Source organism: Homo sapiens, chromosome 20, assembly GCF_000001405.40.
Source record: "Homo sapiens chromosome 20, GRCh38.p14 Primary Assembly".
Taxonomy (NCBI): domain Eukaryota; kingdom Metazoa; phylum Chordata; class Mammalia; order Primates; family Hominidae; genus Homo; species Homo sapiens.
In genome coordinates, this window is record NC_000020.11 from 61,201,493 (window position 1) to 62,299,694 (window position 1,098,202).

Sequence of the window (1,098,202 nt, forward strand, 5' to 3'; positions counted from 1 at the left end):
TTTGGAAACTAATAATGTACTTGTCCGTAAAATGTGGATAAAATGGAATTATCTGAGAATTAAAATTCTTTTGAACTGAATGACAATAAAAATACAGCATATCAAAATGTATGGGATGCAGCTAAAGCAGTGCTCAGAGGACAATCTATACTACTAGAGGCTTATATTAGAAAAAAAAATTTAAATCAATAACCTAAGCTTTCACCATTAGAGAAGGAATTTCCTCACTCAGGACCCTCTGCGGATGTCGCCTCCATCCTCATCAGGACCCTCCATGGTGTCACCTCCATCCTCACTCAGGACACTCCATGGTGTCACCTCCATCCTTACTCAGGACCCTCCATGGTGTCACCGCCATCCTCACTCAGGACCCTCCATGAGTGCCACCTCCATCCTCACCAGGATCCCCTGTAAGTGTCACCTCCATCCTCACCAGGACCCTCCATGAGTGTCACCTCCATCCTCAGGACCCTCCATGAGTGTCACCTCCATCCTCACTCAGGACCCTCCATGGTGTCACCGCCATCCTCACTCAGGACCCTCCATGAGTGCCACCTCCATCCTCACCAGGATCCCCTGTAAGTGTCACCTCCATCCTCACCAGGACCCTCCATGAGTGTCACCTCCATCCTCAGGACCCTCCATGAGTGTCACCTCCATCCTCACTCAGGACCCTCCATGGTGTCACCTCCATCCTCACTCAGGACCCTCCATGGTGTCACCTCCATCCTCACTCAGGACCCTCCATGGGTGTCACCTCCATCCTCACTCAGGACCCTCCATGGTGTCACCTCCATCCTCACTCAGGACCCTCCATGGTGTCACCTCCATCCTCACTCAGGACCCTCCATGGTGTCACCTCCATCCTCACTCAGGACCCTCCGTGAGTGCCAGCTCTGTCTACCCTCGGGACCCTCCATGAGTGTCTCCTCTATCTACCCTCAGGACCCTCTGTGAATGTCCTCGCCATCCATACTCCCCCCTCTTAGACCCAGACTGTTTCAGGGTTGGACACTGAGCTGTGGCCCCTGAGCCTAGCTCTTCTCCGAGCTTCTCTTGGGCACCTCTCTCTCAGACTAGGCTCAGCTCCAACACCAGTTCCCAGAGCCCTTCCTGTTCACTGTCTGGTGTCTCACACTCACACCTGCTCACATGCACACTGACTCACTCACACTCAAACTCACATCCACAGTTATAGAGTTCACTGCTTTCCTCACATCCTTCTGCAGTCAGGTGGCCACAGTCACCTTCTCCCACACAGCCTCACACACTCATGCTCCCAGACACGTTCACAGATATACACAAACTCATTGACACACTGGCAAACTCAATACTGTGCACACCTGCTCTCAGGCACACACTCACACACTCATCCACACAGAGACACTCACTCCTGTGCAGGTGCACACATGACACGCCCCCCCACCCCTCCCTTCCGGCACCCCATGTTCCCTGTCTCAGGGCTCACACTTCATAAGCACTCATGGAAGTTGCTACTGCAGGGTGGATGCCAAGACAGGGAGCCTGCACGAACAGGTTCACAGCATTTGTTGTTTATGTGGCTGTTGCTTGTCCTTCACTGAGGTCCAGCATTTAGAGGGCAGGGACTCTGTCTCTGGGGCATCTCTTTATTCCAGGACACAGCAAGTACCTGCCACATCTAGGAACTCAGTAAATATTTCTTGTTTAATAAGAGAGGGAGGAAGCACAGGCTATAGGATACAAAAAAAAAGAAGAGGATGGCAAAGAAGGACGGGTGCTGAGGAAGACAGAGAGATGGACCGTGTTGAGCCTGCGAGGTCTTGGCGGGAGCTGTCCTGGGCGTGGTTGTTCTCTGATACAGTCTAATTTCGATGTGGCCTCGGTGTGGCATACTATGGGACCACAGCTTCCCCATCAGGCTGCCTTACTGAGGTGGAACTCCACAACCTTGATTTAATAGACAGAAGCTGCATCTGCTCCCCACAAGTTACTAGCCCACACGGGCACTGCTCAGAGTTAAGAATGTGTTTCCATGGTGACCTTCTGGTAATTAACTTTTTGGAAGGTGTCCAAGACAGACCAGCCTCCTCCAGAATTCAGCACCACCTGGGGTCCTTCCCGCCCAGGGCTACTCTTTCTGGAAAATCAGCTTGCATGTCCTGGCCGTGGGAAGGGTCACCTGATTTCCTTTATGCCTTTTGAGGGGCTCACTCTTCCTTAGACCAAGGTTGTGTACTTCCTTCTTTTACCTTGTTTATGCAGCAGGACCCCGGATCCAACCTGTCTTCTGTGAGCTTTATCAATAGACTAGGGTTTGTTGTAACAAACTGGGAAGAAACCCAAAGAAAGGGGTGGGATGGGCTAGTTTCTAGCCACTTTCATGATTAGAAAGTGTGGCTTGGAAAAGGACAGACAATTCCTTTCTGGCATGCTGTGAACAGGAAAGTGAGAGCGTGGTAGAGTACTGCAGACGTATTTCTTACCATATCATATGTTCTTAGATGGGTGTTTTTGGCCAACATTTTGAATGTCTTTGTTTAGCTTCTTTATGCTTGAGGCAAAACACTTAACTAGAGAGTGATAGGGGCATTGTTGAAACAATGATGATAAATTATAAATAGGCATAATTATCCTGTGGCCTGAAAAGAGACCTGCACACAATTAATATTGAAATTTGGCAAGTGCATGATTGGAAGAAAGATGTGATTTCTTAAGTAAGGAAATTTTAGGAATGCACCCTTATGTAGCACTGTATATAATGTCTTCTGGAGGGAAAATGAAATCCCATTGCTGATCAACGGCATGGGTGCAGGGTTTGGAAAACACCCACGGATCCAAATCAACTGCTGCTTTCTCCCCTTTCTACACGCAGTTCCAGCATGATGCTGAAAATGATTCAAAGATTCAGATGGGAATATGTGTACTCGAGGAAACAGTCCTGTTTGCAGCGAAGAGACTGGCAAGCTGTTCAGAGTTCTATGCACCATGAGCTAAGCAGATCCAGTTCCCCGGAAGATCTGGTACAGACTGTTTTTATCTGGAGAGAAACCTAGGCTGAAACCTAGCGTGCTGAGCAAGTTTACTAGCATAAAGGGAGCAGCGGACAAAATTTGAAGATACTGGCTCAGGGTGAGCAAATGCGAGCTCTGTGCACTTGGAGAGAGGCGCTCTGCACAGCCCAAGGGTGTGGAAGTTAACTCTCTGGTCTTGGAGTTAGACTGTCTTGCTCCATCCCTCAAGTCTGCCAATGACTTGTTTTGAACCTTCACCAGTTTCACAGCCTTTCAGAGCCCTGTCTCCATGTTCCTGTAGCACTGATCTCCACCTCCTAGGGTTGAAGATGACCTGAGATCAGCAAACTGCCTAGCATGTAGTTGGCGCTCAATCCACAGCAGCTCAGACCCCCTATAGCAGCCTTTGGTGCCTAGCTTCTCAGATCCCCATCCAGCAGCTAGGCCCTCAAGGAATGACACAAAAATGAAGTGAATGCTTCACCTTCCGTCAACATGGCATGCATGCAGTGGGATTTAACTTCCCATTATTGAATTAAAAAGAAATGGCCCAGCAGTTCCAACTCCCTGGGATCCTGTTCCTGAATCCCAGTCCAACTGCGACTCAGGTACCCAAGAAAAAGACTTTCAGCATTTGAACTTGGACTTAAAAGCCTTTAAGAAAATTAGTGTTCCTGAATCTGCTGTTTCATCAGGAGGATGAGGGGGGATCATGAGGATCACCCCAGCATGGCAGCTCTGAATCCTCCCACCACATGGTCAGGGCATGTGGATCACAGGATGAGCTACGGCTGCCACGGCTGCAGCGTAGAGCTCAGCCCAGGTGTGTCCTGCCCTCCCCTGGTCCTCTCCCCGCTTTAGAAGTTATTCCAAAAGGCAACTTCCTCCTCCCACCCCCATTAAAAGCAGCTGTTTTATTTCTGATTGACTCTTTTTTGAGCAAATTCTTCAGAATCAAGTCACTTGAAGGGTAATTGTTTCTGAAAAATATCTTGTTTTTGCATCTGTGCAGCTGTGGTTATTCAATCACTGGAACACCATCTATTGAGTGGCATATTTATCGCTGACTTTTTCCCCTCCTTTTATTCTGGTTAGACATGGTTTGGTTCCCTTAGTTTGGGGATGGGTTGTGTTCTTTAGGTTTGCGAGTTATTTTTTGCTGTATTGTATTCCTAATATAAGGTATAAGAAATTTCTATTGTAAAAACTAAATAATTTTAAAACTAAACATCTCACTGAAAACATCTTAAAAATTTGACATGAGTCCATTAACTGATAAGATCTGTGTTTTAAGGAAAAATGGGTCATCTCGGATGTCCAAAGAGCAACTTTAGAAACGCTGGAACCACGGGTCAATCAGTTATAGGAAACCCTCTTTAGGGAATAGTTGTCATACTCATGTACCTATTTAATTCATAACCAGAAACATCCGGGAGGCATTCATTGTCCTCTTGAGGCTGTCTAGGAACAGAGGTTCCATGATCTCACCTGAGTCATGATGGCCTTGGGGCATCCCTCTTGAGTCTTCTCACTTCTAAAGCATCCTTGTAGGAAAACAGCACCCTCTGAAGGACAGTGTCCCCGCCCCCCCCCCCCCCCCAGCCCCAGGAAGCCAGGGCACTTGTCCTAGCACAATCAGGGGCCTAGCATCAGAAGTGGGGCTTGGGAATGGAGCGGGAAGTGGGTAGCGGGGAGGCCCAGGTGTGAAAGCATCGTCCACCTCACCGAGTGCCCTTTGACTCCAGACCACCGGCGTGGAGGGGTTATTTTAGAGACAACACACCACTAGCTCCCCAGTCACGGCCCCATCTTCGAGAACATGCCCCGCCCAACCCCATCAGGGCCACCACATGGCACTGAGCCCTCACTCCCCACTGTGAGGATCGGGGCCAGCAGGTAGAAAGGAGCAGTCTGTGGGTAAGAGCTGGCACTTGGGAGGTCATCAACGCAGGCAGAGCGAGAAACAGCAGAAGAACAGGAAGGAAGGAGGGGAGTCTGGGAGCCGGAGGAAATGGCCCCTTTTCCCGACCTCTAGCTCCTGCTCAGAGTCTGGTCCAGCTCCACATGGCTCGCACAGCCCTCGTCCTACTGCACTGTAACTGCTTAGCTATGTGTCTGCCTCTAAATTATAAGCTTCACGAAGTCCAGCATCTGTGTCTGTCTTGTTCATGCTTATGCCCAGAACATAGCTCCAGGGCTGGCACAAAGTGACTTTGCGTCAAGTGGTTTTCTACAACAGAGGAAGGAGGAGAGAGCTTTCAGTTAAGAGGGAAACAGGCCAGGTGGTCGGCAAGGCTGTTGGGGGGCAGGCAAGCCCAAAACTGGGGCTTAGCCTGGGAAGGTTCTTGGCTTTGCCCAGGAAAGAATTCAAGAGCAAGCTGGTGGTAGAAGAAAACAGCCTCACTGAGGCCCAGCGTTACAGCTCTGTGATTGCCCCTGCAGAGCAGGGCCATGTCCTAGGCAGTGTGTGCACAGCCGCAGCTTTATACCCACTTAAAATGACATGCAAAGTAAGGAAAAGGTTATTCAGAATTTCCTAGAAAAAGAGGTGGTAACTTCCAGGTCATTGCCATGGAAAGGGGTGGCAACTTCTGGGTGTTGCCATGGCAATGGTAAACTGACATGGCACTGGTTAGCAGTCTTATGGAAAGGTGCTTTCACCTCTCCCCTGTTTCAGCCACTCTTCAATCTGCTCCAGAGTTTGAGCCCCACTTCCTACCTCAAGGGGACCCCAGGGTGGTGGTCACAGCGTATGTAAGAATTATAATCACAATTACAGTTAAACATTCAGGTAAGCATATTAGAAGGCAAAAATATTTCCTTTTTCAACATTAGGATACAGTTTGTTTGAAAGGTCTAGTAATGCAATGGTTACATCGCAAACTCATGCTTTAAATACTAAGTACCTTCCCCATCTCTGTCTGTAAAGGAGCCACAAAGATTCCCACGAGACAGCCTGGTACATCTTCCAGTCCTCTAGGTTTTTATCTTAAATATTAGTCTATAATAACATGAGTCAGAGCTCCTCAGGGAGAAATTGATTTGATGTCCCAGGAAGAGGAAAGTGGAGATGGTTCTGGTACATCTTATTGCCAGAAAGCAGTAATTATTTCCAAATTTTTTGGGAATCATATCAAAAGAACAAAAAAGCTAGCCCAAGAGGCTCCCAGTGGACATATTATGCCAATGTAACCATCATCAAGAGAGTGATAATTATGGGTAATTAGGACTAGTCACTTTGTTTAAAACCACAGGTCTATAATGCTACTCAAAATGGGAAAAGTTATTATAAAGTTTGCAAAGCCATCTGTGAAAGGTTGATGAGGAATTGGAGATGTGTTGGTGCCAGATTATAACTCCACAGATTACTTGCGGGTCAGTAGGAGAAAATATAGTTATAAAGCAGAGGAATCTGACTGCGCTTACCACAACCCGGTGACAAAACAACATCCCTCATGGTGAAGCAGCTGGACGTGTGTGTCAGGATGTGACACACGTGATGTACAAAGATGGTATCATCATCAAAGTAGACACCAAAACGTGTTTACCTGAACCAAGTGAGGGCCCCGGACCTAACATCCAGCCTGCAGAAAATACTGGGTGTAGAAGGGCTGGCTGTCACGAGACCTGATCAGACTCAGGCAGAACATGGTGCCTCCTACAGGATGGCAGCTCAGCTCTTCATCCAATCACAGTCATGGCAGCAACTGGCGGGGCAGGGCCCGTCTAAGAGAAATGAGACGTAATCTGTAGAGAAGCCAGCTAGACACAGGGGAAATGGTAAGGCAGCTGCAGCAAAATGTCAACACTTGTCCTTATTTCCTCATCTACAAAATGGGGGTGGCATCAACAGCACTCATCTTAGAAGATTATAAAGATTAAACGTAAAATGTTTAGAACATTGTACATTATCAACTAAAGGTTCCAAAAGCTGTTAGGCGGTGCTGGTGAGTGTTCTTTCCATGCATGAAATCCTCTCAGACATTAAAAAATCTAGACTCAGACCAGTGAATACTGTTTGGAGACAATGCCCCCACCCCCAACCCACTGCAAAGAAAAAAAAAAAAGATGAGGATGAGGATGGTGTATTGAAAGCACAACAGAGAGAATGGCAGCCCTCTTTCTACAAATCCAGTAAACAGAATCTTTCCAGGAGTACATATGGTGAAAAGTCAGGTATAATTGCATTTCATACTTGGTAAATTGTTATTTATATGAGAAAATGCAAAAGTGAGTTTCTGTATCAGTTAACTATTGCTGTGTAACAAACCACTCCAACATAAGTGGCTCAAGGCAATAATCAGTTATGATCACTCACAAGACTTGGGTTTCCTGGCAGGCTCTAGGCTGGTCTGGGCTGGATTTGCTGCAGTCTGTGGGGACGGCTGCTCTAGGAGGGCTTCGCCTGGACTGGTCTCCTCCACGTTGTCTCTCATCACCCAGCAAGCCTGGAACTGGTACATCATCATTCCTTCCACCCCCCCCCTTTTTTTTTTCCAGACAGAGTCTCACTCTGTCGCCTAGGCTGGAGTGCAGTGGCATGATCTTGGTTCACTGCAACCTCCACTTCCCGGGATTCAAGCAATTCTCGTGCCTCAGCCTCCCAAGAAGCTGGGATTACAGGCATGCGCCACCACGCCCGGCTAATTTTTGTATTTTTAATAGAGATGGCGTTTTGTCATGTTGGCCAGGCTGGTCTTGAACTCCTGACCTCAGATGATCTACCCATCTCAGCCTCCCAAAGTGTTGGGATTATAGACGTGAGCCACTATGCCCGACCCCTTCCTCCACTTCTGTTAGTCACAGAGCAACCCAGATTCAAGGGAAAAGGAAACAAACTCTATCTCTAGATGGGTTGGGCTCTAGAGTCATTTTGAAAAGGGCACCAATAAAAGTGCAGGGGAGGATTGGGGCAGCTGCAGTCAATCAACCACAGACCATCTGGGCCGCACTGACATAACCAGACATGCAGATGAAGAGGACTTTCTTGTAATGCACAAAGGTATTTTCATAGCTGGGCTTTTCTCTGTGTATCTTTGGAAGAGTACCTACAAGGCAGCTGGTAAAATGGACCTATTCCTTAGTGGTAGCATGAAAACATAGTAACTAACAAAGACTAACAATCATTCAGAGGGCAGGCCATGTTCTGCCTTGATGGCTACACATGGTCTCATTTCATCTTCATTGCCATCTCCTCCACATCCATTCCATTCTCTTCATGTGAAGTCGAGGAAGTTTAAGCACCAAGAATTTTAATATTTTGTCCGAGGTCAGTTAGTTGATGAGTGGTGGCACTAGGCCTACAACTCCCCCTATTAATGCCTGGGCCCACGAACTTAGCAATATATGTACACGCTACAGCCTCCCTGAGTGGAAAGCTTACAGGTCACAGGTCCCAAACACCAGAGAACCAATGATAATCTTTGATGAACTTTTCAGCAGACACAAACTGAATAAAATAAAACAATGTAGGAATTATTTTTAAGTGCTAATTCTATCTACCTATTGATGTACTTTATTTATATATTTACTTACTTATTTATAATTTTATCCTGAAATTGTGTCCTTCCTACTTTGGGGGTGCTGAAATAAGCTTTTCCTTAGGCAGTAGTGGGAAAAGGAGAATGCGGTTGCATGTTTGCTGCCATTACTGTTGTGGGTTATTGTTGGTTTGAGTCCTGGTGTTTGTAATGTTCTCACCTGGAAAAAAAAATAAAATGTTAGTAACATTTACAACCTCTATGAGATATTTGACATGTGCCTTACCACCCGTCTGATCATACTCCTTTCCCAGAGCTCTGGGTTTCTGGAAGCATCATGCGGCGGCCAGGCACCTGACCCCACCTGAGGCTCCAGCAGAGGAGCAGTGAGTGAAACTGGCTAAACCCATCTGTGAGCTCCAGCACCCTGGCAATAGAATTCGGGTCAGATGTTGAGCCAGTTCACATCAAATTAACCTGAGGGTGTTCCAGGAAGACAGGGGCAGAGAGGAAATTGTCCCCAGGAGATGCAGCCATCATGGGATCCTGAGGGCAGATGGCTTTGCAATGAAGCTGACCCTCGAAAGCAGAGTAGAGATAGAAACAAAATGAGCCCTCAGTGTCACTATAGAGGCCCCTCACACCAGCCATTAACTCAGGATCCTCAGGTATATGAGCCAATATATTCCACTGATTGTTTAAACCAGAGTGAACTTGGTTTTCAGTCTGCAAAGAGTAACCAAGGAGTCAAATACGCAATTTGGGACCCCCTGGGAAAGTTCATCCTCCCTTCTTCCTGGTCACTGAGGAAAATATGACCCTGTGTCTCCTGTCATTCTGATAAGAACACATCTAATTTAATCGAAGCTAAGCAATCCGGGCCTTTAAAAATAATTTTATTGTTTCACTGCTACCTTCTTCTCCTTAGTCACCTCTACCTAGATAGAGTGGGAACCAAAGTTGGGGGTGCAGCCATTTTGGCACATGGTGGAATTGTACTGTTTGCCACTGAGACTTCCTTTTATTTTGACTGCAGGCGGACCGCCCATCTTATGCAATTCTTCAGGGACACGTCTCGGATCTCAGCCCGTAAGTTATAAAAGCATGCAGTTCCAATGGGATCTCAACCTCTAAGTTATGAAAGCATATGCAGTTCCAACCCCCATTGACTCCAGTTCCCAAGATGTTGCTTCAGTTCTTGGATCTCAAAATCACTGGCAAAAAGTGACGCCTCATCTGGAATGGAGCTGATCTGCAGGGCTGGTGGTAGCTGTAATGATCCTGCTCACATCTGTGGCGAGGTCCACTGGACTTCCATGGGAATCATTAGTGGAAATCATGGCATTGCATACCTCAGTAACAAGAGGCTTTATCTGCTAAAGAGGAGTCAGAGACGGCTGCCCTCCTGTTATTTCATCTGCCTCCGAAGATATGTCCAGGTGTGTAATGACAAATTTGTTGCAACAGGACAGGCGAGCCGGCACTCAAATTTGCCTGCATCGGTTACTTCACATACCTTTTCTCCTTGTCTTGGAGCACCCTGTTCAGTGTTCCTCAAAAGCTGAGTTTTTGATAAAGATTTCTTTCTACAACCTCCACAGTATTCCAGGGACTGAGACATACATGTCAAATATTTTAAGTCGTTTACAAAAGTATTGAGATTTCCTAATGCTAAATGAGCAGACTGAGGCTGTGAATGGCAAAATTACCCATTGCATGCAGCAATTCAGAGGCTGTCTGTCACGCATACGAGACACCATGGAGGGGAGGACTGGCTGATTTAGCTACTCAATAGATACATCCAAAAATACCACTTAGAATTTAGTATTTATTTTCCTTGGAAAAGAATAACGGCACTGTTTCCTGCAGGGAAATTTACTATGCCTTTATTCTGTTTAACCAATAATACCTTATGGGCTCTTGAAAATTATATTCACTTAAAGATCAGGCAGTCATTTTCATTTGTCCTGACAGAAAAGCATAGATTGCAACTGGGTCTACAGCACCCAGGTTCAGTCAGCGTTTTGCTGGAATAACAGTGGCCACAACCAAACTCATTGTCACTCAAAACCACCTTTCTCTTGGCTGGTGCTGATATTTTGCTTGGGATGATCTTTTACATGGGAAGCCAGCCCCAGCCAGTCTTTACTCTTGCCTGAGGCCAAGGCCTCTTCTCCATGTCTGTAGTCACGCCTCTCTCTTGCATGTGTGCCCTCTCTAGACCTCCATGGCAAGTGGACTAAGGGTGACCTTTAGAGCAGGCGTTAGGGATTTCTGCTCTAAAAGGAGACCCATGGCCCATGGTGACACATAGAATGCTTAGTAAAATGGCATTCCTCTACCACAGGGGAAAAAAAACCCAGGCCTTGGAGGAACATGGGCTATGACTATGGCCTCTTTTGTTTCTGTAATGCACATACACTTAGTAATTTCCTGATATAATTTTTCAGGTTTCAAAACATCCATGAGCTCCAGCCCTCTTCATCTCTTGCTGGAGAGCTCATTCTCTCATTCTCTGGAACACAGAGCTATGCTGCTCGTAGGCACTCAGGAAACACTTGCTGAATGGATTTAAAGTGGATAATACAGGGAGAATTATCTTGTAAACTGAGCCTGCTGGTTTCAATCGCCATCACATACATACACAAAATGACAGACATTGAAGCATGTTTGAGGAAGGATCTCTACTCGGTGCAGACCTTTGAAAACAGCCTGGTGCTTGGGTGCCACCCCAGACCAAAGAAGCTGGAACGCCTGGGACTGACCTCCAGGCATGGGTGCTTTTCAGAAACACCCTGGGTGGTTTCGCAAGCAATCAGGGTCACACAGGTGGTCCCAGCGTTAATTTTGGTGCAACAAGTATGAGTGTTAAATAACAATGCATCTTATTCAATACTTTGACCACTCAAGGAGAAGACCTCAATTCACCATCAGTGAGTCTTCCATCTCTTTACCTCTTGTTCATGTGCCTTTTAATATATAGACCACAAGCTCAGAGCCTGGGCAGATAATGGCATCTTTTTCAAATTTCATAATGTTTTTTCTGGGCTGGGGATGGTGGCACATGCCTGTAATCCCAGCACTTTTGGGAGGCTGAGACAGGCAGATCATCTGAGGTCAGGAGTTCAAGACCAGCCTGGCCAACATGGTGAAACGCTGTCTCCACTAAAAATACAAAAATTAGCTGGGTGTCCTGCCTGTAATGCCAGCTACTCAGGCGGCTGAGGCAAGAGAATTGCTTAAACTTGGGAGGCAGAGGTTGCAGTGAGCCAAGATCACACCACTGCACTCCAGCCTGGGCGACAGAGCTAGACTCCTTCTCAAAAAAAAAAAAAATGGCTGTAGAGAATACATGCAGTTGCTATTGAGAAGCCGATTACTGCTGCCTAATTGTCTGAGAGTTTAAGCAACCTGCCTTTTCTCTCTAGGTGCTTGAGGATGGTCTCTTATCTTTAGTTTTCTGCATTTCGCTAAAATGCAGTTTAGTGCATTTTTACTAAATGCATTTTCTGCATTTTCACTAAAATATGTCTAAATGCATGTTTGTTTCTTTGTTTTCTCGTTTAGGATTAATTGCACTTCCTGAATCTGTGAATTGGTGTCTTCCATCAGTTCTGAAAAATTCTAGCCACTGTATCTTCACATATTGTCCCTACTACCTGCTCCCCCAATTCTGGAACTCTCAGTGGATACATTGTATTTTTTCAGTCCATGCCTCATGTCAGTGTTCTTCTCACATTTTTTTTTCATTTTTTCATCTTTCTGGGCTGCGTTTTGGATGATATTCTCAGATACATATTTCAGTAAACTAATTCTCTTTTATCTGTGTGTAATCTGCTATTAAACCCATCTGTTGAGTTTTCATTCTCATCCTTATCTTTGTGGGGTTTTTCTTACACTTGTAATTGGCTCTTTTTGTAATTTGCTTGATAGTTTCATATTCTCTTGCACTTTTCTCATATTTTCAGTCCTTTATTTATTTAAACCAACTAAACATACCTATTTTATATTTTGCACCTGATAATGCTAATATCAAACATTTCACATAGTTATTAAACCATCTGTTGTTTTCTATAGCTCTTGTTCACGGTGCCTAGTTTTGCTACGAGTTTATAATTTTTGCATGAGTTTGTATTTATTTGGAGCTTCATCTATGGGAATTCCCTGCCATCTGTATTGAAGGTGAAATTATCTCCTTTTGCTTCTGCAGGTTCCCCAGGACATTATCAGCCAGGACTACTTTAAACTAAATTCTCAGTTTGCAGTTTTACAGACTTGGTGGTAATGTAAATTCAGTCCATAAAGCTGATTTCTCAGGCTATAAATTTTCGGGGTAGATTTTCCCTCTCGAATCTTCCTCAAGGTTTGAGACAGACAGTTGGTCATCCAGTCCCCTGAGGGGTGGATTTATTTCCACTTCACCTTACAGTAAGGTTGTAGCCCTTTGGGGACCCAGTTTTACTTGGGAAGAGCTCCTGTTAGACTCACCACCTTGGACAGATGCTGAGCTTTTTCCTGTCTCTCCCCTGAGCCCCTGGAGGCTCAAGACTGAAGCTCAAATGTCCTCGGTTGTCAAATGCCCTCAAGGTAGAGCCAGCCTTCCTGTGCTTGTCACCTCCTTGGGTTCCCAGTAATAATCAGTTGCTGGCTTCCAAGTGCAGCTTACTTTCTTGCTGGCACATCCTGCATTTTAATGTGTGTGTGTGTGTGTGTGTGTGTGTGTGTTTAACCTAGCATTTTTAGATGCTTTTGGTGGGGGGAGTTTTTACATCTGGCCCATCATTCCGCCAGGAGGCATTCTTTTTAATAGCTGCATAAAATTCCACATTATAAATGGCCCACTTTTAAAATCATTGATGGACGGATAGTCAGTTTGTTTCTGGACTCTTTTATTTGTTTTTGACACAAAAAAGAACCATAAGCATGCATCTGTATGAGAATGTGCCCTCATTTCCATAGGATCAGTTCAAATATCAGGATGGTTATGTAGTGATATAGATTCACACAGATTCACAAACACATCCAGAGTATTTGACATTGGGTACATGTGCCTCTTCTTTTCACACAACTTGTTAGTTTGAAAAATTTCAGACCTACACATTAGTTCCCAGGCAAGTATAATGAGCATACACCAAGACACACACACACGTACACACAGAGATTCATCCATATGGTTTTATGGTATATTCTGTTTTATTGAACCGTGTGAATGGTGCAGCCGTCAGGACACTTCATTACTAAATATATCAACAGGTATGTCCCAAGAACAAAGACAGCTACAACACTGTTATCACACACAGAAGGCACAACAGTTATATAAGTTTATGATCTAAAATAGATTGGAATAAAATACAATCAAATTTCTCCAATTGCCCCAGTAACACCTGTTACAACCATTTTATTTTTTATTCTAGAAAACCTTTAGGAGCAATTAAAGATGACGAATTGCCTTTAGTTGCAAGATTCCCTTAATCCCCTGTAATCTGGCACAGTTCTCCTGACTTTATTTTTATTTTTTGTCTTTCTTGGCATGGATCTTGTGATGAGTCCAGGGCAGTTATTTTGTAGACAATTCCTCAAGTGTGTTTCTCTGATCTCTTCCTGGTGATGTGGTTCAGGATAATCATTCTTGGTTTGAATTCTGCGCAGGGTGTGTCCCTTCCCAGTGCACCCCTTAGAGGATGCATGAAGCTACCTTGTCCCATTATTCATTATGTTAAGTTTGATCATTCAGTGAAGGGGGTTTCTGGCATTTTCTCTTTTATTAAGTGATATTTTGCCTTAGTAATTAATAATAAGTTATGGCGCTAGACTTTGAGGCGGCATGGAGAGCCTCTTCAACGTCATTTTCCACCCAATGATTTCAACATCCATTGAAGATTTTTGCCTGAATCAGTAATTATTATGGTGGCTGTAAAGCAGTGATTTACAATGTCTTTTATTCCTCTACATTTATTTGTTGGTGTTTCTTCTGTAAAAAGGAGCTTTCCCATGTAACCTAAGTTTTTCAAATGTTTGTGTGTTTGTTTATCTGAGTGCGGACTCATGGATTTCTTTCTCTTTTTTTCTTATTTGATAACATATAACCTATTCCAATAGCTTTTATTTTGATGCTAAAATTGCTCTAAGCCCTGGCCAGTGGGAGCCCCGTTGAGCTGGCTCTGGTGTCCTTTTGTTCTGTCTCTACAACTTTAGACACTTCTTTATCTTTGTCATATCAAGATGTTCCCATTTCTTTGTGTTCTGTCCTGTTCCAGCCCTTGCACGCATGGGGTCCTGTTGGAGCCCTGACTCCTTTTGGTGGGGAATGGTTTGTGGACCCCAGCATCTTGCCCCTTTGTGGAACTCTCTCCTCCTGGACTTCTATGGCTGGGCTCTCCCCGTCTCCACCCTGCACTTGTCTGGTGAGATTCTACTGGCCTCTTAGATAGTGGTCCTTGCCATGGTCCTTCCCTGGTGCCTCTACGATCCTCTTCCAGCCTCTGTCTCCTTGGAGGACTTCACCCCTGCAGTGGTTTCCGGAATTATTGATACACTGTCAACTCCCAGGCGGCTCTGTCCCATTCTAGACCATCTCCTGACTTCCTGCTGTTCACAACTCCCTACTCCACCATCACCTCAAAGCCCTGCAGACATTTCAAACTCCTTCGCTTCACTTCCAACTAAAGGCCTCACAACCCACCCCGTCTCCCACACTTAAACACATCACATCTTTCTCTGCTACCGAGTATCTCTAGTCACCAAATTCTGCCAAATCTGCCCCAGAAATGTCTTGTGTGCCATGTTACCCTCTCTAACCCCACCATTGCTATGGAAATACCAACTCTCACTTAGATGACTGTCTCTCATTCCAAAATCCTTGCCACTGGCCTGATCTGGTTTGCCAGAATTTCCTCCTCAGAAATGAATGAGATGGGATGTGGGGCATGGGTCCCTCAGACACTCTCCACGTCCTCCCTGGGAGCACCCTGACATTCGTAGCCACACACTTTCACCTGGTCATCTGGCTATGTCCTTTCTAAAGGGATACAAGCAAAAGGAATCACATGGGACTTCGAGGAAAGCTGAAAGACTCAACCGAATAGACTTTGTGTTGTCCTTCCTTCTTCCAGCCTAGGCTGTGACTCCAGCAGTCCCCCCGGACCATGCGCTGATCCTGAAGATGGCAGCCATGTGCTGGAGGCAAGGGCAAAAAAAGGAGCTGGAACCTCAGACGACACCTTGGAACTGCTATTTTCTGCCATGTCCTGGATGCTTCTTCTTCCTGGGGGATATCAACATTAATCTTATTTAAGCCACTGCTTTGGGGTGGGGGAAGGGTATGCCTCTTATCAGCAGCCACCCCTAACCCCAGCTGACAGAGCACAGCGTAGCAGTGGGGTGCATCACCTTGGCAACCAGCCACTAACTGCGTTAGAATTAGTGCCTGGCCTTCATCAAGTCACTTAACTGCTTAGAGGTTAATTTATTTCTTCTCTTCTCCACCACACGTCTCTTCCCACTCTCATTCAGTGGCTGGTTTCTATCCATGCTTCAATATCCAAGTTAAATGTCACCTTGACAGAAGACAGGCTTCTGGGCCATGTTCTGCATCTGGGTCTGGACATGGTTACATGTATGTATGCACTTTGGAAAGTCACATCTTTAATGCTTATAAATTTTGATAGCTATCTGTCCACATATAGAGGACAATAGCTGCAGGTATAGGTGTAGGTACAGGTGTGGGTGCAGAGACAGGTACAGATGCAGATGGGATGTAGCTGTAGCTGCAGGTATAGGTGTAGGTAGAGATGCAGGTGTAGGTGTAGGTACAGGTGTGGGTGCAATACAGGCAAAGACATAGGTTCAGGTGTAGATGCAGATGTAGATATAGGTGCAGATGCAGGTGCAGATGTAGATGCAGGTGTAGGTGCATGTACAGGTGCAGGTACAGGGGTAGGTACAGGAATAGGTGCAAATGTAGATGTAGATGTAAATGTAGATGGAGGTGTAGGTACAGGTACAGGTTTAGTTGCAGGTGCAGATGCAGATGTAGATGTAGATGCAGGTGTAAATACAGGTGCAGGTGTAGGTGTAGATGCAGGTGCAGGTGTAGGTACAAGTGTAGTTATAGGTGTAGGTGTAGGTGCAAGTATAGGTGTAGATGTAGAGGCAAGTGCAGGTGTAGATATAAGTGTAGCTATAGGTGTACATGTGGCGTAGATGCAGGTGCAGGTGTAGGTGCAGATGCAGGTGCAGGTGTAGGTGCAGGTGCAGGTGTAGGTGCAGGTGTAGGTGCAGGTGCAGGTGTAGGTGCAGGTGCAGGTGTAGATGCAGGTGCAGGTGTAGGTGCAGGTGTAGGTGCAGGTGTAGGTGCAGGTGTAGATGCAGGTGTAGGTGCAGGTGTAGGTGCAGGTGTAGATGTAGATGTAGAGGCAAGTGCATGTGTAGGTATAAGTGTAGCTATAGGTGTACATGTGGCGTAGATGTAGGTGCAGGTGTAGATGTAGATGTAGGTGCAGGTGTAGATGTAGATGCAGGTGCAGGTGTAGATGTAGATGTAGGTGCAGGTCTAGGTACAAGTGTATGCACAGGTGTAGATGCAGGTACAGGAGTAGACGTAGGTGCGGGTATAGATGTTGGTACAGGTGTAGGTACAAGCGTACACACAGGTGTAGATGCAGGTGTAGGTACAGGTACAGGTGTAGATTCAGGTGTAGATGTAGGTGTAGGTGCAGGGACAGGTGTAGATTCAGGTGTAGATGTAGGTGTAGGTGCAGGGACAGGTGGAGACGCAGCTGTAGATGTAGATTTAGATGCAGGTGTAGGTGCAGGTACAGATGTAGGTGTGCAGTTTCAGGTACAGGTGCAGGTGTGGATGCAGATACAGTCATAGCTTAGGGAAACCATCCCTAACCATCTCAGGCAGAATCAGCACTTTGTTCATATCTCTGAGGTTTGACATCTTCCTTACATACCTGTAGCTCCCGGGTCTTAGTGAGTGGCAGGTGAGCTCCACACCTCTAGGGCCAGCCACATTGGGGCACACACAAAACACCCAATAAATGTCCATAAACACATGAAGGAGCTGGAATTCTTTATGTGCTTGTGTGTACTTTGGGCCTTTAATCATTTCCATGTGCCTAATTCCAGTTGCATGAAATCACACTTCCTTTATTGAGTCTCAAATGATTTTCTTCACATTGTACAAAAATTCCTCCCAAACTTGGGAATTGGGATTTGGAAAACAATCTCTTCTCCCTTCCTTCATTGCCTTCATGGCTGAATATATTTAATTAGCATCCTCTTGACCTTTCCATACCTTTCCATGTGGAAAATGACTCATCTTTGGGCCTGTCTTATGTGGAAGCCTATCTCTCTGCTCAGGCTGAGTGTCAGAGGGACAGCTTTGTGGGTTCCCTGAGCCAGGCTGGCCAGCTTCACAGCCAGGCTTCCAGTGCAGAGAACACCACCCTCCCTGGCACTTAGAGAAGAAAGAAGACAGAGGAACAATGTGCATTAGAGTCAAACGTGCTTGTCTTATGTCACTATCAAGGTAGGGTTCCCAGGATTAACAGAAAAGAAAAAAAGACATCCAGTTAAATTTGAAGATCAGATAAACAAATAATTTCTTGGTATATGTAGGTTTCATGCAAGAAACAATTTTTTTTTTTGAGACGGAGTCTTGCTCTGTTGCCCAGGCTGGAGTGCAGTGGCACAATCTTGGCTCACTGCAACCTCCACCTCCCTGGTTCAAGCAATTCTCTTGTCTCACCCTCTGGAGTAGCTGGGACTACAGGTGCCTGCCACCACACCTGGCTAAATTTTGTATTTTTAGTAGAGATGGGGTTTCAGCTTGTTGGTCAGGCTGATCTCGAACTCCTGACCTCAGGTGATCCACCCGCCTCAGCCTCCCAAAGTGCTGGGATTATAGGCATGAGCCACAATGCCTGGCCAAGAAACAATTTTTAAATGTAAGTGTGCCTCCACATATATGCAGAACATACTTACACTAACAAATTTGACTGTTTAGCTGAAATTGTAATATAATTTGGTGCTCTGCATTTATTGAACAACTCAAGATCATAGTGCATTTCGCCTAAGCCGTGTCACTGCACACAGTGACAAAACACAGTCCTGCCATCCTACTTATTCCTCACAAAAGTCCAGTGAGATGGGCAGAGCAGATGCCATTAGCTTCATCAAAATGAAGATATTTAACAAAACTCATAAGACTACAAGTGTCAAAACTTTTACCGAAAGGCAGGCTTCCTGGCTTTAATTTGACCATCTCCACACCTTTACCAGTGACACGGGTGACCTTCCTGCAGTAAAAGGTGACTCACCTGCTTCCTGTTGCTCATTACTCAAGTGCCATTTTTCCACTGGGAAGCTCCTGGCCCCACCCTGCATCCACGTGGTCAGGTTGATCTCAGACCCAGGTAGATCTCTGTCACCTACCGGCAAAAGGGTTTGGAGCATCCACTTCCATATCAAAATGTCAATCTTTAGAAATCTGCCCTGGGCAGAAATCTGACAAATATTTTTTAAGCACTTGCTATGTTCTAGGGACTGTAACAAGCACAGAGGAACTGGCAGTGAGCCTGCCCTCTGCCTTCGTGGAGCTCATCTTGGTGGTCAGGCAACTTTTTAACATGCTACGGCCAGGCTGTCTGCTCAGATTAAGAGGACATTGGAGTGACTGTCCTCTGGTCTAGTCACTCCCCTCCCAAATATCCAAATCCCAAAGAGCCAGTTCTGCAGGCGACATCACTACTTCCCATCTGAGAGTGGGTCCACCGCAGGCCATGTGGGCTGTCAGAGACAGCCCTGTGTACTTCCCTGTGTGCCAGTTATCCCTGAGTCGTCTTCCAGCACTGCCCCCAGATCTGTCCCTTCTCCCACAGCCACCGAAGGAATAAATCTTGCTTAAAACGCGTACATCCCAGCGCTAAGACCCTGGCAGGCGATGCACCCTACCTACTCCCAAGATTTACATCCTGAGTGTGAAAGTCAATAAAAACTAATTAAATGTTTACCTCATTTCCTTGGTAATGACCCTTACATGCCACTAATTGTCAAACTGAATCTATATGCAGGCGTTCCCTCTATTGGGGTCAGGGCTAATTTCTGCATACACAAAGAAACATCACCGCGGTTATTTACACCTGCGGCCGGTATGTTCTGTGCAGATGCTCGTGAGCTCATTTCCATAGGAGGAGGAGTTGGTGCCGAGATTTCAGCGCAATGAGCAGGGAATTAGGTATGCAACAACCATGAACAATAATGAGAGCCATGCACCTAATTCCCCGGCATCATCTTAAAAATTTGTTGTATTAAATAATGCTGTAATGTTATGTTAAGTAATGCAATGTTAAGTAACATTGACTTCAGCCTCATTAAATAATCTCCTTAACTATCATACTGGAAAACTAGTATCATTAGACAAATGCTATTTGTCATCAGCCATGATGTAATTGTTGCAGAAGATTCCATGCTAAGGAAAGAATTAATAAACAAAGCACCACAAATAGAGTGCCCTCCTCAAGGAGCACAAAAAGAAAAGTGAGAGGATCTGAAAGATACCTTAGGAGAGAGAGAACTCATAGCCTCCTCTGTTCCTTAAACCCAGAAACAGCCAGATAGAGCACCAAGGGGAAGACACCCATAACCCCCCACTTTAGCTCTGTCTCCTTTTGAGCCTGGCTGAAAGGCGAGCTCTGGGACAGGCATCATCTTGATGTGTTGCTGGAACAAGGAGGCAGCACGCAAACAGGACTCAGTAGGTTCACTTGCCAGCCTTTCTCCCTAATCAAAGGAGACTATGGAAAAACAACATGAGATAGCTTGAGAACTCCACCTTTCCCATGTGAAACCCACAATCAGTAAAGGGAAACACAGGGATATGTGCTTGCCTGTTATGACCTTATTCTCAGAGGTGATCATCAGAATCATGGGCATGCAAAGATGTCCACATTCTACTCTCCCAAACCAGTGAATAGATGAGATTCCATGATGAACGGGAATGAAGGCTACTATTCAGCTGACCTTACAGTAGGGAGATCACAGTGCCCTATCTGGGCAGGTCCAGTGTCATCCCAGGCTCCTTAAATGGGGAAGAGGAAGGCAGGAGGCTCACAGAGAAAGAACTGTGTCCCTGGGAGCAGAGTCTGAGAGATAGGATGTGGGACTCAGCCCACCATGGCTGGCTGTGAAGATGCAGGAAGGGGTCTCCAACCAAGGAATGCAGGTGGCTTCTAGCAGCTGGGAAGGGCAGGAAAGCAGACCCTCACTTAGGGCCTCCAGAAAGGAATGCAGCCCTTCGGATGCCTTGATTTCAGCCCAGTGAGACCGTGTCAGACTCCTGGACTCCAAAATGAGAATAAATACATGTTTTTCAAGCCACTACGTGTGCGGTAATTGGTTAAAGCAGCAGTAGAAAGCGAATGCATCTGTGATTCAGGAAATTCTCGGGCACTGCACAGCTGCGCAGAGTCAACACCACCCAGGTAGGCTCCCACCACCCACAAGCCAGCACTTCTAATGACCTGGCTGTGAAACTCGGCCGCTTCAACATAAATTTTATCAGCATCGGAGAAGAGAGAGGTTCGGCAGAGAGAAAGGGGTGAGCAGACACGTGGCTGCCCTCCATCAGAGCTCAGCATAGGGAGGGTGGGGCCAGCTCTCTGCGTGCCGAGTGAGCGGCTCCCCAAGCCGCTCTCCCAGAAGAGCACCTTCTCCTCAGCCAGCCTTTCTTTTGAGCAATTATTTGCTTGATTTTAGAGCTGAGAAAATGCATCTTTGGATGGTTTAATACATATCCAGGGCCCTATTGAGTAAGAGAGCTCCAGGGCAGGATTGGAACCCAGCTGAGTTTTGGCTCCCAAGGCCAAGTACAGGGCTCCATGATTTTAATGCATTTCCGTCAGCTAGAGGTAATAAAAAGATCAGTCTTGTTTGGGAAATGTCTATTAGGTTGGTGCAAAAGTAATTGCGGTTTTTGCAATGAACTTTAATGGCAAACCACAATTACTTTTGCACCAGCCTAATACTTTCAACTTGAGGCTTGCTTCTTGTCTTGTCTCTGCTAAGAGGTCTTACCAAAAGGGATCTTGAAGCTATATCCAAAATCAGTCTCTGGAGACGGATAAACACGACAGCCCTCTATGGCTTTGCCAGGCTCATGGTTGCGAGGGCTGAGAGTGATGTAATCCTGAGGGCCTCTTGTTATTAATCCCACCTCTCATGTGTACACAGAAATGCAGCCCACTGAGTGCCCAGTGGTGTATGGCTATCAGCTCACTGAGAGCCGTTGGCCACGTCTCGTGTGTGTATACACAGGAGTGTACACCAGAACAAAAAGGCGATAGTAGTATTTACATATGAGAAACTCTGCCTGCATTGGCAACGGCCCATTTTATGCTGAGTAGAAGTCAAAAGGGCATGATGTGGAGGGCAGCTGTAGATGCGCAACAGAACTTTCCGTGGTGCTGGGAAGGTTCTAGATCTGCGCTTTCCAACACAGGAGCCGCCAGAAACACAAGGCAACAGAGCACTTCTGTGACTCTTGGGACTGAGGAACTGAATATGTTAATTCCGTTAATTCACTTAATTTAAACTTAAATGCCCACACATGGCTAGTGGCTCTCATAGTTGACAGCATAGAATTGAAGAGATGTGTTCGAACTTATAATTGTGTATAAATCTCATTTTCCTCATTTAAAAATGTCCTTCAATCTGGAATATGGTCTGGGTGCTCTGACACATCTGGAGAGATTTGTGGGTGCTAAAGTGAAGCCGAAAAATGTGAGTCCAGAGTTAAAAATAGACACTCCAATGGCTAGTGGGCTTGGAATGGTCAGCTTTGCAGACAGGCTCATCCCAACCTCCAGGATCTAGAAATATAATCCTTGCGTGAAAAGCCATGCTCACTCATCCATCATCCTGTCATTGCTTCAAAAGACCTTTAGTCTGGATGTCTTGTATCTATTTCTTTGGTTACTGTACCTGTACCTGTCCATTTGCATTTCACATCATACCTCAACTGGAATCCATGCCCTGAGGTAGCCCACATTTCATTTGATTGCACTTGTGGAACCAATTCAAGTGTTCATTACAGCTATCAATTAAAAATGTAGTTCATCATAAAAAACATCCTTGAACTTTTTGGAGTTCAGAGAACCACAGTAGACAGGTGCCTGGTGGAGTGGGGACAGACTCCTGGGCTTTGCTACCCAACTCTCCCTCACCAGGGTAACCTGTTCTCATGTCTCACTCTCAGAATCCAGTGGAAGAAGAGCCACAGAACCACTGTCATCCTGGCATGATAAAGACCACTCGAGACACACATTTTTCAACTTCACTTTAGCACTCACAAATATCTCCAGATGCGTCAAAGCACCCAGGCCATAATCCAGATTGAATGACATTTTTAAACGAGGAAAACGAGATTTATAGATTGACTTGCCAGTTTCCGCGTCTTGTTCCTCATACTAAGCACCGTATATTTGACACGCGTTATTTAGGATGCTGTCTGATTGGGCTTCCCAGGGAAATGACAGCCTGTGATTCTCTGCCCCAGCTACAGGATCCCTGAAATTAGCCATCCTTACACCATGGAACTGAAGAGGAGAAGATTGTCTTTTCTCCTTCAGAGCCCATATTCTATTCCACACACTGGCTATGAAGTTATTTTATTGATCACAAGGGATCGGAGGTCCTGTTGAAATGTTATCTCTCAAAGCGAGACCCTGAACGAGTGGTGTAGGCAGCTCTTAAATATTTGTTCAGCCTGTGGCTGTGCTTTAAGCCGGTTAAAGGGCGCAGGATAAACACAGCAGACCTGGTGCACAGGCTTCCAGAGATTTCAGGAGACGAACAGGGGCTGCTACGCAGGGAAGGGAGGCTGCACTCTATGAATTATTGGCGTGAATATGTCAATATTTATCACTCCCAAGGAATGACAAAGAAACCAAAACCAACCAGGGCTTTCCTGAACCACACACAATCACGTGTATACAGGTTCCCAATGAGTGTTCCTTGAGAACCCCGTCTAATCTGTCAGGGCTCTTTGTTTACAATTCAAGAGACCCTGATTCCAATTACATTAAGGGAAAAAAGAATTTCTATGGAACAGTGGTCTAAACCCTGACTATTCCTTAGAATCACCTGCAAAACTTTGTTCAAATGCCAGTGCCCAGAGAACACTATGATTTGGTTAAAAAAAAACATTTCTGGGCATTGAGCTTTGAGAATCAGTATTTTTTAAGCTTCCCAAGGAATTTTAATTTGCAAAGGGGTTGGGCATCACTTACCAGAAGTTCTGGAAAGTTCTGGGTTGGGGGAAGACTGGAGAATCAGACTTAGGCACAGAAGCCCTCAAAAGCCCCAGGGAGGGTTCCATAGCCAGGGCCCCCCACAGGGATGAATGAGAGTCTGAGGGCAGAGCTCCAAGGGACAAGGTGATTGTGCCCAAACAAGGCCAGGCCCTCCGGCTGCCAGGCTGGAGGAAGGAAGCTGCTGCCCTCATCCCTCGGGCCCCTGAATGGGAAGCAGGCGTCAGAGCTACCTCCCTCTTGCAGCTCTGCACAGCACAGGCAAGATGAGTTCCCCACAGCTAAAGGGAAAAATGGGTGCTTGGACCTCCAAAATGTTCCCTGCAGCCATTTTGTCTGGATGTCATCAGATGCGTGATGGGATAGAAAAATGCATATTAGTCCAAAGTCTGTGGGCTCATCAATCCATGAACGGATAAAAAAACTGTGGTATATATATATACATATGCCGTGGAATACTACTCAGCCATAAAAAGGAACAAAATAATGATATTTGCAGGAACCTGGATGGAATTGGAGACTTTTATTCTAAGTGAAGTAACTCAGGAATGAAATGGCGAACATCATATGTTCTCACTCACAAGTGGGAGCTAAGCTATGAGGACACAAAGGCAGAAGAGAGAATGATACATTGGACTTTAGGGTGTCGGAGGAGAGGGAGGGAGGGGGTGAGAGATAAAAGACTACACACTGGGTAGAGTGTACACTGCTCGGGTGATGGACGCACCAAAATCTCAGAAATCAGCACTGAAGAACTTATTCATGTAACCAAACACCACCTGCTCCTCTAAAAACTATTGAAATTTTTTTAAAAAGTAAATTTAATTACCAGTGCTACAATAAAATTTAAAAAGTCTGCAGGCTAGAAACAAATTGTATAAGGTCTTTGAACCCAAGAATGGATATAGGATATGTTTTTGTTTTTCAAAGTATTTTTAAAATAACCTCAAAGCCTCCCATGCCATTGTGTTTTCTTATTTATCATTTTAATGATTTTAGAGAATACAATTCTGTAGCATTGGATACATCACGATGCTGTATCTATCCAGTTTTGGGACTTGGTCATCATCCCAAAAGGAAACCCTGAACCCAATAAGCAGTCACTCCCCTCCCTCAACCCCCAGCCCCTGGTAGCCAGTAGCCTGCTTTCTGTCTCTGTGGGTTTGCCTACCCGAGCAGTTCATTGAAATGGAGTCATAAATCTGTGGCCTTTGTGTCTGGCATCTCTCACTTAGCATGCTTTCGGGGTGCGTGATGCTGTAGCGGGCATCAGTGCTGCACGTCTCGTTATGGATGAACAGAATGTGCTATGGCCATACCGGGAATATACCCCACTCATTGTTTCTTAAGAGGAGCATCTTGCAGAAGCTGTGCACCATGACGCTCATTTTTACAAAGCCGGAGACAGGAAACACAACCAAGCACATTTGAGTGACTGTGTCCAGAGGCAGTATGCTCTGTCCTCCTGTCTCCATAGCCCCACCTGTTACTAAAAGTTCCCTTGCGGTCACTGGCGTGACCTGGGCCATGTGCTCCCAGAACAGGGGAGGCCACAGCGCTACCTGACCTCGTCATGTAGACTGGGTGTGGACAAGGCCTTGTTTCTCACAGGAAACCTCCTGGTGCCAAGAGAAGGGGCTGTGGACACGAAGGAGGCACAGATGCGAGATGCCCGAAGTAAATAAATGTGCTCCAGCTCCCGCTGAGGCTCTGAGACAGGTGGGCCGTCAGGACCTTTGTCTATGACTAGTGGCCTGGCTTGAGATCGGGGTAACCGTGATAATAGTGATTATAACACACACTTGCACGTCGCTCTCCAGTGCTCTTCAAAGCTGTCCATGAACCCACTCAATCCTCCTTCCCCTAAAGAGTGGGGATGCAAATTCCATTCCCACAGGCAGGGCCATGCTTAGCAAAGGGTTTCCTTGTAAACAAATGCCCCTCAAGCCAGGTGTTGAGGCTTTTCAAGGGGGCGGTCATGAAACTGATGCGCCCAATCTATCCCTCCTTCCCCCACATCAACATTTCACACAGTTCCTCGTTTCAGCTTCAAAGGCAAACCTTGGGTCTTAGATAAATTGGGGTTTATTTTCCCATCACTGTCTGTCCCCTCTGCCCATCACTCAGAGGCGCGTGCTGTTCACCACTCAGAACATGCTTAGGATCCACGCATCAATTTCAGTTTAAAAATCTATCTCGCACATACGCAGAGCAAATTAAATCAGATCAAGCAGAAATTGCCTTAAAGGGAGTTAATACTCTGACTAAATTCCTGCGTAAGGAGGCCCCACTAACCAGCTCTGCCACATTTAACCTAGTATCCGGGTCAGATTCCTGAACAAGACAGGGCTCCCTTGGGTATCTTTTTGAGAACTGGCCCTAGGAAATCTCATTCACCTTACAGCTCTGGATTCCAATTTATGGCAAGGGTTTGCTGCCTACCAGAACAATGGAGTAATAGCAAACGATTTTAAATGGGTGGATGGGTTTAGGATATTGTCTATTCAAAATGTGAAAAATGCATACAGTGTTTTGGGAGCGTTTAAAATGGAGGCAACTATTTTCATAGCTAGAAATTGGAAAATACTCAAAAGCCAATGGGAGGATGTAGAGAGGCAAATTGTGAAAATAAAATGGATATAAAATTGCCACTGGAAATAACAGTTACAAGGCTTGGGCAGAGCCCACATAAAAACCACAAGAGGGGTCCCTGTGGCCAGCAGAATAATGCCTCCCGCCAAAAAAAGTCACACCCTAATGTCCAAAACCTGTGAAATATGGTACCTCACGTGGCAAAAGGAACTTTGCAGATGTGATTAAGGAACTTGAGTGAGTGATTACTAAAGATGGAGGAAGGGGCCATGACCCAAGAAATGCAGCGGCCTCTAGAAACTGGATGGATTCTCCCTGGAGCCTTCAGCCCAGCAAGATCCATTGTAGTCTTCCGACCTCCAGAACCTGGAGTTGGTAACTTCGTATCATTTGCAGTAATTTGTCACAGCTGCAATAGGAAACTTACACAGCTCTGGAGTCCACTGGCCCTGTTCAGATCACCCACATGCACCCCGGCACCGCAAAGCCTCTCCTGCAATGTCAAGGTCATTAGCATACCTACTCCACAGGACCATTTTACACATTAAGTGAGATGGTGCCTGGAGAGGCACCTGGCCCATCATGCAATGTGTGTAAGTCATCATTAGAGCCAAAAAAGGAAGTGCTATGGACCAGAAGATGCAAAATGTTGAATTTGTAATGATAGCAAGGATATAAATCACGATCGTGTAAATAGCAGGCTTATCACAGAGCTGGATTTTTTGTAGCAGTTACAGATTTGCAAGTTAGAGCTACTTCACTTGAACGTGGAGCTAATGGTATTAGGATGCTCTTTTTCGTTTTGTTCATTCATCCATCCATTCATACAGCAAGCATTTGAGAACCCCTGATGCCGGGCTCCGGGCTCTGGGCTCCGGGCTCTGGGCTCTGGGCTCTGGGCTCTGGGCGGGACCCTGGGAAGCCGCATGCCTCCATGCTCTCGCTGCGTAGAACCAGAGCTCTGCTGATTGAATATACATGAACTATAAAGAGGCCCCAGATGAGGAGATCATTTTGGGCCCTGCAATCTCAGGTGAGTCCTTTGCAGTCTCTGGACGATGCTGGAAATTGTGGCGTTGTTCTATAATGCAAAAGGGAAAGAGGTTTTATTCCCACAAGTCTGAGCTTTTTGAGATGGGAACTTTCTATTTTGTTCTTACTTCCCAGAGATAAAACCAAAGCCTTTTTATTTATGCTGCACAAGCTCAATACTTTATTTGCCCTTCACCATTTTTTTGCAAGTAAATTTCTTTCTCCCCGCAGTTTTCCCGCAACCGGTTGGTCTGTGATTCTCGCAGTGTCTCTTTTCCCTTGGGAATGTGTTCTTCCTTCCTCCTTGTTAGCCAGGCCTGGGGAAGGACGGGACGCATCACTGCTGATGCCCCTTCTGAAACCCCCTGCAGGCGCGGCTGCACCTCAAGCCCGGCGGGGCGAGGACGCTGAGCTGCAGACAGCGCCACCTAGCGTCCGAGAGCCACGGCGCACCGGCTGTGCGCATCTCTGGGCGAGACTGGAATGGAAAAAAATAGGTCTTTGTAAATCACCACCTCATTTTGTTCCTAGAGCTCTGTGTGTATCTGAAAGCTATGTTGGAATTTGCAGGCAGTAGCAAACTATGAATTGAAGAGAATTAATAAATGCATGCCTGTCTATTGATATGTTCAACAGAACCCTAAGAAATTACCATTTAGACATCAAAAAATGGATCAACCTAATATTTGTATAGGAGAACTAGAGAAACAAAGGATATATATATATATATATATATATATATATATATATATATATATATATATATATATATATATATATATATTCCCATTCCAGGGAAATTCTGATAATGTGGGAGGTTTTCGTTGTTGTCGCTTGTTTGTTTTGTTTTGATTTTTTGAGACGGAGTCTTATTCTGTAGCCCGGGCTGGAGTGCAGTGGCGTGATCTTGGCTCACTGCAACCTCCGCCTCCCAGATTCAAGTGATTGTCCTGTCTCAGCCTCCCGAGTAGCTGGGATTACAGATGCCCACCACATCTGGCTAATTTTTGTATTTTTAGTAGAGACAGGGTTTCACCATGTTGGCCAGGCTGGTCTTGAACTCCTGACTTCAAGTGATCCGTCTGCCTCTGCCTCCCAAAGTGCTGGGATTACAGACGTGAGCCACCGCATCCAGCCTGATAATGTGTTTAAGAATAAGTAACAGAGTTAAGCAATCTGGCTCCTGAACTTCATAATAAAGCCATTAATTTATTTATTTTTAACATGTTTGTTGTTTTTCATAAATGTCGGACTCCTACTCCCTGTGGCTGCCTCACCTCTGCTTCTCCTTCACTGGCCAGGTGCAGGCAGGAGGGAGAAGGACACTCCACGCCCCACGTGGCCCATTGGTTCCCAAGCCATCTGCCGACCTCAATTCTGGACTCTCTGAAGGAAGACCTTGATTGGCTACTCCTGCCCAATGGGGAGCGTGCCTCCAGGTCACATGTCCATGCTAGGTCAATCAGCTGAGGCCAGGAAGGGCTGTTGCTCACCTGCTTTTCTCCCCTCCCTCCCTGCCACCAGCCCAGCCCAGGTTGCTGCACTCCCCATTGCCTTTGCGTGGGTTGCTCTGCGGCCTCTCCTCTCAGTGCTGTCTCCTTCCGGAAGCCTTTCCAGATCCCGCCACGGAATGTGGGATGTCCCCCCAACCACACAGTCTCTGCCAGGAATTCTGTCTTCTGTCTTAACGGTGTTTGCCCTGCAAGCCAGGCCCCTCTGGCCTGCTATGTCCCTGTGCTCCGGGTGTCTAGGCCCACCCACAGTGTTGATAATGAAGATAACTGCTGCAGACAGGGCACTTGTCCTTGTCCCATGCCTGGAGAGCAGCACAGATTTGAACAGACACTTCCCCAGAGAAGATATACAGATGGCAAATATGCACATGCAAAGGCGTTCAGCGCTGTCAGCCACCAGGGAAATGCAAATTAAAGCCACTGGTGAGACATGTCACATGCCTATTAGAATAAATGGGAAATTTAAAAAAAAAACAGCTAAAACAAAACAATAAACTGGCAAAACCAAGTGCCGAGGAGGATTTGGAGCAACCGGAACTCTCCTGCATTACTGGTGGGAATGCAAAATACAGCAGCCACTATGGAAAACAGTCCAGTCTGGGAGCTTCCTATGAAGTGAAGCCTACAGAGTTGCCACATGACCCCACAACCCTACTCTTAGGTGTTTATCTAACAGAAACAAAATATATGTCTATACAATAGACATGTGTTGATAACAGACCTTAGTCCTACTTGTAATCACCAAATACTGGCAACAATCCAAGTGTCCCTTAGCAAGGAAAACAACAACAACAAACTACTGAAGCATTTAACAACTCTCAGAACTGCACACTAAAAGGGTAAATTTTACTGACTGTAAGTGATATTTTCATTTTTAAAACGCCTTTTAGGGCTTTTTCTGTATCGGCAAATTCCACGATGCCTGTCTGCCCCAACTGGTAAAACAGCAGCAAATTTCTAGAATGTTCTTCTTCCTCTCCCAACCCTGCTCCCATTCCCCATGCTGTGAAGGAGTCTCCATGCCTAGGGTTAGGCTGACCAAATGATGGCTCCCCTGCTTCTGAGCAAGGTGTATCCAAGGTCAAGTCCACAGGCCTGTTTGGAATCTCCACCAGGCCCAGCCTCCACACACTTGGCACCTGCCGAGCAAAGGGCATGTTGAGTGTCCACTCTGAGCTCAGCACGGCACCGGGGGCCTGGGGCTAGGCTGGCAGGAGGATTCCCTAGACAGAGAAGGCAAACTGCATCAAAGTTCCAGCAACAGACCTCCTGCCTAGTAAAACCACAACAGTGCACAAATAAACATTGCTATACACTCTTGAGAACTTGCTGCCAGCCAGGCAGGGGATAAGCACTGTGGGGAGCCCGTCATCCAATGTTCACCACAGCCATTATTGTCCCCATTATGTGGGACAGAAAACTGACACGGGGTTCTCAGTTACTGCTGGAGGGTGACCTACTGACATTCGGGCCTGGGCCTTGCACTGCCAGAGTGAGTGCGTGAGCCCCCAGGAACACTGACAAACCTGCTATGGACTTAATGTATACCCCTGAAATTCATGTGCTTACACCCTAACCCCCAGCATGACGGTATTCAGAGATGGGGGCTTGGGAAGGAAATCAAGGTTAGATGAGGTCATGAGGGTGGCTCTGTGACCTTAAAAGAAGAGAAAAAGAGATATCTGTCCGTGCACACCTATTGAGAAAGGCCATGTGAGGACGCAGCAAGAAGGCTGCTGTCTGCAAGCCAGGAAGAGAGCCCTCACCTGGAACCATGCTGGCTGGAACCTCAGTCTTGGATTTTTCAGCCTCCAGAACTCTGAGAAATAAGCTTCTGACTTGCATGTATCAAACTCTACTCCTCACCAGCTGCCTGCAAAAGACTTATTATCATTTCTTTTCAAAATGGAGTGAGGCCACCTTACCCTTGCACACTTGGCACCTGCCATGTCTCCCTTGGTCCCCGCTCTGGTTCTTAGTCTCACACTGTGGTGGGCTTCATTGAGACACTGAGATTCACTTTCATCCCAAGTGCCCTGCTGGCTTCTGACATCTCCCTTGCTTACTCCAAAAGCCTTCCAGGTGTGTTCAGAGGACGGTGTGTGGCCCCAAGGCAACTCTTCCACCAAGAAAGGCTAATCTTCAGGAGATCTCTTCAAGGGAGGCTGGGCCTGGGGGGCAGGCAGCAAACCCAAGCTGAACCAGGTTAACAAAGGTTGACCCAGGCCAACTCAAACTACTCCATGTCAGCCCAGGCCCAACCCAAGCTAAACCAGGTCAACAGGGGTCAACCCAGACCAACTTAAGCTAAACTAGGTCAACAGAAGTCAACCTAAGCCAAAGCAGGTCAACACAAGTCAACCCTGGATAACACAGGCCAATCGAGGCCAAACCATGTCTATCCACCTTGGCTGGGCTTCAGCAGCATTCACCTCGACTAGGTGAATGGGGTAGCTGCATCTCACAGACCTGAGGAAGCAAGAGGTGCAGCCCAGGGCCTTTGAATGCTCTTGAAATGCATGCTTCTCCCAATTAAACACTGCCCATTAAAGGGTCTAATGGGGATCAGCGTCCAGGAGTTGCCAAAAAGGCCCTGCCAGGCTCACCCCAACAGCCCACGCGCATACCAACAGCCCAGGCACACCCCAACAGCCCAGGCACATCCCAACAGCCCAGGCTCACCCCAACAGCCCAGGAATACCCCAACAGCCCAGACACAACCCAACATCCCAGACACACCCCAACAGCCCAGGCTCACTCCAACAGCCCAGGCTCACCCCAACAGTCCAGGCTCACCCCAACAGCCCAGGAACACTCCAACAGTCCAGACACAACCCAACATCCCAGACACACCCCAACAGCACAGGCTCACCCCAACAGCCCAGGCTCACTCCAACAGCTGGATCATTTGCCAGCACATTGTGCTGCTGGATCATTACACTGCCAGCGACTTGACATCACTTTCAAAGCACTGCTTAATTTCAATAATTATAAAGCTTCCTGGCCTCTGAAAAATAAGTGTGAAGCCTCTCCACATGCAGGCAGAGCCAGGGTGGGGAGCAGTGTCAGAGCTTGGCCTCGCCCTCCTGCACGGCTTCCGTTCTCCCTAATTTGCGTTTGCCCAGAGCGACAGGAAATCCAGAGGCTGCAGATGCGTTACTAACTTGCAACCCCCGTCAATCATGATGAGGTTTTACATTATTGGATATGAGTTTGGGGTGAATTATTCAGGTTTCATATTTTGATGAATGGGGAAAAATGCAACACAGAACCCTGTGCATGTGTGAGTGTGTGCATGAGTATGTGAGTGTGTGTGCATAAGTGTGTGCATGTGAGTGTGCACGTGTATGTGCATGAATGTGTGTGTGACTGTATTGCGCATGTGTGTGACTGTGTCTGCATGAGTGTGTGTGAGTGTGCGCATGAGTGTGAGTGTGTGTCTGCATGAGTGTGTGAGTCTGTGAGTGTGTGCATGAGTGTGTGAGTGTGCGCATGAGTGTGTGTGTGCGTGCATTTCAGGGAAACAAATGTCACCATTAGCAATCCCCACTAATACCGTCCTGTGAAGAATTTTCTGCAAATCTCTTGTGCATAGCGCGCAAAGGGGTGGGTGCTCCCCGTGAGAGATGTAGCCCATTTTTCTGAGAGACATTTGCCTTTCCTTAAACAGCAGTAACAGCATTATGGTACCCGCTGCTCTAGTTGTGGAACGACTATTTTACAAAGTTTTCAGGGAAAATCTGTGTGCTCTCATGTATTGTACAAACAAGGGTGTGGCATTCATTCTGTCATGGAAAAATACCTACTATTGCACTGTCTGGGAAACAGGTTTTTCAATAATAAACAAGACCTCACGGCCCCCCAAATCTCATGGTGCTTCCCGGTTGCTATGGACCAACATCGGAGCACCCTTTCTAACTGCCTGATGGAAACGTAAGCAGTGGCTTTGTGGTTATTTTCAGGCGAGAGCTGAGTATCACCAGACTGCTCCATTATCACCTCTGATAAATTGGGAGACTCGCCTGGTGACACTGCGTCTCCACTGTCCCTTCCATCTGTAAATAAGGGGTGGCCTCCTTGCTCCATGACAGCTGACCTTGGCAAGAAGACTGGGCATCTCAGGCCTTCAAAAACACTGTCATGGAGGGATGTGATTTTGTTTCACAACCTTTCCTTCCTCCCAGATTTATGTATTCGCTAATCACCTGTTCAAGACACTTGCCTTTTCTACCTATTTAGATAGCCTGAGCCTGTGCCTGGGTCAATTGGCTACGCACGGCAGTTGGGGAGAAACGGGCTGCACTTGAAAGCTGATCTCTGGTCTCCAAGCTTAGTTGGCTTTAATGGTGTTATTACTACACCTCCTCCACCTCATATTATTAATTTCATTTATAGCAGAACCAATAACTCATCCATTCAAGGCAGTTTGTCATGCATACCTGTAAATAGATTGAAAGTTTGCTGAAGCATGCCGGGTAAACACGACTGCAGCGTCTGCTTGTCTCCTGGAATCGCGCCAAGTTCTTTAGATTCGGGCGATATTTTTTAGAATGCATATGAATTTATGCTACAAAGGCAACCTCGCCACCTCAGCCCCCGCCGCCGTCACCCCTGAAATTCCATTTAGTTTCAATTTTACTGCTCCAGCCCGGCTCTGTTTGAGCTGCACCCTGTGAAGGTGAAATGTCACCGCCATCATTTTTGTATTGATTTAGAAGAGTCGCCTCGGTGTGCACCGGCTCCTGCGGGTTTCTGTTCAGTGACCTGAGCTGAAAGTACTTCGCTCTGTGCAAGGTGAGCACAGGGAGCTAAGACTACCCCGGAGGAGGAGCCCACGGCAGCAGGGGAAGGGGCCTGCGGGACACAGGGAGGAACGGTGAGCTCCCACCCACGCTGCTACCCCAGGGGGTCTGGAGTCACCAGGAAGCGTTCTTGGTGCAGCCACTGTGAATAATTAAAGGGGTTCTGCATATCTGGAGCAGAACCTATGCTTAGAACAGAAAATTCCTTTTTATTTTAAGACTCCATCTAAAGGAAAGTAAAATGGATGCCTAGGAGTACTACAGATATATGTTCCTTTTGACACCAGCTCTATTGCCCAAAGTCACAAATGCCATAATGCAAACTCAGGAGTTCCCTGGGCTATTAGGGAGGGACTCCAGACCTTGGGCTGAGAGCCACAGATCAGTGTCACTGTCTCATGGATGCAGTGGTTTTGGCCTTCCCAGCCTCCGCCACCGCCGCCTTCTGGTAACAGACCCTCAACTTTCAGTGGGAGATTTCACCCTCGTCAGTGAGATTTGAGTAGACTGACTCCACTCTGACCTCCAGTTGTGGTCCTGTGGCTGAGACCTGGCCAATCAGAGCATCCAGTCATCCTGGCATAGTGACAGGCTCACAGAGAGCTACAGAGAGAGCTACCAGGTTAGTCCAGGGTAGCTACCAGGCTCAGAGAGAGCTACCAGGTTAGTCCAATGATGTCTTTTTGCCAAAATAATTAAATATGCTCAGCTCCCTGCTGCTGGGGTTGCTGAGAAGGTAGGGTATAAACTTAGAGCCACTGGTGGCATTCTTGCTACTAGAAGGAGAAAGCTTCATTCAAAATGAAGCTACTGTGAGCAAATAGAAAAGGAGACAAAGCCCACAGGTCAGGAGAAATCGATTGAGCACCTCGATCCAGCCATGCCTGAATTCAGCCACATCTGTCTCGGCTTTTGAGTTACCTAAGCCAACATATATACTTTTTTAAAAATCATAAGCTAGTGTGAGTTGGGATTCACTCTTTTCTGGCTGAAACAAAGATCCTGTTGATACAAAGGAGAGCCCAAATACCAAGATCAGGCGCCTCGCCCATCCTCCTGACACTTGTCAAGCTTTCCTTACGACCACAAAAGTCCGATTCTAAATTCCGGGTAGATTTTGGATTCCTCCAAGTGCTGTCCTTTGTAAAATCAATCTCTCAAGGTATTAGAGTGCAAAGTGATCCGATTATTTGGAGGAAATGTACCTTTTTTTTTTTTGAGACAGAGTCTCCCTCTGTAATCTAGGCTGGAGTGCAGTAACGCAATCTTGGCTCACCGCAGCCTCTGCCTCCTGGGTTCAAGTGATTCTCCTGCCTCAACCTCTTGAGTAGCTCAGATTACATTCATGTACCACCATGCCTGGCTAATTTTTGTATTTTTATTAGATATGGGGTTTTGCCATGTTGGCCAGGCTGGCCTTAAACTCCTGGCCTCAAGTGATCTGCCCACCTCAGCCTCCCAAAGTGCTGGGATTACAGGCATGAGCCACCATGCCCGCCAAAATGTACCATTTTAAAATAAAAAGGGAACGGCTTTTCCTCCAGGAGTTTTCTTTGCACCTGGTGTCACTATTCCTCCAGCGTTTCCAGCCTCCCCCTCCACCCTCTTCTTCCTGCTTTGGAGGCAGCTGGCTCTTCCTCCAGCCCACAGATGCATCTTTACTCCCAGCTCTCCAGCTCATGCCCTTGGATTCAGAGAAGAGGTGGATAGCCAAGCCCTTTGCCCCGGGGCTGCCACTGTCTCCCCTCTATCAGTGGCCTTAGATAATGTGTGTGAATACACATGACTCAAGCTGAACTATTAATTTTACTTTATTTTGCATACCAGAGTCAATGGCATTTTGAACACAACAGGGAAAATCTATGTAAATGAATATGCACCATTGTGTAAAATGGCTATGCAAATACATGCCCCTGGAGGTGGCTATGCTGCCATTGAATTTTCCAACATAGGGGGCCTGTGTCCTGACTTTGGTTTAGACCTCAGAAAAACAGAAAATCAGAAAATACTTGGGTTTCTGATTGCAGCAAAGATGCTGACTGGGTTAGTGGCCCCTTGCTTCCCTTTGAATGGAAGCTTTTCTTGCTTCCAGAAGATGCTGGGAGGTAAAAAGTTCGATTTCAGTTGTATGGTTTGAAAACAAGAACTGGATTTTGATTCTACGTAAATGTGGCTAAAACCTTCTGTGTGCCCTCTGCCCAAATGCGCTACTTGGAGTGACTTCCCTCTGCTAATTTTGGACTTGATTTATTCTTCCTTTTCTAGTTCCTTGAGGTCTAACATTGGGTTGTTGATTTGAGAGTTTCTTCTTTTTTAATGTAGGCATTCATCACTATAAACCTCCCTCTTAGCATTGCTTTTGCGTACTCCATAAGTATGTTGTGTTGGGTTTTCGTTTGTCTCAGGATATTTTCTAATATATCCCCCTTTGGAGTTGTCCTTTGGCCCATTGGCTATTCCAGGGTGGGAGGTTTAATGTCCACATCTCTGTGAGTTTCCCAGTATTCCTTTCACTGTTGATTTCTAGTTTCATTCCATAGTGATTGGAAAAAATACTTGGTGTGATCTCAGTCTTCTTCAATTAGTTAAGACTTGTTTGGTGACATCATCTGTCACCTGTCCTGGAGAATGCTCCCTATGTGCTTGAGGGAGGACGTATCTGCAGCCCCATGTTCCCTGCAGTAACATCCACAATAGCCACCATATGGCAGGAGCCTAGTCCATCGATGGATGAATAAAGAAAGTGCACTCTATTCATACACTGGAACACTATTCAGCCTGTAAGAAGAAGGAAGTCCTGCCGTATGCAACAACGTGGATGAACCTGGATGAACCTGGAGAACATTACAATCATGAAAGAAGGCAGTCACCACAGGACAAATACCACATGATTCCAGTTATAGGAGGTTCCCAGGGAAGGCAAATTCACACAGACAAAAACTAGCATGGTGGTTTCCAGGGGCTTGGGAAGGGAAAAATGTGAGCTGCCGGTCAGCGGTACGATGTTCTGGTTACATGGCATGACTAAGATCAAGGATCTGTTGCACAACATTGTATCTACACCAAACAGTGTGTATCGTTGTGTCTACGCCAAACAGTGCTGTATCGTTGTGTCTATGCCAAACAGTGTGTATCTTTGTGTCTACGCCAAACAGTGTGTATCGTTGTGTCTACGCCAAACAGTGTGTATTGTTGTGTCTACACCAAACAGTGTGTATTGTTGTGTCTACACCAAAGAGTGCTGTATCGTTGTGTCTACACCAAACAGTGCTGTATCGTTGTGTCTACACTAAACAGTGCTGTATCGTTGTGTCTACACTAAACAGTGCTGTATCGTTGTGTCTATGCTAAACAATGCTGTCTTGTACACTGAAAAGTTTAAGAGTGTAAGCCTCCTGTTAAGTGTACTTACCACTAAATAGAAAAAAGTAAATAAACAAATAAATTTGCATTTAGTTTTTAAAAGATTATTTTAGAAGTAGGGAGAGAGAAAAGGTGGAGAAGCCAACAAGAGTGAGTTACTGAGCTGGTCCCTGATTGAGAATCTGGGGCTGGGGCAGGGGCCGGTCTCTCAGAACCGGAGAAACACACTCAGAAAAAGGCCTTTCCCTGTTCATTTTGAATAGCACAGTTCTTCCGTCCCATCGAATCACTCTGATAACCTGAGAGATTGGTTTTACAAAGGACAGGAGCCTGGGAGGGCACATCCGTCAACTCCAGCCGCTGCTGATTGCCCCCAGGGGATTACCAGTATGCCTCCCCACACACACACACACACACACACACACTCTCTCTCTCTCTCTCTCTCTCTCAGCTCAGCCTGCACACATCTGAGGAGCCCCTGAAGCCAGAAGACATGGCCAGGACTGAGAGTGGCAGACAGTAGCTTGGGTGGGAGCAGCCCCCCACAGCAGCCCCTGACATCAGCATTGGACCTAGGCAATGCATCATGGGACACCAATGTATCCACTGTGACATGGAGAAGCCCTCCTTGACCATCCATTCATGGGACACCAGTGTGTCCACTGTGACACAGAGACGCCCTCTTTGACCATCCATTCATGGGACACCAGTGTGTCCACTGTGACACGGAGACACCCTCCTTGACCATCCATTCACGGGACACCAGTGTGTCCACTGTGACATGGAGACGCCCTCTTTGACCATCCATTCATGGGGCACCAGTGTGTCCACTGTGACACGGAGACGCCCTCTTTGACCATCCATTCATGGGACACCAGTGTGTCCACTGTGACATGGAGACACCCTCCTTGACCATCCATTCATGGGACACCAGTGTGTCCACTGTGACACGGAGAAGCCCTCCTTGACCATCCATTCTGAACTGGCCTCTGCATTTTCCCTACCCTTTGGGGACACTGGGGATATGACTTGGCTGGGGGACACTTCAAGAAAGAGCCAGCCTTGGGGCCACCACATTCACTGGTCTGGAATTGAACACTGTGGATCTGGGATTGCCTTTAGCAAACCACCCATCCTACATTTCATTTGCAAGATGAGCTTAGAGAGGAGAACAAATTGGGCAGAACCTGCTGCCTCCTGCTCCTGGGATAAGTTGCCCCCACCAAGTAAAGTTTGGAAAGTCTATTCCTTCCTCGGCTGTATGTTCTTGCTCATTCTGTCCTTGCTTTGTGGGTTTTCCATGTGTAATGAGGTAGGGAGAGCAAGCTCCGTGGATGCTGCCCCTCCAATGCAGCTGCCACACAATGGTGGCCCTGGGGCCAGCGTCGTGATGTCAGCCTCCAATTGTCAGGGGAAGCAGAGAACTTTAGAATTACAGAAGCTTCATCCCTGGCTTGGTTCCTACATTGATTCTCTTAGAGCCAATTAATGTCCCATTTTCCCCAATATATCTTTCTCTTAGGGCACTATGTCTAATGCTGGGAGCAATAAGAGGCAACGTTCTCTGCTTTCCTTTGCTTGATTACTACACACTCAACTCACACACAGCCCACCTCCTGAGCAACTCTACAGGCTCATTTGAGGCAGCTCAGTCTTTAAGAAAACAACAGGGCAGATTCCCAAGGAAAGACATGTAACCCATATTTTAGCCTCTTGAAAGGCATCGTTTCACCCCTTTTAAAAAAATCCTTCCCCTTCCCTCCTCTTCCCCTTCCCCATCCTTCTGTGGTTGAAAACCTGAAATACATGATTTCTGTCTTGTTTCTCTCCCGCAAACAAGAGTGAGAGCAGAGTAACGCATTCCATATGTGAAGGGCAGGCGTGGAGAGGGTGTGCAAGCAGCGTCAGCACCTCCCGGGAATGGGCTACTTCCTTCCAGCTGTGTGAGTGAAGAAAAACCTCATTACGGACATGGTTGGTATTTCTAGGGTCTGAGCTCTGTGTCTGAGGCTGAATCAACTAGAGGTTGAGCCGATTGGCTGTCCTCTGTGGGCACAGGGAAGCATGGGGACCTCCAGCCACCCCATAGCCTCAAACAGCTGCCCAGGGCAGCCTCTGAGCTCCCCGGCATCAACGGCATGGTGGAAGCGAGAGTGGGCTTTCTTCCCATGTCTCACCCACCAGTGGTTAATTGGAAGTGAGAGTGGGCTTTCTTCAACCACCAGTGGTTAAGTGAGCAGGCTTTGGATACAAGGGTATGGATCTGAGTCAACTGTGCCTCTTAAGTAGAACAGTGTTAAAGCTGGTTATCTACTGTGGTGCAGTGAATCATCCCATAACCTAGTAGCTTAAAACAATCATCTTGGATTGTATCTCACAATTTTATGGGTCAGGAATTCAGACAGGGCTCAGCCAGACGGTTCATCTGTTCCAGGTGATGTGAATGGGGCTCATTTGGTGGCACTCAGCCAAGGAATGGTCTGGCCTAGAGGCTCTGGAGAACTTCAGGCTCATGCCTGGTACCTTGGCAAGTACAGCTGGAGGTGACCTACACGTGGCCTCTGCAGCACAGTGGTCTCAGGGTCCTTAGACCGCTTATACAGCAGCTCAGGGGCCCAGACAAAATGGCCCAAGAGGCCCCAGTGTGAGCTGCATAGCTTCTCGTGATCTAGTCTTGAAGATCTAGCAGTTTGATTGCATTGTATCCAGTGAACAAGCTGCTAAGGCTCGTCCAGATTTCATGAAGGGGACTCCATCCTCCTGTATCACTGATATGAACCGCAAAGAACACCAGCACCTTCAGTCTACCACAGCAGAGCTGCTTCCTCTCCGTTAAGTCTCATTTCTCCCTCAGAGAGTGGGAGCAAGAATGAAATGAGAGACTGTGCTTAAAGTACTCAGTCTGCAGCCTTTGAATAGGGTAGGAAGATGGCCCTTCTTTTCGTTGGTGCAGGAAGATTGGAAATTTCCTGGGTATGGAGCTTCTCAGAAACCTCAGACCAAGAGTCCAAGACCAAGAGTCCAAGTCACCCACCTAGGACCTGACTCTTCCTCCAGCTGTGAGAGAGAGCTCCCATACTTTCATGATATTCCTCCAAACAATGAATTTCAAGTGCAATAAATTGGATCTTTCATAGAGAAGACAATGGCACACTCACTAAAGATCATTATCTCTTAAAAGCAATGACTGTTGGTTGAGAATGTGCCTTTCCCAGCAATAGTTTATAAATGAAAGGCAAATCATAATAGTCTTTGAGTTTCCCCAAAGAGGGAGACTATTTATAAATGCAGAGTGCTTCAGACTTGCCAATTCCCCATGCTTAAGTTCCTAAGTGGGAGAGAGCAGGGCAATGTTGTTAATTGACGTCTAAAATATTGTACTGTGAGAGGTGCTCACAGGACTCCATGGGACACCATGCATGCTACCTGCAGGCTGCAGGGGACAGCACAGTGATGAGGGTGAGGCAGGATAGGATAGCTCCTAAATTGTGGCTTAGCCTGGGAGGGTTCTTGGCTTAGCCTAGGAAATAATTTAAGGGTGAGCTGGTGGTGTTAGACAGCAGCTTTTATTGAAGTGGCCATGCACAGCAGCAGCAGAAGGACCCCTCCTTGTGAGGTAGGGCTCCCCCATAGGCAGTGCGCCCAGAGCAGCAGCTCAGAGATGGTGCTACCCTCATATTTATACCCGCTTTTAAGTTACATGCAAATTAAGGGGCAGATTATGCAGACATTTCTAGAAATAGGGTGGTAACTTCCAGGTGGTCAGGTCATTGCTATGGAAAGGGAGGGTAATACCTGGGTGTTGCCATGGTGATTGTAAACTGATGTGGCACACTGGTGGGCGTGTCTTATGGAAAGCTGTTTCCACCCCATCCCTGTTTTAGCTAGTCCTCAGTTTGGTCCAGTGTCTGAGCCCAGCCCCTGGAATTGAGTCCCACCTCCTACCTCAAGGGGACAGGAGAGGAGTTGCACAGTCACTCAGCCCGACCCCCAAGCTCACAGTCAAAGCTGGGGCAGAGTAACCAAATCCTTCTGGCCAGGCAGGAGGCAGAGGCTCGCTGTTGAAATGATAGGTGGGGCTGGCCATGTAGGGAAGGCAAGAAGCCATTAGCTTATCTGAAATTCATTTAGGGGGAAGGTGGACAAGGAAGTACCTCAGTCTCCACTATTCAAAACCCAGGGAGCTTGAAAGCAAGTGGTACATCCTGAACCTGGTGAATGGGTATGTCCTTAAACTGGTGAATGGGTATGTCCTTAAACTGGTGAATGGAGACGTCCTTAAACTGGTGAATGGTGACATCCTTAAACTGGTGAATGGGTACGTCCTTAAACTGGTGAATGGGTACGTCCTTAAACTGGTGAATGGGTACGTCCTTAAACTGGTGAATGGGGACGTCCTTAAACTGGTGAATGGGGACGTCCTTAAACTGGTGAATGGGGACGTCCTTAAACTGGTGAATGGGGACGTCCTTAAACTGGTGAATGGGGACGTCCTTAAACTGGTGAATGGGGACGTCCTTAAACTGGTGAATGGGGACGTCCTTAAACTGGTGAATGGGGACGTCCTTAAACTGGTGAATGGGGACGTCCTTAAACTGGTGAATGGGGACGTCCTTAAACTGGTGAATGGGGCCGTCCTTAAACTGGTGAATGGGGCCGTCCTTAAACTGGTGAATGGGGACGTCCTTAAACTGGTGAATGGGGACGTCCTTAAACTGGTGAATGGGGACGTCCTTAAACTGGTGAATGGGTACGTCCTTAAACTGGTGAATGGGTACGTCCTTAAACTGGTGAATGGGTAAAAAAATCGTGGGGCATCCATGCAGTGGGATATTATTCAGTGATAAAAATGAGCTGTTGCACCAGAAAAAGACACAGAGGAAACTCAAAATGCACGTTGCTAAGTGAAAGAAGCCAGTCTGAAAAGGCTTCATGCTGTGTGATTCCAATTCCGTGACATTCTGAAAAAGGCAAAGCTATGGAGACAGTGAAGAGTGCTTGCCAGAGGTTTGGGGGAGAAAGAAATGAATAAGTGAAGCACAGAGTATTCTGTTTTATTTTATTTTTTTAGAGACAGGGTCTTGCTCTGTTGCCCACGCTAGAGTGCAGTGGCATAATACTAGGTCATTGCAGCCTTGACCTCCCAGGTCAAGTGATCTTACTGCCTCAGCCTCCCAAGTAGCTGAACTACAGGTGTGTGCCACCACACCTGTCTAATTCTTAAATTTTTTTTAGAAATGAAGTCTCACTACATTGTCCAGGCTGGAGGATGTTTAAGGCAGTGAAGCTATTCTGTATTATATTGTATTACTGGATAAATTTCACAAAACCCATACAATCCTATGACACAAAAAGTGAGCCCCAGTGTGAAGTGTGGACCTCGGTGAATGATAGTGTATCAATACCGGTTTGTCGATTGTAGCAAATGCAAGATGTTAACAAGAAAGTTGTACGCCTGTGTCTGGAGGGGAAATGGTGTCTGTGAATGCTCCATACATCCTGCTAAATTTTTCTGTAAACCTAAAACTGCTCTGAAATATAAAGTCCATTAATATTTTTAGAGTGGTAGTGGAGAGGATGCAGGGCATGTACTATTCATAGTCTTCTATGAACAGCAGACTGCAGACTTTGTGGAGTTTGGAGGAAAGCAAAGGAGGCCCAGCCTGAAGCAGCTGCTTCCACCTGGAACAGCAGATGGATAATCCACTGTGGCCCCTAGAACCCTGAACGCTGGGGTTCTGGGAAAAGGATGGCCCTGTTTCTAATCTCAGAACCGACAGTGTTTGTGTTTTCACACCTATAAATTGAGGCTGATATTGCAAGTCCCACTCCGGCAGCGGGAGGATGAGCTGAGATGTTAGGTGTGAACGTGTGAGGTACCCCCAGGATTAGTGCCTCCCTGAGCCAGTCCACCTGGCATCTTTGTTCCAGGCCTAACTTCCCCGCTGGACTGTGAGGTCTGAGGGCCAGCAACCGTGTCTCTTGTATCCCCAGCTGCCTCTGTGAAACGTAGCACAGCCCCTGTGCATAGTTGGAGCCCTGAATTAATCAGTGAATTTAGAGGATTCAACAGGGATGGGACAAGAGACTTTGAATCCTTCATATAGGACTAGGCTGAGCTCAGTTCCTCTGAGCCTGACATCTGTGCTGTTCTCACTTATCCATGCACATGAACCCAAGTATGCTACACAAAGGCACTGATTGCCGCTGGACCAAAGGGGCCTTCCTCATCCTTGATTGACGGAGCTGCGCCTCTCTGGTCCTGGGAGAACCCCATGTCATCTCTGGAGAACATCCACGGTCCTTCTTAATCAGCCATCCAGTTTTCTCTCTTCTTTTTCCTTCGTCATAGAATTCTCCAGAAGAAACCAGTCTTGAGACAGCAAAAGTGTTGCCTGAATGTCAGAGATGCTTTTCATTCTCACACAATGTGTCCAAGCCACACAGCTGAAGGCTGTGTGCAGATCTCGGCCTTCTGCTAGGGTCCCTCACGCAGCCCCTTGAACCTCTTCCTTCTGCAGCTGTTGGGGGCAGAGAAGGGAACTTGCATCCTCCCAATCCATCCTCTGATGCCCTAACCCCCAACACCACTAATTCGTCTGCACTCACGGCCTCTTCTGCGTGCAGCTGGCCATCTGGACCTAGTCCATTGGGATGAATCTTGTTCCTGGGATTAGTTTCCCTATGTGGCTTGAGCGCTGAGTTGCCTGTTGAGTTACCCAGATGATCATGTCAGTATCACCCCACCTTCTTCCTTAGGGTCTCCTTTCTGCCTCCCATGTGGTGTCTGATCACTTGGAGGCCCCTCCTGGCTGTCCTGAGACTCCCATTGTCACGAGCCCTTCCCCAGGAAGAGGACTTCCAGCCTCCTCTGCGCCCCTGCCTCACTTCCCCCATCACATCAGGCATTCATGTGCCAACCCAAGGTGGCCCCTTACTGGAAAACTATCAAAACTGAAGTCTCAGGAAGGTGTTGGAGCGGAAACATTTGGAAGTGACTGTGTGCCTTCCCCAGAAGATTAAATACTGATGTGCATTCTGAGTCACCTGGGGATATGTCAAGAATAGTGTCACTCAGGCCCTGATGATATTTGCTGAACCTGATCTACAGAGCCGGGCAGGGGTCCATGCAATCAAATTTTTAAGGCGCTTGTCAGGCAGTCCCACTGTCAGTTAGTTCCCCTTCTCCCAGGAAGTGGCTCTCCAGTGGGGCATGTGTGTCTGAGAAGGCGGCATCTTCCCCTGGCCTCTCCAGTTTCTTCTCCATTAGAGTTCCAACCACAGAGCCAGAAAGTGGAGCACCTAGGCTTGCTGGAGGTTTGCTTCCTGAGGACAGATGCTCGGCAGGGAGCCCCCATGTGCTACCTGAGCAGAAGGCAGTGGCCTGGGCACTTCCATCCCACTCGCCGGGGATCCCAGCCACCTCTCACAGCCTAGGACTTGTGTTCTGCAGAAAGTGATCAGCTGTAATCCCAAAATTTGATAAGAAAACCCGGTGAAAGTTAACTTGAAAGGAGCCACCCAGCCCCTCTGTAGGTGAGAGCGGTTTCACCCAGGCCCTCATTACCCAGCAGACAGCCTCACACTCCAGGTGGATATGTTAGCACCGAAGACCTACTCTCCACCTTCTTCCCCTCTCCTTGGTCTCTGGTATTTTATGGCCACTGTCCTATGACTCCTACTCCCAGCATGTCCCTTGTTTTCTGCCTCCCTTTAAATCCAATGTTATCTATTTTACTGTTTAATTTGATTTCCTCTCCTAGGACGTTAGTTTTTATCATCTTCCTTGCACTCCCCCGACCCTTGCCTCTGGAATCCCAGGCAGATGGTGCGTTCACCGGGACCCACTCTTGCAAGCCCTGCCCTGTTCCTTTTCATTCCTACTTCCTTGTGGGGCAGCGGCTTGGGCAGGTGCAGCATCACGGGACCACTCCCCACTCCTGCAAGGCCAAGTCCTGGGAAACTCCTCTCCTCTCCCAGCTTTTGCAATCCTGTATTCGGGTTTCTCTATTTGGGTATTTGCTGAGCCCTGCAGGCCAGATGCTGTCCCAGGTGCTAGGGACAGAACAGAACATTGTGTAGGTAGGAGTGCCCCTGCCCTTTGGAAATATTCAAGAAGCTCAGAACCAGAGCAAGAGGGGTGAGCAGCTGTCACTACCTAGCAGCCTTGCCGGGGGTCCCGCAGGCCTCTCTGAGCAGAAGCCTGTGTGCCGAGCAGCCATCAGCCATCAGGGCATCTGGGGCCGAATGTTCCAAATGGCAAGTTCAGAGACCCAGATGCAGGAACCAGCTAGGGAGAAACAAGAGGCCATTGGTTGGGAGTGGAGTGCAGTGCCGGGACACCGGACTGAGGACTCGGGCAGAGGCCAGAGGGTTTAGGACCTGTGGGCTGTTATTGAGTGTCTACAGGAGGGCCCCTGAGGGCTTTAAGCCAGGACTGGGATGTCACAGTCTTGATTCAGTCTTCAGTGGGTCCCTCTGGGGCCTGGTTTGCAGAGAGAACCCAGTGAGGAGGAGACCGGCAGAGATCCAGGTGAGCAATGATGGATCTCCAGTTTTCAGCTAGAGGGAAGTGGATGCACTTGGGATATGCTTTGGGATAAGAATCAACCACAAAAGGAAAAAAAGATAAAAATTAAAGTAAAAGAAAAACATTCAGTTCTCTGCCCCACCTTAATGGTACCAGGATACGGGGCAGGTGAATGCATTAAGTCCCAGATGTGAAGCGCACAGTCCATCCCACGCCGGGGAGGCGGGCGGGGTGGGGGGGGGGTCCCAGGGAACAGGTGCAGAGGACGGGGCCAGGCTGAGGGAACTGGGGCCCACGTCCCCCGTGGGACATGGGAGTGTAACAAGGTGCACTGTGTCTCACACTGACACTATTAGTCCACCCATGTCAGCGGCTCCCGCTCCAGCAGAGGTTACCCTGACCTCCTTTCTCCTCTGTCAAGCTGCTTCTATAAACCAGCCAGAGACAAGGCAGACATGATGCGAGGTGGAGCCAGGGCCCTGTCGTTGGCCTCCCTGTGACACGTGTGTCTCTGCTCCCACCTCTGGTGTTCCCCCCTTTTTAACAGCAGACAAGAAACAAACAAGCAAAGCAACAACATGGAACAAACAAAAGCCCTGGGATCTCAAAACGGCCCCTCCCCATCTTCTGTTGCCAGGACGCATCTCCCTTCTCCAGCAGATCCGATACCTTTGATTGTTGCATGGTTTGACTGTTTTGTTTTGAATTTTTTTCCCCTTGTGAATTGCATCTCCTGCTCCATGGAAATTTCCAAAGATTCAAAGACCCCCAAGTCCCAGGGGAGTGAGAGAAGCAGCCTCACCTGGTTCTTCCTCAGAACCCAGAGTGCATGGTGTGCTTCTTTGGAGCACAGTCATGACTAAGGCTGTAAGTCTGAACTCAGCCAGCCCTGGGTTCCAGGTCAAGCTCCTCCCCTCTTTTCATGCCTCAGTGTCTTCATCTGTATAATGGGGGAGTGCAGGAAGTACCCCAGGGTACAGTGCAGCCAGTGGGGGTCATCGTTGGTATCATTGCTTTATGGGTCCACCCCCTGGGGGCTCCTAGAGGGTTAGAGCCTGGGCCACATGTGGAGAGGGGAACACCCTGTTCCCCCACCCTCAAGGCTCTCGGAGTGGCCAGAGGGCGGACACACAGAAAGGAGCTCCACCACACTGTGAGGAGAGAGGTGTCCACCAAGCCCTGCAGCAGCTAAAGCCAACACAGTGCTCCGAGAGAAAGGAGCTCCGGAGGGAGCAGCAGAGGCACAGGCACAGAGCCTGGATGGGGGCGTGTGCTTCTGGATGGACTAGAGGGTCAGGATTCTGCTGGTGGCGAGTGGGCCAGGCTGAGCATGAGACTGGAAAAGGAAAGAAGACAGCCCTAGGTTGGAAGGGGACATTTGCATCTTTCCCCCTGGGATTTCTGCTTCCAAGGGATGCACCTCACAGCCATGCCCCCAGGTCCTAAGTCACGCTGCCTGGAGTAGAATCTCAGCCCACCCCGTGCCGGCGGGTGACCCAGGCCAGGCTGCTCACATACCCAAGTCTGTCCTGTCTGTGGACCATGGGCATCACCACCTCCGTCCTATGTGAGGATCGCATGGGATCATGACTGAAAACCTTCGACACAGTACCTGCCACACAGTACATAGGGATCCCTGTTCATGGAGAAAGATAGATTTTGAAAAACCTACAACAATAACTCTATTCCTTTCTTTATTCCCAGTGTAGCTTCACCTCAGCGGGTGAGCGTTATTGGAATGGAAGGCAGGGAGCGATCTGTACTGGTCTCTCTGCTGCCTGCTCGCCCCTCTCAATCTCTCCTTTGCTTTTTGCTTTAAGATCGCTCTTCTCTATTGCATGCAGGGAGTTTTCTTGAGCTGGGTAGCAGGCTGATTCCATTCATTTCTACAGTGCCTTGAATATCTTCAATCGCCCACAAAGACAATGTTTTATTCTACGAACACACCTTTTGCCAACATCTCACTGCTTTCTGTACAAAACAGCCTTTTTGTCGAACATTGAAGTGTCTACAATAATAACTATCAATAGGGAAGGAAACAAATTAACATCCAACGAATATAGGGAAATGTGGCCCTGATACAAGCACTTGGTTTTTGCTTCTAAAGAGGAACCCCTTCCCAGACTCACCTCATCGAGAGGGAGACAGAGAAGTCTATCAAGCTTAGCAAACATCTGTAGTCCAATTACTGTCAACAGTTTACAGGTGTTGAGAGCAAACAGTCACTTATACACTACCTCCCAAATGCATTCTCTTAATCTCTCTTAGAAACAAACGCACACATTTTTCTAGGGCTCTTTATCCAAAGTGCAGAGAGACTAGCTCCTCCTCCAGGCCAGCTGTGGTCTTCCCTGCACTGGGTGGACCAAAGGCAGGCCACAGTCCCACTGGCCAATGTGCCAAACACTGTGCCAGGGTTTCTCCAGCTACCCCAGGCAGAGGCCCAGGCTCCACCCCTGGAGGTCCAGGTTCTGGAAATCCAGGGTGGGGCATAGGAGAGAGCATTTTTCTGATGCTTCCAGCTGCTGCTCTGTTACGTGGGACATACTGTCTGTGGGACAGGCCGTGATTCTCAAATGCTAGTGGCATGAGCATGGACTGGAGAGATTGTTACAAGGTCAGCTTCCAGGCCCCACTTGCAAAAGCTCCAAGTCCATGGATTTCAGGTGGAGCCTAGGAACTGGCATTTTTCATGAGTTTCTCTGTGATTTTGTTGCAGATGATTGCAGACCAGAGGTGGGCGTGGCGGGGAATCCCATCAGCATTCAGAATCAATGTAGCAGGTCTGGGGTAAGGCCTGAGTTTCTGCATTTTTAACAAGCTCCTGGGGGATCTTGATGCTGCTGGTCTGGGGACCACACTCAGAGTGACAGGCTGAAGACCATTCTTTGGAGGCACTGCTTTGTATTTTAGGTCATATTTTTCTTTTCTGTCTCAGCAATCTTTGCTGCTGCATTCAGAGTAAGTCTGATAAACCAATGCTCTCTACTGGACTCCTGTCAGTTACTGCAGTGTTTCTGAAACTATGTATTTCGGAAAATGCGAGTTCCCGTAAGACATTACAGCTGTGTAAGAAGGTTTCTTTGAACAAAGTTGGGGCCATGCTGCGTGTGCCAGGGTCCCAGCTCTGGGTGAGAATGCTGGCACTGCAGCTTTCCCCGTGCCTGCCCTCTGCACCCTCCTCTGCCTGACTGTATAGTGGAGTTAGAAGGACTCCAAGAGCAACTTTACATAAAGCTCCTACACATGTCCCTGGCACATAGCTAGCACCTTGTAAGGACAGGCTATTGTCAAACTCTACCCTTTCTGGAAATCACGCTGCAGTAGACTCAAGATTCATTCAGTAGTAGAGGGAGATGTGCTTAACACAGTGTTTGGAGTTCAGGACCCACCTGCTCCTGGACCCCAGTCTCCCTGCCACACACTCATACCTTTTCTTTTTCAAATTGGCGCGCTCCTCAGCGCTTCAACAGTTTCGCAGAGCACGTTGGAGCAAATGCGGGGGTCTGTGATGCCTCTCCAAAGAAATAACTCGCATAATGCTCAGGCCTCCTGCAGACAAAGGTGTATCCCCAGCGACAGATATTTTAAGAAAATAGACCAGGGACACAAGACAAGAGAGCTGTCTTGGTGTCTAAAGCAGTCTTGGACAGCTTCTGATGTCGCTCGAGCAGTGGTGAAGCACCTTGAATAAGGAGGAAAGCAGAGGGGGCGTCTTCCCAAAGGACGGGCACATGGCCGAGGAATGGAATTCTCTGTCCATGAGGATTTTGGATGGATCTGTTCATGAAACCTCACTGGCTACGCAGGACCTTCGAGTGAGTCTAAACCTCCAGCCATGTCAACTGGTAACCTCTCCTTCTTCGGCTAGGTGGGGAGTGGGACAAGGCCATAACTGATAGGAGTCCAGGCTGGGGCAGATTTTGTGTCTCCTGACTAGTTCCATAGTTAAGTTGCAAAACCGAATCTCGCCTTGTGCTCTCGGATGTAGTGCTTACTCTGGTCCTCTGGGGTTATCTAAAATCTGGTTTCCTTAAGCGTAAGGCAGAGCTCTAACCGGGAGACCACCCTGCCCCCAAGGGTGGGGGTTCTGGGAGGGAGAGAGGGAAGCGGCTGCTCTGTAGCTTTCTCTACTGGCTTGCCCAAGTGGACTCTGATCTTGGAGCTCAACAGTGTCACTCAATCTTCCACCCTCTCCTTTGCAACCTATTTCTTAAACCAGAACTAATGTATTCTGGACACAGAGTCCCTGAAACCCCAGACAAAGAAAATTCGATGTATCTGAACAAACAAAACCGCGTTTCTTTAAATCTCCAAGCCAAAAGGAAAAGTGCAGAAACATTTACTCACTGTCCGACCTGTACATATATTTTACCTGATAACCCTTAAAGAAGTGCCCCCCAGTTCAGCCATCACCCATGCAGGGCAAAGGGAGCTGGAGCTGGCCCAGCCTGTCGGCGCAGACACTCCTGACAGCTCCTGTCTGGGCACTTCTTTCTTTCTTGGAGCTTCTAATTTCTTTCTTGGCTTCTGAGGCCTAACAGGGTGTTTTGATGCACACACAGGAATTACTACCGTCCCCAATCCTAGGGTACATCCCTAGCCCAGGCCAGGGCTTTGAGTTTTCCTAGGAGCGGGAGGGTCTGCAAAGCCCCACAGGCTGAAATCTCAGCGTGGCCCTCTGCTCATCTGCTCCAGGTGGAAACTCTCACCCCTGAGCTGCCCGACCTGGGTTCAAGCCCGGGTCAGGGGAGTTAGCAAGGAGACACCTGAAAAATAAAAGGACAGAATGGAAGTGCACACTCCCACCGCGGGCCCGGGCGGGAAGTCGGACTAAGACCGCGGCGGGACCGCCCCATCCAGAAAGGGTGCCCCGGGTGTGGGGGCGGAAACCCCAGCGCTGTCTTCAGTCTCCACACCCGCGCCTTTTTCCCCTGGAAAACGAGCGTCCTTGGCCTCTTCGGCCGCAACCGGGCGGCTCCAGACGTCCAGGAGGGCAGAGGCTGGGCTGGTGCGGCGCGGGGGGCGCGGGCGCGGGCTCTGCGCCTTTAAGGCCCGCGTCGGCAGAGCGAGCGCAGGGGCCGGGCGGCGGGGCGGGGCCTCGGCGGGGCGGCCGCGGCTTCACCTGCAGCTCCGAGCGCGCGGAACAGAGGCGCGGGCGGCTGCGAGGCCGGCGGACGCACCGGCCCGAGGGAACGCGCCGCCGGCCGGACTTGGCCTGGCTCCCGGAGCCGGGGCGGCGAGCGCGGCGGGCGCAGCGGGGCTGGAGGCTCCGGGCAGGCGCGGGGGAGCGGCGGCGGCGGCGGCGATCGGAGCGGCGGCGGTGGTCTCGGCGGCGGCGGCGGCGGCGGCGGCAGGGAGCGGGCTCCCGGTGCCGGGCACCGGGCGGGCGGCGGGGAAGATGACCGCGGGCGCCGGCGTGCTCCTTCTGCTGCTCTCGCTCTCCGGCGCGCTCCGGGTAAGTTGCCGCCTCCCGCCCCCGCCGTTCGGAAGCCCCGGGCAGCGGGAGGTCGTCCCCGGATCCCGCGGGGCGCTCACACACCCGGCGGGGCTCTCCCGGGCTCCCCCGCCGCGCTCCCCGCTGCATCCAGCCCGGCGCCCGCGCTCGGCGAAGCTGCCTGCGGTCGGCAGGAGCGGGAAGCCGCCTGGGCAGCGGGGAGCGGCGGAGCAGGGTGGGAGTGGGGCTCGGTGGAGGACCCGGGGAGCTCCGCCTGCACCGGACCCGCCGAGCCTCCCTCGAACGCCCAAAGCCCGTAGCCGCTACCCGGAGCTCGGCTTGCCTGCATGGGGCAGGCTTCCACTGGCGGAGCCGGCGCGCCCTCCATCGCCCGGGAGCCGCGCGCCGCGGGAGTTGCCGAGCCCAGCCCCGGCCGTGGCTGAAGGCGTGGGGCGCCCGGCGGCTGCGGGCCAGGGATCCGCGAGTGCGGGGCGCCTGCCCGACCTCTCCTGCCCAAGGCCTGGGGGTCCGTCTAGCGGCGCCGCTCAGTTCTGTGGGTGCCGGCAGGACCCGCGCTGCGGGTGGGCGGCGGGGTAGGACTGCGGGGCACTCTCACCCCCGAGCCCTCGGCGGGGCTGGAGCCTGCGTGTCCGGCGGGGCCCCGGGGGCTGGGAGCTGGGCCGGGCTTGGGCCGGGAAGCCGGACGCCGGGCGGGCGCGGCGCGGGAGGGCGCCCCGGGAGGGCGAGCGGGTCTCCCGCTGCCTCTGCAGAGCCCCGCGGGCCGGATTGCCAGCTTTGCTCTGCGCCTGGCGAGGTGCGCGGCCCGCGGGGGCAGAGAGCGCGGCGGCTCCGGGGGCGCCCCTGGGCGGAGGCGGAGGGGCGGCGGGAGTTGCAGGAACCCCCTCTCGTGGCCGATCGGCCTCGCTGCCTTCTCCCGGGCAGCGCTGTTGTAACCTCGGAAATAAACAAGTGCCAGCGGCGGGAGGCCCGCTCCGAGGCCGCGGGGCGCTGGGGGACGCGCTGGGCACACGCTTCGGGCGGGCGGAAACTTTCCTGGGCGAGTTGAGCCTCCCACCGGGCTGCGGGTGCGATTTGGAGCTTCGTGGCCGATGAAGAAAGCCGCGGTTTAGAGCTTTTCGTAAGGAATGACCCTGCGTCCCGCTCTCCTCCCTCGGTGCTGGGGGTAGAGGGGCGCCCTCCGCGGTGCCGGCGTCGGGAAGCCTGGAGCTCCGGGCTGGGGGCGGCCTCCGGAGTCGAAGCATGGGCGGGCGACGGCAGCGCGCGGAGCTGGAGGAGGCGGCGGGCGGGAGGCGCCACTGCCCGGTGCGGGCTGCACCCGAGGCTTCCTGCGCTCGCCGGGGAGCCAAGCACCGCTGTGCTCCTGCTCCTTCAGCGGGGCTGGCTTCCCGCTTGCACACACTGCCTCTCCCTCCACCACCTCCTCCTGCCTGTCACGCCCCCTCCCAGAAGCTTGGTCGGAGGGCCCTGTCGTCCACCCCATCCTTCCCTGGCCCTGTGCCATGGGCTCTAGACTTCCCCACTGAGCAGGAAAGGCGAGCGAGCTCCGGAGGACAGGAGGAGACCCCCTTTCCGGTCAGTTAGGGGAGCCGTCTCCCTGCCTGGGCTGGAGATGGGGGCTCCGAGGGTGAAAATGCGGGCTGAAGACTAGAAGGTGGAAGCGCCCCCACTGCCTCCTCACCCCAGCCACCGGCAGCCTCCCGCAGAGCTGCCTTCTTCGACCGGCTCCGGACCTAGTCCTAGAGAATCTTCTTCCTTTCTCTCCTCTTTCTCCTCCCTCCCGGTGACCTGGAGAGGAGACAAGAAGCTGCCTCCTCCGCCTTACCAAGAGCGCAGAGCGGTGGGCCTAAAGCGCGAATGGTCTGAGCAGAGCCGCCCACACTTTGGCCTCCCTGCCCTTAGTGGCTTCGGGAGCAGCGGCTGAAGTCTTCTGTCTCTGCCTTTTGGTCATTTCTCAGGCGTCTCCTCTGCCAATAAGGCCCTGGCCGGCCTGGCTTCCCCAACAGTCCGTCCTTCACTCCCTGCCTGCTGTGTGTGGGGCTGGGGAAGGATGCTCCTGGTCTGTAGCCTGGAGAGTGCTCCCTAAAGTCCCCAGAGAGCAGAGGAGCAGACGGGGTATCGCGTCTGGGTGGAGACGGTGGCCTGCCAGCCTTTCTCTCTTAGCCAGAGACCTTTTACACAGCAGGCCCTGGATGAATGTTGGTTGGATTAAATTTCTGTGAACTTATTGTTTTACACTCTCCCCTTTGTGTTCTCAGGCCCATAATGAGGATCTTACAACTAGAGAGACCTGCAAGGCTGGGTTCTCTGAAGATGATTACACGGCATTAATCTCCCAAAATATTCTAGAAGGGGAAAAGCTACTTCAAGGTAAGGCGGGGTGTGGAGGGGTGGGAGTGAATTGCTGCCATGCTTTTCCTTGGGGAAACATGTAGATGGGAGAGGCAAGGCTTGCCTCATCTTTGTGCTCTCTGTGAAATGATGGTGGTGAAGTCCACGAGGTGCAAATTGGTTGACCTGAAAGGCGTTTTGCATAACAGGTGAATGATTCAGAACCCCGGTCATTTTTGAGTGAAGTGAATCATTTCCTGGGCAGCAAACTGTAATTCGGATGTAACATCACCCAAATAGTGTGCAGAGAGAGACCTTCTTACCAAGTATTTTTATGCATGAAGTTCTGGATACTTAAATTATCCCTGCTTTGAAATGTATGATAAAGCAGACGATGTTGTTGGAAATGCGGTAAATAAGCCCACAGACGGTCTGTTCACAAATGTGGCATTCATTTTCATTACTGCCCCACTGACAACACGAAAACACACATGCAGGAGGGAACTACCAATTAGCTTTATCGTAATTGCAGGATTATATCCACACTTGTGATGGGAAAGTCAGAGACAGCTTCAAAACTCAGATGACAGTAGATCATCCTGCTTATTGGTCTGTTTCCCTTTCAAGACAAACTAATTAGACTTTATATTTGCATAGGAGGGGACATAAATCAGTTCTGTGCCATGAGCACCTTGGCTGTGAGCCTTTCCTCTCTGCATCAGTTTCCTGGAAGTGGCAGCCTTTGAATTGATTTCAAAGCGATAGAGGAAGAGGACTTTTGATAAAGTATCGAAGCTAAATTTCCACATTCAGGACTGTTGACTGCCCTACCGGTTTTGTGTCCCAGGGAATGTAAACTTTTCCCTCCAGAACTGACAGCGGTTCCTGTGTATGTGTGTGTGTGCATGCATGTGCGTGAACTCGCTCACGCTTATAGTGAAGTGATTTTTCAGATCCTCGCCCTTCAAGACAGAACTTGTTGACGTGCCTTGTTGATTCCTGGTTATGTGGATAGGATTTTTATTTTGCACCGAATCCAAGTTTTCTGACTTAGTTTTTTTATCTAAACTGTGATACTACTGACTCATTAATCATCAAAAAAATAAAAAATCTCTAGGCAGTCGGCCTAGGAGCAGAATAGATGTGCAATCTAACAGGGCATACATAGTAAAGAGCTTTCAAGAGCTACTCTGTTAATTGCACTGTGTATGTCACTTTGGAGTTAGAACGGGTAGGCCATTTTCAGGATCGTTTGGTTTACTGAGAATCTCAGTGGACTCCCAGAGAAGGCCTGAGGGGATCCTTCACTCTCAGTGCGTTGGACGGTCTCTTATAACTCGTGGGGCACTGACTGCAGTCTGCTGTGTGCATGTCCTGCTGTGCTGAAACTGGCATCCTTAAGTTCTCTGATTATGTGGCCAAATATGATAAGACCTTGGAGTATCCATTTTACTCAGGCACTTCAGAAAAATGCCTCTCTTTTTATTAATAAATACTGCTTACTACAGAAGAGAATGACAAATTCTCATGCTTTCTACAACGCAGCGTGAGATTTCAAACAAGGATCTCTTCCCTTTCATGGTGTGTTGTGTGGGGATATCTGCTCCAGTGGTCCAGGCCAAACCGTGCTGTGCTCTTGATCAGTGTGGTGGGAAAGCCTAGATCACTGGCCGGATGTCGGCCTGGCCCCTGTGCCCAGGTGGTGTTCGCCTCGTGGGGGGCCAAGAGTCACATGCCCCTGGGTGAATCTGGACCAGCTCAGACATTGTGTGGACTCATTTTCCAAGTGCCCGTTGACTTACGTGTGCAGCCCAGCCCAGGGCTGGTTCAGGGAAGCATTGCAGAGAATCTCCCAAGCACCTGAGCATGCTGGGTCCTCTCTGACCCTCCTCTAGGGGCTGTAGTCGCATTGCTTCTCCTGCGCCTGTGTGGGTCCCCTTCTCACTGTTTTCTTCCACTCGTTCTTCTGAAGGTGTAGAGTCTCAGGAAGAAAGAGATGTTTTATATCTTACAAATAATTTTGCACATATGGAGGCAAGAGCTAAGGCTGACAGGCACTGAAACGAGGGCACAGTGACATTTCTCTCTGTACGCAGAGTACTTTGAAACTACAAGACCACAGTGAGGAGGCCTGTGTGAAGAGGAAACAGGAAGTGTGGTGTTTCTGTTATTCTGGTAGGAATCAAGTTAAACAGATAATGACTACTTATAATTGAGTTATTCCAGCGGAGAGAGCTTAACCTTAATTTGACGAGTGAAGCTTCACAGAGTGGCCATGTTCCTCTGAGTAGGCCATGAGCTATCAGCGACTGCTCCGTGGCTCCTTCTCTTTGCCTGAGTCAGCTCACAGCAGCCCCAAACATACAGATTCCAGCAGGAGCGATTTGTTACACGGTAATTAACTTGTTTATGATAAATGGATGGAAGAAATGTCGTGGCATTTTGTTTTATGTCTAAATGAAAAGCATTTGCATTCTAAAAATTTCATGCTAATTAGGCTGGAAATAGTTTTCCCCAATAGGGTAGCAAATACTATGTATTACGAACCTTCCGAGAAGCGGAGCCGCGAAGTATGGAAATGCGGGACTTCGCTGCTGATCGGAGCCTTCCGAGACGCCGCTCCTGTGTCCCCTGCCTGCGCTTTTTCTGGAGAGCATTTGAATGCAATTGCATATACTCTTATGCTGTACTTTTGTTTTTAGGATAATTCACTTATGGCCCTGATCACTGATGCATGGCCGTATCTAAAATAGGACGGTGAAGCCGTTTGCCTTAGGCTAAAATGCAGTGTTCTCTAAACCGTAGTTTAGTCTGGGGTGATGGCTAAGCTGGTATCTTTTTCTCTGCTTTGTTAATAATTAATGGCCAGCCCGCCCGGAAGCTGCAGCCTGGTACGGTGACCTGCATTGCTCTCCCGCGTGGTGGGCGGAGTCTAGGCACACCCAGACCCGATTCATAACTCGTAGAGGCGGGAGAGTCCTAGGTGGCATAGTGGGAACCGAGGGCTCCCGGGTCGTATCTCCCCTCTATCCTGCAACGAAGCGGGAACAGGTGAGTGGAAACGCTGTTCACTGGGGATGGGGCGGAGCCTGGCATCCTCAGATTAACATGGGTACACTATGGGCCACAGAGTATAGAAAGAGGAGCTTGGCTGGGTGCGGTGGCTCACGCCTGTAATCCCAGCACTTTGGGAGGCCGAGGCGGGTGGATCACGAGGTCAGGAGATGGAGACCATCCTGGCTAACATGGTGAAACCCCGTCTCTACTAAAAATACAAAAAAATTAGCCGGGCGCGGTGGCGGGAGCCTGTAGTCCCAGCTACGTGAGAGGCTGAGGCAGGAGAATGGCATGAAACCAGGAGGCGGAGCTTGCAGTGAGTCGAGATCGCGCCACTGCACTCCAGCCTGGGCAAAAGAACGAGACTCCGTCTCAAAAAAAAAAAAAAAAGAAAAAAAAAAAAGAAAGAGGAGCATGTTTCTAATGACTTAACGTGACGTCCTCAGCAAAGCCTTGCCTCTCCCCGTTTCTCAGTTAGTTTAGGACCATCTTGTGTACCCTCGTACCACCCTCTGCCTCCTTACTGGAGAACTTACATTATCTGGCCAATCATCTCTCTTACTTAAACTCTCTGGTTTCTGAGGGTAAGAGCTCTGTCATTCTTATTTCTATTTATATCATTTCAGGATGTTCTTGGCCAACAGAATAAAACCCAATTCACATAATCTTAAATAAATGGGAGTAAATTTTTCTTACATAACCGTGAGTGCAGACATAGGTGGTCACATGCTGGAACAGCAGACAAGGGACACGGTCATGTGCCTGCCTAATCCTCTTCTTCCATTCTGCCATCTTTAGTGTGTCATTTAGTGCCTCGTCACTGCAAACTGGCTGCTGTGGTTCCAGTCGTTGCTTCTGAGTTCAGAGCAGAAGAAGGTGCAGATAGTAGCACCATCTGCATTTCTTCCCTGTACCAGGAAGACAAACACTTTCTCAGAATCCCTGCAGAAGTTTTCATTGACTAGGTCACAGGCCACTCTTAGCTAAACTGATGGGGGTGGAGCACTGGGAATGCAGAGAATTGCATTGTCATGTGTGTCTTAGATCCATTATAATCCATCACATGGTAGGTGTCCAAATTGCTCGTCTCAGAACAGAATTGGGGCTTTGTTTTAGGAAGGAAGAAGGAGGGATGGATGCTGAGTAGACCTTCCCCAGTGCCCAGTGCTGTACCCGAAGCAGAGTTGACAGACAGTGAATTGCTGAATGAGTGAATGACTCATTTGCATACAAAGGCATTCAGACAGAGGCATGGTTGAAGAGAGATCAGATGCAGTGTCTGGAATCCATATCTAAGAATCTGCCATTTCTGCCACACTGCATGGCCAGAAGTACTATTATCTTGTCTTTACAAGTAGGTTGAAGATAGGCTCTTTGCCCATGCAGTTTGGTTTGAACCACCTCTGCATAGATAGGCAACTCTTCCAGGGCAGACACATGCTAGATACACAGGCAAGAATGTCATCCCATCTCCCTGCATAGCCGATGTCCAGCACCGGCCTAATGCATGGTGGCTGTGAAGTCAGTATTAGTCAAATAAAGTAATGAATGAGCCGGAAAATACTGACACTGTTCGTGTTTCCGAGTCGCTTTGGTTAACTCACAGCAGACAGGGAGCTGCTATGAATATTCCCATAAGTGGCACTAATGATAAGCCAACCACATATGCCTGGAATTATTAGACACTGGAAGTTGCCTGTCCAGTATTGATTCTCTCTCTCTCTCTCCCTTGCCAACAAACCTCATCTGTGCTAGTCCATTGGCTGACAATGTGCCCTGTTTAATACACCTCTAGACTCATTTACACCAATGTGGCAATGTGGCTTCTTTCTGGTCACCGGTATCTAATTAGGTTAGTCTATTAGGTTAGGCTTTGGGGAAAGCTGTTTTTATTCTTGATAACAAGGAACAAACTGAGCTGGCCATGCCTTCCACCCTTTGCTCTTACTTCTTCCTCCTACCTGGAACTCAGATGTGATGGCTGAGGGAAAGCAGCCATTTTGTGAGTTTGAGGATGGTGGAACACAAATTGGGTCCCAGAAGGCATCCTCAAACAATGGCAGAGCCCTGGACTCATTGTCTCCTGAGTGGTGAGAAAAATAAGGTCAAAACACCACGCTTGGTTTTGTTGTCACATGCAGCCTCGTGCATTCCCTGACTTAGGAAAACTGCACACTAGCAAAGTCAAACTCTGTCCTGAGCCTAGGTTTTCAGGCTCCCTCTACCCTCCAGTGTTCCTTGGACCTTGGCCACTTGCTCTTGCTTTAAAGGCCCTCCTCTGCTCCTTTTGTGAATTGATGTCTGCACCTAGCACACTGGATTGCAGAGAGCATGTCATGAATACTTGGTAACTGTTTGTTGAATAAATGAACAGTCACTACTCCACGCTGTCTTATGCCCAGGAGATGAAAGAACCCTTAGATATATTAAGCCGGGACTATCTGAACCCCCACCAGAGAATGTAAACTCTTTGCTGGATCTCATAGTGATGCTTCTCCAGGAAGTCAGGAGTTATGTATTGGGGGTTTTGCCTCTGGTCACAATATCTACTGGTTCTAGGGAACCTTGGTCTCTGTAGCGAAGCAGAATTATGTGAAGGCTGGGTGGGACTCAGACCCCACTGGTGGCTTGGGTGAGCTCAAAGCCCAGACTTTCTTGCTGTCAAAGTCAGAGGACTACTTCTTTCTGAGCACCCAGACCCCCACTGCCTCCATGGGTGGTCACTTCAGGGATCCCCAAAAATGGGCACGCAGAGCCCATGAGGGAGACCGTGGGATCTCTTTGGCCATCTCTGGGGGTGGTCCTTGCCTTTTCAAGGGGCCGTTATTGTTTGAGGTTTCCAGCAGCTTTTCCCTCTTATAGTTTTGTCTGGTCCCAGGGTTAAGAGGTTCAGAAAGGGAAGTATATATCCTGTCTTTAGAAAGTGGTTGCTATCAGATAAAAGGTAGGAGCGGCCCAGGAATAAAGCACAGAAAGCGCTGCATGGTGCATCATCTGCAGGCCAAATCCCACTCTGAGAGAGGGTCCTGGTAGCCCTGGTTAGAAATAAAGCGAGGCAGAACACTGCCGCCCCGGGCTCTGCACAGCCACTTGCCCCTGTGTGCAGCTGCTTCTCACAGCTCTGCCTTCCATCGCAAGAGGGAGCTGTGGTCAGTGGCCCTGCTGCTACCCAGGAGGAATCTAGGCTCAAGGAGGTGGCCACACCTGCCCCAGATTCCTAAGTCAGTGGTTCCTTAGTCAGTGATTCCTAAGTCAGTGATTCCTAAGTCAGTGGATCAGGATTCCCACCCTGCAAGATTCCTAACCGCTGCTTCTCTATGCTCACTGCCACTAAGCAGACCCCCTTCATTGTAGAAGGCAGTGCATGCACCAGCTACAGAAATGAGGATGTGTGAACTCACTGACGCTGTGACTTAAAGATTCAGGTTTTGCGTTTGAGAAATATGTGTTTTAATGAGTCTTCAGATGAGGGAGCATGAGGCTTTGCAGAATTATAATATAATAACATTATGTTCTGTCCAGTCCTTGGTATACGATATCTCATTTAACTTTCACAAAAGCCCTTCCAGGGAGGTAAAATTGTTCTCATTTTATGGATCAGTAACTGATGATCGGTGAGTTCTGGAGATTGGCCTAAGGGTAGGAGATTTGCTCTGTTTTCCCTCTTTGTGCAGTCCTAGGCACTTAGCTCATTCCTATCTCCAAATTAATGTTAAAGAAGATGGTTTTAGAGCACCACTGTCACGTGCAGACAGGATCGGACCCAGATGTTCAGGGCCACAGCCATAAGACCAGCAGTGACCAGGCACACAGGTATGTGCAGTAAACAGAGGCCCTCAGTGTGTCAGAAAGTGCTTGGTTGCAGTTGCTCATGTATAAGGCTCAACTGAAGTGGGTCTAAACTCTCGACACCGGGGGTTTGCAAAACCAGCCCTGGGATTAGAAGAGCCCGCGGCTTCTGTGATGCCAGTGGGAGCTTTCAATTCTGAGCATGCAGCGAGCAGTCCCAGAGCCGAGCTCTCTCTCGGATTTTAGACTCTGCCAGCGCTGGGGAAGCCGGGCAGAGAGGGAGCAGAGAGAAGAGTCCGGCTGGTCCTGGAAGCCCTGAGCACGTTCCATCTGAGCTGGGTTTATGCACGGATCCATTGTTGTCAACACTCACGTTGTGACATGGGGCACCAGGAACCTTAGTGAGGCCGGTTACAGATTGAGAGAAAGTGCCACGACTGTGCAGCTGGCCAGCCGGGGCGGGGCTCCCTGACGGCCTCTCTTGAGCTGATGCCGTGAGAGCTGGTCCTGAGGCTGCCGTGGCCTTTCTGCCCATGTCGGGGTCCTGGGTGTCTGCAGAGATCTCGTACTCTAAGCTGAGAGAGAGCAAGGTGCTTGGTATAACTTGAAACAGTCTGAAGATGTGGTGCTTTCCGAGGTTCACGTGGGTTCCCGTTTTCTGCCAAAACCCCTTGCGGCGAAGCCCCTTTGCACGCTTTTGCCTCCAGGGGTGGCCTTCCTGGGCGCAGGGTCACTTCCACTCTGGGACTGCGTGGCGACTGGGTTGGTGTAAGCTTCCAAGACCTGTGGCTTCTTTGTTTCAGAAATAATGATTTTTCTAATTCTACCCTGCAGTGTTAAAAAATCACAATGAAATTCATAACCAAGTTCAAAGGAAGTGTATTTGGTGTGTGCATCCCTGTATTGTGTGCTCCATGACACTAATTTCAAAATGTGGAAATTTTGTGACTTCTCTTATGTTGCAAATGGAGGTGGATAAAGGAAAGGGCTTTTTCCTCCTTACCTCCTTACCTCCCACCCTCCTTCCTCCTTCCCTCTCTCCTCCCTCCCTCCTTCCCTCCTTTCCTCTCTTCCCTCTCCCCTTCCCTCCCCTTCCCCTCCCTCCCTCCCTTCCTTCCACCCTCTCTCCCTTGCTCTCTCCCTCCCTCCCTTCCTCCTTTCCTTCCTTTCTTTTTTCTTTGAAAGCTGGGTTAAGTAGATGCCAGGACTAATCATGAACTGAGAGAGAGAGAGAGAGAGAGCAAGCAAGCATTCATCTTTTCAAAAAGTGTGCCTATTATTCTGACTTTTTGAAGAAGTAATTTCTCCTCCAAGTGAATTCCACTATAAAAAATACCATAAGCCGAATGAAGCTTCTTTCCGTCAAGGGCGGTAAAGTTCTCCCCGGTGTGTTCTTGTAAAACCTCATGGCATTTGCAGGCTCCTTCAGTCCCCAGAGTGGGACTGTGGTGTCTGGCAAGCTGGGCTGGTAAAATCCTTGGTTTTTCGTCAAAAGGCTCAGAATTTTGGTGCCTTTTTGCCCGGGCTCTGGGCTGCCCTCTCCTGGTGGCCTCCGGTATTGTCTCTGGCTGGTGTCTGCTTTCAGTTCTTAAACAAAAGAGAACAAACCAACCAAAAATCCCTATTTAATTATCTTTGACCCAGTATGTGCTCCCCGAGGCCATTTTCCTGGCAACCCCCACATCAGGGGCCAGGAAGGAGGGGAGGAGCTGTTGTTTGGGGGGACTTACCATGTGCCAATGTGTCTTCTCATTTAACGCTGTCAGGAGACCTGCAGCCTAAGGTAGTTAGAAGGCATGCCCCAGATCACTCGGTATGGGCAGGGGACTTTGTCTGTATGTTTTTATCTCCCACACTGCCTTTTCCAGGAGGAATTTACTTAGATTACAAATTGTATTATTTTCTTATTGCAGTATAAATCCCCACATATGTAGCAGCTTAAACAACACAAAGTTATTATCTTGTGGTTCTGAAGGTCAGAAGTCCAGCTCCAGTCCCTGTGCTGAAATCAAGGTGTCTGCAGGGTGGGTTCCTTCTGGAGGCTCCTGGGGAGAATCTGTCTCCTTGTGCCTCCCAGCTCCTCAGGGCTCCTGCACTCCTTGGCTCCTGGCCGCTTCCTCCGTCTTCAGAGCCAGCCGTGAAGCATCTCTGTGCCGTCCTCCAGGGTCATTGAGGGTCACTGGTCACATCCACCTCTCTCTACATCCTTCTCTTCCACTTGTAAGAATCCCTGTGATTACCTTGGGCCTCCCTGAGTAACCCAGGATAATCTCCCGTTGCAAGACTCTTAATTCAGTCACCTCTGCCAAGTCCCCACTACCACGTGAGATCCCAGGCTCACAGCCTCCGGAATTAGGATGGGGACATCTCTGGGGAGTCGTGATTCTGCTGACCACATGCGTGTCTGACGACAGAGCAATCCTAGCAGGTGTGTGTGGGAGTTTCCCACTGGCTTCCGCACACTAAGGACTTGCTATGCGTCCCACACTGTGCGGTGACCTTCATTCAACCCTGCAGAACCCAGTGGTTCCTTCATTCAGTCCTACACATACCTCAGTGGTTCCTTCATTCAATCTTACACATATCTCAGTGGCTCCTTCATTCAATCTTACACATATCTCAGTGGCTCCTTCATTCAGTCCTACACATACCTCAGTGGCTCCTTCATTCAGTCCTACACATACCCCAGTGGCTCCTTCATTCAGTCCTACACATACCCCAGTGGCTCCTTCATTCAGTCCTACACATACCTCAGTGGCTCCTTCATTCGGTCCTACACATACCCCAGTGGCTCCTTCATTCAATCTTATACATACCTCAGTGGTTCCTTCATTCAATCTTACACATACAGTGGCTCCTTCATTCAGTCCTACACATATCTCAGTGGTTCCTTCATTCAATCTTACACATACCTCAGTGGCTCCTTCATTCAATCTTACACATATCTCAGTGGCTCCTTCATTCAGTCCTACACATACCCCAGTGGCTCCTTCATTCAGTCCTACACATACCCCAGTGGCTCCTTCATTCAGTCCTAGACATACCCCAGTGGCTCCTTCATTCAGTCCTACACATACCCCAGTGGCTCCTTCATTCAGTCCTACACATACCCCAGTGGCTTCTTCATTCAGTCCTACACATACCCCAGTGGCTCCTTCATTCAGTCCTACACATACCTCAGTGGCTCCTTCATTCAGTCCTACACATACCCCAGTGGCTCCTTCATTCAGTCCTACACATACCTCAGTGGCTCCTTCATTCAGTCCTACACATACCCCAGTGGCTCCTTCATTCAGTCCTACACATACCCCAGTGGCTCCTTCATTCAATCTTACACATGTCTCAGTGGCTCCTTCATTCAATCTTACACATACAGTGGCTCCTTCATTCAGTCCTACACATAACTCAGTGGTTCCTTCATTCAATCTTACACATACCTCAGTGGCTCCTTCATTCAATCTTACTCATATCTCAGTGGCTCCTTCATTCAATCTTACACATACCCCAGTGGCTCCTTCATTCAGTCCTACACGTACCTCAGTGGTTCCTTCATTCAATCTTACACATACCCCAGTGGCTCCTTCATTCAGTCCTACACATATCTCAGTGGCTCCTTCATTCAATCTTACACATATCTCAGTGGTTCCTTCATTCAATCTTACACATATCTCATTGGCTCCTTCATTCAGTCCTACACGGACTTCAGTGGTTCCTTCATTCAATCTTACACAGACCTCAGTGGCTCCTTCATTCAGTCCTACACATATCTCAGTGGTTCCTTCATTCAATCTTACACGGACCTCAGTGGCTCCTTCACTCAATCTTACACGGACCTCAGTGGCTCCTTCATTCAGTCTTACATGGACCTTAGTGGTTCCTTCTTTCAGCCTTACATGGACCTCAATGGTTCCTTCATTCAGTCCTACACATACCTCGCAATCTTACACAGACCTCAGTGGTTCGGGGTGGCATCTCCACTTCACTGTTGAGGAAACTGAGGCATGGAGCCATTGAGTGACCTGGCATGAGCTGTGGGTCAGGGAGGTCTATCTGAAGGAATGCTCCAGCACTTAGCCACAGCCCACTGGTTCTCAGCCCGTCCTGCCTGGCTCCAGGAGCTCCTGCCACCTGCCTTATCCAGTGGCTATAATTAGGACTCAGAGGGGCAGTGTCCCTTGTGGGTCCTGAGGTGGGGATTTGCTGCTTTGGAACTCCACAGGGTGAACTGCCTGGGAAGCCCATAGCAGCTTCCGATCTGGGCCCTTCTAACTCTTCCTCGTTTGGATTCACTGTGCTTTCCTGCTGAGAGTATGTGGGGATTTAGGGAGGATTAAGGTAAGCCTTCCATGACAGATAAATATCCACAGGGCCCCAGAGTGCCGCCCGCACCTTGCTAACAGGAAGCTGATCCTTGAGAGTTTGGGTGCTTCCCAGCCCAGGAAAGATGGCCCTGGTACAGCCGCAGGTGTTGAGAGGTGTGCTTTCTCCTGGAATGGGTGCATTTTCCATATGGAGTATGATTTAATGAATTTCCAGCCCCAGAGTGTGGGTATTGGACACTCTGTCTCTCCCCAGGGGAGGACCTAGCTCTCTTTGTCTCTGGAGAAGGCAGAGGAGAAAGGCTTGCTTTCCAGGCCTCTTTTCAGGAGTGTGCCCTTGGGTTTCTGTGTCTGTATTGGAGAAATGTTGACATTTTTTGCTTTGCGTTTGTTCTGGCCACCCAAATGTGAGTTGAGATGCCATCTATATTGATGTGCCTAGAAAAGCAAGAAGGAAGGTTGGTGCATGAGTTTGCTAGGTATGAAGTCCCCGACTTCCGCTTCCAGGAAGGTCCAAGGAGAAACGCAGGCTGCAGCCCCCGATAGGGTGCAGAGAGATGCTGGTGGGGAGTCTGGAGAGGGATGAATTGGGTGAGGGCCCTTCCTTCTCTGGACCTCAGTTTCCCTGTGCAAAGCAGAGGGGTAAGATGTCCAACTGTGGTCCAGGAACTCCCTGCCTGGGGGGTGCTTGCTAAACTCGCCAGCCCCGTGGGTCCTATCCCAGACCTACTGGAGGGTGCCGACAGTGGCCCACAAAGGATCCATCCACGCAGAGCCTCCAAATGTAACATTATTTGGAGAAAGGGTCTTTGCAGATGTAATCAGTTTCAGAATCTCTAGATGAGATCATCCTGGATTACCTGGGTGGGCCGTAAATCCAAGGACAACTGTCTTGACAAGAGACAGAGAAGACACAGACTTGGAGGGGGAGGCCCCGTGAAGTCACAGGCAGAGATTGGAGCAATGCAACCACAAGTCCAGGAATGCCTAGAGTTCCTGGAAGGTGGGAAGGTCAAGGAAGGACACTCCCCTAGAATCTGCAGAGAGAGAGAGCAGCCCTGTTGACACTGGGATTTCAGACTTCTGGCTTCCAGAACTGCAGAAGAATACCTTTCTGTTATCTGAAGCCACCAAGTTTATGGTCATTTATTACAGCAGTCACAGGGAACGAATCCACCCACTGAACTGGGAATCCTGGGACTGTGACCTGGGACTCTGCTGTTTCTCTCCATCTCCCAGGGAATCCGATCTTTGCGAAAGCATCAGGGCTTCAGGCTTAGAGGATGTTTAGCCTCCGATTCCCCAGGGGCTGCATCCCTTGAGAGAAACCGTGTTACCTGGGAAGGTGTCTGCCGAATGTAACCAGCATCTCAAAGTGCAGCTCAGGTGGGCGGCTTGAAACAGTGCTGGGTGTTTCCATCCCACCAGAAAGGCAAATGAGGCACTTTAGTGTAGTAATGGGGTATTTTATATTGTAAAGCATGACATGGAACAATTTCATTGGAATTAAAATGTATATGGAACATTTGTTCTCCACCCATTATCTTCCTCTATCAAATGGAATCTTAACAAGGATTATAGCTCAGATAATATCACATAGATATACTGTAAATATTTTGTTAATCTAAAGGTCTGCGTTGGGGAATGGATCGTTCAACAGAGACAGAGAGGAGAGGCACACTCCCTCTGCTGATGAGATGTGGAGGGATGCAGAGAGGAGCTGGGCACTCTCTGGCGTTTTTAGAACATGCCTCTTCTCTGCCCAAAACCGCTTTACTGTGGAAATGCAAAAATATTTTATTTCTGGCTGCAGGAGTCTCCTGTCCTGTGTTTCCAGCAGCTGTGTGTCTGCAGCCTGGCTGAGGGTTCGCACACAGCTCAGGAAAGCGGCTGCTGAGTCTGGCTTCAGGGCAGATCCGTGTCCCTCTTGCAGCCTGTGTTGCAGCGGGCTGATTGCAGACGTGGGTCTGGGCCTGTACTTGACAGGGGAATGCTCTTTGTACCCCTAAGGGTCTTCTTCCGACATGTGTGGCTGTGGGACACACAGCCTGCCCTCCCATCTCTCTTTCTGTGTTGGGCAGCTGGAGAGCCAGTGCCTGGAATGGGAGCGGGCCTGGCTGGCCCAGGGGGTGGCATGTAGCTGGATGCCAGAGCATCTCGGGTCCACCCACCTCTCCAGCATGGATCCCGAGGAGGGGCTCCAGGCCGAGGAGAGGAGAAGGCACCTCTGGCTGCGCTTGACCTTGTCCTGCTCATGTCTCGGAGCATCTCAGCCAGAACCAGGAGGCAAAGCCAGGCAGTGGGAGCCGAGTGGGACCTGCACACGGGGAGGCCCAGGCCAACAGGTCAGTGGGCTGAATTGCTTTTTCCTGATGCCGGGTTGGCTTGCATCAGCGAGAACTTGAAAGAGGAAGATACCTTTTCTCCTGTCTTCTTGTTTTCTTCAGGGGGTGCTATGGTTTGAGTATTTGTCCCTTCCAAATCTCTTGTTGAAATGTGATCCCAGCTGTTGGAGGTGGGCCTGGTGAGTGTTCATGAGTGGTTTGGTGCTGCCCTTGTGGTAATGAGTGAGTTCCCACTCTGTTAGTTCCTGGGAGAGCTCATCCTTATAGAAAGAGCCTGGCACCTCCCTCTCATTGCTCTTGCTTCCATTCTTGCCATGTGATCTCAACACATGGGCTGCCCTTTGCCTTCTGCCATGAGTGGAAGCTTCCTGAGGCCTCCCCAGAAGCAGATGCCAGTGCCATACTTCCTGTACAGCCTGCAGAACCATGCGCCAAATAAACCTCTTTTCTGTGTCACTTACTCAGCCTCAGGTGTTCCTTTATAGCAACACCAATGGATTAAGACAATGGGATATTACCAAGGCTCTGGACGATTTGTGGGTGGGGACAGCCGCTGGTGTTTGACTCCTGCATCCTGCAAATGTGATGAGGAGTGTTGCGCAGACACCTTGGGTGAGCATCAGAACCCCATGGAAAGCCCTGTGGTGGTCCTGGGGCTCGGCCCCACTTGAGGGGTTAACAGCACCACTGTCTGTTGTTCTGGTCCACTGATGGAGCCCTCCCCATGCCGGGTGCTGCACCGTACCAGCTGGGTTCATCTGCATGACCACCCTAGGCAGGAGGCATGTTACTAACCCTCCTTTCACAGAGTTGGGGTGCTGACATAGGACAGTTTGGCACTGCCACTACCTTAGTGGCCCTGGAGGAGCCAGGATTGATGGGGGGCAGCCTTCAGAGCCCAACCCTCCACCCCATCCTCTGTATCACCTTGGAACCAGCCCCCCATGGAGACCTGGTATACCCCGTTGCCTGGAGAGTCCACATTTCTAATCCTTAGCCATCAGCTCTGTGACACTGGACCATTTTGTGGCCTGTGTGACCTTTCCTACCTCCATAGGAGGGAGATGCCAGGTCCATCTCATGAGGGCCTGGAAGACCCAGCAGGGTGATCCGTGTCCCTGTGTATGGAGGCACCAGGCTCTGGAAACACCAAGGCTTGCTGGCTTGCTCTTATTTATTAATTATTTATTAGTTATAATTATTTATTTAATTAATTATACTTATTTATTAATGTAAACACATCAGGCCCTGCTCCGCCAAGCAGACCCCAGTCCTGCCAGAGCTGCCCTCCTGCTCTCCTCCTCCTCTTCTGGTCCCTGTGAAGTGACCTGCCTGGCTGCTGATATTTGGGAAAGGTGAGTTGCTCTCCCAACCCCAGGCTCCAGAGGCTCCCGGCGGGGAGACTGTCAGATAGCAACTCCATGTTCCCGACGCATGACCGGACCTCCAGAGCCAGTGGTACTCATTTCCACATGGCCCCGGCTGTTGACGATGACCTTAAGCTCCCCTGACCAATCTCCTCCAGAATCTGGCCCCCAGATGTGGAGAGGGCCGGCCGACCTTTGCGGCAGTCATTTTTCCATCAGAAGGTGGCTTGATTTGATGGGTTTTATGGTTTTGTTTAGATACTTTCTCCCCTAATGGTCTTTACATTTCTTATGTGTGGCCCAAGATCTTTTGGCAAAAGGCAGGCTTTAAAAATTGAATAAATAAATTATGGAGAATGGCTTATTTAAAGCTCTGTTAGGCTGATGGGGGAGAGAGGCGGCAGTGAACGTAAGTTACCGGCTATCGTTATTTATTAATCAGGTGTTGGTATGATTGGATTACGCCGTATCCTATTTAATGCTTGGGCAGCGATGAACTGATGGGGTTTAGAAGTAAGTTGTTCTGAGGATAGGCCTTCTGCAGCCTGCAGCTTCTTCTCAGGTTATCTTATTCTTTTCCATCTTCCCTCAGATACAAAGAAGGGATTATATAACTTGTTTTATCTAGTTCTTATATTTTAAGATAAAAATGGAATACCAGTGCTGGGCCGAAGGCTATAAAATTGTGATCAAGAGTCCGTAAAATTATAGAACTTATGTTTTCTTGAGAAGAGAGAGGATTCACAATGACTTTTTCCTTAAAGGTGCTGGACACTTAAGGACTGACCCGCACAGACGTGTAAGATACTCTTCCATGTGGAGCAAAAAAAATAGAGTTATGTGCTTGAAAGGTTAATGGCTGGTAAACGTCAATTTTCTTCAATCCTGGCTAATAAAAATAGCTTATAAGACATAAAATGTCATGCTGCCAAAATTACAGGGGCCTTTGAAATCCATTTTGAAGTCTCGTATCCTTCGTAAATGGTAGTGGGGTGGGGGTAGTGTGAGCTTCAAGTGTTTTTTTGTCATGGTTGAGTGATGGCACCTTTGCGGGGAGGTCGAGGCAGCTCTGGAGTGGTGAGGATGTCTTCCTGTCTTCCTCTGGGGTGTTTTTGGGTTAAACGTTTACCATCCTCTGGATTCATAGTCTGGGAAACTTTCTGAGGCACATCTTTATTGCGGTCGATCTAGCCGCCCTGACACACTTGGACCCTACGGGGCAATGTTAAATACTATAAGCACAATATTCTCTAAAAATCTCATTTCTAAATATGATGGCAGTGACAGGCTTTTGGTAGAATCCCTGACATTAGAATGGGTCTGTCTTCACTTTTTGGGTTGGAATTTCAGCACGTCAAGATTTTGGAACTCTCCAGGGTTTTAAAGGGATGGACTGGGGGGCTGGGAGAATAAGGACTTCTTCCTATCGGCATCTCTACCCCCATGGCCCCATCTCATCTGCTTTACTTGGGATGCAAGTTTGAGGGGACAGCGCAAAGGTTCTGCGACGAGAGCAAATGTGGAGAGCCTGGCTTCCGAAATAATTGCTGATCGTGAGTTAATTTCCCAGTGCCCTTTGGGGCTGGCATCCTCTGCTGTATTAAATCCAGCCCATTGACAATGGCGCTCCTTCTTCCTAAGTGATAGAAGACAGCCCTCAGCATCCAGCCCTGCTGAGTCAGCACAGCAGAGAGGACAGCGGGCTGTCTTTGTCATTTCTTTGTGAGCAGAGGATTAAATTGCCCTGTGGGCTGGCACGGAGCCACAGGCCGTGGCTTTGCATCCTACAACGTGAGGCCCCGGCCTGGGGGTTCTCAGGTCTGTGCTCACATCCCAAACATCTCCCACGCTCTCCCCCGGCCTCTTCTTACAGCGGTGCGTGAAGCCACGTGAACTGAACATCAGAATTTGATTTTTCCACCCCACCAACCTGGAGGTTGTGCCTTACCCTGGGCAAGTGAGAGAAGGTGCCCCTCACGAGATGGTTCTGTCACAACGCCATGGTCCTGGTTTTGCCTTTTTGCAATGGAAAGATGAAAACGAGGTGTCGCTGAGCTCTCCCCTCAACGTGCCAAGATTCTGTTTTCGGGGATAGGCTGGGACTCCGGGCTGACCCACATGGGTTTGCACGTGCTATGTTTAAACAAGGCAGCTCGCTGATTGGGGGCAGGGTGGGCAGGGAGCCGTGTGCATGGAGGACGGCCAGAGAGAGCGGGGGACCGGGAGGCAAGGCGCTGCTCTTGTACTTGGTGGCTTCCTTCTTTCACTTAAAATTGTGTCATTAATGGCTTTTCCTCCTTTTACAAAAGAAGCCCCAAGAAGAGTTTTTTCATGCCAGGCCTCCTCCTCCTCCTCTTGGCAGCCCCGAGGCTGCAGCCTGCTGGCACTCAGGATTGTCAGAGACATGCCCCATTGTTGGATTCTAAAAGGAGGATTCTGGAAGGATATCAATCTCCGACTTGCACATAAAAAGTCCCCCAGTGGCTTTCTAAGGTTGTGGCTTCAAGGAGGCACTAATTAATCACTTCCTCCAGCCCCAGTGGAATGGAGGGGCTACTTCTGAGATAGGGAGGCTGCAGTCGCCCCCTGTCTATCTGCTCCTCTCTGCCAGGCAGAAAATTACATTATTTCCTCATTTTGAAAGGTGCTTGTTTTGTCAGGAAGACATCCCTTCCGTGCAGTTATCTAGGAATTGTCTTATTGCATTTCTCCCTTATCAGTTTTGAAATAATATTATTTCCTTCTTGCTTAAATGCCATATGGGTCAAAACTTTTGTTGCTGGAAAATGGCACCATCAATGAATGCATTGTTTGTTGCAGAAGTTCCTGGTCACCCTCAGAGGTGATAAATGCCCAGTTTAGGGGATACCATGGGCAGTTTGAGGGAGTACTATGCACAGTTTGGGGAAGTACCCTGGGCAGTTTGGAGGATTACTGTGTGCAGTTGTTTGGGGGAGTACTCTGTGCAGTTTGGGGGAGTACCATGCGTAGTTTGGGGGAGTACTGTGTGCAGTTTTGGGGAGTACCATGCACATTTTGGGGGAGTACTATGTGCAGTTTGGGGGAGCACCATACGCAGTTTGGGAGAGTACCATGCGCAGTTTGGGAGAGTACCGTGTGCAGTTTGGGGGAGTACCGTGTGCAGTTTGGGGGAGTACCGTGTGCAGTTTGGGGGAGTATTGGGGGAGTACCATGTGCAGTTTTGGGGAGTACCGTGTGCAGTTTGGGGGAGTATTGGGGGAGTACCATGTGCAGTTTGGGGGAGGACCACGTGCAGTTTGGGGGAGGACCATGTGCAGTTTGGGGGAGTATTGGGGGAGTACCACGTGCAGTTTGGGGGAGGACCATGTGCAGTTTTGGGGAGTACCGTGTGCAGTTTGGGGGAGTATTGGGGGAGTACCATGTGCAGTTTGGGGGAGCACCATGCGCAGTTTGGGAGAGTACCTTGTGCAGTTTGGGGGAGTACAGTGTGCAGTTTAGGGGAGTACCGTGTGCAGTTTGGGGGAGTATTGGGGAAGTACCATGTGCAGTTTGGGGGAATACCATGTGCAGTTTGGGAGAGTACCTTGTGCAGTTTGGGGGAGTACCGTGTGCAGTTTAGGGGAGTACCGTGTGCAGTTTGGGGGAGTATTGGGGGAGTACCATGTGCAGTTTGGGGGAGGACCATGTGCAGTTTGGGGGAGGACCATGTGCAGTTTGGGGGAGTATTGGGGGAGTACCACGTGCAGTTTGGGGGAGGACCATGTGCAGTTTAGGGGAGTACCGTGTGCAGTTTGGAGGAGTACCGTGTGCAGTTTGGGGGAATACCGAGTGCAGTTTGGGGAAGTACCATGGGCAGTTTGGGGGATTACTGCGTGCAGTTTTTTGGGGGAGTACTGTGTGCAGTTTGGGGCAGTACTGTGTGCAGTTTGGGGGAGTACCATGTGCAGTTTGGGTAAGTACCATGGGCATTTTGGGGAAGTACCATGGGCAGTTTGGGGGAGTACTGTGCACAGTTTGGAGGAGTACCATGTGCAGTTTGTGGTAGTACCATATGCAGTTTGGGGGAGTACTATGTGCAGTTTGGGGGAGTACCATGTGCAGTTTGGAGGAGTATTGTGTGCAGTTTGGGGGAGTACCAAGCACCCTTTAGGGGAGTACCATGTACAGTTTGGAGGAGTATTGTGTGCAGTTTGGGGGAGTACCATGTGCAGTTTTGGGGGGTACCATGCACAGTTTGGGAGAGCACCATGCACAGTTTGGGGGAGTACCGTGTGCAGTTTGGGGGAGTACCATGTGTAGTTTGGGGAAGTACTGGGGGAGTACTGTGTGCAGTTTTGGGGAGTACTGTGTGCAGTTTGGGGGAGTATTGGAGTACCATGCGTAGTTTGGGGAAGTACCATGTGCAGTTTGGGGGAGTACTGTGTGCAATTTGGGGAGTACCATGTGCAGTTTGGGGGAGCACCATGCACAGTTTGGGAGAGTACCATGTACAGTTTGGGGGAGTACCATGTGCAGTTTGGGGGAGTACCATATGCAGTTTGGGGGAGTACTATGTGCAGTTTGGGGGAGTACCATGGGCAGTTTGGGGGATTACTGCATGCAGTTGTTTGGGGGAGTACCGTGTGCAGTTTGGGGGGAGTACTGTGTGCAGTTTGGGGGAGTACCATGTGCAGTTTGGGGGAGTACTTTGTGCAGTTTGGGGGAAGACCATGTGCAGTTTAGGGGAGTACCGTGTGCAGTTTGGGGGAGTATTGGGGAAGTACCATGTGCAGTTTGGGGGAATACCATGTGCAACTTGGGGGAGTACCGTGCACAGCTTGGGGGAGTACTGTGTGCAGCTTGGGGGAGTACCGTGTGCAGTTTGGAGGAGTACGGTGTGCAGTTTGCAGGAGTACCGTGTGCGGTTTGGGGGAATACCGAGTGCAGTTTGGGGAAGTACCATGGGCAGTTTGGGGGAGTACTGTGTGCTGTTGTTTGGGGGAGTACTGTGTGCAGTTTGGGGCAGTACTGTGTGCAGTTTGGGGGAGTACTGTGTGCAGTTTGGGGGAGTACCATGTGCAGTTTGGGGAAGTACCATGGGCAGTTTGGGGGATTACTGCATGCGGTTGTTTGGGAGAGTACTGTGTGCAGTTTGGGGCAGTACTGTGTGCAGTTTGGGGGAGTACTGTGCACAGTTTGGAGGAGTACCATGTGCAGTTTGGGGTAGTACCATATGCAGTTTGGGGGAGTACTATGTGCAGTTTGGGGAAGCACCATGCGCAGTTAGGGAGAGCACCATGCACAGTTTGGGGGAGTACCGTGTGCAGTTTGGGGGAGTACCATGTGTAGTTTGGGGGAGTACTGGGGGAGTACTGTGTGCAGTTTTGGGGAGTACTGTGTGCAGTTTGGGGGAGTATTGGAGTACCATGCATAGTTTGGGGAAGTACCATGTGCAGTTTGGGGGAGTACTGTATGCAATTTGGGGGAGTACCGTGTGCAGTTTGGGGGAATACCGTGTGCAGTTTGGGGGAGCACCATGCGCAGTTGGGGGGAGCACCGTGCGCAGTTTGGGGGAGCACCGTGCGCAGTTTGGGAGAGTACCGTGCGCAGTTTGGGGGGAGTACCGTGAAGCAGTTTGGGGGAGTACTGTGTGCAGTTTGGGGAGTACCATGCACAGTTTGGGGGAGTATTGGGGGAGTACCGTGTGCAGTTTGGGGGAGTACCGTGCACAGTTTGGGGGAGTATCATGTGCAGTTTGGAGTACTGTGTGCAGTTTGGGGGAGTACCATGCACAGTTTGGGGGAGTACCCTGCGCAGTTTGGGGGAGTACCCTGCGCAGTTTGGGGGAGTACCATGCGCAGTTTGGGAGAGTACCATGCGCAGTTTGGGGGAGTACCATGCGCAGTTTGGGAGAGTACCATGCGCAGTTTGGGGGGAGTACCGTGTGCAGTTTGGGGGAGTACCGTGCGCAGTTTGGGGGCGTATCATGTGCAGTTTGGAGTACTGTGTGCAGTTCGGGACACCTGACTGTGCTTTTCTGAAGGATCCTGGATTCTGAGTATCACTGGGGGTGGAAGCAAACACTTATCTACTGATTTGCTAACATATTGCACTGTTAATCTCAACTTGCCTTCTCCCAGTGGAACTGCTCTTGGTGAGACTGTAGCTTCTCTCTAGGAAGTGATTTGATTTTTGATGTAAGGAAAAGGATTAGTGTGGCTGGATTTTGATAAGGCTGGCCGCCTGGCACATCAGCGACACTCTCATCCCATCAGTATCACTGACAGCGGGTTCGTTATGCAGGAGCACTGCAGAGCGGTGATACGGGACGTGCAGAGATAATTGTAGTTTTGCTATTTAAAAAATAAGTCTAGTGCTTTACAATGTTTAAGTGATAACCTGTTTAGAAAAACTCACAGTGCCTGTCTTTTGGCACAGAAAAACCTCTTCTAGCAGCTTGACTTGGATTTTATTAATCTATTTTTATTTTCCTGAGTATAAATTGAAGTCTCATTTCTGTTTGAACTCTTAAGCTAGAACTTAAGACCGGAAGTGCACATTTGCACTTTCAAACTCAACATATTTCCAGGGGTTTTATAGCAATGTTGGGCTTATGCCTTTGCTTTTCAGTGATCTCCAGCTTTGAGATTAGATGCACTTGGTTAGACTCAATGTAAGTAGCTTGCTCTATGGTGGGTGTTTTTTGATCAAGGTGCTAATCTTGGTGTTTACCTGGGGTTGTGAGAAGAGAGGATTAGGAGGCCGCACTTGAGCAGTGGCTAAATCCCATGCTATGTCGCTGCTGTCTTTCTGTCCCCACCAGGAGAATGACAGGGCCGTGCCTGGCATCCCTATGCCATTCTTGGGATGATGTTCTGTGACTCTCTCACTGGCTTTGCTGCTTCTCTTGTGGCCAAGTCAGCTGTTTTGATGGGATGGACATCCATGGAGGCCAAGAATGGTGGTCCTGGGCAGTGGAGATTCCATCACTGTGGCTCTAAGAACTCCACGGGGTCAGGGGCTGTTGGGCAGAGGGAGGCACAGGAGCCAGCAAGATGCTGCACTTTTCATGAATGGATCACATTGTTCATTGCTGTTATTGGGGTTTTACTTCCTAGACACCTGTGGGTTCCTGGATATCAAAGTAGTTGTAGTCATCTTTGTCCCATTCAGCAGGGGATCCTAGAGACTCTCAGGTTCTCTAAAAGCTTTGAAGGCTCTGCTCTATGCAGATTAAAGTCCAAGTGCACCATTCCAGGCCCTCCATGCAGTGGTCCCCAGGCCTCTGTCCCTTTTTCCCTGTCACACGCCCACCCCCTTCTAGGCACCAGCACTGGTCTGCCTGCTGAGCTTGCTAGAACTTGCTAGCCCTTCCCTCATGTGTTCCTTTGTTTTGGCTGCCACCTCTGACTGGCTTGCCATTTCCCCTGTGGGAATCTTCCAGGGCTTCTGAATTTAAGAGTTACTCCTCCACTGAGCCCTCTTTTGCGTCCTCTCCCTTCCCCTCTACCTGAGCTAAGTAAGATGAATTATTTCCACCTCTTTTGTCTCAGTTTTATTAAAGTGTATAATGATATAATGTTTTTGTACTCTCTTCTGCGTCTTCCTAAATTGTGGCCTTGTTGTGACTTTGTGTGTGCGTGTGTATGCATGTGTTAGATAGCAGCGAGAGAAGTGTGAGGGGTGTGTATGATGGAAATGGGGAGAGAGAAAACTACCTCAGTGCACTCACATGAAGCCTTCTTCCCAGGAGGGAATCTTCATAATGAAAAGGAGAGGAGCCTTCTCCCACCTCGTGGAGGGGGTGGCAGTGGTGGAAGGCTGGAACTGACAAGCAAGGAAATATGAAAGGATTATAATTGGAAAAAGATGGGCATAAAATGAAAAAGCCAAAGTATGTTTTATTTTGCACCTGTGTATTCGGGCTTGCTCGGTTTATTTATTAAGCCGTTATCAAAGTAAAGTAAGACAAGTGAGTCTTAGTCTAATGAAATTGCCCCTCTGTGGGCCATGTTGGCATCAGGTATCCAGAGCATAATTGGATAACAATGACAATTACTGTGTCGGGAGTTTCAGCACTGGACGGCCTCCGCTTTCCTGTGCTTTCTGTGCGGTGTAGCTCATGAGCGTTCTGATGGAGCAGGGGAGGGCCGGCTTTTCCAGCTCTGGTTCCGACTTGGAACTGCAGGGTGGGTGCCGATCGGGCCTAATGGGCCCTCACATCTCAGCCCCTGGCGTTGATCTCAGATTCAGAGCCTGCGTTATGGCCCAGGTGAAAAGCACGTCTGTTGCCATTTGATAAACTTTCACTCAGTGGCAGTTTGCCTGCTCCGGGCATCTGTGAGCCAGGCAATTGTCTGTCTTGGGGTCAGGGGGCCAAGGAGCCCCACCTGTGACTCCTGCTTCATTTTTTAAAGTATGGACTCATTGCTTCTCCTGCCAGCCATCCTTCCCTGAGTAACTCCATTGCCTGTATCATTTCACTGCTGAGAATTGGGCACCTCTGTAAAAATTATATTGACCTGCAGGAACTAAGATCTGCAAGTGCCTGTGTGCTTAAATGTGCAGGAATCAAACTGCTTGGCTGATAACCTTTTATTGATTCATCTCCTTTCACTGCTTTGATGAGCCTGAGGCCTCCTCAGATAAGGAATGGATGTGCTGGTGTTGTGGCCAGGCATGGAAGTTCTGACTCTAGATGTTAAAATGATGTGTTTGCAGACTGAGGACATGCACCTTTATCACGGTCCGTGGCGACCTCAGGCTGTGGCCCATCTGGCTGCATGGTGCAGCTGCCCCTTCTGCTCTGAGAGGCAGAGGCCCTCTTACGCCTGGTGCTCAGCCCTTGGGAAGTGGCTCAGCTTCCCTTTAGAGTCTCCCTGAAGTGTCTACAATAATTGTTCTGAGAATGTTCAAAATGCAAGGGAAATAGAGGCCATTTGGCAGGGACTTTGGGAGAGAAGGGGAGTGGTCCATGCAGGATCTTTTCTCCCCTCGAGAACAAGGAGCTGAGACTTTGCTGGCTCCCCCTCCCCAGTCTGTGGGAGCCCAGTGGATAGAGGAAGAGCAGCCTCACAGCAGTCAGGCCTGCCTGGGCTGGCCGTGCCACTTACCTGGGAGGAGTTGATTTGAGGGACTTCTCTTCATAGGTGGCAATGGCAAGTATTCTTACTGGGGAGATTCATGATTGACTTCTGGAGGCTTTGCCATAGCAGGGTTCATTATGAGCAGCTGAAAGTGGATGCATCTGCCAGGGGAGCTGGGACCAGCGTGCTGAGAGTGGAGGGGCTTTGTGGCTCCCTTCTCTCTTATTCTAAGATCCTCCCCACAGGCCTCTATTTTGAGGGATGAGAAGCCAAGTAGGCATGACTGACGTTCCTGAGAGCTGCCCCATTAAAGTCTCCGTCACAGCCTTTTATTAAGCATGTTATTAAATGAGCATCTGGGAACATTCTACGTGGTGGGCAGAGCCAGGCTCCAGAGGGACACGGCGAGGCACTCATGCTGTCTACCTGGCCATAACCCTGCCCCAGTGGGGCTTCCTGGACTCCCTCCCACCCACTTGGCTAGAACTCATTGGCCCTCCTTCCCTTTCTTTGGTTAGCACCTACCGAGCCTCCTCCCAGGCAGCAAGGAAACCTCGGCCTTTTCCCAGAGGGGCCTGGCAGCCCCTGCGTCTCTGGACCTCTGCTTTAGGGAACTGGCCCTGGGGTTTGTGTTACCCTCTTTCTCCAGCAAGAGGCTCAGCTCCTAGGGGTGGGGGCGGGGCCTTCCATTTCCCACAGTCACCCATGGGCGCTGGCTTCCTGAGTGGGGGAAGGCTCCTGCATCCTCTGTCTAGAGCAGGTCACCCTCAGTGTCCCCAGGGATGGGCCTCGACAGCAGGGAGCAGTGAAGCCAGGACTGGGGGTCTCCACGAAAGCGCAGAGGACATTGTTTCCCGGGAACGTAGACATGGCCCATCCTTCCAATTTCCGAGAAATGGGGCAGTCTGGACCTCGATGTGCAAGTTCCTTATTTTGTGACGTTCTGTGCACCAAGCACAGCACATCTGCAGGCTGAGCTGTGGGCGGCCAGGTGCTGCCTGCCGGCTGGGGCTGTTGTGAGTAACGGGGTGATTGCACAGATGCCAGGATTTCTGTGAGCCTGCCCTGCTTGAAGATACGGATACTCGGAGGGAAAGGGGACATCTTCACCAGGGCCTGTTGGTTGCAAGGAGATGGCCTTCTCAAGGCAGTGGAGACCCGGCCCAGTGTTAGCTGACTCCATCGGTGGGGTTGCCTGCAGCTGTGTGGGTGGGGCAGGCGGGAATGGCTGTGAAGTGCGGGGCCTCCCAGGTGGGACTGGGAACTCACCCACCCTGGGCTGTGAGTCTGCGTCTGCCAGCCTTGATTGGGTCTGCCAGGCTGGGTGGGGTGACCCTGGGCTGTGTGTGGGATGGGCTCTCTGAGCAGGATGGGAGGGTGAGAATTCAGGGCCAGGGTACACATAGGGTGATGGTGCGGGGAGTTGCATGGGAATGATGGCATATTTTCACCTGAGATGCCCAGGAAGGTGGAAAGAGAGGATGTGAACTGCCTTTTGTTCAAACATAGGCTGTTAGAGCCAGAAGCCACCCAAGCAGCCAATCCCTCTCTGGCGCCTCCCAAGGCGGGGGCGTGTGACGCGTGTGAGGACGCCAGGTGTAGGCCGCGGCACACACAGCCCCTGCCTTGGAAGACGGTGCCCTGGTAAGTTCTCTTCCAACATGGCGGTGGGGGCCGATGTCCCCACTCTCACGAATCTTCCTTTTTCCTGTGGAAGGCAGGCTCCAACTAGAAAGCCAGGGTTTCACGGCTGTGAAAAATACTGTGTTTATTTATAAGCACAAGGCTGGGGTAGTGATATAAAGTTCCCTTTCAGATACACGGACTTATGGGAAATAATGGAGCCAATTAAAATAAAAGCAGAGGCCCTGACATCTAGTGATGGGGATGTGGGGGCAGCACAGTTCCAGCACCCCTGGGCTAACGTGGCTTATGCAGCATCCCTGCGTGTGAAGCGCCGGCCACAGCGGCCTCCCTGGTGGGGGGTTTCGATGCTCTTGAGTCCCTAACAGCTCTCACCTCGCTACCCTCCCTGTTCCCCCGAGTGAAGGAGAGTAGGTGTCGGGGTCCAGGAACAGCTCACCCTGCCGCCCGCTGCCTGCTGCGTTCCTCTTTAGGGTGGCTTTGCTTTCTCTTTTTGTCTCCACTGCTGGCTTTCCATTTTCCAGGGTGACTAAATGTTTCCCATTTAAGTTATGAGTTATTAAAGGAAACTAGGAGGGACATAATGGTAGAAATGGCCTGCAGATGGGGCCTAACGCCTGGCTGGGGTCAGAGCTGGCACTGGAATTCGGGACAGCCCAGACGGAGAGGACCGTGCTTGGCTCTGTCATGGGCTTATGGCCTGGGAGGCTCCAGCGGGTTCTCACCAAGGGCCGTGGTCTCAATGTTGGAGTTCTCCCCAGATTCCTGTGTTGAAATCCTCACTGCCAAGCTGATGGTGTTAGCAGGTGGGGCTGTGGGGAGGTGAGTAGGTCACGAAGGTGCACCCCTCATGAGTGGGATGAATGCCCTTACAAAAGGGACCCCAGAGAGGCCTGCTTCTCCTTCCCCCATGTGTGGAGACACAGCAGGAAGGCACCATCCGTGAACCAGGAATTGGGCCCTCACCAGACACGGAACCTGCCGGCGCCTTGACCTTGGACTGCTAGCCTCCAGAGCCATGAGCAACCAGTGTCTGTTGTTTGTGGGCCGCCCAAGGGAAGGAGCTTTGTGACAGCAGCCAGAAAGACTGACACCAAGTGCTCCTGGTGGTCTGAGGTCCGTCCCAGCCCCGCCTCCCGGCAGCCATACATGGCCCAAGGGAGAAGTCAGGCAGTCACGTGCACTTGCTGCTGCCTCCAGGATGGCAGGATAAATCCTCAGTGTTGGGGGGCAAGGCTGACCACAAAGCAAACACCAAACCAAAGAGGGGCATTCCCGCCACCTCCTCCCCTGGAGGGGACGCACCCCATCCCTGTGCTTTCATCATGAGGGGTTATGACCATGTCTTGTCTGCCATCTGACATGATTGCAGACATGTTAGACACGAAAGAAAACACACTGGCTCTGCAGAGTTAGCAAGTCCTGGCCATGATTCTGAATCTATTTGAATGTTAGCTTGAAAATTCCAAACCGATGTGAAGGGAGTGGCCAGAGAACAGCAGCACACTGGGGGTTGGGCCAGTCAGCAGCCATGGTCACGTTGGAAGAAGGAAGAATGCACCTCGGAAGCACGCATGGCATATTGTGGTTTCTCCTAAAAAGAAATTCACGGCTGGGCATGGTGGCTCACGCCTGTAATCCCAGCACTTTGGGAGGCTGAGGTGGGTGGATCATTTGAGGTCAGGAGTTCGAGACCAGCCTGGCCAACATGGTGAAACCCCATCTCTACTAAAAATGTAAAAATTATCCAGGCGTGATGGTGTGCATCTGTAATCCCACCTACTTGGGAGGCTGAGGCAGGAGAATCATTTGAACCTGGAAGACGGAGGTTTCAGTGAGCCAAGATTGCGCCACTGCACTCCAGCCTGGGAGACAGCGTCAGACTCAGTCTCAAAAAAGAAAAAAGAAATTCACCTTTGGCTCTATCCCTCTTACTTTCATAAAACATTCTGTATTTTCAAAATGCCAAAAAAATTATTGTTAAAGACTTTAGAAAACAGAAAAGTACAAAGAATAAAAGGGTAACTTCATTTCCCTCCTCTGAACAAACCACTTTTAATCTTTGGCATGGTGTGTGTGCATGTGTGTGTGTGTGTGTGTGTGTGTATGTCTATCTGTACTTGTACCTGCACACACAACTGGATGAGCATGGTGTGTGTGTACACATGTAATGTGTTCATATGTACATATGTGGGTGCCTTGTGCACACGTGTGTGGCTGTGGGATGTTCAGATGTGCATGTGAGTTGGTGTGTGTGCATGCCCACAAGCATGCATGTAAATGTGATGTGCTGTGTATGCACACGGATAAGCATGTGTGAAGGAGTGCATGAGAGTGGTGCATGGCTGTGGTGTGCACGTGTGTGCGTGTGATGCATGTGCATTTGCACGCATGTGCTGTGGTGTGTGTGATGTACGTGCATTTGCACGCGTGTGCTGTGGCGTGTGTGATGTACGTGCATTTGCACGCGTGTGCTGTGGCGTGTGATGTACGTGCGTTTGCACGCGCGTGCTGTGGCGTGTGATGTACGTGCGTTTGCACGCGCGTGCTGTGGCGTGTGTGATGTACGTGCGTTTGCACGCGCGTGCTGTGGCGTGTGTGATGTACGTGCGTTTGCACGCGCGTGCTGTGGCGTGTGTGATGTACGTGCGTTTGCACGCGCGTGCTGTGGCGTGTGTGATGTACGTGCGTTTGCACGCGCGTGCTGTGGCGTGTGTGATGTACGTGCGTTTGCACGCGCGTGCTGTGGCGTGTGTGATGTACGTGCGTTTGCACGCGCGTGCTGTGGCGTGTGTGATGTACGTGCGTTTGCACGCGCGTGCTGTGGCGTGTGTGATGTACGTGCGTTTGCACGCGCGTGCTGTGGCGTGTGTGCGTTTGCACGCGCGTGCTGTGGCGTGTGTGATGTGTGTGCGTTTGCACGCGTGTGCTGTGGCGTGTGTGATGTGTGTGCGTTTGCACGCGTGTGCTGTGGTGTGTGTGATGTGTGTGCGTTTGCACGCGTGTGCTGTGGTGTGTGATGTAGGTGCATTTGCACGCGTGTGCTGTGGTGTGTGATGTAGGTGCATTTACACGCGTGTGCTGTGGTGTGTGATGTAGGTGCATTTGCACGTGTGTGCTGTGGTGTGTGTGATGTGTGTGCATTTGCACGTGTGTGCTGTGGTGTGTGTGTGGTGAGTGGATGGGAGGATATTTCCAGTGCTCTCCTCCTGGGACTGATGCCATGATGAAAATCTGTGTAAACCAGACAGCACATCTCTCATCATTTCTTTGTGATGGGTCATTAGAAGCAGGATTCTGAATTTCTGGTTCAGAAGCTCTGTTACGTGGCCCTGGATCCACACATCTAAACGATGTTTCAGAAAGGTGGTGCCAATTTATATTCCCAGCAAGGACACTGGCTGTACCATGTCCCCACTGCCACCCTGGCCCTAGTTCTGTCATGTGGGCATTCCTTTGGACGTGCTTCCCAAGTGGACAGGTGTGAGGTGGCCCCAATCAATCCCACATTTACTCAATTAGTGGAGAGGCTGAGCACTTAAAAATCTGCTTAGCTTTGGCCGGGCGCGGTGGCTCACACCTGTAATCCCAGCACTTTGGAGGACAAGGCGGGTGGATCACAAGGTCAGGAGATCGAGACCATCCTGGCTAACACGGTGAAAACCCATCTCTACTAAAAATACAAAAAAAAAAAAAAAACTGGCCTGGCATAGTGGTGGGTGCCTGTAGTCCCAGCTACTTGGGAGGCTGAGGCAGGAGAATGCTTGAACCCGGGAGGCATAGCTTGCAGTGAGCTGAGATTGCACCACTGCACTCCAGCCTGGGCAATAGAGCAAGACTCCGTCTCAAAAAAAAAATCTGCTTAGCTTTCCTCCTTTCTTTTTTTGTGCATCACGTTTGTGTTTGCGTTTTCTACTGAGGGTGGTGGGAATGGCCTTGTGCAAACACAGAGATTCACTGGGGCATCGGACATCTCTCTTCCACCTACAAACACAGCTTCTGGGTCTGTCCAGCCACATCACAGAGGTCACATCAGTCTCCGGGGCTGTTTGTGACTTGTTTCGTATAGTCCTGGTGCCTTCTTAGAGTTTGTCCCTAAGTGTTTAACATATGCCCAACACATACTTATAACATATGCCTAGCATGTGCTTAACATGTGCGCCGGACAGAGGTGCTGGTGATGTGGGTGGTTCAGGGAATCTGTTTTATCCAAGGATCATTAGTTATATTGATAAATAGGCAAAACCCATCCAAACTGGCTGAAGCCCCCAATGCAATGTTTTTGAAAGGGAATGGGGCTTTCTAGGGCCTGGAACCAAACAATAAAACTTTTTGTCAAAGGCCAGATAGTCATTATTTTAGGCTTGGCGGGCCAGATGTCGGGACCCACTCACCTCTGTGACGTAGGTGAAAAGCAGCCTTAGGAGATATGTACATGAATGGGTGGGGCTGTGTGCCAATAAAACTTTATTTACAACAGGCTGCAGCCAGATTGGGCCTTGAGCTGTGGTTTGTCCCTCCCTGCTCTGTAAGGACACAGCCCCTTGCTGCTGCTTCTCTACTTTATGCCCCCATTTTTGCTCTCTGCTCAGCCCAGCCTTTCCTGTTTTTTTTTTTTGTTTGTTTGTTTGTTTGTTTGTTTTCAGCACTTAGAGGAAAACGGCCCCTGGCCGACAGCCAAGGCTCTAACAGCCTCTTTGGCCCTCCTAGTGGCATTATAAAGTTTGGCGTTATTGGCACCATTTGACAGGTGGGAAAACAGACCAGAAAGCCCGTGTGACATCGTCAAGGTTACGAAGCCACGAAGCAGCAGAGCTGGGCATCGAACCCACAGCTGCCTGCTCTTGACACTGGCCATAGGAGTGTAGCATAGAGCAGGGGCAGGCATCGAACCCACAGCTGCCTGCTCTTGACACTGGCCATAGGAGTGTAGCATAGAGCAGGGGCAGGACGGGTCCGAGGCCGTGGCGCATGCCTGTGAGCCACAGCACCCAGGTATGGAGAAGAAGGAAAGAGGGGAAGCAAAACTCAGAAAACAGCTGAAAGGCCTGGCCTGTGCGGCCCCTCCGAGCCTGCCACGGAGCATTTTTTGCCGGGCAGATAATGATGGCACCATAATGATGACTATAATAATGAAAGATAAAGGAAATGAAACATTATTAACCATTGATGGATAGTGTATTCAGTTTTCAATTTAATGATCTGCAACTGCAAATCTATAGTCAAGAATGAACCAATTTCTCACTTCCTTTTTGCTCTGTTCATCCCAGATAAGGAAATGAAAGGATTACTCTGCAGACATGGAACCCAAATGTCAATGTTCTGCCTCATTAGAAGACCTGGCGCAGACGCCCCTGAAAGCCCACGTGGTTCTGGTGATGTTGCCCGGCTCACCTGGCCAGGGGGCTGGGGATGGCCGTGGGCACCCACACCAACCTCTGGCCTCAGCAGGCAGGAAAGGCGGCTCAGAGGCATCCCAGATCCGGACACCTGATCCCTCTCTGTGAGTGCCCTGGTGCTGGCTTCTTTTCCTTCCCCCTTCCTATGAATGTGCCCCAGATTCCATGTGTTAAGTATTGCGCTCTGGATGTGCCAGCCCATCCTAATGAGGAGCAAGGGATCAGAGGGAGATGGTGCTCAGATTGATGGTGAGTTGGCCAAGGTGAGCATTCATATCTCCTTCTCAATGCCCTTTTGCACTGAACACTGAGAGGGGATGCAACCCAGACTCCCAGATCTGGCCCCGCTTTCTTCCCGGCTTGATTAGCTGGACAGGAGGCAGTGCAGGGTGAGAGCCTTCTGTTCAAAGCCAGACCTAAGTCCAGAGGAGTGCGTGTGCTGGGACTGGGGTTAATGCTGACGAGCTGCCTCCCTGTGTCATATGGACTTGAGGACCCACTTGCTTTGCGAAGCTCACTTGTCCAGCTGTTTCACACATGTGACCCCATGGAACCTGCCAGACCCAGCCACCGCAGCTTCTGCGGAGGGCATGGATCAGGCATGTTCTTTCCATGCTACTTAGTGTGGAGGGGGCGTGTACGGGTTTCAGTTCAGAAGTCAAGAGTAACAGCTAATGCTTTTACTTCAGGAGTGAAATTACAAGCAAACCTCCTGCTCGGCAGCTTTGTGCAAGTAAACATATGACAGCGTAAAAGCTTTTTAACATCCCTGAGTATTGCTCTGGTTCACAAGACGTTGAAAACTGAAAATAAAACAATGAGAAGAGTTGTGTTTGTCAGCCCAGCTTGCAGGGAAGAATCCCGAATAGCTGACGAGTTCATTTTTACTTATTTATGGGCAAATTTCAAAGTTGCATCTGTTCCTATTCTGTGAGCACTCAGACATCCTCTGGGACTTTGTTTGTTTGTTTGTTTGTTGGTCTCTGTGTGACTGGCATTTGCCTGAAGTTTAATATCAAGTAGGCCAGATGGAAGAATGGGCAAGTTAACTCCAGAGAAGCCGATTGTCTTAAACATACTGGATGTCACCCTTCTCAATGGTGCTTCCTGGAGCATTTAATTTGTGGGACAGGTGTCTCAGTGGGACACGAATCCCCCAGCTGTGCAGAACAGTCAATGGCCACGGACTCCAGGTCCCCTCCGTGCCCTGCTCCTTGGCCCTGAAGCTGCAGGTCCTCTGTGAGCCTCAGTGTCTTCGTCTGAAAACCAGGATGAGACTCACAGCAGCCTTGTCATGTGGTGAAGTGAGGGGAGCTTGTGTGTTGGTGACTTTGTGGGGTGCCTGGCGGGCAGTCTACTCTCAGTGCACACTACATCTTCTTTAAAATAAGCACGAATAGGGGCACTCATGGCCAGCTTGGGCAACATCGAGAGACCTGGTCTCTACACTAATATAAAACATAGCTGGGTGTGGTGGTGCACACCTGTAATCCCAGCTTCTCAGGAGGCTGAGGTGGCAGGATCACTTCAGCCCAGGAGGTCAAGGCTGCAGTGAGCTGTGATTATGCCACTGCACCCCAGTCTGGGTGACAGAACGAGACCCTGTCTCAAGAAGAAGAAAAAAGAGTGCTTATGGGGTCCTGTGAGTGGCTGAGCCCTATTCATTTTCTACAGTGGGGTAGCATTCACAAGGGATGCCCCATTGACTTCTGTTCCCTCCCTGGGCACAGGGGTGGGGTGGGAGCCTGGAGTTTGGTGGACCGTCACGGGCATGCATCCCAGGCTGCCGAAGACCCTGCTTACCCCATGTGGCCCTGGGCCTCTTGCTGGGGTGGTGCACTCAGCATGGAGGCGGGGAGAGAGAGTCTGTGTCTGCATCCCTGCCTGCCAGCCACTCCCCCTAAGTGAGGCTTGTGCGTGAGTCCCGCACAGGAAGCATCCATTGTGGGAATAAGAGGCGTGCAGGGACCAGCCTCCTGGGGTTGCTGTGGAAGAGGAGCCTGAAGCCGGGAGGACAAGGCCAGTGTCCGGGTGGCACTGTGGCATTAAGCTGCTTCTGTTAGGAAATGGGTGGTTCCTTGCACCCCAGAGTGTGGTGGAAATCAGCACGAGGGCTATGTTATCTCAGTGAAATATGAGTTCCACAGCACGAAAGGAAACGACAGCCAACAGGATTTGGTAGAACAGTTATCAGCCTTGGAAAATTATATTTATCCAAATCTGCTTGGTGAAAGAAGGCTCTGGTCTGTTTTTATTCTCACGATTTTGTTTTTACCAAGTAGAACGCATTCCTCAGGAGAGGTCTTTGGGCACAGGATCCAGTTACATTTTCCCAGAAAAAAAAATCCCTTTTCATGGGATTGGCTGTATTTTCTGAGTGATCCACGAAAATGAGGATTTCTCAATCTTCTGGATAGGCCCCCAAAGTTGAACTATGTAACCTGTTAGAGCTGAAAACATCATGTTGTTCGCTCTTGGCAGACAACCTAATGCCCTTGACAGCCAGCGTTCAAAGCGGTGGCCATTGGTTGCTGGGTGACCCTTTGTCCGCACTTAGGCCAGTCTTATGGATGGCTGGGTCTGGAGAAAGCAGGTGGTCAGAGGCTTTGCTCATTCAGGGCATGGCCCACTCAGTGCTGCCAAGAGCCCCTGAGCATGGGCTGGGGGCTCTGAGCAGTTCCTGATGAATGAGCTCTGTGCAGCCAGGCCCTGATGCCCATGGTGGTCTCAGCAGGCAGGCCAGAGCTGCGGTTACCACGGGGCCAGGCAGCCCTCCTGCTGCAAGGAGAGGGAGCATTACCGTCAGAAGCACAACTTTGCTGGGCTGCCGCGGCCGGCTCCAGACCTCACAGCACATGAAGGTGCCAGCGATTCGAGCACGCCTGCCCGGCGCTGACGTTGCCGGCTGCTCCACAAAGCAGGGCGGCCAAACAATAAAAATATAAGCAGGTTTGGCTTTTATCTGTGTTGGGAGGTTCAAGGGTATTCCTTGTCTTCAGGCAACAATAAAATCATCATGTTCTGAGGCGGAAGTCATAGGCTTTCGCTCTTCTAAAGTAAACTGGGGCTTAAAAGGAAAGTGGCTTATAGAGATCCTATTAGGGAAGGAAAAAAAATGTTTTTAAGCTAGGAATTCCTTCTCTTTCTCAAGCAGTTGGAATGACAGAGCAGTTTATGAAGCACACTCTTCTTTAGAAGGCAGAAGTTGTTTCTTCCCTAAGGCCAAACGTACCATTTGCAGACACTCTGAGCAAGATTCTGGGGTGATGGGGAGGGCAGAGGAGAACGGGGTGCCCCACTGCACCCTGCCATTGCTTGGTGGGCCTTGTCCTGGCCTGAACAGTGGCATGTGCTGAGCGGCGTGCTCCCAGCTCCTGGCACTGTCAGCTGTCAGCACGCTCCCTCAGTCTATGGGTAGGGACACCAAAGCTCACAGGATGGAGTGACCAGCCCAGAGTCCCACATCTGAGCCAGGATCTGACCCAGGGTCATTTGGCCCCCAGGCTAAGTCTTCTAGCCCTGAAGCCCTCTCTTCTCTGGGGGAGGCTGTTTCTGAAACTCTCTGCCTGCTCGTGCCACCAGCGCATGCCAACAGTAAGGGGTACGGGGTGTCGCCAGCCTGCAGTGCTGTGGGAGAGAAACAATCTCTGTTCTGGTGCTGTGTGGGTGCCCAGGGGCATGAGTGCCTGGGGAGTGTGACCACAGGCCAGTGGCAGTCCCTGCCTTTGGATTAAAGAGCCCTTTGAGGCTTGCTTGGTGATGTCATGGAAAACAGCATATGACACCAAGATATCCCCATATCCAACGAGACTTGCTGGGTTTATCCCCGTATCCAACGAGACTTGCTGGGTTTATCCCCGTATCCAACGAGACTTGCTGGGTTTATCCCCGTATCCAACGAGACTTGCTGGGTTTATCCCCGTATCCAACGAGACTTGCTGGGTTTATCCCCGTATCCAACGAGACTTGCTGGGTTTATCCCCGTATCCAACGAGACTTGCTGGGTTTATCCCCGTATCCAACGAGACTTGCTGGGTTTATCCCCGTATCCAACGAGACTTGCTGGGTTTATCCCCGTATCCAACGAGACTTGCTGGGTTTATCCCCGTATCCAACGAGACTTGCTGGGTTTATCCCCGTATCCAACGAGACTTGCTGGGTTTATCCCCGTATCCAATGAGACTTGCTGGGTTTATCCCCGTATCCAATGAGACTTGCTGGGTTTATCCCCGTATCCAATGAGACTTGCTGGGTTTATCCCCGTATCCAATGAGACTTGCTGGGTTTATCCCCGTATCCAATGAGACTTGCTGGGTTTATCCCCGTATCCAATGAGACTTGCTGGGTTTATCCCCGTATCCAATGAGACTTGCTGGGTTTATCCCGATATCCAATGAGACTTGCTGGATTTATCCCCGTATCCAATGAGACTTGCTGGGTTTATCCCCGTATCCAATGAGACTTGCTGGGTTTATCCCGATATCCAATGAGACTTGCTGGATTTATCCCCGTATCCAATGAGACTTGCTGGGTTTATCCCCGTATCCAATGAGACTTGCTGGGTTTATCCCGATATCCAATGAGACTTGCTGGATTTATCCCCGTATCCAATGAGACTTGCTGGATTTATCCCCATATCCAATGAGACTTGCTGGGTTTAGCACCACAGATGCCAGTCACAGAGGAAATTGATGGCATGGCAGACAGCGTGACATGTTGACTACCTGCCCTGGTCCTTGCAGATGGCATGGGCACAAAGGGGATGTGGGGTGAAGAGTTGAAACGAGTGCCTTCTCCAGAAGATGGCACAGGTGTAAGATGAAGACAGCCCCAATTTCTGTGTCACTGGAGAGAAGAGGACCCAGCCACCCACAGTGGGCTGTGATGTGGGGGAGAAAGGACCTGCTACTCTTCCTAGCCTCTGAGGTTTAGGAATGGAACTGTTACAGAAAGGAGCCTTAATAACCCAAACCAATAAAAGTGGGCCATATTCCTGAAAAATCTAAGGGTCTGATGTTAGCTTCAGGCATGGCTGGATCCAGGAGTCCAAACACCGTTATCAAGAGCCTGTATCTTTCCATCTCTTGGCTTGGCCTTTTTTTGGCTCATTCTGGGGTTTGGTTTGTTCGTTTTTCTTGACTTTATTCTCTAGCTAGATCTTCCCTCGTGGGGCATCTGTGTGTCCCCCAACCCCTGTCTCACACTCAGCTCTGTCTTTTTGGCTTTCCTGCCTGCACCTTGGCAGTCCCTGCGAGTGAGAACCTCTCTTTTCCAGTCATCCTCCCCCAAGTCCTGTCTCTGAGTCTCACTGGCCTGACTCACACCTTGTAGTGAGTTGAATGGTGGCCTCCAAAAGATATGTGCACCCAGAAGCTGTGAGTGTCTTTATTTGGACAAAAGGGTCTTTGCAGTTGTGATTAAGTTAATGATCTGGAGACAGGATCACCCCGGCGGGTCCCATATCCGGTGACAAGGCACAGCCATGTGAAGACTTGTGGAAAGAACGAGAACTCAAGACAGTACCGTGGTGTGTGGGCCCTGGGCCTGCTCTTGTGGCAGGAGGTCACATCTTACAGGTACCCGTTAGCTGTGTGACCCCGGACAAGCTTCTCACCCTCTCTGGACTTCAGTCTCCTCCAGAGTAAGGGGGGATAATGGAGTGCCTCCTTCATGTAGGGTGAAATAGCTAAGAATGCAAGGTGCTGCAAAGACTGCCGGTCGGCAGGAGCTCCCTGAGAGCCTTTGTTCCTCCCTAAGGCAGTGTGCCACAAGGCCAAACATGCGGGCACCCGCGCCAGGCCACCAGGTTACCGGGGGTTTCCAGTCTGACCCTATCCCAGTGACTTATGGCCTCGGAGACTCGGTTTCCATTATCTTTTTTTTCCACTTTTCCTTTAGGTTCGGGGGTACATGTGAAGGTTTGTCACACAGGTTAACACGTGTCACAAGGGCTTATTATACATATCATTTCATCTCCCAGGACCTAAGCCCGATACCCAATAGTTGTCTTTCCTGCTCCTCTCCCTCCTCCCACCCTCCCTGCTCAAGTAGCCCCCCGTGTCTGGTGTTTCTTTCTTTGTGTTCATCAGTTCTTATCATTTAGCTCCCTCTTATAAGTGAGAACATGCGGTATTCGGTTTTCTGTTCCTGCGTAAGTTTGCTAAGGATGACGGCCTCCAGCTTCATCCATGTCCCTGCAAGCAGTATGGTGATTCCTCAAATAGCTCAAAGCAGAACTACCACTTGATCCAGCAATCCCACTACTGGATATATACCCAGAGGAATGTAAATCATTCTACCCTAAAGACACATGCACGCAAATATTCATGGCAGCACTGTTCACAAGAGCAAAGACATGGAATCAGCCGAAATGCCCATCAGTGACAGATTGGAGAAGAATATGTGGTAGATATACACCATGGAATATTAGGCAGCCAGTTTCCTTTTCTGTAAGTAAGGACTGAGATAGTCCCTGCCTCGTGGAGTTGATAAGGATGTGAAACGCATCCACCCCAGTCCTTTTTGAGTGGGCACTGCTCTTTTTATTAGTATGATTTTTCTTCCATTGCCATCCTCTGGTCTAGTCTAGTGGTTCTCAAAGGGGGCAAGTCCAGCCCCAGGGGCACTGGGCAACTACTGGAGACGTTTTTGGTTGTCACAGCTTGGGGAGGGGTGCTGTTGGCGTCCAGTGGATGGAGGCTGGAGCTGCCGCAGAAGGTGCTGGTGGGCACAAGACGGCCCCACCACAGAGGACGGCCCAGCCCCAGCTGCCAACAGCACTGAGCCTTGGAAGTGCGGCCAGGGCTGACCTGCAGACGCACAGCGCACTCACGCCCTTATGCGGAGATTTCTTCCTAACAGGTCTGCTTTGAGGTGCCAGAAACACGAGAAAATAGAGAAACTTGGGCAATGCTGTTTTTGTTTTTGTTTTTGTTTTTGTAGCAACCTCTGTTCAATGAAGGAGTTGAGTCCCAGGAAACTGGCCCCTGAGCAGCCTCTGGTATCAGCAGTCCAGATGCAGAGGTGCCTCTGTGCCCTAGGAGGGAGGAAGCCCCACAAGGCAGGCAGTGCCTGCCTGTTTCAGATGCTGTCAGCAGGCCTTTGAGTCTGTGTGCTGCCGGGGTCTGCGGCGACCTGCCTAGGGGCCTGGCTGTGGCTGGGTGTGGTCCCCACGCTCCCCGAGGCTCAGGGCTCCCCTGAGTGTAGCCACTTCCGCAGATCCCCTGCAGCTCCCATCAGGATGGTGGGGACCTAGGAGGGAGGGCTGGTTCCTTCAGAGAGACAGGGAGACTTTTGCTCCTTCTAGCTGTCCCCACATGAACGTAGTAGGACTTGGCCTGCGGGTTCTAGCTCTCCCCACATGCACGTAGTGGGACTTGGCCTGTGTGGATGCAGAGAGGAGGATGAGGGTGGATGAGAGTGGTCTCACAGCTCCTGGGACGGGTGGCAGGAGGACCCGTAGGACAGGGAGGTGCAGAGTGAGGGTTAGTGCACAGTTACCCCGGTATCTGGTCCCATGGGTTCACAGAGTCACGTGACTACAGCTCCGACCCCTGGCTGGAGAGGCCCCAGGTGCCCGGCAGGCGTGCGGGGACTTCTGGGGAAGGAAGGTCAGTCACTCAACCAACACTTGTTGAGCGCCAGGCCTGGACTGGTCCTGGGGACAACAGTGCCAAGAAAGTCAAGTCCCAGCCCTGAAATAGCCTTGCATGTGTCCCCATCAGCGGGACAGAGAGACACATTTTTAAAGCCTAGAGACCCTGGGTGTGACTTGTGTTAGAATCCTCTTTCTCCAAGCCTCGGTTTTCTCCTCTGCCAAATGAGCACAGCACCTCTTGGAGGGAGGTGAGGACCTCCTAAATTATGAGCCCTTCAGCCTGGAGGTGCTCTTGCTGAGGCCAAGAAAGAGCCATTGTTATTGAAGTGAGGGGAGAGGAAGGTGCCCAGAGTGCCTGCTTCTTCCTGGCCCCTCACCAGGGTGGCATCCTGGGGTGGGAGGTGGTTTTTTGAGAACTGTTCGGCAGTGCCGGGTTTTGCGGGTCCACTTTGTGGTCTGGACATGCCCGTAGGCACAGGGAAGCTGGTGAGGTGCTGGGGGGTCAGCATGGGGGTCTTTGTGGTCGTTTCCTTCTGTTTCACAGTGTGGAGACCCCGGGACAGGTGAAGGCCCCGGCAGGACAGGTGGTCAGTGTGGGTGGAGCGTCCGCAAGGATGCTGGCCTGGCTCTGACCTTCACAGAGAACCCACGTCCTCATGGGTGGTGGTGGCTTCAGTCAGACTGGCCGGGCCAGCCACCCCCGCACTCCCTGATCCTGCCGGCATCATGGGCTGACCTGGAGGCTGGGGGGTCTGCCCGTGACACCAGCCCTGGTTCCCTGAGCTGGGGTCTGCACCGGGGCCAGGGCTGCTGACCTGCTAGAGCCCAAGGCCAAAGGTCTTTGAGGTGGGTCTGGGGCAACGGGGGTGAAGTCTCATGACCTGCCATCACCCTGCCCTAAGCTCTGTGGTCTCGCCATCTGGGAGGGCAGCAGTCAAAGTGCACTGAGATCCCCCCGGGGCAGGGCCCCGACTCGGCCCATCCTACTCACAGCTCCCAGAGGAAACACAGCTGCTCTTCCCATCACCCTCCACCCTATGCCCCTTTAATGGACGGCTGAGTGGCCCGGAAAGGCTGCAGAACTGGCCCACGGTCACCATCTTCAGGGGACAACATGGTTCATTCCACTGTGGGACCCCACACATGCTGGACACTGCTCTTTCCCCAGGCCTTACACCTGGCCTGTGTCGCTACACGCAGGGCCCCTGTCGCCCACTCCAGCAGCCTGGAGCCTGTGAGATGTGGGCATTGATGTCCTCTGGGCCGCCCTGGGGAAAGCTGAGCCCCTGACAACAGAGCTGAAAGCTGGGACCCTTGTGTGTGAGGCCTGAGGACAGGCACCAGGCTGGACCAAAGCTCCCGATCTGGTCACGGCGCTCGGTGTGAGTTCACAGGGCAGTGATTCTAAACCTGGCTGGTGCATCGGGCACAGGGTCACCCACTGATCCCAAACCCCACCCGAGCTCCACCAGGCCCAGGCCTCTGCCCCAAAAACACGGCTGTGGAGCTGTTGAGGAAAAAGAAAGTGAGCCCGCGAGAATGTCCCCTTGGATGGAGTCTCTGTCTGGCCTTGCACCCTCAATATCCTGGTGGAAAACAGCCTTTGGGGATGACTTTGTCGAAGGCAGGGAGTGTCATGGGAGAATGTGGCGTAATTATAAACACATTTGCATGTATTGATTATTTGATGAATCAGGCTGTTGTACGGGAGGGGAAGAATACTTTGTTTTTAAAAATGCACTTAAAGCACTGTCCCTGTTTCCTGGAAAATTTTTTAATTTTGCTGAGGTTGGGACATGTTTACTGATGTTTTACATGTGATTTTTATGGATACCTTGAGTTAGAACACTGACCATGCGGTATTGAGGGAGTCTGGAGTCCAGCACCCGAAAGCACACTGGCGAAGGGTGTGACCTCAGGCTCACACCCCGCTCTGTTGTCTGCCAGGGGATTGCGACATTTGTCCCTGTCACCTGGCATGGCTGTGATGCTGAGATGCAGTTGTGGATGTACACACACTGCGACTGTTGCGGAGTGGAAGTAATCAGTAGCAATGGCCGCAAACTCCCTTTGGTATCTCTGATTTCAATACTTATCAGTATCGAATAACTCCAGGAAGTTGCAGACTTGCGAGTGGCCCTGGGCGTCATCCTGCGGTTCATATTTCTCGGTGAGGAAACAGAGGTTGTAGAATGTGGCCAGAAGCCTGGTCAGCAGAGTGGCCTGGGCAGAGGCTGAGCTGGATAAATGGCAGCTGGGGAAAAGCGGGGAAGGAGGCGGTGGCCAGGCAGACCCCTGTCCCTTACCAGCTCCTCGTGCCCACCAGCTGCTGCCCGGCCTGTGTCCACTCACTCACTCCCCAGGGCGGCCAGCAGGGTGTGTCCTGGGGTCCCCGGCCGGCCGGAAGCAGCTGCCTCCCTCTCTGGAAGGTGCTTTGAAGGGAGCTGACACCAGTGGACAGCTGTAGAGTGAGAAAGTGCCATGGGTATCGCGGAGGCCGTGGGAACACGTGGGAGGGTCTACCCCCGCTGCAGGAGGTGGTTTTCAGGAGGACGGAGAAGGGGTGGGGAGTAGTTAATGGCCGAGCCAGGACGGTGGGGCAAGGGGGAGTGGCCTGCGAGAAGGAGAGCGGCTTCTAGGCAGCAAGGTAGACCAGATGATCCACACCACATCAAGGGTTGGATGTGCTGGAACTTTAGAGTTGTCGAAATAAGTATGAGTGTGTGCGTGTGTGTGTGTGAGAGAGAGACCTTAGAGTTGTCAAAATAATGAGTGTGTGTATGTGTGTGTGCATGTGTGCGTGTGTGTGTGTGCGTGGGTGCGTGTGTGTGTGTGCGTGGGTGCGTGTGTGTGCATGCGTGCGTGTGTGTGTGTGTGTGAGAGAGAGATCGATCTACTACCTGCCTGACTCTTTTCTCAGCACTGCAGGCCACGGGCCATGCTTGCACAGAATACACACTTCAGGCAGGGCTGGGCCTGCCTGACCCTGGATCTCAAAGTTTTTTGACCATGATTCATAGAAAAAAAATGCTTTAAAATTATGGGCCAGGAAATACCCCCCAAACCCTCCCTCCCCACAGAAACGTCCCCACACACAAACAGAAATCAGTGTTTTGCAGAGCAGCATTTACCGCCTCGTAAATGTTATCGATACAATTAGAATAGGTACTTTTTTTCCATTCTGTTCGATTTCATTTTAAAATGTTCACCATGCCACACGAAACTGGTGTCCCAGGTTTGAGAAGCGTGTTCTGGAAGGCCAGACCCAGGCGTCTGGGGTGATATTCTGGAAAGAGCAGGCATGGCCGAAGGTCCCTGAACTGGGCGTTTCAGGCCACGGCAGCTGGAAGGGTGACGGACGGACGATGGGCAGGTGGCGTCAGGTGGAAGGAGGGACGGGGGTGGAGAATGGGTGGATGGGTAGGTGGGGGACGATGGATGCCTTTAAGTCTCTTCATAGTGGTTACTGTCAGCTGACTTCCTGGAGCTGCTGGCTCTGAGCGACAGAACTGGGAGCTGAATTAAGTGAGAGGGACCCCAGGACTCCAGGACTTCCACCTGAGCTTCAGAGGAGCAGTTCTGTCTTTACTTACCATGTATTAGGGGTTCCTAACAAGGATCCCTCTCTTAAAAAGTGTGGAGGCAAGGAGTGGTGGCTCATGCCTGTAATCCCAGCACTTTGGGAGGCCAAGGCAGGTGGATCAGCTGAGGTCAGGAGTTCGAGACCAGCCTGGCCAACGTGGCAAAACCCCGTCTCTACTAAAAATACAAAAATTGGCCACGCACGGTGGCATGTGCCTGTAATCCCAGCTACTCGGGAGGCTGAGGCAGGAGAATCGCTTGAACCCGGGAGGCGGAAGATGCAATGAGGAGCCGAGATCGCGCCATTGTACTCCAGCCTGGACGACAAGAGCGAAACTCCATCTCAAAAAACAGAAAAAAAAAGTGTGGAAAAGTCCTGGCCTTAGGGTGTGAAGAACACCCTATATTTGGTATAAAGTAATACCCTGGATGAAGGTTTTGCTCACCATGAACATATCTCAGAGGCGAATCCCCATGGTCCATCTGTGTCTTGGGGCCCCTGGGCGTGGCCCACTGACAGCCCAACTCCTGAGGGCTGGGCAGCAGCTGTTTTTCCAAAGCCGGGGCGGTGCCTGGCACACAGTGGGCCCTTCAGAAAGATTTGTCGATTGCACCAAGAAGCTCCTCTGTCCTGCCACCTAGAGCAGGCTGGATTCTGGAGGCCTTGCAGCGCACTTTCCTGCCCTCTCGCGTGTATGATAGAGACATTAGCGCGTGTCAGCCCCTTTACCGGGGCTTCCCATTGTCTTAGCGTGCTCCTTTCATCTAATGAGCAGGCGCCCTTGGCTGAACTTTTCAGGAATCCGTGGGGAACCAGAGTGAATATATTATGGCGCTGTGGAGCGAATGACAATCGGGCAGTGCTCGCCTGTGGCCGTGGAGGTATCTGCGCCACCGCAAAATGCCTCACCCTTCTTTTGGGTTTTGGGGTTTCAGGTCAGCTCTGGGGGCCCGTTATCCCGTGTCAAGGAGGCCCACGCAGGCACCCGAGGAAGGCTTTGGCTATCACGAGGTGGCCTTTGTGCAGGCGGGTTCAGCAACTTTGGCATTCATTGGGGCAGCCTGTTACTGGTGCTTGGAGTAAGTGAAGAGTGCGATTGGGCGCCAGAGCTGACCTGGCAGGGAGCCGGGTTTCCGGCCTGTGTCAGCGGCTGCCTAACCGTGGACACCAGCACGATGACTCAGTCCTGACCGCTATAAGCATCCCGGCCACCAGCTCTGCATCATCAGGGAGATCAATTAAATTGAGTGTGTGTAATTCTCGGGGATTAGACGGAAGTGCACAGGCTTCATTGATCCACTCTCCTAGACAATCAGCAGGCCCCTCCAAGGGCTGAGGACCCACCACTCAGCAGGAAGCCTGGCTCACTTCTCCCCCACACCCCTTCCTCCCGCACTTCCCCACGTTCCTCTCTCCTGGATTGGATTTCTGGAAGGTTCTGCTGGGCCACGTCCCGTCAGGTCCTCAGGAACACGGCATGCACAACCACACACCCCGTCTGCAGGGGCTGCAGGTACCCTGAGGCCCTGGGACTCTGTGTTTTTCTGTGGTTACCACTTTTCCTTTGAACAATAACATTTTTTTTCTGAGACACACTCTGAGACTTCTGGCACCCACCGTACCTTCTAATTCTACTATAATCATCACCCTTTTCTCTTGCCAAAAAAAAAAAAGAAAAAGAAAAATAAACTTAAAAGAACACAGACTGAAGAAAGTCATTTCCAAGTTAAGCTGCGAAGGGGTCTGAAATGTATCGCTGGTGAGAGTCTTTTTTTTTTTCATGGTAACCACAAAAGCAAGTGCACTAGTGTGTCTGTGTATGCGGTAAACAAAATGGTTTGCCAAACTCAGGAACTAAAAATGCTCTAAAAGAACAGAGTTCATTTCTGAAAACAGCCAATTTGGAACCCTGGCACCAGTATTTTGAGTCAGAAGATCACTGAGCATTATGGGTTGAATTGAATCTCCCAAAATGCCTTTTGCTGAATCCCAACTCCAGAACCTGTGCGCGTGATCATATCTGGAAAAAAAATGGGGGGTCTTTGTAGATGGAATCAAGTTAAGAGACAGTCAGAGTGGATCAGGGTGGGCCCTAAATCCAAAGACCCGTGCTCTTATAAGAAAAGAAGAGGAAACCGAATCCAGTGTTAGACAGAGGCCCCGGGGAGAACCTCGCTTATTCGTTCATCACGGAGCAGAGATGGGAGTGATACATCCGCAGACAGGAGCCCCGGGGACTGCCACAGCCCCAGATGGTGAGGGCTCCTCCCAATGGGTCCCAGAGGGAGCACGGCCCTGCAGACACTCTGATCTCCGTCAAACTCCTGGGCTCCAGAACAGACAGAATCCATTTCCATTGCTTTAAGCCTCCAGGTTTGTGATACTTTGTTATGGCAGCCACGGGAAACTGACACATTGAAAATGGCAATTTTGAAAAGCCCAGAAAGCAAATATGCTGGAAGAAAAATGTTGACTTAGATGTTTCTTGGTAACCTGACTTCTTAGTAACTCCCAGAAGTGACTTTTTTGAAAAGGAGGTTACTCCTGCTAGGGCTGAAAGTTCTCTGTTCCAAGCTTGCCTTGTGGATGGAGGAGCTGCTTCCTTGCAGAAACTCTGGGGTTAATATCAGGACCCTGGAACCCCATGCCTCACCCTTGAAAGGCCTCCCTGCAGGCCGGGCTGTCATCTCTCAAGCCTTTCACACTGCTCTGCTGTAAGGTCATAAAACCGTCATCCAGATGCAGATGAGGAGGACTAGCGCCAAAAAACACAGGCTATAAAAGTGTTAGGGCCCTAAACTATAAGCCATAAGTAACGCCATAGAAGCCGCCAGCACTTCCCCGGGGGCATGACGCTTACAGGAGGTGTGTGGGGTTAGAGCCTTTGCCAGTGTGTCCATTTGTAATGATGTGTAGAGGGGGGACCAGGTTTGGGGCTGGATCTCACAAGGGACATTACTGAAAATGGCTCTTTAGGGAATCGTGTGTATTTCTTCATCCAACAAACATGAAGAGACTCTTCTGCACGCTGACTGGCCATGCACTGGTGTAAAAACAGAGACGTCCAGCCTGCTTGGAGCTTACGGTGGCATGGGGAGGGCGGGTGGACAGCTAAAGCAGGTGGTGAGATCCCAGGGGAGAGGCAGGTGTGCCACAGCCAGGCAGTGGGGTCAGGTGCCAGGGATGCGTGGGTCTGAGGCCGGGGCAATCGGCGGGTAAAGGGATATTAAGGGAACACTTGAAAAATGAGCAGGAGAAGGGCCACATGAGGGGCAGCATGTTCTGGGAGAGGGAACAGTGCGTGTGGAGGCTCCGAGCCCTCAGCTGCTCCCGGGAACCTGGGAGTCTCGGCTGGGTGGGTTGCTGCTGGGCTCCGGCACAGGGCACTCTCTGCAGCCAGGCGGCCTCTGGGTGAAGAGGACAGTGCCAGCTCTCCCTGGGCACAGGGCTCCCCTGGCTGCGGCCACAGCCCTTGCTCATCCCCCGTCTGCCCTGCCGGGCTCTCTTCCTCGCTGCTGTCTTCGCTTCTTCGGCCTGGCCTGCACTGGCCCTTTGGACCCGTCTCCCGGGTCTGTGTCCCCTCTGTCCAGTGTTCCTCCTGCCCTGTTCTGCCCACACAGGACCCCTGGCCCCCACACCCAGCCTTCCTGCTGCCCTCTGGGTGGGATGTCCCCTTTCTCCAGGACACTCATGGGTCCCCTGTCAGGGGCGAGGCAGTCTCTTCTACTCCCAGGACAACTGTCTGTTTAGGTGGAAAAACATTGGCTTCCTGGCAGAGCCACCAGGAGGTAGGGACCCTGGGAAACAAACCCACCTCCTCCTCCTCACCCTTCCTTTTGGAGCAGTTCAAGCTGTACAAAGCCCGGAGCACCAGCCATGGGCGGCTGCTCCCTCCCCCGGCCCCTGCAGCTGGCAGCAGGGCCCTCCCACCTCCTCACATGAGCTGCTGGGCAGCCGTGGACTCACCCCACGGTTAATCCCATTAACTTCAAAGCTCACGACTCTTACCTCGCAGTGTGCCCGGGGCTGCGCCCAACTCCCCATTTGCAGTGTCTCTGTGAAGGTGCCAAAGCCCATGGCCCTCAGCCCGCTTCACAGATGGAAGGAGCGAGGCTCGGTTTAGCAAGGTGGTTGCCGTGGTCACTAGAAAGTGAAGGAGGAGAGCTGAGCCTGGCCTGTCTCCACAATGGATGCGGTAAATGCCTGAGGGCTGCTGTGTCAGGCAGGAACCAAGGGGATACAGTGCTGGGGCCTTTACATTTTGTCAGTGGTGCCAGCGGTGGTGCCCTGCCCATATGTTGGCCATTTGGGAAAACAGCAGCCATGTTTGAAAACACATTGCCCCTTTATTTAAATGGGCAGCTGCTGGTACTCACTGGCCTGGGCGTGTGCATTTTGCTGACATTTGGGGCAGACCCTTCTGTTGAATTCTCGATGCTTCGCGAGGCCTCTTGCCTTGGTCATATGACCTCCAGAGAGTTTTTGCTGCTTTTTAAGTCGTTTCAAGCGATTATTCTCCGGCCATAAAACTCAGCTTTAAAAATAGGTTTCATAAAGGCCCCGACTTTTCTTCTAATTAGTGTAAAGATTTATTGAATATACATCATATGCACAGATCATAATATTATTAAAATTACTATTAAGACTTTACACATCAAAATATTTCAGGCAGTGGGGAGACAGGAAGCCTGATGGTCCCTGAGAATCGAATCTGCATTGGCAAGATAAAGGACAATTGAGGGCGATTACAAAAGCCATGATTTAGAGTACAACATAAAACTCTGCTGAGAACTAATTCGTATTGCCAGCTGCTGCTAAGCTTCTTAATCTTTATCTAGTTCAATTAAAATCTGAATGTTTGGGATTTCATTAACAACCGGGGGTTTGGAAATTACATGCGCTTTTACGCCATACTTCCGTTGCTGACTGACAATATTGGAAGTTGCCCAAAACGTCTCCAGGTAGACTTATGTATAATTAAAACTTAAGTATTTAAAGGCTAATGCAAAGGTAAAAGCAGATTGTTTTAATTTGCAAGTCAGATCCGACTGACAAAGTAAGGAGACTCCACTACAAACGGTGCCCCTTTTGTGGGGAGAGAGAGCATTTAGTAGGCCGAGGTCTGGGCGGTGACCTGCAGCTCATGGTCGAGCCCTCACCACAGGGCCGGTTTCCGTGTGAGGGCCAGGGAGCTGCTTTGGGCATCTTCTTAGCCACTGGGGACCTTGTCACGTTCCTGTGTGTGCAGTCCGTATCCTCACTGTGGTGCAGATGTGTTTGCTGTCTGCCAATTCATTATGCGTTTTCAAGACTTTGCAAGCAGGTCTTTCTAAAATTAAACCAGCCAAAGTGATGAACAAGCTTAACGCCTAACTTCAGATGAACGGTGAAAAGCAAAAGCATCCAGGATGTTTCCTGTATGTGTTTCCTTGGCCTGGGTTGGGGGGGGTCTGTTGTCACAAACGTCATTCTTCACAGGAGAATGGGAGGGTCTGACTGAGGTTGGGGGTGGGGGCAGGGAATCGGCATTGTTGTCCCCTCCATCCCTCAAGTCATCCTGAGACTGGTTGGTGCCTCCCATGTCCTGCATGGCCCGGAGGGATGGCTGCAGCATTTGGGTCTGTGTGAGACACACCTGTTTCGGTTCCCTGAGCATGGGAGGTAGAACAGGGACCCCCAAAGATGCCCCAGTCCTAATCTCTCCACCTCTGAATGTCTCACCTTGCCCCGCAGAAGGGACTCTGCAGATGTGATGAAAGTGAAGGATGCCGAGATGGGAGGTTATCCTGGTTGGTGCCATAGAACCCCAAGGTCCCTTCCAAAAGGGAGGCCGGAGGGTCAAGGTTGGGAGGAGAAAATGTGAGGAGGGAAGCAGAGGTTGGAGTGATGTGAAAGAGGCCATGAGCCCATAACACAGGTGCCTCCAGAGGCTAGACAAGGAAGGATTCTCTCCTGGGGCCTCCCCAGCATGGCTGACACTTGGCTCTTGGCCCAGGGAAACCCATATCAGACTTCTAGCCTCCAGACCTGCAAGATATAAGTGTTCACATTAAGCCATGGGGTTTGTGGTGACGTTACGGCCACAGTAGGAAGCAGATACACCCTGAGACCCAAAGCATGTGGCTCCCCTTCCTATGCCTGTTCTCTCAGCTGTGAAACAAGAGTGGAGAGTGGTACCCAGGCGTTCTTGTGAGGATGGGCGAGATGGTGAATGTGTCACCAGCCTGGGTCAAGGAGGGCGATATTAGCCATGAGCTGCTGCTGGGGTGGCCTTCCTGCTGCTGGTCCAGGTGCCTGGCCTGGTGCTGGTCAAGGCCACGAGTCCTCTGCAAGAGCCAGGGCAGGGGTGGGGGACAGCAAGGGGCTCGAGGCACAGCCGTATCCACGCCCTGCCCCGTCTGGCCCTGCTCTTGCCATTTTTTTCCAGCTCCTCTGGCTGCCCCTCTTCCCCTTCTCTGCCTCATCCTCACCCTCCTGCTTCTCCTGGGTTCCCAGCAAGGCTGCAGCAGCAGGACAGGGATCCAGGTGGGCCCCCAACTGGTCATCTTGTGATTTGGGGGGTGTCTGCTCTCTCCGGTGCCAGCTCTCCTGAAGTCCTCTTCTCTCTGCCTTCTCACCTCCAGCGCCATTGCTTAATTTCCCTGTAGCTCTTTTCAGGGGAGCAGGGAGGAGGAGGTAGGAGCTGGGCTGAGATATGTGGAGCATCACTGTGCATCTGTGCCCACCCCCAGGCCCGGGACACGGAGGCACCAGTGGGAGGAGCCCACGGAAGTCCAGTGGGGCAAGCTGGAAAGCGAGCCTTCAGCAGCAGCCTGGATCCCAGGAGGTCCGATGGGCACGGTGCCATCCTGTTTTGTTTACTTAGGCAACACGTGCACCTCCTCTTAAATAATAGAGGCTACTTCGGAACGGAGTTGACCTGGGGCTGTTCTTCTGAAGGTTAACACGGCCGTAGGGATAGGCTCCTGCCAGTGGCTTCATTTCACACGTTTTTCTGGGTGGTGATGTCCCCAGTTCTATGGGACCCTCAAGGAACCCGTGTCCTGGGGCCTGGGAAGGAAAAGGCCAGGCATTCCTTTCCTCAGCTGCAGATCAGGAAACTGTCTTCACAGCCCCAGGCTTCTATGAAGACGAATCCTGGTTTTAGGTCTTTCTCTGCCCATCCTCCGAACGCAGTTCTCAGCAGTCAGCATTTTGGATTGAAGATAGTGGACGGCACCCCCCCAACCCCCCGTTCTTTGGTGTGGTCGTTATAGGAGTGACTTCCTAGGTAATCACTGAAGTGGCCAGTTTTTGTTATTTTACTTCATTCTGATACTGGTTTTCTGCGTCCTAGTTTTATTATTTCATATTACATTGTATTGCTTCATAATGGTCTGCGTGGTTGGCTTCTCTAAACGATGAGCCCCTGGAGGACAGGACGCCTTTGGTCGTGTTGTGTGTGTGTGAATGTGTGTGTATGTGCTGTGTTTGTTGTGTTGTATATGGTGCATATGCTGTGTGTTTTGTATGTTTTGAACTCTGAATTGTACTAGAGGGCCTGGCTGTGCCATAACAATATTAAGAGGCCTAGAGAAAAGGACAGCAGAAGGGGTGCTATTGGCAGGAGGTTTATAAAGTCCAGGAGCAACTAGAGACGATGTATTTCTAGACTATGTATGTACTAGAGCCTCTGTGTGTGCAGTGTGCTGTGTGTTTTGCATGCAGTGTGCATGTTGTGTGTGTGGGGTTGTGTGTGTGTGTGCAATGCATGTATTGTGTGTGGGGATGTGTGTACAGTGTGTCCTTTGTGTTGCGCATGCAGCACGTGTATTGTGTGTGTGTGTGTTCGGTGCGTGTGTTGTGTGTGGGATGTTTGTGCAGTATGTTGCGTGTGTTGTACATGCAGTGTATGTGTTGTATGTGTGTGTGTGCTTTGTGCATGTGCTGTGCGTGGGTGTGTGTACAGTGTGTTGCCTGTGTTGGGCATGCAGCATGTGTGTTGTATGTGTGTGTGTTCTGTGCGTGTGTTGTGTATGTGCAGTGTGTTGTGTGTGTTGTGTATGCACTGTGTGTGTGGTGTGTGCTCTGGGCCTGTATTGTGTGTGGGGAGTATTTTTCAGCGTCATCTCTGATGTTGAGCCTGACTGTCCGTAAGTGTGTGTTTCGGTGGATCTATAAACCTGCCTTTTTGTTTTGTGATTTTTGTTTTTCTTTGTCTGGGGGCAGAGGGGGAAGAAACCTTCCACCCAGCGTGGCTTTCGAGATGCAGGGCCAGTGCACCTGCCGTATCTTATGCAGCGACCTTACAGTCTTCAGGCATCTAGTGATCAGTGTGCTGTGAACCCCCTGGAAATCCTGCTGAATGCGGATTCCCACTCCCGGGGGAGGTGGGGCCTGAGAGTCTGCATTTCCAACACTTTTTCTCTATGGATGCTGCTGGTGTGGGGACCACACTTTTGCAGCAAGACTTTGAACAGCCTGAGGTCCTCACGACATTCCAAGTCCCTGGACCAATTCCTAAGTTATTAAAAATAAAACTCCCTTGATTCTTTTCAATTCTCTTGACCTCGGTTCACGAACCTCTCTCTTCCCCTTGGTCTCAGAGCTTCCCAGGGCTTTGGTGGCCATGAGTTTGTGCATTTCCAGATGTCATCCAGCTCACCGCTCACGTGCACCTAAGTGGCTGGGTTAACATCAAGATCGAAGGGAGCCACCTTGATCTGGAGCTTGTCATTTTCATGAAAGATGCTGCCACATCACAAATGGATTTGGCAAATGGCTCGCCAGGAGATCCGTGGGAGTTCAGAGATAACTGAAAATATGATCTATATCTGTATATTTGGCTTCTAGAGTGAAGATCGGCCCACGGATTGATCTGATAGGGGTGATAAATATATAGTCCCTAGTTGCTCTTGGACTTTGTAAGCCTTCTGCCAATAGCACCACTTCCGTTGACCTTTTGTCTAGGCCTTTTGATATTCTTATGGCACAGCCAGGCCCTCAAGTACAGTTCAGAGTTCAAGATGGGAGTAGGCTGTGGGTTTCAGATCCTGGCCATCACGCTCTTGAAAACTTTGAAGGCTTCTGTCCATCTCTTCTTCCTTGCTTAGGGTTTCATCTCATCTGTTGATTTTAAGTCTTCCAAAGGTTGCTGGAAAGCATGATTAGATAGATGATTGTGAATCTGGACTCAAGAAATTACCTCAGAATATTATACGTAAAACATTCTAGATTCCTTTAAAAATGCAGTTTACTCTGCAAGAAATGGCTGATTTGCTACTGAGTGATGCCGGTAAGTTTTCTTTTTTCTTTCTTTTTCTTTTTTTTTTAAACGGAGTCTCGCTCTGTCACCCAGGCTGGAGTACAGTGGCACGATCTCGGCTCACTGCAACCTCCGCCTCCCAGGTTCAAGCAATTCTCTGCCTCAGCCTCCTGAGTAGCTGGCATTACAGGTGCCTGCCTCTATGCCTGGCTAATTTTTTGTATTTTTAGTAGAGATGGGGTTTACCATCTTGGCCAGGCTGGTCTTACACTCCTGAACTTGTGATCCACCTGCCTCAGCCTCCCAAAGTGCTGGGATTACAGCGTGAGCCACCGCACCCAGCCGCCATTAAGTTTTTACAAACTTTTCATTGTCATATACACAAAAGCACACAAGTTGTGAGTGGCCAGATGGTGTATCATCTCAAACCAAACACACCCTTGGGGCCAGCACCGACCAGTCAAACACTGGGGCACGGTCCACTCTCCCTGGTCCTCACACCCTTCCACCTGGATCCACTGCAGACCTACAGCTCAGCGTTGCCTGATTTCGAACTTTGTGTCGACAGAGCCCCACTTCACCTGTACGCCTGGCTTCTTTCCTGAGCCGTGTTTGGGGAGCCATCTGTGTCCTGGCTGGGCGGGACTTCTCATTTCCTCCTTGGTGTGGCTATGTTGTAGGTGGGAGGGCTAGTTCAGGTTCTTAACTTTGCCATACAAAAGAATTTGAGAGCCAGTCCATAGTGAGAGTAAGCAAAGAAGTTTATTGGAAAGCAAAAGTCCACTCCGAGAGACAGAGCAGCGGCTCAGAGGGAGATAGCAGCTGCTGCCTTAGGAGGAATTCCTTTCATGGGAGCTGTATGTGAATATTCATGAAATACTGCTGAGGTCGGGGATGCAAAGGCGGATCTGCAGTTGGAGCTTGCACTCAGCACCTACATGCTCCAACACGCCTTGCATGTATCATTAGGCACTCAGCACCTGCATGCTCCAACACACATTGCATGTATCAGGCACTCAGAGCTTACATGCTCCAACACGCCTTGCATGTATCATTAGGCACTCAGCACCTACATGCTCCAAAACACATTGCATGTGTCATTAGGCACTCAGCACCTGCATGCTCCAACACACGTTGCATGTGTCAGGCACTCAGCACCTACATGCTCCAACACACGTTGCGCGTATCATTCGCATACTAGGTCTCTGCCTAGGGGTGTGTTTTTCACTATTAAAATGAGGAAAAGGTCACTATAACCTGAATCTTGAACCTAGCTGGGCAGGCTGGACCTCGAAGAAGTCCCTGCCCCATCCACCTGCCCCAGGCAGGAATCTGTAGCTACTGGCTTCTTGGGATTTGTATGCTGATTGGCTGGATATTGGGGAAACTACATCAGGAAGAGGGGCTTTTGTTTTCTTTCCTGGGTGGTCCTAGGTGTCCTGAGCCTGTAGCCTGCCTGTCTGCTGGTGTCCTGCAGGGCTGGACTGCTTCCCTTCCAAAAGAGTGAGGTGCTGGCATGGGAAGGTGTAAGGGATGTGGAGCCAGCCGGGCTCCACCCACGGGGACAAGTCAGTGTGGCCTGATCTCACATATCCTGCCTGGAAATGTGCCAGGCTTGATTTGTCCAGTGTACTCTTCACAGATATCTGGGTGTCACTAGTGGTGTCACCGTAGGAGCTGTCATATGTGGTGACTGCCCACTGAACAGCCACATGCCGAGTCCAGGCATGGAGAGCTTCTGAAACACGGCTCTCCCTGTGGAGGTGAGATGACCAGAATCACTGTAGAAGTACAAGGAACGTGTGAAACTGCCCAGTGTGTCAGGGCTGAACCTCACTGCCCAGGGGGCGGGGGCATGCAAATATTCCTTTCGTCTTTTTATGGCCCCACGTGAGCCTCTTGGTTTTGAATGTATGTAGCATACATTGACACATTTGTACCATGCCAGGGTGGTGTAATTTTCAAGGGTTCTGCAGATGAGTTCTTTAATATTAAATACTATGTGAGTGCACATACTTAACCAAAGCTGTCACAAAGCTGCCATGAGCCGCAGCGCTGAGCAGTGGACTTAGTTTCATGCTGATTGAATTAGTGGGATCCGATGTCTTTTGTGGGGAGGAGAAGGCAGGGCGAGGTGAAGTCGGTGACACCCTCCTTCTCATTGCACTGTGCAGGAAAGCTGTGCCGACAATTAATCTCTGTCCACCTGCAAACTCTGGCAAAAGTCAGACAATGCCAGCAGTCTGTGGGATTTTTCTGCTGAAATGGCTGCTGCTTTTCTGCCTTGGCATAATTTCCTGTGCCTGGGAGTGATGGGAAATGAGGAGCACCGGGGCTTACTGTTTGGCACCATCCAGACAAAATGCTTAGTGTGTTTCCTTGTCTGATGTGGTTTTCATTTGCTAATGTGAACCTATTCAGTCACCTTCCCAAGGCCTTCTGTCAAAACTGAATTTGATGATTGCAGGCGGAGGAGAGGCTGAGCAGGAAGATTTCTGGAGGTTAGACTTTGCTGTCAGAAACCTGTTGCAGCTACTTCAATGCCCCTCTTCCTGTACATCTGAATTTACTTAAGCCCTGATCAAAGGGCTGGGCTATGGGAAGCAGAGCTCGTAGCCTGTGGTTTGCAGGAGAATTGATTCCTGCCTGGATCTGATGGGAAGTCCAGCAGAGGTGCTCTGAGGCCTCCCACTTCCTGACAGACCTCAGTTGGAGCAGGACTGACTGCATGTTTTCGGGCCCAGAACACAGTGAAAATTTGGAGCCCCTTGTTAAAAAATTACTGAATTTCAATATGGCAACGGCAGAGCATGGAGCCAAGCACAGGGCGCTTCTGAGCGCGAGGCTGGCCCTGTGCAGCTCGGCTGGTGCCCAGGAGATCCTCTCATCTCTCTGGAGCTGGGTCCTGAGGCCAGCTGGCTGAGTGCTGGGGTCCTGGGGCTAGGGGGCTGTCCCTGTAGGGGTGCAGCAGGAGCTTGTGTGCAGGCTGTGGCACTGAGACATGGATGGGGGCGCCTCACTGTGATGACCTTGCAGGTGTGCATAGAGGTGTTCAGCTGTCTTCCTCGAGTTTCCAGAACCATGCAGGTGTGCATAGAGGTGTTCAGCTGTCTTCCTTGAGTTTCCAGAACCATGCAGGTATGCATAGAGGTGCTCAGCTGTCTTCCTCGAGTTTCCAGATGCCCTGGGGGCCCCCTCCTCCTCTAGATGTTCATTTGAGGCATTTTACTTAGCAGTGGATATGGGGTTGAGAACACAGTGATCTGGAAGCAAGGCAAAAAAAGGAGGGAAAAACTTAGGAAGAGAAATGGTTTATAGACAAAACTTTGAAAAGTTTCCCCAAGTGGTCAGTACCTTTTTGTGTTCCTATTTCAGGGAAATGCATGAACTTAATTATTCTATTTAGTGGGGATTTGAACAGTATAAAGACTAATTTGTAGATTCCCTTGTCCTTTAATTCCACAAAAGCTTCATGAACATATAGCAAGTGCCAGGCCCTGTCTAAGTGGTGAACTAAGCAATGTTTCAGAAAGAGTTAGGACAGTTTCGTCCTATTGAATGCATTACTTGGGAGCCTTAGGGATTTGAAAAATCTATTAAAGAGAAGAAGGACATGGAGCAGAAGTGTGGCAGGGGCTGGCCAGGTGTGGCAGAAGCTAGGGTGGCCTCTCCATTGCTCTCTCTGCTCCCCTGTCCCCTGCAAGATGAATTTGTTTGCAGGACAGCTCTCCTGCGGCTTACAGAAATGGGTGGCCTTGTAAAATTCCAAAGTTCGTGCCAGTTGGATGGCTTAGGTCACCTGCCCCCCTCCAAAGCCCATGGGAATGTGGGCTGCAAGATGGTGCCACCTGGAACCAGCCCAGAGCCAGCTGGGGTGGGTAGGCTGAGTGTCTTCAGCCCACTGTCTGGTTGGGGGTCTTTGCTAGAGTGGGTGATGGGGGTTCGTCTTGCACAAGCCAGGACGGGAGGGCAAGGCTCCATGTCCTACTCAGCTCATGCTGCCATACTAAGTACCACAAACCAGGTGGCTTCAACCAGTGGTCCCCAACGTTTTTGGCACCAGGGACCAGTTTCGTGGAGGATAACTATTTTATGGACCTGGGTTGGGTGGGGGTTGGTGTCTGGTTGAAACTGTTCCACCTCAGATCATCAGGCATTAATTAGATTCTCATAAGGAGCGTGCACCTTGGATCCCTCCCATGCGCGGTTCACAGTAGGGTTTGCACTCCTGTGAGGATCTAATGCTGCTGATCTGAGAGGAGGCGGAGCTCAGGCGGCCATGCTGGCTCTCCAGCTGCCCCCTTCCTGCTGTCCAGCCTGGTTCCTAACAGGCCATGCACTGCCATGGGTCTGCAGCCCCGGGGTTGGGTACCCGCAGCTTAAACAACAGGAGGTCGTTTCCTCACTGTTCTGGGGGCTGGAAGTCTGGGATGGAGGTGTTGGCAGGGTTGGGTTTTCCTGGGGCCTGGCTCTGTGGCCTGCAGATCCTGTCTCCTTTTTGTATCTTCCCATGATTTTCCTTCTGCGTGTCTGCGTCCTAGCTCCCTCTTCCCACAGGGACACCAGTCACCTCAGATTGGAGCCCACCCTAAGGACCTCATTTTGCCTTAATCACCACTTCCAAGGCCCTGGCTCCAAATACAGCCACGTTCTGTGGTACTGGGGGGTAGGGCTTCAAAATAGGAATTTGACGGGGACACAGGTCAGCCCTAACGCTTCCCAAGGTGTCCCCACCCCACTCCACTGCACAGTGGAGGCGGGTGGTGTCCTGGTCCTCCTCGTTTCCATCAGATCCATACAGTGAAGCGAACCTCCGGTGACTCAGGCTCAGATGTTCTGGGTGAGATGGGTAGTTAGTTGAATTCCAAGTGGATCAAACGTTTAAAATTAGCTCATTAAACACACACCCACACCCACACACACCCACACCAGCAATGTGTGTTTATCTGAACTTTGAATAGGCATGGAGAAGTTCTTGTTGAACAGAAAAAAAAGTAATGAAATCAGAAAGGAAAAGATGGATCTGACTCAATAAATATTTTAGAAATAAATTTTATTAAAAAGGTTTCACATTAAAAGGCAAACATATTGGGAAAATAATTTCTACAAATAATGAGGAAGAACTTCTCACCTTTCCATATAAAGATGTAATATAGACTGGTGAGAACAATGCAAATTAGGACAGTGCCCAAAGTACAAAACAGCAAAATTACAGAACAGCAGATTCAGATATTTAGTAAACATAGACAAAACATGTTACACCTCACTAGTAACCAAGGGAAAGTCTAGAAAACTGTCTTACCACTTTGGTGTTACCAATTAAGCAAAGTTTGTGTTTGTGTTAATTTTCTTTTAATTGGTTTACTCAAAACTGGCCAAGACCTATGGGTTGGATGTATATGCTGCATCAAGAAATGTTAAACTGAAATTGAAAAAAAAATTGACGAACTATCTCAAGGGCCAGAGAAATGGTTTTGCGGTTTTACTCAGTGATTCAAGTTCTTGTCAAGCCTGAAAAAACAAAACATCTGAAAGTGGGTGGGAGTGTGTGGGACGCGCCAGGGCGGGGCGGCCAGTGCATGGCACAGCACCCTGGCTTCCTGCGGAGCCGGCTGCATCCACACCTGTTCCTCCTGTGCCCGAGCCTGTGAGGTCATTGTGCGTGCACATGTGTACTGTATGTGTTTACATGCCTGCATGTGTGTAATGTGTGCATGTGTTGTGCATATATGTGTTTGCATGGGTGTTGTGTGTGAGACTGCATGTATTTGTGATGTGCACATGTGTGGTGTGTATATGTATGTGCATGTGTGTGATGTGTGGTGTGTGCATGTGGGTGGTGTGTGTGTGGTGTGTGCATGTGTGTGTTGTGTATGCGTGTGGGATGTTTGTGATGTGTGCATTTTGTGATGTGTGCATATGTGCGGTGTGTGTGTGGTGTGTGCATGTGTGTGGTGTGTGTGTATATGTGTGTAATGTGTCCATTTTGTGATGTATGCATATGTCAGTGTGTGTATGGTGTGTGCATGTGTGTGGTGTGTGTGTATATGTGTGCGATGTGTACATTTTGTGATGTATGCATATGTGTGGCATGATGTGAGTGGTGTGGTGTGTGCATGTGTGTGTGCATGTGTGAGTGTGTGCGCCCATTCTGCTTGGTGATCATGGGCCCTGCCTGGGAGGCAGAGTGAGGAGCCGCCAGCCCCCGGGTGCACAGGTGGACCTTCCAGCTGGTCCGTATTGGGGACCCCTTGCCCCTGCAGTCCCCACCATCAGGACTGCACCCCCTTCTTTGCTGAGGCCCAGCTGGGAGTGACTTTCTCGCTAGAGCCTGGCCCTCCTCGTGAGACCCTACTGTGGTCATCTCTGATGGCTTGGCCAGCGTTCTCCTTCCTCTTTGCACACGTCACTCCTTCCAGCTACTCCATGTCCGAGGATGTGAGTGGTTATTAATTTTGTGCAGCGTATGATGACCCCTTCCAGAACAGAGCTCGAGCTCTGCCCCCTAGAGCTTGTGGGACGGGACACCAAAGTGCCTGCAGTCCCTCCTCTCCAGCCTGCATTTCCCACCCATCCTCGGCTTGCTCTTGCCTGCCCAGTGCAGAGAAGCGAGCTTGCCTGGGATTGCAGGGGTGCTCGGCAGGTCCTCTCCCTCGATCCAAGCTTTCCTACCCCCTCACTGCCTCCAGGGCCTGGGGGTCTCACTCCTGTGGGGTTGCGGTGAGCCCTTCCCTATCCCTGCCCCAGGGTGGCCCCCAGTGCCTTCCAAAGACCGATTCTAATACTGCAGGGAGGAAATGCATAGAACAGGCTGGCTCTGCTCCAACGTGACTGTGCTATGCGGGCTCATCGAGGCCTGGTCGTGTTTGAAATCTCATTTATTTCACCACTCTCAATCGTGCACTACGTGGGGCCTGGCTTAGCCCGAGTGTCTGATGAGGGATTTGCGGAGTGGTTCAGCATGCTTCACTGTGAGTCTCCAGCCACCAGCAAAGGGAAGAGCCCGGAGACCCAGAAGCAGCAGGGAGGGTTCTGGAGCTGGCACCTGCAGCCGGGTGGGGAAGTAGGTGCGAGCACTCCCCGGGAAGCCTACACAGCTCCCTTCATCTTTTAAAATGAAGGGCATCTTTCGCTCTCATTTTTTAGTTCACCATTGAGTCGCCCTTGGCACGCTTTGTTTTTCATCTAAACAAACCCTGTCGGGAAGCCACCAGGCACCAGGCGTGTCTCACAGTGCATGGACCACTGCGTGAGAGCAGCGTGGATTTCACGATCAGACGGTTGCTTGCAGCCTGCATGAGATGAATGAGCGCTGTCTGCCCTGGGAACATCACAGGGGTGGTCACAGTGCAGTGTTTTGGGGTCACTTTTGGTTTTATGAAGGTATAATTGACAAATAAAAAATGTATATATTTATGGTATACAACATGATGATTTTTTACATTTTTGTTATCATTTTTTGTTTAAGACATGGTCTCGCTCTGTCACCCAGGCTGGAGTGCAGTGGTGCAATCATAGCCCACTACAGCCTCAAACTCATGGCCTCTAGTGATCCTCCCACCTCAGCCTCCTGAGTAGCTAGGACTACAGGTGCACACCACCATGCCCAGCTAATTTTTGTTTTTTGTAGAGATGGGGTCCCATCATGTTGCCCAGGCTGCTTTCAAACTCCTGAGCTCAAGTGATCTGTGCACCTTGGCCTCCCAAAGTGCTGGGATTACAGGCGTGAGCCACAGCACCCAGCTAACAATGTGTTGATTTTATATACGTATGATTCTCCAGATCAAGTCAGTTCACATCTCCATCACTTCACCTTGTTACCTTTTGTGGTGAGAGGTGAGAACATTTATGGTCCGTTCCTTTTACAGATTTCAAATTAACCATACAGTGTTGCTACCCCTGGTCTCTGAGCTGTACCTTAGATCCCCAGAAATCACCCATCTTAGAACTGAAACTTTGTCCCCTTTGACCAACAGCTCCCCTCTCCCCACTCCCAGCCCCAGGCAACCATTGTTCTATTCTCTGCTTCTATGAGTTTGACGTTTTTAGATTCCACGTAGAAGTGAGATCGTGCAGTATCTGTCTTTCTGGGCCTGGCTTGTTTTATTTAGTATCGTGTCCTCCAGTTTCATCCATGTTGTTGAAATGCCAGGATTTCCTTTCTTATGGTGGATTACTAGTCCCTTGTGTGTACGTGTGTAGACCACAATTCATTTGTCTGTTCGCCCACCAGTGGACACTGAGGTGGATTCCATATCTCAGCTGTTGAGAAGAATGTGCTGCAATGAACTTGGGACTGCAGGGATCTTTTTGAGATCCTGACTTCATTTCCTCTGGATAGATGCCCAGAGGTGGGACCACTGGATCGTATGGTAGTTCTACCTTTAATGTTCTGAGGAACCTCCATGCTATCTTCCATAACGCTCATCCCAATTTATCTTCCCAGCAACAGCGGAGGAGGAGGAGGAGGCTTCCCTTTTCTCCACGTCCTCACCGAGGCTTGTTATCCTCGTCGTTTTGACAGTAGCCGTCCTAACAAGTGTGCGATGACAGCGCATTGTGGTTTGAATTTGCATTTCCCTGGTGATTCGTGATATTGAGCACTTTTTCATAAACCTGTTGGCCATTTGTATATCTGTGTTGAGAAATGTCTGTTCAGGTCCTCTGCTAATTTTTTTATTACATTGTTTTCTTGCTATTGATTTGTTTGCATTCCTTATGTATTTTGGCTATCAACACCTTTATTTTAAACATGACTCAGCCCAGATGGGTCTAAACACGAAAGCCTCCACTCACAGCTGGAAGCTCCATGCCAGACTCCTCCTCCTTGGGCTCAGGTGCATAGGGGCTCAAGGGGGACCGGCCTCATCCTGAAGCTCATCTCATTTCTGGGGCTGCAGTGATTGAATGGGTTGGGTGGGGCTTGTGATCTGGATGGGGTCAGTGAGATGCTCATGGCTTTCTGGATTTCTGGGAAAGAAACGTTTCCTCCTCTGGGCATGAGGCAGGAAGATGCCAGACCGATGCCTGGTATCCAAAAGGAGAGAAACTGGGGGACATTGAGCTTCCAGTGAGTGTGGAGCTCAGAGCAAAGAGAAAGCTAGCCCTGGGGACAGGTGGGTGCCCTGATAAAAAAGACCAGAAGCCAGCCAGCCTCAGACAGATTTTCAGCTGTGAAAGCCCATCAGCCCGGCTTCGGTGTAGCCAGGTTTCTGTCTCCAGCTGCAGAAAGAAAAAGGACGTGAGAATTGAATGATGCCAAGAAACTCGCAGAACCAGGCAGGAGGATGTCGGGGAGAAACGAGGAGTGTGCTGGACCTGTTCGTCATGAGGCTCCCTCTCTGTCTCGTGACAAATTGACAAATAAAAGTTGTATATATTTATGGTATACAACATGATGATTTTTTACGTTTTCATTATCATTTTTTGTTTAAGACATGGTCTTGCTCTGTCACCCATGCTGGAGTGCAGTGGTGCGATCATAGCTCACTACAGCCTCAAACTCATGGTCTCAAGCAATCTTTCCACATAAGCCTCCTGAGTAGCTAGGACTACAGGTGTACACCACCATGTCCAGCTAATTTTTTGTTTTTTGTATTTTTTGTAGAGATGGGGTCCCACCATGTTGCCCAGGCTACTTTCAAACTCCTGAGCTCAAGTGATCTGCCCCTGGGTGGAGGACTTCCAAGGGAACAGGCGATTTCCACAGGGCCCTGGAAGCTGGGTTTCTGATGCAGGCACTGAGGGGCTCTCCAGGGGGAGGAAGGATTTGGCAGCTTCCCTTTGAAGACAGGACTCAGTTTTCCTAATTCACGTCCTCCTCTTCCTCCTGGGTGCTGTTGGCAAGTTCCTTTGGGTTAGGATGGGGCAGGTTTCAGGGCAGTCTATGAAACAAGAAATGGAAGTTTACTTCCCAAACAGAAGGGCAATTTTGGATAGACTTCTTGACAGATCTGCATTTTTCAAAATCCAATCCATCGGAAGAAGTTAGGACAAGGAAAATCTAATTTTCTGGAACATCGGAGATGGAAAAGGCACTGCGGCCCGCAGATAGAGACCGCCGCGCTGACCTAAGTCGATAAGTTGAAGGCTCTAACAAGTTTGAAAAAGTCCACTTGGCCCCCTAAATCAAGTTCAGGCGGCAGAACAAATGTGTTGTTCCAACAGAGACGGAACAAACCTTTGGCTGGGAGGAAGAATAAAGTCATCAGCTCCCTCTTATCAGGTTTCTGTCTCTCTCCCTTCCCATCTGCCATCTGCTGCATCCTCGAAGCAGGGATCGCTTTGCTTGTTAAAGGGAAAGTGGTTGCTTTTCAGCGCAATTAATTTAGTAGGCCACAAATGTTGCTGACTGATGGGTGGAAGGTTTGATCAAACAGATTGGTTAATTGGTAGTGAAGAAATGCTGGCCATGTGAAAAAGGATGAAAGTGAAGTTGGACTTTGCTGTCGTTAGAGCCGCCGCCTCTGCTTTTCGGGTGAGGGGAGTTTCTCTTTCTGAGTCATCGTTGCCCAGAGCTGGGGCCTGGCCACCCTTTTTGTTTTAGCCATTTGTACAGCATGATAGTCACAGCCGAGAAGCAGGGCTGGGTGGGGAGGCGCCTGGACGTGGGTCCTCCAGCCTCCCTCAGGTGCGTGCAGCCTCTGTACCTGAACGTCTGGCAGCAGCCTTTAAAGACGTGCCTTGCAGTGGAGTGATAAGTCTTGCACGTAACCTGCTATTTCTTTTTTTTTTTTTAGTTTATTTATATACTTATTATTTTTATTACTATTTAGAAATCTGAATACCATGTTCAAATATATTTCCTGGCCAGGTGCGGTGGCTCATGCCTGTGATCCCGGCACTTTGGGAGGCCGAGGTGGGTGGATCACGAGGTGAGGAGATCAAGACCATCCTGGCTAACACGGTGAAACCCCGTCTCTACTAAAAATACAACAAATTAGCCAGCTGTGGTGGCGAGCGCCCGCAGTCCTGGCAGTGACTTGATCTTGGCTCACTGCAAGCTCCGCCTCCCGGTTTCACGCCATTCTCCTGCCTCAGCCTCCCGAATAACCTGCTATTTCTAACATGGGATAAATTAAGGCGCCTTTGCCACTGAGTCTCCAGGTGCCTGCACTGTAAATTCTATCAAATCTGTTTGCATTGAAGTGTTTATTAGCAGCCCCCACCCTCGTGACCTGATTGGATGGGGAGGTCTGTGGCCCATTGCATCTCCCAGCTCACGTGCCTGCCAAAGCCTGCATTCACCATTGCTCCAGACCAGGTTTCCTGACGCCACAGGCATGGGGGGCTGGATGAGTCTGTGGTGGGGCGTCCTGTGCACTGTATGGTGTTGAGCAGACTCCCAGGCTGGCACCCACTGGAGGCTGGTAGCACCCCTCCCCTAGGTGCCACAACCAAAAATGCCTCTAGATGTTGCCCAGTGTCCCCTGGGAGCAGGGACCCCCTTTCCACCATGCCCGAGACCCCCACGGTTCTAGACAAAGGGCACTTCTGGGAAGCGTTTTTTCCGTGTGAATTTGTGGGTGTCCAGCCAGCCAGCAAGGGTGAATTTGCACGAGTTTCCTCAAGGGACATGTCAGAGTGGGGTAAAAGTAGAGTTAATGCCCCATGGCATTTAGGGAAAAACAGAATGATCCAGCCATTGCAACTGTGAAGTGTTGTGCACACTTATTGGAGGAAAACGCCAACTGTGTTTGTTCTTAGCAAACCTAAATGGGTAGAGGTTAAGAGACCCAGAGAGACTAAAGGGCTGGAGGGTGGTTTCCTGCTCTCCGTCCCGGCTGGAGGGACACTTTTCACCTGAAACCTGGAGGTGGGACCCATGCGCCCCCACCCTGTGCTGTTGTGGTGGCAGGATGTGTGAAAGGGGAACTCACCATCCTAATAGATGTTAAACTGCCCGGCTCCTGTTTAGACAGCAGTTTGCTTTGCGTTGACGACTCTCCCGTATGTTCCTCTCCATCTGGAGTGAAGTTTCCCAACAGCCCCGGCTTTGCAGAAGACACCAGCCTGGGATTCACAGTGCTCAGCTGACCAGCAGTGAGTGCCAGCGGATGCAGCCTTGGGTTTTGTTTGATCCTGTCCAAGATTTACTGCTTTGAATGATTCAAAAACCTAAGCGTGTGACAATGATTTGAACTGACGTTCTTTTTTTTTCTCCTTTACCCCTTGCCTCATCTCTTAGGATTAACTGGGACTCTCCTAAGAAAACCTTATCCATTTGGTTTTATTATTAGATCATGAATCGGGTAGGGATTGCTGGAGGCTATGATGTGGGCATGCGCTCTAGAAGGGCACCATGGTCCAGAAGGCCTGGTTCGTGCCCAGGAGGAGCCTGGAATCAGTGATACTCAGTCAGAATACATGCTCAATGCATAGCCACTGATGAGGAAATTAGAAGCTCAGTGAGGTCAAGAAGCGTGTTGAGCTCTTTGGCTTTATGTTATTAATTACTACCACTTGTTTGGCACAGAGAGAGTAATCCCTGGATATGCACTGATTGAGTTGAAGTGGTGACTTGCCCCTTTTCCCATGTAATGTTTCTTTTCATTCGTTTATTCACAAATGCCCAGTCACCCTCTCTGTGCCTGCCACTGCACAGATGCCGGTGGTAGAGAGCTGGGCAGAGACCCCTCCTTGCCCGCAATGATGCTGCCATCGGCCTGAGCCATGGTGGGGCACCACACACTGATATGGAGATGCTGCACACCATGCATGTCACATGATGCCGTGATAAACAGATGACTTAGTTTCCACGATCTTAACAGGTGACAGCACTGAGCGCTTGCCCTGTAGCTGCCAAAGACGCTCACCTCATGGTCCTTAGCTCAGCCCTCTCTGTAGTATTACAATAAGCATAATAATATAACATATAAAAATATAACATATAACATGTTATAATAAATATTATAATATATAATAATACAATAAGCAGGTGCATTATTATCCCCATTTTACAGGTGGGGAAACTGAGGCTCAGGAAGGTGACGTGTGTAGGGCCAAAAGGACACACTGGGATTGCTAACATTTCCCAGGTCAGAGAATTCATCGATTAAAAATTCCCTGTTATGCTCCACCGGGAAGCAGGGCTAGATCGCACTGTTAAGAGTGCATCACATGTGCAGCCTCATTCATCCGTCCACCTTGTGGGCTCATCAAGGCTTCCGTATCTTGGCTTTGCTGAATAATGCTGCAATGAGCACGGGCATGCGGAGGTCTCTTTGAGATCTGATTTCAGTTCTTTTGGATAAATACCCAGAAGTGGGATTGCTGGATCATATGGTAGGTGGTTGCCTGGGGCTGGGGCAGGGGAAATGGGAAGTCACTATTCAAGGGATATAAAGTTTCAATTATACAAGATGAATAAGTTCTGGCTGGGCACAGTGGCGCATGCCTGTAATCCCAGCACTTTGGGAGGTGGAGGTGGATGGATCACTTGAGCCCAGGAGTTCAAGACCACCCTGGCCAAAACATGGTAAAACACCATCTCAATTAAAAAAAAAAAAAACAAAATTAACCAGGCGTGGTGTCAGGCACCTGTAGTCCTTAGCTACTCAGGAGGTTGAGGCGGGAGAATCACTTGAACCTGGGAGGCGAAGGATGCAGTAAGCCGAGATTATGCCACTGCACTCCAGCCTGGGTGACAGAGTAAGACTCCATCTAAAAAAAAAAAAAAATGGTGAATAGATTCTGAAGATCCACTGCAGAACATCCAGCCAATGGTATTTTGTTGAGCACTTGAAATTTGTTGAGGATAGATCTCATGTTAAATGTTCTTCCCACAATAATTTTTGCAAAATTGCTCGTATTTTTGCAGCATCTCCCAGGTGGGACTGTTCCCTCTCTGCATTTATTTGGGCCTCGGTGTTGCTGATGTTGCAGGGCCTATGGATTTCCAGAAGAGCCTGAGGGTCTCTTCCCAAGGCGTCTTATGCATGCTGACTGTGTCTTCTCCCTGCGTTCCTTGTTTCAGTTTTTGTCACGATTGTTCATTTGCTCATTCAACCAGCATCTTTGAGCATCTGCCGTGGGTCAGACCCAGTGCTAGGCACAGGGTGTCATTTTTCTAGTCCCTGGGGGCTCACAGCCTGGTGGGCAAGAGGAGCACCAACCACAAAACCATGCAGGTGTGGGTGAGACTGGAGTGTCGGTGGGGTTGGGTTGGCCTCCACAGGGAGCGGTGACCTGGTGGTCTCAGCCACTACCATGAAATGTTTTACTTCAGCCAGAGGGTCTCAACTGGGACAGTTCTGCCCCCAGAGAGCACTTGGCAATATCTGGAGACATTGATGTTTGTGAGTGGGGGATGGGGGTGCTATTTGCATCTGGGAGGTGGGAGCAGGGGTGCTGCCAAGTGCCCTACCCAGGGCTGCCTCCCAGCAGAGAACCCTTCAGCCCCAGGTGTCAGCACTGCTGAGGTCGAGGAAGCCTGGCTTTAGTGAGACCTGAAGATGAACAGGAGCCAAGCAGATGAAGAGGCAGGAAAGGGGCCTGGGCAAAGGGAGCAGCGTGCGCAGAGGTCCTGTGCTGGGAGGGAGTGTGGGGACACGGCCAGGTGGCTGGAGGGGTGGGCAGGGCTGTGGCGTGAAGACAGTATGTGGGCAGGGCGGGGTGCACAGGCTCCAGGCCTAGGCGGGAGCCAGGGGAGCTCCTCTTCCTGCCCCTGCTGTGGGGAAGTGTCCCAGGTCTCTCCTCCAGGCTGGCTCTGTCCAGCTGCTCTAGCCTTTTAAACCCCCGGGTCCTTCCCCAGGGTCCCCTGACACCGTGGGTCCTCGGTGGGGTGGCATTGACCTACCTAGTCCCGCCTGTGGTCAGCCACACCGCACATTTCCACCTCGAGAGCGCATGCGAGAGAGAGGAAGAGAGAGAAGGCTCTGTGGGTCTCATTAGTCGTTGATTGAGGTCAGAGAGCTCTGGCGTTTATTTAACTCTGCAAATTAGAACAGTTAATTTCCTGGGAAATGAATAGAGTCTTCTCATTGATCTAGGGAAGAGCGGGTTTCACCTTAGGAGGGCAGAGGGAGGAGGCGAGGCAGGTTCTGCTAATTCCAGAGGCGGGGTTACTCTTAACAAAAAACGGCTTGATTATCTTTGCTTTTTTGCTGGAAATTTTTTTTTAATTTTTGATGTCTTAAAAAATATAGCCTTGGAATGCTAATGTTGTTAAGTTTTCCTTAAAACATTTCACATTGTGTGTGTGTGTGAGAGAGAATATAAGGATTTTTTTCCACGGGTCAGTGTGTTTGGAAGACACCACGTGGCCTCATCTCCCTTGGGTACTTGGGTACCTGATGTATGTGCTGACACCTTCCATGTAGACGTGCGGTGAGCGGAGGACTTCCGGCTTCGTCAAATTCAGCCGTTGCCACTATTTGATGGCAGAGCCGCCTCCCTGGAGTAGCCTGCAGAATTGGTGCTTCTCAGCACAGGCCTGGGAGATGCTGCGTGCCACGCATGTCACATGATGCCGTGATCAACAGATGACTTAGTTTCCATGATGTTAACAGGTGACAGCACTGAGCCCTTGTCCAATAGCTGCCAAAGACGCTCACCTCATGTTCCTTAGCTCAGTCCTCTCTGCAGTCTTACAATAAGCATAACAATATAACATATAAGAATAATATATTGTAGCATATATTATAATAATAAATATTATATAATAATATAACAAGGAGCTGCATTATTATCCCCATTTTACAGGTGGGGAAACTGAGGCTCAGGAAGGTGACATTGAACATGAAACCCCATGCTTGAGGTTACGTGGTTGGTCAGAGGTCCCCCCAGGATACGAACCCCAGGATTCGGGTCCAGCAGTTCTTCCGGGTCCTTGTACTTGCTTCGGGGATGGTTATTTATTCATTCAGTGCAATGGGGTTGGTGCCGTCTGTGTGCTTTGCACTCTGCTGGCCTGTGGTTGGGAGCTAACGTTCCTCATTTGACTAACTACCCCCCATCCCCTCCAACTCCCCACATACACAGGAGAGGGGAGGCTGCTAATTCTGCACCTGAGGCTTCGCCTGGCTCTGTGGGTGCACCAGGCTCAGTCTCTCCCGCAGCAGCTGGGAGGTGCCGGCATCAGGATCCGCAGCCCACACCTGCAGCTGAACTGAGCGGAGACCTGGCTCCTGCAGTATCTGAGCCGCCTCCCCTTTCCTTCCCAGACTGGCATGAAGGGAGAAAGAAGTCAAGATTCTCTGTCTCCCTTTACAGCCCAGGATGAGTCCCTTCCTTGGTGCCTGAATCCCCTCCTGGGTCCTGGTGTGTGCAGTGGCTGTCACTGCAGCATTCGGGATCCTGGGGTGTGCTGAGGCAGCAGGAAGCTGTGCCCAGAGCAGCTTTTGTCCCAGAGCCCTTTCCAGGCAAGGCTGTTTGCCAGCCACACAATATGTTCACTTCATCCAACGCTGAGACGCAGCCACCGAGGGGTAGCATCCTGGAAGGAACAGATAGATGGCAGGGAGCGGAACACTCACAACTGGAGAGGAAAGTGACAGACTGGGGTGGGGGCCCCTGGTTCAGTTCCCAGTGGACTTGTGCAGAGGCCTTTGATCGCAGCAGTGCATTTCTTCAAGAGTGTATTGGATGCTCTTCACACAACAGGCTCTATCCCTGGTGTCCCCTTTTATGTCCCAGGCTGTCAGGAGGTCTTGTTATCTTTTACAGATAGGAACACTGAGCTCTAGAACATTCAAGGATCCTCCCTGTCATTTCACAGGTGCAGAGTTGAGACTTCCAGCCAGCATCCAAGGGCCTGAGCTTATCTGCCCAGGACGCACTGCCGGATATACCCCTCGCCTCTCCAAATTTGAGTATTAGGAATGACGGTGGCAAGAGGATAGCAAGGAGGCATGAGGATTCCCTTGCGGCACGGGGTCTTCTGAGAGTCAGCTGGCTTTCCCTAGGGGAGTGTGCACCTAGAGGACTTCTCTTCGTTAGGAGTGATTGCCACTAGCTGCAGGGCAGCCCAGTGTCCCGAGTGGGTGGCAGGTCAGCCCCTGTCCCCTCGTCTTGGCCTCTGCATGAACTCATCACACATTTGTTCATCAGCCTGCCAGGAGGGGATGTTTGGGAAAGTCTTCATCGAGTGAGTGCTTCACCTCCACCAGGCATTCATGGCTCACGTGCAGCCTGATTGGAAAGTTCTATTCAGTTGGCTGAATCCATGCACAGGAAGAAACAATACACCAAACACAAAATAATGTGTGATGCCTATAATTCTTTGGCCACCTGACGTCGGAGCCAGTGACATTCAGCTTCTGCCACCATTCTGTCATGTTACGCGGGCCTGCAACCCCTCCCCACCCCTGCTCCCTGACGGTGATAATTTACCAAGACTGGCGTCTTCGTGGGTGTTTTAGTCACCAGTTCGGCAATCAGAGCACATTCTGGATGCTTGGGTTTCTAGGTTGGGGCCACAGGGACTGTGGCTATGCAGGAACACTGAAGGGGGCTCTCCCTGGAGAGGAGGGGCCTCTCATCTTGCCGTCACCTTTAGTACATGCAAAATGGGTTTGTTTTAGCTCTTGAGAGCATTTCAAAGAGGCTTGTTGCAATTAATGCCTCCCTGTTGGGGAAATTGAGATTGTATGATCCTAAGAGTGGAAGGACGGAGATGATAATTGTGACTTACCCAGAGACAAGGCCTTTGAACCTGAAGTTACGGGAAAATATTAGCTCTGGTGCCAGCACATTTGAGGGGAGATCGCAAAGATGGTTTCCAACAAGATAGAACTTGACACAGCAGTTATGCCATTTACTTTTGTATAAAAATCCAATTGTCTGTCCTTACTGGCTGCCAAGGGTGTGGGAGTGTGTGCGATACTGAGTAGGGACCCAGATCGTCCAAATGTGGTCCTGGCCTTTGGGTATGAAGTGTGTGCCTGGCTGTGGAGACAGATTTGCAGAGGGCCAGGGATGCTGGGCCTGAGCAGGGGCTTCTGTATGTGGTACAGTCCAGGAAGCCCTCCTGGAGGAATTTGAATATTAAATTGAAACTGATTGCATTAGTGTCCTGGGGCTGCCACAACAAATTTTCCCAAACTGGGGGGGCTTAAAACAACAGATCTCTTTTTCTCTTTCAGTTCTGGGGGCCAGAACTCTGATGTCAAAGTGTCAGAGAGCCATGCTCCCTCCGGTAGTTCTAGGGGAGGACCCTTCCTGACTTTGGCCAGCTCCTGGTGGCTGCTGGCAGACCTTGGCTGTGGGCTCAGATGCTCCAGTATCTGCCTGGCTCATCACGTGGCCTCTTCCTGGTGTGTCTGAGTCTCTTCTGTGTCCACATTTCCCTCTTCTTGTAAGGACAGCAGTCATGGGGTTAGGACTCACCTTAGTCTGGTATGAACTCATCTAATTTGTACCCAATAAGGGCACCTTCTGAGTTTCCAGAGGAATGTGACTTTTGCAAGCATGCTGCTCAACCCAGTACACCAATCCACAATGAATATGAAAGAGGAGCAGTGGAGGAGATTCTAGCGCCCAGGAAGAGTTGCCCTAAGTCATCTTCAAGGCACTTCGGCTGTGTGTCCATCTGCACACCTCCCCATTTATAGAGGGTGTGGCAGGCACTTGACCCAGGAGAGCTTTGGGACATGGAACTCGCTGGGAGGCCATCAAATAAGGAGATGCAAGAACAATTTCCGAGACCACATCGAGCCTGTTTCTTAAGCTTGCAGGAAGCACTCACAGCCATGCCTGCAGGGGTCCTGGCTCCTACCCCTTGCAGCTGGGGGATGCTGGGCGAGTCCCGTAACCTGCCAGTGCCTCATGTCCAGAGCCACCAGAGGCCCTTTCCCCATGGGGCTATGTGGATGTGAGACAAGATGGAACACATCATGTACATCTCACGGTGCCTGACGCACAGCCAGCCATCTGGAAAGAGTGGACGGCATTTTTGCAACATCCTTCGGTGGGTCATAAGTAAGTGGTCACTGGAAAAAAAAAAAAAAGTCTTGGCTTTTAAAGTCTTTCATGTAGAAAATCTCTTGAAGAGGTTCAGAGGAAGCTGGCATCCCTGAATTTTGTTTCACGTGGCCGTAAGGCAAATCCAAAGGTATCTTTCTCTTTCTGGAGTGAAGTTGCTATTTTAAATTCTGTTAATGTCCCCTTACCTGTAGATAGTAGGGCCTTGAAATTTCTCATTTTTTTTTCTGATAAAGGGCAAAAAGAGAAGTAAAGACTGCATTTCTTGAGAGATGTCAGAACGGGAGGGGTGTGTTTTGGGGAAGAGAGGAAATTCAGGCAGTAAGTGGCCTTTTCATCAGGTGGGGGTCTGTGGGGCAGGGGGTTAGATGTGCAGGGGACAGCATTTGAGTTCTTGGAGAGATTATGAAGCCAGGAGCACTGGCCCAGGGTGGTGCGACTTGGGGGGGCCACAGCAAAGCGGGCCCCGACAGGAAGGGTTGAAAATGCCACTCAATGTGCAAGAGTGTTTATAGGTTTAATTTTAAAAAAAGAAAAAAAAGCAGCGCTGTCTGTAAAGAGTTCCATGGCCATCAGCTTTGGAGGGCTGCCTCCAACAAAGCTAACAGGCTTTACTAGAAAATTTCTTGAAAACCCAACACCATGTGTGCTTCTTGCCACGGGTGCCGACGCAAGTGGGTTGCCTCTTTTCCCACCAGAGCCCGTCTGGTTGGCCTGGTCAGTGCCGTGCCATTCCCAGCTTCTCGCTCTCCCTGATGGTGGCGGTACCGGTTCAAACCCATCAGGAAGTGAGGAGCTGCCTGTCCTAATATACCCGTGATAGTAGTGGGAGTGGAACTCACTGTAACTACATTTTCCCTTCTGTTTGTTTTCAGACACTAACTTTAAGGGACAAATAGAGTGGAGGATGGAGTAAGGTGGCAGGTCCAAGTTTTTCTCATGGAATCTTGGCTCAGGCAGGGATGGATATGCCACCGTTTGCATACTTCTCCACCGCACTGCCTTGTTTTAGGAAGGGCTTAGCCCAAAGTTTAGCTCATACTAGGTTTTGTGAACATATTCAACAAATAAAGGATTGAGTGACCTGTTTGAAACCTGTTGGTTTGCTGATTAAAAAATAAGCATAAGAGGAAAATTGCTGAGAAAAAAATGTTATTTTATGAAATACACAACACTCTTTCCAATATGTTGTGTGGCTTCAGAATCTTCTGGAAATCCTCCGATAGTCTAGCCAGAGGAGGATATGACATTTTAGTCAATCAATGGTGCAAGCATCACCCTGAATCTGTCACAGCATATGAAGTAGATAACCAGTTAAAAAATATTCAGTAAAAGAAAATCAAACTAGCCTTAAAATTACACTGTATGGAATTCCATTCTTCCTTGATCCAGAAGGCACACAGGTATTCTGGAAGACACTGGGGGTCATGGGAGAGCCTATGTGGCTGCATGTGGGGTTTGCAAATGTGCTGACTGAGTGTCGGGTGGTGAAATTCCACAGGACACAGCCTCTCCCACACCAGGTCACATCAATTGGTATCAAAAATGAGGTTTTTTTTTCATTTCCTTGGAGGAAAAATGTATTTGATTTTAGGTGGATAGAAGGCACTGGTAAATGCAAGATGTGTTACTTCTTACGACTTCTCATCTCAGTAATCCTCAGACTCAGCAAGAGCCAGCTGTGAGGTGTAGTAAGATACATGAAATAACTATTTTCAGTACTGCCTTCCTATATGTCATCTACAAACAACCTGCTTGTCAGGTGCATTTTTACTGGCTAGAAGTTTCAAGATTTACCTCCACCAGGCAAGATTACCCCTTACTCTTCATCCTGGTCTCTCTGAGCCATTCTGCAGCAAAGGAGAGGGAAGAGGTAGCCCTGGGATCCTGTGAGCATTGTGTGAAGTGGTCTACTGGAAGCAAATGATGGCTTTGAAATCTCATCTTTTATCTAAAAAAATGTATCCACCCAGAAGCCATAAAAGAAAAGGCAGATATGTGTGGCTATATAAAAATTGAAGTTCTTCACTGTCAAAACACACAATTTCATTTTTATAGAAATAAATAGAAACCTGAGCAAAACTTTTTAAATATATTTGACAATTTTCCTTGATAAATAAAGAGCTCTTTGAAATCAATAAGATAAACACCCACAACTCAATTTGGTGGAGGTTGGGGATGTTGAAGAAAGAGAGGCTAAATTCTGTGAACCAGTGGAGAATGGACTTTAGGTGATTGAGAAACAGTTTTAAAAGATACTCACATTTACTACATGCAGAATAAAACTCTGATCTCCTGTTTGACCAGTCAGATTGGCAAAGATTAGAAAGTTCTGATCTCCTGTTTGACCTGTCAGATTGGCGAAGATTAGAAAGTGGGTGCTCAGGGCTGGGAGGCTGTAGGGAAATCGATTCTCGTGCAGGGAGTTGGTGGAGTACAAATTGCACATTTTGGATGGTCCTTTGACAGCATCCACCAAGATGTAACATGGACACACCCTTTGACCCAATAATTCCACTTCTGGGAATTTATTCTATAGATGTACCCACAGGTGTGCAGGGGTCTTCACTGCAGGGCTATTTATAATAGGAAACTGAAGATTACACACATCTCTAGCAGCTGAGGACTGTCTCACCTCACTCCAGAGCATCCACAGAACAGGACACCAGACGGCTTGCGTAAAGGATCAGGTGTAGTTTTATGAATGGCCATGGAAATTTGGTCAATAACGGATCTTAACGTGAACAAAGCAAATTCACAGGACAATACTGATGCTTTTGTGGGAGATGGACTGTATGTTTGATGATATTTGTGCTTATATGTGTTTGTACAACATTTTTAGAAAGATATTTGTTAAATGTACAGTTTAGCTAGGGAGCAGGTTAGAGGATGCAGGGGGACAAAGAGGTCTTTATTTATGTGAATTAGATAGAGTGGACTCAAATTACTCTCTAATAAAATTGCTATTTTTTAAAATTTTTTTGAGATGAAGTCTCGCTCTGTCACCCAGGCTGGAGTGCAGTGGTGCAATCTCGGCTCACTGCAACCTCCACCTCCTGGGTTCAAGCGATTCTCCTGCCTCAGCCTCCCGAGTAGCTAGGACTGCAGGTGCATGCCACCATGCCTGGCTAATTTTTTGTATTTTTAGTAGAGATGGGGTTTCACTGTGTTAGCCAGGATGGTCTCAATCTCCTGACCTTGTGATCCACCCGCCTTGACCTCCCAAAGTGCTGGGATTACAGGCGTGAGCCACCGCGCCCGGCCCAAAATTGCTGTTTTTAAAAATAGTTTTGCCAGGTGCAGTGGCTCACACCTGTAATCTCATCACTTTGGGAGGCCAACACAAGAGGATTGCTTGAGCCCAGGAGTTCAAGACCAGTCTGGGCAACATGGCCAAACCCCATCTTTACTAAAAATAAAAAAAGACTAGCTGGGCATGGTGTCATGTACCTGTGTTCCCAGCTACTTGGGAGGCTGAGGCAGGAGGATTGCTTGAACCCAGGAGGTTGAGGCTGCAGTGAGCCCTCATTGTGCCACCGCACTCCAGCCTGAAGTGACAGAGGGAGACTGTCTCAAAAATAAATAAATTAGTTAATTAAATAAATAAAAAATAGTTTGCTCAAGGAGGACCTTGGCCTTTCCTATTAGCTCTGAATGATGAAAACTCCCATTGTACAGATGCTCCTTAATTTACAGCCCAATAAACCCATTGCAAGTTGAAAAGATAGCTAGTTGAAAATGCACTTAATACACCTCACATGCTGAGCATCATGGCTTAGCCTAGCCTCCCTTAACCGTGCTCGGAACACTTGCAGGATCATCAAACACAAAGCCGATTTGATAGTAACATGTTGAGTGTCTTGTGCAATTTATTGAACGCTGCACTGAAAGTGGGAAACAGACGGCTGTGTGGGTGCCGAGGATGGTTTGTACTGAACGTGTATCATTTTTGTACCATCATAAAGTCAAAAAATTGTAGTTCAGCTGTCATTTAAGTTGGAGACTGTCTGTACTTGACAGTTGATATGAAATATTCACATACGTTCTGCACTGGAATCCACTCTGCTCCAGTGTTTAAGCCCAGTGTGCTGCGGTGGATTGCAGCATGCGTGGAGGGCACCCAGGTCCTCATGGTTCCCTCGTGGGTCTGGGACGCGGGTCGAGGTGGCTTTAAGCCCAGTGTGCTGCAGTGGATTGCAGCGTGCGTGGAGGGCACCCAGGTCCTCATGGTCCCCCGTGGGTCTGGGATGTGGGTTGAGGTGGCTGTGAGTGGCTCTTCTGCCCTTGGCTTCTGTATTTTATAATAAGAGAGGGCTCTTGCTCTCTCTCTCTCTCTCCTGCTTTGTACTTTCAATCAATCTCTTTCCAGCATAGTTCCCCCTAAAACATCAGAAAGCTGAGTGAGCCTGTGCTCTCCTCTCAGAGCTTAGCCACTTGGATTCCGCAGACCCTGGATTGTCACTTTAAAAAAAAAATTAATTTAATGTAATTTTAAGTTCCAGGATACATGTGTAGGACATGCAAGTTTGTTACATAGGCAAGCATGTGCCGTGGTGGTTTGCTGCACCTATCACCCATCCCCTAGGTATTATGCCCTACGTGCATTAGCTATTTATCCTGATGTTCTCCCTCCCCCCCACCCCATCCCCCGACAGGCCCCAGTGTATGTTGTTCCCCTCCCTGTGAGTCATTATTCAGCACTCACTTATAAGTGAGTACATGCAGTGTTTGGTTTTCTGTTCCTGTGTTAGTTTTCTGAGGATAATGGCTTCTGGCTCCATCCATGTCCCTGCAAAGGACATGATCTTGTTCCTTTTTATGGCTGCATAGTATTCCATGGTGTATATGTACCACATTTTCTTTATCCAGTCTATCATTGATGGGCATTTCTGTTGATTCCATGTCTTTGCTATTGTGAATAGGGCTGCAATGAACATACGCGTGCATGTATCTTTATAATAGAATGATTTATATTCCTTTGGGTATATACCATTTAATGGGATTGCTGGGTCAAATGGTTCTAGATCTTTCTGGTTCTAGATCTTTGAGGAATCTGGTTCTAGATCTTTGAGGAATCATCACACTGTCTTCCACAATGGTTGGACTAATTTACACGCCCACCAACAGTGTAAAAGTGTACCTGATTCTCCACAGCCTCACCAGCATCCACTGTTGTTTGACTCTAATAATCGCCATTCTGACTGGCATGAGATGGTATCTCATTGTGGTTTTGATTTGCATTTCTCTAATGATCAGTGATGTTGAGCTTAGGTTGTCCCTTGTGATGGTTTGATTGTCACCAGAGCAGCCTGTGCTTTGGTTGAATAAGATTCAAGTCGTTGTAGGCAGTTGCCTTCAAGAAAAGTATCCGCATGTCCTGACGGGGAACGCCTGCCTTCTGGGCAGTGCACCTGGTGCCTGCGGCTGGCTGGGCACCGACATGCTACAGCAGGATGGCCCTCATTCCCACGAACGGGGTCAGAACACGGCTGCCACCTTGGGAATTCGCTTTTCTCACGTGAGATTAAGTACTGAAAGTGACTTTCGTATAAGAGCATTATCAAAGTTGCACGGCTCTTTGCAAAATTCTCTCATCCCTTCCAATCGCTGCCTGGTTTCCTGCTCTGTGGTTGGGCTGTACTTGCTTAGAATATTCCCAAATGATAAAGATTGAGTTGTTTCCAGTTTCCTATCATAAAATCCTCCTCCCCTGAGTTCCCCTGCACACCTGGGAGAGGGTCTGTGAAACAAGTTCCTAGAAGTGGAATTTCTGGGTCAGTTATAAGGTGGCCATTTTGGTGGATGTCATCGAATGATCATTCGAGATTCTGCAATTTCACTCCCACTAACACCTGTGCGAGGGTGCATTTCCACAGCCACCCCACGTGTGGGAGGATCTCTGCCAGGGCTGCAGCAGGGAAGGCTGTCTTGGGGCTCGGCGTCTCTGTCCCCATCTCCTTCCATGCCCAGTGCCCAGGAGCCTGCCATGGCCACAGCTGCACCATCTCCATAGCCACCCTCTAAAGCTCCCACCCTGGGATGAGGCCCTCCCTCAGCCTGTTCTCACTGCCCTCTGGTCCCCTGAGTCCTCCCCATGGTGGTCAGGAGGAGACTGTGAAAAGCATGAGTCCGACCATGTCACTGCCCTGTTCATGCTTGCTTAGCCTCTGTGTCCAGTCCCTTCGCCGGCACCCAGAGCCAACTCCCACTGGCTGGCCTGGCCATCTCCTCACTGTGTCTGTGCATCAGCCACACTGTCCTTTCTGTTCCTCACACTTGTCCAGCATGTCCCCCACCAGAGCTGTCCTCTGATCTGCCCACAGCTGACATACAGGTCTCAGCTCAAACCCCACCTCCTGCCTGACCACCTGCCCCAGGCCCACCTCCTGCCCCGGCCACCTGCCCCAGGCCCACCTCCTGCCCCAGACCCACCTCCCGCCCCAGCCACCTGCCCCAGGCTCACCTCCTGCCCCGGCCACCTGCCCCAGAGCCACCTCCTGCCCCGACCACCTGACAGAAATGAGATGCGAGGCACTGTCCCCAGGTCCCCTGTGTTAGTTACAGCACTCAGCCTGCCTGCAGCAGTCTTGAGCAGTTCTCATCTGCTGGCTTTCTGTCTCTTCCCCTGGACCGCAAGCCCTTGCCGCCGTCCTTGGTGCTGAACGGTGCCTGGCACACAGTAGGCGTGTAAAAAGCGTGTGTTGAGGGCATGAGTAAACTCTTCCAAGGGAGGTCGCCTGTGCGCCCCACAGGGAAGGGAGCTGTGCCTCTGCCCCCTTCTCTGCCATGGTTCTTCAGTGCCCAGAGCAGGGCCAGGCACAGGTGGGCTCTGGAAAGGTATCTCTGAGTGGACAGAGGCTGGCTCCTGGCTGAGAACACAGACACTCGACAGCGATGCCCGGCTTCCCAGAGAAGAGGAGGGTCCTTCTCAGTCACACCCCCTCTGCCAGCCTGCCCGTGGCCCTCACTCCTCCAGGAGACAGGCTTTGGACGTCCATCAGGAAGGAGCTAGCAAATGTCAGTCTCTCATCAGGGTGGGCGGAGCGGTGACGGGTTTCCTTCTGGGTGTCAAGGTCTCTGTGGCTATGGATTCAGAGCTGGCCAAGCCAGGCTGTTTCCCTAGAGAGTCCGGGAAACCCATGATGCTGGCCCACTGCACAGCGTCCCCAGCCTCAGGGCTGCTGCCTCCCATGCCCTCAACAGTGCAAGGATTCGTGTGATCCCAGAAGGCCCACAGGAGGACCTCTCTCAGAAGAGGGCTTAGGTCTCCTTCTGGTTTCTGATCTACGGTAGGGGGATTCTTGGTGCATCCCCTTGGCTGCCACTGCCGCCTCTGTGCCTTTCCTGCCCCACCCTGGGCAGCAGGCACTAGGGCCAGGTGCAGTCAGTTACCTCCAGTTAACTTCACCCTGCAGTGGGGGTAATTGAAGGTTCTGCGAAGGCCCTTGGCTAGTTTAGAGACTTCTGGCTGGCTGCCCTCCTCCCTGGGGGTGTGAGCATTTTTGTTTCTTCTCTTTGCTCTCCTGCTTTGGGTCTTGCAGGAAGTTATTCGCTTCCTGGTGGGTGTTACTGTCCCTGCCCCGGCTGTGGCGCCAGTCCTTCCTCTGGCCTCACCCTGTGTTTTCTGATGGTCCAGGCTATTTCGGGAGAAGGCTGTGGTCACAGTGCTCATCACCCTGGCTTTCTGCTCAGCCCCTGCGGAGGCTGACGCGCCCTTGCCCTCACAGGCCCCGAGAGCCTCTTACAGCATTATCCTAAAACAAAGCTTCAGCCTTTCTTCCCCACCGCTGGGCAAAGTCTTTATTTTTGGACCAAACTAAACACTTATTTGTTTGTAAAGGGTGGCGCTTTTTGGCTTCTAAGAAACTTACCTGGGGTTGGTGGCAGACTTCCTTGGCCTTTTGAGAGCAGGGAACTATTTTTAGAGGCATTGTGGCAACTCTAATAAAGAAAAGAAACAAAGGTAGGTGTGACAACTGCTTGTAATCACACACACGTATACACGTGCAGACACGCATGCACACATATGCACAGGCACATGCACACACACATGTACACACACACACACACACACACATGCACACACACCTGCATGGGGGAGCTGGCAAGTTTCTCTTTTTCTGGACATTTGGCAAAATCTGAGTCATAGAAACCTCAATTCAGACATTGCAGGGGTGCGGGTTGTCAATGTGGCTCCTGAAGCTCTGGCTTAATGAGACCCCAACAGGCATTCTTTCACTACAAAGGTCACCAGATAATCCAGCCAAGGGGGACCCAGCACAGAGCTCTCACCTGGTTCCAGGAGGGGTGACTGCAGTGGCAGGTGCAGCCCTAAGAAGTGCAGTTGTACAGGGAGCTACCCTGTAGTTGGTGTGTGTGGCTGACCCTCTCCTCCCAGAGCCACCTGCAAGGACAGTCAGAGCCCTTACCCCGGGCCACACGTGGCCCACAGAGCTGCCTTCCCTTTACCAAAGGCTGCACAGGCCTCTGCGGTATCCCTGGGTTGCGCTTTCAGGCGAAGAGCATCGTGATGTGGTTTACTGCCCTTGTATCAGAGTGGCTCAAAATTAACCCCTGGGCTGTCTGGGAGACCTGCTTTGGAAACACACTCCACATGGCTCTGGTGCCACCGTTAGCACATGGCACATCTGTGTCCTGCCAGGGCCTGGCAATGGCTGCATACAGGCTGCAGACCAGGGGCACCATGAGGTGACTGGGTGGGAGGGGGCCTCCTGGTCGGTGAGGGCGGGAGAGACAATGGGTAGGTAAGTCTTGACTCTTCACAGGCTGAGAAGGGTAGCCCCTGTCCATCCTGGGAGGTGTCCCCTCTTCTCCAGCTTTGGAGGGTGTCCTGGCCTGTGCAGCTCTGGTCACCCCAAGAGGGCCTGGAATTGGAGCCACTGACCACAGTAAGCCTCTGGGCCACCCCCTCTGAGGGCCTCCCTGAGCCATTCTGTAACCCCCCAAGTCTGCTTCCTATTGCAACTCTTGAAACAGTGTCTCTGTCATTATAAAACCTCATCTGACCTGAAATGAGGCTCATGGAGTACTTCCTATTTTTGTGGTGTCTCACATAATCACAGGTAAGTCTCACAGACCTGTGAGCTGGTTTTCCTTGTTTTCCAGGTGAGGATCAGGCTCAGAGAGGTTAAACCGTCACTGAGGTCACACAGCAGTGGGTGGTGCAGTGCGTCTGGTCTCTTCTAGTCTGTTGGGGCTGCTATAACAAACCGCCTGAGACCGGCTAATGGATAAACAAACAGCAGAAATCAATGCTTACAGCTCTGGAGGCCGGGGGGGCTGGGATCAAGGCACCAGCAGTTCGGCATCTGTTCGGCCTCTTTCTCTGCTTCCCTGACCGTGCCTGTTGCTGCATCTTCAAGCCTCTGATAAGTGCACTAATCCCATTATTAGGGCAGAGGACCCAACCCCTCCCAAAGGTCCCGCCTCTTTGTGCCACCACGCTGGGGCTGGGTTTCAACATATGGATTTGGGGGTGGGGGACATGAGCACCCACACCTCTGCAGGGCCTCCGTCTGTAGCCCTCGCCTCCTGGGGTGGAAGCTCATGTCCTTTGCTCAGTCTGTGAGGGTCATTGGCATTCAGCTTTTGGAACCTCAGGCTTCCTCCTGTGCACGATGGTGCTGGATGTGCTGAGAAACTCCACTTTGCCTCCTTCATTTGCTTATGAGTTTTCTGCAGGAAACCTTGAGACCTTCCTTTTCCCAGGCTGCTGAGCCCCAGGCTCCAGCCTGTCCTCCAAAGACTTCTCAGTAAGAGGCATTCTGCCTCTTAATAAGCATGATGACAGCGATGATGCGGCTGAGGAGCCAATGAGATACAAGACATCCAGCGAGTCTCTCTAACGTGGTTTCGTGTTGTTCAGCATGAGCCACTTTACAGAGTTGGCAAGAGGAGGTCTCGCGGCCATTGACAAATGTCAATATATTGATATTGATGCCTTCCTTCTTGGCCCAGCCGATCTGGGATGAATGTGCAGGGGCCAAGCCAGCAGTCGTCCCTGTGTTCAACATAACAGGTAAAGCTGCCGTGTATTTGGTCCAACGGAGATCGAAGGTCATTATATTCATGTTGTTCAAAAACTTAGGAATAAGCCACAGGTAAAGTATTTAAAGATTACAGGCAAAGGGATGTGACATTTAAAATATTCAGTTGCACTGTGTGTGATGCACAGATGTGATTATTGGCACCATGAATAAGTCGCATCTGGCTTGGGTTCCTGCTAGCCAGTTACTCAGTGGGGCCTTCCAGGGCAAGGTGGTCTCACCACTGAGAGGGAGCCCCAGTGGGACCCTAATTGCACCAGCAGTTGTTCCTAATAAGAGAACTAACACATTTCTCTGAATCTCCATGACTCATTCAGATTTCCGTCAAGAAAATTCAAACTGAGGTGGGATCAATAAGTCGTGCAAATTGTCAGAAAACTCCCTCCATGGAGGGCATCTGAGTTCACCTTTAGAGAAGGAGAGCATAATGCGCCCCACCTGAACACTTCCCTGGCTCGGGTGCCGAAGGCTCAGGGTGTGGTTCATAGGCAGCTATTTGTGTAAAGGGGCTAGCATCTGCATCCTGTCTTGGCTATTGAAGTTGTTTAAAGGGTGACTTTGGTAAGAGCTGGTTCTACCCACTGATGACTGTTTCTGCTTCTCTGATCCAATCAGAATCATCCAGGTTGACGCAAGGATCTTTTGGTACCTTGCCCTTATTTATGTGGTTTTTTAATGATGAAAGTAGAAACGCGGCCCACATCATGATCACCTCTTAAACAACTGGCCAGTGTGAGAGAATCTCAAGGTTTTTTGTCATTATCCAGCTTGTTTTCGATACTGTGGGGGAGAAGGTGCAGATATGATCACCAGGAGATGCATTCTCATCAGCTCTCCCGCCTGGGAACTTTCCCCTTCTTAGAGTGCCTTCTCTCCATTCCTGCCTGTTTAAATCCTACAGGGCCCAAACAGACCCACTTGGCTGCTATGAGACCATGGGTGAATCACAGTTCACTCAATAAGCCTTTTTTTTCTTATCTATACAGTGGGGATATTTTGAAGGTTAAATGAGTGATGTGTATAAAATATGCACTGTGACTAACACATAGAAGTGCCTTTTCCTCTTCTTCCTCCTCGACCATCAACATTATCATTAAACATGAGTGTTTCACTGATTCTTCCCTGATTCCTCCTCCACCACAACCACCACCACCACCACGACCATGCTTTCCCTGTGGTGACCTGTTTTCTCATGGCACCTGTTCCTCAGCACAATACCTATTCCTTCTTCAAGCCCCTTTTTGTCTCCTACCTGGAAGGCATTTTTGTGGGCCTCCTTCAGCCTCCCTTGATCAATGCCAAGCCTGTGTGCAGAGCAGGTCCTTGCTAAGTATTTGGTGGAAGGAAGCCAGGGCCTTCTATAGCCAGCCTGTAGGATGAAACTTCTTTTTGACCCAAAAATGGGGGAGATTGTCAATGTAGATTCTCACTTCAGAGGGTCGATTGCCCAATTCATTGAGAATCAGTTGAAGGTAAGAGTCCCTGAGTCCTGGCTCCTGTTTGTCTGACCTGCTTTCCCTGCTGGACTTTACAAGGAAGGACTGAGACGTGTTCCTTCCTATCTCTCTTCTCTTGAAACAATACCTGCCCAGTAGAAGCACATCCCAGTCTCTCTCAGGGGAAAGCAATGACTGGGGAGTGAAGACAGGTGGTCTGGGTGGGTGGGCAGATTCTGGCTATCAGGCAGAGGTCTGTAACCTTGGAATGACATGCCTCTTCTCTGTGTCATAGCTCCCTCTCACTGTGAGGTTCACAGCAAGGGCTGGAGACAGGCCTGGGTTGGAATCCTGACTCAACTGTTCTTAGCTGTGATGTTCCTGAACAAGCTGCTTTCCCTCTCTGAGTGACTGATCCTTCGCCATAAAGTGGGGATGCTCTAGGCAGCCACATCCCATGGATACCTGAGAACTTAGTGAGTTATCATCTTCCATGTGGCTGGCAGAGTGCATTGTTAGGCAATGGTGGTGGTGAAGATGATGGTGATGGTGATGGTGGTGATATGATAATAACACTAATGGTGATGATAATGATGGTGATAATAATGATGGTGATGATAATGATGGTGATGATAACAATGGTGATGATGATGATGGAGATCATAATGATAATGATAATAAAACTGATGGAGATCACGCTACTGCTGCTGCTGATGATGCTGATAACAATGGATGATGAGGAGAAGAAAGAGGGTGATGATGATAATGTTGACAATGACAATGATAAAAACGGATGATGATGAAAGGGAAGATGAGGGAAAGCATGGTCGTGGTGGTGGTGATGGTGTATAGATACTTCCTGGGTCTAATCCTCAGGTTTCTTCAGTATTTCCTTAAAGAGTTTTGCATGTGTCCATTTCCAAAGCCTCTCCCTGTGAGTGCATCAACCTCATATTTTCACACCATGCTGAATTGTCATCCCTGCTTGGGAAGCTTGACATTCCATTCCATGACCTTCATAATCTGTAAGATTTCTATTTCTTTGAGCTGTGGTTTCTCCTTTAGTATGTGTGCTTTATTCTACTTTCTAAACCTGTGCCCGCACCAATCATTTGCCCTGCTGTGAAGATAGAAATGGAGCTTCCTTCTTTCCTCTGGTAATTCTGAGATGTGTGAGTTTCTGCCCTGGGGTTTTTAGTTTTCTCAAACTGCAGGGGGTTAATTAGTTTGGTTATTTCACAATAGCATTTACAGTTTTCTTATTAACTGGGAAGATATCCAAGGACTCCTACTCTTCATTGGGGTCTTTTGCAATGTTTTAGTCACAAGGATGGGTGGTAGGACTTGCAGAGAATCCAGTAATAAGGAGAGATCAGAGTCATTGAAATCACCTCTAGCTATCCTCAAAAAGTCACGGGGCTCAGTTTGTCTTTTTGGTTTGACCAAGGAAAGAAATATTAGACAATGCATAGCTTCATTGTTCAACTATTCATTTTCTACAGATTTTGCTTAAAAACACTTAAAAAGCACAAGTTATCAAGGTACTTTAACTTGGGAGATTGGGAAAAAATTGAAGAGAAAAAAAAATCAGGGTATCAGGATCTTAAAGCCAGCAGAGGTTTTTCCTGCACCTAAAAATCTCAAAAGGGAACATTCTTTCTTGGCAACAATTGAGTAGTTGTACATAAGATTTGACCAGGAATGGAAGTGGAAGAGCCAAAGACGTTGTTTTCTCACCGTGAAGACTCGTTCTCCAGAAGAATGGGAATCGGCGAATGAGGCCCCGTCTGGACTTGGGGACTTGTCTCTTGCTGCTTCTCCTGCCTAGATATTTGCTCCCTCCCCAATCTGCCTGGTCCTCTGACCTGGATTTAACTTTAATTTGTTCATGGAGTCTTCCCTGACCCTCCAGACTAAGTTGCTCCCTGACTGACCATTACTGTTTATTTGTAATAATAATACCAAGCACTTGCCCAATGCAGAGATTTAAATTAGAATTAAAAAGAGACTTTTTAATTATACTTAATAGTTCCCCAGAAAGTGTTTATTTTTAAAAATGTTGAACTATCCTCAGGGCGAAGATAATATTGTAAGGCTGAGAATCTTAGAGAAAGTTCCATCATTCATTTTATGTGTGTGTTTCTGCTGTTTCTGAAGCAAACACCTAGAGATGCTCTTGAACATGCCTCCAAAGAGATTACCTGGGAAATTTATTGCAGTATTCTTCATCATGGCAAAAACAAACAAAAAGAAACCAAAATGTCCAATGATAGGAGAATAAATATGTAAATTGTGATATATTCAAGCACTACAATTCTGTAGTAAGCCACACATACACACGCACACACCCCCCATATATTCATGTTCTCATGGATGAATCTCTAACATATTAGTATGTAAAAATTGCAGAATTATTTTGACAAAATGGTATTGTTTATATGATGTTTAAAAACATCCCCAAACACTATATTTTATTTTTGTGTTCATATGGAATGAAAGCATGAACATGAACAGAGAGGACACATAGACCAATTTCCAAATCATGGTTCCCACTGTGGAGGAAGGGACTGGGATGGAAGACAATGAGCAAACAGGTCTTCCACTGATGGTGATGATGATGATGGTATAATGGTGATACTTCGACTAGAATGTGTGACACTTCCTGGAGATCTGAAGCAAAGATGATGAATGTTCTCACCTGCTAAATTTAGGTGGAGTGTGTGTGCGCCTTGCACATGTGCGTGCATGTGTGTGTGTGATCATTTTTGGGACATTCCTGTGTGTTTGAAATATTTCATAGTTAAATAAACAGTGTTGGTCTTGTGATGGGCTTGATGAAGAGATCGTACATACTTTTTTTTACATCAGACTCTCTCATAATAGATGGAATTATTGAGTCCAGATAAAAATCAGGGTCATGCAGAAAGCTGTGAGAGTGATTAAGGGACTTTGTGGTAGGTTATGAATGAAATTGTGACGTGGGCTTCCTGCCTGCTCTTTGCCTTTCTCCAGACCTGTGCCATGGACACCTAGATATTTCCTCATGCTCAGTTCCCTGCAGGCATCGCTGGGGATTGGAAGTCTTAGAGGGATCCATTATCTGATGGAGAATTTGAGAGGACTCTTCCACGTGCTGGATCAGAGCAACTATTCAGTGTGCCCTATAGAGCAACTGACTTAGAATGTTCGAAGGGAACAGTCCTCTGAATTAGTCCCACCTCTAAAGAGTTATTTAAATGCTATCTCATTACCTCTGAGTTCCTTTTATGAATAAAAAGGGTATTACTGAGTTTAAGATGATGAGTTAATTAATGAAGTATAATTCCCAGAAAGCCTCTTTGACATAATTTTAAAACCCAGATAGGTATAATCCCATCATTTAAAACTTTGAATGGGAGACTGGAAAATAATATTCTGATTGAAGGATATAGTAACCCCAACAAGGGGACTGGAGTGAAGGGAAGGGGAGCTAGCAAGGGAGAGAAAATCAGGCATTGGGAGAACCAACAGGTGACGAGGAATGAGACTCAACCTGACCCTGAGTCACAGTGTACAGTGGAGGGCACCAGGGAGATGGTGTTAGGTGAACATATGGATGAGTTGCCAACAGCCAGAGCCTCTGACAGGGAGCCAGCTGCCAGCCTGCCGCTGTCCAGCACATAATGCAGCCTCCATCGTGGGTGAATAAACCAAGTCCGGTGTCCATCTGTCGGAGATATTTTGCTAAAGGGGCTTTTCCATGAGGTGGCAACTTGGACTTTCCAAATAGGATTCTGTCATGATTTGTGTAAAGTTAAGCATCATGACATAATTGCTGGACCAAGGACTTAGAGTGGGCCATAAAACAAGTGTTTGTTTCTTTTATTTATATGTTTCTTTTTTTTTTTTCAAGACAGTGTCTTGCTGTGTTGCCCAGGCTGGAGTCCAGTGGCATGATCACGGCTCACTGCAGCCTCCATCTTCTGGGCTCAAGCAATCCTCCTGCTTAAGCCTCCTAAATAGCTGGGACCACAGGCACACACCTCCACGCTCAACTGATTTTTTATTTTAGAGACGAGGTCTCACTTTGTTGCCCAGGCTGAGATAGTTTCTTAGCCCACTGGGTTGATACTTGATTCTGTTTACCTATAAAATCCTGAATATTGGGGTGCAAATAAGTAAATCTAAGTTTTTGCCCAGTAAGGGCTACATTAGCCACACCTTCATGAGCACAGTTTCAAAATGTGAACTAGGTGTTGGCTTAAATCTGCCAAGCAACAGAAAGCAACATCCCCATTGGGCAGATGCAGCAGGTAGCAGCAGCCTTGCCGTCCGCTACACGAGGCCGCTTGGGATGAAACCCTTCCTCACCTCCTTCCCTGGAGAGACAGTCACGATCCTGGCCTTCACCGTAAGCTTGCCCTTCTCGCTCAGTGAGATAAAGTGCAAGCATGAGATAAACACATTTCAAGATGTGAGTGCTGTTGCAGTGTGTTCTGTGAATTTTCCCACTATTTTTAAGGAAGAAATCATTTTGGTTGAAGGCATCACTCTTGGTTGTGATCAGACAGAAGGGGAATAAGTGCTTAGCACAAAATGGGGCACAGAGCTTGACCTGCAGAAATGGTTGTCATTGTCATTACTTTCATTAAACTTTGGCTTCAGCTATGTAAACTCAGGAGAGAAATAAATGACTCCAGTGACAGGGAAAGCAATTTTATGGCCTAATATTGGCCAAATCTGGGAATTGTGAAGTAGCCAAAAAAGTAGCATTACCTTTGTTTGACCAAACTGTCAGGGCAAGATTACTTGGTTTCATATACTTTTTTTTCTTTTTTTTTTTTTTTAGATGAAATGGTGTTGAGAAAGGAGTTTGAGATCATGATTTTTAGCAGCCTTGAAAACTGGTAAATGAGAAGATTGGAGAATAACATTATTCCAAAGCAGAAGCTCCTTCTTCTCAGATGATAAACACCTTTGTTGATTAATTGCCATGTGCTATTAATAGGCCGCTGAGTAATTGGAAGTGATTGGCAGAAGGTCTCATGAGCCCATCTGTTTGTTGCATTTTTATGACCATTTTCAGCACAGGGCATCTTCAGAGTGCAATGGAGAAGCTTGGAGAGTGACAGGCCAGAGACCAAGTGGGCGGGACTTGGAGACGCCCATCCTGCCTTGAGAGGACCCAGGACAGTCATTTCCTAGGGGTTTGCGTCTCCTTTTCTTGCCCCCAGTATCAGTGGAGCATGGAATGCGGAGGAAGCTGGTTGTTTAATCTGGGATTCTGGAACTCACAAAACTCTTTAGAAATGCTTAGGCCATAGTGGGTGAGGCTGTTGGCAGCAGTGGCACTGAGGCAGAGCTATGGATGACTGCCAGCCGTGCATGTAGGGTCTGGGGAAGGGGAGGCTTTCGTCTCCTGGGACAGCAATGATTGAAAAGATGAGGCTGTATGACTTAGACCAGCGGTCCTCCACCTTTTTGGCACCACGGACCCGTTTCATGGAAGACAGTTTTTCCACAGATCAGGGGTAGGGAATGGTCTGGGGATGATTCAAGCGCTTTACATTTATTGTGTACTTTATTTCTCTTATTATTGCATTGTGATATATAAAGAAAGAATTACACAACTCACCATGACGTACAGTCAGTGGGAGCCCTGAGCTTGTTTTCCTGCAACCAAACAGTCCCATCTGGAGGTGATGGGAGACAGTGACAGATCATCAGGCATTAGATTCTCATAAGGAGTGTGCAACCTAGATCCCTCACATGCACAGTTCACAATAGGGTTTGAGCTCCTATGAGAATCTAATGCTGCCACTGATCTGATGGGAGGTGGAGCTCAGGCGAGAATGTGAGCCAGGGGGAGCAGCTGTAAATACAGAGGACGCTTCGTGCACTCACCTGCTGCTCACCTGCGATGCAGCCCTGTTCCCAACAGGCCACAGACCAGGACCAGTCCAGTCCCGGGGGTTGGGGACCCCGACTCAGACCATTCATTCTGCCCTGGCTGGGAAGGATGGGCTGCAGTATCCTGGGCGGGGAGATCCACACAGACCCTCTTCTCTGGAGATTTCCTTGACTTGGAAGTGATTCTCTGTTAATCATGGAGACCGTGAGAGCCCAGGGGGCAGCAGATTAAATTTGTGAATAAAAAAATGCTCTGTTTTAAAGTTCTGTGCGGCGATTATAGCCAGACATAAAGGTGGCATCTCAAATGAACATTAGCCTCTTTTAAAACAAAAACAAAAAGTAACATGAGCAACTGAAGCCTCTTGAATATGAATGGATTTGAAATCGCCCACCTACGGCCCAATGCTCTCAAATAGACTTTTCCCCTGACCCTCACAGATGACCTCACTGGTTATGAAGGGACACACTGATGAGTTCTTAGGCTCTGGATGCCTCATGGTGTCATTTCAAAGCTGCTGCTCAGGGTGGAGGATGCTCATTCGTGCTGTGGCTGGTGACACGCACATTTGCTGATCCCCCTTTTGGAATATGTTCTGTTTCTGAAGAGTTTTTGCACTTAGCATGCGTAATGTGGATAAGTAGATGAATGTCTGTTCTAGGCTGGAAAATAAGACTCAAAATGATTGTGACTTAAGGTAAAAGAAACTTCAGGTTAGCAGTCCTTGCCAAAAAATGATTTTCATTCAGATTATATCAAGGGATTGGCTGGGAGCCAGGAACATGAAAAGAACAATATTTAACTAGAATTCTTGAATAGTTATGTGAGAAAATGTGTGTGTGCATGGGTGTCTGCTGTGTATCAGTGTTGGAGCCCAGGCGGCTCTCAAGCAACGTTTGTGATGTGTTTAAGAAACACATCAGTTTTGTATATTTGTTTTTTAAGATCCTGCTGCAGCAGTATAAAACTCTCAGTGGTTCCAGCGGCAGTCAGCATAGGCAAGTTGTGCTTGCGGTAACAAATGACCCCAGGGTCTCAGTGGCTTCCAAAAAGGCTCATCCTGCTGTGGTTTGCATCATGTCTCCAGTAGTCTGCAGTCCTGGCTGAAGATGTTAGGTGCTCTTCTAGTACCATGTGACTTTGCTTTAGAGCACTTTTCCCGGCTCATATTAGAAACAGATTAGCATGATTTTAGGCTCGAAGCCCCAAGAGGGTATGGGCCATTGTGTCAACCTCATGTGCCTGTCACAGCAAAGACAGTTGGTCACATCGGTTGAAAGAATGGGGCCCACTTAGGCTAGACACTACAGGGGCCAAGATTAAAAAAAAAATAAACACTGAATAACTCCCTGAGAAACTGACTTCACTTGGATTTAAAGGATTGTACCTACGTGAAGAATGAAGAGGGGTGCTCCAGGAAGAGGAACAAGTTTGAGCAAAGACATAGGAGCGTGGTGAAGCTCAGAGTGCACTGAGGACTTCCAGGAAGTTCCACGTGAGCGGTCACTGTGGGGCCGAGGGAAGCACTAATGAGGACTGGGGAGGAGACGGGTTAGGGCTGGCCTCGAAGGGCGAGTGGAATGGTCCATGGGGCCTGCGGGGGTTGATACTGATGCTTTGTTTTTTGTGTGTATTCTTACACCCTTTGATGGGTTCAGCTGTAAGGCTTTGCTTCCACTGGGGTCACACAAGGGGGCTGTACATGGACTGGGCCCTCAGTTTGCATGTTCATTTGGGAATTACTGCAGGACTGGAATGACTTGGCTGGTCTGTCAGGCTTTTCTGTTTATTTGTAATTATTCTTCTGTCCACAATCAAGAAAGGATTTGAAGTAATTTTCAAAAATACAGATATAAATTATGGTTGTTAACATGGTGAGTTCGAGAGAAGCAACTTATTGAAGTTGTGTCTGTTCTTTTTTCATGAATGGCCTCATGTATTTTTGTTTTCTATATTTGCCATTGTTCTCAGTGATGAGATAGCCAGGGGCCAAACCGCCTCTTCACTAAGAGGTAAGCCATTGTGTTTCCCTGTTGCTCATTAATTTAGAGAGTTTCATACATGCTGCCAGTTCCTAGATTGATTTTTCTTTGTGATTTTTGACTAAATCCTTGTTTCCCAGTGTCTTGTGTTCAACTTTAATATTTTACTTTTTGTGTGATGTCTGTAATACTAACACAAGCTCATAGACAATGGCTCAAAATAAGGCTTTCCTAAGATTAAAATTGATCATATGAAGCCACCAAGCAAGGGTCGGAATCAGCAGAATTATAGAACACTTCCTCGGCTTTGCGTCCTTTGAAACAAAGTCAGGTTCTGCGCCGGCTATTGACCCGCAGACTCGAGTCTAGGATGCACCTGAGTGCCCAACTGTGCTGTGTTCTGAGTGAGATCTCTCAGGTAAAAGGTCAAGTCCAAGGTAGAGCTACTTATGCGCAGGTAATAGTGGGGGCAGAAGTGATTTTTATCTCGTTTGGATTCCTAGCTGTCTCTTTCGATGGACGATCAAATTCTACCAAGAGTCAACACATGCTCCTAATGAGAAACCTAATGGGTTCCATGTGTGCATTTCGGGCCAGGCCCAGTGCGCCTCCCTCACTGCTGGCATGTTTGCAGTTACCTTCATCTGTAAAAGTCATATTTCCACCCCAGGGAAATCGAGAGTGACAACACGCCATGTTCTTCTCTACTTTCTCACCTGGAATAGTTTTAAAACCTCAGACAACACCACCCCGCGATGATGAGCATAGTGAAACTCAAGCCCTCTGGTTTTTAAAAGCAGTGTTCGTTCTTGTAATTAATTCGCCATGTTTCATTGGGAATATAATGTTTCATTGAACATTCCGTATTTCATTTTTACTCAGCTTAATGTAGTATGGGGTAAAAGAAGTCCGTGAGGACAAGGTAACCATGCCTTTATGGAATACCCAGGGTGGAAAATCTGTAATAACAACGTAAGGAGCCCTACCTGGGACACTCCTCACGATGCCTTCATCTTATTAGACAAGGAAATGTTGATTCACTGCCTGTCAGGTTTACTTTCCCCTCTGGCAACGAGGAGGGGAACAGGGGAAGAGAGAGTTTGTGGTCACCCCTGCACTGAGATCCTGAATGGACAGCAAGGAAGCGGCTGCCAGGAGTGAGTGGTGTTGGGGCTTCATCCTCGGGGAGGGCTCTTTGTGCTTCCAGGTTACAAACTAGAGAGGTGGACAACCCCTGCCACTGGCAGGAAAGACATGGGCAAGAGGAGAGGCGCTCTCCAAGGTATGCATTCCTTAGGGTGCCCTGTCAGCTCTGCGTCTTCTATTCGATCAATGTTTGCTGAGCACCTGCTGTGGACCTGGTATTTTGTAAGCATTCTGGCAGCACGTTCTCCCTTCCTCATGCGGGTGGCACTCCCCTGGGAGAGGCAGAACACACAGGGAAGTACACAGTGAGCAGAATAAATGCTCACGCGGGACAAATTAACCCACGCGGGATAAATGCTGCAGGGAAACCAGCATCATGGGCTGGAGGCTGAGGGGTGATGTGCAGTCAGGACAGTCTCTCTCAGGGTGAGGTGGTCATTCCATTCTGTCAGGCCCTGGGGCTGAGTGTGTCTGGAAGAGGGAACAGCAGAGGCAGGGGACTGAGACCAGGATAGTCAGGAGGTCCTAGAGGAACCACAAGACGGCCCCAGGGGCCATGAGTAGAATCAGTGCATGGTTGGTGTGGTCGGAGGGAGGCAGGGATCAGCCAGGCCAGCCATGGGAGCCCCAGCAAGGAGCTTGGGCTGCATTCCCACGGCCATGAGGAGGCTTTGGAGGGTCTGAGCAGGAACGTGCTGTTGGATTTGAGGTTTAAATTAACCCCTCTGCTGACCGGGCATGGTGGCTCACGCCTGTAATCCCAGCACTTTGGGAGGCTGAGGCAGGCGGATCACCTGAGGCCAGGAGTTCAACACTAGCCTGGCCAACATGGCGAAACCCCATCTCTACTAAAAATACAAAAATTAGCTGGGCGTGGTGGCACGTGCCTGTAGTCCCAGCTACTCAGTAGGCTGAGGCAGGAGAATCACTTGAACCCAGGAAGCGGAGGTTTCAGTGAGCTGAGATCACACCACTGCACTCCAGCCTGGGTGACAGAGCGAGACTCTGTCAAAAAAAAAAAAAAAATTAACCCCTCTGCTGTGGCATGAGAATGGATTCCGGGGGCCAGGGTGCAGCAGGAAGCCAGGCTCTGCGCTATGCAGGTGAGAGGCGACGGTGAGTGGGCCAGGGTGGGAATTAGATCATATTGACTCCACGTACGGGTGCCCCCCATCTGTCCCTCATCCCCATCCCACATTCCCAGGCAGTTCTGCTTGCTCCCCTGCAGATTGGCACACATGTCTCATAAACCATCTCTCCCATTGTCTAATAACATGGTTTCATGGCTGTCTCCTCCATTAGCCCAAGGGTTCTTCAAGGTCAGTACCACGTTTTACTAACTTCATCTGTAGAACCCAGTGTAGGGCCCGAACTCCCAGCAGGAACCTACATTACCCCTGACTCATGGACTGCGGTTCTCAGAACCTGACCTCTGTGGGAGACCAAAGTCATAGCCTCGTGCCCCACATGGCCGTGAGGCCCTGCCCGCATTCAGAAGACAGGTGACAGCCCGTGCCGCTGCCTGGCTAAATGCTTGCTCCACACATTTTACTAGTGGCGGCTGAGTCTGCGTGATGGCCAACGTGGTTTTAGAAATATACACCTAGATTAGATGAGGCTTCTGTCTTAGATGATTCCAAATGTTCTTACTTGGATTTTGCTTAAAGGAAAAACAAAACTATCTACACATTTCCCCCTCTTCATACTTTACCAAAAAGAAAGAGAAAAAATGTAAGAGGATATTGACTCCCACGATGCTTCCTGCGGTGACTAAATATAAATATGTATGACAGATCGCAGAAGGAATCATTAATGGCAGCTGTCAGTGCTATTTAAAATGAATTAGACCTTTCCAGTTTCCCTCTAGTGTGAGCGCTGAGAGACACATAAGGCTGTTCTGATTCATCGTGGACCTGGAAGTCCATTGTTCAGCTTAGTCGGGAGATGTATATGCTTATCAGGCAAAATAAGCTGGCGGGGGCTGGTGTTTGCGAAGCGCCAACTCGCCTTCTTTGTCTCATAACATTTGGCGGGGTGTGCTTTCCTGGTTCGGCACGGGACATTGGTCTCTTCAACTTCAGCTGATTTGAATTGGGACCCACAAACCAGGTGGGAAGCATGGCGTTTGAACCGTGCCTGGAATATCAGATGAGTCCTGTGTCTGCAAAGTCTGATAGTCAGAGGGAATAACAAGTCCTTAAAATGAGGAACAGCCCTTTCCATGGTTAAAGGGAAGAGTGGAAACCCACGTGTGTATTATCGGGGAAGACTTTCTTCTGGGAACAGGTGTGCCTGTAACATGGTGACTTCCCACTGGTCTGTTTCGCCCCATAATGGTAAGCATTCCTACATTTGGAGAGAGTAGGTATATTAGTCTGTTCTTACACTGCTAATAAAGACATACCTGAGACTGGGTCATTTATAAAGGAAAGAGGTTTAATGGACTCGCAGTTCCACATGGCTTGGAAGGTCTTACATTCATGGTGGAAGGCAAAGGAGGAGCTAAGGCACATCTTACATGGTGGCAGGCAAAAGAGCATGTGCAGGGGACTCCCCTTTATCAAATCATCAGATCCCATGAGACTTATTCGCTATCACGAGAACAGCACGGGAAAGACCCACCCCCATGATTCAATTACCTCCCACGGGGTCCCTCCCATGACACATGGGAATTATGGGAGCTACAATTCAAGATGAGATTTGGCTGGGGACATAGCCAGACCATATCAATAGGAGACAAGGGAACTGTTGCCAGCGGTTCCCTCCACCAAGACCTAGAGAGACTGAATGCTGCCCACTTTTTCTCATCTTAAAGCTGAGCTTCCAGTGAGAGCTTCACTTCTGTTCTCTTTAATTTTCTTTCACTTCCGGTGTTTAAATAACCCAGGATCAGTTTATGTATCATGATATCTTCTTTCAATAATCTGGCTGAATCTCTCCAAATGGCTGGGAGTTTATGGCCCTGGGCAGGTGGACGAGTGGGCAGAAGTGAGAACAGGACTTCAGGAAGTATAAAAGCTCTTGTCACTTCCAAAGGGCCTCTTTCTTCCTGGCTTTGAAATAAACCCTCTGATGGCCGCCAGTAACTGTTTCTCTCTCAAGTATGGAAGAGAAAGCCATTTGGATTTTTGGATGTAATTGACACAGGGTCTCTAAAAGTTCTTGTTTGTTTTTCGTTTGTTTTGGGACTACATTTGAAAGAAGAGGCATAGAGACCCGCAGCCCCTCCTGTCCTGGCTGCCCAGGGCTTCTGGGAATAACAGTGGTGGTGGGAGGGCCACATTGTGCCGCAATTGTTCCTTTATGTAGTTAGCTTCCTGTTTTATTTTATGCTGTGCGGCCCCAGCATCCAGGGTTTTGTGCTTGGAAGATCACACGTATGTCATGGGACAGAGTTCCTGTCTATATGGAACATGGGCCACTTCTCAGGAACCGGCCTGCAGCCCCGATGGACAGGCTGGGTCATCAGGAACAGACAGCGGGGACCCTGCAGGGCCACATATGCTCTACCTGCCCCAACCCAAGGCTGCTCCGTAGCCGTGGAGTTGGTGGTTCTGGGGAGAAAGGTGGCTGCAACCTGGGATTCAGCCCCAGCTCCGCAGCCGGGTGTGGCAGCTCCTGTGCTGGGTAGGATTCAGCACATCTGGGCTGAAGTTTTCATCTTGAGCACCAGCTAATGTTTGATGTGAATTGAATCATAGGGAGAAAATGCCCACTTGAGGCGTGAGCCAGTTAATTTACAAAGTCAGTGAGGGAAAATCCTGCAGGTGCCCGGGAAGGGTGAGCGCAGAGCCAGGATCCAGACGAGGCCGGGAGCTGGGGTGCTGGCTGATGTCCCCGTTGCTGGATGCTGCTGGATGTGTATGGACCTGGGGTATGGCACAGCAGGCCTCATCGGGAGGTCTGTGGAGTGAAAGCTGGGGCTCCCCACAGCTCCCTTCCATGCCCCGTGAGGCACGCCCTTGTGTTATAAAGAATCACACAGTCCCTCGTGGAGACGGCTCTCAGGGGCAGTCTTGCTGATCCTTCTGCAAATAAGACCCCTCTGAGGCCAACCATGTACGTGGAAAGGAGCATGTGCTCCTAAGTTTTCCAGGAGGGGAAAGGACCAAGTTCATGTGGGACCCAGCTCAGAGCACAGCTCACCCCCGGGGCAGGGCAGCTCATGCTACCATTCGAGCGAGTGGTGGCCTCAGTGCCAGACTCAGCCCAGCGCCAGGAACCCAGGAATCCCTCTCCTCCTGCCCCTGCCCACTGGGACAGTCATGTCAGGAAGGAACTGGACACATGTGGGCGAGGAGGCAGCCGCCCTCCAGTGCCACAAGGCCAGCGGAATACCTCTGACCTTGCCTCTCCCACCCAGCGTCAGGCAGACACCTCCCCCTCCCCCAGTGCTGCAGAGGCCAGCGGAACACCTCTGACCTTGCCTCTCCCACCCAGCGTCAGGCAGACACCTCCCCCTCCCCCAGTGCTGCAGAGGCCAGCGGAACACCTCTGACCTTGCTTCTCCCACCCAGCGTCAGGCAGACACCTCCCCCTCCCCCAGTGCTGCAGAGGCCAGCGGGACACCTCTGACCTTGCCTCTCCCACCCAGCGTCAGGCAGACACCTCCCCCTCCCCCAGTGCTGCAGAGGCCAGCGGAACACCTCTGACCTTGCCTCTCCCACCCAGCGTCAGGCAGACACCTCCCCCTCCCCCAGTGCTGCAGAGGCCAGCGGAACACCTCTGACCTTGCCTCTCCCACCCAGCGTCAGGCAGACACCTCCCCCTCCCCCAGTGCTGCAGAGGCCAGCGGAACACCTCTGACCTTGCCTCTCCCACCCAGGGTCAGGCAGGCCCCCCACAGTGCTGCAGAGGCCAGCGGGACACCTCTGACCTTGCCTTTCCCACCCAGAGTCAGGCAGATCCCTGCCCTCTCCCAGTGCCATGATGCCAGCAGGACACCTCTGACCTTGCCTCTCCCACCCAGCATCAGGCAGAGGCCCCCCCCCAGTGCTAACTGCGCCCTCAAGTGGCCTGGGGAGAAAAGTTGTGTTGTGAGCGGAAAATTGCCACTCTTATGGGAAAGATGATGCTGTGTTGGAAACTCAAGCTTCACTTGGAATTATGATTCCATGAGCATGTCGCATGCTGCCTTTTTTTTATTTTCTAGGAATAATTTTGAAAGGAAATATTGTACACATTGAAGAGTGACTCAATACAGAGACCATCGCTCTAGGCTGAGCCGGTCTGAAGCAGGAACCAGGCATGTGCTGCATCCTGAACGCCAACAAACCTGTGTTCACGGTGGTGCTGGGGTGGCAGCTGTGGTGGGGGCAATGCCTTGGGTGTCACAGCCGCCCTCCCTCCATCCCCGGGCAGCCCGTGCTCAAGGCCTGCTGTCCTCCGTGCTTTCAGATGCTGGGAAGGTCAGGTGATGGCCATTTGCAGGGCTCTGCCTCCCTGGATCAACCAACCACAGATCAGAAATATTCGGAGGAAGAATTGTGCCTGTACTGAACATGGACAGATTTTTTCTTGTCATTCTTCCCTACACAATACAATCTAACAACTGTGTACATAGCATTTACATTGTATTCCATAATATAAGTGATCCAGAGGTGATTTCAAGTCTATGCGAGGGGGTGCCTGGATTCTACGCACACACTGTGCTATTTCGTATCAGGGACTTGGGCGTCTACAGATTTTGGCATGCACGGTGGTAGGTCTTGGAACCAGTCTCCCACTGATACCAAGGGACAGCTGTATACTTTGGCATAAATGACATTTACTAGACATATAGTTCTGCAACTTACTTTTGTTGTAATTTTTATTTTTTGAGGCTACACAGCAGGTATGTATGTGTATGGGGGGGACGTGAGATGTTTTGATACAGGCGTAGAATGCACCGTAATCATATCAGGGCAATGGGATGCTGTCCCCTCAAGCATTTATCCTTTGTGTAACAAACTAATCCAGTTACACTCCTTTAGTTATTTTTATTTTTATTTATCTTTTTTTTTTTTGAGACAGTCTCACTCTGTCGCCCATGCTGGAGTGCAGTGGCGCAATCTCGGCTCACTGCAACCTCCGCCTCCCAGGTTCAAGCGATTCTGCAGCCTAAGCCTCGCGAGTAGCTGGGACTATGGGCAGGCGCCACCATACCAGGCTAATTTTTGTATTTTTAGTAGAGACGGGGTTTCACCATGTTGGCCAGGCTGGTCTCGAACTCCTGGCCTCAGGTGATCCACCCACCTCGGCCTCCCAAAGTGCTGGGATTACGGGTGTGAGCCACCGCACCCGGCCTCCTTTAGTTATTTTTAAGTGTGCAATTAGATTATTATTGAGTACAGTCACCCTGTTGTGCTAACAAATCCTAGCTCTTCTTCATTCTTTCTAACTTTTTCTGTGCTCACTCACCGTCTGCACTCTGCCCTCACTACCCTTCCCAGCCTCTGGCCACCTTTCTTCTCCTATCTCCATGAGTTCATTTCATTTTTAGCTTCTGTAAATAAGTGACAATGTGCAAAGTTTGTCTTTCTGTCCTGCAACTTACTTTTAAAATTTAATATATATTGAAATACATGCCGTGTCGGAACAAAGAGTTTTACCTCGTTTAAAAAAAATCCCCGATTAAAATTTATTTAGTCATTTTTGGTGACGTTCGTTTGTTGCCAGCATTGTCCCTCATGAGAGCCAGTGTTTTTCCACAATGCAGTGAGCACGTCTGAAAATGTGGCAAACGTCTTTACATTGCTTTAGAAAGGACTGCACTGGCCCCCGTGCCTGCCAGCGGGGTGTGAGCCGCCTGTGGGGCAGCCTCTCCGGTGCGCGGGACGTCCAGCCCTTTTCGTTTCTGACCTGGTGGAAAGAAAACAAAGCTTTGTATTTTGTTTTGATTTCTATCGCCTGGTTCTGCTGGGGTAGGCCGTTTCGTGTTTGAGCCTGTTTGTATATTTCTCCTTGGATGGAGATGTTCTCTAGGGGGCCTGGCTGTTTCTTGTTGGTTTGCAGGCGTTGTTTTCCTAGCCTGCCATTCACTCCCCCCGGTCACCTGCACTGCATTTTCTTCCTGGCCGTCTGCCGCTTGCTGGTTTTCTGCTCTTCGGAGTTCTTCATCCGGCAGTGCAGCCAGGAGCCCATCACCCCGTGCACCTGTGAGACGCTGCGGACAAGGAGTGTGTCAATGTCCCATCCTTGCGGCGCACAGGAGGTTCCAGGACCCAGGAAGCCTCAACATTCTCTCTGCCTGTGTGGCATGCCGGACCAAGGGGCCCCTGGGGCTGAGCTCAGGCTCTGGGGACCCCACGGGCCCCATCTCCTCCCCTCCCCTCTCTTAGCTCCGCAGGTTTCTGACCCGCCACAGGGGCTCTCGCCTGCCCGACTCTGTCCTGCTTCTTCTGCTCCAGCCACAGGCTTCGCTTCTGGTGTTGGCTCTGCTGTGTCTCAGGTTTCCACCTGTGGAAAGCATATACATGATGAATGTGCTACTTCCTCCCCTGGAGGCAAAGCTTAGTTGGTGGGAGGGGTCTCAAGGTTGTGAATGGGGATCTGGGGGTGCAGAGGTGCCAGGGTCTCTGGAACCATGGGGCAGCCGCGTGTCCCTGAAGCAGCCTGTATCTGGACTAATATTTCCTCTTCCATTAAAATTAATTTAGCAATCTCCAGCGATGTGCCAAGCCTTCGCGCATTGCATAATGCCTGCGACTTTGGCCTGTAAATTTATTTCACCACCGTTATCTAACTCTTTACCTTGTAAGCTGCCTTAATACACTGAGCCTTGCAGAATATAATCTTCACAGAAAACCGAATATATTCCACAGCACTGAGAGTGGACATCTCTCAGACTGGTCACTTCTTGTGCATCCTGGCTTTCAATTCAGGTTAATTCCACTTCCTCCTCTTCCTCCTCCTCCTCATCCTCCTCCTCTTCCCCCTCCTCCTCTTCTTCCTCCTCTTCCCCCTCCTCCTCCCCCTCCTCCTCCCCTCCTCCTCCTCCCCTGCTTCCCCTTTTCCTCTGGAAGGTGATGTGAGTGCAGTACGATGATTCACCCCAGTTCACCTTCCACTGGGTGGGAACAGCGCTTCATGCCAGAGCCTGGAATGTGCCCCGTTAGAAACATCCGCAAATGAAAATTGCTTTTTAGCTTGGTTGGTTTAATGAAATTTATCTTTGAGCATAATGGAGAATGATGATTTTTCACCCCAGCAGCCCTGCTTTGTGCTGAAAGGACTTATCTTCTGTGTCAGTGTTGCAGGACTCTGTTTTCCTGCTTGTAGGTGTGAGGAATCGATAATTTACAGGGATGGGGATTATTCTGAAGATTCTATGGCAGTGGTTTTCAACGAGGGGTGATTTTGCCCTCAAGGGACATTCGAGAACGTCTAGGGATGTTGGGTGGTGCTGGCATCGTGTAGGTGGAGGCCAGGGTGCCGCCGACCGTCCTACAGTGCTTAGGACGCCCCCCACCCCCCAGAGGCCCAAATGTCCCAGCGCCGAGGTCGGGCCTGGCTGCTCTAAGGAGCGGAAATGTCTCCCGGCAGCACGTGAGTGGGAGAGGGCGGTTTTCCAGACAGTCCTCCTGGATCCCCCAAGACCCTGGAGTCAAATCATTCTCCTTTGAATTCCAAGACTTACCTCTTCCTGGCAACGTGACCTCTCTGAACCACGGTTTCCTGACAAGGGCTCTCGAGATGGCCATCCCCACTTTGCTGGGTCCTTATGAAAATGGATCCACTGATGCACATTGACAGCTTAGCACAATCCAGGTGGTGGCTGTTGCTGCTGCTGTTGCCGTTGCTGTTGAAATAAATCAAAGATGATAATTGAGGGGAGAGAGAAGAGACTTCCAGGCTTTCCCTTGCCCCACATCTGAGGGGCTGTCCTGACCCCTCCCTGTGGCTCAGCCCCGCTGCACCTGCTGGGTTCCCTGTATGGCCTGGCAGTGTGGAGCCCACATTGCTTGCCGTGGCTGACCGGGGCCTGCCCACCACATTGCTCGGCCAAGGTTTAGCCCTGGCCTTCACAGGACCTCGTTGGCTTATCGTCCCGGGGATGACCAGCCCAGTTTTGATCCTACACTCCTAGTCACACTGTCATGTTGCTGGAACCTGCCAGGGGTGCAGGAGCGGCTGGAGAGCATCTGTGAGGGGAGAGCAGGGCACAGGGAGCCTCTCTCTGGCTGCCGACGCAGCTTACTCCGCACCTAAGAGCATCCTCTTAATTAGGCATCACCGGCCACATTTGGAATGGCGCATTAACATTTTATGGGCCATTTTCCCATAAAGAAAAGCAAAGCCGATGTAATTCTTGCTGGCTTTGGGGTTTTGGCTTCACACTCAGCACATCAGACAAAACCACTGTGGGAATAAAATTCCTCAAATGTGGCTGCAGTCATTGAGTAGGGAGAAAAACGCACCGTTAAGTCCTTTAGCAAAGACCCCTAAATCCTTTCATTTCCAGGCAATAAACACTGAACAAACCTGCCCTGGAGAATTGAAGTCCTTGAAAAAAGCTCTGAGTCAAGGGGGTGACCAAGAAAGCAAAACATTCAGAAAGGCTGGAGCAGGAACCGGACTCTCATTCCGCCTCTGCTGGCACAAAACTGTGGACTTAGAGGAAAATGAGCACGTGGCCAGTCATCCATGGGGATTTAAATGTCCTTGGTTCTTAGCAGTGACCTCGGCAGGACTGAAGGGGAAGGTGATTGGGGGTGAAGGTACAGGTCTTCCTCTCGTGGAAATTTCTGGATCCAAGACAAACGTGAAAGATGAAGCAAAAGACCACGTGCCTCATAAATGAAAACCAAAGTCCATCCCAAGCTCCCGCACAGTCCTTGCCAAGGGACGGTTATCTCATTGAACACAAGCTCAGCCTGGTTTTCTGGTCTGAGAGAAAAAAACAGAGGCAGCTTAAGACATACTCTCTGAGAACACTGAGGAGCAGTAGCTGGTAGTTAAGACAAAGGGAGAAACCATGTAGACATGCACACCTGTGTGTGTGTGTGCACTGTGCACCTGTCTGCCGCCTGTCTGTGCGTGGATCTCTGTCTCTGCTCATACATGCACCTGCACACACATGCGTACCACACATGCGCACTACAGTCAGAAGGCCTGAGAAGCCTTTCAGGCCACCAGGCTATGCTCTATGCTTGAAAAATTTCCTGCCTTCTCCACAGCCTGTTAGGGCATGAGTGTTTATGGAATAGGAAGGTGGTGGATTGTTCTGGAAATGATCAAGTTGTCAAGAGAGCATGTTATGGGGTTTCGGATGCATAAAGTTTATCATGCACTTGGTTAAAGTTTCTTTCCAGAAGTCAAATTTTCTTTTTAGTATTTTCAGCAAATTGTCTTTCTTCATCTGGGCATCCCGTGGAGGTAGGATGATGAGGCAGAGCAGCAGCGTTTCTGGAGCATTCACTGGGCATCAGGCAATGTGCCAGTGCTTTTCTATGAAGTGCCTCATCTGGAATGACCACTGTTCCTATTGAATGGACGAGGGATTATCTTGGAAGAGGGTTGAGTCCCTTGCCCAAGAAACTGCATCTGGAAGGCACCGCAGCTGGACTGTAACCTGCTCTGTGTCATCGCAGCACCACATCCTCCTGCCAAGCAGCAGGCCATTCCCCGGCGGAGAACTGCTGTTTCCCAGAGTGTCCAGGTAAACAAGGGTTTAGGCATTACCCAGCCCAGCTCAGCCAGCAGCCCTGAGAGTCTTTACACCCAGTTGTTGATGAGTGAAGCCAAGCGGAGAAACACCATGCCTCTTGCTTGCTTTTATCTCCTCACCATTAATTGTCTGACTACATTTTCTTCAAGAGGCAACAAAGAGTAAAAGCCGTGCAGTTGCTTTTCTGTTTAGCTGGTTGTAAATATTCAGCCAGAATTTGACTGACAGTGCAATATTATGCTCCCCAAAGCTTGCACCGTATGTGAATATTTTAATTAGGATTGTAACAAGCTATTGAGAAAGTTTGAGCTAAATTGGTTCAGCTGTTTTTGCATTAGTGAAGCATGAAAAGAAATTTTTTTCATCTATTAGAAAATATTCTGTTTTTAAAAAATTAAGCCAAAGCAATGGAACATCAGCCAGTTTTGGATACTTAGTTAAAAAGTCAGCAGATTGGATCTAGGTGGGGATTATCTGGACAGATTTGAAAGATGTGAAATAAAGTTCAAAGATGTTATTCACGTTTAGCCTCTTTCTCTCGGCAGCTGTTTGGAAGGAAGAGATGGATCTCAAAGGCAGCCCATGTGCTAAGAGACGAGGGAATCTGTAGTGGGCCTGAACTCCGTGGGGTGTTCCAGGGTTAGGGTCAACCATGCTGGTGACCTTCTCCCCCTCACTGAGATGCGGGGTGCCAGGTTAACATGTGCCCCCAACCTCCGCCCAGGCTAGAAGCATGGCCATGCCGCCATCTTGGGAATACACTGCTAGGAAGTTCCTTCCTGTGTTGAGCTGAAACCTGCCTCCTGATTTCGTCCTCCCACACCTTGGCCCTCGCTTCTTCTCTATAATTTGTTAGTTATCCAGTTTTGCTTTGTTTCAGCCTCGCCTTGGACATCGTGTGCCCCTCCCAGCATTGTCTGAGACATCCGGTAGGCAGGGCAGAGGAGGACCGGCTGGTCCACACCCACTGCTCACCCTGCCGTGTTGCAGCCACACACACTGTTGGGAAATGCTCACCCTGCCATGTTGCCGCCACACACACTGTTGGGAAACCTCTGGGTTTCCCCGATTCCTGGAACCTGCCCTTCATCTCTGTGAGGTCTCACGTGAGCTCTTCACTCTGATGGTGATGAACTCTTTATGTTTCTCTTCTTACCAATTCTTCCTGGTTCCATATCCCCATTCCTACAGGGACCAGACAGCCCCCAGGGGGAACCTGGCCACCAGGCAGCCCATGACCTGCTGTCAGGGATGGACAAGTGGTCATTGCATCTCAGTGTAGGTCCAGTGTTGCTAGAGCTTCACCTCTTCCACAAGAAACCAGAAATCTGGAATTAAATGCAAAATCCCCTATTTTCAAATAGTGGCAGCTAATCCAAGGGTTGTAAAAACACAGTGCCGGCCTCACAAAGCAGACCCGTGTGCCAGCCAGGACCACATGCCTGCAAGTGATCTCTGGCCTTGACTCTATGATCCCCAAGGGCAGGAACAACGATTCTTTGCTTTTTATTTTTTTTCCCCAGTCACCCCTACAACACCGACATAATTATCTCTTGGTAGTTGTTCCTAAGTGTATTTGGCAGGGCGTGGCGGGGAGAACGATGGCGTTTTTGTGTGTCATGTTCAAGATTTATGACAATTGCACTTGGTCTTTGGATGTGCAGTAGTGCGCTCCTTCCCTGTCGCTCTGGGAAGACATGTTAGGACTCATAACTGTGGGTTGTGCTCATTTTCTTCTGCCTGGATATGGGTACTTTGAGAGATTCCTGTGAGCAAACCCCCGGGACGTGCTTCCTGCACAGAAACCTCGAAACCCCTCCTTTGAGCTGTTGGTTTAGGATGAGGAGTGTGCTGTCTGCCTTCCTCTCCCTCAGCCGACCCACTGTGTGCTGAGTGGGGTCATGGTCCTGCCTCCTTATTTCCCGAGGCACCAAGCCTTGTGCCCTGCACACAGCACCCACATCAGTCAGGCTATGCCCGCAGGCCTGACACTGACCTCCACGAGGGGCTCAGGGTCCGGCATGGCCATTTCTTTGCCATATCCCCAATGCCTAGTAGAGGGCCTGGGGCAGAGCGAACATTTCATAAATATTGGTTGAATGAAAGCTGAATAAACTATAAGCTTCCCATCACCTCCCTCCTAATTATTTTTGATGTCTAAATGAGGACAATTTAAATATCAGCATTATTCTGCTAATTAGTAAAACCTAAAATCCAGTCCCTTGTAAAGAGATATCCCCGTATTTTACACAGAGAGGGTCAAATGCACGGCCCTTCCCTGGTTTTCTATTGCAAACCTCACATTTGTCTTGCGAACACATTTGCCTGTTTTTGAAGGCTGGGTGCTGGAAGCTTCAGGCAACAGTGATCCCGGCCAGGGTCTCAGACAGTAATTCCCACCCAGGGAACAGTCGCTTTAATGCGGGGGGGAAGGAGAGGAGACCTGCATGAGCCACGGAAACCGTTCCCTCTACAGGGAGCCGTCATGCGGCATGCTCACCGTCAGTTTCAGCCCAGGGTGACGGGGGGGTTTACTCCGTGATTCACCGGCTTTTGGGTTCCAGAGCACCTCAGATAGAACAGGGGTCTCTAATCACAGTGTGCCACAGCATTCACGTCCTTATGCTTGTCAGAGGGTCAGGTTGGGAAGCCGGAATGTGGAGAGAGCCAGGCAGAGTTTCCCAGAATCAGCCAGCAAAGACACATGCCCGCATTTCACTCCCTGGCAGCCTGAGTTCGTTAACTCATGGGAAGTTTCGGTGTCAGTGACTTCTCATCTTGGCTTTCTTTTAATAAATAAACAATGAACTCACACATCACCACAGAAAGCCCCTCTTAAACCTGGCGAGGTATTTATTCTGTGTCGTTGGCTCACTTCCCTAGGAGTTTGGGGGTGGGGGGTGGACTACGAGGTCACTCATTTGTCAGCTACGCCGACCCCGAATTCTGTGGCCATGCGCCTGTGTGCGTGCTCTCCACCTTCCCTGTCCCGGGAGAACCTATGGTGAGAGGCCACAGAGGACTGGGCACCAGGCTCCCCTGGGAGCACCGCTGTGAAGCTCCCGACTTCCCCAGCACGCAGGCCGCCTGGACAGGAGGAGGTTCCTTCCCACCACCTCCACGCGGCAGGTTTGAAGGGCGTAGGAGTCTGGGCTGAGTCTTTGCTGTGTCCCACAAAGTGATACATGAAGCAGGTGCTCCGTGTCCCGGCCTGGCAACCCCTCGGTGCTTGTCTTTGGGGACAAGGACTTAGCATCACTCTCTTCTCTCCCACATCCTCCCTTTTTCAGCTTTAGCAAGAAAGGCAGAGAGGAAGGGAGAAAACCTAAAGGCTGCATTCTGCACAAACTGCTCCCATCCAAGTCTACAGTGTGCCCTGATGAAAGCCAGGCTGTGGGGGAGAGAAAAGAGAGAGACAGAGGCTTCACCCCAGCGAGATGGCAGTTTAAAGAGAGAGGCCTCAGAAAGAAAGTGTTTATTGAGTGATCAGCCATAATAAACTCAGATAAGGCAACAGATGAAACAAATCTTCCTGGAAGGAAAGTGATCAGAGAACAGGACTTTCTGGAAGGAATAGCAGATCATAACCAGAAGCTGAAATCTGGAGCTCTTGGTGAGATCCTGGTTCCAAAAAGAAGCAAACTGCCACACCCAGTTTTCACTTCTCATTGAACCAGAATTTAACCAGAATCACTAAAATCCAGGGGAGGCTGCCTGTGAGACAGAGTCTGCATGTTCTCGGCATCTTGGGGAAGGGAGATTTGCCACATCAGCTCGCAGGTTTGTCGGGCAGAGCCAGAGAAACTGAACTATGTCCTGGGTGTGCAGATCTGTGCTGGGCACAGCCAGAAGCTGTCAGACAATGAAAAAGTGTGTTCCTTACCCTTGAGGATCTTTCCAGGGTATGAAGGATACCAGGTGAGACGTGGGAGAGACCCAAGAAGTAGAAGAGGTGCCTATTGGGGCTGGTGTGTGCCCTCGGAGCAGGGCAGAAGAACATTGGAGAGAGCCGCGGTCAGGATCCCGGGTTTGTGTCTCAGGTATGAGCCTCTGCTTCCATCAGCCATGCATTCCTGGACAGTTGGCATCTGCTGGTAGTAGCTGTGAGCCAGATGGAGGACGCTGTCCAGTGCTGCAGAGATGAGACCCTCCCGCCTAGGAGCAGGGGGCCATGGGAGTCCTGCTCTCAGTACACTGTGAAGAGCAAAGTAACGGAGACACACTCAGAATGTCACCACCCAGTCCAGCCTGGGGACATGTGGCAATGGAGGGAAGTCAGAAGGGCCCCAGATGTTCCTTACGGTTCCACTCTGAACCTGATATTGGAGGCCATGGGTCATGGGGGTTTCTGAACTTCACACAAAATGGAAAAGAAAACTGTAAAGAATCTGTCAAAAGCAGTCAGATGATCAGAGGCATACGAACTCAATTCTAGAAAGGAGGCTTTGGTAACTAAGGGCTGTATACTTGTGAACCGATAGTTTTAACCCCATCCATCAAACAAAAAGAAGACGGACTGGTTATTCCCATTTCCACGGAGAGGCAAACAAAAGGAACAGCATGAAAATGTAGCAGGAGGAGGGTGGGTGGGAGGCCTGAGAGAACGCAGAGAATCACAGTTTCCAAAAAGGGGATGCCCTTCAAGTTCTGTTATTAGGAGAGGAGACAGGAGACTCAGGGAAAAGCAGGCAAGAGACGAGGCTGGCGTCATAGAGTTGGGAAGGGAGCGACGTGGAGACGACTTGGCTGGGGAGCCTGGGGTGACTCTCAGGCTGAGACTGAGAGGGAAGGAGCCCTGAGGGTTGCCCTTTCTGGCAACATGGAGCTCAGGGCCCTCCCGTTGCTCTGGAGACCCTGCTAGGGTTTCTGGGATGGGCCCTCCTTTGCCAAGAGACTTGCACGCATGGATCTTATGTGGGTGGGAGTGGGGGAGGATGAGGAGGTATTATTTCTTAGCTTTCATGATCACATGTGTCAAAAAAGAGAAGGGAGAACTTGTAGAAATGGGCAGATGAGAGAAGCACTTGGCAAGTTGATGAGTATTTGTAAATCACTCCCAGGTGTGATTTTCCAGGGGATGGGGAGGGGGATACAGCTGCAGTGATCAAAACAGACAACCAGACACTTTCCTTGGACCTCTTTCTTCTAATCTGCAGAGCATCTGTCTACTGGCTTTGGTTCCGAAAAGGAAGATGCTCCCATTTTAACTTTGGTTTCCGACAGTCGTGCGTGGAGGAGCCCGGCCTGACTCCTTCCTTGAACAGACATCCGCTGAGCAGCAGGTGACGGACCCAACCCAAGCTCAGGGTCTAAGAAGGGAGAGCTGGAGCCCGAGTCAGGAAAGCGGTGCAGGCATGAAGCCAGGGCAATGAGGCTTTCATCAGTCTGTGCTCGGGCATAGGGAGGAGGTGCCGTGGTGCGGAACCCGGGGTGCCTGCCCGCAAGAAGAGGCCAGCCCAGCACATAGCTTTCTCTCATGCCCAAGTACTGTTCCAGACCCAGGGGATCAGCTTCCTCTCATGCCCCAGGTACTGTTCCAGGCCCAGGGGATCCTGTGCACAGCAAGTAAGCCAGGCATCTGCCATCCCGGAGCCCACACTCTCCGAGAGGGGACCAGCAAGTGTCTTGCCCAGTTGGAGCAGCTCGGAGAGCAGTGGGTGCTGGTGAAGAAGATGCAGAGGGCTGCGCGTCCCTTAGCCAGCATGGTCGGTGAAGACCTTTGTGAATAGGAGACATTTGGGCTGAGACCTGAGAAGCAAGAAAGAGCCAGGAAGGCAATGATGAGGAAGAAGAAAGGTCCAGGTGGGGGCACAGCAAGTGCAAAGCCTGGCAGGGGGGGATGTGCTTGCTGCATTTGGCTGTGTGGGCCTTGGGGAGGGGTTTGGGGTTTTGGGGTGATGGAAGCCACAGAGTATTCAGCAGGGAAGGGGAGAGCGGAGACGTGGCCTAGGACAGCGTAGTGGAGAGCGGAGACGTGGCCTAGGACAGCATAGGGCAGGGCAGAGATGTGGCCTAGGACAGCGTAGGGGAGAGCAGAGACGTGGCCTAGGACAGTGTAGTGGAGAGTGGAGACGTGGCCTAGGACAGCGTAGGGGAGAGCAGAGACATGGCCTAGGACAGTGTAGTGGAGAGCGGAGACGTGGCCTAGGACAGCGTAGGGGAGAGCGGAGACATGGCCTAGGACAGCGTAGTGGAGAGCAGAGACGTGGCCTAGGACAGTGTAGTGGAAGTGAAGGGAAGTGGTGAGATTCAGCGGGTCAGGATGGGGGAGCAAAGGGGACTTGAGGTGAAGACACATCACAGTCCTGATGACCTCCGGGGCCATCAGTGCCCCTGGCTGGATGGGGTGGGGGGCACTCCCCGAGACAGGGGCACCTGAGACAGCATTAGGGAAGGAAGGAGGTGGCGAGAGGATCATGCGTTCTGTGTTGGGCCAGAGGAGATCAAATAACTGCCAAGTACAAGGGTCCAGCAACGTGCATCATTGGTCCAACTGGGTCTGAGTCCAAAGATGCCATTCCTAACTTTTCAAGAATGTGAACAGGTGGCTTTTTACAAAGCTCCGTGCCACCTGTGTCCTGTGCCCTTGTGCCGTGTCACATGTGAACTGTGTGTCCTGGAGAGTTGAAAAGTGGCTCTGGACTCTGGGGTTCCCATTTGTGAGGACAGTGAGTTTCTTCCAGCTCTGACATCTCCTCATTCTGGTGAGCTGAACCTGCTGCATCCGTGCCTTAGAATTGTGTCTGGGTTCCAGGACAGCTGCCGGCAGGTTTGGAGGCTGAGCACTGGACCGAGGACCTGATGCACATGTGTGAGCTGGCCATTTTCTCATCCTCCCATCCGTTTGTTCTTTAACTTATTCATTCATTTATCCATTTGCTCAACAAATATTTGCTCAACAAATATTGTTGAGCATCTATTATCTGCCAAGTACTGTGCAGGGTTTGGGGGATATAACGGCCAGGAAAACAGATAGATTCCTTGTCCTTATGGAGCGCCAGTCTTTTGAGAGGCATAAAAGAATCTAAATATCTCTCTCTCTCTCTCTCACATACACACACACACAAACACACACACACACCTATGACAAATGTTATAAAGAAGTCCTACACACACACACCTATGACAAATGTTATAAAGAAGTCCTGGACTCAACAGAAGTGTTAAATAAGGGGGATCTGGCCAAGTCAGGCTTCCTGAGGCAGCAAGAGTTAGGCTGATGCCAGGGATGAAGGGCAGGTGTCAAGGAGGAGTTAGTGTTCCTGACGGGGGCCACAGTGCATTCACACAGGCCAGAAGGTGAGAAAGTTGCCCCTTCGAGGAGAGAATCAACGTGGCCAGAGCTCAGAGGTAGTCAAGAAAGGTCAAATCAGGGAGTGAAAGCTACCAGGTCAGTGTTTCTCTAGGCAAGTGAATTGGAAGAAGTAGATATAGAAATCGTTACAGATGGTGCCTGACTTAGAATGATTCAACTTAAATTTTCAACTTCATGATGATGTGAAAGTGGTAACAGTAGAACCCGTACTATGATATTTGGTGAGAGAGGTGTATTAAAGGCATTTTCAGCTTGGGATATTTTCAGTGTATGATGGGATTGTTAGGACACAGTCCCCTCATAAGTTGAGGAGCATCTGAACTTCTAAATTGCTTGTGGCCAGCATTTCCATGTGTCGTTTAGACACTCACCATGCATTAACCCATAGACCAATATGCCATCTGAAGCAAGGACAGGAAAAGGCCTGGCACCTTGTCCAGCAGATCCCCGATTCCAGCTGTGCTCTCTCTACCCCAGCTCAGGCTCATCCAGTAGGAGCTGAGGATTTAGGAGGGTTTTCTGATCCAGTGGCCAGGCACCTTGGGAAGTGACGTCTCCCAGGGAACCCACATGGAAGCTGGTAGAGACACAAGCCGTGGGGGTGGAGCCATTGGGAGGACTCTTAGATCAACTTGCCCTGGTCTAGGCAACACCGCAGGGCTATCCCTGGGGGCTCCTCACACCCCGAGATCAGGCCCATGAATGTTCACAGCACTGCATGAGCTCAGGGCTCCCCATGGCCTTGGACTTGCTACCTGGAGGGCTCCTCTGTAGCTGCTTCTGCAGATGGAGATCAGCTGCCTCCACAGGGCTCAGCCTGGGCTTGTCTCTGTTCCGCATCAGGAGGGGGGTTCCAAGTGGGACCTTGAGGTCCACCTAGCCAGGTCACAGCTCACCCTCTCCTTGGCTCTCAGACTTCTACAGACATCCTGGTGCACATGCTGTCCATAAACATGTGCATAAACATGCACAAAGTTGTGCTTTTTTAAACCCCAGGGTGGAGATTCTGACCTCTGTCTTGCTTCTAGTGGATGAACATTAAAAGTAGTGAAATAGATCTGGTTTCAAACCCAAGCGATGATGAGGCTGCCTCAGCAGAAGACGATGAGAATTTAGAAGAGTTGCAAGATCCCTTGTGGCTTTCACAGTGCGGCCCCCGACGAGCAGTGGTGACAGCACCTGTTGGAAATGCAGACCCTCAGGCCCTCTTGCAGAGTGGGGACAGCAGGAACTCGGGTGGGGAGCAGCAGCTTTGTTTTAAGGAGCCCCCAGGGGATCCCAATGCCTGTTGAGGTTTAAGAACCACTGCCCTAGACCACATGTACCAAACTTGGCCCATGATGGATTCCAAGATATGGAATGGATCTCCTTTGAAACAAACTTTTGTCCTCTAGCCATTTACCTGTAGATTTGGAGTCTATAATGCACCTCAGTGCCCAACTCTACTGTGTGCTTGGTAAGATCATAGCAAGAGTCCAAGGTAGGTCATCATGGGGGCAGAAATGGTTTCCATGTTGTTTTGGTTCCTAGCTGTCTTTTTTGGTGAATAATCAAATTCTACCAAGAGTCAACATTTTGCTCCTAATGAGAAACCTAAGTAAGTACAAAGATGTCTTCTTCGTGGGGCTTGGCTTCTCTTTGTGTTTGCAGATGTCTGTTAGGAGCATTCAAGAACATGGGCGTGGCTGGTCCATCACGGGAGGGACGGGGTGGAAACCTGAGTGGCTCATAGTCAACAAGGGTCAGACGGGTGATGAGTGCTGGGGTATGAGGAGCAAAGGGGACAGGAGGCGGCACTCACTATCTCCAGAGGACCCAGAAAGGCTTCTGGTTGGAGCTGGGGGGTAATGAGGGTGTGGAGCTGACTCCTGAGGGTGGGCTCAGTGTGGGGGTCGAGAATGACTGTGAGCCAGGATGCAGCTGGCGAGGGAAGCTGGGTCTGAACCTGCCAGGGCCTGGTGCATTGGTGAGAGATGAGCTACTCATTGACGCAGCAGAGTCCAGCACAGCAGAGAGAGGCTCAGAACATTAGTGGGGCTGCAATGGGGCGTGCCTGCATTCCCTTTGGAGAGACAGTAACCAAGCTCACTGGGGCATGGCCTTTGAGAACGCTCAGATCAACAATCAATAGGATTTGCAGATAGTGTCCCCACCTTGCTCCTGAGATCCAAGGCAAACTCCACACAGGTGAGCAAGATTGGATTCCACACAGGCTGGGAGTGTTGAGAATGCCCTTTCTAAAGAGGATGCATGTATGAGCTGGGAGATAATTTAATGATAGTAAATTACCCAAATGCGGAATTAGACAGGCATGCAGCACCAGAGCCCAAGTTTTGGGGATGTGATAATGGTTTTCAGGCAGCTCATGGCTTCCCCAGTGGTGGCCGGCCAGCCGCAGTCAGAAGGAGGGTAAGTGTCCTGTGGGAAGAGGTTGTCTCCACTGAAGCACAGTTCTGCTGGAGAAAGGCTGGAGTCTTTGCAGTCCTCCAGGGCTGAAGACTCAACCCTAAAGAGATGTTCCTGAGTCTCACTTTGAATTCATTCCTAGCAGTTCTCTGCAGTCCTGGGAGGTCATTCTAAGACGAGATTTCTGTCTTGGCTTAGAGTCTGGTCAAGGTAGACCCTGTGACTATTTGGGAGATGAACCCAAGAAACATAAGGCGGGAGGCTGGGGAGGTGCCAAGACCAGCTCGGTCGGGGAGACCCTAACCCAGCGGTGCTAGAGGAATTAAAGACACACACACAGAAATATAGAGGTGTGAAGTGGGAAATCAGGGGTCTCACAGCCTTCAGAGCTGACAGCCCCGAACAGAGATTTACCCACGTATTTATTAACAGCAAGCCAGTCATTAGCATTGTTTCTATAGGTACTAAATTAACTAAAAGTACCCCTTATGGGAAACGAAGGGATTGGCCGAATTAAAGGAATATTGGGCTAGTTAACTGCAGCAGGAGCATGTCCTTAAGGCACAGATCGCTCATGCAATTGTTTGTGGCTTAAGAATGCCTTCAAGTGGTTTTCCGCCCTGGGTGGGCCAGGTGTTCCTTGCCCTCATTCTGGTAAACCCACAACCTTCCAGCATGGGCGTTATGGCTGTCATGAACATGTCTCAGTGCTGCAGAGATTTTGTTTATGGCCAGTTTGGGGGCCAGTTTATGGCCAGATTTTGGGGGGCTTGTTCCCAACAGGAAGAAAAACGGTAAAGGAAGAAAACCATAAAAACAGCATATTAACGGGGTCATAGCCCTGGACAACTGGAGCTTGGGCCCTTTGCGGACCCTCCAGACACCACACAGAACACATTGCAGGCAACGAGACAGCGGGGCCCATCGACCCCACCCACCCCATTGCTGACAGAGAGCCATGCCGGGACTACTCACTCGGGCAGATCCAGTCCACCCAAGCCCTGACTGAGCAAATGTGCAGGTCCTCAGGGAGGAGGGCGTGTGCCAAAGCAGCCACCAGAGCCGTCACTTCCCCCAGGCCAGGGTGGGACAGGGCTCCAGAGTGCCTCCGGGGGCTCCCTGAGATCACATTTCCTAACACACCTGAGAGTGTCTTCAGTTAAATGCTCGCTCTGTGCTAAACACATTCTGGAGCTGAAGCACAGCTGTAAACAAGGCTGACACAAGAGACAGTCAGTAAATAAGTGGACGAATGAGTAAACAGCAGAGCTCCTGCTAATTATAAGTGAAGCCAATTAAAAAAAAACAATGGAGAAAGTAAGAAAGTGCTCAAATAGTGGTGGGAATGTGATAAAAGAAAACCACAGAAGCCAGCTTGAAGGGGCTCCCACTGACCCAACCTTGAGCAGCTTGAAGGGGCTCCCACTGACCCAACCTTGAGCAGCTTGAAGGGGCTTCCACTGACCCAACCTTGAGCATCAGAAACAATGACAGTTATAGATCATAACCTCCAGAATAAACAGGAGCCCCGAGTCCACACTGAAGTAAATAGAGGAGAAAGGAGGAACAGCACTTTCTTGCGGCAAAATGTCAGCTAATCAATGAGAAGGGAATCATGGAATGAGAAAATCACCATTTGACAAGCATCATAACAATAATTGATTCAGGTCAGAAGCCTCCGTAGATGCTGAAACTACTGAGTGGAAGTTTGAGGACAAGTACAGGATGTATATTGTACATTGCCTGGAAATGCCTTTCTCCAGGATCTTTTTTTTTTTTTTTTTTTTTGAGATGGAATCTTGCTCTGTCGCCCAGGCTGGAGTGCAGTGGCATGCTCTTGGCTCACTGCAACCTCTGCCTCCTGGGTTCAAGCAATTCTCCTTCCTCAGCCTCCTGAGTAGCTGGGATTACAGGTGCCCACCACCACACCAGGCTAACTTTTGTATTTTTAGTAGAGATGGGGTTTCACCATGTTGGTCAGGCTGGTCTCAAAGTCCTGACCTCATGATCCGCCCGCCTCGGCCTCCCAAAGTGCTGGGATTACAGGCGTGAGCCGCTGCGCCCGGCCTCTCCAGACTCTTAATGATTACAACGGGAAAAAATAAATAGTAACTTCCCACTGGAGAAATGGCACGTACCTCCTTGCTGTGCTCTGAGTGTTTTATGTTCCTGTGTTGAAATCCTTACCCCCAAGGTGGGACATTTGGGAAGTGATCCATGAGAGTGGAGCCTCAGGAATGGGATCGGTGCACTTAGAAAAGAGGTTCCAGAGAGAACCTGCACCCCATCCGCCAGGTGAGGACACAGCAGAAAGGCACCGTCTGTGAACCAGGAAGAAGCCTGCACCAGACACTGAATCTGCAGGCACCTTGATCTTGGACTTCCCAGCCTCCAAAGCAATGAACAATAAATTGCTGTTGTTTATAAGTCACCCAAGGAATGGTAATTTTTTTTTTTTTGAGACAGAGTCTTACTGTGTCACCCAGGCTCACTGCAACCTCCACCTCCTGGGTTCAAGTGATTCTCCTGCCTTAGCCTCCCAAGTAGCTGGGATTACAGGCATGTGCCACCATGCCAGGCTAATTTTTGTATTTTTAGTAGAGATGGTGTTTCACCATGTTGCCCAGGCTGGTCTTGAACTCCTGGCCTCAAGTGATCTGCCTGCCTTGGCCTCCCAAAGTGCTGGGATTACAGGCGTGAGCCACTGCAGCCGGCTAGGATGGTATTTTGTTGTAGCAACCCAAAGGTACTAAAACACCCCTTAACGAAGTAATCAAAATTAATATCACTGGTAATTGAACAAATCAGTATCACTGATTGTTGACACAATCCACTGAGAAGGACGCAGCATCATTTTTGTGATATATCCCTGAAAATCCCGAATCTAATCATGAGAAAACATCAGAGAAACCCAAAGTGAGCAACATTCTGTAGTTCGTAGCCTACTATCGTCAAAAATGCCATTTTCATGAAATGTATAGACCGATTAAATCCAGATTAAAGAAAACTCCTGTCAAAACAGCAGTTGAACCCCTGGCCCAGGATAGTCTTTTGTTAAAAGACATTGTTAGGCTGGGCGCAGTGGTGCACGCCTGTAATCCCAGCACTTTGGGAGGCTGAGGCGGGCAGATCATGAGTTCAGGAGTTCGGGACCAGCCTGGCCAACATAGTGAAACCCCCTCTCTACTAAAAATACAAAAATTAGCCAGGTGTGGTGGCATGCACCTGTAGTCCCAGCTACTCAGGAGGCTGAGGTGGGAGAATTGCTTGAACCCGGGTGGTGGAGGTTGCAGTGAGCCAAGACCATAACATTGCCCTCCAGCCTGGGTGACAGAGTGAGACTCTGTCTCAAAAAAAAAAAAAAAAAAAAAAAAAAGAATGACATCGTTGGGGCAATAAGCAGAATCTGGGTTGGGTCTGTAGATTAGAAGATGGCATTGCATCTTGCTATGTGTACTGTGCATACGTAAGAAGATGCCCATGTTTTTAGAAGAGGCACATGGAAGGATGTATTAGAGATGAACCCAGTGGGGTTCTCAAAATCTACATGAAGGAATTACAGGAATTATTTGTCCTCTTCATGCAACTTTCTGTAAATCTAAAATTCTATTAAAATAAAAGTTAAAACCAACCAAAAAAAAAAAAGCAATGTCAAATGGAAAGGGACAGGGCTCGGGGGCACTTCAGACAGGGGATCACAGAAGACCCCTGCAGAGGCGCCATTTGAGTCACGAAAGAGGAGAAGGTGCCTGGCCACACAAAGATCAGAGGGAACAGAGTGAAGCGCCCCCAGTGGGGAGGACTTTCCAGAGTCCTGGGGACACAAAGGCTGGCATCCTGGGGACAGCAGAGGTAGGCAGCATGGCCCATAGGGCCTTGTAGACCCCGGGATAGGAGCGGGGTTTTATTCTGGTGTTCCAGGACCTGGTGGGAAGGTTTCTGAGCCATGCAGGGCCCCAGCCTGGCCTGCCAGGGCTGCATCCTGTGTCTACTGCTGGTCAGAGAACTGACTGGGGTTGGGGGAAGGGAGGCCCTGCTTTTAGCCAGGTGGCAGCTGATGGAGGCCTTCCCCGAGGGTGGGTGGCCCTGGGAAGTTGTGCGTAGGGAGGAGCCAGGTCAAGGAGGGCCCTGTTCTTTCACACTGAGCTCCTGGCTGGCCCTGGGGGTGGCTGTTGCCTGTGAAGGTAGAGTGCTGGGCTGGACCTCTGCATGCCTTCAAGGAGCTCCCGGCTCTGGGATCCATGCAGAGGAGAGTGGTACAGGTGATGCACGGGAGAGGAGCCAGGTGGTCCCTGGGCATGCAGGGGGCTTTGCAACCCCGACCACGGCCTCCTCCCTCAGTCTGTGGCCTCCTCCCTCTCCCCAGTGCCGCTGAGTGAGTGGTGGTCATTATTCCCACCAAGTCCAGGGGTTTCCTCCTCTATAGACAGGGAGTATCAGTTGCTTCTAAGGATTAAACTGGAAAAGGATTCAAGCCAGCACTGCCAGGAAGGGCTTTTGACATGCCTGCATTAAGGGAAGACATATCATTCCAGTGAGCATTTAAATACTGATTACATCTTTTGCTTTGTAAATAACTCAATGGTAAATTTTTACAATATTGTTTTTACAGAGACTGTAATGAGGAGGCAATTTTTCTCCCCTGTCACTTGGATATTAAGCTTTTTAATGAGAGTACACAAATGACTATATAAAACTTGGGATGGTGAGAGCTGAGTTGGGACTTAATGCGAAATTAAAGTTGTGCAGGCTCCAGCTCACTGATGAACGAGCCTTCTGTCATTGTGAGGAGCGGAATGGTGCCGGCTCTTTGTCCTTTCTCCCTCCCTTTCCCCCGCGCCGTTTGTCCTCCCGAGGAGCCTCAGCGCTCTGGGCAGGGGTCGCTTGGAGAGGCTTCCTGGGAACGGGGCGGGAGCGCGCAGCCTGGGGGATTTTTTATTTGGGAGCATGCCTACTTTTTAATTGGCCTTGGTGTTAATGAATGGATTCGTTCTGTTTGGAGCGAGCAGGCTGGGCACTGGAGCGTGTAATCTGATTGCAGCCGGGAGCTCGGAGCCCTGCAGAAGGCTCTAGAGTGGCAGGGACTGGTTTGGCCCTGGACTGTGCAGTGCTGGCGGTGATGGGGCCAGAAGGGTGGGAAGTGGGGAGAGGTGGGCACCTGCAGGATGGAGGCCATCAGGGCCATTTGCCCTCTTGCAGCGTCCCCCAGGCAGACCCCCTTCGGGCTCTGAGGCCGGGGTTGGATGAAGGGGACCCTTCCTGGGGCAGCCCTTGGTGTCCAGTGGACATTGAATACCTCAATACACACGACTTGTCCCCGCAGGTAAGAAGTGTCAGACGCTGCGGACGTGTTTTCACCCTGCCAGCTCTCAGTGCCATCGGGAAAAGCCTTCAACCAGCCGTCGTATAGGTGGACTGTCTGGTTATTCCCCAGACAGCTCGTTTTTCTTCCTGTGGCTTCTCAGCCTTTCAGCTCATTCTGCATTTGAACAATCCCTTCCCCAAGACCACCGGGCAGGCCTCTGCTGCGGGCCCCGAGCCCCTACCAAGGCCTGTGTGTGTTACCAGCTTCGTGGCTGGGTCCCGGCATCTGGAGGACAGAGGCCATGGGGCTCCCGTGGAGACCTCATCACGCACAGAGCAGCCCTGGGCTGGGCCGCATGGAAGGCGAAGGCTCGAGTCCAGAACGGGCAAGAGTGTGCTGGTGCACATCTTGAAGGCAGATTTTGAATCTGAAATCTTTTCCTGCGGTGATGTAAACCCCCACCCTCACCATCCGTCCCTCGCCCCTGGCCAAGTGTTTGTGACTGTCATTTGGGCTCCTTGTACCAAGCCCAGTCTTGTGGAGATGACCCAGAGTAATGTTTAATGAGGTCACGGGCAGGCCGCTTGTGTTTGTAAACACGTGCACATTCCAGGCTTACAGGGCTCTGAATTTGCTTCTGTGTTTGGATTCCATACTTTTGCTCCACATTTGTCACCCAGGTCTCTCCCTCCTGGGATAGAGAGAAGCCGTTCTCTGCCGGGTGTTTTGGCCCCTAAGTGAAGCGTGTGACCTGTGTGGATGCCCCATCTACCCCTGAAAGCCAAACTCCATGTCTTCCTGATGGCCCAGCCGTTGTCTGTGGCTTGGCTCCTGTGGGGAAGTCACACAGAGGTGACCTGGCCCATGGGTCTGTCCCATGCAGGCACAGAGGCAGCCGCAATGGGACCAGGCACCCAGCCCTCCTGCCCAGTGTTTACATCAGAAGGAAACAGCGTGCTCACGTGTCTACCCGCACACGCTTCGCCTCCTTCTCCGTGCAGCACCGCCCTGCTGAGCAGCTGTACTGTGGACTCTTCTGCCTGCAGGTCCCCATGGCTCTATTTGCAGACCCACCTCAGGGGCCTGACACAGACTAAGCAGCACAGATTCATATTTCAGTAAAGGGTGACATCCAGGAAAAGCTGGAGCCCTGCCGGACCTCTGGATTGCTCCTGGGTCACCCCAAAGCTGTGGTGGACTTGGGTGGCTGCAAAGATCTTGGTCCCCCTGGCATGGCTCCAGTTCTCGGTTACCCTGACGTCCCCTGAGATCCAGACCTGGAGCCAACCCTCCCCCAACCCCCACCCACGTGCCAGCCGGGTCTCAGTTTTGCCACAGATGAGGAGCAAAGCCTCCCAGGTTTCTGCCCACATAGGAGGGATGGCCGACTCCTAGTAGCAGGACACACTTACCAAGCTAGACTATTTCTTTCCACACCTACAGGGAAGGCTAAAAAGCATCCTGGAGGTTTCCGGGAATGAGATTCAAAGGGCGGAGGCCTCAGCAGCAGGCGTGGACACGCAACCCCAGCCCCGTGCCCTCCGCGTCCTTGCATGCATTTCACACGATACTTCAGATTTTTTTTTCATTTAGATGTTAACGCTTTTATAAAAAGTACTTTTCATAAAAATCCTGATTCCTGGCTAATTTTCTAGACAGTTGGAGGATTTGGCTTCCAGAGCCCACATTGCTGCAATGCCCCATGGCTGGCTTAGGGCAGCAGCTGTCCCTTAACTGGGCACGTCCTCTGTGTGGCCGACACTCCCGCCCCCGTCTCAACACCCAGGTGTGTGTCCTGCCGGCCCCGTAGCCTGGAACAACACCCTGTGTCCTGTGCCCTGGGCCGTCAGCACTAGGCAGCTCCTCTCGGTGAGGGCTGAGGGCATTGGGGCCCAGCATAGGCCCCAGCTCAGGGGAGAGCCAGGGATCCCGAGCAGGAGGGCTTGCACCCGTTGAATGAAATGGGCTATGCCCTTTAGCCACTTGTTCTGCATTGTTGGAAGCTGATTCAAAGACCCTTTTATTGTTCTAAAAACAGCAATGATATTCTTTGTTCTTTGAAGATAATGTGCTGGATGTTCTCCCATTACATTTCTCATAATGAATGTCGTCCTGGGGCTCGCAGGACCATTTGGACTTAATGGAGAAAAAGCAGCAGACAAAGCTGTAGCAATTCCTTGCTGCATCCACCCTCCCAGCAAAACGGGATTAGAACCTGGGGAATATGCGTTCCGATGACCAGACTTACACCTGAATTGCCAGGTGACCTTGGGCTGATTGTGTGGGATATTTGGGGCTGTTTTGTCCACTGAGGAATCACAATAATGTGCCTTCCCCTCTGGGTGCCATGCGGGTTGGCTGTTGAATGGGTTGGAAAGTGATTTGAACACATCGAGGGCAACATAAATGCTAAGTGTGATTTCTAAAATGCACAGCAGCTTGAAGAAGTAGACATATGTGGGTGACTGTATAAACTCTGAGGACTCAGTCACATTAAACATATGGATACACCTGTTCTCTTCAGAAAGTGATGGGGATGGGGCAGGTGTGGAACTCGTGGGGCAGTGGTGTTCTCTAGAGGTGGGGTGTGGCTGGCAGTGCGCACGGCGGGTGTGGAGGGTTTAGCGATACAGAGCCCGCGGGGCTCCTGCGTGATGGTGACAGAGCATGGACCCCAAGTTTTTAAACATCTATCAAGCACTGTCACAGAGCTGGCACTGAGCTTGGGGCTTGTAGGTTGGCAGTAGCACCTATAGGTTGGCACTAGCTCCCTGAGGAGCTCGCTGTCTGAAAGGGGAGAAGCATGTGGAAAAGTTGAGTTCTGTGCAGCGTGACGTGGAGGAGATGCGTGAAGCTGGACCAGGGGCCGTCCCCATGCACAGGACTCAGGGAAGGCTTCGCAGAGAAGGTGATGACTGGAGGAAAGGTGCAGTTTGAGGGTGACTAGGGCACCCCATCTTGGCAGCGTGACATGTCGTGGCATCCCCTGGGAGTTACCTGGGAGTCCTGAGAGGGTCTGGGAGGGGCAACTCTGCTTGCAGACTGCCCGATCTCGGGTCCTGGTGCTCCACTCACTTTCCCTGTGGCCTCGGGCAAGTTATTTAAGGTACCTGGACAACAGTTTCCTCAGCTGTGAGATGGGATGACGGTAGTACCGATCTCACACAGTTGTCACAGGTGTAAACCAAAAATAAAGTTCTAAGCACCCCCCAACCATCTGAACGGACTCTCTCCTAGGCCAGGGCTCTCTAGAATTTAACCTGAAAGATCGGTTTGGGCCTTGAGTGGAGTTCGGACATGCCTCCAGGGCTCTCTAGAATTTAACCTGAAAGATCAGTTCAGGCCATGATGGGAAGTGGGGGTCCGACATGCCTCATGATACCTCTCTGGCATTAACATCAACACAGTCCTCAAGTCTGATAAGAAACAGTTGCGACCTATTTCTTGGGAAGCGTGCCGCCTGGAGGCTGCATCTGCATTATACAGCTTCGGTCTCCACGACCTCCTATTGCAACCCAGACATTCCTTTCTATTGATAACTCTTCCAACCAATTGCCAGTTAGAAAATGTTTAAATCTACCTATAACCCGGAAGCACTTGAATCCTTCAAGTCATGCCACATTTCTGGACCAAACTAATGTCTTTCTTCAAGGTATTTGATTGTAGCCTCATGTCTCCCTAAAACCTATAAAACCAAGCTGCACCCCAACCACATGTTTGGGCACATGTTCTCATGATCTCCTGAGGGCTGTGTCACAGGCCAGGGTCACTCATATTTGGCTCAGAAATCTCTTCAGATATTTTACAGAGTTTGACTCTTTTTGTCAACATAGGAGTGATGCTTAGAAAAGTTCATGGTACCTACTAAGTGCTTGGTAATGTTGGGTGATGGTAGCAGTGCTGATGGAGGTGATGGTGGTGACAGTGGGGAGGTGGTGATGAATGTGGTGGCCATGCTGATTGTGATGGTTGGATTGTGGTGATCATGGTGATCATGGTGGAGGTGTTGGTGATGGTGCTGGTGGTGGTCTTGGTGGTGGTAGTCATAGCACTGGTAGTGATGGTGTGGTTTATTGATGGCAGTGTGATTGTCTTGGTGGTGGTGATGATGGTGTGGTTTGTTGATGGTAGTGTGATGGTCTTGGTGGTGGTGATGATGGTGGCGCTGGTGGTGGTCATAGCACTGGTGGTGGTCATAGCACTGGTGGTGATGGTATGGTTTGTTGATGGTAGTGTGATGATCTTGGTGGTGGTGATGGTGTGGTTTGTTGATGGTAGTGTGATGGTCTTGGTGGTGGTGATGGTGTAGTTTGTTGATGGTAGTGTGATGGTCTTGGTGGTGGTGATGATGGTGGTGCTGGTGGTGGTCATAGCACTGGTGGTGATGCTATGGTTTGTTGATGGTAGTGTGATGGTCTTGGTGGTGGTGATGGTGTGGTTTGTTGATGGTAGTGTGATGCTCTTGGTGCTGGTGGTGGTGATGGTGTGGTTTGTTGATGGTAGTGTGATGGTCTTGGTGCTGGTGATGATGGTGGTGCTGGTGGTGGTCATAGCACTGGTGGTGATGGTATGGTTTGTTGATGGTAGTGTGATGGTCTTGGTGGTGGTGATACTGTGGTTTGTGGATGGTAGTGTGATGGTCTTGGTGGTGATGGTGTGGTTTGTTGATGGTAGTGTGATGGTCTTGGTGCTGGTGGTGATGGTGGAGTGGTGGTGGTGATGAAGGTGGTACTGGTGGCAAATGTGCTCAAGATGGTGATGGTGTTGCTGATGTTGGTGATTGTGTGGGTGTGGTGGTGGTGCCAATGCCAGTGGTGGCATTTTTGCATTGATAGTGGTAGTAGTGGTGGTGATGTGCTTTGAAAGGAGCATAGGACCCCTGAGACCGGCCACAAAAGTGCCTGGAATTCTGCTGTGTGGGATGTGAGTGTTGTTGGGAAAGATCCCAGGGGAAGGAGGGCAAGAGGAGCCGGAGCCATCTTCTTGGAGAAAGCCAGGCTCTGGCCAGGCCTGGGAAGGGAGACAGCAAGACAGTTTCCTCAAGTTAGAGAAATGGAAATGGCACAGAAGTGGGGCAGGGGAACCTGCAGCAGGGACTGAGAGGGACATGGTGAGGAGGCTGAGGTGGAGGCGTGGGCTTGGGACATTCTGATGCTGGAAGGGCTCTTACTCCAGGCGGAGTTCAGGTCACCCATGGGGAAAGGCTAGTCTGGGGCCATGATGCATCTTACTGAGCATTCTCCCCCATGGCATATGGTTGGAGTGGTTCCCTCCTGTGGATCCTTCTGTGTGGCTGCTCCCGTTTTTCCCATCTGTCTCAGCACAGACCCCCAGGCAAGCCCTGGAAGGTGGGTGCTCACATTCCCATGCTACAGGTGAGGGACAAAGTTCAGAGACACAGGTGAATGGCCGGTGGCCAAGATCATTGGCACCGGGAGGCACTACCTACACCACCTCTCCTCTCTAGCACTTCCCTGTGGCAAATGCCCTGATCTGACAGCCTTCCTAGGTGGTTCTGACACTGATGGGCACAGTTCCTGAGTCAAAAGCCTGCTTTGCAATTCTTTGGGGCCAACTCTTTCATCCCAACCAGTGAGCGCTAGTTAGGCAAGCTGGAAAGCTGTAGGATGATCAAAATATGAACGTGCACCCACCACCAACACGTGAGGGCGGCTGCTGTCCTTCAAGTCTGCGTTGCCAAGGTAACTGGGGATTTGGAAGGGACAGCCAAGTGACATATTCTGCAAGCAGGGCTCGGCAATTATTGAAGAGTTGGCGGCTCAATCTAAAACGGAGGAGCCTTGAAGTTTGCAGAAGTGGAATAGAGGCATGGGGGGCTCTGGTGAGGGGCAGTGGCCGTGTTGCACTTTGTCACAGCATCATTTAGGTGACACAGCCCGGGACTCCTGGGCCCTGACGAATCCAAAGGGTCCCCATTCCATGTCTAAGTGCCCATCGGACGGTTGAGTTGTGTGGTCCAGGGCTCTGCCGGCCCCGCCTCCTGGTTGCCCCATTTCCTTCATCCTCTCTCCACCTCCCTGGTGCCTTTCCTGAGTGTAAAACCCTCCAGCACCAAGACATCCCCATGTGCACTTGTATAAAGAGGAGGCTGTGGTTACGGTGACCTTCAAATGTCCTTGTTAAATGAAACAAAACCATTGCATGGTGCTTTTCTGTAGTCAACGAGTCGCTTTAGCTTTCAAACAACTGTAGTGTCTTTAACTTTATCTGAAGAACGTGAACCAGATCCCCAGAAAGAACATCCCTTTCAAAACCAGAAGTCTTAGGCTGTTAATGTGCCATAACCACTGGCTCCAAGCAATTCTTCAGTGCTGTGTAAAGGGTACATTCCATCTGTTCCCCATCTGGACTCCTTAGGTCGGTCCACTGGCCTGTGCCTTGTCCTTAGAAGGCTGGAGGCCTGTCCTCTGTAGCAGAAGGGAGATCAATGCAGCCCTGCCAATTAGCGGGGAATTAGCTCACACATCCCTTCATGTGCCGTGATGTTGACTCACGTGATCTGGATAAATGACTTAGGAAAAATGGTTCTAAAGATTTCACTGGGAGGCTGGGTGTGGTGGCTCACACCTGTAATTCCAACACTTTGAGAGGCCGAGGTGGGCGATCGCTTGAGCCCAGGACTTCAAGACCAGCCTAGACAACATGGCAAGACCCCCATCTCTCTAAAAAATACAAATATAAGCTGGGCATGGTGGTGCACGCCTGTAGTCCCAGCTACTCAGCAGGCTGAGGTGGGAGGGCTGCTTGAGCCCACGAGGTTGAGTCTGCAGTGAGCCATGATCATTGCCACTGCACGGCAGCCAGAGGGAGAAAGCAAAACTCTCTGTTAAAAGAAAAAAAAATTTATTGGGATATAGTTTTCTTCCCTTTAAAACTTTGAAATTATAGTGTGTGAGGTTCCTGGGGCTGCTGTGGTCACCAATTAGCACAAGGTGGGTGGCTTAGAACAACAGAAATGTGTTGTCTCACAGTTCTGGAAATCTGAAATCTAAAATCAAGGTGTGGGCAGGACCATGCTTGCTCCCTCCCTGGGTTTCTCCAGCTCCTGCTGGCTCCGGCTTTCCTTGGCTTGTGACCACATCACTCTAGTCTCTGTCTCTGTCTTCCCGCGGCCTTCTCCTCTCATCTGTGTGTCCCTCACTTTGTGTCTTTCATAGGAACACCTGTCATTGGGTTTAGGGCCCAATCAGATAATCCAGAATGATGTCTTTATCTCAAAATTACTAATCACATCTGCCTGTAAATACCATTTCTCCAAGTAAAATGACATCATAGGTTCTAGGGATTGACAAGGATGTATTTTGGCCATCAGACAACTCATTCCATGTAGAAGGATGCTTTAGCATAATTTTTAGAACTTTTTTTGGAAGTATTTCTAGATTCACAGGGAAATTGCAAAGATAGCCCAGAAAGGTCCCTTCACTTGATGTCCCAAAGGTAGCCTTCAATTAACTGTAGGATGATGTCATCACAACCAAGACATTGACATTAGTCCAGTCCACAGATGTTAAGCATCCATTTTTTACTGAGGGCTCAGCTGTAAGTCAGAGAGACCCTCCCTTCCTCGCTGTTTGACTTTAAGCAAGTTTGCAATCATTCTGAGCCCAAGGTTTCTGTTTTCCACCTATGCAAAAGGGAGCGTGAGAATGCCGGGTAGGGGGTTGGGAAAATTAAATGAGATTGTATGAATGAAACTGGGCACGTGGCCTGCCTGACAAGTGGTAAGTGTAATTCCTCTTAACAGACTAACACCAGGGTGTGAAAACATAATCCATTCCAAGATCTGCTCCTCGGAAGGGTCTGAGGATGAGATACAGAGGATGCACGTGGTTTTGGAGTGAGTGCCTTGGCTGTGGGGTGCTGGGTCTCAGTGAGGTCTTGGGAATGCTCTGCTCTCACGGTCACTAACAGGGCAGCAGTGGCATGGAGTCCCCTTAATTGACAGACAACCACGTAGAGTCATCCTGTACTTCTCGCTGTAAATACCAAGCAGGATGGAATAGTTAGAGCCGTGACTTTCACAGTTATTGAAGTTAATCCAACATCCGAATCTGTGTAGGGAAGTCCTGAAGGTCATTAAGAAAATTCAGAACCTCATCTTCCCAAGCCAGCGGCTGCAGGGAGGTGGCCTGTGGGGCTTTTGGTCTTTAAATCCTCTGCCTCACCCCTATTGTCCAGTATAACCATCACACTTTCTGAAATCCACAAATGGAGGGGAGGGAGGTTACTGAAATGCTTCATTTAAATGCACTGATTCGACAAAGAATTTTTCTAAGGAGCAGTAGAAAAATGGCCAGGACATTCTTTCCTGTTCCCACGGTTTAACCAACTCTACCCAAGGCTCCTGTGCTCAACTGTTCTTTGTTTCAATTCCCGCTGCAAGTTTTAGAGGTGAAGTGTCAACTCCAGGGATATTAAACAAAAATAAAAATGACTCAAAAATAGGTAGCATTGCTTAGAGCAGAGACAAATCATTCAAAGAAAATATCACACTATCACTGGCCTTTGTTTAAAGTGAAGAGTTAGGCAGATAAGGATTGTGTAGATAATTTTGTTGCAGACTTTTTTTACAAAGACTAATTTGACATTGTCCTGGGAAGCTGTCCCTTTGAATATTCAACAAAAGCAAGGATGCATAGGGAGAGATGGTGTTGAGCATATTATTTTGCATAATTTATGCTCAGTGACAGCCACTGCCTGCTTCACTTCATCAGACATTTAGGGGGAGACTGCTCGATGCTTCAAATCTCATTAAGCTATTTATTCATTGTAATGAATGATTTTAATGTACTGCATTAAGGTTATGCCACACTGAACTGTTAAAAAAATCCATCTTACTATACACATTTTAATGTTTGCAGCTAAATTAATACCTTTATGACTGCCTCAATGGTTGAATGGACACCATTTGCAGATGAATCACACTCTACACTCATCCCCGTTTTACCCAGTTCTGGGCCATGGCCTGATAGAGTTGTGATCATCTCTGTGTATCCATATCCGTGGACAGATAGATGAGTGATCGGGTTTGTGTGAACTCTGATAATTCACAGGCTTTCCCTTCCACGGCGCTCCCACCAACAACACCATCCTACAAACCCCCCTGCCCCCTCCCACCTGTTTTCACCCCTCCCTCGATCCATCAAGATGTCAGCAAGTTGCGATGATGAGAAGATAATATCTTTCGGGAGGATGAAAGGCAGTTCTAATAAAAAGCTGTCATTCACAAACTCAGACCCACTGTCACACGATATGCATTTTAAAGACCATATGAACTGTTAAATGGCTCAATATGGCAGCCCGCATGGTTGTTACAACTTGGAGATCTTTCATGATGCTGAAAGAGGGTGTGGGACTTATTGCAGCTTCGGCAAATGAAAGGTTTGAGGTTCTACAAAGAAATATGTCATCTGTGTTCTGTTGCATCCGAAGTATTTCTCCTGCCTCTGCTCAAGATGTCATCAGAAATACTCACCCTTAGCAGGGGAAGATGTGGGAAAATTTAGATGACATAAAAATACTGGAGTATCATCCTTTATAATCTAGCAAATATTTGAAAACTACAAGCTACGCAGCGTGACATAGTCCCTGTCTGAATTCGGCAGATGGAAATTCAGAGTGTTATTTTGCAAGGGAAGGTTATCTGGTCATAGGATGGCACATTTTAAATTTGGGAGAAGGAAGAGAGACCAGCTCCCCTAGCCTGTATGGAGTAGTGATCTCGAATGAGGCTCGGGGTGCCTGCGCTCCTTAATGCGTCTTCCAAAGAAGCTGTCAAGTGTCCTGCCTTGAAAGGTCACCAGGACGTTTGTGATTGACTCTTGATAGGAGTTGCTGCTTATTTCTGTAGATGATATCACCAGGGCCCAATCAGGGACTCAAGTTCTGAAATGTAAGGAAGAATAAGTTCTTTGGGAGAAAGTAAGTGCAGAAAATCATAGACAGCTGTTTTGGGCTTGTCTTAGCCTGTGCGGAAATAATTAGTTCATTGCACATAACCTAGCAGTTTACGATTAACAAAAACATCCACTTAGCAAGGAGATTTTTTTTCAGTTTTTGAAGAGGATAAATGAACCAAGGAAAGAACATGTGACCCTTTCCCCATCCCTGCGTGCCTTCTCCCTTCTCAGGATGCCTTGAAGCTCAACAAAAACTGTACACGCTATGATGGAACGCTGCTCTAAAGCCATAGGGCAGTCCGCAGAATGTCCCCCCTTGGAAGATTTGAGCCACCAGTTAACCCCCCCACCTAAGGAATATCAATTACTCACTTTCCCACCCCAATTTGGCCTTTGCATAATCTACTACCAGAGAAACACTTTGATCACATGACACCTTTCAGAAAACTATTTAAAAAGATAACTGTTGGCCAGGTGTAGTGGCTCACACCTGTAATCCTAGCACTTTGAGAAGCTGGGCGGGTGGATCACCTGAGCTCAGGAGTTCGAGGCCAGCCTGGCCAACATGGTGAAACCCCATCTCTACTAAAAATACAAAAGATTAGCCAGGCATGGTGGCAGGCACCTGTAATCCCAGCTACTTGGGAGGCTGAGGCAGGAGAATTGTTTGAACCTGGGAGGCAGAAGTTGCAGTGAGCTGAGACCATGCCACTGCACTCCAGCCTGGAAAACAAGAAAAAAACTCCATCTCAAAAATAAAAATAAAAATAATTAAAATAAAAAGATCACTGTTCTGAGCAGAAATGTTTAATGGAAAGGATACCTGATACCTGTGGCATCATGTTTCATTTAACTAGAGGCTTAAACGTAAAAATAAGAAATGAGAACTATAAACAAAGCTTACTTGATGCCTATTGACTGCCTGGCCGCCTAATGGAATGCTCAAATGCAGCAGCTCTAACTTATTATGGAAAGGTAGGTGGTGTGAGGTAGGGATCGTTTCTTCATCAGGATGAAGAGCAGAGCGAGAGAGCCTTATGCCAAGAGGAAAGGTGGGTGAAACACACATGGTGAACATGCACATGGAAGACCCTGGCATGGGGGACCCCTGGGAGTGGACCTCCCATGAGCAGGTGTTCCTGGTGTCTCTGCCATGGGCCCTCCTGAAAAGGCAGAGTAAGTGACACCTTCTATTGGCTTCCCAGGGCTGTTGTGACAAATTACTACAAACTAGGGGACTTAAAACCACAGGGACTTATCTTTTCACAGTTCTGGAGACCAGAAGTCTGAAATGCAGGTGCGAGCAGGGCCATGTTCCCCCTGAAGCTTCCGGGGAGGCCCCTGCCTCACGTCTTCCAGCCTTGGGCGGCCATGTCATTCCAGGCTTTGCCTCTGTCTTCATGTGGTTCTCCTCGGGTGCACCTCCATGGCCTTCTCCCTTCTTGAGAGGTCACCTATCATCAGAAATACTCAGTGCCAGGGAGTTAGAGCCCACCCTAAGTCCAGAATGATCTCATCCCAGGATCCTTAATGTCATTACATCTGCAAAGACCCATTTTTCCAAATAAGCTCACATTTCCAGGTAACTAGGGTTAGGATATAGACATGTTTTTTTGCAGAGGGGAGGACACAAGTCAATCGGTACACAGACAAAAAAAACCAATCACTGTGTATCATGGTGGGGGAGTGTATTAGTCACAGTTCTCTAGAGGGACAGAACTAATGGAATATATATAATTCATATATATATAATATATATATGAATATATATATGAATATATTATATATAGAATATATATGAATATATTATATATATGAATATATATGAATATATTATATATATGAATATATTTATGAATATATATGAATATATTTATATATGAATATATATGAATATATTATATATATGAATATATATGATTATATATGAATATATGTGATATATATGAATATATGATATATATGAATATATGTGATATATATGAATATATGTGATATATATGAATATATGTGATATATATGAATATATATGGATATATATGAATATATATGGATATATATGAATATATGATATATATGAATATATATGATATATATGATATATATCATATATGAATATATATTCATATATATGAAGATATATATGAATATATATGATATATATGAAATATATTATATATGATATATATGAATATGTATGAATATATATGAATATATATGAATATATATGATATATGATATATGATATATATGAATATATATGAATATATGATATATATGATATATATGAATATATGATATATATCATATATGAATATGTATGAATGTATATATTATATATGATATATATGAATGTATATGATATATGATATATATGAATGTATATGATATATGATATATAAATATATGATATATATGAAGATATATGCATATATATGAAGATATATATGCATATATATGAAGATATATATGCATATATATGAAGATATATATGCGTATATATGAAGATATATATGCGTATATATGAAGATATATATGCGTATATATGAAGATATATGAATATGTATGAGTTTATTAAGTATTAACTCACACAATCACGAGGTCCCACAATAGGCCATCTGCAGGCTGAGAAGCAAGGAGAGCCAGTTCGAGTTCCAAAACTGAAGCACCTGGAGTCTGATGTTTGAGAGCAGGAAGCATTCAGCACGGGAGAAAGATGAAGGCTGAGAGGCTAGGCCAGTCTCTCTCTTCACATTTTTCTGCCTGCTTATATTTTAGCTGTGCTGGCAGCTGATTAAATGGTGCCCACCCAGACTGAGGGTGGGTCTGCCTTTCCCAGCCCATTGACTCAAATGTTAATCTCCTTTGGTAACACCCTCACAGACATACCCAGGATCAGTACTTTGTATCCTTCAATCCAACTAGGTTGACACCCAGTATTAACCATCACAGGTGGGGATATTGGGAATCACACCAGGAGGAACCATGAGTGTAGAGACAGGGTCTCCCCACAGAGCATGGAACCCAGGTCAGCCCCAACTGAGACTAGCACCAATGGGGGTGCTAAAGATCTGGCCTCTTACTCAGGCCCTGGCAGGATAGAGAAGGCCGTGCTTCCACAGCGTGGTCTGGCATTTACTGTGCTGCTGTCCATCTGGAAGCTGGTGACCTGGATGTGTGGTTTGTCCTGCAAACCAGTCTTTTCTGAACATCTGCCCCAATGTCTCAGCACTTCTCATCCCACCCTCTGCGTCTTCTACCCTTTTCTTTCTAATCCCTTAGTCTCTCTCTACCACATTCTAAACAGTTTCTTCTGACTTGCCTTCCAATTCACCAATTCTCTCATCAGCAATGTCAGCTCAGCTACTAATCCTACCCATTAAGTTTTAAATTATAAATTCTCTATTTTTCACTTCTGGGGGTTCTCTTTCATTAATTTTCAGCTTCTTTTTTTATACTTTTCTGTTCTTTGAAGTTATTTTCTAGGTCATTAAACAAATCTCTTTAAACATAATAAGCATAGGTATTTCAGACTCTAAGTCTGATCCCTCTCAGTCCTGATGTTTGCAGTTCTGATTCTATTGTCTGAGGTTTCTACTTGTTCTAGCTCATAGTGTAATCATATCTAACTCTGAGCTACTCGTTTGCCATGGGATATCACTGGTGAGAATCTTCCTACGATGAGGATGTGTGTCTCCAGGGAGGTTTTGCATTAGCGATTGCCAAGCCCTAGGGGCGTTTTCAGTTTGGAACTGCTTTAAACTGAGTTTGAACTTGGGGTTCTACCGGCACCAACTAGGTGTGGTGAATGTGGCCTCCATCCTCTCCGAACAGTACTCCTACCCTCTGCTCCACTGAGCCACCTTCCCTAAAGCCTCTGGAAGTGGCAGGAGGAGGGACTAGGGTTTAACCTTATACGGAGGATGTGCACTTTGAAGTGGCAGCGTTCTGCGATCTGTCTCCTACAAGACCATCCACCTGGATGGGCCCCAGGCTTTGTCTTCTTTCCCCACAACCAACCCCTTCCCTTCCCTTCCAAGACCATGAGATGAACGCTCAGATCAGGAGGTTGGCAAATCCCCTGGACAAGAACAGCTGAATTCATTGTGCCACTGACGAAATCCCCGCCGCCCCCCGCCCCCTTGGATTGTGGTCTCAAGAATTCTTGAACGCTTCCTGTCTGTTCAGCTCATCTTAGCCTTAATGCAGCATGTCCAGCTGTCCCTGCCTGCGTTGGTTCAAATTTCTGCCCTACCATATTGCCAAACGCGTGACTAGCCTCCTCTGCAGGGACTGGTTCCTGCTCTCCTGCCTCCTCTCCCGTTATCTTCTGTTGCTGTCCACGCTGTATCCAGGCTGGCTGTAGCTTCTCCACACGCCAGGTTCCCAGGCTCAGGATCGTCACAGATGCCTTTTCCACCAACGGGAATCACCATCTTCTCTTCGTGGGAGAAGCCGTACTCCCCTCCTGCCCACCTTTAAACTTTAACGTAGGTGTCATTTACTCAAAGAGCCCCCGAGTGCCCAGGCCTCCTGTTCACCTTGATCTCTGCACTTGGCATTTGCTATGTAGATTGCAGCTGCGGTTCATGCATCATGTGGGTAAGGATTTAATGCCTGGCACCAGACTGGAGCTGAGCTGCAGGAGGTCAGGAGCCACAGTTGTCCTAGCGCCTGGGGACGCTCATGGATGTTTCTCCCGTGGCTCTGTGCTCAGCTATGCAGCTGTCGGCCAGGAGCAGACCCCCTACCTTGAAGCCTGAGCTGTCTGAGTAGTGACAAGGGTGTGTAGGGGTGAAGTTGACCCCTGTCTCATTGTTCGCCTTTCCTGGAAGAATAGACCACGTACCACTGCTGTTCGTTGTTGGGGAGGTCTTCAGCCCCTGTGGGTGCTGAGCCACAGTCGTGCTGTGCCTGGCCTCACAGCTCCTGGAAGGAACAAAACCTCTCGGTCTCCTCCAAAGGCATGGCCTCCCTGATGCTGACAGTGCTGCCCAGGATGACACCCACCCATCCATGACACCCTCCTCCAGACAGGAGACATTGGATAAGTGGATTCTCACCTCCCAGCCACCTCTCTCTCTAGGTCAACTTCTTACTCACCAGTGGTTCCACTCTGCCTTCCCCCAGCCTTCCCTGCGGAAGCCCTGGCATGCACTGAACCCGTACTGTAAGCTCTTTCCTTCTGGTGGAATGATGCGGGGGGCCTGGCCTTGAGGTCTTTGATGGGAAGATGGAGGCGGTTTGGCACCATGAGGTTAGAGAGGCTGGGTTACCTGGCTCTGCCCTTCCTAGAGAACTGCACATGGATTCTTTTATCTCTGAAATGTGTTATGTTCCCCTGGGGGTGACGGTGTCTTCTCATCGGATTGTTTCAGGGTTAAGCAGGAGAGTATTGCCAAGCACTCATCACTGTGCCTAGCACACCGTCAGGTAAACCATTGCTGTCCTCGATATTTTGTGCCTTCAGGAAACAGAGAGAGGTGACCCTGCAGGTTCCAAAGGTGCTTCCTGAGAGAGGTCAAAGTTGGACCTGAAGGGTGAGGCAGATGTTCCCCGGAGCCCGGGGGGAGGAGGCGTCAGGACCGGCCCCAAGACCACACTCCGGGTCAATACATGTAGATATGTAAGCTGCCCATGGGAGGAACTCCCGCGAGTTCTGTTACCAATTTTCCACGTCTCTGAGATGAGTTTACATTACTGGGTTGGATTCTTTTTATATTTTGCAATTTTGTTTAAAAATTATAAAAATAAAATATATTCACAATTAAAAGAAAGGAAAATCCTGCAGTTCAGGATGCTGGAAGGTAAAAGATACTCACCTCTTCTCTAACCCCCCTAATATGACACACACACACACAGACACACACACACAAACCCACACACAGATCCATATATACATGCAGACAGCCACACAAACACACAGAGGCACACATACAGCCACACAAACACAAACACACAGCCACACAAACATACACATACATATACACACAGCCACACAAACACACACAGAGGCACACATACAGCTGCACAAACACAAACACACAGCCACACAAACATACACATACATATACACAGCTACACAAACACACAGAGACACACAGCCACACAAACAGAGAAACACACAGCCACACAAATATATACATACATATACACACACAGCCACACAAATATACACAGAGGCACACATATAGCCACACAAACAGAAACACACAGCCACACAAACATACACACAGACACATACAGAGACATAGACACACGCACATTTGGCCACACAAACACACACAGACAAAAAGATACACACAGACACACAAACACATCCCGATGTCCTGTTTGAGTCTGTGCTCAGGTACGTAATTAATCATCACAGTGGCTCGTGGCTCAATCTTGTCATTGGTCCACGCAAGCCTCTATTTTATAAATGTGTTTTTAATCACTCCACGGTGAAGCTTTTCCGCAGTGAGAGCACCAGACAAGCCCGCACCGGCCCGTGGCCCTGCCCCTTCCTTCCCACTCCTTCCCGGCCCCACCCCCCTCTGGCCCCGCCCCAGGTCTCCACTGCCGCCCAGATCCACTGTCTCTGTTCCCTGCTTTGCTTTCTAATGCAGTTTCATCACATCTGTGTGTTTAGCTAAAAGGTATCTCTATTTTTGGTTTGGGTTGTTTAAATTGTAATAAATGGGTGTCTATAATTTGGGGGCACTTAACAGTTTTGCATTCAATGTTGATAAGATTTATAAAGCAAACATTTTGGCCACCATATGGTATACCACTGTTTGAACTCCACAGTTTACCATCCTGCAGGGTGGAGACGGCAGGGCTGGCTGTTTCTTTGCAGTTAGAATGTGCGTGGTCCACATTTCTGCAGGCTCACAGGCAAGGGCTGTGCAGCTGTCGGCCGGGAGCAGAGCCCTGCCTTGAAGCTTGAGCTGTCGGAGTGGTGGTGGGTGGGGGTAGGGGGGTGTGGGGTTGACCCCCGTCTCACTTTTCGCCTTTCCTGGAAGAGTAGACCACATACCACTGCCCTTCATCGGCTCCAAAGTGGGGTCCCAATTTCTGCCCCTACAGCCCCTACAGCTGCACTGTGCGGCGAGCCACTTCCTGTCCCAGAAGTGGTCTCATGTCATACTTGGAAGCCTGAGCCCTCGAAGGGGTGCAGGATGATACCGTGACCCTTCTCCGATTTGCATCTTCCTGATAGCACATTAGGTTTAACATCCCCTCATAGGCTCCACTGGCCGTGAGTGTTGCCTGTGACATGCCCATTCATACCTTCTGCCCATGCTTCTATTCTGTCGTTAGCGTTTTTAAAACAACTCGGGGGTACTCTGTATTGTGCTACAGCTTGATTTTTAAAGCTAGCACAGACAGCAGGGGGATGCTGGCTACATGTGTATGGTTTGTGTATACATGTGTATGCGTGCGCAAATACATGAGTTACATTTTTATCGTGTGCTTTTTTCATTTAACAACATCTCTTAGAGCTGTTTCATGAAAACAAAGTACATCTAAAACGTAACTTCAATTATGCCGTTGTGTGAGCATAATATACTATATTTAAGCCCTTATATTCTGTTTCGATTTTTTTACATTGTAAACTGCTTTGTGATAAACAGCCTTGAAGTCCAATCTTTTCACATTTGAATTTTTCTCTCCTTAGGAGATATTTTAAGTAAGAGAAGCATGGAGTCAAAGGACATATTTTAAAAGCTTCCTTTTATGTATGGCTAAACTGATCAAGGTTTTTTGCTGGTGTTTGTTTTTGTTTTCTGAGAATGCAAACGGCTAGAGGCTGTTCTGCCAGTGGGCTGAAGTCCGTCAGCCCACAGTCCCCAGGCCCAGCCATGGCTGTGCACCTGTGTGCACTCGGAGGGGCAGGGAGGGGTGGGGGTGCAGGCTCTGCCTCCTCTTGCTCTTGGGCGGCTCGTTCCTGGCTTTTCCGCCTTGACCATGTGGCGGCCTGTCTCAGATGTTCTTTATCTTATCACATGGCATGTCCATGTGCCGCTGGGCATTTCTGGCACTTCGCACAGCTCCTAAACATCTGTTTGTCCCTGTGGTTACACATATCGCCCCCTTGTAAAAGTGAGCATGTCTTTCTGGTCCACTACAGTATTTCTCATACCTAATTCCAATGCCTGGCACACAGTAGGTGCTTTAGATATTTGTTGATTGGATTTGACAAATCCAATGTATGATTTGATTTGTATGATTGAATTTGAATGTATGATTGGATTTGACAAAGGATAGAGAAAAGACTGGGAGAACGCCTCCCAGCGTCTTCATTGTTGTTCTATAGATCGACGCTTCTCAACTGGGCCAGGAACACACGGCGATGTCTGGAGGCATTTTTCGTTGTCACATCAGGGGGTGAGAACAATTGGCACCTGGTGGGTGGGGGCTGGGGGTGCTGCGGAACATCCTGCTGTGCAAAGGGCAGACCCCACAACAAAGGATCCTCCCCAAAGTGCCCATAGCACCATGTCTGGGAAACCCCGATTGACATCGTGCAGTCATAGGGTGCCCATAGTGCCGTGTCTGGGAAACCCCGATTGAGATCGTGCGGTCATAGGGTGCCCATAGCACCATGTCTAGGAAACCCCGATTGGGTTCGTGCGGTCATAGGGTGTCCATAGTGCCGTGTCTGGGAAACCCTAAATGAGATCATGCAGTCATAGGGTGCCCATAGCACCATGTCTGGGAGACCCCGATTGAGATCGTGCAGTCATAGGGTGCCCATAGTGCCACGTCTGGGAAACCCCAGTTGAGATCGTATGGTCATAGGGTGCCCATAGTGCCATGTCTAGGAAACCCCAATTGGGTTCATGCGGTCATAAGGTGCCCATAGTGCCGTGTCTGGGAAACCCCGATTGAGATCGTGCGGTCATAGGGTGCCCATAGCACCATGTCTAGGAAACCCCAATTGGGTTCGTGCGGTCATAGGGTGCCCATAGTGCCGTGTCTGGGAAACCCCGATTGAGATCGTGCAGTCATAGGGTGCCCATAGCACCATGTCTAGGAAACCCCGATTGGGTTCGTACAGTCATAGGTTGCCCATAGTGCCGTGTCTGGGAAACCCCGATTGAGATCGTGCGGTCATAGGGTGCCCATAGCACCATGTCTAGGAAACCCCGATTGGGTTCGTACAGTCATAGGGTGCCCATAGTGCCGTGTCTGGGAAACCCCAATTGAGATCGTACGGTCATAGGGTGCCCATAGCGCCATGTCTAGGAAACCCCGATTGGGTTCGTGCGGTCATAGGGTGCCCATAGTGCCGTGTCTGGGAAACCCCAATTGAGATCGTACGGTCATAGGGTGCCCATAGTGCCGTGTCTGGGAAACCCCGATTGAGATCGTGCGGTCATAGGGTGCCCATAGCACCGTGTCTGGGAGACCCCGATTGAGATCGTGCAGTCATAGGGTGCCCATAGTGCCGTGTCTGGGAAACCCTAAATGAGATCGTGCAGTCATAGGGTGCCCATAGTGCGGTGTCTGGGAGACCCCGATTGAGATCATGAGGTCATAGGGTGCCCATAGCACCATGTCTGGGAAACCCTGAATGAGATCATGCGGTCATAGGTAATTTTCTCCTTTTTCTTTGTATTGGCTTTCCAAATTCTCTGAAATAATTTTGTAGTTAAAAAATTACTTATTAAAGAGATATTCTTCACTAATACAAGCTGGGGAAGAGGAGGCAGTGCCGCAGTGGGGGGTAGCCTGACCACAGCACACTGCTCCTGTCTGCTTCTTTTTGTCCTGCATGGGGAATTTTGGGGTGCCAGGTTGAAGGTCTGCACGCAGCCTCAGGCCTCAGAGCACTTGGACATTTGTTCTAGAAAACACCCCCAAGATGTGCCCACTCTGTGGTTTGCCAAGTAAGTGAGCCCAGGAACGCAATAATTTACTCAAGTGGACAGAATTAGTGCCATTTAGGGAGAGGGGCTGAGTGCTGTATTGAGGGGCCTGGAAGCCGTCGGGGCTGGGCTGGGTCCGGACTTGCTAAACCTATCTGATCTGACACTTGCGTCAGGAGAAAGGTGGGGGGCAGCTGGTTTTTGTGGGTGACCTGCTAGCCAGGGCACTTCCTGCGGTAGATGAGAATGTCCACCACCTGCGCCCTCCGAACCGCTTTATTGGACTAAGGGACATCGCCAGGGCTAGACACATGCCCCACCACTCTGCACGTGTGGCGTAAGGGGCTCAGCAATTGTCTAAACAGAGGAGGCTCCTTCTTAGACAGCAAAGCTGTGTGTTTTGTATCTGTTGGTCTCATTTCCTGTGGGATGTTTCCTGGTTGCAGCATGTCTGTGCTTGGTTAGTAAGACAGTTGGTCCAAAGCTCTTCTTCTCTCCCGTGGGGAATGTGAGCAGAACGATCCTTAGGTAGAAAAGCGGAGAACCAGTGCTTCTGCTTCTTTTGCGTAGGTGGACAAGAAATAACAGTGGGAGGATATTGTCTGTCCCTAATTACCTGCCCTGCATCCAATTTGCTGGTGTCAGGCAGCTTTCCTGAGGCAAGCCCTTGGGTACACTGAGACGCTAGGAGGGACAGCAGCTCCGGGGCCTGCAGGGCTCTGGGATTTTTTTCTGCCAGGTACACTTCCCCCTGCCTGCATTGTGCAGAAAGGCAAAGATGAGCAATTGGGAGAAAGACAGCCCCAGTGACTCAGCATGGAGATATTATGGGATAGGGGAGAGCTGGCTACTTCTCAACCCTTCCCCCGCCTCGCTTGCCGTGGGTTTCAGCATCGCGGGGGCTGTGGAGAAAGGCCTAGAGAGCTTTGCAGGACCAAGTGGTGGTCGGGCAGCCCGTGCTGCAGGAGGTGAACCCGGGCATGTGACACGGTCACAGGGACTCCTCCAGTGGTTTAACGTGCAGTGTGAGTGGCCTTAACACGGGACCCGGACATGCTGCCTCTGGGCTGGGGAGGGACAGGAACCCGAGGCAGATCCTTCCACCAAACGAGTGTTTTGCTGTCAGGACGCAGCCTCCCTGGAAGCAGAGGCTCCCCTGCGATTCCGCTCGGAGTCCCACGCTGCTCAGTATGCATGATCACAGGGCGCCACCGGGATGGAACGCACGGCGCCCCGACGTGATTTTCCAGAGAACTGAGTTCCTTGAATATTAAAATTAACCTTTTTTAATAACAGAAATGATATAGTCCATTGAAGTAGGGCTGGATTTATCTTATGACAGTGCTTGTCATGGCCTTGAGTATTTATTGAGTAGTTTCAAAAGTTCATTAAACTCAAGAGATTAAATATTGCCCTGAGCAGTGCCCCATAAAGGGGAAATATGGTCCTATTACTTGGTAAAATGTTGTGCTATGTTGTTAATTCAACTCCCTTGGGTTCTCATCTTCTGATTCAAAAGACATTTTCCCGTGCTGTTAAATTTGAACCTTGGACTGTTTCTCACAGTATTCATCAGAAACTCGGTATTGCACATTTATTTCCTAGCGGGGTAGAAACACTGGCCCCCCACGGTGCTCTAGAAATGTCAGATGCATTCGTCTTCCATTAGCCCCTCCACCATCCCCTGTGTCACTGCACTAAGTAAAGCCAGTGGATTGACATAAAGTCTCCCGATCAGGGAAGGAGGTGCAGATACTCACCCCGATACCCACCAAGGGCAGCCGAGCCTCCTGCTTGAGCACATGCCTTGTCGCTCAGGGCTTGACGGGATAGAAAACGTGAGGACAGAGCAGCTGCGGGGCCCCTCGGTGATCAGGGCCGTTTATTTTCCTCCTAATTTCTTACTGAATTGATTCCCACTGAATCTCTGTAGAAATATCCTCTTTATTATCTCATCTGACCTGAGGGCCTTCATTTGGTTTATACAGAGCAGTCTTGGTGACATTGACAACACTGTTTAATCGGTCCTCGCGGGAGCTTCCCTGGGGGTGCAGGACCCAGTGTTCCCTCCAACAAGAGGCCATCTCACGGGCGAGCCCACACACCTGGAGAGAAACAGAAGGCCCAGCATCCGGTCTTCCAGTGGTGTGGGGGACAGCAGCCGGGGGGGGCCGGGGTCTTCCTTACCTCCTAGCTTGTGTATGGATCAACAACCACCAGCCCCTCTGATGTCGAGGACCCCCAGGGATTGGCAAAATTAAACCTGGATGCTTTGATCGCTGGCAGTAAGCGACACGCTGAACCACAACTTTCTTTCCAGAGTAATTCTGAATGACAGCCCAGAGTGGGGTCTTTATGGAGCAGGATCCTCACGTAGCCCACATTCGCCACAGCCACTTGGCTGAACCCTATTCTAGGTGTTGGCAAGGTAGGTGTTGAGTAACAGAGACCCAAAGCATAGTGGTTGCAGCGAGGATCATCGAAGTAGACCTGGCTGGGTGAGAGTCACTGCAGCCCCTCACGCCTCTGTTGTGTCAGGACAAGATATGTAGCTGGCAGGGTTCTCATGAGGATTACACGAGTCCTGGAGACCGTGCAGTGAACTCTTACACCCCAGGGCTCAGTGTGTGAGAGCTACTGCCACCTTCACCACCAAGACAGTTGCACCATGGGCTTCTCCTCTTCTGTAAAATGGGTCTGTAACGCCCCTGGAAAAGAGTGTGCACTTAATGTTACCATTAACATCATCATAATGACTGCCCCATATTCTATTATACCAATGTAATCTAATAACATTGCTCTATCTGCATAGATCACAGAAGACGTATAATACAAATACTTATATAAATCATTGCATTGTTATTATTCATCGAGAACTATGCTGTGTGTTTTGAAATGTGAGAGCAGGAAGGAGGCCACCCTCAGCTTTGGAGGATTTGTAGGTGATGTTGGTTCGTGTCTCAGGTTCAGCCAGTCATTCCTGGGGAACATTTTCCTCTCTAACCACAGCCCCAGCCCTTTGACCTCAGTCCCCACCGATCTCAGAGGTGCCCCTTCTCCTGGACATCTTCATTTCCACCCGGGAAGGCATCACTCCAGCATCTCCTGCCATCCAGGACTCTCCCGCCCCTGCCTGTCCCTCTCGGGCAGAACCCACCTCTCAGCCCCAGCGACCAGCGGCAGGTGAGCAGCAGCAGCAACCCAGTCCTGAGAACTGCTTCGTTTGTAAAGAAAGTCGGTTGTTCCCATCTTCCTGGAAAGATGTGTATTTCTTAAACTCTTTCCTGTTTCCACTTTGATAGAGACATAGAGATACAAAAGTGAGAATGTCCGTTTCTCTGGCAAGGACAGTAAGAAGTAGGTGACAGGTAGCACTTGTCCTTAGGCTGGGCCGAAGAGAGCACCAGGGCGGGGTGAGGACTGCGGCCAGGGGACAGCTGAGCACCATCTGAGCAGTCAGGGGGCAGATAAGTGCCATCTGAGCAGACAGGCAGCCTTTCCCAGTGGGTGTTGGAGCCAGAACTGCTGCCTCCTCTTCCAGCCTCTCAAAAGGAGCCAGCAAATCCATATTTTTAGGTGAAATTATTTAATTTTTAAATGTTGGAAACTTCGTACTTTCAAAAAAACATAAAACACTCTACGAGCCCAACAGAAGGCACCTGTCGTTTGGAAGCAGTCCATGGCCATGGGGCTGTGAGCCCTCACAACCCTGCCCCTGTCACCCCCACCCCGCCCAGCAGTGATTCTGAGGCCCCAAGGTCCATCCTGGAAAAGCGCTCCCTGAGCTGGGGCACCTGTCTGGACCCCCACCTGTGGCTCCTAGGCTGGAGGTTAGAGTCTCCTGGGAGAACTGGAAATGGTAACCTTGAAATTTGAAGCCACTCTCCTCCTGGGAGGACAGGACACTGGGCAGGACGGGCCTTGGGAAGTCCCAGGGGGGAGATGCACCTTCAGCCTCTCTTGCTCCTGCCTGTCCTAATCCTGAAATTTCACTTTGTCAAAAGAAAAAATGCTGAGGAACTCATCCAGAGAAAAATATTTTAGTCTTGTAACTCCAAAATATAGACATTTGTTATTTTATAAATTATATATGGGAACTCCTGTACTACTGTTATTTAGTAAAAACATTCAACATAAATTGACATGTTAAAGTTGCAAAAATAAATTTGTATTAATTATTAACAGCAGAAGAACCTTTTTGCTCATATATGACATATATACATGCATATATATGGCATTAATACGTACATGGCATTATTAATAACGTATATGATATACCATGACATAACATATGCATAGTATTATCAATAATGTTACTAGCCAGGCATGGTGGTTCACACATGTAATCCCAGCACTTTGGGAGGGTAAGGCAGGAGGATCTCTTGAGCACAGGACTTTGAGACCAGCCTGGGCAACATGGTGAGACCCCATCTCTACAAAAATCACAAGCATTAGTTGGGCATGGTGGTTCGTGCCTATAGGCCCAGCTACTCCAGGGGCTGAGGTGGGAGGATCACTTGAGCCCAGGAAGTCAAGACTGCAGTGAGCCAAGATGGCGTCACCGCATTCCAGCCCGGGAAACAGGGAGACTCTGTTTCAAATAAAAAATGTTGCTAGTATTCTAAACACTTAGGTTTTAAAGGGCTTGCTAGCTTTGCTATCGGGGTATTATCTGAAGGCACGAAAACTCTTAGGGGAGTGTCCTGCTTAATGATAGCCAGCATTGATCCATATTTCATAGTCTTATTAATTGGAGATGTTTGGGATGATTTCATCAATTTAATTAGATCTTCACTTGTCTTTACCCCTAATGTGGCTGACAGATAGCTTGGATTAGGACTGGATGTGGGGCCGCCAAATTTGTTTGAGTAAATAATACATAAGTTTTATTGGCGCTCAGGCCCATCCGTCGTGCCGTCTTTGACTCTTATGCTATGACAGCAGCAGCGTCGAGTAGTTGCTGCAGAGACCGTATAGCCCTGAAAGCCTAAAATATTATAGTTACCAGGTGGCCTTTTGCAGAAAAAGTGGTTATTCCCAAACTCAGGTCGGGGTGGAGGGTGAGGGCCACATCCTGGTACCATCCTGGCTACATCGGAATTTCCAGGGCCCTTGAAGACCGAGGTCGAGGCCCCTTCCTTGGAGACCTAGCAGGCAGGGAGCCTGGGACTGTGTATGGAACTGAGCCTCTGGGGCCATCATGGAGCTCGGCAAGAGGCTCAGGAGGATCTGGAAAGCACGTGGACTTCCCAGGATGCTGGCAGCGTCCGGTGTTTCTCAAATTGCGTTCTGCGCATAGACCACCTGGGGTGCTGCCCCCTCACAGCACAGGTTCCTGCCCTCACCTGGCCATGGAACTACTGAGTAACCTGTTTCCCTGAGCATCTCTGTGCCTAGGACTGGCCACGGGGAGCATCCTGAGACCAGCAGACCTGGCCCGGCTTCCTTGGCCTGGCAACTCCACTTGCTGTGCAGACTTCCTCCTCCTGTCTCCAGCGTCTCCACGTTTCTCGGCTCACAGTTCTGGGGCCCTGCGGAGGCCCCGAAGGGGTAGCTTCTTCCTCCGTTCAATCAGTCGCCATAGGCACAGTGACCCATCACTAGCCTAGGAGGGAGATGCCGGGGGCTGGAAGCCCTGGGGTGGGGAGGGATGCCCCAGGGCTCTAGTGGTTTTCATGATACACTTTTTAATACTACTTAAATCTTTCAACTATGTAAACAGTATCTTGATAAAAATACTGTTTTGTTTTTGAGACAGTCTCACTTTGTCACCCTGGCTGGAGTGCAGTGACATAATAACAGCTCACTGCAGCTTCGACTTCCCAGGCCCAAGCAATTCTCCCACCTCAGCCCCCGCAAGTAGCTGGGATTACAGGTGCGCCACCACACCCGGCTAATTTTTTGTATTTTTTGTAATACGGGGTTTTGCCGTGTTGCCCAGACTGGTCTCAAATTGCTGAGCTTGGGCAATCCACCCGCTTCAGCCTCCCAAAGTGCTGGGATTACAGGTGTGCACCACCGCAACTGGCCTTCATAAAAATATTTATTTAAATGAGGAAAAACCAGAAAGTCTTGAGAAGTGAGGCCTCTTCTGGGTGAAGTTTCTTGCGACGAATGGAGGAGGCAGGAAGGGCAGCTGCAGGAGGGGGTCCTGGTCTTTTTCCCCAATGGGGTGGTGGCCAGGTCCCGAATTCATGTTGTGAAACTTCACCCAACTGTGTTCACGACCTTCAGGCTTCCTTGCGCATATCACATGCTTCCTAAACGCATACTTAGAAAAATACAGGCTTTTGAGGGCTTTCCCAACGAGACCTAGAATCACCTTGATACGCCGTCGAGACCGAACTTGAAACCTGGGTCTTGTTACTGGAGGTAGCCCCATATCGCCCTTTGAATTAATACTTTTTGTAAATCCTGTCATTTTCTTCAGAATGGCATAATCACATTGCATTGTATTTTCCCCATTTCAATGGTAATAGATATAAATGTTTAAACTGCACTATAGTTTTTGTTAGAAAAAGAATTCCCTCCTGAGCAGGGTCCCCTGTCCTGTTTGTGACTGAGTTATCGGTGCAAGGTGGACATACATGCATACCTTAGGAAGTGGCCACTGAGTGAATGGACACATGGATTGGACAAATTAATAAGATTCCCATGTGCCCTGAAGTCTAGAACCATGGTACTGAAACTTTAGCATGAACGCTTGGCCGTATCGCAGCTGCTATTTTTTTTTAGCGCATCCAGTGTACAGAAGGGATATCACTGGTATTTTGGCCTGACCTGCCCGATGGAGCAGGACAAGGCTGACCGCATGCCGAGCTGCGTGCCTGGGAACCACATGGCAAGCTTCACCTGCGTGTCCTGAACCAGCCAGAAGTGTGAGCTTCTTTCCACCGATTCACTTGCTGTGTTCATTTGCAGACAGAGACTTGTATTCTCACGTTAGAATTGAATGAGCATTCAAGCGTATCAGTCTTGGTTATTTATCTTGGAATTGATAATGTACCTCCAAAGATTTCCGGCTTTAAATATTGACAGAGGCCTGATTCTGCATTATGGTAGATTTGCATTCTAGATTTCTTCAGCTTATGCACGGAAGGGACAATGTTCCTGAGAGCACTGTTAACAACACAAAAGGAAAACTATTTAATGTTTTTTGCGTCTATCACCTCTAAGGGTGGAGAGAGCAGGGTGGATGGACTCTGTGAGGCAGGGCTCCCCAGGGAAGCAGAATCATCGGATGTGTATACACAGAGGAGATTTCTTTTAAGGACTAGGCCCCAAGGGCATGGGGTCTGGCAAGTCTGAAATCTGCAGAGCAGGCTGATGGGTAGGAGGAGACCAGGGAGAGCGGGTGTGGCCCTTCGAGTCCCAGGGAGTCTCCCGGCGAAATTCCCTCCTCTTCTAGGGAGCCGAGTCTTTCTTAAAGCCTCAACTGATTGGACAAGGCGCACCCACACCATGGAGTTTCATCCACCTCACTCCATGTCTACGAACTGAATTGTTAATCCCATCTAAAAATATCTTCACCACCACATTCAGGCTGGGTACCTAGGTCTGGGTACTGTGGCCTAGCCAAATTCGTTAATTTTGACACATACACAATTATGTCTTGGAGGAAGATTGGCCTTGCGTCAGTCATTGTGTGTCCCCTTTCTCAGGCCAGCAGGTGTGACTGGTGTGCCCAGAGCAGGACTCTCACAGTCAGACCCCGGCCACAGCCCAGTCCTGTAGGCCCTGTTGCTCTCACATTTTCAGATTGTGCAGCCTCTGGCCATGGAGGTGTGATGCTGATGTAGGTTAAATGCTGATGTGGGTTAAATGTGGATGTGGGTTAAATGCTTTGTAAAGTGAACCCCAGGTCATTATTTATACTAAGTCCTTAAAGCCTAGGCCTACCACTCAGAACCTTAACAATTGTTTCAGGAGGAAAAACCCACTTTTTTTTTTTTTTTTTTTTTTTTGAGACGGAGTCTCACTCTGTCGCCCAGGCCGGACTGCGGACTGCAGTGGCGCAATCTCGGCTCACTGCAAGCTCCGCTTCCCGGGTTCACGCCATTCTCCTGCCTCAGCCTCCCGAGTAGCTGGGACTACAGGCGCCCGCCACCATGCCCGGCTAATTTTTTGTATTTTTAGTAGAGACGGGGTTTCACCTTGTTAGCCAGGATGGTCTCGATCTCCTGACCTCATGATCCACCCGCCTCAGCCTCCCAAAGTGCTGGGATTACAGGCGTGAGCCACCGCGCCCGGCCAAAACCCACTTTTTAAAAAGATTTTTTATTGGAAAATTTCAAACGTACCCAAAGGTAGAGAGCATAGTATCCCTGAGCCCCTGGCTCATCTCCCAGCTCCCTCTATGACCACCCCAGGCCTGGCTCAGCCTTTGCACCCCCTCTGCCCTCCCCAAAGCCTCACCTCCATCATGAGGTCCTATCCGGTTGGTCTATGGTGTGTGCCGGGCCTCGCTGCAGGACTTGGCAAATTGGCCACTCACGTCCACCTGCCCATCCATCACCCACGAAGCACTTGGCCTCTCCAGTTCCCTTTCAGTGTTTTTTCAACCTGCCTCTTTTTTAGTTCCTGCTCACATGTGTGATGCTGGGCTCAGGAGATCCTGAGGGGAGGAACTCAGAGCCTGCCCTGCAGGGGCTCGGGGACAATGGTGCCTTCCCCGGCAGGGTCTGAGGGGCTCAGCACAGGTTGCCCACTGCAAGCCCAGTGGTTCTCACGCACTCCTGCTCTAGGCAACCAACCCCCTGGACAGCTGCTTTGGTGACCAGTGGTAGGGGGAATAGCTGGATGGGCCCATTTTTACCAGGATCCCTCCTGTCATTTTTCAAACCAGTCCCCCTTACAGCTGGGCAGCACGTTTTGGGACAACTCTCCCACAAGTGGGCTGTGGCCTGGCCCTAACTGTAGAGAACAGCCATGCCCAGGCTGGCTTCAATCTGACTGTCACAGCTCTGATGGCAACACAGAGGCCCCCAGGTCTTCGGGGGGCTTCTCTGGAGGGAGTTAGTGCCTCCCAATCTGCAGAAACTCCTGGAGACCTGAATGTTTCGTCTGTCAAAAGATGATGCTCTACAATCAGAGCTTTCCTGTGATCAACAGGACCTCTCAGGAGTTATAGTTATTGGAAACTGAAGTATTCACTGGAAGGAAGGAAAGGAAGGAACCCTTTAGGGCTGATCTGAGGTGGAAAGTGATGCTGCACTGGGGGTAGCTTTGCTGCATCAGAGTTCAGGGAAGAGGACCCAGTCCTCCTTGCAGCCTAGATGATCCCCGGAAACCCTAGTTCTGCTTTGATAAGAGACATCCCCTAAATCTCAGGACTACTGTCAAAGGTTTATTTCTTGCTCATTCTGTATGTTCCCATGAATCTGTAGGGACTCTGCTCCATATGGTCACGCATGGATCCAGTCTCCACCGTCTCATCTCTGCACCATCGGGAACACATAGGCTCCTTAGTCACTGCTGTGGGATGAGCCCCCTGGGAGCAGTCCTGGCCTTGGGGGTGGGGATGCGAGAAGCTTCTCTGGGTCCCTTGGTGGGACAACAAGGGCTCCTGGCTGCAGCACCAGAGGGCTTCGGGGCCGGCCTGGCCCCACCTCCGCTGGTACCATCACCTCCTTGTTGTTCTGGCCTTTCTATTTCCACCGGCCCTGCCCCCTTCCAGAGCCTCATCCTTTCATCTGCACCTTGTGAGCTCCTAACTACTTTCTAAGTTGACGTCCCTTTGCCACTGTAGTCATTCTTTCTCTGTATTCTGCTTTCTTCAGATCTTCTTTCACAGTCGCCAGCATGCAGATGCAACCCTGTCATCTTCCACCCATTTCACACCTGGCCCTCCAGACAAGTCCAGAGCTCCTAGCACGGTCCCTAGACCCTGTTTCTGGGCCATGCAGGCCTCTCCAGCCTCATGCTCATCACTGGGCAGACGTACTGTCCTTGGCAGACTCTGAAGTGACAACCTTTAGGAGGCAGGGCCTACCCACTGTCACCCAGATAAACCTGAAGCCTCTTCCCATGCAACCTGTACTTTTCACTCCAAATTTCAAAAATGCAATTGTAAACCTGCTCCACCAATAAGTAGCCCATGGGTCTTTGAGAAGGAAGGATCTGTATCTTTTGGTTCTGTGCCTGGTACATTGCAGGCTTCAGTCCCTGTTGTGCGTTGAACTATGCAGAAATCATCCATGCCATTTTTTTGTCAGACAAAAAGAACAGGGTCAGAATCTCACGATTGCACCCCACCCTACCATGGGGCTGTCATGAATGTTGTGTGGCATCTTTTTTGTTTGAAATGAGAGAAACGTAACTCGTGCTCGTGCAGCCAAGAGGGGCATGGGCTTCTTCACATAACCTGAAGCGCAAGGACAGCCTGGCTTCAGGTGTGGCTGGATCCAGGTTTTCAAATGTCCGATCTCTTGAACACAGTTTCTTCATATGGTGGGCACTGTGACATATCATGACCTCTTAGACTGCCAGCCTCTTCTCATAACTGTGATAGGAATGTCACTCTGTCTGGTCTGGTTTAGGACAGAATTCTACACATCTGTAGATTCTTTGGCCAGGGAGTAAATACAATGACTAGGCCTGGGTTACGGACCCACAGCTGAGGCCCCAGTGTAAGTGAAGGGTCAGCCCTGCAGTCATCTGCTGGAACGGAGGCCCATGAAAGAAGGAGAAGGGAGCCCAGGGGACAGAGGCCACAGTCACCTGTGACAAAAGCTGCTAGGAAGAACTGACCAGCTGCACATGCATTTAATGATGGACTTCTATAACCATCTTGTTCACAGGTGTATCACGGAGGCCAGCAGTGGTTGCTCAGATGTTGTTTGTGGAGGCTGGAAACATCCCTGGGTAACATTTGTCCCAGTCACCTAGCTACACAGCACAGAATGGATTTTTATAATAATGGATATTTGCACAGAGCCGCTGTCTTAAAGCATATACAGCCATCTCTCAGTATCTGTGGAGGACTGGCTCCAGGACTTCCCCAGGATACCAAAATCCAAGGATGCTCAAGTCCTTGATGTAAAATGATGCAGTATTTGTGTGTTACCTATGCACATCCTCCCATGTACTTTAAATCACCTCTAGGTTACTTATAATACCAAATGCAATGTAAATGCTATGTAAATAGTTGTTATACTGTATTGTTTATGAAATATTGACAAGAAAAGTCTGTACATGTTCAGTACAGATGCAGTTTTGTTTGTTTGTTTGTTTTGAGGCAGAGTCTCACTCTGTCACCCAGGCTGGAGTGCAGTGGTACAATTTTGGCTCACTGCAGCCTCCTCCCGGGTTCAAGCAATTCTCATACCTCAGTTTCCCAAGTAGCTGGGACTACAGGTGCACACCACCATGCCCTGCTAATTTTTGATTTTTAGTAGAGATGGGGTTTCATCATGTTGGCCAGGCCGGTCTCAAACTCTTGACCTCAGGTGATCTGCCCACCTCAGCCTCCCAAAGGGCTGGGATTACAGGCATGAGCCACTGTGCCTGGCCCAGATGCAGTTTTTAAAACATATTTTCAATCAGCAGTCGGTTGAATCCATGGATATGGAACCCATGGATATGGAGGGCTGACTATCTACATAGCATCTTATCTGAAACAGGTGTTAGGCCAGTTTATAGATGAAGAAACAGAATGGTTAAGCCACTTGTCCTTTTGTCACTAGGATGGAGTTCATTGGAGAAAATCCATTTTTCCTTTCTTCCTTATTTACAGATCCACAAATTTACATAGGACAATAATCCACCCAACAAAAAGGCTGATTTCCCAGGCTCCCTTACAGCGAAGCATCACCCTGTCACTAAGTGCTGACCACTGTGATTAAGTGGAAACATTTTGTGGGACTTCCAGAAAGTTAATTTTGCAAATTTTGCAGGGGTCTCTCCTGCCCCCATTCTCCCTTTCTCCTTTTTCCTGCATGGAACACAGCTGTGATAGCTGGAGGTCCAGCAGCCACCTTGGACCATGAGGGGATCTTGAAGAGGCAAGCTACACATGTACACAGCAGAAGAGCAGGAGGCGGGTCTTGATCTTTGCCATCCTCTTTGCTACTATCATCCTCCTGCATTGCCAGATTTTGGGCTTCACTTACAGGAGCAAATACAGCCCTGTGGGTTTGAGGGTGTTTCCTTGTGTGCAGTTGAACCTGCAGTCCTTCATACTGAGTAACTTATTTTTTCTGGAGCTGCTGAGTTTGGGGGCAGCGGTGGTACTGAGTCCCAGTTGTTGCTTTGCTTCTCTTGGGTGGTCCTCATACCCTGAGGTCTACGGTCCCCTCTCTAGAGATCCGGATGTTCTGGAGAGTGGCCACTTTGTGGGCCCTGTCTCCCTGGTGTCGGTGCCATAACTCAAATCAAATCATCGTGGAAAACATGCAGGCTGGATTAAGAGACTAGGACGGGACTTTTTCCCTGACTTTGTTTCTGCCTGGACCTCAGGCATGCGGCATTATTCTCCAGAAGGCCGTGTGCTCATGCAGGGCTGTGCTCACCTCTTGTGTTCTTGGGTCTGTACTTCCCCTCAGGAACTCCGTGTGTATTCCTGATTTCGCACGGGACAATTTTTTTTGGCACAGATAGTAGACTTAAATTGTCTTTATCCCAAAACCCAAACTGAGAGGGGAAATCAACATCTTTAACATGGAATAGCTTGTCCCCTTTGTCTACATACAGGGAGAAAATGTCTGGCAGGACGCTGTGTTTCAGGAAAAAGTCTGCAAATTGCAGTGTGTGATCTCCAGCTCATGTAAATATCTCCACATGTTATTCTTAATTAATTATATTTTATTGAAGTAATTAGGTAACTGACAACCTCAGTTAAGTCCTAATGAAAGGACCATGTCTTTTCACATGCCGTTGATCAGAAAGTACAGCTTGGACTCCCAGGAGCTGGGCACTGGGCAAGGAGACACTGGGCAGGTGCAGCTGAGCTGGTGCAGCTGAGCTGCTACAGCCAGGCGGGTACAGGGGTCCTGGGCCAGGACTCCCACCACCACCTGTCCCAGGGCACATTTCTTCTCCTTGCTAAGGACAAGATGCTTCTGCAGCCCCCGCCCCCTTCCTCTGCTTGTTCCTGATTGTTTTAATTTCCAAAAACCATGATGAGGACAGCTGCTGAAATCTTAAACAATGCTGCTTCTCTGGAAAGTTGGGTTAATTTGTTTAATTTTCACACCTTTCACCCTCCTCCACAATGGTAGAGTGCTTTTGTGTCAAGGCATCAAATAAATTTCACGCTTCTTGCCTTTTCTGAAATATCCGGTGGCATTAAACGCACCCAGTGCACCTGGCTCCGGCCCGAGGCTTCGAGACTTAATTGTGGTTATGACGATCTGCAAGAGGAGGCCTGATTATTCCCGACGCCACTTGCATTGAGGCACAGAGACAACGTGGGCAGGGGATTTGGGAGAAAATTGCATTCTGTTTTCTTAAGGCCAAATTTCCCATTAATCTGAGCTGCTTCTTAAGGAAAATGTGAAACATCCCGAGGCTTCAGGGACTTGTGTGAGAATATTTAGGCTTTTTTTTTTTTTCTTTTTTTCCTAGGGAGAACATTATTAAGAAAAAGCTCAGGCTGGGCGTGGTGGCTCACGCCTGTAATCCCAGCACTTTAGGAGGCTGAGGCAGGTGAATCATAAGGTCAGGAGATCAAGAACATCCTGGCTAACACGGTGAAACCCCGTCTCTACTAAAAATACAAAAAATTAGCTGGGCATGGTGGCACGTGCCTGTAGTCCCAGCTATTCACGAGGCTGAGGCAGGAGAACCGCTTGAACCTGGGAGGCGGAGGTTGCAGTGAGCTGAGATCGCGCCCCCGCACTCCAGCCTGAGTACAGAGTAAGATTCAGTCTCAAAAAGAAAAAGCTCCCTTATTTCTACTGGGGTTATCAATAAGTGAATCTAAATGAGTCTTTGAGGCTGATTTTGTTTCGGGGTCCCAGGGAGTGGATGTGGAGAGGTCCTCCATCCCCTCCTTTCGACCCTGCCTCCCTCCCCGGGATGCGCTGCGTATCTGTGTCCCTCAGCAGAAGCCATGGTCATCTTTTTCTCCCACGCGCCGTTCTCGGGCAGTGATTCCGTAATCCCCCTCCTGTGAACTAGTGTGCCACTTCCATACTGATCACGCTAGTAGACATATATCCTTTATCAAACGTTCTGGAAATCACTCATCACCATGGTGCTGATGTTTTACAGTGCGGCCCTTTATGATTTTAGGGGCTGTGAGCCTCTCCCGTCCTGTAAAGTAAAGATAAAAACCAAAGAAACTGCTCCCAGAGTCAGTGTGGTACAACGACGCGCTGTCACCGCAGCCCCAATCCCTGGTGTTCTTACTATTAGACGAGTTGATATTCTCATGTCTGCCACAGAGGGGAAAATGAAATCTGAGGCTGAAGTAGAAATAGAACCCAAGGGTCTCAACTCCTGTTTTAGGTCTTTTTTATAGTAAATATTTAGACTAGGTCTGGCTATATATATTATAGCTATATCTATGTATCTATAATTTTTTTTTTTTTTGAGACAGAGTCTCACTCTGTCACCCAGGCTGGAGTGCAGTGGCGCAATTTCAGCTCACTGCAAGCTCCGCCTCCCTGGTTCACGCCATTCTCCCGAGTAGCTGGGACTACAGGCGCCCGCCATCACGCCCAGCTAATTTTTTGTATTTTTAGTAGAGACGGGGTTTCACCGTGTTAGCCAAGATGGTCTCGATCTCCTGACCTCATGATCCATCCGCCTCGGCCTCTCAAAGTGCTGGGATTACAGGCGTGAGCCACCGCGCCCGGCCTATAATTTCTATAATTGATGAACTTAATCACGTGAGTTCCTCTATAGATCATAACTGTCACTTGTCCCATAAACCCAGCCCCTTGGTGTGGATCAAAATCTTCCACGTCTTTATTGGGAGCAAAGACCTCGCACTTGGCTTGCAAGGTTACAATCTCTGTCGGGATTTTTCAGGATCCCGAAAGCCCAGGTAATGCCCGTCTGGTACACCAATACCTGGTTTCACCCCAGACCACCATCTGCTCTACCCGGACCACCATCTGCTCTACCCGGACCACCATCTGCTCTACCCGGACCACCATCTGCTCTGCCCGGACCAGCATCTGCTCTGCCTGGACCACCATCTGCTCTGCCCGGACCACCATCTGCTCTGCCTGGACCACCATCTGCCATCTGCTCTGCCCGGACCACTGTCTGCTCTGCCCAGACCACCATCTGCTCTGCCCGGACCACCATCTGCTCTCCCTGGACCACCATCTGCCATCTGCTCTGCCTGGACCACCATCTGCCATCTGCTCTGCCTGGACCACCATCTGCTCTGCCTGGACCACCATCTTCTCTGCCCGGACCACCATCTGCCATCTGCTCTGCCTGGACCACCATCTGCTCTGCCCAGACCACCATCTGCTCTGCCTGGACCACCATCTGCCATCTGTTCTGCCTGGACCACCATCTGCTCTGCCCGGACCACCATCTGCTCTCCCTGGACCACCATCTGCCATCTGCTCTGCCTGGACCACCATCTGCCATCTGCTCTGCCCGGACCACCATCTGCTCTGCCTGGACCACCATCTGCTCTGCCCAGACCACCGTGTGCTCTGCCCAGACCACCATCTGCTCTGCCCGGACCACCATCTTCTCTGCCTGGACCACCATCTGCCATCTGCTCTGCCCGGACCACCATCTGCTCTGCCCGGACCACCATCTGCTCTGCCTGGACCACCATCTGCCATCTGCTCTGCCTGGACCTCCGTCTGCTCTGCCTGGACCACCATCTGCTCTTCTTGGACCACCATCTGCTCTGCCCGGACCACCATCTGCTCTGCCTGGACCACCATCTGCTCTGCCCGGACCACCATCTGCTCTGCCTGGATACAGCGTCAAATAAGACAGATGTCTCTACTGTCCCCACCAAGCAAAGATGTACCACTTGCAAGGTTGCTGTGAGGTCCCTGTGAAGACTCAAGAGAGCCAACACAAAGCCTCCTGCAACAGTTAGCTGCCAAACCCAACTGCTGCTTCTAGAACAGTTTCCCATTGGTTCCGTATGTGGCTGGGTTCTTTCTCATTATGTTGACATCGACTGAAATGTCAGGTCCTTAGAGAAGCCGTGCCTGCCACCCCGGGTTCTGTCTCTTCCTTGAGCTTCTCAGCACCTGGCATCTAGCGGTTGATGCCACCTTCACCTGTTGTCACCGAACCCTGGGGACAGGTGTGGCTGACTCGCTCTCCACCGATTCCAAGCACTTGCAACTCTGGGATTTGTTCAGACAAATCATTGTGGGTGAATACGTGGCTCAGAAAGGCCTAAATGGCTACAACCACTTTAGAAAAGACTTCGGCAGGGTCTTATAAGTAAAGTGACACACAAACTTCCCTATGAAATTGCTCCAGAAATTATACTCAACTGGGTATTTTCCCCAGAGAAATGAATGAGTCTGTCCTGATAAAACATGTGAAGGAATGTGCAGATAAGCTGTATTCTAGTAGCCCCATACTGGACGCTGCCCAAGTGTGCATACCTAGAGGGACAGATGAGAGGACCGTGGTGCAGTCACAGGATGGAACACAGCACGGTGATGAGTAATGCACTGTGCACAGTGACATCAGTGACTGTCATGTCATTACATTACATGGAGCGAAGGAAGCCAGGCACAAGGGGAGACACACTGTGTGATGCTGTTTCCATGAAGTCCAGGAACAGGCAACGCTAATTGTCTTAGCTCCCTATTGCTGCCATAACAGAGGACGACAATCTCAGTGGCTTAAGCAACAGAAGAGAATTCTCTTACTGAAAGCCACCTGTCTAAAATGCAGCAGCAGGTCCTGCTTTTCCTGCAGGTTACAGGGGGAAGTCTGTTTCCTCATCTTTTCAGCTTTTAGGAGCTGCCTTGCCCCACTCCGACCTCTCCATCGTCAAGTGTCCTCTCACTAGGACTGTCCCCTGCCTCTCTCTTATAAGGGTCCCTGAGATTACACTTCATGCTCACCCAGGCAACCCAGGATCATCTCTGCATCTCGAACTCCTTAACTTCATCATACCTGCAAAGTCTGTAAAAGCTCTGGAGGTTAGGGCGTGGGCATCTCAGGGGAGCCATTGTCTTCCTGCCCCAGGAACAGATGGTGATGCGGTTTAACTTGGGGGGTGGTGTTGCCTGGGAATGGATGAGGGGAGTGTTCTGGGGGCTGGCCATGCTCTAGATCTGGACCTCAGACTTGGACACAGGCACATGCATGAGTAAAAGTTGACCAGACCGTAACCGTAGACTCAGTGCACATCACTGTGTGTTTGTTACACTTGGGCACAAATCTAAAACAGAAGAGAAGGGTAAAGCTACCCTCCTCCAGATGTTGCATTGCCTGTGTGTAGTGCCCCTGTGCTCAGAGGGTGAACAAAGCAATAACCAGGCCCTGTGTTAGTGAGCGTCATGGAGACAGTGTGGGGTGCGTGGAGGTGAGGCGTGGAGCAGCCAGCTGCCACCACCTGTGTTTTAGAGCCCCTTCCTGGTTCCATTTCATTTTGCATACAACACCATGGAATCACATGATGGAGAGTGAAGCAGCTTATTTTTTATATGGGGCCCATGACAGCATAGTGAGTGGGGCTTTTACAGATGTTTATGGAAGGGAAGTTCTTTGCGATCCTCAGTACCCCAGGCCCTCAGTGGTCTCCAGGATCCCAGCCAGATGGCCACGGGGTCACGGGCCCACTGGGACTGGGTCCTACACACACAGTTGTGGGCTTTTGGAGACACTGACTCTGCACAGGCTTCTCTGCTTTTCAATGTGGCGTTTAAGGTTCCGGAAACTGTGCAGTTTAGAAAACTGCTGGGCAGGTTTGTCAAAGGCAAAGCACCCTGGGCATTTTCAAGATGTTTCTGTCTTCAAAGACCCAGCTTGGGCTGGCACAGATGCCAAGGCTGCACCGGCCACTCCATCACGTGGTGGGGACAGCTCTCACATGGCTCGGCAGAGTGGCTGGGCGCCTCACCATGGGGAGCAGTGCTCCTGACCTTGAACCCTCCCCCACGTAGTGCCAGCATCAGAGCCATCAAATAAACCTCAAAGCAGCTGGGACTCAGAGAGAACTTCACTACATCCCTGGAACACTCTTTAAATAACTTCAGACTCAGCATCAAAAGGGGTTCCCTCCCTCCCCATAAGGCAATAAAATGTGTTCTTTTCAGATAAATATTTCAAGAACAGACCAACTCATCTGGATCAAATGTTACCTTTTTAAAGATGCAAATTGAAAATTAAGCATCCAACACAAGGATTCCCTGGAGCCACTGGGAAGGGCTGCATGCTCATCACACCCGGGGCCGCCTGGGCAGTCGGGACTCACCGTCGCCACCGCCCTGAGAGGTATCGCACTGTGTGCATTTCAGAATCATTTCAAAGAGGCAGTAAGGACCCCGATGCATGTCCTAAGCAGGCAGAGCCGCTGCGTGTGACACAGGTTGGTCGCAGAAATCAGTCTACAGAGATACCGGCAACTTTTCTTCTACACTGCACTTTCCTGCGGCCCTGGAATGCCATTTATTTTCTAATATTCCCAATTTGGACATTTTTAAAGAGAATCAATCAAAGCTACCAAAGAAATATGACAATAGGTAGCTAAGAATATTCAATGCTTCAGAAGCTCATCATCATAATTAACGGTTGGGGGGCTTATAGCAGCCCAGGCTTTGTGTTAAGAGATTGATCACCATCTTATTCCATCCTTGCCCAGGCCTCCTAGTCAGTGCAACTTCACCACTTCTCCCAGAGGAGAACTAGATAACTCAGAAAAGTGAAGTGGCCTGCCACAGGGTGTACAGTGCAGCTCAGTGCAGAGCGGGGATCTGAACCAACCAGTCTGAATCCTGACAACAGGCTGCTTGATCCCATGAGAATTGGCTCTTACACTGAGATGGGACAGGCTAGATGTATGGAGAAGCCTGGTGACATCTGAATGCCTTTCCTATATGTTATTAGGGAAAAGAAGAGTAACTTGTGTTCATCTATCCATCCATCCATCTACCCATCTGCCCACCCATCCATTCATCCACTCACACACGAATCCATCCATCCACTCACACATCCATCCTTCTGTTCACCTGTTCATTCCTCCCGTTAGTCTCTCCATTCTTCCATCTGTCCATCATCTTCCATTCCTCTCACTGGCCAATCTATCCATCCATTCATCCATCTGTCAATCATCCATCTACACATCCATCCATCTTCCATTCCTCCCACTGGTCCATCCATCCATCCATCCATCCATCCATCCTCTCACTTGTTAGTCCATTGACCTGTCCATCTGTTTATCCAGTCATCCATCCATTCATCCATCCATCATCTTCCATTCCTCTCACTGGTCCATCTATCCATCCATTCATCCATCTGTCAATCATCCATCTACACATCCCTCCATCTTCCATTCCTCCCACTGGTCCATCCATCCATCCATCCATCCATCCTCTCACTTGTTAGTCCATTGACCTGTCCATCTGTTTATCCAGTCATCCATCCATTCATCCATCCATCATCTTCCATTCCTCTCACTGGTCCATCTATCCATCCATTCATCCATCTGTCAGTCATCCACCCACACATTTGTCCTTCCATCCATCTTCCATTCCTCCCACTGGTCTGTCCATCCATCCATCCGTCCGTCCGTCCATCTATCCTCTCACCTGTTAGTTCACTGATCTCTCCATCTATTCATCCAGTCATCCATCCATTCATCCATCTGTCCATCATCCACCCACACATCCATCCATTCATCCATCTGTCCATCATCCACCCACACATCCATCCATTCATCCATCTTTCCATTATCCACCCACACAACCGTCCATTCATCCTCCTGTCCATCTTCCTACTTGTTAGCCCATCTATCATTTCATCTATTCTTCCAGTCATTCATCCGTCTTTCCTTCCATCCATCCATCCATCCATCCATCCATCCATCCATCCTTGCTAGATTCTAGGTATTCCATGACCAACAAGGCTAATGAGGTGCCTGCTTTCACGGGTCTAATGTTCTTACTGTTCATTCTTCACCACCCTGTACCACCATGGAAAAGGGGGAACTGTGTAGTTTCCTGACAAGGCCTTCATTACATCCCCACTGAGCATCCACCTCTGGGTTCATCTAGTATGACTCTGCTTTCAAAACTGCCTCAGTCACTCCCTCATGCAAGGAAAAGCCGCATTCATTGATGTAAAGACTGTGCCTAGATAATTGCCTTGGCAGAACCTCAAGCCAAACTCTCTCATCTTTTTTATTTTAGTTTTCAAATGGGCAGCCTTCCCACAGGGTCAAAACGGCCCAGCTTCAACCTGGGGGCTCAGCTGCTGGCTGGGCTGGGCACGTGGTGCTGTCTGCTTCAGGGATGCCACCAGCAGCAACATTCAAACATGGCCTGCCATATGCTCCATGTCTACGTTGAACAGCTCATTTTGTTCAGCTCTCTCTGATGCAGAGCAGGATTTGAGCTCAAAAAAATCAAAATGAAATGAGCAGTGCCTGCTGGGCCTGGATGGGAAGTAGTGTGGGAGGTTGGGGGTGTGTCTGGGCAGGGATATGTCAGCACTGTGGGCCGATCAGAGTGGGCAGCTGGCCGGCATGGGCACAGTGCACAGAAGCCTCCAGCCAGGCCCCGATCAGTGCCCACAGGCAGTGGGGCTGCCCTGTATCCACTCCTTAGCATGGCCCAACAGGGGACTGGGTGAGGCCAGAGAGACCAAGGCCTGATTTCAGCAGGGTGACTGTGGGCACTGGTCATGCAGAGCTGCTGCCTCATCCAGAAGGACACCCTGCCCTTGAGCCAGGATCAAGGCCGACTCTGGATGGGCAGAGCCAAGGAAGGAGGCCTCTTGGTCACTGATATGACCAACCCTCCTCTGCAGGCACCAGCCAGTTTCTGTTCTGTGGCTGCCCCTTGCCTGGTTCTTACCCAGATCATGGTGGGTAGAGCAGGGCCTCTGCCCTTCAGTCTAGTCTGTGCTAACAGACCAAAGTGAACTTCAGCAAACACTCTAGCAAGAAACTCTGGGTCCGTAGCATGAGCCCATGATGGCTGGAGCTGGCTCTCATTGACTCCCCAGAGCCGTCTGTGCAGTCCCTCCCTGACCATGGTGAGCAAGGGCATGTTGGTAGCTTGGAACTGGCCACGGTGGGAATATTTACATGATGGAAATTGGCAAATGCTATAGATCTGCCTCCTCCCCAGAGTGCCGGAGGTTACATTTATCAGCACCCCACTGGTTTGATGCCCTAAAGTCTGAATTCCTCAGCATAGCATTCAAGGTCCCTCCTGGTTTTCTTATCCAACTCACAATGGCTACAGAGAAACAGAGAGGTGGAGGAGGGATTTCTTGGCTCTTATAATTTAATTTCTAGGACATCCTGAGACATAGTTAGATCCTAGGGTGCTAACTGTGTGCTCAAGATGGGCCCAGCCCCACCTTCCAGCTCTGCCTTCTCCACGTGGTGGTCTCTGCCAGCTCCAGGTCGACTTTATTCGTGGAGTTCCCCAGAAGCTTTGGGACTGCATCTCTCCGGCCTCATGGACATCTTGTTTTTCCTTCGAACCAGTCCAATGAAATGGAATGTTCTAGATGGCCAGGCCTGGCTCATATGATCGCCCTTTAAGCAGGAGGGGCAGAGTCAGCCCCACTAAACCCCAGGGTCAAGCCCTGGGAACGGGAAGAGTGTTTCTCCAGGGAGACCCTGAGGGGCTGTTTCCAGAGGAAGGAGCCAGGCTGTGTTGATAGAACCCTGCCTAGGCTTTGCTTCTGTCCTCTGCCTCTGCGAAATAGTCCATCCCCCAAGCCACTCCTCCTTTCCATGTTCCAGGCTCTTGGTGTGGGGGGCCACCTCCCTGCAAACACCCTTCCCGGTCTTTGCATGGTTTTAAATCATCCTTCATGGCACCCAAGGCCCCCCTTCCCATCCCAGCCTCAGATCTGGAAGCTCCCCTCCCCATTCGCAGAGCTTCCCCGCCCCCCACCCCTGGCCCATGCTCCCTTTCCCTGCCTGGGTGGCCTCCTTGCCTTTCACCGCTGGCCTGGAAGTGCTTTCCAGCTGGTTGTGTTTCTCTTTGTACCTCCCACAGCTTCCAGCATGGCTTTTGGCTTTTGTCCTGGCAGTCAGGACCCTAGTGGAGGGGAGGGGTGTGTCACCAGCTTGCCCTGTTCCAAGGCTGCGTGAGTGGTTGTGGAGCCGGGCTTCTCCTCACCTTCCAAGTCAACCACTGCCTAGCTGGTGACCTGAGTCTGTAACAAGCCCCCCTGAGCCTCAGTCTCCTCATCTGTAAACTGGGGAGGTGGTGGGACTGCTGCACGGGATGGCATGCTGTGTGTCTTGTGCCTAACACACCCCCGCACAACTGCCACGCCCTGTGCGATGGCTGTTACCGCCATTATTGTGTGATTCCTGCCTGGCCATGGCCTGGCGCTGGCGGTTGGATGGGCCTTGCACATAGTAGATGCTCAGATATTCACCATGGAGTCCCCTCCTGCCAGAACTTCTCTCCCACTGGTTCTCAAGGACAGTCACTTACAAAAGCAATTTCTTGGTGGCCACAGATCTTCAGGGTCATCCCCTGTGGCCAGCTCTCATTCCCCAAGGGCAGCACTTAGTAGGGCCTTTTCAGCAGCCTCCCTATCTCCATCGTGACAAAGACCCACAGGCTGGGCAGCTTCAACATGGCTCATTTTCTTACCATTCTGGCAGCTGGAAGTCCAAGTCCACGGTGTCTGCAGGGCTGGTTTCTCCTGAGGCTTCTCTCCTTGGCTTGTGGATGCCATCTCCACCCTGTGACCTCCCAAGGTTGTGCCTCTGTGTGTGTCACTGTCCAAATTTCCTCTCCTTAAGAGGACATCAGTCCCACTACATTAGGAGCCACCCCAGTGACCCCATTTCACCTCCATTAGCTCCTTAAAGGCGCTACCGCAAATACAGTCACGTTCTGTGCTGCTGGGGGTTAAGACTCAGCATATGAATCTTGGGGAATGCAGGTTAGCCGGCTTGATGTCCCATGTAACGTGGGTTTCCCAGCGTGAATGACCCATCTCACTGGAGTGGGCAGGGCATGGCCCATGCCTGGCTCAGCCCTGATGCCTGCAGGAAGTGGGTGTCATTGGTAGAGGAATCAGAGGAATGGACTCCCCTGCATTTGGGCCACTGAGTCCTCTGCTGCTTTCACTGTGGTGTGAGGTGACTTGGAAAGGAGAGTGGAGTCAGGGAGAGCCCTGCGTGGAGGCCATTCTGAGACAGGCAGGCACCCCAGCCCTCTCCAGCTGGCTTGCTACAAATGCTTGCCGACCAGCTCCCGGCAAAGCTGACTCCTGGCATTATCACATGATTCAACTGTTCTCTGTGCGGCAATATTAATAATGCTCACTATTGTTGCAAGCACAGCAGGAAGCGGCCGTGTGATGGGGTGGTGGAGGGGGGCATTGCTATAAACAGGGGCTTGCTGGCAGAGAGCTCATCCTGTCCTTAGGGCAGAAATTAATGTCACCTCTCAGAATCAGAATTCCGATTAGAGCTGCACTCAGGAAGTCCCTCCAGATGGGAGAGGACATTGTCTGAAGTCCTTAGCAGAGCCGAGAGCTGTGTCCCTTGCAGAGCCAGCCTGCCTCCTCCCGTGGTGAGAGTGGCAGCTGGTCTGGACTCGTCCTCTTCAGTGAGATGCCTGTGAGTGCCCAGGAGGAGCTGCCCCATGCATGCAGTGGGGGTGTGCCTCTCCATGGACCGGAGGTCAGGAGGCTGATGGATGTCCTGCATCCCTCACGGTGACTCCAAAGATTCAACCAGCCGGAGGGAGGCTGGGCTTTTCCGCTAGCTGGAAATTTCAGAACCCTTGGCCCACATTCGTCAAACTGCCAGCTCAGAAGTGAGTGGTATTCAAATTCTTTTCAGTGGTGGTTCTCCAAGTGGGGTCCCCACACTAGTGGCATCGGCATTACTTTGGGAGACGTTGGGGACTCCCATTCTCTGCCCCCCTACCCCAGACCTGCCGAAGCAGGAGCTCGGGTTGAAGAACCTGCCTGTACCCCAGCCCTGTGCTGCCTTCCAGTGGAAACATGGTAGAGCCATGGAGGGATTTTAAATGTCTTAGTGGCCATGTTGAAAAAAAAGTGAAAAGAAACAGTAAAACTAATTCTTATTGTGGTGAATGTATTTACAAAATTTAACCATTTTAACCATTTTTTATGTGTACAGTCAGCGGCATTAGGTACATTCACAGAGTCATGGAAACCATGGCCACTGTCCATCTCCAGAATTTTTATATCTCTCCAACCTGAAACTCCATCCCCATTAAACACGCACTCCCAGCCGCACTCTCCCCCGCCCCTGGCCCCCACCATCCTATTGTTTATTTCTATGAATGTGACTGCCCTAGGGACCCCAAACAGGTAGAATCATACCGTATTTGTCCTTTTGCATCTAGCTGTTTTCACTTAGCATGATGTCCTTAAAGTTCACCCATGTTATAGCGAGTGTCAGAATCTCTTTTTTTTTTAGACTGAGTCTTACTCTGTCACCCAGGCCGAAGTGCAGTGGCACAATCTCAGCTCACTAAAACCTCTGTCTCCCAGGTTCAAGCAATTCTTGTGTCTTAGCCTCCCGAGTAGCTGGGATTACAGGTGTGCGCCACCATGCCTGGCTACTTGTCGTATTTTTAGTAGAGACGGGGTTTTGCCATTTTGCCCAGGTTGGACTCAAACTTCTGGCCTCAAATGATCCACCTGCCTTGGCCTCCTAAAGTGCTAGGATTACAGGCGTGAGCCACCATGCCTGGCCTCTCCTTCCTTTTTTTTTTTTTTTTTCCCCGAAACAGAGTCTTGCTCTGTCACCCAAGCTGGCACGATCTCAGCTCACTGCAACCTCTGCCCCCTGGGTTTAAGCAATTCTCCTGCCTCAGCCTTCCTAGTAGCTAGGATTACAGATGTGTGCTACCACACCTGGCTAATTTTTGTATCTTTAGTAGAGACAGGGTTTCACCATGTTGGCCAGGCTGGTCTCGAAGTCCTGACCTCATGATCCACCCACCTCGGCCTCCCAAAGTGCTGGGATTACAGGCGTGAGCCACCGGGCCCAGCTTCTCCTTCCTTTTTAAGGCTGCGTAACATTCCATCATAGGGTAGACCACATTCTGTTTATCCCCTCATTCACGAGTGAATGTTTGGCTCATTGTTTCTCACAGCTGCTGCGCAATTTACATTCCCACAGCAGTTCCCAAGGTTCCAGTTTCTCTGCATCTTCACCAATATTTGTTATTTTCTGTGTTTTGATAGTGACCATCCTAATGGGTGTGAAGTGGTATGCAATCAGTTTCGTGAACGAGTTTGTTTAACCTAGTATTGCTGGAACAGTATTATTTCAGTGTGTAAAAATACTCAGAGTATTAATCAGGTATTTTACATGGTTTTAAAATTTTTATTTTGGAGGAAGCTTTTGAAATCGGTGTGCATTAGACACTCACACCCCAGCTCTGCTCAGACCAGACCCATTGAAGGCACTTGGCACAGGCCCGCCCCTTGACGCCCTGTGGACAGCATGGCGCTGGGCGAGTCTCCCCGCAGCTCCAGAAAGGGACAGAGGACATAGCTTACCAAGTGTGATTTTAGGGCCTGCAGCTCTATTCATTTTAATGAAGGGTATCTTTTTGAGGGGGTGAAATCTTCGGACAGTTTTGTCCTGACTCACTGCCTTTGGGGAGAAGTGGATATCTGTGCTCAGACACAGAGGCTGCACATCTCGGGGGTTCTTCCAATTGCTGGTTTGAAATGACTTGGAGTGGTGGAGAGGCTGAGCTGGGGAGGTGTTTGGAAACACCAATTCAGAACACAGCAAGACTGGCGCAGCCTGGCATTACTGCTCAATAGAATAATATGTGGCCCGCAGAGCTGACTGTGGGTGCTTGGGATAAAACCCAGATTCTGTGGCCTATTTCCTTCTTCTTCAGAAAAGGACTCTGTTGGGGGCATGCAGTCCTGGTCTCCAAGAGACTCACTCTTTCTCTCTTGGTCGTGCTCTCTCTTCCCCCTCCCTCTCACTCTTTTCTCCCACTCTCCCCCTCCTCCCTCTCTGTCTTTCTCCATCTCCCTCTCCCTCCCTCTACCTCTCTTCTCTCTCCCCTCACCCCTAGCCCCTCTCTCTCCTCCCTCTCCCTGTTACCAGCAAACCTGCTGAGGTCACCTATTCCACCTTGAGCCAGCTGTGGGGTGTGGGGCCCGAGTGCCAGCTGTTTCCTCTAAAAATATCACCCACGTGAGCCAGCACCGTTGGGTCCGGAGTTGGGAGTTGGGAATCGGGCCATCGGAACATCTCCCCTTCTGGGTTGATTACTGTCAACAACTGTCATCCCTCCCTGGCCCTGTTTCTGGCTGGAATGCATTTCTGTATCGCTATCTAGCAGGGCTGTAAATTGGCAGCGTGGATTGGGGAGCAAATTTCTAGCCGCTTCCCTCTCAGAACATGCATTTCTCCTGACTTGTATTACTCATTTTACGGCTGGAGACAGGTGCACATGGCGGGAAGTGGGCACAGGAGCCTTGACCTGACAAGGTCCTCGAGGCCAGGCGAGGTCTCAGGAAGTCTGAGTTTGGAAGGCGCCGCCAGAGACTGCACTTCAGTGTACTGTGGTCCTGGGCCAAGGGGCCAGGCCAGGAGCAGCAGGGCCCTTCATGCTCAGAGGCCCACTTGGAAGAGATGGAGCCTCCCATCCCTTGAGTTTTCTGAGGGGTGCACATGTTCTGTTTTAGGGGGATGCTGCATTCGAGGCACAGAGAAGCCACCTGCTTCCTTAGACAGATCACAAGCAGAAGTCTCACCTGCCTTTGCTCTTTTGCTGTTAAATGGCAAATGCTGATTAAATGGCAAATGCTGATCAAGAAAGTAAAGGTGTCCATTGGCTTTGTGCTGGCCCTTTGGTCTCAAGAGACAGAGAAGACAGATGAAAGTGAAAGATGAGTTTGCAAGCTTCAGCCCAAACTTTTTTCTTTTTTTTCTTTTTTTTTTTTTTTCCCTGAGACAGAGTCTCGCTCTGTCCCCCAGGCTGGACTGCAGTGGCACCATCTCGGCTCACTGCAAGCTCCGCCTCCCGGGTTCACACCATTCTCCTGCCTCAGCCTCCTGAGTAGCTGGGACTACAGGCTCCCGCCACCACACCTGGCTAATTTTTTGTATTTTTTAGTAGAGACGGGATTTCACCATGTTAGCCAGGATGGTCTCGATCTCCTGACCTCATGATCTGCCCGCCTCAGCCTCCCAAAGTGCTGGGATTACAGGCTTGAGCCACCGCGCCTGGCCAAACTTTTTTGACTAAGTGAGGTTATTGTGTGAGCTGGTTTTCCTCCCCAAACCTCTGATTTCCTATCTATCAGATGGGCTGATAATGGCACTTGCTCTACAGCCCAGTGAAATCGCGTGTGGAGGAGTTAGTGTCCTGGAGGGTGCTGTTACAAAGCGCCGTCAGTTGGGCAACTTAAGACAACAGCAGTTTATTCTTTTAGGGGTCTGGAGGCCGGAAGCCTGAGATGGAGGTATGGACAGGGCTGGTTCCTTCAGGGGCTCCGAGGGAGGATTGCTTGAGCCCAGGATGTCCAGGCTGCAGTGAGCTGTGATTATATGGCAGCACCCCCACACCCCCGCATCCCTCTCCCGGCTTCTGGTGGCTGCCAGAGACAGCCCTTGATGTTCCTTGGCTTGTGGCCACATCACTCCAATCTCTGCCTTGGCCCTCATACCACTTTTTCTGTGTGTCTGTGACTTCTCTTGTCATTGGATTTAGGACCTACCCTCATCCAGGTTAGCCTCAGCAAAGACGTTTTTTCCAGATAAGATTGCACACACCGGGTCCAGGTGTACATATCTTTCTGGGGGCCACTGTTCAACCATGACAGTGGGTCAGTGTTTTGTCCATGGAGAAAGGCCTCGCAGGGTTTGGTGGGACTGCTGGTTATGGGGGTGGGGCTCACTGCAGACGTGTCCTGAGCCCGAGATCACTCGTTCCCCGCAGCAGGTGCAGCTGAGAGCAGAGGCGGCCGCTTTGCCCAGGGCGGTGCTTTTGGTTCTTGTCTCTGCTCATCAGTTTCTATCGTACCCCGACAAATACATCCCCTCCCATCACGGCTGTTTCTGGGGACTATAAGGATCTTTCTGCCACTGCTAATCCTTACAGCTTAGGCAAGTTCGTGGTGCCTCAGAGATGAAACCTGAGAGATGTAAAAACTCCCTTCCTTGGAAGTTCTAAAAGACACATTAGGATGAAAGAGGGATTTCAAACTCTACATCCTGGGGTAGCTTTCCAGTCGGCTGGTGCACAGAGCTAGGAGAGGGGATCGTTTGGCTTCCAGGCCAGCCACAGCGGAGTTTCCACCAGGAAGGTTCTGGCCCTGTCTGCCTCCCCAGCTCCCTCCCCACCCTCCCCTCTTCTGCAGTCCTAGTTGCCTCTCTCTTCCCCCAAAGCCAAGGCCACCCCGCTCCAGGCATGGCCCATGCTGTCCCTTCTGCTGAGTATACACCCCATTCCCTGTGTCTGGCCAATTCCATCTAACCCTCAGGCCTCAGCTTAAGCCTTCCACCCCGGAGAGGCCATCTGGACAGCCCCGTGGCTGGCACATCCCCCTGCTGTGTTCTCCTAAGTACACATGTGTGCTCCCTCACAGCCATCATCAGAATTGAAATTATACAAACATTGGCATCATTCAGTCGGTGATCATCCTGAGGGCAGCTTCATGAAAAGCACCCAGCACACAGTAGGTGTCTGTTGAATGCACTATTTGCAAAGCCTGTGCATTCTCATTGAATTCCAGCCACAGCCCTCTTAGTGGGAGTTGTACCAAGAGCATAGAGAGGTGAAGGGACCCCCTGATGATGCCAGGCCTGCGAAGGGGCACTAGGCACTCACCTGGAGAGTGACTGCAAATCTGGGCTCTTACAAGTGGTCTCCAGCCACTGTCCCTCAGGAGTGTGAGCAGCTGCAGGAATCCTCTGCCCCGAGAGCAAGCCTCCCTCTGCAGGCAGCTCCTCCTGCTGTGCGGGGAAACGCAGGGAGAGGGAGCGGGTCAGCACCGGGGCCTGGAAAGGGCTGAAAGAACTGGAGGAGGGACCACTCAGGGGTGCTCCTTGCTCTGGAAGGCATTGATCTTGCCACTAAAGGCCATGGAATGAAAGGGTGCAGGAAGGAAAGATGCCATCTCCAGCCAGAGGCTTCCAAGTGCAGTGCTCCCCTCCCCACAGGGTCCCCAGGGGTGGGAAGATCTCACCACAATTTCTATTGACTGTGACTTTGTCGCCACTGAAAACAAAATAAGCAGGCCCAGCCATTCTGGGAAACCATGTGGCAGTGTCCAGTAAAGCTGAGCGTGTGTATTTCCAGGGATCCAGCAACTCTCTTCCTCACAAGACCTAACAGAAACCCATGCCCAGGTGCAGCCAAAGCCGTGCTCTGGAAGGTTCATAGCAGCACTCCTCCTAACAGTCCAAAGTTGGGAGTGAGCCAGGTGCCCATGCACAGTGCACTAGTGAATAGGGTGTGGCATGTCCCACAGGGGAATAAGGTCAGGAGTGACCCAGGTGCCCATGCACAGAGCACTGGTGAACAGAGTGTGGCATGTCCCACGGGGGATGATAGGACAGGGGTGGCCCAGGTGTCCACGCACAGTGCACTGGTAAATGGAGTGTGGCATGTCCCACGGGGGACGATAGGACAGGGGTGACCCAGGTATCCACACACAGTGCACTGGCAAACAGAGTGTGGCATGTTCCATGGGGGATGATAGGACAGTGACGGCAAGGCCTGCCAGCCATGTGGATGGGTCTCAGACGTGCTGTGGAATATGAGTGGCAGCTTCCATATGTTACTCATTTCTATGGAGCTAAAGACAGGGAGGGGCAGCTGGTCCTTGCAATGGGAGCCCTTACAGCCCTTTTCCGTGGGGACCCTGGCTGGGAGGGGACACAAGGTAGGCTCCTGGGGCCGATGTCTTCCCCTTGGCTGGCTGGTGGCTGCATGGCAGCGTGCATTTGTAAGAGTCCCTCACTCAGAGTAGATTCTTTCCTCCATGTGCACAACACTTCAATTTCAGAAAAGCACTGAGGGGTCTTTATTCCATTCCATAACAGGAGGAGATGTCATAATCCTGGACAGAATGGAAGCTACCGAAAGGGACTCACGTGAAGTGCATAGACGTAATTTTGATCAAAAGAAGTTAGGCAGAAAAGGAAGCTTTCTGGATGCTTTCATTGATAGGAAATGCAAAACAGTCAAACTCATCTCCGCTATCCAAAGCCAGGGTGGAGGTTGCGTTTCAGGATGGAGGGTGTTTCATGGCTGAACGGAATCAAGGGGCCTTCTGGGGTGCAGCTTGCACAGAGCCCCCTTGTGAAAATCCATGTGCAGCTCTACACTTAAGATGTGCATGTTTTCTCTGGAGATGTTATACTTCAAAAAAAAAGGAGGAACTGTGCTTCCTTGACATTTATGACACAGGTGGATGTGAGTCTTCTCCCCCTGCCGGGGTTCTGGTGCCGGGATGTGAGGGGCAGGGCATGTGCAGAAAGCAGTGGCCCCCATCATTTGTCCAGCGCTGGCTGATGGAGGCCCACTGGGTGTGCACTAGGGTAAGTGGATTTATGAATAGTATCGAGTTCTAACTCAACCCATGCTCATGGACTAAACCAAGCAGCTTTAACACAGCCCTGCAAGGAAACCGCAGCCTGGAGACCTTCCTCACCACGCAAGCCTTGAGCAGTGTGGGGCTGACACACATTCCTCACAGGCCGCGGCTATCACCAGCCACAGTCAGAGGCTCAAAACCAAACAAAAACTTATGATCCGATCACATCTGGAAGATGTCAGCCCCAAACGTGTGAAGTTACCAAGATGACTTTTTGAACGTATATCTATGCATTCCACTGCATTGTCATTAAAGACAAATCTCACTGGGCACGGTGGCTCACGCCTGTAATCCCAGCACTTTGGGAGGCCGAGGTGGGTGGATCACCTGAGGTCGGGAGTTCATGACCCCTGACTAACATGGAGAAACCTAATCTCTACTAAAAATACAAAATTAGCCAGGCGTGGTAGTGCATGCCTGTAATCCCAGCTACTCGGGGGGCTGAAGCAGGAGAATCGCTTGAACCCGGGTGGCAGAGGTTGCAGTGAGCCGAGATCGTGCTATTGCACTCCAGCCTGGGCAATAAGAGCAAAACTCCGTCTCAAAAAAAAAAAAAAAAAAAAAAAAAAAAAAAAAAAAAAAAAAACCAAATCTCCCCAAGTGTCTTCTTTAAGTATTTATTTACCAGTGGAGGGTTCAGAGCAGCAGTAAATACATTTATAAACATATGAATATTTTTATACTAAGGGTGCATGCCAGAAATTCTCTTCTCTCCGTGGTGTACATGAGCACAGAGTTCAGAGCGCAACCATGCAGGAGAACTTACGGATCTGGCTCCGAATTCTAAATTAGGACAAGATGCAATTGCTGAGCACCTCAGCTGCAGAAGGGGCCTCATCTGGCCTCAGGAGGCTTCTGAGAGTTCCTGTTCTTGGCCACCTTGCACCTGCTTGCTCAGAGCTTCCTGGGCATGTGGGTGTGTCATGTGTCTTGGGAGAATCACCTGATTCCCCTTCCTGGGCTCAGCAGCCTCAGTGCTTCTCCTGCTGCTGGGAAGCCCCGCCCTCTTGTCAGGTGTCAGGTGTCAATCAGGATTCCATCTGGGAAAAAACCCATGCGATAAGGGATTTTTTATTGGGCTTAAAACCTTACACGGTGTGGGAGAAGCTGAGGAGGTAAGATTTGGAGAGGTCAGAAGGTCAGAGAAAAGTCGCAAACAGGATGGCTGAGTGGACGTGGTAGAGAAATGCCTGGATGCTGTGGCCCTGCTGCACGTGGTGTACCTCGGGGCAGGGCAGAGAGCTGGGGAGGGATGCTGGAAGCACAATGGGGGAAGCAAGGACCCCCAGACCCACGAGGATGGGACAGACCCAGCATCTGCCTTGCACACATCAGTGATGACCTGCAAGTGAAGCTGGCAGGAGGTGGAGGAGCTGTGGGCGGTACTGGTGAGCCCGCAGGGCAGGCAGGTGTCCTGAGCTGTTCCAGTGCCCCGGGTGTGCACTCACCTCACAGATGCAGAGGCCACTGCCTCATGTTTCTTTCTAAATATCATGTCCCCCTCATTGCCAACCCTGACCCAGACCTGTATGGGCAAGACATGTCTTTCATCCTAGCTGAATTGACACATTGCAAAACTATCCCAGAGTCCAAAACAGAGACTCAATATGGTAGAGACCCCTATCTCCATTTCTTTAGTTCTGGTGTGGTTGAATATTGCAAACGCACTCGGATGAACTTAGCATTGACTTTTGGATGGCGTTTTGAGAAATTGCATTTATAGCAGCAATGGCTTGGGATTTTTTTTGTTCATGACTGTATTGCGTCCCTTCTTTTACTTGGCAGGTACGTTCGTCATTTTTTTTTCATTTTGAGATCTACACACTTAAATCCTTTGATTTCTGCATCATTAATAACACTTCCTCAGGTCCTAATGAAAGGCGTCTTGCCTCTCTCAGCATCCGAGCAAGCAGTTCTAAGTGGATGGTCCCGTCGCAATCAGGCCAAGCTTCTTCAGTGGCTTCTAAAGCCTTTCCTCGCCTGGCCTCTGGCGGCATCCTCAGCCTCATACCTTGTCACTCCCTGTGCGCACACATGCAGGCTGTGCACATGCTCCTGTACACAGGCACATGCCCACACCTACAAATGAACACGTGTGCATGGGCATGTGCACACAGCACACATATATTCACACACACAGTATCCACACACTCTCATATCCACACACTCATATATACATACACATCCACACACAGCACACACGTATACACACGTATACACACATATACACACATAGCACACATGTATCCACACACAGCACACATGTATACACACATATCCACACATATGTATCCACACATAGCACACATGTATCCACACGCATCCACACACAGCACACATGTATATACACATATCCACATGTATCCACACACATATATCCACACACATCCACATACAACACACATGTATCCAAACACACTCATATCCACACACATCCACATACAACACACATGTATCCAAACACACTCATATCCACACACATATCCACAAACATGTATCCACACACATATCCACACACAGCACACATGTATCCACACACAGCACACCCTTATACACATGTATCCCCATACAGCACACATGTATATATGCATATCCACACATAGCACACACATACATGTGTCCACACACAGCACACACATATTCACAGACGCACAGGCCCTGTAGACCCTCCACTGCAGCCACTGATGTGGTCCTCCCATGGCCCTTGTCTCCTCCTGGGTCTCTATAGAGGCCACTCCTAGGCCAGGGATGTCCCCTGTCACCCACTCTTCCCCTGTTTTCACTCTGGCCAGCTCCAGCTCATCACCCTCCAGATTTCAGCTTCAGTCCCTCTCTTTTGACCGTGTCTCCCTGACTCCCATTGTTTAGGGAGAGTGTCATCCTGACACAGGCCTCAGTCATCCCTGTGCTGTGGGCATTTGCCCCGCCTGTTTCCCATCCAGTGCCCCCCACAGAGCAAGGCTTGGAATCCACTTCTGGCTGTGACAGCACAGTGCCCCACATGCTCTTGAAGATGGGAAAGGCATAAGCCTGTGCCGCGTGGTCCATCCGGAGCCAAATTTAAAAAACTGGACCCACCACGTGCAGCTTTGTGGGCCTCACGCAGAGGAGGAGCCTACAGCCTCCTAGCCGGTGCTGGCTCGTCCAGGAAAGGTTGCTGAGCCCCAGCTCTGTGCCAGGCATAGGTGGACCAGGAGCAGCAGGTCACTGCTCTGGTGAAGGATCCCCAAGACCGCCTGTGTGGCTCCGCGAGCGCCTTGAATCACAGCTCAGGACCGTGGGCCCCATGGTGCAGAGCTGCCTGCAGAGCTAGGTCCAGCCCGGCCCAGAGGCATGGCCAACCCTCACCCTGAGCAGGGCGGGCACCACAGAAGGCTCCGGGAACAGGAGCAGGGAGGGAGGCGGCCAGGACCGGAGAGCAGTGGCACCCTGAACCTGGAGCCACCCTCGACACTAGGACGTTCAGTGTGGAAGCGAGCCGGCCAAGGGAGAGCCAGGACAGAGGCAGCGGTGGAGGGGCGGGCCTTCAGGGTGGGACAGCTGGGACTGGCTCCTGTCTGAAAGGGGGGCTGGGGAGGTGAAGGAAACCCCATGTCTCCAGCCTGGACCCCTGAGCAGGACGTGGGCTCTGAGGTCGAGCCTAGGAGAAGGACAGTGGGCAGGGCAGACGCTGCTGTGATTATCCGTGAGATAAGGCACAGAGCACATCCCGCAGGAGGGGCAGAGCCCAGGGAAAACAGGGCGGCAGCGCACAGAAACCCGGGTGACGGCGCAGCCTGGACAGGACATTCTCGAGGGCCCTGCCCAGGGCAGGATGGCCAATTGCAGGACATTCTCAAAGGCCCCGCCCAGGGCAGAATGGCCAATTGCAGGACGTTCTCGAGGGCCCCGCCCAGGGCAGGATGGCCAATTGCAGGACATTCTCAAAGGCCCCGCCCAGGGCAGGATGGCCAATTGCAGTACATTCTCAAAGGCCCCGCCCAGGGCAGAATGGCCAATTGCAGGACGTTCTCGAGGGCCCCGCCCAGGGCAGGATGGCCAATTGCAGGAGGTGCTGATGTCCTCAGATCATCTGAAAACTGAGGCATGTGATCTTGTGTTTCTTAAGTCAGGGCAGTTCACATGCAACAAATAGTTACCAAGGCTGACCTCTCTGGTGAGACCACGGGGAGATTTGACTCCTTACTAACTCATTGCAGTTAAAAAATATATTAAGAGGTATTAATTTTATGAAAAAAGCAATAAAAGAAATAGAAGAGGCCAGAAGAGTATGTGATGTATTCAATGGGGGTTTCTAGTTGTTTTGTTTCTTTTTCATCTGAGAGTTAAAGGAATCATCTCATTTTTTGACGCAGCCAGGTGCTTTAATCTAGCTGATAAAAATTTTGCTTGGAAAAACACTCTGGCTTAATATATTAAGGATGGGAAATATAGGAAGATGCAGGTACCTATAATGAATAATGCTCACACCTGAAAAATGCCGTGTCTAACTCATAGGCACTGCATTCGGGTGGCTCCAGTACAGCAAGGACATCATGTGGGTGGAGGGTGTGTGGCAAGGGATAGGGGTGTCCTGTGTGGAGGGCTGTAGGTAGACTCTGGGTGACTTGCTCAGTTCTGAGCTTCAGCAACTGCAGAAGACGGTCTGCCTGTTTGCTAATCCCTTCCCCGTCACCTGCCTTTCCGCTGTATGTGTGAGTGACTCATAGCTCCCAATTATGATTGTCACGGAAATTCTGCATCAGAATATGGTTGTGCAGTGCAGGCTTGGCCATTCCCAATTTTTTGAGATTGCAGCATTGCCTTCTTATCAAAGTGACCTGAGCTGTTGACACCAGCGAAGGTGGAGGGAGGGCTTTGGCCCCGCAAATTCCTGCAGGGAATCGAGGCAGAAGCATGGATGCTTTCTTCATAGACCTTGTCTTGGGAGTAGGGTATATGCAGAAGTGTGTTCAGATGTCGAGGATTTCAAAATGAAGATGTTCTTCTAGATAAAAATCTTGGCTTATGGCCTATTGTGTTAAACCAGCTGTATAGTCCTGGGCTAATTGTTAGTAATTTTTTGTGATTGGGTACTGTGTTCCAGGCAAGTGATGTTTCTCTTTAGTAATGTTCATGTCACTCATTTATGACTGAAGTGAGAGTTGTATGTACAACAGCAGCTCCAAGACTAACTAGGGAGGAGAAAAATCAGGAAAGTAAATACATCACAGGCTGACATCTTTGGAACAAATAATTAAGACAACCTTGAACCCAGTTGCACAGCTTCCTGCCGCATTTGCAGAGACCGTTGAGCCCTTCCTCACGGTTCCACATTCCCAGCGTTGCAGAGAGGACCTGTGCCCTGTGTGTGCAGGGAGCTGACCCTGCTCTGACCTTTACTGTCTCTTTTGCACAGCCTGCCTGATTGGGAACCCCTGGCCCATTTCTCCGTGGGCCAAGGTGGAAGATGATGTGTCTCTTCTCCCAGCACAGGCACTGCCAAAGGCCAGAGGCATTAGCAATTTTTCTGCAGGGGTTTTTAGAGGCTGTGGCATGAAATCAGAACGTCGTCTTCCCTGATTCTGGATCTGTGTGCCATCCTGCATTCATCAAAACTGTTTCCCAACTGAGAGGCTTTTTTTTTCTTTTTTTGGACCACCTGGCAGCTCCAGCCTATCTAGCATCATCTTTCATCCCTGCACTGTCTACCTCCTGACATATTATTTTGCACATTTCCAAGCTGCTCCTTCCAGTTTCCTGAGCAGGATTCTCTACTTGGAACTTCTGGGGTGTGCAGCCTATACTCTGTCTTCTGCCTGGAATGCCAGCTCCAGACCCCCAATTTCGTGACAGGCAAATGTCTACCCACGCATTATTTGTCTCTGTGCAAGCAGTTGTCTCCCCACCCTTCCCTCACTGCAGGCAGGCAGTGCATACCTAGCTCCAAGGACCTCCAGTTACCATATGGTAGAGTGGCTGGTATCCAACCAAGTCACCGAGAATCAAATGCTGTATTAGATAGGACAGAGGCGGGGAGAGAAGGAGGAAGGCAGGAGAAAGAGAGGGAAAGACTTTGATAGCATCAGAAAACAACCAAACCAGCTGGAGAAGTCAAAATCCCAGAGAAAAGAGAACTACTGAGGAGTGAATGAAGATGGTGCATGGTATTCCCCCAGACCTTGCTCACTCCTAGGTCGCACCCTTTCCGAGTCATAGACAGAGACCCCCAGCAGGAAGCAGCTGCTGAAAAGTGGGGCCAGGTAGGAATTCCTTCTGCTTCTGGGATTCTTAACTTGGGACGGTGAGTTCATTCAAAGCCTATCTAAAGGCAAAAATCAGACACTACCAAGTGTCGACAGAAACATGCAGCACCTGGAATCCTGACATACAGCAGGTGGTGTGGGAACTAGTCTGTCTTTTGGGAGAATCATTGCTTCTAAAGCTGAATATATGCATATCCTATGCCCCAGAAATTCTACTCATGGATGTCTCCCTAACAGGGATACAGAGATTCTACTCGTGGATGTCTCCCTAACAGATGTGTGTGCACCAGAAGACAAACACAAGAATGTTTACGGCAACATCATTTGTTATGTCCCCAAGCCAGAAAGCATCTGGCTTAATGGGTGGTAGATTCATCAATTGGACAAGGAGTAGAATAGGAGAAAGACACTGTGGGCAATTCATACTCCTAGCATGGAATACTATGCAGTGTTCAATAAGAACAAACCACTGCCCTTTACCACGCGGACCACAGGTGTGCTGATGATAGGAGGCAGAGTGGAAGGTGCCGGGATGGGCGTCCAGGACTTCTGTGGTCCATGTGATGTTCTCTTCTCGATCTGGATGCTGGTAACATGGTGTGTTTGTCACTTTGAAAATCCATCTGGCCATGCATCATGATTTTATCATATGTATATGTATACTTTAATATAGATTTTAACTAAGTCGATGGGGAGAGAGAGATAGTGAGAGAGAGTGAGCGAGAGCAGGCGAGCTTTCCAGCTATGTTCCAGGGAAAATTGTGCACAGACTGAGAGCCATTTCTCCCATGTTCACAGTGCATATGTCTCCCTCTGCCCCTTCTATAGAGGTTAGTAATTGTATTGTATTAGTTTGCCTTAGTTATCTAACTATATTGTATTAGTCCAGAACCTACTTTCTAGACTATAGAAAGATGTTAACGAAGATGACGGTAACTTATGTTACCGTCATAAGTTACGATAGCTTACCTATGACGGTAAGCTTATATAATGACAGCTTATATTTAAATGCTCACTTTTCTCAGATACTGTTCTAAGTGCTCAGTAAAAATTAAGTCATTTTATCTTTATAACCAACCCTTGAGGTAGGGACCACCTTTATATCCATCTCACAGATCAGACACATTTGAAACTTCGAAAATTTATTCAACGTACCTAAATCCATGCAGCTGGTGAAAGGCAGAGGCAGCATCCCACATTCAGCAGGCAGCCTCCAGAGCCTACACATGCCCTGGCCATCAGGCTCTTTTTCCTAGCCTAGTGATTAGGTTCCAGTTTATAGCAAATCGTATGCCAGATACTATAGAGAGCGCAACACCCAGTGAGGTCTCTCATCTCTGTATCTCCAGTACAGGGCAGCAAATTAATGCCTGGTGTGTGTTGAATAAATGGATAGGTAGATGGGTGGGTGTGTGAGTGGATGGATGGATGGGTGGATGGATAGGTGGACAGATGGGTGGGTGGGTGGATAGATGGATGGATTGGTGGGTGGGTGGATGTGTGGGTGGATAGATGGGTGGGTATCTGGATGGATGGGTGGGTGGATGGATGGGTGGATAGATGGGTGGATGGATGGGTGGATAGATGGGTGGATGGGTGCATGAATAGATGGATGGATGGATAGGTGTGTGGATGGATGGATGGATGGATGGATGGATGGGTGGGTGGAAAGATGGATAGGTAGATGGTTGGGTGGATGGATGAGTGAATGGATAGATGGGTGGATGGGTGGGTAGGATTTTCAAAAAGCGCTACATCTGTAGCCTTCCTCTGGCTGGATCTGCAGGTAAGGAATTCCCTGAGAAAGGCGTCAAAATTTCAGGCATATTTGTGTGCCGAGCATGGCTTGGAGCCATGCTTCTCACCTGGAGATGCCCTTAAAACAGATTCCTTGGCCCAGCCGCAGAGATTCTGAGTCAGCAGATTTCCCATGGATCTGGACACCCTGAATTTCCAGCAAGCTCCCAGGGGATGCCCCTATACTTATCTGTGGACCACAACAGAGAGGCAAAGACATAAAGCTCTCCAGTGCCTTTGGTGCCATCTCTCTTGCAACAACAGTCAGTAATGTTTCCCTTAACCCTCTGTTAATTGGACTAAGCAGAGATAATGAAAGAATGATTTTTAGGGCATGCCTTCAGGGCCCTGCAGAGTGGGTGTGCGCTTGCAGAGAAGGGGGCGATATGTTTTTTCAGCAACCTCCCCCACACCTGAGTCTGCACTCAGCTTTGACGCCCGGCTCATCAGTGTGCCAGGCGGCCTTCTGCCTCCAGGCCATTTATAGTGCAGAAGCTTGTGAAGCCAAAACAGTTTGATGTGTAATTGCAGGAGGAAATGGGAAACCTGCTGAGCGTGGCAGGATATAGTGCCTTATCACCCTTTATGTGCAGCCACTGCTTGCTGGAATTGCCAGCAGATCCACACCATCGACAGAACGGTGACATTTTTCATGGGCCGCCGTGTTCTGAATCAACACTGCAATGGTGCGATTAGAGGAGGTAAAGGAAGGAAACAATCCCAGCCTCGCCGGTGACAGATCAGTCGCCAGTCCTGCTTCCCTCCTTATTACCTGCTGTCTTGTGTGATATGCAAAGCAGCTGCTCCACACGCATTACACCTTCACATTAACCGAAAATTGAATTTTATTTGGTAGCCTGCATATCATTTATAATACTCCTCCCATACACTTCAGCTCTCATTTGGCTAAAAGTGTATTCTTTACTTCCTACTGGCCAAGAAACAGAGAAAGGAGCCTGTGTGTCCATTGGTGCCTGCAGCCCCCAGGCTTCAGGGTTCCTGTGGAACAGGGTGTCATCGGCAAGAATTGAAAAGCATTTCCCTGTCTCCAAAATGCCCCAGACGCCTCCTTCCCGAGGGGCCACATGCTGCCATCAGCCTCGATCCAGAGACTGTGTTGCTGTGTGTTTCTTTGCTTGGCTGTAGCATGCTGGCTCTGTGTATGCAAAGAAACACAGCGCAGCACGCACAGATCCACCCAAGGAATTCCCACTCCAGGGGAAGCACGTGGGTAGAGGATCAGGTGGATTTTAACTTTAAAACTTATCATAATAGTTATCTTCTAAAAAGCAAACAAGACAAAACCCTGCCTCTCCCCACTATTTCAAATCTTAAATTACTATGCAAGGAAGTTTTATTTGTCAAATCTTGGCTACTGAAGTTCCAGCGTAGGAGAAAATCTTGCTTGGCCAAAATTACTCTCTTTTTTTTGTTGGTTTTTTTTTTTTTTTTTTGAGACAGGGTCTTGCTATGTTGCCCAGGCTGGAGTGTAGTTTTGCAATCATGGCTCACTGCAGCCTCGACCTCCCAGTTTCAAGTGATCCTCCCACCTCAGCCTCCTGAGTAGCTGGTACTACGAGTGCATGCCACCACGCCTGGGTAATTTTTGTATTTTTTGTAGAGACAGGGTTTCACCATGTTGCCCAGGCTGGTCTCAAACTCCTGGACTCAAGTGATCCACCTGCCTTGGTCTCCTAAAATGTTGGGACTATAGGAGTGAACAGCCATGCCTGGCCAAAGTTACTCTTTTTAATCAAGGTTTTAAGTGTACACTTTCATGAATTTTGACATATGAAAACATGAAACCACCACCATAATCAAGGTAGGGCATTTCCATTCCTCCCAAAAGTTCACTTTGCCCCTTGGACAGTCTCTCCTCCCCTCCCCCATCCCCTGGCAACCGGCTTATGGAACCCATCATTAAGACCAGCTGGCATCTTCTGCAGTTTTATGTAAATGGGGTAGTAGGGAATATACTTTTTTGTGCCGGCTTCTTGCACCGATACATGGATGTCAGCTTGATGACTTGAGCTCTGTCCGCGTCATTGTGCGTGTGTGCCCCTTCTAATGCCAAGCAGCACTCCAGTTATGGAGCACACATTCTCTGTATCCGTTCCCCTTCTGATGTGCACTCTGAGCTGTTTCTTTGTTTTTGTACTGTGAATAAAGCTGCTGTCCACATTCTTATATGAGTCCTTTATGGTTCCACCTACCTGGGGTAAATGCTATGAAGGGAGTAGCTAGGCTATATAGTAGAGAAGTGTTTAACTTTTTAAGAAGTTGCTCAGTAGCCTTCCAAAGTGGTTGAACCATTTTACATTCTCACAAACAGTGTGTGTGGCTCCAGTTCCTCCACATCCTAAGCCACACTCAGTGAGGTCAGTTCTTTAAATTATGGCCATTCTAGTGAGTGGGGCTTCATTCTAATCTCGCTGTAGTTTAATTTTCACTTCCCTGGATACTGACAATATTAGGCATATTTTCACGTTCTCCTTGATCATCTCATGCATCTTCTTTTGTGGAGTGTCTGTTTCCATCATTTAACCATTATTCAATTGTATATCTTCTTCTTGTTGGGTTGTAAACGTTTGTTTATATATTCTAGATATAATTTTTGCCAGATATACACAGCATATTGAAAGTGCATGTGTGTATGTATGTATATGTATGTGTGTGTATATATATATATTTCAATATACATATTTGCCATTCTGTAGTTTGTTTCTTGGGAGTGTTTTCAAAGAGCAAAAGTTATAACTTGGATAGAAACCAGCATATCAAGTTTTTCCTTTTGTGGTTCATACTTCCCATGTTCTATCTATAGGAAAACTTTTCCTACCTCAAAGTCACCTCATGTTTTCTCCTATGTTTTCTTCTGTACCCTTTCTAGTTCTACATTTAAATCCATGATTTTTTTTTTTTTTTTTTTTTTGGAGACAGAGTCTTGCTCTGTTGCCCAGGCTAGAGTGCAATGGTGTGATCTCGGATCACTGCAGCCTCTGCCTCCCGGGTTCCAGCAATTCTCCTGCCTCAGCCTCCCGGGTACCTGGGATTACAGGCACGTGCCACCACGCCTGGCTAATTTTTGTATTTTCAGTAGAGATGGGGTTTTACCATGTTGGCCAGGCTGGTCTCAAACTCCTGACCTCAGGTGATCCGCCTGCCTTGGCCTCCCAAAGTGCTAGGATTAAAGGCATGAGCCACAACACCCAGCCTATGATGGATTCTGAGTTAATTTATGTTTGATGTGCGTGAAGGGTCAATGTTCTTCTGTTTTTTAAATTTTTTCCGTATGGTTATCCAATTGTTGGTGCACCATTTGTTCAAAAGAGTTCCTTTCCCTGTGAAATTACCTCGGCGGTTTTGTCGGGTATCAATCAGCCGTCTGTGTGTGGCCCTGCCTCCTGTCACCCTGCTCTGACGCCTTCCTTCTGTCGACACCACCCTGTCTTGATTCCTGTGCGTTTCAAGTGAATCTTGAAATCTGGTAGCGTCAGCCATTCGACTTTACTCCTTCCAAAATTGCTTTGGCTCTTCTAGGTCATTTGCATTTTCCTATGAATTTTAGAATCCACTTGTCATGTAAAAAAAAAAAACCTGCTAGAATTTTGACTGGGATTGTCAAAATCACTCTCAAAAATCACTGAAGTTGACTCTGAAATGCAGCATGCAAGGGTTTGGGTGTGCAACTTGTACGTGAGTTCTAGTGCACAAAAGAAAGTGAGAGCCAGCAAGCCGGGCTAGAGGGGATAAAGGAGAGAGTGGTGGCGCATGTGCCCAGGCTCCCGTCGGTCCCTGAGAGCTTTCCTTTCCCTAGAGTGACCACAGGGTGGGTAGGAGGTTCCCTAGGATCCCTGGAGGGTGTGTCCCTTTATTAATAATGATAAAGGGTGTGATGTAGACTCCTTAACCTTACTACATGTGAAAAGAGTGTTTATTGCTGAAAGGATTAAATAAGATAAGACGCTGAGTAGTTGAGCTGCAAATGCTTGTGGATTGAAGTCTAAAGCCAGCTTACATAGACCCACCCACCTGCCCATTTCCTGCCGTGGCCTCCTGTGTCCCAGCCACCACCATCGTCCCATGGCGCATGGCTGACGTGCTGTCCTGCAAAGGGCCAGGCGTTACCCTCTAGCATGTACCACTCTCCACTGGCTTCGTTCTTGGGGCTCATGATACATATTATTTGGTTACTTCCACCTTGGAGTATCACAGGTCAAATCAGCCAGTAACTCGTGGAACTAACCCACGAGTGGTGTTTACCCCTGGATAATGGCCCAGTGGAGGGGCTGGCCTGCAGCTCACACCCACCATGGTTTTGCTGAATGGTGCTCGTTAGACTTTGCATAATCGAATTTAGCCCAGCTCTATGAAGGCTCTGCACAAGCTAGTCCCCTCTCTCCGCTATTTGATGGAATAATAGATCCATAGGAGAATTCATTTGCAACTCTAAGCCCCGAGTTAAAGACGTCTCAAGGGATGAACGTGGGTGATTTGTGGAACACTGCGATGCATTTATGAGATAGATTGCACGTTCACCGCGGCGCTCAAAGAAACCAGATCGGGTTGCATTAGAGGCGGTGCTGTAATCCGGCTGTCCTCTGGGAAAGAATGCAAGCTTCCAGTGTGCGAAGTATGAGGGGCTGCAGAGGAAATTGCTTTGGTGGCTCTGGTCCTGGGAGCAAGTACCTGCTTCTCGTTCATTTAAGCACATTAGCGAGCTTCATAAACACTTAAGTGGCTCACGAGATGCTTCACTTCCAGGCCTCGCCCCACCTCCTCCGCTGTCACACAGAGGCCACCAGAAACCACGGTCTTCTGGGTTTGACAGCCAGGCAGACAGGACCAGGCCAGGCTGCAGCTGCTAACCCCTGCGCTGGCAACTTCCAGACCCCCTGCACAATGTCACCGTCCAGTCATTCCTCCCTGGGCTGCCTGCCTTCATGGGGCCCCTGCAATTAAAAAAAACAACAACTTATTCTCACTCCTTTCTTTTAATATGTCTTATTAATAACTGTGTAAATTTGTTTACTTTTTAGGACTCCATCATGATGTAAAGTAGATAAAACAACCAATTTGTCTTTCTTTTTCTTGGTACATGGGTGTCCTGCAGCCTTCATTCCTTCCAACCCCCGCTTCACGTTCACGAGTATGAAGTTGAATTAACTCATGCTTTGCTGAAGCCGGATTGTGAGATTGTGTAGGCAGACGTGGCTTTTCTTCTGAGCCTGCAAAGCAGCAGAATTCATGACAATGGGTTCCGTAGTAACAGGGACTGACTGCGCCATGCTGTCTCTGTCCATCCTTACAGCGCTCAGGAGTTTGCATGCCATTACTGGGACCATTTTACAGAAAACAGAGGCTCCCAGGGGCAACGTAACCTGCCCCAGGACAGGCAGCCACAAGGCAGAGAAAGGAGGGTTGGACCTGCACCTGTGAAACCACAGCCCTGGGGCATGGCTTCTGAGACTCATAGCTGGGGCTGAAGATCCCTAGGGGGGCTCTGCTGGGCTCACTGCTCTCCAGAGTGGTCCAGCCCGGCTGCAGGGTGCTGCTTCCAGCTTGGTGCACTGCGGCCGGAGGAGGTGGAGGATGGAAAGTAAGATTCAAAGACAGGGAGTGCAAGGGGACAGTGATACTTGAGGACTCCGAGGAGGAAGTAGGAGAATCATCCGGAATGGCCAGCCTGGGCCGAGCCTGGGCCAACACCTGGGTTGAGCCCAGCCCACAGAGCGGCTCCCGGGTCCTTGCACCTGCAGGAGGCCAGAGCTGCTTTTACCTTCAAATGTTAGATGAGGTGCCAGCACCTGGACAGGAGACGTCCTGCAGTCAGCTCACAGACATGAGGGTGTCGACTCCCCAGTACCCTTCCTGGAGACGCAGAAGTCAGGGTTTTAAAGTGGGGGTAAAGACACCAGCTGCCTCATGTGGGTGTGGGGAGCATCCTGTTGGCCCATGTGCTGGGGAGGGGCTCCAGGACTCTGGCCACATGTGTTCTGTGACCTTCCAGGCCAGTGTGGCCTGGCCCTGCCCCACCTCCCCTCGCCTTCTCCAGTCTGGCCACACTTGCCTTCTCCCAGCCCCACCACAGGACCTTTGCACATGCTCTTCCTGCTGCCTGGAGTGCCCTTTCCTAACCTGGCTAGCCCTGCTCATGCTCCAGATCCCAGGTCAGCTGTCACTTCCCAGTGGAGCTGGCCCTGCCCTCCTCGACTAGGTCAGGACCTCCTAGTCTCGGCTTCAACCCCCACCTTGGGCTCACCTTGCTCCTCTCTTAAGCACCATCATGATCACTCTTGCACCTTCGCCCCCAACTGCATGGATTCCATTTCAACCCCACTGGCCAGACACCAACTGGGTATCCTGCAATTCACTTCTGACACTGTCTAGCAGAGGCAGCTCAGACCCCACAGGTTAAGGACAAAAGTCTCCAAAAGACTACCCCCACTTCAGATGCAAGCCACAAGTCCCGGGGGACCTTGGCTACAAATTCTGGAGTTCCCACAACATGCTCAGAATGGATAACTCACTGGAATGACTCACAGAACTCAGTTACCTCTAATTGTGCTTTCATTATAAAGGAAACAGAACGCATAGGGTGAGGTCTGGGAGGGGCAGAATTTCCATCCCTCTGTCATGGAGTCAGCAGGGGTCAGCAGGGGTCTCCTTCCAGCACATCCATCTGTCCACCAGCACAAAGCTCTGCTGAGCTTCAGTGTCCAGGATTTTTATTGTGTTTTGTTATGTAGATATGATTAATTAACACATTGGCCTCACGATTGAACTCAGTCTCCAACACCCCCCCACCCCCATCTGGAGGTCAGGCTAGCTCCAAGTCCCCAACTCTCTGGTCCTGTGCCTGGTCTTTCTGGCGACCAGCCTCCCCATCCTAAAACCACCCAGGGGCCAACAGTGAGTCACTTCATTAGCATAACAAAGACACTCCAATCTCTCAGGAAATTCCAAGGGTTTTTAGATGCTCCATACCAGGGCCCAAGGACAAAGGCCTCTTGTCTGCTCTGCCTGCAGCAAGCTCAGAAAGGCAAGGCCTGGCCTGTTTTGCCCCCTCCTGCGTCCTAGCACCCAGCGCAGGGCCTGGGACATGGTGGGAACTCACCAAATGCTGATATTTGAAGGAGGCAGTCAGTCAGCCTGAAGGTGGCAGGGCCTACAGAAGACTTGCAAGGAGACCGTAGAAAGGAAAATGCGTCTGTCTTTGAAGAGCAGCAGGAAGGGCTCAGAGGTGCCCTGCTGGGCCCCCGCCCCCCTTGTCTTGCCTTTCTCAACTGCTTTTCAACCAGAGAAATGACTCGTCTAGCAAGATCCTAGGCCCTTAGTAGAGAGCTGTTTATTTGCCTTGATGCACATTTCTTTTTCCTTTATGGTATATGTTATTTTCCTCTGGCAAGATCCCTGTTTTCTTTGGAACGGTGCTTAAAATGATAGCATTTAGCCGACGAAATAGCAGCCCATCTTCTGTCTCCCTGTGACGCAGCAAAAACGCGGTGACTAGCCAAAATGCCTCGCTTCCTTTTCGTTGGCACAGCAAGTCCTTGTGCCGAGCACTGATTGCTAAATAAGGTATCTGGGCTCCAGTCACTTCATCCTAAGAGCAGTTGTAATCAGAGTTTCAGCAGCACACACCGCCCTCTCAGGGAGGGAGATGCTGGCTGGGCCGTCTTTTACAAATGGATCGTCAGTGTGTTCGGGTAATAAGGAAACGAGAGGGTTTTTCTTTTCCTCCCAAGTGCCACTGTGCATGGCGGCTTCTCTCATGGAATCTGGGTCCATTGTACTCCACTTAAAAGGACTTAGGTCGCTGGGGACCCTTTCATGACTGCCCTGATGCAGACGGTCCCGTTTTGTTGACACACTCCACACGACGGTTAGGAAAATTCCATGGGGCCTCCAGATGTGCCCCTGGAAAACAGAAGACATTCTGATGATGCCAGAAAGACTGGTCCTTTTCCATCCATCCAGGAATCGGGAAACGTTTTCTACTAAGGGCCAGTAGGCTTTTCAGCTTCATGGGCCGGATGTCCATCAGAACCACTCAGCTCCACCACTTCAGCAGGAAGACAGCCGCGGACAGCACTTAATGACCCGTCCAGACTCCAACAACGTTTTATTTTCACAAACAGTGCATGCCAGGTTTGCCCAGTGGGCTATCGTCTGCCACCCTGAACCCTGCTACAATTCTGATTCAGGTGTCCCAAATTAGGCAAAATGCACCTTGCATTTCCCTGACTTATGGGTCAAATTTTTCCAGTGATGCCTTTAATTCAAGGACAAGTATCTTGAGAAAATGTATTGTTTTTTAAAAAAAATTATACTACCATAGAAATAAATAAACTCACCAGGATGAAAGCACAGCTTCCATGAAGAATTCACATTATATACTATGAAAATCTATACCCCGTGCAATTTGAGTGTGTTTTTTCTAAAGAAGCTGGGGAAATCTTTCTGTGAGTTTCAGTTTTATAGTGTGTGTTTTGTTCTCCTTGAGAGGACCTCGTAAATCAGTTGGACACGTTTTGCTATAAAAGAAATATTTTATGTGTGAAATGCTGTCTTCAAGACTTTTCTCTTTTATCAGGGGTTTGTAAAAGTAGAAAATGGCATGTGGGTATAATTGGTTGGCCATAGTCCTTAACTGTAGATGTCATATATCTCTGCTAATGCAAAATTTATTTGCATGTCAGAACTTTATTTGAGTGGATAAGGGCAGAAGGAAGCTGCTCTGAAAACATTTCATATGAAAAGGCATATTCTGTACTTCCAAAAAAAATATTGGTCAAAACTTTGCCATCCTGTGTTAGTAGGGTGCTAAAGTCCACTAACTACCCACAGAAAACATCCCAGCAGTGTCCAGAAAGAGAACCTTGGCAAAAGTAAATCCTGCCATGTTATTAAATCAATAAGATTCCCAAAATCAGTGGAAGGAAGCTCAATTCATTTTCAATGCCCCCAGACAAATAGTAAAAATTAGCTAAAAAAAAAAAACCAAAAACCTTAACTTACCTAAAAACATGAAGATCATAAAATTTCATTCTTATTTACACAATGAAAACACATTGGGTAAAGCTTTTCAACGCCTCTTTCATTTTTCCCCCCAAGCCTAGCATCTGCCTTCGGTGTTGACTCTTCTGACTGAATATATTTTTAACTTTTAAAAGACTTGTCTTTTAACTGAAAAATAGTTTGATTTTTTGTCAAAATGGTCAAAACAATCTTGGTGCTTGAAGTTGTGTTATTTGAAGATTCAGGCCTGTCTTAAAAGCGAGAGCCCAAGAAGGGTGTTGCGGTGTGCGTTTTGGTTGTGCTGCAGTGTGCGTTTCGGTTGTACTGCAGTGTGCATTTCGGTTGTACAGTGTGACAAAACAAACCCCTCAAAGCTCAGAGGCGTCAAACAGCTGCTCCGTGGCTCTGAGGGTTGGCTGGGCTCAGCTGGCCTGTCCGGACTTGGAGTTTCTCATGCACCTGCACTCAGTGGGGTTAAGGCTGGCATCATCCCAAGCCATGACCAGCCAGGGCATGCAAGATGGCACATGTATGTGGCTAGTAGTGGACGCTGGTCACCAGCTTGGAGATATGCTGGCAGCAAAGACTGGACATGGTTCAGCCTTCTGATGGCATAGGGACTAGGTTCTGAGAGCAGATGTCCCCACAGGGAGCATTCCAAGAGTCCTCTGTGGAAACCAGAAGGCTCCTGTGACCCAGCTGTGGAAGGCGGGAACATCTCTTCTGCAGGACTGTATGAGTCAGACAGTCACTGGCCAGTCCAGGTTCAAGGGCTGGGCATAAGCCCCTCCCTCTGATGGGCAGTCCAGCATGCAAATACAGAGGGGTAGGATTCGAGGCGCCTCTTTGGAGACCATCACCCTCAGCACTAGAGGGGACTAGCGGGGAGGGCTGCCCACATCCTAACTCTTTGTATCGCCCTAGTTACATGGTGATATTGGGGAAAAAAGGCATTCTTGTACAGACCACTCCTAAATTGAATTCCCACTCTAACATGCCTCACTGCTCATCACTGAGATCCATCTCTGCCTAATACACTCAGGTCATCACGGCTTGATCTTAGCTGATTGTTTTATATTGCAACTGTCCTATCCATAAAGCCTCAGTGCAATGGAGTTGGTTGCAAAGTGAAAGTGCAAGAAATGCAAACATGCAGGATTTCATGAAGATGCCTGCGCTATCTTCATCATGAAGATGAAACTGCTATCAAGAAAGTGCAGGAATTGCAGCCACAATTATTGAGAAAGGAGGTGGAGTTCAACCAGATAACCACTGAGGAGGCAGAGATCCAGTTAGCCCATGAGAGTAGAAGACACTTACTGAAGTGATGAATGATTCAGAGAACACCTTCAGGATATTAGTAACATTCTAGACTCGTTTTTGCAAAGATCACTCTTTGCAATGGGGCTCTGAAAGGCAAATGTAAAGGGAACACCCTGTTGAGCAGCCACAATGCTTGTTAGCCGCAACAAGTCAAGTAGGACGCAGTCACTGCTTGCATGTCTTTCACCCTAAAAGTTAGCATTTAGTTGCAGTTATAAGCAAAGTTTTATTAAATACAAAATAAAATACATCTATTTTTGCAAAATTTTAGTTTTGTTTTTTGGATATGAAGTGCTAAGCAAATACTCGGTTTGCACTCTTGACTATAAAATTTCAACCCTGGTTTTCAGTGGATTCCTGTTGAAGCCTTTCTGACAGTATGGATTGTCCTTCAGAACAAAGACCTCCTGAGATGTGAATCCGGGGAACCAGGGCTGCAATGCCTGCTTTCTTCTCGGCCCGTGGCGGGCGCCATGGAGGAAGCGCTATTGTTGGTGTCCTCAGCAGGTGTCCCGATGCCTCTGGTTGTCATGGCGCTTCTCTGAGACAGGCACAGCATGGGGAGAAGTTCTGGCAATCACATCAGGTGTCTAAATGCCACTGCCCTCGCGGTGGTAAGTTCTGGAAGTCTGTAGTTGTCGGGAAGAGCCCAGGTCAGCAAATCGGCAGGCAGATTGCTCAGAAAAGTGTCAAAACAGTCAGACTTTGGATCTGAGCCGGAAGTTTCTTTTGAGTTCAGATATCACTTCAAAAACATTTTCTGTGTCCAGCTTCAGTCTTGGGGTGAAAAAGACACATTTCTTTATCCATTTCAGAGCAGAGATGACTTCTTTGAGTTCCAAGCGTGTGCTATGTGGCGAGCTTTCCCACAGGTCACGCAGAATCTCAGACTTGAAACACAGCGTCCAACACCGGCCCTGCTGTCATCCATCCATGGCAGGAGCCAAACTGTCCATTCTCTTGGAAGAGTAACAAGAGAAAGGACTAAATTTCAGAATCAGGGGTTTCAGAAGGAAAGGAAGCGGAAGGAGCATCCAGGTCAGCCCCTTGGCTTCAGAAAGGACTTAGGCAGAGGGACTGGGCCAGGGCCTCACAGCTAGTTGGGGCAGAGCTGGGCAGGCTTCTGGGCTCTGCTCGCTCATCGATGACACTGGTTATACCCACTCCAGGTGGGAGAAAAGACCCCTTTCCCCACTGCCATTTAACCACTGTTTGATCCTGCTGTGTTCTGAATGTCTGTGTCCCTCCAGAATTCATCTGCTGAAACCTAACTCCAAGGCGATGGTGTTAGAAGGCAGGGCCTTTGGGTGGTTATGAGGTCATGAGGACTCTGCCCTCAGGAATGGGATTAGAGCCTTTATAAAAGGGACTCCAGAGAGCTGCCTGGCCCGTCTTCCATGTGAGCACACATAGAAAGTACCATTTAGGAGAAAACATGCCCTCAATAGACACCAAATCTGCTGACACCTTCATCTTGGGCTTTCCAAGCTCCAGAGCTGTGAGCAATAAATTTCCATGGCTCATAAATGACCCAGTCTAAGCTCTTCTGTGATGGCAGCCCTATCAGACTACGACAGGACCCTAACAACAAGAAGAGCCAGGTTGGGTTGTGCAGGTGGCACGGCACGTTCATCCAGGTTCTCTCCAACCCTTCTTTACTAACAGGACATAGCTTCAGAAAAACTTGAGCCCTGCTGAGGTGGAAACTCTTGCAGATTTCAAATCCAATCGTTTGTATCAGCATATTCTTCTGAAGGACAGTGATGAGCACGAATGTGACCCACACTTGAAGACCACCCAGACGCAAATGCCCCAGCAGCTTCCAGAGACAGTTATTACTGTTTTAAGTGCATCTATTTAGCATGATGGATTTGATCAGTCTTTGCTAAATTGAGCACATAAGCGAGGATGTATTTAAAGGAGTGTTAGTGCACTTTTTATAAATCCCAAACGCAGGGCAAGCTGGCTCATGCCACTGTTGAAAAGCAGTGTGTGTCCGAGGAAGGGCCGCATCACACCGGGTGTGGATGGAACCATGCCTCCCTGACGTGCAGACCCTCCGAATACTCCACTTGCAGAACCTGTTTTTAAACAAACATCATTATTATCAGGTCAGTGAAACATCCCCATATCGCTTATGCTCATCATCTGCTGTGCAAATATTTGTGGCTTTAAAAGAATAACAGATCGTGAGAACTCCAGTAAAATGATTGCAGAACTAACCACCCTTTTAAGTAGAAGTGACATTTCTAACAGGCCCACTCAGACGGTTCCAGCCTTCGCTTTGGGGTTCTACATTAAACTCCACTTAGGCTGCCTGCAGTGAGGGGCAGAAGGCTGCGTTACAGAGACTCAAAGGCAAAACGTGGGGTGCTTGCCTGCACCCAGTGGAGCCTCATCCACGATCAGTGACTTCCAGAGACAGGCAAGGGTGTCAGGAGGCTCCCGGGATGCACTGAAGCAGCTCCTTTTAGGAAACAAGCGGCAAAGAAGAATTTTAACCCTCTTTATGCTGATAAAAAAATACACACGTGTGGGAATGCATGTCTTGGGTTTGAGCACTGATCCTTTTTCTGCAGTCCCCCGGCCTTGGCACTGTTGGCCTCAGGGGCTGAATCACCCCATGGTGGGGGCTGCCTTGTGCATTGAAGGTTGTTTAACAGTGTCCCTGGCCGCCACCCTTTAGATGACCCCTAGGTGCACCCCTTCTTCCTTCCTCCACCCCCAGGTATGTGAATCACAATGTCTTTAGACGTTGCCAGTGTGTCTTGGAGACCAAAGCAACCCCTGATTGAGAACCGCTGCCTAGGAAGACACACTTTTCATTTGTTTGTTGTTTTTTAATGTAATCTATAGTTGAGAGACACCCTGCCCCACCTAGGTGTGAAGCACCTCGCTTTACCTGGAAGGCTGGGCATATTTAAATACCACTCCCCTGCACGCTTATTTGTCGCAGAGTGGTTAATGCTCTTTAATTGGTGCAGTAAATATTCCAGAGTCTTCCTTGTTATGCCGGAGTCATTTAGAAATCAGCCCTGAAATGTGGCTGCTATTTTAGGGATCATCACACATCATCTGCTGTTTGGTGTTAAACCCTGAGCCGCTGTTATTTAACACTGATTAATAAATGGCAGGTTGTCAGTACCGGCAGTGAAGACACTTCAAGGAGCCATTGTTCTTTTAAATTAAAACATTTAAACATTTAAATCCAGGGCTGGTTCTCATGGCTCGTTTTAATTATTCCTTTTGTCTTGGCATACCTTTCTTCTCCTGATCACACAGCTGTCACGCCAGCAGTACCTGGAGTCGGAACACGACAGCCCTTTCCCTATTAGCTGCCATTATTTTCGCAAGGAAAGCTGGAAGCTGCTGGAGCAGATGTTAATTTTGAGAGAAGACTGCTGGCTAAGTTATTAAAATGAGCGCATCCGAAGGCTGCGACTCATATGATTTATACGCGGGCAGGGCCTGCAGGACCGGGTCTTGCTTGGCTCTGTATGTGTGTGTGTGTGTGGATCTGTGTATGTGTGTCTCTCTGTGTGGTGTGTCTGTGTATCTGTCTGTCTCTGTGTGTGTGATTGTGTGTATCTCTCTATGTGTCTATATCTCTGTGTGTCTGTGTATGTGTCTGTGTGTGTGTATGTCTGTATCTCTGTGTGTGTGTCTTTGTGGATATCTGTGTGTGTGTCTGTGTGTGTATCTGTGTGTGTGATTGTGCGTATCTGTATATGTGTCTATATCTGTGTGTGTCTGTATCTATGTGTGTGTATCTTTGTGGATATCTCTGGTTGTCTGTGTGTGTGTCTGTGTGTGTATCTGTCTGTGTGATTCTGTGTGTGATTGTGTGTATCTCTATATGTGTCTCTGTATGTCTGTGTGTGTATGTCTGTATCTATGTGTGTGTGTCTTTGTGGATCTCTCTATGTGGGTGTCTGTGTATCTGTATATGGCTGTGTCTCTCTTTGTGTATTTTGTGTGTGTTCATGTGTATCTATGTGTGTGTGTGTATGTGTATGTATGTGTGGGTTTCTTTGTGTATGTATTTTTGTGTATCTGCACGTGTGTTTCTCTGTGTGTGTCTGTGTATATTTTTGTGTTTCTGCATGTGTGTGTCTATGTGTGTCTGTGTGTGTATTTGTGTGTATCTGTATATATGTGTATGTGTGTGTGGGTTTCTTTGTGTGTGTATTTGTGTGTATCTGCATGAGTGTTTCTCTGTGTGTGTCTGTGTATATTTGTGTGTTTCTGCGTGTGTTTTTGTGTATCCGTATGTATGTGTATCTTTGTGTGTCTTTGTGTACATCTGTGTCTGTGTGTATATCTGTGTGTATATGTATGTGTGTTTCTCTGTGTGTGTGTATATTTGTGTGTTTCTGCGTGTGTGTTTTTGTGTATCCGTATGTATATCTTTGTGTGTCTTTGTATACATCTGTGTCTGTGTGTATATTTGTGTGTATATGTATGTGTGTTTCTCTGTGTGTGTCTGTGTATATTTGTGTGTTTCTGCATGTGTGTGTTTTTGTGTATCCGTATGTATGTGTATCTTTGTGTGTCTTTGTGTACATCTGTGTCTGTGTGTATATTTGTGTGTATATGTATGTGTGTTTCTCTATGTGTGTCTGTGTATATTTGTGTGTCTGCGTGTGTGTGTCTGTGTGTGTCTGTATCTATTTGTGTGTATCTGTGTGTATATGTGTGTGGGTTTCTTTGCGTGTGTGTTTGTATGTATCTGCATGTGTGTTTCTCTGTGGCTGTGTGTATCTCTGTGTGCGTGCACGCATGTGTTGATGGAGCATTTTCCCTTCCCATCTTGGTGCTTGCTACGGGGAATTCTTGTCCCTAGTCTTTTTTCTCCACTCTTCCCCCACTCCCTATTGCAAGAATCCCAGCCTGACCCTGGCCACCTCTGGCCAGGGATTGTATTCGAAGACTGTCAGGAAGCTCTGGAATCAATGGAGCTGGGGGACCCCAGCTGAACAATATCCAGGAACCAAGAGGCCTGTGGAGAGCCAGGCAGGGCCCCGGCCATCCCCAGGCAGGACAGCATCAGTGCTCAGAGTCTGACTCCGAAGGAAAGGTCCACTTGGCCAAGCCGAAGGCATGAGTTGTTGCCCCAGGTCTCTCCTTCAAAGTGAGTGGCCATAGCACCCCATGCCAAGACCAGCCACAGTGAGGGCCCTCTGAGGCAGGCGGGGCATGGGAGTGCAGATGATAGGAAGGGTGGGAGTGACGAAGAGCTGGGCAAGACCAATGCCCCTCAAACCTCCCCTGGCTTCCCTCCGGCCCCTCCTCCCCCTCTCCCCTCCCTTCCTCTTCCTTCCTTCTTCCAACAGGTCAGCAGGAGGCAAAGGGACCAAGGCCATTCTACTTTTAGTTCTAGAGAAGCAATTTTCTCACCAACTTCAGAATACACCGGGTTTGTGTTATATTTCACAGTGCTCTCGATTTTTAAAAAAGGAAAAAGAAGTAAAGCCATGTTGCAGCATTAAAGGTAGAGACTTGCGAGACCTTTCCCAGGATGTGACGTGCTGGCTGGACGCCATGGTCCTTCGCCCTTTCCTGATTTGACATGGGGAGGGAGGGTTCCCAGCCCATCTGAGCTAGTCCTCCGCGCAGTCCTGAAGGAGGCCATCTGTGGGCCAGTGCCTGGCGTCCTTTCCTCCAGAACGCTGGCCCTGGAGCCTCCCATGCCCGCTGGTGGATAGCAGTTGGTTACAGTGTAGCACACATGGCAGTGAAACTGAAACCACAAGGAAACTGTGGGTGCGCAGTTGATTTAGAAGTGATGATTCCTAGGTCCACTTTAAGAAAGACCATGAAAAATGAAATCAGAGATCAAATGTGTGGGTCATACTTGGGAAGGGTGTGTTTTACTAAGATGACCTTGGAACCAGACTGGACTAGCAGTCACTAAGCAGTGTCAGCCAGAGATAATCATGTAAAATACATTTATTAGACCAAGGCCTACTGCTATTTTCTTATAAACTTATTTCTACAAGTTTGTCTCACTTTTATTTATATATCTAAAAATAAGTAGGGGTGCAAAAATGTACATAAATACTTGATTAATTATTTTGCTTACAAAATTACTTCTCCAATAAAAAGATTATACTTTGATCATACCCATAGTTTAAGTTAAAACAATTTTAAATAAGATCTAGCGTCATACTTTTAAACAAACAGTCTTATTCTATTGGCATCACTTGCACTGTTCCGTGTCATCAAACGTTCATAGCTGCATAAACATTCCATCTCATGGATTATCGTTCAGCTGATCCGCCTCATCTTAAAAAGTTGGGTTGCTTGCACTTTTCATGATAGAAGGTGGCTGTAAAGCGAATTCTTGTGCATGCGTTTTTCACACATCTCTGTTCATTTCCTTGGGGTTGACTCCCAGGACTGAAGAACTAGAATGGTTTTAAGGTTTCCGCATGTGTTGCTGGTCTGCCCGAAGAAAGCCCAGCCCGCTTATCCATTCATGAGTTTGTGTGTGTCTGAGCACCTGTCTCACCTTAACCCAGGGTATGTGTTGGGGTGGAGAGTGTGTACAATTATATATATACCTTAATAAATATATTCAGTTTGGCCAATTTGTTAGGGGAAAATTGTTATTTACACATTTTTATATGTCATTATTAGTGAAGCTGAATTTTTATTGCCAATTGTTTATTGGTCATTAGTTTTTTTCTTTGTAAATTAGTCATCTCTTTGGATTTTGTGTGTGTTTATTTTAACTTACGTTTTTCCCTCTGGAGTACATATCTTTTCCAGTATGATTTGGAGGAATTCTTTGTATACTGTTTATTTACTAACCTTTTTGCCTACCATACTCATTATAAATACTCTCTGTGATTTTGTCTTTTGGGTTTATTCATGGTGTTTTTTGTTTGTTTGCTTGTTTGTTTTTGAGACGGAGTCTCACTCTGTCACTCAGGCTGGTGTGCGGTGGTGCGATCTCAGCTCACTGCAACCTCCGCCTCCTGGGTTCAAGCAATTCTCCTGCCCCAGCCTCCCAAGTAGCTGGGATTACAGGCATGCGCCACCACGCCCAGCTGATTTTTTTTTTTTTTTTTTTTTTGTATTTTTAGTAGAGACAGGGTTTTGCTATGTAGGCCAAGCTGGGCTCAAACTCCTGACCTCAGGTGATCTGTCCACCTCGGCCTTCCAAAGTGCTGAAATTACAGGCATGAGCCAGTGTGCCCGACCTATTCATGGTGTTTTCGATATAAAGGCTTTCCTGGTATTTGGAAGTCATGCTTTTCAGTCTTGTCCCATTTCACTTTTTAATCATTCGGGGTCTCCTACTTTCCCCTTTCCCACTCAGATCCATTTTCTCTCCCCTGCTCATTCTACTTCCTTTTTTTTTTTTTTTTTTTTTAGCTTGAGATGGTGCATGGAAAATTTTAATACGATGCATGGGAAGGGAGGAGAAGAGGTAGGAGCAAGAGTAGAAAAGGAAAAATAAGACTTGGATGGCGAGGACGAGAATGTCACCTTTTGCCTGTATCTTCAAACTCTATTTTTATTTGCTTTTTAAAACATAATGATGTACAAGACTTTCATTTGGAAATTATATCTTCATTCCATAACCCTCTTTTTTACCTTCCTTTCATCATATTTTCCAACACTTTCCCCAGAATTCTCCCTCTTCCTTCATTTTCCTTCTTCTCTTACTTTCCCAACACTCTGAAGCATGAACTTACTTTTTGGAGGTCATGGGCTTTTCCCAAGATTCTGCCACCAGCATCCTGTTTGTCTTTCTTGTTCGTCCCTGGGGCTTTCTATGCTGATTTCCATACCTAATCAAGGTAGAAAAGAACCAAAAGGATCTTAAAAGTGGGTTGGCCCAGGCTTTGCTGGTTTGTTTCAGCCCAGCAGGTCTTTAGACTCCATGCTGGCTGGAAGCCAGTGCCCCAGGAGACATTTGCACTTAATTCCTTCTGTATCCCAGGAATCACGGACAGCTGGGCACCTTGTTTTTACATTCTGCTGACTGTGAAGAAGGTGCTTTTATAGTTTCCATAAGCGATGTTTATGAAACAAACCTGCACTCTTCCAGACCGGAAAGGTATTATGCGAACGTTTTATGAGCAGAATGTAGAAATTAATGGAGAAAAACTACTAGAAATTTGGGTCGTTTGATGTTGTTTGCTACTCGCACCCAACAGAGTACGGTTAATCATACATCACGGCACAGCCTCCTCCAATCTCCTTCATAATGTGTTTTTTTATTTCCATTTGTGTTGGGGGTTTTGTAAAATACACACATTGTGCTCTCTGGGAAGATAATGGGTGTCTCTGAAAGGACAAAGCGGACTCTGATTTAGTCGGCTCTGTGCTGTGATAGGAGCAAGAGGAGTTTTTTGTATTGCATTATCACCATTCTGGTGGTAGAAAATGACTTAAATAGACCTAGCCTCCGAAATCGTCACTGTGTTAAGCCTTGTTATGATGAACTTTTCCTCGCGTGCACGTGCAGTTCTGTATAATGAATATACAGATAGGCACCCGCGCATCTGAGGTTTTCTTTTTGATACTCTGAAAAGGCTATTCTTTCTTTTTTTAGGCCAAACTTCGAGGTTAGTGATGGGGAAATAGCAATAATAATAATAACAACAGCGTGAAAAATAAAATCGAAAAGCCCTGGCATATTTAAATTTTGATTAGAAGCCAGCTGCAGTGTCTGGATTCTACAGTAGGTCAAGTTAAGGGGCTGCTGGGTCCTGAATATTCAGACTTTTTCTCTACTTTTTAAAACCTGGATCCACATTAACTTCTGTCACTTCACACACAGCCTCTGGGGAAGCAGTTGGGGATGGGATGGCACCTGCCCACTGTGTGCAGTGCCAGGGGCTGGGTGAGGGTGTTCAGGCTTCATCTTTGCTGCTTCAAGGGGCACTGGTGCCAGCCACATTAGCGTTTTAACCCAAGCCAAGGCTGTCCTCAGAGGCCCACAGCATGGTGCATTTATCTCCACGGGGGGGCCGAGGGACCTTGAAACCAAGGTCAGTGTGGATGGCTAGGCCAGCTGCCATTGGACCCAAGGAAAGGGGAAATTAAAACCATTCATTTACATATTCCTGATTCTCATGTTTGCTCCCAAGCTCTGTGCAAAGGCTAGCCTCCACTCTTCCCGGCAGCTCCACTCCCTGAGTCACTCCGCTAATAAGGACTATCCAGCCTGCCTTCTAGTCTCTCTCCGTAGCCTGTGACGTGGGGATATTTTGTAATCAGACGTATAGTCCATCTTGCTTAAATGGTAATTTGTACAGTCTCCTAATAGTGTATGAAGAGAAGGAGGAAAAGAAAGAATTCCAACTTTTATTGCTTTGTAAAGATCATTTTAACAGTAGTGTATGTTGATGGTAGAGAATTAAAAAAAAAATGGATAAGACTTAAGAACTTGAAATCACCACTGCTAATATTTTGATCTACAAATACCTTTTCTAGCCTTTATCACTAACTCTACAGAAGTGAAATTATACCAAATACTTTTGGTTTTCTCCTCAATGTACCCGTATACTGAGGCTATTATTAGACTTAATTTTCTATACCATTTTTAAGAGCTGCATAGATTCTGTGGTATTTTGTGGTACTTCATATGGTAATTTCCATAACCAAGTTGGAAAATATGCTTTCTTTCAATTATCCTATCATCAGATGGGTAAAAGGCACTCACACACACTTTGCTTTTGCAAAACCAGCGAGAACTCTGTGTTCCCTTTTGGAGCAGGTGCCGTTTGCAGCACTGCTGGCCTCTGCCCCTGACTAATCTCAACCCTTATTCAGAATGGAAACTTGAGGGTATGTTAATTTCTACAGTGTTGACAATGATGTCATTACAATCAAAACTATCTTAGTGGATTCTTTTAAGTCTTCTTGAATGACCTTCTGTTCATGAATGTTTAACCCAAGTCTGGTTCAGGGCTGTCTCTGTATGACTCACCTTCCTGGGATAATCCTCCAGGACAGGGCCTTGGTGGGACCCCAGCCTTCAAACTTCTGGACAGTTGAGACTAAAGGGAAATGATGCTTCCAAGAGGGGCTCAACAGGACCCACAGATCCAGCCTTACACACATGCATTGGCCCAGCCATGCAGGGAAATAGAAACAGTTCTCCCAAACTGTTCTCCATGCCTTTTTAAGTCTGTTTTCACAGCAGTGGGGGCTGAGATGCTGTGTGATTTGCACCAAGCCTTAACCTCTAAAGATACAGTTTATTTCATCTGTGCTGGGTCTTCACTTGACAGAGGATTTATTAAGGAAGACTTCAGATGCGAACGGCTGCTTTGATATTGAAATATGCTTTCGGTTTTGCAAATACGTTTGAGGTTCTATCTATGTCTATTCCTATTAAAAGCTCAGTTCCCTCATCATTGTCCCAAACCGAGAAGGTGTCTGAGCTTGCTGTGATAAGACAAGGACTTCTCAGGGCCTGGATCCACAGCTCCAGGATTCATTCAGCAAACTGCTCGGTGGCCACTGTTGTCAGGACACTGGGTTAGGGCAGAGAGAACCCTGCTCTCCAATGGAGAGAGTCTGCTGCTGTGCTCCAAGAGTGGAGGTGGCTAGAGCGGGGTTTTCTCTGCTCTAACCCAGTGTCCTGACAACAGTGGCCACCCAGCAGTTTGCTGAATAAATCCTGGAGCTGTGGACCCAGGTCCTGAGGAGTCCCTGTGCTATCACAGAACACCAGATAGCCATGATGCATCTGACACAGTCCGTTTGTGAGGAAGTCCACAAACCTGGATCATAAGCCTCCATAGAGAGGGGCCTGGAGGCTCAAGAGAGCGGAGGGTGTTTTGTGGGAATAGATGCTCACCAGCTTTTCTGAGCTTTTTCCCTCCCTCTCACGCCCCCCCCCTTCCCTCCGTGTCATCCTGCCACCTGTGCATGTTTCTTCAATAGAGTCTTGAGTAACTCTATGATAGAGAGCTGTGCCTGGTGCTGCGGAAGCCTGATGGGCATGATACTTGGCACCTGGCTTCAAAAAGCGGCTGCATATAAGGAGGAAACGGCACGGACCACCATGGAGCATGTGCGTCTCAGCTGCGTCAGAGTGGTTCAGAGTGCTTGGCCTCACGCAGACCTGGCTATGAATCTCAGGTAGGATTGTTGCTTACTTGAAGCCACATCTTCAAAGCCTCAGTTTTGTAATCTGCAAAATGGGTATAATAATACCGTTATATATCTTAATCCTATTTCCAAGATACAGGCAAGCTAACAGGTTCAAATGAGAAAATGCTTCTGGGGCAAAGCCTGAAGTGGCAGCATTTCTTCCTCTTCTACCTTCCAAGTAGGTCCTTTGCTTACTGGGTAAAGGGAAGATCGCCGGAGCCCTGAGAGTCTATGTGGACATACCTAGGAGAGCTGGGGTCGCCAAGGAAAACTGTAGAAGGTGGGAGGGAGGAGGGCACTAAAGAGAGGAGAGGGGAAGGAGGAGGAGGGGGTAGGAGGCTGGGAGGAAGGCCTCCAGGGTGGACTCTGGACAGGGCAGGAGGGCTCCCTGGCCGTGGTGTGCCAGGGATCCCAGCATACAAGCTTCCATTTGTCTCCAAAAGCCTGATCTGCACAACATAAATGAGGAGGGATGTAGAGACTTCCCAGCTCTTCTCATGCCTAGGCACTTAGATGATTTAGGGAGAAACCACTGGAAAATTAATTATCCAGATAATTGCCTAACACTTAACTTCACTTTATAAAATGGAAACTTGATTGTGAGTCTTGACATCCACCCCTTCAGTGTCCTTCAGAAAACGGCTGTGGCCCCTTCCTGAGAACCTGGAGCATTCGCGCTTTTCCTTTCATTTGTGGATTGTGACGCTGGCTCAGCCTGTGCTTGGGCTCCACTGCAGAGTTGCGCGGCTGGTGGAGGCTTGTGCTCAGGTTGTAATAAAGCAATAGCCTTTCACCTTCCCAGGCCGGGCCCACAAACAGGCAGGTGGCAGACTTACATGTTGAGTTCCAGGTGTCTTTGGAATTAATCTCGTGTCAGAAAATTATATGAGATGATGCCTGATGCCTCTTGTCCATAATAGATCTTAGTCCCTCATTTAAGGATTTCCTTACACTGCTTGATAGAGAAGAAAAGCCAGCCTTAAGTAGCTTTATGTAGGGAGCTTGATTTCTGAAAAGATTGCTAATCCTAGTGGGAATTTATATAAAAGCGTTCAGACTCTGCAGAATAGCCACGTTTTCGATATTTATCAAATGCAGCTCTTCTTGTGTGAATAATGCATTCTGGGGCAGGCTTGGTAAATTGCTTTAGTTAATGAATTTCAAAGGTAGAGATGGTTGTTGAAGCATCTCATCTGGTGAGCTTGCTGTTTGAGTTTTGCTATTTATTCAGTTTTTAAATTTTTCCAATTGTTGAAGAGTTTTCCCACACCGTACAGAAGTAAGGCAGGGAAAGCAAGAGGTGTGTGATTTGGTTGATTCTTCACACTTCATCTTTGTGATGCATTTTTTTTTATGTGTAAAGGCCTTGCAGGCCTTGTGATTCAGACAGTAAAACCTTGAGAAAGTGGCCCCTGGCAGGTGGAGAAGATATGAAATAGGGGAGTGAGACAAAAACAGAAAACTGAGTGACACTTATTATGTTTCTCAGCTTTTCCACCATCCATTTACACCACAGCCCTGGGTTCTAACCAGTCTGCCTTCTTATAATAACACACTTAATAAAAAGCATAGCTGGTATTTAATCTTGTAACTTCTTAGAAGTTAAACTAGTGATGTGTCTTCTCCTAAGTTAGCAGTATAGAAAAAGCTTCTATTAAGAAGCAAATAAAGAAATGAAAATCAAACTTCCTGGGAAGTAATTATATGAGTTTATAATAAGCCATAAGACATTTGAAAGGAAGGGGAAAAAAGCCAATGAAAGAGTGTATTGAGGATATTAAGTAATTTTAATGTCACCATTTGATATCCAGGAACTTGAACAATTTATAGTTCTTGAAATTGTCAAATTGAAGCATTCATTTTTCTGTCATGGGAGCAGTGGCAGTGATGGGGGATTATATATCTCAGCATATAAGAAGAAGGAACTCGCATTGCACTTTGAAGATGCAAGTTCCTGTGGGGCGGCCCAGCAGAGACGTCAGGGCTGAGCTTGCTGGGTTCGCATGTGTGGAATCCCAGCCGGCTGTGAGGTCCTCCAGGAAGTGACGGGACCCCCCTGAGCTTCTTCCAGTGTCCTGTCTCTCATGGGAGGAGGATGCTATTACCACCCACTTCTTAGGTCCTCAGGAGTAAAGGATTCAGTGTGTGGAAAAGGCTCTGTGTGGAGCTGGGTCCAGGGTGCGCTCAACCCATAACAACCAGAGCCACAGAGAAAGATGGTGCCTTCTGGGCAGCTCACCTGCAGACAATCTGCAGGCTGTAGATTTGATTCTATGTATTTAAAAACCAAATACTTGGCCTATCTTTCTTTGCGGAATTATAAGATATAATCTGAAAGACCAAAAAGTGACCTGATATGGTTTGGCTGTGTTCCCACCCAAATCTCATCTTGAATTGTAGTTCCCATAATCCCCACATGTTGTGGGAGGGACCCAGTGGGAGGTAATTGAATCATGGGGGCAGTGACCCTCATGCTGTTCTCCTGATAGTGAGCGAGTTCTCACAAGATCTGAGGGTTTTATAAGGGGCTTTTCCCTCTTTTGCTCTGCACTTCTTCCTGCCGCCTTGTGAAGAAGGATAGGTTTGCTTCCCCTTCTGCCATGGTTGTAAGTTTCCTGAGGCCTCCCCAGCCCTGTGGAACTGTGAGTCAATTAAACCTCTTTCTTTTATAAATTACCCAGTTTCGGTAGTTCTTCATAGCAGTGTGAGAACAGACTAACACATGGCCATCCTGGTGACCTGTGTGCACTCTGATGAAATTCCGCAGCATGAGTCTGCCTGTGTGTTCACTGAGTTCCCTTCTCCCAGGCCCTGGGCCGGCTGCTGGGATACAGTGGTGACCAAAGTGGAGACAGTTCCTATCCTCACGGAGTTTATACTCAAGACGGGGAGTCAGCAAAGTAAACAGGCAGCCACAACCATGGGGTGAACTTTGTTATGGGGACATGCACCTGGGGGGAAGGTTGTGATGGGAGGGGCACCCGGGTCAAACACGGGCGGTTGTTAGTGAAGAGCCCGCAAGACAGAGTAGGAGTCAGGGGGAACAGGGAGGGAGGGGCATTTTTTTCTTTCTTTTTTGAGACGGAGTCTCACTCTGTCCCCCAGGCTGGAGTGCAGTGGCGCGATCTCGGCTCACTGCAAGCTCCGCCTCCCGGGTTCACGCCATTCTCCTGCCTCAGCCTCCGGAGTAGCTGGGACTACAGGCGCCTGCCACCATAGCCAGCTAATTTTTTGTATTTCTAGTAGAAACGGGGTTTCACCGTGTTTGCCAGGATGGTCTCGATCTCCTGACCTCGTGATCCGCCCACCTTGGACTCCCAAAGTGCTGAGATTACAGGCATGAGCCACCGCGCCCTGCTGGGAGGAGCATTTTAGGCAGGGGAGCAGTGTATATGGTAGCCTGCAGGTCAGAGGTCTGTGGCAAACGCAGGAGCCTGTACCTGGTGTTCGTTTTCCCCACTACGGGGGGCAGTGGTGCAGGAGTGGTTTGAAGGGTGGGTTCCGTGACCAGGGTAGGAAGCATGGATTTTATTGCAAGCAATTGAGAACCATTTAAGTGTTTTATTTTCTTTAACAGCTTTATTGAGATATAATTCACATACCATAAAATTCACCTTTTTAATATAATTCAGTGGTTTCTAGTTTATTCAGTTATGCAGCCATCACCACCAATTCAAGCACATTTTCATCACCCCAAAAAGTTCTATGTAATTTTTCATCTCACGTGTAGATTTGTGTAACCACCACAACCAACATCCCAGAGTGTTACATCTCCACAAGCATATACTTTGTAAAGACATCAATATCAAGTCCAACTTTGAGATACAGGAAGATGAGATGGAAAGCATATACACTGCTTGGTGATGTTCAATATGTAAGCACTCCAGAAGAAAGCACAGCCACAAGGTCTATGGCTTGTCCATGAAACCTCTGTGAGGGTGACAACTGCAAACACCCACAGCCCAGGGTGGGCTGGCAGTGCGAGTGCCTCAAATCAGTGTGCCTGTGGGTTGTGTGATTCTCTGAATTGGTGAAGAGCTCTAGGAAATTTCTGAGCTGCACAAAGGACAGCTTCCCTTCTGTGCATATGGCAATCGCACTCCTGAAAAATTCAGTGAAGGATTTTAATAAATCCCGCAAAAACCAGGTGATGTTTATATGTAAAACAAAATGAAGATCTGGACTCGGGTAATCATAAACTTCTAGGACTAGCCAGCGACTAGCCAGCCACATGTGGAGCTTCCCATGTGCCATGCAGGGTGCATTCACTGCCCCGGCCTGTGCCCATAAGAAGCTAATGGCATCCCTAGACATTGGAAAAACCCAAATGTACCTCTCACATTTCCAAACTGCCCCATGGGGTGGTGCCACCCCCATGAGAGCCACTGTGCTTGACTCTGAGATCCTCGAGGACGCTGTGTATGGTCCTTACATGTCATCTGCAGCATGGGACCAAGCAAGCATGAAGGAGCCAAACATGCATGCAGGTGTGGATAGATGGATATATGGGTGGATGGAGAATAGGATGGAGAGAATGAAGGATGGGTGGATGGATGGATAGATCTATGGATAGATGGAGAGAAGGAAGGATAGAAGGATGGATGGATGGATGGATAGATATATGGAGGGAGGGAGAGAAGGAAGGATAGAAGGGAAGAAAGGAAGGAAGGAAAGAGAGAGGGATGGAGAGAAGGAAGGAGGAATGGCTGGATGGTTGGATGGATAGATGGATGGAGAGTGGATGGATAGATAGGTAGGTGGGTGGACAGGAGGACTGATGGCTCTTAAATAACCTCTGTCTGCAAAACCCTCAGGAACCTGCTGCCCAGCATTTGTACTGAGTTCACCATCTCTACCCTTCAGGCACAATGGGCCTCTCCACTGCTAAATAGAATGTGTTGGCAACATGGCGGGTGAAATCTTAGGTTGGCTTTTGGAAGAACATTAAGTTGTTTAAGAATCTGAGGTTTTATTGTAGGCCAGTGGTTCTCTGCTACGGCTGATTTTGACCCCCCAGTGGGCATTTATAAATCCCTAGGGATATTTTTAGTTTTCACAAAGCAGGGGAGTGTGAACTGGCATCTAGTTGGTAGAGTCCACCCTGGGGATAAGCAGGGGTGCTGCTATACATCTCTCAATGCCAGGGCAGCTCCCACATCAATAAATAATTCACCCACGTGGTTGAAAGTGCTGGGGTCGGGAAACTCTGCTGAAGGTGAGGAGCTATATTATTTCTTAAAAGCCATTATAATGTGCATAACTGATCTTTGGAACACTGAGGACTGTAGAAAGATCTTGTGCACCTTCAGAAGACAACAGACACGGGAGAGGCAGCTCCAGAGAGGAGCTCCGTGAGGAAGCTTCCTGAGGTGTCTTTAGAGCAGAAAGTGTGTTCCGTATGTTGGATGTGTCATTAGTATGATTATATGTGCTTATGTGAAGACACAGCTGTTCTATAAATGCAGCAAAGCTTCTGAGAATAATAGGAGAACTTCTCCTGGGGGTGAGTAAGTTAACATGCTGGGAATGAGAAGCTTGGATTCACAATGGGGTAATAAATGGAAACTCGCTGCACAAAGAAGAATTGGTGTTTTAATTTGTCAGAAAATTACTGAGTGGCAAAAGGGGCTTTGTGCCAGACTTCTCCTTTCAGAGCGTGAATTTTCCTTAAAAGAGAGCAAACCTGTGTTTACAGCATCCACCTGAAACAGAGAAAATGATAAGGACAAAGGACCTCCGTGAGGTTCACAGACAAGCCACAGTGTTGCTATCACCACGGGGGCCCTTTTGGAGACAAGGAGCGGACAAGGTCATGGTGGTGGCTGCAGTCCTGCTCTTCCACTTACCTGGGATGTTACCAACATCCCCAGTCACTTTCTCTGCCCACCTCTACTGTCTCTGTCACTCTCTACCGTCTGTGGAGCAAAAGGGTGGCTTGTTGGATCCTCCTTCAGATAACTCTGTTAAAAAAGACACTAGGATAGAGAGAGCCAGAGATGTGAACAGGATATAGAGCCACCCTGAGAAATTCAACTCCCAAAGCAGGTGAAATTTGGTGGTGACTGTGATGTGAGTGACAGTGGCAGGGATGATGACAATGGTGGTGATAGTGATGGGGGACAGGTGACAGTGATTGGTGGTGGTGGCAAAGATGGTGATAGTAGTGATGATGGTGATGCTGATGGTCACCATGGTGATGGTACGATGGTCATGATCATGATGGTGCTGACAGTGCTGGCACTGGTGGTGGTGATGGTAAGATGGTCATGGTCATGATGATGACAGTGCTGACACTGGTGGTGGTGTTGGGATGGTGATGGTTATGATGGTGATGGCAGTGCTGACACTGGTGGTGGCGGTGGTGGTGGTAGTCTTATCATGGTGATGGCCATGATGTTGATGACAGTGCTGATGCTGGTGGTGGCGGTGATGGTTATGGTCATGATGGTGACAACAGTGTTGACACTGGTGGTGGTGGTGATGGTGATGGTATGACTGACACTAGTGGTGGTGATGGTCATGGTCATGACGGTGATGGCAGTGCTGACACTGTGGTGGTAATAGTGGTGATGGTATAGTCATGGTCATGATGATGACAGTGCTGACACTGGTGGTGGTGTTGGGATGGTGATGGTTATGATGTTGATGGCAGTGCTGACACTGGTGGTGGCAGCGGTGGTGGTGGTGGTGGTAGTCATATCATGGTGATGGTCATGATGTTGATGACAGTGCTGATGGTGGTGGTGGTGGTGATGGTTATGGTCATGATGTTGATGACAGTGCTGATGCTGGTGGTGGCGGTGATGGTTATGGTCATGATGTTGATGACAGTGCTGATGGTGGTGGCAGTGATGGTTATGGTCATGATGTTGATGACAGTGCTGATGCTGGTGGTGGTGGTGATGGTGATGGTATGACTGACACTAGTGGTGGTGATGGTCATGGTCATGAGGGTGAGGGCAGTGCTGACGCTGTGGTGGTCATGGTGGTGATGGTATGGTGATGGTCATGATGGTGATGACAGTGCTGACACTGGTGGTCATGGTGGTGATGGTCATGGTTGTGATGGTGATGGCAGTGCTGACACTGGTAGTGGTGGTGGTGCTGATGGTATGGTGATGGTCACGATGGTGATGACAGTGCTGACACTGGTGGTGGTGATGATAATGGAGGTGATGATAGTGATGATGGTGATAATGATTTGGATAGTCATAATGGTAATGGTAATGACTGGTGACAGTAGTGGTATTGGTGGTGGTGATGATGGTGATAATGGTAATGATAGTGATGGTGATAGTCATGATGGTGATGGGTGTAGTGGGGGTGATGAAGACGGTGATGTGGTAGCAGTGGTGACAATGGTGACAGTGGTGGTAGTGATGATGATGGTGGCAGTGATGGGACAGTAGTGGTGGTGGCAATGAGTGAAGCCCTGGCAGAGTCAGTGGAACGATCCCTCAGTCCTGCTCTACCTTTCAGTGAATTCACGCTCTGCCCCACACACCTCATGGCTCTCAGCTCCTCCTGCTTCTCTTGTTCTTCCTACATCTGAGCTTCTGCTATCCCCACTTTTTTTTTTTTTTTTCCTTCTGGAGCCTGGCAACCTTGGTCCAGCCTCTGAGCCCTGGCATTGTCTATTCTGTCTGGAGGCTTCTCATCCACACCTCCCCCTGGCTGTCTCCTTTTTTAGTCAGTTTGCAGCTCACACTGTGCCCTGGAGAGGCCCCAGTGGCCCCAGCATGGTCTCTGCCTTCATGGGCTGGTGTTGCCTGGTGGCTGCTTTAGCTTCTTTAGGGCTTGTGTGGCCATCCCCTTCTCCAGAAGGTTGGTCCTGTGGGAGTATCGCTTTATCCCAGTTTTTGGTCCATGCTGGTCAAACACAAAGTTGCCAGTGAGAACCCTGACTCAGAGCTTTGTGTTCACTTGTGGGGTTGGGTCAGTGTTTGGGTGGCTGTTGGATCCCAGCCAGGAATGGGCATGATGGAGCAATGGTGAGAGGACCCCAACCCCGGGGTTCCCACCTGATCACACTGCAGTTCTTCACTGGTCACGTATTGGTATTGTGTAGGGAGCCAGGGGTGCCTGCGCCCCCCAGGACTCCAGTGTTGGCCATTCACCAAGCTCTCGGAGGATTCCCACAGCAGCTGAGGCCAGGAACCAGTGCCTAGGATGGGGGACGCTCACAACCAGTGCAAGAGAAGTGGCCCAGGGAGGGATGGAGAGCGGGAGGGACATGGTGAGGACACCATAGATGCGGGCTGACAAGGCTGACCTGTGGTCCAGGGACCCTGTCTTCACCCTGTGAAGAACAACACAGTGATTTATGTTTTCATGTCTCTTCCTGTGGTTGTCCTTAAAGTACCAGGAGTTAGGCCGGGATCTGGGAGGCAGAAATGATTCCCCCAGGCTCACATGAGCGCTTCGCAGCCCGAGTTAAGGACTTCTCAGAAGGCAGCTCCTTGAACCCACACACCACCCCAGGGCAGGAAAAGGGAGACAGAGCCTGTGACCCACAGAAGGTCACACCACAGTACCTGATAAAGCTCCGCAAGCTGACCCCAGGGCCGCAGGTACCCCCACACCTGGGACCTCACACTCCAGGAACCAATGGCAGAGTGATGGGTTGCTGGGTGTCTCGAGGCCCAAGCAGAGGCTGACAGTGGGGCCTGGGACCATGCATTGTCAATCAGTGGATATTATCCCTTAGTAGAAATTCAATAAATATTTGTTAAATGAATGTGCAAGGTGTAAAACTCAAGGAGAAAGGCTGTTAACAGGGAGCGCTTTGCCCTCGGCTAGCACATAATAAACACTGAATAGCCAGGTGCCCACTGTCGGACTTTTCATTGGTGCCTCTGCTCCCTTCCTAAGGAAGGGAAACCTGCAATCAATATGAGCAGCTCATCCTGACAGCAGAATTTTGTAGCAGAAAAAGGCTGCTCTGTCTCTTTAAGGAATGCAGGTATGCCCAGGTGATCTGAGGGTGAGACCAGCTTCTCTCAGCTGGGCCCCAGAAACCTTGATGCCTGGCCTCATTGGAGAAACTGGGGAGGTTTGGATCCCAGTTTTGCCCAACCAAAGGTGGGCAGTAGGGGGCCCCAGAGCCCCCGGCCTCACCTGCCGCTGGAAGCAGCCTCATTTTACAAGGGTCCATGTTTGGGGATAAGGGCCTTGGGCCAGGAGGTGGTCTGCTGAGGCTGCAAAGGCCAGGCCGCCCTGTCCAGGTATGCACGGAGGCGTCCCTAAGTGGTGAGGTGGCACCCATAGGAGGAAACATGTTGAGTGGGTGTCCTAGGAACCCTTGAGGGGCTGCAGACCTGGCTGGCTGTTCTGCAGAGAAGGGGCTCATGGTGGGAAAGGGAGCCGTGTGTGTTGAACTTGGCTTCAGGGTGGCAGCAGGCCTCTCGAGAGCTGGGGGCTTGAGAAGGTCATCCATGGGTGTATCTGGCTCGATGCATGGCCCCAGCTGTTCTGTGATTGTTGCTGTGAATGATATTACTGTTATTCCCTGGTGGCTCTCTTGCCAGCACGGGCTCTCTGCTTTGGCTCCATCAGCCCCTGTTAGGGCAGACCCCTCTCCCTGGGCTGCCCTGTCGACAGTATCCTGCTCCCATCTAAGCCGCCTGTTTCCAGGGCCATTACCAGGGAGAATTTGCTGAAGACCAGGTTCCTAATACAGGACTTGGTTGCATTTGTAGAAACACTGATCTAAATTTGAACCTCTAAAATGAATGTTGGAACCTCCCCTTCCCCCAATTTTACACAAATTATTTTAAAGAGAATATTGATAATCTAGGAAGCCATTTTTTTTTAAAAAAAATGCAAAATCCCTAAGTCTGGAATTTCAGGTGCATCAGCAAGAAAGACAGCAAGGAAGACAGCCTTATGCGTTCCCTGCAATTAAAAAGGGTATTAAGAAAATCAAAGCTTCGCAGACACTGTCTCTTAATTGTCAGTTGTGCAGGGTTAATGAACTGCATTAGTTCACTGAAAAATAACATATTGACTGTCAGAACCTGCCACAGCAGCAGTGAGGAGCCTCTGTAGAATACCTTTGTAGGAAATTAAAAGTGACTCGGCTTCCGCTGGAAGGAAGAGACTGAGGGGGCCTGCTCAGAGGGTTCTTTCTGAATGAGTGGGTTCAAGCAAGGGTGATGTGACTTACTCCTGAGTCCAGGCACGGATGCCTGGGAAATGCAACGGGACCCACGTGGGAGTGGGAGGGGAGGTGGCCCGCAACGGGGGAGTGAGGGGCGATTACATTTTTCCTGAACTGTTACTCTCTGGAATTTGTGCCTGTCCTCCTGTGTTATTTCCACATTTGTGAGGTTGTTCACTTAACCTGTGCGCTGACCTGGAATTGTCCCCAACGGAGACGCATGATGTTTGCAGGGGAATCTCACTGAACAAGCACCGTGTCTCTTTACACTTGACTAGCAAGTGATGAGAGAGAGACATTATTCAGTGCTTTGCTGCCCAAAGCTCTGGAGTGCCGTGTGCATTCCCAGGGCCACATGAAGCCCAGTGGCAAAGTCCATGAAACATGAAGATGCCCATTAAAGATGGAGTTGACAAAAGGAGTCCCACTTTTAGTCCTCCCAGATCAGGTTCCAGCACAGCACTCGCGTGCACTTAAAATTACTACACGGCAGTAAGGCTTCTTGACAAGAAAGTTGTCAAGGGTGGATGGTAGCTGGATTAATGAATAAATCCAAAATTAACCCAGGACTGGAAGCACTGTGGCTTTGCAAACCTGGCAGATGGAATGCATGGTAAGAAGGGTATTTGAACCGCCATCTCCCAGCCTTGCCAAAATCTTGTTACAGGTTTGAATTTTCTGCGGAAGTTCTGCCTTTATTTCATTGGAGTTCTCTTGAAGATGAAGGATATCTTAAGATTTCAGTGGTACAAACCCAATGGGACTGGCCCTTCCCTATCTGGGGTGACCTGGTGCATTGCATCCTCCATGGGGAAGAATTAGTCAAAGTAGTTGTGGATCTTCAGAGGTGTGGAGGAGATTTGTTTATATGCAAACGATTTTTAATATGATTACAATTTATTCTCACCTGGTAAATCAAGGGGGTGTAGTAATCCTGAGGATTCCTGCATCATCTTCTGCCTGTACCAAAAATAACAAAATATCTTAAAAACTAAGTCATCCCATAGGCTTCCCACCACTCACTCAGCTTGTGCATTGCTCCTGAGCCTCCCTCAGCCCCCTTTGTGCTCCCAGCTGCTCCTCCCTCTCTGCCATGCCTGGGAGGACACTCAGCTCATTGGGGCTCCCCCCTCTCCCTCCTTCCCTAGGTTTCATCCTCCATCCTTGTCATTGGCCTGACTTTTTCACAATCCCAGGTCTGAATAGATCTCGTCTTTGCTGGAAATATTTTTGTTGCTCTGAGGAAGATTTACATCATCCTCAGTAAAATCCTGCCAGAAAGGAGGGAGGTGGACAGTCAGCAGCATGGGGTGGGCACCTCACCCGTCAGTCTTCAAAGGGGATGAAGCAGGAGGGTAAGGATCAGAGCAGGTGGTGAAATGGTTTGACTGTGTCCTCATCTAAATCTCACCTTGAATTGTAATAATTCCCCATGTGTCAAGGACAGAACCAGGTGGAAATAATTGAATAATGGGGGTGGTTTCCACCATACTGTTCTCATGGCAGTGAATAAGTCTCATGAGGTCTGACGGTTTTTTAAATGGGAGTCTCCCTGCACAAACTCTCTCTTGCCTGCTGCCATGTAAGATGTGCCTTTGCTCTTTCTTCGTCTTCCTCCGTGATTGTGAGGCCTCCCCAGTCACGTGGAACTGTGAGTCCATTAAACCTCTTCCCTTTATAAATTGCCCAGTTTCTGGTATGTCTTTATTAGCAGCATTAGAACAGAATAATACAGGTGGGCACCGGGGCAGGAGTAGGCAGGCAAAGCCCCAAAGTAACAGCAACAAAGGAAGAAAATCCAGGCAGATCTCTACAGAGGAAGAGTGCTCTCAACATCAAAAGACCAAAGTTCAACCAAGTGAGGTGAGGCCCCATGTACAAAACTGATGAGACTTTTCACACAAAGATGCCTAGGACTCTAACCCAGCCTCAGGAGTGGACTCAGAATCCTGGGAATCAGGATCTGTCCACACCATGCATGCTTCCACTGCACCATTGTGCAGGGCACTGTGGTTCCCCACCCAATCAGTCAGGAGTGAAGACAATGGCTTCAAATGTGCATAGGTGGGTCCTGGAGGAGAGGGCGGAGGGTCTCATGTTGAATCCCATCCTATGTAAGCCACAGCACCAGAGCTGTAAAAGAAAAACTGCACCAGGGCAGTCAAATGGTCCGGAAAGACTTTATTCAAGACTCTTGCAACAGGGGAGAGAGACTGAACTCAACTCCACTGAAACAAAAGGCGGGAGGGATATTCAGCACTGGGTGAGCTGGCAGAAAGGACAGGAGGATGCTAAGGAAGGTGGTTTGTGATTAGGCCATCAGGGGATCAGGGAGGTCAGGGGCAATGGTCAGGAAGAAACCTATCAAGTGTAGTCACACTGAGCAGAACATTGAGGCTGTCTTGGCCCCAGGGAAATGACAAAGGAAGGGTTTGAACTTATACCTCTCTTACAGTAGCTCCTGGCTAATGACCCTCTCCTCAGCAGTTCAGGTGCATAATAATGCAGTCACTGCCCATAAGCTTATGGTTCAGGTAGAATTAGTGGAGTTAGGGTTTTTCTTCTGTTAAACTTGTTGGTTTGCAATGTATCACTTTCTAGGAAACTTGGCACGTTGGGGCTCTGGCTGGTGTTGAGAAGAAGGTGCTGGGGGCTGGGCAAACCCTGCTGCTACAGATGCAGAGAGGGATACAAAAGGAAGGCCACAGTATTACCTTTAAAAGAAAAATCCCAATAAGTTTATTTCCAGGTACAGTTATTATGGATGTAATCCTATTAACCTGCATTTTGAATCCAGATTGAACATAAAGAGTGAGTGTTTGGAGTCTGTTCTAGGCTATGACTGGGTGGTAGGAGACAAGAAGTTAACGCTGCTACTACAATTCAGTTGAGAAATGACAGTCCAATGCCCGGCTATAGACCAGAATAGCTTCGTTTATCATTACCTCTGAGGGCCCTGCCTGCTGATGGGATGAGACATCATCTTGCTTTTGCACGCAGCACTTGGTCCCTGAGTAGTGACTAATACTAGAGAAGGTTAATTGATTTGGGCAATTTTGGACACAGATGTTCTCCCTGGATCCTTTGAGTTGAGGCTAGAGCAGCCAGTTGGACTGTGAGGTCTCTGGGATCCGGTCCTATTAACAGCCTGGTAACTAACATAGGTGTCTCTGCTGTTCTAGGACTGAGACACACTAGCAGAGCCCAGGTCCCCTCCTGAGCAAGAGTGGGCGCTCCTGCCAGCATCCACTGGGGGGTGGAGGGACAGGGCTCGCCATCCACTGTGGACTTGGAGCTGTTACCAAACTAATTTTCACTGAGAACAAAGAAGCCGGCTTCAAAACTGAGAGCCCAGTGAGAAGAATGGCTCTTTTTATCCAGGTCATGCATTTTACATTTTCCCTGTTTAATAAGCTAAAAGTCTGAAAATGCCAAATTTGGATCTTTTATTAAGTAGGCCCTAAAAGTGCACACAGGTCTACAAAAGTGTGTGCAGGTCTTATATGCCTTCACATTTAAAAGATGTGTTTGAACATCCCAGGTGACCGTCCACAGGGACTTTGATCTGGCATACAGAATGCTGGAAGGGCAAGGTATTGTGTATCTTTCTGTCCCTCTGGGAACAAGGAAGGGATCTGCCAGAGAACTTGCTGGAGAGATGGCATTTTGATTATATGAGAATAGCTAACCTGCTGCTTTCCAGTTTTTAGCATAGCATCCAGGAAGAATGGGATTTTTGTTGGAATTATGCATTTTAAAAAAAAGCTTTCCAGGGAGGTATGATAATGGGGGAGGAAGGAGTGGATATTGAACCTGGGATTTTTTTTTTTTAACTTCTCCAATTCTCCTCTCTTTTCACACACGTGAAATGTTTTCTAGCAAGTTTCTAGCATATGTATTTACCCGTGATAGTCAAGTTGTACTTTTATTATCTTAAAAAGATTGTTCTTGGTGTGGTGAGGCTCTGCAGGAGGGACAGTGCCTAGCACCTCTCTGTAAATTGTATGGATGTATTGATTTTATGTAGAGACGGCCAAATGCATCCGAAGGGAATTGCATCTTGGTGGACATATGTTTGAACTGTTGTCAGTAATGAAGGTAAATGGCTATATTTTAATTTTGAATCTTTATCTCCTGGTTTTTGTTGTTGTCAATCCTTGCCAATAATTTTGAACTTGATCTTCATTTGTGGGCAAGTTTCATGCTTGCAAAGGTTGCTTTCAATTTTGACCCTATGGAATTGTTAGAAATCATAAACCAGAAGAATCGATTCCTGAATCTTTTGTATTATTTTATAGGGTGTAAATAGGACTTTTTTTTCTTTTTTTTTTTTTGCAGGGTGGCAGGAGGATACAGTTTTACTTTCTAATGTTCTCTATAGGCCAGTTTCCAAATTACTCTGCCTGCCACGGGTTCACAAATCAAGAAACCATCTTGTTTAGAATGGCCAGGCAATGAGATTAAATTTCCTCTTGGACATTCTTTAATTTTGAGAATGCATCAACATTTAGCTCACCACGTGGATTGCATAGAATGTGTTCCTGTGCACCCAAGGAGATGTGGATTTCCATTTATTTCTCACTGTGGCTGCCCTTGTACCACAACAGCCAGCTGAAAATGGAAAGGTTTAGTCAGGAATTTACAAAGAACCAAGCAGAGTCTCTTTTTAGATATGCCCAAGCATCAGACTGTTTGATTCAAATGTTTTTTAAGCTTCTCTCCAGATGTTTGACAATATGTGAGCACAGCTGGTTTGTCTTCACCAAGATAGGCGGCTTTGCTGCAGTCCTGTTAGAGAATGTTTTCTCTTAACATGCTAAGAAGGAAAAAGGGCTGGACCCCCATTGTAATAAGATCGTGCATAGCAGGTGCATCATATGACTAAAAGAAGAAATACATAACACGTGACTCAGTACAATCCCAGAATTACCATCTGGGACTGACAAACTTGTTTCTCATGTAAGAGGTTGCAGCACCCTCATTTTGGTTCTGGTGCATTAAGAATTCATTCTTTCCTGGCTGGGCACGGTGGTTCATGCCTATAATCTTAGCACTTTGGAAGGCCATGGTGGGTGAATGACTTGAGGCCGGGAGTTCAAGATCAGCCTGGGCAACATGGCAAAACTCTGCCCCTACCTATACAAAAGTATTAAAAAAATAGCTGGGCATGGTGGCATGCATCTGTAGTTCCAGCTAATCAGGACGCTGAGGCGGGAGGATCACTTGAACCTGGGAGGCAGAGGTTGCATTGAGCCAAGAACGCACCACTGCACTCCAGCCTGGGTGACAAAGTGAGACGCTGCCTCAAATAAATAAATAACAAATAATCAGTCCTCTCCTTGCAAGTAAGACTGAGGGCGGGGGTGGGGGCAACCAAACTGTAATTCTTAATAGTTGCTAAAAGCATTGGTTCATCTAAAATTACTATCTTGGCCTCTTTCTGACCCACCAAAGCAGTGGTGTTCTCACTGGTTTTAATATTTGCCATTTTATGTGTGTTCACTGTGAGCCAGGATTTTTAATAAACCATTGCAAACATTATTTCAGTTAGTTCCTGTAAACTACTGATGAGGAAGTTTGAAATCATCTCTATTTCACAGATGAAGAAGCTGGCTTCAGAGTGGGAGTTTCCTCACATACAGTCACAGACCTCATTAGTACAGATTCTCAAAGCCATCACCTGCTTCCTTAAATCAAGCCTACATCAAATAAGTAAATAGCAATGAAGAAAGTCTTCCACATTTCAATTCACCACAATGACATTTGTTAATCACTTACTACATATCAGCGTTCCATTTGGGTTGGTTCTTTTTGAAATGTTCTGTAGAAGCATCTGATTCTCAGCACTCTGAATTATTTTGGGTACTCTGTGGTCGTTTCTCTGAAACATGTGTCTTGAGTATGATAAGTAATAGAATATTTTGGCAGTACAATAGGCATGGTGGCTTACACCTGTAATCCCAGCACTTTGGGAGGCCAAGGCCGAAGGATCTCCTTGAGGCCAGGGGTTTGAGAAATAATATGTCCCCTTCCATCCCTGCCTCCACTATTTATGCTACCATTAACAAATTCTACATAACATAATTACACATGCTGCTGCCCACAAAGAGCAGGAGACCTTCTTATTCATGAAGACTCTGTGGTTCTTAATCAGTGATGCTTTTTCCATATCCATCATCTTTATGGTTTATGTGGAGGTGGACAACTACAAAGTTAGAGGGGACATTCTTGAAGACCACCCTCACTGCTGACACCAATTTCAAGTTCACAGATTCCCCAAACCACCCTTGGATTCGATAATTCTCTAGGAGGACTCACAGAGCTCACTGAAAGCTGTTATACTCATGGTTACCATTTATTACAGGGAAAGGACCCCAGTTAGAATCCGCCGAGGGAAGAAGTGGCACAGGGTGGTGTCAGAAGGGCACCAAACATGGAGTTTCTGTTGTCTTCTCCCCATGGAATCAAGAAAGTGTTATTCTCCCAGCACAGGGTGTGGCAGTGTATGTGGAATGTTGCCAGTGAAGGAGGCTCACTAGAGCCTCCATGTCCAGAGTCTTTATTTGGGACTCCATCACCTAGGGGTGATTGATTGCCCATGTGGCTGACCCAAGTCTCAAATCTCCAGCCCTTCTGGGAGCCAACTGATTCTGTATGACCCAAACCTCCACCCCATATCACATTGTTACTATCCAGCTGGCCCAAGGTGCCCAGGGAAAGAAATACACTGCCATCAGGAATGACATTCCAAGGACTTAGAAATGGCCTCTCCCAGGGCCAAAGGCAAGAGCCAGACCTCTCTTTGGGTAAGGTTAAATTCTTTCTCTTTCTCTTTCTTTCTTTGGCTTTTTAACATTTTTTTATTTTTTATTTTTCTGGATACATAGAAGGTATATATATTTTTGGGATACATGAGATATTTTGATTTAGATATGCAGTGTGTAATAGTCACAGGTAAATAAGGTATCCATCACCTCAAGCATTTATCTTTTGTATTCCAAACAATCCAGTTACATTCTTTTAGTTATTTTAAAATACACAATTAAATTATTGTTGACTACAGTCACCCTGCTGTGCTATGAAATAGTAGGTCTTACTCATTCTAACTACTTTTTTGTACCCATTAACCATCCCCACTCCCCCCTGCCAGCCTGTACTGCCCTTCTCATCCATCCTTCTACTAGTAACCATTCTTCTACTCTCTATCTCCATGAGTTGAATTGTTTGAATGTTTAACTCCCAGAAATAAGTGAGAACATGCAATATTTATCTCTCTGTGCCTGGTTTATTTCACTTAACATAATGATCTCCAGTTCTATCCATCTTATTTCAGATGACAGGATCTCATTCTTTTTTATGGCTGAATAATACTCCATCGTGTATAGGTACCACATTTTCTTTGTCCACTCATCTGTTGATGGACATTTAGGTTGCTTCCAAATTTTGACTGTTGGGAATAGTGCTACAAGAAACATGGTAGCAAAGATGTCTCTTTGATTTCCTTTCTTTTGGGTATATACCTAGCAGTGGGATTGCTGCATCATGTGGTAGCCCTATTTTTAGTTTTTTTGAGGAACCCCCAAGCAGTTCTCCATAGTGGGTGTACTAATTTACATTCCCACCCACAGTGTATGAGGGTTCCCTTTCTCCACATCCTCACCAGCATTTGTTATTGCCTGTCTTTTGGACTTTTGGATAAAATCCATTTTAACTGGGATGAAATGATATCTCATTGTAGTTTAGATTTGCATTTCTGTGATGAGCAGTGATACTGAGCACATTTCCATATATCTGTTTGCCATTTGTACATCATCTTTTGAGAAATGTCTATTCAGACCTTTGCCCATTTAAAAAACCAGATTATTAGATTCTTTCCTATAGAGTTGTTTGAGCCCTTTATATATTCTGGTTACTAATCCCTTGTCAGGTGAGTAGTTTGCACATATTTTCTCCCATTCTGTGGGTTGTCTGTTCACTTTGTTGATTGTTTCCTTTGCTGTGTGGAAGCTTTTTAACTTGATGTAATCTTATTTGTCCATTTTTGCTTTAGTTGCCTGTGCTTGTGGGTGTTATTCAAGAAATCTTTGCCCAGTCCAGTGTCTTGGAAAGTTTCCCCAATGTTTTCTTTTAATAATTTCATGGTTTGAGGTCTTAGATTTAAGTCTTTAATCTATTTTGATTTGATTTCTGTATATGGCAAGAGATAGGGATCTGGTTCTATTCTTCTGCATATGGATATCCAGTTTTCCCAGCACCATTTATTGAAGAGACAGTCTTTTCCCCAGTTTACGTTCTTGGTGCCTTTGTCGAAAATGTGTTCACTGAAGGTATGTGGATTTGTTTCTGGGTTATCTCTTCTGTTCCATTGGCTTATGTGTCTGTTTTTATGCCAGTACCATGCTAATTTGGTTACTATAGCTTTGTAGTATGATTTGAAGTCAAGCAATGTAATTCTTCCAGTTTTGTTCTTTTTGCTCAGGAGAGCTTTGGCTATTCTGGGTCTTTTGTGGTTCTATATACATTTTAGGATTATTTTTTCTGTTTCTGTGAAGAATGTCATTGGTATTTTCATAGGGGTTGCATTGAATCCATAGATTGCTTTGGAAAGTATGGACACTTTAATGTATTTATTCTTCTAATCCAGAGACATGGAACATCTTTTCTTTTTTGTGGCCTCTTTTTTCATCAATGGCTTATAGTTGTTATTATAGATCTTTTACTTCTTTGGTGTTAATTCTTAGGTGTTTTATAACTATTGTAAATGGAATTACTTTCTAGATTTCTATTTCAGATTGTTCACTGTTGACATATAGAAATGCTACTAATTTTTGCATGTTGATTTTGTATCCTGCAACTTCACTGAATTTATTTATCTGTTGTAATCATTTTTTGTTGGAATCTTTAGGTTTTTCCAAGTATAAGATCATATCATCTGCAAACAAGTATAATTCAACTTCTTCCTTTTCAATTTGGTTGCTCTTTCTTTCTCTTGTCTAATTGCTGTAGCTAAGACTTCTAGTACTCTGTTGAATAAGAGTAGTGACAGTGGGATTCCTCATCATGTTCCAGATCTTGGAGGAAAGGCTTTCAGTTTTTTTTCTCATTCAGTATGACACTGGCAGTGAGTCTGTCATATATGGCTTTTACTATATTGAGGTATGTTTCTTATATACCAAGTGTTTATGAGCATTTTTCTTAATCATGAAGGGATGTTGGTTTTTATCAATTGCTTTTTCAGCATCAACTGAAATGATCATATGGTTTTTGTCCTTCATTCTGTTGATATATCAGATTGATTGATTCATGTATGTTGAACCATCTTCGCATCCCTGGGATAAATACCACTTGATCATGATGAATTATCTTTTTAATGTGCTGTTGAAATTGGTTTGCTAGTATTTTGTTGAGGATTTTTGCATTAATATTCATCAGGGATATTGGTTTGTAGGCTTTCTTTTTTTGATGTATCTTTGTCTGGGTGTGGTATTAGGGTAATACTGGCCTCACATAATGAGTTTGGAAGTATCCCCTCCTCCTCTATTTTTCAGAATCTTTTAAGTAGGATTGATATTAGTTCTTTAAATATTTGGTAAAATTCAGCAGTGAAGCCAGTGGGTCCTGGGCTTTTCTTTGCTGGCTTTTTAGTATGGCTTTGATCTTATTACTCATTATTGGTCTGTTAAGATTTTCTTCATGATTAAATATTGGTAGGTTGCATATGTCTAGGAATTTATACCTTTCCTCTATATTTTCCAACTTATTGTCATACAGTTGCTCATAGTAGCCACTAATGATCCTTTGCGTTTCTGTGTTATCAGTTGCAATGTCTCTTTTTTCATCTCTGATTGTATTTATTTGGGTCTTCTCTCTTTTTTTTCTCAATCTAGCTAAAGGTTTGTCAATTGTGTTTATCTTTTTTAAAACCCAGCTTTCATTTCATTGATTTTTTTTGTATTTTTTTTCAATTTTATTTATTTTTGTTCTGATTTTTATTATTTCTTCTACTAATTTTTGGTTTGGTTTGTTCTTGCTTTTCTAGCTCTTTAAGATGCATTGTTAGGTTGTTTAAAGTTTTTCTACTTTGTTGATATAGGTGCTTATAGCTATAAACTTCCCTCTTAGTACTACTTTTGCTGTGTTCCGTAGGTTTTGCCATGTTTTGTTTCCATTATAATGTTTCAAGAAATTTTTCAATTTCCTTCTTAATTTCTTCATTGCCCACTGGAGCATTATTCAGGAGCCTAGTGTTTAATTTCCATGTGTTTGTATAGTTTCCAAAATTCCTCTTTTATTGATTTCTAGTTTTCCATTGTGGTCAGATACTTGATATTATTTAAATTTTTTAAATGTTTTAAGATTTGTTTTTGTGACCTTGTTTTATCATCTGTCCTTGAGGATGATTTATGTTATGAAGAGAAGAATGTGTATTCTGCAGCCATTGGATGATACGTTCTGTAAATATCGATTAGGTCCATTTTGTCTGTACTGCAGATTAACTCTGACATTTCTGTGTTTACTTTCTGTCTGGAAGATCCATCCAATGCTGAAAGTGGGCTGTTGAAGTCTTCAGCTATTATTGTATTGAGGTCTCTCTCTCTCTTTACCTCTGATAATATTTGCTTTAGATATCTGGGTGATCCCTTGTTGGGCGCATATGTATTTATAATTGTTACAGCTGCTTGCTGAATTGACCGCTTTATCACCATGCAATGACCTCCTTTGTCTCTTCTTATACTTTTTGTCTTGAAATCTATTTTGTCTGATATAAGTGTAGCTACTCTTGCTCTTTTGGTTTCCATTGACATGGAATATCTTTTTCCATTCTGAATTATTGACAAGTAAAGACTTACTCCTGCCATTTTATTATGTGCTTTATGGTTGTTTTGTGGTCTCTTCTTTTCCTTCTTTAGTTGCTTTCTGTCTTCATTTTGGTGAAGGTGATTTCCTCTGATGATATGTTTCAATTTCTTGCTTTTCATTTTTTTTGTTCATCCATTGTATGTTTTTTGATTTGAGGCTACCATGAGGTTTTCAAATAATACCTTATAACCCACTATTTTAAACTGATGACAACTTAACACTGATTGTACAAACAAATTGTCTACCTCACAGCTTGACTGTCAGAATGAAGTTTGAATAACTGCATAGTTTTGATTTTTGCCACTTCTTGGGAGACATCATTATTAATTTAGTTTTTTGTGAGTTGTTCTGCTAACTACAACATTTGATTATTACTTTTTTCAGCAAATAATACTGCTGAATGTATGTAGAATTTTACACAGGCCTGCTTTTTAGTCAAATATGAATCATCTATTCTCATTTTGCTAAAAAAGAGGCTTAACCAACCCTCCACAAAATTAGATTATATGGTAAAACTTGTTTTTACCTAATGCTCTTTCAATTAAAAACTGTTATATGAAGTTGGTGGACTATACCCAACCGGGTGTGGGTAGGCTGTACTCTGGTGGGGCAGGGGAGGGGAGGGGATTGAGCCCTGATTCCTAGTCTTTGCCAATTGCCATGGTGTAATTTTGTGATCTATTTCAAGCTACCAACATTACATCATCGAATGTGGAGTTTGGGAAGAGATGAAAATAGCACATTGTAATATTTCTATCTCTCAGATATAATAGGTCAAAATAACCTCTTTAGCATAGATAAGAATAAGGTGGTAAAATAATTCTGAAGTGAGAAATTATGAGTATTCCTCACTTTTATCTTAATATGATGTATTAATTACAGTTTTCTACAGGTTAGTTTTTCTCTGTGGCTATGTTTAACAACAAGCAGGCAAATTTCTGGATCCTTAACAGCAGGCTCTGGTGAGTCTGCAGGAGCCTGCTGCAGCTCAGTTGGCTGTACCCCACCTAAGAAGCTGTGGCTAGAGAGCTTACGAGCCCCTCCAATGGAGAGCTGCATATCATCCTGTTTTATCTCAGCCAGCACATTGTTTTCTCCAATGCTGGGTCTTCCTTTCCAAAACAGCCTATTTAAGGAGCTCACATTTTAACCAATAGAACCATAATTTAACTCGTAAGCAGAAGGTTGAATTTCATTTAGGAGTTTGCTTATAGTTCTGGGTTCTGTGATCTTGTAATAAAATATGCTATGGAGAATAAAGTCCACCATGTCTGTATGATTTTGTTAAAGTGACTTTAATAAGTTGATGAGTGCGGAATGGCATGCACACATACACACACACAGACACGCAGACACACAGACACACAAAGACACACACACACTCAGACACTCACAGACGCACACAGACACTCAGACAGACACACAGAGACACTCAGACACTCACATACCCCTCCTCTTTTTACAGCCATGTCAAGATAGAAGGGTGATTTTGGTGATCAGCTGTGGATGAATAGCCAGGTATAAATCTTGTTTCCTTCCCTGTTTCACTGTATACTAATTAATATATGGTGCTTCTTACTTGATTCTACTGTAAGGAAAACACCGTGGGATTGTAGATGACTCTGGCTTACTGTAAAGATCCAGGCTGTTCTGCTGACAGCCACAGATGATGAGTTTAAACTTCTTCCACTCTCTGGATTTTAGAAAACATCCACTCGATGAGGTATTCTTTTGTCATGGAATAGGACTTTTTTTTTTTTTTTTTTTTTTTTTTGAGATGGAGTCTGACTCTGTTGCCCAGGCTGGAGTGCAGTGGCGCAATCTTGGCTCACTGCAACCCCCACCTCCCTGGTTCAAGCAATTTCCCTGCCTCAGCCTCCCGAGTAGCTGGGATTACAGGCGTGCACCACCACACCCAGCTAATTTTTTTTTTTTTTTTTTTGTATTTTTAGCAGAGATGGGGTTTCACCATGTTGGCCAGACTGGTCTAAAACTCCTGACCTCAGGCAATCCGCTCACCTCGGCCTCCCAAAGTGCTGGGATTACAGTCACGAGCCACTGCACCGGCCAGAATAGTACATTATTATTGCTGTTATTTGATACAAAAGAAATGTAGTACCTTCGGGGTAGTAAATATCATTGATTCATGTGGGCTTGAAGAGATGCTGTAATATTTTTTAGATTATTAAGAAGGCTCTACTTAAACAGGTGATTTTTTATAATCATTGTGCCATGGGTGACTTGAGTTAAGCAACCAGACCCTTTCTTTAAAATGTAATTACAATTGCTTTCAACATTCTTTTTTTTAAAAAAAAAATTCTTTTTTCTCCTTTTTCCATTTTTGATACTTCCAAGGGCATTTTTATATGTTCTATTAAGGAAATCCCTGCTGTGGCAGATGCTAGCAGCAAATACTCTAGAGCTGTCTGTTGTTTCTGCCTTGGATGAGATTTTATAGCATTATTGAGCATTTCAGAACATTATATCAGAAGTGCACGCTGCAGAGTTTGGTTGTAAACTTAAGGTTTCCATTGCCATTTTAGAAACCTGCTTCCTAACATAATTTACTTTCAGTATCTGAAAATATTAAAAGACCCAAAGCAAATAAAACAAGAGCAGTATCTATTCAGTTTTGATTTGTGATGCCTTTTGATTATGGCGATCCCACATAATTAATAATGTGCTTTATTTGAGAATCCTGCATTATATAAGCTAGCTATGAAAGTCACTGTACAAAAGGGGGCATGTGTTACACTTTTTTCCCCATAATTACTCTGAGCACTGTACCAAAAAGCACTAATAGAAATGTGGCGTCTGTTGACTTCATATCTGGAGAATAAAATCAGCCAAACCACAGGGGTGGAATTAAGAAGTGACCCCTTCTACCAACCCCAGCCCCCTCCAACTTAGTTTCCTTCAAATGCCCAGACATGAAATTCTGATCCAGCAAAAATGACAATGTCTAGAAATCTGACTGTTCTGAACTAGAATCCTCAGTGACCCTGCCTCCAGCCTCCTCCACCACTTTCTCCCCCATGGAATTTACCTCCCCCCCTCTCTCTCCCTCCTCTCCCTCCCCCTCTCTACCTCCCCTCCCTCCTCTCCCTCTCTCTCTCTCCCCCTGCCCGCCCCTCCCTCTCTCCCTGCCCCCCCTCCCTCTCTCTCTCTCTCCCCCTGCCCGCCCCTCCCTCTCTCCCTGCTCCTCCCTCCCTCTCTGTCTCTCTCCTTGCCCCTCCTCACTCACCCGCCTCCCCTCTCTCTCTTCCTCTCTCTCTCCACCTCTCTTCTCCCTACCCCACAACTGTGGACTCTGAGACATAGGATCTGAGCTTCATGGCTTAAGGTAAACCTTATTCCTGTCTTCATGGCAATCTAAAAATATTCATGTAATTGCTGGTTGATCACGAACTACAAATGAACACCACTTGTGAGATAAATTCAGTGTGTTTTTATACTAATTCTGAAAGAAAGCTTTCTTGCACAGTATGGTTTTGCATCTGCCCATGAGTGTTGCAGCCAAAGGCAGAATTCCAGCTAATGCCGGAATTAGCTTCAGGAATGTCACAAGTTCTAGGCCAGAGTGAGTCTCTAGAACACCAGAAGAGATCTGCACGTGGTCACCACTAGACCAGTCCTATTGGACGCACAGGAATAACAGTAGTGGTGACATAAGCCACGAGCTTAATGCAGGTTAATGAGGACACGCGGTGGTTCTCCTGTTGGAATACTAATCAGATTGAAAATCAACCACATCATTTTCACACTGATTCAAGTTTTAATTTTATTGGAGTTTCCTTGAGTTCTTACCCCACAAATATTTTGGTAATTTCAGTCCTGCGTTAAGCTCTGAACTAAGCCCCTGGAAAGTGAGGAGGCATGCGCCCTGGTTCCTGTCCTCGGTAGACGGAAGTCAAAGCCAACGTTTGCAGGACATTTCCTGCCTGCCAGACTCATCTAGAAGTGTGTGTGCCCGTGTGTGTGCACGTGTGTGTGTTCTGAACATGTGTGGTCTGAACATATGTATTTTTTCTAAACGTAGACACAACACATAACACACATTTATATCCATATGTATCAGTTTAATCCTCACAACAGTGCTATGGGGTAGGTTGTACCTCCACATTACAGCCCTGGAACCTGGGGCTGGAGAGTTGAAGGAAGGCCCCCGGTGAGACACAGGTGGAGAGTGGGAGCATCAGCCGCCACACCTGGCTTCAGAGCTGCTCGCCCCACCTTCAGTCCTTCTGTGTAGCTGAAGAGCTCTGCAATTAAGTGTTAGGCTGGGCGAGACCAGCCAGTGATTTTCACACTATTACCTTTATCGCTGTAAACTTTTCTCAAGCAAAACAGTGTTCCTGAATATGGTTGAAAGGACATGGCTGGGGACAGGATGTCTGTGCATGGATCCCAGGAATACTGACACAGGCTGCTCCATGGTCTGTCTGGGCCACTGAGGTGGGATGTGTCCAAGTCCAGTCAGGTGGACAGGATCACACCTGGTACTGTTATAGAAGAGTTGAGTGCAGGAATCTGGGTTTAGGTGTTAGAAGACCACAGAAGCCCCGGGAGAGACAGAGAGGCCAGCCAGAGGTGACAAAGGCAGACAGGGGCTTCTGTCAGCTCAAGGGAAAGAGCCAGGGGCCGGGGCTGCCTGCAGGGGCCAGGGAGGACGTGTGGACACTGCAGGGGATGCAGCCTGAGGCCAAGAGATGGGGAGAGATGCCTGGTCCCTGCCTCCCCACGCCTCTGCCTGCCAGCGGAATCCTGTGGGCAGGGAAGCCACGCAGTGTGCGTGGAGGGCCAGCTCCTTGCACCATGGTCCGGGGCAGGAGGGGTCCTATGGCCAATGGGCAAATGCAGTGCAAGGGGGCAGCAAGAAGCTCCAGCCAGATTTCATTACGATGGTGGAGACATGGTCCGGGCCCCATGGGGTTAGGCGTGGAAACGAGTGAGGAATTACGATGATGGTCAGGAACATAGCTGGGCCAAAGGCAGGTATTGTCAAGATGGCAGACCTGTGCCCGTGTACAGGGAGCAGAGGAACCAGCAGAAACGAAGTCTCATGATGGGTAGCTGCAGGGATGCATGCCAATCCAGGCCAGGACTGGAAGACAGAAGAGATGAGGGCTGTGCTTTCTGCGGAGCGTGGAAGAAGGTCCACATAGGTCCACATCCCGCCTTCCTTGAGCTCAGTCTGCTCCCAGCTGGCGCCTCTGCATCCTGCGGTTGACACACAGTGAACCTGCTTATCAAAGCCGTGGTCCTCCCACAGGAGCCCATTCCTGGGGCAGCTTTCTCTCCTTCCAGCCCATTGCTCATAAAAGAGATGGTGTGTCTTTTCCCTGAGGGAGAATGACCTCCTCTTGGAACAGCTCATGTGTCTTTCCCCGAGGGAGAATGACCTCCTCTTGGAACAGCTCATGATCCCGTTGCTGGGTGAATGCTTTAAAAGGTAGTGTTCTCAAGCAGAACCTTCTCATTCTGTAGAAGGTTTCATGAGCTGAGAAATCATCCCTCTCTCTCTCCGTCTTACACACAGACATAGAGCTTTTGTTGTGGAAAGTAAGACACCAACATAGTTTATGAGATGTAAATATAACTTCGGTAAGATGGGAGTCTGAAGCTGTCTAATCGCGTGAGGACTGACATTCCCTTCAGTCTACTGGCAGGGATCGGAGCTGCTCAGAGTCCAAAAATATGCCTCTAAATTGGGAACTGTGAAAACGCCACCCCACACAACAAAGACAGGACTCCCCTAAAGGGTTCCAGATGCTACCTGCCCTGCTGGCCCGTGAGCGTGGAGTGTGCAGCAGAGCGAGAAGGCAGGAAGAGGAGGTGCTAGGAGCTGTCATCTCTGCCAGAACGGACATGATCAGGAGTCCTGGGCAGCACCAGGAGGCCCGTCTCTAGCAGCAATGGGTGTGTATCCTCATAACTGGCTCCGAAGTAGCACCTGGCTAGGGGACAGTGGTTTACTTGTGGAGCAATGAGGTTTCTGCTGAGCGTGACGTAAGTTTGGACATAAAATAGATCTAGTTCAGATGTTTGACCAGTCAGGGCCAACTCTGCTTGTCTTCCAACAGAGAACACATGTGTGTCCAGTGTAGCACATCTGTGCATGTTACTATTGTCCACCATGGTGTGAACGTGCCCTCCATGTGTAGATTAACCTCTAGGGCATTTATGAGTGCCTGATGTGTGTTGGGCATCATGTCTTGATCTGGGGGAATATGTGTTGTGGTTCTACAGGTCTACCAAGGAGTCGAAGCCCGGCGTGTAGCAGACATAACAGCAAGAGATCACGGTGACGTGAAAAATGCAGAAGACCTAGAAACTATGTTTCATTCACCATTTTCTAGAGATGAAAGTTGAAAATCACCCTTTTGTAGTTAGCGTTTCTGGTGCTGGCCATTCGTTCGTGTGGGCACCTGCTTCTGTCTGGCTGTATCACCCTCTGCCTGGGGGCATCTTAAACATCCTGGCCATGCAGGTTTGCCTGCGAGCGATTCTAACAGCTTTTCTATGTCAGAGAAACTTTCTTTTGCCATTTTTGAAATTTTTTTTTTTTTTGGCTGGATCTTGAATTTTAGGCTGAAGGGGTGTGTGTTTGTATGTTTTCTTTCAGTGCTTTAAAAATATGGCCACGTGGTCTTCTGGCTTGCATCATTTCTGAGAGGAAATCTGTTGTGGCTCTTATCTTTGTTCCTCCGTATGCAATGTGTGTTCTCTCCTGGCTGCGTTTAAGATTTTCTCTTGATCACTGGTTTTTTGTTTTTTGTTTTTTTGTTTTATGCAAGGGTGTTTTTTTTTAAATACTTTAAGTTCTAGGGTACATGTGCACAACATGCAGGTTTGTTACATATGTATACATGTGCCATGTTGGTGTGCTGCACCCATTAACTCGTCACTTAACATTAGGTATATCTCCTAATGCTATCCCTCCCCCCTTCCCCCACCCCACAACAGGCCCCGGTGTGTGATATTCCCCTTCCTGTGTCCATGTGTTCTCATTGTTCAATTCCCACCTATGAGTGAGAACATGCGGTGTTTGGTTTTTTGTCCTTGCGATAGTTTGCTGCTATAAAGACACATGCACACGTATGTTTATTGTGGCACTATTCACAATAGCAAAGACTTGGAACCAACCCAAATGTCCAACAATGATAGACTGGATTAAGAAAATGTGGCACATATATACCATGGAATACTATGCAGCCATAAAAAAGCTGATCACTGGTTTTAAGCAACTTGATTCTAAGTGGGCTTGGTCTAGTTTTCTTCATGTTTTATTTGGTTCTTTGGGGTTTGCTGAGCTTCTTGGATCTTTGGATCTGTAGTTCTCATGAGACTGGGAAAATCGTGGTCATGATTCCATGGCTTTTGTCACTCTGCCCCCACCTCCTTTGGGAACCCTAATGACTGTGTAACAGGCTACTCAGGGTCGCCCCATAGCTCGCTGATTCTGGCCATTTCTGTTTTTGATAATTATGTTTTCTCCGGCTGTTTCATTTTAGATACTTTATCTTCAAGTTCATTTTCTTTTTCTTCTGCAGTGTCCCATCTGCTATGAATCACATTCTGTGTATTTTTCATTTCAGACCTTATAGTTTTCATCTATAGAAGTCTGATTCGGGACATCTTTTGTGTCTTGATCTGTCGATGTTTTCTTCTGCATTCTTCAACAAATACGGGATATAGGAATGGTAACTTTTTAATGTTCTTGGCTAATTCTGTCATCCTGATATATTTTATTGATTGCTTTTTATTCTCATGGGCCCTATTTTTTCCCCAACAGACTCCCAATCCATCTCTTCCACCCCAGGAGGACCCCAGGCTCCCCCTCTCGTGGTAGCCTGGAAACTCCCCAAGCGGAAGCCGGGGCAGCTGTGGCGCCCCCTGGCTGTGTCCTCTGCTTGGGCCACTGCCCTGTGCCACTGCCTCAGCACCATTGTCTGTCTATTTTGTTTGGGTTTCCCGTTGTTCCAAGGTGGGTGGTGGATACACAGTCCCTGCCACGCCATCTCTGGGAAGCCTCCTTTCCCTCTTCGTCCAGGTTTTATCAAAGTGCCCGATGAGACATGTTCCCTGAGGAACCCAGGCAGAACTGGACCCTGCAGGAGCCAGGCCCCTCCCTTCCCAGTGGCAGCGAATCCCCGTCCTGACCGGGGCCTGGTGGCTGGCTGCCTGCTAGGCTGACACAGGGGAAGGAGGTGTGGAGGTGTGGGGAGGGCGGGGCTGAGCCAGGGCAGGTGAGCATCTCCCCAAGAGCACTGTGTGGGCATCCGGGTTGTGCCCTGGTAAGGCGTTGGAACGGCTGAGGCCTGTGGCCTGATGTTGCATTATCATTCCACCAAAAGAGGTCACGAGACTAGAATTGTGATCCAGTTTCCACACCTGCTGGTTGTTTGAAGTTAAGAAGTTCATGCCCCATCTTTGAACTGCAGTTTGTTGGCTGTGCATTAGGTCTGCTCCTACATGCATTGCCCTCACATGGATTTGTGCGACCAAGATTATACAACTCGGATGCTACTGTTTATAAAGTGTGTCCACGTTGATGATTCTGCTTGGTAGTCAGATGACATCCATGAGAGGCGTTCTCAGTCAGCTTCATTTCTGTTCTATGGACTGAAGTGTACCCGGTTAAGAACTTTGCCAAAGCTGTCACTCTAGGCAGTGACCATCCTTGGTCTAGAACTCAAGTCTCCCAGTGACAAATCCTCTTTCCTTTTCTCTACACATCTTGTTCTCAACTGCAGTTTCACCCCCCAGGGAACACGTGGTAGGGTCTGGAGCCATATTATTGCCACAGCTGGGGCGTGGGGGAGGGAGATGCTTTTGGAATTGAGGGACGGAGGCCAGGGACGCTGGTGAACGTCCTGCAACACCCAGGACAACCCCCCAACAACACAATTTCCTGGTCCCACACATTGGGGAACAGAGTTGCAGCTGGGAACTCCTGGTCTGCACTTGTCTGAGAAAATACTTGGAAGGCCATGAAGGGCCATTGCAAATAAAATCTCAGCGTAGGGCATGATTGTGCCTTGCTGTTACAGCCCAGGCTTTATTTCTGTTGTCAAGTCTAAAGGGGAATGCATCTCTAAATCCCTTATGTCATCTGTGCAACCATATAGTTGAATTTACCATCATGTTCTTTCAGCCATTTCTTCCAGATACATACAGTAAACATTTCTTTAGAGGGTGTGCAAGCTTTGAGGAAGCAAAAAATGATATTTCACAGAGTGCAGGCTCCTTGCTAGAGCACAAGTTTGAGCTAAAAAATGCTGGCTGCAAGCACACACGGTATGGATACAAATGGGGGTTAAAAATGCAATAACAATTCAAAAGAATCGTAGTTTGTCTCTCATTCTGTTTGTGCCGTTATGTATATAAGAGAACATCTTTCCAGGAACCAAACTGCCTCAGCAAATGGTTTTCAAATACAGTAAAATGCTCATAAATTTTTACTTATAAAATATTCCCCCATAGCATATGTTTTTCAGTTCCATACATATCGATGACTTTTCCATACATATCGATGACTTTGTATGTCTCATCCATGGTGATTTTGTTTCTCTGTCCCTCCCACTCTCAAGGTTCAGCTAGCTGATCCCGTGCAAAAGGTCTGCAGCTTCATTTTTCAGCAAAATGGGCCCTGTTGCTATTGAGAACTGAGACCTTAGAATCCCGCTTTGCTCTGGGCCCATTGCTCTCACGTATTATTCAAGTTGCTGAAATTCTCTGCTTGCCACATTTTCTGCAAAGTGCAGATTAATGGAGGCACGGTTCTGTAGGGCCCGGAAGAAGCCAGAAGTTATCAGAGCTCTGGCCACGGAGGGATCCTGGCATGAATTCCTGCAAACATTGCTCAAGATGTTTGTACGTGTCTGCCCAGACTGCATTTCTTTTATTCATAAGGTAATTCTTATGAAAATAATTGGTCCATTTTAACCACACAGATCTTTCTGGCACACACTGCCAGCAATCAGAGTGGCTTCATTTAGTACATTCAGGTGCCAGGAAGGGTGAGGTCGCTGTTTTCTCTCTTGTGGCCCCACCCAAGTCCTGTTAAACTTGAGCGGAGGCCTGGACGCGCCTGTGCAGCAGGTTGGCCCTCTTTTACTGTGGGTGGAGCCTGAGACCTAGTTCTGTTCATGGTAGGTTTCCTGGCTGGGACTGGTTTTTTGCCCTTCCTCTCCTACCCCTGTTCTGCTGCACCGCTTCTGCTGACAGGGCTGGGTTTTACTCAGCTGACTCGCCCCATGTGGTTGGATGCTCCTGGAACAGTCATGTGACCAGAACCAGCCAATCACTGTGCTTCATCCACCTGGCCTAGCTGTCTGTAGAGATGGGCAATGAGCCGAGTTGTTGATGGAATGACACTAAGCAACAGCAGCCGCCGATGGAGCACCTGCCACATGCCAGGCCTGGTCCTCCACTGTATTCAGGTTAACTGAGTGAATCCGCACGTCCGCCCTGTGTGGTACCTCATGCCATCAGCATCCCCATTTTACAGATCAAGAAGCCGAGGCACAGGACTTAGCCAGGTTTGTGCAGCTGGAAGATGGTAGAGCCAGGATTTGATACCAATGGGTCAGCCCCCAGATCTGCTGCTCTTAACTACCAGGCTGTGCTAAGTCAGGATGGTCCGAAACCTTCAGCTCTGCTGCTGTGAAAACTTTTCAGAGGGAAGCTTTCTTCCCCCTGGAGCTGCTGAGCCCAGAGCTGTGGGAGTCCAGGTAGATAGGAACACTAGTGGTAGTGAAGTAAGACAAGATGAGTGATGAAAAGAGAGAGTGCTTGAGCTACCCTTGAGAGGAGAGAGAGTGGTTTAGCACCTGGATCCAGCTGGACCTGAAAGAGGAGAATCCCAGACATAACTCTCCCCCTTCAACGTTCAGCTGGGCCCAGTTTGATCTGTGTTTGTGGCTTTTCTACCAAACTTTCCTGTTCTAATAACCCAAGCTCAAAACCATGGGAGTCATCAGTGTCTCCCTTGAGTTCAGTCCTCATGTCGATTGCTTGAAGAGACGGTTATGGTTACAAGAATTCATCCCATGTCTGTGCACGCCCATTGAGCATGAAATTGACTCCTCCTCTTCTCAGGGATGGGCTTGGCCATGGACTTTCTTTGGCTGACGAGATGTTAGCAAACATACTGTGAGCTGAGGCCTGGATGCGCCCTTGCTTCGGGGTGGCCCTCTTTCACTGTGGTTGGAGCCTGAGACTGGGATGAGAAGGAACCTGGTGGAGAGGAGCACCAGCACCCGCCCCCCCCGCCCCGCCCCCGCTGCCCCCAACACACACACAAATAGCCTAAGACCTAGTGGATGCATGCCCTGGAGAAACCATGTGACTGACACCTTCCCAGGTGACCCCAGGCAAGACTTGCAGAAGAACCATGCAGCTGAGCTCCGTCGAAATTGCTGACCCACAGATTTATGAATTTTGGAGGGGGGTGGTTATGCAGCCAAAGCTAATGAAAAGCTTGTAGTGTAGTTTTATCTTACCACGTTTTCTTTCCCTTTCGCTCCTGTCCCATCTTTCTGATATACTCATCACCTCATGGCTGGCCACTTGCAGATGTGTCTCTCCTTTGGCCTTGTGCTCACTCCAGATGCTGCTCTTGGTATTTTCTCTTTGCTCTCCGCTGGGGACGCATCTTCCTAAAGCATAGCCTTCGTCAAGTCCTACTTAGTTGGCCAGGCTTCAGCAGACCCTACTCACCCCTGGGAAGCAGCATCACCTGCCTAGACCATACCTGAGGTCCCAACACCCACACTTACCACATAATATTTTCCCACCAGCACCTCCCCTCAGAACAAAAACTTGCCACCATGCCATGTACATTCCCACGTTTTATTCTTTTGCGCTTTCATCTCCTTCCTGAAATGCAAATATGCACTCTTGTCTTTTCTGAACTTCTGCCCACCGCAACCCCCACTTTCTCCCTAAAGCCTCTGCAGACAACTTTATTGGGCATTTTTACTCCTCCAGACTCTCATATCTGCAGTGCCCTCACTGGGCACGAGCTGCATCGCTGTTTCTCCAGCCTGCCCCACTCTTCATCAGGCCCGTTTATCTTCTGCTAATTTGCCACCTTGGATGCTGAGCAACCTTACTTGGCTTTGGTTTCCTTTATCACCACAACCACGTGAAGAGCAGCCCTGGAGCCAGTGCCAGCTTCACGCAGTCAGTCAGGAAGAACGTGGACCACGTTTGGGTGGCTCGCATTTGCTGGGCGTGCAAGGCCTCGTGGGCACCCTGGGGAGAAGGTACCTGTGTGCTCATCGGATCCCTAAGACCAGCCAGTGGGGAAAGAGCTATCATGACCCTTCACACCTGAACACAGAGGGGGCTCAGGGGGTGCGCCCAGCAGCCCAGCCAGGATTTGAACCCGCATCATCACAGTGTTGAGCCACCTTATCCAGGACCCCACAGCCCTCCTCAGGCTTAGCTACAATGACAGGGGCCAAACCCTGTTTCCATCTCATCTGTTTGCAAAGCAGATTCAATATGTTCAGAGGATAAAGGTGCCAGTGTTTTCTCCTGGGGCTAGGAAGAAAAGACTATTGGGATGTACCTGTGAATTTCATATGCAAGCATTAATATGGTCACCGGCTGCCTGGTAAGAAATAAGAATTTCATCCCTTTCCAACGGCAGCTTCATTTCGTGAAATGAATTGGCATGCTGTGCTTCATTTTGATGATTTTGGCAAAGGACTTGGGTTCTTCAAAATTGAAGTCAGCACCCCTGTTCCATTGCGAGATGTGTTTGGCAGCCGTGAGCTTCTAAAGATCTCCCCAATAGAGAATTGTATTCCATTAACTTTCTAATATAATTATAGGGTGACAGGGAGACCTGCCCAACTTTTTGTTATTCCACCCTCCAACGCTTGGCTGGATTTGGGGTGGCTATTGTGGATCACAGCACCACACTCTCTCCAAGAACATTCCCTATTGTGAAAGCATCCCTGCGGAGGAGGCTGCAGTTAGCACACCAGGGCCCTCCTTCCTCTGTGGATCCAAGCATGCACAGAGCCCATTCACTCTGCCAGGGTGGTGTTGGGTCCCGGAGATGCACAGCTGAAGAAGATCCAGCCCAGGCTCCTAAGGGCAACCCCAGCCAAGGAGAGAGCTCCACGGTGCTCTGCCAGACGAGGCCCAGGTGTGGGCCCAAGGATTGCAGGGTACTGGTGGGGAGGGTGGCTCATTGACCTCTTCTGCAGCCTCAGTGAAGCTGGTTCTCCATGGCGATGATGGAGGATTCTCCTGACTCTTGTGCAGAACAGGACCACTGCAGGGTGAATCAGCCCTGGCCAGGTACCACTGCCCATCTGGTGGGCCAGACAGCTGTCTGTGCTGCAGTGCCCAGGCACGGGCCCTGTTTCTCTCAGCACTTGCCCCATACGGGTTTCTGTCGACATCCAGCTCCTTGGAGCAGCACTGAATTGCTTCATTCACACGTCTACACTCCACGTTCCTCTGATCCTCCCTTGGTTGGAGAGACTCCCAACACACGCACCCACTAATTACACCACCCCCTTGAGTCGAGACCAACAATCTGATGAGTGCATCAGCTCCAAATTATTTTACTGGATTGGGGTGCCAGAATGCCAGGCTATGCCATCTAACGTGAGAGAAATGGGGAGCATTGGCCCGCATAGGTGAGCCATGCTTTCTTTAGACTTCCAGGATATCACGAGCCCAAAAAATTCATAAAACACACAAAAGAAACTCAGCTAAAGGCAAAATGTCCAATGCTGCTGCATTCCTTGTTTCATCCTTCCACACCGCCATGCTGTAAGCAAAATACAGCCCAGAAACCTGCACAGTTCTACAAACAGATCTGTGTGCACAGCAGCCCTGAAGCTCAGCATCAGGCTTAGGAGCTGGAGAGTGATGGGCCAGTGCCCAGCCTGTGGGTGGGGGCTGTGCATGACTGGTAGCATTCACACATGGACATCACAGTCCCAGGACAGGTCCTGTGTCCCCGTGGGGCCCTACCCTGTTCCTCTCGCAGTCCGGGAAGCATTGTCAGATCCAGGCTGCAGGAGGACAAGACTGGCTGTAGCTCTGAACGCTCATGGCTCAGCAAAGCCAGTGTCCGGCATGTGCTGGCCTTAGGATTTTAACCATCGTTGGAAATAAAACACTTGTGTGGTGCCACCTCAGTTAATAATCTGCTTTCTAAGATACAAATTTTAGGCCAGGTACGATGGCTCATGCCTGTAATCCCAGAGTTTTGGAAGCTGAGGTGGGAGGTTCGCTTGAGTCTAGGGGTTCGAGACTAGCCTGAACAACATAAGGAGACCTCACCTCTTAAAAAAAAAATTAAGTAGCCAGTTATGGTAGTATGTGCCTGTAGTCCTAGCCACTTAGGAGGCTGAAGCAGGAGTATCACTTGGGCCCAGGAGTTCAAGGTTCCAATGAACTATGATTGCATCACTGTACTCCATCCTGGGTGACAGAAAGAGCCTCTGTCTCTAAAAAATAATAAAATAATAATGAGATAAAAGTTCCAGTTCCCTGGATATGGTAGATGCTTGAAGGGAGGTACTGTTTTATTCTCGTGTGTACCCAGTGGTGCCTGGCAGAGGAAGGGCCCTGGAGTCACAGTCAAGGTCAGCTAGATTTTCTCCTATGTTATCTTCCAGGAGTTTTATAGGTTTGCATTTTACATTTAGGTCTGTGATCCATTGTGAGATAATTTTTGGGAAGGGTGTAAGGTCTAGGTCCAGTTTTATTTCTGTGTATGTGAATGTCCAGTTGTTTCAGCACCATTTGTGAAAAAGATAATGCTTTCTCCATTGAATTGCCTTTGTCTTTTGCCAAAGATCAGTTGACCGTAGTTATGTGAGTCTGTTCTGCGGGGGAAGGGGGCTTCGTGGGCTGGAAGAAGTGGGAGGCCTGAGAGTGAAGGATTCCTAAGGAAGTGAGGGGTGAGGAATGAAATTTGGGTCAGGATTATTGGCCTCGGCTCACCATGTGATTGTTAATGAATCATTCTCAGCACAACTTTTAATTTATTTATTGGTTCTCATAATGGAGCCTCCATTCATTCTAATAAGTACCATGAGCTTCAGCCTCTGAATACATGAGAGGAGAATTTTAGGGAAATGGCCACAGGGAGTTTGTGTCTCAACTTGCCCTTTAAACAACTGGAGTTGCAGTGATTTTCTGATTCTCTGCTATTTCCCCATTCCTCCCTGAACAAGCATCAGAAGGAAACTAAATGCAATCTGACAAGACAACCCTTCAGCAGGTTAATTTGTACTAGACCCTCAATTTTCCAGCTAGAAATCTAGCTTGAAACACTACTACTCAAACAACATCTATCAAAGCCCAACATCTGGGTCTCCCAGCTGCCAAGTTCACCCCGTGAGGACTTGTCAACACGCCAGTCTGCTTCGTAATTGAAGTACTATTCAAAGTGTCAAAGTCTTGTCCGTGGAAACAGTCTGCATATGCAGTTACAACTAAGTATGGGTTGGAAAAAATACAAACTGAGGTCAGCTCTTCCTAATAGGAGCATCTAAGCAATGTCTTAAGTCTTCAAGCCACGGTTGTCATGATATCTGTTTGTCACCCCCAGAGGCAAATGGAGGCAGTTCAATCGATGATTCTGTGGGAGGAGAAGGGCAGAATAACTTAGGCAAAGACAATCACTCAGTGCCATTTATTTGTCTTGTATGACGCCAATGATCATGGCCAGTCTTGACCTAGTGTTAGCAGCAGTGATCTAACATCGCCGAGGAAGGAATCTACTATTGCTGCATTTCCCACAGCTATTATTCTGCCCTCCAAAAGGCAAAGCACAGAGTAGGTATTGTTCTGACCTCCAAAGAGCAAAGCACAGGGCAGGGTGAGGTGACTGTGACCAGCGGCCACAACAGAGCTTCCTGCCTTTTTAACGGAACAGAACCGTTTTTAATTTTTTTAAAAGATCATTCCACAATAATTCATTTGTTCAGCGCCTCTGTAAACAAATGCTTGGAGTTCACACGGGTCCCCTGTGGAATGATCCTTCTAAGTAGCTTTGGCTCAAAGGCATCCCACGGTGGTGATTGCTTTAGGATTGTTTCCACTGGAGTGAATTATACTTGAGGTAGAATTTGTACTGGGCTGATTTGTCTTAAATTGCAGGATAAGTTCTAAAGTACAAGAAGTATGTACTCTATAAAAAATGTCGTGGGGCCTGACTGGTATCAAGAGGACTGAACATGGAGAGACAAAAGAGAGAGAGAGAAAAAAAATGGGGCTCTGCAGCTGCCAATATTTGATGCCCTTGTTATCAAGCCATAAGGCTGAAAATGCTTTTGATAATGTTTTTAGAACTAAGCATGCTCCTGTCGGCTGTTCTCTGTGTTCCTTGAGTAGTCTCTAAAAGATTGGAAGAATTTGTGGGTGCACCTAAAACAGTCACCATGGACCTTGCCATTCACAGTATGTCCTCAGATCAGCCCCATCAGTGTGGCCTGGAAGCTTTTTATTATGTTTAAAGATGCAAAGTCAGGAAGTCAGTATGTCTAGCCATCTTAAATCACTTTTTTTTTAAATTCATCCATCAGTTTGGAAAAATAATATATTCCATTACTTTACACTTCAATGCGTTACTGTGCAATGCACTCATTGATGACTCTGAAACACAAACAGGACTTCCCAGACCTCTGCTTGGAAGCTCCTGGGTATTAAGTCTGGGCAACCCCATCTCCTCCCAGCCTCACTAACACGAGTCGCCTCTTCTCAGGAGAACTGAGAAGAGAGCTTTGCATGTGACAGCTCCACCCTTTCCAAGGGGGTCTTCAATTGCTTGACAGCCATTATTCTGTTAAGCTCCTGTGCCTCTCCTGTTTGAGCAGATAGAACCAGGTTCAGACCCAGGCACAGCCCAGTGACTATTATTGAACAAATGTATTGGGTTGGTGCAAAAGTAATTGTGGTTTTTGCCATTACTTGGGTCAGCATTGTCAAATCTACACCTACTCTATGGCCCAGTAGTTTCTTTCCTGGATTTTATCCAAAAGAAATTAAAGAGATGCAAGAGAATGTTCAAACCTGCTTTTAATGGCCAAACCAAAATGACTTTTGCACCCACCTAATAGTCGTGATAAAGTGGCATTAAACTGGAAATCTAACTTGACTTGTCACTCCTCCTTCCCCAGGGGGCTGAGCCCCGATGCTAATGACCACAGTCGAGGATGAGTTGAACCCTCAGCCAGGGTTGATTCAGCCGATTGGCCAGTCCTGACGTTAATAACTTGCACAGACGCTTTGCACGCATTAAGCAATTTCATCTTCTCAGCAGTCCTAGGAAGATGTTGCTGCCACGATCCTCAATTCATAGGTTAAGATACTGATGCACAGCCATTAACTGACTTGCTTTTTGAACTCAGTTTGAGAGCCTCAGAGTCCACATCCTAAACCACTGTGCTGGCCTACCAGGGGCCTCCAAAAGTACTTCTACATCAGCATTATTTGGGGATGCTTCTGAAACATACAGCTCCTGGGCCCCTCTAAGGGAGAGTCTAAGTCAGCAGGTCATGGGCCCAAGGAGTTGTATTTTTTTTTAAATTTTTCAGATCATTGTGATGATGGGCCAAGTTTGGGGACTGCTGTTTTAGCTCACAAATTCCTGGTTGATGACCATCACATTGGTTCTTGGTTTTTGTTTCAAAAAAGAAAATCAAATGGACATCTAATCTGTGGCCCAACAATTTTTTTCCTATATTTTATCCAAAAGAAATGAAAGACATTCAAGAGAATGGTCAAAGCAGCTTTATTCACAATAGGTCAAAAACTGGAAACAGCCCAGGTGACCCACAACATACTGGGGTTCATCCATGTGGTGGAATTCTACCCACTGATGAGAAGGAGCAGCCTGCTAGGGTGTGCAGCCACATGGCTGAGCCTTGAAAACACACGAAGCGGAAGGGGCCTGGCTCAGCAGTGCAAGTCCACTTATAGGCACCTCTGGAAGAAGCCAAACTAATTGGTGGTTTAAAAATTGTCATGGTGGCCGGGCGCAGTGGCTCATGCCTGTAATGCCAGCACTTTGGGAGGCCGAGGCAGGTGGATCATGAGGTCAGGGGTTCGAGACCAGCCTGGCCAACGTGGTGAAACCCTGTCTCTACTAAAAATACAAAAATTAGCTGGGCATAGTGGTGGGTGCCTGTAATCCCAGCTACTCGGGAGGCTGAGGCAGGAGAATCATTTGAACCCGGGAGGCAGAGGTTGCAGTGAGCTGAGATCACGCCATTGCACTCCAGCCTGGGCAACAGGGTGAGACTCCATCTCAAAAAAAAAAAGTTACAGTGTTTGCCTCTGGCAGTGGTGGGAGTCGGAGTGACGGGGGGCACTCCTGGACTGAGCAGGCCCTGCTCACAGCACACGGCTGTCTAATTGTCATGTGATGAATCCAACTGCAAGGCTCTTAAAATACCTCCCAAATCCTTAAAGAAACGTAAAGTTACATTCAGGATAATCAAAGTGCTGATAAGGATGGTTGAGTGTACTTTAGTCATCTGATACAATTTGTGTAAGATTTATGTGGTCACACTCAGGGTGTGCTTGACTGATTGGAATTTCTCGCCCACACTGGATACCAAATGTAGGCTGCCTGAAATCCTTGGGAACAAAGTGCCTTATTCAAGAATAACAGAATTTTATCATTGACTCCATTGCAATACAACATTTGGCATATGGTATAGCCAACACCATGTTATATTATAGCAGGGTTTTGTTTTCTTTCTTATGTTGGGTTTTCTAATTAGAAGTGTGCGCATAGTGTGGATAAGCCCAAAGATAGCACACTGGTTTTCAGGAGAGTTTTCTCTGTGTTAAGTTGGGCCAAGGCAGCTTAGATTCAACATGCCCAGTTCCACACAGGTTACTTGGTTGGGCTGTAATCTTGGTTCTTAAGTTCATCACCTCCAGCCAAGGTGGACAGTACAGAGCTCTAGCCCCGAGCATTTGCAGGACAGGTGTTCTGAGCAGGCTGTGTATGACTCGTGATGCTGGTAACTTCACAACTAAGGGCTAGTGAAAAGGAAAAGATGGAACAAAGGAAGACAGCACAAAAGGGTGCCTACAACTGTGCACCATGGAGAGTTTACATAATGGAAAGAATATTAAAGATACAAACTGTGATTTAAAGATACGCAAAAATTGTGATGCAGTCTTGAAGAAAGTGAAATTTTAAGACAAGTCTGCCATTGTCTCTCTGTTGTTTTGGCCCCATGTACATATATTTCCTCTGTTTTCGTTGGTGGTATTGATGCTAGTTGTGTTGATGTTGATGCTGGTGGTATTGATGTTCTTGCTGCTGATGTCAGTAGTGTTGATGTTGCTGATGTTGGTGCCATTGCTCTTGATGTTGATGCTGATGTAATGGTGTTGATGTTGGTGGTGCCATTGTTGGTGGCGGTGGTGCTGATGCTGGTAGTGTTGATGTTGGTGGTATTGATGTTGATGGTATTGATGTTGGTGTTGTCAATATTATTGATGCTGGTGGTACTGATGTTGCTGATACTGTTAGTGGTGCTGATGTTGGTGGTGCTGATGTAAGTGGTGTCAGTATTGTTGATGTTGGTGGTGTTGATGTTGGTGGTGTCAATATTGTCGATGGTGGTGTTGATGTTGGTGGTATTGATGTTGCTGATGGTGGTGTCAATATTGTTGATGGTGTTGATGGTGGTGGTGTTGATGTTGGTGGTGTCGATATTGTTAATGTTGGTGGTGTCGATATTGCTGATGTTGTTGGTGTCGATATTGTTGATATTGGTGGTGTTGATATTGTTGATATTGGTGGTGTTGATATTGTTGATATTGGTGGTGTTGATGTTGCTGATGCTGATGGTGGTGTCAGTATTGTTGATGTTGGTGGTGTTGATGTTGGTGTTGATGTAGGTGGTGTTGATATTGTTGATGTTTGTGATGTTGATGTTGATGGTGGTGGTGTTGATGTAAGTGGTGTCAATATTGTTGATGTTAGTGGTGTTGATGGTGGTGGTATTGATGTTGCTGATGCTGATGTTGGTGGTGTCAATATTGTTGATGTTGGTGATGTTGATGTTCTTGATGCTGATGTTGGTGGTGTCATTGTTGATGTTGATGGCGGTACTGATGTTCCTGATGCTGATGATAGTGATGTTGGTGTTGGCTGGCCTCTCTGCAAGTTTGTTTTCCTGATGAAGACTCAGATAGATGGTGGCATGCTTTGTGTCAGGCGTGATTTGGACTGGCAATGCCGTGGTGAAAATATCAGATGAGATGTCTGCTTTCATGGAGCTCACAGTCTGGGGTGGGGGCCAGGCATATAATGAACAAGTCCATGTACAATGACAATATCAGGAAGCAAGAAGTGCCATGTACAGAATCAAAATATTAAATATTGAAAGATAGTATAGAACATTTGGGGAAGGGCTACTTTAAATAGTATTGTCAGAGAAGACCACTTTGGGGAGTCCACAGTTAAGCCAAAACCTGGATGGCAAGTTGAAGCAGCCATGAAAGATGAGGGATGAGCCAAGTTGGCAGTGGAGGTGGATGGAGAATCATTTTCAGCTTTGAGCTGTCGTGCCTGTCAGCCTGGGATGGTCAACCAGGGCTTGGGATTTGCCCATGGTAGAGAAGTAGGTGGAGCCCAGTAGGTTTGAATGAAGTACGTAAATTAGACTCTAATAAAGTCACTCAAACCCATTTAATTTTAGCTCAGGAATTTTCCTGGAAATTGACCAAAGTGGACTTTTCTATCTCTTGACTGTTTTCCAGGAGACGCAGAATACAGGCCTGTGTCAGTGCTGTAGCCCACACTCGCTGTGGGCCTTTCCGGAGTTCCATTGTCTGTGAAGTATGCTATGCCCTGCTTAGCCTAGAGATTTGTTTCCATCATATGTGAAGCGTGCTATGCCCTGCTTGGCCTAGAGATCTGTTTGGCTTCTCCTGGACAATGCCCACAAGTAACCTTTTAGTTCTCTGAGTTTTTTGCTTCTTACAGAGCAGTCTTCCCCTCTGCAGGTCATCACCTCTGTTGCCCCATAAAAATAAGTTGTTAGGAAACAAGCTGGAAAGTGGGTGCTGATGCGCTGCCTTAGGCAATGCCTCTACGGCTACAACCCGTGTGCCATTCCGGCTCTTCTCCTTCACAATGGCTGGTGGCTGCCAGTGAGATAAAATGGCAGCCTGTCGCTTTGTGCCTCCCTGCAGGAGACAGGTTCCCAGGGGGATATCCGCTGCACACAGGGTAGATTCCCACTCCATCTTGGGGCTAGTGGTCTTGTCTGGTTTAGTCTTCCTTCCTCTCCCCTCCTCTCATGCCTCCCTAGCCAGTCTTCTTGGATGGTAATGCAGGTCAGAGTCATGATAAACTTTCACTCCCAACCCTCTAGGGTGACCCCCTCCAGAAAGAGAGCAGACCCAGTGTGGATTCCGCTACAGGTGGCCCCCACCCCAGTCCTGGGAGAACAGTGGCCCGTACAAATTGCCATGGAGGCAGGTGGATGCCCCTCAGAGCCTGGCCCATGGTCCTCAGTGTCCCCCACAAACCTCCCCCTGAAGCAAGACCTGAACACTCTGGAGCGGACTCTCCAGGTCTGTGTTGTTGTGACAGCTCAGCAGCCACACTGCCAGACAAAGAGCAGGCTGGGGAGAAAATGGCCGTCTGACTGCTGCTCATCACACACAACTCCAGGAGCAGGTGGAGACAGGAGCGCTCAGTGGGGCCGAGCCGGGCTGGGTGTGAGCCCCTGCAAGTTCTGGAGGCTGGGTCCCAGGTTCTGACTTAAAATCACGGCTGCTGTTCATCCTCAAACTCGAGAGAAGTTTGGTGTCAAATGTTGCCTTCATCCTCCTTTCTCTAAACTCAATAAGGAGACCCCCACCTCTGCTCGTGCATACTGTGCAAATCGCTGAAATCTATCAACTTGAATAGACTTAGAAAATCATATGCTGCTATGAAAGAAACCCATAAATGAATCTTTATATTTGAAGTTTTTTCATTTAACAAATGCATTGTTATCCATTATCCTTTCAGTACTTAACAAACAACTCATAATGAAATACAGAAGGGCTCAATTGGAAGGCTTTTCTTTTTCTCTCCAAAATAGCTATTTCCTTGCAGGTAGTAATTTTGTTTCAAGAAGAGCGATGTTTAGCACCAGGCTTTTTAATAAAATATGTGTGAGAGAATAATTCTTCTAAAACATTCTGTATCTACAAAAATCTATATGTGAGAGAACTTGAATTATTCTCTAATAGATTTTATTACATAGCAGTTAAGAATTTCTCTAAGAGACATCTAGTCAAAGGCATCAATTTTGGATAACAAAGCATTGGAGAGAAAGGGACTTATTGAAAACTGGCGTTATTTGCTATTTTGTGAATTCTTTATCTGTTTCTCTAGCTATCATTTTCTCCTGGAAGGTGGAGCATCTGAGGCTGTGATTGAGTGTGGTAGCGCCTCGTGCATGCCTATTGTGATCAGCTGCAAATGACTGAGCTGACATTCATTCGCCCAACCTGCACTCTTTGGCGTGGGCCCTCCGCCAGATGCCATGCCCTGCACTGGGGAAACTGAGGCTGGAAGAGGACTATCCACAGGGAGCCACCTTGCATGGTGGGAGTAACAGGGGCTGAGTTCAAGGTTCAGGGGCCCATGGCAGGGGCAGGAGAACAAGGGCAGGGCCCCCAAACAGCTGTTTTAATAAATTAACATGATCCTGTAGGAGCCGATGCTATTTGTTGAGGTATGAGGACCAGAAGGCGGCGGTGGCCTCGTCCGTTTCATTCAGGACTTAATGTTGAGTCTGTGATGTGTCAGGCATGGTTCTGGACCTAGACCTTCAACCAGGAGAAACATGTCCCAGGCCCTGGAGCTCAGGCACCTGAGGGGGAGCCGAACACGACGTTCCCCTCGTTAACTACAGCACAGCCTACGAACCCCCAGGAGGAGCTGTGGGAGGGAGTCCAGCCACATGGAGCCTGGAACCCCTCCCCCCGCCGCCAGCCCCCCGCTTATCCTGAGAGGTCGCCCAAGGCTTCCTTGGTGGTAGCAGCTGTGCTGCAGGGCAGCCCGGGACTGCCCAGCAGGGGAGGAGGCAGGAAACAGATGAGGCTCTGAGGTGGGAATGGCCACTTAAGAAACTGAGACTGCAGCCTGGGCGACAGAGCAAGACCTTGTCTCAGAAAAAGAAAGAAAGAAGGTAAGAGAGTCCTGGGCAGGCCGGGCACTGTGGCTCATGCCTATAATCCCAGCACTTTGGGAGGCTGAGGCAGGTGGATCGCCTAAGGTCAGGAGTTCAAGACCACCCTGGCCAACATGGTGAAACCCCATCTCTACTAAAAATATAAAAATTAGCTGGGCATGGTTGCAAGCACTTGTAATCCCAGCTACTCGGGAGGCTGAGACAGGAGAATCATTTGAACTCAGGTGGTGGAGGTTGTGGTGAGCTGAGATAGTGCCACTGCACTCCAGCCTGGGCAACAGAGTGAGACTCCATCTCAAAAAAAAAAAAAAAAAAAAAGAGTCTAGTGCAGCAAGCCAGGGACACACAGCAGGAGAGAGGAAGGGAAGGTCCAGGTGCCGTGCCATGCAAGGGAAAGCTCCTCGAACATTTTTTTCTCTAGGTATTTCATTATGAAAATTTTCATACTTACAGAAAATCTGAGGGAATTGAACAACGGACATCTATATACCCACTGTCTAGATTTTATAATTGGCCAGCCACAGTGGCTCACTCTTGTAATCCCAGCACTTTGGGAGGCTGAGGCAGAAGGATCACTTAAGGCCAGGAGTTTGAGACCAGTCTGGGCAACACAGTGAGACCCTGTCTGTACAAAAAAAAATTAAAAATTAGCTGGGCATGGTGGTGTGTGCCTGTATTCCCAGGTATTCAGGATGCTGAGGCAGGAGGATCACTTGAACCAGGAGGAAGTTGAGGCTGCAGTGAGCCGATCACGCCACTGCACTCCAGCCTGGGCAACAGAGCAATACCCTGTCTCAAAAAAAAAAAAAATCTAAAATTCACATGTTCCTGTGTTTCCTTCATCCCATATCTATCCTCTGCCCATCCCTGTATCCATTTTACTTTTCAATGCGTTTCAAGATAAAAGTGCAGACGTCAGTATACTTCACACCTAAACACTTCTGTGTGTATCTCAGTAGTGTTCAATATTCATTTACATTAATGAAGCAACATTTCCTAGAGAAAAAGCCATCCATTTTAGGCACGCATTCCCTCAGCTTTGACAAATGCTTACATTTGGGTGACCAAGACTCCAATCAAGATGCAGAACATCATTCTAGAAAGTTCTCATATCCTTGTTCAGTCAGCCCCTCCTCTGGCCCTAGAGCAGCCACTGCTGTGATTTCTTCACTATGGTTTTGCCTGTGCTGTGTTCTTTGGATGTGCTGTAGGCTTGGTTTGATGTTGGCTCTGCTTCTTCCAATGAAAATACTGCATGCAGCTTGGGCTATGATGGGTGAAGCTGCTGAGAACATTCTTGTGCAAATCTTGTTGTGGGCAGGTGTTTTTTTTTGTTTGTTTTGGGGATTGATTTTTTTTTTTTTTTTTTGCTTTTTGTTTTTTCCTGGTGAAACATCTTGCCTTAAGTCTCTCTTATCCAATGTTAATATCAGCCGTGAATAAGCCTCTTACGTTCACCATTGGCATGGTATTTTTCATATTTTGACTCTCCACCTGTCTGTGTACTCACAGTGTGTGTCTTGTGAACAGCATGTCTTTGAACCTTGATTTTTTTCCCCATCCTTTCTGACAACCCTTGCCTTGTAACAGGATTCCTGATACTTTCTGGTATGTTACTGGTGGGGGTGGAGTCGGGTCTAACACTTGTATTTGTGTTTTTGTTTGCTCTGCTCTGTTTGTGATGTCTCTTTTCCTGCTTCTCTCCTTTCTTGTGTTAATTAATTTGTTTTAGAATTCTATGTTAATTTAGCTATAGGATTTTTAGCTCTACCTCTCTGCACTATGTTTCAGGGGTTGCTCTAGGGATTACAATATACATCACAGGCTACTGAAAGATTTGGGGTTTTTTGTTGTTGTTAAAAAAAGAAAAACGAAAAAATGCAAATCAAAACCACAATGAGATACCATCTCACACCAGTTAGAATGGCGATCATTAAAAAGTCAGGAAACAGCAGGTGCTGGAGAGGATGTGGAGAAATAGGAACACTTTTACACTGTTGGTGGGACTGTAAACTAGTTCAACCATTGTGGAAGACAGTGTGGCGATTCCTCAAGGATCTAGAACTAGAAATACCATTTGACCCAGCCATCCTATTACTGGGTATATACCCAAAGGACTGTAAATCATGCTGCTATAAAGACACATGCACACGTAGGTTTATTGCAGCACTATTCACAATAGCAAGGACTTGGAACCATCCCAAATGTCCATCAGTGATAGACTGGACTAAGAAAATATGGCACATATATACCATGGAATACTATTCAGCCATAAAAAAGGATGCGTTCATGTCCTTTGTAGGGACATGGATGAAGCTGGAAACCATCATTCTCAGCAAACTATTGCAAGGACAAAAAACCAAACACCGCATGTTCTCACTCATAGGTGGGAATTAAACAATGAGAACACATGGACACAGGAAGGGGAACATCACACACAGGGGCCTGTCATGGGGTGGGGGGAGGGGGGAGGGATAGCATTAGGAGATATACCTAATGTAAATGACGAGTTAATGGGTGCAGCACACCAACATGGCACATGTATACATATGTAACTAACCTGCACGTTGTGCTCATGTACCCTAGAACTTAAAGTATAATAATAAAAAAAAAAGGCCACAGCTTGTGAAGACCAGATCGGATGGGCAAATAAACACACAAGACTAGTGAGGTGTTCCCACCGGTTGGCCGGTTGATTTTCCAGTTAATTGAAAAAGGAGTTTCAGAATGTTCTAGCTCAGATGACCACAGTGTACACTGAAACTCTTCCTGCCATGGAACTGTATTGATAGTGTAATCGATAATGCTATACACACTCAGATCAGAGACAAACAGCTCCGACTTCCGGTGACACCTTTGAGAATTGTCTACTCACTGCTGAATTTTTAAAAATCCACTCTTAATATAAAAATAACATGGAATTTGAAGAGGAACCTCCAGGATCACATAGTGACCCTCCTTTCCTGTTACAATCTGCAGGTGAACCTCACAGGGCCACAGGAGGACCTCCCAAAAAACACACGTAGTTTAACCAGGATCTCCAGAATCTCTGTCCAGGGTGGTCTAATCTTTTGTCTTCCCTGGGCCACATTGGAAGAGGAATTGTCTTGGGTCACACATAAAATACACTAAAGATAGCTGATAAGCTAAAAGAAAATCGCAAAAAAAAATCTCATAACGTTTTAAGAAAGGTTACAAATTTGTGTTGGGTCACATTCGAAGCCGTCCTGGGCCGCAAGTGCTCTGAGGACCTCAGGTGGGATGAGTTTGCCCTAGCCCTTTACTCCAGCTGTCTTCTGTAAAGGACGAGGGAACCTAGCATTCAGCCCCAGCTTCTCTCCTCGGAATGAGTCTCCTTCCAGTAGAGGATAGAACCCCACGTGTCCTGAGCCTTGAGTAGGAGATGGGGGCGTATTGTGACTTGCCGGGAGCATGGCCTCCAGGCTGCATGGCGGGGGCAGGTTTCCATGCTTACGGTGGTCCTCACTGCTCATGGAAAGGAGCTTCGGACACCCAGGTCCCTCCTGAGCCTCCCTGCACTGTGGCTGTGGAGGTCAGGCTGCCTGTGGTTGTGTTTTCGTAGCTCCTGGAGCCCTGGTTGCGGAAGCCAGTAGGCACCTTTGCCCACTCATCCTCAGCGTCAGGCAGTCAGGAGCATCTGGGTTGGGGGCACAGCCCCGGACCTTCATGCTGCTCACTCTGGCCAGGTACTTTCATCCCCTATGCCTCAGTTTCGCCACCTAGAAGGATAGCAGTGCCTCTTGCTCTGCCCTGTTAAAGGTTATGCGGGACTGGGGTGCAGGTGTGCCTGGTTCAGAACAAGGATTCGATGAACGGCAGCTGTGACTTCATTCTCAGCGCCTCCTTTCTACCCTGCTTTAAAGAAGGCAAGTGTGAGTGTGCTAGGGGGGCTTAGGGTTGTTTGTGGGCCACTTCTTTATCTAACTGGGCCCTGATGCTTCAGACAGTGTCCCTGAGGTCACACAGGGAGGAGGGCTCCAAGCCAGAATTTAGACCTCAGCCTGCAGACACAGGACAGATCCCAGCCCACAAACGCAGGCCAGTGCCACCTGCCATCCCATGAGGGCAGGAACACGGGGGTGTCAACCTTGAGCTCCTCACCTCTGTGCTGAGCAGACACCAGGAACAGGGCTTATGAGCAAGGCTTTGGGGACGATGAGGAGACCCTGAATTCATCTGCACCTTGAGCCGGATACCTCTGAGTGCTCCTGCACTCCCCCAGCCTGTACCATGGAACCTTGTTTTCTCCCCTCCAGATGTGGGCATCGATTCTGTCTGTGGCAGGGGTGGTTGGAAGGGTCAGTGGCACCATTATGCAAAGCACCCAGGAGGCACGGGCGCAGCTTACATGTCCCTGAGTCATGCGCTAGGCCATGAGAACTATTATTATTAGTTTTATGACTCTTGTTGCTATGACAACAGCGCTGGGTGTGAGGGCTGTCACTTCCCTGTCGGAATCACTGTGGCATCCTCAGCCAGGAGGAGGAGGCCCAGCCGAATGGAGCAGGGCGTCCCCTGGCCTCGGGATGGTCCCGTGTGTCAGTAACATGTTCATACTACTGTTGTGTTTGTCAAATAATGGAAGTATCATCATAAGCTGCACTGGGAAATGGAAATTAAATTTTTCAGAGGATGCACGGTGCTGATAAAGGATGGGCACCAAGGCAGCCACGTGCACAATGATCACCAATTATAAAGCCATTGCTCACTCGCGTTCGGAATTGCAGCGTGAATTAAGATGCTTGTTTGGGAACAGAGTCCCCAGTAGTTGCTCATTACAATTCCACATCACGGGCGTGGAGAGGGAGAGAAACAAAATGCAGTGTCTTTCCACCTGGGTGGCTGCCTGTGCCGACTCTGGGTCCTGTCTCAGGCCCTGCAGCTCACTGCAAAGAGACTTGAGTAACCAGGTATATTTGTTGTGCTGGGAAAACACAGAAGGAAGGGAATGTCTGCATTCTGCAATGTGTGCTCTTTCCTCTCAAGACACAGAGAGGAAAAGACCTCTGAGAGGCACAGACACCTGCGTATCATAAGAAGGTAGGGCTGTGTGACTGATGGGAAGAGGAACTGTCTCTGCAGCATTAGGCAGAGGCATTTTCTGTGCATGTTAATATTTAGTCTTTATAAATCCTGTTTCCTTCATATCGTTGGCGTGTCAAGTACTTGACGTATAGCCTCACAGCCCATCCAGAATGAGCCTTGAGGTTGAACTGGCACTGGGACATCCAGCCCCCAGTGCAGGCATGCCCTCAGGCCCACGCAGCCGCTCTTGATGTGGAGGCAGGAAATGGAAACTCTTCAAATTCCTGAGCACTCAGCTCTCTTTGCAGCATTGTGCTAAGCATATCTCTCCTTGACATCGTGTCATTCCTGTGTCCACAGCAGGCAGGCCCTTGGGAATGGCTCTGGTGAAATGGGGAGGAGAGAACTTTCTTCTCCGACAGACGGTTCATGATTTCCAAGGTCTTCTCTGGTTAAGACCAGAAACATGTTTCTGTAGAGCCCAAAACAGGCCACATCCGCTCCTGCTCTGAGCTACAATAGACTCAGGCTGGGGGAGGTGGCGCTGCCATCCGCCATCTCCAGTCTCCTTATCTGATGTTTAGAGCTTCATAGTTTAAATGGCAATCATTCCTTGAAGCCTGCAGCCTGCGATAATACAGCTAATACATTATTGCCTCTGGCTTCCGTGCAGAACAGCGGTTAGAGACGGGTGGAAAGAGAGAGCATTGGGGTGACTGAGACAAATGGAGTGTGGCCTGCTTGGGAAATGCTGAAAAGTGTTGGTGTTTACCTGGCTACGTACTTGGCCACGGAGAGTCCAGGTGGGAAGAATTTATTAGGTGAGCGATGTAGCTGGAACGAGGCCTGGCTGAGATTCAGGAGACGGCTGCTGCCGTCTCTGCCCCCTCATCCTTGCTGAATCTCAGAACCTTTGGGCCTGCATCTCTGCGGCCCGGAGACGCTGACTCCAGTTGCCTAACAGAGCTGTGGTGAGACTCAAAGGCCACACAGAAGCAGCGTGTTCCGGAAAGCATGCCGTGCCCTGTGAACTAGAAGAGGGTACTGGAATACTAGCTATCTTCACAAGCACCACCCCGCCACTGCCTCCACCATTCGTTAGGGAGCCACTCATTATGGGACGGACCACCAGACGCGACTAATGAAACTTTTCTGTTCTCTCCTTTCTAGGTAAGTGATTCCGGTGCTAACGCTGGACACGTGTGTCCTTGTATATACCTGTTGCGCCTGCGAGAACATGTTCTCCACTCCCCCAGCTCCTCTGAGGAATGCCTGAGTGAGGACCCCGTGTAAAGTAAGATGAACCGAGTGGGCACGTTAGCCCAGGCCGTTACCCTTTAGTGGGCGCGTGAGGGCTGTGGGTCACAGTTTCCAAGACTGATGGCATTGCATGATCTTTCATGGTCAAACTTGTGCAAATGAAGAAGTGGAGTGGGGGACAGGGGTGGGATGAGATAGCTAAGCAGTGAGCCAGAAAAAAAGCAGTTGACGTGGACGATCTAACCTGAGAAACCATCATAGGAAATGATGACTCTCTGCTCCAATGCAGCATCTACAAGGCCCAAATGAGATAGAACACAGAGTTTCAATGTGAACTTCAAAACCTGCTCCTGCTGTAAGGTGCTTTTCCCATCTTAGCAGCCTGGTGGTCTACTTTGTCGTTTTTCCTGAGTGTAGCTTGGAAGCTTCCATCTCTAAATCTTTAACATTTTCTGGGAATTTGCTTTCTGTTTCCCAGGGTTGTCCTGGGACTGGCCTCTGATGAGGCAAAGGTTGTTCTCTTGGTGTAGCCACTGGTTCAAGAAGTGTTTTGGGTTAAAATGTTAAAAATACATAGCTAGAGATTATTTTTCCAGCTCATTGAAAGAGGAGTTACAGATGCAACATTGTCTGTGGTTGTGTGGTTAAGAAGTGTTCCCTTTGCTCCTGAGTCATATGTGGAAAATCTTCCCTCTAACCCTGATACTGCACAATTTGTCAGTGTTGGTGAGACTCATATTTAGCTGTGAGCTTCCTGGCGTCCAAAGGATAGAGGAAAATAAGAGCACTCAAAACAGTCGCCAACATCACGAAGGAGAAACTGCCGTTATTTTCTTTTTTGTTACTGGCAGAAATTACTCTTACCAGAACTAGCTTATTGCATAAGAATTACTCTGTACTGGGGCTCCTGAATTGGAGACATCAAATAATGTATTAAACCACATTCTTAACATTTCTGGAGAAGACACAGTGGAGGGTTCCTTGTGGTTGTTGGGGCAATTTATTTACTAAAACAGTGGGATCACACTGAAGTGTCGCTCACCGTGAGCATTTCTGCACGCCAAAGATGATTATGCCTAAATGAATATTCTTTTATTGGCTTGATGGAATCCCAGGGAGAACCTAGAATACCTAAAAAAAATAGACGCGTTGTAAATACTGTGCTGGGTACTCCTCCCAGCAAGACCTTGATGAGGACTGGGCAGGAGGCCCCTTGCCTGGGGTTGGGCTGCAAATGTCCTGGGGTGTTTGTGGATGGAACAACTGGCTCTAAGAAACGGGATATACGTGATCAGGGCGAGGTCTTTGGGGAGAGAAGAAGCTCAACGTGGGCCCACAGGAAATGTGTCCGTTCATAGTTGCAGGTGGAGCAACAGGTGAGTCAGGCAAGCATCCATTAGATCTTCAATCAGCTGCTCCACATTGCAAATATGAAGGATATGCTTTCAAAAAAGGACAAGGGAAAATAGGAAAAGGGGTCGTAAAAGTAAAGATAATCAGCCAGCATTACTGAAAGTGAAGAGAAAATTTCTTTTGAAAAAGCAACCCAGATGTTTGTCCGGCATGAGTGTGGTATTTGGGATCATGAATGCTGAAGAGTAAGTGTGTCCTGGATGTTGGCGTCGGGTCATCACTGACCCTAAATCTCCTCAAGTCTCACAGAAGGATGTAGGTCATATGTTAGAGGTAATATGTCATAAGGACATAGGTCATACTTTAACCTTGAATTCAGGGAATAACATTTGGCTTTAGGGTAATTGACTCCAACATAGAATGAGCCACATTCTCTATGCATTGGGATAATTCTTATTTATCATTAACTAAATTATTAATAACTAATGATATAAATTACATAATTACTGTTTATTAAACAATTTGTATTGAATGTTATTAACATGTCAAGCCTGTGGGTACAGTGGACACAATTTTCTTGTGAATTTCATCTGAGGATTGGCATCTGTTCCCACAGCGTGAAGGTGTTTTTGCTGTCTGAACTCTGCGTCTTTGGCTCACCCAAACAGGGAGAAGAACATGAGCCAGGTCGGCCAAGGAGGCCTTTGCTTATGGTCTGGTTTTCTATAGGGGCCAGAGATACGCCCCCATCCCACTCGCCATCCCTAGACCACAGCAGCCTTCCCCATGTCCTGTTGTTGGACCGAGGCACGCCTGTCTTGGGAACAAGGACCTCACTATTTGCAACTTTCTTGGAGGGCCTTCAGGATCTCAGAGCTCTGTGCCTCAGATCCCGCAGGTAGTACTGAAGACTGGAGCCTGTTCCAACGGGGCTGGCTCCGTGGCCGGCCACACACTGGGGCGCGAGCCTCTGCTGCCCTCTGTGTTGCCCATGTCTTCCTATGGCTGAGGCTGGCTTAGCCTGAAATTCAGGAGGTTCCTCTCTCAAGGAAGCCTATTAGATACTCAGATGTTCGGATTGTGGTTTTTTTCTCACTGTCTCCAGAGACACATCTACAGCTAAAATGATGCTTGGGATGGCTCCTTAAACATGACCTTAGATAGAGGTGGGGTGTTTGTGGTGACATCCTGGGCCTTCTCTTCCTTTAACTCAGGGGATCTCAACGGGGGGCAGGGGGTGGCTTTTGAAGCCCATAGAGGTTGTGACTGCCCAAGATCCCACCGTAGGCAATGGATCCGTTTCATCCTGACCGCATTCCTCCAGGCGCAGACACGTGTGGTGGCTGCTTTTCAGCAGAGCGGAGGATCCAGGCCCCAGCCCCTCGTTAAACATCCAGCCCCACCTGCATGTCAGGCACAATCTGGACGTTGCAGTGACAGCGTCTTTGCCACATGCAAATCTGACTAATGGCCTAAATTGGTACCAGAAGAACAATTACATGGACTCTTTCCTGATGGCTGTGCGTGGTGGCACTACCCTTGATCTCGGCACAGAGTTGGTCAGAAAGCACACGCTCCGCTTCCATACCCGTACACGCGTCCTCATCACCTTCACCGTTTCCTCTCCAAGGGCTTGATTTAGAAGAAGTGTCTGGTTTAATGGGGAAAATAAAAGATGAAACAGCAAAGTCAGGCCACTCAAAGCGCTGCAAATGTTGGGGAGGGGGCTTCTCTTTCGTTACACAGCTCAGTGTTCATTGTTTGCTCTTTAACATTTTGCTTAAGATGTAGGGCTGGAGGCTGTTTTCCTGGTGGAGATTATTTTAAAATCCGCATCTGCTTTCACTCATGTCTGGGAAGGGAGGTGGGTGACGCAAGCGAGGCTCATTGGGTGGATTTGGTTCATTGTGGGGTGTTTCACCGTTTACAGCAAAGTGATGGCTAAAAAGAGTTAAATGAAGACGAGAGCAGGAGAGAGCAGCACCGTCATCAGCCTGGCATTCTGCTACCAGCCTGTCTAGAGGGTGGAAAGGAACCCTGAACCCTCTGAATGCAGATTCAGTATGCTTCAGAGCGTTTCTAGGAGTTAGGCGTAGCTTCAGGACGGCCCGCTTTGGAATCCAATCAATGGGAGCATAGTGTTAAGTTCAGGAATGAAAGGTTCTGAGGGCGACTCTCTTTTGTCTTTGCAGCCTGTGATCTTAAGGAGACAAATTAGCACTGCAGATGGAGGAGGCGGCACTGGGCTTTGGGACTATGCAGGGGGCCCCAGTGTCAGTGTGGACCAGGGAAAAAGTACCCTTCCTAACGCTGGTGCCCCACTCAGCACTTGCTTAGGAAGGTCTGTGCCAGGGCCAAGGGACATGGTCATGGCCGTTTTTATTCTTTCCTGTAGAATCCATGATTGACCCTGTGCTTGGCATCCTGCCTGGCAAGCCACAGTCGCTCACTGCAAGTTGGCGGGAAAAAAGAATTGGCACATGAGAGTCTTCACTCCCAGGACGCTAATGTTCTCGTGTGTTTTTAGGGAAATTCAGTCCTCACGCTGCTTATGTTAAGATGAATGGGTTTATTGGTTGCCCCACAGTATATGAAGGTCCACGCAGTGTTTCCATTCTTCCCAATTAATAAAAGTGGAAAATCTCTATTGATGTGTTGAGAAAGGAACTCAGACATGCAGGAATCTGCCAGGTCCATTCGAAGTCTGGTGATGGTACGAAAACATGGTGGCTGAATTAGACAAATGCAGTTCACACTGGATGGGATTTGAGAGTCATTTGCTCCCCATAAGAATTCTGAATGTGGAGAACAAAACCAAAGTGACTTTATTATTTGCGTTAAATATTTACATAGAGGGGAGTAAACAGTGTGTGAGACACACTATGACAGAAATGAATCTTTCTCAAAATGACAAGTTAGGAAACGTATGCATTCGGTGGAGAGTAAAGACGCTCATGCATCTTCTTTGCATATGCGGTGCATGCAAAAAACAAAACTCTAGACAATTCTCTGTCCTCATTAAAATCCAGTTACAGTAATAGCTCAGCCTTAAACTCGAAACATTACGAATGCAATATAAATGTTTAAACAGTTTGGTTGCATAATTCTTCAGTTCACATTTCCTACCATTGGTGACCTGGTTCTCAATTGTAGCTGGCTTTCTGGGATCTATTTGGTAAAAGAAATTTGAAGAATACGCTACTGAATACATTACATCGTATCCACATTATTATTATTTTCTTTCTCCCTTAAGGATTAAGCTTCCATTTTGGCAGCTTTGCCTGTTGGGCAGAATTGTATCAGAGAATTAATTGTATCAAAGAATTAATTCAGTGGATATTTACATGGTACCTACTAGGTGCAGATCATGTTGCTGTATTTACTTATAGAGATGAGTCGGCCTGCAGGAGCTGGGGGAGGAAAAGGCTGAGCCAACTCTAGCGTAGGGTCGACCTGCACGTTATGAGAGCAACTCAAGAGAGGCTTTTTGGGGGTCTCGAGGGACCTGCTCTGTCTAACTCACTCTGGATGGGAACTGCTGGGAGAAAGGAGAGGCTGCAGGGTGGTGCTGGGTAGGGTTTAAACATTTGCGAAAGGAACCATGGACACTGTGGGTCGGGAGATTTTTGGAATACTCAGATTTGAGCAAGGAAACAGCAAGGTCCACCTATTCAGACATGAGGCTGTGGATGCCCCAGGCTGCTGGAAGAATTAAAATTACTCGAATCAGTGGCTCGTAACCATGGTGGCTTTCCAACAGTGCAGCTTCAGTGAAATATGCCCCGTTTTGAGACTTTTGAGTGTTTTGTTTTCCTAAATGAGTTTGCAACATGTGTGAGATTGTTTAGCAGAATGTAGTTTCTTGAGTCAGATGCAACAACTAAAAATAAATACAAATACACATATACACAACAGACATCTATAAATATATACATCTTCCCCAAAGGTAGTTTTTCTAAAAGCTAGAATAGCTTTTGGTACCACATCTAATTAGGAGATGGTAGAACAAGGCGCAGCCATCTTGATTATAATAACCGTCTTCAGATAACGTGGTGTTAAATTAGCTCACTCAACAGCTACTTTGTAAGTAGATTTGATTTATTTTTAGCTCTTATTGGAAGCCAGGAATCCAAATGGAGATGGAGGGTTTTCCGGGAGCACGGGAGATCGCTGGCCAGCAGCACGTGACCGGGCTGCTCTTCTGAGAAGTTTGCTGTACTTTGCAGGAGGAAATTTTAAGTAAAACCCACAGTACAGGTGGAGTTCACTGTGTCTCAGGCACCAGGTTTCACTTTAAGAAAAACAGACGATTTTTCTAGGAAAAAAAAGGGTACCTCCTACAAAATACCTGACCCGTACTCCTCAAACCATCAAGGTCACCAAAAATGAGGAAAATCTGAGCAACCGTCACAGCCAAGAGGTGTTTAAGGACACATGATGACTCCATGTCATGTGGGATCCTGGGACGGGAAAGAGGCATTGGGGAAAAACTGAGGCCATCTGAATGAACTCTGGACTTCATTAATAACAACATATTGGCACTTATTCTAACAAGTGTTCCATACTAAGGTAAGATGTAAACAGCAGAGGAAACAGGGCAGGATCGCTCTGTGTTATCTTTGCAACTTTTCTGTAAATCTAAAACTATTCTAAAATAAAAGGCTCGCTTTAAAATGTATAAACAAGATAATTTAAAACGCCCATGACCCCACCGCCGGGAAGACGTCGCTGTCAGGATGGGGTTGTATCCTGCTGTCTCTGTGCGCACTGTCGTGCAGAGTGAGACCATGCTGGGCATTCAAGTTTGCTGCGTGCATTTTCCCTTCATGTTGTACAAACATAAGCATGCTTCCCGTGTCCCTAAAAATGTGTTTGGTCAATCAGTCAGTGTGTAAATAAATGCCACTTCAGAGACATTGCCGCCTCCTAAGAGTGGAAGTAAATATGCAAATGATTCTATGTAGCAAAACACAGAAGGTCCCAGGCAGTATGTGTGCCCCCCACTGAGTTGGGTCTTAATGCTCACAGTGGGGGACAGGAGCCTGGAGAGGTCCCCACCGGGTGAGAAGCCAGTCCTCAGTGACCGGGGCCACTTCTCGTGTCTGTGCACACTTTCAGCCACACGGGTGCCCCCAGCCCCAACCCATTGGCTGGCTGAAGACTGTTGCGGTCGGCCCTGAGCTCACTAATGAGAAGCTGGTGACTGTGGCTGGGTCACTTGGGTTGGGAAGGCCCCCTCCTGAGCAGAGCAGGTGGACAGTGGCGGAGCCCACTGTGATGGGTGACAGACCAGGCTGTGGCAGGGTTTGTAATAGAGAACCAAGACAGGGGCATGTGTTCAGGAGGACCTGGTGGCAGGAGGGGGCATCCAAGTGGCTTCTAAGCAGCAGTGCTGAAGGCAGGGCTGGCCTCAGGACAGGCAGTGAAGCCCAGGCGCTGCCCCACCTGGAATGCCTGGCTCAGCCTGGGTGGCCACCGGGATTTGAGCAGTTTCTTCAGCTGCTCTTGAGCAGCACAGAAAGCTCTACTGGCAGATAGGGCTGGACAAAAATGATGCTAACTTCCCGCTTGGAGCCCAGAGGGCAAGGAGGGCTTGGGCTGGGTTGGCAAGTGGCTTAGGAATCAGGAAGCTGGGTTCCACCCCCTCCCCACTCTGCCTCCACAGCACCAGCTGCTGTGTTAACATCCTCAGGGCAGGAGCAGCTTCTCTCCCAGGCCTCGCCCAGTGGTACATGCTCGCAGCATGGACCTGGACCTGCCTGGGTTCTAAGCCGGTCTTTGGAGGAGGTGTGGGGTTCACTGTGCCTGGTTGGAGCAGCAAACCCTACACCCCTGCAGATGGTAGGGTGGACCCAGGCACAAAGGCCGTGGCATCCTGCAGCAGGAGAGCCAGCTGCCTGTCTGTGGTGGGTCCTCTGAGACGGCAGAGGACTTGGGGCATGAATGAAATCACCTTGTCAGGGTCTAAGCAGAATCCCCAGCTCTCAGAGCCCCACCGTCAGCCAGCGCCTAAACTATGCCTCCTGCCCTCAGAGGGACCCGCCCACGGAGGGACTCATCCTGCCCCAGGGAATATTAACACGGGAGAAGTGAGATCTGGACAAGGGCAACCATGATTTGGTGACTCCAGGAGGTGGGTGACTGTGAGCTGTGAGACAGGCATCAGTGCCACTTGCTTTGTCGAGGGTATCAAGCCAGGCTTCCTGGAGGAGGAGGAGGAGGCATTCGAGATGGGCCCTAAGGGAAGCCGAGCATGTGAATGTTGAGCGGGAGGAGGGTTCTTCCCAGCCACCTAGCAGCATGGCAAGAGGAGGGTACCAGGGTGGGGGACAGGACCGTCATGCCAAGGCCAGAGGTGCATGCACAGCCGGCCCACACTCCAGGGCTGAAGGCTAAGCCAGGCAGGCGGGAGAAGTCAGGGACAGGAGTGGCAGAGTCCACGGAAGGGGAACAACAGGCTGAATTTGCAAGATTTGGCTGAGGCTGCACCAGTCAGCAGACAGGGTCTGGGTGTCCAATATGACAGTCCAGAGGTCACTTGCCCCACCGAAGTCTCAGGAAAACAGTGGATTTCCACTGGCAGATGCTGGTGGCTGCAAGCTCTCTATGCAGCTGGCATCTCAGGATGTAATGGAGCAGAGCCTCATATTTTAGGGGTAAAAAAGGGAAAGAGAGAAAAGGGGTGGGGGGATTTTTCCATATGGCGAAGGTTCTCATTAAAATCAATTGTAAAGTTAGCTAATGGCTGGTTCATGTCATTTGGAGATGGCTGTAAATATCAGCTGCATCTATATTCAGCATTTGAAATGTTCTATTGAAAGTCTATGTAACTCTGTGAGTGTTTTCCAGTGGAGTGTTATTCATTTAAAGTTGTTTGAAAATCTGATCAGAAAGAGCTTCAACCCGGAAATTTAGTGATTTGCAATATGCCAGCATCTATGCGCTCAGCACTCCCGCTCGTGGAGCTCAGGAAAGGACACCCATGAGAATGTTACTTGGTGTGTGCTTTGTGTTTTGGGGGGGCCAGGAACGTGCATTCAGGGGAGTTTCTATTTGCCCAGGAGGATTGTGATGTAAGGCACAAGGCCCGACTCTGGAGATGTCTGGTGCATGGGAGTTTGTGTGGAAGCTGGAGTTGGCCAGCCCCTGCCTTAGCCTCTGTCAAAGAGCTGGAAGGATACGTTTACTATCGGAATGCCCGCATGCCTGCTGGGCTGATGGCATCCCATAAAGAAGAGAGATTCGTTCCACATAAAATGCAACCACTGTCTACTGCCCCAGGAATGGCCCACGGGTGTCGGGGGTGATGACCGACCTCAGGACTAGGTAGCTCCCATTACTGCTTGGTGGCTGACGACCCATAGTGGGATTACTTGGGGGATTGCGTTGCTGGGGAATTACTTGCTTGGGGGATTATGAGGCGGGAAGGTGTGCCCTCCATTATATAGAGGAGGCAGGTTGAAAATTGTATTAGGCTGTTCTTGCATTGCTATAAAGAAATACCTGAGACTGGGTAATTTATAAAAGAAAGAGGTTTAATTGGCTCAAGGTTCTGCAGACTTTGCAGGATGCCTGGTGCCAGCATCTGCTTAGCTTCTAGGGTGGCCTCAGGAAGCTGACAATGGTGGGGGAAGGTGAGGGGGTGGGGACAGACATGTCACAAAATGAAAGCAGGAGTGAGAGAGAGAGAGAAAGTTGGGGGCGGCTGTCTCACACTTTTTAATAACCAGATTCCCTGTGAACTCAGAGCAAGAGCCTAATCATCACCAAGGGGGATGGCCCATGCCATTCATGACAGATCCAGACACCTCCCCACAGGCCCCACCTCCAACACTGGGGATTCCATTTAACATGAGATTTGCTGGGGGCAAATATCCAAACTACATCATGAGTGAATTAGGTAGAATATACCAGCAGGGCGGGACCGTGTTATCCATGGAGTAGCAGGCCTTGCCTTTTGGAATGTGTGCGCGTTAGAATCACCTGGGGAGTGTCAGCCCCACTTCACACCACCAGAAATCCACATTTAGGGGCCAGTGGCCTGGAAGTCGTCTTACGTTTTCTGCATCCCCTCCTGCCCCTCTAACTCCACGGCTTGTGCCAGGAAGACCCTGCTCTGCACCCACTGCCACACAAACTCTTGTGTGTTTCACCATAATGCAGAATTCATTTTAAAAAAGTCCTTCCCCTAAAGCAAACTGCTGAGGCTAAACAGTAGACTCAGAGATGCCCTCTCTGCAGCTACTAAGAAAAAGATCCTCAAAGAAGCTTCTCTCTGCTTTGACCAGCAGCGGGTACTTCCCAACACTCACTTAAGTCTACTTATAGCATTTTACAAATATGCTCGTGAATCATAAAATATGTGTATGCATTAAGCGACTTTGTGGCCGTTTTCTAGATGGAGAAAGAAAGACGAGAGAGAAGATGTTCATGTTTGGCGAGTGTCTGGCAGAGGTTTAAGAGAGCTTGGAGCCTCTTAATCAGAAACAGAGCTAATCACTTTGCCTAAGATTAAGTCGTCCTGGGTGCCTTCCCATATCTTGGTCCTCAGCATTGATTTCCTGCTCTGAGGGCACTGATACACTAAATTGTGAAACTCATTTTTTTCCATGGGTATACTGTAGAATAAATATCTGGAAAATTCTTACATTCCTGATAAGATCCCTATAGAGAAAGAATCCCCTCTATCTGCCCCTGAGAACTGTGAAGCTCGCCTGCTGGGATCCTGAGATTTCACAGTAGGCCGAGAACACCCTCCATCCGCATTGATTTATTCTTGTTTCCTCGCCTGCAAGGACTGTAATCAAGCCCGTGTGTTTACTGGGATGTGGTTGAGCTTGCTGGCTCTTAAGGATGCTGAGTAGTAAACTGGGGCGAGGCTCCTGTCCTGCAGCTGGGTTCCTGGGCTGCCCGGTGGTTTGGTCCATGGATCCTGAACGCTCTCTAATCAAGGCTGTGTGGGCAGTCGCCTCACCAGGTCATCATCTCTCAAGGGTTAACCACGGCAGTGATTGGAGTGTGTATGTGAGTGTGGCCCTCAAAGAAAAGACCTCGAGAGTTCTTATAGCCAGGCCCGGGAAGGGGATTGTCCCGCATGGAAAACAGTGAGACCCGATCATTTCAATCGACCATACCTCTTCCAGGTCGCCCATTTCCACTTCATAATAAGCTTCATCTGGTCCAAGGCCTAGAAGAAAGGGAGGTTAAATGGCTGAGTCTATTAAAACATCTGTCGCCAAAGCCCCACTCACATCATGACCTAGTTCTACAAGTGCCAGCTTATAAAAGACCAAAAGTAGGTCATGGGAGGGAGATGAATGGGGCGAGGGGAAACATCATTTCATAAGTAGTCACTTAGAAATGTTCCAACACCGGCACCCAAAGAGTCACTGACATGCCAGGGCAGCGTTTCCAGGACTCACCGTCTCATTTCTCAGTGGTGCCTGGGGACCTACAGCAGGTGGCCCTTGGGGGCCGCCGCTGATGACAAGCACGCACATCCCAGGAGCACGTCCATTCCTGACTCTTCGAGGAAGCTCATGGCTGTGAGCACAGGAAGTGAAAATTCCTGAAAGAGGACCGACCTCTCAGTCTTCACAGGGACATGGATGGATTTGTGATTGAGCTTGTTCAGTTTGTGTGTTTGTTTGTTTTTTGGGCCAATTACAAATTCAGTCCATGAAAATCTGATTGTTAACAGTAGGATCAGAGCCCCCGTAGAGTTTTGTTTTTTTCCATTTTCAAAGCACATGTGCCCTCTAACTGCAAAGTGTATGAAGGAGGCCGTGCTGTCAATGAGCAGTGCCTCCCTGGAAACCTTGTGGGATTTTGTCCTACAGGTAGGCCGTCCATTCCTCCCTTTCCAGGCACACACAGCCAGCAGCTGCCATTGGCCCCTTCCATCTGGCCTGGAGCCCTGTCCTCCTGCAGGAGGTCTCAGGGTCTGGCCCTTCCTGCCCCAGGGACTTCCTGTTGCTATTGCTCAGGCCCACGGGCTGTGATGCCACAAGGCTGCTGGGCGCAGGGTGGAAAGGGAACATCCACGGTCTCTGCAAGCTGGCCAGCACGACTGCGGGGGCTAACTTCCTTCTGGAACGGACCCTCTGTTGACTTTACACAATGTTAACAAAGGGCCTGGGGCATCTGAGAACTTCTGTGCTCATCTCATGCCAACCTCACAGCAACCCCACAGGCCACATCCTTGCCATCCTCTCCAGGCTGCAGATGGAAACCAAGGCACAGAAGGCACCAGGCCGCCATGGCGCACGGCTGTGAAGGAGGAAGCCGGGCCCAGAATTCCGTGCTCCCTGGTGTTCTAGCAACAACATTGCTCTCTGGGGCTTTAACCCATGCCACCTTCCCTCTAAGCAGTCTCACCTCTGAAAATTGACCAGTTTTCTTTTCTCTGAAACACAATTTTAAAAAGCATCTGACAACCACAACCTGTGTCCCAAGGAAGCTGTAACCAGCTGCAGGTGAGAAGCGACCACCCCTTCCCTAGAGTGGAGGCCCCTCTGGCCACCCACTCACTGGACACCTGTCCCAGGCACCACGGGCCTGGCATCTGAGCCCCACAGCATCTTCCCTTGCTCCCTGTCACTGTTACTGAACCCATCTGGGGTCCACTTGCCCAGCACAATAGAGCCAAGCGTCCACACCAAAGTTTCACAGCGGGAGAAAGGAGGGCATTTATTTGCAGGGCGCCAAGCAGAGAGAATGGGCAACGCCCACTGGAGACCTGACCTCCTGGCTGGCTTACAAGCAAGAGTTTTTAAAGGCAGGGGCACGTCTCAGGAAGGCAGAAGCTACAGGCAAAATCATAAATCAATATGTGGCTTAAAAAGGACATCTTGAAGTGAGGGCTGACAGGTCATAGGTGGATCCAGCGATTCTCTGATTTGCAGTTGGTTAAGGATTTGTCTAAAAGCTTGAGGTCATCAGAAAGGAATGCTAAGGTCTGGCTGCTGGGTATGACTTTCTTCAGACCCCTCAGGAAGAATTTTGGAACAAAAAATGGGGGTCAGGGTTCAGGCCTCAGTCCGCCCCCCCCGCCCCCCCCCACCCCCACCCCCGATGTCTATGTGACAGTGGTTGGCATTTTCTGTCTGGTGGGGGTCCAGGTTTCTGAAAAACAGTTCAGGGATGTAGATCAAGATGTTATCTTGGGTTTCCATAGGGAACGAACATCTTGTGGTTCTAACTTCCTTGGGGGGCTCTTGTTTTAGGCTACTGTTCCCTTCTCGCTTTTATCATGTTACTCATTTACTTCTCAGGGCTCGCTGGGTGCCTGGAATTTCCCTTGAAGGCACTCAGGATTTTCCTTTATTTCCATGTTGCGGGGCCTAGCAGGCCCCTAAAAGGGGTCCCTGCCCTGTCTCATCACTGGCTTGTCAAAGGGCCATAGGCAAATACGCACTGGGGCTGAGGTTTGCTGGTAATAAGTACATGGACATGACCCTTGGCAATGCAGCTGAATTGAGACCAATAGATTTATTGTGCCTCTCAAAACACAGATTGAATGTGGGCCTCGATATTCATTGTCTCAAGAACAGCTCTGGAATTGTGGGCAGGAGGATTTAGAAGGTCATCACTGTAATGTTTTCTACAAAAGGCACCTGGGCGGCAGCCATGGGGTGGGGGGAAGGGCCCAGGACCTCCCTGGAGGCCCAGGGCACACCTGCCTGCACCATTGCCTGGCATTGGGGCGGGGGCGGGTGGCACGGCTGGGCCTCTGCCCTGCACCTGAAAACAAGACGCCAGCTCTTCTCGGTTTCCTGCCAAAGTGCCAGGCACAGAGCCTGTCATTCACGATCATGTAGCGAGTTCAGAGAGAAGAAAACTGGAATTTTTTGTTTAATGCAAAATGTCCTTGCTTTTGCATTTTGGCAAACAATTGAAAAGCTTTAACATCTGTGGGTGGCCCAGCACCGGCAGGCCCTGCTGCTGTCCATCACCATTTGAGCTCCCGGTTCTGGGGACTCCCCTGTGTGGTCACCCTCACGATGTGGCCTGGGAACCTGCGGTGAGCATACAGCAGGAACCTGCAGGTCCCAGATTGTCAGAAAGGACGCCGCAGTCCCCAAAAGCTGCATGTATGATAGGGGAGCACTGCTGGCTGCACCTGCAAAGCCAGTGAGGACCCTCCTGGGCTCATCAGCTTAGATCCTGGTTTTCCCTGGATGGGAAGGGGGACCCTCCTCATGGTGGCTGCAGAAGGATGGTGTGGGGCTTTTCTCTTTTCCCCTCTGTGCTACAAAAGCTGCCTGTTGGGAGTCGGTTGTCCCTCCCTCCCTTCCTTCCCTCCCAGGTGGCCTTCGTAAAGATGTAATTGACCTGTGGATTCCACCAGTTAGAGGTGTCACTCCACACAGAAGTCCCAGGCACAAATGTCCAGCACTTCCTGGATGAGATTCAGGGCTCCGGTGTAGTCTACCCCGCCTGGCCATTGCCTCTCTTTTAGCTACGACTGGGAAGGAAGGCTATGATGCCCAGTTACAAATAAAGGCAAAATAATCACGTCTGGCTTTTTTTGTTCTTGTCGGAAATCTACTCTCCTAGCTCGCTCTCTCTCACTCTGCTCTTGTTCTCTCGCTCTTTCTCATTTGCTCGCTCGCTCTCTGTTTCCCGCGTGGCTTGCCCAGTTCCCCTGGAGTCTATCCCCCCCATCCCGCAGTCTATCCTGCCATCCCTCACCCCTCCTGCCTGGTTTCCTGGCTGCTCCAGGGTAGAATGCAGAACTTCTCCAGCCCCATCTTCCCCTGGGCTCTGGAACGCCCCCCCAATACGATTCCACCGCAGGCAGGCAGCTCCCTCACCACAGGGGCTCGCCTCGTGCTCTGCGTTGCACTGGCAGAGGGGCAGCACAGGACTTAATTCTGCAGCCAGGCCCTTGGGCCGTGGGCCGGAGGGGACGCTGGCCACCTCTCTTACCCTAGAAGCTGCGGCAGGTGTCCGCCCTGGGGACTAAGCAAAACAGGGACAGAGCCACCGGCCCCACCCTAACAGGAGCAATCCATTCCTGTTCCTCTTCCTGCTCCTTCCTTACATCCCGTCTATTAATGCCATGGTCCCTGAGCAGTCATGGGACCAACATCTGTCACACACATACAGAGCCCCCGTCGGACGCTGCATGAGCTCATGTGCATCACCTCCGACTCCTCATCACCAGATGCCGCTGCGGCTTCCATTTTACAGACCGGGAGGCAGAGCCCCAGAGGTCAAGCCAGATGTCCATGTTGGGGAGTCTAACGGCAGGTTCTCACCGCCCTGGAAACTACATCTGCCTCAGACCTGCCCCCCTGAGTCACAGCATCACAGAAAACAGTTTACAAGGTCATCTGGCAGAAAGCTCAGTGGCTGAGCTATTTTAAAGCAAAGTATCAGACCCTCAGAGAGGCCGGATTGATTGTAATAGCACAGGGCTGCAGCACAGGCTCAGGGTGCAATGTCAAACCGCGGCCCTGCCCGAGAGCAGGCACTAAAAATAACCAGGCTCCGTTCCCAGGTCAGTGAGTGTCGGTTTGGCGATCACACTTGCTTTCTTCTTGGGAACCTGGGCTCGCTGTCCACACAGCCCCTGCTCCCCTACTCCCTGGCTCCTCGTCCTAGCAAGGAGCTCCAGGCACCCTCAGCCTGTCAACTTTTCAACTCCTCCAGCGAGTCCTGTGTTTGTAACATGGGGTGTTTTCAATGTATTGGGATGTCATGCACGCCCTGAAAAATGCAGGCATGATTAGTACCCAACCAGACAGCTCTGCACAGACTGCAGAGCCCAGTGTGGCCAGCACCCAGCTTGAGTCACACTCCATCTGCCCTTCCAGAAAGCTCCCTCAGGCCCCTTGTGGCCACGATCCCTTCACCAAAGGGTAACCAGATTCCTGTATTCCAACTTTCTAGATGTTGCCTGACTTTGAACTTCGGGTAAATGGAATCCCTTTTTGTTTTTAGAAATGAGATCTCACTCTGTTGCCCAGGCTGGAAGGCAGTGGCGCAGTCACAACCCACGGCAGCCGCCAACTCCTGGGCTCAAGCGATCCTCCCACCTCCTGTGGGGCTGTGTAGCTGGGGCCACAGGTGCACACCACCTTGTGCAGCTAATTTTTTTACTTTTTGTAGAGACAAGGTCTCGCCGTGTTTCCCAGGCTGGTCTCAAGTGCCTGGCCTCAAGCAATCCTCCCACCTTGGCCTCCCAAAGTGCTGGGATTGCAGGTATGAGCCACCATGCCTGGCCTATAGACTTTTGTGTCTGGCGGCTTTTAAGAGTCAGACTTGTTTATAGTCCCCCCAGTGGAGGATGAATTCAAGCACAATTCCTGCCTTCTTCACTCCTGACCTTGGAACTTGGCGGGTGGCTGAGCCCCTTGAGCTGCAAAGTGAGGAGAATGACGGCAGCGCCGCTGTAGGACCATGGAGGGAATGAACAAGGAGGGGTTGTCGGACGTGTTCAGGACAGGAACAGCACACTCAAGGTCACCATTCGTCTTATTCTTGTCAGCTATTATATGTCTGATTTTATGGTTTTCATCCTGAAATACGTGGTCAGTCCAGGGTTCATCGTTTTAGCTGAGTTACCTCTTATTTCATTTATTCTCAGTTCCGTCCCATGCAGGTGCCTCACAAAACCCATATACCCCTCAGGGTCCCTCCCCCAAATGCACAGACACAGCCAGACAGCTTCTGGGGCTGATTGCCCCTGGATGGGCCTCTCGTGTGGGGCTGGGGCAGGAGCTGCCTGCCTCCCCGTGCGGGGAGGATGCCTCAGCCCAGGTTACCTGATCCCTTTTCAGGCGCTATTTTCCCCATGCAGATAAGGCCCTCAGTTTTCTAAAGAATTTGCAAGAAATCATGACGCTACTGCAAGGGTTTAGTGCTCATTCTTCACTCACTGTGTCTGGGACACTAGGTGGGTGTTTATTCTGCCATCATCCCTTTATCGAACACCACCAGTTCCTAGGACGAGGAAGCCCGTGCCTCTCCACAGGCTGACTGCATGGTGGTGGTATAATTCCCACTATAAAGTGGAGGACTCCCAGGTGCAGAGATGGGCTCTTAACCACCTCTTCCCTATGCTAAGTCTGTTCCACCTAAAGGAAAGGTACGTTATCAGATAGGCTGGAATTTGGCCAAATTCTCTGTTATGATGAGGCTGTCCATCATCCATCTGTCATCCACTCATCATCCATCATCCGTCATCCACCCATCGTCCATCCATCCATCCTTCCATCATTGATTCATCATCCATCCATCCGTCCATCTATCATCCATCCATCTATCCATCATTCATCCATCATCCTTCTATTTGTCATCTATCCATCCATATATCATCCATCCATCATCATCCACTCATCCATCCATCCTTCATCCACCTAACCATTTATCCATCCATTCATCCTTCCATCTATCATCCTTTATTCATCCATCCTTCATCTACCTATCTGTTGTTCAATCATCCATCCGTTCATCCACCCATCATCCATTCATCCATCCATTCGTACATCCACCCATCATCCATCCTTTCATCCATCATTCATTCATCCATCCACCCATCATCCATCCATTAATCCATCATTCATCCATTCATCCACCCATCACCCATTCATCCATCATTCATTCATCAATCCACCCATCATCCATTCATCCATCATTCATTCATCTACCCACCTCATTCATCCATCATTCATTCATCTATCCATCCATTATTTATCCATCCATCCATCCTTCATCCATCCATTCATCCATGCATTCCCAGGATGCACACTCATGAAGCCCTGTCCACCACCCCAGATGGGCTTTCTGTAAGTCGCTGAGTATGACCATCACCCCTCCAGTGGCCAAAGCCTAGAAGCCAGGTGCTTTAATGGAAGTTTCCACCACAAATTTCTGGACCCTTGGCATCCCATTCACAGTCCGCAAGGAAGAAGGGCTTAAAAGCTTAATAACATTTGGGACCTTCATAGGATGATGTGTGCCTCTGTCTTTGAAAACTGACTTCAATCACTCTTTTAACACTTAATGACTTCTCAGAAAATTTGATGTCTCCATTCTAGACATGAAGCAGTCATTTCCCAGCACTGTGTTTCTAGCCTCTGGGCTTTGGTTTTATACCCATGGATTCCAGTCTAGAGGCAGCTGCAGCAGCTGCACATGCAGGTGCCGGCGGGAGGTCCTCTGATCATTCTGTGCAAAAGCCTTTTTGACCAAAGGAGCTACATTTGTTGTCCTTCCATCATGCTTAACTCCTTAAGCCTCACGGTACATTTTCTCCAAAGGCATTGTGATGTGACGGGTCTGTGTTCAGGCTCCCCAAGGAGGCTCCCTGGTGCCCCGACCCCGAGGAGGGCTCATAGCACTGGCCAGGCAGCGCTGCCTCTCGGGCTGCTGCGCCAGCATCGCAGGGCGATTACCCTGTGCTGCTCTCTAGATGGGTGTCTATTCTTTCGTTGTTCCTTAATCGAATGCCACTAGTTCCTGGGCGCAGGACGCCAGTGTGTCTTCACAGGCAGACTGCGTGGTGGTGGTATAATCCCCATTACCACGTGGAGGAAACTGAGGTGCAGAGATGGGCTCTTAACCTCCACTTCCTCAGGGCCCTGACCGCTGTCTAGAAGGGCCTCGTCATGCCCACCTGAGACATGACTGCCTCGCATTAGTGGTGCCCGCCGACTCTGCCCACCAACTGCTGGGCCACATGGGCCCTGTTCCCCGAAAGGCTCAGATCCATTGTATGAGATTCCCCAAGACCCTGCTGACACACAGACTTGCGTGTGTCAGTTTCTAGGCTATTGACTATCCATTGATCTGCCTGCGGGTTTCTACCAAGCATCTTCTTTGGGAATTATTCTGCCCAGTGCTGGTGAGTGGGCATCACCAGCAGAAATGCCCATGTCCATGGAGACACCAACTCAACCCATCTGATCTGTCTTCCAGTCTCCAAGGCGGGGTGATAGTAGTACCTGCATCTGAGATTGTTGCCAGGAGGCCGCCTGTGTGGGACTGTCTGCAGAGCCCAGCACAGGGTGACTGCCCAGTCCTGCTGGTGCTGGACCCTGAGAGGCAGTGCTGCCTAGGAACCCAGGCTCCAGAACCACACCCTTGGGTTGAAATGCCACATCCATCCCTTGATAGCTGTGTGACCTCAGGAAAGTCACTGAGCCTCTCTGTGCCTCAGTGTCCTCATCTGTGAGGTAGAGATAACCCCGATGCCTTCCTGGAGGGGTGGTGTGTGTGTCAAGGGAGCTGTCTGTCAGGCCAGCGCTTAGCACGGAGTGAAGCACCAGCTAAGCAAGTGAGGGCTCTGGCATTGCTGGTTGTCAGGCTGACCAGGCCCTGCCTATGGATCAGGCACCAGGCTTGGCATTTGGCGCATAGTTTCCTCTTTCATCCTCTGAGCAGCTCAGTGACGGTGATGCGGGTCTTTTCCTTCTTCTGAGCATCGGGAGGGAAGCGGTAAATCAGAGTGCACGCCAAGGCTTCCAGGCCCCGGATCCTGAAGACTTAACAACCCCCCGTACTGCTTATTAGAGGTCTTTAACCTGAAGGAGCTTCAGTCTTGTTGGGAAAGCAGGATTATAATCATCCCACTCTGGCAGGAAAATGAAGGGAATAATTCAGAGTTCAAACAGGCAACCGCACTTAGTGGGCGAAGGGAGCAAACCCAGGTCAGTGCAGCTCTGCGGGGGTGCAGCTCCAGGGGCCTTGAAGGGCGAGTAGAATTGAGGTTGTGGTGGGAACACAGGAGGGTCTCCCAGGCTGCAGGGGGGCCCGCACCCACCTCCTTATTAAGAACTAATTGTGGTCTGTTCTGATTTGAAGATGGCTAGTGTCTTTTGCGATCATCCCATCAGAAAGGACTTCTGCTTCCCTCTTTGCTTACCCTGACGCATTTGTGATGATGACTAATTTCCAGCACGTGTGGAGGGCTGCATATTTCTGCAAGTCCCGCTGCTTCTGAGCTCCTGCCAGATAGGCCCATTGGGAGCGGGTCTGTGCTCACAGCCTCCTCCAGCAGTGACAGGAACGGCCTCTGAGAGGAGGGGCAGCTAGACAGCAAAACCAGGCACCGTTTTCCAAAGCTCCATCAAATGCATCACTTGGGGAGTATATTTTAAGAGGAGGAGAGCGAGTTTGTAGGGATCGTAAGAAGATGGGAGGCAGCGTCAGCCCTGTCTCTCTTTTGCTGGAAGGTTTACAAGTTGAGCTCCAGCTCCGTGAACAAGCAGCAGTGAGAACCGTGGGACGGCACACCACAGGCTTCACTCACTCACTCTCCAGGGGGCCGCCAAGAAAACCAGTGGTGCCCCCACTTTACAGAGGAGAGGCTGATGTGCAGAAACCTGAATTCAACAAGGTCGAGGAGTCACTGGGATTTGAACCCAGGATCTCTGGTTCATGAGCCTGGCTGAAACTAGCCATCTTCAAATCAGAACAAACCACAATTAATTCATAATAAGAGGGGGGTGGGTGTGGGCCCCCCTGCAGCCTGGAAGAGCCTCTCAGGATCTCTGGTTCGTGAGCCCGGCCGTCTGTATCTCTCTGACCCAGGTTTGGTGATCGGCCCCCACTGTGTTGCCAACAGGCAGTGCAACGGCCGGCCTGTGCTGATTTTAGTCGCATTTCCTGTTGGAGGTCTGCAAGCATTGCGGGCCACCTTGCTGTGACTCATGGAGTTTATCTTCCTGCCACAAGTGAGCATAGATCTTGGTGTAACTGGTTGAAGGTCCGCTTATTAATTCCCATGCATTTGCCAAGAGAGCGCAGAATCGTTTGTATGTGGTGAGAGTGAAGCTGTGTCCCGTCTGTGGGAGCTCTCAGAGATTCGCAGGCCTTCTCCTGAATTCCCACCTGGCCTCCCTCGTGACAGTGGCGTGGGCTCCTGCTTCAGCTTGGCAGCTCCCTGCGTGTCCACCTCCGTCCTCTGAGGTCCTCAGGGGCCTCCAGCCAAGCCTCGCTGTGATACCCCCTCACCCCTAGCTTAGCCCCGGACCCAGTGGGCACGTGGAGAGGCCGGATCGGGAACCCCCCAAGCCAGTGGAGCGGGTGGGGAGGGATCCCAGACCCCAAGGGATGGGGCCAGATTTCCTCCCAAACCCCTCCAGCCACTGAAAACTGATGCATGAGGAATAGCCACTCGTGACCTCGGTAACCATGTGTGAGGTGCTGCGCCGTCCCTGACACCAAATGTCGCATCCATTAACGTTTAATTCAATCTTTTTCAATATCACATTACAATGTTTCCATCTTGGAATGGAATGGTTATGGTTAGCATAAATCTGCCACGTACACAGAGACTTCATTTATATTAGCTTTTATTTAACTTAGTAAAAGGTAATTTGTTTTTATTAATTGATTCATTTTCCCCCCAGCCAGGCAAGCAGCCCCACTCGGAACTGCACGCACGGCGCAGTCCGGGTGGGAGCCAGCGCTGCCCTTGTTCACCCGGCTGCGGGCTGTTGTCTTCCGCGGAAATGGCCGCGGGCTGTTGTCTTCCGCGGAAAGTTTAATTGACGGCCCGGTGCCGGTGTGGCCTTATTATCTGCTCCTCTCTCCCTTCGGTTTTTTATTTTTGAAGTTATCCTGGCCAGTTGATTAGTCTAACACTTACTACCGGGTGGGCCGGAGCCCTCTGCAGTGTTCTGCTGTACACAGAGTGCAGGGAAAGCACACAAAGCTGCCGACACGCAGGTGCATCTGGCAGTGCCCTGGCATCAGGATGTGGCCTGCAGACCAGTTGGTAGCTCCATCAGCCACCGGCCTCCAGGAGCAGAGGAAGGAGCAGGAGGGAGGGTGCCAGGGAAGGCAACCCACACCAGGTGACAGGCGGCATGCATCCTGCTGTCCAGAGCTGGCCAGCACTGTCCATTCACTGCCCATCCTCCATCCCTCTCCCTAGCCACAGAGGTGGGAAGGCGGCTCCATGCCAGAACGGTGCCTCAGTTTCCTCATTGCTGCTGGAGCTTTCTCACCATCAGGAGGCCTCATCTCAGGCCACGGCCTACTGATCCAGGCGACTCCGTCTTTGGGTGGAGCTGCGGCACTGCCAGCGGGCCCACGCTGGTCTCTGCTCGCCGGTCTCTGCTCTCTTGTCAGGTGACCATGCGTTTGCCACGTGTGATGATTGCGTGGCATGGCGTGCTCCTCGCACGCACAGACACACCCTTCCAGCATTCCAGCACAACACAGAGAAGGCATTTGCCTCCGTCATTCCCCGCCACGTGCTCTTCCAAAACCTTCCATGGAGGCCTCTTGTAAATCTTCCTCCCTCTGGCAGCCTCCTCTCAGCAGCCCAACTTTTTACTAAGGTTCATTCTATAAACACCAGGGCAGATTGCAGCTGTCGTGCAGGGCATGCAACAGAAAACAGGCCCGGGGCTTTCTCCCAGCTACTTTCCTGGGGGACGGATGGCCACAGTGGGGCCAGGAGGGCACCACACGCTTCCGCCGCCCATTTAGGGAAGAGACACCACCCGTCTGCGTCCCCGACCATCAGTGTGGATACCTTTGCATTCGTTATTCAGTAAATAGTGAGCTCCTTTCACTGCCGGGGAGACCCCTACCCTCTCCAGGTGGAGTTGTAATGCCAAGTTTTTCTTTACCAAAAAAGTCAAATTAAAAATGGCTAAACAGTTTCTAATGACTGTAGCTAAGAGCTATTTGATGGACAACACCCGCCACTTTGCTTGGATGGTGTTATATAAAGAAGCAAGATATCTGACGAATTCACCTATATCTACCCATTAAAAGACCCAGAAGCCACTTGTGAACTGTAGGGCTTCCCAAAAGCATGGCAGCCGTGACTCCATCTGTCTCTAAACATTTACCTGGGGAATGCTGTTTATTAAAGCTATGGGAGAAAACCCACACAACTAAACTAAAATCCCGAGCTTGCTGTGGTCCATTGGGCTGCTTTGGTTTATGCTGCTGGGGTTAGAGGAACATTGCTATGGAAAGGTCCTGTTTCTACCTGGAATGCTTCCCTACTGGAGACACAGTCACTCTCGAGTCATTTAAAAATACCCAAAGGAGGGCACGTGAAAACCCGGGGAAAGCTGGAGAAGACCTGGACCTGCAGAAAGCCTGGACACCTGCATTCGTGCGATTGTGTCGGCATCCTATTCCCGCATTCAACCGTGGGCTTGGGTCATGATGCATGTCGTCAGCAGAGGAAGCTGGGTGAGGAGTACTCGGGACTCTCTGCACTAATTTTGCAACTTCTATGAATATTACACTTTTTTTTTTTTTTAAGACAGAGTCTCACTCTGTCTCCCAGGCTGGAGTGCAGTGCTGCAATCTCAGCTCACTGCAGCCTCAACCTCCTGGTCTCAGGTGATCCTCCTACCTCAGTTCCCTGATTAACTGGGACTGCAGGCACATGCCACCAAGCCCAGCTAATTTCTGTATTTTTTGTACAGATGGGGTTTTCCCACGTTGCCCAGGCTGGTCTCGAACTCCTGAGCTCAAGTGCTGCCCACCTCGGCCTCCCAAAGTTCTGGGATTACAGGTGTGAGCTACCACACCTGACCAACTGTTTCAAAATTAAAATTTTTAAATGCATTTTTAAATTCCATTCTCATTCATTAGATAATACCATTGTAGACAGATTTATTGAACAAAGTTTCCATGCCCTTGAACAAAAGCCAGAATCTCATACACAGAAGTGACCACTCCTCACCCTGTCCACCTCCAACATCTTTCATTTAAAAAAACCTTCTTTCCACTGTGAACATAGACCTGTGTGGGACCCACCAGCTGGCTTCAATGCCAGCTTTTCATTGCCAAGTCAGAAATTATGCGGGGCGGGTCATCTTCTGAATGATCTCTCTGTTGTCATTAAGCTCAAATGGTGCCTTTGCCAGACCTTGCCAGGCATGATTCCCGGGTTTTATCCTAATGCCCATTTGCTCAGTCATCCCCCCTATAATTTAGCTCAGCTGGAAGGTTCTGGTGACTGGAGACCAGGCTGGAAGAGTGGAGGTTTGGACAGGGAATTGAGCTGCCTGTGGTTTTGGAAGAGCTTCCCTGGGAGATTTAGAGAAGCCCCAGGAGAAAGAGGGTCAGGAGGGGCTGGATTCTGCAGCACTTCCTTGGGTTTGCCCAGTGCTGCCCTGGACAGTCTCCATCACTCAGGGCCCCCCAACAGGCTGGGGAAGCGGGCTGTGCTCACCTCCTGCAGGCCCCTCCCAGGATACTGAGGATGCATGCGGTGAGCAGGGTCTGTAGGCTGCTCAGCCATGGCCGTGAACCCAGGAAGTGTTGCCTTCCCATCCAGGAGCCTCTCCAGCTAAGCCCCCTCCAGCTGCAGAAGCCGGGACTTGCTGAACTCTGAGAGAGCAGGAGGGGAAACGGATTGATCAGGTAGCTGCCGTGTGCTCGGCTCTGTGCTGCGGCTGTACCCGATCTCGTTTTCTCCTTACTTACTGTTATGTTCTTATTGATTAGCTGCTGTGACTGAGAAACTCAGAACTCCCAGGGATTCTGCAGGTTTCTTTCCGGTTCATGTCACAGACCCCTGCGGCTGCCCCTTGCCTATCCTCATTTCAGGGAGGAAGACTCTCTCTGTCTTAAGTCTCCCAGCTGCTGTGGCCGGGCCGGGCACCGTAAGTCCTGCTCATAGCCCAGAGAAAAGCGGAGCCACCGGGAAGGAAATGCCATCCCCACTGACCCTGTGGGGACAGCTCAGCGTTGGTGGTCAGCCAATCAGCTTGGCCACAAAGTTAGCCCTTTAGTTATCTCCATTTTACAGAAGAGGAAACAGAAGTTCCAAGAAACGAGTTATCTTGCCCAAGAACACATGGTCTCCCAAAACTCATGCAGTAATGACAACGTGGCTAGTACATGGGTGGGGACGTGGACACTGGCTGTTCCTTCCGAGTCTCTATGGGTCCCTCTGTCCCTCTCCTGCTGGTGCCCCTCCCCCTCCCCGGGTGGTTCTGTCCAGCATTTCAGAAGTCTGCCCAGGCAGAAGCAGGAGGATTCTTCTCTTCGTAGGGATAAACACGACCCGCCTGGCCTCTGTATGAGTCAGGATCCAAGGACTTAACTTTATGCAGAAGGAAACGAAGCCCTTTCTAAAACACGAGTCCCCCACCCAGCCTTCCTGACATCCTCGGTGGAGGCAGCCCGCCCAGGTGAGTGCCGGACCCCTCACAGGAGCAGGATGTCTCCTCCGACGATGGACTCATGTTTATATAAGTCTAAAAAAGACCACATCCCTGGCTTGTTTTTTTTTCTTTCTTTTTTTTTAATTTATTATTATACCTTAAGTTTTAGGGTACATGTGCACAATGTGCAGGTTAGTTACATATGTATACATGTGCCATGCTGGTGTGCTGCACCCACTAACTCGTCATCTAGCATTAGGTATATCTCCCAATGCTATCCCTCCCCCCTCCCCCCACCCCATCCCTGGCTTTTTAAAAAAAATATTATGGGGCAAGTGATTGATTTCATGATTGTTGGATATGAGTGATGGGGAGACTGGTTTCAGTTTCATGATTGCAGTTGTCATGTTTCCGAACTTCCTAAATAGAGCTTTATTTTTAAAGATCCTACAGTCTTACATCAAGTTAAAAAGGTTGCTGTCAAAATCAAATGGCATGTCAATTTTAATGAGCAACTGAAAAATTAACAAATGTAACGTTCTAATCTAATTATGTTCTTTCGGAAAGCTTTTTGAAAATTGATTCAAGTTTGATATGTCAAGCGTTCTACCGCCAAGGCAGCAGTGACAGTGTGTGGGAGCCCCGCACCGGGACCTTCCCGACGGGGCTCCATTGGCCTCCGTGGTGTCTCTCTAGCTTTGGGATTACTTGCTAACGCTGTAAAACTTTTCATGAACTACGCGCACATACAGAGAAAGTGAACAGATTGTCAGCCTACCCCTCTGCACTTTGACAAGAGAATCACAATCAGTAACCAGCGCCCAGGCGCCCCTGGCACCCTCCCTAACCTACTATCTCCCAATAAAGGTAAACACCAGTTTTTAAACATAAGAGCTTTTTTTTTTTTTGAGGCAGAGTCTCACTCTGTTGCCCAGGCTGGAGTGCAGTGGCAAATCTTGGCTCACTGCCATCTCCACTTCCCGGGTTCAAGCAATTTTCCTGCCTCAGCCTCCTGAGTAGCTGGGATTACAGGTGTGCGCCACCACGCCCAGCTGATTTTTGTATTTTTAGTAGAGACAGGGTTTCACCCTGATGGCTAGGCTGTCCTCAAACTCCTGACCTCAATTGATCTACCTGCCTCAGTCTCCCAGAGTGCTGGGATTACAGACATGAGCCACCGCGTCCGGCCACTATATTTTTTTAAGCATAGCATCTGTGCTTTTTAAGCAGGGATCCATGCAGTGAGGGAGGAGAACCTCTATCATCTGAAAGTCTGTTCTGTTCAATGCCCCATGTGGTTTGCAAAGCATGCGTGCTGTTTTATATGTTTCTTTTAAAAGATGGGGAGAGGGTCCTGTCCTGGTGTCCCCAGTGAGTGAGGGCCTTGTGGAGACGTCTCGTGGTTCTGGTTTCCTCCCCTTCCAGAGGCATCTCGGGTGGTGTCCTACTGCATGTGTGCCACGCCAACATGACAAGACGGTCTGTCAGGGCAGCAGCACTGGGCAGGAGAGCTCTGTTCCCAGAACCCGGGGCACCGGCGCTCACCCTTTCCGCATCTTGCTCTGGCTTTGGTTTTGAGAGTGGTGATGTCCCATTAGTGCCCCTGACACTTTGGACAATCTACGCAGCATTATTCCAGGGTATAGAGATAGTTAAAGCAGGCCCAGCTCCTTTTCTTAAAGGATTTACTGATTAGCTGGAAAACAGGTAACTTTAAAAAAGAAGAAAAAACAGGCTGGGTGTGGTGGCTCACGCCTGTAATCCCAGCACTTTGGGAGGCTGAGGTGGGAAGATCACTTGAGGCCAGGAGTTCAAGACCAGCTTGGCCAACATGGCGAAACCCCATTTCTACTAAAAATACAAAAAATTAGCTGGGAGTGGTGGTGTGTGCCTGTAATCCCAGCTACTCAGTAGGCTGAGGCAGGAGAATCACTTGAACCCAGGAGGCGGAGATTGCAGTGAGCCGAGATCATGCCATTGCACTCCAGCCCGGGTGAAAGAGCGAGACTCCCTTTCAAAGAAAGATGAGAGGAGGGGAAGGGAGGGGAGGGGGGTGGAGGGGGAGAGGAGGGGAAGGGAGGGGAGGGGGGTGGAGGGGGAGAGGGAGGGGGAGGGGGAGAAAATACAGGCTGGGCACAGTGGCTCACACCTGTAATCCCAGCACTTTGGGAAGTCAAGACGGGAGGATCACTTAAGCCCAGGTATCTGAGACCAGCCTGGCAACGTAGAAAGACCCCATCTCCACAAAAAAGAAAAGGAAAGAAGAGAAGAGAAAGAAGTTAGATGGAAGGAAATGCAAAGTCCCCAGAGAGGGGGAGAAGAGGAGACCAAAGCTGCGGGAATGGAGATGAACAACGATGATTTAGATAGGCTGGAAATTGCCCTAAGATGAAGCTGGAAGCATGGCGGGGTTGCATCCTGGGCAGTGCGGGGCCTGGCTGCTCTCCCGTGTCTGGCCGTCCTTGGAAGGGGAACTCGTGATGATCTTGATTTTTTTTTTTTTTTGTAACCAGTGCACCGCCCTTGTCCCTTATTATTACAGATTTCTTACGGTCCATAGATGACATTCACTGATGTGGGGAATTAGACATTTTAGAAAGGTTCCCAACAGAGGCCAAAGCAGGAAGGGTTTTCTGGTGAAATGTTCGGTTTTCAGTCAGCCTGGAGTATTTCGTTCCTAATAAAGATCTAATCACAGAGATTTTGGGTTTCAAATCCATAGGAAGGAATGACCATTTTCATGGTGAGACATTGATATTTCATTCCTGAGACCCAAAGCCACCTTTGTAACCTTTCAAGATCCTTTTTGATTGTGTAAACTTCAGAAGTCTGGAGATCTTAGATATCAGGAAGATAAATTTACATAGGTAAGCACCATAATTCTTGTTCCTCATATATTTTATATTGCATCATTTACATAGGCTTTAAATATCCAGTGAATTGTAATAAATGGGGAACTCATAATAAAACTGGTAATAAAATGGATTATTCAGGTGATGCTGTTTTATTACAGTCTCATTATGATTATATAATCCTTATTAAAATCTGGACCAAAGATGAATTTCTCACTGGAGGCGCTTCACAAGTACTTTAATAAATTCTATTTGTTGCACAATCCTGGGGTGAATGTTGGTTTTTATAATTTCATACAAATGTGTTGCAACATGCCATGGAATCTGACTATAGGAATCTGTGCAGTGAGGAAAGAGAATCTCTGTCATCTGCAGGTCTGTTCAATGCCTCGTGTGGTTTGGGAATTATGTCTGCTGTTTCATACGTTTCTGTTGAAACATGGGGAGAGGCCCTGTCCTGTGTTCATGGTGAGCGAGGGCCTTGAGGGAACGTCACATGCCTCTGTTTTCTTCCCTTCCTAGAGGTATCTTGGGTGGTGTCTTCAGAACTTCTCGTTCTTGCTCAAGGTTCTTTTATTGGAAGAGCTGTCTGATGGGTGGAACACACTCATCAGTGTAATTTTTCTTTTCTTTTCTTTTTTTTGAGATGGAGTCTCGCTATGTCACCCAGGCTAGAGTGCAGTGCCACAATCTTGACTCATTGTAACCTCTGCCTCGCAGATTCAAGCTATTCACCTGGCTCAGCCTCCCAAATAGCTGGGATTACAGGTGCCTGCCACCATGCTTGGCTAATTTATTTGTTTTTGTTTGTTTGTTTGTTTGTGTGTTTGTTTGTTTTGAGAGGGAGTCTTGCTCTGTTGCCCAGACTGGAGTGCAGTGGCATGATCTCAACTCACTACAACCTCCGCCTCCCAGGTTCAAGCGATTCTCCTGCCTCAGCCTCCTGAGTAGCTGGGATTATAGGGAACCACCCCACACCCGGCTAATTTTTGTATTTTAGTAGAGATGGGATTTCACCATGTTGGCCAGGCTGGTCTCGAACTCCTGACCTCAAGTGATCCGCCCCTTCGGCCTCCCAAAGCACTGGGATTATAGGTGTGAGCCACTGCGCCCGGCCAGCATTATGTTTGATCTTAGCTGTTATGGCTGTTGCCCCAGTGGCCCTTCCTTAGAATCCTACCCTGACACAGTCTGGGGCCTTTTGGTCTTGACTGAAGCTGTACATGGCAGAGCAGAGTCACGCTGAGTGACTCTGCCATCACTGTGGTGGAGGGATGCCGTGGCAAGGGGACCCTGCACGGCATGTACTGGGAAGTAGCCTCTTCCCCTGGCTCCCCCAGAAAGCTCTATCAGGCTGGATGAAAGCCAGAGCAAGCCAGGGAGGCAGTCGAAGGAGAGTCGCAGAGGCCCTCGGAAAATAGAGAGGCAATCAGAATGCTTTGGCTAGAAAGGGGCTGTGTCAGAAGTGTTTGATGCCATGAAGTAGATGGATCTGTTACCCTAAACCGTGGATGCTGGATCCAGGAGTGAGGGCTGGGGAGCAGGTGAGCGCACAACAGAACGAGTGAGGGCAGTCCTGCCCTCAGCCAGATCCAGCATTAGAGACAAGTATCTCCAGCCTCTTGCAGCCTTCTTCACTGTTTTATCCATAGCTGCAGCCACAGCGCTGTCCAGGGAGGAGGTGCTGAATACGTGTTGGAAAGAATCAGCTGCTCCGAGGCCCTGGCTGTCAGGACAACTAATATCTATGCCAATAGTTCATCTCTAGGCCCCCAGATGGGTGGGCCAAGGGAAAAGCAAGGCTCAACAGCCTTCAGGTTTTGGAAATTCGGTACACAGAGCTGCTGAGGGCTGCTGAGGGAAATTCGGTACACAGGCACCAGAGGGAGACCTTGGACCTGACCTGCTATATTTGAGCTCTCCAGCTGGGTGGCCTCCTCTTGCCTCACTTTTCTTATCTGTAAAATGGGTATAGCAGGCCAGGCATAGTGGCTCATGCCTGTAATTTCAGTACCTTGGGAGGCCGAGACAGGTGGATCACCTGAGGTCAGGAGTTCAAGACCAGCCTGGCCAATGTGGTGAAACCCCGTCTCTACTAAAAATACAAAAATTAGCCGGGCATGGTGGTGGGTGCCTGTAATCCCAGGTACTCAGGAGGCTGAGGCAGGGAAAATCACTTGAACCTGGGAGGCAGAGGTTGCAGTGAGCCAAGATCGTGCCATTGCACTCCAGCCTGGGCGACAGAGCAAGACTGCATCTCAAAAAAAAAAAAAAAAAAAAAAAGGGATTTAGCAAAAGGATTTACTTCCATTTGTTATAAGGTGGAATGAATTAATATGAAAGAGCCGAAATGTGTGGCACATGAGGATGTGTGTTGTAAAAAGCTTTGCTAAGTTAATTTAAATAAATATTTTCTGGATGGCATTCACGGACCATCCCTGGGGGTGGGCTGGAGGGCAGCGCCAAGTGCATGCGTGGACATGGATGCAGCACGGTGGAGCCCCAGCTGGCAGGGGCCACGGATTGGCTTTGAGATGAGGCCGGGATGAGTCATCAGCCTGACGCACAGGCCTGGAGCGAGTGCTCTCAGAATGCAGACTGGAAATTGGATGTGGAAACTCACTTCGACCAACACCGGTTGGGGAAGCACAATTTTAAAAGCAGGATTTAGATAAAATGCTTATTAGTAAAGTGAGGATTATCCAGGATTTTAAAGTTTGTTCTTATCTTCTGCGCTGCTCAAGTGAGGAAACGAGGTGGCTTCAGCCTGTGGTGGAGGATCCTCAGCTGTGGAAAGCGTCGGCCAGTCTCATAGAAGTGGCGCCTGTTGCCGGCCCTCAGGCTCTGCCACTGAGGAGGAGAGGCGGATAAAACACAGGTGTGAGCAAGACCCTAAGAAGCTGCTGCCCTCCGTGTCCTGACTGTGTGAGGACACACTGATGACACCATCCCCAATCGCCTGCAGGGCATGGACCCCACAAAAGGGGCCACCCAGGAGGCACCCAAGCCCTGAGCACCGTGAGTTTGCTGGGTTTTTCTCTCTGTCCCCTGCCTCCAGGCGGGACTGCACCTAAACTAAGTCATGTCCTGGTTTCTTTGTTCTTCTATGGTCTTCACACATGAAGGAGGTCCCATGTGTGGGACCCTGGCACCAGTTCAACACGAGGCGGCAAATGTAAAAATGGAGCCCCGTATGAAAATGAACCTCTTCGGTTTCAGAACTCAGAGACCCTGAAATCTGACCCCACTCCTTATGTCACCTGTGACTCATCTTTAAAAAGACCCGCATCTCACCACCGTTCAGTAACAACAAGTGCACACAACAGAAAACGATGAGTAAGTGGACAAGGGATATCAGTGCAAAACACACAAGCAATGCAAGCAGCGAGTCTGTGAAAATGCTCTCCTGCCCCAGAAATCAGTTAAAAGCAAACCAAAGCACCACGTTTCTAATCTGATCAGCCAATGTTTTAAGGTTTGATGTGAGGTGGAGCAGGCTCTGGGGAGACGGGTTCTCTGGCCGGGTTCTAGGGGAGATTGGGGAAGGTGTTTTGGCGGGATCAGTAGGTATGAAAGGCATGTGATGAGTTTTCTGTGTCCCGTAACCAGTTCCCACAAGCGTAGCAGCTGAAGCAACACTCCTCTGTCTTCTCAGAGTTTGGCAGGTCAGTGTGGCGTAGCTGGGCTCTCTGCTCAGGTCTCCCTGCGATGCAATCAAGGTACGGGCCGGGGCTGGGCTGTGGTTCTTATCTCAGGCTCAGTTTCACTCCCAGGCTCACTGGTTCCTTGGCCTGCTTTCCAAATGGCCTCTTCTGCAGGGAATGCCAGCTGGTGTGGGGCAGGGGGAGACAGCTTCAAGGTGAGGACCCTGAGAGGGACCCTGAGAGTGAAAGCCGAGGAGAAGGAAGCTTGGAGCAGGCACAGAGAAGAAGGGGACTTGGGTTGGGGGTGACTCAGGCCACTGAACTCAAGGTGGGAGCCAACCTCAAGGAGATGGAGGGATCCACAACAGCCAGTGCCACGGCCCAGACAAGGAGTGGCAGGGCGATGGGGGGCAGGCCTGGGCACGGCAGGCGGCTGGGCGAGCAGCACGGGGAAGGATCGGACACCCAGGACTGCCCGCCAACTCCGAGCCTGCAGGGGCCCCTGGTCAAGTGGGTGTGGCTGCAACCCGCTGATGTAAAGCTGCGTCGCCCAAGTCCTGCTGCAGAGGCAGCTAGAGCTGTGCTCGTCTCTCCATCCCTTGTCCTCCCTAGACAGGAAAGACCCGCGTGGCCTGAGAGGGCAGGGCATGCCTGAGGACCGGGGCTCAGCCTCCCTGGCGGGGCCCTGGCCGGGGCTGCTGGAGGTAGGAGCACTGTCCCTGCCTTCCTCTGCCCATGAGGGGCCCCTCTGGCTGCCTCACTCTGCAATTAGAGCTACTTCGGGTACAGGGGCCATTAGCACTGCCGCCTCCTGCTTCATGGTTGCACAGGTGCCCCATGAGACTAGATGGGCCCCCACTCTTCAAGGGGAATAGATGGGGTGAGGGCGTGGCCATGGGGAGCATGGGCTCTGCAGACCTCGCATATATGGAGCCTAATTACCCACAACCCTGGTGGGAAGGAGGGAGCCAGGCAAATGTGTTTAAAACCTCAATATGGGACCAAAGATGCTTCTAGAAAAGTAACCCCAACTCCCACAGAAGCATCTGACTCTGCAGCCTCCCCATCCGAACTGTAGTTGGGAGGTGCTTCTTGCCATTGCTTTTGCTTTCAGACAGGAATCCCCACCTCCTGTTTAGAGAGATAAATGGACTGAATGTTAACAGATTTGTTCCATTAACATATTCGGCAATAGGCAGGCATGAGATAGCATAACTCAATTTCTATCTTAAATCATTGTTTTAATCTCACACTTGAATATCATCATTTAATTTGTACATCCAGCTGGAAATATTGATTTTTGGAGGCATTTATTCTGTGCATTATGTAAAATTCTATTTGCACTCTGCTATGGAAATATTACTTTGTGGCTTAAAATATGATTGAGAGTGTTCCATTTTTTCTTGTCATGTCTCATGCAGATGGGACACTGTGGCTTCGCTTTGCATTGGGGAGGGTATCGGGGCAGGAACGACCACACGGGGCAGGAGGATGGTTTGCTAGAGGAGGCAAAGAAAAAACACTGTGCAATTTGCTGGTTTCCATGACTATGCAACTCGTAATATGCATTCCATATTTAATACACTTTTTTAAAGGTGGTAAAATAGCAAATCACAGGCTCACCGCCGTGATCGGAGGCTGAGAGCCTGGAAGAGCTCCCAGCCAGCTGTCTGCAGGCACCTGATGTGGGAGGGCACGGGACCGGGCCGGAGGCTGAGGCCTTGCGGTGTTGCTGTCCTCTCCTTCTGCAGGGATCAGATTCTAAGTGGTGGTTTTTTCTTTTCTTTCTTTCTTTTCTTTCTTTCTTTCTTTTTTTTTTTTTTTTTTTTTTGAGGTGTTTTCCTAAACTTGTGCCAGCTGTGTGGTCAACCCGACGGCCTCCCTTGCTGGGACGCTCCTTTGGAGCAGCCTCTGGTGGGACAGTGGCAGAGATGCCTGTTCATCCTCAACCCGACGGCCTCCCTTGCTGGGACGCTCCTTTGGAGCAGCCTCTGGTGGGACAGTGGCAGAGATGCCTGCTCATCCTCAACCCGATGGCCTCCCTTGCTGGGACGCTCCTTTGGAGCAGCCTCTGGTGGGACAGTGGCAGAGATGCCTGCTCATCCTGGATCCATTCAGAAGCCAGCCCTGCTCACTTAAAGGGACAATCAAATAGATGAATTCCCTCCTCCTGGTTAATACAAACCTTTGCAGACTCATGTGGAGGTTCTGTCCTTAAAACCAACCATTCCCTCCAAGGGGCATGGATGGGTGGCGCTGGTTGAGCCCTCACCATAGTTGATCTACTGAAACCTGTGACTGGGCTGGGCATTGCCATGACTGATTCCTATTTCACAGGCGAGGAAGCTGAGGCTCAGAAGTGCGACCTGATGACCTGTAACTTCAGTGGCAGATCCAGTAGTCTCGACTGGTTCCCAGCAGCCCTACAGTGGGGCAGGCTGAGTCAGGTGCAGAGGTGCCCTGGCCAAGGGGACAGCCCCGGGGCGGCCCTCAGGCTCAGCCTCGTGGGCACGGATCCCATCCCCAGGCCCACGGAACAAGGAAGGGCCTGGCTCTTGGAAAACCCAGGTCCATTTGTCGAGGCAGTTGCTGACAGAGAGGAAATAATGGTTGTAATGTCAAGCTTGGGGAAAAAATCAATTTGTAGTTTTCCCAGAAAGCCTTTTAAGTAGAATGTTTTTAGAAATAAATTACATATGGGAAAGTCAGAAGCAGTGACATAATTTGTGGGGCCTGGTGCAGGATGAAAACGCGGGGGCCTTCTTCAAAAAGCATTGGGACTTCCCGAGGGCAGCAGCAGAGCATTCACCTGGTGCGGGGCCCTTCTGAGAGGGGGCCCGGGCTGCATACCCCTGAGCCTCCATGGGGAGGGTATGGGGGCCCTTCAGTGCCGGTCCTTTGGGCGTTTGAATCCCCTGTACTCGCCCCTGAGCCGCCATGGGGAGAGTGTGGGGGCCCTTCAGTGCCGGTCCTTTGGGCATTCGAACCCCCTGTTCCCGCTCCTGCCCCTTTGCACTGTGCTCCTCTAGGTTAGACGCCCTTTGGGTTTCAAGGTGGCAAGCAATGTTGTGCCTAGCTGGGAATCTAGCCACATCCTGAAAGATTGGGGTGCTTACCTCCCTCAGTATTTCAACCCAGCAGACCCCACACTGCCTGCTTCCACTCTGCACTTCTTATGGCATTAGGAGTGCCCCCGGAGCCCCACCAGAGCCTGGAAGACCATGGGAATGGCCCAGTGAGTGGCCCAGGCTACCTGCAGGCACAGAACCCGGCCAGGCCAGCCAGGCCCAAACCAGCCGCAGGGAAGGGCTCTGCTCGGAGAAGCCTCACTGCCTCCCTCGTGTGTTCCACGGGTGCAACAAACACATCTCAGATCCAAAGCCGTGGCTCCCCTCCTGCCCCCCGAACCCAGAAGTCCCTAAGCACTTGGGAGGCTCTGCCAACAGGGCTGAGGGCACAGACATGGCTTAACTGGGAAGATGGATCCACTGGGTGGTGGTGGAAAGGAAGAGGCCGCACCCAAACAGAACAACCCATGGAAAGTTCCATCATGAGACAAATGATAATGTTCATGATTACTAAGGAGGGAAAGAGGAAGGGGAGGGAGTGGGGCAGGGAGGGAGGGGGAGGGAGAAAAGGCTCGTGGGCATTGATAACCCACGAAACTCAAGCCAGGCCCCTCACCCCTTCCGATGCTCCCCAGGCACCCCCATTGCGAGGCCACACTAATACGGTAGAGGAAAAACAGGACTCTATGATGCATTGTCTCACGAAATAAAAGAATAACTTTAATTAGCGTGTCTGACCGCAGCATTATTTTATGTGCATACATACGTCTAGGCCTACATACATACATATACACATACATGTCTAGAGACAGCTTCGGTTGCCCCGTCTGGGAGCAGTGCCCTGGCATCTGGTGGGTATAGTTTGGGGATGCCGCTACACACCCCACAGTGACGAGAGGAAGGAAGGAGGGCACAGCAGAGAGCTGGCCAGGCCCAGTGTGTTCAGCGCAGGGGCTGGCCCTCCCCTCCAGAGAAGAGGCCGGTGGGTCCCAGGAAGGCCCTAGCTGCAGGTACACCCTATGCTCCAGTGCCTGGGAGTGTCTGGCTCAAGACGGATGGGTGTGAATGAACGAATGACCAAGTGGACAAATGATGCTCTGAGCACCCCCAGAAACCACTTGGAGACTCAGTGTCCCCTCCCTGCAGGGCTGGTAGACAGGCGTTCACTGGGGATGCCAGGCGTCATGCCATTTCACCTGTTTAAAGGCTGAGGTCTACATCATTGCTTTTGACTGTTCACTTTCTTTCCCCCTGAGCTATCTGCTGCTGCCTTTGTCACATGGTACAATGTGTCAGTGGAATTGTTAAAATAATTTTTCTTAGGGCCCCTTAGAGGTCTAATATTTGAAATCCGACATTTTACTTATCCTTCATTGCTTGCAATTTTTCTCTCCTCAGTAGCCATTGTGTAGAGAAGCATCACACAGCACTAACCAGGTATCCCTGCCCTGAGAAGAGAGGGAGAGGCTGACTGACTGAGCACGTGGCCGGTGATGTGTCCCAGGTCATCAGGGAGGCCCAGGCCAGCTCGGGAGGGCAGGGAGCTGGGGACCGCAACCTCACAGCCAGGTGCCCTCATCAAGAGCTCTCTGCCTACCACTTTCTCCACGGTAAACATAAAAAGAAGACACAAACCTGGAAGGAAATCGCCCTACCCCGGTCTAGAACTCAAGGAGCCAGGAGTGATTTAGAAGCAGAAGCGGGCTTCGCGGACAGGCACGCACTGCCCTCCCCACTCACGAGGCGTTGTGAGGGGTGTTTTTTAAGCCATTCTCCTCCCTTTCTGTGCAGACTCAAAAGGCAGATGCCTTGTTGGGAGTTAACAAGCCGGGTCTTTCAAAGGAGAGCTTGAAAAGCCTCATTGAGTTGGAAGCCAAGGGGCTCTGGAGTTAGACTAGGAGAGAATGGTCCCCTTGAGTGACAGAAACATCACAGCGCCATGAAAGGGGCCGAGCGAGTCGGCTGCGTGGCCTGCTGTCTCCAGTTCCTCTCCGCAGTGTCTGCATCCCTGGGAACTACCACCGGGTCATGGTGGGGTCAGGCCAACCCGGCCACATTGCTATGAAGACCAAGTTCTCCCACTTGTTTGAGCAATAGTGAGCCCCTCCAAACCCCTAGGCTGCTTAATTATGTACAAAGCCAGGCCCCCGGCCTGTGAGGAGGTGCATTCACACAGGAGCTGTCCGAGAGGCCAAGTTCAAGTCCACCCAAAGCTGTATTTTCCAGGAAAGCCCACACACCCATTTGTCTGAGATATGTGGTGGGCACCCGTTTTCCATGGGCTTTCCTTTGAACCTCTTCTGGTTTGAGCAGCGTTTTCTAGGGCTGATCCAGCAGTGTCCTTTATCCCTCCAGCTGTGCCCGTCACTCTGGGAGAAGGACACCTGCCATCTCCCCTCCCCAGGGGCTGGTGCACCAGAGATTGGTAGGAGAGGAATCGCATCAAGTCAAGAGGTTTACTCACAGACAGATTTGTTCTGCTCTGATACACAAAGGACAGAACTAATATCCATGCCCCAACCCAGAGCCGGAAACCCAGGCCCCCACTCCTGACCTCATCCTTCCCTCCTCTCTCCTCCTACTCTGTGTACTTTCGCCTGGCCTTCCTGGAGCCAACACTTTAACATCCGCCTGTCCCTGCTGGTGCCTCCTGGGTGGATGCAGTGAGGACTCCTTCCCAGGATCTGGTACCTCCTGCCCCTCGTGCGTTCATGGGAGGCCATGTGGCTGGGCACAGCTCCCAGTCCTCCCTGTCCCCAGGAGGGTGGATGGGACACTTGCTCCCACTATTCCCACTGGGTGCGACTGTCCCCAGGCCTGGGTCACATCGTGATTTGGGGGCCACCCCCATCCAGATATGCCACTTCTCGTCTAATCAGCACATACTTGCTGGCTCCCTGCTGCAGGCCAGGCATGGGGCTGGGCGGAAATGCTAATGGGGTCAGGCTCTTAGGAGGCTCTGATGTTTGTGCAGGGGGTGGGGAGGTTGCCCCAGGGCACCGTGGCTTCCTGCCTGATGCCAGGTACAGGAGGTGGCTTGGGCCTGGGTTGTGGCCATCAAGAAACCTGCTTCGGTCTCTGCCGCTGGAGGCAGGGGAGGAGGACTAAAGGAGGATCCCAGGGTTTGGGATCCACAGCAGATCCGCAGCGGGTCAGGTGGAGGGGGAAGGGAACTTGAGATACTCCACACGCTCTGCTGCTGCCCACCGTGGCCGGTGCACCCACGGCCCTGGAGGAGTCCCCAGGAGTGCACAGCTGCCTCTGGCCTCCTGTTCTCAGCATCTTCTCCTCACCTTGCTTTGAAGCCTCTGGGTCTCACCCAGCCCCAGCTTACTTCTTGCATGGGCCGTGTCCACAGTGTAGGTGTATTAGTCAGTTGGGACCAACCAAGCACCACTCCTTGGGGGCTTAAACAACAGAGATTTATTTTCTTACAATTCAGGAGCTCGAAACCCAAGACTAAGGTGTGGGAAGAGCTGGCTTCTTCTGAGACCTCTCTCCTTGGCTTGTAGATGCCATCTTCTCCCTGTGTCCTCACGGAGTCGTCCCTGTGTGTGTGTCTGTGTCCTCACCTCCTCCTCTTATAAGGACGCCAGCCAGGTTGGATTAGGCCCCACCCTAATGGCCTGATTTTGCCTTAACCCCGTTTTAAAGGCCCAGCTCCAAATACAGCCATGTTCTGACGGGATTAGGACTCAGCCTAGGAATCCGAGTTGAAGTTGAGCTCAAGCTGTTCAGCAAGGCAGCCACAGAGCACAGTCTGCCCTGGGCAGTGGTCCGCCAAGCATTGGCTTGGGGCTCCTGGTGGTGTCCCCCCCAAGCCCTGCTGTCACAGGACGAGAGGGAGCAGAGCAGGGACACGCCAGCTCTTGACCTCCATGGCTTCTGCGCATATTCCCTTGGCCGGAGCTGAGCACATGACTATGCCTCTCCAGAGGGTCTTGCCGAGTGGATCTCTGTGCACACAGGATTTGAAAGAGAGTGTTTGGAGAACTGTGTGGACTCTGTGTGCTCACCACATTCCCTGTCCAATTCCCTCCCAGCTTCCCACCGTTCTCCTCCCCGATGCCCGCAGCGTTCAGAGCAGCCTCACCTGGGAGGCAATTCGATCCGATTGGTTGGTGGTCAGGTGTAGACCTGAGGGTGGAGGGGGAGCAATATGAAGAGGGCTGAATAGGGTGCATGCACCGTAGCTCTCCCAGGTCCTCCTGGAGCAGGGCCTGGCACCACATGGACACTCGACAAACCTGATGGGCGGACGAATGCACGGCAGCGTCGTCTTGATCCAATTTTAGAAACTGCCGTTAGGAAGACCTCATATCACAATGGAAGAATTTCCTTTATTGAAAGAAAAAAAAATTACCTATGAAATCCAGCCAAAAATGTATCCTTTGACATGGTTCTTGTGCTCTAGAAGTTGGAACAGTCTTGAAAACTGTTCATGACGGCACCGGAAGCCATGTTTGAAAGGGATGACCTCACATGATAGGAGGGAAGTGCCCAGATGTTGATATCTGATTCCTGGAAAATTAGCTCACCTGTCATCACTGAGACAAGGTGGTGCCTTCTGTCACATAACTTCAGGGGCTGGTCTTGGGGTTTAGGAGCAACTCATAAAATCCTACCTGGTGGGTTCCACGTGCCATACGAAATGCCGGCAGGAAGAACCTGGTGGCTGGTGATCTCCTGTCCCAGGGAAGATCTTATAAAGCCACATGAAGGAGTGGTGACGATTCAAAATAATGTCACTTTCAACAGATTTTTCTGTTTCTAAGATCTGACTTTAGGATGAAGTTTTCTAGAATCCAAGCAGTAAGACTGGATGCCAGTTTCTTCCATGCAGCTTCAAGGCCAGAGGCAATGTCAGGAATTTTTCCTCTTTCTGCAGCCTGACAGACCCTGTGGGGGAATTTGGTGCTTCCCAGTGATTAGGCGACCCTGAGACCCTCCAATAAGGCAGGAAGCAAACAAAAGGGCCATTTGGTTACAAACTCCCCCTGCGACCCCATAAGCTGTTCAAGCCCGTGCCATCCTTGAATTTCTTTCTGAAATGTTCCATCATAAATTGTCAGAGATGGAAGAGTGGGTGAGAGGAAAAATTTGACGATTCCCCATTGCTAACTAAAATAGCTTATTAGCTGCCATTTTACCCGTGTGCTCGGAGACTTCCAGAAGGGAGCTGTTCATGTCTCTTCTGCCCCTCTCCAGAAAATAATTAACCACCCCAGTCGTCATTGATTCCAGAACTATCTGCCCAGGTTATTAATAAAAATGTTGAATCCCGGCTCATGTGCTGCCCTCCCACTGGCATCAATCCACTGTGCACGTGCATTAACGTGCGGAGAACGCCAGGAGGAAATGAGAGGAGGAGAGGCCACATCTCCAAGCAAGGACGAAGCTCCTCCTGGGATTCACCACGACGGTTTTAGCCTGGTGGTCGGCACCCTCTGCTGATGTTTTATTTGTGTGTTTTCCATGTAGGGTGTGTTTCTGTTTTTATTAATAGCAAGCACACTGGCTAATTTTCTATCTTAAAAATATTGAATAGAGCTCTGAAAAGGACACATGCTGTAGCCAGCACTGGGGTGTCCACCATCTAGAATTAGCCGATGTCACTACTTTACCACGTGAGCTGCAGGTTTGTAAAAGGAATAAGACCGGTGTAGAAAAGGTCATGTTCCCGTGATCTCCTGCCTTCTCCAGAAGCATCCCGGTGGAAGGCAGCATCTCTTCGCCATGTGTTTGTGGCTTTGCTCTTTTGTGCATAGACAGAAATTATGCTAGAATTTTATGGCTTTTTCTTCTCACTTAATGCGTCTGTGAGCCTCTCCCCGTGGGTCCATGTTACTCTAGCTCATTTCAGCAACTCTCCAGCCAGTGAGTGTGCCAGGATCCCTCTCTCTCCTGAGGACTTGGGGTTGTGTGTGACCCTTGCTACTTTCTGGCCATATTCCCACCTCCTCCCTCCCTCAGGGCACCTGGCAGGATTGCTCTGTTTGCTGCTTGAAGCTGGATATGGCTGTGTGGCCTGGTTTGAGCAATGAAAGGTGAGTGGAAGTGGTGCCTGCCACCACATGCCGAACCATTTAACTGACCTTGAGCCTGCTCTGGGCCCTCTTTCTCATGTGAAAATCCAAAAATCAAAGCAGCCGGGAATGCTGAGCCCATACCCAGAGGGCAGCTGGTCCAGAGACCACATTCCACCTGCTCTAAAAATCAACTCATACTGGGTTAAGCTACTGAGATTTGGGGGCAGGTTGTTAATTCAGCAAAACCCACCCCATCCTGACTGATAGAGGCTGCTTCCGATTTTCTGTTGTTATAAACAGTGTGCAGTGCTGACCTTCACATGTGGCCAGGTTTCTAAAGTGGATTCCTGGACTTGCTGAGTCAAAGGGCACCTGCTTTTTCAACTTTCCTGGGGTTGCAATGTGTTCTCAGTCCCTCCCGCAGCCTCTGAGAGAGGGTTTCTCACATTATCTCTGGCATGTTCGTTTAGATCCTGCACACTTTCTGATCTGAGGAGTGAGGTTATTTCATCGCTTTAATCTGCAATGGGTACAACTCTTCACAGATGCAGTCTCAGTTATGAGGCTTTGAAATCCTAGGGTTTTCCATGATAATGAGAGCAACAAACTTTTTAATGAACAAATATCGTATTTTCCACTATATTGGGGAATTTTTTTAAGTTAGCATAAGAAAACAAAAGCCCCTAACAGCCAAGTAAACTTTTGGAAACACAAGGGAATATTTATAATCAGAACTCCTAGAAAGGGTCTCCTTTTCCTCTTAATAAATAGCTCTGGCCTTATTAGAAATCGGTATTAGGGTTCTCCAAAGGGACAGAACTAATAGGAGAGATGAATCTATGAAGGGGAGTTTATTAGGAGAATTGACCCTCAGGATCACAAGGTGAAGTCCCTCAATAGGCTGTGTGCACGCTAAGGAGCCTGGAAGCCAGTCCAAGTCCCCAGATCTCAAAAGTAGGGAAGCCGACAGTGCAGCCTTCAGTCTGTGGCCAAAGGCCTGAGCACCCCTGGCAAACCACTGGTGTAAGGCCAGGAGTCTAAAAGCGGAAGGACTTGGAGTCTGATGTTCCAGGGCAGGAAGCATCCGCTCGGGAGAAAGATGGAGACCAGAAGACTCAGCCAGTCCAGTCCTTCCACGTTCCTCTGCCTGCTTTATTCTAGCCACGCTGGCAGCTGATTAGATGGTGCCCAGCCACATTGACGCTGGGTCTGCCTCTTCCAGTCCACTGACTCAAATGTTAACCTTCTTTGGCAACGCCCTCACAGACACACCCAGGAGCAGTACTTTGCATCCTTCAATCTCATCAAGTTGACACTCCATATTAGCTGTCACAGGCCCTCTGCAATGTCTATACTTGTTATCTCTAGATGGGAGTTGGAACGGAGCAATGGAAATGCTGAAGTGTTTGACGTGACTCTGTAAACTATGGTTGAAGTTCCCGTGACTTAGAAAAGTGACAGTTTCTTTTGTTAGTAAAAGTTTGGTTGGCAGTACTTGGTTGAGTGATAAAAATGTCGCTAAATTCACTAATGTCACTTAACTCTGCTAATCTCACAACCTTAATAGGATTCATTTGTTACTTATGACATTGCCAAACCAAGCATTATCTTTCTATAGTCAGTTATACAATTAAAAAATAATAATAGCAACAAAGCTGATGGCGCCTTTATGATCTGTCCCTGCTGAGACAAGGGCTGAGGTTTCAGTCAGGGGGCTGGTGTGACCAGGTGACCCCCAGGAGGCTGCATAAAGACTCGTGAATGGCAGCTGTAAAGTGCTCTTCTCTTAAAGTAATCTCACAAGTGTAAATTGGCCTCCTGCAACGTTCATTTCTCTGAGATGGCGCCTTCCTTGCTTTCAGGCCACTGAGGCAAAGGTGGACCAAGGCTGTTGACCTGATGGAATGGAGCTGGCAGGTGGCCCTCCTCCCAGGACCCTGGACTCCCCTAGGATTCTAGAAACAGCTCAGATTCTGACTGGGGATTTTTCTGTCATCTGCAAAGATAGGCTCTCCACAGAGCTAAGAGGGTGTGGTGGTACAGCTTTCTCTCGTCACAGCTGAGGTCCCTGGAGGCTGCCCCACACCCCCGGCCCCACACCTGGCTCTTGGCACTAAGGTCCTTGGAGGCTGCCCCACGCCCCCTGGCCCCACACCTGCCTCTTGGCACTACACTGTGTGGTCCGGTCCCACGGCCATGTGGTCTCTTTAGATCTGCGGTTCTCTTTCAGAGATGATGCTGCCCCGTCTCCCCAGGGGACCTCGGCAATGCCAGAGACCACAGTTGTGTATGTATATGGCGGGGTACGGCTGACATCGAGCGGGTGGAGGCTGGGTACGGCTAAACACCCCACAGCCCAGGACAGCCTCGCAGCAGAAGCATCCAGCTCCATGTATCACTCGTGTCCAGGCCGAGAAACCCGACGTAGAAATCCAGCTTGCCCAGGAGAGAGGGGTGGGACTCCTGGTGTTCACTTCGTAGCTGTTCTGTGGTGGGAGCGCAGTGGGAGCCGCAGGGCATCGGGGTCTTCGAAGGAAAGCCCGTGGATTATGCATCCAGGAATTAAAGCAGTCCATGCAATGGCAGCCGCCAAGCAGAGACGGTGACGGGATCCCTGCGTTGACGGTGGCATGACCGTGTGTGATGGGATGTGCCGGGGGCAGACAGGGCCCACCAGACCCCACGCTGCTCTACTCCGCACCGGCCCCCCTGCCTGTACTTGACCACACTCCTGCCTTCTGCCACAGTTGCAGTTTGGGATAATTTTGGTGGAGAAAGTTGTAAAACCACCTGAATGAATTGGCTTGGTCCATGGACTGGAAGCCTGACTCCCCCGACAGCCCTCCCTGCCCCCGAGGAAGGAACCTTGTTCCTCGGTTATAAAACTTGAGCTTTTAATTGAGGGGAGGGGGGATGCACTAGGGGGTCTTGGAACTTGGTACATACAGGTGCTAGGTACAATCAAATGTATGTGATAAGTAATTAGATATCCAGGTAGACAAGTAGGGTGACTAGCAAATGACCCTTGAGCAGCCCTACTGGGGCCCCGAGTGGACAAACCACAGGCCCCTGTCCTTGGGCCCTCTCAGATGGCAGGAGCGCCCTCGCTTCTGTGGGTCTGACGCGGAGACAGTGTCTCCAGGGTGCTTTCTGAGACCAAAGTCGTTCAGCAAACAGAAGATCCCAGAAGGCAGCAAGCTCTGCCACGCAGCATCGGGACAACGTGGCTGTTTACTGCTCCCATGTGGGAGCAACCACAGCTTTTTAAAAAGACCGAGCAGTTTTCTGTGTTAAAAATTACCTTTAAAATGCTAAAGCTGTGGCCATGTCCAACATGCGTACATTTGGGAAGTGGCGGTAAATTCCATGCAACGTCAATTAACATTTCACAATTCTGCCGGCCGTGGGCTGGAACTTTGGCCAGCCTGTCGGAGTGAAGGATGCTTTTCCTTCAGGTCATGGCGATCAGTCTGTCACGGGAAGGACGCTGACCCCGGCGCTCCCCAGGCTGCACGGTGTCCCTCATTGCTGGCGTCTGGCGTTCAGTCACTGTCTGGGCACCCACATCTTCCCCACTCTGTCCCGTCCTCTTTCTTGGAAAAGCTACTGCTGACGTGGACTTTTTTTTCATGATCACCCTACAAATTCATTTCTCTTTTTGTCTTTCACTGTCCAGCACTGGAGCTGCTGGCAGAGCCGTCAAGAGAACCGGAGGCTTTGGCAACTGGTGCCGCTCATGCTTGGCGCCAGCGGGCAGGAGGCAGCTTTGTCCTGCACACCGAGACAGTGTGCTTGTGTATGTGAGTGTGTGGGGGTGGGGTGTGTGTGCATGTGTTTGGGGGGTATGTGGGATACGGTGCGTGTTCACATGTGTGTATGTGTGTGTGTGGAGGGGTATGTGTGCATGTGTGTAGAGGGTATGTGGGATACGGTATGTGTTCGTATGTGTGTGTGTGGAGGGGTGTGTGTGCATGTGTGGAGGGGGTATGTGGGATACGGTGTGTGTTCGTGTGTGTGTGTGTGTGTGTGGAGGGGTGTCTGTGCATGTGTGGAGGGGGTATGTGGGATACGGTGTGTGTTCGTGTGTGTGTGGAGGGCTGTCTGTGCATGTGTGGAGGGGGTTTGTTCACACGTGTGTGTGTGGAGGGGTGTGTGTGCATGTGTGTGGGGGTATGTGGGATACGGTATTTGTTCACATTCGTGAGGGTGTGTGCCTGTGTGTGGGGGTATGTGGGATACGGTATTCACATTCGTGCGTGTGTGTGGAGGGTGTGTGCATGTGTGTGGGGGTATGTGGGATACAGTATGTGTTCACATGTGTGTGGTGTGTGCGCTCGAGTGTGCATGAGTATGCATGTGTGCAGAGGTGTGTGTGTGAGGTGTGTATATGCGTGTGTGTGGTATGCATGTGGGTGTAGGGGTGAGGTATGTGTGCACACATGCATGTGCGTGTGTGTGTGTGCGTTAGATGCCCACACTTTGTGTTAGTGACATTCTAGGGACTCAGTGCTTCTAGGATCCAGTGACTCGCAACATTTTGTAAAGGCCTCGCCTCAAGCACTTCCTTAACTCAACTCCTCTGAAGTCCTTAATGTTTCTCAGGCAGTTTTGTGCCCAGAAATCAGGGCAGGGAGGGGGGTGTGTGTTTCCCTCTCTGCTACAATAGACAAGCAGATATGAAATGAGAGAACAGGGCTTGTGTGTGGTTTACATGCTGCCTGGAGATCCAGCTCTGAATGTGATGAAGCTGGCCTAGGTCTGAAAGGTTGAAACACAGAAGAGAAATTCACCAGGAGGACCCAGGGCAACTTTCCTTTCAGGATAGGAATCTGATTGGGAGTGTAGGCAGGAACGGGTTGGCTGGCTGGGCGCCGACGCGGTGCCACGGGATAATCCTTTAGTGAGCCACTGATTGGCTGGGGGGCTGCACGGGAGACAGGCAGGTAGTTTTGGAGGCAGGCATCTCTTCTTCCGTCTCCGTGCCCACGCTCCAGGACAGGTGGTGGCTCAGAAAGCAGACAGCAGTGATGGGCGGTGCCTCTTAGGATGCTGCTGGGTAAAGGTGACTTAGGAAACTGACAGATCGCTGCCTCCCTCCCTTCTATATCCTTTCCACGTTGATGGTGTCCTCACTTACCATAGTGGGCCATGTACTCCATCACTGAGTCCATCAAACTCCCCAAGACCCCCAAGTGCAAGTAGCTTTTACTGGATTCAGTCTCTCACATACTCAGCCCCAGAGCTCTTTTTTTTTTTTTTTTTTTTTTTTTGCCCCCTGAGACGGAGTCTCACTCTGTCTCCCAGGCTGGAGTGCAGTGGCTGGATCTCGGCTCACTGCAAGCTCCACCTCCCGGGTTCACACCATTCTCCTGCCTCAGCCTCCCGAGTAGCTGGGACTACAGGCACCTGCCACTGCGCCCGGCTAATTTTTTTTGTATTTTTAGTAGAGACGGGGTTTCACTACATTAGCCAGGATGGTCTCGATCTCCTGACCTTGTGATCCACCCACCTCAGCCTCCCAAAGTGCTGGGATTACAGGCATGAGCCACCGTGCCCAGCCCAGAGTACTTTCTGCTCTGGCCTGTGATTCTCCGTAGTGAGTCTCCTGCCACTGTTGACCCTGGGGTGGGGGTGGGGGTGGGGGGATACTGCCAAATACAAGCCTGGCCTCAATGCTTTCACACTCCTTGGCCAATGATGACACAAGGAACCTTTGAAGTCAGAATGTTCCCGAGCTCCTGCCCCTGCAGACAGCGCAGGAGCAGCCTTTTCCCACCTGAGGCTGCCTTTCTGGGAATGGCCCTGTTGCCACTTAGGTGTTCACTTGAGCATCTGAAATCGTTTCCCATGCATGGACATGTGTGCATGCCTGCACATACACGCACATATGTGTAAAGCGGCACCGCGTGGGGCTGGCAGAGCGACTGTATCCGTGTTCGCACATCTATGTCAAACAGTCTGCTGGCATAGAGTAAGCTTTAGATAACAGCGTGAAATAAATAAAAACAAAGTAACACATGCCCTTGGCCTTGAGGGGAGGGGGAGGCCTTTGCTTCCTGTGATTCCTCCTGGCTCTTTGCGGCAGCATCAAACCCTCAGGGCAGGGCTCCTAGTCTGTGTCTGAGCCCAGCCCTACCCCAGTGTCCCATGCTGGAGAGTGGGGCTGGAGGTCCAGTCAGGCCCAGTCCCCAGGGCCCCTTTAAAGTTAGAAAACAATATAAGAGGTTTCTGTGCATGGGTACGTAAGGGGAGAAATACCCAAAAACCTGTACAGTTCCGAGCAGACGGGTGGTTTCACTCTAAGACTCCAAGCAATTCAGAACTGGGCCAGAGGGGAGCTGAGAGGGCTCCAGGCTGAGGCTCGGGCAGGCAGGTGGAAGGAGGGAAAAGGGCCCAACTTGTCCACCTTCTGACTTGGAAGTAAGGAGCCAGGGTCACCCTGAGAAGAGAAGGTAAACAGAGTACAAAGAGGAGAAGGAGAGCAGCAGTGTGTTTGTTTCAGATGTTGAGATCAGTTCCCCGCCCCCCCATTACAGCCCTCGAATATTTTAAAATTTAATATGGAACTATCAAGCAGAATTCTTGGGGCAAGATTTTATTCAGATTTGTTGCATTTTAGTGGCTTAAAATGTCATTAAAAAATTAAAGCATGTTTATACAAACTTAAATTATCAGGGTGTAGCAACTAAATTGCCTCTAAAAGCACCCATTTTTAAGTAATTCAAAGAGAAGAGTGAGAAATTAGGAGTGTCTGATGGTGCAGCACAACCTTGGAAGGTTTTAAAGAACAGTTAACAGGTACACCGTGACCATTATTCTTCTAAAAAGAAATGTCACAAATGAGGAGTTGGAGACAGGAAGGATAGGAATATTAGAAGAATTGGCAGGTGATTGGAACATTATCATCAAAAACTAGTGAGAAAAGATGGCTCGTTCAGGGAATTGAATTAGGAAGATTACAGAGCTGATGCCTTCAGAGAGTGCAAGTCATGTATCTTGTTATATAAAACTACAAATGCCTTCGGGTCTCGGGGGGAGAGGCGGGTGGAAGCCGCCTTTGGGACGGAGGGAATGGGGCTCCACGGGGGCAGGCAGATGTTATCTAAGCAGTGTCATTCTGTGTCTTGCCACATCTCCACTTTGCAAACGTGTCTCATCTCAGAAGATGAACAGCAATGTCATTCCCTGCTTCTTGATGTTACAGTGAGAAGTCCTTTTCCTGCAGTCTTGAGAAACAGTCCTTCTGACCCCAAGGTTGAACCAATAGCAATTGGCGTGAAATACGCAGTGACAGTCGCTGGTTAAAGTGGTTGGAGTTTTATGGGCATAAACATGGGTAAGGAACGGGGTACCTCACTCCCTCCCATGTCACCCCTCTCATCATCCCAAACACCTGATGAGGAACAGCCTGGAGCCTACAAAGGCTCTTCAGACCCACACCATCCTGCTGGTGTCTGTTCAAGATCCACATACAAAGCAACAGTGCTAAACTGGGAGCGTCTTTTTAAAAATTACTAGAAGGCTTCAAAGGGAGGTTTAGGGGGCAGGATGCTAAGGGAGAGCTCTGGCCATGGTTTGCTTGCTTTGTGTACAAAGTTTTCAGTCCAGATGCTCCTCGTGTGTTCCGTGGATGTGTGTCCATGAGGGCTCGCAGCCTCTTTATCCCTCATCCATTTCGGGAAAGGACGTCAAGCACGTGCTGGGAGACTAAACAGCGAAGCCTCCGGGATGTTATGTGCACCGCTGGGGGCCAGGCAGTGTCAGAGATGCCGAGATTGCAGCATTAGACAGAGGTGCTGCCTTCATGGTTCTCAGAGTCCAGATACATGAGCGCTTAGCGCATGGGAAACATTCCCCAAATCACAAAGAGGATGCCAGGACTGAGGAATAGCCCAGGGCTGGGGCAACAGGTTTGCTTTGCAGAATGGGCGCTTCCTGTGCTTGTGGTCAGCTGCCACCCCCCTCAGTGAAGGTGCCAGCTGGTCCTGGAGTCCTGGCCACTCCTTGGAGAAGACCTTCCTCCCCACTGGCACCCATCCTCCCCGGGACTCACTGCAGCCCTGGCCTCCTTGTCCTGGCCTCCCTGGCCTCCCTGCCCCAACCTCCCTGGCCTCCCTAGCCTGCTTCCCTGGCCTCCCTGCCCCAGCTTCTCTGGCTTCCTTAGGTTGCCTCACTGGCCTCCCTAGCCTACCTCCATGGCCTCCCTGCCCCAACCTCACTGGCCTCCCTAGCCTGCTTCCCTGGCCTCCCTAGCCTGTTTCCCTGGCCTCCCTGCCCCAACTTCTCTGGCTTTCCTAGCTTGCCTCCCTGGCCTCCCTAGCCTACCTCCCTGGCCTCCCTGCCCCAACCTCACTGGCCTCCCTAGCCTGCTTCCCTGGCCTCCCTAGCCTGCTTCCCTGGCCTCCCTGCCCCAACTTCTCTGGCTTTCCTAGCTTGCCTCCCTGGCTGCTCTCAGCCACTGCCTCCTTTGCTTCCCCTCTCAGGCCATTGGGAAGCCTTCCTGACTCTCCGCTTGGCACCACAGGAAATCTCTTCCCTCTGCCAGCTTCCAGGGCTCCCTGTAACTGGTCCCACCCCATCTACCCACCCCTCCAGTATATCTGCGGGACCCTGCCCTTGTGTTCATCCTTCTCACGGGGATGACCTCTGTCCTCCTCCCTGATAGTTCATATCCTGCAGGACCCCTAGACCTTCCTCCCACACCCACCCAAGGCCCTTCTTGGATGCCACAACCTGCACCGGAGCCCTCCTCTTCTTTGGGCTCCTTGCAGTGCAGAGAGCCACATGGTGGTGTCTGTGCTCTTGTGTTGCCTTCTGGATTAGGACCTGGCCTCCTGGTGGAAGATGGAACAGCAATGCTCCCAGAGCCTGCAGTACCCAGGGGCAGGCAGGGCTGAGCAGGAGCGGAATCACTGGACAGGAGGCAGACACTTGGCCAGATGCGCACAGGCCAGTGCGCAGACAGAATCTCCTCTTGCAGCTGATGGGGAGAGTGGGAAGAGTGAATTCTGCAGTTGGTCAGTCAGACAGTTGGTTGAAATCCCAGCTCTGCCACCCACTAGTCTTGTGATTTAGGACAAACCATTTAATCTTTAAATTCAGTTTCCTCAAATACAAAATGCAGGTAACGGGCATTCCCTTCTCCTCGGGATCGATAAAGGTGTAATGAAAGAATGTCTATGAAGCACTTAGATTTGCACATGGCATGTCATGGGCACTCAATAATCAGTAGCTAATAAATATGTAGTTATTATTTTGTGCGTTTCAGTCCACAGCATATATAACAGCTGGATGATGTGCCGGATGTGTAAGCGATGCCTTGTCCTCACTGTCTTGTCTCCGCCTTGGTCACATCAACTTGGTCTTGTTCTTTTATCTGGTAAATTTTACTGGAGTATAAAGTCATACAGAAAATTTCACAAATCACTGGTGTACTGCTCACTGGATTTTCATAAAATGAGTTCAATGTGTAATCAGCACGCAGATAAAGGAACAGAACCTCCCCAGCATCCAAAGCCCCTCATCTCTCTCATTCAATTGCCCTCTTCCCATCCCAGGGGCAGCCACTCTCCTGGCCTCTCACAGCTCAGAGAACCTTTGCCATTGGGGAACTTCCTATGCAGGGAACCACGTGACTTCCCCCACCTAACCTTATGCTTGTGAGATTCATCCAGCTGGTGGGAGTGTGGTCCATTCATTCCCATCTGCACAATAGTGTCCTGTTGCAGATGAAAACACACTACTGTGAAGAATCTTCTAGACTCTGATTCCAAAATTTACTAGAAAGCTAGTGTGATCAAGACAGCATGGTACTCACATAAGGATAGACATATAGACCAATAGAAGTGAATTAAGAGTCTAGAAGTGAACCCATACTTCTATGGCCAGTTGATTTTTTGACAAAGGTGCCAAAACCATTCAATGGGGAAAAGACAGCCTTTTCAACAAATTGTGCTGGGACAGCTGGACAGCTACATGCAAAGAACGAAATTGGACCCCTACCTCACACCATATACAAAAGTTAACTCAAAATGGATCAAACACCAAAATGTAAGATCTAAAACTATAAAACTCTAAGAAGAAAACATAGGTGTAAGTCTTTGTGACCCTGGATTAGGCAGTGATTTCTTAGATATGACTCCTAAAGTGCAGGCAAGCAAAAAATAAATAAACAGTGGACTTCCTCACAATTAAAAATGTCTGTGTTTTAAAGGATACCATCAAAAAAGTGAAAAGGCCATAGCATGACAGAAAATATTTGTTAATTGTATATATAAGAGTCTAGTATCAAGAATATATAAAGAACTCTTACAACTTAATAAAAAACACAAATAACTCAATTTCAAATGAGCAAAAGTTTTGAATATTTTTTCCAAAGAAGACATACGAATGTCCAATAAACACATAAAATCTGTGTAACGTCATTAGTAAGTAGGAAAATGCAAATCAAAACAACAGTGAGAGGCCAAGCACAGTGGCTCAACACCTGTAATCCCAGCACTCTGGGAGTCCGAGGTGGGCGGATCACCTGAGGTCAGGAGTTCGAGACCAGCCTGGCCAACATAGTGAAACCCCATCTCTACTAAAAACACAAAAATTATCTGGGCGTGGTAGGACATACCTGTAATCCCAACTACTCAGGAGGCTGAGGCAGGAGAATCACATGAACATGGGAGGTGGAGGTTGCAGTGAGCCAAGATCATGCCACGGTACTCCAGCCTGTGTGACAGAGTGAGACTCCATCTCAAAAACAAAAAATGAAAGAAAAAAACAAAAACAAAAGAGTGAGATTACACACCCACTAGGATGGCTGTAATTAAAAAGACAATAACAAGTGTTGGCAAGGATGTGGAGACATTGGAACCCTCATGCATTACTGGTGGGAATGTAAAATGGTGCAGCCACTGTAAAGAAAAAAAAAAAACTTGTCACCTCCTCAAAAAGTTAAAAATAGAGTTAGCATTAGCATATGACCCAGAAATGTGACTCCTAGGGATCTGCCCAAAATAGTGTGTCCACACAATAATTTGTACATGGATGTTTATAGCAGTACCATTCATAGTAGTCAAACAGTGGAAACAACTCAAATGTCCATCACCTGAAAAGTAGATAACCAAAGGTGGCATCCAGACAGTGGAATATTCAGCCATATAAAGGAATGAAGTCCGTATGCAAGCTACAACATAGATAAGCATTGGAAACATTATGCCAAGTGAATGAAGACAGACACAAACCCATGTACTGTATGATTCCATTCATTCTAAATCCCCAGAATAGGCAAATCTGCAGAAACAGAAAGTATTTTATTGGTTTCCAGAGAATAAGGAGAAGGGGAAAATGGACAGAGACACTAATGGGTGCAGGGTTTCTTTTGGGGGCAATGAAAATGTACTGGGTTAAAAGTGAAGATGGTCGTGCAACCTTGTGACTCTACTAACATACATTGAATTATCCACCTAAATGCGTGGATTTACAGTATGCGAAGTGTATCTTAATTTCACAAAGATTAAAAACCAGCCTTTGAGGTGTTTCCATTTGGGGCTATTGCAGATAAAGACGTGTGAACATCCTTGTGCATGTCCTTGATGAGCATGTGTATGCATCTGTCTTGCAGGTCCGATTGTTGGGTCATAGGGAATGCCTGCACCCTGCTTTATAGATGTAGTGTGGTAGATTTCCAAATGGCAGCACAGATATCATCCCACCATCATTGCATGAGCATCTCAGTTGCTCCACAGTCTCACCAGCACTTGAGAGTATCTATCTTTTCCATTTTAATTATTCTAGAGGGAACTGTAACTTCTTCCAATTCTATCTCCCTATCCCCTGTCCCATGAGGTTCCCAAAGCTGTGTTGCTGCTGGACCTCGCTTGGTAGATATGTGCATCAAATATGGACAGCCGGGAGGCAAGTTCCCTCCAAAATGAGTCATGACTCCAGAACTGTGAGCTTCAAGGTGAGCCTCAGATGCAACTAATAATTTACAGCATTGTGGTAAGCTGTGCCTGCAGGGGCCAGGTCCCTGTCCTAGGAGCTGGTCAGTGATTTCCATCTGCTCTGAGGAGCACCCACGGTTCAGAGCAGGACTCCCCAGGGCAGGGGCAGGTTCTCCCCCACCCCATTGGCCAGGACAGCCTGGCCTGGCTCTACCTTCTGTTTCAGAAATCTTCTGTAGAGGGTTTCATTTGAAGACAGAGCTATGATATATTTGCACAGCACTAGGTCCATTTCTTTCTGTTGTTCTTAGGTGATTTTGTTAGGGTCAGAGCCCTGATTTCCATTTCCTTCTGGTTCACATTGCCCTTGGACTCCCAGCTCCCGTAGGTGAATCGGACTCTCAGCTGATGAAGCTAAATTGCTTCTGTGATGTGGTTGAGGCAGGGGGCAGTAGAGGAGGCACAGGCTCTGGTGGGCAAAGACCCAGAGCCACAGGGCTGCCCTTGAAACATTATGTCGCCACTGACCAGGACCCAAGAGTCCAAGCCCTATTTTCTCTTAAAGTTAATTGTTCAAAGTCACATGTACATCAGAGTGCAGTGAGTGCTGGGAGAGCCATAAGGAGCCTTTCCCCGTGGGGCTCAGCAGTCTGGAAAGGGCCCCAGCCATGGAACTGGGATTTGTTGCAGAAACCCAGCCAGGCTGACAACAGGTCACCCACAGACTCTCAAAGCGGCTGCCTGGGAGCCGCAACCAGTGCTGAGCCTGCAGTGGGTGGGTCAGCCGGCAGAGCAGGAGAAACACTGTGGATCTGTTGTGTGGGTGTTCCTGTGTGTACACACATGTACATGTACATGCATGAACATATATGTGCATATGTGCATGGTGTGAACATGTTTTCACACGTGCACATGTATGCACATGCGTGTGAGAGTATGTTCGCATCTGTGCATGTATGCGTGAGTTCGCATGTTTGTGTGTCTGAGTAAGCTCACGTTTTACATGTATGTGTGCAGACATGTACATGTGTGCTCGTGTGTGCATGCATTCTTGTGCATGTATTTAGGTGTGCAAGTGTGTTTACATGGCAAATATATGTGAAGGTGCCCTCCCAGTATTGCCCATGTGTGTGCACACCTGTGTGCATGTATGAGCATATGTGAGTGTATCTGTATATGATGTCTGCCCATGGGAGTGCTCTTCCAGTATGAGCCGTATGTGTGTGTGTGTGTATGTGAACATAGGCGTGTATACAGGGCACATGCATGGGGTTGCCCTTACAATACAAGTTGTAGCTGCTGCTTCATTTGCTTGTTTCTGAGAACCAGGCAGCCTCCTTGTGAGTGGTTTCTATGAGTGTGTGCAGAGGTCATTTTAAGAGTGAAGATGTATTTATCTTTAATTTTGGCGAGGATGCGGAGTGAAGCAGTAAGGGCAGTGGGGCCTGCTGGCATCAGCCTTGCTTTCTCACCTCACAGCTAAGTGTGGTGCAGGTAACTGGGTGGGACCCACCAGGGTAACCTTTCGCAGGATGTGCAGGACTGTCCTGCTACCTGGAGCAGGACCCTCTGAGGACAGGGTCTCATCCTCCCAGTGCCTCCCTCACTCTCCAGCCCGGTCCATTTGCCATGACGATCATGCCCCACACCTGGGGGAGAAGCAGTCCCTTTCTGTCTTTCTGGTTATGTTCACCTCTGCAGCCATTTGCACAGAGACTAAAACGGATTTGATGTGATGAATCACAAAATCACACCCTTTATTCGACAACTCCACATAAATAGCGATTCCATTTGGAATGAATTGGACCCATGTGGTGAGTTATGGGCTCATTAGAGTAGCAGAGCACATTCCTTTATCATATTAAGTTTATTTAAATCACACATAATGTTCATTTTTAGAAACAATTCATACCTACCTTTAAGGAGTCATCAGTATTGCTCCAGGAAACATGATACAATCCCGTTTCTGGCAGGATTCACACGGTTTCTAGTCGTGTGACAATGTGATTCCATTATGTCTTCCCTATGGGGACAGCCCATAAAGATTGATTCTACATTAAAAATGGTATTAAAGAAAGACAGCACATTGTGTATGTACCGCCCTGTGGCTCTGAGCACGAAGCCGCCCTCTCTCTGCTCCGGTGCACCCCATGGTGGGCTCGCCTTGGTGTACCCCCCATGTGGGAGACACAGATGTTCTCCTGCCTTTCTCGGTCAGAGCAGCCGTGACCACAGAAGTTTGCCAGGGATGCCTTGAACTTCAGCAACAAGAATGTGCATTTGTGCATTGGTGTTTTCAAAGCTTGGATCTGTTCTAGAAAATCTATCCACCCAGGGCCAGGATGATCTGGGCAAATGCAGGCTTTGTCCTCTTGTGAATTCCCACTGTATGTGTCACCAGAATTCAGAACATAGTGGAGAATCTCTCAGGCCTTTTATGATTCAGAAGAAAGAAATCATGGAGAGAGAGGCTCCGGGGGGCAGGGGTGGAGACGGGGATGACACAGTCCTCCAGGCAGAGGAACTGTGTTATAATCACCACTGGTATATCTGGGTGTTCTGCACACAGACTTTTGTTAAACAGCAGAAGGATCTTTTAAGAGAAACAATGAAAGTCCAAACAGAAGCTTGAGTGTTTTCTTAACTGTGCCACAATTGAGAACAAATGGAACAAGGGGGCCTCTTGGCCATCACACGGCGAAGACTCTGTGGTCCAAAATTCCCGTTTTCATAGCGTCCCACCTGACGACATGCAGTCTGCAACTTATGCATCAAAATCATGCTTTCTAGAGGCCACCCGTGTAAGCCCGCGTGCTTCTCCAGTGCCCCCAGTGGAGGTCCCCCAGTCTTGGTGCCCCCCACCTTGGTGCTCTGCCTTGAGGCAGGTGGCCAGTGGCTGTCCTCTGCACAGCTGCTGTCAGACAAGGAGGGTGAAAGGGAGCTGTGGTCGGCCCGTCCTCCGACCACAACTCCGGGGCAACAACACCGAGAACACGTGAGGCGCCGCCATCCTCACACCAGGGCTGATCCCCGCCTCAGTTTGGGGCCTGATGAATAGAAATGTCACTGGAGATGGATTTTCAATTTAATCGAAAGAAAAGCTTCTCTCTGGGGCTTTCCAAATGTGAGGTCATCCCTTGATGAGTTGGAGAGAATGCTTTTCAGTTTTAGCCTTCCTCTTGGGTGTGTGGGTGTTGGGTTCATGGGTGAGTGGGCATCCTGCAAGCCATAAGCTAATACTAAAAAGGTCGGGATTGATGCTGGAGTGGACACGTTCTGTGATCGAAGACAGGATCTTTCTCTAAAGGGCCAAGGAGTACGTATTTTAGGCATCATCACCATGCAGCCTGTGTCCCAATGACAACACACTGCCATTGTAGCACAAAAGCAGCTGTTGGCAACACCCAAGCAATGGAAGAGGCTGCCCTCCTGCAGGAATATTCGCACAACCCAGCGGCAGGTCCCCTGCAGCTGAGAGCCAGAGTTTGCCGACCGTTGGCTGATCCAAGGGACTCTTAGGTCTGTGTGACTTTCACTAAGACCACACAAGATCATGCAAAAGCCAATTCCATTCCATGGTTGCCGTCGAGTGGGAAGTAAATTTTATGCCCTCCAGGACCTTGGTCTGCTCACTGCAGACTTCTGGTATAGATTAATTGAGTTTCTTCTTGTGATAGCTGTTATTTGGATAGCTTAGAGGAATGAGAAGAGATAAAACTCATGAGTGAAAATGCCGCTCTTTTACATTCTTGCTCCAAATCGCATCTTTGTGTTAGTGGAATGGCCACACTTTTGGGATATGCTTCGATTTCGGCGGGAGAGGGAACCACGGAGCGCCTCTTGAGAAGGCTCGTTAAGGGCGTGAACGTGCAGCCACCTGCATTTTAATCACTCAAAGACAAACTCGGGCCATTCTGTGCTGGTGGAGCATCACTAATTCTAGTTATACGATAATGACGCGGCGCTGGATTTTAGGAATTAGGCCTCTGAGATCCATTAGCTGTGTGGTGCACCGTCGCTGAATGAATGGCTGTATTATTATCAAGGTAATTCAAAACAAATTTCAAGCTGTGACAATAAAATGGTTCTTGTAGTAGGTTGGGGTTTGTGCTGAAATTGCCAGTTGGAATGAGAACAGTTATGTTTTCAAGCTCGAGTTTTGGTGGACTCATTTTAGGCTGACTCACTTTCATTAAATTCTGAACAAATTTTTTATTAATGTGATCATATCAGACTTGGACAAACTGTGATTATTGGGTAATAATGAAGGGGTATGTCTTTCACCCCATTTAGCTGCTGGGTGGTTTTTGGTCTAAGATTACACTGTTCTTATCTATGTTCAAGATAGAGAATACTCAAGAATTCACACCAAGAACCCTGTCCCTGGGCAGAGTTGGTCCCAAATCTAGGACCATCCTTTCAAAATCCTCATGTTAGTGGCACCTGCCCCCCAAGTCCCATTTCCATCCCCCTTACTCATGCTTGATGCCATCAGTACCCATGGAGAAATTCTTTTCAGCGGCAAAAGTGTAGGTAACTTTGTAAATCCTTTATCTTATTTCTAATGCAAAGGGGATAGAAGAGGATTTTGTAGCTCTCTGGGGCTACCTGGCCATCCCTAGAGCCCACACTGGCCTGCGGCCTCTGGACCTGCCCCCATCTCACCAGTACTGCCTCACGCAGTGCAGGAGATGCTCAGGAAATGCGTATCAGGCAAAAGAATGAAGGTCGTGGTAGTGATCATGTTTTGAGAAACGCTGCAGGCTCCATCACAAGAGCACAAGAAAATGGTCCCAGGAGAGCTGCGAATAGCATCCCGTGCGTCCCGTCTTTGCCCACTACCCTCAACACATGTCAATACTCATTGTAGTAACAAGAAGTCATTGCCTGCATTTACCAAAATGTCCCTGCAACACACACAGCAGCCTCCTGAGAAGGTCTCACCTCCGGAGTGGCCAGCATGCCGTGGTCCCCGTGGCGAGCACCGTGGGGCCGCTGGATGGCTTTGCTGCCTGCCAGCTGGCCCCAGCCTTGCGATCCCTCACTGATGAATCACCAGCTGTGCTAAGTGGCTTTAAAGACTAAATTATTTTCTTCCTGTTAGGCAGACCTGAAAGAAACCTGACAGGGAAACAAAAGCACTGCTGGGCCGGGCGCAGTGGCTCACACCTGTAATCCCAACACTTTGGGAGGCTGAGGTGGGCGGAGCATGAGGTCAGGAGTTTGAGACCAGCCAGGCCAACGTGGTGAAATCCCATCTCTACTAAAAATACAAAAAATTAGCTGGGTGTGGTGGCTTATGCTTCTAATCTCAGCTACTCAGGAGGCTGAGGCAGGAGAATTGCCTGAGCCTGGGAAACGGAGGTTGCAGTAAGCCAAGATTGTGCCACTGCACTCCAGCCTGGGTGACAGAGTGAGACTCCATCTCAAAAAGAAGAAAAAAATTTTTAAAAAGTATTGCTGCTCGTTGGAATGCTGATGGCCATCACTGGGGCTGGACCGAAGGGGAGGACCTCCGGGAGCCACCTGCAAGAGACGGCGCGCTGTCGGGAGGAAGGCGGTTTCACTGGTCTGATCCAGCAGTTAAAGATCACCCAGTTAGAGTCTCCTTTCTTTTTAATTTTTTTTTCTTTTTTTTTTTTTTTTTTTGACACAGAGTCTCACTCTGTGTGTGGCCCAGGCTGGAGTGCAATGGTGTGATCTCGGCTCACTGCAGCCTCCCAGGTTCAAGAGATTCTCCTGCCTCAGCCTCCCGAGTAGCTGGGACTACAGGCGTGTGCTGCTTCACCTGATTAATTTTTGTATTTTTAGTAGAGACAGGGTCTCACCATGTTGACCAAGCTGATCTTAAACTCCTGACCTCAAGTGACCCACCCACCTCCGCCTCCCAAAGTGCTGGGATTATAGGTGTGAGCCACTGCACCCAGCCGGATTCTCCTTTCTCCCTGCATGTCCCAGCTGGCCATGCCGCTGGCTTCCCGGGGCTTCTTGCTTGCCAGTGCGGTGTGCACCAGCTGACCTGGCCTTCCTCGGAAGAGTGGAGGCCCTCGGCTGCATGCACTGCCAACCTCAGAGCACCACGTCTCAACCATGGACCCTCTGTCCATCGACATCCAACTTATTCTGCCATCAGGCATTAGGTAGCCCAAGTTCCCAGCAACGAGTGCATAGAGGAGATCGACCCTGCCACTCGAACTTCGGAGTCGCTTGTTTGCTCTGCTTATCTGGTCGGCGGAGACAAAGGAAGACCCCCTGTGGCAGACCCTGGGAACCAATGTCATCAGCATCCCAGACAGTGAATCCCCCCACCTGCGGGTGCTCCCCACTTTTATCAAGGCCCGGGTAGCAGATTTAAAGAGCACGTGACTTTTTAAATTGCTATTTTAGTTTCAGGGGGTACATGTGCAGGTTTGTTTATTGCCTGATGTCTACATGTAAAACCTCAAACTATGAAGATCCTAGAGCCAAACCTAGCAAATATTCTTCTGGGCATGTGACTCGCAACCATTGTTTGAGGAGTTTTGCATTGATTTAAGCTTATTTGAAACTTTATGGGTGTGTGTCACAGTTGTGGGGGAAGTTATCCTGAAGATGCTTCCAGATGCCAAAGCCACGTTTTTAGGAGCCACAGCTCAGACGGCCCTGGGCCAAGTCCTTGGCCAAGGTTCCCTAGCGGGTTACTTACCCCGCCCTGCACTCCAGCGCCTTCATGTGGAAGACAAAGGTCACAGCAGCCCCACCCGCGGGGCCCTGGCGAGGGCTGAGTGCCTGAGTCCACAGAGGCCTTGGAATGCTGCCCAGCAGGGCTTAGCTTCCAGGAACGTGAGCCATCCCCAGGTCCTGGTGACCACCTCGCCATGAAGGCAGTGCCCCAGAAGGAGCCCGGGTCTCAGCCTGGGGGCCCTCAGTCTGTCCATCCGGGGATAGTCCTGGCCTTCGCAGCGGGAGCTCTGGACCTCCATACTGGATCCCCCAGCCAGCGGACATGGAACCAGCCAACCTCTTACTCTCCCCAACCCGGATGAGAGGGACGGGCCGGGGTCACCGCTGTGACCAGCCGTTTATACCCAGATGAGCAGATGACCAGGCAGGGGATGCAGTTTTGTGATCTTGGTGATCAGGCCATTGATTATGCCCCGGGCCCAGGTCCCCACCCACAGGCAAAGCCTCTGAGGTGCCCGAGCACTCCAGGAATCATCCTGTCACCATGCTTTCCACATAGCTGTCCCCACCCCACCACCCCCAAGACCTGGGTGCACAGACTCAGGAATTCAGAATTATCTCTTTTCGCCATTGTGGTAAATATGGGGAATCCAGTATCACCTCTGTTCATGTCCTCTGCATCTGGTGACCACACAACCCACTCCTGTAGGATGGGAACTGAGCCAGAGGGCCTGCCAGATGTGCCACAGGGCTTGGCCCTGTGTTTTCACCACAGCCTTAAGGGGAAGCACAGGCGTCATCCCCGTTTTGCAGATGAAATGTGAAATGCTAGAGCACGAGCAGTGGGTGATTGCTCCCAGCCACATGGCGGGTGCAGGCCAAGCCAGGGCTGGAGGCCCTGGGCCGTCCCTCTTCCCGTCTCCTCCAAGTGGCCTGCGTGTGTCCAATGTACTTAGAAAAGGAATGATGCTTTAGGAGAATCTGGTAGAAAACACAATGGCAGGTGGGTTTCTGCCTTTGTCCCAGTGGGTTCCAGTAAAGGTAGACTGTGGCCCGTGAGCCCAATCTGGCCTGCTGCCTGTTTTTACAAATAAAGTTTTATTGGAACTCAGCCATGCCTGTTTGTTGGCATCCTATCCTGCTTTTGTGCTATGAAGGCAGAGTTGCAAGGGGCTAATTTAGCCACAAAATGAGCATGTTTACTATCTCGCCCTTTACAGAAAACATTTCTGACCCCTGCTTTAGGAACATGGACAAGAAGAGAAAAACAACCCACAAAGGTTTATAGCTCCTTTCCTGTGCTGAAGAGCTGGCCCTTCTCTGGGCCCCAGTGGCTGCATGCGCCATGTTTCTGGGCAGTGACCATATGATGGCAGTAATGCTGTGTCTGGAAATCCTGACCCCAGGGCTCCCAGAGAGAGAGAGGGACCTTCGTGTGGAGAGGTGGACCCCAGGGCTCCCGGAGAGAGAGAGGGGCCTTCGTGTGGAGAGGTGGACCCCAGGGCTCCCGGAGAGAGAGAGGGGCCTCCGTGTGGAGAGGTGGACCCCAGGGCTCCCGGAGAGAGGGACCTCCGTGTGGAGAGGTGGACCCCAGGGCTCCCGGAGAGAGAGAGGGACCTCCCTGTGGAGAGGTGGACCCCAGGGCTCCCAGAGAGAGAGAGGGACCTTCGTGTGGAGAGGTGGACCCCAGGGCTCCCGGAGAGAGAGGGACCTCCGTGTGGAGAGGTGGACCCCAGGGCTCCCGGAGAGAGAGAGGGACCTCTGTGTGGAGAGGTGGACCCCAGGGCTCCCGGAGAGAGAGAGGGACCTCCGTGTGGAGAGGTGGACCCCAGGGCTCCCGGAGAGAGAGGGGGACCTTCGTGTGGAGAGGTGGACCCCAGGACTCCCGGAGAGAGAGAGGGGCCTCCGTGTGCAGAGGTGGTTTGTCGCTTCTTTCATCTTCAGGACAGTCATTGCCTGGGAAACTGGGGGGATTGGTCCGAACCCACCTTGTACACCCCAGACTTGGTGCGTCCCTGCAGGATCTGAGCACAGAACGGCCTGCTTCAGCCCGGCTGCCAGGCCTGCAGAGCAGGGAGAGTCCCCATGGAATGCCACTGTTCAGACCACCTGTGGTTGAACAGAGCAATACAGGAGTCTGTTCCAGCTGCTCCCACCTTGCCATGGGAATGGTTCTCTGATTTATTATTTTAATTAAGGGCTTTTAAGCTTTAATTTAAAAAGTTAAATCGGCTCTCTTTATATGTAAATCGTGGTTCAGTGAGTTATCACACATTGCCAGATGCACACTGTCATCGGATGGAAGAGCACTGTCCTGTCCGGGACCCCAGTCCCTGAGTCTTCACGGCTCCTGAAGCAGCAACAGGACCCCCTGGGATCTCAGCCCAGGGATGCTGACTGAAGCCCTCCCAGGAGCACGGCTGGGTCCAGGGGCACCAGTGGCCCTGCACTGTGCTCACAGTCTTGTCCAGCGGCTCCCGGAGCAACCTCTCCTGACCTGTGAAGTCTACACGAGGGTCCGTGGGGAGCCCAGGCTCAGCACTGCCCAGCGGCAGCTCTGCTCTTAGCTCCAGAGTCCGGAACAACCTCTCTTGACCTGTGAATTCTACACAAGGGCCCACGGGGAGCCCAGGCTTGGCACTGCCCAGCGGCAGCTCTGCTCTTAGCTCTGGAGTCCCCTTGCCGGCTCCAGGAAAGCAATGTGAAAGTAGCCGTTTTCACAAAGCAGGCACTCACCATGTTAGCAATCAGCTTCCGTTTCTGCTCCTTGAAACGCCTTGGGAAGAAGGACCCTTGTAGGTGCAGAGTGCCAAGGGTGTGGAGAGCTGGCCGGCCCAGGAATCCAGCCCCAATGTCTCCCTCCTTCTCCCTCACTTGCTCCAGGTGCTTGGTGTCAGCCTTTAGAAAACATTGGTCCTAATTGTTCTCTTTCTTTTGGGCCGACACATTCACACTCAGCAGGGGTGTGCAGGGTGGTAGCTGCTGCTCCAGGGGCTGCCCCCTCACCAGCATTCCATGAAATAGTTCCTTCCACTACCCGTGGAGTCCAGCAACTGGGGCCAGGTCACTCTGCCAGGCAGCAGATTCTCCATGGGTCCTCGCTAGGCCACCCTGCTCCACATGCCTGCAAATGCAGCTCCCTTCCAGCTGAAGTGCCTGGCACCCCTCATTGGGAACACAGGGACAGCTCACCTTTGCTGAGCCCCCTCTGTGTGGCTCTGTGGAGCTGTGTCCTTTCGCCCCGTAATGGGCATAGGGTGCGTTATATTCTGACTGCTTGGTAGATATGAAGCTGAAACCCAGGCAGGTTCTGCACCTGTTGTATTAACAGGTGATGCGTGCAGTAGTGGGGCCTGGATTACAACCTGCCTTCTTGGCGGCAAAACTCTGCTTTCTTCCATTGGCCTCTCAACCTACCCAGAAATGAGACTAATTCTGCCCTCTCCTTCCCTCATTCACTTCTCTGTCCGTCCCTCAATGCACCTCCTCTCTGTCGTCACTGCCCTCAGTCTCCTGTGAGGACAGCGTTTGTGTTTCTCTCAGTCTCCCTCTCCTTTCTCTTATAAGGACATCAGTGGTTGGGTTTAGGGCCTACCCTAAATCCAGGACAACCTCATCCTAAGACTCTGAGTTACATCTGCAAAGACCTTTATTCACAATGAGTTCATATCTGAGGTTCCTGGTGGACGTGAATTTGGGAGGGGGCACTGTTCACCCCACTCTGGCCATTAAGCACAGTGTGTGTGGCTTTGTGTGTGATCTGGGTGGGATGTTTGTCGCTTCCTAATCTCATGCTGAGATGTGATCCCCAGTGTTGGAGGCAGGCCTGGTGGAGGGGATTGGATCTTGGGGGTAGATCCCTCATGAATGGTTTAGCGCCTTCCCCTCGGTGCTGAGTGAGTTCTCGCTCTGAGCTCACGGGAGAGCTGGTCGTTTAAAAGACTGTGGCACCTCCCCCTCCCTCGTGCTCTCACTCTCACCATGTGATGCCCTGGCTCCGCTTCACCCTCCACCATGATTGAAGCTTCCTGAGGCCCCACCAGGAGCAGATGCCAGCACCATGCATCCTGTACAGCCTGCAGAACCACAAGCCAAAATAAAACCTCTTTCTTTATAAATTACCCAGCCTCAGGTATTTATTTATAGTAATGCAAGAACGGAGTAACACATGTAGATAACCCCACCCTGCAATTCCAGTGGACACGAGCTGGGATCGGGAAGGAATAGAAGGTGGGTCTGAGAGTGGACATAGCCCTCCCTCAGGGATTCAAACAAGCAGCCCTTCCCATAGCAGGCGAGGTCCCCGGGGGAGATGCGGGAGCATAGGGAGTTGTAAATCCACAGCATTCACTCCACTTGGTTTTCGTACTGAGCCTCTGAAATGTGAACATGTTACCATTTGTTTTCATGAGGATTAAAAAATATCACAGGAAAGCAGCCACCTGGTAGACAGCGGGTACCCAACACACTGCTGCTGGATTTGTTTCTTTGCTGCCACTGGTGGTGCTCTTGGTGGTGGTGGTGGTGGTGGTGGTGCTCTTGGTGGTGCTCTTGGTGGTGCTGGTGCTCTTGGTGGTGCTGGTCCTCTTGGTGTTGGTAGTGGTCCTCTTGGTGATGGGGTGGTGGTGGTGGTGGTCCTCTTGGTGGTGGTCGCGGTGCTCTCGGTGGTAGGTGGTGGTGGTGGTGGTGGCGGTGCTCTTGGTGATGGTGGTGGTGGTCCTCTTGGTGATGGGGTGATGGTGGTGGCGGTGCTCTTGGTGGTGGCGGTGCTCTTGGTGATGGTGGTAGTGGTCCTCTTGGTGATGGGGTGATGGTGGTGGTGGTCCTCTTGGTGATGGGGTGATGGTGGTGGCGGTGCTCTTGCTATTGTTGTTGCTGTTCTCTGTGAGGCCTGATCAGACCATGTAACAACCCTAGAAAGGCTATGAGGAAGAGCTCAGCCACCTCCTTGGGGCTGTTTCAGGCATTTCTTCCCTGGCATCTAGGTGTCCCACTTGCACACCTGAGGCCCATGAGGTCCCATGCCATGCAGAGGTTAAGCTCCATGGGTGGTAGATAAATTACCCAAACAGGTGATCCAATGTCTGCATGCAGTTGCAGCTGGGGCCACAGACCCCTACCCAAAATGATTGCTCACCCCTGAGAACAGAGTAAGGCAGTGCCAAGATACACAATGCAGGGAAAGGCTCCAGCAGACCCTGGCAGAGGAGAAGCCTCCTTCCACGTAGGGAACAGCATCTGCCTGCAGAGGGCTGCTGCCAGGAGCCAGCCGAGGCTACATGCCTGCCTGGACGCTGTCATGAGGTTGCTGCCGGGGTTGCTCAGCTGCCTGGGGTGAGGGTGTCTGCATCCACCCCCTCTGTCCTCATGGGGTTCTCCAGCCCCATGTACACTGTTGCCTCCCACCTGATGGGAGGACCCTCGTCTTGTCCCCGTTGCCCATCAAGTGCCTGCCACCGACAGTGGCCCCAGCCCTTTCTCGGGTGCACAGTGCCACAGCCGGTGGGTCGCTGGTCCTCTGCTTCCCTGGTGCCTCGGGCTGAGTCTCCTGCTGGGGCATCACTGGGCTGCTCTCGTCCCCGACAGACTCACCCACTTCTTCCACCCCTGCATGGTCCCAGGGCTTCCTGCCCTTGCCGGGCCCATGTGGCTGACTCCTCCGCTGTCCTGCTGTTTCCCACCATGTCTGACCATGAGCCGCCTTTTTAAGGAAAGCAGATTGGACCAAGTGTTTCTCGCCTTTCCGTTGCTTTTGGTTCTTCCAAAGGTTTTGAAAGTGGTTGGAAAACATTCTTATTTTCTCAGGGACCATTTTCAGCTTCTCTACCAAGGATGAAGAGTTGGAGTAAAAATGAATTACAAACTGGCAGAGTCAGTATCCACCTATTTACCACGAGCCGGAGACTTTCAGTGGTTGCCAGCGTAGAACGCTCATTTTTATTAACCCTATTTCCTTCAAGTGTCTCCTTCCATGGAGATTGACAGGCCCCGCACATGGACATGGGGAGAGAGGAGGTCTCTGTGTCTGCAGCGCTCTGACATCCTGCAGGACGGGACAAGGTGGCCCCGAGGACCCGTCAGTGCCCACGGGGTGCCCATAAAACTTTAGCAGTGGTACATATTTACCCAAACTTCACTAAATCACTTTCTAATTTACCAGTCATTGCTTGAGAGGCCGGAAAGATTGGAAGCCCAAAGAACTGAGCAGGGCCGATTCTACCGGGAGAAAGGGTCACCGAGACACTCAACAGCTCGCTTATCGGTCACTCTCCGGGCTGCGCCTCCTCGGGGAGTTCTGGGTTTGCGCGGGAGGCTGCCGATGGCACGCGGCTCACAGATAATGCGGGAATGGACTGCGTGTCTTCCTCCCAGTGTCTTCAGCACACGGCTGTTGCCAGCGGCGGTGATGGGCTTGCCTGCCTCGGGGGAGCTGATGGGAGGAGGGGGAGCTTTGTGGACACTGAGGAGCTCTGTGAGGTGGAGAGCAGCTCTGTTCCAAACGCCCATATCCGTTAGCATGGGACTCAACCTGTCACCCTACATCCCACCAAGCTGCCATCCAAAAATCACTGTTTAGTGTATCTGTTAAAAGTAGCATGTTTCAAATTGCACAGAAAATTCCGAAAGCTGACAGCACGCAGCTGGGCACCTGTCTCCGAGCCCCCCAGGAAAGGCCTTTGTAAGCTCTTCTAGCTGGGGACGGCAGAAGTTACCTTAGTCTATTTAGGCTGCTACAACTGCAGACAGACTGGGTGGCTTAGAAATAACAGAAATGTACTTTTCACAGTTCTGGAGGCCAGAGTCCAAGGTCAGAGAACCAGCAGATTCAGTGTGGGGTGAGGTCCCGCTTCCTCATTCATAGCTGGTGCCTGCTCATTGTGTCCTGGCATGGCAAGGGGAGAGGGATCTCTCTGGGGCCTCTTTTATAATGTAATTAACCCCATTCAGGAGGGCTCCACCCTGGGCCCCTTCCAAAAGCCCCACCTCCTGACATCATCACCTTGGGGCTTAGGTTTCAACACACAAAATTCGAAATTTGGGGGCACAAACATTTAGCCATAGCATCAACAGACTGTTGCAGACCATGCCGGGTCCTCCCCTGGAAGGAGCAGGGCAGAGGGGAAATGAGCTGGAGGCATGTAGAAATAGGCCAGGTGTGGTGGCTCATGCCAGAATCCCAACACTCTGGGAGACTAAAACGGGAGGATTGTTCGAGGCTAGAAGTTCGAGACCAGCCTGGGCAACACGGCAAAACCCCGTATGTTAAAAAGTTAGCCAGGTGTGGTGACACACACCTGTGGTCTCAGCTGCTTGGGAGCCTGAGGAAGGAGGATCCCTTGAGCCCAGGAGTTCAAGGCTACAGTGAGCTATGATTGCACCACTGTACTCCAGCCTGGATGACAGAGTGAAACCCTATCTCTAATAAAAAGAAAAGAAAATATATTTAAAAATTTTAGGTAGTCATAGAGGAGATCAAAATAACAGAATTAATGCTTATTGTTAATTACTTTTTTATGGAAACCTAAGGAAAGAAAAGCAAAGGTCTAGAGGCAGCCGTGGCAGGGTCCCCTTTAAAACAGATGAACCCTTCTCATGAGAATATAGTGTTGCAGATACGGTGACAGGGTTCAGCTGTGTCCCCACCCAAATCTCACCTTGAATTTTAGTTCCCATAATCCCCACATGTGGTGGGAGGGAGCCGGTGAGAGGTAACTGAATTATGGGGGTGATTTCCCCATGCTCTTCTCATGATAGTAAGTTCTCACCAGATCTGATGGTTTTATAAGGGGCTTTTTCCCTTCGTTCCACACTCATTCTCCTTGCTGCCGCCATGTGAAGAAGGATGTGTTTGCTTTCCCTTCTGCCATGATTGTAAGTTTCCTGAGGCCTCCCCAGCCATGCTGAACTGTGAGTCAAACCTCTTTCCTTTATAAATTACCCAGTCTCAGGTAGGTATTAGCAGCGTGGGAACTGACTAGCGCATATAGCCAGACACGTGGATCTTTTTGATGATGTCTGGAGGATACTACAACAAATTTATGCATTCTTCCTGGTCTTCCCGCCTTCCTGCTATGCTCCAGTCTTGGCGCCTTGGCACTTGCTGTTCCTTCTGCCCAGAACATGCTTCCCCACCCAGCTCCATCCTGTGCCTCCTTTGGGTTTTGGCTCAGACACCGCCTTTTAATGGGGCTCTCCTGACTTCCAGCCTTAGGCTTGAGCTGTGCTCTTCCCTCCAAGATACTGGGTCTCCTGGCAGCCATGTTCCTTCCTGGGAGGCTGCAGCTCACGCACCTGCATTGCATGAGTGGATTTTCTTCACTGCTTTCTCCCCCAATGAGAGTGGAAGAGGTGACTTTTCTGCTCAGTCAAAGGTGCATCTTCAGTGCCTGGCACACAGTAGGTCCTCGCTCAAGACTCAACAGATGAAAGCCCAAACCTGAAATCTGAAATCAGTGACCCAGTTGAGGGACCACTGGACTGCATGGGTCATGGGGGCAGCAAGCCAGTTTGTGCTCTCTGGAGCCTCAGAGACCCTGGGGTTCAAATCCTGGCCGCGCCACTTGTCCTGCTGTGGGTGAGCAACTGGCCTTCCCCGAACCTTGGTTTTCTCATCTGAAAAATGGGCCTCATATTGCTCGCCTTCTGGGGTGGCCATGATGATTAACTGAGATGAGAGGCGTGGAGTTTCCAGAACACTGCACTGCACATAGTAAGTGCTCAATTAATGCTAGCTCTGATTTTCATCTCTTGTAATTCTCATTTTAACTCTTATTTGGAGATAATTGTAAACTTAGAGGAGTTGCAAGAATAAGACAAAGAAGTCTCTGATTTTCTTCACTGACTCATCACCTGTTATTTCCCATGGGTTCTATACACAATGTCTGCTCTAGTCTCTCTGTCTCCCCTTTCTCTCTCTCACATCTATCTCAGAATACACACAATATTTTCCCTGAATCATTTGAGAATTAGTTATGGATATCACACCTGTTGCCCCTAGATACTTCAGCATGTATTTCCTAAGAATGGGATATACTTTAACTACAATGCAATTACTAAATTCAGGAAATGTACCAATGATACGAGATTCATATCTAATCTAGATATTCCAGTTTTGCCAACTGCCCCCCAAATTTTTTTTTGAGGCGGCGACCTCCCGCTAATCAAGATGCCATCCCAGAGCAGTCATTGCATTTGCTGTCACGCCCTTTCATCTCTTTAGTCTGAAAGATTCCTGGGCCTTTCTTTGTCTTGCCTAACACTGCTGTTCCTGCAGAGCCCAGGCTAGTTGTTTTCTAGAATGCCTGCAGTTTAGGCGCGGCTGATGTTTCTTGATGACACTTTTATTATTTTCATCAGTGTTATCATTACAGAATTGAGGGCCTCATTCGAAAAGTACAAGGCCGGTTTTCTGGGTAAAACACTCCTCTCTTTAGCTGGCCGCTCACTGTCTCGGCACCGATTTTACATGGCCCATTGCTTGCTGGAGTGACATGAATGGTTACTATGGCGCCGTTACGCATGGGGAGTTCCAGGGAAAATGAGCTTCTTGCCTAAAACAAGTGCAGGAAAATATTGAGAACTATCTTGGGCCTGTCACTTGGGGAGCACTGTAGAAGGTTCTGGAGAAGGCATTGAGACTATAATTCTACTTTAATGAGCTGGGCTACCTAGATTCTATGGTACAGCAAGAGAAGCTGTTTGTATGCACCTGTATGTACGTGCCTTACTTAAAATTCAGAAAGAAAATCTTCAGGTGCCAGAATTACTTGTGAGGCTGGTGAAGAGTGAAAAGCCACTTCCCAGGCCAGACAGGAAAGAGTGCCCTGGTTGGGACCAGACGGGCCTGGCTGCAGACGTACACTTTGGGCTTCAGCAGCCCTGGTGCTGCCTTGAGCTTGACCCGAATTGCTTCTTCCCAGAGGCTGGGTCTCCCTCGCAGCCCCTGCTCTCAAGGATGGGAATGAGAAGGTCGATGACAAGGCACCTCTGCTTTACATCCAAGCGTTGACTTTTGTGGCTTCCTTTACCCCATTGCTCTGCCCTTTAAAGGGTCCTGGTGTGTTTGGGAATGGGACAGACAATTTTGTTTTTCACAATGGTATTGGGCTGTGGATCCAGAACTCAAGTTCCAGAGGAAAGCGATGCCAAAGTCAACAGGGATGCTTCACGGAGGCAGGGAAAATGCAGGAGGTAAGATCCTTGAGCCACGGCTTGTGATGATGCCACTGTAATAAATGCTAATTACCTTCTCTGCCGCGCCAGGGGGTTGCTGCTGTTTTCTTCCCCTTCCAAGTGTGTTGCGTTTGGATGTGTAGTGGCTGTTAAGAAGTTTGTCAGCTTCTCCTAAGAAAACGTCAGTATGGAGGCGCTTAAGTAGGTCTGTGTGGGTGCAGGGCTGCAGGGAGGCAGTACATTTTGTAGCTGGAAGATTCGCCGCCTGTGTGTGGGGATGCAGAGAGTGTGGTGGATACCTAGCTGTTACCTGGCTCATCTCCAAGGGGGCAAGGCCTGTGCAAGGTGGTGGGGTCCAACAGGGGTTTCTCCCCCACATCCTCGGCGTGGCTGTGTGAATAACCCGCCTGCAGGGTCCTTTCCTGTGTCCAGCCTCTTCCTCCAGGGACACCGGCTTTGAGGATGCATTGGTCTTTTGTTCTCTGTGGTGTTTCCCTTAGGAGTGGTCTGAAACAGAATTTGGACCCTGGTCCTTCCACAGCCTTTTGATGTCTGGGAGGACCCTGGCATCCTCAGGCACACTCAGGTGCGTGGCTGATGTTGGTGCAGAAGGACTCGCCATGAGCCGAAGGTAGACAGTGCTGGCCTTGACATCGGGTGAGCATCTCCTTGATGCCCAGAGGGTACCTGGGCTGTAGGTTTCCAGGCGCCATGGCAGGGAGTGACTGCAGGACCCAGCTCCGTGGGCCACGTGATCAGAGCACGGCAGGTGCCCCACTTTACAGGCAAACCCTGTCCCCAAAACCCACCTGTGAGGGACCAGTACAGGAACTGGCATGGGTCTTTCTGCAGCAACAGGGTCCTCACCGCCCCTGCATTCTATGCCAGCTCCCAGAAGCCTGGCAAGCCCCAGCTCCCACTGAAGGACCTTCTATAGGAGCTGAAAATGAAATAAGACTACATGGCTGTGGTGGACAGGAAGGACCTGCCTCTCCTCCTCCCTCTCCCCTCCCCTTCTCACTCTTTCCCTCCCCTTCCCACCCTTCCCCACCCCTTCCCGCCCCTCCCCTCCCTGCCCCCAGATCCTCAGGAACTCTCAGAATCATGCTGCGCCAGGCACCACACCATGCAATATCACCGAATCACATGTGGTGTCCCTACCTCGGCTCTGTGCAGTACATGCTCATGTTTTGTTCCCATGTTTCAGAGGAGGAAACTGAGGCACAGAGACTTCAGTTCCCCAGGGTCTCACAGACAAAAGGTCAGGAGCTGGGATTCAAACCCAGGGACCTCTGCCTTAGAGCCCAGGCCCTTCCCGCGTGAGTGAGACAGAAGCAGCCAGCCTGAGCCAGCCAGAGTTTTTATCCTGAGGGCTGCTGCCTCCAGAATGCAGGCTTCACTTACGAAGGAACTGGCAGCCGTGGGGATCTGGGGGGCCTCTCTTGGGCTTGGGGCCAGTCATATCAGCTCCGTGTTAAGTCCAATTTCACTTTAAAATGGATTTTCCTGTTTCCTTGAAGTGTGTGTGTCCCTTAGACTAATCATAGATAGATAATACATGATGTTATATGTGTTATATCTAAATATACAAATATTATTTAATTCATGGGAATGAAGGCTGAAGTTTCCCAAGTGACAGAGCAAAAGCTGGAGTGGGAGACGCAAGGGAAGGGACAGAGGATGTTTGCCTGGATTCAAAGAAGGGCTGGCCTGGGGTGCAGTCAGCACGTCTTGAAGGACTGAGGGAAACGGCCGGCTGGGGTGAGCCTCTGCCCTCTCTCCTGGAGGAGGGGGAACTGCAGGTCCTCCCAACTCCTGCCCTGCCATTCTTAGGAAGCATCCCCTCTCAGGACCCACATAGGCAATGGGCAGATCCACGCTGCATGGTGAGGACACCCAGTCCTGAACAAGGCCCCCAGGACAGCGCGTCTTTGTATGAAAGGCTCCATATTTCCACCATCTGGATCAGTTTGCGTCACACAAAAGAGGAGTCCTTCTCAGCTTAGCATTGAAGGCTGACCTCAGAGAAGACAGCTCCTAGAGGAATATGCAGCCCCAAGGGGTCAGTCTTATACAGATGATTCCTCTTTCAGAACACTATGGATGGATGGATGGATGGATGGATGGATGGATGGATGGATGGACAGACAGAGGGAGAGATGGATGGACAGACGGATGGATGATGGTCAGATGAATGGATGGATGGGTAGACAGATGGACATATGGGTGTACAGACATGGGTGGAAGGATGGATGGACGGATAGACGGACGGACGGATGGATGGATTGATGGATGGATGGATGGTTGGATGGATGGATGGATGGATGGATGGATGGATGGATGGATAGATGGTTGGATGGATGGTTGGACGGATGGATGGGGTGGCATGTGGGTTTCCCTTTGCAGGTCCTACCCCTGCACAGTCCTTTCTTCAGAGAGAGTGAGCTGATGGGGTGGGAGCGTCCTATTTCAGCTGAGTGTTAAAGCCCAGAGAATAGAACCCCACCCAGCAGGGAACTGAAGCAAAGGGAACACCAGCCTCTTCACGTCTGGGAAGGAGAGTCAAAGTCCAACGACTGCACAGTCCCTGGCCTGGTGGATGCCCATGGCTCTTATTGGCATTTGCCTTGAGATTTGCTCATTTCAGAAACACAAGTTGAGTATTTTGAGGTTTTTGTAGAAATGTCACCTGCTTTGGCATCTCCAGAAGCAGAAGGACTGTTGCTATAATTAGACCACCTGCCAGGGTGGCATCCGGAAGTGGGGCATGGAGAGCGCACCATCATGTCTGAGGGTCCTTGGGTCCCTGTTGGCATGTTTGGTGGAGGGGGTCGTGTCCCACAGTCCTGACCAGCGTGGGCACCCCAGGGCCATCCCAGGAGCCTCGGGGCCTCCTGGCTTGCAGCACAGTGGCCCTGATGTTCCGCTGAGCAGCATGAGCCTGAAGCCAGAGCTGACCCCCCATCCACACGGGGTTCCTGCCATTCCTAGCAAGAGGAAGGGGCAACAGCCGATGTGCTCTGGGCCCTCCCATGGCAGAAATCCCATCACATGGCAGCTACGGCTGTGTATATAAACTGCATATAAACACAATTTTGATAAACTCAAACACAGGACAGATGGAAGGGAAAGCTGTGTGCTGATAACATCTTGAGCCCTGCCAGGAGCTCCCCTCGCTCACCTCCCTGCAGCCCCTTCCTCCCTCCCTCAGGAGAAACAGTAGGCTCTGGCTTGTAGCTGCTGCAGCTCCTGAATCCAGCTGATGATCTGAGTGCCTGTGAGGGCCCCAGAAGCCCCACGGGCCTGCGAGTGGACCTTCTGGCCAGCGAGGACCCACAGCCCTGGGGTGGCTTCAAGAACCCATTCACCAGCTGGCCCCAGCTGGCCTCGTGGCCTGGGCCCCTCGCCTGGAGCTTGCTGGGCGTGGTGACCACAAAGGTGCCTTCCCTCCCCATCTCCACACCTTGCACACATATAGATTCAAAAGAGCAAGCAGCACCATGCTGTAGCCCAGCCAAGGCTAATATTCTTACTGGGGCCTGCTCTCACTGGCCCAGCCAGCAAATGCCTGTGTGCCTCACCATGCAAGGATGTGCTTGGTAGAGGCCCCGTGGGCCCCGTGTGCAACGTGAAATGAAGTGGACGTAGGCATCTCACTGCAGTGGGAGTCATGGAGCACCTCGAGGGGAGAGAAGGCACAGCCTTTAAATTGCTGCCAGAGACAGAGTTTACACAGTTCACACGTACAGATTCAACCTGACCCCCACCCCCCTTTCTCCTTCCTGCCTTCTCCCCATTTGTGAATGCCATTGCAAGCTTGTGGATCTTATTTAATTACAGAGAAAAAAAATGGTCTCAGTGTAAGTATAAAAATATTGCAGAGGACCCAATGTGAGAAATACTGCGTCCGGCCACTGAGAAGGTGCCACCTCCCCACAAAGCCCTTGTTCCAGGACAGGCTGCCTGGATGGAAGTGCTCCGGCCTCTCCACAGGTTGGGGGAGTCACATCTCTGCTTTAGGGGCTGGATCCTCAGCTCTTCTCTGTGGGCTCTGGACCCCTTATAAAGCTTTGGACCAAGTCCAGGGTTCTCATAGAAGTGCCAGCTGCCATATGCCTGAGCCATAGTGAGTTAAATGCCCACAAGCAGTGTTCCAGTGAGTGGAACTCCACCTTTGCTGGGAAGGATTCTCTCAGGACAGAGCAAAGATAAGCTAAAGCAGTTTGCACACCTGATGATAAACTCATGAAGAGTGCTGCCGTGTGAAGAAACACCACGCTGGGAAGGTGCGGCACAGGGTCTGAGCTCGGGGTTTTGTTAATGAGGTTCTAGCAGGTAGAGCTCTTTCATCTGCAGGTGACAACACTGAATTCAAAGCGGCCAACACAAAAAAGCTAAGTGCCAGAGAAATCCAGGGTCAGCTTCAGGAGCAGCTTGATCCAGAGGCTGAAGCCATTACCAGGGCCTAGTTTCTCTCTATTTCCACTACCTCTAGGTTGACTCTTCAGTCATGATGGCAGCAAGCTGGCAACGACAGGTCTAAGCCTGTGTGTTCCCAAGTTTAAGTTGAGGAGAAAGGAGAGAGGTTTTTCCTGGTATTGTTAACACTAATCCCAGGGTATATACTTACGGGTTACACACAGCTCCAGTTTTATGGCAGACACCATAAAACAAAGGTTCTTCCTGTCAGATTCAGTGACACATTTCACAAATATTTGTTGGGTAGTCTATAATGGTGGTAGAAAGACACAGACCTGTACTCGTGGAGTTTAAATCTCTTCGTGACAGTTATTAATAAAATCTTGGAATGAAGAAAAGGCAATGGAGAGAAGGGATCATGATTCTATAGAACAGGGCTTAGCAACCTGGCACACACGCCATATCTGGCCCTCTGCCTGTATTTGTAAATAAAGTTTTATTGGAACACAGCCACACCCATTCATTTACATATTGTCTGTAACTGCTTTCATTCTGTGACAGCAGAGTTGAGTAATTGTAGTAGTGACCTTACCCAACCTGAGAGATTTATTATCTGGCCCGTTACAGAACATGTTTGCCAACTCCTGCTGAGCAGCATATGATAAAAGAAATTGACCCAGATGGGAGGTAGGCACAGCTTCCCTGGGGACATGTGAGCCACCCAAGTCTCAGGAATAAATAGGATTCAACTCTGCCAGTAGGGGAGAGGCTGATGACATGGGATGGGGCTGGAAAGACAGGAAAGGTGGCTACCTCAAGGGCTTCGTCCTTGGGTTTTGGTCTAAGACATGGTCTAAGGATTGACTCTGAGTAGGAGGAAAAGGGAGGGAAGGAGAAGGGACAAGTGGAGGGGAAGATGAAAGAGGGGGTCCAGAGGGTGTGCTCCCCATTCGGAGGCACGCAGTGTGGGCTCCGAATCAAAGCTGCCAGAAAGAACTGGAGCACAGCTCCTGGTAGCGTGGCTTCTCAGTGTGGGCTTTATTTTGACTTTTATTTTTTGTGTGTGAACATAAAACAGTTCTTCCTGCAGCAAGACAGCGACGTGTCAGATTCATCCTTGCTGGGTCACCCACCAGCAGAGCCATTAACCCTCTCTGTCATGATGCTTCCCCAGCTGATCGTGTTTGCAGCTGGCAGGTCAGGGTTAGGAGAGAATAAAGGTTCCTTGTGCTGAGAAACCCACCCAGGCTAATACAGATTAACTGACCACCCTAACCCCTGGTCTTGGCTTCACTAGTTCCTACTTGACAAACCAAGCTGATTACCCATCTCACCAGGATCTAGGACAGCACCTGGCTTGGAGTAGGAGTAGGCTGGCAAAAATATGTCTGTACCACTGCATCCCCTCCCTGACCGGAGGCAGACATCACTAATCGATCCCACTCTCTTCTATCCCTCACGTGAGGCAGACATCACTTATCAACCCTGCTGTTCTCTCCTCTGGGCCAGATGGAGCCTTGTGAGTTATCTCAGCTCTGAGCTCTTAATGGCCACTGCTGCCACTCAGCACCCAGGAGAAGCGTGTTCACCCCTCTAATGCTGGGTGCTCAGAAATGTCAGGCGAATGAAGTAAGAGGGCCTGTATGAGTGCGTGGATTTCTCTGTGGCAAAATGTGTACCTCTCCACAGTTTGTTTGGAAGACTGAAAACACCAATCCACAGTTAGCCCCATTAATCCTTGGGACTCTAGGGTCTTGGGAGATTTCATTATTTTTAATGCCAGAGAAGAATGTCATTGCAAGAGCCATAAAGTGCAGTAGGAAATTAAAAAGCAACAAGGGAACCCCAGCTGATGGCTGTAGGAGTGCATGGAAACATTCACTTGTGTCACCACATAAATGTTTTGTGTGTTAAAGGATGCATGGATGTTTTGCATGTTGAAGGATAAGTAGATGTTTTGTGTGTTGAAAGACAAGTGGATGTTGTGTGTGTTGAAGGATGAGTGGATGTTTTGTGTGTTGAAGGATGAGTGTATGTGTGTGTACTGAAGGTTGAGTATATGTTTGTGTGTTGAAGGATGAGTGGATATGTATTGAAGGTTGAGTGTATGTGTATTGAAGGATGTGTGGATATTTGTGTATTGAAGGATGAGTGGATGTTTTGTGTGTTGAAGGATGAGTGGATGTTTTGTGTGTTGAAGGATGAGTGGATGTTTTGTGTGTTGAAGGATGAGTGGATGTTTGTATATTGAAGGATGAGTGGATATTTTGTGTGTTGAAGGATGAGTGGATGTTTCGCATGTTGAAAGATGATTGTATCTTTTGTGTATCGAACGATGCATAGATCTTTTGCATGTTGAAGGATGCATGGATGTTTTTCATGTTGAAGGGTCTGCATGGGGAAAAGACTCAATCATGGTCCATGAGAGCTGAGCTGAATCTCTGATTTTCTTGGGCACAACCATGGGCCTGGGTTCTCTGGGGTCCCAGGAAGGATGGGTGGGTTGGTGGGTGGGCTGTGTGGGGCTACACATTTGAAATGCAGCCTATGGTTCTATTGTGTTCCAGATGCTTGCATTGGAGGGAGAAGGTGCTTCTCCTTGGTTGATTAAATCTCTGGGTGGCGGCCCTGGGCAGCCCCAGGAAAACATGCTGATGCTCAATACCAAGACTATGTCTTGACATAATGAACATTTCTGATCCCTGGCTCCCTGCCTGTGGATCATCTAAGAAGCAAACTAGCCTGAGGCAAAGCTGTGCATAGGGAAAGCTTGTCTTCATTTCTCTCCTTAATGTCTCCTTCCCTCCTTCAAGCCCCACTCCTTCCCTGAGGCCCCCTGTCCCCACACAGCCTCCCCACCATGCAGGACTGCCAAGCTTGCCTGCCCAGCCAGGAAACCTCTGCCCCTCCTTGGCAAATCTCTCTGTGTCCCGACCCTCAGCTCTACTCAAGTTAAGGTGTCATTCCCCATATGTCCTCTCTGCCAGCTGTCACCTGGGAAGGGCCAGAGCAATTCCCAGGGGACCTGTTACCTGTATGATCCACCCCTGTTGGTGAAGAGAGAGGTCCTTTTACCCACCAAAGAGAATGGCTACTGAGAATGTGTTGGGCACCAGGGAGAGGCCAGGGCACTGGGGGGGAATGACACACTGCCATTGAGAGTTATGCAGACCCAGGTAATCTAAGGGTCTTTAATTTTTTGCTTTTGTCAGAAGATTCTCATACCATAGCATTCTGTGATTTCACTGGATGTAGCTGTTGACTTTCTCTACAAATTAGTGCAAAATAACTGGGGATTTTCTCACGTCCCACTGGTTGAACTCTGAGCAATGTGTGAAAATTATAGAACCATCATTTACAGTTCATCAAAGAAGAAAACATCTCTACAGCTCATGATTTTCCACATGTACCAGTAACCACAGGAAGATGGTTCCCTCTCAGTACTTGGAGCTACTCACAGAGCCGACTCAAGGGGTGGTCGGCCAGGATTCTCACCAAGGACCTGGCCACCTCTCCTCCATCTCATCTCAGCCTTGCACTTGCTGTGCATGGAAAGTCTGGGCTGTGAGTGACACCAAACAAAACCCCCAATCCAACTGATATGAGCTAACATCACTAAAAATATTGCTTCTCTCATCCGGTCCATTCTGCCTTACATCATGTTTTTAGTCTTTAGTTTCAGATCCATATACGTGGCCCAGGACAAGTCTAGATCCTCCGGTCAAGCAATAAGACAACAGACACCCTGCCCCATCCAAGGGAAGAGAGGGCTTCTTTCTCATCCATTCGGTCTTGTGGGAAGGAAAGGATGCTTTTCTTTCCAGTACCCCTGGGCTGGGATTGAGTTCCATCCCCGACCCTGACCGTGTGCTGAGGGATGAGCAGCCGTGATCATCCTCAGTCCTGCGGGGCCATGCATGGCACAGACAGGCGTCCTCCCACTCAAACCCCACACCTGAGGGTGGAGGATGGGGGCTTCCCAAAGGAAATCCAGGGTCCCAAATGGACAAGTAGGTACTCACACTCTCACAATTCTTCCAGGACTCCTCAAAACTCACTTTACCCCACTCGAGCAGGGGAGACTCTACTAGCAGCCAGCCAGGCAGTCGGGGAGTTGCCTCTAAATCTCCCTCGATGGAGATTTTTTTTTTTTTTTTTTTGAGACGGAGTCTCTCTCTGTTGCCCAGTCTGGAGTGCAGCGGCGTGATCTGGGCTCACTGCAACCTCCTCCTCCCGGGTTCAAGTGATTCTCTTGCCTCAACCTCCTGAGTAGCTGGGATTACAGGCAGGCATCACCATGCCTGGCTGAGTTTTGTATTTTTAGTAGAGGCAGGGTTTCGCCATGTTGGCCAGACTGGTCTCAAACTCCTGGCCTCAGATGATCCTCCTGCCTCAGCCTCCCAAAGTGCTGGGATTACAGGTGTGAGCCACTGCACCTGGCCCAGATGGAGATCTTAAAGTCTACCCTTTTAGCGATTCCAGCCCCAGGTTGTGTTCCCTGAAAACAGAGGCCACATCTGGCTTATCTCCCACAACCCCCACTCTGCCCCGATGCAGAGCACGGAGTAGGCACCCGATGAATACTTGTGGAGTTGGATTGAGCTACGAATCTCCATGCAAAACTAGATGACATTTGCCTCCCCACTGAAACTTCAGTAAAATTGAAGTGTAAGGCTGAGTACCAAGTATGAATGCAAACGTCCCTCTATATTATAGTTATTCAAAAGCTCCTAGAGCCAAAAATGTACTGCCTTTTTTTGTAAAATAAGATGGCTAATTAAATTGCATACACTTTCTGAATTTAAAAAAAAAAGCTGTAAAATAAACATCTGTGCACTTGAGGCGCATCCAGCACCTTCCCCGCCAGTCACATGTTTATCAGCTAGGAAGCAGCTGACTTTGCAGTAGGTAACGTGCCCTCATTGTTTACAGTGCAACCCAGGTGAAGGCCTGGACTTACGGACTCTTACACTGCTACAAAAAAAAAAAAGGAATCTGTATAAAGTCAAGGCAAACTTCTGCTTTTCTGGCCAGGCGCAGTGGCTCACACCTGTAATCCTAGCACTTTGGGAGGCCTAGACGGGTGAATCACCTGAGGTCATGAGTTCGAGACCAGCCTGGCTAACATGATGAAACCCCATCTCTACTAAAAATACAAAAATTAGCCAGGCGTGGTGGTGCATGCCTGCAATCCCAGCTACTAGGGAGGCTGAGGCAGGAGAATTGCTGGCCACCCGGGAGGTGGAGGCTGCAGTGAGCCAAGCTATTGTCACTCCACTCCAGTCTGGGTGACAGAGCAAGACTCCATCTCAAAAAATAAAATAAAATAAAACCTCTACTTTAAAAAAAAAATTGCATGTGTTTTTTGACACCTTCGTAAGTCTCTGGTTGATGCATGTAGACCTCTCACACCTTAACTAGCAGCGTGCATGGCCCTTCTCAGCTGCCTTGCTGTGCGCTGAAGGCAGCCCATTGGTTTTTCAGGTTGACGCTCTAGGGGGGGAAATTAGCCCCCTTATGACTCCTGCTGGCTGAAGCAGGGATCCGTGTTATGGAAGGCTCTGGCGTCTTTGTTTCCAGACCACCACTGGTGACAGGCGTTGGGCGCACGAAATGAGCCATTAGCAATGGGTGGCGCCTAATGGGGGCTTACAAAGTGGGCCGACCCCAGTCCCAACTGTGTTCACGTGGATGATGAAGCACTAGGACCATGACTCCTCCAGGAGTGGATGTGAGCCCGAGGCCTTGCAAGTCCCACACCCCAACAAACAGCAGGACCCGAGGACCTGAGGATAAGTCAGAGTCTGCTAAAGAGAGTCCGTCCTGAAGCATGGATTCCAGACCTCATGAGCATTAGGGCTTCTCCCAAATTAATGGACAAGGGCACTATCCAAAAGGAAACTGGAGCCAGGGTTCTGGCCTCTGTGTGCTGTAGGCAGGGGAGGGAGCAGGTAGGGTCTTCCTCCCAGGAGTCGCCTTGCTTCCCGCTGGCCTGGTCTGCAGAGGAGGCAGCAGGCTCACCCAGGCAGGGGACCAGTGGGATGTACTTGCCAGGGCCTGGCTCCAGGGATCCGTGCATGATGTCTCGCCATATGTATTAGTTTCCTGTGGCTGCTGTTACAGATGAGCACAAACCAGGTGGCTTCAAACAACAGCGGTTTGTTCTCTTGCAGTTCTAGGGGTCAGAAGTCCAGAATCAGCCTCACTGGGCTACAGCCAGAGGGTCAGGAGGGATGGCTCCTCCTGGAGGACCCTGGAGAATTCATTTCCTCACCTTTTCCAGCTTCTGGAGACGTGTTCCTGGGCTCCTGGCCCCTCCTCCATCTTCATGGCCAGTGAGGCGGCCTGCTCTGGTCCCTCTCTACTCCAACATCACCCCTCCTCCTGGGATGGTCCCTCCTCCACCCTCATGGTCAGTGAGGCAGCCTCTTCCGGTCTGTGTGCTCCGAAGTCACACCTCCTCCTCGGACCCGCCCTGCTTCCTCCCTCCTGTAAGGACCCGTGATGATGCCCTGTGCCTGGGCTGCCTCCGTGACCCAGGGTAATCTCCCATCCCAAGGCCCCGACTGCATCAGCTCTGCCAGGGTCTTTGGCTGTCTGAGCTGTGTTCCTAGGTCCTAGGGATCAGGACATGGACACCTTTAGGGACCGCTTTTCAGCCCCACACCATGCTTGTCTGGAATGCCTGGAGCCGCTACCGTGAGGTGGAATCGGGAATGTGGCAGCTCAGCCCTTTCTGCTGAGCTCCCGCCGTCTCCCCAGCCGGTAGACCTGAGCCACAGGCACCTCCTCGGCCCTGGCTGGCCTGCCTGAGGGTCCCAGCGTTCGGCATGGCTGAGCTTTGCCCTCAAGTCTCAGCCATCATGTGGGCGCCTCCTCAGGGCAGCCTGTGGGAAGAGGGTGCTCCCAGCCCTCCAGCCTGGCTGCGGGTGATCCACTCCCTGTTTTACTTTGCTCGTGGCCATCATTACCATTGGCGGCATGCTGCCCATGCCTTGTGTGTGCACGGAGACTTTCCTGTCCACCTGCCCCTCCCTGGTCATCCCAGGCCTGACCTCTGCAGCTTCTTCCTAATGCCGCCTCCCCACCTCCAATCACAGAGGCACACGCGGCTTTGCCCTTGATTTTTGAGATGTTTGCCTCCTTATCTGTTTCCATGAGCCAGGTGCCCTGCACGGATCCGCTCTCCTCCTTATTGTTCAAGCGCAGTGAAAAAGGCAGCGTGAGCCCTGGGGCTTTCCCAGGGCCATCCCCCTGCCTGGGGCCCTGTCCGCAAGTCCTTCTCAGAACCATCCCATGTGCCTGTCCCTGTGGCCCTGGGCTCCAGGCTAACTCTCTGGAATGTTCCAACCTGGTTTCTGGGCACCAGCAGTTCCCTTTGGCCTGTAGACTTCCCTCCCAGTGCTTCCGGGGAGAGTCTCCCCAGTTGCACCCAGTGCCCTGAGAGCTGCACCTAGAGCTTCTTCCGTCCCCTGCAGGGCCTGGTGCGGTGGAGCCCAGGCAGTGCTCCCTGCACCTGTCAGGAGCCTGTCTTCTGAGGCTGGGGACACAAGCCAGCCCTGCAGGCTCCACTTCTCCCCAGATGTCCTGTTGGTGCCCAGCACGCCTGCCCTTCGTTTCTTTAACAGTTTTATTAAGGTGTAATTTACATGCCCTACACTCCACTCATCTAAGCTGTGCAAATCAACGATGTCTACATTCAGAGTTGTGCAGCCACCACCCCAGTCCATTTTAGAATGTTTTCATCGCCTCACAAAGAAACTCCACACCCTTGGCTGTCCGCCTTCTGCGCCCCCATGGCCCCCGGCCCTAGGCAGCCACTAATCTACTTTCTGTCTCTGTCGACTTCCCTGTTCTGGGCACTGCGCATGAGAGAATTGTACAGTGTGTGGTCCTACTCTTGGTTTTCCAGATGTTCTTGGTGTTTGTGGTGGAGGTCAGAGGGGAGGTGAAGAGAAGAGGGTACCGTGCAACAGAAGGCTCTGCGGGGGGACAGAGGGCTCTGCGGAGGGACAGAGGGCTCTGCGGGGGGGACAGAGGGCTCTGCGGAGGGACAGAGGGCTCTGCGGGGGGACAGACGGTTCTGCGGGGGGACAGAGGGCTCTGAGGAGGGACAGAGGGCTCTGCGGGGGGACAGACGGTTCTGCGGGGGGACAGAGGGCTCTGTGGGGGGACAGAGGGCTGGACGCAAGAGGTGGCCAGGTGGCCAGATGGTGCTGGCCCCATGGTCATGTCTGGGTGCTTGCCTGTCCCTGTGCAGAGAGCAGTGAGGAGCATCAGATGTTTGAGGGGAGACGGGGGTTGTCACACACGCGTTCTGTGCAGACCATTCCCTGGGTCCCATGGAAGGCATCCAGGGGCAGGGGACAGAGGCAGCTGCGAGGTGGAGCTGAGCTGGCATCCAGTGGGAGCGGACAAGGCTGGGGTGAGGGGTTGTCCCTGGGAGCCCGTGCCCTAGAGGGACTACCCCACACATGGCTGGGTGCCTGGCCTGATCTCTCTCCACTTTCCTCGTTGACATCACATTGCCATCCTTCGTTCCCTCCTCGTTTAACATGTAGGGGTTATCAACTTTGATATCTTATTACTCAGTGTCTATGAGACTCCTCTCCTGCCTGCCCACATGTGTCTGCACCTGCACTGAAGTGTGGACAGCGTGTCGCTGGATGGACCAGCCCGTACAGCCACACACTCCTTCAAGATGACAGAGTGACTTTTAAAATATTCACTGGGGCAGGACACGGTGGCTCACACCTGTAATCCCAGCACTTGGGGAGGCTGAGGCGGGTGGATTGCTTGAGGCCAGGAGTTTGAGACCAGCCTGGCCAACATGGTGAAACCCTGTGTCTACAAAAAAATACAAAAATTAGCCGGGTGTGCTGTTGCATGCCTGTAGTCTCAGCTACTTAGGAGGCTGAGGCATGAGACTCACTTGAACTCAGGAAACAGAGGTTGCAGTGAACCAAGATCACGCCACTGCACTTCAGCCTGGATGAAAGAGCAAGACCCTGTCTTAAAAATATATGTGCGTCAGTAGAGAGGTTCCCTGCTAAACTCCTTCTAGTGGCTTTCCTACATCAAGTCTCTAAATGTTGCAGCCTCAGACAGCTCTTGCACGTGCCTTCCAGAGTCTGGAATGTTCGTCCTGGCTTCTGGGTACTGACAGACAGCATCGTCGACCCCTGCAGATCAATATTGAGAAGGTCTCCCTCAGAGAAGCCTCTCAGACAACCTCACAAACTAGAATCCCTGCCCTTTCTGCTCATCCCAGACCGCATGCATTTCCTTCCTAGCTCTTCTCGCCCTAACAGTTCTGCCTGTTTAACAATTGACCTGTGGCTGCTTTCTCCCACTAGAAAGCCCACTCCATGGAGTGGGAGAGCCCCTGTCACATCCGCTGCTGTCTCCAGTGGACAGCAGGGTACCTGGCCACAGCCTTGGAGGTATTGGGTGCTGGGGGCACCTCGGTTGAATAAATGCATGAATAGATTTTTGCTAAAACAATGATAAAATATAACACGAGCTCAGCAGATAACCCTGTGAGAATGTGTGCTTAGTGGGGGTGGGGCATGTGGATTAGAGAAAGCTACAGGATCAAGTTTAGGGGGAAAGATAACCCTAAGGGGAAGGAAGCAGGGACCCAGAGCCTGCAGGGGGCTGACAGCTGCGAGGCTAACGCACGGGGCGCGCTGCCTGGGCCAGCAGCTCTCCCGCACTGCACACTTGTCGTCTGCAGGTCACAGTGAGACCCAGTGAGATGAGCAGGTGTCTGAATGGAGCCTGCTCCTAGGAGCAGGGGCATTTCCCTGGAAAGCCATCGCCGATGTGAGGCCCCTCCTTCCACCGCCCCTGCAGGCCTGTGGGCAACCACTGCTGCCTCTGAGAGCTCGCCAGGCCTGGCTTCCCTCCGCTTCTCCACCTGCATGTGACAGATAAGGAAAACCAGGCTTGAGAGTGTGAGAATCTTGGCTCAGGGTGACCAACACGGTAAGTGGCAGAGCTGGATCCCAGCCACAGGTCTGCTCTGAAACGTTCCAATAAAACGATCCTGCTGAAAAGCACCATCAGCATGGATGGGTGCTGTGCAGAGCAGCAAGGCTCACTCCAGCCGAGGGGCTATTGGTCATTTCCAGCGTTTTCCTTTGACCTTGGGGAAGCCCTTCCCACCCTCAGTCTTTCTTGCCACACCATCCCTCTTACAATCTTCTCCTGTCCTTCAATTCTAAACCCACCAGCAAGATTGCTTTCATTTGTTAGGGTCCTGTTTTAGGGCAGGCCTATATTATTTGATGTACAGATATTTGTGTTTTATAAAATGCCTATTATTTTGTGCCATTTCTGTCTTAATTTTCAGTCTCCATATTTAGAGGAAGCTTTATCTTTCTGATTATTTGGTCAAATTCAATTTAATAGGAATTTATTGAGAATCTATTGTTGGATACTCCCGAACTTGGTGGAGCCATTTGAGTTGATGATGGTCATGACGGTGATGGTGATGATGATGGTGATGGTGATGGTGATTGTGATGGTGATGGTGATGGTGATGATTGTGGTCATGTGGAGGATGGTGGTGATGATGGTGATGTGGTGATGGGGAGGATGATGGTGATGAAGATGATGATGATGGTGATGGTGATTGTGATGGTGATGGTGATGATTGTGGTCATGCAGAGGATGGTGATGATGGTGATGGTGGTGATGGGGAGGATAATGGTGATGAAGATGATGGTGATGGTGATTATGATGGTGATGGTGCTGATTGTGGTGATGCGGAGGATGATGGTGATGGTGATGAGGTGGTGATGAGGAGGATGATGGTGATGGTGATGATGTGATGATGATGGTGATGATGATGATGGTGATGGTGATTGTGATGGTGATGGTGATGATGTGGTGATGAGGAGGATGATGGTGATGGTGGTGATGGGGAAGATGATGGTGATGAAGATGATGGTGATGGTGATGATTGTGGTGATAGGGAGGATGATGGTCATGACGGTGATTGTGGTGATGGGGAAATGATGATGATGTTTATAGTGATCATGGTGATGATCATGATGGTGATGATAATGATATTAATCATGATCATGGTCATGATGATGGCAATTATCATGGTGATGGTGGTGATGGTGATAGTGGGGATAGGGATGGCAGTGACAATAACAGTGACAACTGCACCTAACACTCTCCAGCACTGATGGGTTTCCCAGCACAGTTCCAAGCTCTTTATGTGCATTAACTTCATTTGATCCTCCATTTCCTTTCCCAGCTGACCCCATAACCAGCTAGGGCACCACATCTTCCACAGTTATTGTGTTTCTGTGGCCTCCAGCCAGGGAGTGCCTGAGGGGGTGTTAAGGTATGGGAGACCCTGGACGTGAGGTAACTCAAAGGCAGATGCCCTTACAGTAGCCCACCCAGGTCTTAGCACATTTTCTGAAGGAAAATTAAGCAGCATTTGATCCTTCATTTGATCCTTTTGTAGACAAAAAACTTGAGGCACAGGAAGTTGATCAGCGTGACTTTACCAGGGTTGCTCAGCCAGTGAGTGGCAGAGCTGGTATCTAAACCCAGGCCACCTGGGACTATAGATCACACTCTCAATCACCATCCTGTTTGCCCTTGGAAAAGTCACCAGGTTATGGAGAGACAAGAGACACACACAGAGAGAGACAGAGTGAGAGAGTAATTAAATAACAGTTCAAAAAATAATCCACTGAGGCACATTATTTAATTTATCATTCCATAAACATCCGAGTACCTACTGTGTACTAAGCCTGGGGATAAAATCATAGATAAGCAGCCATGCCTTCACAGAGCTTGGAAGCAGAAGGGAGAGGCTGCTCTCCCAGCAGCCCCTGGGGTGAGCCGTGCTGAGGAAGAAGATGTGGCTGGGAATATCTGCAGGTCAGAGGAGGGATGTCAGCAGAGGCTGGAAATGGTGGGCACTGCTTCTCAGCATCAGTACCATTGATCCAAGTGCTGAAGAAAGGCCGAGAATCCAAGAGAGCCCAGTGGGGAGGACAAGGAGGAAGCCTCCAGGCTCGGGGCAGGGGAGAGTGGGAAACCCACGGGGAAGGTGAGGAAGGCTGAGCGCTTGAAGGGGGGCCACTGAGTGACTGGACAGGGCCGGGCAGGTGGACACTGTCAAGGGGGATGCTCTTTCTTTCTCCACCTCTGCCGTCTGGTTTCTACCATCTTCCTCATTCCCAGAGCCCCTGGGACGCCTGCCCACACTAAGTGAGGGACAGCAGGGGCACAGCCTGCTGGATTTTAAAATTAGTTTCCAAATCAGTTTGACCAAGATAACATTGAATCTGAGGCCTGGGTCTTCCTGCAGAGCTCTTAGTCCTGGGTCATCCCGTCGGAAACTGCAGTCCTGCTTCCTGAGGCAGGGTTCCAGGCCGAGCGCGGGGAGGTTAGGGCCCAGGGACAAAATGATTCCATTTTGACTCCGCTCCTTCCCCAGCTGACCCCATAACCAGCTGGGGCACCACGTCTTCCACAGCGATTGTGTTTCTGTGGCCTCCAAAGGGACCCTGGCTGTAGGGTAACTCAAAGGCGGACGGCCTTACAGTCACCCACCGTGTTCTCAGCACCTTTTCTGAAGGAAAATTAAGCAGCAGAAAGCAGCCACTTTCACTATTATTTATTGTTTTTTTAATTGCACAAGCAACACATGAGTGACTTCTCATCACTGAAAACTCAAAGTGTACAGTTCAAGCGATAATCCCCCACTCCGCCCCCGCCCAGGCCCCACGTTAAATTGATTCTCACCTCGGAGTCAACCGGCGTTTTCTGCTTCATGTGTTTACTTTCCTGTGTGGCTAAAAATGTCTGTAAAAGTGTACAGATTTGTTTTCCGTGGCATTTTAAAAACATAAATGATGTCCTGGTGCAGCTGTGCAGAACTTGCTGTTCACACTGAATAATGTGCCTTCGAGGGCCTTCCGAGAAGCCAGCGTGCAGAGACTTAGCCAAGCGCTTAGCCTGCCACGACCCTTCTGGAAATGTTACCTGTTATTATTATTAATTGTAGCAAGCCAAAATTGGGAAAGAGGCTGAACTGGGATTTGTAGACTGGGGAAAACTCCAGATTTTTAAATTGGTTTCCAAGATGGTTAAACCAAGATAACACCAAATCTAAGAACTAGGAAGGCGTAGGTCTCGCAGCCTCCATCAGTCAAGTGATTTGCAACGCTGGTCCTGCTTCCAGAAGGTCTGGGCACAGCGGGAGAGAGGCACAAGGCCGATTATTTCTCTGTTCTGTTCAGCTCGTACCAAGGACCAGCTCTAGGCCCTTTGCAGGGAGAGAAAGAAAAAAAGAAAGATCGTGAATTCTGAGTGGAGTGACCAGTTCCAGACACGAGTAGCCGTGTTTTACACACTTGGCCAATGACTCATTCCCCGCTGAGGGGAAACGTAGTCATGCTGAGATCTGTGGAGCCCGTGGCCTTTGGCTTTCTCACCCCAGGGCCCTCCCCCTCCCGAGACCACACTAGCCCGCTGCTCACCATCCCCCTTTCTCCTCTGTCTCCAGTGCGTTTATCTTTCATTCATCATTCCTCGCAAACACCACCAGCCCAAGGTGGTTCTCAGCCATTTGGCCTCCGATTCCGTTCTGTCTTTCCCGAGAAAAGCCGACAAAACCTTGCACCTCATAAATTTTAACAGCTTTTCCAACTGATGTATTTCATGTCTGAATTGTTTTATCTGTCCTACTTTGATTGTAAGCCTCGAGGGCTGAGACCTCGTCCTGTTTCATCTTCTGTACCGCTCCGAGCGCACTGTTGGCATTCTGTTCGTAAAAACACACGCGGAGATAAATATATGCAAACATCGATAATTGTTTTAGTTGGAGCCGTTTGACGACAGATCAGAGCTGTGTGTGGACCCCTACATCTGAGGCTGGAGCGTGATTTCAGGCCACCTCTTAATCTGTTCCTTGGGTATTAGTAATTTGTAAAACATGATTTATTTGCTTAGAATTTTTCCTCATAACTTTAAATGTGTGCATAATAGTAAATCTCTGATCTCTGATTAACTTTTGCCAAATAGGCTTCCCAGAGTGATGAATGCTTGTGTGGTGACTCATAAACAAGACTCAAAGCATTTGTTTAAAAAACACGAGGCTTCCTTCTGTCTAAGCATGAAGAGATGTTAAAACGAAAAAGGTTCAACTTAGACTTAAGACAGACAGAAATTAATCAGGAGTGATTTCTTCTTGGTCTGAATTTTAAATTGTTTGTGAAAGGGTAATGATCGAGCTGGCTTTGTTTTACTCCACTTCACTTTGTTTCTAATGTGTAAATTTTCAGATGCTTTTCTGCTAGAAAATTCCTCTTGGTGAATATGATGTGCCTATCCTCACATAATTCCACAAGTGGCATGCAGAAAAACAGGGTGAGTCCCACAAGAACCATCCAAAGCTCTTGCCTTCACTCTGTGTTTGCTGAACACCCACTCTGTGCCAAGTAATGTGCTGGATGGCAAGGATTCATGGTTGACATTGAAAGACAAGGTTCATATGTATATATGTGCCATGCTGGTGTGCTGCACCCATTAACTCGTCATTTAGCATTAGGTATATCTCCTAATGTTATCCCTCCCCTCTCCCCCCATATTTAACTAACCTGCACATTGTGCACATGTACCCTAAAACTTAAAGTATAATAATAATTAAAAAAAAAAAAAAGAAAGACAAGGTTCAGCCCCAGGGAGCTCCCAGACATTGCGTGGACAAACAGAGAACAGATAATCAACAGGATTAACAGGAGCGATGGGAATGGTGCTCCTTGAGAGGGGGCGGCCAGGAGGCCAGGGTCGGGAAGCAGCCGTGCCCAGCTGGGAGAGGGAGTCTCAGGCAGGGTGAGCACACAGGCCCTGGGTGGGGAAGGACTCGGTGGGCTCCCCGGACAGAGGGGAGTTGAGCCTGTCCTTGTTATTTCAGGAGCAACAGGAAGCACAGGAGCTTAAACGATTGTGGTTCCTCTGGCTGCTGTAGGGAGATGGACGTGGAGGGATGGGTGGGGGGAGGAGGACAGAGAAGTCTCCTTCAAGGAGATCCCCAGAGACAGGAATGGATGGGGATGGGGCCAGTGGCCTAGAGTTGGCGACAAAGGAGGAGACACCTAGAATACAAGCCTGAGCTGAGTCCTCTGATGGGAGATTTAAATATACTTTTGCTCGTGATCACAGGGAGCTGCGATGGCCCAGTGGGTGGGGGCAGCCCTGGCGTTTCCTGCACCTGCAGCAGGAGGGTCAGGTTCAGGCGTCTACTCACACCCGAAGGAGGGCACTCTCTCCCGATCTGCGACAGTCAGCCCAGCACCCATGGCTGACTCTTTGACAAGAGTCTTTCTTCTTTATAGAAAATAGAAACACGTGTCTGCGTGCTGCAGTCCGGAACAGTGGAGCTGCTGAAATCAGCAGATCGTCCATGGCTAGGGAGGAGAGGGGGCTGGACAGGGCCTGGAACCTTCCCTCTGCCAGGCTCTGACCTCAGGCAGCCTCCCAGCCTGGGGACTTGGGTCGGGTTTGGGAGCCCACGTTTGGCTCAGTGGGCCCGAGTCAGAGACGGGACTGCAGTTATCACACCCTTCACCTTCGTGATGGTGTTGAGTCCAGTCGTCTGGATTTGGGGATATAATTTAAATACCTGACCTTTTAAAGTGGGCACTCTAAACAACCTACAGTGAGTGCCTGCCAAAGCCTTGTCTTCCCTAAATCTATGGGGGGGGGGGTCCCCGGGTCTCCAGGCTCCAGCTCCATGTGATGCTTCCTGACATGAGGGCAGTTGGTCTCCACCGCCAATGCTGAGCCATGAACAGCATCCAGATGGCACCCTCAGAGGCCCAGGGAGATGGCTACTTTATTCCCCAGTACAAGGGCTAGCCCTACTGATAAGTACCAGGGCTAGATCCACTGATAGGTACCAGGGCTGGATCCATTGATAAGTACCAGGGCTGGACCTACTAATAAGTACCAGGGCTGCACCCATTGATAAGTACAAGAGGCGGACCCACTGATAAGTACCAGGGCTGGATCTATTGATTGACAAGTACCGGGGCCAAACCTGTTGATAATTACCATATGAGACATCAAAACCCAGACATTTGAAAAGTAGTGATTAATTTGTTTTAAACTATCAGCAATAAGCCTATTCCATGTTAACATAAGTAATGTATTTTATGAAAACAAACTGTGTTTTCCAAAACAACACCAGCTGAGTGAGACATTGGCATTGTGCTACATTTTTGCAAATCTCTTCCGTGTCTGGTGTCACAGAAGCTGGCTGGGTTCTCTGGGGTCTGCTTCTGTTTCCACTCTGTTGTGATGCATTGTTTGGGTTGAAATAGATGAAAAAAAAATCAGCCTCACTCAGGTGTGTAGATGGGAAGGGAGGGTCATTTTAATCTCCTCAGATGATTGTGGATGTTATTCTTCGATGTTACTTCAAAAGTCAACAAGAGGCAGTTTCCTGTTTCTTAAACGTTAGTTGCAGCATGAAAGCTGAAGTCGTGTCATTGAACTTCTGCTCTGTTCTGCTAAACCCTATTGGTTTCTGTTGTTCTCTGAATGGATCTTTAACCCATGCATAATTTTGTAGCATCATGGATTCATCATATGCAATTGGTTTTCTGAATTACGCAGGTCTTCCATTATACGGCAGTTTAAAAAAATGACGTTTGTTAACATCACCACCAGCCTCATCAGAAAAGTCCTTCATTATTGGGAAGCCATTGAGCTTGCCATGGCAGACACAAACTTTCCAAAATTCTAAGTTTTGCTTGAAAGCTCTGTTTGTCCTTGCAGCAAATACCGCCAACTGTTTGCCTCAAAGCAACAGACTGACGCGTTCCTTTTCAATTAGCTATCTGCCTAACAGTCAAACATGACTACCTGCTGCTTGTCTGTCAATCCTTCTTTTAAGCAAAAACAGGTTTTCCACAAAGAAGTGGCTAGTTGAGCTAGCAACTCAAAACAGTGGTTCAGGTGCTTTCCCCCAGCCATTTACTTTGGTGTGAGTTTGTCTGTACTTCCCATTTTGTCACATGGAGTAATAAGAAATATATTTAAGAGTCAAGAAGTCAAGACTTGGTACAATTGATTTCACCACTTCTACTTCACTAAGAACATTCCCTAGTGGAATGATGTTTCTCCCATGGCCCCAGCATGGTGAGGCAGAGCAAGAGGAAAACTGGGCACTGCTCAGGGCCCTGCAGTGGTTCCACAGGGGCGCCCGTCATCCATGCAAAAGTAGCCACCGTGAAAATGGCCAATGGTATGGTTTTTTAAAATCAACTTGGTTGAAATACAATTCATATGCCTTAAAATTCAGACTTGGAAAGTACAATTTATGATGATTAGTACATTCAGAGTTGTGCAGCCACCACCACAATCTAATTTTAGAACATTTTCAAAATAAAGTGAACCCCACAAGAGAAACCCCATCCCTATTAAGCAGTCACTCCCCTTTCCCCCTCCACCCTGCTTTTCCTACAGGCCCGAGATAACAACCAGTATACTTTCTGTCTGTGGATTTGCCTTTTCGGGATACCCTATGTGAATGGAGTCACTCCCACGCAGTCTTCTGGGCCACCCAGCACACTGCCGTCATGGTTCATGTGTCCAGTGTCATTCGTACTCACTTTGTTTTTATTGCAGAATCACTTCATAGTGTGGTGAGGAAGGAAAAATAATGACCCCCCAGATGTCCACGTTGTGATCCCTGGAGCCTGTGAATATGGCATGTGATGTGGCAAAGGGACTTCGTGGGGGTGACGAAGTTTAGGACCTTGAAATGATCCCGGGTTACCTGGGTGGGCCCTAAGTGCACTCACAGGGTCCTTATAGGAGGGGGGCAGGAGGGTCAGGTCAGAGAAGAAGTGGCAGTGGAAACAGAGGTCAAGGTGACATGGAAGACAAGGAAATGATTCTACCCAGAAGCCTCCAGAGGGGCACTTTAGACTCTGACCTGCAGAACTGTACGGTAATGCTTGTGTGTCAGTTTAAACCTTGGAGACTAGGGTAATTTGTTACAGCAGCAAAAGTAAACTCACACACGCTCATGGGCTACACTTTGTCCGTCCTTGCCTGGGCTGATGCACACAGGGTGTCCTCCCACTTCCTGGCTGTTAGAAGTAAAGCTGCTGTGAACACTAGTGTGCATGCATTTGTGTGGACATGTGTTTTCATTTCTCTTGGTTATACCCCGGAACTGGAATGGTGGCTGGGTCATAGGATAACTCACACTGTTCAGCATTTTCAAGAACTACCAGCCTGCTTTCCAGCATGGCTGTGCCATTTTCCATTCACACCAGCAATGCATGAGGGCTGCAGTTGATCCACATCCTCACCAACACTTGCTATATTCCAGTTTCATGTTTTAGTTTATCCCAGGGGCGTGCAGCAGTGTCACATTGTGATTTAGTAGATTTTTCAGAATGAGAGTCACTCAGTTTGCTGTATATGCTTAGGACAATTTCTAGAGATGTTGAATGGTGGATTTTTTTAAGACTTTTCACCAGTTATGGTTGTTTCTCTGGGGACGAGGTCTGTGGAAGTCCTCATGCCTCCATTCTGGAAGTCTCTTGAAGCAACATCTGAATGTTATTGTAAAGATTCTTGGACATAGTAGAACCCCCTGGGGATGCCCGGGAGTCTGGGCCGTGCCTGGCATGCAGCTGTAACATTCGTTGAGGTGCGTGCTGCTCACCAAGGGTCCCCCCAGCAGAACCCAGCACCTCCCGGGCAGGGATTGGGGTTTTGTTTGCTGAAGTCTCCCCAGTACACAGTCGACATTCAGAACCTGGTGAACGCATGGATGAAATGCTGTGACGCATGAGGAAATACAGATTCAGAGGTGGGAGAGAGGGAGGAGGGAGGGGGAGCTGAGCTGGCGGGGAAGAGGGTAGGGGGAAGGGTTGGGGAAGGGTGTGGGAACTGACCTGAGAGGGGGAAGGGGGTCAGGGCAAAGAGGGAGGGGGAGGTGAGCTGGGGGGAAGAGGGTTGGGGAAAGAGGGGGGAAAGGGGGTGGGGGACTGACCTGAGCAGGGGAAAGGGGTCAGGGTGAAGAGGGAGGGGGGCTGAGCTGAGCAGGGGAAGAGGGTGGGGGGGAAGAGGGAAGGGGGGCTGAGCTGAGCAGGGAAGAAGGTTGGGGGCCACTTCCAGTGCTGGTGCCTGACGCCCAGAGACAGGCCAGACACTGTTGCCCTAGATGCGGAGGGAGGACAGTGTGCCGCTCATTGGGCAGCCCCCACCGGGCCCACCTGGGTCTGCCCTGGCTCCTGTCACTGCCAAGAGAGGAGAACAGAACTATCACATGTGTGTCCCCTCAACGTCAACAGCAGCCGGGGTTTCCAAAACGGCATGCTGTGCATGGAAGGACTGTACCTGGGAGGGTGAGTGGGGCAGCTCAGTGGGGCTCGAGGGTCCTTCCAACCCTAGACACCTGCTGCCGCCTTTTTCTAAATTGCTGAAGACGCCACAGCCCTGTGACTCTGCTTGTGTGCGTGCTTCTAGCAGGGAGAATAAATGTGCGTCTTTAAGAAAGGGCCTAGACTTCCAGGTTAGGCAGTGAAGACGCCGCCGTGTCTGCAGAGCGCTGGGTCCCCTCGGCCCCCACACAGATACCTGAGGAAATCAAGACATCTTCGCTGACCCACAGACACTGTTGGCTTTTTCAAGACAGACAAATAGAAGGATGACATCAATAGCTGATATTCAGGGCTTTACTTTCATTATCTCATGAAGTCCTCAGTGTGGCCATTTATTAGTTCTTCATTCATTCATTCATTCATTCGCTCACTGTTTATTGAGTATCCTCTTTACCCCAGCGCTGGCCATGCACTGAGGGTGCAGTGACCGTGGGCTCCATCCGGGCACCCTGGTGCTGTCATTAGCTCGTGTTGCACAGAGTGGTTGGTCACATGTCAGGTCACGCAGCCTGTGGGCAGAGAATCAGGACCTGTGCAGCGCCCCAGGACCTCCCACCCTTGGGTCCACCTGAGCACAAAACTGTAGGCCCTTAGGCATTCCTGAGTGAACCTCCCTCTGCTGCCAATGTCTGGGTATGTCCTACCCAGCCCTGCATGTGTGAGGAGCCAAGCCCTGCTGTGACCTGTGGGCGGGAAGGACGTGCATCTGGGCAGATGGGGCCTGCCCTACCTGAGTGTCAGGTCACAGCAGAGACGTGGCTGCTGCCCTGAGCAGATTCCCTTTGCATGGAGTGTGCCCGTCAGGGCTGCCTTCCTGACAGCCTAATGAGCTGCCTGTGTTGACTGCGGGATCCTTCCCCACCAAACGCTGTCCGAGAAGTCCATGGACGGAAGGACGGGCTGTGGCAACCCTGCGTCGTGTGGGAACACCCCGTGGGGCCCTCCCTTTTGTGTCCCCTGGAACAAACAATAAGAACTGCCCAGGAGTTAACGTTTTCTGTTACTTCTTTATTGTTTTTTTAGAAAATGTTTTTGTTGATTCTTCTGTAGTCATTTAGAGAACGTTAGCCATGGTTCCGAGGCACCACGTGCATGAAAGTAGCGAGGCTCGTTTCGATACTAGAGGCGGCCCGTCTGTCTAAGCAGCGTGGTGTGTTGTTGGTACACTGCAGAGCTGGGCCACTGGATGAATTTGTGGACTACATTTTGGGAGCACGTGGGTGGGAAAGATGAACTATCAGGGACCAGGCTCCAGTGCTGACCTGAGGCAGCCATGAGCACAGTGGGGGTGAATGATTCCCGCACGGCTTCCCATAAAACCCTGCCTCACATAACGTTTGTCCATAAAGTCAATCTCCCTGGGCTCAGGGCAAGGAGGGGCCACTCGCTCTCAGCTGCACATTGCCCCTTGGGCAGCTGGAATGTGCAAGCTTGTCATGGAGCATCCTTTGGGAACACACAGCTTCTCCATGACAGAGACAGTGCCGGGACCAACTGTCCTCAGAGCATGAGGCCAAGCTGGACCCAGCTGAGTTAAGGAGTGTCCAGGCATGGGAATGGCATTCAGTGCTGGGATAAAGTATTTTTGGTCTTTACCTGTAAAGTTTTCTTTCCTCTTTCCCCTAATGACTTCCCGCCCCCTGAAAATGAAGGAATGGAAGATGTAGCTATTGACAGGTGCACGCGCACTTCTGAAAGGCATCTTGGGTAGGAGAGGGTGGTGCACAATTGGTGGCTGCCCAGGGCATGGACTGGCTCACAGGGCCACAGGAGGGGTTACTATTAGGATTGCATCATCTGACCTACACACCCAACTCATCGTGTGCAGAAAGGAAGGGTGTCAGGAGAGGCCCCCTGCACACTGCTGGGTGCATGGGGAGGGCAATGGCTCTTATGCAGGTGGAAGCAGCAAGTCTCTGGGCCATGAGTGGTGCTCATCCTGGTCCCCAATGTCTGTAAGAAAAGAGGTGGTGGAAGATCAGGGGCAGTGATCACCCTGGCTGTAATAGAAACAGTGGCTAATGTTTACTGACGGGTTGTACCACATCTTGAACACCAGCTCTGGTCTGGGTTTGGGATACAGCTGTGAACACAACAGATGAGGTCCTGGAAATGCTCAGATTTCATAATAATAATGATGAATAACATCATGGATGGGGCTGATCACTCCTCCGTGGGGCTGCCCTGGACTCCTTTCCAGACTCCTTCCCACCCAGGCATCTGCATGTCTTCTTCTGAAGCTGTTTTGTGCCCTTGATCCTATTAGCAGCCTGGTGCAGCCTGTGACCCGCCCACCTTTACATAATAATGCCTCACATGCATAAAGTGAAACACATTGACTCACAGAAGCAAATAATCATATTGGCATGTAGTTATCAAAACATTAAAAACAAGTCTGTGAGGTAGGAGCATCTTTATTAACGCGATTAGTAACAAGAGCCTTCAGTGGGCCTGATAAATGTGGTGATTTCAAGGTGGTGCCAACTATAAACTAAATGTCAGATCATCTGCAACTGTGCTGGGAGATGAGCACTCACAGGAGGCTGCTGTTTTCCTGGCGTGGTGCCCACATTCATAACAGAAGGAAACATTAAGTAAGAGGGGAATAAAAGAGGTGAATTTGTTGGTCGTCCAAGTTCACAGAGCCCTGGGTTCCATCCCCCGATCTACAGACTGAGAACCCTTGGCCCAGAAGGTCTGTTCCCTCCACCCTGCACCCACCTCTTGCCTCTGTGCCCCCTGCGCTCCTTTTCCTTGGCATCTTTGCAAGCCCCGCTCACCTTGGGGTATACAAGGATTGTGCCTGTCCCCACATCGTCCTCACCACCCTCTGCCTGGATTTGTTTTCTGCCTCCTGGCCAGCCTGGCTGCACCTTCCACCTTCCCCAGTACAGATTCCCCAATACCCCAGCTGCCCATACCTTCTGGCAGATCCAGAGAGCCCTGTCCTGGGGCATCAGGGCGAACAGAGGGGCCGGTTACTTCATGCATCTGCACAGGATGGACCGGGCGAAGCAGGCAGGGCTCTGCTGAGGAGAGGGAGGGGCAGAGAGGCAGAGCGGCCCAAACAGGACAGGCAGGGCCTCCTTGGGTGGGTGGGAGGCAGGGGCAGCTTCAGCAGGGGTGCGCCTTCAGCGACTCTCACAGGAGAGGGGCAGGGTGGCCCATGAAGGAGCCACATCAACCTGAGGTCAAAAATGTTCATCCAAAGTGGACAAAACAATGAAAGAGCCAACCACAAACAAGACCAAGCCTCAGATGCAGCCGGGCGTGGAGTGAGCCTCAGAGGGCAGGGACGGAACCCACCAGAGACTGAAGGGCAGGGTGGACCAGCAGAGAACTCTTTCCTTTTTCCTATTTTCTCCAAGTTTTTGCTTTAAACACTTATTCATTTTGTAATTAGAATATGTTTTCCTAAAAAGCCCCTTTAGGGCTCCTGAATTGTCAGCAGGTTAAATCCCAAGCCCCTTCCCACCTCCGTCTCAGTGAACACATGCCAAGCTCTTGTCAATGGCCAGACACGCCGGGCACTGTGGGGGTGATGGTGACCCGCCGGGGACTTGCCTCTTGGGGGCATGCTGGATGGGAAGACCCCACTGCCCTCTGATCTGCTGAATTGCTGGGATGTTTTCCTTCTAGCACCTTCCAGGAATTGGCTGCTGGGACCTCTCCAAGCCCCTCCCACCCACCGGCCTGCCTGCTTCCCATGCCTGCCTCCAACACCAGCCCCTGCCACCCCTGCTCCCTACTGGGACCCCACCCCCCCGGCCACTGTCACCTCAGGGGCTGCTCCAGAGGTCATGCACCCCCCAAAACCCCCAGCCCAGGACCTCAGCAGAGCATGCTCCTCCCTCCTTCCGTACTATGGCTCCTGCTATCTGTGGCCTCAGCACTCGCCTTTCAGCCAGAGCCACACCCCCTCCTGAAACAAAAGGGACCTGAGTGGCCGAAACAGGGAGTGACGACCCCTGCGGTGCCGGCAGTAAGGTGTGGAGATACCCCTTTCCAGAATCGCGTGTGGGGAGGATGTGCAGAGGGAGCCCCCACCTCCCACCCGACCCTGGGACCAGTTTTCCTGTAGAACGGGGACTTTGCCGTCTGTGCCTTAGCCACAGGCCAGATCTCATCGTGTTTCTCACCCTCTTCTCCACGCGTCCCAGAGGCCAGGCTTGCTGACGCACCCGAGGGACTGGCTGCGGGGCACCCCACATGGCGGGGTCCTCCATGGAAGTGTGGTCGGAGTACCCGAGGCCCCTTCCCTACTGCAGGCACTGCCCGCCAAGCTTCCCTGGATGGCTCCTCCAGGGCTGACACTGCGCAGCCTGGGCGTCTCTGCGGTCAGTGAGGGTCGCCTTTTTTATGAGCATCTTGAGGTCCGTTGGGCTAACACGAGTCCCTCAGTGGTCATGGGAGAAGCCTCAGGTTCTGTCAGTGTTGCCTCTCCCTTTTGAATAAATTTGACGATGCTGACTTCTTGACACCACGTCCCTGGGAAGTTCCCACTCTCCTTTTCAGGGACCTCCAATCCGCCCCTGCAGGTTGGTGGATCTCCCACCATGGTGCTGCCCCTAGAGGTCGCTCTTGGAGAGCTGGCTTCGTTTCCATGTCCTGCTGATCACTCCCACCCCGCCCTGCCATGCCATTCACCATCTCTGCAGCCAAGGGCTGTGCCCTCTTTCACCCGGCTGAGCGGGCAGCTGTGCCGGGTGTCGGACTGGGGACCTCCTTCTGCTGGGGGACTCTGCAGACAAGAGGGGGCACGCTGGATGGATGTGCCTGAGGGACAGGCAAGTGTCAGGTGGCAGAGCCAGGCCTCGGCCCTGCCCTTTCTCACCCACAATGTGAATTCATCAGCACCCTGAGTGTGCACTCAGCAAGGGCTTTCCAAAGGCCGACCCTCCTGACCCCCCTGACCCCACTGTGGCTGGAGGTGTGGGGAGCAGCAAGGGGATACGTGGAAGACAGACCTAAGCCGGCCAGCCTCCCAGGCGGGGCAGCCCCCAGATCAGTGCAGGAACATTTCAGCAGCGCAGGCAGGCGGCATTTCCCTCCAAGACAATAGCCCTGTCCCAGTGAAAGACACAGAGTGGAGAAGCCTCTCGCGTGGTCTCTGCGTCTGGGCTCCTTCATCTGCCGAGGCCCCGCTCCTCCTCCTGACGCGGCTCTGCCTCTCCCACGCACTGGCGCTCTGGCTTTCTTCTTTCTCCCTCTGCCTTAATGATGCTGCCCCTTTCCTGTTCCTGGTTGAAGCTGAAGCCCGCTTCCCTTCGCCGCACACAACACAGGAGCAATCTTCTCAGCCGTGCACTCACAGCTTGGAAAATAAAGGGAGGAAGGAGTCCCAGCCACAGGGTAGAGGAACGGCCTCTCCACAGAGAAGCTGCTGCTGCTGAGCTGAAGTGACAGGTACCCCGTGCTAATGATGGGGAAAGTGTGAAGGGTTTATTATAATTTAAGAGCCTCTCTATTTGAACAGACTGTCTGACTCTCCGGGGATGGTTTTCAAAACCAGCTGGCTCCTCGGATGCTGCTGAGAATGAAATGGGGAAGCCGTGAGAAAGCAGCACAGGTCCCGCGCGAGGGCGTGGCGGTGAGGCCGCTGCTGCAGAACCGGAGGCCTGTGCATCTAATTTTAGTGAAGAATGTTATGGAGACAGAGGGTGTCGGGGTCAATGATCACCTGGATTCCGGGATTCCTTGCTTTCCCAGCTGTGAGCGTGCCGTATTTCCCAGGGTGGGGATGGCCCAGTGTCCTCTCTGCAGCTCATCTCCTGCGAGGCACAGGCATGTTGTGATTGAGGACACAGGCTTCGGTGCCTGGCAGGGTCCTTCGGGGTCCTGGCTCTGGGGCCTTGAGGGAGTCACTCTAGTGGCTGAGCCTGAGCCATCTCTGCAACGGGAGCCATAGTGGTGCTCAGGTGGCGGGACAGCGGTGAGAATCTAATTCAGAAATGAATGCCCGCAACTCACCCTGCGCAGTGCCTCAGCCCAGGAAGCACTCAGCCAGCCACTGCTGTCTTCACAACTATTGTCCCTCAGGGGATTCATTCCAGGCCCGCCCCCAGGGGTATTAAAATCCGAGGATCCTTAAGTCCCTTGTATAAGAAGGCATAGTATATGCAAGTAACCTACACACATCCTTTGTATACTTTAAATCAACTCTAGATTACTTATAATGCCTAATATAATCAAAGTGCTATGTAAATAGTTAGACTGTGTCTTTTATTATTACATTGTCACTTCATATTTTTTTAAATATTTCGGTCCTCAGTTGGTTGAATCTGCGGGTGCAGAACCCGCGGGTGTGGAAAGCCAGCTGTATCTTACCATGACCCTGTGGACTTGTTTCCAGTCCTGCCTGCTGTCTGGCGAGCTCCTACTCAGCCTTAGGCACCTTGCCTGAGTGCCCTTCCCTGAAACAGCTTCCCTTGTGTGTTAGTCTGTTCTCGTGTTGCTATAAAGACATACCTGAGGCTGAGTGATTTATACAGAAAAGAGGCTTAATTGACTCATGGTCCTGCTGTACAGGCATGGCACCGGCATCTGCTCAGCTTCTGGAGAGGCCTCAGGGAGCTTTTACTCATAATGGAAGGCAAAGCGGGAGCAGGCACCTCACATGGTGATAGGGGAGCACAGAGGGGGAAGGTGCCACATACTTTAAACAACCGGCTCTCATGAGAGCTTACTCACTGTGGTGAGGACAGCACCAAGCCACAAGGGATCCCCATGACCCAACACCTCCCCCCAGGCCCCACCTCCAACACTGGGGATCACAGTTCAACGGGAGATTTGGGTAGGACAAACATCTAACCTGTGTCCCCTGGCTTCCCTCCTCTGGTGCCCAGTGCCCCACACCCCTCACCTGTGCCCTCCCTGCAGATCTCCGGAGTCACCTGGGCAGCCTGCGGCCCAACACTGCGGTGCTCCTCGTCAGCCCCGGCCTAACCCTCGGCCCTGCTCTTCCCGGGGCCTGTTCAGATGCCCGCCCGCTGCCCACCATGCACCCTCTGCCCTCCTGTGTGTGTGCCCACCTCTCCCACAATGCTGCAGAGTCCAGGGGAGGGAAGGCAGAGACTGGGCCCTGTCTGGCCTTTCCCTGGTCTCAGTTGAGTTGCACCTGGCGGGGCGCATGCAGCCCATTCTTCACCACCCAGGTCTGTGCAGAGGAGATGGATGCATTCCCTTCTATGGGCGTTTGTTTAGGCCAAGCTCAGTCCACCAGTCCTGGTGCCCGTGGATGCCCACAGGGGCTGCACAGCTCCATTCCTCAGCATCCAGAAAGCAGTGTCGCGTTCAGTTGGAAACAGCTCTGTAGAAAAGTCAGCCATAAATATGAGAGACAGGAGCATACCAGGAGGGAGGAGAATGGCAGGACACCGTCTGCCCTGACGCATGCCCACAGTGCCGCCCAGAGCCAAGCTGCAGGACGCCAAGGTAGGGGCTGGCAAAGCGTTTGACTCCCAAGAATGCACCTTCTCCGGGGGTGGAGCTGCGCCGTGCCCTGCTGCCTGGCCCATACTGGGGGCTGCTGGCGATGCTTTCTGGTGAATGCAGCAGGTCCTCATCATGTGCTGGGCTCGGAGGGTGTCCAGCTGAGCCCTCCCAGGTTAGGGGATGCTGCCAGCACCCTCGCTGACACCCCAAAGCACACATTTTATCGCAAGGTTCTTGCTGCATTTCAGCGATGGGCTCACTACATCACGCAGGCAGACACCCGGTCCCCAGTAGGGTGGAAAATGAGAGGATGACCTTAAACTTCCAGAAGGAAACTTGCTCTGAAAATGACCAGGTCCTCAAAGGAAACTCACATGTCTTAACTTCCGGGACTCCACTGTCATGAACAGCTGGATGGACATCTTGGTGTAACAGGCCTTGCTTAGGAGGGAAACGAAGCAGCTGAAAAAGAAACAAATCAATAATAATAACAGTAAAAATAGCCATAACACAGCCTACACTTCTGAATTTTGCAAGCCTCATTCTTTGGGGATGTTTTGGTGAGCTGGAAGGAGGAGCAGAGGGAAGCTCATTCCAGCTCTTTGGGGAAAAACCCTGAAGCTGCAGCCCGTTCTCTGCGTCGCTTTCTGATGCTGGGTTTATACATTCACTTTATTAAAAAAAAAAAAAAAAAAAAAAAAAACTTGAGCACCTCCTGTCTCCCAGGTGCTGTGTGTGCCAGGCCAGCACCAACATCATGAAATGATTTCGGAATTGTGCCTGGCCTGGTGAGCGCACACAGAGGAGCTGCTTACTGGGGTACACGCCCGCAGGGCATTTACTTGATGAACGTGTTACGGTTTCGCTTCTCAGTGTGGTCTCCAGACCAGCGAATGGAGAGCCTTAGAGATGCAGCACCTGAGGCCCCCTCCCTGGACTCATTTTCACCAGCTCCTGCGTGATCTGCAGGCGTCTTAGAGAAGCTTTGGATTAAGCAACCATTTTGCACCTTATACCGTGCAAGGCACTAAGGATACACGTTGGGAGCGCCATGGCCCCTGCCCTCAGAAGCTCTCAGTCTAGTTCAAGAGGTGGCTAAACAGAAGCACAGTTTTTTATTCTCTGGGCACCCCTGTGAGCCGAGTCCAGCTCAGGGCACTGGGGTGTGGCCAGGGATGACACGGAGTCCGTGTCACAGAGTTCCCACTCTGGTTGGGAGACAGATAGGGAAGTCAAGTCCGTGGAGAGTGTTTGCAGGAATGGTGAGTGTCATGGAGAAAACAAAGCCAGGTGATGGGGTGGAGTCTCCAAGGTGGGGCAACCAGGGCCCCACACCACTCCGGATGGCCCCTGCAGAGACCCAGCTCCCTAGGGAAGCTGGCTGCAGACAGATCTGGACGAGGAGACTCTAGGAAAACAAATGCAGGCAGGCAGTTGGGCGGCTGTTTTGGGAGCCAGGAGAGGGTTCCTGCTGGAAGGGAGGCAGGGCCAGGCTGTGGAGGCCAGGTGTGCCCTACCAGGTGTGGGAGGGGAGACCCAAAGCACAGGGAGCAGAAGGGCCCATCCCGGGCCCTCACCTGCTAGGTCCCATTGTCCCCTTCACTCCATGCCCACCCCGTCTGCCCAGGGCAGGCTCTCAAGTGTGCAAAGTGCCAATGGAGCACAGAGAAGTGAGCAGCAAAGTGCCTGGGGTGCCAGTGGAGGCTTCCTGGAAGAGGTGACATTTGAGCTGGGTCAGGAAGCCTGCCTAGGTGTTCTCCAGGTAGAATAGGAAAGGGCTCAATGCCTGTGACCTTTTGAGTACTAAATGAGAAAATAGGGGAAAATAGGGGAATAGATAATGTGGGAAAAGCATCAGGGACATAGTAAGCCCTGGGAGTGTTCATATACACATGTGGGTATGCAGTACACACACATGCATGCACATAGGCACACACACATGTACATGAGCAGGGACATACGCTGATGCACACACACACGTGATTGATCCTTCTTTAAAACCCACAGGGAACTACCGCAATCCCCGTGGCCAGCTCCCTGCCGAGCCTCCCCTTACCCACATCCTAACAGAGAGCCTGGGTGTTGTTTAGATGCTGTTAACTCCCAGTCCAAAGTGCTGATGCCATTGTTTCCTTCCCGATTAGCTTTTGTGTCCAAAGCTAAGAATACAATATTTTTAGGCCCTGGAGGAAGAATCCTGAGTCAGTGACTGTCTCCGGAGTAACAGGCCCAAAAGCTTCAGTCGAGGCCGAGATGCAAACTTCATTATAGTATCTGCCCTGGCGGCAGCCGCAGCGCCTGTCTTTGCACCTAATGGGCCTTTTTGGACAGTGACGATGATCTCCGATGAGTTATTAATACTGTGATGCAGCTTGAATAATTGCAAGAAAAGCACAGGACTCCAAATGGGAACATACCTGGCAGTGGAAGAAATGCTTCCTTGGCCTCTCCTTTCAGCATATTCCCAGGCGAGAGGCCAGCCGAGATGAGATTTGCTTTTAGGGTATTTTCAGCATTTCAAGTCTTGTAGAAATCATCTCCCCACCTCGTGGGTAAGAAGGGAGGGAAGGGAAGTGAGGGGTGCCCTGGCTTGGGAGGTGTCTCGGTGTTTGATGTTTGTTCTTACTGACGCACTCCTTCCTGCACACATTTGAGAGCACACGTGCACATGCATCCCTCTAACACACAGACACGTGTAGATTTGTTTTTCCTGTCATTTCTTGGACAAGTCATTTGATAAATGGGCCGTTCTTCCATCCAGCAGCTTGCACTAATGGTCTAATTAGAAGCTCCTGGTGAATGTTGCTATGGGCGTCACTTCAGGAGAAATGGAAATAGGCCAGGGACCCTGGTATAATTTGAGGAAATGGCTACAGGAAGAGAGAGGCCTGGCCTGGAAGGACAGGTTCCTGCTGTCACCATCACCACCTCCCTGAATAGGGGCTGCGTCCAGGCTTGCTGGGGTCTGGGTGAAATGGTTCCATTATTTCAAGCTGGAAGTTTTGGTGCAGACAGTGTGGAAGGCTGGCCTCTCGTGGTGCCTGTTTTCAAGTCTCCATCAAATGCAATTCCACGCACTTGGGAAGACGTCACCCTTAAGATTAGGCAATGAGTGTGAGTTACTGTGATTGGAAGTAATGACCCCTGCCTGCCACTGGGCACAGGTAGGCAGCGAGGTATCTGCCACTGAGGAAATGTGGCTTTGGATGAATGCCCTCGGGGTGCAGGGGTGACGAAGGCCCCTCTGTGAAGCAAGGCCCAGGGCCCTGCTGCCTGTGGGGTGGGTCCTTGGTGGGGCCCACTCTGCCTCTCTCTCTCTGTGTGTCTCTCTCTGTCTCCCTATTTGTCTTTCTCTCCCTCTCTGTATCTCTGTCTCTCTGTCTCTACCTCTCTTTGTCTGTTTCTCTATGTATATCTGTCTCCCTCTCTCTCTTTCTCTGTCTCTGTCTCTCTATTTGTCTCTCCCTGTCTCTCTCCCCCCATGTCTCTCCCTTTCTGTCTCTCCCTTTCTGTCTCTCTCCTTCTGTCTCTGTCTCCCTGTTTCTCCCTCTCTCTGTCTCTGCCTCCCTGTCTCTCCCTCTGTCTCTGTTTCTGTCTCTCTCTCTGTCTCCCTGTCTCTCCCTCTCTCTGTCTCTATCTCTGTCTTTTTCTGGCTTGTTCTCATTCACTCTTTTCCTGCCTCTCCAACCCTGCTTTTCCTCTGTAACTCCTTTCCATGAAACAGTAAGCAGATTGCCGTGAGAAGCTGTGACCTGTGGTGCAGAATTCAGGTTTTGCACATGAGTGAAGGTCCTTGCAACATCTAGAATCTGGATCCTTGTACAGAGAGGGCAAAATTTTGTTCCCAGTAGCGGTCAAGGCTGTGGAGGAAAAAAAAAAAAAAAAAAACAGGAAACCAGGTAGAGAGTGATAAGCTGGTAAGTCAAGGACCTCAGCATGATTTGCCCCTGGGATGAGGAGGCCCTGGGTGGATGGACTCTGGAGCCAAACCTCTGGGCAATGCTGGGCAATGGCATCCCGCTGACTCTGAGGACACATGGGCCCAGGGTGCCTTGGAGCCAGGGCTGCCCGTGCAGGTGATGGGCATGGCAGAGTCCTGAGGCCGGGCTGAACGGCAAAGAGTGGTAGCCAGGGTTTGCAGGGCACCTCCCCCTGTGGCTCAATGTCCACGCAGCAGATGTGGATAGAAGGTGGCCAAGCAGACAGAGAATGGCAGAGAGACGGCCATTCCGATAAGCACCACCTCTGTGCCGGGCTCACTTCCAAGTGCTCTGCGTGCTGCCATTCCTTCCACAGCATGGGGGAGAGCTGCTGTGATCACCCATCCTACAGACGAGGGCACTGAGGCACAGAGAGGCTGAATGACTTCCCCAGAGTCACACAGCAGGTCAAGTGGGGGAGCTGGGATTTGAACCCAGACCCAGGCTGACTCCAGAGCTCACCTCTGTCGCAAAGCCTGACAGTCTCTCAGCTAAAATAGGGCCCACAAGTGCCCTGTCCTGTGAACACAGAGGTCCCTCTCCCTCTCCCAGTTCCTCTGCATATCTGAATGATTGCTGTTGGCAAAGGGGCCAGACCCCCAGGAAGTGGGCAGATTTGCTGCCTCCTGGTGTGGCCTCAGTGGCCTGTCCTGGGAAGTGCACCCCGCCGCTCCTCAGTTGTGTAGATTGGAGGCCTCCTTGGCTGCCATGGCTTGTGTCGTGCACACACCTGCTCAGGGCCAGTGACATTTTGGGGTCTAAATGTTGTAAGTGGAAACAAAGCAAATTTCTAATTTGCCTGAGGTTAAATGACTCTGTGTGGCCTTGCCTGAAGGTCCCTGGTGGGATGGATAGTGCGGGACACTGTCCCCTCCAGACCAGCTCCAGGCTACCGCCGGGATGTCCTGGTGAGCCCAGGGTGGCCAGAAATGATTTCTCCGACTGGCCTGCAGGAAACTGAGTCAAAGGTCTGCTGAGTAGCTTGGGACAGGGCTGAGGAGGGATAGAGCTGCTGGCCGGTCTGTGGTGGGTGACAGTGATGTGTCCATATCCTGCTCTGTTGACCTTTACAACCTTGTGGTAACACCATCACCGTTCTAACCTGCCTTTGCCACACAGACCTGAAACCCAGGCACCAACCTGAATATACAAGTTGGATGAAAAAACAAACACACCCCTCAATGTAGGACCAGACAGATTTTTAATCTGCGCACATATAAAGGTGGATTTTTCCCTAGCCCCAGGGTGCACTAACTGAGATGTTTTCCTTGCTAATATTTGTTTGCTTTTTTCCTTTCATAAAAGCACTAGGTAATACCATGACCTTCTGAAATGCAAATAGATTTTCTTTTTAATTCAGAAAGCCTTTTTATTCCACTTAAGATGAGAAGGTCCTGTTTGGAAAATACACTTGATGTCTCATACCCATTATTTATGATTTTCTCCTAAATTATTTTTCTTATAGACTTAAAAAAATGGAAAGCCCAACACATTAGTGCAGAAAGAGGGAACATGAGGCTGAAATGGTTGGCAGCTGCAAAACAGGCAACGATGTAATAAGATTAGAAAAAAAAGCATCTCTTTTTAAGGAGTTTTTCCGACACCTACGTGGACTCGCAATAGCATCTTAGAGGTCCCAGGTGAAGAGGAATCAGCATCATCAAGCCAGGGCCAAAGACCCACAACCTGCCAGGGCCAGTGTTGTCTTTACCTGGGCCAGGCTGCCCTCAGAGACTGGTTTAGCTCCTGCCCAAGTTGTTGCTGGATGATGCAAAGGTTGCCTTGGGAAGGTTTCTGCAGGAATAGGAAGCGGCTGTCCTTAGTAGCCAAAGACAGAAGGGAGGCTGGTTTGATGCTTTTGTTGTATGGACAGTTTGGAACCTGAGCCTGCCAGGCTTTGCCCGTGTCTCACAGTGCAGAGTCTCCCTACCCTCTCAACCCCAACACTTGGGTCTACACCTGAGGCTTCCTCCTCTCCTTTCCCTCATCCACATTCCTAGAACCCTGCCCTTGTTAGATTTCACACTCCACCAGTTTACAACTGAGCCTTTCCCCTCTCTGCATCTCCCCCTTCCATCATTCTCCCCTCGCCCCCAGACCCCAGGGTGTCTCCTGTGTTTCTGAGAAGATCCTGGGCTGCAGGACAAGGTAAAGCCACACCCGCTGCGGAGTTCTAGCCTAGATGTGTCTGCTTGTCATAACGCTTGATTAACCAGTCCAACCAGCATGCATAATTTGGCTGAGAGCAAATTTATTTCTAAGCCACGCAGGTTGGCAGGGAAATATCTTGATGTTATCTAGAAAGTGTTAATAAATTTACCAAATGGGTCCAGTCAAAGAGAAGTTGCAGCTATCATTCTGAGAACAAAGAGAAGAGTCTATGAAGAGACAGCCCACAAAGCATCCCTGTCCAAGTGGAACTGCTACGACCCCAGCACGTGTCCAGCAGCACCTGGCCCTGCAGCCTAGAGTCGTCAGGACCCTGGACAGTTCTCCAGGTCTCATGCGTGGTGATGGACGATTCTGCCCCACTGGGCGTTAAGGACTGCACTTGTTCTTCCTACTTGATCCTCTCAATTTTGCTTTATGGCATGGGAGTGCTCAACGCAGCCAAGAACGTGGTCCACCACAGCTCGCACTGCTCCCCTGGTTTTGTTCAGAAAGTTCTGCATGTTGGACGCTGTGCTCTCCTGGTCACTGGCCCACCACCTGCACTTCCTCATTGCTCTGTGGTTGGTGGTGGTGGTCAGCAGGCTGCAGGCGTCACTGCCACGGGTATCTGGAGGTATTTGCCAATGAAGCTGTCATGTGATCAGCCAAACGCGGGGTGGTGAGCACGACCTCCTAGATCACAGCAGATGTCCACCTTCCGTATGCAGAGCCATGCTGGCAGCTGGGGCCTTGGCCAACGCTGCTGCATTTGCTCTGTGGCACCTGCATCAAGACTGCCCTGTCGAGGCTAGGCTGTTGCAGCCTCACGTCTCCGGGAGGGCTGTTGGGGAAGCACAAGACCCTGAGCTCAGTGCCCAGCTCCTCCATCTTTTCCTGAATCACAAGCCAGTTTTCCTTCTCAGGTTTTGCGGCTACAGGGACCCCCTCAAGCATCATGTGTTTAGGGTATACGAATGTGGCATAACATTAGTGCAATCAAGCCATTATAGGAAGGACATCTCAGTATGTCTCTCTGAATCATCGTTGTAAAACCAAACACATGGACGTGTTCCCGTTGCTTGTGATGGAATCACTGGTGCGTGCTGATGTGATGGCCAGAAAATGACCACAGAGAAGACTTCATCTTTCCTGTTGCAGAATCCCCTCCAGTGTGTGCTCCACCGGGCAGCCTTTGCTTGGTGCTTTTCCTGTGATTTTGCGACAAGCACTGGCCTCGTGCAATGCAGCGGCCTCTGTCCAGGGCTGCCTAGATCTGCAGAAGGTTGTTTTTTTTCTTTCCAGTGTGTGTGTGTTTGTTTATAGAGTACTTTCGGCAGCTCCTTCCCAAGTTGAAACAAATTCCAAAAGAAGTGCATGGGGTGGCCCTCCCCTGAGGGAGGGACCTCTTGGAGAGAAGGTGGAGACCCAGCACACGACACGCAGCAAGTTCCACAGGGAAATTCCAGGAGATGTCACGTGCTCCTCATTCTCTGTCGGCTGAGCCTGAACCAGGCAGCAGGTGGCCACGCTTGGTCACCTCGTGTCTTCCCTAATCCAGTGGGTGTGCATGGCCTGTCTTTGCAGCAGCTCTGCACATGTGCGTCTCAGCATGCACTTGATTGCCATTTGAATGAGCTTGTCTGCGAATTCTCCACTCACATCCTTTGCCATTTAAAATTTGTTTTTCCTGTGTTTTTCTTCTATTTTTTTCTTTCCCATTAATATGTCAGTTGTACATATTTTGGGGATATGTGATGTTTTGTTACATGTATACAGTGTGCTGTGATCAAACCAGGATCATCGGGGTACCCATCACCTCAAACACTTATCTTTTCTTAGCTTTGGGAACATCATAATTCCTTCTGGCAATTTTGAAACATACAAAAAATGATGGTTAACTATAGTAACCCTACTGTACTATCAAACACTAGAACTTATTATTTTTGTCTCACTTGATGTTTGTACCCATGAACCGACCTCTCTTTATTCCTCTCAACCCCCCAGACACACTCCACTTTCCCAGGATCTGACATTCACCATTCTACCCTCTACCTCCATGAGGTCCATCATTTTAGCTCCCACCTGGGACTGAGAACGTGTGGTGTTTGTCTTTCAGTGATTGGCTTATTTTACATGAAATGACCTCCGGTTCCATCCATGTTGCTGCAAATGACAGAATTTCATTCTTTTTTATGGCTGAATACTATTCCACTGTGTACATGAACTACATTGTCTTTATCTATTTGTCCATTGATGGACACCAAAGTTGATTCCATCTCTTAGCTATTACAAATGCAGCTGCAAAAAAACTTGGGAGCGTAGCTATCTCTTCGAGACACCTGCTTTCCTTCCTTTAGGATGAGTGCCCAGCAGTGGGGTTGCTGGGTCATAGAGCAGTTCCATTCGTAGACTCTGAGGAGCCTCCGTGCTGTTCTGGAGGCGGTGGTCCTACCTCATGTTCCCTGCAGCAGCATATGAGGGCTCCCCTTTCCCTGCCTCCTTGCCGGCAGGATTTTTTCTGTTGGGTGAGGTCATATTTCCCCAAGTGTTCTTGATGCCTGTGGACATGTGATAGTGTCCGTGTTGAGGGATTAGGTGTCTATTTTAGTCTTTGCAGTCAGGTTTGCTTGTGCCTGTCCTTCAGATACGAATCCATTTCCTGAGCCTGTGACCCCTGCAGCCATCTCAGCACTAGAGGATACTGTAAGTCCAGGCTGGCCACAAGGCTATCAAGGGCTCCAGAGTGGACCTGCAGAAGACCCAGTAAGGGTGCTGGAGCTGTGTGGAAATGCTGGCCAGGGCTCAGAATCCAGAAGACCGTCTGGTGGCCCAGACGGCCATGCCTCCCAGCAGGTCTCTGCACAGGCACAATGGATCCCTGCCTAAAGCAAGAGGGGCTGCAGCTGAGACTGGGCCCCCTCAGGCTCTTCGGTGGGGTGGAGGCTGGAGAGCCTGGTCTCATTGGCTCAGAGGGTGCACGTCTCCCAGCAGGTTGGGATAGTCCCCAACTGCAGTGAGTGGGGCCGGAGCTTTCAGCCCCAGCCCCAGCCCCAGCCCCTTTCCTTCCTCTCCCTGGGGATCAGAGGGTGGGGCAAAAAGTTCCCATAATCTCTAGGTCTTTCTGGTGACCAGTCCCATCTGAGAATATACAGGGGTCCACCCTAAGTCACCTCATTAGCATAAACTCATAAGCATAGAGACGCTCCTAACACTTGTGAAATCCCAGGGCTCTGGGAGCTGAGCCGGGAACCTGGGCAAAGACCAAGTCAATCCCTGAGGATCTGCCATGGGATGAGGTTGGTGATCCCAGATTGCTGAGCCTGACAGGGAGGCTCAGACTCCCAGCCTGCGGGATGTGGGCAAGGCTCCCTCTGGCTTCCTGTGTGAGCACCTCTTTGCTGGGACCTCAGCTGAGTGGGGCTGGAGCTGCACCTCTGGGCCACATTTGGGTTCACTGCCAAGACTCATGTCAGAGGTCACAAGAGCTTTTCTGCCAACCCACTAGCATGAGCGATTCCTCCTGGACTTGGCAAATGTCTTGGTTGCACGCTCAGGCCAAACGAGGCTGTAGCCAAGCCGCTTGGGGGACAGGGCTGTTTCCAGGCTTGAACCGGGAAGCAAGCTCAGTGGGGTGGATCAGCCACCTGGGTGTGGATCTGAGCTCTCAAAAATGACTCTCCCACGTCTTGGGCTCCACCAGGGCTTCACGAACTCCTGCCTGAATCTGGAGGCTCCTGCAGAGAGACTTGTGACTGTGGATGGGCGAAAACTTCTTGTTGTGTGGGGGGATACGGGCGAGTCACCTTCTGTGTCACCATCCTGGTGACATCTTCAGCTCATGCATTTTTCTTGTGGTTTTGCAAAGGTTTCTTGGATATTACGCACATTGTTGATTTTGCCAGATAGCAAGTCTCCAATCTAGTACAATTATGGAATTTAAAAATTTTTTTTGAGTCATAAAAATGTGCATATTTTCAAGTACTTGCAATAATTTAATATACTCGTATAATTTGTAAAGATGAAATCAGTGTAATTGGGATATCCCATCACCTTAAATATTTATCATTTCTTTATGCTGGAAACATTCACATTATTCTCTTTTAGCTACTTCAAAATATACAATACATCATTATAACCTGTAGTTAACTACTGACCTGTCAAACACTAGGTCTTATTTCTTCTGTCAAACTGTATATTTGTAACCAATAATCAACCTCTCTTCCTGGTACTTTTGTCTATTTTTGAGGCCTGACGTATTTTGGGTGGACTTGCCTTTTTCTCATAATAGGATGCTGTGGGCATTCCTCCTTATCAGCAGCTGTGCCTCTCATCCCATGTTAATGAGGGTGCCATATGCATGCTGTGGTTGGACTCACACTTACCCAACCAAGGACAGCTGTCCACATGGTCACTTTTCCATCAAACCTGACTTTGCCGTGGGATTTGTTAAGACCATCCTTCCTGCTGAGGCCCAGAGTGGGGATGTAACCATGGCCAATTATGGACTTTCCCGAATGAAAAGCCCTTCATTCCGATGTTACAGCTTAGACTCGAGGGTCTAATTTAAGGACTCTCTACCTAGCTGCTGAGTTGAAAACAGCCTCCTAGTTTCTGCTAATGTGACGGTTTTGCATGCTGCATTTAGGCCTGTCACCCACAGGGCTTGGCTTTGGCATTTGGTGTGAGGTAGGGATTGCACACCTCTGCATTCTCCTCATTGGTCTCTTTGGTCTTTGGCCGTTTCTCTGCCTAATGTCTACTACAGGGAACTCAGCTCCTCAGGAGCATTCTTCCATCATCTCTGTGTTGTGTACAAAGCAGAAAACGACCATGAACAGCCAGCCACACCTCCAGGAGGGCCGATAAAGGTGTGAATTAGAGGTCCCTGCTTGCCCAGGGAGACAAGCTTGCAGTGTGAGGCTTCTCCTGCCCCTGCCGAGAGCGGTGTTTGCCTCGTCTCTTCATCTTTTCTCACCTCCACAAGTTTCCTCGGAAAAAACAGGGGCTTTTCTTCTTCTCCTGCCCCCTCTTGGTTTCACACTCTCTGTCCCCTTGACAGCCCCTAGTCTTTACCCAAGTGCTTCAGAAAACAAACACACTTTAAAGTCGTTTAAAGACCAGAGAGACACAGCTGCTGCCTTCCAGGCAGAGTGAGCTGGGAGGCTTCATTCTGAGTTTCTGAAGTAGCTCATCTCCAAGTGGTGCAGAAGTTCTTGCCAGATCTGGCCCAGGGCCGTGTGCGTAGGTCAGTCAGTGGAGGAACCCCAAGTGCCAGGTAACAATCTTCTCACCTCCTAATATCGCCCTAGACACATGCTTGTCTCTGTGTGGAGTATGCTTTTCTTCTATCACCTCCACAGTGGTGTTAGTCATTTATAAACTGTCCATCTGTGTGCAGAATCTAGGATGTGGTTCCAAAAACAAAATCTGGAAAAAAGGCTTCAAAAGAAAAAAAAAAAAAAAAGATCTAGTGAACTGGATACCTAAACCACTAGGGAAATAATTAATTTCAAGAAGGTAAAAGAAGCAGAGGGATGATGTGGGGAAGTCATTGGCTGTGTTCCCCTTCACTGCTTTCTACTTGAGCCCTTGAATTTGATTCTTGAGCTGGGCATGCAGTCCACAGCTCTTTGTGGAGCCATCGACTCTACAGACTTCTTGCTCTTTGGAGCTTGTTTCCAACATCCTGAAGCTCAAATTGGTGGGAGGGGGGGCTTTGGGGAGGAGCTCGTTTGTTTCCCCACAGTGGTTGCTGGCGCTTGATTTTTCCAAATGCAGCTTAAATGTTTGTATGTCTTGGGTTCCTTGTGATTGACAAACGTGACTAAGTCTCTGGTGCAGATGTTCGTCCTGCAGAGGCAGGTGGGTGTATGAGAGGAGAGGTGGCAGGGACGGACGTGTGGTGGAATGAGAAATTGACTTAGTCTTTGTCCAGGTTCCTGGCTCGGCTCCCAGAGCCTGGGATTTAGCAAGTGTTACGAGTGTCTCTATGCTTATGAGTTTATGCTAATGAAGTGACTTAGGGTGGACCCCTGTATATTCTCAGACAGGGCTGGTCACCAGAAAGACCTAGAGATTATGGGAACTTTTTGCCCCACCCTCTGACCCCAGGAAGAGAAAAGAAAGGGGCTGGGGCTGGAAGCTGAACCCTGTGAAAACCCCTGAACAGGAAGATACAGAGCTTTCAGGCTGTTGAGCAGGAGGGCGGGCACCTGGAGGGCAGGGAAGCTCCTGCGCCTCCCACACCTTTGCCCTCTCCATTTGTCTGTCCAGTAAACTTAAGCAAATTGTGTTCTGGGAGCCATTCTAGCAACAGACTGAGCCTGAGGAGGGTGTCCTGGGAACCGTCAGTCAGAAGCACAGGTGGCCGGTGCGTGGGACTGGCCTGCAGTGGGGGTTGTGTAGTGGGACCCAGCCCTTATCTGTGGAGTCTGCGCTGACGTGGGCAATTAGTGTCAGAATTGAATTGAATTCTGGACACCTAGTTTGGGTGTTGGAGAATTGGAGAATTGGTTGGTGTCAGAGAAAACACCCCAGAGAATGTAAGAAAAAAGCAAGGGAAAAAGAAAAGCCTCTTGTTTTTGTAGGTGGCCAGAGCTAAACCCATTTCTCAAAATTCAGTGAGGGGGTGACTCACTAATGGGGGCCCGCTCTTCAGGCTCCCTGAGGATGGGGATGAGGGTCACCTGCTCAGACCCAGGGGATGGGGCAGTGGGACAGCCTCCCAGCACCCACTTTCTCCCAGCACTGACTCCCAGCCCAGCCTCCCAGCACTGCGAGAGCTGCTTCAGCCCTGCTGTCCAGGTTTCATGTGAAAACAGTGAATCCCACCCACCCCAGAACACCAGAAACCAGGTGGACCCTGACTTCCAGTGGAAGAGGCCTCTGCTGGGAGGCCACTCTTCTGGCCAAGTTAGAGTTCTCTGCATTGGAAATGTGTTCATACATTTTGCTTTTTTTGTTGTTGTTTTTGTTTTTTTGGTTTTTTTTTTGAGACAGAGTCTCACTCTGTCACCCAGTCTGGAGTGCAGTGCATAATCTCAGCTCACTGCAGCCTCCACATCCTGGGTTCAAGCGATTCTCCTGTCTCAGCCTCCCGAGTATCTGGGATTATAGGTGTGCACCACCACGCCCAGCTAATTTTTGTATTTTTAGCAGAGATGTGGTTTCACGATGTTGGCCAGACTGGTCTTGAACTCCTGACCTCTGGTGATCCACCCACCTCGGCCTCCCAAAGTGCTGGGATGACAGGCATGAGCCCCCGTGCCTGGCCTATTTTGCATTTTTTAAGTGAGGAATGTCCCATAATGAAAACATAGATAATCACTGAAGCATCAGAGTGCCCACGTGCAGCTTATTTGCCAACTTTCAAGTTTCCAGCATTAATATTTTGTAAAGAAAAATAAATTAATGGATATTGGGGAGTTGGAAACTTCCTGCCTGTGACTCTGATGATTCAGGATTTGACATTTCCTTTAGTCTCTGCAGTGTCTTCAAGGAAAAGCATATATCTAGGCCCAGCTAGTTCTGTGGTTCCCAAGAGACATTGTCATTATCAATGTAGGGATGCGAGGGTTAGGAGAATTAATGATTTCTATGAAATCAGCATGTATAAAAGTGAGGGTAACTGAATCTTGCACTTCCGGATTTTGGGTGATGGTGAGGACAAAGGGAGCTGGGAATAGAACAGAATATCAGGTTGTGGAAGTTTCTCTGCCATTATCATCATTTTGGTCAAATGCCTTCGGTGGGGTCAGCCTCGCTGCTGGCTGGATTTTCAGCCCTGTCTCCTGTCTGAGAGGCCAAGAGAGCAGAGCGGGCCCCCGTGAAGGCCACGCGATGGCCACGGGATGAGGGACGTGGCTGCTGAGCCGCCTCGTGGCCACGGGCCCCCTGCGTCGTCCTGCCCTTGGGAACTCAGAGTGAGCCCTCCGCACAGAGAGCAGTGGGTGAGATCACAAAGCTCAATCAGAAGCTCAGGGGCACAGGCAGGGAGACTGCAGAGCTGGTGAACTTCCTCCCTGACACTGCACCAGCACTGCCGTCTCTGACCAGAAAGGCCGTGACAGGGGAGGTCCCATTTGCAGGTTCAGGCCCTGGGGATGCTGCCTCGCTGCCTTCCCTCGGGGAATCAGCCAGCCTCTGTGTGGGGCGGGTGGAGGTGCCCATCAGGGTTCTCATATCTGAAGCCCTTCCTGCAGCACCTTGGGGGACGTCAGTCTCTGGAGGACTCTGGAGACCCACTCCTGCATTGCCCACAGAGGAGGACAGTCCATAGCGCCTTCTTTCCACCACAGGAAACAGCAGCCCACCCTGTGGGAGTTGGGGAAGGCCCTTTTTTCCTCCACAGTAAGAGAGGATGCCAGGCAGGTTAGTGGGGTAAATAATAGAACTCTCTCCTGCTCCAGGGAGGGTCAGAGCTTACTGGTAGCATCTGAGCATTGATGAAGAGGGCAGGGCTGGACCTTACTTAGGGCAAAGCATAGCTCAGCCTCCCTGGAAGTTTTCTTTCAGCAAAGCTTGCTGTCATCATGGCCACCACAATGGGCTCTCTCCATTCTTGCTCTTCCTGGACCCCAAAAATGGTCATAGCCAGGTGGGTCCTTGCGTTTCTCTCCAAATGTTCTTGATTTCAGGGCTGACCTTCCCACTCTGCAGGGACGCAGGCCAGAAAACGCACCACTGCCCTGGCCTTGGCCCAGCACGTAGACCTGGTCAGGGTCCCCGCTGCACATCCAGGGGTTCTTCCTGGGTCCTGGGGCAGTGGGTCCATGGGGGGCTGCTGGGTGGAGGGGGGTGACTGGACCGGGTGCTGTGCGAAGGTGTCTCAGTGGAAAACAGAGGAACAAATAGCTCCTGAAATGTGCCTCTGAGCCTGCCCCTGTCACTATGGGACAGAAGAACACCCACAAGTGACTTGGAAGAACTGGCACTTGGTCCATTTCTCAAGAGTCATCCTGCAGAGGCTCATCGGCCTTGGCTCCCACCGCACCCACCACCGCCCTCTGTGCTGCTGCCTGCTTTGTTCTTTCAGAACATGCAGCCTGTCTGAACCCATACTTCCCACGCTGTGTCGTGTCTGCCTGTCTTTCCTCTTAGAAGCTAAGCCCCAGGAGGGCAGGGACTCCACTCTATCCGCAGATGTGTCCCCAGCACCTGGGGCCTGGTGTGGGGCAGTGCTCAGTGAGCAGTTAAGGCATGAATTGTCAACTGAAGACTCCCGAGGTCCCTGCGTTTGGAGAGGAGAGCTCTATTTCTCACAAAGCATTGTAGCTGCAGACAGCCATCCCACAGGCTGGGGAGTGAAGCCCCCATTGCAGGCTGAGAACGTCCCCCCATTCCCCGTTTTCAAGAAGTCATAGGAGGAGCATAAATACTTGCAAAAGGAGAAAATGCACAGGCACAGCTGAGCTTCGTGCCCCTTCGTGGGTCACAGGTTCGAAATCTGGGGGCGACAGCGTGGTCTGAGGGTGAAGTTTTCAGCCTCTGACGTGAAAAGGTGAAGCAGGGGGCATGAACGCCCTGAGCACAATCCTCCAAGAATCAGCTGGAACCGGTCCAGGGAGAGTGCTCAGGGTTTAGAGAGGGATACCTGTGAAACAGGTGCACTGTCACCCCAAAACTGCAAAGAGGGAGGAGAGGCCTGATAGGGTTTGGCTGTCTCCCCACCCAAATTTCATCTTGAATTGTAGCTCCCATAATTCCCACATGTTGAGGAGGGACCCGGTGGGAGGTAATTGAATCATGGAGGCGGTTTCTCCCATGCTGTTCTCATGGTAGTGAGTGAATGTCATGAGATCTGATGGTTTTGGAAGGGGTTTCCCCTTTTGCTTGGCTCTCATTCTCTTGCCTGCCGCCATGTAAGATGTGCCTTTCACCTTCTGCCACGATTGCGAGGCCTCCCCAGCCATGTGGAACTGTGAGTCCATTAAACCTCTTTTTCTTTATAAATTACCCAGTCTCGGGCAGGCCTTTATCAGCAGCCGTGAGAACAGACTAATACAGGGCCGGTGCTGGCCTCGGCTGGGTGGCTGAAGGCAACAAAGGCATGGGTGGCCCGGTTCTTGTTTTCCGGAGCCAGTTTCCGCTGCCTCCTCAGGAAAGCATCCTGGGTAAATGTTCGTGAGAAAGGGGTTCACTGAGGGGAGTCTGGCCTCCCATCCCATCCTGGCTGGGAGCGTTGTTTTTCAGGTTTCTCTGGGGTCCCCTTGGCTGAGATGGGGTCCGTTCAGCTGGCTGAGGGGATTTTATTTTTATTTCTCTGAATGAATCAACAAAGGACAAGCAAAAGAAGCAAGTGGGCCTCATGAGACTGGTTTGATGGTGGCACAGAGATGCCCGGGGGCAGGAGCGGGCCCTTCCACCTTGGTGTTGCTGCCTGGGAATGGGACCCCGGCCTGTGTGCTCAGCCCTTGGAACCCAGGATCCAGTCCCCCAAATCAATGACTGGAGGTGCATCCAGCACCCGGCATGGTCCTGGTTATGGAGCAATTCAGCGGTGCTGGGCAGATGGATCTCAGAGTTCGCTGTATCACGGGTACTCTGAGATTCAGAGCATCCCTGTGGAGGCCCCTATTGTTTCGGTTAACTGAGAATTCACTCGTGTGAGCAATGCAGATGTGTTGCTCTTTATTGCCTGAGGACTGAGGTTTCTATGGCAAGTGGTGAATTCAGAGAGGGGTAGAGACCAGGGGCCAACGGGGTGACTTTCCAGCCTTCTGTTCTTTCTGTGGCTCTGAAATTGGAGCCAAGAAGAGCGTGCAGGCTGGCTTACAACGCTGCACCCAGGGCCCGGGATGTGCCTCCCACAGATACCTCAACAATAGGAGATCTGAAGTTGGCAGCAGAGACCCCAGTTCACTGCCCTCTTCCTTTCCAGAGCAGCAAGTCTTGGCGTGGCCCCTGCCCAGTGATAGTGAATAAAGAAACAGGCCTGGCCCAGCTGCAGTTGCACACCTAGCCCTGCTATGTGCTTGGCAGGTCTCAGACATTGCCACCCTGCAGATACAGGTGATGCTTTGCTATTGAGGAGCAGATTGGGGCATGTCTGCTGGGTTCGGTCACCCTGACTGGACACTTGCTGGATGAAACTAGCCCCAGCCCCAGCCCCAGCTGCCATTCCCTCCCGCCTCTCTTCCACCTCCGCGTGCCCCCCACTCCTTCACCTCTGTGCTTCCTGCTATGTGATGTGGTCTCCTGGAGTTAGAAGGAGGATAACTATCAATCAAATGATTTCTGGAACTTGTGGGAAGCCCCAGTATCTATTTTTTAAAACGCAAATAATTTTTTTTCATTCCCTAAACTATACCTAAAAGCAAAATGATGATTAGAACTCTCTGAGTTTGGCACAGAGTGAGAGCTTCAGTAGATGTGAACCATCCACTGCTGGCCCCGGGCCACCCCTCACACCGAAGAAGAGTGAGCTTTGTTTCCAGGACAGAGCGATGTCTGCTCAAGTCTGGTTCAGGCTGTGTGAGGCTCTCCTGGTCTCCATTCTCAGAGAGCACAGGGTCCAGCATTCAATTTGGGGTGGTGACTATGTCAAGCCGTTGTGATCTGTATCCTCACGTGAGCGCTGTTGGACGGGGCTGAGTTTTCCACACAAAGAGGTTGCCGATGCCCGGGTGGGAGGGCACTCAGGAACCTACACAACAGGGAAGAGGGGCTGGCACTCACTTGTCAGAGTTTGCAGCAAGAGGGGAAGTTGCCGTAGGGCCTCTGATGATGGCAGCGCTGGGGCCTGACGGCCGAGCATCAGCGCCAGGCACATCCGAGCCAAGCACAGCTGCACCAGGGCCTCCATGACGCTTGTTCTGCTTCTGTTGGGACATCGGCAGAAGGGAGAACTACAGCTGGTAATGGGCCCAGCATTCAGGGGGAGCCAGGCAGGGATCACAGCTGCTTGCAAGGCCTGTCCTCCCTGGCTTCCTGAGTCAGCTCAGAGATGAAAGGCCCAGAGGGGTCAGGAAAGAAAGGGTGCACTGGGTACCACTTGGAAAGATGGTTTGGATGGATGGATGGATGGATGGGTGGGTGGGTGGATGGATGGATGGATGGACAGACAGGCAGGCTGGTAGGCAGACAGACAGACATAGATGGGTAGATAGATGATGGATGGGTGGGTAGATGGTTGATGGATGGATGATAGATGGTAGGTAGATAGGTAGGTAGATGGATGGATGGATAGATGGATGGATAGATAGATGATGATGATGGATGATAGATACATGATAGATACCTAGATAATGGATGGATAGATAGATGGATGATGGATGGATAGATAATAGATGCTTGATGGATGGATGATTGATAGATGATGGATGGATAGATAGATGGATGATGGATGGATGATAGATGATAGATTCGTACATACATACATACATACATGATAGATAGGCAGAGATACATGGAGAAATAAAGAGGTGGATAGAGAGACAAATCTTGCTATAGCAGGAAAAATAGTGGTGAAAATTGCTACTTACCAACATGCTCCATAATTTATTAACAAAGATATTTAAATTATTTTAATTTTAGTTCATTTAATTGAAACCAACATCTTTCCCTTTAGGCTCCTGGGAGAGCAATGTTTGTTTCTTTGTGTTTGTTTGTTTACTTGTTTGCAGAGGCTGGTCTCATATGTTGTAATACGAATCAGGTAGAAAATGGACACATTCTCCCTGGCCATGCCATCCCGGTTATCAAACAGGAATGTCAAGCCCATTTTCCCAGCGCCTCCACCACCCTGGTGAGTGCCCCCAGACTGCTGAGAGGCGCTTCTTCCACGCGGGAAGGTTCAGCTTTCCTGGGTCTCTGGTTCATCCCAAGTCAGGCTGTTTGCTCTCGATCATGTCTGCAGGTTTGTGGAGATTTATCTGTGTCCAAATAAGCGTTGGCATCTGTTTCTGTTTTCCAACCACACTGTTAATATTTGTTCTAGTGAAACATATCTTAAGATGGCGCCGTCAGTATTTCTTTAGTCAAAGGTGAGCATTGTGAACTGAGATTTCTGTAGAAAGCTGACCATCAGGCGGAGTGTGCATGTAAGAAAGTCTCCAATGGACCGCGGTTCCGGTCAGGGCCGGCTGCTAGTGTTGGCTATTTGCTTCTGTACTGCCCTGCTTCCTAGAACGCGCTGTCAAGATCTGTTTGACATTCTGTAACTCTTTCTCCAACAACAGCCTGTCTCCTCTGCTGACAGCGAACATGCCTCGGATGAAAGTTCATTAGTCTATTGAAACATTTCAGTTAATTGCAAAGCGAGAACCCAGAATTGTCAAGTTCATATTTCCATCTGTGCATGAGCATGGTAATAAAGAATTTTTTGGATAGGTTAATTTGCCTAAAATACCATGCAGTCAATCAGAGTAACAAAGTTGTTGCTGCCTGCCTCTGTCAGGCAGGGCTTTCATCACCGTCCTTCTCCGGGAGAACATCGCTGGCTCGTACGAATTGGCAGAAATACAGCACACACGAGCATCAGCTGCAGAGGGAAATATTATTCCAGAGCAAAGCACCCAACAGCTGGGCATTGCACTAGCAAGGCTAGTTTATAGTTCAAGGTCTTTTTTGTAAGTAAAAGATAGCCACTGAGACATAAGATGGCTTTAATATTTAATTCAGATTGTTGATACTATTTACATTTGTTAATTTTATATTTTACTTAATTTGCCACAGATGAAAACGCTCTTTGGAATGAAGTGTGTGTGCTTCTCTCTGAAGATCCCTAATATACATAGGTGTTTAATTTAAAAATAAAAACAGATGAAGTGCATAAACTATAATTATTAAAATAGGCTCCTGTCAAAGCTCTGTGTTCCCATCCATGTAGGAAGCATGCTCTGCAGGTCCCAGCAGCCGGTTGTTAATCTGTGCCGATCGCCTCACAGTTGCGTCTTGCCCTATCACGGCAGGCCTCCTATTAGGATCAATACTCAAGGGTTGGCTGCTCACTGAATGCCAGGGATATCATCCAGCAGCAGTACATGCCACAAAAGGAGAAGCTGGGTCTCGATGCTCCACGTCTGTAACTGCGAAACGCAGACTGCTCCTGTTGGCTGCATTTAAGGTGCCACCGCCTCCTCCCCACCCATGTGTTTATGGAGTAATGTGCTTATGGAAAGGACCTAGGTGGCCGCTGAGTTTTATGCACGGGGGCCACCTCCTTCCCTCAGAAAGGGGAGAGGCCCCTGCTATGTACTCCCTGGGGCAGGTAGTTTGCTGAGAGTTAAGAGGTGTCAGTCTGTCAGGCATACCCCGGGTGCAAGAAGTGAGACATTTCTTGGATGGCTGGTGTTTGAGAAGCTGATGTCAGGACATGATGGAGCTTGGCTGCAGCATCCGAGGACCAGACACTTGTGGCCCATGCCAAAGAGTCTGACAGGGAGACAGAGGGTCCTAAAGCTGCCCCAGCACAGTAGCCTCCTGCTGCACATGGCCCAGGCCCTTGCTACGGAAGACTCACCTAAAACTCTGCAAACAGAAAACGTCAGTGACAGGGACAGCATGCCACTGGAGTGGGGTTTCCTGACCTCAGCACTTGGGATTGGATAACTCTCTGTAGGGGCTGCCCTGTGCATTGTGGGGTACTTACCTGCATCCGTGGTCTCTGCCCAGTAGATGCCAGTAGCACCCACCCTGCCCAGTTGTGACAGCCAAGACCATCTCCAAACGTTGCCCCATCCCCTGGGGACAGAATTGCCCCCAGCTGAGAATCCCTGCATTTGAGTTAGAGGGGACCTGAATCAGGGGAGGTGGCTGCGGAGTTTAAGAGCCTCGCAGTCATGGGTGCTCACTGAGGGCCCAGGAGGCCTGGAGCCCTCACTCGGAAGCTGCTTGGGACAGTGGGATAGGCCTGTTACCAACATGGACCACAACCAGTCATTTAAGACAGTCAGGGAAACAAACGGGGAGGTGCCTTAGAGGCAAAGCTTCATTTAAAATAATGACATAAGACGTGTGGGTTGGAGATGGATGCAGAGAAGTGGAGTTTCCAGATGAGGATGTGGAGGTGGGAGTAGAAGGGCCTGGGTTCAAATCTCGACCCTGCCTATGCCAGCCGCTGGCTCACCCCACCTGCCACGCTGCACCCCACTCACCACACTGCGGCGCCTGCTTTTTCCTTGAGCATCTGGGACGTCTGTCATCAGCAGACAGCTGCTGGTTTCCGTGGCTGCCTTCCTAGGGGAGCATGGTGACAGCTTCCTGTCTGTTACCTTTCCCCACCCCATCACAAAGCCCCCTTTAAACTCCCGTTTAGAACAGTGATTGAAGGTGCTAATTTCACATTGTCTTCTTTATATAGATTACACCTTCCAAAGCCTTCAGAAATACCATTACAATGAAAACAATTTCAAGAGCAAATTGAATACCTAAAAAAGTATAATTAATCAAACCATATCAAGAGAGCCCGCAGGGTCATCAAGAGCTAGACCCAGCGGCCGTGTTGTCTTTCCTCTACATGAGCATCATTCGTGCAAAGTGCATCACAGCTGATTCTGAGGGAGGTTCTGACGTCACCACGCAGCCCTGGGGACCAGCCATCCCCAGGAGAAGGCTGGTTTTAGTGCATCACTGAGCGCAAAGTATTTTTGCAATCAGAAAATAAAAGGTACCCAGAATCTGAGCAGGAAAGACACGGTTCCTAGAGCGAGGAACACCCCAGAATCTGAGCAGGAAGGACACGGTTCCTAGAGCGAGGAACACCCCAGAATCTGAGCAGGAAGGACACGGTTCCTAGAGCGAGGAACACCCCAGAATCTGAGGAGGAAAGACACGGTTCCTAGAGCGAGGAACACCCCAGAATCTGAGCAGGAAAGACACGGTTCCTAGAGCGAGGAACAGTGCATCCACCATCAGATGCTGGTGTGCAAATCTGGTTCCAACGTTTTCTCGCTCCCTGTCTTTTGGCAAGTATCCTGTTCTCTCTGGAGCTGCATTTCCTCATCTGTGAAGTGAAGTGAGCACGGTTCACAGCTCAGAAGGCTGCTAGAAGGGTAAAACTCCATGACCCAAGCATCCGGTCAGTGTTCCCCAAAGCCGTCGTGCTAGGCCATGCTCACCTGGGGACCTCACCTCAGGAATCGGGAAGATACTAGCAGTCGCTAAGTGGCTTACTGAGAGAGGTCTAAATAAGTCCCACAATTTACTGTTCTTTCCCACAAGTCATCCTGAAAGCCATAGCAATGACTGTTGGACCCAAGGTATCCAATGACCAAGTCCCAGCATCGGGCAGACATGGAGTCAGGGCTTGTTGGTCACTGAATCCCTCTCTGGAATCACAGATGCACCCCAGGAGAGAGGCTTAGCTCACAGCAAGGAACCTGGCTTTCTCCCTTCCCCAGCTCCCCCTGATCCAGACAGGAGTGAGGATGTCTGAAGGGTTGTGTCCACCAAATGGCCTCCAAGGCCAGGCAGCCAGGAGACCAAGCCTCAGTGGCCAAACCTGGGATCTCTGGAATCGAGATCCTCAGCTTGATGACAGGGACAAAGAGAGGAAAAGACAAAGTCAACTTCGAGGGCAAAAAGACTTCAGAAGAACTGGACCAGGGGCCCAGGGAAAGCAGTGGTGAATTCTCTGTTGAGGAGAAAACAGAGCCAGGTTTACAAAGAGCTGCAGGGCATGTTTGCAGAAGGAAGAAGAGTCGGGGCATTCTGAGCTCTAGGGAGCCGACGCTGGCATGGGGGATAGTACAGACCCGCTCGGAGAGCCCCTCACCGCCTGCCAGGCGCCCCTTGATCCCAGAAACACCATCTGCAGAACCTGCAGCATAGGAGGCCAGGAAACAGATAGAGCAGTTGACTGGGGCCACAGAATAACTGGCAGGTGAGCTGAACCCAGTTAATTATAATCGCAGACACATTGTAAGGCCCAGAACCCAAGTTGAGCAAGAGGGGCTTTTGTTTCCGAGTCATGGGGCTAGGGAGATTCCTGGGCCTCTCGTGTTGCCCTTTGAGGCTGAAGTGTCTAATAGGACGTGTAAGAATCCCCACAAAACTCACCAGGGCGGGACGAGAGGGAAGCACCTCTCCCGAGCTGTGCATGGACTATCTGTGAGGTCTCCAGAGGCACCCGGACCCAGGCGTGATCCTAGTCTGCTCACTCGACCGCAGGGAGGGAGAGGCATTTTGACCAAGTTTGTTTCTCTGTGGATTTAATTAGTATATTCATTCAACATTCAAATATTTAAGGAGTTTTTTTTTCTTTCTCCATGACATCAGAAATCTCTGACATTTGCTGAACCAGCTTGGCATCTTTATTATGGATTTGGATGTGAGGCGTCCACAGTTTTGAGCAGTCTGCGTGATAGTTTGTTCCAAAGAGCGCATGTGGGAGTCGGAAGCATGACAAACACAGGGCTATATTAGGGTCAGGAATAACGATCATCTGCTTATCATGAGAACAAATATCAGCAGATCAATGAAAACAAATCTCAAAGCAGCGAAAACAACATGATTTTCAAGAGGAAAAAACAGGGTTTTTAAATTTTGTTTTTCAGGATTGCTTTTAGACTTGGTTGTATGAGCAGACACCGTTCAGATGCTTGCAGCCTCCACACTTCACAAAATTAATGTCGTAACAGACCCAAGAGTTACCATCATGGGTTCATCTTCTGAGCCCCGTGTTCACCTTCAGCACAGGGCAGTTATACCACATCATCTGTACTTACCAGATAAGGATGCCAAGGCTCAAGGAGACTGTGACCTACCAGGGTCTATAGCTGAGCTATCACTTGGCCCGAGTTTTCCATTCGCACATCATGTAACCTTGACTTCTCGTCCCACCTCGTAGGGTTGCTGTGAGGATCCAACAGGACCTGACCAGCTAGGAAGTGCTGCACCCACGTTAGCGCCCCTGCTGAGTGCTGGGCTGGCATGGGCCATTCACTGCACAGCAAGGCACACTTAGCCCCTGCAATATTTGAGCACTTACCGTGTGTCTGGCCGAGTCCTGGGTTCAGGGGTTGTAGCAGGGAACAGAAGAGACCGAGACCCTGCCCTTGGGAAGGGGACATTCTAGAGGTGGCAGTGGGAGAGTTGTTAACCAGAATTGAACTGTCGACTGGGTCAGGGAACGGCGGAGCAGGCCAAGGGGTGGGGGTCAGTTTTAAATGGGACGTCAGAGCAGAGGGAATCAGCTGGAGGCGACCTCTGCACCCTCCAAAGACGACCTGGAGCTGCAGAGGCCAGTTTCACTGGTCTCATTGCACTGTCACCTGCGTTTTCTGTCTGGCCTTGATGTGGGGGCATTACTTTGGGCTCATGAGCCAAGAATGTGTGTGTGTGTGCACGTGACTTGCAGAAGCAGAAGGAGAAGCACCCGTGTTCCCGAAGTCAGTGCGTTGTGGGGGGTGGGGGTGGCACAGAAGGGGTTGGAGAGGATGGACGGGTTCACTGCCTAACAGGGACAGGGCAGAAGCTCCTCTGTGAGCTGGCTGGCGCCCGGCCTTGCCAGTCCATTCTGCTGGGTCAGGCCTTTTTCCACGCCCGGGCTTAGCTAACGTGGGCAGCAGGTCTGCTTCTGCACCCAGCAGCAGGTGGTCCTGGAGCCGGAGACAGCTTGGTTGCTCGTGTTGAGTGAACAGGAAGGAATGTGTAACTTGTCACCTCCACCTATAGATTTTAGAATGATAGGAAGGCAGCCATTGTAACTCAGAGCCTCCTGAATTTTTTAAATTGCGCTCGAAGGGTCAGAAGCACTGAATTCAGGCCAGAGAATGAGCAACTCTAGAAAACATGTTTGTTTTCTGCCCTTGCCTCCTGGTTCTTTGAGAGCCACTGAAAATCAGGGCTTCAGAATCCTCTTCCGAATCCTGTAGGAGGGCGGACCCTACCCTGGCTCACACGGTGGCAAGAGGAGCCTCAGCTCCAATCACTGAACCAGACAAGCTTTAGGGGAAAAGAGTCAGAAGAAGCGTGTTTTGGAGGAGGGTGGGTGGGTGCTGAGAAAGGCCTATCAGCTCAGCGGCTTCTGGGGGCAGCAGGAGAGGGGCACACGCATGATAAATTCTGTCTAGACACAGGTTGGAGGACCCGTTCCAGGGGTGTGTCCTCTGGGGATCAGGCCAGTGGTTCAAGGTGAGCAAACCAGGGAACCGTCTGCTGGAAACCTGACTGTGCCAGAGTTCCACCCAGAACTTCCCAGGGTGTTGGTGGCACTTAGGTGCCAGCCTGCCTGCCGGCTTCAGGCCCGTGGGACAGCAGGGAACACTCAGGTCTCCCCCTTGGCACAGTGAATGCTCAAGACGTTCTCCGCTCATTGGCTGGGGTGGGGACCTCTGTGCTCTGTGGGGTGTTCCGCAGCCTCCCCACCTCCACCCCTGGGGATGCCAGGAGCACCCTGCCCCTAATGTGACAATCAAAAAGGTCACCAGACATCGCCAAGTGTCCCCTGCGGAGCAGATGTGCCCGCATGGAGAGCTCTTTGTGTCGACCATGACTGCTTTTTGTTTTTATAAATGGGGAAGCGGACGGGCAGAGAGGGCACCCCAGGAAGGTCCTTTGTGTGCCTGGTAGAGCTGAGGCCCCCTGGTTGGGACAGCAGTGCCTCCCGCCCCCCGACTCGACTTGAGGCCCAGGCACTTGGTGTCATGCAGGGGTGTCCAGACGGCCTGGTGCAGGATCCCTTTGATGTGGAGGAGGGTGGGTCCCTGCCCGCTAGGGTGGGGCAGGGTGGTTCTGTGAGAGGCGGCCACTTCTAGCCCTTCGTCCTTTCTCCCTTTTGTGTCGGTGTCCCCCAGCGAGGCCCAGGACTTGTTCTCACCCCTCCCTTCCCTGCAGGCCAGCCGCCTCCTGGGCCCCCTGGCCTTCCCCATGGCCTTTCAGGGGTCTGCGCCCTACCTCCTCACACAGCACAAAGCCAACGTGCCCCACCAGGAATTCCCACCTCACCCCTGTGGCCCAGCCATTCTCCCGTGTGGGGACGCGTGGACACAACCCTGAGGAGGCTGGGTTTCTTCTGGCATCGCCGCAGACATCCTCCTGCTGACCCAAGCCCCGAAGCCCGCAGCTTCCTGAGCTATTTGTGTCTCATTCACATGTGCGGTTTCCCCTTCCCAGGACCCCCGGCTGCTGCGTCGGCCTGAAAACACACACAGGTGCTGAGGTCTCGTAGAGATGGTGCCGCCTGCCGTGCCACGGTTTTCCTCACTGCCGCCCCCACCCCTCTGCACATGGAACCGGGCACCCCCACCCCTGTGCTCAGCCGGTCACTGCTCTGTCAAAGCGACTTCAGGGATCACCTGCCTGCAGCTGGCTTCCCCACTGCACTTTGGGTTTGCCAGCTCATTCATTCATTCATTCATTCATTCCTCTGCTTGCCCTTCTAAGCCTGGCTTTACAAACTCGTATTTTCTCCACATTCATTAAAGGCAGAGAGCATGAGGCCGAGCTCCTGCCCTGCCAGGAGGTCAGGTGCCCTTCCTGCTACAGGAGAACGCCGTCCACCAGGCAGCAGGGCCTCCAGCCCCACAGGCCGGGCATCTGGAGTTTCTCCAGGTCCTGTGGGGGATGGCCCGGGTGCACCCCGCCCAGCGGGTCTGTTGAATGCAGCTGCCAGGCTAGACTCACGCCCACTGACTTGGGATGTCACACAGAGACTTGCAGCCAAGAAGACAGAGCCTGCTCCCCAGCCCTGCCTCTGCATCCCAGGTCGTCTCTGGACACCAGCCACATCATGGGCACAGACAAGTGTGTGGGGACATGAGGAATGGATGATGGGCCCCTCTCCTTCCTGGCTTGCACATTCCTTTAGGGTAGGATGGTGTCTCACTTTCATATCTCATCACCATCCCTGGCCGTGCGCTGCATACAGTGGAGGCTTGATAAATGCTTAATGAGCGTGTGCCGGCAAGTGCCTCTCAGCCAAGGCATCTCGCAAGCTTCCCAGGCTCTCTCTGCGGGAGCCGCCTCTGATCTGCACAGGCAGGCAGGAGCTTGGCCACGCAGGTTCAGCTGCAGTCCCCAGAGCAGCTGCCACTTTGCATAGCTGCGCCGTGGAGAGCAGAGAGGGGCTGGGAGGAGGCACGTGCTTGTCTTGTGAAGCAGGTCAGAAATGGCCACTGGAAGGCCAGGCGGTGCAGGCCAGGGAGCCCCCTGTGGCTCTGTGCACCCAGCCCAGCCCCCCAGCCGGAGCCCTCCAGGAAGCCTCTGGCCAAAAGCTTTGACTCCAGCCAGAGTCCCTGGGAGCAGCCGGCAGGGAGAGCTGGAGACAGATGTTTTGAGAGCTCACTGATGCCAGAAATGAAATAAAAAAAAAAATAATTAAGAGCTTGGACTCCAAAGGTCTAGGGATTAAAATTCCCCAAGGCAAAAATGAGCTGTAATCAAAGGAATGGTGGGCTGTTATCTGTCCTCCACACTTGTCGCCCTGGCACGTGTGGTTGGCTTTAATTATTGATATTTCTTTTTAAGTTAAAGATGAATTTGAGACAGCTGCGAACTTGGACAGTTGATCTTCCAGTGACAGGGAAACCTGTTAGTAATGATCACTTAAGGCGGCCGCGGTTTTTCCAGCCTTAACAGAGGTGGCCAGAGCCATGGAGAAGAATCTAGGAGCCCCAGACAAGCTAGGCTGCCCTGTCCCTGCCAAAAACTGTCCCACGCGGCTCCCTGCCCCCATGGGAAGGTGCTCGGTGCCCAGCGTGTCCAGGTTCCGTCCTCCCTGCAGCCTGGAGCCTGAGTCCGATGCGGCGCCTTCCTTAGATGGTCTTCAGGCCTCTGCAAATGGAACCAGCTGAACAGGAGGCAGAGGGTGAGAGTCAGGGAGTCCCCTGTGACTCAGCGCAAGGAGTCAGGGAGACATGACCTGTGGCTCGGAGGACAGCTGACTGCCTTGTCCCAGCTTTCCACCTCTGCCCGGGCTCCGAGGCGGTGTGAGGCCTCTCACATTGCTCCCTGACACCCAGGGAGCCTGGCAGAGGCAGCATCAGCCCCAGAAGGTGCCGCCGCTTACAGCCATGAACACAGGATGCAGAGCAGTGCTCGGAGGCAAATCCACCCCAGTCCCTCTTGGACCTCAGCCACCATCCCCAGCCAGCCCAGTCAGGCGTCTGCCAGCTGCCAGTTATGCCTTGGTGTGTGTGCAGCGCATGTTGCATCCTCCTAACACTTCTGTACTGTGACCTCATGGCTGTACCTGATACACCTGGGAGTAGGACTTGGGCTTGAAGAGTCTGCCTGGGCGCCCGCTCACACCAGCCACTGGGGCCCCAGGATGCTCTTGACCACGGTCAGCAGGGAAGGGCGAAGTGTCAGAGATCCCCAGGACTCTGCTTGGCTCAGGGCTTGTGGTTTAGCTCAACATGGGACGCTCAGCGGGGCAGGTCAGGCAGGGCCTTGGTTTGGGGCTCACACCTGCTGGGAAGGGCACGGCCACACCTGCAGGCCCCTGGCTGTGGGATCCAGGCTCCCCGTTTTGCACTGCTCTTGCATGGGGCTTCAGCGCCTTCCTCCTCCTCTTGGGGAAGAAGTCACATTTGGTTGGAAGTTAGCTTATATTGTGATTTAAAATTCTCCCAGAGTCCAAGACACTCCAGGATCCCAAAGTTAGTGTTGGCAAGAACCAACTTATGGATTATAATTCTTGGTCATGTTCAGATCCTCCCTGATACCCATTTGAAACTGAAATGACTCTCTGGGTAGAAATAGGTAGAAAACAGGGTTCAGTTATTCATTCACCAAACCCGTCCAGAGCCCTTCAGTTGCTGGGGCTGGGGTAGAGCATGAACGGGGCCCTTGCTACATTTCTGTGCCCGTGGGAAGGTAGACGGGTGAAACCCACAGTTACTGACAAGGGAGACACAAGGTAAGAAGGAAGTGAGCAGGGATAGGAGGTGGGCGTGCCCCAGGAAATCCTGGAGGGCCTCTCTGAGGAGGTGACATTGACTGAGGAATGAGACAGGATCTAACGTGTGAGGACAGAGGAGAAGTCCAGAGGTTCCCAGTGGTCTGCAGTTCTGCCTGCTAAGCACCGCTGTGTCCAAGGTGTTCGAGCTGGGACTGGGGATGCACAGGGGAAGCATAAGACAGCGTGGCTCCCCTGGAGGCCCCTGACTCTCCCACCGTGATGGCTGCTAGGCGTTTCCGTCTGTGTCCACTGTGCATGTCACCATAGTGCTGGGGACGCAGAGCTGTCCCGTTTGGAAGAAAACTATGGACTGGAGCCAGGGCTTCAAGTTCGGTGGGGCTTGGTTGCTTTGTTTAAAAGTGGGGCCATGGCTGGGTGCAGTGGCTCACATCTGTAATCCCACTTTGGGAGACCGAGGAGGGCAGATCATCTGAGGTCAGGGATTCGAAACCAGCCTGGCCAACATGGCGAAAACCCCTCTCTACTAAAAATACAAAAATTAGCTAGGCTGGGTGTAGTGGCATGTGCCTATAATCCCAGCTACTCAGGAGGCTGAAGCAGGAGAATCGCTTAACCTCGGGGGCAGAGGTTGCAGTGAGCCGAGATCACGCCACTGCTCTCTAGCATGGGCAACAAAGCAAAACTCCATCTCTAAAAAAGAAAAAAAAGAGTGGGGCTCAGGAATCTGCATTCTCAGGTGCACCTCTGAGATTCTGACTCAGACTCCATGAACCACCCCTGAGGAGCACCCTCTTGGCTGGCTTCTGCCATTGTCTGCCACAGCAGCTTTTGTTCTACTGGGAAGTGGCTGAAGGTGTGGACAGCAGTGGGGGTGGCACGCGTCCTCCGGCCGGTAGTAAGTGAATGGGGCCCTCAGGAGGCGTGTCCTCCCTTGCAACTGCAGACCACAAGACGGCGCCTCCCCACCCAGCCGCTGCCATAAGGAGCCAGGTGTGGGTGGAGCCACGCAGGTTATTTCCATCTGACAGTGGGGCACCATCCAGTGCATCGTGAAGGCTGCGCAAGTGGCTGTCGGGATGATGCCAGGCTCTGCTGACACGTCAGATCATCCGGGATGCGCTGGCACACACGTGTAGCCTCCTGTGATGTGCACAGCACACCGGGGCAGGCTCTGAGTTTGCTTGCTTGAGTTTGGAGTCTCCACCAGTGCAACCTTCAGAAGAAATGCTCCTGGGGCGGAGAGTGAAGCGCAGGGCACATGCATTCAGTGCAGGCTGTGAAGGAGCATGTTGGGATGGGGCTTGTTTGCTTGAAAACAGAAATTCAGTTGGAGGCCTTGCCCTGCCTATCTGGAGTGTGGCTCCTGAGCTGTGCACTTATACAATACCCACTATATCACCCCCAACAATCGACCCTGTGCTTTTCAGCAAAACAGTGTCACCGATCCTTCCAACTCACCACCCACAGGTGCCAGGATAAGTGTGACCCTTGCCCCATTAAAGGATGGAAGCATCGTTAACGCCGGGCCTCCGGGAAATGACTTTCACACAGGGAACCTCAAGGCTGCTGGAGGCATACCAGCCCGGCTTCCCCCTCCCGGGCTGGGTGGTCTCTCCTTTGTAGAGGCAGCCCCCACTCTACCCTCCACCCACTCCACCCACTCGTCTGCTCACATCCATCCATTTCCCCACCTCTCTTTCCATCTCCCCACACACCCACCCTTCCTCCCCTCTCACTTCCCCCATGTACCTGACAAGCCACCAACCAGCCACTCACTCATTCATACTTTTACCCTTCACCCATCCATCCCTCTACTCACCCACTGACCCGTCTGCCTATCTGTACTCCCCTGTGCACCACCCGCTTCCTCTTCCTCTCCTCCTCTCCCCACCCTCCCACCCTCCCACCCACTCACTTCTCCATCCACTCACCCATCCACCTGTCCATCCATCAACTTACCTATTGGCTTTACGTTGTCTCTCTATCCATCTTCTTATCCTCCCATACAACCATATACCCACCCATCCATCTTCCCATCCATCTACCCATCCATTCCTCCATCTACCCTTCCATTCCTCCATCCATTTATCCATCCATCCATCTCTTCATTCACCCATCCATCTATCCATCTATCTGTTCATCTATCCATCCATCCATCCGTCCATTCACCCACCCATTCATGCATCCTCCCATCCATCCACCCATTCATCCACCCATCCATCCACCCATCCATCCTCCATCCATTCATCCATCCTTCCATCTCTTCATTCATTCATTCATCCATCCATCTATCCATCTATTTATTCATCTGTCCATCTACCCATCCACTCATGCATCCTCCCATCCATCCACTCATGCATCCAACTCTCCATTCATCTATCCATCTCTTCATTCATTCATCCATCCATCTATCCATGTATCTATTCATCTATTCATCCATCCATCCACCCACCCACTCATGCATCCAAACATCCATCCTCCCATCCATTCATCCATCTATCCATCAGTTTATTCACCCATTCATCCTATCCATCCACCCATGCATCTGTCTATCCTTCCACCTATCTGTCCATCTATCCATCAATGTATCCACCCATTCATCCCATCCACCCATCACCAAGTTCCAAAACATGTAAGACAGCCTAGATCTTCCCGGAGACCATCTATCATGGTGGTAAAAAGCATGGTTTCTGGCAGCAAGGGTGAGTTGTACAACCTTCCTGCACCCCAGTTTCTTCATCTGGGAAAGGAAGTGACAGGAGCACCTGCCTCTTGGGGTTTTGGGGAGAACTGACGAGACCGTCAATGTGATGCCCCTGCACAGAGCTCAGTCCAGGGCTGGTGCTCAGTGATGTAGCCTGCAGTTAATGTGCACTGAGTGCCATCTCCCCCCCAGCTGTCCATACTGTGCTCTTTAAACACAGAGACATCTAATTGCTCTCAGAAACACGAGGGCTTTCTGTTGTTTAATAGCAGGAGACTCTGATGGAAAATCCCAGTTCAGATTTTAAAACACCACCACCAATCCCAAATGAGTTTTCAAGGCGGGTTCTGCTTCTCTCTGCAAGTGAAACCTACGGCAAGTCAGTGTTTCAGACCCAGCTAAAGCCCGGTTTTTCCATCTCTAACAGGGAGGTGCTATTATTTACCTGATCCAACTCAGTGGGTTGTTTAGGATTAAACGAGTGACACATTTCATGAAAGGGCTCTGCAAACCGTAAAGCTCTGTAAGCAGCTCAGGGCATGGGCCACCCCCAGCCACACGGACAGGGAGAGCCTCTTCACCCTGTATACCCCTCCTTCCTGTGTGTGGACAGAAATGGGCTCATTTACGCACTGAACACACACGCAGCACCTTCCGAGCCCCCAGAAGGAATGGTGAAACAAAGGGAGGATGAGACAGTCCCGTGGAGCTCGGGGTAGGTGCCTAACACCACGACAGCTCAGGCAGAGAGCAGTCACCCCACACAGCACCCCACACCGGTGACCCTGACTTCCGCGAGTGTTCTCCACACCCATAGATCTGCAGCTTTAAAGCAACAATCCCAGAGGCTGCGGGGCAGGACCCCCACCTGGATCATTGGGGGCTGGAGCAGACTTTGCAGGAAGCATCTGTGGCCTCCTGTGCCCATCGCAGCAATGTGTGTGTGGCACCCAGCACTCCTGGGCCGCCCCAGCCCGTTGCTGGGAGCTTTTTTCCCACTGTGGTAAACTACACTTAACATAAGCGTTCGTTTTAACACTTTGAAGCGCAGAGCTCTGCGGCGTTAGTGTATTCACATAGCTGTGCGGACATCACCTCCTCCAGAATTCTTTTTCCTAAAATAAAATTCTGTCCCCATTAAACACAAACTTCCCACTTCCCCTCCTGCCAGGCCCTGGCAACCGCTGTTCCACTGTCCGTCTCTGTGATTTTGACTGCACTATGCTCACATAAATGGAACCTTATAATAATTGCCCTCTTGTGACCGGCTTATTTCACTTAGCATGATAATGTTCCGAAGCGTGTGTCGGAATTGCCTTCCTTTGTAAGTCTGAGTGGTTGCCATTCTATGTAGAGGCGGCACTTTGCTTTCGTGCCCGTCTGCCCGTGGACACTGGGTTGGTTGCAGCCACATTTTGGTGATGTGAACGGTGCTGCTGTGAGCGTGGGGTGCAGACCTCTCTTCGGGTCCTGCTTCCTGTTCCTTACGATGTCTGCTGAGAAGTTGAATTGCTGGACCCGGCAGTAACTCTAGGTTTAATTGTGTAAGGAACTCCAAGCTGTTTTCCACAGGGGCCTCACGGTTCCACATCCCCACCAGCGATGCACAAGGCGTCCCCTTTCTCCCAATCCTTGCCAACACTTGTGAATGTCTGTTTTTTTATAATAGCCATCCTAAGGATTGTGAAATGGTGCTGGGGCTTTTTGCAAATATAACCAACCCAGTCACCGCCCCTGGGAGAATGGTGACTTGGCTGCTGCGGGTGATGTGCCCTCACCCATCCTGTGCCCAAGAGGGGCTGGCAGAGGGAGGGCCTTTTGCCTGCGTTTTGAAGGCAGACCTTCAGGGTCTCAGCTGGCTCTTCTGTGTCCCCTCCATGTTCTGTTTGACTGCAGGCATCCCCATGGTCCCCTGAGAAGGACAGGGCACAAGGGAACGAGGGGCGGGCAGGGGCCCAGGGGCCGGGCAACAGAGGCTGGGCTATCACCACCAGAGAGGGCATCCCAGGGAAGCTGCTTGGGAATTCTGGGGGTTGGAGTAGGAGGAGGAGGATTCTCTGGGGGCTGACCAGTTTTGCACACACTTGCCACCCACTTCTGCCTGAGCGCTAGGGCTGCAAGCACGTCTTCCTGGTCCGCGCCTGCCCCCAGGATTTCCCCACTGTGCTCCCAGAGCCTGCCCGCCCATAGTTGGTCCTGCTAGACTCCAGAGCAGGGGGCAGGACACAGGCCTCGAAGCTTTGGAAAATGACTTAGTGGCAGTGGGGGCTTCCCGCAGTCTTCCAGGGAGGGGCAGAGAGCATTTTCCTGAGCCCCAGAAAGTGTGGCCGTGACAGCAGCAGGCCTGAGTCCTCTCCAGTACAAGGCAGGCAGGACGCCAGCGGCTGGGCCTGCTGATGAATGCGGGGGGCTCCACACGCGTGGGGGTCCACCGTGGGTCATTCTTCCGAGTTTTTTCCTCATCTCACTTCCAATACAGAAAGCTTGCCCCGCCCTTCCTTTGGCAACTGGGCTAATGGCCGTTGCTGAAATTTTTAGGCAGTTTACCTTCTGCGGATTCACTTCTCTTTAAACTTCAGACCATGAATCGCATAAGAAAAAGCACTCCCAGAGCCTCTCAATGGAATGTGGCAACAGCAGAGCCAGTGTGAAAAGGCAGAAAGTGGCTCCTATTTAATCTGGGAGAGTTTGGCTCCAATCATTAAAAATGAAAGAGAGAAAAGAAGTTTCTTTTTAAGAGAGAGACCTGCTAGGGCTCTTGTTCCATTAATAAGCCAAGTGATTTTTAAATGAGGATCTTTGCTTGAATAATTCGTTTTATCATTTACCAACTAAAATGGAACATCAATCCCTGTTCCCGTCGCAGGGCTGTCCCCGGCAGCCTTGCTGCCTTTTACTTGTCTCTGAGCCCAGCGAGCGTGGCCTTTTGTCTATCTTTGCGAGGCTCTGGCCTCTCTTCCACGGGGCTTTCAGCCCAGCTGTGGCCTAGGATGGAAGGCAGGAGACAAGGCTGCCCGTCCCACCTGCTCTTCTCCCAGCGCCTGGAGGCTCCAGAGTTCCACGCCCTCCCCTGGTGCCCCAGACTCCTGAGTCGCTCCGTCACTGTGAAGCACCAGGTGCCTGAACCCCAGAGGGAAGCCCAGGAAGCCTCCACAGGGGCGGTAGAATGCCAGGCTTTGCAGGAAGATTCTACCACCAGGCTGCATGGAGGGCAGCTAGCTGGGGGCCCACCCTCCCTGAGCTGCACCAGGGCCGGGCCACTCACCTCCCCTGATGGTCCCCTGCAAAGACTGCAGCAGCCTCTGCCAGTTCTGATCCACCCCTCGGCGTGCAGAGATCACCTGGACTCCAGTCCAGCAAAGGTTCCTGGGTCCATTCGGGGGCAGGCAGGGGAGCCTCAGTTTGGGGTTTTTGTTTGTTTTGCCTTCTTTGCTTTTTGCTTTTGTTTGTTTTTCTTCAAGTTCTGCTTTTTAACTTTTTATTTTGAAATATGTAATCATGATTCATGGAGAGTTGTAAGGATAGCACAGGGGTCCCAAGCACCCTCTCCCAGGAAAGGGGCACGAGGAAGCTAGTGAGGGGATGCGCGTGTGTGTCTGACTCTGCCGTTTATCACACGGGTGTATCTGTTTAACCGTTCTTAGGCTGCATAGCCGCTCCCACGACCAGAGAGACCTCCCCTACCCGCAGCCCTGAGGCTGAATCTGGGTGCTCAGTGCCCACCCTGGATCTCCTCTGAGGGTATCTGTGAAGCTGAACATCCCAGTGTGAACGTTGGAGGCGCCCTTAAGAACTGCCTTGGTTACCTGCTTTTACCTGAAGCTGCAGCTCTTTCTCACCCCTGTGTCTCAGCTCTTGGCAGTAACTCCAAGAAGCTGTCCTGTCACTGCCCTATGTCAGCTTTTCTGTGAATTTCACCTTCCTTTTTTTCTCTTTTATTTTTTATTTTTACTTCTACGTACTTTCTTCATGTCATGCTCCCATTCTCCCTTAACAAGCATCTAAACCATATAAAATATTAGCTTTGTTCTCTTCTAGCATAAAGCATCTGTGACATGGTAAGAAAAATGACATGAAAATATGGCCGGGTGTGGTGGCTCATGCCTGTAATCCCAGCACTTTGGGAGGCGGAGGCGGGCGGATCACCTGAGGTCAGGAGTTCGAGACCAGCTTGGCCAACATGGTGAAACCCCATCTCTACTAAAAATCCAAAAATTAGCCGGACATGGTGGTGGGTGCCTGAAAGCCCAGCTATTTGGGAGGCTGAGGCAGGAGAATCGCTGGAAGGAGCCCAGAACCAGGAGGCGGAGGCTGCAGTGAGCCGAGATCGTGCCACTGCACTCCAGCCTGGGCAACAAGAATAAAACTCCGTCTAAAAAAAAAATGAAGAGAGGAGAGGAGAAGAGTCGGGGAGTGAGATCACAGACATGAGGCTAATTAGGAAGTTGAAAGACAGCCAAAAATCTGAAAAAGAACAGCATCCACCATAGACGAGTGGAAGGGGGCACACATTGTTGAGGGAAGGCCCCACATATAAGGTGCTGATCTATGGATCGGCTGCCCCCTTCACACTTTCTTCCTGATCTCATGGCAGCCCTGAGTAAACACTTACCTCGATGAGTATTTCCTGCTCACCACATTGCTGAATGAATGAATCCTAAAGGAGAAATGAGATTTGTGTGGTGGCTTTCTAGGGAGAGTGTGTCCTGGCAAACGGGAACCCCTTGTGTTCTGTAGAATATCCTAATGGATTTGAATATGGCAAGGGTGTTAAAAGCATAGGAGAACTGCTGAGATATGAACAGAAGAGCAGGAAGTGTTTTGAACTCTCTGGGGGGACACTTTGGAAGGAAGTATAATGGATGGAGGAGAGCTGGGAGGGCAGCCGGGTGACATGGAGACCAACAATGGGAAGGGCCCTGGTAGTTCCCAGGGTATTGGCTGAAGAACCTGGTGAAATATAAAGATACCTGTCATTCAATTTGAGGCACAATGTGCACGTAAACCTTTCCTTTCTTCCTCTCTGCCCACATTGTGAGTTAAATCCTTTGAAAATGGGTTGGTTTCTGGTTTTACTTCGACATCTGGGTAGATGCAATGCAAAACAGAGGTGCTCTATGGGAGATGGATGGATGACGGATGGGTTATGGGACAGAAGCAAAGGTGACCCTGAAAACTGAAGCACCCTGAAAATTCCCCAAGATCTCAGTGAGACTTCAGATTCCGCACAGTGTAGGGTAGGGAATTGAAGCCAACTCAGGTTCCAGGGACCCACGGAGGCCAATAGTCACTCATGGCGTTGTGATAACGGAATGAATGACGCCATGTGGAGGGCAGCCAAGGCTGCCTAGTCATGTTCATCAAATGTCAGTCCCTGTTATTACTGCCGGTAGAATGAATGAACACGTGCATAAGTGAATGACAAGAGAAAGAAAGGGGCAGCACCAGCCTGTGTGCGGGATAAACGACGTCCCACAGTATCTGGCGACGGTTCTGAGGTCCGTGCAAGGTGGTGAATTGAAAATGTAGCACAGCAGGGATGTATCATGTAGGGCCTGCCCCTATTTCAGTGGTGGTAATCTGTGCAATTATAGTCTGTGCTGTTACATACCCACCATTCATACAGGGCTTTCCAGGGCATTCTCTGCATTGGTCCTCCTTTGGAGGCGGGGGGCAAGCATCAGACTGGCAGACACTGACTCCCTCTGCCAGCAGGGCGGCTCAGCATGGCAAGTGCCATTGAAATAATTGATTTCTTGCTTTGATTGTGTAAGATGGCTGCTCTGTCATTTCCTTGGTATGCTGGCTAATGTTCAATGCTTACAGTTCCTAACCTGAAATAAAATCATTTACGATATTAATTTCTCCACATAACCTCTTTAAGGACTTGATGAAAGCCTTGCCTAAGAGGTCATCTTGATGAGACCCGGAGTGCAACATTATTGTGGGGCAGAAGGGATACATCGCGTCAGTGCTTGCCTGCACACGGGCCCTGACTCTGCATGGTTTTAAAGAGAAAGAGGCTGTTTCCCTAACCTGGGTCTCCTCTGGCTATTTATATTCTTAACGCAGCGCAGAAGGCTCGAGCTTTGTGGGGACTCTTGGATCTGTGAACAGCGTCTTTATTTCTTGGTGGGCTTTAGGTCAGCTGGCCGATTATTTTATGTCCTTTTTATAGTGAGAATACCATTGTGAACAGAAAATTATCTGGCTATCTCACAATGAAAATGCCCATCTTTGTCATCTTGGAGCCGCTGTGTCAGATGCTGAACCCAAACCCAGCTCGGCTTCGTCATAATTGCCTTCTGTTCAGTTTTGAAGTAATTACTGTCTTATAGGAGTTCTGTTGTTTTATCTTAGTGGATAGTTCACTTGGGAGAGCTGATGGGAAAAAGAAAGCCATAGATTTGGCTTCCCCATGAAGCTCCACAGCTTCTGATGGTTAGTGGTATATTTTGATATAAAATCCCAGAGAAAATAGCAAGATCTCTCTAACTGGAGGAAGGCGTGCGCTCAAAGTCGTTGACTCTTCTTGGTCTTTGTGACATTATCAGCAGGGAAACCCAGGCCAGCCTTGCGGCCTGGTGAGACTGGAAGCCAGCTCAGAGAGCACGCACAGCAGCAACGTCACGTGCCTCGGCGGCCTGGCTCACGGCCGATGCAGTAGCCCACACCATCCAGGGTGCATGAGGGCCCCAGCTGCAGAGATGAATGTGCACGTGCATACATGCGAATCTGACTCAGAAGACAAGCATGCAAGTAGACACATTTTCCGAGTGTAGACCAACCACCCAGCCCTGTGCTGGCTTCCGGGGCCTATGAGGGGGCTGCTGCTGTTCAGGGGGATTGGAGGAGGGTTTAGAGAAGGGGAGGAGCTATTGTCATGTGAGTGGAATACTGCCACCATGATGAGACAGGTAAAAATAAATCTGTAGGTTGGAGTCCGGGTCACACCCCTCGAGGAGGAGAGGAGGGATGCTTCGAGACGGACTGGAGATGCATCTTTAAGAGTTGGCAGGAATTTGCTGGCAGAGAATTTATAGAGCAGCCTTGAATCCATACATGATTTTCCTACTGATGGAAAATTCTGCTTTCATCACCCAGCAAACTCAGCGGAGATTAATTAAACATGAGACACTGATTAATGTTTGAAGGGTAGCGGGAGTGTGGGCTACGCTGTTGGTCTGTCTTTGGGTGATTCTTGGTTCCGTTTCTGCTAATAACTCCTTAATACTGCGAGTTCCAGCTCTGAGATGGGGGAAGCGAGTGGTGCCGGGCAAGGCAGCTGGGCCTGCTGTGGGAACGCCCAGCCTGCATTCTGGAGGGTGGTAGCTGGTGGCTACGTTTGCTGCACGTGGCTGGGCAGGTGGGTGCCAGAGGCCCAGGTGGGTCCCTGGGACGTGCACCTCCATGTTTTCCCCAGCCCTGTGCTGCCCTCTCAGCTGCAGGCGCTGGGCAGGGTGGGGCACAGGAAGGCGGCAGGATGGAAGGGGACCCCGGAGAGGGAGAAGGCAGCCTGGCACAGGGTCTGGGGAGAGGAAAGCCTCGATGTAGCTATGTGCCAGTGATTTGGGGGAGTTTTCAGCCCTTTCCCCATTTCATGATTGATGTCTGCTCAGAGGCTTCTAGAAGGTTGGCCCTTTTCATCCGCTCAGCACAGAGGATCCAAGGGAGCTCAGCAGGGTGGGCCACCCCTCCAGCTCCCCACAGCCCACCCCTCCAGCTCCCCACAGCCCACCGGCCCCTTCTCTCAGTTGTTCCCACAAACCAGGCCTTCTCCTCCCAACCCCCTGCTACCCCAGAGCCCTCAAGGAATCATCAGACTTTGCCACCTCAGTTCATTCTGGCTCAGAATACATCCCTCACCTCAGCACCCTTGGTTTAGCAGATGTTTCCAGCTGCCTAGTGGGTGTCCAGAAAGCCCTGATCCCACCACACCTACAGCTTTGGGATCAGATGGGGCTGCCTGACCCACCAGGCACCACAGCACCCAGGACACCTACAGCTTTGGGATCAGATGGGGCTGCCTGACCCACCAGGCACCACAGCACCCAGGACACCTACAGCTTTGGGATCAGACGGGGCTGCCTGACCCACCAGGCTCCACAGCACCCAGGACACCTACAGCTTTGGGATCAGACGGGGCTGCCTGACCCACCAGGCACCACCAGGCACCACAGCACCCAGGACACCTACAGCTTTGGGATCAGATGGGGCTGCCTGACCCACCAGGCACCACAGCACCCAGGACACCTACAGCTTTGGGATCAGACGGGGCTGCCTGACCCACCAGGCTCCACAGCACCCAGGACACCTACAGCTTTGGGATCAGACGGGGCTGCCTGACCCACCAGGCACCACCAGGCACCACAGCACCCAGGACACCTACAGCTTTGGGATCAGATGGGGCTGCCTGACCCACCAGGCACCACAGCACCCAGGACCACGTGATATTTAGCAGCCTCTGAAATGTTTTCTTTTAAAATCAGAAAGAAAAAATGAGTATGGTCTAGCCCAGGTTGTAGTCATCTTTTTACCAATACGGTCATGAATGAAATATAATTCTTAATTTTATTGTTCTAGAGGAAGGGGCCACCAAGGCAAAAGTGCCTGAGGCCCACGGAAGTCCTAGGGCACCCTGGGGTTTGGAATGGGGAACCAGCAGGTGGATGGCAGAGGGGTGTGGAATGGGGAACCAGCAGGTGGGTGGCAGAGAGGTCTACACTACAGAAGGAAGTGCTTACCAGGCTGGGCAGCAGGTGTGGGCAGGACAGAAGGCTTAAGGGGGAGGGTTGTTGAAGGTGATCAAAGATGAGAACAGAGAGGTGGCCAGAGCCAGGTTGTATCTGCAGGCGAGAACTTGGGGTTTTACTTGGAGCACAACAGGATCTGGTGGGCAGTTTGAAGCACAGGCAGACACGAACCGCATGATCCTTAAGAATCCCCCAATGAAGGCAGAAATAAAAGTCCTCTTGCTTTTGTTTCCTATTGTGCTGTAACAAATTACCATAAGCTGATTGCCACACAGTCCTGTAGGTCAGAAGTCTTACAGGGCTATAATCCAGGTGTCTGCAGGGCTGGTTCCTTATTGAGGCTCCAGGGGAGAAACCACTTCCTTACCTTTCCATTTCTGGAGGCTGCCTGCATTCCTCAGCTCGTAGCTCCTTCCCCCATCTCTGAAGCCAGAAAATGTATCATTTAGACCTCTGCTTCCATCCTCGCATCTCCTACTCTGATTTTCCTGCCTCCTTCTTTCCCTTTTAAGGATCCTTGTGATTACTTTTAGGACTGACTTGGATGATACAAGATGATCCCCTCATCTCAAGATCCTTAACTCAGTCACATGTGCAAAGTCCTAGTTGCTATGTGTCTTAGTCCATTTTCAGTTGCTACAACTGAATAGCTGAGACTGGGAAATTTATAAAGAAAATGAATGTCTTTCTTTTAGTTCTGGAGGCTGTGAAGTCCAAGACCAGGCAGATGCATCTGGCCGGCTTCAGGTCAGGGCCATGCACTGTGTCATAACATGAGAGAAAGCATCACAGGGAGGGGGGGTGTAGAGAGAGCCAGACTGGCTTTTATAACAGGCCCACTTTCGTGGTAACGACCCCACCCCTGTGATAACCTATTAGTCTGTTAATCCACGAATGGCTCTGCCCTCATGACTCAGCTACCTCTTAAAGGCCCCACCTCTCAGTACCGTTACATTGGGAACTGAGTTTCAATATGAGTCCCAGAGGGGACAAACATTGAAACCATAGCACCGTGTAAGGTCACAAATTCACAGGTTCTGGGGATTAGGGCAAGGCCACTAGGGGGACCATTATTCTGCCCACCACACCTCTGGAGAGAGGGAAACGTGTGCACTAATGCCCTGAGTGTGTCAGGGGACCAAGAGGTGCATGTCCCATCTCTCCTTCACCCGTGTGTCCCATGTGTGTTGAAGAACACAGCATTTAGTGTAATCGGACCAGGCTTCCTCTTGAGACCTCAGGACTCCACCAGCTCAGAAACTGTTTTCTGTGGCTGTCATTGGCCACGGTGGCTCTTCTTTGATCAGCAATGCTGTACACAGCCAGCTGCTGCTACACCAGATCCTCACGGTTTTCTGTTCCATGTTCTTTAACTTTGGACCCGCCCTTTCCTTAATCCATCTGAGTTCCCCTCGTCATATGTGCTTTGGCACTGGGGCATCCCCAGTAGGCGGAGCCCCTGCTACATGAGTCCAGAAAAAAATAAATGATTCCAACACTAGTTAAAGAAGGCAAGGAAGACTTTCTGGGAGAATTTTGCTAGAAGGGAGTGGTAGAATTCAACTCTGAATACAGCAAAGACAGCTGAGGGTTGACAGCCAGTGAGCAGAGTGAGGGGTCAGGGGATGGAAAATTACAGACAGGAACAGGATTGGATAGCAAGGGTGGGGATTCTTGCTAAAGGCAGGCCAAGCAGTTAGATACCAAGGGTGGGGAATGAGGAACTTGATCCAATATCAGGAGTGTGGAGGAGAGTTTCAGTGAATGAGCTGAGCTTTGCCAAAACCAGGCTTGGCAGGCCAAGGTCAAGGCTCCGTCCAGAAGAGGGCCCAGAGGAGACTGAGTGAAGTTCTTTCAAAAAGGGAGGCCACGTCACAGGCGCGTTTTAATCATCGGAGCACTCCTGAGGGTGGAACAGGGTCAGCACCTCCTCACAGATGCACAGGGCTGCGCAGAGCCCTTCGAGGACGGGGAGCAGAGGCTCAAAGCCAAGGCCAGTGAACCCGCCTGGTGCCTTCGACAGCTCTACCATCCTGCCTTGGCCTCCCCCTGCACCCCTCAAGTCCTGGTCCCAGATACTTGCAATAAAGGAGCCACAGAGCCCCCGCTTTGAATGACGTGAGCGGGCTTTCCAGGAAGGGGAACTGCCAGGATGAGATGATTACCAGCCAGAGGAGAAGCACAAGGTCACGGAGCGGGCTCAGGAGGGGCGGTCTCCCCAGGCCCCACCCGCTGCCTCCACAACCAGGGCAAAGCCAGGGCCAGAGGGGCTTCTTCAACAACATCAACAATCCGTCTATGTGGTGGGGCTCTGCCCTACCGTTCCTGGCTTCGTGGAGTTCTGAAATACTTTGTGCATAGGAAGGGGCAGCCCACCGTCAGCCAGGAACAGCAGTCCACAAGCTGATGTGGAAACCCTCCTCCCCGGCCTGTCCAGCCTGCAGAAAACACATGCTGTGAGCTGGATCCAAAACAGAGAAGCATTTAGGGAGGAGTCGCTGAGTCGTGCGGCCTGAGGAAGGGACCCCGTCAGCCGACTCCAGACCAGCCTCTCAGCTTGGGCTGTGGGCGCCGGCTCTCTGTGTGCTCACATGGCGGGCGAGCTCCCGGGAGTCTCTTCTTACAAGGTCACTCATCACAAAGGCCCCACTCTATTGCCTCAGTTAACCTTCAATACTTCCTTGGAGGCCCCATCTCCAAATTCAAGCACACTCAAGTTAGTTACTAGGTTTTCAGATGCATTCTTTCCCTGTGTTGCCAACAGTTTCCATTGTTGTGTGCTTGTAACTCTTGATCCCATCTGCCTTTTGGAACAGTGGATAAGAGACAGCCAAGTCTAGAATTCCAGCTTTGCCCTGCATGGCTGTGCTATGTTACCTAGGGCCTGTTACTTAACCTCTCTGAGCAGCAAGTTCATAGTTAAAAAGTGATTGCCGGCCAGGTGCAGCTGCTCACACCTATAATCCCAGCCCTTTGGGAGGCTGAGGTGGGAGGATCACTTGAGCCCAGGAGTTTGAAACCAGCTGAGGCAACACAGTAAGACTTCATCTCTACAAAAATTTTTTTTAAAAGTTAACCAGGTATGGTGGCAACACACCTGTGGTCCCAGCTACTCAGGAGGCTGAGGCAGGAGGATAGCTTGAACCCAAAGTCAAGGATGCAGTGAGCTATGGTCACACCACTGTACTGCAGCCTGGGTGACAGAGTACGACCCTGTCTCAAAAAAAAAAAAAAAATTAACTGCTAACATTTCCTGGTGCTTCTGCAGTGCAGGGAACCATGCGGAGAGCTGCACACCCACTCTATTTCACCCCCCTTCAACCACCCAGAACCACAGGGTGCTGTGGTTATCACCTGCACACACTAAGGGGGAAACTGAGTCACAGAGTGGTGAGGTAGTTTGCCCAAGATCACACAGCCTGCTGTGTGATGGAGCCATGACTCAAACCCAGGTCTTCTGACCCCAGAGTTAGTCCTGCCCCCTCTTATAAGGTGGAGGGAAAGATAGCGCCTTCCTCCTGAGGGTGGTGGATAAGAGGGCAGACAGCCAGTCTGGATTCCAGCTCTGCAGTGCACATGTCTGAGACTCACAGGCAATATTGTGTGTACAGGGCCTGGCCCAGCCCCAGCATGCAGTGAGCTCAGGAGAAATATTCTAACAGTCTGTGTGGTCACTCACAGCCCAGGTCATGGTTTCCACCAGGCTTGGAATCATACCCCTTTCAGCTCAGAGGACCGAGCATGCAGTGTGATTCCCGCGGTGGGAAGTCAGCTCATTAAAGAACCCGGCACCTAGATCAGGGGCCTCTTCACGCTGCCTGGATGTCCGTTCAGGAACTCGGCTGAAATTTAAACCTCCTGACACTCTGGTCCCCAGGCCTTCACACACTGGGCCATCTTCCGTGAGTGTTTATTCAGCCCGCACCTGCTCAGCATCCCTGTTCAGAGCTCTGGTCAGGCATGTTCCTGCCACCTGACAGCCACCCTTCTGAAGGGACACACACAGAGGACCAGGGCACAGTGATCACCGGCTGTGGGCATGGGTGTCAGACACACCTGGGCTCACCCTGGCTCTGCCATCTTCTACCTGTGTGACCCTGGGCCAGCCGTTCACCCCCTCTGGGCCTCAGCTCATTGTCAAGTAGAGAGAACGGGGTTGCTGTGGGGGATCCCTGGGGGGACGAAGGTAAAGAGGGGCCGTGCCCTGGGGCTCTGAGCAGCTTCTGCTCTCACTCCTGCAGGCAGGTGAGGGCTACAGACACAGATCAGGCCTCGGCGCCCCGGCTGCTCGCCTGCCTCCCTGAGTCCCAGACACATCAGCCTCCAGTTCATTAAGGCCAAGAGCACTAAAAATTCTGCAGAAACACTTCAAGGAAGGGCTATGAATTAAATAACCACAGGAAAGCTTTTGCTAAGGAGTTAAGGCTAAATCCAGCCTTAAACATTTGATTAGAACATTTTCTGATTCCAGTGTACTGGAATACTGAACTTCCACGTTGGCTCAAAACTGCAAGTGTGGTTAAAACACACTGTCTGTGATTCGGGAAGACTGGGAAAGTGAAGGCTCCAGGGAGTGGGCTCTCGAGCGTTTGCCTAGTGAGTTCACTTCAGCCATTCTTGTTGTTCTTGACAATTATGCAAAATTGAGCACAGGATGCTTGGAGGGAGAGAGGGTGACACCCACCCAGCCTGTCCTCTCCATCCACACGAATGTTTAGGGAAGGAGATGCCTCATCCAGCCAGTATAGCGCCAGGCACGTGTTCCCAAGCAGGTTCCCTTGGGTTCCCAGCAGCTCAGCCTTGGGTAGGATCAGGGTCTCATGCCCCAGGTGATTGGATCCAGAGCCACCAAAGTCCCCTTGCAGACACCCTTCCTTGCGGGTGGTACCTGGCTGTCTGCCTGGAGGCATCTCCCTCACGCTTTGCCCTAGCGCAACTTGTCCTAGCAGAAGTCCAAAAACATGATTCACATAGAATTGTAAAAAGCCAAAGGGGTGATTTGCAGAAGTAAAATGAAATTGTCAAATGCCAGAAACACATGCTTTTATGTCTTTGTATCTCAAAGTGATAGTCAAAGCATCTAATAGGAAAAACACATCAGTATGCACACACATATTCTCTCTCCCTCTCCCTCTCCCTCTCCCTCTCCCTCTCCCTCTCCCTCCCTCCCCCTCTCCTCTCTCTCCTCACAAGGTGTCAAGGGGCTTTAGGTACATGGGTGGGGAAGATCTTCCCCACCAGGCTGATCCCCATCTGGGAGGCTACTGCTGGTTTTCCAAATGTGGAGAAGAGCCAGGCTGGTGTTCTGTGTCTGTGGGGTGCTTGCTCTGTAGGTACCACGGGGAGTTGATCACAGGCCCTGACCCATCTATTGCCTCTGAATGGGTGTTTGCTTAGGACAGTACAGCAATGTGTCAGACTCAGAGGGAGAACAGCCCCCAGGGGACAGTTAAACAGCAGCCATTATCAGAAGCACAAACCGAGACTGGCAGTCTCAGGCCACACTGGTCATGAGCACACCCCTGCAGGGGCTGCGGCCTGCCGAGTGAGTGGGGGATGGACACAGGTTGGCCGGCAGGAACCCTGACTGCTGGGTGCCAGGACAGAAGAGGAGACGCTTCCCAATTAGGGGCACGACTCACTGCAGGCAGGCGTGGGCTCCAGCCACCTCTGACTTCCCTTGCCTGCCATTGCCCTCAGAGGAGCGCAGGTGCAGAAGGCACCGGCCACACCACACCATCGATTGAGTATTGCAGGGAACAGAAAAGGAAGATGAAGACTTGTTCAAGATGCTAATTCATTGTCTGGGTCTTTCTGATGGAATGTGGGAATAGGAGGCAGTGAGAAGGTCAGGGCTTTCAGTAGGGAGGAAGAAGGGTCAGCCCGGGTTGGAGAGGCACCCGCAGCTGGTGATTATCAGAGCCTGCTTGTGCTTGCATTATGTATAAGGACTCACTCCTCTGTGCAGACAGGATTTCTCACTTAACCTCTGAGGGCCGGCAGTGTGATGTGGAGAAGGCACACAGACCTCAGGTCCAACCGAGCTGGAGGCACACCCGGGTCCGCAGCTCCTCACAGGGCCAGCTCTGCCGAGCCCCACTTTGTCGTCTAGACAGTATGGGGTGGGGATTTGGAAGTGAATGCTATGATGAGCTTGCTCTCGCCCATCCTTTTCCCATTTCCCATGTTGGAGAGTCTCTCATCATTCCTTTACCATCAGAACCACTGCAGGGGGTGAATGGCGAGAAGAGCTGCTGGCTGCAGGGCATAAAGGTAGCTTTTTGAGGCGCGCTCCCAGGGTTCATGTTGAGCCAAGTCAAACCACCACTCTGGGTCCCAGTATTTGCATGTGTTACGGGGATAGCAATGGCCACACCTCTCCCAGCTTGATAACGAAAACCAAGTGTGTTAACATGTAAAGTGCTTAGAACAGTGTCTGGCACTGCGATTGCTGACTACAGGTTTGCAGGAATCCTACTTTTATGGGAAGGAGTTTGTCCTGGAGTCTGTCCTGCAGGTGGCCCCACCTCGCAGGTGGCCATCGGGGGCCATCTGGTCAGCCCTGCTGCAGGGGACTTGCACCAACCTCCTCTCCTCCAAATTTAAGATTCTCAATTATGTTTTATCTATATTCGTTTATTTTCTAGTGATTTCATGGTTTTAGCTCTGCCTTCAGCATGAGCTGATAACAGTGATGGTCACATATCTGACTAATTCCAGCCCTGTTCAACCTCACCTGCACACGTGTGTCTGCCAGTGGGCTCTTCCCCCTTCTATGGCTGCCAGATTCCAACTACATCAAGGGCGAAGACCCCACAGGGCCCCCCGAGCACGCACGCTCACCTTTTGCATCACAGACCCATCCTGTGGCCAGAGCCCAGGGTCAAGAGGAGCACGTCTGGCAGAGAGTTCAAAGAGGCGTGCTGGGCTCCGCTGCCTGGGGCCGTGTAGGCCAGGTGTGTGGCATAGATCTTCCTCTAAACCCTTTGTACTTTCTCCCTCACTTCTTTTTAAACCACCTTCCCTTGCACACTACTCCACTGAATTCATTTTTGAAATTCTGGAAGTTGTACATCCAGGTCACCGCTTATCAGTTGTCATGAAACTCTCCTTCGAAAGTGAAAAACTGACATCTCTGCGGTGGAGACAGGGAATCAAGGAGCCCGGCACTGATGACAGGTGCATCGCTTCCTGCAGGAAGAGACTTGTAGGCTTGACTCCTGCCGGGAGCGCGCGTGGCTGAACGGGGGCTCGGTATCCACTTTGGAAGATTGGATATTTGGAAACCGCAGAGCAGCTTGCAGGAAGCGTTTGTGTTTGTGATTAGCTTGCAAGAAGAGCATGGCGGGCCGTGAGCAGGTCTGTGATCTCTTACTCCCAGGACAGTCCCTTGGCCCTGGACTCACTCGTTATTTCCTGGGCTGTGACACCTGAAAGAAGGAAGACTGAGGCAGGACCTTTTGTTAGCCTGTGTCTGACCTCCAGGACGCTGAGCTATGGCCCGGCTCCAGGCATTGTGGCCTGGGATCTGAGAGTGTGAAACTCACTGCAGAGGATGCCGGGCCTTCTGCCTGCGCCGGAGCCCTGAGTCTCCCCAGGTTGTGCCAGCAGCTCCACTCTCCTGGGCACATTTCCTAAATGGGCAGTCAGCGGCTATCCCAGTCTTACCTGCCTCTCCTTCTTGCCTCTTCCAGTGTATTCTCCTCCATGCCGCTGCCCGGCCCATCAATATTCTTATACCAAAAATTAGATCATGTGACTGCTTTGCTCCAAATCCATCAGCGGCTCTGTATCCCATTTGGAGTGAAATCAGAAGAATCTCTTCCACAGGGGCCCTCCCTGCTCTGGTCACCGCTGACCTCGTTTACTGTTCAAGATTCCAGCTGCGTGAAAACAGGGTCTGTGTTTTGTTCACCAGTGACTGCTTAGTGCTGTCTTGCACAGAGGCAGCAATCTGTATATACTTACTTGTGGAATAAATGCCATGTTTGTCTTCTCTAATGGGCTGTATGTTTCTATAAGTTCATATGCATAAGATATATATGTACTGCGTATCTGGAAGCGTGGGTAAATGCTGGCTGATACTGTCATTAACCGGTGTATCTTCATATTAGCCAGGAAGCTTTTCTATTAAACATTTCTTCCCTCTTACTAAGCATCTACTGTATATCAGGCCCTGTGCACAGCCAGGAGGACACACCCTGGCATGAGACAAGTAGCTTCCCCACCTTTAGAAAAACTACATCTAGAATCAGCATAGATGATCCACCCATATACTGAGTTTATATTGTATTTTAAAAGGTTTATTTCCATACTTAAAGGTAACAATAATTACAGGTCTTTAGTGATGCTAATTCAGAAATAAGTAGTATTTTGCTAGTTTTTCCAAGAGCTAACAATTAGCTCCGTCTCTCTTGCTGGTGTGAGATGTATTTCATGTAGATATTAGCAGGGGGTTTAATCAACACTTCCATACACAGATTATCTATATAATTATGCTCTTCAGTGGCCCCATATTTATTTCCACCCAGGGCTAACATCGAACCTTTACTGAAGGTGGTTTTAACCCATGGCGTGCAGCACAGAGGGCACTGGTGTGCTTGTGTGAGTTAGCCTCGTGCTTGGCCGTGCACTGGTGTGCTTGTGTGAGTGAGTTAGCGCCGTGCTTGGCCGTGCACTGGTGTGCTCGTGTCAGTGAGTTAGCACCGTGCTTGGCCGTGCACTGGTGTGCTCGTGTGAGTGAGTTAGCCTCGTGCTTGGTCACGCACTGGTGTGCTTGTGTGAGTTAGCGTCATGCTTGGCCGTGCACTGGTGTGCTTGTGTGAGTGAGTTAGCATCGTGCTTGGCCATGGCAGTGAGTTCTGATTGCAGGGTCTCAACGCTCAGGGAAGGACGAGTGCCCCTTCTGTGCCATTTTCCAAAACTCTAGGGATATTGAGTCTTGCTCAGGTCACCCAAAGGCACATGTCCCAGCCCCGAGTCAAGCGTACAGGGGCCTCCCGGGAGCACCCTTGTGCCTGTCGCGGCGTTCCTCTCCTTCTGCCGCTTTCCCACCCCTTATGACCGGCAGCCTGTTTCACAGGGGTCCTAGGTGCGGTCAGCCCCCGCCTGGAGGCCACGGGGCGCCCTGAGCAGTGTGTGGGTTGGACTCACACCTGCACCGGGACTCTGGCTTCTCCATTTAGTTGCCCTGTTACCTCAGGCAGGCGGCCCCACCTCGCAGGTGGCCATCGGGGGCCATCTGGTCAGCATTGCTGCAGGGGACTTGCACCAACCTCCTCTCCTCCAAATTTAATAATTCCCAATTATTTTTTTATCTATATTCATTTATTTTCTAGTGATATCGTGGTTTTAGTATCTTTCTCAGGATTCTCTCTGTCTTAATGTTAAACACAATTGTTTAAAAAATGGCATTCCGATTTTCAGTCATTCTGTCTTTGAGGCTGTGGGTGGGAAGCCATCGGGGCTGGGCGTGCCAGGCAGGGCCCCAGCTCTGGGGTGGAAGGGAGGCCCTGCAATGGTCCTGCTACTGAGGCAATAGAAAGTCACAGGGGAGAGGAGAGTCCCGCAGGAGGAGGTGATGGACCCACTGGGTGGTGAAGAACAGTTTCTCTTCCACACATTTATTTAGAAGATGGCCTCGGCCAGGACGGCAGCCTGTGGTCCCAGGGAGGAGGAAGAGTGAGCCAGGTGCCGTGGGGTCTGTGCACGTGCCAGCGCTTTTAATGTCACCGTCTCTTTATTAAAGTACATAATATACACTCATGATAGGAAGAGCTGAAAATACTGGAAAGAAAATAAAAATCCTACAGAACCCCAGTATCCACGTGAAACTATGGTGACACCTTCGAACAGTTCCTTCCACCCTCTTACTCCTTTGTATACGCAGCTATGTATGTGGTTTCGCTTATTGCAGTGGGACCGTACCCTACATACTAAATAGCACGAGGCTTGGTCGCTTAGCAGTAACCATGCACACCTGCTGTTTTATACATTTACATCACTATTTTAAATGACTGAATTCACCATTATGAGATAACTGTCGTCTATTTAAGCGTCCTTTATGACGGTTGGCTGAGTTATCTCTAATTTTTCAAGTTCATAAATAACATGGGGATGAACACCTTTAATCTTTTTTGCATTTGTCTATTATTTCCTTAGATACATTCTTAAAAATAGGAGTCTGAGGTCACGATGCATGGACATTGATAATGCTTCTAATAAATACTTCCATATCATCTTCAGAAAAACCCGATTCCATACATCCCCACCATTGGCATTAGAGAAAAGCCACTCAAATTCATGGAATCTTGAAATTGAATTTTTCCTGGGTAGATTCCCAAGGGTTATACTTAGGAATTAATTCATGGGGTGATTTTTTTCAAATGAAAAAAAAAAAATACATTTTCCTTTCCCATAATGCCAAAGAAAAATCAAGAATTTTTTTTTGGGGGGGGGATAAAAAATGATCTCCCTTTATTACTCTCCCAAAGGTTACCAGTGTTTGAATTTATTTATTTATTTATTTATTTTTTTTTTTTTTTTTATTGATCATTCTTGGGTGTTTCTCGCAGAGGGGGATTTGGCAGGGTCATAGGACAATAGTGGAGGGAAGGTCAGCAGATAAACAAGTGAACAAAGGTCTCTGGTTTTCCTAGGCAGAGGACCCTGCGGCCTTCCGCAGTGTTTGTGTCCCTGGGTACTTGAGATTAGGGAGTGGTGATGACTCTTAACGAGCATACTGCCTTCAAGCATCTGTTTAACAAAGCACATCTTGCACCGCCCTTAATCCATTTAACCCTGAGTGGACGCAGCACATGTTTCAGAGAGCACAGGGTTGGGGGTAAGGTCACAGATCAACAGGATCCCAAGGCAGAAGAATTTTTCTTAGTACAGAACAAAATGAAAAGTCTCCCATGTCTACCTCTTTCTACACAGACACGGCAACCATCCGATTTCTCAATCTTTTCCCCACCTTTCCCCCCTTTCTATTCCACAAAACCGCCATTGTCATCATGGCCCGTTCTCAATGAGCTGTTGGGTACACCTCCCAGACGGGGTCGTGGCCGGGCAGAGGGGCTCCTCACTTCCCAGTAGGGGCGGCCGGGCAGAGGCGCCCCTCACCTCCCGGACGGGGTGGCTGGCCAGGCGGGGGCTGACCCCCACCTCCCTCCCGGACGGGGTGGCTGCCGGGCAGAGACGCTCCTCACTTCCCAGACGGGGTGGCTGCCGGGCTGAGGGGCTCCTCACTTCTCAGACAGGGCGGCCGGGCAGAGACGCTCCTCACCTCCCAGACGGGGTCGCAGCCGGGCAGAGGCGCTCCTCACATCCCAGACGGGGCGGCGGGGCAGAGGCGCTCCCCACATCCCAGACGATGGGCGGCCGGGCAGAGACGCTCCTCACTTCCTAGATGGGATGGCGGCCGGGCAGAGACGCTCCTCACTTCCTAGATGGGATGGCGGCCGGGCAGAGACGCTCCTCACTTCCTAGATGGGATGGCGGCCGCGCAGAGACACTCCTCACTTTCCAGACTGGGCAGCCAGGCAGAGGGGCTCCTCACATCCCAGACGAAGGGCGGCCAGGCAGAGACGCTCCTCACTTCCCAGACAGGGTGGCGGCCGGGCAGAGGCTGCAATCTTGGCACTTTGGGAGGCCAAGGCAGGCGGCTGGGAGGTGGAGGTTGTAGCGAGCTGAGATCACGCCACTGCACTCCAGCCTGGGCACCATTGAGCACTGAGTGAACCAGACTCCGTCTGCAATCCCAGCACCTCGGGAGGCCAAGGCTGGCAGATCACTCGCGGTTAGGAGCTGGAGACCAGCCCGGCCAACACAGCGAAACCCCGTCTCCACCAAAAAAACATGAAAACCAGTCAGGCGTGGTGGCACGCGCCTGCAATCGCAAGCACTCGGCAGGCTGAGGCAGGAGAATCAGGCAGGGAGGTTGCAGTGAGCCGAGATGGCAGCAGTACAGTCCAGCTTTGGCTCGGCATCAGAGGGAGACCGTGGAAAGAGGGAGAGGGAGACCGTGGGGAGAGGGAGAGGGAGAAAAATCAAGACTTTTTAAGAAACTTTAATTGTTGATTAGTTGTGTATTTACATTGTATGAGAAGCAATATAATCTTCAAAACACAGTCATATGTAAGATTCTTTAACTTTTCACCTGGCTCTTTTGTAATTTATTCCACAGTTTTATTCATTAGGTGTCTCTTAGTCCATTTCCGAGGTTCGTTTGGCATCAAAAACAACTTCCTAAAAATGTTTACAAAGGAAAGTTTACAAAGGAAATTAAGTTAATCAAAGCAGGATACGAATTCTGTAGGGAGTGTGGTCTCACCACTGTCAGCTTTGCCCAGGATGGCCAGCGCCAGTGGCCGTTAAACCAGTGGGCAGAGCTCTCCATGCACCAGCACAGACTGGGGGCCACGCTGCAGCCCGGGAAGGGGCTGTGCAGGGCCAGCTGCTCCTCTGAGACGGGCAGACCCAGCCCCGCTCTGGACAGGGACACGGGGGCCTGAGCCAGCCTCGCTCTGGACAGGGACACGGGGGCCTGAGCCCATGGAAACGCGTCTGCGGAGTCCCCAGTGCTGGCTGCTGTGGGGAGGAGGCGACACTGGGTCCCAGGGTGGAATTTCAGTGTCTTCATCTGAGTCAAGTTTTGCTTGTTATCTTGACAAGGATATTACGTTTGTAACTATATTAATAGCATGTGTATGTGTGGTAGGTACACACACGTAATTATGTATGCAGGCATATATGTGTATATGTCTGCTTGTGTGTATTTCACATGGGAAAACGGCTGGACACACACCTGAAAATAATCACCAAGGGTCCTTCTCAGGGTTGGGATTGTGAGTGTAATTTTTGTGCTTTAAAGTTGTATGTGCCCTGTAGTTTCCAGTGGATGATATATTACTTCATTGACACAAAGTATGTAAATATCATTTTTTAAAGTACACACTGACACACACACTTACACACACACACATACACAGAACACTCATTTCAGCCTTGCGGAGAGTGACAAGGCAAGTAGGATCCAGTTAAAAGAAACGGCCATCGTTCCAGGCATGGCTGTCCCAGGACAAGGGGCCTCTTTGACCACTGCCGTGTTCTCCTCTCTCTCTGGGATGAAAGCCCACTTTCTGGCTGGGCCCTAGCTTCAGGAAGGGGAAGCAGAAGGCAGTGCCCACCGGCCAGGAAGCTCCACTGGCCAAGAAGCTCCGCTGGCTTTTGTTGTTAGGTTGTCAGTGTGTTCCATCAGTTGGTCAGCTCTGAAAGCAGCCTCCGTGGGTCATTCATTCATTCATTCGTGGGCCAGGCCCTGTTCTGTCCTGGGCATGGGGATGCTGCAGGGTCAGCCAGCACAAGTCCCTGTCCTCAGGGACCAGGTTGTCCCATCACCTGCAGGGTCACCTGTATCACCTGCATGCAGTCGGTGAACGGCACAGCCCAGGTGAAGTGTGTGGCTAATAGAGAGCAGCCGAGCTCCAAGGCTGCATGTGCCTGGAGAGGACGTGGTTCTGAACATCACCTTGTTGTAAGAGTGTGAGAGGCTCGAGGGTGACAGCTTCAGATATCGTGAACAGTCCTGAAGGGACCCAGACCACATGAAGCCACATCACCCTGGAGGAGTGAGAGGGGCTGGTGGAGCTGAGCCCTGCTTTGGTGGAAAGTGTGGATGACATGAAGGTGGTTGAAGACTGGCTGGAGACGAACCACCCACCGTGCTCTCTGACATGCTCTTGCTTGGGATACACAGCAGGGTTTGCACTCTTAGTTAGGATGTTGCTTGGGAATGCATGCTGAGGCGGGCAGGCGCGTGCTGGGGTGGGCAGGCGCGTGCTGGGGTGGGCAGGCGCGTGCTGGGGTGGGCAGGCGCGTGCTGGGGTGGGTAGGCACGTGCTGAAGTGGGCAGGCGCGTGCTGGGGTGGGTAGGCGCGTGCTGAAGTGGGCAGGCGCGTGCTGGGGTGGGCAGGTGCCTGACTGGAGTGAGCAGGTGTATGCTGAGGTGGGCAGGTGCATGCTGGGGTGGAAAGGTTTGTGATTGGGTGGACAGGTGCGTGTTGGGGTGGGCAGGTGCATGCTGGGAAGGACAGGTGCATGGCCAGTGTGGTCAGGTGTGTGGCTGTTGTGGGGCGCAGCCTCCCCTGGCTGAGGCGTGGGTCAGTGTGCGTCGTCAGGCTTCTCTAGCTATGGTCATAGGGGCCTCTGGGCTCCACAGCCACTCTCCTGGGTGGGTAGATGTGCTTCCCTGTGTCTGACCAGGTCACCTGCCATTCTGCATCGAACTGAACCTCAGAAAATCTCTCCTCCCAGGATCGTCCCCTGCATTCGTGAATAGGAGGTGATGCCAAAGGCAGGGGTCCATTCCTCCAGGAAAGCTGCTGTGTGGCTGCGGGCAAGTCCTGTGCCTCAGCTGTGAAAGGACAGAACCAGCCCAGGTCTTAGGCTGTGTGCAGAGGCTTGGGACACAGGTGCATGTGGAGGCTGCCAGCCTTCACAACCATCAGCGCTCCATGTTGTCACTGCCCAGAAACGCCCACCTGGGATGCACTGGACACACCTCAAAGCAGTTGAGTACAGCTGAGGCCCCCAGAGGCATGTGTCTTAGAGCATCTGCAGAGTCTAGAGCCATTCTTGGGCCAGAGCAGACGCCTGGCAATATTTGAGCAAATCTAATGACTGGGCTTATGCCAAACGCACGCTCAGTCCTTTAGGGTCCACCCAGAGGGATCATCCCTCCCACCCAGGGCTGCGTGGACAAGACCTCTGCACCCTCCTCTTCAGGAGTCAGATCTCCTTCTCATCCTATCTCATGCAAATCTGTTTTTGACACAAACTTAGCTGCTAACAAAACAAGGTTGATTCTCCTACATGCTCTGAATTACGTACGCAGAAGGAGGCTCTGCTCCCCAAACGGGTTGCTTCCACAGAACCTCAAATGGTAACCTGTACACACTTCGCAGATGTATCTTTGAATAACTTCTATAGTTTAGGGGTTATAAAGATACAACCACAAGACTATTTTCAAAGCACCTTAATAATGCCGAGCTTAACCTATTAGTCTTCTGCCCTTTTTTCTCATTTACCAAAAAACATTCTAAAGGATCTCTGCGGAGGCAGATAAGTAGTCTTCCAATTCCCCAGATGGGGAAAACGTGGGGCAGAGTTTCTCCTGCCCTATTCAAGGTTACTGTGAAGGAGAAGACAAACTGTCCTGGAAAGATCTACAGAAGTTGGATGGGCCTTCCATGGCTTTGTGCATTGACATCTGTGCTTTGCTGAAGGGACGTCGATCAAAATGAAGATATTTGCAGAATGCTTAAGAATATAAATGCAGCATTCACCTCGTAGTAAAATGTGGAGCTACATGGGATTTGTGATGGGCCAAAAATCAATAGTGTTAAATCCATGTCAGTAAAATAACCTAATCCTTTAAAAATACAGTGCTGTGCCCATTTGTGCTACGTCACGGTGCCGGGCCTGGGAAGGACACATGTGGAGTGAATTAGAGGCTCGTCACCGGTGGGAGCCAATGGCACTGTGTGTCTTGTGGTTCTGCTTTATGACCCTTTACTGGAGGGAAGCAGAGTGGATTAAGGGAACAGGGCCCCACACAGCTGATTATTTCACCAGCTAATAAGTCTCCCAGGACCCCAGCCAGGCACAGGAGCTCCAGCCTTCCTGCAGGTGCTAAGATCTGGCTGCGCTGTTGGCTGTTGCTTCCCCTGGAGGCTGCTCTCGCTTCCAGATCTCTCTATTAGAGAGGGTTCAAATGCATCTGCAACCCCCGAGCCATCCTCCCTTCCAAGTTCCAGATCTCTATTAAAGAGGGCTCCATCGCACCTGCAACCCCCGAGTCACCATCCTCTCCGAGCTCCGGATCTCTGTATTAGAGAGGGATCCAACATGTCTGCAACCCCGAGTCATTGTCCCCTCCGAGTTCCAGATCTCTCTATTAGAGAGGGCTCCATCGCAGCTGCAATCCCTGAGTCATTGTTCCCTCTGAGCTCGCAGGTGCCCAGGCACCTCAGAGACACTTCCTTCCACTTGGGGTGCTCTGATCTATAGGCTCCGGGTGGGATGAGTGTCCAGGGTAGGACCCCGGGAGCCTGCCCTGCACAAAACTCAGGAGGCCGAGTACCTGCAAGGAGCAAAGGATGGGTGGCCCAGGTCGTTATACACACCAGTGTGGCCCTGGGCAGGGGCTCGCCACCCCATACATGTCCTGGCCCAGGAGCCCTCCTGTCTCAGCACCAGCTGGGGCCCGGGCTTGGGGGTCTGGGGCAGAGCTGTCAAAAGCCCAAGTACCCAGGAACAAAGGAACTGGATAGTCAGAGCTGGGGGAAATACCACCCCCCCACTCCCAGGCAGCAACACCCACAGTGGACATGGAGGCAGACAGGCCTGGTGGGTGAGGCCGAGGGAGGAGGTTGTCCTGTCCTAGTGAACCCAGGGAGGACCAGGGTAGGGGGGAGTGACATGCGGAGAAGGTGTCCCCACAATTCAGAGTGAACCCTTAGATCTCCCTACATCTGTGGCCCCCGGAGCAGCGGCTCACCCTCAAGGCGTTTCTAACAGGCCCCCAGGCTGCTGTGGCTGGTCTTGAACTCATGGTGAGAATCAACCTCATACTCCAATAGTAGCTCCCAATCAGTCTAACACTAAACTGTTCACGGTCGTAGCACCCAGAATGTATTTGATTGGTAAGTGAAATCAATAACAGCAACACCCAAGAGACAGGAAGGAGGGCCTGGGACACGCCACGTGAGGCCCTGCACCACCCGTGACACTCGTGGGGGTTTGAAAGTGGACTTGGATTCTTGTACATCGGGTTAGTGTAGATTGCAAACTCTAGGGCAACCACTAAAACATTATGAAAAGAAGCACAATTGATCCGCTACGGAGAGAAACAGAGTTTTATAGAATGCTCATTTAAAACCAGGGAAGGCAGAAAAAGAAGAAAATGAAAAGAAACAAAGAACAAGTGCAGGGAAGAGAGGGGCTGCGCTGCCCCCCACCTGGGGAGGGGTCTGCTCAGTGGGGCCTGGAGGAAGCTGCCTGCTTCCTGGAGCTCTGGCCTGGCTTTCAAGTGAGCGAAGGGTCTCAGCGGCTTGGAGACAGGAGGAGGGTGGGCCTCAGGCATCCGAGGCTTGGAGGCAGGAGGAGGGTGGGCCTCAGCCATCTGAGGCTTGGAGGCAGGAGGAGGGTGGGCCTCAGCCATCTGAGGCTTGGAGGCAGGAGGAGGGTAGGCCTCAGCCATCTGAGGCTTGGAGGCAGGAGGAGGGTGGGCCTCAGGCATCCGAGGCTTGGAGGCAGGAGGAGGGTGGGCCTCAGCCATCTGAGGCTTGGAGGCAGGAGGAGGGGTGGGCCTCCGGCCCAGGAGCTGGGGCAGGCTGCTTGCAGCGAAGGCCTGGGTGAAGTGGGCGGGCAGAGGCAGGGCTGCAGCTGCAGCCTCTGGAAAAGGAAGCAGCTCCACCTTCTCCTTTGGCTTCCTCAGTCTGTCCCCACCGTGTCTCCTGGCCCCTCCCCAAGCCTGTCTCTGTTCCTGAGTTGTCTATTCCATGCACAGTGGTGGAAAAGCTGCTGAGCAGGGTTCTGGACTCCTGCTTTTCCGGCTGTGATACCCGCTCCCAAGGGGGCAGCTCCTCGGGGATCTGCACCAGCGGTCTTCCACCCCGGAGCTAAGGATGGAAACACCCACAGGTGGCTGCGGCCGGCTGAGCCTTGGGTGACGTGGCGACCTTCCTTTCTCTGACCTTCGTCTCTGGGTGGCCCAGCAGCCCCCATGGGAGCCAGAGGCCGCCCCTCCCCGTCTTTCCTTCTTGTCTTCCCCTGCCTTGGAGCGTGGCCCTGCTGCCCTCCACTTACAACAGAAACGCCCGCAAGGCATCTGTTCTCTTCTTATCAAACAAAGAGTGTTTAATAACTATAATTAATTCACTTTGGTGCTCCTATGAATCAGACATATTAGACAGAAGTCAGTGAATGTTAGCAGTAAAATGCCTCGAAGTGTTCATCATCGAAGGCAGGTGACGCCGGGACTCGCTTGCACCTCACTCTTGGTTCTGCTTTCCCCCAAGTCCTGCGTGTATCCATTTTCAAACATCAGCCGTGGCAAGTCTGTTACATGTGGGTGCGCCTGACTGTTTGAATATGGATTGTGTTTGCAGCTCAGGAGGCAGAGGGGTGGACGGGGCGGTCGTTCCCGGCAGGACCTGTGGGTTCGTGGATGTCACTGAGTCTGGACCCTCTGAGTGGGATGCGACCTCACTCTTGGCTTGGGTCCCAGAAGGCCTAGTCCTCAGCCACCCTGGGCCACCCGGGTTTTGTTTGGCTGGCAGTTGCTTTATACCTGGTTGTTACATTGAAGAAGTAGGTGCTTCGTGGAGATACCTGGACTCCCGCGTGGAACACCCAGCAGGGGTGGAGGAGCCTCTTTGCCCGGTTTCCACAGTCCTGGCAGCTCCACCTGGGCAGCCTTACCGGGACTCATGGTCCCGCAGCCTCTGGAGTTTGTGACTTTGCTCAAGGCCAGCACTAATGAGTCCTCCATCCTTTTCTGCTCTGAATTGCTACTAAGAGCAGATTCTAAAAAATTCTAGTGGCTTTAACAGGATCATTGCCAGAAAGAAGCCATGGATGGAGGGAGGCGGCATGGACAGGAGGCATGGCGGGGGGGGGGGAGACACAGTGCCAGGCTCATGCCAGGTGGGTGCGGTAGGGCAGCTTCTTGCATGTTGCACCTGCTCCCCAAGCTCCACCTGGGAAGGGCCAGAAGGGCCATGGCTGTCACCGTCAGCCGGTGGTTCCGCCCGTCTGGGAGCTGGGAGGCCAGCACCCCCCAGGCTCTCACCAGGCCACCTCTGCAGGGCCAGCTCAGCCAGATGGGAAAGCTGGATTTTGCATCATAAGTCTTGTGTTTTCAGCTTGGAGGGTGGAAGTGAGCACATCATTCTGCCTCAACAACAGGAGGGAAAATGTCGCAAACCAAAACTAAGTCTCTGTTAGAACAAGGTGGTGCTCTCAGATAGCCCTTTAAGTGGGCTTTGCTTTCTGACTTTTTTTTTTTTTTTTTTTTTTAACACTCATACATGTCAGAGTTGGGTCTATAAAGAAACTCTTCTTTTTTAATAGCTGGAGGAAGGGCCTACAGTTGATGCCATCTGCGTCACGGGCATGATCTGACATGCGTCTTCCCAATTAACCCAGGATTAAAAAGAGGGTCTTAGGACCATGGATCCTTCGTGTTTGTCACCTTTGCCTTTGTGTTTGTCACCTTTGTGGCAAGTTGTTGCAAAGACGTCACAGCCACCGCACACATTTCCACTTTGGGTCTGGACTGACCATCTTTGAGTGTCCGCCCATCATTCACCAAACACTGACGCGGCTCGTATGACAGGCCAGGTCTCTGGCAGGTGCGGAGGGTGGGTGCGCCTTCTATGGATCCCCATTTAAATGACCTCATTCACTTGATATTGTGCCGCGGTCCTGTAACATGCAACTGTTGTAGGCACTGGGCAAAGGGTCCACAGGGCCTCCCTTTGCAACTCCCTGTGAACCTCAAATTCTTCCAGGGTACATGTTTTTTAAAAGGTTAATTTGTGAAACCCCAGGTGTGTTGGAATGTCACATCCTATCTGCCTTCCCAAGCTGGGTTTCTCTGGGATTTACCTCCAAGAAGCAGCCTTCCATCCCCCACCACAGGCACAGACCTCCCCTTTGAACCCCAACTGACCCCCCTAATCTGCCATGGCCTGGTGTGTGATCGATGCTGGTAGACCATGCTTTGAGGGAAGTTGTAAAGACAGAGTTCTTCCAAACTGGACCTGCGCTGGACTGCTTGGTGAGAGCGCGTGGGAATGGCCGTGGCAGAGGTAGGCCCTGGGCCCCTTTCTGGAGCCATCGCTGGCTTCCTGGAGCCGCACAGCGCAACCTCTGTCAGGGCAAGTGTAGCACCAGGTTGTGCTGTCCAATTAATGATGAAACAACCTGTCCTCAACGTTCTCAGCTCCGTGCGCGGCTTCACCATTCCGAGCTTGGGAGGACGAGGGCGGCTGCCCAAAGGCACAGGGAAGAGAAGCCTGAATGAGACTCGGACTGAAAGGGACAGGAGCTGGGGGCTGGGGGGCACAGGACGAGCACACAGAGGCCCCCTGAGTCCCCAGCTGTGGCTGTGTGCCTGGAGGACTGGGGCGTGAGGAAAGGACATCTCGCAGGGCGTCAAGTGCACTCAGTCCCCAGGCTGATTAGAGAGAGGAACGGACAGTGTCTGAGGTGAAGCTGTGCCCAGCTGCTCGCGTGGCCAACACAGGGCGGCTCACCTGGACTCCGGCCAGCAAGACTCGGGATGGCGAGGGTACCTGTGCACGCAAATGGGAGGTACCGTTTCCTGCAGCACCCCAGGGAGGCTCACACAGTGCCCTGCCCTCCTATCTCCATGTCCGCCTACAGGGTAGAGCCGGTGGTGCAGGCCCAGGATCGGGACACAGGTCCAGCAGAGGACTGTTAGCGGTCCCTGACTCAGCACCCATCTCTGTCCACTGAGACTCTGCCTGTCCCTCAGGGCCTCTCCTCCTCCCCTCCCCACAGGCACTGGCACAGCGGCCCGGGGTAGAACCCATGGCCCTGACTCACCTCCCCCTCCACCATGGTATTGATGACAATGCTGCCCAGCGCAGGCAGTGTCGACATGAAGCAAACCATTGTTAAAATATTGACTGGAGGAGAAATGGAAATGAGGCTACTGGGCCTGCAGCTCCATGAGTGTCCACGCCTCCGTGTGTGGACTGATGAGGTAAACGTTCTGTGACAAAGCCCCTGTCCCAGAGGAGCTTTCATCGAGGGCTTGGCGCCCACGACAAATGAGTCCACGCAGGAAAGGAGTGGCACCCGCAGGAGGCCTGTGCTGCGGAGCTCCTGGGAGGGTGACGCTGGGGCAGGGGCTGCTGCGGACAAGCGTTGGGAGGCCTCTCTGAGGAGGCAGTGTTTGCGCTGAAACCTAGAAAAAGAGCTGCGTAAAAGACAATAATTCTGAAGGCTCTGGGTCGGGGGCATTTCAGGCGAGGGTCCTAGAAATGCCAATGCTGGGGATGCCGCCGAGTGGGTCAGAGGGGCCGGAGGAAGGTGAACAGGGCAGGGGGCAGTGGGGCTGGATTTTATCCCAAGTGAGTCGGGAGCTGCTGGGACGGCAGGACCGGGTGTGTGTGTCCAAGAGACCATCTTGGCTGCCCAGGGGAAGCGGGGACTCGAGGAGAGCAGGGAGTGCTGTCTTCCCGGCGGGAGCTGGCGGTACTGAGGAAGGACGTGCAGAACCAGGCAGGGCTGACAGACGCGGGGTCGGGGGAAGATCAGGAGCTCCCGGTGTCCAGGCTGCACAATGTGGGCACCACTGAACACGGGGTAAACCAATCACCAGTCACTCCCACGCTGGGTCTTCCAGCTCCCTCGAGGCCGCCCTGGCCCTCCACACTCCCACCGCTGGCGCCAGCATCTGTGCCCGCGGCAGTTTAGAGTGACACTGTCCTCTGTCCAGCACCGGTCCACGTTGAGGTGTCTGTGTGCCACCGGGACCCTTCCGTAGACATGCACCATGAAGACCAGGCCTGGTGACAGGTGCTGAGGGGTCCAAGGGCATTGTGTGGGGGCTGACCGGGCCTCAGTCAGTGCCAGAGAGGACGCCCTGCATGTGTGATTTCCACTGACCCTGCACCGTGGGCCATCCCAGCCTCTCCCCAGTGGAAATGCCTCCCTGCACAGGGTCACACCACTTGCCTCTAGAATCCACCCACTGGGAGAGCAAGTCCAAGGCAGACCCTGGGCCTGTCCGCCCACCCTCCTGGAGCTGTGCTGTCACCTGCCTCTTGACATCCACATGCCCCAGGCATTGCAATGGCCCCTTGTTTATTCCTGTTGCTAGTTTTAAGTCAAAAGCAGGATGGGAAGGATAGGGGACTCCTGGGCCTGGGAGTGGGGTGGGGGCAGAAACCACAGCTGGGGCATGGGGAGAGCTGGTCCCCACTCCTGTGTGGCTGAACACCGCGGCCTTTGCAGCATTCTTCCTTGAAGATCTCCGAAAATGCAGCAGCCTGCATCAGCCGGGCTGGGAGCCGGGCCCAGGAGTCTGGTTTTAAAGCAGCATGCGGAAAGCTGAGAACCCACACCGCATCAAGAGACCCAGGAGCAGGTCTTGCCCCCAAGACCCTCACACGAACACTTCTACTCCCTGAGATGCTTGTGTTCAGAGATAGAGCCTGGGCAGCCCAGAGAAGTTCTCTCAGCCAAGATTCTTCCAGTGACATCTGTGGACGTTGGCTCAGAGCCCAGGCTTCCACCTCAAACACCCTGCCCCAGTTCCTTCCTTCCAGGGGTCTGCCTGCTGAGAAATCAGCAGACTCCCAAGAAATCCATAATCTGTTGCTCTAATGTGGCGTCTTGGTGTCCACAATTTAGACCAATCTTTTCAACACTTATTTGGAAGAGGAAAGCAGCATGAACTGAATGAAGTTTCTTGAAATTAGCAACAGTCATCATATCTGAACAAAGAGGCTGCCCAGAAAATAAGTTTGACAGTTGAAATTACTTCTACCAACCCATTCGTCTGAGATTGAGTAAATGAAAATCTCTAGCTGCCAGGATGTCACCACGTGGGGACGTCGCTGGCACGGGTGGCTCCTCCCTGAGTCAGAAGGGAGGTGGGACGAGTTGAGAAGGACAATCCAGCCGGATCCGGGTGCCGCAGCCTGAAGGGCCCGTGTCTGTTGAGCTGATAGTGGCGTCTTGGTCACACATCACAGACGGGAAGGCGAGCACCATGCTGGTGGGCTGGGGGCGGCCTTGGCCTCCAGACCCAGGAAGCTGCCACCAGGGCTCCCGCCCTTCAATTCGGCAGCTGTTTCTGCTGTTCTCTGGCTTGGCCAGGGTGCTTAATGCTCACTCGTGAAATGGCATACCCAACAATTTGACCTTTCATCAGTTAAGCGATGCTAAAAACAAAAGCAGCCTGGATGTGCAACTGTGGGTTGAGGGGAGGCTGCCCGCAAAGACCAGGGTAGTTTCTCATCAAGGGTTTGCCTTTGAATTTGCAGAGTGCCTTCTTTCCCTGGGTTCTCCCTTTTCGGAGAGCCGAGGTCCCCGTCAGATCTCCTAGTGGGTGATAAATTCCCCCCATGAAGCTCACGTCCCAGGCGGAGGGGCCTGGAGCATCCACCAGCAGCGCTTTGTGATGATGGATGCGAACGAGTGCTCCCGGCAGGCTCATGTTTATTCATTTTTGATGAGGTGTGCACGCAGCCAAGGGCAGCTGAGCTGTCTTACAATACACGGGGGTCACCTAACATCGGATTTATCTCCGACCTTTGAGTGTCTACAGGCAGGCTGGTGGCTGCTGCATGCACAGCGTACACGGTCCTCCAGCAAACCACAGCTGCATTCTCTGGACCCTGGGAATCTGCCAAGCGATATTGGCTGTCAGGAAGCCCAGGAAAATCGCAGCGGTGGGACCGAGGGGCACCTGCGGCTACATATTAAGGTCACGCGTTGGAAGGTTGGTTCCTGCAGTTCTGGGCGGGGTCCAGGTGGGAGAATGGCTGGGGACTCCAAACGCTGACCCTGGCCATCCCATACCATCCAGCCAGCCCCACCCAAATGGACGTTGGGGCCCAAATCCCACTTGTGTTTTCCAAAACGGCAGACAGAAACTGCAAGCCCCATCTTAATCCTGGCTTGCAAGTAAGGCCATGGCCTCCTGCCCTCATCGTCAGGCTATTCTTGATTTTCCCTGCCAAAAAGTGGGGTGGCTGTTGCCACACTTTGTCCAACAGCAGTCATGCCTCCCCACAAGAGATGGCTGCACAGATGAGAGCCACGGTGCCTGGAGCTGGGGAGTCGGCCCTGTAGACGAACTTGAAATTCACCTGAAGAAAAGCTGCTAAGTGAACACCAGCTGCTGCCGGCACAGCCAGGGCCACTGCGTCCCTGCAGCCCGAAGAAATCCACTTCTGCCCTTGGTGCTGGAGCCAATCCCACTGGCAGTGCACAGGCATCAATGCTATGACTTCCATGAAAACAGCCATGGGCTCAGGCGGACAGACTCCCTACAGAGGGAGGATGATGGCATGGCTGATGCTGGCCGAGGTCCACTGAATTCAGAGTCCACATGGAGGACGGAGCTGAGGCCTAGGGCTCACAGAGGCCACATCCGCAGAACTGTTGCTTCCGGAGGGCCAGCCCAGGCAGGACTAGGGACTCCAGGAGGGATCCCATCCCCCTGCAGAGCCCTGAGAACCCCCTCCGCCCCAGATCGCCACTCTCCACACACAGCTCCTGGCTGACCAGATCTTACCCTCGATGGGGTGTTGGGAATCTGCCGGCCACAGTGGCAGGAAGCTGCTCACAGCTCACTGTCAGGAAAGGGTGAAAGAGGCATGAATCCGAAGACAGCAGAGTCTGGGCCCAGCTTCCGCTTCCCCTGGGAGTGTGGTTACACTTGCCAGGGTGGGGGTGCTGTCTTGAGCAAAGCCTGGAGAAGGGTGAGAAGCATCCCTCACCCGCACACCCGGTCAGTCTGTATGTCCAGACGACTGCTCCCTGGCAGCCCACGCAGTGCTGGCACCACAGTCTGTATGGACCGTGCCCTTTGGGCATGACGCCACCATCTCATAAGCTGCACCCAGGGTCCCTGTGGATGTGCTTGATCAGAGAAAATTGGGACAATGTGATGGAGGCAAAGAAGGGGCCGGTCAAGCCAGCACCTGGAGCCACAGTGGTGTGGGAGGCAGGGAGCATGGGGCCACCCCACCCTCAGGAAGGCTGAGAGGGTCTTGGGCAACCAGGTATGTGGAGAAACAGTCGGCCGGGATGGCCCTGCTCACGGAGCCCTCGATGCACATCCCGCCCACCCTGGGGCTCCGCATGCAGCATTTCTATGCACACCATCCTCACCATTCTGTGAGCCAGGGACCACCATGAGCCCTCTTGACAGATGAGGAAACCGGGGAACAGAGAAGCGGGGTTGCATGTCAAAGGTCACAGAGCCAGAAAGTGACTTGGGACTCAAAGGCGGATCTTTCCGCTTTCAAACCTGTTTCCAGAGAGGGTGGCCGGCACCAGATGCTGGCATAATGCGCCCAGACGGCCCCACTGCACCAGCTGCACATGTGAGCATACACGTGTGCCCCCACACACACCCTGGGAGGTGATGGCCCAGGACTGGGTAGGGCCTGGGCTTTGTGTGTGGCACACACACACACACCTGCACACGTGCATGCACACTCATGCCCTGGGAGGCAATGGAAGGGGTCGGGCTGGACTCGGGTCTTTATGTGCCCTATATCCTGCTCTCAGCCCACTGACCTTGCTGCTGGGTCCTCGGTGAGTTTCCTGGACAAGCAGGCCAGGAAGAGTGAATGAATGCAAGGGCAGAGGAGCAAGGAACTCGTTCTGAACAGGAAATGCACGTCTTAAAAGCAAGACTGCAAGGCGGAGGGACCCCACCAAGTCTGAGGCTGCCAAATGTCGCATGTGGCTGTCAGGAGGGCAGCCAGGGAGATGATCATTGCAGACATTAGAGTAAGTGCTCTTGAGAGGCTGGAAGCACTTTGTTGCCCAAGGCTTCTAAGACCAGAGAGATGCTAAGTGCTTCTATATTGAAAAGAGTGAGCATTCCTAATTTGTTAGGTCCCTGCTATCTTTTAAATTCTCCAACCCTAAGAGAAGAAAAGCCCTATTCTCCTCCAGAGGTCAGGTTGGGTATCATCCCAGGGAAGCCGAGCTTTTATGCTGTGTGCGCCCATGTGTTAGTGTGTATTTATCTAGCGGGAGGAGCTGGAAGCTGTAGGTGCAAATGGGTGTGTGCATGTGGGTGGATGTTTATCCCTCTATTGACAGACAGACACGCACATGCATGTGCAGGCAGGGGGAATTTAGCCCAGGCTGCCCCGAAGCCGCAGAGGATGCACCTGCCTGGAAAAGGAAGCACAAAACCCTCTGCACATGACCCTGAGAACACACGGTGAATCCAGATTTTAGAAGCCAAAGCAGTGCCCTGTGGAACCAGCTGCCCCTGCTGGAGGCTGTCGTGGGGCGTGCTCACCACTGGGGCCCATGTGCATGCTGTGGAGTCTGATGGTGCTGGGTTGTCCAGGCTGCCAGCACCTGCTGGCCACTGCTGTCCAGGGCAACTCCTCCTGTGTACATTCCCCCAGCCCCATGAGAGAAAAAGAGACTGGGGTCAGAGAGGTGAAATGGCACACCCAAGGTTAAGCAGCCTGGGAGCTTCACTGCTGTAGGATCAAAGCCCAGGTCTTCAGAGAAGGTTGCACTGCATGTCTGCACTCCAGGGGGATGCTGGTTCCAGGCCCCTGGGCCCTCCACTTACCGCTTCTTGCTTCCCACTGCTGAGTGCTATTGCAGAATCATCCAGGGAGAAAGGAAAGGATGCAAGGAAAACGTACTTAGGATCCACCAGCAGGCCCGGGTGCCTTCCACCAGCACCCGCCTGTTCTCATCAGAGCACCGTCCGCCAGCCCCTCTCTCCAGTCTGTCCTTGGGACAACCCTGGGAAGCCAGTGGGACAGGTGTTCCAGGAGGACCCCTGTCCAGCGAAGCTCAGGGCTGCGGCAGGCCGGCGGCAGGTCAGGTCCTTCCTTCACCCTCGGGGATGGTGCCTGCCATAGCCCTGGGCCTCCTGGAACCCACGTTCTCCAGCAGTAAGTTAAGGAGCGGGCATGGGCACACCTCGGGGCAATAATTCCCTGTGAAGGGCATTCAGAGCACTATGGGATGGAGAGGACAGGCTTCCCCAAAGACATGTGACTGTGGGCCTGGAGAGTTAAAGGGAGCCAGTCCCGTGGAGGATGCAGCACCGGCACCCCACACAGCGAGCACCACAAGTGCCAAGGCAAGCCTGGGCCAGGGCAAAGCCTAGCAGGTCCACCATCTGGTGACCGGCGGGATGGGAATGGGAGCCTGGAGGAGGGCCCAGGCCACAGAGGGCCTTGGAGGGAGAATGCACCCAGGAGGGAACTTAGGGTTTATTCTCACATCACTGGGAGCCTCTGAGGGTTTCAGCAGGAGTGGAGGCTGTCGATTTAATTGGAACTTAGGTGGCCTATGCCTCAGCCCCTGTTTTCAAGCCCAGAGGAAGTAAAGAATGGAAGGAAAACTGAAGAAGGGTGGCTCAAATCCCATCAGAAACTTATCCGGTGTGTAATGTTCCTGGAGAAGAGAAGCTCTTTCCTGAAAGTCAAATCTACCACTGAGCCAGAGTGATCTTTTTCTTTAAATGCTCTTCCTTTTGCTGGCAAAAGAGGGTCCTCCCTCTCAATCTTCCCGTACCCTCCGCTACAAAAGACTTTAATGAAAATAACTTCTGACAGCTGTATTTTTGAGAGACTGATCCAGGATGGGATGTGACATTTCAGTATAAATAAATTGTATAAATCTATGCAGGACACGGCTCTGGGAGCAAATAGAAGAGCGGGTTCTGCTCCCATGAGGTCACTGGTGGACCTGAGCTCCAAGCATGGGAGGCAGCCTGAGACAGTGTGGACCCTCGAGCTGTGTGGATCGGCCAGGCTGCAGCATTAATACCCTTTCTAGCAGGAGCTGATCTAATGAGTATGAGGAATGCATGACCCCCAAAGGTGGTGCTGACAGGAGGCAGATGCTGGCCAGGGCATTTCCAATTGCAGGCAATAAAACCATAGCTCCGAGTAGCTGGACAGCATGGCTGCCACATGACATGCAGGGAAATATGGATTTCAGGAATGGCTAGACTCAGGTGCTCTGCAACACCACCAACAAGCTCTCGCTGCTTCCCTTTGAGTTGACTCTGTGCTCAGGCAGGTCCTCACCCCCATGCTGGTCCCCAACAGCTTCTGACTTCTGTCCTTAAAGTTCAGTAGGAAGAGAAAAACTGTTTTCTTCCCCCATAGTTCCAGGAAAATATTGGGAGTGACTGTCATTGTCCCAGCCTCAGTCATATATCCACCTCTGACCTGGTCATGGGGTCTAGGCCATGGCCTCTGTGCACTGGCCAGACCAGCATCACGTGTCCCCTGATGGAGCCAAGGGTGAAGTCAGCCCATTCACCAAATGGACCAAGATAACAAAGGAGTGGTTCCCTACCGAATACTGGAGGTACCATTGCCAAAAGAGGAGGGAAACATCCAAAGCTTTGTCCAGCACTCTAGGAGGATGCTGGAAAAAGTGCAAAGCACTTGTTTTTGTATGGGGAGTGCGAGGCTGATGAGGCTGTTCAGGAAAAGCAAAATCAAAGTGGTTTGTGAGGATTCCCATGACTTCTGTGGCCATTCTTATGGGTGGGGCCCAGGGTGTCAACGAGGATGAGGGAAAGGGATGGAAATGTGGGGAAGTCTGGGGCACTGTTCTCCTGTTGATACGGGATAGAAAGGAAGGAAGGGGCTGGGATCAGTGGAGTGAGGGGTTCCAAACAGGTTTTGCTGCATCTCAGCTCCAAGGCCTTCTCCACAAAAGGAAGGGCCCCTAGGAGGTAAGACTGAGGAAAACAGACTCAGCCCTAAAAAACCTGTGAGTGTCCAGGTATAAACTCTGGTCCCTGCCCTTAGTGAATTACATGTACATATCAAATCCGGCTGCACAGTTAACAGTCGAGTGTGTATGGCATAAGGGTGAATGGATAGGTAGATGGAGGGATGGGTAGATGGGTGGATGGATGATGAATAGGTGGATGGGTGGATGCATGATGGTTGGGTGGATGGGTGGGTGGATCCGTGGATGAATGGATGGATCATTGGATGGATGGATAAAGAATAAGTGGACCAGGTGCAGTGGCTCATGCTTGTAATCCCAACACCTTGGGAGGCCAAGGCAGGAGGATGGCTTAAGGCCAGGAGTTTGAAATCAGCCTGTGCAGCATAGAAAGATCCTGTCTCTACAAAAATTAATTTTAAAAATTAGCTGGGCACAGTGGCACACACCTGTAGTCCTAGCTACTTGGGAAGCTGAGGCAGGAGGATTGCTTGAGCCCAGAAGTTCAAGGTTGCAGTGAGCTGTGATCGTGTCACTGCACTCCAGCGTGGGCAACAGAGTGAGACCTGGTCTCTAGAAAAAAAAGAATAAGTGGATGGATAGATGGACAAATGGATGGATGGATGATGAATAATAGACGGATGATAGGTTTGTGGATGGATGATGAACGGGTGGATGGATGGATGGGTAGATGGATGGATGGGTGTGTAGATGAGTGGATAGATGGGTGAATGGATGGATAATGGATGGATGGTGGATGGATGGGTGGGTGGGTGGATAGATGGTAGATGGATAAATGAATGGATGGGTGGATGGATGATGAATGAATGATGGGTGGGTGTGTGGATGGATGATGGATCAATGGATCGATGGATAGATGATGGATGGGTAGGTGGCTGGGTGGATTGGATGGATGCATGGGTGGAAGGTGGATGGATGAATGGATGGATGGATGGTGGATGGACAGATGGAGGATGGATGGATGGATGAGTAGGTGGATGCAGGATGGATGGATGATAGATGGTGGATGGATGTATGGTTGAATAAGCGGGTAGATAGATGGATGAATAGATGGGTGGTTGGATGTATGGATGTATGGACAGATGGGTGGATGGGTGGATAGATAGATAAATAGATGGATGGATGAGTGGATTGGTGGGTGGGTGGGTGGGTAGGTGGTTGGATGAGTGTATGGGCAGGTGAAAGGATGGATGAATGATCATATGGGTGGATGGGTTGATGGATAGATGAATGGGTGGGTATATGGATAATGGATGGATGATGGATGGATAGATGGGTGTATGAATGCATGGATGATCGTATCGGTAGATGGGTGGGTGGGTGGATAAACAGATGAACGGGTGAGTGGATGGATGGGTGTGTGGATGGACAGAATATTCCTCCAAAAGCATATCAGGTGCTCTGTACGTGGTAGGATTGTGTGCCAGGTGCTGTCCCTGTCCTGGAGATTCCAAGACGAATTATGCAAAGCCCAGTCCATCAAGGAGCCCTCCGCAAAGTCAGACACACAGACTTCAATCAGGTGTGTATGTGTTGCACAAGAGGGTAGGCCCTGTCCGTGAAGTGTGTTCACAGCTTCCACCTCCAGCACTGTGCTTGCTGTGTAGTAAGGGCTCTGTGAGAAATGAGGTGTGATTCCAATGAGTGAAACTGCCCATAGTCAGGACAACACCTGAGACCACGGGAGGGGCAGCAAGTCTGAGCCGAGTCTCTGGGGTGGACAGTGAGGCATCTGCCAAGGGTGGGAGTTGGTGCTGAGCATCCCTCAGGGTCACTGGCAGAGACTGGAATCTTCACTGGGAGGGGTGGGAGAAGATTATGGAGCATCCCTGGGAACCCGACGGGGCTCAAGGACTGGGGCCCTGTGTCCCTGCTCAGCTGGGAACTGCAACCTGACAGGGATCAAGAAGGGAATGGGTGAGGCGCAGGCCTGAGGGGAGGGGAAGAGGTGGGGAGAGGAGGAGGTCATCCTGAGTTATCCAGTGGGTCCTAAATGCCATCACTAGTGTCCATAGAAGAAGAAGAAGGAGGCAGGAGAGTGACAGAGAAAGAAAGAGACGCAGAGAGAAAGACAAAGATAGCATCAGAGAGAGAGATTGGAAGATGCTGTGCTTGAGGATGAAGGCAGGACCAGGAGTGGGGATGCAGACGGCCTCTAGAAACTGGAAAGACAAGGAAGGGCTTTCTGGCCTGGAGCCCCCAGAGAGAACGCAGCCCTGCCCACACCTTGACTTCAGCTGCCCCTCCTGCACAGTGACCTCTAGAGCGCTGAGATGTTTTTGGCCACCAGACTTGTGGTTATCATCAGAGCAGCCCTAGGAGGCTCAGGACTTCGGAGCCCCTGAATCTCAGCGGCAGCTGCAGCATGAGTCCATCCTGGAAGGAATCCAAGGACAGCTCAGGGCCAGCACCTGCTTCCGGGGCAATCTTTTTGTGCCTCCTTTTAAAGGCCCACGTGAAGGGCATGGTGCTTATCACCGTGGGGCACACAGGGAGGCTGCGTGCCTGGGCCCTGCCCTTCTGCTCCTAGCAAGCAAGGAGGCAGTTGAGGAGCCTGGCGGTTTTCACCTTAGATGAAATGTCAGGTCTGATATTCCGTGGGAGCAGCTACATCTTTGTTAAGGTCTCATTATCTCAAGAACACGTGTCCAGGGCCCAGAAGGCCGCCCGTTCTTGAATATTTATCCATCCTTCCTGGGTGACCAGCCTGGCAGGCTGGGGAGGGTCTGGCGGTTGAGTGCAGAGTTCATTAGTCTGATTCAGCATGTCTCAGGTTCATGGTGCTTTCAAGAGACATCATGAAATAAATTCAAAATGGGTTATGGAGATGCCCACAGAGCAAATAACACGCGCAAATTACCTCGCTGCTAAGGGGGAAATAAAAATCACATCTCTCTTCTAGACAATATGACAAAATGAGACAGAAGTCAGGGAAAATGTCCTTCAGGAAATCAAAGTCCTTGCATTTGCATCCTGTGACGATCTCCTCCAAATTGGCACCCATTGAAAGATTACATTTTTCAGTCTTAACATATATCTTAAGAGAAACAAATGGAAGTCCTCAAAAGAAGGCCTGATCGGGAACAAACCTGTTTTTCACATGACTTGAAAGGGCTGCCTGGTTTTGGGGGTGTGCAAATGAGACCTTATTCCCTAGCTTTCTTCTGCAGCCCAGAATCTGTTCAGCAAATACTCCCCAAGCCTGCCTGGCCAGGCACCGAGCCCAGCACAGCACACGCAAGGAAGAGCCAAGACTAGTGGAGCCCCAAGCCTGAGCTGCCCCGAGTCCCGTGGGGCGGAGAGACACAGGGTGACAAGGGCGAGGTGGAGGAGAGGTGGAGGGAGGGGTGCCGAGCTTGGAGCAGGAGTCACAGCATGTTGTGTCGTGCTGGTCACAGGGCGTCCAGACCAGGGCCCTTGTGGAAGCAGCATCAGGCTAAGGAGGGTGGGCATTAACTAGAAGGCTGGGAGTGACAGGCAGCAGGCCTTTCGTGCAGACAATGGGAAGGACACATGACAGTTCACAGGGAGCAGGAGAAGCCGGCTGCTCAAGAGACCCTGGGCCCAGTGCTCAGCAGGGCCCACCACTTGGGGCCACCTCCACCAGCACAGTCCCATAGAAATGGCATAAGAGCGCTTCTGTATTCTTAAATTTTCAGGAGCCACATTCAAAAAAGTAAAACAGGCAACATCCTTGTTAATGCTATATTTTATTTAACCCAATATATCCAAAATGTTCTTTCAACATCCAGTCCATATGAAAAATTGTTCATGCGAAATCTGACATTCATTTTGGGGAGTGAGGACTGCAAAGCCTTATGTGTATTTCATGCTGATTGACTGCTCAGCCCAGTTAGAACCAGCACAGCCCTAGAACCTAGACTGTGGTCGTCAGCAACCTACAGTCCTCAAGCCAAGTCTGGCCCCCTGCCTATTTTGTAAATAAAGTTTTATTGGCACACAGCCATACCTATTCCTGTACGTATTGTCTGTGGCTGCCTTTGCCTCTGCTGTGGACCAGGTGAGCAATTAGAAAGAGACATTGTGGCCCACCCACCCACAATATGTACTGCCTGATCCATTACAGAAAATGCTTGCTGCCTTCTGCTCTAGACAGAGATAGAATGGGGTCTTCATTCTAGCAGTGCAGGAAGGGGCTAGGTCTGAGCGACGTGTGACAGGCTGCTGTTTTTTGGCAGAAATCCCTGCAGCTGGTAGATGTGGCATGAGGTTGGGTGGAGGACAGCTCAGGGACAGGGTTAGACGGTGTTGTGCCCACCTCTGCTTTGGGGAGAAGGAAACAACCATCGTAGGGGCTGAGGCTTTGGGCTCAGCCAAGCACTCCCATGGAAACAACCATCGTAGGGGCTGAGGCTTTGGGCTCAGCCAAGCACTGCCGTGGAAACAACCATCGTAGGGGCTGAGGCTTTGGGCTCAGCCAAGCACTCCCGTGGAAACAACCATCGTAGGGGCTGAGGCTTTGGGCTCAGCCAAGCACTCCCGTGGAAACAACCATCGCAGGGGCTGAGGCTTTGGGCTCAGCCAAGCACTCCCGTGGAAACAACCATCGTAGGGGCTGAGGCTTTGGGCTCAGCCAAGCACTCCCGTGGAAACAACCATCGTAGGGGCTGAGGCTTTGGGCTCAGCCAAGCACTCCCGTGGAAACAACCATCGTAGGGGCTGAGGCTTTGGGCTCAGCCAAGCACTCCCGTGGAAACAACCATCGTAGGGGCTGAGGCTTTGGGCTCAGCCAAGCACTCCCGTGGAAACAACCATCGTAGGGCTGAGGCTTTGGGCTCAGCCAAGCACTCCCGTGGAAACAACCATCGCAGGGGCTGAGGCTTTGGGCTCAGCCAAGCACTCCCGTGGAAACAACCATCGCAGGGGCTGAGGCTTTGGGCTCAGCCAAGCACTCCCGTGCTTTCAGAGTTTGAGGCCAGGGTGCCCCTCACTGTGCTTTCCAAAAGGCCCACCTGCACTGTGGAGGGTTGCTCTACCTGGAGGCCCACTGCACACTCAGCCCAGCTCTCCCCTCCTCCTGCCCAGAGCACAGGCTCAGGCTCCTGGCACTGCCTGCTTAGGACCCTCAGACGGCCTCAGGATGTCACAGATAATGTAATTGGGCAGTCGGTGGGGGGAGCCTCAGCGAGGACCGAGTGTGGGGTCCAAGGTCTGAGACTTAATTCCAGGTTCTCTGAATGGGGCCTGCCAGTTCGAATTTGCACGTGCAGAAAATCACATCCTTCCGTCATTCCCATTAACATTCGCCTGGTGTCAGGAACGGTCAGGAACGGTGGGCTGTAATTGACTCAAGTCTATTTGCCAGCCACAAAGACAATCTTTATAAAACTCAGGTTAGGAAATGAATAGTGCGATTGAATACTGCGGCCCCCAGAGGAGGTGGGATTGCATTAGCACCTTCTTTCCATTCCAATTTGGATCTTCCAAGGCATCCATCTTTACCTGAAAAAGAAGGTGGATGGGGGAGGGATGGTGTGAACAATGGAGGCCCGGGGCTCCCTCCTCCTGGGTCTACCCCTTTAGGAGCAGGGTGGAGGGGGACAGACAAAAGGGAGGTGAGAAAACTCCTTGTCTGCAGGGATGGGTCTGCTTGGAGACCCCGGGTCAGGCTGTGACAGTGCCCTGGCTCTGTGCACCCAGCCAGGGTTCACTGAGTGTACCTGGCATTCTCTCAATTCTCTGCACATGCCCTCAACAAACAAACTCAATCCCACACACCCCCAGGAGCCTATGGAAGTGACCAGATGATAAACCTTGATGTAATACAAATGTAAATGATGCTGCATTTCAGAAGGTGGTGTTTGCTGCGAGAAAGGGAAAGTGGGATCAGGATGAGGCTTGGAGTGGAAGGGGGTTGCTGTTGTCCAAGGGGAGGTCAGGGGAGGCCTGGCTGGGTGGCCTTTGCCAGGGGAGGCCTGACTGGGTGGCCTCTGCTGGAGGACCTGATGGGGTGAGGTGGTGGGCCAGGCTGCAGTGGGACCAGCGGTCCAAGACCTTGGGGCAGGAGGGGCTGTGGTGTGGCCCCAGCAGAGCAGACCAGGAGGGTGCTGAGGACCAGACAGAGAGAGGACAGGTGCAGTAGGTCCTTCGTAGGGCCTTGTCACCTGTCATGAGGACCATACCTTTTACTCCGCATGCGGTAGGGAGCCTTGGAGTTGAGGACCCCTGGGGTGTGCAGTATACGCAGGAAGAATGACTGCTGGGACTCCCCAGGGTGGAGCTGGCTGGAGTAGGGGAAGGAGCAGGGCCCTGGCCTCTGTGATATCTGCGAGCAGGGCAGACTCCTGGTTCAGATTCAAGTACAGGAAAAGGGCATTTAACTTACTTAAGATGACAGCCTGTATGCAATGCACGAGCAGCGCCATTTGCAGGCAGCAAACGTGCTCAACCCTCAGCACCAGGCACACAGAGAAAGCGGCCTCCCTTCTGTGGGAGGGCCTTCCCTCCAGACTCCTGCCTCACAGCATGCAGTTCACTTTTACTTTTTGTTAATGTGTTATAGTTGGTGTCAATGTATAGACCTGACGATAATACAACTGTCTTTTTTAAACAAAAAAACACAGCACTTTACACTTTAGATTTTTTTACTCATTCAGACTACCTCCTTCTGCAGCAGGCACATCCCCCTCAGATCCAAGTTAAGAGAGGTTAGTGGGATGCATTCTAATGACAAAAGGATAAGTGGGTAGGTAGGTGGGTGGGTGGGTGGGTGGACAGACGGACGGACGGACAGACGGACGGATGGATGGATGATAGAAGATAGGCAGGTAGGCAGGTGGATGGGTGGATAGGTGGATGGATGGTTAGATAGATGATGAATGGATAGATACATGGATGATGGATGGAAGATAGATGGATAGTGGATGGAGGACAGATGATAGGCTAGATAGATAATAGATGGATAGATGATGGATAGATGATGGATGATGGATGATAAATGATAGGTGATAGATACATTAGATAGATGATGGATGTTTGGAGGAATGGATGATAGATAATAAATTATAGATAGATGGATAGATGATACATAGATGGATGACAGAAGATAGATAATAGATGGATAAATAGGTAGATAGATGGATGATGGATGGATGATAGATGCTGCATGCATACACACATAACATATATTTTGGATGGATGATAGATGATACATTAGAAGACGGATGGAAGATAGAAGGATAGGTAGATAGATGGATGATGGATGATGGATGGATGATACATAGATAGATGCATGCATGCATCCACACATACACAGATGACAGATACATAGATTATGGATGGATAGATAGATGGATGATAGATGATAGATGAGATAGATACATGATGGATGGATGGGTGGATGGATGGACGGATGGATGGATGGATGGTAAATATAAACGTAGATCAGTATAGACATGGGTATATAGAAGTAGCTTCATAATTTTCTGAAGATGGTAACTGGGTAATTGGTTCAGAATCTTCAGAAGGAGAGTAAGTAGACAGGAAAGCTATCAACAAGGTCACAGACATTAATAATGCGAAAGTGTGGTGGGCGCAATGACACCAGGTAGCCAGGAAAGTAAGCATCTCAGCAACGCAGTTTCTGGGTGCCCGTGTCAGTTTCCTGCACTGCAGTAACAAGTGCCACCAACTGGGCACCTTAAAATGACAGAAACATCTTCTCTCCTCGTCCTGGAGGCCGGGAGTCTGAAATCCAGGTGTGGGCAGGGCTAGCTCCCCCAGGAGGCTCCTCTGGGAGTCCGCAGCAGCCCCACTCAGCTCTGGGGCTCCAGCTGCCCTGGCGTCCAGTGGCTTGAGGAAGCCTCACCCCATCCCTGCCTCCAGCCTCCCATAGCCATCTTCTCCCTGTATGTCCTTTTCTGTTTCTTATGAGGATGCTCTCATTGGATCCAGCATGAGCTCCAACTCTCCTTGCCTCTAATTACACTGGCAGATAAGGTCCCATTCTCAGGTTCTAGGAGGACATGAATTTGGGGGACACTATTCATCCCTGCAGTGTCCAAGAGGGAGAGTATGAAAATGACTCAGGTTTTCTTTTTGCCCTGTGGATTTCACACGTGTCTCTGAAGGTTGCCTAGGGTTCCGGTTGGATCTGTCTTGTTCCTGCCGCACCCAGAGCCCGGAAGAGCGAACAGCACACACGGTGACAAGGGTCAGAAATGCTACCAGGTTGGGTGGGTCAGTGGCTGCGTGGCATGGCCTGGTGTTTGCAGTTCACACTCAGCGTCCACCTTCCATCTCTGTCTCCTCATGGCCTTCCTTTCCTCCATAAAACACATCCCTGTGTCCTCGTCTCTCTTACTCTATTTTCCAGCTTTTTTGCAGCATAGTATAGAACAGAGGTTCTAAATTTGAGTGCTTGTCAGGGCCCCTGGAGGGCTTTTGTCAAAACACAAGTTGCTGGGCCAGGCCTGGAGGTGAGGGGTGGGTCCCAGGTATTTGCACTTTCATCAAGTTCCTGGGGATCTCGCTGCTGTGGCCCAGCACCCCACGTTGAGGACCACTGGTCCAAGAAAACACAGAAGGCTCCTCTAGATTCCGAAAGAATGGCACTCCAGTTCCAGCTCCACCAACGCCAGTGCACACCCAGGAAGCCACTAGCTGCTGGGGATGTCAGGGTCCTCTCCTGACATCTGAGGTTAACAGCAGCACCCATCAAGATCTGCGGGGCAGGTGAGCAGCTGCGTGGGGAGCAGGGGCCTCCCCATCATCTTCCGCCACTGGTGGTGCTGTGAGCACGCCAAGGCCCAGGAGGGAGCCTGTGGCCCCTGTGTGTAGCTCCCGACTTAGGAAGGACGTTCTGGTTTCAGCAGCCCGCTGGCCTGCAGCAGAAACCTGGACCACATGCTAATTCCACCTGGAGCAGACCCCGGAGCTTTGCTTTAGCTCTCAGGGCCCCCATCTGGGTGGACTTCCAAGGCTCTTCACCAGGTTCTCATGAGAGAGCCATTTTGTCTGTCAGTGGGAACTGCCCAGGGCCTCGGGTAGCCTGAGAGTCCCCAAGAGGAGACCCTCGTACCCGAGTGAAGCTTGCAGCCCCCAGGAAGCTGAGGAGCCTGTCCACAGCCTGGGGCACCCGGCGGAGAGGAAAGGGGAAGCAGGAAGCCATGGAGGACCCTGCCCCAGGGCTGCACCCTGCATCCTGAAGCGAGGAACAGACGCCATCTTTAAGCACCCCAGGACCCAGCACCACCTCCCCAGGACCAGGGGCTCCACCATAGCCCAGTCACCACCCCCTGCCCCTGTCCTCCACAGGAGCCCTGCAGCCCTGGCTCTGTGTCAGGATCCAGACCATAAGGAGGGACAGGGTGCCAGGCTGGGACTAAGACGGGGAAGAAGCTGCTGTGGGACCCGCACTAGGGCTGAGGGGCGCTGGGCTGGGCAAGGCCCAAATGGCCTGATGGAGGTGGCTCCTGCCTCCGTGACCTTGCCCCAAGGTCCCTGGCCAGGGCCTCCATTCAGGGTGAAATGTGATGGGAGGCTGTGGGGAGAGTGAGAAACAAGACGGTCACTCAGGGCCACTGTGACAGAACAGTCAAGGGGACAATGCATGATGGGCAGGGGCTCTAAAAATGGGAAGGAAGGGCAGAAATGAGGAGTGGGGGAAGGGCGGGGAGAAACACAAAGAGCCGAGCATCCCCCGAGGATAGAAGGGCGCCCTGGTGTCCTTTCTAAAGAAATGGTTCCCTGTGGATTTTCAGAGCTTCGGTAGTCATGGTTCAGCAAGTTCGATGCTTTCCTGGCTGTTTCTGGGATCGTGGTAGTTGGAGCGTTGACTCTGTAGAGAATTCCGTCTCCCCGGGATGCAGGACCTCGGACAGCCTCAGCCAGTGCCCTGGAACCTCAGCTCTGTCCTGAGTTCCCCCCTGTGTCTTCTTCTCATCCAGCGTCCTTCAGAGGGACTGGATGGAAGCCAGGGGTGGCCGCCTGTCTCCAGGATGCACCATTTCTTCCCTAGAGACACAGCAGGTGGCTCAGAGGCTAGCTCTCTGGGCAGTGAGGGCAGAGTTAGAATTCCTATTTGTTCCCTCCCTTTCCACCCATTTCTTTGGGAAGACAAATAGGTGACATTCCAGAAAGAAACATGTAGCTTCTCTAACATAATCCCTCTGTGCCGTGCAATTATTAACACATCGCTTGAGGGCATTGTGGATGTGGGCCCTCCAGAATTCAAGAAAATGTCTCTGCAAGGGTAAAACACCCGCCCTCACGTCCTAATGGCTTTTTTTCTCTTTCAGCCACACACAGTCAAATTTGAGGCATAATTTGCTGTGAATTACCTACAAATTGTATACAGTGCTTTAGGACTAAGTAGCTTTTTGCAAGGCTTGGTATGAATTTTCTCTTTTGTCCAAATCATACAAAATACTCTTTCTAAATTGTTAAGATTTTCTGCCACGCATAAAAATGAGGCTGAAATCACCCAAAAGGTGACAAAAATGGATTAGACAATCCTTGGAACTTTATAACTGTGTGCGTATTTCAAGGGATCTGTTGGCTTCTGAGCTCTTGTTCTGAGGGGTGGGAGAATTAGACAATCCTTGGAACTTGATAACTGTGTGCATTTTAAGGAATCTGTTAGCTCCCGAACTCTTGTTCCAAGGGGTAGGAGAAAAAGGGGGCATCATCTAGCAGCTGGGAGGAGTCTCAGGATCCCCCTGCAGGAAGCCCGGAATCCCTTCCACAGGCACAGAGCTGAGGGTGCTGCAGAGCCCCTAAAGAGCTTTCTGGGCATCGGGAAAGTCCGGGCTCAGTGCATGTGGAGCTGCCACCCTAGAAAGCCCTGCGTCGGTGTTGCTGTGTTCTCAGGCCCGTGCAGCTGACATTCCTTTGGCTTCCTGGTGATGGAGGGACAGACAGAGCATCCCCACATTTGTCTTTGAGGGTGTGTGGTGTATACGGGAGCAAGCAGGTTCAGCAGAAAATGACGTGATGCCAAGGCCAGGGCTGTGAACTTGCAGGAGCTGCCTGTGACCCCAGGGCAATCTGGGTTGTCATTGCAGAAGGAAGCCCAGTGGGTTTCAGCTGCTAGTGGAGAACCTATGGCTTCAGTGCTAGCAGTTGCTGTATCCTGCTAAGCGTCTGCCTCCATTCTGGGTCCTGGCTTCTGGGCCAGTCCCTGCCTTTATGACACTACCTTCATGGGGTGTGGGAAGGTGGACCAAGGAATGGGTGGATAGAGGGTAGATGGATGGACAGGTGGATGGGTAGATGATGGATGGAGGGATGGATGGACAAGTGGACAGATGGATAGAGAAATGGATGGATGGATGGTTGGACAAGTGGACGGATGGATAGAGGAACAGATGGATGGATGGACAGGTGGATGAATGGACAAAGGGACAGATGGAAGGAGAGAGGGAGGGAGGGAGGAAGGGAGAGATAGATGAATGGATGGATGGATGGATGGTGGATGGATGATGGATGGATAGATGGATGGACAGAGGGACAGATGGAAGGATGGATGGATGGAGGGGTGGGAGAAGGGGAGGGAGGGAGGGATGGATGGATGGACAGATGGATGGATGGATGGACGGAGAGATGGACACACAGGTGGATGGATGGATGAATACATGGATAGGTGGAGGGATGGATGGACAGAGGAAGGGAGAGATGAAGGGACAGAGGGAGAGATGGGTGGAAAAGTGGAAGGGAGGAGAGGAGAGAACAGGGCATTAAAACTCATTAATGATAAAGCAATTACTGGAGGAAGCATGGATTTTACCTCCCCATGCCAGGAATGATTTTACCTCCCCACGCCAGGAATGTCTGATGTTTCTGGCTTAGTGAAGAGGAAGCTTGGGAAGTCCAAGGTGATTCTAATCTGTGGAATGTTGTATTACTCTCACATTTGTAGGTTTATGGCATTTGTTATGGAAACGTTCTTATTGTGGGGCAATCTACCCGTAAGCAAATCCCCTGAAGGTAGAGATCAGCTGCTCACCCATCTAGTATTTCCTTTTATTTGTGAAAATGCATTCAGTGAGAAAATGTATAAGAACCAATTGTGAATGGTTCTCTTTCAGCTAGTTCTCAAAAAATCCTGTATCTTTTTATAAAGATGGAAATGACAGCCCAGAGTCTATTAAAATAAATATAAAGTCACCATGCCGGGGCCTGGCAATGGGACTGGCTGCTTATGGCTTTGATTCAACATTTTCTCCCTGGAATGTGTTTATGGGAGTTTATAGGCTGTGTGTGAATGTGCAGAGTACGGAGAAGTGCACGCAGCTGTACTCTCCACGTCTGTGCAGTATAGGGCAGACGATAAGTCTTGAGATCCATATGTTTCTTATAAAATTCTGATCTTTGGAAGGATGAGTAATAGGCATTAAGATGGCAGAGAAAGAAACGATCACAAGAGGAAATCATGCACTTCAGAGGCAGTTTCTGCTTCACAAAGAAAGTCTCCAGCAAAATCTACTGTACCCTGCAGTGAACGGCACGGGTTGCTTTCCTTGGAGCTGTCACGGTGTATCTGGTGTCCCCCGAACCGCGAGTCGTGGAGGCCCGTGGGCAGGTGCCCCGGGAGTGCGGCCCAGGCAGATGGTACCAGAACGGGGTGCCGTGCTAGAAGAGCACCCCAAACTGCACGCATCTGCTTCCTCAGATCCCGCAGATGGGCCAGGTGTTCAGAACCTTGTTGGTAGCTTGTCAGTCACCCACAGAGTGAGATGCATACTTTGTTGATAGAATGAGATTTAATGTTCAGGTCAAATATGAAAATGTGTTTGCTTGGAGGGGCATGATCTTTCTGTAGAAGACTCTTCCTGTCATACAGTTACCACTCACTGTCCTCTTCCTTCAAGCCAGGCTCTGTGCTAAGTAAACGATCCTGATTAAAACCCTGTTTTCATTGTCTGTTCTTGTACAAGCCTGTGCCTGCCTGCCGTGGGGTGAGGTGCACCGCCTAGCTGGCACTTCACAGTAGAGAGCAGCCAGAGGGATGGGTGGGAGTTGGGAGGCTGGGCTCTTCCTGGCGGTGGGTGAGACTGTAGCCCCATCACAACCACATCATCCCCTTCCCAGGAGCTCCTCGTGTCTGGGGAGGTGGGCGTGGCAGGGACTACAGCCAGAGCTGGGTCTGTTTGGTGCTTCTTCCCTGTGTGTGGATTCATTTAACAGGGTTGGCTGATACCTACTGTGTAGCAGGGATTGCAGTGGCATCGGACAAAGCCTCTGCCCTCTGGATGCCAAACATTCTAGAAACCCCCAAAGGAATAAATGCAGCCGTTGCTGCTGGTGAAGGAGGCCGTCGGAGTGCTGTGAATGAGGGGGACTGGCCGGCCTGGGAAGTGGCCTGGGAGGTGCTCAGAGGGTGGCAAAGGGGCGACCATGCGACTGAGCCCTGTGGGAAGAGCAGGGGGGCCGCCCAGCTAAGGAAGCAGCAAGCGCGGAGCACGTGGCCTCAACCTCCGTCTTGCTTATGCTGGTTAAGTAGGTCTGATGTTAACCAAGCCAAAATGCAGGGGCAGGGACATCTCAGGACCTTTTATACAAAATAGCCTTGAGCCTGGGCAGAATTCGGAGGCAACCATCTCCTGGCCGCCTGTTCCATATCACACACAAGGTCCAGCCCCCTGTGTTGTTCTGCAGCTGGGAATCCTGGGCTCCGTCCTGGGGGCTGAAAGGCTCCTGGGGGTTCAGTCTCTAACCTGCTCTTTAAAATTTTAGGGCTTTCTTGGGTAGTTTCATTTTATCTCAAAGTCTTACAAACCATCTTAGCGTTTTTGTGCAAACAGCTCCCAATCCTCGCCAGCACCTGGGACCTGCCACACCCACCCAGCACAGCAGCCTCCCTCAATCTGCAGCCCACAGCCGCCTGCCGTGACCACCCCTCGATGTGGGTGAGGTTTCTAAACTGCTCCTGAAGCTTCAAACACACAATTCATCTGTAAATATTTGCTCACTCTATTTCTAACCACGTTATTAAGATATAAAAACTTACCGTGAAATTCCCCTGTTTAAAGTGTACAATTCAATGGTCCTTAGTCAATTCAGAGTTCCATGTATAGTGTAGAGTTGAGTATATGTTACAGAGAGCAACTGTTGCTGTCATCTAATTGTGCAACTTACTCATCACCCAGCAGGGAAACCCCGTACCCATAAGACAGCCACTCCCATTCCCTGCCCCATCCCAACAGCCACAAATACACCTTCTGTCTTTCCGTCTCTAGATGTGTCTAGTCTGGGTATTTGCTACAGGTGGGATTGTCTTTGGGGTGGACTTCTTTCACTTAGCACAGTGTTTTTAAGGGTCTCCCATGCGGTTTGGGTCTGTTCCTGGGAATATATTGTGTTGCCTCACTCTCCATGCGCTGCTACTGGCTTCAAAGCCGCCTCCACTCAATTCATGTCTCAAAGCAACTTGGTCTCTCCACCACCCTTTGTGTGAAGCGGGGTGACTGCCCCTCCCCACAGGCTCATGACAGGGGTTGAGCAAGTGCTCTGTGTACCAAGCCATTCTTGCTGTACCTGCCTCATAATAAAAGCTTGGGCCCCTTCATCTCCCCTGCGGAGAGTGCCTGCTCTCATCAGTCCCGTCTCTCCCCTCTGGATTGCAAAGGCCGCTCCTCGGCCCCACCACCCCGCTGTTTGTGGCGCTTTCTGTCAGTGTCCTGATTCGGTCCTAGTGACCACCACCTTATCCCAGCCTGGTCACTCAGCCTCTGTGTCTCGGGCTTTGACTACGTCACCCACACCCCTTTGCACAGAGTGAGACTGTCCTCAGACCCCTTCCCGCTGTCCGGACTCAGAGCATCCGAGGCACCTGCCCTGGGAGAGCTCCTGGACTCCAGTCCTCACGGGGCTACCCCTCGTCCCATGTGCACCCTCAGCCCCCTGCAGAAACCTGGAACACACTTGATTCAAAACCTTCACATTAATCTCAGGTGGGATAGTCCGGGCTGTGGGATCCCCACTGGGTGGTACCCGCACACCATTTAGCATTCCAGATGGCGGAGTTCTGGAAGGGAAAGCTCTTCTTTCCAAACCCCTCTCCTGCCTTTCATCAGAGAAAATTGTGCAGTTCTTGAAGATCTCAATAAATACTGAAGGCAAAAATAATGTCAATGTTAGCACCATCAGAGGTGATGGGATTTTTTTTTCTTCCAGTGAAAATAGACCAGCGGCATCTGTACCGATGATTTTATAGACTTTTCTGCCAAGAGAATGAGGATCTTGCCAGCTTTTCCTAAAAGAATCAGAAGTTTCACGAAACTCCTAGAGTTCTACAAACTGTTTGCTAATCTGATGACAGTTGGTTTCCTTGCAGAGCTCTCTGCTAAGCACTAGCCAGTCTCCACATCTGCGTGGCTGGGAGGCCTGCCTGTGAGTGCCAGTAATGGAAAGACTGGAGAGAACAAGCCCAACTGTGCGTGTATATGTGTGTATGTGCGTGTGCATTCGCATGTGTGTATATGTGTGTGTGCATTCACGTGTGTATGTGCCTGTACATTTGCGTGTGTATGTGCGTGTGCGTGTGCATTCGTGTGTGTGCATTTGCGTGTATATGTGCGTGTGTGTGCATTCGCGTGTGTGTATATGTGTGTGCATTCGTGTGTGCATTTGTGTATGTGTGCATTCGCGTGTATGTGCATGTGCATTCGCGTGTGTGCATTCATGTGTGTGCATGAGCACGTGTGTGCATGTGTGTATCTGAGTGCACATTCTCGTGTGCATTCGCGTGTGTGCATTCGCGTGTATGTGCGTGTGCATTTGTGTGTGCATGTGTGTATGTGCGTGTGCATTCCCGTGTGTGTGCCTTCGTGCGTGTGTGTGCATATGTGTATATGTGCGTGTGCATTCGCGCGTGTGTGTGTGCATGTGTGCATGTCCACTTGCATGCATGTGTGGTCATGTGTGCAGGGTTTGTTAGGTTTTGTGCTAGGGATTGTGCATGTACAGGACGGAGAGTGATTAACTTGCTATCAGATCCTCTCGAGTCAGGTTAAAGCTTCCCCTCCAAACCAACCCCCGCCCCCCGACCCAGCAACTCTGCTCCCCCGACTAGCAAGGTGTTTTTTCATCGTGATCATCACCCCTGTGTTCAGCTTGGGCGGTGCCCTTGCTGGAAGTCTCTGCTCCGAAGATTTCCAAGGACGGTGGCAGGTGATTGATTAGGCGACCTCCCCGCACGCCCTGGCCAGTCCCTCAGACTTCACTGGCAACACTGAAGTGCGTGTTCGGTGTCCACTGAAGCAACCACACCCTTTCCAGAAAGCTGCAGAGGTGCCCTCCTCTCCCGCTCCACAGCCTATTGTCCCGTTTTTATTTCTGACACCAGACATCATCCACTGGACTGAGCTGGACAGTGTCTGCTCTTCCCCTTTCCCTGTTGGGATAACTTGTTCAGGGGAGTTTCTTACACAACCTCGTCTCCCTTGTCAGTGACCGTCTGTACTCGGAGGCAGCGCTGTGCCGGGAGGAATGAAGGTGTGTGAAATGGACCCAAAATGTGGATGGGCGCCCCCGGGGACCCACAGACACTGCCTCCTCAGCCACAGCCTGGGCGGGACTTGCTGACTCAGGCAGGAGTTTAATCAGTAACTTTATTTTAATTCCATAAAACGACCCAAGAGTTAATTTAGGAGTAGTTTTAAGCACAAAGAGGAAATTTATCTAAAAATAGATTTGACAAAATGTAAAACAGGCTAGGGTTTCCTCTCTGCTAAACAAATGCGTGTAAGTTTTTTAAATTCCCAAGTAAATGATTCGGAAATTCCTTCTGCCTTAAGTCTGATCAAAGGGAAGTCTTGACAGATTGCATTTATCACAGGGAGCACCACCTGATGAAGCAAAAATTTATTTTAAAAAACCAGAAATGTGGTCCGCGGACTACAATTACAATGTGTCTAGGGCATAGAAAATATTTCCACTAAAAGGACTTAGCCTACCTTAGACCACAGGGGAGCCTGGGGGCTTTTGGGTTTGGGTTTTTTAGTATTCAGGTCCTTTCTCAGCAGGAAATGAAGTCACATTCCTTAAGCACAAGCATTAACCTTGTACTAACTTAGATATTATTATGACTTCATAATAAGTCGTAAGTGCAGGAGTCTCGGGTACAGATGAGCAACCCTAGGCTGGAGGAAGCTGGCCCAGTGGGGTGGACAGGATCACAGGACCCCGCCGACAGCCCAGGTCTCCCCTACAGCAGCCTCTGAGCTTCTGCAGGGCCTCCCCTAAGCTGGGCTCATAGGGGTCAATGTTAGGGGTGACGTCGTGACCAGAAACACCCTTCTTCCACGGGTTTGTCTTTCCACCACCATTAAATTGAGCAATACCATGCAAATAGCTGCCAGATCAAGGGAATTTCTCCAGCTGGGGTCTTTGTCTTTCTCCCTCCTCCCACCTTCCTCCTCCCTCCTCTCTCCCCATTGTGTCCTCCTCCCACCGACACCCACCACCCAGTGCCTCAAGGAACTTCCTTCTGAATGATGGTTTATTAAGCACTTCTGGAATAGCTGTCAATCTGATAATGATAAGAACAGCAGCAAACACATTCAGGGTCTTCACGTGCCCTGCCCTGACAGCAGCACTAACTCTTGGTCCCCTGGACCGCACTCTGGGCAGGACACCTGCTTCTCGGCCGCCTTCCGGAAGCACTGGGACACAGGCTGGAGTCCTCCAGGGACTCGCAGCATCTCTGCAGCTCCGGAGCCTTCACAGAGCCCAGGCTCCCTGACTCGGGCCCACGCTATAACCATGTGCATGCCGCCTCTCCCGCTCAGAGAGCTTCCGCCAGTGCCCCCAACTTAGAGTCGTTCCTCAATCTGAGAGCTGTTAAGGAATCAATTCATCTTTTAAATTATATTTTTGATTGTTTTTTCTGATAACACAAGTAACATAATGCAGAAAAATTTCACACACAGGAGTGTGCAACCCAGCAGGGGAAACGTCCCTGTCATCTCAGCTGCTTAGAGAGAGGCACCGCTAGTTAGGTGGTCCTCCTTCAAGATCTTCTCCTTTGTAGAAAGTGAAAAACACACATGTATCCTGTATTTTATTCTTTCAAACCGAAAGCCCCACTGGACCTGCCTTCGCAGCTCCCTCCTCGCCTTCCCTGTGTGTCTTGGGAGGATACCATGTTCCACTTTGGATGAATTTCTCCTATCTGTGGGTAGCTGTGACTGACTCACACCAGCCCTATTGCCACTGGACACTGGTGACAAGTCTAAGTAACGCAGTTGGGCAGGGACATTGTTTGGTGAGGTGATGTGGAATCAGGCTGGGACAGTGGTTGGTGAGGTGATGTGGAATCGGGCTGGGACAGTGGTTGGTGAGGTGATGTGGAATTGGGCTGGGACAGTGGTTGGTGAGGTGATGTGGATTCCGGAGGGGACAGTGGTTGGTGAAGTGATGTGGAATCAGGCTGGGACAGTGGTTGGTGAGGTGATGTGGAATCGGGCTGGGACAGTGGTTGGTGAGGTGATGTGGAATTGGGCTGGGACAGTGGTTGGTGAGGTGATGTGGATTCCGGCGGGGACAGTGGTTGGTGAAGTGATGTGGAATCAGGCTGGGACAGTGGTTGGTGAGGTGATGTGGAATCGGGCTGGGACAGTGGTTGGTGAGGTGATGTGGAATTGGGCTGGGACAGTGGTTGGTGAGGTGATGTGGATTCCGGCGGGGACAGTGGTTGGTGAAGTGATGTGGAATCAGGCTGGGACAGTGGTTGGTGAGGTGATGTGGAATTGGCCTGGGACATTGTTTGGTGAAGTGATGTGGAATCAGGCTGGGACAGTGATTGGTGAGGTGATGTGGAATAGGGCTGGGACACTGGTTGGTGAGGTGATGTGGAATTGGGCTGGGACATTGTTTGGTGAGGTGATGTGGAATAGGGCTGGGACAGTGGTTGGTGAGGTGATGTGGAATTGAGCTGGGACGGTGGTTGGTGAGGTGATGTGGTATAAGGCTGGGACAGTGGTTGGTGAGGTGATGTGGAATTGAGCTGGGACGGTGGTTGGTGAGGTGATGTGGAATCAGGCTGGGACACTGGTTGGTGAGGTGATGTGGAATCAGGCTGGGACGGTGGCTGGTGAGGTGATGTGGATTCGGGTGGGGACACTGGTTGGTGAGGTGATGTGGTCATCCGGCAGGGACGGTGAGTTGGTGAGGTGATGTGGATTCTGACAGGGACAGTGGTTTCTGAGGTGATGTGGATTCGGGTGGGGACACTGGTTGGTGAGGTGATGTGGTCATCCAGTGGGGACAGTGGTTGGTGAGGTGATGTGGAATTGGGCTGGGATAATGTTTGGGTGAGCTGATGTGTAATTGGGCGGGGACAGTGGTTAGGTGAGATGGTGTGGTCATCAGGCTGGGACCCTCTGCTGTGACTGAGACCCGTGTGTATTGTCACTCCCGGGAGGCTTCCCGGAGGTGGTGACATTGTGTGTGATCAGCATGTGTTAGTAAGTTTGGTGCATTCAAAGACCAACTCTGAGTCCATTGCCTCAGCCCCAGGGTAGCCCAGGTGATGCCAGGAGGGAGGGGCTACAGGGTTTGCAGTTCTGGGTTGGAAAGGCCGAGGCCAAGGAAGGAGTGTGGACCCAATCGGCTGCCCACTTAGTGTCCCCGCCCAAGCATTCACTGTCTTTACTGAAGAGCCTCCTGGAGCAGGTCTGCTGCATGTCTCTGTTCCTGTTCGGAGTGCTCTGAGCGTTGGACCTGAGCTTTGGAGGACGGGGGGAGTTTCTCCAGGTGGACCTGGCAGAATGAGAGGAGGGCGGGGACAACTCAAAGACCACCCCCCACCCACCGACCAGGGAGAGTGTCCACCTCTCCTCACAATGGACTTGCTGCGAGTCCTCATTGGGGAGTTTGGTGATGGCATAGCCTTCCTGAAGGAGACAAGGGAAAGTGGCCTTAGGTTTTCCAGAGTCTGTGAGGTTTCAGGGAAAAGCCAGGTCCAAGCAGAGGCATTTCTGGAGCTGCCGGGAGGGGCATGTCCTGAGAGGGGCACACTTGGGGGCCACAGCCTTGCAGACCCCCCGCCCCAGGGCTGAGCCCTCTAGACTTTCCAGAGGCCCAGCCCTTCCTGGGTCGAGATGAACTCACAGAATGATTTTAGCATTTGGTACCTTTTCCTTTTCCTTCTGAGAGTGATGCCACCTCTCACAGCTCCCGGAAGTGCATGGCCACCGAGTCCCTCCCCACCCCTCGGCCAGCAGGGACATGATTTACCGCTAGATTTGGTCTCCAGAAGCCCCTTCACACTGACTCTGCCCTGAGACTTCCAAATACTGGGTTGTGACCAATCCCAGGACTCGGGGAAGCAAGAGCAGTAAGAATTCAGTGTGTGTGTGCAAGTGTGTGTATGTGCGTGTGCATATGTGTGTGTATGTATTTGTGTGGATGTGTGTGTGCAAGTGGATGTGTGTATGTGTGTGTATTTTTGTGTGTGCATGTGCATATGTGTGTGTATTTGTGTGGATGTGTGTGTGCAAGTGGATGTGTGGATGTGTGTGTGCGTGTGCATGTGTGTCTGTGTGTATGTGTGTGCATGTGTAGTGTGTGTGCATACGTTATAGATGTAGATATTAGGGACATATATGTACAGTCACACTTCACTTAATGACAGGGACATACTCTGAGAAATGCGTCAGCAGCTGATTTCATCACCGTACAAACATCAGAGTGAACTGATGCAAACCTACATGGTCCAGCCTTCTGCACCCCTCGGCTTCATGGTAGAGCCTGTTGCTCCAGGCGGCAAACCTGTCCATCCTGTGACTGGACTGGGTACTGCAGACAGCAGTAACAATGGTATTTATGGAGCTAAACAAATCTAAACACAGAAAAGGGACAGTAAAAATACAGCATTCTGATCCCACGGGCCCACCACCGTGTCTATGGTCTGTCACTGGTGGAGACGTCCTTACGCAGCACATGACTGTGTATCGCACACCTGTCTATGTGTGTATGTGTATATATGCATGTATGTTTGAGTCCTTAAAATAAACTAGCACCCATGACAGCCTACTGAGCACTTTTGTGTATTATCGGAATCTGCAAAGAAATAAACCCTTGCTGTTTTTGCCAAGGACGTAAAATTCTTCACCTTGTCTTAGAGCAAGGAAATTTCCAGACATTAGGTAAAACCAGGTCCAATGAGGGGTAAAGATGTGTGTGTGTATGTGTGTGTCTGTGTGTATGCATGTGTGTGTCTGTGTGTGTCTGTATGTATGTGTGTATGTATGTGTGTCTGCATGTATGTGTTTATATGTGTCTGTATATGTTTGTGTGTATGTCTATGTATGTATGTGTGTATGTGTGTGTATGTATGTGTGTGTATGTGTGTGTCTGTATGTGTGTCTTTGTGTGTGTGTGTGTGTCTGTGTGTGTGTGTATGTAACTTGTTTTTATATTTGTTTTCATCACCTATGTGCTCAACTTGAATCAAGGAATTTATCAGAGGAATATTTATTATTTCCAAAGGCATCAAGGTATTTTATTTTTGTTCTGGTTAACATCTTCTTAAAGAGATCTGTTTGAAATAGATAGACTGACATAAGACTAATCTCCCTTTAGGCTTAAAAGAGAAAGGATGAGAAAAAGTCCTGGCCTCTTAAATCACGTGAATTTGCTTTTACTGTGGGCACATTTTGTGCCACGTTTCCTAATAAGCATTTATTAATTGGACCAGGAAATTTTCTCAGATCTGTGTCCGTGCGAGCAAATCCCCAGGCACGGAAGTGTGATGGGGCAGGGGCAAGTTTATAACAACTTTATACCATTGCAAAAGCACATCTGTGTGCCATATGACTCCATTTGCGGCTACTCATACACATTTCTGCAGCAATTGATCAGAAACATTGATTTAGATTCTATTTTAATACTCTGTTTTCTACTAGCAAGCAAGCTTTTTTGTTTTTTGTTTTTTGTTTTTTTTTTTGCAAATGCTAGATAGGACCTCAGAAATGCCCGTGTGGATATTGGTCAAAAGTTAGCACATTTTCCTGAAAGCCTTGAAGCTAGTTGTGTGAGGAGGTTTATGAAAGGAGAATTTTTTTCCAGTTATCCAATTAAAATGATCCATGAGCTCAGCCAGCCCCGGGATGGAGAGGAGGGAGAATGCCAGCTGGGTCTCGAATGGCTATTTTGGGATCTACGGGGACTCTGTTAACTGATCACCGGCTCACCTGGTCACAGCTCAGCCTGGTGACAATCAGAGAGGCCAGTCACTTTCAAGGCACACCACAGTATATCAGATGCTTCCCTGTGATGAAGGCGGGTACGAGCAGTCACTCCAGGCCTGTCCCTGATGCTTTCCTGTGATGAAGGCCAGTGCAGGGGGCCACGTCGGGCCTGTTCCTGGGCTGTGCTGCCTCCTGGTCTCCTTTCACAGGCAGATTCTGTGGACTGCCTGCTCTGCTCCAATGCTGTGCTGGAAATGTGGGGGAGGCCTGGGGAGTGTGTAAGGGGAGCGGCTTTAGCTTGACTTCTGATGAAACTGCATAGGATCTTTGAGCAAAGGTAATTCTGTGGGTGGGGCAGCGAGCAGATGACCACGTGTGGGCTTGAGTCCCCAAGGCCGAAGGCACTGGTCATGCTTGGCCTCTGCCACTCAGCACCTGCTCCACAGTGCCTGCTGCCCAGCCCACCTGCCTCCTCTGCCCTGCGTCCGCTCCACTGCAGCCTTTTAGAGCGTGGATCACTCTCTAGAATTGTGTTTATTTATTTCCTTGGAATTTTCAGCCTTCCTGAGCTACAGCGTTAGAGGGCAAAGGCCTGGTCTCATCCACCTGGGCATCCCCAGCACCTAGAGCCCAACAACAGGCAGAAGTGGAGCATGCATGGAATCGAACAATCATGCCCCCCATAATTGTATGAGGCAGGACTTGGTGCTATTTATCAGAAACGAATTGTCACTCACAGCTCCAAGTCACCTTCCTACTGAAAACGCTTCTCAGACACTCTTTCTTTCTTTTTTTTTTTTTTTTTTTTTTTTTTGAGACAGAGTCTTGCTCTGTTGCCCAGGCTGGAGTGCAGTGGTGCAAACTTGGCTCAGTGCAACCTCCACCTCCCAGGTTCAAGCGAGTCTCCTGCCTCAGCCTCCCGAGTAGGTGGGATTACAGGTGCCCGCCATGACACCCAGCTAATTTCTTGTATTTTTAGTGGAGACAGGGTTTTGCCATGTTGGCCAGGTTGGTCTTGAACTCCTGACCTCAGGAGATCCACTCTCCTCAGCTATGATCACAGGTGTGAGCCACCATGCCCAGACCCAGACACTCATAAAGGCACCGTTTCCTAAACGTGCAGGGTGTCGGGAAGAGGCGCAGGTAGAGTGGGAAGGAGGAAGCCACACTGACTTGCCTGGCATTCTTTATGGACCAGGCACTGCTGTTTCTACTCCCTCCTTTACGGAGGAGCTACAGGCACTGGTTCTGCATCAACACTGCTGGACTGTGCCCCTTCCCAGGCTTGAGGCGGAGGAGAAAATCACTTCGCAGGGTGGTCAAGGTGCAGCTTTCAAGATGACCCTTTGACTGAGGGAAATGAGGAGGTAAACATATCTTTAAATCATCCTTGCCAGATAAAATGTGAATTTGGATTTCAAACTGGAAAAGAGAATGCTTTCTCGGATGGAGGCTGTGCACCTTGGGGATGCCAGGGCTCACCCAAGATAATGAGCACACTTGGAGGAAGGCTGAACTGGGGTTCTGGGATAGAAGTAAAAACTCCTAAAAACAGGCACCTCCAGGAGGAGGGGCTGCCAGCCCCACAGTTGGACACAGGGGTGTGAGGGTACCTTAGATTTCCAGTCTCCTGCGTGCTTTAGAGATGAGAAGCCACTCCTGTCTCCTGGCACCGTGAAGAGGAGATTAGCAGGCGGTTTTCTCCTCTGCACGGGAGCCACCTTCACAAGCCTGCTCTGCCGAGCGCTGGCGATACGCGGCAGATAGTGCTGACAGAAGCCGAAGTGAAATGTCATAGCTTCAGATCCCGTGCGCCGCCGGAGAGCTGGAATGAGGCCTGTTGTGCCTTCAGAGACTAACAGCTAAATCCTTCATTCTTTCAGCTCCCAGCATATGGCATGAAGTAGGGAGTGAAAGATAGATTTCTTTGGATAGGTGCAGAAAATATGTGCAACGTTTTCACTGCCTGGCTGCATAGAAGGATCAAAACAGCCATGTTTTCTGAGAGCAGAATTTGAATGCTTTGAAGCCGTGCCTCCAGATTGGTAATGTTGATTCAGAATTAATACCTACTTAGAGTAATTAGCAACTTATGCAGTAGGCACAGAGGTCACCGAACAAGGAGAGGATTAACTGAAGACACATACCCTGCCTCTGCCGGAGGTTACAGGCCAGTTGCCCGCAGAGGCGTCCTGCCCGGGAGGCATGAACCAGCTTCATTTCATTCTTCTTGCTGGCCCTGCTGCTGTGGGTATCAGATGTATTCCACGGGGCCCTGCAAACTCACACCATCAGACCCGAACGAGGGTCTGAACTGTCCTGGAGCTCAGGTTGCTCAGGAGAAACTGAGTACAGTCTAGGGGTGCCCAGCAAGCCCCTTTCCATGGTGCCTCTCATCCTTGAGCCTGAGATCACCACAGAGAGGGCATGTCTCGCTCTGGGTCTAGCCACAGAGGAATCCGAGGTCTGCCATCAGCTCGGGACCTTGTGAGGTTCCACATGGCGGTGCTTTTGTGCTGGGGACAACAGGAGAGAGCAGTGAACCCCTGGATCCTCCAGCACGTCCCACAGGGGAGGTCAAAAATGCAGGGAGGCAGTCACAGTGTCTGAGAGAGGAGCTTCGACTTGGAAAATGGTGAGCCCTGGCATCTCATCTAGCTGGGGACGCTCGGTTCCCTCGGAATTTGCACCAACCTCCTTCGTCCAATCCTTCCCCTCTCTGCAGTTGGACTGCTGAGCTGGGCTTTGCCCCAGTGACTTGGCCGCCACACTGAGCTACACAGCAGGAAAGGATGCAGCTCCTCCTGTGGGGTCTCCAGGCCCGGCCTCACCCACCCGCTGCCAGGCCTCAGGCACCCGACCAGCCCCCTCCATGAGGCTCCTCTTCCATGAGGCCCCTCCTCCTCCAGGCCCTGGTTCTGCCAGCTGGGCTGCACCTCCTAGCCTACAGGTCTGTCCCACCTGCGTTTCCTGAGCCCCTCTTGCAAGCCTCACATCCATGTCAGCACAGAGACAGATCTAAAGAGGAAGGGGCCATGTCTGTGCCAGGCTGGATTGTGGGCCCCTCCCACACATGCCTTGGTCTACCAACCAGGTATGCTTGAAGGAAGCAGAAGGAAAGAATGAGAACCGCCCCCCACAAACCAACAAGGCCGACTCGGGCACAGAAGGAAGCTCCGAGGCCTTTACAGGGCTGAGCCAGGGGCAGGGCCTGGGGCCCAGATGTCCAGTACCTCAGGGACTCTTTCTCCTGGGCGCAGGAGGAACTGGGAGGCAGGTGCAGCACCCCTGGTGAGACTTGGGCTGAGGATGCTAGAGAGGGGCGGGAATGGATGTGAAAGTGTGGTCAAGACTAGCACTGGCTGAGCGCCAGCTGTGTACTGAGCACCAGCTGTGTACTGAGCGCCAGCTGTGTACAGCAGAGCTCACTCCTCCACAACATGGTCCTTAAGACGGGACCGGGGCTGAGATCCCAGCAGGCCAGTGCCTGGGTCAGGGAGGGCAGGAGCTGAGGCTTGAGGGGGTACTCTGGCCCAAGTCCACCCTCTGACCCACTACCCTCCATGGTCCATGGGGCTGCCCTGGCCCAGGGCTCTAGAACATACTACCAGGGAGGTGGCAGAGGAGAGTGGGCTGAATGGAGGCCCCCAAAACATACATCCATGTCCTCACCCCCAGAACCCATGAATAGGACATTACTTGGAAAAAGAGTGTTTGAAGATGTGATGGAATTAAGAATCGCAAGATGAGATCATCCTGGGTGATCTAGGCGCACCCTAAATCCAATGGCAGGGGTCCTTACGAGAGACGCACAGAATGCAGTTGGGGAAAAGAGAGTAAGGCCGCAAGAAGACAGAGGCCGAGACTGGACTAATGCAGCCACAAGTAAGGAATGTCCGGAGCTCCCAGGGGCTGGAAGAGGCTGGAAGGGCCCTCCCCTAGAGCCTTCGGAGGGAGCATGGCCCTGCACACACCTTGATCTCAGACTTCTGAAATCAAGAATGTGTTGCAGCAGCCCCGGGAAGCTAACATAGGAGGCCCCAATTGCAAACATTCGGATGTGCGGATGAAGGATCCTAGGGGTTCCTGGGGCCTGAGAATGAGGACGAAAGATGGAAAGGATGGAAGATGCTGATGAGAAGCCCAGTTCATAGGGCCCACACCCAGGCGAGTCTGGATCCTTAGGAAAAGAACATCAGATGGCACAGAAATAAGACAGAAGGCCGGGCACAGTGGCTCACGCCTGTAATACCAGCACTTTGGGAGGCTGAGGCGGGTGGATCACAAGGTCAAGAGTTCAAGACTAGCCTGGCCAACATGGTAAAACCCCGTCTCTACTAAGAATACAAAAATTAGCTGAGCGTGGTGGTGGACACTTGTAATGCCAGCTACTCGGGAGGCTGAGGAAGGAGAATCGCTTGAACCCAGGAGGCGGAGGTTGCAGTGAGCCGAGATCACGCCACTGCACTCCAGCCTGGGCGACAGAGCAAGACTCCATCTCGGGGCGGGGGGAACAAAAAAAAGGAAATCCCTAACCCTGCTCTCATCACAGCTCCCTGTGTTCCAGAACCCAGCAGGGTTCCCGACTGCAAACCACTGAAATCTAAACTCATGGGCCCTCCCTGGAGGTGTATCTCCCCGGAGGGACGTCTCCCCAGAGGGGTGTCCATCTCCGGATCCCCCAGGGCTGTCTCCTCTGTCCGAGAAGTGCTGCTCCTGCTCCAGGCTGGAAGGTCCTCACCTGTCCACCTGCCCAGGAGACGCTTCTACCCATTCCCACACCCGGGTCTCTCAACCCTCCCATCTGTTTCTTCTCTTTTGCGGAGTAAGTGCCTCCCTGCAGAGCCAGGGCTGGGCAGCAGAAGTCAGAGATGGAGCCAGGAGAAGAGGGTTCTGGCCTGGCCGGCCATTCCTTGGCTGTTTTGCTCAGGCTCATCACTGAGCTGGCACCATCTTGGGCCTGTCTCACACTGCCACACTGCCCGAGACAGCAGCCATTAGCCGCACGTTGCTGGACAGCACAGACCTGGCACGTGTCGTCCACCCTCGGAGGGGTCCCCTTGCACGGGCTCCACTCCGGACGGTCCCTGAGACTCTCCCGCCCTCACGCCTGCTCTCTAAGCCAAGCACAAAGCCAAGTGCAGCCCCCACTGACCATTCCAGCCCATGCCGGCGTCTGCCCCAGGCCCCAGATCCGTCCTGCTGGTGCGATTGAGGGCACAGAGTCGAGCCTTCAAGTAGGTCTTCTAATATGGCTCCATTCATGCAGAAACCTCCCAGTGGGGCTGTGCCAGGCACTTGGAAAGTGGGAGCCGCAGCCCTGCCGTCCGGGTGCTTCCCATTCAGGGGAAGCAAGTCAGAAACCAAGGCAAGGAGCTCATTCCCGGGGCTGGTGACTGCAGGTGCCCGCAGAGGGCACGGGGGACGTGCCCTTGGTCAGGCGGTCAGCAGCAAAGGCCTCTCCCAGGAAGGCACCTGAGCTGGGACTGGTGGGCTTGCAATTGTGTCCTGGAGTGGGTCTAGGAGAATACGCTAGAGCCTGTCTCCAGCCTTGGTGCTGCCGACATGTGGGGCCAGAGTCTCAGCTGTGGGGCGTGCACTGTGGGGTGCTCAGCAGATCCCTGGTCCCCACCCAGTAGACCCCCCCGCAGTGTGACAACCAAGGAGATCTCCAGACATTGAGAACCTCTGGGGGTCACTGCTGGAAGGAAGGAACCCGAGCTTGGATGTGCTTAGCCTTTTGTGTCCGCCTGATGTCGGGCTGCCTTGGGGCATGGGGCTGAGAGTTCGGAGTGTGTTAAACCAGTAACTGACTGAGGGCAGCTTGATAAGCTACTCACTTCGCATATGCAAGGATATCCCCACCTTTGGTGGTTGCATCCCGTTACAGATTCACCCACTTTATGCTACACAAGAATGGCCGCTGGCAGGTCCCCACAGTGGCTGGTCATGTGGAACGTGTTTACAGTGTCTTTATCTGGAGAAAGATGACTTTTCTGTTCTCATTACAGCCTCGGCCATGGACATGATTTGTTAGAACCTTACTATGAAGTGTGTGGTGGCGCACAGGCGCTCTGACCTTCTCCGTATCCCTGCATTTAATTAGCTGGTCATCCTGTCCTTCGGTAAAGGTCACGGTGGCTGTAAATGCATTTGGGGGGATGCTGGCCAGCATGCGGCCTGGCTGATGAGGGGGCAGAGAGGCAGGGTCTGTGGTGCTCACACCTCGAACGCCCCCAGTCATCACAAGCCCCCCCAGTGCAGGGCGGGCACTGGGGCTCCCTGGGCTAGTGACAGGGCCACGGTTGCCAGGTCAGCGGGCACAGCCAGCTGCCCCTCTCCACAGCTCTGCCCAGGAGCACTGTTCACCGTGGGTAAGCAACCCCAAGTGGCTAATTAGGATATGTGGCAGCAGCACTTTCTGGCTCTCCGAGTTGTTGTCCACTCGAGAAAGTGTTATTTTCAACAGATTGCTTCTCACACAGCTTCCTGCCAAGTCATGTCCCCAGGCTGGATGACATCACCCCACTCAACCTTTCTCGAGCCTGTGTAGTTGTTTCGTGGAGGTCACTGTGTCGTTAGCGTCAAAAGGAAAACAGAGCTGAAGACAAATTAGAGGGGAAGAAAGAGTCTGAGCGGGAGCAGGCCTGCTGCTGGGGGCTTTCACCGCGGACCCGGGGCTTTCACCGCTGACCCGGGGCTTTCACCGCTGACCCGGGGCACACACATGTCGTGACCAGCCTGTAAGAACATCTTCACTTCCAAGGGCTCAGCTGCATGGGCTGGCAATGGCTGAGTGAGTACAAACCAAACAGTGAGGCCAGGGGTTTCCACTGTTGGGGGGCCCCATGTCAAGCCCAGGAAGTGTCAAAATGTGAGCAGGTGGCTGCTGAGGAACGAGGCTCACAGCGCCGGAGCTGCAGGTATCCGTGCAGGCGTGCACTCGGAACACCCCACCCCCGGGGACAAGGAAGGGGGCCTCTGGTCAGAGGATGTGGTGGCTTCCCTTCTCCTGGTGCCTCAAAGGTCCCAGAGGGTGGAATGCGCCATGTCCTGTCCCCTTCACTCCAGCCGTGAGCTCTGCCTGCTCTTGCCTTCAAAGACTGATTCACAGTGAGGGAGGCCCAGTTCTGCCCACAGACATACATTCCCTAGATCTGCACGTCAGGGGAGCGCTCAGCATCGACAGGGAAGACAGTTTTTTCACTGTCAGCCGTTCTGACTGGCCGGGTAGGAAATATGCCTGCGTGGCTGGTCACGTCTCCTGCATCTGGGATATATTCTTGGTCTGTCCTTGGGCTTATATTAGACTCTTGGGGTCAGGCCTTCCTTGAAAAACGTGTGGATCAGAAACTTGGTCTTTCTTTACTCCAGCGCATGACAGAAGTTCCTTGGTAGCACGTCAGCCCAGAGGGCAGGAACCCAGAGAGGTCTCAGGGTTGTCACCCCAGCAAGGGACCCGCTGTGTCATCAGCCTCCGTGCATGCCTGGTCAGTGAAAGAATGTCACCCCGTACGGCCTCACTGTGGGGCCACACATCACCCCATACAGCCTCACTGTGGGGCCACACGTCACCCCATACGGCCTCCCTGTGGGGCCACACATCACCCTATACGGCCTCACTGTGGGGCCATGTCTGTCTTCATGGGTGTCTTCTTCATGTCTTCTTCATGTCTGTCTTCATGGCCCAGGCCTGGGGCAGAGCCGGGGTTGCCGGCTCAGCGGGTGAGTGCCACATGAGTCTTGCCTTCAAAGCTGGAGTGCCTGATCTTGACAGCGGACCGACATCTTCAAGGGAACGGCGGCTCCCCCCTTTTTTGCAGAACACTTTCAAAGGTGTATTCGTGTTCCAGGGCCGCCATAACAGAGCGCCACAGAGGGGCGGTGTAAACAGCAGAGGTGTATGCTCTCGCTGCTCTGGAGGATGGAAGCTTAAAGCCGAGGCATCGGCAGGGGTGGTTTGACGAAAGCCGTCAGAGAGCTCGGAGGGAAGACTCTGTTCCAGGCCTCTCTCCTCGGCTTGCAGGTGCCATCTTCTTCCCGCATCTCTTCACATCGCCTTCCCTCTGGGAGTGTGTCTGTGCCCAAGTCTCCAGTTTTCTAAGAACAGCAGACATACAGGATTGGGACCCACCTTACTCCAATATGACCTCATCGCAACTAATTTCATGTGCCATGACCCCATTTCCAAACAAAGTCACATTATGAGATGCTGGGGTGGAATTTCAATGTATGAATTGCAGGGGACAGAATTGAACCCATAACAAGCGAGTGAATGGATGTCAGGGTCGTGGCTGTGAGATTCCCCACGGGTGAGTGAGTTCCATGCATCCAGGGCTGGTGGACATCTGGGCTTGTCCACATAGGTGGGTTTGGAGGTTTGGGTGCAGCTGGCAGTGCCATGGCCTCCAAGCGATCAGGACATGCCCATCCTCACTGGGTGGGGACCAGCCCTGTGGGCTTCGGGTCCTCATGGGAGTGGCGTGTGCCATGGGGTGCCTTCCAGCCAGCACAGCGGGTCTACGGATCAGTTGGGGGTGGATTGCAAACCAAAGCAAGAGCAAGAAGGAACGGACTCACCAGGCAGGCCTCCAGCGCTGGTAGCTTAGGAGCTGCAGTTCCTGGAACCTCGGTTCGGCTCACGCGGGGATCTCCCCTTCTCAGGGTTGACCTTGTTCTTAATGATTCGGACAAAGCGTCCATTGGCAAAACATTTCCAGATTTGGGATATCCAGGTGAGCCCAGAATGGAGTTTTCTTCAGTCCAAAAAAGACTGCTTTCGAGTGGGACAAGTTTGACCTTATCACAGAAGCATGGGTGTGACTCAGGCCGAAGAGAAGTTCACTCAGCTGCGTGAAGCCTCGTCCTCCTCCTTCGTCAGCTGATTAGCTGGCAGCCGGGAGGAAGAGCCTAGACCTCACGGAGGTCTTGATAAAGCCCCTCTTCACCGAAGTGCAGTCAAGTCTGCAAGACAGAAATTGGACAATGGGAAGAAAGCGTCTTCTTCACTGCCATTTCCCGGTCCCTTCAGCTCTGTTGAGTGGTTCTCATGCTGAGAGTTGGCCGAGAAGCAATAAAACACGGTCCTCTGCCACTTTCTCCATAAAGCCCAGCTGGCCGCCTCATAGGACCATTTCTGACAAACTGGGTTTTGCTGAGAACCACACAAAGACGGCAAAATAAGACTGGCTTGTAATTGCCCATTTCTCGATCCTTGTGGAATCGGGGGCCCAGGATGGGACCGAACAAAGGTGTGTGCAGAGTTAGACGAGGCAGGAGCCACGTAATGGGTCCCTCTGTCCTCCAGGAACGCTCCACACAAAACATTGCTCTGTAAAAAGACGACAAGGGCCACCCTCCCAAACGCAGCCCAAGTCACTAGCCTAGGTGCAGACGCTTCGCACTGTGTGTTGTTACGGTCCTTGCAGGCATTCTGGTGATGCAATTCATTCTTCTGAAGCGTATGAAAGCTGAGTGCGACCTTGAGCCAGAGCCGTCAAAGTTGAAGCAAGGTAAAGCGGTTGCTTGTAATTACACACTTTTTAATTTATCTGTGTATGCATCTTAAAATCACAAAAACTTTGTTTGTACTTGAGCTGCAGATTCAAAAGTGCTTAGTAAATCCAATTACAGGCAATGTCACCTGTAGAAAAAGCACAGGGCATTTCTGTCTAGTTTATCGTGTTATTTTTTTCCAAAGTACTTTGAAGGATTTTGCAATTAATCTGCTGTTCCATTTGATTGAAATTTAGAGTTCTTGATCTACATCTGTCACCTTCCTGCAAAGCAAATCAGGCCTGGTGTGTGACAACCCGCTTTTTACGTGTGGGAGGTCTTGCCAGGCGTGTGCTCAGCTGGCAGAGGCTGTGTGCGTGCGGCCCTGAGGGTGTGAAGACTTCCTCAACAAGCCTTTCTTCATCTCACTCTGCGTGCCGTGGTCAGTGCCATGTTTTCGGGTAGAGCAATGAACATAAAGGATGTCATCCCTCTTGGCTGAATTTACACTCTGGTGGGGCAGGGGGCCACGGGATGTTAGAAATGCGGCAGAGACCAAGCTGTGATCAGAAGTGGGGGCTCTTGGACGAGCTCAGAACACACAGGCCTTGGGTTGTTTGTCTTTTCCTGACTTCTATGTGCAGTGGATTTCCTGCTTTGTGGCAGAGGCTGCTCTGAGCACAGAGACCTGAGCATCATGAGGCATTCATCCTAGTTTAAGGAGACGGGCAGTACACACCACGAGTGTCATGGAGAAAATAGGCCTGGCAGGATGGACACAGTTGATACTCGAGCGTGAATGGAGACACTGGCAGCAGGGGCATTTCATAAGGAGGGGACAGTGTGGCTGGGATATGGGCGGCCTTGCATTTGCAGAGTATTTAACCTAATATTGAAAAGACATCATTTGTCCCCACCAACAAATTAGTGGGGAAGGAAGGAGTGAGGTCAGGTGTGGGGATCAAAGCTCCTCGTCCCCAGCTTGTGTCCCTTCCCCGTCGCACCTCTTCCCCGTGCCTGGATGAATCTGCAAAGAGAGCGGGGATCTGATGTGTGCAGCCATCTCATTGGCCATACAAGAGCTGTCCATGTCTCATCTGGGCCCTGGTGATGAGGTGGCTCCACTCGGGGCAGGGTTGAGGCTTTCTGTGTCTGCATCAGACCCTGTGCACTATTCAGCCTCCCTCCCCTGACTGTGTCCTTTTCATTTTAATTTTAAGCACATGGGATTTAAACAATATTTACTCAGAGCTGCTTTACCTTGTATTTTCATTTGGAAATATTAATTGTGACCTTTCAGAACTCCCAATTAAATTTTTCCAATAAAATGAAAAGGTTGAGCTGGAGCAGAGGCAGGGGTGTGGTTGGGATGAGGGTGGCAGAGTCACAGCCGCTGGGAGTGGCCGGGCAGGTGGCTGTGCCCTGTGGGTCCCTGGCTCGAGCCAGGCCTCGAGCGCTCTTGGCTGAGCCTGGAAGAAGCAGCAGAATTCCCCGTCTTGGGGTCGGGCACCAGTGGCTGAAACGCATTTCCATGGGGGTCAGGACAGTCCTCGGCATCTCCAGCACCTGAAGTTGCAGTGTTTGAGAAGTGCAGACGGGACAGGATCCCTGGTTCTCTCTGTGTTGTCTCAAGGTGCTGCGAGGAAGGCATCAGCTCACAGGAAACCCAGCTCCTTCCCAAGCAGAAGTAGTGGCAGCACTGCCTCCCCACTCTGACATTCTCAGAATGGGCTTTTGCAGTGGAGAACCAATGCAGGTGCTGATCCAGGTCACTCGGGAGGAAGGAGGCCCCAGGTCAGGCAGCCTTGTGGGGCGCTCTCGTTAAAGCTGGAACCTGCTCTGGGTGCTGTGCCACCTTTCAGCCCAAGTCAAGTTTTCTGGAGGCCTGGCTGGCGCCGCCTTCTGAGAGAGGAGAGCGGCTGGCCCTGAAGCCCCCAGAGCCAGGTTGCTTGGCAGGGGTGGTGGGATCCGGTGGCCACAGCGTGCAGTAGGAGTTGGGGTGTCGTCTCAGTGGGTAGAGTCACTCTCACCCCTGGTGTCCACAGAGCTTTTGAGTTTTCAAGATAAGCCAAACATCTGGGCTTTTTTAAAATATGGAATTTGCCAATATCTAATCTCTACGGTGTCAGCCGGGATGTCTGAGTCTTGGCATGGTCATCATCATGGGCATTAAATGGGGTGGCGCCGCTCTGGGCACCACAGGCATTTAGCAGCATCTCTGGCATCCACTCAGGAGATGCCAGTAGCACCACCCCCAGCTGTGACTACAGGAATGTCTCCAGATACTGCCAAGTGTCTCCTAGGGCCAAATGCACCCAGATTCCAGAACCAGGGATATAGAGTATGGGCTGTCATTTTGTGAATTCTCTAATAGTCCAACCAAAGGACCCGGGTGTGAGCTAATGGCCAGCTGGACCCAGGAACGCGTTGGGGCTCAAAGGTCCCCTGAGCACACAGTCCTTCTGCACCCAGCCAGCTGCTGCTTCCCATCCGCTTTGTCTCGTTGGCATGTCCCTCTTTAGGACACAGGGGCCTTGTGCCTAGACCTAGCAGACTTCCTGCAAACCCCACTCACTCACAAACTTCAGGGAATATTTGTTCTCACCTTGGTGGAGGCATCCGCACCTGAGCTAACTCAAGACCCCAGGTGGGGCTGTTTTACGAATCCCATGAAATGAACAGAATGTCACCCTGCTGCCTGTCCCGGCCAGGCCCCTTCCACCTGGCGGGGGAGATGGTGTACAACAGCCGATCTGGGGGACCAGACCCCGGGGGTTCCACACCGCAGAGGGAGCACGTTCAGCCCTTCATCTCTGGCTTCTGCGTTTGGTTTATGTGCTCAAATATTGCTCACTGGGTCTAACCCCTCAGTGTGGGAGAGCCGTAGGTGCCCCAGTGGCCATCTTCACAGTGTCTTTCAATCTCAGAGTCCTCGGCCCATGGCCATTCATGCAAGCAGCAGCTGGTCCGTTCCTGCCACTTCCAAGGACGCTCTGTCAGGAGAGCCACCCTCATGGGACTTCCTCTGGCCCTTGTAGTTCTGGGTGGGAGCGTGTAGAAAAGGGGGACTCATTGCAGCTTGGCCTGGAGGCCCCCTCACCCAAGCTGCATATCCCTGGAAGCTGGCAGCTGGCTTCCTCTCACGACAGCTTTGAGTGTGAGCCCAGTGATGTTTTAAATGTGGTGGATGCCTGCAGAATCGCCGACAGGCTCCATTTGCAAGGGGCTGGCCGGGCTCTTCTGCACACATTTGTGTCAACAGTGAAAAATTACATCACTAGCAGACAAATCAAATACCCCAGTTGTGTCAAGATTTCCCAGATGTGATGTGCTGAGCTCGGAGCCCCTTGTAAATTCCACGCCGCTTCCTTCTCTTAAAGGCGCCTGTGGATTTCTCCCCCACGGGTGCTGGCTTGGACTGGACTTGGGATCTGAAAGCCCTGTTCTTCCCTTCCAGACAGAGAGCAAGCCGTCCCACCCCATTGTGCCCAGTGGCTTTAGCCCATGAAACTGGGTGAGGCTGGCTGAGGAACAGCCGGCCCGACGCCTGCCCGGCGCCTGCTCGGCAACTGTTCTCTGTAAAACTTTTCCAGCTGCGTTGCTCCCAGCTTTCCCGTGAGGCCCAGGACCCTGTCTCAGAGGGTCTGGGCAGCTTTCCCCTAAGCGACTTGGGCACAGCAGGCTTTGGGGCTGTGTGTTTACTAAAGGGGGCTTCAGAGGGCCGGGGGGGATGAGAGACCGGATACCCCACCCAGGACTCCAACCACCACCCGAGGCACCGACAACTGACAGAAAACTGCAGCCGGCCTCATTTGCCGCAGACCCCCTTCTCTCAACAATAACATGTGGGGCACGGTCTTAACAAACATGATGAGAGAAAAGGCTGTAGCCAAAGGCAGCTGTTCAGGAACGGAGAAAGTTTAGCTACGACGAAGACTCCGGGGAGGAAGAACGGATGGAAAGGCCAGCCCAAATGGAAGTTGGAGTTTGCTGAGCTGAGGACAGGGCCTGTGGGATCTGCTGGAAGAGAGGCGAACCAAGACCAAAGGGATCGGTTTCTCCCGAGCTGCACACAGTGGCACCGACTCCCTGATCCCCGATGTGTAGAAACCACCTTGGCTGAATTCTCCCGAGCCCGCTGCAGGCCAGTGGGAACAGTGGTTGGGAATCTCACCGGAACTGGCTCGGGCAGGACGTTCATGGTGAGGTTCCAACCGGAATGAGTCATGTGACCGTCAGCATCCGACCTCCACATTAGCCGCATGACCCTCTGTGATGCCCAGACCAGCTGAGATGCAATCCCCGCAGAGGGCTGAAGAGAGGCGTCTGTGGCACGTGGTGGGGGCCCTGGTCTTTAGAAGCTCCTGGATTCTGATTGCCTTCAGCTGGGCTTTCAGGTGGGTCTGCCTGCAAGCAATCTCAAAGGCAACACTGTTCTGGAAGCTTCCGTGGCGGTACTCTCTCTCCATCTTCCCTGGGATAAAACAGGAAGCTGAGGCCAGTCCCTTACACAGGCATGAGCTGTCATCCATGTCTGGACAGAGTGCCGGGGTCCCCATGAGCGCATGGCGGGGATGCCAGCCCTGCTGCTGAGCCAGTGGTCCTGAGCTCCCTGAGGACAGCACCCGCTTTGTCTTCCCACCTGGTGCCCAGGAGCCTGGCATGGTCCTATGCATGGAGGCCCTCTGTCCACATTTATGGGACAAGGAAAGGCCCAACTCTGCCTTCGTCAGTTGCTGCCTGCAGTGTGTGCTTTGCGCGGCTTGGACAGTAAAGGAAACCTGGGCCTGTTATACAGGGAAAGGACATCTTAAACCAAGGCCTTCAGCCCACCAGGCAGCCCCACTGGCTATGTCCTCCCTGGCACCCTGGGGTGCTGGGTGAACGCGGGATGTGGACACGTGTGAGTGCCGTGTAATCCTTACCTGCCTAGAGCTCACAGCATCCTGCCCTGGTGCATAGTGAAAATGTTACCCCATAAAAAAGGGGAAAGGATGCAAAGATCAATAAAAACAAATCCTTCACAACCGTGGTCCCCAAACTTTTTGGCACCAGGGACCACGTTTGTGGAAGATAATGAAGACAATTTTTCCATGGACCATGAGTAGGGGGGACGGTTTTGAGATAAAACTGTCCCACCTCGGATCATCAGGTGTTAGAGTCTCATGAGGAACGCGCAGCCTAGATCCCGTGCACGTGCAGTTCACAACAGGGTTCATGATCGTGAGACTCTGGTGTCCTTGCTAATCTGACAGGAGGCGGAGGACCTGCCAGGAGGCTCTTCCTGTGTCCTGATCTCAGCTCGGGAATGTGTCTGGTGTGTTTGTTTCCACGTTATGCCTGCGGATGACAGGGAGGGTCATGGTGTGAAATCTGGCTTAGGAAGGCGGCCACCAGGCTTTGGAGGGAGAGACAGTGGAGTTTGCATCCACCAGTGCTGAGGAGAGGAGGCAGCCCAGCTGGCTGTGCCCTGGACCCAGGACCTGGGCTCTGCTGGGGGTCCCGGGCTGTGGCGCGTCTCCCTGGGCATAGCCATCACCCAGCACAGCAGTGGTTTCAGGCAACAGCCCGGGAGGAAAACCTAGGAAGAAGGGCTGGTGCTGCCCGCAAGTGCCTGGACCTGCACACACACACAGGGCTGAGTGTAGCGTGGCCAGCAGGGGGTTGACTTTTACCCCGAACCAGATGTACCAAGCACCCCGCTGACTCAGACTCCCCGCCCCCCGCCTACCCCCAGCAGCTTGGTCCCCTCTGCCTCCTAACTGGGTTGGGGCACCACCCTCCACTCTCCACGTTGGCTGCCTCAGTCTGGGTCACAGACACAGGCTTCCCAGCCAGGGCGACTGCAGCATCCACCTCCTGCCACAGTCAGGGGGCTATGGAGAAACCCAATCCAGGCCCCGGGCTCCCAGTTTGACACCCGGCCACACAGCCCTGACTCGTAGCCGGTGGCTGCAGGCTCTTTGCCCCCCACTTCCCCAGCCCTGCTCCCTCCAGCCTCATGCCCCTTGTAGACCCTCTCCACCCTCCTGTGCCTGGAGCCCCTCCCAGACGTTTGCACCCCACCCCTTCCCATCCTTGGGGCTCAGAGAAATGCTGCCTTCTCCGGGGAGGCCCCATCCTCCCCAGCCTCACATGAGGCGGCGCTGCCTCTGCGGAGGCCCCTTCTCTGAGTGTGCATCATGGACGGGCATCTCCTCTGCAGGCTGTTTGTTAGAGATGAGCACAGAAATCAATAGTGGGCATTGGCAGACGTGCAGAACACCCCGCGTGCAATCTTTTCCTGGTAATTTAGTTCTATCGTATTTTACAAAGTATCAGCTTGTGACAGAGATTGGACATTAGAAAACAAAAGGCTGTTCCTTCAGCCAGACGGACGGGCAGCAGACCTGCTCAGCCCTGCCTTCCCCGAAGGACCTCAGGCTACACGGGCAGTGGGGCTGCGGCCCAGCTCAGGCCTGGCTCATGATGGGAGTGTGGAGGACACTGGCTGAGTTCACATCACCCCAAAGCCTCGGGTCCCAGTGGCGTAGCGGCCGCCCAAATGATGAGCCCACAACGCACCTGCCCCTCTCTCCAGGGGAGTGCAAGCAAATGCAGGAAACTGGGGCCAGGCTGGGCCACTGTCAGGGGTTTTGCTGTCCACAAATTTAATCAAGACAGCTGTCAGCAAAAGTCAGACTTATTTATTTATTTATTTTCTGAGAGCGTCTTGCTCTGTTGCCCAGGCTGTAGTGCAGTGGGGTGATCTTGGCTCACTGCAACCTCCGCCTCCTGGGTTCAAGCAATTCTCCTGCCTCAGCCACCCAAGTAGTTGGGATTACAGGCGGGTGCCACCATGCCCGGCTATTTTTTTCTATTTTTAGGAGGGACGGGGTTTCACCATGTTGGCCAGGCTGGTCTCGAACCCCTGGCCTCAAGTCATCCGACTGCCTTAGCCTCCCAAAATGCTGGGATTACAGGCATGAGCCACTGTGCCTGGCAATTTTTGAATGACAATTTTTTTTTTTTTATCGCTGGCTAATCACAGAGTGAGCAGAGGTGCATGGCAGAGAAGGTAGCATGGTTTCCAGAGTAAAGGAGGGCAAATGGCACCCATAAATGGAAGCAATATTGGTGATGCTCCACTCTACACACTTGCCACGTCCCCTGGTCCTCACGAAGCCCAAAATAGCAGGATGGAGCGGGAGGTAGAGGTTCTTTCTTCTTGTTTTCCCACAGATGGCACAAGCTAATTATTCTCATTTGTGTAGCACCTTACACCTCTGTAGATGTTTTTCAGAATGTTGGAAAACAGATGATCACGTCTGTTTTTGTAGCCGTGTGAGAGTTTTTTTCATTAGCGGGATCGGGCAAGACCATCTGTGTGTTGTAGGGAAAAGTTTGCCACCAACAGCGAGTTTAAAACTTTGAAACAGTAACTGAGTGGGATGTTCTTCCCCTGTCCGTGGGCGGCCAGGGTGGGCCTGGGGAATGCAGAATCCTCAATAAATGGATCCAGAATGAACCGAGAACCTCAAAGCCCTGCCGGGCGGGTCTGCATAGCCCTAGGCACTATCACCCCCACTAGCCTCAACTCGGTGTTTTTTCCCAGCCCAGACTAATGATAACCAAGTCAGAGAACTTTCCAGAAAAACTGGTGGCCAGAAGTCCCTCTGCTGGCAGCTGCCTGTGTGTCCTCAAAGAAGTCAGCTCACCTCTCTGAGCCTGGTGTCCTGGCTAAGTGGCTGCCGATTGGTTCTCTGGGCCCCAATGTGAAGGCATTGAGTGCTTGAGTGTCTATGGATGAAGGCGGTACAGGAACTCCCAAGCTGCCAAGCCTCCCAGCCTCTATCTGTGTGCAGGCCCTGAGTCCTCGCTCCTGCGGCAGAGCCCCCCTCCTGGGGAGCTTCAGATGCACGTTCCCACTTCAGTCCACCAGCTGCATCACCATTGATAATTAAAGCAATGTGCGTTGATGAAAAGGGATTTCATCCAGGGAACTCCACAGCCCCTGCCTCTGGGGCCCTGGGGCTGCAAAGGTGATGGCCTCCAGAAGAGCTGGAGGGCCCTGGTGAGGAAGGGGCAAGGGCCCATGTGGAGCAGGGTGCAGGCAGAGCCACGTTCATCCTGACATTCTCAGTGCTGCAGAGACAAGGTGAGCTGATGCTGTTCCAGGCTAAAGAGACCAGATGCTCACTTATTCACTCAACAAACACTTTCTGAGGCCCTACATGCTCAGCCCTGCTCGAAGTGCCGAGAGACCATGCAGTCCTGAAAGGGGGTCCCTGCCCTCATGAAGCGCGCCTGCCGGGGAGAGTGCACCAGATTCCTGTCACTGCTCTAACAAATCGCCATGAGCTCAGTGGCCTGAACATCATAGGCATACGACCTTACAGTTCTCAAGGTCAGAAGCTGATATGGTTTGGCTGTGACCCCACCCAAAATCTCATCTTGAATTATAATCCCTCTAATCTCCACGTGTCCAGAGAGAGACCAGGTGGAGGTAATTGGATCATAGGGGCAGTTCCCCCACTACTATTCCAGCGATAGTGAATGAGTTCTCAACCATGATATTGAGTGCGTTCTCATGAAACCTGCTGGTTTTATAAGGGGTTCTTCCCCCTTCACCCAGCACTTCTCCTTCCTGCCTTCTTGTGAAGGAGGATGTGTTTGCTTCCCCTTCGCCTTCCGCCATGATTGTAAGTTTTCTGAGGCCTCCCCAGCCATGCTGAACTGTGAGTCAATTAAACCTCTTCCCTTTACAAATCACCCAGTCTCAGATATTTCCATATAGCGATGTGAGAATGGACTAATACAGAAGGCTTGCAGGCTAGCCAAGTAGTTGGCAGGCCTGGCTCCTTCTGGAGACTCCAGGGCAGAATCCTGCCTTTCCCAATCCTGGAGGCCACCTGTGTTCCGACTCTGCCTTCTACCCTCAAAGCTAGCAGCACAGCCTCTCCCATCTCCCTCTGACCTTCCTTCCTCCCTCATAAGGACGCTGTGAGGACACAGAGCCCACCCAGATCATCTGGGATAATCTCCTGTCTCAAGATCCTTGACTTAAACACACCTGCAAGTCTCCTTTGCAATGTAAGGTGGCATAGTCACAGGTCTGGGATTAGGATTTGGACATCTGGGGAGGGCCGTTATTCTGCCTGCCCTGGGGGAAGTGAACCATCACCTACTGGCTTGGGTAGCACCGTGTGCGGGGCTGAAACATACAAGATATAGGGTGGAGGGTGAGGACGGGTGGTGGAGGAAGGTGTCTCTGAGGAAGTGGTATTCCAGCTGCAGGGAGGAGGGGGCCAGCCATGGAGACATCTGGGGACAGTCAGTGCAAGTGTCCTGGGGTGTCATCAGCATGACAGATAGCTGTGCACTGAGGTGAGTTGCTGGGAGCCTGTGACAGACACTGCCCCACTCTGTGCAGGAGGGGTCCCCAGGGGGTTGAGCAGCCTTGGCCAGGAGAGAGGGAGGCTGGAGAGAGGCTTGGAGGGAGACTGGGTCAGCCAGACATGGTGGTGCAGGGACGGAGGGTCTTCCACGTGGATGATGGAACTGAGAAGCCAGGAGAGGCTGGTGAGGCTGAGTGGTCCAAGGGGCCGTCTCCACCAAGCCAAGTAAGCTGTGTCCAGACTTTGGACTTGATCCGTGTGGTGGAGTCCTGTGGGCCTTGGGGCCTCCAGGTGGATGGGAAGGAAGGGTCAGCCATGAGCCCTGGAGGCAGTGGGGCTCTGTGGTGGGCTGCCTGGCCAAGGTGGGAGGAGAACCAGCTGATGAGAGAGATGGCAGTCAGGGACAGGGTGTTTGGAAGGTCACACCAGCTCTGGCAGGGCCAACAGTGTTGATCCAGAGAGGACACTTAGCCACTGCCCTAGAGGGGAGAAGGGCAGGATGGGAGTCCTAGGAAGCAGGGCGGAAGGTGCATGGGAAGGTGCCAGCCCTGCCCAGCTCCTCCTCTTCTTCCCTCCCCAACCTCTCCTCCCCTCCTTTCTTCCTCCTCCCCTTCTCTCCAGCTTAAAGCCTGGATCAAATAACTGTGGTGCAAAAAACCAATCCTACAGGCACATCCCTGGCCCTATAGGGGCACCCACTCCAAGGGACAGACCAAAGTCAGGGTATGAGTGCCCAGAAGGCAGCAGGAGCCGTGGCGAGCTGGCTGGGAATTCAGAGGGGCAGCCCCCATCACGGAAGGCTCCCCATGCCCAGCCTCATGCTGGGCCCTGGTTCAGAGCTGGCCCCATGCCCTGGGCCCATGCGGTCCCCTGGGCAGCCCAGGAGAGTGAAAGCTCTGACTCGCCGAGGGTGGTGGGAACTCCTCGTTGACAGGCAGGAAGTCAGTTTGTGAAATGTTAATGTGCTAATAGAGACAAGCAGTAGAAACTTTGCCAGGACACTGGGGATGGCCCTGAGACTCGTGACTTGGCAGTTCAGAGCAGAAGAGCCACAGCTCTAGAAAGCAGGTCAAGTGTCCACTGTCGTTCACTCATGTGGCCAGTTCTGGCCCCATCTTCCCATCTTGACATTTCAGAAGAGCCTTATCCCTCCTCTCTCTGGGCAGATGTGCAAAATATGCAAAAATAAGTAAAGATGCTTTTGAAATGTATCTGCACATCCTCACAAAATGGACTGCATCTGTGTCCTGACCCCTGCATGTCCTCCAGGTTCAAGGTGCACATCCTGTACCCTTTGGAGATGCACTTTGCAATGCTGAGCTTCAAGGTGCATGGGGTGTCTCCACTCCCCCCCAGACCTCCTGCAAGGAGTGAGCTAAGCCATGGGGGTCCCGTGCAAGCAGCCCACCTTTCAAAGATGCACAGAAATGGGTCCTGTGTACTCTAAGCGTGGAACTTTGTTTCTTAGCTTTGTTTAAAGGCACTTTGGACACGTGTTCGTGGGGAAATCTTGGAATTCATCATGCTTGTCTGCAAGGGTCTCTGGGATGCTGAGCTCCCCAGGACGGAGAGCCGTCTCCTCTGCTTATGTAGCAGCACAGTTAACGGTGGATGTGCAGGTGTGAGGGGCCAAAGACTCCCCCAGAAAAGGACAGTCTGTGCTCCCACGCCAGCGCTGAGTGAGGCCCTGGGGCAAGGGCTGCCCCCCACTGCCCTGCTGTATCATATGAGCCTCCGTTTCCCCATGTGAGCAGCGAGGGAGGGGGCTCCCCATGGGCCGCAGCACCACACCTGCCTTTCGTGATACCTCAAAATGGAAAGTTAGAAAGCAGCCCCTACGTGGTTACTGAGACTACTAGAAGCCCATCTGTGGCTTTACCAGTGACACCTTCTCATCAACAAGGCGGGTGTGGGCATGGGACCCCCATGCTCAGCTTTCCCCGTGCAGTGGGCTGATCAGATGTGTGTTCACCCCAGCGGGACTCAGCACATCAGCCTCTATCTGAATGGGAAACATCACTGGAAACCTGTCTTAGTCCATTGTCTATTCTTTTTTTATTTTATTTTATTTTATTTTATTTTATTTTATTTTATTTGAGATGGAGTCTCACTCTGTCGCCCAGGCTGGAGTGCAGTGGCGTGATCTTGGCTCACTACAAGCTCTGCCTCCCAGGTTCACGCCATTCTCCTGCCTCAGCCTCCCAAGTAGCTGGAACTACAGGCATCCGCCACCACGCCTGGCTAATTTTTTGTATTTTTAGTAGAGACGGGGTTTCACTGTGTTAGCCAGGATGGTCTCCATCTCCTGACCTCATGATCCGCCCGCCTCAGCTTCCCAAAGTGCTGGGATTACAGGCGTGAGCCACCACGCCGAGAACCATTGTCTATTCTTTAACAGAACACCTGGGACTGGGTATTCATGATATTTTATTTTTTGTTTTATTTACCTTTTCTTATATATTTTTATTCCAGTAGCCTTAGGGATACAAGTGTTTTTGGTGACATGGATGAATTGTACAGCGGTGAAGTCTGAGATTGTCATGTAGTGGACATTGTACCCAATAGGTAGTTTTTAATCTCTCGCTACCCTCCCACACTCCCCTCTTCTGGGTCTTCAGTGTCCATTATACCACTCTCCATGACTTTGTGCTCCCTAGCTCAGCTCCCACTTACAAGTGAGGACATGGAATATTTGGTTTTCCATTCCTGAGTTACTTCACTTAGAATAATGGCCTCTAGTTCCATCCAAGTTGCCACACAAGATATTGTTTCATTCTTTTTATGGCTGAGTAGTATTTCATGACACATATATATGCTACATTTTCCTTATTTACTCATTGGCTGATGGGCACTTGGGTTGGTAACATGTCTTTGCAATTGTGAATTGTGCTGTGATAAACATACAAGTGCAGTTGTCTTTTTGATGCGGTGACGTCTTTTCCATTGGGTAGATACCCAGTAGAGGGACTGCTGGATCAAATGGTAAATCTTCTTTTTAGTTCTTTAAGAAATCTCCATGCTGTTTTCCATAGAGGTTGTATTAATTTACATTCCCATCAGCAATGTGTGAGCATTTGCTTTCACCACATCCACGCCAACATCTATTGTTTTTTGACGTTTTGATAATGGCCATTCTGTCTAGGGAAAGGTAATATCTCTGTGGTTTTCCTTTGCATTTCCCTGATGATTAGTGATGCTGAGCATTCTTTCCTATATGTGTTGGTCATTTGTATATCTTCTTCTGAGAAGTGTCTATTCATGTCATTGGCTCACTTTTGATGGGATTGTTCCTTTTTTTCTTGCTGATTTGAGTTCTTTGTAAATTCTGCATATGAGTCCTTTGTTGGATGCAGAGTTTGCAAATATTTTCTCAGACAAGGTAATTTATGGAGAAAAGTGTATTTGAGTGACAGTTCTGGAGGCTGGGAAGTCTAAGGCCATGGCTTTGGCACCTGGTGTGGGCCCTCCTGCTTCCTCATACCATGAGGGAAGGCATCACATGGTGACCAGAGAGCTGACTCTTACAACAAAGCCACTCCTTCCATAACAAGCCCACTCCCAAGATAACAACATTAATCCATTCACGAGGGCAGAGCCCTGATTAATCCATTCATGTGGGTAGAAGGATTAAGTTTCCAACTCAAACACATTCAAACCACAGCACCTTTTAAATTTGCCTCTAGGGACAGACATAGGTGGCTCCCTCTGGTCTGAGACCACCCAGCTTTGCCGGAGTCTGGGGACCCCTGAGACTGAAAGCCCTGGGATGTGACTCAGGTCTCAGAGCAAGGAGGTCAGCAGCCTCTTGGAAGTCACAGCAATGCTCATCTAACATGCAGCTTGCCGGCCCAGGTCCCATGCACTGGGCCAGGCCTGAGGGCCATAGCAGGAGCCAGCATTTCTAACATGCTCTCAGCAGGATTGGAGAGCCCCTGCGATTGGGTGGCCCCCTCAGAGACCCCACCTGATGCCACTTTGCCTGACAAAGTTCCACAGCCCCCTCTGGGCTTTCTTCGGCCAGACATGCCTGGCCACACTTCACCGTGGCTCCAGGCAGCAGCAGCCCCAGTGCCAGCTGGGGCTCTGGAGGTGGCTTCTTTTGCTGTCACTGTGCTCGGCTGGAGCTGTAAAGGGGCAGATGCTCCTCACCTGTGAGCCACCCCTTGGCTGGAGCTGTAAAGGGGTAGATGCTCCTCACCTGTGAGCCGCCCCTTGGCTGGAGCTATAAAGGGGCAGATGCTCCTCACCTGTGAGCCGCCCCTTGGCTGGAGCTATAAAGGGACAGATGCTCCTTCCCTGTGAGCCTCCCCTTGGCTGGACCTGTAAAGGGGTGGACACTCCTCACCCATGAGCTGCCTCTTGGCTGGACCTGTAAAGGGGTGGACGCTCCTCGCCTGTGAGCCTCCTCTTGGCTGGAGCTGTAAAGGGGTGGACGCTCATCACCTATGAGCTGCCTCTTGCCCTGAGCTGGGGCTTTGGGGGCAGGACCCAGCAGGAGGAAGTGTCCCATCCTCACTGGAGGTCTGAGTGCTGCTTTTCACCTGTCCACAGGCACCCACTAAGGTAATCCCCATGGGCTTGTCTACAGAATAGTGCAGGCTTGTGTCCCGCAAAGAAAGACTCACCAAAGCCCTTCGCTTCATCTAATAGCTGAGGTTGGATCAAGTGTGGTGTTCACACCTGTAATCCCAGCACTTTGGGAGGCCGAGGCAGGAGGATCATCTGAAGTCAGGAGTTTGAGACCAGCCTGGCCAACATGGTGAAACCCCATCTCTACTAAAAATACAAAAATTAGCTAGGTGTTTGGTGGGTGCCTGTAATCCCAGCTACTAAGGAGGCTGAAGCAGGAGAATTGCTCAAACCTGGGAGGCAGAGGTTGCAGGGAGCTGAGATCCCACCACTGTACTCGAGCCTGGGCAACAGAGTGAGCCTCTATCTCAAAAAAATAAATAAATAATAAATAAAATCCAAGGTCCTTGATGTATAACTGACCTTGAGGCTGTGGAATGTGGTTCTTGGGCAGGCATTCACCAGGTAGAGGAAACCCTCTGCACCCTCGTCATGGCCCACTGGCTGCCAGTGCCAGCAGCTTCTTCCCATCCCTGCTCCTCAGCATGCTGGGCCATGAGCAGGGCAGGGCGTCAGGGCAGGGTGGCAGGAGCAGCTCCTCCTGCTTGGCAGAGATGAGTAAAGCACTCAACATGCACCAAGTCCCCCTTGACTTGTCCCCACTGCTGCTGCTGTCACAGGACAAAGGCAGGGGAGCGGGAGCAGCCCAGGACAGCCACAGGGCCATGAGCACCATGCCACCGGGAGCTAGTGACAACACAGGGTGGACAGGACAGAGAGTGGCCCAGTACTGGGCAGGACCAGCCACAGACGCTGCTGCTCTCTGAGCACGGGGACTCTTTGCAGTGGCGCCCATCACTTGGGCAGCTGGAAGCACAGTTTCCCCCCACAGATATTTCGTGGGGTTTTTTTGGTTTTTGGTTTTTGGTTTTTTGTCGTTGTTTTTTTGTTTGTTTGTTTGTTTTTTTGAGATGGAGTCTCGCCCTGTCACCGAAGCTGGAGTGCAGTGGTGCGATCTTGGTTCACTGCAACCTCTGCATCCTGGGTTCAAGTGATTCTCCTGCCTCAGCCCCCTGAGTAGCTGGGATTACAGGCGCACACCACCACACCTGGATAATTTTGAATTTTTCATAGAGGCAGGTTTTCACCATGTTGGTCAGGCTGGTCTCGAACTCCTGACCTTAAGGTGATCTGCCGGCCTCGGCCTCCCAACGTGCTGGGATGACAGGCGTGAGCCACCATGTCTGATACTTGGTTTTAATAAGTGTGCATCACCGCCCTGCCCCCCGCCCCCAGCCCCCAGTGTGCTCAGGTAGCCGTGAACCAGGTGTTGGGCTAGTTTAGTGGAAGGGACTGACATGGAGACAGGAGAGTGGGCTCTGGCACTGTGAGGGAGGCCGAGGAGCCCACCGCCTGAGGTCAAGTCCTGCCTGTGCCACAGAAGGCCCTGATGTCCCCTACAACCTCACACATCACATCCTCAGCACCCTACCAATGCTGGCCTCTGTGGGTAGCGTCCCCTGTGAAGGGATGCGGCCCTTTACTGTAGCCACGCTGACCTGGTCCCAGAGAAGGCAAGGGAGCACCCACACTGTGGGGGTGGGGCTGGTTAGGACCCACCCGGAAGACTGAGCCGCTGGGTCCTGCTGCCTTCCCCAGGGCAGGGTGAAGGGTATATGCTGTCCAAGGGGCCCTGCCTTCCAGACCCCACTCTGCCTCCGGGGGAAGCCCAAACCTGCCCTTCTCGGCATCCCTGCCTCTCCTGTAAGGCGCTGCCAAGCCACACTCGAGTCACTGTTCTTCCTGGATCATGCCAAGGGTGGGAGCCTGGTCCCTCTGGGTGTTGAAGGAGATAATTCAGGTGTGATGAAAAGGAATGCTCCTCTCTGGCTCTGGACACACCCAACACAGAAGGAGGCAGGTGCCTGCTAAGGCTGACGCTGGTTAGAGGCAGTGCCAGGACAGTGCCGTCCCATATCCCAGGCCGTGCTTCCCTTCCTGGAACAGGCCAACCTCGATCACAGCCAAGCACCACCTGCACAGGCTCACAGGGCAGAGCGCTGCAGGGGCTACCCGACTGGGTGTCCTAAGGTGAACAGAAGCCTTTCAATGGGACATTAACTTGAACCGAAGCCAGAGGAGCCTGCATGACACTGTGTGAATTAGCTTACTCAACTGAAACAGGGCATTTGAGTGCAGGAGACACTAGGCTAACAGGCCACCCTACACCCCTGCACACACACACTCTCACCAGCTGCGGAGGAGGCTGCACCCACCATCCCGGGCTCCCAGCGACAGCTGGCTCTATCTTGGACTTCACTGTTCCTGCTGTCAGGCTGGGGATGGAACTCTCTGTCTGCTGCTTGTTGGAGCTCTTCCAGCCCAGGGTGTTGGTTAGTGGGTGAAGCAGGGGTCTTCTCTCCTCGCCCTGCCCCCTGCCCTGCACCAGATGAAAGAGCACACTCAGCATCACGAGTGGCTCTAAGTGTGATGAGAGAAGGACCCTCCCTGGCCACACTCGTGCTAATAGGAAGTGCTGGCGAAAGCAAATGATCAAAATCGTATCCCAGCCTCTTCATGTCACCTGCAGCCAAATGGCTTTGCATCTGAAAGCCACACATAATTGTCAGCATCCATGGGTTCTAATCAGAGATTTTTTTTTTTAAGTCTTGGTAGTTTTTGTTCATTGCTAATACAGAGAAGGATGCAAGCCACTGTTTAGTGTCTGGATGTAAAAGAACATTTCTGTGCCGTGTGGCCTCATTGCAGAATCTTCCAAGGTACGAGTCAGCCACGGAGGCCTGTGAGGTTTTTATTCCTTGCTTTCAAAAACACAAGCTGTTTTTCCCCTGGAAGAGCATGTAATGTGCAAAAACATTAGCAATATTGCAAAATGCTTGCGTGAAATAACTGTGGAAATATTTCACTAACTACATTAACCTTCGCTGGCTTTTCTTCCCCTCCCAACCCAAAGAGAGATAATTTCTCGGGAGTCTTTATCTCGTTCCTCTGTATAATTGCCGCTTTAAATCACAAAAGCCTTTAGAGTTATGGATGCAAAACGCATGGAGCTATGTTTAGGCTGTGCTCACCTGCAAAGCTGTGCGATCCAATGTCCCCCCAGAAGAGAAACCAAAGGAAGAGCGTGGGGAAAGCTGGTGTCTCTCTCGAGGTGTTTCCGAGCAGCCGTGTTAATATCATACGACAAGATGGGGCCCTGTCTCTCGTCACTTCCTTTTGTTCTTTCCTTCTGAAGAGTGGATAATTCCTGGCAGTTTCTGTTTCGCTTGTAATTGTTTTTTAAATTAAGATAAACCTTGCAGCCCTGACTGTTGAGATGAAGGCGCGGCTGGTGGGGAAGCACCTTGCTTTTGTGAACAGCAGAAAAGGTGATAAGACATTGCGGTGTGCTCCCTCCCAGAGTTTAAGCACCGCAGTTACCACTTTGCACCATGCTCATGGGTGAGCGGGCGTCTTCCTTCTTGCAAGTTCCTCCCATGTCTCAGTAACGGAGAAGGAGGCGGTAGTGGAGGGCAGTCGGCGGTGGGGGTTGGGGAGTGCCGCCTGCTGTTTGGCAGCATCGCCCGTGTGTCTGCAGGGCCCTCCTGCCTTCGGGTGGAGGGCATGTTCACGTAAGTTGACTCATGTTTTGGGCGAACGTTGGTGGTGAGAGGAGCTGAAGTCTCCCCATCTCTCAAGGATGCAGCAGCCAGGTTTAGTTCTGTGCTCTATGGGCCGCACCTCCTGGCCCCCCATCCTGCTCCGGATTCCACAGCTTGGTCTTGACTCACCAGGAAGCAGGGCAGCAACTTGAGAGTGATGCAGGGGACACGTGCAGGGGTGCAGAGTGTAGGGGTGCAGGGGTGCGAAGTGTAAGTGTGTAGGGGTGCAGGGATGCAAGATGTAGGGGTGCAGAGTGGAGGGGTGAAGGGGTGGAGAATGCAGGGGTGTAGGGGTGCAGGGATGCAGAGTGGAGGGGTACAGAGTGGAGGGGTATGGGGTGCAGAGTGTAGGGGTGCAGGGGTGCAGAGTACAGGGGTACAGAGTAGGGGTGTACAGTGCAGGGGTGCAGCATGCAGGGGTGCAGAGTGCCATTCCTAAGCCATCGTCTTGTGTCTGTGTTCTGTGTATTTGCTTGCATGCTTTTCTCTCCAGCGTGATTTTCTGATCCGTGGATACACACAGGCTCCTCCCTATTCAGCTAAACCTCCCAGCTGCCTCTAAAAGCTGGGGATTGTAGGGGTCGGGGAGGCGTGTTCTCTCATTGTACCATCACATTGAATTGTCTCAAACACCCTGCCAGGTAGAGGTGGTTATTTCCCTTTGACATGAGACAGTAACCATTAGCTTGGTGGCTTCCCTTGGTCCAGTGAGTCATTAAACCTGACTTGTTGGCTACAGGCGAGTGCCTGGTGGTTTCTGGGCATTGTGCTTGGTCAGATCCGACGTTCCGAGGGTTCAGCTCTCCAAGGCCACACCATGTGTCCCCCCGGCTCCCTGCCCTGAGCTCCTCCCGAGGTAGCTTGCCACTCTTGCACCCTCCAGTAGCTCTAGCACAGAGTAGGAGCTAAGCGCACAGTGGGACTCAGTGACCTGAAGCGGGAGGTGAATTGAATGCCTCCAGGATGAGTATGTCTCTTCTCAGCAGCCAGAAGGGTCCAGTCCAGAGGCTGCCCTTCACTGAGAGCATGCTTTGCTCTCTAAGGAAAGCCCAGAGCTTTCTTTCACCATCTTCTAATGTGCATTCAGCAGAAGCTGTAACTCACTAGAAATGGATGGAATTAAGGCCAGGCATGGTTGGCCAGGCTGCTGGACAGTCCTCTCCAGAAGAGGAGCCCACCCCGGCCTGGAGGATGGACACCAGGGGCTCTCCCTCTGCCTCCAGCCCTCCTGCTTCTCAGTGTCTAAATCATCAGAAAAAAAATCATTTCTGGTTCATTGACCTTTCTGCAAATTATAATTTACACCCAAGGGTAAAATGTCATATAACTTTTATGCATTTAGCTGGGCTTTTTCACTGCTATCTTAAAAAACAATTCTTTATCAAGACTTCATGTCAGAATTGCACAGGGATAATTACCTCAGGAGAAACGCTTCATTTGCATAATGCACCATGCACATTTCCCCTTGGGGCAGTGTTGTTGAGGGCTGGTGATATGCTTCTCTGGAAGGGGGCATTGGTGAGGCTTGGGGATCGGTCAAGGACCTCGTGAAGTATCAATCACCTCCAAACTGACTTCATTACCAGCTTTTTTCCCCAGCCACAAATTAAATCATCAGAGTGGATATTGGATGGGCAGGAATCTTGACAAATTCCTGCAGGACCCGGCCCGCTGTGTGGCATCCCTTCCCTGGCTGTGGGAGGCTCCATGGCCCACACTCTCCATTGGCCCTTTCAGAGAAATGGGGTGTGCTGGAGAGTGGGGGCCCTGGGCTCTTTCCTGCTCAAGGACAGAAGACAGAAACCTCACAACCTCCACCTTCAGGCACCTCACCGTCCAATGTGAGAGAAAGAACAAACTGAGATTGCACAGAGATTTAGGAAGCCTTTGCAGAGAAACATACAGACAAGCACGCCCCAGGCCAAGAAGAAATGGCAGATTATTTTGGAAGTATCCATTAAAATTACTTCTTTAGATGCAGGACCTGCTTTGGGGTTTTTTTTCTTTGTAAGTGACATTGTATTTATTGCAGAAAAGAAGCCATGGTTGGAAAGTCAGGACTATCTCTCAATGCTGTGGAAGGGCTGCTGATGAACAACAGAGACGACCTCTAGCCCAGCGTGCTGGTCATGCCAGCCGCCGTCATCAGCACTCACTGCTACACACATGTTGACATATCCTTGGCACAGAGCCCACTCATCCTTCCAGAAGTGAGGAAGGATTTCACCTCCTCAGGCCTCTGAAGTTAGAGGCGACCACATGACTTGTCTTGGCCAATGAAATGGAAGCAGGACCCAGGTGCATCCCCCCAGGAGGGGCCTTACCAGGCTGTGTCTAATCCCTTGTGGCCAGTCTCTGCACTGGCCATCGTGGAAGCAGAAAAACAAGCCTCTTCCACTCTGTCCCAAGGACTCTGCAGGGCAGGGCGCCCCCCCACCCCCCACGCATGCACAGTGGACATGTCATGTGCATGGACCAGCATCACGCTCTGCTCTTTCAAGTGACAAGATCTGGGAGCAGTTTGGTACTCCTAACCCAGCCTGCACTGACAGATACACCCTGAATTTCCAACAATGCCTTTCATCCAAGGAAAGCAGAAATTTTGTGGGGGTCCCGTGATCACCTCCCCTCTAGGACTTCTCAGACCCTCTGATGTGCATTGAAAATTTCCAAGAAGAGAGAAGACGTTCCTGGGACGATGCTGTTGTGACCTGAGAGTATCCGCTGATTCTTTCCTCGTGCTCTTTAGAAACAGGATTTGGATCAGGAACGGCCACCACAGACATCCTGGGTCCTGCTTGCTTTGGACTGACCCCTGGCTGAGGAAGAGGACGCTGTAGAAGACATTAGAAAGTGGAATGGTGATTTTCCTTCTGCACAAGGGCAGACCTCACTCTTCATCACCGATCACCATGAGTCTGGTCATGTGTCCCCGACTCCCAGAGGATCAGAGTCCTTGTTTTTCCCGAAGAAGTCCTCAGCAATATCCTCACACGGCTTCATGGAGCCCTGGTCAGCCTGGAGGGAAGTGGACCCTTGGTCTCAGTGGTGGCTGCTCCCCTGCCCAAGGGCAGCCTCACTGGGTGAGGAGCCCCTGCACCTCCTCCGGACCCCCGTCCTGGCTCCTCAGCACCGGGCAGGCCCCTCCCGGGGCCCTCTGAGCACCGTGCGCCATGGGGCAAGCAGTGCAGCTGCCGTTTAAATGAGTGGGTTCTGGCTCTGTCGTTTTCCTCCCCAGGGCCTGCAGCCTCCTCCGGGCTTGGCTTCCCTTTGCTCAAGGCAGGGTTGGCCTGGGCCCTGCTGAGGGACTGGGCATGATGGGCACCTGAGACCCTAGGAGCTTCCATCCTCACTTTACAGATACCCCAAGCACCTGCTCTTCTCGAGGGTTCCCTGAACAGCTCAAAAATGCATGAGAAGTGAACGCACCTGGGACAAGAGGGCTGACAGGGAGAGGTTTCCTGGGCAGGGCTGTGCGGTGCAGAGAGAAGAGAAAATCTATTTGCATTTCCTGAGTTACTTCTTATTTACTCTAGAAAACATAGTTGGCAGCCAACCAGAGTGTGTTTACAGAGGGATCTGGGCTGGGAAAATTCAGGGTCATCTTTGGATTCAGCCCTAGAAACCTGGAAGTGAACATGAGCCAGACGTGCAAGCGGCTGGCGGCTCCATGCGGCAGGTGGGGTGGGTCCCCATGCAGGGGGCACAGGATGGAGGCTCCATGTGGCAGGGGGGTAGGTCCCCATGCAGGGGGCACAGGATGGAGGCTCCATGTGGCAGGGGGGTAGGTCCCCATGCAGGGGGCACAGGATGGAGGCTCCATGTGGCAGGGGGGTAGGTCCCCATGCAGGGGGCACAGGGTGGAGGCTCCATGCGGCAGGGCGGGTGGGTCCCCATGCAGGGGGCACAGGATGGAGGCTCCATGTGGCAGGGGGGTGGGTCCCCATGCAGGGGGCACAGGATGGAGGCTCCATGCGGCAGGCGGGGTGGGTCCCCATACAGGGGGCAGGCAGGGCACAGTTGGGTGGACCCAGCGGGCTCCTCACTGCCCTGCCCCTGCTTCAAGGCAGCATCCAGGCACTTACCGTGCCAGCAGCAGGGCAGCCTCAGACAGGAGCCAGCATAGCCAGCGCCTGTGTTGTAGGTACCGCAGTTCAGAACCCCGTGTCCCGCCAAGACTCCCCATGAAGGCCCTCACTTAGAAAACTCTGGAATGTGTGAGCTGAGTACAGTGGGCTCAGTGAGAAAGCTCAGCCCTGCCCCCTGCACTCCCGTGGAGCCCAGAGGTATTTACCCAACCACAGCCTCAGAGACTGCAGTGTTGGCTCTACCAAAACAAAGGCCCTTCCAGACAGAAGAGGCAGCAGGAAGTGGAGAGATGAGGGTGTCTCCTGCTGCCCCTTCGCCCCGACCCCGGGCTGTACTGTGGCCATCAGGGCTGTCCACTTGGGGGCAGCAGTCAAGATGGGAAGATTCTGTCTTGTAGTCCTTGCCTCAGTCAAGATGGGAAGATTCTGTCTTGTAGTCCTTGCCTCTAAATTTTCCTCCTGATTTGTACACCTGCAGTCAAGGGCAGAGGGTAAAATATTTTCTGTTTGTGTATTTGTTTTTAATTTAAAAAAGAGAGAGGGCCAGGCATAGTGGCTCATGCATGCAATCCCAACACCTTGGGAAGCTGAGGCAGGAGGATCGCTTGAGCCCAGAAGTTCAAGACCAGCCTGGGCAACATAGCATGGCCCCATCTCAACAAAAATAATTAAAAATGAGCAGGGCATGGTGGCAGGTATCCGTGGTCCCGGCTACATAGGAGGCTGAGGCAGGAGAGTCACTTGGATGCAGGAGTTCAAGATGGTACTGAGCTATGATTGTGCCATTGCACTCCAGCCTGGGCGACAGAGTGAGACCCTGTCTCTAAAAAATAAAAAGTAAATTTAAAAAGGTGGAGGAGTGAAGAGGAGCCTCTGTGGAGTCAGTGTGTTGATGACACTCATGTACACATTTCCTCCACCCATTCCTCCTGCTTCAGGGACATCTGTGGCACCGTCCACCTGCACACACCGCAGCGTAGGAAGGGCCTTGCCCCGCACACACCTCCCCGAGCTGGTCATAGACAGTGCACACTGCACAGTACACACGCACATGCATAGGCACCTGCAGCTGGGAAGGGCCAGAGCCAGGACCCAGGTCTGGTCTCTCTGCCTGGAGTTTCTTCCCCTGTGGCTTCGCGCTGCCTGGGAGCAGGGAGCACTGTTCCCAGTATCAACAGGAGCTGCCTTCCTGAAGCTCACCTAGGCCTCAGCTCTCTTTCTCTCAGATGTTTCTGAGAGCTTTGAGAGGAAAAGGAAATTGTGACTCCCTCCAGTCTGAATGGATGAAACTGCCACAGGAATGCTTTTTAAATACAGAAAACAAGAAACACCCCCAAATTGCACTTATGGGAAATGGAGTGCAAGCAGAAACCAACCCTGGACGCCCGTCAAGAGTCGCCCCTACCTCCACCTCTCCAGTGGGCTTTCCCATCTGCAGAGAGACACAAGGGGGGAGGAGGCCAGAGGTGAGGGAGGGGAAGGCGAGGAAGGGGAGGGCTGGGAGGGGAGGTGGCCTCTCAGGACAGCAAAGAGAGCTGTCTCTCCACCTGAGCCTTAATTGCAAGTGATTTCATTAGCTCAGTCCTGATGTGCAAGGCACTAATGAGGGAGGCTTGCGGCTCTAGAAATAGCCTGGCCGGTCCTGTGTCTTGTGTTTGAAAGGATCCACCCCAGGGCCTGGCTTCCCTGAGTCCCAGCTATCAGCTCCAACATCTTTCTCACCACGTCACATGGACAACGTTCAGATATGTGATGGGAGCTTTCAGAGACGACAGGAGCCAGCCCCCAGCCACCACGACCAGGGCCCTGCAGTGGGGAGAGCATGGCATGGGGATAGTCTCGGGGGGGACTGTGGTGAACCCTCTCCACTCCTGCAGCAACAAGTGTGTCTGGGTACCCCCAGTGGCCCAGGGCTGATGCCACAGAAGAAACAGGAGCCGAAAAGCAGCTGGGAGCCGCCAGTGACCATTGGCACCAGCACAGGCCAGGTGCCTCATGGTGGAGTGAGTTATCCCATGAGCCAAGCCTGGGGTATTCTCTGAGGTGCCCTGCGGTGGTTTCTGCTTGGGAACCCCCTCCTCAACTGATACATCTTGAAGGCAGAGACTACATTTCGGAAATCAGGGTGTGCTGGGTGTTTATTTCTCAGTGTGTCCATATGTAAAATGGGGTGATAGTAGTCCCAGCCTAAGGGCATTGTGGGGACCTAGTGAGGTGCTCTGTGTCTCGAGTTTGGTACATTCCCAGGCATGTGGTATGGGCCAAGTAAGCAAGAACTGCCATCATCATCATTATGCCATCACCACCATTGCTGCCATCATCACCATCACTGCCATCATCATCACCATCAGTCCCATCACCACCATCATGACCATCACTGCCATCATCACCATCAGAGCCATCATCACCATTGGTGCTATCATCATCACCATCGCTGCCATCATCACCATTGCTGCCATCATCGTCACCATCGGAGGCATCACCATTGCTGCCATCATCGTCACCATTGGTGCCATCATCACCATTGCTGCCATCATCACCATCACTGCCATCATCACCATCACTGCCATCATCATCACCATCGGAGGCATCACCATTGGTGCCATCATCATCACTATCAGTGAGATCATCATCAACATTGCTGCCATCATCACCATCAGAGCCATTATTACCATCAGTGCCATCATCGCCACCATAGGTACCATCATCATCACCATCAGAGCCATCACCATTGGTGCTGCCATCATCACCATCGCTGCTATCATCACCATCACTGCCATCTTCACCATTGCTGCCATCATCATCACCATTGGAGCCATCACCATCGTTGCCATCATCATCACCATCAGAGCCATCATCACCATCAGAGTCATCATCATCAACACTGGAGCCATCATCACCATCAGAGTCATCATCTTCACCACCGGAGCCATCATCACCATTGAAGCCATCACCATCAGTGCCATCATCATCACCATCAGAGTCATCATCATCAACACTGGAGCCATCATCACCATCAGAGCCATCATCACCATCGGTGCCATCATCGGTGCCTTCATCACCATTGGTACCATCATCATCAGTGCCATCACTATCTCTCTTATCACCATTGCTGCCATCATCATCATCTCTGTCATCATCACCATCACTGCCACCATCATCATCATCACTGCCAATATCATATGCGTTATTATTATCCTTTACCTTAGTCCACCTTTATTACTTTAAAGGACAACCTGAGGCTGGGTAATTTATAAGGAAAGGAGGTTTAATCGGCTCACGGTTCTGCAGGCTACACAGGAAGTATGGCATGGGCATCTGCTTCTGGCGAGGGCCTCAGGAAGCTTCCACTCATGGCAGAAGGCAAAGGAGACCATAGGTGTGCAGATCACGTGGTGAGAGAGGAGGTGGGAGAGTTGGAGGTGCCAGGCTCATTTCAACAACCAGTTCCCTTGGGAGCTTAGAGTGAGAACTCCCTCCCTCCCTTGAGAATGGCACTAGGGAATTCATGAGACATCTGTCCCCATGACCCAAATGCCTCCCCCCGACCACCCCCAGCCACAAGGCCCACCTCCAACCCTGGGGATCCAATTTCCACAAGACTTAGCTGGGCCAAACCAACCATGACCACACCATGGCATTGCTGTTTGCTGTTAGGGCTAAGGAGAGGCCTTGCCCAGGTTAGAAGCAGGTGACTCACTCCCAGCAGTGTAGGAAGCACCTGCGCCTCTTCATTATGGAAGAAAGAGCTCAGGGCCCCTTGGGCCACCTCAGTGAGTGAGATTTAGCCAGGGCCTGAGCAGGCCACCTACCCTAGGAGGATCCAGAGACCTCAGCACACCTTTTTTCTCTCTAAACCCCATCAGCCATAGAACCTGGCCTCTCTGCTTTCCAAGGCTGTGAGTGAGTGGGCTGCTGTGTTCTGCAGGGGGTGCTTAACATCTAAGCATAACCACCTGTTTATGAGTAGACATCTGTGTGTGTCTTGCATCCAGGAAGCTCTTCATAGCAAAAGCATAGGGTGGAAGGGAGCAGGGTGGTGGAAGATCACGTCACTGTTGACAGGGCAATGTTATTTAGATGGTGCCTTATTCTCATCCTTCCATCCTCTAAAACTCTGCTTGAGTTTGTCTTTCAAGGAAGGGCTCAAGGGCCATGTCTGGAATGAGCAGGAAAGGGGAGTGCCAAGCAACATGAGGCTCGTGAGGGTGGGGAGTGGCAGTGAGCCAGATGCCCCCAGGTGAGCACTGGCCCACCATGCCCCAGCGGTGGAACCTCGGGATACGGGGCAGGATACCTGTACCTCAGTTTCCTCTTTGGGAAAATGGAAGGAACATGACCTTCCATATAGGTTTGTGTGGGTTCTGTAAGAGAATGTGCTCCAAGTGCCCAGCAGGATGTCTGAGCAGACAGTATTGAATGAACGGATGAATGTATGAGTGAAGATTCAGGAAACACTGGTTCATGTTGGTTCATGAAATGTTAGTTCCAGATATTCAATAAAAATGTGACGTTTTTAAGAGTTCTAAAAATAACTCGCACTTCTCCACACCGTTAAATGGACTCTCACAGCCTTGAATGAGAGAGCAAAAGTCCCAGCAAGGCCACCCCCTCCAGGTTCCCAAGGAACACCCCTAGCCATCAGGACACCGCTGGCCCTGGGAGAGAGGGACAAAGGGCTTTCCTCCCTGCAGTGACTCAGGGCAGCAGCGGTGCCCCGATGTCCTGGCCAATGCCGGGAAGAATGTCAGTCTCCAGCCGTCCTCGCCCATGTGGGAATGACAAGCAAGGCTTTGCCCATTAGCCCTGTTGCTCTGCGAGCGCTGACTGCAGCGTGTTTTGACAAGAGGCCCTGGCATCTCACAAGCCCAGGAGTCCTCGGTGCATGGCGCATTGGTGGCTGGATTTGCCACTATTATTCTCTGCTCACTCCTGTGTTGGCGTGAGTGGGAGGACTTCATTAGCGACATCGCCCACATCAAGAGCCACTGTGCTTCGTTCCAGTGGGCACCAGTAGGACTGGCTAATGAGGCGCTCACAGCTCAGTTTCTACGGCCACTGTGGAAAAGAACTTTTGTGTAAATACCTGCCTCAGAATGTGGCCCTTCCCTGCGGCCCCCTCTTCTGTATCTCCCAATACACCTGCACTTTTTTTCTTGAACAGAGAACTGTTAATTAGTGCCAGAACCTAGAGAAATTCCTCTCTTTATATAGGCTCAGAGCCCTTTCACGACGTAAGGCTCTTTCGCCACAGCAGGGAGCTGCAAACAGGCTTGCTGAGGTCCTTTGAGGAGCTGCGTCTCCTCTTGGCAGAGTCTCTGGTTTGCACATAGCACCATAAATATTCAACAAAGACGTGGAGACGATGAGTGCAAGTTTTGGGGGACAGGGCCACACCGGAGAGTGTAAGGCACACACTTGTTGCCATGTTGGCTGGCTTTTCTTAGACAGGAAGAATCCCATGGTATTTTCTCATCAGAGAGAGATGCAGTGTCCATGAGGATGTGAGATTACAGCGTTGGATGCATCAAGAAGAAAAGCCAGAGGGAGACGCAAGTTTAATATTTCCTGCCATAAATGAGACGGCAAGAGAGAGGTTTCACTGTTTTACTTTATAATGGGATTTCTAACATTCCGGAGACAGAGTGTTTTGTTTTCTTTGGAGAAGGTACAGCTGATAGATAGTGAATATCCATTTCTTAATAGACTTTGGTTTTCAGAGCAGTTTTAGGTTTATGGGAAAATGGAGCAGGAAGTCACCCCCCTCTCCCACTGCCAGCTTCCCCTGTTGTTAACGTCTTGCATTCGTGTGTTGCATTTGTTAGGACTGACGGACAATGGAAAAATAACATGTCAGTACCGACGCGTTATTAGGACACAGTCCAGGCTCCAGGAGGGCTCTGTCTTGGTGTGGCGGATTCGTGGGTTTGGACAAATGCATGGTGGGTTTGGACCAAATGCATGGTGACACGGAGCCACCACTGCAGACCTCACAGTGCTGCTTCCCTGCCTGAAAGTCCCCCATGCCCTCCTGTTCATCCCTCCCTCCTCCCACGGTCCTTTCACTGTCTCTGTGGCTTTGCCATTTTCAGAATGTCATGGAGTTGGAATCCTACGGGTATGCAACCTTTCAGATGGGCGTCTTTCAGTTAGCAACATGTCCTTAATGCTCCTCCATGTCTGGGGGCCTGATAGCTCATTGGATATCCATTTTTGAAGCTAAGGGAAATGGAACTTGTGCATTTACCCCATTAAGTTTTCTCAAGCACTTCCTGGGTGCCAAAGTCACCTGGTTGGAAGGTGCCAGAGACCCCGGTGAGGAAGGCAGGCCCAGCGCCTGCCAGCCCCAGGCCCACAGACTGGCAGGAGGTGGCCGGCAGTTTCAGGCCCTGCCTGTGCTTGGAGCCAGGGTGAAGCCAGCCAGGGCAACCTGAGCAGCCATCAGTGGAGACACTCGACTGCATCCCTGTGACTGCAGGAGGGACAGGAGCAGATGAGCCTTCCAGAAACGCCAGATCTACTTGCTCTGTGAGGCAGAGATTGGTGCTGGGGGCAGGGCCTGGCTGGGGAGACCACTGGGCCATGCAGGCAGCGGGCTGAGCTGGGCGGCGGGGTCTGGGATGGATTGGGTGTCCAGTTGGGGTATCCAGGGGCTCCGGCTCCCACGTGGAAGGTAGCACCCCTTCCTGTGGCAGCTCCAGGGGAAGGAGCAGCTGAGGGGGTCTCAGGCAGCAAGGGTGTGCTGTGTGGGCAGACCCCAGAGACCTCACCCTGGGGTCTGGAGTTCAGGAGAAGGATCTGCACCGGGAGATGTCCTGGGGCCCATCACGGCAGGGTCCTCTCATCTGCAGAGCATGAGGGCGTCCGAGTCCCCCCCTCAGCCCTCAGCCCTGCCCTTGGCTCTGCTCAGGCCAAACAGTCGTGCCGCTTGTGGTGTGTCCCATTCTGAGGGTCTCCTGAGGGATTTTGGCCTCGTGACATTCTCCTCACCCCTCGGCCCCCCGGCGGCCCCTCACACGTGCCCAGTCAGGTTCTGTGTTCCCGCAGCACCCTTCCTGACCGCCACCCTCCTAGATGGTTCTGAGCACAGCCCTGCAGCCCTGCATGAGATCCCTGCCACCCCACAGGGGTATGCTCAGTCAGGATGATCTCTTTGGAAAGTGCACGCCGTCCCATCACTCACTGGGCAGGGCCCATAGGGTGCACCTGGAGCCTGGGCAGGTCCCCCCCAGGTGGGGTGAAGCAGAGGCTTCAGGGCAGCCTCAGCTCCTCCACATCCTGCTGCTCAGCAGATTCCTGAGGCAGCTGCATGTTTGTAGAATCGGAAAAGCGCCGTTTCCAGCGGGACGCCTCCTGCCAAGCCCAGAACTGCGCAGGTGGGTTGGGATGGGCAGGCCCCGTGCAGACGCTGCCACATCATCTGGGAAATGCTCCCTTGGTTTGGAGACGTGAGTGAGTGGCTCGTGGGGTAGAAGGTTCTCAAACTGTTGCAGGTGTCCTGGCACCACGGGGGTGCGGCTGTTCCTCCACCCGACTGTCACCCCCACGAGGACTCGGGGGCTGCACAGCCTGGCGGGGATGCCTCTACTGGAGGGTGTGTCCCCTGGGATGAGCAACATCAGAACCCAGGTTGCCCCACCTGCACGGTCCCCCTACCCACCCACTCCCCTTAGGAGATTCTCCTTCATCAAGAACCTGAGCCAGCGCCACCACCTTCAGAAACCTTGGACTCAGACTCTGTCCTCTCTCTCCCTCCTTCTCAGCCTCCTCTCCCCTCTGGGAGCTCCTGCTGCAGTGACGGTGACTCACTGCTGGGCTGGTTCACTCCAAAGTGGCTCGAGTGCATTACTCAGGTCTTTGCAATAACCCAAGATTTTTCTGTGTACAAAATATGCATATGCGTTTGCCTCCCAGCAGCATCTTTCATGGGAGACAGTGGCTTCCTAGCAAGTCCTGGTGAAGTGATGGACATGAACACTGTGATATTCCAAACCAACACTCAGTCTCTGCACTGCCTCAGGGAAAAGGAGCTTTTGGAGTTCAAGTCCCAGCTCTCCAACCTACAAGTGTGGAGGTGACCGCGTGCCTTGGAATCAAATCCAGAAATCGTACTGGGGCTCCCGGAGCCCACAGGCACTGCCCCATCCCTCCCTGCCTCCTCCTCGCTCCCTTCCTGCCCCCCAGTCTCCTCCCATCCTCAGATACACTAAGCATGCCTCAGGACCCAGGGCCTTGCACTGTCTGTTCCCTCTGCGGGGAATGCTCTTCCCTCAGGCACCAACACAGCCTTCCACCTCTCTTCATTCAGGTTGGCCTATTGGAGAGGGGATGCCTCCCTCCAGTGGCTCCATAACACTACCCCTACCTAGCCAGGCACGTCCAGCTGCCAGCTCATCACGCATGGTCCCCCACTAGACAGCTTCCCGGGGGAGGACCTCGGTGTGCACCGCTCGTCCCCCACGCCTGTGAGAGTGCTCATAGGCGATTCTTGAATGGATAAGTGGGAGAAAGGAAGAGGCTGGAGGTTGGAGATGAGCCCCCCACCCCATGTCCCTGTGTTGCCCGAGGCTTTGATGTCTCAGGTAGTCTTGTTCCATTTCGGGCATCTCAAAGCAGAAGCTGAATGTGGCCTCCGCCCTGTGCCACATGTGCTGGGAGCCCCTTCAGCACCGGCTAGAGTGACCAGCTGGGGGCCTAATTCTCCCCCTCTAGACCCCAGCTCCCACCTCTGAAAACGGGGGTGCTCTGGGCTGTGTGGGGGCAGCAGGTGTGAGATGACGCATGGACAGATGGACAGGAAAGCAGTGGCCCAGGGCGAGGTGGGGAGGTCAGGGGAGGGTGGGAAAGAAGAAGGGCAGTCTCCTGGGACGCTAGGTGCTCAGTTGCTACCGCTGCTGATGTCGTTTAGGAGGGTCTTTGGTTGTTTCAAGGGAATTCTCTATGTTCCACACAGAGCAAGTTCCGGGCAGTGGCAGCCATTTACATGCCCAGGGGTCTGCAGTTGTGGTCCACGCCCACCAGGTTGGATCCCAGCTTCTCCCATCACCCTCATCCCACTCACAGCCGCCGCTCCCAGTGGTTCTGTACCTCCAGGCCTTCACACGTGCTGTTCCCGCATCAAAGCACTCTTGCTCCGACTTTCTGGGTCTGCTCCCCCGGTCACAGAGGCCTCGGGATGCATGCTTCCTCCCCCACAGACCCTCTGCTCCCTCATCTCCCCTGCTGTCCCTGTCACAGTGACTTTGTTCGTGGGCCGGCTGCCTCATGGTCTTCCCACCACACTACATGCCATGTGGGCTGACTGCCCAGCACCCAGGACGGTACGTAGGGAGGAAATGGGTACACGATGGATGGATGAATGGAAGGAAGGAAGGAAGGACACAGAGAAAGAGAGAAAGAAAGGAAAGAAGAAAGAAAGAATGAAAGAAAGAAAGAAAAAGAAAAGAAAAGAAAGAGCAAGCTGGCAACCTCTGCTGGTTGAACCTGAGGGTTTGAAACTCACCCTCTCCTCAGCACGGTCCCAGCTACAAGCTCACCTCTGGCTCATTTGATCTTTCTCAATTCACCTAACAAGAAAAACAATAAAAAGGTGTGTTTTGTAACTGCAGCACCATTCTCCTGCATGCCCGTCTTGGGGAGACACAGCCTGCTGCGCCCGTAAATGTCAGCAGGCTCCTGCCGCAGAGGAAGCGGAGCGCATGTCACTCAGGGCTGGTTCCCAGCGCAGGCTGTCTCCTGGCCCCTTTCACAGAGAAGCAATTAGACAGATGGGGGTAAAGGGTTAACCCGGAAGCCTCCTAATGAGGGGAGCTGCCGGCTCCTCTGTGGGTGCGCGATGCCGAGTCTCCACAGAGGCTTTGGATCCGCATCACTGCACCCGTCACTGCCGTGCACGCGTGAGACTGGGGGCTGGGGGGAGATGTGAAGTCACACACTAAGAAAATTATTTCCTTCATCTTGGAAAAACAAAAGAAGCCGGGCTCTGCTGTTTAGCTGAGGGTCTAATTATGACTGCTACATGTAATCCTCGGAGTTCAGAACTGGCCCAAGCCTGGGCAGGGCCCACTGCACACTTCCCAGGCTCGGAACGGGGAGTTGTTGTATGTGAGGTTTGCACCAGCTGCAAGCTTTGTGAATACACACAATTCAAAGAAAAGCACCGTGGCAGTGCGCTTGTGACATGCTTTGCATTGGGGCATCTACTACACGGGATCTGGAGGTGCCCAGAGCCCCAGACGGGGAGGGACGGCCTTGGTTGTGACTCTGGGCCCCGCATGGTGCAGGGATTCAATAAGGGTGTGGGAAACTGTTTGAATAGTGAGAATTCATCCTAAAAGGTAGTTTTCCTTCAGCAGGTTGAGTTTCCCTATCACCCAAACAAGGGGCTGGAGTAGATCATTTCCAAGGCCCCTCCCAGCCTGGCATGCTGCAGGCTTGGGGCCGTGGGGAGCTCTGGAGACTGAGCTCAGCCTCAGCAGTTTCTCCCTGTACCGCCAGTTTTCTCCGTCCCCACCCAGCACGTGGACACAGCGCACACAAAGCGCGCACAGTCACACGAATCAACCTGGGCAGATATTCAAGAACCTATGAATCTCCCTCCTGAGTCCCCAGGGCTGAGGCCCAGCGCAGACGATAGCCCCCGCTCCCGAGAATCTCCCTGCGCTGGGTGGGCCTCGGGCAGGCGCCTGGTGATGGCTGTTGCTCTGCGGCCCCTCCCTGTGGCCCCTCCCGGCAAGCACCATCGTCTTCCCCAGGGACAGGAAAAACGACAGAGGGGCCAGAAAGAGAGAGGGGTCGTGGAGGAGGGACCCTGCCCTGGGCTGATCTGGAGATCTCTGTGGGGAGAGGAAGCTGTGGCCGGCACTCGGGACCCACTCCAGGGAGATGTGTGAGACTCAGGATGCGGTTGGGGCCCCGTGGGCACAGAGCTCAGGAGGACTCCCCCGTCTCCCCAGCAGCTGGAATTAGGGACCCCAGAAGCTGCTTTTTTAAAACTGAAGTAAAATTCACATAACGTAAATGTCCCCATTTTCAGGCATACAATTCAGTGGCATTGAGCACATTCAAAATGCTGGGCCACCGTCACCCCAAGGGAAACCTGGTCCCCATTAGTGCTCACTCCCCCACCCTCCTCTGTTTCTTATACCCCCCTGGTGGGCAGAACCTGTGGCAGGTACAGGAAGGTGCCTGCAGGGACCACAGCCCAGCCCAATGCAGACCCCCAAGGGGTTCCCCAGGGACTCGGGGACCAAGCACAGGAAACCTGGGGGGCCACAGGGACCCTGAGGTTCTGCCTCCCGGCCAGCGCCTTCGGGGCCACTGCGGGGACTGAGGCCACATCTGCCCCCTCCGCTGGACCCCGTGCTCCCTGATGATGGTGCCCAGGGTTGGGGCCTCCCCACGGCCTCCGTGGCTAACGGGTCTTTGCTGCAGGAATGGAGGAATCGACTTCCCTGACATTCCTCTCTTCTTTCTTCTTTCTTTTCTCCTTTTCCTGGCTCTTGAATTTCTCTGTCCCCAGCAGACGTGTCTGAGAGCATGTGCATGCAGCGGGGGCCACAGCCTTCTGCCTCGGGGGCTGTGATCCTCTTTGCAGCCAAATATTGAGGATGTGCTTCTGAAGCCACCGCAACAGCCTTCTAACTCAGCTCCCGAGTTGTTTGCAAGGCTAGGAAAGGCCGTAGCTCTCTTAACATTGGGCCCTAAAGGGGGTGTCTGGGTGTGGCTTCCACTCAGGACACCCCCTCAGTCCCAGAGGATGCGGGACCTCCTGGGAGCTCAGGGTGCCCCCCACTCCTGTGCAGATCTCTGAGCCTTCTTGCAGTCACCAGGTCAGCAGCCTCCATGCAACATCTCCTGGGCCAGTCCCCACCCCGAAGGTGTAGGTTATCTCGCTGGCCGAGGGTCTTCCTGACACCATGCTGTGTTCATTCTTGTCACCTCAGCTGCCCCTGTTCCGGTCACACCAGCTCTCAGGTCCTGGAATTCCTCCCTTCCTCTGCCCCAGGACCTTTGCAAGTGCCATCAGCACTACCAGGAATGTGCTCCCCACCCGAGCCTTCTCTGGAACCTCATTCCCCAGATGTCCACGGAAGGGTCCTGTTATCAAGGAAGCCCTCCCCACCTGTCCACCCAGCCTGGGTCAGGCTCTCACAGAACCTGTGTCTTCCTTGTAGAGTGCCGCACGTCTGATGTGATGACTTGGTTAATGTCTGTCCTGCCCCACACTCTCAGCTCCACTGGCAGTCTCTGTGTCTGGTGTCTGCTGACTGGTGGTATCAGTGATATGTCATGCGAATGGATGAAGGGGAGAGGGAGGGAGGAAGGAAGGAGAGGGAGGGAGGGAGGAAGGAAGGAAGGAGAGAGAGAGAGAGGGAGAGAGAGGGAGAGAGGAGCAAGCTGCCCTTCTTCAGCTGTGCATATCCAGAGGCGCATTCACGACAGGCGGGGTCCCTTCTTAGGGGAGCAGAATTGGCATGAGTCCTGGGAGATGGAGCCATCATGAGGTCACCCGGGGCGGGGGCCACAGAAACTCCATCCACAACACAACCAAGACTGGGGTGACAGAGGGAGACTAAGGCCCACATTCACACTGCCGAAGACGTGGGTGACAGGCGGGGGCCAGCCGCATCCCAGCCCGGAAAGGGGAAGGGGAGACCGGACCACCCTCAGCCTGTGCTTTGCTCTACAGCTGCCAGGAGAAGGTCGAGGTGCAGGGGCTCGCCCTGGGACGAGTCCCAGGCTGTTGGATTCTCTGGTGTGCAGCCCTTCCTGGGAAGGTTTGCCTCAGCATTCGTTGCTCCTCGTGTTGCTTGGATGGCTTTGCAGATCCTGCTGGATGCTGGCCCTGGGGGCTGAGCCCTGCCTGGCATTTGGTCATATTTCAGAGTGGGCAACAGAGGGTGGTCCCTGGAGGATGAAAGATGGAGCAGCTTCTGTTCTCTGGTGTCTTCTCAGAAGAAAACATGGGCTTTAAAATTAAATCCATCTTGTCCAGAACAGGAGGCCAGCGGTATGGGGCCAGGTTGCCCAGAACCTCAGAATCTGTTGACCCCACACCTTGGGGTGAGGAGAGGGAGCTGACCCCCAGCAGAACAAGAGATGGATCCCCACAGGCTCAGAATCCCAAGAGCCAGCTGGCCGCAAACACCCTGCACGGCTCCCCATCCCACCCCAGGGACCCCCGGCCTGACTAGGGCCCTTGTGTGACCCCACTGCAGCCTGGAGGGCTTGGCCATCCATGCTGTCATCACCTGGCCACTGACCACCCTGGCCTCAGCCTGTGCGGTTCCCGGCAGACCCCGGTGTTCAGTAAGTGTTTGTGGGATGGACGACCTTGACCTTGTGTGACCTTGGCTGGGTGCCTTGCTCCCTGGTGCCATGTCCATGCCACTGAAGGATGCCACAGGGCATACTGGCCAGAGCATAAGGACAGCAGCCGACATCCACCCAGTGCCTGCCCTATGCCAGGTACTGAGCAAAGGGATCAACATGCTACCTTTGTCCCCCTCCCCGAGTCCCTGCCATCACTCCCATTTCACAGAAACAAAGACTGTGCTCAGAGAGGGACCACCGTTCCTCAAGGTCACAGAGACAGGAGGCTGTGGTTGGTGTTTGCACCCCAAGACCAGGGTAGGTGTGCGCAGGGCTGCTGGTGCACACCCGCCTTGCTGGGCACATGCATACCTGCCCCACAGCGCATGCAGCGGGTGCTGGGACCCTGAGGTTCCATGCCTGTGGCTCTGGTGTGAGGACAGCAGGTGTTCCCCTCCCCACCCTCTGGGGCCCACCTCCTTGGGGCAGGCGGTGCCGGGCCTGACCCCAGGGCCCAATCCTCTGTGCCACCTCCAGCACTGGCTTTGGGGTCTGCAGCAACCACCGCCAGGGGGACAGAGGCAAGGGAGGCTCCGACTACATGTTTAAACAGTTAGATTTAATTTCTCTCTGGACCCTTCTGTCTCTTGTCAAGTTTGTTTAAAACTAATGGAAGTAATTAGCAAACCATGGAGAGATGCGTGCGGCAGGTAGCGGCTGTGGGTACCAGGCACCAGGCAGTCCCGTGTCGGCCGAGGATGGAACAGGTACCCTCCTCCCCAGGAGGATTTCCCTCTGTGGCACCTGCATTTCCTCACAGGTGTTTTCTCCCCCGAGAAACAACTCTTTTGTCCCCCACAGTACTTTCTGGGGCTGCAGTGTCCCTAGGGCCCAAGGCAGCAGGCTGGTCTGCGGCTTCCCTGCAGAACCCCTGCATTCTGAGGCAGAGGTGGGGGCCAACACCCCAGCAGGACCTGAGGGGCCATAGCCTTGGGGATTCCTCGGAGGCACGGCCTGGGGTCCAGTTCACACATCAGCTGCAGAAGGTTCCCTCAGGATGTGCAAGTCAGAAGCTCCCCACACCACACCACCGCCCCCATCCTCCACCAGGCTTGGCATCCTCCCAGCCTCGGGAAGAACCAACCCTGCTGGACGAGGGTGACAGATCCCTGAAGTCGGGCAGCAAACCCCGCTCCTCCTCTCACCACCTTCACGGCAATCCCGCTCCTCCTCTCACCACCTTGACGAAGGCGTGAAACGTCCCTGAGGCTCAGCTTCCTATCTGCGAGATGGGCCAGTTCTACTCGCCAGCGCTGCCTTCCCGTGCCTGGCAGTGCACCCGCCGCGTGGAGGCTGCAGGGGCTGGGACAGGACGTGTGATCTGCATTGGGGTCGCAGAGGCGGCTTTTCAGGGCATTGTAGGTGTTTGCTGGTACATCGAGGGAAAAGTTTTCTGGGAATCCATTGGATGTTAATTCTCTCCTGAAGACTAATAGAGAAATTGGGAGATCAAAAACAAATACATAAGAAAACTAAACTTCCAGCCGGGGTGGTGCCACTGGTCACTCGCCTTCACGCCTGGGCGGCTGCTGGCGCAGTCTCCTCTGGGGGCTGTTTCCCATGGGGAGGGAGTTGCGGGGGGTCCCGTGAAGATTCTGGGCTGAGCACAAAGCAGGACAGAAGCCCCCTTTCTGCCCTCAGCCTGATGGGAGCCCCGGACCAGCCTGGGGAGGCTTTGCCCCTACTTCACCCTGACCAGGTGCCTGATGCTGTCCGGTCCCAGGACAGCAGCCCTGACCTCAGCACACTCACCAGTCCTGGGGCGGGAGACACGGGAGGACATGGGAATCCCAGGTACGAAGCCAGGGAATGAAACAAAAACAGGTGATGTGAGGGGAGGGGTAGGGCAGGTTACAGGTTTCCATGGGAGCCAACATCCCAGCCAGGCCTGAGCACTGGGCCAGAGCCAGCTCTGCCAGAAACCACCAGTTACAACCTCTGTGTCCAGTCTGCAGAGTCCAGAGTGCGGGTCCTGGATGGGGCTGAGGCACCAGATTCCTGCCTAGAGGAGGGTGAGTGACAGCGGGCTTGGAGCCCAGGCCCAGTTCAGAAGGTAAAACTGGAAGGACTGCCCACTGCTGGCCAGAGCCAAGGTTCAGGCAGACAGCAGGCCGCTCCCGGCCGCTGCAGAGGCGAGGGCAGCACAGGACTCCAAGCGCCCACAGAAAGTTCTATAAGCAGTTGGGGGCCTCTCCAGCCGACGCCTCAGGCTCAGCCTCCAGCCACATTCGTAGAGAGGCAAAGCAGAATCCAAATAAGTCAGTGCCAGGCAACACCGTCAGGAGCGTCCTCTCTGTACACGGAGACCCTCAGTGCATGCCGACACCCACACATACATGGGCACTTTTCTGTTGTCCTCCTGGAATGCATTTAACCTTGCAGAGACAGGCGAAGACTCCAAAAATTAAAAAGGAAGCAAAAGGAAGGAAGCAGGTTGAAGAGGAAACAAAGGTGAAAAGTAGAATGGAACGTGCTGAGGTTAGTAAATGTCTCAGCATTGTTAGAAAAGCCAGCTACGGTACTGCCTCTGAGCTTCCCAGTAGCCTAAGTAAAGAGGGAAACCATTTTTAGGCAATTCACAAGGAAAGACAAATAGGATATGGGGAGGAGTCCCCATCCCAAGACCTCAGACATGTCTCCCTTGAGGCTGCCCTGCACACTCACTTGCCGTTTCTATAGCATGGCAAAGTGTTAGTAACATTCTGGGTTGTGTTCATAGGTACCCACATTTCACAGAGTTTCCAAACAGATTGTTCATACATTCAGTGCTAATGTTCTGTGAATGCCCCTGGCGTCTCAGAAGACTTGCCTTATTGCTCTTTCCTTATGAAAGAGGCCACAGCCTGGTGGGGCACAGGAGCAGGTATTGAAGGTTCTGAAGCTCCTTTCTTCTCCTGGAAAGCAGGTCCCCCCAACAACTGGGGTCTCTGAATGACCCCCCCATCTTCCAGGCCTCTCTCCAGGAGGGTGTGGGCCAGCACCATTTGCGTAACCGTATCGTGACCTTTGTCCCTTGGGCTGCTTCCTTCTCTACCAGTGACAACTCCTGTTTTCCTCCTGATTCTCCACGGCTGAGGACTCAGAATCACAAATGCTAGTGGGCTGAGTGTTCAGACACAGAGGTCGTGTTTGGAGCGGAACACCCAAGTTATGGTTAGACTGAAACAGGATGTTGGGACTGCATCTTGTCACAAAGCCCTGGAGCTTTCTCGTGATTGGACGGGGCCTGTTAGACACAGACGGAAAAGGCATAAAGATCTAGGAAGTTGCCGGGCACAGGGGCTCACGCCTGTAATCCCAACATTTTGGGAGGCCAAGGCGGGTGGATCACCTGAGGTCAGGAGTTCGAGACCAGCCTGGCCAACGTGGTGAAACCCTGTCTACTAAACATACAAGACTCAGCTGGGCATGGTGGTGCACGCCTGTAGTCCCAGCTACTTGGGAGGCTGAGGCAGAAGAATTACTTGAACCTGGGAGGCGGAGGTTGCAATGAGCCAAGACGGCACCACGGCACTCCAGCCTGGGCAGCAGAGCAAGACTCCATCTCAAAAAACAACAACAACAACAAAATCTAGAAAGCCAGTGTGCAGGGGCCCTGGTGCGGTCCCCCGGGCATCACTTCCCCAAGCCACCCACGGAGCTGCCTTTGAGGGCGCTGTCATCAGTTTCATCCAGGGTCTCTCCGGCAGGGAACGCCTTTCACCTGCAAAGTCCTTGGTTCATATGGCTGACGCCACCGCTGTTTCCTGCCTGGTCATTCAGACGTTGGTGGCCCATTCGTTCTCAAAGCAGCTTCAATGCTTGCCTAAGATGTCACCAAAGCTGTGTGCCTGTACTTTTTTTTTTTTGAGACCGAGTCTCGCTCTGTTGCGCAGGCTGGAGTGCCATGGCGTGATCTCGGCTCACTGCAAGCTCCTCCTCCCAGGTTCACGCCATTCTTCTGCCTCAGCCTCCCGAGTAGCTGGGACTACAGGCACCCGCCACCACGCCCGGCTAACTTTTTGTATTTTTAGTAGAGACGGGGTTTCACCGTGTTAGCCAGGATGGTCTCGATCCCCTGACCTCGTGATCCACCCTCCTCGGCCTCCCAAAGTGCTGTTGGGATTACAGGCATGAGCCACCACGCCCAGCCTCCCAAAGTGCTGAGATGACAGGCAGGAGCCACCGCGCCCAGCCGCCTGTACTTTTTTTTAACTACAACACTGTGTTTAATCCTGAAGACAACACAAACCCTCCTGCTGCTGTCCAATTGCATTAGTTTTATTAGGAATTTGCTTTTAGGGAACAAAGGGGCTTGTTTGTGTGTTTGTGCTCATCTCTCAGCAATCACAGCACTGTCATTTTTATCTTTGTCAGTGACAATCAGATGTCAGAAATGATTGATCCACTAAGTTGTTGCTGATTTTAATTTGTTTACCATTGGGCAAACAGTACTATAAAAGCAGTTTGGAATTTTCCTGTCACTTCAAAAAAAAAAAATGTAATGATTCCGTCCTTAGAAGGGGAACAGATCCGGGGAGCCACAGCAGACCCTTGCCTGGGTTGATCCTGTCCATCAGAGGAGCCACCGGGGGGCTCTGGAGTCTGGAAGTTTCATTGCTCTGTTGAACCAGACAGGGTGGAAATGCCTGGTGTCATCACATTTAAAAACATTTTCACATGAAAATGTTTCACATGAAACCCACAAGTAGGAGGTGCCATTGGCTGGGAAGATATCTAAAGTGAACTATTGAGAAGAGGGAACAGACACGTTATTTATTCTTTCAAGGCAGGCAACAGTAAAAGGTGAATGCGAGGGGAAAACACTTTATCTAATGTAACAGTGAGTCGCTTTTTTTGGTTTCTCGAATAAATAGTAATTAAATCATGTAAGCTGTGACAGCAAAATTGCTTGAAAAACCAATCCTCCCACCATAATTGCTTAGATACCCACATTTTTATAAATAGGAGTTAACTTTATCCGTGGCTTTTATGAGCAGAATGTGACACGGGCTGTGGGTGCGTCGTAATTTACCACGGCTGTAGGTGACAGTTGCAAAAGCACACGTCTAAAAAATGCACTAATGTGTCCGGATGAATCTGCGCCTCTGGAGGTGTCTTTTTCTGCAGCAGAATTAGAGATGGCCATGATGCTGGAGCCGTGAAGGGAGGTTGGCATCCTGGTGCCTACTGGTTAATGTTTTGGAAGCGAAGCAATGCTCAGCACCCAGCGGTATCAATAGACTGTCTGACTTCAACTCTGTTTCCAGTTCACCAAGAAAGCACTTGGTGGGGCCAGGGTCTGCCCTGGCCACACCTGCCTAGCCCACCCCAAGGCCATTTGCAGGCATCAGGTCTGGCTTAATAATAAAAAGGACCAGAAACACAGCAGAGCCGAGTTCTGCTGCCAGAATCCACCTGCCATGGGGGAATGGTCCCCAGATGCCAGCTCTCTCTTGCTCCTTCCTTGTACTTAGCCTTCTTGGAGTGGAAAAACAGGTCCATTAGTGGCTTCACAGTCTCTGCTGGCAGGAAGAAGATTTGCATAGGCAAGAGTGGGGGGAACTGAGGGAATATTTTTGAGGTGGAGAATACCCACTGTGCCGCTCACAGACTCCGGCTGAATTCGGAGATAACAGCGGCAAGGGAGAGATGCGTTTGCAGAAGGGAGTGCAGCTGTGTTGTAAATAGAATGGAAGCTCAGTGTTGCTTTTCTTCCCCCCCTTTTTTAAAGGCCTCTGGCTAATTCTCTAGGGGGTTGAGATAAAACACACCACCTTCTCGGGAGGTGGAGAAATCAGTGCAAACCTCATGCCCCTCATGCCCACTGGGGGCCTGTAGGGCGTCCTGCGTGGTTGCTGCCATTGTTACCGCCCTTCTGCTGGCCAAGCCGACCCTGACTCTCTCCCCCTCCTCTTGCAGTCAAGTTCAGCAGCTGTGTGGGGACCAAGGGGACACAATATGAGACCAACAGCATGGACTTCAAAGTTGGGGCAGATGGGACAGTCTTCGCCACCCGGGAGCTGCAGGTCCCCTCCGAGCAGGTGGCGTTCACGGTGACTGCATGGGACAGCCAGACAGCAGAGAAATGGGACGCCGTGGTGCGGTTGCTGGTGGCCCAGACCTCGTCCCCGCACTCTGGACACAAGGTAAGGTGTGACCGCCCGGGTCTGCGCTGGAGTTTAGATGACCTAGTTCCTCCTGCAGGCCCTGGGCAGAGCCTCTGCCAGGGCTCCCACAGGACAGACAGTCACCTCCTCCTCGGGCTGTGCCACTCAGGCCATTGCCAACCAAGCACCCCTGCCCTCTGCACTGACCTGAGGCAGGGCCGTCATTGCGGGAAGGCCCCCTGGGCAGGCACACAGGCCCCACACTCAGGTTCAGACACTATGCCACGGTCTTGTCGCTCTTCATATGTTTTTGAACAAGGGGCCCCAAATTTTCATTTCAAACTGGGCACTGCAAATTCTGGAATCTCTCCTACCTCCCGAAGTTTGTAGTCCACCAGGCCCAGGGCGTTCTGAAGCCTGGAGGGATGAGAAGCAAGCGGAGACTGTGTGGTTGGAAAGGAGCCAACCAGAGAGTGGGGAGGCGATGGAGAGAATAACAGAGAGGAAGGCAGGTGCAGGGAGACAGCAAAGGAGAGGGAGAAGAGAATGAGAGAGGGATGGGGAGAAAGAGAGAAGAGAGGTGGAGAGAGACAGGAAAGGAGAGGGAGGGAGAGGAAGAGAGGGAGAGAGAGAAGGAGGGAGAGAGATGGAAAGAGGTGGAGGGAGAGAGAGAAGGAAAGGGAGGGAGAGGAAGAGAGGGAGAGAGAGAAGGAGGGAGAGAGATGGAGAGAGGTGGAGGGAGAGAGAGAAGGAAAGGGAGGGGAGAGGAAGAGAGGGAGAGAGAGAAGGAGGGAGAGAGATGGAGAGAGGTGGAGGGAGAGAGAGAAGGAAAGGGAGGGAGAGAGAGAGACAGACAGACAGCTTCACACAGACATAAAACATCTGCTGTTCAGGATCCCAGCTGCCCTCCGACTCTGCCTCCTTCTAACCCGGCTGCCTGGCTCACCCGGGTGACAGGGAGGGGCGCCTTCACCATGCCCTGTCCTGAGGCTCCCTTTCATCCTGGCATATTCCAGCAATCCAGCACCAGGCTCCTGAACAACCTGCGTTCATCCCCAGTTCTAGCTGTTAGGTTCCCCGTGCCTGACGGGGAAGTGGCCAGGTCCCCTTCGCCTTGAGTGTCCTGGCGTTGGTTGCAGCCACTGCGCCAGCCTTCAGGTGTGGAGGCTGCTGAAGAAGCTGCAACCAGGCGGCCTGTGGGAGAGCACTAAGGAAGGCCAGCCTGCAGGTCCAGCTGTTGCAGCTGCCTGCCTGAGGGGCCCCAGTGGTGGAAAGAATGTGTGCCAACCCCTCCAGATCCCCCCAGTTAACATGAGGCCTCTATGGGGTCGTTTGAGATACGGTGAGCAAAGGAAATCACCACGCAAGGCGGCGGCCACTAGCAATCATGGGCACTCCCTCGGAAAAGGGCCCTCGGGAAGTAAAGCGTTAAGCAGAGGCAAGCAGATTCCTTTCCGTGGGTTTCCCAGAACCTCATGACTCATGTGCTGTGTAAGCCTCTGAGTGAGACCAGTCTGCAAGTTTCCCCAAACTGTCTGACCAAGGAACCCTTCTCCATGGAAAGCTTGCAAGACAGGTGTGCCAAGGAACCCACTTTGGGAAGGGAGGGACCTGTGTCTTCTTCTGACTTGTTTCTCAGATGGAAGCGGAGATGGAAGCGGAGGTGGTTTAGGTTAGAAAAGAGAAAGTGTGACTCAGATGGACAGTCTTCACTGCATGATGAGCTGACCCCACGGGGGAAGGAGGTCTTGAGAGTCCTCCTGAGTGTGTTAAACCAAGCAGCAGAGCACGCCTCTAACGGCAGTGGCCCCCAAATCATGAGCCCCACCTGTGAGTCCTGACGAGTCTAGGACGGTGTATGTCATTTTCCTTCTTCCCTGAGTGATTATTACAAGCCACGCCCTGGTGAGCAAGGCAGGCCCTTGGACAGCCTGGGGACCCTGTCCCATGGGGGTCCCTTCCCTCCCTGAGCTGTGCCGGGACACTGACAGGCAGGGACTTTCATCCCCATCATGCCTGTGACTTCCAAGCTGTCCCCAAGTCCCCGATTGTGAGCCGAGAGCAGAGCCCCTGAGAGCCTTCCAAGGCCTCCGATAAAGGCTCTAATTGAAAATATAATGACACCTTTTCTTGGGCATGTTAATGAAGCGATTTCAGATTTAATCCCCTGATCCTCTGCAGAAGGGGCAGGCCCAGCTGTGGTTGCCGCTAGACAGTCCCCGTGGGAATGTGCCTCGACCCACACCAGGCTGGTGCAGGAAGCACCCAACCAGCGGAGCAGGGGACACTGAATTCATGTCCCAGGCTCAGCGCACCCTGGGGAGCCCAGATGTTAAACCAGGCAGCAGAGCGTGCCTCTAACAGCAGTGGCCCCCAAATCGTGAGCCCCACCTGTGAGTCCGGCGTATGTCGTTTTCGTACTTTCCTGAGTGATTATTACAAGCCACGCCCTGGTGAACAAGGCAGGCCCTTGGGCAGCCTGAGGACCCTGTCCCATGGGGGCCATGGGGTCACTGTGGGGCACAGCCCTGAGTCCCTGAGACATGACTGTTGCAGGGCACAGTGGGCAGTCTCTGCAGCCCAGGAGACCCGGTCCTCCAGCGCTTTTGTTGCCAATGGTTCCTCTCCTGACTTTCTAGCACCCACTCAGACCTTGCCCCAAGTGGTGTAGGCTCATCTAACCCTCTCCACACCCCTGGAAGTGGGTGCTGTTACATCATGGATGAGGGTGCTGAGCATGTGACCACAGCCCTGTGCTGCACAGGAGAACTGATGTGTGGGGAAGGAGTGGAAAAGGACTTTGCAGGTATGGCAGAGCCCGGCATGGCGCAAGAGCAGCCACCCAGGGTGTGGGTGCACGGCAAGGCTTCTGCGACTTACTGGCTGGGTGTTTTGGGAGAATTCACACAACTTTGAGGTGAACTGCTCTGGAGAATGGGAGAGTAATGCTACCCATGTCCCAGCCAAAGGGTGCTGGTATTTCATGAGGTTATGGAGGTCAGGAGGTGGAAAACAGCAGCGCATATGGCTGTCATTGCCTGGTTCCAGGCTTCACAGTCCTGTGCTTATCACAGTGCTGGGCCTTGCCAGGTGGCATGGGGGCAGGAGGAGGCAGGCAGGGAGTGGGGGTCACTGTGGGACGCTGGGCCACCTGGTTGATGCGCCCTTACAGAGCGTGATGCCAGCCTCTATAGATGATCAAGGTGACACCGGATTGCTGGTGTCCTGGCCGCCTGCCAGAAGCAACTGTGCATCTCCCCCAGTGTGAACTGTCACCCAGGCCTTCAGCTGTGCCCATCTCCTTTCATATTCAACGTCCAGCACTCGGCCTCATGACTGGGCACATGAGGAGGGACAAGACATAGAAAGAACAATCGAAAGAAGAGGCAGATAAGAAAGGACCCACAGGGACCGGGCGCGGTGGCTCACGCCTGTAATCTGAGCATTTTGGGAGGCCGAGGCGGGCGGATCATGAGGTTAGGAGATCGAGACCATCTGGCTAACACGGTGAAACTCTGTCTCTACTAAAAATACAAACAAAAATAAAATTAGCCGGGCGTAGTGGCAGGTGCCTATAGTCCCAGATCCTCGAGAAGCTGAGGCAGGAGAATGGCATGAACCTGGGAGGCGGAGCTCGCAGTGAGCCGAGTGAGCCACCGCACTCCAGCCTAGGCAACAGAGTGAGACTCTGTCTCAAAAAAAAAAAAAAAAAAAGACCCACAGAGGCTCCAGAGCATGGGGCAATCAGAGAGATTTTACACTAACTACACTTACTATCTTTAAGCAAATTAAATAGAAGACTTTGAGAGATAATTAGAAGGTATAAAACAGAATTCTTAATCGTTGGGCAGTTTGGAATTGAAAACTAAACCAAACAAAATGAAGAGCTCAATGGATACATATATCTGCAGATTTGACATAGCTGAAGAATTAGTGAAGCAAAATATATCAAAAACATTCGTGCTCTAAAGCGTGAAGAGATACACAGAAGGAAAATACAGAAGCAACCGTAAGAGATATTAGAGAGGCAGTAAGAAGGTCTAATGTGTATATTTGCAATATGAGGGGGAGAGAGAAAATGGGGCAGAAGTAATATTTGAAAATATAGTGGCAGAAAATATTCCAAAACTGATAACATTCATTTAGGCATGGATTCAAGAAGCCCTGTGAACTCTATGCAGGAGAAATATTTAAAAAAAAAAACAGCACCTGGATGCTTTATAGTAAAATAGTTAGAACCCAAAGACAAAGAGGAAATCTCAAAAGCAGACAGAAAAGGCAGAATTCCTTTGAGGAAGCAATGACTAGGAGGCTGACTTCTCCGCAGGAGCTGGGGCGTTGTGGGGGGGTTGGAAGACCGTTCCATTCCATGCCATTGAATGATTTCTTTTCTTTTTTTTGAGACAGAGTCTCGCTCTGTTGCCCAGACTGCAGTGCAGTGGCGCAATCTCAGCTCACTGCAACCTCCACCTCCCGGGTTTAAGTGATTCTCCTGCCTCAGCCTCCTGAGTAGCTGGGATCACAGGTGTGTGCCACCATGACCAGCTAATTTTTGTATTTTTAGTAGAGATGGGGTTTCACCGTGTTGGCCAGGCTGGTCTGGATCTCTTAATCTCGTGATCTGCCTGCCTCGGCCTCCCAAGGAATATCTTAAAAGTGCTAAAAGAAAATAGAATTCTATCATCCAGTAAAACTGTCTTTCAGGAAGTAAAGTTGAATGAAGAGAAACTGAAAGAATCTGTCCCAAATGATGTTCTTCAAACAAAAATAAAACAAGTTGAGGTGAACACTCAGAAATGGAGGAAAGAATGAAGAGCTGGGAAAAGGCCAAGAACACTGAAAAATACAAATGAATCACAGCAGTGTAATGTTTCATGGGTGTAAACAGAGAACTCGAATTTACAGCAAAAACTGCATAAACTTTGAGAAGGGATAAATGGAATCAAAGAGATAGAAGTTGTTTGCATTTTTCTCAAAAATGATGGAAATAACAAATTAATATTACTCCTAAATAAGACGAAAATACTTGTTATAAAGTCTTTAGAAAATCACTAAAAGAGTCATAAAAGTCTGTAAGTAGTAACGTAATAAAAGGAAAAAATAGAATAATAAAAATTATCAAGCCAAAAAATGCAAAAAAGAGAAATGAAAACAGAATAGATGGGCTACACATTTCTCTTTGTTGTAATTTAAAAAATTGATGGATAAAGATAAATCCAACTATATGCAGTTTGTAAAAGATATACCTAAAAGGTATAAGGCTAAAGTTTAGCAGTAAAATCCTAGAGAAATAAATACCATGCAAGTACCAATCAAAAGGAAGCTAGTGGACTCTGTTAATATCAGATGAATAGAATCTGAGGAAAAAGCATTCTATTCAAGGAGGAACACTTCGTAATGATAAATAATTCACCAAGAAGATACAGGAATCCTAAATTTGTGTGCACTTAATAATATGACTTCAAAATATTTATGCCAAAATTGATAGAAATAAAAGGAGAAGTAACTATGCAATCAGTGGTCAATTTTAACAAAATTTCTTAGCAAATAATAGAACAAGCAGAAAATATCAGTAAGGAAATAGATTAGAATCACACAATTAACAGGTCTGGCTTTACTGAGACATATAAAAGCACAGAAACCAACCACTGCTAAATACACATGATTTTTAAGTATAGACAGAACATTTACAAATATTAACCAAGCAAGTCCCAACATACTTCATAGCCTTCAAGCAATTCTCAACATACTTCAAAGGTTTAAAATCAAAACATAGTTTGTTTTCTTAACTCAGAGCAAGTAGGCTAGAAATCAATAACAAAGAATGTAACTGGAAAATCCCCATAGATTTAGAAGTTAAGTAAAAGCCTTCTCATTAACCCTTGGGCAGGAAAAAAAAAAATCACATGGAAATTAGTGAATATTTTGAACTGAGTAATAAAACTACTGGGATGTAGCTAAAGTCATGCCCAGATGGAAATGTTTAGCCTTAAATGCATATATTACAAGATAAAGAAGGCAGAAAATTGGCTGGGCGTGGTGGCTCGTGCCTGTAATCCCAGCGCTTTGGGAGGCCAAGGCAGGTGGATCACCTGAGGTCAGGAGCTTGAGCCCAGCCCAGCCAACGTGGTGAAACCCTGTCTCTACTAAACATGCAAAAGTTAGCCAGGCATGGTGGCACGCCCCTGTAATCCCAGCTGCTCAGGAGGCTGAGGCAGGAGAATTGCTCGAACCCAGGGGACAGAGGTTGCAGTGAGCTGAGATTGCACCACTGCACTCTAGCCTGGGCAACACAGCAAGACCCTATCAAAAAAAAAGGGCAGAAAATCAACAATCCAGGCATTCATCTCAAGAAACTATAAAAATAACTGAAAATGAGACCCAAAGTCTAAAGAAAGAAATTGTTAAAACAGGAGGAGAAAACAATGAAACAGAAAACAATAGAAATAACAAAATTGGTCCTTTAAACTACAAGGCTGATCAGACTGAGCAAAAAGAAAAGGTATAAACTGCAACTAATCCTTATCAGGAATGAAAAGATGACATCATGACTAATCTCATGGACGTCAGAAAGATCATTTGGGGATATTATATACAATTTATACCAATACACTTAAAAATATACATGAAAAGGATAATAGTGTAGAAATATACACCTTACCAAACTAACATAAGAAAAAATCCTGCACTGTTTTATTGTTACAAACAAAACTAAAATCCTTATCACAAAGAACTGTCCACACCTGTTGGCTCCACTAGTAAGTTCTACCCAAGCTGTCAGGAAAAATTAAAACAAATCTTACACAAACCTATCCAAAGATTACAAAAAGAGGAATTGCTCTCCCAAAGTTTTGTCCTCCCAAATCCTTATAGGGAGGATACACACACTGGAGGTACAAGCCAATGCAGTAAGGCAAGAAAAAGAAATTAGAATAAATGAAACTGACATTATTTGTAGCTTATATGATTATGAATGTTAGAAAATGTAATCTGTCCTAAAAGAACCTGTACTAAGTTACTGGGACTCGTGAGTAAGGTTAGCAAGGGTGCTGGATGTAATAGTTGTACTTCTATGTACCAGGGATAAATCCTTAGAAAATAAAATCTGAACTAGATCCCAATTACAATAGCATTAAAAACGATCATATAACTGGGAATAAATCTAACAAAAATGTACAAGACTTCTTACATTTTGTTGAGAAAAATTAAAGAACTATAAAAATGGAGGGATATGCTGAGCTCATAACTTGGAAGGCTTATGTTAGAATATTGATTCTACCCAAAGTTGCCATAGAGTCAACACAACCTCAATAAAAATTCCAGCAGATTTTTTGTTTGCTCGTTTCGGGAAGAGTAAAGAGCTGACTTAAAATTTTTTAATGGAAATGGAAAGGGCGAAGGTAGCCTAGAACAAGAAAAAGATGGGAGGACACATCCTTCCAGACAAGTTGTTGGGGCTGTCCTGTGTGCTACAGGATAGTAAGCCAGACTCCTGGCCTCTACCCACTAAACGCCAGGTAAAGCCCCATAACCTCCATATGCAACCAAAGCTCTTTCCAGCCACTGCCAAATGTTCCCTGGGGGGCAAAACTGCCCCCTTTTGAGAACCACTGAACTACAGCCATTAAAACGGTGTCATTTTGAAGCAAAGATGATTAGATAGACACTTGGAACAAAAATAATGAGCCCAGAAAAAGACATGTAATGTGTTTAAAAATCAGCTTCATGGACGTATAACTCTCATACTACAAAATCCACCCAGTTCATCTTTACAATCTGATGAGCCTTGTCAAATGCCCAGGGTGCAGACGCTTGATTTTTTATTATAAGAGCAGTGCTGTAGAGCAGGTGCCAGCATGCTGTAGCCCACAGGCCTTTTATGGCCAGCAAGCTAAGACTGGTTTTTACATTTTTAAATGGTTCCATTTTAAAGGGTTATGTAAGTACCTATACGATGTCCTCAATTTTGCCCCTTAACCTGAGATGCCTAAAATATTTACCATCTGGCCATTTGGGGGAAAGTTTGCCCATTTCTACAGAAACAACAGAGGAAAGACTGTCTTTTCAATAAATGATGCTGGGCCAATGGGGCATCTTTAAGAAAAAAGTAAAATGACCCCTACCTCACACCACAACCAAAATCCATTTGAGGTGGACTGAAAACCTAAACAGGAAAGGCAAAGCAATGCAGCTGGGAGTGAACTGACCCCCGGGTGTGGAAAGCTTCCTCGCACATGGCACGTGAAGCGTGAAACACGGGAAAGAATGATCACTGGACTTTATTAAAAATAAGAACTTCTGCCAGGTGCGGTGGCTCACGCCTGTAATCCCAGCACTTTGGGAGGCCAAGGTGGGCAGATCACCCAAGGTCAGGAGTTCGAGACCAGCCTGGCTAACATGGTGAAACCCTGTCTCCACTAAAAATACAAAAATTAGCTAGGCATGGTGGTGCACACCTGTAATCCCAGCTACTAGGGAGTCTCAAACAGGAGAATCACTTGAGCCCGAGAGGTAGAGGTTGCAGTGAGCTGAGATCATGCCACTGCACTCCAGCCTGGGCAACAGAGCAAAAGCCTGTCAAAAAAAAAAAAAAAAAAAAAGAACTTCTGATCATCAAAACATATATCTTAAAAATGAGACAATAAGGCAGAGTCTGGGAAAGGACATTTGCAGCACTCGTATACTCTTGATGGGAGTGTACAATGGTACAAACACTTTAGACAGCAATTCAGAATTACTATTAAAGTCAAATATACATATGCCTCGTTTTTGGTGTATGCCCATAGCAGTATAGGCAGGTAATACCAAGAACTCTGTACGGGACGTTAAGAGAAATCTTACGCATAATCACCAAAAGCTGGAAACAACACACATGCCCTCACCATTGCAATGAGTCAATAAATTGCAGTGGGCTCCTAAAGTGGAATATTATACGGCAGTAAAAGTGAACAAACTGCAGCTAGAAGCAACAAAGCCAGCGAATCTCACAAACAGACCAAAGAAGGAGAGCAGGCAGGTGCCTGGCAGCAGGAACACGTGTCAGCCGAGTGACCGCACTCCCATGAAGTCCAAATTCGGGTGGCACTGAGGTGCAGAGTTACAGTCGGTTGAGGGTTCCTTTCAGGGGGCAGCAGGAAGCCATGCTGGGGGACACCAGAGGGTGGGAGGGAGTCTTGTGGCAAGACAGGTGCTCATTCTGCCATCATTTTTTTAGCTGGTGTTCTGTACGCTGTTGTACTTATAGTCTATTACTCACAATTTAATTTTTTTAAACAAATGCATGCAGAGGGCTACCTAACTGTGTTTAGAGAAGGTGGGAGTTCTGATGGGGGCACGTGGTAAGCAAGAGTTCTGCTGGCAGAAGGTTCTGGAGAAACAAATGGCCTCCTTCAAAGCATCAGTTTACAGAGCGCTGGGAGTCCCAGGGCAGTGTTTATTGAGAGGAGCCTGGAAGCAGATTCTGCCAGGGCAGGTGCATGGGGACCCCTAATTTCCTGGTTCTGTAAATTTCATTTCTCTTATGTCGAGGTTTCTTCAAGTGCCGCCTCCTCTGTCCATTATTTTAGCGACTCTGGGGAGCTGGGTAAAACTGACAGCTTTACAGTTAGATGAACCATAAAAATTTGGCAACTTTTCTCCTTCTTTTGTCGCCCTCTCTTAGCAACTATTTAAAAGCAGCCTTTCTGTGGGCAATGCAGGCAGTGCTGGAATCTGGAAGAACTGTTTTTTGGTGCAGTCTTGCAGGAAAGCTGATAGCAATTCAATTAGGAAATGCAAATGAGGTCACATATTTCCCACCGGAGGGCTGAGTCACCCCTGAGGAATCAGAGCAATATTCTGGCCTCACAGGAAACACTCGAGACCAAGCTCTCACCCAGTTGTCATCTGACTAGCTGCTGCAGCACTGAAAAGTGGCAATAGGACCTGTGGGTATGGTTTGCAAAAAAAGAAACTGTTGTTTATGAAACTAATATTGTATCTTCTAGCACACGTCAGCGTTTATGAGGATGAACTCGGCCGAGCAATGTCCCACGGCCAGGCGGGTCCAGGCGCTGACCTGTGGACTTTCCTGGGTGTTTCTGTCCCCCCAGGTCCTTTGGGCTGAACTATGTCCCCTAAAATTCAGGTATTGAAATCCTAACCTCAGAACATGACTTAACTTGGAAATAGGGGGTTTGCCGATGTAATTAGTGAAGAAGAAGTGATTAGCGTGGGCCCTGATGCAGTAGGACTGTGTCCTTATAGAAGGGGAAATTTGGGCACAGACAGGCACAGGGAGAAGTCCTGTGAAGATGAGGCAGAGAGCTGGGGGATGCCTTCAAAAGCCAAGGATCAGGGAAGATTGTGGCACCACCAGGAGCCAGGAGAGACGCCCAGAGCAGATTCTCCTGCACAGCCTCCCAGGGACCAGTGCTGCAACATCTTGATTTTGGACTTCTGGCCTCCAGAGCTGTTAAGGGAATAAATCTCTGTCTCAGCCCACTGGCTTGTGGACCAGAGCCTTTCAGCCGAGGTGGAGACTCAGATGGCAGAGTGCAGACAGACCCCAAGGCATCCCCGAAGGCAGGGAGGAGTGTCCCCAGCCAGGGGTCCCGCCCAGGGCTCCAAATACCCCTGAATCCTCTTGATGCAGCCACTCTTCCCTCCAGGGCTGTTGAGGACAAGTCCCCGCCCACGGCAGCCCCCAGGTCCCTCTGCTGCTACCCAGGCCCTTCCACTGCCCCTGCTGTCCCCCTGCCCACTGCAGGCTCCACAGGGCTTGGGGTGTCCCTGGGGAGAGGAGGGATGAGGAACGGGTGCCATTCCAAGGGCAGCAGCACACAACAGGTGCAGGCACACTGCCCGGAACACCACACACACGGTGCACGGCACACACACCACACACACACGCCCCACACACCACACGCACACACGCCCCGCACACACTATGCACACCACACACACAGTGCATGCCACACACACCGCACACACACTGCACGCCCCGCACACACTATGCACACCACACACACAGTGCATGCCACACACACCACACACACACTGCACGCCACACACACCACACACACGATGCATGCCACACACCACACACATGCCCCACACACACCACACAGTGCACGCCACACACACCACACATATACCCTGCACATACCACACACAGAGTGCGTGCCTGTATTAGTCCGTTTTCACACTACTGATAAAGACATACTCGAGACTGGGAAGAAAAAGAGGTTTAGTTGGACTTACAGTTCCACATGGCTGTGAGGCCTCAGAATTATGGCAGGAGGCAAAAGGCGTTTCTTACATTACAGCAGCAAAAGAAAATGAGGAAGAAGCAAAATGAAAACCCCTGATAAACCCATCAGATCTTGTGAGACTTATTCACTATCACGAGAATAGCACGGGAAAGACTGGCCCCGGTGATTCAATTGCCTCCCCCTGGGTTCCTCCCACAACACGTGAGAATTCTGGGATATACAATGTAAGATGAGATTTGGGTGGGGACACAGCCAAACCATATCAATACCACACACACACACACGCCCCACACACACCACACACACAGTGCACACCGCACACACACTGCCTTGTAACACCACACACATAGTGCATGCCACACACACCACACACACACACACACACACGCCCCATGCACACCACACACACCATACACACAGTGCACGTCACACACCACACACACACACCCCGTACACACCACACACACACCATACACACAGTGCACATCACACACCACACACACACATGCCCCATACACACCACACACACCATATACACAGTGCATGCTGCACACACCCACACACATGCCCCATACACACCACACACACCACATACACAGTGCATGCTGCACACACCCACACACATGCCCCACACACCACACACACGGAGCATGTCACACATGCCCCACACACCATATACACCACACACAGTACATTTTATACCACATACATGAATCGCATGGACATACCACATACACTGCACACACTACATGCCACACACACTACACACATATACACACCACACACACACACCACACATTTACACGTACGCACATTCCACACAGTACACACGTGCGGCTACATGAAACACATGCGCAGGTGTTGCACACTCACACTGATACCAAACTCAGTCTGAAAAAGAGTTCTGTGTATGGTCAGCAGCAAAGGACCCAGCACTTCACAGGGTTGGATGCGGCCACCCAACTGCATCACCCCAGGCTCACTTGGGGTGTTCACCACGCCCAGCCCGTGCCCCCCATGCTCACGTTCCCACTGCAGGGCAGGCTGCGCCACTGTGTCCACTGTGGGCCGAGCTCTCATGCCTTCTCCTCTGCACATTCTGATGAATCACAGACAGCCTAAGAGCACATGGAGGAGGTGCAGGCTTCGTTAGCGTGAACGCACCCCCTGGGCTGTGGTGCCAGAGCTCAGAGCAGGATGTCTGGAGTCTGCATCCTGGGCCTGCACCTGAGCTCCTCTCAACCCTGGCCAGGGGCTCGGCTTCTCCTTGCCTCCGATCTGCATTTGTATGCTGGGGGCTGTGGGACTGTCACAGAATGAGAGGGGTTGCTGAGCTGTGGAGGTGGGGCCCACAGGCAGCTGTTAGCAAACGTCAGGTGTGTCACTGTAGAGCACGTGCAAAGGCTGGAGCAGGGAGCTCAGGAGAGGCCTAGGCCAGGGTGAACTCTCTCCTGCACAGGCCTGTCCCCCACTACTCACATGGTCCATATCCCCTATCCCCCAGGCCCATCCCCCCATCCCCCTGGCCCATCACCCCATCCCCTGGACCCTCCCTCATCCCCGGGTCCCTCCCCCATCCCCTGGTCCCTCCCCCCATCTCCTGGAGAAGCCTGGATATGAATCACTTCTTGCCCTTCACCCTGAGAGCGGAGGCCTTGTAAGTGAGGCTGGCATTGCAGGGAAGCATCCACAGACTGCATTCCTCCGTGAGTTCCCCAGGGCTGGCTGGCCAGTTTCTGATCTGAACCTGGACACCTGAGCATTTGAGAACTTTAACTGAAGGGGGCTACAGGTCATCAGGGCAGTGAGGGGATGGTCCCCCAGGGCTCTCCACATGAGCTGTTTCTGCAGAAGGCATATCTGCCTTGGGAAAGCAACTAGAAGGTCCCGAGGTGGGGGTCCAAGTTTGAAGCTCACATCTCCAGAAAATGGTGGTTTGTTTTATCCTTCTCCCAAAAGGTGGCCCTCAACGGGACTGAAAAACAGCAATTCTAGAATAAATAAACAGCAACAGTGCCGTTGGCAAACTTGTAGACAACGTGTCCACCTCCTGGCTTTGTTTTGAAGATGACGAGCTATTTTAATGAGTGTGAATAACCTCCACGCTCCTGCAAGTTCAGACACCGTCACCAGCAGAGGTCTGGCTGCTCAGGTGCAGATTCCATGGCCCCTGGGTTCAGCAGAGCGTGTATTGGTATCTCCACGCGTGTTTCTCCACATCAGAACACAGACCCCCCCCCCAGCCCCCTCCAGGGGGCTCGAGTTTCGGGGGTGGTGGGCCGTCAGTATTAGGTTTCATGGCCGTCCAATGCACCCCAAAGGAACGGCAGCTTGTAACTCTTCATGGGTGCGAAGGACGGGAGTGACTATTGGAATTGGTCTTGCTTCTTTCAGGCCTGAGAAGTTCAAACTTAGCCAGTGTTTTCAGGCTGCAAACAGCCTTGAACGACATCTGGGCCAGCCCTTCACTTGTAAATAGAGGGGTGCCCAGGGCCCCAGGGGCAGTCAGCTGCAGGGGCGGCCCCAGACTCCCCAGGACCAGGCAGGGAAGCCCCCTAGGGAGCAAAATCTGATGGGTTATTGGTCATTTTCCCCAGGCCATCCTGGTGGGAGAAGGGCAGACCTCAGTGCAGACACTGCCAGGGTCACTGTCCCAAGAAGATCTGAAGGGGATTGAGCCCGTGGTGACCTGGAAGGTGGCTTGGTGAAGATTCTTGCTGCCATGTGGAGGGTGTCAGGGATAAAAGTGGGCCATGCCGGCAGGGAGGCTCTGGTCACGTGAGCCGTGGAGGGAGGAGCGAGTGGTACAGACTCTGTGTCACCTCCTACCCCAGAGGCATGGCCACAGGACTGGACCTGAGTGGTAGCCATGCCTCTGAGGACCTTGGAGTCCCATGGGCTGGGAAGATCTGGAAGTCACTGTCTTTGTTCACTCCAGGAGTGATGCTGGGCATTCACGTGTCCCGGCACTGCTGTGTAGCAGCTCTCTCTAAGACTTGGGGACACGACAGAGGACGCTGCAATGTGGTCCCCGCCCTCACCGAGCTTACCTTCTCTCGGGGCAGGCAGGCCAGGTGTCCATGTGGCAGATGCGGTTTGGCAAATGCTGTGCAGGCACATTCAGAGTCAGGTGAGGGGTACCAAGCCCCGGGACAGGTGGACAGAGGGTAGAGGCGCTGTTTCATCCAGGGGTGCAGGATGTTGACATCCAAGTTGAGAGGTGATGTATGGGAAGAAGCCAGCCGTGAAAAAATTCCCGTGGGAGGAGTGTTCCAGACAGAGGGAACAGCAGATGCAAAGAGCCAAGCCAGGCCAGCCCCAGTCACAACGTAATTACTCAGTGCTCCACTGTGGGATGTGTGCTCTGCCTCGGGCCCTGGGCCCTGCCCGTATTGTGGTGCTGTGGATAGGCTGTACGTTCTGCATGGTTGACTCATTTGCTGTCTGTCCTGACGCAATCGGAGGCTCAAGGGCTTTCCCAGAATTGCCACGAGGAGTTAGGGGCAGAGGGGCACTGAGAGAGAGCCCCGGGGTGAATCTGCCTCTGCCCACCTCCCAGCCAAGGATGTCTCTGATCCGTCTGCAAAATAAGGACCACGAGGTCCGTGAAGTTGTCCTGAGGGCATGACCTCAGGACTGCACGTGGCACCGCGTCCCATGTACAGTGACGGTCCCCCTGAGCCGTGGCCACTCTAACCCCAGCTCCATGTCTGTCTGGGCCAGTCAGTCCAAGACTTGGCCTCCTGACGGGGGACGAGCCCACCTGCCCGCCTCCCCTGCAGGCCTGTGCAGGCTGGGAGCTGAGAGGGCGCACAGGCGTGGTGCGGGGCAGGCACACGGGCCCTCCAGCGTCTCAGCTTCTAGCACAGTCAGGTTCTGCTTGGGCCGTTAGCTCTCGACTAGAGCTGGTGTGTGTGTGCACCTGTGTGCATGGGTGTACACATGTATATGAGTGTGCACATGTGCGCATGGGTGTGCACATGGGTGTGCACGTGTATGCCCACTTGTGAGTATATGTGTGTGCACATGTGTGCGTTCGCACATGGGATGTGTGTGCACGCATGTGCATATTTGTGCATGCATGTGTGCGCACACACGTCTATATACACACTTTGGGGAGCCTGTTCAGAGCCCCCCAAGCAGAGTTGTGAGGGGCCAGTGCTGCCCTCCTGCAGGTGATGAAAGTAAAACTGAAGGCAGACTTCTCAGACCAATACGTTTGTGTTTCACTCCAAGGCCATGGCTCTCATTTAATATTTGGTTAAAAATAAAACCCTCTGTGGTTCTGGAGAAGGATTTTGTGAAAACAGTGAGAAAGGGGTCATGGACACAGTCTTTTGTAGCTGGCAGAAAGATTCCCAGCAAGAACAGGGGTGTCTGTGAGACTGAAACGCCACATGGTGGACGACAGATCCATGAAGCCGGAGGTCCCCAGGGGACTCTTCAGAGGACATGTCACTGAGGGTCTGGGCGCCAGGGCTCTGGATGGAGCGTTTATCGCGGTCCTCACCAACGTCTTCCCGAATCACACACGCTGATGGCACCGACCATCTTTCTCACTAATGCACAAAATATGAACGATTTCATTCAGTTCCACCACTAATGACTCTGGGAAAAAGTAATACATTTTCCCTTAACTTGCTAATTTAATTTAATTTTTTTTTTACTATGAATATATTTTTCTATAAACTGGAGGGTAATTTTGTTTAAGGTGTTTCTAACTAAACATAATTTTCCTGATTCTCTAGAGCAAGTTGTTCTCAGCCAGGGCACTAGGCGAGACCCGAGACGCCTGTGGTTGTCACCACAGTGGGGTTGCTCGTGAGTTGGGTGCAGCCTGGCATGCTGCTCAGCATCCTACAGAACCCAGGACGCCCCAAACAAAGAAGGATTCAGCCCAAAGTGTTAGGAATGCCGAGGTTGAGAAACCTGGTCTAAAGCCAGGGGTGCAGCCCGGCCAGGACCGAGGTCACAAGCTCGGTAGCTTGTCCGGATCTCTTTGTACCAGAACATTCTGGAACCTCCTTTCTTCTGCTAGACAGAAATACTTATCAACACCCTTAAAGAGGCTGACATCAGAACACACATGCCACCTGCTCTCTTGTCAGCCACAATTCCTTATCCTTCTGTATCTTCGCTTTTGGTGGGAGGCAAGGCTGAAGGGTAGGGGGAGGGGGTGGGTGGCTTTGAGATCTTCATCCAGAGAAACGTGGTGGTTACGTGGTTTGTGAGGCTAATTAGGAACAACATGAAACCCCTCCACGGGGTGATGGTAATTGTTACAAGTTGCCTAAAGAACCAACTCTAAACTTTCCCCCAGGACAGCCCAGGCCCTCAGAAGTCATAGCCCAGGCTCCGGCTTTGCCCACAGGTGCGCGGGGAGAGGGGTCCCAGGACTGCAGCGTGCTGGGTGATCCTCCATGCTCTGTGTCCTGTGAGAGGAGGAACGGTGAGGGCTGAGAGCCCAGGCTCCAGGGGCCATGGCCTGAGTTCCAACTGGCCTCCAGAGGACAGCAGCATGACGCTGGGCAGGTCGTGCAACCTCCCTGGGTAAAAATGAAGGTGCTGGCTTCCCGCCCCTACTCCATCCTGGGGGCACTGAGCCCAGACCTCGGTGCACCGACACCATGGCAGCAAGCCATGAGCCTCCCTGCTGAGGCTTTCCTTCCAAATGGACACAGTGAAGAAATAACTGCCCGACTGTGTTCAGGAAACCTTTCCTTGTATTATTTCTATGGGAATTTTCAAAATGATGTCGCCTTTTTATGAGAGATCAGAAGTAAGAAATTCGGTGGTGCTCGTGGGGCAGGGAGAGTGGGTTTGGCCCCTACTGGTGTCATTGATGTAAGAAAAAAATCCACTAAGTGCCTTTTCGGAATGAAACTCATGCAAATGCTGACTTACAATGGCTCACATGTTCTATTTGTGAAAGAATGTAGATATTGTTCTGTTGTTTTAGTGTGTGTTTGTTGAATACCATTTTATTCCGTCCATCCTTAGCTACCATGGAAACCAGCTAGAAGGCTGCAGACAATATCCTAGTTAAATATTTTAAATATACATGTTTTCGGGGAAGCAAAATGGACCCTTTCTCAAAGGTACACCGAAAAGGAAATAGGAGGTAGAGGAATGAACTCTGTGTAGGATTTAGGGCACCCCCTTTTTTAAAAGAAATCTAATCATCCTCAGTAAATATCCGTACTAGGTTTGACATTTAGGGGAGGGGGGCTCACATAATTTCCTTTTGAAGCATGTTTAACCCAAAGCTATAAGGAAGCAATGAGAACAGGAAGACTGCGAATCAGAGAGATTGAAAAGAGCCATAAATAGAATTGATATTTGGGGAAGAAATCGTATCCTCCCTGTTCCAACAGAGCAATGTACGTTCATAATGCAGGCATGGCCGGTCCTTCCCCAGATGTTTCATTTCCACGGCAGACTCCTATGCAATCGATAGTCTTGGAGCACTAGACTCTAAGACGTGGTGTGTGTGTGGCTGGGGTCAGCCACATATTTACCCAAACATTAGAACGTTCAGCAAAACAGGAGCCGAAAATGCACTATGAGGTGGTGCCATGGGTCCGTGGTCACTGCCACAGGAGAAGCTGCCAACACCCGGGAGCCTGAGGCTAGACAAAGTCAAAGGCCGGTGGCTTTGGGGACAGAGGTGCTGGGTGGCTGGGACTGCAGTGCACAGAGGGGTGAGCGCGGATTTTGTTAGTGAATAACGCGCAGAAGACGCCGTGGCCTCAGCAGGGCTCCGGGACCTACATAGGGTTTCAGAGCTCCCAGAACCTTCCATCCTGAGAGTGCTCTTCTCCCTGCATCCCCAGACAGAGCACCTTTCCTCTCACAGGAAGCTCCAGTGCATGGAGCATCCTCATAAGCCATGCCGACAGCTCCGCACAGCAGGCAGCTCCGCACAGCAGGCAGCGCCGCACGGCAGGCAGCTCCGCACAGCAGGACCAGGTTAGAGGGCTGGGCGCAAGGAAAAGCTGCAATGCTTTGCCTTTGCAGCCAGTCCAGCCTCAAGGCCACCCCAGGGCCCACCTGGCTCTGCTGTGGGGATAGGCCAGGAGGCAGGAGCTCCCCTGCGCTGTTTCCCTGGGCCATCCAGTCTGCAGGTGGTGGACTTCCCCAAGTCAGAGTAAGACCGTTTCGTAGGCACTCTCTAGTGACACCTCCGAGATCTGTTCTGTGCCCATCACCATTCTACACAGTCACGAGGCATGTTGGAAACAGAATGAAATCCACAAGTTAGATGCATCTTATGCCTGACGTGACCACACAGCGGGACTGGCCAGCATCTGGTATGTAAAAAAGTTCTGCTCTCTGAGCTGAATTCTCTCATGATGATTAACTTTCTCATTCACACCAAAAACCATCTTCAATACCCACTGTTCACCCACATTTCCACTTCTGGAGACATTTGCCACCTCTATTTTTATCTTCACAGAAAAGGAGGGCTCTGTTTTCCCCACATGGCTCACAGGGGTGTGTGGAGCAGATCCAGCAGAATTCCCAGCTCGGGGCTGTTGCAAATATTCTTCTCTTCCTTGGTGGAATGGCTCCCACTGCACTCTGTCCAGCCTGGAAGACAAGGAGAGGCAGCAAAATCAGGGAAGTGAAGAAGCACAATCCCCTCTGTGTCCTCTCACCGTTCCTTGACACTGGGTCTAGTTTATCTGCTTATACAAATCGGACCCCCAGGCTCTGCAGCTACAGAAGCCTTGTCTCTCAGCATTGCGGGTTCACAGGGCTATGCTGCCTATCAGAGAAATCCAGTGGCATGGGGACCTCCCCAAAGAGCCACTTTCTTGGGTAATGAGAGCCAGCAGTTACACCTTTCCAGGAGGGGGACAGGTGCACCCCAACAAGCTGACACAGAGCACCTTGACCATGGCAACAGCCAGTACGGTGACCAGAGGTCATGTCCCAGCAGAAACTGATTTGAAAACATTCCCATAGATGCTTTTGTGGAATCAGGTGGACTTGTGCCATGCCATTTTCTCAACACTGTGGGGCACTTCAGATGCTAAGGACATGTCCAGCAGGATCAGTGCAGGACCTGGCCGCTGGGCGGGATGACAAGTGAGGGATGCCACCACCGCCATCTGTGACCTATCGCCAAAGGTCGGGGCTGCCGGCTTCCCTTAGAAATATACCACGGATCTGGTGTCAGGGAATTTGAAGCAATTTCCATGTTTTTGCCATCTCTTGAGGGTAATGACTTCGACTAGGACAAGGGATGCTCGCTCTTCCTCACTGAACTTGGCAGGAGCATCAGATGGCCCCCCACAACTAATAACCCATGCTCAGGGAACCCAGGCCCTGTTCCCCTCTTCCATCTGCACCACGCTGGGGTTTTGATCAGGTCCACCCCATCTCAGCCCATCTATTCAAGAGGACTGCTCTGGCATCTGTGCCTCTGGGAGGCATTTTCACGCAATGGCTACGGCACTGCGGAGCCGGTGCTCAGTTCAGGATTCCCAGGGAGCTCGTCCACCCTGCAGAGAGCCTCATGCAATGTGTCCAGAGGGTCTGGAGTGGGACCTGCTATCTGCATCTCTACCACAAGGAAATGTTACAATAGTTGATCACCATTCACCTGTGAACCAGCTCCCATGCCCCGGCCAGACCACGATTGTGGGGAAAGACCCCTCGTCTTCCATGGAAGGCACTCTGGGAGTTTCTGCATGGAAGCCGGGTCTTGGTGGCTGCCCTCCCCCATGTGGCTTCACCTCTGAGTGTTTTAGCATTCCCTTCACTTAAAAGCCAGGGTTCCTCCTTGGCTCTTCATAATTCCCGGCTCCTAACAGATGCGTGGATTCGAGAATAAAAAATATAACAAATGATAACTTTTCGCATGTAGCTTGGGAGGTGCATATGATTATATTCTTTCCTTAACACTGTTTTTTTCTTTTTCAAAAAAACAGAAAAAGACGATCATGTAAAGCCTGCCCCAGGTCAGTTTTGCATTCTTTGTCTCTCGCTTGCGAGTGATGAGGGGAGGGAAATGATCCGAGTTTTGCTGATACTGAGCTGTCCCTGGAGACCTCACCTTGCAGCCACAGCCAGTTACAGCCTCATCACACAGACAGGAGAGCAAGACCCAGGCGGGGAGCAGGGCTGCCAGGAGCTTAAGAAAATAAAATATTGTGGCCCCAAGAAGCCGGCAGGGCAGAATCCGGCCCTGGGGAGAGCACAGGCCGCCGCAGGGTGCAGGTGTGGACTTGGGGGCTAGTGTGGTTTTCTCAACATGCACCTTGCCCGTGAACCCCGGGGCCACCGACTTCCAGTCGAACGGAAGTTGTCTTTGTCTGTGTGCCTTCCTTTTGTCTCTTAAGCTCATTTACCTCTCATCACTTCCCCTGAATCACAATTTATGTATTCTTGAATGTGAGGGATTGGTGACTGTATCCCTGGGAAGAGAGAGGATGCCTGTATTTGAGATTGGTCCAGGAAGCCTGTACAGAGAGACCCGGGGCTGGAGAAGAGTTCATCCAGAAAGACCATGAGACCACCCAGACCCCTCGAGCCATGGGTGGAGAGTGAACACACCTTCCGCGCAGGGCCCCCCGAGCAGCCCACTGGAGCCCAGGCTGTCATTTTATCTCTAAAAAGCCAAGCTCCACTTATGCATGGGGCTTTGTCGTGCATCCGCCCCATCAGTGGCAGTTTTGCAGCACCTTCCTCCCCAGATGTAAAGTGAAGCTTCCGCTCCCCAAGGCGCCCCAGCCTTCGGCTTCTAACATCACTCCTATCCCCACTGCTGCCCACATCCCAGGCATCCACGTAGCTCCGGAGCACAGAGCTCACCAGCCCCTTCCATCAGCAGGGAAGCCTCATGCAGGTCGCAGGGCCCAGCACTAGGACCCGTGCCTGGAGGCTTCTGCTGCTGCCGCCTCCGTAAATCACCATCTTACAGTAGGATCAGCAGAATGCATTCCATAGGAAGCACAGTTGATTAGGGCTTAATGGGGAGAGGCGATCTGAAATGAGAAGCACTTTGTAAATAAAAGCTGATTAAGAAGCAGGCAGGTTTAGAGTCACCTGCACCTTGTAGACACATCCCTGGGAGCCTCAGGCCCCCACACCCTTCATCTGCCCCCTGAGGAAATGGCCCTGTCCCTGCTCAGCACTGGGCAGGTAGGCTCTGACCTTGGAAACTGGGCCCCTAGACAAGTTCATCTGCTGCCACTCCTGGCCGCTCAGGGCTCGGAGGGGTCCCGAGGATGGACCTCCCACAGCCTCGTGTAAGTAAGAGGCGGGAGTGGTGACACCATTTACCAGGCATCTGGGGCACACTGCTCCAGGCTCTGATGATGCCCCAGACTGCAGAATCTCCCCACCCCTGGGCTCTGTTCGACCGATGGACCACCATCCCCAGCCAGTCAATGGCTGTACATGATACTGAGGCCAGGGACTCACCCTGGGGTCTGTCCCAGGAAAGGTAGCTGAAGCCACGAAGCCACAGTTGTGGGGCTCACAGATGTCATCTGCAAACAGACAGGCCGGGCTCTCAGCTCAGCTGCAGCAGAGCAGCCTTAGGGCGTAAGGAGAGCAGGGAAGAGGAGGAGGAGGAGGAGGACGGTGTCTCCAGGTTGCTGTCCAGGCCAAGGAGGCCGAGTGTGAACAGACTCTGAGGAGCCTGTCCTGGTAGGGACCAGCCTGGGCGTGGCACATTTCAGGAACAGCAAGACCGGGGCCAGGAGTCAGGAAGGGGAAGGCAGGGGCTGACCTGGGCGGCCTGGAGGCCAGGCCCAAAGCCCCAGGTGCCTGTGGGGGCAAGGGGACTGGCAGGGCTCCCACCCTCCCATCTCAAACCCTCATCCAGGGAGGAGAGCCCACCCCTTCCAGCAGCCCCGGGAAAGTCACTTGCTGGGGTCACCTGCCTTCCCTGGAGCAGTCACCTGGCCAGGTGGAATGCCGGACTCTGATTGGCCAGCTGGACCCTTAGGCCCACCCCCGCGCCTCTGGGATTGGCTCCCAGGAGGAAAGTATGGGTAGGGTAGAGGGACCGCGGATGCTGGGCCCAGCCCTGGGTTCTCTAGGACCCCACTAGGCCACCCAGGAAGGAGCCTGGGCCCACACCTCCCTCCCTGGCAGGCCCCTCGGTCTGGGTCCAGGAGCCCACTTTGCTCACGGTGCCCTCACCAGAGCAGTCCCTGACCCTCCCCTCCCTACCCCACCCTCAGTCTCCCTCGCCACTTGGCCCCAGCTCTCCCTAGCCAGGCAATTTGGACAAATTCTTCCACTGGCCTGGGCCTCAGTTTCCCTTCCTGGAATATAAGGGTTGTGGGACACCCCGAGTTCGCCTGCCCCCCAGCCCTAGCCCCTGAACACTCAGAGCTCATCCTAGGCCCCCCTTGGCCCAGCCTCCAGGCTGCAGGAGTCTTGCCCTCTCCTTCTCTGCCCTCTGGAAGTCCTGCCCAGCTTTTAGGAGCTCCACCCCCAGCTCTGCCCCTTCTCAGGTTTCTTCCGACAGCAGGGCTGAAGGTCCCCATGTCTGTCAATGCTCCCTAGACAGTACCACATTCACCCCACACCTGGCAGGGGGGCTTCCTGATCATCCCCCTTTCACAGATGAGGGACTGAGATCGGGGATGAAATAAATCCTGACTTGAGCAGTGGAGAGAAAAGCCATGCTCCACGCAGCTCTGTTAACCTCGGAGCCTGTGACGCCCCCACCCTGCTTTCCTTCCAGGCCCCAAATAATGGTGGTGTCTGCCTGGTTTCTGAGGCATCCACACTGTCCTGTGCCACTGTCTGTGCCCCCTTCCTGGCCCGTCCTGCCTGGCAAAGTCCTATTCACCCTTCAGTGCCCTGACCGAGATATAATACCCACCATGAGTATTTCTGTCCCCAAGTCCCCAGTGGACTGATTGTGTGCGACTTGGTGCCAGTTTGAACCTCCTGCCTGATTCTGACTCTGCACCAATCGTGGGCCCTGTGGGAAGTGGTGGGATGGGCCCATCAAGATGGTGGGCCACAGGTCAGACAGCTTGGGCTCCAGTCCTGGCCTTCCAAGCTTGAGCGGGGCTTCATCCCTTGAGCTTGATGTCCTCTGTGTGCTGCCCTGAGGACTAAATGAGACTGTGTCTGGGAAGTCACTTGGGCAGGGCCCGGGCCCGTGCAGGACTCAGGAAGGTGTCCCTGAGGTCATGGCTGCACCCCGCCCCCACATGAGCATGCAGGAGACAGGCTGAGGGCCATTTGCTTTGTCGTCTCCTGGCTCAAGGGTGGCATCAGTAACTTTGTGTGGATGCAGTGGCTTAAGTCTGTCCACTGAGTTTGCTCCATAGAAAGTGAGTGGCTATCAGGGCCCTGCTGCCCCCACCGGGGCTGTGGTACCTCCCTAACGTGTGGGACTAGGAAAAGATGCACAGCCCCCGGGGCAGTAGCAGGTCCGGGGTGGCACCAGAGCAGGTGTTCCCTGCCGTGTGGAGTGTGGCCTGCCAGGTGAGGCGCTGTAGATTGAGCCTGGCATGAGGATGAGGCGCCCAGGCAGAGAGAGGGGCAGGAGCAGGGCCTTGGGCGGTGGAGGTGGAGGTCTGGTCCCCAGCACCTGGCGGGTGAGCTAAAACCCTATAGGCTGGAGGCCAGAGTGGGCGCTTTGGGCCGCTCCTGCCCACTGTCCTATAGGCAGGGCTTTGAGGGAGCTGAGAGTGCATCAGGGAGCCCAGTGGGGCTGAAGCAGGGCAGAGTCAAAGGCACAGGGAAGAGGAGGGAGCACAGGAGGGGAACTGTGGGGTATGGGACACTGCAGCCCTGGGCAGGGCCCTGGCCACAGGGCCAGTTTCCAGGCCCAGAAACACTCATGGGAGATAAAAGTAGGACCACAGCCCAGGTCTCATCCTGTCAAGGACGGCTCCATGAAACATCCCTGGGGAGCCATCCTGCAGGCTGCAGCAGCTCCGGGAAGCTGCCCCCTCATGCATCTTCCCAGGTGTCCGTGAGTGGATGGAGGCGACAGTGGGCGGCTGCCTTGGAGCTCCTGATTCTGCAGATCTGCAGGCACGAGCTTGGTTGGACCCCAAAGACCAGCTCAGCCACCAGGACCCTCCTGGACGCTGCTAGTTACAGGACTTCTAGCTTGAGCTAAACTGTCAGGATGCGGGGAGTGGGTACGGCCAAGATATCTTGCTGCTGGGCTGTTGGTTTTGAGAAAGTTGTGATGTGCTCTATACACACACACACAGACACACAAACACACATAAGCAATGCGTACCTGTGCATGTGTAGAATGCATAAACACACATGTATTCATACATGTGCATTTGTGCATGTGTGTACATGTAGTCATACACCCATACATCTGTGCATATTTGACGTGTGCATTCATATATATCTATATGTGCATGTGCGTACATGCATGCATACATGTGTGCATAGCGCCTGTATACACATGTGCGCATGTGTACTATCTAGTTTCTGGTAATGGTGTAGTAGAGGTCACCCTTAAGTCATTACCCAATGCTCAGTCTTCATTCACTCCGAAATACAGAAGAAAAACAGGCACCAGGGAAAATCAGCAGGTGTCATCTGTTAGAAAATATTTTTAAGTGTAACTGGAAGCATTATTTTCAGTGAGTATAATTATGCATCAGTGTTTATGTGATGTCTTCTGAATGGGCCCAAGATGACTGCGTGTTCAAAAGAACATGCTTGTTCGACCAGGGTGAGTGCTAATTGTGGTTGACATTTTCTTCCAGGGAAGCGGGCGCATCTTCCAGGCAGAAGCCCGCACAGGTCTGGCACTGATTTTCACCAGATTTTGTTATTACATTTGTCTCACAGCTTTAAAATAGTAGCAAATATGTGCAATTTATTTAAACAACACTAGGGAAATTAACGCCATACAAGCTCATACTAAGCAAATGAAAATGAAGGATTTTTTTAAAAAACGGCTGTATGGAAACCCTTTAAAACTCAGAGTCTGAGATTCAGAGGGCCCTGGTGAGCTGCTGCTGGTTCTGAAGCACCACCAGGCGGGAGAGACCAGCCAGTCTCTGCCTCCGTCTCCCGCTGGGAGATGCGGGGGAGCTGCAGATGCCCAGAGGGCCCCTGCTAGTGGCTGTGCCAGAGGCTCCCCTCGCCCTCATCTGGGAGAGATCTGTCCAGGCTGCCTGCCCTCGTGCAGGCACAAAAATAATGCTCCACCACCCTTCTCCAGAGGTGGATCCCCAATTGCCTGTGGGCTGGGAGACGCCCTGTTCTCCAACTGCAGAACATATCAGGCGTGGTTGGCGGCCCCACCCCAGAGTTGTTAAGTCTTAGGTGAGACCTAGGAACCTGCATTCCTAATGAGCTCCACAGGGCACTGAGCTGCTGGTCCTGGGACCAGCCTGGGAGCTCAGACCTGTTTCTCCCCAGTCTGGGATTTATGGAACACATCCCGGGTGGGTGCAGGAAACATCACTGAGACCCCCTTTTCCCTTGGTTCCCCATCTGTTCCATGGGAAGATCGATTTCCGCCCAGTCCAGGACCTTCCTGAAGTCCAGCAAAGGGGATTCGACTTCACAAACAGAGACCACAGAAGGGAGAGGTGGCACTTTCAGGTGCTCTGGCCTTGGGGTCACACTCCTGGCGTCCGAATCCTGCCTCTGCTGAACGGGCTGCATGGGCTTCATGAGTGCCTTGGCCTCGCATGGCAGGAAAGTGGGAATGATGGTGCTCCCCGCTGAACTGGTGAGAGGGAGGACTTATGGGGAGACTACCTGGAACAGCATTTGGCCTGGAGCCTGGAACCTGAGTGCACGCCACATCTATTACCATTGTTCCTGTGGGCTATGTTGGCGTTATTTCAAGCCACTTTGAGCAGTGGGATTAATCTGGTCTTTCTCATCAAAGCTTAGAGCATATCAACATAAATTGTCATATCCCCAAGGTAGAGACCAGCTCCCAGGGAGGTGCTATCTGTCTGGGGCTAGGTCTTGGAGGACAGGTGGGATGTCTTCAGTGGAAGGGCCAGATGCAGAGTCCTGCTGTCCTGCTCATCGGACATTCAGTACCTATGAGGCACAGGCTACTGGTCTGGGCGAGGAAAGCATGGAGTCCAGTTGTCTGTGCTGGGTTCCGGGGAGAATGTGCAGCTAGGACTGTCCTGGAAGCTCTTTAAAGGCCCCTGAGGAGCCTAGAAAAGCCCCCGCCCCTTGTCATCATGAGGGGCTGAAGTCGAGACCCCTGGGTCTCCATGTTTGCACCTCACATGGCTCCTTTCTAAGGAAGGCTGGGAGCGCCCCATGGAAGCCTCCTGGGTTTTATTAATTGAGGCAAATGGTGGTGTGGACCCCCACTGCCTGGAGGGGCAGCCTGTGGTCAGATGCCTCCCGGCCAGCTTTGTCCTCCCTGCCTTGGGCTGCCCTGGTGCAAGGTCCATTCTCCACCACGTGAACTCTCATATCCTACTGCCTCTGCAATTCAGATAAAATGAGCATCAACCACGAAGACTGGAGAGGCATGCCATGCCATGTGGGCACCCTGCACTGGCCCCGATGTGGCAGACGCATGGACGCCGCATATACGCGTGACGTTCTGTTGGCGCTGTCAGCCGCAGGAGTCATGTGCACTATCACGTTTAGGAAACACAGAAAGGGTTCAGGCGCGGTGGCTCACACCTGTAATCCCAGCACTTTGGGAGGCTGAGACGGGAGGATCACAAGGTCAGGAGATCGAGACCATCCTGGCTAACACGGTAAAACCCCGTCTCTACTAAAAATACAAAAAATTAGCCGGGCGTGGTGGCGGGCGCCTGTAGTCCCAGCTACTCAGGGGGCTGAGGCAGGAGAATGGCATGAGCCCGGGAGGCGGTGCTTGCAGTGAGCCGAGATCACACCACTGCACTCCAGCCTGGGCGACAGAGCGAGACTCCGTCTCAAAAAAAAAAAAAACACAGAAAGGTAAAAGGAAGGAAGTAAAATATGATAACAGAACTCCCTGGTGACCAGAGAAAACCAGTGTGTGCATTTTCATGTATTTTCTTACATTTCTTTTTTCTTTTTTTCTTTTTTTTTTTTTTTTTGAGACAGAGTTTCGCTCTTTTTCCCCAGGCTGGAGTGCAATGGCACAATCTTGGCTCACTGCAACCTCCACCTCCCGGGTTCAAGTGATTCTCCGGTGTCAGCCTCCTAAGTAACTGGGACTACAGGCATGTGCCACCACACCTGCCTAATTTTAGATTTTTAGTAGAGATGGGGTTTCACCATGTTGGCCAGGCTGGTCTCGAACTCCTGACCTCAGGTGATCCAGCTGTCTTGACCTCCCAAAGTGCTGGGATTACAGGCGTGAGCCACCACACCCAGGCTCTTTTTCTATCCTTTAAAAAAATGCAGTTGAGGCTGGGCATGGTGGCTCATGCCTGTAATCCCAGCACTTTGGAAGGCCAACACGGGCGGATTACCGGAGGTCGGGAGTTTGAGAGCAGCCTGGCCAACATGGCAAAACCCCATCTCTATTAAAAATACAAAAATTAGCCAGATGTGGTGGCGGTCTCCTGTAATCCCAGCTACTCAGGAGGCTGAGGCAGGAGAGTCACTTAAACCCAGGAGGCAGAGGTTGCAGTGAGCCAAGATCGTATCACTGCTCCAGCCTGGATGACACAGTGAGACTCCATCTCAAAAAAAAAAAAAAAAAGGAAAAAATGCAGGTGCAGTTGATGCTGTATGTATGCTTTGGTGCTATTTCTCCACTTACTAATATTTTATGGGCATTTCTTCATGTCAGTCTTAAAAGAGTAACTTTTAATGATTATAATATTCCAAGACATGAACACAGTGTAATGCGTTTAGAATTCACTGTCAGACATTCAGATTTGTGCTCTGGTATTTTTACTTGTTTAAAAAACATCCAAAGTAAACATCTGTCTATAAGGACTTTGGTCCACCTAGAGTTTCCTGGGGACAGATTTCCAGCTGTGGAGTTACTGGATCAAAAGGGACCGTCCTTTTTGAGGCTCTTGATAGTCACTGGCAACTGGGAGGCAGAGGGCTGTGCTGAGTGACCGCGGGGACCCAGCAGCAGGAGCTGCATCAGTGTCAGTCCTGACAGCCTGGGCCCTATGCTAAGCATGGGCTGGGCATTTTCTCATTGTCATCTGATGTCATTCCCATAGCAGTCCCTAAACTCAGGGCCATTGCTACTATCTCCCTTCTGTCAGAGAAGAACCCAGGATTGTGAGAGATGAAGGCACTTTGCCCCACGTCACATGAGCTTTTGTACATACACACAGGTGGGGTCCAAGGCCAAATCCCACACCCTCAGCCGTCAGCCTCCGCCCACTGACTCCCATCAGCCTCCACCCACTGACTCACTGCGCACCCCCAGTGTTGCAGATTTATTTCGCTCAGCCTTGTCAATCTGACAGGTAAAAAGGATATATTACTTAGATATGCATTATTTGATTACTGGGAGATGTGGATATTTTTCATAAGTTTATTGATCATTTATATTTGTTTTGCTGTGAATTATCTATTCATGTCCTTTTCTTGTTTGGAAACAACATTCCATTTGATTTTTTTATTTCTAAGAGTGCTTTATATGGTGACTATTAACCTTGTGTCAAATTGTTGTAAATCATATTTTCCAAATGTGTCAATTGCCTTTTGGGTCTGTTTTCATAAACAGGAGTTTTGTGGGAAAACGTATTAGTCTTTTCTTTTGTGATCTCTTGCATTGTTTGGGGTGAGCTTAAAAAGCCCTGTCTACACTATTGGTGACATTGTCCACTATATTTTCTTCTTTGTTTATGGTTTCTTTTTCCCGCATTTAATTTTGTAATCGGTCTCATCATATTGATGGGGGTCTCACTTGATTTTTTTTTTTCCCTAATAGTTCCTTTCCCAGCGTTATCCCGCCCTTCCCGCTTAGCTCCTTGTCCCAGCGTTACCCGCCTTCCCTCTCAGTCTCGGGCAGTACAGATCATCTTAGCAGATGCCATTTTCCTCTGTGCAAAACCTAACTGGACTTCTCTGCCTCTTCTCTCCCCTTTCCAAATAAAGCCGCAGAAAGGAAAGAAGGTCGTGGCTCTGGACCCCTCTCCGCCTCCGAAGGACACCCTGCTGCCGTGGCCCCAGCACCAGAACGCCAACGGGCTGAGGCGGCGCAAACGGGACTGGGTCATCCCGCCCATCAACGTGCCCGAGAACTCGCGCGGGCCCTTCCCGCAGCAGCTCGTGAGGGTGAGTGCAGACCCCTCCCGCGGGCACGGGGGTCTCGGCGTTAGCAGTAGGCTCTTCTCCCGACATCCCAAAGCCAGGGGCGGGTTCCGCGTTTGGTGTCTGAGAAGGTCGCGATTTCACCCTTTCTGTAATGAGATAAGCCTTACACAGCGCGATGAAAAATTCAGGCGGGGAAGCTGCGTCCTCCGCGGTGGATGGGCCTTTGTGAGTTAGGGGTGATTTCTCTCTTGGTTACTTTCAAGTGGCTGCTGTGTGTGTGGAAGCAGTGGGCAGGGGCGTGGGTCGTGGCCTTTGACCTCTGACCCCTTTCTTTGGTCTGATCACATTTCTTTCCATGGATGACTAAGATCCCGGATGATGGGGTGGTGCCATGACGATCCCTGCGCCGAGGCCAGCGTGCGCCGTGCCGCGGTCTGTCTGCAAGTTCTTGGTCCCCGAGCTCCCAAGGCCACCCGAGATTGCTTTTACCGCAGAAATAATTTATTTTACAAATTTGTGTTTCTATTATCAAGGCCATCAACGAGCAATTTCTTCTTCCCTTTGAAGAAAATTGCAGCCCAATCTGAGCAACAATTTGATAAAAGGATGGCGAGAATTCCATTAAATAATTCCCAACCGTTGTGGAAAAGCCTCACCCCACCCTTTGGAAATGAGGGTCCCCAGAGTGTGCTTAAGGGGTCATTCTCATTCTTTGTGCTGTTTAGTGTGTTTTGTTTCTCATTCCTTTCAATGCAGAAGGCTGGGCTGTGCGTTTGGAATGCAGAGATGGGAGGAAGAGAGCAGCCACCAGGCAGGGTCCCCCCAATTTTTTGTATCCCTAACCTCGGCCACCAGGGGACCCCACCAGGGAGCAGCCAAAATGACCGGTTATTTATAGCAGAAACTCTGGCATGAGTGAATGCAGTGTGCCTCCACACCCCAGCCAAGGTGACTTGGTTGCAAATGTATCACCTGCCTTCTCTGCACAGAGCCGGCCCTCCCACCTCAGCACCCAGCCTCTGCTGCATTCTTCCCTGTCAGGGGCTCAGCTTTCCTTGGCCACCCATGCCCCTTGAGGGCCAGGCAGGTTTGGAGATTTTCCTGTGAAATGCAGTTCAGGGCTTGAAGGAAGCCACCAGGGGTTGGAACCCCATCCTGGGCGAGCTTCCCAGGCCCACATCTCCTGGGCCCACTGGGCAACCTCCCGCCCACCACGGATGCTAGAGACGATGCCAATGGCAGTGCCGTGGCCCCCATGCTGCGCCCACCTCACCATCCTTGGGGCCGGGATTTCTTGCATCCGGCCATTGCTTGTGTTGTCATTGACTTAAAATTCGTCTCAAAGTGATTCATTTTTTTTCCAACTTTTATTGTAAGTTCAGGGGTACATGTATAGGATGTGCAGGTTTGTTACCTAGGTAAACGTGTGCCATGGTGGTTTGCTGCCCCTGTCAACCCATCACCTAGGTATTAAGCCCAGCATCCATTAGCTATTCTTCCTGATGCTCTCCTTCTGCCCCACCCCTCCCACAGGCCCCAGTGTGGGTTGTTCCCCTCCCTGTGTCCATGTGTTCTCATCATTCAGCTCCCACTTATAAGTGAGAACATGTGGTGTTTGGTTTTCTGTTCCCACTTTAGTTTGCTAAGGATGATGGCTTCCACCTCCATCCATGTCCCTGCAAAGGACATGATCTCGTTCCTTTTTATGGCTGCATAGTATTCCATGGTGTATTTGTACCACATTTGCTTTATCCAGTCTGTCATTGATGGGCATTTGGGTTGATTCCATGTCTTTGCTGTTGTGAATAGCGCTGCAATGACCATACACGTGCATGTGTCTTTATAAGAGAATGACTTCTGTTCCTTTGGGTGTACACTTAGCAATGGGATTATGGATCAAATGGGAGTTCTGCCTCTAGGACTTTGAGGAATTGCCACACTGTTTATCCCCAAAGGAGATTGTATACCAAACCACAGTTTGATCACTGGGATAGTTTGTCAGGCTAAAAGCTGACTGTAGAGAAAAGCATAAGGTGAGAGAACAAAGGCTGCCCCTGATTTGTTACCCAGGCCAGTGGGGCAGGGGCTGAAGGGTGTGCTGGAGGCATGAGGACCAACCAGAGATTCCTCTTTGAAGGTCATCAGGACTGAAGGTCACCGAGACAGGGAGCGGGCTTCCATCATGCTCTTCCACCTTATTTAATGCCTTGTGCTTCTGCCACCCCCACATTGCCCCTGGTAGACAGTCATCGATCTTACTCTGGGGTCAGCAAACCTTTTCTGTGAAGGGCCAGGTGGTAAATATTCTAGGCATTGTGACCATACAGCTTCTGTCGCTGTGGTGTGAAAGCAGTCTCAGGCAATGTGTCAACTAACAGGTTGGCCGTGTTCCACTAAAACTTTATTTACAAAAACAGGGAGTGGGCTGGGTTAGCCCATGGGCCATGATTTGACAACTGCCAATCAGACACTTTTCCGAAACTCAAGAAAGGGCTGCCCAAGCCACCCTCACAGGCACAGGGTAGGCACATTATTTGTGGAGTGAGTGAGCAGTGAATTTGAGGGCCCTCATCTGCTTGCACACCACAGAGTGGGTACCAGCGGCATCTGACTGTTATCTCTGTTATCTTAGCACAACTGGGATATTCTGCTGTCCTGGCTCTTGGAGTTTCTCAGCCTGATGATCTAGGACTGAAAGGTGGGAATTTCTTCCTCAGCTCTGCTCCACAGATAGGCTTGTAAAAGGGAACATGAAAGAGCGAGGTCACATGGGCACAGCCCCTGTCCCAGGAGGGTCCCCAAGCTGTGTGTGGCCCCACACACCATCTCCTGATGGACAGTGGAGAGAAAGACCTCCTGCAGCATCAGTGGCTGAGGAAGTGTGGGCTGGGACAGGCCCCATGAAAGGACCAAATCCTCCCAGACCAGCAGAGGGCTCGGGTAAGGATGGGCCCAGTTGTCCTGTTGATGAGAACGTTTCTCCGGAAGACATCATCATGAGAGCCCACCTTACGCCACATCTGAATGCCCTGATGGGGAACATGGCTTTCCAATTTGCAGCAGGGAAATATGCCCCTTCTGATTAACACGAGCTTGGAAAGTGTGGCTGAGAGAGCAGCCGGCACCGGGAGCTCTCCAGGCCCTGCAGGTGCAGCCTCCTGAGGACTGTCTGCTGCTGACCTTTCTAAACTAGAAATGTGCAGGGAGGAATTGTGAATTTGGCTTTGGGTGTCAGAATGAGAAAAGCTGCAAATTCCGTGCTCCCAGGAAACCACCCCCAGCATCTCCGACCCAGGAAGTGGCAGCTTCTCCTGTTCTGGGGTCTGTGGCTTTGCTATGGTTTGGAACCACTTTGTCATCTGCTCCTCATATCCCCTGACTCGTCCAGCAGCCCCTGCAGGCAGGGTCACCTCCATGCCCAGAACGTCACTGCAGAACAGGCCGTGAGCGGAAGGAGGCAGTGAGGTGGGTGCGTGTTAGGGCTGACGAGCTGCACTGCAGCATTTCAGAAACTGAACCCAACCTAAGTCGATTTCTTGCTCACTGTGAAGGTTGGTGGGCAGGGCGAGGGTGGCCTGTGCTCCAGCCATTCAGCCACCCAGGATGAGCGTCTCGGGACTGGCGAGGCTTACAAGTGGCATACGTCAATCGTGCCTACATGCCACTGGCCAAAGCCCAGTCACATGACCACGTCTAATTGTAAGGGACATGGGGAACGAGTCCAACTCCGTGTCATGAAGGAGGGGGAAATATGGTTGGTGAACAGCTGGTCTCTGTCGAAGCAGGTTTCTAAAGATGAGATCAGCCTGTGTCCTTTCCTCCCTGATGAACCCACTGTCCCAAGGAGTCCCTAGTCACTGGAGCCCTGGGTGAGCAGTTCAGATGTAATTCGCCAACCAGATCATTCTTTACCCTCTGCCCTGCTTCAGTTCGCCATAGTGCTTGGTGTGAACTGGCTGTATTTTCTGTCTTTATTCACCTACTTACTTCTTCTCTAAGAGGAGGCTTCCTGAAGACAAGGATCTTGGCTGTACCCCTAGTGTTGTAAACAGCCCTTGGCATGCAGTGGGCACTCTATTTGTTGAGGGAATGAATGAGTGAGTGAGTGAGTGATAGACGTGATCTCAGTGGTGACTGTTGTGCTGGGCACCCATCAGCTAACCCTGCAAAATGGCCCAGCAGTTGGAATTTGGCAGAAACGTTAGCACTGCCTGTCCTGGCTCTCAGAGTCCCTGCAAGTATCGCTGTGGCTCACACAGGGGCATCCCCTTCAGCTTCCATCCAAAGGAAGGCGGAGTGGGCATCCAAACCGAGCTTAATGCCAGGAAAGATGGACCTTTAGTGAACGGAAAATGGAATTTCCATTGTGGCTTCTGTAGATTTGCCTTTTCCAAATGGACTCCAAGTCATTATGTAAGAACTCAGTGCATGTGCACACACATCCACATGCGCACACACGTGCATACAAAAACACACGTCTACACACGCACACACGTGCATACAAAGACACACACCCATACGCGCACACACGTGCATACAAAAACACACACCCACATGCGTGCACACGTGCATACAAAAACACACACCCACATGCGCACACACGTGCATACAAAAACACACATCCACATGCGCACACACGTGCATACAAAAACACACATCCACATGCGCACGCACTTGCATACAAAAACACATCCACATGCGCACGCACGTGCATACTATACACACATGCACACACGTGCATGCAATACACACATCCACATGTGCATACACGTGCATACTATACACACATGCACACACGTGCATACTATACACACATCCACATGCACACACACGTGCACACTATACACACATGCACACATGTGCACATACCACTCTGCTTCACACACACACTCCTACACGTTCATGTTTGCCACCTCCCTCCCTCCACCCTCCCCTCTATCTTCCATTGAATTCTTATCTAGCACAGGCAGTGGTTTGTGGGGTGCTTTCCTGTCCCCATTTCCATCTATAGGAAGCTGATGAGCTTCCTGGCAGTGTTGTAGGGGAGACGGCTCCTGGAAGAAGCCCCAATCACAGAGACGGTGGTGAATGCAGCCTGATGCGGGGCGGCAAGCTGAGCACAGAGCGCTTTGAGGTTCAGCTGGGATCAGCTGCAGTTCTGCGCTCATTAAGGCATTTCATTCTGATAAAATATGTTAAACGAAAAAACGAGCGGGAGAGGAGGAGGCAGAATACTCTTCCCCAAAAAAAGTCTGTTAATTACAGGCTTTTTCCTTGGAAGGAATATCACGTCTCTTCCTAAGCACTAACGGCACCACGCAGAGGGAAATAGGTAACCTACTTGTAGAGAGGAAAGCCCTGAAAAGCAAAGGGGTGGCTCTAATTGGCGGGGCTGTGGAGCCAGGGGTATCTGTGGCAAAGCAGGGAGCCACGCCTGGTGGTTCTGCCACTGGAATCAGACCGCAGTCTAAAGTGAGTGGTGAGTGAGGAGGTGTACCCACACCGCGGAGGGAACACTCAGAACCCCAGGCTGTCCCTTCTTCTCAAGCAGAGGAGGGAGGAAGCCGCTCACAGTTACCGAACTGATTTTCCAGGAACTTGGATAGGGACTTTTCTTTATGTCCCCAGGGGAACTGGGGAAAATGGCAGGAGGGAGCAGCATTTAAAAGGTTAGCAGGACGCCCTCCCTGGTCCAGAATTCTGGCTCTGGACTGGACAGTTTGGGCAGTTGCTATGGTGCCAAGCACCATGCGGGCACTGGGGCTTCAGGGGAGAGAGGATATAGAGCTCTCCTGTGGCCTTCAGGAACCACCAAGCAATCCACATTCTGCCTGAAGTTCACAACCTGGTCCCTCGGCCCTTGTAGGGCTGGTACCTACACAGGCACATTCTTAAAGGGTTTTAAAACGCCACTTGCTTGGCTAGCATACACGTTAGGTTTGACTCCTGGCGAGATTCAGAATGAGGATAAAATGAAACTTTTAAGAAGAGCATCTATTGCTTGGCTGAGTCTAATACCAATGCACAATATGTTCCCTTGAGAGGCTGTCCAGGGCAACTGCAGGAATCAGCGAATCAGCTGAAGGTGATGAGGGGGAACGTGGTGCTCCTGGGTGCGAATCCTTTCATTTTGGCAGTTGATATTTTAGAAGACAAGAAGTCATGCAAACCCTCGGGCCCCCCTGCCAGAGGACAAGCTAGGAAAAGAGCTCTGAAGACAAGGCTCTGGAGGGAGGTCGCTCCACAGTCGCGGAGCCTGCGAGGTGCTTAGGTCGCTCGGAGGAGACACACAGGAGCCATTTCCAGAGAAGCACAATCACAGGTGCGCAGCCACAGATGGCTCACAAAGGATGGCTCAAGTCAGCCCCCTACACCGAACAACTCAAATGAGCTTAAGCGGATTGAAGTGCAACGTTTCCTTCACGTCTTCTGGATAAATTCGGTTCCCATTTGTGCACATACACCCCATTGCTTCACATCCAGCCACAAATACTTACACCGTTCTATGTGAACAGAGATGGGCTGGGTCTTTGGGAGCATGGAGGTGAAAGGGCACATGGCTGCCCTGCACGGGCTCTGGACTGCTTCAGCAAATGAGTGATGCCCCGAGCTGGGTCTGCATCCCGAGATGCACGGCCAAGGTGCCGGAGACCCCTCTCTGGCCCGTGGCAGGGGCCCCATAAAAGTTGATTGGATGTGTGAGCACGTGTGGCGGGGCCAGCTGAATTTTAGCCCCACGTTATCTTTACAGAATGTTTGCTGGGTAACTTAGCAGTATAATTAGCACGGAGTCCACCTAAGCACCCACTTTCCAATACTCTAAAGCATCCATGTGTGTACAAATGACTCACGTGGCAGTCATTCGTTGTCTCATGGAAGCAGGGTGGCCTTTCCAAAGCACGGATGTGGCTGTGTGGTTCCCACTGTCCTTGGGAGATGGCCTGAATGCTCACCTTGCCCCACAGGTTTCATGAGCTCATGCCACCCCTTGGCACAGCAAGCTCCAGTTGTGCTGGTGGCTCGTAGCTTCCAGACTGGCTCGTAGCTTCCAGACTGGCTCGTAGCCTTGGTCACCTGCAGTCCTGTGCACAAGCTCCCCCCTCAGCCTGGAGGGTTTTCCCGGTGCACCCAACACTCCCCTCAGCCCGGCTACTCCCTACCTGCTCTGAGAACTCCCTACTTCTCAGGACCCATCAGAGGCCTTCCCAAGGGGCCAGGGCACCCACTTTGCCTGCTACTGTGGCAGAGTTTTTGACACTGTTTCGTCGGTAATTATTGTCTGCACCCCCCACTAAACCTAAAGCTCCTTGAGGAGCACACATGTCGTTAAACACTCATTAAGTGAGAATGACGGACACGGCCCTAGTGCCTACCTCTGCTAGTCAGCCCTTCATGGTCATTAGGAAGATTGTTACGTTAGGGATACAGTACCTGGCAATAATAAATTGGAAGGTCTTTTAGTAATGGTGGTGTGGTTTATTTCATTCTAACACTCCTATCAATAATAACTATAAATTCTAGGGGAAAATGTTTAAGCTCTTTGAAGTTACTTGGGAGAAATGGATAGTAGACAGAATCTGTTGGGGACTCCACGCTCGAAGGGAGAAAATGGCACTGGGTGAGACGTGTGTGCAGGTGGCTTCCCTCTGAGGGCACCATCCCAGGCCTTGCCTCAAAGGGTGAGTGGATCTCAGGCAGGAAGCCACAGACGTGCTGGTCACAGGAGCTGTAAGATGGAGTTTAGAATTGACAAAGCAGCTGGAATGTGAGGGGATAAATTCTAGAAAATACATAGCCACAGATAGGGACTCCCCAGTACGCATGTAAGCTCTGCCCAGATCCTTGGCTGCCCCGGAAATGTGCATGCACAGAGAGGCACCGAAGGACCCAGTGAAAGCAACAGTCAGCAGACGGAAAGAACTAAGCAGAGATTCCAGGGGAAACACATTGAGATATGCCTCCAGCCAAGTGAACTCCCTGCTGTAATGAAAAATAAACACCCTCAGGGAAAGATAACAGAACCAGGGTCTCTACAAGGTTGCATTCACAGTGATCAGTATACACACAAAAATTATTAGACATGTCAAAAAGAGAGAAAATGTGATCCACAATCAAGAAAAAAACTGCCCAGAGAAAGGAACCCAGGAACCCTGAGATCACCCAGACATTGGAACTAGCAGCAAGGCCTTTAACATAATGCTTTATAGTATGTTCAAGGGTCAGAATAGATGGATAGATGGATAGATGGGGAATCACAGCAGAAAAAAAAATTTGATACTCTAAAAATATAACCAAATAGAAATGATAAAACTGAAAAGTACAGTATCTCTAACGGAAAACTCACTGGATGGGTTCACAAGTGGATTGCTGAGGCAGGAGAAAGGGTCAGCGCATTTGAAGATGGATCAATACAATTATCCAGCCTGAAGAAGGAGGAGAAGTGAAGCACACAGAGCTTCAGTGGGGCGGTGGCCAGTGGCCTAACATCTGTGTGATGGCAATAACAGAAGGAGAGGAGAGATGATCAGAAAAAAATCCTCAAAGAAATAATGATTGAGACTTTCCCACATGTGGTAGTGAAACAAACTTACAGATTCAAGAAACCCAGTGAACCCTAGGTAGGAGAAATACAAAGAACGCCGTTCACCGATCATAGTCAAACTGCTGAAATGCAAAAATAAAGAAAACATCTCTAAAGTAGAGGAAAAGGTGCAATATGTCCGGGGCAGCAGTCAGAATGGGGTCTTCTCCTCAGAATCCCTGCAGGCACACGCCAACAGAACAACTTCTTTAAACTACTGAAAAGAAGCTACCAACCAAGAGTTTTATATCCAGAAAAAATATCCTTCAAAAATGAAGGTGAAGCCGGGCATGGTGGTTCACACCTGTAATCCCAGCACTTTGGGAGGCCAATGCAGGCAGATCACCTGAGGTCAGGAGTTCAAGACCAGCCTGCCCAACATGGTGAAACCCCATCTCTACTAAAAATACAAAAAAATCAGCTGGGTGTGGTGGCACATGCCTATAATCCCAGCTACTCAGGAGGCTGAGGTGGGACAATCGCTCGAACCTGGGAGACAGAGGTTGCAGTGAGCCGAGATCACGCCACTGCACTGCAGCCTGGGTGACAGAGTGATACTCTGCCTCAAAAAATAAAAATAAAAATGAAGGTGAAATAAAGACATTCCTGATAAACAAACTGAGGGAATTCATCACCATTAGATCCAGAGGGAGTGATAAAGGATGTTCCTCAGGCCAGAAACAAATGACACCAGTTGGAAATCCACACCTCCAGGAAGGGATGGAGAGCTCAGGAAGAGATACATTTATGGGCTAATATAAAAGATTATCATTTTTCTTTTAATTTCTTTTAAAAAGCTGACTATTTAAAGCAAAAGTACAGCATTGTATTAGGGAGTTTATAATGTATGTTGATGTAATAAATATGACAACAGTAGGAGAAAAACTAAGTAAGACAACAGTTGGACAAAGGACAGACGGGGTAAATGGAGCAAGGCTGTTTTGAGGTTCTGACGTTGCTGGTTAAGTGGTCCAATATTAACTCTAGGTAAACTGTGATGCTTATGAAGTTGAGATGAGTATTTTCATTAGTTAAGTTAATCAAAATGAATTTCTTTAAGGCTGGGTGCAGTGGCTCATGCCTGTCATCCCAGCACTTTGGGAGGCCGAGGTGGACGTACCACTTGAGGCCAGGAGTTCAAGACCAGCCTGACCAACATGGTGAAACCCCATCTCTACTAAAAATACAAAAAATTAGCCGGCCGTGGTGGCACATGCCTATAATCCCAGCTACTCAGGAGGCTGAGGCATGAGAATCACTTGAACCCCGGAGGTAGAGGTTGCAGTGAGCCAAGATCATGCCACTGTACTCCAGTCTGGGTAACAGAGTGAGACCTTGTTTCAAAAAAAAAGAATTTCTTTATATATGCGTCAATGAAAACTGTTAGTCACCAGATTGTCCCGTTTATTAGCACAAATAAGTGAGTTTTGGATGTGCCCATCTATGAAAACAAATACAAGGCGTCAATGATTCTGAAGGCTTCTTCCAAATTCATTACCCAACATTCTATCTGAACACACTAATATACATTTCTAGGGTCGATGGTTTAAACTGTAAATTCTCCAAAGGCACATTCTATATGATTTTTGCCCACAACCTTTCCTTAATATGTACATGTTTTCTAGATAAAAACATTAAATACAGCTAAAGTGACATCAAGGTCTCCCTCCCTTCCTTTCCTCCAATACGTGAGAGAAATGTAATCCCAGTTCCTTGGGACAGTTCTCGAGGCCCTCAGATGTCCTGTGCCCCCGAAAGAAATGTAATCCCAGTTCCTTGGGATAGTTCTCAAGGCCCTCCGATATCCTGTGCCCCTGGGAGAAATGTAAGCCCAGTTCCTCAGGACAGTTCTCGAGGCCCTCAGATGTCCTGTGCTCCCAGGAGAATATAAGCCTAGTTCCTCGGGACAGTTCTCGAGGCCCTCAGGTGTCTTGTGCCCCCAAGAGAAATGTAATCCCAGTTCCTTGGGACAGTTCTCCGGGCCCTCAGATGTCCTGTGCCCCCGGGAGAAATGTAAGCCTAGTTCCTCGGGACAGTTCTCGAGGCCCTCAGGTGTCTTGTGCCCCCAAGAGAAATGTAATCCCAGTTCCTCGGGACAGTTCTCAAGGCCCTCAGATGTCCTGTGCCCCCAAGAGAAATGTAATCCCAGTTCCTTGGGACAGTTCTCAAGGCCCTCCGATATCCTGTGCCCCCAGGAGAATGTAAGCCCAGTTCCTCGGGACAGTTCTCGAGGCCCTCAGGTGTCTTGTGCCCCCAGGAGAATGTAAGCCCAGTTCCTTGGGACAGTTCTCGAGGCCCTCAGGTGTCTTGTGCCCCCAAGAGAAATGTAATCCCAGTTCCTCGGGACAGTTCTCAAGGCCCTCAGATGTCCTGTGCCCCCAAGAGAAATGTAATCCCAGTTCCTTGGGACAGTTCTCAAGGCCCTCCGATATCCTGTGCCCCCAGGAGAATGTAAGCCCAGTTCCTCGGGACAGTTCTCGAGGCCCTCAGGTGTCTTGTGCCCCCAGGAGAATGTAAGCCCAGTTCCTTGGGACAGTTCTCGAGGCCCTCAGGTGTCTTGTGCCCCCAAGAGAAATGTAATCCCAGTTCCTCGGGACAGTTCTCAAGGCCCTCCGATATCCTGTGCCCCCAGGAGAATGTAATCCCAGTTCCTCGGGACAGTTCTCGAGGCCCTCAGATGTCCTGTGCCCCCAAGAGAAATGTAATCCCAGTTCCTCGGGACAGTTCTCAAGGCCCTCCGATATCCTGTGCCCCCAGGAGAATGTAAGCCCAGTTCCTCGGGACAGTTCTCGAGGCCCTCAGGTGTCTTGTGCCCCCAAGAGAAATGTAATCCCAGTTCCTCGGGACAGTTCTCCAGGCCCTCCGATATCCTGTGCCCCCAGGAGAATGTAAGCCCAGTTCCTCGGGACAGTTCTCGAGGCCCTCAGATGTCCTGTGCCCCCAAGAGAAATGTAATCCCAGTTCCTCGGGACAGTTCTCAAGGCCCTCCGATATCCTGTGCCCCCAGGAGAATGTAAGCCCAGTTCCTCGGAACAGTTCTCCAGGCCCTCAGATGTCCTGTGCCCCCGGGGCCTCATCAGACATTAAGCATGCAGTCCCTTTGCAGCTCTGGATGGCGCGAGTTTCCCACGTCCCATCCCCTTCCTGGCTATGGGCAAGTGCAGGCTGGATCCTGGCCTCCTCCTTCCTGGCCTCCAGCTCACTGCCCTACCCCTGGAGCAGAGGGGCCTTCTACACCTGAGCCACGCTGGCCACTCCCCAAGCTCACTCGAGGTCGAAGCTGTGGCCGACGCTTGGGCACTGGGGGCTTCCTCCTGCTCCCCAAAGGCGGGGTCAGGACACTCCTCCCTGGCTCTGCCCAGCATGTGGCTCTAGGGCTCACCACCTCAGTTCATCAGGTCTCTCCTCCGATGGCTTCTCTGCCACGATAGGACCCCCACCCTATTCACACGCAGCCCTGGCCCACTCCCTGGCCATGCTTCACCATCTCCTCACACCACGTGGCATTTCCTCATGGGGAGGGTCACACCTGTGGCAGCTCAGTTTTGCCTACCATCCGCTTCCTCCTGCTGGGCTGTGGGCTCCCTGAGGGTGGGGCGGCTCTGATCTTGCCCCTGTCTGTGTCCCAGCCACTAAGAATGCAGGCTGGCCCAGAGAATCCCTCAGTGAATCGCTGCTGGAGGAGTGGATGGTGACCTGCTAGAGGCAGGAGCTGGATTTGGCCTGTGGGCTGTGGTTTGTGACCCCTGGACTAACCCTGTCAGGTAGGATCGTCTGGTGGACACTGCACACCCCACCAGGTGCACAGAGCCCTCACCCAGCTGGATAGGGCCCTCACCCAGGTGCGCAGAGCCCTCACCCAGGTGGACAGGGCCCCCACCCAGGTTTGCAGAGCCCCCACCCAGGTGTGTAGAGCCCCCACCCAGGTGTGCAGGGCTCCTACCCAGGTGTGTAGAGACCTTGCCCAGGTGGACAGGGCCCTCTAAAGTTCAGGACACCTCCCTTTCAAGGAGCCACCTGGAGAGAGATTTGGGGCCAGCTTAGCCACTTAGCCACTTTCTTAGAGGGCAGAGGCCCCTGATGCTCCAGCTCTAGCTGTGCTAGTGAATTTTTAAGCCTTCAGAGCCAGGGAGCGTGCGAGCGAGTGGAGAATGAGGTAGGTTTCTTTCCTCCAAAGGAACCTTCAGACTGAAAGTCTCTGGGAAGAAACCAGTGGCCGGAGGTATCCCAGGAGCCAGCTTGAGTCTGGGTTTTCTCCCCTGTAAGTGGACTGTGGAAATCTCCCCTCTGGTTCACCAGACACAGAATCCACGTCCAGGATGGGAGGAACTGCTCTAAGAACACGTGAACGAGAGGCTTTGGGGGTCTTCGGCTCAGCCCTCCGGGGAAACAAGGACCCTTGAGAAAGTTGGACCCCCCGTTCAAACAGCGTCTCCTTCCGCAGCAAAACAGCGTGGCACTTCCATTGGCCCATCACCTACACTTCAGGGCCCACCTCCTTCCTGGCCCCAGGCAGGAGGGGCGGCTACACATGTGCACCACCCCCATGACCGTCTTGAGTGTGGTTCTGAAGACGCAATCCCAAGATGAACACGATCGCCCTGCTGCAGTCTGCGAGTCGCCCGGCAGCCAGACACAGCGCTGAGACCCACGGGGATTCACATTGTCCCCGCTGAAGCCAGAGGGATGTGAAGAAAGCAATCATTTTGGACTCTACTGCCCTGGGTTGTGTGGTTTAATTGCTCGTGTGAAAGGAACAGGCAGGCCCTTTGTGTTTACCGCCCTCTCATCCAAGCAGAAAATGTTCCCTTTCTTGAAATGCTTTAATGGCTATATTTACGCAGCTGAAAGTTCCTTAAGAAATGAAAGTAAAATCAAATTGCTGCAAATGCTCAGATAATTTATTGGAGAATATTCAATTCGAATATATTAATATTTTAGATTTTCATCATTAATTGAATATTCAGGGATTTAATTTTGTCACTGAATTGCTGGAGCACCCTCTGTGAACAGGTGTTTAGGATGAGAGCTCAGGCACCTTCCACAAATGGACTCTTAGAGTTTGGCAATGGCCAGGGAGCCTTGTGTCTGCCAGGCCAGCTCCAGGACTGCTGACCAGACATTGTCTAGGTGCTAATGCGTGGGCTCCCAGGGCCACTGTAGAGTGCAGCTGTTCTGAGGACAAGTTTAAGGGTGAAGGAGAGTATGTATGTTGGGGCAAGCTGGCAACAGCCCTTGCTTGGAAAGAGATGTCCTTCATTCTTCAGTTGTGGCCTTCATACTTGAGAAGGTGAAACTGTCTGTGCATGAAATGATGATGACAGCAGGCTGTGGTGGCCATTATCCATCCATCCATCATCCATCCATCCATCCATCCATCCGTCTGTCCGTCCATCCATCCATCCATCTATCCCTCCATCCATCCATTCATGCATTCACTAAGCCTTTCCATGTCAAGCACCCTGTATCTGTTGGTTCTCACGCTGCTAATAAAGACATACCCAAGACTGGGTAATTTATAAAGGAAAGAGGTTTAATTGACTCACAGTTCAGCAGGTCTGGGGAGGCCTCAGGAAACTTATAATCATGGTGGAAGGGGAAGCAAATATGCCCTTCTTCACATGATGGCAGAAAGGAGAAGTGCAGATCGAAGCAGAGGAAAGCCCCTTATAAAACCATCAGCTCTCATGAGAATTCACTATCACGAGCGCAACATGGAGGTAACTGCGCCCATGATTCAATTATCTTCCACCAGGTCCCTCCCACAACACAGAGGGATTATGGGAACTACAATTCAAGATGATATTTGGGTGGGGCCACAGCGAAACCATATCAACCCCCAGGTGTGCTGTTGTGGGTACAGAGGCTACAACAGGGAACAGATGGAACAGTCCAGCCCTCATGGAGTTTATGATCAAAGACAGGGATAAGTAACTCTTAGTTACAGTCTGGGAACCAGAGAATGTGGGATGCCATTGAAGTTTGATTTCAGATAAGGTGGCCAAGAAAGTCACTTCTGAGAGGACTGAATGCAGTGGCAGAGAGAATCATGGGGATATCGAGGGGATGAGTGCTCCAGGCAGAGGGAACAGTAAGTGCAAATGCTCAGAGTCTTAGAGGAAGAGCCAGGATGTCAGAGGGGCTGAATAGAAATGGCCAGGGAGAGGGTGAGAGAGAAGAACTGAGAGAGTGTCAAGGCCAGGTCACTCAGGGGCGTGTGGCCATGGGAGGGACTTGGTGGTTGATTCTGAAACCCAAAGAGTGATGTGGTGTGGCATAAATTGATTTACCAAGACCCCTCTGACTGCCGTGAGGGACCAGGCAGAGCAGGAGTAAAGGCAGTAGCAGGAGGCAGCTTCTCAACCCTCCCACTGAGCTACCAGAAGGCCAGGGGTGTTGTTTTAATGTCCCGCCCAGTAAAACAGCTGGAAACCCCAATCTTATCACAGACTGGACATCTGTGACCCTTGAGGAATGAGAGGCTCTCTTTGATTCTACTCATGAGCATGGGGTCGCGGAGCTTCTGCTTCACTTTGTGTGTGTATGTGAGGAGCTGGAGTGTGGCAGCCAGAAAAAGAAACAGCCCTGAGGGGCTGGGGGAGGGCTGGGGGTGCAGACAGGGTGGGGATAAGGCACAGCGTAGGTTCTGGTTAAAGGATTTCTCCTGGCTTGGAAGGGAAGTGATGGCAGAGGAGCCCTGGGGAAACGGAAACTCATCTTCCAGGATCCTGGCTCCCAGCTCCCTTCCGGCACCCAGAGGTGGGGTCAGGAGGCCCCCAAGTGCTGACAGCAGGTGTTCCCTGGAGCTGACAGAGGAGACAGCCTGTGTGCCATCAGCCCTCCTGGGCTCCCAGCCCGGCAGTGTTTTCCTGCTGACAGCAGTCCTGCAGGAGGCCTGACCATGTTTCCGATATTTGATGTTTCCTGTTAATTTCTAACAGCAGACTTTTCTAATATTCTGAAGACTCCTTTCTCAGAATATTAGAGACCTAAGGAGGGAAAGCCACCTCCCCAAAGCTCTCTGCTCAAAGACCTGACTTCAGCTCAGAGAAACAAGGGCATGGGAGACGAGGCCCAAAAGCAAAGCCAATGAGAAGTAGATGCGTGGGAGGGGAATTGCATCTTGGAAATCAACCTGTCCATTAGCTATAGAAGACAGCAGAAAATGCTGCTTCAGTTTCCACTTCCCTAGTGGTGCTGAAACAGTCAGGCTTCTGTCTTCAAAATGACTCTCTAAAACCATGCCCCAGAAAGAGACTTTGTCCCCGGGGCCCTAGCATCAAGCTGGCCTGGGTTGTGTGGGGCTTTGTTTTGCTCGGGCAGAAAGTCTCGTCTGACACAGGTGTGGGTTGGTCAGGCACCAGGGCTCAGGGACCTCCCTGGTACCAACCCGGGGAAAAGTCCTCGAAGCTCTCTTGATGGCACTGGCTTTCTCCGTAGAGGCCCGAGATGGCCTACGGATGCATCTGCACCTGAGCTGTGTGGGGCCCTGTCAGAGTGGTTTTCGATGGAGTTATGTTTGATTTCGGCTTTTGGGCTTCTGAGTTGTAATGCCTATTGAAGTTGAGAAGCTGATTTCATTTTCCCAAAATGTAGGCTTATTAAAACAAGAAAAGCCATGGAGCCTTGGTGTCTGTTTCTTAAAAGCAAAGTTAAGCAATCAGCCAAGGTGCATGTCAGAAAAGGGGAGGGGGGCGGTGCCTGGGCTGGCACCCACGGGATAGGAGGGGCCAGCAGTCACACCCTGCCTGCCTGAAGCGGCCTCTCCCTGGAGGACAAAACCAGTGGATCTTATCTGATCTAGTGGTTTCAGGAATTTTCTACACACATAAGGCACATCAGGGAGGAGAGGAAATTGTTGATGTGCTCCGTGTTTTCAGCAGAAAATCGTTCCTCATGTCGCTGCGTGCATGAGCCTGCCTTGCCCGGGGCATGCCAGCGCCTCAGCCCAGCAAACCGACATGCAGGCCCAGAGTTAGGCAGGGGCTGCAAGCACAGCGTTTCCCACTCACCATTGCCCCTGGGAGGTAGAACTGGTGGAGAAGGGAAAGGAAGTATGGTTGTCCTATGCGATCAATTGGGGACAGCCCAGGCCTGAAGACTTTGTCTCTATAAATAAGTAGCTAGGTGAAGACTTAGGTTTTCTATGAAAAATAATGGAATCTGAAGCTAATCCATGTTGCAAATTCAAGGTGTAGATTTGGGCAGGGTTGACATAATTTATTGTGTTCAGTCTGAAATTGGTCAATAAAGTATGACGGGGTGAACAGTATATCCACAGTCTATTACATTAGGTTAGTGTCCATCCACCCTTCCAACCATACACCCATCCATCTGTTCATCCATGTATCCACACTTCTACCTACCCATCCATTCATCCATCCATCCTCTGTCCACCCATCCACACACCCACCCATCTACCCATCCGTCATCCATTCATCCATCCATCCACTCAACCATCCACCCATCCATCCACCCACCTACCATCCATCCATTCATCTCTCCATTCATCCATTCATCTCTCTATCCATTCATTCATGCATCCACACATCCATCCACCCACTATCCATCCATTCATCCTTTCATCTCTCCATTCATCCATTTGTCTCTTCATCCATCCATTCATCTCTCCACTCATCATTCGTCTCTCTACCCATCCCCTCATCTACCCATCTATCCATTCATCTCTCCATCCATCCATTCATCCATCCACCCATCCATCCACCCACCCACCATCCTTCCATTCATCTCTCCATCCATCCATTCATCTTTCTACCTATCCATTCATCCATCCTTCCATCCATCTACCTACCCACCATCCATCTATTTATCTGTCTAACCATTCATTCATCCATCCACCCACCATCCACCCATTCATTTCTCCATTCATCTCTCCATCCATTCACCCATCCATTCACCCACCCACCATCCATCCATTCATCTCTCCATCCATCCATTTGTCTCTCCATCCATTCATCTCTCCACTCATCCTTTCATCTCTCCATCCATTTATCTATCCATCTATCCATTCATCTCTCTCTCCATCCATTCATTCATCCACCCATCCATCCATCCACCCACCCACCCACCATCCATCCATTCATCTCTCTATCCATTCATCCATCCGTATATCCATCCTTCCACCCACCTACCATCCATCCATTGATTTCTACACCCATTCGTTCATCTCTCCATTCATCCATTCATCCATCCACCCATCCATCCTCAGTGCTCTCACCCTCAGACTATCTCATTGCTCCTGACAGCAGCAGGCCCCTAAGCCAGAACTCTGGCATAACCACAGCACCCAGCTCCAGCTACTGTTTCAAAACGCTTAAGGCCTTTCAAGTAAACGAAAAACCGAACAGGCAAAAAAATTGCGTCATGAGTTGCTGTCCTTAAAACTGTTTCAACATTTGAAAACTCCCTGTCGAGGATAAAGGTAATAAGTTTTTGACAGTGGTGGACAATTCTTCCAGGTGTTTGGGGAAAGCCATTCCATTTGGCTTACCTATGAACACTACATAAACTTTCTGACTTGATGCTGAAGCCTAGCCCTGAGGAAGATTTTAGGACCAGAGCAGTCTCCTTGATTGTTTTCCTAAATCATCAGCAACAAAAATGTGGACTTAGAGAAAGAAGTGTGTTCACCCAGATTTCTCCTTAGAGGAAATGTTAGGTTTTTCTAGGAAAGTCCATCTTAGGCCGGATGAAAACAGTGATTCACCCGGTCATGGATGAGACGTGTATTGCGATCAGCTCTGTGGCTGGTGTTGAGGTCCGCAGTGGGCCACTCAGTCACGGTTCCTGTCCTGAAGCACTATACATTGCTGGTGGAGACAGGCGGTAAAGGCAAGAACAGATGGGAGGAGAAGAAACTGTTAGAACACGGAAGGAACCACAGGGAGAGTGGAGCACAGGGATGGGATGGGCAGTGAGGGGCAGGCTGGGATGGGGAGCAAGGCTGTAGATGGGACGTGCCAGCCAAGGCCTCTCCGAGGAGCCAGATGCTGAACTGGGCCTGCATGGCAAGGAGCCGGCTGTGCACAGGTCAGGCAGAGACCCGCAAGTGCAAAGGCCCTGGGGTAGGAATGAGCTGGGCACACCCAAGGAATGGAAAGGTCTGTGCGGTGAAAATATGAGTGAGGGAAAGGGAGGGAGGGGCCTGGGGGAGGGCAGGAGCAGGTCCCAGGGCCCCCAGCCAGTAGGAGGTTGGGTGTAGCTCCAATGCAGGAAAAAGCCTGCAAGGAGCCATCTGATTGTCCGTCTATCATCCCCTGGATGCCTTTGGCTGCCTGGTGGGGCTGGAAGGTTAAGGCGAGAGCTGCCCCAGAGCCCCAGGGAGGAGAGAGTTGCCCTGAGGAGAGATGTGGGGGCCTGGGCTAGGACAGTAGAGGCGTGAAGGTGAGGAGGGGAAAGCGGGGGCCCAGATGGCCTGCAGGGAAGGACCCAGAGGACTTAGGGAGAGGCAGGTGGAGGAAAGGGAGCCATCGAGGCTGGCTCCTGGGTTTTCAGCCCACCCTGCTGTTGAGGTGACAGCACCCAGCATCCCCACTGCTCAGGAGGTGCCCACGTGTGGGGTGCCATGGGGATACTGTGCACATCTGTCCCCCCTCCTGCACATCTGTCTCTTCCCACTCCCTCCTCACCTCTTGTTATTAAAGAGGCTTCCTGCCCCAGCCCAAGGGCCTCTTCCAAGATGCAGCTGCTGGGTGCGCGGGAGTTAAGTCTGCTGGGCTGATTCCCGGGCTCTGTGTTCAGCTCTCCAGGATGCTGCAGGAAAGCAGGAAATCAAATAAGGCCATTGACACCTCACCCACAATCTTTATTCTATTGTCTCTTAGTCCACCCCAAAAAATGTAAATCAAAATAAATCAGAATATCTTTAGATGATGCTGTGTGTGTGTGTGTGTGTATTTTTTTTTGAGATGGGGTCTTGCTCTGATGGCCCGGGCTGGAGTGTTGTGGCATGATCTCAGCTCACTGCAACCTCCACCTCCCAGGTTCAAGTGATTCTCCTGCCTCAACCTTCCGAGTAGCTGGGATTACAGGTGTGCATCACCACACCCGGCTAATTTTTTTATTTTTGGTAGAGACGAGGTTTCACCATATTGGTCAGGCTAATCTTGAACTCCCGACCTTGTGATCCACCCGCCTCGGCCTCCCAAAGTGCTGGGATTATAGGCATGAGCCACCGTGCCTGGCCTATGTGTTTTTTTTGTTTTTGTTTTTGTTTTTGAGACAGAGTTTCACTCTGTTGCCCAGGCTGGAGTGCAGTAGTGCAGTCTTGGCTTACTGCAACCTCTGCCTCCTGGGTTCCAGTGATTCTCCTGCCTCAGCCTCCAGAGTAACTGGGATTACAAGCGCCTGCCACTACGCCCAACTAATTTTTTGTATTTTTTAGTAGAGACCGGTTATCACCATGTTGGCCAGGCTGGTCCTGAACTCCTGGCCTCAAGTGATCTGGCCACCTTGGCCTCCCAAAGTGCTGGGATTACAAGCGTGAGCCACTGTGCCTGGCCCAGATGGTGCAGTCTTAATGGGAGCAATGTCACTCCCAAGCAGAGCAAACATTAGTTCTTGGCGACAAAAAAAACAACTTAGATATTATAATGGATGGTGGCCCTCCAAAGGCACATAAACAGATTTCATGGCTGGAAGAGGCAACTGGGAAAGAAAAATTTTAAAAAGGCTCTGGGGGCTAGGGGGATAATAAGAGACATTGAGAAACATCGCTCTGGGACCCATAAAGCGGCCCCCGAGGTCAGGGTGCTCCCTGGACAGTCATTTTCAGGATCCCAGCAAGAATGAGGCTGAGGCCGGGCGCAGTGGCTCACGCCTGTAATCCCAGCACTTTGGGAGGCCGAGGCAGGTGGATCACGAGGTCAGGAGTTCAAGACCAGCCTGGCCAAGATGGTGAAACCCCATCTCTACTAAAAATACAAAAATTAGCTGGGCATGGTGGCAGACACCTGTAATCCCAGCTACTTGGGAGGCTGAGGCAGAGAATTGCTTGAACCCGGGAGGTGGAGGTTGCAGTGAGCCGAGATCACGCCACTGCACTCCAGCTTGGGCGACAGAGTGAGACTGCATTTAAAAAAAAAAAAAAAAAGAGGCCAGGTACGGTGGCTCACTCCTGTAATCCCAGCACTTTGGGAGGCCAAGGCGGGTAGATCACGAAGTCAGGAGATAGAGAGCATCCTGACTAACACGGTGAAACCTCGTCTCTACTAAAAATACAAAAAAAAAAATTAGCTGGGCGTGGTGGCGGGCACCTGTAGTCCCAGCTACTCGGGAGGCTGAGGCAGGAGAATGGCGTGAACCTGGGAGATGGAGCTTGCAGTGAGCCAAGATGGCGCCACTGCACTCCAGCTTGGGCAACAGAGTGAGACTCTATCTCAAAAAAAAAAAAAAAGAATGAGCCTGAAATAAGTGAATACCTCTCACCCTGGCAGCTCAGGAGGTGTTTAAGCCTGGGCCCCTGGGAGAACTCTGATGTGAGTACTTCTTTGAGAGGTGGAGGAGACACAGGGTGGGGCAGGGAAGTGAACCAATGAAGGGGAGGCAGGCCAGTAAATGATGTGTTATCAAGACACCCGCCTGGGGGCAGCTGGACATTCCACTAAGCCAGCCCTGGGAACCCGTCGTTCCCCCACTTCCGCCACTGTGTTGAGGTCCTGGGGTGCTCATACACCAAGTCCCTTGGTCCTTGGTTGGAGGCTGTTCCCAAGGACATTAATTCCTCAGCATTTTCAGCCTGTCAAGTGGGTAGCAAAGGTGGCTCAGTGGGAAGAGAAAGGCCACTGGCAAAGAGTCACAGGTGCTGGTTGGAAGTTGGCAAATGTGCCCTGAAATGATAACATCAGGCAGACATGGGTGGGCACCCACAGCTTCTGCTACAATAGCACATCCTTGGACTGGACACAGGCTCCATGACTCTCCCCCAAACCACCTATGGCTGGTCCCATGCACCTAGGACCAAAAAGAAGCTCTAACCCAGGCCAGCAGGACTGCAAAGTGCATGATCACACAGTCCCGCAAGTGGGTCCTGCCTGCCTGCTCTCAGACCTGCCACAGGGCTCATTGCTCCAGGCACTGTGGGCATTTTAGGATGTTCTTAAATGTAACTATGCGCCTTATAGGAAGAACGTCAAACTGGCCTAATTCCTGAGCCACTCCTGAAGTGGTTCCCTCTGTCCTAATGTTTGTCAGAGTTTTCTTGGTTTCTTAAATATCAGTAGAACAGAGTGTTCCTCCACTGGGATGATGGTGATAAAGGTGGGAGTGGTGGTGATGATGTTTATGATGAGGATGATGATGGTTATAATGGTGAGGGTGATGATGTTGATGGTAATGATGGTGATGATGGTGGTGATAATGGTGATGATGGAAATGATGGTAGTGGTAAGGATGATGGGGTTGGTGATCATAATAATTAAGAGGAGGACAAGGGCTAGTATTTATCATTGCTACCAGCTACCATGTGAGTTTCATACAGATCATCTCTAAAATCCTAAGTTTAGTCCTCATAAAAGCCATCACCTTCCCAGCAATCACTTTGTACTGACCCTTTCTTCACCATAGTATCCTGAGCCCCATCAGCCAGTTGCTCTCCTGTGTACCAGGGACAGAATGGAATGATTACTGTGAATGAGATGCAGCCTCTGCCTTTAAGGAGCCCCCAGGAAGGTGAGAGGAATGACAGGTGAGCAGGAAGTCACATCATGGTGGCGTAAATGAGACACTCAGGGTGACAATGGGAGCCCCCCAGGACGACACATACGTTGTGCTTGGGGAGACTGAGGCAGGCTTCACAGGGGAAGAGAGGCGTGAGCAGAAAACAGAACAAAAAGGCATCATCCCCTTAAAGCAGGAGGGCATCAAGGCAGAGAGAAGGGCAGGGAGGCCAGTAGGCCACTGGGATGTGCAGCTTGCTTTGCCTGTCTGGAACATACCAGAGGCGGGGCCAGGAGTGTGGACTCAGGAAGGAGGGAGGCTGGGCCCCAGGACCATAAGAGCCACTGGGCTGGAGTTTCATTCACACAGCCACCCTGGAAGGCTGCCTGGGACAGAAGCAATGTTGCATGAGTGAATGAATGAATGAGTGAATGAATGAATGAATGAGTGGATGGAGGATGAAGATTCTCAGAGCTGTGCTAAGAAGGGCGGGCTTTGTCCTGAGAGTACGAGAACCTTTGCTGAGCTTTCAGGCACTGAGTGACATGGTCAGATCTGTGCTTACCTTAATCCATGCTTCCCCTCCCACTCCCCACACAGCAAGCTGGACCCTGGTGGAAGGCAAGGGCAGGGCTGGCCCCTCCCCCTCCCTCAAGCCCAGACCACCATCCAGGGAGGCTCCCGGACCGCTGCCTCCTCACCCTGTGGGGCCACTGGCTGTTTACAGTCCTTCCCTGCACTGCCCTGGCCTGTGAGGCGAGGAGTGTTATCATTTTACTCCTATCGTTTTACTGAGGTTCAGAGAGGCTGAGTGACTCCCCTGAGGCCACACAGCCAGGAATCTCCAGAGCAGGACCCTGACCCATCCCTTCTGCATCCAGGGCACATGACAACCGCTCAAAGCCGCTCTCTGGCCCCTCCACCCCACACTCTATTTACAGCCCAGCACGGGCCAGGGCTGCCCAGGAGGACTCAGCTTGGGTTATCACCTTCTGACACAGACGTCACTACCCCCAGCCCCGCGTCCTACAGCCTCACTGGGCCCACTGCCCTGCCTCCCATTTCCTGGAAAGGGGCATCCTGTAGGAATAGATGAGGTCCTGCTTGCCATCCTCCCGGGCCCTGTAGTGGCCCCCGACCATTGCTCTGGCTTGGGAAAGGAAGGACCAAAGGATTTGATTATTTCTCTGCTTGGCCACCCCTGGGGTGTGGTTAGCCCTGAGAAAGTCACTTTGATTACAGAGCCAGGGTCTCACATGAAGGCTGAGGTGAGGCTCCATGGTGTGGAAGCCGCCCAGAGGTGTCAGGGCCCAAGGGGAGCTTTGACCCTGTGGCTCCCAGCACCCCCATCCTGCTGGGAAATGCTAGAAACTGGAGTATGTGAGAACCGAGGGGTGGGAGGGAGAAAATGGAGCTACCGAGCAGAAACCGTTTCCAGGGCTTCTGCTGAAGTGGGAAATCTCCCACTCCATCGAGAAATTATTTAACTTTCACGCTGCCTTCCTGACAGTGAGGCTCGCGTGCCCATGCCGGCTTGCTTGGGAGCGCCATACAGCGCCAGCTGTGGCATCAGCTCCCCACTGGGGAGGCAGTGCCAGCCACTTTCCTGGGTGGCCGGGTAAGAGGGGGTGAGAGCTGCTCTCTGAAGGCTGGGACAGGAAGAGCCCCCCCCCCCCCAACACTGGCCAGCTCCTGGTGGACACAAGTCCCTCCTCTCCCCGAGCATTGGAAGAACAATAATGCCGTTGCCAAGTCAAAGGGCTCACACCATCCACTGCCCAAGGTGGGGAAGGGTTCACACCATCCATTCCGCAGGGTGGGGAAGGGTTCACACCAGCCACTGCCCAGGATGGGGAAGGGCTCACACCATCCATTCCCCAGGGTGGGGAAGGCTCACGCCATCCACTGCCCAGGGTGGGGACGAGCAGGAAAGAGGCTGAAACTGCACAGCGGGGAGGTAAGCGTTGGATCTGGCAGCTGAGCTGCACTTCCCCACAGCCCAAAATCAAGCAGTCCTGGCTTACATGAAGCTGGGGTTGTATCAAAACAAAACAAAACCACACCACCTGGTGGGCTTGATAAAAACATCCGGCCTCTGGCAGTGGCTCATGTTGCAATGCCAGTGCTTTGGGAGGCAGGTGGATCACTTGAGCCCAGAAGTTCGAGACCAGCCTAGGCAAGATAGCAAGATCCCATCTCTACAAAACAATAAAAAAAAATTGCCAGGCGTGGTGGGGCACACCTGTAGTCCCAGCTCCTCGGGAGGCTGAGGCAGCAGGATTGCTTGAGCACAGGAATTCAAGGCTGCAGTGAGCTGTGATAGTGACACTGCACTCCAGCCTGGCTGACAAAGTGAGACCCCGTCTCTACAAAAAACAAAAAAGACAAATGTCCGGCCAGGCCTCCCCACTGAGGTTCTGGCGGAGAAGCCCAGGCGGAGAGATCGGCATCTTTTCCAGCTTCTCAGGTAGGGCATGGCTGCAGGACACGGACCGCAGGTTAGGGCAAGCTGCGGGCCTCACGGGGCCCTGTGTGCTGGGGGACAGTGCTTGCTCATCCTAGAGTTTTTCTAGAGAAAGCCAAAATGGAAAAGCACCACTCCGGGGTCAGCTCCAGCCTCACTGAGCGTCCACAGCCAGCCTCTCTGAGTCTCGCTGTCACATCCATGAGCAGTTCCTTTGACACCCCTCGCCCGGGTCACACCGTCAGTCACCGCCCTCTCACCCTGCGCCTCTCCTGAGCCAGCAGCCATAACCCCCGCCCCGCCCGGCCCTGCCCCGGGCTCTGTGGCAGCACCTCCTGCCAGGAGCACCCTCAGCTCCCTGCGGGAGCACGCAGCAACAGAGGGGAGGGGGTGTGGTCCCGCCTCGCACGCATCCCCGCTGTGGGCGGCCCCTCGCTGCGCCTCAGCCTCTCCCTGGCCCCACGGGCCTCCACACTCCTCACATACAGAATGGGCTGTGGGTCCTCAGCCCGTCCGGACCCTCCGCTCCTTTCCTGCTACCTCCGTGCGCAGCAGGCCTTGTGGGGTGTGGTCCAGAGCGTGGCCCCGGGGTGCATCGCGCTGATTCCACTGCAGGCGGGTGGGCCCCTCAGGAAGAAAACTACTCAACAGACGCGGCTGCTGCATGCTCTGTGTGGAGCCACCTGAGTGTTAGACTGGCCAAGACCACATGGACAAATGCCACCTCGGCCAGGCCCCTTGCTCCTGGTGACCAGTACTCATGGACACCAGCACGCTGGGCAGAGGCTCTGAGTAACTTTCTCACAAGCCAGGGACCCTGGACAGCCTGCTTCTTCCTCCTTGCAGAAGAGGAGAGGGCCGGGCCGGCAGGAGTCCTCCGCAGCAGCCCCAGGTGCCAGTGGTCAGTCTGGCAGGATGGCGGCTGTGTGTCCCGAGTCCAGCCAGGACACGGCGCTGGTCCCAGTCTCATTAGCTCACGTCGATGCGTCCTTTCCAAACTGGCAGTCAGTGAGGATTAGTCCCCACCGACCCGATGACCCGGGCTCCTTTCGCGACACAGGGCAAGGGCTGACAGCTACTGTGTTGTGATCAACAGTCCCCTGAGATTTCACTAAGCTCAAGGCTTTCTTAATGCAAACTTAAAAAGCTTTTAATGTATGTTAAGTAGATACCAGCTACTTGTCAGAGCTGTGGTTACTGAGGATTAATTTTATAGCTGCTACATTGCTCATCAACTGTTACTTGTAATTAGCCCTTATAAATGTTTCAAAATAATCAGATAATATTTGAATAGCTTAAGTAAACTGTCTTACTACCTCTATGAGGAAATTACGTGTGGAAAGCTATAAATTGGGAATTGCAAAGAGGTAGGTCTGTGCAACTGGCTGGTGTGAGTGTTGAGTTGGGCGAAACCCAGCTGCTACCTCCAGGAGAAAAAGGTTAAATACGCTTCATAATATAAGAGGATTATTTTAAATATTCCCATGAATTTCTGGAGAACACGAGCAAGCTATGAATGTTTTGAGGCCTCAATTCCCTGCAGGCTGGTAGGGACTTTGCATTTTAGAGTCGATCTTTGTGCTAACCGTTAACCATTGGCACCTGTGCCCAGAGCCTGGGCCTGCGTTTCCAGGTGGGTTGGCATCACCCTTTGTGGTCTGGAGAGGCCAGGGGGCTGCTCTCTCCCACGTCTCAGGAGATGCGTCCTGGGCTGCTCCTCCCCACCAGGATACCACACTCAGCCTGGGCACTGGGGATAGGAGGGGTGCTGGGGTATCTGCACAAAGGGCTGTTGAGCTGGGCCCAGGGAGCTCCTCTCCATCTCTCCTGGGTCCTTCAAGCCCCTCCCAGGGTATCCCCGCTCCTGGGTGGGCAGGGCGTGGGCCCGGTCACAGCGGTAACAGATTTCCTTCCCGTGCTGCCTTCACTGATGCTCAGCCCAAAAGGCCAGTCACATGGTCATGGCTGCCAGCCTCATAACACCACGGTCCCTGCGGGGCCTCGAGTGGGGCCTCTGCAGTGGCTCTGCCCCGCTCCCCATCTCTCATGCAACCTCCCTGAGAGCCCAGGGCCATCTCCGCTTGTCTTCATGGCCCGTCCCTTCCCATGACCCGCTCGGCTGCAGCGGCCCTCGGTGGGCACAGTCACCGGGCCGGCTTCCCCGCCTGTGCTTCCTCTGAGGGGTTCCCCAGCCCACAGCATGGTCCAGGGCCGGGTGGGGCCAGCATCCTCTACTCCCTCCTTGAAGCCTGTGCAGGGCTGCATCTTCTTTGTGTGCAAGCAAGCGAGCGGCCTGCAGCCCCAAGGGCCCTTTGTGAGTGCTGCAAAGCCCCGAAGACCAGACCGCACTCCCTCGAGTGCACACACGGTGCTTCTGGGAAGCTGCCCGGCCGCCAGGGGGGCAGAGCTCCTCGCCCCATGACCGGGCAGGGGCAGTTCTGCGTAGCCGACTCTTTGCCCCCTCCTTGGGCACTCCCTTTAGACTACGCCAAGAGTCCCATGCCCGCCGCAGGGCTGACCCAGCTTCAGGGCCACTGTCACTGCAACCATTTGCTGCACTCTTACCTTATGGCTCCACGGGGGATGGTGCTTCTCCCACCACTATCCTTGTGAATCTCCTCATCGCCCCCCACAGAAAGGAAATGGAGCCCAGAGAGGGTAAAACACCTGCCCAAAGACACACAGCCAAGACAGGGCAGAGCGGGGCTGCAGTGTGAGCCCTTCAGCTCCAGGACCACTGCCTGCCCTTAGGACCTGACAACCTTAAGTCCCCAGGATATGGGCAGGGGGCTCACAGGAAGTGCTGGCAGTGCCCGGCTCAAGGCAGAGCCTCAGGCAGGCCGAGAGCACAGATGGCCTCTTGGACACACCCCAAGGGGCCGGGGCTGGGAGACAGATGGGCTGGAACTCCCTGCCTTCCCTTGCCTGATAACAGGCCCACTGGGGACCCTGGGGCGTGTAACCTCTGGCACTCCACATCCTTAGAGCCCACCAGTGAGAATGGCCAGTGTCCACTCCACAGTGGCCTCGGGCCCATCTGCGCCACACATAGGGTAGGCCTGGGCATGGCTGCAGGGCCCTCCTGGGACCCTCCAAGCATCTTGGTTGGGGGCAGCTACGAGGGGCACTGATTGTCCCCTTCTCATCTGTCAGTTTGGGCACTGCAACCCCAGGCTTGGTTTTCGGTGGGGGCTTGAGAAACCCACCTTCTGCAGTGACATTAGTCCTCAAGACGCCACAGCACCGGGGCTCCTGCCTCCCGTTGGGAGGTGTTGAGGGCTTGGGGACAAAAGGCATGGACAGCAGCACCTCTCAGTGTCTGCAGGCTGCAGCGGGAGAGCCGGCAGAAAGCAGGGTGGTCCCCCGACACCTAGACATTGGGGGAGTGGGGTCAGGCAGCCTCTGGGCAGGGCCAGGGTGTCCAGCCGCATCAGCCAAGCGTCTCTCTAGGGTTGAGGGCATCAACCACAAACACTGGTGTGTGTGGTTAAAGCCATGGACCCTCAGAGTTCTGAGACGTCATCCCGAAGCCACCTGTCCTCTTCTTTGTGTCTCTGAAGTGCCGAAGTAGGTGTTCCTTCAGTGGTCACTCCCTGTCTGTGTGAGTTGCCGGGAGCTGCTGTCACAAATCACCACAAACCAGGTGGCAGAGAACAGCCCCGTGTAGCCCCACATGGTGCTGGAGGTCAGAGTCAGAGGTTAGTTTCTGTGGGTCAAAGTCAAGGGTCAGCAGGGCCATGCTCCCACTGGAGGCCCTAGGGGAGGACCCATCTCCTGCCCTTTCCCGTTTCTAGAGGCTCCTGCCCCACCTCTGTGGCTCCTGGCCCCTTGCTCTGTCTTCAAGGGCAGCAGCACAGCCTCCTCCAGCCTCTCTCTGCTTTCTTTCCACATCACCTTCTCCTCTGTAGTCAAAGCTCCCTCTCCTGCCCTCCATAAGGACCCTTCACATGGCCTTGAGGGGCCCCTGGGAAATCCAGGATGGGCCTCATCTCAAGATCCTTCACTCCATCACGTCTGCAAACTCTCTTTTGCCATGGAAGGTGGCATTCACTGGTCCCAGGATGAGAACCCAGATGTCTCTGGCAGCCGGATTCAGCCAGCCTTGCTGCCATAAGAGAATGCCATGGAGTTCCCAGACCTGTAAGTGGCGCAAGAGCGGGCCTCAATCAGGTCTGGTCTCTGCCCCTTTGTCCGGCAATGTCCTCAAGCCCTCCCCACCTTTCTCTTATAAACGAGGATGCCAAAGACAGCTGCATTCACAGAGCACCTCCTTGGAGCCAGGCCCAGGCAGACCCCTCCTCGGCTTCATTCAGCCCCTGTGGCAGCCCCAGAAAGGGCGCTACACACCCTGATCATGCTCTGTTCCCAGCAGAGACAACAGTCTCAGAGAGGTCAGGATTCTCACTCAAGGTCACACAGCTCAAAGTACAGAACTGGGCTTTGAACCCCAAAAGTCAGACTAAAGAGCCCACCCTGCAGCCACCCTGCTGTGTGTAGCCGAGAACCTCGTGGGGGTCAGTTGTGCCTGAGAAAGTATGTGAGGAAACTGAAGCTCCCCCAAAATCGTGGGGGTGGCCCCATCGTCCCTGTTTTCACTGTCTCTGAGTTAGTTGTAAAGAAAGGAATTTCTCTGCAGAGCATCGCTTTGAAGGAAAACTTACTTGGGGAAAAAAAAAACAACTGTCTCCGTTGGGAGCAATTTCCAAACGGGAGTCCACGCGTGGGTTTTTCGCTTGCTGCTTCAAGCAAATCAGCCATTTTCACTGCAGAATGGCTGCAAAGGAAATGGAGAAAAGGCAGAGCGCAGCCCTGGGAGCTGCCTCCCAGCCTGGGGGCCGGGCAGGGGGAAACAGGTGCCACCTGGGCCTAGACGGGGCGATGCCTGGGAGGAGAGGCTGGAGGAACCGGGCCTTCCCACCACGGGGCCCTGTCTGTGGCCACCGCCGTCCACAGAGGCTTCACAGGTGCATGCAGCGTTCCTCCCCGTCCTCCTGGCTGCTGCCTTTTGCGGGATAGTCGCAGGCTGGCTCTCGCTGGAGGGGCTTCTCCGAATTCTGTTTATCCTGGGTCTGGCTCTCTCCAACATGGCAGCTGGGGAGGCAGAGGAGGCGGCGTGTCTACCTTGTCACTGCCGGGGCCTGATTTACCAACAGGTCTGGACAGCGCTCCCCTCCTTCCCACGCCCCCACTGCTAATTGCCTGCCTGTAGAGCGGCCAGCCCTGTCTCAGCAGCGCGGCGAGTCGCAGCTCCGTCGTTGACGGTGTGTCCGCGATGTGCTGTGGGGTCCCGTCGTGGCGGCTGTGGACGGGCTGAGGTCTTCCTCTGGATGCTCTCAGAGTGGCAGGGAGCAGCCTGGGTACTCTCCACGCTCGGCACAATCCGCCCGGGCTGGCAGTTAGAGAAGCCAGGCAGAGAAGTGCGGCCAGAGAGGCTGTCCAACCCAATTTCCCCGGGCTGGGTTATTTGAAAGTCTAAAACTCCCTAATACCAAGAGACGGGCGGTATTTAAATTTAAGTCTGGCTCCCAAATGAAATCTTTTCGTTCAACTGTTCAACTTTATTTGGAAATATGAAATGGTAACTTGATTACATGTTAAGGTAGCTTTGGTCGGGGGATTAGAGCCGAAATCTCTGCCCCTCTGAGTTCATCCTCCAGCGAATGGAATCCATCCAAATTAGGAATCAGTTCTGCTACCGCGGGCGAGCCGCAGGCCTGGTGGCCTGGAGGGTGGGGCATCTTGAGGCTGCGGGATTCCAGTTACTCTGCATGGCCAGGATAAGGGGGCGCCCAGAGCTCTGCGTTCCCCAAGGGAGGTTGGAAGGAAACGTTCAACTGTGTGCTTCCCAGAGCCCTAGCAAATCACTCGATGTTTATAAACTGTCAGTGAAAGTCATTTGTAAGAAAAGCTCCATTTCCAGTGGCTCTGCAGCTTAGAAAACTCAAAACTGAAAAACACACGCCACCCAGGAAGGACAGGAGAAACGAGAACAGGCTCCATCGCTGCAGAGCGTGAGGCCGGCCCCCGCTGCGTCTGCTTCCAGGAGGCGGTGCCGAGACGGCGGAGGTAATGGAAGCAGAAACGAGTGAAACTTTTTTGTTGTGTTTAGCAAGTATCTCTTGTCAAGGAAGTTGCCAAACTCACAAATGTTCTTGCCAAGAGAGAGGCGCCTGCTCTCCACACGAGCTTGTTGTTGGTAAGGAGGCACGACAGAAAACGTGTCAAGCTGGGACCCGGAGCAGGTGGTGGAAACAGCAGTTTGCAGGATGTCGGTCCTGCCTGCATGGCGGCCTGAGAGCCGCCCGAACTGCTGTGCTGAGGACGGGGCTGGAGATTCGCCCTCAGGTGAGGGGCTGGCCTCTGCAGGTTCTGTTTTGTCTCTGAGGCATCACCAGACGGGTGTCACCAGCCACATGGTGCAGGTGAGGAGACAGAGGACCGAGGCGGGTAGAAGTGACAGGAGAGGCAAAGAGCTGTCCCCTGCACAGCCACTGTCCATGCTGTCTGACCACCCCTCTCCGCCGTCCAGCCTCTGCATCTGGCCTCGGCCTCACCCACTGCTGGCCACCAGTCACCTGGAGGTCAGCCACACCCGGGGGGCAGCTCTGCTGTCTGGACCTCTGAGCCACACCGAAAGCACTCAGTCCCCCTTCCTCCTGAAGCCTCCAGGTCCTGCCCTCTCCTTACCATATGGGTTCCCCTCTGAGCATCCCTCCTGTCTCCTCTGTGGACCTGCCCAGCTCTCGCCTGGTGGGTGTGTCAGGTTTCTGCTGCCTCAGTGTGGGGATCCTCCAGGGGAGGGAGTGGCCGTAGCCTCAGAAGTGCAGGGAAAGTCCAGAGGGGAGTCCCCGTGTGGAGGCATCACCATCTAAGTACGAAACCAGAAGAAGAGATGGCTCAGAGGTCTGGAGTAGAACAGTCAGGACTCATCTGTTGCAAGGGGCAGAAGCCAACTCTAAAAGGCAGAGGCCAGTGAAAAGTGCAAGATTTATGGGGCACATAAACGGAACATACAGAGCTGTCAGCTTCAGGCCCGGCAGGATCTAGGCGCTCAGACAATGCCAGAGTCAGCAGGCGCTTTCCCCTCATCCCGCAGACCTGCCGTCTTTGACATTAGCCCCGGTCTCCACAGAAGCCCCAGCGCCAGGCCAAGAGTGCATCCCAGTAACTCCAAGTTCGTGGAAAGAGAGGTCCTTTCCTTCTTGTCATTCCAGCAAACATCTTGGGAGTGACTCATTGGCTTTGATGGGCTCATATGCCCAGCCGGAAGCCGGTACGGTGCTGAGAAGACTCTAGGCTCTGCTTGGCCAGTCCTTGACCCAGCCCCCCATCCCTACCCAAGCTACTAGAACAGAGAGGAGCAGAGAAGAACAGCTCCCTAAGGATCCCTGGGGTGCTGTCCCCAGAAGAGGGGAGAGTGGACAGTGGACAGTGAGCAAGCAAAACAAACAGGCATCTGCTGAGAAGTGGCCAGGATGGCCTCTGTGTTGGCAGATGGAGGTGGGCAGCATGGCTGGGTGTCCCACAGAGCCACACCCGAGCCCCATAACCATAAAGGCCAGCAAGGGTCAGGGCCACCTTTCCGGCCAGGCACAACCTTTCCGGGATCCAGAGGGTACACTCCCCTGCCCGGCCTCAGACACTCGCCCTCCTGCGAGGAAACACAGGCTCCTGTGTGCAGCACAGAGAGGGCAGCCTGCCCGGGGGTCTCGGACCCACCCCAGGTCAGAATCACCTGGGGAGCATTCGACTGCCTGATGCCACCCAACCTACCGCATGGCAGAGGTATGTTTAAAACTCCCACGAGGCCAGGGCAGTGTATTGGGAGATGCTCAAGCTCATTGATCATCCGTGGAAAACAAACTCAGGGAGGGGCCCTCTCACACCGGCCATCACCCCAAGATCATCCAGCCCTGTGGTGGGTGCATGAGTTGTCACAGCCAGAGCTCCACAAAGCAGATTTAATTTAGAAAGAGCCAAAATATGGGATCTTCATTGCCCGGCAGTTGCCAGCTATGTAGGTATATGCTCAGGAGAGACCCACCATCACTCACTCGGTGTCCACTGTGGTGCTGTGGAAAGCTACGCAGGCCCGCTGGGAGGTGGGTGCTTGGGGCAAGGGGAAGGCAGGAAACCTCGCCTGGGGGCTCCTTCCGCTCTGTGGCACCCAGTACTGAAAGCATTGTGGTTCGGGGCACATTTAGAATGGCTGCAGGATGTCATTCTGGAAGGAATTCCACATGTGTGTCTGTTCTAGGCAACAGCCTATTCTGTAGGACAGTGCGGCAGTGACCTCTTAGTAGCCAAAAGGACCCTTGCGTCTTCCCAGATGTCAGAGCCAGGCGTCGTGGCCTGCCTGCCTGACTGGTTGGGGGTGGAGTGTTCTTGTCACCACTGGAGAGATGAGGAGGGGGGCGTCCACAGGGCTAAGGAAGCCTACCCAAAGCCTCATGCCCAGGACAAGGAGACCAGGCACCACCACCTCCCACGGGGTTAGGAACACACGGGGAGGACCGTCCACTCGCCTGCAGGAGGGCACCAGAAACACAGTTTGTGCGGCCGTGCACACCCAGGGTGAGGAGGTGCCCTGTTAAAAGGGAGTGGGGAGGCAATTCCATACCCAAGTGAGCATCTGAGGAACACGTGTGCACACACATGTCCACGCGCACGCACACACATGTCCACGCGCACGCACACACACATGCAGTACCATCGGAGCAGGTGGAGGGTGGGGGCTGTAGCAGAGGCCGGACTGGAATTGCTCAGGGGCTGCTGGAGGAGCTGCCTCACCTTTCCCTTGGGGCTGTTTAATTCTGCGGGGGAAGTGAGGACACAGGAGGAAACCTTGGTCCCTGCCACGGCTGCTGTGAGCAGACATCAGGGACATGTTCATCAACATGCATGTTTTGCCACACACATGTGCACACCGTCTCTGTGAGTGGGAAGTGTCAGCATCTGGGGGTGGTGTTTTGTGCCTGTTCCTGTCTCCTGCTGGGGAGGGGTGGCCACAGGGCCTGGAGGACCTGGGTAAGAGCCGCTGCACTCCAGGTTTTCCCGTAATGCACGGTACAGAGATGGGGGCTTCTCCAAATCACAGCTACACTTTGACAGGGGATCTTTTTTTAACTACTACAAAGCCCTCTAATAATGGGTTGCTAAGAAACTGACACAGGAGATGATTTTGAAAATGTCTCGCTCATCCCCTGATCTATGAGCTCCCAGGGCCCCGCAGCCCCGCCAGCCCCCAGCTGCAAGGCCAGTGGGGCAGGTGCCGGGAGGGCCTCGGGAGGTGCCTGGTGGGTCCTGCCAGACAGAGGAGTGGCCTGTGGGAGAACTGCCCTGGGGAAGGAAGTCAGTGATGTTGTAGAGACTGGGTGTTGTCCAGTCCATGGAGCTGTATTCAGAACCACCAGGGCCAGACCCAGCCTTGCTGTGGCCCCGCTGGGGTCTTTGGATCTCAGGAGAGTGGGCGGTGGGAGAGGATTCCCTGAGCTGTAGAGTTTACCCTCAGCTTCTCGTAACAGGGTGTCTGGGTACCTAAATGTCGGAATTTGAGGCTATTCAAGTTCAATGTGTTGGATTTGGAAATCTCCCTCCTCTTTCTACTCCATCTCCTCCCGGCTGGGAAGTTGCAGCCCTTTCTCCCCGTCAAGGTGCAGCTGTGTCCACCATCAGCGAGGGGAGTGTGACCAAGGGCAGGTGTTCCGTGCAGGGCTGGTTGGTGTGAGGCCAGCCACAGAGTGGTGGCCAAATAGCATTCGGGGAGGTAAACAGAAGATTGTGAGAACAGCTGGGGAACTGTGGACGGCTCTTCAGACTCAAACGGTGTGATGAACAAACCGACTCGGAAAATGCCTGGCGCCAGTAGGAGGCCCAGCTAGCTGGGAGTTCTGAAATATAGGAAGGGAAGTGATAGGACGTCTCTGCACACAGCACATATCCATGCAGGATGGTCAGTACTGTCGCTTTCGTTAGGTTAGAGGCCGTCCACTGGGCAGCAGGCTGTGGGCCTGGCGGGATGCAGGCACAGCGCGATCCAGCACAGTGCTGGGTGGTCTGGGTGCCGCCTCAGGGCAAGCTGCCATAGCAGCGATGAGCCCACACACGTCTCCAGCCCTGACAATGAACCAGTAATCCAGCTCCTGGGAATCCCGGCACAAGGGAGCTGAGACCAGCAAGTGTGGTCAGCATGCCCCTGCCACACAGAAGCAGCATGGAAATAAATCCTCCTTAGCTGAGCACTGGGCCCCCACAGCCTGGGGAAGGCTGCGGGGGCCCAGAACCGTGGCTCTGGCAGGAACAGAGCTGCAAGCCCCACCCCAGCCCTGGGTTCAAAATCACCCCGTCTCAGCCAGTCACTGAGGAATCCTCACTTCCAGAACCCCACTTTGATTTCAAACCTAAGGGATACAATCTGTTTTCTTGGACTTGTTTCAAATGTAGCAACACCAGCTGCAAAAATAAATAAATAAATAAATAAATAAATTTAAAAAAATACAGCTACGTCTCTGTGCAAAGACACATTTATAATCACTCCGCCCTGCAGTCGGTGGGGAAAGCCTCCGTGTAGACTTCATTTTGAGTCTGTGGGCACATTAAGGACAAACTCTAGATCTTAATGATGTGTAGGTTTTGTCTCCAGCCCTGGCTCAGCCCCTCCCAGATCTTGCTACGTTTCGGAACATTAAAGGGAATTTATGCAAAATTCCTCCTTAATGTGATTTGAAACAGAAGAGCAGCCCCACACTGGCCCTCGGAGCAGCTTCTCCGGCAGCACGCCCCTCCCCAGGCTGTGAGCCTGCAACTGCCTTTCCAGTGTGGGAGCTGCTCCCGTCCAACCCGCGTTCCTGCATATTGTCCAGTCCAGGCGCTGGCCAAGGGCGAGTGTCCACACCCGCCCGCCTGCCCCCTCCACCTTTGACTGGATTCCAAGAATACTCTTGATACCCTGATGTGTTTGTTTAAATCAACTTCTTTTTTAAACTACAGACGTTGATTTTCGAGGACATCTTATGGAGTCATTGTTTAACAACAACAGCAAGTCAGTAGCCATAAAGATAATGTGACTTTCTAGATTAAATACAATGTCAATACAGAAGTCATGTTATTGTCTAAAATGAGTGTGTGCCCACCCACCACAGAAGGCATCCCGAGTCCCAGCCACAGACGCCTGGCACCTTGGAAAATGCCCGTGTCCATGGCTGCAGGCACGTGGCCAGGGGTCCTCTGGACCCAGACCTTTGATTGGGAATTAATCTATATGTGATCTGATTCCGCGAATCCGGGTGGTGTCCTTTTCTTGTACTATTCAGACGTGTTTCTAGGAAGGACGTGCTGTCATGACCCGCCATGGTGGTCCCGGGGATGGTCAGCGGCGGGATGATGGGTGTGATGTGGTCCCGGGGATGGTCAGCGGCAGGATGATGGGTGTGACGCATCTGTGCTACTTGGGATTCAAATTCATCTATGATCTTAAATGTCGTGGCAAATTGCAAATGACACCCAGGAAGACAAGTTTACCTGTTATCTGCGTGGATTACATAACTAAAACCAATTCCCAGTTCCAAGTATCCTGAAAACAAGTGACATCTCATTAAAGATCAAAGTCCCAGTATGCTGGATGATTAAGTGTAATTATAGCCATACATACTCGACACGGGACTAATGAGTGTTCATGCTTGGAGGAGGGAAAGCAGGCTGTGAGCACACAAGGCATGGCTGGATCCCATTCTGGATCCGCCTATGCCGGGGACTGCATGACAATGGGCAGATGAGGAGGCCAAAGCTGGGAACTGGAGTTTTAATGCCAGGAGGGGTTCCGGTAGAAAGCAGCTATTTTCTAACCAGGGCGGTGTTTTTCATTGCTGGGAGGCTGTTTGGACGAAGGCAGAACCTTCCATACTTGCAAATGTTACAACCAACAAGTACCTGAGACAAGGCAGGTGTCTAGAGTGAGGACGGTGAGGTCGGAGCACAGCGGGGGGTGGGGGTCACTGCAGGCCACAGACCGTGGTGAAGAGCGTGTGCATTGCTCTCAGTGGCACAGGAGGCTGTTGCAGGCAGTCAGGGGAGGAAGATGGTCTGGCTGCCCTGTAGAAGACCATCGTATCAGTTGGTGATTGCCGTGATAATCCTGCATAACAACCACCCATAAAACCTCAGTGACATCCAACCACAAGTGTGTTTCTCACACATCCAGAGGTTTGGCTAGCGTTGGTCAGACCTGGACGGGCCTCAGCCGGGGTGGGGTGGGGGGCACCTGAGCCTAGACCTGTTCTCAAGACGGAGACAGAGATGGGTGAGGGAGGCCGGGCCAGCCACACTAACATCCCACTGGCAGACCCCGGGAAAGGCCATGGCCACCCACATGGATGTGTGGGTATGGCCACATGTGGCTATCCACCGGGCCAGTCGGGGCGGCTGTGCCAGGCTGTCGTCCCCCCCATGAGCCTGCTGTGTGTGTCTGTGACAGAGTTCCTTGTGCCATTACCAGGACTCTTCCCAGCAAAAACTGCCCTCGGCCAAGTTTCTGACCTGGGTTCTCAGACCCAAGTTCTGACCCGGGTTCTCAGACCCAAGTTCTGACCCACTCTGCTCACCCGCAGTGGGAAGGAGCAAGGGAGCGTGTACGGGAACCAGAATCAGGGAGCCACAGGCACACAGGAAGCCCGAGAGAGCCCCAGCCCGTGTGCCCGCCTCACCCTGCCTCCTGCCTCCCGCCCTGCTCCCATCCACCACTACCAACACCTCCCAGCCCCCTAACAAGCCAGGAACCACTCCAGGGCTATAAAACATTTAATTTTGGAAAAAATCAGTACTCTGCCGCTAGATGACGTGTAGCCGCATTCAGGGTCTGGCTGCCAGGGCAGAACCAAGCAGGGCCCGCAGTCTGCAAGAACTCCTGGGACCCCCAGATGCCTCGGTGGTCACTTCTCCAGTCTCAGCTGCTCAACAGAGCCACTGCCCCTTGGCCCGGCTTCTCCAGAACGCAGCCAGCACAGAGGGTATGGCCGCTCCAGGAAGCTTCGAGACGGGGGCTGCAGGAGCCTGCAGAGCCTGCGTTATCCTGCACTGCAAATGATGCTGCATTTGTAACGGGAGCTAGAAAGGAATCAGTCAAACGAACTCATGGCTCTTCATCCCCTGCAAAACTAATGGCGCGGTGCTGACTGCCGCATCCTCAGCAGCCGCGCCACATCCTCAGCAGCCCCGCCACCGCCTGTCACACCTGCTGCTCTGGAAGAACAACAGAAACCACATTTCCAAAAAACCAAACATCCCCAAACTCTTAGAGAAAAAAAAAATGCAATCCCTGCTGAGGATGTGAACCAGGTGAAGTGAAGAATTGCTGGAGGAAACATCCAAACGGCTTGAACTTTGGCAAGGAGCTTTTCCTGAAAGCTGGGATCCACATGCCGGCAGCCCAAGACCGCCCTCATCGGGGGTGGGAATGAAATGCCCCTTCCCGGCTTACACAGACACAGCCCAGGAGAAAAAGCAGTGACCATTTGCCTGAAATCAAGATCACACTTTTGACAATCTGAAGCAAGGAAAAAACAGCAGACATCTATCTGTATGCTTTTGCCATGAGGAAAGGAAGCTCATTTCAGAGCAGTGGAATCAACCAGTTAGAAATGGGAAAATGGTGGTTCCCTAGCCCAGAACATCCCAGGGCTCCCTGGCCTTGCCAGTGCTACTGTGTGAAAGCGGAGCCCACCAGCCCACAAATGAGCCCAGCCACTGCCACCCGGGGTCACGCCCCTGCCACCCGGGGTCACGCCCCTGGCTGCCTACTGAGCTTTTTTTTTTTTTTTTTTGAGTTGGCACCCCCAGGCTGGAGTGCAGTGCCACGATCTCCACTCACTGCAACCTCTGCCTCCCGGGTTCAAGCAATTCTCCTGCCTCAGCCTCCCATGTAGCTGGTACTACAGGCACACGTCACCATGCCCGGTTAATTTTTGTATTTTTAGTAGAGATGGGGTTTCACCATGTTGGCCAGGCTGGTCTCGAACTCCTGACCGCAGGTGATCCACCTACCTCGGCCTCCCAAAGTGCTAGGATTATAGGCATGAGCCACTGCACCTAGCCGCCTGCTGTCCTTCAGACTCCCCGCCTGGGCTTGGGTTTGAGGCCCTGTGTGGTTTTCCCATCTGCCCGCCTTCGTCTTTCCTGTTTCTCCCCCGCTGCGGGGGACACAGCACTCTCACCGTGCCTTAGTTCATCTGCTTCCAAGGGTGGCTGCCTAAGCTTCACTCAGGTTTTCTAGAAGCAGAGCTGAGACTGGGGTTTAGGGGCATGTTATTGGGGGCGGGGTATCAGGGAGGGAAGTGGTAGGGGTCGGGGAGCAGCTAAGGGAGGGCGTGGTTGCAGCCAGAGACGGTCTCAGCCCCATCCCTGCCAGAGCTGAGGAGCACAGGCTGGCCTGGGGTCCCTGCCCTCAAGCCGTCACTGGCCCTGGGCTGCTGGGCCTGCCGGGTGGGGCTGCCATGGGCCAAGGGCAGCTCTCCAGAGATGGGGCAGCTGTGAGCTGTTAACAGCCAGCCCCCAGCAGCTGGAGAAGGGGTTCGCTGCCCAGGGAAATGGGTCTGGGCCTGGTACCGACTGCACCAGCTTCCACCTCTCTCTTTGACGTATCCTTTAACCCCCGAGAGAATTTCAGCCACCATACCTGGTCTGTATTTTCAGTCAAACCATCGCAAACATAGTCTTAAAATTTCATGAACACATTCCCTGCCCCTGGTATGTAATTTAGTCACTGACCAACAGATATTAACTGCAGTTATGTAGAAGATTGCTCCTTGCCAGCCAACGCCCTTTGGGGATAATACGGGGAGTTGGGGCTTGGATGTGTGCATTTTCCACGATTTGCATTTGTACAAAATGCTTGCAACCTCCTATCCCTCCCTCAACTACTGTATCCCAAATACGTGGAGGGGTTGTGCTCTCCAGGCCATGACAGCCATGCAAGCTTCTTCCTGCAGGCCACCTGCACAGCCAGGAACAGATGAGGAAAAATCACAGCCGCCTGGTAACACACAAGCCCTAACATGATGACCAAATGGGGACTCTGTGGGGAAACTGCAAGTCCAGACGTGGTGGAGGCGCCCTGCCGAGGCTCTCCGGGCCGCAGGGCTGGGAGTCTCCACGCACACATGGGAGGCTGACTGCGAACCACATCCCGCTGCCTTCCTTTTCAAACAGAGAGAGCAAGGTTTTAAATTATTACTGCCAGAGATTTCAAACAGAATTTCTAACGTCCTTGGCAAACTCCTTTGGTTTTTAGTATTACCAGTGTAAACAAGATTGTGGTGGGGTGACCAGTTCAAATGGTTCACAAGCTCCCTCCAGCTCCTTGGAGGTCCCCAGCTTCGGGCCGGGATCTCCCCCACCCAGGGCCACACCCTCGGGAGTCCACGTGTGTCCTCACTCCCTTGAGGAGTCTGGAGTAATGTACTTAGCTACCAAGCACTGGGCCCCTCAACCTGCCCCTCCCCAGTGCCCCACATGTGCTGATAGCAGGAGCTGGGGGATGAAGTGAGCATCCCTGTGAGGACTCTGGGGACATTCTCTTTCCACCAATGGGGACCTGAGGCTCAGAGAGGCTGTCACTTGCCCACGGTGTCACAGCTGGAAGGCAGTGGCTTCAAACCCAGATGTGTAATTCCAAATGCTGTATAAGCATCGCATCCCCAGCTTCTGGGGCTGGGCCTGGCAGGGAGGGAGCGGTCGTTCTGCTGGCTCAGGGCTGTGTAATGGGGGCTCAGACTCTGGCTGTCGGAAGGGCAAGAACTGGGTGCCTGGGCCTCTTTCGGGGCTCCAGCTTATTTCTGTTTATTTTTATTTTCTCACCTTGTTCCCTTTCCCTCGACAAAGCTTGACTCTTCCCAGGAAGCTATGCCCAACTGCCAGGGATCCCATAGCCTCCTTGGCTCACCAGCCCTCTCCAGTATAATAGATTACCAACGGCCCTACCCCTGCCGCACAAACCCTGCACAGAGGGTGGTCTCCAGTGCCCCTGGGAGCAGCTGAGGCCCTGGCCCACCTTGCTCACCAGGGTCTCCCCAGCCCAATATGTAGCAGGAGTCCATACGTGTCTGGTGCAGGGCTGGCTCCCAGGCCATCCCCATTCCTGAGAATGCAGACCAATTGTTCCAGGCACATCCAGGCCAGAGGAGCCCACCCCAGGTGCCGGGCCCATGTGCAGCGTGGGGAGGGGCTCAGTACGGGGAGCAGGTCCCCACCTTCCTGCTGAGTATGGTAACCTGTGTGTCCTCCATCTGTGGAACGGGGACAGGAAAGGCCCACTTTGTAGGCAGTGAGGCCTGATGCCCCTAAGGCCACCCCAGGGACTCTCTTAGGAACCTCACGCTGTGACCCTCCCAAAGCAAGGCACAAAGGCAAGCAATTTGCCCCAGGTCACACTGCTAGGAAGTAGGGGCAGGATTGGAACCCAGGCCTTCAGAGACACCTGAAGGGCCCTGGAAAACCTGTCCCTCACTGTGGGCCGAGGCTGGCAGATCTGCCCAGGAGCTTGGCAGCATTGACCTGGGAGGCTGCGGCCGCTCGACGACGATCCCTGCAGACCCAGCCCCTCACACCCACGCTCGAAGCCCCCAAAATAACTTGCAGAAAACTTGTTTGTGCAAGAGATGGAAGGCAGAGCTCATGTACAGAGACAACATTTGCAGTGTGCAATTAAGCTGCTTTGCAGCGATGTGGAAATGGACCCCCGTTAAAGGAATAGATCCACTAAATACATACTTAAGATACTGGAGTGTTTGTAATTGCTATCTTCATAAATTCCTGATCTCGTCATGCTTCTCCACAGGGGCGATGAGCACTTGATGGAGTAGCTTCTGAATGTCCTCCTTGCTATTGAGCAAACAGTCTAACGAGGCAGTGCTCACGGTATTCGTGGTACCATGTTGATGCCGACCTTTCCTTGCAGTAAGCCTCCCAGGGAAAGTCAGTCCTCTCTGATCCCTGCAAGGTGCTGAGGCCCAGTCTCCACAGCATGAATTCCATGAGCTCCTCCCACGCTCCGCTCCCCGGCTCTGCAAAGCCCAGGGTGTTCTAGTGCCCGTGTAAGCATAGGTGCTGAGGTTGGGAGGCACCCCTCAAAATGAATTTCTCCCTATCCTGCCTGGCTTTCCGGGAACCCTGGACCTCTGAAATCATTGAATAGGATGCTAGGAAATTCTGCACCCTGAGTTAACTTGGGTTCCCTTTAATATGTTAAGCACACAGTCTCTGCCCTGGATTGCAAGAGATAGGACTGGGGGAGGTGGGGCAGAAAAAGCTAGTGGTGGCTGAGCTACGTACGAAGTCCTGTCTAACCCCAAGGCCACGATCACAGGCCTGACACATCCAGCCACGAAAAGCAATAACAGAGCATCCCAGGGTGGCTGCTGTGGAGGGCGTGGGGCTACCTGTCATGAGTCTCGTGTACGATGCTTTGTGCCCACGAAGGATTTGCCCAGGCTTAGTGGCCTCTGTGATAACTCCAGTAACATCTATGCTGGTGAGCGGGGAAGCCGCCCGTCGCTGTTTTCTAGAACAATCAGAGCTCTTCAGCTGGACTTCACCCTCCACCACATCGGCCCAGGGAGGCTCCGGGAGACAGGAGGAAGACGCAGCCTCTGTCCTGAGCCTCTGAAGGTAAAACCACATGAAATGAAACTCCCTGGATTGCAGGAGCCTGAAGACCCCCTGATGAAACCTCCTCAGAGTAGAGAGCCCGCCTGGTTGGCATCTGTTTTAGCAAAGGTACAGAAGCAGCCTGGAAAGCTGAGAGATTGTGCTTTCGACGCCCGGAGGCCCGGCTGAGGGAGGTCCAGGCCAGAATTAAAATAAACCAAAGGAACACCGGTTTTCTGATTTTAAATCTTTGAAACTGTTAATCCTAGATTATCAAATGCAAAATATGCCCCAGCCAGAAATGCAAAGCTCCCACTTGCCCAGGTTTGGAACCAGGACTGTGTTTATCTGTCCTTGGTTATCCTGGCTGCTCCGTGAGCCGCAATGCCCGCGTTCATTTGTTAAAGCTTCCACTTCTCTCAATTTACAAAAGAAGGTTTAAGGAAGCAATTTCACTTGGCCTCGGCACCAAGGAGCTTAAAGTCGCATAAACCCAGGGAAGCTGCATTTCAGAACAAACTAGGAGGTTCCCCAAGCGGCTCCCAGGAAGTCCAGGAGCAAGCACCCCGCAGAAGGGCAGCTGGGGGGCCCTGGGTTTGTGACCTGGAGTCTGTCCCGTGGCAGCCTTGGGAAGAAGCAGGTTATCTCCAGGAGGTGCCACCATCATCTTCCCAAACCTAAACTTAACAATTGTCTTTGCTTTCATCATCATTTGCCTAATAATATTTCCCCTCTGTGATGTTCACAGAGGATAAAACACACAGCAAGATTAAAGAGTTTTCTCAAATCGCTCCCTGATTTTCTAAATAGAAAAGGGGCCATTCTGGTAGCAGAGTTCAGCTGAGATTCTTAGGAAAAAAGCGATGGAGAATTCTATTTTCCACTTTCTTAAACACCAAACTTATTTTCTTTTATCCTATGAGATGTTAATTCTTATAATAACTGAGGCTATTATATATGTGCAAACTGGAGTTATAAAAAGTAGCTACTATCACAGATAGAACCCATTCTCTCTGCTCCCTGAGACTTATTCAAACAACTGCTTGAGCCGAAATACGCTCCATGTGTTTCCTGCCATGGGTGAGTGGCTGGGGAGGGCTCAGAAGCCACCCTAAGGCAGGCGGGCATTGGAGGGGATGATGGCGCTTGGGTGAATCGCACGTTAAATGGGGGGGGGCGGTTTGTGGGTTTGCCAAGGGGGCAGACACCCTCACAGGCCTCAATTCATCACCTGCCACACCAGTGGGGCATGACCCGCTGCTGACACAGAGCTGGGCCCAGGCCTGGGACACTCCCATCAGCAGGCAGCCCTGAGCTCGCCCGCATCCCCATCCCCCTGCCCGGTGGGGACGCTCAGGGGTCATTTATGTTTGTTCCCTGTGTGTGCCACCCATTCTCATTTCTGCAAGTTAATTCGATATCATGGCAGTGGCTTGGGGTAAAAGGTGCCAGAGAACACCAGACAGCAGGCCTGCACCTACAGGAAAGGCTTGGCCGCCGCATGGAAGAGCATCTGTTTCCGTTAAAGTGAAATGTTCACTCCTTGGCTGGGCACATGGCGACCCCCACTTTGTCTGACTGTGTTTCACCAGCCAACCGCTGGTCCTCTCCCAAACCTGCTGATACCTCTATCCCCTACATCCTTGGGCGCAGCCCTGATACCTGAGTCTGAACCCCAAATCACATGTTTATGTGAGCTCTTGCAGGAGCAAGATCAGGACCCCAAGGCAGGGGCCCCCGAGTGAGTGCCCCTCACCGGGCCCAGCCCCGCTAGGTCCCGGGCTGCACCCAGCTCTCACCTCTGTGCCTTGCTACGCTGCCGCCTCTGCCTGGTTGCTCTCTGGGCTTAGCCTACCCAGATCCGAGCTCTGCCTTGTTCCCAGTTGGTCCGGGAAGGCTTCCCCACCCCCCAAATGGATCTGCTGGGGCCTGAAACACTCCTAGGCCCACACAAGACGCGGAAAGCAACTTCTCGCTTTTTTTTTTATTTTTATTTTTTTAAGAGACCTCGTTCTATTGCTCAGGCTGGAGTGCAGTGGGGTATGCGCTCCTCCTGGGCTGCCTGTCCTGCGCACTTTGTCACCTTCCCACGTGTGCTTTCTTCCACACTGAACAGTGAGTGCCCCGAGGTCACAGGTGTCTGCGCGTTCATCTCTGAATCCACGGCTAGCTATGCCGGGGCATCCACACGTGCCGCCTGCCTGGACAGTGGGTCAGCAAGGTCCGTTCCCACCAGCAGGGAGGAGGCCAGGCTGCTGAGAGCAAGGGCTTGAATTAGGAACTGGGTTAGAGAGTGGAGGCCAACGCACTGCGAATGCCTGGGTTGTCTCCCAGGAGGCCATAGGGAGCCAGCCAGGGTTCTGAGCAGCAGCAGGACACACGCTGAGCTCACAGTTGGGACTTCTTGACCTCCAGTAACCCAGGAATTTGGATCTTGCAGGGTTTCAGATGAAAACAGCCTCACACCTGGGGCAGCTGCCCTGTCACCTGCACTTTCTTTTTTTTTTTTCTTTTCTTTTCTTTTTTTGAGACGGAGTCTCGCTCTGTCACCCAGGCTGGAGTGCAATGGTGCGATCTTGGCTCACTGCAACCTCTGCCTCCTGGGTTCAAGCGATTCTCCTGCCTCAGCCTCCCAAGTAGCTGGGACTATAGGTACACACCACTACGCCTCTTATGTTTTGTATTTCAGCAACACTATCTCACATCACGCAGACAGTGAGGAGGGCTTGGCTTCGAGGCTGCATGCCCTTGCTGGGGTGTGGGGGAGGCCCTCTCTGCACTGTCCTCCCAACCCATCCAGGCCTGATTCTGGGCTTTACTTGGTGAGAACTGCCTTCCAGGTCTCTAGGTCAGAATTCCAAAAAGTGGGAACTTGGCTGGGTGTGGTGGCCCATCCTGTAATCCCGGCACTTTGGGAGCTGAAGTGGAAGGATGGCTTGAGGCCAGGAATTCCAGACCAGCCTGGGTAACATAGCAAGGCCCTGTCTCTACACAAAATGTAAAAGTTAGCTGGACATGGTGGTGGTGTGTGCCTGTGGTCTCAGCTGCTTGCGGGGCTGAGACAGGAGGATTGCTTGAGTCCCAGAGTTCCAGGCTGCAGTGAGCTATGATTGCCCCACTGCACTCCAACCTGAGCAATAGAACGAAGTCTCTTAAAAAACTAAAAATTTAAAAAAAAAAAAAAAGCGGGAAGTTGCTCTCCGCGTCTTGTATGGGCCTAGGAGTGTTTCAGGCCCCAGCAGATCTCTTGGGGATTCCAGGATGGTGGGCGGAAAGGAGCAGGTGGGCTTTCCAGGCAGCCCTCTGTTTATCCACACCCCCTGCGCCACCCCACCCGGCAGTCCAAGCAGAAGGTGACGCATGTCGTCCTAACTGATGGCACAGAGAGCAGGGGGCTCTCTCGGACCTCTGCTTATCCTGCGTCCCAGCCTGGCCTGCAGGGGCTGCTTAGGGTGAGCCCTTGGAACTGTCGGGAGACCTGCTGGCACTTTCTGAGGTGGGCAGCACGGCAGGAGCCATGTGGCTGCGCCCCACATGCCCTGAGCAGACAGAGGACCCTGTCCAGATGGGCTTTTGGGCTCACTGCTGCAGCCCTTTCCCCCATCCTTGAGCTCTGGGGTCTTTGTATCTGCAAGGATGTCACCTCCGCTTCCCAGATAGACCCCCTCAGACAGCCCCACGGCCAGGCCCTGTAGGGACCAAGGTAAGTGGACACGAGAGTGCATCAGAAGCCACCGCAGGGCAGCTGAACCGGTGCTGGCCCAGAAACTGCCCCCTTCTAAGAAAGAGAGAGAACCAGAGCACATGGATGTTGGCACATGCTGCTCGGCTTCCAGATGCATGAGCACGCGTCGCTCGCTCTGCCCCGGGAGCGTTCCATGCATTCGCTCGCTCTGCCCCGGGAGCGTTCCATGCATTCGCATTCTGCAGCCTCCCTCCACACTGTGATTTTCCACGTCTCCCCAAATGCGTCATTAAGATGATCACATGCATTTACAAAGGCGGCCGGGCTGCAGCCCAGCACCCGCTTCATGATGACAGCACTGCACCCCCAGCACTGTTTTGCCATGATTTAGTACTTGTGTACACCAGTTATAAGAAAGTATCACTTTTGATAGCCTTGTGGGTTTTCTCCCCTCCGCTGCTGATTGGTATAATTTATATGAAGGCTCTAAGCCCCCTGCCAGGCTGGGACTGCTGGTGATACACATATAATTACAAACCCTTCTTCCCAGCTTTGTGAACTTCGAGGAGGAAAGACGTTTTAAAGGTGCTGTTTTAGTTGTGCTGATGAAATGCATATTCATTTAGGGGGCCTGGTGGTTATTTAGCTGTTATTGTTCAGCAGGCCTGGTCCTCAGGTACCAGACCAGGCAAGGAGACACAGGGTGCGGGGCTGCTGATCTGATCCCGCGACCTTGAGCTGTGTGCACACCTGCCCGTGAAAGGCCTTGAGCCAAGCCCAGGGGTGGCCACCTCCTGACTTTTCCCGGGGACCGTGTCTGGCCACTTCCTCCTCCCGCACTCTCCCATCCCCTCAGCTGCACCTTGCTTCAGACTCGGGGGGTCCTGCCTCCCGCTGTGGCTTCCTATCCTCTCCACTTGTCTTCCCAAACCGGTTTTGCCCAGAGGGCCCAGGTCACTTGGCATCCCCAAGACCGCCTTCCACCTACACAGCAACCAGCGGCTCTCACTGGCTGCTGCCTGGCATGAGAACTTGGCATCCCCAAGACCGCCTTCCACCTACACAGCGACCAGCGGCTCTCACTGGCTGCTGCCTGGCATAAGAATGCCCTGTGTCCGTGGGGGACGTATGCAGCCACTGCAGATACCACTGAGGCCAGGCTGGTGATCTGAGGGACAGCCACGCAGCTGCGGGCCTCCGGGCACCTGCCCACCTCAAGGCCTTCACATTCAGATTTTTTAAAACCTGTTCTGGTCAAACCAAAGTCACCCAAGGAGGCTCCTCAGCAGCCATTTGCCCAAGGGTCACTCTGTCCACACCGATCCTCACGTCACCCTCACAGCAGTCCCACTGCACCCGCTGAGCAGAGGGGAGCTGAGGCGGAGGGGGCAGGTGGAAGTTGTGGCCAGGCCACGGGGCTCCCACACAGCAGTGCCAGCATCGCCGCCCCCCATCCCTCTTGTGTTCTTGCCCTCGCAGCCCCTCAAGGCCTGGAGGCAGCTTTGCTTTGAAACCCCTGGGTTACTGCATACAGGAGCTTTCCCCTCCCAAGACCCTCATCAGCTTTCTGAAGCCAAGTTGCCTCTGCCCTGACCTTCAAACCTTCCCAGGATCAGCTCAAGGCAGCCAGGCAGGGAGGCTGTGCCCCCTTCAGGCCCAGGACCCTCTGTCCACCTGGGGAAATATGACATGCAGGTAGAAATAGGACAGGCTTTGCGGAGTGAAATAAAAATCCTTAAAATCCTGTTGTGTCCTGGGCTCCAGGTACAGTGCTGGGCCTCAGCATATCCTGTAGTTCTAGGATTTGCGGGGCAGTTCCCGCTACCCCCCGCCCCAAAGCTTTCACCCCCTGCCAGCTCCCACTCCCCAAGATCCCAGGTCCCTAGATGCCACTGTCCCGCTCCCTACCCAGCCTCCACCTCCCAGATCCCACTGCTCCAGTCCCCTCTCACTCCCTACACAGCCCCCACCCCAGCCCAGATCCCACTGCTCCAGTCCCCTCACTCCCCATGCAGCCCCCACCCCAGCCCAGATCCCACTGCTCCAGTCCTCTCACTCCCTACACAGCCCCCACCCTAGACCAGATGCACTGCTCCAGTCAGTCCCCTCTCACTCCCTACACAGCCCCCACCCCAGCCCAGATCCACTGCTCCAGTCCCCTCTCACTCCCTACGCAGCCCCCACCCCAGCCCAGATCCCACTGCTCCAGTCCCCTCTCACTCCCTACACAGCCCCCACCCCAGCCCAGATCCCACTGCTCCAGTCCCCTCTCCCTATGCAGCCTCCACCCCAGCCCAGATCCCACTGCTCCAGTCCCCTCACTCCCTACGCAGCCCCCACCCCAGCCCAGATCCCTGCTCCCTGATGTTCCAGGAGGCAGAAAGGTCCAGTCCTGCAAGTGAGGAGGACGCAGTTAAGGAGATGTCACCTCAGCCAAAACTGCTTCCCCGGGTTTTGGGCTTACACCTGTGCTTCCTGAAAGACCCTTGGGGGGGTCTACTTTGGATCTACAGGAAGGTTTTCCTCTCCTGGGAAAAGCAAAGGAAAAAATCCTACAATTGTAATCCAGCTCAATTTTACAACCATTTCCCAGGCACCTGGATGGCCTGGGTACCATGTACCCGAGAGAGATGGCAGGAGATAAGTGTTACCCAGACATTAATGAGTAACACACCCTGTGGTTCTCCAGCCAGGTGGGCCCTTCAGGGCAGGCTCTGCCCCGCCTCCTTGTGTGGGGTGCAGACAGGATTCCCCAGGCTCTTCATGAGCAAGTGGGGAGAACGTTCCACCCAGCGAGTGATGGGTCTGAAAGTGATTTTTGGCTTGGATAGTTACTAGATTTTGTTTTTCCTTCTTTAGGAGGAAGGTGGGGCTCTGCGCTTTTATTTTTAAACTTCATCTCATTAATGATTTACTTATTTGCAGTAACTCTGCCTTCAGACTTTCTAAGGCCTGTGCTCTAACGTACTGATGAATTATGTGTTCATTACGTGAGTCCTGCATAAAAAACATCTCGATGCCTAGAAAAATTGCTTGTGTAATGGAAACCTTTGTCATTTATTCATTTTAATATAATAACCGTCTTGTCTTGTGGGTGAGTATGATTATCGCACCTCTGATGAGAGCAATAATGTGGGAGACAGTCGTTTTTACAGAGCAGAGCTATTGCTGTGTTTAGATTATCAGAATTTTTATTATGGTGCTAAAATAAAACTGATAACAGGGGAAAAGTAGCAGATACACCTGTAGTTCCCAGGGTGTCTGAGGCAGAGAGCCGCAGCGAAGGTGTGGTTCGGCGACCTCGCTATCGATCTACAAGGTATTCCGTGGTGCCTCCTCTGTGCACACAGCCACACGGCAGGGAGGGGAGGGTGCCAGGTGAGGGACACCATGGCGTCATCTGAGGGTGGAGCAGTCAGTGGGAACATCTAGAGGCACCCCCGACGCCCCTGCTTCCCCATGGAGCATCTGCATAAGTACTTCTGGGCTTCACTGAGTTTGGGGCGGGAAAAGGTCAATTTTCATCAGGTATGGCCCACCAAAGGGCACTGAGTTCATCAAAAGGCCAGCTGCCCATCTGATCCTTCTCCCTAATGGACGAGGGCTGCCTAGCCCAGGTCAGACTCCGGCCACAACAGGGCATGCCTTCCTCCCGTGATCTGTGAACACAGTATTGCCAGAGGAGCAGGTCGAAGATCCCAGGTAACCCAACTGCCGTCACCTCCAGCACAGGTGTGCTGGCCAGGGCTTCCAGAGAAGCAGAACTGGGGAATGCAGGTGCAGGGAGAAGGAGATTCCATTTAAGGAGTTAGCTAGGGCGACCATGGAGGCTGGTAAGTCCTAAGATCTGCAGCCACAGTTCCGGTCCCAAAACTGTCTGATGGAGAATTCTCTTGCTTGGGGAAGGCTGGCCTTTTCTTTCTATTCAGGCCTTTGACTGATTGGATGAGGCCCACTCACACTGTTGAGGGCAGTCTGCTTTACCCAGAGTTGGCCAGTTTAAATGGTGTTGGTGATGGTGATGATGATGATGATAGTGGCGATGGTGTTGATGGTAATGGTGGTGATGATGGTGTTGATGGTAATGGTGATGATCATGGATAGTGATGTTGGTGTTGATGGTGATGATAGTGGTGATGGCGTTGGTGGTGATTACAGTGATGATGATGGCAGTGATGAAGGTGAATAATAATGTGATGATGATGAAGGTGATAGTGATGATGGTGGTAGAGGAAGAGAAAGCTGCAGCCACCTTGTCTTGAGCACTTCCTATGAGTCATCTGAATTACAAACATCTTTGTTTTAATCCTGTCAAGAATTTTCATGCAGTAGGTGTCATACCCACTTTATAGATGAGGAGACCAAGAATTAAGAAGGTCAAAACTTGTCCAAAGATACACTAAAATGTGGCAGGATGAGGACTTGAACCCAGAGCTCTTTGTATCCCAAACCCATGCTTATGATTGTTGACATGGTATCTTCACCGTGAATTTGTATATTTTGAACCCAACTGAATTGCTAAATCTCTTGGTGTCCACTGAAGTCTTTGGTAGCACAAGAATATATGTGTGTAGAACATTTCTGTTGCCAGTTCATGTACATTATTTAGAAAATAACACATGCTATTCTCTGCTAAGTAAATTTTATGCCAAAGGATGACTCTATCAATAAATACTATGTAGTAAAACCATGTAGTGGGGCGGCTTTCTTTATGTGTAAAAGGCATGTTTTATTGAGATTGAAGAGACAATGTCTTTTGGATAGGTAAGGAACTGTTGGAGAAAGCAAAGTCACTAAGGACCATTATTTTGTTTGCCACTGTTAAACACGTCAGCCTATTTTCTTTTTACATTACTGTTTTCTACCAGATGTCTAGAGCAACAGGCTCCCTGGAAAACCTCCTCATTGTCCACCACAGCTTGAGGGTCATGGTGCTTCGTGCCCACTTTCTATTGGAGCATAGCCTCATCCCCTCCTACACTGTCCTCAGAAGCCATTCCCATTGTCTCCATTGTCAAGTACACTGTCCTTAGAAGCCATCCCCATTGCCACCTTGTCAACTACAGGTGTCTGGTGGGTAGCTGGATTCATGGATAACTGGTATGGCTTGAGATGAGTGTTGGCTCTTGACTCTTAAAAAGATGGATAAAAATACAAAAAAAAAAAAAAGATGCCTCCCCCCAACCCCAGCGACATGAATTAAATGGATCAATGATGGTGGAGAGGCAGGCGAGAATTAAAGCAGAGAGACTCCTGGGAAGTGTCATTACAGGGTCACAGGTCTCACCTAAGGAGGTGAAATTCCCATCCTTTTTTCCCTATGCTGAGCCGTCTGCCCTGTTAGAAGATTCTGTGTACGCATATGTTCATATTTCTAATATTGACATCATTAACTTATTTGGAATTAACCAGCATGAACACTTGGTAGAAAAGTAGTCTTGATAAGAAATAGTAAGCCAGTACCAAACAAGAGATCCAGGTCACATTTAATCCAGTTGTAGTGATATCTAGAAGAGGGGGGAAATCCTTTCCTGTGAAGGCCTTTTCATCTGCAGCCTTTTATCCGCTTAGTCTGTAAAGGAGACACTAAGTTGTATAATAATACCGGGCCATGTGCCTTGTAAGAACAGGCTTAACCCTCCTCCTAAGACCACAAAGTGAATTTAAATTTTCTGAGTGTTGACAGCTGAAGCATGAGGTTTCTTCAAGGATGGTGTTGAAAAGTCAGATCGTCTTTCCAAACCTCACTCCTTTCCTGGGACCCCACGGCCACTTTCGTTATCCCATAACAACAGCTATAACTGGGTTTATGGCATGGGTTGATTTTTCTCACTCTACATAGTTTGTAAGTTGGTGATTTTTTTTTCCTTTCATCCCTCCTTCATTCCTTCACCCCACGACTTTAAAAACTATCTTTATAGGCCAGACACGCTGGCTCATGTCTGTAATCCCAGCACCTTAGGAGGCCAAGGTGGGTGGATCAGTTGAGGCCAGGAGTTCGAGACCAGCTGGGCAAAATGGTGAAACCCCATCTCTACTAAAAAATACAAAAAATTAGCCCCGCATGGTGGTGTACGCCTGTAGTTCCAGCTGCTTAGGAAGCTGAGGCACGAGAATTGCTTGAACCTGGGAGGTGTAGCAAGCTAAAATCATGACAGTGCACTCCAGCCTGGGCAACAGAGTAGGACTCTGTCTCAAAAATAAACAAAAACTATAATAACACCAAAATAGACTGATAGACCTAGTCTCTAGCTCTTGCCCCAACACCAAGCTCACTCCTAAGAATGTTACTGAGCCCTGACGAAGGACAAGGCACTGTTCTCAGTGCCTCGTATAAAGATCTCAGTTAATACTCACCCAAACTTTGGAAGGCGAGACTGTATTTATCTCTGATTTACCAGAGGGGAAACTGAGGCAAAGAGGAAGTTAAGTGACTTGCCCAAGATTACAAGGCAGAAAATGGAAGCAGAATTTGAACTCATCTGGTCTAGGCCCAGAGCTGTCTCCCACCTGCCATGCTCCAAGGCATTGCTGTTACATGGTCAGCTGCCTACTTGATTCTCAAACTTTTCATGTCCAACCGAACACCTGACTTCCCTCCAACACCATCTCACACTCCCCATGGGCTTCCCCAAAGTTAATGGCAGCTCTGCCCTCCTGCTGCTCTACTCAGGACCTTGGAGCTCTGCTTGATGCCTCTCTTCGCCCACATCTCACATCCGATTTGTCTCCAGATTTTGTCAACTGTACCTTCCGAACAGATCTAGAATAGGCCGCCTCTCCCACTGCCACAGCGTGCTCTGACCCCAGCCACCATCCTATGTTATTGCCGCAGCCTCCTCACGGTCCTCCCTGCTTCTGCCCTTGACTCTTCCTGCAAGCCATGCAGCAAGCCCAAGGGGTCCCTCTAGAATGCACGTCAGTAGTGTCCCCTTCTGCTCAGAACTCCCAGATGGTGTCATCCCTTCTCGTGGGGGTGGAAGTCAGAGTCCCTGTGAGGTCTCCCTGGGCCTCTTGGGCATAACCTACTCCCATTTCCTATGAACTTTCTCCTTGCTTGCTCCACATCTGCCATCCTGGCCTCCTTACTGCCCTCGGCCATGCCAGCTAAGCTCCCGGCCCAGCGCCTCTGCCTTCCCAAGCACTCTTGGTCTTTTCTGGCTGGAATGCTCTTGCCTCAACACCCACGTGGCTTGTCTCCTTACTCCATCCAGGCCTCTGCTCCAGGGCCACCCTGTCAGAGAAGGCCTTGCTGATGCCCTTATGGAAAACCATGTCTATGAGAACAGCACCACCAGCCCCTGTGCTAAGGAGAACATGCACCAGCCCCTGTGCTAAGCTAGGGCGGTGATGGGGGTGGGGGTGGTTTCAAGAATAACACAGGTGGAGATTTTATGTAAGCTGGTCAGTATTCCAGAGAAGGAAACATTTTCAGCAAAGACCTCCACAAATGTTTGTTCTCGGGTGAATTAAGTAAGTCGCTATTTCACACCTACTGCATGCATTAGGGTGTGCTGGGTCCTTCGAGACCCGTTGATGGCCTAGGATAGCATTCACTCACCAGGCTGCCCACCTTGCTCACCTGGTGGCCTCATGGCCTCCTACCTGTCTCCTCACCTCTGCTCTTGGCCCATCCAGTGCAGAGGTTCTGCAGTCCACAGAGAGGTCTGAAGACAAAACCATGATCCGGGACCAGTAAGTTAAAAAAGCAAGGTAGAGGAAAATGTGCATAGCTATTACCATTTAAGAAGGGAAAAGTGTGTGTGTGTGTGTGTGTGTGTGTGTGTGTGTGTGTGTGTGTGTGTATGTGTTTCCTTATTGTAAAAAAAGATACAATAAATAAAAAATGAACAAATGTGGGGAAGGAAGAGGCCAGGATAGAGGGGATAGAAATAGAAGCTGAACGTCTCAGAATAGACCTCGGTGGATTTGACTTTGAAAGATTTTTACAAAGTTATCTTTTACAATACATTAACAAAGCAAGCCCTGAAAATCAAAAGCAAAAGGGAATCAACGCGTCCGTCTATCAAGTTGGTGACATTGCTACACCGGTGGGAATTATTTTAATTATTTTAAGTGACTTTAAGACGTGATAATTTTACTTACATATTCCTGGTGGGATATAGTCCAAGACCAAAAAGAAAAATCATAACTACTTTCAGTAACCATGTTGTTTGGGATTTATTGGTATTGCTATTTTGAGACTGTTGTTTGTGTCCTATGGAATAAAGCAAATGAATAAGTATTGAGGACCAGGATTATTGGTATGGGAGAAAGGAGACACAGATGTGAAATCAATGATTTCTACTACCTTGTAGTCCTCAATTTGGTTTTAGGTATTAATGTGAACTCCTGATATATGACAACTTTTTTAAAAAATGTATTTCCTAGCTCTATCCATTATAGAGAAATAAAAGACCAGCCCAATAGCACTGAACACCCAAGCCCCTAGGCTATGGCCTCTAAAGACCGTTTCCTACCAAGAGGAATCAGTGCTTCTTAGAGAAAATTTAATTCTAGGTAGGAAATGTACAAGATGAGACCAAAACACTTTGTCACACCAGCAGGCAAATGAACACTCAGAGACGACAGGGTCACACCAACAGGACACCCAGGTCAACTTGAAGATGCTCCCACTGGTCAAAATGGAACAGTTTCTCAGTGTAGCAATTGCAACAGATGGAAATAGATCTAGTAGGTTAGATTCTTCAGGATTCTTTACAAATAAATAAATCTCACGGGTCACCCTTGAGGAAGCTAAGTAACCAACTCATTATTTTGAAAACAGGAAAATAAAGCAAAAGAACTAAGCATTTTCCTGACATTTCTATATGCCCACTGCCTCAAGGTAATATGACGGGAAGTTGCACCTCATAAAGTTTTCCACCTGATAAATGAGGTAGAGGTGATGAAATATTTCTATTTTGTGATCTTTAATGAAATAATGGGTCTAGACAATGATCATTAGTGGCTGCTAACCTCCCAAAAAATTGATAAATAAAAGAGAGACAGTGGCAACGAGAGAGACCAAGAAAAAGAGAGAAAACAGACATTACCCGCATCTAACGAAAGCACCCACCACCCGCCACCTGTGAAGTATTTGCCTCCCCCCATTACACATGATCCTGACCTGGCCTCTGGATCTTACCACCATGTGTAGGATACAAAAGAGAGGGAGACAGATTAAATCTCACCATAGGGAGAAGCCAGCAAAATCCAGTCCTGGGGAAACTGTAGGACCAACGATCTGGTTTCCTCAACACATGAACCACAAGAAGATAGAAAGAGAGGGAGGAACCTCTAAATTCAAGGGGATCTAAGAGCACAATCAGCTGGTGGCAGTGTGTGCCCCACCTTCGGAATCGACTTCTTGCTCAGAGGTCCTGAGGGGAGGGTCCTGAGGAAATGGACTGCTTCCCAAGGCTCTTCCTTCCCTTTGCTGATGGCCTCCCTGTGGGAGTCCTGCAGGCTTGGCTCAGCTCCCAGTCTCTGCACTTCACTTCTGTGTGGCCTTGGCTCAGACACTGAGCCTCTCTGTGCCTCTGCTTCCTCACTTATAAGCTAGGCATGATTATTTTACCTGCCTCAGCGTATGCTTGTAAAGATAAGATAAGCAGTCCCTAACCTTTTTGGCACCAGAGACTGGTTTCCTGGAAGACAATTTTCCCATGGACCCAGGGAAGGAGGATGCTTCCGGGATGAAGCTGTTCCAGCTCAGATCATCAGGCATTAGATTCTCACAAGGAGCGTGCAGCCTCCATCCACATGCGCAGGTCACAACAGGGTCCACACTCCTGTGAGAGTCTAATGCCACCACTGACATCATGGGAGGCGGAGCACTGGAGGCTCTGGCAGTCATGCTCGCCCGGCCACCACTCACCTCCAGCTGTGCGGCCCAGTTCCTAACAGGCCACAGACCGGTACCGGGTTGGGGACCCTGCTTTAAGCAGTCGCTTCTCCTTCCCTGGCCTCGCCCCCAGCAGCCAATAACGTACTTCCTGTCTCTATGGATTTGCCTGTCCTGCATACTTTGTGTCAATGGAAGGAGGTATTATGTGGGGTTTGTGTCCGGCTTCTTTCGCTGAGCATAATGTTTTCAAGGTTCAGCCATGCTGCAGCTCGTATCAGAACCTAGTTCCTTTCAGGGCCAAATAACATTTCACTGTGTGGGTGGACCACGTTTAGCCACTCAGCAGCTGACAGACACTTGGCGGTTGCACTTTGGGGCTGTTGTCAGTGTGCTGCCGGGCACGTCTGTGTGCAAGGCTTTCTGTGGACAGATGTTGATTCTTAGGGTGTCTGCCCAGCAGTGGGATTGCTGGGTCACGCATGCAGCAGCTCTGCTCGCCTTTCTGGAGGCCACGAGCCTGTTTTCCACGGCGGCTCTGCGGGCCTCCTGTTGAGGAAGCCCTGGCGAGTGGGGGCTCCTCTGCCAAGCATTAAATACGGACTCACCACTGGGGACGGACTTGGACTCCAGGAGCCCCCAGGAGGCTCCCTCTGTGCCGACGCCCGTGGGCTGCAGACGGGTGGGTGACTGTGGGACCCTTGCTCAGCCTCCAGCTTTGGGGCTGATGGCTCTGCCCCCAGGGAGTCTGTGCAGCCCTCCTCCAGACCCCAGTCCCCTTGGACCAGGGGCAAAGCTCATTTCCCTCATCCCTCCCGCCCCTAGCCTGCTGGGGTGGGAGGGACGAGGCTCCTGCCCGGCCGGCCCTGGGGCTGGGAGGCAGGTGTGGGAAGTGCAGGTGGGTGGTTTGGTGTGTTTGGCAAGCCGACCCAAACTCCCATTACATGCTATGGAAACCCTTGCAGGCCCCAGATCTCTAAATTTTTTTTCTGTCCCCCACAGCCCTACCTTCATGGGGACTGCCCCCCAACCCCACTCCCGCAGTTCTACCCCCATGCCCCACCCCCACACCCGTTCATGTGACCCAGATCCATCTCCTTGGAGCCCCCCGCCCCCAGGTGAAATTGAGCATGCCTCCTGTTCTCACTAGACAGAGGCTCCGAGGGAGCAGGCGAGTCCTCTCTTGTCAGAGGCCACATCCCTGCACCTGCGCAGCACGGCACATCCTGGGGCTCAGCGTCCTGCGTGGAACATACTCAAGTCCATCCACATCCTCTGCCTCAGAGACAGCAGGCCCTAAGCGTGCTTCCCCGGGACCCTCCCTGGGCTTCTACCGCCTGCCACACTCCACCTGTCCCCCTGCATCCAGGAGGGCAGCACACACCTCCCGGGGCCTCTGCCATCCGGCCCAGGGCCACCACCTCCCAAGGCCCCCCAGGACCTGGCCAGCCCAGGTTGCCCCGTTTCTGCTGCTGGTGAGGTGGGGCTGGGCTGACAGGAACCCCAGGAGATCTGCAGCGGCCCCGCCTCCCAGGCCTCCCCCATGCTGAGCTTGCCCACCTCAACAGACGCCCTAGCGTGTGCTCCGGAGAGACACTGAAATGAACTTGGTCCCCCTTCCTCACCCATTAAGTTCTTCCCCCGAGGCCAGAATCCATCGCAGGCAGGCCCTGCAGAGCGGCAGGAGCGGGCGGCGCTGGCTTCACTCCGCGGTCATTTACTTCCGCTTCTGGGCGCCCTTTCTTGCCTCTACACATCTTGCTCTTGGTCGCACGTGCTGAGTCTCGGAGCTGCAGGAGCTTGCCAACTGCCCACCTCCGCTCCTCTCTCCTGATGCCCTGTTTGTTGATGGTGCAGGAACCCGCTGCTGCAGTTAGGAAATTGAAATGTCAGTCGGGAGGGCTCCTGGAGTGGGGTTTGAAGCTGAGCTCTGAAGGCCTCGAGGGCAGGGAAAGGGAAGAACTCTGGGAAAGAGGGCCGGGGTCTCGCCCCTCCTGGAGGCACTGGCTACCCTCAACTCTTGGGGGAGCTTTTGTGAATGGAGTTTGCTTGAAATCGATCTTCTCAGCCTCCTCACCAGCCTCACACTGGCGTTATGTCCCTGGTAGACCAGGCGGCCAAAGCTTCCTTCCTGTGGCTGCCCTGACCACATCTGGCACTGGGAACATGCCCTGCACTTGAGGATAAATAAAAGTGAAATTTCAATTAAAAGGATAAATCATGGTGATGGGTCCTCGTGGTGACCAGCAAAGACCTGGCCCACTTCCAGGCTGAATTTCAACTGAGAAGCAGCCATTTCTTTGTAAAAAGTTGTCCATTTTAGCGAGCAGTGAAGTCTCGAGGGAAGAGCCCCAGGCCTCTGTTAGCAGAGCCTGTGCTCAAATCCCTGCACCTGTAGAGCCTGCACCCCCTCCAGGACGGGTGAGTCCCTTGGCCACAGCCAGGCCTGACACCCCGAATGCGCTACTCCCTGACCTTCCATTAATACCAGCTTTTCGCTAGCTTCTGGTCTTATGCTTCACCTGAACCATGCAGCAGGTCCCTGTCCTCATCAAACTTTGATGCCGAACAAAGCAAATGTCCGGCAGGCCACAGTGCAGCCTCCTCCCCCTCAGGACCCCAGGCCCACCCTGCACACCCTCATGTGGTCCCTCCAGGCTCCTGGGCGGGGTGGGGGGACAGGGATTTCTCCGCAACATACCACCCCTGCAGTGGGATTCCCAGCGTTAAGGGGAGAAGGTGTCACTGGCACGTGGTGTGCACAATTCTGAATCCTCCAGCCTCTCCAGCATTTGCCTTCATTCCCACAGAGGCCGAGAGGCTCATGGCTTCCAGAAGGCTATGAGATGTGGCACAGGCACCCGACAGGTAGGACTGGCTGGAAGCCTCGGGCCTGGGCAGGAGCGGCTGGAGCCTGCCTGCATCCACTTCCTCCTTCCATCTCCTTTGACCAGGAGACCACCTTGCCCACTCATCCTGCAAGTTGGGTGGATGCTGCTGCCAACCCAGGCCTGGTAGATGTACCCATTCCAACCTCCAGCCATGGCAGCTGCTTCAAGGCTGGGGTAAGAGCCAATGAGTGTCTGCCCCAGGACATTTGACGGAGCTGTCTGGAAACAGCCACCTTCCCTACTGAGGCAGGGAGCTGGTGGGTCAGAGCAGGGGCACTGGGGCCAGGACACCTGGGTTCTGGATCCCAGCTCAAGGGCTTGTGAGCTGTGTGATCTTGGGTGAGTGACTCAACCTCCCTGTGCTGCAGTTTCCTCATCTGTAACAGGGAAGGGCTGCATATGAATGGCCTTGTCTGTATTAACGGCACTGCCTTGGGTTGTGGTGATGAGTAAGTGAGTGGATGGATGTAATGTGACTAGTGTACTAGTTCATTTTCACACTGCTGTAAAGATACTATCCAAGACTGGATAGTTTACAAAGGAAACAGGTTTAATTGACTCACAGTTCCACAGGGCTTGGGAAGCCTCAAGAAACTGACAATCAGGGCAGAAGGCGAAGGGGAAGCAAGGACCTTCTTCACATGGAGGCAGGAGAGAGAAGTGCGAGCAGGGGACACGCCAGACACTTATGAAACCATCAGATCTCGTGAGACTCACTCACTCTCATGAGAACTGCATGGGGGAACTGCCCCCATGATCCATTCATCTCCCACCAGGTCTCCCTCTCAACACCTGGGTATTACAATTCAAGATGAGATTCGGGTGGGGACACAAAGTCTAACCATACCACCTGGGGTACTGCCTGGCACTGCAAACTAGTTAGGGAAGCATCCGTTGTCATTACCATCATCACTGGTTCTACGACCTCTTATTTCTGTGCCCCTGACACTGATGCTATTACTAGTACTGTCAAAATTGTAATGTCAGCCTATTGCTGTTACCCCTGGGGCTGCTAGGCTGATGGGATGTAAGCACAGAAGTGTGAGGCAGCAGAAGGGGAGAGAGTACCTGCGAGTCTGAGGGGTGGGCTGAGCAAGTGCTGAGAGCCCCGTCAGAATGGTCACCCTCATAATGGACTGAGCACGGTACTCAGCCCCCATGAGTGAGTGAACACAGTACTCAGCCCGCATGATCCAGCCATGCCTGAAACCCACACCACTCCAGGATAGGAGCCAGCACATTGCCTTTTTGCTTGAGCCAGTTACATTGGGATTTCTGACGTTTCCAATGGACGAGACCTAAAAGTGCCATCATGCAGTAAAAACCTAAATTAAATCATTTTATTCTTGTGGTCTGGGACCTCCAGGCTGGATATACAGATATTTATTGCCCCTTGTCCCTTGTTTCATTCAATCATCCACTCTGGTTTGCAGAGCACTTTCTGTGTGTCTACTAGTATGCAGAGCTCTCCGGGGGAGACAGCAAACATAGTATTCCGGCATTATTACTGATTAAATTAATGATTAAACCAATATTCAGCCCACATTTAGTGACATAGCATAGTACTCAGGCCTCATTACTGACAACACAAAAAGCCCAGATTTATTCACAAACATCAGTATTCAGCCTTCATTTATTGACAAAGCTCAGTATTCAACCCACATTACTAAGCAAGAGTACTCAGCCTTCATTACTGACTGAGCACAGTACTGAGCCCTCATAACTGACCAAGCACAGTACTCAGCCCTTATAACTGACTGAGCACAGTACTCAGCCCCCATGGTGACTGAGCACAGCACTCGGCCATCAGCATCGAATTACAGACACTGCAGATCCTCAGTTACCATCTTTCATATACTCTTGGCAACAGCTCTGCAGGCTGGATTTAAAAAATCCCATTTCCAGATGAGGAGATAAAACCATTTCCCAAAGTGAAGAGCCAGTGAGGAGGCGCCCCCTCCTCTTCGTCTATGGGAGCACTGCCTGGAGGCACAGGGTGCAGGAGTGGGAGACATCCATTCTGGCAGGTCTCCTTCCTATTGGCCCAGCGTGGGTCACATGTCCTTCCTAGCCAATCACAGTGCCCAGGGAGGTGCACTCTCATTGGTCCACGTGGGGTCCCATGGCTGTCCTGGGGCCAGGTGGGATGGTTCCCCCACACAGTCCATGCAGAGCAAGGGTGGGCCGGGGTGATTTCCAAAGACTGGCAGAAGTGGGTCTCGGCAGGCAAAGCCAGGGCTGACGGCAACCTCCTTCTCGGGCCTGACTCCAGCCTCATGGCTTCCTTGCTGCCCCTAAATGCCCTCCTTTGCTGCCCCTTGCCCCCCCTCACTCAGCTGCCTCTCCTTCTGGGGCCTGTGGCCTAGGATCTGGGGCCTGGGGTCTGGGGTCTGGCCTCCATCTTTTCTGCTGGACACTGGCCCCCTTGGGCTCCCACTACACCTGCACCTGTGCTCCAGCCCAGGCAGGGTCTAAGCTCCCTGCATCTTCCAGCCCGGCCCCCAAGGGACAGGACCCTGCTCCCGTATCCCCAGCAGTGTGGCACATTTACAGGGGCAGACAGGTCCTGTTAGAGGAAAGTAGACGCTGTGTGACAAGACCTTCCAGAGACAGGTGGGGACGCGTGCATTAAATATCAATGAAGGTTTTCTGACGAGACTCCTGACTTCTCATGTTGGAGCCAGAAAATGACAGGGACTAATCAGGGGATGGCATGGGCGACACCTCTGAGGGCGAACACGCTGCGCTACAGGTTGACACTTGGCGCTGCCTATCCCCGCAGCCTCACGGGCTGAAACAACAAAGAACCCGTCTCGGCTTTGGACTTGGCTTTAGCTGTGTGGCTCTCTGATAGGCAGGATTATTCCTAGCCCGAGTCAGAAGCAGAAGCTGCCTCCACTCTGGCTTCTGTGCAGTGACAGCTCTTGTTAGCCATCAAGTTCAAGGAGCTCCTTGGACGCCTCACATCTGCCCCAGACAGTTTTCAGAGAGTCTCTCACTCTTCTGAGCAGCTGTCCAGACACCGCTGGAGGCTGGTGCTGTGTCGTCACAGACCGGCTTCCTAAGCTTACAGTCCAGTGGGCGAGACAGAAAGAATGCAGGCAACAAAATAAGAATACAGAGTTCATTTTTTGTCTTGTTTTGTTTTGTTTTAGAGAGATGTGGGCTCACTGTGCTGCCCAGGCTGGTCTTGAACTCCTGGCCTCAAGTGATCCTCCCGCCTCAGCCCCCTGAGCATCTGGGTCTACAGGCATGTGCCACCATGTCCAACTAAGTTGTTGTTGTTTTTTATTTGTTTTTTATTTTCTTTAAAGACAGGGTATGTTGCCCAGGCTGGTCTTGAACTCCTGGCCTCAAGCAGTCTTCCTGCCTCAGCCTCCTAAAGTGCAGGGATTACAGGTATGAGCCACCGTGCTGGCCAGTGTTCTTAATAATAAAAAAAATAGCTGGCCATGACAAGGGCTAGGATGACAATTCCACTGGGTGTGGTAGGCACTGCTAGTGTAGCCAGGTCCCCTGGGAGCCAGCCACCCAGCCCCTGCCATCATGAGGTCGGCTTCTTTGCTAATGATTCACAGCTGGACACCTCCCAGAAGACGGAGTGGGGCTGGGAGGTGCCTGGGAGGAGGGTCGGCCCACAGAGGCAGCCTCCTGGCCTCAAGGCTCAGTTCATACACCAGGGCTTCCCGTGGGGTGAGGCTGAAATGACCCAGGCTGAGACATCACTCGTCCCTCCCGCTGGTTCTAGGGGCTCTCCCTAGTCAATAACTTGTACGAGAATCCCTGTCTTGGGCTCTGTTTATAGGGACCCCAACCTAAGACACAGGGATCCAGAGGTCCAGGTGGGCCTCTCTGTGGCTGAGGCCCAGCCCTGAGCGCCACAGTCAGGTCGCCCTCTGGTCAGCTCTGTCCTGCCGGGCACTGTGTTAAGGGCTCCCCAGACAGCACCAGGTCAGGCAAAGGCTTCAGCTTGCTGCACCTGCAAACTCCGACTGTCCCGAGCGGAAGGACCCTGCCAGAAGGACCCTGACTACCCACAGGCTGGAGGGGAAGGCCGGCCGGTTGGGTGATCCCAGGGCTCTGGGTCTTGACCGGGCTCTGGCATTGCAAGGAAGGGCTCCATCTGTGTTTCCACACTGGACTCATTCTTGACTCCAGGTCCACATTGGTGAGAGAAGCTGATTGACCCAGCTTAGCTCCTGGGCCTGCCCATCGGCTACGGGGAGGGTGAGGCACGTCGGTTGTATTCCCAGGACCACTTACCATGGGAGAACAATGACGCCCCCGGAGTGAACTGGCCTTTGTTTCCAGAAGAGCCGGGAGAGTCTCCTGCAATCCCATGCCAAAAATTCAGGAGGTGCCTCTCTCTGTTAATTTGGTGCACACTGAAGGGCATTTTTGAGAAGGAGCTAATTCACTATTCCCCACCGGGCAGATCTGTGAGAACATATTCATGCCTTTTATTAGCATTCATATGACTTTGAGGGGCTTTTTGTCATTGCTAAAACTCAAAGTATGTGTGAACAGTTCTGTATGATGGTGTCAATGTTACACAACAAATGACTTCTCACTTCACATCCCGGGCTTTTCTGCTCATTACAAGAACCTAATTGAAAGTAATTGAAGGCTGAATTTCATCATGCATGAAAAGTATTTCGGAAAATGCAAGAAATACAAACATCTTCAAACCTCTTAAGTAATGTTCAAGAATCAAGGAAGAGTTGGGGGGAAAACAAGTGAGAACCCTTACTTGGCCCCACATTTGTCCAATTAATTTTATGAGAACAGGTTTCACGTCGCCGAATCTTGCTGGTTATCCAGTACCATGGCAAGGGCTTTGGAATTACACTTTGCATCAACCTGGAAGAATCTCACGCTGGACGGGGTTACAATTTTATAATCACTTTCCATTGAAGTAAAGTTCTAGTCCAGGACCTTGGAGAGAGACTTTTAAAAGTGGGGGTAGGGGGTCTGGCACACTGGCCCATGCCTATAATCCCAGCACTTTGGGAGGCTGAGGCAGGAAGGTCACATGAGGCCAAGAGTTTGAGACCAGACTGGCCAACATAGTGAAACCCTATCTCTACAACAAATTTAAAAATTGGCCAGGTGTGGTGGTCCACACTCTGGTCCCAGGTACTCAGGAGACTGAGGTGGGAGGATCACTTCAGCCCAGGAGTTGAAGGCTGTCGTGAGTTGTGATTGCGCCACTGCACTCCAGCCTGGGCGACAGAGCAAGACCCTGTCTCAAAAAAAACGGGGTTTCACTTAGCACTTGCATCCCCCAAAGCTGCATTTGTAGAGCTGGTGGGAGTGAGAGAAGGGGCCAGGATGTTCGTCTCCTGTGGAGCATCCAGGGGCGCTGAGAAGACACTCAGACCCTGTGGATGGCAGGGAGGGAACTCTTCTGACCCCTTCCAGCTTTCAGAGGCTACTTAGGCCAGCAGTATGATGCGGAAACAGGAGCTGGGAACTCTGCCCGGGTCATCACTTACTCGTGAACCTTCGTCACATCCCTCAGCTTCTCTGGGCCTCAGTCCCTCCATCTTCAGAATGGGCTCTGTGAGATGGTCAGGTGGGGCTGACGCTCTGAGATTTTTTTCAATGGTCCCTTAAGGAATTCCAGGCGTGGAGGGTAGAGGTTTCTGGGTCTCCTCTTCTGTGCCTGCTTCAGGGTGAATGAGGAGGCTTCTGAGGCTGTGGTGAGGACACACAAGGCTGGGAACTGTGATTCCCAGGGACAGACACAGTGAGAAGCAGGCTGAGGACCAGCCTTGGGAAGCCCCCAGCGACGCCGTTGTGAGGGGAGAACAGAGCACCCCCCCCGTGGGTCTGTCCCTCCACAATCCGCCCCAGCCTCCAGGAGCCTTCCTTCTCCTCCTCCTCCTCATGCTCTGGAACCCATGTATCATCCAGGCCAGCCCACTGCAGGTTGCTGGGTCGGCCACATCTCCCTTCCTCCCCTCCCATCTCCCTTCCCTGTGGCCTCCCTTCCTGTTTATTTTCCCTCGTGCAGAGGCTCCCACATTCTCTCTGATCGCTCCCCAAGCCCTCACCTCCATCCCCACCTTTCTCTGCCTGCTCACCGTTTTTTCCTCTGGGTCTCGGGGTGGCCTTTTCTGCTCCAGGAGGCCTCCTTAGGGCCAGGACAGCCTTGGGTTTCCCTACGCAGCTGGGTGACTGGGGCCGTCTACCTGCCTGTCTGCCTGTCTGCCTGTCTGCCTGTCTCCCCTGCCCCTTGGGCTGCCTTCCTCATTTCACTTGTTTGTCCAGGAACGGTTGGGCCCTACCTACCAACAGGCCATCCCTGGGGACTGGCAGCCCCGTGTGTGTTCCCAGGGCCTAGAGAAGGGTGTGGAGGGGAAGGCAGGAGGTGGGGAGGTAGGGAGCCCTCGGCTGTGCAATGCAGGCAGGGGAACAGACAGAAACCCTGAGAAAACTCTGATGTTGTTGGCAAGAAAACCAAGAAGCTCAAGCAGGAGCACTGGTTGGGGCCACGGAGAAGCTGCAGGTGCAAATGGGCAAGTTGCCTTCTTCCCTCAAGGCTCCCATGAGACTCAGATCCTAAAAGAAAATTGCCTCTCTCGGCCAGGCACGGTGGCTCACACCTGTAATCCCAGCACTTTGGGAGGCTGAGGTGGGCAGATCACCTGAGGTTGAGAAGTTCAAGACGGGCAACATGGTGAAACCCCGTCTCTCCTAAAAGTACAAAAATTAGCTGGGTGTGGTGGGGGGAGCGCCTGTAGTCCCAACTATCCTAGTCCCAACTACTTGGGAGGTTGAGGCAGGAGAATCACTTGAACCCAGGAAGTGGAGGTTGCAGTGAACCAAGATCACACCACTGCACTCCAGCCTGGGTGACAGAGCAAGACCCTGTCTAAAAAAAAAAAAAAAAGAAAGAAAGAAAAGGAAAAGGAAAAAAAAAAGAAAAGAAAATTGCCTGTCTCAGCAGGCCAAGTGCAAGTCCGCCTGCCTGGGTCCTGTGCCTTCGGGATGGGGCAAGACGGCCATGGCACCTGTTGGCACCATCCAGAGCTTTTACTCCATGGAGAGAGGGGAACTGCTCCAGGCAGCTCAGAACTCCCAACAGGCTGCAAAGGCAAGGGTCTGCGATCTGTTTTCCTGGGAACATCTCTGGGCTTAATATCATAGAAGGAGAAAGCTGAAACACCTCGCTGAAGAATTACATCCTTCTGGAAGAACTTGATCCAGGAGATTTTTAAAGTGTCTTTAAAATGCTGGGACAGGAACCAAGGGAGGCTTGATGAGTGGCAGGCAAGGCCCATGAATGCAGAATGGCCGCCCCTTTCCATTCTGAAAGGATATCCCGCCGGGTGTGCATGGGGGAGTGTGTGTGTGTATTGTGTTCTGTGTGTGTGTGTTCGTGCGTATGCATATTTTGTGTTTGTGTATGTTTGTGTATTGAATGTGTGTTGTGTGTGTATGTGTATTTGTGTTGTGTGCATGTGTGCGTGTGTGTGTGATGTGTGTGTTTGTGTATTGAGTATGTGTTGTGTGTGCACTGTGCATGTGTATGTGTGTTTGTGTATATGTGTGTATTTAGTGTGTGTTGTGTGTATGTGTGTTTGTGTATGTGTATTGTGTGTGTTGTGTGTGCATATGTGCATGTGTGTGTGACGTGTGTATGTGTATTGAGTGTATGTTGTGTGTTTGTGTACTGTGTGCATGTTTGTGTTTGTGTCGTGTACATGTTTGTGTATGTGTATGGTGTCTGTGTGTATTGTGTATTTGTGTGTTTGTTTATGCGTTTGTGTATTGAGTGTGTGTGTTGTGTGTACATGTATGTTTGTGTGTTGTATATGTGTTGTGTGTGTACATGTATGTGTGCTGTGTGTGTATTGAGTGCACATGTGTGTTGTGTGTCTGTGTGTAGGTATGCGTATGTGTATGTGTGTTTGTGTATTGTGTGCTTGTGTGGTGTGTGTGTATGTGTGTACTGTGTGTGTGTGTGTGTCATGTGTACATGTCTGTATGTGCATTTGTGTGCATGGTGTGTGTGTGTGTCCAGAGCTGTGTGAGGCAGTGGTCAGGACCAAACTGACTCACTCTGACCCTGACTTTCTCCAAGGCCTTCCTTGCCCAGTGCCCCAAGGGGTCTCCCAGACCTTGCTCTACCCCGCAATGCTTATCCTGATGTACAACAACAACTTAAGGGGGTGTCACTCGTGGGAGAAGCCCTAATTCTGAGAGTGTCTGTGTCCGTCTGCGGGCTGACTGAGAGAGACCTTCCCGACCGTGCACGTGCACTGGGACAGCTCTGGCTGACAGGAGGCCCTGGTGCAGGGGCCTTCCCGGTGGGTGGGTCTCTCCCTCCCCCAGAATCTGGGTGTAACTCTCTCTCCCCGGCTTCCACCCTTGAAAGCTTAGGGAATCCACCTCCAAAGTGTCTGCGATTCAAAACCACACAGGGTGACTTTTCTCCAGTTTCAAGTTCATTTGAAACCTGGCAAATCCTCCTGGGGGAGACTCTGCCAGAACGTTTCATGTCATCCAGCCATTTCTGAGAGGAGAACCGGCCTTCCAAGCAGAAGTCCCTGGGTGAACACTATCGCGGAGTCCCGTAAGTTATTTTAATGTAGACATCACTTTAAACTAACCTTTCACCATCTGTTCTGTCCTCTAATAACAAATGCGGAAGAGCGTGGGTCTCCACGGCATCCTAAGGCGATCGGCGCACTGGAGGCGCCTGTCTGTGCTCCCTATTCACGGCCCATCGTGGGCTTCTGCGGTGTTTGTCTCATTTGCCAGACACAAATCAAGTGGAAAACTGTTCTCCCCTGATCTGGTGGATTCACTCGCACAGTATTTCTTCTTAATATGGTAAACTGTGGGAGAATTCAGAGCATTTTGAGAGCTGATGCTCAGAGCCCGTGGATGCACATCACCCGCAGCCACCCGCTGCCCGCCATATTTCAGAGGCGGCCAAACGGGCCTGGAGAATAAGCAAATGCGGCCTGATGGCCAAAACGTAATGAGCTTTCCTTGAAAAACAAATTCTCTTTAAATAGGTGGTGGATTATTTTCAGCAGTCTCCTCATTAAATTTCCCTATGAAAGAGGGATTGATTCGCCCAAAACTAGCAATAGCGCACAGTGAATCTACAACCCATCCTTCCGGCTGCTGCAGACCCCGTCCCTGGCGCCCACCTCCTGCCTCCAGAAGACTGGACCTGGCTCTGTGTGTTCTCCTCAGCCCAGTGCCACTCAGCCACTCGAGCACCTACTGCGTGCTCCCAGTGCCCTTCTCCTAACCCAAAGCCAAAGCAGCGTCCATACTCATCAGGCCTCGGAGAAGCGCAGCGCTCCCGGACGGCGGGGCTGGTGGGCTCTGTACTCCACCTCAGCTGCCTGCTCTCCTGCGAATGTGATCTCTTAGCTTTTCTCCCACCCCCGAGGAACAAGTCATCAGAGGTGACAGGGAGAGGGGCTCCTCCCCTCTATCTAGACGTTGCCCCATACCCCCTCGTGACCAAACTTGGTGAAAACTCTCCATGGGTGGAGAAGAGATGGGCCTTGCCCATGGAAGGCCTGCAGGAATAACGTTGCTGGTGGCCTTGGGCAGTAGAGGGAGGGGTGATTAAGGCTCCGTTGGAGGCTTTTCCCATGGACCGCTGAGGGGCCCAGACCCGCCCTTCCCTAGGTCGCTGTCTCTGAAGTTCTGCTTGGTGTGTGCGGCTCAGGGCAGAGCTGGGAAAGGAACCTACCTGATCATGGGAAAGTAAGGAGGTGCATTGCGGGGGGGAACAAAGACGCTCCTCACAGACTGTGAGTGTGTGCACATGTGCACAGGAGTGTGTGTGTGTGCGCGCGTGCGCGCACCGTGGGCCTGCAGGCCTCCTCTCCTGGCGATGTCTCCTAGCACGTGAGCAGCCCCCTATTGGCACTGACCCCCATGGCGCCTTTATGATGGAAACAGCATCTCCCTCTTCCTATACGGAAAACAGCTTTTTTCTATTACGACATGAGACAGCCTTGGGGTGGCCGGTGTGCGGGGCACCTCACTCCTGCACGTAGGAACAGCTCTGGTGTGCAAATGCGAAATGCTGGCTTAAGAAAGATGTTCTCCATCAGGCTGAATTCTCTATGAATTGGAGTTTTTCCAGGGGATGACTTGCTTTCTTTGATACGAATTAAGCTGGAAGGGATACTCTATCAAACGTGCTTTGAGTCTCTCTGAAGGCTAGCCTATGATTGTCATCGTGCTGCAGAGATGAGGTGCCTGGCGAGAAGCCAGCCCTCTGTCTCTGAGGTAAGTGCTATTCAGGCGCGATGAAGGAGGCTTGGAAGTCACTGCTGCTTCTGCTGGCTGGCATCTCTGCTGGGTGTCACACCTATGCCACACGTGGGGCAGTTGCAGTGGTCATACTGTGTGTCATCAGAATTCAGAATGCTCCTGCATTTCAAGGTCTGCAAGCTTCATAAAAACCGAGTGGGCTGCTTTTTCTGTCTCGTTCTTTGCTCTGGAAAAGTTTCAGGAAATTCCAGAGCGAGCTGACCTGTCCTCAGATCTTTTAGAAGGAATTTCCTGAAGTCATACGGTATCTCCAGGTGTGTGTTCTCTGCTAGTCAAGTTTTAAATTGTATATTTTCTCAAAAAATAATCAATTTCATACAATTTTCACCTATGCTTGCATAACATATAGAGAAGAAAACGCTTTAAAACAAATCTTATTTTTTTCTCAAGTTTATCAAAGACACAGCTAGTTTCCTGAGGACTTTTCCCCTAACTACAGCTCTGGAATCTGTTACCCCTATTTTTCTGCTTTCAGATTTGGAAGTTTCTGTGTCATCTTTATTGATGACTTTGGTGTCTGCTGCTTCCTGCTTTCTTGTTCCTTTCCTTGTGGGATTGAGCGTTTGGTTTGTTGGCTGTAATTCCATTTTGATTATGAAAACATTCAAGGTTATGGGTTTGCAGGCACTCTACCTCTGGGCTTCACTGTATAACAGTCGCGTTGTTATATTATTATTAAACAAAAGAAATATTTTTAAAAGCCTCTAAAAATAACTTTGGTTCCTGTTGACCCAATGGTTATTTCGCAGTGTCATTCAGATTTCTAAAAGGTCTTTTTTCAGTTTTGTTATTAACTTTTAATTGTATCATTTCAGTAAAAGGTCCTAGTAAGGCCGAATGCGGTAGTTCACACCTGTAATCCCAGTGCTTTGGGAGGCCAAGGTGGGAGGATCGCTTAAAGCCAGAAGTTCGGCCAGGCGCGGTGGCTCACGCCTGTAATCCCAGCACTTTGGGAGGCCGAGGCGGGTGAATCATGAGGTCAGGAGATCGAGACCATCCTGGCTAACAAGGTGAAACCCCGTCTCTACTAAAAATACAAAAAATTAGCCGGGCGCGGTGGCGGGCGCCTGTAGTCCCAGCTACTCAGGAGGCTGAGGCAGGAGAATGGCGTGAACCCAGGAAGCGGAGCTTGCAGTGAGCCGAGATTGCACCACTGCAGTCCGCAGTCCGGCCTGGGCGACAGAGCGAGACTCCGTCTCAAAAAAAAAAAAAAAAAAAAAAGCCAGAAGTTCGAGACCAGCCTGGGAAACATAGTGAGACCTTTTCTGCACAAAAGAATTTCAGAAATTAGCCAGGCGTGGTTGCCAGCACCTGTAGTCCCAGCTACTCCGGGGCTGAGGTAGAAGGATTGCTTGAGCACAGGAGGTCAAGGCTGCAGTGAGATATGATTGCCCTACTGCACTCCAGGTGACAGAATGAGACCTGTCTCTAAAAAAAAAAAAAAAAAAAATTCCTGTTCCATTTTGTTTTGGGGGTATTTTTGGGGTTTCCGCTATGGCCCACTGTATTATGAAATGTTGTGATGGTCCTGTGGGCTTTGAGAAAAAAAGTAGTATATGCTAAAGACATGCTCAAAGTTGAATGCAAATCCATTCATTCCACCTTCTCAGTTTCACCTTTCAAATCTCCGTGGCCTCCCCCAACTTCCCTGAGGGAACCCCCAGGCTCTGGGAAGCGCCACTCACCTGTGGTGGGCTGGTGACCACCAAGTCCCCCTCCTCATTACAGGAGGTTTCGCCTCAACTGAGTGAAAGACGTGCATCTTGTTTTTAATGCTACCAGTGTCCTTTCTGTTTCCCAAAATCTTGTATGAATCTCAATCTTTGCTCAAAAACCAAATGAAGCCTTTGCCTAACCCTTCCCCATCCCAAGTAAAACTCAGAGTTTCGTGTCTGCCTGTGTCTTTCCATTTCCTCCCCCAGTTAGCAGCCTTTTCTAGCTTACTTTGGACTTGGGACCCGGATAACCATCATTCAATTGTTTTCTAAACAATTAGAAAGGCTGGGACACACATGCATTGGGTCCTAGTCTTTTCTCTCACTGTGGAGGTTGCTCTGTTTTCTTGCCTTTGTCTAGTCCTGGGTTTGATGTCAGAACACGAGGCCATTTTATACCATCATTTCCATTGTTTTCATCTGTGCTGTGGATGTCTGCCAGGCATCCCGAGTTCTCGGTGTATTTGCTGAGTTACTGACAGGCCCTAGACCTGCAGTCGGCGGCTCTCAGTGAAACCCTGACCACCGACTGTCCTTCCACTTCCCAAAGTGGATGAAAGATCAGCTGTGGTCCCCATTGTACCTGAAAATGGTCGAGCTCGAGGAACTCATGAGAGGGGATGAATGTCAGAGATCGGCCCCGGGCCTCTCCTCACCACAGGATAACCTCTTCTCGCTTTGCTCCTGCCTTTCAGATCCGGTCCGACAAAGACAATGACATCCCCATCCGGTACAGCATCACGGGAGTGGGCGCCGACCAGCCCCCCATGGAGGTCTTCAGCATTGACTCCATGTCCGGCCGGATGTACGTCACAAGGCCCATGGACCGGGAGGAGCACGCCTCTTACCACGTGAGTGTCCACACCCGGCTGAGAATGGGGCCCTGGGGTGGCGATCCCAGCCCTACCAGGCCTTGGCAGGTGCCCCCAGCAGGGCCATGCCTGCCCTAACTCTACAGGCAGCACTCCAACTTTGGCCTGGAGCAGAATCCTGGGAAGCTGGGGAAAGCCCAGGTCGCTGGGCACTGTCCCCCGTCTAATTCAGCAGGGTGGGCCCAGGGTGGGCCTGGGAAACTGCATTTCACACACTCCCCAGGACGCAAGTCAGGCCTGGGCCCACACTGGGAGAACTACTGGTCCAGAAGGCCTCCATCCACGTGGTCTTCTGCTTTGGATGGCTCTGCGGGGCTGGGAGTCAGGGTCACCAGCTGCGATGCTCCCTCGGGGCCCCTCATGCTGCTCTTGGCCCCTTTCTCCGAAGCACAGCCCATTGTCCCTCACACCCTCTCTAGGCTGGGACAATAGTCCTGCAAGCTTTTCATTTCCTCCGACGTCTCTCGCGGCAGAAAGAGCCTCTGAAAGGAGAGCCGCGCTGATTCCCTGTCAGGGGCTGTGCACGGAAAGAAATGCTAGAGAGACGTGGGGCTGCGGCCTCAGCTTCCAGGGGGCGGGCCTTCTCCTCCCGGGCCGAACTGACCCTGGCCGAGAGGAGGGGGCCTGGGCCATGGTGAAAGCAGTGGGGAGTGCACATCCCTTCACCTCAGGGTCCAGAGCTGTCCATCACGTGTAGGTGAAGGCCTCGCCAGCAGCGCAGAACAGGCTGGAGCCAAATCACGAGGGTCACACCCCGACCTGCCCCTGGCCAGATGTGAGCTATTGGGCAGATGCTGTCGCCTCTCCTGGCCTCAGTCCCTGCTCCTCCTCATGGGGTTGTTCTGAGGACTCCAGGGTTAACCCTGGTGAGGCGTTCAGCACAAGCCCGTGCTGTCAGGGCCGTGTGCTTCTCCGTGGTAACTCGGGAACAACCATGGAAGACTTGGCCCCACCTGACAGTGTCACCTTGCTCGGTTCCACCTTCGCTTGGCTTCAGTCAGTGGCACCGAACAGGGCCCGACCCTGCAGCTTCTCACGTCTGTGACTATTTGTTTTGGGGTTCATTCATTCCATCTCGCACCAGAAGGAGGCTGCATAGGGGCAGGGAACCCTCCGGCTTTTCCACGCCAGATCTCAGGCCCAAGTACAGAGCCTGGCCTTCAGGGGGCTCACTAAGCATTCAAGGAAGGGAGGGCGTTGACGGGAGAAGATCGGTTTTGCTGTTGGCCACAGTGGCCTCCCTGACAGCCCCTGAGGCACCGTCTGAAGCAGGGTCGGAGCTGGATGGATCCTGGGGAGCCCACTTGGGAGGTGGCTGCCCTAACCCCGGTCTGCACCGGGGCCTTATCAGTCCCTCACGGCTGCCTCCTGGGAAGGCTCACGCCTTGGCTGGGTGTTGGGGAGACCTGATTGACAGTGCCTGGGCTTCGTGTGCTGGGCCCCCCAGGAGTGGCCGAGGCAGAACCACAGAACCAACCAGAGACTCCGGCTGACGCCCCCTGGCTATGCAGCAAGAGACAGGCCCTCAGCATGGCTGCTGGCTCCCAAAACGGGCTTTGGGCTGCCGTCAACACGCGTCTACAACAGGCTCAGGAACCGGAACTCAACAGCCCTTACTGCCAAGAAATAGCTACGGACCAAGGACTTAGGGAGAGACACAGACACACACACACACACAGAGATAGAGATACAGAGACAGAGAGGGAGACAGAGACACAGAGAGAGACATAGGAGACAGAGAAGAGAGACACAGGTAATACAGAGACAGAGGCATAGAGACAGAAATAAAGAGAGAGACTGACCGTGAGAAACAGATTCAGAGACAGAGACTTGATACAAGTCTTGCCACATCTAGATGTGGGGCAGGGGGAGCCAACCCTTCAACTCTGTGAATTCCTGACACGTGTTTCTGTCTGTTGTTTTTTTAACCAAGGCAGACTTGGAGCGGGGTCAGCCCACTTCTTCCTGGTGTGGCATTGCACATGCAGCCTGTGGGTGCTCGCTGGGGCATCCAAGGGGCACCAGGAGAGCTGGGTCAGCCCACTTCTCCCTGGTGTGGCATCGCAGATGCAGCCTGTGGGTGCTGGCCGGGGCATCTGAGGGGCACCAGAAGTGCTGTAGGGCTGCCGGGTGCCTGTTGCAGGAGGACTCAGGACCCAGCACTTGCTGAATGCACAGTGATTCCCAGGTGACCTGCACCAGCAGAAGGCCTCTTCCTTCCATTTCATCTTATAATTCCTCCTGGAAACCTGGAGCTCAGAGCTGGCCCTCCCTGCATCATCCCCAATGAGCTGTTTCTCCTCCATGGATTCTCACCAGAGGCAGCCTTCGCATTCCCACCAACTCCCCGGAAAAGGTTTCAGGGCTCAGCTACCTCTGCACACAGCACGGCTAGGGGACGGGGACCTCCAGGGCCACCACTGGACAGTGCCCCCTTCATGCACCTTGAAGCCTAAGGCACAGCCTGCAACCCAGCCTGGGAGTTCTGCCCACAGCAGGGGTCCGGCTGTGCAGGGCTAGAGGTTGGAATGGCCACTCCAGGGATCTGGGTCACCCACCCCTCTATGATTCATTCCCAAGGCCCTCCTCTCATGCACAGGTAGAAATTTTCAACCCACCATGTGCAGAGACAGTGGCTGGCACTGGGGAGGAATCCAGCGCCCCCACCACCTCCTGCCATGCCGTGCAAACATGCCGTGTAAACATGCGGTGTAAACACGCTGTGTAAACATGTGCAAACACGCTGTGTTAGCCCTTTCATATTGCTATAAAGAAATACCTGAGGCTGCGTAATATAGAGAGAAAAGAGGTTTATTTGGCTCACGGTTCTGCAGGCTGTACAGGAAGTATAGCGCCGGCATCTCCTTCTGGGGAGGCCTCAGGAAGCTTCCACTCATGGGAGAAAGTGAAGGGGAGCAGACGTCCCACGTGGCAGGAGTGAGAGAGAGAGAGAGAGGGACGGAGGTGCCAAGCTCTTTAAACAACAGGCCCTGGAGTGCACTCAGAGCAAGAATTCACGTGTTACCACAAGGGCAGCACTGAGCCATTGACAAGTGATCCACCCCCATGATCCAAACACCTCCCACCAGGCCCACCTCCAACACTGGAGGGCACATTTCAAATGAGATCTAGAAGGGACGGAACATCCAAACCACGCCACACACCTCCATTCGTCTGTTTATTCTTTCTGCCTAATGCATATGCAGAGCTTTGCTCAGCACCAGGCTCTACCCAGGAAAGGTGCAGTGCCTCTGTAGATGGTCCTGCAGCAAACCCCCAGAAAGATGGGGATCACAGGCTGGTGGGGACCAGGGACCTGGGTCCCACACCTGCAGGCCCCAGCCCTCACCACGGATGCACTCAGGCCTCCCACACTCCCCACCTGAGCTGGCCATGAAAGAAGATGAGGGAGCCCAGGGCGGTGGGGGTGGGGCTGCTGGTGAAAGGTCAGGCCCACCTGCCCCAGCCACCCACGTGGCTTGCCAGTGCGCAGACACTTTTGCACACACGTTGCCTTCCCTTCTTTTGTTTTTCTTTTGTTTTTTGAGACAGGGTCTCGCTCTGTCACTCAGGCTGGAATGCAGTGGTGCAATCTCAGCTTACTGTAGCCTCAACCTCCCAGGCTCAAGCAATCCTCCCACCTCAGCCTCCCAAGTACCTAGGACTTTTTTTATTGTATTGTATTGTATTGTATTTTTTGAGACAGAGTCTGACTTCGTCAGCCAGGCTGGAGTGCAGTGGTACTATCTCGGCTCACTGCAACCTCCGCCTCACAGGTTCAAGCGATTCTCCTGCCTCAGCCTCCCAGGTAGCTGGAACTACAGGCACCCGCCACCACGCCCAGCTAATTTTTCTGAATTTTTAATAGAGACAGGGTTTTACCATGTTGGCCAGGCTGGTCTCAAACTCCTGAGCTCAAGCCATCTGCCTGCGTCAGCCTCCCAAAGTGCTGGGATTACAGGTGTAAACCACTGCACCGAGCCCACGTTCCTGTCTATTTCCTGCCCCAGCCCTGAGGCTTCATGGTTTTCTCCCTGCTTTGAAGATGAGAAATGCAGTCATCCCACATCGCCAGCATCTCTTGCTGCCTCCTGCACACCAGGTTCTAGGAGCAAGCTCGTGGAGATCATTAGTTTTATCATCCTCATTTCCCATTTTCACAGTGAGGAATGGTGAGCCCTGAGATCTGGCTGGACTCCAGCCTTCTCACCCCTTCAGGGACTGCAGAGTCAGCAGGAGATGCAGGGCCCAGAAGGGAGAAGAAGCTGCATCGTCTGCCAAATTCTGGAATGAAGCCCTCAAGTTCCACTTGTAGCTAATCTCTCTGTCCCACCGAGATGGAGGCCTTGGGGATGCCTGGCTTTCCTGCCCTTCCCTGGAGAAGGAAGCCCCTCCCTGCAAGCATCACACTCCTCATCAGACTCCAGTGTGACCCCAACTCCGGATTTCCACCTTGTAGGATGCCCACCAGGGTCTTTGGGGGCAGCTGTGCCAGCCAGCAGGGGTGTGTTAGTTCTCTGCACTGTGTAACGAATCAGCACAAACTTAGTGGCTGAAACAACGCCCTATGAGTTCACCGTGCTGTAGGTCAGAAGTCCAGATGGGCTTGGCTTGTGTTTCTGCTCCGGGTCTCACCAGGCCAAAATCAAAGTGCCGGCCAGCCTGGGTGCTCCCCCGGCCCTAGGGAGGATCTGCCTCTAGGCTCACCGGCCTGGGTGCTCCCCCGGCCCTAGGGAGGACCTGCCTCTAGGCTCACTGGGGCTGTGGCAGGTCTGGATCCTTGTGGTTGCAGGACTGAGGTCTCCATGTCCTTGCTGGCTATTCGGGGGGCCACAGCCACCCCCTGAAGGGCACCTGCATGCCTCGGCACGTGTCTCCTCCACTGTCACCCAGCAAGGTGCATAGGATGCCCGCATGCCCTTCTCTCCTGCCTCCAGCTGGAGAACGTTCAGCTTTCGAAGGCCCATGTGGTTGGATGGCGTCCACCCAGCCCTGTCTTAAGGTCAAAAACGTAGCCCAGTGGGGAGGGAACACATCTGTCTTCACATCTGGGACCAGCACCTGACATCCTTGGGGCCATCTTAGAGTTTTTCCTACCTCCCCAGTGTCTTTAGATCCTGTTCCATTTTCCACCCAGCTCTGTGGGCTGAGGGTGGCGAGGACGCATCCCCAGCCTGAGTACGCTGACGACTGTGACACGTGTCACCCTAAAGCCAGCCTGTAAACATTCAAACGCACAACACGCACAAGTGCTCACTGCTGGCTTTGCAGGGTGATGCTCCAGAAGATTCCTTGAAGGATTCCGTAAGTTAGACACATTAGCTCACCCAGCCACACGCTGTCATCTTCCGAAAGTTTTCTAACCTTTCTGAGCCTCAGTTTCCTCATCTGTAAAATAGGGACCAAGACAATGCCAATCTCACAGATTCTGATGAAAATTGGAGTTAACGTGTGTAGGGTTCTTATAGCACTGCCTGGCCCTGAGCAAACGCACGGTGCGTGTTGGCTGCCGATGTCACTGATGAAGAAAGTCTCCAACACCTTTACCCCTCGGCCACTTCCAAGACCCTCATGGACTGTTCCCAGTTCCATACGCCTTGGAGGGAACCCACACCCACAATTAAGATAGGAGGAAAAGAGAGCAGCCAAGAGGCGGGAGCATTAGATCCCACACACATCTGGACAGTCATCTGTCAACAGACACATTTCCCCCGAGCGCCTTCCCGCCCCAATGCCAGACCACGCCCATGTATTAATATTTCCTAATCTTGTCTCCCGGAACGAGGATAGAAAAATGTCCTATTCAAGATGTTGCAGGAAATGCACTCTGCGCCTGACGCTCCGATTTGCAGGTTGCAGAACGCTCGGAGGACTCCTCCACCCATGTTTGCGTGTTTCCTCCACCGTCATGGTGAGGTCACCTCTCTCAGGCCCACCCTGGGTGTGCCCAGCCTGAGAGATGGGCAGGGGAGATTTCTACAGGAGCTGTCAAATGTATTTGAATCTTTTGGGGGTGAGGCAGGGAGTGGGACAAGGAGGACACAGGCCACGGGCAGAGGCGGTATTTCCTCGTTATCCGCACTCGCGCTGCTCCCGCTGCTACAGATAGCGCCTGAAACTGCTTTAGTTAGGAGATAATAACTTTAATTTTAGCTCAGAATTACTTTTCCCCCGAGGCCCTGTGACCTCTGGGCGTGTGGGAAACACATCCATAGCAGGACGGAGCTGCAGATGGGTCGGGGATGGGGGAGTCTGCCCGCGACGGGGCGGGGACAGCCGGTTCCAGCAACCCCACAGCACTTCAGGCTGTTTAAACATGATATGTAAAGCTGACCTGGCGTGCGTGCAGCCACATCTCGCGTGGCAGTCTGCAGTTCCTCCAGGAGTCAGTGCTAGCTTGTCTCCTTACTACAGCACAGATTGCCTCTTTGGGTAAAGCCAGCCTCTAGATCTTCCGTAAACACACAATGTAGGGGGTAAAATTCCACTCTGGATGGTTGGAGCCAAACCAAAACACTGGTATAGGCATGGACACAGTTAGCTCCTGGGTTTCCCTGGGGCAGGCGTGGAATTCAGGGCCCCCCTGATCCCCTGAGTTCGGGGGAGTGGCAGCGGCCATGTGAGGCAGGCCACCAAGGGGATGATGTGGAGACCCGTCTGGCATGGGGCTTCTCTCACGGCCACCCTGGGCTGGGTGATGTTTTGCTGCAAATACCTTGAGTGAGGTCTGTTGTGTCCAACTTCGAGGGTGATGTGGAGTTTTGGCAGAAAGATGTGAGCTGAGGACACCTCTGGCTGACCATCCAGCTCTGGGTGGAGAGGCCTCGGATGTGCCCTTTCCACTCCCCGACAGCCCCTCAGCAGCCCCCTCGCCTGCCGGCAGCGCCCAGCCTCTCTGTGTCCTCTGCCTTGGCCTGTTCTTGAGGTCTCAGCTCAAGCAGCCCCTCCTCCGAGAGGCCTCCCTGGCGGCCACCACACCCACTGATGGCTTCTTCTCTTCCCGGTGTCCATTGTCCCTTGGATGGAAGCTCCAGGGCAGCCACACTGCCTTCAGTGCACAGTAATCTAGGGTCCAGCCCAGCACCTGCCATTGCAGGCCCTTGATGGGCATCTGCAGAACAAATGAATGAGTGAAAGAACAAATCCAGAACTTAAGGGGTGACTCTGAGAAGCTCCTGCGGAACCTTCCAGCCCAGATTCAGCTCTTCCCTTTTCACCTCGAAGATGGTTCCTGTGACGTTCCCAGGAGCTCCACACAGGCCTCCCGGCCCTGCCTCTCCACGGATCCCCCCACCCCACCACCCATATTCCCCTGCTGTGCCCAAGAGCTGACAGGGCACACAGACGCAGAGGAGCCTGGAACTTGTCCAGGCTGGACTCTCAGTGGACGCCCAAATGGGCCCAATTCCCAGCCCAGCTCTGGCCCTTGCACACCCCGACCTGTCTCCTCCCCATCTCCCCTGGGGACTAACCTTACAGTGGCAGGAGTTAAGCCCCCGCCCAATTAGGCACAAATGTCTTTTCTGTTGCCACTTTGGGTGGACATCACCCCATCCAAGGGGCACCTGTCCTGCTCCAGACATCTGATCAGAACAGTCGGTGGCTCACGGAACAGTCGGGCAGGCATGGGAGGTCCTGGGTGGGCCTGGGCCTGACCATGGGGTGTTGGGGGGTTATGCTGGCTTCCAGCTCTGTGCGTCGCCCCACTCTGCACTCTCCTGACCCCCGTTTCTGCAGAGGAGAGAGCTGAGGCTCAGAGAATTCCATGACGTGTCCAAAGCCCCCCGGCCCCTATAGCCAACCTGCTTCTGCCATCAGTCTCCTACCCCAGCACCGCGGGTCCCAGGCCGCTCTCAGCTGAGTGGGGGTGCCCACCCGCCACTGGGCCCTGTCTCTGCTGCTTTTCCAGCTCCGAGCCCACGCTGTGGACATGAATGGCAACAAGGTGGAGAACCCCATCGACCTGTACATCTACGTCATCGACATGAATGACAACCGCCCTGAGTTCATCAACCAGGTCTACAACGGCTCCGTGGACGAGGGCTCCAAGCCAGGTGAGGCCTTTAGCGTTTGCTTGCTGGAGACCCTGTGGGCTCTGCGGGTGCAGCACAGGCCCTGAGGGCAGGGGAGGGCTGCTTAGTCCCCGCTACCAGGATGGTGCCACGGGACTTGGGCGCAGACACACAGCATGCAGCAGACGTCCACCAAAGCCCCTGCTCTCACAGGCCTTGGGGTCAAGGGGGTTGCAGACCACAGGTGAGAAGCGATTGCAGCCACAGCAGGGCCAACGGGCTGGGAAGAAAACCCGGGCACTGGGAGTCCTGGGGACAGCGGTGGGCCTGGGCAGGCCCCTCTGTGCAGCTGGCGTGTGGGCTGGGAGCTGAAGCCTGAGGTGGAGCAGCTCCCGGAGTGGGACTGGGGTGGGCTCCCGGGCAGGCGGAGAGGCTAGGGGAGCAAGGTGCCCATGCCAGGGCCTGGGGAGGCAACGAAGTCAGAGGGCTGAGGCCACTGGAGGCCTCCCAGCTAAACGTAAGATTTGGTTCCAAGCAAAACGGGAAGCGAGAGAGGCCCGGACTCCCCCCACAGAGGCGATCCCATGTGACTGAGGCTGTCTGCTCCCCTCAGAGCTGACCCAAGAGCCTGTCCCCCGAGACTTCACTCTGGCACCGGTGGTGGCGCCTGCTTTTTCATGTGTGGGGCCCTAGCTGAGCGTGTCATGTCTTGCATCTCTGCCGTCTGTGACTGCCAAGAAGTGGACGACCCCCACCAGCAGTGAGGAGGCTCAGGCCGGGGAGGTGAAGCAGTTGCAGACCCTCAGGGCGCACATGGGTTAGAACCTGGGTGTCCACATCCCCACAGGGCTGGCACAGCCCCCACCTGCTCATCCAGATGCTGCAGGTGGCCTGGGGCTGTGGGTTAACAAACCCCAGGGGGCTTCTGTGTGAGGGGAGCAGCTCCCCACTGTGGCTGCCTCCTGCATGGGGGGTGGAGAGGGGTCCTCTTTGGGACAAACCTTTGCCCGGCTTGGGTTGGGTCGGGGGAGGTGAGGTCACTGAGGAGACCTCTGCTTGGGCCACCCCTAAAGTACAAGACACCAAGTAAATGTGAAGTTCAGAGAGTCAGCAAAGCACTTTAAAGTGTGGCCTAAGCACCATTTAGGACGGACTTACACTAAGAGAGTAATCCTTGCTGATCTGAACTTCGAGTTTAATGGGGTGTCCTGTATTTTCACCAGCAACCACACCCCTGGCCAGTGCCCAGCAAGTGACGGCTTCCAGGCTTTACAGAAGTTGGCAGTCCTGGGCAAATGGGAGGCTGTTTCTGCATTGAAATCTGCAGCACATGGAGCCCAGAGCCAGGGCCAGCTCCCAGGGGCACCACACGCCCCTGCAGGCCCCCAGAGAGGGGTCAGCAGCATCCCAGCTCTGGGACTGGAAGGCAGGCCTTTATCACACCTGCTCGTGGAGGTGGCTGCGTGGGCGGTCCCTGGGCTATAGTGTGAACAAGGTGAATTATACCCTCGGTCCGCCCCCAGGGCTGCAGTGTGAACAGGGTGAATTGCACTCTTGGCCTGCCCCAGGGCTGCAGTGTGAACAGGATGAATTGTGCCTTTGGCCCACCCCCAGGGCTGCAGTGTGAACAGGGTGAATTGTGCCCTTGGTCCACCCCCAGGGGTGCAGTGTGAACAGGGTGAATTGTGCCTTTGGCCCACCCCCAGGGCTGCAGTGTGAACAGGGTGAATTGTGCCCTTGGTCCGCCCCCAGGGCTGCAGTGTGAACAGGGTGAATTGCACCTTTGGTCCACCCCCAGGGCTGCAGTGTGAACAGGGTGAATTGTGCCTTTGGCCCACCCCCAGGGCTGCAGTGTGAACAGGGTGAATTGTGCCCTTGGTCCGTCCCCAGGGCTGTAGTGTGAACAGGGTGAATTGTGCCCTTGGTCCACCCCCAGGGCTGCAGTGTGAACAGGGTGAATTGCGCCCTTGGTCCACCCCCAGGGCTGCAGTGTGAACAGGGTGAATTGTGCCCTTAGCCTGCCCCAGGGCTGTAATGTCAACAGGGTGAATTGCGCCTTTGGCCCACCCCCAGGGGTGCAGTGTGAACAGGGTGAATTGCGCCTTTGGCCCACCCCCAGGGGTGCAGTGTGAACAGGGTGAATTGTGCCCTTGGCCCACCCCCAGGGCTGCAGTGTGAACAGGGTGAATTGTGCCCTTGGCCCACCCCCAGGGCTGCAGTGTGAACAGGGTGAATTGCGCCTTTGGCCCACCCCCAGGGGTGCAGTGTGAACAGGGTGAATTGTGCCCTTGGCCCACCCCCAGGGCTGCAGTGTGAACAGGGTGAATTGTGCCCTTGGCCCACCCCCAGGGCTGCAGTGTGAACAGGGTGAATTGCGCCTTTGGTCTGCCCCCAGGGCTGCAGCGTGAACAGGGTGAATTGCACCCTTGATTGGTTGTCTTTCAGGATTATGACACACGGGTGCATCCAGTGTCACTGAAGGGAATGAATGTGACATTATTTCACTGGAACCATGGGCAGCTGGTCCTCAGCCATCCCTTAAGGGGCAGGCAGGGGGTGAGCAGATTAGCTCCAGGCAGCCAAAGAAAACGGATGAGGACACAGGAGCCCCTCGCAAGGGTGCAGATGTGGAGGAGTGGGCGGCAGGCCAGGCACACTCCTCACACAGATACCACTGGCCTCTCTCCCGGAGACCCAGGATGCTATTTAAAGGCGCCTGGATTTTCCTGGCCTTTCTATCACAAATCAAACCTCCCGTGTCTTACTTTTTAAAAAATCAATAGCAAAAGTCTTCCCAAAAGCGCAATTGGCTTTGCTCATTAGGATAACAAAGAGCAAATTGCGGAGACGTGGCCCCGTAAGTCCACGTAAGCCAAGCCTGGAGAGCCCGGCTGCCCGGCCATTTGCAGAGCTGGGCACGGCCTGGCAGCCAGAGGACATGTTGATGCCGGGACCCCGGAGTCAGCCCTTCTTCCCACCATTCCTGAGCTTTTCCAGGACTATGTTGAGTGAAACGTCCATGGACTCTCAGAGCCCCTGGGGGATCGGGAGTCTGTCTCTGGTCCCACAACAAGCTGTCTTTGTGCAAAGGCCAGGACGGAGCTGGAGGTGCCACTGTCAAGCCCACCTCGGTCACCCTTCACCCACCCCAGACAAGGGCAGGGAGAGATGGTGTCCATGCAAAGTGTGGCTTGCTTCTCTCAGTGGCGGTCTTCCCAGGACTTGGAAATCATCTCTACAATTTCTTCTCTTCCATCAGTAAATTACAATAATAGAAGGGTTCTACACAGTGCCTTTGTGGGATAAGGAAAAACTACCGCCAGAAATTAGTCATTATTCTCTGGAAGGACAGGGTAATGAAGGGTTTCAGATGCGTGTTCTAATGGAAAACAAATGGAAAGATGGGTTAAATATTGACTCAGCTCCAGAGGAACTTCGAAGGCTTGGGGAGTTCATCTGGGGACATGAGCATGCCAGTACAGGCCCGGGATCCATGAGGGTCCTGTGTGCCCCCCACACTCTTCTCCAGCCCCCCGGGATTCACAAGAGTCCTGCGTGCCCCCCACACTCTTCCCCAACCACCCTGGGATCCACGAGAATCCTTCATGCACCCCACACTCTTCCCCAGCCCCCCAGGATCCACGAGGGCCCTGCATGCATCCCACACTCTTCCCCACCTCCCCCCGCCGGGATCCACAAGGGTTCTGCGTGCACCCCACATTCTTCCCCAGCCCCCTAGAATCCATGAGGGTCCTGTGTGTACCCCCACATTCTTCCCCAGCCCCCTAGAATCCACGAGGGTCCTGTGTGCACCCCACACTCTTATCCAGCCCTCCTGAATTCATGAAATCCCCTGGGGCACTACTGACCTGCCCTGCTGGGCTCAGAGGGTGTGGCAGGCACCGTGGCCGGCTCTTTTGTGGTTGAGGCACAGAGTGAGATGTCTTGTTAGTGAGCAGGAGGCAGACCCCACCCCAGGGGCTCCCCGAGCAAGGGGACCATGACTGGGAAGTGCAGGCAGGGCTGGCAGTGCCAGGTGTGGCAGCGCCCCTGGCTGAGATGTGTTTCCAGAGTCTCCCCGGCCGGTTTTCAACCCCACCCTCCTTTCTCCTCCAAGAGATCCTCTCTGCTGCAGCCACCATGGCCTTGGAGGCCAAAAGCTTGTTCCTAAGCAGCTGGACAGCCCTGGGGGTGAGGGGAGCGTGTCTTTCCCAAGAGTCCCCGCAAAAGTCCCAAGGCAGGTTCTCGTGGGTCTCACTGCCCTGCCCCTGCCCCCATACCCCTCCCCGGGGCAGAGGGTGACAGCCTGTGGCACACAACCGGGGGACACCCTCCATCTTCATGCGTTCCGCGCTGTCTGGGATGGTGGGCGGCGCGTGTGCGTTCGCCATGGAGTAAGACGGGGCTCCAGGAAGTGGGCGTTCCCACCGAGGCCTTCGGCCCGGGCTGCGTATGTGACCCTAAGGCTGGTGAGTTCCGATGGTGGGAGAAGGCCCTGCTGGGTGACCCGCAGACCCGTACCACAGACGTTTTCCACAAAGAAATCAACGTTGGTTTATTTCAAGTTCCCCAGAAAGTGGAACCAAAATCAGGGTTCCCTCCAAAAAAAAACAAGGTCCACCTGAAATGACGGGAGGGCCGAGGATTTTTGCCCAGTTTCCAGCGAGGCCTGAGGCCCACGGAGGTGACTAGGGGCCCCCCATGTGGAGGGAGCTGGGGCCTGGCTTCGCAGCCCTCACTCCGTCCACCCAAGCTTCGCCACTTTCGTCTGCTGCGTTGGGCTTCCCGATGGGATTTCACTGGAAGAAATGACTTCTCAAAAAATCTTTTTATTTTGAGATAATTGTAGAGTCACATGCAGTTGTAGGAAATAAGACAGACAGATCCTGTAAGCCCTTCAGCCAGCCTCCCCCAAGGGTGATATCTTGCAGAACCGCAGTGCAGGTCACAGCCAGGAAACTGACCTTCGTACCGGCCACAGCCCCTACTAGGATCCCACCCGTTTGACCTGCATTCATTGGTGTGTCTGTGTGTGTGTGTGTCTCTGTGTGCATCTGTGTGTGTGTCAGTGTGTGTCTGTCTGTGTGTCTCTGTGTCTGTGTGTGTCTCTGTGTGTCTCTGTGTCTGAGTGTGTGTGTCTCTGTGTGTCTCTGTGTCTGTGTCTGCATCTGTGTGTGTGTCTGTGTCTGTGTGTCTCTGTGTGTGTGTCTGTATATGTCTCTGTGTGTGTCTCTGTGTCTGTGTCTCTGTTTCTGTGTGTCTGTGTCTGGGTGTCTGCATCTGTGTGTGTGTCTGTGTCTGTGTGTCTCTGTGTGTCTGTGTGTGTCTCTGTGTGTGTCTCTGTGTCTATATGTGTGTCTGTGTCTCTGTGTCTGTGTGTCTGTGTCTGTGTGTCTGCGTCTGTGTGTCTGTGTCTATGTGTGTCTGTGTCTGTGTGTGTGTCTCTGTGTCTGTATGTGTGTCTGTGTCTGTCTGTGTCTGTATCTGCGTATGTGTCTCTCTGTGCGTGTCTCTGTGTCTGTATGTGTATCTGTGTCTCTGTGTCTGTGTGTCTGCGTCTGTGTGTGTGTCTGTGTCTATGTGTGTCTCTGTGTCTGTATCTGTGTGTGTCTCTGTGTCTGTGTCTCTGTGTCTGTATGTGTGTGTCTGTGTCTGTGTATCTGTGTCTGTGTGTCTGCGTCTGTGTGTGTGTCTGTGTCTGCATGTGTGTCTGTCTGTGTGCCTCCCATCAACCCTAACCTGTGGCAACCACGACTCTATTTTCATCTGTAGTGTTGTCATTCCAAGGATACTATAGAAATGGAATCACAGCCGTGTGTTCCCTTTTGGGATTGGCTGTTTTCCTGCAGCATCGTTCTCTGGATGTACAGCCAGGTCGTATCCATAGCTCGTTCCTTTCTGTGGCGTAGAATTCCGTGGCCTGGGTGTACCGCGGCTTATGAGCCATCCCCAACTGATGGACGCTGGGCAGTTTCAACTCTGGGCCATGATGAACTGAGCTGCTCTGAGCACCCATTCCTGCATGGGGTCTCGTGTGAACATAAGTTTCCATTTCTCTAGAATGAATGCCCGAGAATGCAATTGTGGGGTCATCTCGGGAGCAGGCGTTTGTTTTGTGGGGAACTTCCATGTTCTCTGCCAGAGGGGCTGCCCCATCGCACACTCATCCCGCCCTCCTGAGAGTCCCGGATTCTCGGCATCCTCACCAGCATCTGACGTTGTCATCACTTTCAACGTTAGCCATTCTAAGAGGTGCATGGTGGCCCCTCGTGGTTTTAATGTGTTTTCCCTCTGGCAAATGGTGCTGAGTGTCTTTTCCTGTGTTTATTGGCATCTGCGTGTCCTCTTCAAGGAAACGACTCTTCATGGCTTTCGTCCATTTCCTACTACGTTATTCTTTTACTGTTGAGTTTTCGGAATTCTTTACGTATTCTAGATACAAGTCCTTTGTCGGATATGTGGTTTGCAAATATTTCTCCCACTCAGTAACTTGTCTTCCATCCTCCCCCCAGGGTCTTTGCGAGCGAAAGTGTTTAATTTGGAGGAAGTCCAGTTTATCCATGCTTCCTCTTACGGAGCAGGCTTCAGCATCAAGTCTGAGAGCTCTTCATCAAGCCCTAGGTTCTGAAAATGCTCTTCTCTGGGTTTTCTAACAGTTGTTTAGGTTTGTAGTTTACGTTAGGTCCATGATTCATTTTGAGTTAATTTTTATATAACATGTGAGATGTAGATCCAGGTGTATTTTTTGCTCATCTCCATATTTTCCATGACTGCCCCAGCGCCATACATTGAAAGGCTGTCCTCCCTCCGGTGAATTGCTTTGACATCTTTGCAGGACATCCATTGGGCACATTTGTGTGGGTCTGTTCCTAGGTTTATTGGTCTGTGTGTCTCCTGCCAACACTGCAGGATGACCGTAGCCTCACGGCCAGCTTCGCTGCCGGGTGGAGGGATGGCTTCGTGGACAGTGTGAGGTGGTCATGCCCTGGCCTTCACCTGTGTCCCTCCACCAGGGTGGGAACATGCACACAGCACTGCCCGTACTCAGCCCCCTCCTCAGCAGGCAGGGGTTCTGCCATGCTGTCCACGGCACTGCCGCGTGACCACAGCATGGCCCTGGGGTGGCCCCAGGCAAGCTCCTTCCCACTGCTTCACACATCTTCAGTAAAAGAACAAGGACAGTGCCTGCCTCATGGGCGGGGAAGGTCAGGGGCAGGCGTCTATGTGGCTCCCGGCAGTGACGCTGTCATTGACAGTGTCCTTATTATCTGCAGCTGTAACTCCTTCATATTAACAGCAACTTAATAATACATTCTGGCTCAAAATATCAGTTCATTTTCCTGACTCCACCAAGGTAATTCTGTCAACTCAAACCTCTCTTAATAAATACAAGACAACTTTGAAAACCACCTATGTTCCAGATTCCTCAGAGCACCGAGGTCCACGGGGTCCTTGCCTGGTCACCCTGCTGGTCTGCCTGGCAATCCCTGTCTTCCCTGAGGGCTGAGCTACACCTCGGATATGCATATTTGTGAATGATCACAAATTCCAAATCAGCCATGTCTGAACGATGCAGTTTTCTGGCCTGGGATGGGCCAACCATGGCCATGCCTGAGGTCTGGTTCCCAGACGCTGGCCTGCCAGGAGGACTTGGGTGCAGGTGATTTATGAAGGACCTGCCTGCTCCCAGGAGATGTCTGGGAGGGAGGAGGAGGTGCAGGATGCCCTGACAAGCAGAAACAGCACCTCAGAAGGGCCCCAATGCAAGGCAAGGTTGCTGGGTTCTGTGCAGGGCCCCAGCAGGTTCTCAGGAGGGGAAGAGGCATCACTGAAAATGACAGTGACCACTGAAGGCGTCTGTCCAGGTGGCATCCAGGCCCCTGCAGGGTTGGCTACAAGCCACAGCTGGTTTCCCCCTCCCGTCTAGAGTAATGGCCCACAGGCTGTGTTTCCCAAGGGCTCCTCCTGCAGGATCCTGGCATTTATATCTGCAGGAGGACTCTGAGACCCATGGAGACCTGTGCTGAGAAACAGCCACCCTTGTCCCCAGGGCAGAGAAGTACCCGGGGGACCCTCTGGCTGTCTGCCTGCAGATCAGCATGCAGCCCCCCAGGGTGCCTTTGGGTCTAAAAAGGTGTGTTCTATTCCTTTGAACTGGACCTTTTGAGAAGAGCAAGCAACAGATGAAAAATAGCTGTGGCCACCACCCTGACCTGAAGCTCACGCACCCGCACCTGCCTCAGCTGTCCACTCTGCCTAGTCCCAAGAACCGCACTGGACGTGGGCTCCGCTGGTCTCCACCGACGATCCCTGCTTCTCTGCACCCAGGGGCAGGGCCAGCAATGAGGCCTAGTGAGGTTCCACGTGGGAAGGACACACCTTCCGCTGAAGATGCGATCATGCGGTCATCACAGAAATGCGGCCGGCGGCATTCATCCACTCGGCCAGGTGCCAGGCACCACTCTTAAGTTCTCCATACAAATCAGCTCACTAAATGCCACGACAGCCCCAGGAAACGGCTAGTTTTATTTCCCCCGCATACAACATGAGGAAGTGAAGGCACCGTTCTGTAACAGTAAAGACCCACAGCAGCTGGGAGGGAAAGGCAAGACTTAGAGGCCAATGGATGGTCTCCTGAACGCCCCTGCTAACCACTCTGCAAACCGCCTCCCCTTCCCCGCCTGTGCGTTAGGAATGCCTTTGGCTGAAAGTCACAGAAAACCCAACCACAGAGAACCCAACCACAGAAAACCCAACCACAGCAGCTTGAACAAGTGGAGGCTGGGGTGAGAGCTCAAGGCGTCGGGCCGAGGCCTGTGTGGTGGTCACCCCGCTTCTCAGTTCTCACCACGTTGTCACGAGGTGGCTGCGGCGCCCCCAAGCGTCACGTACACCATCAGGCAGGAGGGAGGAGGGGGCAATGTGTAGCATGGGCAGTTTCCTGTAGGAAGAAGTCCCAGGTGGCTGTGTTGTCCTGTGGGTAAGGTGGGCATCTTAGCTGGGTGCTGCGGAGGGCACCAGGTGGGAACGCAGGAACCCCACCCTCCAGAAGCGCACTGTCCCGTTGAGAAACCCAGAGATACATCCGCTCCTCAAGGTGCAGGCCTCACACCTGGGGAAAGGCAGGGAAGCAAACGTCCCAGGCCACTGTGAACGGGAAGCGCCTTTCCCTGTCCCCGGGCCCTGGCAAAGGCTGTGCCCTCAGCCCAGGGCGCTGTCCCCCACGCTCTGCGCCAGCTCCTTTCCTCCTGCAGCTCACAGCCACTTCTGCACAGATGTCTTGCCCTGGCCTCTCCCCCAGGCAGCCCCCTCCATGCCCTGGGCGACTCCCTTGACACCCGGAGAGTCACTCAGGTGGCTGTTGGTCTCCACCACCGGGTTCCAGTTCTGAGCACAGAGACCCCATCTCCTCCTTCACCCTTGCCGTGGAGGCTGCAGGGAGAGCCCAGCCTCAGCCTGACCCCGGGGGCAGCTCTCAAGCCTTGATGACACCTCAGACGTGTCCCAGCACTAGCTCCTGGTTCTCCCAAGGTGGACTCATTCTGCAAGATGGGCAGGAGTCCATGAGGACCTCCTTGGCGGGGGCGGTCCTTGATGGACAGGTGGGGTCCACACAGGTGCAGAGGGAGGCAGATGTCTGCCAGGCCCACTGTGAGGCCAGGCGTCTCGTCCAGGGCAGGAGGGCAGTGGACAGCCAGCCTGCCATCCGTACTGCCTGGTCCCCTGGACCCCTCGCTCCCCATCACTGACCAGTGACTGTTTTCCACCGCTGTCCCCCGCAGCATCAGAGAACGAGCTCTCAGGGCTCGGGAACTCACCCAGGCTCTCAGCATTTCTCAAAGTGCCCAGGGAAAGACACCTCCGTATTGATGATTTTTTAACTAAAAAGGGCTCTAATCGGGATGTGCTACTTCCTCTAACCCCTCGTAACTGTGTGGGGCCTATATTATAAGTTTTGAAATTAATGTCATTTTAAAATATTAAAAAGCAGGGAAATCTGCGTGCTGCAAATGAAGTCAAAGAGACCTTCATCTATACAGCACCGAGTTTTTGCTTAAACAGATTATTCTATTAGTGGGCCCCGTTTATTTATTTATTTTCTTTCTTTGCCGGCAGAAGTCCCCCTGAGGTTAATGCACAGATGGCACTAGATACTTGAAAGTCGTCTGAATATTAAGAATTTAAATCTCTAGCCTCAGTGATTTGAACAGAAAGCCAATTATGGGGCTGAATTAGTTTTCAAATTAAACTGCAATTGAAGGCTTGTGAAATTAATCCTTTAAGGCGCATGGCAGCGTTGGTACATGAATTCCGAGAAAGAGCCGAGCCTGGCAGCCTCCGCTGTCTCCCCCTTTACCTGTTAGCACGATCCGTAAGGAGGTGTCCAGCATCTCCCACGTGAAAGACGAGGCTGTTCCTCACCTGCAGCCGGGGCGGGGGATGCTGTCCCAACTCGCTGCTTCCTTGATGGGGAAATACTCAGGTCTGTCTGCTGGGGGAGAAGGAGGTGGAAAGAGGCCTCCAGAGAAAGCCCTAGAAAGATGGTTTCCTTCTCATTCTCAAAGCCCACGGGGCAGGAGAACTCACCTGGGCACCCCAGGTTAGCGCAGATGCCACTGGGTGACCGTTCCTCGGCAGAGGGCACAGGTGAGGGACTGCTGGCCACATCTTTCCTGCAGGGAGCCCAGTTTCAGGATTTACAGCCTCTGTGGAACGGAGCCCTGCAGGGCTCGCACTTGAGCATGGCCCAGATCCTGCGTCACTGGAGAAGCGAGAGGGCCAGTGGGGACACGGGGATCCAGGTTCCCACTTCCCAGACACCAGAGCCAGCACTGCTTACAGCACAGGAAGGAGGCCAGAGGGACAGAGCAGCTCTAGGTGCAGAGGAGGAGCCGAGGCTCCCGGAGGTGAAGCGAGGGTGCAGAGCCATGAGGCTGGGATGGCTGCTCTAGTGCCAAGCCCCACCTGGCCTCCAAAGTCACCCAGGGCCACAGAGGCTCCTGCGGATGGAAAGAGGCCCCCGTCTCCTCCCAGCCTTACCAGCATGGGTTTCCAGACACTGCCTGCCTCAGCTTCAGCTTAGCCCTTGGGCGGGTGGACTGGAGCCCTGCCCCACAATTCACATCCATCCAGCACTTCAGAATGTGACCTTATTCAAAAATAGTTCTTTGCAGACATTTTGTTAAGATGAGGCCAGTAGGGTGGGCCCTGAATCCAATGACTGTTTTCCTTCTAACAAGAGGACAAGACACAGGGCAGGGCCTAAGACGGTGGAGGCAGAGGCTGGAGTGACGTGGCCACAAGCCCAGGAGCACCCAAGTTGGACGGTGCCCCAACCCCAGGAGCTGGAAGGGCCAGGGCAGGGCTGCTGGCGTTGAGCCCTGTGTGCTGGTGCTGCCTCCTGGCCTCTGGAGCTGACGGGGCCAGTTCTGTTGCTTCAAGCTCCCCATCTGCGGTGCTTTGGCACAGCAGCCCAGGAGACCAGTGCAGTCCCCTTTGGGGAGAAGCCTGGGGAACCCCCTGGTTTCGCCCACTTCCCTCCCCATGCAGCCAGAAACCCTGTCCATCGAACATCCTGCCACTTGGAGCCTGTGGGGAACGCAGCACATGCCCCCAGAAACACAAGAAAACACATTGCTGGGAGAGGGCTGTGTGACCCAAGCCACAGAGACCACGTCTGCTGATCCCAGGATCCTGGAGCGGCCACTGTGGCTCAGGGACTCCAGACACAAGGGGCCGTGGATCCAGTGAGGTCAGAGGCACCGCAGCTCCCTCTCCAGGACACACTCACTCAACTCCCAGAGCCAAGCCCTTGCCAGCGCGGACGGCGCCCATGAGAGGACCGAGGGGGAGGTGGCCCCAGCTTCCCGGGCAGACCCTTATGAGACAAACCCGATTATCTCCACCCATCATTCCCTCCTGAATCCACTGACAAACCAGCCCTGGTGAGTTCGCTGGGGCCTCCCAGGGCAAGGCCAAGTGCAGCAGTTGTCCTGTTGCCCTTGACCCCTGGCTGTGGTCCTCTCTGGGGCTGCACGGGGCCACTCTCCTGCCCTGTCACCCCCCCGGGTCCTGGCTTTCTCTCCAGTCTGCTGTGCAGCAGAGCCTCCAGGGCTCTGTGCCACACCTGGGGCATTTTCTGCCTAAATCCACCCCTGAGTGGATTCGAGGCAGCCTCGTGAACTTCAATCTGTGTGCGCCCAGACCTCATGCCCCGACCCCTGCCTGGCCTCTCCCTGTGCTCCCACCCCTGCCCCTGCCCCCCAACAGCTCTGCCAGGTACCCCTCCTGCCACCCTGCATCCCTCGCTGCATCCGGCAGGAGGCAGTGAGCTGACTTCCTGGCTAGTTAATGTAGGTGATGAACTGACTTCCTGGCTGATTAGTGTAGGTGATGAGCTGGCTTCTGGGGATGGTTAGTGTAGATGATGGACTGACTTCTTGGAATGGTTTATGCAGGTGATAACTGACTTCCTGGCTGGTTAGTGTAGATAATGGGCTGGCTTCCTGAATGGTTAGTATAGATAATGGTTGGCTTCCTGGCTGATTAGTGTAGATGATAGGTTGCTTCCTGGCTGGTTTGTGTATGTAATGGGTTAGTTTCCTGTACTGGTTAGTGTAGATGATACCTGGCATCCTGGGTGGTTAGTGTATGTAATGGGTTAGTTCCTGGGCTAGTTAGTGTAGATTATAGCTGGCTTCCTGGCTGGTTAGTGTAGATGATAGGTCGCTTCCTGGCTCATTAGTGTATGTAATGGGTTAGGTTCCTAGACTGGTTAGTGTAGATGATACCTGGCTTCCTGGCTGGTTAGTGTAGATGATAGCTGTCTTCCTGGCTGGTTTGTGTATGTAATGGGTTAGTTTCCTGGACAGGTTAGTGTAGATGATAGCTGGCTTCCTGACTGGTTAGTGTATGTAATGGGTTAGTTTCCTGAGCTAGTTAGTGTAGATGATAGCTGGCTTCCTGGCTGGTTTGTGTATATAATGGGTTAGTTTCCTTGGTTAGTGTAGATGATAGCTGGCTTCCTGGCTGGTTAGTGTAGGTAATGGCTTAGTTTCCTGGGCTGCTTACTGCAGGTGTGGTCAGAATTCTATTTTTATATTTGATCTGGTCATTGCTCGTGTTTATATTGAACATCTTAGCAGCACCTGGGATCATACGGTACCCTGTCACCACCAGCATCCTGGCACTGAGGTCATCAAGGGACCGAAGTTTCCTACCTGGAGGACCCTCAGTTGTTCTGTAGTGGCCACACCACCCCCTGGCATGGGGGATTTTGCCCAGAGGACCCTCGGTGCCACCCCCTGGCATGGGGGATTTTGTTTATGAGCTTCAGCCCCTGGGGTATACACAACATAGGTCTCAATGCTTGGCACAGAGGGATGTTCAGTAAATATTTGTTCCAGGCCCTACTCTGCTCTCAGAAACGATGTCAGCTTGGACAGCCAGGGTTTTCCACACCTGCGATTTTTTCCTTAGGATAAACTCCTAGCAGTGAATTTGCTGAGTGGGCACATTTTGAAGGGTTTTGTGTATGCACAGCTAAACCGCCTCTGAGAAGCTGAGGCCTCCCCCTCCCCCCGGAGGCCATGGAAGGGGCCAGCTGCCCTCTGTGCCATCACGATTAGGTACCATCATTATTTTAAAGTAGCTTTTGCACATTTGACATGTGGAAAATGTCTTCCTTTCATTTCTTTGATCAATAATAAAGTTGGTTTTAAAAAGAAGGAGAAGCAGCAGAAAGCCCATCTGTGTTAAAGATGTACGATCCAGACCCTTTGGCAAGAGGGCTACACCCCAGCGTTCCAGCAGGTGTGTTGGGTGTGAGACGGTCAGTGCCTTCTCCTCATTGTGCCTTTAGATGTTTCCCGGTGAGCGTGTGCTAGTTATCATGAGTGTGTTTTATTTCTGCATCCAGAAAAGAATTCTCAAAAGTGTGTCATTTGGCCTTAAAAAGCAGATTCCTGAACGTAGCAAAAAGAAAAAAGCGTAGATGCCTAGATGGAGCATGTTTTCGCAGTTGGCCGGAAAGCAGGGAGCGGTCCTTGTTGCCAGAGAGTGGGATCCTGAGCCACCTCCCAAAGAGGGGCCTCCCAAAGAGGGGCCCTGCCGTCGCCCTTTCCCGGGAAGGAGATGATGCCGACGGCTGGGGGTGGTTCTTAAGAGCAGCGTCCATCCTCAGGGAGCATCCAGTGAGGAACCAGCAGGAGAGAGACGGGTGGAGGCTGCCTTCCAGGTGCCCACACACACACAGCTGTTTCCAGAACACTCGCTCTGGGCGCATGCATGTTTGACTCTGAGCCTGGGATTTTGAAGCCCTGCTCTCCCTTCCTGAAACACTGACACCCTGGCTTTGCCAGTCCAGGCACTGTGTCAGAAGCAGGGGACCTCCCCTCAAAGAGCTTATGATAGGCCAGGCACGGTAGCTCACACCTGTAATCCCAGCACTTTGGGAGGCCAAGGCAGGTGGATCACCTAAGCTCAGGAGTTCAAGACCAGCCTGACCAACATGGAGAAACCCCATCTCTACTAAAAACACAAAAATTAGTCGGGCATGTTGGTGCACTCCTGTGATCTCAGCTACTTGGGAGGCTGAGGCAGGGGAATCAGTTGAACCCAGGAGGTGAAGGCTGCAGTGAACAAAGATCATGCCACTGCCCTCCTGCCTGGGCGACAGAGCAAGACTCCATCCAAAAAAAAAAAAAAGAGAGAGAGAGAGCTTATGATAAAATTGAGCCCAAGTAAAGTGGGGGATTCCTGGGTGCTCATCACATTTTCCTCCTCCCCCCAGGCCCCTCCTCCTGTGCCCTGGAGGTGGCCAGCAGCTCTAAGTGCAGGATTTGCCTCCTGAGGCAGGAGGCGAGCAGAGGAGGGCACCATGGCATTGGTTTAAAGCCATTACTGTCTTGAGTTAATGAAGAGCTAATGTGATAAAAGCCACTGCAAGCTTCTAATGAGCAGTCCTTTCCACGGGGGAGTGGGTGCGTAAACTAAGGTGGCCCACGAGGCGCGATGCATCTGCCAAGGTGAGCTGAGTTCCGATGACTCCGGCCATCTCAGAACGTCCAGGCTCTTCTCTGTGAGGAAGACATTCTATTTCTGCAAAAACTCCACCACATGGAAATGGGGATATTGTTGCTTGCATCAGATGTAAGGGGTGCAATTATTCGTAACCAAAAAGCAGGCAGAGACTTGGACCCCTGATCAATATCCGATTAGTGCTTGGTTAATGAGCATAAACCGCAGAATGGATCAGTCCTTCAAGTCAGACATGTGGAGTTTCCACGCTGGAGGACTCTGGGGTCTGGGCCAGGGCCACCAGCTCATCCCACGGTGGGGGTGCAGAGGGGGTTCGTCCACGCCAGGACCCCTTCCCAGGGCGGGCATCCTGGGGCCGTCTGTGTTCCGTGGTACAGAGACGCGGGAATGCTGTAGATGGGAGGGAATTCAGTCCAAGGGAACCCTCTACAGCTGTAGGCCTGAGCAGGACCTCTGAGGAGTCAGAGGGGAGGCAGCCTGGCTGGTTCCTGCCGCAGAGGCCCAGCTTCTAATGGGGCAGGGGCCAACAAGGGGTGAGAGGCACAGACAGCTTGGTAGGTGGGGACCCGGACAGCTCCACAGTATTCAGCATCATAGACAGTAGAGGGAAGGGCCAGCATCTCAACTCCCAAACCCACAACAGGCCATAAACCCTGCTGTCATCAGCCTTAAGGCAAACCAGGCGATTATACCTCCATGCTGGGCAGATGTCCCCTCCACGCTGGCTGAGTGTCCCTCCATGCTAAGCGGTGTCCTCCATGCTGGGCGGATGTCCCCTCCACACTGGCCGGGTGTCCCTCCACTCTGGGCAGGTGTCCCCCCACACTGGGCAGGTGTCCTCCTCCCTGGCCAGCTGGGTGCTTTCCTCCTGTGCTGGAGCTGCCTCTCCTCTTGTCACCTGGTTTCCCCACCATGTATTCCAGAGGGGAGGGCGGGAGACGGGGAGCTCTGAGCACACGTGGGGAAGCCCCATCCCAGCCGGGCACACCTGGCCCCCACTGAGCCAAGCCTCCAGCTGTGGCACCTGCAGCTCACAGGCTGTGGTGGACACACACAAAGCCTCTAGACGTGGCAAACGTGGCAGGCTGTGGTGGACACACACAAAGCCTCTAGACGTGGCAAACGTGGCAAGTGCCTTCAAGGAGCTCAACTTATTGAATGAAGGACTGGCCTTTATTCTGAGACTAAGTCTTTCCTATGATTTTGATGGTAAAACATTATTTTCCTTTCATGAAACATTTGAGCTAGATGTATACTTTAAGGTCTTCCCTTGGTAGAACTAGAAGTTGGCAACCCTATATTGATTCCCCTGTATTTTTAAAAACCAATGTTGTCCCTGAAATCCAAAAAAAGAGCATACAGCAGAGGTCAGCAAACCACCGGCCAAACACAGCTCAGCACCTGCTTCTGTGAATGGTTTGATGGGAACACAGCCGTGCCCATTGCTGGACGCATCCTCTCAGGCTGCTTCTGTGCAGCTTTGAGGAGTTGGAACAGGGAATGTGTGCCCGCAAAGCCTGACATACATACTGTCCAGCCCTTTACAGAAAGTGTCTGCTGGACCCTGGAGGAGAGCGTGGCTGCTTTCAGTCTGGGTCTAGCAGAGCTCACTGGACCCAGCCACGTTCCTCGTCTGTGGGATTCAGTTTCCCCATCTGTCAAAAAAGGAGGTGGCCCAGTCAGGGTCCCAAAGGTCTGTTTCCAGCCTCCCGCTGACTTCCCATTCCACACATCCCACCTGGCCCCTCCTCAATGCCAAACCCTCTCACGTCCACATCCTGGCCCGCCTTTTCCCCAGGTCCCCAAGCCTCCAAGGGGGCTTAGTCCTCCTCCCTACATGAAATCACACAGCAGCAGGCCCCTTCCGCCGAGGGACTGCTTGGAGGAGGCAGCTTCGATTGGTGGGGGAGGACCTCCTGCCTGGCCTTCGGGGACCGAGGAGTCCTTCAGGAGAGATCAGCTGGAAATGCCACTCCACATTCCATCCTCAGTGGGGAGAGCTGGGCCCCAGTGGGCAGGGAGTTCCCATGATGTCGTGAGGTTATCTGAGTCCTGTGGAGGCGGAGGAGGGGGACCTCTGTGGTGGGAGGCTCCCAGCCGTTCTGCTAATGTGATTTCTCAGTGATATGGTGGATCAGGGCAGGCACTCAAAGGGAGTACGCGGGTCTCTGCCTCACAGTGGATCAGTAACCCTGAGGTGCTGGGAGTCCTGGGCTGACTCGCTGTCCCTCCACCTCCCCCAGCCAGTAGGGCTGAGTGGAGAAGAGCTCCAAGCCCAGATCCTGGACCCCAGCCCTGCTCCACCGCTGTCCGATGCGTGACTGGCCCGAGTTCCTGCACGTGGGCAGCAGGCCATCCGTGAGATTTCTCTGAGACATGACAAACCCATGCACAAAAGACCCTCGGGCCAGCTGGGCACAGGGTGGGGACCCAGGAATGGCGGTAGGGGCTGGGGCAGGGTGAGGAAGAGGCCAAGGCCGTCAGAAGGGCTCCGCATCCCCATCCAGCCCGAGAGACCGTCATTCTCAGAAACCAGGCTGGCTGTGCTGCTTTCAGTGAGTACAACAGACAGTGCCCGATCCCTTCTTCCCTCACTGGTCAGGGCTTTGCTTCTCTCCCTCCACCTTCTGCATGTCCCTGCCATCATCCTGCCACCCCCACCATCAAGCTACTGGGCCCCTTTCTGCGACAGGCATGTGGATCCTCACAGGTTTCACAGACGAAAATGCCGGGGGCCACGGGTGGAGGGGAACAGTGAGTGCTTCGGGAAGCTGGAGTGGCTTCTCCCTTTGACTTTCTGAACCAGATGAGCCAAATGCGGTCACCACCGACCCCCATGACTTTCCCAGCTCTGCCCTTTCGTAGAGATGGGTGGTTTCAAATAGTGCCTGATGCGCCAACATTGGCTTCACTTGCTCGGGGATTCCTGGCTTGATGAAGGCTGAACGTTAGTAACACCGCCCTGGTCAGACCCACCATCTGCTTTGCAAATGAAATTCTGCAGGTGTTTGTTCTGGTGTTTCGGTAAGCAGCTTTAAAACCCTCACGAGGCAAAGTTATTTTTGTTTATACAAGTCATATTCCTTAGACGCACCAGTGTATTTATCCTTTATATAAACATTACGTATATGTATATTTATAGGATGTGTGTGTGTGTGTGTGTGTGTGTGTACATATCAGAGAGAGAGACAGAGACAGAGCTCCTCATATCTTTCTGCATTTCCAAGGTGCCCTCTAGAATCATTTTCCTTCTGCCTGAAAACACCCTTAGTATTTCCTCTAGTGTGGGTCTCCAGGTGGTAATTTTTTGTTTTATCATTTATCACATTTAGTGTCTATTTTTCACTTTTATTTTAGAAAGTTTTTTTCACTGAATAATGAATGCCAGGCTCCTCGTGAGTTCCTTGTATTCCATTGTTTTCCAGCTTCCATCGTTCCTGTTGAGAAGTCAGCTTGAAGTCTTCTCATTGCCACATTGAAAGTTTTGTGCTCTTTTAAAAAGGAGGCTGTGTGTGATGTTATCCCTCTCCACGAATGATTTCTTTTTGCTGCTAAGTAGGGGACGCTAACAATCACAGAGAACCTCAGCCTAAGTTACTGCAGTTAGCTCTGCGCGTGTGTTAGGACTGTTTCTTCCCAGTTCACCCTCACTCCTAGGGTGCTGCACTTCAGGGTTTTCCTCTTAGGAAAATGCAGAGGAAAGCCAGCACAGAGGGAGGGGGATGTCTCTTTAGAGGGGAGTATGGTTGGGACCAGGCTTGTTGTGCTCTAAAGTGGTGGGGACATCGTGATGGGGGCAAGGATCATCGGGGTGGGGTCCCTAGTTCCAGAGGCTGATGGTCGCCAGGCCACGGCCCCTCCCACCCGTTTGCTTACTGCATAAATCTGTTTGATTGAACTATAATTCACGTGCCATACAGCTTGCTCTTTGAAGTGCTCCTGCCTCCGCTTGTTTTTCTGTGTTTTCATGAAACGTGTCTGCTTTGAGAATTTTGCATTCAGTAGAAGCTGAAAGCTGAAGCAAACTCCTAGTCAGACACACCCAGGGTTCCCCTGCATCCCACCTGGGCTTGTCCTGCCTGGGTGGAAGGCCAGAGTGGCGGTCTTCTCTGCAGGGCTGCAGAGGGAGGGCGAGGTGGGGGAGGGGCGAGGGGGAAGGCTCCCTGCCTGCTCTGGGGTCCTGGAAATAAGCAGTAGCTTCGGGCTCCTCGCAGACCCTGCCTCCTGAGCATGAGGCCGCCCCGCACCCTGGGCTTCTGGCACAGTCCAGCAAATGTCCAACAGGGCATCTGTGTGCCAGGTCACAGGGACAGCATGGACCCAGCCCCGCCCTTGTGGTGGCTGTAATCCCACAGAGGACATAGACAATAAGTAGACACACAGCTGTTTCAATGCAGGTGAGATGAGGATGCACAGGGCCCCATGACTCAGTCCAGAGGGCCAGGACGGGGCTTTGGGGATGAGGAGGAGTTGGCCAGGTGGAGGAGAGGGAAGAACGTTCCAGATGCAGAACAGATTGTGCAAGATCCCAAGGCTGGTGTGGCGAGAGTCCTTCATCTCATGCACACGGGAACGAGCACCTCGGGTCTCTCTGAGACTGCCACCCCGCACCTGGCCCGCCGCATGACCCCAGCCCCGTCAGCCAGGGGAGGCACTGCACAGGTAGAGGTTGCACCATCCCCAGGGCCCAGCAGGGCACCAGCAGCTCTCCTCTGTGCATGAACGCTGCAGGGCCGGGCACCCGAGCTTCCAGAGTTCTGGGGCATCTCAGGCAGCCAGCAGGGCAAGCTGAGCACACACGTGTGCAGAGCCAGGGCAGGAACACCGGAAGGTGGCGGGCAGAGTCCAGCCCCAGGACTTCCAGGTGAGAGAGCCCGCCGTGCCAGCATCAGGAGACAGCAGTCAGGAGCTCACAGAGCGGGGCCTCCACCGGGTACAGCGCTAGCACAGAGTTGGTGCTCAGTAGGCAGGGACTAAAGCCCCCACCCACCACTGCTCCCAGCAGAGCTTGGTCCTCAGACCTGGAGATGTCCTGAGGCCACAGGGTGGGGCGTGCTGATGCAGGCCCTCCCCAGGGCAGGAAAGGCTGCACAGCCAAAGAAAAGCCAAGTGCCATTCTCAGAAAGTGGGGAATGTGCCAGAGTGCACTATAGACCTCAACCCCAATGTGTGCATGGGGAAACTGAGGCACCAAGCTGAGAGAGCACATGGGCAGCTCACCGAGCCCCTCTGAAATGCCAGCGGCCCCCAGTCCCAGGGCGCCCCCAGATGTGCTCCATCTGACGGAGTCCTATAGGCACAGCCTCCCTGCTCAGAGTCCCTTCTAGGTTTGTTTTCCACTGTGTCCTCTGCAGTGTTTATTATACAGCTTCTGTGTGTCCAGACCTATACCAGGCCCTGCTTCAGTGCCTGAGTCCCTTCCTTTAAGCCCAACCACACTGGGCTCCCTGCAGGAGTGGAAGCACCTTGGACGCACTGTCGGGGCCTCAGGCCACCCGGCTCCAGGCCTGCTCTGCTGCCCCAGGCTCTGGAAGCTTAGAGAAGTTCTTCCTCCTCCGAGGCCTGGTCTTTCCCCAGCCAAAAAAGGAAGAGGTCAGAGCAGATGACCTCAAAGGAACCTCAAGCTCTAGAAGAAATCCTTCTATGATTCTATAAGGTGGGGTGGAGGCGGCAGGTGCACTAACACCACCTCTGAACACGCCGAGAGGAAGGGGGTTCCGCTACGCCAGACTCACGGAGAGCTCTGTGGTCGGGGGGCTCTGCCCAGGTGTGTGCGGGGGTGGCAGCCTGTGTGGCAGGCCATCCCCATCTGAGCTGCTGTCTCCGTTCCAGGCACCTACGTGATGACCGTCACGGCCAACGATGCTGACGACAGCACCACGGCCAACGGGATGGTGCGGTACCGGATCGTGACCCAGACCCCACAGAGCCCGTCCCAGAATATGTTCACCATCAACAGCGAGACTGGAGATATCGTCACAGTGGCGGCTGGCCTGGACCGAGAGGTGAGGCGGGGTGGGGTCTGCGTGCAGGCGGGTGAGCTCCTGGTCCCCGCAGGACACCCACAGGACCCTCGGGGAGCCTCTCCAGTGGCGCCGTCGGGGAGTGATCGACAGTCTCCCCAGTGGCACTCTCTTGCCATGGGAGAGACTCAGCAAAGGAGGCTCTGGAGCACTCAGCACCGGCTGCTATGAGCGAGTCCTTGTGAGATTTCCAGAACAGGCCCAGCTGGTGCGTGTGGCTATGGGCGGAGGCCTCAGAAAAGCAGGGACCACCCGCTGGGGTCTCGGGGTCTAGCCGCAGCTGCACTCGGGGTCTGGGGTGCTCTGACAGCCCCTCTCAGGACCTGAACACACACGCCTGCCTTGAAACCCACCCCTTCTGGGCCTGGCACCTCCAAGGAGACCCACCCCACCCAGGCTGCGGCGGCCTGGCTGTGACGAAGGGGGCATGGAGAAGCAGTGCTTTTCACACAGCCTGAAACCATCACAGCCAAATGAATGGGCTGCTGGTTGGTGCTGGGTTCCATGCGCTCCCACCTCCTGCACTGTCCTGCGGTCCTACGAGGCTTTTGTGACAGAGGCCTCCCTCCACCCCTTCATCTCAAGTGCCCGCCCCACTCAGAGACAGACCCCAGAGGGAGGCCCTGGGCGGTGGGTGAGGTCGGGGGCCTGCCTCTGCTCTGAAGCTTGTCAAGTGCAGGCGCATCTCCAGCACTGGGCTGTGCGTTCCCAGAAGATTCACCACCCGCCCCTGGGGCTGAAAGCGCCCCACCAGCAGCACCTTGAGTCCCCAGGTGCCCAGGACAGGGCATCGCCTGCCTTCCCCATCTCCAGGTCTCGCTGTCTGGTCTCCTGTTTGCACTGTGCCCACAGAGGCCAGTGTCATTCCAGACGTAATTTACCCTCTGAGGCATTTGGCTCCCAGGAGCCGGTAGAGCCACCTCGCTGGGCTCACAGCCAGTGCAGCCCTGCCCGCGGGAGGCTTGTTTCCAGAGGCCACAGCGCCACTTTCTGGCAGCTCCTCGGTCTTGCTGGCCTCAACCCTTCTGCTCCAAGTTGGCGGCTTCTGAGTGCGTCACGGCCCTCGAGCTCTGGGTGTGCGGGGACCCCACTGCAAGCTGGGGCTGCCAACCTGTCACCGGGGCTTGCTGGTGTCGCTTTTGGGGCCGGGACTGGCAAGGAAGTGGCAGGTCCTCCTTCCAGGTTTGGGGCTGTGGGACCCCCCGGGGCCTCCAGTTTCTGCCTCTTCTCCAAAAACCAAGACTCACCTGCAGTGCTGTCTTCATCCCCGCCTTTCAAATCAACCAAAGCCAAGCTGCAGCCTGGAAAATCCCACCCGTCTCTGTCCCTGGGAAGAGCACAAAGGGGATTTCCTGGAAATTCCTAAATCGTAAGGGGGTGGTGCCCAGGGTAACACATGGGGGCAGAGAGGCCAGTTGGGGGGTAACCCTTGGCAGCCATGCGGCTTGCGGGGAAGGCGAGGTGGCCGCCGGGTTCAGCACGGGCTCAGGACTCAGACCCGCACAGCAGAGGACGTTGTCAGCCCCAGCCGTGGCACCTTTCATCTGAGAGACAGAAGGATGATGACAGCCTTGGACTCCAAGGATCAGAGATGGAGTCGTGTGGCAGGCAGCGTGAGGGCTGGCACGGATGGCACAGGCGAGGACTTTTGATGCAGGATTTACATAAACGTTCTTAGAGTGATGTTGGCCAGAATGCCTGGGGCTCCGAGTGAGCTGTGGTCAGTCCCAGCACCTTCACCTCAGGACTGCAGGATCCGCTGAGGCCCCACCGCCCTCCAGTGGCCATGAACCAGCGCCCGCTCCGCTCAGACAAGGCTTTGCAGATGAGCTGCACCTGGCCCTGGTCCCGTCATTCAGCTAGGGAGATGATCCCATGGGCACATGGCCGAGTCAGGAGTGCTGTTAGTGAGGCCCATACAGATGTACAGGAACCAGATACCGTCCCCCATCTCCTCTGTAGCCTGGGGTCCCCCGCCTGCCCTGGGGAGAGAGGGCAGCCCCTGTTTGCGCTCCCCCAACACACACACACACACACACCTGTGAGCAGCTCGTTTCCACAGGCTGGCACCTCTCTGGGACGTTTGCACAGCTTTTGGCAGAGCAGGTGGTCTGACTGGAGCGTGTGCGTGCAAGCCCCTGTCCACACACTCCCACACACGTGATGCTCCAGAGGTACAGATGGGATGGCACGGCTGCCGGCTGTGTCCAAGGAGAGGACAGGACAGCCGAGCAAGGGTCAGGCCTGTGAGCGCCGGCACCTCTGGGATGGCCCCTTGCAGGGGCAGGGTCAGGGGTTACCTAGAGCCCACAGACTGCCCCACCTGCGTGCCATCAGCTCCTGGTGTGTGACGGGGAAAGCACAGGGGCCAAAAGGGCAGTGGGGATGCTTAGGGAGATCCGATGGGGCCTCGCCGTCCAGTCCCAGTGCAGGGGCATGGCTGGCTGCATGCTGGCCGCAGGAAACCGTTCTCTCCCTACTCTATATCGGCCGCGAGAGAGCAACGTCCAATTGGAGAGGCAGCTGGTTCTACTGAGCGACCGGAGAACTGGGAAGGGGAAGGTGTGGGAGTTTCACGGGATTGGGTGCCTGCAGGGGAGGCATGCAGGCGTGCGGAGGGTTCTAGACGTGCAGACGCAGTCCATGAACACATCTCTTCTTACATCTGGTGTACAACATGGCAGCAGTCTTCCCTTAGGGCCGGGGTTTTCGTATTATAATGATAAGCTGGGGATCTAAAGGGGACCATAGGCCACCTGCTCTGGCCTGCACTGGTTTCGTGTCGGTCCGCCCTCCCTCTGGTTTCCAGTGGGGTTGAGGGGGTCCCTGTGGCTTCAGGACCATCTGGTCTCCTTCAGCACGAATGTCTATAGATAAAGGGACTAAAGACAAACAGCTAAAGCTTTCCCACTGCCGGGTGGAGGGCTGGGAGGTCTGGGGTACTTTGTAGTTTATATTGTAGGAAAGAATATGTGATATTTTCCAGGCTGAAAATATATCTAGGCAACATCTGTGGACCCCTCTTCATAGCTGAAAATCTCACAAGGCCCCGGCAGTTAGTATGGGTGCAGGCTCTGACCTTGGGAGGGATCAAGAGCGCCACGGAGCCCACGACCCCCTGGGGTTCCCCCAGCTGGCCTGGTGCACCCTACGGGAGGGACACCCCCTGGCCTCCCTGGGCCAGGCATTCCTGTGGGCATGTCAAGGCCCGTGATAGGGACAGTGCCCAGCCTCCTGGGCTCAGCTCCCCCTGCCCCTACAGATCATGGCAGCTCGGCCAAGGGAGGGCTAGCAGTCCCAGCCACCCAGAGATCTCCCCACCCACTGGCCAGGCCCCAGTGAGGCTGACCCGGCAGCTGGACCCCCTGCCCAGGCCAGACACCGAGGCAAGGCGGGGCCAGCCTGCTCCCCAAGGCCCACAGCAGACACAGAGCGGTACCCACCCCCCACCCCCCACCCCCCGCTGTCGGCAGCTTCAGCGTGGCCTGCAAAATGTTCCACATAAAATGCTCATTTAAAAGCCATTAGAGGTGTGGTTGACAGACGGAGATTTATGAAGATTGAGGAACATGAGGAGACGCTGGTGTTGCGGGCGCTGGCGTTCTCCGCTGTGTGTGCCTGGGGATGTGAACAGCCCGGCTTCTATCCGACGGGAGGCCCCGTCTGGTGCATCTCAGGCGTGGTGTGCTGGAGAGGGCGGTCCCGTGTCTTCCTCTTCCAGGGCTCGTCGGGAACATAGGTTGTGTGGTTATTTTCCTTGATGATCCTTCAGCTGCTAACATTCGATTCCAGGAAGATCAGTTTCTGTCTTGTGCGTGTGAAACAAGCTGGTTGATGCAGTGAAACCTGGGACCCCCATGTGGACCAGCATCGTGGGGGGACAGCAGAGCCATGGTTCAGGGGCTCAGGGGACGGTCATGGGGCTGGACTTTGGGGCCATGACCCCCGGAACGTCCCTGGGGTCCATTGTGTGACAACGCGTCTTTGGCTGGGAGGACCCCCAGGCAGGGGATGAGGTGTAACCCAAATGAGGCCCGGCCCCAAGCAGACTGTGACAGGGTCATCACCAGGAACCACGGGGGCCCCAGAGGGAGGACTTCGTGGACACAGACGGGCGTGGTCATCCCAGAGAGGACAACAGGCCCTGGCCTGCGTGAGTGGCCAGGAGCTGAGCTGTAGGCCTGGGGCAGCTGGGGCAAAGCTAAGGCCCCATCGTGGCCATGGCGTCCTCATTTCCAGCCACGATCAAAACAAGACCTTCATGGGCAGCACGTGCCCGGCAGCAGGACCCCTCCCACCTTCTGTTCCCCCTGCCCCTTTCAAACCGAGCCCAAGCCTAGGAACATCCAGGTCCCTGAGCTGCTCCCTCCCCAGGTTCAATGCAGCCCCCGGCTGGAAGGTGGCTGTGGGTCTTGAATCTGAGACAGACCCAGGCGTGGCCTGCAGCTGGCTCCATTTGGGTACAGAGACAGTGTTGGGCGCCCTCAGGGCTTCTCGTGAGCAGAACCAAAGGTGTTCATGTCATTTCCACGTTATTTTCCTTGTGCAAACAAGTCTGTTTCCCCTTCTAAAGGCACCAGCTCGAGGGCTTCCATTAGGGAAGCTGCCTCCAGCACGCAGCAGCCATGTCCCAGGGCCCCCGCCTGGCCCCAGGTCTTCAGCAGCCCCTCCCAGTGGGGACATTGAGGCGGGCTTCCCTCCCCAGACATGGAGAGGTCATCCCCTTGGGCCAGTCTCTGCAGCAGTTTATGGCATAGTCTCAAAGTCGTAGGTGACCTCTGAATTTGTGACCCCTTGGCCGGAGGAGACGCAGGGCCCTGGCATTGGCCACCCCACTCTGCCCGCTCAGCCATTCCAGGTCCTGTCTCCCGCCTTGCACACAGTCTCTCCCACTTTTTCGCCTTTGCCTCGGAATAGAAGTCCTGGAAGCTGCCAAAGACTCGGCGGGGGTGTGCCGAGGCCAGGGCGCCCCTCGCCAGGGCTCTGCTTTCAGTGTGGGTCTGTGCTTAATGTTCAGAGCTGCCCTGCTCTTCCTTCGCCCACCTCCTGGGGAAATTGAATGATGGTTTATAATTATAACCGCTTCTGCAGCAGAGGATGCACGTTGTCGGATTTTCAGCAGCAAACAATAAAACAACAACAGGTTTTAAGACAACGGCTCCAGGACCACCGTTGCCAGGCATTAGTAAACCCACGCAGGCGGCCACTGACAGCAGTGTAGACGCCAAGCGAGCACCAGTTCAGCTCCCCCGGGACCCGGCCTTCACCCAGCAGAGCCACTGCCCCCCTGGGCCCAGGCCTGCTGAGCCCGAGAAGCTGATTTCTGTCTGGCTTGGCGTATCAGAGAAGAGCACACATCGGGACCATTTCTCCACCAGCCCAGCTTGCCTTGCATCGGCCGGACAGCTCAGCCACTTCTGAAAAGGACACATCGGTAGTTCCTTTTTCTCTTCCTCCCCCTTTAAAAAGATTCATCTCCCCTGCCCTTGGGCAACAAGCAGAGTCTTCGGGGGAAGCACCAGAGATACTTCTCAGCACCAGCCTCCATCTGACAGAGTGAGTCATCTTTAGGAAGAAGAAAATCCACAAACATCATTGCCGCCGTGTCTAATTAGGCAGAGCTATGTAAATTGAGCGCTTCTACTTGATTAAGATGTCAGGAGAGGCTTCGATAAGACCTGAGCGGTTCAAGTGTCTCTCGTGTACCAGCCGAAGATGCCCCACTTGCTAATCCTATTCATCTGGCGTTGTTTCCTAATTAGAATATTTATGGCCTAATGAGGAGGTGAACGTGCCGCCCGAGCCCCGTCCTGAAGGTGAGAGTGGGCTCTGCAGACGCAGGCGCTGTTCCGATTGTTGGGCAGTGAAATTAGCACCGGGCCAGCATTGTTCTCAGCGTCCCTTCCAGGCTGCTCCCGAGGATGTTGATTTTGTTATTAGAAACTGAATCCGGCCTTCCGGTCCTATCACAAGAGGACTATCACCTGGTCACCTCCATCAGCTTGAAATTTCTTCCCAAACAAGGGGGGCCGAATTCGTGATCTCCTGGTCTGAAAGGATTCTGGGGAAAGCAAAACCCACACCTCCCCGAACGTCTTCAAGACCCTCTGCCCGCCCGGTGCTGTCATCCAATGGATGGAGAGTGATAACGTGGCTCTGTTCTACTGCTCAGGATATCGTTCTCACCACCATCGACTTTAGTTAATGTATTCACATGATTCAAATTCCAGTAGAAAGTGTTCGTCGGTGACCAGAATGTCCCCTTTCCCTCTGAGAGCGGCGTGGCTTTCTGAAGGCATTTCTCCCAGACAGCGAGCCTCTCGTAAGCCCCACCCAGAGGCATCTGCCTGGGGAGGGCAGTAGCCTGGGGCAGGCGGGGTTCAGCGTTTCCCGCTGGCTGGGTTTTGAATCACTGTCATGGAACCCTGTTTTGAAGACACCGAATATGGCTATGTTGTCTTGCAGAAAAAAAAATATTAGCAATTGAGACAAATCTGCTGCTGACCCACCTCGGGCCGGATTTGTGCCCCTGAAGTCTTCTTGATCTCCCCTCCGCCCCCTCCCAAAAGAAGAGAAGAGAGGGAAGGACAGCGGTGAGAAGGTGGACCCAGCCAAGGAGCCGTCATCTTGGGGCTTCCACCTCCCTCCGAAACAGAGGCCTCGGCTCCCGAGTCCCATGGCGTCCCCCAAGTGTGGGGCACTGAGCAGCCCCAAGAGGACCCCAGGCCAGCAGGTCACCCCCAGGACGCAGAGGCCGCCACCCCTGGCCTTGGGGGTGAGGGTCGGATGCAGAGAGAGGGTCGAGGTTTGGGCGCGGTCCCCACACAGGATGAGGTTCCCAGGCACGCTGGGCAGTGCGTGCTCTGAAGGTTGGGCCACACGTGAGCTGGCGCCCACCACTGCTGTCTCAAGGTTTCCAAAGGCCAGAGCTGGCAGGTGTGGCCACCCAGCAAGGTGAGAAGAGGTGCCAGTGAGTTAGAGTGAGGGCCCCCCAGGCCCCAGGAGGGCAATAACAGCGGTGCTAATGGTGACCTGGTTTCATGGGGGACCCTGGATGGCAGAGGAGGGGGCTGAGCCACAGGATGGCCCAGGTGACCCCCAACCAACTCAGGCCACTTCCTGCCAAGAGGTCCCTCCCTGGTGAGGAAGCTGAGTGCCCCTTACACCCACCAGCATGTAGGGTTCCTGCGGCCACAGGGCATGAGTGTCAGCCATGCTGAGCGGGGTCACAGCAGAGCAGGGTCAGGACAGCTCCTCCATCCACGGACGCCACTGGAGGATGAGCCTGCAGCCCCTGAGCAGTTCTCCCACCGTGGGGCCACGTGCACACGGGGTGATCTCCGTGCCTCAGGAAGCTGCGCTGCGAAGGGAGGGGAGACGATGGCCATGGAGTCTGAGAGGAGGCTCCATTCCAGCGGTGGCATTTCGTAACCAAAGTGCCAAGTGTGGTCCCGGGCAGGGCTGCAGGAGAGAGAAGCCGTGGCTGCGGAAGAAATAAACCATTTCATGGTGCAGCTCCCCAGCGAGCCGCTCCCGTGAGCCGGCCACAACATGAACCGTGGCCAGGATTACGGCCCCACCTGGCAGCAGCGGCCAAGACTCCCGCCTCAGAGCCTCCAGTGGTCAATTAGTCGACCGCTGTTCATCTGCCTTTGGAACTGGGCCCAGGCGGCTGGGGTCGTAGCTGGAGCAGAGGCCAACGTCTCCATCTGAGAAGGGCCAGCGCCAGGCAGAGGGCAGGAAGAGGAGGGGGCGGCACGTGGGGGACTGCAGGTGGGGAGGAGTGAGAACCCGTCACAGCCGGAAGTCCAGGTCCCCTGGGGGCCACTGGCCCAGCCACAGACCTGGCCCAATCAGCATCTGGACTGGGTTTAATCGTGGTCCCCAGAAAAGCTACATCCACACCCTGATCCCTGGCAGCGTGACCTTATCTGGAAAAGGGGCCTTTGCAGGTGTAAAGATCTGGAGATAAAATCGTCTGCATTGGGGTGGACCCTAAATCCTTACAGAGGCAGAGGGAGACACAGGGGAGAAGGCTGCATGGAGACCGAGGCAGAGACCAGACGATAAGGCTACAAGCCAAGGGTGCCTGGAGCCGCCAGGAGGTGGAAGAGGCAGGACAGGTCCTCCCTCAAGCCCCTGGATGGAGCCGGACCCTGCCCGCGCCTCCACCTCGAACCTCTGGCCTTCCGGACTGCTGTCTTTAAGCCACCTCATTTGACCAGACCCTGACAGGAAGCAGCCAGACCCAGTCCCTTTTGCCGAGAAGCCTGTGTCTGGCTTTGTGCTGAGGCTTTATTGGCACACAGCGTGGCTGACCATTTGCACGTGGGCGGTGCCACGCTCCAGGATGGCACCATGACGTGAAAGCCAGGTTACTTAGGAGGAAGGAGCGGGGATTTCATCTGTGCCCTCAGCGGCACGGCCCCTTTGGTGGTCAGATCCAGGGTCTCAAACCCAGAGACAGGTCCCACCACAGAGGTGCAGTTTGTATTAATCTTGTTTTAACTCGGTCAACATCGAAACGAGAGATTTCTATTCAAATCCCGCCTTCTGGATTCTCTCAAGATTCAGGACCTCTGGTCACGGGGCCTGCTTTCCTGCAAGGCACCAGGAGGCCTGGGCTAAGGGAGTGACCACCCAGGGCTCTGAAGCCCCTGGCCCGGGGGGTGCAGCCCCTCCCTCCCGGGGTTCCGACGCCAGGCCCAGGATGCTCCCTGAGTCACTGTGTGCGGCTGTTTTCCCTGCCGTAGAGAAATACTTCCTCTAGGTCTATCAAAAGTGAGAAAATGAAAGACAAAAAGGCCCGTGCGTCTCAGGAGAATGGGAGAGGGAACGTGTCTGCGGAAGGGCTGGATATTCCCGAGGGTTTCCCGGCACCCCAGGTGGCATGGGCCGCCCCAGCCCCCCGCCCCTTCCTATCTTCTGAGAAGTCACCCGGCCGGCCCCGCAGGTGCCTTTCCTTCTCTTTTATGTCCACTGTCTCCCCCACACCCGACGGAAGCCACTCAGACCACGGAGCACATGCCCCAGCCTCTGCGCATCTCCTGCTCTGTCCACGCCCAGAAGCCCAGTGATCCTGTTCAAACACCAATCTGAGCTCTTGTCTTTTCAAACCCCACCACGGTTTCCTGTCTCACCCAGAAATGAGAAATGAACCCGGCCCCATTCCCCCGGCACCCCAAGCCCACCCCGCCTGCCCCAGGGCCTTCTCGCTGGCTGCTCCCCCCGCCTACAGCATTCCTCCCGAGACCTCCACAGCTCGACAGCCACATGTCTGCCTGGCAAACAGCCCTGCCTGCCGCCCGGTTTAATGTAGTGCACTGAGTGCCCTGTCCCTCTCTCCTGCTGTGTTTTCTACACGGCCTCTGTCCCCAGCTGATATGATACTCTTTGCTATTTGCTGTCGGTCTCCTCCCCTAGAGCCATGCTTCCAACCTAGGGCGACGTCTTTCTTGGGACACTGGGCAAGTGGTGGTATCTGTGGTTGTCACAGCTCGGTGGGGGGCACCACCAGCATTGCATGGGTGGAGGCCAGGAATGCTCAGCACCCCTCAGTGCCCAGGACACCCCACAGCAGAGAACGACCCAGCCCCAGGGCTGACAGTGCCCAATTTGGGAAAAGCTTCCCCAGAGCATCAGCCACAGGAGGGCAAGGGCTCCAAGAGCCACTGGAACTTATGGCTCAGAAACCCCAGGCCACTGGAGAGCTCAGGCACGTGGCCCTCCACAGTCGGGTGTGACTGCCCGGCCCCTGGAGAGGGAAGTGTTCTCCTCTATGACCCAGGGGTGGGGGGCCAAGAGAGGCCCCAGGGAGGAGCCCCCAGCGCCTGCTGGACTGACGGGACCTCCCCTGCCTGCCTCCATCTTGTTCCTCCCAGACATCTAGACTCTTCTAATCACCAGCAGTCATTCCTGGCAGCTCCTCTTCCCTCTGTGCCCAGCAGAGAATGCGAGAGACAGAGAAACAGACGGACAGACAGAGAGAGGGGGAAGCAAGAGGGTCCCAGCATCCCCACCCCCCAACCCCCGTGTGGTGGGTTTTGTGGATTTAGGAAGCAGAGACTTTCTTTGTGGCCTCCCCTGCCCCCAACAGCAGGCCGAGGGAGGAATCGCTGCCTGGAACTGGGACTCGCTGCCTGGAACTGGGAAATGCTGGTGTTTTCTCTGGGTTTGATCCAGCTCAGCACAGCAGAAAGCAAACCTGGCTGTAGAGTGAGAGGGGAGGGTCTGCTGGAGTTGGGCTTGTGGGGCGCAGTGCAGAGGCTCTGGGCCACCAGTGAACACGGCCAGAGCTAGGGACACCGGAGGCCCCAAGGGGTCATAAAACCCACAAGAGCTGAGGCAGCTGCACGTCACTGTCCTGGCTGTGCAAAGGGCAGCTGAGCAGAAGGTTGAGTGAGACACGCTTCCTTCCACGCAGCAACCCGGACAGCTAAGGGGCCGGGTCCCTGGTTTTCAGCCCCTCATCCTGCAGGAGGCAAAGTCTGCGGAGCCAGAAGTGGTGAGGGAGAGACAGTGGCAGTGGACGGTCCACGAGTTTAAAGGGGTGAGCAGGGTGTTCAGGAGGGAGGGAGGGAAGATGGCACCCCTTGGGGCTCCCCGTGTGGCCGTGCCCCTGAGCAGGGGTGATCTCTCGGTGACAGCCTGGGGGCACCCAGCGAGGGGCTCCATGCTCAGCCCCTCCCCACCCCAGGCGAGGGAACCTCAGAAAGGAGCCCTCCGCACCCCCGGACCTGCATTTGAAGGCTGAAGGGCTGAGCACCTCACCTCGGGGGCGGCTGCTGCTAGTTCCTGGGTGCCCGGGAAATTCACCTGGACAGGTGGAATGTGCCACCCAGGCAGCACCTCCTCCCAGAACAGCAGCAGCCCCGAAGGGCTGAGGGGTTTGGAGGAAGGAGAGAGCCCTGGGGTGGGGGCGGGGAAGGCTTCCTGGAGAGGGACTCAGCCTGTAGCGGGAGGTGCGGGGTTGGGACACCGGCTGGAGCCCCGGGCTAAGAGTAGGCATAGGGTAGGCCCCAGGTCCCTTCAGCCTGGAGAGTCCCTTCTCTGATAGCCTAAGGGTCAGTCTGCAGGCCCAGCACAGAATCTGGCCAGAACGACTGCCAGCCAGAGGCAGCCCCCACCCCACCAGCTCGGTGATCCATGCTAGAGTGGACATAGGGTGCTGAGTCCCTCGGGCCCCTGCAAGGCAGCGGGGACTGAAGTCGACACATAGCACGTTCGTGCCTGTGCCTTGAGAGGGAGCTCACACGCCACCAAACACACCCTTTAACTGTACGCTTCAGCGGGGTTCAGTGGTCACAAGGTTGTGCAACCATCACCTTGACTTAGCTCCAGGACTCTTCCATCACCCCAGAACCATCCCATTTCTCCTCGACTCCCTTACCCCCAGCTCCCCCAGCCCCTGGCAGCCCCAAATCTTCTTTCTGCTTCTACGGATTTGCCTATTCTGGACATTTCCTGTAAGTGGGCTCCTTCCATGCATGGCGTTTCGTGTCTGGTGTCTCTCACCGAGCGTCACCGTGGTAGTTCGTGTCTGCGTTTCATGCCTCTTAATGGCTGAATAATATTCCGCTGCATGGGGCAACCACGTTCTCTTTGTCCATTCATCGCTCAATGGACCCTTGGCTGTTCGGCCCTTTTGGCTGCTGTTAATGGCGCTGCTTTGAACGAGGGCGTGTAAGTGTTTGTCAGAACCCCTGGTTTGAGCTCTTTTGGATACATACCCAGGAGCGGAGCTGCCAGGCCCCGTGGTGACTCTTGACTTGTGAGGACCCGCCAGCCTGTTTTCCGTGGTGCCTGCACTCCCTCCTCCCACAGCATCTAATCTTCATGCCGGAGTCACATTCTCAGGCTCCGGACAGACCCCAGGTGCTGTGCAGCCTGAGGATGAGACGGAGAGCAGGACCCAGATCTCTGTCTGCTCCATCTCGCAGCTTCCAAGGGGATGGAGGTTCCAGCAGTGACAGCAGGGAAGGCCCTTGGGGAGTGTGTGGTCCAGGAGGAAGCAGTGGGAACAGCGCTGACCTGAGAGGAGCTGGAGAAGCTCCCAGAGCAGCAGCCGCCGTCGTGCTGGGACTGGCTCTGGCTCACCCAGAAGGAAGGGATGCAGGGCATCTGCAAGCCTGGGCTACAGGGCCTTGGGACTCCTTTTATACCCCCATATGTACCGCCTCTAGGTGCAGAGAGCCCAGAGCAGGTGGGGGAGGCGTGCTTGCAGCCTGGCAGATGAGACCATCCCTAGATGGTGGCTGGGGTGGGGGCAGCATCCAGGAGAACTTCAGGATCTGAGTTCCAGGCGTGGCTCCTGCCAGGGTGCCTCACTGGCTGTGCAGCCGGCCAGCCGATGCTGGGTATGGCCAGGGCACGCTCGACTCAGGAAGCTTTGATGCCTTTCTAGGGCAGGCTGGCCGCCTGCATTATTGATGGCTGTTCTGCAAAATTTACATGCTGAGCTATGGGGAGGTGAGCAAAAACCCCAGGGATGGCCCACTGTGGTTTTCTTCCCTCCTCTTGAACTTGAAAATGGCCAAATCACTTTTTAATGAATTCTCTGCACCTGGCAGAAGCAGGAAGGGTAGGGGCCCCAGCCCAGGACAGGAGCATGCATCCAGCAGGGCACACCCAGCTGTGCAGGACTCCCGCTGCCCGCCCAGACACCTCCATCGAGGGTTGACGTGGGGAGCAGAGGCTGCACATGTCAGCTATGGAGAGAGGACGCTGGGACGCTGGTCCAGAGCTGAGTCCTGGGTCATCTGTTTGTCCTATGAGGGCTGGGAGACACTTGCTGGCCTCCAGAGCACTCACCAGCCCCTGACCTCAGGGAAGTCCCAGGCCTTCATCTTCTGCAAAGTGGGAGGGCGCCGTGCCCCTGTGCCACACGGGCCCTTGGAGGACTGCACACAGCGAGGCCTGTTGGGGCACCGGGAGGAGGTGCCAGACACTTCTGAGAACAGGGCCCTGCCCTGTGGTTAACGTGGGGCTCCCCTTGCCCGCCTCACAGGAATGAAATGCACTTGAGGGCAAAGGGAGCAGCCCAATGTAAGCCTTTTAGATAAATGTGTCGAAACCTCCAGCCAAGCCAGCCCAGGCCCGCTACATGCAGATCAGCCACGTCTGCAAGGAGGCCTGTTTGCAGGAGCTCCCATGACCGCCTCATGAGCACATGCCTGGGTCCTGCCCACCCACCCTCTCACCCCAGAGAACATCCCAGAAAAGGGGGAGATGGGCACAGTGATGAGGTCAGGAGCCTGACCCCACCTCCCCAGTGCTCCCAGGGGAGCCAGGCCAACCCTGCCTGGACTTCAGAAGCCCTGCCAACGGGAAGGCCACTGGCTGCTTCCGGGGGTCCCCTGGGAGAGTTCTTCCTTCCTGCGGGTCTAGCTTCCTGCCCCTACCCAGCCAGGAGACACCCCTGCCCTGCCTCTCGAAATCAAGACCCAGCTGCCCTCTAGTGGCAGTCAGCTGCACACACACACACACAACACGCATGCACATCCATGCACATGTGGGTTTACATGCATACAGAGGTGCACACATACACGTGTGTATACACGCACACACAGGCATGCACACTCGTGCACAAGCACGCATACACACATGCACACACACAATACACTGTACATGTCTCTGGGTTTCTACGATGCTTGATTTATTTTCAATATATAGAAAAGAATACATTTCTTTCCTATACATTGAAAGCACCACAGCCAGGGGTGGCTTCCATGAACCGGCTCTGATTGGATGACTGAAGAAATGGAGACTTGGAGAATGATGTCATGCCGCAAGTCTGTGACAGCAGTTTCTCTGCAGGCTGACATTCTTCTCCGCTTGGATCCCTCCCTTTCCTGCCGGCCCGTGTCAGTCTCCTGTTTTCCAGTCTGGTCCTTCTGGCGGTGCCATGCTGCGGGAGGAGGCAGCCACAGCCAAATAAACATGTAGCTGAGAGCAGCCTGGGGACCCTACGCTGCAGGATGGGTGGCCGAGGGGGGCCGGTGCAGGCAGGCAGTGGGGCACCTCCTGAGGGGGACATCACGCCCAGGAAAGAGGCTGCTGAGAGCCCCCTGCAGCTTCAATTTCCAAATCTGTCCTGGGAGGGGGAAGAAAATCGGATTTGTAAAGAACAAGAGAAACTTGGGTGAGAAATGAAGAGTGTCCACAGCGAGGCTGCCTGCTGCCCTGTCAGAAAACCTGATTCCGTTTCCTGGGGGAGCGGGGACTGAAGTGAGATGCAGCCACATCCCTGCAGAGCCGCCGCCACTGCCGGTACACACAGATGGGACATGGATGAAATGAGACTCCGCAGGCAGGATCCCGGCCCCTCACCAAGGTGGCATGGGTATCTGACATTTGGGTTCTCATTGGCAAGCCTGTCCACCGCTGCTGGCACCGTCCCCAGCCCATCTCTGCAGCCTCCTACCTAGAGGCAGAGCCAACCTTCAGGCTCCGTCCAGCCGCTGCAAGGGAGGGCCGGGTGCTCACAGGTGAAGGAGAACACAGCCAGGGTGGGGAAGCTTCCAGAGGTGGGCTGGCTGGTCTCTGCCTTGATGAACAGGAGGGCACATTTTCTTTCTGTTGGGATCCTGAGGCACAGAAACCTTGGGGAAGGGACCTCTGCTATGGGTAGTACCATGAAGTCCAAGGCCTCAGGCCCAGCGAATGTCTGGACACACATTGGTCCACAGTTAGAAGGCAGATCCTGACCCTGAGGTTGCCAAGAGCAGCCAGTCAAGGGTGGCGCCAGCTCTGCTGTTTCCATGATGTCCATCCCACATTCAGGAGACCCAGCGGGCATCGGGCTGATGTCACCATGGACATCATTGGTGCTGCCTGAGTCCCATCCATAACAAAGGCCTGAAGCGCAGACTGACACAGCATCAGGGACCCTGACCGGTCCCCTCGCTCTGCCCTGGTCAGCTGTGTAGAACTGGGGAGGTCATGGGACTGCCTGGCCCTCACTGGACTCAGTCTTCCCCTCCGTAAATGGTAAAGAAATATGAGCTCCACTGACCACGCAGTGTGACACCAGTCACTGAAATAGTGAACAGGAACATGCTTTTTTATTGTTCTCTCCCCATTGTTGGCTTTCTCCCCTCCCTCACGGCCTCTGCATTAGCCCCCAACAATGCCCTGTTCTGCACCATGCACCTCATACCTCCTGCCCCAGCCCTGCTGTGCCTGCAGCTCATGCTATCACTCCCTCCTCCCTCTAGTGAGCCCCCACCTTCCTTCCTCAACCAGCTCCCCTTGCACTTCCGTAGAAGCCTCTCTCACCTCCCTCAGTTTCCTTATCTCATGGATGGATGAGAGGACCTCAGCTTCCTTATTGGTTGGTTGTAATCCACCTGACATAAGGAGAGGTCTCTTTAAAGCATGGATGGATGGATGGATGGATGGATGGATGGATGGATGGATGGATGGGTGAGTGGATGGTGGATGATGGATGATGGATGGGTGGGTGGATGGTGGATGATGGATGAGGGATGGGTGGGTAGATGATGGGTGATAGATGAATGGATGATGCATGGATGGATGGATGGATGGATGGATAGATGATGGATGAGTGAGTGGATGATGGATGGATGATGGATGGATGGATGATGGATGAGTAAGTGGATGGTGGATGATGGATGATGGATGGGTAGATGGATCGATGATGAATGAGTTAGTGGATGGATGGATGATGGGTGGATAGATGATGGATGGATGGATGGATAGGTGGATGATGGATGGGTGGATGGATCAATGATGGATGAGTGAGTGGATAGTTGGATGATGGATGGATAGATGATGGATGGATGGACAGACAGATGGATGATGGATGGATGGATGGATGCATGGATGGATTATGCATGATGGATGGGTGAGTGGATGGTGGATGGTGGATGATGGATGGGTGGATGGATGGTTGGATGATGGATGGATAGATAATGGATGGATGGATAGATGGATGGTGGATGGGTGAGTGAATGGATGGATGGATAGATGATGGATGGGTAGATGGATCGATGATGGATGAGTGAGTGGATGGTTGGATGATGGATGGATGGATGATGGGTGGATGGATAGGTGGCTGATGGATGGGTGGATGGATCAATGATGGATGAGTGAGTGGATAGTTGGATGATGGATGGATAGATGATGGATGCATGGGTGGATGGATGGATGGATGGATGGATGCATGGATGGATTATGCATCATGGATGGGTGAGTGGATGGTGGATGGTAGATGATGGATGGGTGAATGGATGGTTGGATGATGGATGGATAGATGATGGATGGATAGATGGATGTTGGATGGGTGAGTGGATGGATGGATACATGATGGATGCATAGATGGATAATGGATGGGTAAGTAGATGGTGGATGATAGAAGGGTGGATGGATGGATGGATAGATGGATGATGGATGGGTGAGTGAATGGATGTATGGATAGATGGATAATGGATGGGTAAGCAGATGGTGGATGGTAGATGGGTGGATGGATGGATGGATGATGGATGGATAGATGACGGGTGGATGGATGGATGGATAAATGGATGATGGAAGGGTGAGTGGATGGATGGATGATGGATGCATGGGTGGATGATGGATGCTGGACAGGTGGATGGATGGATTATGAATGGATGGATGGGTGGATGATGCATGATGGATGTGCAGATGATGGATGGGTAAATGATGGATGGATGGATGGGTAAGGGGATGGGTAGACGGATGAGGGAGAAAGGAAGAAGGGGAGCAGGTAAGGGTTAACCTACTGTGAGAAAACTATCAAAGTAGGATATAGCACCCAAGTAAGTGTAAGCTATTTCTGGTTTTTTTTGTATCTCCTTGACTCCAAGTTCTATTCATCTTGGTAAATGTCAGCTCTGTTAGACACGACTCATTAACTTGGTTCCCTCAACAGACACCGATTACCTACTGTGTGCCAGGTCTGTATCTGGCACTTTGGACACAAAGCTGGACAAGACTCAGTCCTCATGGCACTCTGGGTCTTCCAGGAGAGTCCAGCCTACAGCAGATGTGGGCAGGGTTGTGGCTGTCCGGGTCACGCTGCACCTCCAGGGTTAATGAGAGAAGCAAAATCAATTCCAGAGACTTTAGGGGAGCTCATTTTGGAAGGAAGAGTGGGGTCTCACCAGCGGAAGGAGGGAGAGGGACAACACACCCGCAAGCACAGAGGGGCAGGGATAGGAGGTGTGGGGTGCACAGTGCAGACAGGGCGCCATGTGGGGCAAATGTTGGGGTAACGAGGGAGGGGAGAAAGCCAACAGTGGGAGAGAAATAATGAAAACCTGGTTTGGGCTGCACGTTCCTGTTCACTGTCTCAGCAACTGGTCACGGCTATGTGGTCAGCAGAACACAGTCGTGTCCCATTTTACAGAGGGGGCTGCCAAATACAGGAGGCCAAGGTTGCTGACGGCTCTGCAGCCTGCAGGCCCCTCCCTGTCCTGCTGAGCCTCACAGCCTCCCCCTGGAACCCTCTCCTGCAGGGGGCCTGAGCCGCCCACTCTCCCCGGCCCTGCAGGAGCTCTGAGTGCTGCAGTCCTCCCCCCTTCTCCAGGTGACTGATCTGCTGCAGGGACCACGCAGGCATGGGCCAAGAAGCAGTTTCCTGCCCTTCCGAGAGGCCCCTGACACCTGCCTCCTTGAGGGAGATCTCTCAGAACAACAGCCAGGGCTGCATGATGAGGCACATGTTGGGGCTGGAGGGCCCAGGAGCCAGCGCCCCACTGCACTGAGCCCTGGCCCCATGTAGGCTGGGCCTGGTCACCAAGCCACAGTCACCCTGTTCTGGGTGGGAGGCCTTGTGGAACACCCCAGACCCTGATTGGCTGCCGTGTTCCCACCTCCCGGGTCCAACCGCACCTCCCAGCCCTGCCCTCAGTTCACCCTGTCACCTTCAGGCAGTGTGACTGCCTCTTCCTGGAAGCCTCCTCTGGATCCCCAGCCCTCCCTCCCTGAGATGCTTGTGGCCTTGCTCTCAGGCCTGTCCAGGTGGCAGTGGCTTACACTGCCTGATATTGGAGCCCAAGGTCAGCAAACGTCTTCTATAAAGTACCAGGTGGTCCATATTTTAGGTTTTGTGGGGCATACAGTCTCTGTGCAGATACTCAGCTCTGCCTTGAGAGTGTGAAAGCAGCCATAGATAATGTGTCAATAAAAGAGCATAGCCATGTGTCAATAAAACTTTATTTACAATAATAGTGATGCGCAGATTCAGCCCACAGGCCATCGCTTGCTGTCATGTATAAGTTGGATCCTGTGATGCACTTAAAGCCCGTTGGTGACTCACAGCTGTCCACAGACTGTCCAGACACCTTATGGAGCACCCAGGCCCCTCTGTCATTCCTCAGAGCTTCTGTTGCCACCACAATCATTGGCAACATTAACTTGCTGTCATGGGGCACCTACTCTGTGTTGGGCCCACGTTTGACCCTGGAGACACAGTGGGTGATGGATGAGACAGCCATGGCCCCCCAGAGCTCAGGTTGGCAAGGGTTACAGACAATGATCAAGGGAGGACACAATAAACGTAAAAGTGCAAGCCAGGAATGAGTCATGGATGAAGAGCAGGCTGAGCTGAGAGCATGCTGGGCTGGAGGGCTGGGAGAGAATTCCATGGGAAAGGGACATCTAGGGGCTGGGGAGCTTGATTCAAGATGAGGCCACAGAGGGGGTTAGCAGCCATGACACATGGAGTGCTGTGGCCATGTTGAGGGTTTGGATGTATGCCAGGGAGCTTTTGCTGCATAATAAAAGATCCCAAAACTTAGCAGCCTAAAACAACCACCATTTATTTCTATTTATTTAGCTCACAATTCCACAAATTGGCAATTTGGGCTAGGCTCAGCTGGAAAACCCTTCCATCCTTGGCTGGGCTCATTCATCCATCTCTCATCAGCTGCCAGTTTGGCTTGGGGCTGGCTGGTCTTAGAGGGAAGGAGGAAGGAATAGAAAGACAGAGGGATGGAAAGGTAGAAAGAGGGAGGGAGGGATGGTGTATGGGTAGGTAAGTGGATGGATAAATGGATGGGTGGGTGAATAGAGGGATAGATGGGTGGATGGGTGAGTAGAGGGATGGTGGATGGGTGGGTGGGAGGGTGGATGGATAGATGGATGGGTGGGTGAATAGAGAGATAGATGGATGGGTGAGTAGAGGGATGCTGGATGGGTGGGTGGATGGATAGATGGATGGGTGGGTGAATAGAGGGATAGATGGACGAGTGGGTGAATAGAGGGATGGTGGTTGGGTGGGTGGGTGGATAAATGAATGGGTGGCTGAATAGAGGGATAGATGGATGGGTGACCACAGGGATGGTGGATGGGTGGGTGGGTGGATGGATAGATGGATGGGTGGGTAAATAGAGGGATAGATGGATGGGTGGGTGAATAGAGTGATGGTGGTTGGGTGGGTGGGTGGATAAATGAATGGGTGGGTGAATAGAGGGATAAATGGATGGATGGGTGAATAGAGGGATGGTGGATGGAGGGGTGAGTGGATAGATAAATGGATGGGTGGGTGAATAGAGGGATAGACGGATTGGCGGATGAGTAGAGGGATGGTGGATGGGTAGGTGGGTGGATGGATAGATGGGTGGGCGAATAGAGAGATGGTGGATGGGTGCATGAATAGAGGGATTGTGGGTGGGTGGGTAGGTGGGTGGATCGATGGGTGTGGGGCAGATAGAGGGATAGTGGATGGGTTGGTGAGTGGTTGGATAGATGGATGGATGGGTGAATAGAGGGATAGTGGATGAGTGGGTGAGTGGATGGATGGATGGATGGGTGAATAGAGGGATGGTGGATGGGTGGGTGAGTGGATGGATGGATGGATGGGTGAATAGAGGGATGGTGGATGGGTGGGTGAGTGGATGGATGGATGGGTGAATAGAGGGATGGTGGATGTGGGGGTGGGTGGCTGGGTGGATGGATGGATGGATGGATGGGTGATGGTTGGAAAGAGAAAAGGTTGGTGACCATCTGCTGTTTGTAATTCCTTACGGAGCCAGTTTATGGAACTTGAGCACGTTTCACTGAATCACACCGCTAGGAGCTGGTCTTTTCCCTTAACCTCTTAGAGAAGCACGACTCAGGATTGTTAGTCACTTGGAGAGCATTTCACAGGTTCCCTTTTCGCTTTGGTCCCCAGAATCCCCCTCCCCTAATGGTACTGGTGAGAGGCGGGCTGTGGTCCCAGCAGGGAGCTGCCCACAAGCCTGTCCTCAGCTGTCACCTCAGAAGTTCATGGCCTCTGGGTCAGAACAGAGGTGTGGAAAAGCCACCTCTGCCAGCTCAGGGATTTTGGCACTGATGGACTCCCAGCAAGGGCCCTGAGGAGAAAGGCCATCAGACTCCTTCAATGCCTAATAAAATGCATTCATCCTGCCAAGACTTATTTGCCATTTAAAGCTCACACCTGCGCCTGCACGGTAAACTGTCAGGACTGCTTTTCCAGCAGAAAGCATGCTTGCATCTCCGCACCTGCACAGAGAAGGGAAAGGGTTTGTCTTTTCTTCCCATTTGAATATCTGACCTGTAGTTCAGCTGGACAAGCTAAACACTCAAGAAACGAAGTCCCTCCTGACCCGCGTCTGTGGGGCATCCCTCCCTTTGCAAACTGTCCCTGCTTGGTTTTCTAGACCGAATGCAACCCCAGTGCCCTCTGGGCTCCCCTGTTCTCCTCCCTTCTATCTTGGCACCAAACGTGATCTGCCCCTATCAACGGCAGGGCCACTGAGATGAAAACACAGGCAAACCTCTTCATGCCGCACCTTAACGCATGGCAAGGGGAGGAGAAACTTACTCCGACAGGCAGTGTCAACCAGGAGGCTTGGAAAGGGCCCTGCGCCCAGCACACAGCCCCCAGTGAAAGAGAACCGGTTCCAGGAACTCCGTTCCTGTAAACGGATTTCTTTTGATAAGTGCCCTGTCAATTAAAACCCAAACTGATTTTCTGTTCTTTCTCAACTGGTGTCTCCCTTCCAGAAAGTTCAGCAGTACACAGTCATCGTTCAGGCCACAGATATGGAAGGAAATCTCAACTATGGCCTCTCAAACACAGCCACAGCCATCATCACGGTGACAGATGTGAATGACAACCCGCCAGAATTTACCGCCAGCACGGTGAGTCCCTCGAAGCTGCCCAGTGACGCATGGCCCGTGCAGGGCAGGAATGCACTGGCGTGCGGCACAGCCTCCTCTCTCTCTGCGGCTCTGCCTGACGGGCACTTGGCAGATAGCGTGTAAGAAAGGCCCTGGGCAGCGGAGGCTGCTGTGTGGAGTGGCTCGATTCCTGATGTGCGCAGTAGGAGAGAGGCCGGGGCTCAGTCAGGGAGGGGACCGGCGGCGGAGGTCGGTTGCCACCTGGGAGGCATCTCTGTGATGTCTGGAGGAGTTGACTGGTACTGCCTGGGCTGATGTCACTGCCACTTTGGAAGGCCTGCGTGTGGGACCCGCTTGGGGAATGCCCAGATGGGGCCTTGGCATGGCGGGTCCATCCCTGTGTGTGGAACTTGGCTGACCCTCTGTGGCCTGCTGTCGGCAGAAAGGGGGTTGTGACTGGGCCCCATACCGGCTGCCTGGGGCCTGAGTGACCATTCACTGAATGTTGTTGAAAGTCCAGTGTGAGCCCCGAGCCCCTAGTTCACAGGGGACCAAACTCTCTCTGGTGGGAACACGGTGGAGACAGGGCTGTAAGGCATGCAGCCCCCACTTCCTCTGGATTCCAGCAGGGCAGCTGCACCACCAGGAGGGACCCTTCCCTTGAAATCTGCAGAGGCCACTGCGCCGACAGACATTTGATGACCCCACTTCCCTGCTGCCCAGCGATCTGGGGAGGTCCCGGCCTTGGCTGTCGCCCTGCTTACCAACCAGGACCCTTTGTGGTGATTCCCTGGGTCCATGGGGTGTGACACGGTGTCCCCAGGCTGTCATTTTGGGCCCCGTGTGGCAGTGCTGACATCATGGGCACGTGGCCCAGCCCCGGGAGCCCCTCTAGAAAGGTCGAAGGCACCAGGCTGGGACGTGCAGAGGGGAGAGTCAGCGAGGGCTCCCAGAGTGGCCGTGGCCCTGAGATGCCAGGATCTCAGGGTCTTCTCTGCTCCTACCACCATATCACCCCCTTCTCCCCCAGGCCTAGGCCCCCGCAGAGCTGTGTGTCAGTCATGATAGCAATGACAGTGGCACACCAGCTGCATCTGTGGAGGTGCCCCTCGGGCACCAGGGTGAGGCCAGGGTGCGGCCAGGGTACAGCCAGGGTGCAGAGCTAGCCTCTGATCCCAGCCAACCCCGACCAACCCAGTGACAGATGAGGACTCTGGGCTCCGGGAGGCTAAGAGGGAGAGGGGAAGGGATGGGGTCAGGAGGGAGACGCTCCTCCCGGTGGGTGGGCCGGCTTGCTGAGAAGGCAACTAAGGCCAGAGCCCCTCGCCACAGCGGCCGTCCCGCATCTGGGCCTCCTGCGTCCTGCATCCCAGGCCTGGGGCGCAGCTGCACCAGGCGGAGGTGGCTGTGAGCACACAACGCCATCTGGTGGGAAGATGGCAGATCACAGCGAAGGAAGCCAGCTCAGCCCCACTGCAGCAGGGCAGGGGGGCTCTAGGTGCTCCCCCAGGCTCCTGGCAGTGAGTCCAGGCAGCAAGCGGCCAGGGCAACCAGGAGCCCGAGGAGCATTTAACCGGGCGCAGCCCCAGGATGCAACAGCTCTCATACAATTGGCCAGGAAGGCGTTCAGATGGTTTGGAAAACACCTGCTTCTCTCTCTTGGCTTCAGTCTCTATTTGCTCTCTTCCGGCCAGTGAGCAATGGTCAGGAAAAGCTCAGGGCCAGGCTGCCGGGGAGTCTGGACATAGGGGAAGCAGCTGCTAACCCCAGGGCCCTGAAGAATAATAACGTCCAGGCCCAAGAGCGCAGCAGGGCTGCACCCACACAGCTGGCCGGACAGCCCCAGCTGTCCTTCCTCCCTGACTCCGAGAAAGAAAAGGAAGTGATGGCAGGGAGGGAGGGGAGAAGGTGACCCAAATTGTGTGGAGCAGGTGTCTCTGCCTTTCTCGGAGCCAGCATCCCTGTGAAGGAAGATGGAGAACCGGCAGGATGTCCCTGACCTGCACATGCTCTGAAAAACGGCCAGCCCAGGGAGTCACACTGAGCCCCCCACAGAATTCTGCATTTGACTCAAGGCAACTTAAAGCACATTGCAGGGGAGAATTCCTGCCTCTGTGTCCCCATGAACGAAAGGTGGGGATGGCCTGATTCTCTGAGACGTTGGGGGGCAGAAGATAAACAAGGGGCATTGTGGTCCTAAATCCCAAAATTCAGAGAATCCCATCATTCCATTGCAAGCCCTACCCCTCGTCTCTGGTCCCCATCCCGAGACTCTGGGAGGCAAGCCCTACCCCTCATCTCTGGTCCCCATCCCGAGACTCTGGGAGGCCAAGGCAGAGGCCCTTCTAGACCTAGTGGACCAGCCACAAGCACTGACCAGCATAAGCACTGACCAGCACTGATCAGCCACCAGCGCTGACCAGCCACCACCATTTACCAGCACTGACCAGAAATGACCAGCCACCAGCACTGACCAGCACTAACCAACACTGACCAGCCATGAGGACTGACTAGCCACCAGCACTGACCAGCCACCCCCACTGACCAGCACTAAGCAGCCCTTGGCACTGAGCTACCCTCGCCGCAACTGCTGACCGGCCACACCACCCTGGGGCTCCTCCTCCTGGGACTGGGGCAGAGGGTCCCCATGGCATTTATTAGAGAGAGGCGTCTCTGTGCTTTTCCAATGGCTAAGCACAGGCTACTGCAGCCTCGTGCGCCTCCCAGAGATGGGCCATTGTCCATCCTTGGTTCCAGGGGGCCTCAGGCAGGTCCCAGACCCCAGATCACGGGGCAGGGGAACGGCATCTCTTGAGGAGTACGCAGATATGTCTAGATGCTTCTCAGCCAGTGTCTGCGGCACCTCCCAGTCTAACACAGTCCGGGAGAGGATCTGCAGTCCACTGCTTTGGTCAGGCCGGCGGGGTGACATGCTAGTGGGTGGACAATGGACGGATGACCCTGGCAGGGAGGGTTCCCTCCACCCTGCGGTGGCTTTTCCAGGTGACTGGGTCGCATGGTCCTGGAGAAGGGGTGTCAGTAAATACTCGGGGTTAGGATGGCCCTTGGTGTGTCCTCCTAGAGATGGGTGACAGGCAGGAGCCCCGGGACACTGTCCATGCCTCACCGTGGGACGGAGCAGGCAGAGGGGCCAGCAGGATGGCGAAGGCCGGCCACACTGCCGCACATGCCGCCAGGCTATTTTTACCAAGCCTAATCAAGAACAATCAGCAGAAGCTACAGAGATGCAGGGGATTTGCATGATCCGATTCTGAGTCCTAAATGTTAATTAAAAGTTATTTTCCCTTCACTGGCTCTGAGCGCGGCTGCACTGCCCACGTGAGGCTGAGTGGGGACCCTCGGCCCTCAGCACTCCCTCCAGCAGGTGAGCATGGGGTCTGCTGCGCTAGAAGCTGGTGGCCACAGAGGACACAAGCTTCAGACCCTGCCCCAAAGCCTCCTATTAACACCGATGGGTCCTGCAGTGAAGTTCTCAGGGACAGGTCCAGACAGCACAGAGTGACCCTGGAGATCTGGCATCACAGGCCTTCCTCCAGGCCACCCCCACCCCATCCACACACATGCTCACGGAGGGGGGGTCCCCTGGAGTCAGGAAGCCCAGCCCTGGCCCCACCCTTGGTCCCTGCCTGCTGTGTAGCCAAGGCCGGAGAGCTGGACCTCTCTGAGCCGCAGGATTTTATCCCGGCTTTCCACCTAGAATTAATCCCACCTCAAGGTGTCGTCGGGAGCACTGCTGATCTATGTGAAAGTTTAAGACTTCAGCAATATAAATCTGCTCTAAAAATGCCATGGGTGGTGCCCAGACCCCCATCCCAGGGGCATGGAGCTGGGTGGCGAGCAGACAAGGTTCCAGCTTTAACAGACCTGGAGTCCTGTCCCGTCTCGGTCTTTCATAGGTGAGGGGCTTACAACAATGTCACCAAAACCTTCTCAGCCCAGTTTCCCCAGCTGTTAAAAGAAGAGGGAGGGCCGGGCGCAGTGGCCCAAGCCTGTAATCCCAGCACTTTGGGAGGCCAAGGTGGGTGGATCACGAGGTCCGGAGTTCAAGACCAGCCTGGCCAAGATGTGAAACCCCATCTCTACTAAAAATATATATTTTAAAAAAAAATTAGCCGGGTGTGGTGGTGCGCACCTGTAATCCCAGCTACTCAAGAGGCTGAGGCAGAGAACTGCTTGAACCTGGGAGGTGGAGGGTGCAGTGAATCGAGATTGCACCATTGCACACTAGCCTGTCTCAAAAAAAAAAAAGAAAAGAAGAGGGAGGTGGTATATCATTGTTGTAGTTTAAAATGCATACATGATAAGACATATTTTGTTTTTACTGTATGTCTTTTGTGAATGATCTATTCCCCGTCCCAAGCAAGCATGAATAAAATCAGGTTAATTTTTTTCTTTTTTGAGACAGAGTCTCGCTCTGTCGCCCAGGCTGGAGTGCAGTGGCGTGGTCTCGGCTCACTGCAACCTCCGCCTCCTGGGTTCACGCCATTCTCCTACCTCAGCCTCCCGAGTAGCTGGAACTACAGGCGCCTGCCACCACGCCCGGCTAATTTTTTGTATTCTTAGTAGTGATGGGGTTTCACTGTGTTAGCCAGGATGGTCTTGATCTCCTGACCTCGTGATCCGCCCACCTCGGCCTCCCAAACTGCTGGGATTACAGGTGTGAGCCACCGCACCCAGCCCAGGTTAAATATTTTTTGAATAAAGAGGGAAGGGAGTCGTGGTGGTTTCCCCACAGGGTCTCCGAGGACAGGATGAGTGGGTCCCCAGCGTTTAGGATGTGCCCAGCTCAGCCAGTGCCTGGTTATCACAGTTGATGTGGAAATACAGATTTTTCTCTCAAAGGGGTTAAAAATGGTTTTGCCAGAGGCAGGGTGTCAGCTGAACTTAGGAGCCCTGGGGTCTGTGGGTCTGTGGTCCCCATGTTTTTGAGGTCCTTCTGGAAGTTCCCTCCCCAAGCCGCCCGAGGATGCTGCCTGCGGTCCCTCCTCGGAAGTGACCCTCCTGGCCAGGAAGAAGGGCAGCCCCAGCTCTGCAGGGCAGACAGGCTACTGGCCAGCCTCAGCGGGGGGGACTGGCTGGGCTGACCCAGGGCAGCTCTCGCCCACAGATCCCCAGCCCCTCAAGCCTGGCTGCGTGCCCACTCTGGCCAAGCCCTGTGAGTCCCTGACTTCTGCAGAAGAAGGGAGAAATTACGATTCAGCGTGAGTTCCTGAGCACAGGAATTTGGCATCTTAAAATTAGAACGGACTCAGTGCCCTTAATTACGCTTGGGTGCACAGTGCAAGCCTCGGCCGCACAGTGCAAGCCTCGGCCATAAATCATTAATTGGAGCCAACTTTTCCGAGCACAGAGGTGGCAGCCGCAGGGACCAGGAGCTCCCACCCACCCGACATCACCTCCCGCCTCCTTGCTCCTCCTACCAGGGACGGCTTCCCAGAGACGGCTGCAGAGGGGGCGCTTCTGAGAGGCCAACTCTGGGTCCACCCTGGGGCAGGGACCAACAGGACACAGGCCCAGAGACGTGGGGGAATGGCGGACTGGAAAGGACAAGCCCAAGGCAGAGACACACAGAAACTTGAGGTCCCTCAGCCTGGGGGTCAAGACTTAGTCCTCCCAGCCGCGGTGCTTCCGCCAGTCTCTCAGGCCTCCTTGGACCCGCCTGTCCAAGCTGCATGGGAGAGATGGGGCCCAGGGGTTGGGGGTGGGCGCTGGGCCAGACTCCCCAGCTTCAAGCCTGGCTCCACAACTGACCAGCTGCTGACCTTGGGCAAGTTGCCTCCCTTTCCTCATCTGTTCCTGCCTGATGGGTGTGTGAGGACCGAATATTCCCGGATATCAGTCCCTTGGCAGCGTACCTGACTCAAAGAAAGACCAATGAGTAAAACAGCAACAATATGGCCATCGTGGCTGTTGTATGATTAATAATGCCGATTGATAGCAATTGTGTCCTTCACCCTGGCACAGATGAGCTGCTGACAGGAGCTGCCTGAAGTTGTGCTCCAATCCCGGGTAAGAAGATGGGTCAACCTCTCTGTCCTTTCTGGGAAGGGAGCAAGCCAATCTGGTCTATGGACCCAAAAGCCCAAAAAGGGGTTTCAGGTTAATTTTTAGCTAAATGACTGGTCCTTTCACTCAAGCGGGTATTGCAGTGAGCAGGAGCAGGAGCAGGAGGAGTAGGGGCAGGGGCAGGGGCAGGGGCAGGGGCAGGGCCTGCAACTTCCTTCTGGTCACAAGAGCCACAGATCCGACAATTCTGATTTGTGAACTCAGAACTCAGCAGAAATCGTCACTGTTTTACTGAATAGAACACAGAATTGCAAAAAGCAATAATGTTGTAATGTCCAAAGGAGCTGTGGTTTGTAGGTTTACGCTATCAATTTTCCAATGCAAGCAATCACAGAACAGAGAACTACAGCTGGCTGTGTCCCCAGGTGGCTCCCAGCCCCGTCGGGGGGCGCAGCAGACCACACCCCAGCCAGACAGGAGCCGTCAGGGCCGGCGCTCAGCTGTGCTAGTTACAGTGATGGATCCGCTGAGCTCCGGCTGGGCAAGAGCACCAGGCTTGGGCACTTCCCTCCAATTAGATGCCCTCGTCCACACCGGGCTCCGGCCGGGAGAAGCAGCACCCAACGCCGGGTGGCTGGGAACGTCAAGGCCTCATTAGGACCAGCCGGACGCTTCTGAGTAAGCGGCAGCTCAGTGAAAGCATCAATCCCACGCTGGCCCATGGGGTTGGGGTGACAAGGGCAGCAGCAGAGTCCCATTTCCGCTCATTCAGACCTGCTCCGTGGGAAGAGGCAAAAGGAGGTCCTGAGCCTTCCAGGAGACAAAGCTGGGCCTCAGTGGCACCACTGTCCGTCAGAGGTGGAAGTAAAGTTCGCAGTCGGCCGTGGCTCATCTTTATGAGATATTGACTCACCGCCACTAGTCTAGTTGCCAGGAAACAGGATGTGGGAGGGACAGACAAAAATTAAGTACAGCAGCAAATCACCAAGATGCAGTCCTGCGTGTCACACCTGAGGAGCAGCCTGGAGCCAGGGGCACCTTCTGGCTTCCAGCAACTGATGGAAATTCAAACCATGACGTGTTCAGTCCTTGGAGTTCCAGAATCGTGAAAGGCGGGTCCTCGGCAGGCGTGGAGGCATCGTGGATGGCCGTTTTCAGAGCAGGGCAGGCAGCACAAACGGATGAACGATGCAGAGGCAGAAAAGGTCAAGCCGGGGCCTCTGAAACCAGGACCCCCGGGGCCTCCATTCCAGGAGAAGCAGCCTCACTCTGCCCTTCACCAGCCACGGAGACCCGGGGTCTATGGGCAGTGCCCTAAATGCCAGCCATGCCCTGGGGCACGCGGTCACCACCCCGCAGAACCGCTCCCGTGCTCGTTGCAGGAGTGCAAGGGCAGATCCACAGAGGAGCGTGCGGGGCCCCACCTTCCCAGGGATTTGCAGGCAAATGAGCGGCCGTTGACACAGGGACAGGCACACCTTTTCTTGAATGGTCTGGAGAGTAAATGTTTGCGCTTTGGCTGCCGGAAGGTCTCCGTGGCAACTCCGAAACTCCGCCATTGTAGGACAAAAACAACCACAGACAAAACAGAAGCGAGTGGGTGTGGCCATGTCCCAATAAACTTTATTTACAAAAACAAAAAGATTCAGGCCACAGGCTTGTTGTCGAGCCCTGACTTCACCTATAGCAAAGAGGCTACATAGGTGTCGTTTTGGGAATATTTGAAGGAGGAAGATTCTAGCATTGCAGACGTCTAAGTATGAGGTCAGCGCCTCGTCACCACCTGTCTCAGAGAGCTGATTAAAAATCTCACACCACACACAGCAGAGGTGGCACAGGCCTGTAGCTCCAGCTACATGGGAGGCCGAGGCAGGAGGATCACTTGAGCCCAGGAGTTCGAGGCTGCAGTGAGGTGTGATCATGCCACTAAACTCCAGCCTGGGCAACAGAGCAAGACTGTCTCAAAAAAAAAAAAAAAAAAAAAAAAGACACACAGTATTAGCATTGAATTAAAAAACTAAATATCTTAGGAAACTTCGTGTGCCACGTGCCAGGCCTTGTTCATTATGTTTGCACATTCATTCATTCATTCATTATTTCACCCCGCACTGGGCACTCCCTATGCCAGGGTACAGGACAGCTACAGAGAAAACCAAAGCAGTCACAGCCCCTGCTCCTCAGAGGTTAATCTACATATTTAAAATCTGTAAGGCCAGGCATGGTGGCTCACGCCTGTAATCCCAGCACTTTGGGAGGCCGAGGCGGGCAGATCACCTGAGGTCAGGAGTTCAAGATCAGCCTGGCCAACATGGTGAAACCCCGTCTCTACAAAAATACAAAAATTAGCTGGGCATGATGGCGGGTGCTTGTAATCCCAGCTACTCACGAGGCTGAGGCAGAAGAATTGCTTGAACACAGGAAGTGGAGGTTGCAGTGAGCCAAGATCGAGCAATTGCACTCCAGCGTGGGCAGCAGAAGAGACTCCATAAAAAAAAAAAAAAAAAAAGTGTAAATGTACATATTTTATTTCTGTGGATTTTGGTTTTTCCCATTTTTCTACCATGAGCAATTGTTATTCATTCGCGGATGTATAATTCCCCATTCCAAACAAAAACCGTGAAGGTGACCTCTCAAGACAAGCAGGGTATGGGGCCGAGAGGCAGCCCCCAGGGGGCCAGTGCAGCCTCAGCGACCCTTCCCCACCGCTGGTGACCTCGGGCAGGTTGCCTCCTGGAGCCTCAGTTTCGTTACCTGCAAAATGGGAACAATAATATAATCCCCTCTGCCTCCTGCTCCCAAAATGCTGTCATTCTGTTTCCCTGGGGTTGTCACCAGCATGAGCCCAAGGTGCCCCTTCTCTGAGACAGGCCTGTCTCCTTGCGAGGGCCCGCAAGCTTCTCCTCTCTGCTGCTGCCCGCTGCCAGCTGTTTTGCGTTTCTGCTCTTGCAAATGTGGCTTCTCTTGGTGCTTTGGAGGCATCTGAGTGGCCGCCCCTGGGACTTCCCCCAAGCCGGCGTCCTGTGGGCTTGCCCCAGCGGGGGACAGCAGCCAGTCCTGAGAGTATGGGCTGCAGGGCCCGTAGCCCCACCCACACCGAGCTGGCGGGAGCCGTCATCGGGGCCTCCACCAGGGATTGGATGTTAGGGGCATGAGGATCAGCACGGCAGCAACTCACTGGAAGGGGCGCAGGCGTGCCAGGGGCTGCGGCTCTCTCGTGGGGCTCCCAGTCCTCTGGGTACCTGGAGTTCATGGTCATGGAGCATGGGGGTCACCAGGCAGCTGCTGGGAACTGGTGGGATGTGGGACAGGGTGTGCCCTGTGCTCTCCCTGGGGACTCTCCGGCAGCTTCTCCCTCTTCCGTCTCTCCCCTGGCCCCCTTCTTTCTTGATGAAACACCTGCCTGGGCTGGAGTCCTCACGCCCACCAGCCAGAAGTCAGCTTTGTCTGCACCGTGTCCCCCTGGTCTCTCGGCATCTCGGCAGGCACAGAAATCCACCCCTTAGCCCTGGTCATTACAGCAGCAGGTGGGCACCGACCCTGTACCAGGTGCTGCACCGAGTGCCCTGACTGTGCCAGCCCATCCGACCCCACAGCCTCCTGAAGAACGGGCTCCCTCCTCCCCGTGACACAGAGGGGACCACCCTGCTGTGGGGAACAGAACTTCCCTCCCACTGCCTCCCACGTGGCCGCTTGCCGTGTGGCAGATGCGGGACTTCTCCCTGAAGACAGGACCACCGTGGCCCCAGCATAGGTGCCTTGGAGGCCCCAGGGTCTTGCTGGACATTGTGTGGATGGGGCCTGGCCCTCTCGGCCCTGACCGCCCACTGACATCATAAGGGAACAGCTGGGTGGGTTTTTCCTGAAACACCGGCTGTGCTGCAGGGTTCCTGCCCAAATCCTCCTCTTGCGAATGGTGACCTTCCCCTGAGAAGCTCACAGTTTCTGCCTCAGAGCTGGGATTGTGCCGGAAGGCCCTCGTAGGAAGACAAAATCCTCCTACCTCTCGGGATGGGTGCACAGTTGAATTCTAGATTACAGTCTCGGCAACAAATTCCATTCCGATGCTCTTAAAATTTCTCCTTTCCCAAATACCTGCCTTTTCATCCCAAGGGGCCTGAGAGGCTTTCCTTGTGTCGGAAAATCTGAAAAAATTAAATTTAAAAGTCATTATGGCTGGGGGAAGGTTAATAAGAAAATTCTAAACCAGATTTATCAGCTAAGGCCTTCTTTGTGAACCTTTATTAAACTTGCATGATTTAGAATAGACTCTTTGTATAAACTTCACTCAGAAGTCTGCAAGGGAATGGACGCAGAGAGCGCCGCGCTCCCTCCTCAGAAGGACGGGAGTGAGTGGAGAAGCGTCAGACAGGCCCTCGCTAAAACAGCAGACAACACCAGGACCCACCTGGCCATGTAAGCAGAGACAGACGCTACAGAGGATGTGAGGGGCCACAAAATCCAAGGGGCCAGGAGCTTCAGGCACGGCCGCTCCACCAGGAGGGTGCCCTCCTGCCCCCACCACTAGGCACAGAGCCTTGCCCCTGCTGCCTGCAAGGGTGCTAGCCACACCTTCTGCCTCTGCTGGCTCCAAAGCTCAAGGAATCTCTGCAGTTTGCCAGGATCAGGCCCTCTCTGCCTCTCTTCTGAACCACAGACAGCCAGGTGCACCTGGCTGGCATGTCCCTAGGTCACTTACCTGGTTGTGGCTGTAGAGGAGGCCAGGAAAGTGGATATCTGGAAAATAAGGAAGGGAATTCAGAAGGTGCAGGGGAACCAGGAAGCCTCACTAATGACCACTATGCTGACCCTGGCAGCTTGAAAAAAAAGAGAGTGGCTCATCTCACAAGAGCTGAGAAGTCTTGGAAAATCTCTCCCTTCAGGCATGGCTGGATCTAGGCTCCACCAGCTCACCATGACGCTCCCCTGGACCATGCTTCCTCCAGCCGGCTTTGTTCTCAGGCTGCGAATGGCGGCTCCCAACCAACCCAACACCTTCAGATTCACGTGGTTACCATGCCCAGGCCAGACGCAGGGGCCGCCAGAACTGACCCCTAATTGGCTGACTTAGGTCATTAGCCTATTTCAAACCAGTTATTGAGGCGGGGGCCTCAGGGGTGGAGAACAAGGATCTGAAGCATTTTCAGTGAAGGACCAGATAGTATTTTCATCTATGGTCAGGCTGTCTCTGTTACTGCGACTCAATGCCACTGTTGGGGCAGGAAAGCAGCCACGGGTGATATGTAAATGAATGGGGTGTGGCTGGGTGTCAATAAAACTTTATTTATAAAAACAGGCCTCGGGCCAACACCACACTAGACCAAGCTGACCAGAGCCCTTCATCCCACCAAGCCCTTAAGGAAACTTGGGGTGACATGGCCGCAGGACCGGAGCGGCATGGTCCTGCTCAACCCTCCCACAGAGGCCTGAAGGCCAGAAGCTACAGAGGGCTGCCAAGTGGCTCCCGGGGGAGGCCAGCAGGTTTTCACTCAAGGAAGGAGAAGCGCCCTAAGATTCAGGCAGGCTGCTTTGGGGGCAAGGCAGTGTCCCCAGCGGAGGGAGTGGCCCTGAGCCAGGTGTCAGAGCCCAGCAGTGTGTGCTACGGGGCCCTGGCAGGCTGCTTTGGGGCAAGACGGTGTCCCCAGCAGAGGGAATGGCCCGGGGCCAGGTGTCAGAGCCCAGCAGTGTGTGCTGTGGGCCCTGGCAGGCTGCTTTGGGGCAAGACGGTGTCCCCAGCAGAGGGAATGGCCCGGGGTCAGGTGTCAGAGACCAGTGGTGTGTGCTGTGGGGCCTGGCCAGAGCAGCGTCTGTGTGTTCATGGCATCTCTGGAGAGGGCTCAGGGTCCTGGCACCCAGGACATTTTGCAACTCAGATCTCCGGGGTCAGGGGAGCTCACTGGCCTTGAGTCCTCCACCAGCCACTGCAGGGGTCACCTGCCTGCCTCACTGACGATGGGGCAGGCCACCCTCCTCCCTGCTCCAGGTCTGCAAAGCTCCCCCAACCCTGAGGCCCTCCCACCACCACCTCTGCCTGGAGATGGTCCAAGCAGGGAGTGTATAATGTGACCCAGCTACCACCTCCCCTGAGGACACCAGGGGGACTATCACCTCCACCTCACAGCTCTGTCCCACCCCCAGGCCCCCCCGGGCACCAGGTCAGCTCCTAGACTCACAGCAACACGGACCTGGCTGAGGAGGGCTGCCCCTCCCGCCCATTCCCCGGCCCTTCTGGAACTTGTTCACAGGCCTCAGCGAAGCTTCCTTGAATGTCCCCCTGCAGTGGTCCTCTGCCCGGGGCCTGGCCGCCCAGGATCCCGTGTGGCCACAGCCTCAGCAAGGGCTGTCCTCTCACACCCAAGGACTGCAGGGCTGAGATCAGGCAGGCAGCTCCCTGTACCTCACTCTCAGGCATGTTCTCACCCCCAGAACATATGGATCTCCAACCATGGCCTGAGTCGCCCCTGCTATCCCCCAGTAGGCACCATCCCCCATGCCATGATGCCTTGCAGTGCAGGGCCCAGTGTGTCCCACGGCGGCGCCAGCTCCTTGTCCTGCTGGGGGACGATCTGACTCCTGGGCGGCTCAAAACGTGTGATGAAGGGAAGACAGAGTGAGTCCCGAAGCTCCCTCCTCTAGGGCCAGGTCAGCGTCTCCAGGCCTCCCCGGGTACCCAGCTGCAGGTTCCGGGCTCTGGCCACCTGGCTCAGGAACAGAGACAGCTGGGAGATTCCGTCCCACACTAGACATCGGGAGTGGTGGGGGCGGTAGCTGTCCACTCTGGAGTTTAGCAAAGACGGTTCCTCCCAATCCTCAGATGAGATCTGTGGCTGAGCGTGGCCATCGTGTGAGGAAGGGCTCCTGCTCCACAGACAGGGCTGAGATCCCACTTTGGATAAATCCACAATTTTTCTTCCTAACAAGCTGATTGTATCGGGATGTGAATGCTTGGACCTAAACGTGACAGGCAGGGCCCTTCCTACCAGACCCAGAGCTGGGCCGGGCTGCGGGGTTTTCAGCCCAGCTTAGAGCCCCAGGTCGAGGAGGCTGATTAAAGGACTTTCTCTGAGCTTTTGAAATACAGAGAAAGGACGCAGTGTTTGTCTGGGATTAAATTGGAATATTTTTCCATCCTTGACAAGGCAGCCCGTTGGTGTGGGCTCTGAATTCTTCTGTCGCGTCGCCGTCCTTTTTAGGAATGCTGACTCGGCTCCTGCCTGGGAAAGGGGACCAGCGTATTTCATTTTTGTGCATTTATATGAAGGCTATCACTCATTCCTTCATTCATTGATTGGGCCAGCAGGGACAGTCGCCATCTGTATTTCCCCGGACCCTGTTCACCTGATGTCTTTGTCCACTGGTCTAATGGGGCCTCCACGCTCATGACAGATGCACGGAAGGGGCGCGGGTGGGTCGGGTGAATCTGCGCCATCTCACAGCCTCCTCTCACACCGGCTCTGAGATTCTGGGCCCAGAACCGCTGCCTCGGGGCCTCTGTGTGCTTCTCTGTCCTTGCAGGACCTGCCTGTGGCAGACGCGGTCTGCTGGCCGCCCGACGCCCGTTTCCCACCCCTTCTCCGTTTCCCACCTCACAAGGCTCCCTTCTTTGGGCTTGTGGTGGCCGTGGGACATCGCCCTGTCCAACGGGAGTGTCAGCACAAGTCAGCTGGGGAGGGGCACTCCGGGAAGACTCTTTCTTACCGAAGGGACAGCTGTGCTTCTCAGGCAGCCAGAGGGCCAGGCCGAGCTGCAGGGTCCTGACCATGGGAGGCCGGGGAAGGACAAAGCCCCGTCCCAACGGGCCCAGCCACCTGCAGCCCTGGAAGGTCAGGCTCCTGGGTTCAGGTCACCCCAGTGCAAGTTTCTGTTTGCTGCACCTGAGGGCTTCTCCGTGACTCCTGGCTGAGGGCAGGTGTGAAGGTGGCCTGGGTAATTCCCCAGACACCCTAACGGCCTTGTTTTAACTTGGTCACCTCTTTAAAAGTCCCATCTCCAAATACAGTCACACTCTGAGGCCTTGGGGGTTTAGGGCTTCCACACAGAAACTCCAGGACACAACATTCTGCCCCTAACAGTGCCTCATGCCAGGACACAGGGGCTTCCCACCCGGGGACACTCCCGGTGGAAGGGGAGCAGAGCTGCCTGCAGATGTGCACAGCAGCCCTGTCCTGATGCTCCAGCGCCCGTCCTGGGAGGAAGGGTACCTGATCACAGCACCGTCACATCACAGAGCGCTGCTCAGCCATCTCAGCTGCACGCAGCAACACAAAGGAATCCCAGAGCCACAGTGCCCAGCAGAAGCCAGACACAAGTGCTGGAAGGTTCCGCCCATGTAAAGAAAAAACCCAGGTCAACTCATCTGTGACGCCAGAAGTCAGCATGAGCTTGCAAGGTTCCTGCAACAAATGGCCACAAACTAGGGGCTTGAAACAACAGGAATTTATTCTGTCAGTTGGAAATCACCAGGGTCTTGCTCCCTCTAAAGACTCCAGGGAGAACCCTTCCTGCCTCTTCCGGGTTCTGCTGGCCACCCTGGTGTTCCTGGGCTTGTGGTGGCATCACTCTAGTCTCTGCCCCCATCTCCCACGGCCTCCCCTTCTGAATATGTCTGCGTCTTCTCTTCTTTGTGAAATCCCCTCTGCCTCCCTCTTCTGAAGATGCACATGGTAGCATTTAGCTCCCACCTGGATAATCCAGAAAAATCTCCCCAGCTCAGAATTCTTACCTCCAGCACCTTTTCTTCCTACAAGGTGGCATTTCTAGCTCCAAGGATTGAGATGTGGCCATATCTTCGGGGACACCATTCAACCAGTACAGGTGGAAACTTTGGGACCTGGAAGGGGTCTGGGGTGGGGACTGGGAATGAAAAGAAGTGCCCATTGTTGAAGCCGCTCCATCAGTGGCCCTCTGCCGTGGCTGCAGGGCTGACGCACCTGCCGGGCAGGTCTGCACGCCTGCTTCAGTGGGGCCCCGGCAGCCGTGCTATGAGGCGTGCACTCCCGTGCACCCCTGAGCAGCCTGTCTTCTCTGATTCCTGATCTGGGCGTGGCTGACACGGTGTGTTCTGTTTGTGAACACTCGTTGAGCTGGGCTGACACGGTGTGCTCTGTTTGTGAACACTCCTTGAGCTGGGCTGACATGGTGTGTTCTGTTTGTGAACACTCCTTGAGCTGGGCCGACACGTTGTGTTCTGTTTGTGAACACTCGTTGAGCTGGGCTGACACGGTGTGTTCTGTTTGTGAACACTCGAGCTGGGCTGACACGGTGTGTTCTGTTTGTGAACACTCGTTGAGCTGCACATATGCTACGTGCACTTCTCTGTGCATATTTACACTTAACACGGGTTTGTGACATTCTTTCCTTCCATTTTGCAGTTTGCAGGGGAGGTCCCCGAAAACCGCGTGGAGACCGTGGTCGCAAACCTCACGGTGATGGACCGAGATCAGCCCCACTCTCCAAACTGGAATGCCGTTTACCGCATCATCAGTGGGGATCCATCCGGGCACTTCAGCGTCCGCACAGACCCCGTAACCAACGAGGGCATGGTCACCGTGGTGAAGGTGCGTACTCTTCTCACACCCTGCCAGGCACCCCAAGTTCTGCCACCTGCACACTCCCTAGGACCAGTCAAACAGGAGTGATACTCGGTGTAAAGTTACTGCCCCCCTAATATCCAAGGGTAGAGGCAGGTAACCCAACCTGCTGGAGGCAGACACAACCTTCACAAGGACCTGTCATGTGACCTTCAGGGGCTTGGCAGACCCCCCAAAAATACCCTCCCATTCCCTTTTCAATGTCTATATATTCACTCCCACCCCCTAATCTAGTAATGGGCGAATTTCATTATTAGAATTCCTAATGTTAAACCATCTTTGCATTCCTGAGACAGATCCCACTGAGTAGTGAGGTAATATTTTGTAACACATTGAAGAATTTGTTTTGCTGATATTTGAAGTTTTTCATGTACTTTTCTGGGTGATTTAGGCCTATAGCGTCCTCATCTGGGTTTTGGTATCAAGGTTACAGACTAATCTCAAGAGTTTTTCTGTCCCAGAGACAGGTCTTATGATGCTGTAATAATCTGTCCCCTGAATGTTTCGTCACACTGTGCTGTGAAGCCATTGAGTAGCTGTAGATTTTGTCTTTTTGGTCGTGCTTCTTTTTGTTTTGGAGAGAGATCGGTTTGTAACTACTGGTTCAATTTCTTTGATGGTTTTGGTCAGATATGTTCTTCTAGAAAAGTGTCCATTTAATCTAAATTTTCAAATTTACTTATAAAGGCCTATCATTATAGTAGTAGTGATTCAGTCTTCTAATCTAACTCTTTTTCTACACTCATAATTCATATTCCCCTGGAAGGGCAGATTGGGAATTATATCATAACACTTAGCAATCGTTTACAACTTAGTGTGAAGAAGTTTAGCAGCTATTGTCCCAAAACAATTTTGAATAGGACTAAGAAGAAAAGAGCAAGAGCACATTGGGCATTTTTAGAGAAAAGGAGGGGTGACAGAATGGTGAGCTTAAAGCTGGGTAGGATCTGCCGAAGCGTAAGGAAAAGCAAGATGAGCTTAAAGCTGGATAGGATATGCCAAAGCATAAGGAAAAGCAAGATGAGCTTAAAGCTGGATAGGATATGCCGAAGCATAAGGAAAAGCAAGGTGAGCTTAAAGCTGGATAGGATATGCCGAAGCGTAAGGAAAAGCAAGGTGAGCTTAAAGCTGGATAGGATATGCCGAAGCGTAAGGAAAAGCAAGGTGAGCTTAAAGCTGGATAGGATATGCCAAAGCGTAAGGAAAAGCAAGTTTCATTTTGAGTTGGATCATTTAGAAATTTCCTTCAGCAGCCCGGAGCAGAGACTTAACCACAGAAATTTAAATACTCGAGAGTTGTATTCTCTCACGTGAGAGGAGTCTGAGGTGGGCAGTTGGGGCCAATGTCACAGCTGCACAATCAACAGAAACCCTGGCTGCTTCTATCCTCTGCTCTGCTGTGCACACCTTTCAGCTTCTAGGGCCCCTCGTGGTCCAAAATGGCTACTAGAGCACCAGCCATTACGAGACTTTTACAGGCGGTAGGAAATCAAAAAGGGGGGAAGAATGGCTCACCCCTCCTTTATTAAGGGACCTTCCCAGAACACCTGTTCACATCTTCTGGGGCAGAGTTTAGTCACATGGCCATTCTTAGCCAGAGAAGACACTGCATAACATAATTATGGAAACATATCCCAAACTTCTCCTAAGGAAGAGGGGAGCTAGATGTTAGGAGATCACAGGGGAAGAAAATAGGCTTTCTCCAGGATCTGTGTCTTTTCTCAACACCCCAAAGTCATCTTTTTCCTTTTCTTAATAACCTCTTTTGTAAGCAAGCTAGTGAAGACCAGTTCTCCTGAAAAATCTTATAAATTCTTCATCATTTTTATTTTATGAAATATTCAAACATACACACAAGCAGAAATAATAGTGAAATGAACTTCCGTATACCCATCACCTAGATTTAATTAACATTGTGCTACATTTACTAAATCTTTTTATTTTGGCTGATATGTTTGAAAGTAAATTAGCATGTCACAGCATTCCAGCCCTAACTCTGTATAAGCTTTCTTCTTCAAGAGAGGCTATTTTTTCACCGTAAAAGATAGTTCTTAGAGAAGAGGCAAAATACACGTTTCACTTCCCCTCTAATTATGAATTTTCAGAGTGAGGTATTAGCACAGCCGGCCCCCCAGTGGCAAAGTCAGATCTGTGTGCGCAGGGACTGGGCATGGTGAGGAAGGATGTGGCAAACCCTTTCTCCTTTTCTCTGGGCGCATTTGACCTCAAGCTAACATTCTAGCTCTGGCCTCTAGAAACCCACAAGGTGAATCGTCAGCTGCTTTGCTGGCAACGTTGCTCATGGGAAGGTGATGGAGACTGGATGTGACATGCAGGCAGAGGAGAGGAGTGAGCCGTGAGCCCAGAGCTGGCTGGGGCCTTCCCCAGTGAGTAGCGAGCCTCGGCCCATCTCCTGCTTGTGATTCCAAGGAGGTATCTCTGACTCCCACAGCTCGGATTCTGTGGCCTTCACGGGGAGCACAACGGGCAGCCCCCGGCCCCAGGAGATCAGCACCTGTCTCACCTCCCCTGCCCTTGGAGGGCCACTTCTGTAGCTGGAGCACACACAGCCCCGCCACCTTCATCAGCCCAACATAGATCAGAAAGGGCCGGTACCAAGGAAGAAGGCTGGCTCGATGTGGTGGGGAAAGCCTGACCCCTAAGGACTCCAGGGAAGGTGGCTTCCTGCCCAGCCCAGGGGCTGGTGGCCTCAGCCGTCATGTGCCTGCCTGGCCCTATCTGCGCGGAGCATCACAGCCACGGAAAGTGGAAGAGCACAGCCAACTTCAGGGAAGCGCCAGTGTCTTGGGACTGCATGGGCCTCGTGGCACTGGGCCAGGCCCTCAGCAGGCCCACGGAGCCCCTTGGCAGGCCCACGGAGCCCTCTTCTGTTCTTCAGAGAGGAGCCACTGGTTCCAAGCATATAGCACAGACTAGACTGTGGGGCATGGACTGAGGGTCCCAGGAGGGCCTGGGCACCGCCACCCCGGGAACTGATTCCTGAGATGGGAAATCATCCCCTTCCGGTTCTTCCTCCAGCTGGGGATGCTCCTGAGAAGGCCGCTGGGAGAGTAACTCCTCCAGGGCTCAGCTGCTTGGCAGCCATATCCTCACAGCAGGAAGGCCCTGGCTGGCAGGTGGGTGGGGCATGAATTTTGGAGGCAGAGAGGAGGTGCTGACAGCAGCCAGGTGGGCACAGCCGGGCACATTCACTGACCTATTGCCATGTGACAGCTTGGCAGCGGGCCACCCTCTGCTGAGTTTGTGCCACGTCCCTTCCCCTAGCCATCAGGGTCTCCTGTCCAGCTCCACCCTCTCCTTGTCAGGCCTCTGTCTACGTGGTGAGAATGGGGTTTCCCGAAGCATGTCTACAGAACGCTGGTTCTCAGGATGTTGATGAGTGCTGCCTGCGAGCCACGTTCGTAGCTAAAATCTCCCCACCACCTGTGCCTCCTGCCCCCCCACAGCCAGTCAACATCAGTGGCACTGAGGCCATTGAGGGGCCTGTGAAAGGAAGATGAAACCTCAGGACCCCAAACCCACTATGCCAAGGGAAGTGGAGCATGGGGACTGAGTCTCACGGTGCTGCCTCCCTTCTGTGGCCACACAGGTAGCTGGGGCTTCACACACCTACCCCGGCTTCTGTGAAACGTGGATCCACTGAGCACTAAGCAGAGCCTCGCAAGGATGTAGCCACTGTCTCATTGCCTACCCGGCCCCCGCTTTTTTCTCCTTTCCTCCTCCCTCTCCTGTCTGCTCTTTCCTCTTTAAATATTGAAGTCCTCAAAACCCTCTTTGGGAAAAGCACAGGACACAGATCCCACTGGGACTTGTGCTTCTTCTTCCCGGGTGCGGGCTCAGCCTCGGCAGAATAACCCTGGAATCAACGGAGATCGGTGCGGGCTCAGCCTCAGCAGAATAACCCTGGAATCGACTCAGATCTTGCAGGCCCCATCCCTCAGGCCTGGGAGGCTTGGAGACCTGCCATGCTCAGGGGAACAAACATAGCCCCTGCCTGGTACCCCGCATCTCCCACCAGAGCAACAGAAACTAGAAAGGTGCTGCCACTCCACACCCACAGGCGGGCTGGCACCCACCAGCAGAAACCCAGATGTGAAAATCTGCAGATTTTCAGATTTGGGGCTTGGGGTGCATTTTACCTTTTCACAGCTGCCGTCTTCCCCACTGGGCACAAGGAGGAGCAAACCAAGTTCCTACAGCACTGCCTGCTGCATGTGCCTGGAGGGCTGCAGCTGGCTCAAGTCTTCATGACCTAGAGAACTAGTGCCGTCCCTATTTCTGCACTTCTCCAGATCTCCAGCACCCTGAAACTCCCAGGGAGCCTCAGGCCAGGCCCCAATGTGATCAGCTACAGTGACGTTGGGCACCGATACCAGGTGTGCCATCCTCACCCCCATCTCACTTGGTCCTCACGCCCACCAAGGAGGTGCTATTCTTGTCCCATTTCACAGATGGCATAACTGGGAGCCCACACACAGGATCACACAGTGGGGACTGTACAAGCTGGGGCTGGAACCTGCTACCTCTGCCATAAAGCCATCTGTTAACCGTCCAGGTTCCTCGCTGGCCCTGCCTATCTGACTGAGCCAAGGTGTCTGTGTGTGTTCAGGACAACGTTCCACAGGTTTGAGGCCGAGGCTGAGGGCTGGCTGGGCTGTGTCTGCTCAGAAACCAGTCCTCTTCCAGGGCATCCTGGCAAGGCCAGATGGTACCGTCTGACCAGCCTGAAACCTTCCTAGTGCCATGAGGAGGGGACACGGAGGCTTGAGGAGGGGTCCAAGGCCTCCTGAGGCAGCATGAAACTCTGACCCAGCTGACGGTCCCCAGCCCAGGGGCCCTGAGACCCCATGATGCCTCTCCCCAGCTGTAAGCCCAAGTCCTATAATGGGAAGCTGCTCAGCCGTCAAAAGGAACAAACGGGAGATCCATGTGACACGCGATGGGTCTCCAGTGCATCACACTAAGTGAGATGAGTCAGAACCAAAAGGTGGCCTGTTGCATGCCCCCATCTGCAGAACATCCCGGAAAAGACAAAACTGTGGGGACAGAAAACCCTTCAATGCTTTGCTGGTGGGTGGAGAGGAAGGGACTGCAAAGGCACAGCATGAGAGAAGCGTGGAGGAGACGGGACTCTCCTGCACCTTGGCCGTGGGGCTGGCCGTGCTTCCGTACACTTGTTAACATTCCTGAGAGTGACTCTTACTGCATGTCAATTTTCAAATAAATTTTAAAATTTGAGGAGCTGAGAGCACAGACTTGCAGCCACACTGTCCCCAAAGAGTCATGGGTCATTGTGTCCTAGGTAGAATTCAACAGGAGAACCACACTTTTTCTTTTTTCTTTCATTTTTGTTCTTACTCCATATAGTGCTTTTCTCTGAAGTTTCAATTTAGAATCTGTTTAAGGTGTGTATTTAGTCTGGGGATGCTTCGCCTTAGAAAACATTTCCAAAATTGGTTTTGCATTCTTTGGTAGAGACGTCGTCTTTTCAGGCATTCTCTTTCGGAGCAGGGGAGTGGGGTGGAGGGGAGGGGTTGGGGAGTGGCGGGTGGTGTGGGAGGTAGAAGGCCAGTGCAGGGACCCCATGGCCCAGCCCACAGGAGATGTCCAGTATCTTGAGGGCATCTGTTCTTAGATTCCCACGCTAGCTCTTTGCTCACTTACCCCTGGCATGGACCAGCCACTTAATCTCTCTGTGCCTCAGTTACCTCAAACATAAAATGATGCAAATTGTGGGGCCTATGCCCAGAGGCTTATGACTCACACTGAAATAGACCCTGGATATAAATGATTTGGCACAGTGCCCGGCACAAGGTAAGGACTGAATCAATGGTATTAGCTGCTGTCGTCATCATAACCATTCTCGTTATCATCATCATCATCCTCATCGTCTTCATTGTCACTGCTGTCCCGAGCTGGGGAGAGGCTCCTGATCATTCTCCCTGCTTAGTTCCCCAGAGCATGAAGGTTACTTTAATTCCATGAAGGGTCCCCTGAGTCCCTCAGAAGAGCAGGCACCATATCATGTATGTACACTGCAGACCTGACCAGGTCACTGCTCCCAACCTTCAGTAGTTTATAGTCTGCAGAGGGGATGGTGAGGAGGAATCAGTGAAATATTTTGTCAGGTACACACTGGAAGCCCCAAATCCAGCAATGCAGCAGTGTGCTCTTTCCTTCTCTAAACCGACTTAGCTTCTGTTTCTAGCTGGGTCCCCCCAGGTGGTGGTAAGTGGTAGACTGGCATCTCTTCTGCCTCCCTTTTCACACAGTTGTGTCTATGCTCTGGGCTGATGCAGTGCCCTGTGCAGGGAAGGAGAGCACTCCTGGGCAACTGTCAGAGGTGTTTGGTCACCTCTGTTCTCAGCCATCAGTCACCCAAATCCTGGCTGCATCATCCTTCACTTCTGCGGTCCAGCTCGGCCACTGTCAAAAGAAGTCCACAGGCATCTCGGGCACGTCATCCAGATCTGTCCTGCCCCACACTCCCAATTCCATCTCCCTAGCCATACCAGCCGGGGATGAGGAATGCGCCTTGCCACCTCCCAGGCTCTACCTGAGGTGGGCACACAGCTTCTCCGCTCTCAGGTCCCCAAACCCAAATACCATCTGTTACCATCATACCCTCCTCAGGGCCCAGCACGGCCTCTTGTCTCCCTCCTCCAGTTGTGAAATCTTATCTTGAAGGAGCAAGGCCCAGGTCCAGGCTCATCCCAGGTTCTTTCTCGTCTTACCCATGGCCCTCAGTTTTAAAGCTAAAAAGCCAAGAACCGGCCTCTGCCACTTCCCCTTCGGGCAGCAACAGAGCTGGCCTTCCTGTGGGAGGCTCGCAGGTGGGAATTCCAGGGAGAGCAGGTCAGTGATGGGGTCAGTTCAGGCAACTCCTCCCCAAGACAGGGGCGCAGAGTGAGACTTTGAATGGAAGCTCCTGAGCCTCCCATCGGAGGGGAGCAGGGCAGACGTCCTGGTGTGTCCCCACCTGGTCCTGCCCACTCCGCCCAGCCGGTGCTGGAGCTGCTGCTCAGGCACACGCCCAGCTGCTCACCTCTGAGTGAAGGGTCATGGCCACGTGTGGGCGGCAGCCATGCTGAGCCTCAGCGAGTATATCCAGCCACCCTAATCGAAACTGCTGGAGCAAATTACCTATTGATTTCTCCATTACAAATGTGTTTTATTTTATCTTCCTGTGGGCTTTTATTGGCCATAATCATCTTTCTGGAAGGCCTCCTTGCTCAGGCTGGTGACACGATTTTTTAACGCATGACATGCAGCATTATTCCATGTCCCCGGGAACATGAGCCAATAAATATGGGAGAAAGACCACTTCCCTCAGGGGCTTGTTCATAGCGCTACCACGACGTGATGAAACAGTCTAGCCACATGAGTGGCCCCGTCCCAGCCAGCTGCTGGAGGGCCTGGGGGGGCAGCTGCAGGCGTTGGCATGGACAGCTCTGGGGGGGACCCCAACACGATGTGGGTGCAGGCAGGTGCTGGGAGCTTGGAGGCATCTGGAGTCCAGAGACAGAGGGACCAAGGCCAGACTTGGGGGTACCTGAGACCCCTGGTAGAACCTTTCAGAGGAGTGTGCTGGGTTATTCTGGATCAGGCGTCCCTTCAGGCTTGCAGTCAGCTTGGGCTGTGGAAGGTTCTGCAGGGTGACAGCTGCAGGTGTGAGGCCCCTGTGTGGCACACACAACCCCAAGATGGGCCTGGGCAGTGGTGGTGAACAAGGGGGTGCCCACTCCCTATATCCCCCAGGCACCTATGGGGCACAGATGAACCACACTGGCGCTGTGCTGGACGCTGGGGAGGCGGAGGTACAGGGCACAGCCCCTGCCCCAGGGGTGGCAGAGTCAGGGTGGGGGTCATGAACCAACGCAGTGAGAGGTGACAGCGTGCATCAGGGAGCCACGAGGCATCTCACTCAGGACTCAGGGAGGCTAGCAGGGACCACCCCTTCCTTCAGAGGGACAAGGAGACCACCCCTGGGGAGGATGAGGGCTCACCTAAGCGTGGTGTCGCGGTGATTGCGTGGAAGCGTGGTATTGCAGTGACTGCGTGTCACCCCCAGGGGCAGTGCAGGGACCGTGGGGACCCAGGACCAGAACTGTGATCTCTGCCACTCCCTGCAGACCCTCCTGGAGGCAGTCATGGGCTTCCAGGAGCCACCGTCTCAGTTTTCCTTCCATGCCCATCCAATACTATTATTTAGGCAATTTTATTTTTTGAGACGAGGTCTTACTCTGTTGCCCAGGCTGAAGTGCAGTGGTACGATCACTGCTCACTGCAGCCTTGACCTCCCAGGCTCAAGCAGTCTTCCCACTTCAGCCTCCTGGGTAGCTGGGACTACAGGTGTGTGCTACCACGCTCAACTAATTTCTTTTTGTTTTGTAGAGACAGCATCTCACTATGTTGACCAGGCTGCTCTCGAACTCCTAGGCTCAAGTGATCCTCCTGCCTCAGCTTTTCAAAGTGTTGGGATTACAGGCATGAGCCACCGCACCTGGCCTTATTGATGTGATTTTTAAATTTCTTCTTTTTGTACTGAAATATCTTATTCAGTAGCAGTGCCGAGAAGTCCTGAGTGTGACATACCAGATTATGTGGTTGTTCCTGCTTGGAAAGATCAGGCCCTGAGAGGCTGTGGTGGCCCCGGAGATGGGGTGGAGTTGGATCTGTTCAGACTCAGGTGCTTCACTGCCGGCCCCAAGCATGGGGAGTGGGGTTCAAAACAGCACCTTGTGGGTGGAACACCCCAGGTTCCTTCCTGTCTCACCTGAGGCCCTCAGCTTATGAAGCTCCAAAGCCACAAACTGGCCTTTTCCGCTCCACTGTAGACAGTGCCTGGCCTGCCTGCCTGCAGGTGGTTCACGAGGGGTGGGAACGTGGGGACATCACATCAGTGGCGGGACATGGTGCCCTCATGCTTCTTGGGGAAAGCTGATTGATTCCTCCAGCAGATAAGTTCCTCTCTAAGTGGAAATGTCTTACACTGTTTATCATGAAAGTTTCCAGGCATTCCTAGAAGTAGGAGGAACCTGCATAATTGCGTGGAAGCGCTGTGTCATGATGATTGCGTGGAAGCATGTCATGGTTGCGTGGAAGCGTGGTGTCGCGGTGATTGCATGGAAGCGTGTTGTGATTGTGTGGAAGTGTGTCGTGATTGCATGGAAGCGTGTGATTGTGTGGAAGCATGGTGTCGCGGTGATTGCATGGAAGCTTGTGATTGTGTGGAAGCATGGTATCGTGATTATGTGGAAGCGTGGTGTCACGGTGATTGCGTGGAAGCGTGTTGTGATTGTGTGGAAGCGTGGTATCGCGGTGATTGCATGGAAGTGTGGTGTCACAGTGATTGCGTGGAAGCGTGTCGTGATTGTGTGGAAGCATGGTATCGTGATTGTGTGGAAGCGTGGTGTCACGGTGATTGCGTGGAAGCATGTTGTGATTGGAAGCGTGTCACGGTGATTGCGTGGAAGCGTGGTTTTGTGATTGCATGGAAGCATGGCGTCACAGTGACTGCGTGGAAGCGTGGTGTCATGGTGACTGCGTGGAAGCATGGTGTCACGGTGATTGCATGGAAGCGTGGTGTCACAGTGATTGCATGGAAGCGTGTCATGATTGTGTGGAAGCATGGTATCGTGATTGTGTGGAAGCGTGGTGTGATTGTGTGGAAGCGTGGTGTCATAGTGATTGCATGGAAGCGTGTCGTGATTGGAAGCGTGGTGTCGCGGTGATTGTGTGGAAGTGTGGTGTGATTGCGTGGAAGCGTGTCTTGGTGATTGCATGGAAATGTGTGATTGCATGGAAGCGCAGTGTCACGGTGATTGTGTGGAAGCGTGTCATGGTGATTATGTGGAAGTGTGGTGTCGTGATGATTGCATGGAAGCACCGTGTCATGGTGATTGTGTGGAAATGTGGTGTGATTGCGTGGAAGCGTGGTGTCACAGTGATTGCATGGAAGTGTGGTGTCACAGTGATTGCATGGAAGCGTGGTGTCACAGTGACTGCATGGAAGCGTGGTGTCGTGATGATTGCATGGAAGCGTGGTGTCACGGTGATTGCATGGAAGCGTGGTGTGGTGATTGCATGGAAGCATGGTGTCACAGTAATTGCATGGAAGCGTGGTATCATGGTGATTGCGTGGAAGCGTGGTGTCGTGATTGCATGGAAACGTGGTGTGATTGCATGGAAGCATGGTGTCACAGTAATTGCATGGAAGTGTGGTGTCATGGTGATTGCATGGAAGCGTGGTGTCGTGGTGATTGCATGGAAGCATGGTGTCACAGTAATTGCATGGAAGCATGTCATGGTGATTGCGTGGAAGTGTGGTGTCGTGATTGCATGGAAGCGTTGTGTCACAGTAATTGCATGGAAGCGTGTCATGGTGATTGCGTGGAAGCGTGGTGTCGTGATTGCATGGAAGCATTGTGTCACAGTAATTGCATGGAAGCGTGGTGTCACGGTGATTGTGTGGAAGCGTGGTGTCATGATTGCATGGAAGCGTGGTGTCACAGTGATTGCATGGAAGCGTGGTGTCGTGATTGCATGGAAGCACTGTGTCACAGTAATTGCATGGAAGCATGGTGTCACGGTGATTGCGTGGAAGCGTGGTGTCACAGTGATTGCATGGAAGCGTGGTGTCATGGTGATTGCATGGAAGCATGGTGTTGTGTAAATCTCACAGTGATAGGCACGCTGCTGCGTGGCAATCTGCACTTTTTGCAGGAGTACGTTTTTTTAATTACCAGACCTCATGATCCTCCGCACCTAAATCTGTCAGAATGCATCACCCTCAAAAGCACATTTTGGGCAGGGTGCAGTGGCCCACGCCTGTCATCCCAGCACTTTGGGAGGCCGAGGCAGGCGGATCACCTGAGGTCAGAAGTTCAAGACCAGCCTGGTCAACATAGTGAAACCTCGTCTCTACTAAAAATATAAAAATTAGCCAGGCATGGTGGCGGGCACCTGTAATCCCAGCTACTGGGGAGGCTGAGGCAGGAGAATCACTTGAAGCCAGGAGGCAGAGGTTGCAGTGAGCCGAGATCATGCCACTGCACTCCAGCCTGGCAATGGAGGAAGACTCTGTCAAAAAAAAAAAAAAAAAAAAATCAAAGCTCTATGATAAGAAATAGAGAGCAAACTCACAAACTCACACTCCCAGCTGTGACCCTGACCCCATTCCTTCCCTCTGATAACGATGATCATTTTTATTAGTTTTTGGTTTATCCTCACGATGTTTCTTTCTGCAAATATGAGCAAATACATATACAAATCATATTTTTCTCTCTCTTTTGCACAAAAGGTGCACACTATGTGGGTTGCTTTTTTGCCCACCAGTAGATCCTGGAAAGCTCTCCTCTTCAGTACACAGAGGGTGTTCTCTTTCCTCTTTACGGCTGCAAGTGTCTCCCCATGCAGATGTACTGCAGGCTGTGCAGCCCACCATTGCTGATGGATGTTTGGGTCATTTCCAGCATATTGTCTCGACAGATACTACGCAATGAATACTCTTATGCATATGTTACTTTGCACGTATCTAAGCAGAATATTTTAATGCAATTGAGACACAATGTGTTGTGTTTTTTTCCAGTGAAACTGTTGCAAGCTTTGCCATTGAACGTCTCAGGGCCCCAAGCTTTTTCCATGTAACTTCCCTCCCTCCCCAAAATGTGTAGGAAAGGCTTGAGCGAAGCTTTTCTGATAATACAGCATCACTGCAGAACCGTAGCTCTAGCGTTTATCAGCCAGGGTCCTGGTGCACCAGAAGGGCACCAAAGAATTGTGTGAATGCAGGGGCCAAGTGCAGCAGTGATGGGAACTGCAGACCTGGCATGGTTCTGTCCGGGGCTGCGGTTACAAGTCACCACAAACCAGGTGGGTTACAACAATAGAACTGTCTTCTGTTCCAGCTCTGCGAGTCAGAGACATAAAATCAAGGTGCCGGCAGGAACGGTCTCGCTTAGGAGGTTGTAGAGGAGAACCCACTGCCTGCCTCTCTCCCGTTTCTTGGCCTGTAGCTGCCTCACTCCAGACTGCACCTCTGTCGCCACATGGCTCCTCCCTGCACCTGTGTGTCTCAAATATCCCTCTCCCTTTCTCTCTGTTTTGAAATTTTGGAGAGCCTTGCTCTGTCACCCAGGCTAGAGTGCAATGGTGTGATCACAGTGCACCACAGCCTCAAACTCCTGGGCTCAAGCGATCCTCCCACCTTAGCGTCCTGAAGCCCTGGGATTACAGGCGTGCATGACCGCACCCAGCCCTGCCTGTCTGTTATGAGGGCCTCTGTCTTTAACTTACATGTACAAAGACGCTATTTCCAAATAAGGGCTCATTCACAGGTCCCAGGTGGACATGTCTTTTGGGGGCCACCATCTGACCCTCCGCAACTGGTGAGGCCCCGCTGGCCAACAACGTCAGGAGCCTTCCCCACACTAGGCTCAAAGGAGGAAGGTAGGGACGGGGTTACCAGGCCAGGAAGAGGGGCCGCCCAGCGGGGGCTGCAGCCCCCCCAGGAGGAGCCCAGCTTCTGCCTCAGCCCAGCATGGGACAGGGGCTGGGAGGCCTAGACCTCCTCCCTCTCTCCTCCCATCGGCCAAACCCAGCAGGAAGCCAGAAGATAAGGGTGCCTGGGAGATGGGACCCTTTGGGGCCTCCTGGCTAAAGAGCAGAGCAGAGAAGAGCTGGACATGGCTCAGGGAGGGGTGGAGACCAACCTTCCCATGTGTCCCCCCATGCCCACTCCCACGGGAGCTGTGCCAGGTCACTCCCAGCCCTGATCTGTTGTTCCAGGCAGTCGACTACGAGCTCAACAGAGCTTTCATGCTGACAGTGATGGTGTCCAACCAGGCGCCCCTGGCCAGCGGAATCCAGATGTCCTTCCAGTCCACGGCAGGGGTGACCATCTCCATCATGGACATCAACGAGGCTCCCTACTTCCCCTCAAACCACAAGCTGATCCGCCTGGAGGAGGGCGTGCCCCCCGGCACCGTGCTGACCACGTTTTCAGCTGTGGACCCTGACCGGTTCATGCAGCAGGCTGTGAGGTGGGTGCACAGGACATGCCTCGTCCCTGCCTGCAGCTTCCCAGGTTCCATACAGAAGGGTCCAGAAATACCCCATGAAACCCACAGCCCAGAATTCCCCCAGATGGGTGGTCGGGGGCATCTCCAACCTAAGGCGTCCTTCCAGGAGGGAGCCGCAGCCCCTTAGTCCCAGATAGCCAGATGCAGCCCCTGATCAATCGTGAGTGTTGTGACCGGTGCTTACTCATTCAGCACTGTCTAGACACAGGCCGGCCCGATCCTGGCCACACTCTCATAGCTATAAGACTCAGCAACCTCCTGCCCTCTCTGCTCCTCAGCGTCCTTGTCCGTTCGATGGGGACAATGAGGGCGTCTGCCCACAGGGTCCTTGTGAGTTGAGACCACCCACTACTGGATGAGCTTGGTGCCCGTAGCCACTGCGTGGCCTGTCCTGTTGTGGGGCCGGGGGGGAGGGTGCCAGTCCAACGTGGAGGGGAAGCCCTAGAGGAGGACAAGGCCTGGGGGGCTCCAAGGAGACAGAGACACTGGCCCAGGCCCAGGCCCTGGAGGTGTGGCCAAGGAGGCCTGGGATCCAGGGCAGCCCCGCCCACCCCCAGCCTTACCTCCCCCTGCACTTGTGGTCTCCGCAGATACTCAAAGCTGTCAGACCCAGCGAGCTGGCTGCACATCAATGCCACCAACGGCCAGATCACCACGGCGGCAGTGCTGGACCGTGAGTCCCTCTACACCAAAAACAACGTCTACGAGGCCACCTTCCTGGCAGCTGACAATGGTGCGGCCCACCCCAGGGAGGCAGCCGTCTCGGTGGCCTTCCCGTGTCCTGGGTTCTGTGGGCGAGGGAGGGTGCTGGCCAGGGAGACCCCGAGAGGCCAGCAGGCATCCAGAGGGTCACCCAGAGGGGCTGAGGGGGCATCTGTGCAGACACCGGTGATCAGGGCTGCGTCATCTCAGGGCCCCCAGGCCATGCTCCCCCTCCACCCACTCCCATGTCAGTCATTCATTCTGCCCCCTCCCCAGCATTCACTTGCTTGTTCGAAGGTGTGCCTGGTCTTTCCCCCCAACGTCACTCACCCACAGCCTCCAGGGGCATCAGGGCACTGGTCATCCCAGGCTTGGCTTTGCTGCCCTCTGCAACCTGAAATGCATCTCAGTTTTGCTGCCTGTAAACTGAGGCACTGGAATCAGGTCCACAGTTTTCAAATGCTTTCAGCCGGCAGCCCTTGCCACAGACCCCATCCTGCGGGGAAGGCCCAGCCCCACTGGTCAGCAGCCCCGGGGGTGCCGCCCTCGTGTCTCTGACCACCCACGGCACAGACCCCTGTGGCCCTTAGTCACAGCAGGAGGCATGAGACCCTCCAGGGCCCTGGGAGTGCAGAGGGCGGTGGCAAGGTCCCGGGGCAGGCGGCACAGCAGACGACCTCAGGAGCCTGGACGGGAGGGCGAGGATGGGCTGGGCAGAGACGGCAGGAAGAAGGTTTGAGAGCACGTGGGGCTTTCTGAGGGACATGGGCCAGCATCTCAAGAAGCAGCCACCCCTTCCTGGACCTGCAGTAACCCTGCGAACTGGCCGAGCCCCCCACGGGTCGCACGCTCTCAGAGGCATGGAGGCAGGGCGGGTGGGAGCAGGGATTCTGGAACCGAAGATCAGTCCAGTACCACCGCTTACCAGTGGGAAAAGACGTGACCGCTCTGTGCCTCAGTTTCCTCCTCTGCCAAGTCGGGGGAGTCTTAGTACCCCTGAGAATCAAACGAGTCGGAGTCACCGGAACACTGAGGAAGGGCCTGGCTCAGAGCAGCATGGGCTCCTGTTTGCTGCGGCCGTGATGACTGCCCGGGCTGCTGTTTGCCGAGTACCGGCCGAGTGCCTGCCGCTGCTCATCAGTGGGTGGAACACAGTGACGCCCTGCTGTGGCTTGGCTGACAGCCCGAGTGTGTCGGCTGGAACCTGGGTCAGTGAATACTGATGGAGGAAACTGCAGCACAATTGAGGCTTTTTTTCTCTCACGTCAAAGAAGGCTGGAGGCAGGCAGCCCAGGGGGAGATCCGAGACCTGGGGCATCCTGACTGTGCCACGGCATGGCCCAGAATGGCTGCTGGAGCTCCAGCCGTCACAGCCATGTTCTGGCAAACAGAAGGCCTTGCAGGGAGGGCACGGGCACACGTCTGCTACTAAGGACTTTCAGAAAGCCCCACGCAAGTCCTCCACCCACAGCTCACAAAGCCCAGAACTTACTGATGCAGCCACCCCCAGCTGCAAGGGGCGCTGGGAAATGGGGTCTTCTAGATGGACAGTGATGATCCCAGACAAAATGTAGGACTCCGATTATTTTATTAAAAGGAAACAGAAAATGGATATTGGGGATGACTCAGCAGCGTCTGCCCCAAGGAGACCGGAGAGAAACCAGCCACGCAGATGATTCAGGCAGCAAGAAGAGCTGGGAGAAAACAAAACAGGCGGCTGGGAGGCAGTGACCAGGGGCTCCGCTCTGAGGAGCTGCCCTTGGGACCAAGAGCTGTGGAACCAGAGGAGCAAGCACGGGAAGGAGGGTCACAGAGTTAGGAAACGGTGTGTGCAAAGGCCCTGAGGCGGGGCTGTGTCTGGTCCGCTCTTGGAACGGCTGTGCGTGAAGCCTCATGAACAAGGGTAGCCATTGTGCAAACGCTCGTCCCATAGCAGGTGAAGACAGGACGTGGACACCCCCCTGCCAGCCTCCCCCAGCCAGCGCTGCCTCCCCTGCCAGGGTCCACAGAGCCCGGGCTGTGTAGCTGTGCAGCTGTGCAGCTGCCTGTGAGCCCAGGGCTCTGGTCAGGGGAAGCGTCTCCCCTTGAGGGTCCCCTGCCGCAGCTCAAGCCCTGAGGTTAAATTAGAAAGTGATTGTGAGCCCGGGCCAGGCCCCGTGGCTCACACCTGTAATCCCAACACTTTGGGAGGCCGAGGCAGGTGGATCATGAGGTCAGGAGTTCAAGACCAGCCTGGCCAACATGGTGAAACCCCGTCTTTACTAAAAAAATACAAAAATTAGCTAGGCATGGTGGTGCACGCCTGTAATCCCAGCTATTCGGGAGGCTGAGGCAGGAGAATCACTTGAACCTGGGAGGCAGAGGTTGCAGTGAGCCAAGATCGCCCCATTGAACTCAAGCCTGGGCAATAGAGTGAGACTCCATCTCAAAAAAGAAAAAAAAGAAAGAAAGTGATTGTGAGGCCGCAGCTGGAACATCGGAGCGTCCATCGCACGTGGCAGACGCCGTGTGAGGGAGCCGGGGTGCACAGGCTGGAGCAGGAGCCCCCCGGTTAACAGAACCTGTCTGTGCTTCTCCGATCACGTGCCGTGCCATCAGCTACATCTCAAAGCAGTTTTCAAAGGTAGCGCCGCGCTGCGTCACCTTAAATGTGTTTTGACGCAGCTTCCGGAAGATTAAAGAGACATCCGTGGGATACATTTTTACATGGTTCGCCTGCCTCAGTCAAAACACGTGGTTGTTAACGTCAGGTCAGGAGCTGCCATCAGGAGCAAAGCTACAGTCAGAACATGCCGCCACCACCGCCGCCTCCAAGCCTGGAGAGCAGACAGGGCATCTCTCTGTCCCCAGATTCCAGCCACCTGGCCTGCATCCTGGGCTGAGGCAAGGACTGAGCATGTGAAGACCCCAGGGACAGGGATGGCCCCTGAGGAGCTCTGGGGGCTCGGCAGAGCACCTCCGTTCATGCTGAAGCCAGAGGTCATCGGGTCCTCCAAGGAGACCTCCTGCCGGGCCAGGAGGGAGCTTCCATCAAAGCTCATCTGGAGCGGCCGCGCCTGCTTTTCTCACAGACACTTCCAAAAGCAGCAGTTCTTCCACGCGATCATGCGTCTGGGCTCAGGGCTTCCAGCACCCTGGGGCTCTGCTGGGCAGGGCCAGCAAAACTCAGGGAGGCAAGGAAAGGTTTTGCCCTAAGAAGTCCCAGATGGGGGCAAGATGTGGTGGGCGGATCCCAGCCCTCAGGGGCCAGTGCAGAGCCCAGCACCCGCAGAACCCCTCCCTGGCTCCCCAGTGGGAGTGAGTCCCCGGTGCGTGGCTGTGACCTCCGTGGCTGTGAGTTTCCACGTGAATGCCACACCCCGCTGTGTGCGTGTGTGCAGGTGTGGGTGTGGCCGTGTGCTCTGCCGTGTCTGTTGAGGTGCCGTGCGCAGTGGCTGTGTGCGTGTGTGCAGCTGCGGGTGTGGGTGTGGCCGTGTGCTTTGCCGTGTCTGTTGAGGTGCCGTACGCAGTGGTGTGGCTGCCCATGGCGTGTGGCAGGGTGTCGGTCAGGAGCCATGGCTGGACTGTGGGTCAGTCCCTGTGCAGCTGTGTTGGGAGATGGCCGGCCGTGTCCGGCTGGGGGTCTGCACATGTGTCCCTGTGTATGTTGCACGTGGTTGTTTGTGTGCGTGTCCTGTGTGGAGCTGTGGGTTGGTCATGGAGTACCAGGAGTGGCCCGTGTGGTGACCTGTGTCTGTTCCACAGGGATACCCCCGGCCAGCGGCACCGGGACCCTCCAGATCTATCTCATTGACATCAACGACAACGCCCCTGAGCTGCTGCCCAAGGAGGCGCAGATCTGCGAGAAGCCCAACCTGAACGCCATCAACATCACGGCGGCCGACGCTGACGTCGACCCCAACATCGGCCCCTACGTCTTCGAGCTGCCCTTTGTCCCGGCGGCCGTGCGGAAGAACTGGACCATCACCCGCCTGAACGGTGAGCCCGCCTTAGGCCACGGGGAGGGTCAGACTAGCCTGGGGTGCAGGCCCCTGGGAGACCCAGCTGGCCTTGGAAGAGTGGGCACCAGAGGTGGGTGACAGTCCTCCAACAGGACTGTCCCACCAAGGCTGGGGACACTGGCCACGCTTCAGCTGCTCAGCCTCCTTCACCTGGCCTTGAGGAGGCCACCAAGTCATTCCCAATTTCTTGCTGCTTTAATGAGGCCAGCCGTGAACATCCTTGCAGCTCTGCCCATGTACATCCATGACAACTTCCTGTGCCGGTTGTCAGTTGACTGGACCCTGACTGATATGTTTCCTTAGAATACTTCCCTGGATGCAGATCTGTGGTATAAAAGGATATCAAAATTCTCAAGTTTTGGCAGTACTGTGAAAATGTGCTCTAAACATGTCTACTTCCATCGGGAGAGTGCCTGTTTGTTTCCTCAAACCCCACCAACACTGAACATTATTGTTTTAAAATAATATTTTATTCTGCCACCTTTAGGCCAAAGTCATTATTTCCATTTGTATATCCTGATTACCAGTGGAAATTTTTTATATATATTTATTGGCCATTTTTGTTTCTTCTGTGAATTGTCTGTTCAATGACTTTGCCTATGTTTTCTTTGGGGAGTTTCTTTTTATTGATTTGGTAAAACTCTTTATATATTCAGGAAATTATTTCTTCATCCTACATGTTGCAATTGCTTTTTGGTTGTGTCTCCAATGTCTTTTTTTTTTTGAGACTGTTGCCCAGGCAGAAGTGCAGTGGCACAATCTCAGCTCTGCAACTCCACCTCCCAGGTTCAAGCAATTCTCCCACCTCAGGCTCCCAAGTAGCTGAGATCACAGGCTTGCACCACACGCCCGGCTAATTTTTGTATTTTTTACTAGAGACAGGGTTTTGCCATGTTGGCCAGGCTGGTCGTGAACTCCTGACTTCAAGTGATCTGCCCACCTCAGCCTCCCAAAGTGCTGGGATTACAAGCGTGAGCCACCACACCCAACCTCCAATGTCTTTTAACTTAATGATGTAGCACAGGTGTATGTATGTATGTGTGGTAACCAGGCAGCCATTTCAGATTTCCATGCCATCGGACTTTTAGTCTTTTCCTTTGGACGTCTTGCTTGGAAGCGAGGGCCGGGCTCTGGTTGAATGTTTACTGTTGCTTTGCACCAGGTGACTATGCCCAACTCAGCTTGCGCATCCTGTACCTGGAGGCCGGGATGTATGACGTCCCCATCATCGTCACAGACTCTGGAAACCCTCCCCTGTCCAACACGTCCATCATCAAAGTCAAGGTGTGCCCATGTGATGACAACGGGGACTGCACCACCATTGGCGCAGTGGCAGCGGCTGGTCTGGGCACCGGTGCCATCGTGGCCATCCTCATCTGCATCCTCATCCTGCTGAGTGAGTGTGGCTGAGCACCAGGGTGGGCAGGGGCATTGTGGGTATGAGTGCCCTGTCCCAGGCATGGTGGGCAGAGGGGGGCCTGGATTTGCCCCTCAGCCCTCATCTCTCAGCCTCATCTGTCAGGAGCCTTTCAGAAATGCAGCTGAACTGGTCCATATGACAATGGGAAATTGGAGCCTCCCGTTACTCTCAAGTCTGGAGGTGCAGGCCGGCCCAGGTGTCTCCCATGGCCTGGCCCCTTTCCACGGCTCCACTCTGCCTCCCAGAGCCCCTGTGTCCTGAAGCTGTTGCCCTCCAGGACCTGTGACGCCTGTGGGCAGCTCCCAGGTGGACTTAGCAGAGGGAAGGTCAGCCCTGCCTGTTAGCGTCCCCATCCAAAGTCCCAGGACACTCTCTGATTGGACTGGCTTGGGTCACATGCACACCTTGGAGCCAATCACCAGCCAAGCAATGGAGTGTTCTCACTGGCTCTGCCCAGATCACATGCTCTAGTAGTTTCTTGAGTTTCCCACAACCACTGTGGGTTCCCAACAGGTCTGAGGGCTGGCGGGGGGGCGGTGCCAGGGGAGGTGCTTGAAAATGACCCCAGAGGTCCCTCTTCCCATCATCCCTCATGGACAGTCACCGTGGTCTGTGATACCCCAGGGATCCCAGTGGGAGGCAGGGCGGGGAAGGGTTGGGCTACCACCTCCCCAGTTCACACCCAAACCACAGGGTCCCCCACCACGTCCAGAACAGGCGGCAGGCCCCTCCTGCAGACCTGGCCTGCGGCTGACTTGAGACCCCAGGGACCAACCTGAGCCCTGTCCAAAGGATGTCTGAGTTATGAGGACTCTGCTTTTTTCCCCATTTCCAGACCTATCACCCCTTGAAAAGCCGGTTTTCATTTCTGAGGCTTGTTTTGAAAGCCGTTCAGTGTCGTGGGCTTCTTTGTATGATCAGGAGTGGAAAGAGCCCCACAGAGGTTGGGAGGTGTCTCTGTAGCAAAGGTGGAGGCATTCTCACCGATGTCCCCTGCTCTGGAAACACCGGGGGCCAGGCCCCAGCCAGAGCACCCTCTGTGGGCAGGGCTGTGAGACCCAATTCAGCTGAGTGCCTGGCCCGTGCAGGAGACCTGGGCCACTCTCGAGGGCAGCCGCAGTGGAGGGCATCCGCAGTGGGGCCGGGGCCACGGTCAACAGCAGATCCGCCTGCTGCCCGGCTTCTGCCCAGTCGTGGGCACCTCAGCCCTGGTGGGGTGCATGGGGGGCACCCGGAGTGGCCTCCCCTCCTCCACACTCCTCCTCTCAACCCTCGCTCATCTTGTCTGCCTGGATGAGCCTGGGATGCCAGCTGTGAGAGTGGAGCTGACCTCTTCAAAGGTTCTTGGCCTTGTGGCTTCCGTCGAGCCAAGACTAGGCCCGGGCTCCAGGCTCCAGGTTCTCACGGAGCTGCACCTGCAGTGCGTGGCTCCTCCCTCCGCCTGCACTTCCCTCTCCACGATCTGGGCCAGGTCAGGAAGCGTCCCCCGGCTGTCACCTCACCCTCTGCAGGCAGGGCGATGCCGCCAATACCCACAGAGCTCCTCCCAAGCCTCCACTCCGCTTCGGAATCCTCCTCACGACATCAGGCAGCCACAGCCAATTAATCGGGTTGGCAAAAAACAGCCCTCCTGACTGGGGGGTCGCCGCCCCTCTCGCCTCCGGGCTCACCCTCTGCGGTACATAAGAGTGCACCTGTGATTCTGGGCCTCAGTCGTTACATCTGTGACATGGGAGGTGACGGGAGGCTTCAGGAGGATGCAGTGGAGTGGTTTGTGCAGGCATTTACTGGGGGCGTGGGCTGCATTACCTGCTCCTGGAGCTTTGCAGATGGGTGCGCCAGGCTTTTCCTGCAGCAGAGGCAGCCAGGGGTCCAGAGTGAGCAAGGCTGTTTAGGGGAGCCAGGGCTGGACACGGACCTCGGAAGGCAGGAAGAATCCAGTTCAGCTTGGGGGAGAGGGTCCCTCCATCCACCCCACAAGGGGACTTTACCTCTCTTCAATTTCCACATGCACCTGAACTTCTGAGCCTGTACCCCAATTCCTTTGAGTGGTGGAAAGAGCCCCTCTGAGTGACCCCCTCGGTACTGGGTGGGGCTGCCCTTCTGTCCAGCGACGCCCTGGACTGACCCCACCCCAGGGGCCCTCAGGAAGCAGGATCCCTGGATCCCCTCTCTGGGCCCCTATCCTCCCAGGGCAGAGCCTCTTTCAATATGGGGGAGTCCATCTCCCTCTCTCAGTGATTCCTACCAAGACACTGTGTGCCTAAAACCTCACTTCCACCTCCTCTGACAAAGCCATCTCCCTCCTGCTGCTCAGAAGAGGGACTCAGAAAGACTTGTGGGTGGGCCCCTCAGCCCCCCATGTCCTCCCGTCCCCAGGCGGTGAGAGGCACCCTGAGCTGGCTGCCTTCTCAAAAGGGGAGTGCAAGAGGAGGGCGAGCTTGTAAATCAATGACTCAAAATGTAGCCCAGTGCCCAGGCAGTGAGCTGGGGAGAGGGCCTGAGCCAGTGCGGCTGTGCCTTGGAAACTCATGCACACGCACACAGGCATGCATGCACGCACAGACACATGGGCACACATGTACTATGGACATGAACACATGCACTCACGCCCCATGAGCATACACAGACACACGAAGTACACATGGACACATGCACACACAGACCTGTGCAGGCTTGTGTGTGCATCTACACACATGAACACACGAGCACACACACAGATCTACACGCTCACACCCAGGCACACGCATGTGCAAGCCTTCATACACACGTCCTCCTGCAGATACACGTATGCATGCTTACACAGACGCATGAAGCACCTACATCCACGACTCCTGCGGATACACGTATGCATGCTTACACAGACATGCATGAAGCACCTACATCCACGAATGCACACGCACGTGGGCCGCACATGTGCACAGATGTGTCCTTGCACATCCAGGCCTGCATGTGCAGAGACATGCGCGTGTGCAGTACAGGTGTGCATGCACACATGGGCACAGTCATGCTTGTGTGCCACCTGCATGTACATGCCCACATAGACACATGGCAAACACAGAGGCACACATGCGCACACCCGCAGCACACCCTGCTCACGGGCAGCCCTCCCCCACAGCCATGGTCCTGCTGTTTGTCATGTGGATGAAGCGGCGAGAGAAGGAGCGCCACACGAAGCAGCTGCTCATTGACCCCGAGGACGACGTCCGCGACAACATCCTCAAGTATGACGAGGAAGGCGGTGGCGAGGAGGACCAGGTGAGACTGCGGCCCGCCCCCGCCTCCCCACGCGAGGCCGGCTCTCACGTGTACTAGTGTCTCAGCAGGGATTGCCCTGGGGTTTAACAGTAAGACATTTCAACCTTTTCACCAGTGAAGGTGCCAGGCAGGGGCGCACGGTTTCCTAGCCTGGGCTGAGCTGTGTACACTGCACCTGCATCCCCCACGGGGGATCCTGGGACCCCTCCCATCCTCGCCTTCTTCCCTCCCATCACCAGCCCCAGCCCAGTGCTGCCCTGTGCCCTGGAGGGGAGGGGGCTCCGGGTTGGCCAAGCACACCGATGCCCACTCGCGGATGCTGCTGTGTGCAGAGGGCTGTCGACTGACCAGGGGCAGTGCACCAGGCGCCCGGGAGGGTAGACTGTGAGAGCTGGTGGTTGGAATCTGAGTCTACCCTTGGCCTTTCAGGGAATCGGGGCAAGTCAAGTCCTTAAACCCGTCTAAAGCTCAGACCCCTCCCTGCCCCTCCCACAACACGACCATAACGAACGTGAGGCATGTGCCTTGCGGAGGCCCAGCTCCTGGCCACCTTCCCCGCCCCTCCCGCAACACGACCATAACGAATGTGAGGCATGTGCCTTGCGGAGGCCCAGCTCCTGGCCCCCTGAGCACTCGGGGCACGTGGTTGGTGAGCAGCGTGGTGGTGAGGTCACTCGGGGAGAGCCCCAGGCCATGGAACACAGCCAAGAACAGCCCCTATCCCTGCCCAAGGGATTGGGGTAAAGGGCAAGGAGGTGGGGCATTGTGGAGGGGCACAGCAGGGGACAGCATGGTTCTGTGGGATGCTTGGAGACCAGGCCACAGGGCAGCAGGTGCATCTGTGGCCCAGGTGACAGAAAAGGATGCAGGGTGGAAGGGGGGCTGGCGGATTCTTCTGATGCCCCTGACTCCTCCCGGCTCCCTCCCCCAGGACTACGACCTCAGCCAGCTGCAGCAGCCGGAAGCCATGGGGCACGTGCCAAGCAAAGCCCCTGGCGTGCGTCGCGTGGATGAGCGGCCGGTGGGCGCTGAGCCCCAGTACCCGATCAGGCCCATGGTGCCGCACCCAGGCGACATCGGTGACTTCATCAATGAGGTGTGTGCCTCTCGGCAGTGGGGGGCCCGGGCAAGGTGTCTCCTCTAAAAATTAAATTCTGGTAACACACACAGAAGCCATCTCCACAGTGCCGGCGGCTGCCGTGGGTGGGAGGCAGCTCAGACCCGGGTTCCAGGCCCTGCTCTGCCCCTCCAGCGGGGTGGCCTGGGCAAATCACCTCCCTCAGCAGGCCCTCTTTCCAAGGATGAGGATTCCTCCCTGTAGGCTAGGCGAAGGATCAACACACAGGGCCGGGTGCACAGCAGGGGCTTCGTAAGAATTCGGGTTTGCAGCAGAGGCGCCAGTAGCAAGCACAGGCCTCAGGAGGAGAATCAGCGGGGCGACGGCGGGGAAGGCGCACTTGGTGCTATGAGCCCTCCAAGTATTAACCTTACACAGAGCCCACTGCCGCTGTGAATGGCCTTCCCGGGCTCGGCTCACCCAGATGCTCAGAGAGGCAGAGGCCCAAGCCTGGTCTCAGGGCCCAGGCCAACTTGCCCCCCCTCCCCACCCCACCCCACACCCCAAACATCAGGACACAGCAGGTGGGAGCCACACAGAGGTGGCTGCCTTCCAGGGCTGCCGCCTGACCACCTGCCCAACCTGACACTTGAGGGTTGGAGGGGACTTGACTTGACCAACAAGCAGCACACCCCAGCCTTCCATCTTCCCCTTTGCAAGAAACATTTGAAACATCGCTTACAATGTCGCCAGGGCAACACTCAGTTTCCACTTCCAACGCGCAGCTCCCTGTCTTCGTTCCCGTCTTCCATCTTCCTTTGCGGTGAAGAGAACAGAGGAGCAAGTCAAACAGGGCAGACTCCTCCCAGGGAGCGTCCTCCGGGCAGTGACTCTGAGGCTCCAGACTGGCCTCGCCTGTGGCTCTGCAGGGATCACGGTGTCCTCCGTGCTGCTTCTAGTCGGCGTGAGCCCCTGTGGTTTCATCACCTGCTCGCCGATGCCCACTGCATTTTAAAGGAGGTTTAGCAACACTTAGACCTCAGCCTAGGTCAGAATCTCACTTTAAAGGAATTGATTTAAACAGAAGATAACCCAGGCAGTGATTCAACAGAAAGACAGAAAGGTTTCCCCAAAGCAGATGGTGTTCTGGGCCACAGATGAAATTCCTACAACTGCCCACGCAGAAGCTGCTCTGACAACATGACGCTTACCGTCTATGACATAATAAAAACGTAAAGATCCCCAAACGTTTGCCCTGCCCAGTCTATAATTAATTTAGAGCCCACTGTTTGTTAGCCAGGCGCGGTGGCTCAGGCCTGTCATCCCAGCACTTTGGGAGGCCAAGGCAGGTGGATCACCTGAGGTCAGGAGTTCAAGACCAGACTGGCCAACATGGTGAAACCCCGTCTCTATTAAAAATACAAAAATTAGCCGGCGTGGTGGCCTGTAATCCCAACACTTTGGGAGGCCATGGCAGGTGGATCACCTGAGGTCAGGAGTTCAAGACCAGACTGGCCAACATGGTGAGACCCCCGTCTCTACTAAAAATACAAAAATTAGCTGGGCATGGTGGCGGGCACCTGTAATCCCACTACTTGGGAGGCTGAGACAGGAGAATCGCTTGAACGTGGGAGGCAGAGGTTACAGTGAGCCAAGGTCGCACCACTGTACTCCAGCCTGCAAGACAGAGCAAAACTCCATTTCAGAAAAATCTAAAAATAAATAAATAAAGCCCACTGTTAGATAGGTCTTAGGAGAAATTAAAAATGAAAACAACAAACCAGTCCATACTGAATGACACTGAGTACCCTCTCCCAGGGTCACAGGAGGAGCAGGTGCTGGCATGGAGGTGGCACCCGCGGGCACTGAGGAGAGGACGGGGCTCCAGCAACACCCACGGCACTGCCAAAGCTTGTCCGTGGGAGTGCCACACTCATAACTGCCAGGTTCTGACTTCTGTCCACCCTAGGTCCACTTTCCCTCCAGACAATGGTCAGCTAGACTGGAGAACCATCTGCCTGCCCCCTTAGGGAGGAGCTGAGCTTCAGCCACATGGCCCAGCCCTCACCTCCCCCACACCACCCCTTGCCCTCTCCCACACCCCCCTGCCCTTCCCCTATAAACCCTCACAGCCCCCCACCCTCTCCCACACCTCCACCTTCCCCCACACCCCTTCCCCACACCCCCTCCCCTTCCCCCACACCCCCTCCCCCACACCCCCTCCCCCCTCTCCCACACCCCCCCCCCCATCTGCCCTTGGGTTGGGAGGAGCTGAACTCCAGCCACGGGCCCTGCCCAACCCTCCGCCTCCCCTGCCCACAGACTGCTGCTGGATTTGAGTTTGCCCCTTCAACACTCCCACGCTCCATCTTCACAAATGCCCTTTTCTACTCGGAAATGCCCTTCAGTTAAATGCAGAGAGCCCTTATTGGACACCTACTTTATGCAACGTCCTACCTCCCTACCTCTTCTTCTGGGCCTCGCTTTCCGTTCCATCTGATCCCGGGGCTGAGACAACGCGTCCTGCACCCTAACTCTGTGTCTGTGACCCCCAGGGACTCCGCGCTGCTGACAACGACCCCACGGCACCCCCCTATGACTCCCTGCTGGTCTTCGACTACGAGGGGAGCGGCTCCACCGCAGGCTCCGTCAGCTCCCTGAACTCATCCAGTTCCGGGGACCAAGACTACGATTACCTCAACGACTGGGGGCCCAGATTCAAGAAGCTGGCGGACATGTATGGAGGTGGTGAAGAGGATTGACTGACCTCGCATCTTCGGACCGAAGTGAGAGCCGTGCTCGGACGCCGGAGGAGCAGGACTGAGCAGAGGCGGCCGGTCTTCCCGACTCCCTGCGGCTGTGTCCTTAGTGCTGTTAGGAGGCCCCCCAATCCCCACGTTGAGCTGTCTAGCATGAGCACCCACCCCCACAGCGCCCTGCACCCGGCCGCTGCCCAGCACCGCGCTGGCTGGCACTGAAGGACAGCAAGAGGCACTCTGTCTTCACTTGAATTTCCTAGAACAGAAGCACTGTTTTTAAAAAAAAAAAAAAAAAAAGAAGAAAGAAAGAAAAAAAAAAAAAAAAGAAAGTGCCTTTTGGTACATGTATCAGATTCCCTCAAACTCAGGAGTGTCTAAAGCAGACAGACCGTCCCCACCTTCCCATCCCGAGCGGCCTCCAACCCCAGCTAGTCCCAGCTCTGAAGGCATCATTCAGAAATGGGGGAGACTGTGTCTGTCTTTCTTACTTTTTTTTTGGTCTTTTATTAAGAAAAAGAAAGTGGGTGACTTGTTTGAAAACAGAGTGGGGTTCAAATCCCAGCAGCCTTTGCTGTACACAGCTGGGGGTCTCTTGAGCCTCTTGGGAGTCAAGGCCAGCTGGGAGGCTTAGCCCTTCAGCCCCAGCAGAAGGCCCTGGGGCTGGTGGGGCTCAGAATACCCCTACCTTGTGGCTGCTCCCCACCCCTCCCGGATGCTGTGAGGAGCTCAGGCAGGGGCCTGGAGGGGAACAGGGGTCATCCTGAAGGGGCTCCACCCCCAGTCAACCCAGGCCTCCCTCAGGGACACCTGTCACCCTGAGTGCCACCAGGTCCCCTCTGCCTTTGGTCCAGAAGAGTGAGTTGTCCAAACCAGCCAGCATCTGGCTCCAGCCCTCCAACCCTGGCGACCAGACCCCATGGGGTGCCATCAACGGCCCCGCGACAGGCATCAATTCAAACCCCAGGACACTCTCGACAGCTCCAACCATCCGGAGGGCTGTGCAGATGGCAGGAACCAAGGACCCTCCCTGGCAGCTGAAGAGGGCAGTTACGGTTGGGCGTGGTGACCAGAACACACCCAGCAGCCTGCGAAGCCTCCCCGTCCCCAGCCTGTGCTCCTGATTCCCGCCAGACGCTTGTGAGCCTGTGTGGGTGGCAGGAGGCCCCGTCTTGCCGTGCCTACCTGTCGCACAGATGCCTCTGCACGCTGCAGACGGTGCCTCTCCTCTCCTATGGACCCTCGTCGGGGGCAGGCAGCGGCCGGGTCCAAACTTGCTGCTGTCCTCGAGGCTGGCACTGCTATCTCCAGGGCTGGGTTGACTCAAGCCAGACAGGGGGAAGGAATTGGTTCTGCAGGACAGTGAGAGGGTCTGTGTCCCGGCACCCCTGGGACAGCGCTCGGCTGCCTGTGCTCACTGCATGAGAAAACTCAGAGGGTGCATTCTCCCTCTGGCATGGCTGTGTCTGGGCGCCTTGGGCTGCGGCAGGGGGCAGGCCCCACGTGGGGAAGCCTCGTGCTTGGTCAGCTTTCTGTCTCTCCCAGGCCAGTGACAACTGGCTTCCCGAGGAAGGAGGTGAGGTACCAGGGACCCTGGGCAGGACCTGGTGTCGGGCAGGGCGGTGCCAGCACTGGGGAAGGACAGGGAGCCCTCCCGGAGCCCCACCCTGCACCTGCCACTGGGGTCAGGGAGTGTCTCGGGGTGCCTTTGGGGGCAGCATGAGCTCCACCAGGGGCCCCGGCCCCCACCTCAGCCTATGGCCCTTCCCCATGGCTAAGGTCATGCCTTTTCTGAACAGCTTTGGCCTTGAGTGCACACATCTGTGCCAGGCTCACGGCATGTTCCCGTTGGATGTCAGGGTCCTTGTCCAAACCAAACTCACAGCTGCCCCTGTGCAGCCTTCAGAGTTGAGCTGGGGTCTCAGTCTCCAACCTGTCCTTTCTGACCCTCCCATGGCTGCCCAGGGAGGGCGGGGTTCACTGTGCCACGTGCTGGGTGCCCCCCTCTGCAGACAGCCAGTCCAGGAGATGGACCAACAGAGGTCAAGGGGCAGCTGGCCAGGCCGCACCGGGGTCCCCGAGTTCTGAGCTGTGCTATGCAAACAAGAATGCTCCTGTGTGGGGGGGCATGGCCGTTGGAGGTATAGCTGGGCGGGTAGTGGAAGGACTGGAAATCTCTGTTGTTGTTTGGGGAAGTCCATGCTTCAGTCCTTCGGAGTATGCGTGGATTGTTCGAAGTGTGACTATGGCCCGGGAGCCAGGGCAGCATGAACTCCTTTCTCTGAAATTTCGAGGCCTCCTTGGGTTCCCTGAACTCCGGGCTGATGTTCCCAGGACCCAGCACCAGGAGACCCCAGTCCCGCCAGCAGCCGCCGCTACCCAGGAGGGCTGGGCGACATTGGCCGCCTCCCACTAGCTCCCCCTCCTCGCCCACAGCCTCTTGTCACTGCCAAGCCCCCGTTCCTTTTGCCCAAATCACGCAGGCGGAAGCTGCAGTGCCAGCTGGAGGGATGTTCATAGGGCTTCCTGTGCCCATCCCTGCTCCAAACAGCTGGACAGCTTCCCCTCTACCCCCACCCTGGTGAGCCCCTGGGGGCCAGAGAAAGATGGGGTTCCTGCACCTTCCCAGCTCCACCTCTGAACTTGAGTTAGCGTTAGCTAAGCATACAATCAGTGTCGAACGTCTCTCTTCCTTAAGCTTGTAGATACGACTGCCTATAATCAGGGGACTCCCACTGGAGGCCGGGAGGCCAATGCTGGCCAGGTGCGAGGGCATGGTTTGGTTCCTTTAGGGAATTTTTGTTTTGCAAACAGGAGAAACCTGTGCTGCAGGTTGGAGTGGCAGGAACGACTGGCCTTGGTCAGCAGGCAGCCCCCAGCCTAGGGCCACAGTCCTCTTCAGGGCCTGGGCAGCCCCAATTTCTGGCCCAGCAGGTTTCTCTTTGTAGTGTCTTTCAGCACATCCAAAATGCTAGGCCTCCTGCCACCAACGTGTCAGAGCAATGTCCAACTGTCAGGCTCTCAGAGATGCCTCAGTTTCCCTAGCATGAGCACCAGCCGACACACACAGTCCACTGAGATGATAATTCTGTTCTCTCCAAAGCAAAAAGCTGGGCGAGGGGTAGTCTCAATTTCTGTCAGTGCTCAAAGGAATAACACCAAAAGAATCAACACAGAATCTCCCAGACACACGTGACCCAGCTCGTGGCGCCGTGGGTCCGTAGGAGGGACAGTACCTCACAACAGGCCCAGCGGGGGACCACCTCTCTGTACAATTGGAATGCGTTTTACTTTTCTTTTCTCTCCTTTTTTCATTCCGATTTTTTTTGCATGTTTCTTTTTGAAATGGGCAAAATGTGTAGCAGCCTGCATGAGCACAGTTGTTTTGGGGAAAGATACTGGAGTATGATGTACTCACACCTGCAAATCTGAGCATCGCGAGGTTAAACGTTCCACCTTTTTTTGTAATCGTCAACAGCACAACTATTTTGTATTGTTGTTTGTATCATTTTGTACCAAAAAAAAAAAGGAAAAAAAAAGGGAAGAGAGTTGATGTTTTCAGTGTGTTTCCAGTGCCAGACAGTCTTGGTCCTGAACTCAGTAGACCCTTGCGGAGCGGTTGTGCGCGGGCAGGCGGGGCGCGCTGCTCCAGAGAATGAATAAAGTCCCCCTTTTCCGTAGTCGGCATCGTCCTGGCTTGATTTTCTTCCAAGCATTCGAGAAACAGATGGTGCTCCGGGACAGCAGGTGGGTGCACACGGGGGAGGTGGCGGCCACCATGAGCTCCATGCATGCTGAACACACTTCTTGAACACCTGTGCAGCTCAAGGCGCTGTCCTAGGCTGCGGGAAAACAGAAAGAACAAAGCCAGGCCCGCTCCTCACACCTGTGGGCCCACATGCCATCTGTCTCAATGTTTTAAAGGGTTTAGAAGGTATCCATGAAACTAACAAGCAAAATCACATTCCCCTCCTACCTTGGCATATACACCTCCCGGACTCCATGGAATGCCCGGGCCAATTTGGAATTATCAGACTCCTTGGAGTGTGGTGCCAAAAGTGGCAGCAAGGAAGGAGCTGGCCTGGGCCTGTGGCTCTTCCCACCTCCGTCTCTTCCCACCTCCGGCTTTGCCCAGTGCCCCAGGGGGCCTGCGTGTAGGCATTTGGATGCCCCAGGCTTCACCTAAGCCCCCAACAAACAGTATCCCTTGGGCCTCGGGACAGGTCCACCTGGTGAAAATGCAGGAGAGGCCTAAGCAGACCAGAGAGGGGGCTCAAGGCACTTTGTGAGGAGTTTCAGGGTCCTGGTGCCCAGAGGTGTCTGGAGGGGCGAGCACATGGCCCCCAGCCCTGTAGACTCCTCCCCCTGTGGTGGGGGCACAGTCAAATGGGCTGAAGTGCCAGCAAGCGGACACGTGCACACATGTATATGCTTGCATACACATGAGCACACATGCATACCCACGTGTATATGCACATGCATGCAATGCACGTGTGCACACACACACATTCGTTCACATACTTGCAAACATAGGCAGCACATGCACTGAGACAGGCCTCTGGCCACCGACATGTTTGGATGCAAACCCTCCGCAGCCACAGCCGACATCAGCAGATAAAACCACCAAGCCCCGGAGCCCCACTCACGGATGCCAGGTGTTGCATGCATCACTCCCTCCCCACTTCATTTCCCCAGTCTCAGGTGGAGGCTCTCCTGCAGTGGTGACACCAGCTGGGCCTCTGAAGGTGCCTCTCCCACCCTCTGCCCTCCGTGCCTCCTGTCCTCTCCACGCTTCCTGCTTCCCTCTTTCCTGTCACTGCCTTATCCTAGGCGGGGGGCATGAGGCGGCTCAAGTCCCTGGGCCGGGCCTCCTGGGATGGCCAGGCAGGAGGCTGGTCACCACTGCAGCCAGAGGTGCCCTGCTGGAGGCCTGGGTGCCAGGGGACGGTGGCACACCATCTCAGTGGCCCCGCAGGGTCGGCACAGGCCATGCAGCAGTGCTGTACCCCTCAGTGGGGCTCACCTTGGCAGTGAGCTGGGCCTTCTGCAGGCATGTGGTCCAGCATTCCCCAGGCCCTTCCAGCTGAGGCCATCACCGCTGGTCCCCAAAGGGCAGCTCTGGGGGCCATGTTCAGGCCTAGTCCTCTGTAGGGGAGGGGACGTGAGCTCTGGAGGCTTCCCCAGCGCAATGCCCTGTGGACCAGGCTCCTACACAGAGGCTCACGGGCACTCCATGCCCATCCACCGTGCCCAGGGAGCCCCCTCGGATGGAGAGGACAGGCACAGACAATGCCACCTTTCCCAAGGCCTTACTCTGGGTCCCACAGAACCTGCCGTGGAAAGGCTATGGTCACCCCCACTTTACAGATGAGGAAACTGAGGCTCAGAGAGGGGCAGTCGCCCACTGCAAGCGGGGTTTGAACTCAGGCCTCCCTGTGTCCCTGGGGGCCTCCCAGGACACAGAACCAGCAGAATAGCCCAGGCATCTCCCTCACCCCACAGAGCTCTGGCCTCAAAGTCACTGGGGGGCTCCTTAGAGACATAGACTTGACTGCCCCAGCTCTCCGACGCCTGAAGCCAGGCCCAGCCCAGCCCACCCTCCTCAGCAGGGAAGATGCTCTGCGAAGCCCTCCACTGCCTCCCCTGTAAAAACAAGGGTGGTGCTGGGGGTTGGGGGTGACACTCAGCATAACCCTGTACCAGGCACGGGACCCTGCAACAAACATGTCCCCTCCTCAGTTCTGCCTCCATATGGTGGGGGGAGGGGCTCCAGACAGGTCAACACATGGGGGAGGGCCAGGAAGGGTGACCAAAGCTGCTGGCGACCAAAGCTGCTGGCAGGGACGGCCTGGGAGAGGCGATGGAGACAGGGGGCTGGAGGAGCAAGGGCTGAGGTACGGGGGAAGAGACCCAGATACCGGACAGGCTTCTGGTCCGGCACGCAGCCACCATGAGTCCCCTCTCCCCTAGGAGAGGGGACCTCAGGTGCCTCCCTCTGGGCAGCCCAGCTCAGGAGCATCCAAGGTCAGGGGAGCAGTCCCGCTCCGTCTCACCAGCAATGAGGAGCACTGCGACTGTCTGCACCATGGCCGCCCCTTCTCACCGACCACGAGGAGCACTGCGACCGTCTGCACCGTGGCCGCCCCCTCTCACCGACCACGAGGAGCACTGCGACCGTCTGCACCGTGGCCGCCCCCTCTCACCGACGACGAGGAGCACTGCGACCGTCTGCACCGTGGCCGCCCCCTCTCACCGACGACGAGGAGCACTGCGACCGTCTGCACCGTGGCCGCCCCCTCTCACCGACGACGAGGAGCACTGCGACCGTCTGCACCGTGGCCGCCCCCTCTCACCGACCACGAGGAGCACTGCGACCGTCTGCACCGTGGCCGCCCCCTCTCACCGACGACGAGGAGCACTGCGACCGTCGGCACCGTGGCCGCCCCCTCTCACCGACGACGAGGAGCACTGCGACCGTCTGCACCGTGGCCGCCCCCTCTCACCGACGACGAGGAGCACTGCGACCCTCTGCACCGTGGCCGCCCCCTCTCACCGACGACGAGGAGCACTGCGACCGTCTGCACCGTGGCCGCCCCCTCTCACCGACGACGAGGAGCACTGCGACCGTCTGCACCGTGGCCGCCCCCTCTCACCGACCACGAGGAGCACTGCGACCGTCTGCACCGTGGCCGCCCCCTCTCACCGACGACGAGGAGCACTGCGACCGTCTGCACCGTGGCCGCCCCTTCTCACCGACGACGAGGAGCACTGCGACCGTCTGCACCGTGGCCGCCCCCTCTCACCGACCACGAGGAGCACTGCGACCGTCTGCACCGTGGCCGCCCCCTCTCACCGACGACGAGGAGCACTGCGACCGTCTGCACCGTGGCCGCCCCTTCTCACCGACAACGAGGAGCACTGCGACCGTCTGCCCCGTGGCCGCCCCTTCTCACTGACGATGAGGAGCATTGCGACTGTATGCACCGTGGCCGCCCCTTCTCACCGACGACGAGGAGCACTGCGACCGTCTGCACCGTGGCCGCCCCTTCTCACCGACGACGAGGAGCACTGCGACCGTCTGCACCGTGGCCGCCCCTTCTCACCGACGACGAGGAGCACTGCGACCGTCTGCACCGTGGCCGCCCCTTCTCACCGACGACGAGGAGCACTGCGACCGTCTGCACCGTGGCCGCCCCTTCTCACTGACGATGCACCGTGGCCGCCCCTTCTCACCGACGACGAGGAGCACTGCGACCGTCTGCCCCGTGGCCGCCCCTTCTCACTGACGATGAGGAGCATTGCGACTGTATGCACCGTGGCCGCCCCCTCTCACCGACGACGAGGAGCACTGCGACCGTCTGCACCGTGGCCGCCCCTTCTCACCGACGACGAGGAGCACTGCGACCGTCTGCACCGTGGCCGCCCCTTCTCACTGACGATGAGGAGCATTGCGACTGTATGCACCGTGGCCGCCCCTTCTCACCGACGACGAGGAGCACTGCGACCGTCTGCACCGTGGCCGCCCCTTCTCACCGACGACGAGGAGCACTGCGACCGTCTGCACCGTGGCCGCCCCTTCTCACCGACGACGAGGAGCACTGCGACCGTCTGCACCGTGGCCGCCCCTTCTCACCGACGACGAGGAGCACTGCGACCGTCTGCACCGTGGCCGCCCCTTCTCACCGACGACGAGGAGCACTGCGACCGTCTGCACCGTGGCCGCCCCTTCTCACTGACGATGAGCATTGCGACTGTATGCACCGTGGCCGCCCCTTCTCACCGACGACGAGGAGCACTGCGACCGTCTGCACCGTGGCCGCCCCCTCTCACCGACGACGAGGAGCACTGCGACCGTCTGCACCGTGGCCGCCCCTTCTCACCGACGACGAGGAGCACTGCGACCATCTGCACCGTGGCCGCCCCTTCTCACTGACGATGAGGAGCACTGCGACTGTCTGCACCGTGGCCGCCCCTTCTCACCGACGACGAGGAGCACTGCGACCGTCTGCACCGTGGCCGCCCCTTCTCACTGACGATGAGGAGCATTGCGACTGTATGCACCGTGGCCGCCCCTTCTCACCAACGATGAGGAGCACTGCGACTGTCTGCACCGTGGCCGCCCCTTCTCACCGACGATGAGGAGCATTGCGACTGTATGCACCGTGGCCGCCCCTTCTCACCGACGACGAGGAGCACTGCGACCGTCTGCACCGTGGCCGCCCCTTCTCACCAACGATGAGGAGCATCGCGGCTGTCTGCACCATGGGAGCCCCTTCTCACTGACAATGAGGAGCATTCAGAGTGTCTACACCGTGGCCACGCCTTCTCACCGATGCTGAGGAGCACCGAGACTGTCTGCACTGTGGCCGCCCCTTCTCACCGACGACGAGGAGCACTGCGACCATCTGCACCGTGGCCGCCCCCTCTCACCGACGACGAGGAGCACTGCGACTGTCTGCACCGTGGCCGCCCCTTCTCACTGACGATGAGGAGCACTGCGACTGTCTGCACCGTGGCCGCCCTTTCTGACTGATGATAAGGAACATTGCGACTGTCTGCACCGTGGCTGCCCCTTCTCACCAACGCTGAGGAGCACTGCAACCATCTGCACCGTGGCCGCCCCTTCTCACCGATGATGAGGAACATTGAGACTGTCTGCCCCGTGGCTGCCCCTTCTCACCGATGCTGAGGAGCACTGTGACTGTCTGCACCATGGGAGCCCCTTCTCACTGACAATGAGGAGCATTCAGAGTGTCTACACCGTGGCCGCGCCTTCTCACCGATGCTGAGGAGCACCGAGACTGTCTGCACCGTGGCCGCCCCTTCTCACCGATGACGAGGAGCACTGCGACCGTCTGCACCGTGGCCGCCCCTTCTCACCGACGACGAAGAGCACTGCGACCGTCTGCACCATGGCCGCCCCTTCTCACTGACGACGAGGAGCACTGCGACTGTCTGCACCGTGGCCGCCCCTTCTCACCGACGACGAGGAGCACTGCGACTGTCTGCACCGTGGCCGCCCCTTCTCACCGACGATGAGGAGCACTGCGACTGTCTGCACCGTGGCCGCCCCTTCTCACCGACGATGAGTAGCACTGCGACTGTCTGGATCGTGGGAGCCCCTTCTCACCGACGATGAGGAGCACTGCGACCGTCTGCACCGTGGCCGCCCCTTCTCACCGACGACGAGGAGCACTGCGACTGTCTGCACCGTGGCCGCCCCTTCTCACTGACGACGAGGAGCACTGCGACTGTCTGCACCGTGGCCGCCCCTTCTCACCAACGATGAGGAGCACTGCGACTGTCTGCACCATGGCCGCCCCTTCTCACCGACGATGAGTTGCACTGCGACTGTCTGGATCGTGGGAGCCCCTTCTCACCGACGACGAGGAGCACTGCGACTGTCTGCACCGTGGCCGCCCCCTCTCACCGACGACGAGGAGCACTGCGACCATCTGCACCGTGGCCGCCCCCTCTCACCGACGACGAGGAGCACTGCGACTGTCTGCACCGTGGCCGCCCCTTCTCACTGACGATGAGGAGCACTGCGACTGTCTGCACCGTGGCCGCCCTTTCTGACTGATGATAAGGAACATTGCGACTGTCTGCACCGTGGCTGCCCCTTCTCACCAACGCTGAGGAGCACTGCAACCATCTGCACCGTGGCCGCCCCTTCTCACCGATGATGAGGAGCATTGCAGCTGTCTGCACCGTGCCCGCCCCGACTGATGATGAGGAACATTGCGACGGTCTGCACCGTGGCCGCCCCTTCTCACTGATGCTGAGGAGCACTACGACCGTCTGCACCGTGGCCGCCCCTTCTCACCGATGAGGAGCACTGCGACTGTCTGCACCGTGGCCGCCCCTTCTCACCAACGACGAGGAGCACTGCGACCGTCTGCACCGTGGCCGCCCCTTCTCACCGATGAGGAGCACTGCGACTGTCTGCACTGTGGCCGCCCCTTCTCACTGACGATGAGGAGCACTGCGACTGTCTGCACCGTGGCCGCCCCTTCTCACCAACGATGAGGAGCATTCGGACTGTCTGCACCGTGGCCGCCCCTTCTCACCGACGATGAGTAGCACTGCGACTGTCTGGATCGTGGGAGCCCCTTCTCACCGACGATGAGGAGCACTGCGACCGTCTGCACCGTGGCCGCCCCTTCTCACCGACGACGAGGAGCACTGCGACTGTCTGCACCGTGGCCGCCCCTTCTCACTGACGACGAGGAGCACTGCGACTGTCTGCACCGTGGCCGCCCCTTCTCACCGACGGCGAGGAGCACTGCGACTGTCTGCACCGTGGCCGCCCCTTCTCACTGACGACGAGGAGCACTGCGACTGTCTGCACCGTGGCCGCCCCTTCTCACCAACGATGAGGAGCACTGCGACTGTCTGCACCATGGCCGCCCCTTCTCACCGACGATGAGTAGCACTGCGACTGTCTGGATCGTGGGAGCCCCTTCTCACCGACGACGAGGAGCACTGCGACTGTCTGCACCGTGGCCGCCCCTTCTCACTGACGACGAGGAGCACTGCGACTGTCTGCACCATGGCCGCCCCTTCTCACCGACGACGAGGAGCACTGCGACCGTCTGCACCGTGGCCACCCCTTCTCACCGACGATGAGGAGCACCGAGACTGTCTGCACCGTGGCCGCCCCTTCTCACCGATGACGAGGAGCACTGCGACTGTCTGCACCCTGGCTGCCCCTTCTCACCGATGCTGAGGAGCACTGAGACTGACTGCACTGTGGCCGCCCCTTCTCACCAACGATGAGGAGCATTGCAGCTGTCTGGACCATGGGAGCCCCTTCTCACCGACGACGAGGAGCACTGCGACTGTCTGCACCGTGGCCGCCCCGACTGATGATGAGGAACATTGCGACCGTCTGCACCGTGGCCGCCCCTTCTCACTGATGCTGAGGAGCACTACGACCGTCTGCACCATGGCCGCCCCTTCTCACCGATGAGGAGCACTGCGACTGTCTGCACCGTGGCCGCCCCTTCTCACCAAAGACGAGGAGCATCGCGGCTGTCTGCACCATGGCCGCCCCTTCTCCCCAACGATGAGGAACATTGTGACTGTCTGCACCGTGGCCGCCCCTTCTCACCAACGATGAGGAGCACTGCGACTGTCTGCACCGTGGCCGCCCCTTCTCACTGACGATGAGGAGCACTGCGACCGTCTGCACCGTGGCCGCCCCTTCTCACCAACGATGAGGAGCACTGCGACTGTCTGCACCGTGGCCGCCCCTTCTCACCAACGACGAGGAGCATCGCGGCTGTCTGCACCATGGCCGCCCCTTCTCCCCAACGATGAGGAACATTGTGACTGTCTGCACCATGGCCGCCCCTTCTCACCAACGATGAGGAGCATTGTGACTGACTGCACCGTGGCCACCCCTTCTCACCAACGATGAGGAGCACTGCGACTGTCTGCACCATGGCCGCCCCTTCTCCCCAACGATGAGGAACATTGTGACTGTCTGCACCGTGGCCGCCCCTTCTCACCGATGCTGAGGAGCACTGTGACTGTCTGCACCGTGGCCGCCCCTTCTCACCAACGATGAGGAGCACTGCGACTGTCTGCACCGTGGCCGCCCCTTCTCACCAACGACGAAGAGCATCGCGGCTGTCTGCACCATGGCCGCCCCTTCTCCCCAACGATGAGGAACATTGTGACTGTCTGCACCGTGGCCGCCCCTTCTCATCAACGATGAGGAGCATCGCGGCTGTCTGCACCATGGGAGCCCCTTCTCACTGACAATGAGGAGCATTCAGACTGTCTACACCGTGGCCGCGCCTTCTCACCAATGCTGAGGAGCACCGATACTGTCTGCACCGTGGCCGCCCCTTCTCACCGACGACGAGGAGCACTGCGACTGTCTGTACTGTGGCCTCCCTGTCTCACTGACGATGAGGAGCACTGTGACTCTCTGCACCGTGGGAGCTGAGGGTTTGGGTTCCAGGACTGAGAAGCATGGGGGACCCTTGCTCAGCGGCTGCCCAGGGCCCTGATGACCACCTCCTGAAAGACAGCACCTGCCCAGCCTCCAGAAGCTCTGGGGTATTAACTACCCATTAACTACACTAACCAGGTGGGAAGGTAGTCCACTAACTACACTAACCAGCCCAGAAAAACAACCTATTAACTATACTAACTACCCTGGAAACCAGCCCTAATCAACACTAAGCCAGTGGGAAACTAGTCCATTAACTATACTAACCAGCCCAGGAAAACAACCCATTAAGTACACTAATCAGCCCATTATCAACCAGCCCATTATCAACACTAACTATGTGAGAAGCTAGTCCATTAACTACACTAACCAGCCCAGAAAAGCAAGCCATTAACTACACTAACCGGGTGGGAACTAGTCCATTAACTACACTAACCAGCCCAGGAAGCCGGCCTATTATCCATACTAACCAGCCCAGGAGGCCAACTCACTATGTCCAGTAACCAGCTGTCTCATGTGTGGTGCTGTAACCACCTATTGCCGGGACTGGGTACTTGATCACGATGGACGGGAACATGGGTCAGGTCTGGTGGCCGGGAGTCCGGGATCCAGGCACCACAGGGTTGGTGCTGGGTGAGGGCCTGCCCCACACAGATGGTGCCATCCAGGTGTCCTCACATGGTGGAAGGTGAGGGGCAGAAAGGCCCAGCTCTCTACCTCCTGCCCTTTGATAAGATGCCATCCTGGTCCCAGGGGCTCCCACCTCGTGCATGACATTGGTGCTCTGATAAAAGAGGCTCCCCCTTCGCCTTCTGCTCTTGTCCATGTGAGAACACAGCACCCGCGTCCCTGGAGGACGCAGCAACAGGACACCTCCAGGACGCAGAGAGCACTGTATCAGGAGGCTGTGGTACTGGGTGGGGGAAGGGTCCCTCCAGAGCATATTGAGTTTGGACGTGAACTTGAGCTGCATTCCCAACTCTAGGGGAACGCTGAGTCTCCCAACACACCTGAGACAAAGTCCACAGTCCTGGGCCTGACCTCGGAGGCCCTCAGTGGTCAGGACCCGCCTTCCCTGTGGGCCTCTGGAGGGCACAAGCATCAGCTCCCAGCGCCTGCCTGGCTATGATGAAGGGGACCCAGCCGGGACAGCCTCCATCCCAAACCAGCCAGGCCCCATGTAGGGTCAGTGCAGCGGTGTCTGTGCATTGAGAGACTGCCCGTGTGTGGCTGGGCCAGGCCACTCACTGCCCATCACTGCAGACAACTATCCAGGACCCCCCAGGCTGCCCCAATACCCCAGTTGCCCAGGCTGAGCCTCCCAGCCATCCCACCCATCTGCACCCGCTCTGGCACACGGCTGTAAGGTGGGTCTGCCATGGGCGCCGCCCAGGAAGGACATTCTCCTGCCAAGTCCCAGCCAAGCTGGGGGTCGTGGGCTCACAGCCCCATGATCTGCCCCCCTGCTCTGCCTGCCTCTCACAAGCCAATGTGCCCCTCTGATCACCTTGGCGCCCTGGCCTCGCCTCCCCACTATAGAATCCCAGCCCTCCAGGCCATGAGTCCAGGCACAAACGGGTTCTCCCACACCAGACTCTGGGTCCTCAAAGCTCTACGACTGGCCCAGTCCCCTGACCCCACCTGCCCTGAGAGCCTGAGTCCACACTGGTAGTGGCTCAAGAGTGGAGCCCCTGCACAGTGTCAGTGCCAGCCACCCTGGACCTGTGGAGGCTGAGCTCAAAGGCTGAGGAAACTGAGCTCGAAGAAGCAGGCAGCCCTCCGGCCCCTGCTGGGCAGCAGCAGTCTGACCTGAGCCCCACGCTGGTGCCCAACCCAGCAGCCTCCACCTCCGCCTCAGGAGCCAGTCAGTCCCAGCTCCCCGAAGGGCAGGCCACAGGGCTGGGCCCAGTGGTGACCCCTTCCCTCCCCCAGCCCTGGGCCCTCCCTCCCACCCTCTCCCCTTCCCCAGCCCTGCAACCGCCCCTCCACAGCCCTGGGCCCTCCCTCCCACACTCTCCCCTTCCACAGCCCTGGGCCCCTCCTTCCCACCCTCCCTCCCACCAGCCCTGGGCCTCCCCCTACCGTCCTCTCCCCTCCCCTAGCCCTGGGCACCTCCCTCCCACCCTCTCCCCTTCCCCAGCCCTGGCCCCTCTGTCCCATTCTCTCACCTCCCTTAGCCCTGGGACTCCCTCCCAGCCCTGGGCCCCTCTTCCCACCCTCTCCCCTCCCCCAGCCCTGGGCCCCCTCCCACCCTCTCCCCTCCCCCAGCCCTGGGCACCCCCCCACCTTCCTTTTCCTGGGGCACAATTCACATGTACACTGACTTGCATAACAAAAAACCACTCACGGCCGGGCGCGGTGGCTCACGCCTGTAATCCCAGCACTTTGGGAGGCCGAGGCGGGCGGATCACGAGGTCAGGAGATCGAGACCATCCCGGCTAAAACGGTGAAACCCCGTCTCTACTAAAAATACAAAAAATTAGCCGGGCGTAGTGGCGGGCGCCTGTAGTCCCAGCTACTTGGGAGGCTGAGGCAGGAGAATGGCGTGAACCCGGGAGGCGGAGCTTGCAGTGAGCCGAGGTCCCGCCACTGCACTCCAGCCTGGGCGACAGAGCGAGACTCCGTCTCAAAAAAAAAAAAAAAACCACTCACACGGTTAATCATGGGTGCAGTTGATAATTACAGGCACAATTAACCACTTGCTAATTTTGAGGGTGCGAGCAGTTAATTACATTCACAATTAGGCAACTGCTGTAGGCCTGGGACCGGAGTCCTGGTGGGGGGACACTCCTTGTAATCAGACTCCCAGGGTGAGGCCCTGTGGTGGGGGTGAGGGTCAGGTGATCTGCGAAGCACCCCCCTCCCAGCTTCAAGTGGGGAGCTTACAGGCCTAGAGGTCAGGGCCTGGCAAACGACCTGAAAAATCCAGCTTGAGGCCCTTTCCAGGGAGCCCCAGAGGCCTTCTCTTGGGTCATTTCCCAGGATGGGGGTCGCTGTCACTCCTCTGTCCCAGGAGGATTCAGAGAGGTCAGTTCACAGGCCTATGCTGGGCAGAGCCACTCATCCACGGCACTGGCCACTCAGCCAGGTATTGACAGACCCACCCGCAGGGCAGACAAAAGAGGCATGGCCCAGCCAGCTGCGGGACCCTGCACCCCCCACTCACTCACACATGTGCACATGCACACACATGCACACGTGCAAACACACACACACGCACACACACACAGCCCTCCTCGGCTCACAGGGGGCTGCAGGACGCTGTCCAAGGTACTGACCTCCCTGCTGCTGGGCCCCTCGCTGCTGAGCCAGGCAGGGGAAGTCAGCTGGGCCAACTGGGAGGGTCGGGCAGGGACAGCACCTGAAATCCCTGCTCAGCCCCCTGTGCCGTTCCTGCCCCTGAGACCACGGCCAGCCACCCAAGGGCTACCCCTCAGCAGCCTGAGGACACAGCGCCGGCTCTTCATCTCAAGCACACGGAGGTGCAAGAGGGAGGGTCTGCGGCCTCGGCAGAGACAGCCGGATGCACTGAGACCCTGGCCTGGGGCAGGCAGGGGCTCCCTCAGGGGGCTCAGAAGGGGTCAATGCTGCAGACCACAGGCCGGCCCAGCCTCAGGCACGGTCCACCTGGCACAGCACACTTCACAGTGTTGAATATACTGTTGTATTTGTTTCCTGAGGTAACAAAGTCCCACAAACTCGGTGGCTTAAAAGAAAGACATTTATGCTCTCCCAGTCCTGGAGGCCAAAAGTCTGAGATCAGTATCCCTGGGCCGAAATCAAGGGGTCGGCAAGGCTGAGCTCCCTCCGGGGAATTAGGGGACGAGCCCTCACTGCCTCTTCCAGCCTCCAGTTCCTTGGCTCACGCCCACATCACTCCCGTCTCCACCTCCATCTTCACTTCATCTTAGTGTAACCTCCCTCCATCTCCCTCTTACATATGGACACTTCCCATTGGATTTCGGGCCTATGACTAGTCCTGAAAGATCTCATCTTGAGACCTTCAACTTGATCATATCTGCAGAGACTCTATTTCCAAATAAGGTCACCTTCACGGGCTGTTTTTCTTTTAGGGCGGTGGGGGTGGGGGGGGGGGGATTTTTCAGCTGACCACAATTGTCAACATTAAAAAATCAAGATATTGTAGGGGTCCCACCTAGATATTGAGGAGGTGGACAACAGGAGGACTGGGTCTCTCCTTCATCCCTCAGCTGCCAGGATGGAGGGTTTGGGGGGGGTCATTTCTTACACAGCTCCCAGTAGGAGATGCTGTGTAGCCTTGGGAGTGTCACTTAGCTACCTCTGGGCTTCCTTGTCTGTTGCTGGGACCGTGTATCAGCTAGTTGCTGAGTAACAAACACAAACACGATCTCAGCAGCACAGAGTCAGCATTTGGTTGGCTGGTCCAGGCCAGGCCGCTGGGGCAGCTGAGCTCTGCCCCCCACTCCCTCATCCTCCCCCTGACCAGCAGGCTAGCCACCCTCACTGATGGCAGCAACACAGGACAGCAGCCTGGTCACCGCAGCTCTCAGTTCAGAGCACCACATGCCCCGTGAACATCCCCTCAGTCAAAGCAAGTCACATGGCTGAACCCACAGTCAAGGGGCAGGGAATTAGACTCCACCCCCTTAGTGGGGGAGCTTCAGAGGCACAGGGCAAGCGTGGTTGGCAGGGGTGAAGGATGGGGCCAGTGATGCCAGGGGCCCACAGGGGTGCATGGGGGTCAGAACCCATCATTCACTCCCCAAGCACAAGCCCAGGGCCAGCTGGCCCACAGGTCCCCCTGGTGCCCAGCATCCCCCCGTCCCCCTCCCATGGGGTGGGGCTCGCATCCAATGCCTGGTTCCAAGTGTCCTCCTCATCTTACCTGCATGGTGACCATCCAGGACGCTCTCCCTGAGCCCGCTGCTTACTGAGTGCCACGGAGGCCTGCAGGGGGAGTGGGCACACACAGGAGAGACGCATGATTTGCAATCTCGTTAATGAGCCGTAGCACAATCACAGACCTGCCCTGACAAGGAGCTGCACTCGTGGTAACATAAAACTGTCAGCCAGCTGGGCGCGGTGGTTCACGCCTGTAATCCCAGTACTTTGGGAGGCTGAGGCGGGAGGATCACCCGAGGTCGGGAGTTTGAGACTGGCCTGGCCATCGTGGCGAAACCCCGTCTCTACTAAAAATACAAAAATCAGCCAGGTGGTGGTGCATGCCTGTAATACCAGGTACTCAGGAGGCTGAGGCAGGAGAATTGCTTGAACCCAGGAGGCAGAGTTTGCAGCAAGTCAAGATCATGCCACTGCACTCCAGCCTGGTGACAGAGCGAGACTCTGTCTCAAAAAAAACAAATTTTTTTAATAAAAAAAAAACCTGTCAGCCAACGAAGCTCATTACAAGCTGCTCCTCAGACTTCCTGTCAGCTGGGACTGCATCCGCCTGTTCAGCCCTTCCAGGCCTGGAGCTGGAGCCCAGGAGGGAGGCCAAGGGGTCCCACTGCAGCTGGGGTGCTGACTGTTAGCTACCAGCCCTTCCGTGGGCCTGTCAGGTTCAGTCTCGGATGCTGTGGGGCCCTGGGACCCCTCATGGGAAGCTGACTTGGACCGTTCAAGAGCCCTATCTAGCCCTCAGCAGGACAAGATCCTCTCAGCAACATCCCCAACACACACTCAACCAGACAGCCTGCAAAGAGCCAGTTCTGTATTTGGACAGCTCGGCTCCCCATGGTACCCTTGTACTCCATGGTAAACCAAAACAAGCTTCTTTGTAACTTCCACCTACTAAAACCATTCCATTACCACCAACTAAGACGGATTCTCCACCTGCCCATCCCAAACCTACCCCCAGGTGTCCCGTGTCTCCTTGTCTCCTGCATCTGCTGCCCACGTGCAGGCTGAGTGTGAAATAACAAAGGACATCCTCCTGGTGGCGCGGGGCAGAGAGCCAACTCACAGAGGGGAGGACATCCACGCTGGCCACGAGCCAGCTCCCCACAATGACCAGCCCAGCCACCCCGATGGTGGGGGAGAATGGGTCCTCCCTCTGCGATCTGAGAGTTCCACTCAGTAGCCCTCAAACCCTACTCCACACACACCTGTTCGCCCTGAATCTAATGTGCTCACTTTGAGCTATCTTCCTGTATGCCTTTTCCCAGGCTGATACCCTCTTTTCTTTGCTTTTGCAAACTAGCTGAATTTCTTAGCCAGAGCCATCAGGCAAGAGAAAGAAATAAAGGACATTCAAATTGGAAAAGAGGAATTCAAACTACCTGTTTGCCAATGGTATGATCTTATACCTAGAAAGCCCTAAAGACTCCTCCAAAAGACTCCTAGATTCGATAAATGAATTCAGTAAAGCCTCGGTCACAACATCAATGTAGCACTGCTATACACCAACGATGACCAAGCTGAGAATCAAATCAAGAACTCAATCCCTTTTACAATAGCTGCAAAAAAATAAAATACCTAGGAATATATGTACCCAAGGGGGTGAAAGATCTCTACAAGGAGAACTACAAACACTGCTGAAGGAAATCACAGATGACACAAATGGAAATATATCCCATGCTCACTTATTGGAAGAATCAATATTGTGAAAATGACCAAACTGCCCAAAGCAATCTACAGATTCAGTGCAATTCCTATCAAAATACCAACATTCCTTTTTCACAGAATTAGAAAAACAATGCTAAAATTCATTTGGAACCAAAAAAGAGCCTCAATAGGCAAAGCAATCTTAAGCAAAAAGAACAAATCTGGAGGCATCACATTACCTGACTTCCAACTATACTACAGGGCTATAGTTACCAAACAGCATGATACTGGTGCAAAAGTAGATAACAGACCAATAGAACAGAATAGAGAATGAAGAAATAAAGCCAAATCCTTACGACCAACTGATCTTTGATAAAGCAAACAAAACCGTATTCAATAGATGCTAGGAAAAACTGGTGAGCCACGTGTAGAAGAATGAAACTGGATACCTATCTTTCAGCATATACAAAAATCAACTCAAATGAATTAAAGACTTTAATCTAAGATCTGAAACCATAAAAATTCTAGAAGAAAACCTAGGCAAAACTCTTCTGGACATCAGCCTTGGCAAAGAATTTATGACCAAGACCCCAAAAGCAAATGCAACAAAACCAAATATAAATAAGTGGGACCTAATTAAACTAAAAACCTTCTGCACTGCAAAAGAAAGAATCATTAGAGTAAACAGAACACCCGCAGAATGGGAGAAAATGTTTGCAAACTATGCATTTGATAAAGAACTAATAATCAGAATCTGCAAGGAACTCAAATCAGCAAGAAAAGAAAAACAATCTCATTAAAAAGTGGGCAAATGACACGAATAGACATTTCTCAAAAGAAGATAAACAAATGGCCAAGAAACACATGAAAAATGCTTGACATCACTAATCATTAGGGAAATGCAAATTAAAACCACAATGAGATACCACCTTATTCCAGCCAGAATGGCCATTATTAATGTTGCGGTAAACTGAGGAACGGAGAGACCACTATGGAGTACAGGAGGATTGTTGTTTATTTTAGGTACGTACCGGCTCAGAGGACTCACATCCAAAAAGCTGAGCATTGAACAAAGACTGAGCAGGGTTTTTATAAGCGGACTTACAAGAGTAAAACAAAGCAGTTAATCGTACAGTGACAGGTCACGTAATCTATAGCGTAACTGTTGACTTAGCATAACTTGTGGCCTTGCATAGCTAGTGACCTCACAGCTGTGTCAAAAGAAAAACAAGAACTAGCTAAATACAGACATTTGTAAAACATAATCATGCTTAAGAAGCCTGGGAAAGGAGTAACAGTAAAAGAATTTGTCTTTCTTTTTTCCCTCAACCTTGCTCTGGAGTGGGGGTGTCTGGAGCCCATTCCTTTGGCGGTGGCTACTCAAACAGTGTTATCTTATAACTGTCCTTGAAGTGAGCCTGCTGCACTTTCCCCTGCTAGGCAGAGGAAAACTTGTTCTTTTCTTTTTAACCTTTGCCTTGCCTGTTACTTTTCTTAGAGTGAATGAATGCATATTTATTTTTAAATTTCTGCCTCACTAAAAAGTCAAAAAACAATAGATGTTGGTGTGGAGGTGGTGAAAGGGAATGCTTACACACTGCTGGCAGGAATGTAAACTAATACAACCTCTATAGAAAACAGTATGGAGATTTCTCAAAGAACTAAAAGTAGATTAGCCATTCGACCCAGCAATCCCTCTACTGGGCATCCACCCAAAGGAAAGGAAGTCATTACCTCAAAAAGACACCTGCACATGTGTGTTTATCACAGCACAATTCACAACTGCAAAGACATGGAACCAACCCAAGTGCCTATCAGCTGATGAGCAGATAAAGAAAGTGTGAGATAGATTTAGATAGATAGATAGATAGATAGATAGATGGATGGATGGAAGGATGGACGGACGGATGGTCGGACAGACAGATAATGAAATACACACATATATATGTCATGAAATACAACTCAGTCATAAAAAGAATGAAATAATGCATTTTGTAGCAACTTGGATGGAACTGCAGACCATTATTCTAAGTGATGCAACTCAGGAATAGAAAACCAAATACTGTATGTTCTCACTTATAAGCGGGAGCTAAGCTGTGGGTACACAAAGGCATGCAGAGTGGTATAATGAACACTGGAGAATCAAAGAGGAGGAGGGAGGGATGGGGATGAGGGACAAAAAACTACCTATTGGGAGGCCGGGTGTGATGGCTCACCCCTGTAATCCAAGCACTTTGGGAGGCTGAGGCAGGCGGATCACCTGAGGTCAGGAGTTGAAGACAAGCCTGACCAACATGGAGAAACCCATCTCTACTAAAAATACAAAATTAGCCGGGTGTGGTGGCGCACGCCTGTAATCCCAGCTGCTCAGTAGGCTGAAGCGGGAGAATCACTTGAACCTGGGAGGCAGAGGTTGCGGTGAGCCAAGATCATGCCATTGCACTCCAGCCTGGGCAACAAGAGCGAATCTCTGTCTCAAAAAAAAAAAAAAAAACTACCTATTGGGTACAATGTACACTACTCAGGTGATGGGTGCACTAAAATCTCAGACTTCACCACTACACAATTCATCCATGGAACCAAAAACCACCTGTGCAAAGCTATTGAAATAAAATAAAAACTAGAGCTGGGCACAGTGGCTCACACCTGTAACCTCAGCACTTTGGGAGGCCAAGGCGGGGGATCGCTTGAGCCTAGCAGTTCAAGACCAGCCTGGGAAACATAGCAAGACCCCATCTCTACTAAAAAAAAAAATTGTTTAAAATATCCTAGTGTAGTGACGTGCGTCTGTGGTCCCAGCTACTTGGGAAGTTGAGGCATGCAGATCACTTGAGCCCAGGAGGCCAAGGCTGCTGTGAGCTGTGATCACACATCTGCACTCCAGCCTGGATGACAGAGCAAGACCCCGTCTCAGAAAACAACAACAAAACTCTCTGAGGTATAATTTACATACAACAAAATTCACCAATTTTAAATATAATTTGATGAGTTCTGACAAATGTACACAGTTGTGTAACCACCAGCACGATGATTACGTGGAACATTCCCATCACACCAAAACTAGTTGTGTAACCACCAGCACGATGATTACGTGGAACATTCCCATCACACCAAAACTTTCCCTCCCTGGGCCTCTTTACACTCAATCCCCTCCTCCACCCTCGCCCTGGGCTCCTGTATTCTATTCGCTATTCCTGTAGTTTTGACTTTCATATAAATGAAACCACCCAGGATGCAGCATTTTGAGTCTGTCCTCTATCACCAAACATAATGCTTTTGAGAGTTATCGTTGCTGCACCCTGGGGTAGCTCATTCTGTTTTTCTAGCTGAAAAACTTTCCTTATGTGGGTGTACTACAATTTATTTTATCCATTCACCTGTTGAAGGGTATTTGGCTTGTCTCCCGTTCACGGCTATTATGAATAAAGCCGCTATGAATGTCGAAGTCAAGTTCTTTACATGGACAGAGGCCTTCTCCTGGATGGCCACCTGGGGTGGAACTGCTGGATCACGTGGTGACTGAGGTGTAACTTTTCAAGAAACTGCCAGGCTGATTTCTAAAATGTCTGTAGCATGTTACACTCCCCCATGCAGGGTCTGGGGGTTCCAGCGAATCTACACCCTTCCCTGCGCTGGCATGGTCCGTCCTGTACATTCCAGCCTTTCCAGGAGGAGCGCAGCAGTGTCCCACTGTGGTTCAAATTTGTGTTTCCTTGATGACGAATGACGCTGAGCATCTTTGTGTGTGCTCATTTGCCATCTGTACTTCTTCTTTGGGGAAGTCTGTTCCAATCCCTTGTCTCACAGGAATGTTCGTCTCTATATTTGGCTACATAGTTGCCATTTCTGGTGCTATTTCTTTACTGTTGTGTCCGTTTGATATGACTTTCCTTCTGCTTACAGAGCTTACTTTAACCTTACTTAATATGTTGAGGATGCTGAGGCAGGAGAATAGGGAATTGGGGTAACCAAGGGTTAAGGCAGAAGCAAAAGAGCAGCAGGCTCCGCCAGCTCCAGGCAAGACTGGGCGGCACACAGGCCGCATCCCCACCCCTGTGATGACAAGACAGAAGCCTCCACGTCAGCCTCTGATTGGCCGCAGATCAATCCTTCATAGGGTGTAACCAATGGGAGGCTTCTAAAGGGCACCTAGGGGTGTTACCAAATCTTTTAGCTTTATAAAAACCTGGGGAGCATTGCAATGGGGGGGATAGTGTCTTGAGCCACTTGCTCGAGTCCGCTCCCACTCTGCGGAATGTACTTCCGCCTCAATGTAGCTGTGCCTTCGACTCAGCAAAACAGAAATAATATTCCAAATACGCACGATGGTAAGAACCAACAGGAACCCTCATATCCTGCTACTGCAGCCGCACCTATGATTGGTTATCCCGGGCCAAAAAGACATTTTCAGTAAGACTTTAGAAGTATATGTAAATGTCTGTTTTTCACAATTGCTCCATATATTGTGTGTTTTCAGACAAGACAGTTATTTAAGAAACGGGAATTGCAGAAATGGCTGTAGTGCAGCGGTAATATTTAAGTCGACTAGTTATCCACGTTCCTGAAACAATTTCTAAGGTTTTTTTTTTGTAGTAGAAAATGTAGGCAGTGTTTTCACAAAAGTAAATGTACAGTGATTTGAAATACAATAAATGAAGGCAATGCATGGCGTTCCAGTAAACATTTTAAAAATAAATAAATAAAAATCTGTGCTTTCGTTACTCCTTTCTTTCGTTGCTTGCCTTTCATTGCTTCGTTCTTTTGTTGCTTTGTTTGTGCATTTTGTTCAATTCTTTGTTCAACACACCAAGAACCTGGACAACCCACAGTCAAGACGTTCCACCCGGTAACAATGGGACATCACTTTAACATTGCCGGGACACAGGTCTGATGGCGATGAACTCTTTCAATTTTTGTGTTTCTGAAAAACTAATTTCACCTTTTCTAAAGAAAAAAATGTTTTCATTGGGTAAAGAATTTTAAATTGGCTGGGCGCGGTGGCTCTCGCCTATAATCCCAGCACTCTGGGAGGCCGAGGCAGGTGGATCACCTGAGGTCAGGAGTTCAAGATCAGCCTGGCCAACATGGTGAAACCCTGTCTTTACTAAAAATACAAAAATTAACTGAGCATGGTGGCATGTGCCTGCTACTCAGGAGGCTGAGGCACGAGAATAGTTTGAACCCGGGAGGCGGAGGTTGCCGTGAGCCGAGATTGCACCATTGCACTCCAGCCCAGCCAACAGAGCGAGACTCCATTGGAAAAAAAAAAAAAAAAGAATTTTACATCGACTGTTGTTTTCTTTCAGTGCTTTCGGGATGCCGTTCCACCATTTCCAGCCTGTGTTGTTTCCAACAATGCAAATATTCTGACAAAAATATTGTCATCCTTTTGTTCCTTAAAAATTTTCTTTTTAAGGCCATTTGATTTTTTACGTGCCTTGCTGTCAGTTTTTGTTTTGTTTTTTAAACAGGGTCTCATTCCGCCACCCAGGCTCAAACAATCCTCCTGCCTCGGCCTCCCAGATAGCTGGGACTGCTGGTGTGCATCACTATGCCTGGAAAATTCTTGTATTTTTTGTGGAGTTGGGTTTTTGCCACGTTGCCAAGGCTGGTCTCGAAATCCTGGGCTCAAGCGATCCTCCTGCCTCGGCCTCCCAAAGCGCTGGGATTACAGGCGTGAGCCACCGCGCCTGGCTGATGTCGGGTTTTTGTGTGTGTTTCTTATGTTTTGTGTGTTTCTTATGTATGAGCTTCTTAGATTTCACCAAATTTGGAATAACTTTAATCACTATTTCTTCAAATGTTTTTTTGCTTCTCCTCTTTGGGAAGCTTCCCTTACAGACATACTAACCCGTTGGCATCATCCTCATACAGCCCACTGATGCTCTGGAGTCTTTTTCCCTCCCTTCCCCTCATGTGTTATATTTTATATGATTTCTACTGCTACATCTTCAGGTCCTCTGCTCTTTTCCTCCGCCAAGTCCACTCTACCATTCATGTCGTACCTCATCCAGTGTGATTTTCACATCAGACATTGTGGTTTTTATCTCCAGCAGTTTCGTCAGAGACTTTTTTTTTTTTTTTAACAACAGGGTCTTGCTGTGTTGCCCAGGCTGGTCTTGAACTCCTGGGCTCAGGCGATCCTCCTGCCTTGGCCTCCCTAAGTGCTGGGATCACAGGTATGAGCCACCATACCCAGTCTTGTCAGAGCCTTTTTATACGTTCTTTGTCTCTTCTTGGGCTTTCAGCTGGCTTCCTGAGCATGCATCATAGTTACAGTGACTGTGTGAATTTCTTTGCATAGCAATTCTCTCACCTATCACATTTCTAGGTCAATTTTAATGGGTTGGATTTTCTGCTCATTACGGGTTGTATTTTCCTGCTTCTCTGCTGGCCTGGTAATTTTTTTTTTTAATTGAATGCCATACATTGTGACTGTTACGTTTCTGGGTGTTGGATGTTTCTGTATTCCAAACATTCTTGAGCTTTGCTGTGGGACACTATCACGTCACTTAACAGTTTCATCCTTGGGGACCTTGCTTTGTTAGGTAGGAAAGCAGAGCATTCCTCGGTGGTGAGGAAAAGTCCTTCTGGGTGCTCTATGCCACGCCCCACGAATGAGGAGGTGTTTGCCTCTGACTGATGGCTAGACGCCCTATTCCCAGCCTTGTGTGAGCTCTGGGGATTGTTCCCTCTAACCCTAGCGAGTGGTCCTTTCTCCAGCTGGGCTCATGTTACGGGGCTGCACTGACACAGGACATGAACGAGGTGGTATAAAGTAACAGAAGTGTATTCCCTCAGTTCTGGAGGCAAGAAGCCCAAAATCACGGTCATGTTTCCCTGATAAGGGGAAGGCGGATGGGCCTGGGGAGTGTGGTGCAGGGTGGGCTGAGGCCAGAGGAGAGGCTGCCACAGGGCGTGGAGCAGAGTTTGTGGGGCACACTGTGCACAGTGACCTCCACCATTGTTTAATTGGATTGGGTCCCAGAGTTCTACTTGGCTCATGAGCCCTGATCAGCCATTCACAGGCTGTAGGACCAGGAAGTTTTCCAGATAGAACAGGAAGATGTCTCCAGGCAGCAGTGATTCAGGAACAGCAGGCACCGATAATGACCAGAAAGCAGACACTCCCAGCGAAAATGAGCCCGCCTAGGCCAGGCATGGTGGCTCACACCGGTAATCCCAGCGCTTTGGGAGGCCAAGGCAAGAGGATCTCTTGAGCCCAGGAGTTTGACACCAATGCTAGCAACATAGGGAGACTCCATCTCTACAAAAAAATTTTAAAAACAAGCCAGGTGTGGTGGTGCATGCCTGGAGTCCCAGCTACAGGCTGAGGCCGAAGGATTGCTTGAGCCAGGAGTTCCAGGCTGCAGTGAGCTATGATTGCACCACCGCACTCCGGCCTGGACGACAGAGAGATCCTGTTTCAAAAACAAAAAACGGCCGGGTGCGGTGGCTCACGCCTGTAATCCCAGCACTTTGGGAGGCCAAGGCAGGCAGATCACGAGGTCAAGAGATCAAGACCATCCTGGCTAACACGGTGAAACCCCATCTCTACTAAAAATACAAAAAATTAGCCGGGCACGGTGGCAGGCGCCTGTAGTCCCAGCTACTCGGGAGGCTGAGGCAGGAGAATGGCATGAACCCGGGAGGCGGAGCTTGCAGTGAGCCGAGATGGCGCCACTGCCGTTCCGCCTGGGCCGAAGAGTGAGGCTCCATCTCAGAAAAAAACAAACAAACAAAAAAAACCAGGAGCCCACCTTGACCACGTGAGCACATCTAGGAGGAAAGCCCCCCATGGCTCAGGAGACTGCTGACAAAACACACAGAGACCCCGGGAGGCACAGGAGACAGGAGTGCCGCTCGCCACCAAACCACACCCACCGCCGGGGCCTGCTTCCCTCTCTCAATCCCGAAGGGAGGGGAGCAACTGGGGGGCTGGGCTACAGGAGGCTTTGGCTGAGCCCCTCCGTGCCCAGGGTACAACAAATATCAGGACAGTACACAGGGACTTGCCTTAGGAAAGCCCACCCAGCCAAGCACAGGACTTGCATGAAGATCAGAAAGTTTACTGAGGCACAGGAAGACTTCCTCTGGAGATGGAAAGGAGGCAAGGGCCCCGGACCACACTCTTCTTAGCATTGGCCTGGAAGCCTCAGCCTGTGCAGAAAGCAAGAAAAAATAAAAGATGTAAAGGTTGGAAGGGAAAAAAATAAAATGTGGTTGTTCACGGATGACACAGCTGCATACAGAGGAACGCCTCAAGAATAGATAAACAATCTGTTAGAATTAATCAGTGGAGTTATAAGGTCACTGGGGACAAGGTCAATATACCCAAAAAACAAATCCATCAAGTGTTTGTAGACTAGCACAAACAAACAGAACACGAACTTTAAAATTATAGCATTTACAACAGTATCTGTATTAGTCCATTTTCATACTGCTGTGAAGAAATAGCCAAGATGGGTAATTTATGAAGAAAAAGAGGTTTAATGGACTCACAGTTCCACGTGGCTGAAGAGGTCTCACAATCATGGCGGAAGGTGGAGAAGCAAAGTCACGTCTTACATGGCGGCAGGCAAGAGAGCGTGTGCAGGGAGACTGCCCTTTATAAAACCATCAGATCTCATGAGACTTATTCACTATCACGAGAACAGCACGGGAAAAACCCACCCCCATGATTCAGGTACCTCCCACCAGGCCCCTCCCACAACACGTGCTGATTATGGGAGCTACAATTCAAGATGGGATTTGGGTGGGGACACAGCCAAACCATATCAGCATCCAAATACTTAGAAATAAATCTAATTGGAGACATGAAAGACCTCCACCTGCAAACTACACAGTGAAATTAAACACATAAATAAATGGCTATGCCATATTCCTGGATTAGAAAATTCAATAATGTAAAATGTCAGTTCTCCCCAAATCAATTTGTAGATTCAATGCAATCCCAGTAAAATTCCTAGTTGAGTTTGTTTGGGGTGGTGTTTGTTTGTTTGGAGACAGGGTCTTGCTCTCAAGACCCTAGGTCCTGGACAGGGTCCACCCCTAGGCTAGAGTACAATGGCATGATCACAGCTCACTGCAACCTTGAACTCCTGGGCTCAGGTGATCCTCCCACCTCAGCCTCCTGAGTAGTTGGGACTACAGGCATGCATGAAAATTTCTGTATTTTTTATATAGACAGGATCTTGCCTTGTTGCCCAGACTGGTCTCAAACTGCCAGGCTCAAGCAATCCTCCCACCTCAGCCAGCCAAAGTGCTGGGATTACAGGCGTGAGCCACCGCAATAGGCCAATTTTTTTTTTATTGTTTTGTTTTGTTTTGTTTTTTTAAACTGAGCTGAGAAACTTCAAGTCACTGCTGGAGGAGTCAAGACGGCAAGCCAAAGCCCTGTGTGGCTGGGGTGGGGTCTGGCCCCGCTTCACCCTCACGGAGCCTCCTTGGCTTTAGGAAGAGCAGAGGTCCTTTCTCAGGCACTGGTGGCTGTGCTTCAAGCTGCTGTGGTGGAGGCTGAGCCAGTTTCCCACCCACCTGCCTACCAGGAAGCCCCGAGTCTGTCCCTGCAGTCCCTCCTCCTGGGAGCTGCTGCCGAATCTAGGGTGTCCCCGCCTGTTTTGCTTTCTGGGAAGAGTCTCCTCTCTGAGAAGCAAGATCCCCTGGAGATGCGGTCGGTGCTGGCTCCGCCTGCCCTGCCCTGCCTGCACACCGTTCCGGGTGTCACCACCCCAGGCGACTGCAGGACCCTAGATGCCCTGAGGTCCGGGAAGGCGGGGGGTCCCCGAGTCTTTTACTCCCTGGAGATAAGCCTTCGCGGGGTTCGCAGGACTGCGTCCTCCTGGGCCCCTTTTTCCTTTTTTCTTCTACCTGGGGGTTGTGGTGCCAAATGCCTCTTGGGTTCCAACGTCTGGTGCCCTCTCAGGAGTTCCACCGGCAACGACCCGACGTGCAGGGACTGTGGCAGGTTTGTGACCCCTCCCCTCCCCGCAGAGCCTGGCACATCGGCAGCCCTCCCGCGAGTCAGCCTGGGTGACTGCGACTGCCCTGGGCTCTAAACCCCGGGGTACGGGCCAGGTGTCTGCTTGGGGAGGTGTAGACGGACACAGGCAGGGTGGGAGGAGGCGAAGGTGTCCTCCACGAAGGACGCGGGGCGCACCGGGACTCCAGTCCCCGGCACCCTCCACCCGGCACCCGCGTCCCCACACGGGCCGCGTCCCGCCTCCCCAGCCTCCCTGGCCCCCCCGGCCGCCCCCACTCACATCCCGTTGCCCCCCACCTGGCCCCCACCATGCACCCAGCATCCCAGGCCCAGGTGCCCCGCCCCGGGCCTTACCCACGGGCTCGAGCCTGATCTCCTCCCCGGGCCCCCCGCCCCTGGCTCCTCCTCGGCTCCCACAAGGCACAGCCTGTGTCCGCCCCAGACCCGCCGCGAACTCGCGCTGCCACCTGCCGCCTCGGCCCTGCCCCCGGCCCCGCCCCCAGCCCTCTAGCCCCGACCCCGACCCTCCGGCCCCGCCCCTCCCCTGGCCTGCCACGTGTCCCCTACCCCGCAGGGCAGCTGCGTGTTTTGTGTTCCTGTCTCTGCGGCCAGGTGGGGGCGAGTGCGCTGAGGTCAACCCTCGGCCACCCGGGCGCTGGGTGGTGCTGCCACTGTCCCCATTTCAGAGATGAGGAGACTGAGGCTCACAGGGGAAAGGGCCATCTGCATCCGGAGGAGGGCCTAAGCCAGACTCTCCCTGGAGGAACAGGGAGGCCTCGACTAGCCCCTCCCCAAACGCAGCAAGTGGGTGCTCTGAGGAGGGGGTGTGGGGACCCTTCCCTCTGGGGCCCTCAGAAGGGGTGGGCCTCAGCCCCACCATGTGGCCCCAATCCAGCCCTCAGGACCCGCCAGGAGTCTCAGCACCTCCCCACACACCGAGTGTCCAAAAGCCTCTGACATCCCCTCTAGGGGGAGCGCTCCCCAAAGTCTCTCTGGCAAGGGTTCTCGGCACCACCAGGGTTGGGGCCCACGCTTCTTTTCCCCTCAATCTACCCTGGGAGGGGAAGGGCGGGGAGGGGCCCTGGCAGGGCAGCAGCGAGGACTGGGCAGTTGGCTTTCCAGGGCCTGGCTTGCAATGTCGGGCTCCCCCTCCATCCTCAGCTCCTGGGAGCTCGTTCTCGTGGCTGGCTGGGTCCACCGCAGCCTGGAATTGGTGTGTGGCATTCTTATAGCCACCTGCCCCCAACCATGAAAACAGACCCAGTGCCAGTCTTCAGGCACGGCTGGATCCAGGCGCCAGTCCTCAGGCACGGCTGGATCCAGGCGCTCCGGGATGCCATCAAGGCTGGCTCTTCATTCGGCCTCTGTGTTGGTCTCAGCCACACTCTGCCCCGCAGTGGCCACGGTGGCAGTCCTTGGACAACTGAGCTGACGTCCTGCCAGCCCCCAAACATGAAGTGTCCTTCTGGGAGTTCCTGTAACATGTCTGGGTGAGACAGGACTGGCCAGGCTGAGGTCACGGCCATCCCTCAGCTTGTGTCAGTGACCAAGACAAGCCAGGCCACATGACCCACCCCCCTGGGTCCACCCCGAGCGGGTAGGATGGGTGGGGCCTGCTGGCCCCATGTGCCCGTGCAAGGCGCTGTGCCGGGAGACACGGGGCCCCCTCAGTCATCACGTGGCATTTCTCATAAGCTTCTGAGGCGGCCCAGGGACCACCAGGGCTCCAGTGTGGCCAAGAAGTGAAGTCTGAAGTGACCCAGAGGGCTGCTGGTGAGGGGATGAGTGCTCAGGACGGAGGCGGAGGGCTTCCTGGAGCTGGTGGCATTTGAGAGGACATAGGGGAAGAGCAGCACAGAGTGGAAGGCCCTGCTAGAGAACTGGGCCACATTCAGGGGACTCTGGCAGCCCAGCAAGCTCCAGCTCCTTGGACGCTTGTTGGCGAAACAATATTGTACGTCCCTCCCTCCCCACCACCCCTGCAGCCTAGAGATGGAAAGGTCCCTCCACCAGGACCAGACCTCCTCCCTCCTCCCACCTCGGACCTCCCACCCCACCTCCAGCATCAGCAGACAGTGCTGGACCTGGACCAGGGTCAGGAGCAGTGCCCCCCACCCCGCCCCTCAGCACCATCAAACCTGCCACCTCCCTGCACCCCTTCCCACCTCCCCTCCCTTCCCCCTTCCCCTCCCTTCCTTCCTCCCCTTTTTTTACCCCCTCCTCCCTTTCCCCACCTCCCCTCCGTTCCCCCCTCCCTTTCCCCCTCTCCTCCTTTCCCCCGTCCTCCCTTCCCCCCTCCCCTCCCTTTTCCCCCTCCCCTTGCTGCCTTTTCCCCTCCTCCCTGCACCCCCTGCTCCCCTCCCCCTTCACCCATCCCTCCTCCCTGTAACCCCCTCCCCACTCCCTGAACCCTCCTTCCCCTTCCCTGCACCTTCCTTCCCCCTCCCCAGTGCCCCACCCTCACCTCTTCCCCACCCGCACCTCTGCTTCTTCCATTTGGCACCTCCCATGTTCCTGTCTCCACACACGAACGCAGCTTTTTTATTTTTCATTCATTTATTTTTGCAGCGTTATTGAGATAGACCTGATTGACGTATGGTAACCTGCATATATTTATAGTGTGCAATGCGGAAAGTTTCGACACTTTGCACACCTGTGAAACCATCACAGTCAAGATAATTCTCCATCACCCAAGTTTCTTCACGCCCTTGGCAGGCCTCTCCCACCCCATCGACAAAGGTGCCCAAGGGCCTTTCCTCACTCCCATCACTGCGCTGCCCAGCATCTCCCACAAGTGGAAGCAGCGGGCTCCTGCTGTCGCAAGCGTTCCACTGCGGGGTAAAATAAAGCTGCTGTGAACCTTGTACAAGGCTTTGCTGGACACCTGTGTTCATTTCTCCAGAAGCAGCGGTGAGAGACGCATGTTTAACCCCTTAAGAAACTGCCAGAAGGGTGTGAACCACAGTCCACACCCCAGCACCTCCAGGAGTTCCGTGCCCTCCCGACACTCGTCCTGGTCCCATCCTCACGAGTGTGTTCCTGGTATTTTGTTGCGTTTTTAATTTCTAAATAAGCTCAGGAAACATGATTCTCAACATCCTCCTCAGATGCACCCAGAGAGAAGCCGCCTCTCTTCTGCTCACACCTGAGAGCTCTCCTGTCCACCTGCGCCCTTCCCCAGCCCCAGCCTTTTCCACCTCAAGCCTCTACCCAGCCCCTTCGCCAGCCAGGAGGCTCCCCAGGGTCCGGCCCCTGCAGCCCCTGGAAGGGCTCCCATGCCTGAGAGGCGCTCACAGCACTTGCTGAGTAAGAACATTGAGAAAAGACAGATATACGCATGCCCATCCTTCTCAAACAGAAATTCTAGCAGACAGATATACGCATGCCCATCCTTCTCAAACAAATTCTAGCAGACAGATATACGCATGCCCATCCTTCTCAAACAAATTCTAGCAGTTAGGAGTGAACAGCCTGACAAGCAGCTAGCTGCGTTTCTAACAAGGAGTGTGATCTGTCTTCCAAGCAAGTCTTGAAGGTGCTCTAGGAAGCTCCCGTTCGACCTTCCTGGTGAGCTCAGCATCACAGGGACTATGCCCAGCCCAGCTTTGTGTCAACGCTCTGCTGGGCATAGCCAGCGCCGCCAGGGAGGGGGCTTCGGAAGGCTGCATAGGGACTGGGGTCTTTCGAATCGCATAACCACCATCGTGAGATCAGGCACTGGTTGAGCACTTGCTGTCTGTATGGCACTGAGGACACAGGAGGCCCCGATGGGTCCCCAAAGCTGCTCAGACCAATGAAAGCCTAGAGCAGCACAGATGCCACTGCCTCAGTGGCAGCCCCGGGTGAATAGTGCCCTGAGGCCAGGGCCAGGTGAAGGCTCAGGGGACCTTTTCCTTTTTTTTTTTGAGACAGTCTTGCTCTGTCCTCAGGCTGTAGTGCAGTGGCATGACATTGGCTCACTGCAACCTCTGCCTCTTGGGTTCAAGCGACTCTCCTGCCTCAGCCTCCCGAGGAGCTGGGACTACTGGAGCACACCACCACGCTCAGATAATTCTATTTTTGTAGAGATGGGGTTTCACCACGTTGGCCAGGATGGTCTCGAGCTCCTGACCTCAGGTGATCCGCCCGCCTCGGCCTCCCAAAATGCTGGGAATTACAGGCCTCATGAGCCACCACATCCACCCAGACTTTTTCTTTTTTAGATAAAATTACACTTGATTTGTAGACCTAGTATTAAAAAGATTTTTTTTAATTACATTTGGAGGCCACCGTCTGATAGAAGGGAAAACGCCAGCAACTGACTGTGGAGAACCACCAGATTTGTAGTCAGAGCAGCACTGGAAAAACGATGACAACTTCTCAGGCACTCGGCCCCCCATCGGAGCACTCGGCCCCCCATTGGAACACTCGGCCCCCCCATCGGGGCACTCGGCCCCCCATCGGAACACTCGGCCCCCCATCGGAACACTCGGCCCCCTCATCGGGGCACTCGGCCCCCCGTCGGAGCACTCGCCCCCCCGTCGGGGCACTCGGCCCCCCGTCGGAACACTCGGCCCCCCGTCGGGGCACTCGGCCCACCATCGGGGCCATTACATGCCACGAGTCCTTTGGTGTCAGATCCCTAGTGCGGGGCCAGGTGACCCACCTGGGTGGGGCCCAAGCCTTTCCCGGTTGCTTAACTGAGGTGCCCTTACACTGGCTCAAATGCACAGATATTACCTGTCAGCTTAGTGTTTCACATTGGCACGCGCCTGTGTGACACCCATGATGATCAAAACAGAACATTTTCATCACCCCAGAGGGCCCTGGCGCCCCTTCCCGACAGTCTCCTCACCGGAGCCCCACACCCTGCTTCTACCCACCCATGAACTTCCATCAGGCGGAATCAGAATGCATAGGCTTCTGTGTCCGGCCTCTTCCAGTCAGCGTAGCTCCTCTGAGATTCAGCTACCTGGTGGAGCATATCAGTAGTTCGTTCCTTTTTATTCCTGGGGGGCGTTTCACTGACTAAATATGCATCTGTTTGACTCTCCATTCACCTGCTGAAGGGCATTTGGGCTGCTTCCATCTTGAGCATCAATACGGCCATTGTGAACATTCTTGTATGACTTTTCCGCGGACAAAGGAACTCATTCTCAAGTAGATGCTTAGGACTGGAACTGCTGGTCACAGGATAGATGTGCATTCGGCTTCGTCGCTGTGTCACACACTGAAGAGATGCCCATTCAGCTTCATCACTGCATCATCACACACCGGGTAGACATGCATTCAACACTGGGTAGACGGGCATTCAGCTTCATCACTGCATCACACACCGGGCAGACGTGCGTTCAACACTGGGTAGACGGGCATTCAGCTTCATCACTGCATCACACACCAGGCAGACGTGCGTTCAACACTGGGTAGACGGGCATTCAGCTTCATCACTGCATCACACACCGGGCAGACGTGCGTTCAACACTGGGTAGACGGGCATTCAGCTTCATCACTGCGTCACACACCGGGCAGACGTGCATTCAACACCGGTTAGACGGGCATTCAGCTTCATCACTGCGTCACACACCGGGCAGACGTGCATTCAACACCGGTTAGACGTGCATTCAGCTTCATCACTGCATCACACACCGGGTAGACGTGCATTCAACACTGGGTAGACGGGCATTCAGCTTCATCACTGCATCACACACCGGGCAGACGTGCGTTCAACACTGGGTAGACGTGCATTCAGCTTCATCACTGCATCACACACCGGGTAGACGTGCATTCAACACTGGGTAGACGTGCATTCAGCTTCATCACTGCATCACACACCGGGTAGACGTGCATTCAACACTGGGTAGACGTGCATTCAGCTTCATCACTGCGTCACACACCGGGCAGACGTGCATTCAACACTGGGTAGACGTGCATTCAGCTTCATCACTGCATCACACACCGGGCAGACGTGCATTCAACACTGGGTAGACGGGCATTCAGCTTCATCACTGCGTCACACACCGGGCAGACGTGCATTCAACACTGGGTAGACGTGCATTCAGCTTCATCACTGCGTCACACACCGGGCAGACGTGCATTCAACACTGGGTAGACGTGCATTCAGCTTCATCACTGCGTCACACACCGGGTAGACGTGCATTCAACACTGGGTAGACGTGCATTCAGCTTCATCACTGCATCACACACCGGGCAGACGTGCATTCAACACTGGGTAGACGTGCATTCAGCTTCATCACTGCATCACACACCGGGTAGACGTGCATTCAACACTGGGTAGACGGGCATTCAGCTTCATCACTGCGTCACACACCGGGCAGACGTGCGTTCAGCTTCCTGTGTCACACAACATGCCACCACTGGATGAGAGTCTTTCAGATTCAAGCCCTGAGGGTGGGCACACAGTGGAGCCTCGCTGTGGTGTCCATTTGCATTTCTCTAATGACCAGTAACGGTGGGCACCTTTTCAGTTGCTTATTCGCCACTTGTGTATCTTTTCTAAAGCACCTGTTCAAGTGTCTCGCACATTTGTTATTGTGTTATCTTTTTATTACTAAGTAGTGGAATTCTTTATTCCTGTGTCATGTATAAATATTGCAAATATTTCTCCAAGTCTGTGGCTTGCCTTTTTACTTTATATACCTTTTTTTAACATTCTAAAGAGAAATTTACATTCCATTTTTCCTCAGTAACATAGCAAAACTATAAAGAAAAAAATAGAGATTAGTATCTAAACTTTTTCAGAAACAATGTATTTCATAAAAATTGAATAGACACTTTTTTCCCACTGTGTTCATGAAATCTAAATGATAGATTGTGGCATTCGTAAGTGTGGTGAATAAGCCAGTCTATAGAAAATCTCCTCTGCGTCCCGTGTAAGTGTGGCGAAGAAGCCAGTCTAAAGAAAATCTGTGCGTCCCGTGCCTCGGACCACAACATGACTGCCAAAAAGCAAAGGTTCCACTCTGACCTTGAACTAAACGCTGACCAACCTCCAAGGGCATCTTGATGAGCAAAAGGCTGTAGCTGAGGCCCAATTTATGCATTCTTCTTCAGGATGTGTGCCTTCTATGTGCTTAGAAATCCTTGCCCACTCCCAGTCATGAAGACCTCTGACGCTTTCCAGATCTCTGATCCACCTCAAGTTGATGGTTACGTACAGTGTGAAGATGGACTCCAAGATCACGTTTCCCCCACAGGGCACAGAACTGCACCAGGGCCTTCAGCCACGCCTGTCTTTGCTCCGACGGCACGACATCCTGATTGCTGTCACTTCAGGGGAAGTCTTGAAATGTGGGAGGGTCAAGTGCTCCATTCTGTCCTAGGCTGTCTTGGCTATTTAAGTCCTCTGCATTTCTATATACATTTATGGAATCAGATTGTCAGTTTCTAGGAAAATCCTGCTGGGATTTGGTTGAGCTGGCATTGCATCTGTTTCTCAGTCCTGACAGACTTGCTGTCTTCAGCAACACAGAGTCTTCCCTACTAGCACTGTGGTGTCGGCCTCCGCTGAGGGCTTTGATTTCTCAGTTCCAGTGTAAGATCTCATACATCTTTCATTCGGTGTATTCCTGGGCGTGTGTTCTCCGTGCTATTGTTGACGGCATGTTTTTAACCTTCTGGTTGTTGGTTGCGAGTACACGGAACTACAGACACCTCCAGCTACCGGCCTCGCCTCTGGCCCTCTTTGGGAGTTCACGCGCCGTGCTCAGTGTTGTGTTTGTAAGTTCGTCTGGATTTCCAAGACACACAGTCGTGTCACCTCTGAATCCTTTGTTCACCTTCTTCCTCTCCATACTTGATGCCTCTTTTTCTTGCCTTTTTTGCCCAACTGGAGCTGCCTGTACGTGGGGAGCAGAGGCAGCAAGAGTGGCCGTCCCAGTCATGTTCACGAGGCTGCTCGTGCCCCAGGCCTGGGCAAACACCCAGATCAGACTGAGGGCAGCCAGCAAATCTGTGATGAGATGCGAAACAGCAGCTACGGGTCTCAAGAACAGAGTACAACAAACATGCCTGCAGACCCGGTCTTCTGGCAGTGCCCGGCTGAGGGGAATCTCTCTCATGTTGGCCTAAGCCTCAAGTCACCATGACCGTCCCACACAGACTGACTGGACCCGACAGAAGAGCAGAAGAGCTGGAATGAAATCAATCATACTTGCAGAAATTCAAGTGCAACTGCCCTTTGTACCTGATTAAACTAATTTATTTCAGGTCAAGAACTTTGTGAAAGGCAGGTATGGGTCATGGATGGAAAGCACAGATGTGATCCCATCAGTGAACGACCCTGGCACGGCCTAGAGCGGGAAGCTGGAGAGGGCGCCCCCCAGTGCTTCCTGCCGAGACTCTCAGTGTGGCCACGTATCCAGGGTGAATTGTTTCCTCCCTAAAAAAGATACGGAGGACTCTTTACCCCCGGTCCTCAGAATGTGACTCTATCTGGAGTTAGGGTCTTTACAGAGATAATCCAGTCAGAATGAGGTCGTTTGGGCGGGACCTGATCCAACAGGACTGGGGGTCCTTACAGAGAGGGGAAGCTGGACCCAGAGACCGACATACACAAGGGAGAAGCTGTGGAAAGGCAGAGGCAGAGATCGGGCGCTGTGTCTAAGCCAAGGAACCCAAAGGTGCCAGCAGCTGCCAGAAGCTGGGAGAGCAGACCCTTCCCCAGAGCCTGGGGAGAAACCCACCCTGCTGGCATCTTGATCTCCAACCGTGGCCCCCAGAGCGGTGGGACGATCTGTGGTCCTTTGTGATGGCAGCCCCAGTGGGGCAGTGCAACAGGTGTGGGAACAGGGGCAGTGTCTCCAGCAGAACGTGTACGTAAACCTGCATATCGCTGTGGGTCCGTCACAGTAGGTGGAGTGAACGTCACAATGGGAGACCAACTCCAATTGCATCAGAGACCGTTCCCAAAGGCTCTCCAAGGTGCTCGAAGGCAGGGAGCGGTACACATTGGCGCTGAGCCTCTGAGGGCCCAGCAGGAGCTGTGACCTGTCAGGACCAACCAATACCACAAACTGCCCTGGAGACGCCCTCTCTCGCCACAGGAGGTCTGCGTCAAGGCTGGGGCCCTCTGGGCACCTCAGCCGGGCTCGCCACGTGCGTTTCTGTGTACATCTCCCCCAGCACTGGGCCTCCCGCCGCCCCTCCTAGCTGTGCCCAGCTCATCTCCACCTGTGACAGCAGAAGGTGTTAAGCGCAGCCGCCAGCCCCCAGACTCCACGCAGAGAGTAGCTCGGCCCCTGTCCTCACAGAGAAAGTTCTTTCTCCCGGCTCTGATGGGGCTCAGCTACAGATTCCAACAGGTGGCTCAGAAACCAGCACCTCAGCAGAGCCGGAGTGCAATCTGGCAGTAGAATCTAAAACTGGAAAACGGAGGAAAAATAGGCAAAACAAATACAGATAAATTTGTTTTTAATAAAGGAGTTAATTTTCTTTCAATCCTATATAAAACAATAGCAATTAAAAACTTCATTTCTGAAAGTAAAATATTTACATATGAACAAGTAACTGTGCAAAATTTACATGAAAAAATGGAAAGACAGGGATTTCCTAAAAGACAAAATAAAAGGTGTAACAGTTCTCAGGTGTTGATAAAAAATACTGATCAGCGTTCAGTTCACACGCGCTCGAATTAAAGTCTAATGTGAGAATTCACACGGAGAAAGCCAGAGTATTTACAGTCATAAAAGTACTATCAATAGACAATTTCATACAATAACCTCTGAAAATAGAAAGAACCAATTAGTATATTTGTAATAAAAAAATAGGTACAAAGAAGGGGCTTTGCTCTGGACGTCTGTAAAGTCGGCCCAAGGCTTGCATACAGTCTCTTAGCAAAATAATTATAGTTTACATAGCCATTTCTATGTCATGTGCCAAAAGTTATGTACAATTACTGACAAAATACACCAACCATTTTTCAACACTTGATTCACACCGAGAAACAGTCTTTTGATGATTCTTCTCAACTTTGATTTTATTTAATCTAGGTTTTCACTTTTAGCTAAAAAACACAGTGCAAGTAAAATATATTTATGCTGAAAAGGTTTTCATCTCTTTTAACTTTACAGCTTTACAAACTATAGCAAATAAAATGCATTTGTACAGATGCTGACCACACATTCAGAAGGAGCCACCTTTGCTGGGCTCGGCCTCTACCAAGCAGAAATGCGATTACACTCTGAGGTGGGGGTGCAACGATGAATTGTGTATTCCTCCAGGATTCTCAGCGGAGTGGAGGGGAAGGGAGGGGAGGGGAGGGCAGGGGGCAGAGAGGAGAGCGGGGTGGGAGGGGAAGGGAAGGAAGATAAATAGTCTAAAAAATCAGTTTGCTTTGCCAACTGACTATTACAAAAATAAAATAAACGAAATGAGGTCATCGGCTGTAGACATACACCTACATAGTAAGTTAGGTAGAACTAAACCAAAATGCACAAATAATGCAGAAACTGCTATGAGTTGACAGAGGGCAGCTAATTATTTGCTAACGATTCCATCAGTCTTTATATATGGCTTGTTTGGCAGGAAGGCCACTCAATCAAGATGAGTTAAGATTTAATTGTCCTTTAAGAGTATCCACAGGCCTTTGTGTTCTCTCTGTTACAGAAACGTGTTTTCTTTCACACTGAAGAGCTGATTTAGAAACAGGAATATAAAACTGTTCCATTGTAAAGAGGTGGCTGTTTTTTAAACAATATCCCATTTGCTCGTTACAAAAAGGCGTAATCTGCAAATATATAAAAAGTCCCCAGGCGTCCTCCTGTGTCACTTAAGGAATGCTTTGTAGAGCAGCAGTGAATGGCTTGTCTCACGTTCATTTTCTAAACAAAATATGAGGTCCCTGAGGTTGACCCGCGTGATTCTTTGTCGCGTGAACTGTCTGGGGGTTCCGACACCCGAGCTGCCTGGGACCACTGAGCCGGGGCCCGACCCCTGGTGATGAAAAAGGAGAAGACAGTGTGTTAGTGGGGCTCAGAGTGGGGCTTGCAATGAGCCTGTGTATCTGAGCCAAGTACCCCGATTCCAGAGGAGGCCAGGCCTGGCACGGGCTCCTTCCGGTAGGCCCACAGCTGGAGCTGGGGTGCTGTCCAGGGCCCTGCCAGGGCAGGGGCAAGGGCAGGAGGCCCCATGCTGCACCTTCAGGACAGGGCACACTCAGATGCTGCCCAATGCCCCACAGTGCTTGGACCTGGTCCTGGGGCTGAGGATGGACTAGGGGGTGGCACCCACCCAAGGCAAATGGCTGAGCGGCCCCAGGGCCACCCTCCATGTGACCACAGCTGGACTGCCTGTGGACTCAGCTGGGGCACAAAAGCCACACTAGGTCTGTGTGTGTCATCCCCGCTTGGCTGCTGAATTCCTGCACTGGGAGGCCTGGGGTTGGCTGGGACTGGGCATGCTGGGTCAGCTGGGAAGGCTGGGTTTCTCAGTGGCTCCCACAGTGATCCCTGAGCCTCTGGCTGGGCCCTGGCTGCACAGACGCCGCCTCCGTCAGCCCCTACAGGTGACCAGGTGTCTCCCGAGCTGCCTCAGATGTGTTCCTGCTTGGAGAAGCATAGCTGCTGCGTGCCAGCTCCTGTGGAGAGCTCTGGCGGTTTCAGCTGATGACACCTGCATGACACCGCCCAGCAGGGCACGCGCCACACACACGACACCGCCCAGCGGGGCACACGCCACACACACGACACCGCCCAGCGGGGCACGCGCCACACACACGACACCGCCCAGCGGGGCACGCGCCACACACACGACACCGCCCAGCGGGGCACGAGCCACACACACGACACCGCCCAGCGGGGCGCGCGCCACACACACACAACACCGCCCAGCGGGGCGCGCACCACACACACACGACACCGCCCAGCGGGGCACGTGCCACACAACTCCCAACAGCTGTCATTTCCCCCAGCTGGCATGAAAACTAAGTTCTGCTCCGATGGTGAAAGCTGCTCACATATATTTAAGTACAAAGATTACGATGGCATCTTTACAGCACATTCTCAACCAAAGTTAAGATGCTGGAAGGAGCGGATTCTGCTGTGTGTGCCAGTGGGAGCCTTGCTGTGAACAGCCCTGACATGGCCCCGCCCCTCATGCCGTCCTTCCTCCCCCCTTCCCCGTTCTGCCACTTTCAGTTCAGGCTGGGAGCATGGCTGCCTTGTGTGATGGCATGCAAGTGTGTCTCTGACCCACTGCATTTTCTTTATTCCTGTGAGATTCAAACAGATGAGGGCACCTGTCTCCGTTCAGACGCCCTGCGCTGTGAGGGCCCTTCTTCAGACCTGCCCGGGGTCCCTTTGCTACTGAAGCCTCCGCACTCCACACTAGCTCATTATAAAGTGATCCGCACCTGAGGGCCAGGCCTCCCAAAAGAGAACTCAGGCGAGGTGAGTGACAGTTTGCAGGGTGAGGGCAGGGCTCTCACAGGCACCACCCAAACAGGCTGTGTGACCCAGTGACACCTGCTATAAATTCCGGACTGTGTTTGATGTTTCTATCTTCAAAATAGTTCAGCAGCTAAAAAAGAGGACCGGGGTGAAGGAGAGACGCTCATCTCAGGTGCTCAATTTAAAGGCTGCCGAGGGTAAGAAATCAAGATATTCTAACGCAAGTGTCAGCACCAACCAAGGGAGGGCACGAGACCAACCAAGGGAGGGCGCGACACCAACCAAGGGAGGGCGCGAGACCAACCAAGGGAGGGCGCGAGACCAACCAAGGGAGGGCGCGAGACCAACCAAGGGAGGGCGCGAGACCAACCAAGGGAGGGCGCGAGACCAACCAAGGGAGGGCGCGAGACCAACCAAGGGAGGGCGCGAGACCAACCAAGGGAGGGCGCGAGACCAACCAAGGGAGGGCGCGACACCAAGGGAGGGCGCGACACCAACCAAGGGAGGGCGCGACACCAACCAAGGGAGGGCGCGACACCAACCAAGGGAGGGCGCGACACCAACCAAGGGAGGGCGCGACACCAACCAAGGGAGGGCGCGACACCAACCAAGGGAGGGCGCGACACCAACCAAGGGAGGGGGCGAGACCAACCAAGGGAGGGCGCGACACCAACCAAGGGAGGGCGCGACACCAACCAAGGGAGGGCGCGACACCAACCAAGGGAGGGCGCGAGACCAACCAAGGCCGGGGGCGAGACCAACCAAAGGAGGGGGTGAGACCAACCAAGGCCGGGGGCGAGACCAACCAAAGGAGGGGGCGAGACCAACCAAGGCCGGGGGCAAGACGAACCAAGGCCGAGGGCGAGACCAACCAAGGCCGGGGGCGAGACCAACCAAGGCCGGGGGCGAGACCAACCAAGGGAGGGGGCGAGACCAACCAAGGCCAGACGGTGCCTCCTTGGGGCTGAGGCCACCCCCAGGGCCCAGCACGCTGAGAAACTGATGCCAGGCCCTGCTTCTGCACCAAGCTCTGAAGGTGCACTATGAATGAACAATATAACTTCTCCAGATTCTGTGAGTTTTATCAATACAAATTTTTCTTCAAATTTTTCTTAAATCTTAAAAGAAAAACGCAAATCTAACCTACCTGATACTCCAATTGCCTTTCTCTACATGGCACACTCCCGCTTCTCCCCAGCCCACTTCGCCCCAGGCAGGAGGGGTCCAGACTCCCTGTCTTTCCCATAGGGTCTTTGCTTGCAGAATTCTATGTGGATTTTGGCTCCCGCAGAGAGTTTGTTGCTAAACTGCTCTGAAGATGGAGTGGAGATCTCGTAGGAACCTCCCCCTCTCTTCTCAGGACTGGGGCTGCCAGCGGACCAAGGCCTTCTGTGCCCAACCCACACGGCAGTGGCAGTGGCTTTCCTCCCTAGATTCATCCAAACCCCTCACGGGCTGTGCCCATGGTGGGCGTAGCAGCCAGAGGGGTCAGGCAGGGACTGGTCATGGAGCCTGCTTGGAGAAGAGTGCTTAGTGGGGGCTTCCAGCTCCATGGGACTCCTGAGAAAGAAGGGCCTGTGGGGACCAGGGTCAAGGCACCCATGGCCACTCTAGAGGGACTGCGGCCCGTGCAGGCGCAATGGCCACTCCAGAGGGACTGCGGCCCGTGCAGGCGCCATGGCCACTCCAGAGGGACTGCGGCCCGTGCAGGCGCCATGGCCACTCCAGAGGGACTGCGGCCCGTGCAGGCGCCATGGCCACTCCAGAGGGACTGCGGCCCATGCAGGCGCGACGGCCTCTAGAGGGACTGTGGCATGTGCAGGCGCCATGGCCACTCCAGAGGGACTGCGGCCCGTGCAGGCGCCATGGCCACTCCAGAGGGACTGCGGCCCGTGCAGGCGCGATGGCCACTCCAGAGGGACTGTGGCCCGTGCAGGCGCGGTGGCCACTCCAGAGGTACTGCGGCATGTGCAGGCGCCGTGGCCACTCCAGAGGGACTGCGGCATGTGCAGGCGCCGTGGCCACTCCAGAGGGACTGCGGCCCGTGCAGGCGCCGTGGCCACTCCAGAGGGACTGCGGCCCGTGCAGGCGCGACGGCCACTCCAGAGGGACTGCGGCATGTGCAGGCGCAATGGCGCAAAACAGAGCCTGGGACGACAGACAGCTCCACAAGGGCCGGCACCAACATGGAGCCCTGGGGGCCTCGGCCTAAACAACTCCAAACACAGGGGCTTGGGGTTTGTTAGGTACAGGTGCTGGGATTAGAAAACAAGCAAGCGAAGCAAAATCCCCGCGGCCCTGGACATACCACGTGAGCCCTCCCTTTGCAGGTCCCCACCTCTGACGCATGGCGCTGCAGACAGCCCTCGCCCCATCACAGGGCTCTCAAAAGGATCAAATGAAAGGAGGAGGTCTCTCCACCGCATATGTGCCATAGACACTCAGTATCGAAGCCAAATGCAGAGTCGCCGTCCGCGGAACCGCCCGGTGCAGGGTCTGCGCCACCCAAACGTCAGGCCCCACACGGTCAGCACCTGGGGGCTGTCCGGGAGGAGCGCGTCTGCTCCCGGGGCGGGAGCCCCTTGGTCCGTCCTTTACTCCGCCACGGAGCCCCAGCCGAGCAATGGGTGGAGAATGCTGTGCCCACAGCCGCCCCGGGCGGCGGGTAACAATAGCCTATGCCGCACACACTCCAGCCACCTCCGCCCCGAACGCGTACGTGCCCTCTCCGTGCCTAACCATTTACGGGGTGTCACACACACAAGGCCAGGTCACTGGCAGCACGTTTTGAAGAACAGCAGTAGTAGCGAAAAACACTCAGACACACAGCTTAGAAAGTTAGCATCACTTCCGGGAGGCCGAAGACAACGTGGCTGCCGAGCTGATGTCTCCCAGCCTCTCTTCCAAACACAGTTCAGCACAAGCAAGGAACGCAGGTTTACACCAGCATCGCCGTCTGCACTGGACGAGGGCGCCTAGACTTCAAAATCACTGCAAGTCGGCGCAGAGTCAACACACGCCTGAGCCTGACCCCCCAGTCTCTCCCCTGCAAGGCCGCGGTGGGGCGGGGTGGGACAGGGGTCTGTGGGAAGCCACTGCTGAAAGGCTAAGCCACCCCAAGTCCCAGGGCCTGAGAGGTGTCCAGGAAGGTCAGTGCAGACCACAGGGCAGGGACCACTGAGCACAAGACGGGAAGGGGTTGTCAAGGCAACACAGCATGTCCTGAGAGGAGCCCTTTGGCCACTGGGTGGTGAGGCAGAAAAGAAGGAAAGGGGGAAGTTCTGGGTCCTGCAGGAAAGGGCCGGGAGAACTGGAGGACAACTTCCGTCCTGCACACCAGCAAGGACCCGCTCAAGACCTGGACTTCCCCATGTGGCCAGCAGACGGCACCAGGAAACCACAGATGTGGCAAATACCCCAAGGCCACCAGGGCAAAGGGACAGAGGCGGTAAAGCCACCCAGAGCCACGGGAAAGTCAGAGAAGAGTCAAAAAATGGGGGCTCCACACACATCAGAGAAAAACCTACCCTGGAACAACAAGAAAATTAACAACACTCTCAATACAGGAAAATCTGCTTAAGTGTGCACTTAAGGATATGAAAATCATCACCTCAAATCAGAACCTCAAAAACTAGGAGACAAATTTTTATAAAAACCATAAAATTACAAATGCAACACCAAAAGGAAATAAGAGTTGACTGGACTTAAGAAAGTAATGGAAGGAAGAGACAAAATTATCTCAGAAATGAATAAACTGCAAACAGTCTGAGGGAGGGGAGGCGGTGAAAATGCAGTAAGGAACCTACGAAAGGCAGGAAGCCAAGAGGACAGAATCGAGACACAGAAAGGAGGAAAAGGGTCAGGAGAAAACAGGGCAAATGAGAGCTGGGCGAATCTCCCCCTCAGGCAGAGTGGGACATTCACACCATGACCCAGGAGACGTTCACAAAAGACAGCAAACCACACCCCACCCGAGAGGAGACACCAAACCCACACCCACCCGAGAGGAGACACCAAACCCACACAACCCACACCCACCGGAGAGGAGACATCAAACCCACACCCACCCGAGAGGAGACACCAAACTCACACCCCACCCGAGAGGAGACATCAAACCCACACCCCACCCGATAGGAGACACCAAACCCACACAACCCACACCCACCGGAGAGGAGACATCAAACCCACACCCACCCGAGAGGAGACACCAAACTCACACCCCACCCGAGAGGAGACATCAAACCCACACCCCACCCAAGAGGAGACACCAAACCCACACCCCACCCGAGAGGAGACACCAAACCCACACAACACACACCCACCGGAGAGGAGACATCAAACCCATACCCACCCTAGAAGAGACACCAAACTCACACCCCACCCGAGAGGAGACACCAAACCCACACCCCACCCGAGAGGAGACACCAAACCCACACCCACTGAGAGGAAACACCAAACCCACACCTACCTGAGAGGAAACACCAAACCCACACCCCACCAGAGAGGAGACACCAAAACCCACACCCCATCCGAGGAAACACCAAACCCACACCCACCCTAGAGGAGACACCAAACCCATACCCACCCGGAAGAGACACCAAAACCCACACAACCTACACCCACCCAAGAGGAGACACCAAAACCCACACCCACCCAAGAGGAAACACCAAACCCACACCCCACCCAAGAGGAGACACCAAAACCCACACCCACCTGAGAAGAAACACCAAACCCACATCCACCCGAGAGGAGACAACAAACCCACACCCCACCCGAGAGGAGACACCAAACCCACACCCCACCCGAGAGGAGACACCAAACCCACACCCACCCGAGAGGAGACACCAAACCCACACCCACCCGAGAGGAGACACCAAACCCACACCCCACCTGAGAGGAGACACCAAACCCACACCCCACCCGAGAGGAGACACCAAACCCAATGCACTGCGAGGGCCCAGTGGGCGGCGGGACTCTGAGATGCAACCTCATACACTACGGGCTCTCAGAGCCGACGGCAGGGCTGCCGGGGAGGAAGAGAAGAGAACCCATGAAGGGGAAGGAATCAGCCTCCATGGCTCCTCCCAGCCTGCACCCCCCTCCCCACCCGTCCCCCACAAGGCAAGAACAGAAAAGACTTCTGAGCCAGCCAAGCCGCCTCCGGTCAGGGCCCAGAAACAGCCTCAGGAATGGGAGGAAGAGCCTCCTCTATTGGGCGGGAAACTGCAGGGAAGAGACATCCTCAGGCTCTGAGTGAGGCGGAGGCGGGAGAGGGAGGCTGAGGACCAGAGTGTGCCTCCCCTGTGGAGGTCCTGTCACCAAAAGGCAGAGGAAGAAGCCACTAGGGCTCACAGACGCCGATGGCCAACAGTGGAGCTGCCAGGCCCGTGCAAACTGCTCGACTGCAGCGTGAACAGTCCTGTGAGACAGGAGACCAGGGCGTCGTCACTAGTTTAAGTACAAAAGTAACCAGGAAGACACAGATACAAACCTTCCTAAATACAAAAAAAAAAAAAAAATCAATTAAAAGAGCAAAGAATAAACATCTCACAGAAAAAGAAACACAGCAAATATTTAAAATTCAGGCCAGGTACGGCAACTCACACCTGTAATCTCAATGCTTTGAAAAGGGAGGCCAAGGCAGGAGGATTCCCTGAGGCTGGGAGTTTAAGACCAGCCTGGGCAACATAACGAGACCCCATTCCTACAAAATATTTTAAAAATTAGTCAGATGCGGTGCTGTGTGCCTGTAGTCCCAGGCTACTGGGGCGGCTGAGGCAGGAGGATCCTTCTTAAGCCCAGAAAGTCAAAGTTGCAGTGAGCTATGATCACGCCACCAAACTCCAGCCTGGGTGACAGTGAAACCATGTCTCAAAAGATAGATAAAAATTTACATAATTATAAAATATTATGATAGAGTCAAGACAAAACATGTCAGTCCTATCAATAAAGGTAAATGGGCTTAACTCACCTATTAAAAGAGAAAGATTTTCAATTCAGCTCATAAACTGAGACCAAACCATATGCTACAGAGAGACACGGAAAACAAAGTGATTCAGAAGGTGAAAAGTAAGGATCTCAGGGATTGTAGGCTGGGGGACAAGAAAGACACCCAGGGTGACGGTCTGACGTGTGACAAAGACAGATACTTTCTAATGCAAAAAGTCACAGCTGCCAATGAAGATATGACACGTGGATATTTATGCACCAAACAACACAGCAGCCCCTACCAATAAAAACGCAGGAGATGCGACGAGACAGAAACATGCTAGCAGCAGTCATGGAACAGCATGCCTGCCGCAGAACAGGTCAAGTGGACAAAACTAAGCCAGCAGCCGGAAGACTGAGCGACCTCATCACTGAGGAGCGGCTCGGGGATGTCCACCCGCTCATCACGTGCCTCAGCCCTACGCACCCACAGCACACCCACAGACGCTGACTGCACCACCCAGACCAGCAAACACAAGAACTATGACAACACACGTGGGACACGTGTGAGGCTGGGGAAAGAGCTGCCTCTCTCACACGCAACAGGGGGACTTGGCAAAACCTAACACAAGTGCACACGCACCAACCCCTCAATTCAGCAATCCCATCTCTCGGAACTCAGCCCCAACAGCAGGCCTCCAACAGCACGAAGACACACGTACAAGGCGACTCTTGATGGCATCACCTGTCACCGTGTCGACAGCCCAGATGTGCACACGAGAGAGGGTGAAAAGCTACGGGACATCAGCAGGATGAAGTGCCACCCAGCTGGGAAAGAGGAAGCTCCTGATGCAGTGACACGAGGGCAGTGCCCGGGACATCAGCACGATGAAGTGCCACCCAGCTGGGAAAGAGGAAGCTCCTGATGCAGTGACACGAGGGCAGTGCCCGGGACATCAGCACCCAGCTGGGAAAGAGGAAGCTCCTGATGCAGTGACACGAGGGCAGTGCCCGGGAACTCTGTCAGCTGCAGAGAGCGAGAGACTGTCACTGACCTGTGCTGCACTGCCAGGGAAGGAAAAAGATGCAGGAGCTCATCTGTTTGCATGGTGAGTAGAAACGGGATGCAAAAATGGAGGGACGGGGACAGGGCAGGAGGAGGGAAGGTGCAGCAGGACTAGGGAGGGTGCAGCAGGAGGAGGGCGAGCAAGGTGGGAGGAGGGCAGGGGTGGCGGGGGTGGGAGGGGGCGGAAGGGGGAGGACGGATGTGGTGGGGGGAGGGAGGGCGCAGCAGGAGGACGGGGCAGGGGGTGGGAGGATGGGTGGAGGGTGTGGCAGGACACCACTCCAAGGGGCACTTCTTTCTATACGTTTTTGTACAGTTCTGACTCTCCGGACCATGGCAACGCTCCACCTCTCACAAACAAAAAATCAACCAAGATTTGGAGGAAACCAACAGGAACACAAACAGTAACCACTAAACCCGAGCTGTCCTGCAGGTGAGTGACGGCCACACTGAGGGACTAAACCCGAGCTGTGCTGCAGGTGAATGACGGCCACACTGAAGGGTGGGCAGGAAGCCAGGCCTGGTTGTGTGTGCCTGCAGTCCCAACTCCTGGTGGGGGCTGAGGCAGGAGGATTGCTGGAGTCTAGGAGCCTCAGGCCAGCCCAGGACACAGAGCAAGACTCCATCTCTAAAAACAAATAATAAAAATTTAAACATAAAAAGTAAAAATGAAAGGATAAACAAGAACAATACTCATCTATGTAAATTTGAAATGTACTATTTTGACCTGTGAGGTTAAATAAAAGGGCCGCACAGAAATGCTACACTCCAGGTAGTTAGCACGTTTGTTTCTCACACTGCCTGGCAATCCCGAAGGTCCTTTATCTGTATGTTGGAACTGAACACAGAAGTACATCTACTGTGGGGGATGAGAACCAGGTTCCCATGTAAGGCACGAGGGAAGCTAGAATGAGCCTGTGACGTCAGACTAGATCCTGAGGCCTGAGGAGAAGTGAGAAGGCCGCTGTGTTCAGCACAGGTGCAGGTGCAGACGAGTGTTTGTGTGTGTGCACATGCCCCAGTCCACCTGGAAGGCCTGGATGCAGGGACACCCCAGGAGCAATGAGCACACCTGCTGCCCAGAGTATGGTTCTAAACACCATCCCCGACCAAAGGAACCACCATCCCCGACCAAAGGAAGCACCATCCCCGACCAAAGGAACCACCATCCCCGACCAAAGGAAGCACCATCCCCAATCAAAGGAAATACCATCCCCAACCAAAGGAAACACCATCCCCCATCAAAGGAAACACCATCCCCCATCAAAGGAAACACCATCCCCAATCAAAGGAAACACCATCCCCCATCAAAGGAAACACCATCCCCAACCAAAGGAAACACCATCCCCAATCAAAGGAAACACCATCCCCCATCAAAGGAAACACCATCCCCCATCAAAGGAAACACCATCCCCCATCAAAGGAAACACCATCCCCAATCAAAGGAAACACCATCCCCAACCAAAGGAAACACCATCCCCAACCAAAGGAAACACCATCCCCCATCAAAGGAAACACCATCCCCCATCAAAGGAAACACCATCCCCCATCAAAGGAAACACCATCCCCAATCAAAGGAAACACCATCCCCAATCAAAGGAAACACCATCCCCAATCAAAGGAAACACCATCCCCAACCAAAGGAAACACCATCCCCAATCAAAGGAAACACCATCCCCAATCAAAGGAAACACCATCCCCAATCAAAGGAAACACCATTCCCAACCAAAGGAAACACCATCCCCCATCAAAGGAAACACCATCCCCAGTCAAAGGAAGCAATGCCCCTCCAAGAAATCATGGAAAACAGAAGATGTGCTGGAACATTCTGTGGTGTCATAAAGTCACCAAATCCTCTTGTCGTGTCACAAGGACATGGAACTAACCTGAAGGAGCTCATGATGGCCAGAGCCGGGCTGCTCAAGCAACAAAATAAATAAACTGTAGCAGCAGCTTGTTACCTACAGAAAAAAATAAATATCCATGCTAATATAAGTAAGTAACTGAATGAATTAACAAGTGGGAAAAATAAGGGAGACGGGGCAGCTCTCTTTACAGAATTCCAATTAATAAATGTAAACAGAAAGACAGAAATAGAAAGTCAGCATCAGACGCCACAGCAGCCTCCACTGGCAGCGTCCTTGCGAATGCCCACGCAGGGGCCAAAGGCCTGATAAGAAATGGTATCAGCAGCCTCCAAGTGTCTCCTTGAGATACCTACTAATTACACAGAGAAAAAGAGTAACTCGACAATGGAGTAACCAGCCAACCCCACCTTAACCAAGCTTCAAAGTCAGCAGCAGCAGCAGCAACAGCCAGGCGACACCACCTGCCTCCCAATCCAGTGCTCTGAGGACACGCCAGCCGGCCCGCGGCATTCTAACTGAGATTCTACAGCCTGGACGTCATCACGAGGAGACACCAGACAAACGCAAACTAAGGAAACGTCCACCAGACAAGGACCAGAGCTCTCCAGCACGTCAAGGCCATCAAAGACCAGGAAAGACTGAGCAGCTACCACCAAGCAGAGGAGACCAAGGAGCCGAGGAGCCGCGAGGGTCCCGGGGCAGGAAAGGACGTCGAGGACACTGGTAAGAATCGAATAAGGAGAAAATATTTGCAAAAGACACATCTGATAATGGACTATTATCCAAAATATACCAAGAACTCCTGAAACTCAACAATATCAACAATAAGCTGCTCCGCATCCTCCGTCACCAGGGAGATGCAAATTAAAACAAGATGCACACACCTACTAGAGCGGCCAAAACCCAGAACACGGACAGCACCGAACGCTGGCGAGGATGTGAAGAAACAGGACCCTCAGCCGTGGCTGCTGGGAAGGCAACATGGCGCGGCTGCTGGAAGACAGTCTGGCGGTTTCTTACAAAACTAAACGTGCTCTTACCACACGGTCCAGCAATCGTGCTCCTTGGTATTTACCCAAAGGGGCTGAAAATTTATGTCCACACGAAATCCTGCGCACAGATGTTTATACCAGCTTTCTTCATAATTGCCAAAACTTGCAAGCAGCCACGATGTGCTTCAGTAGGTGAGTGGATAAAATAAACTGTGGCACAGCCACACACTGGAATAGTGCTCAGTGCTGAAAAGAAATGAGCCATCAAGCCATGAAAAAACACGGAGGAACCTCAGGTGGATATTCCTAAATGAGAGAAGCCAGTTTGAGAAGGCTGCATAATTTCAACCACATGATATTCTGGAAAAGGCGAAACTAGGAGACAATAAGATCCGTGGACCAGGGACTGACAGGAGGGGAGGGATGAACGGGCAGAGCACAGAGGAATTCAGGGCTGTGGAACGACTCCACATGATACGGTACTGGTGGAAACACGTCATTCTACAGCTGTCAAAACCCACAGAATGTACACACCAAGAGTGCACCCTGATGGGAACTATGGAAGCTGGGTGAGAAGGACGTGTTGACGTGGGTTCATGGATTCTAACAAACGCACCACCCGGCCAAGCGGGGGAGGCTGTGCACCTGCAGGGAGGAGGGTATGGGAAGTCTCTGTACTAAAAAAGTCCCCTCCTTTTTCCGTGAACCTAAAACTGCTCTAAAAAATAGTTTATTAATTTATTTAAAGTTAAATTAAGGGAAAAAATCAAATAAGGTCTTCAATGAACAGTATCATACCCACGTTTAACATGAGGCTAAACTGGGTGAGGGGTAGATGGAAACTCTCTGTACTATTTCTGTAACTTTCCTGTAAGTATAGAATTCAAAAGTAAAAGTTAAAAAAAGAAGACTTACCCTTAAGAGGTATCCTACAAGAAGAAAAGAATGACTGAGCATCATCTTTGATGAAGAAAGGTGTCTGAAGGACTTTTACTTTCTGGGTTTTGTGTGAATTGTTACACAGATAACACACAAAGATCCCCAAAGTTCACAAAAGGCAAGCGAAACAACTGCGAAACAACTGCTCCCCAAACAGACGCCGGCGCCAATCTTCACCCACTCGGCAGTGCCTCACCTGGGTCCTCCAGGTCCGGCGTTCTCGATACTCCACGTACCTCCCAGCCCCACACCCCGGCCCTTCTCATGAGTGAGGACGCACGAGCTCCCTTACTCTTCCCTAGAGGCTACTCCACACACGTTAACACTCACATCCAAAGTTCATCAATGTGCCTTTCCCATCCAATCCTCCCTCCTGGCGCCGCGACCCCAGCAGGTAAAATGGTTGGGAAGCTGGTTACACGGAAGAAAAAAACAAATACACTGAATGATGGGAACCAGGTTCCTCACTGTCTGAGAAGGGACCAATAGACAAGGATGGGGGCGGCTAAACGGAAGCCCTGGCGTGCTAGGCAAGGACCGTAGTCTCAACACGAACACACAGGACCCCTTCGACATGGAAGGGCGCACACCACACACTCCCCTACATGCATTTGGGTCCCGAGCTCTGGCTGCTGGCACGGCCTGGGAGCAGGGGCCCCAGCAATCAGCACACCAAGTGCCCCGATCCTGGCCTCTCAACACCAGACTCTACTAGAGGAACCAGGGGAAGCTGCAGAGTGGGCAGGGAAAGTGCACGTGGCAATAAGGAATGCCACAGACGAGGGAAGTGTCAAAGGATACAGACTCCAGCCACAAGAAGCTCCCACCAAGCAAGCCTAGAAATAATGAGAGTGCTGATCAGAGCCCACCAAACACAACAGGGGTCCCGGCACCCACAGCACTGCAGTGAGTGAGTGAATGAGGGATCCCGGCACCCACAGCACTGCAGTGAGTGAGTGAATGAGGGATCCCGGCACCCACAGCACTGCAGTGAGTGAGTGAATGAGGGATCCCGGCACCCACAGCACTGCAGTGAGTGAGTGAATGAGGGATCCCGGCACCCACAGCACTGCAGTGAGTGAGTGAATGAGGGATCCCGGCACCCACAGCACTGCAGTGAGTGAGTGAATGAGGGATCCCGGCACCCACAGCACTGCAGTGAGTGAGTGAATGAGGGACCCTGGCATCCACAGCACTGCAGTGAGTGAACGAATCCATGAGCGAACGAATAAACCAACGAGGAGGGGCGAAGCTCTGCTTCCCAGCAGAGGGCAACCAGCAGTAACAGAAGGGGTGCCTGAAGCATCCCCACGACTGAGCAGCCCCAGGGGTGGCGACACAGGCAGGCGGTTAATAACATTGAGGCTGTGGGTGGAGGTGCGATAAGGGTGGGGCATCTGTGTGAGGTGGGAACGTGTGAAATGCTAACACGGCCATGGGAATCGGCCACGACGCTGTGGAGAAACACAGCCCACAGCAAGTGCTATGCTGGGGGTGGTAGCATCAGTGCTAAGCACCTGACCAGGAGGGCTGCCTAGTAGCCACCTAAGGTATCAGCCGCACGAGCATTTAGGGTGCTGGGTATCGTGTCAGAACAAGGATTAAAGTGTACATATTGAAAAAGTACAGGAGTGCACGCAAACACATGTGGTGTAGCGGGGACGAAGCAGACAGCGTGATGCTCATACACCGGAGTCTGCACGGAGCTCCTTACTCTGTTCTTGCAACTTTTCTGTAGATTTGAAAACTACTTCAAACTAAAATAAGTAATTTTCAAAGTTAATGTATTCTGGAAGACGATGACAGGGGTAGCATAGTTTCTGGATCTTCCCAAAGTTCCACATAAAAGAGCAACGACACAGCAAAACCAAAAGCCAGCGGACAATCTTTAGAACAAAACTGATGAAGATGAACCACAAGCAGCCATCACCTGAAGGACGCTGCAGAACTGGACCCCGACGGGCCTGGACCCAGGAGCCAGCAGACTTCCTGGGAAGAGCAGCAGGTCCCTCCAAGAGCCGCAGTCAAACCTGGGGCAGGGGAGGACCAGGGAGGGCAGCCTGGCCACCGCAAATGCCCACACTGACCTGCCAGGGCTCCTGCAGCACAGGGCCTCACGCAGGAGAGAACCTGCTGGGAGTGAATCAGTACTGAGCAGGACAGGGACAAGGAAGGCAAAGCAAAGTCCAGATGCTTGGGAGGTGCACAGAGCCCCGGAGCCACAGACGCTGAGGACTCCCGTTCTTAACATCACGGGAAAGTAACCACAGAGGAGCACCACAAAGTCAGCAAACGCTGCAAACCACGTGTCCTGTTACAAGTTCGAGAAACCTAAACTCACGTCGAAATTAGCAACAGAAAGACATTCAGGTCAAATCCCAGACAGGCTCCCATGAGAGAAAAAGAGGATAAAAAGCAGAAGAGCATCCCTACAGACCACAGAAGACCTCAGAAACACATACTCAAAACAGCAGGTAAACAGCAAATCACGCCTTAAGAGAAATGGAAGCCAAAAAGGACAAAAAAGATAATTTTTTAAAAAAGAGAAAAATTAGGCCAGGCACAATGGCTCACACCTGTAATCCCAGCACTTTGGGAGGCTGAGACGGGCAAATCACTTGAGGTCTGGAGTTTGAGACCAGCCTGGCCAACATGGTGAAACCCTGTCTCTACTAAAAATACAAAAAAATTAGCTGGGTGTGGTGGTGCACACCTGTAATCCCAGCTACTCAGGAGGCTGAGGCAGAAGAAAACCAGGAGGCAGAGGTTGCCATGAGCTGAGATCACACCGAGATAGAGCCACTGCACTCCAGCCTGGGTGACAGAGGGAGACTCTGTCTCAAAAAATAAAAATTAAAAAAAAAGAGAGAGAGAAATTAGGCTGGACACAAGTGGCTCAGCAGCATTTAGGGAGGCCAATGTGGGAGGACTGCTTGAACCCTGGAGGTCGAGGCTGCAGTGAGCTGTGATCACACCACTGCACTCCAGCATGGGTGAGAGAGACCCTGTCTCTAAAAAACCAAAAAACAAAAAAAAAGAGAGAGAGAGATTTTAAAAATTAAGAGACTGTAAAAAGTGCTCCAGCAGGCAAAGAAGATACAACACGTGGAAAATGGGACTCTCTGAAGAAAGAAACAAAAGAACAGAACAAACACAAAGGATCATTATTGCAGATGTTCCTAAGGAGACTTGAACCGCACTGAAAGAACACAGCCAGTACTGAGAACACCACCCCAGCACAACCAAGCCCAGCACGCACTCCAGTGGGATGAGCCGGCTTCCGAGAAAAAGGACACCCAGGGAAGAAAAACACGTGGCCTACAGGAGGTAAAATGAGGCTCTCATTAGATTTGGACAGTAACACTTTAGGGAGGAAATAATCCAGAGTAACATCCTTAAGACACTTCAGTAAATACAACGTGAGCCAAAAAACAGACCTTCAGGTACAAAGGGCACAAACTCATCAGCAGGTGGGAACTTGGGAGTGGCTGCTCCCATGAAGCGTTCCAAAAGAATCTAGCAGAGAATGAGATTTGGAAAAATCAAAATGACTACAGAGACACAACATAAAGACGAGTCACGGCATTAAACATGTCATTATTTATGGCACTAAAACTCAAAGAGGGCGAAAGGGAGAGCTTATGGTGTGTAACAGCTAAATGTTTCGACAACATAAATACAGCACAAAATACAAAACGGGGCCAAGGGAGAAAGCACATGAACAACTTTCGGCTGTTTTCACCACCCTCGGCAGGAGTGCCCATATTCTTATTCTCAGGCTATGTCCAAAGGTAGGAGATATTTTAATTCTATTATCTCCTATGTCCATAACCAGGATCCTTTTATTTTAATCTCTCCTTCTCCTGCCCTCCCCTCCAATTCCCCACCCCCCAAGCCCTTGGGGCAGCCAAGAGCCAGAATTCTTACTGTGAAGATAAAGACGTCATTTTGAACATGGTAACTCCTACACCTCTGAATTTGAACTACCTGAATTGGAAATACCCATATAAGCCCATGAGACCATGTTTTACACACATTTCCCAGTGCTGTCCACTGAAAAGGCCAACCCACCCCAGCAGCAATGACATCCCTAGTCCCAGCGAGTGGTCTTCAAACGCCATTTCCCACTAGAAGAAACCAGTTCTTGGAGAAATGACTTTTTCGGTCTGAAACAGGAAAGGTGTAAGGTGAGCCTGACACATGTTAACGTCCAGACGGCAAGGACATCAGCCCCACGTCCCAGCGTGACTCAGGAACCAACCTGGAGATGCTTCCATTGGCCAAAGATGGCACAGTCTGAACTGCAACCAAAATGAGAACTGTAATAGATGGATTATGTGCAAGTCCTTGAGATCACAACGGTAAAAAATAAAAACAACACACTAAAACGTAAAACTACTGGTCACCCTCTGAGGGTGACAACCTGTTGATCCATTATCTTCACCTGGATATATGGAAGAAAACATGCTCGCGTTTACCCTGCGTCTCCTCTATGAGCTGGACCCACCAAGCGGCCAAACAGTAGTGGAGGAAGAGTCTCCAAAAGAACACCCCAAAGAGGAAGTGAGAAGGAACTCACAGACTAAGAGCACCGCCATCTCCAACCTCAAGGGACTAGTGGCCCTAGGCATGAAGCATGACCAGCCACCGTCCCCGGGGCGCACAGCCCAGACCCGTGTCCTCGCAATGAGGGGACACAAGAGCAGCCAGCGTCCTGCCGCAGGGAGGCAGCCAGAGTTGGAGGAGTCTCTGGGTCCAGCCACCAACGCGCAGGAAGTTCAGAGGAGGGAGGAACAGGCAGAACTGCACCACAAGGGCACCGCCAGCAATCCTGACGCAGGACACACCCCAGGCCAAACGACCTGGTCCTTCAACCGACAAGTTGTAAGAAAAAGAAAGTGATGGAGGGGTGGGAGGGCCCTACAGATTTTTAAAAATGTTAAATTCTGGTTTCCTTTTAAGTCAAGTTTAATGGGAAAGGACGGCAAGGCTAACCAGTGTCTCGCTGCACAACTGGGGACTGGCAGGTCCTGGCGTTTCTTCCTGGCTTTGCCATAAAGTCAGGGCAGCAGTTACTTTTGGAGGGAGGTAAAAGCAGCTGTGATGTGGTGGGGCACATAAAAGGGTGGGGGATCTCCCAGGTGACTGGCATGTTCTAGTTTGGTTTTTTTGTTTGTTTTTTGTTTTTGAGATGGAGTCTCGCTCTGTCACCCAGGCTAGAGTGCAGTGGCACAATCTCAGCTCACTGCAACCTCCGCCTCCAGGGTTCAAGTGATTCTCCTGCCTCAGCCTCCCGAGTAGCTGGAAATACAGGTGCCTACCACCACGCCCGGCTAAATTTTGTGTTTTTAGTAGAGACAGGGTTTCACCATCTTGGCCAGGCTGGTCTCGAACTCCTGACCTCATGATCCACCCGCCTCGGCCTCCCAAAGTGCTGGGATTACAACGTTCTAGTTCTCGAACTGATGATGGGCTACAAAATCTATGCCTTTGAGAATTCAGTTAACCATAAAAGAAATCCAGGAAAAAAAAAAAAGGCTAATCAATATCTTTCACCTCCCCCACAAAAAAGTAAGTCCTTAACTCTAAGTGCTCTTCTCGATATATGTTGTTGTTGTTCAGAATTTCAGTTCTTTCTTGGTATACAACTACATTTTCAGCGTGGGCTGCGGGCCTCACAGCCAGTGGGCACTCAGGCCTAGGCCCAGGTGAGTGCAGGTTCCTGCTGGGGCCCATCCCGGGCCAAGACTCCCAGCCACACAGTGGCCAGAGCCCGTGTTAGCCTTGGGAATCTGTACTTACTTACTTATTTCTGGCCCAGAGAAGAATCCCCCTATTTTATCTATATCTCACACACGCATTTATAAAGACAAGATCTTTATTTTCTTCCTACATTGTACCAGACATTTTAACCTGTACTGTCCCAGGAGGGATTTCTCTGAACCTCTGGGATGCCATATTGCCAAAACTCTAGTGTCTGTTACACCTGGAGTCCCTCCTCTCCACACCAGGCAGCCATTTCTCAGAGGTCACTGCTAGCATGTGGGCAGGCGAGCCCCAGCACGGAGGTCTGGGACATCCCACCCACACATTTCCAACAGTCCTGGTGGGGAGGGGGAGCTCTGTCCTCATCAGGTCACTACCCTGACCCTGTCCCAGAGTGCACCTGCATACCAAGAAGCGGTGCAAGACCAGCCAATGTGCATCAGACAGCAGCTGCCACGGGGCTGAGAGCGAAACAGAGAAGTCAGGGGTCGGGCAGAGTAGAGGGCAGTCCAGAAGCATGGGAGTCCAGCCTGCCCGAGTAACAAGACCTTTCCTTGTACGTAAGGATCACACCCTAGAGTAAGACCTACCTTAGCAAAGCCTAAAGCCAAACCCAGACAGGAAAGACAGAGTTTGCAACTTGAGTCCCACTAAGTTAAAGGGGCTTGAGAAACACCTTGAGGTTTCCCCAGATCCTTACTGACAAAATGAAAAACAAAACCACACAAACTCAAGATGGTCAGCCAGTAACTCAACCGCCTGCAAGAATCAACTCTTCAAGGGAGATCACAGAGTCCAGTCTCTTGGCAGGTAAGCATGAGACATGCAAGGAGACAAGAAAGTGTGCAAGGCCGAGGAAAACAGCAGTCGAGAGAAACTGAATGTGAGATGGCCCAGGTGTTGAACTTGACAAAAACCTTATAAAACAGCTTTAATAATAAGCTCAAAGAATTAGGGGAAATATAAACTGTAAAAAAGAACTAGATGGAAATCTTAGAATTGCAAAATAAGTTAACAAAATGGAAACTTCAACTGGAGATGGCAGAAATCCATCTGCCAAGGACCTCGTAGACACATCAGTAGACATCTTCCAGTCTGGAAAACAAAGAGAAGACAGACTGAAGTCCAGGAACACAGGCTCAAAGACCTGCAGGGCAGCATCAACAGGTCTAACATACATGTAACTGGAGCCCCAGCAGAAGAAAGTAAGATTGAAATGGAAAAAAAAATTTGAGCCGGGCGCGGTGGCTCACGCCTGTAATCCCAGCACTTTGGGAGGCCGAGGCGGGTGGATCATGAGGTCAGGAGATCGAGACCATCCTGGCTAACAAGGTGAAACCCCGTCTCTACTAAAAATACAAAAAATTAGCCGGGCGCGGTGGCGGGCGCCTGTAGTCCCAGCTACTGGGGAGGCTGAGGCAGGAGAATGGCGTGAACCCGGGAAGCGGAGCTTGCAGTGAGCCGAGATTGCGCCACTGCAGTCCGCAGTCCGGCCTGGGCGACAGAGCGAGACTCCGTCTCAAAAAAAAAAAAAAAAAAAAAAAAAAATTTGAAGAAGTATTAGCCAAAATGTTCCAAATTTGATGAAAGACACTGACCTACAGATCTGTGAAGTTCAGAGAACCTGAAACAGGCTGAATATCCTGAGAACCACAGCAAAACACAACACAGACAAACCTCTAAACTGAATATCCAGAGAACCACAGCAAAACACAACACAGACAAACCTCTAAAAAATAAAGAACATCTCAAAACAAAGATTGAAAGTCATGCCAGAGACATGAAGCATACCACGTACAGGGAACAAGCTTAAAAATTATAGCAGGACCAGCCCATGCTACATGGTGAGACCCTGTCTCTACGAAAAAAAAAGAAACTACAAAATTAGCCAGGCATGGTGGCACGCACCTGTAGTCCCAGCTACTCGGGAAGCTGAGGCAGGAGGATCACCTGAGCCCGGGGATGTCGAGGCTACAGTGAGCCATGATCGTACCACTGCACTCCAGCCTAGGTGACACAGTGAGACCCTGCGTCTAAAAAAATTAAAAATTAAAAATTACAGCAGGACATCAGAAGACAGTGGAACAAGGTCTTGAAAGTTTCGCAAGAAAGAAAAAATCAGCCCAGAATTTTGTAACCAGTAAAAATATCCTCTGAAAATGAGGGTGAAGGCCAGGCGTGGTGGCTCATGCCTGTAATCCCAGCACTTTGGGAGGCCGAGGTGGGCAGATCATGAGATCAAGAGATCGAGACCATCCTGGCCAACATGGTGAAACCCCGTCTCTCCTAAAAATACAGAAATTAGCAGGGCGTGGTGGCACACGTCTATAGTCCCAGCTACTCGGGAGGCTGAGGCAGGAGAACTGCTTGAACCTGGCAGGCGGAGGTTGCAGTGAGCCAACATCACGCCACTGCGCTCCCACCTGGCGACAGAGCAAGACTGTCTCAAAAAAAAAAAAAAAAAAGAGAATGAGGGTGAAATACAATTTTTCAAGTAAACAAAACCAGAGAATCCATCACCAGTAGATCTGCACCACAAGAAATCCCAACAGCTCTCCTTCAAGCCAAAAGGAAATGGTGGCAGACGGAAACAGACCCACGGGAAGGAATGAAGAGTACCGGAGATGGCAAATAAGGAGGGAAACATAAAAGACCGTTTTCTTTCTTCCTGTAATTTACTTAAAAAAAAACAACTGACAGTTGAAAGCAAAAATAACATGTCAAGGCTGGGTTTATAATTATTAGACTAAAAGATACAACCACAAACATAGACGAGAAACTAATGGAATTTGGAGAAACAGCAGCGGGCAGCAATTCTTCCCCTTCATTCCACGAACTGTCCATTCTCCTACAGCAGCTTATCCCACAGACACTGTGCAGGAAGCACAATCAGCAAGATCCCTATTCGGATCATTCTTCTGACAGTTATAACTTCCCCACATCCTTTTCAAATCCAGCCTAAACCTCATCACAGTAATCAAACTTCCTCACGAAAAAGACTTTCAGCTCAAGTGATAGCCACAAATAAGCTGATTTGGATTTAAAATGTCAAACGTAAAACAAATACTCCAGAAAAGGTGAGACAAAATGTAAATGGTAAGAAAGCAAATTCCCCTATGTGTGTCCGTCCCCTAGAAGAGGGTGGCTCTAAGATGTTCCCCATGTTTCCCCCAGGACCTCGATCCCACAACACTGCCGTACCTCTGCTCCTGAGCCCGGCCCCGGACAGTCCACTTTCCTCTTTTTCCTGGGCCCGATCGCTGCTAGTGCTGTGAGGTTGGCGTCCCGCTGTCTCATTTGTGCCAGTTCCTGTTGCTGCATCTTTTATTTTGAAAAGGAGACAAGGAGCATCATTTCTTGCATGTTTTTTACTTACTACAAAAGTAATACATAGATATGAAAGGGTTTTCTGTAGTTTTCTAAATCATAACTTCTTTAATGTTTTGACTTTCTCAATAGTAAGCATATTCTATAATCCAAAAAATAAGATTTTTTTTAATGCAACAGATGTTTGTCTTAAAACTCTCAGAAAATATACGCAAGTCAAAAGCACAGAGACTAATGCCCCCCGCAAAGGGAAGTCACCGTTGAATTTAAAAGTAGGACACCAACTGTTTGCACAGGAAAATACCTCTGATGTTGTATTTATTTAAACTTGGCAAACATTTTAAACAGACACGCAAATGCCTATCGTACAGAAGTGCCACGGTTTCCTTAGCCCCCCTCCCGTGGGGCGCTACAGTGCACAGCAAAGTGCCCACGAGCACTCACGACTAACAGGGCTCACCTCCTTTGCCTTCTGTTTCAGCCTTAACTGTTCTGGATCTTCTTGTCTTGACCGAGACTATTTTTGAAAGAGGCAGAAAAGAAAAGTAAGTTATGAACTAAATGTTTATCATTTAACAAATGTGTTATCTTATTTACTATACAATAACATCTAGGTAATGTTAAAGAATGCATAGCAAATTTGTGAAATGCTTATAGCCAAAGATGAAAATTTACATCACACACCATGAAAAAAGCCAGTAATCTTGAGAAAAGTCAGTAACATTTGGATGTAAGATACAGTCTTTGAAACACATCTACCAATCGCAGGCTCTGACTTGACCTGATGTGACCGCATGATGGCAGGCAGAATGGGCCTCATAGGCTCCTTGCTGTCCTGTCCCACACACCAGGGACGGGACAGCCTGTGGCTGTGATCAAAGCAAGTGCTCCTCCCACTCCACAGTACCCACCCCCGTCCCTGGGGAACTGTGGTCTCCTGTCTGATTCTATTAATGAGCAGTGCCTCGCCTGGCTGTGAATGTTCTAGAACAAGGACAACGTGAGTGTGAAGAGTCCAGTCCAGCGCACACAGGGGGCTCTAGGAACATGTGCTTCACACCTGGGTGTGACTGTGTGGAGCGTGAGGTGCTGGGAATCTTAAGAAGCCCCGCTTTTCAAGCATCTACGCTAGTGCCAAATGAATGAGGCTTCTCTTTGCAGCTCCACTGACAGCACCCATCACCTTTGCTTCAAGGCCAGCCCAAAACATGCTCTGACCACCCAAAACCCCACTGTCTCAGTGAGCTCATCAGGTTGTGGCTGAGACGGAGGTGCCCAGACGGCAGCAGCAGACACCCAGCACTCGCCTTTGCTGCCCTCATCAGGATCTCCCGCTCCTGCTCATCCTTCCTCTGCTTTTCGATTTGATCAAGCTGTTCAAAAAACTTGAGCTGTGCCCGGACGTCACTCGCCTGCTCATATCTGTCGTCATCCTATGAAGAAAGTTAAAATACTGCTTGTCATAAATCTGAGAGCCCAGCAAGCAAAGGGGTTGTCTAGCACCACTGGACCATCCGTGCACAACGCCCTCCCTCCGTCCAGTCTGAATGCGGCGAGGACCCGATCCCTCCCACCCTGCAAATGCTGCGCCCGAGAGCTCTATCGATGCTCACGTCCACAGAACGAAGTCTCGTGTTGGCTGTCTCAGGGGCACACTTGTGGGAGAGTGTCCCTTTTATACACTTTGATGCTGTCAGATTTCTTAAAGTAACATTTACCTTTTTTGCTGCAACACAGAACTACTTTTACAGCAAGGGCTAAGTGTGTTTATTTCAGTGCTGCCCTGAAGGCACTGCCTCCCGGCTGTGGCAGCAGGCACCACCTCACCCAGTGTGCCCTTGGAAGAGTGTTCATATGTGACTGCTGGTGAGGAAGGCACGTTTTACTTGGAAGAGCTGCTTCATGAGAATAGGGCTGCGGCACCTCAGGGTCTGCCAGTTCAGCCCATGGCCCAGAGAGAGAGGCAGGTGCCTTCCAAAAGGTAAACCCGCCAGGCATAGAGGCTCATGCCTGTAATCCCAGCATTTAAGGAGGCCAAGTCAGGAGGATCACTTGAGGCAAGGAGTTTAGGACCAGCCTGGGCTACATCGCGAGTCCCTGTCCCTTTTATTAAAAATACAAAAATTAGTTGGGCACGGTGGTGTGCGCCTGTAATCCCAGCTACTTGGGAGGCGAAGGCACAAGAATCGCTTGAACCCACGAGGCGGAGGCTGCAGTGAGCCAAGACTGCGCCACTGAACTCCAGCCTGGGCAACAGAGTGAGACCCTACCTCAAAAAGAAATCTTTCCAAAATCTAGTCCTATAAGAAATCCAAAACACGTTCGTAAGGAACATGGAGGCACTTGGGACCCACCGCCCTCTGCCTCGGTGTGGGGAGGAGGCTCCCAGCCAGCAGAGAGTGGGGGCCAACAACATAAAGACGCTCTCCTCGGCAAACAGCCTGTTACCTTGTAAGAAAAGTTCTTCTGCTGAGCTGTTTCTGATATTTTCTCTACAAGATTCTGTAGCCTTTGTTGCGTGGCATGTGATACATAACTTACTACATCTGGATGTAATTCCGTTATACCATGTTTTTTACCTAAAGGTCAGGCAAGAAAAACAGTATTTTAAAATCATTAAGCACAGTTCTTTCTTTACGGCTAATCTCTGATCCAGCAGTTACTGCTTTTATACAACCCAAGGGGAGCCCAGAAAGGCTGGTGGGGTGGAAGGCAGTGGTACCCATATTTTACCCAAGAACCACCACCAGCAACCATGTGGAAATCACAAACTCAGACAAAACACATGACCAGGTGTCAGGTGTGCTCACCTGAAGCTCCCATGCCCCAGCAGCGCAGCTGTTTAATAAGAACTCAGTCATTAAACACCAACGTACCTATTTCTAATATTCTTCTCTGCAAAGGCGCTTGGAGGAGGAAGGTTTCATCTTTACAGGACCGCGTTAGCGTGCCCACCAATTCAGAGTTCGTGGCTAATATTCTTGCACTTTCTTCTGACAAGTTTACTCCAGCCATCGATGCAACATCATTAATGTCATCATCGTCCCTTGAGGAAAGAAGGGAAGATCACTTTAACTGTACAAGGAATTCATCGGGAGGTGGGCTGGGGTGGTAAGGGCAGGAAACCCCACGTGGAAGGCAGGGCCGTGAGGAGGCCAGGCCTCTGTCCTCCCCGCACCTGCACCTGCTGCATCTGCCACAGCAGAGAGGGTGCCTCGCTGCTTTCCTGGAAAGCTCGATTGTTCTGCGGAAGGAGAGCTGTGAGTTGGCGCCGGGTTAACATCTACACACAGATGCGCAGGGGACTCAAGTCCAGAGAAAGCAAAGCCGGGAGCAGCGCGGGGACTTGTGGGGGTCTGATCTATGCAAAGCTTTTTAAAGCCAGAGGCAGCATTAAATTCTTTTTAAAGGCTCAGAAGTTGGAAGAAGAGTACGCACAATTTTTTCCTGAATCACCTGAAAGTTGCTAACCTGACTTTCCTCCACCCGGAACATTCTGCACGTGTTTCCTACAGACAAGGGCATCCCCTCCAGAAGCAGGATGCCATTGAGACCGGGCCATGATGAATGGCCCCTCCCCAGGCCCTCCCCCGTAGGACCCGGTCCCAGCAGCGCCTCTCCCTGCAGGACAGTCTGCATCCCAATCCCAGCTGCCACGTCTTGTCCGGCTCCTCAAGCTGGAAGGTTCCTCAGCCTCTCCTGACTCCTGGGCTGCCCCTGACACCTGGAAGGCACAGGCCAGCTGTGTGCAGGACGTCCTCTTCCAGGCTGACTTCGGCCCCCTCGTGAGGAGATGTGAGCTAAGAGTCCTGCCGGGAATTCCACATGCACGCAGCCTCCACTTGCCGCCTCCAGCAGTGGGCTTTGAACGTGAGGCCGGGGGCCTGCCTGGCGTCTCCTGGGGTCGTTGTGTCTCGGGGAAGAGCTCTACAGCAGTTCTCATGCCCAGTCCTCCTATGGGCTCCAGGTGCTCACTCAGGGTCTTGGCATCCCTGGTGGTCACGGGCTGTGGCTGGGCTGCACAGCTTAGGGCTCCAGCTGAAGGACCCGGCCATGGGAGGGAGGCTGCTCTGCTGACATCCACGTCCACGTCATGCCCATGTCCACTGCTCTCTGACACAGGACGGTCTCCGCTCATCTTGTATTTCCTTATCCCAGTCCCGCAATCAGCCTTTTCTCTCAGGAGTCCTTGTCATTTTAGTGGAAAACGGTTTTTAGAAGACAACATCTGAACACTAGGTGTGCTCAGTGTTACTGGGGCGTTACTGTTCCCAGGACCCTGCGGTGAACAAAGCTAGAAACTTACGGCAAGACCCATGGTTATCCATGCCTGCCGACACACTGAAACCCAGGGGTTTGCGTCAGCATTCCAATCCTGAGCCAGCCCACAGGGGTCACTCTCCTTTATCCCTTCTGCCAGGCCGCTGACTCCTTGACAGCAAAATACCAAGGCTTCCTGCAGCCTTGATTAATTCTTTCACCCGTGTATGTCCCTAAGTGCCCTCCCTTCTCACTGAAGTATCAGCGTCACGCTGGGCCCAGGCATGCTGGCCACCTCTCCCTGCTTGGGCTGGGACTCTGGCTCAGGCCACAGCCACTCCCCAGGCCTGCTATGCCCTGCCTGATGCCTTTAGGGATGAAGTGTCTGGGAAAGGGAAAATTCACAGTAAGACTTCCTGAAATACACACAACTCCACCGCCCCTTGATCACAACAGAGATCACTCCAAGACTCTCCCACTGCTCAGGTCCCATAAGCACCTCCCTGACTGAGGTGATGCTCAGACCACCTGCTTTCCAGGAGGCCCAGGCAAAGCACAGCAGTTATTTTTCTAGAAACAGGGCCTCACTCTGTCACCGACGCTGGCGTACACTGCTAAAACCATAGCTCACTGTAACACTGAACTCCTGGGCAGAAGTGATCCTCCTGCCTCAGCCTCCCAAGTAGCTAGGCCCACAGGCACACACCACCAAGCCTGGCTAATTTTTTATTTTTTGTTGTTGTTGAGTAAGGTTTTACTATGTTGTGCAGGCTGGTCTCAAACTCCCGGGCTCAAGCGATTCTCCCACTTCAGCCTCCTGTAGTGCTGGCACTGTAAGCGTGAGCCACTACGCCTGGAGCAGTACAGCATTTCTGAGGGTTCTGAAGTTGAATACATGGAAAGTGAAGCATTCTATACTAGGAATGCAATGAACTCAAAATACGATGTTATACTAAAAAATGAATTTCCTATTAGTTCATATAAAAATAATCAGTTGATTCGCTTTCTGGCTATGTGTATGAAGCAAAACCTCTTTGAGCCAACTGTATGGGAAAACACACTTGTGTGAACGTGAGGTCAAAGTGAGCGTGAAGCAGGAGCCTTGGAGCCCCGGCCGCCAGGGCCACGTGGGAAAGACCCGTGGGCGGGAATGGAGCAGCACGGACTCTGGACTCTTCTCCGCTCTGGCCACGCTTCTCCAACGTACACAGGCCCATTCCTTACCGAAACGAACCTCCCCCAGGCTCCTTGAGTTTATTTTTCTGTGCAGCAGCTGCTTGTGCCGAGACAGCAGAAAGGGCTTTGGTTCCAGGTAACACGGCGGGTTTCACCACAGGGACTACAAAACAAACACACAGTGGAAACCACACAAGGCTTTTATTAGATCAACTATGTGCTTTGGTGCTTTACAGGCTCAAGGGCACAGCTACCACTCTCCTAATTAGCTACAAGAAAGTTTCCAAAAACTTCATATTAATAACTCTAAATTACAGTACAAAGTGTAAGCTGTACCTCTCGAGCATTTATTTTCCTGTATTTCATCAAGGTTTTTAAAGTGCAGGAATGATTACAGATAAAGAAGCTAACCATGGAAAATACATAAAATTAAAAATCATACTGACAGTGGTGATGGTTACACAACACAGTAAATGAAATCAGTGCCACTGAACTAGATACTTAAAATGGCCAATTTTATGTAAATGTACATTTTACCCAATTAAATAAAAGCCCAATGGCAGCTGGCTCTGGGAGCAGCCCTTGGTGTTGAGCGGCCAGGGGCCCGCGAGGCCCTCACCTGGCTGCAGTGGGTTCAGCTGGATCTGCTGAGGCGTGGTGAGCATGATCCGGTTGTGAGGCTGCCGCAGGGCGACCATGGGTGTCTGCGTCAACGTCACCTGCGGGGGCCGGATCAGGGCTCCTGGCTTCGGAGGCTGCTGGATGACCTGAGGCAGAGCCAGCAGAGAATGGTGAGCATGCTCCCCGAGGGCCAGGGGCCACTCAGTCCCTAGCAGGAGGTTCTTCCCTTCCCTTCCTTTGCACCCCACGCCCCCAGTAAGAAGTCCTAGGAAGACCCCGTGTGCAGCTCAGCCCCAGCAGGCTGCAGGACCATGCTCTGGCCATGGACTCGGCCAGACCAGGGCAGGACGTGGGCGAGGGGTGCCCGTGTGAGCACAGAAGGGGCAAGCGGGAGCAGATCTGCTGCCTAGAAGCTGCCCCTGGGCATTGGTCAGGGCCTGGAGGGGGCGGGTGGCAAACTGATGCCTGCTGACCTCAGCAACCCAGGATGGAGCAGACCACTGCCCCCCAAATATTAGCAGAGGTGACATTGTTGCCTGGTGGCTACAGGTCAAGTGGTTCTATCTCATCTGAATTTTCTTTTTTCTTTTCTTTTCTTTTTTTTTTTTTTTTTGAGACAAGTCTCGCTCTGTCGCCCAGGCTGGAGTGTAGTGGCATGATCTCGGTTCACTGCAACCTCTGCCTTCCGGGCTCAAGTGATCTTACACCTCAGCTTCCCGAGCACCTGGGACCATAGGCACCCACCATGTCTGGCTAATTTTTGTAATTTTTTTTTTGTAGAGATGGGGTTTCACCACATTGGCCAGGTTGGTCTTGAACTCCTAGGCTCAAGCGATCCTCCCACTTTGACCTCCCAAAGTGCTGAATTACAGGCATGAGCTACCAAACCCAGCTCCCTTTCTGAATTTTCTGTAAGGCGGCTGAGGGCTTTTCTACTGGAGTGGGGTTAGAGTTCCTAAGTCCTGCCTGAACTTGGCCCTCAAGGGCCTCCACCCACTGCTCCCAGCATGGCCAGCTCTGTCCGCCCAGCCCCTGCTGGGCCCCTCGTGGCAGGGTCTGCCCAGCTCTGCTGTCATCCTGCCTCTCACTCTCACCTCCGGCACAAGGCAGAGATCCAAAACCTGGCAGCACTGACCATGGCCTATGCTCTGGCCCTGTCCCCAGGATGCTGGGGCCTAGAGACACTGGCATCCTTGTCAAAAGCCAATGCTCAAGTCCATAAGGCCTGGCCTCAAACCTCTGGGCCCAGGTGCTTCAGAATTTAGTCGCTACCATTTTGCAAAGGTGCCCTGGCAGGTAAACTCTATGCTGCAGAACATGTGTGGGGACCTGGGGAAGCGGCCTATAATGCAAACATGTCTCCAACGAAACAGGAACACCCACACTGGACAGGAAGAGCCTCAGGCAGCTCAGGCAATGCTCAGGCCAGGCCCTGCGGCGCAGGGAACCTGCCATCAAATGCCCGGGCCAGGCCCTGCGGTGCAGGGAGCCTGTCATCGAATCAGGGAGAAGCCTGGGTTCTGCCTCCACAGGCTTCAGGGTGCAGGCAATGGATTGGATGCCCTGGATCCCACTGGCTGTGCTCTGCAGACTCACACGTGGTCAGGAGGAGCCCAGGGAAGCAGAATGCAGAGGTGATCCTGCTGCCAAACACAGCACCTAATTCTAAAAACACCCATGCTGCTTGTGTGTGACTAAGCACCAGAGGTCAAAACTTGGCAAGAAAATGATTGCCCACAGGCTGTGCCTGCTTAAACAGAACCCACCTTTTTGGGTAAAGTAGCTCCACTGACTAGTGAACAGGGAAGTTCTGTCCTTACACTAAAGCAAGAGGCACGGCACATCTCTTTCCCTCTGGAGTCAAAAGGCAGGCAAGGAAGCCCTCTCTTTACACAGGCGCTCAGCCCTTCCCTGGCCTTTATAAGGGACACCCTCCCTCCATGCCATTTCACCCTGTTCTCCTCGCTATTATCAAGACAAAAACAAATGCAACTTGAACAGAGCACAAGAGCCAGCCCCCTAATGGCTACTCCTCACCCAGCTGGTTCTGATGTGTACACCATCACAACACATACCAGCTCATGATGAGGGAGCCCGCACCATTTTGTTGTTTAAGCTGTCTTTAGAGGAAGAAAACACCTCTGAAATTTTTTTAAAACTGCCCCTCTACGTTTGGTGAATCCCTCTGCCCATGAAAGGGAATGTGCTCAAAATGTAATTCTTCTGGCAAAGACATCCTTTCTCTAGCTGCAGAGCAAACGTCATGACTATAAAACCAAGAAAGCCAGATCCAAACTGCACATAAGTGAACCGCTATGAGCAGCCGCGGCTTCGCCTCCCGGGACTCACCTAAATCCACCCTGTGCTGTGAGCTGCTACCCTGCCTCCAGTCTCCTGCCCACCTGTCCCACGCAGGTGCCCGTGTCTTACGCTTGGACCGCTGCTCCTAATCCAAGAGAACATCTATCTACAAGATCCTCTAAAAGCACGCTGCATTCATTTACACCAGTAACATCCCCAGACAAGGCAGGGCGGGGACGTGCCGGTGGTTCAAAGCCAACTCAACTATTTCATTTTACTGAGACAAAATACAACATCCCAGGGCCTCAACCTCTGGTTTCTATTTTAACTATTTAAGGTAATACCCAAGCTTCCTCTAGCAGGAGGCTTCCTGCATGCTTGGAAAAGGTTTCTGAGCCGTGGCCAATTTATCTAAGAAGCGGGCGGGAGCAGAGGCACGGTGGGCTGTGCAGACCAGTCAGGCGCCCCTTCCATACCAGCGGTGTGGGTTGCCCCTGCTTGCCGACGCCGACCTGCGTGGGCTGCGTGAGGCTGAGCACAGGGGGCTGGAGGGCACTGGTCACGGTGGCCGCCGTCTTCCCGGCCGTGCGCTGGACCGAGCTACTCAGCACCACGGCCGTGAGCGCAGTGGTGGCCTGCGAGGTGGGCGGTGGCGGCTGCTGCTGGCTCTGCTGGATGAAGGCCGCGGAGTCGGGGGTCAGCTGTCTCAAGGCGGGTAAGCTCCTCTGGGTGGAAAGACAGACACGAGGGGTCAGGCGGCTGCTCATGCGTCGGTTTTCCTTGCTTAAAAATTCAGAAATATCAACTTTTACAGAAAGCTTTTGAGCTAAGTAAGATGGATCTTGGCCCTCACGGCAGCATGTCTGGATGTCAAGGGCCAGGACCCCATCCTGCCCTCCCACTAAGTGGGATTATTCCTGATAGCAAATGTCCAAAATGTGTTCAAGAAAACAAACAAAAAGAGACATATTTTTAAAAAACTTTTTAAAATATGTTAACATCACTGGAAGAGAAGATTCTGAATGTTCCCAACACATGGAAATAAGTACTCAAGGTGACAGACCCCAAATATCCTGATTCTATCTATGACTGTAACAAAACATCACATACACCTCATAAATGTGTACAAATATACGTATTGATTTTTAAAATGTGCTGATACCAATGATTACCCAACAGAGACAGCCTGACGCTGTTGAAACCCTTGGTCCTATCCAGTTTTGCAAACGCTACCCCATTCCCCGTCCCCTTCACTTTCAGGAAGCACACGCCCTTCTCACCACCTTGCGCACGACAGAACCACAAGGCCACCGTGTCAGGGGAGCTCCTGCTTTACAGAAAAAAAACTAACATTCTGTCCCCAGGCACTGAGTCCCCGGCCCCACCCCCGTAGGCAGCACAAGCGCTGTGCACCCTCCGTGCCTGGAGCATCCTCGCCCTGCACACTTGGTGCATCTGCGCCCCACCCCTCCCTGGCCCTACTGCTCGCAGGCACCGGGGCCTTTGAAATTACCTTCAGGAAAGGCACAAGGTAAGGTTGAGGTGAAGAATTAAGTTCTCGGTATAACCTGCTTGTGAAATCTTCTGCTTCTATTTTTCCATCCTTAAAAATAAAATCCATGTTGAAATTCTGGTGAATGAGATTCCACACACACTTCTGAATCCCGCATCACTCTGGTCTCGTATTTTACGGCTGATTCCGCCCCGAGTTTCACTGGACAGAGGAGATGGGAAAGTCTGCGTGCTACACCTTTCACAGGTACATGTGTGACAGGCGCTCACCCTGGACACTGCAGTGCAGCCAGCTGCGGACCACGTCTCCTCCTGGGAGGGTCACCTGTCTACTTCTCGTCTTTTTCTAAGTCTCTTACTCAATGCCAGTCTTTACTCAGTGCTTACCAGGCACCTACTCGGTGTCAGGCATTTTGCTAGGAGGCAGATCAGCCTAAAAGTAACTCCATTATCAAAGCCAGCACTGCAAGTGCGGTGCTGCAGGAGGTCACAGCGTGCCAGGGGCCACACAGACAGGATCCACACAGTCAGGGCATCCGCGCCTTCAGGAGCAGATGACAGCTGTGCTCACCCCTGCAAGCGGCCAGGGTGCCCAGAGTCTACAGTCAGACAAAAGGGAGCCCAGAGCAAGAGGGCCAGATCCTGTTTCAGAAACAGAGGCCAGTGTGGAATAAAGGTCGGGAAGACAGGCGACAAGGCGGGAAGGCGGTGCCTGGACTGAACCCTAAGAGACTCCGGAAGACATGGTCAGGCGGACAAGGAGAAGGCACGGTAAGACCAGCCACTCCAGATCCCCAGGCCATCCCACTGACGCCAGCACAGCCCTGAGCCACGAGACAGCCATGAGGCTGAGGAAGGTGGACAGCCGAGAGCTCGGCCATGAGTGGAGATCTGGAGCTTGGGACTGTGGGTTAAGGAGAGGGGAGGCTGCCAGGAATCCTCCCTCCCACCTTCCGGCCAGGGGACAGAGTGCTGTTCTCTGCGACAGAGGTTTCGGGAGGGGTGGGGGTGGGGGGGACGGCTCTGCCACTGGAGCGCGAATGTGCCTCAGCTGGTCTGCTCCATGGGGAGGGGGCTTCTGGTGGCTCAGGGTGCAGAATGCCTGTTCCAGCCGGGACTGCGGACACCTGGGAATTTTATAAGAGGTCACACAGGAGTGGGGAGAGGGCCAGAAGGGAGTTGCTGGAGACCCTGACCAGAGTGCAGCATGGTTGGGGCAGCCAGAGGAGAAGAGAGCCACAGACAAGGGACGCAGGCACCAGAAAACGGCAAAGCCCGGGAGACCTCCAGGCGCCGGCCCCAGAACACCCAGCCCCAGGAAGGAGTCTCCTTAGCTAGGCCACACACGCCTTCGACACGTGTGCACCCCTCCCCTTCGCCTGCAGCCTTCCAGAGGAGCTCTCCCTGCTGGCACAGGCCTCCCGGGCACAGGTCACAGCAGCAACAGGTGTCTGTCCTATGCAACAGGCTTTAGGGGAAAGGGAATGTAAAGTCAAGGTTTCTCACCAGTAAATTCTGCACGAGCTCTTTCACATTAGCTGCTGTCTCTGTAGACTGCTTGCCAGATGAAGCCAGTTTTATTAACGTAGATAGGAAATTTTTACATTTCTTCACGTTTTCCATAGTTTCCTGGATTAAAGTAAAAAGATATAAGTGAAAAATCTTAAAAGGCAGATTTTTGTCACAGCCTTTGGTTACTAAAATATGCATATGTACAAAAGATACATATATTTCTTCTCTAAACTTCTTTCAAGAAAACGCACCACCTCTTGGAACCCTGGGCCATGGGGCAGGCCAGCCACATCAGTCACATGGCCACCGAAGTCAGCATCTCCCTCAGCCCCGCAAGGCCACATCTAGGAATGCAGCTATGCAAATAATTAAAAAAGTGAAAAGAGACTCTGCGAAGATGCCTGCTACAATGTTGCTGACCATAAGGACAACCTATGCCAATCCAAACGGACACAGAAGGAACCAAATAGGATGCGGTCACTAAAGCAACGAAAAGTACGCAGCAAAGAAACACCAAAAAGGCGTCAAGTGGGGCCCACTGTTTAAAGATGTCTATCGATACAGGCCGACACTGTGTGTACAAACGGGTGGCGCTGCTGTTTTACACACTGAACACAACAGTTCACCAGTGACTCTTCTGTTTTAATAAAGATGTGTATCGATACAGGCCGACACTACGAGTGTGTACAAACGGGTGGCGCTGCTGTTTTACATACAACGCGACAGTGCACCAGTGACTTTTTCAAAGGCAGGTGTTTGGGCTTTTGCTGTTTGCAGACTTCTGCGGTCTAAGGCCCTCGGAGCCCACCTCACACAGCACAGCAGCAGAGCCCCACGTGCTCACGTGGGCCCCAGACTGTTCACTGCTTTGTGAAGCAAGCAGTGAGCGGTCTGGGACAGAAGCCGGCCTGAGGTCTCAAGGCTGCATTTTCTGACCTGCGCCACGGGCCTGACCGTCTTTGAAGGCACGGAAAGGAGTGGCTCTTACCGTGGCAGCTGAGGAAGTGGTGGTCGCCCCTGGTACCGTGCGCTGAGGAGTCCCCGTCTGAACAGCCGTCGCCGTCCCAAGTGAAGCCGTCTGGGCAGCGCCACCCAGAACGAGCTGAGGCTACAAGAATCCAAAAACACAAGGTAAGGGCATCTCACGCCACCAGCTGACGAGGGGGAGACCAGCCTCACGCCCAGCAAAAGAAAACAAGCCTCCCTGCGGTGGCCAGGACGCCCAGGAAGCCAAGGACCCCGGCCACCTGCCAGCCCGCTGGACACGGGAGTGCTGCTGGGAGGCCTGCCCTGTGCCCTGACGATCGCAGTCCTGAGCGGGTGAGGAAGGCATGATTTGCACCTGCATCAAAAACGGACGTTCACAAAGCCAGGCACTGCAGAGACCCCAGTCCTCAGAAGTCCATGGAAAAAGTCACATAGAGACCAGAGTAAATAATCCTAACAGGCAACCCAGATCCCCATCTCTCAGAAATCAAAACAACAAACAGAAGAACGGCTCCTGAAAGCTCCATCCTCCCAGGTGCAGAGGCTGGCTACAGGGCGGTCAGGGCTCCACAGCCGCAGCCTCCCATAGGGGAGGGTCCCCAGCTCCCTGCAATCACCCAAACCCACCTTTCTTTACTCCCCAAAAGTGAGTGTCAACAAGAAGCCTCCCACAGAGGGGAGTTTTCAGAGCAGATTCGAGCAATGGAGGATGGGTCATCAGTGTCAAACTGTCAGAAAGGAGGGGCTGCTTTGCTAAGCAAATGAACAGCCAGACGCCAAAAGGTAGCTCAGACAACTCAGTGGCCTGTACTCGATTCCTAACATTTCCATTCTACATGAATAATCAGAATGCAAATGTTTACTGATATTTTAAACTAGTACTTTTCCAATGTATAAATCTAGCAGTCAACATTTTCTGTCTCCAATTTTTTAAACACTCCTTTGCAACTTCTGAAAGCAGGGGGCAGTGTAAGCCTGAGAATGGCTCCGGAGCAGCGAGCTCTCTCCCGGTGGGTGCAGCCCCGCCAGCACGTGGGAAGCAACTCTGAACCAGCCCCGCTTCCAGAGGGGTGCGGATGGGCTGTGAGGAGGCAGCAGGGTGGAGGGACTGTTTCTAAGTCTGTGTATCTTTTCACTTGTAACAATAAGCATGGATTTTTTTTTTAACTGAAAAACATCAAATAAAAACCTCCAGTGAAGAAAACATAAAAGGACACACCAAGCTGCTGCTTCTGGACCCTGGGAGTACCCAGGACCCACCTCATCTTTTGGGAGTCTTCTTTCCCATCAAAACTGACTCCTCACACTTACTTCCACTCCTAAGAACACATATTTCACTCAGATGATATCCAGATTGTGTCTGCCACTAAGTATAATGCAAAAACTTAACCATAAGCTCCAACTACCTTCTCAAAAAAGTCACTGTAACCAAAAATCCAGACGCACCAATCAGAGCACAGGACTGAGCAAGCTCCTTCAGGGAAAACACCAAGGGCGGGGCCTGCACCAAAGGCCAGCACACATCTCCCTGGTACTGAACCGCCCTTCCACCCACTTTCACCCACTGCAGCTGCAGCCAGCCAGGACATGACCCAGTGAGGGTAGAAGAGCCGGGGTTGCGGGGGGAGCTGCCCCTGGAGTCCACACCCCCTGGGGCTCAGCCTCCATTTCACCACTGAGCAATGGGAAAAGGGCCTGTGGCACTGAGGCAAGGACTCTGGATCTCTCTGCAGAGCGTCCAGGCCCACTGCCTGGCTCATGGCAGGTGCTTCACCAGCAGCGACCAACACCATAGAGACCTACGCATCCACGGATGCTCACAGACACCAGGTGACCAAGAAAAACCCCTGAACCATTTTTCTCCCAGCTGCTTCCTGCTGACTGCCCAGAGAAAGCTGCTTCCCTCACCAGGTGCGTCTGACCGGCCAGCCCCTTCCCCTCCACACACCTCCGCCACCCCTTCCAGAACAGCCTGGCCTGCACACAAACCCTTCTGGGATCTGCAGGCCAAAGGCTGAGCTGTCAGGAGCATCAGCACCACTAGGAGAGGGGCCAGCACCTGCTCTGGGACACGCTCCTCTCTGCAGATGAAAACGCTGTTCTAGAAACCAGCGGCCACCAGGGTGGATACAGAACCCTTCTAGAACGATGCTCTCACTACAGACGAGGGATGTGAGCGGCAGGTGGCAGCGTGGCGTGGCAGGCACCGTGCAGGTGGCATGGCCGGGAGTGAGTCCCAGAGCCTCCCTTGCCTCAGTGTAAGCGCCGCACCACGAGATGAAGGGAGCGATGTCATCTGCTTCCCAGGGTGCGGTGAAAGTTACGGTCCATGTGCCTGCAACAGTGAGAGCGACGCCTCGGCCACGTTCACCTTAGCGACAGCCGCCGTCCTCAAGTTACACACAAGGCCACATGTGCACACACACACTGTCCTCACCGCAGGCTGCTTCTGCTTCAGACATGCCTTATGATCAAGTACTAGTAAGGACATAGTTTTAATGCTTCCAACATGGTGGAAAGCTTGAACAGTGCTGCTGGTGTTAAATTCTGTGTGACTAAAAAAAAGAAAAAAGAAAAAAAGAAATCCTGACTTATCCCATGTTGGTGGTCAAAGAAAAAGCACTTTCTTCACAGAGAACCTTCCTCCCCAGATTTGACGTAGTATCCAGTTTAAAAAAAAAAAAAAACTCCTAAGGCCTGATCTCTGCATCAAAGAAATCACACTTCGTGGCCCCTGCAGCCTCAAGAGATCCGCCGCCTGCCCTCTCACCTGGACGCCGGGCGAGCGCTGCAGGGTTGCACTGGGCTGCACCGTTGTCTGGGCCTGAGACACTTGCTTAATTATGGTAGTTGGGGTCACCTGCCGTGCAATGATAGGTGTTCCAGGTGCCTGAAAAATAAGCAGAGTCACCTAAAACGAGCGCAAGTAAAAGGAATTCCCACCCCCAGGTACACAGAAATTATTCCTTCCATATGTAACTAGTATATCCAAGTGGGTCCCAGGCTTATCCGTGATCTGCAATGAAGCCACTGTAATTCTAAAGTTTTCTTACCAAAGAACAAGTGTATGACAAACATTTTCCTATACTACAATAAACATATCATTAGGCTTCTTAACAGAGTCTACAAAAGGTCATCTCTGAAGAACGCAGGTATCTAGAAATCAATCCTCGTGCTGCTGGCTTGTGACCTCGTTAACAATCACTAAAAAGGATGCAAAGGCAGACGGCCAGTCAGTGTCGCAAAGGGGTAGGGAGGTGGCCGCCCCTAGGCTAGATGGCCAGTCAGTGCCAGAGAGGGGAAGGAAGGTGGCTGCCCAGGACAGAGGGACGCCACAAGTCCTGAGCCCATGAAGTTTGTCGGAGAGAGACTGACATGGAAAGAGCAGATGGCAGACTGCAATGGGATGCCCACAGTGCAAGTGAAGCCACGAGTGTCTTCCACAGTGTCCCACTCAGCAGACAGATGCTGCAGACTTGAGGACACCGTTCTGTGCTACTTCAGATCTGGGTGGTCTCTGGCAGCCTCCGGCACGTCCGTCCACGTCCCTGTCTATGGGACAGAGGCACAACTCCAGAGGGTACGCAGCTCACGTAGCAGGAGAAGGATGCTGATCAAGTCATTCCAGTCTTCACAAACCTGCCAGGTCATTCAGAGCAGCAGCATCACAGTGCCAGGGAAACACGGCAGGAGACGGGGCAGGAACACGCAGCGTGCGGGCACGTGCAGGTGACAGTCATGGGGCCAGACACAGACACACGCCGGGAGAGGCAAGTCCTGGGCACTCTGCCCTCCAAGTCAGAATCCGTGCTCCCTACCACAGCTCAGGGGTCGGGAGCTTCGGCCCTGAAGGCTGACGCGGGTGTGTGTGTGTGTGTGTGTGTGTGTGTGTGTGTGTGTGTGTGTGAATCCGTGCTCCCTACCACAGCTCAGGAGTCGGGAGCTTCGGCCCTGAAGGCTGACGCGGGGGTGTGGGTGTGTGTGTGTGTGTGTGTGTGTGTATGTGTGTGTGTGTGTGTGTCCCTCTGGCACCCCCTAACAGCAGCAGCCAACCCCACTCGCACACAGCGGCTCCAGGACTCTTGGTGCCTTAAAAGTCTCCATGCGGCGCTGGTGGCGGTCCTGCCAGTGGAGTCCTAGCACCATCTCTACTTTGCAGATGAGGGGACAGGCACAGGAAGGTGAAGCCACAGGGAGAGAAGGGAAGGGGCCAGAGCGGCCAACCCTGGACTGCTCACTTTGACCCCACTCGGCCCGCCCTGCAGTGGGCTGCGGGAGCTGGTGTCTCTGAGACAGGCACAGCCCTGCCACCGAGAGGAGGACAGGAGAGCAGCGCCGTCCCGGGCCCATCCTAGATGGGACGGATGGGACTGGGACGCCGCCCACACTTCCCAGTCCTCACTCCCATGGCTGTGCCTGGCCCTTGCAGGTTTCCCCAGCATGCGTGGGGAGAGGGGCTGGGCAGGGAAGGGGTTCGCACTCCAGGGCACACGTGCACTCACCTGTACGGTGGAGATCTGGACGGGAGGGGCACTTGTGGGGGTGGCAGGGCGAGGCGCCATGGTGGTCTGAGGCTGGGCATGGGCCTGCGCCTGCATCTGGGCCAAGGCCTGCTGAGGAATCATTAACAACTGCCCATTCTCACTTCGGACGAGGACCATTCCTGCAGACAAAGGAGACCTGGCGTCAGGAACGCAACCACCCCAGAGCCATGAGGAGGCCCTGGCCTGACCCAGGGGAAGCTGACAGCTGTGAGAAGGAAACAAAGGAAATCAAGTCTTAAACACACGAATCCCCCAAACTCAAAACACACTTGTGAGTCAAGATGGTATACAAGACAAAAAAACTGTAAAGGTTGTTAAAAGGCCATGGAAAAAAAATGGCACCTGAGCCTTCCTTTTATGAATGAGCTGGACAGCAAGGCAGTGTAGCAATGGCTTCCACCGGCCACACCACGTGCCCCCATGCCCCCAACCAGCCCATACACCCCACAGACATGCCAGTCTCCTTGCCCCCACCTCCTGCCTGTGCCAGGGCCACGTCCGCTGGGCTGGGCCTAGAGGGCACAACCATGTCTACGGCCCATACTCCAGGGTCTCCCAGCCTGCTGTCCTGTGACACCCAGACCCAACAGAGGGAGGGTGGGCCACGAGGCTCCTCACCAGAACCCTCCTCTCGGGAGGCAGGGCAGTGCTGCCCCCACACTGCCCTGACAACCACAACACAGGCGCAGATGCGACGCAACCCTTAGGACAGGAGAACCATTTGCCCGTCATGGTTCTTGAGCTAAACCACAGGAAAGCAAATCCTGCCATTCAGGTTTGGCATTAATGTTAGCTTCAAAAAACAGCAACCAGTTATATCATAAATTCCATTAGAAACAGCAACACAATTGTCCAACTTTTAAATTTAACTTCCCATGACAGAGGTGGGGATGCAGCCGTGGGAGCAGGGCTATAAACACTGCACTCTTTCCCGAGTGAAGCCTCGGCAGACAGCCCAGCACCAAGGAGCTGAGAAACTAAACACACGTGCAATGAGGCACCGCCACCGGCCGTCCCCACCACCCATCACACACTGGCCAAGCCACGGGGCACAGGGGGCGGCCACTGCGTTTCCCAGCCTCTCCTTCCTCCCCTTTATGGAGAATGGGAAATGATAACCTCGAAAAAGATGAAGTAAGGCCTGAAAACCTCCTGTTGGTCATGATGACAAATGAGCGTGGGGCTTCCTCCTCCTGCGCTATGACGCTGGGGCACTCTCAGGGCTGTCGGCTCCAGCTCTTTCGAAACTCAGCATGGTATCAAGAATAATGGTGATGCCTCTCCTGGGCTAACATCTAAAATTCTTGATCCAAAAAGCCACATTTATGCCCATTAAGAAAACTTCCCCCCAAAACGCCCCTTTCAAAATAAACCATGCTGAAATCAAACAAAAACCAAACACCCAGCTGCAGCAAATAACCTGCTGGAATCTCCAAGCCTGGAGCTCGGGAACGAAGTAACAGGAAAGGCCTCCAAGGCTCCGTCTCCGAGTCTGTGCCCACAGTGCCCAAGGACAGCCTTCAAAGCCAGGTGGGCACTCATCAGCCATGTGGCCGCCAGAGCTGCTGCGCGTAACGAGGGAGAGTTCCACTCTCACCCAAGCACACTCGGCGCCTGGGGACCCCAAAACAAGACACCTGGTAAATACCCCCATGTATGTGGTTATTATGGAGTGTCAACTTGATTGAAGAATGCAAAGTATTGTTCCTGGGTGTGTTTGTGAGGGTGTTGCCAAAGAAGGTTAACATTTGAGTCAGCGGACTGGAAGAGGCAGACCCAGCGTCAATGTGGCTGGGCACCATCTAATCAGCTGCCAGCGTGGCTAGAATAAAGCAGGCAGAGGAACGTGGAAGGACTGGACTGGCTGAGTCCTCCGGCCTCCATCTTTCTCCAGAGCTGGATGCTTCCTGCCCTGGAACTTCAGACTCCAAGTTCTTCAGCTTTTAGACTCCTGGCCTTACACCAGTGGTTTGCCAGGGGTTCTCAGGCCTTTGGCCACAGACTGAAGGCTGCACTGTCGGCTTCCCTACTTTTGAGATCTGGGGACTCAGACTGGCTTCCGGGCTCCTCAGGTGCACACAGCCTATTGAGGGACTTCACCTTGTGATCCTGAGAGTCAATTCTCCTAATAAACTCCCCTTCATAGATTCATCTCTCCTATTAGTTCTGTCCCTTTAGAGTACGCTAATACAATGTCCTCAAACCCAACACTTCATTCACTGCATTCGGAGACACCTTGCTCCTCCTCCTCAAGAATTCTGAGAAGCCAGGGTGAGTGTGGTGGCTCACACCTGAAATCCAGCACTTTAGGAGGCCAAGATGGAGGGATCACTTGAGGCTGGTTCGAGACCAGACTGGGCAATATAGTGAGACCCCATCTTTGCAAAAAAAAAATTTTTTTTTAATTAGCCAGGCGTGGTGGCACACCTGTAGTTCCAGCTACTTGGGAGGCTAGGGTGGGAGGATCATCTGAGTCCAGGAGCTGGAAGCTGCAGTGGGCTACCATCGCATCATCACACTCCAGCCTGGACCACAGAGTGAGACCCCATCTCCTAAAAACAAAAAAAAAAAATGTTTTTAAGGAATTCTGAGAAGCCAATAATGGACGCAGACTTAAGTGCACACATGGGAATGGGACGGAAACAGGACAAAGGAGGCTTCAGTGTCCGTCCCAGTGCCTCCACACCCAATGTCAAACCTGACATTCTCATAGTGAGTGAAGAGACTTTAATTATCAGGAGCTTTGTGCTTTAAAAAATTGCATCCAAGGCCAGGCACGGTGGCTCACGCCTGTAATCCCAGCACTTTGGGAGGCCAAGGCGGGTAGATCACGAGGTCAGGAGATAGAGACCATCCTGGCTAACACGGTGAAACCCCATCTCTACTAAAAATACAAAAAAAAAAAAAAATTAGCCAGGCATGGTGGCGGGCCCCTGTAGTCCCAGCTACTTGGGAGGCTGAGGCAGGAGAATGGCATTAACCTGGGAGGCAGAGCTTGCAGTGAGCTGAGATCGTGCCGCTGCACTCCAGTCTAGGCGACAGAGCGAGACTCCGTCTCAAAAAATTAAAATAATAATTTAAAAAAATTGCATCCAAAAAATTAGCCAGGTGTGGTGGTGCATGCCTGTAATCCAGCTACTTCAGAAGCTGAAGCAGAATCGCTTGAACCTGGGAGGCGGAGGTTGCAGTGAGCCGAGATTGCACCACTGCACTCCAGCCTGGACGACAGAGCAAGAGTCCACCTCAAAAAAAAAGAAAAAAAAAAGTATCCAGATATATTTAAAGGAATACGTTCAAAAAAAAAAGTATTAACAAAATAGCAATGTGGTTAAAATTCTAACAAAATAAAAGTGGCATTCTGGACATCACAGAAGTGTAGGGAAACAGCCATGGGTCACTGTGAAAATGTGCCCTGTGGTCGGGCCCAGTGTCCCTTGTGGTCAGGAAAGTTGGAGAAGGAATCAAACGTCCCACAAGAAGTGACCATGTGACTTCAGGCAGGTACAACGTAGCTTCTCGAGGCATTGAAAATATCTGTGAACCAAGCGCGAGTGGCCACGTCTCCTAAGCCGAACTGAGGTTTGCTTCCAACAAACAGCACATAAGAGGCGCTGTCACTGGGGACTTTCTTGTCCGCCTCCCTGGTTATTGTATCACAGCCTGACTGTACCAAAAAGCAAAGTCAGACACTGTGTGATGATCTGAGGACACTCAGAACACCAACGGCTGCATCCACGCCATGTTTCCGAGAGGTTCTCACAGTTCTGGGTCCTGTGAGCTCTGTTTACGGACAAATAATCCAGCAGCATCTATTCACGCCAAGGCAAAGAAGTGCAACTCCGTCTCAAGACATAACTAATTTAAGAGTAATCAACCGTGGTTACGGGCGGCACCTGACCTACGAAAGGCAGCCGCCCCTCCTGCCTCTACTCCTCTCTCTGCACTTGCAGCAGGGTACACGTGGCAGGTGTGGCCCCCACCCCGCCCCACAGATGGGACCCCAAGGCCAGGGCGGAGGGTTCTGTCTGAGAGCTCCCCAGAGAGAGCCACGTGGGACACTGGCCGTGTCCCCACCCAGGTCTTTGTGAGGAATGCAGAGAGGAGCCAAGGATGACAGGGAGCAGGGCTCTCGGATACAGAGGCACAACCGGCTCCACGCACCCAGCCCTCGAGTCAGGGAGGAAGCAGTCAAACCTGCAACAAGAAACACGACATCCGTCCCAAAGACCCTCAGCATCCTCGTCCAACCAAGATGGGCAATTCCAGGTGGTGACGGGATGGGGCATAGCCCTGAAGGTCATTAACAGTTAAGGTCAGGAAGCTGGGGCCTGGGACCCTGCCTCCTGACCGGGCCACTGTGGCCACCGCCGCCTCCCCCGCAACCTCCCCAGCTCACAGCCCCTCTCTCTGCCCCACCCCACCTTCCTGGAGACTCCTTCATGGCACAGCCAAAACCCCACACCAGCCAATGTGCACATACAACCACCACAATGGGTCAGGGTCCAGCTAACAGAACCGCACTGGGGCTTCCAATTGTCCTAATATCTTCCTTACCACAGAAAGAAGTGTTCTTCACAGAAAGTTTAATAAGTGCAGAGAAGTACAAGAACAATGGAAACCTCCTGAAGCCCCTCTCCTGGCTGGCACAGCTCAGGTGCCACTCAGTGTGCACCGTGCACTTGGAAGCCGTAAGGACCACGGAGGCCACCCGCCCGAGTTCCCTGCCAGCTCCCCCGTTCCCTGCCCGCTCCCCGGGCGCACTTCCCATGGCAGTAAACATTCTTCAGAAACGTAACTGTCCGTGGCTACATACTATTTCATCCAAATTGTGTTTATAATTTCCTTCTGGTGAAGATTTAAGCTATTTTCTATTTTTCATTATGGTGAAAATGTAGGTTTTGAAACTGAAACAGTGTGAAACTCTCCACTCTCCCAGCGGTTCAAGGCCACACTGCTTGAGGCGGGCAATGCAGAGCCAGCAGTGGCCACGAGACGCCTCCCTGGGGAAGGAGCAGCGTGCACTCCTCCAAAGCCTGGCCAGTGGCCAGTGGTGACCAGTGGTGACCAGTGCCTCCCCCAGAGCCTTCCAGGGACCCACGTCCCCAGCTCAGCATGCCGCCACCGATTCCCACAGTGTGAGTGAATCCCACCCTCCCTGAGGAGAAACACCAGGGTTCTTACCCCACACAACAGTTTTCCTGATTCCTTTTGTAGGTAACACTTTTACTGTACTTGAAGCCAAAATGTAGAGCATGCGAAGCTGTGCCACAACCACACGGGCACCTGCACCCTGGGAACCCCCACCTGTGGGGGAAATGCCTTTGCCGGGTGCCGCAGGCCGCCCCGCACTCTCAGCACAAACCCCGGCCCTGGGCCTGGGGCTGTGGACTCCGCCCTGGCCTCCTGAGGCCCAGCCCCGGCTACCTCTTGGCCCTGCACCACCCGCCCTGGCTTGGCTCTGTCTGTGGCTCTCCTGTGTAGCCCAGGTCAGGACACATCCCTCCACAGGGGTCCATGTTCACCTCTGCCAAACCCAGGGCTGTGACCATCCTGCTATGCAAGTCACTCCGGAGCATGGCACCAGCCCCAGCCCCAGCCCAGGACGACAGGCCCCTGTGGATTCTCAGAGGGGCATTTCCTCCCTCCCAACGCACAGGACAGGCTGCAGGCACCGCTGTGCCCTCTGCCGGTGGGGGGGCTCTTTCTGGTCCTGAGGGGCTCTCAGCCCCAGCTCTCCTCCTGAGGCTACAGGACTCTCTGGCACAAGCATCAGGGGCACGGAGCCAGGCGCTGAACAGTCGCCCCTGCCAGCCCACGGGGACACAAGGTCCCAACCCTCAGCTGCTGTCCAGCTCCACGTCTGAGCCCTGCTGGTTTTCCTTATCTTCTAGAACGCTAAACTCTTCATTTAAAAGAACATTTATCCAACTTCCCCAGCCTTTCTGGGTGTCTGGTAATGGGAAGCTTTGTTAGGACTTCTGTCCCATCTCACCGTCATGTCGCAGCTCAATACCAGCCCCTCCACCAGATGGGCAAACAGCCAGGGACCACCAGCCACCTGAGGAAGGCCCAGCATCAACCCAGACACCAAAGCAGTGAACTGATCAAAATAAGCAAGAAACCCTCTTCAAAATCACAAAGATTATCCAATACGACAGTCAAATTAAAAATTCCTGGGATGACCAGACGACAGCACCGAGGCATTCCCCCTGAATACAGTATAGAAAAAGAGAGTGGAAACTTGGAAGAACAGATGAGAAAATGTGAAGGAGCATTCCAGAAAACACAACAGGTGATCAACAGAAATTCTAGGAGGACAGAAAGGACAGCAGTTGCTGGAGCCAGCGTGAACATGAGGAAGGAGGCGCACACCAGCCTCACCACAGAAGCCAGACCACTGGGAAGGAAAGACCTTCCCCGTGTTTCCAGGGGAAAAACACAGATCCCAGCCACAGTACGGGGAAGGAGAGCTCAGCAGCCCTGAGAGCTCCACAGAAACGGGAAGAGATGGCCAGCACCTTCGAAACCCCCCGGGAAATTACCTTCCACCTGGAACTCAACGCCAGGCCAAACCACCCACCAAGGCTCAGAGGCAAAAAAAGGCATTTCAGACACACTAGGTCTCAAAAAAGGTATATTCTGTAAGAAGGGAGAAGCCACTTAAACAAGGGAATAAGTGAAGAAAACAAAAGACAGGATCCAGGAAACATGGGACTGAACCCCAAGGAAACAAGGGGACTCTCAAGGATGAAGCAGAAGGGAGGAACAGGCATGGCCAGGCACAGGGTCCGGAGGGCCAGGGCGCTGGGGCTGGCCACAGGGCAGTAAGCACCTGGGAACCCACAGCCCTTCTAGCTGCTGAGACACAGCTGCCTGCACAGGGAGCAGAAGCAGCACAGCACTTGGCTCGACTCAAACAGCGTGTTCACAGCCAAGGGCCGTGCGCGCCCAACGCGGAGTCGGCCAGGGCTGCGTGGGCTGGGCCGGGGCTCTGCGGACTGCGGCTGGGCAGCCAGACGGTCGCTAGCTGACACTCACTCGGCAACCTCAGGAGGTGGCTGTACAGGCAGGGCCATGTGGATACACGTTCCAAAGTGGTCCCCTCTGAGAGGCAGTTAAAAGGGGGTGGGTGGGCCAGCAGAGTTTGTTTCTCACTGAAAGCTCTGCTCTTCAAAACAGGCATATGATTAAAGTTCTATACTTTTTTTTTTGAAACAGAGTCTCACTTAAAGTTTTACATTTTTAAATATTTAAAAAAAGAAAAAAAAAGACAGCCGGCACCTCAGACGGCGACAGAGAGGCACTGTGTGCAGTGGCCGCTCTGTGAGTGAGTGCATCCCTGGGGAGCAGGGCAGGTCCAAAGCCCGGGAGGGCGCTCCGAAACTCAGGCACACAGCGGCCAGCGGCGGACAGCATCAGAGGCGGAGCGGGCCCTCCAGGCCCGCCAAGGTCTTAGAGGGGCAAGAACACCCCAGGATGGACCCCTGGGGACACAAATCTAAGAAAATCCCTCCCTCCCTTTCCCAGCTGTATTTATAATGGTATCACGAAAGTGTCTGCGCCGTGGAGACCTGTGCAGTCAGGAGGTGGGTGGGCCTGCGATGGTTTCTGTCCAGGAAAACGCAGAGGACAGCTGTGCTGTCAGTCAGCTGCCCTGGGCCTCACTCTTCACCCAAGCATGGAGAGGTGGGAAGGGTCAGGGCTGGCTGCAGAATAAAGGCAGCCCCTCTGGAAGGCCCAGAAAACACAAACGGAGCCACCAGCAGGCAGCCTCATCCCCAGCAGAGAGGAGCATGGTCCTCAAGGAATAAGCTACCAAAAGGGCCAAAGAGATGAGCAAAAGTGGTGTTTCCCTGCAGTGGAAAGGGGTGGTCTGAAGCCTGAGGGTTTGCAGGCCCACTTCCCTCTGTAACTAGGACATTCGAACCCTCTCCATGCTACCAGCTGGGACCAGTGGTGGACAGAACACACGTGGTGATGGCCCAGATGTGGAAAGGGCCCCTCCAGAATCCAGCGTGCGCTCCTTACACAGGCTGGCTTTCTCTCTAAGCGGGTGCTGTGCTGTGACAGATGCACAGCCTCATCTTCCTTCTAACCTGTTCTGGCTAAAGCAAGTGTTCTCTCCCACCTCTCGGGGTTTGGCAGGCATAAGGGACGGCGCAAAGCAGCACAGGGGAACATGTGCTGCCCGGCGCAGGCGCTACCACCACTGTAACCCGAATATTTTGCTAAAAATTAAACTTCTGACGCAGCTCCTGGTCCAGCACTTGCAGCCCCCCCCCCGCACATTGCAGATACTATTGTAAAATCATGAACTTTGATTCATCCTCCCCTAAAACTACAAAATGCTGATTAAAACAAAAATGCGAGCAAGTGAAGGGACGTGCACTGTGTTCATGGGTCAGGAGACTCACAATAGTTAAGATGTCAACTCCTCCCAAACTGATCTGCAGAAGCAATGCATCCCAAAGTCCCAGCAGCCTCCTGTGTAGAAACTGACAAGGTGATTCTGAAATTCATACAGAAATGCAAAAGTCTTAGATTAACCAACACAACTGTAAAAAAAGGTCAGGCTGGCCGCAGTGGCTCACGCCTGTCATCCCAGCACTTCAGGAGGCCAAGGCGGGCAGATCATTTGAGCCCAGGAGTTCGAGACCAGCCAGGCCAACATGGTGAATCCCTGTCTCTACTAAAAACACAAAAAATTAGTTGGGCATGGTGGTGCACCCCTGTAGTGGAGGCTGAGGCACGAGAATCGCTTGAACCAGAGAGGCGAAGGTTGCAGTGAGCCAAGAGCACACCACTGCAGTCCAGCCTGGGTAACAGAATGAGACTCCCTCTCAAACCAAACAAACCAGAAAAAGTCAGAGAGCTGACACGAGCTGATCTCAAGATGCATTAGAAAGCTCAGCACTTCGGAAGGCCGAGGCGGGGAGACTGCTTGGGCTCAGGAGTTCGAGACCAGCCTGGCCAACATGGTGAAACCCTGTCTCTACTAAAAATACAAAAATTAGCTGGGCGTGGTGGCGCACACCTGTAATCCCAGCTACTCGCCAGGCTGAGGCAGGAGAATCGCTTGAAGCCGGGAGGTGGAGGTTGCAGTGAGCCGAGACCATGCCACTGCACTCCAGCCTGGGCAACAGAGCAAGACTCCATCTCAAAAAAAAAAAAAAAAAAAAAAAGAAAGAAAGAAAGAAAAAGAAAGCTCCAGTAATCTCAGGGCCGGGCTCACACCTGTAATCCCAGCACTCTGGGAGGCCAAGGCAGGCGGATCGCCTGAGGTCAGGAGTTCAAGACCAGCCTGGGAAACATGGTGAAGTCCCATCTCTACTAAAAATACAAAAATTAGACGGTGTGGGCACGCCTGTGGTCCCAGCTACTCAGGAGGCTGAGGTGGGAAGACTGCTTGAGCCCGGGACACAGAGACTGCAGTGAGCCGAGATCACCCCACTACACTCCAACCTGGGTGACACAGTGAGATCCCCGTCTAAAAAAAGCTCCAGTAACCAGGACAGCACAGTGTTGGTGCAAAGTTAAACAGATCAACACGGCCGTGCAGAGTCCACAAGCAGGCCCACACGCGGATGGACAAAGGCAATTCAGTGGTGAGGACGGGCTTCTCACATGCTGGAACAACTGGACAGACACAGGCAAACCCCTGGACCGACACCCCATAGTGTGTACCAACATCAACTCAAAATGGATCCAGACCTAAATGTAAAACCTAAAACTTCCAGAAGAAAACAGGAGAACATTTCTCTGACCCAGGGTTAGGCAAAGAAATTTTAGAAACAACATCAGAAACGAAATGCATAAAAGAACAAAAGGATAAACTGGACTTCATCAAAATGTTAAACTTCGGCTTTTCAGCAGACACTGCTAGAGAATGAGAAGACAAGGCACAGAACGGACAGACTCTTTAGAAAGCATCCATCTAATAAAGGGCTTGGATCCAGAATGTATGCAGAATCCTCAAAACTCAGTAAGAAAATAACCCAGGTTGGGCGTGGTGGCTCATGCCTGTAATCCCAGCACTTTGGGAGGCCGAGGAGGACAGATCACTTGAGGTCAGGAGTTCGAGACCAGCTTGGCCAACATGGCGAAACCCCATCTCTACTAAAAATACAAAAAATTAGCAGGGCGTGGTGGTGCACACCTCTAGTCCTAGCTACTTGGGAGGCTGAGGCACGAAAATCGCGTGAACCCAGGAGGCGGAGCTTACAGTGAGCCGAGATCATGCCACTGCACTCCAGCCCAGGCAACACTGAGAGACTCCGCGTCTCAAAAAAAAAAAAAGTGGGCAATTGAATAGACCCTTCGCCAAAGGTGGCAGACGGATGCAAATGAGCACACGGAGAGAGCCCCAACATCATTAGTCATTAGGGAGACATAAATTAAATCCTTAAAGCGACACCACTACACACTCACTAAAATAGCTAAAACTAAAAAGATCAGGTGCTCTCCAGGATGTGGAGCAACCAGAGCTCCTGGGCACCACTGGTGGGAGCCTCTCTGACAACAGCCCTGCAGTTTTGTAGAAAGTTAAACATACTCCTCATGTAGGACCTGCCATTCCACCTGAGGTGTTTTAAGCAAGCGAAAGGCAAGTGTGTGGCCTTACAAAGGCTTGTACCTGGGTCATTCCAAGCAGTTTTATTTCTGATAGCCATAAATTGGAAGCAACTCCAAAGTACACCAAAGGATGAAAGCATAAACAATTTCTGGTGTATCTATAATGGAAAAGCACTCAAATAAAATGGGATGAACTACTGATACAGCACAGATGACTCTCAAATAATCACACCGAGTTGAAGCCAGAAAAGAGAGAGTACACACCATGTGATATGGCTTGGCTCCGTGTCCCCACCAAACCTCATTTCCAACTGTAATCCCCACGTGTGGAGGGAGGGAAGTGACTGGATCATGGGGACAGCTTCCCCCAGGCGGTTCTCATGATAGCGAGTGAGTTCTCACGACATCTGGTGGCTTCATAAATGGCAGTTTCCTCTGCCCTCCTGTCTCTCCTGCCGCCATGTGAAGAAGGTACTTGCTTCCCCTTCGCCTTCTGCCATGATTGTCCCCAGTCATGTGGAACTGTGAGTCAATTCAACCTCTTTCCTTTATAAGTCACCCAGCCTTGGGTATTTTTTTATAGCAATGTAAGAACAGACTACTACGCTGTCTGACTGCATTTATATAAAATTCTAAAACACACAGACTCCCCTGCAGTGACAGAAAGCAGATGGGACAAGGGGCGTGGGAGGGACAGGAAGGAGGGCTAGAGAGAGGCAGAGGCCGTGCTGGGGGTAGGGTTCACCATGCTGACCCTGGGGTGATGGCTCCACGTGCATGCACATTTGTCGAAACTCACCAGTCACTTTACATGTGCTCAGTTTATTGCTGTGGATCACACCCCAGTAAAGCTCTTAAAACACACGCAGAGAGCCCTTAGAGAGCAAGAAAAAGGTACAACCCTCCCGGCAAAAAATAACGGAAAGCATAGTTTTAATCCTCTTCCTCCCAACGTCCTTCCCGAGTGAAAATAACTGCCAAGTTCACAGCTAGCACACGACCTTCCCCCACCAGCCCTGCCTCTTAAGAACACTAGGAGCTGCCCGAGAGTCGTATTAACAACTCTGTTCACCACCACACACAAAAACCAGGCCACGTTCAATGAGTTTTACTCTACCTGACCCCGTGAGCAACACAGGGACGTGAGTGTGCTGTCGATGGCACCCCAAGCGATCACACCCTCCACCACACTGCCTTTTTAACAGAGTATCTCACTGAGTAGCTCGGAGCATGAAACAGCTGCAGGGGTTCTCAGCTCCCAGCCTCCGAATGAAAGTGCGTGCTCAAGTCTCTGAAAAATAACACCAAGCTAGCTCCTTTGATGGAAAAGGGATCCCCCAAAATGACGCAGAAGGAACCGTGGTCAGGCCTGAGGAGCAGGCCACAAAGTACCAGCTCTGTGGGAGCTGGCTCCAGCCCCCATCTCCACAAAGCCGCAGGTGGACAGACTGCGCGCACCCTCCACACCCTCTGGAAAGCCAGGCTCCGCAGAAACACGAATCCAGCAGGCCACACTCGGCACAGGAAAGAGCAGCCTCTCCTGAAGGATCAGCAGCTCTGCTCCGCAGGCAGAAATGGGGCCTCCACCAACCCACCCACGGCTTGCTGCCGCCCCGTGAGTGGAGAGCTGGGCCCAACACTCTCCCCCGGGCTCTGATTCTAGGATTTATCCTTATTCCTTAGGTGGTCTGCACAGCAGTCAGCCAACTCAGCATCCCCTCATCATTTGGCCAAATTTCACAAATACGCAGTTGCTCACCTTAGAGCAAAGTTAAAACACCAACCCGTGGAGACTTCTACTCATGATTTGTTTCACTCGTTAATTCCTCTGCGACTCAACAGGAATGCTTACCCTCGTGCCTGTGTACAAAAGAGCTACGTGCAAATCAACACAAAAGAAATGGCAACAATACACCAAACTCCGAGTGAGAAGTTCACCCTGAAGTTTAAAGACTGTCTTTCACCTCAAAATGCAGAGGCACTGCAAAAGTGCATCTGTAGTGATGGCCAGATGTGGCTCTCAGGGCCCAGTGCAGAAACCTGGAGTGGAATGAAGTTTGGGAAGAAGCCAGCCTCGCAGCCCTGAGAGCCGAGCAGCGTCGTCAAAAGAGCAAGGTGCAAACCCTAAACGGGCACTGTGACTGATGGGACTTGCCCCTGGAAAACCTTCACCCAGCCTTCAGCATCGGCCTACACAGTCCCTCCTCCCCCTTGGCATTATCACAGTTGCAATTCGGTGACTGTTTTGTGATTTAGTCATTCCCTAACGTCTGTCTCCCCCCTCAACGCAAGCTCCCTGGGCTCAGGGATTAAATCTCTTAAGTTCACACAAATGAACAGATTGGAGAAAAGTTTAGTGAATGCACAGGTGTGCTGTGCCTACCCCAGGCCCATCCTCTCCCACCGTATATGCTAATTCCTTACCTGTCTCCGTTTCTCCTGCCAACCACAAAACCATACTACTGGAACTGTGTCAAATTTATCCATTTTCAGAACAGGATAAAATAACCTTGGCAAATAATTAATTTTCTGCATTGGATTCCTAAAAAAATCATTAACTTTACCTCACAAACATCTAAATCACATATTCATTCAAGAGGTGTTTATGCAACACTGACTGTCACCAAGCCCTCAACACACAACGGAGGGCACAGCAGGCATGGCCCACATCGCTCCATGCGCACGGGGCAAAGAAACAGTGACTGAGAAACAGCCTCCCGCCTGCCCCTTGACCCCTCTCAGTTCCCTGCTGGGTGGGCTGCTCTCCCCTCACCTCGGCGGCCTAGGTCGTGCAACCAGTCAGCCAGGCCAGGAGTTGTATCATTCTGAATTGCATTTTCCAGGTTGTAAAAGCAGCTTCTAAGCCATCTGATTGCTCACAGCCACCTCTCCATGGTGCAGGGTCCCACACGTGCTCTGCTCCTGCAGCTGAGCCTCCCTAAAGCACTGAGCAGAGGCCTGGACACCCAGGAGCCGCACCTGCTCTGGGATGCTGGAGGTGCTAAGGGGGGCCGGTCAGAGTGACCAACAGGGACAGACCCACCCAACACACGGGTTCTGGCCTTTTTGCCTACCAGGGCTTCTGGAAACTCAAACATACCCCCCAAAAAAATGCTACCTCCTTGAATTGAATTCTCTTTAAGTTAACTTTAAATGGCTGAGGTATTTTGGTAAAAATACTTCAGGATATTACAGTTGACCTTTGAAAAACATGGGTCAAACTTCCAGGGTCCACTTACATGCAGATTTTTTTCAACCAAGCAAGGACTGAAGATACGGCATTGACAGGACATGAAACCCACGTACACAGAGGGCTGACGTTTTGCTCGCTTGGGTTCCACAGGGAACTTGTATGTGCGTACGGGGCCCTGGAACCATCCCGAGAACACTGCGGGGCGACTGTATCTGGCGCCATCACTTTAGGAAATTCTTAGCACATGGACACACCTCCGTGAACAGGTACAGTGCACATGCGTGTCTGTCAAGCCACAGCCTGGGAGCAGAGCCCTGCTGCAAACTTCAACCCAAAGCTGCTTCTAAAAAGCTCGTGAGCAGCCTTCAGTGAGGCTGGCATCCACCTGACCTCCAACACAGATCTCCTTCCCGACAGTGAGCTCACATTCAGGAGTGCCATAAAGCACCTGCCTAAGCCTCCAATGATACTCAACAAAGGCACAGGCTTGCATCCCATAAATACCAACCCCTGTGTCAGCTACAGGTTAAAACTGCTTTGCTCAAAACTTAGGAATTCATGGGCCAGGCGCAGTGGCTCACACCTGTAATCCCAGCACTTTGGGAGGCCAAGGCAGGCGGATCACGAGGTCAGGAGATCGAGACCATCCTGGCTAACATAGTGAAAACCCGTCTCCACTAAAAATACAAAAAATTAGCCGGGCACGGTGGTGGGCGCCTGTAGTCCCAGCTACTCAGGAGGCTGAGGCAGGAGAATGGTGTGAACCCAGGAGGCAGAGGTTGCAGTGACCCAAGATCGCGCCACTGCACTCTAGCCTGGGCGACAGAGCGAGACTCTGTCTCAAAAAAAAAAAAAAAAACTTAGGAATTAATGGATCTAGGGAAGGTGTACATAGCTGTTTGTTGTACTCATTCTTTTAAGTTTGAAATTTTGCAAGATAAAACTCGGAGGCAAGGACTGTTTTGCTATCTAGACATGCAACTCTGTGTGATAATCTCCACTTGGGGGCGGTGGGCAAGTGGAGTAACAAGGTAAACAGTGGGACTCCTGGTAAACTCTGACACAGAAGCCCTTCGAAGGGAGCCCTGCTAGCTCTGCAGCACCAGGGCCCAGTGCCCACGTGCGCGCGCGCGCACACACACACACACACACACTCATACATGCACACTCCATCCAATCACCTGTACTTGGGGCTGCCGTGGTGGGGCGGGGTAAGGAAGGCCTGACTCCTGGCCTCCAGGAGCTGACAGTCTGGTAAAGAATGGGAATGCAGGCTGGGAGTGGTGGCTCACGCCTGTAATCCCAGCACTCTGGGAGGCCGAGGCAGGCGGATCACGAGGTCAGGAGATCGAGACCAGCCTGGCCAACATGACGAAACCCCGCCTCTACTAAACATACAAAAATTAGCTGGGCGTGGGAGCACACACCTGTAATCCCAGCTACTTGGGAGGCTGAGGCAAGAGAATCGCTTGAACCCGGGAGTCGGAGCTTGCGGTGAGCCGAGATCGCGCCACTGCACTCCAGCCTGGTGACACGGCAAGACTCCGTCTCAAAAAAAACAAAAAAAAGAATGGCAGGCACAGGTAACCCACAGTGGTCAGGGGAAGCCTCAGGGCTGGGCCAGAAGGAAGAACAGTGCGCCGCAGGGGCATGGTCACGGTGAAGCTGCCCATGTGGGTGTCAGGAGCTGGCCAGGTGGAGGAAAGACGCACAATGCCAGCGCTGCGAGGCCAGGCGAGCAGCGCAGCGGGCCAGAGCCCCGATAGGGGTGTGCGGCCACGTGCACAAGGAGAGGAGGCAGCAGAGGCCTCTGCAGCACTCCAGGGAGCGGAATCACAGGCAGGGACGCCAACGAGCCCGCCAGGAAACTGGACACCTGCATCTCCACAGTGCCCGGTCAGTGCAGGCAACGAATCTGAGTTTCTGGTGTCCTGGATAGGACGACACAGCAGCATCACAAGCATCACAGACGTCACCACCCAGAGTCAGGACACCACAGCCTTTTCATGCCAAAGCCCAATACTAATTTAGATTCGCTTTCATGCGTAGACAGACACATAATTTAAAACAGCTCTGAAACATTAAAATGATTTTCCAGTCATTCAACAGTTAATAAAGTTTACCCTGCCCAGCAGTGCCCATTTCGGCTTTTTCTTAACTGTCACACCCCACTGCGGCCTGTCGTGCCTCGAAGCACATTTTCAATTAGCCCTGAAGCCAGAGGACGCACTCGCAGGATGGGCTGGACAGTGCTGGGAAGGGTCTTGCTTGCCCTACTCCACACACCTCAGTACAGCCTCCAATTTTCCAATTAACATGCTTAGAGTAATAATTTTTTGAAAACAAATTTCGTCCAAAAACTTTACTAAGTTGCCAATAATGTTGAATTGTCTTATCTACTTTTTAAACTGGCCCCACAAAATGTATCAGGTGACCACGAAAGCAACACCAAGGGCCACACAGCACAGATGTGGAACCTCATGGATAAACACGTGGCAGGGCCTGATTCAGGAGGCTCTCCGTACCCCACCACCTCCACAATACGATGGCCTCCTTCACCTCTTCTCAGTACTCAATTCACTTGCCCAACTGCACCTGAGCTTCCTGAAATGCCTGAGTCTATTTGACAGACACAACATGCAACAAACAGGAAATGACTTGCACTTGGTCTCAGGCAGGTTTTTCTCCACGGCTTTAGGTGAAAGGCTTCTGTTGAAAACACTGAGCACCTGGTATCACTTCTGCCTTCGTGAAGCCTTCCCTTATATTCTCAGCCATTCCTGGTTTCTAATTTTCTCAGGTTTCTAAAATCTCTGAAACCCACAAGCCTCATGTGACTTCACTGACTCCCTCTTTCAGGGAGCCTGGGTCCAAGGTCGGAACGTGGCCAGGCTGCTCCAGGCTGGGCGTCCAAGCCCTCGTCCTCCAGGCACCGCACACCTTGAGGCCCAGCATGTGCAGAATCAGGCTGTGCTCGCTTCCGCCGACAGCAGTGAGCATGCTGGCTGGGCCCAGGGTGCCTTCTCGACACTTTGCTAAACCTCAGGATAAAGCATATTCATCTGCACATATTTAACTCCCAAGACTCTAAAAATCCTGCACTAACAGAGAGCCTTCACTTCTGCACAATTTTAACATGTGCTCTTTCATCTGCAGATTCTGAATTCATTCAAATGACACTTTGGGCATTCCCTTTGCCTTGACTGAGAGCTCAGTTCCAACTCTGTGCCCACCTCCCAGCCTCCCCCTACCCTACTCCACTAGCAGCTGAACAGAGCCCAAGGTGGGCGTTTTTCACTCTATTCTCCCTCTCCCCTCACTTTCTCATTAATCATATCTTCTTGGGTTATGAGTACTTTTCTTAGTCACCGTAAGTTCTTACTAGAGTAAGCACATGTGTCAACAAATAAAATAATCAACAAGCAAAGGCTCCCACCAAAACCCCAGGGAGACGCCGGGGTGCAGGGCATGCAGCCCCTGGCACCCGGAGACGGGGCTCGCAGGGAAGGCCCCGTGGAACAGCCCGGGAAGAGGGCAGCTGGCCCAGCAACACCGAGACACGGAACGCACAGGACACTTCCAAACAAAAGTTCCAGATTCTTCTCACCATCAGCAAGCAAGAAGGAAACAACCCTCCTTTCCTCAGAGCTCCCCCGCAGCACTGTCCTTCTGCGAGCCTGCACCTCCCATCTCGCACTCTTCCTGAAGCCAGCAGTATCTCAGCACCTCTGGAGTCTCCATGTTAAGACTTCACATATTTGGATACGTTTGATCTGCTAACTTAAAAACAGTTAGTGAAGTCACCATTTGGATGGTGCTTCCAGGCCAGCGGTGGGGGCAGTCAACTCTGCAAGCAGTCGGCTCTGCTTTTCTGAGAGGACAAGGACCATGCTCAGATTCCCTCCACCCCCGAACTCCTGCTCCCTGAGCTACCATCTCAGCAGTTTCTGTGTCCCCTGATGGGCCAGGACACAGGACTTCTCTAACCTAAAGTCTACACGTTTGTCCAGATGGCAACAAGCATCGCTTCTCTTCCACATGTTCACTGTGTTTTAAGGCAGCTTTATCCACAGAGGCTGGGGAAGGGAGACCAATCTGAGAGTGCCAGTGGCAAGAAGAGGAGCTCGGGGCCACAGGCAGCGCCTGCTGTCTGCAGAGGATGGGCTTCCAGAAGGCCCGGTGGCCCACCAGGGCCTCGGCTCTCAGCACCTGAAACCACATCCCCAGCACTCAACTCCCAATGTTCTGCTTACTTTCAAAATGTTTTAAATAGTGCCAATCCCATGCACAATTTCAAGAAAACTGAGGTCAGCTGGCAGATGACATGGACCTTAAATGACTTACAGCAAAACGTCAGTTCTCCAGAACCCAACTTTCAGACAACCTCACTTATCAGAACACATTGGCAGGGAGACAGCAAAGCAGGGGCTCTGAGCAGCCGGTGGCCAACCAGCACACACTGGGCACTGGCCCCAAATCAGAAACACATGTGGATGGTACACACCCTCCTAGAGCTTCCGATCAATCCGATTCATCAGTCTATGCTAGGAAGGGAAGCTGCCCAGCCCTCTAAGAACCTGCCACCAGCAGATCTTCTTGGCCTCATCTGAGCACCGAGACTGGCTTCTCGAAGGAAGCAGCTGGGAAATGATGGATGCGGGGGGAAAAAAAGAGGGGAGGCAGCTGTCTGGACGTGGTGAGAGGCAGGAGGGCAAAGAAAGCAGCAAGGATACGGTGAGGGAGTGACCTAGGAAGAGCAGGGCAGAGGGCCACCCACAGGAGAAGAGTGAGGCCACAGATGAGATCCCTCAGCTCTCAGCAGGGCGGGGTCAGGCAGGGTGGCCTCAGCCCCCAGCGGATGGCTCTGGTGCTCTCCATGAAGCAACAAGGGGAGCCACCTGCCAAGATGCGTGTGTGGCAGGAATCAGAGACCAAGGCAGAAGAGGGAGGTGGCAGGACAAAGGAGCTAACAAGGGCCCTGGTGGGTTTTAAATAATAGGAAGGCATTTGATACGATCCAACATCCATTGAGACAAACTAACAAATATCCCCTGCCCCAAGAAAAGCAAACAGAAAGCAACTTCAGAAAATAAGAAGTGGGAGCTGGGCAGGGTAGCTCACGCCAGTAATCCCAGCACTTTGGGAGACCAAGTCAGGCAGGTCACTTGAGGTAAGGGGTTCAAGATCAGCCTGGCTAACATGGCGAAACCCCGTCTCTACTAAAAATACAAAAATTAGCCAGGCATAGTGGCGCATGCCTATAATCCCAGCTACTCGGGAGGCTGAAGCACAAGAATTGCTTGAACCCGGGAGGCAGAGGTTGCAGTGAGATGAGATTGTGCTATTGCACTCCAGCCTGGGCAACAAGAGTGAGACTCCGTCTCAAAAAAAAAAAAAAAAGAAAAAGGGCCAGGTGAGGTGGCTCACGCCTGTCATCTCAGCACTTTGGAAGGCTAAGGCGGGTGGATCACGAGGTCAGGAGATCGAGACCATCCTGGCTAACACGGTGAAACCCCTTCTCTACTAAAAATACAAAAAATTAGCTGGGCATGGTGGCAGGCGCCTGTAGTCCCTACTACTTGGGAGGCTGAGGCAGGAGAATGGCGTGAACCCGTGAGGCAGAGCTTGCAGTGAGCCAAGACCGCGCCACTGCACTCCAGCCTGGGCGACAGAGCAAGACTCTGTCTCCAAAAAAAAAAAAAAGAAAATGAGTGGGAAAGAACTTCCTTAACTTCCCCTCAACACTACACCTGAGACCCCAACAAGCCCAATACCAGAAGACAACAAGGGAATGAAGCACAGGACGTCAGTGAAATACAATTGTCATTAATTGCATGTAATAAATTCTCTAGGTGCGACCCTCAAAAAATTGCAAATTTTTAATGGAAGAGTTGAAGAGTGCTAGAGTAAGATCAATATCCAAAATTCAACTGCGATTCAACACACTATCAAAGAAGAATTAGAAAACGCAATTTTTTGTTTATTTTTAGACAAGGGTCTCATTCTGTCACCCAGGCTAGTGTGCAGTGGCACAATCATAGCTCACTGTAGCCTCAAACTCCTGGGCTCAAGCGATCCTCCCACCCCAACCTCCTGAGTAGCTGGGACTACAGGCATGCACCACCACACCTGGCTAAATTTTTTTTTAATTTTTTGTAGAGACAGGGGTTCTCACTATGTTGCTCAGGCTGGTCTCAAGCTCCTGACCTCCAGCAATCCTCCCATCTCAGCCTCCCAAAGTGCTGAGATGACAGGCATGAGCCATCATTCCCAGCCAGAAAATGTGTTTAAAAAAAATACTTAAAATAGCAGCAATGAACTCAGAATGTCCTGGAATGCCCTACACATATCTAACAAAATATGTGTAAGACCTATATGAAAAAGACACATAAAACTTGATTGAAAAATATTACAAAATATGTAAATAGAGTAATATACCATATTCATGGATATAGTCACTATCTCATAGATTTCTTTTTTTTTTTGAGATGGAGTCTCGCTCTGTCACCCAGGCTGGAGTACAGTGGCGCAATCTCGGCTCACTGCAAGCTCCGCCTCCCGGGTTCACGCCATTCTCCTGCCTCAGCCTCCCGAGTAGCTGGGACTACAGGCACCCACCACCATGCCCAGCTAATTTTTTGTATTTTTAGTAGAGACGGGGTTTCACCATGTTAGCCAGGATGGTCTCGATCCCCTGACCTCATGATCCGCCTGCCTGGGCCTCCCAAAGTGCTAGGATTACAGGCGTGAGCCACCGCACCCGGCCCATAGATTTCAGTTCTCCCAAAATTGACCCACAGATTGATACAACTTCAATTAAAATAACCTACAAGGACTTTTATGGGCCCCGAAGAGTTGATTCTAAAATTTATAAGGAAGATCAAAGTGCCAAGAGTTGCACAGACAATTCTCAAAAGCAACAGAATGGAGTATTACCTCTAGTAGATATCAAGAATTAGTATGGAGCTAAATTATTTAAGGACAGGATGCTACTGATGAAAGGACAGACAGATAAACCAAGAGAAAACAACCGACAGGCTAGAAACGGATGCCACATAATATAAAACCTGAAATGTTACAGACGGGCCATGGAGACCACAGAGGTGAGGAAGGACCATTCAAATAAATAACACCAGGACAACTGTCAATCCAAATAGGAGGCAAATGAAAATGGAGCTCTAACTCACACCACACACAAACCCCATGCCAGGAGGATTACATACTTAAAAGCAAAAGCAAAAGCTATCATTTTAGAAGAAAATACAGAAGACTATTCCTATTACCTTCGGGTTAGAAAGGACTTCTTAAAGATGACTTGAAAAAGCTTACCAAAAAGGAGACAATAGATACATTCAACTACAGTAAAATCAAGGAGTCCTATTCGTCAGAAGACACCATAAAGAAAGTGAAAAGATCAGATATAAACTGGAAGAAGATACTGGCCATATACAGATGACCTACAAAGGAACAGTAACCAGAATATGCACAGAACTCCTATAATTAATACGAAATAATTTAAAGAAAACGGGGCAAAAAGACACAAACAGACATTTCACAGAAGGTTACCCACAAACAATAAACATAGAAAATTAATTTCCTCTATATTAAAGGAAAAGAAGTTAAATGAAATTAATTTTCATTAAGGAATTAAAGGAAATTAATCAAATTTCTTTTTTTTTTTAAAAAAAAAAAAGAGTTTTGCTCTTGTTGCCCTGCCTCGAGTGCAGTGGCGCAATCTCAGCTCACTGCAACCTCCCGCTCACGGGTTCAAGCGATTCTCCTGCCTCAGCCTCCTGAGTAGCTGGGATTACAGGTACCCGCCATCACAACCGGCTAATTTTTTGTATTTTTAGTAGAGATGGAGTTTCACCATGTTGGCCAGGCTGGTCTCGAACTCCTGACCTCAGGTGATCCACCCGCCTCGGCCTCCCGAAGTGCTGGGATGACAGGCGTGAGCCACCGCGCCTGGCTCATTAATTAATTTTTAAGTGAAAATTAAGACAACACTATCAGAGCATTTTACACCCCCAGATTCGAGGAATTGAAAAGTCTGACAACACCCAGTGCTATCAAGGATATAAAATAACAGAAACTGCTGGGAGGCAAGTGAACTGTTGCAACTAACATTACTCATGCAGTACTGCAAGACAAACTGCAAGGAAATGACAGGCCAGTATCCCTCCTGAACCTACACACCAAACTGTAGCAAACTGCATGCAACTGTATATAAAAAGGATAATACATGTGACCAACAGGGGTTATGCTAGGAACTCGCCAGGGTTTAACACTCAAAATTAAATCAGTGTAATTCACCATGTTAACAGACTAAAAAAGAAAAACCATACAAGCATCCCAATACAGGAAGAAAAGCATTTTAACAAAAATAAACATCCACTCACGACAAAAATTCTCACCAAACTAGGAAAAGAAGGTGCATAGACTGAATGCCATCACAATTCATATGCTGAAACCCAATCCCCAAGGTGATGGTAGCAGAAGCGGGGGGACTTTGGGGGCCCAGCCCTCATTAACCGGATTAGCGCCCTTATGAAAGAGCCTGTCCCACAGCTGCCTTGCCCCTTCCTTCCACACTCTGAGGACACACAAGAAGCTGCATGGGAGCAGGCAGCAGGCCCTCACCAGCATGGCAATCTTGCACTTCCCAGGACTGTGAGAAATGAATTTCCGGTGTCTAGAAGCCTCCCAGTCTATGGTATTTTGTTACAGCAGCCAGAATGGCCTATGACAGAAGGGGATTCCTCAACCTAACACAGGGCCTCTATGAAAAACCTGCAGCTGACATCATGTGCGTCATGAGAGAAGACAGACTGCCTCCCCCAAGATCAGAAACAAGGCAAAATGTCCCTTCTCAACGCTTCTGTTTGTCATATTACACTGGAGGTTGTGGCCAGTGCAATGAGACAAGAACAAGAAATAAAAGGTGCACAGACCAGAAAAAAAGACATGAACCACTCTTTACTGCAGATCACGCCTATCTTTGAAGAAAATCCTAAGAAATCCACAGGATATAAAGTCAATTTTTTTTATTTTAATTGCATTTATTGTATGCTGAGTTTATTCCCATGCCACAAGTTTTTGTTTCTTCAGTTTCTTCTGGTACAGTTTTCCTCTGTGCAACTTCCTCACCTGGCTTGGGAACAAGTGTCTTTACCGTGAGGATCGTCTCAATGTGACGGGGCGCCCTGTATGGATGAACCCGACCACCAGCCCTGGAAGTCCCACAGCGCATCCTGGGTGCTCAAACACCAGAGAGCCTACATCTACACCCTCACATTCAGTGTGACTCTCCACATTTTTAATTGTGTGCAGCAAAAATTCAGCGCTCTTTTCGGGTCACCAACCCTGTGTCCAGCCCCACTGTTTGGCCTAGGTACACCTGCCAGCTCCACCCCTGCCAAGTCGGAATGGCATACACTGTTTCTATAAAGGGACGTCTTTCAGACACTTGGTGACTTCTCACGTATGCATACCCTTGATGGCCTGGGCAGTTTCACGAGCGTTCTTAAAGTGATCAAGAAGACCTGAACCTCTGGATTTGCACGATTTTGTGGGGATTTCTGGGTCAAGTGACTAATGAACCATTTTCACAGATCATCTCAGGCCGCTTGGGGAAGAGCTATAAAGTCACTATTTTTAAAAGCAATTTTTTTGTTGTTTTTTTTTTGGTTTTTTGAGACGGAGTCTCACTCTGTCGCCCAGGCTGGAGTGCAGTGGCGCGATCTCGGCTCACAGCAAGCTCCGCCTCCCAGGTTCATGCCATTCTCCTGCCTCAGCCTCCAGGTGGCTGGGACTACAGGAGCCCACCACTACGCCCGGCTAATTTTTTGTATTTTTACTAGAGACAGGGTTTCACAGTGTTAGCCAGGATGGTGTCGATCTCCTGACCTCGTGATCCACCAGCTTCGGCCTCCCAAAGTGCTGGGACTACAGGCGTGTGCCACCATGCCCAGCTAATTTTTTGTATTTTTAGTAGAGACAGGGTTTCACAGTGTTAGCCAGGATGGTCTCAATCTCCTGACCTCATGATCCGCCCGCCTCAGCCTCCCAAAGTGCTAGGATTACAGGTATGAGCCACTGAGCCACCGAGCCACTGACCCACCGCGCCCGGCCAAAAGCAATTGTTTTTCTAAATACTGGCAACAATTGGAAACAAAATTTTTTAAAGGACCACGTACATGGCATAAAATATGAATACTTAAGAATAAATTTAACAAAGTATGTTCAGGATACAAACACTGAGAACTTGAAACAACCCTGAGAAAAATCCTGAAAGGCCTAAATCAATGAAGAGGTACAACACGTTCGTGAATCAGAACACTCGATATTGCTAAGATATCAATGATCATAAAACCGATCTATAGACTCAATACAATCCCAAGCAAGATATCAAGGTATTGGCCAGGCCCAGTGGCTCACACCTGTAATCCCAGCACTTTGAGAGGCTGAGGCAGGCGGATCACCTGAGGTCAGGAATTCAAGACCAGCCTGGCCAACACGGCAAAACCCTATCTCTACTAAAAATACAAAAATTAGCCGGGTGTGGTGGCACGTGCCTGTAATCCCAGCTACTCGGGAGGCTGAGGCAGGAGACTCACTTGAACCCGGGAGTCGGAGCTTGCAGTGAGCCAAGATCGTGCCACTGCACTCCAGGAAAAGATGTGAAAGAGTGAAAAATTCCGTCTCAAAACAAACAAAAAGCTATCAAGGTATCAAGAGGCTTTTTTTGTAGAAGTTGACGAACTGATTCTGAAACACATGAATGCAAACGACCAGAACAGCCCTCAACGTTTTCGAAAAAGCAGCACTGGAGGACTCCTGCCACCCATCAACACTCCCTCTAAATGGGCTGGAAAGTGCTGAGCTGCAGAAGGGAAGACAAGGACATGAGTGGACAGAACACATCCCAGAAGTGACGTCCTCACACGTGGCCGACTGAGTTTCAATAAAGGCAGCAGCATCGTTCAATAGAGAAAGGAAGGTCTCCTCAACACATAAGGCTGGCATGATTGGTAACCACAGAAAAAATGAGTCTCAACCCCCTACCTTACAACTCTCCCAAAATTAACTTGAATTGGGTTGAGTAAGAGCTAAAGCCATAAGCATTCTAGAAAACTCCTGTACCTTGGGTTAGGCAAAAATTTATTTAAGAAGGCACAAGATGAATTCTTAAAATGACTCACTGGATTTATTTAAGAAGGCACAGGACGAATTCTTAAAATGATACACTGGATTTATTTAAGAAGGCACAAAATGAATTCTTAAAATGATACATTGGGCTTCCTTAAAATTGAAAACTTGCACTTTAAAACGCATGCAGCTAAAAGAAAAGGCAAACACAGACCAAGAAAATAGTTACAGAACAATTCTATCTGATAAATTACTTACATCTAGAAAATACATTTTAAACTCTTACTAAATCAATAATGACAAAACTAACAACCCAATTTAAAACACACAGACAAAAGATTTGAAAAGACACCTCCCGAAAGAAGATAGGCAAATGAGCAAATAAGCTGGTGGAAAGACGCTCAGCATTAGTCACTAGGGAAATGCAAATCAAAGCCACAACATAATGGCACGGCACCCATCGAAAAGGCTAAAATTCAAGACTGACCATACCAGCTTTCCGCAAGGATGTCAACCTTTATGCGCTGCTGGTGAGACACAATGCAAAACAGGACAGCCACTTTGGAGTTCCTTCAGAAATTAATATTCATTTGCCATATTCAGCAATCCCACCCCTAGTTATCTACCCAAGACAAAGAAAAACTTATGTTCATATAAAGATTTATAGGAAACATTCATAGAAGCATTGCTCATAATAATCAAAAGCTAGAAACAACCCAAATACCCATCAACTGGTAACCAGATCACCTGCGGTCCAGCCGCACACCAGGATGCTGCTCAGCAACGCAAAGGAACCAGCTACTGGCACGCACACGACACACCACTTGGGCACCACGCAGAAGTATCCCGCCAAGGGAAAGGGCCAGATGTGAGGCTCCCACTACATAATCTCATTTATACAAAATTCTAGAAGAGGCAAAATCACAGTGACAGCAGCAGCTCAGTGGCTGCCGGGGAGGAAGCTGGAGCAGGGGCTCACCCCCAGGGGCACGAGGCTACAGAATGATTCCGATCCTGTACTCGACGGTGGTGGTGACGTGACTATCGTTAAAACTCACAGACCTACAGGCTGAGAAAGGTGCGCTCTGCCACGCGCCAACTACGCCTCCATAAACGGAGATTTAAAAAGTAGTATGTGCTAACACTGCATGCCCACTAGAATAGGCAAAACAGAAAAGCCTGGCCACGCCAAGAGCCAGCAAGATCTCACGGCAGCAGCACTGAGCCCGCGGATGAAACTAAATTCGCAGAGCCGCTCAGGAACACAGCCTGGCAGTTTCTGACAAGACCAAACTCACACCTTCCGTACGACTCAGCGATTCCACTCCTAACATTTACCCAAAAGAAAAGGACGTCTACACGTATGTTCGCACAAAGGCTTGAACACAAATGTTCAAAAAGAAGCTTTATTCGTAATAGCCAAAAACTGGAAACATGCCAGACTCCTCAGCTGGCAAATGTATAGCGTACATCCAAACAGAAACCATTCCCCATAAAAATAACAAACTGTGGACACGTGTTGCACACGATGCCCCTCCAAGTACTCTGAGTAGGAAGCCGGACACCAGGGAGCACACAACTGGGGTTTCAGCGACCTGAGCGCTCCAAAGGACAGATCCACACCGACGGCGAGAGGCGGCCCAGAGAACACCTTCCCGTCCAGGGCTGTGGGCCGACAGCAGAGGGCACAAGCAGACCCTCTGGGGGGCTGAACGAAATGGGGGTAGACATCCTCAATCTGTGCACTTACAAGGGGGACATTTTATTGTATATAAATTATGTCCCCTCCAAGAATTTTTATGCATGTTAACCTCTATTTAAAGGAGAGCCCCTACCCTCAAACTGTCAGCCTCCACGTACAGCCACGCCTCACATCATGATGCTCCTGGCAATAACAGACGGCATACATGACGCTGGTCCCATCAAGACCATCCTGGCTAACAGGGTGAAACCCCATCTCTACTAAAAATACAAAAAATCAGCCAGGCGTGGTAGCATACGCCTGCAGTCCCAGCTACTTGGGAGGCTGAGACAGGAGAATTGCTTGAACCCGGGAGGCAGAGGTTGCAGTGAGCCGAAATTGCGCCACTGCACTCCAGCCTGGGCAACAGAGCGAGAATCCATCTCAAAAAAAAAAGAAAAAAGAAAAGTATGGCACACTGACCAGGTGCAGTAGCTCACCACTTTGAGCGGGTGAGATGGGAAGACTGCCTCAGGCCAGGAGTTTAAGACCAGCCTGGGCAACAAAGCAAGAGCCCTTCTCTCTAAAAAAAAAAAAAATTGAAACATCAGCCAGGCACAGTGGCTGTAGTTGCAGCTACTTAGGGGAGGCCAAGGCAGGAGGATCACATGAGCCCAGGAGTTCAAGGCACCACTGCACTCCAGCCTGAGTGACAGAGTGAGGCCCTATCTCCTAAAAAAAAAAAACCCTCCCACATACAATTCTGTAGCATACAGAATACTGGCTAATGATACAGACAGGAGGCAAGGAAATACTGGGTAGAAGAGGGCAATTTCCCAGCAAAGGCCCCACCCTCAAGCCTGGACACCTGCAGCCCTAAATGGGAACAGGCATTCCTGTTTCCGCGCCCAAATGTTGCCTTTTCCAAGACTAATCTGGCCTGCCACGCCCCTATCTGGTGCCCATATAAACCCCAAGCTCCACTGACGAGAGCAAAGTGGCGCAGCAGAGAAGGAGAAAAGAGAAGGAGCGTCTGAATGTCGAGAGGGGTTTGGCTGGGCACCGTCCAGGAGGAGATCGGCTGCGGGACGGCTGAACTCCAGAGGAAGATCATCTTCTCACTCCATCCCCTTGCCAGCTCATCCATCTCACTGAAGGCCACCTCCATCACTCAATAAAATCCCCACAAATGCCATCCTTCAAGTCCGTGTGACCTGATTCTTCCTGGACACCGCACAAGGACTCGGGTACCGAGAGGGCAGGGGGAAAAAGGCTGTCGCCTGACTCTCTGCTGAGCTGGTTAACACTTAGCCATCTGAGAATGGCAACTGCTAAAAGAGCATTCATTGTAATCTACCCCTAGGTGCTACTGTGGGGCGGGAGCCCAAAAGGGCTCACCCGGGCTCCTGCACCTGCCCGTCTGCACGCTCCCCTGCACGCTCCCCTTCCAGCAAATGAGCCACAGCCCCTGTTGCAAGTACCCAGAGCGGGTCAGGGAACTCTCCTGTTTCAATGATAATTAGCAACAATGTTACTGGTTTACATATTCACTACATTCTACTTCCCATCACTGTTTCAGAAATATACTGCATCTACTTATTAAAACTTACAGTTAACTGTAAAGCAGCCTCAGGCAGGTCCTTCAGGAAGAGTCCAGAAGAAGGTACTGATATCATAGGGATGACGGCTCCATGTGTGTTACTGCCCCTGAAGACTGCAGGGAGACGGGACTTGGAGGTGGAGGGCAGTGATGTGGATGATCCTGACTCTGTAGGCCTAGGCTAACGTGTGCTTGTGTCTTGTTTCTAACAAGTAAGTTTAAAAAGTAATAAATAATTTTAAAAATGGAAAAAAGCTCGCTGGGCGTGGTGGCACACGTCTGTAAACCCAGCATTTCTGGAGGCTAAGACAGGCAGATCGCTAGAGCCCAGGAGTCCAAGACCAGTCTGGGCAACACGGTGAAACCTACAAAAAAATACAAAAATTAGCCCGGCATGGTGGCCACGCCTGCCTGTAGTTCCAGCTATCCGGGAGCCTGAGGTGGGAGGATCTCCTGAGCCCAGGAGGTCAAGGCTGCAGTAAGCCATGATTGCGTCACTGCACTCCAGCCTGGGTGACAGAGCTTACAGAATAAGGATACAAAGAAAGTATTTTTTTGCACAGCTGTATAATGTGTTTGTGTTTTAAGCTAAGTGTTACTACAAAAGAGTCAAAAAGTTTGAAAAAGTTAAGTTTATAAAGTTATAGTAAGTCAAGGTTATTACTGAAGAAAGAAAACTGTGTTTTTATAAATTCCATAGTCCCTAAGCATACCCTAAGCATAGAGTGCCCCAGAGCCTACAGCAGCACAGTCATGTCCCAGGCCTCTCAGACTCCCGCAGAGCAACACCCAGTCCTGCAAGCGCCATTCATGGTGAGTGCCCTACACAGATGCACCATTTTTCATCTTTTATCCCCTAGTTTTACTGTACCTTTTCTATGTTTAGATACACAAACTCACTATCGTGTTACAACTGTACACGTCACAAGCCATGCAGGTTTACAGCCCAGGAGCCAGGGGCCGCACCACACAGCCTAAGAGTGTAGCAGGCTGTGCCATCCAGGTTTGTGTTAGTATATTCCACGATGCTCGCACAACGATGACATTGCCTAATGATGCGTTTCTAGAATGTATCCCCATCACTAAGTGGCGCGCGACTGTACCTGGTTTACACATAATTCCAGGAAGTATTTCTAAGCCCACTGCAGGCTGGACGGGAAGACACAGAGGCAGGGCCCGTTAGCTAACCCAGGCTTCAGCCTCCCACCAATGCAAAGACCACCCTGCCTGGCCTTCCCTTAAGACTGAGCCTCCCCTGTCTCCAGCCCAATATTCCCAGGCAGAGCTAACTTGTGCTTATTATATGCTTTTTGCCTTGGCAGAGAAAAATATATGTATTTTTTAAACTATTTCCTTCCAAAATTATTTTTTTTAAGTTTTAGTGCTTGAATTATGCAGAAAAGCATCACTATTCAGAGTAATTTCCTGAGTGTACTACACATAAAACTTCAAGTTTTTCAATTAAAATAAAATGCTACCAGAGATGATCTCCAGATTATATTAAGAAAAAATGTCAAGGTAAAAATTAGCGTATATGCTACATTAGTTATAATAGGAGAAAAAGAATATATGTGTGTATGCATGCGAGTATGTGTATTTTGAACCACATAAATGTTTTATACCCTCAAAATACAAAATGAAACAAAAAAAGTAAAATTGAAAACAAACCAAAACATAACTAAATTGTGTATCAAATTGGTAACATAACCAACACAAAAAAGGATCATTTCAGTGGAGTTTTGAACACAGTACTGATCTAACATCCTTAAAGAATAAATTCTAAAGACAAAGAGTGCAAAGAAACCTTAAACTTTACTCTCATGTTATTGTTGTAATTCTGAATCTGTGTTTAAGTATAGGGTAGCAGAAGCCAAGTAAGTAAATATGTTTATGTTACTAGGATCTAAGCTTTTCTGTGCAAGAGAAGAGATAAAAATACAATTTCACAGAATTTACAGGAGGGGGAGAATGTGCTGTGTTAAAAATGTGACCAGCATGACCAGCACCCCCAGCGCTGCCGAAACTGCTCGAGAGTCATTTTCCTCTAAATGCCATTCCAAGGCTCCTCCGGGAAGAGACAGGCCTGGGACAGGAAATACAGGATGAGGCTGATGTCTTGCACCAGAGGCACCAAACAGGATGGAGCGAAGGCCAGGAGGAGACCCATGGGCACAGGGAGCAGTCCGACATGGCAATGGACAAGCCACTCAGCCCAGGGGGAGAAAAGAGGCCACCTTGAGTGACACATGAAAATTAATCCTGGACAGATTAGTGACTACAAGGAAAAGAAAACTCACAACGCCGACATGAAAACACAGGTGAGTAGGTAAATAACCTCAGGTAGGGAGAGACAGTCTAGCCACACTGCAGGAAGAGAACTCGCAAAGCCATGCCGCTCAAACGGAATCCCATCGGGATGCTCCCCGCTCAGGACTGTCACAGGGACAACCGTCCCGCACCTCCTGGCCCATGCACCCTCCCCACCGGCCACACAAGGTCTGGAATGTTCTTCCCTGCCCTTCCTGGGAAAGCCCTGCCTGCCGTGCCTGCCCGCTCCTCTCTACCCTTGACTCGCTTCAGGTGCTTGGTGGAGACGATGGCGGTGAAACTTTCAACAGCGCGCCTGTTTGGGTTTAAGCTTCAGAGAACAGGCGCAGAATCCCTGCACGTGCAAGCACTCCGTGAGTGCTGTGGGATGAACCAGCGATGCTGCCTGAGCCACACACCCGTGGTCTCGGTTCTACAGTTCTCCCTTGGTGACAGGAATACAGACTAGCATGCGTTTCTTTTCCATACTTTTTTGCCTTTATCAAATTTTCTAGGATGAGTACGTACTACTCAGAAAGAAAATAACTATTTAAAAGCCAGAAAACTGCCTTGTTTGTGAGTGTAAGGCTACATAAGCTATTGCCACACACCTGCTCCTGGAAAGGGTGAACGCTGAGGAGAGCGCAACAGATCTGTGGCGAAAGAGCAGGCGGGCATGAAAACTCTTTCTCGTCTAATCCAGAGCAGACGCTCCTGCTTGGACGAAGGGAAGACAGAACTGACGCTCGGGGTACAGACAGGTCCCAAACACACAGCTCCTCATTTGTGTCCTCTGCAGGAATAGCAGTAACCTCTTTTTCACAACTATAACGAACAAATTTTCCTTCTCTCACGCAAACACTTCCAAATACTGATTCTCTCCTAAAGAAATGCAAAGTTCCACAGCCAGCATCAGATTTAAGAGGCAGTTAACTAGGCTGTTTCCCGCCAGGCCGCTGAAAGCCCTCGCTCTGCGGTGCCCCCGTGCAGCAGACGGCAGACATTGGGATTGGGATTCTGTGCCAACAAATGAGACACAAATGACAACCACAGCCATAACTGCCTTTCCTTCCCCGAAACACCACGCTACAGGCAACAGGAAGGAACATGGCCCCAGGGACTTGGTACGGCTTTACTGAAATACAGTTTACATAAAACAAAATCCACCTATTTTAAGTGTGCAATTTGAAAAGTTTGGGCAAATGTATACAGTTGTGTAACCACTACCACAATCAAGATTTAAAACGTTTCTATTCGCTTAAAACATGTCCTAATGCCACACTACGTCACCCTCAATCCAGGCAACCACAACTGTTCCAGCTTAGCTTTTTCTAGAATTTCATACAAATGAAATTGTGCGATAGGCGGTCTTTCCCTCCCGGCTTCTTGCACCTGCTGGGGAATTTTGTAGATTCACTGTATTGCTGCATGTGTCGTGATCCGCTCCTGCGTGGAGCTGAGCAGCATCTCACCATACGGATCTATCACATCACCTGTCACCACTCATGGCAGGATGGACACTTCGGTTCTTTCCAAATATCCTGGGTGGGGCTGCCGCACACGGTCAATCAGTACTTAACTTTTTACGCTTCTCCTAACTGTCAGCGTTGAGGGTCCCAGGACCTCCACACCCACCGACACACGGGATGGCTGTCAGTTTAACTCCAGCTGTTTTTAGGTGGGTGTGTTATCAGCCGCAGCATCCCACTGGGGTTTCATGTCCTGGAGTCTAACTATGTGAGCACCTTTTCGTACACCTGCTAGCCATTTGTGTACCTTCTTTTGGGTCTATTCAAACCTTCTGCCCATTTTTAACCGTTGTTTGTCGTCTTGTTATTTAGTCGTGAGAGTTCTTTACGTACTCTGGACACCAGTTCTTTGTTAGATATAAATATTTTCTCCAAGTCGACGGCTTGCCTTTTCATTGTCTTAACAACGTCTGTCAACCAGCAAAAGTTTTCCTTTAATTTTGAAGTCCTATGTATCGACTTTCTGCCCTATTAGTTCATGCTACTTGTATCCTAGGAAATCTTTCTCCAGCCACAGTCATAAAGACCATCACTGTATTTTACTCATCTATTCTTCGACAATTACTCTCTTTTCAGAAGGACAACTTCAGTGTCACTATGAGCGGGACACACTCTTACTAGCATGGGGCTATGGTAGCTACCACTGCAATCCCAAAGCTGACCAGGCTCCCTCCTTACCCCGAGAGGTCACACCACCAGCCTGCACTGACACCCCTGAAACACTGACCTTCTAGAAACATTCTTTTTTTCTGAGAGAGTCACACCAAGGTCTGGTTAACGAGGCACTCAGAGCATGGACTTCTCTTAAAGCTGATGAATATTCGTGAGCTCCTTTAGAAGGAAGAGATCACACAGTCTCAGGGCACCTGCTCTACCCTCTTCCCTCTACAGCGAGACCCTCCCCACCCCCGCACAAGAAAGGGGCGCTGAGAAGAGTAAGTCCACAGGCAAGTGAAGACCCCATCACATGCACAACAGGCCACACTCAGGACAGCGCTAGAGGCACCATCACACTGGAAATAGCATAAAAAGAGATGGAAACGGTGGCGGAAGATGCTGCAGCCTCTGCCTCTGCCGTGAGCGCAGAGCGCACCGTCAAGCCCAGGTGATGCAACATGCTTCAGCACCAACCAGACTTCGCCATGAGAAGAGTCGCCCCTGGCTCCCATCACAGGAACACGGCAGAATACAAACGCACGCTATCCAATGTCAATCATACCAAAAAGGACACAGCCATGGAAGCCGCAGGTCTATTTTTATAAACACCAGCACCCGGGATTCCTCGCCGAGATGTTCAAACACGGGCGCTGCCTGACACCGGCAACCCTGCCCCGGGACCGCCCCACATCAGGGCCATCCCAGACCTAGCTCCCCAGCACCCAAACCCTCACTGGACCACCCCCTCATCAAGATGCCTGGTCCCCCACCCAGAGTCACAATACGGGGAAGGGTGTGTAGAAGAAATCAAGTCTCAAAGTCACCTCTGAAAATCCCTGAAGCCCTGGGGCTCAATGCCGAGTCAATTCCCTGTGGCTGCGACATACCTAGCACCTTCCCACACAGGGCAGGCTGGCGCGTGCCTGCCCAAGTCCCAGATGAGAAAGGGGGCTGCCTCTGGGAGTTCTGTTGTACCACAAATGCTTTTCTAAAAACCAAGAGGCAGCCCAGCCCTGTACTAGCTCCTCCTGGACACACCTAGGAAAGGATGGGAGTTGTCAAGTGATTTGCTCAGCTGGGCATCCCGAGTGCAGAGCAGTGAGGACAACCACAGACAGGGCCACCTGCAAGGCCTGGCTGGAATCTCCCTGACTCCAGCTGGCCAGCAGGTCCTAGCTAGCCCCTCCCTCCTGTCCCCAGGGTGGACCCTGCTCTTCCCCTAACAGAGGTGCTCCCACTCTCATGCAACACAAACCCACTGCACTTCCAGGGTCCTCGTGTGGGGCCACACCTCTGTTAAGCAGGATCGTCTCCCCACGTGCCCACCTCCGTCACCAGGCTCCATCCCCACAGGCCCTCTCCCTGTATGCCCACCTTGTGACCAGGCACCATCCCCCCAGGGCCCTCTCCTGGCGTGCCCACCTCGGTCCCTGGGCTCCATGCCCCCTGGTCCTCTCCCCACATGCCCACCTTGGTCACCAGGCTCCATCCTCCTGCAGCCCTCTCCCCGCATGCCCACCTCAGTCACCAAGCTCCGTACACCCCAAGCTCCGTACACCCCCACCCCAGCCCTCTCCCCACATGCCCACCTCGGTCACCGGGCTCCATTCCCCCCAGCCCTCTCCCTGCATGCCCACGTTGGTCACCAAGCTCCATCGTCCCGCGGCCCTCTCCCTGCATGCCCACCTCGGTCACCGGGCTCCATCCCCCCCTGGGCCCTCTCCCCACATGCCCACCTCGGTCACTGGGCTCCATCCCCCCTCCCCCAGTCCTCTCCCCGCATGACCACCTCGGTCACCAGGCTCCGTCCCCCAACTCCAAGCTGCAGCATCTGCACTGTGCCTCCACTGGCACCACCCACCAGCCCCATCATGGCTGCTGGTTCTCCAGGTGCAGCAGTGCCCACGCCCGCCTTCCACATCTGCCCCCACTATCCCCACCATCAGGATGTGCCGAGACCCTGCAAGCGGGGTTCCCAGGCTGAGCTTCTGTGCGAGTGTCTGTGACCTGTCCAGGAAGTGGATCCCAAACATGTGCCCTGCAGGGCAGTGGTGAGCATGGGAGGCGCACACAGTGCCTGGCACCAGCCAGCATCCAGCAGCCACAACACACAGGCCCACTTCTGCGTCCCCTGCTCAGTGACCACCGCCCTCTTTCTGATTCTGTCTCCAGTGTGTCATCAGGACCAACATCTAGAACCCAGGCCAGACCTTCTGGCTCTTCCACTCCACAGCCTTCAGGGGTCCCCACTGCCTGCAGAGGAAGGCCCTGCTCTCCACATCGTCCTGGGTCTCATCTACCTGAGTCACACCCATACTCACACCTGCAGAGAAGCACCACGGCCCAGATCCCTGCCTGCCCCAGCCCCGCACCCTGCCCCTCATCCACCGTGCACCCCAGCCCAACTCCCAACTCCCCAGCAGTCCACAGCTGCCACCAGGGTCACTCCAGAGGGAGGCAGGGCCCGGGCAGAGGTTCCAGAGCCCGGGTTTCTAGCCCCAGGCCCCACCAGTCACGTGGCCTTGAGCAGTTCATAGAAATGCGAGCCTCAGTGTCTCGTCCCTAGGCAGGTTTCACGACACCATCGTCACAAAGACTAAACACGGTGCCAGAGACGACGGCACTCAAGATGCTTGGAGCAAAGTGACTGCTTCAGACCTGCTGCAGAAACCCAACCTGTCACGGAGCACACAGCAGCCCCACGGAGCAGCCTGTCCCCAAGGCAGGGAGTCAGCCTCACCCGCTCACCCCATCTTCACCCAACGCCTACTGTCACACGCTGGAGTTGTAAGTACTCACGGAGGACACCTGACAAACTGTTTTTCTACAACCTTCCATGAAGATGAGGCCACAACAGTCAAAACAGGTAACACCCAGAGCCCCCAGAGGACACTGCAGACCAGAAGGTTCTGCACAGCAGCGACCAGGGCACAGCAGCAGAAGGAAGGGCTCCTCCCCCACATGACCTATCCTCGGCCTCTCATCATCCTCCCCTCCAGGGTCCCGGCCTGGCTCTGCTCCCCATGGACCACTCCATGTCCCATCACTCACCGCTCCCTTCTCCTGCCAGTCTGGACCTGGGCACAGCAAGAGTCTCCTCCTGGCACCTCTGCCCCATAGGAGGCAACTTCTGACGACTCTTCCCAAAACGCCACAATGCCTGCTTGTGCTTGTACATGGAGATTCCAGACAGGTGCCCCCACCCGCTGAGAGCAGCCCGGGGTGCTGGCAGCACAGTCTCCTCTCTCCCCCACCCCTCCCCAGCAAGACCCACCAAAACAAGAGTAAAGGAATTTAAATGGTCAAAGCCCCAATAAAAAGAGAAGAGAAGGACAAGAGAGTTCAATAAACCCAGTGCAGGCTCCATGAGAGCCACAGGGCTCCGGAACAGCAGAGGCCCGCCCGGGAGGGCACACCCCTGCTGCTGATAGGACGGGCATCTAGGCATCACCCAGAGCCACCTGCCAGGCTCCAGGCAGAAGGAAGAAGTCACGGCAGAAAGGACCTCTGCCGAGGAAACACACACACATTGGCCCCAAGAGATCAGAACCCCCACACCTGGCCCCCCAGAACAAGGCATGCCCAGCGCTGCTTCCTCCTGCACCCACCCAGCAAGGCCCCTTTCTGCCACTACCCACGCTGCCCTGGGCACTGGGGAATCAGTGGAGACCCCAGGCAGGGCCCCTCCCACAGAGCAGCTCAGAGCTGGGAAGAAAACATTTTCACCCCTCACAGGGGAAGCATCTGAAGTCAACAGCACACTCTCGAAAAGTTACAAGGAGGTTCAGAAAGGGAGGAAATCACCATGGAAATCACGTCCAAAATGAACCTCAGCCCATGGCCCCCAGTGTCAAGTGGAAGGCAGGGTGCAGGGCAGCCCCGCAGGCGCTGGGGCTGAGGAGCAAGAAGGGACCAAGTCCCCTGTGGGACCGGCAGCCTTGGGAGGGTTCCAGCGAGGCCCCGGCCTGCGCCCCAGCCAGTCACAGAGGCCCCTTCCTGCCCACTGGCCAGACACCCAGGGTGCTCAGCTCTTGACGTGGGACACCGGGGGTTCTGGGCCCACTGTGCCTGAAGCAATCACAGGGCGTCACCGCCCGGCCTGGCTACTCTCAGGCCTCCTCTCACACGATACTCCTGTCAGGCAGGGAGCCACCCAGCAATGCTCCCTCCCCACAGGGCCCTGGGACTGCCCTCCCCAGGCTGCACGTGCAGAGGGAACTTCGTCATCTCGGCCCTGCAGCATGAGTCCCATCCACCGTTCACTCCCACCCCTCTCACCGCCATAGGACACAGGGCTGGGCCTGTCCCAGACCTGTTTTCCCACCACCAAGAGCCCTGATCCACAGAGGCCACCCTCCCTCCCCATCCGCTCGGTGACCCCCACAGCCATCAAGACAGTCCCTCAGTCCCCACAGTCCCTCCTCTGAGGGGCCTGGCCCCTGCCATGGCACCACTTCAGAACCTCATGGCAGGTGGCCTGTGGCCCTCAACGCTGCCCCTGCCAAGCCTCCTGCAGCCATCACTGGCCAGGCCATCAATACCTCAGGGGCGTCCCGGGTAGCAGGGATGCAGTGATGACAAACAGATCCACCCGTGAGGAACCTGCACCCACAGGACATGCTCCATTCTGGATATCTGCCACCCCTTCCTGGACAAACCAAGGTTGCCGCCTCCCACCAGGCTCTAGGGCCTGCAGACACACGACCAAACCCCTGCAGGGCCATGTCACCTCCACAACCACAAGGAAGAGAGATGACAGGAAGGCCACCTTCCCCTTCTGCGTCCTGCACCGTGGACTCCCTGCATCCCCGCAGCACAGCATGGCCACCGAGCACCGCAGACGTGCCCAGGCCAACCAGCTCCAAGTGGGGTGCAGTAGCGGGGTGCAGGCTAAATGACAGTGGCCTGGATGAAGTGGCTGACATGAAGCATGTCAAAGGCTCAACCTCCCCCTCCCGCCCCACCCATCCTCATCCAGCCTAACTCCCACCGACCCGAAGCACGAATCCAAATGGGGCGCACTTTGTTTCCGCTATTGAGCATGGCTCCAAGATCTCTCCTTAAAATACAAACAGGAAAAAACAAAGAAACTGTCCTTTGACCCCCTCACCACAGTCAGTGACCTACTTCTCCATCTCCTCCTGAACCTGACCCCCAGCACTGCCATCTGGAACCAGCCGCCTCCAGTCAGCTGAGATCGACAAACCCCAGGGTGCCCTGCCCCGCACCAGCTCCACACCCCAGCCCCAGCCCGTGTGTGCCCTGTGGGTCACTGCCTCCCCTGCATCACTAGAATGTCCCCGCCCAGGTGTCTGGGCTGGGATCTTGTCACCTCCCCCACAACAGATGGGCAAGTGTCCCATGGCTTGAACACCACCGTCCCCACATTGCACCCCTATGTGAACTGCAGGCTCACGCTCCAGGTGCCTCGCGCCACCCCCCACACCCCAGGTCCCTCACACCGCCCCCCACACCCCACACCCCGGGTCCCTCAAGCCACCCCCACAACACCAGGTCCCTCACACCACCCCACCCCCACAGTACCAGATCCCTCGCGCCATCCCCCATATCCCAGGTCCCTCAGGCCATCCCCCACACCCCAGGTCCCTCACGCTGCCACTCGTACCATCAGGTCCCTCACACCACCCCACAAAACGCCATTTCCTTCACACCATACCCCATGACATCAGGTCCCTTCCGCCACCCCCCACAACACCAGGTCTCCAGGGCTGGAACCATGTGACCCAAGGCAGGTGGCAGCCCTTCCCACACAGGAACTCTGGTGGCACGCCCACAACCTCCAAGGCACTGAGGAGATGCCATCCCCAAGCCCAGCCTTCGGGCCCAGGCAGAGCTGCGTCTGGCCCACAGAGCACCCGAAAGTGGAAGAGGGTGGCCCTATCACCTGTCCAGAATCACAGCCTCCAAGACGCCCAGTCCGTGCTTTCCCAACTCTCAGAGCTCTGCGTCTAATCGATGGTGGGGCGAAGGGAGAGCCACGGCGGCCCTGAGTGCAAGCACCATCCTGAAACCAGGAGCCCATGAGGCCGCGGGAGCCGGAGGACCAGGACCGCCCTCGCACTGCCCTGTGACGAGCTCCCGGCCCAGCTCTCTGCCGCTCTGGATCCGTCACTAAGCAGCTCCATTAAGTGCCCGGTCAGGCAGGAGCGGCAGGGAAACACTGGGGCACCCACATCTGAACAGAGAAGATGCCCACCTTGAGAAGGTACTCTGGAGAAGGGAGCCACGAGCGACGTTTATGCTGAGAAGCGGCATCCGTGCACCTCACCTCCGCCCGTCCACGCCGACCTGCAGCACTCCCCAAGCAACTCCGCCAGCAAGCTGCCAGATCCACAAGGTCTCACCTGAGCTACTGCCGAGTGAACGTTTGTTGACCAACCAACCAAACTCATCCCCCTGGCCCACCAAGGCCAAGCACGGTCTGAGGCCTGCTGGCTGTCCACCCGTATCCCACCCTGCCCCCAGGCACAAGCCGAACCACCCAGCACTCTGTGCAGACAGACACAGACAATGACCAAGTCTTCTCGGCTGAAACTAGGGAGAGGCCTGCATCACTTCTGAGCAAGGGCCTTAAGACCAGGAGTGCCTCTTGGCCACTTGAAGCCCTTGCAGCCGCAGGACTGCAGGGACTGACGGAGATGAGCCTCCCCAGGCAGATGAGGTGGCCCAGACCTAGCAGACAGCCACCAGCTGGGGGGAGCCCAAGCACTGGAGGGCCCACAGGACCCAGTAGGATCGTCGGGTGAGGCCACGCGCCACACAGACCCACCCCAGTGCAACAGCCCCTCACCATGCACTCAGGATATTCCCTTCTGTGGATTTTCTCTTTGAAAGCCCCTGTGCTTTAGTGGTTTTAAGTTGTAAGTTTGCTCCAAGCTGAACCATTTCCAGTCTCTCTCAGCAGCACAAGCATGAAGGAGGCGGCCTGAAGGAGTGACAGGTGCCCTGTGGCATGCAGCCTCCATTAAGGGGCCACGGGGTTTTGGAGAAGCTGGTCACCTCTGTGAGCCTCAGCGTCTCTGTGGAAGGGGACTCTCTTCCAGGACTTTCTGGCTCTAGAGATCTACAGATCTGTGAATTTGTGCACGCCAACATGCGGCAGGAAGGCGAGGACTGCACACACAAGAGCAAAGCGGCCTCCATCACAGCCATGCTACCTCTGCCATCGCTGCGCTGGAGGCCAGGAGAGACGCCAACCTTGCAACAAATGCTACTCCACCACATAAGGCTCTCAGCAACGGCCACGCCATGTCCTTCCACCCCAAGAGCTGACAGCTCTTTGCTCTGGGCCACCCTTCCTGCAACCTCCTCCACCAGGCTCCTGCACCCAGGTGTCCACCCTCACCACCCCACTCCCAGCACTGCTGGCCAGATGCACCCTATGAATGCTGGCCTCTCCCGGCACTCCTCTCTGGCTCCCAAGCTGGCCCAGCCTTGGAGGTGCCGGCACCTGCAGGGCAGCCTCCTACGGCTCTTCTAGTCTACTCTACAGGCTCATAACACCGTCATGGCCATCAGAGCCAGCAACACCACGACTCCCAGACCCTGGCCTGTGCCAGCTGCTCCCCTGAGCTCCTGCCTCCCACCAGCCACCGACATTCCCTCTCACCCCGCCTGCCCACCTCAATCTCATTCCACAAGAGCCTTTGTCTTCACCCCTCCCTCCAGCCCATCCACACCTCCCTAAGCCCCACCATCTGCCCCAGGCCCCTGCCACAACCACCCCCACATTCCACAGCTCAGACGCAAAAGTGACCTCAACATACAACTTTAAATTATGCCCTATCCAGCTTCAAACCCTCAATGGCTTCCAGCCACTGAGGCACTTGGAATCAATTCACACTGCCTGCGGGCAGTCCTGCAATACAATCGATTCACGCTGCCTGCGGGCAGTCCTGCAAGACAATAGACTCACGCTGCCTGCGGGCAGTCCTGCAAGACAATAGATTCACGCTGCCTGCGGGCAGTCCTGCAAGACGATCGATTCACGCTGCCTGCGGGCGGTCCTGCAAGACGATCGATTCATGCTGCCTGCGGGCAGTCCTGCAATACGATCGATTCACACTGCCTGCGGGCAGTCCTGCAAGACAATCAATTCACACTGTGCAGTCCTGTGATATAATCAATTCACACTGTGTGCAGGCAGCCCTGCAATACAATCAACTCACACTGCCTGGGGGCAGCCCTGCAATAAAATCAATTCACACTGCCTGGAGGCAGCCCTGCAATATAACCAATTCACACTACTTGGGGGCAGCCCTGTGATACAATCAATTCACACTGTGTACAGGCAGCCCTACAATATCAATTCACACTATCAGAGGGCAGCCCTACAATCTACACGGGGGACCCCTGCATCTACTCTTTCCTTGGCCTGGATACAGGTCCCAGCTGCATGTGGCTGACCCCTTTCTCATCCCTCAGCCTCCTGGGAAAGCCTTCCCTGACTACCCTGCCCAGCAGTCCCCTCTCACCCAAGGGTGCTAATCACAATCAGACATTCCTGCTGATCTGTTTGCCTGTTAACTGCCTGGCCCCCACAACGGACACACCATGAAAGCAGGGGCTGTCAGCCTGGGACCCCCCACAGCTGAACCCTGGTACCCTCATCAGCCTTCCCCCGTGGCCCAGTACACACCCTCGGAATGTGCTCATGCAGGCCAGGCGCAGTGGCTCACACCTGTAATCCCAGCACTCTGGGAGGCAGAGGCAGGCGGAGCACTTGAGGTCAGGAGTTCGAGACCAACCTGGCCAACAAGGTGAAACCCCGTCACTACTAAAAATACAACAATTAGCTGGGTGTGGTGGTACATGCCTGTATTCCCAGCTGCTCGGGAGGCTGAGGCATGAGAATCACCTGATCCCGGGAGGCGGAGGTTGCAGTAAGCTGAGATTGCGCCACTGCACTCCAGCCTGGGTGATGGAGTGAGACTCTGTCTCGAAAAAAAAGAAAAAAACAAGAACGCGCTTATACAAATAGGCACAGTTGGCGAGAATAAATAGCCAACATCCACATGAACGAGGTCTAATTTCACTCAAAGAAATGCAACTTAAAACTAGACACGATTTTCTTCCTTTAGAATGGTATCCATTCCCAAAAGTCGTATTCTGGCAATGGTTTTAAAAGTGTAATCTGGTGGAAGGTGATATGTATCAAAGCCTTGAAAATGCTCAACCCACCAGACACACACACAGTTAGACATGAAGGCATTCACCTACAGGGGGCCACTTGTCGCCATCAGCACAGCACCCTGGCACAGGGGCCGTTACCAAATGCTGGAGCCTGAGACCACCGAGGGCCAAGGGAAAGTGCACCAGACACAGGACAAGGCAAAGCACAGACTTGGGTCACAGGAGAACTGTAATTACAGAAAAACACAGAAGCAGATATGCAGCAGACACAGGCTGAAGTGAGACACCCCGAAATTTTAGCAGTCTGGGCCAGGTGACGTTACAAGTGACTGTATTTTCTTCTTTACAGTTTACTTCCCAAACTTCCTATAATGAAAAAAAAACTAATTTTATCATCAAAAAAATCATGTTGAAGTAACTAATAATTTTTTACACTTACAGTTACATAAAAAAGCCAATCGAGCCTGCTTCCCGTGTCACCCTTGTTCCTGTCATGATGCTTCTGACACTGACATTCGTAACCTTCTGCAAAGCTCCAAAGCAAGGCAGGCCTGTGCGTTCTGGGCATGCTCTGAGCACCGTGCGTGGCTCCTATGAACACCACGGAGACCACGCTCCTCCGCAGAAGACACAGAACTTCCTTTAAAAACTTTCACAGGTCATTGTCCCACACACTTTACTGCAAAGTCAGAAAATGAAAGGCTGTGTCCCCCGACCCCATGGAACAAGGTGCCCACCTTGCCACCGGCAGCACCTCTGCCCACAGTGTCTGCAGCCCCCAGTGGACCAGCTGACCCACAAAGCCTCTGCCCCAGGTGTGCTTGGGCCACACCCAGCGCCCAGAGAAGGGTTCAGCTCCCTGGCTCCTAGTGTCCTGCCTTGTCCACGCACTGTCCACTCAGACCTCTGACCCCAACCCCGAAACAATTCCCTTGGGAGCCACAGACCTTCTTACTGCAGGGCCCTCATTCTAAAACCTAATGTCAAATTTGATAGACAGAAAAAACTGTTTCTGGGGTTTCCTGACTATTCGGAAATGGTCCCTCCAAGATCCATGTACCCCAACACCACCCTACCTGGCTACGCTCCTCTCACAACTTTGAGATCAAGATGCCACGTGTGCCTTCCTCACATCGGCGCTTTCCAGTGATGCCCAGTGGGGGACACAAAGGGCCCAGCAAGACCTCAGGAAGGACGGACACAGGCCTACACACCAGGCCACAGACAATGGGGCTCGGGGGGCCAACCTCAGCAAGACCTCAGGAAGGACGGACACAGGCCTACACACCAGGCCACAGACAATGGGGCTCGGGGGGCCAACCTCAGCAAGACCTCAGGAAGGACGGACACAGGCCTACACACCAGGCCACAGACAATGGGGCTCGGGGGGCCAACCTCAGCAAGACCTCAGGAAGGACGGACACAGGTCTACACACCAGGCCACAGACAATGGGGCTCGGGGGCCAACCTCAGCAAGACCTCAGGAAGGACGGACACAGGTCTACACACCAGGCCACAGACAATGGGGCTCGGGGGGCCAACCTCAGCAAGACCTCAGGAAGGACGGACACAGGCCTACACACCAGGCCACAGACAATGGGGCTCGGGGGCCAACCTCAGCAAGACCTCAGGAAGGACGGACACAGGTCTACACACCAGGCCACAGACAATGGGGCTCGGGGGCCAACCTCAGCAAGACCTCAGGAAGGACGGACACAGGTCTACACACCAGGCCACAGACAATGGGGCTCGGGGGGCCAACCTCAGCAAGACCTCAGGAAGGACGGACACAGGCCTACACACCAGGCCACAGACAATGGGGCTCGGGGGCCAACCTCAGCAAGACCTCAGGAAGGACGGACACAGGTCTACACACCAGGCCACAGACAATGGGGCTCGGGGGGCCAACCTCAGCAAGACCTCAGGAAGGACGGACACAGGTCTACACACCAGGCCACAGACAATGGGGCTCGGGGGGCCAACCTCAGCAAGACCTCAGGAAGGACGGACACAGGTCTACACACCAGGCCACAGACAATGGGGCTCGGGGGCCAACCTCAGCAAGACCTCAGGAAGGACGGACACAGGTCTACACACCAGGCCACAGACAATGGGGCTCGGGGGCCAACCTCAGCAAGACCTCAGGAAGGACGGACACAGGTCTACACACCAGGCCACAGACAATGGGGCTCGGGGGGCCAACCTCAGCAAGACCTCAGGAAGGACGGACACAGGCCTACACACCAGGCCACAGACAATGGGGCTCGGGGGGCCAACCTCAGCAAGACCTCAGGAAGGACGGACACAGGCCTACACACCAGGCCACAGACAATGGGGCTCGGGGGCCAACCTCAGCAAGACCTCAGGAAGGACGGACACAGGTCTACACACCAGGCCACAGACAATGGGGCTCGGGGGCCAACCTCAGCAAGACCTCAGGAAGGACGGACACAGGTCTACACACCAGGCCACAGACAATGGGGCTCGGGGGCCAACCTCAGCAAGACCTCAGGAAGGACGGACACAGGTCTACACACCAGGCCACAGACAATGGGGCTCGGGGGGCCAACCTCTCCAGTCCCCAAACACAGTCCCCAACAGACAACTTCTCCTGTCCCCACATGCGGCTCCCAACAAACAATTTCTCCTGCCCTCACACGCGGTTCCCAACGACAACTTCTGCTCCACAACATGACACCCACGGTGGGAGAAGCTGGGGGCACTTCACTACATCATCCTGCACACTGCAGCATGGCCTGCTCCAGGCAGAAGGCAGGCCTGGAGAAGAGCCTGGGACCACCGCGGACTGACCAACAGCGGACACCAGGTACTTTCTCAAATGGGAGAGGGGCCTCATGGTGGACAACATGTATCTCTTTGTTTTTCGAAAGCTGTACATCTTTGGTGCAAATGTTCATTTGAGATATGTAAAAATCAAAAGTTTTCACTCAAAACTTTCATGGTCCAACCATGGAAATATTAAGCACCCCATTTTCGAACATAACTTGACAGCACTTATTCTACTTCATTATTCCACGCAAGAATTGGAAAGAACAGCTGTGTACGTGTTTGCAGCTGACACCACAATGCCATAGCAACCGCAGGCCCACCTGGAAGCAGAAGCGTCCAGGAAGCCCAGGTGCACAGCACTCGGCACAGAAGGGCCTGCAGCCAAAAGCCCCCTTTATTTAACTGCTTTATTGCTATCAAAGGCCTGATTAAGTAAACGCCCCCATCACGCTGCCTGAGCCGGGCACCACAGGTGAACACCCTAAACAGCAACTGTTTCCTGGATGATCGAGGGCTTGGAGGTTCCTACTGAGCACCATGAAGAAGAAAAGCAAAGCACTTCGGGAACCCTGCAAATTACCCCAAATCTCAGGCAAGCTTCTCCAGAGCCCTGTTACACCTCTGCTTCAAGATCCTCAAACACAGCTGCTAATTATGCTTTGATCAACTCACTTACAACCAACAATTTATAAAAGCTTTCTTCAAATTTATCCCTTAAGTGGAAGAAAACTCACATTATACAGTAGAAAAGGCTTTGGAGGTAGAACAGGAACTGTCTCCATTCCACTCTGATTTCGGGATGCGGACACGCCCACCAGTCTGTTCTGCTGAGCCCGGTCTGTGCTGCTCTGACCAGACGCCGCCTCCCGGCCTCCCTGTGCTGATGTCTAAGGGGCAACTTCCACAGCACACCGGGGAGCCCGGGGGCAGTCCTGGAAGCCAGGGTGGCTCTGCTCTCTGCCCTGGGAGAAGGCCAACTTCCCAGGCGCCCGGGGCCTGCCTCAGGTCCATTTGCCACAGAAGCAAGCGGGACACCCTCTCCTACAAAGCTTCTCACAGGCCCTAAGAACCAGGGCAACCGTAACGAACTTCAAACGTCATCCTCTGTTCAAACTCATAGACCTCTGCTGTGAATGCAGTGCTCGGGCACAGTAAGCAGTGAGGAGAGAGGCTCCTAAGAGCGTCACAGGACCCCGACTCCTGGCTGCCACTAAGCCATGAGGGTCACCAGCTCTGAGACACCAAAGGCAGGTGAGGTCCATCCCAACCTGTCACCAAGATGACTCTGTTCATCCCGAAGGCGATGGTGACGACCCCAGCCGCGGGGCAGGGGGCAGGGAGGAAGGGAAGACCCAGAGCGGCGCCCTTGCCCTATGCTAGGCAGAGCTGTCCAGGGCTGTCTTTACACAGCTCCCCAAAAGTTCTTTTTCTTTGTTCTTTTCAAATGTCACTCCTACCTGAGTATGTCAAAAGAAACACCAGATTAAGGCCTCTAGCCTAAAGTGAGCCCTCCACCCAGGTCCAGGCCTCCAAAGGCCACTGCAACCCTCCCCTATGTTGGCAACCACCGCCCCAGGGTGACCCACCTCAGACCTCGGTAACTTCCCCATTGACAGAACCAGTCAGCTGCCACACCAAACACCTCAGTCACTGAGAAAACATCCAGTCTGGATTAATGTGTGAAAATCAGTGAAAAATGAGGGGAACTGGGAGAGTTTGGAATAGTGAGCGCCACCTGACAGCTATGTTATCTGGCCCAACCTGACAGAATTCACATTCTTCACCAAAAGGGCAACCCCACTTTACAGCTGGGTAAGCCAAGGCTCCGAGGAACAACATATTCCTCCCAGGTCAAACGGCAACAGGGCCCTCAAGTCACAAAATCTAAACTTTTAGGAATGTCCCTTGTGCCAGAGCACTGGCTGCCACCACTGGCCACCAGAACTCACAGCTCCTGCAACCTCAGGGGTGGCCGTCTGCATGCCGCCACCCAGCATGGGCCTGGACTCGCCAAATCCAACCCGTCCCAACAGCGCGATTAAGGGCTAGTGGACATTTTCCCCCTTTCCCCACAGATGGGAACCAATGCTCCAGACAGCACCCACAGACACACATTCACCTGGGAGTACTCATCCTAAAACATGCAGCAAGCACACGCCCCCTAGGCCAAGGGATCAAGGCCCATGGTGAGAAAGTGCTTTTCTGTCCTGGAATGGGAATCTACACTTGGGCCAAATCTTAGAGCAAAAGGAGAGTAAATTCTGCATGAAAGCACAATAGACCAAGATACACTGAAGAAAATGTGAATTTGCCAGGCCAAAAGATAACCTTTAGAAATGAGCTTCTTTACCTTACACCGATCTGAAAAGATCTCTCAACAATTTACCAACATGCTAATGTGGGTGTCAAATCACCTTTTTCTTCTTTCAGCTGTAATCACAACCTGACTATGACGTTATGACTATCCTAAGCTGTACATAACTAGTGCTTTTCCGTGATCTTGGGACAACTGTGTCATCTGCAACAATCTCACTAAAGACTGAGTTTTCTCATTTTTCCTCAGTGAATAAAATCTAAACTCTGGCACCTCAAACCAGCAAATTACAATTACATTAACATAACTGTCTTTACAACACTGTCCTGACAAAGAATATCATGACAGCTACCTAAACCAAATTCAACATACCCGGTGTGCACTATGGGGCTGAAACACTCGGGCCTAAGGCTTAGCCTTAAAGACTTCAGGGTGAAACCTCTGTCCCCTCCCTTCTCCCACCCAAGACCTCCACGGAGGGAAGGCTGGGAAGGGCAGGCCCTTTCACACCCCATCCAATTGCCACCCGTCTGCTACTCCACTTGACACCCACATGCAGCTTTGAGAACCCTGCCCACCCCTAATACTCCCGGCTCCTCCTCAGTTTGCAAGACTGAGTTGTAATGAGAATGAGTTATTAACCAAGCAAGAGTTATTTTTATAAGTTACTTCCATCTTTGTTCTAAACATTTTTATTACGAAATATTTCAATGAAAACGGAACCAACTAGAACAATTTAATATTCTCTGATCAATCGATTACAGGAAGTAACCAGAGTATTTGCAATTTGCCATTCTGATTTACAGAATTAAGTTGTACTGTTCAAAAGAAGGTACTCTGGTTTGGGATACTGGTAGTTTTATTGATACTTTTTTTTTTTGCTTTGGTTATTATTGAAACAAATAACATAATCAAAATTCCTCATCAGTAGATCAACTGCAGGAGGCCATGAAGAGATGGGGTAAATCTCTCACTTTTTTAGATAGTAGCATTCGGCTCCTTGAAAGCACCGCTCTCAGCACTGCCACCCAAACGTCTGTGTGAGCTGTTCCTCTGTCCTCACACACAGGAATCACGCACAGTCAACACTCCTACAGTTGTTTTTCAAGTTGTCTCTTCATCAAACACACCCGACCCTAAAACTGATCTTAAAACAGAAGATGGAAGTGAGTCCCAGGATCACTCATGATAAACACAGCAGAGATGCCCTCTTCCAACCACGTATTCCTTCACCTCCTCCCAGAAGAAAGAGACAGATGAGGCTTTACCTCTGCAGTGGCTCAGAGCAAGAGGACCTGGCCAGCCCCACAAGACAGAGTCCAATACCTACCCAAAGGGGTGCAACAGGCACCTGGCCTGCGCTGAGACACGTGGGACCTCTGGAAAAACATTTTTATAAATAAAGCATTGTGACAGTTTACATAATAGATCACAGCCATCAAACATCTTTTTACAACGTTACTAAAGATCAGCCACGTTTCCTACTAAAAGGTCAACATACACATAACAGCAAAACCAAGCCTCTGGCAAAACACCCCTACAAACGCTTCAGTACCCCAAAAGCTTGTCGTAAAGGGCGTCTCAGCAACCCCGGGAAGTAGCTTCACAGCTCTCTTCCTCCCTGGAGCACTGCAGCCTAGCAGCCGCCCAGACAGGCTTTCCCCACCCCTGCCCTGTCCAGAGTCTGACCACCAGCCCCGAACCTCACATACTTGGACAAGAAATCCTTTCACTTCTGAAGATTCTGCAACCCTGTCAAAGTGACCAATAGCTCCATTCAGAGAGGGGACGCAGGAGGGACCCACGCTCTCCTTGCAGTTCCTACTACTGCTGCCACCGCGCTGCTACAACTGCACGGCACGCGTCACCACAGGCCGGGGAGGAGCTCCCCTGCCCAGCACCCACCACGGCGGCTGGGGAGGGACGGGGAGCCCCAGACAAAAGCAGCAATGCTGGCCAGGCAATCTTTCCTGTCAAACTTGAGGGGCCCTGAGGAGTCGCAGAGACAGCAGACTAGACAGGAGCGTGAGAACTGCCAGGCGGAAGTGGCGTCGGAGCCCCAGGCATCCGCAGCATAGCCAGTATCGCCCCGAGACCCCTGCACGGAGCGAGAACATCTGCTGCCACCGCCCTCCCACTGCCCTCCCGAGGGGGCAGCAACCAGAGTAGCTAGGCGCTCCTTCCTTTAGGCACCAACGCAGCTCTGGAAGAGACAGTGACACACACGGTGCTGAAACCCTACTCCACAGCGTGGCTCTCAGCAAGGCTGCGCGCCGGGAGGACTCTCGCAGGATGCGCCTGACATCTCTCCCTGCCTGGTGGCAGCAGAGGAGCCCAAGCCTTCCATCCAGAGTTCCCGAGCCTCAAGGAGGGGGCGTCGCGCCCCCGTCCTCGCCTGGAGACTGAAGAGGCTCGAGCCCAGGGTCACCAAGGGGCAGAAAGGCTAAGTGGGGACACAGGCCACACGCCTAACTGCAGAACTGAGCAGGGGACAGCTGCTGCCACTCACAGCCCCAGGTACTGCCCTCAGCTCTGCAGACCCCATCGCCTGGCCCAGGGAGCCCCTGCGCTGAGCCTACCAACCCGGGCAGGGACGCATAGGGCGGGAGCAGGTAAGGACCACTCCACTAAGAGTCCTGGCTGAGCCACTCCGAAACAGACCAGCCCCAGGCACAGGCAGCCAGCGCGGACGTCAGGGACAGCGACAGGGACGCAGGCTATGCCGACTCCCTCTGGCTCACTCGCAGACAGCCACCCGGGCTGGCCCCGCACCTGGGTAGAGACTGCCCCTCGGCCTGCTCCAGCCACGGGCCTACGGGACAGATGACCTTAGCATTCCACCAGCGGAGAACTTCCTGGAACTGGCAGCTGGCGCTGCTGGGAGCCGCCCTTCCCTCCCGCCCCGTGCGGCCACTCACCTGGGGGCAGCTGGAAGTTCTGGATGTTGGTCGGGTTCTGAGGCGGCTGCGGCAAGCGGGGGGCCAGCACGGTGGGCGTCAGGGTGGCCCGAATCCCGCTGGTGGTGGCCGTGGGCGTCCGGGACAGGCTCTGGGTCACTGCGCCGGCCGCGCCTTTGGGCAGCCCGGTGGGGGTCCCGGGGGCGGGCGGCGGGACGGCGGCCGGGCTGGGCAGCGCCCCTTGCATAGTTGGCCCGATGACCATGCTGGCCGCCGTGCTGGCCGGGCCGCTGGCCGCCAGGGTCTGCGCCGCCGGGGGCGCCGCCTGCACCACCCTCTTGGGCGACTCGGCCTTGACCCCCGGCGCCGGCGCCGCAGCCGCCGCGCCGGGCCCGGGTTGGCCGCTGACCCCCGCGGGGCCCCCGGCGGCCGGGGCGGGGGCGGGGGCTGCCCCGGCGCTGCCCCCGTTCTGGGCGGCGGCGGGGGGCGGCACGGCGGGCGCGGCGGTCGGGGGTCCGGCGGGGTGGCCGGGCGGCCGGGCCAGAGTGGCGGGCGCGGGGGGTGGCGGGGGCGGGGCGGCGGCGGGGGCGGCGGGCGCGGGGGCGGCGGGGGGCGAGGGCGCGGCGGGCGCGGGGGGCGCGGCGGCGCCCACGAAGGGGGGCGTCTGGATGACAGTGCCGGGGGCGGCGGGCTTGGGCAGCGGCAGCAGCGCGGCGGGCCCGTTGTTGACCAGGCTGACAGCAGGTGCGGCGGCGTGGTGCGAGTTCAGCAGCGCGGCGCTCCCATTCAAAGTTTGCGCGGCGCCGGGGCCGGCGGGCTTGCCAGGGCCAGGGCCGGGGCCGGGGCCGGGGCCGGGCCCGGGGCCGGGGCCGGCGCGGGCGGCCAGCGCGGCGGGGCCGGCGGGCTTGGCGGGGCCGGCGGGGGCGGGCTCGGGCCCCGCGGCGACGGCGGCGGCGGCGGGCACCGGGGCGCAGGACCCCGCGCTGCCCTCGGGCGGCGGCCTCAGCTTCGCGGCGGGCGGCGCGGGCCCTGCGGGGACAAGGGGGCGGCGCGGTGAGGGGGGGCCCGGGCGCTGCGGCCCCCCGCCCCCCGGCCGCGCTCTACCTGCGGGGGGCGGCTCCGGCGCCGCTCCGGGCGCGCCCTCGGCGGGGGCGGCCGGCCCTGCGCCCGCGGCTCCGGCCGGGCTGCCGCTCACAACATGGTTCCCGAGCGCGCCGGCGGCCGCGGCCCGCACCTCGGGCGTGCGCGGCGCGAGGTGGTGGTGGTGGGCCGCGCTGGCCGCCAGCTGCGACTCCAGCGAGCCCACCAGGTCGCTCACCACTTTCTCGTCCACCTCGCTGTTGAAGAAGACCTCGTCCAGCAGATCCGAGCCCGCCGCCATCTTTTTTCCTCGGCCGCCGCCGCCGCCGCCGCTCGGGCCGAGCGCGCCTGGGCGAGGAGGAGGTTCCGACTGGGGCGGGCGCTGGGCGGGCGGGGGGCGGCGCGCGGCCGGCGGGGGGCGGGGGCGCGCGGCCGGGGGGCGGGGGAGCGGGGGTGGCGGCCCTGCGCAGGCGCGGAGACCGCGGGCGCCCGGCGATTGGCTGCGGCGCGCGCTTAAAAGGCGCGGCCAATGGCTGCGAGCGCTAGAGGCCGGGGCGCGGGCGGTCGGCCGGGGTGCGGCAGCAGCGGCGGGAAGCGCGGGGGCTGGAGCTCAGGGGCGCGGGCGCCGGGGCGGTGGCGGACGGGGAGGGGGCCGCCGGGCGGGGCGCGGGATGCGGGAACGGTGCGCTGGGCCGGGCCGAGGCGGGCGCGGGGCGGCGACGGGGCCTCGCTCTTTGTCTCGGCTCGCTCCAAAATGGCTGCGGCGGCGCTGACGGGAGCGCCGGGCGGGCGCCGTGCGCGGTGGCAGCGGCGGCGCAGGGCCCGTCCGAGGCCCGGGGAACAGCGCGCGGGGATGCCGGGGCGCCGCCGGGCGGCGCGCAGGCCCTGGAGTGGATGGGCCTGGGAGGCGGGCGGGAACGGGGAGGGGACTGTCGCAGCGCGCCCTGGGGACGGGGACCGGCGCCCGGCCCCTCCAAGCCGCCGCGGGGAAGCTGGGTCCGCCTCTGGCTCAGCCGGTCCCGGGCGGTGGGGAGGGGTCCTGCGCGCACGGCTCTTCTCGCCCTCCAATCGTGACCACCCCTGGCCCTTCCCTCCATTTTTAATCAATAAACCCAGCCGCCCCGGGCTGACTGTCCCCGCACCCAGCTGCCTTGGAGACAGGAGTGTCGTATAAGCCCGTAGGTAAGAGCACGGTGCTTGCCAGGCGCCAAACGAAGTTCCCGAGCCTGAAGCCGGCACGTCTGGAAGTAGCTTTTTTTACCTTCTGCTGGGGGAGGGGAGTAAGTTACCTAAAGTGTTCCCAAGCACCTTCTCTCTAGAAATACTTCAGTAAAAGTTCCAGTCCCCTCTTTCTGCGTGTTTTATTTTCCAACCAAAAGATGGTGTTATTGGACATTTCTAGTGGTTTTCCTTTCTCTCATTTCTTCCTAAGAGCCCAGAATAGGTTTCAGAGAGACGCTTCCTTGCCTCGGACCTCACTGGGGCCAAGAGGCCACAGGGTCAGTCTTCGCAGCTGAAGACAGCGCCGCAATAAGCAGAGACCTCGGGACGATGAATGACGTTGCTGACAAAGAAAATGATTTTTTTAATTGCTTTAACAAAGGAGACTGCTAGTCTCGAAAGCAGACCCGAACTGGACCCTTGTGCCTGTTCGAACTGTAGCCTTGCAAAGGAATGGACTTACTGATAACTGGAATACGGGACTTCACCCCAGGCTTGTTTCTCGACAGCAGCAGCAGCCAATGAGCATTGAGGACGGAGCCTAGGAGAGGTGCCTCCCCTATAGGGGAACAGTGTTTGGGGGAAATCACTGCAAACGTACAGCTGGAGTTTTGTACCTGAACTTTGGCTCCCAGAAGGCAGGAAAGGAAATGAATGAAGCAAGCTGAGTATGGCGGGGAGGGCCCCTGTGGGTACACCTACGGAGCACCTTGAGCTCAGTAGGGGGACAGTCTGAGTTTTCCAGAAAGAACAGAAATATAAAGTGATGATTAAATCTCGGGATTTTTAATTTTTGAGTGTTGACAACTAATTAGAACATTTTTAAAGCAGGTCAAAGCACAGGCAGGCTAACTGGCCCCACGCACAACTTGCAAGGTGGGGCGCACCAGGCTCACTGCACAGCCCATACCCACAGACCCCTCAGATTGGAGTCGGGGCAGAAGCAGAACGCAGGACTCGCAGGAAACAGACCAGGTTCCAAGGCCCCCAGGGTCCCAAAGGCTGGGGTAACTGAAGGTTCCCACGCTCAGGCCTCCACTCTTCAAGTCCGCTGCTACTCCACTGAGATCTGTAATGAGTCTCCTGCCATCTACGCACAGTGGTGACTCCTCTTCTCCAAGGCCCCGCCAGGAGTCTTTCATTCCAACGTGTTCGCAGGATCTTCTGGGGAACCGTCCAGCCTGGCAGCTGCAGGAACTGCGAGAAGTTAAGGGTCTGTGCCCACCTATTCCAGCTTCCCTTGCAAGGAGGGTGTTGGGCACCAGAAGGCCCTGGGGAAAGTGGGAGCCGCAGACAGCCAGGCAGCTCTTCTATGTCTGGGGTTTGCAGGAGCACTGCCTTCCGGGGGGGGGGGGAGGGGAGGCGGGTGAGGACAGCACGTGACTTCCCCTCCTAATGTTCATGTGGTGGGGAGTCACCCTGGGGGCCTCCCGCCAAATTTTAGTATCTCTGTGATTTTAGTTGTTGCCCCAAGCAGTTAGGACTTGTGTAGTTTGAAAGAAAAATCTCACCCAGCATAAAAAGAGAAAAGGGGGAATTGTAACAAATGTTAATCATAAGCACTGTTTCAACCCGGAAAAATGTTTGCTGCCAGGCTGTGGGCAAAGAGGTGGCCTCGGCGGCTGGCAGCTCAGTGGGCCTTCCAAGTTTACTAAGCAGGGTCTTGTATTTTTAAATAAAATAGAGCATCAGACACGCTCACTTAAATATAAAAAATAATAAAAACAAGTTTTGAATTAAGTTTAAGACACATTAAGAATAAAACAAATCTAAGAATAAAGGGAATCAGTGATTTCCAAGCTGCAGGCTGTGTGAAAGTTCTGTGGTGTTTGTTAGGTGACCTGTGCTTTTATTGTCTGCCTGACAGCCCTCATCATAAAACAATTTTTTAAAAAAAAAGCCAGCGCCAGCTCACGCCTATAACTGCAGGGTTTTAGGAGGCTGAGGCAGGAGGATGGTCTGAGCCCAGGAGTTCAAGACCAGCCTGGGCAACAAAGCAAGACACGGTCTCTACTAAAAACAGGTTTTTTTAATTAGCCAAGCGTGGTGTTGTGCACCTGTGGTCTCAGCTATTTGGGAGATTGGAGCAGAAGGATCACTTGGGCCCTGGAGTTCAAGGCTACAAGTGAGCTGTGATCGTGCTGCTATGATTGTGCCACTGCGCTCCAGGCTGGGCGACAGAATGAGACCCCTTCCCCCCACCCACTCCGCAAAGAAAAAGGCGTGCAGCTAGATAGCAGCTGAATGTTTTTGGGGTGTCCACCAGCCCCGCTGGCAGCGTTCGTCAGTCTTGCAGACTCAGGGGGGATGTCTCTGGTCACAAATGAATCCACATCCCAGGGAGAAACTTGTGGCCACCTAATTGCTCTGTAAATGCAGAGGGATGCGTTTCTCAAGGCTGCCTTAACGAATGATCACAAACGTATGCAACTTCAACAACAGGTGGATTCTCACAGCTGTAGAAGCCAGAACCAGGGTGTGGGCAGGGCTGCACTCCCTCTAGAGGCTCTAGGGGAGGATCCTTCCTGCTTCCTCCAGCTTCCGGTGGCTCCAAGCATTCCTGGGCTTGTGGTCACATCACTCCAGTCTCTGTCTTCTCCTGACCTTCTCCCTGTGTGTCTGTGTCCTCTCCTTTTATAAGGATACCAGTCATTGGATTCAAGACCTCCCTAAATCCAAAACGATTTCATCATGAGATCCTTTACCAATTATGTCTGCAAAGCCCCTGCTTCCAGATAAGGTCACATCCTCATGTTCTGGTGGATATGGTTTGAGGGGACACTATTCAAGCTAGTATACGGGATGGCTACTTACTGTTCACTTACAGGGAGACCTTTGGTAAGAGGCACTTAGCCTGGCCCCTTCACCCTGGGACACAAGTCTGGGGAGGCTGGAGCCTGAGACAGTAGCCTGTGACTTGAGAGTTCCGGAGTAGAGAAGTCCACTGGCCAAGACACCTCCAACCCCTGCCCTGCTTTCCCAAGAAAATGAGGATTCTCAGATCTGCTCGGCCAGGACTCTCTCGCCAGGGTCAGGGCTTGGCCAGGCACTAGCATTAATCAGGCCTGACACGTGATCAAGGGCCAGGTGGAGCCTGTTGTACAGATGAGGGGGGACTGGAGCTTGAAGTTAAGTCAGCAGCCCAGGTTTCATTCTTGGAAGGGGCAGAAACCTTGGACTTGGACCCCAAAGCTGGCAGAGCTGGCACTGCGCAGTTGACCAGCCCATGCATCCACACACCAGGCGCCACGGATTAGATGCCTGCTCACTAAATTATAGTCAAGAGTCAGGCCTGCTTCCTCCCTGAAATTGACCCAGATCTCCCAAGCGGGGCTGTCTGCAAACTCTTGAGTGACTCATTTACAACAGCCTCTTGGCTGACTCCCACAAATGGCTAACCATAGCCATCGCGGATGGATTTTACTAGCTTAACTCAGACAGCAGCGCATTTCAAAGCTCAGGAGTAAACGGCGTTGTCCTGATGGCACTCCAACAAGTCAGCCTTCCTGGGACGCTTCCTCCTTCCCAAGGTGCAAGCAAGAAATGACCTTTCCGGTGAGAGAAGCCTGTGGCCTCTAGACTCCTCCCTAACCTGGAAAGGTGCAACGCTACTGGGCTCCACTTTCTAAGCACGAGGTCCACCCAGGAGTTTCTTAGGAGTGCTATTGTTGCTTTGGTTACTTCCTAAAATAACTTTCCCCATATTCTGTTCACATACCCAGTTTATAAAACCCAAGCACCTCCTGGCTGGGCGCAGTGGCTCACACCTATAATCCCAGCACTTTGGGAGGCCAAGGTGGCCAGATCATCTGAGGTTCAAGACCAGCCTGGCCAACGTGGCAAAAGCCCATCTCTACAAAAATACAAACTGTAGCCGGGCATGATGGCAAGTGCCAGTAGTTCCAGCTACTGAGCCCAGGAGGTAGAGGTTGCAGTGAGCTGAGATTGTGCCATTGCAATCCAGCCTGGGTGATAGAGGAAGACACTGCCCCCCTGCCAAAAACAAAAACAAAAAAACCACCTTCCTAAAAACCTTTAGTTCCATTGCAGGTGCTTTGGAAGATTTAACAAACCACAGGTTTGTCATTGGTAAAGTTTGCTCAGTAAGCATAGTTAGGATGGGACATATAAAGCTAAGATAATAGATGCTGACCATCAAGCGTCAATTTGAGTGTAAAAAATGAAACTTTTAAAGTAAGACCCTTTACAAGAGCATCAAAAACCAAATACCTGAATATCAAACTAACAAAAAGAAATGTAAGACCTATAGTCAGAAGATTGTAAACCATGATTGAGAGAAATTAGGGGAAAAAAAATACACAGAGGGATACACTGGGTTCGAGTCAGAGGCTCAATACCGCATTGCCAAGTCAATCCTAAGCCAAAAGAACAAAGCTGGAGGCATCACACTACCTGACTTCAAACTATACTACAAGGCTACAGTAACCAAAACAGCATAGTACTGGTACCAAAACAGAGATATAGACCAATGGAACACAACAGAGCCCTCAGAAATAATACCACACATCTACAACTATCTGATCTTTGACAAACATGACAAAAGAAATAGGGAAAGGATTCCCTATTTAACAAATGGTGCTGGGAAAACTGGCTAGCCATATGTAGAAAGCTGAAACTGGATCCCTTCCTTACACCTTGTACAAAAATTAATTCAAGATGGATTAAAGACTTAAACGTTAGACCTAAAACCATAAAAACCCTAGAAGAAAACCTAGGCAATACCATTCAGGACACAGGCATGGGCAAGGACTTCATGTCTAAAACACCAAAAGCAATGGCAACAAAAGCCAAAATTGACAAATGGGATCTAATTAAACTAAAGAGCTTCTGCACAGCAAAAGAAACTACCATCAGAGTGAACAGGCAACCTACAGAATGATGGGAGAAAATTTTTGCAATCTACTCATCTGACAAAGGGCTAATATCCAGAATCTACAATGAACTCAAACAAATTTATAAGAAAAAAACAACCCCATCAACAAGTGGGCGAAGGATATGAACAGACACTTCTCAAAAGAAGACATTTATGCAGCCAACAGACACATGAAAAAATGCTCATCATCACTGGCCATCAGAGAAAGGCAAATCAAAACCGCAATGAGATACCATCTCACACCAGTTAGAATGGTGATCTTTAAAAAGTCAGGGAGCAACAGGTGCTGGAGAGGATGTGGAGAAATAGGAACACTTTTACACTGTTGGTGGGACTGTAAACTAGTTCAACCATTGTGGAAGTCAGTGTGGCGATTCCTCAGGGATCTAGAACTAGAAATACCATTTGACCCAGCCATCCCATTACTGGGTATATACCCAAAGGACTATAAATCATGCTGCTGTAAAGACACATGCACACTTATGTTTATTGCGGCACTAGTCACAATAACTTGGAACCAACCCAAATGTCCATCAATGATAGACTGGATTAAGAAAATGTGGCACATATACACCATGGAATACTATGCAGCCATAAAAAATGATGAGTTCATGTCCTTTGTAGGGACGTGGATGAAGCTGGAAACCATCATTCTCAGCAAACTATCACAAGGACCAAAAACCAAACACCGCGTGTTCTCACCCATAGGTGGGAATTGAACAATGAGAACACATGGACACAGGAAGGGGAACATCACACACTGGGGCCTGTTGTGGGGTGGGGGGAGCGGGGAGGGATAGCATTAGGAGATATACATAATGTAAATGACGAGTTAATGGGTACAGCATACCAACATGGCACATGTATACATATGTAACAAACCTACACGTTGTGCACATGTACCCTAGTACTTAAAGTATAATAAAAAAATTTAAAAAAAAAGAGTCAGAGGCTCAATATTGTAAAAATGTCATTTCTCCCAAAATGATCTACAGATTGTACACAAAATGAATATTTAAATCCAAGCTTTTTTATTTATTTATTTACAGAAATGGACAAGCTGGGCTTCTGTTTCCGGTATGGTGGAGTAAACGCCTATTGAACTAACCCTTCCAAAGGCAGCACTATAAACTCTGGGCAAAATAGGAAACAACACTTACCTGAAGTCACCAGAGCGTGAACACAGCAGGCACATTCTGAAGGTGTCAACACTTGGAAGAGGAAAACGGTACCGGGTTTTCACAGCTCCTAGACTAAAGTCAGGTAACAGGCCATGCCATGCAGGGCAAATAAAACTCCAATAAAAAGCCATAGGTTTTTCTGGCTAGAAAAGCTAGAAGACAAGTGTGATGGTTAATATTGAGTGTCAACCTGATTGGCTTGAAGGATGGAAAATATTGATCCTGGGTGTGTCTGTGAGGATGTTTCCAAAGAAGATTAACATTTGAGTCAGTGGACTGGGAGAGGCAGCCCCACCCTCAATGTGAGTGAGCACCATCTAATCAGCTGCCAGCATGGCTAGAATAAAGCAGGCAGAAGAAGGAGGAATGAGCAGACTTGCTGAGTTCTGGCCTCCATTTTTCTCCTGTGCTAGATGCTTCCTGCCCTCAAACATCAGACTCCACGTTCTTTGGCTTTTGGACTCTTGGCCTTTGTGATTTGCCAGGGGCTCTCAGGCCTTCACCCACAGACTGAAGGCTGCACCGTCGGCTTCCCTACTTTTGAGGTTTTGGGACTCAGACTGATCCACTACTGACTTCCTTGCTCCTCAACTTGCAGACAGCATATTGTGGAACTTTACCTTGTGATGATGTGAGTCAGTTCTCCTTAATAAACTCCCCTTCCTATATACAACTATCCTATTCTGTCCCTCTAGAGAACGCTGATCATACAGTACATTGGTACCAGAAGTGGGGTGATCAGCCAGCTACTTGGTGGCGGGTTGATTATATTGAAACTCTTCCACCATGGAAAGGGCTGTGGTTTGTCCTCACCAGTATAGACACTTACTCCAGATATGGGTTTGCCTATCCTGCACTCAATGCTTCTACCAAGACTACCATCCGTGGACTCACAGAATGCCTTATCCACCATCATGGTATTCCATACAGCATTGCCTCTTACCAAGGTACTCACTTTACAGCTAAAGAAGGGCAGCAGTGGACTCAGGCTCGTGGAATTCACTGCTTGTACCACATTCCCCACCATCCCAAAGCAGCTGGATTGATTGAATGGTGGAATGGCCTTTTGAAGTCACGGTCACAATGGCAACTAGGTGAGAATACTTTGCAAGACTGGGGCAGAGTTCTCCAGAAGGCCATGCATGCTCTGAATCAGCATCCGACATATGGTACTGTTTCTCCCATAGCCAGGATGCACAGGACCAGAAATCAAGGGGTGGAAATGGAAGTGGCACCACTCACCATCACCCCTAGTGACCCACTAGCAAACTTTTTGCTAGTTGAACTAACCACAACCTCTTGAAAGTATGGGAGCATCGCAGAAAGGAGAGAGCTGCAGATCCAAATTCTGTTGATACTCTTTGTCTAAATCTCTAGTTGAGCACTGAACTACATGTATGGGACAGACTCCAAGCAACTCGACCTAGAATAAAACAACAGAAATGAGATTTGAGCCACTGTCCAAGGGACTGGGTTTGCAGTCTCAGTTCCATCAAGCCGATTGTTTGCTACCACACACACACACACACACACACACACACACACACACATATCAATGCTCTACTCCAAACTGTCACAATGTTCAGGATAAAATTCAAAATTACTGAATATACAAAGAAAAAAATTGTTATACATTCTCCATCCTACTGGAAATTGACCCGATAGGACTCAGATTGATGAATTCGCAAACAAGGATTTTAAAGCAACTATTGTAATTGCTGCTGTAAAGGAAGATACACTTTTCTTTTTTTGAGACAGTCTCACTCTGTTGCCCAGGCTGGAATACAGTGAGACCGTCTCAGCTCACTGCAGATTTTGACTCTCAGACTCGAGATCCTCCCACCTCAGCCTCCCAAGTAGCTGGGACTACAGGTGTGCACCACCACACCTGGCTAATTTTTTTTTTTTTTTTTTTTTTTGGTACAGACAGCAGGGTTTCACCATGTTGCCCAGACTGGTCTCGAACTCCTGGGCTCAAGTGATCCACCCACCTCTGACTCCCAAAGTGCTGGGATTATAGGTGTGAGCTACTGCACCCAGCCAAAAATACACTTTTAACAAGATTTTAAAATCGCAACAGATAATTAGAAACATTTTTTTTTGAGACAGGGTCTCACTCTGTTGCCCAGGCTGGAGTGCGGTGGCACAATCATGGCTGACTGCAGCCTTGACCTCTCAGCTACGGTGATTCTCCCCCCTCAGCCTCCCTAGTAACTGGGACTACAGTCTCCCGCCAGCATGCCCAGCTAACTCTTTTGTATTTTTTGTAGCATGGAGGATTCTCCATGTTGCCCGGGCTGGTCTTGAACACCTGGCCTCAAGCAATCCTCCTGCCTCAGCCTCCCAAAGTACTGGGGTTACAGGCATGAGCCACCATGCCTGGCAGAAACTGTATTTTTAAAATGGAAATTTTAGAACTGCAAATTAGAATATATTAAATATAAAGTTAACTGAATGAGTCTAACAGAAGAGTGGAGATTAACTCAGTTAACTTGAAGATAAATCAATAGAATGTATCCAATCTAAAAAAGAAAGGATGGGGGGAAAACAAGAAGAACCTCAGGACCTGTGAAACAATATCAAAAAGCCTATAACATGTGTAGTCAAAATTACAAAAAGAGAGGAGAGAAGAAATGAGGCAGGAAAAAGTATTTGAAGAAACACTGCCTAGAATTTCTATAATAAGAGACAAATTTACATATTTAAGAAGTTTCATTATCCCCAACTGGGATAAACTCAAACAAAACCATGTGTAGGTACATCATAGTCAAGTTGCTGGAAAGCAAATCTAAAAACAAAATTCCTAAAAGTAACTGTACAAAAACACATTTCAAGTCCAGGCGCAGGGACTCGTGCCTGTAATCCTAGCATTTTGGGAGGCCAAGGTGGGCCGATCACTTGAGACCAGGAGTTCAAGACCAGCCTGGCCAACATGACAAAACCCCATCTCTACAAAAATACAAAAATTAGCCGAGTGTGGTGGTGCACGCCTGTAGTCCCAGCTGCTTGGGAGACTGAGAGGCAGGAGAATCACTTGAACCCAAGGCAGAGGTTGCAGTGAGCTAAGATCATGCAACTGCTCCAGCTTGAGCAACAGAGTGAAACTTTGTCTGGAGAAGAGAAAAAAAAGAAAATTTCAGGCAGGGGAACAAATAAATTAAAACTGATGACTTCTCATCCGAAACTATGGAAACCAGAAGAGAGTGGAAGAACATCTTTAAAGTATTGAAGTAAAACTTTTTAACCCATTTGTAGACTGTCGAACTATCTTTCAAGAATGAAGGTAAATAGGCCGGGCGCAGTGGCTTGCGCTTGTAATCCCAGCACTTTGGGAGGCCGAGGTGGGCAGATCATGAAGTCAGGACATCGAGACCATCCTGGCTAACACAGTGAAACCCCGTCTCTACTAAAAATACAAAAAGAAATTAGCCAGGCGTAGTGGTGGGTGCCTGTAGTCCCAGCTACTGGGGAGGCTGAGGCAGGAGAATGGTGTGAACCCGGGAGGCGGAGCTTGCACTGAGCTGAGGTCACACCACTGCACTCCAGCCTGGGCAACAGAGCAAGACTCCGTCTCAAAAAAAAAAAAAAAAACAGGGTAAATAAACACATTTTCGCATAAAAAAATTGACATAATTCATCACCACCAGACCTGTTTTATAAGAATTGCTGTCTGGGCACGGTGGTTCATGCCTGTAATCCCAGGACTTTGGGAGGCCGAGGCAGGCGGATCACGAGGTCAGGAGATCAAGATCATCCTGGCTAACACAGTGAAACCCCGTCTCTACTAAAGATACAAAAAATTAGCCGGGCGTGGTGGCAGGCGCCTGTAGTCCCAGCTACTTGGGAGGCTGAGGCAGGAGAATGGCATGAACCCAGAAGATGGAGTTTGCAGTGAGCCAAGATTGTGCGACTGCACTCCAGCCTGGGCGACAGAGCGATACTCCGTGTCCAAAAAAGAAAAAAAAAGAATTGCTGAAGAAATTTTTCAGGCTGAAGGAAAATGATCCCAGATGGAAATTTGATCATCAGGAAAGAATAAAAGCATCAGAAATGGTAAATAGTAGATTAAATTTTAAAAAACAATTTTCCTCTTACTTTAAAATATATGTCAGTATAAATGAAAAATTACAACATCAAACTGTGAGATTTTGACTCTGTAGATGGAATACACTCAACTGTAGCAAAAAATGAAACTATGATATTGGAAGTTTTCTACATTTTATATGAAGTGGCACAATATTAAAGAAGACTATTATAAATTAAGAATGTGTATGATAATCCCTAAAGCAACCACTAGAAAAGCAACACAAAGAGGTATAGATAAAAATCCAATAGATAAAATAGAATGCTAAAAGTTTTCAAATAATCCCAAAAAAGCAGAAAAAGAGGAAATTTTAGAAGGAATGAACATAGGACAAATAGTAAAATGATAGACCTAAATTCCACCAATTAATCATATTAGATTTTTTTTTTTTGAGATGGAATCTCACTCTGTCGCCCAGGCTAGAGTGCAGTGGTGTGATCTCGGCTCACTGCAACCTCTGCCTCCCAGGTTCAAGTGATTCTCCTACCTCAGCCTCCTGAGTAGCTGGGATTACAGGCGCACACCACCATGCTCAGCTAATTTTTATATTTTTAGTAGAGACAGGGTTTCACCATGTTGCCCAGGCTGGTCTTGAACTTCTGACCTCAGGTGATACACCCAGGTGATCTGCCAACCTTGGCTTCCCAAAGTGCTGGGATTAAGGACATGAGTCACCGTGCCAGGCCTTAATCATCATATTAGATTTAAATGCATTAAGCACGTCAATTAAAAAGGATAGAAAGACAAGACTACAGATTTCAAGAGAGATGCTTTAGAAAAGATATGGTATGCAAACAGTAAGCCTAGCAAGGCTAGGTGGCTATGTTAACATCAAATAAAATAAACTTCAACACAAAGAACCTTCTCAGAGATAAAAAGAGACACTGCATAATGATAAAATGGTTAACTCATAAGAAGAAAGAAATGATAAATTGATATGTGCCTCAAAACAGTTTCAAGGCCAGACATGGTGGCTTAGGCCTGTAATCTCAGTGCTTTTGGAGGCTAAGGTGGGGGAGCCACTTGAGGCCAGGAGTTTGAGACCGTCCTGGGCAACATAGTGAGACCCCCATCTGTACAAAAAGTTTAAAAATTAGCTGGGCATGGTGGCACACACTTGTAGTCCTAGCTACTTGGGAGGCTGAGGTGGGAGGATCACTTGACCAGGAGTGAGAGGCTAGAGTGAACTGTAATTGTTCAGGCAGGGGAACAAAGAATCAAAACTCATGACCTCGTCAGAAACTATGGAAACCAGAAGAGGGTGGAAAAACATCTTTAAAATATTGAAATGAAACTTTCTAACCTCTTTGTAGACTGTCAAATAACAGGCAAAACTTTTAGAATGAAGCATGCATTTAATCTTAGGGCAAAAATTCTCTCAAAAGTAAGCACACAAAGTGCTAAACCTGTCCAGGCACCGTGGCTCACGCCAGTAATCCTAGCTCTTTGGAAGGCTGAGATGGGAGGATCACTTGAGGCCAGGAGTTTGAGACCATCCTGAGCAGCATGGTGAGACTTCATCTCTACCAAAACTTTAAAAATTGGCCAGACATGGCCAGGTGCAGTGGCTCACGCCTGTAATCCCAGCACTTTGGGAGGCCGAGGCGGGCAGATCACAAGGTCAGGAGATCGAGACCATCCTGGCTAACACACTGAAACCCCTCTCTACTAAAAATACAAAACAAAAAAAAAATTTGCCGGGCATGGTGGTGGGCACCTGTAGTCCCAGCTACTCGGTAGGCTGAGGCAGGAGAATGGCATGAACCCAGGAGGCGGAGCTTGCAGTGAGCCGAGATCACGCCACTGCACTCCAGCCTGGGTGACAGAGCAAGACTCCATCTCAAAATAAATAAATAAAATTAGCCACACAAGGTGGCAAACACTTGTAGTCCCAGCTACACAGGAGGCTGAGCTGGGAGGATCACTTGAGCCCAGGGGTTCAAGGCTGCAGTGATGTATGATTGCACCACTGCACTCCAGCCTAGGCAACAGAGTGAGACCCTGTCCCATCCCCCCCAAAAAGTGCTAAACCCTATAAAGGAAAAAAAATTGATAAATTGTGTGACGTTAAGAACTCTTCATGGGCTGGGTGCAATGGTTCACACTTGTAATCCCAGCACTTTGGGAGACCAAGGCAGGCAGATCACTTGAGCTCAGGAGTTTGAGACCAGCCTGAGCAACATGGCGAAACCCCATCTCTACAAAAAGTACAAAATGAGTTGGGCATCATGCATGTGCCTGTAGTCCCTGCTACTTAGGAGGCTGAGGTAGGAGGATTGCTTGAGCCCAGGAGGTTGAGTCTGCAGTGAGCCATGATCATGCCATTGCAGTCCAGCCTGGGTGACAAAGTGAGACCTTGTCTCAAAAAAAAAAAAGAACCTCTCATCAAAACCATTACAAGAATGGAAAGACAGCTGACAGAGTAGAAGACATATGCACTGTACAAAAATAAGCGAAAGACTGGAACAGGCACTTCACAAAGAGGATGGCCAGATGGCCAGCAGGGGTGTAAAAAGATGCTCAACCTTATTAGTCATCAGGGGAATTTGAATTAAAACCACTGCAGACCCACCAGCACAGCCAAAATTAAAAGGACTGACAACACCTAGTGTTGGTAAGGAGCACTCACTGAGGAGACAGGAGTCAGTTCAGCCACTGTTGAAATTGCTTGGCCATTTCCACTAAAGTTGTATAACTGCTCAGCATCTGGCTCAGCAACTCTACTCCATATGCACCCAGAAGAAATGAGTCCTTCTGTGCCCCAAGAGAAGTCCCTGGACATCCCAGCAGCACGTTAATATTCAAAACAGGAACAACCAAAATTTCCATCAACAGTAAAATGGAGAAATAAATGGTAACCTGTTCATCTAACAGCATTAGATGGGTGTTGTATTAGTTCATGCTCACATTTCTATAAGAAAATACCCAAAACTGGGTAATTTATTTTATTTTATTATTTTTTGAGATGGAATCTGACTCTTGTTGCCCAAGCTGGAGTGCAGTGGCACGATCTTGGCTCACTGCAACCTTTGCCTCCCAGGTTCAAGTGATTCTCCTGCCTCAGCCTCCTGAGTAGCTGGGATTACAGGCATGTGCCATCACGCCTGGCTGATTTTTCTATTTTAGTAGAGACGGGGTTTCACCATGTTAGCCAAGCTGGTCTCAAACTCCTGACCTCAGTTGATCCACCTGCCTCCGCCTCCCAAAGTGCTGGGATGACAGGCATGAGCCACCTCGCCGGGCCAACAGGGTAATTTATAAAGGAAAGAGGTTGAATTGACTCACAGTTGAGCATGGCTGGAGAGGCCTCAGGAAACTTACAATCATGGTAGAAGGCAAAGGAGAAGCAGGCACCTTCTTCACAGGGCAGCAGGACGACGGAGTGAGTGCAGCAGGGGAAATGCCAGATGCTTATAAAACCATCAGATCTCGTGAGATTCACTCGTTGTCGCAAGAACAGCAGGGGGGAACCACCCCCATGATCCAATTACCTCCACCTGGTCCCACTCTTGATACGTGAGAGAGCTCACTCACTGCGGCTTCAACCTCCTGGGCTCAAGTGATCCTCTCCCCTCAGCTTCCCGAGTAGTTGGGACCGCAAGTGTATGCCAAGAACTCTTTGTGTCTTGCAGGATTGAAACTCTACACCCATTAAACACTAACTCCTCATTCTCTCTCCCTGAACATATCTTTTCCAGTGACACTATTCAACCTTCCCCAGAGCACCACATTTTCATTTTGCACCAGCCTCTGCAAATTCTGGAACTGCTCCTGGCTCACATCTACTGCCAAGTCCTCCTGTGTCTATGGGAGAAGAGTCATCCCTGTCCACAATGACATGTGTGCCTTCACACTGGGGCAAGTGTTAAGGAAAAATGGGTAACTTGAGTGCCACATACACCACATCCAGCTCGCAAGAACCAGCTGTTGTGTCTCTTCCCAACGCCATGTTCAGTGACATCACACTGACAGCTTGAAACCAGCCAGGGTGGGGGCATTTCCACCAAGGACGTTGGCAGACGCTATGCCTCGGGGGGCATTGGCAGACACTATGCTTCGGGGCTTTTTTTCCTTAGGGAGACAGTTATTAAACACTTAGCAGTACCCACCTAGATAGTCAATGTCTGACTCTAGAGCCTCACAGTTTGCTTGAGGTAGTAAAACCTACAAGTCTTAAATAACTTATGAATGTTGGCCAGGTGCGGTGGCTCATGCCTGTAATCCCAGCACTTAGGGAGGCCGAGGCAGGCAGATCACAGGGTCAGGAGATCGAGAAAATCCTGGCTAACATGATGAAACCCCGTCTCTACTAAAAATACAAAAAATAGTTAGCCGGATGTGGTGGCGGGCGCCCATAGTCCCAGCTACTCGGGAGGCTGAGGCAGGAGAATGGTGTGAAGCCGGGAGGCGGAGCTTGCAGTGAGATTGCACCACTGCACTCCAGCCTGGGAGACAGAGCAAGACTCCATCTGAAAAAAAAAAAAAAAAAAAAAAGAATGTCGATGAGGCCACTTTTGGATTATATCCAAAAGAAGTGAAAGCAGCATCTCGAAGAGATATTTTCACGCTCATGTTCATAGCAGCTTTATTATTATTTTTTTTGAGATGGAGTCTTGCTCTGTCACCCAGGCTGGAGTGCAGCAGCATGAACTCGACTCACTGCAACCTCCGCCTCCCAGGTTTAAGTGATTCTCCTGCCTCAGCCTCCTGAGTAGCTGGGATTACAAGCGTGTACCACACGCCCGGCTAATTTTTGTATTTTCGGTAGAGACAGGGTTCCACCATGTTGGTCAGGCTGGTCTCGAACTCCTGACCTCGTGATTCGCCTGCCTTGGCCTCCCAAAGTGTTGGGATTACAGGCATGAGCCACCGTGCCTGGCCTCATAGCAGCATTATTTACGATAGCCAAGAGGTGGAAGCAACCCAACGGTCCAACTATAGATGAAATGGAGAAGGAAAATGTGCAGTGGAATATTATTAAGCCCTGAAAAGGAAGGAAATTCGGACACACCCTTCAGCAAGGATCAACCGTGAGGCTGCTATGCTGTGAAATAAGCCGGGCACAAAAAGGCGAATGCTGTGAGTCCACTTACATGAGTTATCGAAAGCACTCAAATTGACGGAAACAGACAGTAGAATGGTGGTTACCAGGCAAGGCAGGGAGGGTGAAATGGAGAGCTTTGAATGGGTGTAGAGTTTCAGTGTTTCAAGATGAACAAGTCCTGGGGATCTGTTGCACAGCAACGTGAATATGCTCACTGTTCCCCAACTTACACTTGAAACTGGTTATGATGGTAAATTTTGTCTTTATTCTTAACTACAATTTTTAAAAATGTTGATGAGAGACTGCTGATCTGGGAATTCAGGAAACGTGGGTTTTGGTCCACATTCTACCATTTCCTGGTGGCCTTAGGCAGGTCACTTGCCAGCTCTGGACTCTGGTTTCCTTCTCAAACAAAATAAGGGTTTTGTTTTAGGTTTTCCAGCTCAGAAAGCTGAGTCTGCTCAGAAGAGCTGGACATTCCCTCACTGTCTTTCATTCAAGTGTGACATATTCCGACAAGTGACATACATCAACACATTCTCTCAAACCAAACATACCTGATATGGTCTGGCTGTGTCCCCACCCAAAATCTCATGTTGAGTTGTAATCCCCATAATTCCCATAATCTCCACATATCAAGAGTGGGACCAGGTGGAGGTAACTGGATCACGGGGGTGGTTCCCCCCTGCTGTTCTTGCTACAACGAGTGAATCCCACGAGATCTGATGGTTTTATAAGCATCTGGCATTTCCCCTGCTGCACTCACTCCGTCGTCCTGCTGCCCTGTGAAGAAGGTGCCTGCTTCTCCTTTGCCTTCTACCATGATTGTAAGTTTCCTGAGGCCTCTCCAGCCATGCTCAACTGTGAGTCAATTCAACCTCTTTCCTTTATAAATTACCCTGTTGGCCTGGCGAGGTGGCTCATGCCTGTCATCCCAGCACTTTGGGAGGCGGAGGCAGGTGGATCAACTGAGGTCAGGAGTTTGAGACCAGCTTGGCTAACATGGTGAAACCCCGTCTCTACTAAAATAGAAAAATCAGCCAGGCGTGATGGCACATGCCTGTAATCCCAGCTACTCAGGAGGCTGAGGCAGGAGAATCACTTGAACCTGGGAGGCAAAGGTTGCAGTGAGCCAAGATCGTGCCACTGCACTCCAGCTTGGGCAACAAGAGTCAGATTCCATCTCAAAAAATAATAAAATAAAATAAATTACCCAGTTTTGGGTATTTTCTTATAGAAATGTGAGCATGAACTAATACAACACCCATCTAATGCTGTTAGATGAACAGGTTACCACGTCTGGCCAGCACTTACCTTTCACCTTTTTGACAGTAGCCTTTCTAACAGGCATTCGGGCATCCGTCTTACCCAATTTCAGTGTACGAGTAGCATTAAGTACATTCATAATGGTATCGCTGCCTCACCATCATCCATCTCTAGAGGCTTTTCATCTTTTAATTTTGTTTCAGAGACAGAGTCTCACTCTGTTGCCCAGGCTGGAGTGCACCTCTTTCTCTCTCCCTCTCTCTTTCTCTCCGTCTCTCTGCCTCTCTTTCTCTCTCCCCTTCTTCTTCTCTCCCTCCCTCTCTCCCCTTCTTTTTCTTTCCTTCCCTCTCTCCCCTCCTCTTTCTCCTTCTCTCTCTCTCTCTCTCTCTCCCTCTCTCTCCCTCTCTCCTGCTTCCGGATTGGGACACCTTTCCTCTGCCTGCCCTTGGACATCAGACTCCAGGTCGTTTGGCTTTGGGATCTGGGACTTGCAGTGGGGCCTCACAGGGCTCCTGGGTCTTTGGCCTCAGATTGGTGACTGCAATCTGAGGTTCCAAGTTCCAAGGCCTCCGGGCTTGGACTGAGCCCGCCGCCAGGCTCCCCGGTTCTCCGGCTTGCAGACTCCTTGACCTCTAGGAGACAAGTCCCCTATCAAACCCCTCACCTCTCCATGGCTCTGTCTCTCTGGAGAACCCTGGCTGAAGCACTCCTGGAAGCAGAGAGGAGAATGGTGGGCACCCAAGGGCAGGCGGGAAAGGGAAACCTCACTCAAAGGACAAGAAGTCTCTGCCGGATGGACAGCAGGGCGACTCGAGTGAGAAATAACGCATTACAGATTCCCAAACTGCCAAAAAGTGGGTTTGCCATTTTCTCACCACAGAGACAGGATAAGTTTGTGAGGTGATAGATGTATGAATTAGCCCGATTTGATCATCCGCCATGTATACATGTCTGAAAACATCACTTTGTACCCCATAAATATATACAATTATTTGTCAATAAAAAATAAAATCTTTGCAAACATGGTTAAGATGACACATTTTATGTCACATGTATTTTACCATAATAAAAAAAAATCAGAAAATAAATAAGTGCTAAGCGAAATAAGCAAGTCCTAAAAAGACAAATGCTGCGTGATGCCACTTAAATGAGAAAAATCTAAGGTAGTCAATTTGACAAGGCCGGGCGCGGTGACTCACTCCTGTAATCCCAGCACTTTGGGAGGCTGAAGTGGGAGGATCCCTTGAGCCCAGGAGTTGGAGACCTGCCATGGGCAACATGGTGAAACCCCATCTCTACAAAAAATACAAAAATTAGCCAGGCGTGGTGGCACCTGCCTGTGGTCCCAGCTACTCGGGAGGATGAGGCAGGAGAATCACTTGAGCCCAGGGAGGTCGAGGCTGCAGTGAGTTGAGATCGCACCACTGCACTCCAGCCTGGGTGACAGCGTGAGACCCTGTCTCAAATAAAATAATAAACATTAAAAAATTAAAGTGTTCAAATTTACAGAAACAGAAAGTAGAATGCGGTTACCAGGGATTGGGGAGAGGGAAAAGTGGGGAGCTGTTTTTTAATGGACATAAAGTTGCAGTTTTTCAAGATTGTCTATCTATAGATAAAGATATTGACAAAGATATAGATAAAGATATTGACATAGATATAGGTATTGATATAGATAAAGATATTGATATAGATATAGGTGTCTCCAAGTCCTGACAGCACGGTTCCTGCGAATGTGGCCTTATTTGGAAATAGGGTCTCTAGACGTAATTAAGGATGTTGAGATAAGATCATCCCGGACTAGAGTGGGCCCTAAATCCAGTGGCTGGAGTTCTTCTAAGAGGAGGCCGGGGGAGATTTGACACAGAAATACACAGCAGGAGCATCTTACAGACAGAGGCAGGGGCAGGTGCTGCTGCCCCCAGCCAAGGAGCGCCCAGGGTTGCCAAAGGCACCAGAAGCTAGGAGAGCCTGGGCCAGATTCTCCTCGGAGCCTCCAGAAGGAGCTGACACCCTGATTTTGGACTTCCAGCCTCCAGAACCGTGAGAGATGAAGGTCTGCTGTTTTAAGCCACCAGCTTGTGGTGATTTGTCACAGCAGCCCCAGGTCACGCTGAAGGCTCCTTGTTCAAATGTCACGGAGGATTTCAAGGCGGGGTCAGCAGATGCGGATGGGGCCTGGTGACTTGGAGGGGCTGAGTCTGGGAGGCCTGCCAGCGCCCCTGTGTTGGACTTGAGTCAGCCTGCAGAATTCTCAGGGTCTCTAGAGATGTGTGCTAGTTCACAGGGGAGGAGGAAGCCTGGACTGAGGGTGACTGAGGAACTGCACAGAGAGACACGCAGGGGTAGAGCCAGGCTGAAGAGGAGTCGCACTCCCTGCCAGTTCTCCTCTGGACGGTTGGATGTTTTTCTTCTACCTATGCACGTTACTTTTTTTTTTTTTTTGAAATGGAGTCTCGCTCTGTCACCCAAGCTGGAGTGCAGTGGCGCGATCTGGGCTCACTGCAAGCTCCGTCTTCTGGGTTCACGCCATTCTCCTGCCTCAGCCTCCCGAGTAGCTGGGACTACAGGCGCCCGCCACCACGCCCAGCTAATTCTTTGTATTTTCAGTAGAGATGGGGTTTCATCGTGTTAGCCAGGATGGTCTCGATCTCCTGACCTCGTGATCCACCCGCCTCGGCCTCCCAATGTGCTGGGATTACAGGCGTGAGCCACCGCACCCAGCCATGTTACTTTTTCAATGATGTTTTTAAAACCTCGTTTAAACAGCTTGGTTCCCTGTGAAGGAGTCTTTGGACGAGGAGGAGTGGCCGCCAGGAAGTTCGCATTTTGCATGATATTTTGATGTTTTACCAGGAGAAGATGGTCTTGTGTGATTTATGTCATCAAAATTATGTAAAATAAAAAGCCAGACCAGGTGCGGTGGCTCACGCCTGTAATTCCAGCACTTTGGGAGGCCAAGGAGGGTGGGTCACCTGAGGTCAGGAGTTTGAGACCAGGCTGGCCAACATGGTGAAACCCCATCTCCACTAAAAATACAAAAAATTAGCTGGGCATGGTGGCGCATACTTGTAATCCCAGCTACTCAGGAGGCTGAGGCAGGAGAATTGCTTGAACCCAAGAGGCGGAGGTTGCAGTGGGCAGAGGTTGCAGTGAGCCAAGATCGCACCATTGCACTCCAGCCTGGGCAACAGAGCAAGACTCTGTCTCAAAAAAAAGAACAACAATAACAACAAAAAACCCAGAAAATGAAAAAGAAATGCTGTTAATGAAGTTTGAACACTGATGGCAGAAAGACTCTGTGTCTTAAGATCAAGCGACTGCTGCATTTCAAACTGTCCACACTCCTCCAACTTCCCACACCACCGCAAAACCCTCTCTCCTGACCCTCCACCTTGGTCCCCACTCATCTGAGAAGGGAGAGGTTGTCAAACACCCTGGCCCTCTGCTCCCACCATGATGAGTGGATCTGCATCTGGTCTGTCCTTGCCTTCTTTCTGCCTGTTAGGACGGAGGAGGTGGACTTCTCTCCACCCATGGGATCCCTCGAGGGTGACATGGAAGCTGGGCACACAGAGAGACTGGGGTCACACAGAGGCGGGGGCCTGGGGTTTCACAGAGGCTGGACAGGCTTCCAGGGAGCAGAAATCAACCATCCTCATGGTGCCCTGCCCGGATCCCTGATCCACAGAAACAGAGAGGATAAAATGGTTGCTGTCTTACCTGCTAAGTTTGGGGGTGAGTGGTTGTGTGTCAGTAGGTAGCAGGCACCCCTCACTCTCTAACAACAACACCTCTGTCTCCACTTCTAGCCGTTGGGATTTACGAAGAAAGCTCAGTATTAATCACTGCTAGGCACAGAGCGCCTTGGAAAGGGAACCCCTCAGGTTCCCGCAGAAAAGTGTTTTAGGGGTCTCTGAGACCACCGGCCCATCCAGTAGGGAGCGGAGGCTCATAGCTCCTGAAGGCAGTAAAACCTGGGTAGGCACAGCAGCCAGTTCTTGCCTCAAGAAGGAAGGAGAGACACAGTCCTTGGGACCCCAGCCCAGCCAAGGTCGGGATGAGGGCAGCAGCCACATCCCTTCCAAGAATTTGGGGGTCTTTAAAGAACGACTGAGGATGTTACATTGGGTGGGGAGCCCACAGGCTGCAAAGGAAACAGACCCGAACGAACAACGCAACAGCTGTGTCCATTGCAACTCAGGCTGCGGCAAACATCTGAGAACCATCCAACCCTGCTGAGACCAGGGGCGGAGCCTGGCTTACCGCACCGGGACAAGCTGCTCTTGCCCAGCTTGCCCTGCTGGTTTGCCCCAGCCCCACGAAAGGCAAGAGGGGAGATGCAAAACACACTCACACACACTTCTGCTCCCAAGCACTCACTCTCATACTCATCTACACACGCACTCCCACATGTTCCTGTACACTCACCTGCACACGCACTCACACATGCTCCTATACGCTCACCTGCACACGCACACGCTCCTGTACACCCACCTGCACACGCACTCACACGCACTCCTGTACACTCACCTGCACGCTTACCCACACATGCTCTGTACACTCACCTGCATGCACTCACACGCGCTCCTATACACTCACCTGCACACGCACTCACACAAGCTCTTGTACACTCACCTGCACACGCACTCACACAAGCTCTTGTACACTCACTGCAGACTCACCCACACACGCTCCTGTACACTCACCTGCATGCACTCACATGTACTCCTGTACACTCACCTGCACACTCACCTGCACACGCACGCACACGTGCTCCTGTACACTCACCTGCATGCACACACATGCGCTCCTGTACGCTCACCTGCACTCACTCACATGCACTCCCGTACACTCACCTGCAGACGCACCCACACGCGCTCCTGTACACTCACCTGCATGCACACACACGCGCTCCTGTACACTCACCTACACACACTCACATGCACTCCTGTACACTAACGTATACATGCACTCACACACGCTCCTGTACACTCACCTGCACACACACATGCTCCTGTACACTCACCTGCACATACACACACACTCCTGTACACTCACCTGCATGCACTCACACACGCTCTTGTACACTCATCAGCACACACACTCACATGCACTCCTGTACACTCACCTGCACACGCATTCACACACGCTCCTGTACACTCACCTGCATGCACTCACATGTGCTCTTGTACATTCACCCGCACTCCTGTATACTCAGTTGCACACATACTCACACATCCTCCTGTGTGTATGACTGTGACTGTATATGTGAGCTATATGTACATGTGTGTTCACACACACACACACACACACACACAGATACAGTCATACACCACATAATGACGTTAGGGGCAACAACGGACTGCATATATAATGGTTGTCCCATAAGATAACAGTGGAGCTGAGAAATTCCTTTCTCCAAGTGACATCATAGCCGTCCTAGGGCAATGCATGACTCATGCTTGTAGTGACGTGGCTGTAAACAAACCTACTGACTCATGTTTGTGGTGACCTGGCTGTAAACAAACCTGTGTTGCCCTCACGTAGAAGTCTAGCACATATAATTATGCACAGCACATAATTCTTGGTTATGATAATAAACGTCTATGTTACTGGTTTATACGTTTACTATGCTATAATTTTTATTTTATTTTATTTATTTATTTTTTGGAAACAGGGTCTCACTCTGTTGCCCAGGCTGGAGTGAAGTGGCGCGATCTTGGCTCACTGAAACCTCTGTCTCCTGAGTTCAAGCCATTCTCCTGCCTCAGCCTTCTGAGTAGCTGGGATTACAGGTCCGCACCACCATGCCTGGCTAATTTTTGTATTTTTAATAGAGACAGGGTTTCACCACGTTGGCCAGGCTAGCCTCAACCTCCTGACCTCAAGTGATCCACCTGCCTCAGCTTTCCAGAGTGCTGGGATTATAGGTGTGAGCTACTGCGCCAGCCTATTTTATTTTATTTTTGAGACAGGGTCTTGCTCTGTCACCTAGGGTGGAGTGCAGTGGTCTGATCACAGCTCACTGCAGCCTCAAACTCCTGGGCTCAAGAGATCCTTCCACCTCTGCCTCCCAGGTAGCTGGGACTACAGGTACGTGCCACCATGCCTGGCTAATTTTTTTTTTCTGTCTTGTAGAGACAGGGTTTCACTATGTTGCCCAGGCTGATCTCAAACTCCTGGGCTCGAGCAATCCTCCCACCTCATCCTCCTAAAGTGCTGGGATTATAGGTTTGAGCCACTGCGCCCAGCCTTTATTGTTATTTTAGAGTGTACTCCTTCTACTTATTAAAAAAAAAATTAACTGTAAAGCAGTGAGGCAGGCCCTTCAGGAGGTATCCAGAAGAAGGCACTGTTATCACGGGAGAGGATGGCTCCTCCTAAGGACCTCCAAGTGGGGCAGGGTGTGGAGGTGGAGGACAGTGCCAGGGACAACCCTGACCCTGTGTAGGTCTAGGCTGACGTGTGTGCTTGTGTCTCACTTTTAAACAAGCAAGTTTTAAAAGTAAAAATAAAATAAAATAAAAGATTTTAAAAATTAGAAAGAGCTTATAAAATAAAAATATAAAGAAAAATATTTTCTTTATATTTTCCTGCACAATGTGTTCGTGTTTTTAGCTGTTAATACAAAAAAAATCAAAAAGTTTTTAAAAGCTTATAAAGTAAAAAAGTCGTAGTAAGCTAAGGTTAATTTATTATTGAGGAAAGAATATATATACACATATATATGTATACACATTATATATATTTTTGGAGATGGCATCTCACTCTGTCACCCAGGCTGGAGTCCAGCAGCACTATCTTAGCTCACTGCAGCCTCAAACTCCTGGGCTCAAGTAATTCTCCCACCTCAGCCTCCCAAGCAGCTGGGACTATAGGCATGTACCACCATGCCCAGCTGATATTTTTTATTATTATTATTTTTAGTAGAGATGAGGTTTCGCTATGTTGCCCAGGCTGGTCTCAAATTCCTGAGCTCAGGTGGTCCTCCTTCCTTGGCCTCCCAAAGTGCTGGGATTACAGACGTGAACCACTGCACCTGGCCAAAAAAAAAAAACCTATTTTTTATAAATGTAGTGTAGCCTAAGTGTATGGTGTTATAAAGCCAACAGTAGTTATAGCAATGTCCTAGGTCTTCACATTCACTCACTGACTCACACACAGCAACGGCCAGTCCTGCAAGCTCTATCCATGGTAAGTGCCCTACACAGGTGCCCTTTTTATCTTTGTATCACATTTTTACTTTAATTTTTCTTTTCTTTTCTTTTCTTTTCTTTTGAGACGGAGCCTCGCTCTGTCGCCCAGTCTGGAGTGCAATGGCGTGATCATGGCTCACTGCAACCTCCCCCTCCCAGGTTCAGGCGATTCTCCCTCCTCAGCCTCCTAAGTAGCTGGGATTACAGGTGCTCACCACCACGCCTGGCTAATTTTTGTATTTTTAGTAGAGACGGGGTTTCACCATTTGGCCACACTTGTCTTGAACTCCTGACCTCAGGTGATCCACCCACCTCGGCCTCCCAAAATGCTGAGATTACAGGTGTGAGCCACCATGTCCAGCCAACTGTAACTTTTCTGTCTAGATATGTCTAAATACAGAAATACATATTGCTGTCTTAGTCCATTTTCTGTTGCTTATAACAGAATACCTGAAACTGGGTATTTTTTTTTTTTTTTGAGACAGAGTTTAGCTCTGTCGCCCAGGCTGTAGTGCGGTGGCACAATCTCAGCTCACTGCAACCTCTGCCTCCCAGGTTCAAGCGATTCTCCTGCTCCAGCCTCCCGAATAGCTGGGATTACAGGCACCCGCCAAAATGCCCATGGAATTTTTGTGTTTTTAGTACAGATGAGGGGGGCGGGTTTCACTGCGTTAGCCAGGCTGGTCTTGAACTCCTGACCTCGTGATCCGCCCGCCTTGACCTCCCAAAGTGCTGGGATTACAAGCGTGAGCCACTGTGCCCAGCTGAAACTGGTTTATAAAGAAAAGAAATTTATTTCCTACAGTTCTGGAGGTTGGAAGTTCTACGTGGAGGGGATGCATCTGGTGAGGGCCCTCTTGCTGGTGGGGAACCTGCAAAGTCCTGAGGTGGTGCCGGCATCACACGGTGAAGGGCCTGAGCCTGCTAGCTCAGGTCTTTTCTTATTGCTAAGCCGCCAGTCCCATTCTTGTGATAATCCAGTAATCCACTAACTCATTAATTAATTCATGAATGAATTAATCCATTCCGAGGGCACAGCCCCCATGACTCAATCACCTTTTAAAGGCCACACCCCCAATATTACCACCCTGGGATCAAGCTTGTATGTGGGTTTGGAGGGGACAAGCAGTTGAGCTGCGGCACTTGCCTGGAGTGCTCACTGCAGTAGCATGCTGGCTCTACAGGCTGATAGACTAGGAGCAACAGGCTCTACCATACAGCCTATGTGGGTAGTAGGTTGTACCGTGCAGGTTCGTGTCAGCACACTCCATGATGTTTGCATAAGGACAAAGTTGCCTAACAATACATTTCTCAGGACATAGCCCCATCATTAAGTGTCTCAGGACATAGCCCCATCATTAAGTGACACATGATTGTATATGTATATACCTCCTATTGGCACCATTTCGCTGGAAAACCCTGATTAACACAGAAGGTGGTACCAAGAAGTGGGGTGCCACTGTGACAAATACCTAAAAATGCGGAAGCAGCATTGGAACTGGGTAGCGGTGTAGAGGCTGGAAGACTTGTGAAGTGCATGCTTGAAGAAGCCGAGATTGTCATGAAGGGATTTTAATGGTGATTCTGGTGAGGGCTCAGAAAACAAAGAGGACGCCAGAGCGAAAGCCTCTGTCTTCTTAGCGAATATGCAATCAATGACCAGATTGTTGGGAGAAACGTGCACAGTCGGGTCATTCTCATGCGGTCTCAGACGGAAATGAGGAACATGTTACTGGACAATGGAGAAAAGATGATCCTTATTATAAAGAGGCAGAGAACGTGGCTGAATCACGCTCATGTTCTAGTGTTACGGGAAAGGTAGAGAACTTGCCAGTGATGAAATTCGATTTGAGTTGAGGAGATTGCTAAGCAGTGTGAAAGGACTGGCTGGGTTCCTCCTGACTGCTTATAGCAAAACGTAAGAAGAGAGAAATGACTGATGAGGGAATTGCTAAGCAAAAAGTAACTAGAACTTAAAGATGTGGAAAATGGGCCGGGCGCGGTGGCTCACGTCTGTAATCCCAGCACTTTGGGAGGCCGAGGCGGGCGGATCACAAGGTCAGGAGATTGAGACCATCCTGGCCAACATGGTGAAACCTCATCTCTACTAAAAATACAAAAAATTAGCTGGGCGTGGTGGCTCACGGCTGTAATCCCAGCTACTCGGGAGGCTGAGGTGGGAGAATGTTGTGAACCCGGGAGGCAGAGTTTGCAGTGACCAGAGATCGTGTCACTGCACTCCAGCCTGGGTGACAGAGCGAGACTCCGTCTCACAAAAAAAAAAAAAAAAAAAAAAGATGTGGAAAATGGTCAGCTTATCCGTCCGTATTGCAACAAATGAGAAAGCATAGTTGACAAAGAAGACTAAGGGTGTAGTCATCAACCAGTGGATAAGGAGATTCGTGTGGGTGGGAACCTCAGACTGTCAGCCACCCGGTGGGAATACTGCAGCTTAAACTGAAGGGGAAGGAGACGGGAAGGAATGAAGGAATGAAGGAATTGGACTTCTTGGATTTAACGGGTCAGGACCATAGAGCTGCTCTGTGTGAACATGCTCCATTCTTCAAGACAGTGGAAGAATGACCCCATAGGTGAATCCGAGCTCATCACGGCTGCCTCCCAGGTTTCAAAAGGGGGGGTCTCACCTCACTTTCGGCAGACCAGATGACCTTTGCCCGAAGCCATGGGGGCCTGCCCCTGCCCAGCAGAGCCCTGGGGGTGGGACCCCTGCCTGGCAGAGCTGGTGGGTGGGGTTGCCGCCCCGGTGCACCTGGCAGGAAGAGCATGGAGCCAAAGAATACTATTTTGGCTTGGAGTTTTCCTTGGAGTTTTCCAAGTCCAAGTTTCAACTTGCTTGGATCCACCGCTTCCTTCTTCCCTATTTCTCCCTTTTAGGATGGAAATGTCTATCCTATGCCTATCCCACCATTTTTGTTTGTTTGTCTGCTTTCAAAACAGAGTCTTGCTCTGTTGCCCAGGATGAAGTGCAGTGCATGATCTTGGCTCACTGCAACTTCCACCTCCTGGGTTCAAGCAACTATCCCACCTCAGCCTCCCCAGTAGCTGGGATTATAGGCACCCGCCACTATGCCCAGCTAATTTTTGTGATTTTAGTAGAGACGGGGTTCCGCCATGTTGGCCAGGCTGGTCTCAAACTCCTGACCTCAAGTGATCTGCCCACCTTGGCCTCCCAAAGTGCTGGGATTACAGGTGTGAGCCACCAGGCCCAGCCCCGATCATTGTATTCTGGAAGCACATAACTTGTTTGGCTAAAAGGCCTTGAGGCTGGAGGGGAATTTTGCCTTGTAAGAATTGTTCCCTGAGTCTCACCTGGATCGGATTTAGATGGTATTTAGATAAGACTTGGAGCTCACACCTTCAGAGTAGAAGCTGCAGCAAGCCTAAGGCATGCAAAGCTGTTGGGATGGAATGAATGCATTTTACATGGGAAGAACAGATACATTTGAAGAGGTTGGGATGGAATGTTTGTGTGTCCCCACAGTTCATATGTTGAAGTCTGATCTCCAGTGTGATGGCATCTGGAGGTGGGGCCTTTGAGAGGTGATTATTATCAGCTGACGCCAAGAGGGACTAGCGCCCTATGAGAGTCTCCAGAGAGCAAGTCTCTCTGCTCTCTACCACGTGCGGGTACACTGAGATGCCGAGAAGGGTGCAAGCTGGAAGAGGGCCCCCACAAGAACCCGACCATGCTGGCACCCAGATCTCAAACTTCCAGCCTCCAGAACTGTAAGAAGTAAATTCCTGTTGTTTATAAGCCACCCACCCAGTCTATGGCACTTTGTTATGGCAGCCCATAGAGCTGTCATATGCGAGACCAAGGCAGGTGAGCTAAACGAAGTCTCTCACTAAGGGAAGCCATCAAGAAAGCTTCCTGGGGCTCAGAGTGTTAGTTCTATTCTACCTCTTGGGTGGTGTGTTGGGTGCATGGGTGTGCACTTTCTTCTTATTTTTTTTTTAGTTGCATGTGTGATATATATACTCTTTTATACACACTCTGATATATGTAATCTTTTAATATTTTTTTTTTGAGACGGAGTTTCGCTCTTGTCACCTAGGCTGGAGTACAATGGCACGATCTCAGCTCACTGCAACCTCCACCTCCTGGGTTCAAGTGATCCTCCTGCTTCAACCTCCTGAGTAGCTGGGATTACAGGTGGGTGCCACCACGCCCAGTGAATTTTTATATTTTTAGTAGAGACAAGGTTTCACCATGTTGCCCAGGCTGGTCTCGAACTCCTGACCTCAAGTGATCCAGCCACCTCAGCCTCCCAAAGTTCTGGGATTACAGGTGTGAGGCATCACGCCCAGCCTGCACTCTTCTAACATTAAAAAAAATTATTTGTTATTTATTTTTTTTGAGATGGAGTCTTGCTCTGTTGCCCAGGCTGGAGTGCAGTGGCACAATCTTGGCTCACTGCAACCTCTTCCTCCCAGGTTCACGCCATTCTCCTGCCTCAGCCTCCCGAGTAGCTGGGACTACAGGCGCCCGCCACCACGCCCAGCTAATTTTTTGTATTTTTAGTAGAGACGGGGTCTCACCATGTTAGCCAGGATGGTCTCGATCTCCTGACCTTGTGATCAGCCCACCTCGGCCTCCCGAAGTGCTGGGATTACAGACGTGAGCCACCGCGTCCGGCCTAGAAACATTTAACATTAAACAGTAAAGCAGATGCTCACATGCACAGACTTGCGTATGTGCCTGCACCTGCACAGGTGTGCACACAGGTGTGCCCAGCCTCTCTCAGGAGCTCTGCCAGCAGGTGTCAGTGGGACCCAGCCGCCTGCATATTCTGCAAAGGTCATTCAGATGATTCTCACAGCCCCCGAGATTGAGACCTCCTGCTCTACAACAAAAGGTGCTCGTGCTCTCAAATCTTTTCCCTCAGGTTTCCCAAAATGAGGGATAATTGAAACACATCATTTGCTCTTCGCATGAGAAGCAAAAGTGAGTAACGTGCTGTACGAGGCTAGAATTAATGAAGAGGCTCATGAATGTAATCTCATACATTAAAACCTTTCCCAAATTCATGTCAATCTGCATTGTAATGTTCATATTTTATAAAATGGGGTGTGGGGTTCAGAAACAGTTTGCAAAATGAATGTCCTGCCTCGATAAGCCAGGCACATTTTTTTTTTTTCAGCTTAAAAAACAGGAAAGCCAGAAGCGGTGACTCACGCCTGTAATCCCAGCACTTTGGGAGGCCGAAGCGGACAGATCACCTGAGGTCAGGAGTTCGAAACCAGACTGGCCAACATGGTGAAACACTGTTTCTACTAAAAATTGGCCAGGCATGGTGGTGAGTGCCTGTAATCCCACTACTTGGGAGGCTGAGGCAGGAGAATCACTTAAACCTGAAAGGCAGAGGTTGCAGTGAGCCAAGATCATGCCATTGCACTCCAGCCTGGGCGACAGAGCGAAACTCCGTCTCGAATAGAATAGAATAGAATAGAATAGAATAGAATAGAATAGAATAGAATAGAACAGAACAAAATAAAATAAAATAAAATAACACAGCAGAGGGAGGTCAGAAGCAGTGGCTCATGCCTGTAATCCCAGCACTTTGAGAGGCTGAGGAAGGAATCACTTGAGACCATGAGTTTAAGACCTGCCTGGGCAACATAGTGAGACCCCTGTCTTTACACAATTAAAAAAAAAATTAGCCAGGCATGATGGTACACACCTGTAGTCCCAGCTACTCAGTAGGATGAAGTGGGAGGATCGCTGTAGGTCAGGAGTTCAAGACTAGCCTAGGCAACATAGCGAGACACAGTCTCCACCAAAAAATTAAAAATTAGCCAAACATGGTGGTGTATGCCTGTTGTCTCAGCTACTCGGGAGGCTGAGGCAGAAGGATTGCTTGAGCCCAGGAGGTGGAGGCTGCAGTGAGCTGTGACCATGCCACTGCATTGCAGCCTGGGGGACAGAGCAAGATGTTGTCTCAAAAAAGACAAAAACCCAAAACCAGACAGAAAGCCTTGCTCTGGAATGGATGAGGGCCAGAATCTGCTCATTAGGAGCCTGGTACTGGGCCTCTATCCTGGACTTGAGTTGCAGGAGAAAGGACCAAAGCACCAAGTTGAAACATAGAACAGGTAATCCGAGACCTCGCCGGACACATGCACATGTCTGCACTCTCACGCGTGGTGCACACGCTGCACACCCTTGCATACACACACATGAGCACGCTCATGCTCACACATGCCCTGGCCCACCGCCCCACCTCGACCTCTCCCTCTGGGACCCCAGTCCTGCCTCCTCTGCTACACCCCCTCCCCACCACACTCACCAGCCCTCCCCTGGGGGCCTGCGGCAGGGACCACAGGGGTTTCCTAAGGTCCCCTCATTCTTCGCCATCTGAGGCCCTCTCAGATCTGCTGGCAGACATTTCGGGGGAAAGAGGAGGGGCCAGGAGCTCCTAGCAGCTCCCCCTCTGCAACCTTGACTGGCTCTGCAGACACCTCCTAGGTGCCACGATGGGCCGGGCACGTTCCAGGCGCCAGGGACACATTCCCACCATGCAGGGAGACAGGAGACAAGCACAGTTGTGCCGGCAGGAGGAGCCAGCAGGGCTGAGAGGGGGAGGACAGGAGCCAGGGAGGGCTTCCCTGAGGTGTCATGGGCACAGACACTGTCAGGCGTGGGGAGGGATGCACTCTGCAGGGGGATCTGCACTGCCCAGGCCAGGAGCCGAGAAGTGGATCCAGGAAGGGCTGGGCCCTGCGGTTACCTGTCACCCAGAATGGCACTGGGCGCCTCTTCTGTCCCCGCCGGCTGTGTGGCCCGAGGCGGGCCCTGGGGCTTGGGTTTCTCATCCATGCAGTAGGGACAGTGTCCCACCTCTGCGTCCCTCATGGGGCATGGCAAGGACCGGGGGAATGGAGGGCCTGCCTGGTCGGATCAGAGAGCAGGGTGGGGGGTGGCGGCGGTCTCAAAGAGGAAGGAAGGCCCCTAGGCTGGGGAAGTCGTGTTGATGCCACCACGGGCACAGCCAAGGACAAAATGCCCTGGGGGCCTCACGGGACCAGACCCTTGGGTCCTCCCACCAGGGGTGGGAGACCATCCTGTCCATGACCACGTCCCACGACATGACTTCAGTTCCCGCCTGTCCTCACACTGGGGACTCCCCCTGCTCACTGCACCCACTGTCCAGTGATGGGTAATTTGAGCCCCAGCAGAACAGTTGTCAAGAGGCTGCTCCGGGAAGGCCACGCAGGCACCACACTCAGGGCAAACGTAGTGGAGTAGGGGGTGGGAGGCGATTGCGGACATGGGCATGAGGGTTCCCAGGAAGAGGGTGGGCATGAGGCAGGCATCTGCATGCTTTTGGGGGGGCATGGCTCTGAAGGGGCAGGTGCAGGTGGGAGAGGGTGTGGGGAGAGAGAATTCTGTGCCCCCATGCAGGGGGATGGGTGTTGCCAGAGGCAGGGTGGGGGCACCGCGGACAGTCGGGCGGAGGGCACATTCCAGGAAGCGTTTTACACACAGGCAGACAGGCCCCACTGCAGGGAAATGGAAGATGGGAAGGGCAGCCCATGGCTTTTCTGGTGTCAGAATGGATTTCTGAAACACAGAGTGAACACAGTCATCCGAAAAGCCCAGGGTTCAATGTGCTGGAGCCCAGATCCGTGGGAGCCCAGGGTGGGGACCTGGGCCTGGGGCTGGGGCTCTTTGGACACTGGCCAGGAGGAAGCAGGAGAGGAGCCAGGTAGGGCCCCGACGGCCTCACGGGCTGCTCAGGACAGACCCTGCAGCCAGGACGAGCGTAGGGCTCCAGCAAAGCTGGACCTGCAGCGTGCCGTTGGGGAGGGGCCTGCCTGGGGTCCACTGTTCCCTCAGTCACAGGCTCCCCAGCGTCCCTTCCCGCACCAGAGTGAACGGCAGGAAAAGATGCTGCAGCGGCGCCCGGCCTGCACCTCCTCCCAGGTGAATCTTGTGGAAAAGGAGATGTAGGCCTAGACAAATCTTTTGTTTTAGAACATTTCCTTCTTGAAAAAAAGAAAAAGAAAAAAGAAACCAAAAAAACCCTTGTCTTCCAGGGAGATCAAAAGGTGATGGTGAAGGAGTCCCGCAAGCTGGGAGTTTAAAAATGGAACAGGCCGGGCGCGGTGGCTCACGCCTATAATCCCAGCACTTTGGGAGGCCGAGGCGGGTGAATCACGAGGTCAGGAGTTCAAGACCAGCCTGGTCAACATGGTGAAACCCCATCTCTACTAAAAATAGAAAAAATTAGCTGGGCACGGTGGTGGGCGCCTGTAATCCCAGTGACTCAGGAGGCTGAGGCAGGAGAACCGCTTGAACCTGGGAGGCGGAGGTTGCAGTGAGCCGAGATTGTACCACTGCACTCCAGCCCAGGTGACAGTGGAGGCTCCATCTCAAAAAAAAAAAAAGAAGAAAAAAGAAAAAAATAGCACAGAACTGGGTCAGGTGGGTTTGTCCTGCCACAGACAGGGTGCTGCTTAGAACCAACCAGCTTTCCCCAGAACTCACCTCCTGCCACTTCATGGTGGAGGGGGTGGCTGCTGGGTTGGACCCAACTCCACCATCTTCCAGCTGGTGAGGATTTCCACGCCATTCCAGGTCACCCCCCGACCTGTTGGGAGCCGGCGTCTTGGACAGGGGAAAGCTGAACAGGGCAGTGAAGAACAGTCTAGAAGCATGTTCTTCACTTCAAGACCCAGGACCCCATGGACATCCTGCCTACAGATCGCCCCACTAGCCCTGCTTCAGTCACTGGGCATCTGGCAGCACTCGATAGGTGCCATGTGGTACTGCCTGCTCTGTGGGTGCAGCTGCCATGCCGAGGCCGTCCCCTCTGTCCTCTCCAGGCTCTCCTGTAACCTCCCAGCTCTGCTCTCCCATGCCCTCCCTCAACCCAGCCCTTCCGTGGGGGCTCCTCCTGGCTCTCCCCGGCCTGTCCCTCCACACCCCCTTTCAGACCCTCACAGCTGCCTCCCCACACCAGCCTTCAGGGGACTCTGCAGCCCACCTCTCTGCCCACTCCTTCCTCCTAGATTCTCACTGAAGCTTCCCCCGCTCTCCCTAGACCCGCAGCTCATACCCCCGGCTACTTATTAGAATGCCTGGCAAGCTTGGATAAAACCCCATACTCAGCCACACCCAGGCCCATTAAACCACACACCTAGAGTTGGCCTGGAAGCCTCGAGGTACATCCAGGGTGCAGCAGGTAGGAGGCCTCAGTCCCAGACCAAGGAAGGAGCCCTTACCATAGAGTGCCCAGCCCCACCCCAGCCCCGATGCTCACCAGCGTGGGGATTGTATGTTGACCCACACTCAATGAGTGTCTGTGGGATCAGTACATCAGTGATGGGGGGATCAGTCCATCAACAGATCAATGAATGAACCAATGACTGGATGATCTGAGTGGCCACTGCTATTGGCTGAGACGGCTTCTCTCAGGTTTGTCCTCACCACCTGCTTGCTGTCTGAGCAGCCCACCCTCCTCCGTGCACCCCTGGACCCACCTCTGCTTCCCATGGGTACACCCTTGCCTCTGATACAGACGGAAATCCTGATGGCGACAGAGCTGACTCTCCTAAGGCATCCTTTGCATCTGCATCAAAACGATCTGAGGCCACAGATGAGGCCACGAAGAGAAGAACGTGGCCCTGCCTGCTCTGGATTCCCAGCCCCACGGCCCTGCTGTCCTGCTGCTGCTTCCCTGCACTTCCTCTGCTCACCCGCCCGGCAGAGGGTGGTCCCCTGGGCCCACGCAGGCCTGAGCAGCGCACTCCTCCAGGCTTTGGGTGTAAGTCGTTCTTGCGGTCAGTTTATCCTGTGTCTGCCTGTTCCCATCCCAAACCTCCCCAGGGACTCTAGAAAGCGTGTCCTGGGCCACCTTTCCACGTGGGGAGCAAGAAAGCCATCAGCCCCATCCTCCCAGGGGCTCTCATGGGCAGCCTGGCCCTGACTCCCCAGGCGGCTGCTCTTCACACTGCTGTCCATGGGCAACGAGCTCCCACACCTCTGTTGGGGTTTGTCCTGAGCGGAACCTGGGTCCCCCGACTGCCCTCCCCGCTCACTCCCTGCACATTCTCTAGGAGTTCACTGAGAAAGGTGCCTGGAGGCCTCCTCAGTCTTAGGGTCCCCCGGGGGACGAGGATGCAGAGTAGCTTCCCACGGGGCTGTGAAGGTTTTGCCCGCTGCCGACATTGTCCACCTGCAGCCACCTGAGAGGCAGTGCCAGTCAGATCACCAGCTCTTTCGTGGGACTGGGACCTGCTCTGCCAAGAGTTGGCTTCATGTCCTGTGTTCAGAAATTTCATGATGCCATGCCGGCCTTCCTTCACTCATTCAACCTGGAGCCTCACGTCCACATTTTAGGATGTTTCCTCATAAATCACTTGCTTGGCGATGCTCTCCATTCTGTTTTCTCTTTCTGGAGCTCTTATTAATGTTTTCTTCCCTATTTTTCATTTCATTTTCTCTACTTTATGAAAAAATTATCTTTTTTTTTTTTGAGACGGAGTCTCTCTCTGTCACCCAGGCTGGAGTACAGTGGCACAATCTCGGCTCATGGCACAATCTCCACCTCCTGGGTTCAAGTGATTCTCCTGACTCAGCCTCCTGAAGAGCTGGGATTACAGGTGCCCACCACCATGCCCAGCTAATATTTGTGTTTTTAGTAGAGACAGCGTTTCACCATGTTGGCCAGGCTGGTCTCGGACTCCTGACCTCAGATGGTCCACCTGCCTTGGTCTCCCAAAGTGCTGAGATTACACATGTGAGCCACCACGCCCCGCCTGAGAAATTTATCTTTTATGGAAGTTTTCATTTGTGCTTTTTTTTTTTCATTTCCAAGAGCTCTTTCTTAATTTCTCACTGTTCCTTTTTTATTACATCCTGTTCTTAGGTCATGGATGTGCTGTTTTCTCTTCTCTCTCCAAGGGTATCAGCAATAAGGTTTTTTCTTTTTTATATTTTTTGTTCCTCAGGTTGCTACTCTTTCCCCCAAGCTCCCTTCTTTGGTGCATGGGGATGTGGGATCTGTCTTTCGTGTGGGGTCTTTTTCTTCTTCAAAGTCCAGTGACCCTTGGGGTCCACGTGTCTTCATGAGAGGCTCAAAAGTGCTGAGGTGGAGCAGTGTGGGTGTAGGGGGATGAGGGGCTGCTCCAGGGTGGACCTCAGAGGGGGAAGCAGCAAGGTCTGAATATGTGGTCAGGGTTCTTAAGAGGCCAGCGCAATTCCACAGAGCCCCCACCTCCCACCCGGGAGACACATCAGGCTGTTGGCACTCGGGGAGGGAGCAGAGTAAAGGGCTCAGGCCACCTTTCAGGATGTGGCTGTGACCTGATCTCCTGGCCCTCCTCAGTGCCTTGCTCTCTCACAGGCTGTGCCTACCCCTGGCCCCAGCCCAGAACCTCCCAGCCCTGACTCCTGAGAGCAGCACCTGGACCCCTGTCTTCTGCCTGCATCTGTAGGAAAAGCAGTCTCCTAGGGGTGGGTCTGAGCTCCCAGTCCACCCCATGCTCCACCTTCAGAGCTGCCTGGCCTTCTGGATGGAGTCCCTCTGGGGTCCTGGGGATTCCCCACCCTGTGTGCCTGGGCTCTGCCTCTCCCTGGTCTGCCCAGTTGGTACTGCCCAGCTGTCTGTCTTCCAGCTGAGCCAGAGAGGAGATGCCCACAGATAAGCAGGGTCAGCCGTGTCCTCTGTGGTCCTCCCGTGAGTCTAGGGAGGGGATGCCCCAGAGGAGCAAGGTCAGCAGTGTCCCCTCTGTGGTCCAAGATCCAGGGAGAAGCGTGTGCTCTGCACGCTGTGCTGAACCAGAAGTCACCCCCTTACATTTGACTCTGTCTTCAATGTATTTTTAGAAGGAAACTGTAACCACTGCTGCTTCGAATGTGCTGTCACCATCATAGCCACCTCCCCTACAAAGACACAAGCAGGAGCCAGAGGCTGGGAAGCCTGGCAACCTCGAGAAATGGCACCTGGGATGTCACTTGCACAAGAAAAAGAAGACAGAGTGTGCCCACCTGGCCCAAGAGCTGAAGCCCGGAAGTGGGGTTGGGTGACTGGGCCAGGAGCCTCTGCCCTCGGTCCTCCCACCTCGGGAAGAATCCGGGGCACAGTGTTATGGGGCAGTTGTAGGAGTAGCCGACAAACAAAATCAGGAGACTTCTCGTCACATTCAGACTTCCAGCTTGCTATAGGTTGGATGTTCATCCCCTCCAAATCTCCTGTTGAACTGTGGCTACCAGTGCTGGAAGTGGGCCTGGCGGGAGGTGTCTGGGTCCTGGGGACAGATCCCTCGTGGCTTGGTGCTGTCCTGCCATAGTGAGTTCTCCAAGATCTGATTGTTTAGAGGCGTGTGGCACCGCCCCGCACTCTTTCCTGTTCCTCTTCTCGCCGGGTAATGTGCCTGCTCCTGCTTCCCCTTCTGCCTGAGTGGAAGCTCCCTGAGGACCCCCGGAAGCCGAGCAGCTGGCGATGCCATGCTTGTACAGCCTGCAGAACCGTGAGCCAATTAAACTTATTTCTTTATATTACCCAGCCTCAGGTATCTCTTTATAGCAATGCAAAAAAAAAAAAAAAAAGAAACAACAACAAAAAAAACCCCACAGCCTAACACACAGCTCCTCTTAAAAACCAGCTCTGGGCCAGGCACAGCGGCTCACGCCTATAATCCCAGCACTTTGGGAGGCCAAGGCAGGTGGATCACCTGAGGTCAAGAGTTCAAGACTAGCCTGGCCAACACGGTAAAACCCTGTCTCCACTAAAAATACAAAAAATTAGCTGGGCATGGTGGTGCATGCCTGTAATCCCAGCTACTCGGGAGGCTGAGTCAGGAGAATCACTTGAACCCAGGAGGCGGTGGTTGCAGTGAGCTGAGATCGCACCACTGCACTTAGCCTGTGCGACAGAGTGAGACTCCGTCTCAAAAAAAGAAAAAACAGCTCTGGAGCCGAGTTCCCACAAAGCAGCATTGTCTGTCTGCTTAGAGCTGGGGCTTCTTGACAAGCCACTTCATTTTTCTGAGTGTCAATGTATTTATCTGTAAAATAAAAATTTACTTTTAATTTTTAAAAAATGGCCTGGGGTGACAACTGCCCCACCCCCTGGGGTAGGATCTGTGCCCCTCAAATCTGCCCGCTCCCCAGCATTAGCACCGTTCCTACTAGTGAGTCTATGACCCCTGGGCCGAGGGAGTTAGGGTGACTGTGGGGCAGCTCTAGGCCCCTTCTCCCCTCCACTGTGCAGGGGCAGCCTCGGAGCCCTTCACTCCTCAGGCCTGGGCTGGTGCCCCTCCGTGCCTGCTGTGGGAGCTGGGGACGCATGCCACCCTCACGGGGTAGGCATGCCAGCCGGGGAGCCAGAAAGAACATGAGGCAAAGATGGGTTGAGTGCAGGGTGGACCCAGGGTGGCAGGGAGGAGCTGCTTGCCATTTGAGCCGGGTGGCCTCTCCGAGAGCAGAGGAGGCTGAGGCCCAGCCACGTGGGGTCTGGAGGAAGAGTCTCCAGGCAGGGGCAGCAGATGAGAGGGCACCAAGGCAGGAGTGTCCTCAGGGGACAGCAGGGGGACCCGAGTGGCACCTCAAGGGGGAGGAACAGGGAGGTGGGCGGTTGGGCAGATCCCCAGGCCTCTCCACATTCCGGAAGGGATCCCCCCTGGCCTTGTGTGCACCAGGTGAGGGGCCAGGGCAGAGGAGGGCCAGGCAGAGGCTCCTCCTGTAACACAAGCAAGGTGGCCGCGGCGGGGGCCGTGTGGCTGCAGGTTAGGTGTCGTTGGATTCTGCATAGGTGTTGAAAGTCAAGGCATTGAGATTTCCTGGCCCCAGCTGTGAGAGAACGACGTGGGGGTCATGGAGAGCTCCAGGGCCTTTGCCTGAGCACTGGTGGTGGGGACCGATGCCACTGGGGCGGGTGGAGACAGATCTGCATCCCTGGCATCAGAACTGCAGTCCTTTGCACGCAGCCCCAGGGGGACGGGAACCTGCGGTCCGGGAGCCATGGGGGCTGCAGCTCAGGGAGAAGCCCCCACGTGGTGAGGTTGCACATGGCCAGGCCAGGACTGGGCGCTGAGCCCCAGGAGGAACCCGAGGGAGACTAGAAGTGGGGCCAGCAGAGAGAGGAAACCAGGGGATGTTGGGGAGCCCGGCAGCAGTAGGAGGGGGGACTGTGGCCGAGCTGCCCCTCCCCACCCCAGAGGACAGCTTAAGGGACTTAATCTCCAGGAAGTCATGGGTGACCTTGACCACGACAGCATCAGCTTGTGGCAGAATGGCAGTGATTGCAGGGGCAGTTCCTCTGGCGTTTGCAGAAAACAGGAGGCAAGCTTGCCGGGGATAGGGGGTTACGGGAGGGGGGTTTAGAGTGGACAAAATTGCAGGATACTTGGGGGCTACTAGGGATGGCTCTGAAGAGAGGGGAAAGCTGAAGTTCCCAGGAGAGGACTCAGCAGAAGGGAAGGGAGCCCAGGGGGGCCGGGGGAGGAGCCGTGTGGAAGGAAGGAGACAAGAGATGGGTGGAATGGGAAGAGGAGGTGGGAGGCAGGGGAGGTGGAGAAAAGGAGGGGGAGGTGGGAGGGAGCCCTTGGGAAAGGAGGAAGAGTTAGGTGTTGGGGGAGGTGGGAGTGAGGGATACACGGGAGGCAGGAGGGACTGCCTGTAAGGACTTGGACTCAGCCAGGCGCACAAACAGCAACCAAGAATGATGTTTGCACATCTCAGGCCCAACTTTTACAACCACTTTGGAACAAAACCAAAGACAGTAAACACGGTGAAGTCATCCAGTGCATGTGAAAGAAAAAAAAATATTGTGTTCTTCATCCAAACAGTGAATGTTCTTAGCATTTCTGAGAAACACAGGTCACGTGGATACTAATCAGGGAGTGCTTCCTGGAAGAGGTGGGAGTACGGGCAGAAATCAGCCAGGTAGAGGGGAGGTGGCTTTCCAGACAAGACCATGGGCTGAGCAAAGGCCCCAGATGGAGGAGGAGGAGGAGCGGACAGGCCAGTGTGGGGAGGGTCTGCGTCTGCTGGGAGCAGAGAGAAGCCCCATCACACCGGCTCCTTCCTTGGGAGGCCTTCTCACCTTCCTAGAGGGAGCAGCGCCCCCATCCTGCTCCCCCCACCTCCCTGCAGCCTGCACCTGCCTATCAAGAAGCCTTACCCCATCTCAAGCACACACTTGGGTATACGTTGGTCTCTGCCACCAGCTGCAGCTGATCTCTGCCAGCTCCGCAAGGGAGAGCCCTGTTGTGTTCAGTTCATTATTGTGTTTCCAGACCCAAGACAATGCATAAATGTATGAATGAATAATAGAAATGAATGGATGGATGGACGGACGGATGGATGGATGGGTCGATGGATAGATGGGCAGATGGATGGATGGATGGATGGACAGATGGGCAGATGGATGGATGAATGGATAGATGGGCAGATGGATGGATGGATGGATGGATGGATGGATGGATGGATGGGTAGATGGATGGATGGATGGATGGATGGATGGATGGGCGGATGGATGGATGGATGGATGTGCAGATGGATGGATGGATGGATGGGCAGATGGATGGGTGAATGAACAGATAGGTGGGTAGGTAGATAGATGGATATGTGCATGAATAGAAGGATAAGCAAATTCATGGGCAGATGAGTAGATGCGTGGGTGGATGCATGGATAGATGCGTGTGTAGCTGAATATCAGTTCAACTCTATTTTCTTAGGACTGGGTTGTTGCCTTTTACACCCCCAAAACCTTTATCCAAAGGCCTTTCTCACATTACTTTTCTCTTTCTCTTTGTTCTCAAGAAGTTCTTGCCTATAACCTTTATTTCTGGACATAATTACAAATAACCTTACATTGTTATTTAAATTCTTCATGTTTACACATTTAGCTTATAAATAATTCAAGAGGCTAATGCTGACTTTGAACTAGACTCACTACCAGAGTGATAAATCAACCATGTTTGAACCCCTGTGGACTTGGCAATGTTCTAATCATTAAGATGATGACACCGGGCATGGTGGCTCACGCCTGTAATCCCAGCACTTTGGGAGGCAGAGGAGTTCAAGACCAGCCTGGGCAACATAGTGAGACCCTGTCTGTACAAAAATAAAAATATCAGGTAGGCATGATGGTGAGCGCCTGTAATTCCAGCTACACAGGAGGTTGAGGCAGGAGAATCACTTGAACCCAGGAGGCAGAGGTTGCAGAGAGCCGACATCGCGCCATTGCACTCCAGCCTGGGTGACAAAAGTGAACCTCCGTCTCAAATAAATAAATAAATCAGCTGGGCATGGTGGTACATGTCTGTAGTCTCAGCTACTCAGAAGACTAAGGCAGGAGGATCACTTGAGCCCAGGAGGTCGATGCTGCAATGAGCTGTGACCGCACCCTTGCACTCCAGCTTGGGTTACAGAACGAGATCCTGTCTCAAAAAAAAAAAAAAAAAAAAAAGATAAAAAAGTGTTCTGCTCGAGCTCTTCTTGGGGACTGGGCCTGCCCTGGGATGCATTCTGCAGAGATGTCCCTGCCTGGTCTTCAGACATAAGGGGCCTCACTCGAACCTTTTGAAGCTCCCCATTGCCCCTTGCCCAGCCTCTCCTTGGCCCACCCATACCTGTGCCCCCACTCTCCCACCCTAACCCTCCCAGCCTTACCTCACTCTACGCCACCTACACCTCTGCCCCTCCAGCCACTCTGGTCTCCTTCTAGCTCCCCAGAGGTGCCATCTTCCCTTCTGCCACGGGACCTTTGCCATGCAGTTTCCTGTCTTTGCCTCGTTAACCTCCATGCATTCTTCAATTTGGGGCTCGCTGTCACTTCCTTGGGGCCCCTATAGGGTCAGGCCTCATGCACCCTCTCCTTGTCTTCTCTGTGCTTGCTTGGCTGCTGGTCATTACTCAGCCAGGTGAGTATCTGGTTTACCTCTCCTTCCCCCTCTCAACTGGATGCTCCATGAGGGCAACCCCAGCCTGGTTTTCCCTCATCATGTACCTCCCAGAGTGAGGGGGTATCTACAGAGCCCCAGAAAAGGGGCTCCTGGGAAGGCAGGGGGTGCCTGGCTGGACTCTACTGCCATTTGATGCCCTGAGGGGAGAGTGCATCAAGCTGCCCCATGCACCTGCCGGTCCCTACCTGCCTGGGGTCAGGGTCAAGTCAGCTTCTTACCCTAATTTGGCATCCAGGAGAGACAGCCCACTGGCTTGGGCGCAGAAGTAACCAGCACTCCAGAGAGCTCCATCTTGCGGAACGGCATCTGGGGAAGCATCTGGTTTTGCCATCTGATGAGATCTGGTAATTTAAAAGTGTGTGGCACACCAACCTTGCTCCCGTTCTCACCGTGTGATGTGTCTGCTCCCACTTCTTTTGTCACTATGACTGGAAACTTCCTGAGGCCTCCCAAGAAGCAGATGCCACTATGCTTCCTGTAAAGCCTGCAGAACCTTGAGTCAATTAAACTTCTTTCCTTATCAATGCTGCAGTCTTGGCCAGGCGCAGCAGCTCGCGCCTCTAAAGTTGATGAAGACCTAGCCTGCCATGTGCTCATAAGAGCCAGCCTCTCACCACAGGAGGCCATCAAAGTCAGGGAGACTCCTGGGAGTCCTGCTGTGGGGAGACAGGATCCTCACAGGCTTTCCTGGAAACGCTGGAGCATGCTGGGCCCTCCCCATCCCCATGGCCACACAAGGCCTTACATGTGCTGGTGTGCTGAGTTCCAGGACCCCAGTGAGAGGCCCAGCAGTAAAAGGCAATAACATAGGTGGGGAAGGAAGGGCCAGGGAGGCAGCAGTTGCCTCTACTCAGTGGGGCATCAGCCCCAACTGCCAGTCCCCAGCTGAGCAACCCAGAAAGTCACTTTTCTTCTCTGAGCCCCATCTATAAAAAGAGAGGGAGTTGGCAATTAAGCAAGAAGATACAACAAAGGCATCCATATTGAAAAGGAAGAAGTAGGCTGGGTGCAGTGCTCACGCCTGTAATCCCAGCACTTTGGGAGACCGAGGCGGGTGGATCACCTGAGGTCGGGAGTTCGAGACCAGCCTGACCAACATGGAGAAACCTTGTCTCTACTAAAAATACAAAATTAGCTGGGCATGGTGGTGCATGCCTGTACTCCCAGCTACTCAGGAGGCTGAGGCAGGAGAATCATTTGAACCTGGGAGGCAGAGGTTGCAGTGAGCCAAGATCATGCCATTGCACTCCAGCCTGGAACAAGACACCAAGAGCAAAACTCCATTTCAAAAAGAAAGAAAAGAAAAGAAAATGAAGAAGTAAAGTCATCTCTATTTGCAGATGACATGACCTTGTACATAGAAAATCCTAAGCCACTGAAAAAATATTAGAACTAGCACTTTGGGAGGCTGAGGTGGGAGGATTGCTTGAGCCCAGGAGTTCAAAACTATCCTGGGCAATGTAGCAAGACCCCAGCTCTACAAAAAAATTAAAAATTAGCCAGGCATGGTGGCACATGCCTATAGTCCCAGCTACTTGGGAGGCTGAGACAGGAGAATCACTTGAGCCTAGGAGCTTAAGGTTGCAGTGAGCTATGATCACACCACTGCACTCCAGCCTGGGTAACAGACCCTGTCCCAAAATAAACAAATAAATAATAACTATTAGAGCTAATAAATGAGTACAACAGGGCTGCAGGGTATAAGATCAATGTATGAAAATCAATTGTGTTTCTATACAGCAGTAATCAACAAACCAAAAGTGAGATGAAGAGAACAATTCCATAATACTTTGGAGTCAACTTAACAAGATAAGTGCAAAACACATATTCTGAAGACGACAATACGTTGTTGAAAGAAATTTTAAAAGACCTAAAGAAGTGGAAAGACATCCTATGTTCATGGGTTGGAAGCCGAATATTTTTAAGATGACATTGCTGCCCAAATTGGTTTTTATTTGCATTTCCCTGATGCCACTGGTATGGCAGATTCAACACAATCCCTATCAAATTCCCAATTACCTTCTTTGCAGAAATTGACAAACTATCCCTAAATTCATATGGAAAGGCAAGGAATCCAGAATAATCAAAGCAATCTTGAAAAAGAAGCACAAAATTAGAGAACTCATACTTTCCAATATCAGAACTCACTACAAAGCTACAGTAATCAGAGCAGTGTGGTGCTAGAATAAGGACAGACATATAGACCAATGGAATAGAACAGAGAGACCAGAAAGAAACTCTCACATTTATGGGCAACTGGTTTTTGCCAAGGGTACCAGGCACCTTCAATGGGAAATTTGTTGAAACAGTCTTTTCAACAAATGGTGCTGAGAAAACTGAATATCAACATGCATAAGAATGAAGTTGGATACTACCTCACACTATATACAAAACTTAACACAAAACTAATCGATAGTCCGGGTGCAGTGGCTCACGCCTGTAATCCCAGCACTTTGGGAGGCCGAGGTGGGCAGATCATGAGGTCAGGAGATCGAGACCATTCTGGCTAACACGGTGAAACCCTGCCTCTACTAAAAATACAAAAAAAAGTAGTCGGGCATGGTGGCGGGCGCCTGTAGTCCCAGCTACTCAGGAGGCTGAGGCAGGAGAATGGTGTGAACCCGGGAGGCGGAGCTTGCAGTGAGCAGAGATTGTGCCACTGCACTCCAGCCTGGGCAATAGAGTGAGACTCTGTCTCAAAAAAAAAAAAAAAAAAAAAAAGTAATTGATATAGCTTGTATATTTGCCCCTGTACAAATCTCATGTTGAATTGTAATCCTCAGCATTGGAGGTGGGCCCTGATGGGAGGTGTCTGGGTCATGGGGGTGGATCTCTTATCGCTTCGTGCTGTCTTTGCAATAGCGAGTGAGTTCTCATGAAATCTGGTAATTTAAAAGTGTGTGGCACACCAACCTTGCTCCCATTCTCACTGTGTGATGTGTCTCCTCCCACTTCTTTTGTCACTATGATTGGAAACTTCCTGAGGCCTCCCAAGAAGCAGATGCCTGTAAAGCCTACAGAACCATGAGTCAATTAAACTTCTTTCCTTATAAATGATACAGTCATGGTTAGGTGCGGTGGCTCGCGCTTGTAATCCCAGCACTTTGGGAGGCAAAGGCAGGCGGATCAGGAGGTGAGGAGTTCAAGACCAGCCTGGCAAACATAGTGAGACCCCATCTCTACTAAAGATACAAAAAATTAGCCGGACGTGGTGGCGCATGCCTGTAATCCCAGCTACTCGGGAGGCTGAGGCACGAGAATCGTTTGAACCTGGGAGGCGGAGGTTGCAGTGAGCTGAGATCACGCCATTGCACTCCAGCCTGGGTGACAGGGTGAGACTGTCTCAAAAAAAAAAAAATTATGCAGTCTCAGGTATTTCTTTTTTCTTTTTCTTTCTTTCTTTTTTTTTTTTTTTTGATACGGAGTCTCGCTCTATCGCCTAGGCTGGAGTGCAGTGGTGCAATCTCGGCTCACTGCAAGCTCCACCTCCTGGGTTCATGCCATTCTCCTGCCTCAGCCTCCCGAGCAGCTGGGACTACAGGCACCCGCCACCACGCCTGGCTAATTTTTTGTATTTTTAGTAGAGATGGGGTTTCATCGTGTTAGCCAGGATGGTCTCGATCTCCTGACCTCGTGATCCACCTGCCTTGGCCTCCCAAAGTGCTAGGATTACAGGCGTGAGCCACTGTGCCAGGCCAGTCTCAGGTATTTCTTTATAGCAATGCAAAAACAGCCTAATACAGACAATTGTTACCAAGGAGTGGGGGCATTGTTATAAAGATACCTGAAAATTTGGAAGCAACTTTGGAACTGGGTAACAGACAGAGGTTGGTAGAGTTCGGAGGCCTCAGAAGAAGACAAGAAGATGAAGGAAGCTTTGGAACCTCTTAGAAACAGGTTAAATGGTTGTGACCAAAATGTTGATAATGATAAGAACAATGAAGTCCAGGCTGCCAAAGTCTGAGATGGAAATGAGGAACTTGTTGAGAACTGGAGCAAAGGTCACCATTGTTATGCCTTAGCAAATAACTTGGCTGTATTCTGTTCATGTCCCAGGGATCCATGGTAGTTTGAACTTCATAGTGATGATTTAGAGTATCTGCTAGAAGAAGTTTCTAAGCAGCAAAGCATTCAAGAAGTGACCGGCTGAGGCTGGGCGCGGTGGCTGACGTCTGTAATCCCAGCACTTTGGGAGGCCAAGGTCAGGAGATCGAGACCATCCTGGCTAACATGGCGAAACCCCATCTCTACTAAAAGTACAAAAATTAGCCGGGCGTGGTGGCAGGTGCCTGTAGTCCCAGCTACTCGGGAGGCTGAGGCAGGAGTATGGCGTGAACCTGGGAGGCGGAGCTTGCAGTGAGCCGAGATGGCGCCACTGCACTCCAGCCTGGGTGACAGAGAGAGACTCCGTCTCAAAAGAAAAATAAATAAATAAATAAATAATAAAATAAAAAATAAAATAGATGCTGCATGCCTGTATCAAAGTATCTCATGTACCCCATGAATATATACAACTACTATGTATGCGTAAAAAAATTTTTTTAATGAAATGAGACCAGGCAGCTCATGCTTGTAATCCCAGCACTGGGGGAGGTGAGGGTGGGAGGATCCCTTGAGCCCAGGAAAACATAGTGAGACCCCACCTCTCTCTCAATAAAAAAAAAAAAAAAAAAAAAAAAGCTGGGTGTGGTGGTGCATGCTTGTACAGTCCCAGCTACTCAGAAGGCTGAGGTGGAAGAATTGCTTGAGTCTGGGAAGTTGAGGTTGCAGTGAGCTGTGGTCACGCCACTGCACTCTGCACTCCAGCCTGGGCAACAGACTGAGACTCAGGCTCAAAAGAGGGGAGGGGAGGGGAGGGGAAAGGAGGGGAGGGGAGGACTCCACCTCTCCTGGAGCTGCACCTGGGCGTGTTGGCCCCACTGCCTGCCTCTCTCCACTGCTCCCAGATCCTCTGCAGCCCCATAATAGGTGCTGCTCTGGGGCCCTGACTCCAGCTCAGCCCTGTGTGCTCTTCCCGTGAGAAGACCTACCATCATCAGTCTCAGCACCCTCCTTCGTGCCCCAAATGCAGATTCCCAGGAGAGAACTAGTTGGCCCAGCCTAGGGACTGGTTCCCCTGGCCAGGTGACCATCCCATCCAATCACTGGTGACAAAGGAGATGGCCGGGCAGCACAGCCATGGCCGCGGGAGCCCCATGTCTGATCCAGCAGGGGCATGGGGTGGATGCTGATTTCAAACACAAGGACTATGGCAGCTTCCCAAAGGGTATGCATGACTCCTCACAAAATGGCACACGAGGACATTGTTGAGGGCATGGATTATAGTGAATACCGACATCCTCTCCATGGCAGAGGCAGAAAGGTGCTGCCCAGATCCCCATCCAAGGAAGGGGGTGGAGTAAGCTGGCAGCCTCCAGATGACCATCTCAAGCCAGGTCATGTTCTTCTCCAGTGACCCGAGTCACTGCTGAGTAAGGCCGTGACTGCCTGCACTTCTGCAGGCAGCAAGATGGGTTTGTGGACAGGACCGCACTCCACCTGGTCAGTGACCAGGACTCTCCCTGGTTCAAGGGGCACAGCCAGCCTGGCCGGCCCAGCTGTTCATGCTCTCCCTGCAATAACCTGGGAGAATGAGAGGGTGCAGAGACCGTGGCCAGCCCTGTGCCACAACCCAAGCTGATTCGGGTTCTTAAAATGTGTGGCGAGGGCGAGGATAATGGAATTGGAGGATTGTTAACTAAGTCGCATTGACTTAGAGATGGATAATGACAAGCTGAGGGCAATTAACAAACAACTGAAGACTAAGTGTGAGAGCCAGCAAGCGTGTTGGCTTCCAAGAAGCCCTCAGGGCAGGCAGGCAGCAGGCAGCAGGCAGGGGTGCAGAACAAGCTCAAGTTCAAGTCCAGATTTCACAGCCACAGTGGCTGAACACAGAGATGGCTCAGCAGCCAGCGGAGTCACAGCTTAGGCTGTCAGGAGCCCTGGTTGGGAGCCCTGGGACACCCTGCTGGGGGTGCAGACTGAATGTGCAGACTGTGCTGAGGAGTTTGTAGCATTTGACCCCTCAGACGCCCCCTTCCCCATCAAGAGCCCACTGTTCCCCAGAATTCTGTAGTGTAGAATTCTCTCCCTGACAAGATAACAAGCTCCTCCTCTCTGAGAGCTGTCCTGAATCCTCTCTGGGCCACCAGACACCAAACCAGACCATAGCCCACCTGGTGACACACCGGGCTGACACTGGAGGAAAGAGGCCACACCCCCAGGGGGGCTGCAAGGCTCAGTCAGTGCATGCTGCCAAGACTGGGGGACACTTGTGGCACTGGATTCCAAGGGTGCTCAGGGTCCTTTTGGGCATCATGGCACCCCCTGGCCGGATCATTTCTTGCATGGACAAGCGCGGCCACCTCAGCCTGAGAAGGTCCAGTGGCCGGGGCTTAGGGAAGGAGTGTGAGCCTCCAGGACCTGCAGTGGCCACAGCTGAGGTGGGAGAATGCAGGAGGGAGGGAACGCATGCCAGGTGGGCCCCAGCTCAGCCACAGCAATGGGGGCTCTTCTGCCCACCTCCCTGCTCTATCTTCCCTCCTGAAAGGGGCTATAGACCCCAAAGGAGCAGCCTCTGCCCAGGCACGGGACAAAGGCCCTGGGCACAAGGGGTGGACGGTACAGAAATGTACCACTCAGATCTCCCTTCAGAAAAGGACTAGGCATGGGGGGGCTCATGTCTGTAATCCCAGTGATTTGGGAGACTGAGGAAGGAGGATAGCTTGAGCCCAGGGATTCAAGACCAGCCGAGGCAACAGAGGGAGACCTCTTCTCTACAAAAACTTGGAAAAAAAAAACCAAACAATTAACCGGGCGTGGTAGCGCATGCCTGTAGTCCCAGCTACTCAGGAGGCTGAGGCAGGAGAATTGCTTGAGCCTGGGAAGTCAAGGGTGCAGTGAGCCATCATCACACCACTGCACTCAAGCCCGGGTGACACAGCAAGCCTCTGTTTAAATTTTAAAAGAAAAAGAAAAAAAGAAAAGTGGCTCACACCTGTAATCCCAGTACTTTGGGAGGCCAAGGCAGGTGGATCACGGGGTCAGGAGTTTGAGACCAGCCTGACCAACATGGTGAAACCCCATCTCTACTAAAAATACAAAAATTACCCGGGCGTGGTGGCATGTGCCTGTAATCCCAGCTACTCAGGAGGCTGAGGCAGCAGAATCGCTTGAACCCAGGAGGTGGAGGTTGCAGTGAGCCGAGATCGAGCCACTGGACTACAGCCTGGGCAATACAGCGAGACTCCGTCTCAAAAACAAAAACAAAAAAAAGGGTAAAAGAAAGAGGCCAGGCGCGATGGCTCAAGCCTGTAATCCTGGCACTTTGGGAAGCCAAGGCAGGTGGATCACTTGAGGCCAGGAGTTCGAGACCAGCCTGGCCAACATGATGAAACCCCATATCTACTAAAGACACAAAAATTAGCCCGGTATCGTGATGCATACCTGTAGTCCCAGCTACTCGGGAGGCTGAGGCAGGAGAATGGCGGGAACCCGGGAGGCGGAGCTTGCAGTGAGCCGAGATCATGCCACTGCACTCCAGCCTGGGAGAGAGAGCGAGACTCTGTGTCAGAAAAAAGAAAGAAAGAGACTTGCTGCCCAGCTCTTTCTCCAGGGGTTACCTGCCTATTCCCCAGTTTCCTGCCTGCAGCTGCTAGAGCCTTGAGGGTTTGCCTCTGATTTTGCTGAGGTGGCGCCCGCTGGGGTGTCCGCAGCCAGTGGCTGAGTCAGACGGTAGTACCAGGACCAGCCCCTCTGCCCCGTCAGGGCTCCTGTACCAGCCACTCTTTCCTCCCAACTCGCCAAACTCCCCCTCGGCTCAGCAGGTGCTGTGTCAGGTCAGCATCTCAGCCAACAGCTCCAGCCTAATTCACTTCCCCCAGGTTTTCTCTCATGGGGGAAACTCACATTAACTTCTGCACCCTCAGTTCCAGCTCCTTGGCGTCTCCTTCCCAGAGAAACCAGCCCACAGCCCTCTCACTTGGCCTTTCTTTTTAAAGTTTTTAATTTTTTTGAGACAGGGTCTCATTCTGTCACCCAGGCTGGAGTACAGTGGTGCAATCTCGGCTCACTGCAACCTCCACCTCCCGGGCTCAAGTGATCTGCCCACCTCAGTCCTGAGCTGGGACTACAGGTGAGTGCCACCACGCCTGGCTAATTTTTGTGTGTGTTATAGAGATGAGGTTTTGCCATGTTGCCCAGGCTCATCTTGAACTCCTGGGCTTAAGTGATCTGCCCACCTCAGCTTCCCAAAGTGCTGGGATTACAGGCATGAGCCACCATGCCTGGCGCAGCCTTTATTTTTATTTATTTATGTATTAATGTATTTATTTTAGAGAGAGGCTCTTGCTCTGTCACCAAGGCTAGAGTACAGTGGCAAGATCACAGCTCACTGTAACCTTGAATTCCTGGGTTCAAGTGATCCTTCCACCTCAGCCTGCTGAATAGCTGGGACTACAGGCACATGCCACCATGCCCAGCTAATTTTATTTTTAGTAGAGACAGGGTCTCACTATGTTGCCCAGGCTGGTCTCAAACTCCTGGCCTCAAGTGATCCTCCTGCCTTGGCCTCCCAAAGCACTGAGATTATAGGCGTAAGCCACCGCACCTGACCTCACTTGGCCTTTGTTGATGACAGGCAGGAAAGTCAGACAGGGTTCATTTATTTACTCAGCAAATATCTGGGTGGGATGTGTAACACTGTGCCTAAGACTATGGGTTCTCCAGCCTGGGTTTGTATCCTGGCTCCGCTGGGACAGTGGGCATGTTCTTTAACTGCCCTGGTCCTCAGTTCCCTGGCTATAAAATGGGGACACTCATTAAACCTGTTCCAGAGTGTTGCTTTGAACACCACACACATAAACTGCTCAGCACAACGCCCAGCATGCACTCAACTATTAGGAATTTTGTCTGCTGTTATTTTCAGTTTCTTTCTTTCTTTTTTTTTTTTTTTTGAGACGGAGTCTTGCTCTTTCGCCCAGCCTGGAGCACAGTGGTGCAATCTCGGCTCACTGCAACCTCCACCTCCCAGGTTCAAGCAATTCTCCTGCCTCAGCCTCCTGAGTAGCTGGGACAACAGGCATGCGCCACCATGCCCAGCTAACTTTTTTTTTTTGTATTTTTAGTAGAGATGGGGTTTCACCATGTTGCTCAGGCTGGTCTCAAACTCCTGACCTCAAATGATCTGCCCGCCTTGGCCTCCCAAAGTGCTGGCATTACAGGCATGAGCCACGTGCCCAGCCGAAACTGTACACTTCAAATGGGTGAATATTATAGAATATAATAAATAAACAACCTTAATAAAGCTGTTAGACACATAAATGAATAAGGCACGAGTTCCGGTTCCACCCAGCACAGAAGGGCCAGACTCTGAGATTCCGCGGTGCGTGGGGAAGGCCATTTGTAAACACTCTCTGGCCCAAATGCAGCAAGGCTCCCAGGGCAAATGGGGTTTCCATGTTCCAGTGCTTGGGAAAGACTAACACGTATTCGCGTCCGTCCGCGACTGCCTGTCTAAGCGAGATGAGCCACCAGAAATGTCTCAGGCGCCATCCTCCCCATCCAGCTCCTGGTACCTGCTGGAAAAGCCTGGGGCAGCCCTGCACTGGCGCACCTTCTTCTCACCCGGCCCATGCCCTGCCCCTTCCGCCGCACACACCCCCGCGCAGCCAGTTATGGGCTTCACTGCCAGGGTCGACCTCGGTGGGCCCGTGTGGCTGCCTGCCGGCTTCTGATGCACATCATTTCTTGCCACACAGAGCCTCAATCTAGCCTGTGCTCTCAGGGTGGTGAAGGCAGCGACATAAGGAAAGGATTACGGTGTTAACAAGTCGGAACTGAACACGAATAAAAATAACCACGTGCCCTGGCAGAATGCTTTCCATCTGACGACGGGGATGTCTTGGTGCATGGACGAGGGTCCACGGGTGCGCTGCCTGGTGAGGACAGGCTTTGGGAAGCCTGGCACACCTCTCCCGACATCTGCACCGCTCCTTTATCTACATGACCTCATTCCTGGGCCGTGACCCTGCCCAGCAGGCGCTCGTGCCGCATCAGGCAGGCGTAAAGACAAGTGCCCAGCCTGGCTGGGATGAGCCCGTAGGCCTCTTCAGTAACCATGGCAACGCTCTAGGACGCACCCGGCATCCTTTGCATGGAGTCAAGAGAGGATACAATGTAATAGGAGAGACCCTTGAAGAAGAAGCTGCTTCCTTCCCTCATGCCCAGTGCCAACCTCAGGTCAGTCTCCATCTGGACATCTGCAGAGCATGAGCTCCAAGTGCAGAAATCGTGTCTGGGCTTTGTCCCTTCCCGCCGTTCACTATCCCCTCCCCCCGCCCCAACCTGAAGGCTGAGCACAGAGGACCACCAGGGAGGAGGCCCGGACGTTGAGCACCCAGGGTTAGCAGCCGGCAGACTGACACAGGAATCCCAGCCCTGTCATGTGCTGGCCGTGTGACGCTGGCTGTCACCTAGCCCAGGCTGAGAGCCTGGTTTCCTCCTCTCACAAGGTGCAGCACCACATCCGGAGGGCTGCGGAGGGGTTCGGGGAGGAAATGCGTGGCCGGCTTGGGCACCAGGTCTGGCACTGAGTGGTGGGACTGGGCTGGTGACACTCAGTAAGACAGTGGTGGATTGACTTAGAAGGGGCCTTTCATCGTTTACTTTCTATCCAAGTAGAACACAGGGCTGGGGAATGCTGCCCCCACCCCAGCCATTCCTGAGCCCCTAAAGCCCAGGAGCCCCTCACAGCCACCGGGAGAGAAAAGCTGCCAGCCTCCCGCTGACAGCCCGTCTTCTGTTCCACCAGGATCTCTCAGCATTTGATCCTGCATTCTGAGGTGGCAGCACCAGGGCTGGCCCTATCAGAATCTGACATTTCGAAAGCTGGTGTCTGGGTCTGCCCAGGTTCTCATCAGCTCCAGCCAGCTGTCCCTCCAGCTGCACCTGGAAGCGGGGCCGAGGCTGCCCGCTAGGTGCTGGAGTTTAACACACTCCTCTTTTATTTTCCAAGGAACTTCCCATCACACAGGGCTCCTCACGCCAGGAAACTCGGCTGTTGGGGTGGGAAGGGGAGAAAGGGAGGTGGAAGGGGGACAGGAGGCAGGAGGGGGAGATGGATGGGAAGAGGGAAGAGGGTCTGAGGATGCCTGAACTTCAACCCACTGGTGCTCATCCAGCCTCCCGGGAAAACAGCCCTGCAGAGCCCCATGCAGGAGGAAATGGATTTTAACTGGATTCACAGAGAGCAGGTCAGACCTCCATGAGAATTCCTGATGGTACAGGATCAACTCAGCCCTCCCTCCTCACCTTACTGTCCAGCCACCTGTGGGTCCCTGTGCCCCGAACACCCTCCCTGGGCCTCACTGTCCCATTCCCTGCCCGGAAGTCCTCCTAGCAAAGCTGGCCCTGAGCCTCCCCACACGGCACACCTGTGCCCTCCTCAGCTCCCTTCAGGCTGGTGCTGTTGCACCTGTGCGGTTGGAGGGTCTTCCTCGGGGGAGGGGGCCTGAGGCCTGCAGGGCCTCCCCAATCCCCTCTCCTGCGCCAGATCCTGAATGAGGGGACGGGGACGGTTGAGTCCTGTCTCACCAGCACGTGGCCACACTTCAGACCACTGACTTATCTGTGGACCACCCATCGTTAACGCCCTCTGAATTAACTCAGCTGTTTTGTGTGGCGCCTACTGAGCAATGACACCTGTGAGATCAATGGCTGTGCCAGTCATTCTTGCTCAGGGGAACATTAGAGTCACAGGATGGTTTTCTGTGGTGGGGCACCCTTACCTGCTGCAGGATGCTGGCCTGTGCCACCCCAGCTAGACTGGTGATGCAACGTGGAGCAGGGTCCTTACTCCATGTCTCCCCACCTGTCACTGGGGACCACGGCATGCTCCTACATACACAGAGCAAGCACGTAATGAGTGGCTTGTGGCTGCAGCAGAAACCTCTCCAGCTGTCCCTATGGCCCTCCCAGTGCCCTCAGCACACCCAGTTCCTACACGTTCCTCCAGAATAGCCCCTGGTTACTCTCAAAGCCCTTCACAGGCATGATCTTCCGGGGTCCTCAAGCACACCAGTGAGATGGACAGGCAAATGAAGAAACTGAGGCAGGCAGTCCAAGTGGCCCAGGGTTTCCCAGAAGCCCCAGCTCATTCCTCCAAATCCTTGGGCTCGCTGGTCTAAAGCCTGGTGATTACCAGGCAGGTGGGCTGTTCAGACCTGTGCACAGTAAAGAGCTGCTTATAGTGGAGGTGCTGGATACATGTGCCCCAGCCTGGAAAACAAGCCATGCCAGTGAACGTCCAGGTCGACTTAGGCCTGGCACAACTGTCGCCTTCTCAGACCTCACCCAAGTGCCCTCCACTTTGGGCAGGATACCAAGGAATGAATGGCAGGGCCTGCATTCCTGGACCTGGGCACTACGTATATTTTTAGCCTCTGCCTTCCTGGGCATTTGCAGGGTGGCTAATGTTCTCAGGGAGCCACCAGCTGCACACCCACGGGCTGGGCAGGCACTCGGAGGTCTCTGGGAACTGCACCCTCCCTGCCTTCAGTCCGGGGGCTCAGAGGCCAGCTCCTTTTCAAGGCAGAATCAGCTCCTGCTAGTGAAGCATGCACCCCACCCCCAACACAGCCAGAAGCCTGTGGCTCAGAAACTAGGAGGCATGAAGTACAGGATTTGTGACCTTGGATTTCCTTACTTGGAAAATGGGGTGGGGTGGGGGGACAGAAGGACTTTGACTCCACATGGGATCACCAGGCCAGCTCACTCAGGAGACCTGGTTGGCACCTCCTCCTGACAGGTGCACCCTGTATATCCAAGTGGGGAAGGATGTGCTGTGTTGAGAAGCTGAGAGTCTGGGTCGCGCTTCCCAGGGCCAGATGCCCCAGTCGCTGGAGACCTCTCCTCCCTGAGCTGGGCTGACTCCATGGCTTTGCTGTCTCTGTTCTCTTCCTGCATATGATGTTCCAGGAGCCAAGAAGCAATTCTAGAATGTACAGGTCAATCTTGGCAGATGAAACTGAATTTTCCCTCTTCTCTTCTGCTTCCTGTGTCCCCTTCCTTAAACTCATCACTGTTCTCTTACTGGCCATTGCCGGGCTCTGGTGGGAGCAGGTTGGCTTCACCTTTGTGAAGAGACAAGAGACAGTGTGATGCGGCCCCAAGCCTGTGGAGGATGCCACCAGGCCAGACTGCAACTTCTCTGCGTGACTCCCCCGTGCTGGGCCTCTGTTTCCCCTTCTGTCAAATGGGGAGTCACAGCGTCTACCCTGCAGGGCAGGTAAGATCTTCTTATTATAGTCAGAAACACATTCTAGGTCCTTACCAAGTCCACACTTACACAAACAGGTGAATTAAATATTTCACAAAATAATACTTACTTTCACCATGCGAGATACTATTATTTTCTTTTTTTCCTTTAGAAATAGGGTCTTGCTGCCACCCCTGCGTGCAGTAGTCCAATCACAGCTCATTGCAGCCTCCAACTCCTGGGCTCAAGTGATCCTCCCGCCTCTGCCTCCACCTCCCCAGGAGCTGGAACTACAAGTATGTGCCCCCACACTCGCCCAATTTTTTTTAAAGTTTTTTTTTTTTTTGTAGAGATGGGGTCTCCATATGTCGCCCAGGCTGATCTCAAACTCCTGGCCTCCAGTGATCTTCCCGCTTCGGCCTCCCAGAGTGCTGAGATTACAGGCATGAGCCACCCACCACGCCATCTGATATCTTCTAGCTTATTCTATTTCATTTTTATTATTATTTTTCTTGAGACGGGGTCTAGCTCTGTCGCCCAGGCTGGAATGCAGTGGTGAGATCTCTGCTGACTGCAATCTTCACGTCTCAGGCTCAAGCGATTCTCCTGCCTCAGACTCCCGAGTAGCTGGGGATTACACGTGTCTGTCACCACGCCCGGCTAGTTTTTTTGTATTTTTAGAGTAGAGACAGGGTTTCACCATTTTGCCCAGGCTGGTCTTGAACTCCTCACCTCAAGTGATCCGCCCGCCTCCGCCTCCCAAAGTGTTGGGATTACAGGCGTGAGCCACCGCGCCCAGCCTATTGCATTTTTATAGTCACCACCCACTACTTTTTTTTTCCAGGACCCAATATTGGTCCGTGATCTGATGATGTTCACGGTCAAGACGGAAGCAAAAAAAGCACACACCGCGCGCCCTCGGTCACTAATCACGCGGAGTATACGCGAGGAGGGCCCGCAGCTAAGCGACGGCGGGCGGCCGAGCTTCCTCCACGGCCGGGGAGGTGGGCAAGGCCTCCGGGCCGCAGCCCCGGGTACGAGCGGAGGCTCCGAGGCCCCCGGTAGCCAGTCAGAATTTATTTTAAGGGAAATGGAAAGCTGCGGCAGGCTTTGGGAGGAGGGGCAGGATTAAAAGAGAAAGTGTGCTCAGCATGTTATATTTAGAGGCTGCCACGCCGGAAGCGCCGCCTTCCCGGGAGCTGCCGCCGCGCCCGCCCCCCGCCGGCACCTGGGCACTGGGGCGGGAGTCCCGGGGCTGCCCGGGAACACCCGGCGCCCAGGGCCTCCGCCACTCCCCGGTCCCCCATGAGGGTGAGGGCTATAGGCGCATCTGGCCCAAGATAGGGGAGTCGTCCGGACCCCACTTCTGTAGGAGGGGAAACTGAGGCCAAGGGGGCAAAGCCCCCGTGTTCGCGGCGCCCAGGGTCCGGGGCGGCGCCGGCACGCGCGCGGGCGGGGCCTGGCGCTCCTCCCCGGTCCCGCCCACTGAGCGTGCAAACCGCAGCCGCCCGCCCACGCGCACGCGCGCTCCTCCCGGGCCGCTTCCCACCCCTCCCCCCGCCCGCTCAGTCTCGTGCTCCCAGCTCCGCGAGGGGCCCGCCGGGAGCCGGCCGAGGGTGGGGCGGATCGCCGGGGAGACCCGCCCCCGGCCAGCGGCGCCTTGCTGCGCAGGAACGACGCGAGGGCCCGCCCCCCAGCTGGCGGCCCGGCCATATTTAAAGGACGGCGGGCGCGGCGAGCCAATGGGCGGCGAGCGTGAAGGGGCGGTGCGTGGCGGTGCGTGGCGGCGCGAGGCCCCGGATGTGGCTGCGGCGGCCCCTCCTCCCCCGCGCTCCTCTCAGAGCCCCAGTCGCGCGCCCCTTCTTGGTTCGCTCGGTGCCCGCGCAGGCCCCTCGGGCGGTGGCGAGGAGGCGCCCAGGCGGAGGCGGCGGCGGGCGGAGGAGCGCAGGAGCGGGCGGCCAGGCCACCGCGCGGCGGCGGAGCGGGCCGCGGCCCGGCGCTCCTTCCCCACCGCGGCCCGACGCACCCCGGCCGCCGCCATGAGCGGCTCCTCAGGCACCCCGTATCTGGGCAGCAAGATCAGCCTCATCTCCAAGGCGCAGATCCGCTACGAGGGCATTCTCTACACCATCGACACCGACAACTCCACCGTGGCGCTCGCCAAAGGTAGCGGCCGCCGCCCGCCCGAGCCCGCTGACCCCCGTCCGCCAACAGCCCCGGCCTGCGGTGCCCTCCCCGCCCCGGGGCGCCCCGGAGCCTGGCGCCCAGACCCCGCCCAGAACCCACCCAGGGCACACCCGGCCCGAGATCCCCTGCCCGCGCCTTCACCCCGGACGCCCCCGAGGCGCCCCCTTCCCGCGCGCCACCCTCCCCCAGCGTAGCCGGCCGCACAATGGTCTCCCTGGGCTCCCAGGGCGGCGGGATTGTGCGCGGGCGCCCGGCGGTGTTTGGTGAGGGGCGGGCCCGGCCCCCGCGGTGCCGCCCCCTCGGCCGCCCAGCCCACCTCTGCAGGTGCCAGCTCCGAGGAGCAGGGCGGCTCCCGTCAGCGGGCCTCCTCCCCGCCAGCCTGGGGGGATCCCTGCGGGGGAGCCTCGAGGTCGGGTGGCGGGGCCAGTGTCCCGGCGTCTCCCGAAGGCTGGGGGTGGGGTCACAACACGCGAATCCTGCAAGCCTTTCTGGAACTTATTAGACAGCTGGGGCCTTGATCCTGAACAAATACCGCGTCCTAATGCGGCCTCCTGCCAAGGCAGAAGCATCCGTTGGCAGCCAGATGCCCCGGTTTAAACGGTTCTCCTGCTCTATCCTGACCTTCCCACTGTGGGGCTTACCTTTTGGTGACAGCCGCCTGTGGGTGCTCGTAACCGGCTGTGGCCGCTGGAGGACTTACAGGAGGGGGGCTCTTTAGAGTCAGAATCTCTGAGGTTGTTGAGGCAGCGGGTGGTCCAGAGTTTCTTTGTCTTCATCACCCAGAGAAGACGGGGAGTGCACTTCCCCTGCCTCTCAGAGAAAAGTGCCCGTGGAGCCACGTCTGCCTAAGCCCGTGTGTGTGCTGGATCTGGCGCTAGGCTCCCAGGGGTTCTTGAAGTGTCTAGACGCGTCTGAAACGCTGCTTAGGTCACAGGGAACTTCATGTGTAGAAGAACGCACTCATTCCAAACAGGGAGTGTCTCCTTTTGAAGCCCGTCTCCTGCGTGGCTTCAGGAGCTTGTTGAGTATGCCAGGGCTATGCACTCACTTGCAGCCATGGAACCTCACTACACTTATTACAGGAGAGCCCAGTTAGAGAAGCTGAGGCCCAGAGTAGGCCCAGGAGTTAGCAGGAGTTGTGTCTTACCAGTTAGAGGCTGCTGTCCCACCCACCTCTGCCCCTAGAGGCTTGCTAGAAAGAGACTTGGGCGCTCCTGGAAGCCTGCTGGTTAGGGGTTAGTAGACTCAATTCCTTATAGATGCGGAAGCCGGGGTCAGAGGTCCATAATCCTGGGACCCTGTCTCCCTTTGTTTTCTGTTACAGCTGTTCCAAGGTTTGTTATGGATAGAAGGGTAAGGGCAACACTCGTCTAGATTCCTTTGTGAGAAAACTGCCTCCTCAGGCGCAATGTGCGGTGAGGCTTTGGGCATAAAGCAGCCGGCTGGCTGTTGGATCTACAGAGTCAAACGTGAACAGGGAGGCCTTACGAAGCAAGCCTTGTTTTGCTGAGAGCTCTGTACGTTGGTGCCTTCGCACATCAGACTGTCAGTCTGTGAAATTGTTCCTTGTCATCTTTGTGATCTAGAGCTGTCTGTTGTCTGGAGCTTCACCAATTGGTGCATTATCAGCACTGTCCATTGAAAATCGGGGCATTAAGTAGTTGTTGAAATGTGGACCTGGGGTGCTGTGTTGTGGCTCTGAGCAAGTGTCGCCGTCTTTTGGAAGGCTTGGGAGCAGTGGTGTCAGGGTTGATTGAACTGGCTGAGGACAACAATAACGCTTCTCTTTCTCCACTCATAAGTGAGGTCCTTTGGCACTGAAGACCGTCCCACAGATAGGCCTGCGCCCCCCAGAGAGGAGATTTATGAGTACATCATTTTCCGAGGAAGTGACATCAAGGATATCACTGTGTGTGAACCTCCGAAAGCTCAGCACACACTCCCGCAGGATCCCGCCATTGTTCAGGTAAGTGTGCCACTGTCCCTCTGTGCATGCTGTAGGAGATGCTGGTTTCCATTTGGAGCTTGGTGGCATGTTTGGTCAGAACGCTCAATGTGAGGAATAACCTTTTTTTTTTTTTCTTTGAGGCAGCGTCTCGCTGTGTCACCAGGCTGGAGGTCAGTGGCGTGATCTCAGCTCATTGCAACTTTGGCTTCCCAGGTTCAAGCAATTCTCCTGCCTCAGCCTCCCGAGTAGCTGGGACTACAGGGACGCACCACCATGCCCAGCTAATTTTTGTAATTTTAGTAGAGACGGGGTTTCACCATGTTGGCCAGGATGGTCTCAATCTCTTGACCTTGTGATGCACCCGCCTTGGCCTCCCAAAGTGCTAGGATTACAGGCGTGAGCCACCACACCCAGCCTGAGGAATAACCTTTTAATGAAAAGTGGCTTAACTTTTGTCCAGGCTGTTGCTGCTCTCACAGAAGGTGTTGATTCTTGTAGCACACACAGTAGGTGGTGTGTGCTGTGTCACGTGGCTCTTAAGGAAGGCGACCTGGGGAGTTGGGTGTGCATGTGCGCGTGTGTAGTGTAGTGTGGTATGAGTGGATGCTCCTGGACCTGTGATGTTTCGGGCATAGCGTTTGCCCTTAGTTTCTGGTTGGAGAAGTCTGAGCCCTGAGCAGCTGCTGTGAGTGGCGTGACCTACCTGCAGGGACTGCAGGGCTTGCCCTCGGGTTACGCCCAGTCGTTACATGCTGCTGTTATACAACACCAGATTTGCAAGTCTGATGCCATGTGCCTGCTTATTGGGTTATGGCTTATTTTGCCCATGCTCCCCCAGGGAGCCCAGATTAATATTTTCTTCACTTCTAAATTTAAATATTCACTAGCTCCTCTGGGGTTCAGACTGCATTAGGTTCTGTGCTGAGCACCCATCCTGGAAGGTGGGATCACACAGGGCCGGCTTTGGGAGCAGTGGGAAGCCATCCGATGGCTTTGAGTTAGGAGAAATTTGGGTTAGAATTACATGGACAAGACACCTGTAATCCCAGCACTTTGGGAGGCCGAGGTGGGCAGATCACCTGAGGTCAGGAGTTCAAGACCAGCTTGGCCAACATAGCAAAACCGCGTCTCTACCAAAAATACAAAAATTAGCTGGGTGTGGTGGTGGGCATCTGTAATCTCAGCTACTCGGGAGGCTGAGGCTGGGAGAATCGCTTGAACCTGGGAGGCAGAGGTTGCAGTGAGCTGAGATCACGCCATTGCACTCCAGCCCAGGCGACAGAGCAATACTCTTTCAAAAAACAAAAAACAAAACAAAACAAAAAAAGGAATTACATGGACAGGTGAAACTGGAACTGAAATGCTGTGGAAAAGGCAGCTCTCACCATACTGGAAACTTGCACCCCAAGGGCTCCTCCAGCATCTCAAGGGTGCAGGCTGATGGGACGGTGCTTGTTTCCCAGCTGAACAAGCGCCCTGATGAAGGCGTGCGGGGTGATGGGATGGCCTTCGCCGTTCTCACCCGATGTCTCGTTGTTCAGTCTTCCCTGGGTTCTGCCTCCGCCTCGCCCTTCCAGCCGCACGTGCCTTACAGCCCTTTCCGAGGGATGGCGCCCTACGGCCCGCTGGCGGCCAGCTCCCTGCTCAGCCAGCAGTATGCCGCCTCCCTGGGTCTAGGTGAGTGACCTGTTTCTGTCTGGTAAACTACCCTTGCGTGTAACTGTCACTGAGTGGAGCGATGGAGCCTGAGGGTGGGGATATGCATTCCTGTCATGCTCAGCTTGTAGACTGTTTTGTTGCACACTTAGTAAATTACCCAGTGCAACTTCCGCTTGTGAGAGCATTTAGTAACTACTCAACTGAAAGTAAAAGAGGCAGCAGCCTGAGTGTTGGAACAGAAGAATCAAATCAAAATTCATTCGAAGAGTCAGGGCGGATCTAGGTGGAAGTCCTGGGCCAGGCATAGTGGCTCACTCCTGTAATCCCAGCACTTTAGGAGGCCAAGGCGGGTGGATCACAAGGTCAGGAGTTCGAGACCAGCCTGGCCAACATGGGGAAATCCTGTCTCTACTAGAAATACAAAAATTAGCTGGGTGTGGTGGGACACACCTGTAATCCCAGCTACTTGGGGGGTTGAGGCATGAGAATTGCTTAAACCTGGGAGGCAGAGGTTGCAGTGAACTGAGATTGCACCACTGCACTCTAGCCTGAGCGGCACAGTGAGACTCTGTCTCAAAAAATAAATAGGTGGAAGTCCTGGTATATCTGCTTCAAAGAAGAAATAGCTGATATATATGTAGTATTACAGATGAAGTCTAGCTGTTTGCACATTTATAAGCCTGTAAATATAGACGTGAAATACAAACCCACCCATCATGTCCCTTATTCTACTGTAAGTGCCTCGCTCAAAAATGGTTTCAACCAAGATTGAAAAACCCCAGAGTATGATTCTATTCTCCATATGTAGAGAAAGATCCTGCCTTGTCCTTAACCTGGACCTAGCTTTGCAGATGGGCTCAGAGTGTAGAATTGGCAGGTGATCCACGACCCTTGCTCAGAATCCAGCATGAAGTAGTGAGACAGGGAACCCTAAACGAGGTCTGTAGGCCACTTGCTGCTACAAATCATGCTTGCTTGGTTGCTATTCCTAGTGTGACAGGCGGCCTTCCCAGCCCAGCTCTCTGGGTTTCTAAAACGTGTTTGTATGACAGAATCCTACAAGAGGTTGCTTGGCTCTTTCCAAGCTTGCTAGACACAAGACAAGTGTATCCTGACTTATTTGTGTGCTTTCTTTTTGCTCTTTCTCCTTTATCTTCCTTTAGAGAAGTTGGTAAGCCCTCCAGCCTCAGCCGCTGCTTCCAGCCCTAGCTCTTCTCCATCTCCACAGCCCGTTTCAGAGCTTGACTTGTCCTCAGAGCCACAGCAGCTCACTGCCAAGGGTAACAGCAGTTTGGGAGAACTGCATGCTGTCTTGCAAACCATTCTGAGAGCGAGGGGTAAAGCAGCAGACAGAATGACAGTAGCTGTAGCAGATCATTTGCCAAGCCCATGCAGCCGCTGAGCTGCTTGTTTTGCTTCAGCATGTAGTCCTGATTGATGAACTCTCAGTGTTAAAGAAGGGATTACGAAGAATCAGCGGAGTAGTTTGTTCTCTCTCCCTGGGTCCAGGTTCTCTGTTGACCTGTACCATGACTACCACATACGGGAAACTTCACTGTTCACAGAAAGTCATTTCCCTGGGGTTTTTGCTGGGTCCTAAATGTGTTCCAGAGTGCTGCAGGGGGGACTCCCCAAAGCACCTGACATGCCTGTTTTGCTCTTTGATCCGTGTGGTTCATAGATCACTCATTGAGGGGATTCAAAATTAGGGGCTTGGGTGACAGTCGCCAACTGTTTGGCCAGGTGGACAGTATCAGCCTGATGGCCAGCTGGCCAGTGTACACCACCTGTCTCTGTGCTGTGGTGGTGGCGGCACCTGTGGGGTTTCTAGATCTTTTCTCACGTTCTACTCATTTCCCCTGAAGTTCTAAAATTCATATTGACGATCTTGCTGTATGTTTGTGTTACACATAGCACCCTGACAAGCTGAACCATCGCCATTACCCGGCCCTGGTCCAGGTTGATGCCTGGGCTTTCCTTATGGCACACAGCTGCTGTCAGTCTGTCATTCTGCAGGTGCTGCTTTCCAAATCCTGCATGCACTCTGTGTATCTGAGTTACAGAGTAGTCTTTTTTTTTCCCCCACTTAAAAATGACACAGATACTTCTATTGCTCTTAGGATCAGTTACCTAAACCTGCTCATAGGGCAAGACTTTGTTTGAACTAGTTGGTTGTGTAAAAAGCAGACAAGCCCCTTATCCATGCCCCTGCAGTCACAGTATGATCAGCAGGCAGGCAGTGCTGTGTTTGTCTCCCGGACATGCTGAGTGAGACAATCAGTGAGAAAGTGGCCCGGGTGCATTCCCGCCAGAGGACACTTTCCAGACCTCTATGCAGAGTCGTTCCAACCTGCCCTTTGAGAGCTTCTCTTGATCTGGTTACAAGGAATTTTTCTACAGTCAATTTTTTTTTTCATTTCTATTCCGTAAAAGCAGTAAGATGAGATGCCCAGTCTTCATGTGTATTGGGCTGTTCGTCTAATAATAATTACCCTGTGGTTAGGGTGCCTTTTCTGTTTCAGATCTCTGTTCACTTACACCCAGTCCCACATTGTCCTGTTTAGAGTCCCTACAGGTCCTGGAACCTTGGAAAGGGAGGAGATGGAGAGAGGTGGGTGGTGCTTCCCATTTTCCTCCTGATTCAGAGGGCCTGGTTTCTGAGGGTTCATCCCCTGTGCGTGGGCCTCGGACTGCAGTTTCATAGGCATAGCCCCTTGCCAAAGGCTACCTAGGAGCCCTTTGTGTCTTCATGATGAGCCTTTGCCCTTGAGAGAAGTGTAGGCTGCTACGTCTCGGAAGTCAGCTCCTGCTTCATCATTTTTAGTTTTATTGTGCCTTAAGTGGAAATGACAGTGTTGTAGAATTTAACTTCAGAATTTGTTCACTGCATTTTCTAGAAAATCCCAGGCTGGGCTGGTTCTTCTCCAGTGTGGACCAGAATGAAACAAATTCTCAGATCCTGAATTCATCAGGATCTTGGGGCTGCTGAGCTCCTTTGGGATTGGAGCTTGTGTGGTTTTAAGAAAGCTGTTTCCACACTTCTGGGGAGGTGCCTGTTTGTAGGCACGGTGTTTTTCCTGTCCTTGAGGTTCCCTAACTTGGGAAGCTCAGGGCTTTGGGAGTGGGGAGTCCAAAGATGAACTGGCCTTGGTGCTGCCCAGTGACTCTTGGCCTTCTTTTGCTGCCTGGGCTAGCCTCAGAGGGAATGGCCCAGTCTGGGGGTGCTTTGCCTGGATTTGATAGAACATCTAGGCAGTTGCCCTCCTTTCCTTCCTGACATGCCAGCAGAAGAGAAATGCCTGGAGATATAAGGCTTGCTTCTTTTCTCTCTGTTTTTAAACCCTCCTCCCCTCCTCAATTCAGGAGCTGGTTTTCCATCCATCCCAGTCGGCAAGAGCCCCATGGTGGAGCAGGCTGTGCAGACTGGTTCTGCTGACAACCTGAATGCTAAAAAGCTGTTACCTGGCAAGGGCACCACAGGGACGCAGCTCAACGGTCGTCAGGCCCAGCCGAGCAGCAAGACGGCCAGCGGTACTTGAACACATCATTTCCTGGAGTTTGCTTGATGTTCTAAAAGTGGCACACTACTTCCTGGGCTATTTTTTTTTTTTTAATTAAAAAAATACTACTCCCCCATCCTAAGCCCCATGTGCTTTTGCAGGGCAGGCCTGTGCAGCAGCCTCCTGCGGTGCCGCCCTGGCCGCGTGCCCCATGGTGGTGGGGCCTGCTTCCACAGCTGGGTTCTGGCTTCCGGCTGCTATAGGAGCTTTGCCTTACTCTTCCCTTTTGCGCCGTAGATGTAGTCCAGCCGGCAGCTGTGCAAGCTCAAGGGCAGGTGAATGACGAGAACAGAAGACCTCAGAGGAGGCGATCAGGTAACACCTGTTGCCACTTGATTTCTGGGGACCACGAGTGATCAGGCTGAGCTCTGCTTGCCCTCCTGCCTGCTTCTCTGGTTGACGGTTTCAGGGGTGCTGGTGTGAAGTCGCTGCTTGTGTGCTCTGTTCCTTCTGTGGCCTTGGGGGTGTGCCTGGAAATTCCTTGTGAGGTGTTTGAGATCACTGGGTTGGTGACCTACTTCAGCCAGGGCTGTCCTTTGTCCTCACAGGAAACAGGCGAACAAGGAATCGCTCCAGAGGGCAAAACCGTCCAACTAACGTTAAGGAAAACACAATCAAATTTGAGGGTGACTTTGATTTCGAGAGTGCAAATGCCCAGTTCAACCGAGAGGAGCTTGACAAAGAATTTAAGAAGAAACTGAATTTTAAAGGTTTGGCTCATTATATGAAAATTATTCTCTGCACAGGAGTACCCCTAGAGAGTGTTAGGAGGAGATGCCTGGCCGGGTGTGGTGGTTCACGCCTGTAATCTCAGCACTTTGGGAGGCTGAGGTGGGTGGATCACCTGAGGTCAGGAGTTCAACACCAGCCTGGCCAACACAATGAAACCCCATCTGTACTAAAAATCCAAAAATTAGCCAGGCGTGGTGGTGGGCGCCTGTAATCCCAGCTACTCGGGAGACTGAGACAGGAGAATCGTTTGAACCCAGGAGGTGGAGGTTGCAGTGGGAGTGAGCCAAGATTGCGCCACTGCACTCCAGCCGGGCGATAGAGCAAGACTCTGTCTCAAGGAAAAGGAAGAGATGCCTAGAGGAACCGGGGATGCCAGGCGGATGGTGACCGGCAGTGAGGAATTAATGAAGTGAGGTGCTGGGAGGTGTGAAAATGGGTGGGATAAGGTGCAGACTGCACAGCCCAGACGGCAGAACGAGACCTGTACTTAGAAGGTAGAAGAAGAGATTTCTGCTTTGCACAAGGCATAGTTGATGTCTTAGCTTGAGGGTGGCTTCCGAGTGAGCCCGGAGGGACCACCCTGCTAAAAGGCTGTGCGCTCTGCCCCTCCTCCATCTCCACGTGTTCTGCTTCTTTTTGTAGATGACAAGGCTGAGAAGGGGGAAGAGAAGGACCTGGCTGTGGTGACCCAGAGTGCCGAAGCGCCCGCTGAGGAAGACCTTCTGGGGCCCAACTGCTACTATGACAAATCCAAGTCGTTCTTCGACAACATCTCTTCTGAACTCAAGACCAGGTGAGAGGCTGAATGAATGAGGGGAGGACAGTCCTCCAATCTAGAAAGGACAGGGCTGAGGGCTCTCAACCTGAGGGCAGAGCTGGACTCTGAGGCTCAGGGTAGCTGTTCTAGGGTCCTGCTTGCGTTTCTGCATGATGGGTGCCGGAGTCCCAGCAGGTTGCGTGTGGGAAGCCTCTTGGGGATCCCGACCCGAGGAGTTGGCTGAGGTCGAGCCTGTTTCCTCTTGGCTTTGCTGCCCTGTCCCCACAAAGGCTGGGCTGCACCGCCCCCCCCGGCAGACCCGTGTCCACATTCAGCATACCTCACGGTGCTCTGCTTGCTGGTCCCGCTGGCCTGGCAGCCTGAGGTCCTTGCTTAGCAGCCTGAGGTATGGCTAGAACGTGCTCACACTGGCTTTCCTTCACTTCATTGTTTGAGGCCAGGGACCATGTGGTGTGTTTTATTTTTCACACCTAACAGCTGGTCAGAAGTCCCGCGAAGCACCCTAGGGAGTGGGTGGCATCTACAGTGTGGGCCTGGCTTGGAAACTTGGGCCCATTTGTCCTGCAGATTGAGCGCCAGACATGCCGCGGGGCGTTGAGGGGGCCTCAGAAGGCAGGCTGGAGAGCGCCACCTCTTCAGGTTCATGTTCTGCCAGGGGAAAAATAGAACAGCATGTCGTGAAGGCCAGGCAGTGAGGGCGATGGGATGGGGCTGTAACTCGATGGGAAGTGGATGATCAGTTCTCACAGGCAGAGCAGGCTGCGCAGATGAGTGCGGGAAGTGCTTCCAGACAGGCCGAGTCTGGGGGATGGGTTCCTGTAGGGTTTTGTAGGGCATGGCAGTGACTTTGGCTTTTGTTCCAAGTGCCGCGGGAAGCCATCAGAGGGTTTTGTGCTGAAGCGTGGTGCGGTCTGATGTTTTACGGCGTCCTTGGTGAGAGTGGTTGGACGGTGGGCAAGTGTGGCTGCTGACTGGCCAGTTAGGGGCCAGTGCTGCAGCACAGGTGGCTTGGAACCAGGCAGTGGTGGTGACAGAGGGAAGGAGTAGAGTCTAAATGTGTCTTGAAGGTGGCGCTAACAGAATTGGCCAACATGACAAGAGAAGAGTCCAGAATGACTCCTAAGTCTTTTGGCCTGGGCGGCTGATGGGTGGAGTTGCTGTTTCTTTGAACACGGAAGTCTGTGGGAGCAGCAGGTTTCCGGCTGAAGAGGAGCTCAGGGTGGGTGTGCTGCTGGAGCTGTTGTCTGCGTCGGTAGGAGTGCTGGGTGGGAGTGCTGGGTGCACAGTTGGATGTGGGAGATAGTCTCCCACCAGCAGCTTGTTTGGGTGGCATGAGTGTCCATGCTGTATCCCTGTCTTTCAAACTCCCAAAGCAGAAGCATCACATTCCAGGGAACTTGTTCCATCTATCCTAGCCTCCTCCTTGTCTAGGAGGGTCCACTTCATGGTCCGGTCTCAGGTCTCCTGGGCCCCTGGGCCTCCCCAGGGCTCCTCTCTGTGCCCAGCGAGCAACAGCGGCTGCCTTGGTAGCCAACTAGTATCACTGCTTGCCTGTGGTGCCAGAGATGGTAGAGATGGATCCCGATCCCCGGCCCACTGTGGAGACAGTCCTGGTTGGAAACGTGGCAGGGAGCACCTGCAGTGCCGGAGCTGGGCTCCAGAGCTGACGGGGCCGCCCCTTCCCTGTAGTGGCCCTGGTGAGTCTGTCCCTCCTTCCCTGGGCCGCTCTGAGGACGAGGCCTGGCCAGAAGCCTGGGAGTCAGTGCCTGCTACAATCAGCATTTCCTCTGTGGTTTAGCTCCAGGCGGACGACGTGGGCCGAAGAGAGGAAGCTCAACACAGAGACCTTTGGGGTGTCAGGGAGGTTTCTTCGTGGCCGCAGTTCTCGGGGCGGATTCCGAGGAGGCAGGGGCAATGGGACCACCCGTCGCAACCCCACTTCCCACAGGGCCGGGACTGGCAGGGTGTGAGGGTGCAGCCAAAGGTGAGTGGATGAACCTTCTGGACGCTTTGGTGGGAGGGTGTAGGGTCAGGCACACCTGGAGAGCTTAGGAAGGTGGGGAGCAGGCTCGGTTTCCCAGGAAGAAGAGAGGCCCAGAGGTGTCAAAGCCAAACCGAGGGCCTCGACCCTATGAGTCACCCGGGAGGCTCTTGGCCAACTTCAACCTGCATCTGTGGGGGTAGGATCCAGGCCCCAGCATCCTCCAAGTGAGATTGCAGGTATGGGAGGTGAGGTGGTGCGGGAGTCGCGTGGGCTGGGGGCTCACCACCCAGGTGAAGCCAGCAAGTGAGACCTTGCTCCAAAGCCAGTGTCTTGGCCCAACCCGGCCCTAAGTGAATCAGAGGCTTCATTTTTAACCAGGTCCCAGTGGATTTGTGGGCACCTTAGGGTTTGGGCGGAGCGTCCCACATGGGGTGCCTGGTGCCAACCCCACCCAGCGCCTCGGGACAGCCAGGTGGGCCCTGGAAAGACTAGCCCTCCTGCCACTAGCTGCGTCCCTGTCCCCAGTGTATTGTACAAGTAGGATTCTCAGAGTGGGTTGTGAGAAGAATGGGGGTAGCCAGTCTGACTCTGGGGGCAGGAGGGAGGCTGAGTGGCTCCTGCTCGCCAGCAGGGGCAACAGTGCTAGCTTATCCCAGCAGATGCTTGACTTCCTGTCATCTCTTGCAGGCTCCTACTGAAGTGGCGCATAACTGACGCTGTGTGTGTCAGGACGCGAGGAAAACGCTGCACTTACAGGGAGAGGTGGTCACTTTGTTTACGGAGTTTGGAAGAGACCCATACTGCTACTTGTGTTTTGGACTTAACTGAACTTGGACATGGTCTGAGTTAGAACCACTTGTTTTGGGGAAGTATTCATGGGTAACCTCTTTGAGGTCTCTTTATCTGTGTTTCCTTTTTAGTTGCGCATAGCCTAATTCTAAGGTTTTGGTATTTTGCAAAAAGGTTTCTATAGTGAAAGCTGAATCCTTACTTTGTGACTTTTTTTTTTTTTTTTAATGACAAGCTTTGACTTTTAAAAGTGGAACCAAATCTGTTGGCAGAGGTGGCAGCCAAGTACATCTCTGTAACCCAGCTGGCCCCTGGTGCTGTTGGCCTGGCACCCCACTGCCAAGGGTGGGGTCTCAGGAGTCAGGCAGGGCCAGCACAGGGTGGCGTGGGGGGCAGGGGTGGGTGGGTGGAGGGCACGGAAGGGGTTTTCCCATGGATCATGTTGTATAAGTGAACCAGACCACCCTGATGGCATCCACAGTGATGTCAAGGTTGGGGCTGGCCAGGGGTGGGTGGACTAGAAGCATTTGGGAGTAGTGGCCAGGGGCCCTGGACGCTAGCCACGGAGCTGCTGCACAGAGCCTGGTGTCCACAAGCTTCCAGGTTGGGGTTGGAGCCTGGGATGAGCCCCGGCAGCGCCTTGGCCCTTCTGTGGTCCCTGCCAGCCTCTGACCTGGGCCGGTCAGTCATTGCTGGACTCTGGCCACACACTGGCGTTCTCATCCACTTGGAAACAAGCCAGTCTTTTCTGCAAGGTCAGTTGACCAAGAGCATATTTCCCCTCTGTTGTACATCGTTGTTTTGTGTTTGTGTTGTAACAGTGGGTGGAGGGAGGGTGGGGTCTACATTTGTTGCATGAGTCGATGGGTCAGAACTTTAGTATACGCATGCGTCCTCTGAGTGACAGGGCATTTTGTCGAAAATAAGCACCTTGGTAACTAAACCCCTCTAATAGCTATAAAGGCTTTAGTTCTGTATTGATTAAGTTACTGTAAAAGCTTGGGTTTATTTTTGTAGGACTTAATGGCTAAGAATTAGAACATAGCAAGGGGGCTCCTCTGTTGGAGTAATGTAAATTGTAATTATAAATAAACATGCAAACCTTTAAAATTTTCTTTTCTGATGCTCTAAGAATCCTGTTGACTCTTCTGCCCAAGTCACCTCTGCATCATGTCCAGGTCTGGAGCACACACTTAGGCTGGTGGAATTTGGGGAGACTTGGGCCCCATCAGGTGATGGAACGAGGTGGCTGACCCAATTGGTCGGGTGAAGTGCGGCCAGCAGACCCGGGTTCTCCCTGTGGGCCACCCTTCTGGGATGAATGGCTCTGCTCTCAGAAACTGGATACAAAGTTCTTTTAAAAACCCAGCTCACAGATAACACCTGTATCATAAGCAGTGGCCCCTTTGCCACCTTCCTGCTGCCTCCAAGCTCCCCAGCTCAGGAGCGTTCAGGTTCTCAGGCACCGTAGAGCATGTTACACAGCCATGAGCAAGCTGCACCCTGGACCCACGCAGAAAAACAAAGACATGGCTGGTTCTAGGCTCAGAGCATCCCATTTTAGTCTAATGGGTTTCCAGGTGACCTTAAAAGTGGCCCTCAGAGAGGACGAGGAGACACACCAGCTGCATGAGTTCTCCTTTCATTACCTGCCTGTGGCCATCAGGCTCCACAGCAGAACTGCCAGTGGGGGGCCCTCCCATTTCTTGGGTGGGGGTAATGGGTATCCTTGACCAGCAGAAAAATAAATGTTACGTGTGCCAGATACTGGTGGCCACAGTCCTCACCCAGCTAGAGAACTTGGTGAAACAGGTATTGCCTCCCAGAGCATCGCAAGGTAGTCAGGTTATCGTGTGCCAGCTGACCTTGCTGTTAAAATGTTCATTGTTTTGACAACTGTACATTTTACGCTGAGCTCAAAATGTATCTGGGCCCCTTTACTCCTTTTTAGAAGATACATGCCCAAAACCAAGGACCAGAGGACCCAAAAGCCTTAAACTGTGGGACTAGAAGTCAAAACACAGGAAAGGGCAGAGAATAGCCAGAACCAGTCTTCAACATAGGGGGCAGACGTCAAGATGTGGTCTATGAAAGTCAGACATGCAAAGCTGCTTTGAACAAAGCTGCTGCTCTACAGAATGAACCCAGGGCTACTTGTGTTTGTGTCCTTGACATTATACATTCATTAGGGGACTAGAATGAAGGTCTAAAAGCAAACGGAAGTCATTCTGTGTCTACAACAGAGAAACAGGTCTGCTGAAGGCCAGGTTTCTCTGCAGGACCCAGGGCAGCAGCTCTGACTTCCCAAGGGAGGAACCTGTGTCTCACACTGGCTTACTGTCTTAGCCACAAGGAACAGAAAGGAAAGCTCAATTACGGTGGCTCAGGGTTGAAAAAGAAGGGTGAGAGATGAGAGGACTGCTGTGATTGCACCTAAAGATACACATTCTCTTAAAAAAAAAAACAGGTTAAAAATACGGAAGTTTATTGTAGGACACTCAGTGTGAATAAATGGAATGGAAAGGCCTACACATCGAGACTCATCCATGATTGATATGAATTTAAAAATTACAAGCAAAGACATTTTATTCATCATGATGCTTTCTTTTGTTTCTTCTTTTCGTTTTCTTCTTTTTCTTTTTCAATTTCAGCAACATACTTCTCAATTTCTTCAGGATTTAAAATCTATAGAAAAAAACTTCATGGTTACCTAAGCCACACAAGGTGCCAAGGAACCAGCGCCCTCTTCTGGGGAGGGCGGCCAGGCTTTGGCACTGCTGCTCATACAGCCTCTTTGGAGAGGAACCTCAAGAAAAACAAGAGGATGCTGGCCTGACCTAGACAAGTATTAAGCAGCAGTAGCAGCAGCAGCAGATCTGACTGGCAGCCGCTCAGCATGCCCAGAGAACACGCGTGGACCATCTAATCAGAGGAAGATGGGAATCTTCTCTTTGACGTATGGGGAGCCTCAGAAAGACATTTTCCTAATGTTAAAACCACAGAATGGCCCTATGATGTTTCCTTCGGAACTGGTACTGCTCAGCCCTGATCATGGGAGAAAACTGACAGGTAAAGAAAGCAGACAAACTTGGTGATTACCTTGAGGGATTGATCTCGCCTCATGACAGCAAGTTCAATGTTTTTGCCACCTGACTGAACCACCTTGAAGGGACAGAAGACAGGAGCATTAACCACCTTTCCCTATTCAAGACAAAAGCAGCTCTCAGGAGTACCTTAAATAGGTGTGTACCCAAACCCAGCACCGTCCCAGGAACAGAGGTCCCAGCCCCCAAAACCTGTGTCTTTGTCCTAAACTCATGGCCATTTGTGAAGTCTGTTTGGGATGCCTGCACACCCCTCCGCCTCCCAGCACTGGGACTCCTCTCTCCTGCACAGTAGCGCTGCTCCAGGCCCTCCTCTTGACACAGTGGTTACAACCAGGAATCCTGATGCCTACGCTCCCGCCTGGCCTTCCAGCTAGTCCCTCTCTGGTTTTACCTGCTAGCACTTCAAGGTCTTGACAAAGCCCAACCATATCTCCAGTTCTCTAATCCCCTGACTTTAGCAACAGTTCAAGCCTCTGGAAGGCCTAGTGATGGCTCGAGAACAGATTCCACAGCTGGACAGCTGGGTTCACATCCTGCCTCTGGTTCTCATGCTGTGTGTCCCTGCACAACCCTCAGCTGCCCCGGCTGGATAAAGACACTAATGATCACATCTTGCATGGCTATTTCAAGGAACACAGCAGTTAGGATACACCATAGACCAGAGCAGTGCCTGGAACACAGCAGTCATTAAGCATTACTGCTGGATCCTTGCCACCTTCCTTCCTGCTCATCTACCTACCACTCACCACCAAAACGTGGTATCTTCACCACCTTGCCTGGATTCCAAATGCAAACTTACTTCCAGGAGTGCCTTGATCACCAGCTTAATGGTCAGATCATCTGTTTCAATGGCTTCGTCAGTATAGTTCTTCTCCAGGAACTCGCGCACTGACTTGGCACCCCGACCTATGGCATTGGCCTAAAACAGACACGTATGTTCTCACGTGGCATAGGGCATGACAACCCAGGGCCAGCCCTGGAACACAGCTGCCCTACATGGGCCGCCCAGCCAGTGGCAGTGGCAGGAGGCAAGCTGGAGTGCTGGACAGCAGCTGTGGACACAGGCCCTGCCTCGTGGCTTCCTTTTGCAAAGAGCTCTTTAGAGTTGATGCTGATTCTTACCGAGAATGGGGTTATACGATTGTATGTTTTACTGCGCTATCAAGAGGCAATGGGAGATTTTTTTTTTTTTTTTTTTTTGAGGTAGAGTTTTGCTCTTGTTGCCCAGCCTGGAGTGCAGTGGTGTGATCTCGGCTCACTGCAACCTATGCCTCTCGGGTTCAAGCGATTTTCCTGCCTCAGCCTCCTGAGTAGCTGGGATTACAGGCATGTGCCACCATGCCCAGCAAATTTTTTTTGTATTTTTAGTGGAGACAGGGTTCTGCCATGTTGGCCAGGCTGGTCTCGAACACCTGACCTCAGGTGATCCAACTGCCTCGGCCTCCCAAAGTGCTGGGATTACAGGCGTGAGTCACCACGCCCACCCAAGAATTTTAATTTATGTGGACTACGCTTACACCTTGCTGCCCTTTGATTTTCTTCCAAACAGCAATGTTTAATCATTTTCTTGCTCTCATAGGACTAGGTTAACTTAAACTGACTCATTCACTGATACAGGGCCTACAGCAGGAAGCCCAGGACCTCCCACCCCTCAAAGCCTTTTTCTGGCAAGACTGTCCAAAGCCCCTTTGTCACGAACTCACCTTCCAGGCATGGTATGTGCCCGAGGGGTCAGTCTGATAGAGCCTAGGAGTGCCATCAAAGTCGAAACCCACGATGAGGGCAGAGATGCCAAACGGCCTGCGCCCATTGCTCTGCGTATAACGCTAGCAAGAAAAGAAACAGGTCAGTGCCATCCAATTAAGAAACTGCATGTGAGGAAAGAACCGTACTTAGTGAAGATACGAACATTTTAAACCATGCCTGAGCCCCTTCTCAGGTTATCAGCAGTTCAAATGATACATTAGCCAATAGCTTTCAACATCCTTTTCTGCATTTTCACTCCTAGAAAAACTCACCTAGGACCAGAATTGTGAACTCAGGTTACTGGAAATTACTTTGACAGGTAGACACACATTCTGCTTACATACTAATGGCGTGTCCTCATAGGGTGGCTTCCAGCCCCCTTCAACTGCTTTGTGACTGGTCACTCAGGATGGCAAGACAAAAGCTATCATTTCCCTCCAGACACAGGAATTTGGAATATCCCATGCCAGGAACTGAGAACAGAACAATGTTACTGAAATTGGTGAGCTAGGTCAAGTTACACTTGTGCAAGTCAAGATTAGGATCACGCCCCAGAATAAATCAGTTTTCTGATTCACCTGAAGTGACATGGCAGGACCCTCCATGGCGGAGCCGTGACTGCCCTGCTGCCAGAGGTGAGCATGCAAGCGGGCAGGCACCCACCTGCTTCAGACTGGCGATGTAGCGGGTGATGTACTCCACAGTGACCGGGTCCTCCACAGTCAGCCGGTGGCTCTGGCACTCCACCCGGGCCCTGTTGATGACTATCCTTGCATCGGCGGTGAGGCCTGCAAGGAAAGCAGAGAGGCTTCTGCTAGAGAGACAGCACAAACTACAGGGTGGGGACAGACACGATGACCCAGCATTTAACCTTCCACAGACCCCCCAAACCGGCAGCAAGGCTATTCTAACTGACTGGCAGCGGAACCTATCAGCCCCTGGGAACTTCCAGGAAATTGGGTACAGATGCTTCTTGATGTGCAGTGGGGTGGTATCCCGCTAAACTCATCGTAAGTCAAAAATACCTGGCTGAAAATGCATTTACTACCCCATAAACCCATTGTAAATAAAAAATTGTAGGCTGCCGTGCAGAATCTGGATTTTTAAAAACACAGATCAACAGGGACTGTCTGCATATGAAGAATTGTGTACTTCAGACCATACTTAAATACAGTACCTGAGTCCTCTTGGGAATCTTAGAAATTGAGTTAATCCCTAATTTCATTACATGAATTGAGATCTTCCTAGATTGCATCTGCTGAGAGGAGAAATGAGCAAGACCAAAACAGCGCTGAGAACATGGCGAGGCATGGCCTGCATCCACCAGTGTGGTCCTTTTTACTGCTGGGGATGGCAGGACGTGGTTCTGTCCTCTCCATGCCACAGATGCAGTTAGCTCTAGAAAGTCCAGCCTTTCTCTAGATTGTAACTGATTGATACAGAAAAATAACAGTGGAGGTCAAATTGCGCAGCAGCCAGAAGTGTTTTCATCCATTTAGCCATTTGTTTCACCTGCTATGGCAGAGAGAGGCCACCAAAGAAACTAGCCAACTTAAAAGTCCAAATCCAATTCTTTTAAATGATTTTCATTTACTCAGTTTATATGGCTCACAATAGCCCACACACCCAAGTTAATCTCCAAAGCCCTATTCTTCGCTGAGACTCTAGAGAGTAAGACAGCGCTCCCCACCGACTCATACCTGCAAAGGCCATGCAGACGTTGTCATCCAAAGCACAGATCTTCCGCACTGTTCTTTCATCCTGCAGTTTGGCCACTGACTTCTTCTCCACACCAAGAACAACAATGTCTCTTCCTCGAACACCAACCTTTAATTAAGATCCACAAACCACGTAAGAAAGTGATATGAGTGCTGGGTGCAGTGGCTCATGCCTGTTAATTCCAGCACTTTGGGAGGCTGAGGTGGGTGGATGACTTAAATTCAAGAGTTCAAGACCAGCCGGACAACATGGGAAAACCCTGTCTCTACAAAAAGTACAAAAATTAGCCAGGTGTGGTGGCTGAAGCCTGTAGTCCCAGCTACTGTGGGGGCTGGTGGGAGGATCGCTAGAGCCTGGAAGGTGGAGGCTGCAGTGAGCCATGACGGCTGGGAGACAGAGACAGCAAGACCCTGTCCCCTCACCCCACCCTATCCTCCCAAAAAAGTGATACATGGTTCTACTGCCAGGCAGCGAGCAGTAGGAGCAGATCTGAACCTGGGTCCTGGGGGGTACGTACTCCGGGTAGCAGCTCCCACTGGAAGGTGCGTTCACCCACACCCCTTTCTCCTCTACTTGTCTGTCACTGTGGCTGGCACCACATCCTGCAAACCCAGGGGTATTCATCTACTGCTGGTAGAGCTAGCCCAGGCGTGCTCACCTAGGTGCCCAACCTGGGCCTTTCAAATACTGAGATGTAGTTTTAGTTACAACATAGCTAGTAAGTAACCATTATATAATCGGCATGTGTTTCCTTTCAACCCAATGAATCAGTCCCATGCAAAGCCTGGAAGCCTGAGACTTTCACTCAAGTCTGGTGTTCTGAAGGCAGTGTTTCTGTAGTTGTGAAATTATATTGAGCCACAATGCACTGTTTCCTGCACTGTGACATACTCATGTGACAGCCATGAGAAGGGGCCTGATTTGCCGTCAGTGGACAAGGTGTCAAGTGTTATCCCAAACTGTTTATGGCTGATGCTGGAGAAGGATATGGCTGTTATTAAAAGCATGAACAATCACTGACAGTCAACCCGAGTCAAGCCAGAAACAAAGGGAACCATCATTGGGATAAACAGCGCCTCCTGGTTTAGAGCAGGGCTTCTCCAGCTCAGCACTGTGAGCACCTGGGCAGGGGGATCTCCCTGTGCCTGCCGCCCTGAGCACGGGTGGGATATTGAGCAGCGTCCCTGGCCTCTACCCTCCAAATGCCAAGAGCACCTCTGCAAGGTCTTACCACTGGAAAAGTCTCCACACACTGCCAGTGGCTCCGTGTGGGCCCAAAACCATCCCTGGCTGAGAAGTATTGATCTGAAGTGTTTGGGTTTTCTGGGAGCTTTCTCAGGTACTGACTCACTTGACCTTCGACTGACTCGAGGCCCAGAGAAGCTATATGGGTTCGTTAAAGCCAGCGGCGGCCAGCTGGCGGGGGTGGCAGTATTGGGGTGGGTACAGGGGTCAGCCGACTCCTAGTCCTCTTTAAGCTGAGTTAGATCACCTGATGAATACTGGGCCTTCATTTCAAAACAAAGATTCAGAAAATGAAAACAAATCAAAATTTACAGAACCGTGTGTGCTGCTTTCTCTGCCTGCTCAAACCTCTGAATACCAGATGATAAAAGAATAACGATCTCACAGACTGACCAATTAAACTGACACGTCTTGATGGTACGAATTTAAGTTTCAAACAATGTCACTAAGGTCAATGTACACGAGCCCTCGTCAAAACGAAACGGCCGCGTCCAAACCAGTCCTGACCCGGGCGGCTGCAGCCCGGCCCCGGGAAGGCTCCTCCCGGCAGAGTGCGGAGACCTGGGAGGCGCCCGCCACCGGCCAGGCCAGCGAGCCGCTTTGTTCTCGAAGCCCACCTGGGCCTAGAGAATAAGTGTTGCCCCGGAGCGGGTGGGGGTCCCCATAAGGGGGGTTTGAGTAGTTCGCTCCCCAGCCACCCGGCTGCGTGAACAGCCCCCCAGCGAGCGCACGGCCTACCCCCCGCGCTCCGCGGCCCAGAGCGGCCCTCGCCCGGCCTCTGCTCGCCGGGGCGGCGGCGCGACCCACGCGCCCGGCCGGGGCCAGGGGTGCTCAAGATGGCGTCGTCACGGCCCCCGTGCCCGGGGCCCCACGCGAGGCCGGGCCCCAAGCGAGGCGCTGAGTGGGGAGAACGAGCGCTCGCGGCTCACGCCAAACGCCGCCTCTGCAGGCACTCGTGGAGACCGGCAGCGGGGCCCGCGCTCAGCTACAGCCCTGACCGCCCGCGCCGCTGCCCCGCGCACGCCCGCGGGCGCCCACAGCGCCGCGCCCGGCCCCGGCCCTCTCTGGGCTCCCCAGCCCCACTTCCGCCCGCGTCCCCGGCCCCGCGCAGGCCCCGCCGCCTCACCGCGGTCGAGCCCTTCTTGACGGCCTCCTGCGCGTACTCCACTTGGAAGAGGTGGCCGTCGGGCGAGAAGACGGTGATGGCGCGGTCGTAGCTCATGCCGGCGGGCGGCGGCCGGGCTCCTTCCGCCGCGACTCTCAAAAGCGCACACTCACGGCCCGCGCGCACCCGCGACTCCCGGCGCCACTACGCCCGCGCCCCACCCTCGGCGCCGTGTCCTGCGCTGCCGGCGACGGGCGGCGTCAGGCGGCGACGGGCAGCGTCAGGCGGCGTCGGGCGGACGTGATGGCGCGCGCCGGGGCGGGGTCAGGCCGAACCACCGGTGGCCGGGGGTGGGAGGCGGTGCTCCGGCGAGGGCCGGGCGCTGGGTGCGAGGGGGTCGCCGGGGGCCACCGTTCGGCACTGGGCCGCAGACCGTTCTGCAGGGCGGAGCGGCGGCGCCGCGGGCCCGGAGGCGCGGCGACGGCGACGGGGCGGACGAGCCCACGACGCGGCGCCCCCCGCGCTCCCGCCCCCTTCCCCCCCTCCGCGACTGCGGATAATGAGCGCCTCGGGCCGCCCAGCGCAGCCGGAGTATCCACCTCGATGACCACGGGCTGAGCCCCGCGCCGCCACCATGTCCGTGGCCTTCGCGTCTGCCCGGCCAAGAGGCAAAGGGGAGGTTACGCAGCAAACCATCCAGAAGGTGGGCCGGGCCGGAGCGGCGGCGCTGGGCGGCGGGTCTGCGGGCGGGCGCGCGCGGGGACGGGGCGCGGGCAGCTGGCGGGCGCGGGGCGCGAACAAAGCCGGGGCGCAGCCGGGCGGCCGCGAGCCCCGACGGCGGCCCCGTGCCCTTCCCCGCGTCCCACGCCTGCGCGCCGGCGGGCACCCGGCCGTGTGGGGGGCGGTCCCCGGAGAGCCTGCGCCAACTTTGTTGGGGCGCGCGGGTCCCTCGGGCCGGGGCACTGGGCGGTGGGGGCCGGGCGGACGCTGGAGGCTGCCGGCCCCCGAGCGCGCTGTCCCCCGAGTCCGCGGCGCGCGCTGGGAACTGTCCTGGGCTATGCCGGGCGCACGGGGACCCCTCGGGGCCGGAGCCGCGGCGAGGGCTTGTCGCGCTCCGCAGCCAGCTTCGGTGGCGACGGCGGGCGGTACTCGTTTTCTGCGCTCATTTTGGTTAGTGGTGAGGGGCCCGGGTCGGCCTCCGGGCGCACTTGCGACCGCGGGGACTGTGGCCGGGGCTGCCCCTCTTGCTCCTGGAGCGAGGCGCGAACGATGGAGGCACGGAAGGACGCGTCCCGATCCCCATTTGCGGGGCATCGTTACGCAGCCCGGCCCCGTAGGGAGCGCACCGCCCCCTCCGTATCCTCGCGGCTACGCCGGGTTTCAGCGTGACACCCTCGCCAGCCGCCTCGCCTAACAAACTTGACGGATTTGCTCCACAACCTTTCTTCTAGCTCCGTAAGTTCGGCCTTGTGGTTTTCAAGAGACAGCGTTTATGTGGGTTTGGGACACCGTTATCCAAAGCCCTAAGTTTTGAAATTGAGACTTTGTATTTTCTGCTGTTTTTTCTGTAGAAGACAGATTCGGAAGAAAATCAGCATTAGCCATACCCGTTTCAGTTGTCACAACATCTGTTGGAATGACATTGGTTTTTTTTCCTAAACTCTGACTCCGTCTTCACCCTGGTGGGATTGCAGGGATAAACAGTGGTATTCCTAGGTTCCCAGGAGCCGCTTGTCTCCCTAAGGGGGTTCACCTTGACCTTGACTGAGGCTGTTATTCCTTGATGACGTGCCAGTCTCCTGTGGAAGTTGTCCTAAATCTATCGCCTATTTTGAGACTACCTTTGCTGTTGCTAGTTTTAGAAATTTGATGGTCTTAACAAATGAGAACCTTGGCCAACTCTGAACAGGAGAGATTGAGAATAGCAGAAATACAGATTTACAAGTGTGGCATTTTAATTTACTTAGTAAACACTTATGTGGCGCTTACCGTATCCCAGACACTGTTCTAGGGGTTTTATAAATCTTGATTCATCCAATTCTTCATAGAAGCTACTGGCATCCCGTTTAATAGCTAAAGAGGCTGCGGCCTAGGGAGGCCGTGCCTTGCTGGTAAGTGGACACTGAGGCCTAGGGGGGCTAAATGCCTTGCTGGTAAGTGGCACAGCCAGGTGTCGATCCCATACGGTGGCTCCAGGGTCTGCTCTGTTGGTGCCCCTTGATCTGGGAACATTTGGCCAGGCGGAGGTCAAGCTCTAGGCTCAGAGGCAAATGTTGGAACCCAGAGCATCTCCTGGCACTCTGGTTTTTTGGAGCTTAACAGTCATTGTTCCTGAAGCTACCTTTGGCTGCAACGTTTATCCCATTATTTGCACTTCGCACACAGTTCCATTGAAGCTCCCCAAATTCTCCAGGTAAAAGTGTGTATTGAGGTGCTGCCCCGAACATCAGATCAGAAAGGAAGAAATGCACCTGTGGACCGTGGGTCCCTGGGCAGAAACTCAGCCTGCTGACCATTGGAAATAGGCCTTCAGTTTAGGCTGCTGACTTGGCTTGGTAGGGCCAGCAGTCTGCGTATTGGGCTTGGTGTTTTGACGGTGAATATATGTACCCAGGGATCTTTTACTGGGAGGTGTGAGAAGGCTGAGAAAGGTGTGAGAGGTGTATGTTCTATGCCTCAGACGTGTGCTGTGTCCACAGTGTGTGCTGGTAGTGTCATGCCGAGAGCTTTAAGAGAAGCCAGGGACCCCTCTGAAGCCTGCGTGGTAGTGAAGGAGAAGGAAGTCTACAACTTGTCCTTACAGCATTCTGCGTGGTAGCGAAGGAGAAAGAGGTCTACAACTTGTCCTTACAGCATTCTGCGTGGTAGTGAAGGAGAAGGAGGTCTACAACTTGTCCTTACAGCATTCTGCTTGGTAGTGAAGGAGAAAGAGGTCTACACCTTGTCCTTACAGCATTCTGTGTGGGTGGAGATCTTCCAGGCCAACTTCTACTCAACCTTCAAAGCCTCACTCACGTGTTCCGCGTCTCATGCTCCGTCGGCAGTCATGTGGCCCTTGTAGCACTTGCTTGAGCTCCTGAGTTTGGCATGTGACTGATTATTCTTTGCTGATCCCCAGCCTCTCATAGTGTCTGAGCACAGTTAGTGCTGAGCACGTGCTGGATCATCTGTGACGCTGGTCCCATCAGTGGAAGCGTTTTGAGATAAGCAGATGCGTTCGTGTCCTGTGACTTCCTTGACACATTCCCACAACCCAGGTGGCTTCAAACAACAGAAATCTATTCCCTCACAGTTCTGGAGACCAGAAGTCCCAAGTCCAGGGGTCAGTTACCTGCTCTTCTCCTGGCTTCTGATGACTGCGGGCAGCCCTTGGTGTTCTCTGGCTTGTAGGTGCATCCAGCGTGTCTCTGCTTTGATCATTTTTTTTTTTTTTTTTTTTTGAGATGGAGTTTCGCTCTTGTTGCCCAGGCTAGAGTGCAGTGGCGCGATCTCGGGCTCACAACCTCCGCGCCCCCGCCCACGTTCAAGGTTCAAGCGATTCTCCTGCCTCAGCCTCCTGAGTAGCTGGGATTATAGGCGCGTGCCACCACGCCCGGCTAATTTTGTATTTTTAGTAGAGACGGAGTTTCTCTGTGTTGGCCAGGCTGGTCTTGAACTCCCGACCCCAAGTGATCTGCCCCCTCCCCCCCTTAGCCTCCCAAAGTGCTGGGATTACAGGCATGAGCCACCATGCCTGGCCTCAATTTCCCACTTTTTATAAGGACTCTAGTCACTGGTTTTAGGGCCTACCTTAATCCAGCATGACCCCGTCTTTATTTCATTTTCAAATACCTCATTTCCAGTACCTCCCATGCGCAGGCACCAGGGGTCTGGGTACAGTTTAGCCCACGAGAGTGCGTTTGTGGTGAGGGCTATCCCAGAGAAAGAGAACCATGGGGCAGGGGCAGGGAGTCACAGAGGGTCCCGAGCCTGGCCTGCATGGAGCAGGTATTGGGGGACCTAAAGTGGAAGGGCAGGGGGTGCTGGGCTGATGTGGGGAGGGTAGCTGGTGGTGACCAGGCAGCAGTGTGTGGGTGAGACAGTCAGAACTGCTCTGTGGCAAGCACCACAGAGGACATGACTGTGCTGGGGAACCCTGCGGTGGGGCTGGGCCATGTCCCCACGGTGGCCCTGGGCCTGGCTGGGTGTTCTCTAGCCACCAGCTGGGGACTGTAGTGTTCTGTTGTCCAGTGCGTGCTCCTTACGCTGCTGTTGGGGCTGGGCCTGCAGTGGTCACCTCGGACCATGTGGCCAGGCTTGAAGGGGACCCCTGAGTTGCCTCTTTGCTGCTTGGCATGCAGTAATTGCTCAATAAATGTGTTACTGTTTCTGTTTGTATTGGTTTTCTCATTGGTTTCCTTGGCCGGATAATAGCAGTGGTGTCTGCCTGTCTGCTGGGTGTCTGGATCCCCAGCACCTGTTGCGGGGCAGGGTTGGGGAAAGGCTCTGAGGGAATGGGATGGAGCTGAGAGGAGGTGGGCCCCTGGGGCCGCCTGCTGGGTGGGTTTGGTGTGGGAAGACAAGACCTTCGTGGGGTGGGTTAGTGCCGTGCCCAGGGTCCGAGAGCCAGGGAGTTGTTGAAGCTGGACCAGCCCTACCCCATGTCCTTGGTACCCAGGTGCGGGGGTGGGGCATGGGCAAGGGGCGCACTTCTGGGTGGGGATGGGCTGCGGAGGATGGGGTGCACACCCAGTAGGCAGTGGGCACCCTGTGTGCTCCCTCAGAAGTGGAACTTGCTGTCTGAAGGAACGCAAGCTAATTTGGCTAGGAGTGTTTGTAAGGTTAAAGCTGTCCAGTGACTGAATGGCTTGGGGATGCCGAGCCTCCCTTGCATGTGGCTGATTGACAGCGTTCCTCCTGCGATCAGAGGCTCCCCCCACCCGAGAAGGGGAGCATGGGGGCCTGTCTTTACATCCGCAGGGATAGGGGGGTTGGGTCCCCTCATTCCGGAGCCTGGGCTCAGCCCCGGGGAGGGACCCCGCAGCCACCGGCCTTGCTCGGCCTCCTTGCTGTCTTAGGTCAGGTGAGGGAGGCTCGGCCTCCTTGCTGTCTTAGGTCAGGTGAGGGAGGCTTGGCCTCCTTGCTGTCTTAGGTGAGGGAGGCTTGGCCTCCTTGCTCTCTTCGGTCAGGTGAGGGAGGCTCGGCCTCCTTGCTGTCTTAGGTCAGGTGAGGGAGGCTCGGCCTCCTTGCTGTCTTAGGTCAGGTGAGGGAGGCTTGGCCTCCTTGCTGTCTTAGGTGAGGGAGGCTTGGCCTCCTTGCTCTCTTCGGTCAGGTGAGGGAGGCTCGGCCTCCTTGCTGTCTTCGGTCAGGTGAGGGAGGCTCGGCCTCCTTGCTGTCTTAGGTGAGGGAGGCTCAGCCTCCTTGCTGTCTTCGGTCAGGTGAGGGAGGCTCGGCCTCCTTGCTGTCTTAGGTCAGGTGAGGGAGGCGCTCTGCAAGGCCCTTGAACCCAAGCGCCACGGGGGAGGTGGGCAGGAGAAAGGCATTGTCCTGGAGGGAGCAGCCACAGCCTGGCCTCTGTCCCCCCTCTGCCTGTAAAGCCTGGCCATACACCCTCTTGCTGGATGCTCCTGAAGCTGCTCTCCCAACTCCTACCCAGCCTGGAGGGTGAGGACGCATTTGGATAAAGACACTGTGCCTGCCCACTGCCCTTTACCCGTGACCTTTCCAAGGCTGGTGGGTCTCCAGAGTCCCTGTCTGCCATCCAGTCGCCGGGTGTGGAGTCTGGAGCCAGCAGCCAAAGGCAGCCCAGGTCTTGCCCAGGTGGTGCTCGCTAGCCGGCGGTCCTGCGGGTGCTCTCCTCGAGGCTCCGGCCCTTTGCGCGGTCTGGGCCCTGGGCCAGTGGGTCGGGGCCTGGGCACCTGCCTCTGTGTGCTTGGAGTCAGAAGACAGATTCCCTGGAATCCCCGGGCTGCAGGTGGTGGCAGTGTCACGCCCGTCCCCAGTGGATGCAGGAATAAACAGGCCCTGGGTGCCGAGCAGTTAGCGGGCTGGCGCTGATGGACCGTAAGGCCTGTGGGGCCTGGGAGGCCTGGGAAGAGGGAGTGCAGGTCTTCCCGCCTGGTTCGGGCAGGCACCTCCACCACCTCCCTCCATGTGATCACAAGAGGAGTCCAAAGGGTTGGGAGAAGGTGCCATGGATGATGGTAGGAAGGGGGCTCCTGTGACACTGGTCTGATTCTAATCGGCCACCACAGCTGCTGTGCACAATGGGGACGGAAATGGGCTGTTTATATCCTCCTCAAATGGGAAATAGGTGTGGAATGCAGGCAGGTCCTTGGTGTTACCAGGATGGGGATGGGGGCCATGGAGCTGCAGGAGGGCAGGGTGGGGCAGGCCGGGCCTCCTGGGCTCACATTCTTATCCTGCTGATGGTGATGTGTGCTTCGCCTTTCTGTGCCCCAGTTTCCTTGTCTTTACGAAGAGGACAGGGCTGTGGCCTCCCTCATAGCCTGTATGGGTAAGGCAATGCCCAGCAGCCTTGTAATTGGTCAGCTTTAGCCTTTGATCAGGCACTCAACGAGCAAGGAATGGCCGGAATTTATCCGTGGTATTCGGAAAGGGAGGTGAGGACTCCATTCCAAACTGCAGGAAACCATCGCAAGTCCAGGGTCATGTCAGAAAGAAAAAGCAGTGTCAGCACATGGATGAGATGCATACAGACGTCGCGTGTTGCTAGTACAATAAGCACGTCTCCAGCTTGGAAACTGTCAGGAGCACAGTGATTTTGTTGTGTTGTGCTGTGCTGTGACAGCCCAAAGCGCCATGAGACTGGAAGTGATTGCCAAGGCACATGCAGAGGCGGCTGCTCTTGTGTCTGTTCAGCGTGTCTTCACATGTTCTTAGAGTCTTTGAAATTGCACACACACGTCAAGCATACAGCGGTGGGGCCGTGAGGCAGCAGCCAGCTCCTCTCAAGGAGACTGCACATGTGTAAATTGAGACGCTCTTCTGAAACCTACACACCGACTTCACGGATTCCACAGTTGGGTGAATGTTCAGAGGGGTCCCACTGGCTTCCATCAGTGGAGTCTGTAGTATCGGCTTGCTGACCTCGGGGGCAGGGACGGAGCAGCTCAGGCTGGGCTCAGAGGGAAGGACTGCTGATGGGTCAGCGATGTCTGCCCCGAGAACAGGAGTGGCAGGCGCTAGCGCAGGTGCCATCGCTGGCTTAGCCACCTGCTGATGCTCGACCAGCTCTCCGGTTAGCCAGGCTGGTCCCCCTCACACCTTGATGACTCCTAGGAATTGATTCTGCGTCTGTGTCCACGCCATGCGTGGGGAGTGCATGGCAGCCCTGCATGTAGTGGCAGAAGACGGGGAACAATTTCAATGTCTGTCCAAGCAGACAGAGTACTACGTTGTGTCCATGTTGTGGAATTCTCCGGAGCATAAGAAACATTGAGGTGGATTTTTTTTTTTTTTTTTTTTTTTTTTTTTTTTTTTTTGGAGACAGAGTCTTGCTCTTTCGCCCAGGCTGAGGTGCAGTAACGTGATCACAGCTCGTGCAGCCTTGTCCTCCTGGGCTCAAGGGACAGGTGAGGTCTCTATGTGCTGACAGAGGACAGTCTCCAAGATGTTTGAGAGGAAAGGGAGCTGTGTGGAGCAGCGGGAGCGAAACGTTATCAGGTGTGTGCAGAGTCGGGAGGGGAGTGCACAGGCTCCATGCCAGACGCTTCCAGAATCGGCAGAGCTGGCCTCTGGGGAAGAGGAGCCAGGGGTTCCTCCTGCAAAATTAAAAAGGTTCCAAAAGTCTTTGTAATTAGAAAGGACAACCATGAGGACACTGGAGGTCTTCCTGCCCAGTGTGGGCTGAGCCAGCCCCGGCAGTGAGCCTCAGAGCCCCAGGCCTCCTCTGTCTGGCTTCCAGGGCCCCACACAGGTTGTCATTGGGGAGAGACTGTTCTGCTGAGAGCCCCTCACCCAGGTTTTTGCCTGGTAGCCCCAGCCCTTCCCCTACTCTCTGTGGGCTCTGGGACCCCAGTTCTCCGTCCCTGGTTCTCATCCTCACTCCCTCGCCTACCCAGTTAGGACCCCACGGTGGGGCTTCAGCAGCCCCAGACCCCATCCTTGGTGCCTGGCTGTGCCCTGGGCCCTCCAAGCCAAGCCCCGTGTCCCCCGTCAGTCCCCGCTTGCCAAATCCAGTTTCTCTGCTCACCCACATGGTCCATTGCCATGGCCGTGGCTTCCGTGCCCCTTGGGTTTGTCTCCCTGTGGGTGCTGGGCTTGGCCCTGGGCATCAGCCAGCCTGACCAACAGAGACACGTTGGGGCCACCCCTCAGAGCCTGAGACCACAGGGGTGACCACGCAGAGAGGGAGTGGGAGGCCCAGGTGTCCCAGCTGCCCCAGCCACGAGCCCAGCCAAGCCCAGCAGAAGATCCTCCGAACCAGCCCAGAATCATGAGAACTAAGAAATCATGTTTCAACCACGCGGCTCCGGGAGGTTTGTTGCGCATTGGGTAATGGATGCACCCAGCCGCGTTGGGATCTTGGTCCAGCCAGTCTCTGCAGTGAGCACAGGCTTTGGTTGAGAAAGTCACCCCCACAATGGGCACAGGACTCCTGTCCCCCAGCAGCCCCCGTTCCCCTCTTTTCCCGCTCCCCATAGCTGGCCTCCCCCGTTCCCCTCTTTTCCCGCTCCCCAGAGCTGGCCTTCCCCGTTCCCCTCTTTTCCCGATCCCCAGAGCTGGCCTCCCCCGTTCTCCTCTTTTCCCTCTCCCCAGAGCTGGCCTCCCCCGTTCCCCTCTTTTCCCGGTCCCCAGGGCTGGCCTCCCCCGTTCCCCTCTTTTCCCGCTCCCCAGAGCTGGCCTCCATTCCTGGAGATGCCCCGTGGCCTTCACACATGCCTGTTTCCTCCATCGGGCCGCCCTTCCCCCACCTTACCCATGTGCTCCTGCCCAGCCTCCAGCCCAGCTGGACGTCAACCCCAGGAGTCTCCTGGGGCTCCGCTGCCTCATGGCATTGAGCAGATGCATGCCCACGTCGGTCTTCACCCGACTGGCCACCCACGCCCACTCCACCATGAGCAGAGCGGGTCGCACCTCCTCACTGTCGCCTCCACTCACCCAGGCCTAGGATGGGCACATTGATGAAGCATGCTCAGAGATGGGATCTCACCACCCCTCCTTGCTGCGGCCCCCGATGCCAGCCTCTGGCTCCTCCAGATGGAGTTGCCACCTCATCTCTGTCCCCAGCGCCCTCACCTCGGGAGGCCTCAGGCCACCAGCTTCAGTGCTTTCCCGGTGGCGTCTCTGGCGCGGGTTTACCCCTGAACCTGTAGAAACTCGGCCTCTTAGGAAAGGGTGGGGAGAACTGTATCTCACGTTGCAGAAAAATTCACAAGTGCACATCAGGAAGCTGGGAAACAGTGTCTGCAGAAGACAGCAGTAAATACAGAAGATCTAGAACGCTCCAGGCCGCGTGAATGGCTTCTTTGTTCAGCTTAGTGTTAGAGGTACACACCAGGTGGAGGAGACTCAGGTGGGCCCATCACCAGCCCTGGCAACCCCAGACTCACTTCAGGCCTCTTTAAGGTCGCTTTGCAGATGATACCGTGAGTAAATGCTTGTCTTAGAGATTTTCATAAACACAGACACATAAGAAACTACGAATCGACAACCTCCAGAGTGGGGGCCACAGCTGCCTGTCGGTGCATTTCCGTCCTGTCAGGGTCTTTTGCTTTGGATTTTATGCTCACCAAAGCCGCGCGTGCACATCAGGAGTCAAGAAGCACCATGGGCGTGTGTGTTAGTTGTTCTTACACTGCTATGAAGAAATATCTGAGATGGGGTAATTTATAAAGGAAAGAGGCTTAATTAACTCACAGTTCCACAGGGCTGGGGAGGCCTCAGGAAACTTAGAATCATGGCGGAAGGGGAAGCAAGGCACCTTCTTCACAAGGCGGCAGGAAGGAGAAGCGCAAGCAGGGGAGATGCCAGGTGCTTGTAAAACCAACAGATCTCATGCAGACTCACTCACCATCACAAGAACTGCATGGGGGAGACAGCTCCCATCCATCTAATTTCTTCCCACTGGGTTCCTCCCACGACACGTGGGGCTTATGGGAACTACAATTGAAGATGAGATTTGGGTGGGGACACAGACAGACCCTATCAGGGCATGAGTAACCTCAGGAGTAATGCCTCCCACCTCCCAGAGGCGCTGTCTTGCCCTTCTCAAGGCCAAACCAAGTGGCCACTTTGGAATGGGTTTAGGGCTGCTGACCTTACCTGGTGACCAGGGAGAACAGGTCACCCGATAAGGTCTGCCCTCCCCGCTGCACACCTGCGCTCCCCACTCATACCCGTCAGAGTGGCTTTCTCGGGGGTTGGATCTGCCTCTGCTGTTGACGTGGTGATGATAAACACCTTGCTCACTGCTGAACCACGCAGGACCGTGTGACTGCTTTTCCTGCCTGGCTTTTGTTTTCCCTGGAGTTGTTGATTGTTTTTCTTTTCAATCACTTGTCACTAGTGTATCTCCTCCTTTGCTCAGGTATTCTTCCGGGTTTCAGTCTCGGGGCTGCTCTCCGTGGGTCTCCCACCATTGGCCGAATTCCTTTGGCTTCTCTTGGGTTGGGTCTTGGGTCTTCTCCTGGGATTTGCTCCCTTGGTTTGGGGAGGGAGGCGCATCATTTTATGGCCTCCTGAGAACAGGTGTTTGGGATGTGTCCCTTTAAACAGAATTCCCACGCTCCCTTCACTCGACTGCTGGCATGTTAACGCCACCTCACTTGCTGTCCCCTCCCCTCTTCTGTCCTGTGGACACGTGTTATTCTTGCCCTGACAATTTGAGAATGAGTTGTAGACTTGGTGCCCCTTTACTCCCAAATGCTTGAACGTGACTTTGCTGCCAACGAGGACATGACGCCGTACAAAGATTGAAACGGGGGAGCTGACATGGCAGCAGCACAGCCGTCTGCTCCAACTCACTGTGACTTCCCAGTTGTCCCGGTAATGGCTTTTGTAGGACATCATTAAGGATTACTGGAAGGACCCTGGGACCATGTCTGTTGAGAACCACTTGTTCATCTTCCTTGTCTTTGATGACTCTGACAGTTTTTGAAGAATGCCGGCCAGTCATCGAGTGCCCTTGGTTTGGGTACAAGGTGCGTTTTCCTAACTTGCGGGTCTGAAAGTGCGTCCATTCCCCCTTCACGCCTGGTTGCGGTTTCGGCGGACTAGAATTTCTACGCAGAAGTCTCCCTCAGGATCAGACCGTAGCCCTTCCGGAAACCTCCATGGTGAGTTCATCTCTCCTCCAGAGCCTCCCTCAGGCCAGGCCATCGGCCCCCCAGAGGTCTCCGTTGGGACTGGGTCATCACACCTCAGGGGGTGTCCCTTGGTATGGGACACAGCTCCTCCGGAAGTCTCCGTGAGGTCGTTGCACCCTGCGGGCCCATGTAGGAGGCTCCGTGCTGTCGGAATCCACTGTCCTTCACGTGGAACCTGGTTTTTCTCTCCTGTCATGTTTAGGATCTTTCTTTGTCCCTGGTCTTTTTTGGCAAACTGGTCACCTGGGGGCCCTTCCAATGGGGAAATGCGTCCTTCAGCTCTGAGAAAATGATTGAAGGATTTGGGGGTGATTTCTTCACTGCTCCTGTCTCTGGGGCTCCTGGAGGGCCGCGCTGGCCCACTCCCTTTCTTCGTGATCTTTCTGTTTTCACCTCGGTCGATCCGTCCTGCTTTCCAGGACTCCTCCTCAACTTCATATCCCGCCCCTCTGTTGAATTGTGTTCTGACTAACAGGTTTTCACCTCCAGAGCTCTTCTGCCCCCTCTGTTGTTTCTAACTGGCATCATCTTCTTTTCTGGGGCTCCAGTAACCTGCATCACTGCACCGGCTGACTTTGTGAGGATATTAATAATAGGTTTTGTTGGATTTTTTTAAAAAGTTTCAGGCCGGGTGCAATGGCTCATGCCTGTAATGAGCACTTGGGGAGGCAGAGGCGGGCAGATCAGTTGAACCTAGGAGATCGAGACCAGCCTGGGCAACACAGGGAGACCCTGTCTCTACCAACAACAACAACAAAAAAAACCCATTTAGCCAGGCATGGTGGCACACACCTGTAGTCTCAGCTACTCGGGCGGTTGAGGTAGGAGGATCACTTGAGCCTGGGAGGTGGAGGTTGCAGTAAGCCAAGATCACGCCACTGCACTCCAGCCTGGGTGACAGAGCGAGACCCTGTCTCAGAAGAAAAGCAAATAGAAAAAGTCTCCGTCTTGCATAACCTTCATCTTTGGATTTTGGCCTCTGTGGCTGGTTTTGGCCTTTGTCTTTCAAATGGCAGGTGGGGGCCGCACCGCTGTGGCTTCTGCGGATTGGAGGCCGGGGCACTGCCTGCTATGCTCAGGCAGGCGTGTGGCCTGTGGTTCACTCTGAGGTGCTCTTTCCCTTCAGTGCCCAAGCATCTTTCCTCCAGGCTGGTCACTTTCCTGGAGACGCCCCCTCCTCCAACCCCATCTCCTGCCAGCAGATCCTGGGCGACCCTGAAAGGTGCCAGAATTTTAACATTCCTGAGCCTTGTGGGGCTTCGCAGCACAGTGTGGCTCAGGCCAGGTGCCCTGGGGGCACTGATTCAGTTGTTACTCATCCATGTGCTTTTCAGCTTCCAAACTCCCGCTGCTGCCATCTTGTGCCCTCCCCATTCTGTCCTTAGAAGGCCACACCTGTTCCATCCTTAGTCGCCGGCCGGGGCCTGGGGTTTGGGGTGTCCAGTCTTCCACCTTTCATTCTGCCTGTCCTGCCCTTTTTCAAGTGGGTATGTGTCTAACATACATGAGAAAGTTCTCTGTATCCAGTTTTCTAAACACCCACACCAGTACTGTGTTTCGTCGTGCTTCGTCGTGCGTACATAAACCTCGCGGCACTGCCCTGGCCAGTGCACACCCGCGGGGCTCTGCCTAATGAAGTCAGTGGCTTGCGCCCCCCGGCCCATCCCGGCCCCGTGCTGGGAGTGATGCTGAAATGCCCGCCGTGTCTAGTTCGTGTCCCTGGAGACAATCTCTGCCTGGGGGTTAGGAGTCAAGGAGGGGAAGCCCTTTAGAAGGAAAGGAAGAAAGCCCATAGTTGTCCCTTCCTGCAGTTCATCTGAAGGCAGAGCCATCTGGAATGCTGGCGCCTGGCAGGTGGACTCTCCCTCACCTGCCCACTGGTAAGCCTGGCCCACAGTGTCCCCTGGCGGCCCCCCACCCCCATCTCAGGATGGCTCCTCGGCCCCATTGGGCTCAGCTGAGTGCAGGGCACCTTGTCCCCAGCAGGGAGAAAAGTGGTAAAGAGTGGAAAGGGGGAAGGTATAACTTTAAGAAAAAATAGAGCAGGAGAAACCAACCCTGAAGTCGTGGAGACCGGCGGAGGAGGAAGCTGAGTTGAGGGCAGTCACTCAGCTGGGGCTGTGGGTCCGGGCTCTGCCCTGTGAGCTGGCCTGGCTTGGCTCTCTCCACCCTGGGCTCCCTCTGCCTGTGGATGAGTTTGGGCCCCAAGGTCAAATCGCAGTTAGAGGGGCCACGTTGCAGGGTGGAGGCACAGCTGGGTGGCCCCAAGGCCCCAGGCAGGCAGGTGGGCTCCTCCTCCCCTTGCCCTGGGGCTCCCCTGCTCCAGGGCCTGTAGAGCTCCTGTCGGGAGCGGCCTCCTAGGGCTGAGTGACCCAGCACGCTGTAGTGGAGCCAAAAGGCACTGCTTTTTCCTTGGGTGCCAGCCTCTGAGAAAAGGCCTTTTTATGAAAAGCAGCAGGCGTGGTGGGCTCAGTTCTGTGCCTCCCTGCAGACAGAGGCAGCTGGTCACAGGGCGGGTGTCGCCTCTTCTCAGTCCCCTCCCATACCCCCTCTCTCCTCTCTCGCCTCCCGTTGGGTCTCCGCGGGCCACCCAGTGCTGCCCCCAGGTGGACACCTTGAAAGAGCCGGCTCTCCTGTGCCTGCTCCCCACGGCCTGTGGGCGTCCTGTGTGGTGTCTGCAGGATGCCGCCTGGCCCCAGCCCCTGTTCCTCTGCTGCCACCCACCCCTCCCCACTTCTACCAACCACCAGACTCAGCACGTCCTGACTACGTGCAGGTGTGTGGACGCAAGGCCTTGGGCCGCTTGATTTGGGGAGTGCTCCGGAGCCCTCCTGGGGCCACAGAGCACGTTCAGGAGGCGCTTTGGGAAGGAAACCTGGGGAATCTGTGGGCCCAGCCCCCTGCTGCTCAGGTGTGGCCAGGCACGTGGGTCACCAGGTCAGAGACAGGCTGAGCCCCTGCATCTGACAGGTTCCTGGCAGTGCCCATCTTGAGCGCAGACCGTGCTTGGCGGAGTGTATGCCTGGCCGTCCCTGGACCAGAAGCCTCCATTTTGCCAGTTCTAGGAGCACGTGGCGCCTGCAGAGAGACCCCTGGCCCAGCTCTGGGAGGCCCACATCTGGCTGTTCACCTGAGTCACTTGAAACTGGTTTAATCTGGGTTTAGGGTCATGACCTTGTCTGTGCACACACACTTTATGTGTAAGACACGGAAGGTTCAAGACGGGACCGGCCTTCCCTGTGTGGCCTGTGGGCCTATCGTGCCGTTCTCCTGCATTTCAGCGCAGCACCCCTGGGGGTGAGGGCTGCGGGGTGCCAGCCCCAGGTCTAGGTCATGCCCGGTTCCGCAGTCTCACGCATCTTTTCTGCCCCCACGCCGGCCTGTGTGTGTGTGTGGTTTCTTCTACCGGTGGTGCCGTCCCTGACCCCCCCAGACCCTTTCCTTCCCTCCCTCACCGCGGTTGGTGCAGCCCCTGCAGGAAGTCTCGATGCCCTTACCACCTGGGAGTGCCCTGGACCCCTGCTGATCCTTGGGAGGGGGCAGTTACCTGTGCCCCACCCTGTGTGGTTGCAATTCGAGGCTATCCCCTCCAGCTAGGGGCACCAGGGCCTCTTGTGGGGTGCCCACAGGGTCCTGACATCCTTGCCATCGGCTTGGCTGACCCTTGCTGCACAGATGCTCTGCCGTCAAGGGCCCTGGAAGCTGGAGGGTCCTTCGGGCTGGGGGCTGCTGGGGGCACGGGGCCTCTGTGTTTTCATTTGTGGGCTTAGATGGCCCTGCCGCTTACGGATGAAGTCCCCAGCACAGGGAGGTGTGAATGTTCGGTCTGTGGTGGCTGAGGCAATGCACGTAACGACAGTTTCGTATACAGAACAGGCGTAGCATCCGAGATCTGGAAATTTGAAGTGCTCCAAAATCCAGAACCTTTTGAGCACCAACATGAGGCTCAAAGGAAATGCTCATTGGAGCATTTTGGATTTCGGGTTTTCGGATTAGGGATGCCAAACCGGTGGGTCTAATACAGATATCCCCAAATCTGGAAAAATCTGAAATCTGACACGTTTCACGTAAGGGACGCTCAACCTATATGAAAACTAGATGTGTAGCGATGGCTGTTCATCCCGAGGGTCAGCGACAGCCCCGCGTCGGCAGCGCCCGCTCACGCTCTCTCCGCAGATGCTGGACGAGAACCACCACCTGATCCAGTGCATCCTGGAGTACCAGAGCAAGGGCAAGACGGCCGAGTGCACGCAGTGAGTGCCCGCCATACACCGGAACACTTGGAGGGTGTCATGCAGAGTCTAAGCACAGAGGCCAGATACGTCCCAAGAGTCCCCCAGCACAGAGATCAGATAAGTCCCAGGAGTCCCCAGCACGGAGGCCAGATATGTCCCAGGAGTCCCCTGCACAGAGGCCAGATATGTCCCAGGAGTCCCCCAGCACGGAGGTCAGATATGTCCCGAGAGTCCCCCAGCACGGAGGCCAGATATGTCCCGAGAGTCCCCCAGCACGGAGGCCAGATATGTCCCGAGAGTCCCCCAGCACGGAGGCCAGATATGTCCCGAGAGTCCCTGGCACAGCTGCGAAGCATTGCTGCCAGAACTGGGGTAGTTCTGAGGGAGGCGGAAAGTGGGAGGCAGGAGCAGTGTGGGGAGGCCTGGGCCAGCCTCTCTGGGCAGCTCTGTGGCCAACAGCCAGCGCACCAGGAGACAGCACCTACTCCAGGTGGGACCTCCTGTGACCCTGTGAACCTAGGGCCTGATGCGTAGGAGGGGTGCGTGGCCAGTCTGCCACCCTCCAAGCGGCTGTCCAAGTGGCCGTCAGACTGACCTGGAGGTGGGAAGTGCGTGAATGGCCTCAGACACCCCTGGGTGTGGGTGGGGTGAAGGGACTGGGTCCCCACTGGTGCGAGGTATACGAGGGGCCTTCCCTGGCAGAACTGTGCTTCCCCATTTCTTTCCAGGGCTTTCTCAGGGTCGTTGGCTCTATGGAGTCCGCCCACTGCCTGGCTCAGCTGGACGAGGGCTCTGTCCCTCTGTCACCTTCGGGCCCCTGCCTCCTCGTGGCCTCCCCCCATCTCTATCCTCTGAACAGACCAATGCCAGCTTCCGCTTAGCTGTTACCTTAGAGTCTTTCCAGAGTTTTTGTCATGGGTTGGGAGCCTGCTCAGGGTTTGGGGTAGAGGCTGCCCTCCCGTCCCCACCGAGACCCCAGCACCCTGCCACCTGCCTGTGTCCAGCTGGGTGTCATCTGGGGTCCATGTCCTCATGGGGTTTGGCTGGATGTCAGGCTGTCTTGTTCACACTTTACTTCTGCCTTGGATCCACGTGGGGACTCTGTGGTCCCGTCGTCCTGCCTCATGCGTGCCCCCTCTCCTGCAGGTACCAGCAGATCCTGCACCGGAACCTGGTATACCTGGCCACGATCGCAGACTCCAACCAGAACATGCAGTCCCTGCTTCCTGCCGTGAGTACCCACGGGGGGTTGGCCTCCTTTACCCAGCAAGGACTCCGACACTGCCTAAGATCGGAATTGTGGGCATGTCATCTCAGGTAGCAAAGATGACTCAGAGAAACCAAAAATACCACTAGAGCCACCAGAAATGGGAGTGTGGGCGGTGGTGACCAACCCTTCCTGACAGACTGGGAGTAATGACAGCGTCTGAGGTGGCCAGGTCAGAACTGTGGCTCAGCCTCGTTATGTATTGAAGGGAGGGAAGCCCCGGAGAAGCCACTCCAGGAGCAGCCGCAGCTCTCGGGTCGGGGGTGGGGAGAGGTGGGATGGGGAGAGGTGGGGTGGGGAGAGGTGGGGTGGGGTGGGGAGAGGTGGAGAGAGGTGGGGTGGGGAGAGGTGGAGAGAGGTGGGATGGGGAGAGGTGGGGAGAGGTGGGGTGGGGAGAGGTGGGATGGGGAGAGGTGGGATGGGGGCCCTGCGTCTCCCTGGAGCCTCTCCGGGTGCTTTGAGCCACTGTGAACCGTGCACATGCGCTGCTGTGGGTGAGAACGGAACTTAAAAGAGAACATGCCCAGCACAGTAAATTCTCCCAGTGTTAGTTCAAATATTTTATTTTGTTTGATTTTTTAAAATGCATTTTTCCAAGATTAAATTGTCACAGTGAAGACGAGGTCGTGCTGCTGCAGCCTCTGTCCTGCTGACGGGGTTCCGGGACAGACATGTCGCCGGGAATGACGTATCTCCTAGTGACCCTTAGTCCTCGGCAAGTGATGACATAAATGCCAGGATGTGTCTTGCGAGTAAAAATGTTAAACCCACCTCCATTGACCTGTCAAATTGCACTTCTTCACCCTGCAGACACCCACAGGTCCTGGTGGAAATTTCCTTTTCTTGGCCAGGTGTAGACAGCATGTGTGTGCAGACCTCCAGAGCTGCTGGTTGACCTTGATCTGGGAGAGTGCTGAGGGCCACTTCACACTCACTCCCTTCTGTGCGGTGTGATCCGAGGCGGGTGTGGGGTGGGGGTAGTCGGGGAAGGGGCACATGCAGCAGGAGCACGGGAAACAGGAGAGGGATCCCACCTCTGCCGAAGCTCTTGGCACGGAGGGGTCGTGGTTGGGGAGCACAGAGGCGCTGGTCACCTGCGCCCGAGGGGGACGGGGTGCGTTCAGCCTGGTGGGCCGGGAAAGGGGTTCCCTGCTGTCCCAGGAGGAGGTCCAGCTTTTCACACCCAGGCACGTGTGGATGAACTTGATACTCAGTAGGGTTGTGAACGCTCACCCAGATGCTCACTCTGCCATCTCCATCTGGGCCTGGTGCTCTGCGGTCACCTGGCTGTGACGATGGCTGCTGATTACGAACATTGACCAGGTGGCCATGATGTGTGGCGGCAAATCTCGGGTGCCCTCTCATCCCTGGCCTGGCTTGTGGAGGTCGCTCTCCGTAAATTAACCGTTTTTCCCTGAAAACTTCCTGTTGCCTGCAGCCGCCCACGCAGAACATGAACCTGGGCCCTGGAGCCCTGACTCAGAGCGGCTCCAGCCAGGGCCTGCACTCTCAGGGCAGCCTGAGTGACGCCATCAGCACGGGCCTGCCACCCTCCTCCCTCCTGCAGGGCCAGATTGGCAACGGTGAGTGCGGCGGGGGAGGAGGACGTTCCTGGCTACGAGGCCACCAAGGCAGCCCTTGGGCAGCCGGCTGCCATGGTGGGGCACCCCACCCCTCACAGGGCTGGGCATGGGACCCACTCCTCCTGGGGTAGCCACAGGTCGGCTGCCATCGCCCAGGCTCAGGGCCGCAGCGAGCGTGCCGTGCGGCTGGGCTGAGCCCCTGCTCCAGTTGTCCACTCTCTCTGACACTGTCACGTTCCATCAAATTCAAATGCAAGTTGCGGGGTTCCAGGTGGATTGTGTAATAGGAATGGAATGCTCCTGTCTTTGGATTGAGAAGCATGGATAACGTTTGGAGACCATTAACAGTAATATAACAGGCCGGGTGTGGTGGCTCAGATCTCTAATCCCAACCCTTTGTGAGGCCTAAACCAGCAGACTACTTGAGGCCAGGAGTTTGAGACCAGCCTGGGCAATATGGCAAAGCCCCATCTTTACAAAAAATAAAAATATTAGCCGGGTGTGATGGTGCACACTTGTAGTCCAAACTGTTAAATACTCGGGAGACTGAGGAGAGAGGGTCACTTGAGCTTGGGAGGGTGAGGCTGAAGTGAGCCTTGTTCATGCCACTGCCCTGCAGCCTGGGTGACAGAGCCAGACCCTGTCTCAGAAAATAATAACAAAATAACAACAAATAAACGATTCATCCTGTGCTTTGCTAGCATGTACGCTGCTTTGTTTTCTTTTCTTTTTTTTTTGAGACAGAGTCTCGCTCTAGTCGGCCAGGCTGGAGTGCAATGGGCATGATCTTGGCCCACTGCAACCTCCGCCTCCCGGGTTAAAGCAGTTCTCCGGCCTCAGCCTCCCAAGTAGCTGGGATTATAGGCACGTGCCACCACACCTGGCTAATTTTTTTGTATTTTTAGTAGAGACGGGGTTTCACCATGTTGTCCAGGCTGGTTTCGAACTCTTGACTTCAGGTGATCCACCCACCTCGGCCTCCCAAAGTGCTGGGATTACAGGCATGAGCCACTGCTCCCGGCCACTTATTTATTAGTCACTTAATCATTAATAGTGCTGTTGATAGCAACTCTTCCCAAAGTCACTTGAAGGGAAATTGGGGTGTCTTCACCTTCAGAAGTGGTGACCTGGCTCCCCAGTGCCTGACACCACTCCCTGCTCCCCATGCCAGGGCCGAGCCACGTGTCCATGCAGCAGACGGCGCCTAACACGCTGCCCACCACCTCCATGAGCATCTCTGGGCCCGGCTACAGCCACGCGGGACCCGCCTCGCAGGGCGTCCCCATGCAGGGGCAAGGCACCATCGGCAACTACGTGTCTCGGACCAACATCAACATGCAGTCCAACCCAGGTACCTACTCTGCCTCTGCAACCCCGGGGGGCCTGGGCCTGCCTCCAAGACCCTTGACACATGCACGTTGGACATGTGGTCCCGGGGAAGCTGCCCTCCTGCTGGGTGCTGGAGGGGAGGGGCCCGTGAATCGGGGCTGGCCGCTGCCTCTGAGAGCTTCCGGAGGGATGGGCGCCAGTGGGTGCACGATCAACTCCTCCTGTCCCCCAGCTTTGCGAGGGGCTGGGGTGTTTCCCATGGAGTCTCAGGGAATGCCCCAGGGAGTGGGGGCCACTGGCCCTGGGTCTGGACAGACAGCACTGGGCTCTCAGAGGTGGGGTAGAGTCGGTGCAAGCAGCGGGTCTGAGCTTGCAGGGCGTCAGTGCAGGCCACGTAGGGGAGGCGTGCCTTGCGGTGGAGGACGCTGTCCTCGTGGGGAGCACAGGAAAATAACGAGGAACCCGCCCGGGCGCAGGAGGTAGTTGGGTGTGGGAGGGAGGGCGGGAGGCTTCCCGGGGTGATGTGGGGCCTCTGTCCTGTCGTTCAGTCTCCATGATGCAGCAGCAGGCGGCCACGTCGCACTACAGCTCGGCGCAGGGCGGCAGCCAGCACTACCAGGGCCAGTCGTCCATCGCCATGATGGGGCAGGGCAGCCAGGGGAGCAGCATGATGGGGCAGCGGCCCATGGCGCCCTACCGGCCCTCCCAGCAAGGTAACGCCCGGCCGGGCCAGGTCGCGGGCACAGCTGACCGCCGCGGGTCGTGAAGTGCCAGGCTGTGTGTGCTTCTCTTCGGGGAGCCTGGGGGAGTGAGGCGGGGAGCCTGGGGGAGTGAGGCTTGGCGCCTTGGTGTTAACATTGAGTGTGGACCCTGGGGGTGAGGGCCAGGGTGTGGCCCGTGGAGGGTCTGCTGTCCCCGAGGAGTCAGTGTTGGGGGCAGGGGCGGCAGTTGTCATTAAGAGTGTCACAGGCCGGGCTCATGCCTGTAGTCCGAGCACTTTGGGAGGCCGAGGTGGGCGGATCACCTGAGGCCAGGTGCTCAAGACCAGCCTGGCCAACATGGTGAAACTCTGTACTAAAAATACAAAACATAAGTTGGATACGATGACAGCGTGGGGTGTTCTCCTCGGGTGGGTGAGGCCATTCAGCAAGGCCTTGGCTTCCCCAGTGAGCGAGCAGGTCCTCTGAGGGAGGAGGGCGCGGCCCGCACTGGCGCTGAATGTGGTTCCCCCGCAGGCTCTTCCCAGCAGTACCTGGGCCAGGAGGAGTACTATGGCGAGCAGTACAGCCACAGCCAGGGCGCCGCGGAGCCCATGGGCCAGCAGTACTACCCCGACGGTGAGCACTGGCGGCGGCCTGACCCCGCCCAGGAACGCAGAGCAGCTGCAGGGGCAAGGAGGGCAAGGAGGGCAAGGAGGGTGTGGCCACTGCAGTGTGTCCTCAGTCATTCCAGCTCAGGCCTGGGCTACAGGCAGAGTGGCCAGACGCCCTGCAGGAGCAAGGTAGGGGATGGGGTGAGCTGGGCTGGCAGTGGTGCCTGGCCTCTGCAGAGAGAAGCTGTGGCACACACCGCTGCACTGGCCTCCACGCGGCCTTGCCTCTACTTCCTGAAAGGCTGTGGGAGTTGGAGGCGGATAATTGTAGCTCCTAGCTGTAGATAGGTGGAAATGTTCAAGAAGGCGCCTCCCAGCTTCACAGAGAATGCCCTGAAGGTGACGGCTCCACCTGCAGCACCTCTCCTCCTGCACCTTCTCATCTCTGCAGAGTATTTTACCGTCGTCACCTTTCAGTCTTTGCATAGTCCCAGGGCTTGTGGAAGGGATACTGAAAGTGGTCTTGGCTGAAAACAGCGGTTCACACCTGTCATTCCGGCACTTTGGGAGGCTGAGGCAGGAGGATCGCTTCAGCCCAGGAGGTTGAAGCTGCATTGAGCCATGATCGCACCACCACACTCCAGCCTTGGTGACAGAGCAGGATCCTGTCTCTAAATAAAGTAAAAATAACAATAAAATAAAGTGGTCTTAAAGGCTGGATTGATCCCTGGGAGGCATCCAGGCAGGGAGCTGGCCTCAGCCAGCAAGGGGCAGGTGCACAGACAGGTGGGCAGGTGGCAGCAGGGCAAGCCACCCTGGCCACGTGATGGTCACATGCAGCGAAGGCCTCGGTAAGGGTTGGACACCCCTGCCTGCGTCCTCCCAGGAGCTAGCGGTGGCGGGGAGAAGGCAGTCGGGTCACTAGCATGGCTGTGTGGCAGGCACTGAAAGCGCTGATCCTCTGCATAAATCCCCAGGTAGCTTCACAGTCGCCCCGAGAAGGAGGCATTGATGTCTGCATTTCAGTGGGGAGGCCGAGGCTCAGGAGGTTGGGGCATGGTTTTGGGGAACACGGGTCCTGCCGGCTCTTGTTGCCTCCCTGGCCAGACAACATCTCCCCAGCCTGGGTCTCAGTTGCCTCCTCCGGGACCTGTGCAGTGCACAGCCTCCGCTGACTGTCGCCGTCTCCGTTTCGCACAGGCCATGGCGATTACGCCTACCAGCAGTCATCCTACACGGAGCAGAGCTACGACCGGTCCTTCGAGGAGTCCACGCAGCACTACTATGAGGGGGGTAAGGAGCACGGCTGCGTGCTGGGCTCGAGCGTAAGCGCCACACGCAGCAGAGTTAAGACGCTGCACCCTTAGGAGCACGCGGTGCCTGCCTTCAGTGAGTCCCTTAAATCACAGCACAGCGCGTGGGAGGAGAGACAGTGTGTTCTGGAAGCTGGAAATTCAGGCTGTGTCGGGAGCCCCGCTTGCCTTATGGGTGTGTTCGTGAGACAGGAAAGGATTCAGCCGGCCATGCTGGGGTTGGGGGCACAGACTTGGTTATTGGGTCCAGCCAGGGAGCGTGGGGCCTGCGACAGGAAGGATTCAGCCGGCCATGCTGGGGTTGGGGACACAGACTCTGTTATTGGGTCTGGCCAGGGATCGTGGGGCCTGCGAGCCACTCTCAGAGCTTCCTCAGCTGGAGGCCAGCAGTGGCTGCGCTGGGTGTGGCCTCGCGTTTCTTCAGACACCTGCAGGCCAGGAAACGCACATCTGTGGCTGGGGGCTTGCCGCCCTTCATGGCGGTCCTGGGCAGTGCTGCGCTGGGGGCTGCGTGTCGGGTGGACTTGCCCCTTTCTGTGGTGTCTGTGCCCCCACCCTGGCTGCCCTGAAACCCCAACAGAACATCCCAGAATGTGGAGTTGGGAAGAGGTACACACAGCCCGTTCCAGTCCCACCCCGGGATAAAGATGGCCCCCAGAGAAGAGCTGATGATCGCCTGCGGGATTGCGCAACCTCGTCCGGGAGGGAAGGCGGGCCTGCAGTCCCTGGGGAGAGGGGCCTCGTGTCTGCTGACGCTGACCGGCAGGCAGCAGTGGCTGAGGCCTTCCCACTGCAGGGCTGCAATTTATCAAGAGGTAACAGTGTTGGTGAGGCTTCACCAGGTACACAAAGCAGGCAGGCACTAAACGGCTACAGATTTCCTTGTTTGGGTTACTTCTTAAAGAATTGGATGTGTAAAGGTTTTGCTTCTGAGCTTACACATCTCAGCCTGCTGTGAAGAAATAAAGCACGCAAGTGTAGGCACATATAGAAACATCACGGTGTGCGCTACGAATGCCTGCAACGTTGAAATGTCAGTTACACCTTTGTAAACCTGGGGGAAACAAAAAGTACATGAATACATAATGAAAGTTTAAAAGAAGAAAGAGCCTAGGTGTTGTGGCTCACGCCTATAATCCCAGCACTTTAGGAAGCTGAGGTGGGTGGATCACCTGAGGTCAGGAGTTTGAGACCAGCCTGGCCAACACGGTGAAACCCCGTCTCTACTAAAAATACAAAAATTAGTTGGACGTGGTGGCATGTGCCTGTAATCTGAGCTACTCAAGAGGCTGAGGCAGGAGAATTGCTTGAACCCGGGAGGTGTAGGTTGCAGTGAGCTGAGATCATGCCATTGCACTCCAGCCTGGGCAACAAGAGTGAAACTTTGTCTCAAAAAAAATAAAAAGAAATAAAAAAAAGAAATGGCCAGGCATGGTGGCTTACGCCTGTAATCCCAGCACTTTGGGAGGCCAGTGGAGGAGGATTGCTTGAGCTCAGGAGTTTGTTTGTTTTTTTTTTTTTTTTTTTTTGAGACGGAGTCTCACTCTGTCGCCGAGGCTGGAGTGCAGTGGTATGATCTTGGCTCACTGCCACCTCCGCCTCCCAGGTTCAAGCAATTCTCCTGCCTCAGCCTCTTGAGTAGCTCGGATTACAGGCCCCGCCACCACACCCAGCTAATTTTTGTATTTTCAGTAGAGATGGGGTTTCATCATGTTGGTCAGTCTGGTCTCGAACCCCTGACCTCATGATCCACCTGCCTCAGCCTCCCAAAGTGCTGGGATTACAGGCGTGAGCCACCGCGCCCGGCCGAGCTCAGGAGTTTGAGGCCAGCATGGGCAACATGGCAAAACCCTTTCTCTCCCGAAAAAAAAAAAAAAAATGCCGGGCGTGGTGGCGGGTACCTGTAATCCCAGCTACTCAGGAGGCTGAGGTGGGAGAATCGCTTGAACCCAGAGGCAGAGGTTGCAGTGAGTTGAGATTGCACTACAGCACTCCAGCCTGGGTGACCGAGCCAGACCCTGTCTCAAAACAAAAGCCACCCTGTGGCCAGCACCCAGAGGCTATCTTCTGGCATATTGGCTGCAGTGGTGCCTCCGTAAGCCCTGGGAGTCAGCAGGATCTCTGCCATCATGGGCCTGGCCCTGTCCCTTCCAGCTGGAGCACAGGGTTCAGCCTTGTCCATGGCGAGGTGTCCACATGCGTCTGCCCAAGGCTGCCACACTTTGTCCCAAAAACAAACGCAGGATGTGCTGCTCAGCCTTTTAGTGTCTGATGTAGCTACTTTTTTTTTTTTTTTAAAGAGACAGGGTCTTGCCCTATCACCTAGGCTGGAGTGCAGTGGCCTGATCGTGGCACACTGCAGCCTGGAAATCCCAGGCTCAAGTGATCCTCCTGCTTCAGCCTCTCGAATTGCTGGGACTAAAGGCATGCACCACCAGGCCTGGCTTTTTTTTTTTTTTTTTTTTTTTTAATTTTTGTAGAGATAAGGTCTTGCCATGTTGCCCAGGCTGGTTTTGAACTCCTGGGCTCAAGTGCCACCTCAGCCTCCTACAGTGCAGGGGCTCCAGGTGTGCGCCATTGTGCCTGGCTGATAGGTACTTCCGTAGCTTGTTGTGGGTTAGGTACTCTTGCCTTCCATCATTGATGAGAAATTTGCTGAAAAGCTTAGTAACCTCTTAAGGCCAGTAAGACAGATGGTGTGGTTTCCTCCTTGATTTAGAAGCATTTTATTCCATCTGTTTGTTAGACTCTGACATGAGGAGTGCACATACATGGTGACACTTTACCCTACAGCAGGTGGTACTGTGAAGTCTTGCAGGGGTGAGAGGCCTGGAGATGCTTTGCTTTGAAGAGATTGGCGGATGTGTCATAGCCACCTTCAAACACAACTGTGGCCCATGGTGCAGTGGAGAGGCTGGGGGGACGTTAGGAGGAATGGGTCAAAGGCACCATAAAGAACTTTCCAGGCCGGGTGCAGTGGCTCCCACCTGTGATCCCAGCATCAGGCCAGGTGCAGTGGCTCCCACCTGTGATCCCAGCATTGTGGGGGCCAGGGCAGAGGATCACGTGAGCCTGAGAGGTCGAGACCAGCCTAGGCAACATAGTAAGACCCCCTCTCTACTAAAAAACATTAGCCAGGTGTGGTGGCATGCGCCTGTTGTCCCAGCTACTTGGGAGGCTGAGGCAGGAGCATAGCTTGAGCCCGGGAGGTCGAAGCTGTACTTAACTATGATCACACCACTGCGCTCCAGCCTTGGCAACAGAGCAAGACCCTGTCTCAAAAATAAAAAGAATTTTCCAACTTTTGAGTCATCCCACAGCAGGATGAGTGGGACAGGCTGGTGCTGGAATTGTTCCTGGTGACGGCATCAGTCAGGAGCCTGCAGAATCTGATAAAACGAGAGGGTGTTCATGCGCAGGGCACCAGTAATAGGAGGGGACCAGAGTGGGGCTGACCAAGCCAGGAGGGGACAGCGGGGGCCACGGGGTCACTTGTGCTGGGCAGGAGCATCGGGATGTGGTGCTCGGTGGGGGAGGGGCCAGGAGAGGGTGCGAGTCCCGCGTTCGCGTCACAGTGAGGTTTGCAGTGACGCATACTGGACAGAGCGCAGCCCCTCGTGACCTGGCATCTGGGCGCCATTGCTGCTAGGAGAGACCGCCCATGAGCTGCCAAAGCCAAGTATGGAGCTGGGCGCATGGGATGTGCCTCTGTGAAAATGCAGGCAAGAGGAGACTGTGCCCTTGCACACACGCACACTCACACCGTCAGCCAATGGACAAACACCAAAACAACCAACACAAATGCTTCCGGGTAGGAGATGGGGTTAGGGCTCAGGCAGTCCAGAGCAGGGGTGGAAGCGGCCACCTTCCCAGGACCTCTTGAAGGTATGAGTCCGTCTGTATGTACCTTTGAATCATGTAGATGTATTGGCAGCTTCAGAAGTTAAATTAAACATCATTGGGGCCGGGCAGAGTGGCTCACGCCTGTAATCTCAGCACTCTGGGAGGCTGAGGCGGGTGGATCACTTGAGATCAGTAGTTTGAGACTAGCCTGGCCACCATGGTGAAACCCCATCTCGACCAAAAATACAAAAACTAGCTGGGCTTGGTGGCGCATGTCTGTAAAGCCAGCTGCTTGTGAGGCTGAGGTATGAGAATCACTTGAACCCAGGAGGCAGAGGTAGCAGTGAGCCAAGATCACGCAACTGCACTCCAGCCTGGGGCGGCAAAGCGAGACTCCATCTCCAAAAAAAAAAAAGGAACATCATTGGCTGTCACAGAAACTGAAAGGACCTCACTTTATGGCTGTCCACACCGTCCACACCTCCTGGAGTCCCGAGCGCGGCTGGCGTGTCGTGTGCATTTCTCAGGCCCTCGCCAGGTGGTGACCAGCGTGTCCCAGGAGTGGACGACAGGGTGGTGTGGCCGGGGCCTGTGGGACTCATCTTCCCTGGGCAGTGCTGGGGCCGCCTTGGCTGCGTCCTCGTGTGGATCACTGTGTTTTTATGTGACACGGCTTTGAGCGTCGTTCACATGTTCCTCGTGGCTCATTGTGTCCACATCTTGCTCCTTCTGAGGAAGCAGAGGGTGTGCCGTGGCCTCTTGTTTCACACACAGATGCGCCATGCTGCCCGGCACCTTCTCACGGGCACCCCGCAGAATGCCAGAGGATTCTTAGAGAAAGAAAAGAGCTGGGCACGGTGGCTCACGCCTGTAATCTCAGCACTTTGGGAGGCCGGGGCAGGCGGATCACGAGGTCAGGAGATCGAGACCATCGTGGCTAACACGGTGAAACCCCGTCTCTACTAAAAATAGAAAAAAATTAGCTGGGCGTGGTGGCGGGCGCCTGTTGTCCCAGCTACTCAGGAGGCCGAGGCAGGAGAATGGCGTGAACCCCGGAGGCAGAGCTTGCAGTGAGCCGAGATTGTGCCACTGCACTCCAGCCTGGGTGACAGAGCGAGACTCCATCTCGAAAAGAAAAGAAAGAACCCTGGAGTACTTGCTGGTTGTGGAGGAAGGCCCCACATCTGCCCGCCCCGTTGCTGTCCTGTTGAGAGCACGGCCTGGGCTCCCCCGAGCCCTGCAGATTTCATGCAACACATCTGAAAACGGCAAAGGCCTTTTCCACAGATGTCGTGCCCCCTTTCCCTGCAGTTATCTCAGCAGCCCCCTTTCTTTGGGGATAGGGCGGCTGCTGCCAGTTCCCACTAGATCGCCTGAGCACCCACTGGGGTGTGAGAGCCAGGCCTGGTCCCTGTGTGCTGGGGCTGGGTGTTCTGAGCTGGCACTCTCACAGTTGTTGCATACCTGCTGGGTGCCAGGGCAAAGCTGGCCCGTTTCCTACAAACTGGCTCCTTTATTTTTTTTTTTTGTTTATGTTTTTTTGAGATGGAGTCTCACTCTATCGCCCAGGCTGGAGTGCAGTGATGCGATCTCGGCTCACTGCAACCTCCTCCTCCTGGGTTCACACCATTCTCCTGCCTCAGCCTCCCGAGTAGCTGGGACTACAGGCTCCCGCCACCATGCCGGGCTAAATTTTTTGTATTTTTAGTAGAGACGGGGTTTCACCATGTTAGCCAGGATGATCTCGATCTCCTGACCTTGTGATCCACCCGCCTCGGCCTCCCAAAGTGCTGGGATTACAGGCGTGAGCCACCGCACCCGGCCACAAACTGGCTCCTTTATTATGTAAAGAATAAAGTGGGCTATAAAACATGAGAATATGCAGGCTGACCCCCAAAAGCCTGACACCCTTGAAAACCCACTCCCCCATGTCTCAGATGGCTTTCATGGGGGCAGGAGAAAGGATAGTGACCTTAAGTCTTCTCCCGTGACGGTGACAGCTCGTTTGCCAGCTGTTGCTGGAACCGGCCCTGGATTTAGAGGAAGGCGTGGAAGTTCAAGACTCAAGATACTTCCTGGATAGAGAATAACTGGAAAGGCTCAAGTAAGTTTTTCCGAAGCTCTCGCCTTAGGAGGAGTTCAGCCTGGAATAAGAGCGTGTGTTAGTTTTGTCATCCCACCTAACTACAGATTGAATTACCCTGATAGGTTTTTAAGCCATTCCAGTGTGCATTATCTCAATAAAGCTGTTATTTAAAAAAAATACTAGATTGCAGTTTTAAAATACTTAAATTTTACAGCTTCTAAAAAAGGAAAGTTATTTCCAACCAGAAAAGTAAAGTAGAAAATGGATTCTTTGCGCAGAGCATGGTGGCTTACGCCTGTAATCCCAGCACTTTGGAAGGCAGGGGCAGCAGGATTGCTTGAGGCCAAGAGTTCGAGACCAGCCTGGGCAACATAGAGAGACCCTGTCTCTACAAAAGATTTAAAATTACCTGGGCATGGTCGGGCACCGTGGCTCACGCCTGTAATCCTAGCACTTTAGGAGGCCAAGGTGAACGGATCACAAGGTCAGGAGATCGAGACCATCCTGGCTAACATGGTGAAACTTCATCTCTACTAAAAATACAAAAAATTAGCCTGGCGTTGTGGCGGGCACCTGTAGTCCCAGCTACTCGGGAGGCTGAGGCAGGAGAATGGCGTGAACCCGGGTGGGGCGGAGCTTGCACTGAGCTGAGATCTCGCCACTGCACTCCAGCCTGGGCAACAGAGCGAAACTCCATCTCAAAAAAAAAAAAAAATTATCTGGGCACGCTGGCACACACTGTAGTCCTAGCTACTTGGGAGGCTGAAGTGAGAGGAACACTTGAGCCAGGGAGATGGAGGCTGCAGTGTGCCCTCATTGCACCACTGCACTCCAGCCTGGGTCCCAGAGCGAGGCCCTGTCTCTGAAAAAAAAAAAAAAAATTATATCTGCAAAGACCCTATGTCCAAATAAGGTTCCATTCACAGGTACTTGGAGTTAGGACATCAGCATCTCTCTGGGGAGCACATTTGACCCGCGACGCTGGCGTTCATCTCTGTCTTAGTTGTCATATTAACCATTTCGTTTCTTAGCTTTCCATTTGTATTTCTATAAGATAAAGGTGTAGTATAGTATTTGAATGGTTGTGAAAAAATAAACATGCCGAAGCAATGGATTTGGTTTTGGGATTCCAAAGTTACCGTGTCGTGAGTGGGCCACAGAATGAGCCCCCTTAGCCCAGGTGGGGAAAGTCATTTCTGTGTCTCCTCCTCCCTCCAGGAAACTCCCAGTACAGCCAGCAGCAGGCCGGGTACCAGCAGGGTGCCGCGCAGCAGCAGACGTACTCCCAGCAGCAGTACCCCAGCCAGCAGAGCTACCCCGGGCAGCAGCAGGGCTACGGTAAGAGGCGAGCACGGTCCTCGGGGCCCCCCAGCGCCCACCCCTGCCCCTGCCACACATGGGTACGTGCTCAGTACCCCAGCCAGCAGAGCTACCCTGGGCAGCAGCAGGGCTACGGTAAGAGGCGAGCACGCTCCTCGGGGCCCCCCAGCGCCCACCCCTGCCCCTGCCACATGTGGGTACGTGCCCGGTGACCCTGGTGCTCAGGCAGATGTGTAATAAACTTATTTTGAATACCTTTAGGTTTCCAGAAAAGTTGGAAACATCCATGCACGTAGACCTGAAACATCTTATTTTAACTTAAACATAAATTCATTGCCCACGTGGCCTGTGACGGGAGCCAGTGTCCCGTGTATCCATCACCTGCACGCCTCAGGCCCAGCTTCAACCTCTTTGACAGAGCAGGTCAAAGCCTGTGGGTCTCAGCCTTCACTGCAGCTTACAATCACCCAGGAAACTTCTGAAAAATAAGGTGTGGGCTGCCCCAGGTCTTTTGTTGGAGCAAGATCTCAGTTCTCAGGATGAGCTCCACACACGTGGTTTCTTATGAGGCACGTGCCTGATTCTGCTGTGCTTATTCAGCCCTTTACAGCCATTACTAATTAAATAGTATAAAAATTACTTGAGGCCAGGCGTGGTGGCTCACGCCTATAATCCCAGCACTTTGGGAGGCTGAGGTGGGCGGATGACCTGAGGTCAGGGGTTCAAGACCAGCCTGACCAATATGGTGAAACCTCGTCTCTACTAAAAATACAAAAATTAGCTGGGCATGGTGGTGGGGGCCTATAGTCCCAGCTACTCAGGAGATGAGACAGGAGAATTGCTTGAACCAGGAGGTAGAGGTCGCAGTGAGCCGAGATCACACCACTACACTTCAGCCTAGGCGATAGAGTGAGACGACTCCTCAAAAAATAAAAAAATAAATTACTTGAGGCTCAGTGTGGTGGCTCATGTCTATAATCCCAGCACTTTGGGAGGCTGAGGCAGGAGGATTGCTTGAGCCCAGGAGTTCGAGACCAGCCTGGATGACATAGTGAGACCATCTCTACAAAAAATACAAAAATTAGCCAGGCATGGTGGCACACTCCTGTGGTCCCAGCTACTTGGGAGGCTGAGGCAGGAGAATCACTTGAGCCTGGGAGGTGGAGGTTGCGGTGAGCCAAGATCACGCCACTGCACTCCAGCCTGGCTTGGGTGACAGAGTGACACCCTGCCTAAAAAAAAAAAAAAAAATTGGCCTCTATCAGTTCTTGCCGGAGCCTTTGACTTAGCCTTCCTAGAGACGATGTCTCTGTCTCACCTGCCTGCAGGTTTTCAGCAGCTCCCGTGGTAGTTCAGTGACAAGTTACAGCAGCCAGTGTGACTGGGGCCAGCGGGTTCTGGAGGGCTGTCCTGCCTTCAGGTAGCAGCAGTTCTGGGGTGATGGAGAGAGCCCATCAGCCCTCGCCATGCTGGTGGGGGGCCTGGGGCACAGTCCTGGGACCTCACAGGACTGGAGGGGCTGGTGAGTCGGTTACGTGGTGCTCTCGCTGTACAGAGTTAACGTGGAGCCACGTGCAGGTGCCAGGTGTTCTGGAGATTGACAAAAGGCTGATGCATTGAGACGGGAATTTTTCAAGGAGAAGAGGAAGTTTTAAAAAAAATTTTTAAGTTAAGAAAAAAAAAGAAAGAGGTGTCCGTTTTGGCCGGCCTCACGGTTCCTGGTGTCTTCTCAGGGTCTGCCCAGGGAGCCCCGTCACAGTACCCCGGCTACCAGCAAGGCCAAGGCCAGCAGTACGGAAGCTACCGAGCACCGCAGACAGCGCCGTCTGCCCAGCAGCAGCGGCCCTACGGCTATGAACAGGCAAGCTTTCTGGATGTTTCCAGATGTGCCCATCCGCCGCGCCTGTCGAGACATAATGAAGATTTCTCTTATGGCCATGAGGAATAATGAGCTGGAACTAACTGGCTTCCAGGGTTCCTTCCAGAACGTTAAGTCTCTGAGCCTGTAAGGTTTTGCAGAATTGCCTCTGTGTATACGCTCACCTCAGTCATCCAGCTGGCTTTTCATACCCTAAGCTCACCGTTAGATCTGCACGCCTGGTTCTCACATTCATTCACTCTGCCAGTGTTTGTCACGTACTGGGTACGCGTCCGGTCTCTGCTGAGTGCTTGGTGTGTGGCCGCGACACGAACCCTGCACTTTTAGAGCTTATGTCTCGCTACAGAGACATAAGGTGGTCCCACAGGGCCAGACTGTGCTGAGGACAGAGCGGGGGGCCCCAAATGGAGCCCGCCTTCCAGATGGGGGCGCAGGCGACCGCATTTGGCCCGTGTGGGCAATTCCAGGACGAAGACACAGCGGGGAGTGGCTGGCAGCCCCAGGCTCAGCCTAGGGAGGGGGAAGCCCTTTCTGCCCAGGAACAGTGAGCAGGGCTTTGAAGGAGCTGAGGAAAGAGCAGCTTGGAAGATGGAAGAGCGGGAGCTCTCGGGACAGTGAGGAGGCCGGTGTGGCGGGAGGTGACAGGGACAGGTGGGCGTAGGGGCCTCCATAAAGCAGACATCGCTTTCCCTCTGAGTGGGATGGGGCCCCTGGAGGAGGACAGGGTCTGTGTGGTGGGAGCACTGCAGGAGCGAGGGCCTCCTAGAGGAGAATGAGCCAGGCAAGGGAAGAGGGCGTGCCAAGGTCCTGAGGCACCAGGAGGTTTGTCCCAGTGAAGGCAGCCTGAAGGAGGCTCGGTGGCTGGAGCACAGGGCATATGAAGGAGAATGGTCTGGGACATTTTTTGGAGCCTCCTTTGAGAGAGTCCTTAGCAGGAAGTGGCTCTGTGTTGGTGACTCTGAGGTGGCTGGAGGTGTTAGGGACACTTTACACTGCCAGTGAAATTTCAAAGCACTACATCGCTCAAGTTTGTTTTTCTCAGGGAATTGGGTAGGTAAGAGGCCAAAGACTGTTTTTTAAATGCTTCTCGTCCTCCTTCTTCAAGAGGGCAAAGGGTCACCAGGTAGATGTAGAGAAGCCTAAAGACCATGTAACACAGTCTCCCTGCCAGGGCACCGTACTCGGCCATGCCTGGGAAGGGCACGCTGATGAGGCATTTACACAGATGTCAGGAGGGCTCTGGTGTGCTCTCAGGACACTGTGAGGCCACTGTAGCCGACGCAGGGGCCGCCTCTCCCCAGTGTGTGCTGGGCGCTGGTCAGCGGGGAGCAGGCCCCAGCTTGGCCCTCCAGGTTTGCACAGGAGTGTCATGCTGGAGTCTGGAAGGACAGCAGTCTGCATCCTGATGTTAAATTAGAATTATATGTGAATGATTCTGATGAGACGCCATACCTCCTTCATACAGTCCTGAAAATAACTTATTTGGATTTTGTGAAATAAGTGAATGTCCTAACTTAATTATAAGACTGAACCAGAGGACATATAACTTTATACCTACCTATGAAAAGACCGTGACCGGTCGTGGTGGCCCATGCCTGTAATCCCAGCACTTTGGGAGGCCAAGGCAGGAGGATCACTAGAGCCCAGGAGTTTGAGACCAGCCAGGGTAACATAGCAAGACCTGTCTCTACAAAAAATAAAGTAGTCAGGCATGGTGGTGCATGCCTGTAATCCCAGCTACTTGGAAGGCTGAGGCACGAGGATCCCTTGAGCCCAGGAGGTCGAGGCTGTAGTGAGTCGTGATTGCACCATTACACTCCAGCCTGGGCTACAGAGAGCGAGACTTTGTCTTAAAAAAAGGAAAAAGAAAGGCCAGGCGTGGGGGCTTACACCTGTAATTCCAGCACTTTGGGAGGCTGAGGCGGGTAGATCACCTGCAGTCAGGAGTTGGAGAGCAGCCTGGCCAACATGGTGAAACCCCATCTCTGCTAAAAATACAAAAATTAGCCGGGTGCCTGTAAGCCCAGCTATTGGGGAAGCTGAGGTGGGAGAATCGCTTGAACCGGGAAGGCAGAGGTGAGTTGAGATCACGCCACTGCACCCCAGCCTGGGCGACAGAGAGACTCCATCTCAAAAAAAAGAAAAAGACACAGAGCAATGGGGAAGATAGAGAATAGAATTTCACATCTGGGGGGAAATGTGTCCATCTAACTGCAAAATATTAAGATAGCCTTTAGTCAGCATCCAGTGTAGCTGGCCGTGGCGCTTTGGCACAGCACTGCCGGCGCTGGGCGTCTCCTAGGGGCCATTGTGCACACTGTGTTATGTTTGCAGCACCCCTGGCCTCCACCACGATGCCAGTAGCACCCCCATTGCCCAGTCTGACAATTTAAAATGACTCCAGACATTGTCAGATGCCCCAGGGGCAAAACTGTCTCCGTTTGAGAACCACTGGGCTACACTTAAACATGTGCTGAGGCGGCCAGGCGCTGTGGCTCACGCCTATAGCACTTTGGAAAGCAGAGGCGGGCGGGAGCAGATAGAGACGGAGGTTGCAGTGAGCTGAGATCGCGCCATTGTATTCCAGCATGGGCAACAAGAGCGAAACTCTGTCTCAAAAAAAAAAAAAAGGTGCTGAGGCATTGGGGCTGCCAGTGGTTTTATAGGGCTCCAGGGCTGCCATGCCTTCAGCTGAGCAGCTCTGGATTTGAGGCTTTCCGTCTTACCCAATGGTGCAGGAGCAGAAAGACATCAGAACAGACTCCCACTAACTAGAATCATCACAGGCAGCTCTGGGAATGAGAATGTGACGTGTTCGGTCAGGCTGGAACAGCTTTCCTCCCTCCCCCACTTCCTCGCTGGGGGCATTCGGGAAATCTGATCATTAACTAGCTGGGGACACATGGAGAACAGGCATGCAGATGATGATCCGTTGTCTTCCCCTGTGGCAGTCTCCCGAGTGGCTTTCACCACAGGTCCGATGCTCCGTTTTGCTGCCCAAGGAATTCTGCCTTGTGGCCTTGTGGGGCACAGGCTCTCTAGTTTCTCTTCTTCATGTTGTTTTTTGTTGTTGTTTTTGAGATGGAGTCTTGCTCTGTTGCCCAGGCTGGAGTGCAGTGGCACGATCTCGCTCACTGCAGCCTCTGCCTCTCGGGTTCTAGCAATTCTCCTGCCTCAGCATCCGGAGTAGCTGGGATTACAAGCACGTACTATCACACCTGGCTAATTTTTGTATTTTTAGTAGAGACAGGGTTTCGCCATGTTGGCCAGGGTGGTCTCGAGCTCCTGACCTCAGGTGATCCTTCCAAAGTGCTGGGACTGTAATCCTACAGGCATGAGCCACTGTGCCTGGCCTTTTTTTTTTTTTTTTTTTTTAAGACAGGGTCTCACTCTGTCGCCCAGGCTGGAGTGCATTGGCAGGAACATGGCTCACCGCAGCCTCAACCTCCGGGGCATGCGCCACAACATGTGGCTTATTCTTTTTTTTTTTTTTTTTTTTTTTGAGACAAGGTCTCACTCTGTCACCCACACTGGAATACAGTGGCATGATCTCGGTTCACTGCAACCTCCACCTCTCAGGCCCAGTGATTCTCCTGCCTCAGCCTCCCAAGTAGCTGGGATTACAGGCACGTGCCACTACCACCTGGCTAATTTTTTTTTTTGTATTTTTAGTAGAGATGGGGTTTCACCATGTTGGCCAGGCTGGTCTTGAACTCCTGACCTCAAATGATCCACCCACCTCGGCCTCCCAAAGTGCTGGGATTGCAGGCGTGAGCCACTGTGCCTGGCCGAGGCTAATTTTTTCTCTTTTTTTGTAGAGATGGGGTCTTGCTGTACTGCCCAGGCTGGTCTCAAACTCCTGGGCTCAAGCAGTCCTCCTGCCTCGGCCTCCCAAATTCAGATTTGTTTTTGAAACAGGGTCTCACCCAGACTAGAGTGCAGTGGTGCAATCACGGCTCACTGCAGCCTTGACCTCCTGGGCTCAAGCGATCCTCCCACCTCACCCTCCAAGTATCTGGGACTATTGGCACACGCCACCACACCCAGCTAATATTTGGATTTTTGTAGAGATGGAGTCTGGCCATGTTGCCCAGCCTGGGTCTTTAGATTTTTTTTTATAGATTGAAACCCATCACCCTGGTCGTCCCCGCTCCCATTTTCTTACTGTAGCAGGCTCGGGGGCAGATGGTGTTTGCATTGGCTCCCAGTGGGGCCAGCTTGGAGGAGAGCCTTCCTGCATAGCAGGCCCAGCATAAGGCTCTGATGCCAGGCCTGGCACAGGCCCGGCCGCAGCGATGCCAGTGTGTGACTGAACAAATGAACCTTTGGCCCTGTCTACGTTGTTAGCCCCAGGCTTGGCCAGTGGCTTCTGGAAAGTCGTTCGCTGCCCCGCAGAGATGTGAGCAGAGGTTGTTTGCTTGCTGTTGTCCCTCCTACCCCCTGTCCGGGCTGGGGTGGACGTCTGTCTTCCTTTCACTCATTACTATAGGGGTGTAATCTGTGTCTTGATCTCTTTTAGGGCCAGTATGGAAATTACCAGCAGTAAGGGACACACATTCTGGCTGGAGCCCTTGTGGTAGCGTGTTCATCCAGGGGCCGGATGGGCTGGCGGCAGCTCTGGTGAATTGTGACATGTTGGTTACCTGTTCGCCCAGTGCCACGTCTGCATGTGAAGCGTGCTCATTTCATGCTGGGTATGACGCCGAGCGCACACCACTGGCGTGAGACAGCGCTTGGTGGTGTGATACTTTTGGTGCTGTGTATAGTATTGTATGTCGGTACACGGAGAGGTATCCTTTTTTTGTCCCCCGCCCCCTTCTCAATGTTTCTAGCTAGCTTTGGGGGTCATTTTGTCATCAGAGCATTCTGTGCCCAGGGACAGGACAGATCTCGAGGACACCACAGTCCACCTGTTCCCGTCAACAGACGTTAGGTCTCATTTTCCTCCTCATGCAGTGTTGTAGTGTGGGTTGTCAACTTTTCTTTAACTGGCTACGCCACAGCTGGACACACATGCAGCCCCTGGAGGGCAGCCTCTTCCTGTGCCTCGATGGGGTGGGTGGGAGGGCATCTTCTGTGCGTTGGGTCAGTTTCTGTTACGTAACGAAAAGGATAAACATCTCCCACGGGAGAGGCCACAGATGGCCACTTCCAGAGCTTGCCCATTGCCTGTCTCTCGCCAATTCCGTTTATCCAAAAAGGTACATGTTTTTGTATTAAAAAGTAAACAGGGATCAGTGACTGTATTCCAAATAAATATGAATCCCTAAGGGCCGTGGACAAATTGCCTAACCCAGGGCCAGCGGTATTGCTGAAGGAAAGGGGCAGCTCTCTGGGAAGTGGGCCCTCAGAGATTACTCTGGCTTTGACCCTTGTTTAGCTGATGGTCATTTCTGGGATTGGAATATTTAATAAGCCCAATTCTAAGTTGATAGGTAATTTTAAATATTCAAACCAAATCTTCCCAACAGTTGGCAAGTTGTTTATTTTATATTATTTCTTCCAGGACCTACTTGCTCAGATCTCCAAGCAAGCATTTCTTTTCTTTTAGGGATGTCTGAAAGTCACATCCAGTTACATTACTGTGTTCTTTCTAATGAAAAGTAAAGGTTTTATATAGAGAAACTTGAGTAATTTTTACATTTCTAAGACATTAAATCCCATTTAAATTCTGTGTGAACATTAAAGACAGCACACTTGCAAAAGTATGGTCAAAGGAAAAAAATCCCACATTTCAATTAACAAGTAGCATGGACATTTGATCAACCTTTAGTTGGAATAATAATATTCATATTTGCTATGAATCCTTTTAAAAAAATCTTTGGATAAATGCTGACAGATTTCCAAGAACTACCAAGAAAATACAAGAGATATCCAATGCTTGATATATGAGGCCTAGTAATAACGATATTTCTCTTTAATTGATGTTTTGTTTTAAAAGTTAAAAGTAATTCTTGGCGTGGTGGTTCACGCCTGTAATCCCAGCACTTTGGGAGGCCGAAGCGGGCGGATCACCTGAGGTCGGGAGTTCGAGACCAGCCTGACCAACATGGAGAAACCCCGTCCCTACTAAAAATACAAAATTAGCCAGGTATGGTGGTGCATACCTGTAATCCCAGCTACTCGGGAACCTGAGGCAGGAGAATGGCTTGAACCCAGGAGACAGAGGTTGTGGTGGGGCAAGATCGCACCATTGCACCCGAGCCTAGGCAACAAGAGTGAAATTCCGTCTCAAAAAAATAAATAAATAAATAAATAAATAAGTTAAAATTAATTCTTTATCCAGAGTCGGGTGCTTTAGAATTTATAAGTCACTTATGTGTTTTGCTTGAATTAATTCTGACAGCCCCTATGAGGAAATCTGGAGGCAGGTAACAGTTCCCATTTTAGAGATGAAGAACTGAGGCACAGATTAAAGGACTTGCCTGTGTTGAATACCAGTCCTGTTCTAGGACATTCTCCCCTCTCCTAGGAGACGGATGTCACGCACAAATGGGGAGAGAAGTGTTTATTTTGTAGGCACTAAGGGTTTCTAAAACCCTTAACACTGGTAAGGGCTCAAAAATAAACGTATGTGTTCATATTCGATCACCGAAATGAGAGTTCTTAATTGCTAATTGACAAACGCGTTAGCAATTTCAGTTAGGGAGTCATCTCCCTTGATTGTGTTCTTTTCCTGTCAATTTTCATAGACCTAATTTGCAAACTCAATCGGGGACTAAAATTTCCCACTGAAAATGTTAAACATTTTAGATAACTGTGAAGATAGTTTATTTTTATTCCTTGCCAATCTGGGAATATGCCTTTTTTGTGTGTTTGTGTGTTTTTTTAAGTGCTGTATTAATAATACTTTCTGAAAGAAAAGGACACTTACCCCAAAACTTCAATCTGAAATGTCTTACATTAAGAATATCTTGAATGTTGTGTATATATTTTAAAAAGCACTTTGCAAAATAGTTTGTACATTTATTTCCTAATTTATACATGATTTTTGGTGTTAATATATTTAATGATTAATAACAGAATGTTTATTTAATGTGCTGTCCATTTTTATGTAATATTATGGGGAAAGTGATGCCAGCAGTTCCTTTTCATTATTCTATCTTCTGTCATATGAATGTTGAGCAAAGCTTAGGCCAACATGAATTGTTTGTGAAGTGTGGTTGATGGTGCTTTGTTTTTTTCTGACTACTTCTATGGAAGGCCAGTGAAGAAGCAAAGGAAGACATGAAAATTGACGCTCATTCTTCTTCCTATTGTTCCCTGACATCCAGCAAATTGTGAATTTGAAAAATGATGGCCAGTTTTCAGAAGTGCTGACAAATTCATATTGGTATGCAAAAGCTCATCACCCATTAAGGTTTGTTGTTGAATCAACAGTACTCAGCATATTAAAACAGTACATCAGAACTCATGCCAACAGTCTTTATGATGGGATTAAGGTGGACAAGATCTCCTAAGATCTGTGAATGGGATTAAGGTGGACAAGATCTCCTAAGATCTGAAAAGAAACCTTAATACGCTCATATGGTTGGAGTGTTAAGTGAACCTCTGATTTTGTCAGGGTTTTTCTACGTGTAGGCGTGAATAGGGGGCACCCCTTCAAAACTGTACAAAGAAGACGACTGTTTTCCATTTCCATTTAAACATTTTTAGCCACTTCATTTCTATTTATTGAACAGGTCAAATTTGTCTTGTTATTTGTGAGTACAGTACATTTAAAAAACATCCTTATCGGTTATTTTTTTTTCAGTCGGAGTTTGACGTATAAATTGTTTATGCTTTTGGTGTAATCTCTTAATAAACTGGTTCTTCAAAAATCATCCTATAAAGTGAGTTTTCATGAAGTTAACGGGATTTTGGTGTGATGTGTTTTGCAAATACTTATTACCGAGACCAGGTAGATCGTCACCTCGGCTCCCGGGCAGAGTTCGCGTGCGTCCGCACCGGATTCCCCGCGGCGGCAAGGCGAAGCCAGGGTAAGGGCGGTGGGGACGGCGCCCCGGGGCTGCCCTGCGGTCCCCACTGCCTGCTCTGCGTTGCCCCGTAGCCTCCTCGGGCAACGGCGGTGTCCTCGTCAGACCCGGGAGGTTCCGCAAACGCCGGAGGGGTCAGAGAAGCTGGGGGACCTTGGGCACCGGGTGGAACGGGCGGGGCGGCTGTCCTTGTGCTCGGGCAGCGAGGGCGCCGGCGAGAAGCGCGGCTGCAGCTGAGCGCTCCGCATCCCTCCTGCCGTTGCTCCTGCTTCCGCTACCAGGGACAAGGTCGCCTCTCGGTCCGTCGGCGTGTTTTCTGCACCTGCGCACTGGGCAAGCCTTGGGCTTCCGGAGCCAAAAGGCCCCGGAAGTGGTCGGCCGCTTGCGACGCTCCGGAAGTGACGTGCTTTCCCGAGCCGGTGAGTGCGGGAGCGGGGAGCGGGGAGCGTGGGCCTGGGGGGTGGTCGCGGCCCGGGCGCAAGGAGGGGCCTCGGCTTGGGCCGCGGGGTACCGGGGCGCTGGGAGCGGGAGAGGCCCCGGCCTAGGAGCTGAGAGGCCTGGAGGGCTGCCGGGCTGCGAACCCCGGCGGGACCGAGCGCTGCGGCCCTGGAGTAGCGAGCGCTCGGGCGGTGGGGAGCGGCGCCTTGCTCCCCGGTCCTGCCCCACTCTCTCCGCAGAACCGCGTTTTGGGGTCAGAAGTCTTGTCAGCCACCCCGGTGGTGCTCTGTCACGGGATGGGTGCCGTGTGTGAGTTCCGAGTCAAGTTGTTAGGAATTTGCCTTGATCCAGCGCTCTAAGTATTAAACATTTTAAAGTGATTATTGGCAGTATACAGTTGCACAAAACAACATAAATATATACACATTTGGATGATAAAACAACAATAAAGTTTTGTATTGTAAACGCGCCTCAGGGAGACGCATTTCCAGATAATTCACTGTCCGTGGCTGGCTTCTGCCCAGTGAGAGCGGGTTACCCGTTCTATTCCCATTTACGTTCTCGTAGCTGTGGATACCGAGGAACGGCGTTCACACAGACCTGTAGGTGGGAATTAGAGGGGTTGTTGGGCAGTGTCACTAGAGAAATACCTTTCTTTTGTAAAGGGGAGGACCCATTATAAAAGGGGGACGGGAAAGGAGAATTCAAATTGTTTTAAACGCAGGTTCGTCCTCAGGCAGTTCTGTTTTAGCAGAGAGAACGTAGCGAAACTTGGGCAGAAAATGGATTCCTTTGAAATTATCCTGGCCTTAGTCCCTTGGGAAGTCTGTGTAGGCGAACCTCAGTGAGAAGATTCCTGCCGTAAAATGCAGGTGTCAGCAGCATGCCAGGGAGGCCAGAGGATACTATGTGACTTTGGGCAAGTGACTGAACCTCTGTGAGTCTCAGCCTCCACTGCTTTAGATGGGCATAAAAAATGTAAAGTCAAGAATCAGGTTTCCGCTGGGCGCGGTGGCTCACGCCTGTAATCCCAGAACTTTGGGAGGCCAAGGCGGGCAGATCACGAGGTCAGGAGTTAAAGACCAGCCTGGCCAACATGGTGAAACCCCATCTCTACTAAAAATACAAAAAAGTAGCCGGGCGTGGTGGCAGGCGCCTGTAATCCCAGCTACTGGGGAGGCTGAGGCAGGAGAATCGCTTGAACCTGGGAGGTGGAGGTTGCAGTGAGCCGAGACCGCACCACTCTGCTCCAGCCTAGGCAACAGAGCGAGACTCTGTCTCAAAAACATACCCAAAAAAAAAAAATCAGGTTTCATGCTCACAGGAGGATTTGAGGAGGGTTTATAAAGGGACCGTTTGCAAAGGCAGAGTGCAGGTTAATGACAGTTGGTCCTTTAGCCTGGAACTGGTGGCAGTGGAGTTTCTACTCCTGGACTCCAAAGGATCAGGGAAGGCAGCAGTGATCGGGACAGGGAGAAGAGTCACTGGGGAGGGCTTCTTGGACTGGAGGTGTGAGCCTCAGTCTGAGTGGGCAGGGAGGTCCATGTCCCGGCCTCCTGCTCCTGCCTCCAGTCTCTGGTAGAGGGCCAGGTCCCAGTAGGTTTTCCTATGGGGCAAGCTCAGGCTCCTGACACACAGCACAGGGCAGGGTGGAAAGCTGGTCTGGAAAAGCAAATGGAAGATAGCTCGGCATGCAGTATTACCCCTCGCAGGGTATTATCGTTAGGAATACATTTAAAAGTGGATATATTGGTTGGGTGTGGTGGCTCGCGCCTGTAATCCCAGCACTTTGGGGGGCCGAGGCAGGTGGATTTCCTGAAGTCGGGAGTTCAAGACCAGCCTGGCCAACACGGTGAAACCCCGTCTCTATTAAAAATACAAAAATGAGCTGGGTGTGGTGGTGGGTGCATGTAATCCCAGGTACTCGGGAGGCTGAGGCGAGTGGATCACTTGAACCCATGAGGCGGAGGTTACAGTGAGCCAAGATCCCACCATTGCTCTCCAACCTGGGCTACAAGAGTGAAACTCTGCCTCAAATAAAAAAGAAAAAAAATGGCCAGGGCGTGGTGGCTGATGCTTGTAATCCCAGCAATTTGGGAGGCTGAGGTGGGCGGATCACGAGATCAGGAGTTCAAGACCAGCCTGGCCAACATGGTGAAACCCTGTCTCTACTAAAAATACAAAAATTAGCTGGGCGTGGTGGCATGCAGCTGTAATCCCAGCTACTCGGGAGGTTGAGGCAGGAGAATCCCTTGAACCCGGGAGGCAGAGGTTGCAGTGAGCTGAGATCATGCCACTGCACTCCAGCCTGGGCGACAGAGCGAGACTGTCTCCAAAAAAAATAAAAATAAAAAATAAAAAATAAAATATATACACATACATATATATACATGTATATGTATGTACACAAATTAGCTGAGCGTGGTGATGGGTGCCTGTAATCCCAGCTTCTTGGAACGCTGAAGCACAAGAATTGCTTGAACCCAGGAGGCGAAGGTTGCAGTGAGGTGAGATCATGCTATTGCACTCCAGCCTGGGAGTGAGACAGAGTGAGACTCTTGTCTCAAAAAAAAACCTTTCTGTGATGAGGGCAGTGTTCTAATATGTGCTGTCCCATATGTACCCACTCGTGACATGTGGCTGTGTGCACTTAGATGTTACCTCAGGGACTGAGTTTTTACATTTCAGTTAATTTTAGCCAAATGGCCACATTTGGCCAGTGGGGACTGTGCTGGACAGGTCAAGGACAGCCTTGTTGGAAGGAAAATAAAGACACCAAAGAGCAGCGTGAAAACAGTGGGATTTGTTCATCCGGCAGGGGAGAGAGCACAGCACTCAGCGGGCCTCCAAAGAGAAATTGAAAGGGCAAAAAGGAGGAAGCAAATTAGGCAAGACTCCGAGTTCAGGTCTCTGGTTGGCTTTGCAACCTTCTCTGCGGTTGATCTGCAGGTTCCATGTCACCTGCATCAGGAAGCCTGGTTTCCAGAATATCCGGGCTGGATGGTGTAACGTTCCAGCAGGCTGAGCCGTGGCTATGCTTGTGTTGATGAGCCCGAGTTGTTTTTCCCCAACCTGTTTTTATGCACCACCCCTGAGCCTTCCCATCTGATAGCTCTGGGTTAAGTCTCTTCACCTGTCTGCCCAGTTTCCGCAACTTTAAAATGAGGATGATGAAGGACTTACTTCACAGAGTTTTATGAGGACTGAATGAGTTAATCCCTGAAAAATACTTAGAACAGTATTTTGCAAGTAGTGAGGTAGAGGTCTTGAAGGTTTACTGTGAAATTATTTTCAGGTACTTTTTGTATTTGGCACTACCATAAATGGGGTTTTTTCTTAATTTTAATTTACAGTTGTTTGCGGCTGGTATTTAAGAATACAACTGATTTTTTTATATTAGCCTGATAACATGCCATCTTGCTCAGTTCCCTTCCCTGGGACTTTTTTTTTTGTTTTTTTTTTTTTTTTTTGAGATGGAGTCTTGCTCTGTCACCCAGGCTGGAGTGCGGTAACGTGATCTCGGCTCACGGCAGCGTCTGCCTCCCAGGTTCAAGCGATTCTCCTGCCTCAGCCTCCCGAGTAGCCGGGACTACAGGCACGTGCCACCACGCCTGGCTAATTTTTATATTTTTAGTAGAGATGGGGTTTCACCATGTTGGCCACGCTGGTCTTGAACTCCTGATCTCAAATGATCCGCCCACCTCGGCCTCCCAAAGTGCTGGGATTACAGGCATGAGCCACCGTGCCCAGCCTTCCCTGGGATTCTCTGTGGAACTCTGTCCTCTCTTCTGTAAACAGGGACAGTTTTACTTCTTCCTTTTTTCCCCCTTTATTTCAGTGTGTGAAAGGACATTGTTGCATAGCAGTGGTATGTGTGGAGGCCCTTTTTCTCCATCTTGGGAGGTAACCATTCAGTATTTCTTCATTAAATGTGATTAGCTGTCGGCCGGCCCTACGTAGTGCCCTTATCAGGGCGAAGATGTTCCCGTCTGTTCCCAGTTTGCTGAGATGTTTTGTTTTCCTCCTCATGAGTGGGTGTTGAGACGGTGGTACCACCTGTTGATATAGTGAAGTGCCTGGGCTGAGTTTTGACTGCTTGATGTGGCCTTGTGTTCTGAGATTACCCCTACTAGGTCTTGATGTGTGATCCTTTCTGAACTGCTGGATTCAATTGGGTAATATTTTGTTAAGAGTTATTTGCATCTATATTCATGAGGGGTATGGTCTATAATTTTATTTTTTCTTAGTGTCAGATTTTGGTACTAGCCTCATAGGATGAGTTGGATAGTGATCTCACTTCCTCTATTTTCTGAAAAAGCTTGTGTAAGATTGGCACTGTTTCTTCCTGGAATGTTACATGGAATTTACCAGGAAAACAAGCCGAGCTAGAGTTTTCCTTTGGGGAGTGTTCTTTTATAAGAAATTTAACTTATTGAGTAGATACAGGGCTATTCTAGATTGTTTATTCTTGTGTTTCTTTAATAAGTTGCCTTTTTCAAGAAATTTGTCCATTTCATGTAAGTTGAATTTGTTACTGAATTTGCTGGCATGAAGTCGTTCCCAGCATTCTCTTGCCCTCTGGCTGTCTGTAAGGTGTGTCCTGATAACCCGTTGAACATTCCTGACAGTGGAGGTTTGCGCTCTCTCGTTTTCCTGATCAGGCTAGAAGTGTGTTAGTTAGCTTGTCTTTTCAGTGAACCTGTTTTTTTCTGTTACATGTTATTGTTGTCTCTTTATTTCTGCTCTGTATTATTCTCCTCCTTCTACTCGACGCTTACTTTGCTCTTTCTGGTTTCTTGATTTGGAGCCTTAGGTTACTGATTTTAGATCTTTCTTCTTTACCAAGGTAGCCATTAGAGCTGTAAGTTTCCTTCTAAACACTACTCTAGCTGCATCTCTTAAATTCTGGTATTTCATGGTGGCGGGCGCCTGTAGTCCCAGCTACTCGGGAGGCTGAGGCAGGAGAATGGCGTGAACCCGGGAGGCAGAACTTTCAGTGGGCCGAGATCACACCACTGCACTCCAGCCTGGGCGACAGTGCGAGACTGTCTCAAAAAAAAAAAAAAAAAATTCTGGTATTTTGCATTTCCATTATAATTCAGTTCAAAACATTTTGTAATTTCTCTTTTGATTTCTTCTTTGGCCTATGGATTATTTAGAAGAAGCTTGTTTGATTTGCAGGTATTTGGGATTTTCCTAGATATTTTCTAGCTATTGACTTCCAATTTAATTCCGAGAATAGACCCTGTGGTTGGTATTCATATACTTCCCCCCAGCCCCACCACAGAAGCTCTGTCACACAGGCTGGAGTGCAGTGTGTGATCATGGTTCACTGCAGCCTCCAACTCCTGGGCTTAAGTGATCCTCCCACCTTAGCCTCCTAAGTAGCTGGTATTATAGGCATGCACCACCATGTCCAGCTAATCAGCTAATTTTTTTTTTTTTTTTTTTTTTTTGGTAGACACAAGGTCTCGCTATTTTGCCCAGGCTGTTCTCAAATTCCTGGCCTCAAGTTTTTCTCCTGCCTTGGCCTCTCAAACTGCTGGGATTACAGGTGTGAGCCACTGTACCGGGCCTTTCTGTATACTTCAAGTAATCTCTAGATTATTTATAGTACAATACAATGTAAATGCTATGTAAATAGCTGTTATACTTTATTTTTTAAATTAAAAAAATTGTTGTATTGTTACTGGTTTTTTTGTTTGTTTTCCAGATATTTTTGACGTGAGGTTTGTTGACCCCACAGATACGGAGGACTGACTATGATTTCTTCTCAATGTATTGAGACTTATGACACATCTTATGGTCTGTTTGATGACTTCCACCTGTACCTGAAAACAGTGTATATTGTACAGTTGTTGGATGTACTGTTATGTAAATGTCAACTAGATAAATGTTTTGATAGTATTGTTCAGATTTTATGTCTTTACTGTTTTTATTTTTCTATTTTTAGACAGGGTCTCAGGCCAGGTGTGGTGGCTCATGCTTGTAATCTCAGCACTTTGGGAGGCCAAGACAGAAGGATCGCTTGAGACCAGCCTGGGTAACTGGGAGACCCTGTCTCTGCAAAAAAAATTTAAAAATTAGGCACAGTGGCACTTACCTGTAGCCCCAGCTACTCAGGAGGCTGAGGCAGGAGGATCTCTTAAGTACAGGAAGTCAAGGCTGTAATGAGCTGTGATTATGTCACTGTGCTCCAGCTTGGGTGACAGAGTGAGACTCTGTCTCAAAAAAAAAAAAGAAAAAAAAGTGTCTCTTTCTCTCATTCTATTGCTCAGGCTGGAGTGCGGTGGCATATTCATAGCTCATAGCAGCTTTGAATTCATGGGCTCAAGTGATTCTCCCACCTCAGCCTCCAAAGTAGCTGGGACTATAGGGGTGCGCCACCATGCCCAGCTAATTCCTTTGGTAGAGACAGGAGTCTTGCTATTTTGCCGAGGCTGGTCTCGAACTCATGGCTTCAAGAGATCTTCCCGCCTTGGCCTCCTACAGTGCTGGGATTACAGCCAGGAACTGCTGTGCCCAGCTAGCTCTTTTTAATCCACTTTGTCAACCTCTGCCTTTTAATTAGAATTTGTAAACATTAACTTTTTTTTTTTTTTTTTTTGAGATGGAGTCTCGCTCTGTCTTCCAGGCTGGAGTGCAATGATGCAATCTCGGCTCACTGCAACCTCCGCCTCCCCGTTCAAGCAATTCTCCTGCCTCAGCCTCCTGAGTAGCTGGGATTACAGGCACACGCCACCATGCCCAGCTAATTTTTGTATTTTTAGTAGAGACGGGGTTTCACCACGTTGGTCAGGCTGGTCTCAAACTCCTGACCTCGTGGTCCGCCCGCTTCAGCCTCCCAAAGTGCTGGGATTACAGGCATGAGCCACCGCGCCCAGCCAACATTAACATTTAATGAAATTATTTATATGGTTAGATTTAGGTGCACTTTTATTATTTGTTTCCTATTTGTCCCCTCTGTTTTTTGTTTGTTTGTTCTTTTTCTTTGGAATTGTTGGGCTAGTTCTGAGCATTTCATTTATCTGTTGGCTTTTCGGATCTGTGTCTTTGTGTTGTGTCTTAGTCATTGCTCTGGAGGTTCCAGTCTGCACACCTGTTAGCCTTCACTGTCTGCTCAGAGTTCATACTGTGCCCCTCACAGAAACGTGGGGACCTTGCAGTCATCTGGGTCCCTCGAATCCCCTCCTGACCTTTCTGTTGCCTTTCATGTGGATTACTTCTGTGCGCGTTGGAAGCCAACTACGCAGTATTTTTTTGTCTACAGTCTTACATATTTAAGAACTCCTAAGAGGAAAACAATAGTATTTTATATTTACCAATTCTGTTGCTCTCCCTTCCCTCCTCAAGATCCAGGCTTCCCTCTGGTATCATTTTCCTTCAACCCGAGGAACTTTCTTGAGCATTCCTTATACAGCAGCTGTATTAGTGACAAACTATGTTCGTTTTCTGCCATCTAGAATCTTTATTGCACCTTCGTTTCTGAAAGATATTTTCCCTGCGTATAGAATACCTCGGTGCCTCTTTTCTGACAACACTTAAAAATATCCCTACATAATGGTTAAAAGCAGGGTGGATCCTGGCCTAGATCCTGGACCAGAAGAAGGACGCTCTTGGGAAACTGCTGAGCCCCAAGCCCCACCTGGAGCTCAGTTAGTAGCGGTGCAGCGGCGGCGGCCGCACAGGCACGGCTGCGGGGGCACTGGGGAGGAAGTCCGCAGGGATGCCTTTGCACCTTGTCCACAAATCTAAAACCATCTCAAAATCAGCTGTCCTGTAAAATATATTTACAGGAAGGGTATCAAGGGGAGGGTGTCCCATGGAGAGGTGGCCCGGCACGGGAACTCAGCCAGTCGGAGAACAGAGACCCGCTAAAGAATGGGGAGCTCTGGGAGCAGGCGGGGAGGTGGAGCTGAGGGCGGGTCACAGCAGGTAGGGGTTGAGCAGCTCCATAAATATCTTAAAGTGCATGGAGGCCCGGTTTCTTATAGGCGGAGAATGGAGTTACCAAGACCACAAGAGAAAATTAGAATGACCCCAGAGTGCTGAATTGGGAATGAGGACGTCCTGTGCACAGCTGGCCTGCTGCCTCCCACGTGTCAGGGCTGGCTCGGGAGTCAGGAGAGGCTGAGGAACCTTCCAGCCCAAGGAGCTGGACAAGGTGTGGCAGCTGCAGGCAGCCGGGATAGGGACGCAGACTTTCCTACAGGGAGAGGCACTGCTGAGACCGGGGCCCACGTGGGAGGGGCTGTCGGTCATGGCCAGTCTCAATGACACCCTGGTTCTGGAGGGGACACCATTTTCTCTAGGAAACACACATGGACTGTTCTGGGTGCAGGGAAGTCCAGTCGGCGACTGACTCTTAAGTGATTCAGGAGGAAGTTCTTTGTACTCTTCTTCCAGCTTTTCTGTAACTGTGATTGCCTCAGAATTAAAGCAGAATGGCCAAGGACCCCACAGAGATAGTGACCCCCCCAAAGGAGGTGGCACCTTTTCAGAGGAGTGAGGCTGGGGAGAGGGAGGCGTCCGAGGCACTGCGAGGGAGGAGGCAGGCGGTGTCCCCTCGTTGTGCTCCCGCTCTGGCCCCGTGTTGAGTTTTCAGCCGTCCACTGGGGCCCCTTCTGTACACATCTTTTGTAGTCAGGATGGGGAGCACCTTGTAAGGTCCCTCCTGTGCGACCTGCTGAAGACTGGGGAGCTCTGGGAGCAGGCAGGTATTTGTGCTCATGGTGAAGGGAGAGGGGCTGTCCTCTCCTGGAGGGCAGGGTCAGGACTTCCTCACTGTGCCCTTGGCACCTGCAAGGTAGCCGGCTGTCATGAGCGGCTTGTTGAATGAGTGACAGCTTAAATGAGGCTTTGAGAGTGACAGTAGCTGGCACTTAGAGTCTGCAGCTGTGCCAACCCTGTCGCTCCGGGGATATTTCCACCCACACTACACATCAGGCACCAAATGTGTGGGTTTTCCACACCAACAATTCGCCAGTCCTCTGCAGACACCAGCCAGGCATCCTGTAATTCAGTTCAGTCTGACCCTGCCGCGGTTATCAGGGACCCCAGCGTTAGGGGCTCAGTCACCCCCCACTTCAGATGCTAATTGCAAGTAGTGGGTCCCTGGGGTACCCACACTTCTGTCCATCTTGGCTACACATTGGGAGTTCCTACGACCCCTTCAGGTTTGATGATTTGCGGTAGTGGCTCACAGAACTCAGGAAGGCACTTGGTTTGCATTGCCAGTTTACTATAAAGGATGCCACAGCGGGCACAGGCAGGCAGCTGGGTGAGGAGGGGCACGGGCGAGGCCCAGAGGGTCCTAAGCATAGGAGCCTTTGTCCCCAGGGAGTTGTGTGGCTGGCCTTACAGCACGGGGATGAGTTCACCAAACTGAAAGCTTTCCAGAGCCCCTAGTTCCAGGATTTCCATGGAGGCCTCATCATGGAGACATGATCAGTTATGAACTCAGCCTCCAGCCCCTCTGCCCTTTTTGGAGGGTGGGGGTGGGGCCGAAAGGTCCAGGCTTCTCATCGTGGCTTGGTCTTTATGATGACCAGCCCCCTCCCAAGGCCATCCAGGAGCCCACCAAGAGGTGCCTCATTAGAACAGAAGACTCTCCTGTCACCTGGGAAGTCCAAGGGATTTAGGAGCTCTGTGTCAGGCACCCCTATCGCCCCTGTCACTCAGGAAATTACCAGCGTTCTGAGAGCTCTGTGTCAGGAGCCAGGAGCAGGGGCCAAGTGTGTTCTTCTCATTCTATCGGTGCCACAGCCAGGGCCGCGGTTGTGCAGCCGTGTGGATCAGCTCAGCCCGTCCTCACCCAGCCGTGTGAGGAGGCCGAGGCCACACAGGTGGATGGCCTTCCCTTAGAGTTACTTTCCAGAGCCTGGGTGCTTAGCCGCTATGCCCCATGTTTAATATTCTTGTGTTCCAATGTAACAACTTTAAAATTACACAGGATAACACTCTTGATAACATTTTAATAAATGGGTGTTTTTCTTTTCAAGAAATTTTGACTTGCACTTCAGATTTCCTTTTTAATATTTTCGTTGAGCGGAACCTTGCTATTCCATAAGAGGATGTGTCCAGTGTTGTGGAAGATTTCATGTTTTAAATCCTTTGTACAGAAATCCTGCTCCCAAGTCACAGATAGGCTGACGGGTCAGAGGGCAAGACGTGACCCAGGGCCGAGAGGGTGAGTGACCAGGAAAATCGGATTCATCAGTTCACTTGTTTGTTTCAGAAACGTGCACAAAGACCTGCTGCATGAGGCCCTCGTCTTCAGTTTCTGTTTCATGCCCAGCATTAAACCAAGTATCTCATTTTGCCAATTTGACTTCTGTAGGGGCCATGGCACCTGCAAGGTGTTTCTCAGCAAGATTGAGGACCGTGTTTCAGGGCGTGGGGCATTGGGCTTTGTCCACATGGGCTGGCCTGAAGCCCAGCCGGCTACTGCCACAGCGGGCTTCTCCCAGGCTGCTCTCGGTCGGCCGTGCGGACCTCGCCAAGCATCAGGAACTCCCGGGGAAGAAGCTGCTCTCTGAGAAAAAGCTGGTGAGACTCCTGGAGTTAGAGCAGCTTGCCTGTCTCCTCCTCAGAAGGCACAGGGTGTGGTTTCGGGTCCTCCTCTGGGTCTCATCTCTGTTGATGTTAGTTGATGATCTTAGTGATGGGGCACGTGGAGCTTCTTGAAAATGACAGGGTGAAACGCAGGCCTGCGTGCTAAATCCCACGCTCAGCAAATCCCAGCAGGCTGGGAGAGGCGCTGCGTGCTTGGAAAGCCGTGATACAGGCTGCTCATTTTCCCATGAGCCTGTGTATTTTACATGTATGTTACATATATCCTTTCATATGTGTGGCTATTTCTTAATTTAAAACAAATGCGGAGGCTGGGCACGGTGGCTCATGCCTGTTATCCCAACACTTTGGGAGGCTAAGGCAGGCGGATCACTTGAGGTCAGGAGTTCGAGACCAGCCTGGCCAACATGGTGAAACCCTGTCTCTACTAAAAAAAAAAAAAAAACCTTTTTAAATTAATAAATAAATAAAAATAAAACAAGTAGGGGGGAATATACCTTCCGTTTTATGGTTCTTTAAGCCTTATAAGTTTTTCTTGTTCTATTTACCAAAACCTCCTATTTAAAGCATGAATTGTCTCTAATAAATTCAAGAAAATGCACGTTTATGACTCCCTTCGTTTCCTGCTGAATGGAGGGGCTCCAGATAAGCATTACTGGGACAAACAGCACTTCCAGTGGAAAAGCCGCTTTGGTGGGATGTGTGCTCAAATAGCTGAAGCGTTAGCACAGGCTTGTCTCCTCCCCAGGAGAGAAAGTGAGTCGAGGTTTTGTCCTCCACGAAGTGCTCACCAGTGGGGCTTTCCTCCCTGTCTGGTGGATTTTGCTTGCGTTGGCGCATGACAGCATTACACATTGAAATTTGGAAATAACAGTTCGTGGTTTTCCCACATGGTGGTGCCAAAGAATCTTAGAATGTTTGTGTTTTAAATTTTTAAATTTTTTTTTGTGTTTAAATTTTTGTGTTTAAAAATTTTAAATGTTTTAAAATTTTCTTTTAAAAGAAAAAAAAACTGCATTTGAGGAGTATTGGATCGGAGTGCAGAGGCAGCAGCCCTGGGTGGCTGTCAGGGGCAGGGCACGTCTGTCTGTGCACGTGGGCAGAAGCCAGGTGTCCTCCCCAGCGTGTGGTGAGGTTGCAGCACCCTGGGCTGCGGGAGCTGACCCTCCTGTGGTAGGAGCTGTTGTGTGTTGAACAGTAACCTGGTTGGTTCTCTCTCTTCATCCAGATTGCACCTACCTTAGTGACCTACAGAACAGCTTTCCTAGCCGGGCACAGTGGCTCACGCCTGTAGTCCCAGCACTTTGGGAGGCCGAGGCGGGTGGATCACGAGGTCAGGAGATCGAGACCATCCTGGCCAACACGGTGAAACCCCGTCTCTACTAAAAATACAAAAAACTAGCCGGGCGCAGTGGCGGGTGCCTGTAGTCCCAGCTACTTAGGAGGCTGAGGCAGGAGAATGGCATGAACCTGGGAGGCAGAGCTTGCAGTGAGCCGAGATCCCACCGTTGCACTCCAGCCTGGGCGACAGAGCGAGACTCTGCCTCAAAAAAAACCACAAAAAACAAAACAGCTTTCCCTCCAGCGAGGGGCTCTGTTTGCCTCACCACATTTTTTAAATGAGCCCTGTTTTCATCAGGCCCCAGAAAATACTCTTTCTTCAGAGTCGAAAGCCTGGTAATTGTCCAGGAACGATTCTAACTTCCTATTTCTCTATCGCATCCTGGGAAACTAGAACTTTCTAAGAGTAAAGATCTATGATTTCAGGAATGGTTTTTTTGAATGGAAAGACACATTATATAAGGAATATTTCCTAAACAAGATGTGGGTTTTTTAGCTTAGAAATGCTGATTTTTGTTGTTGGTTTTTAAATCAGTCTCACCCAGAGTAAGAAATGCTGAATTTTTGAAGTGTAGGTCCACACAGAATACTTACATCTGCATTGTGGATTTACCTCAGTCTACAAATGCAACTGACTTGTGGAGACTGTTTTTTATCTTCGGAATTTAGAAGTGATTAGCAATATTAGTGTCATTAACCTCTAATTTTAATAGGCTGTTATAGATAGAAGATGTACATCTCAAATGGATGCATGGTGTCTTGAAAGGACCTTGGAGTGTTGAGATGACGTGGGATATTTGTGTTCTCTGTAGAAAAGGTACTTTGTGGACTATCGGAGAGTGCTTGTCTGTGGAGGAAACGGAGGCGCTGGGGCAAGCTGCTTCCACAGTGAGCCCCGCAAGGAGTTTGGAGGCCCTGATGGAGGGGACGGAGGCAACGGTGGACACGTCATTCTGAGAGGCAGGTGCCCTGGGGCAGTGCAGCGGGGTTGAGGAGGGGCCCCGAGACTGCATGTGCATTTGAACTAAAAACCTGATGTATGGGCAGGCACAGTGGCTTATGCCTGTGATCCCAGCACTTGGAGAGGCTGAGGCAGGAGGATCACTTGAGCCCATAAGTTCAAGACCAGCCTGGACAATATAGCAAGACCATGTCTTTTTTGTTTGTTTGTTTTTTTGTTTTTTTTTTTTTGCCTCAAGGTTTGTGGATCTACAAAAAATTTTTGAAAAAATTAGCCAGACATGGTAGCGTGCACCTGTGGTCCCAGCTACTCAGGAGGATTGCTGGATCCCAGAAGTTCAAGGCTGCAGTGAATCGTGATCACACCACTGCATATTCCAGCATGGGTGACAGAGCAATACCCTATCTCTAAAAAAAAAAAAAGTAAAATTTTTAAAACCCAGCTAGGCGCAGTGGCTCATGCCTGTAATCCCAGAACTTTGGGAGACCGAGGCGGGTGGATCGCTTGAGGTCCGGAGTTCGAGACCAGCCTGGCCAACGTGGTGAAATCCTGTCTCTTAAAAAATAATAATAATAACCAGATGTGGTGGCACACACTGATAGTCCCAGCTACTTGGGGCTGAAGCAGGAGGATGGCTTGAGCCCAGGAGGTCGAGGTTGCAGTGAGCTCCGATTGTGCTGCTGCACTCCAGCCTGGCCAACAGAGGAAGACCCTATCTCAAAAAAACAAAACAAAACAAACAAACAAAAAAAACCCTGATGTATGGATATCATTTTTATAAATTATATGGATATTCAGCCGGGCGTGGTGGCTCACACCTGTAATCCCAGCACTTTGGGAGACCGAGGCGGGTGGATCGCTTAAGGTCAGGAGTTCGAGACCAGCCTGGCCAACATGGTGAAACCCCGTCTCTACAAAAAATACAAAAAAAATTAGCTGGGCGTGGTGGTGGGCACTTGTAATCCCAGCTACTAGGGAGGCTGAGGCAGGAGAATTGCTTGAATCCAGGAGGCAGAGGTTGCGGTGAGCTGAGATCGTGCCATTGCACTCTAGCCTCGGCAACAAGAGTGAAACTCCGTCTCAAAAAAATAAAAACATAAAACATAAAAAAAAAATTATATGGATATTCATAGTTAAGTAGCACACCCAAAAAAGCAACTTTGAGGCCAGGCGCAGTGGCTCATGCCTATAATTCCAGCACTTTGGGAGGCCAAGGCGAGTGGATCACCTGAGGTCAGGAGTTCAAGACCAGCCTGGCCAATATGGAGAAACCCCATCTCTACTAAAAATAGAAAAATTAGCCAGGCGTGGTGGCAGATGCCTGTAATCCCAGCTATTTGGGAGGCTGAGGCACGAGAATTGCTTGAGCCCAGGACACAGATGTTGCAGTGAGCCAAGATCATGCCACTGCACTCCTGCCTGGCTGACAGAGCGAGACTCTGTCTAAAAAAAAAAAGAAAAAGCAACTTTGAACATGTTTTGTTTTGTTTGTTTAATTTCAGGAGCACAGAGAGTTTCCTGTCAGGGAAGCTGACATGTCGGTCGCGTGAAAGCACGAGGCCTGTGTGGTGGGTTCGGTGGGTGCCGCTGGCTGCTGGTTATATTCACACTCAGCATAGACGCATAGCGAGCTGGGAGTGAAGCCTTCACAACAAAAGCATAGAATACAGCTACTGTAAAAAATAAGAAATTTAAAAATTTTCAGAAATGATAGCACTTTTTGAAGGAAAATAAGGATTTCATTTTTAAAAAATCACTTTGCTGGTTTTGTAACTTCTGCTGCACCCTCACTCCATGCTTCCATACCTATTTTTAAGGTTCTTAAACTGGACCCAGACACATCAGCAATAGGCCATGGTTGTCGTAACACAAAGGGACTGAGATTCTTGTTCTTGCTTTAGTTGACCAGCAAGTCAAGTCCCTGTCGTCGGTCCTGTCGCGGTACCAGGGTTTCAGTGGAGAAGATGGAGGGAGTAAAAACTGCTTCGGGCGCAGTGGCGCCGTCCTCTACATCCGGGTGAGCCGAGACTGCCGGACCTGGCCCTGTCCCCGTTGTTCTGGATCATCCAGCTCCTGGGGGCCACCGTGTGACCCACGGGGCCCCTGTGGCTTGATGCCCACAGCTAGGAAACAGCACAATGGAAACGGAGGCTGGCAGACAGCGGGAAAGCAGCCCCACCCCTCAAAGCAAACCCAGACGGGCATTTGTACCAGGGTCTCACACCATGTGCATGTCTAGTGAAAAAGTCATGAAACGATTCTCTTTTAAAAAGAGGGAGCCCACGGCACGGACGCTTCCTCCGTCTCTGACCCCATGAGCCGACCTCTGACTGAGGGAGGCCACTGGCACCCAGCGGGCCTGCGTCTCCTTCGCGAGCTGAATTCACTCGTCTCTTAGATGTTTTTTCTGGTGCTTCAGTTCACACTAACGTTTTAGAAACACTATTTGAAAAAGCCCTTTGTGCAGTCAGAAGGGTGTGTACGCAGCCCCGTGAAAGCCCTGGAGCACTGGGACCTTTTCCTTGTGCTCCGGAGCTGTTGGCAGAGGTGAGTGGGGCGGGCAGCTGCCCGGGGCACAGTCCGCTCTTGTCTTCTTTCCTTAGCGCTTGCTTCAGGAATGGGTTAAGGCCTCCTTTCCTCACTGCTGGTAGAGCTCAGCTGATGAGTGCCTGCTGTTCCCCAGGTCCCCGTGGGCACGCTGGTGAAGGAGGGAGGCAGAGTTGTGGCCGACCTGTCTTGCGTGGGAGATGAGTACATTGCCGCGCTGGGCGGGGCAGGAGGGAAAGGCAACCGCTTCTTCCTGGCCAACAACAACCGTGCCCCTGTGACCTGTACCCCTGGACAGCCAGGACAGCAGCGAGTTCTCCACCTGGAGCTCAAGACGGTGGCCCACGCCGGAATGGTAGGTGTCCCCACTGCCAACAGCATCTGCACACACTCAGCTCTAGAAAATCCACTTTTCTCAATGGGGATTTGCCAGTGGCCTGGAAGAGAACAGCTTTGCGACTCACCTTTTTCCCATCAGTACACTGCTGACTTGGTCGTGAGCATGAGCCCTTGTGACTCCCCCAGCCCTGAAATCCTCCCTCCAATCCCAGTTAGTTACAGACTCTGCGCTAACAAAGGTGCTGCCGCGGGCCGTGCCACCGTCTTCCCTCTTTCCCCCAGGTGGGATTCCCCAACGCCGGGAAGTCCTCACTGCTCCGGGCCATTTCAAACGCCAGACCCGCCGTGGCTTCCTACCCGTTCACCACCCTGAAGCCCCACGTCGGGATCGTCCACTACGAAGGCCACCTACAAATAGCAGGTAGAACTTCCAGAATTCTCCCAAAGGTTAGATTTAAATGATGTAATTCAGAAAAGTAATGATGTAACTCTTAAATTTAGCTTTCTGTTTAAAATGTAGCATTGTTGGCCAGGCGTGGTGGCTCACACCTGTAACCCCAGCACTTTGGGAGGCCGAGGCAGGCGGATCACGAGGTCAGGAGATCGACACCATCCTGGCTAACATGGTGAAACCCCGTCTCTACTAAAAATACAAAAAAATTAGCTGGGTGTGGTGGCGGGCACCTGTAGTCCCAGCTACTTGGGAGGCTGAGGATGGAGAATGGCATGAACCCAGAAGGCAAAGCTTGCAGTGAGCCGAGATCATGCCACTGCACTCCAGCCTGGGCGACAGAGCGAAACTCCATCTCAAAAAAAAAAAAAAAAAAGTAGCATTGTTTTTCCTAATGTAAACAACTTTTTTTTTTTTTTTTTTTTGAGACGGAGTCTCACTCTGTCACCCTGGCTGGAGTGCAGTGGTGCGATCTCAGCTCACTGCAACCTCCACCTCCCATATTTAAGTGATTCTCCTGCCTCAGCCTCCCAAGTAGCTGGGATTACAGGCGTGCGCCACCACGCCCAGTTAATTTTTTTGTATTTTTAGTAGAGACGGGGTTTCACCATGTTGGCCAGGCTGGTCTCGAACTCCTGATCTCAAGTGATCTGCCCCCCGCCCCACCTTGGTCTCCCAAAGTGTTGGGATTACAGGCGTGAGCTACTGCACCTGGCCCTAATTTAAACAATTTTCATCAGCCTGTTCTCTATGAAAATCAGGTTCCCACCCCATCCCCTAGGAATCTGTCAGTTACAGTTCAGAAACCTGCATTGAAATTCCAGCCGAGGACAGTATTTCTTCCCACTCTATTTGTCCCCTCTCATCTGTGGAAGCTCAGCAGCATCACAACACGTGACTTAAAAGCTTTCCTTGTGCCGTTTGAGAGAATAAAACTTTTTCCCAGAAGACAATACACCCATTAAAAATAGTAAGCCTGCTGGTAAGGTTATTTGGATGGCACTTTATATCTGCAGAGTACTCTACATGTAAATTTCTATCAGTAATCAAATGATTAGTAGAGTACAGGCAGCCATTTTCCTCTTTTTTGAATCCTATTAGAAGCAGAAAGAGAAGGTATGAAATGTACTCTACTAGATAGATCCATCGCCACGCTGGTCTCCCAAACATCTCCAAGCATTGAATTCCTCAGGTGTCAGTTGGCCCAGTGAATCACCCAGGTGCTAAATCAAATGGCTTCAGTTCAAGGCGTTCCTTGAAAGGAAAGTGTTAGAACTCAGGAAATCCGCCTTCGCAGTGGGCTCCAGGCCTTCTCTCCCAGGCTCGAGGTGGAAGGCGCTCTTGGGTGCTGGGTGTGCCAAGTGGTCACCTCGTGTGCCCCTGTCTTCCCTGCAGTGGCCGACATCCCCGGCATCATACGAGGCGCCCACCAGAACAGGGGTCTGGGGTCCGCCTTCCTCAGGCACATCGAGCGCTGCCGCTTTCTCTTGTTCGTGGTGGATCTTTCTCAGCCTGAGCCGTGGACTCAAGTTGACGATTTAAAATATGAACTGGAGATGTATGAAAAGGGCCTGTCTGCGAGGCCCCACGCAATCGTCGCAAACAAGATTGACCTCCCTGAAGCCCAAGCCAATCTGTCCCAGCTCCGGGATCACTTGGGACAGGAGGTCATCGTGCTGTCGGCGTTGACCGGCGAGAACCTGGAGCAGCTGCTGTTGCACCTGAAGGTGCTGTATGACGCCTACGCGGAGGCCGAGCTGGGCCAGGGCCGCCAGCCGCTCAGGTGGTAGCCACGCCAGAGCGGGGTCGCCTCTGGGCCTCTGTCTGAGCAAACCTGGGTGTGAATTCGGTGGTTTTGAATGCATAAAGTGCCTTGTGGACACGGGGGAGTTGTGGTGCTTCTGGGTCTCTGGGCCCCGCCTGCTGGCCTGAGATGCCCTCATGTTGGGAAGCATTCCGTGCCCCCTACCCCGCCTGCCCTCCGTATTTCCTGCACCTGTCAGCCTGCACCGACTGATGAGCCAGTTGCTCATTTGTGCTGATTAACACCCCTAATAAGGGGTTGGGGTGCCCATAACGGGGTGGCCCTGCCGCTGACTCAGGTCTCCGCCATGCACGCGTGGACTCTCGGATGAGCTCAGCAGAACCGCACAGCCAGAGCCCCAGGTCAGAAGTGCAGACCAGGGTTCTCAGCACAGTGCCCGTCGTGCTTCCATGGCTTGCTACGGAGAGAGACCTCTGGATCCACACTGGGGCTGCGTCTGGCCCGTTGTCCAGCAGCCCTGCGGTACCGCAAGCCCAGGCACCAGTGTCTCGGGGGGCCTCACTGCTGCGCAAGGGGTGGGGCCGAGGATGCAAGTCCAGGCAGAGCGGCGCAGGCAGCTGTGAGCTTTTCTCCATCAGCCGTCTGAGAAGAGCAGTGAGGCCAGCTGCTTCCTGTCCTTCAGAACACTTCTCTGTGCTCAGTGGGAGCCAGGAAGCCTCAGGCTTCACGACTGAATGCACCCAATATCCGACCTGGCTGCGTGTTTCTGGCTGGGCTGCCGTGTGCACAGCAAGTTAACTAGAGGGGCTGTGGGCCATGGAACTGTCAGCGTTATTCTCAGAAGGCGGCCGTGGCATGGGCAGGGTATAGTGAGGAGTGGAAGGAGACGTGTGCCTGGTAATATGGGGCGGAATTTCCACTCAGCTCCATTTGCTGGGGATTTAAAGAGAACCCTTGTGCTACGCCAGGCAGTTACCGAGCCGAAGGGAGATGATGGGCCTTCGCCCCTCAGTGGGATGGCAGCTGAGGGGGCCCTGCATTTGACCGTCGAGACTGCAGCAGCGCCTTTCCTGTCTGTGGTTTAAGTCTTTGCAGTCAAGTACTGATGCATCCAAGCCAGGCCCATGCCTGGTGTCTCCCTGACTGCAGAGGAGCCCCAGGGCAAGGACAGCTCAGCTGCTGGCAGCCTGCCTGGCCCATAGACATCCCCCAAGTAGTCTCAGGCCTCTGACATGTCCCTGAGGGGCCCCTAAGAAAGAAAGTGGAGGGGACACTCCAGAGGCTGTCGTGGGAGGATCATGTGAGCCTGGGAGGTCAAGGCTGCAGTGAGCCGTGATTGCACCACTGCACTCCAGCCTGAGTGACAGAGCGAGACCCTGTCTCAAAAAACAAACAAACAAACAAACAAAAACAGAACATTCTGGGCACGGTGGCTCATGCCTGTAGTCCCAGCACTTTGGGAGGCCGAGGCTGGTGGATCACAAGGTCAGGAGATTGAGACCATCCTGGCTAACACAGTGAAACCCCGTCTCTACTAAAAATACAAAAAAATTAGCCAGGCGTGGTGGCGGTCACCTGTAGTCCCAGCTACTCGGGAGGCTGAAGCAGGAGAATGGCGTGAACCTGGGAGGCGGAGCTTGCAGTGAGCCGAGATCACACCACTGCACTCCAGCCTGAGCGACAGAGCAAGACTCCATCTCAAAAAAAAAAAAAAAGTGGAGGGGACAAAGAAGCAGAGAAGGATGATCAGAAGGGGACCCCCAGCCCTTGGAGGAGAGACGGCAGCCTCAGGTGAGATGAGCCGCAAGGGTCCGGGGCCGCGTCTCTGCACGCTGGGGTGGGGCGCGCTTTGCACAGCAGGCCGGTGCCTGGGCTTTCAGGAGCAATTCCGTTTTGATCTCACATCAAATCTGCAGCTAGAACATGACAGTCCTTTTACCCGAAGCTTTATTTTAATGTCTTATAATTTCAAAGGTCCTTCTATCCTAGAAACCAGAGATGGGTTTTGCATCTATTTGCTTTTTCTTTCAGGCCGCCACAAAGGATTTTGTGGAGTCGCCCCAGGCCTGACGGCGTTAATTATCCCTGGCTTTCATCTTGATGCTCTTGCAGGGGAGGCTCAAGATGCCTTGTGGCTCGACCCCTGCACGGAGCCCCCAGCCCAGCCTCCCCGTGGGTTGAAACCTTGATCTGGGCCTGACTGTGGCTGCTCTGGGGACATGCCCTCGTCCTTTGCTGAAGCTGAGGCTCCAGAGGGGGAGTCACTGCCACGAAGGTTGCCCAGAACTTTCCTTGCTGCAAAAAGCCCCAAGACTTCTCCCTGCCACACACACAGCTTTTGCCATCGCGTTCTAAAAGCTGACAGCTTTCTCTCCAACACTGTTCTCCCTGAGTAGGGTAAAGCTACACTTGGCTTCCCCAGTTTCCTGTTTCCTGCCTAGAAACAAATTTTTGTCAGTCTGCTTTTCAAATGGGATATATGATTCACATACCATAAAATTCACCACTTTATATAATTCAGTGGTTTTTTTGTATGTTCAGAAGGTTGTGCAACTGTCAAACTGCAAATTCCAGAACGTTTTCATCACCCCGAAAACAGACCCTGTGCCCGTTAGCGTGAACCCGCCTTCCCCCTCCCCCGGGCACCCACCCGTCTACCTTCTGTCCCCAGGGACCTGCCTTCCAGACAGATCCTGTAATTGGAGTGTACACTATGTGGCCGTCTGTGCGGGTCTTTAGTAGCCATGCCTGAGGCGGCCGACACCGCAGTCTTTAGTTACGGAAGGGACCGCGGGTGCAGGCCAACCCCCCCACAGTCAGCATGTGTGGGCTGCCTTGGACACAGGGTCTCTGTGTATCCCCAGCAGCCTCAGAACACCTGACCCAGAGACGGCGTCAGTAAGCGCTGGCAGGTGCACGGAGGATGGCGCTGGCATGAGGAGCCTTCAGGCTGCTCCTAGTTTTAAACTATTTTTACTTTTGTTTTTATTTTTTTAAGACAGAGTCTCACTCTTTCGCCCAGGCTAGAGTGCAGTGGTGCGATCTCGGCTCACTGCAACCTCTGCCTCCTGGGTTCAAGCGATTCTCCTGCCTTAGCCTCCCAAGTAGCTGGGATTACAGCCTGCACCACCACGCCTGGCTGATTTTTGTATTTTTAGTAGAGACAAGGTTTCACCATGTTGGCCAGGCTGGTCTCGAACCCCTGACCTCAGGTGATCTGCCCACTTTGGCCTCCCAAAGTGCCGGGATTACCGGCATGAGCCACTGCGCCTGGCCTGAAACTCAGTGTGTGTGTGTGTGTGTGTGTGTGTGTGTGTGTGTGTGTGTGTGTGTGTGTGTGAGAGAGAGAGAGAGAGAGAGAGAGAGAGAGAGAGAGATGGAGTCTCACTCTGTCACCCAGGCTGGAGTGCAGTGGCGCGATCTCCACTCACTGCAACCTCCGACTCCTGGGTTCAAGCAGTTCTCCTGCCGCAGCCCAGGTGGGGTGGAGTCTGGGTGCCCTGGGGCCCTGCCACCTTCCACTTGGACACGGGCGAGGAGGGGTTTGCCCTGAGCATCCCCTGTAGAAGCCCAGCTCCACAGCAGCGCTGTAGGAAAACGTAGTGTGTCCATTTGAAAATGAAGTTTTATCTATTCCTTATTAGTCTCCTGGGGCTGCTATGACAAAGTGCCACAAACCGGGTGACTTAACAGAAGTTGGCCGAGCATGGGGGCTTACACCTGTCATCTAGCGCTGTGGGAGGCCGAGGCGGCCGGATCACCTGGGGTCAGGAGTTTAGGACCAGCCTGGCCAACATGGTGAAACCCCATCTCTACTAAAAAATATGTAAAAATTAGCTAGGGGTGGTGGCCCATACCTGTAGTCCCAGCTACCCAGGAGGCTGAGGCAGGAGAATCGCTTGAACCCCTGATCACTTGAGCCAAGATTGCGCCACTGCACTCCATCCTGGGCGACACAGTGAGACTCTGTCTCAAGAAAAAAAAAAAAAAAAAACAAAAAAAACCTAAGTGGATTCTCTTGTTTGTCGGGGGTGAGGCCTCTCAAGGCCAGGGAGGTCCTTCCTGCTCCATCCTCGGCTAGCAGTGGCAAAGGCTCCCGTCCCTGCCCTGTCTTCATGTAACTTCCCCCTGTGTGTCTGTCCTCTTATCTTCTGGAAGCCAGTTGTGGGATTTGGGCCTCTCTAAACCCAGGATGGTCCCATCTTGAGATCTTTAGTTACATTTGCACAGACCCCATTTCCAATAGTGATATTCTGAGGTTCTGTGGATGTGGATTTGGGGGCACGTTGTTTGACCCCAAGCAATGTCCCTTTCCATCTTTTTTTTTGGCGGCGGTGGGGGTGGTGCAGAGTCTTGCTCTGTCATGCAGGCTGGAGTGCAGTGGCGCGATTTTGGCTCACTGCAACCTCCACCTCCCAGGTTCAAGCGATTCTCCTGCCTCAGCCTTCTGAATAGCTAGGATTACAGAAATGTACCACCATGCCCAGCTAATTTTCGTATTTTTAGTAGAGCCAGGGTTTCACCATGTTGGCCAGGCTGGTCCCGAGCTCCTGAGCTCAGGCGATTTGCCCGCCTCAGCCTCCCACAGTGCTGGGACTGCAGGTGTGAGCCTCCACTCCCAGCCTCCCTTCCCATCTTGTGGTCGTGTGTGCTTCCCGGCGCACGTGCTATACTGAGTTCAGTCTCGCGTGGGGCCTTTGCCTCCTCACCTCGCCAGCACAGCAGCTCTGCCCTCGGGTCCACCCCAGGTCCCGCCATGCCTGTCACCTCCACCCCGCTCTGGACGATGGCAGTGGCCTGCTAATGTCTCCCCTACTTGGTGCCCGGGCCCCTCAGTCTTCCCCTGTGGCTGTGCCAGGAAGCCAGGCCCCTCACTGGGAGTCCCTGGTGCCCACAGCACCAGCCCCACTGCCCCTTCCTATGTCTGAGCCATGCTGAGGCCACTCCTTGGACTGCAGGCTTTGGTGTTGCTGATCCCTGTGACCCAGTGCCCTGCCCAGACACCCCGTGAAATGCCCTCTAGTCAAAAAGCCAAAGACAGCCACACGCGCCCAGGCTCTGCACAGTTGGGCCCACCACCCTCTCGTGCACGCACTTTCCACACTTCACGTTAGCCGCCGTCGCCCCCCCGCCCTAAGCTCCTGGAGAACAGAGACCTCGTTTGTCTGTATGCAGTGCCCGGGTCGGCGCTGGCCCCGGGATGGAGGCCTGAAGGGCAGACATGCTGAGGCAACCGGAGCGTCTCATCAGTGAACACACGTGCCGGGGACCTGTCCTGGTGCCGCTAAAGAGGCTGCAGAGCCGCGGGGTGCGGCAGTGCTTGGCGGGGGCGGGGTGCAGCTCTGCGTGCATGGCGTCCACCTGGGGACCGCAGGTGTCAAGCCGGGGAGAGCCAGTGCCAGGAGGTCACACACGATGGTTCCCTCTACAGAGTGTTCCAGAAACGATGAGGAGAATGGATTGGCGGTCCTCGGGCTGAGGAGGGCGGGAGGGTGGAGGTAGCCGTGGACACAAAAGGGCCATGCCAGGGTCCTCAGACCATCACCCTGTGTGTTGGCGGTGGGGCCACGAGTCTGCACGTGCGAAAGAATCCTGTTGGCTTAGTGTTTCAGGCTGGGAAGATGACCGGCTCTGAAGGTGGAGGGTGGTGATGGGAGAGCCACTGAACCGCACACTTCAGATAGCTCAAGTGGTGAACTTTATGTTTATCACCACGATAAAAAATATGACATAGGCCGGGCGCGGTGGCTCACGCCTGTAATCCCAGCACTTTGGGAGGCCGAGGTGGGCGGATCATGAGGTCAGGAGATCGAGACCATCCTGGCTAACACAGTGAAACCCCGTCTCTACTAAAAATACAAAAAAATTAGCTGGGTGTGGTGGCAGGCACCTGTGGTCCCAGCTATGCAGGAGGCTGAGTTTGCAGTGAGCCGAGATCGTGCCACTGCACTCCAGCCTGGGCGACAGAGCAAGACTCTGGCTCAAAAAAAAAAAAAATTTATATATATATATATATATATATATATATGACATAAAACTAAACATGCCACACACACACGAGTGCAGGGGAGTGGGAACCTGCGTGCGGCGATGGCGTGTGTCCTGCGTGCGGCGATGGCGTGTGTTGTGGTCTTAGAGGGTGGCTCACCCAAGCTTCCCTGTGGGGGAAGCCGATAAAGGGCACGTGGGGTCTCTGTAGTGTTGCACCCAACAGCATGGAATCTACAACAATCTCGAAAGAGGAAAAGTCAAGGCGTCGGGAGCCCACTGCCCTCTGGCGAGCTCCTGGAGGCTCCATGGAATGTTCGGGCTGCAACCACCCCAGCCCTCCTGGGACTGTCCCCTCCTGGTGCTCTTGCTCAATCTCTGCTAGAAGAAGACAGCGTGAGGTCAGCTGAAAACAAAAGCAAACTTTTCTGCAGGCTGCACACCCGTTGGTGTTAGAATTTTGCAGGAAACATCCCTCCTGGGCTTTGCCGCTGCCGAGGATCCTGGATCTGGGGACATCTCTAGCAGCACCGCCAGGAAGAGGCCGTACAGAGGACGCACGGCAGGCCCAACCCTGCCTGCTGTTCGAATAATTCATATTCTTACTGCCAGGACTGGCTCCACCAACAGCCCTACCCCCAGGCCAGGGTCTCCACTTCTGAAAGGAGCCAGACAGTCAGAGAGGACCCTAGGCTCCTCCATGTGACATGGGGTTAGCCACACAGGCAAGACAGGGGCAGGGTCCCTGGATGTGCCCTAATGACCTGATGGCCCACAGGCTGCTGAACCCATGGGGTGCAAGACAGGCCTGCATGGGAACTACCACCCCTCCCCAGGAGTGGGTGCTGGGGACAGGGCTCGCGAGAAACAGGGCTACCTGATCGTTTCTTCTTTCTTGTAATCGTCTGGTTCCTTAGGAGAAAAAAAAATTGCTTCTTTGCAAAAAATCAATGGGTCCCAATGGATCCATGATGTTCCCCAGAGCCAGGAAATCATTCCGCTTTCTGCCATGGCCTCCAGGGGAACAGGCCTGGCCGTGGCCCGGCTGGGTGTTGAGGGTGGGGGCGGGGGTGTCTCACTCCCCCTGCCTTGTTCCCTCCTCAGTCCAGTGGGGATAACAAGACCCAGCCAATGAGCCAAGGCCATACCTTCCCCGCCTGGGCCTGGAGCAGTCTCCCTTCGCCCTGCCTGGGTACAGAGGGGCACCTTCCCTGTTCAGGATCCTCTGGGCTCACAGGGGTCCCGGATGTCACCTGGGATCCCCAGCCAAGGGTGGAGCAGAGCCTCATGGGTCTGGTGGCTAGGCTCCGCGCGCCCCCCCCCACCCCGTGTGCTGGGCAACCCACGCCCCTGGTGCCCAGCCTGCCGCCCCCTACCAGGCCCCAGGGTCCAGGCCCCAGGGTCCAGGTCCCAGGAAGCCACTCCCCCAGTCCCCCACCCAACCCCAACCCTAGCCCCTTCTCTTCCTTGCCAAAGAGCTTCGTGGCTTCTTAAAACTCAGCACCCCGTCCCACCCCCAGTGTCCCCGTCAGCGGAGGGAGGGCCTTGGAGGGAGAGAAAAGGGAGTGGGCAGGTTTGCTCAGGCAGGCACAGCCCACGCTGCTAGAGTGGAGTTTTGGATTTACAATGAAGAGTGCACTGCATGTGAGGTGCACGCTGAAACATTATTCATCCTGACACTGAAGTTCAGGGCTCTGCATCTTATCTGGTGACCCTAAGGAGCGTCCTGCTTCTTATCTGGTGACCCCAAGGAAAGGAGGTAGTGACCCAAGCAAGGGGGAGGTGGTGGCAGGGAGAGTGGCTTCAACACTGATTTTCCTTAGTGGTGCCTCCCGGGAGGGGTTGCCGGGAGACGGGGCCACCTGGGGGAGAGGACCGCCAGGGGTTTAGGGGAACGAGGTACACCCTTCCCCGAAGCCTCCCCTGCCTTCTTCCAGCCCCTGAGGGGGTGGTCTGGACGGGCTGTGGGCAGGGGCTGAAGCCTCTCCCTGCTGGGGCCACTCGAGGCAGGCCGCCTGGGCGAGGCATCTCATGGATGCCTCCTGTGGACAGAAAGGACAGCACCTTCCTCTCTCCAGAGCTTGCAGTGTTGGGAGATGCCTTTCCTGCCGCAACCGTGACAAACACACTATTATCTATCAGAAAATCTTCTAACTTCCCCACTTTTCATTAGTCAGAGCCACAGACCTCCCTTGGGCAGGAGTGACCCGTTCTTCCCTGAGGTAGAGGATGCCAGCCTGGGCAGAGTCTCACCTGGCAGGATTTTTCCCACTCCAGTTATAAAAATGCATCTTGTATGGGCTTTAGGAAAGAAGATGGACTTGGTAATTTGTTAAACATTAAGCCCCAGGTCTAGCTTCAGGCAGGGTTGGATCCAGGTGCTCAGGTACGACAGCATGGGGAATCCGCCTCCCCGCAGCTCTCAGCTTGGCTTTCTTCCTTGCTGTCTGCTCCAGGCGGACTCCCTCCACCAGGCAGCCTCGGCAAGGGCAGCCTCGAAGGCGGCCAGGACGGCCGCTCCAGCTGGAGAGGGCACCTCCTTCTCAGGTTTCCAGCCAGAGTCCCAGGACTGCCGCCCACTGGCGGGGCTGGGGATGTGATGTGTGTCACCCCAGACCCATTGTGGTGATGGCGCCGAGCCATGGCTGAGACCCACATGAACCCTGGAGCCCAGGGGTGGAGTTGGCCCTGCCGAGCCCACCAGAGTGAGGGGCAGTGGTTCCCCAGAGAAAACTGCGTCTCCTGAACAGGTGCCTGAGGTGTCCCTGAGAGCTGAGGGGTTGGGAAAATAGTCCCAAGTTAGCTGTGTGATGTCCACCAGGCCACTTAACCTCCTTCAACAAGATGGGTTTAGCTGAGGAAAGGGCTCAGAACAGTGCCGAAAACGTCGTGTTGTGGGCCAGAAGCCGTTCTTCTTGTTACTACGGCCTGAGCGTGTCACATGTGCCTGGCAGCAAGAGGATTCCTCCCAGGCGGGCGCCAGAAAGGGACCCCTGAACCTTGGCCCTGCCCCTCCCTGCTCCAGCCCTGCTGGGCTTCTACCCCTCCACGGACCCCTGTGTGTCCTCAAAGGGAAACTGAGACCTCTCTGGAGCTTGACCCTTGACCCTGCCTCCTGCTCCAGGATCCGCAGACCCTGGATGTTCCCCCAGCACCAGTCCCTGGATGTACCATCAGGTCCAGGGAGGGGTTTGGCCCCCAGGGGCACTGGGAGCAAGACATCCCTCCATCCTTACCAGACTTCAGTGGTGAAGGGGGCGCTGTTTGGTCCCCAGGGGCTGAGGGACCTGTCTGAGGTCACACCGCTGGGAAGTGGCCCCAGTCAGACCGACCTTCCAGTCCAGCCGACTCCAGACCCCATGCTCATTTCCAACCCATGAGAAAGGAAGGAGAGGGGGTGGGGGGAAGGCGACCCTCCAGGGACCTTAGCGACCTCTCCCAGCCTCCTCCAGCCGGCCACCTCCAGCCCTGCCTGCTGAGAGGCCCGGCGCTTAATGACGTTAGCACAGTGCTGTCCGCTGCGAGCAGGTGTGTGCACCGCCAACAATGGAGCAATTTTCGGTAATGATGGGGAGGCCTGCAGCGGCGCCAGAGCTGCTTCCTGCCCGCGGGGGCGAGGGGCCTGCTGAGCTGCAGCCAGGCAGGGAGAGTGGTGCCAACTGGATTCGGAGGGCCAGGCAGAGGCCACTCACCAACCGCTGCTCCATCCACCCCCGAGCGTGGCCGAGCCCATTCTGCAGGGGAAGAAGCCGAGGCCCAGGGAGCCCCGGCCTGGCCTCTTAGACGGGCAGGGACAGGAAGGGTCGGGGCTGGCACCCTCCCAGGAAGTCTGGATTCTAGTCCCAGCCTTAATGCAGACCTGCTGGGTGGGCTGGGGCAATCCCCGTCCGCCAGGCCTCAGTTTCCCCTCCAGACACACTTTCTGCCTGACCTGGGCAACTGGGACCTCGGGCTCCACAGCCCACCCCCTGCTCCTCTCTTTTCTTTCCCCCAGCTCCTGCCCCAGCTTGGCTGAGTGGGGTCTTGTGCCCGGCACGATGGAGGGACCCCGGTGGCACTCCATAGATGCTTCCCGTGAGGATCAGCAGAGCTGAGGTTCAGTTCTGAGGCCCACAGAGGCTTCCTGGATGTCCCACTCTGCTCTCCATCCCAGGGGGTACCCCCACCAGCAACTGCACACAGTGGTGTCCCCCAAGAGGGCACAGTCCACGGGAGTGGGGGGAGCTACTTACACCTGCCTGGTGCCCAGAACACAGTAGGCACTCAGGGACAGCATGATGGAGCCAAAAGAGCATGGGCTTCAGAGTCACACCTGGCGTCCAGTCCTGGCTGCACTCCCAACTGCCGAGGGTGGCGTGGGACAGAGGTGTCACCAGCCTCCCAAACCCTGGTTCTCATATCTGTAGAACGAAGCAGGTCCGTGCCTCCCAAGATGGCTTCAAGGGCATAGGGTTCCCCACCTGGACCTGGCACCCAGGAGAGTGCCAGTAAATGTTGGACGAAAGGCTCTTCATACCTCCAGGCCCGGCTATAAGCACTGGGTGGTCTGGGGGCCCAGAGAGACAGTGCCAGGCAGCCATGTGTCCCCCAGGTCAGGGCTCCAGAAGCCTTGCCTGGGGCCCCAGCTGTCCCTCGCTGTGGCCCTGGCTCACCAGTAACTGGGCCTTTCCTACAGGACGGAAATGGGGTTGCCTGCTGGGCACCCTGAGAGCTCAGGGGCTTCATCCCAAGCTGGGAAGGATCCTTACCCAGCATGTGCCCAGAACCTGTCCCAGGGGCACCCCAGAACCAGCACGAGGCAGGTGAGGTGGCCAGACACACAGCCAGTGGCAGCCTCTGAGGGCCTGGGCCCCTATTTCCTGAGGACCGCCCAGGGCCTGGCTGCAGCCCTGTCTCCTGCAACAGAAGGGCCGAGGGTGGCCCCGCTAGGTGGCCAGGCTACCCACATGCACCATGGTAGCCCTCTGTGTCCCCAGCATGCCCTGTTCCTCAGGGACTCAAGGCTGGCTGTTCGTTGGTCCAGCTCACAGAAGCTCAGGGACCACATGAGTGCTTGCCCTGTGCAGCCCACTCCCCACCACCATGCCTGGCACACAGTAGGTGCTCAGTAAACAGCAGTGGCCTGGGTGGGCAGACACCCAGGCGGCAGCTCCAGCCCGGGGCCCGCAGGCTCTGTCTCCCCTCCCAAATGCTCACTCACAGAGAGAGGCCCCCTTGTGTGTTTGTTTGCTGCAGAACTCGGGCCCAATAGACTCGGTGTCTTTCTTCTCTCCTCCTCCATCCCGCACAGGAGCTCCAGGGAGCAGCAGTTTCCAGAGATTGAAGGCAAAATTGCTTGAAAGCCTGTGCTTGTATCCTCCAATTTGTAGCCATTTAGCAGGGCCGGGCGGAGGGGCAGCCAGGGCTCTGCTGGGTTGTCGGCACAGAAGCATCCATCACTGCAGAGAACAGTTCTTTGTCCTTTCCCAGACAGCTCTCGGCTATGGGAACAACACCCGCTGCGGAGCCAGGCTGGGTGGTACTGGGGGCCCACAGGGGAGGCCAACGGCTGGCCTGCTGGAGGAGCCTCAGGGCCTCCCAGAGGCAGAAGGGGCGCCCCACTCTGAAAGTGACATCTGCCATCATGCTTCCAGCTCCGCTTGGGACTGTGCCCAGCCCCAGGGGCAGAGGTGCACACGGGCTGGGGCTAGAATTATGAAGAAGGCCCAGGTGTCCCCAGTCTTGCCCCTCCCTCTGTCACTAAGAGGGGCCTTGTGTGGCTTCTGCCCAGGAAGAGGAGCCTGTCTCGGAGGGGTCACTTGAGTGTCTGGGAGGCAGTCAGAAGTCCAGGAGCCGGAAGGAGAGCAGGGATGGGGGGTAAGGAGAGGGGGGATGGGTGGGGGAAGGAGAGCAGGGATGGGGGGGTAAGGAGAGGGGGGATGGGTGGGGGAAGGAGAGCGGGGATGGGGGGAGGGAGAGTGGGGATGGGGGGTAAGGAGAGCGGGGATGGGTGGGGGAAGGAGAGCGGGGATGGGTGGGGGAAGGAGAGCGGGGATGGGGGGTAAGGAGAGCGGGGATGGGTGGGGGAAGGAGAGCGGGGATGGGGGGTAAGGAGAGTGGGGATGGGTGGGGGAAGGAGAGCGGGGATGGGGGGGGTAAGGAGAGCGGGGATGGGTGGGGGAAGGAGAGCGGGGATGGGGGAGGGAGAGCGGGGATGGGGGAAGGGAGAGCAGGGATGGGGGGTAAGGAGAGCGGGGATGGGGGGTAAGGAGAGCGGGGATGGGGGAGGGAGAGCGGGGATGGGGGAAGGGAGAGCAAGGATGGGGGGGAAGGAGAGTGGGGATGGGTGGGGGAAGGAGAGTGGGGATGGGTGGGGGAAGGAGAGCGGGGATGGGTGGGGGAAGGAGAGCGGGGATGGGGGAGGGAGAGCGGGGATGGGGGAAGGGAGAGCAGGGATGGGGGGTAAGGAGAGCGGGGATGGGGGGTAAGGAGAGCGGGGATGGGGGAAGGAGAGCGGGGATGGGGGAAGGGAGAGCAGGGATGGGGGGGAAGGAGAGCGGGGATGGGTGGGGGAAGGAGAGCGGGGATGGGGGAGGGAGAGCGGGGATGGGGGAAGGGAGAGCAGGGATGGGGGGGAAGGAGAGCGGGGATGGGTGGGGGAAGGAGAGCGGGGATGGGGGAGGGAGAGCGGGGATGGGGGAAGGGAGAGCAGGGATGGGGGGGAAGGAGAGTGGGGATGGGGGTTGGAGGGGGGTGTGGAGCTTCAGATTCTGGGAGAAGTTTCCGGGGAGTTTGGAAAACAAAAGTGCAGGTCTAGCTTCTAGCTTCAGGGCGTGAAAAAGGTCTGGAGGTGAGGCATTTTGCTGTTAGCTTCCCCTCTGCAGTGCTGAGAGCCGGCATGGCTGGGAAGCGGTGCTTTGAGGGGGAGATGCAGGTCTCCCTGCCCAGGTGGACCCTCCACCCACCCCCAGCACTGGCTGTGAGAGTAGCCAGAAAATGGCGAGATTCTCTCCCTGGGTAGGAAGGAAAGATATGAGCAGAAGCGTGCCTAGCAAGGCTGCACTGTCGGAAGTAGAGTGGGCTCAGAGACGTCAGGACCCTGGAGGCTGGAGCTGGGGGACGGGACGTTGGGGGAGGTGGCACCTGGCCCACCGAGTTTGCATCTCACCTAGGTTGGGCTTGTCTGGTTTCCAAGTGGCCTCTGAGCACCTGGGTGTGGGCCAGCATCTGCCTGGGTTCGGGCTGGTGTCTGCCTCCCTCTCCTGGGGCCCCTGGAGCAGGTGCAACGGCCTTCGGGATTAAAGGCTCACGGGCCACAGCGAAGGGTGCTACCTTCCCTCCCTCCATCTTCCTCCCAGCGTCCTCATCCTGCACCCTCAGTCCCCCCTCCAGGCCTTTGTCCAGGACAGCTCCTCTCCCAAAGATGCCTTCGCTCCAGGGCTCATCCCTTCTAGCAGCCCCTCCAGCCTAGCTCCAGCCAGCTAGCCCAATCCCTCCCCTCTGGTCACTGCAGTCCCTTTGCCACCCAGACCCTGCACACGCTGGGCATGGCCATGATCCTCCCTGGGTCCCAAGTTTTGCTGGGGTGCAACCCTGCTCCTGACCAAGAAAGATGAGGCACCTGTCCTGGGGGCAGGAAGGCTGCATGTCTGTGTTCTCAGGGCCAGAGCGGGCCCCTCCTGTGCAGGGCGTGGGCTGCATCTCCTCACCCGCCAGCCAGGTCTTGAGAAGTGCAGGGGTCTGGCGGTAGGGCACATGAAACCCTTCTTGGGATTAAACCCTGGTGTGGCAGGCTGGTCTTTCATCCCCACTGCAGTCCCCCGACTTAGAAGAAAACACAGAGCCCTCATCCTCACGCCTGCTTCTCAGTGGTTTCTGGACTCCCTGGAGTCTCTCCTCAAAGCACGAAGGCTCTGAGCACCCCACAAAGTCCTCAGGAATCAGCACCAATAAAAAAATACACTTTATTGTGACCTCACGGTTTGCAGGGCAGCGCAGCGGGCACAGGCAGAGGAGCATGCAGAGCGCGTGGCACGGGTGCACAGCACATGGCGAAGCGGCCCCTGCCCGGGCACCTCCTCTGGACCGCCCCTGCACGCCTTGGGACCCTCGGGCCCAGCCGGGCCCCCTCCTCCCAACAACCCCCAGAGGTCCTGGGTGAGCAAACAGAGTGGCCGGGGCAGGCTTGGCCACCAGGGCTGGTGTGAGCCCAGAGGCGGGGTGGGCAGAAGCAGCTGGCACAGCTCAGCCGGAAGCCTTAGCGGAGGGAGGAGGGCGTGGGAGCCCACACCTGCCAATCCAGCCCTGAGCTCCTCAGCAATTTTGTCTCTCTTGATTAAACATCCCAGGAACATCAAGTTCACAGACATGTTTTCTTCTTCATCTTTCTGAAAACACCCAGAATGGAAAAGCAGAGAACAGCTTCGAGGTTCCTAGGGCCCCTTGACACTTTTGGGGGCAGAGAGAGTTGGTGGGAAGAGGGGTGAAAGGGCCAGGCCTGAGGCTTATGCAAGAGACAGAAGGCAGCAAAGGCAGTGTCCTGGGCTTGTCCGGGGAGAGGGACGGTGTGCAGGTGTGTGCAGGGGTGTGCAGGTGTGTGCACGTGCAGAGGCAAACTGCTAGGGCAGGAAGCCTGGAGCACACCCAGGTGCTTGCTTTGGGAAGAACACCAACCAGTAACTGCGAAGGGTGGGCACCAGCAGGGGGTGGGCAGCATGTCTGGGACCTCCAGACTGTCCCTCCCGGTGGAGCCAGAATGTGGGGGGCAGGGCCGGCCACCCAGCCTCCAGTCCAGCCAGTGAGGGGCCCTCTGGCCAACCCAGGAAGGCGCCTCCATGGCAGGGTGGCTGCCGTGGCATTAAGAGAGGGCCACAGACACGGCGGGGCTCACCCCTGGGGGAACGAGCCGGGTAGGGGGCAGCAGGGCCAGATGCCCAGGAGACCTGGGCTGAGAGAGGCGTGGCTGAGGGAGGCTCTGGTGGGCCACTCACTTCCAGCAGTGCTCCAGGGAGCTGTGGGGCTGGATTTTGAGCTTCTGGGGGCAGAGCAGCTTGGTGAAGGCCCGGCGGAAGCTGTGGTGGCACAGAGGGTAGAGGACAGGGTTGACAGCCGAGTTGGCCCACAGGAGCCAGAAGGAGGTTTCGTACCAGTAGTCAGGGACGCAGTGGCCATGGCAGGCGGCCCGGATGATCATCAGCAGCGTGTATGGGGCCCAGCAGAGCCCAAAGATGCTCACGATGACGGCCAGCGACTTGGCCACTTTCCTGTCCCGAGACAGCCGAAAGCGCTGGGTGAAGCTCTGGGACACCATCTTCATGCGCTTCTCCAGCGAGGCCGAGGACGCCGACGGCTTGGAGCCCCTCTTGAGTGAGCGCGGCCTCTCAGTGCCCCTCGAGGAGCTGCCGGAGCTGGAGGTGGGTGAAGCCACGGAGCCGCCCCCACCGCCACCCCCGAGGGTCGCCTCCCCGGCCTCAGCGCCTACGGCCGCCTCACCCACCCCATACCTGTGCAGCGGCATGGCCTCCCCGTGCCCCTTCTGCCAGCAGCCCCAGCAGCCAGGCGGTGGGGGTGGTGAGGGCTGGGCCTCGGGAGGGGGCTCGGGGCCGGCTGCCTCTCGAGCCCCATCCAGCCGGAGGCGGGTGCGCCTCTGGATGTTCAGGTAGATGCTGAGGTTAAAGAAGGTGACGCTGAGGAAGGGCGTAAAGAACTCCAGGGTGGAAGCCGTGATGAGGAAGTACCAGTTGTAGAAGAACTCGGCATAGCAGTGGCCCTCGGGGATGGAGCTGCCCCCGGACAGGTACTCCCAGCTCAGGATGGCTGGTCCGTACAGCAGGAAGGCCAGCACCCACACCAGCAGCATCTTCCGCACTGCCCGCCGCGTGTCACCCTGCTGGGCCCGGTATGAGACCTGCAGAAGGGCAGGCTGGTCAGGGGCGGGGCGGAAGGAATATTGGGCTGGGTGCGCCCCCGTAGCCTGTGGGCCCCTATGTGGGCCCTTCCCTCAGCAGCAATGCTCCTCCTTTCCCCTCCTGTCCTCCCTCCCTCCCTCTTTCCCCTCCCTTCCTCTAACCCTCCCCACTGGGGTCCCGGACTGGTGCCCTGCCACACTCAGTGAGAGCCTCAGAAGCTCCCTGGGACCAACCTGAACCCTCACTCTCTGCTAGGCTGCCTGTTTACCACCCCCTACCAGCTGTGAGCTCCCTGGGGGTCCTGTCCTTGGCCCCTGCACCCTTGGGACCAGACTCAGCATCAGCCCCAGACCACGTGCACACACAGCTGTTTCTGACATGATGCATCCTGATCCTGCAAAGGCCCGAGCCATCTGCAGAGGTTGGGGTGGGAGGTCCAGCCCCACTCCTGCACAGGTGCTCGCACCCCTGGGAGCTGGAGGTGCAGGGGTGAAGCCACAAGTTGGCCCACTGCTGGGAGACATCCCCCGCCCCGCCACAGAACAAAGCATCCCAGATCGACATCAGGGCCTCTTGGGAAGAAGAGGGAGAGAGGGCAGGGCCCTCCTCAGGGCAGAGAGCAACCAGCTGGTGGGGGCAGGGGGCAGGAGGGCCAAGGGATCCCACTGAGGGGTCTCAGGTAGGACAGCTCGAGGAGGAGGACCTGAGAGCCCCTGCCACCCTCCCCCACCAGCCTGATGGCGTTTACCTTGGTGACGGTGGGAGCAATGTTCACAGCTATTGCTAATGAGAGGTGGGCAGAGCACCCCCATGCCAGGCTCTCTGCTCGGCCGCTTTACCCTTCGTGGCAGCTCTCCTTGTGCCCCATGCCTGGTGGCTCCAGGAAAGGAGGGAGAGACCACAGGGGGATGGGCTCAAGAGGAACCCAAAGCCATGCTCTTTGCACCCTGTCTCTTAGCCTTTCTAGGCTAGAACCAAACAACCTGCCCTCAGTCCTGCAGAGGCCCTCATAAAGCCCTGGGGACGTGAGCTGCCAAGGAGATGAGAAGGGGAAGGTGTGACTTCAGCAGCGGCTCCCTGGGCTGCATGGCCCCGATGCGGGAGCCTGGGTGGGGCAGGGTCCCTGACTCAGGTGGCCGCTCCCACAAAGGGAAATCTGCGGAGCCAGGATCTGCCGCCTGCCTTCCCGGGGCCTGTGTGTGTGTGCACGCTGCACACACGCATGTGGGAGGGATGTCACCCAGGGCGTCTGGCCCCAGATCCTCCCTTAACTCCGGGGACTGTGGACCTGCCCCAGGGCGGGGGCTGCAGCGACAGCCCTGCCTTCAGGACCATCTGCATCCAGATTCCCCGTCTCCTGCCTGGGCCAGGTCAGTCTGGCTGCAGCCATGGCCCCGAGTGGGCAGCTGGCCGTCGAGTGGCCCATGTGTCAGCAGCAAAGCCAGTGGGACCAAGCCCACTTCTGCCCACAACTCAGAAGTGGCCGTCCCCACCCAGGTGCCTCCCATGGGCGTCCCGACTGTCCCTGCGGAGTGAACAGGAGCTCCGCAGCCCAGGACTCACCGCTCGGGTGACCGACAGGAAGCGGTCGTAGCTGATGAGCACGATGTTGAAGGCAGAGGAGGTGCACAGCAGGTAGTCCACTACCAGCCACAGCTTGCAGAGGCCCCGGCCGAAGGTCCAGCGGCCTGTCAGCACGTAGGGTACATACAGTGGGATGCAGAAGGCGCCTGTGGGGAGTAGGGCCACAGTGGGACCATGCAGCCAGGGGCCAGGGGACAGACGGACCTAAGCGCAGACACCGGCGGGACCTGGGGTCACATGGTGGCTGCTTTTCTGGAACTAGCCATCCTCATCTTACCACCCCTCCACCTGGTGTCAGCCACAAACTCTGCCCTGCCGCCAGCCTTCACCCCCACATAGCTCCCAGCACTATCTGTGTCCCCTGGGCCTGGGGGCAGGAGGGATGATCCAGGCATGGGGAACTCTGGCCACCACAAGACCCCCGAGAGCCTGGAGTCGGGATTCCCTGGACTTCTGTCCAGCCCTCCCAGCCCTCAAAGGAGGAAAGAAGACAATTTCCTTCTCCCCTCCCCCGCTGGACTCCAGCCCCTACCCTGGCGCTGGACAACCCTCGGTCTCAGCTTAGACAAGGAGAAAGCCTTTCTCCTGGCTGAAAGGGCACTTGGTTGCAGCCGCCAGCCGCCAGCCGCTACTACTACTGCCAAGCGGGCTTGGAGCGTCTGGGAGACGCACCTCACAGCCCCAACAGGTGTCTGGCGCTCCAGCCCCCTCCGCGTGCCCCGCCCCCCAGCCGGCAGCAGAGCCTGGACACGTGAGAGCACGCTCCTCCGAGCGTCTCCCCCAACCCCCACCTTCCCCACCGTCCCTTCCCCCAACACAGCTCTAAAAATCCCCCTTCCATGTCCCCTCCCCCAGACCTTCTCTAAACCGCCCCACTGCGCCCTCCGCGCGTCCTAAGTCCGCAGCAGCCTTTGTTTGGCTACAGCGCAGGAGCCAGAGCTGCACCCGCTGCCTTTGCGCCTTGCGCCTCGCCCAGTGCCCGTGTCCCTTCCCGGGGACATCTCTCCCCAGCCCCTGTCCCGAGGCCTGAGTGGCAAGGAACTTCGCCTGTGCCCCCCACCCCATGGGCTCCGGACGCCCCCTTCCCAGGCCGGGTCCCCTGGTGGGGCGTGTGCCTGCGGGAGCCACCCAGGTCCGTGTTCCAGTCCCCGCTGGCCCGGCCACGCTGGGCGCCCCTGGGTCCCCAGCGGCCAGGGGCTGGGGATTTACCGACGAGGAAGTCGGAGATGGCGAGGTTGAGCAGGAAGAAGTTGTTCTGGGTGCGGAGGCTCGAGTCGGCCACGAAGGCGAGCATGACCAGCGCGTTGCCCAGCACCGTGGCCACGATGAGCAGCGCCATGAGCGCGGCCAGCACCGCGGTCCAGGCTGCCGAGAAGCCGCGCGCCCCGCCCGCCGCCGCCGCCTCGCCCGCCAGCGCCCCCGAAGCGTTCAGCGGCCCGTCGGGCGGCGCGCGCTCCATGGCCCCGCAGGCTCACGCGGCTCCGGGACGCGGGGCAGGGCGCCGGCCGAGAGCTGGGCGGCCGGGAGGGGCCCCGGCCCGGGAGCCTCGTCTTTGCGGGCCCTTGGCCGGGTCGGGTTCCCCTGGGGGCGCCCAGCGCATGGTCCGCGGGGCCGGGGCCGGGGCCAGAGCAGGCGGTGCCGAGGGGGCCGGGGCCGGATCCGAGCCCAGTGGGGCCGGCAGCGCGGCTGCTGCAGCGGGAGAGGAGCCGGAGCCTGAGCCGCTGCCGGTGCGACCGTGCAGCCGGAGCGCAACGCGCAGCCGAGTGCGCCCCGCGCCCAGCCCACCGCCCCGCGCGCCCCGCGCAGCGCCCCCGCCATTGGCTGCCGCCCTCGCCCCGCCCCCTCCCCGCCCCCGCCCCGCCCGGCGCCGGCAGCACCACGGACAGCGCCGCGTGCCCGCCAGGCTGCCTGGAGCCCAGCCCCTGCGCTCACAGCAGCTGGCTGGGAGCCCGGCCGGGGCTTGACCGGGTCTGGGGGCTCGCCTGCGGTCAGTCAGCCCGCGCACTCGGAGCCGGGGTCTGGGTTGCTCGGCCTTTCCCGTGCCCTCGGCCCTGGTGACCCCTGCCCGGTCATCATGGAGAGCCCTGGCGCCTGTGGGGACCCGGGGTGGGGGTGGGGGAAACGCCTGCACCCGCGCTCCGGGGACTTGCCCTGCGGGGCATTTCCTCGGTGCATGTTTTGGGAATGTGGGTCTCCGGGGCAAGGAACGTCTGGAGGAGAAGGGATGGGGAGGAGGGGGTCTTGGAAAGCCGGTGCCCAGACCAGGGGTCCGCTCCACCTCCCGTTTGCACGGACCCTGGGTGCCAGCCTCCGTGTGGACAGGGCCCAGTGCAGGGTCCAGGGTGACCCGCAAGGCGCAGGCAGATGTGGAGTTACATAAGGGAAGATGAGGCGCCGGGCGGACCCAGCCGGAGGGGAGCGCGTCTAGCCTGGGCTCCGGCGGCCTCAGGCTGAGGAGGGAGCAGCAAGCCGCTCGGAGCCCAGCCACGGACCCCTGTGGACAGAGGGGCAGTCGCCACTGCAGCGGACAGACGAGGTCACTGCGCTCAGGGCGCAGGTGGTGGCTGTGTTAGCGCCTGTGGGAGGGGACGGGGGAGGAGAGGAGAGGTGGCAGGAGGGAGCGCCCCCACCACCAGACACATGCGCTCAGATACACCGGGTCAAGGACAGATTCCTCCTGAAACACTGAGGGCAGACAGACAGACATGCCCACACTCAGATACACAGACACCCACAGGCCAGGGAAGCAGCCACCAGCGCCAGGCTGAGGACCCACCAAGAGCGAGACACACATCAGACAGCAGGCAGGGAGGGAGCCGCGCCCCAGGAGAAGGAAGCAGCAACTCCGCTCACAGGAGAAGGAAGCAGCCGAAGGCATCCCTGGTGCCTCAAAGAGGCCAGAGTGCGCGTGTCTGGGGGAGGGGCTGCAGAGGGGACCCCGGGCGCTGACATGCACCGTCACTCCCCTACTTATAGCAGCTTCCCCATACTGTGGGGACCTGCCCCTTCCCCTCGCCCCCCGTGGCGCTTCAGAAACTTTGGGGAAGGAGGAGCTGGGATTCCTCTGCTGCCACCTCAGGGCTGACTGCAGAAAGGAACCCCCAGACCCGTGGCCCCAGTCAGCCCACTATTTCACGGCTTCTAGGAGTCTGCTCTTGGGGGAGGGGTTCGGCTTCCCTCTCTGACTGCTTGGTTGTACTCATCCCACTCCACCTGCAAACCCTACTCCTCATACAGGCTCCCCCACGTTCCCTGCACCCCACCCCAACTCACCCAGTGTGGAGGGACTCTGCCTGGACCAGGGAAAAGTTTTCAAGGGGAAAAGTTCCATGGAGCTGGGCAGCAAGGGGCTGTGGGGCCATCAGAGCTGCCACCCATGCCTGCTGCAGCTCTTGACTCACTGTCCCCACCCAAACCAGAACTCCTTGTTGAGAGGACTCCTCCCCAGGCCCTTCTCCTCCCCAAATACCCACTGAGGCTGCAGGAGATGGCATTGGGTGGGGGTTAAGAGGGGGCCCTGGCTCTCTCCTTCACTGGCTGGAGCCTCAGTGTCCCCATCTTGGAATGGGGAATATAAATTGGAATCCCAAGCAGAACCAAGGATGAAGGGGTCTGGAGGCCCGCCCAGCCATTCTCCCTCCCCACCCCTCCTCCCCTGTCATCCACAGCTGCCCAGGCTTCCCCGTGAACTGACCAGCCCCGGAGAGCCTGGGCAGTGCTGGCCTGAGCCAGACGACCCAGACAGAGGGAGCTTTCCTGGTGTTCTCTCTGCCCCAGAGCCTCAGGAGGGACAGCTGAGCCCACACCTGCCCCACAGCTGTTCTGAAACCCTGCGGAACCTGCACCAAGATCCAGGGGCCCATGGAATCTGGACCCACAGGCGGGGAATCCCACACAGCGTGGCATCGGCCAGGGGACCCACTTCTGCAGCCTGTCACCACAGTGGTGACACATATCCATCACACGCCTGTGGGTCACCTCAGGGCACGCTTGCGGGAAGTCAGAAGGAGGCCCCGGGGTTTGGCCCCTGGCAGTGGGGACCCAACTGTGTGACCCCGGCTGAGTTACCAAACTTCTCTAAGCTGCTGTAAATGGAGGCTACCTAGAGAGGAGAGGGCCTGGCTTGTCCCCGAGGTCTGATGATGACAGTGGCTGGCGGCCGTGAACGCCCCCTAGACTCAGCCAGACTCGGTGGGAGTGCTTGGTACCTGACCTCACCAGCCCCTGCAAGACCATAAAGTTGGGCAGGACTTGCCTCCCTGCAGTGCTGGTGAGCTCCCCCGCCCGAGGTCACGCAGGCGCACCCTCTCCATGGCCACATGTCCAGCCCAGCCTGAGGCCAGCAAGCGCACCAGCATGACCAGCAGCCATGCCAGAGGCCCCTGTCCTTGCCCAAACAGGAGGCCACTGTCCTCTGGGGTGGGGCTTGATGTGGCCACGGCAATGCAGGGTGCATGTGGCTGGTCCCTGTGTAGCCCGTCTAGCCCTGGGGGGCCCTGTCCCAGGGAGCAGCTATGTTGTGTATGTTGTGATGAGAAAAGAAAGTCGCCAGGGGAGACCATCCCTGTATTCATGGGCAGAGGCCAATGTCCCGGCAGGCTGGTCCGGGCTGGGGAGGAAAAGGACTAGAGATGGAGACAGGAGCTCTGGGCCAGAGCCATGTGGACGGCCACGTGACTGGGGGCCTAGCTTGTTGGTTTCGTATCACAAGCAAACACCCACAAGGAGCCATTCACCCTGAAGACGTGACATTAGCAAGCCTCTGTCATCGGCCACCCTCGAACTGGGATGTTTGAGGTGAATGCAGTGAGTGCAGCACGGCCCCACCGAGTGCAGTGGCCACCCTGGAGGCTACGTGTGGGCCAAAGGGCACCGACCCCCACCTCCCAAGGCCCACCTGCTGCTGCTGCCTCTGAATGTCTGACCGCCAGCAAGCGTTCAACACCCAGCCCCAAGAAGGGGACATTCTCTGAGGACAGCAAATAGCTGCTGGTGAGATGGCTCCATGGGTCCCCTTCCCCTAGCCCTCATGGACCACAGACCTGCTCCGGGTGTGCGTCGGCCTGTCTTGCCTGTTGAGCCTACGCTGCAATCCAGGGGCCTATGGACCTCAGATCCACAGGCAGAGATTCCTACACAGTGTGGCATCTGGCCAGGGGACCCTCTTCCCATGAAGGCAGAGCCGGCATGGCCCCCGGCCATGGGCCCACCAGGGTCTGGGCTGCCACACCACCCAGGAGCAGCCTCCAGAGGCACACCAGCCTGGGGCACTCACCTCCAAGGCTGACTCTGCCCTGCAGACACGGATGACAGAGCAGAGTCCTTTCCATGGCGTCACGTCTCCAACAAGAAGACCACAGGCCTTCGGACCAGGGAAGGAGCAGGAGGGGCCCCGCCTGGCACCCTCCCAAGCATCCTCAGGGGAATCTGTGCTTTCCAAACTCTGGGCTCTGCAGGGCTCAAGCTTCTCATCTCTGAGGGACACCTGCTTACTGGGGACACAGCTGTGGATGGCTCCCAGGCACTTTGAGCTCCTGAGCTCCAGCAGACAAGACGAGGAGCCGCCTTTCTGTCGGGGTAAGTGGCCCTGATCAGCAGGAGAAGGTGGGGCTGCTATTTCCAGGAGAGGAGGGGTGGGAGGGGGTGGGTGTGAGACTCAGGGCCCTCTTGGGTGCCACGGCACCCCCTGGCCTGATCGTTTCTGTGCATGGACAAGTGTGGCCACCCCAGCCTGAGAAGGTCCAGTGGCCAGGGCTCAGGGAAGGAGCGTGAGCCTCCAGGACCTGCAGTGGCCACAGCCGAGGTGGGAGAGTGCAGGAGGGAGGGGACGCGTGCCAGGCGGGGCCCCAGCTCAGCTGCCCCTGTCCCCTGACCCCTGATCCTTCACAGGCCTCACCCCAACACATCTCTCCACCTCCCACGCTGTCTCGGCGTCTGCTTCCTGGAGGACCCACAGCCCAGGTTCCAATTTTGAAAGGGTGGTCAGGGAGTCTCCACTGAGGAGACACACGAGCAAAGGGGGAAGAAAGGGAGGTGGATATTGGAGGAAGCAGAGTTCCAGGAAGGAGAACAGCAGGAGTGAAGGGCAAGGGATGGAGCACGTTCGTGTTCCAGGGACAACGAGGAGGCTCACGCGGCCGGAGCTCAGGCGGGGGCATGGGGAGTGCGTTCCAGGGGCAGGTCTTGTAGCCCCTTGAGCTGCTGCAAGGATGCTGATGTTTTCTCAGACAGATGCTCCAGGAGGGCCTGGGGGACGCTTTTACACAATCCCCTGACTGCATTGGAGAGTGGTCTCTAGGTGGATGGGGGCAGAGAGACCAGAGGGGAGGCGTTGCAAGACTCCAGGTGGGAGGCAATGGTGGCGGTGGAGGTCAGGCAGACCTGGGCAGATTCTGACATGAGCTGGCATGTGAGGTGTGAGAGGGCAGAGGAGACGAGGCGCCCAGCCCAACTCCATAATTTGGGCTCAAATGCCTCAAAGAAGGTGCTGACAATGAACCAGAGGGAGCAGGTTTGGGGGACGAAGAGGTGCCCTGTTTGAGGGCGCCAAGGCTGAATTGCCAACGGGATGTTCAAGAGATGAGACTGGTCAAATGGGCAGCCAGGGGCTGGGATGAGAGGAACTCTGGGCTGGTGGCCATGCTGGTGTCACAGCAGCGGACAGCAGGACGCTCTCCCATCACCCTGTGCCATCGGGGGAGCAGCTCTGCGGCCAGCATCTCTGGTGCCCAGAAAAGCTGATGGTGCGCCCAGGTGCTGTCCCCGCAGTGCTCTGTCTCTGCTGCATGGGGACGCAGCTGCTGGTGAGTAATATGGGGGTGAGGCGCAGGGCCGCCAGGGCCAGTGCAGGACAATTGTCCTTCTAGTTACAGCCAAGGCACCTGTGGGGGTCTGGGGCCAGCACTGTGCCGCCTCTTCCAAGGAACCCATATTTGCTTTCTCTCTTTCTGCAGGAGCTCATTTGAATATGGGAATGTAAATTTTTCTTTTTTTGTTCCATGTCTTTTTTTCCCCCGTGACATTCTGAGCCAGCTCCGGGTGCATCCTGACGAGCTCAGGGCCTGGGTGTGACAAGAATGGCGTCTGAGGCCGCCAACTTGGAATGAAAAGTTGAGTCTGGTTTACCTGCCTTTGCAGACCAGGCAGAATTGGGCCCAAGACTTGGGTGGTAGGAAGGAGAGAGGGGACAGGAGAGCCAGACATTAGTTGCTATAGTTTGGTTGAAAGTGAGAGAGCCCAAGTCCAAAGGGCCTAAGGACAAGGAGCAGGTGCTGTTTCCTACGCCCACGAAGTCCAGGGGCAGTGAGTTTCAGGCACAGCTGCATCTGGGCTCAAGTACAGTTGCTCCCTCCATTTCGTCTTATCCTGTGTGCACTTCATCCTCAGGCAGGGATTATCTCCCTGAGGTCTCTCCCTGCAGCTCCAAGTGACTCCCCTGTCCCCTCCTCCATCCCCAGGCAGGAGAGGAGGCTGCCTTTCAGCCAACAGAACCCCAGGATCAGCTGCTTTGGCCTGGCATTGGCCTGGCTTGGGCAATCGTGATGCCTGAGCTCACAACGGTGGACTCAAACCCTGGCTGAGGATGCACGAGGAGTGGAGGGGGAGTAGTGGTGGTCATCCCTGAAGCTGCTTTGAGGTCCCCGCGAGGAGCCCCTGCTTAATCCCCCAGCAATGCCTCAGGGGTCCAAGTGCCATCCTGCTGGGACAGTGGGCCTGGGCACAGAGAGCCTGGCCGTGGTTGGGGCGGCAGGGAAAGTGCGACTGCAGAGATGACCTTCTCTCGGGGCATCTGCTTCTCTTGTTCCCTGGCTGCTGTGAGAAGTGAGGCTGAGAGAGCAGGGAGAGGGGCAGTGATGGGTGATGGCAGTTTGGCAGGTCTCAAGGGGCCCGGGCAGGATGGCTGTGGAGCCACCCGTGGTCCATCCGTAGGAAGGAAGCCTGCAGCCCGCTCGGGGTCTGCTCCCTGCTCACCCAGGGCTGATACAGCCAGCTTAAGGGACAGGGTCGCAGGCTGGGCGTGGGGGCTCATGCCTGTAATCCCAACACTTCAGGAGGCCAAGGCAGGAGGATTGCTTGAGACCAGGAGCCCAAGACCAGCCTGGGCAACACAGACAGATCCTGTCTCTACAGAAAATAAATAAAGAGGCAGGGGCACACCCACACCACAGGCCAGGACAGCGGCCCCCAGAAAACCAAGCTCCAATCACACCTCAGCTCCTTCTGCTGAGACTGGGGGCCTGTTGAGCCCTGGGGCCTGGGTCCGAGGGCAGAGGCTGGGGCAGGGAGAGTGCAGAACTGAATGGAGCCTGACCCAGCGCTCTTCCCTCCTAAGGATGGCGCCCGGTGGAGACATCAAGCACGAGAGAAGGAGTGATCCCGGGAAGGCTCCCTGGAGGAGGTGGTGCCTGGAGGCGGTCTTGAGAACCCAGGTCTGATCTGAGGGTCAACAGCCCGGTGAGTGCAGAGGCTGCCGGAGAACTGGAGGAATAAAAAATCTTTGCCGGAGGAAAGGAGCTCCTGCCTCCCCGGAAAGTCCCTCCGTGTGAGCCAGACTGTTGCTGGCGTGCAGTGTGCACCTCCTAGGGCTGGCTGAGAAGTATTCGCTGAATGAATGGAACAGATTGCATCTGTGCAGCCTCCCTCCGTGGGCTAGGCATGAAGACGTGATAGAGAAAACAGAAAAGAAGACAGAAAGCAGAACGGTCTCCACTGTGCTTTTCCAGAACCCTCTGAAAGGCCGAGAGGGCTCCAGGGCAGCTGGGACCCAGCCCCAAACCCAAGTCCAGCTGTGGGGGACCCAGCCCCAGCCCAGGAGCCCTCGCCCCATCCGTAAGAGCATTTGGTGGGGCCTCCTGTGGCTATGATCCAACAGAGCAGCACTGCCTGGGGGGCCTCCGAGCCAAACCCAGGCCATGACCCCCGATCCCTGCTGGTGCCTGGGGGTGAATCAGGCCCTGGACAGTGGTAAGCATCAAGCCAGGGGGCCGCTGGGCCAGGCCAGAGGTAGGGACAGGCCCTGGGGGAGGGGGATGTCTGGACCGTCAAGCTGGTTGGCATCCAGCTCCTCCTGCTTCCCATGCCAGGGTGCCTTGAGACCCGGCTGGTGTCTGCCCTGAATACCTTGCCCACCCCCTCAGCCTAGGTCCCCCACCAAGTGGGGACCAGGCTTGGTGACCCCGGTCCATCCTGCAGGCCCCCATCCAGGGCGCAAGGCTAGGCAGGCCAGCCAGGGGCCACGTGCTCCTGGCTGCTCCACACACAGGCCGTTGGGGCCCTCCCCTCCAGCAGCTGAGGTCAGCATAGGCAGGGGCCTGGTGGATCTAGTGGAGGGCGACAGACAAGAACGTGGGACATGTGGCCAGCACACCTGTGCTCACCGCCCAGGGCTGCTGGAGGGCTAGCCCCGTCTCTGTCCACCCCCTGCCTCCCGCCTGGGTGGGGTAGTCTGTTTGGGGAGGAAGCAAGGATGGCCACGGCGGGGGCACACTGGAGGCCCGTTGTGAGTACTGTGCAGGCCGGTCTCCATCTGGCTGCCGCCTGGATCCGTTCTCAGGGTAAGGCTGAGAGGCCAGCCTTACCCTGGAACCTGAAGCCTGGTGAGGAGGTGGCCCCTCCTCCTCCCTCTGTCCCCACCTCCTGCACCTCCATGCCCCTCCCCAGACACACGCCCCTCACGCTCTGCCCCACCCGGCACCTTCCCCTATGGGTGCCTCCTCCCAGAAGCCTTCAGGGTTATTCCAGGTCTTCCCATTGCCTGTGCTGTTCCCAGAGCTGCTGGCCGTGGTCCCAGGTAGTGTATGCCCTCACCCCTAGGGCAAACGCAGCGCCCTGACCCCTCCTGGAGCCTTGGGTCCTCTTCCCCTGCAGAAGGTCGGGAAGAGGCGCCACGTGGAGGAGCTGAGCAGTGCAGGTGGGCTCAGGGAGCCTCGTCCTGGAGGGGGAGTCTGGGCCCTACGAGGACGAGGACAGAGATGGGGACAGGGACGGGGACGACCCTCTCTGTTGACTCCCTGGAGTCCCGCAGATCCAGGGCAGCTCCTGGGGACCTGGTGCCTGCTGGAAAAACTAACCCAGCTTTGATCAGTGCTGGGGCCGGGACCCAGTGAATGTGGCCGCCCCCGTGTGCTGGGGGAGGAAGGATGGGGGCTCCCAAGCAGCAGGCAAAGAATGCATGCGTGTGCGTGCGTGTGTCTATGTCTGCGTCTGTCAGTGTACACGTCTCTGTGCATCCGGGTATGTCTGTGCGTGTCTCTCTGGGCTATGTGTGTGTGCACGTGCGTCTGTGGGTCTGCGGGTGTGTCTGAGGGTGTTTGGTGCGAGCTGTGACAGAGGTGTCGGGAGGAAACTGACACTGTCCCCTTCTGCCCTGCAAGGGACAGGTCAGGGTGGGAGAAACAGTTCCTCCCTCCACAAGGCCCTGAGCCAGGGCAGGGGGCGACAATTGCTCTAGAGGCAGACTCCCCTCCCCTGGGTCTGGGCACGAATCACTGTCACTTGCTGCCCACACGCCTTTCCATACACACACACACTCAACACTCATCCCACACACACTCGCACACGCAACACTCACACACTCAACACTCTCACACTCACCCCACACACACTCACACACTCAACACACACACTCAACACTCAGTCACACTCATCCCACACACTCACACACTCAACACTCACACACACCCACACATTCACCCACACTCACACACACTCCACACTTATCCCACACACCCACACACTCACCCCCCACACACTCAACACACACTCATCCCACACACTCACACACTCATCCCCCACACTCAACACACACACTCATCCCGCACACACTCACTCAAAGACTCATACGTTCAAACATACTTCCCCCCATTCCCCACACACTCACACTCAAATACGTACACACTTCCCCTCAATTCACACATACTCACACACACTTCCCCTCAATTCCACACAAACACACACTTCCCCATTCCACACTCACACTCACACACACTTCTCCAATTCCACACACACACACAGTCACACTCAAACACATACACACTTGTCCCCATTCCACACACACTCACTCTCACACACTTCTCAATTCCACACACACATACACACTTCCCCATTCCACACTCACACACTCACACTCAAATACACACACATTTCTCCCCATTCCACACACACAAACACATACACACTTCCCCATTCCACACTCACACACTCACAAACACGTACATTCTCCCCATTCCACACACACTCAAACACGTACACACTTCCCCCATTCCACACACACTCACTTCCCCATTCCACTCACACACTCCCCCATTCCACACACACACTCTCACACACTCCCCCATTCCACACACACACTCACTCTCACACACTTCTCCTCAATTCCACACACACAAACACATACACACTTCCCCATTCCACACTCACACACTCACACTCAAACACACACATTTCTCCCCATTCCACACACACACAAACACATACACACTTCCCTATTCCACACTCACACACTCACAAACACGTACATTCTCCCCATTCCACACACACTCACAAACACGTACACTTCCCCCATTCCACACACACACTCACTCTCACACACTTCCCCCATTCCACACACACACTCACACACACACTTCCCCAATTCCACACACACACACTCTCACACTCCCCCATTCCACACACACTCTCACACACTCCCCCATTCCACACACACTCACTCTCACACACTTCCCCCATTCCACACACACTCACTCTCACACACTTCCCCATTCCACACACACACTCACTCTCACACTTCCCCATTCCACACACACTCACTCTCACACACTTCCCCCATTCCACATACTTATGCTCACACAGTCACACATACACACAAACTCACTTCCATACTCACACCCTCAACACACCCATACACACACACTCCCAATTCCACACACTCTTCCACTCACACACTCACACTCATTCACTTCCACACACGCACACACTCCAATTCCACTCACACACATTTCCACTCACACACACTAACACTTTCACACACGCTCACTCATACACTTCCCCCAATTCCACACTCTTCCATTCACACACACATTCATTCACACTTCCACACACACTCCCACAATGCCACACACACACTACACACTCACATTCACACTCTCACACACACACTCTGCCACACACACTTCCACTCACACACACAACCAGAAAACAAGGGAACAAGCTGTCCCACCTGGGCTGTCCCTGGGGGAGCAGGGGAGAGTGCCTGGGACCGAAGGGCTTTGTAGGGCCTCACGTAGCTTTGCTTGGAACCCACCAAAGTGGCATGGGTGCGTCCTGGCTGCAGCTGGGAACCCGAGGTCCCGGGCCAGACCAAGGGCATGAGCAGGGGGCAGCGCCGGGCCTTGATGGAGGATGATGGAGGCGCAGCTCCTAGACCCAGGTCAGAGGCTGTCTTTGCAGGACATGATGGGGCCATCTGGTCTCTCCCCAAGGCCCTGAGGGAATGACGGTCCACATCCCCGGAGTGCTTGTTACCCTGGTGCATCCCCCTGACCCTCCCCTACACTGGCCAACCTCACCTGGATCTGCCTCTTCCTGGCATCCCATCATCCTCTCACTTTTTCTGGAGTTGCTTAGCTGATCCAAGCAGAGATGGGAGTGCCCAAGGGATGCACGGTGAGGTCACTGGGCGACTCCTCCATCCCCTGGGCTCTGTGTCCCACCTATGCAGCACTGGATGAGCCAGTGGTGGAAAGACCCTGGTGGAAACATCTGGGGCTCCTTGGTGTGCATCTTGAGTGCCCACCTGTGTGCTCTTCTGAAGGGTGACCCCAGCCCGGAATGCCCTGATGAGGAGAGGAGGGAGTCAGAGACCTGTTGGGACATGTGGCCGTCCTCTCCCTGTGTGGCGAGGTGGGCAGATGGCTCAGGACACTTCATTTACCAGGATGGAAACTTTGCCTGCATCTGAGAGTACACTGGTGGTGCCATCTCCTTCAGGCATGGTTGGATCCAGGAGCCCGACGGCTACCATCAAAACTGGTGTCCCCACCCTGGGCTCAGCCTGCTGTCCTCTCAGACAGCCCTTGCCCTTGGCATGGCACCTCCAGGCTGACATCCCAGCTCAGACCTGGGGTCCATGAAGGGCCCAAGTACGATCTGACTGATTATGGCTAGGCAATGAGTGATGCCCAGGTCCCAGTCACATGCCCTATTTGGGGCAAGAGATGGGCTCAGCCTAGTACCAGCCTATGGGTAGTTCCCAAAGAAGGATTCAGGGCTGCTCCTAGGAGATGTGGTGGATACTGGGCAGAGCCCCGGCAATGCCCACATGCCCTCCAAACAACTTTCCCTTGCTCTGCCTTCTCTGAGCCTCACCAAGCCCCCACGAAGTTGAGGCTCAGAGTGCCTCTGTGGCCTACTTAGGACCTCCATCAGCAGCTAGGATCTCCCTCAGCACCTAGGACCTCCATCAGCAGCTAGGACCTCCATCGGCACCTAGGACCTCCATCGGCACCTAGGACCTCCATCGGCACCTAGGACCTCCATCGGCAGCTAGGACCTCCATCGGCAGCTAGGACCTCCATCGGCAGCGAAGACCTCCATCAGCAAAGGCTGGGTCTAGACCCCCATGGGCTCCAGATTCCACCCAACTCCCAGCCATCTGCCCAGACCGACCCACACCCACCTCCTGCAGATGCCCTGGGCATTACTGAACCCCTATTTCCTGAAGCCAGCCAGCGAGTGGGAGCACCGGCCAGCATGGTCCTCCCTGGCCCCAGGGATCTCCCAGCCCTGGGACATGGGACCCCTGGGCAGACTGCCTTCCCCCAGCTTGTGCAGGCTGGCACCAGGCACAGAAGCCCAGCACAGGGCCTCTTATCAGCCCCTCCATCTCTTCCCCAGAACAGGCCCAGCCTGCTTGCCCAGCCTGTCACCATGCCTGGCAGGGATGGCATCACCCAGCCGGCTGTGTGCAACTGCTGAAACCCCGTGGGCCCTGCTTCCAGTGCCGCACCCTCCTCGCCCAGGATGGCTGCAGGATTTACCAGGTCCTCCGCACAGTGAAAATGTGAGCTCCTTGCCCCAAGATGATGAAGAATTTCAAGACGGCAATGGTAGATTGGTAAATTAACCTCAGGTGCCATGTGACAGCACAGGTTGGGTGCTGTGAGCCATGCATGAAGCTCCTGGTGGGTACAGCTCTGCCTCATGGGTCACCCCTCTCTACCGTGACCACGAGGACTGGGCTGGGTATGCAGTGCCCTGCTGTGACCCCTGACACACAGACCCCTAGCCATCCCCTCCACCCCCTCCCTGACCTCCTCTCCCAGGGATGCAACTGGGGGAGCACACCCATCCCCAGAAGAACCCCAAATCTCTGGCTGGCTGTCTCTTACCCAACCCCCATCCCCAGCTCCAGCTGAGGGGCAAGCGTGCTGCTGGGCTGCTCCTGAGGAGAAACCCATGGCGCCACCCTCAGGCCCCCGGTGGCTCCTCAACCTGGGCCCCATCTCTGCCCCCCATCTTGGCTCCTCAGGCATATTTAAACTTTGCCCCTCCCACCCCCGTGCCTGGCGGATCCCCTGGCACTGAGGCCCAGCCAGTGGCTCCAGCCAACGCACTTGGCTCCCGCAGCAAGTTAAATCTAACCCAGCCCAGCTGTCTCTCCTCCGGCTCCCACCTGCCCCTCCCGTTCCCTGCAGGGATGTGCCCACACCCTGCCAACCCTACATGGGCCCTCAGGAAGGGTGCAGAGGTCCCCCAGGGTCCCCCACTTTCCCACACTAGGAAAGCCCTTTGCCTAGCAGCCTCTGGGGTGGGTGCCCTGCTTCTGGAGGTACCCCGGCACCCAGGGTGGGGCCAGCAGAGTGCAGCAGGTTTTCAACAGGTATTTCAAGAAGGAGCAGGAACCCACTTCCCATCAGTCAGGGTGCAGCCAGGAAGAGGGAAACTCCAGGGCCAACGCTGAAGTGGCCGCTGCAGCACCACGCTGGGGCACGGAGTTGGAGTACAGCCCTTGTGCCACAGGCGTGCCAGGGAATGTGTGCCAGGCGCTCTGTCTTGCATCTGGGGCTGTCGGTTCTTCTGAGGCAGGGCACTCATGGGTCGCTTCTGGAGATGTCCACATTTCTGGGTCTGGGACTGTCTAGGCCTGGCTTTGGGGCCATCTGTAATCTGCTCCCCGTAGCCCCATGTTTTGTTTAGGCTGGAAGTGCACTCAGCTAAAATGCCGTTATCCTACCAAAAGTGGCATAGGATGGAGTTCTGGCCAGTGAGATGTGAGCAGAAGTGCTGGGTGTGTCTTCAGGGACAGATCCTCAAAGGGAGCTGACTCATCTAGGGGGCAGCACTTTTGCTCTTCCTCTTTTCCTTCCTCCTTTCTGGTCAGGTATGCTTGTGATGGCTGGAGCATCAGCAGCTGTTTTGGGCCATGAGGTGACACTGAGGCTGGAAGCCAGCACTAGGAGAGTGATACAGTAAGGTAGGAGCTGCGTCCCTGAGGATGCCACTAGGAGAGGATAGTGTAAGATAGGAGCTGTGTCCCTGAGGATGCATGGTACCCTGCCAGCTGGACAGCGCAGGCTTGTGTCACCGAGAGAAAAGTACGTTTCTACTCTGTCGAAGCCTCTGTTACTCTGAGCTTTCTCAGGAACGCAGCTCTAACCAGTTCTAAAGGGCAGGCAGCCATGTTGGCTCAAATGCTTCCCCCAGCAAGGCAGGAAGCCACTCCAGTGTCCTGCAAGAAACTTCATAGAAAAAAGGCTTCCATCCCCATATGTTGGGGGTCTGCATCAGGCCCTTCCTGGGCCCTGGAGCCTCCATGTGCACCTGAGTGGGAAGGGCTCTGGGAAGCCTAAGGCTGGGGAGGGCACCTGTTGACTTTGTTTAAATAGTGTTCTCAAGCCTACTTGACTGAGGAACCCCTTCCTCCAGAAACAAGGAATTACAGCCGGAAAGGCCTCTGGGAAGGCCACCTTCTCTGCCCTTCACTGCGGGGTGGGGCGTGTCCCTGAGCTACTGCACTCAGAGGAGCTGGGCCTGGCCCCGGGCAGGCAGCAAGCACTCCAGGAGAGGCTGTGGCTGCTGCCAGCTCTGTGAGCGGGAAACTGGGGGGCCTTTCTCCCCTCTCCCCAGCCCCTCATTCCAACTGCTCTGGAGCTGTGGCCTGAGCCCCACCCTGGCCCTCTGCTCAGAAGGGCCTGTTCCCAGGCAGGTCTCAGTGCCCAGGAGTGGAGAGGGGGGCTGTGGAGACCAGGGGGATCATCCCAGGAAGAGTGGGTTTGCAAAGCTGCAGCAGCAAGGAAGCTGTGGGGTAAAAAGTTTATAAGAGGAACACTATTTTTTCTTTTGGCAGAATTTAATGGGTGCAGATTGTTCAGGTCCCAAAGACATGGGAAAAAAAAAAAAGAGAGAGAGAAAGAAAAAGCCCTTTGCTGCTGCTATTGATAACTTGTCTCGCTTCACGTGGTGGGTTCAAAACTAAAAATACTCTCCTCCCCACAGCAGAGAAGCCAGGGCTGTCACGTCGCAGAGGAGACTGGAGAGCTGCGGCGGGGAGGGGTCAGCTGCGGCCACGTGAGGGCCAGGCCCCTCTCTGACTGCCCAGGCTGCATCCACACAGAAGATTCCATGGCTTTCCATAAAAGAGAGTGGGAGAATGTCCTCTCTAAAGGCCTGGGGAGTGCCTGGGGAGAGGAGACAGCCTCAGCTGGGGCTCACCAGCCAGCAGCTGCCAGCCAGGCCAGCAATGCCAAGGCACCCGGCGTTCCTGGAAGCCAAGCCCTGTTTGATCTAATGGGGCAGCTGTGGGTGCAGACCCAGATAAAGAGATAAACCCAGACCCAGAAACCTGGGGGAGGAGGTAAGAGTGGAGCGGGGGAAAGGGCGGTGGGTCGTAGGCGGGACTGGTGCTGCCAGGCCCTGGGCAAGCTGCTTCTGCTCTCTAAGCCTCAGTTTCCCCATCCAAAAGGTGGGAGCAACAACCTCTCTTCCGCCTCCTTCACCGTGAGAGGAAAGGAAGCGGGATGACATAGTTGTGGCTGGGACTGCTGGACCCCGCATGCCAGCCCTGGGAGGTATGTGGGTCATGAAATCCACCCACTGGTGACCTCCCCCATGGTGAGGGAGGGAGAGAGCTTCTCCCCTCCTTGGCTAAGAGGACAGAGGGAGGATCCTACAAATTCTGTCAGGAAGCAGAAATTTGGTCTGAGAGCAGTGAAGGTGGGAGCAGACACCCCCCAAATCACCTGCAGGATGAGCATTTCTCAGGCTCTAGAGAGCATGTGTGGGACACAGCCGCCAGCCCACCTGGTGCGGGGGTCCAGCAGCCACAGCCATGGGAACTCCTGGGCCTGTTGTTCGTGTGCGGATCCTGGTCCGGGAGCCTGGATGCGGCTCTGCCTTGCCGACAAGCTCCTGGGCCAGGCCTGGTCCACCAGACCTCCCTATGCTTGGAGTGCCTGCTTGTTGTGCCTGGAGCTGTGCTGGGCCCTTCCTCATTGCAGGGCTGGGGGAGTCACTTAACCTGTCTGGGGCTCAGTCTTCTCATCTGTAAAGTGGGAATGATGGCACCTGGTACCCACTTGATTGGCTGTTGCAAACATGAAACCAGATGGGCCTGTAAATCACAGGGCACTCGGCCGCCATCACCATCATCATCATCAACATCATCATCCTCATCATCATGGCCCCAGCTCATCCATCTTTGTTGCCTTCTCCACCCCCATCTTCCATCCTTGGAGAACTGTGCCTCTTGAATTGGCCTCGTGACCTAGTAAAGATCATAACAAAGACGCCTAAGTTGGTCTCAAGGCACCCTCCTTACTACCCACCAACTGAGGGAGGATTCTCGCCTAGTCCCAGCAACTGGCCCCGGGGAGGAAGTACCCTTCCCAGTCCTGGCACGTCTCCAGCAGTGCTGGCTGACGGCAGACTACCCTTGAAGCTCAGTTACTGCATTTGTGGAGAGGGGTGAAACCCCTGCTCCAGCCCAGGGGCCATCTGAGATCACACCCCCAACCCCAAGGCCAGGGTGGATCTCCCTGCTTGGCCCTGGGGTGGTCCCTGGGCAGATGAGAGGGTCCTTCTGCCTGAGCCTCTGAGGCTGCCCTCACTGCAGAGCTCGTGGTCAAGGGGTGGGTGGGCAGGTTGGATCCCCTCAAGGGCACAGGGGTTAGAGTCTTAGAGACTTAGGGTGAGGGACATGGAGAGTGATGGGTTTCTGGGACCCTGAGCTGGCCCTGGCAAGGCCCACAGGGAAAGCTGTGGAGCGCAGTCATCTCCGTGGCAACTGGCCTCATCGTCCTTGTCCTGGCTTGGGGGCCGCACGCCTTCCCTTCCCTTTCACCGGCTGGAGTCGCTTTCTTCAGAGGTAACCATGGCAACCCCTTTGTTTCTGAGGCCTGCCCGCCCTCCTCCCCGTTCTCTCTTCAGGAGAGGCTCAGCCAGCTCCTTCCTGGTCCCGGCACGTCTCTAGTGGCGCCGACTGACAGTGGCCCACCAGTGAGTGGGGCCAGCCCCTGGGGTGGGGGAGAACGGCCCTGCTGGGCCCAGAGATGTGGCCTGGGCCCCACCCCTGCCACAGAGGCCACGTTCATTGGCTCACTCATGCCCTGAAATTTATAGAGAGTACCCACGTCTGCCACGGGGCCACAGATGGGGCAAAGGCCTGTCCCTGCCTCCATGGCCCTGCTAGGGGCAGCCTGGAAGTGGGGAGACAAGGCCTGAGGAGGGGGTGCAGAGGCCCAACGGGGGCTGGCTTTGCTGCAGGACGCACTGCGGGGTCACGGGTCATCTGCCAGAGCTCTCAAGGCCACAGGAAGCCCAGGACTCTTGGCTTTACCTCAAATGGGCTGAAGCAGAAACAAGCATGTGGTTCACGTAACTGAAAAGTCAAGGAAAGGACCTGCTGAGGTGCAGCAGGGTCCACGTGACCCGGCCGTGGTTGCTCCGGCTTTCCTCTGGGCTGGCTTCATTCTCGTGCAGCCCTGTTCTCGGGTAGTGAGATGTGGAAGACTGGCCCCTTCCCTCTCTCACCTAACCCAGCTCTGGAGAGGTCTGTGGGCAGATGGGAGAGTCATTTGACTTCAGCCTCCCCTCCGGTCTGAACTCTGACCCTACAGCAAAAGTCCCAGGACTGAGCCTCTTTGGCTAGAACTGGGTCACAGGCTGACCCCTAAACCAACTGCTGTGACTATGTAGCCAGCCTGGTTTATGCCACTCCACTCACCTCAAACCAGACCCATGACTTCAATGAGATGTTGACAGGGGAACCCTGGTTTGCAGATGAAACTGAGTGATCACAGACTCAGAGAGGTTAATTAATTTGTCCAAATCCACACAGCTGGTAAAGAATGCAAGCTCCAGGTCTGATTCCAGAACTTCTGGGCTTAACCCTGGAGCCACTGTAGGTCAGTGGGAGTCCAAAGGGTTTTAAGTATGGTGGTGAAACGGTCGGGGATGCAGCTGGAGGGGTAAATTGGCGCTGGATTTTGGTTGGCGGTGAATGGCATGCAAAGGAGGTGGACGATATTCAGGATTTGGTAGGACAGTGGAAGCAGCTACGCCCCAGCTATCGCACGGTCCCCAGCATTTGTAGGAAAAAGCCCCCAGGGCTTTGGGTAGCCTCGCAGGCCCGCACTGCCGCCAGGACGCAGTGCACCTGAGGGCGGAGCACCCACGCCCCGGGCCACCTGACTCACTGTTTGTCAACTCTGCTCTCTGCAGCCACGCCCTTTCCTCCTTGCCTCCCTCCCCTTTTGGCTCAGGGGCGGCATAACCCCGCCTCTCTCCTGCTGTGACTGGCTGTCCTTGCCGTCACTCCGCTGCGTGGGCGGGGCTCTGAGGGGGCACAGGTAGAGGCCCTTCGCGAAGGGATTAGCATAGTCCCACCCCCCGGCGCGAGCCTCGGGCCGGGCGCTGATTGGGCAGGCAGCGGCCGACGCGGCGGCGCCGGGCGCAGCGAGTGGCGGGCGCGGGCTGTCAGTCGGCGAGGCGGCGGGCCGCACTTCCGCCTCGGTGTCAGTGGGTCGCGGGCCTACGGGGCGGGGGCGGGGCGGCAGTGAGCTCGGCCGGCAACCGAGGGACCCGCGTCCAGGTGAGTGGCCCCCGCCGCCGCCACGCGAAGGCCCGGGACCCCGGCGAGCTGCGGGGCCTGGGCCGCGGGCTGGGGCTGGAGCCGGGGCGGGGAGGGGAGGGCGGGCCGGGCAGGACCCGGGTCCGCAGGCCGCCTCCAGCCCCGGCCCCGGCCCCGGCCTCGACCCCCACTGGGAGGCGCGCCCGGCCTAGGCCGCAGCCTGGCGCCCCGGGGAAACTTTGGGAGGAAAGTTCCGGCCGGGCGTGGGGCCTGGGCCTGGGTCCCGCGGCCCCCGCACCCTTCCCCCTGCGGTCGCCCGGCAACTGCGATCCCGGGACCCCCGGCCCGGCCCCCCCGAGATCCCCAGCCCCCCTGCTGCCCCGCTGAGCAGGAAGTGGGGACGGGCGCACCTGCTCGCGGCCTCGCCCTCTCTCACCACCTCACCGGGAACAGGGAAGGATTTCGTGCGCATTTAGGGCGATCCTGTAGGTGAGGAGGGCGAGTTCCGCCGGGAAGAAGGGCAGGGAGACGCAGTCCCACTCCGACCCTGGCCTTCTTGTCCCGCAGGCCTGTGTGCACGTCGTCCCGGGGAGGGTGCCCGCGAGCCCTTGTCCGTTCCCCTGGGCTCTGTTTTTGTTTTTAATTTATAAATCTTAGCAGACTACACACGGTTGAGAACTTGCTACCTAAAACCTATCTTTGGTAATGTAATTTTAAGAGGTTCCTTCTTTCGCCAGTTATATTTTGGTACTCAGAAGAATACGTCTTTAGACTTTCCAAGTTTATAAGCCCAGACCAAGACTGTTAGGTCGTCACAGCACCTCAGCCTCCCCGCTTCATGGGAGGACCGGCGACGAGGCAGTGGGTGTCGGGGTGTTGCAGGCTCTCCTGGGGTGAGGGTCACCTCCCAGGGGCGTTTCTATCTGAACCGTCCTCTAGGACAGGCCCTGGCCTAGCCTGGCTCCGGCAGCTTTGGGATGACTGCCCGGAACACCTGGAGAAGGGGTCCCATTCGGTTTGGTTGGATAGACGTTTCTCGAATGCCTGCTGTGGGCCTGGCTGGGTGCTGTGCGGCCTTCCCACCAGCTGGATGTGTGGTGAGGACAGCGGAGAGTTGAGGAGCCCGGAACTGGTGCAGGGGCCACATGCTGGGAAGCCACGGCCGTCCCTGCTGCCCTTCCTAACTCGTGCCCATGGCCTCTTTTCTGGCTGTCAGCCTCAACTCCTTCATCCGGACATGTAGCACTTTGCTGATAAGAGAAGCAAACGAGATCATTTTCTTGTTTTATGTTTTGAGATGGAGTCTCGCTTTGTTGCCCAGGCTGGAGTGCAGTGGTGCGATCTTGACTCACTGCCACCTCCGTCTCCCGGCTTCAAGCCATTCTCCTGCCTTAGCCTCCCATCTAGCTGGGACCACAGGCGCCGGCCACCACGCCCGCCTAATTTTTTTATTTTTAGTAGAGATGGGGTTTTACCATGTTGGCCAGGCTGGTCTCGAACTCCTAACCTCAAGGGATCCGCCTGCCTCAGCCTCCCAAAGTGCTAGGATTCCAGGTGCGAGCCACCGCGCCCTGCCATGAAATCATTTTCTACCACAGTCTCTGACACCTAGTGCGCACCCCGGAATGCCAGTTACCTTCCCCTTGTTGAGGACAGGAACTTTGTCGGTGGCACTTCCTCCCTGCCCAGCCCAGTGCCTGCCACAGTGTCGTCTTTTAGAATGTGGCAATGAGTGAGTGAGTGACTGAGTCTCCCTCATAGAATTTACCCTGTTTTCTTCATGTGTCCATCTATTAATGACAGCTCTTACCCCAGCAGACGATAATATTTAATAATGATTGTTCCAGGACTGTTACGAGCATGTCGTATTCACTTTCTTTGTGTGATCTTCACAACAGTCCACTGGGCAGGTACTGACATTATCCTTAGTTCATTCATGAGGAAGCTAAGGAACAGAGAGGTTAAGTAACTTACCTAAACCACACAGCAGTAAATTATGAAATATGGATTTGAACCCAGGCTCCAGGGTTCACACTCTTAAACACTACCCTGTACTGCCTTTTAATATCAAGATTTTCATTTAACATTTTCGTTTAGAATATTCTAATCATGCTGCATTACTCTGTGTCAGAATTTCGGGATTTTGCTACATATAGAACTAATAGACTTTCTTTTTTGTGAGCCTGAGTGTTTACAAAGCCATTTCATTTTTTCTGAAATAAAGTAATTTACCGTTTGACCATTCAGGATTTTGCCAGAATACCTTCCCTGCCACCCAGCTCCTTTGTTACTGGCAGATTCAGTGGTGGTCTCTGTGTGAAGAGGGAGGACTGAGGGGCATGGGTGCTGACAGGCGTACAGTCCAGACTCTGAGGTCTCCGTTCTGAGTTCAGTTCCAGGGGACTTCACACACTGCCTTAGAGTACACACGTAGGACATTTTTCTTCCACGCCTCGAGTGCGTTGAGAGGGTCAGACTCTGCTGTGTTCCACATGTTAATGAGAGGTGCTGTTTGAATGTGAAAAAAATGCCACTTGACTTTCATCCCAGTGTCTCTCCTCTGTGCCGTCCAGGAGATGCCAGCAGATGGGTCTTGGAATTTTTTTTTTTTTGAGATGGAGTCTCGCTCTGTCGCCCAGGCTGGAGTGCAGTGGCGCGAACTCGGCTCACTGCAAACGCGAACTCAGCTCACTGCAAGCTCTGCCTCCCGGGTTCACACCATTCTCCTGCCTCAGCCTCCCAAGTAGCTGGGACTACAGGCGCCCGCCACCACACCTGGCTAATTTTGGGTCTTGGATTTGTCATTAAAGCTTGCTCGACTTTTAAAGTTTTAGTACATTCAGCCAATTACAAAAGTGACATTTTGTATAAGGGAATTGTTGACACATTTTAGGTTCTTATGCTGTCTTCAAGCAGGGAAGCTGCCATCTCCTCAAGGTGATTTCTTTAATGTCCCCATGCAAGCCATGTCTTGTCTGGCCGTGCAGGCACAGCTGGCGCCGTGCCTTCCTGAGTCACAGCATCTTTGCGAAGGTGGTGCGCCAGACCAGGGCTCTTGGGTCCTGGGTGGGTTCCCACTGGCTCCTGCCTTCAGTGTCTTTGCCTGTAAGACGGATTACTATGTGGAATCTGTGAAAATATAACATCAAGTGTCTGATACGTTGTGGGTGCCTGGGCCGCCCTTGGCTCCAACACCTGCTGAAGCTGGAGCCTCTCAGCAGTGCAGCAGTCACACCCTCAGGTGTCCCGGGATCTTTGGGTGTGGGCTGATTTTCTCCTAGTCATTGTCATACTTCCTGTTTGGGTGTTGACATTTCGTTTAGTGTTTAGCACAGATTGTCAGGTACGAGGTTTAATTCCAATATGTAGTACATTTTCAGGTTGATTTATAACCTTATCTACACTGAAAGGAAGTCAGTATTTGAACATGACTGATTATTAAAAAGGACCGAAGTCCTGAGTTAATATGGTGGGTTCTGGTTTGATAGTTTAAATGCACTTTCCACATATGCTAGTTGATTTGTAAATCTGCTGTCATTTTTGCTTTTTCAGAGTGTTCTTGCTAGTGAGTTTCAGGCATGGTGTCCCGGCCTCTCAGGCTGCTGGTTTGGGCTAGGGTCCCACTGTGGAAGCGTGGTGGTGTCCCGGCCCACCTCTGCAGCTCTTGATAATAAAAGCATCTGTTAAATAGCTCACAGCACTGTTTGCGTGAACTTTTTGGCACTTCTTTCCTTTTCCTTCCAGATTCAGAAAAGAACTTGGGATCATTCAGCAGAATGTCACAGCATCCACATTCTTTCCGCTGGAGCTTCTGCTGATGCAAATCCTGTGACCTCTGAGTTGAGCTGAGTGGTGGAAGTGAGCTTTTATAAGGGACTGGATCTGAGACTCGTGCCTGATGTTTGTGGCTGTTTCTCTTTGCTTGCCTTCTGTTTTCAGTGGAACACTCGCTTGATGTATTTTGAGAAACAAACTCTGGGATCAGTCCTGTTGAGCTAGTGGCTGGCTCCATAGTTTGGGGCCTGAAGAGGTTCCCGCACCCTCAGGGCTTGTGGCGGTCATCAGGCCTCTCTCCTGGGTGTAAGGTGTGTACTTCTCACCTGCGCACTGAGGGCCTGGGGGCTGTGGCCCCGACGCTGAGGCAAGTCAGGGGTGGGAAGGGTCTGAGGGGCTCTTGGCTGAGCAGACACTGAGCACATTTCTTTATCAAAGGCGCTGGGACTGCAACCTTCAGGGGTGCCCAGAGAGCGCCTGTTGTGGGCTCATACGGGGAGTTCTTGGAGGAGCACCAGGCAGGGAGGACTGTAGTGTGTAGGGAGTTGTGTGGAGTTTTGGTTCCAGAAAAGACGGAGGCAGCTGTAGAGGAAGGAGGACTATGGTGTGGAAGTGAGTGCCTGTGCTTTGTACTGAATAAACCTAAGGCTGATCCAAGGCTGATCGTGAGAAAGAGCCCCCTGTAACCTGGGACCTTGTGCCACTGTGCTCGGCCAGAGAGCAACTTCCATTATTGCCTTAAAACTAGGGGGACTGTGATTCAGTGACATTTCGGTGACTCCGATAATGACGGCAGGTGTCAGGTGCGCACAGGGCGTGGGGCTACCCTCTTACTGTGAAAGAGGACACGGGCTGCGTCTGTGGTGGCGAGCTCCTGCGAGTGCCCTGGCTCTGGCTTGGCCTCTCTTGATGATGTAGCAGAGCTGGGAGTCTCGCTGTAATCATCACCCGTCTTCCAAGTAAGTCTCACCTGTGGGAAATGCTGGAACACCTGAGCGGAAGCAGAGCCAGGGCAGTGCCTGAGCTGGGGCCAGGGGAGGGGTCCCAGTGCAGAGGTGCCCGAGGAGCCCTAGCGCCTGCCCCGCAGCCCCTGCCCCGCAGCGCCTGCCCCGCAGCGCCTGCCCGGCAGCTCCGCCTCTTCAGTGGCTCGGCTGTCAGGGTAGAAGGCTCCTGGGTTAACATCATGGAGTTTTCACCCCTGCTTCTCATCAGAAAAGCTGGGGGAACTTTTTAAAAAGTGTGGGTTCAAGGCCCAGCCCCAGCTTCACTGAGCCTGGGTTTCCCGGGAGGGGCCCAGGAAGAGATGTGTTTAACAAGCTCGGGAGGGTCTGGGGTGGGTCCTCAGCGGGGAGTCCAAGTGCTGGAGGCCCACGGTGGGGTCAGGACCCTTTTTTAGATCAAGGACCCCTTTGAGAACTTCATGAATATGAATAATGTGGGTCATTATTCTGGGGAAAAAAATGAACGAAAAATTTTTTTTCCTGTTTTTTTAAATTTTTTAATTAAAAAAAAATTTTTTTTGCAGAGGGTAGGGGGGTTAGAGATTGGTGGTTTTCCCTGACCTTGGTTTGAAGCCCTGCCTGTAGGTGCTCAGGAAGCACAGTTGGCAGCCACGTGGGCAGGTCTGATGTTAGGGTGACAGGTTTCTCAGCACAGTGGACCCCATTAGGGCTGCACAGGATGAAGATGGGCACGATGGTGAGGAGGGCCTGGAGCTGAGGCCACAGAGAAGGAGGCGGCCAGAGGGCAAGGACGCACTCCAGCAAGCCAGCCACTCCTTGGCTGGGCAGGTGCCCTGGGGAAGGCCGGGAGCCCTGCAGGACAACAGCCTCTCACCTGGGTCACTCACTTCCCTTTGCTGTCTTAATTTTCCTCCCACTCCCTCACCGCGTCCTCCGCCTGCTGTGGCCCTTGCTGGGTTGTGAGATGTGGGTACAAGGTGTCTCCTTCTCCTCTAGCTGCAGCCGCAGGCTGGGCTCCTCTCGGGGCCGTTGGTTTTGATCATCAGAGATACACAGCGGCGGCGGGTCGGGGGCTGGCTGGACTGCTGCTGCCCTTGGAGTGCTCTCCCTGCCCTCCGGCATGGCTTTCTGAGAGCAGGGCGCCCGTGAGCTGTGGGGCATGCGCCCTGTCCATTGCCTTCCCACCCAGTCTCGTGGGCCGCATTGGAACAGCTTTTTATTGTGTTGCATAAGGAGAAGGTTGATTAAAACACATGTTTTTGTACGGAAGCGCTTGCATTCATCTTGTGTGTTTGGAAATACATCGTACTGCATTACAAGGTAATGTTCCTCGAGGTGCGTGGTGTATTTTTGGCAATTAATATTCCACAGGAAGCAGTTAAGTCAGCGACAAGACTTGAGGGAGTTGACTGTGGTGAGTGGGGCGCTAGGCTCCGCTTCCGGGACGTCGGGCCACACTGGCCGCGAGGCCCAGTGGGAAGGTTTGCCACTCCCCACAGCTGCTTCTTGGGACCAAGCCGGGCTCACCTTTGCCTGCCTCTCAAGGTCACCCTCTTGGCATGGAGAATGGTAAACAGTGGGGGTGCTGCTGTCTGCACAGTGGGAGAGGTTCACCTGCCTTTCTCAGTGTAGAAACTTCCTGCGTGAATTCTGGACTGATGCAGAGTCCTCATGTGCACCTGGCAAGTTTGCCTGGCTGGCACGCGTAGCACAGGGCCTTCCCGAGTCAGGGTTGAGCCATTCGTGTGTCCACGCTGGTGTCTTAGGATAAAGGGCTGAAATCTGTTCTTTTTTTTTTTTTTTGAGACGGTGTCTTGCCTCTGTCGCCCAGGCTGAAGTGCAGTGGCGCGATCTCGGCTCACTGCAACCTCCGCCTCATGGGTTCAAGTGATTCTTGTGCCTCAGCCTTCTGAGTAGCTGGGACTACAGGCATGTGCCACCTGTAATTTTTTTGTATTTTTAGTAGAGATGGGGTTTTGCCATGTTGCCCAGCTGGTCTTGAGCTCCTGACCTCAAGTGATCTGCCTGCCGTGGCCTCCCAAAGTGCTGGGATGACAGGCGTGAGCCACCGCGCCCGGCCTGAAACCTGTTCTTCAGCTAAGGCGTGTTACATTCTGTGTGGTGTTAGGGAGCTGGTTTGTGATGAGCCACGTAGAGCCCCACGCTAAGAAGAACCATACAGGCCTGAAGAAGGCGGAGAGGTTGTTCAGGTTAAAAAGCGCAGACCTAGAGCCAGCTGGTTCTGTGCTCAGAAGGGCTGTCTCCTGGAGCTTCTGATGCAGTTGGACTTAACCTTATTTGGCTAAAGGATCAAGAACCAGTGTTCAATAAAGGTCACTCTTGATTCCATCCCATTGCCACCAAAACACAGTGCATTTAAGGGCAAAGGCCTGAGCGGCCAGTCGTACGTGCCTCACTCGTGACGGGCTGCAGATGGTGACGAGGACAGACAGCCGTGCACATACCCCTTGTTAAAAAAGGTCATTGTTGTGAATGGCATATGACTTGTTTATTTGGTTCTAAATTTATACAAAATCTGTAAAAATAACCGTTAAGCTTTTACAATGACAGGAATATTAAGGCTTGATTTTTTTCCTCGACAATTGGCAGAAGGCGTGTTTCAGTGAGCACAGACGGAGCAATCCAGGGAGGTCTGGGAAGGAGGAATGGGGCCTGGCCTGGCGGTGTCCTTGACGGCCCTCCATCGTTGTGGGGTTGGTGTTTGAGAGGTAGCTGTGGCGCGGGGCCGGCTGCCATTCCCGCGTCTCCTCGCAGAGGCCTGGACCTGCGCCTGGGGCTGGCAAAGCCCTCTGCTCTCGCTGCTGCCGCCGCCTCCATCTTCCTCCACCCTCTGGTGGGGCTGGTCACAGGCAGGGCATGGTCCCATGATGGCTCAGCCCCATGGGGCCCCGGGACGCTGTGTCCAGGATGGGCGCCACTGCCGTGGGTGGCTGTTGAAGTGAAGTCAATTCAGCTGATTAGCATCCAGCATTCAGTTCTCCCTCACGTTTCAAGTGCTTGTAGCCACCTGTGGCCCATAGGGACGACACTGGACAGATGACATTTCCAGTGCCATGGGAGAGTCTAAGCTCAGCTCTGAAGCTGTGAAATGTTGAGTCTTTGTTTTAGTTAAGTTTTGTTTTTTTGCAAAAGAAACGAGATTGTGGCCTGGTGGCCAGCTGGGTGTCAGTGGGGTGAGGGCTTCTAGGCGTCCGGGTGATGCATGGGCTGAGTTTGCAAAGTGGATGTGTCAAGGCTGAAATGCTAGCTGAGAAGCATTGCCCACGCTAGGCTTGGACACGCAGGGAGGGATGAGGTGTCAGAGAGGCCCTGACTGGTCACTCCTGCCCCAGGGCTTAGAAGGTGCTGGGTGAAGAGAGCTGCGCCCCTGTCCCTCAGCCCCTGCCCCTCCCCCTCAGTGCCACACGGAGGTGCAGGCATCTCACACCAGGTTCTCCCTGGGTCCGTTCATGTCACAGCAGGCTTTGTCTTGCTGTCCATGATTTCATGTTCCCATCCTCCAGCCTTGATCCGGGAGACCTTTCTGTTCTTTAATTTCCACAGAGAGCTAATTCTGTCCTTAAACTTTGTGACTCTGATGCTCGTAGGTGACACTTGTTTCCCTTCCTGGTGCTCTGGCAACCTCGCAGTGTCATGGTGGCATCTTTCCAAGCATTTGAGTGGCCAGGTTAGGCCCTGCCAGGTCGCCGACTGCTCTGGGGAAGGAGAAGTCCTGCAGGGATGTGACAGTGGCTTTGGTTTGCTCCTTGGCCGGCCCCAGCCTGACCTAGTTCTGCTCTGCACTGTGGTTGGGCTCACGTGTTAGCCTTGACCTTGAGCGGATGGCAGGTGCTCTTCAGTGCACGATGCTGCACCGGGAACTTCGCTTGGCCCTGGAAGCTGGTTTGATGTGCACGTCGGCTTGAGTGAGTGCAGGGATGGCTGAGCTTGCCTCTTGGCTTAGGCACTGAAGATCTTCCTGTGGGTCCTCTGGGGTCGCTTGCTCTGTGGTTGTGCTGGATGTGGCCTCTTGTGGAGCAGAACCAGGCCTGTGGAACCCATTCCCTGTGACTGCCCTGGCACCTTGGCTTATGATTGCTGCCCCCACGCCGCAGCTGCCTCCCTGCGAAGCTCAGCGGGACCGCGGGGACTGAGGGACTGTAGCTCCCCGGCCATGCCTGACCGCAGTGTGATCCCTACGGGAATGAGTTTGAAAGTCTCTGCCAGTGGCTTTGACCTGTCAGGAGGAGGAGCATTCTTTGACCTGTCAGGAGGAGGCAGGAGGAGGCAGGAGGAGGAGCATTCTTTCAAATGGAAGTAGTGTTGGATGGGGTCCTTAGGGTCCTTTCTTTCTTTCTTTTTTTTTTTTTTTGAGCTGGAGTCTCGCTCTGTCGCCCAGGCTGGAGTGCAGTGGTGCAATCTCAGCTCACTGCAATCTCCTCCTCAGGTTCAAGCTATTCTCCTGCCTCAGCCTCCCTAGTAGCTGGGACTACAGGCACCTGCCACCATGTCCGGCTAATTTTTGTATTTTTAGTAGAGATGGAGTTTCACCATATTGGCCAGGCTGGTCTCGAACTCCTGACCTTGTGATCCGCCCACCTCGGCCTCCCAAAGTGCTGGGATTACAGGTGTGAGCCACTACGCCCGGCCCCTTAGGGTCCTTTCTAAGACAGAACCCCATCGTTGTTAATAGTGGGAACGTTTTCCCTTTCAGCAAAATACCACATAAGGCTCTGTGCACAGTTGTTTATTTGTTAGTGCTGCTTGCTGATGTATTTTTAAATTATGAAATAAAACTTATATTTTCTCTCTTTTCTTTTTTTTTCTTTTTTCTTTTCTTTTCTTTTTTTTTTTTTTTTTGTGACAGGGTCTCGCTCTGTTGCCCAGGCTGGAGTGCAATGGCTAAATCTTGGCTCATTGCAACCTCTGCCTCCCAGGTTCAAGCGATTCTCCCACCTCAGCCTCCTGGGTAGCTGAGATTAAAAGTGCACGCCACCATGCCTGGCTAATTTTTGTATATTTTGGTAGAGATGGGGTTTCACCATGTTGGCCAGGCTGGTCTCGAACTCCTGACCTCAGGTGATCCGTCCACCTCGGCCTCCCAAAGTGCTGGGACTGTAGGCATGAGCCATCGTGTCTGGGCAGAACTGTATGAACTTAGAATTGATGTTTAACCTCAGAAGTGATTTTAGAATCTTTTTGTGATCAGTGCACTCTCTGTGTCCAGCATGTCCGGGGTGCCCTGCCTGTTTCTGATGGACAGAGTAACAACATGTAATTGAACTTCCAGCAGGTCGCCCGTGGTGGTCAGCACCGGATCCCCAGTCTCGTTCACCAACTTCCTGAACTGTCAGATCTGCTTTATTTATTTATTTATTTATTTATTTATTTTTTAAGAGACAGGGTCTTGTTCTGTTGCCCTCTCTGGAGTGCAGTGGAGCAATCATAGCTCACTGCAGCCTCCAACACCTGGGGTCAAGCAGTCCTTCTGCCTTAGTCTCCTAAGTAGCTGGGACTTATAGGCACGTGCCACTGTGCCCAGCTAATTTATTTTATTTTGTTTTTTTGTACAGACAGTATCTCACTGTGTTGCTCAGGCTGGTCTTAAACTCCTGGGCTCAAGCCATCTGCCACCTTGGCTTCCCAAGGTATTGGGGTTATAGATGTGAGCCACCGTGCAGGGCCCACATCTGAGAAAAACATAAAGATGGGTTTGTACGACTTGAGTCCAAGTCTTCATACCAGTGGTAGGACATTTTGAGATCCTGGTGGGACGGGGACAGCACCTTTAAGAAAGTGTGCTGGGGTCCTTTTCAAGGGACTGGTGAGTTCCCTGGGCTAGGGGAACTGAGACTCACTGGGGCCTGCAGGGATGGCGTCCTTGGGGCCAAGGAAGTGCCCCCCAACCCCCCAAAAAAAAAATCTCACTGGAGAAGGACAAAGGGCAAGAGGCCAGCAGAGATGCCCAGCACAGACTCAGGCCCCAGGGTTTTTCTCTAGAAGTAGAAAAGGGAGAAGTTGAACAGAAAGAGCCCCTTAAAACAGACAGAAAACCCCAGCAAAGTTTGTTCCTGAAATACTCTCTCTGGGGATTGTTTTCTGAGTGCAAAGTGAGATCTGCGCGTGGAAGAACATATTCAGGAAATAAACTCTGCCTTCCTAATGCTTTTTCTTAAACATTTAACTTTCTGTATATTCCTCAACTTTGATACTCAATTATGAAGCCTAACTTTTGCTTTTTAAAATTATTTTTGCTTTTTAAATTTTTATTTATTTGTTAATAAAATAAACAGCCTCTGTCGCCCAGGCTGGAGTGCAGTGGCGCGATCTCGGCTTACTGCAACCTCCGCCTCCCAGGTTCAAGCAATTCTCCTGCCTCAGCCTCCCGAGTAGCTGGGATTACAGGCATGGGCCACCACGCCTGGCTAATTTTGTATTTTTAGTAGAGAAGGGGTATTCTCCATGTTGGTCAGGCTGGTCTGAACTCCCGACCTCAGGTGATCCACCCGCCTCAGCCTCCCAAAGTGCTGGGATTACAGGCCTGAGCCACCACACCTGGCCCCACCCAGGCCTCTGAGAAGTCCAGGGGTGGGCAGATGGGAGGGAGGAAGGACTGAGGACCTGGCTGGGGCAGGCGCTCCTCGACCCCATGGGGCCATCTGTGCTTCCCAGCACACCCTGGTCCTCCTGTCTTTTCTCCCTGCCCCCAAGGCTCACTCTGAGCTCAGCTCCAGGGTTGCCCCCTTAGGAACTTGCCCAAGAAGGGCCCTCCTGGGAGCACCTTCGTGACCGGCTTCATGAGGGCGGGACCACCACAGTTCCACCTCAAGGCCTGGCACCAGGTAGGCTCTCTGTGAGTGTTTGTTGAATGAATGAGTAGGATCATAGTTGTCTTGCATAGTCATCTGTATAGTTGGGTAGTAGTATGGGCTCTGGATAAGGCCTCTTCATTTTTCTGGGCCTTGGTAAGTGTAGAAGGAGACACAGGGTGTGGTGCCTGTTATGGCAACTCCTTCAGGAGCGACCGGGAGGCTGTGTTGGAATTCACTGTCGCACATGCAGATGTGGGGGTCTGAGGGCACTGTGACCTCTGGGTGTCCCTTTGGTTGTTGACCGGAAAGCCCTCCCCAGGTGGGTCTTCAGTCTTGGTTGGACCACACGGCACAAACACACAGTAGCAGGCGACATCGGTGTCTCAGTTGTCCAGCTAAGCTTGTGTCTGGCATCTTAATCCTCATTTTAAAGATTTCCCATAAGCTGTGATTGATTTACCTTTGACATTAGACTTTTGTTATAGGCAGGGGAGCATTTTAAAAAAGGCTAGCGGGCCAGGTGCAGTGGCTCACATCTGGAGTCCCAGCACCTTGGGAGGCTGATTCGGGAGGATCACTTGAGTCCAGGAGTTCAGCACTAGTCTGGGCAAAATAGAGAGACCCTGTCCCTACAAGCAGTTTTTTAAACAATTAGCCGGGTATGATGGTGTACGCCTGTGGTCCCAGCTACTCAGGAGGCGGGGGTGGAAGGATGGCTTGGGTGCTGGAGGTCAAGGCTGCAGTGAGCGGCGATTGTGCCGCTGATGTCAGCCTAGATGACAGAGCAAGACCCTGTCTCCAAAAATAAATAAATAAATAAATAAATAAACAAGCAAAAGGGAGAATAAAATGGTTTCTAATTCTAACTTGCCTTCTATTCTGGGAGGCTTTTCACATAGTGCAGAGCAATAGATTTTTTTTTTTTTTTTTTTTTTTTGAGACGGAGTCTCACTCTGTTGCCCAGGCTGGAGTGCAGTGGTGCGATCTCGGCTCACCGCAAGCTCTGCCTCCTGGGTTCACGCCATTCTCCTGCCTCAGCCTCCTGAGTAGCTGGGACTACAGGCGCCTGCCACTGCGCCGGCCACCACGCCCGGCTAATTTTTTGTTTTTTAGTAGAGACAGGGTTTCACTGTGTTAGCCAGGATGGTCTCGATTTCCTGACCTCTTGATCCACCCGCCTTGGCCTCGCAAAGTGCTGGGATTACAGACAGGCGTGAGCCACCACGCCCGGACAATTTTTTTTTTTTAGGGTTCTCTCAAAAAGATATTCATACTATCGTGACTTTTTTTTTTTTTTTTTTAAGACAGATTTTTGCTCTTGTTGCCCAGGCTGGAGTGCAGTAGTGCAATCTCGGCTCACTGCAACCTCTGCCTCCTGGGTTCAAGTGATTCTCCTGCCTCGGCCTCCCGAGTAGCTGGTATTACAGGCATGCGCCACCATGTCTGGCTAATTTTGTATTTTTAGTAGAGATGGGGTTTTTCCATGTTGGTCAGGCTGGTCTTGAACTCCTGACCTCAGGTGATCCGCCTGCCTCGGCCTCCCAAAGTGCTGGGATTACAGGCATGAGCCACTGCGCCTGGCCTGTCGTGACATCTTAAAAATGAGCAGGAATCCTCCTACCATCAGATACTCACTGTGTTTAGATTTCCACTGTCTTATAAATGTCTCCATGAAATCCTGTCTGCCTGTGTGTAGGCCTTGTTTGCATCCTGTTTCAAGCGTCATTTTAATTGGTATGCCTTTTTTTTTTTTTTTTTTTTTTTTTTTTTTTCTGGAGACAGGGTCTTGCTCTGTCACTCAGGCTAGAGTGCAGTGATGCAACCATGGCTCACTGCAACCTTGATGTCCCAGGCTCGAGTGATCCTTCCACTTCAGCCTCCTGTGTAGCTGGGACCATAGGTGGGCGCACCACCACACCCGACTAATTTTTGTGTATTTTGTAGAGATGAGGTTTTGCAATGTTGCCCAGGCTGATATCCAACCCCTGGGCTCAAGCGATCCACCTGCCTCAGCCTCCCAAAGTGCTGAGTTTACAAGCGGGAACCACTGCACCTGGCCAGTATGTCTTTTTTTTAAAGACAGCTTTTTTGAGGTATAATTGGCATATAATCAATTGCACACATGTAACATGTACGATAGGTTTTGACACGCATGTGCACCCGTGAAAACATCACCATAATCAAGATGGTGAGAAGCCTTCCCTCTCCTTCTCTCTTTCTGTCTTTGTAATTGATTTGTTGGAGAGACTGGGTTGGTCGTGCATGGGTTTTGCTAACTGCACCCCCACGTTCGCAGGTAGTCGAACATGGTGTGCCCACGCCTAAGAAGTGGCTGCTCAGTCAAAGTCACGAGGTTTCCTTTCTCCTCCCGGGCGCCTCCTTTTTCAATGTGGTTGATTTTCTGCAGAGGCCAGCTCTGCTGGGCGAGGTGCCAGGGGTCCGGGTGCTGCTGCTGAGTCGCCGTGGTGTGGCCTCTGGTCTCTGTACTTCCCTAGGTTGGGAAGTGTGTTAGGCTGTTCCTGGGTTGCTATAAAGAAATACCTGAGACTGGGTAATTGATAAGGAAAGGTCGTTTAATTAGGTCGCGGTTCTGCTCTACGGGAAACATGGCGCTGGCATCTGCTCAGCCTCTGAGGAGGCCTCAGGGAGCTTTTACTCGTGGTGGAAGGCGAAGCGGGTGCAGGCGCCTCACATGGCGCGAGGAGGAGTGAGAGAGACGCCTTTAAAGAAGCAGATCTCATGGGCACTCATCCTTGCCCAGGACCAGGAGGACAGCACCAAGCCGTGAGGGATCCACTCCCATGGCTCAAACACCTCCCATCAGGCCTGCATCCAACACCGGGGATCACATCTCAACAGGAGGTTTGGTGGTGGGGACACATCCAGACCATGTCAGTAGATAAAGCTAGAAACTGGACAAACCTGGGCTCAGTGTTCCGGGCAAAACTGCTTCAGCAGTGGCAGTGTCATCTCTCCCCGGGAGGCACCCAAGGCCGTCTCTCGGGGTTCAGTGCCTGGATGTGTGAATTCTCCAGTGTCGTCTAATGGTGATGGTCACGCACCTGTGTGCCTTGTTCATCCATTTGCTGGGATGCTTCCATAAAGCGCAATTTCCTCACCTGTTACCTGGCGACAGTGGCACAGCAGTGTGTGTAGGGAAGGCAGGATGCTATCTCCTTGATTGCCAGTTTCAAAATAACTTGTGGGCTTACTGGCATCATCCACCATGACCAGTTAATCTCCTTTTTAGGATCTTAGGAACTCTGGACTTGAATGTATTCACCGTGTTTCAGCCTTTTCCCATGTACTGGTGCTCAGATTGTCTCCTCTTTCTTGTGGGAGCTTCTGTAGGTTCATCCTGAGTCATTCGGTGAGAGCCCCTGGCGTAGCCTGTGTTGTGCTGCTACAGCAGTGCCACAGGCTGGGCAGTTTAGAATGAGCAGCAATGTGCAGGCTCCTCGTTCTGGAGTCTGGAAGTCCAGTCCAAGGTGCTGGTGTCTGCTGAGGGCTTTCTTGCTGTCATCTCATGGCAGAAGGTGGAAGGGCAAGAGAGGAGGGAAGAGAGCGGGAGAGAGAGAGGAGAGAGGGAAAGGGAGGGAGAAGGAGGGGGAGGCAAAGGGAGGGGGAGAGAGCACACTAAAGGGGGCCAAACTCGCCCTTTTATTTATTTATTTATTTATTTTTGAGATGGGGTTTCACTCTTGTTGCCCAGGCTGGAGTGCAGGGGCGTGATCTTGGCTCACTGCAACCTCTGCCTCCCGGGTTCAAGCGATTCACCTGTCTCAGCCTCCCAAGTAGCTGGGATTATAGGCACTTGTCACCATGCCTGGGCTAATTTTTTTTGAATTTTTTTAGTAAAGATGGGGTTTCATCATGTTGGCCAGGCTGGTCTGGAACTCTTGACCTCAGGTGATCCGCCCACCTCAGCCTCCTAAACTGTTGGGATTACAGGCGTGAGCCAACACGCCCGGCCGACTCACCCTTTTATAACAGACCCTTTTATAAAACAGCATTAAGCCATTCCTGAGGGCAGAGCCCTCACAGTCCCACCACCTCTCAAAGGCCCCACATCCTAACATTGTCACATGGCAGTCAGATCTCAGCATGTGTTTGGAGGGACGCACATTCCAACTCTACACCCCAGTCTTTCTGGGCAGGCAGCTTCCTTGCTACCATGGCAAGAGGAGCCCAGTCCTGGATTCAGCCGCGTCTCCTCAGGAAGCCCTGGCTCCTCAGTGCTCTGAAGGGGGAAGCACATCGCTGCAGTTGTGAAGGGGACCTGAGTGAGTGACAGCAACTTCTCCCGTCTGCAAGGGCAAGCACACCCTGGCCGTGAGCAGGGCTGTCTGCGCCGGCCTTCAGGGGCTGCCGCAGTCTGGCTGGGAAGGAGGGAGGAACCGGGAGACACTGGAGAGTCTCTCAGGGGACGTGGTGGCTGTCCTGTTGTCTGGAGGGAAGCAGCTGCTGCTGCCCCGTGCGGCTGTGGCAGGGCTGCGGGATGAGCCGCTTGAGGGGTCACCCAGCACTGGGGGCCGTTCTCGCCCCGGCGCCCTCACCCTCAGAACTGTGCAGAGAGCTCTGGGCTGGTTTTTGTATTTTTGACACAAGTAAGGATGCTGATTTTGGCTTCCTTCTCTTGTCGTTCATCAAACGCTGCTTTTCCTGATGGGAGACACTAATGTGCATGAGTTCTAGAATATTGAGCTAAGGTCGTTGTGAGAAAATGTAAGTTTACTTCAGTTTATCCTGGGAGTAGCTAACTTACATAGCAGCCTCAATTCTCTAGAATTGATGTTGGTTTCAGGTAGTTGTGAAATTTTAGACATAATTTTCCATTTACTTATACAGCCACTTGTTCCAGCCTCTGGTGAATGTTTGCAATGATTTTCAGCAAAACTTCCAGAGCCGTGTTTGAACCTCGGATGCTGAACACCTCATTGAAGCTCACCTGCTCTCTCTGACTGCCCCCATGACTTTTTTTTTTTTTTTTTGAGATGGAGTCTCGCTCTGTCGCCCAGGCTGGAGTGCAGTGGCGTGATCTCGGCTCACTGCAACCTCTGCCTTCCGGATTCAAGCGATTCTTCTGCCTCAGCCTACTGAGTAGCTGGGATTACAGGTGCCTGCCACCACGCCTGGCTGATTTTTGTATTTATAGTAGAGACAGGGTTTCACCATGTTGTCCAGGCTGGTCTCTGAACCCCTGACCTCAAGGGATCCACCTCAAGGGATCCACCGGCTTCGGTCTCCCAAAATGCTGGGATTACAGGGGTGAGCCACCACACCCTGCGCCCATGACTTTTCCCAAATTAATGTTTTATTGTTTTCTTACATAACTGTAGATAATGCTTTTAATTTTATTTTAATTTTATTTTAATTATTTATTTGTTTATTTATTTCGAGACAGAGTCTCATTTTGTCACCCAGGCTGAAGTGCCGTGGCACGATCTCAGCTCACTGCGATCTCTGCCTCCCGAGTTCAAGAGATTCTCCTGCCTCACCCTCCCAAGTAGCTGGGACTATAGGCGTGCGCCACCACGCCTGTATAATTTTTGTATTTTTAGTTAGAGACAGGGTTTCACCGTGTTGGCCAGGCTGGTCCCAAGCTCCTGGCTTCAAGTGATCCGCCCACCTCAGCCTCCCAAAGTGCTGGGATTACAGGCGTGAGCCACCATGCCCAGCCAATAATGCTTTTTAGAAACAACTCTTGTTATAGGGCTGAATTATTGGTCTGTTATTCATTGATTGATCTTCCGTTATAAATGCTCCCTCTCGTTTACTTTTTGAAATTATGTTTGTGATGTGATAATTTATTTTACTAATTTGCTTACATGGAATTTAGATTGATTTTAGGATGGTGAATGGGTATTTTTAAAATGTTTTTAAACCGTGAAACTTCTGGAAGCTAAGTATGCCAAAATTTTTTTCCCTTTAGATCTTCAGTGTCTATTGGATTTTTCCAAGAGAAAGTTTGTAAAATTCCTTACACTGTAGATGTGGATCAGATACGATGATTCAGTAGAAGAGCACATGTCAGGGGCAGTGGAGGCTGGCTGCTGAAGGATGAACGGAGAGGAAGAATTCTTTGATGCCGTCACAGGTGAGTCAAAAGAGAACCAACTGGGGACGTACTGGAAGGGTGAACGTCCCTGGATTCAGATGTTGGACCTGGCGTTTGGGGTGTAAAGATGCTCAGTAAAGCAGTGTGTGGGTGAGCGTTCACGATCCCAAACACGGACTGTTCAGCAAAACCTGACATCCATCTCAGAGGTGGGAAAAGCCTTGACTTTGGCTGACAGGGTTTAAGTCTCCCGAAGAGTTTCCTGGGGTGCGGATATTTTCATTTGTCTCCTGAGATAGCCATCTTCTTCCCCTATTTCTGCTTCATGATGAGAACGTTCTAGATATGATGACCCTGTCTTGCTTGGCACTGCTTGATGCATCCCATCAGACAGCAAACCCCTGGGTCTGCAGCTGCGCTCACAGCCGCAGAGTGCAGTTATTTTTTTCTTTCGCACGATGGTTTAAAGTGGCGGCATGCAGCCTGTGGTCTGAATGAAATCCTGTGGCCTAATTGAAAAGAATGTGTTTTGGCATCCAGTCACTCAAAAAAAGAAGAAAATGAAGACCGTGTTGCAGGGCTCATGGGCATGTGACGGGGCGGCTAGAGGAAAGGGCAGGCGGGGCTGGCAGCTTGGCCTTCCAGAGCCGCCCCTTCTCCTGGCACAGGGAAGAGCCTGAAACCCTTTGAGCTCGTGTCTTGTCAGGTCCTCATGTTCATTCTCCACTCTTCTGTGCCTCGGAGTCAGCATCTGGAATTCCGCTTGTTTTTTCTGGAAAGGACCATTGCTGGTGGGAAGGGGCATCAGGAGATTCTCCTTGATGTTCCCTTGTCCTTAGGCGTCGGGATCAGAAAGGAGTGGCTTTGGAAATGTGGCCGCAGGCCAGGAATTAGTGATGATCTTTAGAAGCACTTCTGCGGTTACTGCCGCTCAAGGATCTGTCAGGGTCTCTATGGCCATGCCCCAAGGACACGGCGATGGCTCCGTTGGCACCTCCAGTCTGTGGCCCTGCCAGGGTGGGTGTGTCAGGAGGGTCTCTGTGGCCACACCCCGAGGATGTTGATGGCTCTGGTGGCGCCTCCGGTCCGTGGCCCTGCTGGAGCGGGCTGATTGTCCCGAGGCTGTGCTGCTCCTGTACCTGCGCTGGCAGCTCAAGATGGTTGACTTACTCTTATCCAAAACCCCAGGAGAAGGGGATGATGCGCTCCTTACCGGCTTCAAAGGCTCAATTTCGAAGTCATTTTCCATGATTTCGTAGCTGAATTATCTGCAGCGTGTTTGCCTCGGATGCACTCTCAGAGGAGGGTCCATGGAGCTTGCAACTCATCCATGGTGGTTCTGTGTTCTCTGCTGAATCCCACACAGCGGAGGGATTGTCAGGCTCTCACACCCTTGGGCTGACCTCTAGTGGGATGCCACGTCTGTCACAGAGAGCGCAGCCTTGAGGTCCCTCCTCTCCTGGGAGTCTCATAGGATGTCCTTTTTGTCTGGGGTCTTGGTGTGACTGATACTTTCCCGAATACCTCTGGCCATTTTTTTTTTTTTTTTTGAGCCAGAGTCTTGCTTTGTCGCCCAGGCTGGAGTGCAGTGGCGTGATCTCAGCTCACTGCAACCTCCTCCTCACGGGTTCAAGCAGTTCTCCTGCCTCAGCCTCCCAAGTAGCTGGGATTACAGACGCCCACCACCACGCCTGGCTAATTTTTGTACTTTTAGTAGAGACGGGGTTTCACCGTGTTGGCCAGGCTGGTCTCGAACTCCTGACCTCAGGTGATCCACCTGCCTTGGCCTCCCAAAGTGCTGGGATTACAGGTGTCAGCCACTGCGCCTGGCCAACTCTGAGCTTTTTGAGTCAGTTTGCTGTGACTTCCCAGGGTTCCCAGCTGTGTGTGATGTGGTACTCAGATGGACTCCACTGTTCTAGGAGCCACAGGGTGTGCGGGGCTGTGGGGCGTTGCTCCTGCATGGCAAGGCCTCTCCATGTGTCCCCAAGGATGAGGTGGAAGGGACAGACATCTAGGTGACAAGAATTTTCCCCCTCAGTTCTTGGGCTTCAAAACAAATAATGGAAGGAAAAAACCACTTCATCTCTTTATGCGATGAAATACCCGTGCTAGAGGTAGACTCTCGACTCCTTCACCGCCTATAATACTCATCTGACTTTGTAACTCTAATTTCAAAAGTATGTAAACTAAGCAGTTATTAAATGAATGACTTCATTAGGCATTTAATTTGTCTTAAGAATCAGTGCCATTCAAAGGAAAGGTTTGGAGGACATGAACAGTGTGTATGGGATTAAGGGCTATGAACGCAGAGGGGCTAATAAAAACAAGGGTTTCCGAGGGAGCCGACGATAGGAGATCTCAGCTTCCTCCTTTGCTCATCTGTATTTTCTGTTTTTCTACAATAAATGCATGTGGTGTCTTAGAATGTTATTAGGCCATCCGAGTAGCGTTGGCTGAGTCGGAGGCTGTGGTGGCTGCCAGGTCTTAGAATGTTATTAGGCCATCCATGTAGTGTTGGCTGAGTCAGAGGCTGCAGTGGCTGCCCGGGATGTGCTGCTTTATTCTTCGGGGTGGGGGCAGGTCCTGCCCCACGGAATTCCCTTAAGTAGGGAATGTTTTTAAGATAACTTCAGAGTGAGAAGTTAGAGATGTTGATTTTGGGACAGAGAGCAAAACATGAGAGATGGCAGGGTATTTCAGAAACTGTGGGCCATTTCAGGATTCCTTTTTAACCCATCCTCTCAAAATCACGATGTCATCCACCCCAGCACTGCCTTTATGGATGGACTCTGCTGTGTGGAGGGGCAGGACACAGCAGCTTTGCTTTGTTCTTCTGGAGCCTGTGGCAGACTCATCTGCGTGTGGGGTCCGACCACAGTTGTCTACCTGACCCTCCCGGGCTTGTGCCCCTCACGTGGAGCCCTCAGACCCTGGAAGCACTGGGTGGTTGCCGGCTGCTGCAGGCCCAGAGCCCCCATGGAATAAACTCATCGCGGGGACCCAGCCCCCACTCCACCCGGCTCTGGAGCAGAACTTGGCCCTTCCAGCAACTCAGACTGACAGGAGTTGAAGGGAGACGTATGTTCCTGTTCCCTAGTTGCCCGTTCTGTCCTGGGGAAGGGCCCACCCCACCAGGGCAGCGGCCGGCCGTTCTTCTCCAGGACTTTTGCTCCAGGAGTGCATGCATGGCTGGATCTCACTCACATTCTAAAGAGCTCCTTCTCCAGAGTCCCCCTTCATCCGGAGTCCACTCTGAGTCCAGTCACATGTGTGGCATTTCCATGATTGTTCCCTATCTGGGTACAGTTTAGTGGTGCCTTTGCGTGCCACGATGGTCTCCCTTGAAACACTGTCAGCAGGCGTGTTTCAGACCAAGACGCAGACCTTGGTCACAAGCCCTGAGCCACAACGGGCGCATCGCAGCCTTGGGATGGGTTTGAATCCGATAGAAGTGGCCCACCCAGAGCATGTAGGTCACAGATTAAAATGATGAAAGGGTTCCTTCTGGAAGATGAAGCTCATGGCCTGGGACTGGACCTCAAATCACAAGCGTGGGAGGAGCCTGGGCACTGGAGCTCGCTGGGAGCGCGTTCTTAGGAGGGAAGCTCCGTGGCACCCTCCTGTTCTCTCTGTACCGTGTCTGCTTCTGGAGAACCAGAGTTAATTCTTCCAAATGTGTCCGTTCACACAACTGAGCTCTGTAGTCACCTGCTTGCATAGTCAGAATTCTTGGAGGTAGGCTTTTAAAAAATCTTTCAGGTCCAGCGAAAATGACCATTTTCTTGTCTCGCACAGGCTTTGATTCTGATAACTCTTCTGGGGAATTTTCAGAGGCAAATCAGAAAGTCACGGGAATGATTGACTTAGACACCAGCAAAAATAATAGGATTGGGAAAACTGGGGAGAGGCCCTCTCAAGAGAACGGAATTCAGAAACACAGGTATGTTCTCTCACGTCTGCTGTTTCTAAAATGTGTCTGTAATCACCCCAAAAATACTCTGCAGGGTACCCCTCAGCCCTCACGAGCATTGAGCTGGAGTGGCACCCCCACAGCTGTCTGGCCTCCCCATCCGGACAGCCTCCTCTGTCTGGCCAGCAAGGGTTCAGAGAGACTCCATGCCTCTCTTGGCTCCTGGAATCCACAGATGGCAATTTTTTGAGCAGTGCCTTTCCCCATCTAAGAAATGCCTCTGTTCCCCTCCCTGCCCTCAGGAGTTGCTGTGAGAGGATTTGGGGTGACACAGGCTTTGTCAGGGCCTGGCAAACAGTACATGGCGTCTTGATCATCAGACCCCTTGCTGATTTCCTACAGATCTGCCTGCTTTTCCATGGGCGGCCAAGTTCATCCTCTGTCTCAGCGGAGTTCTATTGCAGTGTGTTCAGCTCTGACCCCTACAGGACAAGAAGCGTTTAATTTCCTTGTTGTAGCAAGACCTCATTCCCTTTCCTCCTCCTCCACGTTCGTTTTCATGTAGGTAGAGTCCAGTGACAGTGGCCATCACAAGAAGTCTTCAGTCCTTGGCTGGTCGCGGTGGCTCATGCCTGTAATCCCAGCACTTTGGGAGGCTGAGACAGGTGGATCACTTGAGCCCAGGAGTTGGAGACCAGCCTGGGCAACATGGCAAGACCCCACTGCTAGAAAAAAATTAAAATAATTAGCTGGGCATGGTGGTGCACGCCTCTGGTCCCAGCTACTTGGGAGGCTGAGTCAGGAGGATCCCTTGAGCCCAGAAGTTCGAGGCTATGGTGAGCTACGATGGCGCCGCTGCACTCTAGTATGGGCAACAGAGCAACACCCTGGCTCAAAAAATAAAGGGAAGAAGTCTTCAGTCTTTGTTGATAGAAGCACGAGCCAGGCGCAGTGGCTCATGCCTATAATCCCAGTCCTTTGGAAGGCCGAGGTGGGCGGATCATGAGGTCAGGAGATTGAGACCATCCTGGCCAACATGGAGAAACCCCATCTCTACTAAAATACAAAAAATTAGCTGGGCGTGGCTGTGCGCATCTGTAGTCCCGGCTACTCTGGAGGCTGAGGCAGGGGAATCACTTGAACCCGGGAGGCAGAGGTTACAGTGAGCCGAGGTCACGCCGCTGCACTCCAGCCTGGGTGACAGAGTGAGACTCCATCTCCAAAAAAAAAAAAAAAAAAAAGGCACAAAGGCAGGACAAGTGTCAGGTGGGACAGGCAGTGGCCCTGGAGCTGGTGGCATTGCGTTGCAGGCTCCAGGCACAGCCGCTAATGTGTGTCTCAGCTCCAGGGAGCTGCTCCAGCCTGGCCTCAGGCTCTCCTTCGAGCTGTAGGCCCACACGCCTGCTTGGTGGGTCCACTCTGGCACCCACATGTGCATCTCACCTGTTGTTTGTTCGTTCTCTCACCCTACAGATATGGGAGCCCCCACCCCCGCTCCTGCATTCCCCGTTTTCTAGCCCTGACTCTGTGGTCGCTTTAAATGCTGTTAGGTCCTTCAGTTCTTCCATTTGCTCTGCAACATGCCCGTCTACCCAACCACCCTTGTTTCCAGAGTGGCCTCTGCATCCCTGCCTTTTATTCCTGTTGTTGTGCAGAGGCATTTGTGTATATGTGTATTTATTGTGTTTGAGACGGAGTCTCACTCTGTCGCCCAGGCTGGAGTTCAGTGGCGTGACCTCGGAAACCTCTGCCTCCCAGGTTCAGATGATTCTCTTGCCTCAGCCTCCCGAGTTGCTGGGATTACAGGCATGTGCCACCATGCCTGGCTAATTTTTGTATTTTTAGTAGCGACAGGGTTCCGCCGTGTTGGCCAGGCTAGTCTTGACCTCCTCAAGTGATCCACCTGCCTCGGCCTCCCAAAGTATTGTGATTAAAGGTAGGAGCCACCATGCCCAGCCCAGAGGCACTTTTCAAAAGACAGATCTGGACCCCCCCCCCACCCCGTCACCCTCTGCCTAAAACTCAGGCAGGATGACCACATGGCCGGCCTCACACTCCTGCTCCTACAGAACTGTGAATGGCGCCCTGTTATACTAGAAGAAATGACCCAGCTCGGACAGTGCACCATGTGGTCACTCACCTCTTAGGAAGAAAGCCAGCACCCTCACCTGTGCCCTCAGGCCTGGCCCCGAGCCCTGTTGCCTCCCGTCCCAGCTGCAGGGGCCTCTTTCAGGTCCTCGGGTGTGTCAGCTCCCTCTGCTCCCTTGGCCTGGGGCCTCTTTTCTCTTCTTTCATGTCTGTTGTTCCTACGCATCCCATCTCCATGCAGGGTCGTATCCTTGGGGGATGCGACCTGACCTTCTGCAGAGCCACTTTCCCCTCCTGGTAGCACCTCCGAATCACAAAGTATTCACTGAATGTGTGCACGGACGATGGCGGAGCAGAGCTGGGTGCTGGCTTCCGGCAGCCCGGGCCTGGTACTCAGCAGATGTTCCTTTTCTTTTCCACCCTGCCTCATAGCTGCCATGTCCTTTCCCTCCTGCCCCCTGACACCAGTAGTGTGCCCTGACCCAGCTGCCCTGACGTGGCATTCCCGGGGCATAGCTCGGGAGCAGAGCAGACAAGAGCTCGTGCTTTCATCACTCTGGAGGTCAGAGTGTTGGTGCCAAGGTTCTGCTGGGTGTGAGGCAAAACGCCCCTCAAAGCAGCTTCCATGAAATGGGAGTTCAGCAGGAGAGCCCTGGGGTGTCCCTGGAGGGCTGTGAGCAGCAGGGAGCCCCGGGCCCCTACTCTGCAGCACCTTCTTTGCACCCTGCTCTGTGGTGTCCTGTGTGGGTCTGGCACGCCTCTCCCCAAATCCAAGTTTATGTCTCCATTCAGGCGCTCCCCTCCTAGATGGAGACAGTATCTCATTCCAGCTCCACGTTCCTGGTGGGGAGACCAGGGCCCCGGGTCAGTGGTCCCGGTTGATGAGTGGTGAGCAGTGGTGGGGGTGAGGGTCTCCTGGTGCAAGCATGAGGGCATGGGCTCCGCCTTGCAGCCGACTGGAAGATTACCTGGAAAGAAATGCTCCTCAGGAAAGCAAGCACGTGTTTAAAGGGCGGAACAGCTTTTAATTCAGGTCACTCTTGCTGCCCTCTTACCTCTGCCTGTGGTCTGGCCGCTGCCCCAGGGACCCAGCAGGAGCCCCCAGAAGGCTGTGGGCTCTGCGGGCAGAGGGACTCCCTCCAGCTGCCACCCTGTCCTCCAGCTCTGAGAGGAAACAACAGCAGGGCCACTGCGGGGCCAAGACTGCAGAGTCATCTTTGTTGTCATGACCATTCCCAGGAAGCCCTGGGAACATGGGTGTGGAAGGCCTCTAGGCAGCAGTCGTGCCCTGTGTCCCTAGGCATGCCAGAATGTAGAAATGCCAATGTTTAGGAGTAAAAATTAAAGAGAAATCGTCATTGAGCACAGCCTCCTTGAGTGGTCAGAGTCCTGTGTTGAATTCACCCACACGCACCCCTTTTGTGCTTCGCAGGACATCGCTGCCGGCTCCCATGTTCAGCAGAAGCGACTTCAGCGTGTGGACCATCCTGAAGAAGTGTGTTGGCCTGGTGAGTCCGGGGGCCCGTGTTCACACATGGGGCTGCACCACTGACTCCTGGGAAGGTATTGCAGTGCTGGTGGTTTAAGAAAATGCGCTCTTGGCCGGGCGCGGTGGCTCACGCCTATAATCTCAGCACTTTGGGAGGCCGAGGTGGGCGGATCACGAGGTCAGGAGATCGAGACCATCCTGGCTAACACAGTGAAACCCCGTCTCTACTAAAAATTCCAAAAATTAGCTGGGCGTGGTGGAGGGCGCCTGTAGTCCCAGCTACTCGGGAGGCTGAGGCAGGAGAATGGCGTGAACCCAGGAGGCGGAGGTTGCAGTGAGCCGAGATCGTGCCATTGCACTCCAGGCTGGGTGACAAGAGTGAGATTCCATCTCAAAAAAAAAAAAAAAAGAAAAAAAATGCACTCTCATGTTTATAAACAGCATGAGATTAAGACAATAAAACAGGAAAAGAACAAGCAAGTCAGGGGAAGAGGTGTTCTGTAGGTGAAACGGGACATAAGAACCATCCTGCAAGCACCCATCCAGCCCTGTGGCCTGCGTGAGGTGGGTGGGGCTTCCGTGGCACCCTCCCTGGCCACATGCTGAGCTGCAGGAGGGGTGTCAGCCTTTGTCAGGTGCTCAGGGTTTGGGACAGAAAAACCAGCTGGGAATGAGCACCCAGAAGTTACAGACTTTCCCTTTCATGATCTTTCCTGACTGTGAGAACCCAAGCTGTGCCTCACAGGGGCGGGGAGTGTCCCGTGCCTCCTGTACCGTGCTGGTTCCTGGGCCAGCGCTTGATGCCTGAAAACTCACATGGCCTGGGAATACGTGTCACTCTTGCCCAGACCATGTCTTCTAGTGCTGGTGATTTTTTGCCCTTATCTGTTTTAGTCCTTTTTTTTTCCAGAGGGAACTTCACTTTTTCTTAACTTTTTATTTTGAAATAATTTTAGACTTACGGAAAATCACAAAATAGCACAGAGCATTCCTGTAGACCCACCACCCAGCTCCCCTGATGCCGGCATCTCTCGGAATAACCATAGGTCAGTGACCAAAGCAAGAAATGCATCTTAGCTCCACATGTCACTTGTATTTCCTCAGTGTCCCCGATGTCGTTTCCTGTCCCAGGACCCTCATGGCATTTGGGCTCCTCCACTTGGTGGCAGCTGCTCTGGTCTGTTACTTAGTGGACTTTTCCTTAATTTGGGTTTGTCTGATGTTTTCTTCTTAGAATGAGGTTCTGTATTTTTGGCACACACAGAAGTGAGGTACCCTTGCCAGGGCCTTGTCTGAGGGGCTCTGTGATAGCCGCATGTCTTGTTAGTGGGACTGTTAACCTGATCACTTGGTCAAGTGTCTCCACTGCAAAGTTGCTGCATTTCTCTTTGTAATCAATGTTTTAGGGAAGACACTTGGATTCTGCTTGCCAATTGTAGCATCCATTGGTGGGTTTTACTGAAATCATTCTAATGGAGATTTTCCATTCTCGTTCGTTCTTCTACCTTTATTAATTGGAATTGTTCTGTAAAGGAGAGCTGTCCCTTCTCCCCTAATTATATATTTATTCAGTTATTTATTTGTATTAGTATGAACTCATGAGCATGTATTTTATTCTGTGAGTTGAATTCCAGTATAGTCCTTATTTACGGACTATAAATAATTGCTCAAAGTGTTCTACCTTTGGTGTTGAGAGTTCTTCTAGGTTGGTTTCCCCCTTCTGCTGAACCCCCATCCTTTTCTGAACACTTATTTCAGGCACTAAAGAATGCTCTAGTTCAGCTTATATTTTCCCTGCCTTAACCCTGGAATCAGCCACTTCCCCAGGGAGCCCATTCACTGGGTAATGGTGTTTAGAAACCACAATCCAGTGCTGGGTGAGCTCATTGCTGCTGAGGTATCATTGCCTGCAGGCCCTCTCAGCAGACAGCACTGGAAAATACGAGTGTGCTAATGCTCATGCATACACATCTGTATTTCTGTATATATCTGTATGTTTCTTTTAAAATAAACCATTTGAGATTTTTTTTCTCTTTTCTGCAATGTTTTTTGTACATTTTTGACTATGTGGATAATTCAGGTCTTGACAAAAATATCTGTCTTGGTATAGATGAGGAATGTCTTTTGTGAACTTGACAAACCACCTAATTTTGACTCTCTTAAATTCTGAGACAGGCTGGGTGTGGTAGTAGCTCATGCCCTCAGGAAAGCTGAGGGAAGAGGATTGCTTGAGGCCAGGAGCTTGAGACCAGAGCCTGGGCAACATAGTGAGACCCCAACTCTACAAAAAAATTTAAAAGATTAGCCAGGCATGGTGGCACATGTCTGTCATCCAGTTACTGGGGAGGCTGAGACAGGAGGATGGCTTGAGCCCAGGAGTTTGAGGCTGCAGTGAACTGTGATTTCACCACTGTGCTCCAGCCTAGATGACAGAGGGAAACCTTGTCTCTTAAAAAAAAATAAATAAAGATTCTAGGACCAAAAGCATCTTTTCAACAACATGAAGTGATGTATATTGCATTCCCTAGGTGAGGGTTGTGGAGAGATTGAGGTGAAAGTTTCATGTGAGCACGTAGGACTGGCAAGCATAGTAGAAAGGCGCTGGGAGGGGCCTTGTGGGGCAGCTCCACCCCTTACACTTCACTTTGAAACACTCCCCTTTGGAGGCTTTGGTGGCACTCCACTCTTTTTACTACTTCTCAGCTTGTATTGAAAAAACACAAGCACACTTGGCAACGTGGACAGTCCCAACATAGACAGACTCAGACAGTGGTGAGCTCATGTCCCCATAGCTGGATCTGCAGTGATTGGCTGTGGCTCGTTCTGGATCCGCAGTGATTGGCTGTGGCTCGTTCTGGATCTGCAGTGATTGGCTGTGGCTCGTTCTGGATCCGAGGTGATTGGCTGTGGCTCGTTCTGGATCCGCAGTGATTGGCTGTGGCTCATTCTGGATCTGCAGTGACGGGCTGTGGCTCTTTCTGTTTGGTCCACACCCCCCACTTCTCTCCTCCCTCGTATTTTGAAGCAAATTCCAGACATCTTTTGTTTGTAAATATTTCTTATGTATATTTAAAGGGTAAGGATTCTTTTTTAATGTGACTGTGATATTATTATTATACTTTAGAAAATAACTTTAGAAAGTCATTTAATATCATCAGATACTCAATCTATGTTCAAATGTCCAGTGGTCTCACGTGTTGCCCTCTGGTGTTTGCAGTCCTGTGTCTGGACCTTGTTTGTGTCCCTCTGTCAGGAAGCCTTTTTGTTGCTCTTTCTCTGAATTTAAAAGCTGTGGGCAGGCCAGGCGTGCGACGGCTCACGCCTATAATCACTGTCAGAGGCTGAGGCGAGAGGATCGCTCGAGGCTACGGGTTCAGAACCAGCCCGGGCAACAAAGTGAGATCCCATCTCTACAAAAAAGAATTAGCCGGGCATGGTGGCGCATGCCTGGGCTCCCAGCTACTCGGGTGGCTGATGTAGGAGGATCACTTGAGCCTGGGAGGTTGAGGCTGCAGTGACTGGTGATCACATTACTACACTCCAGCCTGGGTGACAGAGTGAGACCCTGTCTCTAACAAACAAACAAAGCTGTGGGCGCTCAGAGTCTGGGTCCACTAACTCACTGGGAGTTGCTAGTTGGAGCTGTGCCAACATGATCACCCTTTATTGATTGCCGGGGATAGTTCTGGATGTCTTCCAGTCCACAAATTGTTCCATCTTTGGTCAGTGAGAGTCTCTTCAAGGTGGCCCGGAGTCCTTTACAAAAGGAGCTTCAGGCCTATCCTGTGCGTTTACTGTTTGGGGTCTGGCATCATCTACTTGTCCAGGGAGAGAAGGAGAATTCAGGACCACAGCCGGGCTCTCAGGAGGCCACCGGGGTAGTCTTATTTCGAGGTCTGTTCCTACAGCTAGGAACTGTGTTTTTGTTTGTTTCAGTGATGCTTCAAATTTGGGCCAACAGGCTCCACCTAACCTCTGCGGCCTCATGTCTGCGTCTCTTTTCTCCCTCACTGACAGTCCCAGTTTTCTGCAGCCCTGGCGAGGACAGATTTAGACCGGCACGCAGTTGTGACTCACTCACTTTGCCCCACATACCTGTGGGACCAGCTCTGCTGCCGACAGTGTCTTTGCTGAGACAGCACATGTCTGTGCCTCCTGCAGTTGCCACTTGTCATTGTCTTCAGGGTATATCTCAAATGTCTGCATTATTTTTTATTTATTTATTTTTTTGAGGGAGTCTCGCTCTGTCGCCCAGGCTAGAGTGCAGTGGCGCGATCTCAGCTCACTGCAACCTCTGCCTCCTGGGTTCAAGCAATTCTCCTGCCTCAGCCTCCTGAGTAGCTGGGACTACAGGCGCCTGCCACCGTGCCCGGCTAATTTTTTTTTTTTTTTTTTTTTGTATTTTTAGTAGATACGGGGTTTCACCTTATTGGCCAGGCTGGTCTCAAACTCCTGACCTTGTGATCCGCCCACCTCGGCCTCCCAAAGTGTTGGGATTACAAGCGTGAGCCACCGCGCCCGGCCAAATGACTGCATTTTAAAACCACCTGGGTGCTTCTTCGCTGGGTGATTGTGCCACCAAAGGAATGACATAGGTTCATTTGTTTCATTTTTGATATTGAGAGATGACTTTTTAAAATTTAATTTTCTTTTTAAATTATGGGTCCTGCATCAAATTTATCAAGCAAGGTATATTCCAGGAGAGTCAGCTTCCTGTCCCTGTCCCCTCCTGGTGCTCTCTGCTTTCCCCACAGGTGACCAGGAGCCAAGTTTAGGGCATGTCTTTCATGCGTCACACAGCTGATTCTACATGTATCTTCTCCCCACTTCTCCCCACTTCTTTACATAAATGAGAGGCTTTCTCCACCTTTTAAAATTCAATAGTATATCCATAGCAACATGCAGTGACTTCTTAATCTATTTATTTATTTATTATTTCTTTTTAGAGACTGAGTCTTGCTGTGTCGCCCAGTCTGGAGTGCAGTGGCAGGATCATGGCTCATTGTAACCTCAAACTCCTGGGCTTAAGTGAACCTCCCACATGAGCCTCTGGAGTAGCTGGGACTACAGGAACCCACCACCATGCCCAGCTACTTTTAAAAAATTTTTTGGCAGTGGCTCACGCCTGTAATCCCAGCACTTTAGGAGTCTGAGGCAGGCGGATCACGAAGTCAGGAGTTCGAGACCAGTCTGGTCAACATAGTGAAACCCTGTCTCTACTAAAAATACAAAAAATTAGCCGGGTGTGGCAGTGCATGCCTGTAATCCCAGCTACTTGGGAGGCTGAGGCAGGCGAATCGCTTGAACCCAGGAGGCGGAGAGGTTGCACTGAGCCGAGATCACACCATTGCACTGCTGCCTAGGCGACAGTGTGAGACTCCAACTCAAAAAAAAAAAAAATGTTTTTTTGTAGAGACGGGGTCTCACTTTGTTGCCCAGGCTGGTCTTAAACTCCTGGCCTTAAGTGATCCTCCCCGCCTTGGCCCTGCAAAGTGTTGGAATTACAGGCGTGAGCCATCTCGCCTGGCCGACTTCTGAATCTTTTAATGGCGCGGCGCTCCCTCACATGGCTGCCACCTAGCTTATTGGACTGGCGCCCTGTTGTTGGACATACGGGTCATTTCTGATCTTTCATGGATCCAGCCGTGCGGCAGCAAAGAGCCCTGCATGTGTGTTTGGCCGAGGCTCTGTGGGATAGGTTCCTAGAAGTGGGGCTGCTGGGTCAGGGGCAAATACCCGTAGAGTTTGCTAGAAGCAGCCCAGTCCCCTCGTGGGGCTGCATCACTGTGCATTTCCACAGCAGCCGGGGGGCTTTCCCTGGGTGGGAGTTGCACACAGTTGCGATACCATCTCTCCTCTCCTGAGCAAGGCAGCGTCTCCCCCATGCTCAGGGCTGCCACCGGCCGCACTTCCCGGCCTCCCTGGTCCCAATCTCTGGCCGCTGTGGACTGTGGCCTCTTCTAGTTTACCAGGCGTTTAGAGCACGGGAGGCTGTTGATCCTGGTCTGGAATGTAAATTGCAAATGCTCCCCCATCTGTCTGCTTTTCTGCTCATTCTTTCGGGGCTTCCTTCTTTCTCTGCCACGTGTTCTTGCAGTGCCGAGCTCTGATCACAAGGGTCACCTCTCTTCCTGCTTTCCTCGGCAGCCACATTCCCTTGTGCAGTCTTGGCCACACCCATGTGCCGGGGCTGCCTCAGTTGGAATCCAGTTCTAGCCCCTCCTAAGCCCACAGTCCCCGTGTGTCCAGTGCCATCTGGGGCCTGCTCGCCCCTGCAGCAGCCTGAGCCGCAGGCTCTGTGCGTCTGCCCTGTGCTCTCAGCCTCGGTCCCTGCACTCGTCCTTGACCCAGTGTCTGAGCAGAGCCCCCCTCCCAGCACGGACGCTGAGTTTTGGGAACCTCGCGGCCCAGGCAGAGCGCGTCCTTGTGGTGCTGTGCACACCCCGCCCACCCTCCGTCCACCCTGCGCATGCAGTGCCTGTGGTGTCCTGAGGCCTTGGTGGGGCCGTCCTAGTCCCTGGTGCAGACGAGGAGCCTGAGAGGCTTAGCAGCTCATGTGTGTGTCAGCTGGGAACCCACAGCAAGTGGATTCCAAAGCCTGCCATGTCCCTGTTGCCACTAGCACCTCCTCCTCCACTCCCTCCTGGCCTCTCTGGGTCCTCTCCTTGTCCCTCCTGGCCTCTCTGGGTCCTCTCCTTGTCCCTCCCTGACCTCTCTGGGTCCTCTCCTTGTCCCTCTCTGGCCTCTCTGGGTCCTCTCCTTGTCCCTCTCTGGCCTCTCTGGGTCCTCTCCTTGTCCCTCTCTGGGTCCTCTCCTTGTCCCTCTCTGGCCTCTCTGGGTCCTCTCCTTGTCCCTCTCTGGGTCCTCTCCTTGTCCCTCCTGGCCTCTCTGGGTCCTCTCCTTGTCCCTCTCTGGGTCCTCTCCTTGTCCCTCTCTGGCCTCTCTGGGTCCTCTCTGACCTCTCTGGGTCCTCTCCTTGTCCCTCTCTGGGTCCTCTCCTTGTCCCTCTCTGGGTCCTCTCCTTGTCCCTCTCTGGCCTCTCTGGGTCCTCTCCTTGTCCCTCTCTGGCCTCTCTGGGTCCTCTCCTTGTCCCTCTCTGGGTCCTCTCCTTGTCCCTCTCTGGCCTCTCTGGGTCCTCTCCTTGTCCCTCTCTGGCCTCTCTGGGTCCTCTCCTTGTCCCTCTCTGGGTCCTCTCCTTGTCCCTCTCTGGCCTCTCTGGGTCCTCTCCTTGTCCCTCTCTGGCCTCTCTGGGTCCTCTCCTTGTCCCTCTCTGGGTCCTCTCCTTGTCCCTCTCTGGCCTCTCTGGGTCCTCTCCTTGTCCCTCTCTGGCCTCTCTGGGTCCTTTCCTTGTCCCTTTCTGGTCTCTCTGGTCCTCTCCTTCTCTCCTTGTCCCTCTCCCTCTGCCTCTGCTTTGCCCACCCCAGACCCTGCTCCTTCCTGAAGAGCCTGCCCTGAGGTGACAGCTGTGTTTCCCTGGAATGCCTACTGCCCTTGGGATCCCTTTCCTGGAAGCCCGGTGGGAAGAGTGGCCCCTGTGGGCACTCGTCCCCTTGGCACCTTCCCAGCTTCCCCCACTAAGCCATGCGCCCTGCCGTCCAGGGCCTGGGAGCAGACACCTGAGACTCCTTTGCCAACTCGGAAGGCCTTAGGGGAAAGCCACATGGAGCCATGTTATGGGAGGCCTCATTTGCCAGGTTCAGGTGTGTCCGAGGCATCCTGGAGGGACGGGAAGCCAGGGACTATTTTTAACGGCGTGGGTGGCTCTGCCTGGGACCACTACTCTGTTTTTTTGTTTTTGAGACGGAGTCTGGCTCTGTCTCCCAGGCTGGAGGGCAATAGCATAATATCGGCTCACCGCAACCTTCACCTCCTGGGTTCAAGCGATTCTCCTGCCTCAGCCTCCCGAGTAGCTGGGATTACAGGTGTGCGCCACCATGCACAGCTAATTTTTGAATTTTTAGTATAGACAGGGTTTCGCTGTGTTGGCCAGACTGGTCTTGAACTCCTGACCTCAAGGGATCCACCCGCCTCGGCCTCCCAGGGTGCTTGGATTTTAGGTGTGAGCCACCGTGCCCAGCCTGGGACCACTACTCTGGAAGTGGGGTGGAGAAGATGTGGAGTAGGGGAGGGGGCGCAGGTGGGCCCAAGAGCCCTTGTGGCAGTCTCTGTGTCTGGAATGGGGCGGTGGGCTGGGGAGGCAGAGAGGATTCAGGGGTGTCATGCCAGAGACCTCTGCAGGCTCAGCACAGATTGTGTGTCAGGTCTGATGGCAGCTGAGGCTCACAGGGCAGGGCCGATGGGGCAGGGAGTGGCTCACCCATGGGGGGTTTGAAGATCCGGTTCAACCCCAGAGGCTGCGGCTCCATGAAGGGATGCTCAGAGCAGGGGCATCGGGCAGCCCAGCGGTGTCAGGAAGGCAGCAGTAACCAGCGAGTCTTCCCCATCTTTCCAGGAGCTGTCCAAGATCACGATGCCAATCGCCTTCAACGAGCCTCTGAGCTTCTTGCAGCGGATCACGGAGTACATGGAGCACGTGTACCTCATCCACAGGGCCTCCTGCCAGCCCCAGCCCCTGGAGAGGATGCAGGTGGGCCTTAGGGGTGCCAGGCAGGAGTTTGTCATGAAAGTGATGCCCCTTGCATGTCTGGCCACACAGTCTTGGGGCCCCAGGCATCTGTGAGGACTCGCACAGCTCCCCCCAGTGTTCAGTGCCATCCTGCCTGGCGGTCGTGGCATTTGTCCTGTCACCACAGGTGTGTGATGACAGAACTTGCCGGAAATGCCATTGAGCTCTCAGTGGCCCCAAGAGCTCCCTGCTGCCGCCTCCTGCCGGGAGACTCCGCCTCTTGGAGCTGAAGGTGGCGGTGGGCTCTGCCCTTGGGCTTCTCTTGGGTCCTGTTGCACCACCGCACCCCATGTGTGTGCATGTGTGTGACTGTGGGCTGGGCACGCACGGTGGCTCATGCCTGTAATCCCAACACTTCGGGAGGCTGAGGTGGATGAATTGCTCCTGGAGGTTGAGACCAGCTGAGGCAACACAGTGAGACCGCATCTCTACAAAAATTTTTTAAAACTTAGCCAGGTGCAGTGTTGCATGCCTGCAATGCCAGCTACTTGGGAGGCTGATGAGAGAGGATCGCTTGTGCCCAGGAGCTAGAGGCTACAGTGAGCCACGATTACGCCACTGCACTCCAGCCTGGGTGACAGAGTGAGACCCTGTGTCTAAAAAATAACAAAATACAAGTGTGTGACTGTGGGTGCACATAACGTGTGCACGTGTGTGCGCATGCCTCTGTGAATGAGTGCTTGGGGTGTGTGTGTTGAGTGTGTGGCCTTGTGTGTGCATATCAGACGGAGTGGCTGACATTGCTGCAGCATCTGCCAGAAGGGCCTGGCTCCGGGGGTGGAAGGCAGCACCCAGTTCCTTCTTTCTGTGCTGTCGGGGGAGTGGCGGGTGATGAAGGGCATTCCCTGGAAGTCCTATAATCTCAGACACACTGCTCGGGGAAAACTGAAAACGCACACGGAACAAATAGTGACAGAAACCAGGTGCCCACCGCCCTCCACAAGAGGCCATCTTCTCCAGCGCGTTTCCTAACTGAAGCTGTGCCTGTCCCCCCCGTGGATTATTTACAGTCTGTGGCTGCTTTTGCTGTTTCGGCTGTGGCTTCCCAGTGGGAGAGGACCGGCAAACCATTTAATCCACTCTTGGGAGAAACGTATGAATTAATCAGGTAAGGGGGGAAAGGCCCATCATAAATATCTTGTAAATGGAATTCCTTGGATGACAGATAAGTTTGATTCTTTCACTAGCATTGATTCCTCTGCTCTGAGAATAAACTGTTTGAATTAAGAGCTCACGAAAGCGTTTGGATGCTGTAGGCGAGATGTTTCACACACACGGGGTGTTGTGCTAGCGTGCCACGGCGTCTGAGTGAGTGTAAAGCGCTGGCAATGAGATATTTTAGTGTGTTCGACTCAAGCGTGGAGATAGCGCGCACTGTAGACGCTTCCGTGTGTGTGTGCGACGTCTGTGAAATGTGTAGGATTGTTGTGAGCTTCACCGAAAATGGAAATAGGTACTAATGAGCAAAACTAGGCTGTTTCACTAAAGCATTTAGTGAACGCTATTGAAAAAGCAGGTAAATCCAAACACAGGAATGATTGCAAAGAGGAGCTTCACTCCCAAGGCCACGTTTGCCACCACAGCCTCCCCAGAGTTTTAGGAAGGGTCAGACGGCTCTGGCCAAGGGAGAGTTAACCAGACCACGCCTCATCTCCAGACATCCCTGAAACTTCTTCCTATGGAACTTTCTTCTAGGCAGCGTTGCCATCCCTTCCTAGAGTCTCCCCAGCTTCCCTCCTGTCTCTGGTGGCCCTCACCTCACAGACGTGAGACTGACTCCAAGTCCTAGAACTCTGACCCCAGAGGTCCAGCCGGGCCCCAGATCCGTTGTTTGTGGCTGGGCCTCTGGAAGGACTGGTTGGGGTTCTCTTCACCCACCTGGTTGCCCTGGGGACTGCTGTGGTTATTCACAGAATCATCCTGGGATTCTGCCCAGGTGACAGTGCCCACCCACACCAACAAATGAAGTCAAAAGCAGGCCAGACCATGGCATGTATGTGGCAGTGTGGTAATTCCTCAGCCATTGAGCAGCCTGGCTGGGGCTCCGGGGAGCTGTGGATGAGAGGGATGTGGGTGGCTTCCTTCAGGGCCGTTTGGTGATGTCTAAAATGATTTTTATTCCACTGCCCGTGGACCCCGTCATTCTCTTGTAGATGCATGCAGGTGCCCATGGGCAGATGTGTAGGGAGAGTCAGCAGAGCACAGTTCAGCTGCTGTCTCTGTGACAGGGCTAAGCTGTGGTTCTGAAGGAGGGAGGGGCAGGGCACTCTCGCTGCACCCTTCAGTCTTCCGACTGTCGAGGTAGCCCAGCACACAGAGCTCACTCTGGGAAGAAGGAGCTTGCTGGTGGGACACCCTTCACTCTTCTGACTGTCAGTGGAGCCCAGCACACAGAGCTCGCTCCGCCTGCCTGGGGAGAAGGAGCTGGAGGGGCGTGGGTGGTTATCTAGACAAGTCTGCTGTGCAGAATGCAAGCTGTTTGCCACAGGCTGCTGGGCTGCACGCCTCCCTGCCCAGGAACAGAGTGCAGACGGGAGGGAAGGCGGGCTCCTTTATCATCTTGTTTTATTATTTTTCTGTGAAAAAGGGAGTTGAGCCAAAACAATTAGCCTCTTATTTGGATTCTGGGTTAGTTGAGATTCTGTTGGGTTATTTTATTATGAAGTCTGTTTGTTTTTTTAATTACGAGAGAGTGCTCTTTATAGAAAATGTGTAACATTGAGAAAGGTAGAAAAGATGAATCAGGCATAATCCCATACAAGACAATAGCTGGCTGGGCTCACGCCTGGAATACCTGCAACTCAGGAGGCGAGGCAGGAGCATCACTTGAGCCCAGGAGTTCAGTTACAGTGACCGTGCCACTGAACTCTAACCTGGACTACAGAGCCAGACCGTGTCTCTTTAAAAAAAATGAGAGGAACTGTCAGCATTTTGTTAGACTTTCTTTTGTGTGTGTTTCAAAATATGATAATTTAATTTGTATCCCTTTTTAACATGTCATAATTTTCCTGTGACATTAAAAACTTTTTCTAAATTAGAGTGTTTCATCGATTCTAAGACGCCTTGTTCACGTGGCAGCACTTCTACATGTCAGTTTCTTGTTCCTTTTTTTTTTTTTGAGACGAGGTCTCACTCTGTCGCCCAGGCTGAAGTTCAGTGACATGATCACGGCTCACTGTAGCCTCGACCTCCTGCCTTAACCTCCTGGATATGATCACAGCTCACTGTAGCCTCGACCTCCTGGGCTCAAGTTATCTTCCCACCTCAGCCTCCCAAGTAGCTGGAACTACAGGCGTGCGCCACCATGCCCAGCTAATTTTTGTATTTTCAGTAGAGACAGGGTTTTGCTGTGTTGCCCAGGCTGCTCTTGAACTCCTGAGCTCAAGTGATCTGCCTCCCTCAGCCTCCCAAAGTGCTAGGATTACAGGTGTGAGCCTCTGTGCCCAGTCCAAGTCATAGTTTCATTTGCAGCATTTTTTTCTTTCTTTCATAAAATAATGGTGTGCAGTGCAATGAATGGCATCTTGGGTTCCAAGAAGTGCAGTTCCTTTGAAACTTAAGGCCGCTGTTTTGGGGCCCTTTATTGTATTTTATGTGTTATTAATGATTGAGAATTTTTTTTTTTTTTTGAGACGGAATCTCCATTGGTTGCCCAGGCTGGAGGGCAGTGGCATGATCTCCACTCGCTGCAACCTCCGCCTGCTGGTTCAAGCAATTCTCCTGATTCTCCGCCTCAGCTTCCTGAGTAGTTGGGATTACAGGTGCACGCCACCAGGCCCGGCTAATTTTCGTGTTTTCAGTAGAGACAGGGTTTCACCTTGTTGGCCAGGCTGGTGTCGAACTCCCAACCTCAGGTGATCTGCCCACCTTGGCCTCCCAAAGTGCTGGGATTACAGGCGTGAGCCACCACGCCTGGCCATGATTGAGATTTTTATCAATAGTGAGCAAATGGTTGTGGGATTTGGTTTGCTTCAGATGGACTCTTTTCCAGTGTGTAAAGAGTTTAAAAGTGCGTGCCCATGTTTGTCCTAGAAGGTGTGTCAGCACTGCCTGTCAGACCATTTTGGGAGGATGCGTTGTTAGTAGTACAAGCTTTCCTGCACTTCTGTATATAAATCACTATGCAGTTTGGAGAAGCAACATAAATGTCACAGCTTCAAATTCTAATCTGTTCCTGGCTCATCCTGGCTGGGTCAGCTGCTGGTCCTTACCCACATGCTGCCCGTGCGTGAATGCCAACTTTGTGTTTTTTGTCTGATTTAGAAGTTGGCTGGCACTGGGCAGCCGAGCACCTGTTCTCAAGATGTCATTGCCTTTGAGCAAGTAGGACTAGTTTGGACAGAGTGTGGCGTGGTGACAGCAGGGTCCAGCAGGCAACTGTCGGTCTTGGCACAAGCTGCAGGGAGCAGCCCTGCTTCTGCTTCTGGGAAAGGGGAGGCTGAGGCCTGGACAAGGGAAAGACTGGCCACGAGAACCACTTGTGAGGGAGTCTTCTGTTCTGAATTCATGTAGAGTGTGCTTCCTTTTCTAGATATTTCTCTTGAGCAGTATTCCTGTTGCTGCCTGCCAGCCTTCTCGTCCTCTGGTCAGCGTGCTGTGCCACTGTCAGAGGCATTGACGGGATTGGCTCTTAAAAAATTATTAAAATGTCTTGAAAAAGATAAATCAGGCCGGGCGTGGTGGCTCACGCCTGTAATCCCAGCACTTTGAGAGGTTGAGGTAGGCAGATTGCCTGAGGTCAGGAGTTCGAGACTAGCCTGGCCGACATGGTGAAACCTCGTTTCTGCTAAAAAATACAAAAAATTAGCCGGGCGTGGTGGCGGGTGCCTGTAATCCCAGCTACTCGGGAGGCTGAGGCTGGAGAATCACTTGAACCTGGAGGCGGAGGTTGCAGTGAGCCGAGATCACGCCACTGCACTCCAGCCTGGGCGACAGAGATTTTGAGATTCCATCTCAAAAAAAGAAAAAGAAAAAGATAAATCAGAAGAGGAAAGAAGTTCTAGATGATAGAGAAGAAGCCTTGTGGGTGAAAGGAATGCAAGCCGCCTGGGCTGGGTAGAGCGGGGCGTGCCGCCAGCACCCTTCCCCAGGGGCTGCACCCGGGGCCGGAGCTCCTGCTGCACAGCCAGAAGCAAGCTATGCACCTTCGCAACGCCGAGACACGTCGTCTGTCATGAGTTCACTTCCAGATCGTCCTTGCCAGTGTCTGCCATGTGCTGTGTGTCTGTGAGACCCTGGCAGTCTGTCAGGTTAGGGGCCATGGACGTGGACCAAGTCCTTTCCTGATACCCTGGATCCCTACAGATCCCTTGTTATAGCTAAAAATACACATTCTTTTCTCAGACAAGTATTCATTTTGTAAATTACATACCTTGGTAGTCAACCTTTTAAAATCTAATTTTTCAACTTTCTTTCTTCTGTAATGATTGGAAATTCTGATTCCAGTTAAGTTGGTAATTATGTGGTTTAGCTTTTCTAATTTTTAATGACTACAACTGTAGGTGTATTCACAGTTCCGGAACAATTAAAAGCTGACATTTTGATTGAAAAAGAGAGTACACTAAAAATCCTGTTCCTGGACAGGAGTATTTTGGGGTATAAGCCATTCCATCTCGGAAATTTCAGGGGCCTTGTAGAAAGACAAGGAAGGGGCACCCCCTTCAGAAAGGGTTTAGGGTCCTGAGTTCCTGGGCAATGGGAGTCCCTCGGGGTTGAGGGTTTGGAGTCAGAGGTGTGTAAGGATTGCTTCTCCACCTGCGTCTCTGGGTACCTCTAGCCAGACACTGCTGTGGCTCAGGTGGAGAGCAAGCGGGGCATCAGGGTGGAGGCCTCTCCTGCACCATTGCGCTCTCTGGGTGGGTCAGATGTGCTCTGGAAGCCATGTGTGTGTGTGTCTGTTGCCAGCGTTAGGCCAAGTGCGATGTCATGTTTGTGTGTGTGTCTGTTGCCAACGTTAGGCCGAGTGCGATGTCATGTTTGTGTGTGTGTCTGTTGCCAGCGTTAGGCCAAGTGCGATGTCGTGTTTGTGTGTGTGTCTGTTGCCAACATTAGGCCAAGTGCGATGTCGTGTTTGTGTGTATGTCTGTTGCCAACATTAGGCCAAGTGCGATGTCATGTTTGTGTGTGTGTTGCCAACGTTAGGCCAAGTGTGATGTCATGTTTGTGTGTGTGTCTGTTGCCAACATTAGGCCAAGTGCGATGTCATGTTTATGTGTGTGTTGCCAACGTTAGGCCGAGTGCGATGTCATGTTTGTGTGTGTGTCTGTTGCCAACGTTAGGCCGAGTGCGATGTCATGTTTGTGTGTGTGTCTGTTGCCAATGTTAGGCCAAGTGCGATGTCATGTTTGTGTGTGTGTTGCCAACGTTAGGCCAAGTGCAATGTCATGTTTGTGTGTGTGTGTCTGTTGCCAACATTAGGCCAAGTGCGATGTCATGTTTGTGTGTGTGTTGCCAACGTTAGGCCGAGTGCGATGTCATGTTTGTGTGTGTGTTGCCAACGTTAGGCCGAGTGCGATATCGTGTTTGTGTGTGTGTCTGTTGCCGTTAGGCCGAGTGCGATGTCATGTTTGTGTGTGTGTTTGTTGCCAACGTTAGGCCAAGTGCAATGTCATGTTTGTGTGTGTGTGTCTGTTGCCAACGTTAGGCCAAGTGCGATGTCATGTTTGTGTGTGTGTCTGTTGCCAACGTTAGGCCAAGTGCAATGTCGGAGAGGTGGTGTTGGGTGTTTCCGCCACATGTTGTGGCATGGAGGGCCCCTGCTTCCCAGCGTCCTGTGAGGGGCTCCACATGATGTCTGAGCTGCCCTTTCTTTTATTTTGCTGCCATTAATGTGTCTCTCTTTTTTATTCTTTGACCTAGGGAAGATTTAGGATTCAGATTTATATCGGAACAGGTCAGTCACCACCCCCCCATCAGTGCGTTCCACTCGGAAGGTCTCAACCATGACTTCCTGTTCCATGGCTCCATCTACCCCAAGCTCAAGTTCTGGGGCAAAAGCGTGGAGGCGGAGCCCCGAGGCACCATCACCCTGGAGCTGCTCAAGTGAGTGTCGGTGCGTCCTGCTGAGATCCGCTTCCTGCAGAAACTGAAATGGGTGCTGGTGATGTGGAGGGAAAGCTTCCTTCAGGAGGAAACCCTGTCATTTTTCTCCTGAGGTGGGGACCTCCCCACAGCAGAAACGTCTTCAGATGAGCTTCCTGACCAGGGTCCCGTGTTGCTGGGGTGCGTCCTCACGTCTGCAGTTGGAATTCGCCCCCCTTTCGGTCACATCATTCATTGTATGACCAGGGTCCCATGTTGCTGGGGTGCATCCTCACGTCTGCAGTTGGAACTCACCCCGCTTTCCGGCATCATTCATTGTATTTCTTGTCTTTTGCTGCATAACTGTCCCAAACTTAGCAGCTTCCACACCAGGCTGGCAGGTGTCTGAGGGCCGGGGACCGTGAGGTTGCGGTGGCAATGAGGGTTGGGTTGCCCATGGCGCCTGTGTCCTGGCTCCCCTTCTGGGCTGCTTGCTGCAGGGCACTGCCTCCCACAGGGGGAGAGAGCTGAGAAGGAAGCCAGGGAAGTGGCCCTTTGCACACTCCCCCACCCTGTGCTCATGTGGCAGGGGTGACTTAGGGTTGGAATTTGAAACAGCGTGGGAGGGGACCCTCTGAGAGGCTGCTTGCCACCCCTCTTCACTCTCAGCCTAAATGCTCCCCAATCCAGTGTCAACCAAAGACACCTCAGAGCAAAACACAAGTCTCCAACAAATGCCGGCCGCTAAGACCCGACAGACACAGACCGGATGCTGGCGTCCTCCTGGGCCACCAGTTCTGAGACGTGAGTCTTGCCAAGCCACTGCCTGCAGTCTTGTTGTAGGCAGCAGGTCCTAACAAATACATACAGAAATAAGTAATAAACGACACCTTGCCTGATGAAGCATTTGATTTGGGTTTTGCTTCACATTGGCCCTGCCTGGATGGTGGCTAGAAGGTTCCACAAGGACCTGGAGAAGCCCCTGAGAGTGTGTCCTGGGGCTGGTATGGCCGAGTGCCTGTTGTGCAGTGGCCTTGCTTAATTAAGAGGCATGCAGAAATGAGAAGTTGCACACCTTGCTGATAAAGTTGCACACCTTGCTGATAACCTTGCTGATGAACCAGTTTGGGTTCCACCCCCAGGAAATTGAGAGAATTCCAGACGTGTGGCAAAATACCCTGCTCTGAGCAGATTTCTGCCTTCACTGTGGCTCCCCCACGTAGCACCTTAGAACATAGGGCTGCTGATCTGCTGCCTCACATTGGTGGGGTGTTTTCTTCTTGGGCAGGGCCATTTGGGAGGATGAGGAGTAAAGGAAACAAGTATGTGGAGTGCGGTTGAAAACCCTGCACCCCTCCACAGCCATGTGCCAGCTCCCCAGAAAGCCAGGGCCGCATGCCCAGGACCCTGCATTACTGCCGTGTGTGTTTCGTGAGGTGGCCTTTCTTTTGACGACTTCACAGGAAAGCCATTTGTCTTTGTTCAGTCTTCTTTGATTGCTTATTAACTTGTCTTGACATTTAAGTAGAAAGCTTTGTAGATGCTACAAAGGAAAGAAGAAGTACATTTCAAACGCATGCTAAATACACAGCCTCCGTCGCAGGGGCTTCAAAGCAGCGTGCTGCTCTCCCGCGGGTGCCGGTTGCTGTGACCCAGCCCCGCCTGGTCGTTGCGTCTTGGGTCACGTCGTGTCTTGGCTTTTCTGGACTCTCACTGCTTGTTTTCTGGTGTCTTCACAGACATAATGAAGCCTACACCTGGACCAACCCCACCTGCTGCGTCCACAACGTCATCATCGGGAAGCTGTGGATAGAGCAGTATGGGACAGTGGAGATTTTAAACCACAGGTGACAGCACCCCACCGTTGGGTGAGAGCGCGAGGCTCCGGGTGGGGATGGGCGAGCCGGGGAGCGTGAGCATCCGTGCTCCTGGTGGGTTTTAGCTCAGCCTCACGAGCTGCTGCCGTGTCCCCGCCAGCCCAGGCATAGCAGCTGCCTAGACTTGACTCTGACCGGTGTTGGCCATGAATGCTCCTCGTTCAAGACCTCGTTTTTCGTCACGGTTGTTACTTTAAGGCTTTGAGCTATGCTGAAGAGCTGTGTCATTGCCAGGTGCAGCGCAGTGGCCGTCCACGGCCGTTGGCCACTGTCTAGGCTTGAATGCCCTATTCCTGGAAGCTCATGACTGGTGGGCTTTGCCTTTTCACCACTTTAGTGAGGTATAATCGATGCATCATAAGACTCGCCCATTCTGAATGGACACTTAAGTGATTTTTAGTAAATTGACCGAATCATGGAGCCGTCCCCACAGCCCATTTCAAACACTTCCATCGCCCCAAAGGCCCACCACACCCATTTGCAGTCACCCCCCGCCTGCCCCAGGGGCCTCCACCGCGCTTCTCCTGTTACAGAGTTACCCTTTCCGGCTGTTTGCTGTCTTGCAGCAGAAACCTGTGTTTGTTTTTCTCACAGAACTGGACATAAGTGTGTGCTTCACTTTAAACCGTGTGGATTATTTGGAAAAGAACTTCACAAGGTGGAAGGACACATTCAAGACAAAAAGTAGGTCCTTGCCAAGTGTTCATGGGGCACCACTACAGCCTGTGTGTCCACGTTAGAAGGGCTCAGGTGCTCCTGGGCCTGCGTGTGCCTACGTGCATGAGACGCGGGTACACCAGTGCCATCTGTTCATGGTCCAGAAGTATGACTCTTTTTTGTTTTGGAAAGACATTTTGTTATTGAGCATAAAAGGAAATAAAGGGTATTTTTGAATGTAGTTTCTAGGTGGCTTGTTACTGGGGCCATCTTCTTTTGATAAAATTGTCTTGAGAAGTCAGCTATTTCCACTGGGAGATGAGAGGGGACTGTTTCGCAGCAGAGCTGAGGTGGGTGGGAAGTGTGGCCTTGCGTTTTCCTTCTACCAGCACCCCATGCACGTTGTCAGGCAAGACTCAAATGTGTTAGCTTGAGGGGCGTCAGTGTCACGTGACCAGTTCACTCCAGTCTTTAAATCAGGGACTTTCGCAAGTTTTTGTGAGCAGAGAAATGGTCAGTACTGTTCCAACAAATTTTTCAGTTTTTTTCTCCCCATTTGGGTTAATTACTTTGTAATCTGGGTCTCACATTTGTTTTTTTCGTAAGGAATTTGAGCCATAGAATGTCATGAAGTTCCTTCTAGTTCCAAAAATGTAGACATTTCCCATTAGAAACTAGTCCCCAATTTAAAACAGTCAGGGCCAGGTGCAGTGGCTCATGCCTGTAATCCCATCACTTCTGAGGTGGGCAGATCACCTGAGGTCAGGAGTTCGAGACCAGCCTGGCCAACATGGTAAAACCCCGTCTCTACTAAAAATACGAAAATTAGCCAGGTGTGATGGCGCACATCTGTAATCCCAGCTACTCAGGAGGCTGAGGCACAAGAATCTCTTGAGCCTGGGAGATGGAGGTTGCAGTGAGCCAAGATCACGCCAATGCGCTCCAGCCGGGGCAGCCAAGCAAGAGGCTGTCTCAAAAAAATAAGACAGTTGGTGTTTCTGCTCTGTCCACCCTCTATGGTAGACCAGAAATGCACCCGTTTGAACAGCCTATAAAATAAAATGGCCAGGCTTATGACTGACCATTTCTCCCATAAAACATGTGAGGATCAACATGTGGACCTAGAAGGGACAGCAGTCTTACAACAGGGTAGCAGTCATCAGTGCCTTGACACCTCTCCCCCTTGGAACTCAGCCCAGGGAGCAGCTGGCTGTCTGTTTCCAGAAATAGGCGGGGGCGCCGAGGCCAACACTCGCTGACCCTCAGTGAGTGCATGTAAAACATGTTTTTCCAGAACCGGGCAGGGACCCCGAGGCCAGACTCGCTGACCTTCAGTGAGTGCATGTAAAGTGTGTTTTGGTTGTCTGGTTTTCCATCCTAAATTTAAGGGTGCTCTGTCCTTGGAGACAGAGTTGTCCCCAGGCTGTCTACTAGGTGAGGCCTGGCCCAGTTCCCCGCGTCTGTGTGCTGGCTCTGCAGGCACTGCAGTGACACCGTCCCCTCCTGGGTCCCGAGTCTGTCAGAGTTGCACTTCCCGGGAGTCTGTGGTCACGGTTGACTCTTCCCAGCAAGAGGCGAAAGGAGAAAGAAAATGGAGTCTGGCACTATTTGGCTTCATCCCTTTTAGAATCGAGAGCTCTGGTGGCCACTCTGCAAAGGTCTCTGGGTTGTTATTGATGAAAAAAGGCAGGCGGGGAACCAAAGATCAAGCAAGCAGCATTGACTGCACTGATTGATAGAAAAGGGCTGAAGGACACACACACAACACATTGAGTGTGTTGAAAATGATCAGTGGGCGCATGCAGCTTTACATTTTAAAACGCTCACTCTTTTTTGCCCCTTCCCGTCTCCTGCAGCCCCCTGGACCAACCATCCTTTGGGTTTCCATCCCTTCCCGTCTCCTGCAGTCCCATGGGCCATCTCTCTTTTGGGTTTCTGTCCCTTCCCATCTCCTGCAGCCCGGTGGGCTGTCCATCCTTTAGGTTTCCGGCCCTTCATTTTCCTTTCCGTGGTGTGTATCGGGGCTACGAATGGTCCCAGAATGCAAATTTTCACCTTCGCATTTATGTCCAGAGATGTCCCAAGATGCATAAGAAAACATACCTGAGGGGAATTTATTCCAGGGTGCCACATGTTTAGACAAATGGTTTGTAATGACTAAGACTTGTCTTTAAAAATCCCATTTAATTACAGCAAAAAGAAGCTCTTTATGATCTATGGCAAATGGACGGAATGTTTGTGGGGCATAGATCCTGTTTCGTATGAATCCTTCAAGAAGCAGGAGAGGAGAGGTGACCACCTGAGAAAGGCCAAGCTGGTAAGGGCTGGGGCGTCCCCGGGCAGAGCTGAGCCCTGGGTGCTGAGGGCTGCCAGGCCGCTGCTGCCTTTAGCTCACCTGTTGGGGTCCCAGGGAACCTTTGGGCCCCACCAGGAGAGATGAATGTGCAGAATTTGTCTGTCCAGATGAACCATATATTGTGGGTTCCAGTATCAGTGAGGGGGTTTATCTGTATTTCTTTCCATTTTTTTTTTTTTTCCCCTCCAGGCAGGGTCTCCCTCTGTTGCCCAGGCTGGAGTACAGTGGTGCAGTCATAACTCACTGCAACCTCCAGCTACCAGGCTCAAGCAATCCTCCCTCCTTAGCCTCCCAAGTGGCTAGGACTATAGGCATGTACCACCATGCCTGACTAATTTTTATTTTTTTTAGAGATGGGGTCTTGCTATGTTGCCCAGGCTGGTCTTGAACTCCTGGGCTTAAGCAGTCCTCCCACCTCGGCCTCCCAAAGTGCTGGGATTACTAATAGGCATGAACCACAACACCCAGCCGGCATATCTGTATTTTGGTTGCACGGAGGCTGCTGCTATAAACCGTGGGCACCAGTGCCCACGAGTCATACATAATTGCTGGCCCCCATGGCTGGAAGTATCTGAGGGAACCTCAGGCAAGGCCGTTTCTTTTCTGGAAGCTCCAAGTTCTGGGTCCTTCTTAATAAATCTTCTCGCTTTCTTTGAGTTAGCCTAGACATATTGTTAAAAATCAAGTGAATTTCAATTTTTTGTTTTTAGTTGTGAGTACCAGATAATATATTCAACAGCCAGAAAGTACTGGCAAGGCTTTTCCCCTTAAAGCTTTGGAATACTCATTATCTTAAGACTAGTTGTTCTTGAACTTAAAAATAAAAGGGATAGTTCAAAAGAGGTGTCCTATTTTCTACATAATGAATTGGAATGTACCAAACCTGAAATGTTCAATATTTATTTAACGGAAACATTCAGCCTCCTCCGGATCCCAAGTGTTTTTTATGTTGTTGTATTCATTTGTGCTGTTAGACACCTTTTCTAATCACCCTCTTTTATTTAAAAAGGAAAATTCTGCTTACACACTAGACAGACCTAGAAGGGTAAATCCATTTAGCGATGTCTTTTGATGCTTTCCTGCTCCTTGAGGTGACCTAGAAACGGGAGTTTTCTGTGAATCCTTGTCCTTGAGCTGCGGCTCTCCCTCGCCCCAGCCTCGGGCCATGGTGCCTACAGCCAGTGTGAATACAGCTAGTGCAGGAAGCCCTGGGCTTTGACTCGCTTGTTTTCAGTGGTCTCCCTGAAGAGCTGCTTCTGGAATCATTCCCTTTTCTAGGACCCATTTATTTTGAGAAGCAATGTGGCAGGTTTTGTCTTTTCATCAGGGTGTAGAGAGCCTGAAACCCCCACACAGGAGCCACTTCTTGATGGGGGCAAAGCTGCGCTATCTAGAAAGCTCTCAGTCCCAGAACCTGCCTTCTGGAGAGGCGCCATGTGTGTGAATGAACCTGCTGTTTGGAAGGCACCGCTGTGTCGTCGCACTCAGACTCCATGAAGCCACCGCTGTGTCGTCGCACTCAGACTCCATGAAGTGCTGTTTCGCGTGCACCGCTTCTCCCGAAGGGAAACACGCCTGGCCACTGACTTCCTTCATCTCCACGAAGGGAAACGCCTGGCCACTGACTTCCTTCGTCTCTGCGAAGGGAAACGCCTGGCCACTGACCTCCTGTCGTCACCCGAAGGGAAACACGCCTGGCCGCTGACCTTCTGTCATCTCCGTGAAGGGAAACACGCCTGGCCACTGACCTCTGTCGTCTCTGTGAAGGGAAACACGCCTGGCCACTGACCTCTGTCGTCTCCACTCTGGGTGTCCGTTAGAACAGACAGCACAGCCCTACGAAGGGAGTGTGAGCTGCTTTAGGGACTGGGGCCCAGCTCCTCTCCGTACAGTGATGGACAGACAGTGTCATAGACTGGAGAGGAAATTCTATTTTCTCCTTAGTTTAAGAAAAAAAAGGCCGGGTGTGGTGGCTTACGCCTGTAATCTCAGCACTTTTGGAGGCCGAGGTGGGTGGATTGCCTGAGGTCAGGATTTCAAGACCAGCCTGGCTAACATAGTGAAACCCCGTCTCTACTAAAAGTACAAACAATTAGCCGGGCATGGTTTTGGGCACCTGTATTTCCAGCTACTCGGGAGGCTGAGGCAGGAGAATCTCTTGAACTCAGGAGGCAGAGGTTGCAGTGACCCGAGATCGCACCATTGCACTCCAGCCTGGGCAACAGAGCGAGACTCCGTCTGAAAAAAAAAAAAAGGAGAAGGCTGCCTGGCTCTGCTCAGGTGACTGGTCTGAAAGGCGCTCTGAGAATAGCTGTCCTCCTGGCCAAGAGCGGCCTGGCCCCGGGCAGCCACACAGCAGGGTTCTGTGTTTCAGGATGAAGACTCCGGGAAGGCTGACAGCGACGTGGCTGACGACGTGCCTGTGGCCCAGGAGACCGTGCAGGTCATTCCTGGCAGCAAGCTGCTCTGGAGGATCAACACCCGGCCCCCCAACTCTGCCCAGGTCTGTGTCCCTCCATGGCCTGACGTCTCTGCCTGCTCATGTCACACCCACCTCTGGGCCCAGCCCCACGGCTCTTCCCTGTCCTTGGGCCCTTGCCTGCCGCCTCGCCTCAGCCTGTTGTCCCAGAGCAGACAGGGGCCTCCGCCATTGTCGGAGTGGCTTCTGTTGTCCCTGGAGCTGCGTCCCGGCCCTGTGCTTGTCTGCCTTGGGGCCTGCTGTTGGGGCTGGGCACCGCTGCTCCATAGGACATGCAGGTCGAGGTGTGGACGCATGCTCAGCTGCGTGTCAGAGCTGCCCGCCGGGCACACATGCTTGTGCTTCCCCTGGGAACATCAGACAGACGTGGCCATTGCCGGCCAAGTGCGTCTTATCAAAAGAGGCTTCCAAGCCTGTTTGGGGAGATTGCTTTCTCACTTGTCAATTTAGATGCTCAAATGCCTTGTGATATTTATTTTTGAAAATTGCACTTATAATTTTTATTAAATATATGATAAACTACATGTTTTATGACAAATAAAATATGTGATATATGGTTATATGATAAATATCACACGTAATATCTTAGTATTTTTTATAAATTCTTATTTGTATATAAAATTTATGCAACTTATGCAATTTTGTACGTCCCATAAACAGAGCAGAACATGCGTAAAATACAGAAAAGGAAGCAAAACCTTCACTTTAAGCACGTTATCTCAACAGTCACTGTTATCATTTGAGTAGAGTACGAACTGGTTTAACAATGCTATTTTCTTTTTTAATAGAGGCAGAGTCTCGCTCTGTCACCCAGGCTGCAGTGCAGTGGTGTGATCTTGGCTCACTGCAGGCTCCAATTTCTGGGCTCAAGTGATCCTCCTACCTCAGCCTCCCTAGTAGCGAGGACCACAGGCGTGTGCCACCATGCCAGACTAATTTTCTATTTTTTGTAGAGAGGAGGTCTTGCTATGTTGCCCAGGCTGGTCTCGAACTCCTGGCCTCAAGCATTATCTTCCTGCCTTGGCCTCCTGAGTTGCTGGGACCACAGGCATGAGACACTGTGGCCTGCCAATGATACTATTGGTATTTTAAATTTATTATTAGGAAAATTGCGTATGTTTTTTTTCAGGGAAGTCTCTTTAAAGATAACTCATGCTTCCAGCCTTTGGCTCAGCGTATGTGTTGAGTCCTCCTGCCTGCCAGGCCCTGTGGGCCTGGGCACTAGAACCAGGCAGACGAGGTCCCAGGAGGGAGGCGGGGCAGGTGGTTGACTCACACCTGAGAGCCAGGTGGTGCCTTGGGTGCCAGGGAGGGCATCTGAGTGCTGTGGCTTCAGTCATGGGGTAGGGGTGGGGGTGTCTAGGGATTGCGTTTGGGCGGAGGGGACAGTCAGGGCAGAGACCCCTGGAGTAGACTAGTGTGTGAGGGCCCAGGGGGCCATGGGGATGAGGGTGGAGGGGGTGCAGGGGTCTCCAGACGACTTCAGTATTTGCTGTGAGTGACATGGGGCACCAGGAGTCATTTGAGCAGGGGGTGACGGGTGCTGTTGATGTTTCCTGTGGCCTTTCTGGCTGCTTGCTGAGATGCTGTGAGGGCAGCAACAGAAGAGGGAGGACACGGGTGGTGGCTGGAGGGCCTGGCTGTGGTGGGAGGACCTGAGTGGAGCCAGGGCCCTGAGGGCTGCAGAGGCCGGAGGCTGTGGGTGCAGAGGCTGGGAGGCTGTGGGTGCAGAGGCTGGGAGGCTATGGGTGCAGAGGCTGGGAGGCTGTGGGTACAGAGGCCGGAGGCTGTGGGTGCAGAGGCTGGGAGGCTGTGGGTGCAGAGGCCGGAGGCTGTGGGTGCAGAGGCTGGGAGGCTGTGGGTGCAGAGGCCGGAGGCTGTGGGTGCAGAGGCTGGGAGGCTGTGGGTGCAGAGGCCGAAGGCTGTGGGTGCAGGGTGCTGCCGCAGGCCTGCTCGGGTGTGCTGTCCACAAGACGCCGAGCAGACAGCTGCGAGCCAGAAGTCAGGCAGAGCAAGGCTCTGGGAGTCCTGGGCACGGGGGGACTGTCATACCCTAAGCATTCCAGTTGTTAATGTGACAAATTAACTTGCTCCAGGGCTGAGGCTTTGGCAGGTGAAGGGGTAAAGAGGAGGAACCTGTGGGCAGGTGTGGCTGAGGGCAGGAAAGGAGCAGGTACAAGCTGAGGGTTTAGCAGTGGGAGACAGGTGGCGTGGCTGGAGTGTTTCCAGCAAGCTGGTGACAAATCTGTTGATGAGATTGTAAAGACAGAAAAAGAAATGTGTGTGAGTTTTGCTGGTATACCTCAAAATGCAAACGTTACAGCCGCAGTGCATGATACGTGCTTAGTGAAGACGGCAGAGGCATTGAATTTGCAGGTGGAAGACGTGAGCGGAAGTAGGTTCCCATGGTGGCAGTCAGGTAGCACCTGCGGGATTTCAGGGGCCCACTGGGGGTCTTGGAGCATAGTCCATGGTTCAGAGGCCCTGCTGAGGTCGTGTCTCTGTGCCTTGCTCCACAGATGTATAATTTCACCAGTTTCACTGTGAGCCTCAACGAGCTGGAGACAGGCATGGAGAAGACCCTGCCACCCACGGACTGCCGCCTGCGCCCTGACATCCGCGGCATGGAGAATGGCAACATGGGTGCGTCCACGCAGTCAGAGGAGGAAGCTTGGGGCCAAGGACGCCCTGGCTAGGGTGGGAGAGCACAAAGCACTCGCTGGCAGAAGCCAGGCTCTCGCCTACAAGGGGAGCCCCGTCCCTCTCCCTAAACAAACAGGCAGGCTGCAGGCCTTCTAACTAGGCTTCTCAGACCGTCTGTGGTGAAGGGCTTTAAAGATCTCTCGCCTGCCTCAGACCAAACCTTTTGTAAATAAATTAAAATTACATTACTAGAAAATGAAATGAAAAAATACATACAAAGTACAAATCCTAGGCCGAGCGCGGTGGCTCACGCCTATAACCCCAGCACTTTGGGAGGCTGAGGCAGGTGGATCACCCAAGGTCAGGAGTTCGAAACCATCCTGGCCAACAAGGCAAAACTCCATCTCTACTAAAAATACAAGAGATTAGGCGGTCATGGTGGCGCCCGACTGTAATCCCAGCTTCTAGGGAGGCTGAGGCATGAGAATCGCTTGTACCCAGGAGGTGGAGGTTGCAGTGAGCCGAGATTATACCACTGCACTCCAGCCAGGGCGACAGAGTGAGACCCTGCCTCACAAACAAACAACAACAACAAAAAACACAAACAAAAAACAAAGTACAAGTTCCTAATTTGTTATTATTAAATTAAACAAAAGTTAAGATTACATTTAGAAAACTGCACGTGTTCCACTGTGAGGATCCGTGTAGCCATCAGTGCAGTCACTGGCACGTGTGTGGCGTGTCCTGCAGCCTCACACTCTCCCGGTGGGCTCTGTGCTTGCAGCGTTCATCTGTAACATGGCAGATGAACAACTTTCTCACTCACTCATCTAGATGGAATCCGCAGTGAAACTCCTGGCTGAGGAGGCAAATCCAAAGTGTCCTGGGTTTTGAGTTAGTAATGTTTTATTTATTTATGTTTAGAGTCGGGATCTCACTCTGTAGCCCAGGCTGGACTATAGTGGTGTGATCTTGGCTCACTGCAGCCTCAACCTCCCAGGTTCAAGCCATCCTCCTGCCTCAGCCTCCCGAGTAGCTGGGACTACAAGTGCATGCCACTACACCTGGCTAATTTTTTGGGTTTTTTTTTTTTTTTTTTTTTTTGAGACGGAGTCTCACGCTGTTCCCCAGGCTGGAGGGCAGTGGTGCGATCTCGGTTCACTGCAAGCTCCGCCTTCTGGGTTCAGGCCATTCTCCTGCCTCAGCCTCCCCGAGTAGCTGGGACTACAGGTGCCCCTGCCACCACGCCCGGTTAATTTTTTGTATATTTTAGTAGAGACAGGGTTTCACCATGTTAGCCAGGACGGTCTCGATCTCCTGACCTTGTGATCCGCCCGCCTCAGCCTCCCAGAGTGCTGGGATTACAGGCATGAACCACTGTGCCTGGCCAGGTTTTTTTTTTTGTTTTTTTTGTTTTTTTTTTTTGAGACAGAGTTTCACACTTGTTGCCCAGGCTGGAGTGCAGTGGCGTGATCTCGGCTCACTGCAACCTCTGCTCACAGGTTCAAGAGATTCTCCTGCCTCAGCCTCCCGAGTAGCTGGGATTACAGGTGCCCGCCACCACACCCGGCCAATTTTTGTATTTTTAGTAGAGACAGGGTTTCACCATGTTGGCCAGCCTGGTCTCAAACTGCTGACCTCAGGTGATCCACCCGCCTTGGCCTCCTAAAGTGCTGGGATGACACTGTGCCTGGCCTAATTTTTGTATTTTTTATAGAGATGGGGTTTTGCCATGTTGCCCGGGCTGGTTGCCAACTCTTGGGTTCAAGCGATCCGCCTGCTTCAGCCCTCCTAAGTGCTGGGATGCAGGCATGAGCCACCGCGCCCAGCTTGAATTAGTGATGTTTTCAGAGAGAAACCCAGCTCACGAGTGTGACCTGGGAATGGATGTAACTTCTCATGCTTTGTATTCAGAATGTGTGCCCAGTCCTTCACAGAAGCCACATGGCAGTTACCCGGGAAGGTCAAGGCTAAAGGGAGCTCGTCTTTGGGAGATGGGCTCTGAGTTGCACAGGTGGGGCTGGCTCCCCGTCCTGAGCGCCTGCTCGCACACCAGGGCATTGGGTGGTGCCTGGGCCCTGCCTGTCCTTCAGACTCCTGCACCCGCAGACTTTGAGTAGTGCTGTCGTAGAACACGCAGCACATGCAGCCCCCATGCTCTACTCAGCTCCGCTTGGGAAGGGCCCTGTTGGCGTGCCGGCCGCTGTGGCCTCGGCAACTGTGATTGTGTTTGGTCTCCCGATCACAGAACCTGTTGTCTGTGGCATTCCAGCCACAGTGAGACATGCCAACTAGAGATCTAGGTGCATAGGGGGTGGCGGGGTGCGGTTCTAAGGTCTCTGTCTGACCTAAACTGTTTGCTTGGATCCTAGATCTGGCCAGCCAGGAGAAGGAGCGGCTGGAGGAGAAGCAGAGAGAAGCACGGAGGGAGCGGGCCAAGGAGGAGGCAGAGTGGCAGACGAGGTGAGTACTGTGGTAGCCACGCAGGCTGGGGCAGCGGGGAGGCCCCACACACACCTGGGGACGGCGGGGAGGCCCCACACACACCTGGGGACGGCGGGGAGGCCCCACACACACCTGGGGACGGCGGGGAGTGCCTTCTCTCACCCCCACACCCCTGTGGCTGGGCAGTTACTGTTCCATGGCTCCATTAAGGTAGTGACACCAGTGGCTGCCCCTGACCCATGTGGTTCCCACTGCCCAGGTAAGAGCCCATCCTAGCTTAGCGCACACTTTGCCGAGACCACCCGGCTGGGGGTGGCCTGTGCAGAGTGCCTGTCACCTCAGACCCGGGTCTACTGCCGGGCCTCATGGTGTGTTGGCCCAAAGCTTTCTTTTCAACTGTGGCAAAGTTAAAGAGAAAATGTTGCCTGAATGTGACTGCTCCCTTTAGGAAAACACAGCTGGTGAGTGTATGGGTGAGGTCCCCCAGGGGCCACAGCCCGTGTGTAGGGAGGTGGCACCGTGTGGAGGCCACGCCTGTCACACCGATACCACATCTTCCTGTCAGTGCCACTCAGGCTGATCTTCACCCCATGACCCAGAAAGGTTTTGTGAAAATTAAATCCCGTGTGCTGTGCCGTGGCGTCTGTGCACATGGAGGCTGGGACGGTGGCATGGGCTGCGTGGGCCTCACAGAAGCATCAGCTGCTGGGACATGATTCCTGTTTCTGTAACTGTCCTAAGCTGGCTGTAGTTTGTTCTATAATAGTCATAAGAGAAAAGAACCATTGAATAAGGATTCAATCAATAATGTACTGTAATAAGTATAATTTAAAAATGTATTTATAAGTAAAATGTTTTAGTTTGTTAGAAAAATCTTTGGGTGTTTGTGAAGCATCTTAATTCTGTAGGCCACCTGCTTGGTAGGATTCGTTCTCAAGGCCCAACAACAATGATACCCGGTGGCTTACATGTGGCTGGCGTTTTGAAACCAATTCTCACTGTTTGGGCTTCCAATTTAATTTGATACTAGGCTTTGAATGGTTTGATATTTGGAATTTGCCCTTAATCCAGAGAAAAATCAGCTTCAAAATAGTTAACCTTTCCTCATTTTTTTTTTTTTTTGTTGTTGTTGCCCAGGCTGGAGTGCAGTGGCGTGATCTCGGCTCACTGCAAGCTCCGCCCCTCCGGGTTCACACCATTCTCCTGCCTCAGCCTCCTGAGTAGCTGGGACTACAGGTGCCTGCCACCACGCCTGGCTAATTTTTTTTTTTTGTATTTTTAGTAGAGACGGGGTTTCCCCGTGGTCTCGATCTCCTGACCTCGTGATCCGCCTGCCTCCAGCCTCCCAAAGTGCTGGAATTACGGGCGTGAGCCACCGCGCCCGGCCTGTTCATTGTTTTTTTAAAGTGTTAAAAAAAATATACTGTGAAAATAATGATCTTTTGTCCTTCGAAGAAAATGTCTTCTCCTTTGTGAGCGCTGCCCCCACCCCACCCCCAACACTAAGGACACCCCTCGGGCCCTGAGTGCCAGCCGGGGGCTGTGGACGGCGGCTGAACCAGCGCCAACACTCAGGCCCTGTGCTACCTTCTCTTTGCCTATAATGTCTTCCTTTGTCCTCAGTTAAAAAAACCAATACTTGGTTTGCTTTAAATGACAGCACATGTGAACAGTGTAACTGCTTTTGCCTTGAAAAGGGAGAGGCATTATTTAGGCTCCAGTAACTTCTCTGATAAGGGCCCAGTGTGAGGATTTTGTGTTGAGTTAAACCCTCAAGATTTTGTTGGGAAGTGAAATTGACACGGGTGGCTGGATATCTTTAGGTTCCAGCATTCACATGACCACGTGATCAATAATTCTCCGTTGAAGTTGTTACGCTGGGCTGCATTTTAAAACCCACGTTACCGTGATGGTGCTGAGTTGGGGGAACACACTCCTGCACCCAGAACAGGGCTGCGTTTTCCTTTTGGGCTGAGCATCTTCTGACCCCCCTCCCTTGTATCCGGCAGGTGGTTCTACCCAGGCAATAACCCCTACACTGGGACCCCCGACTGGTTGTATGCAGGGGATTACTTTGAGCGGAATTTCTCCGACTGCCCAGATATCTACTGAGGGCCTGGAGGGGCCTGGGGCCCGGGACCGGAGGCTGACGAGGCTGGACTTCCTCGAGTGGCCACTGTGAGCCTCGTCACAGCAGAAACCAACTTTTCTAACGACTGAGTTCGCGGAGATAGCATCATCCCTGATCAAGGATGTAATTCTAATTAACTGTTGATTGCCAAACATTTCACTCTGCTGTGCCGTCTCTTCATAAAGCTTCACTTGGGATCATCGTCTTCATTAAGGTTTCAACAGGGAAATTCTTCACGGCGCCCTTTTATGTGGCAGAAATCAGCTGGGGCTTGTTTAGCTTCCAGCACACTCTCAGTCATAGCATGTGTAGCTAAAGGAAGTAATGGGAAGGGGTTCATGTTCTCTTTATAATGCAGTGGCAAAAGGTTCTGAAAGCCTTTTAAACTCGAACCAGTGGGGGAAAGATGGATCTTGAAGCTAATCCTGCAGAGAGTTTTATAGAGGCCAGGGATTGCCTTCTAAATTATGATAAAACAGAAGTGAAGAGTTTCAGAGCATCAGATTGAGTGAAAAGTTGTCAGATTCTGTATTTTTTAACAATCTTCAATAATGTAAAGATTACTTTTAAAATATTTAAGTTAAAACTACTTGAATAGTATTTTGCTGAAGAGCAAGATATGCATTAATCACCGGTTTTATACTGTCCAAAATGAAGCATCCCCGTGACAAACCAGAGTGGGCAGAAGCATCGAGAGCGTGACAGGAAATCCCAAGACTGCTTCCGCCTCAGAGGCGTCCCGGCTGCGATTCGCTGCCCTGTTGTCAGTGAGGCCTGGCTGTCACCGCACACCGCGTCCGTGTCTCCAGGGGGTTCCTTTCTTCTCACACGTCGCGTGTACCCATAGCACTCTTGTGTTTCTGTTTTTCCCAGTATGCATGTTTAAAATAGAAGTGACAAGAATCACATCCGGTTGTGTCCTGTGGGAGGGTCAGAGGCAGAATCTACTTACAGTGGTGTAATTAAAGTTATTTAACCAAAAATAGGTATGTGTCCATCTCAGCATTCACCTTTATCAAGTGACTGATTTTTTTTTCTTTTCTTTCCTTTTTTTTTTTTTTTTGAGACGGAGTTTCACTCTTGTTGCCCAGGCTGGAGTGCAATGGCATGATCTCGGCTCACCGCAACCTCCGCCTCCCGGGTTCAAGCGATTCTCCTGCCTCAGCCTCCCAAGTAGCTGGGATTACAGGCACGCGCCACCACACCTGGCTGATTTTGTATTTTTAGTAGACACGGGTTTTCACCATGTTGGTCAGGCTGGTCTCAAACTCCCGACCTCAAGTAGTCTGCCTGCCTCAACCTCCCAAAGTGCTGGGATTACAGGCGTGAGCCACTGCGCCTGGCCGTGACTGATTTTTTTTCATGTAGAATTGTCAACACGAGAGATCACAGTGGAGCACTTTGAAAGACCGTCGGTTGTGTGCACGCACGCACACACTCATGCACACGCTGACACGCGGTTGCATGGAGTCCAGGTTACTCAGGCCGGCACTTCTGAGTGACAGGTGCCACCTGCGTGTGTCTTGGCGTCCACATCACACCTGTGACGGAAGCACTTCTGGAAGTGAACACTCGTTTTGAAAGCTTGATTTTGTAGCTTTGGAAGCTGGAAGCGATGGTGTTTGGTGCCGAGTCCTGTGTCATCCTCGGGGCCTATGAGCTCCGTACCAGCCACTCAAAAGTGTCTGAACAGAACCGCTCCGTGACTGGTAGCTGGGTCTGAGGATTCAGGATTGTGGCGTTATTCAAAGAGGAGACTTTGAAATTCCCCGATGGCTGGAATGTGGAGCCCAGGTGCCTCTGGTGGAGGGTCATCTGCTTTTCCAGACTGTGGTTGTGAACCGGCTCCTTCTCCAAGAAAGGTTGCAAGCTGAGAACATCCAGAGGTGAGACTCAGACACATTGAAAGTGACTGCATTTAGGGAGGTTTAACGAGTTCTTACTGATCATTCCACTTGTTACTGGTTAAGATAATTTGCCCACGGGTTTGTTTCCAAGTCCTCTTCTAGGACCAGGCTCCTGGTATTTCAGGGGCTGGTTGGCTGCACAGACAGCCCCTCTTCTGCTGTCCTTGAGGACAGACACCAAACCAGAGGTGGAGGAAGAACGGTAGGAAGGCTGATGGCAAAAGCGGCTGTGTGTCGAGGTTATTTTAACTTTTTACTACTTTTTGTTACTGTTTCTGCAAATGCTAACACATAAACCATGACCTAACTTTTGTCACCTTGGATATCTATTGAATGTTAAACATCTCTAATAAAGATGGCCACCACTTAATGTGTGGAAAGTGATGGCCTTCTCGTGGGCCACGCGTTTGGGTGTGAGTATGGCCTTGACCAAGGGTCTTGGTGCTTTATTCACTTTTAGAGATAGGGTCAGTTGCCCAGGCTCGAGTGCAGTGGTGCAGTCATAGCTCACTGCAGCCTCGACATCCTGGGCTCAAGCAGTCCTCCAGCCTCAGCCTCCCAAGTAGCTAGGACCATAGGCACATGCCACCAAACCCAGCTATTTTTTTAAAACAATTTTGTAGAGACAGGATCTCACTGTGTTGCCCAAGCTGGTCTTGAACTCCTGGGCTCAAGCAATCCTCCTGCCTCAGCCTCCCAAAGTGCTGGGATTACAGGTGTGAGCCACTGTGCCAGGCCCTTGGTTCTTTTAAAAAATTAATCCTGTCATGTAGGATGTCCTTACAGAATGAAAAACCTAGCAAGCTTATTCCCCAACAGAACCTAATACCTTGGTTGGATTCTATTGCTAATTGAAATGAGAATTCGGTTCTATGGTCATTGGTTCAGGGTGTATGTATTGTGAGCTGCTGGAGACAGAACGGTGAACAGGCATGCCTCCCGGAGAGCCATATGCAAAGCACGGAGAGCCACATGCAAAGCACGTGTTGGCAACATAGCACATGCTGCTGCTCACCAGGCTCACCTGGGATGACGGTGTGGATCTGAGTCGCTGGCCACGTGGCGACGTCTGCCCTGCCCTAGTGTCCAAGGACGGTGAAGGGTCGGGTGTCACCAACACCTGCAGCCTTCTCACCGGGCGAGGCTTGGGTTGTGGGAAGTGGGGGACAGCTGGCCCTGGTCCCCAGCCCTGATGGACATCCGGCATTTTGCTGGTGCAGGCTGTCCTGAAGCCAGACCCTCCCGAGACTGCTGTCTGGGAGGAGAGCGAGCCAGCGGCCCAGATGCCTTGGTCGTGGGGAGGTGCCTGTGTGTACCGTGAGTTTCCCAGCCTCCGGCGGCAAGTGGGAAAGCCGGTACAGGAAGAGTGGTGCCTGCAGGTGCTCCCGGTCACCACCACCCCTTCCAGACGCCATCCCCAGAGCTCACATCTGTGCTGGCTGGAGGGTCAGGGCTCCACTCTGCCCGACAAGCAGTCTGGTGCAGGGGACGCAAATGTCAGACCCAGCAGGGCCCGGCACTTGGAGAAGTGCCACATGCCACCCTGGTGGCCTCCGGGCACCCCACTGTCCACGTGTCTGAGCATGGAGCTGTCCATCTGGGGCATTGGCCTTGAACACCAAGGACCTGCCCCGGTTTGCCAGGCACATCTGAACACAAGGTCAGGAGGTTAGAACAGGACAAGAGAAACGCCTGGAGGCCTCCTCACAAGGCATCCTGCTCTTTGGGGAAAATTTCTCCCCAGCAGAAATGGGGATTTACAAGTTTTACAGGTCCTTGTCATTTCCGTGAAGGAAAACAAAGCAAAGACAGTTACGAGTTCTGGTGAGCTTCCCACTGAGCTGGGCGACAGAGTTCAGGTCTCCAAGTGCCGGGCCCTGCTGGGTGTGACATTTGCGTCCCCTGCACCAGACTGCTTGTCGGGCAGAGTGGAGCCCTGACCCTCCAGCCAGCACAGATGTGGACGAGGGGCGCAGCTGGACCCCAGAGGAGAGTTCGATCCATCTGCAGGAAGTCCTGATGGTCCCAGTTTTCTTTGATGGCCACATCTGGACTTGCCTGTGTGTAAAGTGGACACAAAAGACGGGGCCCCTGCCGTGGCCGAGAACGTGGCGGTGGCTCCTGCTGCTTGCCAGGCAGCACGGGAGCTGGGTCTCCCTCGGACCCCTCAAAAGATGGTTCCTCACCGTCTTCTACAGGCTGATGTAAAATTTCTGTGAGGCGAAAGCCACATTTGCCAGCTCTGGGTACGAAGTTCACTTCACAGTCGGTCCTTCGCTTGGTGAGCTTTGGGAGCCAGGCTGCCGTGGCCAGATGTTTAGGAGCACGACGGTGGCTCTGCAGAGGGCGATGGTGTGCAGCCGGGCTTTCCTGTCGCCCACACCTTGCAGGCCCTCACCCCTCCCCGTGCCTTCACCCAGCTCCTCCTCCAGTGCCATTCATCCCAGCAGGCAGCAAGGACATGGCAGCTGAGAAAAGATGCCAGCAGAACGCACTTATTTTATAATATTTAACAACTGTCAGTGCCAAACTGCATTAACACAGTCATCCTCAGATTTTTCAGAGGGCTGTGTACACATCTGTGAAAATAAATGTTAACCTCTAAGATTTGAATGAAGATTCTCTGAAGATGGGCAGCAGGTGACCTTTGTTTTACACTGAGCAATTTTTCACCATCTCAGCCGCTCTGGCCATTTTGAAAAGGGCTACAAATCTGCTAAGGATGAGTCCTCATGCCTGGTTATCAGAAGTTTGGACCGCGTGTTCCTGAGGATTGGCCAAGCAAATGGCTCATTTCCAAAAACTGCCCTGTGGAGAGGGGGCTGGGGGACACTCGTGACACCTGTCGGGCGGCACATGTGATGGGTGGAGCACCCAGGTTCTCCAAGCAGCAGGAGGCTCTGATGGACCCCCCTCCCCTGGCGGGGGGACGCTACTGCTAGAAGCAGCGAAGGGCCCGGTGCCCCAGGTTTCAGCTGCCTGCCTTCTGCCGTAAGTTGCCCCAGCACCTTCGTGCTTTTCAGGAGCGTAAGCTGAGCAGACTCAGTCGTCCCAGTGGTCAGTGTGGCTGGGGCAGAGGGACACACGGTCCACAAGACGTCCATGCTCTCGGAATGCTCCAGGGGTTTGGCTGTGGGGCTCCACCACCATTGCCTGAGCCCGGAGCCAGAGGCTCCTCCCACACTGCCTGGTCTGCCCCACAGAGCATCAGTGCCACGCCAGGTGAGGACAGCGCTCACCAGACAACCAGGCCTGCCGCCCCACTGACGCTGACTTCCGGACCTGCAGAACTGTGAGAAAGTACGTTTCGCTTCTTTGTAAACTGCCTGGTCAGTGGTGGCAGCACAGATGGACCGACGTGGACCTCGACGCGAATGGCGGGCTCTGGGCGCTGACCCGGTGGCGGCGTAGCTCACCGAACACCCAGGGGGACCAGAACTCTCTGCCTTCCACTCAGTTGTGACTTGTCTATTTTTAAAATGTTAAAAAAAAAAAAAACCCACAAGGTGCAGTGGCTCACACCTGTAATCCCAGCCTTTGGGAGGTTGAGGCGGGTGGATCGCTCAAGCTCAGGAGTTCGAGACCAACCTGGCCCACATGGTGAAACCCTGTCTCTAATAAAAATACAAAAATTAACCGGGTCTGGTGACACATGCCTGTAATCCCAGCTACTCAGGAGGCTGAGGTAGGAGAACTGCTTGAACTCAGGAGGCGGGGGCTGCAATGAGCTGAGATCAAGCCACTGCACTCCAGCCTATGGGATAGAGTGAGATTCCATCTCAAAAAAAAAAAAAAAAAAAAAAAAGTTTAAAAAACCCTACCCCTGCCAAATGCTTTTCCGAAGTAGCCGTGCCATTGGTGTTTCCAACTTTGCCTGGCAC

The 1,098,202-nt window shown here is 52.2% G+C and overlaps 9 protein-coding genes, 6 long non-coding RNA genes, 2 other non-coding genes and 1 pseudogene across 82 annotated transcripts, besides 137 other annotated features; 8 read left to right on the plus strand and 10 right to left on the minus strand.

The window, feature by feature from the left end:
* Positions 18,289-19,488: an enhancer, noted in NCBI's record as "P300/CBP strongly-dependent group 1 enhancer chr20:59794837-59796036 (GRCh37/hg19 assembly coordinates)". NCBI's record gives its function as "activates an origin of replication core promoter dependent on BRD2, BRD4, P300/CBP, MED14 and CDK7 cofactors, with strong dependence on P300/CBP, by STARR-seq in HCT116 cells {active_cell/tissue: HCT116}" and the evidence as "EXISTENCE:reporter gene assay evidence [ECO:0000049][PMID:35650434]".
* On the plus strand, positions 50,769-739,125 carry CDH4 (cadherin 4). Of its 5 annotated transcripts, none has more exons than NM_001794.5 (16): positions 50,769-51,078; positions 53,334-53,445; positions 542,071-542,297; positions 571,511-571,690; positions 643,176-643,331; positions 651,262-651,406; positions 672,236-672,408; positions 693,418-693,555; positions 708,930-709,115; positions 721,959-722,212; positions 722,842-722,984; positions 726,698-726,931; positions 728,117-728,350; positions 731,493-731,632; positions 732,564-732,728; positions 735,245-739,125. In NM_001794.5, exons 1-16 carry the CDS (start codon positions 51,022-51,024, stop codon positions 735,449-735,451), a joined length of 2,751 nt encoding a protein of 916 aa, NP_001785.2. In that variant the 5' UTR covers positions 50,769-51,021; the 3' UTR covers positions 735,452-739,125. The 5 variants fall into 5 exon arrangements, with proteins under 5 accessions (NP_001785.2, XP_047295768.1, XP_047295769.1 ...); XM_047439812.1 differs by lacking the exon at positions 50,769-51,078 and adding an exon at positions 52,106-52,195; XM_047439813.1 differs by lacking the exon at positions 50,769-51,078 and adding an exon at positions 52,588-52,650.
* Positions 52,873-53,565: an enhancer, noted in NCBI's record as "H3K4me1 hESC enhancer chr20:59829421-59830113 (GRCh37/hg19 assembly coordinates)". NCBI's record gives its function as "activates a minimal SCP1, AML or CMV promoter by ChIP-STARR-seq in naive H9 embryonic stem cells {active_cell/tissue: H9 hESC(naive)}" and the evidence as "EXISTENCE:reporter gene assay evidence [ECO:0000049][PMID:30033119]".
* Positions 60,752-61,263: an enhancer, noted in NCBI's record as "H3K4me1 hESC enhancer chr20:59837300-59837811 (GRCh37/hg19 assembly coordinates)". NCBI's record gives its function as "activates a minimal SCP1, AML or CMV promoter by ChIP-STARR-seq in primed H9 embryonic stem cells {active_cell/tissue: H9 hESC(primed)}" and the evidence as "EXISTENCE:reporter gene assay evidence [ECO:0000049][PMID:30033119]".
* Positions 66,166-66,696: an enhancer, noted in NCBI's record as "H3K4me1 hESC enhancer chr20:59842714-59843244 (GRCh37/hg19 assembly coordinates)". NCBI's record gives its function as "activates a minimal SCP1, AML or CMV promoter by ChIP-STARR-seq in naive H9 embryonic stem cells {active_cell/tissue: H9 hESC(naive)}" and the evidence as "EXISTENCE:reporter gene assay evidence [ECO:0000049][PMID:30033119]".
* Positions 66,697-67,227: an enhancer, noted in NCBI's record as "H3K4me1 hESC enhancer chr20:59843245-59843775 (GRCh37/hg19 assembly coordinates)". NCBI's record gives its function as "activates a minimal SCP1, AML or CMV promoter by ChIP-STARR-seq in primed H9 embryonic stem cells {active_cell/tissue: H9 hESC(primed)}" and the evidence as "EXISTENCE:reporter gene assay evidence [ECO:0000049][PMID:30033119]".
* Positions 105,353-105,859: an enhancer, noted in NCBI's record as "OCT4-H3K4me1 hESC enhancer chr20:59881901-59882407 (GRCh37/hg19 assembly coordinates)". NCBI's record gives its function as "activates a minimal SCP1, AML or CMV promoter by ChIP-STARR-seq in naive H9 embryonic stem cells {active_cell/tissue: H9 hESC(naive)}" and the evidence as "EXISTENCE:reporter gene assay evidence [ECO:0000049][PMID:30033119]".
* Positions 115,771-116,646: an enhancer, noted in NCBI's record as "H3K4me1 hESC enhancer chr20:59892319-59893194 (GRCh37/hg19 assembly coordinates)". NCBI's record gives its function as "activates a minimal SCP1, AML or CMV promoter by ChIP-STARR-seq in primed H9 embryonic stem cells {active_cell/tissue: H9 hESC(primed)}" and the evidence as "EXISTENCE:reporter gene assay evidence [ECO:0000049][PMID:30033119]".
* Positions 152,231-152,974: an enhancer, noted in NCBI's record as "H3K4me1 hESC enhancer chr20:59928779-59929522 (GRCh37/hg19 assembly coordinates)". NCBI's record gives its function as "activates a minimal SCP1, AML or CMV promoter by ChIP-STARR-seq in naive H9 embryonic stem cells {active_cell/tissue: H9 hESC(naive)}" and the evidence as "EXISTENCE:reporter gene assay evidence [ECO:0000049][PMID:30033119]".
* Positions 160,261-160,555: a silencer, noted in NCBI's record as "tiled region #1887; K562 Repressive non-DNase unmatched - State 21:Repr". NCBI's record gives its function as "represses a minimal TATA promoter and a strong SV40 promoter by Sharpr-MPRA in K562 cells {active_cell/tissue: K562}" and the evidence as "EXISTENCE:reporter gene assay evidence [ECO:0000049][PMID:27701403]".
* Positions 188,350-189,549: an enhancer, noted in NCBI's record as "CDK7 strongly-dependent group 2 enhancer chr20:59964898-59966097 (GRCh37/hg19 assembly coordinates)". NCBI's record gives its function as "activates an origin of replication core promoter dependent on BRD2, BRD4, P300/CBP, MED14 and CDK7 cofactors, with strong dependence on CDK7, by STARR-seq in HCT116 cells {active_cell/tissue: HCT116}" and the evidence as "EXISTENCE:reporter gene assay evidence [ECO:0000049][PMID:35650434]".
* Positions 188,633-189,134: an enhancer, noted in NCBI's record as "H3K4me1 hESC enhancer chr20:59965181-59965682 (GRCh37/hg19 assembly coordinates)". NCBI's record gives its function as "activates a minimal SCP1, AML or CMV promoter by ChIP-STARR-seq in naive H9 embryonic stem cells {active_cell/tissue: H9 hESC(naive)}" and the evidence as "EXISTENCE:reporter gene assay evidence [ECO:0000049][PMID:30033119]".
* Positions 190,319-190,918: an enhancer, noted in NCBI's record as "H3K4me1 hESC enhancer chr20:59966867-59967466 (GRCh37/hg19 assembly coordinates)". NCBI's record gives its function as "activates a minimal SCP1, AML or CMV promoter by ChIP-STARR-seq in naive H9 embryonic stem cells {active_cell/tissue: H9 hESC(naive)}" and the evidence as "EXISTENCE:reporter gene assay evidence [ECO:0000049][PMID:30033119]".
* Positions 194,585-195,086: an enhancer, noted in NCBI's record as "H3K4me1 hESC enhancer chr20:59971133-59971634 (GRCh37/hg19 assembly coordinates)". NCBI's record gives its function as "activates a minimal SCP1, AML or CMV promoter by ChIP-STARR-seq in naive H9 embryonic stem cells {active_cell/tissue: H9 hESC(naive)}" and the evidence as "EXISTENCE:reporter gene assay evidence [ECO:0000049][PMID:30033119]".
* Positions 195,087-195,586: an enhancer, noted in NCBI's record as "H3K4me1 hESC enhancer chr20:59971635-59972134 (GRCh37/hg19 assembly coordinates)". NCBI's record gives its function as "activates a minimal SCP1, AML or CMV promoter by ChIP-STARR-seq in naive H9 embryonic stem cells {active_cell/tissue: H9 hESC(naive)}" and the evidence as "EXISTENCE:reporter gene assay evidence [ECO:0000049][PMID:30033119]".
* Positions 204,694-205,194: an enhancer, noted in NCBI's record as "H3K4me1 hESC enhancer chr20:59981242-59981742 (GRCh37/hg19 assembly coordinates)". NCBI's record gives its function as "activates a minimal SCP1, AML or CMV promoter by ChIP-STARR-seq in naive H9 embryonic stem cells {active_cell/tissue: H9 hESC(naive)}" and the evidence as "EXISTENCE:reporter gene assay evidence [ECO:0000049][PMID:30033119]".
* Positions 205,195-205,695: an enhancer, noted in NCBI's record as "H3K4me1 hESC enhancer chr20:59981743-59982243 (GRCh37/hg19 assembly coordinates)". NCBI's record gives its function as "activates a minimal SCP1, AML or CMV promoter by ChIP-STARR-seq in primed H9 embryonic stem cells {active_cell/tissue: H9 hESC(primed)}" and the evidence as "EXISTENCE:reporter gene assay evidence [ECO:0000049][PMID:30033119]".
* Positions 222,983-223,875: an enhancer, noted in NCBI's record as "H3K4me1 hESC enhancer chr20:59999531-60000423 (GRCh37/hg19 assembly coordinates)". NCBI's record gives its function as "activates a minimal SCP1, AML or CMV promoter by ChIP-STARR-seq in naive H9 embryonic stem cells {active_cell/tissue: H9 hESC(naive)}" and the evidence as "EXISTENCE:reporter gene assay evidence [ECO:0000049][PMID:30033119]".
* Positions 223,876-224,767: an enhancer, noted in NCBI's record as "H3K4me1 hESC enhancer chr20:60000424-60001315 (GRCh37/hg19 assembly coordinates)". NCBI's record gives its function as "activates a minimal SCP1, AML or CMV promoter by ChIP-STARR-seq in naive H9 embryonic stem cells {active_cell/tissue: H9 hESC(naive)}" and the evidence as "EXISTENCE:reporter gene assay evidence [ECO:0000049][PMID:30033119]".
* Positions 224,308-224,508: a silencer, noted in NCBI's record as "peak4295 fragment used in MPRA reporter construct". NCBI's record gives its function as "represses an SCP1 promoter by STARR-seq MPRAs in K562 erythroleukemia cells {active_cell/tissue: K562}" and the evidence as "EXISTENCE:reporter gene assay evidence [ECO:0000049][PMID:32103011]".
* Positions 231,572-235,933, minus strand: LOC105372703 (uncharacterized). Of its 4 annotated transcripts, NR_187682.1 has the most exons (5): positions 235,549-235,933; positions 234,988-235,141; positions 234,211-234,302; positions 233,464-233,659; positions 231,572-233,383 (listed from the first exon to the last, which is right to left on the minus strand). It is a non-coding gene; the product is annotated as an uncharacterized LOC105372703 (long non-coding RNA). The 4 variants fall into 4 exon arrangements; NR_187680.1 differs by lacking the exon at positions 234,988-235,141; NR_187683.1 differs by lacking the exons at positions 234,211-234,302; positions 234,988-235,141.
* Positions 232,011-232,600: an enhancer, noted in NCBI's record as "H3K27ac-H3K4me1 hESC enhancer chr20:60008559-60009148 (GRCh37/hg19 assembly coordinates)". NCBI's record gives its function as "activates a minimal SCP1, AML or CMV promoter by ChIP-STARR-seq in naive H9 embryonic stem cells {active_cell/tissue: H9 hESC(naive)}" and the evidence as "EXISTENCE:reporter gene assay evidence [ECO:0000049][PMID:30033119]".
* Positions 232,601-233,190: an enhancer, noted in NCBI's record as "H3K27ac-H3K4me1 hESC enhancer chr20:60009149-60009738 (GRCh37/hg19 assembly coordinates)". NCBI's record gives its function as "activates a minimal SCP1, AML or CMV promoter by ChIP-STARR-seq in naive H9 embryonic stem cells {active_cell/tissue: H9 hESC(naive)}" and the evidence as "EXISTENCE:reporter gene assay evidence [ECO:0000049][PMID:30033119]".
* Positions 234,960-235,548: an enhancer, noted in NCBI's record as "OCT4-NANOG-H3K27ac-H3K4me1 hESC enhancer chr20:60011508-60012096 (GRCh37/hg19 assembly coordinates)". NCBI's record gives its function as "activates a minimal SCP1, AML or CMV promoter by ChIP-STARR-seq in naive and primed H9 embryonic stem cells {active_cell/tissue: H9 hESC(naive and primed)}" and the evidence as "EXISTENCE:reporter gene assay evidence [ECO:0000049][PMID:30033119]".
* Positions 234,960-236,571: a biological region, named in NCBI's record as "MED14-independent group 3 enhancer GRCh37_chr20:60011920-60013119".
* Positions 235,372-236,571: an enhancer, noted in NCBI's record as "MED14-independent group 3 enhancer chr20:60011920-60013119 (GRCh37/hg19 assembly coordinates)". NCBI's record gives its function as "activates an origin of replication core promoter dependent on BRD2, BRD4, P300/CBP and CDK7 cofactors, and independent of MED14, by STARR-seq in HCT116 cells {active_cell/tissue: HCT116}" and the evidence as "EXISTENCE:reporter gene assay evidence [ECO:0000049][PMID:35650434]".
* Positions 235,549-236,138: an enhancer, noted in NCBI's record as "OCT4-NANOG-H3K27ac-H3K4me1 hESC enhancer chr20:60012097-60012686 (GRCh37/hg19 assembly coordinates)". NCBI's record gives its function as "activates a minimal SCP1, AML or CMV promoter by ChIP-STARR-seq in naive H9 embryonic stem cells {active_cell/tissue: H9 hESC(naive)}" and the evidence as "EXISTENCE:reporter gene assay evidence [ECO:0000049][PMID:30033119]".
* Positions 247,190-247,750: an enhancer, noted in NCBI's record as "H3K27ac-H3K4me1 hESC enhancer chr20:60023738-60024298 (GRCh37/hg19 assembly coordinates)". NCBI's record gives its function as "activates a minimal SCP1, AML or CMV promoter by ChIP-STARR-seq in primed H9 embryonic stem cells {active_cell/tissue: H9 hESC(primed)}" and the evidence as "EXISTENCE:reporter gene assay evidence [ECO:0000049][PMID:30033119]".
* Positions 247,751-248,309: an enhancer, noted in NCBI's record as "H3K27ac-H3K4me1 hESC enhancer chr20:60024299-60024857 (GRCh37/hg19 assembly coordinates)". NCBI's record gives its function as "activates a minimal SCP1, AML or CMV promoter by ChIP-STARR-seq in primed H9 embryonic stem cells {active_cell/tissue: H9 hESC(primed)}" and the evidence as "EXISTENCE:reporter gene assay evidence [ECO:0000049][PMID:30033119]".
* Positions 297,158-297,658: an enhancer, noted in NCBI's record as "H3K4me1 hESC enhancer chr20:60073706-60074206 (GRCh37/hg19 assembly coordinates)". NCBI's record gives its function as "activates a minimal SCP1, AML or CMV promoter by ChIP-STARR-seq in naive H9 embryonic stem cells {active_cell/tissue: H9 hESC(naive)}" and the evidence as "EXISTENCE:reporter gene assay evidence [ECO:0000049][PMID:30033119]".
* Positions 299,284-300,483: an enhancer, noted in NCBI's record as "CDK7 strongly-dependent group 2 enhancer chr20:60075832-60077031 (GRCh37/hg19 assembly coordinates)". NCBI's record gives its function as "activates an origin of replication core promoter dependent on BRD2, BRD4, P300/CBP, MED14 and CDK7 cofactors, with strong dependence on CDK7, by STARR-seq in HCT116 cells {active_cell/tissue: HCT116}" and the evidence as "EXISTENCE:reporter gene assay evidence [ECO:0000049][PMID:35650434]".
* Positions 312,058-312,567: an enhancer, noted in NCBI's record as "H3K4me1 hESC enhancer chr20:60088606-60089115 (GRCh37/hg19 assembly coordinates)". NCBI's record gives its function as "activates a minimal SCP1, AML or CMV promoter by ChIP-STARR-seq in naive H9 embryonic stem cells {active_cell/tissue: H9 hESC(naive)}" and the evidence as "EXISTENCE:reporter gene assay evidence [ECO:0000049][PMID:30033119]".
* Positions 329,959-330,460: an enhancer, noted in NCBI's record as "H3K4me1 hESC enhancer chr20:60106507-60107008 (GRCh37/hg19 assembly coordinates)". NCBI's record gives its function as "activates a minimal SCP1, AML or CMV promoter by ChIP-STARR-seq in naive H9 embryonic stem cells {active_cell/tissue: H9 hESC(naive)}" and the evidence as "EXISTENCE:reporter gene assay evidence [ECO:0000049][PMID:30033119]".
* Positions 336,896-337,875: an enhancer, noted in NCBI's record as "H3K4me1 hESC enhancer chr20:60113444-60114423 (GRCh37/hg19 assembly coordinates)". NCBI's record gives its function as "activates a minimal SCP1, AML or CMV promoter by ChIP-STARR-seq in naive H9 embryonic stem cells {active_cell/tissue: H9 hESC(naive)}" and the evidence as "EXISTENCE:reporter gene assay evidence [ECO:0000049][PMID:30033119]".
* Positions 354,807-355,308: an enhancer, noted in NCBI's record as "H3K4me1 hESC enhancer chr20:60131355-60131856 (GRCh37/hg19 assembly coordinates)". NCBI's record gives its function as "activates a minimal SCP1, AML or CMV promoter by ChIP-STARR-seq in naive H9 embryonic stem cells {active_cell/tissue: H9 hESC(naive)}" and the evidence as "EXISTENCE:reporter gene assay evidence [ECO:0000049][PMID:30033119]".
* Positions 355,309-355,808: an enhancer, noted in NCBI's record as "H3K4me1 hESC enhancer chr20:60131857-60132356 (GRCh37/hg19 assembly coordinates)". NCBI's record gives its function as "activates a minimal SCP1, AML or CMV promoter by ChIP-STARR-seq in naive H9 embryonic stem cells {active_cell/tissue: H9 hESC(naive)}" and the evidence as "EXISTENCE:reporter gene assay evidence [ECO:0000049][PMID:30033119]".
* Positions 361,449-362,349: an enhancer, noted in NCBI's record as "H3K4me1 hESC enhancer chr20:60137997-60138897 (GRCh37/hg19 assembly coordinates)". NCBI's record gives its function as "activates a minimal SCP1, AML or CMV promoter by ChIP-STARR-seq in naive H9 embryonic stem cells {active_cell/tissue: H9 hESC(naive)}" and the evidence as "EXISTENCE:reporter gene assay evidence [ECO:0000049][PMID:30033119]".
* Positions 388,251-388,752: an enhancer, noted in NCBI's record as "H3K4me1 hESC enhancer chr20:60164799-60165300 (GRCh37/hg19 assembly coordinates)". NCBI's record gives its function as "activates a minimal SCP1, AML or CMV promoter by ChIP-STARR-seq in naive H9 embryonic stem cells {active_cell/tissue: H9 hESC(naive)}" and the evidence as "EXISTENCE:reporter gene assay evidence [ECO:0000049][PMID:30033119]".
* Positions 397,125-397,857: an enhancer, noted in NCBI's record as "H3K4me1 hESC enhancer chr20:60173673-60174405 (GRCh37/hg19 assembly coordinates)". NCBI's record gives its function as "activates a minimal SCP1, AML or CMV promoter by ChIP-STARR-seq in naive H9 embryonic stem cells {active_cell/tissue: H9 hESC(naive)}" and the evidence as "EXISTENCE:reporter gene assay evidence [ECO:0000049][PMID:30033119]".
* Positions 406,888-407,088: a silencer, noted in NCBI's record as "peak4296 fragment used in MPRA reporter construct". NCBI's record gives its function as "represses an SCP1 promoter by STARR-seq MPRAs in K562 erythroleukemia cells {active_cell/tissue: K562}" and the evidence as "EXISTENCE:reporter gene assay evidence [ECO:0000049][PMID:32103011]".
* Positions 416,974-417,475: an enhancer, noted in NCBI's record as "NANOG hESC enhancer chr20:60193522-60194023 (GRCh37/hg19 assembly coordinates)". NCBI's record gives its function as "activates a minimal SCP1, AML or CMV promoter by ChIP-STARR-seq in naive H9 embryonic stem cells {active_cell/tissue: H9 hESC(naive)}" and the evidence as "EXISTENCE:reporter gene assay evidence [ECO:0000049][PMID:30033119]".
* Positions 426,876-427,535: an enhancer, noted in NCBI's record as "H3K27ac-H3K4me1 hESC enhancer chr20:60203424-60204083 (GRCh37/hg19 assembly coordinates)". NCBI's record gives its function as "activates a minimal SCP1, AML or CMV promoter by ChIP-STARR-seq in naive H9 embryonic stem cells {active_cell/tissue: H9 hESC(naive)}" and the evidence as "EXISTENCE:reporter gene assay evidence [ECO:0000049][PMID:30033119]".
* Positions 427,536-428,194: an enhancer, noted in NCBI's record as "H3K27ac-H3K4me1 hESC enhancer chr20:60204084-60204742 (GRCh37/hg19 assembly coordinates)". NCBI's record gives its function as "activates a minimal SCP1, AML or CMV promoter by ChIP-STARR-seq in naive H9 embryonic stem cells {active_cell/tissue: H9 hESC(naive)}" and the evidence as "EXISTENCE:reporter gene assay evidence [ECO:0000049][PMID:30033119]".
* Positions 454,897-455,077: a silencer, noted in NCBI's record as "fragment chr20:60231445-60231625 (GRCh37/hg19 assembly coordinates)". NCBI's record gives its function as "represses an EF-1alpha promoter that drives an FKBP-Casp9 reporter gene in an ReSE screen in K562 erythroleukemia cells {active_cell/tissue: K562}" and the evidence as "EXISTENCE:reporter gene assay evidence [ECO:0000049][PMID:32094911]".
* Positions 460,633-461,146: an enhancer, noted in NCBI's record as "H3K4me1 hESC enhancer chr20:60237181-60237694 (GRCh37/hg19 assembly coordinates)". NCBI's record gives its function as "activates a minimal SCP1, AML or CMV promoter by ChIP-STARR-seq in naive H9 embryonic stem cells {active_cell/tissue: H9 hESC(naive)}" and the evidence as "EXISTENCE:reporter gene assay evidence [ECO:0000049][PMID:30033119]".
* Positions 461,147-461,660: an enhancer, noted in NCBI's record as "H3K4me1 hESC enhancer chr20:60237695-60238208 (GRCh37/hg19 assembly coordinates)". NCBI's record gives its function as "activates a minimal SCP1, AML or CMV promoter by ChIP-STARR-seq in primed H9 embryonic stem cells {active_cell/tissue: H9 hESC(primed)}" and the evidence as "EXISTENCE:reporter gene assay evidence [ECO:0000049][PMID:30033119]".
* Positions 486,885-487,384: an enhancer, noted in NCBI's record as "H3K4me1 hESC enhancer chr20:60263433-60263932 (GRCh37/hg19 assembly coordinates)". NCBI's record gives its function as "activates a minimal SCP1, AML or CMV promoter by ChIP-STARR-seq in primed H9 embryonic stem cells {active_cell/tissue: H9 hESC(primed)}" and the evidence as "EXISTENCE:reporter gene assay evidence [ECO:0000049][PMID:30033119]".
* Positions 498,131-498,631: an enhancer, noted in NCBI's record as "H3K4me1 hESC enhancer chr20:60274679-60275179 (GRCh37/hg19 assembly coordinates)". NCBI's record gives its function as "activates a minimal SCP1, AML or CMV promoter by ChIP-STARR-seq in primed H9 embryonic stem cells {active_cell/tissue: H9 hESC(primed)}" and the evidence as "EXISTENCE:reporter gene assay evidence [ECO:0000049][PMID:30033119]".
* Positions 507,733-507,901: a silencer, noted in NCBI's record as "fragment chr20:60284281-60284449 (GRCh37/hg19 assembly coordinates)". NCBI's record gives its function as "represses an EF-1alpha promoter that drives an FKBP-Casp9 reporter gene in an ReSE screen in K562 erythroleukemia cells {active_cell/tissue: K562}" and the evidence as "EXISTENCE:reporter gene assay evidence [ECO:0000049][PMID:32094911]".
* Positions 516,014-518,256, minus strand: CDH4-AS2 (CDH4 antisense RNA 2). The gene is made up of 2 exons (NR_147702.1): positions 518,138-518,256; positions 516,014-517,894 (listed from the first exon to the last, which is right to left on the minus strand). It is a non-coding gene; the product is annotated as a CDH4 antisense RNA 2 (long non-coding RNA).
* On the minus strand, positions 536,708-553,581 carry CDH4-AS1 (CDH4 antisense RNA 1). Of its 3 annotated transcripts, none has more exons than NR_199021.1 (2): positions 553,500-553,581; positions 536,708-537,598 (listed from the first exon to the last, which is right to left on the minus strand). It is a non-coding gene; the product is annotated as a CDH4 antisense RNA 1 (long non-coding RNA). The 3 variants fall into 3 exon arrangements; NR_199023.1 differs by lacking the exon at positions 536,708-537,598 and adding an exon at positions 547,844-552,182; NR_199022.1 differs by lacking the exon at positions 536,708-537,598 and adding an exon at positions 547,844-552,708.
* Positions 544,876-545,376: an enhancer, noted in NCBI's record as "H3K4me1 hESC enhancer chr20:60321424-60321924 (GRCh37/hg19 assembly coordinates)". NCBI's record gives its function as "activates a minimal SCP1, AML or CMV promoter by ChIP-STARR-seq in naive H9 embryonic stem cells {active_cell/tissue: H9 hESC(naive)}" and the evidence as "EXISTENCE:reporter gene assay evidence [ECO:0000049][PMID:30033119]".
* Positions 545,377-545,877: an enhancer, noted in NCBI's record as "H3K4me1 hESC enhancer chr20:60321925-60322425 (GRCh37/hg19 assembly coordinates)". NCBI's record gives its function as "activates a minimal SCP1, AML or CMV promoter by ChIP-STARR-seq in naive H9 embryonic stem cells {active_cell/tissue: H9 hESC(naive)}" and the evidence as "EXISTENCE:reporter gene assay evidence [ECO:0000049][PMID:30033119]".
* Positions 551,675-552,661: an enhancer, noted in NCBI's record as "H3K27ac-H3K4me1 hESC enhancer chr20:60328223-60329209 (GRCh37/hg19 assembly coordinates)". NCBI's record gives its function as "activates a minimal SCP1, AML or CMV promoter by ChIP-STARR-seq in naive H9 embryonic stem cells {active_cell/tissue: H9 hESC(naive)}" and the evidence as "EXISTENCE:reporter gene assay evidence [ECO:0000049][PMID:30033119]".
* Positions 552,662-553,647: an enhancer, noted in NCBI's record as "H3K27ac-H3K4me1 hESC enhancer chr20:60329210-60330195 (GRCh37/hg19 assembly coordinates)". NCBI's record gives its function as "activates a minimal SCP1, AML or CMV promoter by ChIP-STARR-seq in naive H9 embryonic stem cells {active_cell/tissue: H9 hESC(naive)}" and the evidence as "EXISTENCE:reporter gene assay evidence [ECO:0000049][PMID:30033119]".
* Positions 555,520-556,020: an enhancer, noted in NCBI's record as "H3K4me1 hESC enhancer chr20:60332068-60332568 (GRCh37/hg19 assembly coordinates)". NCBI's record gives its function as "activates a minimal SCP1, AML or CMV promoter by ChIP-STARR-seq in primed H9 embryonic stem cells {active_cell/tissue: H9 hESC(primed)}" and the evidence as "EXISTENCE:reporter gene assay evidence [ECO:0000049][PMID:30033119]".
* Positions 556,021-556,521: an enhancer, noted in NCBI's record as "H3K4me1 hESC enhancer chr20:60332569-60333069 (GRCh37/hg19 assembly coordinates)". NCBI's record gives its function as "activates a minimal SCP1, AML or CMV promoter by ChIP-STARR-seq in naive H9 embryonic stem cells {active_cell/tissue: H9 hESC(naive)}" and the evidence as "EXISTENCE:reporter gene assay evidence [ECO:0000049][PMID:30033119]".
* Positions 564,439-565,012: an enhancer, noted in NCBI's record as "H3K4me1 hESC enhancer chr20:60340987-60341560 (GRCh37/hg19 assembly coordinates)". NCBI's record gives its function as "activates a minimal SCP1, AML or CMV promoter by ChIP-STARR-seq in primed H9 embryonic stem cells {active_cell/tissue: H9 hESC(primed)}" and the evidence as "EXISTENCE:reporter gene assay evidence [ECO:0000049][PMID:30033119]".
* Positions 565,768-566,268: an enhancer, noted in NCBI's record as "H3K4me1 hESC enhancer chr20:60342316-60342816 (GRCh37/hg19 assembly coordinates)". NCBI's record gives its function as "activates a minimal SCP1, AML or CMV promoter by ChIP-STARR-seq in naive H9 embryonic stem cells {active_cell/tissue: H9 hESC(naive)}" and the evidence as "EXISTENCE:reporter gene assay evidence [ECO:0000049][PMID:30033119]".
* Positions 567,635-568,135: an enhancer, noted in NCBI's record as "H3K4me1 hESC enhancer chr20:60344183-60344683 (GRCh37/hg19 assembly coordinates)". NCBI's record gives its function as "activates a minimal SCP1, AML or CMV promoter by ChIP-STARR-seq in naive H9 embryonic stem cells {active_cell/tissue: H9 hESC(naive)}" and the evidence as "EXISTENCE:reporter gene assay evidence [ECO:0000049][PMID:30033119]".
* Positions 570,281-570,575: an enhancer, noted in NCBI's record as "tiled region #10002; HepG2 Activating DNase matched - State 4:PromP". NCBI's record gives its function as "activates a minimal TATA promoter and a strong SV40 promoter by Sharpr-MPRA in HepG2 cells {active_cell/tissue: HepG2}" and the evidence as "EXISTENCE:reporter gene assay evidence [ECO:0000049][PMID:27701403]".
* Positions 570,281-570,575: a silencer, noted in NCBI's record as "tiled region #10002; K562 Repressive non-DNase unmatched - State 21:Repr". NCBI's record gives its function as "weakly represses a minimal TATA promoter and a strong SV40 promoter by Sharpr-MPRA in K562 cells {active_cell/tissue: K562}" and the evidence as "EXISTENCE:reporter gene assay evidence [ECO:0000049][PMID:27701403]".
* Positions 601,108-601,628: an enhancer, noted in NCBI's record as "H3K4me1 hESC enhancer chr20:60377656-60378176 (GRCh37/hg19 assembly coordinates)". NCBI's record gives its function as "activates a minimal SCP1, AML or CMV promoter by ChIP-STARR-seq in naive H9 embryonic stem cells {active_cell/tissue: H9 hESC(naive)}" and the evidence as "EXISTENCE:reporter gene assay evidence [ECO:0000049][PMID:30033119]".
* Positions 601,629-602,149: an enhancer, noted in NCBI's record as "H3K4me1 hESC enhancer chr20:60378177-60378697 (GRCh37/hg19 assembly coordinates)". NCBI's record gives its function as "activates a minimal SCP1, AML or CMV promoter by ChIP-STARR-seq in naive H9 embryonic stem cells {active_cell/tissue: H9 hESC(naive)}" and the evidence as "EXISTENCE:reporter gene assay evidence [ECO:0000049][PMID:30033119]".
* Positions 607,423-608,136: an enhancer, noted in NCBI's record as "H3K4me1 hESC enhancer chr20:60383971-60384684 (GRCh37/hg19 assembly coordinates)". NCBI's record gives its function as "activates a minimal SCP1, AML or CMV promoter by ChIP-STARR-seq in naive H9 embryonic stem cells {active_cell/tissue: H9 hESC(naive)}" and the evidence as "EXISTENCE:reporter gene assay evidence [ECO:0000049][PMID:30033119]".
* Positions 633,781-634,282: an enhancer, noted in NCBI's record as "H3K4me1 hESC enhancer chr20:60410329-60410830 (GRCh37/hg19 assembly coordinates)". NCBI's record gives its function as "activates a minimal SCP1, AML or CMV promoter by ChIP-STARR-seq in naive H9 embryonic stem cells {active_cell/tissue: H9 hESC(naive)}" and the evidence as "EXISTENCE:reporter gene assay evidence [ECO:0000049][PMID:30033119]".
* Positions 657,957-658,458: an enhancer, noted in NCBI's record as "H3K4me1 hESC enhancer chr20:60434505-60435006 (GRCh37/hg19 assembly coordinates)". NCBI's record gives its function as "activates a minimal SCP1, AML or CMV promoter by ChIP-STARR-seq in naive H9 embryonic stem cells {active_cell/tissue: H9 hESC(naive)}" and the evidence as "EXISTENCE:reporter gene assay evidence [ECO:0000049][PMID:30033119]".
* Positions 677,118-677,618: an enhancer, noted in NCBI's record as "H3K4me1 hESC enhancer chr20:60453666-60454166 (GRCh37/hg19 assembly coordinates)". NCBI's record gives its function as "activates a minimal SCP1, AML or CMV promoter by ChIP-STARR-seq in naive H9 embryonic stem cells {active_cell/tissue: H9 hESC(naive)}" and the evidence as "EXISTENCE:reporter gene assay evidence [ECO:0000049][PMID:30033119]".
* Positions 677,619-678,119: an enhancer, noted in NCBI's record as "H3K4me1 hESC enhancer chr20:60454167-60454667 (GRCh37/hg19 assembly coordinates)". NCBI's record gives its function as "activates a minimal SCP1, AML or CMV promoter by ChIP-STARR-seq in primed H9 embryonic stem cells {active_cell/tissue: H9 hESC(primed)}" and the evidence as "EXISTENCE:reporter gene assay evidence [ECO:0000049][PMID:30033119]".
* Positions 690,011-690,510: an enhancer, noted in NCBI's record as "H3K4me1 hESC enhancer chr20:60466559-60467058 (GRCh37/hg19 assembly coordinates)". NCBI's record gives its function as "activates a minimal SCP1, AML or CMV promoter by ChIP-STARR-seq in naive H9 embryonic stem cells {active_cell/tissue: H9 hESC(naive)}" and the evidence as "EXISTENCE:reporter gene assay evidence [ECO:0000049][PMID:30033119]".
* Positions 699,590-700,483: an enhancer, noted in NCBI's record as "H3K4me1 hESC enhancer chr20:60476138-60477031 (GRCh37/hg19 assembly coordinates)". NCBI's record gives its function as "activates a minimal SCP1, AML or CMV promoter by ChIP-STARR-seq in primed H9 embryonic stem cells {active_cell/tissue: H9 hESC(primed)}" and the evidence as "EXISTENCE:reporter gene assay evidence [ECO:0000049][PMID:30033119]".
* Positions 717,101-717,395: an enhancer, noted in NCBI's record as "tiled region #9437; K562 Activating non-DNase unmatched - State 20:ReprD". NCBI's record gives its function as "activates a minimal TATA promoter and a strong SV40 promoter by Sharpr-MPRA in K562 cells {active_cell/tissue: K562}" and the evidence as "EXISTENCE:reporter gene assay evidence [ECO:0000049][PMID:27701403]".
* Positions 724,807-726,006: an enhancer, noted in NCBI's record as "P300/CBP strongly-dependent group 1 enhancer chr20:60501357-60502556 (GRCh37/hg19 assembly coordinates)". NCBI's record gives its function as "activates an origin of replication core promoter dependent on BRD2, BRD4, P300/CBP, MED14 and CDK7 cofactors, with strong dependence on P300/CBP, by STARR-seq in HCT116 cells {active_cell/tissue: HCT116}" and the evidence as "EXISTENCE:reporter gene assay evidence [ECO:0000049][PMID:35650434]".
* Positions 724,807-726,364: a biological region, named in NCBI's record as "P300/CBP strongly-dependent group 1 enhancer GRCh37_chr20:60501357-60502556".
* Positions 725,857-726,364: an enhancer, noted in NCBI's record as "H3K27ac-H3K4me1 hESC enhancer chr20:60502407-60502914 (GRCh37/hg19 assembly coordinates)". NCBI's record gives its function as "activates a minimal SCP1, AML or CMV promoter by ChIP-STARR-seq in primed H9 embryonic stem cells {active_cell/tissue: H9 hESC(primed)}" and the evidence as "EXISTENCE:reporter gene assay evidence [ECO:0000049][PMID:30033119]".
* Positions 731,145-731,876: an enhancer, noted in NCBI's record as "H3K27ac-H3K4me1 hESC enhancer chr20:60507695-60508426 (GRCh37/hg19 assembly coordinates)". NCBI's record gives its function as "activates a minimal SCP1, AML or CMV promoter by ChIP-STARR-seq in naive H9 embryonic stem cells {active_cell/tissue: H9 hESC(naive)}" and the evidence as "EXISTENCE:reporter gene assay evidence [ECO:0000049][PMID:30033119]".
* Positions 732,608-733,338: an enhancer, noted in NCBI's record as "H3K27ac-H3K4me1 hESC enhancer chr20:60509158-60509888 (GRCh37/hg19 assembly coordinates)". NCBI's record gives its function as "activates a minimal SCP1, AML or CMV promoter by ChIP-STARR-seq in naive H9 embryonic stem cells {active_cell/tissue: H9 hESC(naive)}" and the evidence as "EXISTENCE:reporter gene assay evidence [ECO:0000049][PMID:30033119]".
* Positions 747,071-747,570: an enhancer, noted in NCBI's record as "H3K4me1 hESC enhancer chr20:60523619-60524118 (GRCh37/hg19 assembly coordinates)". NCBI's record gives its function as "activates a minimal SCP1, AML or CMV promoter by ChIP-STARR-seq in naive H9 embryonic stem cells {active_cell/tissue: H9 hESC(naive)}" and the evidence as "EXISTENCE:reporter gene assay evidence [ECO:0000049][PMID:30033119]".
* Positions 750,608-750,808: a silencer, noted in NCBI's record as "peak4298 fragment used in MPRA reporter construct". NCBI's record gives its function as "represses an SCP1 promoter by STARR-seq MPRAs in K562 erythroleukemia cells {active_cell/tissue: K562}" and the evidence as "EXISTENCE:reporter gene assay evidence [ECO:0000049][PMID:32103011]".
* Positions 750,796-751,368: an enhancer, noted in NCBI's record as "H3K27ac-H3K4me1 hESC enhancer chr20:60527344-60527916 (GRCh37/hg19 assembly coordinates)". NCBI's record gives its function as "activates a minimal SCP1, AML or CMV promoter by ChIP-STARR-seq in naive H9 embryonic stem cells {active_cell/tissue: H9 hESC(naive)}" and the evidence as "EXISTENCE:reporter gene assay evidence [ECO:0000049][PMID:30033119]".
* On the minus strand, positions 752,054-752,170 carry MIR1257 (microRNA 1257). Its single transcript, NR_031658.1, has one exon. It is a non-coding gene; the product is annotated as a microRNA 1257 (primary transcript).
* Positions 752,179-752,678: an enhancer, noted in NCBI's record as "H3K4me1 hESC enhancer chr20:60528727-60529226 (GRCh37/hg19 assembly coordinates)". NCBI's record gives its function as "activates a minimal SCP1, AML or CMV promoter by ChIP-STARR-seq in primed H9 embryonic stem cells {active_cell/tissue: H9 hESC(primed)}" and the evidence as "EXISTENCE:reporter gene assay evidence [ECO:0000049][PMID:30033119]".
* Positions 761,806-763,005: an enhancer, noted in NCBI's record as "BRD4-independent group 4 enhancer chr20:60538354-60539553 (GRCh37/hg19 assembly coordinates)". NCBI's record gives its function as "activates an origin of replication core promoter dependent on BRD2, P300/CBP, MED14 and CDK7 cofactors, and independent of BRD4, by STARR-seq in HCT116 cells {active_cell/tissue: HCT116}" and the evidence as "EXISTENCE:reporter gene assay evidence [ECO:0000049][PMID:35650434]".
* Positions 762,448-762,648: a silencer, noted in NCBI's record as "peak4299 fragment used in MPRA reporter construct". NCBI's record gives its function as "represses an SCP1 promoter by STARR-seq MPRAs in K562 erythroleukemia cells {active_cell/tissue: K562}" and the evidence as "EXISTENCE:reporter gene assay evidence [ECO:0000049][PMID:32103011]".
* Positions 763,908-764,536: an enhancer, noted in NCBI's record as "H3K27ac-H3K4me1 hESC enhancer chr20:60540456-60541084 (GRCh37/hg19 assembly coordinates)". NCBI's record gives its function as "activates a minimal SCP1, AML or CMV promoter by ChIP-STARR-seq in naive H9 embryonic stem cells {active_cell/tissue: H9 hESC(naive)}" and the evidence as "EXISTENCE:reporter gene assay evidence [ECO:0000049][PMID:30033119]".
* Positions 764,537-765,166: an enhancer, noted in NCBI's record as "H3K4me1 hESC enhancer chr20:60541085-60541714 (GRCh37/hg19 assembly coordinates)". NCBI's record gives its function as "activates a minimal SCP1, AML or CMV promoter by ChIP-STARR-seq in naive H9 embryonic stem cells {active_cell/tissue: H9 hESC(naive)}" and the evidence as "EXISTENCE:reporter gene assay evidence [ECO:0000049][PMID:30033119]".
* TAF4 (TATA-box binding protein associated factor 4) lies at positions 773,306-864,389 on the minus strand. 2 transcript variants are annotated; one of them, XM_047440429.1, is made up of 16 exons: positions 864,256-864,371; positions 862,959-863,966; positions 813,055-813,215; positions 811,323-811,442; positions 808,554-808,673; positions 807,560-807,682; positions 806,055-806,144; positions 805,018-805,266; positions 802,239-802,386; positions 801,668-801,782; positions 799,060-799,229; positions 798,632-798,762; positions 797,491-797,616; positions 796,644-796,700; positions 796,058-796,177; positions 773,306-774,843 (listed from the first exon to the last, which is right to left on the minus strand). In XM_047440429.1, the coding sequence occupies exons 2-16, from the start codon at positions 863,200-863,202 to the stop codon at positions 774,676-774,678; spliced, it is 2,142 nt and encodes a 713-aa protein (XP_047296385.1). In that variant the 5' UTR covers positions 863,203-863,966; positions 864,256-864,371; the 3' UTR covers positions 773,306-774,675. The 2 variants fall into 2 exon arrangements, with proteins under 2 accessions (XP_047296385.1, NP_003176.2); NM_003185.4 differs by having other exon boundaries at positions 862,959-864,389.
* Positions 774,510-775,010: an enhancer, noted in NCBI's record as "H3K4me1 hESC enhancer chr20:60551058-60551558 (GRCh37/hg19 assembly coordinates)". NCBI's record gives its function as "activates a minimal SCP1, AML or CMV promoter by ChIP-STARR-seq in primed H9 embryonic stem cells {active_cell/tissue: H9 hESC(primed)}" and the evidence as "EXISTENCE:reporter gene assay evidence [ECO:0000049][PMID:30033119]".
* Positions 775,011-775,511: an enhancer, noted in NCBI's record as "H3K4me1 hESC enhancer chr20:60551559-60552059 (GRCh37/hg19 assembly coordinates)". NCBI's record gives its function as "activates a minimal SCP1, AML or CMV promoter by ChIP-STARR-seq in primed H9 embryonic stem cells {active_cell/tissue: H9 hESC(primed)}" and the evidence as "EXISTENCE:reporter gene assay evidence [ECO:0000049][PMID:30033119]".
* Positions 787,799-788,761: an enhancer, noted in NCBI's record as "H3K4me1 hESC enhancer chr20:60564347-60565309 (GRCh37/hg19 assembly coordinates)". NCBI's record gives its function as "activates a minimal SCP1, AML or CMV promoter by ChIP-STARR-seq in primed H9 embryonic stem cells {active_cell/tissue: H9 hESC(primed)}" and the evidence as "EXISTENCE:reporter gene assay evidence [ECO:0000049][PMID:30033119]".
* Positions 799,236-801,136, minus strand: LOC105372704 (uncharacterized). Its single transcript, XM_011529123.2, has 2 exons — positions 799,655-801,136; positions 799,236-799,427 (listed from the first exon to the last, which is right to left on the minus strand). The coding sequence occupies exons 1-2, from the start codon at positions 800,319-800,321 to the stop codon at positions 799,255-799,257; spliced, it is 840 nt and encodes a 279-aa protein (XP_011527425.1). The 5' UTR covers positions 800,322-801,136; the 3' UTR covers positions 799,236-799,254.
* Positions 801,878-802,378: an enhancer, noted in NCBI's record as "H3K4me1 hESC enhancer chr20:60578426-60578926 (GRCh37/hg19 assembly coordinates)". NCBI's record gives its function as "activates a minimal SCP1, AML or CMV promoter by ChIP-STARR-seq in primed H9 embryonic stem cells {active_cell/tissue: H9 hESC(primed)}" and the evidence as "EXISTENCE:reporter gene assay evidence [ECO:0000049][PMID:30033119]".
* Positions 802,379-802,879: an enhancer, noted in NCBI's record as "H3K4me1 hESC enhancer chr20:60578927-60579427 (GRCh37/hg19 assembly coordinates)". NCBI's record gives its function as "activates a minimal SCP1, AML or CMV promoter by ChIP-STARR-seq in primed H9 embryonic stem cells {active_cell/tissue: H9 hESC(primed)}" and the evidence as "EXISTENCE:reporter gene assay evidence [ECO:0000049][PMID:30033119]".
* Positions 812,475-812,976: an enhancer, noted in NCBI's record as "H3K4me1 hESC enhancer chr20:60589023-60589524 (GRCh37/hg19 assembly coordinates)". NCBI's record gives its function as "activates a minimal SCP1, AML or CMV promoter by ChIP-STARR-seq in naive H9 embryonic stem cells {active_cell/tissue: H9 hESC(naive)}" and the evidence as "EXISTENCE:reporter gene assay evidence [ECO:0000049][PMID:30033119]".
* Positions 820,149-820,928: an enhancer, noted in NCBI's record as "H3K4me1 hESC enhancer chr20:60596697-60597476 (GRCh37/hg19 assembly coordinates)". NCBI's record gives its function as "activates a minimal SCP1, AML or CMV promoter by ChIP-STARR-seq in naive H9 embryonic stem cells {active_cell/tissue: H9 hESC(naive)}" and the evidence as "EXISTENCE:reporter gene assay evidence [ECO:0000049][PMID:30033119]".
* Positions 820,929-821,706: an enhancer, noted in NCBI's record as "H3K4me1 hESC enhancer chr20:60597477-60598254 (GRCh37/hg19 assembly coordinates)". NCBI's record gives its function as "activates a minimal SCP1, AML or CMV promoter by ChIP-STARR-seq in naive H9 embryonic stem cells {active_cell/tissue: H9 hESC(naive)}" and the evidence as "EXISTENCE:reporter gene assay evidence [ECO:0000049][PMID:30033119]".
* Positions 826,513-827,148: an enhancer, noted in NCBI's record as "H3K4me1 hESC enhancer chr20:60603061-60603696 (GRCh37/hg19 assembly coordinates)". NCBI's record gives its function as "activates a minimal SCP1, AML or CMV promoter by ChIP-STARR-seq in naive H9 embryonic stem cells {active_cell/tissue: H9 hESC(naive)}" and the evidence as "EXISTENCE:reporter gene assay evidence [ECO:0000049][PMID:30033119]".
* Positions 829,684-829,743: an enhancer, noted in NCBI's record as "active region_18195". NCBI's record gives its function as "activates an Ori minimal core promoter by ATAC-STARR-seq in GM12878 lymphoblastoid cells {active_cell/tissue: GM12878}" and the evidence as "EXISTENCE:reporter gene assay evidence [ECO:0000049][PMID:35858748]".
* Positions 829,784-829,853: an enhancer, noted in NCBI's record as "active region_18196". NCBI's record gives its function as "activates an Ori minimal core promoter by ATAC-STARR-seq in GM12878 lymphoblastoid cells {active_cell/tissue: GM12878}" and the evidence as "EXISTENCE:reporter gene assay evidence [ECO:0000049][PMID:35858748]".
* RPL17P48 (ribosomal protein L17 pseudogene 48) lies at positions 835,900-836,484 on the minus strand (annotated as a pseudogene).
* Positions 845,954-846,552: an enhancer, noted in NCBI's record as "H3K27ac-H3K4me1 hESC enhancer chr20:60622502-60623100 (GRCh37/hg19 assembly coordinates)". NCBI's record gives its function as "activates a minimal SCP1, AML or CMV promoter by ChIP-STARR-seq in naive H9 embryonic stem cells {active_cell/tissue: H9 hESC(naive)}" and the evidence as "EXISTENCE:reporter gene assay evidence [ECO:0000049][PMID:30033119]".
* Positions 852,640-853,140: an enhancer, noted in NCBI's record as "H3K4me1 hESC enhancer chr20:60629188-60629688 (GRCh37/hg19 assembly coordinates)". NCBI's record gives its function as "activates a minimal SCP1, AML or CMV promoter by ChIP-STARR-seq in primed H9 embryonic stem cells {active_cell/tissue: H9 hESC(primed)}" and the evidence as "EXISTENCE:reporter gene assay evidence [ECO:0000049][PMID:30033119]".
* Positions 853,141-853,641: an enhancer, noted in NCBI's record as "H3K4me1 hESC enhancer chr20:60629689-60630189 (GRCh37/hg19 assembly coordinates)". NCBI's record gives its function as "activates a minimal SCP1, AML or CMV promoter by ChIP-STARR-seq in primed H9 embryonic stem cells {active_cell/tissue: H9 hESC(primed)}" and the evidence as "EXISTENCE:reporter gene assay evidence [ECO:0000049][PMID:30033119]".
* Positions 862,079-862,592: an enhancer, noted in NCBI's record as "H3K27ac-H3K4me1 hESC enhancer chr20:60638627-60639140 (GRCh37/hg19 assembly coordinates)". NCBI's record gives its function as "activates a minimal SCP1, AML or CMV promoter by ChIP-STARR-seq in primed H9 embryonic stem cells {active_cell/tissue: H9 hESC(primed)}" and the evidence as "EXISTENCE:reporter gene assay evidence [ECO:0000049][PMID:30033119]".
* Positions 862,593-863,107: an enhancer, noted in NCBI's record as "H3K27ac-H3K4me1 hESC enhancer chr20:60639141-60639655 (GRCh37/hg19 assembly coordinates)". NCBI's record gives its function as "activates a minimal SCP1, AML or CMV promoter by ChIP-STARR-seq in primed H9 embryonic stem cells {active_cell/tissue: H9 hESC(primed)}" and the evidence as "EXISTENCE:reporter gene assay evidence [ECO:0000049][PMID:30033119]".
* Positions 863,108-863,621: an enhancer, noted in NCBI's record as "H3K27ac-H3K4me1 hESC enhancer chr20:60639656-60640169 (GRCh37/hg19 assembly coordinates)". NCBI's record gives its function as "activates a minimal SCP1, AML or CMV promoter by ChIP-STARR-seq in naive H9 embryonic stem cells {active_cell/tissue: H9 hESC(naive)}" and the evidence as "EXISTENCE:reporter gene assay evidence [ECO:0000049][PMID:30033119]".
* Positions 863,310-863,393, plus strand: MIR3195 (microRNA 3195). Its single transcript, NR_130463.1, has one exon. It is a non-coding gene; the product is annotated as a microRNA 3195 (primary transcript).
* Positions 863,622-864,136: an enhancer, noted in NCBI's record as "H3K27ac hESC enhancer chr20:60640170-60640684 (GRCh37/hg19 assembly coordinates)". NCBI's record gives its function as "activates a minimal SCP1, AML or CMV promoter by ChIP-STARR-seq in naive H9 embryonic stem cells {active_cell/tissue: H9 hESC(naive)}" and the evidence as "EXISTENCE:reporter gene assay evidence [ECO:0000049][PMID:30033119]".
* Positions 863,622-864,159: a biological region, named in NCBI's record as "H3K27ac hESC enhancer GRCh37_chr20:60640170-60640684".
* Positions 864,070-864,159: a silencer, noted in NCBI's record as "silent region_13093". NCBI's record gives its function as "represses an Ori minimal core promoter by ATAC-STARR-seq in GM12878 lymphoblastoid cells {active_cell/tissue: GM12878}" and the evidence as "EXISTENCE:reporter gene assay evidence [ECO:0000049][PMID:35858748]".
* Positions 864,420-864,529: a silencer, noted in NCBI's record as "silent region_13094". NCBI's record gives its function as "represses an Ori minimal core promoter by ATAC-STARR-seq in GM12878 lymphoblastoid cells {active_cell/tissue: GM12878}" and the evidence as "EXISTENCE:reporter gene assay evidence [ECO:0000049][PMID:35858748]".
* Positions 864,790-865,169: a silencer, noted in NCBI's record as "silent region_13095". NCBI's record gives its function as "represses an Ori minimal core promoter by ATAC-STARR-seq in GM12878 lymphoblastoid cells {active_cell/tissue: GM12878}" and the evidence as "EXISTENCE:reporter gene assay evidence [ECO:0000049][PMID:35858748]".
* On the plus strand, positions 864,962-867,043 carry LOC105372705 (uncharacterized). Its single transcript, XR_936960.3, has 2 exons — positions 864,962-865,199; positions 865,450-867,043. It is a non-coding gene; the product is annotated as an uncharacterized LOC105372705 (long non-coding RNA).
* Positions 865,165-865,678: an enhancer, noted in NCBI's record as "H3K27ac hESC enhancer chr20:60641713-60642226 (GRCh37/hg19 assembly coordinates)". NCBI's record gives its function as "activates a minimal SCP1, AML or CMV promoter by ChIP-STARR-seq in naive H9 embryonic stem cells {active_cell/tissue: H9 hESC(naive)}" and the evidence as "EXISTENCE:reporter gene assay evidence [ECO:0000049][PMID:30033119]".
* Positions 885,731-886,287: an enhancer, noted in NCBI's record as "H3K4me1 hESC enhancer chr20:60662279-60662835 (GRCh37/hg19 assembly coordinates)". NCBI's record gives its function as "activates a minimal SCP1, AML or CMV promoter by ChIP-STARR-seq in primed H9 embryonic stem cells {active_cell/tissue: H9 hESC(primed)}" and the evidence as "EXISTENCE:reporter gene assay evidence [ECO:0000049][PMID:30033119]".
* Positions 886,288-886,843: an enhancer, noted in NCBI's record as "H3K4me1 hESC enhancer chr20:60662836-60663391 (GRCh37/hg19 assembly coordinates)". NCBI's record gives its function as "activates a minimal SCP1, AML or CMV promoter by ChIP-STARR-seq in naive and primed H9 embryonic stem cells {active_cell/tissue: H9 hESC(naive and primed)}" and the evidence as "EXISTENCE:reporter gene assay evidence [ECO:0000049][PMID:30033119]".
* Positions 899,651-922,192, minus strand: LOC105372706 (uncharacterized). Of its 4 annotated transcripts, XR_936962.2 has the most exons (4): positions 921,964-922,192; positions 917,667-918,101; positions 906,060-906,182; positions 899,651-901,391 (listed from the first exon to the last, which is right to left on the minus strand). It is a non-coding gene; the product is annotated as an uncharacterized LOC105372706 (long non-coding RNA). The 4 variants fall into 4 exon arrangements; XR_936963.2 differs by lacking the exon at positions 917,667-918,101; XR_007067697.1 differs by lacking the exon at positions 921,964-922,192 and having other exon boundaries at positions 917,667-918,529.
* Positions 911,148-911,954: an enhancer, noted in NCBI's record as "H3K4me1 hESC enhancer chr20:60687696-60688502 (GRCh37/hg19 assembly coordinates)". NCBI's record gives its function as "activates a minimal SCP1, AML or CMV promoter by ChIP-STARR-seq in naive H9 embryonic stem cells {active_cell/tissue: H9 hESC(naive)}" and the evidence as "EXISTENCE:reporter gene assay evidence [ECO:0000049][PMID:30033119]".
* Positions 920,042-921,131: a silencer, noted in NCBI's record as "silent region_13096". NCBI's record gives its function as "represses an Ori minimal core promoter by ATAC-STARR-seq in GM12878 lymphoblastoid cells {active_cell/tissue: GM12878}" and the evidence as "EXISTENCE:reporter gene assay evidence [ECO:0000049][PMID:35858748]".
* Positions 920,042-921,182: a biological region, named in NCBI's record as "H3K27ac hESC enhancer GRCh37_chr20:60697043-60697730".
* Positions 920,495-921,182: an enhancer, noted in NCBI's record as "H3K27ac hESC enhancer chr20:60697043-60697730 (GRCh37/hg19 assembly coordinates)". NCBI's record gives its function as "activates a minimal SCP1, AML or CMV promoter by ChIP-STARR-seq in primed H9 embryonic stem cells {active_cell/tissue: H9 hESC(primed)}" and the evidence as "EXISTENCE:reporter gene assay evidence [ECO:0000049][PMID:30033119]".
* LSM14B (LSM family member 14B) lies at positions 920,983-933,882 on the plus strand. 18 transcript variants are annotated; one of them, XR_936509.3, is made up of 12 exons: positions 920,983-921,301; positions 923,125-923,288; positions 924,734-924,947; positions 926,093-926,209; positions 927,433-927,540; positions 928,293-928,460; positions 928,727-928,804; positions 929,038-929,199; positions 929,864-930,014; positions 930,864-930,932; positions 931,067-931,696; positions 931,798-931,888. XR_936509.3 is itself a non-coding variant. In XM_011528605.3 (11 exons), the coding sequence occupies exons 1-10, from the start codon at positions 921,175-921,177 to the stop codon at positions 931,967-931,969; spliced, it is 1,461 nt and encodes a 486-aa protein (XP_011526907.1). In that variant the 5' UTR covers positions 920,983-921,174; the 3' UTR covers positions 931,970-931,983; positions 932,671-933,882. The 18 variants fall into 18 exon arrangements, 16 of the variants coding, with proteins under 16 accessions (XP_011526907.1, XP_011526908.1, XP_011526909.1 ...); XR_936508.3 differs by having other exon boundaries at positions 930,864-931,696; XM_011528605.3 differs by lacking the exons at positions 930,864-930,932; positions 931,067-931,696 and adding an exon at positions 932,671-933,882 and having other exon boundaries at positions 931,798-931,983.
* Positions 921,183-921,871: an enhancer, noted in NCBI's record as "H3K27ac-H3K4me1 hESC enhancer chr20:60697731-60698419 (GRCh37/hg19 assembly coordinates)". NCBI's record gives its function as "activates a minimal SCP1, AML or CMV promoter by ChIP-STARR-seq in primed H9 embryonic stem cells {active_cell/tissue: H9 hESC(primed)}" and the evidence as "EXISTENCE:reporter gene assay evidence [ECO:0000049][PMID:30033119]".
* Positions 921,292-921,831: a silencer, noted in NCBI's record as "silent region_13097". NCBI's record gives its function as "represses an Ori minimal core promoter by ATAC-STARR-seq in GM12878 lymphoblastoid cells {active_cell/tissue: GM12878}" and the evidence as "EXISTENCE:reporter gene assay evidence [ECO:0000049][PMID:35858748]".
* Positions 921,872-922,559: an enhancer, noted in NCBI's record as "H3K4me1 hESC enhancer chr20:60698420-60699107 (GRCh37/hg19 assembly coordinates)". NCBI's record gives its function as "activates a minimal SCP1, AML or CMV promoter by ChIP-STARR-seq in naive H9 embryonic stem cells {active_cell/tissue: H9 hESC(naive)}" and the evidence as "EXISTENCE:reporter gene assay evidence [ECO:0000049][PMID:30033119]".
* Positions 932,351-932,850: an enhancer, noted in NCBI's record as "H3K4me1 hESC enhancer chr20:60708899-60709398 (GRCh37/hg19 assembly coordinates)". NCBI's record gives its function as "activates a minimal SCP1, AML or CMV promoter by ChIP-STARR-seq in primed H9 embryonic stem cells {active_cell/tissue: H9 hESC(primed)}" and the evidence as "EXISTENCE:reporter gene assay evidence [ECO:0000049][PMID:30033119]".
* PSMA7 (proteasome 20S subunit alpha 7) lies at positions 935,241-941,902 on the minus strand. The gene is made up of 7 exons (NM_002792.4): positions 941,716-941,902; positions 939,326-939,452; positions 938,289-938,413; positions 937,583-937,705; positions 936,679-936,798; positions 935,872-935,934; positions 935,241-935,457 (listed from the first exon to the last, which is right to left on the minus strand). The coding sequence occupies exons 1-7, from the start codon at positions 941,809-941,811 to the stop codon at positions 935,365-935,367; spliced, it is 747 nt and encodes a 248-aa protein (NP_002783.1). The 5' UTR covers positions 941,812-941,902; the 3' UTR covers positions 935,241-935,364.
* Positions 941,104-941,743: a silencer, noted in NCBI's record as "silent region_13098". NCBI's record gives its function as "represses an Ori minimal core promoter by ATAC-STARR-seq in GM12878 lymphoblastoid cells {active_cell/tissue: GM12878}" and the evidence as "EXISTENCE:reporter gene assay evidence [ECO:0000049][PMID:35858748]".
* Positions 941,784-942,493: a silencer, noted in NCBI's record as "silent region_13099". NCBI's record gives its function as "represses an Ori minimal core promoter by ATAC-STARR-seq in GM12878 lymphoblastoid cells {active_cell/tissue: GM12878}" and the evidence as "EXISTENCE:reporter gene assay evidence [ECO:0000049][PMID:35858748]".
* SS18L1 (SS18L1 subunit of BAF chromatin remodeling complex) lies at positions 942,277-981,022 on the plus strand. Of its 11 annotated transcripts, XR_007067449.1 has the most exons (14): positions 942,277-942,397; positions 949,187-952,683; positions 952,789-952,973; positions 957,180-957,256; positions 958,385-958,469; positions 959,944-960,088; positions 961,260-961,439; positions 961,966-962,130; positions 962,653-962,754; positions 963,930-964,022; positions 971,190-971,309; positions 973,025-973,152; positions 977,690-977,864; positions 978,677-980,993. XR_007067449.1 is itself a non-coding variant. In XM_047440083.1 (13 exons), the coding sequence occupies exons 3-13, from the start codon at positions 952,971-952,973 to the stop codon at positions 977,714-977,716; spliced, it is 1,125 nt and encodes a 374-aa protein (XP_047296039.1). In that variant the 5' UTR covers positions 942,277-942,397; positions 949,187-952,683; positions 952,789-952,970; the 3' UTR covers positions 977,717-981,022. The 11 variants fall into 11 exon arrangements, 8 of the variants coding, with proteins under 8 accessions (XP_047296039.1, NP_001288707.1, NP_945173.1 ...); NR_125980.3 differs by lacking the exon at positions 949,187-952,683 and having other exon boundaries at positions 957,180-957,450; XM_047440083.1 differs by having other exon boundaries at positions 977,690-981,022.
* Positions 942,614-942,673: a silencer, noted in NCBI's record as "silent region_13100". NCBI's record gives its function as "represses an Ori minimal core promoter by ATAC-STARR-seq in GM12878 lymphoblastoid cells {active_cell/tissue: GM12878}" and the evidence as "EXISTENCE:reporter gene assay evidence [ECO:0000049][PMID:35858748]".
* Positions 942,704-942,753: a silencer, noted in NCBI's record as "silent region_13101". NCBI's record gives its function as "represses an Ori minimal core promoter by ATAC-STARR-seq in GM12878 lymphoblastoid cells {active_cell/tissue: GM12878}" and the evidence as "EXISTENCE:reporter gene assay evidence [ECO:0000049][PMID:35858748]".
* Positions 948,001-948,295: an enhancer, noted in NCBI's record as "tiled region #1753; HepG2 Activating non-DNase unmatched - State 1:Tss, and K562 Activating non-DNase unmatched - State 14:Gen5'". NCBI's record gives its function as "activates a minimal TATA promoter and a strong SV40 promoter by Sharpr-MPRA in HepG2 and K562 cells {active_cell/tissue: HepG2 | K562}" and the evidence as "EXISTENCE:reporter gene assay evidence [ECO:0000049][PMID:27701403]".
* Positions 948,001-948,962: a biological region, named in NCBI's record as "Sharpr-MPRA regulatory region 1753".
* Positions 948,225-948,962: an enhancer, noted in NCBI's record as "H3K27ac-H3K4me1 hESC enhancer chr20:60724773-60725510 (GRCh37/hg19 assembly coordinates)". NCBI's record gives its function as "activates a minimal SCP1, AML or CMV promoter by ChIP-STARR-seq in primed H9 embryonic stem cells {active_cell/tissue: H9 hESC(primed)}" and the evidence as "EXISTENCE:reporter gene assay evidence [ECO:0000049][PMID:30033119]".
* Positions 958,544-959,743: an enhancer, noted in NCBI's record as "CDK7 strongly-dependent group 2 enhancer chr20:60735092-60736291 (GRCh37/hg19 assembly coordinates)". NCBI's record gives its function as "activates an origin of replication core promoter dependent on BRD2, BRD4, P300/CBP, MED14 and CDK7 cofactors, with strong dependence on CDK7, by STARR-seq in HCT116 cells {active_cell/tissue: HCT116}" and the evidence as "EXISTENCE:reporter gene assay evidence [ECO:0000049][PMID:35650434]".
* Positions 958,544-960,038: a biological region, named in NCBI's record as "CDK7 strongly-dependent group 2 enhancer GRCh37_chr20:60735092-60736291".
* Positions 959,426-960,038: an enhancer, noted in NCBI's record as "H3K4me1 hESC enhancer chr20:60735974-60736586 (GRCh37/hg19 assembly coordinates)". NCBI's record gives its function as "activates a minimal SCP1, AML or CMV promoter by ChIP-STARR-seq in primed H9 embryonic stem cells {active_cell/tissue: H9 hESC(primed)}" and the evidence as "EXISTENCE:reporter gene assay evidence [ECO:0000049][PMID:30033119]".
* Positions 960,039-960,651: an enhancer, noted in NCBI's record as "H3K4me1 hESC enhancer chr20:60736587-60737199 (GRCh37/hg19 assembly coordinates)". NCBI's record gives its function as "activates a minimal SCP1, AML or CMV promoter by ChIP-STARR-seq in primed H9 embryonic stem cells {active_cell/tissue: H9 hESC(primed)}" and the evidence as "EXISTENCE:reporter gene assay evidence [ECO:0000049][PMID:30033119]".
* Positions 981,165-981,354: a silencer, noted in NCBI's record as "silent region_13102". NCBI's record gives its function as "represses an Ori minimal core promoter by ATAC-STARR-seq in GM12878 lymphoblastoid cells {active_cell/tissue: GM12878}" and the evidence as "EXISTENCE:reporter gene assay evidence [ECO:0000049][PMID:35858748]".
* Positions 981,394-981,578: a silencer, noted in NCBI's record as "fragment chr20:60757942-60758126 (GRCh37/hg19 assembly coordinates)". NCBI's record gives its function as "represses an EF-1alpha promoter that drives an FKBP-Casp9 reporter gene in an ReSE screen in HepG2 liver carcinoma cells {active_cell/tissue: HepG2}" and the evidence as "EXISTENCE:reporter gene assay evidence [ECO:0000049][PMID:32094911]".
* On the plus strand, positions 981,536-1,002,076 carry MTG2 (mitochondrial ribosome associated GTPase 2). Of its 21 annotated transcripts, none has more exons than NR_169200.1 (9): positions 981,536-981,565; positions 987,298-987,389; positions 991,924-992,132; positions 994,310-994,457; positions 996,360-996,475; positions 997,142-997,360; positions 997,627-997,765; positions 999,191-1,001,351; positions 1,001,592-1,002,076. NR_169200.1 is itself a non-coding variant. In XM_047440103.1 (9 exons), exons 3-8 carry the CDS (start codon positions 991,929-991,931, stop codon positions 999,583-999,585), a joined length of 1,221 nt encoding a protein of 406 aa, XP_047296059.1. In that variant the 5' UTR covers positions 981,536-981,565; positions 987,298-987,313; positions 991,924-991,928; the 3' UTR covers positions 999,586-1,001,351; positions 1,001,592-1,002,076. The 21 variants fall into 21 exon arrangements, 7 of the variants coding, with proteins under 7 accessions (XP_047296059.1, NP_001371276.1, NP_056481.1 ...); NR_169210.1 differs by lacking the exon at positions 987,298-987,389 and adding an exon at positions 993,385-993,521; NR_169205.1 differs by lacking the exon at positions 987,298-987,389 and adding an exon at positions 995,961-996,035 and having other exon boundaries at positions 1,001,673-1,002,076.
* Positions 981,585-981,754: a silencer, noted in NCBI's record as "silent region_13103". NCBI's record gives its function as "represses an Ori minimal core promoter by ATAC-STARR-seq in GM12878 lymphoblastoid cells {active_cell/tissue: GM12878}" and the evidence as "EXISTENCE:reporter gene assay evidence [ECO:0000049][PMID:35858748]".
* Positions 1,012,831-1,013,331: an enhancer, noted in NCBI's record as "H3K4me1 hESC enhancer chr20:60789379-60789879 (GRCh37/hg19 assembly coordinates)". NCBI's record gives its function as "activates a minimal SCP1, AML or CMV promoter by ChIP-STARR-seq in primed H9 embryonic stem cells {active_cell/tissue: H9 hESC(primed)}" and the evidence as "EXISTENCE:reporter gene assay evidence [ECO:0000049][PMID:30033119]".
* HRH3 (histamine receptor H3) lies at positions 1,013,468-1,018,786 on the minus strand. 3 transcript variants are annotated; one of them, XM_017027623.2, is made up of 4 exons: positions 1,018,229-1,018,786; positions 1,016,999-1,017,123; positions 1,014,518-1,015,434; positions 1,013,468-1,013,914 (listed from the first exon to the last, which is right to left on the minus strand). In XM_017027623.2, the coding sequence occupies exons 1-4, from the start codon at positions 1,018,476-1,018,478 to the stop codon at positions 1,013,887-1,013,889; spliced, it is 1,320 nt and encodes a 439-aa protein (XP_016883112.2). In that variant the 5' UTR covers positions 1,018,479-1,018,786; the 3' UTR covers positions 1,013,468-1,013,886. The 3 variants fall into 3 exon arrangements, with proteins under 3 accessions (XP_016883112.2, XP_005260323.1, NP_009163.2); XM_005260266.4 differs by having other exon boundaries at positions 1,016,999-1,017,165; NM_007232.3 differs by having other exon boundaries at positions 1,013,468-1,015,434; positions 1,016,999-1,017,165.
* Positions 1,018,891-1,019,000: a silencer, noted in NCBI's record as "silent region_13104". NCBI's record gives its function as "represses an Ori minimal core promoter by ATAC-STARR-seq in GM12878 lymphoblastoid cells {active_cell/tissue: GM12878}" and the evidence as "EXISTENCE:reporter gene assay evidence [ECO:0000049][PMID:35858748]".
* Positions 1,026,614-1,027,514: an enhancer, noted in NCBI's record as "H3K27ac-H3K4me1 hESC enhancer chr20:60803162-60804062 (GRCh37/hg19 assembly coordinates)". NCBI's record gives its function as "activates a minimal SCP1, AML or CMV promoter by ChIP-STARR-seq in naive H9 embryonic stem cells {active_cell/tissue: H9 hESC(naive)}" and the evidence as "EXISTENCE:reporter gene assay evidence [ECO:0000049][PMID:30033119]".
* On the plus strand, positions 1,026,751-1,034,809 carry LOC105369209 (uncharacterized). The gene is made up of 4 exons (NR_160555.1): positions 1,026,751-1,026,809; positions 1,030,913-1,032,491; positions 1,033,514-1,033,871; positions 1,033,980-1,034,809. It is a non-coding gene; the product is annotated as an uncharacterized LOC105369209 (long non-coding RNA).
* Positions 1,036,757-1,037,156: a silencer, noted in NCBI's record as "silent region_13105". NCBI's record gives its function as "represses an Ori minimal core promoter by ATAC-STARR-seq in GM12878 lymphoblastoid cells {active_cell/tissue: GM12878}" and the evidence as "EXISTENCE:reporter gene assay evidence [ECO:0000049][PMID:35858748]".
* Positions 1,037,029-1,094,691, plus strand: OSBPL2 (oxysterol binding protein like 2). 4 transcript variants are annotated; one of them, NM_001363878.2, is made up of 15 exons: positions 1,037,029-1,037,105; positions 1,054,565-1,054,729; positions 1,058,489-1,058,633; positions 1,062,124-1,062,199; positions 1,063,137-1,063,226; positions 1,070,633-1,070,767; positions 1,071,817-1,071,914; positions 1,077,665-1,077,847; positions 1,079,566-1,079,673; positions 1,080,298-1,080,387; positions 1,082,554-1,082,677; positions 1,085,091-1,085,219; positions 1,087,715-1,087,838; positions 1,090,211-1,090,301; positions 1,092,293-1,094,691. In NM_001363878.2, exons 6-15 carry the CDS (start codon positions 1,070,651-1,070,653, stop codon positions 1,092,393-1,092,395), a joined length of 1,167 nt encoding a protein of 388 aa, NP_001350807.1. In that variant the 5' UTR covers positions 1,037,029-1,037,105; positions 1,054,565-1,054,729; positions 1,058,489-1,058,633; positions 1,062,124-1,062,199; positions 1,063,137-1,063,226; positions 1,070,633-1,070,650; the 3' UTR covers positions 1,092,396-1,094,691. The 4 variants fall into 4 exon arrangements, with proteins under 4 accessions (NP_001350807.1, NP_653081.1, NP_055650.1 ...); NM_144498.4 differs by lacking the exon at positions 1,063,137-1,063,226; NM_014835.5 differs by lacking the exon at positions 1,063,137-1,063,226 and having other exon boundaries at positions 1,058,525-1,058,633.
* Positions 1,037,854-1,038,778: an enhancer, noted in NCBI's record as "H3K27ac-H3K4me1 hESC enhancer chr20:60814402-60815326 (GRCh37/hg19 assembly coordinates)". NCBI's record gives its function as "activates a minimal SCP1, AML or CMV promoter by ChIP-STARR-seq in naive H9 embryonic stem cells {active_cell/tissue: H9 hESC(naive)}" and the evidence as "EXISTENCE:reporter gene assay evidence [ECO:0000049][PMID:30033119]".
* Positions 1,042,301-1,042,909: an enhancer, noted in NCBI's record as "H3K4me1 hESC enhancer chr20:60818849-60819457 (GRCh37/hg19 assembly coordinates)". NCBI's record gives its function as "activates a minimal SCP1, AML or CMV promoter by ChIP-STARR-seq in naive H9 embryonic stem cells {active_cell/tissue: H9 hESC(naive)}" and the evidence as "EXISTENCE:reporter gene assay evidence [ECO:0000049][PMID:30033119]".
* Positions 1,042,910-1,043,517: an enhancer, noted in NCBI's record as "H3K4me1 hESC enhancer chr20:60819458-60820065 (GRCh37/hg19 assembly coordinates)". NCBI's record gives its function as "activates a minimal SCP1, AML or CMV promoter by ChIP-STARR-seq in primed H9 embryonic stem cells {active_cell/tissue: H9 hESC(primed)}" and the evidence as "EXISTENCE:reporter gene assay evidence [ECO:0000049][PMID:30033119]".
* Positions 1,055,236-1,055,736: an enhancer, noted in NCBI's record as "H3K4me1 hESC enhancer chr20:60831784-60832284 (GRCh37/hg19 assembly coordinates)". NCBI's record gives its function as "activates a minimal SCP1, AML or CMV promoter by ChIP-STARR-seq in primed H9 embryonic stem cells {active_cell/tissue: H9 hESC(primed)}" and the evidence as "EXISTENCE:reporter gene assay evidence [ECO:0000049][PMID:30033119]".
* Positions 1,077,441-1,077,941: an enhancer, noted in NCBI's record as "H3K4me1 hESC enhancer chr20:60853989-60854489 (GRCh37/hg19 assembly coordinates)". NCBI's record gives its function as "activates a minimal SCP1, AML or CMV promoter by ChIP-STARR-seq in naive H9 embryonic stem cells {active_cell/tissue: H9 hESC(naive)}" and the evidence as "EXISTENCE:reporter gene assay evidence [ECO:0000049][PMID:30033119]".

Excerpts from the sequence above, each read along its gene's own strand:
- CDH4 (NM_001794.5), top strand. The coding sequence starts at position 51,022 with ATGACCGCGGGCGCCGGCGTGCTCCTTCTGCTGCTCTCGCTCTCCGGC. Across the intron at positions 643,332-651,261 it reads AGGAGCACGCCTCTTACCAC|CTCCGAGCCCACGCTGTGGA; the intron begins GTGAGTGTCCAC and ends CTGCTTTTCCAG. Across the intron at positions 722,213-722,841 it reads TTCATGCAGCAGGCTGTGAG|ATACTCAAAGCTGTCAGACC; the intron begins GTGGGTGCACAG and ends TGGTCTCCGCAG.
- LOC105372704 (XM_011529123.2), bottom strand. The coding sequence starts at position 800,321 with ATGAGCGGAGACCGTCCTGTGTCAGAGAGCAGTGGACATGGGCATGAC. Across the intron at positions 799,428-799,654 it reads TCCGGGTGGAGGAAAGTCAG|AACAATCGAGCTTTCCAGGA; the intron begins GTTAGCAACTTT and ends CTCCTTCCGCAG.
- TAF4 (NM_003185.4), bottom strand. The coding sequence starts at position 864,318 with ATGGCGGCGGGCTCGGATCTGCTGGACGAGGTCTTCTTCAACAGCGAG. Across the intron at positions 807,683-808,553 it reads CCACTTCCTCAGCTGCCACG|GAAACTATGGAAAACGTGAA; the intron begins GTAAGAGCCACT and ends ACTTTAATCCAG. Across the intron at positions 796,701-797,490 it reads TCCTGATGAGGGCAGCAAAG|TCTCGGTCAAGACAAGAAGA; the intron begins GCGAGTGCTGGG and ends TTTCAAAAATAG.
- LSM14B (XM_011528605.3), top strand. The coding sequence starts at position 921,175 with ATGAGCGGCTCCTCAGGCACCCCGTATCTGGGCAGCAAGATCAGCCTC. Across the intron at positions 924,948-926,092 it reads TGCCGCCTCCCTGGGTCTAG|AGAAGTTGGTAAGCCCTCCA; the intron begins GTGAGTGACCTG and ends ATCTTCCTTTAG. Across the intron at positions 927,541-928,292 it reads AAGGGAGGAGATGGAGAGAG|GAGCTGGTTTTCCATCCATC; the intron begins GTGGGTGGTGCT and ends TCCTCAATTCAG.
- PSMA7 (NM_002792.4), bottom strand. The coding sequence starts at position 941,811 with ATGAGCTACGACCGCGCCATCACCGTCTTCTCGCCCGACGGCCACCTC. Across the intron at positions 939,453-941,715 it reads TCAAGAAGGGCTCGACCGCG|GTTGGTGTTCGAGGAAGAGA; the intron begins GTGAGGCGGCGG and ends TCTTAATTAAAG. Across the intron at positions 936,799-937,582 it reads GCACATACCATGCCTGGAAG|GCCAATGCCATAGGTCGGGG; the intron begins GTGAGTTCGTGA and ends TGTCTGTTTTAG.
- SS18L1 (XM_005260389.4), top strand. The coding sequence starts at position 942,329 with ATGTCCGTGGCCTTCGCGTCTGCCCGGCCAAGAGGCAAAGGGGAGGTT. Across the intron at positions 942,398-957,179 it reads CGCAGCAAACCATCCAGAAG|ATGCTGGACGAGAACCACCA; the intron begins GTGGGCCGGGCC and ends CTCTCTCCGCAG. Across the intron at positions 962,131-962,652 it reads CTACCGGCCCTCCCAGCAAG|GCTCTTCCCAGCAGTACCTG; the intron begins GTAACGCCCGGC and ends GTTCCCCCGCAG.
- MTG2 (XM_017027805.2), top strand. The coding sequence starts at position 991,845 with ATGAGGCCCTCGTCTTCAGTTTCTGTTTCATGCCCAGCATTAAACCAA. Across the intron at positions 992,133-994,309 it reads TGCTCTCTGAGAAAAAGCTG|AAAAGGTACTTTGTGGACTA; the intron begins GTGAGACTCCTG and ends TGTTCTCTGTAG. Across the intron at positions 994,458-996,359 it reads TGGACACGTCATTCTGAGAG|TTGACCAGCAAGTCAAGTCC; the intron begins GCAGGTGCCCTG and ends TTCTTGCTTTAG.
- HRH3 (XM_005260266.4), bottom strand. The coding sequence starts at position 1,018,478 with ATGGAGCGCGCGCCGCCCGACGGGCCGCTGAACGCTTCGGGGGCGCTG. Across the intron at positions 1,017,166-1,018,228 it reads CATCTCCGACTTCCTCGTCG|GCGCCTTCTGCATCCCACTG; the intron begins GTAAATCCCCAG and ends TACTCCCCACAG. Across the intron at positions 1,015,435-1,016,998 it reads TCCTGTCGGTCACCCGAGCG|GTCTCATACCGGGCCCAGCA; the intron begins GTGAGTCCTGGG and ends GCCCTTCTGCAG.
- OSBPL2 (NM_144498.4), top strand. The coding sequence starts at position 1,054,693 with ATGAACGGAGAGGAAGAATTCTTTGATGCCGTCACAG. Across the intron at positions 1,082,678-1,085,090 it reads ACCTGAGAAAGGCCAAGCTG|GATGAAGACTCCGGGAAGGC; the intron begins GTAAGGGCTGGG and ends TCTGTGTTTCAG. Across the intron at positions 1,090,302-1,092,292 it reads GAGGCAGAGTGGCAGACGAG|GTGGTTCTACCCAGGCAATA; the intron begins GTGAGTACTGTG and ends TGTATCCGGCAG.